The sequence below is a fragment of the Thalassophryne amazonica genome, chromosome 12 (genome assembly GCF_902500255.1).
Source record: "Thalassophryne amazonica chromosome 12, fThaAma1.1, whole genome shotgun sequence".
Taxonomy (NCBI): domain Eukaryota; kingdom Metazoa; phylum Chordata; class Actinopteri; order Batrachoidiformes; family Batrachoididae; genus Thalassophryne; species Thalassophryne amazonica.
Window position 1 is genome coordinate 51,190,277 of NC_047114.1, and position 992,500 is coordinate 52,182,776.

Below are 992,500 nucleotides of genomic sequence, written 5' to 3' on the forward strand. Positions count from 1 at the left end.
TTTTTCTGTCTTCTCACTGTTACTGTGAAGAAATTGGCAGCATGTGTCTGAGGAATGTAACCACACATGCATTCCTCCACAGAAACTCTCACACGTGCACACACAGCCACCCTGTACCCCATCAGCTTTGCGGGTCATTGTGTTTGGCACGTGGCCATGATCTTCCCCGTGTGTCTTACAGACACTGCGTACACACATACACACGCACAAAACACACATTCGCCCCCTGCCTGACTTCTGCCTTGGCAGACAGCTCCTGCTGAGTAAGGAGGCCCTTGCTGTTTTCTTTTATTCCTCCTTCTCTTTTTTGTCTCAACCATTTCAACCCGTTTCACTGGCATCCTAGCCTACATCCTAGCAAATCCTCCAATTTTATTCCTATCAACTTTGCAGCATTAAGCTGCTACGCTGTGTGCTGTTGACACGTTGTGGAGATTTAACATGGACTATTAGTCATGTCTATTTTCCTGCTGGCAGTAATGTCTTAATGTCTAACATTTAGAGGTGGGGCAGGAGGGACTCATACTGTTACCTTTAGCCTTAAGCTATAGACAGTGTTACACAATCGCAGGTAGTGTGTGGTCAGACCTGTGCAATCTTTGCCATAATGACAGAGAAGATAATTATAGACCAGGACTGTGGCAAAAACAATTGTATAGATGAATGATGATTACATAGAGACTGCTGCTTAAGGAAGGGATAGCCTAAATATAATTCTTATTTGTTCTGATGAAACATAATAAAAAAAAATTTCCCACCCTTCTTATGTTTTTTTTTTGTTTGTTTTTTTTGAGAAGTAATAAATCGATAAAATCAAACATTATAAAGAACGCATCTGATTGGTCAGAAATTTTATGACATATGCGCGTGAGGACCAAGCTCCTGCCTTAATGTATCCATATTGAATTCTATGTGCAAAGGGGGAGAATGTCGATAAGACGGACTGACAAAAGCTTCACTAAGTTCAGGTGCGATCAGTGCGACTGTCACAAACAGCGTCTGTGTCTGGACAGACTTTGCTGGCTGTTTATACAGTGAGGCAGATAACTATTTGATCCACTGTCAGTTTTGCAAGTTTTCCCACCTACAAAAAATGGAGTGTAGCATGCAATGTCTTCTCCAGTGGCAAATTCCAGATTAAAAATTCTTAGACCAAAACATCAGTGATAAATATTTGTTATTTAACTGTGATATTTCAGTGAGGAATTAATTTATAACCTCACATCAACCTGCAGTCTGTCGTTGCGAATGACATCAATTCTGCTGTGACGGGTTTCCGTTGCCTACATCGGAACAAGCGCGGGTGTGTGTGTGTGTGTGTGCGTGAGCGTATGTATATGCATTTCTGTGTGGCAATGCTGCAGAAAAAGAAGTTGTTTGTTGAACACACTGCTGGAGACGACAAGGAGTGCACAGATGTAGTTTGACGTCATGGTCTCAACATAGCCAGACTCAAGCCGCATTTGCGTTCGATTACAGTGAATCCAGCTTAAATCTGGCTCAACCCACCTCTCACTTTAACACCTCCCCTCGTCCAGTTTGTCTACTTCTCTTTACCACGCAACTGCGCATCTCCTCATCACGATCAGCTCCCCACCATCTAACGACAATATTCTGCTTTAAAGTCAATGTGCGTACATGCAAATCTTTACTTTTTTAAATTAAAAAGACTCATTACTGTATTTTTATGTAAAGACAAAACTTGTGTCTTTTCTACTTTTTCTTCGGTGGCTGAACTCAACTCAACAGGTGAGGTGCACATGCACAGTTGCGCGGTGGATCTCATTTCGACGGAACATGGTTACCCGTCGAGATCAGATCCACTACTGAAGAAAACCCACATAAATTTTGTCTTTACATAAAATACAGTAATAAGCGTCTTTTCAGTTTAAAAAAGTAAAGACTTGCATGTACACTGTCTTTAAAGCAAAATATTGTTAGATGACAGGGAGCTCAACTCGATGGGGGAGCTGAACTCACACATGCAACTGTTTATTTGTGCTGTGGGGATATCAGTTCAACAGAGCAACTCATCTTGACAGAACACCGGATCTGATCCAGATTACAGATTTTGTGGATATTTAAATTTAACATAGAAACCCCCATTTAATGTATATTTTATATTATATCTTAATCAAACATGCCCCATTTACTCTCATATTTGAAGGTGAGATGCAGACTGGCACTCACTATCACCTGACAAAGTTTGATCTGGATCTGGATTGTGGTTTTTGTGGGAATTTGATATAAATCTGGTGATACACCTCAAATTAAATTGAAAGTGTGATGTTTTTACCTGCAATATGGTGCATCTGTTCACTGCAGTATTCACAGTCTTAAGGTATGTTTATATTATTGGAGTGTTGCACATTGTGCACTGCATCCAATCATGCAGATTATTACTTCCACAAAGTTGTATGTTTTATTCTGGTTTGAAGCATGTGCCAAACATTGTCAGGCATGGGCATATCATTAGTTCCAACATATTAGCTAGCCTATATTGATTTTCAGTAGTTTTGAAAAACCCATTTGGTGTACATTTTGCATTATATCTCAATCAAAAGTGCCTCAATCACTCTCATTTGTGACAATGAGGTGCAAACTCACCAAATCTCAACGAATAGACTAAGTTTGAGTTGCATATGATCCGTATTGCGGATTTAGCGAATATTTGAGTTTAACATTGAAAAGCCCTTTTGATCTATGTTTTGTATTATATTTTAACTTATGAAAACCCACTTCTAACAAGATTTTGGCCTTGAATTTTTTTTTTTTTCCAAGATAAAAATTTGTGGAATTAGAAACTAGTCTTGGCAGAGGTTTGCGCTCTATGAGCACGGTGCTGTATTTTGATCTGATTTGATCATGTTATCTTCTCTGTTGGTGTTTTAAGTGTCTGTCTCATACAAACTTTCAGATTCTGACAAAACAGCGTTTTTCCTCTGAGATGGTTGTGGGGATGAACATTGTTTTGTATTCAGCCAGCTTACTGATATACCTATTTGATGTCACGCTAAGATTCCTGTGTTTCAAATAGACTGCATTTATATAGTGCTTTTCCCTCTGCATCAGACGCTCAAACTGCTTGACAAATAATGCATCACATTCCCCCGATGTGAGGGTGCTGCCATACAAGATGCTCACTACACACCGGAGCAACTAAGGGATTAAGAACCTTGCCCAAGGGCCCTTAGTGATTTTCAGGTCAGGCTGGGATTTGAACCGAAGATCCTCTGGTCTCAAGCCCAACAATTTAACCACTAGACCATCACCTCTCCTGTTTCAACTGCTGTTGACCTTTTGTGAGACCAAACACTGTCACCGGAGGGGTAATATTTTTCTGAAATTATGTGTGCTAGGATCACAATTCAATCATTCAAAATAATGTGAAACAGCCACTCCCCCACCCAAAAATACAATCATGTCAGTTGCACTTTAAGCTATATTCATAATATTATTGAGGCAGTGAAAAATAGAGACGTTGGCAAGGTTGTTGTCCGTTGCCCATGTTTGAGAAATATGATCCAAACTCCCTACTTCTCATTCTGAAACATTTTCTGTCTCCTTGGTGAAATATTTGTCGAGCAAGCCTATCAGTTTCATGAGTCTACGTGCCAATCACATAGCGAACATAAATATATAAACTTCATATGCCCTGTCAATTTTTAAACACTCCAGGCAAGAGGAGAAGGTCAACAACTCTGTGGGGTTTAGACTAGAGACCAATACCGCTACACAGCTTGGCGTCAGTTAAAGATAAACATGATGGTGACGATGATGTTGAGTTGGTCTGTCAAGCAGCATCTGTACAGCTTCAGGCTTATATTCAGGTAGACCCAGTTTAGCAGACAGCTGTGTTGGTCAAAATTAAGCTTGGTAATGGCTCACGATAGGAGACAGTGTTTGTATTATTGAGCTGTGTTTATTCTTCATGAAGGATTAATGTAGCAGGCCTTGACTCAAAAGATTATGTCACTTCTGTGAAGCATAAACATCTTTTTACCCATGCTGCACTTGAAATAATTTACTGTCCCAAATATTCGGCCAAGCCCTTCCACTGTCGCCAGATGAGTTTTGTTTAAGTTCCTCTGTTTCTGTTGATTTCAAAATGAGAGCAGTGTGTCTATGGTACAGACAGACATCACCTTTTTTCACTTGTCTTTGAAGAAAATTTTGCTTGGCCTTTTTTACACCTGGAAAGAGAAGGAGAAAGTGCGCGCGTGTGTGCCTTTCATTGTCATGCCAAGGACAAGCGGTTGTCCTGTGCCAAGTGGTGCCAGGCCAGCTGGCTGTCGCTCTTGCTTTTGTTTTGTGCGATGCTCTGTATTCAGCCCACAACACACATTGTGGTGAGGAGCCTTTCACTCCTTGGCCCTCCCTTGTCCCACTTGTGTATGTGACTGTTCAGGCACTGACCTTGATGGGAGGAGAAAGTAGAACCAGAATGGTCCAATAAAAAGCAAGAAAGAGAAATGGAATTTAAATGCCTCTCTGTCCAATGATGTTTGATCTTTAGACATGTGATAATTATGCTCTTTCTGTGTTATTGGCACACTGCCGAAGTAAAAGCCATTGTTTTTTCCTGAGTGACGAGTTCAAGCCTGGTTCATGGGTTTTGTTCTGCAACATCTCATCAAACTCTAAATTTAAATGGCTTGGATCAGGCTTGGGGGCCAAAAGAGGGGGAAAAAACCCTTTGAACTGTCAGGGCATTCCAACTCAAAATCTGGTCTGCTGTAAGAAATCAACAAAGCATGAAAAAATCATTTGATCTTTGCTTGATAAAGCAGTAATCGATTAGAAAACAATTTTGGGAAATATCAGGGTTTTTTCTGTTGCAGAATGAGGCTGAGGTGGTACTCCAACACAGGACTGGAGGGGATGGTTTTCTTTAAATGTATAGTGCATTTCATTAACTCATAAAATGAGCTCAAGGTGTTTTAAGTTTAAAGCACAAATGACAGAAGAGCAGCATGAACTGCTAAAAAAAAAAAAAAAATTACTTTCCAAAAAGAAGTTGCCTGTTTATCTTGTCTGTAGAGAAAAGACTGTCTGGTTATGCATCATGCATGTTTTGGAATAGTTTTCATTCAGTTGTGGTGAAATACTTTTGCAGCATTGTTCGAATATTTGTGCTGGTAAAACAAACTGAAGTGCCAGAAACAAAATGTTTTACAATAACTTGACTGGTTTCTTCCTTTGTTGATACCCACGAATGGATATGTTTAAAGTGTCTCTTCATGAATTCTGAAACCAACATCCAACCCTTCACCCGCACTGCACCACCAACCCCATACTGCTTCATTTATTGATATTTGTTCTTAAATCAACATCATTTTCCTCAAGTGCCTGCCTTGTTCTGCCACTTTGCAGAAACAAGGGAGAGAGCCCACTTATTAATCAGGCGTCTGTGTGTGTTTGGCACAAACGTACTGAGAAGAGACGAGACAAAGACCATTAGAGGAGATGTATACAAGAGCAAAGCAGTGCTGAAAAATGAGATGTGAGTAGGACCAGTCCTGCTACTGTATATTTGCACTACTGCAAGAAGGGGGGAAAAAAGCATTGCAATCGGTTGTGAGATGGTAGTTTTAATTAACAAGATGCTCTAGTGTAATTTAAAGTTGTCTCCATTCTGTCTAATGGTCCTCAAGTATTTTTATGGAATGTGAATTGAACAAAATACAGATGTTTCTTCTGTTTTGTCTTCACTGGAAGAGCACACAAGGAAATCTCGAAACTTTGTGCAGTAGAATTAAACATCTGTCACCCCGTCCTCTCTGCCATAGTTTTGCATCATTTCACTGCTGAAAGCTATTCATATTTTTTTTGACATTGCTGTTATGTGAACACGCCCACTGGCATTACGTGTCCTGGCATGTTTGCGTCTTTTTAAATGTTGCAGACAACAGTCATCATATGAATCTGGTGATACACCTCAAATTAAATTGAAAGTGTGATGTTTTTACTTGCAATATGGTGCATCTGTTCACTGCAGTATTCACAGTCTTAAGGTATGCTTATACGAGGTCTGTGAGAAAAGTAACGGACCTTTTTATTTTTTCAAAAACTATATGGATTTGAATCACATGCGATTACATCAGACAAGCTTGAACCCTCGTGGGCATGCGAGAGTTTTTTCACGCCTGTCGGTTACGTCATTCGCCTGTGGGCAGGCTTTGAGTGAGGAGTGGTCCACCCCTCCCGTCGGAATCCGAAGTGGACACCATTCGAGAAATTCAGCTGGTTTTCGGTGAAAATTTTAACAGCTGATGAGAGATTATGGAGTGTTACTGTCGCTTTAAGGACTTCCCACAGAGCGGGACGTCGCGCTTGAAACAGGCGCCGTCGTCAGCCTGTTTCAAGCTGCAAACCTCCAAATTTAAGCCTCTGTTGACCCAGGACGTCGTGAGAGAACAGAGAACTTTCAGAAGAGGTCGGGATCAGCAGATTATCTGGACATTCCACTGTTAAAGGAGATTTTGTAATGAAAGACGTGCGGACGGATTGGCGCGTCAGTAGGCAGCCGGCGCGGTGCGCCGCCACAGGAAAAACACCTCCGTTGGAAGCCTTAAGGACACGTTGGAACATGTCCAGCTGTTAAACAATTTCTCAGATACTCACTGAACGGAAAGCCATCAAAAGCCGCCTGGTTTTTACAAATGGTTATCAACACGGAGGCTGCTTGCCAATGCGCGAATCCTTAAAGCGACAGTAACACTCCATAATCTCTCATCAGCTGTTAAAATTTTCACCGAAAACCAGTTGAATTTCTCGAATGGTGTCCACTTCGATGTGCCTCACAGGTTCTGAAAAAATTTTGATCAAGCAAAGCGCCAGTCTCTCAGGAAGTTGTCAGACAAAGGGATTCCGACGGGAGGGGTGGACCACTCCTCACTCAAAGCCTGCCCACAGGTGAATGACGTAACCGACAGGCGTGAAAAAACTCACGCATGTGCACGAGGGATCAAGGTTGGCTGATGTAAATGCACGTGATTCAAATCCATATAGTTTTGAAAAAAATAAAAAGGTCCGCTTCTTTTCTCACAGACCTCGTATTATTGGAGTGTTGCACATTGTGCACTGCATCCATCCATGCAGATTATTACTTCCACAGAGTTGTATTAGTTCCAACATATTAGCTAGCCTATATTGATTTTCAGATTCAACCTATTTTCTCCATGCAGGTTTGCATTTTTTGCTTTGGTCTTGACAAGAACTTAACACTGTGACACTGTAGTGCACCACAGTGCAATGTCAGTTTTTTTTTCCCATGGAACGGGGTGCACAATCTAAACGTGGTTTGCAAAACTGTTTATGTTCACATTGTAATGCAAATTCAGAGCTTATGGTGATAGATAAAGCAGTCAGCAAACAACTGTCAAGCAGCCAAAAGATCCAGTAGGACACAGTGTAATGTTAGTAGATGGCAGCTATTAGCATTATTTTCAATTTCTTTTGAAGATGATATGGGCTAAAGAAAGTTTTTTTTCTTTTCCTAAAAGTACATCTTGAAAAAGGCAACCCTTTTGATCACAGTCATCTTTTGCTGTGAACAATATGGTACATTTAGTATTTAACCAGTGTGGGTGCTATGCATGAAAATGACAACTGCTTCATTTGAAAACTAGCAATGAGACTACACTGTGTGCTGCTTTGTGGTTGTTATAAGAAAGGGCTTGATGGTGTCAGACCTGGAAACTGAAACAACATCTTCTAGTCCACGTGCTCGCGAAGCTTTCGTATGACGTATGCGGCCAGTGAATACAGCCTTAGAAAGGTGCAGTGGCTGAACTGGGACACAGCCACAGTAACAGCACATATACAGTACTTGTTTACACAGCACTCGAACAACATGCAGGGTTGTTATTACTAGCCTTTTGTTGTTCATAGAGAGAGGATTGACACGCTTGCGTCAGTGTTAATTCAGGATCAAGCATCCTGACACGGTGTGAATCCAGGCTATTGTGGTGTGATGTGTGTTTCAGTGCTGCAGGGCTACCAAGTTCAGCCCAGTCTGTCCTTGTCCTGGATTACTCACTCACTTTTAAATGAGGAAGAAAGACACAAGACGTGTCGAACAATACAGTTGGGAGGAGGCTTTATTTTAAGTGGGAAGGGAAAAGAGCAGCTGAATGAATGAAGGTGGGAAAAAAGGAAATGAAAGAATTTTGGCACCCTCTCACATAGAGCATGAATTTCTCTCTCTCTCTCGCTCTCTCGCTCTCTCGCTCTCTCGCTCTCGCTCTCTCTCGCTCTCTCGCTCTCTCTCGCTCTCTCGCTCTCTCTCTCTCTCTCTCTCTCTCTCTCTCTCTCTCTCTCTCTCTCTCTCTCTCTCTCTCTCTCTCTCTCTCGCTCTCTCTCTCTCTCTCAGATGCCGCTGACTTGGTTTTCAATGATTACGTGTGTAACCTAAAGTCTGTACCAGGAACATTGTGGAACATTGCTAATCAGGTGTGTGTGTGTACATGTGTACACACGATGTGAGAGTTAACACGATGAGGTGAATGATCCTATGATTCATCTGCGTGCGCACACATGCATCTCGGTTGCTGTCTGCAAGGGCTGACGACCTAATTGCATATAGTGTGTTCATGTGGAGGTACAAGTGTGTGTCTGCAAGACAGAAAGTAAAACAATTGACTGTAAGTTGATGAATGTGTATAGGTATTGTTGCTTTCCTTTCAAATAGTTGGTGGTTACTAATCTGGTCTGATGTGTATGATGCTGGATTTTGCTGTGCCATACTGCTCAACAAACCGTCTCAGATGATTTGAGGCCAGAAGTGTCAGTGCATCAAAAAAATTGTGATTATATTGATTAATAATTGCATCATTAATGGCATAGGGTTTGTTTTTAAGGAGGGGAAAAAATACTCGGACACAGTCTCTTGTTTGTCTCCTGGACATTTTAATTTTTCACGAGTCCCATATTCTCTGTCTACTCAACAGACTATTGAAGGTCAGTTTATCCAATAATATTGAATCATTTTAATTGTGTGAGAGCTGTGATGATAAAATGTTGCTGAAATAAACTGTGCATCCCAATAAAGGACCGTTGGAATGATTGATGGACTTTGAAGAGGTGAGTAGTAGTGAGAAGTAGTGCTTTTGCCCACATAGCCCATCGTGTTTCTTCCATAGTTGCTAGCTACATTACATATCAAATCCTCAGTAAACAGACTAAATACACAAGTACAGTCTGAACTCTCTAATTTTTGATCATTTGTTGATCATTTATCCAGCATCCACTAACCATCCAGCGGGTGGCAGACACGTCTTTGGGGTGTTACATATGCAAAACAAAATTATGCTTTCAATCATTATAGTGCATTAAAGTTTTCTTCTCATTATGTTTATACTGTTTGGTGAGTTATGAGATACCGTTTTGTTTTGTTTTTTGTTATTGTCTAAGCAGGCCAGCTGGAATGGAATAACACACTCATTCATCCACTCATTTACTTTTTTGCTGTACAAGCCCTCTACCATGACCAGCACTAGGGTTGGGTATCGAGAACCGGTTCTTTTCGAGTATTGTTAAGAAATGATTCGATCCACCATACCGGTGGATCAAATCATTTCTTAACGATACTCAAAAAGACAAAAAGAACCGATTCCCTTATCGGTCTTTCAGAGCGGCCATTGTCTTTGAGGGTGTTTGTTGGGAAAATGACCATTCCTCTACATTGATTACAGACCCTGCAGCGGCTCTGTAATCAACCGTTTCTGTAGCGCAACACCACTTTGAAGCGTGAACCAATGAAGCAATGCTTCGATCCACTAGCTCTTTGGTTCTTTGATTCGCTGCTCTTCAGAAACGGTTGGTCCGCTTCTTAACCCCTCTCAAATCCATTAAAATATTGTGAGTCACTTTTGTGTGGATTAAAGTCACTAACTGGGACTCATGTCTTGTTGCAGTCAAACGAGAATCGTCCTCCGTTCCGTTGGCACAGCTCCAAACGCTGCGCGGCTCTCTGCTGAGACAGAATCCGGTCAGAATTAATAACTTAAAAACGAATTGCCCCTTTAAATAAAATGACACCTCTTACAAACGTTGTCATACAGACAAGAAACTACAATCGACTAGAACGATTTTTTTTTCCTACCAAAGTGAGACGTCCTGCATTCTTTATAAATTACATCCTGACGTGCAGCACAGCTAGCTGCAAGAGTTCAGCTCAGAGGTATGGCAAGATATTCATGCCAATAATGTCTGAAAGGAAATGCTTTTGACAAAAACTGCAGATTTTGTTTATTTCTATTTATGTGCAGAGATCAAGGATCCACCATGTAGAGTTTATTATGTCCAAAGTTTAAGGATCCAGTGACCAATTTCATATTTATTTACTTTAAGACTCAATAAAATGTTGCTCAATTTCAATTCAATTTCAATTTCATCGGTTTATAAAGCGCCAAATCACAACAAAAGCCGTCTCAAGGGGCCTCACATAGAACAGTTCAACATAAAAAATTTAAATAAATAAATAAAAATTCAAAAATTCAAAAACATAATTTAAAACAGAAGTAAAAGAATAAAACAGATAAAAAATAAAAACTATTGATAAGAAAGAGAATAAAAATAGGCTTTAAGTCTTGACTTTATCACATCTAAACTTTACTTCACATATTGTAAATAAGATGCTTCTATTTTTTAATTCCAATCATGTGTGTGTATATATATATATATATATATATATATATATATATATATATAATTTCTACTTCATTTTCTTATTTTATTGTGTTGTTACAAGTATTATTATTATTATTACTTTATCTTTGCACAAGCTGTTTGATGCACATTTCTTTTCTACTCGCACTCATCATATGTGTTTATTAAGAGCTGACGTAACGTGAATTTCTCCATTGTGAGATCAGTAAAGTCTTATCTTAAAAATGGCCGCGGACTCCGACTGCCTCACGGTCGCAGGAAGACCATTCCACAGAGCAGGTGCACGATACAAAAAAGCTCTTTGACCTGCTGACATAGAAAACCTGTAAAGCCTATTTTTAGTACACAAAAAATTCACAAGAGGTATCGAGAAAGGAATCGATAAGGAATGGGGTCGATACGCGGAATCAATAATGGTATCAATATCGATAAAATCTTATCAATGCCCATTCCTAACCAGCACAAGGACTGTGTAGAGAGATTGGTAGCCCATAGTCATTTGATAATGCTTGGTGTCCTGTTCTTGTTGTTTTATATCTCCTGCTGGCCGAATCAGAATTGAATTTATTGCCAGTTTGATCTGGTGTTGTTGGTGCATAAAGAACAAGAAAAAGGAAAAGGAAAAAAACACTTCTGTAAGAAGTAAAAGAGTCAAATAGACAAAACTATATTCACTGTGAAATAAATATAACATATCCAATCACATGCAAAAGTATGTGATTGGTGTACAGGTGTAGAGTCCCTTATGACGGACCAAAGGGAGATAATGTCGTGGCGATTTCCATCTGTCTGTTGATCTCTCAGTCTGTCCATCCATCTAAAAAAGGTGTAAGCCATCTGAAATAAACTCCTCACATTTGTAGGAGGAATTTCATGAAACGTGGTACAAGTCCTTGTTATAGGTTGGTAATAAGCATATTATCATATTGTTTGAGTTGGGCCCATTTTACCAGAGTTAAGGCCCTTGATTAACAAACCTAGACACTGCCAGTTTCATGAGTTGGTGTCTGCATTCTGAAATTAACTATCACTTACCTTGAAATGTTATCAAAATGTTGCACACACTTGTACCAAACAGCATTTGCCAGTGGGAGATATTGTGCTCTCAGTGCACTCTTGTTAACAGATGAAATATACCAGTGTTCGATCATATCTGTGCTAATTCCTTATTTTATGTTCGTTATCAAGTATTTGCTTTTGTTATCTGTTTAGAAGTACCTGAAACCTGGTTCAAAGTCTCAACAGAGAGTTAAGTTTCACTTCCATTACGCATGTGCAAATTTCAGATAAAAGGTGGGCTTCCCTCTGTCTGTGGGGAGCAAATAAGATGAGGTTTGTGAGACTAAAACCCACCCACTGTAACGCCTACATTGTCTCGTATAAAAGCATTGTGTCGTCCATGTTCGAGGTCTTCTCAGAAAATGGAGTCAGTGTGTGGGCTCTGTTTCTGGGTACCTGGGCCTGGTTTTCAACATGACTTTCACTAAATTCAAACTGAGTAATATATCGATTTTGTTCTTTATAAGGGGCAGTATATTGCAAAAAGAACCGGGAGGAATTACACCAGTAATAGCAAATTTGTGGTCTCTACTTGCTTTAATTAGATTTGCACTGTGTCTGCTGTACGCTTGTTTACTTGAGTTTTATTTAAAATAAGTGTCCACAAGTCATAAAAAGTAAACTTTGTTCACATTTTAGTGCAGTTAGCTGCATTTATCATCATATAGGGCTCTTGCTTGCCTCTACTGGTGGTTGGCTCTCACTGCGGAATTGTATCACTTCCTGTTCCGGAGCACAGCGGTGTTTTGCTGTATCTGTTAGTTGTTTAATCTGTGCAGTTAGATTGATCTAGTTACCTAGATAACGATTTGCTTCACAGTGTAATCTTCACGTGCCTTAAATAAAGCACTCCCTCTGCTGAATCACCTCTAAATTATTTACACATTATTCACTTTGTGTGTTTTTAGGAATCCGCTAGCTTAGCGCAGCTACTAGCTCTTAGCCGGTTTAGCATGGCGGCTTCTCCTGTCTCTCCTGCACTTTTCTGCTCTGGGTGTGAAATGTTTAGTTATTCCTCTGCCTCCTTTAGCAGTAATGGTACTTGTAATAAGTGTAGCTTATTCGTAGCTTTGGAGGCCAGGCTAGGCAAATTGGAGACTCTGCTCCGCACCGTGGAAAATTCTACAGCTAGCCAGGCCCCTGTAGTCGGTGCGGACCAAGGTAGCTTAGCCGCCGTTAGTTTCCCTCTGGCAGATCCCGAGCAGCCGGGAAAGCAGGCTGACTGGGTGACTGTGAGGAGGAAGCGTAGTCCTAAACAGAAGCCCCGTGTACACCGCCAACCCGTTCACATTTCTAACCGTTTTTCCCCACTCGACGACACACCCGCCGAGGATCAAACTCTGGTTATTGACGACTCTGTTTTGAGAAATGGGAAGTTAGCGACACCAGCAACCATAGTCAATTGTCTTCCGGGGGCCAGAGCAGGCGACATTGAAGGAAATTTGAAACTGCTGGCTAAGGCTAAGCGTAAATTTGGTAAGATTGTAATTCACGTCGGCAGTAATGCCACCCGGTTACGCCAATTGGAGGTCACTAAAATTAACATTGAATCGGTGTGTAACTTTGCAAAAACAATGTCGGACTCTGTAGTTTTCTCTGGGCCCCTCCCCAATCGGACCGGGAGTGACATGTTTAGCCGCATGTTCTCCTTGAATTGCTGGCTGTCTGAGTAGTGTCCAAAAAATGAGGTGAGCTTCATAGATAATTGGCAAAGCTTCTGGGGAAAACCTGGTCTTGTTAGGAGAGACGGCATCCATCCCACTTTGGATGGAGCAGCTCTCATTTCTAGAAATCTGGCCAATTTTCTTAAATCCTCCAAACCGTGACTATCCAGGGTTGGGACCAGGAAGCAGAGTTGTAGTCTTAAACACCTCTCTGCAGCTTCTCTCCCCCTGCCATGCCCTCATTACCCCATCCCCGTAGAGACGGTGCCTGCTCCCAGACCACCAATAACCAGCAAAAATCTATTTAAGCATAAAAATTCAAAAAGAAAAAATAATATAGCACCTTCAACTGCACCACGGACTAAAACAGTTAAATGTGGTCTATTAAACATTAGGTCTCTCTCTTCTAAGTCCCTGTTAGTAAATGATATAATAATTGATCAACATATTGATTTATTCTGCCTTACAGAAACCTGGTTACAGCAGGATGAATATGTTAGTTTAAATGAGTCAACACCCCCGAGTCACACTAACTGCCAGAATGCTCGTAGCACGGGCCGAGGTGGAGGATTAGCAGCAATCTTCCATTCCATCTTATTAATTAATCAAAAACCCAGACAGCACTTTACTTCATTTGAAAGCTTGACTCTTAGTCTTGTCCATCCAAATTGAAAGTCTCAAAAACCAGTTTTATTTGTTAAGAGAAGAGAGAGCCTTAAATCAGAAGTGCCTGACTCCGTGGTATAACTCACAAACTCGCAGCTTAAAGCAGATAACCCGTAAGTTGGAGAGGAAATGGCGTCTCACTAATTTAGAAGATCTTCACTTAGCCTGGAAAAAGAGTCTGTTGCTCTATAAAAAAAAGCCCTCTGTAAAGCTAGGACATCTTACTACTCATCACTAATTGAAGAAAATAAGAACAACCCCAGGTTTCTTTTCAGCACTGTAGCCAGGCTGACAAAGAGTCAGAGCTCTATTGAGCCGAGTATTCCTTTAACTTTAACTAGTAATGACTTCATGACTTTCTTTGCTAATAAAATTTTAACTATTAGAGAAAAAATTACTCATAACCATCCCAAAGACGTATCGTTATCTTTGGCTGCTTTCAGTGATGCCGGTATTTGGTTAGACTCTTCTCTCCGATTGTTCTGTCTGAGTTATTTCATTAGTTACTTCATCCAAACCATCAACATGTCTATTAGACCCCATTCCTACCAGGCTGCTCAAGGAAGCCCTACCATTATTTAATGCTTCGATCTTAAATGTGATCAATCTATCTTTATTAGTTGGCTATGTATCACAGGGTTTTAAGGTGGCAGTAATTAAACCATTACTTAAAAAGCCATCACTTGACCCAGCTATCTTAGCTAATTATAGGCCAATCTCCAACCTTCCTTTTCTCTCAAAAATTCTTGAAAGGGTAGTTGTAAAACAGCTAACTGATCATCTGCAGAGGAATGGTCTATTTGAAGAGTTTGTCAGGTTTTAGAATTCATCATAGTACAGAAACAGCATTAGTGAAGGTTACAAATGATCTTCTTATGGCCTCAGACAGTGGACTCATCTCTGTGCTTGTTCTGTTAGACCTCAGTGCTGCTTTTGATACTGTTGACCATAAAATTTTATTACAGAGATTAGAGCATGCCATAGGAATTAAAGGCACTGCGCTGCGGTGGTTTGAATCATATTTATCTAATAGATTACAATTTGTTCATGTAAATGGGGAATCTTCTTCACAGACTAAGGTTAATTATGGAGTTCCACAAGGTTCTGTGCTAGGACCAATTTTATTCACTTTATACATGCTTCCCTTAGGCAGTATTATTAGACGGCATTGCTTAAATTTTCATTGTTACGCAGATGATACCCAGCTTTATCTATCCATGAAGCCAGAGGACACACACCAATTAGCTAAACTGCAGGATTGTCTTACAGACATAAAGACATGGATGACCTCTAATTTCCTGCTTTTAAACTCAGATAAAACTGAAGTTATTGTACTTGGAACCACAAATCTTAGGAACATGGTGTCTAACCAGATCCTTACTCTGGATGGCATTACCCTGACCTCTAGTAATACTGTGAGAAATCTTGGAGTCATTTTTGATCAGGATATGTCATTCAAAGCGCATATTAAACAAATATGTAGGACTGCTTTTTTGCATTTACGCAATATCTCTAAAATTAGAACGGTCTTGTCTCAGAGTGATGCTGAAAAACTAATTCATGCATTTATTTCCTCTAGGCTGGACTATTGTAATTCATTATTATCAGGTTGTCCTAAAAGTTCCCTGAAAAGCCTTCAGTTAATTCAAAATGCTGCAGCTAGAGTACTAACGGGGACTAGAAGGAGAGAGCATATCTCACCCATATTGGCCTCTCTTCATTGGCTTCCTGTTAATTCTAGAATAGAATTTAAAATTCTTCTTCTTACTTATAAGGTTTTGAATAATCAGGTCCCATCTTATCTTAGGGACCTCATAGTACCATATCACCCCAATAGAGCGCTTCGCTCTCAGACTGCAGGCTTACTTGTAGTTCCTAGGGTTTGTAAGAGTAGAATGGGAGGCAGAGCCTTCAGCTTTCAGGCTCCTCTCCTGTGGAACCAGCTCCCAATTCAGATCAGGGAGACAGACACCCTCTCTACTTTTAAGATTAGGCTTAAAACTTTCCTTTTTGCTAAAGCTTATAGTTAGGGCTGGATCAGGTGACCCTGAACCATCCCTTAGTTATGCTGCTATAGACTTAGACTGCTGGGGGGTTCCCATGATGCACTGAGTGTTTCTTTCTCTTTTTGCTCTGTATGCACCACTCTGCATTTAATCATTAGTGATTGATCTCTGCTCCCCTCCACAGCATGTCTTTTTCCTGGTTCTCTCCCTCAGCCCCAACCAGTCCCAGCAGAAGACTGCCCCTCCCTGAGCCTGGTTCTGCTGGAGGTTTCTTCCTGTTAAAAGGGAGTTTTTCCTTCCCACTGTTGCCAAGTGCTTGCTCACAGGGGGTCGTTTTGACCGTTGGGGTTTTTACGTAATTATTGTATGGCCTTGCCTTACAATATAAAGTGCCTTGCGGCAACTGTTTGTTGTGATTTGGCGCTATATAAATAAAATTGATTGATTGATATATAGTAGCTTATGAATTTTGTTTGTCTCCCAGAAACAAGGAGATGCTTACATTCTTGAAAGTAGCAGCATCTTTTTTTTAGTTCCAGTTCAGACCAGCAAGATGTAACAATGTTTCTGTGCTGCGTCTTTTCCAGTTTCATTGTTCATCATCTTGTCATAAATGGCCCCATCTCACTGAATGTTTTTTCAGCATCTCTTTGTTTTTAGCCACTCAGTATTCCCAGTTTGAGCTGGCTAGTGGTAGGCCTAATACAGTAGACAAAGTATCTCTGTACTTTTTTCCAATAACCTGTTCCTGTTTTCTTCAAAAGTGGGCCCAAACTCATTGAATGTTCTCCCAGTGGGAACAGAGGAGGGTGGAGGATAGAGAAATATGTTGCCGTTGCTGAAAGAAGGCTTAGGAAGGTTTTGGTACATTTCCTCCATTCTAGTGGCAGACCAGGCTTTCACGCAGTAGATGGGCACGAGATGTGGCAGTTTGGCATAGTTAAGGAGACAGTGATTTACTGGATTGAAAGGTTCAGTATTTTAGCATTTTGCACAAGCTTGTATTAAAACAGGAAGCTATGTCTTTGTTGCTTAAGAAGTCAGCTGTTATGCTGCGTTCACACCGGGCGTGACGCGAGCGACTGCAGCCACAGGTTGCCATGTAATCCCTACGTAAGGACGCGTTTTGGCACCAAACCGCGTAGCGTGCCGCGATGGAAGCGAGTGAAGCGATTTTGAGCGTTTTGCGTGTTTGTGGCGTGATATTGCGTTGTGTCACGTCGTGTTGCCCTCCTCCCCAAGTTCAAAAATCTGAATTTTTTCGTCTCGTCGCGCCGCAATGACCAATCAAGGATTGAATATGTAGTGATGTGGAGATGTCTGGAGTTTGACTGAAGATGTGAACATGTCCTGTATCTGGTAGCAGCCTGTGAGCAGGACTTATGTCTCTTTTGTCCTTTATTTTACAATCATGACAGAGTTTTTGGAGCCAACAGCAGCACCACAGCAGGAGGAGCGGAGTTTCTTTTTTTTATTTTACGTGCGCACTCGCACGAATCGTCCTGGAGATTATTTTACTTATTAACTACACAGCTATATAATAAAGCAAATGGTGACTGGTTTCTAAACACAATTATGACAGAGTTTTTGGAGCGAGCAGCAGCCCTACTTGCAGCAGCGGGGAGCGGAGCTTTTTCCTTTTTTTTTACATGCACGCGCGAGCGAATCGTCTGTAGAGAATATTTTATTAATTAACTACACAGATGTATAATAAAACAAATGTTTTTTTTGGGGAAGAGCCAGCTGCAGCAAGCAGCGGAGTTTTTTTTTTTTTTTTTTTTAATTGTTTACATGTGCGCGCGCGAACGGGACAGTTGATCCTCAAACTGGGTCCTGCAGAGGTGGAAGGACCGCTGAAAGTGGCCGTCACCCAGACACAGCTCCTGCAGCAAATAATGATACTCTCTGTATTGGGAGCTTTCCATGGCAACTCGCTCCGTGTGATCAAGGTCTGTCATGTTAGTTTGACTGACAACCGGAGCCGGTGAGCAGAATGGAAGCTCCTCCTATTTGATGATGCACCGGGGCGAATTTTCGCAGTGAAAGTCCACCCAAGCAGAGCGACACACCAGGTGAAGGAGGCGCGTCCGTCGCCTGGCGAGCCACGCGAATTTGTAGCATCTGATCGCGCCCGGTGTGAACGCAGCATTAGTGATGTTACAGTGTTACTCTGTAAAATCACATTTGGCTAGTTCCAGTATTTAGAAAGGGATATTTGCTCCTTTTCTCTATTGTATATTTCTGTAAAACAGAATTTGGGAGTTTGTCCTGTTGTTAAATCAGGTGATATAAAGATATCGCTTTACAAAATTAAAATAGCAATTTTTAAGCGTTTTAGCCCATGTTAAAGGCTAAATATTTATCAGCTGAAAATAGGAAATATAGCAGTTATATGACTCCAAAACACATCTATAATCACAGACTGTGTTTCTTTCCGGTATAATTTCCTATTATGATTCATAAACTTCACCTTTGCTGCTTGTAAACACCCACCTCGTCCTGATGCACTGATGTTCATGTCGCTTGGCATCTTTTGACAATACGCCAGGTTTGACAGCTGCAGTGAAAGTGAAACCAAATGTAGCCTGATGCACTTATGATGCTCTCATTTGAAATAGATAAATGGTCCTTCACCAGAGAGCAGAGTTGACTTTGTTCAGCTTTAGATAGCAGATGTAGAGATGCCAATATTCATCCACTATGAATGAAAGCTCAGAAAGCTGGGTCTAGTTTTTAGGTATTGCTGATGCAGGAGCCCAGTGAACAGGAGGTCAGCTCTATGGAAAAACAGGTTGCTGATTTCCTCCTATCTAAAGGTATAGAAATGGATTTAAATAACATTGAAGCGTGCCACCCTCTGCCCCGGAGAAATGACGGTGATAAACGAACCGTCATCATGAGATTCATCAACAGAAAACACAAAACGGCACTGTTAAAACAAGGAAGAAAACTGAAAGGGACAAACGTATTCATCAATGAACATCTCACCAAACGGAATGCCGACATCGCCAGGAAAGCACGCTTCTTGAAGAAACAGGGAAAAATCCAGCACACATGGACTTCAAACTGTAAAATATTCATCAAACTGAACGGATCACCAGAACAAGCCAAAGTCATGGCAATAAGGAACATCGAGGAGCTGGACAAATATGAACAATAGTGTTTCTTAAAGCGAGGATCTGGACAAATATGACCAATAAGGTATGAGGACACAAACACATCACAACACCATGACACAGACCAGAGGAACCTATTCATCTACTACCTATTCATCTACATCTGGAGACAAGAAGGATATAACTCAAAGGATTGCTGATCATGGAAAAGTAGAACTGAGAACATTTAAATACACAGACCACAATGTACTGGACTTGGAGCACGATATAGACCCGGACAATAATTTCTTCTCAAATATCAATGACAGTTGTTGCTATTATACAGATGAACAGTTTAATCGGATCATTAGAACGGATAACAAATTATCAATAATCCATTTCAACAGCAGAAGTCTATATGCAAACTTTAACAACATTAAAGAATATTTAAGTCAGTTTAAAAAAATATTTAACATAATTGCTATATCAGAAACATGGATCAATGAAGATAAAGGAATGGATTTTGAACTGGATGGATATGAATTTAATTGTGTAAACAGAAAAAATAAGAGTGGAGGAGGAGTGGCTGTGTATGTGGATAAGAACATGGATTATAAAATAGTAGACAATATGACAACTGTGATTGATAACTTATTAGAATGTATAACTATTGAAATATGTGAAGAAAAAAGCAAAAATGTATTAGTCAGCTGTATATAGAGAGCACCAGGATCTAGTATTGAAACATTCACTGACTGTATGGGAAAAATGTTCTCAAAAACTAATCAAAAAACTGTGTTCATTTGTGGTGACTTAAATATTGATCTGCTCAATCCAAATAAGCATAAAATAACAGATGAATTTATCAGTATAATGTACAGTATGAGTTTATATCCAAAAATCACCAGGCCAAGCAGAATTACATCCCATAGTGCCACCTTAATTGATAATATATTCAGCAATGATATTGAGAATAACACTGTGAGTGGATTATTAATCAATGACATTAGTGATCATCTACCAGTTTTCATCGTTTATAATAGAAACCATCGGCGGAATCAGCCAGAGGAGAAAATAAAATACAGGCGAGTGCGGACAGAGGAAAACATGAACACACTAAAGAAGGATTTACAGGAGCAAAACTGGGAAAAGGTATACAGTGAAAGTGATGTTGATAGTGCATATGAAACTTTTTTACAAATATTTACATCATTATATGATAAAAATTGTCCAATTAAACAAGACTACAGAAAACAAAAAATCCAAGCTCGACCATGGATGACGAAAGGGTTACGAAATGCATGTAATAAGAAAAATACACTGTATAGAGAATTCATAAAACTAAAGACTAAAGAGGCAGAAAATAGATATAAGAAATACAAAAATAGATTAACTAATATTATACGGGTATGTAGGAAGGAATATTATAGTAACATATTATATAATAACAAAAACAATATTAAAGGAATATGGGATATATTAAATAGCATTATCAAAAATGGTAATAAAAAACAGAGTTACCCTCAGTATTTCATTGATAATAATGTCAAGAAGGAAAATAAGGATGAGGTAGTCAACGGTTTTAATAATTTTTTTGTAAATATTGGACCAAGCTTGGCAGAAAAAATTCCCGATTCCCAACCTGAGGATTGGGATAATAATCTCATAGAAAGAAATCCCTGTTCAATGTTCCTCACAGCAGTGGATGGAAATGAAATTATAGACATTGTGAATAATTGTAAATATAAAACATCTACCGATTTAAATGAAATTGATATGGTGGTGGTAAAAACAGGTCATTGAATGGATTGTAGAACCATTAACATACATCTGTAACTTATCATTTCAAACTGGTAAATTTCCCAATCAAATGAAAATAGCTAAGGTTGTGCCGCTGTATAAGACTGGGGATAGACACCACTTCACAAATTATAGACCTGTTTCTTTGCTTCCACAATTTTCCAAATTATTAGAAAAGTTATTCAATAATAGATTAGACAAATTCATAAATAAACATAAATGACTTACTGATAGTCAATATGGATTCAGAGCACATAGTTCAACATCACTTGCATTAATAGAATCAGTTGAGGAGATTACAAACGCCATAGACCACAAATTGCATTCAGTTGGAATATTTATAGACCTTAAAAAGGCTTTTGATACAATTAATCATGACATATTAATCAATAAACTTGAACAGTATGGGATTAGGGGGTTGGTGTTGCACTGGGTGAGAAGCTACTTAAGTAACAGAAAACAGTTTGTGAAGTTGGGGGAATATACATCATCATGCTTGGACAATGCTTGTGGCGTCCCACAGGGGTCAGTATTGGGTCCAAAACTGTTTCTAATTTATATAAATTATATTGTCAATGTTTCCAAAATATTAAAATTAGTATTATTTGCAGATGACACAAGCATTTTTTGTTCAGGGGGGGATTTGCAGGAGTTACTGAGGAGGATCAGTATAGAAATGGGAAAATTGAAAATATGGTTTGACAGAAACAAATTATCATTAAACTTAAGTAAAACAAAATACATGTTATTTGGCTATTGTAATACAGACATACAGGTTCAGTTACAAGTCGAGGGGGTAGATATTGAAAGGGTACATGAAAATAAGTTTCTGGGGGTGATAATAGATGATAAGATAAACTGGAAGACTCATATAAAACATATACAAAGTAAACTGTCAAGAAGCATTTCAGTTCTAAACAAAGCGAAACATATTCTGGACCACAACTCACTCCGCATTCTTTACTGCTCACTGGTTTTACCATATTTACAGTACTGTGCAGAGGTATGGGGTAATACTTATAAAGGTACAACACAATCACTATCAGTAATGCAGAAAAGAGCTATAAGAATTATTCATAATACTGGCTATAGAGATCATACAAATCCACTATTTTTACAATCCAAATTCTTAAAATTCACAGACTTGGTTCATTTTCAAACAGTACAAATTGTGTATAAAGCAATAAACAATTTACTTCCAGCAAATATTAAAAATATGTTTTTTAACAGATCAGGGGATTACAGTCTGAGGGGGAAATTTAATTTAAAGCATCAGTGGGCACGAACAACATTAAAAGGTTTCTGTATTTCTGTCTGTGGGGTGAGGATGTGGAACAGATTGGGAGTGGGGCTCAAGCAATGTCCAAGCATGAACCAGTTCAAACAGCGGTACAAAAATATGTTTTTTTTCTGGGTATAGGGAGGAGGAAGGGTAATGAGGGTTAGGGTGTTTTTGTTTTTTGCTTCGGCTTGTAAATATATAGTATTTTGTATGTAAGTAGGTATGTGTAGGTGTATATTTATGTTTGTGTATATATGTGTATGTATGTGTATATATGTGTATGTATGTGTATATATGTGTATGTATGTGTATATATGTGTATGTATGTATATATATATATATATATACATATATACATATATATATAGATATATAGATATATATATATATAGATATATATATTGATATCGGTTTAGGTGTGTAGGAATCTATGTGTATATGTGGCAAAGGGTATTACTGGTTGTGGGGAAGAAGGGGTAGGGATAAATAAGCTGATGCTTCACCCTACCCCTTTTCGGACATGTTGGGTACACAGTAGGAACTTTTTTGTTGTTGTCTTTACTGATCTATCTTGTAATTGTTGTTGTATCAAATGTTCGAAATAAACAGTTTTCATTCATTCATTCATTCATTCAGGCTGCACAGTTTATGGTGTCACAACTCTGTTTTGTCTTTTAGCTCTCATTTTTTTTCTGTTTTAGTTGAACATATTTGGTAGACTATGTGAGCAGATGAGACCCCCACTCATCACTTTTGCCCCTCCGTTCGTCCTCGCTCTTCCCTTGCTGCTGTTTTCTCTCTCCTAGCTTCCTCCACAAGGCCTCCCGGCTGCTGCTTGCCTGCCAGCTGCCTCTCACCCATTGTGGGCTGACAATGGCAGGCAAGGCCCCAGCCTTGAGGCCTACAGCCTTGATCTATGGGGGTGGCAGGATGGGCGGTGTTTGGGGAGGGATATGCTTGCCCATGAAAAGCTGACTCTGTGGGGCAGCCAGTTGGGGAGGGAAGCCAGGGGGAGCTGAGGAAAAGCAGGTCACACCCAGATTAAAATTCGATGCATGGCCTACGTACAAGTGTCTGCCTACGTGAGCAAGCTTGCCGGGGTTGTATCCGAGCATGAGGGAGCAGGGTTCTTCAAATTTCCAGGGTGCTTTACTGGTGCTTGTCAGTAAATAATGAAGCAGAAGACTGCCCCTCCCTGAGCCTGGTTCTGCTGGAGGTTTCTTCCTGTTAAAAGGGAGTTTTTCCTTCCAACTGTAGCCAAGTGCTTGCTCACAGGGGGTCGTTTTGACCGTTGGGGTTTTACATAATTATTGTATGGCCTTGCCTTACAATATAAAGCGCCTTGGGGCAACTGTTTGTTGTGATTTGGCGCTATATAAAAAAATTGATTGATTGATTGATTGAATAAAATAATATATGAAGGCCAGGGGGGAAAAAAACATAAAACGAATGTTCATTCACTTCACATTTCCACTGCAAATCCAACAACAGTTGGTTTTTCATTAGCAGGTTAAGCCAGTTTTTCCAAATTTAGACAGTTAATATTCAGATTAACCTCAATTCATTTGTTAACAGCAGTTTTAAAACCACTTAAAAATAGCTCATATCTGATTTAACCCCAGGTAAACCTTCAAAATTGATTTTTTATTTTAAATCCGTCTTTTGTGGTGTCAGATTTTTATAACGTGTTTTTAAACCAATTTTTGCAGAAGGCAAGAATAGTCTCGGCGCATATCAAACTTCCTGATTGTCGCTGCAGTAGTTAATAAGCACTTTCAACGACAAGTACGAGGTCTATTAGAAAAGTACCCGACCTTATTATTTTTTCAAAAACCATATGGATTTGAATCACGTGTGATTACATCAGACATGCTTGAACCCTCGTGGGCATGCGAGAGTTTTTTCACGCCTGTCGGTTACGTCATTCGCCTGTGGGCAGTCTTTGAGTGAGGAGTCGTCCACCCGCTCGTCGATTTTTTTCATTGTTTAGGAATGGCTCAGAGACTGTTGCTTTGTTTGATAAAAAATTTTTCAAAACTGTAAGGCACAACTGAGTGGACACCATTCAATAAATTCAGCTGGTTTTCGGTAAAAATTTTAACGGCTGATGAGAGATTTTGGTCTGGTAGTGTCGCTTTAAGGACGGTCCACGGCGCCTGACGGCGATCTGCGCTTCGAGGCGGCAGCGTCTCGCCGTTTCAAGTTGAAAACTTCCACATTTCAGGCTCTGTTGACGCAGTAAGTCGTCAGAGAACAGAGAACTTTCAGAAGAAGTCGGCATGAGGAGTTTATTCGGACATTCCATTGTTAACGGTCATTTTGTAATGAAAGAATGTGCGGGCAGAGTCGCATGTCGGGCTGGACCCGACCGCAGGGGGTCGCGGCAGGAAAAACACCTCCGTTGGAAATCTTAACGGGCAAGTTGGAACATGCCCAAGCTGTTAAACAATTTCTCAGTTACTCACTTGTTGAAAGCCATTAAAAGCCGCCTGAATTCTACAAATGATTTTCAACACGGAGGTGTTTTTCCTGTCGCGGCGCACACAGATTTGCCGAGTCGTCACGGAAACGACTCGGCGAATTTGCGCGTACGTCTTTCATTAAAAAAATGTCCTTAAACAGTGGAATGTCCGCATAAATTCCTCATGCCGGCCTCTTCTGAATCTTCTCTGTTCTCTCACGATGTCCTGGGTGAATTAAGCCTTAAATTAGGATGTTTTCAGCTCGAAACAGGCCGACGACATCGCCTGGAAGTGCTGCAGGACGTCCCGCTCCGTGGGAAGTCCTTACACCGACAGAAACACCCCATAATCTCTCATCAGCCGTTAAACTTTTCACAGAAAACCAGCTTAATTTCTCGAATAGTGTCCACTCGGATATTCCTCACAGGTCCAGAAAAAATTTTGCTAAAGCAACGCGCGCCGTCTCGAGCAGCGTGTGAAACAAAGGAATTCAGCCGAGAGGGCGGGACCACATCTCACTCAAGGCCTGCCCACAGGGAAATGACGTCACCGACACGCGTGAAAAAACTCACGCATGTGCACGAGGGTTCAAGCATGATTGGTGTAATCGCATGTCATTCAAATCCATATAGTTAAAAAAATAATAAAAGGGTCGGTTTATTATCTAAGAGACCTCGTATATTACCAAAGATCCATTAGTAGAGCTGTCGGCTATTATACATGTTGCATATTCTGTACACATATGACACTTTGGCTTCACTTTTGCATCAAAGTGGGCCAAACATATGAACACAAGACCAAGCACAGCTGTTGTGGGTAGGTCTGCTACTTTCATTTCCTGGTGCAACTAGCAGTCAGCACAATGTGCATGTGTCTTACCTGTGTCTTACAACAACTTTCTGTATGTGCTTCATAATAAAGTAAATAAGTCCCTTCAGCTTCTCCCTTATTTCACTCGACATCTCCACAGCAGATCCAAGGTGGATCTGGATGTTGAAATAAAAACATTTAATGTAAACTCAGCCCTATTTTGAAATGTTAACATGTTAAGCGCTGTCTTATGCACACAAGTTGGTCATGACTATTTTTCTTTTTTTTCTTTTTTTCATAGAAATAAAACTGTCTGGGTGTGTTATATAGCATGTTGTCAAATGCAGGTTTACTGCTTAACCCTTTGGGGTTCATGAGCACATCAAACTCTTTTTTTGTGGCATTTCTATTAATAGATCAGCAACTGAATCTCACAGAGACTTCATCCAACCACTTCCTGAATCTACAGAGTGTCAACTCTGGTTTCAATCCCTGTTGTAGACCATCTTTGATTCACAGCCAATCCTAGAGCCTGGAGAAGGCTGCATTTGTCTGTGTCCCTCTGTCTACCGGTGCCAGAGCCTGCTGCAGCCAGAGCACAGTCACTACATGCTCATAAATACTAAAAGAATAGTCCTGTTACCCTTGAAAACACTGTAAAAAAAAATTTATTTCATCGTGCAGAGAAAGCAAATTGTCACAGAAAATTACATGGATAGAGTCCCCCCCCCCCCCAACAAAAAAAGAAACTTAAGCTACTTTTATGATTTAAAAACTTTGTACATACATACATACATACGTACATACATGCAGACATACAGTGTTCTAGAAAAGTATGTGACATAGTCTGAAAGCTGAGATTGTAGTGAACATTTTGTTATGCAGCACACAGGATTTATATTAAAACACTTCACAAGAATTCCTATGTGTCTGGACTGTTTGGTTTATACACAGATGGCAAATGAAAAATCTTGGATCTTGAAAAACAAAGTACCTTAAAAGAAAAATTATTGAAAGTATAGTAAAATTGAGAAAATGCCCCTGGACCCCAGAATGTTAAAAAGGAACATTCAGAAACTGGTGGGAAACCAAAAGGAGTAGGGAATCAGCATGTCTGGCCCTTATCTTGCCTTATTTAACTTTGGTGAGAAAGACACACCTCTGGCTGTGTGTGTGTGTGGCTTTCTAATGGGGCAGCAGTAGCGTCATAATACATACAAGACAAAGGTTTGTGATTTGTGCTTCGTGTGTGTGTGTGTTGCAATCAGAGGAGGGGTCTCTAATGAACACACAGACAGACAAACACGTGAGCCAGTCCCCGTCTGTTTTGAGCCTTGTACCCATATGGTGGTTTGGCTTGATGAGAGCTTGATGAAGTCAACGAGACGTCCCTCACCTCGTGTTTGTGTGTGTGTATGCGCATGCGTGGGTGTGTGTACTTTTGCAAATCCGTGATTGCTTTTCAGCTAATGGATAAATGAGAGATTCACCCTTGCAGAGCTATTGTACATGTGCACATGTGTAGAATGAGCATGTGCGGCTCGTCAGCTTGTGTATTTGCTTGCAAGCTGTTTTCATTATATTTCATTATTCGTGTTTCATGCATGATTGTGCAAGGCGAGCAGCAATCACTGCCGTAGGGGTGGAGGCTAAATCTCTGGCCCAACAAAAACACAAATGTCACAACCTTTGTATTCGACAAAATATTTCCCCGCAAAAGCATTGTGAGGAATGCTGCATTATAGCAGCAGCCAGGGTTTGATGTCACAGCCTCTAAGAGTTGCAGAGAAGTACAGTGCCAGTAGGGATCGAATTGAGTTCATGTCTAAAATTTATTTTTCTTTTATTTGATGTGAACTCCACCAACCAACCAGATTAACCAGTATACCAACAGTGCTTTCATTTCCCAGAGTAGGCAGCAGCCAGCTAAAATTAACCGGAAAGGATTAATAAGTCAGTTCTTTAATCTTTTTTATGGAAGAAAGCTTTATTATTCTTAAACCACACAATAACAACAAAAAACCTTTTATCCGCTATTTTTCTTGTTTGCTCACTCATTTTTGAGCTTGTGCATGTATCACTCTGCCTTCAGAGGCTGTATCACAGCATGTTGTCTGCCTGAAAACCACGGGCCAATATGCACGTCGAATTCTAAAATACCCTTGAAGGTGCTTTTGTTCAGTTTTTAGACATTGATTTGGCTGCTTTCATCAGATATTGTCTTTCAACTGTGCAGTAAACAAAAACATCACACTGATTAATAAAGCAGGATTTGTAAAACAAATGTTCTGCTTTGTGCTCACTTGTGTTTGTGCACAAGCTACAAATGCTTGGCTTTGTGCTCTGTTCCAGCGTGTACATACAAACGTCAACTCTGTCACGCCAAGCCTTTTCTTTCTTGACGTTTTTGTTTCTCACTTGCTATCTCAGCATTGCTAGCGCTGTGCCCGCCAACTCAGAATGGAGCCATTTTGTCTCCTTCAGTTCCTGAAATGAAATATAAGCCTCTTAAATGCATACTTATCTTGCTCTGCAGACTGTGCTTGAAGAACAAATGCACACATGCTCGCACCCACAAAATAAAGAGGCATTGTGATGCCAGCCCCTTGTTCTTAAATTGGAGAATGCATGCATGTGGCAGATGGTTGTCCCTTTGCATGTCGGCATATTAAAGAAAAGCTATGGCTGAGGCCGTGGCTATTTTAGCAAAAGAGCAAAGTGTGAGAGAGAGGCAGAAGCTGCAAGAGAACTGCAGACAGAATACAAGCAAAAGTAAGAACTACATATGTGCTTTGCACCTATAGTGAGTGTAATGAAGTAAGCAGCTGGACAGTGACCCAGTTTTTATGGTTTAGCCCAGTGGTGTCCAAAGTATTCCAGAAAGGGCCGAGAGGGTGCAGGTTTTCTTTGCAGCCACTGATTCCACCAGGTGATTTCACTGATGAACTCATCCCATCTGCTCAAAGTGATATTAATCAGTCTATTGCACCAAGTGGACTGACATGAATCATGGCTCCAACACGAGAGATGTCAGTTGAAACAAAGGAGAGGATTATCAAACTCTTAAAAGAGGGTAAATCATCACGCAATGTTGCAAAAGATGTTGGTTGTTCACAGTCAGCTGTGTCTAAACTCTGGACCAAATTCAAACAACATGGGAAGGTTGTTAAAGGCAAACATACTGGTAGACCAAGGAAGACATCAAAGCCTCAAGACAGAAAACTTAAAGCAATATGTCTCAAAAATCGAAAATGCACAACAAAACAAATGAGGAACGTTTGGGAGGAAATTGGAGTCAACGTCTGTGACCGAACTGTAAGAAACCGCCTAAAGGAAATGGGATTTACATACAAAAAAGCTAAACGAAAGCCATCATTAACACCTAAACAGAAAAAAACAAGGTTACAATGGGCTAAAGAAAAGCAATCGTGGACTGTGGATGACTGGATGAAAGTCATATTCAGTGATGAATCTCAAATCTGCATTGGGCAAGGTGATGATGCTGGAACTTTTGTTTGGTGCCATTCCAGTGAGATTTATAAAGATGACAAGACAACATGTAAATTTCCACAGTCATTGATGATATGGGGCTGCATGTCAGGTAAAGGCACTGGGGAGATGGCTGTCATTACATCATCAATAAATGCACAAGTTTACGTTGATATTTTGGACACTTTTCTGATGTTTAAGGATGATGAAATCATTTTTCAAGAAGATAATGCATCTTGCCATAGAGCAAAAACTGTGAAAACATTCCTTGCAAAAAGACACATAGGGTCAATTTCATGACATAGGGTTAATGTCAACGAGCAGATGTGATTTGATGCAGGTGTTAGTTTTGGGGATGGAAATTTACAGGGTGATTCCATAATTTATTCCTCAGAATTGAGTGAGTCCATATTTTTTTCCTCTGCTTGGTCTAAAAAAGTAACCGTTACTGACTACCACAGTCTTTTTTTTTTTGATTTCTTATAGTGTTTCTTAAAGCCAGAAAGTTGCCATTTAAATGACTTTAGTTTTGTGTCATGTCTGTGATCTGCTTTTTTCTACAAAATTAAACAACAGAATGAACATCCTCCGAGGCCGGTGATTCCATAATTTTTGCCAGGGGTTGTATAAACAATAATTTTTTTTTTGAAAGAGATAATCACTATCTGTGATGTCACTAAAGGATGTGAATGTAATTTGCTCAAATGTCTTTAATATTAATACAACAACATGCTTTTGGAAAATGCACACCGCACGACAACAGCATATTATTTGCATTATCACTTTTTACTGAAATACACGTAACGCGTACATAAAAAGTTGGCTCACTTTTGTCGTGTCGGCTGCTCTCCAAATTCGGCAGTGCATCCTCATCAAGCTGGCTGCTCTGGCTGCTGTTCATTGTCGTACTATCCATGAGAGAATCATCCGGAATATCCATATTGGGACCAAAACACACTTCTCGCCTTTTTATTTTATTTTTTCCCCTCTGCAGACAGTTCTTGGGCTGCGCGCTATGACGTCATTTGTTTATGCACAGTGGGTGGGCTTAGCCAGGTAGCATTGATGTAAATCTACAATACCGGCCTAGCAACGCCTCGGTAAAGTGATAATAATGGGGTGTAACTCTCCTGTGAAAAACTGTCCTCTCTGGAAATGCTTATAGTCCATCACTATTTGAGAATGCAGAAACACAATAGCAGTTGTATACTCTGAGTGCATACTTGCCATCAACTGTTTTTAGTAGACAGTATATATGGGTAGATTGCGCTAATCTTAATCTGTATAATTTACACAACAATTATCTTAGTCAAAAAAGTCTTCTTTGTAATGTATAGCAGATCATATCTGTGAGCTCATATGTAATCATTTGACAGGTCTGAAAATTTAGGCATTTAAGTATCCCAGTCAGCAGTTAGATATGGATAAATAACTTCACCAAAGTAGCCACTTTGATTTTCTGGTTTCAGTGATACATTCTTGTATACCCAGACTGTGAAACAGCCCCCTTAATGATTTTCTGGACAGACAGGGGCTTGAACCTAGGATTCTCTGGTCTCAAGACCACTGCTTAACCACAAGACCATCGTTTCCCCTAGGGATGTGAATCGTACAACAACTCACGAGTCAATTCGATTCCGATTCTTGGGGTGGCAAATATAGTTATATTACTTAAAAATGTTTAAGAAAATTCAGCTTTACAAGGTTAATCAAGTGATTCTAGATGTAAATGTACTTATCTGCTTTGCTCGTTCAGAGTTGGCTGGCAGTTTAGCGAAGCACTGGTCAGTAGTCGGCAGAGACCGCTGCTCCCCTCTTTTAGCTCCAGTGATGACGTAGCATGTGGGCTTGCGGATTTGAAGTGTTTCCGAAGTACTTGACTTTCATTTTGCAGATTTTGCACACTGCATAAGTCATGTCAAGCTCCTTCTTACACAGCAAATAATAAAATCCAAAATGCGCCCAAACATTTGCCTTCAGCAAAGACGATGCTGTCTGAATTAGCTCTTCGTCCGCCATGCTAAGCTGCAGCTCACAAATGTTTGAAGCACGCTGGACCCTCCCCTCGCAGGGACGCAGTAGTACGGAGGCCGTTGCCTGACAAACAGTACACGCAGCGAGTAAGCAAGAAAATGTTTTTAAAAAATGCTTTTTAAAAATCGATTCTTGGACATTTTGGATCGATTCAGAATCGTAATAAATTAGAATCGCGATTCGGACGTGAATCGATTTTTTTTTTTTTTTTTTTTTCTGGCACCCCTAGTTTCCCCTTTAGCATGCCAACACTGGTGGAAAAACTGTAATTGCATGTATGTAAGTATGCTGCAAGTAAAAATGTAATAAAGATAAAAGATTAAAATACGCTACACATAAAATGTGCACAATTCAACAAATGTCATTGCAGAATGTGTGCTTTGATATGCTATTTGCAGAAATAGTTTAACAATACAATATTATCTTCAATTATAATATGTGTAGACATGACAAAGCAGATGGATGGTAATACTCACGAAGTGCATCCAAAAAGTATTCACAGCACTTCACCTTTTCCATATTTTATGGTACAGCCTTATTCCAAAATGGATGAAATTCATTTTTTCCCTGAAAGTTCTACACACATACCCCATAATGACAATGTGAATAAAGTTTTTTTCTTAGATTTTTGCAAATTTATTAAAAATAAAAATAAGAAATCACATGTATATAAGCATTCACAGTCTTTGCCATGAAGATCAAAATTTAAACAAAATCATGATTGATACAGAGACATCCTGGATCCTGGACCGGTAAACCTTTGTTCCTACTCTCACCTTTGGTCATGAGGGTTGGGTCATGACTGAAAGAACTAGATCGTGGGTACAAGCAGTCGAAATGGGTTTCCTCAGGACAGTGGCTGGTGTCTCCCTAGAGATAGGGTGAGAAGATCAGTCATTCGTGAGAAGCTCGGAGCAGAGCCGCTGCTTTTTTTTTGTTGTTGTTCTTTGTCCTTGTGTGTGTTGAATGTACTGTATAAGGATATGTTTTAAGTTACGGGATGTTTAAATTTCCTTTTGGATCATTAAAATATCTATCTATCTATGTCTTCTTTGATTTGAAAGGAGCCAGCTGAGGTGGATAAATTATGAATTATTTGCTGTAAAGCTTAGGTGTAGGAAATTTTGCCAAGATGTCAAATTCAGACAGAGCATTTCTCTGCCTATGAACACAACCTTTATCATCAACAACTGAATGGTGTGAGTGTTTGCAGCTTGGTAAAAATGCTTTTTCTCATCTTGTTATTAGCATGACCAAACAGGACTAAAGCACAATAAAGCCCCAACACTGTAAAAGCAGCAAACAGTGTGGCTAAACAAAACACACAGCCTTCTTGTCTCATGTACCTGTGAGTGAGCAGGGTTTTCACAATCTGCACAAAGGGCAGTTTCTCTAAACATACACAGATTGAAGTCTGCAACTCATCTCAGCTTCACTTTTGTATTCTGTCAGAACGGTTCAAAATGGTTCCTGTAGTCATATTGGAGTGTTATTGCTCTCAGTCCCCAGGGCTTTGGTGTCATATCCTCTGCAGCTGAAAACACACTGGTTTTCTCTTCTGTAACCTTTATTCTTGTGGCGCACACACAAACAAGGGCATAAAAAAAAAAAAAAAAATGCGACTGTATTAACCACAGAATGTATGCCAATCTTGAGTTGGACCACTTTGCTTTCAGGTTCTCTCGCTGGCTTTCAGGTTTGCTTTACGAAGTCCTTGATTGAATTTCAAACGCTAATCAAACACAATCACCCACAGGATGTTATCCTTCTTCCCTCCATCCTTTTCTGCTGTTCAGAGGTTATAGCTTTTATCTCAAGTGAGACACAGTTCTTATGTGCACGTCCTCATTTTCACACTGCCATCTGCTTGTCCTTAACTCTTCTTTTCATCATTTTTACCTTTATCTTGCTTTGATGAGGAGTTTGCTAAACACAGTGCTTCTTTCAGAGTGATCAGGTTTGCCTCCACAACTAGAATATTCTTTTAACTCTTAACGGTGCGTCCCTCTCTGTGGATTTCTTTTCACTTCAGCCTATACTTTTTATTTTGCTACACTTTGCACGTTCATTTTCTCGTTGGGAGTCCAGGGGCGCCAACATGTCAGCTTGAAAAGGACTTGATTGAACCTTTCTGCTTTTTCCCCCCTGCATTTCTCCCTCTTCTCTTCTCATTCTGCCAAAATGGCCCAAATCAGGAAATCCACTGAATGTAATCATGACAAATGAGTCCCAGAGGTTAGCAGGATCATTTTGTGTGTGTGCGAGTTTGGAAAAGGGCTGCTGGGGAATCACAAATGAATCAGTCAGCTGTTATCACATCAGCAAACACTGCGGGAGGAAGGGGGGGTGGATGGAGGGATGGATGGAGGGATGGGCTGGTGAATGATGGCTTGAATGGACGGATGGATAGGCAGAGAGGAGGAGAAGATTCAGTTCACTCTGAGCAAGTACATACGTGCATGTGTTGTTCACAGATAGATGGCTGATTGACTGCAGGGCTGTGTGTGTCTCCACGTGAGAGGGAGAGCAGGGGGCACCATGTTAACCTTGGAGCTATCAGAACAGATGGGAGATGGGAGGGCTTCTGGAGGAGGATGGATCCTCCCGCTGCACCAGCCTTCTTTTCAGAAGGAGCAATTAGATTAGCAAAGGGGGGCTGGCAGTGTCTTTTTTTTTTTTGCAGTGAGTGTTTTCTGCTGAGGTGAACCTTCGTCATCAAAGTTATAAAGCTTCACAATGGTGGGAACTAAAACAACAGGGTGTGAGTGAGTGGGTAACAAATGAGCAACCAATTTGGAACTAGAATTTGAATAAAAACATGTTTTGTTGACCTGCATATGGTATGATGTCATTTTATGAAGAAAAATAAAGATGGTCTGAAATGGGTTTTAATTTTAACCTTTAAACAAACAAGCACAGACACAGACAAAACAATGTACATGTGAATAAATCTGTGGGTTCTGTTCAAGTTCAATCCCACTTCAATGTGATGCATTCAAGCATTTTCGAGGGCCCTATCTCAACCGTCTATGGAAAACTGTTTTAAGCACATAGCGCGTGTGTCTGTCTCTACATTGGTGTTTACATAGCACATAAATGAAGCACAGAGAAGGGTGCAAATGGGTTGTGTTTAGCCTCTTAATTAGTCGTGTGATGTGGACATGACATGAAGGAACCAAATCAGATTGTCATGTGTCATTCTCTTTCAGGCAAAAGTGCACCAGCATCTTGTGTATTGCTATTCAGATCTTGGACTAAGAAGTGAGAAATTTTCTGATGAAGAAAGATCTTCTGATGAAGAAAGATCTCTGTCAAAGCTCATGAGTAGATCATTTACAGGAGCAGCACTAATCCATCACAGCTCTCTGATGTTAAGTGTTTGAGCACCTCATTCAGCAGCACGTCATTGACATCATCCTCAACCTCCTCAAATAACATGTATGAAATGTTTATGATATTGGCCTGAACGTGGTGCTACTGCTTCATGTAACAAGAAGCAAAATTAATTTAATTGGCACGTCATTTATTTAGAACACAAATGCTGCACTAACGAGCAGAATGTCACAAGTGAATTAATGTTATTGTATGAGGCACAAAACTCAAGTAAACTGCTTCTTGTCACCACTGGCTGTCTTAGGTGAGGTAAACATGCAATTTCGTTAAACGTTTGAGAATTCAGCACATTATTTATACTGCAAATACTGTGTTAGCAAACAGAAGCTAACCAGCTAATTAACATTCTGGTGAGAGGCACAAAACTCAACGTAACTGTTTCTTGTTTCTGGTGAATAGATGTTCATGGTCGAGGTAAATGTGTAATGTAATTAAATGCTTGAAAACTGTCATTTATTTAGAATGAAAACACTGCGTTAGCAAGCAGAAGTTGACAGACTAATGTTATTGTATGAGGCACAAAATTGAAGTGAACTGCTTCTTGTGGCCATTGAACAGGCGGTCATGAGGGAAGTAAATTTGCAATATAATTGCTAAATTAGTGACCAAAAACTAACAAGCTAATTAGTATTATTGTGTAAGGCACAAAACTCGAGTAAACGACTTCTTGTCAACACTGAACAGACAATCATAGGTGAAGTAAAAGTGCGAGCACCCACAGGAAACCCACGCAAACACGGAGAGAACATGCAAACTCCACACATAAAGGCCACAGGTAAGAATCGGTCCCATGACCTTCTTGCTGTGAGGCAACAGTCTAACCACTAAGCCACCATGCTGCCATTTGAAGACTTTTTTTCGTAAAACATTTGGAAAAGTTATATTCCCTCTTTTTATTCCATTGCATGGTCTTTCAGTTTGACAGCATAATTTCTTAAATTTATTCATTCTCTAAAACAAAGAACATCTCTCATCTCTTCTTCTTGTTTTACTGTGGCTGGATTCCAGCCTAACGGTATCTTACCACCACCTTCTGTTCTGGAGTGTGGGTCACAGTTGGGCAAAATCTATTTTCTTTACCTAAACTTTGTGATACAGATTCAGATGGTAGACTTTGTCTGTCTGTGAGGCATGTGGAGTTTGGTTAAATAATCCAATGTGTGTGCATAGCATTGGCTCACTGCCGGTTTCCTTCTCCCTTGCTGATTAGGGGTTAACATCCTATGAGTGTGGGGTGCTCTTTGTATCCAGATTGGTTGGCTTGCTTTTGTGTGGGTGGGATTGCCATCAAGTGACAGATGGTGTGAAACGGAGAGGAACGTAGGCGAAGTGCCATGTATATACATATACATGGTAGCGAGGGAGGTGTGAGTCTGAAGACAATGTAAAGATTCTTGCAGTCATATTTTCTCCTCTTTTTTTATGGATTCAGGATATGTTTGTTTATTTTTCTCCCATGAGTGAACATGTGCCACAACTAATGCCTGTTTACACAACATGTACCCTTAAGTAGACAAATATATCCCACAAACATGTTTGTGTGTTTTTGTTTCAATGGACTATATTACTTGGCGGAAAAATAATCAGCATCTAGTCATCAATTCTCTGATTCACAGTTACTCTGTAAGTAGATTAGGTAGCTGAGTGGGATCGGAGTTGGGTTTCTAATATGTAGGCTTGAGTTAGATTCCTGATCATGACTGTGTCCTTAGACAAGATTCTTCATCCGCATCTTCCCAGTCCACCCAGCTGTACATGGGTACTGGCCTTGTCTGGGACAGTAATCTGTGATGGTGTGGCATCCGATCATGGGATATCATAGATGCTCATTTGCACACCTGTCGCTATGGGCGGGCCCTAGGGGGCAGTGCCCGTCCACTGATATGCTTGGGCCTGCCGCGGCCCGCCCACCCAAGCCAGATCACAGTCACAGATCTCAAATAAATAAATAGATAAATAAAATCCTAATTTCATTTTATTGTCCTTGTTTTGGGTTAAAATGGCCAATGTTGCATAATCAGTAAGACATTAAATATATGGTATATGGTGTTTTTTTGTTTGTTTAGTTCGAGATGCTGCGTGTGATCTAATACATTATTTGTACTTGTGTGTGTGTGTGTGTGCGTGCGAACATGCGCATGCATGCTTGTTTGTTTGAGAGAGAGAGAGAGAGAGAGAGAGAGAGAGAGAGAGAGAGAGAGAGAGAAAATGCTGGTCCGGCCATGGTTAATGTGATGATTATTGTGAGGGATTAAGGCTGCATGAATAGTAAAAATAAGCTATTAATAGTGGTGCCCACCTGGTGGATTTCATAAGCCCCCCTTAAGACTTTCTGATAGCTATGTCACTGCTGTTGGACAGCAGAGACAGTCTTGTGTTGTACCGGCACAATGCAGCAAATTTATTTACCAATTAGCTTAAATACTGGGGATGGAAGAGTATAGAAATGAAATTGGAAATCGTTGTCAGTGTGTGAACACGCTTAGATCCAGTTTTTAGGGTTAATGTGGCAGAGTTTCTGCATAACAGAGCACAAGACACACACCTCCAAGTGAATGTACCATTATCAGAAAACAACAGATAGGGTCACAGCAAGAAAGTATTTAAAAGGTCACAACTGGATTTGAGGAAATGGGTACCTTGGTTGGGGAAATAACCTGTGTCAGACTAGTGTCCCATCCAGGGGCAGTGGTAGACTCTCTGCTGCTTGACATTATGCTATCTGGAGTTAATCACTGGTACCAATGGACCTGAGGGTCTTTTTAGGAGAGCAGTACCCGAAGAAAAGGGCATACATTACACATAAAGGATTAGGTCAGTTTACTGTATATTTCTGGTCTGCATGCAGGCACACATCTCTTTCACCTGATAGAAATTCCTGTGTTCAGCTACATCTGTGCTTAATATAGCACAGCTTGTAGTTTGTATGTGTGAGACAGAAAGATCAGCGGTATCTACTGTCAATATCACTGACTGGATTGTGTTGTTTGGGCTTTATGCTTTCAGTGGCATCGAGAACAAAAACAGACTGCCTCTGAAAAGGTTGCTCTCTCTCTCTCTCTCTCTCTCTCTCTCTCTCTCTCTCTCTCTCTCTCTCTCTCTCTCTCTCTCTCTCTCTCTCTCTCTCTCTCTCTCTCTCTCTCACATTTTGTGTGCTTCACATCTTTTATCAACTGTCATTGCATCCACATCTTCTGAAGAGACGTTGTCTCCCTCCAACAAAACAGTGGACCACTCTGAGTGAACGAGGAACAAACAGAAAACAAAGTACTGACACCAGCACAATAGCTGACAAAATGTTTATCCTATGCACGATCAAATAAACAACATGATGGGTCTCAATCCATAAATGTTCGAACAGTTATGACAGGAGCTGGAATGTATTATAATGTGATGCATTTCTGATCAAAATCATTTTATATGCCTTTGTGTTAGGACTGCATGATTACTGGGGTAAAAAAAAAAACACGTGACACTGACATTTTATTTATTTATTTGCAATACATATTGCAGTATGAAAAAATACAGGACCTTTTGACCAGATAACTTGAATAGTTCTATTGGTAAAGAATGGATCCATCTAAATTGACAAGGATGTGTTTTTATTTGTTTTTGTCAGGGATAATTAATTTTGCTGTGCTAGGCACTCGACAAACTACCGATTATCGGTCAACATCACCTGTTCTGAACCAGAAATAATATACAGCTGACAGTTTATCTTCAATTTTGGTGTTTTTCTTCTGTTTCACAGCCAAATAGGGCAATGAAAAATCCACTCCTACCTTTGAGAGGGAACGGTACTGGGCACATGACAAAATTTTTAACGTACGATGCAGTGGTGTCAATGGGCAGGCGGCCTTTATTGAACATTATTTTTGCACTATGGCGTGTTAAATTGCAGCAGTTGTTGTAGAATATCTGAACATACATAATCTGTTGTGTCTGCACTAATGTTTTTTAGTTGTGTGATGACAGTCCAAATTGATTGCTGAGCTGACAGTCTGAAGAGCCAGTAGTCTTTTCTGTCCCATGCTCCTGTAGTTTAAATTCTTTGTCATAATGAAAAGACCATTTGCTACAGCCTCATTATACACAAGTCTAAATGTGTCTGCATGTTTATTTTTCAGTCCAGGTCCATAATAACCATATCATTTCTCTCTGTTTAGCTAGTTGCCTCTCTCTTTATCTCAGCCTGTTTTCTGCCTTGATCAGCGAGAAAAGCTGTGGATCAGCTGCTATGGTTTGGTGAGACACAGTAATCCAAAGTGTATACGTACACAGAGACTTCACCTCATGAATAATTGACCTGTCACAGTGAGATGACAGGATAGACTTTATACCAGATACAATGCTCTCTAAAGGTATTGGGCCCCTTGGTATTTCATACATTTGAATTTGTTTATGAAATTTCAAATTTCAAACTCTAAAAGTAAATCAGGGTTTTCACTATAAAAAATTCTAAAATGATCGTCACAAAACTCATAGCAAATCTCTACAACTTGATATAAATTAAAAAAATATATAAAAGCCACAATGATAGGTTGCATAAGTAATCAGCCCCTTTGGCACAACAACACTTGTAAATAATCCATTTTATTGCCAGTTTTTTTCAGACAAGTCAGGGGATGGATACATGAACATTTCCAAATCATTGAATATGTCTTGGACTTTATTTACATCAGTTATGAAGAAATACAAACAATGTGGCAACTGTGTGGTAGATCTGTGTGGAGTAGACAGTTCTCAAAAACTGAGTGACTGTGCAAGAATGAGAAGAGTGAGGAAAGCTATTTTTAGGTATCTTAGAAATGTTATTTTGGAACCACCCATAAACCCAAATAGTCCATTTGTCAACTCTGCCGAGGTCCTTAGTTTGGGTCTTATAAATGTTAGATCATTGTCTTCAAAATCTATGTTGATCAATGATTTAATTGTGGATAACCATTTGGATATGATTGGTTTGTATGAAACTTGGCTTAAACCTACAGTTGTTCTTCCCCTGAATGAACCGTGCCCACCGGCATACACATTTAGTCATGTTTCCCGTGGTATGAAGCAGGGCGGGGGTATTGCTTTTATTTATGAGTGTAGGTTTACGTTAGTAACTGTTGGGGGTTACAGGTATGGATCGTTTGAGCATCTGATTCTCCGCTCTGCCCATGATGTTACATATTGTTTGGGGCAGAAGCATGGACATCAGTCATGTTATTTTGTCATTGTTTATAGGCCCCCTGGCATATATTCTGAATTCCTGGATAAATTTGGTGAGTTTGTTTCTAACTTGTCAACTAATGCTGATAATATTTTGATTATGGGTGATTTTAACATTCATATGAATCGGCCCTCTGATCCCCTATGGAGATTGTAGATGCATTGGGATTTCAGCAGTGTATTCAGGGCTCGACACATATTAGTGGTAATACCCTGGATTTGGTTTTGGTACGAGGTATTGCTGTCATGAATATTGGTATACTGCCCCTTGCATCGGTGGTCTCTGACCATTCACTTATTAAGTTTACATTTACATTACCGCATTTAGTGGAGCAACAACCTGGCCTATTACTGCGGCGATGCATTAAACCTTCAACTAGGACTGAACTTGAAGCCAGATTGCCTGGTCTTTTAGCTTCAACTTTGCAGAATGCTCAATCAGTGGACAGTCTGGTGGATGGTTTGAATTCGTTACTCAAAACTACACTTGATGAGATTGCGCCTCCTTTATTAAGGCCTTGCCTTCCCAAAGTGCAGTCGCCTTGGTTTAATGGTTACTTGCGGGACCTCAGGCAGAAGGCTAGAGGTCTGGAACGGAAGTGGCGTAGCTCTAAATTAGAGGTGTTCCACTCTGCATGGCATGATGCAGTTGCAGAGTATAAGCATGCACTATGGACTACAAAGCAGGCTTACTATTCGGATTTGATCAATAAAAATAAGCACAACTCAAATTTTTTGTTTGATACTGTAGCATTTCTTATCCATGGTCAGTCACCTGTTAGTCCTTCTCCATTTATAGCTCAAGACTTCTTGGAGTACTTTGAGAAGAAAATAGAAGACATTAGATTGAGCATATCTAAACATGCTTTGGCTCAATCTCTGCACCCTGCTGTGGAGGTGGGTGTTAATAATGGGGTGACACCTAGATTTACAGAATTTGATACTATTTCACTAGACGCGCTAGCAAAGCTCGTGACGTCTACGAAAAGCACAACCTGCCTATTTGATCCTATACCAACAAAATTGTTTAAGGACCTGTGGCCTGTTCTTGGGCCTACTGTGTTGGAAATTGTTAATCTTTCATTAAGCTCTGGTTCTGTTCCTGGGTGTTTTAAATCTGCAGTGATTAAACCATTGCTTAAGAAATCTGGTCTTGACCCTGGTGTATTGAGTGATTACAGGCCGATATCAAATCTGTCTTTCTGTTCTAAAATTCTGGAAAAAGTGGTCTCACGGCAGCTTCTAGACTATCTTACTGAGAATGATCTTTTTGAGCCACTTCAGTCTGCTTTCATAAAACATCACTCCACAGAGACAGCGCTTACCAGAGTGGTGAATGATTTTCTGTGTACAATGGATTCGGACACCACAATGGTTTTAGTGCTCTTGGATCTTAGTGCTGCGTTTGATACTGTGGATCATCGTGTTTTACTTGATAGGCTGGAAAATTACTTTGGGATTACTGGAAGTGTTCTTCCTTGGCTGATGTCATACTTGTCCAGTCGTTCTTATTGTGTTGTGTATAATAACACTACTTCTGGCCTTGGTAAAATTAAATTTGGGGTTCCACAGGAGTCTGTGTTAGGCCCCTTGCTTTTCTCACTTTATATAGCGCCCCTTGGGCATATTCTGCGGCATTACGGGATTGCCTTTCATTGTTATGCTGATGATACTCAATTGTACATGCCAGTAACTGCTGGTAATCTTGCCCATATAAAAGCCTTGGAAGATTGCCTTGTTTCTGTGAGAAGTTGGTTGTCTAGTAATTTCCTACTCTTGAATTCTGATAAGACTGAAATGATGGTTCTTGATCCAGCCAGACATCGGCATCATTTTGACCAGTTGGCGCTTAATTTTGGTTTGTGTGTTGTGCATCATACGGACAAAGTGAGGAATCTTGAAGTACTTTTCGATCCTACATTGTCTTTTGGTCCCCACATTAGAGACATTACGAGGACTGCCTTCTTTCATCTGCAAAATGTGGCGAGGATTCGTCCCATCCTGTCTATGGCTGATGCTGAGACTTTGATACATGTGTTTATTTCTTCCAGATTGGATTATTGTAATGTTTTATTTTCTGGCCTGCCGCAGTCTAGCATTCGAGGACTTCAGTTGGTACAGAATGCTGCTGCCAGACTTTTGACACAAAGTAGAAGGTTTGACCACATTACTCCCATTCTGGCATCCCTTCATTGGCTACTGGTTTCTGCCAGATCGGATTTTAAAGTTCTATTGTTGGTTTATAAAGTTGCTCATGGACTGGCACCTTCCTACCTGCCGGACTTCGTTAAGCCCTACGTACCTGCGAGGCCCTTGCGTTTGAAGGGCGCAGGGCTTCTGTGTGTTCCGAGGATGAACAAGAAGTCTGTGGGGTATAGAGCCTTCTCCTACCATGGTCTGACTCTTTGGAACGATCTTCCTGCTGTTATTCGGCAGTCTGACACGGTGGAGACTTTTAAATCAAGACTGAAGACCCACTTTTTTAGACTGTCTTATCATTAATTTAATTTGTTTGTGTTTGCTTTGTAATTTCCTTTTATTCTTCTGTGTTTTATCTTTTTATTGTGCTTTTCTTGCTTTTAATTTTGATTTTAGATTAATTTGTGTTGTGAATTGTGTGAAGCGCCTTGGGGCAACTTTGTCGTGAGTTGGCGCTATATAAATTAATAAATTGAAATTGAAAGCCCCCAAGGCACCCAGATAACCCAGAAGAGGTTACAGGCTTCTGTGGCTGTGATTGGAGAAATTGTGCACAGTGCATGTTGTGCATTTTGTATTCCCAGTTATACAGCTTCACAATGAAGTGGAATAGAAGAGGATTTTCTTAAAAAGAAGACCTGAAAGTGGAGCTACAATTTACCAGAAGGTACATCTGAGATGAAAACCTAGATATGATGTATTGGTGAAAGAATATTCTTCTCTGCTCCACTTCATCATGAAGCTGTATAACTGGGGATACAAAATGCAAAACATGCACAATGCACAATTTCTCCAATCACAGCCACAGAAGTCTATAACTTCTTCTGTGTTGTCTGGGTGTCTTGATGGCTTTCCTCACACATGGGCTTGGACCCCATATATACCCGATGGCAGGTCTAGTTCTGGATGTTCTTGCTGGATGTTTGTAGTAGACCATATCACCACAGATGCTGTGTATTTCTCTTATGCTTATTTGATCTTTAGCCAGCCACACACAAGATCCACTTAACAGCTGACATAAGACAATCACAGAAAACCTGCATTTTCGAGTATATTGGATGATTCAAAACAGGTTTATATGTTTGTAAAATTTTAAATGTTACCCTTTGATCTTTGTGAAGAGTCTGGCACCTGGAGAAGCCAGAATAAGTGAGTCTGGTTACTGTATTTATGTGTTTTTGGGATTACATTCAGCTGCCAGTCAGGATGGTTAAATTTCTATTTTCACAGCACTACTCATTTATACAAAGGTTTTCCTGATGTCTTTATTACTGTGATGATGCAGCTCCAGCTTTTTCTTCCTCCTTGTCTCACTGCAGGGTTTCATCTCAGTGGTACAGTAACTGAATCGGCAACATCTTCAGAGCCAGAAGTCACTCACAAGGTGGCGATCAGTTTTGACCGCTGCAAGATAACCTCAGTCACCTGTGGATGTGGCAATCGAGATATTTTCTACTGCGCTCATGTGGTGGCACTATCTCTATACCGGATTCGCAAGCCTGATCAGGTACTAATCAACTTCTATAACATATATTTAGTAAATTGTATTTTATTCAGTTCTACAGTGTTGCTTGTGTATTTGCATTTGAATCTAATTAAAGATTATGTATGACCAAAATATGCTGTCCCAGTAGAATTCAGATTTTTGTTTTTGGTTTCTCACTTGAGATCTTTCAAAGGAATGTGCTTCAAAACAAGTCAAACTCATTAGTATGCTACAAATGTGGAGTGCAAATGCATAAAGGAAAGGCCAGCTGTTTTATGCCACTATGTGCCAGTAGGAGGTACAGAAATAATAGTACAAGTTCACTTGGTTCTGTAACTTATGGCAGTAGAAATGCAAAATGAAGCCAGTAATGGGGACAGCAAGAAAGGCCTTCAGTTAGCAGAGAGACGGAGGTGATAGCAGGAAGACTTGATTTGTCTAAGAAGAAAATACAAACAGAAGGGAAAAATTAGATATGGGCCTGTTTGGCACCCCAGTTCAAAGTTTGCACTGCTAGAAAGTGGCATTTTGGAACTTGGTTGCGATCTGGAAACAAACCCAGATCGCCAGTGCTACAGTCCAACATGTATACCAAAAGCAAATGTTTAAAAGTATCATGTACCAAGGGTTCCTGTTTGCGCATCTGATGCAGGTGAAGCTGCGGCTGCCAATTTCAGAGACGCTGTTCCAGATGAACAGAGATCAGCTCCAGAAGCTTGTCCAGTATCTGATAACAGCCCACCACACCGAGGTCCTGCCCACTGCTCAGAAACTGGCCGACGAGATTCTCTCCTCCAACTCTGAGATCAACCAGGTTCATGGTGAGAGGATGGCAACACCAATCCATTTTCACATGCTAACCTTTACAGTCCATGTCCATCTTTATTTTCAGTGACTTTTGTGATCTTCAAAGCAAATTTTGTATCTCACCTATACACCAAATCCAAAGCCATTCTTTGTCACAAATGCATGACAGTCAGAAAATACCTTTATTTATTTATTTATTTATTTATTTTTTTGCCTTTACAAATGTACAGTCAGTATTTACAGTGATATCTTCACAGCAACAGGCCAGACTTGAAAGCTAACTAACATAAAACATTGTCCATGGTGCTCCAGTGGCTGTTACACATCAGAGCCTTGATTACTTCAGGAAAATAGCAAGTCAAACTTCAAATGATTCATTTTGATTTCTAAGTTCCCTCTCTTCAATTACTCTACCATTTGGCAGTATCGCGGTGACAGAAGTATGTTAAAGTAAATGTAGGTGAATGATGAATTCTAGACAGTAGTAGGTAGCAGAACTGTAAATAGGGAAATGGGAGGGATGGGAGAAAAAGAAAGAGCAAGAAGTGTACAGATGAAATATGAAAACCAACAGACCTGCAACATTTAAAAAACAAAAAACCTGTAGACATCCTTTTAACAGAACAAAAACAAATTCTCTGTTTTATCTTTGTCACTGAAAGTTGACATTCTCCAGCTCTCCTGTCCAGGAAGCTCAGTATTGTGTTTTTCGTCTGTTTTTGACAAGTGGAATCCTGTGGGCTGAAGTTTAGTCAATCCAGGACCAAGACTTTGATGGAGGAATGTTGCTGTTTGCTGTTGGGTATTTTTCTCCAGTTAGAAACACGTCTCTGGGCTTTTCTCAGCTCACTTCCTGCTAGATCAAAGCAGTTTCCCCCAGATGAACAAATCTACATTTCCCCAAGGTATTTTCTAAACATGCAGCATGCTAAGCAGAAGAAAAATAAAGCTGGCCTTAGTTGGCCTCCTTCAGCTCATGATTAGCCTAAATCAAGCAGCCAGTGTCATGTAAGGTGTTATTCAAGTTAAATTCAAAACAAATAGGTCGGAGAATGAACATGCCGATTACTCAGGAAACAGTGAGGTTGAATTTATACTGTATGCATCTCATCACGTAGCAACAATAATTTCTCACATCGCCACCATACCTGCACTGTAGGCCACAGTGTTACTTTCATACACTTTGACACATCATAGCCTATTCTTGGGTTCCTTTAAGGACCCAGAGGGACTATGATGCAAAAGTATGAATCAGCACCCACTAGTGGAACAGTGGAAAAGGCAGACATTTTAGAAATAAATTCTTCGGTTTGAAATATGGATCAAAACAAAGTCTTAGGTATTAACTTTAATTGTGTGAACATTATTCTAATAAGATGGAAATGTACTTGTAATTTGTACATTTTTGCTTTGCTCTTAACCGTCCATCAGGGCACAAGAAAATCGTGTGAGTGGAGATCAGGAAGGAATAGAGTGACTGAGTATACAGACTTTACTAGCTGTGAGAAAAGGAGACTACCTTCAACTTACCTCAGAACTGGGAAGGTGGAACTCAGAATTGTGGGACCTCTGCATTTGAGTTACAATAGGAAATGACATGGATCCCTCTATGAAACCTGTGTTTTATCTACCCTGTCTTCAAACTCAATACATTGAGTTAATGTTACAGCTGTTAACCTTAGTGTTTCTTCAGAATGTATTAGTGTTAAAAGACATGAGAACGGTTTACAAAATAAAAACATTATTGCAACAACAGCGTGGCTAGCTACCAGTGTTGAGTGTAACATATTACAAAATAACACGTTACTGAAATCACATTACATTTGTGTGCAATGCAGTACCACGTTGCTATTCTAAATTCACTAATCAGATTACAGTTTCTCAGACCATGCAGAAATTACTCATTTGTCTGGCTAATTTAACCGGCTAACTGGCTAATTTATTACCACCCTTGAAAAATGTCAGCTACCTATTTTATAAACACAGTATAGAGCCCTTGGATCCCCACGGGCAACACGCTAGTCATATCATATTATAGAATAGAATAGGATTGTACATAAATAGAAAGAAATTTGCCCTCTACATTTAGCCCATCCTAATTACAGTTAGACAGAATCCAACCAGTAGGAGCATTGGGCAACCACAGTCCATCGCCCGGGGACCAACTCCAAATGTAGAGATGCAGCCTTGGTCAGGGGCAAAGAAAGGAGAAAGGTGCTTCTGATTGTGGGAGAAAACCCACACAGACACGGGTTAGAACATGCAACCTCCACACAGAAAGGGTGCAAAGTGATCCCACAGCCTTCTTGCTGCGAGACACCAGTGCTAACCACTAAGCCACGTGCCACGTGCCATATTATGGGTGCGCACATGCATGAGCTTTTGAAAAGACAGAAAAGTTACCTTTGACCACGTGTGATGCACGCACATAGTGTGCATGCTGACGTCCGTGAGATGTCTTGCAAATCACATCAGAGGTGTTATCTGGTTACAAGAACAGCATTTTTGTTTTAGAAGTGTTTATTTCTCACTAGCCTTTACATAATATATGAAAAATTAAATTTACATAGACACAGCACTTTCTGAGCGGTTTCTGCCATGTTGGATTTGCAGCCAGAGAGAGACCAACCAGTGACATCATGGTGCCTCTCTACTCTGGTTGGCTGTCACCGTGGCCTTTCCATAATGCCCCATGCAAGTCTGGGAAAGCCCCCACATGATCTGTGATGTCACTGTCAGACTGTATTGGTCTCAACCATTTCTGCTGTTAGCAGTTCAAGGCCATCTGTTGTTTTGAAAATTTACCCTTCAGGGGATCTTTTTATTGACCTTACTAAATAAAAGCACATACTCATTCTTTTAATATTTGAGAGAAATAGGTCTTTTGTGTGTATAGAAAATGTCTTATACCTTTGAGTACAGCTCATGAAAAATGGGAGCAAATACAAAAGTGTTACATTTATATTTTTGTTTAGTGTACATAGTTCCCCTTTAAAGCTGCTGTCTGCAGTTGCAGATTGTTGCCTGTTTAATAATATAATGATATCATGTAAAAATACAGCTAGATGTACACTGTCAGAGTTTAAAAAGCTTTTGATGTGTGTGTGTTTTTTAGGTGCTCCAGACCCCACTGCAGGAGCCAGTATTGATGATGACAACTGCTGGCATCTAGATGAAGACCAGGTCAGAGAGCAAGTCAAACAGTTTCTATCCCAGGGAGGGTACTACGGCTCTGGAAAACAACTCAACTCCATGTTCGCCAAGGTGCACAAATTGCTTCCCATCTCTACTCCATTTCCTATCTCTACTTTGAGTTAAATATTTGAATCTAACAAATACACAAATTTCAGTTTGCCAGTTTTTCTCAATCTACAACTTTGTTGTAATTTATTATCTTAAATCAGAACTTTATTCCTATTTATTTCATGTTGAAGAATACACTTATTGTAGCAGAAATTCTATAAATTCTGTTTTTGCACACTTGCACTGAACCTTTTGTTCTTGTGTTAAATAATCTGCATATCTGCAACTCTGATTCAGATTCAAGGTATTAATAAGTCTTAAATCTAGTTAAATAAATCATTGCAGCTCTTGCAGGCGGGAAGTGTGGAGGAGATGAGAGGAGAGGAGAAGAGAGTGGCGGGAGCGATTTGTGGTAGAAGGGGACTGCAAGAGGATTTTTACAAGACGATAGCGGGACCAGCTATGTTGTGTGGCTTACAGGCGGTGGCACTAACAAAAAGATGGAAGGTAGAGCTGGATTTGGTAGAACTGAAGATGCTGTGATTTTCTTTGGGACTGAAAATAGGTACGCACGCATGACCTAAATATGGTGTCCGCTGGTGTGGCTGTATCAGCTGCACCTGGCTTGTGAGACTTTCCAGGCAGTAGTGCTGAGTTCACGCTTCGAGAATGTGTTAATTTTTTAACAATCGGGAATCTCCCTATTTGATGACGCAGATGTAACCCCCCCCACCCCACCCACCCACCCCCACCCCCCGGCAACCTCGTTTTTCAAACAGTATTCCTGTGAAGAGCAGAAGTTAGGAAATTCCGTGAAAAATTTAATTAAAAAATTGCGTTGAAAACATTTGCTCATAAAGGTGAGTAAGTTGGTTTTCAAATAATATAGAACATTTAATTTGTGTAATTATGGACTTTTCTGTGAAATTTGGTGGTGATCGAAGTCTTCAGATGCATATTTTCATCATCCACAACACCGATGTCAAGCCGGCAAGACGGCAGACATGGCGAAATAGCCATTTTTTTTTTAGCTTGGAAACTACTGTCAGAAAACAGTGTTATATGGCGGATCATTGCAAATCACACATTTAAATGAGATAATAATTAGACTTGACAGAGTACCATTATTTTGAAATGTAAACAATGAGACACCGGTCACAGCTTTCTGCTGTTTTTCCCTTTAGCACACAGACTTAAATTACCAAGATCTTCCGACCTTCAAATGCTCATACCTTTCTTCATATGTGACATAGAACAAATATTTAAACACCATTTTGAAACTCTCTATAAGCTCTTTCCAACCACACCATTTCTGTTACAATTCCTTTAATTTTAATTTTTTATTACCTAGTGAAAAGGATGGACAGAATTAGGAATGAGTGTATCAGAAGGACAGCATAGGTATGTTTGCAGACAAAGTCAGAGAGGTGACATTGAGATGGTGTGGGCGTGTGCAGAGGAGGGATGCAGGGTAAATCAGGAGGAGGATGCTGAGGATGGAGCTGCTAGACAGGAGGAGAAGGGAGATCAAAGAGGAGGTTTTATGGATGTGTTGAGGGAGGACGGGCAGGTGGTTTGAATGACAAAAGAAGATGCAGAGGAGAGGATGATCCATCACAGAAACATCCAGAAGAAGAAGTGGGAGGAATTTCAGCTCTTCAGTGTAGATACCTAAAATTCTGGAGATGTGCAGGTGACGTATATTTAGGTAGCCTTCAAAACATCTTAAAATGTCTTAGTTATGCCATTGGTCTTGAAAGAACTATTATAGAACTGCTAATTGTTGTACTCACTTTGGCTTTGAATTAAAATCAAAGTGAAGGTGGTAATTAAATGGCAGTTTTGCATGCAGGGCTACATGCCTTTGATATTTAGACTTTGGACACATTTCTGTGCACATCCTCAATTGGAGGTTTATTATACTTTAGATAGTTGATATTCCTTTCATGAATGTCTGCTGTTTAAGTATGCTGCAGCTTGATTTAACTCTGGAAATTATTTAGTTGTTTGGTTTTCCATGCATTTTGAAAACTTTGACACACAAACTGAATGTGAAGTTATCAAATGGAAGGAACATCACATCCTGTGACTCAACTTGTATTCTCTGGGTTTCTTAAGGTGCGGGAAATGCTCCGAATGCGAGATTCCAATGGCGCCCGAATGCTAACGCTGATAACGGAACAGTTTATGGCGGATCCTAGGCTGTCTCTCTGGAGACAGCAGGGCACGGGCATGACGGACAAATGTCGGCAGCTCTGGGACGAGCTCGGTAAGAACAGTCACAGAAATGTCCTCTTGACTTAGTTATTCAATCAATTCAATTCAATAAATTTTTTTATATAGCGCCAAATCACAACAAACAGTTGCCCCAAGGCGCTTTATATTGTAAGGCAAGGCCATACAATAATTATGTAAAACCCCAACGGTCAAAACGACCCCCTGTGAGCAAGCACTTGGCTACAGTGGGAAGGAAAAACTCCCTTTTAACAGGAAGAAACCTCCAGCAGAACCAGGCTCAGGGAGGGGCAGTGTTCTGCTGGGACTGGTTGGGGCTGAGGGAGAGAACCAGGAAAAAGACATGCTGTGGAGGGGAGCAGAGATCGATCACTAATGATTAAATGCAGAGTGGTGCATACAGAGCAAAAAGAGAAAGAAACAGTGCATCATGGGAACCCCCCAGCAGTCTACGTCTATAGCAGCATAACTAAGGGATGGTTCAGGGTCACCTGATCCAGCCCTAACTATAAGCTTTAGCAAAAAGGAAAGTTTTAAGCCTAATCTTAAAAGTAGAGAGGGTGTCTGTCTCCCTGATCTGAATTGGGAGCTGGTTCCATAGGAGAGGAGCCTGAAAGCTGAAGGCTCTGCCTCCCATTCTACTCTTACAAACCCTAGGAACTACAAGTAAGCCTGCAGTCTTAGATCGAAGCGCTCTATTGGGGTGATATGGTACTACGAGGTCCCTAAGATAAGATGGGACCTGATTATTCAAAACCTTATAAGTAAGAAGAAGAATTTTAAATTCTATTCTAGAATTAACAGGAAGCCAATGAAGAGAGGCCAATATGGGTGAGATATGCTCTCTCCTTCCAGTCCCCGTCAGTACTCTAGCTGCAGCATTTTGAATTAACTGAAGGCTTTTTAGGGAACTTTTAGGACAACCTGATAATAATGAATTACAATAGTCCAGCCTAGAGGAAATAAATGCATGAATTAGTTTTTCAGCATCACTCTGAGACAAGACCTTTCTGATTTTAGAGATATTGCGTAAATGCAAAAAAGCAGTCCTACATATTTGTTTAATATGCGCTTTGAATGACATATCCTGATCAAAAATGACTCCAAGATTTCTCACAGTATTACTAGAGGTCAGGGTAATGCCATCCAGAGTAAGGATCTGGTTAGACACCATGTTTCTAAGATTTGTGGGGCCAAGTACAATAACTTCAGTTTTATCTGAGTTTAAAAGCAGGAAATTAGAGGTCATCCATGTCTTTATGTCTGTAAGACAATCCTGCAGTTTAGCTAATTGGTGTGTGTCCTCTGGCTTCATGGATAGATAAAGCTGGGTATCATCTGCGTAACAATGAAAATTTAAGCAATACCGTCTAATAATACTGCCTAAGGGAAGCATGTATAAAGTGAATAAAATTGGTCCTAGCACAGAACCTTGTGGAACTCCATAATTAACTTTAGTCTGTGAAGAAGAGTCCCCATTTACATGAACAAATTGTAATCTATTAGACAAATATGATTCAAACCACCGCAGCGCAGTGCCTTTAATACCTATGGCATGCTCTAATCTCTGTAATAAAATTTTATGGTCAACAGTATCAAAAGCAGCACTGAGGTCTAACAGAACAAGCACAGAGATGAGTCCATTGTCCGAGGCCATAAGAAGATCATTTGTAACCTTCACTAATGCTGTTTCTGTACTATGATGAATTCTAAAACCTGACTGAAACTCTTCAAATAGACCATTCCTCTGCAGATGATCAGTTAGCTGTTTTACAACTACCCTTTCAAGAATTTTGAGAGAAAAGGAAGGTTGGAGATTGGCCTATAATTAGCTAAGATAGCTGGGTCAAGTGATGGCTTTTTAAGTAATGGTTTAATTACTGCCACCTTAAAAGCCTGTGGTACATAGCCAACTAACAAAGATAGATTGATCATATTTAAGATCGAAGCATTAAATAATGGTAGGGCTTCCTTGAGCAGCCTGGTAGGAATGGGGTCTAATAAACATGTTGATGGTTTGGATGAAGTAACTAATGAAAATAACTCAGACAGAACAATCGGAGAGAAAGAGTCTAACCAAATACCGGCATCACTGAAAGCAGCCAAAGATAACGAAACGTCTTTGGGCTGCTACCATTGACCCTAAACAGGCTATCTCTTGGTCATATAAATATTCATACAGTTTGCTGGGCAGCGTATTCTCTTACTACTACTCAAGCATTCGCTTTCTCTCTCTATAAAAAGTGATCAATAATGATGGCGGATCAGTATAACTGCTCAGCTTCTCTTCAATCAATCTCTGCATTTAGAATGTCAATGAGAACACTTTGTGGGTCAGTGAGAGGGGTCACACAGATGAAGAAAGATACTGTTACGTGGATTTTATTTTGTTTAATTAAAAGATAGAATTCCAGAAATCTGACTCTTCAACCAGTAGCATAGCTCAGAACAGTGTTAGAGCACCAAGAGGAAAGTGCTAGCATGCTAACAGCTGATAATACCAATATAATTCGGATCTTTAAAATATATCTATTTTTGGGGGGTAAAATATCTGACCCAAACTCTGAGAGACTTCATGTTAGCTGACAAATTTTACTTCTGAAATTCTGAAGAGATGTCCATTCATCGTAATTAAAACAATAGGAAAACAATAGAACTTTAGACTGTAAAAGCACTAATTTATACAGTATCAATAAACTTTACGTGTGTGTGTGTGTAATTTTTTTTATTGTTTTCACAGTTTTTGTATTGCTAGTAGTAGTAGCCTGTTTATGTGTATTTTATCAGGTCTCTTGGGCTTCTACTCTCGTGCTGTAATTTGTCAAATAACTGTGATTGCTGTGGCATTACTTTTTACAAAAAAAAAAGAAAAAGTGCAGAGCTCAAGATATAAATTTTTTTAAATTCCTTTTTTTCTTTTTTGGAGCATCTAAAGGGTTTTCCCAGTCCTAATTGACGACAGCATTTAGACAGTGCCACGCTTACTCTGAGTAATAACTATGCAATGTATGCTTTTTCCCCAGGTGCATTATGGGTGTGCGTGGTGCTTAACCCTCACTGTAAGAGTGAGGAGAAGAGCGGCTGGCTGAAGCAGCTGAAGAAGTGGGGGGACATGGATGTCTGTCCGCTGGAGGACGGCAACTATGGCAGTGAGCTTCCAAATATCACCAATGCTTTACCGCAGAGCAACCTAGCACAGGGTCAGCACAAATACTTTAATACTGTTTACACATTAAATTAAATCAATTCAGAGTACAAACAAGAGCTAAGTGGAATTTGGAAGTAGTGACTTGTGTATGGACACATAACATGATCCCTATAACATTCGGATGTAGTAACATATTGAGATATGTACAAGAAATATGACAATAACTACAAAGTTATGAGAAATATGAACCAAACGTCTATGCTGCACGACTACTGAAGCTTTAATTAATCATTGGTTTATTACATATTTCAATTCTAAAAGTCTTTGATTCATGAAGATTTTGATCCGGATTTTAACTTTGAAGATAAAAATTTAAAAATGAAAATGGTCTTGTTCAAATCAGATAATGATTAAAGAGGTCATATCATGCACAACCAGCTTTTATCTAAGTTTACATTGTCATGTGTATGGCATTTAATGTTAAATATCTCCAGTTCAATTCTGTGTGTGTTTATAGACATATATTATCATTCTGGCCTGGCAGAGCTTGTTTGGGTCCTCCTTGACATTTGTAACAGAAATATCATCAAATGCTTTACTTTACCTATTATTAAAAGATGACACCCCCCCCCCCCCACACACACACACTATTCTCCCATGTCTCCTAATTGACTGTGATACATTCCTTGTACTTAATATGTTATCATAATATTTTCGTTTACATAAGGGCCCTGTCCCACTGGAGTTTAGGAGGATTTGCGTATGGATTGCGCACAAAATTGGTCCATATTCGCCAAACATCCGCAGTATCTGTGTAACATGCCTGTATGAGTCGGCCGTCATCCAAACACGCCCGTGATCATCCACAGAGGCACGCATGTCCGCAGACAGGATTTTTGAGTAGCTCAAAAATCTGTTTGCGGATGACATCCGCCATACATGCTCAATTCATACACAATACATACTCACTCTATGTGCTGTATATCTGCCATTAACCGCTGATATCTGCAACTGATGGGGATTTGCGGCTTGACAGCGGACTGGCACAGTGTGTAAAACAGATATATATCGTGCCCATCATGTCCACATCACAAACTAAAATATGTTGTAGCGAATGCATACAAATTGACCACGAATAAAGCGTTTTTATTACATCTTCTTTGCAGCTGATTTGCGGACAATCTGGGAATGCATAACAAACACGTCACATAAACCCAAAGTACTATATGTGGCAGAAAGTGACATACCTGCCAGTCAGTGCCGGTCCGGCTGTGTAAATCCACAAAGATGTAGCTGCTGCAATCCAGGACTTTTATTTAACACCAACAAAAGGAAGAGTTGCTGTAAACTCATGCTGAAGTCTGTTTTCTGTGACACTCTCAAAAAAAAAAAAAACACGGTCTCACACCTTGAGCGGCTTTCCCACTCCCCAGACCCATGAACAGATAACCTTCACATGACAACATGAACAATAACTCTGTGATCAACTTGTCCAAGTCCAGCGAATGCTCCAGAGGCTGTATTCTTGGAGTGAATAGTGATGCCAACAGCCCAACGTGTTGCATCGCGCAACACGTGCACGATGCATTCATAATACACCCGTAATACTGCTGTGATAATCGCAATGTGTCGGATCAGTTTCCTCACTACATGCGTTATATAACCGTGATTGTTCATCATATATTCGCTATATATTATTGATATATCTGGAAGTCATACTGGGTCATTTGTCATTTTTGGCCATTTTTGTTGCAGACGACAACGGACGCCCGCAGTTTGTATACTCAATTCATGCGCAATTAATCCTCTCCCCAGTAGGACAGGGCCCTAAATGGACGTGAAATGCTACTCCTCGCAAAGCTTATAGAATTATAATGACAAGGAACCCCCTTTTCCAAAAACTGCAGGTTATTAATGGGGCACCTGGAGGAGACTAGTAATGAACTCAAAATGTAGTTTTCCTAATCTTGAAAGAAATGGTGTCCATATTAATGTGTTCTTTCATTTCATTAGTACTTGCAACATGTTTACTATTTACCCACTATTTGTATTCACACTGTAAACTTCACCAAACAATCCTATATCCACCTTTATTATTTATTGTTCAGTAAAATCTGAAATAAAATTTCAGATGCTAAATGCCAACAACCTTATTTTATTTGCATTGTGCTAAAACTGTAAGGTAGACTGCATTATGAAGAAATAAACTTTAACATTTTTTGAAAACAATTTTAGCCATATTATCCCATTGGAATGAGGGCAGATTGCTTTCAAACCATTTTCTTTTTTTTTTTCTTTTTCTTTTTTTTTGCAACAGCACCAACTGGAACTGTTGTTTTACCGCATAATACCGTTTCCATAATACTGTTTTATGTTTCCTGTCTGTACGCAGACATCTTGGTGCTCTCACAGCTGTGTGAGTGTCATTAATCCTTCATGTTGCATGTATCTCATGTTCTCGCTTAGACTCCCTGTCCCGGCCGAGGAGGACGGTGTTCAGCCGAGCTATCGAAGCCTGTGACCTCCACTGGCAGGACAGCCACCTGCAGAGGATCATCAGTAGTGACTACTACATGTCTCCGTCCTACCAGAGAGAGGGAGAGAGTCTGCTGTTCAACCCACAGGGCCTGCCGCTATGGCTAGGTGAATATACAGTACACAGTCAAAAAGTCACCTTATTGTTTCTGTGATGATATGCGGGAATGTGACTCAGGAGAGGTTGTTGTTAGTTGTACAGCCAAAAATCTCATGAATATCTCAGTGGAGGACTTTACGCTCTTCACAGCATGCAACACCTGCTGTCCTTGGACAGACGTTCAATAGTATCATAGTTACCAAATCTCAACAGGTTACAACACAAATGAATGAGTGCACTGTCCTTTGTGCAATGGCCTTTTTGGAATGTGAGCTTGTTAGGCTCAGGTCTGTATTGCTAGATTTGTCTCAGTTCTTCTCAGTCTTAATCTTATAGCTTCTGCTTTGTGCACATAATTTCAGCTATACTTTGTGTTTGAAGGATTGAACCTGTTTTTTGTTGTTCAAGTCCAATATATGCAATTAATGTACACATTGCATGCCTTGGAAGCATTTTTTAAATCATAGGTAATTTTTCATTCTGAACTTTCTGTGTTTGAGAGGTTTTTGTTTAAGTTTTAGACAGTGTTGCATATTTTTAGCATTTTGTGCAGTAAAATATGTGGAGTCATTTGAACACTTATTCCTGGTGGGGTATCATTTTGCCCCACTGGCAACAATTGTTGCTGAAGTGTATCACTGTCATTTTCTACTCACAATAAAAAATCTCAAAGGTACTAATGCAACTTTTCTACTTATAAAAAATCTGGGCATAAACGGGTTAAGAACTGACAATAGATATTCACCTTTTCAGCTGTATTATAACCAGGTACAGAATGTCAACTAAGAACAACTATAGTCCAACATGTATGACAATTGTGGCTCTAACATGAAAATGGCTGGTACTCAAGCACTTAGCATTTAAAGGTACTCAGACACTTTATGTGTATTTTCTTCCACTATCAGTTAGTTTTTATATATATATATATATATATATATATATAAAAGTTTCCTAGTGAAGCCATCACAATTTATGGGCTAATGATCTCTTATTAACCTGTTTTATGTGCTTTTTTTGTTCTACATATTAATAAACACCATCCACATGTCTGTTTACAATAACAGAGCGGCCCCTCAATGTCTCAAGCATTACGTCTGAGGTCAAGTTTTAAGAAATGAAAGCAGGTATTTAATTCCAAGAGGGATGAGACTAAAGGTGTTTAGAGTGGAACATGAATGTTTGTTTGTGTTAAAGACAGAGCTAATGCTGTGTAACCATTTGGCTTTCACTGCCAAGCTAATGGAATTGTGAGTGCACCATAAAATCTGGCATTTATTTGACTTATTTATTAGTGGTGGTTTTTGACAGGCTAATGAAGAATATGCAGTGCTTATTGTTTATATAATGTTTACAGGCTTAGCTAAACAAGGAAATGGTACTGGTACCAATATTTTAATATGGGTGAACAGATTTTTTTCACTCACTCATTCACTCTGAATGAATGAATTAATTAAATATATCTACCCAAAATAAGACATTGCTTCTGAAAAAGCTCTTCCAATGTATACACCATACATTTGTTGAATTGTAATTTTTATAAATATTCTTGCAAACACAGAATATAACATTTCAGTGATTCACATTTACTTTTCATTGCTTATCAAATTATACGGCCTGATTCACAAATGTAAAAAAAAAAAACAAAACAAAAAAAAAACAAAACAGAATTTTCACTACCTGTCTAATCTGTGTATGTGCATTACTGTTGTGTAGAATGTTTACATTCTTGTTGATCATGCCAATTGGGATTTTATAATGTGCTAGTTTGTAGGAGTAATGAAAGAGTTTCAGAATTAAAACATCTATTTATTTCCAGTAGAAAACACTGTATTCCTTGTATAATTCATATTCATTTAATGAAATGGGCGCCATTAAATGCCAACACGGAAATGCATAATTGCATTACTATGGTTCATTTACTTAATTCTGTAATTTTTTTGTCATGGAACGTGTCTATTAATAACTATAAAACATGCAAATAACCCAAATTTAGCCTAAAAGTTGAATTTTCATGTTGTCTGCAGCCAGATATTAAAAAGAAACCTAAAATCAAACACAAATACTTTATCAGCAAATAATAAAATTCAAGCTGTATAAAAAATTAGGAATTGCCTGCCAATTACAATTGATTGTTCCGAAGTCAGGGCAATGTAGCAAGTTAAATACTCAAGCTCAAACAGTAGAGTTGGTTAATCAACCCTTTCTGCAGCATGGCTCTTCTTTGAAGCTTGAAGCAATGAAGCATTGATCTGACCCGCTGCTTCGTTTGTTCATTTTATTTCAATTTATCTTAATTTTTTCCCCACTAAAACCCCAAAGAGCATATGTCTGTGAGTAATATTTGCCTTTTTATGTTAAACCGACCTGTTATGGTCTTCAGAAACATTTAATAGATGTATTTTATAACTTAAAAACGGTGGCGATGCTAACGCATTAGCATGTCTATGGAATTTTCAATGTTGATGTTAGCATTAAACTGTTCACATCTCAGCATGTTTGTGTGCATTTGTTTTCTGTATAATAATTAATGGCTCAGCGTTTGTTGCCGTAAAAGAGTCAAATGTATTACAAATTGTAATATTTTTAAAATTTATTTTTGTTTATGTATTAATAATAGCAACAACAACAATAATAGTAATAATAACCAATAGTAAAGTCCCTTCGGCTGCTCCCTTGTTTGGACTCGGGGTCACCACAGCAAATCCAAGGTGGATCTGCATGTTGAATTGGCACAGGTTTTGCACCGGATGCCCTTCCTGATGCACCTCCACATTACATGGAGAAATGTGGCAGGGGTGTGATTTGAACCCAGAGCCTTCTGAACTGAAACCAAGCACATTAACCACTTGGCCACCACCCCTGCTAGTAATAATAACCAATAATGCTACAATACAGTTTTAGAGAAAGAGACAAAAAGAACCTGATTAAAAACACAACAGAAAAGATAAAACCAACAATGAACATAAATAAATAAATATAGAAGTAAGTTTCCTGTGAACACCTAGTGACTCTTACACACCTCCACTTCATCTCTGTTTTATTTAAGTTTAATGAAAATTTGTTTTGGTCAAACCATATTTTCAATTTGTTAATTTCTTCAGTGATTTCCTCCAGAACTATTTGCCAAGCTAGAAAACTACTGTATCCTAGTAAGAGCAGAATACTACTGGAATGAATCTGAATAAGGAAAGTTGTTTTGTTTTTTTTTCTAACCAAAATGGATGCTGTGCTCACTGCAGTTTATTGTCTGGAATAGCCCCAGATTGCATTTCAGAGCTTCAAGAATTCAAAAATTTTCATGGTGGTGGTGGGTAATTTTGGGTTTCAGCTTTTTTTGTTTTTCACCACTTTCATCCTTGAATATGTCAATCGTGAGTCACTTTTGTGAGGATTAAAGTCACTAAATGGGACTCCAGTCTTGTTGCAAGAAAGAAATGAGAATCGTCCTCCGTTCTGTTCACACTCTACCGAGTTAAGTTAGAATGATAGAGTCCAGTTGGAATTAATAACTTCAAAGCGAAACACCGATTAAATCAATTGACACCTCTTTTCAAATGTTGTAATACAAATAAACTGCAATCGATCAAAACGTTTTTTTTTTCTGTTTTGTTTTTGTTTTTTTGTCCCAAAATGAGACTGCGCTGACGTGCAGCAGCCAGCTGAGCTCAGCTCAGTGGTATAGAGTGACATTCATGCCAAAATGTCTGAAAGGAAATGCTTTTGACAAAACCTACAGATTTTGTTTATTTTTATTTATGGCCAGAGATCAAGGATCCAGTGACCACTTTCATATTTATTTACTTTAAGACTCAATAAAATGTTGTTGACATAGAAAACCTGTAAAGCCTACTTTTAGTACACAGAAAATTCACAAGAGGTATCAATAAGGGAATCGATAAGGAATCAGATCGATAAGCAGAATCGATAATGGCATAGATATCGATAAAATCTTATCAATACCCATCCCTACACCTGTTGGACATGTCCCTTGTCTCCCATGCCCTGTCTGCACAAATCTTAAATCAATATCGTAAATATTATGGAGAATTTTAAAAACAGAGCATCTGATAAGGTTTTCCCAACAAAGCAGGTTATATATTTCTCAGAGTTTCTAAGTAATGATAATTGTTTCATTGTTGATTCAATTTTAAGAGGTTGTTTGTAAAGTGTTTTAAGTTAACTTGTGCTATAAACTTGGAGTTGGTTTATGTTGTGGGTTGCAAACTTTGAATTCATGTCACACAAAATGAAAAAGATCTGCAAATATTAGGATTCATTGCATATCAAATTTATATTGACGGGCCACTGATTATGTTGTATTCACAGCTGTCGATGTGGTGAAATGACACTGCCACCAAAGAGCCATGCCATTAAAAAACAAAACAAACAATAACAGAAATGTTTAAATTGGCTTCTGGTCCGTGACAGACTTTTAAGATGTTCCTAATGTTAACAGAACGGGAAACTTTGATGGCTGTTTGAGAAATTAACAAATGCAAATTTCTTGAGTATAAACCATCCCTGAAATTGAATTAAAAAATACAGAATTTTTCTGCAGGTTAGGGTAAAAAAAAAAAAAAAACTTTTGTATTTTATTTCTCAGTACCTCATGTATCATCAGTGCATTTATTTTGTCAAATAATGTAAAACATGCTGATGTTCATCACCTACATTACCAAACACAGAAAATATATCCCATATGCACACCCAGTGAAAGTCAAGTCAACACACACACACACACACACATACCCAGAGTAATTCTGCTGATACTGAGGCTAGTATCTGCAGTAAGCAGCTTCCAGCTAAGATCTGTCAGATTCTGCAACTTAAGTCAGCTATCAGACACACAGTCATTCTGCTGAGCCTGTGCTTTGAGCGGGCGTGTGTGTGTGTGTGTGTGTGTGTGTGTGTGTGTGAGAGAGAGTGTGAAGGAGCAACAAAGTTATGAAGAAAGAGCGTGACCATGACAAAGTATGTACAGAAGCCTTTTAAAATCTGTGTGTGTGTGTGTGTGTGTGTGCATGCGTGTGCATACAATGCATGTTTTCTGTGTCACTGTCCTGACATTACCTCGCCTCTGCGTCCTGCTTACAGACCACGTCCCGACAGCGTGTGCCCGTGTTGATGCCCTGCGTTCTCACGGTTACTCCAGGGAAGCACTCCGATTGGCTGTCGCCATCATCAACACGCTCCGCCTCCAACAGCAGCGACAGATGGACATCTACAAACATCAGAAGAAAGGTACAGCTTTCTGCTGTCAATATATTTGTTGTGCTCTTGTGCATAAAAAATTTGATTAACAACATAATTGATCGACCATAAAATAATGCAGGAGTTTAACTAGTTAATAAAATAATTTATAAATAATAAAATGTTAAATTTTTTGTTAGTTGCAGTTTTTCCAAATGTGAACATTTGTACCTTTCCTTTTTATTTGAGCTGAAGCTGATTATACAATAAACATTCAACAACTTTCAACACATTTGAATGCCACAAAATAACTAAGAAACGGGTTTAAAGTGGATACATTCGGAAACTGTTTTTAACTGTTTGTGAAAGAAATAATAGTTTTTATTTATTTATTTTACTCTTTTGTGATGTGATATACACTAAACAAATAATCGATCATACAAATGATCACCAGATTAATCAATAAGAATGTCTTGGTTGCGGCACAAAAACAAACTAATTATTTTCTTTGTTTTCTTTTGCTTCAGAGCTTCTGCAGAGAGGTGTAACATCAACCACCAACCTGGAAGGCTGGGTGGGTCATCCCTTAGACCCAATTGGCTGTCTGTTCACCACGCTCACTGAAACCTGCCGCGTGGATGATGACACCACCATGGACACAGGGGGTACGAGAAGACTTGGTGATCACTCTGGCTTTCTTTTTCTGACCAAAAGTCTGTGAAGCTGTAAGAAATAATCAAGATCAAATGCCTAATCCAGATTGAATCCAGATCAAACGTGTGCATGTAAATATTTAGTGTACTATTTGAGCTATTATGGCAATCGAAATAAGGATCTGATCAGGGAGGGTGATATGGTCTGAATTCTGGCATTGCGCTTTGTTCCTTAAAACTCAAGAAGTTGTAGACATTTTCCAAAATTTCTTGCTTCTAATGCTGCATTTACACATGACGATGGCACGTCACAAATGCCGTGAAGTATACATTCTTGGCCGCTGATCATACAGTGAGGAAAATAAGTATTAGAACACCTTGCGATTTTGCAAGTTCTCCCACTTAGAAATCATGGAGGGGTCTAAATTTTTCTTCATAGGTGCATGTCCACTGTGAGAGACATAATCTTAAAAAAAAAAAAAAAAAAATCCGGAAATCACAATGTATGATTTAATGTATGATGTATGTATGATTTAATAATTTATTTTTTAATAATTTTTTTGTATGTACATAAGTATTTGAACACCTGTGAAAATCAATATTAATATTTGGTACAGTAGCCTTTGTTTGCAATTACAGAGGTCAAACATGTCCTGTAGTTTTTCACCAGGTTTGCACACACTGCAGCAGGGATTTTGGTCCACTCCTCCATACAGATCTTCTCCAAATCTTTCAGGTTTGGAGTTTCAGCTCCCTCCAAAGATTTTCTATTGAGTTCAGGTCTGGAGACTGGCCAGGCCACTCCAGGACCTTGAAATGCTTCTTACGGAGCCCCTCCTTAGTTGCCCTGGCTGTGTGTTTGGGGTCATTGTCATGCTGGAAGACCCAGCCATGACCCATCTTCAGTGCTCTTTCTGAGGGAAGGAGGTTGTTTGCCAAAATCTTGCAATAAATGACCCCATCCATCCTCCCTTCAGTACAGTGCAGTTGTCCTGTCCCCTTTGCAGAAGAGCACCCCCAGGGTATGATGTTTCCACCCCCATGCTTCACGGTTGGGATGGTTTTCTTGGAGTTGTTCTCATCCTCTAAACATGGTAAGTGGAGTTGATTCCAGAAAGCTCTATTCTGGTCTCATCTGACCACATGACCTTCTCCCATGCCTCCTGTGGATCATCCAGATGGTCACTGGTGAACTTCAAACGAGCCTGGACATGTGCTGGCTTGAGCAGGGGGACCTTGCTGCCCTGCAGGATTTTAAACCATGACAGCATCATGTGTTACTAATGTAATCTTTGTGACTGTGGTCCCAGCTCTCTTCAGGTCATTGACCAGGTCCTCCTGTGTTGTTCTGAGCTTTCTCAGAATCATCCTTACCCCACAAAGTGAGATCTTGCATGGAATCCCAGACTGAGGGAGATTGACAGTCATCTTGTGTTTCTTCCACTTTCTAATAAATAATCATAACAGTTGTTGTCTTCTACCAAGCTGCTTGCCTGTTGTCCTGTAGTCCATCCCAGCCTTGTGCAGGGCTACAGTTTTGTCCCTGATGTCCTTTGACAGCTCTTTGGTCTTGGCTGTGGTGGACAGGTTGGAGTGTGATTGATTGAGTGTGTGAACCGGTGTCTTTTATTCGGGTAACAAGTTCAAACAGGTGCAGTTAATACAGGTAAAGAGTGCAGAATAAGAGGGCTTCTTAAAGAAAAATGAACAGGTCTGTGAGAGCCAGAATTCTTGCTGGTTGGCAGGGGGTCAAATACTTATTTGCTACAGTAACACAAATAATAAATTATTAAAAAAATCAGACATTGTGATTTCCGGATTTTTTTTTTTTATTTTTTTTTTAGATTATATCTCTCACAGTGGACATGCACCTAAGATGAAAATTTCAAATCATGAATATCACTCACCAGCACACACTATTAAGAAACCTATTCAGGTGCGTTCAGTCACATTAAGAATGTCAGGAATGTGCCAAGAATGATGCAGATATGACATTTGAAATGCGTCTTGCCTTTCTGCAAACGCATCTTTATGAATTGAGTTTAGAACAAGCTTGAAGCTCACAAATCATAACCTTGTGACAGTATTGGTGTAAAGTGTATTTGAGAAAAGAAGTAAAAGGTGACAAAGCTTAAGAGATTAATCAGAACACTCTAAGAAGATACTGTTTGCTCTGGTGCACACCCCCTGACATGGTAGCCAAACATCTGTCCACTAAACTGCCAAAGTCAGCTAAATCCTAATGTCCTACCTCAGCAAAATATGAAGTTCTCACCACCTTCTCACGCAGCAGTTTGCTAATAGATAGCCTATTTATCAAACACCAGGTATAATTCCTTTCACGCTTCAGTAGCAGACTGCTAATGCATGACAGTCCTCAGTAAAGCTGATTGGGGCAGCATGTGTCTGATTCAGTAGTAGTGACTCATCAGACAACAGACTTCACGCTCTTACATCACAACCGGTCACTTTTGTGATGCAGATGGCATTATGAACCAGCAGAGCATGAATGGATCAGGCTGGAACACCCATACCGTAGTCCTTCTATCAGTGTGCAGGACGAGTAGAATCCATCAGCCTGTCTGTTTCATCATGTGCATTTATTAGTCCATGTTTTGGCCCCAGCAGCTGCAATCCAAGTTTTCACTTTGTGACCAGGGTACAGGGAATTATGATTATGTTCGGCAATGCTGACCATGGTCACACTGGTCTGGTTGTATGTGAAATGGAGATAGCGTGCTATATTACATGTGAATTTTGTATATGGTGTGGGGGGGGCATCACACTAGTTCCTTTGTCTCTGAAAGACAGCTGGGAACATCTGCTGAAGAGTGAGCAAACACAAAGTCTCTGTATAATCAAAGTGTACTTTACTTCACTGTCGATGAGGATTCCCATCCAGGTCGTGGGTGTCTTTTAGGTTTACTCAGAATGAGCTGGACTCCTTGTTTGGTCTTTTTTTGTCACTCATCCAGGTGACTCCTTCAGTGTAGAAAAATAAAACTGGTGTTGTGCTCTGGCAGACATTTTCTTAAGCTCAAGCAGGATTGAAGACATCTGTAGTTTAGACAGGATTTAAGATGAATGTTGGGGTGGAGAAAAGGAGAAAAATGCAGTCGACAGTTACGACTCTCATAGCATCTGTTGTGTTTTATAAATGTCGGGATGAGCAGCAGGAGCTACCTTAGATTACTGATTACAGTCTAATCAGTGTGCCAGATTTATGTAAGTGATGGTCAAGAGGTTAAAGTGTGTATTTGTGACCAGAGGGTCCTCTGTTCAGATCCTCTTCAGACTGGAAAATGACTAAGAGCCTTTGAGACAGTTCCTTAATCTCCCGAGTTGTTCCAGGTGTGCAGTTGAAAACCGTGCATGGCAGCACCTTGACACTGGTGTATGAGTGTGTGTGAAATGCATATATATGCAGTCCATTTACCAGTTACATAGGATTTATACAGCTGTAACCAAACTTTATTCCCATAAAAAAAAAAGATTTGCTTGGCATTAATGGTGTTGTTTGTATCTTGAAATAAACTTTTCACATGCTCCACCACGTTTCAAACAAATGTGGCACATAATTGTCGCATTCTCAGTAACATTTGTCCTCTTTCTCGTCTCTCAGAGGGTGACCCTAGATCTCCAGTCTACCACCATGCACCAGTATGGGGCAGTCCAGATGTAGGAGAGTCCTACCTGACTCTGGCCCTAGAGGTGGCTCTGATGGGTATGGGCCAGCAGAGAATAATGCCAGAGGGCCTGTATGCTCAGGATAAGGTAGGTGACATCTAAACTGTAGAGTTGAAAAATAAACGCTATCCTACGGTCAAGGGGCAGGGCCACATTAGCACTGGGATCTTCTAAATGTGGTTCTCCTATTTATCCCTTACGTCTTGTTCTTAAAACTAGGAAAGCCAGCCACAAGTCCGCTGTGTGGTACAGTATATCTGTTTATAATCATCATATTAAAACCATTAATAGCTACAGCTGTAAACGGTGCTGATTAGCATATGTGCATATGTTTCCACCCAAAGCAGTTGCGGTTGTTTTGCTGGTTGTTTAATATGGCCACTAGACTTTGAGCAGTTGGATGCTTAGCTGCATCTTTTCTGTCTTGGGTGTTTGCCAATTCTGTGTTGTGACTGGTTTTTTGTTAATGTGTAATTGGTAGTATGGCCAGAGCAGATGGTCACCCCTCTTATTCTGGTTGCGGTTTCTTTGTGCAGTCAAAAGAAAAAGCCTAATGTTGTTGTTTTTTCTGTTACCTATATGCTTGCTCAGGTGATGGGTATTGTTAGACCTTACTTTTGTTAAGTGCTGTGAGGCAGTTTATGTTATGATTTGGCTCTATACAAATAAATTGAATTGAACCAAATTCATGCCCAGTGCCCTTTTTATCTGAGTAGAAATGTGCTCTTCTTCTGATAGGAGAGTGCACAGACCAAGTGCACCATGGTGTGTTTCCAGTTAGTCAGAGTGAGCAGTTTATGTCTTACCTTTACAAGTGCTGCAGGTGGCGGGTCTTGTGGGAACCCTCCTGCGGATAGAAACAGCTGCACTCTATGTACATACCACATACATGGTGGTTACTGAGTTTTCTGATATAGCAGTGGATGCAGCAGGTATTATTCCAGCTGTCACTATGCTTCCAGCATTTCGTACTACTTTGACAAGGGTCTGTGTCGTCCATGTCTCACTTGCCTTCTGATTGCACGTGTAGTTTGCAGGTGCTGATTCACATCCTTGCCAGAAGACACTTCTGAGTGCGCTCTCACTAGCAGTGCACCAGCACCTGCCTCACTTGAGATAACACTCCGATTGGTTGAGCCCTAAGTCATTAATATACAAATCCAAGTCTAAACCAGGGCATGCTGGGAGAAGTAGTGGACACTTCCTCTTTACATGTTGCAGTATTATACTGTGAATCCAAGGCATTGTGTGTTCTTCACTTAGTTATAACGCTAAAGGTTTTTATATCTTCACAAATAATAGGTTAAATGCTGTTGGGGCTGCTGCAAGTCATTTCAGGTAATGTGTAACTGAATTGCAGTTACAGTTTATGACATACCGGTATGAATTTGCTTCCTGATACAAGAGTGAAAATCACTATATTGAAACACAAATGTGATAGAAAATGGAAAATAAAGTCATGCTATGTATTTTTAAGATATTCAAATCATGCTGAATATTACAACATACTAGAAATTCACTTCCAATTCTAATTATAGTGACAATTACTTTCTGTAAATAGTACTGTCTTTTTCATTGCACTTTTTACCAGAGGCCAACAAATATGGCTTTTTGAAGGCTTTTCGTCCGTCATTCTGTCCATCTGTCTATGTTCAGCATAAGTCCAGTCCTGTTACTGCCAGCCTTTTGAAATTCACAGGGAACATTCTTAGTACACAGATATTGAACAATTTCAAAGATGCCTAAACGTGATGTATTTTAAGAGGTTTTTTAAGAGGTTAAAATGTCACATTCTCTTTCAACCAGATCCATTTTGTTTTTGAGTGACGCAGGTGACAGCCAATCAGAGTACAGCTGCACTGTGATGTCGGTCGCTGGTCTCTTCAAAACCGCTTTGTTTTGTGTGTTTATCTACATGTTTCTCATGTATTATGTTAAAGCTTGTGAGAAATACACATATGTAAAACTGAAAATGCTGTTTTTGGAACCTAATATCGCCTCTAAACTTATTTACAAGATGTTGCCGAGGTTAGCATGGTGACGTCACTTCCTGGTGTAGCTACTTGTGAACAGCTTTGTTTCTGCTACATTATATAAAAGCTAGTGAGAAATAAACACTTCTAAAACTGAAAATGCTGTCTTTGCAACCCAGTAACACCTCTGGAGTCATTTACAAGACATTTTGTGGATGTTAGTTTTCATGCTAACTTTTGCTAACTCAAAGCTAACTTCCAGTGGAGTTAAATTTGTCTCTTTAGTAACTGCAAATGCACTACACAGAGGGTGATCTACAAATAGTCCTTTATTTGCACAACATGAGCAAATGATGATTTGATTTGAACATGTACAAATTGTACATAAGGCAATAGGATCTTAATAATTAATTAAACATCTGCAAATGATAAAGAACACAGTGCTCATACGGCCGAGGGTATTTTAGCATTGGATTATATTTTAATATTATAGGATCAGATTTGATAATGTTTTAGCAACATTTCTATTTAAAATCTAATATCTGAAAGCATCTCTCACTGGATCCTTGGTTGAAAGTAATAAATGATATACAGAGAGGTAAAAAGTAGGATTAATGTACCAGAAGGGTGCATGAACTCAAACTCAGAATCCCTCTTTAATAATCTATTTAAACTTAAAAGCAGTGAGTTCTTTTCTGTTCTTAAAGGGGAACAAAATGTTGCTGTTGTTGTTTTAAATTATTATAGCTGAAGATTTCTGCTGCACGTGGGGTAATTTCATTTCAATTTCAAGTTATTTTAATTTATATAGCGCCAAATCACAACAAAGTTGCCTCAAGGCGCTTTACACAAGTAAGGTCTAACCTTACCAAACCCCAGAGCAAGCACACAGGCAACAGTGGTAAGGAAAAACTCCCTCTGATGATTTGAGAAAGAAACTTCAAGCAGACCAGACTCAAAGGGGCGATCCTCTGCTTGGGCCATGCTACTGACACAATTTACAAAACGAATGTACAGGAAATTTTGCAGCTGCACAGGATGGGATGGTTGCAGAAGTAGACACCGCACCCATCTCTGGATGGAGCCACACCTCAAACACAGAGAAAAAACAGAGGCATCGGAAAGACAACAAATACAGTATAATTTGTCAGCCTTAAGCAACAAGAAAAACAGAAGAAATACTAAGGTGATCACCGGCCACTAGCCCTAAGCTTCAATAAAAGACCCAGACTTTAGATAAAGTTGAGGCTGCGGCCCGCTCCGTTTCCTAATAAAATGAATTAAGAGTACAAAGCATAGTAACATACTCTGCCAGTATGCTAGCCATACGAAGTGGGAAATACGTGTGTCTTATGTCGGGGCTTGAAATTCTACATAATCTGACTGTTTTATTGAGACAGGGAGATCAATCGACAGAACAGGGGCATGATAAGAGAAAGGTCTGTGACCCGCAGAGTTTTTATTCACCCTAGGGACACAAAGTTGTCCTGCACCCTGAGAACGCAAAGCCCGGGCCGGTACATAAGGATTAATTAGGTCAGCTAAGTAGGGAGGTGTCAGTCCGTGAACACTTTTATAGGTTAGTAGCAGAACCTGAAAATCTGATCTCACAGGGACAGGAAGCCAGTGAAGAGATGCCAAAATGTGTTTTTCTGCTTCGTGTCAAAAGTCTGGCAGCAGCATTTTGAACCAATTGGAGACCCCTAAAGCTGGACTGCAGTAAACCAGAAAATAGAACATTGCAGTAGTCCAATCTCGAAGAAACAAACACATCATTCAGGGTCTCAGCATCAGCCATAGACAGGATGGGACAAATCTTCGCTATATTTACCTTCATTACCTTCATTGACACATTCCTGAAATATACTGAAATTAAGTAAATCTCTACCAAAACTGTTTGACTTAATCCAAAAAGCATGGAATGTTTTAAGAAGCCAGTTTAAGGCTTTGTTTCTTTTTTCTTTCTTTTTTCTGTCAAATGTTTCAAGGTTTCAAAGCGTTTCTCCAAATATTTAGCAATGTAACATCACAGTGAATAATTTGTGCACTGCAATGTTGCTTTAGGTGTGTCGTAACGAGGAGCAGATTGTTGCAAAGCTACAGGAGCTGGAGCTGGATGATCTTCTGGTCCAAATGCTTCGGAAACAGGCTGTGCAGCTACTAGAAGGTAGAATAACAAAACCGTGTTTCACATTTTCACACTGTTGTATGGCAGACCTCTGAAAGCACAGGAACACTTTTTACTGCAGCATGCAGCTGTAAAAAAGACAAGTTCAAACCTCAGATTTCAGAGTGTTTTACACATCATCATCTCTGTCAAATTCACTATTTTCTCATTTTTGTATTTTTTTTAAAATAATATATAATTGCAGTAATAATACTATTTTGTAACTTTTTTATTCTTTTCCATTTATGCATAGCATTTATTTATAAAATGTGGCTGCACCTGTTTGTTTTGGAATGAGCACTTCAGTTGCTATTTTTTAAATATTATATAATTCTAATAATGTGTGTATTAATTGTAATATATTTCCAGCATGTTTGCCTGCACTGGATGGTATTAACTTTTTGCTGAAACTGTGTCCCACCAGTTTGTGTAAATACAATCACAACAGCTCTTGTGGCTTGAAGTGGACTCTTTGTTCTTGAACTGGGAATTATTGTTTCTTTCTGCTCTGGTCTAGCTGGTCCGTTCAGCGGTCTTGGTGAGGTCATCCACAGGGAAAGTGTTCCCATGCACACCTTCGCCAAGTACCTCTTCTCTGCTCTGCTGCCGCACGATGCAGACCTAGCATACAAGGTGGCACTGCGCGCCATGAGGTTAGATTCCTGATGAACTTCATGTCAAACAGTTTTTTAGCAAATTAAAGGCAGTGGGTTACATACAACCCCTGGCAATAATTATGGAATCACCGGCCTCGGAGGATGTTCATTCAGTTGTTTAATTTTGTAGAAAAAAAGCAGATCACAGACATGACACAAAACTAAAGTCATTTAAATGGCAACTTTCTGGCTTTAAGAAACACTATAAGAAATCAGGAAAAAAAAATTTGTGGCAGTCAGTAACGGTTACTTTTTTAGACCAAGCAGAGGGAAAAAAATATGGACTCACTCAATTCTGAGGAATAAATTATGGGATCACCCTGTAAATTTTCATCCCCAAAACTAACACCTGCATTAAATCAGATCTGCTCATTAGTCTGCATCTAAAAAGGAGTGATCACAGCTTGGAGAGCTGTTGCACCAAGTGGACTGACATGAATCATGGCTCCAACATGAGAGATGTCAATTGAAACAAAGGAGAGGATTATCAAACTCTTAAGAGGGTAAATCATCACACAATGTTGCAAAAGATGTTAGTTGTTCACAGTCAGCTGTGTCTAAACTCTGGACCAAATACAAACAACATGGGAAGGTTGTTAAAGGCAAACATACTGGTAGACCAAGGAAGACATCAAAGCGTCAAGACAGAAAACTTAAAGCAATATGTCTCAAAAATCAAAAATGCACAACAAAACAAATGAGGAACGAATGGGAGGAAACTGGAGTCAACGTCTGTGACCGACCTGTAAGAAACGCCTAAAGGAAATGGGATTTACATACAGAAAAGCTAAACGAAAGCCATCATTAACATCTAAACAGAAAAAAAACAAGGTTACAATGGGCTAAGGAAAAGCAATCGTGGACTGTGGATGACTGGATGAAAGTCATATTCAGTGAGGCAAGGTGATGATGCTGGAACTTTTGCTTGGTGCCGTTCCAATGAGATTTATAAAGATGACTGCCTGAAGAGAACATGTAAATTTCTACAGTCATTGATGATATGGGGCTGCATGTCAGGTAAAGGCACTGGGGAGATGGCTGTCATTACATCATCAATAAATGCACAAGTTTACGTTGATATTTTGGACACTTTTCTTATCCCATCAATTGAAAGGACGTTTGGGGATGATGAAATCATTTTTCAAGATGATAATACATCTTGCCATAGAGCAAAAACTGTGAAAACATTCCTTGCAAAAAGACACATAGGGTCAATGTCATGGCCTGCAAATAGTCCGGACCTTAATCCAATTGAAAATCTTTGGTGGAAGTTGAAGAAAATGGTCCATGACAAGGCTCCAACCTGCAAAGCTGATCTGGCAACAGCAATCAGAGAAAGTTGGAGCCAGATTGATGAAGAGTACTGTTTGTCACTCATTAAGTCCATGCCTCAGAGACTGCAAGCTGTTATAAAAGCCAGAGGTGGTGCAACAATATGCTAGTGATGTGTTGGAGCGTTCTTCTGTTTTTCATGATTCCATAATTTTTTCCTCAGAATTGAGTGATTCCATATTTTTTTCCCTCTGCTTGGTCTAAAAAAGTAACCGTTACTGACTGCCACAATTTTTTTCCTGATTTCTTATAGTGCTTCTTAAAGCCAGAAAGTTGCCATTTGAAATGACTTTAGTTTTGTGTCATGTCTGTGATCTGCGTTTTTCTACAAAATTAAACAACTGAATGAACATCCTCTGAGGCCGGTGATGCCATAATTTTTGCCAGGGGTTGTATACATGCTACAAAAATGTATGAGAGCAGTGGGGGGAATAAATGAAGTCAGTCTAACTGGTATTAGTAGTTCAGCTCTTTGTATTTCTAAGGAGACCATATACAAGTATTTTTTCAATTTAGTCATAAGTCAAGTAAAAATTGCATTTATGTCTGATTTAAAAAAAAAAAAGTTTCCCGTTTTCTCTTTCGCTGTTAACATTGTGTCTTTGTGTTGTAAGCAGTCAGTCAGATTTTGTGTCCGACAGATCCATTAGCACACAATCTGAGTTAAGTGGAAAATATGGATATGCTAATATAACTCTGCAAGAAATAAAATTTGACTGAATTTATTGTCAGTAAAAAATTAATCTCAACTTTTGTTACAACAGGAGAAATATGACCTTGAAGCAGCATGGTATTCAAATATTATCAGTTATCAAGTTGTTCACCAATGAATATGGCTTTATACACCCTGAAGAAAACCGTACGGTTTTCTTCAGGGTGTATAAAGCCATATTCATTGGTGAACAACTTGATAACGATTTTATCATATACAGTGGTCCCTCGTTTATCGCGGGAGTTGTGTTGTAAAAATAACCTGCGGTAGGCGAAATCCGTAGTCAGCGTTATTTTTTACAATTATTACAGATGTTTTAAGGCTGTAAAACCCCTCACTACACACTTTATACACTTTTCTCAAACAGGCATTAAAAATTTCTCAATTTTCTCTCCTGTGTAAACATTCAAAGTTCAAACCTTAGTAGAAAAAAAATAGAATGTTTTCCTATAAATAATTATGATGGCTTTTAGAACTAACAAATTTAATTTTAACGATCAACCTACGAGGTTGGACACGTAAGAAAATATTAATAGTGACTCACCAGTATTTCACAGTTCCTCTGACCGCGCCTCTTCGTCGTGGCGCCGCTCCGCTGTCCGGATTGGCTGATTACTCAGGTGGTATGAAAAATATTACCCGTACACAAAAAGCGTGTATTGCTATTTCTTCTTTAGTGCTTTATCCAATCATATTGGTGTGTCATTTATAGGTATATGATAATTGCTGATATTAAGTAGTTAGATTTTCTTTTTTTACTTAACTCACATGGCAGGTAATCAACAAAGTTTCTCAAAAACGTTTGAACTATAAGAAAGCTGAATGAAAATGTTGATGTGGAAATACAAACTTAAATTTAACAATAGTAATGAACAGACTTTTATGCATTTTAAATGAATATAGATATAAGATGCTCTGTAATTGTTAAAATTGTTGAATGTTATTGGAATCCATTTTATATTACTTAGTGAAAATTGAGGCCCTATTCTATTGCATTTTTAGGTTGATGCCAATAAACTGGAAGAACCAATACCAATATATATATATACACGAGGGCTGTCCATAAAGTATAGGTCCTTTTTATTTTTTTCAAAAACTATATGGATTTCATTCATATGTTTTTACTTCAGACGTGCTTGAACCCTCGTGCGCATGCGTGAGTTTTTCCACGCCTGTCGGTGACGTCATTCGCCTGTGAGCACTCCTTGTGGGAGGAGTTGTCCAGCCCCTCATCGGAATTCCTCTGTCTGAGAAGTTGCTGAGAGACTGGCGCTTTGATCAAAATTTTTTCTAAACCTGTGAGACACATCGAAGTGGACACGGTTCGAAAAATTAAGCTGGTTTTTGGTGAAAATTTTAACGGCTGATGAGAGATGTTGAGGTGATACTGTCACTTTAAGGACTTCCCACGGTGCGAGACGTCGCGCAGCGCTCTTAGGCGCCGTCGTCAGCCTGTTTCAAGCTGAAAACCTCCACATTTCAGGCTCTATTGATCCAGGACGTCGTGAGAGAACAGAGACGTTTCAGAAGAAGTCGGTTTCAGCATTTTATCCGGATATTCCACTGTTAAAGGAGATTTTTTTAATGAAAGACGTGCGGACGGGTCCGTGCGTCGGGACGCAGCGGGCGCGGTGCGGCGGCACAGGAAAAACACCTCCGTGTTGATAACCATTTGTAAAATCCAGGCGGCTTTTGATGGCTTTCAGTGGAGTGAGTATATGAGAAATTGTTTAACAGCTGGACATGTTCCAACTTGTCCTTAATGCTTCCAACGGAGGTGTTTTTCCTGTGGCGGAGCATCGCGGCGGCTGTGAGCCGATGCTGCAATCCGCCTGCACGTCTTTCATTAAAAAAATCTCCTTTAACAGTGGAATATCTGGATAAAATGCTGAAACCGAGTTCTTCTGAAACTTCTCTGTTCTCTCACGACGTCCTGGATCAATAGAGCCTGAAATGTGGAGGTTTTCAGCTTGAAACAGGCTGACGACGGCGCCTGGGAGTGCTGCACATCGTCTCGCACCGTGGGAAGTCCTTAAAGCAACAGTATCACCTCAAAATCTCTCATCAGCCGTTAAAATTTTCACCGAAAACCAGCTTAATTTTTCGAACCGTGTCCACTTCGATGTGTCTCACAGGTTTAGAAAAAATTTTGATCAAACAAAGCACCAGTCTCTCAGCAACTTCTCAGACAAAGGAATTCCGACGAGGGGCTGGACGACTCCTCCCACAAAGAGTGCTCACAGGCGAATGACGTCAACGACAGGCGTGGAAAAACTCACTCATGCGCACGAGGGTTCAAGCATGTCTGACGTAAAAACATATGACTGAAATCCATATAGTTTTTGAAAAAAATAAAAAGGACCTATACTTTATGGACAGCCCTCGTATATATATATATGTATATATATGTATATATATGTATGTATATATGTATGTATATATATACGCACACACGATTGCCTTAATTATAAGAAAATGGTTGTTTTAGGGATCTCCTTTAAAGAATATCATTCTAATTTAAACCTGTGAGTGTGCATATGGTTGTTTAACATGAAAATTTTGTGTCATTCTAACAAGTTTGAAGAGCACTTTTAGTCATTAGTTTCATTTGAAGATTCGAGCGCCAATTGAGACGTTTTCAGCCTGACCTAGAAAATGTCGGGCATGGTTCTCCATCTGTTGCATTCTGAGAAACCAACATTTCTCAACACTGCACCCAGTGAGTCAGACCTAAAGAAATCTTGGTTTCTCAGAATGCAACAGATGGACAACCATGCCTGACTTTTCCTAGGACAGGCTCAAAACTTCTCAATCCCCACTCGTATATTGAAAAGGATAACAAAGGTGAAATGGATATTTTATTTTGTCAGGCTGCCTGTGCTGGAGTCATCAGCGAGCTCTGGGGACGTTGGCCATCCTCATCATGGCATCTCCATAGTTCCAAGTAGATACCCACGCTGGTTCACACTGGGACATTTGGAGTCCCAGCAGTGTGAGCTGGCTTCAACTATGCTCACTGCCGCTAAAGGTACCATCAGTGCATCTGCATCATCATCACTATAATCACAGTTAATAAATAAAAACTTCTACTTTCAGATTTTACCTTATCAGGAATTATTTTAGTCTTATGTTGTGTTTTAAAAGCAGAATTCTGAGCTGGTAACTTTATTCACCGTTGTTTGACTGCAGGTGACATGTTGAGGTTGCGCACTGTATTGGAGGCCATCCAGAAGAACATCCACTCTTCTTCTCTAATCTTCAAACTGGCCCAGGACGCTTTTAAGATAGCCACACCCGCAGACAGCCCTCCTGATATAACGCTTCTCAACGTGGCACTGGAACTTGGCCTGCAGGTACTGCACATCAGTCTTCATGCTATAAATCATTGCACCACAAATGGCTGTGACACTGGTCATGAGTCAAAACGTGCAATGCTTTTCTTTAACTTATCATTTTGGAAGTGCCCACAGCTTCACTACAAATTAACAGGGAAAACGTCACACAGTGTGACTGGTGTTGATGAAAAGAAACCACATAATTGGGTGTTTTGGATGCACAACACAGGCATAATCTCCTCAGATCATCAAGGCAGCAGTCTCATTATGGTTTCACCTGCCTGTCAACATAAGTGTTATTAAATGGCTGAAAATGGACAGGGCACTATTCGTCATCTGTGATTACATTTCAGATGCACAGCATCAACAGAGACATAAAAGTACAAACTGACAAATTAGCCATCTCCTTACCCAGATGGAGTAATATATTCAGCATTTTATTGGAATAATAAGAAACTTTGAAGTTGTGAGTAATGTCCTGGTAGATAATAAAGGCTTTACGAAACATATTTGACATCCTCCACTACAGCGGTGTGCAATAGTGCCATGAAGAGCCAAATTGGTGCCTGATGCAGGGTTCCTTTGCTACTGATCTCTTCAGCAGGTGACATCACAGATGATTAGGACTTTAAGTTGAGGAAAGGAGGTCATCAGTTAAGCCACATGCTGAAGTGACTGGTTGCAAGGAAAACCTGCAGTGTCTCGTCCCTTGTTGGCCACCCCTACTCCACCATATACTGGGTTTCTTAAACATTTTCCGCACATATGTTTTGTAGGTAATGAGGATGACTCTGTCCACTCTGAACTGGAGGAGGAGGGAGATGGTTCGCTGGCTGGTAACCTGCGCCACTGAAGTTGGTATGTAAAAGTGAACACATTTCCACCAAAACATCATCCATAGAGGGCATGTATTTGTGGTTCCATTTAAAACAGACTCCAGAAATACAAGTGGTTGAGTGAATTTTGAATGCTTTGTGTTCTTATGACTGAACTTAGCCATTGTCACCTAAATTCACTTTAAATACAGCCTGGATTCCATCACTGTTATGTATAATTGTGGGTGGTTAAGTTGTTGCTGTTTCAAAGTTTAGCGTACATAAACAGTTAAATGTATATGTGCGGTTGTAATTCTGATGTGGGCCATTATTACGTTCAACTAGTAATAATTGTGGATTAATTGCTGTACATTTGTATGAGGTAATTGGGTGTGAAATGAATTGCCCTTTTAGGGATCAGTAAAGTTGTCTGAGTGTGATTTTAGACATCGTAACAGGAGCATATTGAAGTCTTTTTCACATAATGTATGACAGTCAGGGGGGTGCATCTCTCCCTTATAAAAAGGAGCCATACATACTGTCTAGACACATGGGCTGTGATACTATTCAGGAATAATGCTTTTTTTTTATTTTGGAAGGATCATGTAGACATTCATTTTCAGTTGATTCCTGTGACCAGTCTCACATATCGCATCAACTTTTGAATTTTTACAAGAGTTTGAAGATGCGGAAGTAGCAACAAAATAAGTTTAGCTCAGCCACTAAAGATTATATTCAAACCATTAACTAGCTCACATTTGGCTTGATTTAGGGCTCCATATATCGATGTGCTTACAATCCAAATGTGGCCTGATACCACATTTTTATATTGTTAAATGTGTCCATCATCCAGTACAAATCTAAGTAATCGCCTGTAGCTCCAGAAATTACAAGTACCATCACGTGATGACGAGCACAGCGTCTTTTCACAGTATCGTCTTTACACAAAATGGTGCACCCTCGTTAATACAGCTCACATCCACACTACTTCTTACTTGACATCTTTGTAGTGTAAAGGATGAAGTCTGCGTTATTTCTCTTGTCGGCATTTATTGTAGAATATGTCCAAACCACTCACTTCTATTTTCCACATTTAACAGAACAATTACACAATATAATATCCCAATCAATCACCCGTTACCAGCATCTGTGCATCTCTTGTGATTCTTATACTTTTTCTTCTTCTTTATGTTGTTATTATAATATAAAATATGATTGCAGCAGTTTGTGTTCATAGCTTTTGGAGTTGAGGTAAGGTGTCATTTTGAGGACCTGTATTGTCAGGTAGATGGCCTGTTGTCAGATGTGATCAAAAGCATCCTGAACCAAGATTCCTGTTCCTGAAAGAGATGTGATTTAACGCGGCATGTAGTCGTCTGTGCACAATGGAATAAATGTGTGTGCAGCCGTGTCCTTTTCAGAGTAGAACCGTCAAGTCTTGAAGGATTCTTTTAACTGGATAAAATGAAAACAGAACTACTTAATAATCCTGATCAAACCTGACATCCAGCTACACCCCCCCCCCCTTCCAGGTCCTTCCAGAAAATAACTAATCACACTGAATGTCTGTGGAGCTGACTGCAGTAAATGTGTCTCTCCACAGGTCTGCGAGCACTGGTGAGCATCCTGCAGAGCTGGTACACTCTCTTCACACCCACCGAGGCCACCAGCATCGTGGCTGCAACCGTCATGTCCCACAACACCATCCTCCGCCTCAGCCTGGACTACCCCCAACGCGAGGAGTTGGCCAGCTGCGCTCGCACTCTGGCCCTGCAATGCGCGATGAAGGACCCCCAGAACTGCGCACTGTCGGCCCTTACACTCTGCGAGAAAGACCACATCGCCTTTGAGACGGCCTACCAGATCGTGATTGATGCTGCGTCTACAGGGATGACCTACTCGCAGCTGTTTACCATAGCGAGGTACATGGAGCACCGAGGATACCCGCTGCGCTCCTTCAAATTGGCCTCTCTCGCCATGACACACCTTAACCTGGCTTATAACCAGGACACCCACCCAGCCATTAATGACGTGCTCTGGGCCTGCGCACTCAGCCACTCCCTGGGCAAAAATGAGCTGGCGGCCATTATTCCCCTCGTGGTGAAGAGCGTGCACTGTGCCACGGTGCTGTCTGACATCCTTCGCAGGTGCACGATGACGGCACCAGGTCTCGCTGGTATTCCTGGAAGAAGGAACTCTGGGAAGTTGATGTCAACGGACAAAGCGCCGCTTCGGCAGCTTCTAGACGCTACGATCTCAGCATACATCAACACCACGCACTCTCGACTGACGCACATCAGCCCGCGGCACTATGGAGAGTTCATAGAGTTCCTGAGCAAAGCACGCGAGACTTTCCTGCTGGCACAGGACGGCCACATCCAGTTTGCTCAGTTCATAGACAACCTGAAACAGATCTACAAGGGCAAGAAAAAACTCATGATGTTGGTCAGGGAACGATTTGGCTGACCTCAATGGCCTGGACTCTTCCTCACAGGGAGCCTCTTTTTCTTCTTTTTTTTACTTTGTATTTTTACTTCTTTTGTTGAGCCATTTGTTGATTTAAGTCTTATGTTTTTGTTCTGTTTTGTGGTTTTGCTTCTTAAATGTGAACCAGGAAGCACAGTGCTCTGCTTCGTTGAGACTGCAAAAGAGGGGAAGCGGCTTTCATATTTCAAAGAAACAACGAGGAAAAGCCTTACCGCCCCAACTAAAATCTGCTGTCAAAATCTCCAAAACCTACGAGTAATAGAAAATAGCTATAAAATAGCAACATAGCAAAATAATCTTCTTGTAGCTGGGCCCGTGGCGAATTAGAATCCAAATGATTTTGTTGGATGGAGCACAAAGTGTGAGGCAGAAGATGCTTTCACCCTGCAGCAGCTTCCAAGGTAAAAATAACCTGTCATTCCAAAAAACGTTTGTTTTTCAATTTAAAAAAACACTGCAGTCAAACACGTATACTGCTTGCCATCATAACATGACTGTATTTTTTTGTCAGCTTTAACTCCTGTGTGAAATGCCTGCTTTTTGACTTCAGGGTTCTTAGTGTGGAGGCAGAGGAACACAAAAATACATGTGTGGTCTCTCTGCAGCTATGTAGAACTGGACTGAAGTCCATGTGGTCCCGCAGACTTTCTCGTCAGAACTTGTTTTTCCAAAATATGTTCAGAGGTTGCAGAGTGTGTGTTTATTTTGTACATCCTCTTGGAAGCTTATTACCAGTGAGAAAATATAACATTTGCATCGCAGTAAGGTTTGCCAACACTCAGGATTGTACACTGTAGGAATGTTTCCCCCGATAACTGCAGATTTTTTCGTGCAGCCAGAATTTTGCCACTTTTAAAAGGAGTAAGGGTTTCAGGATTTTTTGGTTGAATGGTAATAGTTCATATCCAAAAAAGTAATTAAAAAAACAGCAGGCCAGGTAGTACCTCTCATATGATGACTGTAAATTGTTGCCGTAAACCGGACAGTCCTCATTACTGATAAGATGAAAACATCATGACTTGCTCAAGCATCTATAGCGAAGTGATAATAAATATTTCGGAACTTTCAAAACAAAAATTTGAAAATTATTCAACTACAAACATGTTTATACCTTCTGTAGTGTTCCAGCCTTTCAGTGATTTCCTGGACTCGACGTCAGTAATGTAACTTGAACATCTCGGCATTGACATTCATGTCTCAGGGTTTGCGGCCTATGAGAATGATACTCACCTGAGAAGAGGTCAATGGACAGAGGTGTTTGATGAACCTATATCTTTGCAGGAAAGCGGCCTTTTAGGACCTTGTGTTTGCTGTCTTGCTATATGTTTGTGGGACTTTGATGTTAACCAGTGAGCTGAAGTAACAGCTGGATGTCTCTGGTATGAGGTCTCTTCAGAGGATCCTTGGGTACCGCTGCACTGACTTTGTGTATCAAACAAATGGTTACTTTGGAAGACTCTGAGTTGTACCACCTGTATTGTGAGGGAATGTAAACTACAGCATTTTAGCAATGTGATGCATTTCTCAGGGCATGATCCAGCATGCAGGTGCCTCAGTGTTGACCCCAGCGGCTGGAGACGGCCAAGGAGATGCCCGCATTTCATCGAGCTGCAGCAGATGGTTATTTTAGAGATGTGGAGAGGGACCGGTTGTCTGCCTGGGTGGGTGCCATCCAGGACCCAAAGAGGTTCCCTTGTGTGTTGTATGCTGTGACCTGCAGTACCTATAGTGTTCATGGAAAAACAAAACAAAAAACAACTTACCTGGCCTTGTTTGTAAAACAGTGAAGAAGACAGCAGCCACCACAGTGGCAGTTTTCACAGTTCGGGCTCCTTCTTGGAACTTTGGTAAAGAATAACCAGCTGGAATAAGTAATTTTTTTTTTCTCTCATTTGGTCTTTCGAGCATGTGACATTCCTCCAGTTCCTTAAAAAGAGCCTGTAGTTTTAAATTATTTTATCTCTTACTGGTCCTTGCTTCTGTTTGTGATCATTATGGGATGTGGACACAAACAGTCTTTCTGAGTGCAAATACTTAAAAAAGAAAAAAAAAAATCTGTATGTTTTCTCACTTTCTTTGTTAATAATGTCAGTATACAGTACAGCAAGGGTGTGTGTCTTTCCCGGTTGGATGAAACGTCATCGTACAAGCACTTGACAAAAATACCTCTTCAGTACGTTCCTGCCTGCTTCAGCATTTATTTATTGATTGTTGATTAATTTTTGTAGTGAGTTATAGACACACAGACGTGAAGAGACAAAAGAGTTTGTGAATGGGTGAGAGTTACCGTCACCCACCCCAGGCTGTTGGTCATGTCTCTGGGCTTTTTGGATTGGATGGCACAGAGAGGAATAAATGAATAAAAACAAATTTAAAAAAAAGGAAGACTGAACAAAAGAAAGAAGAGGCTAAACTCAGTTCTCAGGGACATCAGTTAAAGAAACAAAACAAAAAGTAGTAGCATTAAGCATTTAAGATATTGTAAATATTAAAGTGTCAATTCAGAAAATTGTAAAGTTATAATTATTTATGGAAAGTATGTTGTTTTCTTTTTTGTTTGTGTATTGGCAGGGGTGTACTTGAATTCTTTTAGTTGGGGAATTAGATTTTTTTTTTTCCTTTTTTTTTTTTTTTGTAAAGGCAGAGACTTCAAGGCATTTCTCAGGTGCTCCTGTGTGCTCTTTTTGTTTTTTTTGTTTTTGTTTTTTTGTTTTTCCTATAATAACTGTTATTTGAAAAAAATTTAACTTACATTTCTTTGCAGAAAAGGAAAAAAAATCTGAAAGGAGGCATGTTATTTGGAGTTGTGGGAAATATAAAGGCATTCATTTGAAAAACGGATGTTAAACCTGACTATGCAGAATCTCTCAGTGGTCCCGTCATGTCTTAAATATGTCCCGCCTGAGTGGATGGAACCACTGTTAAAGGAGGGGGAGGGACAAAGAGGAGGCACAGCGTGCTTTTGCATTTGGACAATGGGCAGTAGCCAGCCTGCATACAATGCAACAGTTAGAAGAAAACAAAAAACGAAAATGCCTTTCTGACCGATCAATGTACAAAGTTTAATTTTGTTTAAGTTCTGTGTTGTTTTATTTAATCGGGATTCAAGCCTTTAGTGAGAGTGTGAGAATAAATAAAAATGTCAAAGTCAGGAAAAGCAACCCGGGTGCTGGTGGACGACATCGCACTCGCTCCTTGTTGTCCTGTGACTTGAGTTCCGATTGCTTTCTGCACTGTTATCAGCTGACAGAACAGGCTGAATTCAGCTCTTTTTTCTCGACATGTGTATCCTCTTTTCCTAATGTTTGTTCCCACCCGGATCGCCTTTTTCCTCTTTCAGCACGGGGAGGGTTTTGGCTTGAAACAATGCATCAATCTGTCAGTGAGCAGCCACTCCTGTGTTATAAACATGTCGGGACACCAGTGCCCCGCAGCAGCTTTGTAACCTCTTCTGGGGAAAAAAAAAAGAAAAAGAGAAGAGTGATAGCTGGGTCTGTGTTGAGTTGTGGCGATTTGTCCTGCTGTTGGACTGTTGCATCATAAGTATAATTTCATGCAAATTGTTTTGAGCGGTTGCCTAAGTTGGATATGATGCATTGTGTGCAGCGTTATGATAAACTGACAGCTCCCCCCCGTGTTTCACATTGTGTTAGTTATATCAATTTCTAGAGTTTTTGTTTTTTTTGTTTGTTTGTTTGTTTTTTTGTATTTGGTTTGTAGGAGAGTCCTATTTGCTGGTAGAGATTGTTCACTAGATCACCTACTGTTTTTTTTTTTTTCTGTTTGATTTGTTCTGACTTAAGGGAAAATGGAAAAACGTGTTTGTTGCCTCTTTGTGCTACTGATTATTAAAAAGGTATTTCCAGTATTTGTTGCCACAGAAGTATGATAGCTTATCATCACTTGTTTTGTTTCTTTATTTGTCATTTTTTGTGTGATTTCTTGAGCTACTGTCTATAAAGCCAGAATTTATTACTATTTATGTAACGCTACAACCATTTTATATTGATTTGTGTTGGAATCTCAGTGCTTTTTCTATGAATAAAGTGTGAAACACGTTACACAACATTTGTGCTGAACCTTTAAAGAGTGGGCGGTCTGGGATCCTCCATCAGCTTTTGTGATACATACCCCACTTTGTGCGGTTTAATCCTCCATTTTCAGTCATTTGACGACGCAGCCTGATAAATGAAGCGCACAGCGGCTGATGCAGCTCCTCCATCAATCTTCACTCATTTGTCTCCAATCAGAATATTTTTCTTCTATTGCTACTTCACCGCTTCATTCTCTTTCATTATAGATTTCTGCAGAGCCCTATAAGCAGACAATCAGGCCATCAAGATGTGCTTGTGCCGGTGTGCGCACGGGTGTGAGGACTGATTGGCTGATGGTAAATTGTGAATTTATATTAATTATCCAGACGGATAAATGAAGACGTGATTGCTTTGTGCTCAGGCTTTTTCTGGTCGGGGTTTACACAACTACACACATTCCTGCCTGTTTCATAACAGTTCCCGTGTCTGCAGTTCTGCATGCCGCTGTGCACAGACAGGCGTACATCAAGATGCAGTGCATATTTATTCTGTTGGCTGCATCCTTAAACAAAGAGACATTTCCACAAGTGCATGGCACTGAGGACGATGTGCACAGCACTTGAAATAATGTAGCAAGATGAGCACTTTTTTAAAAAAAAAAAAAGGGCCAATAGATGGTGTGAGGCCTGAATATCAGACAAGCAGGTCAGGTCTGTCAGTAACTGAACAGGGGTCGTTTTTGTATTTTTGCATTTATACCCCATTACAGTAGACTAGAAATCAAAACGTGCTTGAAGAGGTTTGGTTTGAATTCAAGTGCTTTGCCAAGAATATAATCATAGTCATGTTTATACACAGTCCCTGCATTTTCAGAGACTATAAGTAATTCAACAGATGAAATACCAGAATTACTCTTAATTCTAACAATCACTTTACAGCCACTTTTCTTGAGACACATCAGGTATTGGGGCAGTGAAGAGTTCCAGGTCACTGAATATGTCTTGAACTTAATTTACATCAACAGAAGTACAAACAGTATGGTACAATGCACCGGCATTTGAGAGGATCCACCAAGACACCCAGACAACACTGAAGGAGTCACAGGCATCTGTGGCTGACTGGTTGACTTCTTGCGTGTCAAACCAGGCTTTTCTGGTAGCTGAGCAGCAAGTACCTGGGACTCGGTCCTATCCAGAATAATCCTTATGACAAGGTTCTGCTTGCATATTAGTGACATTTAGAACAAAATTCTATTTCATTTTTATGAGGTCAAATGATATAATTTTTGGGTCAAATTTTTTCATGAATGTGAGAATGAAATTATTAATGCAAACTCTTTAATGGTTTTCACGCTACAGGACTTTAATTGGCACAAAGTTGAAAGGAGGAAAATGTGCCTATACAATGCTACATTTTATTGTACATTTTCTGTTATAAACTAAATAACTAAAGCAAAGCCTTGGACCGAACATCGACGTAGGTTGATGTAAATATATCATGTCGATTGTATGTGATACATCATAGTTCAAAATAGCTTGGGTGTATGAAGGTCTTGAGATGAAGGTACTTTAAACAGACTGACATGATTTGTTAATGTTAAACTACTATAGGCTTTAATGGTACATGGGTGATTCTTTAACTACGGGCACTATTGGCCTTGTAAATGTAATTTCCACCACACCATTGCCTTACAATATAAAGCGCCTTGGGGCAACTGTTTGTTGTGATTTGGCGCTATATACATGTGCTCTGATGTCACTGTTTATCTCCATAGAAACTACCCAAACAATCTTTCATACAAACTGTTTAGGGACATTACAGTGTAGTGGTGGAAATTACGGCAATAGTGTGGGACAACTACATTTTGTTTAAAAAAAAATCACAACAGTTGTATGACATTGAATACCCCAGTTATGGTTTGATTATTTTACTGATATTTTATTCAGAGATATTTTAAAACATTAGAAAAAACATTTCTTTACCATTCATTTTTATCATTGAAGATCAAAGGTCTGGGTGTGGGACAAGCACAAAATGGCAATATTTGCATATAATGATGCTGAAAAAAGGTGAAAAAGTCATCATAGACTACTAGAACAAATTTCTTAACACACTTTCATTGTAAAGATAACTATAAAAGTGTGAAATTTCCCCTTTTTTTCTGTTTTTCATACAGTATGATCAAAGGACATAAGTGCCCGTAGTCTAAGAATCACCCACATACATATGGGTTTATTAAAGGTATTCATGAAAATGTCATTACTTATTGAACGATCAATGTAATTTACAACAAAAGCAAATAATATGTTTATGCTTCCGACATTAATGAGCGAAGCTCCTTAATGTCGGCAGCATAAACATATTACCACGTCAGTTAGGTCCTTCAGACTTTTTTGCAGTAAAATGATTCTGGGGAGAATTAGCATGACTAAAATTCTTCATCCAACCTTAACCTTAACCCTTTATCCGATGTGAGCAATAATATGTATGTAACGGATTACTTACAGTCAGGCAGTGCTGCCGCAGAACATCTGTGGGGAATCCTGAATTGGGACTTGCACCTCATTTAATGACCGAGTCAAAATTTCCTCTAAAAATTGTTTTTCTGCCAAATGGATTTGATCCATTATCAGAATGTAATCACCGTGCACACTGAAAAAAAAACTAACTTAAACTTAAAATATGATGACAGATGAAGCAGTGAAAGAAGCAAAGTGTCAAATCACAGCCTTATGCTGTGCCTGATTTAACAGCAGCACGTCAGGCTCTGGCTCTGAGTCTGAGCACGGTGTGAAAAAAATAAACGGTCAGGTTTTAATCACAGAAATGACTCTGGTCGCACATGCGAAGGGTTTAATGAAAATACATTGCAATCGGACAGGACATTTTATCCGATGTGAGTGAAAATCCGTTGTACAAAATCCGTTATATACAACCCCAATTCCAATTAAGTTGGGATGCTGTGTAAAATGTAAATGAAAATGGAATACAATGATTTGCAAATCCTCTTCAACCTATATTCAATTGAATACCCCACATAGACAAGATATTTAATGTTCAAACTAATAAACTTTATTGTTTTTGTGCAAATATTTGCTCATTTTGAAATGGATGCCTGCAACATGTTTCAAAAAAGTTGGGACAGTGGTATGTTTACCACTATGTTACATCACCTTTCCTTCTAACAAAACTCAAACATTTGGGAACTGAGGACACTAATTGTTGAAGCTTTGTAGGTGGAATTCTTTCCCATTCTTAGTTGATGTACGACAGTCCGGGGTCTCCGTTGTCATATTTTGCGCTTCTTAATGCGTCACACATTTTCAATGGGCGACAGGTCTGGACTGCAGGCAGGCCAGTCTAGTACCCACACTCTTTTACTACAAAGCCACGCTGTTGAAACATGTGCACAGTGTGGCTTGGCATTGTCTTGCTGAAATAAGCAGGGATGTCCCTGAAAAAGACGTTGCTTGGATGGCAGCATGTTTTGCTCCAAAACCTGGATGTTTCTTTCAGCATTGATGGTGCCATCACAGATGTGTAAGTTGCCAATGCCATGGGCACTAACGCACCCCCATACCATCACAGATGCTGGCTTTTGAACTTTACACTGGTAACAATCTCGATGGTTTTGTCCAGAGGACACGACGTCCATGATTTCCAAAAACAATTTGAAATGTGGACTCATCAGACCACAGCACACTTTTCCACTTTGAGTCTGTCCATTTCAAATGAGCTCAGGCCCAGAGAAGGTGGCATGTTTCTGGATGATCTTGATGTTTTGCTTTCGCTTTGCATGGTAGAGTTTTAACTTGCACTTGTAGATGTAGTGACGAACTGTCTTAACTGACAATGGTTTTCTGAAGTGTTCCTGAGCCCACGTGGTAAGATCCTTTACACAATGATGTTGGTTTTTAATGCAGCCCCCTTCTCTTTCTTGGAACTTTGGTGCATGAAAGCAAAGGATAACCAGCTGGAATAAGTAATTTTTTTTTCTCTCATTTGGTCTTTTGAGCATGTGACACTCCTCCAGCTCCTTAAAAAGAGCCTGTAGTGATGATGCTTTCCTGAGGGATCGAAGGTCACGGGTATTCAGTGTTGGTTTTGCCTATGCCACTTACAGTAGTGTTCAGAATAATAGTAGTGCTATGTGACTAAAAAGATTAATCCATGTTTTGAGTATATTTCTTGTTACATGTGAAACAAGGTACTAGTAGATTCAGTAGATTCTCACAAATTCAACAAGACCAAGAATTCATGATATGCACACTCTTAAGGCTATGAAATTGGGCTATTAGTAAAAAAAGAAGAAAGGGGGTAGAAAAGGGGGTGTTCACAATAATAATAGCATCTGCTGTTGATGCTACAAACTCAAAAAACTATTATGTTCAAACTGCTTTTTTTTTTTTTAGCAATTCTGTGAATCACTAAACTAGTATTTAGTTGTATAACCACAGGTTTTCATGATTTCTTCACGTCTGCGAGGCATTAATTTTGTTGGTTTGGAACCAAGATTTTGCTCTTTTACTAGTGTGCTTGGGGTCATTGTCTTGTTGAAACACCCATTTCAAGGGCATGACCTCTTCAAGTATTTTGCATGACCTCTTCAAGTATATCGCATACCAGGTATCCATGATACCTGGTATGCGATATATAGGCCCAACACCATAGTAGGAGAAACATGCCCATATCATGATGCTTGCACCACCATGCTTCACTGTCTTCACTGTGAACTGTGGCTTGAATTCAGAGTTTGGGGGTCGTCTCACAAACTTCACACAGGCATGTTCTAACTGTCACAGCACTTACAGGTAACTTCAGACTGTCTTTGATCATCCTGGAGCTGATCAATGGGTGAGCCTTTGCCATTCTGGTTGTTCTTCTAAACATTTTGATGATTGTTTTCCGCTTTCTTCCACACGTCTCTGGCTTTTTTGTCCATTTTAAAGCATTGGAGATCATTGTAGATGAACAGCCTATAATTTTTTGCACTTGCGTATAAGTTTTTCCTTCTCCAATCAGCTTTTTAATCAAACTACGCTGTTCTTCTGAACAATGTCTTAAACGTCCCATTTTCCTCAGGCTTTCAAAGAGAAAAGCATGTTCAACAGGTGCTGGCTTCATCCTTAAATAGGGGCACCTGATTCACACCTGTTTGTTCCACAAAATTGATGAACTCAGTGACTGAATGCCACACTACTATTATTGTGAACACCCTTTTCTACTTTTTTTTACTAATAGCCCAATTTCATAGCCTTAAGAGTGTGCATATCATGAATGTTTGGTCTTGTTGGATTTGTGAGAATCTACTGAATCTACTGGTACCTTGTTTCCCATATAACAATAAGAAATATACTCAAAACCTGGATTAATCTTTTTAGTCACATAGCACTAATATTATTCTGAACACTATTGTACGTGTAGAACGTTGTCCAGATTCTCTGAATCTTCTGATTATATTATGGACTGTCGATGATGGAATCCGTAAATTCCTTGCAATTGAACATTGAGAAACATTGTTCTTAAACTGTTGGACTATTTTTTCACGCAGTTGTTCACAAAGCGGTGATCCTCGCCCCATCTTTGCTTGTGAATGGCTGAGCCTTTTGGGGATGTTCCCTTTATACCCAATCATGACACTTACCTGTTTCCAAACAGCTGTTCTTTGAGCATTCATCAACTTTCCCAGTCTTTTGTTGCCCCGTCCAAACTTTTTTGAAATGTGCTATAGGCATCCATTTCAAAATGAGCAAATATTTGCACAAAAACAATAAAGTTTATCAGTTTGAACATTAAATATCTTGTCTTTGTGGTGTATTAAATTGAATATAGGTTGAAGAGGATTTGCAAATCGTATTCTGTTTTTATTTACATTTTACACAACGTACCAACTTCATTGGAATTGGGGTTGTACAGTGTTTAGTACATGGAAAACAAAACAAAAACTTTGGGACCTTTTTTGTCCAGTTAATGCGAATATCTGGTTTATACGATGCTGGTTTAGGTGGGTTTTACTGGACATGGGACTGAGCAACAAATTTACCTCTCAAAACTTTGAAGATAATGTCAGCTTTCATCCCACATGGCTGACTTTATTTTTCCCAAATTTTTCTTCTGTTCAGATCTGAAGAGAATCTGTACATCTTGAAACGTTTGTTGTCTCTATTTGTGCCTCCAAATGCACAGCAACCCATCATTTTCAGCGAATAAATAATATAATAGCTGAATTTACATGCAGACAGATTAACAGGAAATGCTATTTTGAACCTAAGATGGCACCATGAGTCACGTGACTTTTTTTTCCCCGACTCGTCATGTCGCCACTCTCACGATTAAGGCATACAAGTCTTGACATGACGGATGTCATGGTGTCATCATTCAAAATGGTGGCACCCATGGATCTAGAGATCCTCATTGTAGATGACGCAGATGGCCCAGTTGGATTTATTTATTTATTATTTGTCATCACATGCTTTTACATCAAATTTCAGCTCATATAACAATATGTCCAGTTTGTCAAAAGGATTGCTTGGAAGTAGCCGAGTAAGTTGTGCTTTCACTCTGAAAAGTTGTCGAGCTGAAATGGAGCTTGTTGAAGTCTGCAGGCTGCTCTGCACACTCCAGTTGCCACCTAATGTTGCCAGCTTTCTTCCTTACTACAGACACCGACTCATTATATATCTTAGACGCCATTACGTCTCTCTTTCTTCTTCGTAAGGTGTTACGAATCATTGCTTCATCATGGAGAGGTGATCGCCCCTAGCTTTTGGTTATGATTGTCCAGGTCGTTTTGTCTCAGCATTTTTGCCTCTATGAACCTGGGTAGCCTGAGTGTGATATGCTTTCTTCTCTTCAGTATGCTTGCAATACCTACCAGGAGGCTTGCCTCCACCCCTAGACTGCTTTTGTCTTGTCTCTTTTCAGCCAGTGTGGAATGTAAAAGAAATGTCAATTAACATTTATTTTCTAACACATATAACGGTTATGCTAGTTCAACTACAAAATGGTATCAAGAACCTTTTCCTTAGTAGTTCTGGTAGGATAAATTGGATTCATCATTGAATAAATCAGTAAATACATGCAAAAGTGGTTGGGGATTTCTGAAACACATATGAGAATTTTGTCATTAAAAAAAATTATTAAAAATTTATTAGGGCTAAATAATGTTCACAGGTTGTAACCCATACACAAATGAGTATAAGTGATTCAATTTAGGTAGTTCTACCTTGAAAATTGAGTGAGCAAGTTTGTTTTGTTTTTTTACAACTGTATGTATTTTTTATCACAAACTAAAAATCGATAGGGGTAGGATTAGTAAAAGTAATAATTTTAATTATCTAACATTAGATAATTAAAATTAATGTTGAACCAATGTTAGAGCATACGTAAACATTTGGGACTGCCTCTTTCCAACAAAGGTACATAGAGATTGATGTATAATACGTGCACATTTGCTATTTATATAATGACTAAATAGATCCTTGTCATTTGGTTTGTATGTCACGTGATAGTGATCATTCATCATTTGATGCTTTGTTCCATTTACCATGCAATTTTAGTTTTGTACCATGTTTTGTACCATTGCATGCCGCGACCACCGCATGCTCACAATAGTGGCGACAGCGCTTAGCTTAAAAACAAACATGGTGGGGGTTTGTTTTGGTGAAAGACGATGATTTGAACGAGCTTATGAACGATGCTCATTCTTCTAACACACACCACACACACACACACACACACACACACACACACACACACACACACACACACACACACACACACACACACACACACACACACACACACACACACACACACACACACAAACAAATCTAGTACTCCGTAAGCTGTCTCTGGAGATATTTGCAGTATTTGCTGGGACTTCTCTAGGTGAAGCAGAAACTCTCTGATGAAGAGCTCGACAAATTTCTGTCATAATTTTTCGCTGGACTGAGGAAAGCAGACGGCAGTCTGTACATGAACAGTTTTGGATTGGATTGTTTTTGAACTATCTGTTTTTGCAAATTGACTGACAACAATTTTAGATTGGATTGGATTGCTATTTAAAGCCCTGGTCATATGGCACTAAGGAAGGACAATGATGCCCAAACGAAACAAGAAATGTGGACTTTCTTTCACTTCCAGAGGCATTGTTTAACCTTCTTCCAGCTTCATTCCTGCAGCTGGCACTTCGTCAGAATTTTTAAATTGTTGAAAAATTTGGAACAAATACCACCAACAACTTCAATTTGTCCGTATTTCATTTTGCTTTTGTTCTTGAGGGTTTCTTATTGTTTGTTTAGTTTTAGTAACATTAGCATTTTGTTTGACTTTGTCCAACTTAGTTCAAACTCCCAAGTCCAATGTATTGAATGAAGGTTGGTGAACACAACGATATCTTAACCAATTAATAACTAAAACTTCGACGAGCTGAATGAAACATCCTTGTAAGAATCGTTCATTCTTGGGACAAAAAAAGCACTGTTTTCATACAAAAACAATAGCATTAAGAACATTTTATTAACTACTTTAACGATGTATGCACGTTTCAACAGTTTGTGGCTGGCCTGCGTGTACCTGCGTGTGTGTGTCTTCGGGAGTAGCCTTCGTCTGACACGGACAGTTCCCCATGGCTCGACGTTCGCTTTTTCTTTTGTTAGTTTTGGTTTGGTTTTCTTCCTTTGGTTAAATGCTTTATTGACTTGTTTGCAGACATTGTCTTTTAAGTTCTGTTTGAGTTTGCTTGATTTGCAGGCTTTTCAGTAATGGGAAAAGTGCACGATCTTTTGTCCACCTTTTCTTGATGATTTGTTTTTACTTTTTATCCTTCATCTAGTTATCGCCATTGTGACCAGGGCATAAAGTTTATGTTGGACTGTTTGGAACATCTTGACCTCAAAGGACCAGTGGCACACATCAAAATGTAAATCCCTTTTCTCTTTATAAATTAATAAAATATCAATTGACAAGGATCTGTTTTAGGTGTTATATAAAACGCATAATGAACGTTTTTTCATTCGTGCAATAGTGAGAATATTTCTTGAGGTGAAAGATGAAATACTCCATTCAATGAGGCGCTCATAAACATTCAGTATTTTTATAAGAGTCAATTCTACAGGAGGAATTGAAAACCAGATTCTTACCTACAGGGTCAAAATTTCCAAACAAAATTGTCACCGGATGTCTTCAGAAACACAGGTTGGTATGACATAATTTTACTTACTGCAACCACTGAAACTGATACTCATGCAAAAGTAGACAATATAAGCTCTTATTCTAAGGTTAATAGTAGGTACAATATTAAGCAACAATTTGCAAGCTGCTGCATAATTAATGTGGATAAACATAATGCAAAAACACTCATAAAGCCAAGTGATATACTATTTTTGGTGATATTTTCTGAAAGTACACTATTTTTTCTGTAAGGAAAACAAGAAATTGCATTTAAAGCACAAGTTTATTCAACAATATTTTTTTCACATTGACATCTCAAAAACTGACTAAAAGTTTCGACACCTTCCCTGGCCCAGAGAGGAATGTAATACCCCTACAGTTGTTGCAAACCATATGATCACTCTTTACTTTTCAGTGTGTGACAAGTCATTCTTTTGTTCAGTTGAGTCTGTAGTGATGATCTCTGTCTCCCAGACTAAAACTAATTTTGTTTGCAATGCCAAGGACAACCCAGACAAACTATTAAATATCCTGCTTATTTATTTTTCTTTTGTTTTTTTATTATTATTTATTTCTGAAGTTTTTCTGAATTATGTATTTAAAAATCAGGGCTGCCAGAAATAGTGCTGAAAATCACTTCTACAAAGCTATAACTAAAACAACACATTTTGACCATAGGGCACATCTGAGGCGATTCAGATGATCATGATGTCATAATGCAGGACCTTTGTGCACCAAACTGCAAACTGAGTCCAGATCGAGCTGAGACAACCATTGTGGATCTGCATGTGCCAGCGTGAAGCGCGCCAAGGTCTTCACACTGAACCAGAGCTGCTTCAGTCTGCAGCCCCCCCAACTGCCGTGGTAATAACACAGATCAGTCTCTGTCACTGTGGATGTGTGTGCTCACGTGTTCATTCATGCATATGCACCCAATAGCACAGTGTGTGTGTGTGTGGTCAGCGATAAAGCGCTGATAGTGTCTATCCACAGCGCATGATGTACAGCCTGCTGTCTGTGCAGGCAGATTGGATTTTCAGGCTTGCTGATTTGCTGAGAGATGAGGCCTGGAACTCCTTCAAATGCACGTGCGTGCACATAAACGTATAAGCATCACATCAACCTGTGCAATCTGCGTAAACAACAAGAAGCTCATAAAGGCCTTAACGCACAAGGGCGTGAAACCCACACAGACGCCACACAAATTAATGACGTGTGCACACACACAAACACACAGGCTTATAAATGATTCTCCTGCCAAATAAAAGGCCACCCTGTGGAAATGGGTCTTCTGTTCTAAAGAGCACAGCCATTGTTGCACACATATACACACACACACACGCCTGTCACTTTGTTCCCAGATGGCCAGTGGCAGTTCAGCCTCTTTAGTCATACCTGTCGACATTCAAATGCCATTTTTGTTCATCTGTCTTTGCCATTTATACACAACAGGCAGTCCACAATAAAAATCTTTGTGTGTGTGTTACAATAACCGCAGAGAACACACAGGCTTGCTTTCATTTGAACAAAAAGTACCAGTGAAGATGAAACGGGAATCGAACATGTACCCGTTAAAGCCCCAGTCACACATAGCCAGAATGTGCAGGAAGCAGGCCGACACGGCAAAAATGATCATAATTCGGATGCAGTCGGGAGGAAAAGAGACGCGGTCAACCGTGTCAGAACGAAGACAGACCGCCTCGTGCACACCTGTCAGATAGCATCCAAAGCACATGTAGACGACACAGACAGCCATAAAAGGTGCTGAAGACTGCCCAATGTCCAAATGTCTGGATGGCAAACATGGGACGGAGTGGGAAACAGCGCTGTGTTCTTCCCTTTGCATAGGACCTGTACTGGACATCAAAGAACAACCAACGTATGGACCAGACTCAAGCCATATGTGTCCAAGCTGGCATCGGTGCGGTCACCCACTCCCATTCAGTCACTCCTTCGCTCGTCCTCTTTTTCCCAGGCTCACTGACCTCACATGCATGTGTGCGTAGAAGTGCTGACATGAGGAAATGATCGCTGTGTGTGTTTTCATAATAAGCTTCTATGTGTGTGCATGTGCTCAGCTGTCAGCTTTTGATGCTGAATTTTACTACCAGCTAAACTTTGCTGTGTGTGCAGCAGGGGGGAGTGGAGGAGACCATTATAAGTGGGTAAGTGGCATGTGCAGGTCATGCCAGCAGGCTTTGCCATGCCTGATCTCAGTCACATTTTTCTTCTTCTACTAAGGTGGATTACAACTTTTTGTGGTACACAGCACCAACTACTACCAACAACCAGACGTGTGGTGCTGTGACATCGATCATCTTTGTCCAATCAGATTTCAGGGGAGTCCATTGCAACCTTGGCCTCTGCTCTAGCTCCACCCATGTCAGGAAGTGTTCGACATTTGACACTTCCTGTTTGACTGTGGACTCAAAATTTGGCACTTCCTGGTTCAGTCTCAGCTTGTCACCAAATTCCAGTGAGATCCCACCAGATCTTGGCTCGTAGAATCCATGACACGTTTGACATTTCCTGTTTCACTGTGGACTCAAAATTTGGCACTTCCTGTTTGGGGCTCCCTGTACCATGAGCGAGCTTCGCTCATGTGTTTCTCTAAATATAAGCATATGTACTACAATGTAAGTAGTACATATGCAGCATTTAAATACACTGCAAGTCTCTGCTAAGCTACTAAAGAAGGAAGTTTTGTTTACTTTGTTTACCATTAGCTGGACCATTAGTATTTTTCCTTCTAAACTTGGAACAGCGGTCAGCACAATTGCATCCGGGAAAGAAGATACCAGGGTTCAATTCCCACAATACCCAATCTTCATCTATGCCAAATTAACATGTGGATCCACTGTGGCGACCCCTAGTGAATATTCATTTTCTATACTCCAATCAAGAGTCAAGGGGGCTGGAACCTATCCCAGCAGTCATAAGGCATGAGACAGGATACACACTGGACAGGACGCCAACCTATAGCAGAGCCACACATAGATGGGTAAACATTCCCTTGTAAACAGAAGAACCCAAAAGAAATGAGTTTGCGTTAAACAATGAACAATGGTTTACAGTGTCACCTGGATACATAATCTTTATAGAAAATTAATATCACCAGCATTGTACGAATGACCTAATAATCCACACATGCAATTTTAAGGTTCAGAAAACTTTGGGTTTAATTAGCACCCAACTGCAAGTGCTTCACTGATCTCATTCATGCAGTCAATGATTGATGCCAACATATTTACTTTTCAGCAACTTGTGAATAAAGTAGTTTCTCTAAAGCAGTTTTAAAAGTGATTCAAGCACTGATTGAATATGTCTAAATTTGGTGGGAAAAAAAAAAGAAATACTTTCAGCATTTATAAACACCCTTGTGGGTACAGGAGACTTGTCCTGACATATTCAACAGAATAATTATTAATTTTGGAAATGTTTTGTAGGTTAGGATTCAGTTTTGAGGTGCGATCAACATTCACTGTTGGCTGGGTGGGGAGAATGTCATTATAATAGAACAAGTTTCTTAATCTATAAAGAATTTCAAGTCTTCATATAGTTACATAAACATTTTTGTGAAAGAAATGGTTTTTATTTTGAAAAAAAGGCAAATGTGCAGGTAAAGCATAAAAAACCAAAACAAAATAAAACAAAACAAACAGGTGTACTGCGTCATTCAAAGCCTCACACTAATGTGGTGCCCCCGGTGACCAGGCAGAACCATCTGGTTACATGATTTTTTTTTTTTTTTTTTCCCACTGGAATCCACCAGAAAACAACAATCGGATTTATGAGAACCGGCTTATCCCGCGTGCTTAGCTGGCCCACAGAAAAACACAATTTTGGATTAAACTGATTTCTTTTTCTCGTTTCCATTACGATTACAGCAGTAATGTTGACAATTTGATTTCAAATCAAACTGTGAAAAAAAGAAGCTTTTTATGTAATCTTTTTACTAAATCTTTGTCTTCACATGCAGCCAGCAGACTGGTTATGATGCAAAACAAGACCTCAACTGAAAGCAAAATGGAAGTTGTCAAGGGAACAGTAAATCCCGATTGGTAAGTTGATGGTTTATTTTAAAGTTCATCAATTAAATATGTTTACAGAAATATTTTGAGATCCAGCAAACAACTGCAAATAGTGGTGTAAAGATATTTAACAGCACCTTAAAACCAGACACATTTAGTTGTGTGAAGCGACAGTGACCATCAGACCTAGGCTTTGGAAATGACAAGATCATTTCAAGCTAAGTGTAGCTTCAAAGCCAGACATATTTTTTTAGAGACAGAAGGATATTGCTTCAGCTACATTCACAAACTCCTGTAGGGTTGTGTAGACTTGTAGCTGTTATTTGTATCATAGAACCTAACAGCTGTTAATCATAAAATACTTCCCAATTTTTGAGCATTTCTGCGCAGCAGCAGTTCATCTCAGTGACACACCTGTTCCTAATCTACCACTCGTCTAAACCATGAAAATCTTGAGTTTTGTTTTAGTGTAATGGTGTTAACTTTTTTTCTGCCACCAGTTGTCGCACTAGTTCCACAATTCAGGATATAATCAAAGCTTCCCACCTCCTTTCTCCACGTCAAGCAGAAGAGTTGGCAGTTGGAGCCGTTTAACAGGTCTAACAGCTCCCCTCGTCTTAAAGCCAGATGTATGTGGGTTCTAGTCTGATCACCTTCTTCATAGAGGAATTTTCATCATCTAAATGTTTTTGGAAGAATTTCTGGGAAGTAGCTGCCACCAGTCAACTTGAAAAAAAATATCAATAGCAAAGCAGTGAAGAGTGAGTGCTGCTGTCTCTGTACTCGCAGAACAGGACAAAAATGAACAAAACGTGTACATGCGGCCAGATTGAGAATGAATGACAGAAAATCTAATTTTTCCTGCATGGGGCACCATCAAGCTAATAAATCATTACAAAGAAAATAGTTGTTTGCTGCTGTGTTATTGTTTAAAATAACATTTCGAGCACATGTGACTAAAGGTACACCAACTTTAACTTTGGATAAACATTGATAACAAAAAGAGTTCCCCAACTTTTTGCAGTGATTATTTAGCATCTCCAACCAAAAACAATGCTGCCACCACACACACACACCTGCAAAAGTCTCCAAATACTCATAAAAAGTTTAATAAATCAAGTTTAATTTTTAAATATCTAGAAAAATAAATGGATAGTGCACGACTTAAATCTGTTTGTTGTCATACAAGGACGAGGTTATATTTTATGCAGACAAAAATCAACTCAAAACTTTTATTTATGCTGAGGCTTTACACTGGATGAGAAGGCATTATGTAAGATTTCTGAGACATGCGTGAATTAAATTTTGAGCACAACTGCTTATGAAACCATAAAAAGGCAAGCCAAAGTTTGTGATTTCCTTTTTATGTCATTTCAATAGAAATAACAGGGTTGCTTCTATAAAAATATGCCAGTATTGCCATTTAAAAGGTTACTATATATATATATATTTTTTTCAAAGAGTCAAGACATTCATCTTTATATTTGTTTGATCATCTGTCGAGAGTGGACGTGCACGGCTTCGACAAAGGCGCCCACGTTTTCTGGGTCCATGTCAGGGTAAAGGCCGTGGCCCAGGTTGGCGATGTAGCCCCTTGTACCAAAACCCTCTAACATCTTCTTCACAATGTCCGAGATGCGCTCCTGGAGGAAGAAGAGAGAGGCTCAAATACAAAACGTGCTTTAGCACAAACTCTGCACATTTTACAGAGGATATGAATGACGTACATTTTCCTTAACAGGGTCTCAGGAACAACTGGTTCAAATATAAAATAATGCAAACTGTGTGTAAGTGAGGTAGAGAAATGAATGAAGACGTGATGGGAAGCAAACAGGAATTACAGCCTAGACATAAACTGGGAGAAAGAGCAACAGGTTAACATAATCAGATGAATAATAATAAATAAATAAAAAACACACCCACAAGAAGGACCACACAGAGTGCATGTTTTACACTGATTCACTTAAATTAATTGTGTTTATATTTGACATAACCATGACTAAGCCATATGAGCTCTGAACTGTTTGTGGTAAATATTTGTATCCTTGAGTTAAACATTTCAACATCACACAAGGTCAAAGGTAACGTGACCATCAGACAGGTGATATATGGCTTCATATTAGTGTTTCATAGTAAGCACAGGTGTATCTTCAACAATTCCTTGAAATAGTCATTTAAAATTACTGGTCCATTATTGTAACCTTGGCCATTTAATCGGTATTTCTCAATAATTAAATCACTTTTTCTATGGCCGACCCTCAAATACTACACCAGGTTTGCTTCAAATTGGATCCAAAATGTTAAATGTTTTGGATGTCTGTCCATATGAAAAGCCAAGAGTTTACCTTAGGAGCATAGAGAGCACAAGGGTCCATGTTTCCCTGCAGGCTGACCTTCCCGCCTGTGCGCTCACTGAAAACAAACACACGTTAATCCTTTAACCAACTGGCTGAATACTGGATGAGCAGGTGTGGGGGTGTTAAACATCTCAGGACACAGGACTCTGCAGCTTGCGGCCTTGTATCCCTGATCCTTCTGCACCTGTTCTACAGGTTCTAAGAGGGACATGAATGAAGGTTCTGTGTTCTCACACAGCCAAAACAGACATTTGGAGATTGTATCAACAGTAAACTCTCCTCTCCTAAAACTGTAGTTTCTGGGTGTTTGTGTGTCTTTGCACGGTGATGGTGTGTGTGTGTGTGTGTTACCGTGCTGTTTGCGGGTCAATGGTCCAGTCCAGCCCCACCACCTCATAGTGAGACTGAGACAAATCTTCCAAAGCATAGTGAGCATCCTTTGCAAAAACAATCTGAAACACACGGAAGTAAGACACATAAAGGCAGAGTGAACCATTTTTGATGAAATAGCGCCACCTGCTGTTAACTCAGCACCATCGCGATTGACATGGACAGAGCTCTGTTTTTGTCCTCTCGACAAAGTGTTGTTGAAACAGCAGAAACAAAGAGGAAAAAAAAACAGCTAGATATTTGTCCTGATTTTGTCACGTTCATTAAGAGGTCTTCCACAAACCACGACTCGTAAGGGTAGTAAATTACATCAGTTTGTTTTTTCTCTCACCATTGGAATGTCCTGTCGTTCCTCTTTGAGTTTGTCTTTGACGCGATGTGCGATGTCTCTTAGGTAAGGCAGAGAGAATTCTTTGAACTCGACCGGTCCCAGAATCCCAGCGTGGGACTCAAATACCTGCAGAGCCTGGACAGAAGACAAAAGGCAGAAGACGCATGTGTCTTGGTGGCTTCTGCCCGCTAGTCTCCATCTTGTACAGTCACCAAATTCTTGAGAACTGCCTCCTCCAGACAAATTTACCATACTTTTTGTATTCGTAATTATAAATGTAAATGAAGCCCAAGACACATTCAGTGACTTGGAAAAGTTCATGTCTCAAGAAAACTGGCTGTAAAAGTGTTGACTAATTTGTGTTACATTAAAAAGTGCAATTAGTTATGCAAGCGATGATTTTGGCTGTTATGTTTATTTCATTTTTGTCAACTTGTAGAGGTTTGTTTTCAGTTTGAGTTTAAACATGATAGCAGCAGAGAACCCCAAATTACTTTCCCCCAAATTTGTCATAAAGAAATCAAAGCGTGTAGGCACCATTAAGAATTACTCAGAGCAGAGTCACAGACCTGAGCTCCGGCAGCCACCTGTCCTAGCAGATACTCCACTATCACGTCCGTCAGCATCTTCAGCAGAACGTGGCTGGACTCAGGGTGCCGGTACAACCATCGCTTCGCTTTAGAATGGGTGCTGGAGCCGCCTCCTTCTATCATGTAGGACATCAGAGTCCACTACAGAGAGAGACACACAACAAGGAGCAACAGAACACAGTGATTATAATATGAGTGGAGCAAAGCGCAGCGAAGCTCACTCTATGGGACAAGAAGTCCCAAACAGAAAGTGCCAAATTTTGAGTCCACACTGAAACAGGAAATGTCAAATTTCAGACACTTCCTGGATTGACAGACGAGATCCCATGGAATCTCGCGGGAACTCAGTGGCAAGTTCACACTGAAACAGGAAGTGTTGGTGCTGTGTATTACAAAAAGTTCTAATCCATCTTAGTAGAAGAAGAAAAATGTTTGCCTCAGATTTGAACTGAACACATCGTTTGAACCACGAACTAATAATGACACCAAAGTTATACTGGTGAGTAAACGACTGTATTTTATGCCAGAAATAAGGTCCAGGTTGTTAAAAGGGGACTTTCTTCTTTAATTTGTGTTGCCTTATTTATACGTGTTTCTCCAGTGATTTTTAAATGAGCAGGCACCTGTTGATTAAATAACCTCTTAATGTCACTCTCTCCAGGATGATGCATTTCACTTAAAATACACATGCCATGGATTTTTCTCAATTGTACTCACAAGTATTGGAACACTTGGTATTTCACACATTTTAATTTGTTTATGCCATTTCAAATACAAATAAATAAATATATATAAAGTTAACTTCCTTAAACTCAAACTGAAAGCAAATGTCTTCAACTTGATATAAATTAATTAAAAACATAAACTCCAGCTTCCTGATGAAGTGGTGTAGAGGAGGATTTTCATAAAAAGAAGACCTGAACATTCAGCTACAATTTGCCAGAAAGTACGTCAGAGATGAAAGCCTAGATTTGATGTTTTGGTGAAAGAAACTTTTGTATTTCTCCATAATTGATGGAAATAAAGTTCAAGACATATTGAGTGACTTGGAAAGGTTCATGTTTCCATCCCCTGACTTGTCTGAAGAAAACTGGCAGTAAAACTGATTAAACTGATTAAAACTGAAACAGTCATATCATATTGATATGACAATATTGAGATACGATAATTCTGCCATATTGTACAGCCCTACTGTCAACTAGCTGAAAACTTTGAATATTAATTTACACCTACATTAAAAGAAAAATGCTTAAAGCGGCCCCCGCCCCCCCAGAAGCTGAAAGGTTTTAGTCATGCTCTTGCTCCCAAGAACCATTTTCCTGAAAAACAGTGTGAAGGACCTAAATGACATGGCTAGATGCTGAGGAGCTTCCAAGCATGTGAGAGGCAAATGAAGAAAAATGCCTTAAAAGGCGGGGGTCTGCTTTATGTCAAGCAGTTTTGACTTTCAATTTCCAATGTAAAGTTCCAACAATCTGCCTCACAGAAGAAAATAATTTTACTTATCTAGACACCCGAGTGTGGACATACAGTTGTATGCAAACGTTTGTGCACCCCTTATAATTTTCATGATTTTCCTTTATAAATCATTGGCTGTCTGGATCAGAAATTTCAGTTAAATATATCATATAGCAGACGAACACACTGATAAGTGAAATGAAGTTTCTAGTATTTACAGAAAGTGTGCAATAATTATTTAAACATAATTGGGCAGGTGCATAAATCTGGGCACCCTTACCTTTTCATTGATTTCAATACATTAGCACTAATTATTAGAACACAAAATTGGTTTGGTAAGCTCATTGACCCTTGACCTCCTTACACAGGTGAATCCAGTCATGACAAAGGATATTGAAGGTGGCCATTTACAAATGTTCTGCTCTTTGAATCTCTTCTGATAAGTGGCAACATGGGAGCCTCTAAACAACTCTCAAATGAGCTGAAAACAAAGATTGTTCAACATCATGGTTTAGGGGAAGGATACAAAAAGCTATCTCAGAGATTTCAGCTGTCAGTTTCCACTGTGAGGAACACAGTGAGGAAATGGAAGACCGCAGGCACAGAACTAGTTAAGGCCTGAAGTGGCAGGCCAAGAAAAATCTCAGATAAGCTGAAGCAAAGGATGGTGAGAACAGTCAACCCACAGAGCTGCTCCAAAGACCTACAACATGATCTTGCGGCAGATAGTGTCTCTGTGCATCATTCAACAATACAGCGCACTTTGCACAAGCAGATGCTGTATGATGCTGTAATGCAGAGGAAGCCTTTTCTGCGTACACGCCACAAACAGTGTCACTTGAGTTATACTAAAGCACATTTGGACAAGTCAGCTTAATTTTGAAATAAGGTGCTGAGGTCTGATGAAACTAAAATTGAGTTATTTGGACATAACAAGGGGCAGTATGCATGGCTGAAAAAGAACACAGCATTCCAAGAAAAACACTTGCTACCTACAGTAAAATTTGGAGGTGGTTCCATCATGCTGTGGGGCTGTGTGGCCAGTGCAGGTACTGGGAATCTTGTTAAAGTTGATGGTCACATGGTTTCCAGTCAATATCAGCAGATTCTTGAGAACAATGTTCATGAATCAGTGACAAAGTTGAAGTTGAGCCGGGGCTGGATCTTTCAACAAGACAACGACCCTAAACACTGCTCAAAATCTACTAAGGCATCATGCAGAGGAACAAGTACAATGTTCTGGAATGGCCATCTCAGCCCCCAGACCTGAATATTATTGAAAATCTGTTGTGTGATTTTAAGTGGGCTGTCCATTCTCGGAAACCAACAAACCTGGCTGGAGGTACTTTGTAAAGAAGAATGGTCCAAAATACCTTCAAACAGAATCCAGACTCTAATTGGAAGCGTTTAGAGGCTGTTATTTCTGCAAAAGGAAGACTTACTAAATATTGATGTATTTTGTTTCTGTTGGTGTGCCCAAATTTATGCACCTGCCTAATTGTTTAAAGAATTATTGCACACTTTCTGTAAATCCTATAAACTTCATTTCACTTCTCAAATATCACTGTGTTTGTCTGCTATATGATATATTTAACTGAAATTGCTGATCCAAACAACCAATGATTTATAAAGGATTGATTGATTGATAAGAAATTAATGACACTACCAACACATAAGTGTCATATAAGTGTCAAACAGTTTCCAAATATTTACCTGGTACAATAAACACAAAATTTACCCCAATGTCATTCATTACAGGTTAAACAGCAGGCTATCAGTAGATTAGGAATGTGACTACTTCACCGGGATAAATCCCAACTCTTTACGACAAATGAAGCAGGTTTGTTAGTGTACAAAAGGTGTGGCCCTCCCTTACATGGGCCTGATGGCTGAAAGTCTCCTCCGAAAGACTAGGCAATTGGAACAAAATACCTTGCCCAAAGGTATAACTGTTGTGAATGGGACTTGAACACGTACCAACTTACGTAAAATCTAATAAAAAAGATTTATCTCTTTAAGAAAACTTATAATGCGTGAACGTGAAACATCTCTAAACAATGTCTTAAGATCAGGAACCTGAATGTGAGCAAAATCAACACATTCAAGCAAGACATGTTTTACTGTAAGCACACAGTTACACAGTAAACAATAAGGCGGGATGCCCGCTGCAAGTAAATAAGCATGTGTCAAGTGTGAATGACCTATACGAGCACGGGTCAACACATTGTCTTTCCATCGCTTAGCTAGCGGTAGAAGATTAAGCGATTCAATGATGTTGATGAAGTTTATTATTGGGATGTAGATCCCATAACGTTTGCCCCATGTTTCTAAAATAATTGTTAATCTTCGGCTTTAGATCCGTGTAGGGTAAGTTTATTTCTGTAACATCCACAGCAAGAGGTTCTTTTGCCAACTTGTCAGCTTTTTCATTCCCCTTAATGCCTGTATGACTAGGGATCCAGGCAAATATTACTTGCTTACCTAATGCACTGATGTTATACAAAGTTTTCAAAAGCTGAACAATAAACGGATGTTTAAACGTTTTGCCCTGCAAAGCTGTCAAACTAGACAGAGAGTCTTTATAAGTAACAAAACATCTGTGGGCAGTGTTCTCTATAACACCCAAAGCCATTTTCAGGGCAAACAACTTGGCTGTATAAACTGTCTGGTAATCGAATTTGCCATTGAAAAGGGCCACTTGCACAAACTGCACCTACTTCATTCTGGTCTTTCAACCCATCTGTATAGATCTCGCAATAATGTCTGTATTTATACTTATATATATACTCAACAAAAATATAAACGCAACACTTTTGGTTTTGCTCCCATTTTGTATGAGATGAACTCAAAGATCTAAAACTTTTTCCACATACACAATATCACCATTTCCCTCAAATATTGTTCACAAACCAGTCTAAATCTGTGATAGTGAGCACTTCTCCTTTGCTGAGATAATCCATCCCACCTCACAGGTGTGCCATATCAAGATCCTGATTAGACACCATGATTAGTGCACAGGTGTGTCTTAGACTGCCCACAATAAAAGGCCACTCTGAAAGGTGCAGTTTTGTTTTACTGGGGGGGGGGGGGGGGGGGGGGGATACCAGTCAGTATCTGGTGTGACCACCATCTGCCTCATGCGGTGCAACACATCTTTGCATCATCCGTGAAGAGAACACCTCTCCAACGTGCCAAACGCCAGCGAATGTGAGCATTTGCCCACTCAAGTCGGTTACGACGACGAACTGGAGTCAGGTCGAGACCCCGATGAGGACGACGAGCATGCCGATGAGCTTCCCTGAGACGGTTTCTGACAGTTTGTGCAGTAATTCTTTGGTTATGCAAACCGATTGTTTCAGCAGCTGTCCGAGTGGCTGGTCTCAGACAATCTTGGAGGTGAACATGCTGGATGTGGAGGTCCTGGGCTGGTGTGGTTACACGTGGTCTGCGGTTGTGAGGCTGGTTGGATGTACTGCCAAATTCTCTGAAATGCCTTTGGAGACAGCTTATGGTAGAGAAATGAATATTCAATACACGAGCAACAGCTCTGGTTGACATTCCTGCTGTCAGCATGCCAATTGCACGCTCCCTCAAATCTTGCGACATCTGTGGCATTGTGCTGTGTGATAAAACTGCACCTTTCAGAGTGGCCTTTTATTGTGGACAGTCTAAGGCACACCTGTGCACTAATCATGGTGTCTAATCAGCATCTTGATATGGCACACCTGTGAGGTGGGATGGATTATCTCAGCAAAGGAGAAGTGCTCACTATCACAGATTTAGACTGGTTTGTGAACAATATTTGAGGGAAATGGTGATATTGTGTATGTGGAAAAAGTTTTAGATCTTTGAGTTCATCTCATACAAAATGGGAGCAAAACCAAAAGTGTTGCGTTTATATTTTTGTTGAGTGTATTTATATCTCCAAATTTGTTTAAAAAGATGAAATCATTGGTACAACTCTTTTTAAACGGCCTTAATGATAAATCAATTACTGGGTCAACGAGCATCCAAGGTGGAATATTAGGAATGCGGAAAGAAGCTATATTAGTAGTACTGAGTATGCGCAATAGAGCTGCTTTATTACGTAAACCAAAAGGTTTAATAGCTGATGGCTTACATGTATAGAAATTACAATATCGTGGCATAAAGGTACCACCATACGTGGGATTGTGACAGTTATTTTTTAGTTTAATCATGTAGTGTAGAGATAACTTTTCGTATCTTAAATGTAATGGTAATTCATTTGCCTCCACATAAAGGGACTGCATAGGAGAGGTACGAAATGCTCCTAGACAAAGTCGGAGACCTTGATTCTGAATTGGTATCAACGTTTCAAGGTAAGACTTATGGGCAGAGCTATAAACCGCACAACCATAATCCAGTTTAGATCTAACTAGAGATCTGTAGAGGCGGAGGAGTACAATGCGATCAGCACCCCAATCCATTTTTGACACAACCTTTAGCAGGGCTAAGGCTTTAAGGCATTTTTGCCTCACGTAATCAATATGTGCCTTAAAAGTAAGTTTATTATCAAAGATTAGGCCAAGATATTTAGTCTGTTGAACTATAGGAATGATATTGTCATTTAGTTTAACTTCAGGATTAGGGTGCACTGATCGTTTAGTACAAAAATGAACACAGTCTTGGTTTTAGAGAAGCGAAAACCATTCTCATCAGCCCAACCTTTAATTCTATGGAAACATTTTTGCAACACTGTTTCCATAAATAACATATTTTGCGATGAACAAGAAATACAAAAGTCATCTACAAACAATGATCTATCAAACCCAGGATTTACCGCATCAGCAATGCTATTTATCTTCAATAAGAACAGGGTAACGGATAGGATGCTGCCTTGTGGAACACCCATTTCCTGAGTATGTAAATCTGAAAACGTTGACCCGAGGCAAACTCTAAACACACGACTGGAAAGAAAATTTCGAATGAAAATGGGCAGCCTGACCCTCAACCCAAGATTGTGAAGGTCTCTCATAATACCACACTTCCATGTAGTATCATAAGCCTTTTCAAGATCAAAGAAAATCGAGACCACATGATGACCATGAATAATACATCACAAATGAAAGAGTCAAGGAGGATGAGGTGATCAATCTTGCTTCAATGTTGACGAAAACCACTTTGGAATTTGGTTATCAATCCATTCTTCTCCAAGAACCAAACCAATCTGGCATTAATCATTCGTTCCATGGTTTTACAAAGACAACTGGTTAAAGAAATAGGATGATAATTTGTTGGGTTAGTTGCATCCTTTCCAGGTTTCGCAATAGGAATAATGTTGGCTTCACGCCACACATCTGGAAAATCACCAGTTCTCCAGATTTTATTTAAAACATCTAATAAAACAAAGACAGATGCTTCTGGCAGATGTTTCAAAAATTGATAATGGATTTCATCTGGACCAACTGCCAAATCATGGCATTTACTGAGAGACGTTTTCAATTCGGTAAGATTTATAAATGAAAATTATGGAAATCATCAGGGGGGCCCAAACCTACATACATACATACAACTATATAAGTGGGGGTATAGCCCCACAAGACCCAAAACTTAGACCAAACGTTTGGATAAAGTAGTAGTAGCAGCAGTGCTGACAAAGTGTAAGATTAAACTTGGAAAATTGTGTGTTAGGCAAGAATTAAATAGCTCAGGTTTAGACAGAATTGGTGAAATGACGAAGCAAAACAAAACCATATTATTTTATGCTCTCAATGAATTGAAAAGGAATCATTTGCATGACTCAGTGTCAAATGTGCAAGACATGTCACTTTGCATGCAATTATTCCAAATCATGAGTAATATTTGGACCCCTGTGAAAATGGAGTCTTAGCTGTTTATCTACACAGCCCCTGTCACGCAGAGCCAGAACAACAGCATCAAAACAGCTAGTAAAGTTGTACCCCCTACCGCCCATTAGTTCCAAGTGTTGTGGTTCCATTAGACATTAATCAGCGTCATTGGGCACGGAGTGTAGGTTTGTCATGAACCCAATTGTGTAAGGTGTGTGTGAGTGTTTCAGTCCAAGTACAGCACTATAGTTTAGACCTTGTTTTGACTCATCTGTGGTGCAAATACTTCATGTTGAGGGATGATTTAAACGTACCACCAGAGGACTTCATTTTTAGGCAAACACGCCCATGGGTGCTGAGTGCCCTTTCTAATTACAAATAAATCAGTCTGAAATGTTCTTTATCAAAAGTAAATAAATCTCACTATATCACTGTAACCAGAACACCTCTGCATGTTTTATTACATTCTGAAATACATGCACTCTCTCTCACCGGAGCGCCGGTGAATCCTATGAGCGGTACTTTGCCCTCTAGCTTATGTCTGGTCAACGTGATGGCTTTAAAGACGTAGCCCAGTTCTTTTCCCACATCCACTTTGGTCTGCAGACGCTGGACGTCTTCTGGCTCCTTCAAGGGCTCCGGGAATGTCGGCCCTTTACCCGCCACCATTTGGACATCCATACCCATGGCCTGCAGAGAAGATTGAACCAATGAATTATTGTCTGTCCTCTGTTTGCTGAGACTACTTGTGTATGGGGCTTATGTAATGGAACTCAAAGACTGAATTATACTGTGCGTTAATGACTAGTCTGTGTGATCCTGCAACATTAGCTGATCATTTATTAAGTCAAAACAACAACTGAAAAGAAAATAAAAACCTAACTCTTGTTGGTTAGGGTATAAGCTGTTGTAATTATTGTAGGTTTACCTGAGGGATAACAAGGATGTCAGAAAAGATGATGGCAGCATCAAAAGGAAAACGTCTTAATGGCTGAATGGGAAAGAAGAAAAATATTTAAGGAAGACTTACTGTGGTAAACACCGTACAAGCCAGGCTCTCAGAGAAGTATGTTTCCATTGACTATACGCTGTCTTTTGAAAAAACAGAACGCACAATTATGTGGCGAGGTAACCCCACCCATTTGTACCATGGCACTAAATTAGCTTGATCACTCTGGCAGATAAATTAGGAGATATTCACTTTTGTTTTGATACTGTATTTGGAAATATGAGGATTTAGATGAACAACACATGGACAATTTAAAGCTGAACATAGACTTTTTGTGTCTGATTGGGTTGGGAATGTATATGAAAAACAGCCAATACGGATGACAACAACAAAACTACAGCTGCCAGAGGCATTATAAATTACAATAATCAAAACATAAAACACAAACATTACAACCTAGAGTCTATTTTTAGATCTTGTATGTGATTTTTTTTTTTCCAATTGAGGACAATAACGAATTTAATCAGTACATCATTTAGAATGTGAACCAAATGAGGCACCCAACTTTTAAAAATCACTCACAGTGGTTGAGCAGCAAAACAATGGTTAGGCTAAGGTAAGATGATAACTGAATAATGGGTTATTCAGAATAATGAATTTATACATTCGTTTCACCTTCCAACCTCAATGACCTGCTCCATTGTCACACAACCTCTTGCAGCCAGCCTATGGTCCTCTGATGCAAATCTCTCTCCACCACTCAGGACTAAGCACCAAACCTGGTGCGACAGAGCATTCTCCATCACAGCCCCCCTCTTGAACCTTCTACCCAAACACATCTGAGATGTTAGTGACTTGAACTCATTCAAATCATTTATCAAACTGCACCTTGTTCAATCCGCTTTAATTTTCTACATGTGTTTATGTATTGTATTTTAAAAGTGCTATATGAATAAAATGTATAATAATATTTTCAAATTTATAGCCAAATTCTATCTTACCCAGTATTCTAGATGAATACGAGGGGCGAGAATGTGTGACATTTCGACTCAGCTGGGCACAACGTTGAGAAATACTGGTTTCTCAGAATGCAAAAGATAGAGAACCACAACGTACGTTTTCCAGGTGAAGCGCAAAACCTCTCAATTGCTCATTGTACATGTCTAATTCAGAAAGCTGTGACTGTTCTGAACATTTTGATATGTAACACATTGGCATTATAGTATATGCAATTACTTTAAAAGGGAAATGACTGAAGGTATGGTAAAAGCAAGGGTGCTGGCCAAGTGGTTAGTGCTCATGGTTTCAATCAACATGCAGGTCCACCTTGGATCTGAGTTAAAAGACAAGGGAGCAGGCAAAGATGTCTGAAGGTACGGTAAAATCAAGAAAATGCCCTTGGACTCCAAATGGATGGTACTTCGAGGGTCTTAGTGAAGAGGGATCAAATTCTAACAATTCAAACAACTTTGAACTCCTCCAGGATAAGTTGCCCAGTCCAAATTGGGTGAAATTCTCGTACATTTTGTTTGAGTTATCATGGGCACAAGATGGTCTGATTCACACTGACACATTGCATTTCTATACAGATCCTCCTTTGGGCCTTACAGCCTGTGGAGAATGAAAAGACATTCTTGGAAATGGTAAAATAGAAGGAATAGGAAACATGCTACAGAAAAGGTGCTACCGATGACTTCACTGCTCATGTACCTGCAGAGTCAGCTCACAGCAGGCCTCCGGTGAGCGACATGTCTCAAAGAAGTCCTTCCCCGCTCTGGATTCACGAAACTCTGCAGACAACACAAAACTAACAATCATTGGGACATACTGAAAGTAAACTAAATGGGCACAGTGAAGAAACTGGCTGTTTAGTTTTGAAAAAGCACAGAATAAATGCAACTATTTCAATAGATTTGACATTAAAATAAAGCAGATTCAACATGTAGAACCAGAACTTATGCATCTTCAGTCATTACAGATAAAGTGCAGAAACTGAATCACATAATATGATTAACCCTTTAAAACCAGAGCAGTCTACAGAAAAGTTAATAATGACATTGCCATTATACAGCTAAAAGTAGAACTGGTGTAATAAAAGTAGAAATGTACGATTACCTGGAAGGTATCTTCCAGCCTGCCTCATACACCACACTGGAACATGTTCAGTTTCCTCCCCTCGCGCTGCTTGCATGAATGTATCATTTTTGAGTTGAGGAAAGTCCTTTGGGCTGTGGTATGAAAATAAAAAGTGTTAAAGCACTTTCCTCTGGGTGCCATAGGCAACGCTGCGTCAAATATTAGACATCATAACCAAACCAACATTACAGAATGAGACCCAGAACCTAAATTAGACTCAGACCTACATTTAAACTAAAGATCTGTGAGCAAGCTCACAAAATGATCAACCTAAACAAGCCTATAAGGCATCTTACAATTTATCTGAGAAAATGGTCAGCATGCAGAATTATGATATATGTAAAATGGTTGCAGATTTAATATAGTTACTCGCTGGTAATTCTGCACAATGACCAGCCAGCAACTCTTTTATTTTATAGACCATTATCCTATGAAGTCATGCTATACCCACAATGCAACAGTCAGCCATCGTGATGGTCAAGCCAAAACGTAGATACGTCTGTCAATACGCTGACACGATCACATCTACATGCTCAATTATAGTGAAAGCTCGGGCAGTGTGGGGTTAAATTAAATTGTTAAAATTAAAACTAATCACTTTGTAGGTATGATTTTTTAGAATATATGTACATATGACAGGAGACACCAGCCAAGTCACATGATCAAATAGAGTCTCAACATTGGACAGGATTCACTTACAGCTGTGCTCAAAAGTTTACATACCCTGGCAGAATTTCTGCCTTTTTGGTCATTTTTAAGAGAATATGAATGATAACACAAAAACCAGTTATCCATCTTCACGATGAAGTGGTACAGAGGAGTGGTCTAGTGGTTAAGGTGTTGGGCTTGAGACCAGAAGATCCTGGGTTCAAATCCCCGCCTGACTGGAAAATCACTAAGGCCCCATTGGGCAAGGTCTTTAATCCGGTGTGTAGTGAGCGCCTTGTATGGCAGCAGCCTGACATCGGGGTGAATGTGAGGCATAATTGTAAAGCGTTTTGAGCGTCTGATGCAGATGGAAAAGCGCTATATAAATGCAGTCCATTTACCATTTATAGAGGAGGATTTTCTTAAAAAGAAGACCTAAAAGTTTAACTACAAATTGCCAGAAGGTACATCTGAGATGCAAGCCTGGATTTGATCTGTTTTAGTGAAAGAAAATCCTTTTCTGCTCTACTCCACTATGAAGCTAAGAGTAGTGATGCAAAATGCAATCACAGCCACAGCCCATAATGTCTCCTGCATTGTCTGGGTGTCTTTCCTCACTCTTCTCCTTCTTGCACAGTCACTCAGTTTTTAAGACCTGTCTGCTCCATGCAGATTTACCATAAAGTGCCATACTGTTTGTATTTCTTTGTAATTAATGTAAATAAAGTCCAAGACATATTCAGTGGCAGTTTTACCATCACAGAGCCTCGTCCAAAACTACCACAAAAGACTCCAAGTTGTCACTATTGTTAAAGGGGCAATACACAGTATTAAGAACAGGGGTATGTAAACTTTGGATCAGGGTCATTTGGGTAGTTCTCTTGTCATTTTGATTTAAAAAGAGGAAACACAGTTGTTTGAGAATAAATGGCTTCACCCAACCACTAACCATGAGTGAAAAAAAAAAAAAGATTTTTGTGTTGTCATTCATATCGTCTTAAAAATGGCCAAAAAAGCAAAAATTCGGCCAGGGTATGTTAACCTTTGAGCACAACTGTACATATTACTGAGCAATCATCTGTGTGCATCTGTATATGACAACAAAATCAAAGAAAATAGTCATTTAAGCCTTAGTGGTTAGCACTGTAGCCTTACAGTGAGAAGGTTATGGGATTGCGTCCCACTTGGTCCTTTCTGTGTGACGTGTGCATGTTCTCCCTGTGTCTGCGTGGGTTCCCTCTGGGTGTCTCAGCTTCTCGAAATTGACCGTAGGTGTGAATGTGTTCATCTGTCTATAATCGCACAGGCTGACATCAGGATTATGATGATTTTAATTGTGTAGCCGTAGTCATAAATGATTCAGATAAATTGATGTTAAACATATAAGACAAGCGTTGCACCAGTTTTTTTGTTTGTTTGGTTTTTTAACTGCCAACTAAATATGAATTTGGGACCAGTGTTCAGACAGCCTTGAAATATCATATTGCAACTGGCAGTTTTTAACATTATTTGATATTATGTAGCTCAAACCATTAAGGGTTAATAACTAACAGATTGTTCAATAATGAGAAAAAAAAGTATGCTGAAATTTATCTCCAAAAGGGATGAGGCACCTCTGCAGTCTTGAAAAAGTCTGATTCACTGCTCAAACCATCTACATATATGGCTTTATTATTTGCATTTCATTGGCAAACAGTTTGCAATTAATAATTACTTATAGTTTTGACCACGTTTTTTGTGCCTACATTTGATTTAAAGAGGTACTCAATAAGAATATGTTAACTGGCAGTTTATAGCTGCCACTAGCTCAGGGCTCCAATAAGGTAGTGAGATTGTGTTATCTTAAATACGGGCAGACTCCTCCCATTCCACCCACATCCAGTTAGGAAAGGACACTGTGATTATGACAGATAACACTCCTGTGCTGTCTTATCTCCCAACAACACAAAAACGGTTATGCTGAATTTGTTGAACATATTTCATACTTGGAACAGCTAATATACCGTTCAAGTCTAAATCAATTTGGTTCAGTTAACCACAAGACAAAACATGATCTTGGTCAAAGAACAAAATGTACATAATGTAAAATTACCATAACTGAAGGAAAAAAGAAACTGAGACTGTGGTTCAGCCATGAAGTGGGTTGTCCTTAAAAACAAAAACAACTGGTGGATCAATCACTGGCTGTTCCTATCGGTGTGTTTTATTCTGACACTGCGACTGTAAGCCAGTTTGGCAACTTCACACAAAATGAATACATGTAAATCCTTATTTGAGAAGCTGGAACCACATATTATTATTATTTTTTTTTTTTTTTTAGATGTTCTGCACAGTTAACAAACCAAGGCAAAGTTAGATATTTTTTAAAATCCCAAATATTACTGCAAATTCAGGATTAGCTTCCAGTGTCATAATGTGGCTTGAAACCAGTCTCAGATGCCAAAAAACTTTGCAAATTATTTTAACTTAAATTGCTTCAGTTAGGACTGCAAAAACAGTCTGGCTTAGGTTATAATCTTTGTAAAATATATAACATAAACATCTGAAAATATGAAGAACAGAGAAGGCATGGGATGATGCACTTCCACTTTTGCCACCAAAAGTGCTTTTGCTGCAGGTACAACTAACACCAAGCAACATCTAAACAGGAGGGAGAATTAACTCAGTGCCCAAATGACATGTATTTTGGGGGGGGAGCAGATACAATCCTGATAACAGGGAGTAAAATAAATTATGATACAGATTTGTAAATTAAAAAAATGGTAGTGATTCCCACCATTCATTATCAAACCTTATGACAAAGAAATGCAAAGGAGGTTTAATGTTTTACAGTTTAAACATGAACTTTATTGTATAACCAATCACCAACAAAAGTACGTCACGCTTTCGTTACGTCATCTTCACTCGGATTGGAAGTCTCCATTTTGCATCGCTCTTCATTTGCATGTAATAGATTTCTCGTCTATTTTGGCCCTGCCCAGCTGGCAGCATTACTTGTCACTGTAAAATGCAACCCAATTGAAAATGAATGGCAGCCAGTCACTTTGTCTCTGTCTCTTGCAACAAATGTGACCAAGGAGTGATGGGGGTCCCAACCACGCTTGACAGCACTACAAAGAATGCTGTCACCCTCTGCAAGACAAACTACACAGTGACACTATTTCCAACAGCCAAAGTGTTTTCCTGCATTGTTTATTCAGTAAAATAAGTTTTCATAACGGTAAAATTATCATCCATTCATTACCATCCCAACTCAAAAACATCAATTCACTCCCCCATTTCAAATCACAACTCAAAACACACCTGTTTATGACTGCTTACTCCATCTGATGCCTAGCCTATTGCTCTGTCTGTTCTAGTGATTCTATTGACTTTTATTGTTGTTTCTTTTTCAGGGACTTTGTGTATTACTGCACTGTGTCCTTAAATGCTGAGAAAGGCGCCTTCGAATAAAATGAATTATTATATAGCTACGTTGTTACGCGCATTGTAATTGGCTGATTTCTGCTCTGATATTTTCCGATATCAAACCGCGTATCAGATTCGTTACCAATCAGAAAGGTAAAAACACAATTAGAAAACCAAGCCGGACATGAACATACTTCATAAACAACTCATTGTGCTCGTGTGTGCTAAACATAATTGATTCACAGCAGAGGGAAACACTTTTCCTACAATCAGTCATTGCTTTCCTCTTATGAAGCACCTCCCTTGTATTTTCTGCTGCGCATCATTTATTTTTAGTATGCGCAAGCACCATGAGTACCAGTTATGTGCATGCCTGTCCATAAATATCTAAACAGCATCGGGATAAAAAACAGATTGAAAGCTTACCAGCTAACAACTGGACCGTCTGTTAGCAGGTTCTTCATGGAGGTAAAGAAAGCAAGGTCTGACTACGAGCCGTCAAAAGCTTTCATATTCAGGCGAAACTGCAAATTCATGTATATGTGTGTGTGTGTATAATAGCCATATAATAAACAAAGTATTAACCGAGTAAGTGAGGTTAATAATTCGTTTTACCACCACAAAGTTTATGAATATGCATACAACCTCTGGCTGTGTGAACAGCATTATGTTCTACAGTTTACGATTAATAAACAGATAAATAAAAATGTTTGCTGGGTTTATGCTTCTTGAACACATAGACAACAGTATCTTGCAGTACCTTGGTTAGGAGAAATGTTAAAAACTTGGTAATGTTAAATAAATTGCTGCTGCTGTTATTAAACTGAAAATCTCTGGATGTGCACAAATGAAATCATTGTTAGTAGTAACTGACTCAAGTTCCACTGGATACATAAAGCTGACAAGGGAAAGATAAAAAGAAAAGACTTGCGGCTCTGAGTGAACACAACAAACACGTGAAGGACACAAACATGACTGACATTTCATAAGACTGACAAAACAAGTGTAAACACGCAGTCAGCAAACAGACACTAAGACGGTGACGACTGCTCACAGTATAAGGAGGTCCTTGTTCATGTCAGCAGTGAGGAGAGAAGAGGAGAGGACTTCTTTTTCTGCAGCTGCAGCTCCTCATCAGACGAATTTACAAAAAAAAAAAAAATCTCCTCTCAAAGATCAGCCGGCGGCCATCTTCACCGGATCATGTGACCAACCCCGGAAAAGATCTGCATTTCAAAATAAAATACATGATTCTGATTGCACATTAATTGCCAAAATGAATGTTTCTTTTTGGACTCTAGGGCTTTTATTTATTTATTTATTTATTTTAATCCAGAGGACCAGAATGCAAATAAAATGTGTGCTATCCCCAGTAATGGCAGTTTTGTGTATTTTATGTGCATCTATTTTTAATTGCTAAAATAAATAAATTATAATTAAAATTTATACACTACAATTTAATGCAATGACATTATCATTATCAGCAGTACTGACATTGTCAGAGTAAGAAAATGTATTTTTACTTATGATACATGCATTGAAAAAATAAGTTAATTCATTCATCCATTCATTCCATATTTGTTAACACTTATTCATGGACGGTATTTTCAATCAGCTATGCAGTCTTTCAGGGTCCAATCATAAAAAACGAAAATGGTTTCATGGCTAATGAAACCATCTGTCATCGCTGCCAGAATCACAGAGAAATGATCTCAGCTGCAACTTGTCTCATGCATGTCCTGCAGCAGAGAATGCATTTGGAATAATCTCAAAGGTAATTATTTATAATATATATATAGGGTGTCCCAAAAAAAATACATTTAAAACACTCGGTTTGACCCTTAAATGCTACAGACTTAATCACTTATGTTTCTTTTTTACTTGCAGAGACCCTGAAGTTTATGTTGATGCCAAGCAAGACTCAGGAAAATGCCAAGATTAACCATACTACAGGAACAAAAATTATTGAGTTTTGGCACCAGACCAAGAGTGTCAAACAGGTGCAGCAACTTTATGCTAGACTGGCAAAATGCAGGGCCAATATTGACAGTGGTATGAAAAACTTCAACCGTTCAGCTTTCTATTCAGCCATAAATTTATTTCCTAGACATATGCTTTGACCATTGTCTTTGCTGATAAAATGTTGCATATTATATATATATACAGTGAGGAAAATATGTATTTGAACACCCTATGATTTTGCAAGTTCTCCCACTTAGAAATCATGGAATAAGTATTTGATCACCTACCAACCAGCAAGAATTCTGGCTCTCACAGACCTGTTAATTTTTCTTTAAGAAGCCCTCTTATTCTGCACTCTTTACTTGTATTAATTGCACCTGTTTGAACTTGTTCCCTGTATAAAAGACACCTGTTCACACACTCAGTCAATCACACTCCAACCTGTCCACCATAAGCAAGACCAAAGAGCTGTCTAAGGACACCAGGGACAAAACTGTAGACCTGCACAAGGCTGGGATGGACTACAGGACAACAGGCAAGCAGCTTGGTAGAAGACAACAACTGTTATGATTATTTATTAGAAAGTGGAAGAAACACAAGATGACTGTCAATCTCCCTCGGTCTGGGATTCCATGCAAGATCTAACTTTGTGGGGTAAGGATGATTCTGAGAAAGCTCAGAACTACACAGGAGGATCTGGTCAATGACCTGAAGAGAGCTGGGACCACAATCACAAAGATTACATTAGTAACACATGATGCTGTCATGGTTTAAAATCCTGCAGGGCAGCAAGGTCCACCTGCTCAAGCCAGCACATCTCCAGGCCCGTTTGAAGTTCACCACTGACCATCTGGATAATCCAGAGGAGGCATGGGAAAAGGTCATGTGGTCAGATGAGACCAGAATAGAGCTTTTTGGAATCAACTCCACTTACCATTTTTAGAGGATGAGAACAACCGCAAGAAAACCATCCCAACCGTGAAGCATGGGAGTGGAAACATCATACTCTGAGGGTGCTCTTCTGCAAAGGTGACAGGATGACTGCACCGTATTGAAGGGAGGATGGATGGGGTCATGTATTGTGAGATTTTGGCAAACAACCTCCTTCCCTCAGTAAGAGCATTGAAGATGGGTCATGGCTGGGTCTTCCAGCATGACAATGACCCCAAACACACAGCCAGGGCAACTAAGGAGGGGCTCCGTAAGAAGCATTTCAAGGTCCTGGAGTGGCCTGGCCAGTCTCCAGACCTGAACTCAATAGAAAATCTTTGGAGGGAGCTGAAACTCCAAACCTGAAAAATTTGGAGAAGATCTGTATGGAGGAGTGGACCAAAATCCCTGTTGCAGTGTGTGCAAACCTGGTGAAAAACTACAGGAAACGTTTGACCTCTGTAATTGCAAACAAAGGCTACTGTACCAAATAGTAACATTGATTTTCACAGGTGTTCAAATACTTATTTGCAGCAGTAACATACAAATAAATTATTTAAAAATCATACATTGTGATTTCTGGATTTTTTTTTTTTTTTTTTTTTTTTAGATTATGTCTCTCACAGTGGACATGCACCTAAGATGAAAATTTCAGACCCGTCCATGATTTCTAAGTGGGAGAACTTGCAAAATGGCAGAGTGTTCAAATACTTATTTTCCCTCACTATATACACTCAACAAAAATATAAACGCAACACTTTTGGTTTTGCTCCCATTTTGTATGAGATGAACTCAAAGATCTAAAACTTTTTCCACATACACAATATCACCATTTCCCTCAAATATTGTTCACAAACCAGTCTAAATCTGTGATAATGAGCACTTCTCCTTTGCTGAGATAATCCATCCGACCTCACAGGTGTGCCATATCAAGATGCTGATTAGACACCATGATTAGTGCACAGGTGTGCCTTAGACTGTCCACAATAAAAGGCCACTCTGAAAGGTGCAGTTTTGTGTTATTGGGGGGGGGGGGGGGGGGATACCAGTCAGTATCTGGTGTGACCACCATTTGCCTCATGCAGTGCAACACATCTCCTTCACATAGAGTTGATCAGGTTGTCAACTGTGGCCTGTGGAATGTTGGTCCACTCCTCTTGAATGGCTGTGCGAAGTTGCTGGTACACGCTGTCGTATACGCCAGTCCAGAGCATTCCAAACATGCTCAATGGGTGACATGTCCGGTAAGTATGCCGGCCATGCAAGAACTGGGACATTTTCAGCTTCCAAGAATTGTGTACAGATCCTTGCAACATGGGGCCGTGTATTATCCCGCTGCAACATGAGGTGATGTTCTTGGATGTATGGCACAACAATGGGCCTCAGGATCTCGTCACGGTATCTCTGTGCATTCAAAATGCCATCAATAAAATGCAACTGTGTTCTTCGTCCATAACAGACGCCTGCCCATACCATAACCCCACCACCACCATGGGCCACTCGATCCACAACATTGACATCAGAAAACCGCTCACCCACATGACGCCACACACGCTGTCTGCCATCTGCCCTGAACAGTGTGAACCGGGATTCATCCATGAAGAGAACACCTCTCCAACGTACCAAATGCCAGTGAATGTGAGCATTTGCCAACTCAAGTCGGTTACGACGACGAACTGGAGTCAGGTCGAGACCCCGATGAGGACGACGAGCATGCAGATGAGCTTCCCTGAGACGGTTTCTGACAGTTTGTGCAGAAATTCTTTGGTTATGCAAACCGATTGTTTCAGCAGCTGTCCGAGTGGCTGGTCTCAGATGATCTTGGAGGTGAACATGCTAGATGTGGAGGTCCTGGGCTGGTGTGGTTACACGTGGTCTGCGGTTGTGAGGCCGGTTGGATGTACTGCCAAATTCTCTGAAACGCCTTTGGAGACGGCTTATGGTAGAGAAATGAACATTCAATACACGAGCAACAGCTCTGGTTGACATTCCTGCTGTCAGCATGCCAATTGCACGCTCCCTCAAATCTTGCGACATCTGTGGCATTGTGCTGTGTGATAAAACTGCACCTTTCAGAGTGGCCTTTTATTGTGGGCAGTCTAAGGCACACCTGTGCACTAATCATGGTGTCTAATCAGCATCTTGATATGGCACACCTGTGAGGTGGGATGGATTATCTCAGCAAAGGAGAAGTGCTCACTATCACAGATTTAGACTGGTTTGTGAACAATATTTGATGGAAATGGTGATATTGTGTATGTGGAAAAAGTTTTAGATCTTTGAGATCATCTCATACAAAATGGGAGCAAAACCAAAAGTGTTGCATTTATATTTTTGTTGAATATATATATATATATATATATATATATATATATATATATATATATTTAATTTGATTTTAAAAAGACAGTGAATAAAGACATTAAAATCAGTCCAGTTTTCACTCATGGTACCAACATGAGACTTAACTTGCTCATGGTAAGAGCAACATTACACTTAACTAAACTGACAAAACCAACTGAACTACAAAAGCACAATAAATCAATAGCACTAACAACACTGTTAAACTAACATGAACCACAATAACAACATTTAAAACCTCAAAACCCCAAACTCCCATGGTGCATTGCAGCACAATGTCCATTGTTTACTGGATAGCTAAAATTGCTAATTTCTCCAAAAATATTTAGGTCTGTTTCCCATGTTCCACCCCTGCGTTCACACCTGCTGTCTTCCTGTTTCAGCGTACACTCCGTGTGTGTGGGTGGGTGCGTGTGTGTGTGTGTGTGAAGTGGTCTACGGGTACACCTGTTCTCCTGTCTATGTGTGTGTTCCATTTTTGTTGGAACAAGTCACTACTCTGGTTTTATGTTTTACTCACTGTTTTGAAGAAAATAAACTCACTGTTTGGAAGAAAACAAACTGTTCTTTAATAGTTTTGATCAATAGTAGCATCTGTGTATATACTGTACTCAACAAAAATATAAACGCAACACTTTTGGTTTTGCTCCCATTTTGTATGAGATGAACTCAAAGATCTAAAACTTTTTCCACATACACTATCACCATTTCCCTCAAATATTGTTCACAAACCAGTCTAAATCTGTGATAGTGAGCACTTCTCCTTTGCTGAGATAATCCATCCCACCTCATAGGTGTGCCATATCAAGATACTGATTAGACACCATGATTAGTGCACAGGTGTGCCTTAGACTGCCCACAATAAAAGGCCACTCTGAAAGGTGCAGTTTTATCACACAGCACAATGCCACAGATGTCGCAAGATTTGAGGGAGCGTGCAATTGGCATGCTGACAGCAGGAATGTCAACCAGAGCTGTTGCTCGTGTATTGAATGTTCATGTCTCTACCATAAGCCGTCTCCAAAGGCGTTTCAGAGAATTTGGCAGTACATCCAACCAGCCTCACAACCGCAGACCACGTGTAACCACACCAGCCCAGGACCTCCACATCCAGCATGTTCACCTCCAAGATCTTGTGAGACCAGCCACTCGGACAGCTGCTGAAACAATCGGTTTGCATAACCAAAGAATTTCTGCACAAACTGTCAGAAACCGTCTCAGGGAAGCTCATCTGCATGCTAGTCGTCCTCATCGGGGTCTCGACCTGACTCCAGTTCGTCGTCGTAACCGACTTGAGTGGGCAAATGCTCACATTCACTGGCGTTTGGCACGTTGGAGAGGTGTTCTCTTCAACTTTATGCGAAGGAGATGTGCTGCACTGCATGAGGCAAATGGTGGTCACACCAGATACTGACTGGTATCCCCCCCCAATAAAACAAAACTGCACCTTTCAGAGTGGCCTTTTATTGTGGGCAGTCTAAGGCACACCTGTGCACTAATCATGGTGTCTAATCAGCATCTTGATATGGCACACCTGTGAGGTGGGATGGATTATCTCAGCAAAGGAGAAGTGCTCACTATCACAGATTTAGACTGGTTTGTGAACAATATTAGAGGGAAATGGTGATATTGTGTATGTGGAAAAAGTTTTAGATCTTTGAGTTCATCTCATACAAAATGGGAGCAAAACCAAAAGTGTTGCATTTATATTTTTGTTGAGTGTACGTATATATAGTTGAGTACCCCACTCTCTTGTACATGCACAAAAAGATGAATGCACAAAGATATCTGATAAAGAATATATTTTACTGCACAAATGTACAACATACTGCTTTTTCACTCAATTAGCAGCTAAAATAAAAAGGACAGCAAATGAAATCATGATAAAGTGACAAAAATCATATGTGGCTTGAGCTTTAAGCTGGGCCTAATGGTCAAAACACTTCAGTCTGCATTGACAATTACATTTAACTTTTTTGCCCTCATGTGTATAGAAAGCCATTAAAAGTCAAAGCCAGTATAGAACATTGAATCAGGCTATCTCAAGGCTGCAAACAGTTATTCATTTACTGAAAAAAGACACTTTATACTTCAATATGAAGCTGACTTGTCGGCAATCAACGCTTAATGATCAGTGAAACAGCACGTACCAGAAAAATGTGAAGTACAATTCGGTTCAGTATACTCAGTGCCAGTTTTGTTATTTACATGAGGATACGGATACATAACATATTTACAGTATATTGTATTTTAGAGGGAAAGAGTTGACCTTTTGACTTAAAACGTGATGGTTTCCCTCTAGGTATGACCACTTAATGACACCCGTTTGTTTCTATGGACAAGAAACAATATCCGTATTGTTTCAAATCTTTAAATGGGAACCAGACTTGGCTGGGAAAGTAATTTGCAATGGACTCGCATTCTAAGCTGGGAAGTCTCAGACTTCACTTCATGATATGAAAATCAAAGTTATGCAAAGTCCCGATGGACCACAATGGCCTCAAAGAAAAACATTTTGAAATGAGAAAGGCACTCACAAATAATAAATGAGTGCAATTGTAAGAATATTTTCATGACTTGAGAGACGAAACATACCATTCAACTCATTTGAGGCCTCAAATGGTACATTCTGTCTTTTAGTGAAGGAACATATTCTTTCCATTGCACAAATGGAAAATATTCATTATTTATTTTGTATGACACCAAAATAGATCTTCACCATTTTATTTATTTCACCGATTTCACCGACTCAGCAGTTCAGTGCAGCTAGCAGGGAGGAGATTTGCAGTGTATGGAAGCAAGTGTCTGCTTTCTCAAATCCAGTGAAAAATTATGAGAAAGTTGTCCAGTTCTTTATCTGACAGCACTTTAACAGCTGCTAAAGATGTTCCCACAAACATTGCAGCTGCGGGACATTTTTTTTTTTGAAAAGCTAATGGAGCTGTGTAACAGAATGAAATGTATAGGACAAAAATGCACAGAAAAGTCCAAAAATGCATGCTTCTGACATCACCCATAAAATGGGACAAATAATGAATGTTGCGCAAAATACAATCCACCATTCAAATGGAAGATCTATTTAGGTGTATGTATATGTGTGTGTGTGTGTATGTGTGTATGTATATGTGTGTGTGTGTGTGTATATATATATATATATATATATATATAAAAATCTTAAAAACTTAACTTACCCTGTCAGAGTAAAAAGAAGCTAAACAAAAAGGTGCATTTTGTCTGTGCAGTGTTCTCACTGCCTGAAATTAAATTCATATGTAAATGAATATACAAAGGAAGTGTCAGATTTTACAAAAACTGGAAAATATGTATCTGTATTTGAAACAGTTCCAAATATGAATGTGGTCAGAGCGTCCGCCTCCCATGCTGGAGATCGTGCATTTGTGCCGTCTCAGTGAAAGAGTCTGGGCTTTTGCATGTCTTAAAGTTGTGGCTCATATTGTCCCTCTGTAGCGGTGTAGAAGTCATCCAGGACACACTGCATATAATCAAACGTGGGCCTGTTTTCAGGTTTGTCCTTCCAGCAGCACAGCATGATTTCGTAGAGCTCAGCAGAACAACCTTCGGGCTGGGGCATCCGGTAGCCGCGCTGCACAGAAGTCATCACCTCTGTTTTCGTCATACCTGAAGAACGTGCATGAATGTGTGAGTGCAGAAATACTGAATGTAAAACTAATAAATACATATGCAGACTAAAACAAAAGTGCATGTTCAAACAACTGACCATATTTATCTAATTTTAGATAATTAAAGTGAATCATGTAGCACAAGGGAGATGTCACATGATTGACATGCAATATGGGCTGGAATAGCTTGGGTTCATACTTTTGGTCATGAAACAGAATTACAAGTATATTTAAGAATGGTGAGGTGGCCAGGGGTTATAAAGTGATACAGACCTGAAGGATTTCCTTTGATACAAATGAACTAATAATAAATGGTTTAAATGATTTGCACATCATCACATTCTGTTTTTGGTCATATTTTACACAGTCTTTCAACTTGGACAAAGTCCAGTTAATGTTCACCTGGGTAAGGAATTTTTCCAAAGGTGATGATTTCATAGAGCAGAACTCCAAAAGACCACATGTCCGACTTGATTGAGAAGGAGCCATAGTTAATAGCCTCTGGAGCCGTCCATTTAATGGGGAATTTAGCTCCTAAGAAACACACACAGACAAAAATCATGTCACTTTTCCCATAAACCTTGATTTCAATGACATGACACAAAATGCAACAATAAATAAAATTTATAAAAATAAGTTAATCATGCAAATATTTCATTCTCTTACAAATGCCCCATATATTGCACTCATACGTTAATATTAGCATGTGTGACGACCAGCACGAGTCGCTGTGCACGTGGTAGTCAACAGGCCTCATTCTGCCGACAGCCAAAGGATACTATGGGCACACCTGGGTTTTGGCCCCCTGGTCAGAGTGTCTGCCTCCCATGCTGGAGATCGTGACAACTGGCCAGTCTCCACCTCTTGAAAGTAGTCATTGCAGCAAGTGAAACATGGGTTTGGCCACTGGGGGTCTCAACACTGAGGCACCCATGTGCTGGATCATGTACAGAGAAATGTGCCACATGTTCAAAATGTTGTAGCTGATCTTGCTTTAAACAAAAAGCCATTCCAGTGGTACCCAAGGGTCATCCAACGCAAAAGCCAAACCAAAGACCTCTAATCATCATGTTATGTAATTGGTTAGCCTCAACGTTTCACAACCATACAGCAAGACAGAAAGCACACAAATCCTAAAGACTTTTCATTCTTCAGTAAAGATTTCAGCATCGCCAAGGAGCCAGAGACATGAACATTACTGCCAAGATAAGTAAAAGTCCGATACACTTCTGATGGCCAAGTCCAGTAAGTTATTGGAAGCCTTGGATCTTAATATTGATCCAGGACTCGGCCGTCCCAGCATTGATGCAGCCTCCAAATGGCTCTACAGACATCATGGTGCCACTACGGCTGCTTGGCAACCTTCCAGATGTCTCTGCCCTGTTGTGGCTGGCCAGCCACTCACCTGCCATTCCTCTTCTTGGAATTGAATCTGTGTCAAACATGTACTCTCTCAGCGTGTCCCTTCTTGTTTTGGTGGATTCAGATAAGTTTATATGACTTGTTGGGTTGCTGTTTTCTGAATGTAAAAGAGGAAATAGCTTGTTTGTGGCTTGAATCCCTTTTAAGAGATAGGTAGATATTGATTTGCTCACCGACTATTGGCAAACAGTTGATGTTTTGACTCTGTTTCTTCACAGAGGCTTCTAGCTGATTTGGGGCTTGTCTCATTGCACTTGCTCATTAAGCTGTGGAAAATACATGTGCAAATCTGGTGCTGTGCACAAAAGGGTTGGTTTTACCGTGTTCACTATGTTTGGGCATTTTGTCCTGGAGGGTTGCAAGCACACAGAGCTGTGCTATCAGTGGGCACAATTGAAAGCATTACTTCCTCATTTAAAATGTGAATTAACTACAAATCATGGAGATTGAAGCCTGCTGCAAGGTTCAAGTTAATTCAATTTATTTCATTTATATAGCACCAAATCACAACAAAGCTGCCTCAAGGCGCTTCACACAAGTACGGTCTAAACCTACCAACATCTTAGAGCAATTTCATTTCATTTGTTGGTGTGATAACAACTCTTTGGATTTAAACGTGTCCAAAACTAAAGAAATGATCATTGACTTCAGCTGTAACAGGGATGTGGCCAAGGAGTGTATCATACACAGTGGAAAAAGTGGAACTTGTCACAACATATAAGTATTTGAATACTATTTTTGATGACAAACTGAAGTTTGATGTGAACGTGGACGCTATTGTGAAACAAGGACAGCAGAGAATTTATCTTCTCCGTAAAATGAATTCTTTTTCTGTCAGGCCTGTCATCCTTTGTTGTTTTATTGAGTCTTTTGTGTTTTTCATTTATCTGCTGGTTTTACAGCCTCTCAGTGAAACCAGCAGAGAGAAAAAGAATTGAAGTCAATTGATCAGCCGCTGTAATCTGAGATCAAGAGTGCTCTGGAGTAGGATTTCATCCAGGATGTCTCTGTACATTGCTCTGTACAGTGCATTCATCTTTCCATCAATGGTCAGCTGTGGGAGAGCCCTGGCCTGTGTTACCAGAGAGGGAGAACCCTGATTTTTATTTCCCCTTTTCTACAGTGGCTGTAACATGACACCTATGTAGTAAAGACCCAAGATGGAGTCTACTGTATTTGTTCACCCTGCTGCTTTGCACAGGGTGTACAACAGTGTAATATTAATATGACAATGTTAATATTAACAGCAACAGTTCACCATCAGTGAACTGTTGCAGTTCACTGATGTACAGGCAGATAGCACGTACACTGTGAAGCTGCTTATGTCAGGCACATCTGTCTGACTTTTGTGCAGCTCAAGACAAAGCTGGACTTTAGATTTGGTATTTGCTGGCCTAAGCACAAACATTTTTTCTGGTGACAGAAGATATGAATGTGCTAGCTTTGTGCCAGAACATACCTTATTTTAATACAAACACACCCAAAAGGGCCCAAGCGGTCTGGTTATTCAGAGGTGCTGCATGTGAAAATGATGACTGTGTGGGATGGAAATCAGCAACGGCATTTGCGTGTTCAAAACTAATACTGTTCCGCTTCTTGTTTTCATAGAAGAATTCCTTGAATGACAGCCCTAGTTGTCATGAACATCCTCTTACCCAGGATAAAGACACATACCTTCTCTGGCAGTGTACTCGCTGTCCTCTATTATCCTTGCCAGTCCAAAATCAGCTATTTTGCAGAGCAGACTCTCAGAAACCAAAACATTGGCTGCCCTCAGGTCTCGATGAATGTAGTTCTTCTTTTCAATGTATGCCATGCCCTCTGCTATCTGCAACGGGAAAACAAACAAACAACAACAAAATGGATATCTGTTAACAAGCTCAAAAACATCACCCGCTCTTCCACACAAACTGCTTGCATGTACAGTATTATTTATCAGTGGTAGTCAATCTTGTGTATAGAATTATCTGAATTATAAAACTGGCCACCTCTGTATTGAAAAGTCTAACAGACATGTATACCCTGCGTCCAGAAAGTATTCACAGCGCTTCACTTTTTCCACATTTTAGATTACAGCCTTATTCCAAAATGGAGTCAATTTTTTTCCCTCAAAATTCTACTCACAACACCCCATAATGACAACATGAAAAGATTTTTGTGAATTTTTGGCAAATTTATTAAAAAAAAAATAAAAAAAACCCTAACAAATCACATGCACATAAGTATTCACACCCTTTGCTTAGTACTTTGTTGATGCAATTACAGCCTCAAGTCTTCTTGAATATGATGCCACAAGCTTGGTGCACCTATCTTTGGCCAATTTCTCTTTGCAGCACCTCTCAAGTTCTATCAGGTTGGATGGGGAGTGTCGGTGCACAGCCATTTTCAGATCTCTCCAAAGGTGTTCAATCAGATTCAGGTCTGGGCTCTGGCTGGGCCACTCAAGGATATTCACAGAGTTGTCCCGAAGCCACTCCTTTGATATCTTGGCTGTGTGCTTAAGGTCATTGTCCTGCTGAAAGATATCTTGACCCTCTTTTTTCTTCCCTGTTGATTTACTGCTGGTGAATTAATGCCTCAGGTGCAGTTATTTCCGGCCAACTGATTCTGCTCGTTTTCTCTCTGTCCGTAGCACTGATAACACCAATGACTGATCCGGGCCCTGCACCCCAGGGCGCCGGACTGACCCTGAGATGCCCACCTGTTGCACCACTGACTGGAGGTCCTCCACTGCAGCCTACAGGTGCTGGACATGGATGCCTATGTATTAGAGACCCAAGATGGACTCTACTGTACTTTCAATTAAGGACTCTGTTTTTATTGCTTTTCTCTTTGTAAAGAAACTCTTGTACAATCTGAAAAACCTTGTAACTGTTAGAATGGCCTAAGCCAGAGGTCTCAAACCGGTTCCAGAAAGGGCGGAGAGGGTGCAGGTTTTCTGTGCAACCACCCACTCCAGCAGGTGATTTCACTGATTAACATCACTTTGAGCAGGTGAAATCAGTTAATCAAAGGATTCAAAGGAATTTTATTGTCATATGCACAGAAGAACATGTTCCCTGCACAATGAAATGTGTCTACTGCATTTAACCCATCCTAATTGCCAGTAGGAGCAGAAGTCGCCATTAGGCGCCCGGGGACCAGCTCCAGATGTACATCCCTGCCTTGGTCAACAGCAGGGCTGAGCAAACCAACACCGACCCATAACAAACAACACACACACAACACACAACACATAGGCCGGCCCGGTACATAAACATATATATGAAAAGCAAAACACGAGGGAAAAGGAGAAAAAAAAAACCCTCATAGCCGTTGCATTACACAGCAGCAATGAGGAAAAAAATCCCCATCAGCACAGAAAAACAAAAATCACACAGACAAAAACAAGGACACAGGACGACAACCGAGATTTGAAAAGCTCCAGTTTATCAGAACACTCCGGAGGCAGCCTGTTTGGCGCCGTCAACGGCCTTGTCCGACAATCCTGGAGGGGGAGGGGCAGCCCTGAGCAGTCCTGAGCACAGTCAACGTCAGAGCTGGAGAAGCTGAGGGGAGGGGGGAACACCAGGGAGCGAGGCTTAAGTGTTGATCTTCTGAGGAGGTTTTATCACAGCGACCTTGAAGTGCAGCTGTATTTGGGGAAGCCAAATGAATAGCCAGATTAGCAGACGCCTGAAAGATTCCACAGTTCTGAGAACAGAGTGGCTCTCAATGCATCTGAATGTAGAATGTGGTCTTCACAGACAGTCAGAGCGGGTTTCCAGGGCTGCGATTCTATTCGAGATGTTTTCCAATGCTGCGCAGCCACTGCCTTCCCAATCGAATCAATCATGTAGGGCAGCCTGGAAGGACCAATCAAAGCTGCTTCCACTTTCTTGATTTTCCGGTAAAACAGCATAGTGCCCGCTCCACACAGCAGAAAGCCGGTCACCACCAAGCCAAATATGTACACATCTTCGACGTCCTCCACAGAAAGCATGTAAAGGCACATGACCTGCCATCTCCTCCACGAGTCCATCATGTAACCCATCACATGCGTCCCCGCAGGACAGGTCGGGTCCTCTGCCCCCGAATGTCTTGTAGAAAAAATAGTGTCAATTGCGTTCAGAGACCACTTTAACAGATCCATTTTTGTCGTTTTCCAGAAGAGCAAAGCTGCAGCCTCACAGACAACACACCACAGAAGCAGGAAAGGTAAGGAGGAAGGGAGAAGAGAAAAGTGCGTCCGTCTCGGCCGAGTGTAAGCTGGCAAAAAAAAAAAAAAAAAAAAAAAGTCAGTGAAATCACCTGCTGGAGTGGGTGGTTGCACAGAAAACCTGCACCCTCTCGGCCCTTTCTGGAACCGGTTTGAGACATCTGGCCTAAGCAGTGGGTCACCTCTCTGGTTCTGGTCTGCTTGAGGTTTCCTCCTCGTTATCACCAGAGGGACTTTTTCCTTACCACTGTTGCCTGTGTGCTTGCTCAGGAGAGTTGGTAAGGTTAGATCTTTGTTGTGATTTGGCGCCATACAAAGAAAAAAAGAATTGAATTCAATTGATCAGTTGCTGTAATCTGAGATCAAGAGCGCTTTGGAGTAGGATTTCATCCAGGATGTTTCTGTACATTGCTCTGTACAGTGCATTCATCTTTCCCTCAATGGTCAGCTGTGGGAGTGTGTAGGAGACCTGGCCTGTGTTACCTTTCCTGTATGTCTCTCCCAATTCCTCTATATTTCATGTCTCTCTTACTGTCTAAAATAAAAACAAACAAAAAAATGTCCTTATGGGAACCTTTTCTGTCTGAGTATCCCTTGCTCTTACTATATTGTCACAAGAAGTGATCAGTGATCGTGCATCAGTTTGCAAGTACTTGTGATTACAAATACCTTGCCATACTTTTGGTATTTGATTTTGTCATTTAACATGTAAATACTTAAAATGGCCAAAACCCCTCCTAGAACTCTACACCTGTTGCAACATCTTTGCCATGTAGATGATTACCTGCAACAAGCAGATAGTGGTTGTTTACGGAATATTTGATCAACAATAAACATTTGCTTTTTGTTGCATGTGTGAGATGGACAAAAGAAACATGAACAGCAATGTGAGCACTGGACCAGGTCAGTGAACTGTTCTCACAGAACAAAACTTGAAACTTTTAGTTTTGGTTATTGTTCCTCATTTCAGCACACCAATGGAAGAAGTGACTTCATATCTGTTGTGTAACCATATGTAGAGTCCCGTGGAAAAGCAGCGTCAGCTTGTTATCTGACATGCTACTTTGTCAATGTTTATAGGCCCCCGGGCCCAAATTCTAAGAATTTTGTGAGTTTATCTCTGAGCTACCAACATGTGCTGGTAACATTCTGATTGTTGGTGATTTCATTATGCATGTGAATAAGCCCTCCGATCCCCTTGGCAATTATGGACATTATAGACATGCTAGGATTTCAGTTCTTGCTCATGGTATTACGGTTTTAAACATTGACATCGTTTCCCTTACGTCAGTGGTTTCACATCACTCGCTCATTAAGGTTACAGTTTCACTACCCTGTCCACTGGGACGAGGTGCCCATTTACATTCTCAGTCATATCAACTCGTCAATCACAAATGAACTTGAAACCGGACTGCCTGAATACTTAATGTCATTTTCTGGAGATGATCAGTCAGTAGAACAGATGAAATTCAACGCTCACGAACCTTTTGGACACGATTGCTCCACCTACTATAAAATCAGCCTCCTGAAGACATGCTTGCCATGATCCAATGATCATTTTTGTGGCCCAAATCTAGAAATCTTGAGCTCAAATAGCATAGTTCAAAGCTAGAAGTCTTCCACCTCACATGGTGTAATGTTCTGGACTTTAAGCACATGCTCCTTGCTACAAAATGGACCTACTACTCTGATTTGATGAACAAAAACAAACAGAACTGCTTTCACAAAATGCTTTTGTGACACTGTAGCCACACTTATTCAAGGACAACCACTTGTAAGCTGCTCTCCATTTACTGCTCAGGATTTCTTAGATTAATTTGAAGAGAAAATAGATTACATTAGGTCAAATATATCCCAGCATGCCTTAGTTCCACCATTGCATCTTCCTACTGATAGGATGCTGAGACTTACGGAATTTGATACTATTCTGTAGGGTATGCTGACAAAACGTGTAATTTCCGCTAAAAGCACAACCTGTTTCTTTGACCTGTTCCGTCCCATTAAAAAAAAGTTAATCATTCCCGCTCACATGCCAAAATCAGCCTGCATCAATTTTTCTTTTATTTTTTATTTTGGCGAATTTCATTGACGGCAGTACAGCTGGTGCAAGAACCGCACATCCGCTAGGTGGTGATTGTGCTTTGGCCAAAGACGGTCACTGACAACCACAGTCAGTTGTTCCATGTCACTCAGACACAGTATGCATGATGGCACACTACTAGCATGCAGTACACTGACTGCATTCAACATGGAAACAAGATTTATTTAAAAAATAGCTGATATTTTCAGTTCCTCACTTGGCATGCAGGTGCTGTGTTGTTTTTCAGGTTTGAAATGATGTGTATGTACCTGCTTCTAAAATAAAAAAAAAAAGCCACCCACCCTCACCACTTTTTCTGATGTCAAAGATGATAAACTAATGTTTTGTTTTGTTTTTGTTTTTAATGGGGCCTTACAGACTAACCTGTTTAAGGAGCCATGGCCCACACTTGGGCATTCTGTTAGAAAATTTTAACCCATCATTAACCTCTGTGTTCTGTTCCTAAATGTTTTAAATCTGCAGTGATTAAACCAATTCTGAAATCAAACCTTGGTTCTGGGTTACTTGAACACTATAGACCGATATCTAACCTATCTTTTGCTCTAATGTCCTCTCAAAAGTAGTTTCACAACAGTTTGTGAATCATCCTACAGAGAATAACCTTTTTGACTGACTATAGTCTGCATTTAGAATGGACCATTCCACGGAAACAGTACTTACTAAAGTGGTAAACAACATTCTGCTTGCAATGGACGTGTACCCCACTACGTTATTATCACTGTAAATGTCCTGGAGTGGTTTATATCCTACTTAACCAGCCACTTTCATTGTTCATTACAAAAACGCCACTTCAAATCTTGTTCCTATGAAATACAGGATTTCACAAGGGTCTGTCTTAGGCCCCCTTGGGATGATATGCAACCCCAATTCCAATGAAGTTGGGATGTTGTGTAAAATGTAAATAAAAACAGAATACAATGATGTGCAAATCCTCTTCAACCTATATTAAATTGAATACACCACAAAGACAAGATATTTAATGTTCAAACTGATAAACATTGTTGCTTTTGTGCAAATATTTGCTCATTTTGAAATGGATGCCTGCAACACGTTTCAAAAATGTTGGGACAGGGCAACAAAAGATTGGAAAAGTTGATGAATGCTCAAAGAACACCTAATTGGAAACAGGTGAGTATCATGATTTGGTATAAAAGGAGCATCCCCAAAAGGCTCAGCCGTTCACAAGCAAAGATTGGGTGAGGATCACCACTTTGTGAACTACTGTGTGAAAAAAAATAGTCCAACAGTTTAAGAACAATGTTTCTCATCATCGAATTGCAAGGAATTTAGGGATTCCATCATCTACAGTCCATAATATAATCAGAAGATTCAGAGAATCTGGAGAACTTTCTATATGTAAGCAGCAAGGCCGAAAACCAACATTGAATGCCCGTGACCTTTGATCTCGCAGGCGGCACCGCATTAAAAACCAACATCATTGTGTAAAGGATCTTACCGCGTGAGATCAGGAACACTTCAGAAAACCATTGTCAGTTAACACTGTTCATCGCTACATCTACCAGTGCAAGTTAAAACTCTGCCGTGCAAAGCGAAAGCCATACATCAACAACACCCAGAAACACGTGGAAAAGTGTGCTGTGGTCTGATGAGTCCACATTTCAAATTGTTTTTGGAAATCATGGACGTCGTGTCCTCTGGACAAAAGAGGAAAAAGACCATCCTGACTGTTACCAGCGTAAAGTTCAAAAGTCAGCATCTGTGATGGTATAGCGGTGTGTTAGTGCCCATGGCATGGGCAACTCACATCTGTGTTGGAACCATCAATGCTGAAAGGTTAATCCAGGTTTTGGAGCAACACATGCTGCCATCCAAGCATTGTCTTTTTCAGAGACGTCCCTGCTTATTTCAGCAAGACAATGCCAAGCCACATTCTGCACGTGTTACAACAGCGTGGCTTTGTAGTAAAAGAGTGCGGGTATTAAGATGGCCTGCCTGCAGTCCAGACCTGTCACCCATTGAAAATGTGTGGTGCATTATGAAGTGCAAAATATGACAACTGAGACTCCAGACTGTTGAACAACTGAAGTCGTACATCAAGCAAGAATGTAAAAGAATTCCACCTACAAAGCTTCGACAATTAGTGTCCTCAGTTCCCAAAAACTTATTGAGTGTTGTTAGAAGGAAAGGTGATGTAACACAGTAGTAAACATACCACTGTCCCAGCTTTTTTGAAACGTGTTGCAGACATCCATTTCAAAATGAGCAAATATTTGCACAAAACAATAAAGTTTGTCAGTTTGAACATTAAATATCTTGGCTTTGTGGTGTATTCAATTGAAAGGTTGAAGAGAATTTGCAAATCATTGTATTCTGTTTTATTTTACACAACAGCCCAAATTCATTGGAATTGGGGTTGTAATTACTGTCTTTCCTCGACACTGATCTGATGGTGCCATTTTCACCACTGATCTACATATAATACTGTATAGCTCATTGATCAAACTTTTTGAAGCAAACCAGCTGCCATATTCCCACTCACACGTACCACCCCTGAACGGTGTTTTCTACCGATCTTTAATCAGATGCGAGCAATGCTATTCTTTGTGATTTTGCCAAAAAATGCCTTCATGTGCAGCTATAAACTGCACAAATCGTCAGTTCAAAGGCTGTGGATGAACATTTCACCTGTGAGTATGATTGAAATGGAAAGTAATTACAATAATTTGAAGAGTTCCTTCCCTTATTCCAACATATAGGTATGGATAATAATAATAAAGATGATAATAATAAGTGGTATGGCTTGTGTGTAGCCACATGTTGAATTTTGTGTTGGACAAACTATTTTAAGATATCTACTAGGTCTACTTGTGCATAGCTTTTTAGCTTTAGGCGCTGTTGCTATGAATTTTTTTTAATGAATATTAGGCTTAAGCTCATAAAGCTATGCGTAATAAATATTGTTCTTCCAAGGGAAAACCAAGTCTCCTGTAGCTACTTAAGTGTTTTATTCTTTCAGGACAACTATTAAAACAGCCACTATTGCTATATGACTTTTGTTATCCATCCACTTTTGTTCTTGTTCACTTTTGTTCATGATATGGTACCTAATAAATAAATAAATAAATAAATGAATAAATAAATAAATAAATAAATAGTATAGATAGATAGGCTTGCTGATGATTACACAAAACTTGTATAAACTTTGATTTAAGAATAATAATTCTTAGAATTGAGTATTTGTCCCAGTGAGATTTGAGTAATTGAGAATAGAAGGGGAGAATGTGTCAAAGTATTAAAAGAAAGAAAGGAAATAAATCATATAGTTTATCATGGCATACATAGATTAGGAGGGTTGAAGGTTGCATTAAATGAGAACAAAAAGAAGGAAATGAGAGAATCAGCTCAGTTATTACTCAAAATTGTTGACATTCTAATAAGCCGTCGATGTGCGGTCCACATAATTTGAGAGTGGCAAGATGGCTGCCCATTTGCTTCAGCGGTTTGTACAGTGTGTGGGCCAATGACATGTCCCGTGTTATACACAGATCAGTGATTTGCACCCTATTCATTCATTTTTTTACTCAGTCTTTTTTTTTTTTTGTCTGTGGCATAATGGACAAGGTGTTGGGGAGTATAAGAAGGCTTAAGGTAAAAAGGTTCAACGAAAGAAAGTCATTCAAATAGTTTATGTTTGTACTATGTGTTGAAGAGCAAAAGAATTAGGGCATTAAGACAAGTAAAAATTAGGAATACAGTATTTTTTAGTGATCATTCCATTAATAAACAATAGCATGACCTGGCTCATAGGTGTCACCATGCACGCAGCAGAGTTAAAACAGAAGTCTGGCAGGAGCACATTAGAATTTCCGTGCACCAGTAGAGACAATATGGTGTGTAGCGACACTAAGACCAAACAGGACACTGAAAAGTGTACGAGGGCTGTCAATAAAGTATAGGTCATTTTTATTTTTTTCAAAAACTATATGGATTTCATTCATATGTTTTTACGTCAGACATGCTTGAACCCTCGTGCGCATGCGTGAGTTTTTCCACGCCTGTCAGTGACGTCATTCGCCTGTGAGCACTCCTTGTGGGAGGAGTCATCCAGCCCCTCGTTGGAATTCCTTTGTCTGAGAAGTTGCTGAGAGACTGGCGCTTTGTTTGATCAAAATTTTTTCTAAACCTGTGAGACACATCGAAGTGGACACGGTTCGAAAAATTAAGCTGGTTTTCAGTGAAAATTTTAATGGCTGATGAGAGATTTTGAGGTGATACTGTCACTTTAAGGACTTCCCACGGTGCGAGACGTCGTGCAGCGCTCTCAGGCGCCGTCGTCAGCCTGTTTCAAGCTGAAAACCTCCACATTTCAGGCTCTATTGATCCAGGACGTCGTGAGAGAACAGAGAAGTTTCAGAAGAAGTCGGTTTCAGCATTTTATCCGGATATTCCACTGTTAAAGCAGATTTTTTTAATGAAAGACGTGCGGACGGATTGCAGCGTCGGCTCCCAGCCGCCGCGATGCTCCGCCACAGGAAAAACACCTCCGTTGGAAGCCTTAAGGACAAGCTGGAACATGTCCAGCTGTTAAACAATTTCTCATATACTCACTCCACTGAAAGCCATCAAAAGCCGCCTGGATTTTACAAATGGTTATCAACACGGAGGTGGTTTTCCTGTGCCGCTGCACCGCGCCGGCTGCGTCCCGATGCGCGGACCCGTCCGCACGTCTTTCATTAAAAAAGTCTCCTTTAACAGTGAAATATCCGGATGCTGAAACCGACTTCTTCTGAAACTTCTCTGTTCTCTCACGACGTCCTGGATCAATAGAGCCTGAAATGTGGAGGTTTTCAGCTTGAAACAGGCTGAAGACGGCGCCTGAGAGCGCTGTGCGACGTCTCGCACCGTGGGAAGTCCTTAAAGTGACAGTATCACCTCAAAATCTCTCATCAGTCGTTAAAATTTTCACTGAAAACCAGCTTAATTTTTCGAACCGTGTCCACTTCGATGTGTCTCACAGGTTTAGAAAAAATGTTGATCAAACAACGCGCCAGTCTCTCAGCAACTTCTCAGACAAAGGAATTCCGACGAGGGGCTGGACGACTCCTCCCACAAGGAGTGCTCACAGGCAAATGATGTCACCGACAGGCGTGGAAAAACTCACGCATGCGCACGAGGGTTCAAGCATGTTTGACGTAAAAACATATGAATGAAATCCATATAGTTTTTGAAAAAAATAAAAAGGACCTATACTTTATTGACAGACCTCGTATTTCTGTATTTTTTTTTCAGAATTCCCCCATTAAATGTGTAGCACCAGACTGAGCCTGTGCGACATCATTCTGTGCACCGCTACATCTCTGTTGTTCAGTAGAATGGCCTAAGCAGTGGGTCACTCCTCTGAGTCTGGTCTGCTTGAAGTTTCTTCCTCAAAAAATACCAGAGGGAGGTTTTCCTTATCACCGTCACTGTGTGCTTGCTCAGAGGGGTTTGTAAGTTCAGAACTTAACCACGTGAAGTGCCTTGAGGCAGCTCTTTTGTGATTTGGCGCTATATATATATATATATATATATATATATATATAAATTGAATGCCTTGTATGACATACCTGTGCTGAAAAATCGATGAGTTTGGGCAGTTGCAGTTTGCACCCCAAGTCGCTCTTTAAGAAGTCTAGTAGGCTGCCTAAACAACAAAAATCAAAAACCTTTTGTAGTTGCAGTTGCAGCATTATCTATTTCAACTGAAATTTCACAAGGTACAATGATGAAGTTTGACAGATGAGTGTAAAAAAGATACTGTTCACTTTGACCGTTGAAACCCATCTTGAATGCTAGTTGTCAGAACATTGGCACTGGAGGCTGAGCCAGTCTGGAAGGACATTTCTTAGTAAATATAAATTAAATAAACATGTAAATCATTTACCATGAGCCATAAATTCGGTGATGATGTAGATGGGCTCAGTTTTGGTGACCACAGCGTACAGCCGCACCAGCTTGTCATGTTGTAGAGTTTTCATGACATTTGCTTCATCCATGAAAGCTTCCACAGTCATGGTGCCTGGCTTCAGTGTCTTCACTGCAACTTTGATGGTTTTGTTGTAGTATGCTTAAGAAAAAGGAGAATATGAACCAAATCAAATCATGAATGAATGATTTATTCAGTACACATAACTCATTTTACAGTAGCACATGTGGGAGAAAGGGTGTAGGCAGATGCAAAAGCTTATATACACCCACCCCTTTTACTATATATATATATATATATATATATATATATATATATATATATATATATATATATATATATATATATATATATATATATATATATATATACACACACACACACAGTGAGGAAAATAAGTATTTGAACACCCTGGGATTTTTCAAGTTCTCCCACTTAGAAATCATGGAGGGGGTCTGAAATTTTCATCTTAGGTGCATGTCCACTGTGAAACACATAATCTAAACAAAAAAAAAAAAAAAAAATAAAAAATCAGGAAATCACAATTTATGATTTTTTAAATAATTTATTTGTATGTTACTGCTGCAAATAAGTATTTGAACACCTGTGAAAATCAATGTTAATATTTGTTACAGTAGCCTTTGTCTGTCATTACAGAGGTCAAACGTTTCCTGTAGTTTTTCACCAGGTTTGCACACACTGCAGCAGGGATTTTGGTCCACTCCTCCATACAGATCTTCTCCAAATCTTTCAGGTTTGGAGTTTCAGCTCCCTCCAAAGATTTTCTATTGAGTTCAGGTCTGGAGACCTTGAAATGCTTCTTACGGAGCCCCTCCGTAGTTGCCCTGGCTGTGTGTTTGGGTCATTGACATGCTGGAAGACCCAGCCATGACCCATCTTCAATGCTCTTCCTGAGGGAAGGAAGATGTGTGCCAAAATCTCTCGATACATGACCCCATCCATCTTCTCTTCAATACGGTGCAGTCGTCCTGTCCCCTTTGCAGAAGAGCACCCCCCAGAGTATGATGTTTCCACCCCCATCCTTCACGGTTGGGATGGTTTTCTTGGGGTTGTTCTCATCCTCTAAACATGGTAAGTGGAGATGATTCCAAAAAGCTCTATTCTGGTCTCATCTGACCACATGACCTTCTCCCATGCCTCCTCTGGATCATCCAGATGGTCACTGGTGAAGTTCAAATGGGCCTGGACATGTGCTGGCTTGAGCAGGGGGACCTTGCTGCCCTGCAGGATTTTACTAATGTAATCTTTGTGACTGTGGTCCCAGCTCTCTTCAGGTCATTGACCAGGTCCTCCTGTGTAGTTCTGAGCTTTCTCAGAATCATCCTTACCCCACAAAGTGAGATCTTGCATGGAATCCCAGACCGAGGGAGATTGACAGTCATTTTGTGTTTCTTCCACTTTCTAATAAATAATCATAACAGTTGTTGTCTTCTACCAAGCTGCTTGCTTGTTGTCCTGTAGTCTATCCCAACCTTGTGCAGGTCTACAGTTTTGTCCCTGGTGTCCTTAGACAGGTCTACAGTTTTGTCCCTGGTGTCCTTAGACAGCTCTTTGGTCTTGCTTATGGTGGACAGGTTGGAGTGTGAATGATTGAGTGTTTAAACAGGTGTCTTTTATACAGGTAACAAGTTCAAACAGGTGCAGTTAATACAGATAAAGAATGCAGAATAAGAGGGCTTCTTAAAGAAAAATTAACAGGTCTGTGAGAGCCAGAATTCTTGCTGGTTGGTAGGTGTTCAAATACTTATTTGCAGCAGTAACATACAAATAAATTATTTTAAAAAATCATACATTGTGATTTCCAGACTTTTTTTTTTTTAAGATTATGTTTCTCACAGTGGACGTGCACCTAAGATGAAAATTTCAGACCCCTCCATGATTTCTAAGTGGGAGAACTTGCAAAATCACAGGGTGTTCAAATACATATTTTCCTCACTGTATATATATATATATATATATATACTCATAACAACAAATACAAAAGGAACAAAGCACAGACATTCGAGATCAATCAATGAACAGAATTTAAATAATGGTGCACAATCCAAAAGAAATAATACCAAATCAATAAACTTAATTGTCCATACGATAATGAGAGATTATATTATTTTTATAAAGTCTTTTAAAGCCAACTAGAGTACCGCATAATTTAAAATGTTCAGGATAAATGTTCCAAATGTTTACACCTTTTAGAGAAACATAATGTTTTTTTTGTTTTGTTTTTTTAACAGTAGTTTGAATCTTTAATTTATCAAATAACAATGTTTGTCTCAAATTAGAACTGGAGTCCATCATTTTAAACAGATTTTGGACATGTTGAGGAAGAAGTTTGGTTTTTGCTTTTTTCTTGGTTTGTTTTGTAATATAATCAACCTAGTCCTTGAATTTCAGAAAATTTTACAAATAAATAGTAGGTTAGTTGGCTCATGGTAAGGTTTAATACTGATATTTCCAAATAATGAATTCTTGTATGTAATGATCAGTGAATCTAAAAAAAAGTTAGAAAACTTGGGTTTTGTAAAGTTTGATTTAGTTCTTTACTAATAATTATTGTAAAACATCTATAAATTATGATCAGAAATTACTTGTCAGGTAAGAACATACAGGTTAACACTGCAATAATGTGCAATGTCAAACACCATATTCAGTTCAATAGATTAATGTCACATTTATTAATAAAATTAAAAAGAAAAAAACTGTTGTTGGCCATGGGCAACAAGAAATCAACTTGCATACCAAATCAACCCATAGAGCCATGTGAGAGCCACTGTGGCAACTCCAAATAAAATGTAAGAAGCCAAAAGAACATACTATTTGGCCATACCTTAACACAACCTTATTCACAAGCTTCCTATATAGAGCCCAGAAGCCAAAACCACAGTGCTGTTTCCCAGGCCCAGGCTATAAGCCCCAAACAACCCCTGATAACGTCAGTTGAACCATTTAACAACTTCAAACATAATGGCCATATAACTCAGGATATTACAATACTATCCAAAGTCCAGTGACTGCTGAGAATTCACTCAGTAGTCAGGTATTTGGAGATATACACATTTTTATATTCATCCATCCATTTTCTATCCCTGCTTATTCCATTAAGGGCACATTTTTATATGTACACAGGGATATGTTCATACACACACAAACACGTGTGTGTGTGTTTAAATAGAATGTTGTAATAAGTTTTTTACGAGCATGGAGACAGGGACACACAAACAGAGAAAGTCTCATTCTGATTGTTGGAGATAAAAAGTTGAAAAACTATTTAAACAACCTATAAAATTTATGTTCAAAATGTTCATTGTTCATAATTTTAATATGTATGCTCAAGGGCAATTTCTTCCACACTCATGGTGATAAGGCAGAAATCTAATGCATTAAAGGCCTTTCATAATGGGAATGTCGTAAGCGGATGTGGGAAAATAGGATGTTTTGTACGTCACCCTGTTTGTGTTCTGCAGGATGAACAAGTCTCACAGTTACCATGTTTGTGAAGACTTGTGTGTTTCCGTTAAAAGAAATAAAAAGCGAAGCACTCAGTTGGCAAGTCATAACCACAAGATTAGTAGCAAAAAGCAGAACAAGTGACAGACATCACTCTGCTAGGAGGAACTTTTATTCAGTGACTGTTTGTCAGTAAGGCTGGGTGGAGACAAAACAGACATGCTAAATTATTCACTTTTGGATACACACACACACACACACACACACACACACACACACACACACACACACACACACACACACACACACACACACACACACACACACACACACACACACACACACACACACACACACACACACACACACACACACACACAGTTTGAGCAATGAAGCTTCTGCAAATTTGTTTAAGGTGCAAAAATCATCTGACCATACAGTGCATCCAGAAAATATCCACAGTGCTATACTTTTCCACATTTTATGTTACAGCCTTATTCCAAAATGGAGTAAATTATTTTTTCCTCAAAATTCTACTCCCAACACCCCATAATGACTACATGAAAAAAATTATTTTTTGAAAGTTTTGCAAATTTATTACAAATAAAAAAACCTTAAGAAATCACGTACATAAGTATTCACACCTTTTGTTGATGCACCTTTGGCACCAGTTACAGCCTCAAGTCTTCTTGAATATGATGCCACATGCTTGGCACACCAGAGAATTTTGTTTCTCATGGTCTGAGAGTCCTTCAGGTGCCTTGTGGCAATCTCCAGACAGGCTGCCATGTGCCTTTTACTGAGGAGTAGCTTCCATCTGGCCACTCTACTAAACAGGCCTGATTGGTGGATTGCTGAAGAGATTATTGTCCTTCTCCTCTCTCCACAGAGGAATGCTACAGCTCTGATACAGTGACCATCAGGTTCTTGGTCACCTCCCTGACTAAGGTCCTTCTCCCCAGATTGCTCAGTTTATACAGGCGACCAGCTCTAGGAAGAGTCCTGGTGGAGCCAAACTTCTTTTATTTACAGATGATGGAGGCCACTGTGCTCACTGGGACTTTTAAAGCACCAGAAATGTTTCTCTACCCTTTTCCAGATTTGTGCCTCCAAACAATCCTGTCTTAGAAGTCTACAGACAATTCCATTGACTTCATGTTTGGTTTGTGCTCTGACATGTACTGTCAATTGTGGGACCTTATATATGTAGACAGGTGTTTGCCTTTCTAAATCATGTACCATCAACTGAATTTATCCCAGGTGACTCCAATTAAGCTGTAGAGACATCTCAAGGATGATCAGTGGAAACAGGATGCACCTGAGCTCAAATTTGAGCTTCATGGCAAAGTCTGTGAATACTTATATACATGCAATTTCTTTTTTTTTTTTTAATAAATTAGCAAAAATCTCATTAAAACTTTTTTCACATTGTCATTATGGGGTATTGTGTGTGCACTAACTCCAGTTGAGCTTATCAGACTCCTACTGTTTGTTGAACTGGAATTCTACAAAGGTAAATAAATTATCTGTGTTTTCCCTTTACATCCTATGTGGTTACTGTTTACATATATTGGGTTCATTCAGAAACAGTCACACAACACTTCTTTATATTCAAATTTCTAAAATGATCCTCTTTAAAGTCAAATAGACTGGAAAGCTCTACAACTTAATAGAAATTAAATAAAAATATCAAAGTCAAGATGGTGGGTTGCATAAGTCATGGCCCCTCTTTGGCATACCACATAAATCATCAGTTTGACAGTTTTGTTTACACAAGTCAGAGATGGATAATGAACATTTCCAAGTAAATAGATATACTTGACAGGCCCTTGCCTTACCAGATGATGTTTGGACCAAGACTGGACACTTATTAATGCCCCAGTCATGATGTGCTATGGGTCATGCTGTCCCTGGGATGATATCTCTGGGACTTTCTATGTGGACATTAATATTTATTTGCATGTTTGACAAGTCTTTGTTTATTTTGTTCACCTGATTTTTGCTCTTGTTAATATGGCCTAAGCAGTTGGTCACCCCTCTGAGTCTGGTCTGCTTGAGGTTTCTTTCTAAAAAAAAGCCTGATGGAGTTGTTCTCTACCACTCTTGCCTACGGGGGTTGGTAAGGTTAGATCTTACCCTTGTGAAACGTCTTGAGGTGATTTAAGTGGTGATTTGACACTTAAGAATAAACTGAATTGAACTGGTACTGTCAGTTCTGTGGAATTCTTCTTTAAAGAATCTTGTGATTAGGTGAGTTTGAAACACCATGGAAATGTACAGTAACTTTTTCAATGTAAGAATCATAGTTCTGACAGCTCAGCTGTGAGTTCAGGTGAACTTGCTTTTTGAAACTGAAAACCAAGGCCCAGTCCCAATATCTGCCCACATGGACTCACAGACTTTGAAGTGCGTTGCCACTAAGTGTGAGAGGGTTTAAACTACGGACTGTTCACAGCCATGTATGCAGCTACAGCAAGTACATCTGCCTCAAGTGACCCCATAACCCCACTTACTAAACAGAGAGAAATCAAAAACAATCCAGAGCTGGATGTCATTCCAAGGGAAATCCATAAATGAGCAAAAGTGGCACAAAGACAGTGAAGCCAAAGTTAATAAACTACCAGACTGTAAATAATTACCAGAGACGAGATACTGGTACAAGAATTTCTCCAGTTCATACTGTGTTTTGGTTTGGATCAAGGCCAGATTTCAGTGTTAACACCATTTTCAGTACTTTAATATGTATGTGCATATACGAGTATTCAATTTAAATGTGCATAGTTTTCAGTTTTATAAAGAATACTTTAATTATCTGTAAGATTTTTTAATAGATTTTTTTATTAGATATTATTATTTGTAAGAATGAATTACTTGTAGTTCAAACATATTTAAAGAAGTCTTGTTTGTGACATTCATTACAAATTTTCCAAACATTATTTTGTGATTATATTGTATATTTCCAACAGCTACATAAAATAATAATAGTGTTAAGAGTAGAAATGGGATTGGGCTAAAAAATGAGTTGGAAACCTCACATGTCTTGTTTTAATAACAAGTGATCTAAAAGGGATCTCACATCAGTAGAATGCAGATAACACGATTCACCGTGACACTGTGTAAAAAAAGGCTAAATCCTTCTATTTTATTTTTAAAAAATTCTTGCATGGACTTTAAGAACTGATTTAACATAATTTTGGGGTGCTGAATCCAAATCTGAGTTCAGATCACATCACATCATGTTCTGTATTGATGGTCCATCAATGAATCCATCAATGATGGATTATGCATACATTGCTATACTCATGAGTTTGACGCCACTAATCATGCATAAAAGCAGCTTCAAAGCTTTGTTTTTAAACCAGGTTCGTGAAATGTGAACGAGAGCCGTAAAACCATTTATGGCGCCAAAGAAATGTGCGGTGCGAGATGTGTGACTGCAGCTTTTGCTTCAGTGCTTAACATAAGAAATTTGTTTTCATATATCAAAATGTGATGTGATTGGCAAAAACTAACACCAGAATCAGATTCAGTGCCCCTAAATTACCCAAAATCTGTTGGAAAAATTCAATGCAAGAAAAATCGCATTGACCAGTGCAATGAATGTGTTTGCAAAACATAGTGCAATACATTTGGAGTAGAATGAACTTTCACAAATGAAATGGGGCAACATTTTGTGATGTTCATTGTGATTCCACATGCCATCCCTTTACCTTTATGATGCTTCAGTCATTCAGTATCAAATGATAACACTGTAGACTACCAGTCAAAAGTGTGGACACTTGTTCTCTTTCAACTGAATGGGAAGTGTACAAACCTTTGACTGCTATTGTATATATGTGCCCTCTCATCACCACAACTATTCAGCCTGTTGGAGACTGGACAGTGCTTAAAAAGCAGGTTTTTTAAAAAATGTACTTCATTGTTCTATGTACTCACCCATCCAGACCTCTCCAAACTGGCCTGCTCCAAGTTTCTTCACCATTGTAATGGATTCTTTTGAAATCTCCCAGGCATCTTTATCCCACGGTTTCTGAGCTTTGGGTTTTACACACGGGCGGTCCAGTTTACGACACAGCCCATCTGCCGTGTCTAGGAAACACATTCACACACATGCAGTCACTTATCTATTAAATTTAAAAGGACACCAGGATGTTGGACATCTATAGCTCTGGGTCAGCTGCAAGCCATCAAATAATTGAGATTGCAAAGATGGTACTGAACTCCATCAGGCAGGTGGGGATGCTATGCTTCTGGCGGGACAAACACTAATTTTTGTGAGGCAGGTATAGTCCCTACTGACTGAAAGAAGGCACTTGCTGTTCCTCTCTGGAAAGGAAAAGGTGAATGCCTGGATTGCAACAATTACATGCAGTCTTTGGTACAGGAAAGGTACTTTCAAAGATAATTTTTTATTGGCAGTGCTTTGCAGCCCATACTGATTTATGTAGTCCATCTGCTATATGTCGCAAGGCCACATATAGACAAACAAACACCTTCACACACTCAGACACACCTATAGACAATTTAAAGTTTCTAAGGATTTCTGTTAATAAAACATTATTGTCAAAGGTCCACAGAGCATGATTGCTAAAAATGTTTTAATATGTTTCAGGAAAATAAGGTATGCTTTAACATAACATGACACCTTCTGACTGAATAATGAACTGCGGTCAGGTGACTAACGGTTAAAACCACAAAAAAACAAAACAAAAAAAAGTTTAGCACACAATCTCTTGCACTGCAGAGTACTCACTGTGGTAGTGTTTGATCATGCTGCCAAAGTCATTGAAAGAGATTTTAGGAGAGATGTAGCATCCCCCATTATCCAACAGCCTGATCTTATAGTGTTTGACCGACTCCGTCCCTTGGGGGCCCACATCTCTGATGGACAATGAGTAACTTCCTGAGAGAGAATTGTTCAGATGAAGGATGAGCATAGTCTTAATATACAGATGAAAGGTGCAGCTGTGATTTGTATACCTTTTGATGTCTCACTTTCCCTGATAAGATAAGATCCTACTTTGTTTGCTGGAGCCAACAGCTGCCTCTCTGCATCTTTCCTTGTGATATTTTTGAAAAACCACCTATTTGGAATGTAGAAGAAGAACATGTTCGGATTACACTACCTTCTATTTCTTTGAGTTTGAGAACCTTTTTGCGTCTTTTCATCTCATAATATAAATCAGTCATTACAAAAACATGAACAGTATATCAACAAGAAAGCAAATGGACTTTTTTCAGAAGAGAAAAAAGAGTTTTAATTAACATCATCACCCACTCCTCTGTTTCCATGGTGTTAGTTTGGGCGACATAGTTAGATGGGATGAATCCTTCCTTCTTGGTCAGCAGTGATTGTGCTTTCCACCACTCACCATGTCTGATGGGCAAAAAAATAATAATAATACTTTTAGTGTAACTATTTTATATAGTATTGTAATTGACTTTGTATCAGTGTTGACACAGCATCCTTCTCCAAAACTGCCATAAATATTTAAACTACACTTTTCCATTTATTCCCTCTTTATCAGTTTTACCAACCCTCTATGAACATAGAAATTACTGTGCAAAAACTTGGCCTACCAGTGTTGTAGGCCATGTTTCTTGCGAGGCCTGAGACTCTTGTTCCCAGAACACCGGGTCAGTGTATTTGAAGTTGCTAAGCTGGTTTTCTGCTACGAGACCCTTGGTCAAACTTGAACAGCAATTATATTTATGTTGATAAATGAGTTTTAAATATTTAGTGGTGGGTTTGAAACATTTACATGTGCCTAAAACATCTGCAGTTTTGCATGTCCATTCTGTTTGTGACTTGTTTATAATAATTCATGTTTTTTATGACTGAACAGTGACAAAGAATTTAAATTTTATGAATGTTATCCAAACGATTAGGCTGACATTTAGTCAAAATATTTGGATTGGCTTTTGAGTTTAAAATTTGTTCTGTGGGCTTCAACTTCCACAAAAAGTTGAGGACTGTAAGAAGACCTGAAGCCATTACCTCCTCCTGAGTTTATACACGGTGCTGAAGTTGAGCTTCTGTAAGTTTCATTGGTTATTGAGCTTCTGTTAAGAGAAAATTAACTCACTCTTCTAAGATTTTCATCTTTTCTCCCTTCTTGAATCCCAAGTCATCCGGGTGCATGGCTTCATATGGGTATATGGCAATCACAGTTTTACAAGCATCCTTTTGCTCTAAGAGAAGAAATACAAATAATTACTGCCATTTTAAAAATGAACAACTGGGTTCACACTGGGTTCAGTCATTAAACATAGTTTGAAAAAGGAAATTTACAGTGCTCTGCAAAAGTATTGTAACACTTGGTATTTCACACATTTTAATTTATTTATGCCATTCCAAATACAAAAATTATAAAAAAAAAAAAGAAAAAAAGAAAATTTCTAAAATTATCTTCCTTTGACTGAAACTGAATGCAAAGCTCTACAGCTTGATATATATATTATTTAAAAATATTAAAGCCATGATGGGTTGAGTGAAGTAACACTTTGGTATAACACCTGTAAATAATCAATGTCATTGTTTTTTTTTTTTTACTGGTTTTCTTCAGACAAGTCAGGGGATGGATACATGCACATTTCCAAGTGACTGAACATGTCTTGAATTTTATTTGCATTAGTTCTGAAGAAATACAAACAGTATGGCACTCTAAATCTGTGTGGAGTAGACAGTTCTCAAAAACTGAGTGAGTCTGCAAGAATGAAAAAAGTGAGGAAAGCCACCAAGACACCCACACAACCCAGAAGAAGTTACAGACTTATGTGGCTATGATTGGAGAAATTGTGCGTAGGTCATGTTTTGCATTTAGTATCTCCAGTTATACAGCTTCATGATGAAGTGCTATAGAGGAGGATTTTCTAAAAAACAACAACAACAAAAGACCCGAAAGTTCAGCTACAATTTGCCAGGAGGTACATCTGAGATGCAAGCCTAGATTTGATATTTTGGTGAAAGAAAATCTTGGCTTTTATATTTTTAATGAATTTATATCAAGTTTTACTTTCAGTTTGAGTTTAAGGAAGATAATTTTAGAAATTTGTATTTTTTTTATCTTTTTTTTGTGTATTTGAAATGGCATAAACAAATTAAAATGTGTGAAATACCAAGTGTTCCAATACTTTTGGAGGCCATCATATGTGCTGTTAATACATCAGTAAGATGTGTAACAACTTGTGCTTTGATACAAAAACACATCACAAAGAGACAGTTAAGGAGAAACCAAACAGTCAGTGCATGTACCAGTGTATGGAAAGCCCCTTTAACACTGGGCCTGCATGGAGTTGCATTGTGCTGCCTATCTATTACGCAGGAATGGCGCGCCCCTTCTTCTGTGGTTTTGAAGCTTCACTGACAGCAGAGTCCAACGTGATGAATAAAATCTAGCAATGCAGGTATGTGCTGATGAAAACAAAACCTAAAAGGATTTTTCAGTGGACTGGTGTAAGGTAGTGTACAATTGCTGAGGCATGGTGTACACTAGCGCAGTGTTGCGTAGACTTGCATAGAGCACTGGACAAAGTGCACTACACTGAATGTCTGCGAAAAAATTAAACGTTTAATTTTTTGCATCTATTTCATGGACCCCTTTGCATCCCTCAGGATATTGCCACATAGGCTTGCATACACCCAGCGTAGTCGGTATGTCACATTATGCAACTGTACATTAGCCTAGTGTGAAAGGGGCTTCAGGTCCATCTCAAAGACTTAAAACAATTTCATGTTGATTACTGAAGAAATCATCACACATAACAGCGGATGCCATCATTATAATTAAACTAGTCAGCATAACATCCAGCATTACGTCTCTTCTGACTCATGCCACACACAAATTAGTTTCTTTGATAGTAAGCCATTTTTACACTTGCATTTACTCTCTGAATAGTAGTGCCCCAGTTTCCAGCACATCTTTGCCGTTAAATAATCTGTTATCTATGGTCATCCGCAAGATGATAGATGACAATCTGGATAGTTTCTCATGGTACACCTACAAAACAGCCATGAATAACCTGCACCTTCATTTCAGTTGATATTTCCCACCACTGAAACAGCACCATGCACTAGGACATGCCCCAAATGGATTGAACACCTTGAGGTCATCACAGAGGGCATAAATAAGTTATGAGTTATTACAGAAGGAACTAAGGAAGGAATTAACCTAGGAAGAAAGAATCCATGGAAGGAAGGAAGGAATAAACAAGGAAGAAAGGGTAAGTACAGTTGGAACAAAGGAAGGTCACGGGGGTGATGGTCTAGTGGTTAAGCGTTGGGCTTCAGACCAGAGGATCCTCAGTTCAAATCCCAGCCTGACCAGAAAATCACTAAGGACCCTTGGGCAAGGTCCTTAATCCCCGAGTTGCTTCCAGTGTGTAGTGAGCACCTTGCATGGCAGCACCCTGACATCGGTGTGTGAGTGTGTCTGTGTGATTGGGTGAATGTGAGGCATAATTGTAAAGCACTGTGAGCATCTGATGCAGATGGAAAAGCGCGCCATATAAATGCAGTCCATTTAAGGTAGGCAGGAAGGAAAGAAGCAACAAACAGAAAAAAAAGCAGATTGAAGGAGGGATTAAGATAGATGGAGGAAAAAAGGAAGGGGAAAAGGACAAATATAGGAAGGAAGTAAGACAAACAAAAAGCAAAAAAAGAAATCATAAATTTGCATACCTTCCATTTTTTGAAACATCTGACCAGGCAACAAGGAGTTATCCTGGAAATACAGATAAATACGAAGGATTTTATCATCGAGCGAGTGAGAGAGAGAGAGAGAGAGAGAGAGAGAGAGAGAGAGAGAGAGAGAGAGAGAGAGAGAGAGTGAGACACACTCTGTCTAAATTGTTCACTAGTATTTTTATGGTGTGGAAGTCATGATACATGTTGATTGTTTTTCTATGTCTAAATGACACTGTATTAATATTACTGCCTTCAGTTTTACTGGAAATGTGTCTTTGATTAGGTTTAAGGCAAAATAAAACCAAACAAACTCTATGCTAGTTATGTCTGTTGGTTCCCATGTCAGTTTCAAAGTGCACAATATGCAGGCAAATGTTTGCTGTGGCATTTCACTTTGTGCTCACTGTTTTTTTTTTTTTTTGTCTGTACACTTACTAGATTGTTTTTTGTATTGGATGTGGGGTCTCTGACGTAGCGCATATGGTCGGTATGCACAGTCTGCTGGCTGTTCTTCCCTTCCACCCCCTTGTCGAGACCTCCATTCAGTGTGGACTCCAAACAGCCCATCGTGCCTGCATGAGGAAGTGAAAAACGGAAGAATGAAGTGGACTGTTACACATTTACAGATGTTGAAACAACAAAAATGTCAGATGCCTGACACCTGGGACTCTTAAACTTTTACACATACAGAAAATAACAGAACCAAGCAGTGACATCTTAGTTTTTTTTTTCCATATACAGTATATATAGATTGTTTTTTTTTCTGCCCATCTCACACTTCATGGTGCTCTGGTGTAATGGCACCCTTATGTCAAATAAACTCAAGTCTATAGAAGGCAGAAAACATTTATTTCTGGCCACCATAGAGTGCTAAATTGGTTTCATCACAACATCAGGGAGTTTAGATAGATCTTTATTGTCATTGCAGAGAGCAATCCAGTTTGAAGCTTTAAAAAAACTAAGATAATGAAATAGATGTAAAATATGCACATGCAAACCCACACAGCCCAAACACATCTCATCCATACCTAGAGGTATGGTATGGAAAGAGATGCAGCAGTTACTGCACTGGGTGCTGGTGCTATGATGTCTGCAGCCTGTTTCACAACCTTTTTGTGCGTCTGCTGGGAGTTCCCAGTCTCCCTGAGGGGAGGGTGGTGAAGAGGGGGCTTCCAGAGTCTGAGGCATCCCTTAGGATGTCTGTGGCCCATTTTGAGGAGACATGTCATGGACTGAGATGACCCCCGTACAAGATTTGTATATTAGCTATCTGCACATGTGCAAAAAACAGGGAGTTTGTTCTGTACTGAGATTACCTTTTCTGTGTGTGGAAAAAACGGAGAGCTGGTTTCAATTAATGGAGAAAAATAACTCGTGTGTAAATCTAATTTCGGCCGAATAAACTCCCTGTTTTTCGCGCATGAGCAGATAGTGACCATACAATGTCACCAGTTTTAAATCCAGACTTACGACCCGGTGGTTCTCAGATGCTTTATGTTAATTGATTTATTTTTGTATTTATTCACCTTTAGTCATATTTTTAATTATGACTTGTTTTTAAATTAACGATTTTTTCCACTTTGTGCATATGCAAAGATATGCAAATATGCACATTACATTACATTCTGTTTTGCTGTAAAGCACACTGAATTGGTTTTATTGGGCAACGGCAGTGGTGGCGGTCGTTGTTAACCCGGGCCTTGACTGATCCGTATGGAAATTCTATTGGTACTCTGCATATTTGTTTTGGCTTGTTAAGTTGGATGTCTTTCCTGACACAACCTTACTCATTCATCTAGCCTTGAGACTTTTGAATATCTGCTGTAAAATTAGAGGATCTGAGGTGATGGATTATTTTTGTTACATATGTTACAGAGATGTTAAACAAGCTGTTGGTCATCAGGAGGATGCCTGTAAAACACTCACTGAATTGTGGGATGTTGGAGATGTTGAACATTAAACACCAAACACTTAGATAAAAAGTGATTTGGCACATCATGACCACTTTAATAATTATTGTATTAGAACCAAGACTATTTCATTTTCAAATCTGATCATTGAACAATAAAATTTGAATGAAAAGTTCACGACTGAAGCATTTTTAGCCTGTTTAAAACCTGTAAGAGCTCCATCTGGCTGATAATTAACGACCATTAAAGCCTAATCAGCATCAGGATGTTCACACACAAAACTCCACATTTGAGATATAACAATAACAATTATTAAAGCAAGTTACTTTGGTATGAAAAGTACTGAACAGGTGTTTCACCTACATGTCTTGCTGAGATGGAGGAACCATTAATGAGGCTCTTTTATTGGTCACATTGGAGAACGACATTAAGATAATTTGCTCACTGTTGATGACAGTGGGTGAATTATCGAGAGATTATCGAGAATTATTGAGAGATTATCGAGCGCGATGCTTTGTTTTAATTAAACGGTCGGATTCCCCTGGTCCGCACCAGTTCTAAGTCATCAACAGTGATGAAAGTCGCTCACTGTTTCCTTGCTGCTATTAAAAAAAGTAAAAAAAGTAAAAAAAAATAAAATAAAAATAAATTGGTCTGGTGCTGTTGTTTAAAATGTAAAAAAAAGTGTCCAAAGGCACAAAGACAGCCAACCCAGTTACTGCTCTCAAAAACACTATTTATTTACAGACCACTGACATCAAAACAAAAGGATCAAAGTGTGACTAATCAACATTAACCCATTATAGGTGCTATAATTAATTAATCTCAACTAAGGCATTATTTTGACAGCAATAAATTATATATTTACATCTGCCAAGGATGTAATAAAATCATCAGTGTTTATTTATTTGCCAGTCTGTTAGCAGGATTAAATCAAAACTACTGCACAAATTTTGACCAAAGTTTCACCACAAATAGATATGAGGCCATGGAAGACGTCTTTAAATTCTGGAGGTGATCCTGATTCTGGATCAAGATTCCACTTTATGTATATAGGCTTTGAAGGATTACATTAAAACTACCTCATGGATTCTCATTGTTGGACAGAATGTTCCATGACGCTTGTCCTCAGACCACTTGATGACACAGCATACATAAACTGATAAAACTAAGGTCTTCTTATCTCCATCTGGGCAACAGGTGTCATGAAATATACTTTTCTTTGCTTATTATGCTGACACAAGACACAGGTAGCACAAAGTTTTGATATAACACATACCTTTCAGATAAACAACGCAAGCATATCACCCGCATACAAATGTCAAGTGCAACACTCTACATCCAATCACATTACTTTACCGATCCACGCAGTAGGGCAAGACCTGGCCACCTGGAGGTCGGTTGAGCGCAGACTTAAAAATGTAGACGGGCAACTATGCCGGGCTCTTGTATTCAATGTAGAGGGGACGCTTGCTGCAAGACCCCAGTGCTGTCGTAGTGACTCTCTGCTCATTCTGTGAAGGCACTGCTTCAATGCAACATCTGTTTTTTTGAAATCCGTGTCCTGTCAGTCTCTGAGTCTTCAAGTTCGCTCACCACATAAAATTACCGGGAAGGGATCCAGGTAAGAAAATCCCTTACATCACCAATAGGGCATGGAAGACTCTACTGAGTTTTTGAGGTGATCTGAATCCAGATTGTCAGATGTCAGAAATCTTGGATTGCTCTTGTTTTATATATTTATGTCTGCACTGAGAGCATGGTAACTGCAGCACAATACTTCCAGCACCTCCAACTCAATAAACATAGTGAATAGAACTGCTTTTCCAAACACCTTCAGTGTTTACAGTTTGTTGATTTTTTTTCTTTCTCTCTCTCTTTAAAGACATAATATTTGTTGTTCATACACTTGGTGAGATATTAGCGTCCTGAAAAGATGGATAAAATGTCCACATTAAAGGGTGCATTATTGTTGTTAAATGAAGGCCCCTATCTTCTACACAGCGCAATGCAACTGTCATTTGTGGTTTCTACCAGATGCAATTGTCATTTTCACACTCAGTAGCCACATCCTCAAAATACCAAGTAAAATTTTGCTCATCTGTGTGCCAACGGGCATGTTGGTCAAAAAATTAAATGTGGTCAGGCACAGTGAAGGTGCATTAGAATCATGTGGCAGCAGAAACTGATGGTGCTGCAGACCAACAAAAACACGACCTACTGTCGAGTGCAGTGTCAGTCTACAGGGTATGCACCGTCCTTTCACTATTATTGACATGTTGATTGTTTTCTATAACATGTTGTTTTTTGTTTTGTTTTTTTGGATTGCCAATAAATAATTGCAAAAAAAAAATAAATTCTATATAAAGATTATTGCAAAAAGCCCTTGTGCTTTTGAATATTGCACAGTCCTCCTTTACCACATGTCATTCTTGCACAGTCCATCAGTATGCAAATGTACAACCTTTTGTTTTCTATCTTTATCAGCCGTCACGATTTACACTTTGATAGCATACGTACTGCAACATGGAAGACGAAATGAAAAAACCCAGCAGTCTGTGGTTTGAAAAAATCTAGTTAATGGCAAAATCAATAGGAAGCACATGTGGGGTGTGTGTGGGGTGGGGTGTGTGTGTGGGGTGGGGTGGGGGCGTGGACAAGCAACTCTTGGTATGAATTTAATTTGGCTATATAAAAATCTTACAAGAAACATATACATACAGATATATGAGAGACCAGAAGACGCCACAGTTGGCAGCTGGACAGTGGAATGTTGTTGCCGTCTTTGTTCAGTGCCTCTGATATATTTTTAACTTTACAGTCAGCACACAACCGGAAAAAGAGGGTCTGAACAGATTAGGAGGTAATGTGAGTCAAAGACAAATGAAATCACCAGTGGATTCTGGCAGGCTGACAAAACCTGATGGTTTAAAACTTATACATTATGATGTTAAACAGATGGGCTGATGAAAATGTGACAATGACTTTAAAATGTTCTGGACATGTATTTTACAGTTTGTGTATGAACAAAGCAAATATGATTAACCTTCAATAAATATTCAATATTACCAAAACTCTTAAAATGGGATTTATAGAATAAAAAACATTAACATCTGTTAGTTTAAAATTAAATTCCCCTTTTCCACAAACTGATGTTACATATCAACTCTTCCAGTGGTGGAATTCAAATTAAGTTCTGTTTGCTAGATAAAAAATTGTACTTACCGCTCTGACACTCCTGTTGTATAAAAGTGTTGTGGTTGAAGGTATTTTTATTCCTCAGATTCCAACTGCTGACAGACACACAGCCGCTTTACACAGAATGTTACACTCTGGCACCAGAATGAGGAACTTAAGAGAAGCTGGTGGGGGACTTTTTTTATACTTCCTGGTGCTGTGTTTATTTGCATAATAAGCAACACGCACACACACACACACACACACACACACACACACACACACACACACACACACACACACACACACACACACACACACACACACACACACACACACACACACACACACACACACACACACACACAGGTTTGGACAGTAGTGTGTTTGTCTCAGGGAATAAAACAATTCTGAGCAAATCTGGAAACATTATAGTCAACTGTTTGAAATTAGATGGCAGCCTGAATTTTGAATTCAAGATCATTTTCACAACTGTTGCCAAAATTTAATGTGCCATCAATGTAAGTCGAGTTTCATGTTGTTCAGTGTTGTGTAAGATTTATTTTCATGGGGCCCAACATCCTTGGCGGCACCCCTAACCTGAACTATAACAACAGAAGAAGAAGAAGCTGGTATTGTTCTATTACTGAAGCTTGTAGATCTCCTGACCCATCTTCCACTTGGCACACAGTGTTGTATCGTGTCATACAAGAAGCATTTGTAGTTTCTGCCTGACACAGTTATGTTTTCACACCTATTACCCACAGAGTTTAAATACAATATGCCCATTTGTGGATCCATATAGTCAAAAGGCTAAGCAGGTTGCTCTGCCATGCTTAGCTATCATGTTATGGGGTAAAATATGTCATGGGGCAAAAAACCAAATGGACACTGTCCTTGGTTAACCATTACACTGAAGACCAAGCATTCAACCCTGTCAAAATTTGATTGTTAATCATATTGGCTCAACAAATAATTTGCTTCAGGTTTTACAAATCTGGAACAACTTTAGCTTTTGCACCTATTGAAATAGACCTTTGTCACCATTTTTGCTGTTTTTACCTCATAACTCTACAACATTCAGTAATAGATAGTCCAGACTATACCTTTTTGGAATGCCTACAATCAGACAGATAATGTGGTATACTTTTCATTATGATTGGGACTTTCTGCTTAGCCCTGTGTATGTAATCTTTCTTTGGCCCCTACCTGGCGACAGCAACCACTCTGGGATGGCCAGCATACATATTTGTGTAGGCTGTGGTATACTGAGACTTGATGGTAAGTGTTGTTTGGTCTCCTTAAGTGACACCAATTAGGTCAAAAATGGCTTCAGGCTCATGGACTAATAATCATGTTGGTTTCACAGTAAGGTCAAGTCGGGTCCAGTGCTTGTATGTTAGTATTATGTTTGTAGAAGAACGTTTGTACCATGAACCATCAAAGTTCTGGTCTAGCACCCAGTTTACACCAAGTCCACGACCGAAGTTCGAACGAAAAATGGCCTCTGCTCACCATCGCTCTCACTGGGACTCACCGGGGTTGCAGGGTGGTCGCGGTGGGGTCTCCATGGTTGGAACAAAGATCCCTCCTGTTCACCATCAGTCTCCAACAGGTGCGCGAGTGTATTAAACTGTTTAAAACACTCACAGCAGTTGTGCGGCCAGTTAAAAGATACATGGGTCTCATAATTGGCCTCATTAACTCTCACAGGTCCCAACCCACTCCCAACCTGATCCTACTGGTTATAGTAGATGCTCAATTGACTGCATGCGGTTGCATCACTGATCACGGATATAGCATATATTTCACTTACACAATTCAGTTGCAATACACACTTGGTGTAAACGCAAATAACAAATTAAACTGGAGACCATGAGCCAAGACTTGTCAACATGTCAAGGTCTTGTAGGTCTTATATGGGTCTCAGTCCGATGTAAAAGGGGCATAAAGTCCAAGACAGAGTGTTTCTGCTATTCAAATGGCACAGTTATCAAAATTTCACAATTAAGCACTGTGTTGCACAAATACTAACTTGAGCAAGTGCTTTGCACATTTGCATACAAACATCCATGGTTCACACAGACTAACATTGTACAACATCTTTACACCTAGTACATCTGCCTTCACTTAATGCCATCGTTACAGCAGCAGCTGCTGGAAAAAAGCACAAGTATAATTTCATTCACGCGAATAGGACTCGCCAAATCATGTCCTATGTGATTGTGTATTCTATAGTGCAAGCTGCCAGGTTTACAGTGTATGTATAACCCCAATTCCAATGAAGTTGGGAAGTTGTGTGAAATGTAAATAAAAACAGAATACAATGAATGCAAATCCTCTTCAACCTATATTCAATTGAATACACCACAAAGACAAGATATTTAATGTTCAAACAGATAGACTTTTTTGTTTTTGTGCAAATATTTGCTCATTTTGAAATGGATGCCTGCAACACCTTTCCAAAAAAGCTGGGACAGAGGCAGCAAAAGACTGGGAAAGTTGAAGAATGCTCAAAGAACACCTGTTTGTAACATTCCATAGGTGAACAGGTTACAAAACAGGTGACTGTCATGATTGGGTATAAAAGGAGCATCCCCAAAAGGCTCAGCTGTTCACAAGCATAGACAGGGCGAGGATCACCACTTTGTGAACAACTGCGTGTTAAGAATAGTCCAACAGTTTAAGAACAATATTTCTCAACGTTCAATTACAAGGAATTTAGGGATTCCATCATCTACAGTCCATCATATCATCAAGATTCAGAGAATCTGGAGAATGTTCTACACGTAAGTGGCAAGGCTGAAAACCAACAATGAATGTCCATGACCTTTGATCTCTCAGGCGGCACTGCATTAAAAACCGACATCATTGTGTAAAGGATCTTACCTTGTGGGCTCATGAACACTTCAGAAAACCACTGTCAGTTAACACAGTTCGTCACTACATCTACAAGTGCAAGTTAAAACTCTACCATGCAAAGCAAAAGCCATGCATCAATAACATCCAGAAATGCCGCTGCCTTCCCTAGCCCGAGCTCATTTGAAATGGACAGACGCAAAGTGGAAAAGTGTGCTGTGGTCTGATGAGTCCACATTTCAAATTGTTTTTGGGAATCATGGAGATGTCGTGTCCTCTGGACAAAAGAGGAAACAGACCATGCTGCCATCCAAGCAATGTCTTTTTGAGGGACGTCCCTGCTTATTTCAGCAAGACAATGCCAAGTCACATTCTGCACATGTTACAAAAGTGTGGCTTCATAGTGAAAGAGTGCAGTACTAGACTGGTCTGCCTGCAGTCCAGACCTGTCGCCCATTGAAAATGTGTGGCACATTATGAAGCACAAAATACAACAACGGAGACCCTGGACTGTTGAACAACTGAAGTCGTACATCAAGCAAGAATGGGAAAGAATTCCACCTACAAAGCTTCAACAATTAGTGACCTCAGTTCCCAAATGCTTATTGGGTGTTGTTGGAAGGAAAGGTGATGTAACAGTGGTAAACATACCACTGTCTCAGCTTTTTTTGAAACGTGTTGCAGGCATCCATTTCAAAATGAACAAATATTTGCACAAAAACAACAAAGTTTATGAGTTTGAAAATTAAATATTTTGTCTTTGTGGTGTATTCAATTGATTATAGGTTGAATAGGATTTCCAGCTCATTGCATTCTGTTTTTATTTACATTTTACACAACGTCCCAACTTCATTGGAATTGGAGTTGTACACTCTCCACACAGGGATGCATTTTAGCTCATTGTGGTCCCATGAAATTGAATTGAGAGCAAAATTAAATAATGTAAATCTTTCATGTACTATATTTTTTTCCTGCTGGGATTGGGTGTTTGACAAGAGGGAGATTCAGCATTTACAGTAGGTGCAAACTTTAAACACGGGTTAAAACTAAAATACAGAGTGCTGATAATACAGTAGTGTTCAGAATAATAGTAGTGTGGCATTCGGTCAGTGAGTTTGTCAATTTTGTGGAACAAACAGGTGTGAATCAGGTGTCCCCTATGTAAGGATGAAGCCAGCACCTGTTGAACATGCTTTTCTCTTTGAAAGCCTGAGGAAAATGGGACGTTCAAGACATTGTTCAGAAGAACAGCGTAGTTTGATTAAAAAGTTGATTGGAGAGGGGAAACCTTATACGCAGGTGCAAAAAATTATAGGCTGTTCATCTACAATGATCTCCAATGCTTTAAAATGGACCAAAAAAAAAAAAAAAAAACAGAGACGCGTGGAAGAAAATGGAAAACAACCATCAAAATGGATAGAAGAATAACCAGAATGGCAAAGGCTCACCCACTGATCAGCTCCAGGATGATCAAAGACAGTCTGGAGTTACCTGTAAGTGCTGTGACAGAAGAAGACGCCTGTCTGAAGCTAATTTGTTTGCAAGAATCCCCCGCAAAGTCCCTGTGTTAAATGAAAGACATGTGCAGAAGAGGTTACAATTTTCCAAAGAACACATCAACTGGCCTAAAGAAAAATGGAGGAATATTTTGTCGACTGATGAGAGTAAAATTGTTCTTTTTGGGTCCAAGGGTGGCAGACAGTTTGTGAGATGACCCCCAAACTCTGAATTCAAGCCACATTTCACAGTGAAGACAGTGAAGCATGGTGGTGCAAGCATCATGATATGGGCATGTTTCTCCTACTATGGTGTTGGGCCTATATATCACATACCAGGTATCATGGATCAGTTTGGATATGTCAAAATACTTGAAGAGGTCATGTTGCCTTATGCTGAAGAGGACATGCTCTTGAAATGGGTGTTTCAACAAGACAATGACCCCCAAGCACACTAGTAAATGAACAAAATCTTGGTTCCAAACCAACAAAATTAATGCCTCGCAGATGTGAAGAAATCAACAACATAAACTAAACTAAATACTAGTTTAAAAAAGTTCTAAAAAAGCAGTTTGACCATAATAGTTTTGAGTTTGTAGCGTCAACAGCAGATGCTACTATTATTGTGAACACCCCCCTTTTCTACTTTTTTTTACTAATAGCCCAATTTCATAGCCTTAAGAGTGTGCATATCATGAATGCTTGGTCTTGTTGGATTTGTGAGAATCTACTGAATCTACTGGTACCTTGTTTCCCATGTAACAATAAGAAATATACTCAAAACCTGGATTAATCTTTTTAGTCACACAGCACTACTATTATTCTGAACACTACTATACATCTGTGGCCAGTTCATCAAGAAAAGAGCAAACAAGTTTTCTGTGACAGCATCCAGCAAAATGTGTGAAGCCTACAAAGCTTATTTTGGAATGCCTGTTGGAGACCAAGATAAGAACTGGGCATCTCACTTAGCTTGTGAATATAGCAAGAAAACACTTGAAGGTGAGAAAGTTATGTTTTGTTGAAAAAGCCAAAATCTTGTATGGTAAATATTGAATGGTCAGTCATTAAACAAATATTTTCACTCTTTTTGCAGGATAGTACAGAGGGGAAAAGAGAGCAATGAAGTTTGCTGTTCCAAGAATATGGCGTGAACCCACTGACCACTCAACCAACTGCTACTTCTGCATGGTGGATCCTTCCAAACGCCGAAGTGGGAAGAATGCACCTGCTATTCCTTATCCTGACATTCCATCTTCCATTGCGCCAGTGCCACATAGTGCTGAGCTTCCTGTACCTTCACCTCCAGAAAGAAAACAACCATCAGAAGAAGAAAGCACCGAATCAGAGGATGGGGAGAACAGTGAAGTGGACTGTGACATTACAGATAAAGTTTGTTTTCATTGGACCACAAGTCAAGAAAATCATAGAGTGCCCAGAAACTGACAGCAAAGGAACAGGAGGCATGGAAAAGTTTTGTTGATGTTGTCCATGGGTTTCTGGGCAACCACAAAGCTGACAGTTATGTGGAACTGGTTGAGACTTTGGTGAGAAACTATGGCCAAATGGGCTGTAGGATGTCACTGAAGGTCCACATTCTGGATGATCACCTTGACAACTTCAAGGACAACATGGGAGCATACTCAGAAAAACATGGGGAGCGCTTCCACCAAGACATAATGGACTTTGAACACAGATATCAGGGATCTTATAATGAAAACATGATGGGGGACTACATTTGTGGTCTGATCAGGGAGAGTGATTCCTTGCACATTTGCAAATTAAGGAAAACTGTTCATTTTTAACTTTGTAAAATTGTTTTCAAATGTTTGAAAATAAACCTTGCTGCAGTTATGTTCCGTATTTTAGTTTTATTGTGAAAAAGTCAGAAAATTGTCAAAAATAGCTGTTTTGAGGGGATAAAATTGCTGTGCAGCCCCCCCCCCCCCCCCCCCCCCCCAAAAAAAAACAAAGTTTGGCAAGAAAAATGGGCTTTTTGTATTGTTTTGCAATAAATGTAGTTGGAAAAAGACACTTATTTGCCAGGAACAAAAATTGTGTCACACAGTGAATCCGTGTCTGCTACGTTTAAGATGCGTGGAATTTAATAAACGCAAACTGAATTTCAGACATCTTATATATATTACTCTGTAACAAAGACGACAGACAGTGTTTGACATAAGCAGGACTCTAAACAGCAAACAGGAATCGATTGCAATGATTCCAATTGAAAATAATGGAAGAGCAACCTGAGCTTCCTCTGGCATTTTTACATAAAACAAACAATAACAACGTCTATAAACCCAGAGAATATATTCACGAGAGCTTTAGGCACAATATATAAAAAGTTTAATGCTGTTGTCCATGTGATCAGAGCATCTCAAATGCATTTCTTCTGTCGTGAATGTACTGAGATACCCATAATCCACTGGGCACAGCATCTCCACACTAAAACCTTCAAAATTACTGCATTACTTTAAAACTAAAACATATATCTGATATTTTCACTTTATAAAACTTCAGATGTGACATTAATTTAAATAACTTGTCTGAAATAGAGTTTGCTTAAAATTTTAACCATCAGTTAAAACTGTATGCCTCTGGATGACTTGCGTGATATTGCCAGTGTATCAGTATGGATTCAAAAGAAATGAGCTTTTTTTTTTTTCTTTTGTTACCAGTTCTCCTTTGCCTACAGAGGATAGAGCAGTTTCTTTTAGATCCAGCTTTCCTTTGTTTACAGAGATAGAACTGCGTATCTACTACAAAACATTTAAGAGGTAAGTACTCAACTGATTTTAGATTTGCAAAAATACGTTAGCGGTCTAAAAATTATCGGACCAAAACTTATCGGAAGATAATTAGTCCAGTAATGATTTTCAAAGCTATCTGAAAAGCTAATCCGATAATGAAAACATTGTCTTCGATAAATGGTTAGCGGATTAGCAGAACTGTGCCCACCTCCGTTTTTAAGGAATGGGAGAAGGGCACCAGGCCTGTATTAACGAGTGGCCACACCCATTGTTGTCAGAGCTTTCTTATCCCATGGCCATAAATAGTACATACGTTCATTGGCCAGATTAATAGGAATATCTTGCTAATACTGGGTTGCCCCGCTTTTGCCTTCAGAACTGCCTTAATTCTTTGTGGCATAAATTCAACAAGGTGTTGGAAACATTCCTCATAGATGTTGGCCCATGTTGACATGACAGTATCACATAGTCAGTCTTTCAACCAGTCTGCCCATTCTCCTCTGACATCAACAAGGCATCCACACAACTGCTGAGCTCTGGATATCTTCTCTTTTTTGTACCATTCTCTATAAACCCTTGAGGTGGTTGTGTGAGAAAATCCCAATAGATCAGCAGTTTCTGAAATACTCAGACTGTCCTGTCTGGTACCAATAACCATGCCACATTCAAAGTCACTAAAATCCCCTTTCTTCACCATTCTGATGGTCAGTCTGAACTTGAGCAAGTCGTCTTCACCAAGTCTAGATGCCAAAATGAACTGAGTTGCTGCCATGTGATTGGCTAATTAGCTATTTGTGTTAAGCAATTAAACAGGTGTACCTAATAAAGTTGCCTGGCAGTGTAGTAAGTGCATTATTCCACCTCATCCTATAAAATGAATCCCATCCAAACAGAGCCACTCAATCCTCTTGCGTCATAGGTCAAAGATGGAGTACACCACAGTGCATTTTCAGTTAGCTTTAGAACCATTTTAATGTTATCTTAAAAGGTGCTGTAGGTGATGGGTCCCTGGGTGGACCTACAGAAGAAGTACTTCCTTCATTCAGAAATTTGTGTACGAGGATGCTCTGAAACAGCTGCAGCCTATGTGCATGGTGCTGGCACAATCTTCACACACAGCAGTGCATGCAAGAGGTGTTATTCCAGCTGGCAACAGCGGCACCCATCGTGTTTTGTGGGACTTTGCTTTTTTTTTTTCTTTAATTTTGAGGACATGTTTTTCCATAATGAAAGCATGCCATGAAAATGGAAATTAATTTTTTTCCTCAAATTCTACACACAATACCCCATAATGACGATGTGAAAAAAGTTGAGATTTTTGCACATTAAAATAAAACAAACAAAAAAAACACAAAAACAAAACAAGAAATCACGTACACAAGTATACACAAGCGCACTGTGTCAGAGCTGGGCGTCCGTCTAAACTGAGCGATCAAGGAGAAGGGCCTTAGTCAGGGAGGTGACCAAAAACCCGATGGTCACTCTGTGATATTTAACCAGGTTGGTCCCAATGAAATAGAAATCTCTTTTACAAAGGAGACCTGGACAATTATACTGTTTTCTAATTCACCTAACCTGCATGTCTTTCGATGTGGGAGGAAGCTGGAGCAGGGAACCCACACAAACATGGGGAGAACATGCAAACTCCACACAAAGCCCTCAGGTGGGAACTGAGCTCATGGCCTTCTTGCTGTGAGGCAACAGTGCTAACCACTTATCCACCATGCTACCTGTCAGAGTTGCAGCATTACTCTGCGGAGAGAGGAGAACCTTCCAGAAGCACAAGCATCTCTGCAGCAATCCACCAATCAGGCCTGTATGGTAGAACGGCCAGACAGAAGCTACTCCTTAGTATAAAGGACATGGCAGCTCACCTGGAGTTTGTCAAAAGGCACCTGAATTACTCTCAGACCATGAGAAACAAAATTCTCTGGTCTGATGAGACAAAGATTGAACTCTGGCGTAAATGCCAGCCATCATATTTGAGGAAGCCAGGCACCATCCCTACATTGAAACACGGTGGTGGCAGCATCATGCTGTGAGGATATTTTTCAGCAGCAGCAACTGGGAAACTAGTCAGGATGGGGGGGAAGATGAATGTTGCAATGTACAGAGACATCCTGGATGAAAACCTGCTCCAGAGCGCTCTTGACCCCAGACTGGGGAAACGGTTCATCTTTCAGCAGGACAATGACCCTAAGCACACAGCCAAGATATCAAAGGAGTGGCTTCAGGACAACTCTGTGAATGTTCTTGAGAGGCCCAGCCAGAGACCAGACCTGAATTCTATTGAACATCTCTGGAGAGATCTGAAAATGGCTGTGCAGACGCTCCCCATCCAACCTGACAAGCGTTTGAGAGGTTCTGCAAAGAGGAATGGACAAAACTGCCCAAAGATAGGTGCACCAAGCTTGTGGCATCATATTCAAGAAGATTTGAGGCTCTAATTGCTGCCAAAGGCATCAACAAATTACTGAGCAAAGGCTATGAATACTTACGTACATGCAACTGCTTATTTAATTTGCAAAAAACAAACAAACAAAAAAAAAAACATGTCATTATGGGGTTTATGAGTAGAAGTTTGAGGGACAAAATTAATTTACTCCATTTCAGAATAAGGCTGTAACGTGGAAAAAGTGAAGTGTCGTGAATACTTTCCGGGTACACCGTAATCCTTGTTGCCTGTACCATCTAGAATGCTACATAACCCCAAAAGCTATGTTGACATATTGTTTTCTTCTGAGCCAGGAGACAGACAACACTCCTGTGAAATGAGCTGTACACTCATTTAGGTACATTTTTAAAATCATACAATAATTTCACCAGAAAAGAAGGAAGTGGCTATTTTATTGTCATCATTTATTTATTCTACTTTGACTAGTGTGACAGTAGAAAACATTTATAGACAGACAAAACACACACACCTGTATATTAAGCAATTCATGCGCCCATCACACTTCTTCATGCTGGATAATGAACAGATGGGTTGGGAAAGCACAACAGTCACGTGGCAGTTAACATTTCTGAAAACTGGATTATGTAACTTCGATTAAAAAAAGTTATTTGCCTTATGAAGACATCGATGAGAGCCAAGATGGAGGAGAAAGCACCGTGTTAAAGTTATGCATGCATGTATGGTGGCATTTAACAACGATGATCATGGGGCAGTGCACTGTCATGGCAGACACAAAAATATCAGCTACTAGGGAAAAAAAAAAAAAATAAAGGTTGTTATTCTAGAATTGTGCCCTCGATACCCATAAATATGTTCTAGGGTTCATTCCTACATTCTGCTTATTTATAGGTCAGTTTCAACAACATGTAACTTGTTTTTCTCTCAGAAAACACATCAACAGCATCAGTAAATACAACTAATGAAGTATATACGTAGTGTCTCCGCCCGCCCGCATTTCCCCACCAGACCTACGACAGCTAAGAAGCCCAATTCTCAACAGTAGTGTCAACTTAAAGGAAGCACGAGCCATTCACTGGCAAGATAATCTCTGAGCCACTACCTCTACACACATGCTACTCCCACTGCGACCGGGTATATCAGGACGTTTCAGCAGTCCTACAAGCTGCTTGCACTACTACACAACTCATTTACATAGGATAAGTGGTAGGTGTTACCTTTGTTTTCCTTTTTTTTAATCCTCTCCTTCAGCCAGCATTGAAATTACAGTCACCATGACTCTACAGTTACATGAACAAATAATTTGTCTCTCCGCTTATCTGAAATACACACTAGCAGCCAGTCTGTTATTCCAGCGCACAGCAGAGCCGCAGCTGGGACGAGGTTACTGGGTGAGTACGTCACTGTGCCTGTACCGTGGAATTAAGGGGTCAGTGCCTTGTTCATAGGCACTACAGCAACGGTGGGACGTGAGCAACACATCACCGGCTAACCTCCGTACTCCAGCCCACTCTGAAGAAATGGATTCACAGCTGGAGTCAATCCTGAAACCCTCTGGCTCCCAAAAGGAGTGTGCAGAAGGTTAGCTGTTCCTCTGCTCCGCCTCCCGCTGGGCTGCGGAGGAGGAGCTCTGGCTGTCCTCCGGGTCATCTCCATCTGCAGGCCAGACAGGAATGTGAAACAAAAGTCATATAACATCCCACTTTAGAGTTAAGACTGCCAATAAATTTTCTGTTATAGGCATCTTAGACGTTTGCTAATAAACACACTATTTATTTAGATTTCATATTCATTTCATTTTTCCACCCACCTCATATTGTGTAGGCCCACAAGTCTGGAACAATATATGTTATCATCTTGCAACTCAACATAATAAAAGAACATCTATAGTGCTGCATGTTCACATTCTGTCCTCAAAGTTGGTGTGTTTGAGGCCAGAAAAATGGGGACACATAAAGAATAAATTGTGACTGCTAGGTGACTGGGTCAGAGCATCTCCAAAACCGCAGCACTTGTGGTATGTTCCTGGTCTGTATTAGTTCAGTAACTACTAAAAGTAACTACTGAATTTACCAATGCGGGACAGCCATGTGTGGCCGCAAGTGCCAACAGCGCAAAGCATAACTAGGGGAGTCCAGGGGTGTGCAAGACTAATGGGCGTCCCACATACACTCATGGAGGACGTGGGACACGGGGGTAAATACCGGGACTGCCCCACCCAATGGGGGATAATTGGCAGCTCTGGCGTCATGTGGGACATGCTGGGCAAAGAAGTCCAACCCACAGAGGGCCCACGTCACCATTTATATGATTTTAAAGCTCTGCTGCTAATGTCTTGGTGTTGGATGCTGCAGTTTACCTCCCCCTCCAGTGTTGATGTGGAGCTGGGATAGAGACAGAGTGAGGGGCAGTTCTCGTCCTTCTGGGTCAGTTGGACTCTGCAGGATATCATGTAAAGCATTTCTTCGTCCCGTCCTGCCGGAGGCAATAAAGTCTGCGTATGTGGCCTCAACATCAGACATCGCGTGTGCATCATTCAAGCAGCACTACCTATAAAAACAGAACAAGACGAGCTTTACGTACCATATTTTCAGGAGGATTTATACTCTGGTGCAACTTACATACAGAAAATTCACAGGTTTGTTATTAATAATAGTAATTACAATGACTATTTATATGGAACTTTTCCAAGAATAAATGCTAATAATTAAAAAATACACTACAAGAATGCACAAAAATCTGACATTAAATAGCTCATAACACTGAACAAGGTGTGATTTATATATGGTTTTTCCTCTTCAAGAGGCATGTTTTGACAGGTGCGACTTATACGGCAGAAAATATGGTAGAAACCTCTAAAAGTTTGAATTCATTTGAAGATCTATCACAGAGAATATGGTCCTCTACTACTTCTTGAAATTATTCTGAAGTTAGTAATTTTGTTTTTCCAGCAAAGATTTGATGGATCGTAAGACCAAGGTTTGAGCATGTTCTGTTTGATCCACGTCAATACAAGAGGGCACCGCAGTCTCATTTGATTTAACCACTTATGGGGACCTCCGCTGCCATTTTGCAATAAATATATATATATATATATATATATATATATATATATATAAAATCACATCAATTTTATTTATATAGCGCCAAATCACAACAAACAGTTGCCCCAAGGCGCTTTATATTGTGAGCAAAAGCCATACAATAATTACGGAAAAACCCCAACGCTCAAAACGACCCCCTGTGAGCAAGCACTTGGCGACAGTGGGAAGGAAAAACTCCCTTTTAACAGGAAGAAACCTCCAGCAGAACCAGGCTCAGGGAGGGGCAGTCTTCTGCTGGGACTGGTTGGGGCTGAGGGAGAGAACCAGGAAAAAGACATGCTGTGGAGGGGAGCAGAGATCAATCACTAATGATTAAATGCAGAGTGGTGCATACAGAGCAAAAAGAGAAAGAAACACTCAGTGCATCATGGGAACCCCCCAGCAGTCTAAGTCTATAGCAGCATAACTAAGGGATGGTTCAGGGTCACCTGATCTAGCCCTAACTATAAGCTTTAGCAAAAAGGAAAGTTTTAAGCCTAATCTTAAGAGTAGAGAGGGTGTCTGTCTCCCTGATCCGAATTGGGGGCTGGTTCCAGAGGAGAGGAGCCTGAAAGCTGAAGGCTCTGCCTCCCATTCTACTCTTACAAACCCTAGGAACTACAAGTAAGCCTGCAGTCTGAGAGCGAAGTGCTCTATTGGGGTGATATGGTACTATGAGGTCCCTAAGATAAGATGGGACCTGATTATTCAAAACCTTATAAGTAAGAAGAAGAATTTTAAATTCTATTCTAGAATTAACAGGAAGCCAATGAAGAGAGGCCAATATGGGTGAGATATGCTCTCTCCTTCTAGTCCCTGTCAGTACTCTAGCTGCAGCATTTTGAATTACTGAACAATAGTCCAGCCTAGAGGAAATAAATGCATGAATTAGTTTTTCAGCATCACTCTGAGACAAGACCTTTCTAATTTTAGAGATATTGCGCAAATGCAAAAAAGCAGTCCTACATATTTGTTTAATATGCGCATTGAAGGACATATCCTGATCAAAAATGACTCCAAGATTTCTCACAGTATTACTAGAGGTCAGGGTAATGCCATCCACAGTAAGGATCTGGTTAGACACCATGTTTCTAAGATTTGTGGGGCCAAGTACAATAACTTCAGTTTTATCTGAGTTTAAAAGCAGGAAATTAGAGGTCATCCATGTCTTTATGTCTGTAAGACAATAACTGCAGTTTAGCTAATTAGTGTGTGTCCTCTGGCTTCATGGATAGATAAAGCTAGGTATCATCTGCATAACAATGAAAATTTAAGCAATGCTGTCTAATAATACTGCCTAAGGGAAGCATGTATAAAGTGAATAAAATTGGTCCTAGCACAGAACCTTGTGGAACTCCATAATTAACCTTAGTCTGTGAAGAAGATTCCCCATTTACATGAACAAATTGTAATCTATTAGATAAATATGATTCAAACCACCGCAGCGCAGTGCCTTTAATACCTATGGCATGCTCTAATCTCTATAATAAAATTTTATGGTCAACCGTATCAAAAGCAGCACTGAGGTCTAACAGAACAAGCACAGAGATGAGTCCACTGTCTGAGGCCATAAGAAGATCATTTGTAACCTTCACTAATGCTGTTTCTGTACTATGATGAATTCTAAACCCTGACTGAAACTCTTCAAATAGACCATTCCTCTGCAGATGATCAGTTAGCTGTTTTACAACTACCCTTTCAAGAATTTTTGAGAGAAAAGGAAGGTTGGAGATTGGCCTATAATTAGCTAAGATAGCTGGGTCAAGTGATGGCTTTTTAAGTAATGGTTTAATTACTGCCACCTTAAAAGCCTGTGGTACATAGCCAACTAATAAAGATAGATTGATCATATTTAAGATCGAAGCATTAATTAATGGTAGGGCTTCCTTGAGCAGCCTGGTAGGAATGGGGTCTAATAGACATGTTGATGGTTTGGAGGAAGTAACTAATGAAAATAACTCAGACAGAACAATCAGAGAGAAAGAGTCTAACCAAATACCGGCATCACTGAAAGCAGCCAAAGAGAACGATATGTCTTTGGGATGGTTATGAGTAATTTTTTCTCTAATAGTTAAAATTTTATTAGCAAAGAAAGTCATGAAGTCATTACTAGTTAAAGTTAAAGGAATACTCTGCTCAATAGAGCTCTGACTCTTTGTCAGCCTGGCTACAGTGCTGAAAAGAAACCTGGGGTTGTTCTTATTTTCTTCAATTAGTGATGAGTAGTAAGATGTCCTAGCTTTACGGAGGGCTTTTTTTATAGAGCAACAGACTCTTTTTCCAGGCTAAGTGAAGATCTTCTAAATTAGTTAGACGCCATTTCCTCTCCAACTTACGGGTTATCTGCTTTAAGCTGCGAGTTTGTGAGTATACCACGGAGTCAGGCACTTCTGATTTAAGGCTCTCTTTTTCAGAGGAGCTACAGCATCCAAAGTTGTCCTCAATGAGGATATAAAACTATTGACGAGATAATCTATCTCACTCACAGAGTTTAGGTAGCTACTCTGCCCTGTGTTGGTATATGGCATTGGAGAACATAAAGAAGGAATCATATCCTTAAACCTAGTTACAGCGCTTTCTGAAAGACTTCTACTGTAATGAAACTTATTCCCCAGCAGTCCATCAGAGTAAATGTAAATGTTATTAAGAAATGATCAGACAGAAGGGGGTTTTCAGGGAATACTGTTAAGTCTTCAATTTCCATACCATAAGTCAGAACAAGATCTAAGGTATGATTAAAGTGGTGGGTGGACTCATTTACATTTTGAGCAAAGCCAATCGAGTCTAACAATAGATTAAATGCAGTGTTGAGGCTGTCATTCTCAGCATCTGTGTGGATGTTAAAATTGCCCACTATAATTATCTTATCTGAGCTAAGCACTAAGTCAGACAAAAGGTCCGAAAATTCACAGAGAAACTCACAGTAACGACCAGGTGGACGATAGATGATAACAAATAAAACTGGTTTTTGGGACTTCCAATTTGGATGGACAAGACTAAGAGTCAAGCTTTCAAATGAATTAAAGCTCTGTCTGGGTTTTTGATTAATTAATAAGCTGGAGTGGAAGATTGCTGCTAATCCTCCACCTCGGCCCGTGCTACGAGCGTTCTGGCAGTTAGTGTGACTCGGGGGTGGTGACTCATTTAAACTAACATATTCATCCTGCTGTAACCAGGTTTCTGTAAGGCAGAATAAATCAATATGTTGATCAATTATTATATCATTTACTAACAGGGACTTAGAAGAGAGAGATCTAATGTTTAATAGACCACATTTAACTGTTTTAGTCTGTGGTGCAGTTGAAGGTGCTATATTATTTTTTCTTTTTGAATTTTTATGCTTAAATAGATTTTTCTGGTTATTGGTGGTCTGGGAGCAGGTACCGTCTCTACGGGGATGGGGTAATGAGGGGATGGCAGGGGGAGAGAAGCTGCAGAGAGGTGTGTAAGACTACAACTCTGCTTCCTGGTCCCAACCCTGGATAGTCACGGTTTGGAGGATTTAAGAAAATTGGCCAGATTTCTAGAAATGAGAGCTGCTCCATCCAAAGTGGGATGGATGCCGTCTCTCCTAACAAGACCAGGTTTTCCCCAGAAGCTTTGCCAATTATCTATGAAGCCCACCTCATTTTTTGGACACCACTCAGACAGCCAGCAATTCAGGGAGAACATGCGGCTAAACATGTCACTCCTATATATATATATGTATACTCAACAAAAATATAAACGCAACACTTTTGGTTTTGCTCCCATTTTGTATGAGATGAACTCAAAGATCTAAAACTTTTTCCACGTACACAATATCACCATTTCCCTCAAATATTGTTCACAAACCAGTCGAAATCTGTGATAGTGAGCACTTCTCCTTTGCTGAGATAATCCATCCCACCTCACAGGTGTGCCATACGAAGATGCTGATTAGACACCATGATTAGTGCACAGGTGTGCCTTAGACTGCCCACAATAAAAGGCCACTCTGAAAGGTGCAGTTTTGTTTTACTGGGGGGGGATACCAGTCAGTATCTGGTGGGACCACCATTTGCCTCATGCAGTGCAACACATCTCCTTCGCATCATCCGTGAAGAGAACACCTCTCCAACGTGCCAAAAGCCAGCAAATGTGAGCATTTGCCCACTCAAGTCGGTTACGACGACGAACTGGAGTCAGGTCGAGACCCCGATGAGGACGACGAGCATGCAGATGAGCTTCCCTGAGATGGTTTCTGACAGTTTATTGTGGGCAGTCTAAGGCACACCTGTGCACTAATCATGGTGTCTAATCAGCATCTTGATATGGCACACCTGTGAGGTGGGATGGATTATCTCAGCAAAGGAGAAGTGCTCACTATCACAGATTTAAACTGGTTTGTGAAGAATATTTGAGGGAAATGGTGATATTATGTATGTGGAAAAAGTTTTAGATCTTTGAGTTCATCTCATACAAAATGGGAGCAAAACCAAAAGTGTTGCATTTATATTTTTGTTGAGTGTATATATATATATATATATATATATATATATATATACACACACACACACACACACACAGCATAACTTCACATGGACAAATGGTGTACCATTTTGTTTTTGGCTGCAATCACCAAAGCAGTCATGAAAAGTGTTTTATTTTCAGTTCCCAGTGGATAAGGTAGGACGAAGTGGGTGGGAGAGGTCATGTCGGTAAGTGTTAGCCAACACAGCTAACCAGAGTAGCTCCATTCTCTTGCCTGCAAAACCTCCTTGACATGTTTGAGCTCCGGGTCATAAACAAACCACAACACATGTCCACTTTCCACCGCATCGTCACTTTTTCTTTGCATTTTCACTTTGTTTGTGTGCCATTTGCCCAAAAACCCATAGAAAATGCCGTGTTTCCCTTCCCGGAAGTAGAGAAATTACATCATATGCGTCATATTTTGCCCCTTTAGTGCCTGCTCTCAAACAAGACTGTGGTGCCCTATTTCACACATTCAAGAAAGTACAGCTGTATAACTCAATGGTGTGGCTAAAGGGAACATCTGGGCTACTTTCATCAACTGGAACATTGACATTATTATAAAGTCGTATTATAAAGTCTCAGTTTTGACACAGACTCTGTGGCAATGTTTGAAACACGGGTGTTTCAAAGGTTTTGAGACATTCTGAAGCAGTGTTTTGAGTTTACTTTCACTAATCTGCAGTACTAATAAAAGGTTTTTGGTATAAACCAAAGTCACACATCCTGTATCTAATCTAATAATTCCAGTTTTACCTTCACACACCGTTGAATAGTTTGTACCGTGTTTGCTCACATAGCAGCATTATGTTTATGCTGACAGCTGCTACCTTGTCAGCTGGATAGACCACAGCAATCACTTGATGTGTTCAGGAAGCAGATAAACTACATGCAAGTACAACCACAGGTGTTTGTAATTATCAATATCCAGTATACACCAACCATCCAGCAGGTGAGCAGGCAAGTATATGAGATGTTACTTCAGCAAAAAAAGTTGCTCCTTCCATCCATTGGTGCATCAAATAAAAATTAAATGGTTTGTCCTCATTATACAGTCAAGTGAATAGGCAGGGGTGGTGACCAAGTGCGTAAGTGTGCCTGTTTCCAGTGCAGAGGTTTCTCAGTTCAAAACCACCCCTGCTCGTTGTCCATGTAATATGGAGTTGTGTCAGAAAGGGCATCCAGCATAAAACCTGTGTCAAATCAACATGTAGATCCACCTTGGATCTGCTGTGGTGACCCAGAGCGAAACTAGAGCACCGCGCTCATACACCACAAACCTCCACCAACACTAGTTTCCAATTCCACATAATTTTACCATGGAAAAAAAATTTCAAGGCATGTTTGATTAAGATATAATGTAAAATATACATTAAATGGGATTTTCAATGTTGATTTTAAATGCCCACAATATCGGATCAGATTCGGTGTCGCAGACTGAACGGTCCCCCCTAAAAACTGGACCACCTGCCTTCACTGCACGTGTCATTTGTGACCACAGCAGCTCGTCTGAGACGGACTATCTTCACCCAAAGCGATCAAATGGACTAATGGGATTATTAATGACTAGATGACATGGTTAAAAGCTCTTTAATCATTCTAAAGTCAGTTTTAAGCAGAAACAAGGCTGTTTTAAGAAGAAATGAGGCAATAATTTGTGACACTTTGAAAAGACAGAAGAGCAATGAATGCATCAGCTAGCAGCTCGTGTAGCTGTGGTGCTCTGATCACTTCCTCCATCTTTTACGATGAAATAATGCTGAATTTATGTGGAAATGATTGTTGTACAAAAGCTTCAGATATCTGTCGCTGAGACAGATGATGACTGGAGTGTAGTTTTAAGCAGAAACTAGGTGATAATCGGTAAGCCGCGGCTGATGACGCATGCGCAGTGAAGGCAGGTGGACCGATTTTTAAGAGGGACCATTCGGTCTGCAACACCGGATCAAACCTCACTGGTCGATAAAGGACACTGTCCTACATAACGCTCTCAAATATGAAATAAATTTGATATTTTTGACAGAGGTATGAATTTTTGAAAATTCATTCAATGTATTTTCCCAATTTTCTGAGATTTTTTTCCTGACTCTAAACTTGAAAATTGAATCACTTCTTGCCTATCAGAATATGAATCTTCAATAAAAAATTCATAACAATATATAAAAAAGTGTGAGCTCCAGGCTGTTCACAAACAAACAAACAAAAAAAAAATAAATAAATAAATAAATATTAGGTTTTCACTTGACTAATTAAAGCGACTCCGAATGATGTTACAAACACTAAATCTTGGGCAAACAAAGCAGCTTGCTTCTGATTTGGGCCCACGACATGCAGGAAAATAATAACAATAATATTAAAAATAAATACAAGACCACAAGTCAAATTCGAATTCCCATATTATTCAAAGCGTATGTTTACATTTATTTTACCGTATGACCAAATGTTATTGTTTTACCCGTTTTACCTTGACTGAGGGCTGTCTCGACGTGCTAACAAGCTACATTTCCACAGCAGGGACTTCACCTCCAAAGCAGCACAAAGGGGCCGCCATCACCTCCTACCATCCCAAAAAATTACGACAGCACAAAACAAAGATACTTTAACACTTAGGGTTTTCCAAACGTTCGACAGTACACAGATATTTCGCACATCCACATAATTTAATCACGCCAACAACATCGTTTTAAAGCCCCAGTCGATTCTCTACAGCTTCGCATCTTCCTCCTTTGCGACCAATGAGCAGCCAAGAACCCCTATCTCAGCGCTGATTGGACAGGAGACACAAAAGGATGAGAGGAGAGCGGGTGGAGGATGCTGCGTTCAGGAACACCACGTAAAAGTAAACTCTATCTATCTATCTATCTATCTATCTATCTATCTATCTATCTATCTATCTATCTATCTATCTATCTATCTATCTATCTATCTATCTATCTATCTATCTATCTATCTATCTATCTATCTATCTATCTATCTATCTATCTATCTATCTATCTATCTATCTATCTATCTATCTATCTATCTATCTATCTATCTATCTATCTATCTATCTATCTATCTATCTATCTATCTATCCACTGCTTCATCAACAATAGGCTTTAATGGTTTTTGAAGGATGTAGCACACAGAAATATAAACTAATGTCACATTTATATTGTGTCTGAAACTGAGCAGAAAAACTGATGTGGTTATTTAAAAACATAAAGATAATATATGACAGTATATGAACATGAATAAAATTAAGATTAATACAATATTGTAAAAAAGGTAAATTATTAAAAAAAAGTTCCTGAAATATAGTGCTTGATACCTCCGCGTTTTTGCGAATGAGATCAGCCACATGAACTTGAACACATGATGTTTTTATTTTATTTTCCATGGCAAGTGAAAGCAGCAACGCGAATAAGCACAATCAGCCAGTTTCTTTCTTTCTTTCTTTCTTTCTTTCTTTCTTTCTTTCTTTCTTTCTTTCTTTCTTTCTTTCTTTCTTTCTTTCTTTCTTTCTTTCTTTCTTTCTTTGTGCACAATAATGTTTATATTGGTATCACAGCAGATGTAATTACAATATATTGTGACATTTGATAGGAGAAAAATACAGGTTATCCGACTATTTATTTATTTATTTATTGATGGTGTTTGTTTTCAGTGTTGGATAGCATACTTAGGTACATTTTAATTCACGCTAAAGTGTTTACACAAGAAGGGAATGTGTGTACTCAGTGACGTATTTGAAGAACTGTGTACATTTCTATGATGTAGAAACAAAGAGCACTGAATAATAATTGTTGCAGTACTTCTTATAGCCGCAAGGTGGTGCTGCAGTCAGCAAAAATCCAGCTACTTGGCGTCAAAAAGCCCAGTGCAGACTGAGTTCACTGCTGGAGTCAGTCAACAACTGTCATGCAACTGATCACACAAACACGTGATAGCAGCACGATTTTGCCTTTGAGTAAAGAAATTGTAACACCTACTTATGTTATGTGTATAAACCATTAAAAAGTCATATAAAGTCAGCAAACAGTGCAGGACACATAGGCTCAGTGAAATCTTTGTGTCTGGGGCACATTTGGGGACATTTGAAAACGAATCTAATTAATAGTAAAGAGCCATCTCACCAACTGTCAATTATGTGGTGCTGACTAGCTTCTGACCACAGAGAATACTTTAATATTTTGTTAAGTGAATATTCCCCTTAAACGACAACAAATTTAGTTAATCTCCAATTTACAAGGGCATATTGTGCGGACAAACACTAAAAACTAGGGAAGATTGATGCACCAGATCAATTAAAAAAAAAAAAAAAATCCAACTTTCTTTTGCATATAGAGTGCATCTGGAATGTATTCACAGAGCTTCACTTTGAGTACATTTCCACTTTACTTTTTCCACTTTTTGTTATGTACAAAAAGTGAAGTGGAAATGTACTCAATTTTGGAATAACAGCATTATTCCAAAATGGAGTAAATTCATTTTTCCCCTAAAAATTTCTACTCACAACACCCCATAATGACAACATGAACAAAAACGTTTTTGAAATTTTTGCAAATTTATTAAAAATAAAATTACAAAATCAAGTGTACATAAGTATTCACACACTTTGCTCAATACTTTGTTGATGCACATTTGGAAGCAATGACAGCCTCAAGTCTTCTTGAATATGATGCCACAAGCTTGGTGCATCTATCTTTGGACAGTTTTGCCCATTACTCTTTGCAGCACCTCTCAAGCTTCATTGGGTTGGATGGGTGTCAGTGCACAGCATTTTCAGATCTCTCCAGAGATGTTCAATCATATTCAGGTCAGGGCTCTGGCTGGGCCACTCAAGGACATTCACAGAGTTGTCCTGAAGCCACCCCTTTGATATCTTGGCTGTGTGCTTAGATGATGAACAGTCACGCCAGTCTGAGGTCAAGAGTGCTCTGGAGCAGATTTTCATCCAGGATGTCTCTGTACATTGCTGCATTCATCTTTCCCTCATATCTGACTAGTCTCCCAGTTCCTGCCACTGAAAAACATGCCCACAGCATGATGCTGCCACCACCATGCTTCACTGTAGGGATGGTGCTTGGTTTCCTTGAAACGTGATGCCTGGCATTCATGCCAAAAGGGTTCAATCTTTGTCTCATCAGACCAGAGAATTTTTTTTCTTATGGTCTGAGAGTCCTTCAGATGCCTTTTGACAAACTCCAGGTGGGCTGCCATGTGCCTTTTATTGGCTTTCATCTGGCCACTGTACCATATAGGCCTGATTGGTGGTTTGCTGCAGAGATGGTTTTCCTTCTGTAAGGTTCTCCTGTCTCCACAGAGGAATGCTGGAGCTCTGACAGAGTGACCATTGGGTTCTTGGTTACCTACTTGACTATGGCCCTTCTCCCACAATTGCTCAGTTTAGACTGATGGCCAGCTCTCGGAAGAGTCCTGGTGGATCCAAACCTCTTCCATTTAAAGATGATGGAGGCAACTGTGCTCACTGGGACCTTCAAAGCAGCAGAAATGTTTCTGTACCCTTCACCAGTTTTGTGCCTCGAGACAATCCTGCCTCTGAGGTGTACAGACAATTCCTTTGACTTCATGCCAGAGGTGGGACGAAGTCACCAGCTAGTCACTCTCAAGTCATGAATTGGCAAGTCTCAAGTCTCAAGTCATAATGACCACCAATTGTTTGCAAGCTGACTTGACACTTGACTTGAGACTTGCTGATTCATGACTTGAGAATGACTTGACAGTGACTTTGTCCCACCTCTGTTTCATGCTTGGTTTGTGCTCTGACATGCACTGTAAACTGTGGGACCTTATATGTAGACAGGTGTGTGTCTTTCCAAATCATGTCCAGTCAACTGAATTTACCCCAGGTGGACTTCAATTAAGCTGAAAAACATGTCAAGGATGATCAGTGGAAACAGGATGCACCTGAGCTCAGTTTTGAGTTTCATGGCAACAACTGTGAATACCTACAGTGCATGTCATTTCTTAGGGTTTTATTTTAATTTTTAATAAATTTGCAAAAATCAAAAAAACAAAACAAAAAACTTTTCACATTGTCATTATGGGGTATTGTGTGCAAAATGTTGACAAAAAAATGAATTTCATTCATTTTGGAATAAGGCTATACCATAACAAAATGCGGAAAAAGTGAAGCACTGTGAATACTTTCTGCATGCACTGTACGAGTGTATTATAGGGTATTCAGGCGGCTTCAGCATTTTTGTGTGGATGCAGATATTTTTTGAAATGGTGTTTTCGGAATACTTTTTGAAAAAGACAAAGAAAAAGATTGTATTGGGAAAGTTCTGTATCTGTGTGGACAAGGTGTTAGTTACTCACAGTAATATTAATTAACCCATTAGCTTGTGCTTGCTAAAATAGTTTGTGTTATAAATAAATAAATAACATACCAATTAAATTCATTTTGATTTTTGTTGAATGAAGCAATAGCACCAAATTTCAAAAATAAGTGTGATTTTATGTTTTTCTCCTTTATGGTGAGGATGCAACTCATAGTCTGGTGTGAGTTACAATCTGGAAAATATTTGTGCAACTACACCCTCTAAGAGCTGTTGCTTTTGTGTTAGAAGTCAGATTAGTGCATTAAAAGCCCACCGTAACCCAAGGTCCATAAGCAGACAGCATCCACTATTTGACATCCCCTTGATGCAAAACACATTATGTACTAGCTCAGTGATAGGTGTCACTGTGGGCAGTCCTGTGTGGAAAAAGTGGAGCTGAGTGATATTAAACCCTCGGCCATACAGCACACCACTGCTGCTGTAGAAGGATGGGACAATGATTACATCTAGCAAGGGACCCCATACACTTCTATAATCCATCATAATGGGATTAGAAGTGCCTGATTGGCATGTGAATGATAACCACCAGTTCTGACAACACAGCATCCAACCTCTAGCATGTCTAACCTGAATGAGTCATGGAGGACTCGTGGTGATAGAAATGGAAGAAAGGACACACAGATGCCCTAGATGCCACGGAATCTGTGCCACTGTCATTAATCAGAGGAGGGCTGTAGATGGGGATTTGGCTCTTGTGGAGTGTGCCCGGATGCCCTGCGGAGCCTCCACTGCTGCTGCACAGCAGGCTTATGTGATGGCATCACACAGCCAGTGAGACAGAAGCTGTTTTGACAGAGCCATGCCTTGCGAGTTCCCTCTGTAATGGAAGAGCAGCTGCTGGGTCGGTGGGATGTTAGCTGTGTGCACAACACACTGAGAAAAAGCACGTCCTGAGCAGAGTCAGGGAGACATGTCTACTGCCTCATTTTTGTGAGGTGGGGGAAGGACTGTTCAAGAGAAATAATTTTTGACAAAAGAAAAAATGGACTTTGGGTGTCTATGAGGGTTGCCCTCCCATCCTCTCAAATAGAAATGTAGGGTTGTGAGAGTGACAATGCGCATAGGCTACTCATCGTTTAGGTGATGTTACAGCTACTGGGAGAAGCATTCTTTTAAAGGATAGCTTCTTGAGAGGGATCTGAGTTATCAACTAGAAAGTAACTTCCATCAAGAGCTTGAGTACCATGAAGCAAGGATACAGCAGAGGATACCTGACTGGTGGCCCATGGTGGTAGATGTGCTTAGGTGGCCACTAGCTGTTCCAGGCTGTTCTTCCATCATCGTGAAGCCTCATGGGCATTTAAGATGATGACCAGCAGTCCATGAATGACTTCTGCAGGGTTTTAGACCAGAGTGGGGATGGACATAACTACAAATGTGGGGTACCGGATTGTCCATCACAATCTTGAGGGCTCATAACAGGAAGCAAGGACAGCCGGGAAGAGAAGGAGGGGGTTGCGTAACATTCCCATCATTGGAGTTCTGCTCAAGGATATCTGGAAGCTCCAGCTGTGTTCCTGGCAAGGGATCCACGCTGTCAGCTAAGCATCACAGACAACATCTACTCACCGCGGCAGCTCTTCCACAGCTCAGTAAGTACAGAACCAACAGGTGGCCTGTGGCTTAACAGTTAACCCAACATGAGCAGCACTTAGGCAACCCTAGCAGCAAGTCCGAATGTCCAAAGAGCAGAGGTAGTCAATCCAGCAGTCAGTACACAAGTGGACACTGTTAGATGTCATCATCTTTTTCTTCACTTGTTGAGTGCTTGCCACTAACAAAAAGTAGGACCAGAGCTGAAGTCACTCAGTGGTTAACAAATACCACTGGGACCCAGCTGAGTGGATCCTATGCAGGGCACAAAGAAGAAGAAGAAAGTCCTGTGCAGTCCCCAGTGCCTGTTGGACAGGTGCTTTTCTTCTGATACCAAAGTGTGAAGTGGAAGAGAGTCTACGACTCCACCCTGAATGGGACATCAGTCCATCGCAAGTTGCATCTCAAGCCAAGGCCAGTATCCAGTTTACAGCTGGGATGACTTGGACAATGCATCTTAAATGGTCATTCCAATGACACAGACAGATAGCATGAAGGACTGACCTGGAATCAAACCAAAGTGTATACCCACGTATACTGGTAGTTCAGTTATCTTACAGCTCCACCTTAGCACCCTGTATTTTTGTTAAAATCCATGCATTACTTTTGAGATAGCTTTTACACTGTTAGACAAACAGTGGTGATCACAAAACGTCTCCCTTACACTCCTTTCTACCAAATGTAATGGTCATCAGTTCATGCCCTTTTGAGATATGGCACTGACTAACATACATACAGGCAAAAGACAACAAAAACAACCTTATTGGTGAAGAATAATTCATTTATTTTCAGCCACTTATCTGAGTCTGGGTCGTGGAGGCAGCAGACTAAGCAACTCATTCCACGCCTCCCTATCCTCAGGGAAGCCCTGTAACTCTTCCCAGGGATCCTGAAGCACTCCCAAGCCAGCTAGGAAATATAATTCTTCCAGGGGATCCTGGGTCTTCCCTGGGACCTCCTCCCAGTTGGACGTGCCTGGAAGACCTCCTTACGGAGACATCCAGGCGGCATCCTTGCAAGATGCCAGAGCCACCTTATCTGGTTCCTTTCAGAGTAGCATCTCCACTCCAAATCTCTCCTGGATAGTCACTCCACATTTTGTGCCCTTGTTACGAAAAGCATCCCATTTTTGTACTCCCGTCACGAACCCATAGATTAATGTATGTTTTGTAGTGTCGCCACGAACTGCCGTGAGACTGGGTTGGTATAGCAGCATAAATCGACAGGTAAATTGAGAGCCTTGCCTTCTGGCTCAGCTCCTTCTTACCAATAATGGTTTGGTGCAGCATCAGTAAAACATCAGATGCCAAACCAGTCCGTCTATCAATCTCACATTCCACTCCTGAACAAGAACCCAAGATACAGTACAAACCTATTCAAGCAATGCTTAAATGCTGAATTCTAGATGCTCAGGAAGTCGAGCTTGTTTTCCTTGTTCCAATTACATATCCTGAAAAGGGCATATAACTTTGTATGCACAAATTCAGACATTAAAATCAACTAATTATGTGAAACATGAGGTAGATGACCCTTGTGAAACTGACCATTTCCTTCCCTCACACAGATTCTTTAAATCTAACAATGGTGTCAATCGTTTGTGCTGGTTTGTGCTGTTAAAACGTTTTGATTGTGTAGCTATTGTTGTAATACATTCATGAAAATTATAAGGTCATAAAGACAGTTCTAAGTGTATTGTACAGAACGTTTTTATAGAATCAGTTCAATAAACAATGGACAAAGATCCACAGCCCAGAGCTTCCCCCTGTCACTTTGATTATTAGTTGACGGTTGACCTTCACAAATTTCTTCACAAGCTGCCCTGCAGAAAAGAAATCCAGTCAGCCCTCAGTGAGGGCAGTGTCATGTTTTATTCACTACAGAAGATGTTGTTAGTGCTAACCTCAGCAGACTGTAATGTACACAAGACAATCTGTTCCGGAGATAAAGGACTGACTGAATTAAAGCTTATTGGATGAGCCAAGGGCAGTACCTATTTAAAAAGGAACAGTTTATTCTTTATGAACTTTTTAAAGCAATGTTAAGAAACCATACGTGTTTTATTTCAAAGCATGAAAAAATGGGAATGAAAACAAAAATGTTACATTTATATTTTCATTGAGTGCAGATGAATATACTGATGCAAAATCATTGTCGTCACTGTTGTGGCAATCTCTCAGTAGCAAGGAATATCACTATATTGGTGTTTGTACACATTATACACTACATTACCACTGGAATATGATATTTTTATGTTAAGAGTTGCAATAATTATGCTTATGCTGCAGCATGAAAGGAAATTATAAAATAATTCCAAGAAAAACTGATTTTTGATCTCAAACAATGCCCAGAGAATTGCAATAAAGACAAGAACTGCTGATGAAAAATAAATGTAATGAGTTGTTCTTTTTAGAATGAAAGAAAAATAATCAATTTAAGAATGTTGTTTATCTTTCAGCTGCCCAAGTTATTAGGTTGGGGTCACCACAGTAGATCCAGTACAGATCCACATTGCATAAGTTCTACACTAGATCATCTAGTGCTTCTCCTGGTAAAACTGTAGTTGTATCAGCACACACAGCCCTTGGTGTTCCAAAAAGGTCTCCTCATCCAAGTACTAAGACCTCCTTCACACATAGTACAAATGGGGCCGAATGCCGTCTGAATGACGAATTGTCCCACATCCGAAAAGTGTTGAGGTGTGGACTGAAAATGTCGGACAGCAGTCTCAGAGCAGTCCATGCGGGTGGGCCCATTCATGCGGCTGCCTTGAATGTTTTGCAGTGTGCAAAACACTTGTGCAATCCAGGAGGGACACCCATCGAACGGTACTCAATTTGCAGTCTGAGCACAATCCCAGTGCAATGTACATATTTCTACGGCATCATAACATCATTCAGAACAATCTGATTGCGATTGTCGGAACCCCAAAATCGGAGAAATGGATCGGACACTCAAGTCCTGCTGGCATGTCCCGCTTGTGCCACGTACGTGCACCTCCACTGGATCCCGTTCAGGGAGCTCAAAGGAAATGTTAATATGAAACATGTATGTGGCACACATCCATCATGTGAAGTGGACCTGGACATTTCGCAATCAAACTGAAAGCACCGTCTGTCACTGTGTCATTGTGCGCGCCAGAGGCTCGGCGCCTGCAACGCAGCTGAATGGGATGTCACCCCCATAATACACATATTAAGACGTGTTTACCATCGAACTCTGGTGGAGGAATGATGGTGGAACTGTTTCACCACCCCATGACACCAAAAATAAACATGTAAACAGCCCCAGGTGCATGTCACAGTGCAGGACGGACACCGCCCAGGCACCGCAGCCTGTGGTTAAGTTGCTTTCGCCCCGGCTGCACCATATGCTGACAACATCGGCTCACAAATGCCTTGTCCACCACGGCATAAAAATATCTCATGTCAGACACCGTCCTGCGGTGCGCCGATGATCCAACCAGAAAGCGTGGCGCACAGTCCCTCCATGCATTCCGTGTGCTCAACTATACACGACTGTCGCCGTGCTGTGTCCATGAGCTCAGTGCTGACAGTCCATCATGTGTGGGACACACATGTCCATTGTGGCAGCACAATGTCCTGTTCAGAGGTCAGTGCACTTGAGAGAGCGAGTGGATGAGTGAGTGAGTGAGTGACAGCACTCGGGTGCATCTGTCCAACAGTCTGAGTGCTTTATTTATGATTCTGGGGCAGTCTGACAGCAGTCCGTGTCTACGTACTCTTGTCCAACAACGTTTGGGCTTTGGTCATGTGGATACGCACGACTCAGTTCAGACCGAATCTACCCACATTCTTCATGGTCGTCCGGCAGTTGTACACAGCTGTCCAACTGTCTGTCCCACCTGACTGTGCCTCAACATTTGTTTTTTTTTTTTACATTTCTGGCTGATTCGACTTGATTCCTGCTCATTCTTGCTATGTGTAACGAGGGGACCAACTTTGCTTAGCAGCTGACAGCTGTCAGGATTTTAATTTCAATTTATTTTCATTAATATAGCACCAAACAAAGTTCCCTCAAGGTGCTTCACACAAGTAAGGTCTAACCTTACCAACCCCCAGAGCAAGCACACAGGTGACAGTGGTTAGGAAAAATTCCCTCTGATGATTTGAGGAAGAAACCTCAAGCAGACCAGACTCGAAGGGGTGACCCTCTGCTTGGGCTAGACATACACGGAGCAGACTGGCTGCAATGATTTTAAAAATAAAAAAAGGGAAAATTCAAGATATGCAGGTAACAATTTGACTTTCTATAATGGATCAGTCAAGCCTGTTGTCCAACATGGTACTGACAGAAGTTGAACTACTTTTGGGTGAAGAAGAAAATGATGTGTAGAAGGTGTCCGAAGCAGAAGGAGAGCAGGAAAGTTAGAACTGTGGAAGAGAGAGTCAAGAATTTGACTATTGGCAGTGTGACTGGTAAAGGCAGTGACATGGCTGATATGATGGAGAGGAGAAAGGTAGATATACTGTGCCTGTAAGAGACCAAGTGGAAGGGAAGTAAGACCAGGAGGATTAGAGGTGGTGTGGATAGGTGGAGAAATGGTGTCCGGGTCATTCTTAAAGAAGAAGATATGAACAGTGTGTTGGATGTTAAGTGAATGTTTGACAGGGTGAATAGTGTGAAGGGGTGATGATGAATGGAGAAAGATAATTTTTGGAGTAAGTTAGACAACCTAGTCTCACGCTTTTTTTCGTGCTCCTGTCGCAAAATGAGCCATATTTTCATGATGCATTTTTATTTTTTTTATTTTATTTGTAACCCATCCCTTTCCCTAACCGTAACCATCACCCCCACAGACCCCCCATTACGAAATGAATTCTTGCTCTCATCATGAAAATGTGGCGCTTTTTGTGATGGTATCACAAAGTAAGAGATTCATTTTGTGATGCCATCATGAAATGGTGTGAGACTGGGTTGGAGTTAGATGAGGTGTATCCAAGCATATGAGTGTATCCAAGGATGAAAGATTGGTGATCAGAGCAGACTTCAGTGCTCATGTTGGTGAATAGAGGTGAACAGTAATGTGTAGATATGGTATCAAGGAGAGGAATGTGGAAGGTCAGATTTTCCAACGTAAATTAAGTTCCTTTGGCTTCTCCGTTGTTTAATCAGGGCCACCATAGTAGGTCTGTGATGAAGCTGCATTTTGAGTTGGGACATGTTTTATGCTGGATGCTCTTCCTGATGCAACTCCACATTAAATGGAGAATGGACACGAGTGATCTTGAACCGGGAACTTTCTCTTCTGGAAACAAACTTATTAACCACTTGACATCATGCTGCTCTTTAGATTTTGCAACAGATGGAAGTGGCTGTTATCAATATTTAGAAGAATAGAAGAAGAGATTGACATGCCTGTCTCAATCAGGCACTGGATGAAGATGAAGTAAGATGAAGTGATGTTGGATGAGTGGAAAACTAATGCAGTTGTGGTGAGGGAGACAGCTATGAAGGTAACATCTGGACATGCAAAAGATGACAAGGACAGCTGGTGGTGGAATGAAGATGCTCATGAAAGCATAAGAAGAAAGATTGATGAAAAACAACTGGAAAGTCTAGTAGATATTCTATTAGACATAGAAGAAGCCGAAGACTGCAATGTTCTTTTAGACATTACATCAAGGATTAAGTAACAATTTACTTCCAAACTTTTAAATTGTCCCAGATTTTTTTAAATATGTTGCAGGCATCCAATTCAAAATGAGCAAATATTTGCACAAAAACAATAAAGTTTATCAGCTTGAACATTAAATATCTTGTCTTTGTGGTGTATTCAGTTGAATATAGGTTGAAGGGGATTTACAGATCATTGTATTCTATTTTTATTTACATTTTGCACAATGTCCAAACATCTTTGGAATTGGGGTTGTATAAAGATTTTACAGTTTTTTCTCAGTCACTTTGGTGCCTTTCTCACATCATAGTAGCAGTTTCTCATTCCTTCCAACAAATTGGAACTCATTTTGGACATGCATCAACTGCTTTCATACAGCTCTCTGCTGTTTTATAACATTACCCTGTGCTTATGTCATGTCAGTTAAAATGAACTATACTTGTGAACAGGGGCGCCGCCAGGGATTTTGGGCCTCATGACATATTATTTTGTCAGTATTAAAATTGCATTAGGGGCCTCTCTGGGCCCCTGTCAGTCATGGGCCCCTAGAATCCTTCTCCTTACTCTCCCCTTTTCAGCATCCCTGCTTGTGAATGCTGAATAGTCATTTCCTATAAAACTAATAGTCCTCATTTCATTGCTTGAGTCATTACATACAAAAATGTTGATTTTTGACTAGTTGCCAAAATCTGTCAAGCAAATATTATATATTTATTTATTGATTTTTATTTTTCCTGAAAATGTCTAAATTGGACAGAGAGCAACCATTGATGTCCCAAGCCAACGTGGAGGAAATGTGTGCAGCCATCGCAGAAAACAGCATCCTCACCCATATCCCCGTCTTGGTCCATACAACACACAACATCAGCTGGCTTTTTTAGACACTCTTTACAGGGACATAATCCCTGAGAATCAGAGTGGTCTAACTGGAGACCATCTGAACAAATATGTTGTTGTTTAGGATAATGTGCGTTGCACATGAGAGGATGCTGGTGGAATATCTCCTTCCTTACTCACCATTTCTAAATCCAACAGAGGAGCTTTTCTCTTCCTGGAGGTGGAAGGTATGACAGGCATCCACATACCCAAATGGCCCTACTAGCGGCAATCGATGCAGCATGTAATGACATCACAGCAGAATTCTGCAGAGGGTGGATTTGCCACTCGAGGAGATACTTTCCTCGCTGCATTGCAAGAGGTGAGACTCACTGTGATGTAGATGGAGACAGACAGGAATGTCTGGATGTGCATAAATGATTTACAGTACTGTGTATGTACTGCAATATTGTTTACAGTTGTGCACAGCTCCACCCAAAGGGAGTGTATGTTTGTTGTAAATAAGGGTGCAATTTTTTCTTTTGCACAGTGCTGTGAACAAATTAGAATTGCAAAGAGCATATGCAGTAAAAATGTGAGACATAGGGGAAACTGGGGCATGGTGAATCACGGGGCAGAGTGAATCAGTAGCTATATATGCAAAACTGCATATATATTTGCAGCAGTTATGACATATTTTTATGCATAAAGACATCTCCCTTATAAATTAGTGTTTTCTTTTTGGATACATTTTAAGGGTAAAACTTAGTGGCAAGTGAAGTCAGTTTTTTTTCCTATCAAAAGTAAATTTTGTGGATGTCAGTGTCTTTGTATTTATTTCTCACAACAGAGGAAAGGTGGCCCAAAAAAATTGTTATTAGTTAGAAGACTACCCCATCCAACTGATGAGCATGTGTTATGTGTTATGTCTTCTCCAGACTGTCAGCTATTTGATAACATGACTCGTGTGTCTCATGCACCCAGGGCACAGTGAATCAGTCTAGAAAGTGATTTACTAAGATCCAGTATCAAGTGGACGACAAATATTACTTGTTGAAGCTTATACAGTACATTTATTTCTATAATTTGTGTATATAAAAAACTATTTTCACATTTGAACAGAAATTATGACAGTTGTATTTCTCATAGTTTCTAAAGGACTTATGTCACTATATAAGACACACACATTACATTATAGTTTGCATATGCATAAGCATATATTTAATAATTTTGAAGAAATCTTTATAATCATGTGTTTTTCATTATATTCTAAGTTGATTCACTGTGCCCCAGACACTAATTCATGGGGCACAGTGAATCAAAAATCGATTTTTAACACCTGTAAATTACACTTGGGGAGACATAAACAACACAGCCTTATAAACAATAACTTGCTGAATTAAATCCACAATAGAATGACCTAAACCTATGCATAATGTATTTATGCTGTCACAAAACAACATTTCTGATTCACTGTGCCCCAGTTTCCCCTACATATTCAGGGTCTTGTACTCAGTTACCTCACTAAATACAGTGAGATGTGAATTTACCAGAGGTGGGACGAAGTCACTGTCAAGTCATTCTCAAGTCATCAATCTGCAAGTCCCAAGTCAAGTCTCAAGTCAGCTTGCATAGAACTAGTGGTCATTATGACTTGAGATTTGACTTGGGACTTGCTGATTCATGACTTGAGAGTAACTTGATGGTGACTTCGTCCCACCTCTGGAATTTACTGTAGTTTTCAAATGGCTGTGTAAATAGTATATAGTGCTTTTCAGGTAGCATCACCAAGATCTGACATTTTTGCATTGGAAAACACTTACAGAGTGAACTGTCATAATGTAAACATGACTAAGCCATCTGAGTTTCTGACTATGGCGTCAGGACTTTTCATCTTGATGACTCTGACACTTTCATTGACATGAATACTTGCTTTAGTGAAATGAACTATCTATTTTGAGCAAGTGACACACCTTTACAGGTTATAAACTAGGTTTTGCAGGTTGTGCTAATTGTTTTGAAAAATGCATCAACTGTTGTGCAAATGCAAATAGTAATGTGAGAACAGCACCAAAGTGACTGAGAAAACCTATAAGTGAAAGTGCATTAAAATGAGAAAGTTTTGTGAGTAATTGTATTTATTATTTGGCACATTTAGTTGATGTCATAACAAGTGGCAAAGTTGAGATATTTCCTTTGTTCAGAGCTTGTTCAGGACTGATTAAAGGTGATATCAACATCCATTGTTCACTGTTATCCCTAATTTCTCCTTAAATATTAGTTCTATCAACTTTCCATTTTGCTGGCGTTCATCCGTGACCTCAAATTCCATAAGCATACCAAATGGCAAATGTCAGCTCTTCCCAGTTTCTCTGCAGTGGTGGAATGCAACAAAGTACAAATACTTTGTTGCAGTAGGTAAGTACATTTTTTTTTTATGTATTTGTACTTTACTTGAGCAGAATCAATAGTGCATACTTTGGACTTTTACTCAGTTACATTTTGATTATATTATATTATATTATATTATATTATATTATATTATATCATATTACACTCAACAAAAATATAAATGCAACACTTTTGGTTTGTCTCCCATTTTGTATGAGATGAACTCAAAGATCTAAAACTTTTTCCACATACACAATATCACCATTTCCCTCAAATATTGTTCACAAACCAGTCTAAATCTGTGATAGTGAGCACTTCTCCTTTGCTGAGATAATCCATCCCACCTAACAGGTGTGCCATGCACCTGTTATGTGGAAAAAGTTTTAGATCTTTGAGTTCATCTCATACAAAATGGGAGCAAAACCAAAAGTGTTGCGTTTATATTTTTGTTGAGTGTATATTATATTAGATAGAACCTTATTCATCCCCTGGGAAGACTCTTTCAGGGAAACTGAAGTTCCAGCAGGTATTTATACTTTCGACTCTATTACATTTCTTCTCTTTTACTTTTCTAGTCCACATCATTTTGCTAAACATATGCTAACTGTTTTCACAGCTTGTAAACAAATCTACTGCATTTTGCAGTAAATTAGTCTTTCTTATATAGCATAATGCACAATGTCTGAAGAGGGAGCAATCCTGCATACTTTAGCAGTGCTTTAAGTGATTTGAATTCAGTGTTTGAGACTGCGTAGGTGTCTGTCACAGAACTTTTTTGTTTGTTTGTTTGTTTTAGTAAACTTTAGTATAAAATAATTTGCAGTGTTTAAAGGAAATGGCATAAATCCTTTAAAGATGTATAACTAGTGTACTTTGTTTGATTTTGCTTAATGATATTTAATTCTCCAGATCACCTTTTACAATATCCAGACCTGTAAGCCATAATGTAACACAGATGGTAAGCATTGTCCTAAAACTACCTTAATTCAAATGCAACAGTCCATACAGTTTTTATTAGAATATGGACATTAATCAATATGCAAGTACTTTTAATACTTAAAAGTATATTTAAAAGCAGGTAATATGTAGTTTTACTTCGGTAGTGTCGTCATGGTTGTACCTCTACTTTTACTAGAGTAAATATTTGTTTGGTTATTTGTACTTTTACTTAAGTACTGAGATTCAGTACTTCCTCTACCACTATTTCTCCGTGATTCAAGGTACATGCATGCAGGCACACACGTACGCACACACACAGAGGCCAAGTGGCTATTATAATATAAATGTTTATCAGTTGAACTCTTTGTTTAATAAATTGGACAAATCCTGAATTCACAAATTCCTGGAGGCTCCATTAAACTAGAGAGAAGTTATTACATGCTGTATTTGTACATCAAATAACAAAGAAGTACATAAACCTGAGAAAATGATACAGTAAAATCACCAGTGTAAAACTAACACTACCAGTGTTAATTTAAAGCTGGTGATTTATATTAAAAATTTTGCTTGATTATTTCAAAAGACTGTTAACCTTTTTCTTTTTGCAATCTCAAGTACATCTTAATTTTTTATATTATCATTATTAACCCAAACAGACTCATTATCAGATGCTCAGGTCCAACATTAGCTGGTGGGTGTAAAAGATCAAATGAAGTTTTATTGTTCTGAAAGAAAAGTTTCAGGAATATGACATAGAGGTTGAAATAAACTGGGCAAAGATTACAAAAGCACCAACACAAACATTTCAAAGCAAAGATATGAAACAGTGTTCAAAGTTGTCATGATTGGTTCTGTGGGGCTTATTATGTGTTGTTGTACCTTTTCTCTCTGTTACTTTTTGTGCTTGGGTTTTGGGTGGTAGGATTTCTCTTGTCTGGTGTCTCTCCTCCCTTCCTGCTGCCATGCCCCATTCCCCGAACCTTCCTCACACACCTGTCTTGTATTTCCTCATTATCACTCCTCCTTTATAAGTCACTCTCGTTCCTTCTTCCAGTTGTGAGATTGTTGTGCTTTGTGCCTGTTTCAAGTGTTTGTCCTCTGAGGCTTCAAGTCCTGTTTTTGCATAATCGCGTAATGGTCTGTCTGCCTGTTTTTTGGATCCTGTCTCTTCATACAAAGTAAATGAATCCTATATTGAACTTGGGACCTGTGATCAAGTTTACAAAATATGTGTTGCACTGTATGAATTATATATTTTTTGGGGTAGATTTCTTTGCTGTGAAATACCTAATTGAATAAACTTGTCAACCTCTAAACATGTAATTGACCATAACAACACCAAAAAAAAGTCCAGTTATCTCTCGTTGAAAATGTTGGATCAGAAATATTTCCTTTATGCTCATCTTCATATGGAGTGCTACCACTCTGTGAACTTTCATTTAAAATGGCCGAGTGGTTTAGGAGTTGTGCTTAGGAGGACAATCTCATTTGATGCATTCATTAAACACAAAAATGTAAGAATCTCTTTGTCAGACCAGGATTATTTTTCTTCAGTGCAATGCAATGGCATGCTACCATTGTATGAAGTGTAGTCAAAAGAAAGAAAACAGTTTTAGAGGAGTTGTGCTCATGAGGTCAACATCTTTCAGAATGATTCATGAATTAAATATTAGATGCCGATTACAGTATCTCTCCCAGAAGAGATCAGGCCAGAATTATTTTCACTCACGCACATCTTCAGCAGTGTGCTATCAGTGTGAGTCAAATCTGGGAGCATACGCTGGCATCATGATTGGCAGCATCTAAGACACTGCCTTGGGTCATGAATTGCAGCCGTTCCATCTTCAATTCTCACAGGGGCATAAGATGCTCAAAGTGCTTAACACATCAATGCCTCACATTCACCCCGATGGGAGGGTGCTGCCATGCAAGGCGCCCACTACACACTGGGAGCAACTAGGGGATTAAGGACCTTGCCCAAGGGCCCTTAGTGGCTTAGTGGGAATCGAATCAAGGATCCTCCGGTCTCAAGCCCAATGATTAAACACTAGACCATCACCTTCTGTAATGTAATGTAACTGATACTTCTCATTTGACTCTCTTTTGTTACACGTTTCACACAAAGTAATTCCAGTAGTACCCAAGGATCTTCCAAAGATGCCTAGTACCAAAGCCATCCAGTTTTCCCCTTAGGTTTCACATGTTTAACAACCATACAGTGCATATGGAAATTATTCAGTGCTTTACGTTTTCCACATTTTGTCACAGCCTTATTCCCCTTCAAAATTCTACACATAATACCCCTTAATGACAATGTCAAAAAGGTTTATTTTATTATTATAATTTTTTTTTTTTACATTTTCCCAAATTTATCTAAAAAACAAACAAAAAAAAACCCTAAAGTCATGTGTACATAAGTATTGCTTGCATGCTGTGGGGATGTTTTTTAGCGGAAGGAACTGGGAGACTAGTCAGGATTAAAGGAAAGATGAATGCAGCAATGTACAGAGACACCCTGGATGAAAACCTGGATGAAATGAATGAACCATTTATTCATTTATTCAAATCTGCTCCAGAGTGCTCTTGACCTCAGGCTGGGATGACGGTTCATCTTTCAGTGGGACAATGACTCCAAGCACACAGCCAAGATATCAAAGGAGTGGCTTCATGACAACTCTGTGTATGTCCTTGAGTGGCCCAGCCAGAGCCCAGACCTGAATCTGATTGAATATCTCTGGAGAGACCTGAAAATGGCTGTGCACCGACGCTCCCCATCCAACCTGATGGAGCTTGAGAGGTGCTGCAAAGAGGAATGGGCAAACCGCCCAAAGATATGATGCCATGAGCTTGGTGCACCTGTTCAAGAAGATTTGAGGCCACCAAAGGTGCATCAACAAAATGTTGTGCAAAGGCTATAAATTCTTATGTACATGTAAGTTCTTACTTTTTTTTTGAATTTCATAAATTTGAAAAAAAAAAACATTTTTATGTTGTCATTATGGGGTTCTGTGAGTAGAATTTTGATGGAAAAGTGAATTTCATACGTTTTAGAATAAGGCTGTAACATAAAAGGCAGAAAAAGTGAAGTGCTGTGATTACTTTCTGGATCCATTGCACATTAAGACAGGAAGCAAAGGAACCTTAAAGACATGGACCTTGGTTCTCCCGCAAAGATAATATCACCAAACACCTCCACCCAGCAAATTCATGACTCTACAAGCTGTTCAGAACACAGTCAAGCACTGTGTGAAGTTTCACTGAAATCAGCCAAACAGTTTAGGAGTAGCTGCACTTACAAGATTCATGGATGGACAGATAGGGTGATTCTTATACACCTGTCTGTCTGCAGGGAGTATAAAGACCGGCTTTTTCTGAAAGATACTCATTGCCTTAAAACCACTGAATGTTTGTTGGTATATATTGTTTTCACTGTCTAAATGGCTGCCTGTTTCTTCCTCCTTTACATGCATGTAACCATCCTGACGTCCTCAACAGAAAAACATTCTCTCACTGCTAGCCATGCTTAGGGGGACTTCAGTCTTCACATGAGGTCAGATGAAACTTTAATGATCCTTATGGGGATGTCAGGTGATTAGGTCTGCAGATACAAATAGCTCAAATGGGGCATGTTACAGACAAAGCAATGTCAGACAAAGAAAGTTTAATGGAATTTTAAAAAGTAAAATGCAGACTATGGACACAAGGTGTGGAAATGGTACATTTCTTCAAAATAAAATACTGTAAAAACTGGACTGACAAGGCAGCAGATGAAGACAAAAGACAGGCTTGTATAACATTTTAAAGTTTCACATGAATTAAGTGCTGCTTCACCTACCATGAAAACGTGACATTTTCGCTAGATGGCTGAAACGTCCAGCGTAATTTCTGATGCAGTCAAGCAAACGGTGCATGCAAGAACAAAATGTGCACAGTTTAGTTTACTATTGATGCTGCTGACTGTGGCATTTAGAAATAGCTTACAGCTTACTGAACAAAGGGAAGTTTCAAAAAGAGGAACAGAGGGAGGCGGGGACAGAAATAGAAAATGGCAGTGTTAATCCACCTCACTTCATCAGTGTATTCTCACTCTTTGATCTATTTTGGCTTAATCATATTTATATTTTCTTCAAACCAATTTTACAAGCTCCTCCATGTGACCCTCTGCAGACACATCAAAACTTTACCTTTATTATGTTTCAAAACTCTGCTCATTTCTGTCACACATTTAGACATTACAAATATCATTGCTCGAGAGGTTTCAAAACTACTTTTGACTCTTTGAAGCCATTTTCACAGCTGAAATTTTTCGCAGCTATTTTAAATGCAGACATTTGCTTCCTATTTTATATATTTATTAAAAATATAAAAAAAAGGGCACACAAATTATGCACATCACCAGTCAGAAACTATTGGCACTGTTCCTTTTCTATATTCTTCTCATCAGGAGAGGATTATTCATGTGATTTCATCTGTGACATCCTTTAGATCGTGATTCTGATTGCAAATAATCAACTAATTGAGGACAGTAATAATAATAATAATAATAATAATGGATTGTTGCAGCCTTAATACCAATAATATAATGCAGTATAACATATAGATAGATAAATACTTTATTAAACCCGAGGGAAATTGTGTGGCGTCTGTCGCTCTCATTCATACATATAAAAGTTACACAACTTTTAAAAAATAAGTTAATGAATAAAAACAGCACAGAGACAAGTTAATAAATCAATAGTACAAAAACAGTATGTAAAGTGCAACAAGTGACAGGAGTCAAGGTACCTGACACTATGTTTAGGCATTTATAGCCCCGGTCTGATGCCCCTCTTTCTACACATTACAGCATTATTTCAAAATATATGAAATTCATTACTCACTCTACACAAAATACCCCATAATGACAATGTGATTTTTATTACTATTATTATTGGAAATTATTTACAATAAATAAATAGAAAAACCCTAAGAAATCACATGTACATAAGTATTCACAGCCTTTGCCATGAAGCTCAAAGTTGAGATCAGGTGCATCCTGTTTCCACAGATCATCCTTGAGATGTTTCTACAGCTTAACTGGAGTCCACCTGGGGCAAATTCTGTTGATTGGACATGATTTGGAAAGGCAGAGACCTGTCTACATATAAGGTCCGACAGTTGACAGTGCATGTCAGAACACGAACCAAGCATGAAGCCAAAGGAATTGTCTGTAGACCTCCGAGACAGGATTGTCTTAATGCACAAATGTGGGGAAGGGTACAGAAATATTTCTGCTGCTTTGAAGGTCCCCAGTGAGCACAGTGGCCTCCATCATCTGTAATGGAAGAAGTTCAGATCCACCAAGACTCTTCCTAAAGATGGCTGCCCGTCTAAACTGAGCGATCAGGGGAGAAGGGCCTTAGTCAGGGAGGTGACCAAGAACCTGATGGTCACTCTGTCAGAGCTCCAGCAAAACTGCCAAAAGATAGCTGCACCAAGCTTGTAGCATCATATTCAAGAAGACGTGAGGCTGTAATTGCTGCCAAAGGTGCTTATTGAGCAAAGGTGCTTATTGAGCAAAGGCTGTGAATACGTATGTACAAGTGATTTCCTAGTTTAACTAAGAAATGCAAAAATTTCATATATATATATATATATATATAAACTTTTTTCATGTTGTCATTATGGGGTGCTGTGAGTGGAATTTTGAGAGGAAAAATGAATTTACTCCATTTTGGAATAAGGCATAAAGCAAAATGTGGAAAAAGTGAAGTGCTGTGAATACTTCCTGGATGCACTGTATATGGATGGCCCTGTGATAGACTGGTGGCCTGTCGAGTATGTACCCTTCTCATGACCCATGACTGCTGGGAGAGGCCTCCTCTATATGTTGTCCATTCAGAATGGACAACATATAGTTGCCATCCTTAAAAGTGTTTTCAGTATTTTCCTTGAGCTTCTCCAAGGCCTAATAAAAGCAATCATAATAATAGATTGCTTGCAGCCTTAAAACCAATAATATAATGCAGCATACCGTATCATTGTGTTTTTCTGTCTATATATGGCCCTGTGACAGACTGGTAGCCTGTGCAGGGTGTACTCCAGCTCATCACCCATGACTGCTGGGAGAGGCTCCAGCTCCCCACGTGACCTTTAACTGGAAGAAGCAGGTGCAAAACATGAATGAATGAATGGATACCATATAGTTGCCATCCTTAAAAGCATTTTCAGTATTTCATCCTGTAGCTTCTCCAAGGCCTAATAACAGCAATAATAATAATAATAATAATAGATTCCATGACTGCTGGGAGAGGCTCCAGCTCCCCACGTGAGCATTAATCGGAGTCAGAAGGTACAAAAAAACTAAGGAATTAATGAACAAATGAATAACGTAGTTGTCTTCCTACACACTAAATTCACCAGTGTAAAACTAACACTGACAGTGTTAATTTAACACTGTCAGTGTTAAATATGATGCATATGGTCCCACTAGGGACACAGGTCATCAGTGTACATATGGTCTCACTAGTACACTGGCAGTGTTAATTTAACACTGGTGATTTTACTGTGTAACAGCGTTTTCAGTATTTTCCTGTGGTTTCTCCAAGGCATAATAATAATAATGGATTGGTTGCAGCCTTAATGCTAATCATATCATGCAGCATGACGTTTGTTGCCGTTGCACCGGTTTGTCTTTGGCTTCTTCTCCACAGCGTTAATCACCCCCCATACATGGGGAATCCCTCTCCTCACCGGTGGGTGTCGCTACAGACAGCTGTGGTACCCAAACTGTCTGCCGGTCCGTCTGACAGGGACGGGAGGATGAGAGAGAGAGAGAGACTGTGTACGCAGTGCTCCGGCCCGACCGCTCCTCTCCTTCTCCTCCCTCAGCTCCACAGCTGGCTCTCTGTCTGTTCGGATGCTGGCCGCCTTCTCGTCGCCGCCGCGCGCCACGAAAACAGTCCAGAGGCGGAATGACTGACGACCTGTGTCGCTCGGTCTGAACATCGGGAAATCCACACGTCGGAAAGGAGGGAGGAAAAACCGAGGCTCTCCGTCCTCCTCCCCCCTCGAGGGAACTGATTCCACAGTAAGCAGGCGCAATGTCATTCCTGTTTCCTCTTTCTGCTGCACCGCGCATCTGTGCCAAACGCATGAACGTGTGACAGCTGTGCTCGCGCGCGCGTGTATGTGTGTGTGTGTGTCTGACCGATGTTTTGTTTTAGCATTCAGAGGCGTGTTTGTCTTATTGTACTCTCGCGTTGGAGCCCCCCCCCCCCCCCCCCCCCCCCACACACACACACATACACATATATAAATACACACACCATCCATCCATGCATGGCTGGGGCGAGAAGGGAGGGATGGAGGGGTGATGCAAAAAAAAAAAAAAAACAACCCAAAAAACACCCTTGTATTGTTCTGAGACTGACCTAAATTTCACTGATGTTTGCCACATTAGGGTGGGTGACCGCGGCTCATCGCCACAGTCTTTGTGTTGCCTGTGTGGGTCAGGATAATTACTGGCCTTGCATGTGGATGAAGAAGCACCAGCCGGGCCTGCACGCCGTCACAGCGCTGATCACAAAAATATAGAAAATAAACACAGACCGTAGTGTTTTTCTGACCCGTTTCATAGTTCCTCCTCTTCCACTGTGGAGCAATTAATTTCATTAATAACACAACCAAAATTGTTTCCACCCTGATGAGCAACGTAATGGTCTCTCCATGGATTTTTGCTCTGTGGCCTGCTCCTTTCATTGGTAAAAACTGACAACTCATTGAAAGTCTGACACAGGCAACAAACCCACATCTTGTTTTTGTTGTTGTAGCACGTGGTTTAGATCACGTCAGTCACCAAAAAATGTGAAAAACGGAATGGAGTCACAAAGACATGATGGTTATTTTTCACTTTACTTCCTGTTAATGTATACAGCTGTGACATATGTACCTTGGCTGTCATGTCACTATAATCCTCCTGATGTTCTGGAGAAGGTCCATGAATTGCAAGCCAGTAACGTTGCCAAATCAAAGTTGTTCCAGTTCTCCTGAAACTGGCTCTGAAACCTCAAACCAACATCTGACCACAAGAGACAGCTGGTGTCAGCTGCTCCTCCCAGGTGTAAAAATGGATGTTATTTTGTGTTATTTAAATGCAAATGCAGGCTTGACTGAATATTTTTCTAACAATCCAAACTGCAATTGTACCCCTGCCCAAAAGGAATATCAAGGAAATCTGTCCATCTATTCATCCTTCCATCTGTCTGTCCAAAGATATTTTTATCCACTCAGTATTGCAAAAACTGTTAAACTGATTTTTTTTTTTTTTTTTTTGGTAGGTGTAATCTGTGCCACTAGGAGATGTGCAATGCAAAGTTTGCTTATTTATTTATTTTTTAGAATTTAGGGATTTTTTTTATACTTTAATAAAATTTAAACAGGAAAGTTCTCACTTTTAACATTGTGTGGCTGATTTTACAAAAAACTTTTCAGTTTCCATTTAGGTTCCTACAGATGTATCCCACAAGCAGATATGACATTGTCTTGCTAAGACATATTCACAATGTAATATGCTTAGCTTTCAAGGAACCACGTGCCAAATGAAGATAGATAGATAGATAGATAGATAGAAAGAAAGGGCCTTTATTGAGGGTATTGTGTCCAAGAAGGATATCTTACCAGGTTGGTGTATTGAAGTTCTTTTTTTGTACCCTAGATGTTTTCATTAGACCACTATCCATATACGGCACAAATTATGATATTCTGACTTGCTGTGTAAATGGAGGAATCAAGTTGTGGATTTTGATAAGTTGGGTTAATATTTGTTTTTATGTTGCTGTTACGTTTGAACAACTAATCAAGGTTTTCTCCTTACAGTGATATAAGTCCTTAATGAGATAAACACATTGGGCCTCATGTATCAAAGTTGCGCACTTGTGGCGTAAATTTACGGTGTAAATTTGAAGTACACCAAAGTTGCCATGACATGTATCAAGCAGTGCGCACCTGCCCATTTCCGGAGTACTCTTGACGTGACCTTGATAAATGGGGCGGATGAAAACAATCGTAATTATAATAAACACACCCATAAATATTCAGACTCCGCTTCAGACACACCCTCATTTTACGACATGGAAGCCAGGAAGACGGCAAAGAAAAAGAACTCCAGCAATCATGACGCGTGCCAATAAAGCGTCAAAAGCGGCCGTTGTATTAATTGTTTTGTAGTATAATCAAAAAAGTGTTACAGTGGTCCCTCGTTTATCGCGGGAGTTACGTTCTAAAAATAGTCCGTAATATGCGAAACCGCGACGTAGTCAGCGTTATTTTTTACAATTATTATAGATGTTTTAAAGCTGTAAAACCACTTTATACACTTTTCTCAATCAGGCATGAACATTTTCTCACTTTTCTCTCGTGTGTAAACACTCTCAAAGTTCAAACCTTAGTAAAAAAATAAGACCAAACTGTTTTCAGGCCCAAACATTTGTTTGAGAAATAAAAATAAAACGTTTTCCTATAAATAATTATGATGGCTTTTAGAACTAACAAATTTAATTTTAGCGATCAACGTTCGAGGTTGGACACATAAGAAATTATTAATAGTGACTGACCAGTATTTCACAGATCGCGCCTCTTCGTCCTGACGCCGCGCCTTTTTCCACTCACACCTGGCTGCAGGTGTCTGTTTCCGAGTGACAAACACAGTTATGAGTAGTTGTTGGCACTCTTTTTTCTTCTGGGCAAGAAGATTCTTATAAACAGACACACAGAACACTGTAAAAAAAAAAAGCATGCAAAATTGGACTAAAAACTCTGCGAAACGACAAGGCCACGAAAGGTGAACGGCGTTATAGCGAGGGACCACTGTATTCTCTTTTCACATGTAAATAATTCTTGACATGTGGATATTTGCTCGCTCAGTTAATAAGACATGCCTAATTTTTCAGATTTCTTTATTCTTAAAATGTATTTCTTTATTTATTTTATTGTGACAAACGAATGGAGATGACACAACCTGATTGCAGCACGGGCGAAGGGAATAACACTACAGTTGTAATTATCAATTTCATAGTCTAAAACGATCACACCACATAAAGTTAAGCTCAGTGCTGCTCTGGAGAAAAAGGTGAGCAGCACTTTCTTTGCGGTCAGCGCTGTGGCCACGGATCGTGCTCGATAGACCAACAATCCGCAAAAGCGGGATTTGTATTGATTATTATGTAGTATAATCAGGAAAGTGTTATTTATCTAACATATGCATTGATTTGTATAATGGCACTGTTTATCAGGTTGATCATATTCATTTTTATGTGGATTCAGTGCTGGTTCATTTTGGCGTATAATTTACACCACCTCTCGACCTGGTGTATATTTTCAGTGCAGCGTACGCCAACGACCACATTGATAAATGCCAAGTAGCGCAGCCGTTTTGGCGTACACCCCATATACGCTCAAATATCGCCGTACGCACGTTGATACATGAGGCCCATTGTGAGGACTGCAAATAAACAAACAAACCAACTGTACAAAATAATTCAAGTGACAGTTATACATTTGGGGACTCTGACTAAAAAATAGCTTTGACTGAATTTGATATTGCGACAGGTGCTAAATGTGCTACCGGTCATCTTGATCACGTGAAAGTTCTTTGTTTAATAATGAGTTAATGTTTTTTGAATATTGCACGTTATTGCTCACCACTGATGATGTTCCACCTAGTTTTAAGATTGCTGTGATAAAACATCTGTTTTAAGAAACCCAGTTTGGATTTAGGCTTGTTGGGAAATTATAGGCCTATTTCTAATCTGTCGGTTTGTTTGTTTTCCCCAAGTCTTGGAAAAAGCAAATTCATGCATATGTCTGAGCATGACATTTTAGGGCATCTGCATATTCATAGCACATCATTCCACAGAGGCTGCACCCAGTGAAGTCGTGAATGATCTGTATTTGACTGTGGATGCAGAGTCACCTTGCTGTTGTTGGATCAAAGTGCTAAAGATTTGGTCCCACAGAATAATAAAATGATGAATAATGAGCCATTTGTCAGAAATTTCAGTGATTATTCAAATAATGAGCCACGTATATGAACATTGCGCACTGAGCGTGAGTGTGAGTGATTGTGTCAGCGCACACAGCACAACTCATCTAATCAATTATAAATGAGATGTTAAATCTATCAAACATATTTTAAAGGTGCTCATAAGAAGGAATGAACATGCAACTGTTTTACCAAGCCATTACAATATAAACATTACAAATAATTACCTTTTAGGCTGTTCCAAATACCTTCTCCACCTCATGCAGTGCAGGAAAAAGAGAGAAAGTAAAGCAGCAGCTGAAACAGTCCTCTGTAATTCCGGAAGAGATTTGATGTGTTTTCAACATCCAAACTCTGACAGAAAATGATTAATCCACTACAAAATAATTATTTTATATACAACGTCCAGCGCACAAAGCAGGTGGGATTGTCACAATGAAGTGCGTGAGATGGTGGAGCCAAAATAGCATGTCCTGTCCTCGTAGCCGCCAGGTGCCCAGTTAATGGGCTTTTAACATCCTTGTCCTCACCACAAACATGCCTCTAACATCTTTGTTTGTCCTCGTAGTACCTCGTACACAAACTGCCCCATGCTGTTTTTGCTAAATTTTGAACTTGAAATTAGCACCATGCTCAGAGATGAGCCTCTTTAGCCAAATATTCTGCCTCTAAGAGCCTCTCAGAGCCACTATTCTACCATGTTTGTTGAATAACTCGACTTGTACCAAAAAAACATGCCACGTGGCTCATTATTCATCCTTCATTATTCGGTGGGACCAGGGGTTAAGATACTAAGTTGGTTGCTGCATTTTATTTATTTATTTATTTTTTGGAGAGAAATAAAAATGACTTTGCTGTTTCTGTTCAAGTACTTTCATGGCTGAGATATTCGTTGTCAGGCAAATCACAGTATCCTTTTAAATAACAGCACTATGTCTGAATTTTTCAATAGCAAAGGATTGGGTATCTCATGGTTCTTTTGTAGGCATGTTGCTTTGTGGCACCTCTTGGCCAGATTAGACAAAGATATGGGATAAATTTCATGGTCATGCAGATGTTTGTGTCAGAAATGTCTCTTGGAAAGTTGGAGGCTTGTGTGACTGCAGTGAAATCTAAGTTTATACTCATCTAGGTTTCTACTTTTGAACTGACATGATTGTTACTTGTCCTGGCAGTTATTGGAATTCATTATGATGAATTAACTCTGTCACTGGGTGGCTGTTGTGATTCATTATAGTGAAAGATTTAAAATATCTTGCTGCAGTTTTTTTTCTCACATTGTTTTCTAACTTGGAAAGGCAGTGACTGACACAACACGAACTGTTTTCGGCTCTGTCTTGTCAAATCCACCACGTACATTACAAAACAAGTTCACCAAGTAACTTTAAATACCATACAAACCAAAATAGAAGAAAACCTAAGGAGTACTGAAAGAGTAATGTGAGGTAGAATCAAGCCAAGCACAGAGCGAGTGATCAGTTCCTCTGTGTGTGTGTGTGTGTGAGACACAGAGTGAGGTCTGAGTTCAGAGACGTGTCTGTGTAGGGAGGGGCAGGCACTGTGTGTGACTGGCCAATCACAGAGCATGAAGCCAATCAGGATTTTCCTTCAGCACGAGCACAGATATTGACGAGTTTTACTCGTATCATTCTTGTGCTCATCAAAAATGCTTTATCCGGCTCAACCCTAATGTGAATCATGATATTTTTTCATGACATGTATCGAATCATGATATTTGTATTGTATCGTGGAGCTGGTGTATCGTTACACCCATAATTCCATAAGGTTAACAAGATATTGATAGGATGCAGGGATTTTTCTTATTGTTCCCCAGCATTATGAAACAATCTGCTGATGTAAATGAAAATGTTCTGTTCATTCTTTCAAGGCCAGTCTTAAAACATACCTGTTTTCTGGCATTTATAGTTAGTGCTTGGTTTTATTAAATGTTTAAAGTCGTATTGTATGTACATATGGCCTTAGTAAAGCAGATAATTCCAGAAATTGCTAAACCATTTGCATATATATTTAATAAATCATTTCAAACGGGAATTCTTCCAAATGGTACATATGAAAGCGGCAAAGGTGATACCTCTATTTAAATCTGGTAACAAACATCTTTTTACTAATTACAGGCCTGTGTCTTTATTGTCACAATTTTCTAAGATACTGGAAAAACTTTACAACATGCTTGATGATCACTGTGGGTTCAGAGCAAATAGGTCCACTGCTTTGGCTTTGTGCAATGCAATTGAAGAGATCAATAAACATGTGGACCAAAGAGAATTAGTAATAGGTTTATTTGTTGACTTAAAGGCTTTTGACACAATCATAACATATTATTTGAAAAGTTGGAACTTTATGGGATTAGAGGAGTGTCTCTGAACTGGATTAAAAGTTATTTGCAAAACCGGAAGCAGTTTGTTAAAATCAAACTGCTGTTCTACATATCTGGACGTTGTTTGTGGGGCTCTGTGCTGGGACCAAAATTATTTATTTTATATATTAATGATTTATGTAAAGTTTCCAATGTGTTTACAGCAGTTCTCTTTGCTGATGACACAAACCTGTTTTGTTCTGGAGAGAATTTGCAGAAATTATAGTTTGATTTGAGAGTTGAAATGATAAAGCTGAAGAGTTGGTTTGACAACAAATTGTCATTAAATTGGTCAAAAATTAAAATGATATTTGGAAATTATACACTGGATGTACAAATACAATTAAATATACTTGGGGTAAATATAGATTGTGTCAAGTAAAATAAGTTGTTGGGTGTGATTATTGATGATAGTTAACTGGAAAGCTCATATTCATCATATTCAAAAGAAAGTTTCTAAAACTATTGCAATATTGAATAAGGAATGTATGTTCTAGATGGTAAATCACTACATATTTTGCATTGTGCATTGATTGCACCTTATTTGACATACTGTGCTGAAGTTTGGGGTAATAACTATAAAACTACATTACAATCATTATTGATCCTTCAAAAAAGAGCATTAAGAATAATCCAGGGTTTCGGGATCATGCCAATCCGTTGTTTATTAAATCAAAGATATTAAAGCTTTGATATGATTTCATTTAAGACTTCAGTTGATGCATAAAGCAAAAAATAAACAATTACCTCTCAGAATTCAATAATATTTTACACTGAGAGAAGGAATGTATAATTTAAGGGGTATGTTTTATTTTAAAATTGGGGGGCACTAGGATGACTAGGAGGTGCTTCTGTGTCTCCATTTGTGGCCCCCAAAAATTTAATAATTTACCGGAGAAACTTAAGCAATGTCCAGATATTAACCGGTTCAAATATTTATACAGACAAATGGTATTTTCTAGATATGTATTAGATTAATATGGTTGAGTTGTTATATGTAGATGCTGTTGTACTGGAACCTTCATTTTTTTTTTTTTTTTTTTTTTTTTTTTTTGAGTTGTCTGGAGAAATATTTGGCTTTGTTTATCTGTAACTATGTGCTGCTGTGTTCAGATTGTGTTGGATATAAATGTCTATGAACAGGCATATATGCCTGTTTGATTGATTTTATACAGGAGGGTAGGTGTGGATAAGCGGTGCTTGTGCCTACGCCTTTAGGCACCATGTATTTGGTTTATTTTCTTAGATTTCTTTTCGTCTTTGACTTTTCTGTTATGAGTTTGGTCATTTGTATATGAGTGAATTTTTGTTATGCATATATATATATATATATATATATATATATATATATATATATATATATATATATATATATATATATACACACACACAATATTTTTGCTGATTTGAATGATGTGTATGAATTTGGTAGTTTGATTTTAATTCATTTTTATGTTTAAATTTTATTGTTTGTGGTTTGATGCTTATATTCAGCAGTTTGAAAATGTTAATATATTCATTTAAATATTAATTTATTATTTGAAACACAATCACAACCTCAACTCAAAGCCAAATTACTTGGAGTTAACTCTTTAAAATTGGCCCATAGATGGGCCTGTCACACTGTAAGTAGGTGTTCCAACATTTTATAAATGCTATTCTTAACAAAATGGCAATATATGAAAATTGACGAAAAACTCACCATCTCCAGGAAATAAACAGAGACCAAACACATTTTCAGATGCCACCTACATCAGTTCAACTAAAGGGGATAGCATCACATCCTCATTTCCTGATGATGTCAGATCTGAGAAGGCTTTAAATGTTCATGTATTGAAAACTAATAAACACTAATGCTGTTGTGCTTACTGTTTTTGCCCAGTATAGTTTGCAAACCAGTGTTCCAAATTACCCCACAACAATATTTAATTTACATTTTAGGTTCTTCATTTTATTTTCAGATCCAATATAAAATACCTTCCAAGCATTTTTATAATACTGAAAACAACTGAAATTCTTTATCTGTACTTAGTTTTTACAGTTGGCTATATCTCAATGTTTTGTACCTTATGTCTGGTTTATTGTATCATTTGATTTCAATAAGTGATCAAAATGTTCCTCCATATTGTGCAGATTATTACATTAGATTAGCTAGAACTTTATTGATCCCTTGGGAAGACTCCTTCAGGGAAACAGGTTCCAGCAGCACTGTATAGCTGCTGGAACCTCAGTTTCTGTTCTGGAACCTAGAAGCACACAGAGTATCAAAAGTGAAAGCAAAAACAGTTTGCAAATATAAATCTAAATACACAAATATAAATACCAGACATACTGGTTTACTGGCTACTACTGTTCCTCTCCTTTCTGTCCTCTGTCTTCCTGTTACTCCTCCTCCCTGAGTGAGGAGTACACTCTGATGGCCTGAGGGACAAAGGAGTTTTTCAGTCTGTTGGTCCTGCACTTGGGAAGGAGCCGCCCTACTCAAAGTGTCATCACCACTTCGTTTCAATTTTTACTGCAAAACACTGGCAGAAGACAAAATATGCTATGCAAGGCCTTTCAAGGTGCAAAACTTTTTTTACTTTAACAGTAGAAACAGCCATCTCGGCGTTGTTATGAAGTCCAGTCGTCCTCTAATTCAGGCTAACAAACCTCAGGGAATATGATGTAGATTATAGAGTTAAAATATTTGTTTTACCATTACCTACATTAAAAGAATCTCAAATCAAATAATCAAACAGGTTAAATTTAAATCCCAATTGATAATTTCACCCAAGATTTTAACCTGTAATTAATTGTCCACTAGCATCCTTCACTACACATTACGCAAGCGTGAAAGGGTTTTGCCGGCTGGGAGCTGATTGGGCGAGTCGAGCACCTGGCTGGAGATTCAGAGCTGTCTGTAGCAATGCTCTGTCTGTCTCCATTTAAAAAGGAGGAAATGAAAGAATATTTGTACCACGTTCGTTTTCATTAAAGTTTTCTTAGTCAAACAAAAATGTGATAAGCCAGCCTGTGTGGGCCGGAGCACAAACATTATTGTAAAAGGATATTTACCATCTGTAATGGGCATACTGTTCCATTGGAAAGCAGTGGCAATTGTGCATAGAAGATATTGCTGGTGTTTACAGACTTACTTGAAATGATCATTTGACAGATATTAGAAGCAGCACTGATGCCATCTTCCTTTGGCAAAAAAGCTACACTTTGGCCCACTTCTTCTTCTCTGCTATGACTCCTTTTTGTTTCAAATCTTCAGGGCCCGTATCTGTGAAGAAACTTAAAGCCCTCTCAAAGAGCTCCTAACTTAGCCTAAAATTTCCTGGCAATTTCTTGGAATCTTAGCCTCAGAGTGAGCCAGTAGGTGTCTGAGAGCAAGTCTGAGCAAGGAGGAGATGGAAACTCCTATCTTTGTGAGGAGGCAGGGTTGACCCCATTGCTAGGTATGCTAGGTCCTCTAAGAGCTGTGATTGGCTGTCATGGAAAGGGGAGGAGTAAAAAACAAGAAACAAATGTGCTCTGCCCTCCTAGTCATGAAGGGACAGTGAAATCAACCGATCATATAACCTGAACTGCATTAAGACGTGTAATCATGAGCATAACTAAACTGAGCAAAATTAAATGAATTGTTACACAGCATGAAAATGTTTGAACCTATGTCATTCACATGCCGAATAGCTATATATTAAAAGATTGCATGTGCACCAGCTACATATTAACATCATTCCAGCCCTCTAGATATTTAACCCTCTGAGGTCCGAGGGCATTTTTTGGACAGTTCACTTGCCTGGCATAAATGTTTTATTATTGCTGTTAACAGCTCTCCCTGCATCCCACAATCAAGTTTTATGTCTCATTTTTCAGGACAACCCGTGCTTTCAGAATATATATGCTTTTGTTGTGTTTTATAAGTCTAATAAAGGTTTACAATCAAAAATAAAGAAAAAAGTAAACCAGGAAATAATTTTCCACACACATTTATTCAAAACACACAGCAAACTATAATAAACAAATGTTTTGACACTTTATAAAGGTAATTTGAGGTCTTGTGTGAAAGACTAAACAACAAAAAGGTTCAAACAATAAACACAAATGCACATTTTGAACAATATATACAAAATGGTCTATGCATTTTTTTGTCCATTGATATGGTAAACAGTGCTTTACGCCGAGAAAGCAACAGAGGTATCCAGTAACATTCACATGCAAACTAGTGGAGCAATCCTGATAGTTACACACTCTTTGTTTGAGCACGTGAGATTGTCATCAGAGGCTCTCCGTCTGCTCCGTGTGCTTTCACTGATTGCTGTGCGTAATGGCGCAGGGCACACTGGATGTACTCATTGGAGCACCCAGGGGGCTATTCAAATGGGCCAACTAGTAACATATCACTCCTGAAAACGATCTTTGGCTTTTCACATGAGGTAAATATGCCCTACAATTGGATTTTGGAAAATCACATGACGGTGAACCAATTCCGATTGGACACTCACATTGTGCACATCACACAGCTTCTATGAGGAATACAAAGATGGCCGATGGCTGGCTCGAAGGTCCGCGGAGTTAACTTTTCAGCCAAAAAAAAAGTAAGTTTCTATCTCATATCATTAAAAAGTTATTTATAATTTAGTAAAGGTTGGTCTTAGCCATCTTATACGACGGCGTCGGCCCCAGAGGGTTAAGCAGCATGGTTGAGACTGCCACACTGTTTTTGCAACACATTTAACTGATCAACGAACTAATTTTCCCAAATGTTTCTGCTGCATTCCAGTAAGTCTGCAGAGTACATTCACTTGCTACCCCGGGGTATAATAGAGTACCCCCCTCCCCCTCCGTTTCACTATGTAATTGCTAAAGATCCATGATAGAGTCCCCCTTTTTCCAAGGCAGATTTTTGGAAAAAGAACTTTGTGAAGACCAAAGCTTTTGTTTTTGATAAAGAAAATACATTTATTTGAAAATAATGCAAATAAAAGCATATTGTTTTGGTCAGCACTTAATTTCTTTTTTTGAAGTATACGAGGTCTGTCCGTAAAGTATAGGTCCTTTTTATTTTTTTCAAAAACTATATGGATTTCATTCATATGTTTTTACGTCAGACATGCTTGAACCCTCTTGCGCATGCGTGAGTTTTTCCACGCCTGTCGGTGACGTCATTCGCCTGTGAGCACTCCTTGTGGGAGGAGTCGTCCAGCCCCTCGTCAGAATTCCTTTGTCTGAGAAGTTGCTGAGAGACTGGCGCTTTGTTTGATCAAAATTTTTTCTAAACCTGTGAGACACATCGAAGTGGACATGGTTCGAAAAATTAAGCTGGTCTTCAGTGAAAATTTTAACAGCTGATGAGAGATTTTGAGGTGATTCTGTCGCTTTAAGGACTTTACACGGTGCAAGACGTCGCGCAGCGCTCCCAGGCGGCGTCATCAGCCTGTTTCAAGCTTAAAACCTCCACATTTCAGGCTCTGTTGATCCAGGACGTCGTGAGAGAACAGAGAAGTTTCAGAAGAAGTCGGTTTCAGCATTTTATCCGGATATTCCACTGTTAAAGGAGATTTTTTTAATGAAAGACGTGCGGGCGGATTGCAGCGTCGGCTCGCAGCCGCCGCGACGCTCCGCCACAGGAAAAACACCTCTGTTGGAAGCCTTGAGGACAAGTTGGAACATCTCCAGCTGATAAACAATTTCTCATATACTCACTCCACTGAAAGCCATCAAAAGCCAACTGGATTTTAACAAATGGTTATCAACACGGAGGTGTTTTTCCTGTGCCGCCGCGCCGCGTCGGCTGCGTCCCGACGCACGGACCCGTCCGCACGTCTTTCATTAAAAAAAATCTCCTTTAACAGTGGAATATCTGGATAAAATGCTGAAACAGACTTCTTCTGAAACTTCTCTGTTCTCTCACGACGTCCTGGATCAATAGAGCCTGAAATGTGGAGGTTTTAAGCTTGAAACAGGCTGATGACGGCGCCTGAGAGCGCTGCACGACGTCTCGCACCGTGAAAAGTCCTTAAAGCGACAGAATCACCTCAAAATCGCTCATCAGCTGTTAAAATTTTCACTGAAAACCAGCTTAATTTTTCGAACCATGTCCACTTCGATGTGTCTCACAGGTTTAGAAAAAATTTTGATCAAACAAAGCGCCAGTCTCTCAGCAACTTCTCAGACAAAGGAATTCCGACGAGGGGCTGGACGACTCCTCCCACAAGGAGTGCTCACAGGCGAATGACGTCACCGACAGGCGTGGAAAAACTCACGCATGCGCACGAGGGTGCAAGCATGTCTGACGTAAAAACATATGAATGAAATCCATATAGTTTTTGAAAAAAATAAAAAGGACCTATACTTTACGGACAGCCCTCGTATAATAACATACTTGCCTGTCAATCCCTCTAGAAAGAAAGGCCAATGGTGAGCTTTTCTGACTTAGTATTTTAAAGGTCTTTTTTGAGCTTACCATCTTCTAACATTATATTGTCATGCCATGTTTCTTTGCTGTTTGAGAGTTGTTTGATAACTCTGCTGCATTTGTCACTATAAGCTGAAAATTTGCTTCTTAGCTCCTCAGTGGTGCAGATAATCACTGACATGGCACTGTAGAGTACCTCATCCCAGGAATTTCATTGAAAAAAAGTGAGGCATGTAACAGAATTTTTCTAAGACAACAACAAAGTGCATGGTATAGTGACCATCAGAAGTAGCTGTGATAGAAACACAACTCTCACCAGAGTCTGTCTGACTGTTCCCAAAGAAATTTGTAGCAGGAGGTCACTTCAGTCCTTGAGGGCAAATCTGTTTCACACGGGTTTGCTACCACCTACAATTATGAATGTACTGACTTGAAAGTTTAGACCTTGAATATGAAATGGAACCAGTTTTTCATATGTATATCCAAGAAGAAAACATCATCTTTTATTGGAACAATGCAGTACTTACAGCGGGAAAATTTCTACATGTGAACAACTTTGGGAATGTTTAATATAAAATCTCAATTATAGATAACTGCAAATGGCACATAAAAAACCTCATCTGACTCATATGACACCTTTAAACTCATTTGGACCAAATCATGGTTATATTATGACTACAATTAATAATACATGTGAAGTAAGTACATCTGTGTTTTCTTAAAGAAGAGGTAAAGTATTCAATACAAAAATACTTCACAGATAGCTTCAATCTTGTACGTGAAGATCTGCATATAGAAATTTATTGCAACTTTCAATATTTTTATAAACTTTCAGTGCAAACTCACTTGTAACTGGAAAAAGGTGGTTAATGCATTTTATTATCTGTTCTCAAATTAATAGTTTTATTTAAGTACTTTTTTTTACTAACATATCTGTCTACCCTGTTGTTGCCTTACAACTGTGGCTATCAAATGCTTTTATCTTAAATCATACCTCAGTTTGGAAGTAAATGTCAAGAAGCCTAACCCTTAGACAGATGTCTGTAAAAATTAATGCTCTAAAATGACTGATGCAGACATTTGCTATAAGACCATAAAATTTAGCAGGTCTTTTTAAGGAGCACTGTGGGTAATATAAATCCAATCTGATTAAAAATAAAAATAGAAATAACAAATTTTCTTTAACCACAATAAGCGTCACTCAGAGTGAAACACTTATGTTTTACATTTTTTACATCTGCTGATTCATGCAAATTAATTTTGTGATTTAGTGATATAATAAAGTGGAAGTGAGGTGGCCAAGCGGTTAGTGCATTTGTTGTCAGAGCAGAAGGTTCCCAGTTGAATCAATCAATCAACATTTATTTATAAAGCACTTTACAGCACCGACTGGTGTCCAAAGTGCTTAACATTAAAAACACAAATTCACAAAAATAAAACACACATAGAAAAAATTTTTAAAACAATACATAAAAAAGAACATAAAAATAACCAGAACATGTCACCTAACCACTAAGTGTTAAAAGCCAGTTTAAATAAGTCTTTAACTTAGATTTAAAAAGTGCTAGGTCAGGAATAGTACAACCCCTGGCAAAAATTATGGAATCACCGGCCTCGGACACAAAACTAAAGTCATTTCAAATGGCAACTTTCTGGCTTTAAGAAACACTATAAGAAATCAAGAAAAAAAGATTGTGGCAGTCAGTATCGGTTACTTTTTTTAGACCAAGCAGAGGAAAAAAAATATGGAATCACTCAATTCTGAGGAAAAAATTATGGAATCACCCTGTAAATTTTCATCCCCAAAACTAACACCTGCATCATATCAGATCTGCTCGTTAGTCTGCATCTAAAAAGGAGTGATCACACCTTGGAGAGCTGTTGCACCAAGTGGACTGACATGAATCATGGCTCCAACACGAGAGATGTCAATTGAAACAAAGGAGAGGATTATCAAACTCTTAAAAGAAGGTAAATCATCACGCAATGTTGCAAAAGATGTTGGTTGTTCACAGTCAGCTGTGTCTAAACTCTGGACCAAATACAAACAACATGGGAAGGTTGTTAAAGGCAAACATACTGGTAGACCAAGGAAGACATCAAAGCGTCAAGACAGAAAACTTAAAGCAATATGTCTCAAAAATCAAAAAATGCACAACAAAACAACTGAGGAACGAATGGGAGGAAACTGGAGTCAACGTCTGTGACCGAACTGTAAGAAACCGCCTAAAGGAAATGGGATTTACATACAGAAAAGCTAAACAAAAGCCATTATTAACACCTAAACAGAAAAAAAAACCAAGGTTACAATGGGCTAAGGAAAAGCAATCGTGGACTGTGGATGACTGGATGAAAGTCGATGAATCTCGAATCTGCATTGGGCACGGTGATGATGCTGGAACTTTTGTTTGGTGCCGTTCCAATGAGATTTATAAAGATGACTGCCTGAAGAGAACATGTAAATTTCCACAGTCATTGATGATATGGGGCTGCATGTCAGGTAAAGGCACTGGGGAGATGGCTGTCATTACATCATCAATAAATGCACAAGTTTACGTTGATATTTTGGACAATTGAAAGGATGTTTGGGGATGATGAAATCATTTTTCAAGATGATAATGCATCTTGCCATAGAGCAAAAACTGTGAAAACATTCCTTGCAAAAAGACACATAGGGTCAGTGTCATGGCATAGGGTCAATGTCAACAAGCAGATCTGATTTGATGCAGGTGTTAGTTTGGGGGATGAAAATTTACAGGGTGATTCCATAATTTTTTCCTCAGAATTGAGTGATTCCATATTTTTTTCCTCTGCTTGGTCTAAAAAAGTAACCGTTACTGACTGCCACAGTCTTTTTTTCTTGATTTTAGTGTTTCTTAAAGCCAGAAAGTTGCCATTTGAAATGACTTTAGTTTTGTGTCATGTCTGTGATCTGCTTTTTTTCTACAAAATTAAACTGAATGAACATCATCCGAGGCCGGTGATTCCATAATTTTTGCCAGGGGTTGTACGTAACTCAAGAGGTAGCTCATTCCACAGTCTGGGGCCAGCTACCACAAAAGCATGATCACCCCAGCGTTTATATCTTGACCTTGGAACATCTAAGTAAAGCTGGCCAGACGCCCATAATGTCCTACTGTAGGTGCGCAAAGTTAAAATTTCAGACAAGTAGGGAGGTGCAAGGCCATAAATGGCTTTAAACATTAAAATTTTAAAATCAATTCTAAAACGAACTGGAAGCCAGTGGAGTGAGTAAAGGACGGGCGTAATATGCTCACGTCTAAAAGTGTTTGTTAAAAGATGAGCAGCAGCATTCTGCACCAACTGGAGACGTGCAAGAGACGACTGATTAATGCCCGAATAAAGTGCATTACAATAATCAAGTCTGGAGCTGATGAAAGCATGAATGGCTGTCTCAAGATCACGTCTACTGAGAGTGCATTATTTTAGCCAAAAGGCGAAGTTGGAAAAAACTAGCTTTGACAACAGAGTTTATCTGTTGATCAAACCTCAAACAGCTGTCAAATATCACTCCCAAATTCTTGACAGCTGGTTTTACATAGTTAGCCAAAGCACCAAAATTTGGTGTTACCACATTTGGTATGCCAGAGCGCTCAAACACCATGATCTCAGTTTTACCATCATTCAGATAAAGGAAGTTTTGGGACAGCCACTGCTTTACATCACGAATACAATTAAATAATGATGACAAAGCATCACTCCCATTAGTCCTCACAGGCAGATAGATTTGCAGATCATCTGCATAACAATGAAAGGACAGGTTGTGCTGGGTTATAATTGACCCCAATGGCAGAATGTACAAAGAAAATAGAATCGGCCCAAGGACAGAACCCTGTGGCACTCCACAAGACAGATGAGCAGTTGATGAGGTGAGGTCCCCAATCATGACGGAAAAGCTCCTTTCAGCCAAATATGATCTAAACCACTTAAGTGCAGTACCCTGAATGCCAATAAAATGTTCTAACCGGGAGAGAAGTACTGTGTGATCCATAGTATCAAAGGCTGCTGTGAGGTCCAACAGAACCAGCACAGCGGGATTCCCTGCATCCACCGACAGAGTAATATCATTATGAACTTTTAAAAGTGCTGACTCAGTGCATACTCTCCCTGCCCATGCTCCATGTAATTTCAAAGGCCATCAGGCATAGCACTTGTGCCAAATCAACAAGCAGATCCATATTGGCTCTTCTGTGGCAAAGTGGAAAAAGGGAGAAGCTGAAAGAACTTAGTAGTGATGCAATAAAATATAATTGTGTGGTCTTGAAACTGAATCATTTCTGTTCAAAATGTAACTGCTATATTCTTGACCTATATATGTATATGTGTATATATGTGTATGTGTGTGTATGAACACATGGTAGCCCCAGTGTGTTTAAGATAAAGAATTATGACCTGAGTTTGACCTGTCCCCGCGACCTGATCCCAGATAAGTGAGTTTGACTTGTCTATATTACCCAAGGTCAGATGTCACGTGATCAATACAGAGATAACGTGTGACTTCATGTTGGTGTTTAGAAGAAAGAAGAATTAAAGCATTTATTGTCACTGTATACAAGATACAACAAAATTTCACATGTACCTCTATTGATACTACAAAAACTCCAACACATAGAACACAAAACTACTCCTAATCAACCACAAACCATATCACATACAAATCACAAACCAGGGGCATGGAAAAGGTAAAAAGTAACAAAAGTACTCAATAAAAATATAGAATAAAATATCACTATCACACAGTCCACAATATTGCACAGAATAGAACACAAAGTGGAATGAAATTCACCCTGTTGAGGTTTCAAATCTCACAAAACTTCAGAGAGTTCGCCATTCTGCGAGATGTCATTAACACTGAGAACTGCATTGAGACGCTCTGATCAGGCTGCACTTTAACCGCTGCACATGGACAACAGCATTAATGTTGTAGCATAAAACATTTTGTATATTGTGTCTAAAACGCTCGTGAATATATTATCTGGGTTTTTACATGTTATTGTGTTTGTTGTGACAGACTGGTGTCCTGTCCAGGGTGTACCCTGCCTCGTGCCCTATGAATGCTGGGATAGGCTCAAGCCCCTCGCAACCCTTAATTGGACTAAGCGGTTGAACAAGTGTGTGTGTGTATTGTGGTGTTTGTTTTATGTAAATATGTGAGAAGCTCAGGTTGTTTCTCCGTTATTTTCAATGGGAATCACTGTGAGCTGCGATCGCTCCCTGTTCATGTCCTTCTGAAGTAAAGTGAAGTTTGCTTTTTAACGTCCTGCTTATTGTCCTTTACAACACTGTTTGTCCTCTTTGTTCCAGAGGAATATATAAATAAAATGTCTGAAATTTGGTTTGCGTTTATGAAATTCCATGCAGGTTAAACGTAGCAGACACAGATTATTTGGAATATTTGTTTCAGCACGTTTTCAGGGTCTCATGCAGGAGTCTCTTATTAACGTGATGAAAAGCATAAAAAATTACATTTTGGTAGTATGTTTATTTGCAATTGTTGCCATGTGGATTCTCAATGTTGTTTAGACTGCAGTGACTCTCTGGAATGCAAGGGATTATGGGATATCTCAATAGTATGAATGCAAACTATTATTTACATTCAGCTGGTCCTGCATGATCATATTGAATATTGTACATAGAGGTCCAGTTTCTACAGCACTGAGTGCTATGCTTGCTTTGGGGAAGAAACGGTTTCTTAATCTATTTGTATGTGTTTTTAATTGTCTTGATCTGTTTGCAGTTCAAACAGTGAGTGCCCAGGATGAGTTGGATGTTGTAGAATGTTGTGGGCTCTTCTGGAGACATGTGGAGAGCTGTGGTTATGCTGTCTCCTGTTGCCCTATTTGCTCTGTAGGCAAACTGGAGTGTGGAAAACTCATCTGAGAGACTTGAAATGATGTATGTTCAGACCAATTCTTCAAAGTACTTCCTGATGACCAGTGAAAGTGTCACTGGACAGTAGTTGTTCAGACTACTAATGGCAGTGGTGGGACAAAGTCACCATCAAGTCACTCAAGTCATAAATCTGCAAGTCTCAAGTCATAATGTCCACCAATTGTTTGCAAGCTGACTTGAAACTTGACTTGAGACTTGACTTGATACTTGCAGATTGATGACTTGAGAATGACTTGACAGCGACTTCGTCCCACCTCTGGCTAATGGTGGACTTCTTTGGGAGAAGTACGATCATAGAGGACTTCAGGCAGGATGGGACTCTGTACTGGGGCAGAGACCAGTTGAAGACCTTGGTAAAGACTCCAGCCTGTTGGTCTGCTGAGTCCCTAAGCACCTATCTGGAGATGCCATCAGGTCCTGCAGCTTTCCTTGGGTTCACAGTCATCTGTGTGCACGTCACCTCATGCTCCTTCACCATGATGATGCAGCTGCTATGGTCTGGTGAATAAACCATGACTGATTCTGGTAACCTAACCTTAAAGCAGGCAAAGAAGCAGTTCAGCTCCTCTGCCAGTGAGGTGTCACCCTCAGCAGCTGAAAGGTTGCTGGATTTGTAGTTGGTAATATGTTTGACCCCTTGACACACCTGCCTTGTGTCATTGCTGTTGAAGCTGTCCTTGATCCTCCTTCTATGAGCAGCCTTGGCCTCTCTGATGCCTCTCTTCTTGGCTCTGGCAGCACTGTATAGTGCCACATCTCCAGACCTGAACATGGTGTTCCTCTCTCCGAGTAACCACTACTCTTCTCTGATTATCCAAGGCTATTTGTCAGGATACATCCAAAGGCTCTTTTCACAGTGAGAGTGTCCATGCAGTGCATCATGTAGCCCAGGACAGTTGCTGTGTAGTGCTCTAAGTCTTGATGTTCAAAAACATCCCGGTTTGTTGCCTCAAAGCAGTCCTGCTGCCAATGAAGGGCATGTTCAAGCCATGTTCTCACATTCCTGGATGTGGGAAGAGCACTCTTCCTGAGAGAGGTGTATGCTGGGATTAGGAGCAGGGACATATGGCCCGATTGGCCAGGTGTGGTAGTAATTTAGCCCTGAAGTCCTGCTTGATGTTAGAGTAGACCTTGCCATCAAAAGTTAAAAATTTTCAACTGTTGTTGCTTACTAGAGGGACAAGGACAAACTGGATGTTGTTTTATCTGTAACAAGGAGGACAAACGGACAGCGAGAGATTTAAGTACAGATAGTTGCCTTGTTGTAAACAGGTAAACATGAATTTGTGTTTATATTTCAGAAAGGAATGAATATATAATCTCACAAAAAGTTAACTTTATATACTGCCATCAGATCCAGTGTTTTCACTTTTAATATAATGCGGTGCAAAGTGCTAAAACACTGTTGTGTCATTCAATGAAGTAAACTATCGTTTGCATCATCATTGAAAAATCACAGCGCTTTACATCATCACCTGTAGTTTGCAGCTGCAGACAAGATAAATTATGCCATAACGACCCCTGTGACGTTTTTCTGACGCTGAAGTGAACAACTGTGGATATGTGCGATTGTGTGTGTGGCAAGATGGTGCAGCAGAGAAAGTAGGCTGTTTGCGTTACTGAGCACCACCACAGTGGAGAAGACACTGTGGGCGCACAGACATAGTGTGGAAGTTTGATGTCATGATCCCAACATTTGTGTTCAGACCTCGGCGAATCCTGTACAAATCCAACTCAAATTTGATAGAAAACAATCTGTCTTAAATCTGATTTGTATGGAAGCCGACAATCAATCAATCAATCAATTTTTTTTATATAGCGCCAAATCACAACAAACAGTTGCCCCAAGGCGCTTTATATTGTAAGGCAAGGCCATACAATAATTATGTAAAACCCAACGGTCAAAACGACCCCCTGTGAGCAAGCACTTGGCTACAGTGGGAAGGAAAAACTCCCTTTTAACAGGAAGAAACCTCCAGCAGAACCAGGCTCAGGGAGGGGCAGTCTTCTGCTGGGACTAGTTGGGGCTGAGGGAGAGAACCAGGAAAAAGACATGCTGTGGAGGGGAGCAGAGATCGATCACTAATGATTAAATGCAGAGTGGTGCATACAGAGCAAAAAGAGAAAGAAACAGTGCATCATGGGAACCCCCCAGCAGTCTACGTCTATAGCAGCATAACTAAGGGATGGTTCAGGGTCACCTGATCCAGCCCTAACTATAAGCTTTAGCAAAAAGGAAAGTTTTAAGCCTAATCTTAAAAGTAGAGAGGGTGTCTGTCTCCCTGATCTGAATTGGGAGCTGGTTCCACAGGAGAGGAGCCTGAAAGCTGAAGGCTCTGCCTCCCATTCTACTCTTACAAACCCTAGGAACTACAAGTAAGCCTGCAGTCTGAGAGCGAAGCGCTCTATTGGGGTGATATGGTACTACGAGGTCCCTAAGATAAGATGGGACCTGATTATTCAAAACCTTATAAGTAAGAAGAAGAATTTTAAATTCTATTCTAGAATTAACAGGAAGCCAATGAAGAGAGGCCAATATGGGTGAGATATGCTCTCTCCTTCTAGTCCCCGTCAGTACTCTAGCTGCAGCATTTTGAATTAACTGAAGGCTTTTTAGGGAACTTTTAGGACAACCTGATAATAATGAATTACAATAGTCCAGCCTAGAGGAAATAAATGCATGAATTAGTTTTTCAGCATCACTCTGAGACAAGACCTTTCTGATTTTAGAGATATTGCGTAAATGCAAAAAAGCAGTCCTACATATTTGTTTAATATGCGCTTTGAATGACATATCCTGATCAAAAATGACTCCAAGATTTCTCACAGTATTACTAGAGGTCAGGGTAATGCCATCCACAGTAAGGATCTGGTTAGACACCATGTTTCTAAGATTTGTGGGGCCAAGTACAATAACTTCAGTTTTATCTGAGTTTAAAAGCAGGAAATTAGAGGTCATCCATGTCTTTATGTCTGTAAGACAATCCTGCAGTTTAGCTAACTGGTGTGTGTCCTCTGGCTTCATGGATAGATAAAGCTGGGTATCATCTGCGTAACAATGAAAATTTAAGCAATACCGTCTAATAATACTGCCTAAGGGAAGCATGTATAAAGTGAATAAAATTGGTCCTAGCACAGAACCTTGTGGAACTCCATAATTAACTTTAGTCTGGTGAAGAAGATTCCCCATTTACATGAACAAATTGTAATCTATTAGACAAATATGATTCAAACCACCGCAGCGCAGTGCCTTTAATACCTATGGCATGCTCTAATCTCTGTAATAAAATTTTATGGTCAACAGTATCAAAAGCAGCACTGAGGTCTAACAGAACAAGCACAGAGATGAGTCCACTGTCCGAGGCCATAAGAAGATCATTTGTAACCTTCACTAATGCTGTTTCTGTACTATGATGAATTCTAAAACCTGACTGAAACTCTTCAAATAGACCATTCCTCTGCAGATGATCAGTTAGCTGTTTTACAACTACCCTTTCAAGAATTTTTGAGAGAAAAGGAAGGTTGGAGATTGGCCTATAATTAGCTAAGATAGCTGGGTCAAGTGATGGCTTTTTAAGTAATGGTTTAATTACTGCCACCTTAAAAGCCTGTGGTACATAGCCAACTAACAAAGATAGATTGATCATATTTAAGATCGAAGCATTAAATAATGGTAGGGCTTCCTTGAGCAGCCTGGTAGGAATGGGGTCTAATAAACATGTTGATGGTTTGGATGAAGTAACTAATGAAAATAACTCAGACAGAACAATCGGAGAGAAAGAGTCTAACCAAATACCGGCATCACTGAAAGCAGCCAAAGATAACGATACGTCTTTGGGATGGTTATGAGTAATTTTTTCTCTAATAGTTAAAATTTTGTTAGCAAAGAAAGTCATGAAGTCATTACTAGTTAAAGTTAATGGAATACTCAGTTCAATAGAGCTCTGACTCTTTGTCAGCCTGGCTACAGTGCTGAAAAGAAACCTGGGGTTGTTCTTATTTTCTTCAATTAGTGATGAGTAGAAAGATGTCCTAGCTTTACGGAGGGCTTTTTTTATAGAGCAACAGGCTCTTTTTCCAGGCTAAGTGAAGATCTTCTAAATTAGTGAGACGCCATTTCCTCTCCAACTTACGGGTTATCTGCTTTAAGCTACGAGTTTGTGAGTTATACCACGGAGTCAGGCACTTCTGATTTAAAGCTCTCTTTTTTAGAGGAGCTACAGCATCCAAAGTTGTCTTCAATGAGGATGTAAAACTATTGACGAGATACTCTATCTCACTTACAGAGTTTAGGTAGCTACTCTGCACTGTGTTGGTATATGGCATTAGAGAACATAAAGAAGGAATCATATCCTTAAACCTAGTTACAGCGCTTTCTGAAAGACTTCTAGTGTAATGAAACTTATTCCCCACTGCTGGGTAGTCCATCAGAGTAAATGTTATTAAGAAATGATCAGACAGAAGGGAGTTTTCAGGGAATACTGTTAAGTCTTCTATTTCCATACCATAAGTCAGAACAAGATCTAAGATATGATTAAAGTGGTGGGTGGACTCATTTACTTTTTGAGCAAAGCCAATAGAGTCTAATAATAGATTAAATACAGTGTTGAGGCTGTCATTCTCAGCATCTGTGTGGATGTTAAAATCACCCACTATAATTAGCCACAGAGGCCCTTTTTGTAATACTTTTTTAATTCACCCTGTTATCCCGAGATAACGACATAATTAATTCAGGATCTCGAGAAAACAACACAACTAATTCGAGATCTCGAGAAAACAAAGCCTTTGTTTCGAGCTCTTGAGAAAACACAACAATTATGCCGTGATCTCGAGAAAACAAAACAATTATTTCATGATCTCGAGTAAACAGCCGACAAATGGGTCATTCAGGTAGGCTACGCCAAGAGGCTTGTATGATGACTTCGGGGCTATATCTCATTCTGTATAGATGCAACGCTGGTCTTTAGAATGTCTGGAATAATCGATCACCTAATAAGGCAATATTTTGATCAGGGGTTGACACAGGCAGAGATTGCATTAAGTCTTTTAATAAGGGATAATTTCAAAATTAGTCCGTGACACCTCCGCAGAAGAGCTCTGCTAGAAATCTCAGTGGTTTTCTCGATCATGAAATAACTGTTTTGTTTTTTCGAGATCACGGAATAATTATCTGTTTTCTCGAGATCACGGAATAAAAGTGTTGTTTTCTCGAGATCGCTAATTAATTATGTTATCTCGATCACGGAATAAGTGTTTTCTCGAGATCTCTAATTAATTATGTCATTATCTCGGGATAACAAGGTGAATTAAAAAAGATTATATGAAGTCCTCTGTCGGCTTCCGTAAATTTGCACCTTTCAGATTCAGAAAAAAACCTACATATCGAATCCTGTTCAAGCCCATTTACTAGCCCCAGTCTGAAAGGGTCTTTTTTAAGTACACCAGCTGTTGTTGACATAATCGTACCATTCAAAATCCAAACATAAAAAAAGAAAATCAATTGTCTTTGTCCTTGGCTGATTCTGAATACCAGGCATGAGCTATGCCACTGTGTGTGGGTGTAGCTAATTAATGAACTTGTCACAAAGACAGACTTTCTCATGTTGTGGTTATTTATACATTTGCCCATTTAGTGTCACCTTGTTTACCTTTTTTCACATGAAAATATTGCACATCTTGTGCACCGAGTTTGAGTTATCTGTCTGAATAAATAATTTTGCTAGCAATTTGTCATTGGAGCACTTTGTTATTTATTGTTTCCACAGGAAACAGGTTACTTTGTCTTGAGTTCTGATTCATATTTTTTGTCTTCCTCTGAGTCATATAAAGCTGAGCAGACATTCTACGATATTTTCAATCATTGTGCTCGACTCCGGCTCAAACTGTATGACGTTCCATCTTTTTCAGAGTAAATTCTTCATTTTAAGGGGTAGGGTCCCTGGTCCTAACCTCTTCATATTATTTAATGGTGTATATTACAACCCCAAACTGATTTTAAAGTTCACAAATAATTGTAATACTTTCAAATAGCTAACAAACCAGATCCAGTTTTCTTCAATTAAAAATAAATGAATAAAACATATCATTCTATTGACATAAACCATTAATCACCTTTAATTGTACTGCTGTCTATAAATCTGTTGAATTGAAAATCAACAAATACTGGTAATTCACCATAATGTTTTTTTTTTTAAATTGTCACACTTTTGTAACAGTAATTAACCTACTCTAGTGCAACATGTAGCCTACCATAAAAAGTAAAAACAACTTAAACACACTCTCCTTAATACTAGGACTAGTGGACCCCAAGGATTAGTGGTCCCTTGGACTAGCCACAAGTTCCCATTTTAAGTCATGACGGTATGCATCATTAGGGGCGTGGACACTTTAAGTGACAGCTTGTGTGGAGTTGCTGTGACCCAAACAGACTCAGAGCTTTGGTGACACAGAGGCAGCTTGCAGTGGCTGCTAGTTGTTGTGGATGACTGTCTGCCCTTTCTGAGCATTTTAACACAAATATCTGATATAATATGGCTTGTTGTGTGGTTAATTGTCCTAACAGATGATCTAAGATGTCTGTGCAGCATTATTTCTGTTGAATGAAATTTCCGTGTTGTTTAATTGTGTATGCTAATTGTGTTAGCACTTTTAGTAGTTACTTGGTGATATTAGGTCCAGTTAATCCATGATAACGGTGGAAATTAGTGAGTAACAAGTTTTAATGCTCACGTCAAAGCCACGCATTATGAAAACTACCACCCATTCCCCAGAAATATGATTTAGTAAACACCAAAGCAAAGGTTAGCATGTTAGCTTAGCTTGTCCAGTAACTCTAAGACAAGGGAGTATTTGGGGTTCATTTATCCCACCCAGGTCATGCAGGATGTCACCCACGGTTCACCTCTTTAGCCATTTATGGGGCTGACCATGACGTAAGCAAAGTAAGCACTGCCAACATGGCGACACCCAGACCAGCACTTTTTGGGCTTCAAAATGACTCTTCCAGGTCTCTACAGCAAACCTATGGGTGATGTCAAGCAACATTTGTCAAATATTTATACAGTCTATTGGTGGTACATGGATGTCCCCTTTGCCATTTTCCAATTCCTAAGGTCCTTATCCATGAGACACCTGCATGTCAGATCACGCCCAGAGAAACATACCACATGACCACGTCCCTCACAATGCAAGAGATAATTCTAATCTGTGTCTCCCTAAGGAACCGTTCATTTGGTACGTCATTCCAGTGGTGCCCATGGATCCTCTGAATAGACTTATGCCCAAAGTCATCCAGTTGTTGCCTTAGATCACTGGCTAGCAGTCAAATCTCACAGCCATACAGTAAGACTGCATATGGATGCACATCTCATGGCCAAGTCCAGAAAGTCAATGAAAGCCTGGATCTTAATTTTGACCCAAGACAATTACAAACCCCAACACTCTCGTTCCTAGCTCAGACTTTCATGTGCTGCAATCAGGGCATCCTTTGATTCCACAAATGTCACAGCATTGTCTGTGAAGTCGAAGTCAGTAGACCTTCCCTTGACTTGCGGGCCATCAAAGGAACCCAAGATGCCCCTGGTTTTGGAATCACTGCTTTAAAAGAATGCAGGGATATGAAAACCTCATCTTCATTTATTGCTTGATTCACCTTCAAAACAAACACAAATAAAAAATGTTTAATGTCGCTGTCAGTGAGATTAATTTGCTGAGTCATTTTGTGCCATCATTACCCATTGCGACTGAAGCGTCACCTGCTGGTGTGGAATGACAGACTGCTGGTAGCAGTGACTGACTGCATTTGCTTCTCATGCAGCACCCTAACGCCTTTGAAGAAACAAGTGAAAAATTCACACACTAACTTTGATCACTGTCATAATTGTGCAGGAGCCTTAAATATCAGCTTTATCTGTTTTAGAAAACAACCTCAGTCCAACCTAAAAGGAAATGATTAAATGAGACAACAGTACGTAATTGAATTAGGTCCCTATTGTCCAAATCTGATCATCTTCATTGATAACCTTGTGTGTAAACACAGACTCGTGCAGAGACAGACACTCTGTTTGTTGCCAGGTCAGTGTATAAACATCAGATTTACACATCACAGCGTGCTCGCCCTCTGTCCCTGTTTGTGCTCCTCTCAGGGAGTAGATGGGGAAGATGGTTTGCTTCATCAGCAACCTCTTTATTCTTTGAATGGCTCAGACTTGAAACACGGCAAGAGATGCAACGAGGTCAAGTTGTTTATTATTACTTTTTAGCCATAGAAGCTCACGATGTTCAGCAAAACATTAAACGGCATCTAATATTAAACTGCACCTGGGACTGGAGGTGGTTGATGTTGGGGGTTGGTGGTAGGAATATGAATTGAGACGTTTTTCTTGATATCATGCCAACAGTGAGTGTGCTCATATCCAGTTCTTTATCTATTCCTGATTAATTTTCTGGATGGCCTACACAGCATTAATGTAGCCAATTTCCTTGCTGGTAGATGGAGAGTTGAACATCAGAACATCATGTTCGACGTCAAAAACTGTTAGAAAAAAATTGTACTGATCAGAAGAATTGATAGCATCTGAGGCGTACAGTTTCAAAAATGAAAAATGTGGTGGTAGGATTGGCTTTCCATTCACCATAAAAATTTTTGTTTTGTTTTTTTTCTGTATGCTGTGGACTGGCTTTCTGCCTGGATGGTTGATATCCATGATGAGGGTGACCAAACGTCCTGTTTTCCCAGGACATGTCTTCTTTTCCACATCCTATCCTGGCCATCAATTTCAATTTATTTTCATTTATATAGTGCCAAATCACAACATAGTTGCCTCAAGGTGCTTCACACAAGTAAGGTCTAACCTTAGAAACCCCCAGAGCAGAGGTGGTAAGGAAAAACTCCCTCTGAGGAAGAAACCTCAAGCAGACCAGACTCAAAAAGGTGACCCTCTGCTTGGGCCATGCTACAGACATAAATTACAGAACAATTCACAAAACAAATATACAGGAAATGTTGTTTCATTTTCATTTGAGTATCTCATTGCCAGGCCAAGTGTCCTGGTTTTTGGTGATCAAAATATGGTCACCCTATCCATGACCCATAGCGGTATTGTAGTGTGATGGATGAGGAAATGTGCTGCACCAGTGCATGTTCCCAAACCTGACTTGCACACTTTGGGATCAACTCTGCTGCTGCTTTCCACTGGAAGGTGGCATAGATTACAATTCAGATGGGGCAAGGTGTTTGGATCCTCATCCATGGAAAAGAAGACACCAAGGGTCTTGCCTCTGGAAGGTGGTGTTCTGGGATTGCCCACTACACGGATGCGCATGGAGCCTGGACGGAGCATCCTTCTTCCCATCAAGAATGACCATTTTCTACTACTGTCAAAGAATCATACAAAGGTCCATATTTCAGTGGCAGCTCTCTCTGAGGTCCTACCTTTGGTTTGGACACTCCAATGTTTGGTGTACATGAGAAAAAAAATATCCTAAGCAAAAGAGAAACACTCCTACTTTCCTTCTGGTAAACTGGAGCCAAACTGGCAACTTTGTAACTCCTTATCCTTGAAAAAGGATGGAAAATATACTCAACAAAAATATAAACGCAACACTTTTGGTTTTGCTCCCATTTTGTATGAGATGAACTCAAAGATCTAAAACTTTTTCCACATACACAATATCACCATTTCCCTCAAATATTGTTCACAAACCAGTCGAAATCTGTGATAGTGAGCACTTCTCCTTTGCTGAGATAATCCATCCCACCTCACAGGTGTGCCATACCAAGATGCTGATTAGACACCATGATTAGTGCACAGGTGTGCCTTAGACTGCCCACAATAAAAGGCCACTCTGAAAGGTGCAGTTTTGTTTTATTGGGGGGGGATACCAGTCAGTATCTGGTGTGACCACCATTTGCCTCATGCAGTGCAACACATCTCCTTCGCATCATCCGTGAAGAGAACACCTCTCCAACGTGCCAAACGCCAGCGAATGTGAGCATTTGCCCACTCAAGTCGGTTACGACGACAAACTGGAGTCAGGTCGAGACCCCGATGAGGACGACGAGCATGCAGATGAGCTTCTTTGAGACGGTTTCTGACAGTTTGTGCAGAAATTCTTTGGTTATGCAAACCGATTGTTTCAGCAGCTGTCCGAGTGGCTGGTCTCAGACGATCTTGGAGGTGAACATGCTGGATGTGGAGGTCCTGGGCTGGTGTGGTTACACGTGGTATGCGGTTGTGAGGCTGGTTGGATGTACTGCCAAATTCTCTGAAACGACTTTGGAGACGGCTTATGGTAGAGACATGAACATTCAATACACGAGCAACAGCTCTGGTTGACATTCCTGCTGTCAGCATGCCAACTGCACGCTCCCTCAAATCTTGCGACATCTGTGGCATTGTGCTGTGTGATAAAACTGCACCTTTCAGAGTGGCCTTTTATTGTGGGCAGTCTAAGGCACACCTGTGCACTAATCATGGTGTCTAATCAGCATCTTGGTATGGCACACCTGTGAGGCGGGATGGATTATCTCAGCAAAGGAGAAGTGCTCACTATCACAGATTTAGACTGGTTTGTGAACAATATTTGAGGGAAATGGTGATATTGTGTATGTGGAAAAAGTTTTAGATCTTTGAGTTCATCTCATACAAAATGGGAGCAAAACCAAAAGTGTTGCGTTTATATTTTTGTTGAGTAGATTGTTTTTGGAATTGCTGTCTGTTAGTTTGTCGGCAGGATATCTCAAAACAATGAACGGATTTTGCTGACAGGGGGGAAAGCTTGACTTTGTTTCATGAAAGTGTTGATACAATTTTGGTCTGAACGTAGGACGAGGAGTGTATCCTGCCTTTGATTAATGAGCTTTGTCCTTATTTGTGGTGCACTCCATTTGTACTTGGAGGGTGGAATTTCCTATATTATGCTTCTGAAGTAATAATTCCAACTTGTCACCTCCACATATTCCAAGTTCACAATTCAACATGGCTGCTATTTGTGAAAACTGTAGTTTTTTTTTTTTTTTAGGAATTTTGCCCTTTTTTGTGTCCAATTTAATACATCGTGCACACAGTACCGACCTATTGCTGTCTGTAAACATGTTTCTGCAATATCTTTACACATGAAATATCATGCAATGTATTATTTATTAAGTGGTGTTGCTAATATTGGCTAACCTGGCATATATTAACATCAATGACCTGCTACACTACGCTACAAATGGAACAGTAAATTAAAACACTAAAACAACTTCTGCTCCACCTGTTCTCCTCCATATGGTCTTTTTGGTTGGCTGAATATTTTTTGTAGCAATCTGTACAACATCTTGCAGGTGCTCAGCTTACTCTCTGACTTCTGGTACAGTGTAGAAAATGGAACAAATTTACCCGGGGTGTGGCATCATTCCAAGTTATGACTTAGGAGGTAAATGGAATGCAGCATTGTTCCATCACACCAGCTTTTATCCCCAATCCTGCTTCATTTGTTCATGTAACCAGGATTGCTGTAAACAAGATCACAGTCAAAGGTGTTTTGAGATATCCTGCTGACAAACAAATAAAACAATCAGACAGAGAAATATGAATGAAAACAACCTCCATCGGGAGGTTATTTCTACAAATTAGGATCTAAATTCAGGATTAGTTCAGGAAGATCAGGATAACACATCAGGCCCAAGTTGAGTGAGCAGGATCAAATCTCAGTGATCATGACCTTGGCCAAAGTCTGCATTCACTAAGTGCCATTCGAAAACACTTTCTCCCTGTTTGTAAAATGTATTTAAAAAATAAAATCATGAAAAATCAAATGTTAACAAAGTGTTTTTTATGGAAGTCCACTTCATGCAAATCTCACCTTTGAAATGTAGAGAAATTGTCTGTACAGTGGTTCAATATGTTGGCTAGGAAACATTCACAGCTCTGTTATTAAATGTGCAGCTCTGTAAGTAACCGTGAACAATCAGAATTCAGGCCGAGCCAGCGTTCCTGCCATTTGTGTCAGAGCTGCCGTCTGACAGATGGTCCGTCAGATATTTCTGTAGACTATAGTTGACCTAAAAACACGTTTTTTTTTGTGAGTAAATAGGGCTGTTGGTGAAGGTGTACCAGTACTGGTCTTAGACCACACTGTAAACACCAAAATTCAGACGGTAAATTGACCACAATCCATTTCCTCTCTATGAAACTACCACTTGTGGGACGGGTCGGTCCACTAATGGATGAAGACAAACAGCAGCTGCACTTTGCTCTCCTTTCTCAGGTGCCCAGTCATTTCCCATCGTCTCTTTGCAGAGTGGTAGCCGGAGAAGTTAATGGCTGTTTATTGACACACCGCTTTGTAATTTGACTTTTTTTCAGTTCAGGTTGCATGTGAGCGTGTGCTCTTTTTCTCTTTCTCTTCACTCTTTGCAGTACCATCTTCCATTAAGCTGTGCATTAAACAGACATTTGAGTGAAAGTGTAATTATCTGAGGATAATTTAACTTGGATTCATTTAGACTCTGTCCACACTTCAGGCCGTATGTGACCACTAAAATATTTACAAGAGTGATCAGAGATTTCTGACATCTCCCAATCCAGATCACTTCTAAAATTTAGTGGAGTCTTCCTAATATCCATCTGTGGTGAAAATTTTGTGAGAATCCATGAAGTAGTTTTGACGTAATCCTTCAAAGCCTATAGAAAGTGAAATCTTGTTCCAGAATCTGGATCTGCATCCCGAGTCTTCCATGTCCTGTGGTGAAAATTTTGTCAACATCCGTGCAGTAGCTTTGATGTAATCCTGCTGTAACAGACAGATACACAGACAAATAAATAAATAAATGCATGTTGATGATTTTATTATGTCCTTGGTGGACGTAAATATCAAAACCTGTGCTTTTTGAAAATGCTCTCTAGAACAGAATAATGTGATAATGATGGCTTGTGTTGTAGAGCAATTTTGGAGAAACAGATTATGAATAACAGAAATGTGAGGCTGAGGATTCAAGTGGAGGATTTTAGACCAGCAGCTAAAACGCATGTCAACACCATGTCATATCGTCTCGCTCTACCTCAACACTTTGTTACGTTACCTTATTCATTATATCTACATTTAAGAGCTGCTCAGTTAAAGGAGACCTGCATTGAAATAAATGTGGTCAGATTTCAGAAAAGAAATGGCTGATATGTATTTATAAGACCCTTGTGAATGCAGTAAAGTAAATCTGTAAGCCCAAATTTGTAATTCAGCGGAGAAATATTCGTTTAAAAATGACAAATTTGCAGCTAACATTTAGCCCTCTGTGAAAACAGTTTGTACATCTGGATCATTTCCATGACGTCGGTGACAAGACGCGCTCCCACCTTCAGTCCGATCCCGCATTGAAATTGATTTTATCTCTTAGTAATGTTACTGTTATACACATCCTGGTTTCAACATCCAAAAGTAAGCTGCAATGAATGTGAGATACAGCTCTGCTTGCTCAGATCCGGGGATCAGATCAGCGGCGGCATCGACAGCGGGCGACATTATTCCCCGACGCCTCGCTCTCACTGCCCCCGATATGCTTACCGAGTGCATGCACTCGTTAAATTCCGCCGCGGCACTCACACCCCCGTGTCTGCTGTGCAGCCAGCACCACCTCTCTGTCTACTGAATGGAGTTGCAGCCAACTTGGCACAAGTCCAGAGACTACGCTCGCCGTTTTAATGCAGTGCGCGCGGTGACACCTGTTGCTCACAAGGACAGACTTCTTGCTGCAAAATCCGCAGCACCGCACGTCTCAGTAATCGGAGCCGCAGAGCTCCGTGGCCGCTGAGAGAGGTTTATATATTTTTAATGACTTGAATTCTTTGCGGGTCTCGACTCCGTAGCCCGCGACGGTACACCGGAGGTGAAAGACAGTAGATTTTCAATGCAACACCACTCAAACAGGCGTATGAAAAAGTCCACAAAAATTATTTTCAAGCACAAATAAAAGAAATGTGTACTCACCAAACGTGCCGCAAGACAATATGAAGTTTTAAAAAGTAGATCCTTCCGTATAAAGACAAGAAAAAGATGCAGATGCAAACTGACGTAAATCCACAAATTACAGTTGGCGCGTGCAATGCATGCTGGGAGAGGGTCTTGTCCCTGACGTCTCGGCAGCATCTATGATGAGAGGGACAATTTGCGGAGGGCTAAATGTTAGCTGTAAATTTGTCATTTCAATCATCAAATGAAGATTTCTCCGTTGAATGGCAGATCTGGGCTTGCAGATTTACTTTACTACATTCAGAAGGATCTTATGTGTAAATATAAGTCATTTTTTGGTCCAAAGACCTGACTGTATTTATTTCAATGCAGGTCTACTTTAATCACATCTTGATCTTGACATGAGCCTGTGCAGTAATCATAAAAGGCTGAGATTTACTGTCATGTTCATAAGTAATTGGACAAGATTTGACATTAAACAATCAAGATGTACTTGTCATGTTGATGGTTACCTTTAATTCAAGGGATTAAACAAAATATTGCAATAGCCATTTAGGAATTATGGCCACTTCGAAACATAATTGCTTCATTTTCTGGAAGGAAATCAACTTCTCTCACACTTTTAGGAGGAATTTTGTGAAACTTCGTATAAGTCCTTGTTATAGGTTAGTAATATACGTATTACGCATCGGCATCAATTTGACCAGTTAACACTCAGCCTCCTTCGTTGTCCTTTGGCCTCCATATTAGAAATATGACTAGGACTGCTTTCTTCCACATGCGAAATATAGCGAAGATTCGTCCCATCCTGTCTATGGCTGATGCTGAGACCCCAATCCATGCATTCATCTCTTCTAGATTGGACTACTGCAATGTTGTATTTTCTGATTTACCACAGTCTAGCATTAGGGCTCTCCAGTTGGTTCAGAATGCTGCAGCCAGACTTTTGACACGAACCAGAAAGTTTGACCACATTACACCCATTTTGGCGTCTCTTCACTGGCTTCCTGTCCCAGTGAGATCAGATTTTAAGGTTCTGCTGGCACCTCCCTACCTAGCTGACCTAATTACACCTTACGTACCGGCCCGGGCTTTACGTTCTCAGGGTGCAGGACTACTTTGTATCCCTAGGGTGAGTAAGAAGTCTGCAGGTCATAGAGCTTTCTCTTACCATGCCCCTGTTCTGTGGAATGATCTCCCTGCATCAATAAAACAGTCAGATTCTGTGGAGACTTTCAAGTCCAGGCCTAAGACGCACTTATTTTCCCTTTCATATGGCTAGCATACTGGTACAGTTTTGTTGTACACTTTTTACTCTTAATTCATGTTATTAGTAATTGGAGCGGGCCGGGGCCTCAATTTCACCTAAATTCTGGGTCTTTTAGTGAAGCTTAGGGCTAGCAGCCGGCGATCACCTTAGTATTTCTTCTGTTTTTCTTGTTGATTAATGCTGGCAAATTATACAGTATTTTTTGTCTTTCTGATGCCTGATTGTTTTTTCTCTGTTTAAGGTGCAGCTCCATCCAGAGATGGGAGTTGTATTTGTGTTGGCGACCCTCCTGTCCTGTGCACCAACAGCAATTCTTGTATATTCGTCCGTGAATTGTTTCTGTAATTTATGTTTGTAGCATGGCCCAAGCAGAGGGTCACCCCTTTGAGTCTGGTCTGCTTGAGGTTTCTTCCTCAGAGGGAGTTTTTCCTTACCACTGTTGCTCTGGAAGTTGGTAAGGTTAAACCATACCTGTGTGAAGTGCTTTGTGATTTGGTGCTATATAAATGAAAAATAAGTTGAAATTGAATTGAAATTATCTTATCGTTCGAGTTGGGTCCATTTTACCAGAGTTATGGCCATTGATTAACAAATCTAGACTCCATTCTGCCTGCATTCTGAAATCAACTCTTCCCAGATTTTTTACGAGGAATTTTGGGAAACTTGGTACAATTCCTTGTTATACGTAGGTTGGTAATATGCGTATTATCTTATCGTTTGAGTTGGGTCCATTTTACCAGAGTTATGGCCTGTGAGTAGGCATCTGCATTCTGAAATCAACTATCACTTACCTTCTAACGTTATCAGAATTTAGCAATCACTTGTACCAAAGCAGCATTTTCCATCAGGTGATATAGTGTACTCCGAGCACTCTTCCTGGATCCAGAAGTGGTTTGAGTGTGAAAGATGTCTGTCATTTTGCACCAATTGCATCAAAATTAACACAGTTGTCACTTTAAAAACAAGTCACTGTGACACACAAATCTCACACATAAAATTTGTGATTAATCTGGGGTTCAAATACATGCAGAACAGTACTTTCTGAAATGTTCTGGCTCTGTAAGACCCCAAGTCAGACCGGCGAGCTGTCGGTTCTAAATAATGAAAGGGAACAGCCAGTTGGTTTTATGTTGTTAATTATGATGTATTATGTTATGACTGCTATTTTAATTATTTTCTGTTGTAATGTGAGATTGCCTAGTTAAAAAGTAAAATTGATGGTCTGTCTGACATGGCCAATGAACCAGCTCTTTATTGAAACAGTGTGGCAACAGAACAGAGGTGTAATGGGCTGAACTAGTTGTGGTTGCGTCTGTTACATTTAAACGATGTTGACTTTGAGGCAGGATTTAGTCGTGTACTGACCAAAACACAATGAAGAAGACAAACATTTGCTGGTTTTCTGTCGTTTATGCTGTCTTGATTGAGGGCTTTTTTGAAAAGAACCTAAAAAGCATGCAGATTGTTTTCACGTATAAAATCCCTCAGATTTTATTTTTCAAAACAGCAGGGTTTATCACGACACTGATGCAAACATGTTTTGGAGTTTGCCTTTACTCGATGAACTGTAGATGCTCAGTGCGTGGCGGATGTCCTCTGAGCATCTGGAAGATCTCAGAATCTGTGTGTCCTTCTGCACCGACAGAGACAATAATACCCCTCCTGATCTACCTCTCACTGCATTTTTCCCTCAATCAATCCCCTGTGGAGTGCGATGTTGCCAAGTTGTGGTTGCCAAGGCAACACGGACTCGGGATTGCTGTGGTGTCAGCCAGGTGTGGTCTGGCAGTTTGGGCTCCAACAAGGCCTACCGTTGTTGGGAATAATGAGCCCAACCATGCTGTCATGACGACGGCTCATTTTCGTACATGAGGTGAGGTCAGCAAGGGATGACTTCCAATTAGTTTGAAGTGCATGAGGGACAGAACGGGTGGGAGAGACTTTAAACTGTAGCTGGTGATATTGCGCACACACATTCTGTCCAGAGTCGGTCTCTATTTACAGTGTTATAAAATATATCCCACACATACTTCTTAACCGCACAATACATCTACCATAATGTGGTTATTCAAAATGCAAAACTCCAGGAGGCAAACACACTGTCTGTGCATCTGTAGTTAATTTCAAAATAATTGCAAAAGTGATACTAAAAGAAATCTCATCTTTAACCACGGATACTATGATGGTTTATGATAACTGGGAATCGGACCAAGTAGAGACACAAACACAGAGCAGCGGGTAAGGTTCAAAGATGATTTAGTGGAGGTGGAGATCCCTGGTGAGAAGGTGAGTTGCTGAGCTGGGAGAAGGTGATGTGTTGATGGAGTCAAGAGTCAGAGACAGAGCGGGTGAAACTGAGAGACTGCTGGAGCTGACCAGCCTGATGGGAGGAGGGAGAGAGTGCAAAAGAGAGACAGGATGAACAGACTGAGAGGCAACACCCAGAGCTATAATATGAAGCCTAAGCGGAAGTGCCAAAGCCTGCAGTTCCTTAAATGGCCAGTTGAGACTTGATCTATTTCACTTTGAATGACAGCTATTGTGTGCTCAGTCCAGGCGGCCACTGCTAGCGGCCACTATGGGGTATTGGAGTATTTTATTGAAAATATTTGTGATAGCATCGCTTGCTGTGCAGTTAATGGACCATGTAAGAAGTCTGAGGTCTCATTTGAGTGAAATGTTCCTGTTGTTTAATTTGTATGTTAGCATGGAGCAGAATGACAGCTTAGTGGTCACGACTGTTGCCTCACATCAAGAAGGTCTCGGGATCACTTCTCACCTGGTACTTTCTCTGTGGAGTTTGCATGTTCTCCTCATGTGTAGGGGTATTGTCTATACAATATGCCATAATGACAATGTTAAAGTTTTGTGTGTGTGTGATTTATGCAAATGTATTAAAAATAACAAACTAAGAAATCACATGTACATAAGTATTCACAGCCTTTGCCATTGAGCTCAGGTGCATCCTGTTTCCACTAATCATCCTTGAGATGTTTCTACAGCTTAACTGGAGTCCACCTGGGGTAAATTCAGTTGATTGGACATGATTTGGAAAGACACACACCTGTCTACATGTAAGGTTCCACAGTTGACAGTGCATGTCAGGGCACAAACCAAGCATGAAGTCAAAGGAATTATCTGTAGACCTCTGAGACAAGATTGTCTCGAGGCATAAATCTAGGGAAGGGTACAGAAACATTCCTGCTGCTTTGAAGGTCCCAATGAGCATGGTGGCCTTCATAATCTATAAATGGAAGACGTTCAGATCCACCAGTATTTTTCCTAGAGCTGGCCGTCCATCTACATAGTGATTGGGGGAGAAGGGCCTTAGTCAGGACAGTGACATGAACCCGATGGTCACTTTGTCAGAGGTGCAGCATTCCTCAGTGGAGAGAAGAGAACCTTCCAGAAGGACAACCAACCATCTCTGCAGCAATCAACTAATCAAGCCTGTATAGTGGAGTGGCCAGATGGAAGCCACTCCTTAGTAAAAGGCACATGGCAGCTCACCTGGAATTTTCCAAAAGGCACCTGAAGGACTCAGACTATAAACAAAATTCTCTGGTCCGATGAGACAAAGATTGGATTCTTTGTCTGTTTAGAGCAAATCAGGCACCATCCCTACAGTGAAGCATGGTGGTGGGAGCATCATGCTGAGGGGATGTGTTTTAGCGGCAGGAACTGGGAGAGTAGTCAGGTTTGAGGGAAAGGTGAATGCAGCAATGTACAGACACAACCTGGATGAAAACCTGCTCCAGAGTGCTCATTACTTCAGACTGACATTAACACAGTCAAGATATCAAAGTGGCTTAGTAGCTTCAGGACAACTTTGTGAATGTCCTTGAGTGGTCCAGCCAGAGGCTAGACTCGAATCCAATTGAACATCTCTGGAGAGATCTGAAAATGGCTATGCACTGACACTCCCCATCCAACATGTTGGAGCTTGAGAGGTGCTGCAAAGAGGAATGGGCAAAACTGTCCAAAGATAGGTGCACCAAGCTTGTGGCATCATATTCAAGAAGACTTGAGGCTGTAATTGCTGCCAAAGATGCATCAACAAAATATTGAGAAAAAGGTGTGAATTCTTATGTACATGTTTTCTTAGGTTTTTATTTTTAATACATTTGCAAAAATGTCAAACACTTTTCATGTTGTCATTATGGGGTGTTGTATGTAGAATTTTAAGGGGAAAAAATGAATTCACTCCATTTTGTAATAAGGCTGTAACATAACAAAATGTGGAAAAAGTAAAGCACCGTGAATGCATTCCGGATGCACTAAATGTCATGACTGTCTGTTGTGAGCCTGTGATAGACTGGTGTACCCTGCCTCTCATCCAATGATCGCTGGGACAAGCTCCAGCTCCCCCATGACCCTTAAGTGGAATAAGCAGGTATAGAAAAATAATGAATAAGTGTTAGCACCATTGCCACTAATTCACAGGCATCAATATCTTGGAAAGATTAGCTACACAGATACATTATTAAGCTCTTAATTCCCACACTCAAGTTATCAGTGTAGTAAGACCCACCACCTGATCTACCAAAAAAAGCATGAACCAATTATCCTAAAACATGTTACCTATCCTATTAGCCTTAGCTAACTTGGCAACTAGTTATAATCTAGCTGCCACCTTATCGTGGTGGGGGAGTTTGCGTACCCAGATGATCCTAGGAGCTATGTTGTCGGGGGCTTTGTGCTCCCTGTAGGGTCTCCCAAGGCAAACATGTCCTAGGTGACGGGTCAGACTAAGGGCAGTTCAGAACCTCCATGACCAGTAAAAGATCAAGGGCCGTGACGTCGACCGGAAAAAGGTGCTTTGCCCTCTTCAGGTCGGTGGAGTGTCCTTGCCTCAAGTGGAGGAGTTTAAGTATCTCGGGGTCTTGTTCACGAGTGAGGGACGGATGGAGCGTGAGATCGACAGACGGATCGGTGCAGCATCTGCAGTGATGCGGTCGCTGTATCGGACCGTCGTGGTGAAGAGACAGCTGAGTAGGGGGCAAAGCTCTTGATTTACCGATTGATCTACGTTCCGATCCTCACCTATGGTCATGAGATTTGGCTCATGACCGAAAGAACGAGATTGCGAGTACAAGCGGCCGAGATGAGTTTCCTCCGCAGGGTGGCTGGGCGCTCCCTTAGATATAGGGTGAGGAGCTCGGTCACTCTGGAGGAGCTCGGAGTTGAGCTGCTGCTCCTCCACGTCGAAAGGAGTCAGTTGAGGTGGCTCGGGCATCTTTTCCGGATGCCCCCTGGACGCCTCGCTGGAGAGGTGTTCCGGGCACGTCCCACTGGGAGGAGGCCCCGGGGAAGACCCAGGACATGCTGGAGGGACTACATCTCTCGGCTGGCTTGGGAACGCCTTGGGGTTCCTTCGGAGGAGCTGGAGGAGGTGTGTGTGGATCGGGAGGTCTGGGCGGCTTTGCTTGAGCTGCTGCCCCCGCGACCCGACTCCGGATAAAGCGGAAGAAAATGGATGGATGGATGGATGGATGGGTTAAGTAGTGGGCTTGAGATGAGAGAATCTGAGGTTCATAGTCCTGAAAATCACTAAGGGCCTTTGGGCAAGGTCCTTAATCCTCAAGTTGCTCCTGGTGTGTACTGAGCACCTTGTATGGCAGCGCACTGACGTCACTGTGTGAATGGGTGAATGTGAGTCATCACTGTAAAGTGAGCTGAATTTTTGGTTCAGATGGGAAATTGCTGTAAAAATGCAGTCCATTTACCACAACTCTAAGATATGTGAGTGTGTTCAGACTTGATTTGTTTTGCCCAAGTTACATCACTCTTGTCCATGCTCCCCCTTGTTAGAGGGGTATTTTTTTTAGAATTGATGCAAGTATATCAACTATTGGCTGCACATTATTTGCGCTTCGGGGACGTAAAAATGCATTGAATTGAACTGAGAATTCACCCGAGTCAACCTACGGTAACAATTAGCTCCAAACGACAGAGGCAAAGCGACGACTTGCCATTCATTTTCAATCAGAGTGGGCATTTCGTAGCAGCAAGTGACAGCAGTCACTCTGCCACCAGCTAGGCACTGCCAAAATAGACCTCAAGTCTATTTTATGTAAGACAAGGTTCAAGGTTTGAGTCACAACTGGGCGACCAAATCATCAAATTATCAACTTCCTGAAAATAAGTTGCAAACACATCACCCTAATGTCAAATTTTCTCAAGAATTCAATTCTGCAATGCAAAATACAAAATCTATTATCATTTAGCTTCTACAAGCCTTTTCTAGACAGCTGTTTTTATGAAATATTTTGATCACATATATGAACAAAACAGGAAGTAACACTGCATAAATGACATTTAACATGTTTTCATCATTTGCAAAGGATGTAATCTTAAGATCTTTTCTGCTCTGCAGTCATCTGGGACTAAGCACTAGCGGGACGGTCATGATTGGCGCTTTACTTATACTTTGGCACAATAAATTCACTGGTCAGTGACCTAAAATAAATAAAAAAGTACTTTAAAGTTTAGGCTTATGAAGAATTTATAACTGCATATGCTTAATTAGGTCTCTTATCTCTAAAATGTGCCAACAGGACATATATCTCCAGCCAAACTGAAATAAAGACTTAGCTGTCTTGCCAAAAACTACCTGTAAAATGACAAAAATCAGTTGCAAAAAAAAATCTGTTTTTGGTTATACACTCAACAAAAATATAAACGCAACACTTTTGGTTTTGCTCCCATATTGTATGAGATGAACTCAAAGATCTAAAACTTTTTCCACATACACAATATCACCATTTCCCTCAAATATTGTTCACAAACCAGTCTAAATCTGTGATAGTGAGCACTTCTCCTTTGCTGAGATAATCCATCCCACCTCACAGGTGTGCCATATCAAGATGCTGATTAGACACCATGATTAGTGCACAGGTGTGCCTTAGACTGCCCATAATAAAAGGCCACTCTGAAAGGTGCAGTTTTATCACACAGCACAATGCCACAGATGTCGCAAGATTTGAGGGAGCGTGCAGTTGGCATGCTGACAGCAGGAATGTCAACCAGAGCTGTTGCTCGTGTATTGAATGTTCATTTCTCTACCATAAGCCGTCTCCAAAGGCGTTTCAGAGAATTTGGCAGTACATCCAACCAGCCTCACAACCGCAGACCACGTGTAACCACACCAGCCCAGGACCTCCACATCCAGCATGTTCACCTCCAAGATCATCTGAGACCAGCCACTCGGACAACTGCTGAAACAATCGGTTTGTATAACCAAAGAATTTCTGCACAAACTGTCAGAAACTGTCTCAGGGAAGCTCATCTGCATGCTCGTCATCCTCATCGGGGTCTCGACCTGACTCCAGTTCATCATTGTAACCGACTTGAGTGGGCAAATGCTTACATTCGCTGGCGTTTGGCACGTTGGAGAGGTGTTCTCTTCACGGATGAATCCCGGTTCACACTGTCCAGGGCAGATGGCAGACAGCGTGTGTGGCGTCGTGTGGGTGAGCGGTTTTCTGATGTCAATGTTGTGGATCGAGTGGCCCATGGTGGCGGTGGGGTTATGGTATGGGCAGGCGTCTGTTATGGACGAAGAACACAGGTGCATTTTATTGATGGCATTTTGAATGCACAGAGATACCGTGACGAGATCCTGAGGCCCATTGTTGTGCCATACATCCAAGAACATCACCTCATGTTGCAGCAGGATAATGCACGGCCCCATGTTGCAAGGATCTGTACACAATTCTTGGAAGCTGAAAATATCCCAGTTCTTGCATGGCTGGCATACTCACCGGACATGTCACCCATTGAGCATGTTTGGGATGCTCTGGACCGGCGTATACAACAGCGTGTACCAGTTCCTGCCAATATCCAGCAACTTTGCACAGCCATTGAAGAGGAGTGGACCAACATTCCACAGGCCACGACAACCTGATCAACTCTATGCGAAGGAGATGTGTTGCACTGCATGAGGCAAATGGTGGTCACACCAGATACTGACTGGTATCCCCCCCCCCAATAAAACAAAACTGCACCTTTCAGAGTGGCCTTTTATTGTGGGCAGTCTAAGGCACACCTGTGAGGTGGGATGGATTATCTCAGCAAAGAAGTGCTCACTATCACAGATTTAGACTGGTTTGTGAATAATATTTGAGGGAAATGGTGATATTATGTATGTGGAAAAAGTTTTAGATCTTTGAGTTCATATCATACAAAATGGGAGCAAAAGCAAAAGTGTTACGTTTATATTTTTGTTGAGTGTAGATATGTCTATATTTATGTTACCTACATGTAACCTATATAGATAGGTATTACCAGTTAAAGTTTTAGAAGTCTAGCTTAAAAATTGAAGGAATGAGAATTTTTTTTTTTAACACACCTTAAATTTAAGCAGTATGGGTTCAGGAAGGTTAGATATTACTGATTGTAAAGCATCAATGAATGGATCAGGACCCACTGATTATCTTGGTATGCAATTTAAAAATACAGCTTTTAAAATACCGCCACCATAGAAAAATGAAAGTCAAGTCTTACCTAAAACACAATTTTGTCAGCAAAATTGTTGCTCAACCTTTGGACTTTTAATCATGCAAAAATGAAGTCTCTGCTGCCTGAAAAACTTAAATTTGTTTGTAGCAAAAGAACACAACATATAAACTTGGACTAAAGCTTACATCATATACCAGATCACATGTTCACTTATCCATTGCTTGAAGAAATCACACATTGAAAAAAAAAAAGTCACCAAAAAGCACCTATTTTAGGTGTATTTCTACACAAAAAACAAGCATTTTAGTCATATTTAGACACTTTAAAGTGCTGAAATCTGAAAAAGCAGGTACTTTTACCCTTGAAAACAACCATAGACACCAAGAAGAACACTATTTTTATCATGAATTTTTTTTTTCACACTTGTCACAAAGTTGTGACTCAAAGTTTGAACGCTGTCAAACAAACAGATCCAATGTGGTGGAAAACACCCCCAAACAGCTGTTTCTCTATAAATCTAACATGTTTCTTAAATGGTTTGTAAAATTTAGCAAAGAAATAAACACTCCTAAAAGTAAAAACACATTTTATAACCAGATAACACCTCTGAAGTGATTTACTAGACATCTTATGGAGTTGTAGTGTACATCAAGCGACAAGGCCGTTGAGTGTCACCGTTGTTTGTAGCTAATGTGACCGTAGCATCAGGCACTGTTGGTGTTACAACATTAAAATCCAGCTCACTTCAGCTTCAAGCCTGCTTTTAACAAAGTCTGTGGGTGATGTCAAGGAGGGTTTGCCCATTCTATACACAGTATGTGGAACAAAAACACAAGAAGATAAGAGGCAGTGAGGAGCAAGGAACTGATGAAAGGTGGCCAAAGAGCTGACAGATGACTAGGAAAAAAGGGAGATGAGAGAGTGAGAGAGATGGCAAATGAAGTGGCAGTAAATCACTACAAACATACAGCAGGGTGATGGCAGAATTACTGGCAGGTGTAATAAAGGCAAAATAGTACTGCTCATATAGTGATGAAACTGAACTGTGACAGAAAGACAGCACCAAGTCCACCAGACAGAGGAGTGCAGAGGAAATCCTCCCCCCCAATAAAAAAACAGCAATGATCAAGGTGGATACAGGACCATCTCCTTCAAGGAATGACTGTCTTTCATGTGTAATGATATTAGAGTATGTGATAAGAATATTATCTCAGTAAGATGCATCTGAATTACTGAAAAAAGTCTTTGAACACGTCCTGCACGTACTTCATGCCTAACATGGACTACTATGGAGTCAAAAATGCACTCTTCCTCTCATTCTGAGAACAAATAGTCCCTGCCCAGAGCCAGAGCCTCTGTGGGGGAGGATTATTGGTGGCATAATAAGAATTAAACACACAAATAAGATTGTCAACAGTGGGTGATACCAGATTGGACTGGGTTAATCTCTGGCTACTTCATTGCGTAAAGTGGAAACTGAACCAGGGAACTCAAGGGCAGACATAAACACAGAAAGGGTAAGTTTCAAAGACTGCTTATTGGAGGTGGAGACCACTGGAGAGAGCTGATGAACCACAGTATGGGGTCAGGAGATGGAGACAGAGTAGGTGAAACTAGGCAAATACTGGCAAGGACAAGGTTGCATAGAGTGGGGAAGGGAGGCATAGGGACAGGCGGTTCGAACAAACCCTACGGTCACATTGGCTACAAGTGACTGCAGGCGGCGACTTGCCATTCATGTTTAGAGTCGGCATTTTGCAGCGACAAGAGACAACGGTCCCTCTGCTGCCATCTAGTCAGCACCAAAATAGACAAGTGTATTTTATTCAAATGCTGAGCAACGTGCAACTGCTAATCTGAGTGAAAATGCAGTGTCAGCTCCAAAACAGCTGTATTTCTGTGTAAATCGAAGATGTTTACCATTTTTTCTCATGTATTTTGTAAAAGCTAGCAAGGAAAAAAACACTTCTAAATCTAAAGATGCTGTTTTTGTAATCTGATGATGTTATCACGCACGCCCTGGGAATGGCCATCAAGTGACCAAGCTGTGTGTGAGTCTCCTACAGGTGACAGAGGAGACAGGAGACAATGGCGATGGATAGCGAGATAACCTATGGTCACAGGCTGGACTATGTGGAGACTGAACCAAAATGAACGGGCAGTGACTGAGTGGAAAACCAAGGCTAATATATGGCAGGGTGATGGGAGAAGGAGTGGCAGGTGTGAAGGCTACATCAATACTAGGTGTGCAGGTCAGGGTGACAATACAGAGAGAGACAGTCAGGGGATGAAAACACACACACGATGCTCTCATGGCAAATAAAGGACCATAAAAGCTTTTATTGCTATTATACACAGAACAGTAGCTTCTGTATTTTTGTTGGGACTTGCAGTGACCTTTATTTTTTGCACTTAACAAATGCATGTAGGGGTGGTGGCCAAGTGGTTAATGTGCTTGGTTTCAGTGCAGAAGGTTCCAGGTTCAAATCCCACCCCTGCCACATTTCTCCATGTAATGTGGAGTTGCATCAAGAAGGGCATCCGGCGTAAAACCTGTGCCAATTCAACATGCAGATCCACCTTGGATTTGCTGTGGCGACCCCGAGTGCAAACAAGGGAGCAGCCGAAGGGACTTACTTTACTAACAAATGCATTTGAAGATAAATAAATCTATCCCTATCATTTGGTGACATTTTGGCAACCTGAAAAGTGGGACAACATTTTTACAAATTCCCGATCCTTGGTCAAGTCCTCCAATTCTTTCTGGGGGATCCCAAAACATTCCCAAACCAGCTTGGAGATATAATCCCCTGCAGCATGTCCTGGGTCTTAGGCGGGACCTCCTCCCAGATCAAAGTGCCTGGAGGACCTCCCTAAGGAGGTGACCAGGGGACATCCTCACCAGATGCCGAACAATCTCAGATATGTTTCAATGTCTACATATATATACTTAATTCAAATAATCAAATTCTCAGACTTTCTGGTCTGAAAATTGATGTAATCTATCGTACTATTTAGTCATCAATGAAAATTATATTGCATTGAAATTGTGCTATGTGGCCTCCACCTTGTGAAATCATTGTAAGTGTGGTGTGTATTATTTGACCAGGTAATTCAAAGAAAAAAACCCCGAGTACAAAGTAGGGCTGCAGTTATAGAATATTTTTGAAATTGAGTATTCTAGCAGTTTTTTAATTGAGTAATTGGATAAAAGTACGTTTGCATTTTTTAAACAATATCAATAGTCCAGGGCTCTCCCTAAGCAATGGCACAGTGTCGCTGCACCATCACGCAGATTGTCAAACTTAGTGTATCCCTTTCTGTTTTCCTGGGTGATTATTTTTTCACATCTTTACAAGTTTTGGATCTTTCCCGCTGTCAGAAGCTCAACACTCCCCTGACACCAGACCGCAAGCGCAGGCGGTCGGTCCTCAGTCAGTCAGGCTGCTTGTGAACGTGAGCTCAGACTGTGGTAAAACTGGCTCTGGAGGGCAGCTTCCACAAAAGCCTCATTGATAAATCCACTCTGCACCCTTTCGATGAAACTCTGATCAAATCCAAATAAAGGCAGTTTTTTGAATAAACTTGACTGACTTAAAGTGCATGTAGAGCGGAGTGCAACCTGCGGACCAAACCGTGTGTTTTTTTTAAAAATAGACAAACACACTGCTTCGCTTTAAATCTGCAGTAAGTCTATTTCAGATGATCAGTGTGGACGTCTTTATCTTAAAAGGCTTTATTTTACTCTGTGTGTCGCGTTGGAAAGCTGTAGCTTTTGGTGCTACATTGATTAGCTCTTACATGACTTATGCGCATGCTCTAGTCTTCTGTTTTTTGTTTTTTTTTCTGGGTACGTTGCACAGCCACACACAGGCCTGGCATATGTACTACAATGTTAAACGGAGCTTTGAGGCACAGAATTTACCTCGAACATTTTTTGTAAGCAGTTGAAAATGATTGAGTGAATTATTGGTGTTACTCGACTAATCATTTCAGTCTTAGTACAAAGTCTTTTTGTTGTGAGATATAAAACTGAGAAACACAATGTTGCCATTTGTATAGTCATGCTGTGTTTATCAGTTGGAGGAATAGAATTTGTCCCCCATAAAAATAAATGCTTGCCCAAGTCAGACAATGTAAGAGTACCCATGTTTTCCAAAATAGGTTTTCACCTTGTACCAGATAAGTGTACAAGCTTTAATGATCCATATCTATCTCTTCAACTATACATAATCAAACAGGAAAATGTAATAAAACAAAAGGAGATTTTGATTTAAAACTGCAGCAAATAAAGAAGGAAATCATGAACTAAGACTTTTTTAACAGAAAGCAAAATGTTTTTGTACATTTCTAGAGACATGAGGGCCAGCTTTGAAGGTTACCCTATGCACTAAGCACTGATGTAATGTCATAAATACCACTAAGCGTAACTGTGTTGATGCCTTGGGATAGTGTTGACAAGAAATTCCTTCTCTCAACATGCATCAGTTATTCCCTGAAGAGACGTAACGCTGACAGACTCCCTGGTGGGTGAAGTCTGTGCCTGCCCATGTCATGTGTCGCACAACGTTACATGCTACTACATTTACATTCTATAGGTACAACCAGACCAAGGCTTTGGAAATTAAAGAAACTGGCGTACATACTCACTGCCAGCTACATAGAACTTTAAAGCATTTATCAGAGCAGTGGTGAACAAATTCTTTCCATTGAAGGGTGATAAATTAATCAGGGCCCGTATCTATGAAGCAACTCAAAGCCTGCTCAAAGAGCTCCTAACTTTGCATAAATTTACTGGCAAAGAATCTTAACCTAAGAGTGAGCCAGGAGGTGTCTGAGCAAGGAGGGCACAGAAACTCCTATTTTTGTGAGGAGGCAGGGTTGACGCCTTTGCTAGGTATGACGCAGTCCTCTAAGAGCTGTGATTGGTTGTCACAGAAAAGGGAGGAAAAAAGAAAAGAATGAATGGATAAATCAACCGATCATATAAGCTGAACTGCATTAAGACGTGTAATCTTGAGGATAACTTTGTTATGACAATGAAACTCAGCAAAATTAAATGAATTGTTGCACAGCTTGAAAATGTTTGAACATACCTCATTCACGTGCCAAATATCTATATATTAAAAGCGTGTGTGTGTGTTTATTTAGTACATTCATTGTGAGTACATAATATAATTGTAAATATGTTAAAAACACATGCATAACACAAGAAAGTGAAAACACTTATTTCCAATGTGGTCCATTTAAAATCAAAAGACAAAATAGGATAATAAAAGAAAATAACAATATTAATAATACAGATACTAATAAATAATACTACTACTAATAAAAATAATGATAATATTAAGTGTGTATATGATAACAAGAACCTAAACAATTTATATATATACATTAAGACAATAGATTAACATAAAATAATTACATAGATCAAGCAGGTACCGTGTTACTGACTCACTGTCATCCTACATATGAATAATATCTCTGCTTCTGAGTGTGTTGCACATGTTCAAATCTCTCAATGCACATCTGATGGCGGTTTATACGAGGGCTGTCAATAAAGTATAGGTCCTTTTTATTTTTTTCAAAAACTATATGGATTTCATTCATATGTTTTTACATCAGACATGCTTGAACCCTCATGCGCATGCGTGAGTTTTTCCACGCCTGTCGGTGACATCATTCGCCTGTGAGCACTCCTTGTGGGAGGAGTCGTCCAGCCCCTCGTCAGAATTCCTTTGTCTGAGAAGTTGCTGAGAGACTGGCGCTTTGTTTGATCAAACTTTTTTCTAAACCTGTGAGACACATCGACGTGGACACGGTTCGAAAAATTAAGCTGGTTTTCAGTGAAAATTTTAACGGCTGATGAGAGATTTTGAGGTGATACTGTCGCTTTAAGGACTTCCCACGGAGCGAGACGTCGTGCAGTACTCTCAGGCGCCGTCGTCAGCCTGTTTCAAGCTGAAAACCTCCACATTTCAGGCTGTATTGATCCAGGACGTCATGAGAGAACAGAGACGTTTCAGAAGAAGTCAGTTTCAGCATTTTATCTGGATATTCCACTGTTAAAGGAGATTTTTTTAATGAAAGACGTGCGGACGGGTCTGCGTCGGGACGCAGCCGGCGCGGTGCGGCGGCACAGGAAAAACACCTCCGTGTTGATAACCATTTGTAAAATCCAGGCGGCTTTTGATGGCTTTCAGTGGAGTGAGTATATGAGAAATTGTTTAACAGCTGGACATGTTCCAACTTGTCCTTAAGGCTTCCAACGGAGGTGTTTTTCCTGTGGCGGAGCGTCGCGGCAGCTGCGAGCCGACGCTGCAATCTGTCCGCACGTCTTTCATTAAAAAAATCTCCTTTAACAGTGGAATATCCAGATAAATGCTGAAACCGACTTTTTCTGAAACTTCTGTTCTCTCACGACGTCCTGGATCAATAGAGCCTGAAATCAATCAACTTCAATCAACTTTTTTCTTGTATAGCGCCAAATCACAACAAACAGTTGCCCCAAGGCGCTCCACATTGCAAGGCAAGGCCATACAATAATTATGAAACACAGTCTATGTCTAAAGCAACATAACCAAGGGATGGTCCAGGGTCACCCGATCCAGCCCTAACTATAAGCCTTAGCGAAAAGGAAAGTTTTAAGCCTAATCTTAAAAGTAGAGAGGGTATCTGTCTCCCTGATCTGAATTGGGAGCTGGTTCCACAGGAGAGGAGCCTGAAAGCTGAAGGCTCTGCCTCCCATTCTACTCTTACAAACCCTAGGAACTACAAGTAAGCCCGCAGTCTGAGAGCGAAGCGCTCTAATGGGGTAATATGGTACTATGAGGTCCCTAAGATAAGATGGGACCTGATTATTCAAAACCTTATAAGTAAGAAGAAGAATTTTAAATTCTATTCTAGCATTAACAGGAAGCCAATGAAGGGAGGCCAACACGGGTGAGATATGCTCTCTCCTGCTAGTCCCCGTCAGTACTCTAGCTGCAGCATTCTGAACCAACTGAAGGCTTTTTAGGGAACTTTTAGGACAACCTGATAATAATGAATTACAATAGTCCAGCCTAGAGGAAACAAATGCATGAATTAGTTTTTCAGCACACTCTGAGACAAGACCTTTCTGATTTTAGAGATATTGCGTAAATGCAAAAAGGCAGTCCTACATATTTGTTTAATATGCGCTTTGAATGACATATCCTGATCAAAAATAACTCCAAGATTTCTCACAGTATTACTAGAGATCAGGGAAATGCCATCCAGAGTAACGATCTGGTTAGACACCATGCTTCTAAGATTTGTGGGGCCAAGTACAATAACTTCAGTTTTATCTGAGTTTAAAAGCAGGAAATTAGAGGTCATCCATGTCTTTATGTCTGTAAGACAATCCTGCAGTTTAGCTAATTGGTGCGTATCCTCTGGCTTCATGGATAGATAAAGCTGGGTATCATCTGCGTAACAATGAAAATTTAAGCAATACCGTCTAATAATACTGCCCAAGGGAAGCATGTATAAAGTGAATAAAATTGGTCCTAGCACAGAACCTTGTGGAACTCCATAATTAACTTTAGTCTGTGAAGAAGATTCCCCATTTACATGAACAAACTGTAATCTATTAGACAAATATGATTCAAACCACCGCAGCGCAATGCCTTTAATACCTATGACATGCTCTAATCTCTGTAATAAAATTTTATGGTCAACAGTATCAAAAGCAGCACTGAGGTCCAACAGAACAAGCACAGAGATAAGTCCACTGTCCGAAGCCATAAGAAGATCATTTGTAACCTTCACTAATGCTGTTTCTGTACTATGATGAATTCTAAAACCTGACTGAAACTCTTCAAATAGACCATTCCTCTGCAGGTGATCAGTTAGCTGTTTTACAACTACCCTCTCAAGAATCTTTGAGAGAAAAGGAAGGTTGGAGATTGGCCTATAATTAGCTAAGATAGCTGGGTCAAGTGATGGCTTTTTAAGTAATGGTTTAATTACTGCCACCTTAAAGGCCTGTGGTACATAACCAACTAACAAAGATAGATTGATCATATTTAAGATTGAAGCATTAAATAATGGTAGGACTTCCTTGAGCAGCCTGGCAGGAATGGGGTCTAATAAGCATGTTGATGGTTTGGATGAAGTAACTAATGAAAATAACTCAGACAGAACAATCGGAGAGAAAGAGTCTAACCAAATACCGGCATCACTGAAAGCAGCCAAAGATAACGATACATCTTTGGGATGGTTATGAGTATTTTTTTCTCTAATAGTCAAAATTTTGTTAGCAAAGAAAGTCATGAAGTCATTACTAGTTAAAGTTAATGGAATACTCAGCTCAATAGAGCTCTGACTCTTTGTCAGCCTGGCTACAGTGCTGAAAAGAAACCTGGGGTTGTTCTTATTTTCTTCAATTAGTGATGAGTAGAAAGATGTCCTAGCTTCACGAAGGGCTTTCTTATAGAGCAACAAACTCTTTTTCCAGGCTAAGTGAAGATCTTCTAAATTAGTGAGACGCCATTTCCTCTCCAACTTACGGGTTATCTGCTTTAAGCTACGAGTTTGTGAGTTATACCACGGAGTCAGACACTTCTGATTTAAAGCTCTCTTTTTCAGAGGAGCTACAGCATCCAAAGTTGTCTTCAATGAGGATGTAAAACTATTGACAAGATACTCTAACTCCCTTACAGAGTTTAGGTAGCTACTCTGCTCTGTGTTGGTATATGACATTAGAGAACATAAAGAAGGAATCATATCCTTAAACCTAGTTACAGCGCTTTCTGAAAGACTTCTAGTGTAATGAAACTTATTCCCCACTGCAGGGTAGTCCATCAGGGTAAATGTAAATGTTATTAAAAAATGATCAGACAAAAGGGAGTTTTCAGGGAATACTGTTAAGTCTTCTATTTCCATACCATAAGTCAGAACAAGATCTAAAATATGATTAAAGTGGTGGGTGGACTCATTTACTTTTTGAGCAAAGCCGATAGAGTCTAATAATAGATTAAATGAAGTGTTGAGGCTGTCATTCTCAGCATCTGTGTGGATGTTAAAATCGCCCACTATAATTATCTTATCTGAGCTAAGCACTAAGTCAGACAAAAGGTCTGAAAATTCACAGAGAAACTCACAGTAACGACCAGGTGGACGATAGATAATAACAAATAAAACTGGTTTTTGGGACTTCCAATTTGGATGGACAAGACTAAGATACAAGCTTTCAAATGAATTAAAGCTCTGTCTAGGTTTTTGATTAATTAATAAGCTGGAATGGAAGATTGCTGCTAATCCTCCGCCCCGGCCCGTGCTACGAGCATTCTGACAGTTAGTGTGACTCGGGGGTGTTGAATCATTTCAACTAACATATTCATCCTGCTGTAACCAAGTTTCTGTTAGGCAGAATAAATCAATACGTTGATCAATTATTATATCATTTACCAACAGGGACTTAGAAGAAAGAGACCTAATGTTTAATAGACCACATTTAACTGTTTTAGTCTGTGGTGCAATTGAAGGTGCTATATTATTTTTTCTTTTTGAATTTTTATGCTTAAATAGATTTTTGCTGGTTATTGGTGGTCTGGGAGCAGGCACCGTCTCTACGGGGATGGGGTAATGAGGGGATGGCAGGGGGAGAGAAGCTGCAGAGAGGTGTATAAGACCACAGCTCTGCCTCCTGGTCCCAACGCTAGACAGTCACAGTTTGGAGGATCCCAAAAAATTGGCCAGATTTCTAGAAATGAGAGCTGCTCCCTCTAAAGTGGGATGGATGCCGTCTCTCCTAACAAGACCAGGTTTTCCCCAGAAGCTTTGCCAATTATCAATGAAGCCCACCTCATTTTTTGGACACCACTCAGACAGCCAGCAATTCAAGGAGAACATGCGGCTAAACATGTCACTCCCGGTCTGATTGGGGAGGGGCCCAGAGAAAACTACAGAGTCCGACATTGTTTTTGCAAAGTTACACACCGATTCAATGTTAATTTTAGTGACCTCCGATTGGCGTAACCGAGTGTCATTACTGCCGACGTGAATTACAATCTTACCAAATTTACGCTTAGCCTTAGCCAGCAATTTCAAATGTCCTTCGAAATGTGGAGGTTTTCAGCTTGAAACAGGCTGACGACGGCGCCTGAGAGCGCTGCACGACGTCTCGCTCCGTGGGAAGTCCTTAAAGTGACAGTATCACCTCAAAATCTCTCATCAGCTGTTAAAATTTTCACCGAAAACCAGCTTAATTTTTCGAACCGTGTCCACTTCGATGTGTGTCTCAGGTTTAGAAATTTTGATCAAACAAAGTGCCAGTCTCTCAGCAACTTCTCAGACAAAGGAATTCCGACGAGGGGCTGGACGACTCCTCCCACAAGGAGTGCTCACAGGCGAATGACGTCACCGACAGGCGTGGAAAAACTCACGCATGCGCACGAGGGTTCAAGCATGTCTGACGTAAAAACATATGAATGAAATCCATATAGTTTTTGAAAAAAATAAAAAGGACCTATACTTTATTGACAGACCTCGTATGCAGTTTTTGCATCATCTGACCGCAGTCTACATATTCTGACGGCATCAAAACAGCATTTGAAATGATCACAGTTGATTGAACTCTGACATCGATGCGTTCTGACACTGCTGACCACGCCTCTTTTCCTCCTGACTGCATCTGATGATGGTAATATTTGTAGTTTTGGCCTGGTGTGACGGGGGCTTTAGGCTTCTTAAAAGTCCTCCTCCCTGCTCTTACCAGTTTGGTGCCTTAGGAGCTCTCTTAAGGCCTGAGGCACTTTGTGGACAACTTTCATCTTACCAAAGAAAAATGCTAAGAAATGTCTAAGAATTTGAGGAATTCTAAGATTTTTCTTAGAATAACGTGACTAGGTGCTATTTTTAGCCTTAGGCTGCTTCATGGATACAGGCTCTGGATAGAGGGCAAAGGGCCAATGGTAAATTTCAATACAATAAAGACATTACTGTTTAATCAGCTTAACACTAACGCATTAATTTGTAGAGAATTTGCCCATTTGGTGTGCCAAAAGAAAAGGTAATACCTCCAGACTGAACAGGGTGTTAATGTCAAGCAGAGTTGACAAATAACTGATCCAAGCAATTTGTGCCGATGCATCTTTCATTTTGCATGCGTGTTGATAGACAAGTGAAAGCACACGCTCTCTCTCTCTCACAGACCACACTGTCTGCATACCAAACTCATCCATCGGCCTTGCTTTATACAAGCGAGTGCAGCCAAAACATTGCCCGTGGGCCCTACACTGGCCCACCGTTTTTGAGACAAACAGAGAAAAGGAACAAATCTGCTTCGGCTACACAATCCTTTCTACATAATTGTGTGGATTTGTAACTGTGATATTTCCATTTTAGGACATAACTGCTGATAAAGATCCAGAATGCAAGAACAAAATTAATGTACGACTACAAAATTGAATGTTTGCAATCACCGAAAGCAAGTTCATAGCAAGTCTGTTTTATACCTCGTAGTAACAGCCTGATTGAGGTATGGCTATTAACTTTGCCTGTGATAGTAGCCGACTGTTGCACAGCATGCATATTTCTCAAATGCAGTGAAGTGTTTGTAATTAACGAAAAGGGGATTGGGAAAAGGGGGGGGGGGGGGGACTTGTGGAATTAAACAGATGATGAACTTAATGTAAAAATATCATTCATTTTTTTAAAGCTATACAAAGCTATGCTGTAAAGAGGCTACTTGGTATTTGTAATGTACTATGTGAGGTGTTTTGTTTCTTACTGCCAATAATATTCAAGAGGGTAATGTTCACAATGGTGTTAAATAGTGAATTCTATTTTTCCACAATTAAGAAGTTGATATTAGAGGAGGAGCAGGAGATTATAAGTGTGAGCTTCTGCCTGCCTGCTTTTCAGGCATGTCTTTTGTTGTCTTTTTTCCTTTTTATTATGGTGTGCAATATGATCTGAATAAAATATCTCTGAAAATATCACTGGATTTATATTCTGTATAACAGCACACTGATAAATTGTGGTCTACTCTTCAACATCTCCAGGGTTACCATGTCTGTAACAAAACCAGTTCATTCCCGGTGTCGCCGACCGTACGGTCGCCTCTAAAAATTTGTCTGCCCTGCCTTCACTGCGCATGCACCTGAGTCTGACTCTCTACATCCAAAGCGATCAAAGGGAAAAATGTGATTATTAATCATCAGATGACAAAGTAAACCCTCTTAAATGATTCTAAAGTCAGTTTTAAGCAGAAAAAAGGTTGTTTTAAGCAGAAATTAGGTGATAATCGGTGAATCGCTACTGACGCTCCGAAATGAGGTAGGCGCAGCAGACTCTGCTGTTGTGGCGCTCTGATCGGCCCCCTGTCTTTTATTATGAAATAATGCTGAATTTATGTGGAAATAATTGTTGTACGAAAGCTTCAGATATCTGTTGCTGAGATATTTAGGACTGGAGTGCAGTTTTAAGCAGAAACAAGGTGATAATCGGTGAGTTGCATGCGCACTGAAGGCAGGGTGGACCGATTTTTAGGGGGGACCGTTCAGTCGCCGACACCAGAACTCAAATATTTTTTACACTTTTTGTTACGTCGTGGCAACTGGCAAAAACTCGGCAGCAGTCACATCTGGACAATCTTTCAGGGAGTCCAAAGAGGTTTTTAATGCAGAAATCTGTGGTAACAAGTTTGTCTTCCCATCACATGCAACTGATTTGTGTTTGAATTTGTGCTCTTCATCATCAACTTGTCGTGGCAGAATGACAGGCTCATCTGCCTTATTAGCTAACACAACTAATTCTGCCTTTTTGTAGTTATTTGTCATGATACTTCTTTTGGTCAAAGGCCCCCGAATGTCTGCATATATTGTGACAAATGTCATTATTAACAAACTCATTTTTTGTGCTCTTGACTAATGCTGAAACTGCCCAGCTGGTGGGTTGTACACCTGTGTTTCTCCGAATTGACCCATGTGCACGGCGCCCTGTAACCCTACCCGTGATAAGTCCTATTAAATTTCTAACTTTTGATCTCTGAAGCTAACACTTGCCTACATAGCTTGCAGCGTCTTTGACTTTGTGGGCATGTCAGGGCGTCTTGTCACAGTTCCCCAGAAAAAGCAACGTTGGATGAATTTGACGATTATAATGTTGTGAATACTTGATTTAAAAATATAGGGGTAGGGGGTCTGCTGCGCCAGTTCTGCCGTGGTCCCGTGGCCCTGCTCTGGGCCTATGGGGCCCGGGGTCCCGTGGCCCATGGTGGCGGTGGGGTGTGGGTGTTGACACTGGGGGGATGGAGGCTGTGGTCTCCGCGGGGTGGACCCCGCTCTCGCTCAGGCGGTCTCCTGATCATGGGCTTTGGTGTGGGATCTGGGGTTTTGGGGGGCCCTGCTGGCTGCGCTGGGGGGAGCTGGCTGTTGGGGGGGCCTTGTGCACTTCCTGGCCTCGGGGTTGGTCATCGCCTCTTGTCTGGGGGCCGGGCCCCGCTCTCATATGGCTCGGTGGTCCCTACCTTGTGCTTTGGATACGGTCGCAGTGGCTCCTTTGCCCCCCGTCCTTGGCGCTGCTCGCTCCTGCCTTTGGGGGCCATGGCCCTGGTGGTGTGGTTCTGGGGCTCCCCCTATTGGTGGGCCTATGCCGGTGCCCTGTATGCGTATGGGGCTGCTCCCTGTGCCTCCGCAAGGAGGGGTGGTGTTGGGGGTGCGTTCCGGCGCTGTCGGACCACTCCCCTGTTGGTTTGCTGTGCTGCCCAGTGGCTCTGGGGGCTGCCTTTCCTGGCCCCTGTGCCCTTCCGGTGCCCTTTGTCTCTTAGTTCCCCGGTGCCCTGCGTCCTGGACCCATTTCTGTCGGTGCTTGCAGTCAGCCACGTGGCTTCTGACGTGCCGGAGTGGTCCACGTCATATGGTAAAGTTCTGTACTCTTGTCTTGGCCCAACACACCAGCCACAGTAGTGATCGGATATTTAGCTGTGATGTGGGTCTTTGTATGTGGATGGTTGCATGTTTGTGGTCGTCACCACAATTCGGTTTTTGGGTGCTCTTAAGGGGATTAACACTACGGTGTCCTAGATTAGGGTATGGATGCTCACTAATCAGACAACAGACTGTTGCTGTCACTGTTTGTTCATGTGTGGTTGTTTGTCATGGTATGTCGTATGGTTGGGGCCCCGTCTCCTCGGTGTCTCACGTCACAGTTATCATCTTCACCACTCGTCTCTCGTTCTTGTCTGTCTTTGTGTTGTTTTGGTGGTCGGCCCTTCCTGATAGAAGTTGTCAGTTGGCTTTGAGTAGGATGTTGTAGGCTGATCGGGAAGGGCGGATGGGGGTCACACACGCACACCACGTTCACTCACGCACTACATACCTTCTGTCTTGCAAGAATAAATTGCATATATGAGTATTAATGATCATAAATGGTTCTGCCAGTGTGGCATTTACCATTACTACAAGTATATATGCAGACAGTGGAAAAAATATAGTGATGGAATAGTAAATGACTTAAAACATGAAAAGGACTAGAACTTTGACTTAATACTGAAATGCATGTGCTTGACTTTGTGTGTCCTTGCTGTTTGGCACTATGTGCTCTGTGTTTTTGACTGGCTGGGTGTTGAAGGATCGGCTGCACGCTGACAGCTGCCCTGACTTTCATGTTGATGAGCTGTAACATGTAAGTGGATCTAACACAACTGCAAATGAGCTCCTTATTCATAATTCGTCTGAGAGAAAGCCATTATTTCCCGCAGTGCTTTTGGAGCCATGGAGCTAAAAATTAACAGCTTGTTATGGTCAAACGGCCCGTTCATCACTTATCATCTTGATAACAACAGTGTTCACTCCGCTGTGCTTTTGTGTTGCCAAAAATAAATTGCTACATATATTTACCAGACTGAGCCCAGCTGACAGAAAGACAATGATCAGTTCCATCTTGGTATGAAATTAACAGCATTGCAGAATACGTTTTTCAATTTCAATTTATTTTCATTTATATAGCACCAAATCACAACAAAGTTGCCTTAAGGCGCTTCACATAAGTAAGATCTAACCTTACCAAACCCCACAGCAAGCACACAGGCGACAGTGGTAAAGTCCCTGTCACAGTGGCGTATTCACAGCATATCGTCTACGCTGTAATGAGCAGCTCTACGCTCACTTCACGAGTTTTTTCTCAATACGCAGCAATATGTTGAGGGCTACGTGCGTAGGACAGAAGAAATTAAACATGTTTAATTTTCTTCGGTGTACAGCACAGCATGGAGCCTTCACATGAGTACACGCAGCGCTATAAATACTGCAAGATCGTTGCTTCACTTTATCATACTGGACTAATTATATGAGGACTGTTTCACTGTGTCGCATCATTTCATAAAAGCGCTCTCTCTCTCTGAGAGAGAGAGAGAGAGAGAGAGAGAGAGAGAGAGAGAGAGAGAGAGAGAGAGAGAGAGATTTTATTTTGAGTCTCCTTAAAATAAAAAAGCGCTCTCTCATGCGCGCGCGCCCTCACTCTCTCTCTGTCTGTGTGAGTCTAATCAGAGCTGTGACTCTTTAAAATAAACGCGCACTCGCTGCATTAATAATAATGTATAATAATAATGTTAAATGAGCCGCACCACACCATGCAGTAGAGAACAGAGCGCACTTCCACAGAGGCAGAAAATAGCACTGAAACTGGTGCGGCATGGCACACACGGCTGTGTGCACACATTAAAACACGAACACACAGAGCTGCAAGTATGAACGAACACTGTTAAAGGCTGAGTACGCGTGTATTTCAGGCATATTTAAATAAAACACAGCGCTGCAATGAGCAGGTCTACGAATACGCCACTGTGACAGGCCCTTAAGGAAAAACTCCCTCTGAGGAAGAAACCCCAAGCAGACCAGACTCAAAGGGGTGACCCTCTGCTTGGGCCACGCTACTGACAGAAATTACAAAACAATTCGTACAACAAATATACAGAAAATGTTGCCCATGCAGAGGACAGGAGGGTTTCAGAAACAGACACCACACCCATCTCTTGATGGAGCTGCACCTCAAACAGAGAGTAAAGAAAAAAATCAGGCATCAGAAAGACAACAAATACAAGTATCATTTGTCAGCATTGAGCAACAAGAAAAACAAAAGAAATACTAAGGTGATCGCCGGCCACTAGCCCTAAGCTTCACTAAAAGACCCAGAATTTAGATAAAGTTGAGGCCGCGGCTCGCTGCGATTCCTGATAAAATGAATTAAAAGAGTAAAAAGCGTAGTAACATACTATATCAGTATGCTAGCCTTGCGAAAGGGAAAATAAGTCTGGACTTGAAAGTCAACAGAATCTGACTGTTTTATTGATGCAGGGAGATCATTCCACAAAACAGGGACATGACAAGAGAAAGCTCTGTGACCCGCAGACTTTTTATTCACCCTAGGGACACAAAGTAGTACTGTACCATGGCAACGCAAAGCCCGGGCCGGTACATAGGATTTAATTAGGTCTGCAAAGTAGGGAGGTGCCCTACTTAGCTGACCTACTTATGTTTTTTGCCACTTTGATGGCACTGCCACCAGAGGACTTTGCATTCTTTCATTTTCTTTATTTGCCTTTTTGTCATCAGTTTCACATTATATTTTACAAACTCTGAAAGAAAGATATAAAATGTTTGCTTGCACAGCTGGGTGGAAAATACATCTTCAACTTTGACATTCACTTTGACTGTTGTTTTGAAGTATAACACTGCCAAAAACTGAGAACGAACAGATCCAATAATAGGTTCAAAGAACCTTTTTAAAAAGATCTTAATGAAATTTAAAACAATTATATAAACCATTTCTCAACTTTCACAGTTGCTGTAATAGCCTATATTACCTTTTAATTTTCTAAAGCCAAAGGAAAATCCAGTAATTACACAAAAAGGTTCCGTGTTCAAATCCCACCCCTGCCACATTTCTCCATGTAATATGGAGTTGCGTCAGGAACGGCATCCGGTGTAAAACCTGTGCCAATTCAACATGCAGATCCACCTTGGATTTGCTGTGGTGACCCCGAGTGCAAACAAGGGAGCAGCCGAAGGGACTTACTTACATAGGGTGTGACATCACGCCCCCTTCCGAGTCATCATTGTTGTATTCTTCTTTTTTCTTGATGTTTGATGGTGGTTGGCATCCAACTTAATGGCAAATTGCTGTCACCTTATGGATCAGACACTGTAATGTTGGGGTTGTTTTTGAAGCTGTGGTTGCATATTTGTTTCAGCAGACCAGGCAACATTGCATCCAACATTTAGCAAGACAATCATATCAATTTGTTGTTTGCAGATTAACTCATGCAGCAGTACCTCTATTAGATGGCAGCATACAACAAAAAGATTTACCCTCTAGCCACATAAATCACAGGTGGAAAAGAATGGAAGAAAGTTGCATCCAGGAACCTTCACAAGCAAAATGTTAATCAGAATGAAGTGGCCCCACAATAAATTAACCCACTTATTCACACTGGAAGCAACCTGGAATTAAGGACCTTACCCAAGGGCCCTTAGTGTTTTTCATATGGAAAAGCGCTGTATAGATTTGTTTGTCTCTGTGTGTGTGTGTAAAATGAGAGGATCTGGGTTATTTCTATTACATACATGTGTCACAGAGCTGTTAAACAAACAAACAACACAACAAAACAATAAATAAAACAACAGAAAAAAGAACGAAATGAAACCAGATGTGGCAGTGTGCATCCTGTGTCTGACCACAGGTCTAGCTCCTTTCCGCGTCACCGTTTTTAGTATACATCGCTGTGATAACATAAAATTTGTCAAACTCCTGTGTTAAATGGACTGCATTTATATAGCGCTTTTCCATCTGCATCAGACGCTCAAAGCGCTTTACATATCAATGCCTCACATTCAGCCTGATGTGAGGCTGCTGCCATACAAGAGCAACTAGGGGATTCAGGACCTTGCCCAAGGGCCCTTAGTGATTTTCCGGTCAGCTGGGATTTGAACTGAGGATCCTCTGGTCTCAAGCACAACGCTTAACCACTAGACCATCGCCTCCCCTGTGGTCTGACGGGGATGCAGATTCCAGGTCTGCACCTGGGTTGGTGTGAAGGATGTGCCCCCATCACAGAGTCAAAGGTCCACAATTTGGAGGGATTTTTTTTTTCTCAATGGTTTTTGGTACTTCCACCTCAGTCTGATATTTTCCCGTACAGACCTCATGCTCAGTTAATAATCCTTTATTACAAATCAAGAATTTAAACATGTTGAGGTGGACAAAGGTCCAGTTGTATCAACCCCCCCATATATAAAATAGTGGTTACAGGCCTGGGTTCCAGACATGTTACTGTAGGCCTATGTGTGAAGTGTCCTGTGTGCACTTACGTCACCATCTGGATCTGACGTGCACATACACTGATGCAAACTAAGAGCTCAGTCAGACAAGTTCCAGTGTTATCAGTCTATTCATAGACACCCGAGTTTCTACAACGACCAAGTGTGTCAGACACAGTCACGTCCGAATCCACGGAAAATTGCTTTGTGTTTTCTTGTGGATGAAAGGTAAGAATGGACTCAGCTAGATACATTTATACCAGACTATTATTCGACACGGTGTAGCAAAGGTGTTTAATTTTTTTAGCCACACACACGCGACACAACACAGGTGTCTGGAACATTTCAGAGACATGTCTATCACACTGCCAGTGTCGCCGACTGAACTAGAGGTGGGCGATACCAGGAAATTTGGTATTGATCCGATACCAAGTAAATACAGGCCCAGTATCGCTGATATCGATACGATACCTTTTCATATTTAAGCTTCATAGATCCAAAGGATCCAAAAGACGTAAAATAGAATTTCTCCAACATTGTACGTGACAACAAAATACTTTATCACAATCAACATTTTTGTTTAAAAAAATATCACTCAACACAACTTAAAACAAAATCTCCTGAGGTAGAGGGCTGACAAACCACAATACAAGGGTGCGCTGCTCCGTGTTGTGTGACACAGTGCAGCGCTGCTCTTACAGACAGAGAGTAGACTTTGATGAATCTGCGTGCACAGCAGTCAGTGCGTGTGGGAGAGAAAAAAGCTTGAGTATCGATCTTTTTACACGAGGATCGTTCAATATCAATACCAGTGTTTGTATCGATATTAGGATGAATCCGCCCACCTCTAGACTGAACGGTCCTCTTTAAAAATTGGTCTGCCCTGCCTCCACTACACATGCATCATTAGCCATGGTTAACTGATTAGCACCTTGTTTCTGCTTCAAACTGCACTCCAGTCATCATCTATCTCAGCAACAGATATCTGAAGCTTTTGTACAACAATCATTTCCACATAAATTCAGCATTATTTCATCATAAAAGTCAGAGGAAACGATCAGAGCACCACAGCTACCTGAGCTGCTAGCTGATGCAGTCACTGCACGTCGGTCATGTTCAAAGCATCAACAAGTTTCGCGTCGTTTCTGCTTAAAACTGACTTTAGAATGAGTTAAGAGGTTTTAATCTGATGGTTATTAATCCTGTTAATCCATTTGATCACTTTGGGTGAAGAGACTCTGTCTCAGACGAGCTGCCGAGCTCTGAAATGATGCGCAGTGGATGCAGGGAGGAGCAATTTTTAGGGGTGGACCGTTCGGTCTGCGACACCGGTCTACAAGGTTTAATATGTTAACATGGTCACCAAAATGAAAATGAACATGCAATGCAGGCATAACATGAGCGCAACGCTTGCAGTTTGTTTCAACTTCGCCGCTAGTTGAAAACTCTACCAGGCTGGTTTGCATACACACATAATCTGTCACTTAAATTCAGGAGCAAATTTGAGCCAAATATTTGGCTGTTGGTGCAGTGTTGGGGTGGAGCTAAGGTTGTGGAATTGGCAGAAATTGTTGACCTCCATACACGCTCCATACATGCTACCTTTTATGTGTGATTCCATCTTCAGCTGGTTTATGTATTTTTTATTTTTTTTTTCCACATTCTCATGAATAGAATGAATAAGTTTATTTTGGTACAAAGAAAAAAGAGAAATGTTTCAGTACAAAAAAACAAACAAAAAAAACCCAACCTAAAACAAAACTGATTTCTCAGTTAACCTAAGTAACAAAAAGGGTGTAGGTCGAAGCAAAAGTTTATAGACACCTACCCCTCAGTAAATTTTACTCCTCGCAACAAAAGCAAAATGAGCAGAACAAGCAAAACACAAACATTTTAAGATAATCAATGAACTTAAACTTGTCATCATAACAAAATCAGTAATAGCACACATCGCACAAAACAAAAAATAGTGCAAAATCAATCAACTGAATTGTCCATACTGTAACCAGAAATTATATAGTTTTTTTTATAAAGTCTTTTAAAGCTGAGTAGACTACAGCATAATTTAATACCCTGGGACAGTTATTCCAAATGTTCACTCATTTTACAGAGACACAGTGAATTTTTACAGGAGTTTGTGTCCTTTGTTTTTCAAATATCAATGTTCCTCTCAAATTATAACTAAAGGCCTTCATTTAAATCAGATTTTGGACATATTGAGGTAAACGTTTGTTTTTGCTTTTTACGTAGTTTGTATTGTAATGTATTCAACTAAGTCCATGAATTTCAGAATATTTTAGCATATAAATTTATTGGTTGACTGGCTCACGGTAAGATTTATTACTGCTAATTCTTATGGCTTTCTTTTGCAATAGAAATATTGAATAAGTATTAGTTTTACATGTGTTTCCCCAAACCTCAATACAACATGTCATATATGGAGCTGTTAAGGCTATTAAGATATTAAGGATTAAACAATGAGAAGCCGTGCATTATACAGTTTGAATGCATAACGCAGAGTCTAAAACACCACGACACGAAGCGGAAATAGCCGCAAATAGCCGTTTTACGGATCCGCGTTACGTGTCGCCGGAAAACTCAATTTGCAACCATATAGCCAGCATGAATGTCCCCAAATCATCAGACACAAGGGGATTATTCCCATTCTAATTCAATCCATCGTTTGCACGGTTTATTTTTTGTGGGTAATTCGGCCGGCGAGGCTTACTGTTGAGCCGAGGCAGCGTCATTCCAACAGCGGTCAGGGCGCGGAGTAATCCATCAAATGTGAAAATCCATGAAATGTGAAACGGTAATTCTGTATCAGAATCCACATCAATACTTTTGCATGGTGGCTTAAATTCACCCATTTCTGCGGCGGCATTGGTACACAACTTTATCTTGCTAATAGCTCTAACAGCTAGCAGCGCGCGCAGGTGGTGTTCTGTCGAATTGTGCGTCTCGTCGCATAAATCGACAGTTCCACGTCCCGACAATATTGCACATGCGTGTGCATGCGCAGTTGCGCGGAGGACAGGAATAACATTGGCCAGAAATGACATCCCGTCAGAACACCGGTCAGGGCGTGGAGTAATACATCCAAATGTGAAACGGTTGAATATTTTTCTACCATTACCCCGATATTATATGGTCTGAAATCTCACATCAGATTCGTGGAAAAAATATAATTGAATTAGAATGCATAATATAAGTAGTTAATGAATATTGAAAGAGGAAATCTTAGGCTTTGTACAGAATTGCAATAGATTTTGGCATTTTGGAGTTAACATAATTCATGTGTGTTTCCCGACTTAAATTATCATCAGTAATAACTGCTGAGCTGAATCCTTTCAGCTTCAGTGTATTTCTCTTTCACTCCTTCCCCTGTGCCCTTCTTCCTTCCAGTGTTCAGCTTTGTACCGTGTTGTTTGTTTTCTTTCTGCTGACACGCTGCTTTGTGTGGAGTCTTTTGCATGGTGTCGATGTTTTCTTTTGCTTCAGGCTGTCTCCTCCGATTGCTTTGTATCCAAAGACACATTCATTTATCTTAAAAAAAAAAAAAAAAAAAAAAAAACTTGGCAGAGAATCACCTGGTCATCACCTACAGTGGTTGAATTGCTACAAACGCATGTAGCCAATTAAATGAGCAACAAAAAGGGAAACAAAGGAATTTTCCTTCAGTGTTCTTTGTTTCACCAACTTTTTTCTATTTGAAGGACATTTTTCCTCTGAGCCCTCATAATTTTCCCATCCTTTGCACTTGCATGCTTGCAGGTTTTGTCTATGTGGGTTTGACCATGTACGCGAGCACATGTGCCAGACAGGAAGTGCCGTTTGTCCATTGTCTGGTTTAATGCCTCTTCATTCACTGCACTCACATCCACCCGGTGCCCCAAAAGCCTCTAACCTCTGCTTTGTCTTTAAGGTTTACTCAGCAGTTTTAGGTAGACCATTCAAACGGGTGGAATCCAAAGATTCCAGCTGGAAAACTGATGCTGCTCCTACTTGGCTGTTATTCTATCTCCACCCGACCTCACTTTTGAAGACCTAACGCGGTTTAGGCTTTCGTGCTGAGTTAAATGGTGTTGCTGTCGATCTGCAGGGTATTACATAATATTACAGGAGATTCAGACACAACTGCCCCAGTACTGATAAGACTGACACTACTTGTATTTTTCAGGTTTAAATATGACTAAAGAATGGCAATATAGCATGTAATTATATTGTCTTTCTCTGAGTTTCAAGGCAGTGCAGTTACAAGGCGTTCAATCCTCAGAAGGGATTTTTATAATGGCCAAGTTCCCATTTTTACAACCTTAATCATCTGAAAAATTGTTGGAAATGAAGCCTCTGAGTGTTCAACTGATGCTGAACAGTTGAGTTTTAAGAGAGAAATTCAGTTTTGGGGGGAAAAAATTGCTGAAAAGGAAACGTGGATGCCCATATAGCAAATAAAGCAGAGCTCTCAATTCAAGTCTGGGAGCATGTTCCGGTGGTGGGCTTTGCTGCATCCACAACACCATGGAGCTGCCTTGGGTCCTGGATGGAAACCACCCAGGCAGACAATTGGACCATTCTCGCACCTCTAAAATAACCATCTATCTGCTGCAACCATATGAAACATGGGCATCCCCTTGGCCCACTCCAGCTACTTGGTTCCTCAACACTCAGGTACCTGTATGCGGGTACCTGGCTCGTGCACAGAGAAATGGGCCACATGGCCAGAATGTTGTGGCTGATGCTCCCTCAAAATGCAAGTGATATTGCTCATCTTAGTTTCCCAAAGTAACTGCTCATATGATACTAAGTCGTTCTGGCAGGACCCAAGGATCCTTTGAAGACCCGCAGTACCAAAGACATCGAGTCATTGCTTCAGGTCACTGCTTAGCATCCAAGTCTTACAATCATATAGCAAGAACACAGTAAACTTTGCTGAATAAAACATTTGATCCCAGTCTAAATAGAGTAAAAAACACTATTATAGAGTGAAATCATCTGTACTGGTGTCGCCGACCGAACAGTCCCCCCCAAACATTGGCCCACCCTGCCTCCACTGCGCATGCCTCATTTACGACCACAGCAGCTCCTCTGAGATGGGCTCACTTCACCCAAAGGGATCAAATGGATTAATGGGATTATTAACTATCAGATGACAAGGTAAAACCTCTTAAATCATTGTAAAGTCAGTTTTAATCAGAAACGAGGCAATCAGAGCAACAGTCAAACGGGCTCTTATCGCTTCTGGAATCACAGAGGACCACACCAGCTGCAGCTTTTCTTGCGCATGTACGCTAAAAGAGGTGGAGAACATATTTAGAGCCGTTTAAAAAGGTAATTATTTGTCATATTTATATTGCAATAGCTTGGTAAAACAGTTGCATGTTCATCCCTTCTTATGAGCAGTTGTAAAAGTATGTTTATGATAGATTTAACATCTCATTATAATTGTTCAGAAGAGATGTGCTTTGATGCAGTGTGCTGATGCAGTCGCTCGCACTCACACGCAGTGCTTTTTGTTTTCGCAATATTCACTTGAAGTTCATGTCATTAATGCATGACGGAGATTTTGAACATTTCAAAATTTTCTTTGCACACGTGCACAAAGCTGTGCACAGTTTACACCAGTTTACAACGCGTTTGAGATGAGTTTACTCTCGTGCACGGCAGAGTGCGTGCAAGTGCATGGATCAAAGTTGCGCAAATGTCAGGGCACCTTTAGTCTTGATCCAGGATGATCTCAAACCCAGACACTCTGATTCCTCATTCAGTTTCTCAAGTGCTGCAATCAGAGTATCTGTTGATTCCACAAAGATCACAGGATTGTCTGTCAAGTCAAGGTCAGTAAAACTTTTCTCAACAAAAGCACCGAAGTCACTGATTTCCACAACTCTAAATACCTAGTCTATGCAAGCACTGAACAGTGAGGACCCAGAACACACCCCTGATGAATGCCAGTGTTCACTGAGAAAAACAGTCTCTGCCTCCACTTCAGGCATCACTCACAGTATCTGTGTATTGGCTGGCTATGATGTCCAGTAGCTTCTTGGAGATCCCGTGAATTTCAGAGAGCAGGCCGATCAACAGAATCAAATGCTTTGGGACAATCAACATAGGAAGCAATGAAACACTGCCAATATTCATCTAAACGAACATGAATGACTTTTTTTTTTTTTGAAACATTAAAATCGCATAGTGTAATTATTATCAGGTTCTTGCATTTTATGACTCTTCCGCATCCACACTGGATGGAAACCACCCAGGCAGACAACCAGTCTATTCTCAGACCTCTAAAATAACAGTCTTTGTGCCACATCCAGGTGAAAGGTGGGCATCCCTTTGGCCTTCTCCAGCTACTGGGGTCCTCAACATTCAGGTACCTGTGTGCTGGCTCATGCACAGAGAAATGGGCTACATGGCCAAAATGTCATAGCTGATGCTCTCCCACAATGCAACTAATACTGCTCATCTTATTGGAAAAAAAAAAACCCAAACAAACAAAAAACAAAACAAATAACAAAAAAGCAGAAATGGTCCAATTACTATATTTCTAGGACAAAAGCACCATCTTCAGGTTGTATTATTGAAAAACAAGAGTCACAATTATTGCTTGCTCACTTCAACTGTATTTGTTTCACAAATAAGTGAATTTTGCAATTCTGAGTGAGAGCTACTTGTGGTCAATATTTCATTGGGGCTTAAAACACAATATCAAGGATGGTAGGTTAATAATCACCTTAGCATATCACAAATATGAACATATCTATTTAATATGCAGATTATCTGCTTTAGACTTCAAAGAGAAATGATGTGCAATGAACAAGGCCACTCCTGTGCTGCTGGTGAGCTGTTTTCATTTGGGATTTGTTGAATAAAAGACTGCAAACACTGGCTGACAGCTCCATGGTTCAGTGAATTAGTAAATGTATGATTTTTTAAAAACTTCCAGTTAATATTTTTGCATCAGTGGCATTTTGTCCTTTGATTATGACTGATGAGACATCATGTTTGTATTTATTCTTATGTGTCACGTTTCAACTTAACCCCATGCCCTCAAGTGTTCAGACACTCATTAGAATGGAGATAAAACAGATTTGTAATACTGGTTTTGCCAGCTCAGTCAGCACAAAGAAAGAGTGAGACAATTTAATTGACTTTGATGTCATGCAGGAAACAAGAAATTTGCACTTGGGGAAATTGGGCAAGATGGAAATGAAATGAAATCAAAATATGGTTGTTATCTATCTATCTATCTATCTAGATTAGACAGAATTTTTTTGATCCCTTGGGAAGACTTTCTTAGGGAAATTAACCCTTTGGGGTCCAAGGGCATTTTTTGGACAGTTCACTCTCCTGGAATAAATGTTTTATTATTGCTGTTAACAGCTCTCCCTGCATCCCACAGTCAAGTTTTATGTCTTTTTTTCAGGATAATCTGTGCTTTCAGAATATATATGTTTTTGTTGTGTTTTATAAGTGTAATAAAGGTTTACAATCAAAAATAGGCAAGGACAAAATAAAGCGAAAAATAATTTTCCACAAACATTTATTCAAAACACACAGTAAACTATAATAACTGTTTTGACACTTTATAAAGGTAATTTGAGGTCTTGTGTGAAAGACTGTACAACAAAAAGGTTCAAACAATAAACACAAATGCACATTTTGAACAATATATACAAAATGGTCTATGTGTTTTGTTGTCCATTGATATGGTAAACAGTGCTTTACGCAGAGAAAGCAACAGAGTTATCCAGTAACATTCGCATGCAAACTAGTGGAGCAATCCTGATGGTTACACACTCTTTGTTTGAGCATGTAAGATTGTCATCAATGGCTCTCCGTGTGCTCCTGCTTTCACTGATCGCTGTGCGTAATGGTGCAGGGCACACTGAGTATGTACTAATAATATGTACTCATTGGAGCACCCAGGGGGCTATTGAAGCGAGCCAACTAGTAACACATCACTCCTGAAAACGATCATTGGCTTTTCACGTGAGGTAAATCTGCCCTACGATTGGATTTTTGGAAAACCATGTGACGGTGAACCAATTCCGATTGGACACTCACATTGCGCACATCATCACACAGCTTCGATGAGGAGTACAAAAATGGCCAATGGCTGGCTCGAAAGTCCGCAGTTAACTTTTCAGCAAAAAACAAAAAAACAAAAAGTACGGTTCTATCTCATATCATTCAAAAGTTATTTATAATTTAGTAAAGCTTGGTCTTAGCTGTCGTATATGATGGCGTCGACCCCAGAGGTTTAAGGTTTCAGCAACATTGTATAGCAGCACACAGGGTAAGAAGCACACAGAGTATCAAACGTGAAAGTAAAATAGAAAAACAATTTGCACATATAAATATAAATACACAATATAAGTACGGGACATACTGATCAGTACTGAATTACTGGCTACTACTGTTCCTCTCATTCCCGACCTCTTTCTTCCTGTTACACAGTTTATCTAACTACTTCCCACTGTAGCCAAGTGCTTGCTCACAGGGGGTCGTTTTGACCGTTGGGGTTTTACATAATTATTGTATGGCCTTGCCTTACAATATAAAGCGCCTTGGGGCAACTGTTTGTTGTGATTTGGCGCTATATAAAAAAATTGATTGATTGATCTGTCTGTCTGTCTGTCTGTCTGAACTGCTGTGAATCATCTCGTTGACTCTGGGTCAGCTATGCAGGACTTTTCAGGTATTTTTATTATTATTATTATTTTGCTAGAGCTTTTTAAGGCAAAAAGGCTGCAGTATTTGCATTTTTTGCTGAATTAAAATCTCACACTGCATCTTCAAAGACAGTCCTTTGGAAAATACAGCTCAAAGCAACTATTTTCTCTTAACTTTGACTAATAAGGGCTTGTCAGGTCGAGCAGAGTGTCTCACTGATGACTAGGCATCAGCACCATCTCACTAAAAGACAAAGTGACTTTGCACTTTATTGGCTAAGGGTCAAATCCCTGAGAGATTTGGCTCATCTGGCTAGCATACTGCAGTTCATGAGCATGAATAAGTAAAACCTCTACTCTCCTCTAGTTGTAACTTATTCTTTAAATGCCGAGGCATGTGTCTTGTAAAATCCAGTGATATAGATAGATCAAAAGATGAGTCCAGTGCCTCCAGATTGTTAACCCTGTATTAGATATGAGCCCAGTTTCATAAAGCAGTCTAATCTTGTTTTGTCAAATAAACTCACTTAGTTGACTAATTTTTTTTCACGTTAGTCATTGCACAAAGCACCTAGTTGGCTAAAGTTTCACGTTACCCAACTAAAGTTTTTAGCCTGGTACGGAGGAGGCTAATCTTATTTTAGTCGACAAAGCTTCAGTGTCTTACCTCTGAAATGGTGGCTATCATTTACAACACTTAAGAGCACCCCTATGTCTCTCGTATTTCTCCAAAAGGAGAGGTTTCTCTGCTTTTTGGATATATCATGATGTGTTTGTGACAGTTTTCACATTAGCCACCGGGGGTCGCTGTTACGCTGAGCAGCATTGTGTACACAAAAAGGCTTGATGGAAGTGTAGAAGAAGAACTGCTAGGGTAAGAGCTAAGTACGTCTTTCTGCAGTTCGTATGTGTCCTTAAATGTTAATCAAGCCAGTTAACTAAACAAAGGCTGACATGACTACGACCAACCCGGAAGTAAACAAAACTCTTGCGCATTGGAGGGGTTTTGGTGTTCGCGAGGCCACTGTGCCCGTGAAAATCATCAACTAACGTAAGACAACTAATCTACAAGTTTAACCATCACTGTGAAATGAAGATTAGATGGATAATGTTGGCCTACTAGCTCTAGTCGATTAAGTTTAATAGACTAAAAGATTAGACTGCTTTTTGTAACTGGGCCATGTACATGTTGTACATATCTGAATTAACAAACTTGTTAAAATATGTTGAACTCTGATGTAGCATGTCATATGCAATAGACATGCCTGCCACCTTCTGGATGGCTCATGGCTGCTGGATGGGTGATGGATTAGGAACAGGTGTGGCTGTCAGTGAGAGAGACAGACCATTTCTTCAAAGAACAAAACTGTTATTTTCTGATTGTTTGATGGCGGTTATGTTCTAAAAGTCAGCATAGTAATACCACCACACAACCCTGCAGAAAGCATTTTGAAAGAATTTAGCCACAAAAGGAAAGAGAAAGCATGTGGTTGACGTGGGTTCATTTCCCAGTCATGCTACCTGTCTGTGTCCTCAGACAAGACACGTCATCTGCATTATCACAGTCCACCCAGCTCTAAAATGGTGACTGGTGTCCTACTGTGCAGCGGGAGTCACAGAAGCTCATCCCCTTCATGCTACATAATCTGGGGATAAACACTGTCTTTGACAGAGAGAGAGAGATCATTTTAAAAAGAAGTGAAATTTCAACTTCAGTTTGCAGTCTTGCACATGGGACACTCGAGATAGATTTGATCTGCTTTCTCTGATTAAAGTCCTTCTCTACTCCATTCCACAATGCAGCTGTGACTGGTGGTGCAACTGAAAGAACTTGTACTATCCACAGTTCAGTCACAGACACAGAAGCCTATTAGTCCTACAGAGCTGTGATGAGAAGTGTCAACTCCGAGAGGTGGAGATGAACCAGATGTCTGCCTGGGTGGCTGGTATAATGAATGCAGCAACATGCACCATCAGTGTGTGCTCTCAGACCTGTCCTGTTCCAAACAGATTTACTATTCAGTGCTATACTATCTGTTTTTCTTAATGATTGATGTAAATGAAGTCCAAGGCTTGTGCAGTGACTTGGAAATGTTCACATATCCATCCCCTGACTTGAAATTTGGCTGGTTATAGTTATGATTTGCATTAATAATAATGCAAGTGCAAATTTTCGCTTAGTAGTGCCTGGCTAATATACTTTATTTTGCAAGTAGGATGTTGACTTACAAACATTTCTTGGCTTTTATGAAAGTCTTTATCAAAGGTTTACTGTGTTTTCTAAATTTTCTTAAATTAATTTTTGCCATCAATCTGTTTTTATGAAGATGCTTAAGTAGTACAATATTCCATGCAAAGAAACTACAAGTAACTGAAGTTTTATATTTGCAGTGTGACAGAGTTTTAGATTAGATCATATTCATTATTTTTTATTATTTTGGCCTGTGTGCGACACTGCTGAGACACAATTCTGCTGTTTTGTTCAGAGTGTGAACATGTTAATTCTGGTTTTGGGGTCACATGCACACAGAAAATGTCCGGATTTGAATCTGCTGTCTGGGATGTTAGAAGACAGACAGACTGATGAATTCTGTCAGTTCTGCACCAACCTTGCAGGCTTTTATTTTGCAACATAGGCTTTTATTGTGGAAGTCCAACATAAACAGGCTTGTTGTTTTCATAAATTATTGATTTCTCAAAAAATATTGTTCCAATCACCTTGCTGTTTTCACGACTTGAATCCTCATGAAAAAATACATAAGTATGCCAAAAGACAACTCTTTCTGGATTTCAATTGATGCTCCAGATACACAAACGCACAGAGGCCACTTGCCCTTTATTATTATATGGATTATTTTTAGTGTTTGTTTACGGTTACTTTCACATGTGTTATCTCCAACTCATTTGTCACGGAGGAGCAAGGAAATTTCAGAGATATGACAGTCCCATAGCTGAAAAAATTTCTGGATATAAGGACTGTTCCCTGCAGTGGAAAACTACGCTGGGAGCCGATGAGCCTTGTGGAGAAAGCTGCACAAGTATATCCAATTTTGGATAAATGTGACAATGAAGAATTCGGGAGAAAGTGAGGGTGGATGAAGTTGTGACTAGGGATGGGTATCGAGAACTGGTTCCTTTCGGGTATCGTTAAGAAATGATTCGATCCACCAACATCAATAAGCTTTTTGCTTAACTGTTATTGGTCCTTCAGAGTGGCTGTTATTTTGGGGGGCATTTGTCAGGAAAATGATCATTTCTCTACATTGATTACAGACCCTGCAGCGGGTCCATAATCAATTTTTCTGCAGCGCGGCTTTGCTTTGAACCTTGAACCAATCAAAGCAGTGGTTCGCAGATTGAAGCAGTGCTTTGATCTATTGCTTCGTTTATTTTTTCTTTCTTTCGTTTAATTTCCCCCCGCTAAAACCCTAAAGAGCATACGTCTGAGTATTATTTACCTTTTTTATGTTAAACCGACCTGTTATGGTCTTCTGAAAAAGTTGATAGATGTATTTTGTAACTTAACCCCTTAACACCCGAATTTATACAGCTGTTTATAAAAAAAATGTTTTGTGTGTTTTTTCCTTTAAGTAGATGGTAAATAATGTTGAGATTATTAATTTCACTTTTGCACAAAAACTAGATAGTAATATTGGGTATTCTGGTAATGACTTTGTTATAATGTTATAATAATAATGATATGTTGCAAATTTGCAACAACAGGCATACAGGTCAATTTGGTAAGTTGCATATTTGAGTCAGAGATTGTAGCATATATGCAACGATGGGCGTTAAGGGGTTAAAAACGGGAGTGATGCTAACGCATTAGCATGTCTATGGCATTTTCAATGTTAAGTTAGCATTAAGCAGTTGCAGCTGTCATCATGTTCGGGTGCTTTTGTTTTCAAATTTTAATATTTTTTAAATTTATTTTTGTTTATATATTAATAATCTAATGATTATTATATACAATATATACTTATTATATACAATTTTAGAGAAAGAGACAAAAAGAACCTGAATAGAAACACAACAGAAAATATAAAAGCAACTACCAATGAACATAAATAAATAAATACATACAGAAATAAGTGTTTCCTGTGAACACCTAGTGACTCTTATGCCTCCATTTCATCACTGTCTTAAGTTTAATGACAGTTTGTTTCGGTCAAACCATATTTTCAAGGTGTTAATTTCTTCAGTGATTTCCTACAGAACTATCTGCCAAACTAGAAAACTGCTGCATCCTAGTAAGAGCAGAATACTAATGGAATGAATTTGAATAAGGGAAGTTGGGTTTTTTCTCACTAAATGGATGCTGCACTCACTGCACTTTATTGTCTGGAATAGTCCCAGATTGCATTTCAGAACTTCTAGAATTCAAACATTTTCGTGCAGGTGGTGTTGGGGGGTAATTTTGGGTTTCAGCTTTTTTTTGTTTTTCACCACTTTCATCCCTGAATATGTCAATCGTGAGTCACTTTTGTGCGGATTAAAGCTACTAACTGGGACTCCTGTCTTGTTGCGAGAAAGAAACGAGAATCATCTTCCGTTCTGTTCACACAGCTCCAAACGCTGCGCGGCTCTCTGCCGAGTCAAGTTAGAATGATAGAATCCAGTCGGAATTAATAACTTCAAAGCGAAACACCGTTTTGTTTGTTTTTATTTGTCCAGAGATCAAGGATACAGTGACCAGTTTCATATTTATTTACTTTAAGACTCAATGAAATACATAGACAACCTGTAAAGCCTACTTTTAGTACAAAATTCACGAGGTATCGATAAGGGAATCAATAAGGAATCGGATCGATAAGCAGAATCGATAATGGCATCGATATCGATAAAATCTTATCAATACCCATGCCTAGTTGTGATGTGGACAAGGGGCCTGAAGTGGCTACCCGGTGTTCATGTTAGTGATGTGTATGCTTACCTGCTTATTGACTGTGGACAGAGAAATGAAAGAATGAAGCAACACAAATGTGACAGTGGCTATCAGATGTTTACTGACTGTCATGTGGAACTCGTAGAACTTGAAAGTATTAAAGGGAACAATGATTTTGTTTACGTGTGAAGCTTTGTGAAACCAGAGCACCTCTAGACAGCAGAATGATATTCTTCATGGCTGTTGCGTGTTATCACAGGAGAAGTAAAACCAGCAAGATGCGGTTGTGTTTTAGGGTATGTATGTATTACTACTTTGTTTGTGCTTTCTGAATCTAGCGTTGGTTACAAAGTAGCTGGAGCCAGAAATGTGTTTATCAGTTAACCTCAGAAAATTCAGGCAAAAACAAATAGTGCTTCCCCCCATGGCAGCATGTAAGTGCCTATATGCAGTAGGGAGAATTATCTATGGACTCTGAAACTGGAGGGACTGTATACACCAGTGGTTCATAACCACAAAGTTGGATATAGCAAAGTTAGAGGGCAGAGTCACGCCTGGCTGTGTGCTAATGTAGCGGCTGCACTCTGCGTTGTGTTGTTATGACTCCGTCCATTCACTCCCCTCAGGACGTGAACTCACGAGCTCCAGCATGGGAGTCGGACTCTCTAACCAGAAGGCCAAAACCCAGGGCTGTGGCCTTGTGACCAGAGAATCCTTTTGAGCTGTTGGGAGTGAGATTTACCAACTACATCTGCACAGCGACACCTGCTGGCCTCCGTTACACTCACCCCCCTAAACTCACTCCCATCTGGGTACACGGCACCATTGTAGTGGCTGCACTCTGCGTTGTGTTATGACTCCGCCCATTCGCTCCCCTCGGGACGTGAACTCACGAGCTCCAGCATGGGAGCCGGACTCTCTAACCAGAAGGCTAAAACCCAGGGCTCTGGCCTTGTGACCAGAGAATCCTTTTTGAGCTGTTGGGAATGAGATTTACTTACTACATCTGCACAGCGACACCTGCTGGCCTCCGTTACACTAACAAGGAGCATGCACCGCCATTATCAAAGTGGGCAAAAGCGATGTTTGAATTGACCATTTAACACACAGTTCAGTGCTATAAGTGACATGTGTGATCGTGCTGTTGTGTTTTCAGACAGATTTTACTTGGATTTGGACTTTTACTTGGATGGATTTTACATTTCATCATGCACTGTGCTGTGTTTAGCAAGGATCGAGTTGCGAGTGTGTGTTTCCACATCAGTGTTATGCCCGGGTGTTATGATCCCGAAGCCCTGCTATTTCTGTCAGGAAGGTTTGAAATTGAACTCTTTTTATCCATCCATCCATCCATCCATCCATTTTCTTCAGCTTTATCCGGAGTCGGGTCGCGGGGGCAGTAGGTATGGCAATTACGTTTCCTTTTTTATGCATCAAATACAAATGAAACAGGTACTCTACAAAATATTGAAATAGTTGAACACATAAAATTAAAAAAGTAAAAGAACATAAGGGGGTTATTGTATATTATTTACATATAATAAAAGACAATAAAATGTAGGGCAACTGAACATTTACAAATCAAATTTGTCTATAAAAGAAACTTGTTTTGAAGCATTATTGGATTAAATCAATGAGTGCTGTTTTGGTTATGCTTTGAAAAAAACATTTATGTATGTAGTTGGATAAATCTTGTTCACTCAACATGCATGCTGGATTGCACATCCGGGTACTTGGTGTCCTTTTTACCTCCTTTGGTAATGGCGGCCGTGCCCCTGTGTAGGCACAGCAGCATTACGTTAGCGGTATAGGGATTGCACACTCGAGCTTTATGATATCCAACTCCATGTTCGTAACCTAGCTGTGTAGGTTCTGTGGTACTTGAGTACCAGGTTAAGAACCACTGGTGTACACAAATGGCCATAATTCCTTTTTTATTGAAACCGATTCAAAATCTACACAACAAGCACATCTTGATTGGTTCATTTAATCTCCATTGTGGTGGTTTGCAGATGAAAAAATAAGAACAATCGCAAAAACTTATGGACCTGACTGTAAGACTCATGTCACACATAACTGGAATGAGGCCAAATGGTCCCTAAATGAAAAGTCGACCCACAGTTGGTAAGCGTGGAGGTGCATTTGGAAAACATTGGACAGCATTTTCAGAGCAGTCTAAACAATCGGGCCCATTCGTGCAGCCACTCTGAAAGTTTGTTCATTTCAGTTTCAATTTATTTTAATTTATATAGCGAAAAATCACAACAAAGTTGCCTCCAGGCACTTCACACTAGTAAGGGCTAACCTTACCAACCCCCAGAGCAAGCACACAAGTGACAGTGGTAAGGAAAAACTCCCTCTGATTTGAGGAAGAAACCTCAAGCAGACCAGACTCAAAGGGGTGATCCTCTGCTTGGACCATGTGATACAATTGACAAATCAATTTACAAAACGAATATACATTAAATGGGCAGCACGGTGGCTTAGTGGTTAGCACTGTTGCCTCACAGCGAGAAGGTTGTGGGTTCAATTCCCGTGGCGTTTCTGTGTGGAGTTTGCATGTTCTCCCCGTGTTTGCGTGGGTTTCCTCCGGGTGCTCCGGTTTCCTCCCACATCCAAAGACATGCAGATTAGGTGGACTGGAATCTTTAAAATTGTCCTTAGGTGTGTGTGTGTCTGTGTTTGTGTGTCTGTTTGTGGCCCTGCGACAGACTGGTGTCCTGTCCTGGGTGTACCCCACCTCGCGCCCTATGACTGCTGGGATAGGCTCCAGCCCCCCGCGACCCTTAATTGGACTAAGCAGTAGAAGATGAATGAATGAATGAATATACAGTAAATTTTGCTGGTACACAGGACGGAAGGGTTGTTGAAACAGACACCACACCCATCTCTGGATGGAGCTGCACCTCAAACAGAAAGAAAAAAAAATGGAATCAGGCATCAGAAAGACAACAAATACAGTATAATTTGTCAGCAATTAAGAGCCAATTTTTATAAGAATCAGACACTTTACATGGGGCTGTGATAGTGACCAACCCAGATTTTGCTCAGTCTTTGGTAACTGGATGCACCCACCACCAAACAAACATACACCAAAAATTTTGGCCAAATTCCATACGGTGACCTCACCAGGGGTCATCCAGAATGGCCTTAAACTGAAATTTGGTGAACAGGAAAGATTTGGACAGCTCTTACATGAAATGCATTCAATCTCCCAAAGTACCTTTGTGATTTAAGTATTATTGAAGGACAGTTCTTCAAAATAATCACTAATCTGGGTTGGGGGATTGAACGCGTTGACTATAGGGGGTGCTTCAAGTTGACAGTGCTCATATTTGTGCTATTACTCAATACGCGTTTAATCCCCCAGCAAGATTTTTATTGTATTAGAGAATCAAAATCATCTTTTTCATGTTTTTGGTGTTAGTTCAGAGTCTCCCCGCTGTGGGGAAAACACACGAACTGCCAGCAAGTTTCAGAACCTCTGTTTCAAGTATTTCTGCTTTTTTGAATTGCCCCTAGAAAACAGGCCAATCCGTTTTTGAGAGAAAAGTTATGTCACTTTTTCACCAATAGCCCCCCCACACACACACACACCCACACACACGCCCCTTTGAAATTAATTATTCATAAAGTTGTGCTCACCCATTCGTAACACTCGAAGAGAAGCAATGGCGAGCTACAGGTGTGCTTTCCCAGGCTGTTTTAGCGGACTACGATCTTCCCACGGAAAGCAATGTACGCGATCACTGGCTTTTATTCATTTTTAACCGCATCCCCAGTACATACAACCGCCGACTATTTCTTTGCTCTGTGCATTTCACGGAGGACTGTTTCACAAACCTTGCACGATTTCGAGCTGGCTTCAGTCGGCATTTAATACTCAGTAGAGGGTCAGTTCTGACTTTGCGACAAAATCAACCCCAGCAATCAGTACAGCCTGTAAGTGTCACATTTTGTTTTGTTTTAAATTTGTGTTGCGCCATATTCCTGTTGTAAGAATTGCACGTTAGAATGGCACGTTAGCTCTGGTTTGTTCCTCTAAAGGCAATGAGCTAACCCCTTAACAGCTAGGGATGTGTATCGAGAACCGTTTCCTTTCGGGTGTCGTTAAGAAATGACTCGACCCACCGACATCAATAAGCTTTGTGCTTAACGATTATGTTATCGGTCCTTCAGAGTGGCCATTGTTTTGGGGGGTGTTTGTCAGGAAAGTGATCATTTCTGTATCGATTACAGATCCTGCAGCTGGTCCGTAAACAACTTTTCTGCAGCGCGGCTTTGCTTTGAACCTTGAACCAATCGAAGCAGTGCTTCGCAGCCTGAAGCATGCTTCAGTTATTATTTCTTTCTTTCGCTTAATTTTCTCCTGCTAAAACCGTAAAAAGCATACGTCTGTGAGTATTATTTACCTTTTCTATGTTAAACCGACCTGTTATGTTCTTCTGAAACAGTTGATAGATGTATTTTATAACTTAAAAATGGGAGCGATGCTAACGGTTAGCATGTGTATGGCATTTTCAATGTTAAGTTAGTATTGCAGCTGTCTGTTGTGTGTTGGGGGGTGTGGCTGGATATTTTGGTGTTCTTTTCTTTTCTTTGCTCTTCAGGTGGCATGGAAACTGATTCTTCTGTGGAGAAGGTGCTGGCTGAAGAGTCCTCACCCTCATCAACATCATGTGTAGCACCTGTGACTGGTGCTCACATGCAACCTTAAAGACTTTCAGCTGAAGCAGATAATTGGATGGCGTTCTGCATTTAAGTCATGTGTGATTCAAGCAGAACTGCCGGGAACTCGACCTTGTGATGTTCGTTTGTGAGACGCTGAGGACCGCGCCTGGGTTTGACACATCGAGCCCGTGAAGCAAGGAAGGGTGAGGACACATGCTGTCAGCACACATTAAAGGTAATTAAGTATTTGACTAATTGTTGATAGTAACTTGGTGTTTTGTTACGCAGTATACTGGAATTGTGATGAGAATTGTGCAGTTTGCTTCTCACTGCTGTGGCGTGCGGATAAGTGATCCTCCACCTGTTATGAGAAGCTGCTCATTTGCATAAAGTTAAAAAAGATACAGACCTGAATGTGTTGCTGATAGCGTGTTTTTTTTGAAAGTTATTGTTGTAACTGCTGACTTACCTCACCTCTTCTTTGCTTCACAGAGAGTCAGTTTGTTGTGTCCACCTGGGGAGTGTTTGGTGGTGGTAGTGGGTCCAGGAGCGCCGGGCTTTGATCCTTGCGGGCGCTGCAGAGCGTGCCAACAGTCACTCCACCAGAAGGACGCTATTTTTGTTTTTACACTTTTTATGCACAGCGGGTGTAATAAATATATTGTTTTTGGAACCGCTTTTCTGGTTATTTGTAGCGCTGGGTTCCGTCTGATGCAGGTCCGCTCCTCAACTCACGTCGACACATAACACTGTCATCACGTTCGGGGGCATTTGTTTTCAAATTGTAATATTTCTTAAATTTATTTTCGTTTATACATTAATAATCTAATGATTATTATATACAATTTTAGAGAAAGATGCAAAAAACCTGAATAGAAACACAACAGAAAATATAAAAGCAATGAAAATAAATCATGCTTTCTTTTCAGTGAGAGCAAGGGCAGCCAATCAAACAACGGCAACCAATCAGTGCGCCTACTTGCATTTCATAATGAGGTTGCCAAATAAGCTCCGAAATGACGCCATTAAAGGCAAACGAGGCATTCTAAACCCAGCATAGTAACATAGCTGTTTCAGAGAGCCTTTTAGGAAGGTTCTGAACCATTACAGACCCAAACAATTTTTTTGGGGCTACATATCACATCACAGAACAAGGATTAATGCCCCATTCAACCTCTCTCTATCACCTTTAAAACAACAAAAAAAAATCAGTGGGGGATTGTATGCGTTGGCCACCAGGCGGCACCAAAGTGGTCAAATTTGTGTTTTTCATACAACCTTGGCGCCCCCTGGTGGCCGCCGCGTTTAATACACAATATGTATATAATACACAATATAGATCAAAGAGCTTTTCAATGTTAAAATCAAATATCCACTAAATCCGCAATACAGATCAGATGCGGATCAAACTTAGTTTATTACTGAGAGTGACTGAGGCACTTTTGATTGAGATATAATGCAAAATGTACATCAAGTGGGCTTTTCAATACTAAATTCAAATGTCCACAAAATCCACAGTGTGGATCCGATTGAGATCGAACTTTGTCAAGTGACAGTAAGTGCCAGTGTGCACCTCACATTCAAATATGAGAGTGACAGGGTATGTTTGATTAAGATACAATGGAAAATATACATTAAATGGGGTTTTCAGTGTTAAAAAATAGCCACAAAATCTATAATCTAGATCAGAGCCAGATCAAACCTTGTCAATTGATAAAGGATGCCATCCTGTATAACACTCCCAAATATGAAAGAGATTTCATTTTTTTTGACAGAGTTTTAGATTTTTTGAAAACTTGTTCAATATTAAAAATAGGAATTTTTCCAATTTTCAAAGATTTTTCCTCCCTTTGCCCTTTGACCTATGATCTTGAAAATGTAATAATTTCTTGCCTATCAGGATATGAGTCTTCAGTAGAAATTTCATAATGATATATGAAAAATTGTGTGCTCCAGACAGACAAACAAACAAACAGACAGACAGGGTGGTAACATAACCTCCTCCAACTTCAATGGCAGGTAATCAATAAAATTATAGTACATTTAAAAAAAACTGACTCATTGGATGAACTCAGTTCAGTTATGAGCAGGATTTCCATCTAATAAATACATGTAGCTCCAACTGAATTAATTAAATGATCTTGCATGGATGTGCTTTATTTGAGTTTGGGCTACAAATATTTGAAATCCTGCTCATAATTGAATTGAGTGTAGTTTTCTTGAGTGTAGTCCCGAAGAAAATTCTTTTTCTGACTTAAATGTTTAAAAAACCCAAAGGTCATAGCCGTCTGAGGGCATTTTTTGGACAGTTCACTCGCCTGGCATAAATGTTTTATTATTGTTGTTAACAGCTCTCCCTGCATCCCACAATCAAGTTTTATATCTCTTTTTTTTTCAGGACAACCTGTGTTTTCAGAATATGTTTTTGTTGTGTTTTATAAGTGTAATAAAGGTTTACAATCAAAAATAGGCAAGGAAAAAATAAAGCAAAAAATAATTTTCCACACACATTTATTCAAAACACATAGCAAACTATAATAAACTGTTGTGTGTTGGGGGGGTGTGGCTGGATGTTTTGGTGTTCTTTTCTTTTCTTTGCTCTTCAGGTGGCATGGAAACTGATTTGTCTGTGGAGAAGGTGCTGGCTGAAGAGTCCTCACCCTCATCAACATCATGTGTAGCACCTGTGACTGGTGCTCACATGCAACCTTAAAGACTTTCAGCTGAAGCAGATAATTGGATGGCGTTCTGCATTTAAGGCATGTGTGATTCAAGCAGAACTGCCGGGAACTCGACCTTGTGATGTTCGTTTGTGAGACGCTGAGGACCGCACCTGGGTTTGACACATCGAGCCCGTGAAGCAAGGAAGGGTGAGGACACATGCTGTCAGCACACATTAAAGGTAATTAAGTATTTGACTAATTGTTGATAGTAACTTGGTGTTTTGTTACATAGTATACTTGAATTGTGATGAGAATTGTGCAGCTTGCTTCTCACTGCTGTGCCGTGCAGGATAAGTGATCCTCCACTTGTTGTGAGAAGCTGCTCATTTGCATAAAGATAAAAAGTACAGACCTGAATGTGTTGCTGATGGCGTGTGTCTTTTGAAAGATATTGTTGTAACTGCTGACTTACCTCACATCTTCTTTGCTTCACAGAGAGTCAGTTTGTCGTGTCCACCTGGGGGGTGTTTGTCTGGTGGTAGTGGGTCCAGGAGCGCCGGACTTCTCTCCTTGCGGGCGCTGGAGAGCGTGCCAGCAGTCACTCCTCCAGAAGGACATTGGTTTTGGTTTTGTACATTTTATTTAGGCACAGGTGAAAAATAAATTGTTTTTGTTGTTGGAACCGCTTTCTGGTTATTTTTAGCGCTGGGTTCTGTCTGACGCAGGTTCGCTCCTCAATCCGCGTCGACACATAACATAAACAACTGTTTTGACACTTTATAAAGGTAATTTGAGGTCTTGTGTGAAAGACTGTGCAACAAAAAGGTTCAAACAATAAACGCAAATGCACATTTTGAACAATATATACAAAATGGTCTATGCGTTTTGTTGTCCATTGATATGGTAAACAGTGCTTTACGCAGAGAAAGCAACAGTAACATTCACATGCAAACTAGTGGAGCTATCCTGATAGTTACACACTCTTTGTTTGAGCATGTGAGATTGTCATCAGAGGCTCTCTGTGTGCTCCTGCTTTCACTAATCACTGTGTGTAATGGCACAGGGCACGCTGAGTATGTACTAATAGTATGTACTCATTGGAGCACCCAGGGGGCTATTCAAACGGGCCAACTAGTAACATATCACTCCTGAAAACGATCTTTGGCTTTTCACGTGAGGTAAATCTGCCCTATGATTGGATTTTTGAAAACCATGTGACGGTGAAACAATTCCGATTGGACACTCACATTGTGCACGTCATCACACAGCTTCTATGAGGAGTACAAAGATGGTCGATGGCTGTCTCGAAAGTCCGCGGAGTTAACTTTTCAGCAAAAAAAAAAAGTGTCTATCTCATATCATTAAAAAGTTTTTTATAATTTAGTAAAGCTTGGTCTTAGCTATCGTATACGACAGCGTCAACCCCAGAGGATTAATATACCACACCAGCCACGTGGATGGAGCATCTTGGGAAAGGTGAAGCGCGCTCACAAACACAGATTTCAACAAATGTTCCTTTTGTGTGCATCGAAGAAATCTTTGCTCTTTTACTTCAACTCATAAAAAAGCTAGTAGTATTGCATTTACAATTTTGTTGAGCATAGAATGAATCACTTTACTCGAAGAAGGCTTCAATCGTGTTTGCTTGAAAGTGGTTTTGGGAAACAAGGCCCTGATGTTTTAGGCTGAGAGACTGAGAGAGGAGTGATTTTAGATAAAAAGTGGAAACAAATGCTGATGGAGGCAAGGGAGAGGCTTTATAAGCAGTGAACATTCTTCACCAATAACTCTGGGAGCCACTGACACATGAAATATGAGAGACAGCAGCAGTATGCACTATTTATAGCAGAGCAAGAGAGAAAGAAGAGAGCAAAAGAGAAAGCAGCCACACCATATGCACTGCAGGGCAGATTTGGCATCATTTTTTCATTCATTAAGGAGGAATTTCACCCAATTTTAAGAATGCACATATGTCATGAAAATGACGTTGGACAGGCCGGCCTGAGTTTCCGAACGTGTGCAAGTCTCTTCCAGAGTGAGGAGCTAAATCAGTTTACATCCACGGGCCATCACTTTTCATTTTCAGCTTACAGAGCTAAACACATGCTCGGGGGAAGTGCTGGTCATAGCTTTGTGTTTTTGTTTTGTGACGATTCAAACCCATCTGCAGCTCAGTGCTGTCTGGCTGAAAATGAAGCATTGCTGCTGGGAGCACAACACATGTCCTGTTCTGGTGAAGATAATGATGAAAAGAAGCCAGAGAGGATGCATAAAACTGGGAACATAGATTATAGAATCATTTCAGTTATTTTGTGTGTGTGTGTGCTTAGATGATGATGCACCCTGTAAGAATGTAAAGAGGGCTGAAATCATAGTTTTGTTCCCTTGAAGTAATCTGACACACTGTGGAAACGGCTCATCAGCACTAATGCTACAGTTTCATAGGGCCAAAAGGTCAAAGAGCAACTTGGAGAGTAAGGACCTTGTCCAAGGGCCCTTAGTGATTTTTTTTTTCTTATTTGTTTATAGCTTTTGTAGTTAACACATAAAACAAACAAACAAAAAAAACAATGACAGTAACCTAACAAAAACAATAACAGAATAGACTTGTCAAGGATGCATGGATATTTGACATGATTACTCCGAAGATGCACAAAGCAGATCAAGAACAAAGCGGCTGTCCATTTAATTCTCTTTGACACTCAAGTCCCGTTGCTTCCAGGGGTTTCTTCCACTTGTCCATGAATAACTGAGTTTTCAATAAAATATCCAAGTTTGATCATTGTCATGAGGTCCACGATTAATGACTTCCATAGAGACACAGAGGGAGGGTAATCCCCTACCAAGGTTGGGTAGGATTACTTTGAAATGTAATCAGATTCCAAATGTGTGTACATACATACATGTAATCTACATGTATTCTTTCAAAGTAATCCTACCCAACCTTGTCCCCTACCCACTTCACCATGATACTTTTCCTAGCTATCATTAAAAGTGACTGAACCACACTCTCGTTTTGTTTGAATGAAACAGGGATGTGACCAAGCAAGCACATAAGGTAATTGGGTTTCCAATTACCTGCTGACAAACAGCTTTACTGATATTGTCACAGACCTCCTTCCAAAACTTTTGGATTTGAACACATTCCCATAAACAATTATACCTCATACCCACATGAGTTTTACACTTAAAGGAGCTATATCATGCAAAATCAACTTTTTTGAGGGTTTTTTTTTTTACCTTCTTACATGGCTAATTCCTCATAAAAGCCCAAAGTGGTTTTTAGTTTCATTTATGCTTGTTTGAGCAATCCTGCTGGATCCAGCGGTTTTAGTCTTAGCCCCTCCTGGGGTAGAGAAAATGAGCCGATTGCCATCGTTGCGTCACAATGGTCGTGGACACACCCCTCCATGAAGTTATGGTCTGCCGCTCTGGCACAACAACACGCCCACTTTCTCAGCGCGAACTCCGCGAACACTTTACGCTCCGACGTGCAGTCGAAGCTGCCTTTTCACAAATCTTCTCGAGCTATTGTTTAGCAAACATCATGTCTCATAGGTGAAAATGTGCCTTTGGTTGTGAAAGCTACAGGACTTTATTTAGCCCCCCCAAAGAAGATTCAACTCGTCAGAAGTGGTTGAAATTCATCTCTGTAAGCCTGAAACAAACCAGTCAACTATCGGTGTGCGACCGTCACTTCACTGATGACTGCCTGGAAAACCTTGGCCAGTACTTAAGTGGATTTACGAATAGATTAACACTTAAAATGGGTGCCGTACCCACAATAAACCCGGATGGACAGACTGGGGCTGTAAGTAGAAAACGTTTTCTAATGGTATTGCCACTTATCCTCAATACCTGATAGAACGTACGGCTCCACAATACGGTCATCCATCTTTAGTAAATTGTTGACAGACTGTCGTGGGCGGCGCTAAGCAGCGCTGTACCGGCTCAGGCACGACGTCATGAAGTGGGCGGCACCCACACTGGGAGAGGGAGGGCTTTAGCCAAACTGAGCATCTTTCTTCCGAGTATGAAAACGAAAGCCCCAAAACTACTAATATTACACAACAAATGAGCACTCCATTGTGCCAAAGGCAAGATAATGATAAATATGCACATAGTTGACTCTTGGGGGGTGAAAAAAGAATGATATAGCCCCTTTAAGGCAATTTGGTGATGTACCCGCATTGTATTTACTGAAAATATTAGGAGAAATGTGCACATTGTGTAAAATATTGTACTGCAATTCTTTAAACTTATTACCAATTAAGATTTTTGATGGAAGGGTAAAAAATTTTCCCCATACCTGTAAATTTATTTCACATTTAAGCAGAACACTCCAAGATTTCCACAGCCAAGCCAATCTGTCCACACTGAGTGAATATATTTCAGAATAGAACTTAGAAATGAAATGTTTGTGTTCTTTATTACTGATTAGAAAAATCTCAAGTTGACATGATTCTGGTGTAAACTTAAGAAATTTAACCCTCTGCTATACGTAGTGCCTCAGTTGTAAATGTTTATAATAAAAATCCTTATTTTGTATAAAGTATTGAGCCTTAAGAGATTCAAAACATTTGAATTTACCTTGCTCGAAGAGGTCGAAAAATTCCAGCCATATGCCAATTTGTAAAACTTGTTCCTATAGTTTGTGAAGAAAGATTTGGATTACCCACCAGTGTGGACAAAATTTGAAATGGTTGGCTGCATTTGAAAAGTTTTCCAAGTTTATTCCAGGCCCCTATGACATTATTTAGTAAGGGGTTATTTTTAACTCCACTTGATACTCCACTCATCTTGATCCCAAGATGGGATCAAACTTTGGATCAAACTTGATCCCAAGTACGTTGACAGGCGATGATGGTCTACATAGAACACATTCAATATTAAACCATGGTAAGTCTGAGTTTTCGTGTAGCCCTTAGTGATTTTTCAGTCAGGCTGGGGTTTGAACAGATGTTCCTCTGGTCTTAAGCCCCTATGTTGTCTTGTTGTCCATACTTCACTAGGTGTGTTTGCACTGTGCCCTAAACTGTAACTCTGCTAAAATCGCCCTCTGAGTCATGGAACTGCGAGACGGCACAAGATTCACAACTGCCATTCTCTGCTTCTTGAAATGTGTCTGATTGGCTTCTTGCATCATGCTATTCAGCATAGCGTTAGCTCCGCTGTTGTCATGCACAGAGCTCAGCTTTTGCTACAATCCAGCGGCAAAAGCTGATGGCTGTTGACCACTTTGGTGTCTTCCATAACTTTTTTTTCACTCGGGCCATTTCTTCTGAGAAAAAAGTCTTCAGACTGATGTTTAATGCATGAAGCTACAGCTGCTAACCAGTGTGCTAGCGGTGCTGTAGGTGGTAATAGAGCTGCTTGCACTGCTGAGAATACCAATGGGAAGTCTTTGTGTTGTGGCTTTTAGCTCAGGCTGAATTTCTCTGTGATCATTATACCTGGTCCTGAATGTGTGTTTTATTTATCATGCATATAAGAGCAGTGCAAACACACCACAGAAATAAATGTGGACAACATCTGAGAAGCACCATTTGTAAAGAAATGAATTTCAGCTTGATCCATATATTTTAATCAAGAAATATTTCAGCTACTGCTTCACATTTTTTGGGAATGAATTGGGAAGGAATTTGCAAACTTTCTCTTGGCCACGCAGATAGTGGGAGGTGCATTATGTATTACAGCACGCAGCTTTCTATCACAGGATCAGTCACTTTGGCTGTATTGTACATGTTGTTTTTGAAATATTATTGCTTTATTTAGTTCCTACCAAATGTTTTTTTTTTTTTTGGTGAACTAAAGGTGTGGCGGTTGTAGCACTGAATTACCAGTCTTGCATGTAAGAAGGTTTGCTTTATGTGCTGTGATACTGACAATAACAATACCTGTCACACAAGATGCATTTTTCCCTTGAAATGCCATCATCTAAACCAAAAATAAAACCAAACAAACCAACCAAAATTATTTGCTGCATTCATGAAATTTGACCACATAAGCACAGCCACATGTAGCTTATTCATGAAATATCAACATTTTGACTCTTATCTAAGGCTACTTTTCTTATAAGTAGTCCTAGCCTATGTTGTATTTGTCAGTTTAAAAATGTAACTTTTTTAAATTATTGTATTTGCAAATACAGTACTGTGCAACATTTAAGGCATCCCAGAGTTTGAATAAAAATAGCCTTTTTGATGCGCCTCCCCACCCCTTTTTATTGGCATGTCAACATGAAATTAGTTTAAAAAAAAAAAAGAAAATGTGAGCTATGTTTTTCTTATTCCATAATACGAGTGTGAAGGTCGCTCATGGTACACTGTGGCCCAAAGAGGAAGTGCCAAATTCTTAATCCACGGTGAAATAGGAAATGCCAAATGTCAAACACTATCTGGATCAACATGTCCTGGATGGACAGATGAGATCCCATGGAATCTCACGGGAACTCACTGGCAAGCTCACAGTCAAACAGGAAGTGCCAAATTTTCAGTCACAATGAAACAGGAAATTTCAAATATTGAACACTTCCTGGCATGGGTGGAGCTAGAGCAGAAGCCAGGGTTTCAGTGGACTCCCCTGAAATCTGATTGGACACAGATGATTGACATGTCATGCCACCATATATCTGGTTGAAAGACCTGCATTTTCAAATCAGTGAGTCACATTGACTGCTAGGTTCCTCCTGTCCAGTAGTTTGTGCTGTGTACCACAAAAAGTTCTAATCCACCTTAGTAGAAGAAGAAGAAAAATGTTTGCCACAGATTTGAACTGAACATATCGTTTGAACTATGAACTAACATTGACACCAAACTTATATTGGTGAGTAAACAACCATATTTTATGTCAGAAATGAGGTCCAGGTTGTTAAAAGCAGCATTTCTCCTTTAATTCGGGATTCCTTATATACACGTTTAAGCTAACAGACACCAGCTGGTTCATGGTCTGTTGGCTTATTAGTGCAGCAGATAACTGAAACAATCCTTCAGATGGAGATACAAGCATCAAATTTAGCACAAATACAGCTCGAGCAAAATTAATGGAGCAACTTTATCTTTTGACCCCTGTACAAAAACAGTTCATGTCTATGGATTATTTGTGCCAAATTTGATGCTTGTATCACCATTTGTAGGGTTCCACTCTAAATATTCTCTTATCTGCTGCACTATATATAAGATGTAAGATGCTGCTCCTTGGTGTTTCTCAATTGCCCTCAAAAGTATTGGAACACTTGGTATTTCACACATTTTAATTTGTTTATTCCATTTCAAATACATTTTTTTTTCCTAAAATTATCTTCCTTAACTCAAACTGAAAGTAAATCTCTACAACTTGATAAAAATTAATTAAAAATCTAAAATCCAGCTTCCTGATGAAGTGGTGTAGAAGAGGATTTTCTTAAAACGAAGACCTGAAAGTTCAGCTACAATTTCACATACTTTTCAGATGAAAGCCTAGATTTGATGTTTTGGTGAAAGAAACTTTTGTATTTCTTCATAATTGATGTAAATAAAGTCCAAGACATATTCAATGACTTGAAAATGTTCATGTTTTCATCCCCTGACTTGTCTAAAGAAAACTGTCAATAAAACTGATTATTTGCAGGTTTTTATCAAGTTTTATAGATTTGTTTTCAGTTTGAGTTTGAGGAAGATAATTTTAGAAATTTTAATTATTATTATGATTATTATTATTATTATTTTGCATTTCTAGTATTTAAATTGCCATAAATAAATTTAAATGTGTGAAATTCCAGGTGTTCCAATACTTTTGGAGTGCACAGTATCCTAACCTTATGATGAGTGAAAAATGAGTGTCGTATTATTCCTGTTTTGTTTAAGAATGTTTAATTTTCACTGTTGCTGCACTTTGTGTCAAATCATAGTCATATCGTTTATCATACTGCTATGAAAGTTCAGTAAGGTATATCTTCTTTTATACATTCCAAATCTAAGGTGGAACTCTACTAGTGTTTACTAAGGTACACATAAATATCTTTAAAAAAAAAAAGAAAGTGTAGAGCCACTTACTGTAGGTGCCTGGTCTTAAGAACTAGGGATGGTAGGTTGAAAAGCTTTTTTATTCCATGGGAACTCTCCCTACCTACCTAAGCGGCTCAAGAATATGGACAGCATGTATATAAGTGATATTTACATAACAGTTTATATTACAATACTGAGATACGATAATTTGGCCATATTGTGCAGCCCTACTGTCACCTAGCTGAAAACATTGAATATTAATTTACATCTACATTAAAAAATGCTTAATGTGGCAGGGGGTTAAGAGGGCAGTAATTAGGAGGTCAGCTGAAAAGCAAAAAAAGAAAAATGCTTAAAAAGGTGGAGAGTATGGGGGGCAGAGCCCATCCAGAAGCTGAAAGGCAAAATAAGGAAAATGTTTAACAAGGCGGGGGTCTGGGGGGGCAGAACTCCTCCAGAAGCTGAAAGGTTTTTGCCATGCTAATGCTCCCCTGAAGCATTTACTCAAAACAAAGTCTGAAGGACCTAAATTACATGGTGAGATGCTGACGAGCGTCGCTCGTTCATGTCTGCAACATATGCATATTATGAGTGAAGCAACACGCAGCGGCGCAAAGCTCGCTCATGGTACAGGGAGTCCCAAACAGGAACTGCCAAATTTTGAGTCAACAGTGCAACAGAAAATGTCAAATGTCAACCACTTCCTGGATCGACACTTCCTGGGTTGACAGACGAGATGTCATGCAATTTCACGGGAATACAATGGTAAGTTCACACTGAAACAGGAAGTGACAAACTTTAAGTCCACAGTGAAACAGGAAATGCCAAATAACACTTCTTGGCATGAGTGGACCTGGGTTGCACTGGTCTTCTCTGAAATCTGATTGGACACCCCAGGTGTCACCCAGATGATTGACATGTCACGGCACCACACGTCTGGTTGAAAAGAGCCATTTTGTATTCGGTGACAGATATTGACTGCTAGGTCCATCCTGTACAGTAGTTGGGGCCATGTTCCACAAAAATGTTCTAATCCACCTAATGTTTGAGCCAGTTTTGAATTTGAACACATTGTCTGAACCACAGACTCCTAGTTATAATGGAGAGTAAACGGGCGATCTTCCTTAAGTTCAAACTGATATCAGATCTCTACAACTTGGTATAAATTTAATTAAGGGTTAGGGTTAGATTTTTAGCCATGCATATGCTCCTCAGAAGCATTTTCTGAAAAAAAGTTGAAGGACCTAAATTACATGATGAGGACCCATTTTCCAGGCATGTAAGATGCAAATTAAAGCTTAAAATGGCGGTGATTAAGAGGGCAGTAGTTGGGGGTCTGGGCGGGCAAAACCCACCACAGAAGTAGATGATTTTTGCCATGATTATGGTCCCAGCATATGTACTGAAAATAAAGTGTGACGGACCTAAATAAGATGGTGAGGACTCTTTCCAGGCATGTGAGAACGCAAATAAAGAAAATGCTTAAAGTGGCAGGGGGTTAAGAGGGCTGTAGTTGGGGGGGGGGGGGTCTGGCAGTCAAACCCCCCAGAAGCTGAAGCTTTTTAGCCATGCTAATGCTCTCCAGAAGGATTTGCTGAAAAAAGTTTGAAGGACCTAACTGACGCTCGTTCATGTCTGTGACATATAGTACATATTAGTAATAATAGTACCGTATTTTCCGGACTATAAGTCGCACTTTTTTACATGTTTTGGCCGGGGGTGTGACCTATACTCCGGTGCGACTTATAAATGAAAAATATACCAGAAGGATCTCAATTAATTTACTGTAACAAAACAATTTTACGTGACAGAGTCGATCTATGTTTTAAAATGGCCACCGGAAAAGGAAATGCAATGCATCATGGGCACTGTAGTATGACGGCCATCCTATAGTTCACGCTGGTCGCGATAACCAATCAGAGAACAGAACTTTGGATGCGTATTCCTCACCTCACCCACAGCGTGTGAAGCTGACGAACTCGGTGCTTGCTGTTATTCCGGCTTGGCGAACAAAACAGCTTCAACCCTTGGATATCAGTGTGAGCAGAGTGTTTAATTTGACGCTGAGAGCTGTGTGGGAGCATTGGGTGAGCGACGGCGGAGGATTAGCGTGTGCACTTGGAAGGAGCTGGCGTCGATGATTGTGAAAAGCGTTTGAAGCAGACGAACATGGTGTTTATTCCAGGACGGCTAACAAGACAGCTTCAACCCTTGGATATCAGTGTGAGCAGAGTTGACGCTGAGAGCTGCATGGGAGCACTGAGCGACGGCGGAGGATTAGCGTCTGCACTTGGAAGGAGCTGGATCGACACCGCTGGGCGGTCATGAGCTGCGCAGGTAGGCGCTGCATGGTTCGGCTCGCAATGTGGTCCGCAAAATACAAACATATCCGTAGGTAAAATGCAGCTCACGAGAGGGCACTCGAGGCTTGTGTGACTGTTCCTGCGACTTCTGACTACCATAGAAAAATAAAAATTTTAACGTTACTGATAACATAACAAGACAACGGAGAAGGCCCGAAAAAATGCCACCAAAAAGAAAATCATACTCTGCAGATTACAAGTTGCGACTGGTGAAATATGCATCCGAAAACGGTAGCCGTCACAATATTATCATCTGAACTTTTCATGTTAACATACCTGTATGTCCATGGGACTTATAGTCCAGTGGACCTTATTTATGGTTTATTTTTCTTTATAATGGATAAAGTGGCTGGTGCGACTTATACTCCGGTGCGACTTATTTATGGTTTATTTTTCTTTATAATGGATAAAGTGGCTGGTGCGACTTATACTCCGGAAAATACGGTAATAATTTCTTTGTAAGTGTAAGTAGAATATAACACACACAGTTGCAAATGATCATGCCATATTAAAATAACTGTAAAACACAATTACTCATACTTAAAGTAGTGTTTTTATTAAAATAGCTTTTGAGGTTGTGCAACTTGTATCCCGAAAAAATCACATTTAAACAGAACCCAGTTGTCAAATTGATTGTCATTACAGCGAAGCAAAGTTGTTTTCACTGGAGTGTGTGTATGTATATATACTCAACAAAAATATAAACGCAACACTTTTGGTTTTGCTCCCATTTTGTATGAGATGAACTCAAAGATCTAAAACTTTTTCCACATACACAATATCACCATTTCCCTCAAATATTGTTCACAAACCAGTCTAAATCTGTGATAGTGAGCACTTCTCCTTTGCTGAGATAATCCATCCCACCTCACAGGTGTGCCATACCAAGATGCTGATTAGACACCATGATTAGTGCACAGTTGTGCCTTAGACTGCCCACAATAAAAGGCCACTCTGAAAGGTGCAGTTTTATCACACAGCACAATGCCACAGATGTCATGGCAGGATAGATTTTCTTGAAACGTAGTGGTCATGGTCCAAAAAACCTCCTTTTTCTGTATACGTGGTCTGTCCATAAAGTATAGGTCCTTTTAATTTTTTTCAAAAACTATATGGATTTCATTCATATGTTTTTACGTCAGACATGCTTGAACCCTCGTGCGCATGCGTGAGTTTTTCCACGCCTGTCGGTGACGTCATTCGCCTGTGAGCACTCCTTGTTGGAGGAGTCGTCCAGCCCCTCGTCGGAATTCCTTTGTCTGAGAAGTTGCTGAGAGACTGGCGCTTTGTTTGATCAAAATTTTTTCTAAACCTGTGAGACACATCGAAGTGGACACGGTTCGAAAAATTAAGCTGGTTTTCAGTGAAAATTTTAACGGCTGATGAGAGATTTTGAGGTTACACTGTCGCTTTAAGTACTTCCCACAGTGCGAGACGTCGCGCAGCGCTCTCAGGCACCGTCGTCAGCCTGTTTCAAGCTGAAAACCTCCACATTTCAGGCTCTATTGATCCAGGACGTCGTGAGAGAACAGAGAAGTTTCAGAAGAAGTCGGTTTCAGCATTTTATCCGGATATTCCACTGTTAAAGGAGATTTTTTTAATGAAAGATGTGCGGACGGGTCCGCGCGTCGGCTCGCAGCCGCCGCGACGCTCCGCCACAGGAAAAACACCTCTGTTGGAAGCCTTAAGGACAAGTTGGAACATGTCCAGCTGTTAAACAATTTCTCATATACTCACTCCACTGAAAGCCATCAAAAGCCACCTGGATTTTACAAATGGTTATCAACACGGAGGTATTTTTCCTGTGCCGCTGCACCGCGTCGGCTGCGTCCCGACGCGCGGACCCGTCCGCACGTCTTTCATTAAAAAAAAATCTCCTTTAACAGTGGAATATCCGGATAAAATGCTGAAACCGACTTCTTCTGAAACTTCTCTGTTCTCTCACGACGTCCTGGATCAATAGAGCCTGAAATGTAGAGGTTTTAAGCTTGAAACAGGCTGACGACGGCGGCTGAGAGCGCTGAGCGACGTCTCGCACCGTGGGAAGTCCTTAAAGCGACAGTATCACCTCAAAATCTCTCATCAGCCGTTAAAATTTTCACTGAAAACCAGCTTAATTTTTCGAACCGTGTCCACTTCGATGTGTCTCACAGGTTTAGAAAAACTTTTGATCAAACAAAGCGCCAGTCTCTCAGCAACTTCTCAGACAAAGGAATTCCGACGAGGGGCTGGACGACTCCTCCCACAAGGAGTGCTCACAGGCGAATGACGTCACCGACAGGCGTGGAAAAACTCACGCATGCGCACGAGGGTTCAAGCATGTCTGACGTAAAAACATATGAATGAAATCCATATAGTTTTTGAAAAAAATTAAAAGGACCTATACTTTATGGACAGCCCTCGGATCTTAACAATTAAGAAGTCTAGATTGATCAAACATGGGGAGAATATTACTTGGACAGATATCTAGAGGTGAGTATATTTTGGAGTAGTTTGGTCAAAGGTGGATAAGTGGTTAGCATTGTTGTCTCACAGCAAGAAGGTCCTGGATTCGCTTCCTGCCTGGGCCTTTCTGTGTGGAGTTTGCATGTTCACTCCTTGTTCACATGGGTTCCCTGCTGGCACTCCGGCTCCCAGTAGTAATTAGTATAGAAAATGAGCGAATGAATGAATGAATTCCTTCATAATGAAGTCGGTTGATAAAGTCATACATTGTCAAATGCACAATTACAGACCTGTACAATTACACTGTGGTGTGTAGCATCAACCAAGGTAACTATAAGAATATTGGTAATACTTGGAGGAAAATTGTTGCCAGTCAATGATTGCCTGACATGTCCCTTAAGAAGGTTTACCAGGCCTTCAGGGTGGCTTTCTTTTGCATGGTTGTGATTTTTTTTTTTTTTTTTTTGCGGGGGGGGGGGGGGGGGGGTGAAAAGCAGCTCTTTTGGGTTGAAGGCAGTTGGCAGCCTACGTAGTCTGATGGATAAGGAAAAAAAAAATCATGCACTTTTTGAAAGGTTCTCCAAAATTTGGTTCCTCGTAGATTTTTGGGTGGTCTTTTTGATAAGATGGCATTTCCGGGCACTCCTAGACCCCTCTAAAATTACATTTTTCATGATGACTGCACAAAATGCATGAATTTTCCAAATAATGGCAAAGTCATGTGCTGTCTGGGAAAGTATTTCTTTACAGGTACATTTTCCATTAAGAAGGCTTTTGAAACTGTTAACAAACAAACAAACAAACAAAAAAAACAGTGGTGAAAAAAGCATTTTTTAAGATGGCCGCCACATAAGCATAAAACTGGAAAAAAAAAAAAAAAACACTTAACTGACTTCACCACAAGATTTTGGTGTCAAAATGCTCACTTGTTCATGGTATATTTTTGTTATGTACAGTAGTGTTCAGAATAATAGTAGTGCTATGTGACTAAAAAGATTAATCCGGGTTTTGAGTATATTTCTTGTTGTTACATGGGAAACAGTAGATTCAGTAGATTCTCACAAATCCAACAAGACCAAGCATTCATGATATGCACTCTTAAAGCCCCGTTTACACATAGATGGTAAGAGCTCCCGGAAGAGTTTTTGGCCGTCTTAAGGATCACACGCCGTTGTTAATGCCAGCACTAGGGGACGTGGCTTAGTTCCGGCTTTACCGGGAACCGTCAAAAAAATTATTCAACATGTCGAATAATTCCGGAAGCGCTCCCGGAGAATTCGCTTGACGATGGAGACAACGCGAACGGCCTTTTTAATTGCCATTTCATCCTGCACCTTCCTGTAGTGCCGCAGTTTACACCGCCGTAATTGGCTGCGGGCGTTGTATCCCTAATCAACGGCGTGTAAAACGGCGATAGAACCCACATCAGCGTCCTCAAGGGCGTTTTAACCGGCGACAGAGGCAGACAAAATGGCGGCGCTAGTGGACAGTACGCCGTTCTAAACGCCTCCTCCTGGTTAACGGCGTTCCAAACGGGCGATAGACGGCAGTCAATATAAAAACGCTAGCGCGCTGCATGCAGGCCTCTCACTCGCGGCCAGCTCCAGATATTTTTGCAGAGAAGCTCCAGTATGCCTCCTAAAAGAAAATTGGCAGCGACAAGGACTTACCAAGAGGTCTGGTTCAGAATCAGAGGGTAGCCCTGTGGTGGAGATGAGCAACACGTTGAGGAGGGGAAAAGGAAAGAGAAGAAAAGGCTGAGTATGATCTCCCTCCCCCTGCAGTGACAGAGGCATGTATTCCTGCTGCTTCAGCCTATTATACTCTGGGGTGGTGCCTATATGCAAAAGTTCCTGGAGTAACGCAGGATTTGCCTGGATAAATCCAGCGGTACACAGGGCATTATCGGCGGCAGCAGAACACCGCCATTCTCACGCGCATCTTAACCTGCAATTGTAAAGGATAGAACTGGGTATTAACCCCCATTGCCTGACGTGTGCCGGATGCTACGGCGTCAAAACGGCACTTTATTCAGCGGATTTAGCGGCGTTTTTATTTGCAGCTAGTACGGCAGTCAAAACGCCGGTGAAATGCTCTGCCCCTTTCCACCGCGAAAACAGCCAGAACTACCGCGAACTTCGGTCTACGTACTACCCGCCGACAAAACCATCTATGTGTAAACGGGGCTTAAGGCTATGAAATTGGGCTATTAGTAAAAAAAAGTAGAAAAGGGGGTGTTCACATTAATAGTAGCATCTGGTGTTGACGCTACGAACTCAAAACTATTATGTTCAAACTGCTTTTTTAGTAATCCTGTGAATCACTAAACTAGTATTTAGTTGTATAACCACAGTTTTTCATGATTTCTTCACATCTGTGAGGCATTGCTGGTTTGGAACCAAGATTTTGCTAATTTACTAGTGTGCTTGGGGTCATTGTCTTGTTGAAACACCCATTTCAAGGGCATGTCCTCTTCAGCATAAGGCAACATGACCTCTTCAAGTATTTTGACATATCCAAACTGATCCATGATACCTGGTATGCGATATATAGGCCCAACACCATAGTAGGAAAAACATGCCCATATCATGATACTTGCACCACCATGCTTCACTGTCTTCACTGTGAACTGTGGCTTGAATTCACAGTTTGGGGGTCATCTCACAAACTGTCTGCGGCCCTTGGACCCAAAAAGAACAATTTTACTCTCATCAGTCCACAAAATATTCCTCCATTTCTCTTTAGGCCAGTTGATGTGTTCTTTGGAAAATTGTAACCTCTTCTGCACATGTCTTTTATTTAACAGAGGGACTTTGCGAGGGATTCTTGCAAATAAGTTAACTTCACACAGGCGTCTTCTAACTGTCACAGCACTTACAGGTAACTCCAGACTGTCTTTGATCATCCTGGAGCTGATGAGTGGGTGAGCCTTTGCCATTCTGGTTATTCTTTTATCCATTTTAATGGTTGTTTTCCATTTTCTTCCACGGTCTGTTTTTTTTTTTTTTTTTTGTCCGTTTTAAAGCATTGGAGATCATTGTAGATGAACAGCCTATAATTTTTTTGCACCTGCGTATAAGTTTTCCCCTCTCCAATCAACTTTTTAATCAAACTACGCTGTTCTTCTGAACAATGTCTTGAACGTCCCATTTTCCTCAGGCTTTCAAAGAGAAAAGCATGTTCAACAGGTGCTGGCTTGATCCTTAAATAGGGGACACCTGATTCACACCTGTTTGTTCCACAAAATTGACGAACTCACTGACTGAATGCCACACTACTATTATTGTGAACACCCCCTTTTCTACTTTTTTTTTTTTTACTAATAGGCCAATTTCATAGCCTTAAGAGTGTGCATATCATGAATGCTTGGTCTTGTTGGATTTGTGAGAATCTACGGAATCTACTGGTACCTTGTTTCCCATGTAACAATAAGAAATATACTCAAAACCTGGATTACTCTTTTTAGTCACATAGCACTACTATTATTCCAAACACTGCTGTATAAGATGCAATAAATTGATCAATTTAATTCATAAATGTAATTTTTTTTTTTTTTTTTTTTACTAAATGGATGCAGCTTCTGCACACAATATACAGTGCATCCAGAAAGTATTCACAGGACTTCACTTTTTCCACATTTTGGTATGTTACAGCTTTATTCTAAAATGGATAAAATTCATTTTTTTTTCCCTCAACATTCTGTACACAATACCACATAACGACAATGTGATTTTTTTTTTTTTTTTTTTTGATTTTTGCAAATTTCAGGTGCATCCTGTTTTCACTGATCATTCTTGAGATGTTTCTACAGTTTAATTGGAGTCCACGTGGGGTAAATTCAGTTGATTGGACATGATCTGGAAAGGCACACACCTGTCTACATATAAGGTCCCACAGTTGACAGTGCATGAAAATTCAGTAAGATATATCTTGTCAGAGCACAAATCAAGCATTAAGTCAAAGCAATTGTCTGTAGGTGTCTGAGACAAGATTGTCTCAAGACACAAATTTGGGGAAGGGTATAGAAACATTTCTTCTGTTCTGAAGGTCCCATTGAGCTCAGTGGCCTCAATCATCTGTAAATGGAAGGAGTTCAGATCCACCAGGACTCTTCCCAGAGCTGGCCGCCCGTCTAAACTGAGCAATCGGGAAAGAAGGGCCTTAGTCAGGAAGGTGACCAAGAAGCTCCTGTCAGAGCTCCAGAATTCCCCTTTGGAAAGATGAGAACCTTCTAGAAGGACAACCATCTCTGCGGCAATCCACCAATCAGGCCTGTATGGTAGAGTGGCCAGATGGAAGCCACTACTTAGTAAAAGGCACATGGCAGCCCACCTGGAGTTTGCCAGAAAGCACCTGAAGAACTCTCAGATCATGACAAACAAAATTCTCTGTTCTGAAGAGACAAAGATTGAACTCTTTGGTGTGAATGCCTGGTGTCATGTTTGGAGGAAACCAGCCAAAATCCCTACAGGGAAGGATGGTGGTGGCAGCATCATGCTGTGGGGATATTTTTCAGTGGCAGGAACTGGGAGACGAGTCAGGATTGAGGGAAAGATGAATGCAGCAATGTACAGAGACATCCTGGATGAAAACCTGCTCTAGAGTGCTCTTGACCTCAGACAGGACAATGACCCTAAGTAGAGAAGCTTGAATCTTTAACTGGACTGGGTTGCTTGACGCGAGGACGTTTCGCTTCAAATCGCAGAAGCTTCCTCAGCTAAAATTCTTGCTCTGGTGGTCTGACTTCTGTCTTGACTCTTGTAGAGAAGAATAATCAAGAAGTCACAAAAGCTGGAGTTTTAAACCTAACCAGACCCCTCCTACCGATAGGCAGACTGCTATAGGCTAGTGACTAAACAATAGCTCTAATTAGCACCTATTGTGCTCTAGTTAACACCCTCCTAATGACAGGGCAGCTGTCCCTCTCCTGATAGCTCCCTTGACTACTATGGAAACCACCTGGACAACTGAGAACCTACACAGAAACATTGCGACCAACTGTGGGCATGAGGCCCTGGCACTGGTACGTAAGCTGGAAAAGACTGCTCGTCAAGCAACCCAGTCAAGTCAAAGATTCAAGCTTCTCTACTATGGAAACCACCTGGACAACTGAGAGCCTACACAGAAACAATGACCCTAAGCACACAATTAATTAATTAAAAAAGGAGTGGCTTTAGGACAACTGTGTGAATGTCCTTGAGTGGCCCAGCCAGAGTCCAGACCTGAATCCGATTGAACATCTTTGTGGAAAAAGTGAAGCGCTGTGAATACTTTCCGGATGCGCACGGTCATGATTTCCCATAAAAGCTGTGCTATCAATACAATATAATTATGTGGACTTATAATGTAAGAACTTAAATATAACAGTAGCCAATCAGCCATTTTTACTGAAATATTTGAATTCATCATGCCAAAATCCATGATAACATTTTATTTCTGAAAATATTTCTAAAAATTTGCAGACCAGTGGTATTTTTTTTACAACTGACTGAAAGCTTTATCAGTTATTTTGAAAGTTACACTTTGCTTTTGGAGAATTAGACATTTACACTAATGGCTGCTACTGTGATAGCAGACACTATAGGTCATTGTTTTCTTCCATTTCTTCTTGATTATGAAACTGGATGGAAAGTCAATGACAGAAATGTAATATCATGAAATGCTGTGCCACACCCATGACAGGCAGGCAGATCATCACATACACTCAACAAAAATATAAACGCAACACTTTTGGTTTTGCTCCCATTTCGTATGAGATGAACTCAAAGATCTAAAACTTTTTCCACATACACAATATCACCATTTCCCTCAAATATTGTTCACAAACCAGTCTAAATCTGTGATAGTGAGCACTTCTCCTTTGCTGAGATAATCCATCCCACCTCACAGGTGTGCCATATCAAGATGCTGATTAGACACCATGATTAGTGCACAGGTGTGCCTTAGACTGCCCACAATAAAAGGCCACTCTGAAAGGTGCAGTTTTATCACACAGCACAATGCCACAGATGTCGCAAGATTTGAGGGAGCGTGCAGTTGGCATGCTGACAGCAGGAATGTCAACCAGAGCTGTTGCTCGTGTATTGAATGTTCATTTCTCTACCATAAGCGTCTCCAAAGGCGTTTCAGAGAATTTGTCAGTACATCCAACCAGCCTCACAACCGCAGACCACGTGTAACCACACCAGCCCAGGACCTCCACATCCAGCATGTTCAAAAAGGAAAAAGTTTTAGATCTTTGAGTTCATCTCATACAAAATGGGAGCAAAACCAAAAGTGTTGCGTTTATATTTTTGTTGAGTGTAGGTTTATCTTCTGGTTGTTTTGTTTTGTTCAGGTAAATCACAGAGGTCCTGTGGTTAGCTTAGTCTCCCTTTGGGGAATTAAGCATAGAATCAGTACTGTGTATTTACACTCTTACAGTGCTGTCTACTTCATGATATACTGTAGATAAGAGAATTATGACGTGTTCAGTATTTAGAGGGAGCATGAAGTTTCATCTCCTTTTTGTTGTCATGCAGCATAAATCTATAGCTTTGAAGCTACAGCACCCAATTATGATGGGTCATGTATTAAAAGTTGTCATAGCGTGAGCATTGATACTAAAATACCAATACTCTTTATAAGGCTAAGATTTTATATATATATATATATATATAATATATATAATATGGGGTGTAATGATACACAAACATCACGGTTTGGTACGTACCTCGGTTTTGAGGTCACGGTTCAGTTCCTTTTCAGTACAGTATGGGAATAAAATGCAAAACCTAAATTTGCTTGTTGTTTAAACCAACAATTTATTGTAACATTATACAAACAGGAAAATAAAATAATTGCAAAGTGCTGCCTGATAATAAATTAAATAAAATGTTCTCAAATAAACAACAAATGTATGAAATATTATAAAAAATAAATTCAGAGTAAACAGCTTTTAACAAAACCTTTCCACAAGTAAAGCGCAGCACAACGGTTCCAGCAGGATGCCCTGTTCAACTTTATTCAACCTTCATATTTTTTGCCAGAAAAATTAACTTCTCCAAAATTGTCACACTCTATAAGGAAATTTTTAAGAGAATTAATGTTAAAGAATCCCTTGTGTACAGTTTATTTTATTACCGCCGCCAAGGAGGTTATGTTTTCAGTTGAGTTTGTTTGTCTGTCTGTCAGCAGGATAACTTAAAAGGTTTTGAACGGATTTTGATGAAATTTTGTGGAGTGGTTGGAAATAACAAGAGGAACAAGTGATTAAATTTTAGTGGTGATCCGGATCACGATCCGGATCCTGATGCTAACATGTTAGCATGTCTATGGCATTTTCTATGTTAAAAGTTAGCATTAAGCAGTTGCAGCTGTCATCACGTTCAGGTGCATTTGTTTTCAAATTGTAATATTTCTTAAATTTATTTTTGTTTATATATTAATAATCTAATGATTACCTCCGCCAAGGAGGTTATGTTTTCGGTCACGTTTGTTTGTTTGTTTGTCTGTCTCTTTGTCAGCAGGATAACTCTAAAAGTTTTGAATGGATTTTGATGAAATTTTGTGGAGTGGTTGGAAATGACAAGAGGAAAAAGTGATTAAATTTTAGTGGTGATCCGGAGCACCATCCGGATCCAGGAATTTTTTAAAGGATTCTTCACCATTGCGGGATAGGGGGAATTTTGACATTCTAGTTTGTAACTCCACAAAAACAAGGCAGAAAGGCTTGAAAAAAATTAGGGTGTAACATAGTCAAATGTTCTATCAAACAACAAAGTTTGGTGATGATCGGATCCGGATTCCGGATCTGGTGATCCAGAATATGTAAAAATATAGGGAAAATAGAAAATGTGTCAGTGTGAGGTGACAAATGAAGCTAGAGATGCACAACTAACACCAAATTGTAGCTGAATCTGTACTGATTCAGTAAGGTGTCATCAGATTTGATGTAGCTTCAAATGTTATGGAGCTAGATCCAGAAGAAAACCACCATTACCGAAAAATCATTTTTATACAATAACTTTTGATTCCAAGTTCTAGTGGTATGTTTTCATGGACAAGGATGTCAAATAGAAAGGAAAGAAAAGTGTATGTACAAGGGAGTAACTTTGATTTTGATATTGGTGGGGACACAAAAGTGCTCCAAGACAAAGATTTTTTTTTTGCATTATCACTCATAAGTTCATGTCATGCAGATGTTATAGGTTAACGAGCCATCCCAATGGTTAGGGAGTTGGTCTTTCAATCACAGGGTTGCAGGCTCAAATCCCAACCTTACCTCTCTTTACACCTCCATCCATGACTGGAGTGACCTTGAGCAAAGCAACTAATCCAACATTGCTCCAGCTATACATTTAAATTGAATTCATCGAGGATGGATATTTAACACGAAGTATTGCAATGACCCTATCTGCTAGTGTTGTGACGTTCGTGAATAAGGATGGGTATTGATAAGATTTTATCAATATCGATGCCATTATCGATTCTGCTTATCGACCCGATTCCTTATCAATTCCCTTATGATATCTCTTGTGAATTTTGTACTAAAAGTAGGCTTTACAGGTTTTCTATGTATTTCATTGAGTCTTAAAGTAAATAAATCTGAAATTGGTCACTGTATCCTTGATCTCTGGACATAAATAAAAATAAACAAAATGGTTATTAATTCCGACTGGACTCTATCGTTCTAACTTGACTTGGCAGAGAGCCGTGCAGCGTTTGGAGCTGTGTGAACAGAACGGAGGACGATTCTCGTTTCTTTCTCGCAACAAGACAGGAGTCCCAGTTAGTAACTTTAATCCGCACAAAAGTGACTCACGATTGACATATTCAGGGATGAAAGTGACGAAAAACAAAAAAAGCTAAAACCCAAAATTACCCCCCAACACCACCTGCACGAAAATGAATTCTAGAAGTTGTGAAATGCAATCTGGGGCTATTCCAGACGATAAACTGCAGTGAGTGCAGCATCCATTTAGTGAGAAAAAAACAACTTTCCTTATTCAGATTCATTCCGGTAGTATTCTGCTCTTATTAGGATGCAGCAGTTTTCTAGTTTGGCAGATAGTTCTGGAGGAAATCACTGAAGAAATTAACAAACTGAAAATATGGTTTGACCGAAACAAACTGTCATTAAACTTAAGACAGGGATGAAATGGAGGTGTGAGAGTCACTAGGTGTTCACAGGAAACATTTATTTATTTCTGTATGTATTTATGTATGTTCATTGTTAGTTGGTTTTAAATTTTCTGTTGTTTCTATTCAGGTTCTTTTTGTCTTTCTCTAAAACTGTATATAATAAGTATATATTGTATATAATAATCATTAGATTATAATATATAAACAAAAATAAATTTAAAAAATATTACAATTTGAAAACAAATGCACCCGAACGTGATGACATCTGCAACTGCTTAATGCTAATTTTTAACACTGAAAATGCCATAGACATGCTAACGTGTTAGCATCGCTCCTGTTTTTAAGTTATAAAATACATCTACCAACTGTTTCAGAAGACCACAACAGTTTCGGTTTAACATAAAAAAGGTAAATAATACTCACATACGTATGTTCTTTAGGGTTTTAGCGGGGGAAAATTAAGCAAAAGAAAGAATAAACAAAGCAATTGAAGCACTGTTTCAATCTGCGAACCACTGCTTCGATTGGTTCAAGGTTCAAAGCAAAGCCGCGCTGCAGAAAAGTTGATTACGGACCTGCTGCAGGGTCTGTAATCAATGTAGAGAAATGATCATTTTCCTGACAAACACCCCCAAAATAACGGCGACTCTGAAGGACCAATAACAGAATCCTTAAGCAAAAAGCTTATTGATGTCGGTGGAACGAATCATTTCTTAACGATACCCGAAAGGAACTGGTTCTCGATACCCATCCCTATTCGTGAATGAATCGATTCCCGTTTGTCTGTCTGTTATTGTGTCCGCCCGCGCAGTCTTTTAATAAGTTCCCTGCAACTGTGCAGTAGCCTAGCTCTAACGATGCGTCCTGCCACGTTGCTAAAACCTGCCTAGTGCCTAAAGAGCAGAAGAAGCCTAATGCTTTTAAGAAGGGTTTCCATTCATGAAAGGGATTTTGCTTAGTTTTTAAAGCTTGACGGAGACCCTGCACTTACACTCCTGACTGTGAAGAATGAACGAATATCTCGTTTCTTGGGAGGGGGGCCGTCATCCATTACCAAATATCACCGAAGTCTAGCTCAAGAGAGAGAGATGGGGCGGGGGGGGACGGGGGTCGATGGGCAGTCGCGGCCACTGTGGGAAATGTGCTGCTTGGAGTGACAAGTGGGATAGCCAACCAAGTTAGCGAGAAACGGGTAGCTAATCAGCAGTGTTGCCACAGTTACTTTGAAAAAGTAATCCAATTACTGATTACTCCTTGAAAAAGTAACTTAGTTACCTTACTGATTACTCAATTGTAAAAGTAACTAAGTTAGATTACTAGTTACTTTTTTACTTTCCCCAGCTGCCGACAACAACCCTCTGCCACCTCAACATGACAATGATACCTGTTTTGCTAAAACTCACTTTATAGTCACCCTTTTTTGGCTTCAATGAAAATAAATACTTGTTTTATAAAAAGTAAAATGAAGACCTCTTTCTTGACCTCATATTTAACTGTTGACAGCACTGTAACAGTAAAACTTGTAATTTCTAACCTACATTGTTTATAAATGTAACTATTAAATTCATTCTAACATTTTTCTAACATTTAAATTTTCTCTAAACACTTTACTTGTTGAAATTATTATTATTTTAAGTAGTATTAGTAGTTGTAGTAAAAAAAGGCTTCGAAACTGGACCTTTAATCTCGGGGTGTTGTGGGGGGGGCACATCCCTGCCCCACGCACCCATTCCATCTGGATTCGCCCCTGCTTTGGCATTTGAGCACAAAGAATGGCTAACATTTATTTATGCAGAAAACATGACCAGATTTACAGGTAAGAAAGTTTTATTGCATTTTCACATCATGTGGTCCTCAGAAAGAGAGTTTAGGTGCATTTGAGTGGAAAATAGTGTTAGTTGTTGACACGTCGCGGAGGATCAGCTGTTTTTAACAGCAGATACGGAGCGGCTCGGAGAAAAAAAAGCATAAACATGTCTTTGAAAAGCTCAGTGCAGGTGTGCTGTCACTGTGCTTTAAGAGGTGAGGACGAGTCGTAACTGTCGAACTTCGACCCCCTGCCCACGGACCAAATTTAATGCTGCTATCAACCCATAATGCAAAAATAATAGTAACACACAGTGATTTGGAGAAGTAACTTTAATCTGATTACTGATTTGGAAAGATTACGCGTTAGATTACTCGTTACTAAAAAAAATTGGTCAGATTAGACCGGCATCACTGCTAATCAGACAAGGATATCTACGTTAAAGAGGAGGGCTTCGAGCAGTGGCATACTTTTAACCCTTTATGTGCCATAATAATGGAGGACAGCGGTTTTATTGGTCGTGATTACACAGTAGGGGGCTGAATATTGGTAGTGACGTGACCCTAGTGTCCCTACCCAAAATTACGCCCTAGTGTATGTATCATAGTTTTTGGTTGTAACACTGAATTGTTGAATAGATCACTGTGCCAAGGAGGGAATCTCTTTAGGGTCAGTGACCCTATGGCCTTGTTTAGAGAAGCTTTTCATAAATGTTAAAAAATTCATATATTTGCAGTTGAATAATAAATTGAATTTTGTCTCTTATTTGTTTTTGTCTATAAGCACATGCAATATCAATATCAGTGCTCAGATGACAGGAGCTTCTGGGAAAGGTGCAGGTTGCAATAAACTGTGATGCCAAGCGCTAAGGATACATGCTATCCAGTCAGTTTCTCTGTTGCACCACTTTTGACTTTATCAAACAAAACACTGCAGTTTGACAAGCACAATTAACTTTGAAGCACTGCAGTCTGTAACTTTCATTCCTGAATCCACTCATACACAAACAGTTTTGTCATTCCGTAACTGCTTCTGTCATCAAGCGGTTTGAATTCCTGCGTGCTTGGAGGAGGTTTGTGCGAGTTTTAATTTGTCTTTGCACGGTGTTTATCACCACTCTTGTAACCTCCGTAATTATACCGTGCAGTGAAGCTGGCTCACCCAAAGGAGCTGAGCAAAAAAAAAAAAACGGGAAAAAAAAAAATGTAATTCATGATGCTGATTGTATTTTTAGCTTGCTGTTTAGAGACACAGATGTATCATTAAACAAGCGCTGCTTTGTAATGGCGATGAGGATCCACTGCTTGAGCGAACAGTTTGTTTTCTTCTTCTTTTAACTTCTGTCCAGTGCCATTCGTGAGGATGTGAGACTTTCATTTTTTTCTCCGTATATATTTCCAGAGGTAACACAATCAGATTCATTGTCCAACAAGCAGCAGCGGCCTTGGTGGCTGCCAGGACTAGGCTTTGGAAATGAAACAAACAAACAAGCTATTTTCAAGCTCCATCTAATTTCAAACACACCTGCTCCTTATTTCAATCATACATGTGATGATATTATTCTCTGCAACCAGCCTCTTGTATGCTGTATGCAAACATTATCTCAGTTTTTCGATTGATCTGGTGCACCGTGTTTGTTAATTTATCCTAATTACATGTCCTTTGACTTGCAAGATAATCAAAATGATAGCATTATTTTTAAGCTAAACTAGAGGGGATGGATTTTATTGTTCTGTCCCTCTAGTGTTGTACTACTTGAGTATGGTCTTTGTCAGTATGGTCAGTCTCTTGGAATTCAAAGCAATTCCACTTGAGTCAGTTGGTCTTTGACTAGAATACGTATACGCATTCATTAAAAATAATAATTGTTATTGTTATATTAACAATAATTAACACATGTTAATGTGAGCAGGTAGCTGAGCGGATAAGGAGCTGGCCTGCCCATATGTAGACCTGTGTTTGAATTCCATGCATCCCGTCTGTGTCAGATTGACCCCAGCTGAGCCTGTCTCCCCAACAGAAATTTCACTTTTGAATATTAACAGGGGCGATGTCTAATTATATCCATGGTCTTGAAAACAAACTTGTTTTTTTTAGGCTTCAGTGTTGTCTTGATCTTCACTTCATCTTGCCTTGTCCAAAGACTTGGTCTTAACTTGGTTGCGCCCACTCCAAAATCCCAAAGTCTTGGTCTGGCCTCACGCTTGACTCTTTAAGGTCTTGACTCAGACTTGGTATAGGTGGTCCTGTCCTCATCTCATTATCCATCTACTAGCCCATTACAGGGCCAGGTTGATTCAGAGACTGAAATGAAAACTTCATCTTCACCAACAAAGCTATCACCTCCCACCTATCCCAGATTCCGGGGAACTATTACTATTACTACTATGCTACTACTACTGTTACTTGCAAAACTGAAGAGGTAAACAGTTTAAAGGAAAAAGAAAAGAACAGAAAAGTATGATACCAAACTTTTAGCACACTTGTCGATGATGATGCAGCACAAAAGTGTCTCTCCTCTTAACTACTACTACGACTACTAGTAAAGTGCTCAGTAGGCTGTCACATGTCGTATGTCAGAGTTTATGTGTGCCAAGTTTGGTTCAATTCCATGGTGCAGGTTGGAAAGGAGAGGGACATATACACAGACACACACACATAGAGTTGTCTCAGTATATAGATTTGGTCACTGCATTTTTCTTGGTGCAAACTTTTCCAAAGAGAAGGAATTTTAGTCAATGGGCCAAGCAGATTTTCGGTACCACTTAAGGTTATTGTTTTAGGTTAATAGGGTTTTAAAATAAATAGTTTGCACCATCTGTCATGCTTAGTTATTGTGTTACAGGGTAACATATGTCGCATGTCATAGAATCCAATGGATGTCGACCTTGTTTGACCTTTTCTTTGAATACCAAAGATTCAACACAGTAAAAACTGTCATTTATTAATTCAACCAATAACTTGCATCATTTTTTACTGAAATTGGAGCAATTTTAACTTTTGACCCCTGGACAAACTGAAACTGACTTTTGTCACTATTTTTGCTGTTTTTACCCCATAACTCAAGAACATTCAGTCATAGAGAGTCCAAACTATACCTTTTTGGAATCGTTATGATCAGACAAATAATGTAGTGTAGTTTTCAACATGACTGAAGCATTTTTACATTTTGACCTTTGAGTATATATTGAGCCCTACCTGACTATAACTGCCACCCTGGGATGGTTATCATACATTTTTGTTTAGGCTATGGTACACTGAGGCTGGATTACAAGTGTCGTTTCTTCACCTTACGCAGTACCAATTACGTCAAAATTCATGACTGGCTCATCACAGACTATTTCAGGTCTTTCTTTGTCCTGATTTAAGTGACATATTTCTTTGTGAATAGACCGCACATTAATTTAGAGTCAGTGGTGAGTGCCTTTACATCATACTACAATTTGAGAAGGCTGACCCTAAATTTGCCCTTGAAGAATACTTTTTACCACAGGTCAAGGTAAAAGAATTAGATTTTCATCCTGATTTGGACTAAACGTGGCACACACTTAGAGGGATTCCAGATTTGCCCTGGCAAAGTCAGCTTGAGGTCAGTCATTTTGGTCAAGGTTACTGGGGTCAAATGTCAATTTGCCGTTACCCTTACTGTCATCATGCCCATGCCCCTTACCTAGTCATTCTCCACAGTACCCATAATTCCTTTATCATCAGCTTAACATAATTTCTATGTGAATTCTCTTAGTGCATACTTTTGTTTTAAAGTGGAGCCGCCTACTTCCTTGATCTTTCACTCATATAAGTGCATGCAGAGCTGTTAAACATGCACAGCATGCTGTGTGACCATTTATTTTCAGTGCACACTGGTCTTGTGTTCACACCAGCAGTGTTGAGTAATACTCCAGAATGTATTGGATATCAGGGTTAACTCTATCACTCTCTCACCCTGTCATGCAGCACACATGTTCGCCACTAAAGCCACCTTGACACTTGCAAGAATTTCATCCCTGCACTGCTGCACAATTTGTCGTGCCAGTGCGTCCTGCTTTGTCCTGTTGGACGCTGTGCTTTGTATCGTTATATAATTATATATAATGAGATATAAAATAATCATTTCGTAGCCGATGACACATTTGCTGTCAGAACTTGGATGATGAAGTCATCTCTCATTGCTTCCAGAATTACAGAGAAATTATCTGCAGCTGCAGCTTCTCTCATGCACGTCGTGTGACGTGTAACTGGTACTCATGGTGCTTGTGCATGCTAAAATTAAATGATGCGTGGCAGAAAACACAAGGAAAGCGCTTCATAAGAGGAAAGCAATGACAGATTGTAGGAAAATTGTTTCCCTCTGCTGTGCATCAATGATGTTTAGCACACACCAGCACCATGAGATACATGCATACATATACTTATATATATATATATACACACACACACACAGTGGTGGGCAACTGAAAACTTATCTTTTATAAAGCTAAACTGATAAACCACCCAAGAAATTATCAGAAACTAAAGCTAACCGATAACAACAGAGATTTCCTCAGACAAAAAGTCCAGGGACTTCTTGATATCGTCTCCCTCCTCCGCCGTCAGTGCCTTCTTCGGACCCATGGTCAGATAAATCCGCGCTGGCACCTCGGTAAAGCCGCGCCGGTGGAACTGCGCTGATGCCTTGGGCTTCAGGTGGAGCCGCGCCGGTGGATGTGCGCTGACACCTCAGCTCACATCCACCGGCGCTGAAGCCAAGAGTAACGAGGCTGTTTGTTTTAAAAATGTAAGGAATAGAAAGTACAGATACTTGTGTGAAAATGTAATGAGTAGAAGTCAGAAATAGGCAGAAAAATAAGTAATGGAGTAAAGTATAGATACCTAAAAAGTGTACTTAAGTACAGTAACGAAGTATTTGTACTTCGTTACTTGACACCTCTGCATCTGTGTGCCTGAAAGGGTGTAGGTAGAAGCAGAGCTTATTAAAGTAGACCTGCATTGAAATAAATGTGGTCAGATTTCAGAAAGAAATAGCTGATATGTATTTATAAGACCCTTGTGAATGCAGTAAAGTAAATCTGTAAGCCCAAATTTGTACTTCAGCGGAGAAATCTTTGTTTAAAAATGACAAATTTGCAGCTAAAATTTAGCCCTCTGTGAAAACAGTTTGTACAGCTGTATCATTTCCATGACGTCAGGGACAAGACGACGCGCTCCCACCTTCAGTCTGATCCCGCATTGAAATTGATTTTATCTGTTAGTAATGTTACTTATACACGTCCTGGTTTCAACATCCAAAAATAAGCTGCAATGAATGTGAGATACAGATCTGTGTGCTCAGATCAGCAACGACATCGGCAGCAGGCGCCGTTCTTCCTCTCCCGCTGTCTGCCTCCGCTATGCTTATTAAGTCTGCGGGCTCGTTAACGAGCTCGTTAACTGCCGACGCAGGCCACTCACACCGCCCGTGTCTGCTTTGCAGCCGGTGTTGTGCCAGATTCAGCGCACAACACCGGCATCACCTCTCTGTCTACTGAATGGAGCTGCAGCACACTTGGCACAAGTCCAGAGACTACGCTCGCCATTTTGATGTGGAGCGGCCGGTACACCTGTTGCTGCAAGGACAGCTCAAGGTGAGAGAGGTTTATATATTTTTAATGACTGGGATTCTTTGCGGGTCTCACCTCCATATCCCGCGATGGTACCGGAGGCGAAGTAGATTTTCATTGCGACACCACTCAATCAAACGGGTGTATGAAAAAGTCCCCCAAGATAATTTTCAAGCACAAATAAAAGAAATGTGCACTCACCAAACGTGCCGCAAGACAATATGAAGTTTTAAAAAAAGTAGATCCTTCCGTATAAGGCAAGAAAAAGGTGCAGATGCAAACTGACGTAAATCCACAATTACAATTGGCGCAATGCATGCTGGGAGAGGGTCTTGTCCGTGACGTCTCGGCAGCGTCCATGATGAGAGGAACAATTTGTGGAGGGCTAAATGTTAGTTGTAAATTTGTCATTTTCAAATGAAGATTTCTCCGTTGAATGACAGATCTGGGCTTGCAGATTTACTTTACTACATTCAGAAGGATCTCATGTGTAAATGTAAGTCATTTTTTGGTCCAAAGATCTGACTGCATTTTTTTCAATGCAGGTCTCCTTTAACGCCTACCCTTTAACCAAAGTAACATCTCATCATCAGAAAGGATTGCAAAAAAAACCTATTCCCACTCCCATTTTCAACCACTTCAATCAACTTAAAGGACACAATTCGAGTGTTACCGAACAAATTTACAATTGGCTACACACCAAACTCAACCTACTTCAGCAGATACATATCTTGAAAACATCATTTCTTTATATTGATTTTTAAACTGATTGATATTTGGACATCTTTGAGTTCATCCGTCAGGTTATTCCATAGGCCCCACATGGAGACACAGAAACCTTTCCTGGTCGTCCTAGCGCCAGCAATTTTAAAATGATACAAGCCCCATAAATTATATATTTCCCTCTCTCTCAGTAAAATATTATTGAATTCTAAATGCCACTTGTTTATTTTTCACTTTGTACATTAATTGAACAGTCTTGAACAAGATCATAACCTTAAGTTTTAATATTTGAGATTTAATGAACAATGGGTTGGTGTGGTCTCTAACCTGCATTATGAATTGTCCTTAATGCTCTTTTTTGAAGAATGAATAATGGTTGCAATGTAGTTTTGTAATTATTGCCCCAAACTTCAGCACAGTAATTCAGGTAGGGTGCAACCAATGAACAATACAAAGTATGTAGTGCTCTGCAATCAAGAACATGCTTTGCTTTATGTAATACTGCAATACTGTTTGATACCTTCCTTTGAATATGCTGAATATGAGCTTTCCAATTAATTTTTTCATCAATAATGACATGTAAAACTTATTCCCTTTGACATGTTCTATGTTTACCCCATGTATATTTAACTGAATTTGCATGTCTTTTTTATAATTTCCAAATAACATTAATTAGTTTTAGACAAATTTAATGATAATTTGTTAATATCAAACCATCTCTTTAACTTTATCATTTCAGTTCCTAAATCAGATAATAATTGTTGAAGCCAGTAAAATTTTATTAAATTTACTGGTTGGCTTTGGATCAATGGTTGTACCTGTCCTTTGATCACTGGTTGTCATTCTTTTGATCCTGACCCGACCATTGATCTTTGATCACTGACCAAGATTCCTGCTCAGTGATCAAAGGTGAGTTCTTCCCTTTAATCTGGATTTTGCCTTTGATCTTTAATCTTAATATTTGGTTTTATTTCATTACTGACTGCTAATTCTTAAAGATAAACAACAAAAATAACAATTAAAAATATTTTAAAGCTGTAGCTCATTTTACAGCCCAAATAATCAAATATTAAGCAATAAATACATGCAAGCTGTAGGGTCAATGTGTGTACATTTGTCAGTGTGTTTATATTCAGTAAGAAAATGCCTTTGCTTAGAGGATTGTTCTTTCAGGTTCATTTCATGTGCACCCGCCAGCCTGCTCTTGATGATGTGCATTAAGCTTAAATAATGAGATTTGTCATTCAGCCAAATGAACAGTGTCCACTCACTGAGTGCTAATTACAGTAGATACACAGTAGGAGGTTCTCCACATTAGTGACAATTAAAACTCCAGCATGGTGAATGCTGGAGTCAGAGTTGGTGTGTTCCTAAAGGCTGAGTACAGGGTTTGGTGGAAATGCCAGTGCAGTCACAGGGACATATGGTCTGTGCCAGAAAGTGGAGCATTAGAGAAATAACGATTGTCACACAAACATTCTGAAGTCATTTGATGTGTTTTTAATTTTGAAGGTGAATCAGATAATGCATGAATAGAAGGATTTTCCAATGTAATGTTTTGGTGAAGTGGTCAATCAGACCTAGAAAATTACTGGATGAATATGGGGTGGTTCCAAAAAACAAACTTCAACTTTTTCAAGGTGCTTCTTCATTTTTTGGTTCCTTTAGGGATAAAAACAAATTTGGTGAAATTTCATGAGATTTCAAAAATATTAACTGCTACCAACTGTTTTTTGTGACGTGCGAGTGACATTTTGAGTTGTGGACTGGATCCATGAGTTCATGGACTTCCTCATCAAGGACCCCTCAGAGTGGGAGGATGACCCATCATTCCAGGAGTCACAGCAAGTCCTGGATAACATTGCTGCTGTCAATGATTTTGCTGAGGGAGGAGTTGCACTTATTCAGGATTACAATCAGATTCTATCGAAGGATGAACAGCACCGCCAGTACCTGCTGCAAGCTGTTGAGTGGCATCAACGTCAGTTCCAGCAGGCGAAGAAAATCGGAACCAAACTGTTTGTTTTCACCAAATAGGTGGACAGTAACATACTTTTTTTAATCTCTCCTGTGTGGTCAGTTAAAGGAGAAAGGATTGTTGCTTCAATTTGTATTTCATTTGTGAACAGGTACATTACTGTTGCTGGTTTGCACTAATATTGCAATTTCCACCCCACGTGCAGCAGTGGTCGGAATAGTCATATCGAAATAAAATTTTGCACAAAACATTTTCATCTCAAGATGAACAATTTTGTCAGGAGGCACCTTAAGAAAGTCACATTTTTATTTCTAGCATACTGTAGATGGCCACCCTAATTGGTATTACAACAGTTTAAGTTTTGAAGGTTTCTGGGTGTTGCAAAGCACCATATCTATAGAATTCAACAAAAACCAGTGAGTTTTGCCTTGATGTGCAAGAACCCAATTAGATCTAGTTTTGAAACTGCTGTTTTATTAGATTAAGTTGTCCTCCAAAAGCAAGTGTGCATTTGCTCTTTCAGTTTGTTGGATAGAGTCTATTGATGCCAGGGCTGGATTTAGAACTGTATTGGTGTTATGATCTCCTGCTAACAAAGAATAAACCTACTTGATACAGCTGAGATGGGAGCAATCTCTCAAGCAGTTAATAGTCAATTGATAGTTTAGCGCTAAAGTAGACCCTATAACCTGACTACCTCAGATTTTTCCTTACTAATGCTGTGGTTGCTTTAATAAGGTGAAACCTATAGAAGGGGTATCTGTGCAATGACAGTTGGTTATTTGCAGAATCATGAGGTTAACAAGTCCTCAGAGTCGATATGTTGGTGAATACATTGGAGACCTGTGTAGAATAAAAGTGTTTTCACAACTTTTCTTTTTAGTCCAATTAATATAGACGGGTTCGTTTCCGCCCTTGAACCAATATCATTTGAGCAGGTGTGAATAGAGTAGTGGCACTTGAGGGTTCTCCTAAACAATCACACTGAAACCCTTGAGAGGATTTGGTCTCAGTACGGTACAGGAAAACAGAATAAATCAAAAGAAGTTAGTTTATATACACTCCTGGCAAAATTCATATTGTCTACTACTTTTTATCTGCTTACATGCAAATGCAACGGCGTATTGCCAAATACACTTGAGTACGATTCCCATTGCACAGTATTTCTCAAAATTTCAGACCAAAGAGGACCACTTAGCAAATAAAAAATATCTTGCAGACCACTTAACTCCCCAAATATCCAAAAACAATAATAATTTACATACAAGTTGAGTGAATAATGGCAGTATTACATAAGTGCTACTATCTGTTATACTTTGGAGTCATTTCTAACCAGTCTGAGAAACACTGTTCAGTTAGAACATGATATTAATGTAAAATGTGATGTTTTGCCAATATACGCACTCACCACTAGGTGTTAGTCACAGACTGCCAGTGGTCCACAGACCACTGACAAGAAGAGAAGTGAAGCACTACCTCCATGTCTTTCCACACTTTTCCAAAAAGCTAAAATGTCTTTGTTAATATCTTAAAACTGTCTCCTGTTGAAGACCATGGCATCCTTTGCATGGGATTCATGTTGCGGAGGAGGATCAGAAGGATGCTTCTGCTCAGAGAACAGTAGGACCCAATTACTGCAAAAACTAGGGATGTGTCCAGAAAAAAATGTGTTGCGGATGGGGGGTGCGACACACGCGCGATTCACATGCACGGCACATGTGTTGTGGGGGGAGCTGACACTCTGGCACGTCACGTGTGCATTGCTGTTTTGCAACGCCACACTCGTGGCGAAAGTGATTGTCTGCTCACTATTTTCATGTTACCAGTGCAAACAGCCACACATTTTCTAAGTGTCAGGCGAACGGTGTTAGATGTTCGTGTGTCACCTGGAATTTGGCCGACACCTGCCACAAGAGGGATCGAATGGGCTCTCTCAGCGCACACTCTGTCTTTCAGCCGCTGGTGTGCACAGATAGTTGTAGCAACAGGTGTACGAGGCGTTGGAGGCAGCTACAATTCTGAGGAATTGGGAATCGTATGCAATATGATTCCTGATTCGTGTGCAATTCAGCCACATTTGTACTATGTGTGAAGGGGCCCTAAAGGAGTTCTGTTACAGCACATATTGTCCCAAGGATGATATTGTCACTACAATGATATATGCAGACGTTCATGGCCACAAATTGTCGCTGGTATATGTGCCAGGTGTTTTACTACATACAATTCACTGCGCCAGTGACATTATGTGCCATGAACATTGGTACATATTGTCACTATGCTGCAGCAGTACTAAAACAAAACAAAAATACAGTTCTATGCAAAAGTTTGGGCACTCCTGATAATTTCCATGTTTTTCCTTTATAAATCATTGGTTCTCTGGATCAGAAATTTCAGTTAAATTTATCACATAGCAGACGAACACACTGATATTTGAGAAGCGAAATGAAGCTTCTAGTATTTACAGAAAGTGTGCAATAATTGTTTAAACAAAATTGGGCAAGTGCATAAATTTGGGCACCCTTGTCATTTGATTGATTTGAATACATTTAACACTAACTATTGGAATGCAAAATTGCTTAGGTAAGCTCATTGACCCTTGACCTCCTTACACAGGTGAATCCACTCATGAGAAATGGTATTTAAGGTGACCATTTGCAAATGTTTCTTATCTTTGCATCTCTTCTAATGAGTGGCCACATGGGAGCCTCTAAACAACTCTCAAATGACCTGAAAACAAAGATTGTTCAACATCATGGTTTAGGGGAAGGATACAAAAAGCTCTCTCAGAGCTATCTCTAAATATTGATGTATTTTTTTTTTCTGTTGGGGTGCCCAAATTTATGCACCTGCCTAATTTTGTTTAAAGAAAGATTGCACACTTTCTGTAAATCCTATAAACTTAATGTAACTTCGCAAATAAAATTATAAACAAAAATCATGAAAATTATCAGGGGTGCCCAATCTTTTGCATACAACTGTATGTATATTGTTAGTTCATATCATGTATTTTAGAGAGAGAGAGAGAGAGAGAGAGAGAGAGAGAGAGAGATTTTGTCCTTCATGGGATACAAGTGATCATCGAAAAACGGAAATGAGCAGGAGCCTTGACACTAGAGGTGGGCGGATTGATCATAATATCGATACCAACGCTCGTATTGATATTGAACGATCCTAGTGTAAAAAGATCGATACTCAACATTTTTTTTTTCTCTCCCGCACGCATTGACTGCTGCGCACGCACATTCATCAAAGTCTGCTCTCTGTCTGTAAGAGCAACGCTGCGCTGTATCACACAACACGGAGCAACGCACCCTCACCCTCTGGTCTTTTGTTGTTGCGCTGTCACGTGACTCAGCGGTGCCAGTCAATTTTGTTTTGGTGTGTTACTTTTGTTGTATTGTGGTTTGTCAGCCCTCTACCTCAGGAGATTTTGTTTTAAGTTGTTTTGAGTGATTTTTTTTTTTTAAACATTGTGATAATAAAGTATTTTGTTGTCACATACAGTGTTTGGCGAAATTCTATCCTAGGTCTTTTGGATCCTTTGGATCTATGAAGCTTAAATATGAAAAAGTATTGGTATCTGTATCGATATTGGCGATACTGGGCCTGTATTTACTTGGTATCAGATCAATACCAAAATCCCGGTACAGCCCACCTCTACTTGACACTTGCACGAATTAGATCTGCACACCTCGTGTGTAAAAGCTGGTTGGATTCGCATGTAAATCTGTGGATCAGTGCAAGAACTGTCGGTGCAGCGTGAATCCCCGTGTGATTGTTCAGCCGGCAGCAGCCCAAATCATCCTCATCTACACGTACACAACAATATATTATTGTGCATGCTTAATAGAACTTCACAGCAAAAAGCACCTGTTTAAATGTGTGCTGTCACTGGCAATCAGATTTCTGACTTCCGCCAATCTGGATCACCTCCAAAATTTATTGGAGTCTTCCTTGGCCTAATAATCTGTGGTGCAAATGTTGTAAAAATCTATGCAGTTGTTTCTACATAATCCTGCTACCAGACAGACAAACAAATGAATAAATGCCAATTTTATTATGTCCTTGTTGGACATAATGAGAGCGTGTGTGTGTGTGTGAGAGAGAGAGAGAGAGACAGAGAAAACAAACAATTCATAGTTAAACATCACATTTTACTTCTTGCTTTGACAACCGGTGACGATATGTGCCTTGATTGTCAGTATATATTGTCGCTTGGGACGATATGTGCCTGCAACATTACTGTATGTGCTGGTGCATTTGAACGTCAGCCTATATTGTCGTGGCGACAATATATGTCCTGCGATAATATGTGCTGTAAGTTCTAGGATTCTGTAGCTATCATTGGATAAACTGTGCACAGTGGAACTTTCTCCTTTTGCATCAGCAGTTAAACTGCCTGATGATGGAGTTACACAGAGAATGATATTGTCAAAAAGATGTGAAATTCCAGCCACAAGGACATGGGAGATTTGACCTTAAATTTGATCTGTTTTCTTAGATTACTGTAAAATTCTTCTGCAGGGGCATCAGTTTGATCAGACACAACTTCAAGCTCTGTGAGCAGCAACATGGTTTCATGCCATGAAAAATCATTTCAAATATGATTTTTTTTTTCTATGAGAATGTTGATTTTGAAGTACAGAGCAAGCCAGCAGGAGTTGCATTGCATACTTGCATTTTGAAGAAACATCATCTTCAACACTACAGCTACTTAGCATGCTTCTCTGAGCATGACAGCACACAGCTGCTTCAGTACTGAAGTCCCCAGCAGATGGAAAGTCCAACAGCACTCCGATGTATCACCTGGCTGCAGCAGATAAATGACTACTTTGTTCAGGTGGGGATAAGTCAGCACTCTGCCGGGGTGGTTACCAGTCAGAATCCAGGAGGTTTCCCTCGTACAGTAGATACAGCCTCACATAGTGCCATTGTAGTGTTCCCAGATCTGACCTGGTGAATAAATCTTGCTGTCTTTTACTGCGTTGCAATTAGCTCCTTCTTTACTTTTTTAATGCAGCCTCTGCAAATTTTTAGATTTGACTGAAAATGTCATCAAAGTTGCATTTCCTTTTGACAGAAATGCAGATGAGGCACACACGTCACAGAAATGAACAAAGACACCATCACTTTTCGATCCTTTGTGTGAGTTATGCATTTTCTTTATTTTCTTTAATGGACCACTTTCTTTGTCTACTATGAAGTTTATGCACCAAATTTTAACTGATAAACTAAATCTATGCAACCAGACTGGGTTGCAGTTTTAAACCGCTGGATAGTTGTGGTTGAGTCGACCCAATTCACTCAGACTGCTATTCAGTGCTACATATATTTGTACATGCTGCAGTAACGTCACCACCACACAGGGTCCCCAAACCCCCACCAGTCACATTGCCCCAACTAGAATATTGAGTGTGGTTATATTATTGATTCTTTTCTGATTACTATATATTTTTCATGAATCAGTGGAGTATGGCCATATAGGGCAGGAAACACAGCTACTGATCCCAGATTACTTTTGTCTGCATTAATGAGAGGATAATACTTCATTGAAAGTTAAATGGTAAATGGACTGCATTTACAACTATATAGCGCTTTTCCATCTGCATCAGATGCTCAAAGTGCTTTACAATAATAATTTAATTAATTAAGTAATTACATTTTAATGTAATTAGCTTATAACACGCCAAATCACAGCAAAAGCCGTCTCAAGGCGCCTTACATAAAACAATAAAATTTAAATAAATAATTAAAAATGAATTTAAAAAATCAACTAAATAAATACAAAACAGAAGTAAAAGAATAAAACACATAAAAACAGAACTAAAAGAATAAAACTGATAAAAAACAAAAACTATTCATAAGAAAGAGTATAAAAATAAGTTTTCAGTTTTGACTTAAAAATGTCCACGGACTCCGACTGCCTCACGGTCGCAGGAAGACTATTCCACAGGGTGGGTACACGATATGAAAAGGCTCTTTGACCTGCTCACTTCTTCTTCACCCTGGGAACACAGAGAAGTCCTGCATCCTGCGACCGCATAGCCCGGGCCGGCACGTAGAGTTCCACCAGATGAACAACCTTATAAGTCAATAACAAAACCTTTAAAATCTGCTCTCACAGAGACAGGGAGCCAGTGCAAAGATGCCAAAATGGGTGTGACATGTTCAGACCTTCTGCTACGTGTCAGAAGTCTGGCGGCAGTGTTCTGAACCAGCTGAAGACCCCAGATGCTGGACTGCGGTAACCCTGAAAATAGAACATTGCAATAATCTAGTCTAGAAGAAACAAAAGCATGAATCAGGGTCTCAGCATCAGCCATAGACAGGATGGGGCAGATCCTTGCTATATTTCGCAGATGGAAAAAAGCAGTCCTGATGTGGAGGTTAAAAGACAACGTGGGATCAAAAGTTACCCCAAGGTTCCTCATTTTGTCCGTATGATGTATGACACATGAACCCAGGCTGAGCGCTAGCTGGTCAAACTGATGCCGATGTCTCGCTGGACCAAGAACCATCATTTCAGTCTTATCAAAGTTTAAAAGTTGGAAGTTACTAGATATCCAACTTCTCACTGATAGAAGACAGTCCTCCAGGTATTTTATGGGAGTGAGATTTCCCGCAGTTATCAGCATGTACAACTGCGTATCATCAGCGTAACAATGAAAGGTAATCCCAAAACTCCGCAGTATACGCACAAGGGGTGCCACATACAGGGAGAAAAACAAGGGGCCTAAAACAGATCCCTGTGGAACCACAAATCTCATGTCACCAAGGTCAGAGGTAGTGCCATTATACAAAGTACAATAATGCCTCACATTCACCCCGATGTGAGAGTGCTGCCATGCAAGGCGCTCACTACACACCGGGAGCAACTAGGGGATTAAGGACCTTGCTCAAGGGCCCTTAGTGATTTTCCAGTCAGGCTGGGATTTGAACCAAGGATCCTTTGGTCTCAAGCCCAATGGTTTAACCACCATCACTTCCCTCTTAAGTTATGACTGTTTTAGCAGTTTGCCTGACTTTATATTACAACAAGAAGCTTTAGCTTTGCTCCTGCTTAAAAAAAAAAATAACTTTTTGCTAAATTTCTCTCTGTGATATTGATTCATATTGACCTGATGGTGTATTTCCACTTAAGTGTCTCATATCTGACTGCATGGTTCAAGGGAAATCAGCACCTTGTTTGCCCTTGTGGCTGGAAAAATGGACAAAGTTGAACCTACACTCGACTCCTGTCTTTGCAGTGTGTGTCTGCAGTAATCACAGCCAGAGCACAGAAGGGTCACAAGGAAACACTAAGTTCATGGGGTAGGTGGGAAGGCAAAACTAACAGTTTTTGTGCACTGGAAAGGAACAAAAGCTAAATAGAAATAAGAAATCACCTCCCTGAACACAAGTCCCATTGTTTGTTTGGTGTAGTTTTCAGTGAGTGTCATGTGTTGCAAAGCATTTGCTAAGTGGAAGCCCAATCGTACCGATAGCATGGCTCCTGTGCTACTGGTGTCACATGATGACGTCACATGAAAACAAACTTTATCAAACTACAATTTACTGGATTGACAATTGAGCAGCAAATCATTCATTTACATTAGTATTTCTCCTAGAATTTCCTCGTTGGACTGATGGGCAGGTCCACAAGACCCCCCGTTAGACTTTGGCCAACGTCAATCGAGTGTTAAATTACAAATAGTAAGTAGTGTAATTGTGCTATGAGTTTCACAGTAAATGTCTTCACTGTGCCACTGGCACTACTTTTGTGTTCAAATGCTTTTATTGTGATGTACATTTAGGAAGATTCATTATCAGCGACAGTTTTACGCATTTAGCCTTACTGCCTGCAGCAACACCGACGGGCAGAAGAGTTTACAGAAGCTGTCACTCGTCTCTCATCATCTGCTGTGTATTTACATAAAATTTCAGGCCTTAGCAGCCCCCAGCTTTGTACGTAACGGCCTATGTAATGGCCAATATAATGGTTGGGGAAACCCTGCTGTAAAATGGGGGAGAAGGTTTTTTTTAAATTGAATCTGTTAAATAATATGCATGCATTTTGCTTTTTAGAGACGTGTCATTTAAACATCACAAATATGTGTGCTGTAGGAGAATAATCTCTGCAGTTCATTTTCAATTGGACTTTAATAAACAAGACACACAGCTTTTATATTTTAATGTGTTGTTAAAGTCTTATTAATTAAAAGCTGAGTCATGGGTACTGAGTTCAGACAAAAAGGCAGATGACTGGTGAAGCCAAAAACAAAACACTGCAGTAAGTTTTAATGAGACAACGAGGGGTTTGCTTGTCAATTGTAGAAATAACACTTACATCCCAGAAGGAAAATACACACAAATATACAGAGATAGGCATGCACTGCTGTTCTGTATGTATGAACCTGTTTTGCCCCACTGGCAACAATTGTTGCCGAAGTGTATCACTGTCATTTTCTACTCACAATAAAAAATCTCAAAGGTATTAATGCAATTTTTTCGACTTATAAAAATAAAATAAAAAAATCTGGGCATAAATGGGTTAACTATACCAAACATTTTACACCGATACGTCGCTGATCTATAATAAACCCAGTCTGCACCAAAACATGCCTGTCTCAGACCTGACTGAGTTTAAAGGGTCAAAAGATTAATCTCAATATTAAGAGTACCAGTCGTGTCACTCAGAGCATGGGGAGCCACATTTACAACATTACAGTAATATCAGAGATTATTGCTTTAAAATTATGTACTAAATATTCCCCATTACAGCACTGAATATAGATTTAAAAAAAATCCAAGATTAGATTTTGATGAAATAAAGCCCTGAGGACTAATCCATAGTCAAAGTCATGTCTCGAGTGAGCTGTGGGGTCTATAACCTACTTCTGTTGGCTGTTAGTGGTGAAAGCTGCTTTTTGGTGGTCAGTTGTGTGACGACGGTTTGGACACGGTCTGTTGAGTTGACCTATATTTGGGTGCCTGCCCTGCCTGCACAGTCAAAACCGAGCTTGTCTCCTGTTCTAAAAGGCAAACTGGGTTGCTGGCCCGTCTCATCTGCTTAACTTCTGTCAGCTGGTTCAAGCTTGAATGAGTTCTCTTGTGAAGTGTTTTGTGCATTGGAATTAGAAAGTGCCAGATAGAACTTCATTAGCATCAGTTGAGAATAACTTGCCCTAGTGGTACAGCAGCATACTTACAGCTAGCATTGTAGACATACTGTATTTATTCTTTGCATAGCCATGTTTGGTGTTTTGTAGAACATTTGCAAAACATTGGTGGTAGTAACTATTTGACGAAATGGTGAAAAACACTAACACAACATCAAGGATTTAAATTCCAAAGATGTTGATATTGCTATGGTTGTGACAGTAAGGTGAGTGAAAATTTACAGTGTCTATGTTTGTGATTGTTCTGAATCAAGATGAAGATCTGGGCTTTCATGACTTCCTGAATTTGGCCACAGCGAAACTGTTGACTGTGTAGAAACATATATGTCTTTCAGCAGGTTAAAATTCATCTCTCTGAGTCCTCTACGTTTGTCACTGAGATATGTCAGGGAAGAGCTTAAGGAGTCCATGAGGCAGCTGGACACAGATGCATAGTTATGCTAATAGCTTATCATGAGAACAAACATGCAAATCTTTAGGGTCCTGGTACTACCTGTCTTACTTATGATTGTGAGATTTAGATGCTAACCAGTGCAACAATTGGATGTCATTGGTACTACAACCCCTGGCAAAAAGTATGGAATCACCGGCCTCGGAGGATGTTCATTCAGTTGTTTAATTTTGTAGAAAAAAAGCAGATCACAGACATGACACAAAACTAAAATCATTTCAAATGGCAACTTTCTGGCTTTAAGAAACACTATAAGAAATCAAGAAAAAAAGATTGTGGCAGTCAGTAACGGTTACTTTTTTAGACCAAGCAGAGGAAAAAAATATGGAATCACTCAATTCTGAGGAAAAAATTATGGAATCACCCTGTAAATTTTCATCCCCAAAACTAACACCTGCATCATATCAGATCTGCTCATTAGTCTGCATCTAAAAAGGAGTGAACACACCTTGGAGAGCTGTTGCACCAAGTAGACTGACATGAATCATGGCTCCAACACGAGAGATGTCAATTGAAACAAAGGAGAGGATTATCAAACTCTTAAAAGAGAGTAAATCATCACACAATGTTGCAAAAGATGTTGATATTTTGGACAATTGAAAGGATGTTTGGGGATGATGAAATCATTTTTCAAGATAATAATGCATCTTGCCATAGAGCAAAAACTGCAAAAACATTCCTTGCAAAAAGACACATAGGGTCAATGTCATGGCATAGGGTCAATGTCAATGAGCAGATCTGATTTGATGCAGGTGTTAATTTGGGGGATGAAAATTTACAGGGTGATTCCATAATTTTTTCCTCAGAATTGAGTGATTCCATATTTTTTTCCTCTGCTTGGTCTAAAAAAGTAACCGTTACTGACTGCCACAATCTTTTTTTCTTGATTTCTTATAGTGTTTCTTAAAGCCAGAAAGTTGCCATTTGAAATGACTTTAGTTTTGTGTCATGTCTGTGATCTGCTTTTTTTCTACAAAATTAAACAATTGAATGAACATCCTCTGAGGCCGGTGATTCCATAATTTTTGCCAGGGGTTGTAGGTCTTTAGTACTAGGTGGAGAATCCTTGGGTACTACAAATGAATGGTTAATTTTGAAGATTCAGATGAAAAGTAGGGAGTCTGCTATCCAGGCTTACCACGATAACCTAGGATCAGTGTTTTGTCCATCACTGTGAGTTAGTGGAATCATACCTCCTAACCCTTCCAAGGAAGGGTTTATTGGGATTCAAAGGGGATGTTTGTGGAATACAAAGTGCCTTCTTCTAAAGCCTATCAAGACCAAATACCCAATAGCAAGTGTCTTGTTTCATCTTCACACTGTCACAAGTCAGTGGTTGCTGTGCTACGTGGCTTTGACTTTGTTTGACCACCCATGTTTTCCTTTGCTTTGGCACCATGTGGCAACCATTTTCAAACATGAAAAGAAAATCTTTTGGCTGTTGATGATGTCTTATGTACTGCTGAGAAACTTATTTGTTTATTTAAACCATCAAGATGAAATATTCCTTGCTAATCCATCAAGAGTGGCCTTTTATTGTGGCCAGCCTAAGGTACACCTGTGCAATAATCATGCTGTCTAATTAGTGTCTTGACATGCCACAATTGTGAGGTGAGATGGATTATCTTGACAAAGGAGAAGTGCTCACTAACCCAGATTTAGACAGGTTTGTGGACATTATTTGAGAGAAATAGGTCTTTTTCTTTTATGTATATAGAAAATGCTTTAGATCTTTGAATTCAGCTCATGAAAAATGGCAGCAAAAACAAAAGTGTTGCATTTATATTTTTGTTCATTGTACATCTGCACAGGTTTTCAGTGTCAATGCAGCTGTTTTCCTTGTTGCAACGCCAAACTTTCAGAAAAACAGAGAGGAATTGATAACAGCTGAGACATACGAGTCCAATGGAATGAAACATTTTGAAGCCGTTCTCACCTGGAACATTTTTGTCAATTCTCATCCTTCAAAGGGACCATATCAAAAAATAAGATGAACCATTTCAGGTCACAGGGGCATCTTTGTTACCTCATGAACCTGTAAACAGACCATACCACTTGTTTTAGGGGCTTATATATTTGACAGTCCTCTCAGGCTGTGGCCATCAGAATGATGAGTGTCGTGGAAAAGCAATAAAAAGTTTGTAGCTCAAGGTGGGTCATTTTCAGAAAATACACTCTTTCAGAGAGAAGGATTTGGCGTAGATCTCAGTGAACTGATCAAGACAGTGACATGTTGGTACCAGCTGAGGACAAATGGAAAGGGTGGAGAAGTTCAAAAGATGGAGATGGAGAGGAATGAGGTAGGTCAGCAGAGAGGTGAGAGGACACTGCTGATGAACAGAAATGCCAAAAAAAGAGAGAAAAAAGCCAGAGAAGAGGGGAATGACTTGAAGACTGTGAGACAGGCATTTGTTTGTAAAGGCCAGAATGGCAGCCGAGCGTTTCTGACGGTATGCCGCGGTATGGCCAGTGGGGGATGCGGCTAATGGGAGGGATCAGGTGCATTGTAGCGTAGCAGGTTCCAATCCAACTTGCTGCCTTTTGGGTCAACCTCTTTCTGTCACCCTCTACTGAACGCTGTCCAACAATGCAGAAATGTGCTGAAAAGCCGAGTCGATGCCAAAATAGAGCAGAGGTGGGCAGGGAGGGAGAAGGATGATTTAGAGGCAAGGGGAGGGAAAGCACACAAAGCACGAGGGAGGAACAAACGTGAGGTGAGCTATGGCGCAGAGAAAGAAGAGTCGTAGAGCGGTTGTGAAGAAGCCAGGTCATCCATATTAGCCGCCTTCAGTGACCGGGGATTGTGTGTTCTTCTCTTCCAGTCACCCTCCTACTCCTCTTCCATTTTTCTTCTCCCCAGTCTCGCCTCGCCTGCTCCTTTCCACAGCCTCACTGGGCTGCAGTTCTCACTCTCTTCCCACTCTTCCTTCCCTTGCACCTTTTTTTTCCACTTCTCCTCTCCGTACAGTCCTGTAGTCCTCTGTTCACAGCCTGTACGTGCAGGCGCTGCCTCGATCTTCTTTCATCAGCACTGTGAAGGTGGCTGATGCAGCCGAGACACCGGCTGTGTGCTGCGTCAGGATCACATAGCACATGTGGAGATAGTGTACGCTAGGTGTGTGTCTGTGTCTGTGTGTGAGCCAGAATGGACCCACTGTTATGACCCCAGGGCGGGGGATCTTGAGCAATTTAAAAAAAAAAAACGTGTAACAGTGTTCATAAGTTAGGGTTGTTTAAAAAGACCAGCAGGGGGCAACAGTGTACCACTACTATCAGTTCTGCTTTTGATGATTTCAACAAAATTTCAATAAATAGTTATTTGATATTTTTATGTTTGAATGCATTTTTGAATTATTATTTGTATTATATATATTATTTAGATTATTTTTCCCCAACAAAAATATACATTTTTTAAAAAACAATTTTAGCCTAGTTTTTACTCAACTCTAAAGGCTAAAAGCCTAAAATCATCTAAAATTTGGCACTGCTGTACTATTTGAGTGCAGCAGAGACAATCATTATAACTAACTGCTCTGGATGCTTGCCACAGAGTTGTAATCAATATAAGGTGTCCAAAAATAGAAAATAGAGCTTCCAGGTCCCAGCTCTAGATGTTGACATTATATTCCATTAGAAAGTTCCAATTTAATTTTTTGATTGTATGCCAGAGATTTGTATTAAATGATTGAGATTCAGTTTGCTGATGCAGCAGTGCAAGGCTTTCAAGAACAAATTGCCAGGTTGACTGAGGTTTCTAGTTTCATCAGGACTGCGCACCAGTTCAGAAGTCAGATGTTGCCATGGCTGCTGTACGTGACTGTTTCCAGCTGGTTGAGTTTCCATTTTACTCTCTTACTTTGGTACAATCTGACTTTTGTTTCCAAATGTGAAAACAGTTTTCATCTGGAACAAACAATGATGGCATTATGTTGGCCATTAAGGGCTTTTTTGACTACTGGGGTGAAACTTCTACATCAGGTGTGCTATGTGCTGCACCAAGGCTGGATGAAGTACACTTACCAGCCACTTTATTAGGTACAGATATTCAATTGCTGGTAACACAAATAATCAACCAATCACACAGCAGAAACTTAATGCATTTAGGCATCTACTGTAGACATGGTGAAGACAACCTGCTGAAGTTCAAACTGAGCACCAGAATGGGGAAGAAAGGGGATTTAAGTTTTACTTTAAATTTAACTTTGACATTGGCATGGTTGTTGGTGTCAGATGGGCTGGTCTGAGTTTTTCAGAAACTGGTGATCTACTGGGATTTTCATTCACAATCATCTCTAGGGTTTACAGAGAATGATCCAAAAACAGAAGATATCCCGTGAGCGGCAGCTGTATGGACAAAAATGCTTGGTTGATGTCAGAGGTTCGAGTTGAATGAGCAGACTGGTTAAATGGGCAACTGCATGATGCCATCATGTCAATATGGACCAACATCTCTAATAATGAATGTTTCCCACACCTTGTTGAATCTATGGCATGAAGAATTAAGGCTGTTCTGAAGGCAAAATGGGGTCCAACCCGGTATTGGCAAGGTGTACCTAATAAAGTTGCCAGTGAGTGTATATGCACTTGAAAAGATGCTCTGCAGAAAATTAATCCTGCAGTTTCATTCCACGATGCATCAACTGGTTATCTGAAGTCTCACCAGTTAAGCTTAAGACATACTTTTATTTTTCTAATGTGGATTTTTTCTTTGCACTTTATCCTTCTGCACTGAAACCAAGCATGCTAACCACTTAGCTACCACCCCTGCCTGCAATACATTTCATGACAAGTCGAATAAAAACAATAAACTTTAAACAATAAATTTAAGATTAACATTTTACACCCCAATGCACACAGTTTGAAATGCCAACACAATTTAGTTCTTGTTGCTATATGAAAGATTCATGACTCAGGCCATAAATCTGAATCTGTACAGGACACCAGTCTTATAAAATATATTATTTTTATTTTATCTTGATTTTGCCCTCTCCAAGGTGGAGAATGCCGTCAAACCTGTTGGCCCAAAATGTCTGACAGGTGTTCAGTTAAGCAAATTAAGGCAAGACATATTCAGTGACTTGGAAATGTACATGTATCCATCCCCTGGCTTCTCTAAGGAAGACTGCCAATAAAACTGATTATTTACATAGGTTATACCAATGGGGACCATTACTTATGCAACCCATCATCTTGGCCTTGATATTTTTATTTAATTTATATCAGGTTGTAGAGATTTGATTTGAATTTGAGTTTAAGGAGGATAATTTCAGAAATTTTATCGAGAAGCATGAAATACTTTTTTCGATTTGAAATGGCATAAACAAATGAAAATGGTGCAAAGTCTCCATGGGCTGAATACTTTTTCAAGGCACTGTATTTGTATTTGCCTCGGTTTCATGTTTCAGTGATGTGCAGTCCAACTGTGTGTCTAAGACAGTGTCCTGTGGCCATGCTGGGAAATTCTCCAGCAGTTTAAAGTGTCTGAATATTTCACAATTGACAGAATGAATATATGTAAACAAATCTAATTGAACATATTATTGCTTCAGATTGCATCACTGTAAGATAATTAAACTATGCAGTTCTCGGAATTAACTAAGCAACGGGTGGCATATTTGATCATTTCTCAAATAAAAATAGAATATTTTGACAGAATCTAACAATGACAATGCACCAAGAGTGTTTACACCTTTGCATTTGTTCCACGTGTGTGTGGTTCTTTTTGAGCACAGCGGTGTAGGAGAGAGTGGAGGTGTGACAGCCAGTAAACAGGGTTCTGTGTTCCCTTGTTTTCCAGGAGGAATGCCAGTGCCTGAGGTGGCGTCTGATACTGCCAGTGCTGCCACCATGTTGAGTCCTGTTCTCAACGCCTCCAATGGAGACGGCTCAGAGTCCGAAACCACCTCCGCTATCCTCGCCTCTGTCAAGGAACAGGTTAGAACTCAGTGTGCATGCATGTGGGTATAGGTACATGTAACACCTGGAAGATTTCTACAATTAATAATATATCAGTGGGTAAAAATTAATGTCTTTATTTGTTTCAATGTGAAACACTAAACACAAATAATGTAGCATTATCTAAACTCACATATATGTCAGCTGAATTGTATCAGCAGCTATTCGGATCCCTGTCTTACACCGGTTGCTACTGATTGTCAAAATGGTGTCCTCTGGGTCATTTTGGAAAATTTCTGAAGCAGCAGTGAAATAGTCAAGTCTGATGATGTAGGATGCCACATTCATCACAACACAAAACTGCAGTGGGCTTGAGACAGCAACATGCCCAAGTAATCAAACCATCCATCCCCACCTTATGAAAGTAACTATCCCTCTGCCACAGCAAGGTGAAGTGTGGGTCTTTTGGTCTGCTGCTCCCTCACTAGGCAATTAATATTCATTATCTGAGCACCGCTAAATAACTACTTGTTCGACACAAGGTCAATGGCGCTATATCTAAGGATACGTTGTAGAGGCCTAGTCCCAAAGACATTTGTTCACTTGGTAGCTTTCAAGTACAGTAAGACAGGAAGCACCCTAACCACAAGGACATGATGTGGTATGCTTTTCCAAGGCATCTCTTAATCTCAGAAGACCAAGGACAAAGGCATCAATGTCACTGCTGAGATAGGTCACTGTCACCACATGTTCAATTCTTTCACCGCATACAGATACACGTCTGATGGCCGAGTCCAGGAAGTCATTGAAAGCCCGGATCTTAGTGGTGGAATAGATTTTGTCAAATTATTACCAACCTTGTTAGAGATATTGTGTGTGATGAAGCAATCAATAACAGTACAAGGTACCGTCCTAGATACCTTGTTGTTTATAGTGAAGGAAGCATTAGCTGTTATGGCTATTCTGTTTTTGCTGTTTATGTATTTATGAACTTTTAAATAGATATTTTTAACCAGTTATTTGTATCAAATCAACTTTCAGTTGACTCTACTTCCTAAATTGTGGCATTAAGATTTAAATATAGTCCATATATCCCAGTTTGTGTTGATGCCCACTGTAAGGAAAGCATAGGATATGTTGTGTTGTGCTTGTACATGTAGGCTATACACCATTCCCTTATAATGGCAAAAAACTTTGAAAAGAGGCCACAGCACACAGGACTGAAGATAAAATGGGTGTGGCGTGTCTTACCTGTCTGATCTGTGAACTGTTATTTTTTTTTTAACCACGTCCAGTGTGATTTCCTGTGCTCCCTCCTTTTATAAAAGCTTATGTCTTCTCTCCGCTTCAAGGCTGGAAATCTTTTGGCATTTTGTTTTACTGATATTATACAGCATAAATCAGCTGCACATAACAAATATGAGTATGAATCATGCAGTAATTTGGAGAATGGAGTAGACTCCTGTGAAATTTGTACTGCAGTCAGAATGAAAAATTTTGATCTGCAAGCGTGTATTGGTTGGAGTGCTTCATTCAATCTGTTCACTATACACCTTTGTAGAGTAGCTCAGAGGCATAAAGAGTTGGGCTACTAATATGTACTTGTTCAGGCTACCTGTGCATGTCATTGAACAAAACAAATCACCTACATTGTCTTAGTCCACCCAGCTGTAAATGGTTATCACCCTTGTCTAGGGAAGTAACTTATGTTGGACTGGTGTCCCATCCAGGGGAGTTGTTGACTCGCATCCCCTTCACGAGGAATATGCTCCAGTACCAAGTGCCCACCAGTATCCACATAGCCTTTATTTATTTATTTATTTTCTGTCAGAAAAGCACTGAGTGAACAAAAACTGTTTCTGTGTCAACAATAAACAGCTAACGACAAATCATACAAATCAAACAAATCATACTTTGGAAAAATACTAAACGATAATAAAAACAATATAAAGGAAACATGGAAAATATTGAATAGTATTATAGCAAATAAACCCAAATCAAATAACTATCCACCATACTTTACTTATGACAACAAAGATGAATATAACATGAGCCAAGTAGTGAATAGTTTCAATAAATATTTTGCTAATGTTGGGCCAGATCTGGCAGCTGAAATCCCACATAGTACATGGGAAAATCAGCAATTAATCACCAGAAATCTGCACACAATATTTCTCAGCCCAGTAGATGAAAGGGAAATTATTAACATAGTACATGTAAAAGTAAAAAGTCAACGGATCATAATGAGGTACATATGTCCTTAGTAAAGCGAATAATTACTGAAATTGCAAAACCATTATCATATATTTTTAACAAATCATTTCAAGCTGCGATTGTTCCCAACAGTATGAAAGTGGCAAAAGTGATACCTTTATTCAAATCTGGCAGCAAGCATCTTTTTACTAACTACAGGCCTGTGTCTCTACTGTCACAATTTTCAAAGATACTGGAAAAAACGTTACAACAGCAGAATGGATAAATTTATAGATCGACACAACTTGCTTGATGAAAGTCAATATGGTTTTAGAGCAAAAAGATCCACGACACTGGCATTGCTCGATTCCATAGAAGAGATCAATAATCATGTGGACCAAAGGGTAGTAGTTGCAAGTTTATTTATTGACTTAAGAAAGGCTTTTGACACAATTAATCACAATATATTATCTCAAAAGTTGGAACTGGATGGGATCAGAGGAGTTGCTCTGAGTTGGATTAAAAGCTACTTACAAAACCGAAAGCAGTTTGTTAAACTCGGGGAATACTGTTCTTCATATCTGGACATCATTTGTGGGCTACCACAGGGTTCTGTGTTGGGCCCAAAATTATTTATTTTATACATTAATGATTTATGTAAAGTCTCAGATATGGTTAAAACTGTGCTCTTTGCAGATGAGACAAACCTGTTTTGCTCAGGGGAAAATCTGCAACAATTATCTGATTTAGGAACAGAAATGATAAATCAAAATCAAATCAATTTTATTTATATAGCGCCAAATCACAACAAACAGTTGCCCCAAGGCGCTTTATATTGTAAGGCAAAAGCCATACAATAATTACACCATACATACAATAATTAAATAAAGTTAAAGAGATGGTTTGATATTAACAAATTATCATTAAATTTGTCTAAAACTAAATTGATGTAATATGGAAATTATAAAAAAGACATATAAATTCAGTTAAATATACATGGGGTAAACATAGAACGTGTCAAAGAGAATAAGTTTTTAGGTGTCATTATTGATGAAAAAATTAATTGGAAAGCTCATATTCAGCATAATCAAATGAAGGTATCAAAACGTATTGCAGTATTAAATAAAGTAAAGCATGTTCTTGATTGCAGAGCACTACATACTCTCTATTGTTCTCTGGTTGCACCCTATTTGACTTATTGCAATGACGTTTGGAGCAACATTTACAAAACTACAATGCAACCATTATTCATTCTTCAAAAAAGAGCATTAAGGACAATTCATAATGCAGGTTATCGAGACCACACCAACCCATTGCTCATTAAATCTCAAATATTAAAACTTAATGATATGATTTCGTTCAAGACTGTTCAATTAATGCACAAAGTGAAAAATAAAGAAGTGCCATTTAGAATTCAAGAATATTTTACTGAGAGAGAAGGAAAATATAATTTACGGGACTTGTATCATTTTAAAATTGCTGGCGCTCGGACGACCAGGAAAGATTTCTGTGTCTCCATGTGTGGCCCTAGATTATGGAATAACCTGACGGATGAACTCAAACGATGTCCAAATATCAATCAGTTTGAAAGTCAATATACAAAAATGATGTTTTCAAGATATGTATCAAATTAAGTACGATGAGTTTTGTGTTGTCAGTTGTAATTGTGAACTTGTACAGTAACATTCATTTGGGTATGTGTATGTATATCTGTATACAACCCCTGGCAAAAATTATGGAATCACCGGCCTCGGAGGATGTTCATTCAGTTGTTTAATTTTGTAGAAAAAAAGCAGATCACAGACATGACACAAAACTAAAGTCATTTCAAATGGCAACTTTCTGGCTTTAAGAAACACTATAAGAAATCAAGAAAAAAAGATTGTGGCAGTCAGTAACGGTTACTTTTTTAGACCAAGCAGAGGAACAAAATATGGAATCACTCAATTCTGAGGAAAAAATTATGGAATCACCCTGTAAATTTTCATCCCCAAAACTAACACCTGCATCATATCAGATCTGCTCGTTAGTCTGCATCTAAAAAGGAGTGATCACACCTTGGAGAGCTGTTGCATCAAGTGGACTGACATGAATCATGGCTCCAACACAAGAGATGTCAATTGAAACAAAGGAGAGGATTATCAAACTCTTAAAAGAGAGTAAATCACCACGCAATGTTGCAAAAGATGTTGGTTGTTCAGTCAGCTGTGTCTAAACTCTGGACCAAATACAAACAACATGGGAAGGTTGTTAAAGGCAAACATACTGGTAGACCAAGGAAGACATCAAAGCGTCAAGACAGAAAACTTAAAGCAATATGTCTCAAAAATTGAAAAATGTACAACAAAACAAATGAGGAACGAATGGGAGGAAACTGGAGTCAACGTCTGTGACCGAACTGTAAGAAACCGCCTAAAGGAAATGGGATTTACATACAGAAAAGCTAAACGAAAGGCATCATTAACACCTAAACAGAAAAAAACAAGGTTACAATGGGCTAAGGAAAAGCAATTGTGGACTGTGGATGACTAGATGAAAGTCATATTCAGTGATGAATCTCGAATCTGCACTGGGCAAGGTGATGATGCTGGAACTTTTGTTTGGTGCCTTTCCAATGAGATTTATAAAGATGACTGCCTGAAGAGAACATGTAAATTTCCACAGTCATTGATGATATGGGGCTGCATGTCAGGTAAAGGCACTGGGGAGATGGCTGTCATTACATCATCAATAAATGCACAAGTTTATGTTGATATTTTGGACAATTGAAAGGATGTTTGGGGATGATGAAATCATTTTTCAAGATGATAATGCATCTTGCCATAGAGCAAAAACTGCAAAAACATTCCTTGCAAAAAGACACATAGGATCAATGTCATGGCATAGGGTCAATGTCAATGAGCAGATCTGATTTGATGCAGGTGTTAATTTGGGGGATGAAAATTTACAGGGTGATTCCATAATTCTTTCCTCAGAATTGAGTGATTCCATATTTTTTTCCTCTGCTTGGTCTAAAAAAGTAACAGTTACTGACTGCCACACTCTTTTTTCTTGATTTCTTATAGTGTTTCTTAAAGCCAGAAAGTTGCCATTTGAAATGACTTTAGTTTTGTGTCATGTCTGTGATCTGCTTTTTTTCTACAAAATTAAACAACTGAATGAACATCCTCTGAGGCCGGTGATTCCATAATTTTTGCCAGGGGTTGTATGTATATGTATGTATGTATGTATATATGGGGTGGGCGTTTATAAGCTTTGCTTCTGCTCACCCCCTTTTTGGTCACACATGTCACTGTGGAATTGTCCTGTATATCAGTTTTTGTTATTGACGAGTTGTGTGCCAAATAAATAAGTTCAAGTTCAATGACGAGTTTATAATGTACGGTGATAAAAAGTACTCACACTTACTCAGTACCAAGCATCTGCCCAATCTGTTGGAACAAATGATTGATTGATTGATTTTATTTGTCTGCGTTGTGATCAATTTGAGTGACAGATCAATGATAAAAAAAAACCCTGAAAAAACACTGCAGTAATGTCATGGTGCTTTTCTCAAAAATTCATGGATTTTCAGCGTAAAAGTACTCAGAACTGACACCCAAATAAAACAAAACAAAACAGTTTGTTCTTAATAAAGATGCTAAATGCTCTGTTTTTTCTGGAGATGGCCATGTGTGCCCAATTCTCATTTAGAGTACTTGAAAAACGATGCTGGCACCCCCCCCCCCCCCCCCCCCAAAAAAAAAATCACTGTATGGACACAGGGCTGAAGAGCTTCATCAACACATTCCACCATAATACCAGTTGTACACTTTGAGCTGCCTCATATGAATGAAACTCCTACCTGGATGCTTCTCTCCCACTTTGCACTGTGGTGCAAAAATAGCAAACAGATATGCAAAGTACATTTTCACATGTCATAGGATTTCTTCGCAGTGGTTGGTACTGCCACATAATATGACCCCGACTGTGGAATTTTGTGAGGTCCTGTAGGTAGAAAGATTGACGTACTGCAGAAACAGAACTGAACTGACAGTGCATGTATAGGTGTATATTTTTTAGTACATGCAGAATGTGCGAGTGTGTGTGCGTGTGCGCGCACCAGACTGAGTAGATTATCACTAGCATGTCCTTGAATGCTGTAGGCTGGATAGTGCTGCTGAAGTAATGGGCTCACAAATGGTACATGTAAAAGCTAAAGATAGCCAGTGGAATGCTGAGTGGAGATAAAATAATGCTTTTGCACACTTTACAGTGAAATAACTGAGACCTTACTGTGAGTTACTTAAGTTATCTGGAGTCCATTCCAATTCAAATAGGTCATATGAACAAACTTATAGGTTACTGGCACCTACTGTACAGGTGATCTGGATCATAGTAATGGCCCTATGGTAAGAAAAAAACAGTTGAAGAGGAGAAGACAGAACGGAAGAACCCATCAGTAAAAAGTGAAGACATGAATAGTCACCATCCATGTTCCTCGCCTTTTCCTTTTAAAGATGTGTGTGTCATATAACCCCAATTCCAATGAAGTTGGGACATTGTGTGAAATGTAAATAAAAACAGAATACAATGATTTGCAAATCCTCTTCAACCTATATTCAGTTGAATACGCCACAAACACAAGATATTTAATGTTCAAACTGATAGACTTTTTTGTTTTTGTGCAAATATTTGCTCTTTTTGAAATGGATGCCTGCAACACATTAAAAAAAAGCTGGGACGGGGCAACAAAAGACTGGGAAAGTTGATGAATGCTCAAAGAACACCTGTTTGGAACATTCCACGGGTGAACAAGTTAATTGGAAACAGGTGAGTGTCATGATTGGGTATAAAAGGAGCATCTCCAAAAGGCTCAGCCGTTCACAAGCATAATCAGAAGATTCAGAGAATCTGAAGAACTTTCTACATGTAAGCAGCAAGGCCCCTCAGGAGGATCCCTCAGGTGGCATTGCATTAAAAACCGACATCATTGTGTAAAGGATCTTGCCGTGTGGGCTCAAGAACACTTCAGAAAACCATTGTCAGTTAACACAGTTTGTCTCTACATCTACAAGTGCAAGTTAAAAATCTACCATGCAAAGTGAAAGCCATACATCAACAACATCCAGAAACCACACCGCCTTCTTTGGGCCCCAGCTCATTTGAAATGGACAGACGCAAAGTGGAAAAGTGTGCTGTGGTCTGATGAGTCCATATTTCACATTGTTTATGGAAATCATGGACATCATGTCCTCTGGACAAAAGAGGAGAAAGACCATTCAGATTGTTACCAGCGCAAAGTTCAAAAGGCAGCATCTGGGATGGTATGGGGGTGTATTAGTGCCCATGGCATGGCCAACTTACACATTTGTGATAGCACCATCAATGCTGAAAGGTATATCCTGTCAAGATACTTTAGCTGGGATGGCTGGAGACAAATGCGAGACTGGACACAGAAGTTCTGGTTCAATAAGACGTTTACTGAAGTAATCAGTGGGGTCTGGTATACAAAGAGGCAGTCCAAGAATAGCAAACAGATCAAAATCATCAGGCGAGTAGCGTGGTCGAGAAAAACAGGCAGAGGGTCAAAAACACACGTGACAGCAGGACTTGAACAATACAAAGAATGGAGCTAGAAGCGAGGGCACAAGGCGCAACAATCAGGCAAATTATCAGTGCAACCAGTGAATCTTAAATACACCAAGTAGTGAGCTACAGATTAGGAACACCTGTGGAAAGAACTGGAACAGGGTGTGGCCTAGACAAAGTGTGACGCCCCCCCACCAAGCACCAAGCGAGACAGACAAGAGAAATAGGGACAAAGAAGCCCAAGCAGGAAACACCCAGCAAGAGAAGTCACACATACAGCACAAACCAACATCGCCCCCAATCAGACCATAAAAACAATGCAGGAACTACACTGAAAAAGAAACAGAACCCCAACCAAGGCATGACCACACACTGGATGACACACAGTACATGACACATCCAAGTTTTGGAGCAGCACATGCTGTCATCCAAGCAACGTCTTTTCAGGGACGTCCCTGCTTATTTCAGCAAGACAATGCCAAGCCACATTCTGCACATGTTACAACAGTGTGGCTTTGTAGTAAAAGAGCACAGGTATTAGACTGGCCTGCCTACAGTCCAGACCTGTTGCCCATTGAAAATGTGAGGCGTATTATGAAGCGCAAAATACGGCAATGGATACCCCGGACTGTTGAACAATTAAAGTCGTACATCAAGCTGGAATGGGCCTACAGATCTTCAACAATTAGTGTCCTCAGTTCCCAAACACTTATTGAGTGTTGTTAGAAGGAAAGGTGATGTAACACAGTGGTAAACATACCACTGTCCCAGCTTTTTTGAAACATGTTGCAGGCATCCATTTCAAAATGAGCAAATATTTGCACAAAAACAATGAAGTTGATCAGTTTGAACATTAAATATCTTGTCTTTGTGGTGTATTCAATTGAATGTAGGTTGAAGAGGATTTGCAAATCACTGTATTTGTTGTGTGGGCTGCTGAAGAGGAGGTATTGCTGGCCACCACCAGAGGGCGCCCTGCCTGAAGTGCAGGCTTCAGGCACAAGAGGGCGCATCCGCCTCAGGAGCAACCGGGAGTGGCAGCTGTCACTCATCAACGCCAGCTGTCACTCGTCTTCTATCCTCGATCCTGCCCACACGTCACCTCTGTATATTGACTGATATCAAATTCTGTGATTGTCTGTATTTTGCTGTGCACATTCACAGCATTAAATTGTTACCTTTTGGCTCATCTATTGACCGTTCATTTATGCCCCCTGTTGTCGGTCCGTGTTACTACACTTTCCCAACAGGATATCTCGGCCAGCGTCATGGATTCCGAGGGGCGTCAACCATCTGTTGAACAACCAATGGAAGAGCAGGGTGCACAGGCGCCAGTGGGAGGCGTGGTAGGTGAGTTGCAGCAAATCCTCACCGCCTTCACTGCTCGGTTGGATTTTGTGACCAAGCAGAACGTCATTCTCAATTGCAGGATGGAGGCTCTCACCGCACAGGTGGAAGCGTGCGCACAGGGCACTGCTGCAGCTCCTCCTCCTGCTGTCCTGGTGCCAAATATAGATGTACCAATGGTCATTCAACGACCCCCCCCCCCCGCCATCCCCTGAAGCATACATAAGTCCCCCAGAACCGCACGGAGGCTGTGTGGAGACGTGTGCAGACTTCTTGATCCAGTGTTCGCTCGTCTTTGCACAGCGTCCCGTGATGTACGCGTCAGACTCCAGTCAGGTGGCTTATGTAATTAATTTGCTTTGAGGTGAGGCTCGCTCCTGGGAGCAGAATTCACGGCTCCTAGCAACATATACTGGGTTTGTGAGGGAGTTCAGAACAGTTTTTGATCACCCAAGTAGAGGCGAGACCGCTTCAACAGTGCTGCTGTCTATGAGACAGGGGCGTCGGAGCGCAGCTGAGTATGCGGTCGACTTCTGCATTGCGGCTGCGAGGTCCGGCTGGAATATGACTGCGCTCCGCGCCGCCTTCATAAACGGACTGTCGTCGGTCCTGAAGGAGCACCTGGTGGCAAAGGATGAGCCGCGGGATTTGGACGGACTTATTGATCTAGTTATACGATTAGACAATCGGTTAGAAGAACGCCGTCGGGAGCGAGACGAAGGATGTGGCCGGGCATGCGCCGTCCCTCTCCCTTCCGGGTCCGAAAAGGTTCCGCCCTCCCCACGCTCCACAGCCTCAGCGCTCCGTGTGGTAACAGCACCCCCTGCTGATGATGCTATGGACACGAGCAGGGCAAAATTAAGAGCTTCTAACAGACAGAGGAGACTGGCCCGCGGGGAGAGCTTTATCTGCGGCTCAAGCGAGCATCAGCAGAGACTGCCCCAAGCGGTTAAACACCAACGCCCGCCCTTAGAAACTGGGCTAAGGGTGGGCCAAGAAATTCACGTGGGACGTGGGACACACACGTATTTCTGCACGTCTCCCAGTTACGATCCTGAGTGGGGATCTAACCCTTCAAGCCCCAGCACTGGTGGACATGGGGTCAGAAGGGAATCTGCTGGACAAGGGAAGTAGGGCTCCCTCTAGTGGCGCTCCCTTCACCATTGAAGGTGCGGGCGCTAGATGGCACCCTTCTCTCTTTAATCACACACAAGACACTACGTGTAACTCTGGTAGTGTCTGGGAATCATCGGGAGGAGATTGAGTTTCATGTGACTCCTTCTACCTCCCGTGTAATCTTTGGCTTCCCATGGATGATAAAACACAATCCTCGGATTGATTGGCCATCTGGGGTTGTGGCTCAGTGGAGCGAAACCTGCCACCGGGAGTGTTTGGGATCCTCGGTTCCCCCTGGTTTGACTGCTAACAAGGAGGTTAAAGTTCCCCCCAATCTGACGGTGGTGCCTGTGGAGTACCATGATCTTGCTGACGTCTTCAGCAAAGATCTGGCACTCACTCTTCCCCCGCACCGTCTGTATGATTGCGCCATTGATTTGATCCCGGGCATTGAGTACCCGTCCAGCAGGCTGTACAACCTCTCACGTCCAGAGCGCGAATCAATGGAAACCTACATCCAGGACTCGTTAGCTGCCGGGTTGATCCGAAACTCCACCTCCCCGATGGGTGCTGGTTTCTTTTTTGTGGGCAAGAAAGACGGCGGACTCCGTCCATGCATTGACTACAGAGGGCTGAACGAGATCACGGTTCGCAATCGATACCCGTTGCCCCTGTTGGATCCAGTGTTCTCGCCCCTGCATGGAGCCAAGATTTTCACCAAACTGGATCTTAGGAATGCTTATCACCTGGTTCGGATCCGGAAGGGAGATGAATGGAAGACGGCATTTAACACCCCGTTAGGTCACTTTGAGTACCTGGTCATGCCGTTCGGCCTCACTAACGCCCCCGCGATGTTCCAAGCCTTGGTAAACGACATCTTGCGGGACTTCCTGCACCAATTCGTCTTCGTATACCTAGACAATATCCTCATCTTTTCCCCGGATCCTGAGACTCATGTTAAGCATGTACGTCAGGTCCTGCAACGGTTGTTGGAGAACCGCCTGTTTGTGAAGGGCGAGAAGTGCGAGTTCCACCGTACTTCTTTGTCCTTCCTGGGGTTCATAATCTCCTCCAACTCCGTCACCCCTGATCCGGCCAAGGTTGCGGTGGTGAGAGATTGGCCCCAACCAACAAGCCATAGGAAGCTGCAACAGTTCCTCGGCTTTGCAAATTTCTACAGGAGGTTTATTAAGGGCTACAGTCAGGTTGCTGGCCTCCTGACAGCCCTGACCTCCTCTAAGGTCCCCTTCACCTGGTCGGATCGGTGCAAAGCTGCGTTTAGGGAGTTGAAGCGCCGGTTCTCGACTGCGCCAGTTCTGGTGCAGCCCGATCCAAACCGCCAGTTTATTGTTGAAGTGGACGCCTCTGACTCAGGGACAGGAGCCGTGCTGTCCCAGAGCAGGGAGTCCGATAAGGTTCTCCACCCCGTGCCTATTTCTCCCGCAGGTTGACGCTGGCTGAGCGAAACTATGACGTGGGCAATCGTGAGCTCCTTGAGGTGAAAGAGGCTCTTGAGGAGTGGAGACATCTGTTGGAGGGAGCTGCGGTGCCATTTACGGTTTTCATGGACCATCAGAACCTGGAGTACATCCGGACCGCCAATCGTCTGAACCCCAGGCAAGCCCGCTGGTCATTGTTCTTCGGGCGTTTTGACTTCCAGATCACCTACCACCCCGGGACCAAGAACCAATGATCCGACGCCTTGTCCCGGGTTCACGAAGAGGAAGTCAAACCCGAGCTGTCAAATCCGATGGAAACCATCATCCCCGAGTCCACTGTCGTGGCCACCCTCACCTGGGATGTGGAGAAGACATGGAACCCGGACCCGGGAACTGGCCACAAAACAAACTGTACGTTCCACGAGAGGCCAGGGCTGCCATTCTGGACTTCTGTCATGGTTCCAAGCTCGCCTGTCACCCAGGGGTGCGAAGAACCGTGGCAGCGGTCCGGCAGCGCTTCTGGTGGGCGTCTATGGAAGCTGACATCCGGGAGTATGTCCAGGCCTGTACCACCTGTGCCAGGGGCAAGGCAGACCACAGGAAGACACAAGGACTCCTCCAGCCGTTACCTGTGCCACATCGCCCCTTGTCCCACATCGGCCTGGACTTTGTCACGGGTCTCCCACCATCCCAGGGCAATACTACCATCCTCACGATAGTGGACCGGTTCTCCAAGGTGGCCCACTTTGTGGCCGTCCCGAAGCTCCCAACGGCCCAGGAGACAGCAGACCTCCTGGTCCACCATGTCGTGCGTCTGCATGGGATACCTACTGACACTGTCTCGGATCGTGGTCCTCAGTTCTCCTCTCAAGTCTGGAGGAGTTTCTGCAGGGAATTGGGGGCCACCGTGAGCCTCTCGTCCCTGTATCATCCACAGACCAACGGACAGGCAGAGCGGGCGAATCAAGAACTGGAACAGGCCCTCCGCTGTGTGACCTCCGCGCACCCGGCGGCTTGGAGTGACCATCTGGCCTGGATCGAGTACGCCCATAACAGTCAAGTGTCTTCAGCCACCGGCCTCTCCCCGTTTGAAGTATGTTTGGGGTACCAGCCCCCATTGTTTCCTGTGGTGGAGGGAGAGGTCAGTGTGCCCTCAGTCGAGGCCCATCTTCGCAGATGTCGCCGGGTGTGGCGCACCGCCCTTTCTGCGCTGCTGAAGGCCCGGACGAGGGCCCAGGCCCATGCAGACCGCCGGCGATCCCCGGTCCCTGCATATCAGCCTGGGCAGGAGGTGTGGCTTTCCACTAAGGACATTCCCTTACAGGTGGACTCCCCCAAATTGAAAGACCGTTACATCGGACCATTCAAGATCCTCAAGGTCCTCAGTCCTGCCGCAGTGAAGCTTCAACTCCCAGCTTCACTGCGGATCCACCCGGTCTTCCACGTGTCATGCCTCAAGCCACACCACACTCCACCCTTCTGCACCCCTGGACCGGCGCCGCCTCCTGCCCGGATCATTGACAGGGAGCCTGCAGGCTCCTGGACGTCCGTTGGAAAGGCCGGGGGTTCCAGTATCTGGTGGACTGGGAGGGTTATGGTCCCGAAGAACGCTCCTGGGTGAGGAGGAGCTTCATCTTGGATCCAGCCCTCCTGGCTGACTTCTACGCCCGTCATCCTGACAAACCTGGTCGGACAGGGGGGTCCTGTTGTGTGGGCCGCTGAAGAGGAGGCACTGCTGGCCACCACCAGAGGGCACCCTGCCTGAAGTGCGGGCTTCAGGCACGAGAGGGCGCATCCGCCCCAGGAGCAACCGGGAGTGGCAGCTGTCACTCATCGTCAACGCCAGCTGTCACTCATCAACCACCACCCCCATATAAGCCGGGCAGCTTCTCCACCTCACTGCCGAGATATCGACTACCCTGTAGGTAATACTCTCAGCCGTGTTTGGTGCCCAACGCACGTGATTCTCTTCTGAACTGTTTGCAGGTGTCCTGATTCTCGCTACTTGAAGCTGGAGGCTGGGTTCGCGGATGGTGGAGGAGTGACGCCTTTCACTCCGATAAGTAGTGACTCAGACTCTCCATAACTGTGTTCTTGTTTCGGAGGTGGAGGTGTTTTTCCCACCAGAAAAAAGGAGAGACTCGTATTGCTGACTGTTTACTGAGTGTGTTTTCTCACACTCACCCTTAACTGTTTTTCTGCCTCCTGCCAGCAGTACCAGATCTGACAGCTGGAGACAGTGGCCACCTGGGGACTCAGGACTTGGCGACTCTGGCGTACTTCAGATCCGTTGGCAGTGGAAATCGTGTGGGACCCGACTCTTCTCTGGACAGACGTCTTCTATCCTCGAGCCTGCCCACACGTCACCTCTGTATATTGACTGATATCAAATTCTGTGATTGTATTTCGTTGTGCACATTCACAACATTAAATTTTTGGGTCATCTATTGACCGTTCATTTACGCCCCCTGTTGTGGGTCCGTGTCACTACACTTTCCCAACAGTATTCTGTTTTTATTTACATTTTACACAACGTCCCAACTTCATTGGAATTGGGGTTGTATATTTTGTGGTCCTGTACTATCATGAAATTGTTAAATTAGACTTTATGAGTGTAAACCAATTTTCATGATATTTGGTGTAAGGGCAATGAAAAATATCAACTACATTTTAGTGTGGAATTCCAAAATGTTGAGACATCCGGACTTACGACCCAAAGGTCATCAGTTCGGTTTCCCGATTTGACACTTAAATCACTACAATCTTTCATTGCCGATTTGTGATAGAGATTGTCCACATTATTTGTGCACAAAAAAATAAAGAAATTGAAATTGTATGTCCAGTTGCAACCTGAAGTCAGGTGTAAGCGGTGGTAATAGTTTGGTTGAGCAATCAGGTAATTTTTAAAAATGTTTTAAAAAAAATACATGACTTTGGGATACATCATTATTCAAAACAATGACTAATTATATGTAATTAGTACAGAGCAGGGGTAACATTTTGTAAAAGTAGGTGATAGTTGACAGCACAAAATGCAGTCATCCGGACTTACAGTTCTCTTTGCAGAAGCCTCATTCTGAGTCTGCTCTTCAACATAAATCCCATTAAGCATGCTCTGCTCTTAAATAGAAGACAGTTTTGTGATTTAACATACATTTTAGCTTTGCGGGAAAGTGGGATTATAATATTATTATTATATTATTATAAAAAAAACACAGCAGTACCATTGAGTGCATGCACAGAAAACACTTATGCAATGGAACTCGTACATTCTCATGTGTATTTGGCAATGCCTGCTATTTTTAATTAATCAGGCCAGATTTCCTTAATTTTGAAATCACCACACAAATTGGTGCCAAAGAATCAGCAATGAGAGGACACCCCCACCCCGACCCCACCCCGTAAGGTCCTTAATCTCCAAATCGTGTGACTGAAGAATTAAATTAAAGATTAAGCTTCATTTTATGAGATGATGGTAAGACCAGCATTGGGAATAAACAGGAGCACAGAAGAAGACATTGGATATGGCAGGAATGGCTGTGTGGAGTTATATAGTTGGATAGAATAAGAAATGAGAGACTCAGAGGCACCAGAAAAGTATGAGCGATATATAAAAAGTGAAGGAAAGTAGGTTAAGGTAGTTTGAACATGAATATATTGGTAGGCAAGAATGGAAATACAGGGAAACAGAAAGAAAGTAATGATGAAGTATTGGTAGATGGACAGAGTAAAGGGAAAATTATTAGAAGATGGGCTGAGTAGAGAGGAGACAGGCTGTATGGACTAAACATAGACTGTATTATTGTTGGATATTGTTGCTTCTTTGAGTTCATTTCATGGGCAGAACAAACTGCCTGAACATACTATACATACATACATCTTCAACTGCTTATCCGGGATCAGATCGCGGGGCTGCCTGAAAGTAGTACTAAAAATTCTATTCAACTTCTTAAATAAATACTCATATTCATATAGTGTTTAAAACTAAACAGACAAATTATACAAATGTGGTCAGAATTGCTGGCACCCCTATATTTTATGTATTTTAACCTCCTAGGGCCTGGCATCCACATATGTGGACATGATATTTTTGGTTGTCTAGTCCATAAACTAAGTTTTGTTTCATGAGAACCTCCTGGTCACTTTCTGCAAAAACTTAGGAATTATAATGTAGATGGTGTCTTCATGAAAATGTTCTATGGTTGCTTTGTGGAGTCTGTGTTAACCTTTTCCTTCCTGTGTTGGCTTAACCTATTGAACCTTAAAAATCGCAACCGTCTTTGTAATATTGTCAAGGAATGTGGTAAAATTATGGGAATTCAGTGCACGGACATTATGGACCTTTTTAAAACAAGGGTTGTGTCAAAAGCCAGGAAAATTATGGCCAATTCTGCACACCCTCTGCACCCACAATTTAAGTTTCTGCCCTCGGGCAGATGCCTGGTAATGCGCAAATGCAGAACCAACAGACTAAAAAACTCTTTTATTCCCACAGCCATTGCTCTCCTAAATAACACCTAAGGACTCACTGTTGCACTTAAGTCTACACAGACTCGCACCTTATTTCTAGGCTCTAGTTTTGTATATTTAATCTGCTGTGTTTTTATGTTTTTTTATGTTTTTGTTTTTTTATGAATTTGTATGATGTGGTTTTATGAATGTAATTTTTACTGCTGACTGCACCTGAATTGCCCCCATGGGGACTAAATAAATGATCAAATCAAATCAATGGTCTTAGGAGGTCAATATATGGTCAGAAATAAATGCAAACAAAGCAATTTTGTTTGCTCAAATTTTTATTTTTTATGTCAAATGTTATTTGGCAACAGGAACAAAACAAAATGCTTTCATACAGTGAAAACAAAAAGTCCTTACATAAAATGTATGCTTGACATAGTTATTGACACCCTTTGATGTATTTATAGTAAATCACATTTACAACTAGTTTTCTTTAGACAAGTCATGGGATGGATACATGAACATTTTTGTTTTATTCCTATTACCAAATAATGTTGGACAGTTTTTAAAAAATATTTTGATTCTACAAAATTGCTTTGTTCGCATTTACCTCGCACCGTATGTATATTAAAATCTGTACATAAAAAATATGGGCACCAGTAAGTCTGACCACACCTGAATGACATGATATTACGGTATTGTATCACTTCCTGTTCCGGAGCACAGCGGTGTTTTTCTGTATCTGTTAGCTGTTTAATCTGCGCAGTTAGATTGATCTAGTTATCTAGATTACGATTTGTTTCCCAGTGTAATCTTTACGTGCCTTAACTAAAGCACTCCTTCTGCTGAATCACCTCTAAATTATTTACACATTATTCACTTTGCGTGTTTTTAGGAATCCGCTAGCTTAGCGTAGCTACTAGCTCTTAGCCGATTTAGCATGGCGGCTTCTCCTGTCTCTCCCGCACTTTTCTGCTCTGGGTGTGAAATGTTTAGTTGTTCCTCGGCCTCCTTTAGCAGTAATGGTACTTGTAATAAGTGTAGCTTATTCGTAGCTTTGGAGGCCAGGCTGGGCGAATTGGAGACTCGGCTCCGCACCGTGGAAAATTCTACAGCTAGCCAGGCCCCTGTAGTCGGTGCGGACCAAGGTAGCTTAGCCGCCGTTAGTTCCCCCCTGGCAGATCCCGAGCAGCCGGGAAAGCAGGCTGACTGGGTGACTGTGAGGAGGAAGCGTAGACCTAAACAGAAGCCCCGTGTACACCGCCAACCCGTTCACATTTCTAACCGTTTTTCCCCACTCGACGACACACCCGCCGAGGATCAAACTCTGGTTATTGGCGACTCTGTTTTGAGAAATGTGAAGTTAGCGACACCAGCAACCATAGTCAATTGTCTTCCGGGGGCCAGAGCAGGCGACATTGAAGGAAATTTGAAACTGCTGGTTAAGGCTAAGCGTAAATTTGGTAAGATTGTAATTCACGTCGGCAGTAATGACACCCGGTTACGCCAATCGGAGGTCACTAAAATTAACATTAAATCGGTGTGTAACTTTGCAAAAACAATGTCGGACTCTGTAGTTTTCTCTGGGCCCCTCCCCAATCAGACCGGGAGTGACATGTTTAGCCGCATGTTCTCCTTGAATTGCTGGCTGTCTGAGTGGTGTCCAAAAAATGAGGTGGGCTTCATAGATAATTGGCAAAGCTTCTGGGGAAAACCTGGTCTTGTTAGGAGAGACGGCATCCATCCCACTTTGGATGGAGCAGCTCTCATTTCTAGAAATCTGGCCAATTTTCTTAAATCCTCCAAACCGTGACTATCCAGGGTTGGGACCAGGAAGCAGAGTTGTAGTCTTACACACCTCTCTGCAGCTTCTCTCCCCCTGCCATCCCCTCATTACCCCATCCCCGTAGAGACGGTGCCTGCTCCCAGACTACCAATAACCAGCAAAAATCTATTTAAGCATAAAAATTCAAAAAGAAAAAATAATATAGCACCTTCAACTGCACCACAGACTAAAACAGTTAAATGTGGTCTATTAAACATTAGGTCTCTCTCTTCTAAGTCCCTGTTGGTAAGTGATATAATAATTGATCAACATATTGATTTATTCTGCCTAACAGAAACCTGGTTACAGCAGGATGAATATGTTAGTTTAAATGAGTCAACACCCCCGAGTCACACTAACTGTCAGAATGCTCGTAGCACGGGCCGGGGCGGTGGATTAGCAGCAATCTTCCATTCCAGCTTATTAATTAATCAAAAACCCAGACAGAGCTTTAATTCATTTGAAAGCTTGTCTCTTAGTCTTGTCCATCCAAATTGGAAGTCCCAAAAAACAGTTTTATTTGTTATTATCTATCGTCCACCTGGTCGTTACTGTGAGTTTCTCTGTGAATTTTCAGACCTTTTGTCTGACTTAGTGCTTAGCTCAGATAAGATAATTATAGTGGGCGATTTTAACATCCACACAGATGCTGAGAATGACAGCCTCAACACTGCATTTAATCTATTATTAGACTCTATTGGCTTTGCTCAAAAAGTAAATGAGTCCACCCACCACTTTAATCATATCTTAGATCTTGTTCTGACTTATGGTATGGAAATAGAAGACTTAACAGTATTCCCTGAAAACTCCCTTCTGTCTGATCATTTTTTAATAACATTTACATTTACTCTGATGGACTACCCAGCAGTAGGGAATAAGTTTCATTACACTAGAAGTCTTTCAGAAAGCGCTGTAACTAGGTTTAAGGATATGATTCCTTCTTTATGTTCTCTAATGCCATATAACAACACAGTGCAGAGTAGCTACCTAAACTCTGTAAGGGAGATAGAGTATCTCGTCAATAGTTTTACATCCTCATTGAAGACAGCTTTGGATGCTGTAGCTCCTCTGAAAAAGAGAGCCTTAAATCAGAAGTGTCTGACTCCATGGTATAACTCTCAAACTCGTAGCTTAAAGCAGATAACCCGTAAGTTGGAGAGGAAATGGCGTCTCACTAATTTAGAAGATCTTCACTTAGCCTGGAAAAAGAGTCTGTTGCTCTATAAAAAAGCCCTCCGTAAAGCTAGGACATCTTTCTACTCATCACTAATTGAAGAAAATAAGAACAACCCCAGGTTTCTTTTCAGCACTGTAGCCAGGCTGACAAAGAGTCAGAGCTCTATTGAGCTGAGTATTCCATTAACTTTAACTAGTAATGAGTTCATGACTTTCTTTGCTAACAAAATTTTAACTATTAGAGAAAAAATTACTCATAACCATCCCAAAGACGTATCGTTATCTTTGGCTGCTTTCAGTGATGCCGGTATTTGGTTAGACTCTTTCTCTCCGATTGTTCTGTCTGAGTTATTTTCATTAGTTACTTCATCCAAACCATCAACATGTTTATTAGACCCCATTCCTACCAGGCTGCTCAAGGAAGCCCTACCATTATTTAATGCTTCGATCTTAAATATGATCAATCTATCTTTGTTAGTTGGCTATGTACCACAGGCTTTTAAGGTGGCAGTAATTAAACCATTACTTAAAAAGCCATCACTTGACCCAGCTATCTTAGCTAATTATAGGCCAATCTCCAACCTTCCTTTTCTCTCAAAAATTCTTGAAAGGGTAGTTGTAAAACAGCTAACTGATCATCTGCAGAGGAATGGTCTATTTGAAGAGTTTCAGTCAGGTTTTAGAATTCATCATAGTACAGAAACAGCATTAGTGAAGGTTACAAATGATCTTCTTATGGCCTCGGACAGTGGACTCATCTCTGTGCTTGTTCTGTTAGACCTCAGTGCTGCTTTTGATACTGTTGACCATAAAATTTTATTACAGAGATTAGAGCATGCCATAGGTATTAAAGGCACTGCGCTGCGGTGGTTTGAATCATATTTGTCTAATAGATTACAATTTGTTCATGTAAATGGGGAATCTTCTTCACAGACTAAAGTTAATTATGGAGTTCCACAAGGTTCTGTGCTAGGACCAATTTTATTCACTTTATATATGCTTCCCTTAGGCAGTATTATTAGACGGTATTGCTTAAATTTTCATTGTTACGCAGATGATACCCAGCTTTATCTATCCATGAAGCCAGACGACACACACCAATTAGTTAAACTGCAGGATTGTCTTACAGACATAAAGACATGGATGACCTCTAATTTCCTGCTTTTAAACTCAGATAAAACTGAAGTTATTGTACTTGGCCCCACAAATCTTAGAAACATGGTGTCTAACCAGATCCTTACTCTGGATGGCATTACCCTGACCTCTAGTAATACTGTGAGAAATCTTGGAGTCATTTTTGATCAGGATATGTCATTCAAAGCGCATATTAAACAAATATGTAGGACTGCTTTTTTGCATTTACGCAATATCTCTAAAATCAGAAAGGTCTTGTCTCAGAGTGATGCTGAAAAACTAATTCATGCATTTATTTCCTCTAGGCTGGACTATTGTAATTCATTATTATCAGGTTGTCCTAAAAGTTCCCTAAAAAGCCTTCAGTTAATTCAAAATGCTGCAGCTAGAGTGCTGACGGGGACTAGAAGGAGAGAGCATATCTCACCCATATTGGCCTCTCTTCATTGGCTTCCTGTTAATTCTAGAATAGAATTTAAAATTCTTCTTCTTACTTATAAGGTTTTGAATAATCAGGTCCCATCTTATCTTAGGGACCTCGTAGTACCATATCACCCCAATAGAGCGCTTCGCTCTCAGACTGCAGGCTTACTTGTAGTTCCTAGGGTTTGTAAGAGTAGAATGGGAGGCAGAGCCTTCAGCTTTCAGGCTCCTCTCCTGTGGAACCAGCTCCCAATTCAGATCAGGGAGACAGACACCCTCTCTACTTTTAAGATTAGGCTTAAAACTTTCCTTTTTGCTAAAGCTTATAGTTAGGGCTGGATCAGGTGACCCTGAACCATCCCTTAGTTATGCTGCTATAGACGTAGACTGCTGGGGGGTTCCCATGATGCACTGTTTCTTTCTCTTTTTGCTCTGTATGCACCACTCTGCATTTAATCATTAGTGATCGATCTCTGCTCCCCTCCACAGCATGTCTTTTTCCTGGTTCTCTCCCTCAGCCCCAACCAGTCCCAGCAGAAGACTGCCCCTCCCTGAGCCTGGTTCTGCTGGAGGTTTCTTCCTGTTAAAAGGGAGTTTTTCCTTCCCACTGTAGCCAAGTGCTTGCTCACAGGGGGTCGTTTTGACCGTTGGGGTTTTACATCATTATTGTATGGCCTTGCCTTACAATATAAAGCGCCTTGGGGCAACTGTTTGTTGTGATTTGGCGCTATATAAAAAAAAAATTGATTGATTGATTGATGATTATTGTGATTGTAGTTTGAAGTTTCTGCAACTAAACAAATCACTTCACCAATTTAAATCAGATCAGGTATAGGACTGTGTCCTTGTGCCTCACATCTCCACATCTACCACACATGGCAGTCACCTAGGCAGACAACCATTTCATACCTTTTGAAAATAACCATCTGTCTGTCATAGGCAGGTGAAGCATAGCCATCCTCTTGGCCTTCTCCAGCTACTAGGATCTTCAACATCGAGGCATCTGCATGCTGGATCATACCCACAGAAATGCTCCACATGGCTAAATGTCAATAGCAGATGCTCCTTTCCAATGCAAGTTGGTCTCCTTATCTTAGACTCTCTAAGTAACCTTCCATTTGACACAAAATCATTCCAGTGGTACCCAAGGATCCTTCAAAGAGATTTATTTCCAAAGAAATCTTGTCATCCCCTTAGATCTCTGGTTAGCGTCCAAGACTCACAATCATACAGTAAGACAGGAAGCCTACTGCTAAAATAAATGAATCAGGTTCAAGACTTTCACTGCATACACATATGATTTCTGAGTCCAGGAAGTCACTGAAGGCATTGATCTTAAGGCACCTTGACACTTGAACAAATTTGATCCCCGCACTCGCACCGCACTCTGGTGTGCCGATGAGTAAACGAGTCGTAAACTGTTGTAAACTGCACATGAACTGTGCACTGCTGCGTGCTAGTGCACAAAGAAATTTTGAAATGTTCAAAATTTCTGGCATGCATTAATTTTGCGCCACTATCGTGAATTAGTTGTGAACCGTGTTGCCACACTTACTTTGCAAAGTCACATTTTTAGTTACTTTACACAGTTACTTTATACAGTAACTTCATTAGCAGCTTTATGCGGTTACTTTATTAGGAGCCTCCGACAACTTGCAACTAATGAGTAATGTAACTTATAAGGTAACTAGTAATTTAAATTGGTTACTCTTAAGATTGAGTAATCAGCAAAGTAACTAATCAGCAAAGTAACTAATAGTAACTTTTCTGAGTACTCAAGCTTAAAAATAATCAAGTTAGATTATTGTTACTTTATTAGTTACATTCAGCATCTGTCGACAAGTTGTCCACAGCTGCTAATGAAGTAACTGTATAAAGTAAGTAATAAAGTAACTTTTCAAAGTTACTTTGGCAACATTGGTTGTGAACGTTGTGCAACCTATTCAAGAACACTGTGTGTCAATGTGTATCATTGCGTGCAGGGCATCTGAACGATTATGATGAAATGTTATATCTATAATAAACATAACTTTACAGATACATTATCTAAACTCATGAGAATGAATGAAAATGCAGCTGTTTTACCAATCCATTACAATATAATATAAATAATTACCTGTGAGACAAGATTCCAGATGTGTTCTTCACCCCGTGACACGCACAAGACCACCTGTAGCTGTAGATAATTTCTCTGTGATTCTGGGGGCGATGAGAGAATGGTTTCATTAGCCAAGTTCTGAGAGCAAGTGCATCACCGGCTACAAAATGATTATTTTACAGAGCGTGGCATCAAGTGGGACAAAGAGGAGCGCAGTGGCACAAAGAATTGCTCGACAGTGCGTGGATCAAATTTGTGCAAGTGTCAAGGTGCCTTAAGTCTTGATCCAGGACAATTGTAAACCCAGACACAGTGATTCCTCACTTGGCTTCTCAAGTGCTGCAATCCAGAGTATCCTTTGATTGAGTGAGGATCACTGCATCATCTACAAAGTCAAGGTCACTAAGCCTTTCCCTGCCAAAAAAGGCATCTAAGTTCCTTGTCCATGCAAGCACTGAAGAGTGTGGTTGAAGGAACAGATCCTTGTTGATTTTTTTCACTTTTTCTACCTGGATCTGTTACGAAGATCCTGAACAACTGAACTGAAGAACCAGCAACAATTGAGTGATTGTGCACACAAGAGAGTGGTTGTTGTTTTCTCATTTGTCCAAATGAACTGCACCAAGGGGGAGACTGCCCTGTAGTTTTATTAAGTCTGCTAAATAGACTTCCTGTAAAAACACTTTAAGAACAAGCACGGACTCACACCCATGCATGTTGCCGCTCACTCCGCTACCTCTGCGGACTCACAGCAGGATATCTTTGCTTCTATTTTGCCACAGTTTCCTTCCATCTCTGTGAGATTGATTAGGCATTCAACGTTGTATTTATCACATCTGTCAGCTTTTGTCCTTGTACCGTTCATCATCTTTGCCGTCAACACATCTGCTATTGGAGCAGCGCAGTGTGAAGTAGCAGCTTTGAAAGAACTTAATCCCTCACTGAAATGTGCCTCTTTGAAAAACATGACATATTGTCTTATTGAATGACAGGTAAACGAAAACTGGCTCTGACTATTGATTTGCTGTCTTTACTTGCAGCCTGGTAACATTTGACAATTCAGTCAGCTCTGGGAGATCAAGATATGAGTGTTTGCTGAAAGTATCTAGCAAATGGCTGCAATTCATCAACAGGACGTGATTCACAAACTTCATTTAGAATTAAAATAATTACATCACAACCTCTAGTTGTGTTATTACAACCAAGTAATGGTGTCACAAAGATAACATCAGAGAAGAGTCAACGCTGACACCTGTAGTCAAATGTGAGACCAGTTGCATCATTAGGGAGGTGATGTCTGAGAGGTCAGTGAAGCTTGTGACCAGAGGATCTCGGGTTTGATTCGCTGGCAGACAGGAAAATCACTAAAGGTGCCCATGCGCAAAGTCCTTAAACCCAAATTTTGTCCCAGTGTGTAGTTTCAATCACTTTAGCATCTGTATGACAACAGGTGGTACAATCTCAGACTGCGTTAACTCTTGAACTTAAATGCAAATTGAAAATCATCTCAGAGCAAATGTCTGCCCTGCAAAGGAATTGATGTTGGAGACCAGTGAGTATTCACAATTGGATCTGGATGGTTAAAGAGAGTCTGTATTGGAACTCTGTGCTTCTCTGCCTAACCCAAACATGGCAGCCTTATTATCTAGCGAAGGTTAAAATGCCCCATTTGTTTTTCTCCAGAAGAATTTCAATGACCTTGGTAAAGCATCTGGCTCCCTCTTCATTTGCCCTTTCCTACAGTCTGCGGTCACCATTGCCACTCCAGACTCTAAGCATACACGGACAGAGACTGATATGAACTCATCTGCACAATGACGCACACCCCTACCCCCTCCTTGTGCTTCTGTCGCCAGCCTCCCCACCCCAGCCTCTGCTCCTTTCGCAGTGGAAATGCTGCTGCAGCCCCCACACACTCATTGCCTCAACTCGGATGACGGACTGTTTGAAAGCTTAGCGTACATAAACAAATCAAATGTATATGTGTGGTTGTTTTAATTCTGATGTGCCATTATTACGTTCAACTACTAATAATTGTGGATTAATTACTGTATTTTTGTTTGAGGTAATTGGGTGTGAAGATGAATTGCCCTTTTAGGGATCAATAAAGTTGTTTGAATCTTGATGCATAGAAGCAAAAAGCTTAATGCATATTGGTTGCATCCTAATCTCTCATGTGCATCAACATAGCATTCCATTCCTTAGTTAACAAGTAAAAGATTTGTCAGTTTTTGGAAGTAAAAAAATGTCTAAAACGGCAACATTCAGCATGACTAAACAATGAATTGTTCTATTAAAAAAGTCAGTATAGATTGCAGTCATTTGTAAGAAAATACTGGATAGAGCCAACACATTCATTTTCCATTAGCTGTTAGTTTGTTATAAGCTAGCAATCACATGAGGCTACATGCTAGCTAGCATGGCCTAATCTGCATTTCAAAATAACTTATGACATTACTGTCACATTAGGTAGATGCCACATTTTGTGTTTTTATAAAATTCTACTTCGGATAAGTTCCTGACCAGCTTGTTCAGTCTCTTTCCCTCCCACTCTGTGCTGCCCAGGGCCCAACAGATGACAGCATAGGGGATGATACATGATATCACTTAAAAAGCACATTTCTGAGATAAATTTCTCATCCAGCATTTTTGTTAGAAATGTTTCAGCCTACTTGTGCTTGCATGCACTTAGAAAGGTGATAATTTCCTCCCTCGGTTCACAGACTCTCTGAAGTGCATTGCCCTGGCGTAACCACCTGACATTGTGTAAAAGTTGGTCAGAGTGCTCAGCTGACATATCAGCAAGTCGTCTGCAAAACAACCTGTGTTGAAGACTGGATGTGCACCTGATAAGGTTCACTGCAGCAATCGTCCACGGTACTTCTGGTGAAAAAAAAAGTTTTGGTGCAACAGCAGACAGTCGTGCAGACAGTCCTTTGATCCTTCCTGTCATTGAGGGAGCTCCATCTGAAACCAGCCGGTTAACATGCTCCAGGTCCAGTCCATTGTCTTTAAAAAAAAGCAACAATCTTTTTGGAAAACTAGAAGCACTCAGAGTGCAAACCTCCGCCAAGGCCATGGGGTCACTGACGCCATAAAATCTACACGTCGTGGAATCATTGAACCTAAAAAAGTCTAACAATGATGTTTGGTCAGTAGTAAAAAAAAGTTTCTGCTGTGACTGAATAGCATGTATCCTTAGCGCTTGGCCTCACAGTTTATTGCAACTTGCACCTTTCCCAGAAGCTACTGTCATCTGAGCACTGATATTGATATTGCATGTGCTTATAGACAAAAACAAATAAGAGACAAAATTCAACTTATTATTCAACTAAACTGCAAATATATGAATTTTTTAACATTTATGAAACACTTCTCTAAACAAGGCCATAGGGTCACTGACCCTAAAGAGATTCCCTCCTTGGCACAGTGATCTATTCAACAGTTCAGTCTTACAACCAAAACTATGATACATACACTTTTCTTTCCTTTATATTTGACATCCTTGACCATGAAAACATACCACTAGAACTTGGAATCACTTTTATGTCTTTATTAGTTAAAAAGTTATTGTATAAAAATGATTTTTCGGTAATGGCAGTTTTCTTCTGGATCTAGCTCCATAACATTTGAAGCTACATCAAATCTGATGACACCTTACTGAATCAGTACAGATTCAGCTACAATTTGGTGTTAGTTGTGCATCTCTAGCTTCATTTGTCACCTCACACTGACACATTTTCTATTTTCCCTATATTTTTGCATATTCTGGATCACCAGATCCACAATCCGGATCCAGTCATCACCAGACTTTGTTGTTTGATAGAACATATGACTATGTTACACCCTAATTTTTTTTTAAGCCTTTCTGCCTTGTTTTTGTGGAGTTAGAAACTAGAATGTCAAATTTCCCCCTATCCCGCAATGGTGAAGAATCCTTTAAAAAATTCCTGGATACGGATTGTGATCCGGATCACCACTAAAATTTAATCACTTGTTCCTCTTGTCATTTCCAACCACTCCACAAAATTTCATCAAAATCCGTTCAAAACCTTTTGAGTTATCCTGCTGACAAACAGACAGACAAACAAACAAACGCGACCGAAAACATAACCTCCTTGGCGGATGTAATTATGTCCCCTGTTGTTTTGTCCTTCCAGTGGAATTAGACCCAACAGATCCTCCTTAGAACAGTCCGCTACCACCTCATCAACGGCAGCTCATATGCATTCTTTCACTGTTTCGGAATCAGTGAATGACATTTTCTTTTTGGCAAGAACCCACGCAACACACAGGGATGCTGCCGTTGTGTTCTGTTGGAGAGTGCAGCTACAGGAGAAGACTGCAGTGCTTCGCTTGTAGTTCAGATTAAGTCTTTATTTTTATTTGACTAGCATCAGAACCCGGTGGATATTCATTGTCAAAACGGTAGTGAGTCGTAATGAAGTGCCTCCGCACGTTGTATTCCTTATTCACTGAAAAATAATCAGAACACAGCAGGCACATAGGATTACTTTGCACATTTTCTATGTGCACATATTTATCAGTCCAGTCATTATTAAATCTTCTGTTTTTGTTGTCAATTTTACATCTCTTCTCCTTTGAATGCACCATGTTCTCTTCTTCTTTGTTCGAGTTTATTGGTGGTTTACAAACCAAGATGGTACATTACCGTCACCACAACAGTGCTGTTGTGCCGTAAGGGACTCACCATGCCGCAAAGCGCCACAAAGTGTCGTAAAATGTCAAAAATCGGCAAATGTGGTTTGTAGCGGCTTTTGATTGTGTATTTATAATTAGTTATGGGTAGATGGGCCGCGGGCCAGTCCAAATTTATTAAAGGGCTGGTTCTGGCCTGTGGGCTGCCAGTTGAATAGCCCTGGTCTAGAAAGTGATTTACTAAGCCCCAATGTCAAGTTGATGACAAATATTACTTGTTGAAGCTTATACATTTATTTTTCCATTAATTATTTCTATAATTTGTGTATATAAACAACTGTTTCACATTTGAACAGAAATTATGACAGTTGTATTTGTAATAGTTTCTAAAGGACTTATATCACTATATAAGATACTCACTCACACATTACATAGCTGGTTTGCTGGATTATAGTTTGTATATGCATCAGCATATTATTTAATAATTTTGAAGAAATATTTTTAATCGTGTTTTTTCTTTATTATTCTAAGTTGATTGACTGTGCCCGTGAATTAGTGTAAATTACACTTGGGGAGACATAAATAATGCAGCCTTATAAACAATAATTTGCTGTATTAAATCCACAATAGAATGACCTAAACCTATGCATAATGTGTTTATGCTGCCACAAAACAACATTTCTGGTCCACTGTGCCCCGGTTTCCCCTACTGTTTAACATTTTAATTGAACATTTAAATGAACAACTGAACACAGATCCACACCAATGTTTGCTGCACTATCAGTAACACAGCACCCCACTTTGTCACCTACCTCCACTCTTTTGCCATCCTTAACAGCTCCTCTGCCAGGTTTTCTGCAGTATGTCTCACTGCAAACTCAAAACACTCCCGAAGGCAGGATGTCTCATCTTAAAGTTTTCAATAAAGTGACAAGTGACGGACATGTATAAGTATGTCCTCATCAACACTTATCAGTTTGGTTGGGTTCATTTGTTTTGGAATAAATGTGCTTATTTTGGTCTGAATTGCAGAAGGCTGTAGTTTTCGGTAACACAGTAGATTTCGCATCAGAAATACTTGGACAGAAGTCCAGCTGCATGGACGGGTTGGCGGTTCTTACATGTCTGTGCAGATTTGTTGTTGACCCTGCCCTGACAGATATCTTCATTTTACAAATTCTGCACTCAGCTTTGCAGACTCCTGTATCATTGGAATGCACCCAGATGCTGCTTCTTTTTCGCTTTTTGCTCATTTCTTCACTTTTTGCCGACATGCTTGCACGGAATGTATTAGAATAAATTTGTGCTCTCGTAACAGAAATGTGGCACTTTTCGTGACAAACCAATAGATTAATGTATATTTCGTTCTGCTGAATCACTACATGCAATGAGATATGGTAGGATATGGCATATAGCTAAATGTATAAATGGATTCATTTTATAATTTGCTAAAGAAACAAGTTTGGATTGTTCATTTGAATTTATTTCTCTATCTCTCTCTCACACACAATCTGACCCATCCTGTCAAAACTATCAGGCTTGAAGTGCTCACTACAGAGCTTTGACGACTGAGTCACAACAAAGCCTGTTCTCAAGCCTGTATCACTAGGAAACCTTTAAAAAGAAAAAAAAAAAACAACAATTAAAAAAAAAAAACAGCAAGAGCTGAGTAGCTGTGTTTCCATCCACCTATTTTAATGCACATTCTGATTTTGCTGTGAAACAAAAGCGCATAACAACCGGACACAAATGCACTCTTCCTTTTGCCGCATTAATGGAAATTTGCTTAAAAGTTGCAATACTAGTTGGATGGAAAGACAGCTAATGAGAGAGAGTACCAGTTCCTGCTGTAATAACGTTACACCTAAGTACCTTTTGTTACGATGACATAATATTAAAATGGTGAAACAACCAAAATTATTATATGGCTGCGATGCTACGCGTGCTATGATTGGCTGATTACCTGATATTTTCCCATATTAGACCGGTTTCCATGACAACACGTCTGCAACACGTAGTTTCTTTACAAACCAGGAAGCTAAAAACACAATTAGAAAAAGCAAATCCGACATGAACGTACTCCATAAATATTTCAGCAGGATCGGAAAAAAATACACAGCTTGAAAGCTTACCAGCTAACGACCGGACCATCTGTTAAGAAGTTCTTCATGGAGATGAAGAAAGCGAATGACCCCAATACCGGCAGCAGCATATTCGGGCGATACTGTAAGTTTGCATGTTCATATGTATATAAGAGCCATATAATAAGCAAATTATTAACCTTGCTTGCTCGGTCTGTAGGAGATATCAGACCTCTGTGTTTTTCACAAAGGCATTTGCAAAACTGGAAATTGTGTTTTTTACAAATGAAAAAATTACATATTTTACAAATACACATTTATTTGTAAAAACAACACACATGTTAAAATAACATGCATGTTGGTTTTTTACATGTAATAAATCAACCAGTCAGTGATGAGCGGAGGCTGATTTTCCCATAATGCCATTTGGCATCTGTGTGTGTGTTAATGTTCAAACTTTCAGAATTAGTGCAGTATTTTAAAATAAAAAGATATGTGTTATATTTTCACTTTGTAAAAATGACAGAGTTAATGTTAATATCAATAAACCGCCCAGAATTAGTTAATCTTTTTTTTCATTCATTCATCTTCTACCGCTTAGTCCAGTTAAGGGTCACGGGGGGCTGGAGCCTATCCTTGGTGCTGCGACAGACTGGCGTCCTCTCCTGGGTGTACCCCGCCTTGCGCCCAGAATTAGCTTGGTTTTTAAATTGAACCACAAGTCAAACCTGTTTTACTGTGTATGCCTTTTGCCACATGTCATGGGCTCTGTATGCTGTGAATGTAAATGACTGTTCCTTACAGAAGTGGGCAGGGCACACAAAGACAGAAGCTCTGACTCATTGATTCTACTCAGAAGCATCGGCGGTGCTTAAACTCAAAACTGGCTCGTCAATAGCTGACAGTGTACCAGAGTCAAGACTAAAAGTTAGCGGTTAGCTGTAGTTTCTGCTAATTTTTTTTAATTAATTCATCGGTTTATCATTATAAAAGTTAACTTTTCAGTTAGTGGATTTGCGATTATCGGAGCTAACGTTTTGGTAAGCCTTGCCCACCACTGCCAAATGGTAAAAAGACACTCTTTTCATATACTTTGCAAATTATTATCAAACTAGGGGCCATGCTTACCATATTTCACAGATGACATTTAGTTGTATGTTTTGGATCATGACCAGATCCTTTATTCCTCAACACCAACCTTACCCCCATGTTGGTAGAAGTTATTCTTGGTCTCATCAGTCCATGAAACTTGTGGGTCATCTCTCTCTCCCTCTCTCTCTTTCTCTGTGTATTTTTTCCACATTTTACAATGTTCCCTCTTTCCCATGGATGTTGTACTCTGCCAAGCTCCCTGTCATCCTCAACCATGTTTGTGATTTTCATTGACATTTCAAGATGCAGTCAGGGACTGGAGGGTGTCCAGTTCAGTGACCTCAGAGTTGCATATCTGCTTATGCAGATGATGTGGTTCTCTCTCTATCAGACTGTGACCTCTAATGTGCACTGAGCAGGTTTGAGGCAGAGTCAAGCTAACCAGGATGAGGATCAATACCTCCAAATCTGAGACCATGGTCCTGTGCCAGAAGAAGTTGTATTGTCCCCTGGGTCCCTGGGTTAGGTGATTGTTACTGCCCCAAGTGGAGGAGTTCAAGTATCTCAGAGTCACAAGTGGTGGCAAAGCATAGTGTGAGATTGTCAGACAGATTGGTGCTGCATCTGCGGTGCTGCAGCTGCTGTACATGACTGTCATGGCGAGGAAACAGCTGATCCAGAAATCGAGGCTCCCAATTTACCAGTCCATTTTTGTTCCTCACCTATGGTCATGAGCTTTGGGTAATGACCAAAACAACTGTCACTGATACATGTGGCAGAAATGACATCCTGTCATTGAGTATCTGGGTTTTCACTCAGAGACATGGTGAAAAGCTTGAATATCCAGGCAGACTCTGAGTAGAGCCGCTGCTCCTTCCTATCATAAAGAGCCCATTGTGGTGGTTTGGGCATCTGGGCCTGTTTTCATCAAGCAGTCTAATCTTATTTAGTGGACTAAACTCATTTAGTTGACTCAGTTGGTTAAAGTTTTGCGTTACTCGACTTAGGGTTTTAGCCTGGTACAGTGAAGAATAATCTTATTTTAGTCTTCAGTGTCTTACCCCAAAAAAGGTGGCTATCATGTACCACCACTTGATGGAGGAGGAAGGAAGGTGAGACCAACTCGGAAGTAAACAAAACTGTATCGCATTGGAGGTGTTTCTTGGCAATGGCACTTGCGAGGCCGCTATGACCGTGAAAATTGTTGACTAACGTAAGACAGCTAATCTACAAATTTAACCATCGATGTGAAACAGAGATTAGATGGATAATGTTGGGCGACTAACCATAGTTAGCTAAGTAAGCTTAGTAGACTAAAAGATTAGACTGCATTATGAAACCAGGCCCTGGTGAGGATGCACCCTAGTGAGGTCTTACCCAGGAAAGACCCAGGATATGCTGGAGGGACTACATTTCCCAAATGTCTTGGGAATGCTTTGGGATCACCCAGGAAGAATTTGAGGACTTGGCAGAGGATAGAGGAAACATAGATTTGAGCTGCTTTGCTTGCTGTCTCTGCGATCCGGCTGAGCAGCAGAAAACGAATAGATGAATGGATGAATTTCCACTGTGGCTTTCTGATTCTTACTGCTGAAGAGTGGTTTGTATTTTATGGTTCGTCCTCTATATTTCTGTTCGATAAGTCTTTTTCAAATGATACGTTGTGATACCTTCACCCTGCCTTGTGGAAGTTACTGTTGCCTGTTGCTGTTTTTCTTGTTTGATTCATTTTATGTTAGTATTTCAGTACACCGGTGGCTTCTTTCTTTCCAAGTTGTTTGATTACCACAGATTGACTCTCCCTCTTTTCTCAGCTTTGAAAGGGCTTGCTTTTCTCCTGTCGACATGCCTCTGGTCGTCATGGTGACTTACACATTTTAACATCATATTAGCAGTATTCACCGGTCCAACATACCACTCACAGATACTCAAAAGATGAATGTACTTACATTTCAGACACAAGATCACTATTATGAATGATCATGTTGACTATAAATGCATTGCAGCAGCAAATTGACTGCTCTGAGGGCACAAAAGGTCAAAATGGAAGCTTTGTGCACCTTCAACATAATTTTTACAGCACAGATGTTTCGGCACTCTTTATTTATGGCTGCTGTTGCTACATATGAGTTTATGAAAGGTTGAGGATTAATCGGTTTAAAAAACAATCAGCTCCATGTTAATTGCATTCACTGTATGATGATGCATTGCTGTTTTTCTACAGCAGCTGTGGCAATCATAATGGACACGATCTCTCTGTTACTCCATCTCTCTTCATTTGTTTTTTTATGGTTAATTAATATTTATTTTGCATTATATAAGTAATTAAATTATCTTTCAAAATTCATAACACTTTAACATTGTCATAAAATATCATGGTAGAGTGTATGAAATATTTATTTGGTTTTACTCATTTGTTTTTTTTTTGTTGTTGTTTTGTTTTATTCATGAGCCTTTTGAATCACAGTCTGAAGATTTGCTGCAAGAATAATAATTCAGGTTGTTTTTTCTGGCAAAATGATGACATTTATTTGGTTTCAGCATTCATTCTCTAAACCCGCTTACTCCAGTCAATGGTCAACAGGTGGGGGGACTGGAGCCTATCCCAGCAGTCATAGGCATGAGGCGGGGTCCACCCTGGACAGGACGCCAGTCTGTCGCAGGGCCGCATATAGAAGGACAAACACACACACACACACACACACACACACACACACACACACACACACACACACACACACACACACACACACACACACACACACACACACACACACACACACACACACACACTCCTACAGTCAATTTAGAAACATCCATTCACCTAACCTGCAAGTCTTTGGATGTGGGAGGAAGCCGGAGCACCCAGAGGGAACCCACACAAACACCGGGAGAACATGCAAACTCCACACAGAAAGGCCCCAGATGGGAAGCAATCCCATGACCTTCTTCTGTGAGACAACAGTACTAACCACTAAACCATCATGCCACCCTAGTTTTGGCATTTCCATTCTATGTTATACAGTATTCACTGAGCCTGCACCGGACCACTCTGTGCTGAGTAGCTTAGTACCTATGCCCGGGACACATGACTGAAACTCAGTCAGACTTCCCACCTTGGCTTAACCCACACGTGGTTCGCAACCACTCAGTGCAACCAGGACATGGCCATCCTCAAACATTTCAGTAAATAAATAAATGATTCACCTGCATTGATTTTTGCGCTCTCTGGCTGACACTCCTTCAAGTACATATTCATCTGTGCTCAGTTTGTGCTTTGAGCAAATCCAGGTATGAACAACTAATGCTGCGTTTACACATAACAGCAACAAGTCACAAATGCCATGAAGTATACATTCTATCACAACTGTGATGATTTGAGGCAGTGGTGTCAGGTGTCCTCAGGAACTGCTGAAACCTGTTACCACTCATTACAATTAATGGCACATGTTGCTGGCGAATTATCAGGAATCATTACGCACGATCAAGAAAAATGTTCCGCGTTGTTGCATGCTGTTCCATGTTGTGAATGAGGTGAATTGTCTCCAGACACACACCCATATTCATCCATCAACTGCTGAACAATTCAGATCACTCCAGTTTGCTCCTCAAAATCCAGATCAGAATAACTTTGTGATTGCATGCTTAGTTGGGTTCTGTGCCATGGAGTGGATCAGAGAGGAGGAGGAGATGGAGAGAGCCAGATGTGTGGCTCCACGCGGCTCTCGTCTCGCTCGTTTTCCCAAACATCAGGCACAGCAGCAACAGCAGGTGAAACACCTGCAGGAGCGCGCTGATGAGCATTGGAACAAGACTTTTTGCTGACTTGGCGTCACTGTCCTTCTTCGGAATATTGCAGCAATGAAACTGAATGCGGTGCAGCAAGGTTTAATTGTGTGCACATCAGAGAAGAATGGTGTCACACTCTATTAAGGATCACCGCTAATCAAGACGTATCAAAATGCTCAGGTGCAACCTCCACGACATGAGGCGAAATGAGGGTGGTGCGTGACATTTGGGGAAGATTTTTTGACAGCCAAAAACATGCTCCACGAAAATCATGAATATCATGCACCAACAAGCACTATTAAGGAACCTATTCAGATGTGTTAAGTCACGTTAAGAATGTCAGGAATGTGCCAAGAATGATGCAAATATGACATTCATAATGCGTCCTGCCTACACTGAAAAAAGTGAAACATCAGTGCACTTCATTCAAAGTACTTATTTACATTGGTCTAATGGAAAATTGTGGTTTTCAGTTTAAATCTGCTGGAATCACTTGACCAAATCATAAACATACATTGCGAAAAACTAAAAAAAAAAAAAAAAGCGCTGTAACAAATTACATCAATTTTTTCAAGTTGATCCAAAGTATATTTTTTTTCAGTGTATGTGTAAATGCAGCATAAATGAAATTTGTATGGTACGGCAGAGACAATGGAATTAGTGTGTATGTCATAGAGAATTTTGTCTGTTTCATTAAAGAAAGTAGCTTCTGTATTATTTTATATGCTTTACAGTCCAGTGCATAATTCCACAAAGACAACAAACTGGTGATAACAATCAATGAATCATGAAAAGTTCTTGTTAAACCACGGGCAACTTCACATCTCTTTTATGTAGTTCATATAAGTTTGACGAGTGTCTCGAGGCGGTCTGTGAAGCACATTTTACAGATTATTTTATCACAGGAGACTAAAGAAAGAGACAGATGAAGCAGTGCAGGCAGATGCAGGATTCCAACTTATACATGGTGCTCACATACAGTAGTGTTCAGAATAATAGTAGTGCTACGTGACTAAAAGATTAATCCAGGTTTTGAGTATATTTCTTATTGTTACATGGAAAACAAGATACCAGTAGATTCTCACAAATCCAACAAGACCAAGCATTCATGATATGCACACTCTTAAGGCTATGAAATTGGGCTATTAGTAAAAAAAAGTAGAAAAGGGGGTGTTCACAATAATAGTAGTGTGGCATTCAGTCAGGGAGTTCATCAATTTTGTGGAGCAAACAGGTGTGAATCAGGTGTCCACTATTTAAGGATGAATCCAGCACCTATTGAACATGCTTTTCTCTTTGAAAGCCTGAGGAAAATGGGACGTTCAAGACATTGTTCAGAAGAACAGCGTAGTTTGATTACAAAGTTGATTGGAGAGGGGAAAACTTATACGCAGGTGCAAAAAAGTATAGGCTGTTCATCTACAATGATCTCCAATGCTTTAAAATGGACAATAAACCAGAGACGCGTGGAAGAAACCGGAAAACAACCATCAAAATGGATAGAAGAATAACCAGAATGGCAAAGGCTCACCCATTGATCAGCTCCAGGATGATCAAAGACAGTCTGGAGTTACCTGTAAGTGCTGTGACAATTAGAAGACGCCTGTGTGAAGCTAATTTATTTGCAAGAATCCCCCTGCAAAGTCCCTCTGTTAAATAAAAGACGTGCAGAAGAGGTTACAATTTACCAAATAACACATCAACTGGCCTAAAGAGAAATGGAGGAATATTTTGTGGACTGATGAGAGTAAAATTGTTCTTTTTGGGTCCAAGGGCCGCAGACAGTTTGTGAGACGACCCCCAAACTCTGAATTCAAGCTACAGTTCACAGTGAAGACAGTGAACAATACTAAAACAAAACAAAAATAGTGTTTGGTTGCAGAACCTTTGTAAACAATGAGGGTCTCAAAACATTGCGTATTTCTTGTAGTCATTTAGATGCTTCCTCCTCCTGCTGATAGTTTCTTGATTCAAGATCTTTCAAGTTTGCAGTGTCAGATTTCAGCTCTCTCTACAGGTATCCAACAGGACTTGGGTTAGGCTTTGTTAGTGGCCAGGTTCATGCTTTTTTCTGCTGTTGGATGTGTGCTTTGGGTTGCTGTAGTCCTGAAAACCCAAGACCTTCACCCAAGACCCACAGTTCTGTAACAAATTTTCTAAAATACCTATAGCTTTCTTATTTCAACATTTGAGCACTTTGATACATTCAGTGCCTTCATTATCTGTGGCAGCAGTGCAACCTGACAGCAAGCTAGAACCATTACTATGCCTAAGTAGGATGTTCTCTGCATGATGAGCATCATTTTATTGCCTGTCAATAAAATGACGCACTGTGTTGTGCTCCTTGCCCTTTTCCCATGCAGCCCTAATTGTATAGTGTGCCTTATGTCATATAGGTGAAACCACTACTCTCAATTGTTCCATATGCAGAGACACTGATTCAGGCCTTTGACTCTTCTAGAATAGATTAAGCTCCCATCACAAATAGCAAGAATGTGCAGGAACCAGGCCAAAATGGCAGATAGTGTCATAATCAGACAGGAAGAAAAGTCGGGAAGAAAAGAGGCGTGGTCAGCCCTGTCAGAACGCATCCAGCTTACCTCATTCACACCTGCACGATGGCATCCAAAGTGTATGTAGACAACAGGTAGATGACACAGACTGCTGTCAGACGGCCTTAAAAGGCACTGAAGACTGCCCGATGTCCAAACATCTGGATGACAAACACAGGACGGGAGTGGGAGGAAGCGTTGTGTTCCACCCTTTGCACAGTCCCTGCCAGTACTGGACACCGGAGTACAACCAACATATGGACCGGACTCACGCCATATGTGTCAGCAAATGTGTCCAGTGGCACGCACACGCATAGTGGCTTATGCAGCTGTTATGAACCCACACACGCACATAGCTGAGTGACAATTCCAGCCTCGCACGGGGCAAGTGTGCATGCATACCATTTGACACCTTTGCTGAAAGTTTGCACCATGCATCAGACACAGCCTTTCCAGCGAACTTTAATTTCCTTTTTCTTTTTTGAGAGGTTTTCAAATGGTTCAAAATGCTGCTGTTTCAAGTTTTAACTAGGTTTTGCTTTTAACATACAGAATACTTCATGAAGTAGCATCTCCTCACCTGGCTGATCTAAGTAAACTTTATATACCAGCCTGTCCTCTGCATTCTCAGGATGCGGGATTATTGTATGTTTCAAAGGTTAAAAAGAAGTCAGATGATAACAGAGCCTTTTCTTGTCATGCACCTGTACTGTGGAACGGTTTGCCTGCTGAGAGAAAGCAGTGTGATTCCTTCAATCATTACACTGTTCATCTAGCAGTCCATTGTCTGAGCATGTGGTTTATGGACCCAAGTCAAATGATGAGGAGCTTTGCTCCTTGTGATGAACTGTAGGTCATGTTGTCCACTGGACTCTTTTTATCTGGAGCATGCACTATGATTGAAGACTATAGGCACGACCTGGGGGAACAGCTGACATAGTAGGCAGGATGGACAGACAGGAATATATACCAGAAAGAAGTTGGATAGGTTATCGCTGATGGACAGATGGATGGGTACAAGGCCATCAAAAAGATGACAACCCACCAGACAGAGCTGAGTATTAAGCAGATAGCAGCAGTGGATCTCACTCATGACTGTTTAACAGTAGTGGCGCATGAGTACACAACCATGTGATATCCAGGACCACTGAAGACAGACAAACAGGGCAAATACACAACAAGATAAGGACTCATTCAAGTGCACATGTGCATCATGTGCAGTGCATAGAGTTACATTAAGGCGAGCAGTTAACTGTGCATACAAGAATGGTGGTACGATGTGCTGTACCACATTGTTAATGTAAAATCTGCAAATGTTAACCATAATTTCAAAATTGTGTCATAGCAGCGCCCTTGTTTACTAGTAGGAACTTTGGGGCTGGGCTTTTCTTTCCGGTCATCTTCCCGATTGGCCAACCTGAAGGAGGACAAGAAACAGATAATTATAGAATGGATGTGCACGAAAAGTGCATGAAATCAAATTAATTAAATCTCCTTGAATCTCACTCTCCTTTTCTACTTTACTGTCAGCTTTGGATTTATTGTCCTTTATCTCATTTTTCTCCTCTCTCCCTGCTCAGATGTTCCTGCTTTCTGACTCACCCCATCATGTTGACTTGTTCCCACTTGCTCTTAAACAGCTTTGTTACAAACTGGATGTACCTACAGCAATAATTTTCCGGCCGAGAACAGAAGCTCCAGACAGCAGTGGTCTTTGCAGTGCCGTTACTTTGACATTTTCTCATCAAACAGGCTCCCTCCTGAAAAGCCTAAATGCCACCCAGACACCTCAGGGCACAATTAGACCACTTTCTTCTGCACAAAGAGGAGGCTAAAGATAGCTAGGACAGAAACACTCATATGCGCAGCACCTTCGCTGCCCATTTATTTAACATTAATAATTGCTTTAATTGGTATTTCAATGGCTATGGGTGCTCTTGTAAGCTGGTGGCTGCAGACTATCATTCTTCATTCCTTCTCTATTAACAAGATCAGATTGGCCCTGAATCTTGACTAATGCAATCAGTTGACAAGCACTTGATAGTAGAACCTGCTCATTAAGGAATTGCTAATGAATGTTCATTTCAATTAATTGGCTGTCATGCTGCAATTATTCACACATACACATGCACAATGATATATCAGACTGATATTGTTCTTTAATTATCTCCACTAAGGTGGCTATGCCTTTGGCTTATCTGTTTGCAGGACTACTGCATAGTTATTAAACACAGATGTAGAGTTTGAAGTTAATTACCACTTTCTAAACACTATGAAACCTGATGCATATTTGCCAAAAATGTGTTACACCTTGATGTAATTTGGAGATAACAAGTAATGCAAAACTGTGCACAATCCAATTTGGTTTGAATCAGGATGGATATCCTGATGTGGCAAATTAGAAATCCATCCATTTTCTATACTTTACTCCAATTAAGGGTCACGGCGGGGGGGCTGGAGTCATAGGGCGTGAAGCACGGTACACCCTGGACAGGAAAGGACGCCAGTCTATCACAGGGCCACAAGTAGACAAGCAAACTCATTCACACCCACCCACCCACCCACACACACACACACACACACACACGCACACGCACACCTACGGTCAATTTAAAGTTCCCAGTTCACCTAACCTGCATGTCTTTGATTGTGGGTGGAAGACGGAACACCCAGAGGGAACAATTCAATACATTTCAATTTTAGTTTATTTCATTTATATACTGCCAAATCACAACAGAGTTGCCTCAAGGCGCTTCACACAAGTAAGGTCTAACCTTACCGACCCCCAACACAACCCACACAATCATAGGGAGAACATGCAAACTCCACACAGAAAGGTCCCAGGTGGGAAGCAATTCAACAACCTTCTTCCTGTGAGTCAACCACTGTGCTAACCACTAAACCACCATGCTGGCTTAGAGGTGCTTGCAAAGTGCAACACCTGCACTTTACAGTGATGCCATAATATAACATATAACATATAACATTTTGAATCCATATTGTCTTCAAAATGTTAGGACTGTCAGGCTGACATTTTAAGGTTACCTAAGATAAACAGTCATGTGACCAATAGAAATATAAGTTAGCATGGTACAAAAATATACACTCAGCCAAAGAGACCTCATGGGATAGATGGAGCAGAAGTTTCACTAGTGTTTTACAATAATTTACTGCTGGGTTTGTCGTAGTGTCTCTTGTGCAAAGAGACTGGTAGCGTGTTTTTGAAAACATGGCTGTGATTGGTCCATCTGATACGTCAGCCACTATTGGCTATCACGCCACGCTCTGTGATTGGCTGTGGTGTAACTGCCGAAAATGTGAAAAACAAACCAAATAGCACTGGTACCACAGTCTCTTTGGAGGAGTGGAACCAACTTACGTTGTAAACAAGGGCTGCAGCCAATCAGAGAGCGGCGTGTCTCACTCAGTCAGCAAAATGTCAGAATCCTGACTAAAAGTTACATGACCAAATAACCCGATACCGACTCCTTTGCCTTGGCTGGAGTAGTGGAACCAACTTAGGTTTGTCGCACAAATGATTGCTGTTAGCAACACCTACCAGGTTAGCCAATAATAGAGGCACCAGTTGATAAACAAGACATTATACCATATTTTAAACATTAAATGAGTGTATCAACGTCTCCACAGACAACGGTAGATTTCACTATGGTTGATAATGGGGATAGTCACCTTGGATTGTGAACCTGGGGTATGTGGGGTTCAAACGAGTTGATGAATTGGACATCTGATTTCAGTGGGCTGACCTTTGAGTACAAATGGAACTCTCCACAAATGAATACGCAGCCAATGGCTGTCTTTTACTTGGGTGTTTAACACTGTGGTCAGTCAGCCTGCAGCCCAGCAGGCTGACATGTCATCAGACCCAATCCAGATTTGACTAAAGAAATGAATGGAAGCTGAAACTTTGCATGTACACCACGGTGCTGCTGGGAAATCTTGACTGGGTTAGTTAGTCTGTGCCATTTGCACAGAGAGAGACTGAGTGCAGAAGGACAACAATAAAGCGAGGAGGCTTCCTGCAAATTGCACGGGGGCGGAATTTAAGGACTCTCACAGGGTTTTCTGGTGCTTTCAGAAACAAGTGGCCACTGCCATGGATTCAGATTTTGAATTTGTTTGCATCTGGGTAAGAGATAAGTTCAAGTTTAGTTGTGTGATTATGCATTGATGTCAATATTCGATACTGTGCTTAAAACGTATCACTCAAGTCACACATTTTATATATCTATATACTAAGAGACGAGTGTATGTGTGTGGGTGTGTATATGACAAACAACATCTCAGAATTGAGCCACATTTGGCACAGATATACTTTGACATATGGGGAGTGACACATGCTATTGAACACTTCAGTAGTATTAGTAGTAGTAGTAGTAGTAGTTGCAGCAGTAGTAGTTAAGGGGAGGGATGCTTTTGTGCTGCAGAACTGAGCAAAACCTGGTCCATATGGATGACCTATGTACATATGGTACATATGGATGAAGACATGGATGACCTCTAATTTCCTGCTTTTAAATTCAGATAAAACTGAAGTTATTGTACTTGGCCCCACAAATCTTAGAAACATGGTGTCTAACCAGATCCTTACTCTGGATGGCATTACCCTGACCTCCAGTAATACTGTGAGAAATCTTGGAGTCATTTTTGATCAGGATATGTCCTTCAATGTGCATATTAAACAAATATGTAGGACTGCTTTTTTGCATTTGCACAATATCTCTAAAATTAGAAAGGTCTTGTCTCAGAGTGATGCTGAAAAGCTAATTCATGCATTTATTTCTTCTAGGCTGAACTACTGTAATTCATTATTATCAGGTTGTCCTAAAAGTTCCCTAAAAAGCCTTCAGTTAATTCAAAATGCTGCAGCTAGAGTACTGACAGGGACTAGAAGGAGAGAGCATATCTCACCCATATTGGCCTCTCTTCATTGGCTTCCTGTTAATTCCAGAATAGAATTTAAAATTCTTCTTCTTACTTAAAAGGTTTTGAATAATCAGGTCCCATCTTATCTTAGGGACCTCATAGTACCATATCACCCCAATAGAACGCTTCGCTCTCAGACTGCAGGCTTACTTGTAGTTCCTAGGGTTTGTAAGAGTAGAATGGGAAGCAGAGCCTTCAGCTTTCAGGCTCCTCTCCTGTGGAACCAGCTCCAAATTCGGATTAGGGAGACAGACACCCTCTCTACTTTTAAGATTAAGCTTAAAACTTTCCTTTTTGCTAAAGCTTATAGTTAGGGCTGGATCAGGTGACCCTGAACCATCCCTTAGTTATGCTGCTATAGACTTAGACTGCTGGGGGGGTTTCCCATGATGCACCCAGTTTTCTTTTTATTCACCTCTTTTTGCTCTGTATGCACCACTCTGCTTTTAATCGACAACTAATTTAGTAGTCGACGAGTCGTTTATTTTATTTAAGTCTTTGTTTTTCTCTCAATTCATAGTTTTAGGCAGCGAGCCATCCTGCCGTCATTTGAATGTTCAAAATTGGATAAGACGGCCAATTAAAACAGCGGCTGTCTTGTTCAATGCTGTCTAAAATGCGCAGTTTACCGGAGGAGCTGTTGGTGTGTGCGTGTGTGTGTGTGCACACGCGCGAACAGAGGCACGAGACGTTACATTCTGCTGAGAACCATCAGTGCACATGACACAGCGAGCGCAGAGCAGAGAGAGAGGATTTTAACCCGAGAGAACATGTTTTAAAAAAAAAAAAAGTGAAACTGCCTTTACTTTTCTCTGTTCTTTCTCTACTGGTATTTTTGTAATGGCACCGTCCTGTTCGCACCATGTGTGAATTTATGAGATCATGAGATGAAATCAACGGTCAAAAATCCTTAAAAAAATGAGAATATTTAAATGAACTGAGGAAAACTTACGCATTCACGGGTTAAACTCTGCTGTGGAGAAGCTGCAGTGATGTTCAGAGGCACAGATCTTTGAACTTTAATAGCTGTTATTTTCCAAACATATGGATTTGTTCAATCTTAAGCTTAATGTAGTGTTCAAGCACAAAACATGACTGATGAGAAAAAAAAATGACTTCATCACACTAAAATGAACTGGAGTCATAAAAATACAAAATAAAATAAAATACAAGCTGCTGATTTTTGTTATTTTTCAAAGTTATTATAAGCTGCAGCTATATATTTTATTCATTTCAAAGTGAGTTACGTCTCATTTTATTCTGATTTATTTATACAAAAAATATGGGGAGTCAAATCAGCCTGCATTGTTCTGTTCAGTTTATATCAAAGTTTTCCTGCACGTCTGTGTGTTTTTTTCCTTCTTTATAAGAGTCTGGTGTTTACATTTGCTCCACAAAGTTTTAAAACACAATAAAATGTTCACACTTTTCTTTATAGCAGTTCTGTGATTTCAGAAATGCAACAGAAACAACCACAAATCAGAAAAAGTTGGGACTATAAGTAAAATGAAGATAAAAATAAAAATGTTGCACTATTCCCAGTTTCTCCACTCATAGAAGTCAAAAGTTCTTCCAGAGTTGTGTCTTTGTGGCTTCCCTCACTTGTCTCCTTCCAGAATGGACATTTAGTTTTTGAGAACTGCCTACCTGACACAGATTTACTATAAAGTACCACACTGTTTGTATTTCTGAATGATTGATGTAAATGAAGTCTAAGAAACAGTCACTGATTTGGAAATGTTCATGTTTTCATCCCGACGTTTCTCGGAAAATACTGCAGGCCTTAATTTAGGAAATTATGTATGATCTGACTAGTCGACTAATTGCAAAAATAATTATTGACTAGTTGACTATCAAAATAGTTGTTTGTGGCAGCCCTAATGGGGAGTGACATAGGCTACTGAACACTTTCGCAGTAGTAGTAGTAGCAGCGGTAGTAGTAGTAGTAGTTAAGGGGAGAGATGCTTTTGTGCTGCAGAACTGAGCAAAACCTGGTACATATATACTTTAACATACGGGGAGTGACATAGGTTACTGAACACTTTAGCAGGAGTAGTAGTAGCAGCAGCAGCAGCAGTAGTACTAGTTAAGGGGAAACACTTTTGGCTGCATCATCGACAGATGTGCCTAAAGGTTGGTGTCATACTTTTCTATTCTCTTCTTTTTTCTTTGAACTTTTATATCTTCATTTTTGCAAGTATCAGTTCTGTAGTAGTAGTAGTAGTAGTAGTAGCAGCAGTAGCTGTCTCTTCTTGAGGTAGCTCTAGTCATGCTCTAACAGTTCTCTGGAATCTGGTACAGCTGGCAGGCGATAGCTTTGTTGGTGAGGATGAAGTTTTCATTTCAGTCTCTGAATCAAACCCACCAGGTAATCAGTGAGTATAAATAATGAAAATATGAAACTTCGTTTCACCTGACTCTGCTATTACATTAAATTACACTGTTATTACCAGGGTTTTACAGCCAATTTATATTTAATTGACAATCAGCTATGACATATGCAGTCAGGTGATGCTTTTATGTTATTATATAATTTTATACCTGCTGAAAGGTATAAAGGTTTTTATCGCTTCCTGTCCAGTGCGTGGTGTGATGGGTTTCATCCTTCTATATTCCAATACCAGGATAAAGGAATAGAGATGATGGATGGCTTAACGTTGCAGTTTATTTTTATTTTTGTGCATAGCGATGAGTGAAGGCACCTTGACATTTGCACAAATTTGATCCCCGCACTGCCGCGCAATTCGTCAGGCCAATGCGCTCGGCTTTGTCCCACTTGACGCCAGGCTATATAAAATCATCATCATCATGACACATTTGCTCTCAGAACATGGCTGATGACACCATTCTCTCATTGAAATTTCTCACAGAGAAATTATCTACAGCTCAGGTTGTCTCGTACGTGTCGTGTGGTGGAGAACGCATTTGGAATCTTGTCTCAATTATTTATAATATATATTGTAATGGATTGGTAAAAAAGTTGCATTTTCATTCCTTCTTATGAGTTAGATAATATCTCTGTAAAGTTATGTTTATTATAAATGCAATGTCTCATTTGAATCTAATTTCACATTCAAATGGCCTGCGCGCCATGACACACAGTGACACGCAGTGTTTTCGAATAGGTTGCACAATGTTCACAACTAGTTCACGTAAGTGGCACAAAATTAATGTGTGCCAGAAATTTTGAACATTTCAAAATTTTCTTTGCACACTGGCACGCAGCCACACACAGATTATGCACAGTTTGCGGTGAGCTTACTCGTTGGTACGCAATCTTGCATGCCAATGAGTAAACTCAGGGATCAAATTTGTGCAAGTAACAAGGTGCCTTTAGCTTTACATTTATTGCACAGTGGCAACTGTGGAACCTCCAAAAACCCACTGTGTCACCAATTCCTGAAATTTGTGGTGCAACCATTGTCCGATCAAAAAACTACATTGGGACTGTTTAAAAAGCAGAATCCTGAACTTTGTGACACAATAGAATGCCTGCAAATAGAAGTAGCCTGTTCTCCCAGTGAAGCGCGGCCGGCTGCGGGAACGCACGTATGTGTGCTTGAACTTAACTCAGCTAATGGGATTTTTCCTCTGCGCGCCTTACATCCCATTTCAGTCTATTGAAGGTCATTGAGGCAGAAAACGCAGTGAAAAACACTCTTGAATGCAACCTGCTTCCATGCACTTCAGCAAGTGTGTGCATGTACTTGTGTATGTATGCGCGTGTTGGCATGAGCTATGCACATGCACTGATTTGACTGTGCGTGAGTCAATGTATTTCACATTTCCTCTTCATGCTGCTCGCCTTCTATCTTCTGTCTCTGTCTCCAGCATGTACGCACTTTTAAAAAAGAAAAAAAAATCCTTCCTTGCTTATCAGGGATGCAGATGGTGTGGTCACAGAGAGAGAGAAGTAGAGTGAAAGAAGCAGAGTGACTGGCGAGCGACGCGATTTTGGCAGGGTCGGCAATGGGAGGACCCATTGTGATGCAACATTGCATAAATAATGCCACAGGGCTTCTAAATGCACCGTTGCCATGGTGACTTTTGTGCCTCGGTGAACACAGTGTGTGTGTTTCATGGCCCCGAGGGAGGGAGAGAGAGAGAGAGAGAGAGAGAGAGAGAGAGAGAGAGAGAGAGAGAGAGGTTGACTTGTAGTCATCTCAAGTGACACTTGTAGTTGTTCTCCCTCTCTGTCTCTGTTTTGCTTTCTGTCTCTGTCCAATTTGCTCTCTCACTCTGCTTCTCTGCCAACCGTGTCTCGTCCCAGGACAGATGAATGTTTGGAGGACAGACAGAGTGAAAGTTTCTGTTACTTTCTGGCTGGAGGGCATCAAAGAAAATCGGAATATGGAGTTGATCCGTGTTTCTGTATGAAGCATGGTCCATGTGAAGGTATGTCTGCTCAGATTCCTCCTTTTTGTTAAGTCTTCCTTGCTATATATTTGAGCTTTTTATGTATTTTTTTTATTGGCTGGTTTTTACAAGCATTTTTTGAGGATATCCCATTTTTTTTTTCTTGCACGTCCTCTTGTGGCGGTGTGGTAACAGGTGTCTGCCTGTCAGCGTCGAAACAGAGAGCACAAAGGCCGTGGAAAAAGGAGGGAGCAGTTGAGTTCTTTTCCAGAAAGCTTCCAACCAAATTCTCACGGCTCCGCGTGGTGTTGTTTAGTCGCCTCACCTCTTCGGGTTATCTCCAAAATCTTCATCATCTGCTGTGGAGGAGGTGTTGCCTCTTGGTTCCTCAAAATGGGATTCTTGTAGCTTTTTAGCATTTCTCTTTAGGATTTTTAGGTTGATTTGTGGAAAGAGGAAATTAGAGTATTATACTTAGGTTTGTTTTTTCATCAAAGGAGCACAAATTGTATATTTGTTTGTGTATTTGGTTGCTTTCACCTTAATGATGAAAAAGCAGCATTGTCCGAAATAAGATCCATGCATGCTTAAAAGCAATGACTCTGTTTATTAATTTCGTCTTGAAGCTTTTTCTTCAATCTAAATTAATCAAAAAAGTAATTATTGTTCTTTATAGAGTTTTTGAATTTGTTTGTATGTTAGCAAAATTGTTTTTAAAGCTTTTCACCCAACTGTCCTTAAAAAATGGTGGAGATAATCCAACATAGCAACATTAGTTATATTTTGGTGTTGTTTGAGTTTTGGATGTAGCTTGATGTGCTTTTTTTCAGTATAGCAAGATTGCATGTATTTTTTAACATAATGGCTAATTTTCCATAAATTAATAATTAGTGGGGTGATTAATCATATCAAGATGAACCACCTGCTAAAGCTGGGTATTGATTGAGATCTGGATGCCAATTCTGTATAATTTTTTGTATCTTTTTTTTTTTTAACCAAAGCAAGATGGACCATTTTTGACATAGTGATCAATTTCGGATGTTTGCTTTTGAAAAATCCCTACAAGCAAAACCAAAACCAACGCCAACAAACCATTATATTTTGGTGTTGATTGGAATCTGGGTTTGGCTTCTGTCAGTCATCCATATCATACAATAGCCTGGTGAAGTTTTGAACATGCATGGATACCCATCAGCATCTGTTACAATTAAATTTGGGTATTTCTTTCGAACAGGGTACCAAGCTGTGACATGAGGGTCACATTTTCAAGTTGCAAAGATTCATGTGTATATTTCTCTAAAGTTAAACACAAGATAAATGTAAGGCACACATTTTTTGTGTCACATATAATGCATTGTCTTTCAAATATCACTATGCAATGACGGGGTGAAGGGGGAGGGGCACAAAACTTCATCCCAAGCACACTGCCTTGAGCGACAATGGCGGCTTGGGGAAAATACCTGATGATGTAGCTTACAGTCGGGTAGTTCATATCATGTGGTCGATTCATTCATAAAATTCTGAGGCGGTGCTTGACACTATAAGCGTCTGTCACTATGTAAGAAATCCTGTGGCACATGAAAGTGGTTGCTCAACGCAAAATGGGACTAGAAATACACAGTAGCTGTCCCACAAGTGAATTTATAATTTTCCGTCAAATAAATAACAAGAAAGTAAATAAAAATACACCTTGTGAAAGAAATTTCTGGTCGCATTGGTCCTCACATGAATCCATATTAAGCATCTACTATGTAGTAAAGGAGACCCGAAAGCTTACGTACATCATGAACATTGAAATTTGCATTTGAAAAAGAGAATCGCAAAAAGGTATGTGGTGATCAGATTTGTGTGCAGATTATAGCTATACCTAGTATCTAGTAATTCATGACTTTTCAGTATATCTTATCATTGGCTTAAAAATTGTTATACTTATGTCAAAAATATGGCAAAAAACCCCAAAACAAAACATTGGTGACACAAGTATTTTTTTCCTGTAACAAAAAAACTAAAACAAAAAACAAAAACAAAACAAAAAACAATGGAACTTTCCCTGTCATTGTCTTTGACATGTAATATGATGTCTGTTTTACATACTAGATGTGAAAAATTTTGTAAATATAGTTGTTCAGTTTGGGGAAAAAAAAATCATGCTGGAAAATTTGTGACCATCCATTTTACTCTGTATTTCAATCATACGGTAACACCCATATAGTTTCAGATAGGGTTACTATTAATTAACTTGCTGTGTCAGTAAACATGGCTGGAATCATACAGTCAAAACCATTAGTAGTTGGGCAGTAACAGAGATTTTGTAATTTTTCCTCTCTTCACCACCACGATGCCCATGAAATGAAACAATCAAGATGCACTTGTCGTGCAGAATTTCCACTTTAATTAAAGAAATTTAATAATAATAATAATAATAATAATAATAGAGTGACGTGGGCCCACCCTCCTGTGGGTTCACCACCTGCAGAGGGGGCCATGGGGGTCGGGTGCAGAGAGGATTGGGTGGCGGTCGAGGGCGGGTGGCCCAGCGGCCCGGTCCATGCTCACAGCCCCTGGCTGTTGGGACGTGGAATGTCAACTCACTAGGAGGGAAGGAGCCTGAGCTTGTGCGGGAGGTTGAGAGATACCGACTAGAGATAGTTGGGCTCACCTCCACTCGCAGCTTGGGCTGTGGTACCCAACTCCTGGAGAGGGGCTGGACGCTTCATTTTTCTGGCGTCGCCCACGGGGAGAGGCGGAGAGCTGGGGTCACATTGCTTATTGCTCCCCAGCTCAGTCGCCAAGTGTTGGAGTTCATTCCGGTGAACGAGAGGGTCGCACCGTTGTCTCGGCCTGCGGGCCGAGCAGCAGTGCAGAGTACCCTACCTTCCTGGAGTCCCTGGGAGGGGTACTAGATAGCGCTCTGACTGGGGACTCCATTGTTCTCCTGGGGGATTTCAACGCCCACATGGGCGGCGACAGTGAGACCTGGAGGGGGGTGATCGGGAAGCACGGCCTCCCCGATCTGAATCAGAGTGGTGTTCAGTTGTTGGACTTCTGTGCAAGTCACAGTTTGTCCATCACAAACACCATGTTCGAGTACAAGGGTGTCCATAAGTGCACGTGGCACCAGGACACCGTGAGCCGGAGATCGATGATCGACTTTGTAGTGGTATCATCTGACCTTCGGCCACGTGTCTCGGACACTCGAGTGAAGAGAGTGGCAGAGCTGTCGACTGATCACCACCTGGTGGTGAGTTGGATCCGCTGGGAGGGTAGGAAGCCGGTCAGACCTGGCAGGCCCAAACGTATCATGAGGGTCTGCTGGGAACGACTGGCGGAACCCTCTGCCAGTGAAGTCTTCAACTCCCACCTCCGGGAGAGCTTCTCCCAGATCCCGGGGGAGGTTGGAGACATGACCCTGACTGGGGATGTTGTCGGGCGGTGGAAGGAGTACTTCAAGGATCTCCTCAATCCCATCGTCACGTCTTCCGAAGAGGAAGCAGAGACTGGGGACTCAGAGGCGGACTCATCCATTACCCAGGCCGAAGTCACCGAGGTGGTTAGAAAGCTCCTCGGTGGCAAGGCTCCTGGGGTGGATGAAATCTGTCCTGAGTACCTTAAGTCTCTGGATGTTGTGGGGCTGTCTTGGCTGACACGCCTCTGCAACATCGCGTGGTGATCGGGGACAGTGCCTCTGGATTGGCAGACCGGGGTGGTGGTCCTTCTGTTTAAGAAGGGGGACCGGAGGGTGTGTTCCAACTATAGGGGGATCACACTCCTCAGCCTCCCCGGTAAGGTCTATTCCAGAGTACTGGAGAGGAGAATTTGACCGATGGTGGAACCTAGGATTCAGGAGGAGCAGTGTGGTTTTCGTCCTGGTCACGGCACACTGGACCAGCTTTACACGCTCCATCGGGTGCTCGAGGGTTCATGGGAGTTCGCCCAACCAGTCCACATGTGTTTTGTGGATCTGGAGAAGGCGTTCGACCGTGTCCCTCGGGGCACCCTGTGGGGAGTGCTCCGGGAGTACGGGGTCTGGGGTCCTTTGTTAAGGGCTATCCGGTCCCTGTACTACCGCAGCAGGAGCTTGGTTCGCATTACAGGTAGTAAGTCAGACCTGTTTCCAGTGCACGTTGGCCTCCGCCAGGGCTGCCCTTTGTCACCGGTTCTGTTCATTATTTTTATGGACAGAATTTCTAGGTGCAGCCAGGGTGTAGAGGGGGTCTGGTTTGGAACCACAGAATCTCGTCACTGCTGTTTGCGGACGATGTGGTTCTGTTGGCTTTGTCAGATCAGGACCTTCAGCGTGCACTGGGGCGGTTTGCAGCCGAGTGTGAAGCCTCCGGGATGAGAATCAGCACCTCCAAATCCGAGGCCATGGTTCTCGACCGGAAAAAGGTGCTTTGCCCTCTTCAGGTCGGTGGAGTGTCCTTGCCTCAAGTGGAGGAGTTTAAGTATCTCGGGGTCTTGTTCACGAGTGAGGGACAGATGGAGCGTGAGATCAATAGACGGATCAGTGCAGCATCTGCAGTGATGCGGTCGCTGTATCAGATCGTTGTGGTGAAGAGAGAGCTGAGTAGGGGGGCAAAGGTCTCGATTTACCAATCGATCTACGTTCTGATCCTCAGCTATGGTCATGAGATTTGGATCATGACCAATGAGATCGTGAGCACAAGCGGCCGAGATGAGTTTCCTCCGCAGGATGGCTGGGCGCTCCCTTAGAGATAGGGTGAGGAGCTCGGTCACTCGGGAGGAGCTCAGAGTCGAGCCGCTGCTCCTCCACGTCGAAAGGAGTCAGTTGAGGTGGCTCGGGCATCTTTTCCGGATGCCCCCTAGACGCCTCGCTGGAGAGGTGTTCCGGGCACGTCCCACTGGAAGGAGGCCCCGGGGAAGACCCAGGACACGCTGAAGGGATTACATCTCTTGGCTGGTTTGAGAACGCCTTGGGGTTCCCCGGAGGAGCTGGGGGAGGTGTGTGTGGATCGGGAGGTCTGGGCGGCTTTGCTTGAGCTGCTGCCCCCGCGACTTGACTCCGGATAAAGCGGAAGAAAATGGATGGATGGATGGATAATAATAATAATAATAATATATAACTGCCTAACCTGGAGAGAAGTGCATCACTCTCATATTACTGGCACTTCAGACACTTCATAACGGAAAGTTTGTGTACATGAGAGAATGTTTCCATCAGTTCTTCTGTATTCAGTCTTGACAAGTACACGTACATAAAGCACTTCCCTGTGCTTGGAATATAGTTAATGGACAACTTCATATTACCTTAGCAACATAATATCCATAACAAGCTGCATAACAAAGTCACCCTCAGTACACTTCTTCACACATGGTTGTTTATCTGTTTGACTGATCTGGATGTAATACGAGGGCTGTCAATAAAGTATACATCCTTTTTTTAAAAAAAAACTATATGGATTTCATTCATATGTTTTTACGTCAGACATGCTTGAACCCTCGTGCGCATGCGTGAGTTTTTCCACGCCTGTCGGTGACATCATCCGCCTGTGAGCACTCCTTGTGGGAGGAGTCGTCCAACCCCTCATCGGAATTCCTTTGTCTGAGAAGTTGCTGAGAGACTGGCGCTTTGTTTGATCAAACTTTTTTCTAAACCTGTGAGACACATCGAAGTGGACACGGTTCGAAAAATTAAGCTGGTTTTCGGTGAAAATTTTAACGGCTGATGAGAGATTTTGAGGTGATACTGTGCTTTAAGGACTTCCCACGGAGCGAGACGTCGCGCAGCGCTCCCAGGCGCCGTCGTCAGCATGTTTCAAGCTGAAAACCTCCACATTTCAGGCTCTATTGATCCAGGACATCGTGAGATAACAGAGAAGTTTCAGAAGAAGTCGGTTTCAGCATTTTATCCGGATATTCCACTGTTAAAGGAGATTTTTTAATGAAAGACGTGCGGACGGGTCCGCGCGTCGGGACGCAGCTGGCGCGGTGCGGCGGCACAGGAAAAACACCTCCGTGTTGATAACCATTTGTAAAATCCAGGCGGCTTTTGATGGCTTTCAGTGGAGTGAGTATATGAGAAATTGTTTAACAGCTGGACATGTTCCAACTTGTCCTTAAGGCTTCCAACGGAGGTGTTTTTCCTGTGGCGGAGCGTCGTGGCGGCTGCGAGCCGACCCTGCGATCCGCCCTCACATCTTTCATTAAAAAAATCTCCTTTAACAGTGGAATATCCGGATAAAATCCTGAAACCGACTTCTTCTGAAACTTCTCTGTTCTCTCACGACGTCCTGGATCAATAGAGCCTGAAATGTGGAGGTTTTCAGCTTATTGTATACATGATTCAGAATGTCTTAACTGTGTCATTAGGGTAAAAACCCTGTAGTTGCTTCAGGTATCACCAGTGTTTTTGCAAACATGTACAGACTGAGCTCTCAGATGCTGTTTCATGGAATTAACACTTCGTATAATCAGTATGTGTCAAAGAAACAATCCAAATTTAGCCTAATTTCTGTGTAATTAGGATTTTAAAGTGGCTGTTTTTAACATGTCATGGAGTAGCTCTATGTCTAAAGTTAAACATTTGCAGTATTTAGGTAATGTTATATCTTTTTGAAAAGAGCCTCTCTGTATTCACTCCCTGCTATGGGAACAGCACCTGGTAATACCCTTTGCTTTACTGCAATTCCATCACTTTTATTGAACAAGGAACATGCGTGTTAGTGCACATACAGACGCTGCACTGACTACTGACTTTCAATGTGAAATTCAAAAACAGTGGGAGCCTTGCTCATGTACTTGTGTTTGAATGTTATAGCTCTCAGTCAACTGGAATGCTTCAAAGCATTTATTTTGAATCACTTGGTAACATAATGAAGCCCCATTTTGAACAGCTCGTGATGTCTTCCATTTCATATAGACTCTGGAACAATATTCAACACAGGTTTCAAGATACTCCTGAGCAGTGCTCCAAGTTAGCATCACTAATTTCACAAACAGATAAAAGGTTTTGACACAGTTCCCAGCCACATGTTGTATGTGCTGTTTAATTCCAGTTTTAGTTCCCCATTCTGTTGTATATTTTGTGGAATGTTTGCCCACATAATGATGTCTTCCTTTTGATATGGACTCCAGAACAATGTTCAAAAGAGATTTCAAATACTCCAGAGAAGTGTTTGGCGTACTGGCAAAGGTTTTGGCAGTATTCTCAGCAAACATTCTATTCATTGTTTAATTCCAATTTAGTTACCCATTTGTATTGTGTTTTTTGTCTTGAATTGACCAACATAGTAGGCACTGTCTTTATTTCTGCATTTTTTTTTTTTTTTTTTTTTTGCTGTGTAGTATTCAGGATATGAATCTTCAGTGTTCAGGATGCAGATAAACTATAAACGAGTTTTAACAATTGGTGTTTATAATTTAAATTGACCATAGATGTGAGTGAGAGTGTGTTTGTCTGTGTGTCTGTGTTACATGTGGCCCTGAGAACAGAAGAGTAAACTGCTTCTTGTCACTGAACAGATGTAAACATCTAAGTGGACCAAAAAGTGTGCATGTTTACCACATTAAATGCAATTAAACCTTTTAAAACTCCTACACATTTGTAAAGCAATTAGCCTAGCTAGCATTGCCTTAGCCTAGCCTTCTTCCTCATTGTGGTCCTGGCTGTGTCACAAAGTGCAAAAAACAAATTTCCAATTTGTATGGAGGTTATTCCTTACTTTTATTCAAGAGTGTATGAATTTCATTCCCTGTCCCTGTCAAAAGTGTAGTCTTTCAGTTTGAGAGCATGATCCATTAATTTTGCTCATTCTCTAAACCCAGCATTTCTTCCTCATTCAGATCTGCTTCTGCTTCTTCTTCTTCTTCTTCTTGAATAATGGCATTTGGCATCCAGCTTAAAGGTACATGACTGATATCATACCTCTGGAGTTTGAATTTGACAGATCAGTATACAGAGCAACTTTCAGTTGTCACGTGTAGACGAGCCCATCTTGTGGTCATAGATGATGATGCAGTATATTGTTGACATATGTCATAGTACCAGCCAAACAAGTCCAAAAAGTACAACTTATGGTCTAGAAAAAACAGTAATATACACCAAAGAAGAAATACATGTTGGTTACTTATGCAGGTAGTTGTATAAAGGCACATAGAAGCTTGTAACAGTTTTGTCAATGAAACAGAATGAAAGTGGTTGTGTTGGAGATATGTGAATTCTAGTAATTGCTTTTCAAATGGTCTAAACAGCATTGTCCACAGAACACCAAATAAAAATCTAAATAGCTTACACTTAAAAATTCTGAATGAGTAAGTTCTTAAATCCTTATATACCATCTGATGTTTATATACCCAATGAAATTTTCAATGTTCATTGAGGTCAGCATACGTGTAGCACATTTTGTACTGTAACCGAAAATCTGGGGTATCATATATGGCTTCAAGTTCATTTACGAGGTTAAAAAATGTTATAAAAACAGCTTGTATTAACCTCCAGCAGAGCAGTGACAATCTTTCTACAGGGGATGCTTTACTGCTGCTACAGATTGGGATATTAAACTGAGCTGACAGGACTGATTTCCTTTGCTCTTCCCCCCCATATCATTTGACACTTGGTAACTGTCGGGTGCAAATCCGTATACAGTAGTGTTCAGAATAATAGTAGAACACCCCCTTTTCTACCTTTTTTTACTAATAGCCCAATTTCATAGCCTTAAGAGTGTGCATATCATGAATGCTTTGTCTTGTTGGATTTGTGAGAATCTACTGAATCTACTGATACCTTGTTTCCCATGTAACAATAAGAAATATACTCAAAATCTGGATTAATCTTTTTAGTCACATAGCACTACTATTATTCTGAACACTACTGTAAATGCAAAGTATAGATAATTTTTATTGCAACACTAATGCCGTCATATGAACTTGAGATTTGATGTCAAAAGTAAAATTACCCTGCTTCCTCCCACCCCGAAAAATCCCTTACCCCCTGAATTTCTGGTAGAATAACAAATACTACATTTGGTGCTTGTAGCTTGGAGTTTGGTGTCACAGTTCTTCTCTGCAAATATCTGGCAGTTGGAAGCTGGCAGACGTGGCGATATCTGGACCGTTTTCCCAGCACAGACTGCAGAGTCTATTTCACAACAATTAAAAATGTGTCGGTGGCAGCCGAGCCAAAATAGCGTTCAGGATGACGATAAAACTGACAGTAAATAAATAGACAGATTGTTTTCACACATTCTCTCTGCCTCTCCTCTCCAGGAGCTGCAGTTTGAACGTCTGACCAGAGAGCTGGAAGCCGAACGACAGATTGTTGCCAGTCAGCTAGAGAGATGCAAGCTTGGCTCTGAGACTGGAAGCATGACGAGCATCAGGTGTGTGCACGTGTGCATGTGTGTGTGTGTCTCACACTTGTAACTTTAGTACACTTAACGTGTGTGTGTGTGTGTATGGCAGCTGTGGCGCTTTACAGCTGCTTACCTTAAAGTTCCATTCATTGTGTCCAGAATTCTTCTGTAATGAAATGTACCAAAAACACTGCTGTGTTGGTTTGCTTCCAGACTTAAATTTTGATTAATATTTCACTGGATTTCATCAAAGATGCATCACAAACACCTGCAGGAGCACAGTGGCGTTCCCTCTTCTTCTTTTATCACAGCTTATCTCTGATTTCAAAACAGCAGTAAAAAAAAAAAAAATTTGCGCATAATCCAGTCAAGTAATATCATGACTGAATCCAAATGTAAGTCCTTCAGCGTGTACGCACCTGTCAGTCCCATGTCCAATCTGATATTTATGTAATTAAGGTGCACATCACACTGTTTTCACATTAGCATTAATTAAAATATTTTACATAATTGAAATATGTTCCACAGCAGTAGAACTTTGAAAATACAGTATGTACTGAATTTTAAGGTGTAGAAACATGATCATCTACAAATAATATTCTCTTATCTCTCTGTGTGTTTTTAATTATGAAATAGTTTTCCAAAAAACACCCTGAATGCACATTTGTCATTGAAATGCTCCGCCCACTTCTCCAGGTTTTGTTTGCCCAGGTTTCTCTGCATCAGATTGAGTCACCAATTAACTGGGTGCTTATCTCTGGTTCCTGCAGCAGGAAGCGGGTGAAGCGGGTCCATGACTCCCCCTAGTCAGTCGCAGGTTAATCCCCAGTTAACCACAGCACCATTTATTGCTGTGACAACTGGGAAAATGCAGATAAGCATCTTATTCAAACATACAGGAAAGTAGCTTGAAGTCGACATACCTGGAGGGCAACCCTGGTTGTTAATTTGCTAGATCAACTCCTGTGTCACAGAACCGTATGCTCCACACCTCCAGCAGAGGGCTTTGAGCAAACTGTGGACATATGGCATAGTGTCATGATAATGAAGTATCTTGTTTTTGAGTGGAGTAGAGCTTTAAGAGTTTATCTACTACATTCACAATCGCACTCAGTAGCACATGCAGGGATATTGTTTTTAGTCCTGTGTGACCGTCCGTGTATGCCCAAAAGGAACTTGAAGAGTTTTGATCTGATTTGGACCATATGTAGTGGAATTAAGGGCCCCTTCACACATAACGTGACATTGGGAGAAATCGGAAGAAAATCTGTGAATGAAAAACGAAATGGGGAACCGCAAAACATTCCACCTACATCACACCACTGCTGAAGGGGTGGGGGGAACCATACACCAAAAAAAAACAAAAAAACACAGCAGTTTATTTAATCCCTCTTACCGAGCGGACAGTACAAGTATGAACCATCTGTTCCTCTGTAGATGACCCATGGTCACAGTCGTACAGTCATGAAATAACATGAATGAAGCAATGTGCTCTTATCATGTCCACATCTGCTGGCCCAGCTGGCCCCGCGAGCCTGTCCAGCAAGCGGTGCGCGTACCCAGTGAGTGGCGCACCGCAGGAGAGACACCATGTCATGTGGACCAGAGCTCAGCTGAGTGTTCACAGCTGAGTGTTCATATGATCAGACGGTCATTTTCACATGTAGGCCCCTTGCTGTGCTTTGTGTGCTCAGACGTGGCTGACCACGCCCCATGCGATCTTGTGTGTCCATAAATATCAGCATGTCATGCAAGTGTGCTCCCCCGTATGCCACATGTTTTAAGGGGGGAGCCGACACACTGGCATGCCACGTGTTGGGGGGGAGCGAGGGGGCCGTGACACACACGCACGCCACATGTGTTGGGGGGAGCGGGGGTGCTCCTTGACACTTTTCTAAGTGTCCAGCGAGCAGTGTTGGATATTTGTTTGTGACACCTGGAATTTAGCTGACACCTGCCGAGAGGGGGATTGAATGAGCACACGCAGGGCACCCGGAAACCCACCCGGAAGCGAACATTTGCGACCATCAAACAAACATTCATAGAATGTTCATTTACTGTTCAGCAAGTTGCGAACGTTCATATAATGTTTGTGATTTGTCTAATGTTTGCATGGAAGCAAACATTAGACAAACATGTAAGCAAACATTTGCAAAAATCAATCAAATGTTTATAGAATGTATGCTTAATGTTCAGTGTGTTTGCGAACATTCACATAATGTTCATGTTGTATGTGTAAAGCTTGCCTCAAAATAAAAGTGTATATACAGTAGTGTTCAGAATAATAGTAGTGCTATGTGACTAAAAAATTAATCCAGGTTTTGAGTATATTTTTTATTGTTACACTGGAAACAAGGTACCAGTAGATTCAGTAGATTCTCACAAATCCAACAAGACCAAGCATTCATGATATGCACACTCTTAAGGCTATGAAATTGGGCTATTAGTAAAAAAAAAAAAAGTAGAAAAGGGGGTGTTCACAATAATAGCAGCATCTGCTGTTGATGCTACAAACTCAAAACTATTATGTTCAAACTGCTTTTTTAGCAATCCTGTCAATCACTAAACTAGTATCTAGTTGTATAACCACAGTTTTTCATGATTTCTTCACATCTGCGAGGCATTAATTTTCCCGAAACTTCCTTTACCTGAATGATGGTAAAACTGAGATCATGGTGTTTGAGCGCACTGGCATACCAAATGTGGTAACACCAAATTTTGGTGCTTTGGCTAACTATGTAAAACCAGCTGTCAAGAATTTGGGAGTGATATTTGACAGCTGTTTGAGGTTCGATCAACAGATAAATTCTGTTGTCAAAACTAGTTTTTTCCAACTTCGCCTCTTGGATAAAATAAAGCACTTTCTCAGTAGACATGATCTTGAGACGGCCATTCATGCTTTCATCAGCTCCAGACTTGATTATTGTAATGCACTTTATGCGGGCATTAATCAGTCGTCTCTTGCGCGTCTCCAGTTGGTGCAGAATGCTGCTGCTCGTCTTTTGACAAACACTTATAGACGTGAGCATATTGCGCCCATCCTATACTCACTCCACTGGCTTCCAGTTCATTTTAGAATTGATTTTAAAATTTTAATGTTTGTTTTTAAAGCTATTTATGGCCTTGCACCTCCCTACTTGTCTGAAATTTTAACTTTGCGCACCTACAGTAGGACGTTAAGGGCGTCTGGCCAGCTTTACTTAGATGTTCCAAGGTCAAGATATAAACGCTGGGGTGATCATGCTTTCGCGGTAGCTGGCCCCAGACTGTGGAATGAGCTACCTCTTGAGTTACGTACTATTCCTGACCTAGCACTTTTTAAATCTAAGTTAAAGACTTATTTATTTAAACTGGCTTTTAACACTTAGTGGGGAGGTGACATGTTCTGTTATTTTTATGTTCTTTTTTTATGTGTTGTTTTAAATTTTATTTTATATGTGTTTTATTTTGTAAATTTGTGTTTTTAATGTTAAGCACTTTGGACACCAGTCGGTGCTGTAAAGCGCTTTATAAATAAATGTTGATTGATTGATTGATTGATTGATTAATTTTGTTGGTTTGGAACCAAGATTTTGCTCACTTTCTAGTGTGCTTGGGGTCATTGTCTTGTTGAAACACCCATTTCAAGGGCATGTCTTCTTCAGCATAAGGCAACATGACCTCTTCAAGTATTCTGACATATCCAAACTGATCCATGATACCTGGTATGCGATATATAGGCCCAACACCATAGTAGGAGAAACATGCCCATATCATGATGCTTGCACGACCATGCTTCACTGTCTTCCCTGTGAACTCTGGCTTGAATTCAGAGTTTTGGGGTCGTCTCACAAACTGTCTGCGGCGCTTGGACCCAAAAAGAACAATTTTACTCTCATCAGTCCACAAAATATTCCTCCATTTCTGTTTACGCTAGTTGATGTGTTCTTTGGCAAATTGTAACCTCTTCTGCACGTCTTTTATTTAACAGAGGGACTTTGTGGGGGATTCTTGCAAATAAATTAGCTTCACACAGGCATCTTCAAACTGTCACAGCACTTACAGGTAACTCCAGACTGTCTTTGATCATCCTGGAGCTGATCAATGGGTGAGCCTTTGCCATTCTGGTTATTCTTCTGTCCATTTTGATGGTTGTTTTCCATTTTCTTCCACGTGTCTCTGTTTTTTTTTTTGTCCATTTTAAAGCATTGGAGATCATTGTAGATGAACAGCCTATAATTTTTGCACCTGCGTATAAGTTTTCCCCTCTCCAATCAACTTTTTAATCAAACTACGCTGTTCTTCTGAACAATGTCTTGACGTCCCATTTTCCTCAGGCTTTCAAAGAGAAAAGCATGTTCAACAGGGGCTGGCTTCATCCTTACATAGGGGACACCTGATTCACACCTGTTTGTTCCACAAAACTGATGAACTCACTGACTGAATGCCACACTACTGTTATCGTGAACACCCCTTTTCTACTTTTTGTAGCTAATAGCCCAATTTCATAGCCTTAAGAGTGTGCATATCATGAATGCTTGGTCTTGTTGGATTTGTGAGAATCTATTGAATCTACTGGTACCTTGTTTCACATGTAACAATAAGAAATATAGTCAAAACCTGGATTAATCTTTTTAGTCACATAGCACTACTATTATTCTGAACACTGCTGTATATTCTAAAATTTTGTAAAATTTCATATTACAGGAAAACATTAAATATCATTTACTGCCTACAGAAAGTTAATGTTGGACTCCATTTAAATTATGCCTGCAAACATAGGTAGAATGAACAATAGGAAATAATTTAAAGACTCTGGTTACCACTGTAACCAATAATTTGTCGATTTATGATTTATTCAGGCCTACTGAATATACAATTTCAAGATTACTGTGATAAACTGACAGAGCTAACTCCGAAACATGTCTTGGGGCAACTTGCATAAGCATGCACTCTGTTAATTGGAATATTAATTTTTGCAAAATAATTTTTGTCACTACAGACTGTGATTGTCAGCTACCAAAAATATGTTTTTTATGGAAACAGATTGCAATGGCAGCTTCTTATCCAGAAGTCCCACAGACCTGAGTTACATACATTTTGCCAAATTTTATAAAAGCATAATATCTTTAGCATTTTTGTAAATAAGGAAAAATATGTTGTAGCGACAGCTGTTCGAGACGTTTGAAGTGACTCCAATTTTTCACAAGTGGCGTTTGATTCCTTCTTCTTGCACCATTTTGCCTCAATCGTGTTATGTGTGAAGCGGCCCTAACAAGGGTCAACCAAGGAGAAAGCAATTTTTTTTTTTTTCTTTTCTTTTTTTTTTTTTTTTTTTTTTTTTTTGAAAATTTAGGGAAACAGTCCGTTGTGACCCAGTGTTGCAAAATAGGGGATATTTCAAATGACTTTTTTTGGGAATTGGTTAAACATATAGCTATTGTTAGTATTAAAACACTAATATGAAGCAACATATCAGTTTTCTATTGGTTGCACAACCTTTGACCTTGGATGACCTTGAAAGGCCAAACAAATTTAGAATGGGTGTTTTGAAGAATGGGTTAAAGATACACCCGGGGTTACTTTGAAACACAAATATGAAGTCATATATAAACTCAAGTCATAACTGTTTAACTGTTGAGGCTGTATGGAAAAAATATATTTTGGTGTCACTGAATTGTAAAGAATTAATTTGCATGAATCCATCGCATTCATGAAAGGCATGGGTGTTGCACTCTGAGTGCCCCTTCTAGTTTCAACAGTGTTTGATGTAATTTATGTGAGAGAGAGGGTTAGGAGTGACAGTGTGTAAGTGGATTGCATCTCAGTGAGGCTGTTCTGTGAGAAGGTTGTATGTTTTCTCTCTGTGGGTTCTCTCCCAGGTCACCCAGCTTCTTTCACAGTCCAAAAACATGAAGTTTGAGACAGCTGATAACAACACTAACCAGGGTTGGGACATTTTAGGTACATTGTGGTTACAACCTGGCAAAACTCTTTCTGGTAAAAACAAATATATCTAAAATAGGAAAACATATTTTTAAAATCTGTTTAAAAGTAAAATAATCATATAAGAACACTTAAATATCATAACAAAATTCTGTGACAAACATGGTAATGTACAACACCACAGTTAGACCAATACGTTTGGGTTATATGGGAACTATGTTCTTTCCAGGATGTGTCAAAATCAAAATGTGACAAAATGTAATTGTGGAAACGTTTAGGAAATAAACTAGTCCATAATCTACTCCATAATATTGTAAATCCGTTTCTCACACCTACTTCGAAAGAGGTGAATGAAATTGTGGTCAGTTTGTCAGTCCAAAGTTAGTTCTGGAAAAGTAAAATCAATGTTCCAGGGCAGCAAACATCACTGTGTGTGCATGGTGTGTTCAATGAAACATGCAGTTTATCAAGAAAAAAAAAAAAAGAAAGAAATCAAGCTTCCCGGAACTTCCCGGCTCATTAGTTAAAGAGGAATGGGTAAGCCACTTTGTAATGGGGGATTAGAACTTGAAAGAAGTCAGATGTCAGATTTGCTGTTTGGCTCTGGATTTGAAGTCATCATGTGATCCTACTGATCAAGACTCTGCATATATGAAGACTTTGTACAAACAGTATCGGATGTCAAAAGAGCTAAATCTCTTATAATGTGATCATTAAGTACCTCTACGAGGAGAAGCATTAATTATTGTAACTTGGTAGCCATGGTAACTTACCAAAATGTTTTAAGACTGTTTCAGCAGTTTTGTAAGGCATGTTGATTTATTTAAAAATGTGAAAATGGCCAAGACTATCTGGCTTGTATCTTTATTCATCATGTTTTACTATTTCTTGTTTGCATGAAAAAGTTAATTCACACCTTCAGTTTTTGCCCCTACCCAATCGGTGTGGATTTATTGTTAGTGTCTCGTACATCTCATCATAACATCAAATGTAAATGATGGCTTCCTTAATTAGTAAGGGCTGTGCATCTGCACAGTTTTCTCACTGTGGATGTAAAGCTGTCAGACAGAGCTGGATGCATAAGTCAGAGTGCGACATTTCAGTCAGTGTTGAATTCCACGCCTACACACAAACAGTAGAGGCAGGACCTCCCAACAATAAATTAAAGGTTTGTTTTGATAGGTTAGCTGTGGGAGGATCCACTGGCATTGAACATCACTAAATCCACCCCACTAAAGGAACTGCTTTCTGTCCTGGATGGCAACCACCCAGGGAAACAATCATCCCTACCTCTCAAAAATAGCTGTCTATCTGCCAGAGCTAGGGGAGTTCTCTTGGTAGCTAACATTACTTCACAATGCAAGTGATGCACCTGCTACCTTTGATAGATGTGTTAATTATTGCAGAATTCTTTCCATAATTAGGGTTGGATCTGTGGTGCTGCATCTCTAACTTTCTTAATTTTCATACTTTCACCTTACTGCTTTAGGCTGACACTTTGAACTGAATAACATTATTAAGCAAACTAGGACCAGTGAAAATATGAAGAGTAGATGGACCAATCACAAGTTTCAGTTCCACTGACTATAAGCACTACAGCAGGGACATGCTATAAGGGTTCAGGGCTTTGATCCAACTGATCACCTCAGCAGGTGATTTCACTGATGAGCTCCACTTTGTGTTGAGTGAAGGAGCTCATCAGTGAAATTGCCTGCTGAGGTCTTCAGTCTTTTATTCCCTTTCTTGAAAATGCCAATGGACTAAGTATATTGCGTGAAGATGGACAGGTCACCACTAAGAGATCATGTTGAAGAATGCCATTTGCAGGAAAAAAGACATCTCTGTTAAAATGACCACAAGTATACCCCACTGCTATTTATGTTCGTATTTTTCAATGTTCAGTTTTTTTTTTTTTTTTTTTTGTTAAAACTAAACAGCCACAATTATAACATCCAACCAATACTGTATTACAAAGCAAATTCCAATACACACCACCCTAGTTTTGCAAAGTTCCATAAATCCATTTCGCCATCCAGAGTATTATCAGTTAATGACCCATGCGACCTCAGTGAATTTGACAACCTTATCAGAATAAAGTGTGGACTTTTTGTAAACATTACAGTTCATTGTGTTTAATTCATGGTGGTCACCCAGCTCACTAGAATCACCAAAGGATCACCAAATGTGTCAATGCAGATGAACTTTAAGATCTATCATTCCAAATATTTTAAATGTATTATTCACATCTGTGGGGATTTGAGCAGACGTGTGTTTTTGAGAAAAAAAAAAAGTTTGTATATTCCCAAAAAGTCCAATAAAACCAATAAAACTTGATTTATGAAACACAAGTATACTGTTAACTACCTTTCATTGCAAAGATTTATTTCACCTCTAATCAACAACAACAAAATCAAAAATATAATGCAATGTTAAAATACCCTCAACCAGAGGTGGGACGAAGTTACCATCAAGTCACTCTCAAATCATGGATCAGCAAGTCCCAAGTCAAGTCTCAAGTCATAATGACCAGCATTTGTTTGCAACCTGACTTGAGACTTGACTTGGGACTTGCAGATTGATGACTTGAGAATGACTTGACAGTGACTTCGTCCTGCCTCTGCCCTTGGCTATATGACCATTGTGTTCTTTAGAATTTGCAGTTGCTTAATTAATTAAAGATTCTATTGTCTTATGTATAATTTGTAGATGTTCAATAAAGCCCCTCTGTCAATCAATCAATCAAAAACAATATTTATATTTTAAGAGCGGAAGTTGTGCAAATCAAGAAATATTTGTAGATCACCCTCTGTGCATTTTCAAGTATTAACGAGACAAATTTAACTCCATAGGAATTTAGCTTTGAGTTAGCGTACACGCTAAGGTCTGCAAAATGTCTTGTAAATGACTCCAGAGGTGTTATCGGGTTACAAAAACAGCATTTTCAGTTTTAGAAGTGTTTACTTCTTGCTAGCTTGTACACAATGTATGGCAAAGAGGATATATTTATATACAAACAAAACAGAGTTTTTCAGCTAGCAAGACCAGCCTGTAATGTCACCATGCTAACGTCCACAAAATGTCTTGTAAATAAGTTCAGAGGTGTTGTTAGGTTCCAGAAACAACGTTTTCAGTTTTAGAAGTGTTTATTTCTCACTAGCTTTTACATAATATATGACAAAGAGGACATATTTACATGCAAACAAAACGGTGCAGCTCTACTCTGATTGGCAGTCATGCCCACCACTCAAAAACAGAACTTAACAGATTGAAACAGAATGTGAGTTTTTAACCTCTTAAAATACCTTTTAAAATAGGTCAAGGTTAGCTATGTTTGAGTTTGTCCAAGATCTGTGTCCTAAGAATGTTCCCAGTAAATTTGAAGACTCTGGCAGTAATAGAACTGGACTTATGTTGAGCGCAGACGGACGCAAAGCCTTTGCAATACCCAGTGGCCATATTTGATGGCCTCGGGTAATCACAGTTTTAGAAAAATAGAAAATTTGGATTTATCTGGTTATGGAAACAAACTCTTCATTTGTCAAAGACTGTGTGTATGCCCAACAACAAAACCAAGCTTTCCTCAGACAAACAGGCCAATGTGAACGTTGAAGACTGTGATGTGATTATTGTTGCAGTGTTTTGTTTGTCCAGAGTACGTAAGATACACAAAGATAAGTACCTCTGCTGACACTTACTTTTTTCTTGTGCATAAAAAGTAGGAGTGAAAAAAGTACATACTGTGGCAGTAGAGGAAAATCATATTATTTGGTTGAATTTTTATGCCACCTCTGCAAGTATTCCACTCCAAGTTGATCAAAGCTGCTGCTTTCTGTTGTTTAAGACGGTTGATTTAAGTTTGCAAAAAACAATTCCACCACGTTGGAGGCATTTTATGCTATTTATTGTTCATTAGAAACAGGAAAAGCTGCTCATGAAGAATCAAACAATTTGCAGCTGTCACTGCAGTCTGCTGTGTTGTTCTCGGTTTTTTGTGTGATAAGGGCACATAAACTGTGCACAATGGGACCAGGCTGTCATATTATCTTCCGCTGATTAAGTTTAGACCTCGTTTCTTCTCTGAGAGGAATTCTACACATTCTGCCGCAGTCTGAGCGCTTGTGACACAATGGTGGTAACACACTCAGTGTGCCTCTCAGGACAATGTAACACGATTAAAGCCTCTGTCTCCGTTTCTCTGCCTCGCACGAATACCCCACAATCCATCGTCTTTTCTTCCCTTTGATTCCATGAGTGGGGATTCCATTTGTCTCAAACTAATTAGTCATATGCCAGAATTTCAAGTCTCATTTCAATTTAAGGGGGTGGCCAAAAAAGAAGGAAGATGGCTTAAAAAAAGGATTCATTCAAAAGTTTAATTAACTAGTGCACACATTGAGCTTCTTGCTGCTGTCACAGGACTGTACGCCGCGTCCATTTAAAGCTGCAGTAACATTGGGCTTGGCAGTGATTTAGAATCCAGAAAAACACATCTCCTACTTATACATCCATAATGCTTCTCTCACATGGGTGACAAAAATGATGTTAGAGTTATTTATACATAATGCACGTGATCGCAGTGTTATTGTAATACTAGTGCAATCCCGTGTATAAATCCACTGTATCTGAAATTCCCCACAATAAAAATACTTAAAACATACTTTTTAGTAAATTTATAAAATTGGTGGCCATGTGGTTAATGCGATTGGTTTCAGTTCAGAAGGTTCCGGGTTCAAATCCCACCCCTGCCACATTTCTCCATGTAATGTGGAGTTGCGTCAGGAAGGGCATCCGGTGTAAAACTTGTGCCAATTCAACATGCAGATCCACCTTGGATTTGCTGTGGTGACCCCGAGTGCAAACAAGGGAGCAGCCAAAGGGACTTACTATAAAATTAAATTAATGAAGTACATAAAATCTGCAAAATAACAACAGTTAACTATTGTAGTAGGTTTCTTTATTTATAGTATTTAAGAAATATGAGTTGATCACAGCCAATAATAAAAAAATAATAATAATAACAAATGATTATTAACCAACTGTGAGGTCCGTGAGAAAAACACAGAGATCTGATATCCCCCTACAGACTGAGCAAGTGAGGTTAATAATTTGTTTATTATATCGCTATTATAGATATAAACACGCAAACCTACAGTATCACCTGAATATGAGCAAGTTCTTCACCTCCATGAAGAACTTGCTAACAGATGGTCCGGTTGTTAGCTGGTAAGCTTTCAATCTGTGTGTTTTTTCAGATACTGTTTAGCTATTTGTGGAGTACGTTCATGTCTGACTTGCTTTTTCTAATCACGTTTTTAGCTTCTGGTTTGTAAAGAAAATACCTGTTTCGGACTGATTGTCATGGAAACCAATCTGATTTGGGAAAATATCTGTCCGGTAATTAGTAATTATAATACTATTAATAATAATAATAATTATTATTATTATTATTATTATAGTGGGTATAATCTGTGGAATTGTTAGTCTTTCCTTTGAGCAAGTATTGGGAAAATACTAAGAAACATGTTCCAAGGTCCTTCTTAATTATAAATATTTAATCCAGTTCTAGTTCATAATTGGTAAATGCTGTAATTGTGTTGTAGTACTGTTTCCTTATTTTAGCAAAGTCACAGTCTTTATACAATATGTTGCGTAATGCCTTGGCACTACCATGGCATTAGGTGCGATGTCAAGGCGCTCATGTTGCACCTAACCACTGTTGTCACATAACACAATGCTAATAGGCATTATTATCACTTTACCTGGGTGTTGCTGGGCCGGTATCGTAGATTTACATTGACGCTACCTGGCTATACCCGCCCGCTGTGTGTAAACAAATTACGTCATCGCGCACGCAGCTCAATAACTGTCCGCAGAGGAAAAAACATAAACTGTCCACAGAGGAAAACATAAAAAGGCGAGAAGTGTGTGTTGGTCCCAATATGGGTATTTCGGATGATTTTCTCATGGATAGTACGACAATGAACAGCAGCCAGAGCAGCCAGCTTGATGAGGACGCAGTGCTGAATTTGGAGAGCAGCGCGCACCAGCCAACACAACAAAAGTTAAAGTGAGCCAACTTTTTATCAATCAATCAATCAATTTTTTTTATATAGCGCCAAATCACAACAAACAGTTGCCCCAAGGCGCTTTATATTGTAAGGCAAGGCCATACAATAATTATGTAAACCCCAATGGTCAAAACGACCCCCTGTGAGCAAGCACTTGGCTACAGTGGGAAGGAAAAACTCCCTTTTAACAGGAAGAAACCTCCAGCAGAACCAGGCTCAGGGAGGGGCAGTCTTCTGCTGGGACTGGTTGGGGCTGAGGGAGAGAACCAGGAAAAAGACATGCTGTGGAGGGGAGCAGAGATCGATCACTAATGATTAAATGCAGAGTGGTGCATACAGAGCAAAAAGAGAAAGAAACAGTGCAATGTATGTGTTACGTGTTGTGTATCTCAGTAAAGTGATAATAATGCAAATAATATGCTGTTGTCGTGCGGTACGCATTTTCTGAGTCCCTCCGTCCATGCCGTCACCCGCAATGACAGATATTAGCCCTCATCTAACTCAGATGAATATCAGTCATTTTGGGCGACTGGGCGTGAACGTCAGGCCTCTTGAAAATGCATACCGCCCTCCAAAAGCATGTTATTGTATTATTACATAATGCTAACTGGCTAATGTTAACATGAACTCACTAACGTTGCATAACGTGATGATAATGTGATGGCATCACGTAATACACAGTGCTAACAGGCTAACATTAGCATGTGCTGAATAAATCAGAATCATATTTATTGCCAAGTAAGTTCTCACATACAAGGAATTTGATCTGGTGTCACTGGTGCATAAACAGTAATAAAAGAAAATACTTCTGTAAGAAGTAATAGGTGCATAAACAACAACAAAAAGAAAAGGGAAAAAGGAAGAAATACCTTCAATCTGAGCAAAACAATTTATAATGTGCTTAAAACATACATAGGAGGTTGGAGCCAATATGATTTAGTAACAGAGGAATGGTTGTTTGTTAGTCAAGGATAAAGTGGCTTCATTTTTCAGACAGAACTTATCCAATATCGAAGCCATATAGAACACATATTGTGGGCTCACTGAATCGCAAAGAATTCGTTTGAGTGGGTGTTGGACTCCGTCGGTGCCCCTTCTTGTTTTTAGGTGGTTCTTTTTAGTTGTTTTTGGGATAGTTGATCTTGATGCAGTTTTATCATTTACACCAGAAATATGTAAACCTTGTAGCTGCTCACAGATGAACAAAGTTGTATTTTTCTTACTTGCAAACTGTTCCACAGACACCCTCATTGTCTCTCTTTCAGTTATTCCCAATGGAGCGGTTCCAGTTTCTTCACCGAAACGATAACATTGTGTCACAGGCCGAGCAACAGCAGATATAATATTACCAGTGGCATTATCTCTGAGAACCAGACAATAGATGTGTCCGGTTTTCAGACACCTTGGGTGACGCCTGTTCTAGATATAAAGTAGCATAGGAAAGAAATACGTTTCACTGTGTCCATGTTGCCTTTCATGAGAACCAAGCACCAGCTGAAAATCTTCATTCTGTTGTCTTATAAATCTCTGAGTCATGCGCCCATGTTTAAAATGCCCTCAGGCCTTTCACTTTCTTTTGTCCTTCATACTCAGATTTGACAGCTCTATTAAGAGTCCAATAAATATAAAAAAATGACTGAAATAATACAAATTTGTCTGCAGATACTCAAGGTGAATTATGAACGAGTTTAGAGCCTCTTGGATTAGAGAATCTGCTCCTGTTGTGTTGTGGAGGATAAAGACTTTTAGAGGTGTTAATGAGTTCCTCAGCTCTTCCTTTGTTTTCCGTATTAATCAGTCACCACAGGTCACCGCGTCTGCCACGACATATGCTGCTGCTGCCTTATCATTTCAGAAAGCACATATCCACCATGTGTCAGTATGTGGTGCTCCAACAAAGACACTGTTCTGCTCTGTGGAGGAGAGTCTGACATATGCTGCTCCATCGGTTAAAGGGCTGTTTGGCATGAATGGCAAGGTTGTCAGGGTTTCTTCGGGTGGACTACAGTGTGGAATCACACCAGCAGTTGTATAGTTGTTAGAGACGATAATACCCACCTAATGATTCTCCTATTTTATTCCGATCTTCTTCTGCCTCTTCTTTTGGCTGCACACGTTAGTGGTCACCAGAGCAGATCATCTGTCTCTTTCTCACTGTCCTCTGCATCTTCTTCTGTCACACCAGCCAGCTGCATGTCCTCCCTCATCACATCCATAAACCTCGTCATCTTCTCCTGCGTGGTGGCTCTATCCTCAGCATCCTTCTTGCTATATATCCTGGGTCTCTCCTCTGACTCTGAGTTCACCTTCAAACCACCCTACCAGTGCTGGTGTGATCATTTGTAATTCTTTCCATCCACAGAAATCCCAAGGAAAATTCTAGTCTGTCACACTTTTACTGTATGGGGAGGTGATGGTTGGGATTGTAACCAGAAGATCTTTGATTCAAATCCCCGTCAGACCAGAAAATCACGAAGGGGCCCTTAGGTTCTTATTCCCAGTGTTGCTCCTGGTGTGCAGTTGAATGCCTTGCATGATAACATCCTGACATTGGTCTGTGAATAGGTGAATATGAGGCATCACTGTAAAGCGCTACATAAATGCAGTCCATTTACTTCAGATCAACCTAATTTTTGTTTCAGTGTGCTGTCACATGTACCCTCTTTAGACTATTTCAGTCAGACCGCTGTACATTTACAGTGCTGTGAAAAAGTGTTTGCCCCCTTGACCCTTTACATGTTAGATTTTTATTAGGACATCAAAAAACAAAACAAAAATTCTGGCCTTGTATATTAGAATTTCCAAAATCATGCTCTTTAACCTCACAGTGAAAGTAAATCTCTACAGTTTGATATAAATTAATTAAAAATCTAAAAGCCAAAATGATGGTGTGAAAATGGTGGTGTGAATAAGTAAATGCCCCCTTTAGTATAGCACATGTAAACCATCACTTTTATATACAGTTTTCTTCGGACAAGTCGGGATGGATACGTGAACATTCCCAAGACACTGACTATGTCTTGGACAATGAATTATGAAGAAATACAAACATTTTGGCACTTTATGGTAAATCTGTGTGGAGTAGATAGTTCTCAAAAACTGAGTATGCCGCGTTCACACTGGGCACGATCAGACGCTCCAAATTTGCGGGGGTCGTGTGGCGACAGACGCGCCTCCTTCGCCCGGTGTGTCGCTCTGCTTTTGCTGCGAAAATTCGCCCCAGTCCGTCATCAAATAGGAGGAGCTTCCATTCCGCTCGCCGGCTCCGGTTGTCAGTCAAGTTAACATGACGGACCTTGATCACATGGAGCAAGTTGTTGTGGAAAGCTGACAAACGTCATGAGACGTTCCCAATACAGGGAGTATCATTATTTGCTGCAGGAGCTGCGTCTGGATGACGGCTGCTTTCAGCGGTCCTTCTGCCTCTGCGGGACCCAGTTTGAGGACCTCCTGTCCCGTTCACGTGCGCACATGTAAACAATAAAAAACAAAACAAAACAAAGAAACTCTGCTGCCTGCTGTGGGGCTGCTCCTCGCTCTTTCCCAAAAACCTCTGTCATAATTGTGTTTAGAAACCAGTCACCATTTGCTTGACATCTGTGTAGTTAATAAATAAAATAATCTCCATGGACGATTCGCTCTTGCGCACACGTAACATATAAAGAAAAAGAAACTCCGCTCCCAGCTGCTGCAGGGCTGCTGCTTCCTCCAAAAACTCTGTCATAATTGTGTTTAGAAACCAGTCACCATTTGCTTTATTATACATCTGTGTAGTTAATAAGTAAAATAGTCTCCATGGACGATTCGCTCGCGCGCACACGTAACATATAAAGAAAAAGAAACTCCGTTCCCAGCTGCTGCAGGGCTGCTGCTCCCTCCAAAAACTCTGTCATAATTGTGTTTAGAAACCAGTCACCATTTGCTTTATTATACATCTGTGTAGTTAATAAGTAAAATAATCTCCATGGACGATTCGCTCGCGCGCGCACGTAAAGTAAAAGGAGAAAAAAACCTCTGCTCCCGCTCCTGCGGGGCTGCTGCTCACTCCAAAAACTCTGTCATATTTGTGAAATAAAGGACAAAAGACATAAGTCCTGCTCACAGGCTGCTACCAGATACAGGACATGTTCATATCTTCAGTCAAACTCCAGACATCTCCACGTCACTACATATTCAGTCCCTGATTGGTCATCGTGGCACGACGAGATGAAAAAGTTCAGATTTTTCAACTTGGGGAGGAGAGCAATGCGACGCAATATCGCGCCACAAACGTGCCAATTGCTCAAAATCGCTTCACTCGCGTCCATCGTGTCGCGATGCGTGACTTGGCACCAAAACGCGTCCTTACATAGGGATTACATGGCAACCTGTCACTGCAGTCACTCTCGTCGCGCCTGGTGTGAACGCAGCATTGGTGAAGAGTGAGGAAAGCAACCAAGACACCAGGACAACCTTGAAGAAGTTATAGATTTCTATGGCTGTGACTGAAGAAATTGTGCAAAGTGCAGGTTTTGAGTGTTGCATCAACAGTTAGACAGTTTCATGATGAAGTGGTATAGAGAAGGTTTCTATAAAAAAAAGAAAGAAAAAAAAACTTGAAAGTTCAGCTACAATTTGCCAGAAGGCACATTGGAGATTCAAGCATTGATTTGATGTTTTGTTGAAAGAAAATTATTCTCTGTGCAACTCCACTATGAAAGCAGGAGTGGTGATACAAAATGCAAAACTTGCACTATGCACAGTCTCTTCAATGACAGCCACAGAAATGTATAACTTCTTCAGGGTTGTCCTGGTGTCTTGGTGGCTTTCCTCACTCTTCACCTTCTTATACAGTCACTCATTTTCTGAGAACTATCTACTCCACACAGAGTTACCAAAGAGTGCTATACTGTTTGTATTTCTTCATAATTCTTGTAAATAATGTCCAAGACATAGTCAGTGTCTTGGGAATGTTCACGTATCCATCCCCTGACTTGTCCGAAGAAAACTGTATATAAAAGTGATGGTTTACATGTGCTATACTAAAGGGGGCACTTACTTATTCACACCACCATTTTGGCTTTTAGATTTTGAATATATTTATATCAAACTGTAGAGATTTACTTTCACTGTGAGGTTAAAGAGCATGATTTTGGAAATTCTAATATACAATTTTTGTTTTGTTTTTGATGTCGTAATAAAAATCTAACGTGTAAAGGGTCAAGGGGGCAAACACTTTTTCACAGCACTGTATTATGAGAGTTGTGTTCATGTGGAGAGGTGAGCACATGCATTCACACTCTGCTGTGGAGCAAAAATGTTGCTTATGTTGTGGAAAAAATGAATTTACTCCATTTTGGAATAAGGCTGTAAGATAACGAAAATGTGGGAAAAGCATGGTGAATACTTTCTGTATGCACTCTATGTCCACCTTGTTATGTGACTGTGTGCACATGAGCTCAAGCACTTGAAGTGTAGTACTTGAACCCATCATGCCTCCTACGTTAAGCAGTGAAGGTCCTGCTGATTAGCATTTGGTTTGCTTTTTTCCTGACCGAAACAGCCAAAACCACTGAGATGAAGCATTTTTGGATTCTCAAAAAACTGCCAAAAGACAAAGCAAAAACAAAACATGCTATATGGACATGGGGCCTTAAAATTTACATGCCATGACTGATTTTTAGCACGTGACACATCACCAACACCCATTTTTAAAGTGAAGTGGTGCGCAAACCTGCTACATTTTGGATTGAACCTCAAGCAGGGTGGTCGTAATACTGCCTTAAATAAGTGTTTGTTTGATAAGATAAGATAAGCTCAAATTTATATATCCCAAAGGAAATTATTCACAGAATCTCAGCATTACCCAAGGATTCTCCAAAGAGACCAATTACCAAAGGCATTTTGTCATCATCTGATGTTACCAGTTACAATCCAAGTCTGACAAACATATTGTAAGACAGGAACCACCGGGACCCAAAAGACATGGGGGCCTCATGTATACAAAGACTTGCCTTGATTTCCTACTGAAACATGGTGTACGCCAAAACCAGAATCTGGCATACACACAAAAAAGTCAGATGTATCAAAATGATCCAAGCACATTCCTTTTATACATCCCAATCAACATGCAGAAGTACCAAATTCCTCCCTGTCCATGGCCCATTTGCAAATTTATTTAAATAGGCCCTGTGATCTGGGGTTCCCCTCTCTGTCTGATTATTCCACATGAACAAAGAAAAGAAATGATACTGAGTGTGAGCTACAGATGAATGGAAATGAAGTAGAAACATGCAGGGATATTTTATTTGGTACCCTGTCAAATGGGATACATATGAAATGGAAAAGAATTGTGTTGGAGCATGTGTGTGAGACCATAAATGTTGTGGGCCCAGAGTAGTGCGCGCACACTGAAATTAAAAACAAAAAGAGGTGCGCCGCAGCTGATAGTATGTGTCAAGCACAACTTTTATTGACAAATACTGAACACAGGAAGACAATCAGGAGCTTGTTAAGAAGCTTAGCAGCTCCAGTTTCACCATCAAGAAACAAACAAACAAAAAACATATTTGAATGTGCACATGCCCAAATGTGCCGATGTTGGTTTTCATTCAGAACCATTACACAAATAAACTATTTACTCACTAAGCAATTCAATTCAGTTTCAGCTTAATTCATTTATATAGCGCCAAATCACAACAAAGTTCCCTCAAGTCACTTCACACAAGTAAGTACCAACCCCCAGACCAAGCACGCAGGTGACAGGTAAGGAAAAACTCCTTGTGATGATTTGAGGAAGAAACCTCAAGCAGACCTGACTCAAAGGGTTCAACCCACTGCTTGGATCATGCTACGAACACAATTCACACGAATATACAGGGAAATATTGACAGTACACAGGATGGGCGGGTTGCAGAAATTGAATTTTAAGCAGCCACCAGTTGTGTACTGTGCCAGCCTCTTGCCTGCTCCAAACCCAACCCAATGCATTTGCGCATCACATATGATTTGAACATTGACGGAATGAAAATGTTTCCTATTAACAAAACAAATTCATCATGTGATGGTGCCTTTAGAGCAATATGTGTGCAGTTCATATCACCGATTACATGCGGGAAACCGGCTCTCCCTGCAAATTGCACTTTAATATTGGAATGTGATGTACCTGGATGACATTCGGAGGATTCCGTCCCACACAACTGACCTGGCTCGGCTCAAGGGTGACTGGCACACTCCTGACCAATCGGACAGCTCCCGCTGGAATGCCCCTGTTTCCAGGATGCCCAGAGTGGTCAGCACCTATGTGGGCACAGACAAATCCGGTTCCTCGCCATTGCGCTCTAGGGCCGCCGCAGTTCTGAGCACAACTCCAGTAACTCTGGCCTTATTAAACGAAATTGGCTTATGAGTGAGTGTTAGTCATTTGCAAGTAAATCCTTGCCTTCCCTGAATCCTTGCTCACGTCTAACAACACTAATGCAGCCATTGTTAATACCATCCATATAATTGCAAGCATGTGGGTGTGTTAATTGTTCATAAGTGTGTCTCTGATATGCACATCACTCTGATGATGTCTTGTTCTGACATTATTAACAGTTTCCCAGCATCACCTCTAAGTGTCGCCAGAGGAACAAGCTGTAGAAACGTACGTACAGAAGCCATGAACTTGGCGTGGGGCACCGCACATTTCCACGGTCATTTCACTTTTGATACATCTGAATGTTAGCGTGGAGAAGGATGTACACAACATTTTTGTGCGTATGCAACCTTTGTACATGAGGCCCCTGGATCTCCTACAAATATATTGGCATTGTCAAACACCTGTGTCCAGCGATCTCATGGCTCCATAAACTCTTCTCTGGCTTCTCTCAATCTCAAAGGCAGAGGACCCAGACACATAAACATCACTGCTAAGGGCCTGGTCCCACTGGGGAGAGGATTAATTGCACATGAATTGAGTATACAAATTACGGGCAATTGATGTCGCCCGCAACAAAAATGGCCAAAAATGACAAATGTCCCAGTATGAATTAGAGATATATTAATAATATATAGCGAATATACGAGGTCTGTGAATAAAGTATAGGTCTTTTTTATTTTTTTCAAAAACTATATGGATTTCATTCATATGTTTTTACGTCAGACATGCTTGAACCCTCGTGCGCATGCGTGAGTTTTTCCACGCCTGTCGGTGATGTCATTTGCCTGTGAGCACTCCTTGTGGGAGGAGTTGTCCAGCCCCTCGTCGGAATTCCTTTGTTTGAGACGTTGCTGAGAGACTGGCGCTTTGTTTGATCAAAATTTTTTCTAAACCTGTGAGGCACATCGAAGTGGACACGGTTCGAAAAATTAAGCTGGTTTTCCGTGAAAATTTTAACGGCTGATGAGAGATTTTGAGGTGATACTGTCGCTTTAAGGACTTCCCACGGAGCGAGACGTCGCGCAGCGGTCCCAGGCGCCGTCGTCAGCCTGTTTCAAGCTGAAAACCTCCACATTTCAGGCTCTATTGATCCAGGACGTCGTGAGAGAACAGAGAAGTTTCAGAAGAAGTCAGTTTCAGCATTTTATCCGGATATTCCACTGTTAAAGAAGATTTTTTTAATGAAAGACGTGCGGGCGGATTGCAGCGTTGGCTCGCAGCCGCCGCGACGCTCCGCCACAGAAAAAACACCTCCGTTGGAAGCTTTAAGGACAAGTTGGAACATGTCCAGCTGTTAAACAATTTCTCATATACTCACTCCACTGAAAGCCATCAAAAGCCGCCTGGATTTTACAAATGGTTATCAACACGGAGGTGTTTTTCCTTTGCCGCCGCACCGCGCCGGCTGCGTCCCGACGCGTGGACCCGTCCGCATGTCTTTCATTAATAAAATCTCCTTTAACAGTGGAATATCTGGATAAAATGCTGAAACTGACTTCTTCTGAAACTTCTCTGTTCTCTCACAACATCCTGGATCAATAGAGCCTGAAATGTGGAGGTTTTCAGCTTGAAACATGCTGACGACGGCGCCTGGGACCGCTGCGCGACGTCTCACTCCATGGGAAGTCCTTAAAGCGACAGTATCACCTCAAAATCTCTCATCAGCCGTTAAAATTTTCACCGAAAACCAGCTTAATTTTTCGAACCGTGTCCACTTCGATGTGCTTCACAGGTTTAGAAAAAATTTTGATCAAACAAAGCGCCAGTCTCTCAGCAACTTCTCAGACAAAGGAATTCCGATGAGGGGCTGGACGACTCCTCCCACAAGGAGTGCTCACAGACGAATGACGTCACCAACAGGTGTGGAAAAACTCATGCATGCGCACGAGAGTTCAAGTTTTTGAAAAAAATAAAAAGGACCTATACTTTATTGACAGCCCTTGTATGATGAACTATCATGGTTGTATAACGCATGTAGTGAAGAAACGGATCCGATGCATTGCGATTATCACGGCAGTATTATGGGTGTATTATGAATGCATCGTGCACGTGTTGCGCGTGCATGGCATCTGCATTGTGGTCATAAAAGATGCGCACTCGGGCCGTCGGCATCACTATTCACACCAACAGTACAGCCTCTGGAGCATTTGCTGGACTTGGACAAGTTGATTGGAGTAAACAAGCAGTGAACAGGGTGAGTGGTGATGTCAGCGGATCACATCAGAGCACAGCTCCTCTGAACGATTATAACAAGAAGTTAAATCTGTTATAAACATAGGAATAAATACTGTAACAGCTGCAGACAAGAAGGAAAAAACACGCAACTGTTTTATCAAGCCTTGACAATGTAAACAAGTCAAATAATTACCTTTTTAGATGGCTCAAAATGCTTTCTGCAGCTGGGCTGTTCACGCGCGCATGCATGTGAACGGCCCAGCTGCAGCTTCCTCTGTGATTCAGGAGGTGATTAGAGCCGTTTTCAACAGCCAATTTGCAGAATAAAAGGATTAATCCACCACAAAATAATTATTTTATATACGCAGCATCCAGCGCAGAGCGCGTGGCAGCCGGTAGAACAAAGAACGGCGTCCAGCTGTGAACACAGCGCCTCTGATTTGCATCTGCCTCAAATCAGATGCAAAGCAGACGTAATAAAAACGCTTTATTCGTGGCCAATCTGTATGCAGTCGCTACAACTTATTTTAGTTTGTAATGTGGACATGATGGGCATGCAAAATATCCGTTTTACACACTGTCCCAGTCCACTGCCAAGCCACAAATCCCTGTCAGTTGTGGATATCAGCAGATGACGGCGAAAATACAGTACATAGATTATGTTTGTGTATGTATTGAGTATGTATGGAGTATGTAAGGCAGATGTCATCCACAGCCAAAATTTTGTGCAGCTCAAAAATCCTGGCAACGGTAAAAACGTGCCTGTGCGGATAATTGTGGACATGTGTGGGTGTCGGCCGACTCACACAAGCATGTTTCATGCATATTGCGGATGTTAAGCGAATATGAGCCAATTTTGTGCGCAATCCATATGCAAATCTTCCTAAACTCCAGTGGGACTGGGGCCTAAGATAAATGATAAAGTTTAAATGATAACAATAAAGTTTTGCCTCATACAGATACATTTCTGAAGGCTGCGACCAAAAAGTCACTGAAAGCCTGAATCTTAGTCTTAATCCAAGGCAATGACAAACCCTCCACTCTGACTCATCATGCAGTCTTTTGAGTGCTGCAATCATAGAATCCACTCATTCCACAAACATCACAGTGTCATCTGCAAACTCAAGGCCAGTAATTAGGGATTAACCCTGTGAGAAAATTGAGTTAAAAAGTGGATTTTCTGCGCTATCAGCTCTCGCTGTTACTGTTGCAGCAGTATTTTCATGAAGGGGAGTGTCATCCTATTCTGTTTCTCTCCACGTTACCTTCTCTTATCTTGGTGCTTTCCTCTTCTGTTCATTATAGGTGTATCTGCCTGTATTGCAGTTGTATATGACCTCTCTGCTTGTAGCTAGATGTCTTTTTGATCCAAACAAAGTTAGGTTGACAGTGCACTTTAAACAGCAAGACTGAAAAGACCTGTTATTGGATGTTGAACCCTGAAGCAGTTTCGGGTTTGATTGCATCGAAGAAAGCACAGCCAGCAATCACACACCTGACTATTGTTTTTGGGTGTTTTGTAACCACCCAGCACATTTTTTGAAATGAGGATGTGATTAGCTGGAAGCTATACCGTGGGTGAAGAACTTCAGAACACTTTGTTTCTTTATTTCCATGCTTGCCTGGTTCATGGCCACAGGGACTTAACTGATTAAACCTTCAGTAGACTTCAGTGGTGGCTGAGGAATACTGAGCTCCCGTGGTGATTATTTTTCTGCTTCTTTTGGCTTTGCGTATATGCAACATTTGTGTGGTAATCTTACACATGGCTGTGTACTTGGCTGACTGCAGGGTGCCGAGTGTCTGCTTGCATGCACAAGCATTGGCTGAGGCCACGTTACCCGGTGAGACACACCATTGTTTGTCTGGCAGGAAAATTCAGCCCGTCTAGTGAACCCAGCGAGGGCCCATTACCCAGAAGCTGTCAGAGCGCTCTGCTGCCAGCTATAGAACACTGTGATTCTGCCTCTGCTTGTCTTCACCACACAGCGAATTGACTTGATTTAGTTTTAATATTAAGTTAGGAACTCTTGAGTAAAGGATACTTAATAGTGATTTTTTGTTTCCTGGGGAAATTACAACAAATGGCTAACAGCCACTTAACATGTTAATTTTGTTTGTTGTTAAGATAAAGCATTATTATGAATGATAACTAATTATCTACCATCCCAACCATACCATACCAACCATCCCATGATGAACAATAATATGCATGTGTCACGGACATGAATGAGCGAAGCTCGTCAGCATCTCACCATGTCATTTAGGTCCTTCAGACTTTATTTTGAGTAAATGCTTCAGGGGAGCATTAGCATGGCAAAAACCTTTCAGACTCCCCACCTTTTTAAGCATTTTCCTTATTTTGCCTTTCAGCTTCTGGAGGGGCTCTGCTCCCCATACATGTTTCTATCTCCAGAGACTTTGTATCAAAGACATCCTAGCATTATGGCGTTAGATTAGTGTTCAGATCTCAGAACCCTACAGTAAGCACCCTAAAGACTAGAAACTTCATTTGCCTGCAGAGACACTGCCATTGTCAATCACCTCTGCCCAGCAATTTCATGTCTCCATGATGTCTTTTCCGGCATCTGTCAATCTCAAAAGACGATCTCTCAGAGAAATGAATGTCACTGCTGGAGATACATGGATCTCTCAACAAGTCCATCCCTTTCACCACAAACTGATACACTCAGAATGAGTGTGGGAGGTCACGGAATTCTTGATTTTCGTTGGGATCCAGGACAGTTGTAAAGCAGACACTCCTTCTCCTCAGTGTTTGTCACCTCCTTAAGCCCAGGTTACACATAGATGGTTTTGTCGGCGGGTAGTACGTAGACCGAAGTTTGCAGTAGTTCCGGCTGTTTTCGCGGTGGAAAGGGGCGGAGCATTTTGCCGGAGTTTTGAGCAGCGTACTAGCTGCAAATACACGGATAAAACGCCACTAAATCTGCCGAATAAAGTGGAGTTTTGACGCCGTAGCATCCGGCACACGTCAGGCAATGGAGGTTAATACCCAGTTCTATCCTTTACAATCGCAGGTTAAGACGCGCGTGAGAACAGCGGTGTTCTACTGCCGCCGATAATGCCCTGTGTACCGCTGGATTTATCCAGGCAAATCCTGCGTTCCTCCAGGAACTTTTGCATATAGGCACCGCCCCCAGAGTATAATAGGCTGAAGCAGCTGTCACTGCAGGGGGAGGGAGATCATCTCTCAGCCTTTTCTTTTCTCTCCTTTTCCCCTCCTCAACGTGTTGCTCGTCTGCACCACAGGGCTACCCTCTGCTTCTGAACCAGACCTGTTGGTAAGTCCTTGCCACTGCCAATTTTATTTTAGGAGGCATACTGGAGCTTCTCTGCAAAAATATCTGGAGCTGGCCGTGAGTGAGAGGCCTGCATGCAGAGCTATAGCGTTTTTATACTGACCGCCGCCTATCGGCCGTTTGGAACGCCGTTAACCGGGAGGTGGCGTTTAGAACAGCGTACTGTCCCCTAGCGCCGCCGTTTTGTCTGTCTCTGTTGCCAGTTAAAACACCTTTGAGGACACCGATCTATCGCCGTTTTACACGCCCTTGGTTAGGGATACAACGCCGGCCGCCAATTATGGCGGTGTAAACTGCGGCACTACAGGAAGGGGCGGGATGACATGGCGATTAAAAAGTATCAAACGCTGTTGTTCGCGTTGTCTCCGTTGTCAGGCCACCTCTCCGGGAGTGCTCCCGGAGTTATTCTACATGTTAAATAATTTTTTCGACGATTCCCGGTGAAGCCAGAACCAAACCACGCCCCCGTGCGCCCGCGTTAACTACGGCATTTGATCCCTAAAACAGCCCGGAGGGGGCAAAATCTCTGCCGGGACGCTTCCGGCATAGAGTTTACCGTCTATGTGTAAACGGGGCTTTAGGTCACAAACCAGTGAATGAAGGTGACAAATAGATGTCTTTGGTTTTAGGTTTCTTTGAAGGATCTTTGTTTACCACTGGAATGACTCTGTATCAAACAAATGGTTACTTAGGGAGACTAAATTGACCAGTATCACTTGCACTGTGAAGAAATGTCAGCTATGACATTTTGGCCAGATGGCAGGTTTCTCTGAGCATGATCCAGCATTCAGGTGCCCCAGTCTTGAGGAGCTTAAGGGGTGGAAAAGACAAAGAGAATGCCCAAATTGTCTGCCTGGGTGGTTACTTTTCAAGGCCCTGTGGTGTCAAGGATACAGCAAAGCATGGCACCAAAGCATGCTACCAAACATGAGATCTGAATGGACCTATTCCACAGCTGAGTGGAACACCAATTGCTGCAAGATGTTTGTGTAGAAAGAAATGTATGGTGTGGTGCAGCAATATGCAACACCAGGGAGATTTTCCTTGCCACTGTGCCTATGTGTTTGCTCAGGAGGGGTAGTAAGGTCAAACCCTACTCTTGTGACGTGCCATGGGGTGACTTACATATGTTGTGATTTGGCGCAAAATAAATACATTGATTTGAATGCTTCCAGACCTCACCTAGTGTTGTTTATCATATTTTTCTGTTGTGATCAAAAATAACAAACTTGATTTGGATACAAGGAAAAAAAAAGTATTTTTAAATTAAACAACTAAATAGATCATATGGAGATGCTTCTCTGCCTAGTGGATACATCTTCTTATTCACACAGCTCCATAGCTGCTGCTACACATGTCGCTTAGACAGCAGAAGAGAATTTCTGAAGAATGAGGAGCGAGGATGGAGACTTTGAAAGAAGAGAATTTCTTAAGAATGAGGAGTGAGGATTGAGACTTTGAAATGAGTACCAGCAAGAATAGACAGATGAAAGAGGAAAAGTGAGTCTTTCTGCTGTATAAGGCTCTGAGATTGACTTGGAGTGCTACGTTTGCCATGAAAGTCACTTGAAATGTAGTTTTATGCCACTAATGTTATTATACTTTATATAATTGTCATATAGTGAATTATTGCAGAATGTGGGAAAATTAAAAGCGTCTACAGCCATTACACTATCACTTGAGGGTAATTCTGCGAGCTAAGGTTGATCCTCTGCTCAAGAAGTTCTCAAACAGAGTCTGTAACTTCAAACACAATGTGTGCTGTGGATTCATATGCTCAAGCTCTTTATGAACAGTATAATTTCGATCTTATCTTTAAGAGGCATTACCGGAACACGTTCCCTCAGCTCTAACAGTACAAATGCTCTCTGTTTGAGAGATCTCAAACTGAGTAGGTCTACACTTCTTTGGAGAGACGCTTGTATTCAGTGCTGCTTGGAATGTCCTAAAAGCTAAATTACTATGACACCTACTGCGACATGTTTGTTTGGAGTTAATTCTGATCAAATCATCAATGAAGGACAGTGCACAGGGCAGCACAAGTGTCACTGCATGTTTCCAACCAATGAACTTGTCATTTTCACATTATATAACGGCTGAGTGGATTCTTGTCATTTGATTGGTGCTTTGTATGTCACATGACATGGATTAATTCAACCCTTTTGTGTTGCATTGCATTCAGAGTGCGGCTCGGTTCCATTTAGAGTGCAAATTTGGTTCCATACATTTGGTACCATTGCACTCTCATGTGCGTGTGCGCATACTCGTGCATGCGCACGGGTACGTGTGCGCCCACGCATGCTCATGCACGCACCCACACACAAAACCAATCCACTGTGCTGCCTGGAGGTTGTTAGTTTTTTTTCACTGCATTGAGGACGTATAGAGTCTTATTTTTGTTGTTCATGCACACACAAGCGCTGACCAGGTTGTGTGTGTGTGTGGACGCGTGCGGGGGGGGGGGGGGGGCACGACTCTCCTGAGACATAATTTGAGGTAACTAACACTGCTAATTCTTGTAAGATATACCCCCACACACACACACACACACACACACACACCCAACAAATCCACTGTGCTCTCTGTTAGCAGGAAGACAAAGAAAACCTGGACTCATTTCTGACATGACTTTTTTTTTCGCCACACTGAGGTGGGACACAACTCGACCGAGCTGGTTCCGTGTGCGCTCGTGTGATTTGATTGAGTTAATTGAGCTGCTACACACACACACAAACTCCACTCCGCTGTAAGCCATCTAGATGTGATTTGGACAAAGTCTTTTTTTTTTTAATGGAAGTCTGAAGTCAGTGCACAGCATCACTGGACTACACGTTACAGTGGAACACAAAAATGTAAGTCTCTTTTCTGTTGTTTCTAAATTAATAAAATCTAAAATGACAAGGATCTATTTTAGCCATTATATAAAACAAATAATGAATGTTTTACATTCTTTCAATGGTACGAATATTTCATGAGGTGAAAGCTGGACCATAGCATTCAACGAGGCTCATTGAATGCTATGGTCCAGCTTTCACCTCATGAAATATTGGTACCATTGAACTCATAAACATTCATTATTTGTATAACATTACTCACGTTAAAAGGGAAGCTTCAGTTTAATTATATAGTGCCAAATTGCAACATAAGTTGTCCCAAGGTGCTTCACAAGGGTAAGGTTGAACCTTACCAATACTGCTGAGCTAGCACGTAGGCAACAGTGGTAAGGAAAAACTCCCTCTATCAATTTTTGTGAAGAAACCTCAAGCAGACCAGACTCAGAGGGGAGACCCACTGCTTAGGCCATACTAACAATAACAGAGACCAAATAAACAGCTACAACAAACAGTGATCAAACATGCAATATACACTGCTCAAAATAATATTTAAAGGAACACTTTGAAAACACATGAGGTCTTAATGGGAAAAAAATCAAGCTGGATATCTTTCCTAATCTTGCCTGGGTAATATGTTAGGAATGAAAGGATACCACATCAGTTGATGAAATTAAAATTGGCAACCTACAGAGGGCTGAATTCAAAGACACCCCAAAAATCAAAGTGGGGAAAAAAAAGGATGTGCAGGCTTGTCCATTTTGCCAAAATTTCACTGCAGAAACTCAAAACTCAGTAGTCTGTAGGGCCCCCATATGCTTGTCTGCATGCCTGATAACATTGGAGCATGCTTATGAGACATATAATGAAACATATGGTGTCTTGGGGGATCTTCTCCCAGATCTGGACCAGGGCATCACTTAGCTCCTTGACCATCTGACGTGAAACCTGGCAGCATCAGCTGGACCAAAACATAATGTCCCGGAGGTGTTCTATTGGATTTAGGTCAGTCAAGCCTGAGGGCCAGTCAATGATAGCAATTCCTTCATCCTTCAGCAACTGCCTGCATACTTTCGCCACATGAGGTGCATTGTCGTGCACCAGGAGGAACCAGGACTCACTGTACCAGCATAGGGTCTAACAATAGGTCCAAGGATTTCATTCCGATACCTAATAGCAGTCAGTCAGAGTGCCATTGTCTAGCCTATAGAGATCTGTGTGTCCTTCCAGGGATATGCCTTCCCAGACCATCACTAAGCCACCACCAAAGCAGTCATGCAGAATGATGTTACAGGCAGCATAACATTCTCTATGGCATCTCCAGACCTTTTCACACCTGTCTCCCAGAATCTCCTCCATGCTCTTAAGACTGTGCTGGGAGACACAACAAACCTTTGGTAATGACACGTATTGATGTGCCATCCTGGAGGAGTTGGACTACCTGTGAAACCTCTGTAGGGTGCAGGTACCACACCATGCTATCAGTAATGACTCTGACCCTAACCAAATACAAAACTAGTGAAAAAAATCAGCCAGAAAAAATGAGGAGGGACACTGGTTTTGGTGTTTGTTTTTTACGTCGGCCAAGGCCATAATAAAATCATTGGCGCTTATTTATGTCTGTCTGTCTGTCTGTTAGCAGGATTACGTCAAAACTACTGCATGGATTTTGACTAAATTTCACCACAGATATATATTAAGCCATGGAAGAACCCATTAAATTTTGGAGGTGATCTGGATCTGAATCCGGAATCTGGATCATTTCGCTTTATACAGGCTTTGAGGGATTGCTTTTAGCAGGATTATGTCAAAACTACTGCATGGATTTTGACTAAATTTTCAACATGGATATATATTAGGCCATGGACAACTCCATTAAATTTTAGAGGTGATCTGGATCCAGATCTGGATTCTGGATCAAGATTTCAGTTTATATAGGCTTTGAAGGATTACGTCAAAACTACTTCACGTATTCTCACCAAATTTTCACCACAGATAGATATTGGGGCATGGAAGACACCACTGCATTTTGGAGGTGATCTGGATCTGTATGGGTGGATGTCAGAAATCTTTGAGTGCTCTTGTTTTACATGTATTGATGCAGGGATAGCTGACCGATGACGGCTGTGGGTGATTGATTGTGTCAGTGTTATGAAGGAAATGTAAAAGATGATGCAAAACATGTTTTAAGTTATTCAGAGTGATCCATAACCAAATGTGGAAAGTGCAGAAGACGGATTATTGCAAAAAGAAGATGTGAAACAAAATTTGGTGTATTAAAAATATAAAATAATGAATTATGTCAGCTGTAGCTATAGGCCACTGTTGTACAGCTTTATCCGAGATGGAAATACAAAGATTTTTTTTTTCTCTTTTGCCATTATACAGCAAAGCATTTTTGCACTTTTAATGTTATCAACAAACACAAATCAGTATTTACATTGTATAAAATAATACAGATTTTGATATGATTTCCACTTCAGTTTGTGTTGCAGCAACATGAAATCACACATTCACTCAACCTCTCCATTATTTCCAGCATTAAGTTTGTTGACTGCCTTGCCTCTGTTTTTCTTTCTTAAGCATAGCAATGAATTGGCAGGTTCTGCTGTGATATTGCACAGCGCTGTGAGCTGTATGTGCAAAGCAAGCAGCAGGAAAGGTGGCGATAATTAAAAATAATGAGCTGTGTGGGTGCTCCCTTCACCCGCCACTAGCACGATGAACCTTGTTAATTTTTCACATGACTTTTTTCACATTTTCATTTTTCACAAGATTTAATGTCAAGACTGATAACCATCACCTTATGAAAATAAATAAAGATTGTATTTACTTTCACCTCTTGGCAAAAAATGTTACATAGTTAGCTCATCATCTGGCTTAAAAAAAAAGAAAAGTAAAAAAGATTTGTATTTTTACAAATTGCATTTTATTTACTATGTAGTTCATTTAAAGGGGATAGAGAATCAAAATCATCTTTTTCATGTTTTTGGTGTTAGTTCAGAGTGTCCCCGCTGTGGGGAAAACACACGAAGTGCCAGCAAGTTTCAGAACCTCTGTTTCAAGTAATTCTCCTTTTTTGAATTGCTGCCAGAAAATAGGCCAATTCGTGTTTGAGGGAAACATTGCGTCACATTTTCACCAATAGCCCCCCCACACACACACCCACACCCACCCCCTTTCACACACGCCCCTTCGAAATTAATTAGTGATAAGGTTGTGCCCACCCATTCCTACCACTGGAAGAGGAGCAATGGCGAGCTACAGGTGTGCCTTCCCAGGCTGTCATAGCGGACTACGATCTTTACATATTCTTCCCACGGAAAGCAGTGTACGCGATCACTGGCTTTTATTCATTTTTAACCGCATCCCCAGTACATACAACCGCCGACTATTTCTTTGCTCTGCGCATTTCACGGAGGACTGTTTCACCAACCTTGCTCAATTTCGAGCTGGCTTCAGTCGGCATTTAATACTCAGTAGAGGGTCAGTTCTGACTTTGCGACAGAATCAACCCCAGCAATCAGTACAGCCTGTAAGTATCACATTTTCTTTTGTTTTAAATTTGTGAGTGAGATAGAGTATCTCGTCAATAGTTTTACATCCTCATTGAAGACAACTCTGGATGCTGTAGCTCCTCTGAAAAAGAGAGCCTTAAATCAGAAGTGCCTGATTTAAGTGGTATAACTCGTAGCTTAAAGCAGATAACCCGTAAGTTGGAGAGGAAATGGCATCTCACTAATTTAGAAGATCTTCACTTAGCCTGGAAAAAGAGTCTGTTGCTCTATAAAAAAGCCCTCCGTAAAGCTAGGACATCTTACTACTCATCACTAATTGAAGAAAATAAGAACAACCCCAGGTTTCTTTTCAGCACTGTAGCCAGGCTGACAAAGAGTCAGAGCTCTATTGAGCCAAGTATTCCTTTAACTTTAACTAGTAATGACTTCATGACTTTCTTTGCTAATAGAATTCTAACTATTAGAGAAAAAATTACTCATAACCATCCCAAAGACATATCGTTATCTTTGGCTGCTTTCAGTGATGCCGGTATTTGGTTAGACTCTTTCTCTCAGATTGTTCTGTCTGAGTTATTTTCATTAGTTACTTCCTCCAAACCATCAACATGTCTATTAGACCCCATTCCTACCAGGCTGCTCAAGGAAGCCCTACCATTAATTAATGCTTGGATCTTAAATATGATCAATCTATCTTTATTAGTTGGCTATGTACCACAGGCTTTTAAGGTGGCAGTAATTAAACCATTACTTAAAAAGCCATCACTTGACCCAGCTATCTTAGCTAATTATAGGCCAATGTCCAACCTTCCTTTTCTCTCAAAAATTCTTGAAAGGGTAGTTGTAAAACAGCTAACTGATCATCTGCAGAGGAATGGTCTATTTGAAGAGTTTCAGTCAGGTTTTAGAATCCATTATAGTACAGAAACAGCATTAGTGAAATGATCTTCTTATGGCCTCAGACAGTGGACTCATCTCTGTGCTTGTTCTGTTAGACCTCAGTGCTGCTTTTGATACTGTTGACCATAAAATTTTATTACAGAGATTAGAGCATGCCATAGGTATTAAAGGCACTGCGCTGCGGTGGTTTGAATCATATTTATCTAATAGATTACAATTTGTTCATGTAAATGGGGAATCTTCTTCACAGACTAAGGTTACTTATGGAGTTCCACAAGGTTCTGTGCTAGGACCAATTTTATTCACTTTATACATGTTTCCCTTAGGCAGTATTATTAGAAAGCATTGCTTAAATTTTCATTGTTACGCAGATGATACCCAGCTTTATCTTTCCATGAAGCCAGAGGACACACACCAATTAGTTAAACTGCAGGATTGTCTTACAGACATAAAGACATGGATGAACTCTAATTTCCTGCTTTTAAACTCAGATAAAACTGACGTTATTGTGCTTGGCCCCACAAATCTTAGAAACATGGTGTCTAACCAGATCCTTATTCTGGATGGCATTACCCTGACCTCTAGTAATACTGTGAGAAATCTTGGAGTCATTTTTGATCAGGATATGTAATTCAATGGGCATATTAAACAAATATGTAGGACTGTTTTTTTTTTTTTTGCATTTGAGCAATATCTCTAAAATTAGAAAGGTCTTGTCTCAGAGTGATGCTGAAAAACTAATTCATGTATTTATTTCCTCTAGGCTGGACTATTGTAATTCATTATTATCAGGTTGTCCTAAAAGTTCCCTGAAAAGCCTTCAGTTAATTCAAAATGCTGCAGCTAGAGTACTGACAGGGACTAGAAGGAGAGAGCATATCTCACCCATATTGGCCTCTCTTCATTGGCTTCCTGTTAATTCTAGAATAGAATTTAAAATTCTTCTTCTTACTTATAAGGTTTTTAATAATCAGGTCCCATCTTATCTTAGGGACCTCATAGTACCATATCACCCCAATAGAGCGCTTCGCTCTCAGACTACAGGCTTACTTGTAGTTCCTAGGGTTTGTAAGAGTTGAATGGGAGGCAGAGCCTTCAGCTTTCAGGCTCCTCTCCTGTGGAACCAGCTCCCAATTCAGATCAGGGAGACAGACACCCTCTCTACTTTTAAGATTAGGCTTAAAACTTTCCTTTTTGCTAAAGCTTATAGTTAGGGCTGGATCAGGTGACCCTGAACCATCCCTTAGTTATGCTGCTATAGACTTAGACTGCTGGGGGGTTCCCATGATGCACTGAGTGTTTCTTTCTCTTTTTGCTCTGTATGCACCACTCTGCATTTAATCATTAGTGATTGATCTCTGCTCCCCTCCACAGCATGTCTTTTTCCTGGTTCTCTCCCTCAGCCCCAACCAGTTCCAGCAGAAGACTGCCCCTCCCTGAGCCTGGTTCTGCTGGAGGTTTCTTCCTGTTAAAAGGGAGTTTTTCCTTCCCACTGTCGCCAAGTGCTTGCTCACAGGGGGTCGTTTTGACCGTTGGGGTTTTTCCATAATTATTGTATGGCCTTGCCTTACAATATAAAGTGCCTTGGGGCAGCTGTTTGTTGTGATTTGGCACTATATAAATAAAGTTGATTTGATTTGATTTGTTGTATCATTTTGATTATGCTTTTTAGCAGGTACAAAATCTTAAAAATTTGTGGGTTTTTTGTTGTTGTTGTTTTTTTTTGTTTTTTTTTTGTTTTTTTGCAAATTTGGCAGTTCCTTATTATCCAGTCACAGCAGACCAAAGTTTTAAAGTTTGGCAACGTTTGCAAATTTAGACAACAGCAGCAAAAGCACAAAACTGCAAAAAACAACTGCATCAATTCAGCGACAGGCAGTTGCATCGTAAATCATCTTGGAAGATGAAAAAATAAATGCTTGTAAACAGAGAAGATGAATCTATGTAAATGCAGCTGTAAATTCACACAGTGCACCTAAACAGAGAAACACTTTGCAGAGCTTTACAACACAACAATAATAGTAACAACTCAATGGAGGTGCTCATAGCACAGAGAACGGTTTCTGCCTGGAGGACTTTAACTCAGAAACTGTTGAGTTTATCTCAGTGCTCCTCTCCTTATTTCTACCTGGTTGGCAGAAGCCCATTTAAGCCTCACTCACAACCCACTGCATGTGTGTTGGGCATGCACATGTTGCAGATTACAGCCATGCTGCAGGTATCCATTAGAAGGTTTGTGAAAGAGTACGGGCGCGGTACTTGTCACATACTCGAGGCGTGGGGGAATATTGTGTCATCAGCCTGTGCCAACATACGTCTGACGTATGTGATCCCTGTGTGTGTGTGCAGTGCTTGTGGAGTTTGTATGACTTGCAAATTACCACCGACGTCCCTATGATGCAGGTGTTCTGCACGACAGTCACTGCTGACTACCGTGTGATCCAAGCCAAGAGTGCGTATAAAAGGAAGCTCACCACTGCCTCTGCCACCTCGCGTTCCAACGTCAATGTTCCTGTGTTAGCACAGTCACTATCGCTTCTTGCCTCTCCTCAGCTTCTGTCATCTACCTGTGGACATCCAACACCCTCAGATGTTGTAGCAATTTTGCGAAAACCAATGGTGCCATCAGCCATAATGCTGGATGTACTGTGCGTACATTTTTTTGCTCTGGCTTTATTTGTGAAAATCATTCAATATTACAACAATTAAAATAGCTTGTGTGAACATGACACATCCTTTTGATACAAGCCTCGAGGCTGTGCCGCTGTCCAAGGTGCTGAAAGAGTGAAACCGCCCACTGTGGGTCTATGCTGCATTATAGCATAGCGCTCAGGCACCCATCACCACGGTGGTCGCGTCTGATCACATCTCCTCTCTTTTTTAAATTAGAACCCATTTGTCAGACTATTCAGACGGTCTAGTGTACACTATGGAATATAATCCTGGCAGCGCCCACTTCTTCACTTCTCCTATGCTACACTCTACACCGGGGTGGGCAACGAGTGCCAAGACAGTGCAGATTTTCCTTGCAACCAATCACCTCAATGAAAATGAACATCAATGAAAACACCTGCTGAGGTGATTGGTAGAAAGGGAAATCTGCAGTGTTTTGGCCTTTTTTTTTTTTTTTTGTATTTGAAAATGTTTTCTGCATTTTACAAGTATTGTCTTAATATGGACATGCTGTGACCTTTACTGGTTACTATAGATTCAACTCCCAACTACAGCTTTATCTTTTGCCCATCAGTGTTCTTATTACTGGATGCGATAGATTACAGAATGTCGAATATCAGACCTCAGAAACATGATGATGTCTGTGCATGTACATCACAGCGTGACATCACTGTGGTTTTGAATTCGTGTTGTGAGAATAAGAAACACTGAACGCAATCAAATTTTGTGGCACTGACAGAAAGTCTTTTTCTAAAATAAGGAACCCTGAAGGAGGACTGCTTAGAACAGAGGACAGAGAAACTGAGGACATGACATGGATGCAAAGTAAGAAGGCACGCTGAAGAAATGAGTGAGGGAATAACAAGAAGAGCCGAGAGGAGGAGGAGGAACAGGAGGGGGATGAGATGCATTCTAATGTTAAGCCCTTTAAACCTACCGTCCGGCAAAAAACACATTGTTAGCGCGAGCCAGACGCTCTTAATCAGCCTAATATCCTCCACTGTCACAGACAGAGTCCGTCTGTAACACTCAGCTCTGTGAGTGTGTAATGCTGTAAAAATCTGTGGCTTGTCGGGACAAAATTTTACTGTTAGACAGTAATTTCACCATAGAGGGGTTGTTTTGCTTGTTTGTTTGTTTTTTCTGGAGTAAAGGTTCAATTAATTGTGCTTCTAAACTGAAGGACAAGCTCTCTCTGAGGAACTCATAATCCCTGCAGAAGGTACAAGAACTAGTGAGGGATAAAGAAGAACTGCAACCCAAACTAATTTAATAGGATTAAATAGAATGCTTGCTACAAAAGTCTCTATATTGTTTCCCAGAACTTGATATGACACAATACGATACAGTGGACTTCCAATACTTCATACGTATCACAATATTGATACATTTATGTACTTAATATTGCTTATATAAATTTTATTTAAATGCATATGTTTGTTGTGTTAATATTTTCTGTTACACATTCTTTGCTTTTACACTATCACAAATGGGCATCACACCCTACATGTTTGTTTCATAGGATTATTAATCCCAAAACCTTTAATCATTTTTTTATATATATTTATGGCTTCCCTAACCCGAACTGACCTGATTTTAAAGCTAGAACCCTGAACAGATCATTATGGCATATTGTGTCAGTATGCTTTTTATTGTGCTTTTTTAATCTTTTAATTCATTGTATTTTGTCTTCTGAATTGTTTTTGTGTGAAGCAGCTTGAGGTGACTGTTGTGATTTGGCGGTATATAAAATGAATAAATTGAACTGAATAAATTATGTATGAGCATAGACATTATTTAAAAAAAGATATTGTTTCACATCCCACTTTAGTTTTATTTCATTCCTCTTGACGGCCAGAGGGCGGTGCTTATTCCATGTGCATTTCCTGCATTTCCTTTACCTCAGAAGGCGTATGTTGGGGAAAGTGTAATGCACGGACCCACAACAGGGGGCGTAAATGAACGGTCAATAGATAAGCCAATAAATACAATTTATTGCAGCAAATGTGCACAACAGCTCAAATACTGCTTTTAGTCAGTCAATCACAAAATACAACAGGTGACGTGTGGGCAGGCCCGAGGGTAGGAGATGCCTATCCAGAGAAGAGCCGGGACCCACAAGGTTCCACCGCCAACGGAGACCTGCAGTATGCCGAAGCTGCCAAGTCCTGAGTCCCCAGGTGGCCTCTGCTTCCAGCTGTCAGATCCGGTACTGCTGGCAGGAACAAAAACAGGTTAATGGTGGGTGTGTGGACACCCAGTAAGCAGTCAGCAAAAAATCACAGTTCCTTCATGAGTGAAACTCCACCACTCCCAGAAACAGGAACGCTGAGAATGTGCAGTACCAATAGTATACTTAATGTTCAGGAAAGTGAGGAGTGGGAAACACCAACTCCCTCCAACTTCCACAAACCCAGCTCCAAGCTGCGAGCATACAAAGGTTACGACTGCAACACTCAGTAGCAAGTAATGTGCGAACGGCACAAAAACAGCTGAGAAAGGTTACCTGCATGGTAAGCTGATATCTCGGCAGAGATGTGGTGTCTCCTCTAGGCTTTTATGGTGATGATGATGTTGATTGCTGACAGCTGTCAGTCCTGGCTCTTTGATGGCAACTGCGCCCTCTGGTGCCTGAAACCCGACAACAGGCAGGGTGCCCGCTGGCATTGGCCAGCAGTACCTCCCTCCTCTTTTAGCGGCCCACATAACAGGTTAAGTCGTAATTGGGAATGGCGTTACATCCAAGGTAAATACATTCCATTTTCTACACAGCCCTGCCAGTTAAAAAAGAAGCTGTAAGCCTCCAAGATTTTGGTGTATAGAGTACTACAAAAAATGTTTGTTCCACCAAAGAGTCCTTATGGAAGTGAAGTAGTTCAGTTTAACCATTTTCATGACTATATTATGGTGTTGAAAATTACTTATAATGAGTTATGCTTGTGAGAAAATTATTCTAAAAGATGTTCTGACTCACCAGAAAATGGGAAAGAAAAAAGATGAGTTGCCATTCAGACGACCTCCATCTGTGGCTCTGATCTCTGCAGTGCTGATCAGAGCTGCACTGAAGTGTTCATTATTTTTCATTATTTTATCTGTTATTTTTCCTTGTCTTATAGAAAAAAAAATGCCCAACATGTGTTTTGTATTATCTTGGTTTTGACGGTATTGCACAGTCCATGTCATGGTGCACGATCACATCTGTGATGACTGTAACACTAGTGTATTACCCACCCCCACTCAAAGGTCAGCTCCATGGGCTATGCCTTGCGTGCATGGTACATGAACTGTCAGCAGTTCTTGCCAGAAAACCTCTTACTTCACACTGTGGATACCAATGCAATGCCTGACACTGTTGCACAGTGTGTTGAGGGTAATGAATAAATAATCTGATTATATGTTATCCCCCTACTTTGCACTCAGATTTTGTACTGTTACATAACATTGTGGAGTTGGCCAAGCTCCAAATACGTTTGCGCTATGCATTTTAGAATAGGCACCAGTTATTGGAATTAAATGGTTCAATTTCTTCAAAGCCTTTTTGACTGCTTCAAAAGCCGTGCACCCCTGGAAAGTCAGCCGTAGCAGCACAATGTTTTTTTGATTGGAATGTCAGCCATTTTGGCTCCAAACGGACATTGTCCTTGATTTAGCCCTGGATGTCTGCCATGCTGTAAAGTTGTTTGGCTGAACTTGTTCAGTGCTGATAAAGAGACCTGGCATGGGTTTTTGGAATAGTGTGTGTGATTGTACAATATGTGTGTATACACAGTAACGAGTGTTCTTTAGTGCAACAGCAAGGTCTCAAGTCAGCAAATTGATTTGACATCACACCAGCTTGCTACCCAGCCAGAGGAGCTTTTGGTTGTCCGTCTGCAGTTGAAGCTTCTAAACATTGTTCTTTGCTAGTGAAAATGTATCTGTTTTTGAGGGGAGTTTGTCCACGCAGCAGCTCTGGAGTGTGAGAAATAAACTTCTGCATTTCATTCAGCAGTGTTGGAATGTTTTATGTTGAAGTAGATAAGAGAGTGTTTCTATTTTATGAAACTAGTTTCAAATATTTAAAACCCATCTCTCTCTCTCAAAATAAAAAAAAAATAAAAATATTTTTTAATGGATATTAGCAATTAGCTGGAAATGGTGAGTGATTTACTTTTACCTTTACACTGATCTGCACCTTTCTGTTATATGGCTGGGGGGGCCTGGCTGCCGGTTTGTTTGCCTTTTGGTTTCCTCCCAGGTGGCGTGCATTTGGGACTGAGTGGCTGTGTTGCTGAGGCTGTCAGGACCTCACCCTGATCACCTGCGACTCGTCAGGACTCACAGCTGAGGTGCATCTGGATGGATTGGAGCATGTTGGCATTTAAGACTGGAGTGCACAGTGTGTATTTGCCAGAGACTCGACCTTGTGACCAGACGGGTGAGATCGTCGTCTTGGGAGCCATCTCATCAGCAGCGGACGCTGAGAATGTCCAGGTTTGATGCACGGTCTGTGAAAGAGGAGGGGGTGAGGTCTCACGCTCGTCAGCACACTTCCTGAGGTACGTTAGATTTTGTGACTAACAGTTATACAGTCAGTAAATGTGGTGTCCCTCACACCTTATTGTATTGAGCTGTATGTTAGTCATGTATCAGCTTCCACTGCGGTGGAGTTTTGTGAACGGGATGTTCCATGCCTGCAGGTTGGGAAGCTGATCAGTAATCAAGCCAGGAAGTGTTTGCTGTTTGTACACCTTTAAGTGTTCTGTGTGTAGAGTGTGGACTCACATAATGGTTCCTTCTTTCACAGACTCGGTTGTTGCGGCCACCTGGGGGGTGTCGGCGGGGTCCTTGGGTCCGTGATGTTTGGCCAGAGACTACTGTTATGTGTCGGACGCAGCTCGGAGAACCGACCAGCGTTTGAAAGACCCAGTATGAAATAAGCAGAGCACGGTACAAAGGCTAACTGAATTTAATACATAACAGTGATAATAACAAAAGATAATATAACAAAAAGGTGCGGTCTGGCGTGGTGCGCTCCCAGCAGCGCTAACGGTCCGGAGCCAGAAGCTGTTTCGGACCCAAGGACCCCGCCGACACCCCCCAGGTGGCCGCAACAACCGAGTCTGTGAAAGAAGGAACCATTATGTGAGTCCACACTCTACACACAGAACACTTAAAGGTGTACAAACAGCAAACACTTCCTGGCTTGATTACTGATCAGCTTCCCAACCTGCAGGCATGGAACATCCCGTTCACAAAACTCCACCGCAGTGGAAGCTGATACATGACTAACATACAGCTCAATACAATAAGGTGTGAGGGACACCACATTTACTGACTGTATAACTGTTAGTCACAAAATCTAACGTACCTCAGGAAGTGTGCTGACGAGCGTGAGACCTCACCCCCTCCTCTTTCACAGACCGTGCATCAAACCTGGACATTCTCAGCGTCCGCTGCTGATGAGATGGCTCCCAAGACGACGATCTCACCCGTCTGGTCACAAGGTCGAGTCTCTGGCAAATACACACTGTGCACTCCAGTCTTAAATGCCAACATGCTCCAATCCATCCAGATGCACCTCAGCTGTGAGTCCTGACGAGTCGCAGGTGATCAGGGTGAGGTCCTGACAGCCTCAGCAACACAGCCACTCAGTCCCAAATGCACGCCACCTGGGAGGAAACCAAAAGGCAAACAAACCGGCAGCCAGGCCCCCCCAGCCATATAACACTTTCAACATATATTACACTACATTTGTGAACCAAAGACTGTGGTGAACCCATTTCTAGTCACAAAACAGTTCAGCCACATGAATACAGGTGTACAGTACTGTTCAGAATAATAGTAGTGCTATGTGACTAAAAAGATGAATCCAGGTTTTGAGTATATTTCTTATTGTTACATGGGAAACAAGGTACCAGTAGATTCAGTAGATTCTCACAAATCCAACAAGACCAAGCATTCATGATATGCACACTCTTAAGGCTATGAAATTGGGCTATTAGTAAAAAAAAGTATAAAAAGGGGTGTTCACAATAATAGTAGCATCTGCTGTTGACGCTACAAACTCAAAACTATTATGTTCAAACTGCTTTTTTAGCAATCCTGTGAATCACTAAACTAGTATTTAGTTGTATAACCACAGTTTTTCATGATTTCTTCACATCTGCGAGGCATTAATTTTGTTGGTTTGGAACCAAGATTTTGCTCTTTTACTAGTGTGCTTGGGGTCATTGTCTTGTTGAAACACCCATTTAAAGGGCATGTCCTCTTCAGCATAAGGCAACATGACCTCTTCAGGTATTTTGACATATCCAAAGTGATCCATTATACCTGGTATGCGATATATAGGCCCAACACCATAGTAGGAGAAACATGCCCATATCATGATGCTTGCACCACCATGCTTCACTGTCTTCACTGTGAACTGTGGCTTGAATTCAGAGTTTGGGGGTCGTCTCACAAACTGTCTGCAGCCCTTGGACCCAAAAAGAACAATTTTACTCTCATCAGTCCACAAAATATTCCTCCATTTCTCTTTAGACCAAATTGTAACCTCTTCTGCACATGTTTTTTTTTATTTAACAGAGGGACTTTGCGGGGGATTCTTGCAAATAAATTAGCTTCACACAGCATCTTCTAACTGTCACAGCACTTACAGGTAACTCCAGACTGTCTTTGATCATCCTGGAGCTGATCAATGAGTGAGCCTTTGCCATTCTGGTTGTTCTTCTATCCATTTTGATGGTTGTTTTCCATTTTCTTCCACGCGTCTGTTTTTTTTTTTTTTTTTTTTTTTTTTTGTCCATTTTAAAGCATTGGAGATCATTGTAGATGAACAGCCTATAAGTTTTTTGCACCTGCGTATAAGTTTTCCCCTCTCCAATCAACTTTTTAATCAAACGACGCTGTTCTTCTGAACAATGTCTTGAACGTCCCATTGTCCTCAGGCTTTCAAAGAGAAAAGCATGTTCAACAGGTGCTGGCTTTATCCTTAAATAGGGAACACCTGATTCACACCTGTTTGTTCCACAAAATTGACGAACTCACTGACTGAATGCCACACTACTATTATTGTGAACACCCCCTTTTCTGCTTTTTTTTTTTTACTAATAGCCCAATTTCATAGCCTTAAGAGTGTGCATATCATGAATGCTATCATGAATGTATACTCAAAATGTGGATTAATCTTTTTAGTCACATACACTATTATTATTCTGAACACTACTGTAATTCATAAAAAAAAGCAGGGACGTCTCATTTTTGTAAAAAAAAAAAAAAAAAAAAAAAATGGGCTTGGTCGGTTATAGTTCATTGTTTGTAATATAACATTTGGAAAGAGGTGTCATCTGATTTAAAATGGTGATTCGCTCTGACGTTATTAATTCTTACTGAAATCTGTGCGGCTCTTTGGAGCTGTGAACTTAGTCCCACAAAACAGAGGATATTATTATTATTATTATTATTACTATTATTATTTCCTTTACCTGATGCACAACTTCAATTCACGCACCGGCTGGTGTTCACACCAGAGAACCATCGCGTAAAACTCCAGCGTGAAACGGAGGACGATTCTCGTTTCTTGCACGCAACAGGACAAGAGTCCCAGTTCGTGACTTTAATCCACACAAGTGTGACTCATGATTAACATCTTTAAATGTCTTTGAGATGGGTTAATGAAGACGTGGATTTGCAGCTTCAAAACCCAGCGAAGCAGAGAACCAGTGAACAGTGGGTTGAAGAGTTGCTTCACTGCTTCAAGCTTCAAGCAGATCCTCTGCAGTCTCCAATCAACGTAGAGAAATGATCATTTTCATAACCACTCTCAAAAACAACGGCCACTCCGGTGTCCCAAACTGAAGGACTGATAAGGGAATCGTTAAGCAAAAAGGCTATTAATGTCATCATGTTTGTTGTGGTAGAAATGTGCTTTTTAGCTTCCATCCATGGTGCATTCATTGTACCTCGAAAAAAAAACTGATGCAAGCAAGCAGTGAGCGATGCATCATAATTAAACCCTTCAAATGAATCGATGCGCACTGAATGAATTGATGCACTCGCATCGGTGTACATTTGTATCTAGATACCGATTTGTATGAATTAATCTCCACATGTCTAGTGTGTATCTTTCTTGCTTCTAAGTATCTTCTGGGATTAGCTCAACCTCCACAACCTTCAAAAGGATAAAGCGTTCATAGGTAAAGGATCGATTTATGTGTTCACATTAATGAAAGAGTTCTGCTCCTACCATTAAATTTCATCACACCTACCCTTTGTCACTGCATGGACAGCTGTATTGTGCTTATGTCCTGAATATTCACTTTAGCAGAAGAGGCAGTAGAGCCCATATGACTGCTCAGAAACTCACTGATATACAACCTCCTTCCTGTTGTAAACATAGTACATGTGAGCTAATGAATAGAATATGTCATGGATTAATGCATGAATAGTTTTTCTTGGCTTTTGTTTGTGTTGGCAGAACATTATAGCTTAGAACAGTCACGTGGATACAGCATCTATGTCGTTCCTTCAGCAACATCCCTGCTCTCAGTCATGCCACGGATTGGGTGCACTTAATGAGTTTGTCAGCCAACACATGTAGATCACCAGGGCCCATTCTCCATATGTGGATTATTGTGTTAGCTAGATTACAGTAATTGTTCCATGACTTGGTGTGATCAACACATCCATAAGAGCAAACATGTTTCTTCAATATACACAGGATTAGATGACTGATGTAAACAACGTCTTTGGAAGACATCCGCCCAACCACCCAAGACTGGACCCACCAGTCTTGTGGGAGGCACTGGGTGGGATTGGTGCATTGATAATAACAAGTGCATTCTAAGTGGAGTGAATATTGAGTGACTATTTTGATCCTTTATAGTATTCTAAGTCATTACTTTAGGTACATCTTCAGTTGGGAGACAATCATTCTATTCTATTCTATTCTATTCTGCTATGTCTGTAGTTTGTTTTAACCTGTACCCAAGTCTCAGGAAAAAATGATAAATCTGTATAAATGATGAGGACATGCAGTAGACACACAAAGGTTGTAATAGTTAACATCTAAGAAGGATGCATAATTTTCACTTTTCATTGCTTTTGGCTTTTAGAGTGTGATTCTCTCACCCTTATTTTCTCTTGCTAAGATTCTCTTATTCAGATGTATTTTGAAGTTTCATATTGTCCTTGATTTTGGATTTTTCTGGGGACACGTATGCTGCACTCGGTAATTTTAGTAGCAGAAAGAAAATTACTGACACATTGAATTTTTTGGCTGCTTTTTGCCACCCGTGCTTTCATATTTTTGCAGCCTTTGTGGTGTGTTCTTCACTGATCATCTCCCTAAATTTACCATAGCCCTGTAACATCAGATTTCCTCAACTGGATTGAAAATGGGTGCCCTCAGCAGCCATCATAGTACACGTGCAACAAATGCAGCAAAGATTGTCACTCGCGCATTAGACTGATAAGTCATTCGCGCAGGTACATAGATAGAAACAAAAGACAAAAATTTTCGTGTATATTTGTATTGTCAACTGTTGTTGGTAGCATTGTCCAAGCAGAGGGTCACCCCTTGAGGTTTCTTCCTCAAATCATTGGAGGAAGTTTTTCCTGCGTCAAGGCGCTTCACACAAGTAAGGTCTAATCTTACCAACCCCTAGAGCAAACACATAGGCAACAGTAGTAAGGAAAAACTCCCTCTGATGATTTGAGGAAGAAACCTCAAGCAGGCCAGACTCAAAGGGGTGACCCTCTGCTTGGCCCATGCTACCGACACAGTTAACAATACAAATATACAGGAACTTTTGGGAGTCCATGCTGGTGTCCAGGACGGGAAGCTTGCAGAAGAAGACACTCACTCCCACTTCTGGATGGAGCCGCACCTCAGAGAGAGAGAGAGAGAGAGAGAGAGAGAGAGAAACCAATCAGGCCGCAGAAAGACAACAAATACAGTATAAATGGTCAGCATTAAGCAACAAGAAAAACAGAAGAAATACTAAGGTGATCGCTGGCCACTAGCCCTAAGCTTCACTAAAAGACCCAGACGTTAGATAAAGTTGAACCTAAATTGCACAGTAAAGGGAACACAATTGGAAATGGTCGGAATAATCTATGTCACGTGACATACAAACCACCAATGAAATGACAAGGATCCATTATATAAATCTGAATATAAAACCCTAAAAATAGGAAAAACAAGGCACATTCATTTGTTATTATTATTGTTGTTGTTGTTATTATTATTATTATTCCAGTGGACACACTGATGAGTGCAGTACATTTGATATTATGTTGGTCTGAAATAAGCAGTGATACTTCCATACTTCTTGTTTTGAATCTGGAATAGTTTGGCAGGCTAACACAAATGTCTCATTGACTGGAGGAAGGTTCCATCTGATCCAACTGCTGTTGTACAGTCTTGTATCCAACCTCAAGTAGACCCTAACCTGTGTCCTCGCCCCTCAGTGTGAAGCTATAGACTTCTTTGAGATCCTGAAAGTGACCTTGTGCCGAGTTTGTGAAATAGTGCAAGACATTCTCATTGGTAACCGAGTGGTTCTGGGTAGACTGTCTGATCTCACACGGAGAGCCAATGTGTCTTCCTCCTCATTTCTCGTTTAACTTCTGGCCTGAAGTCAAAATGGCTGCCTCCCACACTGGCAGACTAAGAGGTCAATTTAGTGGGTCACATGAGACTTTTGCTTCTCTCTCTCTCTCTCTTTCTGTCTAGTTATTTGTTTGGAGCATGTGGACGGGATTGCTGAAATGGCAAACAGCTCCTCCTCGTGCTGCACTTTAATCACTTGCTTCAAAGGATCTCATGTTTCTTTCTGTAGATGGAAGCAGGGATGGAAATCTGCTCCACCCCACCTGAATTCCTGGATGCCAGACTCAAGACTCTGAACTCATATCTTACTTCACCGTCACTGACCTGTGCTCACTAACTGGACAATAAATGATGCACATGCATGTGTTTATGTAGTATCGATGAAACTTCAGATAAATCACTTCAGTGTAAGTGATTGTGCCGCCTCATCGTAGAGACTCACCTTGGTTGAAAACCATGGAGATGATGTCTATAAGACTACAGAAACTTGATATTTCAACATGTACTGCACCAAACTGGGGTACTATCTGGGCTTAGCTCCTATCCATAATAATGAAAACATAAGCTGTAATATAACAACAGTTATATCCTCTTTTCCAGTGCTCTTTGGAGTAAACAAGTCCTATACTTAATACATGGGGACAGATTCCTCTCTTAAGGCCCCCTGACACTTGCACAACTTTGATGCACACACTTTCACGCACTGTGTTGTGCAGGAGAGTAAACTCGTCGTTAACAGGTGTAGACTGAGCATGAAAGGGGCGCCGGCACGTGCGACTGCGCATAGAGAATTTTGAAACATTTAAAAAATATTCCATGCACAAATGCTGTGCAACGTGGCGAGATCTACTTGACAACACTACGTGCAGCTCCTCAAGTCGAATAAAGAAGAAGTGAACAGAGTGAGTGTTTGCATCAGTACACCGCATCAGAGCACAGCTCATCTGAACGATTATAACGAGATGTTAAATCTATCACAAACATACTTTTACAGCTGCACACAAGAAGGAAAGAACATGCAACTGTTTTACCAAGTCATAACAATATAAACATGACAAATAATTACCTTTTTAGACGGCTCCAAAGGCTTTCTCCACCTCGTTCAGTGCGTGTGTGCGAGAATGGCTGCGGCGGTCCTCTGTGGTTCAGGAAGCGATTGGAGCTGTTTTCAACAGCCAACACGCGGAGAAAATGATTAATCCACTACAAAATAAATATTTTATATTTTATATATGCAGCCTCCAGTGCACAACGTGTGGCAGCCAGTGGAACAAAGCACGGTGTCCGGTAAGACACAGCGGGTGGGATCATCACGACGATGTGTGTGCAAGTGCGCGGATCAAAGTAGTGCAAGTGTTAGGGAGCCTTTACCACCAGAGGATGAGAGGTAAGATCTAAGTACTCTCTGTCCACCCTCTGGGACATGATGGGTATCGAGGGAAAGTTTATCGCCTGTATGCCTGGGGGATGGTGCCAAACTGGAAGGCGGCTACAGACACTCGGCAATCACTATTATTATAATTATTATCTATATATTAAAAGCACCTCTGTGTATGTATATGTGTGCGTACATGTGTGTACCTTCGATCACACAGAAACTGGAGAGAGCTAATGTTTGCTGTTTGGTATGCTTATGTATTTTGGGTCAAGGATGAACGGAAAGTTGATCAGAGTAATATCTTTGGAGAAATTAGGGATATTAGGTAAAAAAAAACAGTGAACAATGGATGTTGAGATCACCATTAATCTTCTTCTTTGTCTATCGGCTGTTCCCGTTAGGGGTTGCCACAGCAGATCAATCGTTTCCATCTCACCCTGTCCTCTGTATCTTCCTCTGAAGTCACAGTTTATCTTGGTATTAGATACACTGGTCATTTACGAGCTAAAAGCTGCTGCTTTTTTCACACGCTTTGAACCCTGCAGCTTAAACAACCGAAATACATCCATGCATTGATTGGCAGAGTAAAATACACGTAGTAAATATAAATTCTTACCTTTTAGTTTCAGTGGGATTCATCTGAATAAATTATCCACATAAAGTGTCCTTTTTTAAAAATCCAAAACACTGAAGAAAAGTCCCTCCCTCTGTACACACAGCTGCACCATACTCTCCCCCAGTCTTGGCAATTAAATTAAACCACAAAGAAATAAAATTTAAAAATGTTGAAATTAGTCTGTTTTGTTTTTGTGTCGAGTGGACGAGTCACTGTAACATCCAAAGTGAACCTGAACTACACTACCGCACAATGCTCCTTGCGTCGACTGGCCAATCATGTTTTGCGCTTAATGATGATGTCATCAGCAAGTAACAGGCAGCCAGTCTACTACAAACGGACAAAAATGTTTGATTTTAGGGTTTACAAACATTTCTGACTGTTAATTTACCAGCAAAACAATTTTATCGGACTGAAAGTTTTTGGAACTAAATTTATCGGAAGATAATTGGTCCGATGATGGTTTTAAAACTTATCTGAAAAGCTAATCCGATAGCAAAAACATTAGCTTCGATAATTATCTGCTATCGGATTAGCTGAACTGTGCCCACCACTGCAAATAATAAATACAATTATTCACAAAAGTTTCTCATTCTATCCTGCACATTCAGTTAAAATCATTAAAGAAACTTTGCATAATTTATTACCACTCTTAAAAAAATGTCAGCTACCTATTTTATAAACACTACCCAATCTAGAACCCATGGATCCCCACAGGCAACCTGCTAGTCGTTATTAAAACTGAAAACTCTTCCTCTAAAAATATCATCCGTCATTGCCAGAAACAGAACTGTGGATTCAGTTTGTGCCATTTCTTTGATAATTTCTATCTCTTATATTGTAAATTGGTGCTACTGAACTGAATTACTTTAAGATTGCAAGAATGAGGGTCCAGCAGAAAAACGCAACCCAGCATGCCCACCTTCTGTCTAAGAATCAGATTTTTCTAGATCCCGGTCTGCCCACCCATGAGTTAACAGATTTAGGTCAAGGTCAAGGTCAGGTTTATTTATAAAGCACATTTACAAACAGTCAACACTGCCCCAAAGTGCTGTACAATAAAAGGAATTAAAATTATATTTAGTTAAATACAAGAACAAAATAAATCAACAAGACAATAAAAGATGTGGCAGTATTCAGCTCATCTTGTGTTAAAAGCCAGTGCAAAAAGATGTCTTTAAAAGAGTCTTAAAAGAGTCAATTGAAGGAGCCAGTCGGACATTTAATGGCAGAGAGTTCCAGAGCTTGGGCCCTGCAGCAGCAAAGGATCTGTCTCCCCTGGTCTTCAGCTTATACCTGGGACAGACCAGTAAACTCTGGTCTGCAGAGCGCAGAGCTGTTCCTGGAGTGTGCAATGATAGCATATCAGATAAATAGAATGGGGCTTGACCGTGAATTGATTTAAAAACAAGCAACAAAATCTTAAAATCAATTCTAAAAGCAACAGGTAACCAGTGCAGTGAAGCTAAAACAGGAGAAATGTGTTGGTGCCGTTTGGCTCCAGTAAGCAGGTCGATTTAGGTTGATAGAGAGCTGAAAACACCTTGTGCTTTGATCACAGTTGAGCTGAAGTTGAGTTTAAGTTGAAGTTGACAGCACGGTGGCTTAGTGGTTAGCACTGTTGCCTCACAGCAAGAAGGTCAGGGGTTTGATTCCCTCATGTGGCCTTTCTGTGTGGCATTTGCGTGTTCTCCCTGTGTTTACATGGGTTTAAAGACATGCAGGTTGGTGAATTGGAAACCTTATAATTGTCCAGGTCTCTCTTGAAAAAGAGATCTCGATCTCAGTGTTACTAACGTGGTTAAATAAATAAATAAATAAATAAAATAGTTTACTCATGGTTTTAACCCTCTGGGGCCGACGCCGTCGTACACGACGGCTAAGACCAAGCTTTACTAAATTATTAATAACTTTTGAATGATATGAGATAGAATGTTTCTGTGTAGGCTCTCAGTTGTCCAGGTGGTTTCTATAGTAGAGAAACTTGAATCTTCTTTCCTGTCCAGTCCAGTCGAAGATTCAAGCTTCTCTAATATGAGATAGAAACTTAATTTTTTTTTTTGCTGAAAAGTTACCTCTGCGGACTTTCGAACCAGCCATCGGCCATCTTTGTAGTCCTCATAGAAGCTGTGATGACGTGCGCAGTGTGAGTGTCCAATCGGAATTGGTTCACCATCACATGCTTTTCCAAAATCCAATCGTAGGGCAGATTTACCTCACGTGAAAAGCCAAAGATCGTTTTCAGGAGTGATATGTTACTAGTTGGACTGTTTGAATAGCCCCCTGGGTGCTCCAATGAGTACATACTATTAGTACATACTCAGTGTGCCCTGTGCCATTAAGCACAGCGATCAGTGAAAGCAGGAGCAGACGGAGAGCCTCTGATGACAATCTCACATGCTCAAACAAAGAGCGTGTAACTATCAGGATTGCTCCACTAGTTTGCATGTGAATGTTACTGGATAACTCTGTTACTTTCTCTGCGTAAAGCACTGTTTACCATATCAATGGACAACAAAACGTACAGACCATTTTGTATATATTGTTCAAAATGTGCATTTGTGTTTATTGTTTGAACCTTTTTGTTGTTTAGTCTTTCACACAAGACCTGAAATTACCCTTATGAAGTGTCAAAACAGTTGTTTATTATAGTTTGCTGTGTGTTTTGAATGAATGTGTGTGGAAAATTATTTTTCGCTTTATTTTTTTCCTTGCCTATTTCTGATTGTAAACCTTTATTACTCTTATAAACACAACAAAAACATATATATTCTGAAAGCACAGGTTGTCCTGAAAAAAAAGAGACACAAAACTTGATTGTGGGATGCAGGGAGAGCTGTTAACAGCAATAATAAAACATTTATGCCAGGCGAGTGAACTGTCCAAAAAAATGCCCATGGACCCCAGAGGGTTAAGGCAGCAGCTGAAAAGTTTTTAAGTAGAACCACCTTGCTAATTTTTATAGTGTGTAACTTCAAAATAGCACATGTTGAGAGAAATAGAGAGACAGAAGTAGTACTGCTTAGTGTTTACATTGATTGAACTATGAAAAAAGATATACAAATTTTACGTGTGTCCTGATGTCCACACGTTTGTGTCCCACTTTTTTCTTTGTCCACATTCAAAAATTGACTAATTGGATTGGATTTACATCTAATAAATATATGTAGCCCCAACTAAATCAAATTAAATTATCTTGTGTGGATGTGTTTAGTTTTTTGAGTGGGGACTACACATATTTATTAGATGGAAATCCTGCACATAATTGAATTGAGTTCACCAGTGAGTCATTTTTTTTTTAGTGTATTCATGCATCTAAATTCAGGTAGATCCAAAGAATACTGAGCTTTTGTGGATCTCCCTGAATGTTGCACATGTGACATAACTGTGCAGGGAGGGGGAAGAATGTGCAAACTTTAAGTCACATATCTTCTTTATATGTGATCACTCTCTACAACAGTTGACAAAGTAGGTGAGCTGGTCCTCCATCAGGACTTTTAGAGAAAGTGACGGAGCGAAGCAGATCACAGACGTGTTACTTTCTGCAGACAGCTTTCACCTGAGGGTTCTCACAGTGTTTGCTAAGCACAAACATCTCACAAGAGTGTTTCATTGTGCCCCCTGGAATTAATTTAAAGACAACACTGTGCAGTGATTGACGTGGCTCTCCTCTTCACCACACTCACGTCGGCTCGGTACACTGTGGACACTGTGGGCCTGAATCTTTGATTATTGGTATAAAACTCCTGCTCGCTGCAATATGTTGTTGCTGTTAGTGATCTGGCAAAAGAACAAGCTCATGACCAGTCACGACTACACCACTTGATATCTGGACACAATCCTGCTCCACTTTCAGATCAAATCTGGCGCTTTTGGGCATGTGGTGAAGCTGTGCGATCCACGGAATGTTGCTCTAATGATCTATTAGCCATCTGCCTGTGCAGATCAGAGGTCAGGCTTAGTTACAACATTTTTGGGTTCAAAGTGTGACTCAGTGACGCCTCAGCGGGGTGATGCCTGCTGCCACAGAGGCGTGACCGGCCCTTCTCATGGCAGTGTTCTGTGCATTGGGTGCTGTGGCAGGTCACTGACTAGCACACTGCAGAGGCTGCTGGCATTTAAAACACGCTGAATACTCTTCTCCCTTGAGATACCAGATATGACTAACCTCGATATTACCTGGACAAAGCAGCAGCATTTTTGCTATTGTTCAAACAAAGTGTGTAATTAGGTAAAATCCAACTGGCTGGGAAAGATAAAGCATTTCATTATAGAGTACAGTGAGGTTCTCCATCTTCCAGCCCAGACTGTAATTAAACAACCACAATGGTATCCTGAGGATGTACCTGGATGTTCCTTCTAAAGATTCTCTAACTGCTACAGGAAATTCACTTTGTTGCATTAATGGCTGCATCACATGATTCAGCCTGTATCTTCTCCGCTGGCTGGGCTTGTATGTATTTTGAAAAGTCCAGGATATGAAATGTTTTTGGCTTTTGCTTTCATTGGGTCTGACCTACATATATAGAAAGCCTAATAATTACCAGTTCAAACACAAATGTCTCATGGAACCATGTCAGAAGTAATAAAACTGGCAAATTATAGGGATGTAACAATTAACCAATAGTAAGTCCCTTCCGCTGCTCCCTTGTTTGCACTCGGGGTCACCACAGTAAATCCAAGGTGGATCTGCATGTTGAACTGGCACAGGTTTTATGCCAGATGCCCTTCCTGACGCAACTCCACATTACATGGAGAAATGTGGGGTGGGATTTGAACCCGGAACCTTCTGCACTGAAACCAAGTGCATTAACCACTTAGCCACCACCCCTGCTACGAAACAACAATTAACCAATGCAAACTGAAAATTGATTTTGAAGTAATGGAAACAACAACATTGCTACATGAACACATGAACTGATCTAGAGCTTCTCTGAACCAGTCAGTGGAGTTTAATTACCTCCACCAACGAAGTTGGAGGTTGGGCGATACTGGGAATTTTGGTATTGATCCGATACCAAGTAAATACAGGCCCAGTATCGCCAATATCGATACCGATACTGATACTTTTTCATATTTAAGCTTCATAGATATAAGGATCCAAAAGACTAGGATAGAATTTCGCCAAACATTGTACGTGACAACAAAATACTTTATTATCACAAGCAACATTTTTGTTTAAAAAAATATCACTCAACACACTTAAAACAAAATCTCCTGAGGTAGAGGGTTGACAAACCACAATACAGGGGTGCGCTGCTCCGTGTTGTGTGACACAGCGCAGCGCTGCTCTTACAGACAAAGAGTAGACTTTGATGAATCTGCGTGCGCAGCAGTCAGTGCGTGCGGGAGAGAAAAAAAGCTTGTGTCGATTTTTTTACACGACGTTGGTATTGATATTATCGATATTAGGATCGATCCGCCCACCTCTATTGTGTACAGCCTGGAGCCCACAGTTTTTCATATATCGTTATGACATTTTTACTGAAGATTCATATCCTGGTAGACAAGAATTGATTCAGTTTTCAAGGTCATAGGTCAAAGGTCAAAGCCAGGAAAAATCTTGGAAAATTGGAAAAATCCCTATCTTTAACAAATTTAAAAAAACATTCATAACTTTGTCAAAAATGATCAAATTTATTTCATATTTGAGAGCCTTATGTAGGATGGTATCCTTTAGGGCCCCTTCACACATAAGACAATTGAAGCCAACTGGTGCACGAAGGAAGAATCGTATGTCACTCGTGAAATATCATAGCCACCTCGAATGCCTCGTACAGCAGTCGCCACAACCTTTCAGGCACAGCACAAGCACTCTACATTCACGTGCCGCTCATGGCAGAAACCCATTTAAACAGCGGGCAAGATGAGGTCGCACTGCCATCTGATCATGTTCGCAGCATTTGTACGGCATGTCGAACGCAGGTCAGACATATTGTGCCGCAGCTGAGGAACTGCACAAAATCATGGCCATGTCGAACCATGGCTGAATAGCGCAATCGGGGCAGCCTTCACACCAGCGTCAAAATGTCGGTCAATCCCGGACAAATGGCCATTCAACCCACTCTCAGCTGGAGTCGGCCAAAGTCCAGGTGCCACCCACGAACAGCCGGTACAAGAGTAAAGTGTAGGTACCCACATTTGAGCTGGCTGTGCGAATGGCCCCACATTTTCTAAGTGCCCCACGAGTGTGCCATTACCAAGCAACGCAAATGGCATGCAAGTGTGTGTCCCTCCACACCATGATCCAACATTGACTACGTTTACATGCAGCCAATAATCCTTTCATAACCGGAATATTAGCAATAACCCGGTTGCGCACGGCCATGTAAACACCGCAAAAAACCCGAATATGCTCATATTCTGTTTTTTAAAAACCCGAATAAGATCCCTGGGTTACTCCTTTTCTAACCCGAATATCAGGTCATATAAACGCGCATCGGGATATCCCCATAGAAAGGAACATTATTTTGTGTTCTGCGCATGTCCTATCCGCAAGGAATCTTGGTCTTTTGAGTACGGCAACTACTTGTATGCGGCGCGCGCAACCCACCGGACACCACAGAAGCAGAGATAAACAGCGCATTGTATTCTGCATCCTTATCAGGCGGGCTGATCGCGGCACCGGTCGGCATATCACCGCGATTGCTCTCACTGTCTCCGATGCGCTTACCGTGTCTGCGGGCTCGGTAAACACTGCAGCGGGCCACTCATACCGCCCCCCTCTCTGCTGTGCGGAGCTGCACCAAATCTGGTAACAGGTCCAGAGACTACGCTCGCTGTTTTGATGCGGATGCAGCCCGCAGGAGAGAAAAGTGAGAAAAATGTTAATGCCTGTTGAGAAAGTGTGTAGTGAGGGGTTTTACACGAAGCAGGATTTGCACGAACGCCAGACCAAATCAAGCACCAGTGGAAGACGTGCATTGCTGTTTAGATAGGGATATTCCAAATGATGCCAATGACCATGTATACAGGAGTAACTCTGTCTGCTTAAGCATGTAAACGGGTTATTCCTAATGATTCAGAAATGCAGCTTGACAATGTTAAAAGTTTAAAAAATAGCCACTTGCTGTTTACACTATAAAAATGTGGTGCTCTTTCTTAAAGTGGTTATATTTTATACATTTTTAACAAACTTTAAACTAGATAAAGTGCAAAGTGCTTATATGGTATCTCACAGAGGAAAAAGGAGTGCAGACTTGGACTTGATCACTGAAGTCTAAAATAAACTCGTTCAGATCTAAATTTATCTCAGAGCAGAAGTTTTATATATACAATCAAAGAATTCTGAGACTCTGGGAATGTTTTACATAAAATCCCAAATCTATGCAACTTTAAAGGTAAATACAATTTTTTATTTTTTTTTTTTCCCACAATTTGACACCTTTAAATTGTCAGTGTTTTGGTCTGTTTTTATTCAGGAGAAAGTGATCACATCAAATGTACTGCTATACAGAACACTTTCTACAAATTAATGGTTTAACTTGACTACATCTGGGAAAGAATGATTCATAACAACAACAACTACTGTCCTACTATGTACTAGGATCAGTGTGTGGTTTGTGTGTCAACCGCTGGATATGTATGTAGACGAGAAGGTTAAAGGTTAATAATATTTTACAGAGCTTGAAGCTTTTTGGCTTCCTGTTCATGTGGCTTGCCGCCAAGCTACTCTGTATTCTCTCCTCCTTTTGGGTATCAGCCTTTGAATTATGAGTTTTCTCTTTGAAGTTATTGCAGCTTGTGATCCTGCCTGTCTTGTGTTGCAAAAAATGTCAGTTTTGTTAGAGCGTCTGACAGGCACTGTCTGAAAAATTGTGACAAATGCATGTAGTTTTTCTTCTGTCTGTAGTCAAGGTATGATCTGCTGCTATATTTGATACGTATTGGATATCTCCTAATGCCACTGTTGTCTAAACTTGCAGATCAAAATATCCATGGTATTTGGATTCAATCTGAGTCCTTGCTTGCAGTTCCCTGGGAATGGAGGTACAGTAGTGGTGATCCTTGCTACATACTCCCAAACTGCCCATACCTTTGCCTCCAGGTAGTTATAGGTCAGAAACCATCTAAACACAGGGATCAGATATGGCACATAAAACAGAAAATGTAAATACAGTGTCTACAATGGTAAATGATAAATGGACTGTATATAGTGCTTTTCCATCTGCATCAGAAGTTCAAAGTGCTTTACAGTGATGCTTCACATTCACCCATTCACACAGACACACTCACACACAGATATCAGGGTGTTGCCTTTATCTGACAATGGTCAGATAATGACAACATTTCAGAATTAGGCATCAAAACTTGAAGTGTAACTGCATAACCAGAAAAGACCTGTTTATGCACCTGTTAGTTTAAATGAAAAGGAGTTGCAGCTTGCCAGAACACCCTCCGCCACCCGCCCTTTACCTCTGAATGGGGCATGCTCATGTTCTTTCCTCCTAAATTGCAAATTGCACCATGCGTAGCTGTCTCACATCACAGCTGTACCATGGCTGCCGGAACTGATTGCAGCTATTCTATACCATGCTTGTTATTCCCTGGTGAGGGCGTGCCGTGTCTATTTTGATAGAGTGCACATCAGTCTAAACAGAGCACATTGGCCCAGACAAGAAGTCAACACATGAAAGTCATTGTGAATTTGGCCAATTTTCAAAAAACATCAACCCCCTGCAGACTATATATTCACTTCATCAATCTGCCATTGTTCGCACAGTGGATTAGTGGTTTGCACTGCTGCCTCACAGCAAGAAGGTCGTGAGATCACTTCCCACCTGGTCCTTCCTTTCTATGTGGGGTTCTTGGCTTTCTCCTACTTCCAAAGATGTGCAGGTTAGGTGAATTGGTGACTGAATTGACCTTAGTTCTGTGTGTAACTGTGAATGTGTTTGTTTGTCTACATGTGACCCTGCAATAGACTGGCGTTCTGTCCCCCCCATGACTCTTGAATGGAGTAAATGAATGAATAAATGAATGAATGAATGAATGAGTGAATCCAACACTGTTTTAATACCTGGTGGAAATAAAAACATCAAACAATTAAAACACAAAAAAGAGAACCCATATACCCCTGTAGACTACTCATCCATGGCAGAAGCACAGAAATCAAGGAACTCAGCTGTTATATAACACTGAATAACCAAATGCACTTCTTGAAATGGGCTAGAAATATCAGGTCAGAATATTTTGAGTAGATTATTTTAAATTACGGAACATTACCCACCCCATCTGTTCTTTTATCCAGAGATGATCTACTTTAAAAAGTCAGCTTTCCAGATTTTATGGGCTCATGTGGAGACTCAGGCCTGAATTGAGTTGAATTTTGCCTCATACTGAAATTTTGCATATCTCCACTGCTTACATAAATGGTAAATGGCCTGCAGTTATGTAGCGCTTTTCCATCTGCATCAGATACTCAAGCGCTTTAAAACATCAGTGCCTCACATTTACCCCAATGTCAGGCTGCTGGCCATGCAAGGCACCCACTGCACACCTGGAGCAACTAGGGGATTAAGGACCTTGCCCAAAGGCCCTTGGTGATTTTCCGGTCAGGCGGGGATTGAACTGAGAATCCTCTGGTCAAGCCCAATGCTTAATGACTAGATCATCACCTCCCCTGACATCCCCTTACATAAAAATGTATTTGTATTTTAGTGCAACAATAACAGATAATGTTTCATACAGTGGACACAAATCTTGTATATTTAAACATCGTCAAATTTTTGGCAACATGAACATTTGACACTGTCATCACATGAATAATTTTAATATCGTGCGTCTAAAGATGGCTACAGATACAAGCACAACAAACTTGTTATATAGAAACTGAGCCACACTCACACCTTCATGCACGTGCACACAGCATTATATCATTACTGCTGATGAAGTGCCTGCTGTGGTCTGACCTGCAACAGACACGATGATCATGTTGCCAATTAGTCCTCTCACGGTCCACTAATTATAATGTCACACTCCATTGATGTCCTGGAGAACCTCGATGGTGTGTGTGTGTAGGGGGGGGGTTCCAACTGTGAGGTCTGATTTAATGTACCTGGTTGTTGATGAGGGGCTGGACAGTGAGGAGGGGGGAGAACAAAGAGAGTTCTCAATGAAGTCAGAAAGAGAAACAGAAGGGCAATAAACTATTGCAGCCTTTCTCAAAGAGTGACCCCTAGTGTTCTGTGAATATATTAATAAAATATCACATTTTAAATGATCACATTGTCCTCTTTGACAGCACGGTCTCAATGTCAAATCAAGGGCCCCTTGGCTGCCTTTTGACACCCCAGTGGACACAATCATACACTTCAAAATAAATAACTAAATAAAACCGACCAAGTAGAATTTTCAATAAATTTATTTTGTATTTCATCCAGAAAAGCACTAAATTAACAATGCTGCAAGCTTCTCGTTCAAGTCGTTAATGTATTTGACAGCAGCATTGCATTTTTTGTGACTTGTTTTAGTTTTAGTGTTTTCAGTCACAGTGTTTTCTGATAATAATGCAATAAAGAGCTGCAATAGAACAAGCTTTTCCTTTTTTGTAGATCCCTCTAAATAAGCACACAAGTGCATTTTTCTCCTGCAGCACATTCGAGTGGCTAATTTACTGTGTGTCCTGTGCACTAATTCTTCTGCAAAACTGACTGAAATGCAACAACTCACCAGTCATTTCCAAACTAGTCATTCATACTTTGATCAAAAATGCAAGATGTGTAGTGAGTGGCATGAAAGTCATTTTTATCTTAAAGGGCCAACAACAAACCAGATGACAATTGCTGCAATAGACTGACATGCTATCCAGGGTGTACCCTGCCTCTCACTCAGTGAACACTGGAATAGGCTCCAGCTCCTCCACCCTTAACTAGAAAAAGTGGGTATAGAAATCGAACAAACAGGTGAACTTAGCTTTTTGTTCTGCCATCATGTTAACAAATACACTCGCGGTTCTTTAAAAAAAAGTCCCGTGCACATTTGGGTTGTCACGATACTAGAATTTTAAAATGAAACCCAAGAAAATGCTCAACACCATTTGTGATCCTGGGTGGCTGGAGGTGGAGATGACAGTTCATTAAGGTTAGAAGCAGGGGTCGTGGCCAAGTGCTTAGTGAGCTTGGTTTCAGTGTGGAAGGTTCTTGGTTCAAACCCCACGCCTGCCACATTTCTCCATGTAATGTGGAGTTGCATCAGGAAAGGCAGTCGGAATAAACTTGTGCCAAATCCACATGCTGATCCAACTTAGGTCTGCTGTGGGGAACCCTGAGTGAAAACAAGGGAGCAGCCAAAGGGACTTACTTTATTTTCATTAAGTTTGGTGCAATACAAGCAATAACAGGCCAAATATGTATGTGGTGAAAATTTGGTGAAAATCTGTGCGGTAGTTTTCACATAATCCTAAACAGTCAGACAGACAGAAAAATAAATGCTCAGCTGTGGTTTTGACAGTGACTAATTTTTAAGATTTAAGTCTGTATTCTTCGAACATTTCTACCTACATAGTATTTTTTTTTTCTCTCAAAAACATTCCCACAATACTTTGTAAGAGAAAACACGTGCATGTTGAACGCTTCATAAGGTCCATGGTGCTGGCCACACGTGGAACATTAATGTAGTGTGGAGCATCCAAATGACAGTCATTTTGTATGAGTTTTATGTGCATACAGTCAGTCAGCGCTTTTCTTGTTTGTTTATTGTTCCCACAGCAGAGCCCGTGGGCAAGATGTCACAATGTGAGGAGAGTCAGTCAGTCAGACAGATATGTGGCATTTTCACATTGTGAGCAAGATAATATGGACTGGCACCATTGTTGTCAGTCTTGGTATATGTATTATGCACAAGAACCCATGAAGCCTGTTGTCTTTGAGGTCAAAGGTCAAAGTCACAGGAGCATACTCTGTAAAAACTTTGCGAGCACAATAATTTTTGAAATTGCCTGATTTGTCACTTGTTATGGCACTTGGCATGTGACTCCAGGAAACCCATTGATTTGAGTGTCAAAATCACTGAAGTGTACTATGTGAAAATCCATAGTAGTAAAGTACATATCACTTCTGTGGTGATCTTAACGTTTGTCCAGGTTCGTGCAGACAACTGTACGGACACAATACAAGCTTCAGAAATTTAAACAGCAGTTGTAGGTACACTTGCCTAAAAGCACACTGACTACAGCAGGGGTTCCCAGTGTTTTTTTCTTCAGAGCCCCATACTTGATTGACGTAACAAATAGTATATGACATCACCCTGCCCCGTCTCCTTTCTATTTGGTTCATCCAAGGAAAATTATCTTTTAAATTGGTTTTGACTGCCAAGTAAGTGTGTTTATTATGATTTTCTTGAATAGGTGAACCTTTAACCTCCGAAAACCACCTCCCTTGTGGTTTTTGTCACCCCTGTAACGGTGGGTCAGACCCCATGTTGGGAACCTGGAGTCTAGATCATGAAAAACAAAATATCAGTGAAATGCAGAATTTCAACTGAAAATGTTCATATTGTAGTCCTACGCTGATAATATCACTAAAAAGAAAATACATTTAAAAAAAAATCTGATTTGCAGTGATCTTTTATGTTCATATGCAGCAACAGACTTACATAATGAGTCTGGGAAAAAGCATTGCCCGACAGAAATCTTCCAGAGGATACTCATGATTGTTTTCACAAGCCCATTTCGATATGATGCTTTTGGAAAGCAGCTCTTTAGTTTTAAAGAGGTTTATGAAAGCAAACATTTGATAATCTCAGCCTGAAGACTTTTGGAAACCCCGGTACCATTTACACCTGACAATAAAATGCATCTTCGGTGATCAGACTGCAAATGGATAGTGCCTGCACACATGAAGTGACAGGTGTAAATGTATCCAAAATGCACTGAAGCCAGATTGTGATCCGACTGGTCCAACCAGCTCCAGAGGTGTTCAGTTTAATCGCACTGAACAGCAAACTGAAATGCATTTTCAGTCCCCATGCAACTACTACATGTGTGATACCAATTCTAGCTGTTGAACATGGCTACTTCCTTTCTTTGAAAAGCAAAAACCACCAGTGGTGGGCACAGATAACCAAAAAATTAACTTCGATAACAGATAATCAGATAACTGAAAAGTTATCTTCGATAAAGATAAAACAATAAACCACCCAAAAATGTATCGGAAGTTACAGATAACCGATAACAGATAAATTCCAATATTACTTCTGACACATCTACAACTAGTAGTAGAACAAATTTAATAGCTTATAATAATAAAAATAAAAACAGACCACAACAATGAGACCACACTTTTCTTTCAACATTCTGCGCCTGCTGGAAGCTCTTATTTACTACAGAGCTCCCAGCACAGAGACACTCCGAGAGCAGCCATAAAGCCAACTCTATCAATTACGACGCTCCGGTCAGGCGCAGGTCTTGAAAAATAGTCATGCTGACTTATGGTTTTGATTATAAATAATATTAATACCGATAGAATAACTCCATTAATGTCAATTATGTCATTTGTACAAAGTTAAAATATAACATATATCTTTTAATGTTGAATAATGCACTAATTCTGAGGTTTTGTAACAAACAGACAGATCGCAAAGGATTCTGGGTAATATATACACACACATGTATATGTGTAACACATAACCTGACGTCCTAATAGACTGATATTATTTGTCAAGGAAATTTCTAAAGGAAATAAGGCTGGATGCAAAAAATGGGAGAATTTGAAAAAAGAAATAAGGTTGTAATTCCATTAAAAAAGTGAAACTTGTATAATGTATACATTCATTGCACACAAAAAAAAGCCATTTGCAAAGCCAAAAAGTTGATTTGACAATCATCTGACATAACCGGGGTCAAAATAAATAGAACACTGCTATCTACTGGTTCCCACACGCTTAGTGAACACTACTGACCAGTAGATGGAAGTAGAGGCCTTGAAAACAATCCCTGTCTGCTACATTTAAATTGCATGGAATTTAACAAACGCAAATAAAACCAACATCTATAAATGCAGAGAATATATTCAAGAGAGTTTTAGGCACTAGAGTTTAATGCTGTTGTCTGTGGAGCCTGAACAGTGTCTGAAATGCATTTGTCCGGTCGTGACGTACTGAGATTACATCATCCTACCCAAAATGCATTGCGGGTCACAGGATGTGCTCACAAAAACTTAAAAATTAGCACATTACTTTAAAACTAAAACATATATCTGATATTTTAACTTAATAAAACTTCAGACATGACAGTAATTTTAAATAACTTGTCCAAAATTTGCTTGGTTAAAATTTGAACCATAAGTTAAAAACGTATGCCTCTGGATGACTTAGGTGATATCGGCAGCCTATTGGTATGATGTTAAAAGAAATGTTTTTTTTCTTTTGGGGTCGTTTCTCTTTTGTTTGCAGAGGATTGAAATGCTTTTTATACAAGCGGCTTTCTTTTGTTAGCAAAGGTTATAGCTGTGTGTCTGTTACAAAATTTTTAACAGGTGAGTGCTAAACTAATTTTAAAAATGCTTGTTGCTGTTCAGTTTTGTTTATCGGTTTAAAAGTTATCGGACAAAGACTAATCGGAAGATAATTGGTCCGATAATGGTTTTTAAAGTTATCTAAAAAGATAATCCTTTATCGGATTATCTTTTCTTCATTATCTTCGATAGTTATCTGTTATCGGATTATCAGAAGTGTGCCCACCACTGAAAACCACTATACCACAGCTACTGCTTCCTTTTTTTTTTCTTGACTCATGCAATCCATTGGACATGTGTCATGAGATGGACATCAGATTTCGGTGTGTTCACTGGAGATGTGTGTTAATGCAGCAGCTAAGAGAATACTTGTATGTAGAGCAAAATCCTACAAGCATCAAGTTTGGCATAAATACTCTGTAGACATTACTCTTTTTAAAAAACCGACTAGCCACTAGAATTTTCCATAGGTGGCCAGGTAGGGGTCAATTGAAGAATTACACAGGGGTCAAAATTAAAAATGCTCCAATCAAATTGTGAACTACACTACATTATTTGTCTGATGATAACAATTCCAAAAAGGTATAGTTTGAACTATCTATGACTGAATGTTCAGGAGTTATGGGGTAAAAACAGCAAAAATGGTGACAAAAGTCAGTTTCAGTATGTACTGGGGTCAAAAGTTAAAGTAATTTTGGTTAAAAAAAAATGATTCAAATTATTAGGGGAGTTCACAAGGTTTTAAAAAGGAATAGTTTGCACCATGTGTCATGCTTAGTTATCATGTTACAGGGTAACATATGTCACATGTCATAGACTACAATGGACGTTGACAAGGTCCTTGTTTGACCTTTACTTTGGAGACCAAGCATTCAACACAGTCAAAACTATTCCATTTATTAATCCTATTAGCTCAACCAATGTAACCAACCAGTGAAGTTTTCAATTTGATTGGAGGATTTTTAATTTTGACCCCTGTGGAATTCTTCAATTGACCCCTACCTGGCCGCCTATTGAAAATTCAAGTGGCTAGTCAGTTTTTTCAAAAGAATAATGTATAAGTAGTGTTTGTGCTGACTTTTTGGTGCTTGTATCACCACTTGCAGGATTGTTTCAGTTATCTGCTGCACTAGGTGTAACTGGAATCAGGTTAAAACCATACCTGGATACACTCAGGATAATAGTAATAATATTAGAGCCAGGTGTAAATGGTGCCTCTGGGAGAGTTTGGACTGAATTGTGAGAGAAGAAATGTGGGAATATCTTTTAGAAGGATGGATTTGATCCCTCCAGTAGAGCTCTAGAGATGAGTGAAATCTGTGCCAAGGTGCACTTACAGTGTTCTGGAGGCTCTTAGGGGTTCAACACCATGCTAAGATGCTTCCCGTTGGATTGTCTTTCATTTGTATACTGCCTTTGAGCTGAGCTGAGTGCCAGACACGAGAATAAATCTGATTTTCTTTTAACTTAAGTGACTGAATCACAATGCAATTCAGTTATGTTGGATTTAGATTTTGGATACTCGTGTGTTAACTGTTCTCCTGTTAGGCTGGACTATATGTAACCTACTTCATGAGCTCCTGTCTCGTCTCCTGCTCTGAATCGTTGTGCACTATTTTTGTATTTTATTGGGTAGCATGGTGGCTTAGTGGTTGGCACTGCTGCCTCACAGCAAGAAGGTCATGGGATTAATTTCCACCTGTGGCCTTTCTATGTGGAGTTAACATGTTCTCCCACGTGTTTGTGTGGGTTTGCTCCGGTTTCCTCCCACATTTAAAGACATGCAGGTTAGGTGAATTGGAAACTTTGTAAAAGAGATTTTGATCTCAATGGGACTAAACTGGTTCAATTAAATATCAGCCCTGTTCAGGTAGGCACAGTCTAGCAAATCAGCAAACAGCTTATTAGCAAAGCTAACTTTTCATCAGCAGATTAGTTTATCATATAACTTTGAAAACCAGTTAGCGTCTACTAAATTCAGTGCATGAACCTTCATTCATCCATTCATTTTCTGTTTATTTTCAGTTTTGATGCTCTGTGTGCTGTTATACAATGCTGCTGGAACCTCAATTTCCCTAAGGGAGTCTTCCCAAGGGATCAATTTTCTGAATCCGCGTGAGGGTTCTGTTAAGGGTCACCAGAGGGGCTAGAGCCTATCCTAGCCGTCATTAGGTGAGAAGTGGGGTACACGTTGGATGTTGGCTTAGGATCACTTCCTGCCTGGTCGTTTCTGTGTAGAATTTGCATGTTCTTCCCCTGTCTGCAGCAGCATCTCTACATCTGGAGTTGGATCCCGGGTGCTGGACTGTGGCCGCTCACTGCTCCTAGTGGTTGGATTGTGTCTAACTGTAACTGGGATGGGACTTACTTAAAATATGTGTGTACCAGCTCATGCTGTCAATTCTCGATATCAAGGTTTATTGTGTGTTCCAAAGGTTAAGATGCAGTCAGGGGGCTTTCATTATCAGGGACCTTTTTTTAAATCAAGCAGTTTTCCAATTATCCAAGCCAATACTCAGCTGAGGTCCCCCGCCTATTACACTGATACAGCATGTGACCTGCGTTGTGATTTAGCGCTATTCAGTTGAAATTGAATTGAAATGAGATCGAGGAGCAGGAAATCACACCAGAAGAAAGATCATTAAAGTTTTTTTTTTTTCAAGTGTATTTTTATTTCATATTCATTTAATATTTTTTATACTGTAAATAAATGGGATGCTGAATAGAAAATTTAGTTTCATTTAAATGGTTAATTTCATTCATTATTTATTTAAATTTTGATCATCATCTGATTTCAGCATCATAAACCTTTTTGTGTACCCTCAGGTTTATACTACATCATATTAAAAATTCAGCTTTTTGGGCTGTTTTAAAGGGATTTACAACTAATAAAAATCAATATCTCTACACAGGATAAACCATCCATGATGTCACTCATAGGTTTTCTGAAGAGACCTGGAAGAGCCGTTTAGAAGCTCAAAAGTGCAGTGGGAGTGCTTACTCCACCTATGTCCTGGTGAACTCATAAATGGGTAAAGAAGTGGAGAATGGGCCACGTTCTACGATGGGATGAATGAAGCTTGACTATGTCTCCATCTCAGAGTCAAAGAACAAGTTAAAGGTGTCAGTGTTACACTGGTTCTGGTATTTTGTTAAATCATATTATTAGAGACTGGGTAGTGGTTTTCATGACTGGTGGCTTGGGTGTGGGCATTAATAATTATAATAATTACTACCTTATTTCCTCAGCAATTGTGAATTAACTGGACCTAATGTCATCTAACTACCAATTTCTGCTAAAAATCCAAACACTGTACAACGTACAAAATTAAATAACATGAAAATTGTACTCAATGGAAATACTGGAGCACAGAGTTCTTAGATGATCCCCTAAGACAAATATCCTCACAGCAAGCAATATTGTTCCAGATATTTGTAATAAAATTCTCAGAAAGAACAAACACGGTCCTCTACAGCAGCTAGTATCGACTGCCAGCAGTGTCTATGATAGGAGCTCTGAATTACCATACACATTATATACTGTACACAGACGCCTGATGGACTGCCGCTGCCTGTTGGAGCTGACGTATCAGCCGGCTGCCATCTTGGCTGGGTGCCTATTGCACCCCAGTGCAGTTATTTGGACTGAGCAAGGTGTATCCCCAACTACATTAATCCGTAATTCCCCAAATTTTTACCCGATTTTCCCACAGTTTGGTTTGTTAGAAATGGCAGAGATGCACTTACGATACTGGATGCTGTCACAGATTAAAAATACATACTTTCATGCTGAATGACTTTGTATTTTGTCTTTGCTCTTTAACAAAGACATATGGTATGGCATATAGATAAATACGATACGATACACTTTATTGTCCCTTCCGGGAAATTTGTCTTAAGACTCCAAGAGCTGGACAAGTAAAAAGTAAAACTGCCATGACATAATTACATGACTCATACATATTGCATAACTTAATACACACATCAATCATACATATTGCACATCCCTAATACACATATCCAAATTGCACATACCTGTATTACACAGCGGTCTCCCATAAATAATTCATGCATATTGCACATATCCCTAAAAATACATACCCCTATTGCACAGCCATCTCCCACATATGGTTAAGGAAAATACTAACAGTGAATAAATAACACTAAAATTACAATGCCACCATGTCTGCATTTAATCTATTATTAGACTCTATTGGCTTTGCTCAAAAAGTAAATGAGTCCACCCACCACTTTAATCATATCTTAGATCTTGTTCTGACTTATGGTATGGAAATAGAAGACTTAACAGTATTCCCTGAAAACTCCCTTCTGTCTGATCATTTCTTAATAACATTTACATTTACTCTGATGGACTACCCAGCAGTGGGGAATAAGTTTCATTACACTAGAAGTCTTTCAGAAAGCGCTGTAACTAGGTTTAAGGATATGATTCCTTCTTTATGTTCTCTAATGCCATATACCAACACAGTGCAGAGTAGCTACCTAAACTCTGTAAGTGAGATAGAGTATCTCGTCAATAGTTTTACATCCTCATTGAAGACAACTTTGGATGCTGTAGCTCCTCTAAAAAAGAGAGCTTTAAATCAGAAGTGCCTGACTCCGTGGTATAACTCACAAACTCGTAGCTTAAAGCAGATAACCCGTAACTTGGAGAGGAAATGGCGTCTCACTAATTTAGAAGATCTTCACTTAGCCTGGAAAAAGAGTCTGTTGCTCTATAAAAAAGCCCTCCGTAAAGCTAGGACATCTTTCTACTCATCACTAATTGAAGAAAATAAGAACAACCCCAGGTTTCTTTTCAGCACTGTAGCCAGGCTGACAAAGAGTCAGAGCTCTATTGAGCTGAGTATTCCATTAACTTTAACTAGTAATGACTTCATGACTTTCTTTGCTAATAAAATTTTAACTATTAGAGAAAAAATTACTCATAACCATCCCAAAGACTTATCGTTATCTTTGGCTGCTTTCAGTGATGCCCGTATTTGGTTAGACTCTTTCTCTCCGATTGTTCTGTCTGAGTTATTTTCATTAGTTAGGCACTGCGCTGCGGTGGTTTGAATCATATTTGTCTAATAGATTACAATTTGTTCATGTAAATGGGGAATCTTCTTCACAGACTAAAGTTAATTATGGAGTTCCTCAAGGTTCTGTGCTAGGACCAATTTATTCACTTTATACATGCTTCCTTTAGGCAGTATTATTAGACGGTATTGCTTAAATTTTCATTGTTACGCAGATGATACCCAGCTTTATCTATCCATGAAGCCAGAGGACACACACCAATTAGCTAAACTGCAGGATTGTCTTACAGACATAAAGACATGGATGACCTCTAATTTCCTGCTTTTAAACTCAGATAAAACTGAAGTTATTGTACTTGGCCCCACAAATCTTAGACACATGGTGTCTAACCAGATCCTTACTCTGGATGGCATTACCCTGACCTCTAGTAATACTGTGAGAAATCTTGGAGTCATTTTTGATCAGGATATGTCATTCAAAGCGCATATTAAACAAATATGTAGGACTGCTTTTTTGCATTTACGCAATATCTCTAAAATCAGAAAGGTCTTGTCTCAGAGTGATGCTGAAAAACTAATTCATGCATTTATTTCCTCTAGGCTGGACTATTGTAATTCATTATTATCAGGTTGTCCTAAAAGTTCCCTAAAAAGCCTTCAGTTAATTCAAAATGCTGCAGCTAGAGTACTGACGGGGACTAGAAGGAGAGAGCATATCTCACCCATATTGGCCTCTCTTCATTGGCTTCCTGTTAATTCTAGAATAGAATTTAAAATTCTTCTTCTTACTTATAAGGTTTTGAATAATCAGGTCCCATCTTATCTTAGGGACCTCGTAGTACCATATCACCCCAATAGAGCGCTTCGCTCTCAGACTGCAGGCTTACTTGTAGTTCCTAGGGTTTGTAAGAGTAGAATGGGAGGCAGAGCCTTCAGCTTTCAGGCTCCTCTCCTGTGGAACCAGCTCCCAATTCAGATCAGGGAGACAGACACCCTCTCTACTTTTAAGATTAGGCTTAAAACTTTCCTTTTTGCTAAAGCTTATAGTTAGGGCTGGATCAGGTGACCCTGAACCATCCCTTAGTTATGCTGCTATAGACGTAGACTGCTGGGGGGTTCCCATGATGCACTGTTTCTTTCTCTTTTTGCTCTGTATGCACCATTCTGCATTTAATCATTAGTGATCGATCTCTGCTCCCCTCCACAGCATGTCTTTTTCCTGGTTCTCTCCCTCAGCCCCAACCAGTCCCAGCAGAAGACTGCCCCTCCCTGAGCCTGGTTCTGCTGGAGGTTTCTTCCTGTTAAAAGGGAGTTTTTCCTTCCCACTGTAGCCAAGTGCTTGCTCACAGGGGGTCGTTTTGACCGTTGGGGTTTTACATAATTATTGTATGGCCTTGCCTTACAATATAAAGCGCCTTGGGGCAACTGTTTGTTGTGATTTGGCGCTATATAAAAAAATTGATTGATTGATTGATGTCATTAACGCACAATCCTACTACCTATCCCAGGAACCATATTTAAGACTCTATTTGATGTGGGCACAAATGAGTTTTTAAAGCGATTCAGTTTGCACTAAGGGACTCTGTATCGCCTACCAGACGGTAGGAGTTCATACTCAGGATAGAGGATATGGGAAGGATCTGACAAAGCTCGCTGCGCTTGTTTGAGAACAGACTGTTCATACATGGACTGCAGGGAAGAGTTTCCCGTCCTCCCTACAACTTTCATAGCAGTCTTCACCAGACGAGCAAGCCTAGATTTTAACTGGACATAGAGATTACCGTACCAAGATGACATCCCATACCGGATAATGCTTTCCAAAACAGCCTGATAAAACACAAACAAGATTTTCTGATCAACCCCAAACGCCCTAAGTCTGCGCAGAAAATATAACCTCTGCTGTAAACAAGAGCATAAGTTATTGACATGCGTTTCCCAGCTGAACTGGTTATCTAAGTAAATGCCTAGATACCTGTAAAAGCTGACCTGATTAATTTCTTCATCATGGATTACCAGAGGGGTATGATCACCAATAGAACGAGGGTCAATTATCATCTCCTTAGTTTTCTTTACATTTCTAGTAAGAAAGTTAGCATCACACCAGTGGACAAAAGACTGCACCTCCTCAAAGTACAGTGATGGATCTGAGTCTTTATGAAGCAGACTGAGGATGGCAGTATCATCAGAAAACTTAAAAACATGATTTCCATGAAAGTGGCTAATGCAATCATTAGTATAGAGAGTAAAAAGGACAGGCGAACTGACACAACCCTGATTTATGCCAGAACTGATGTTTTTAGAGTCAGAGATAGTGTTATTAACGCTGACATTTTGAATTGTATCTGTTAAAAAAGAATAAAACCATTTTATAATTACAGGGTTTACTGACAGGTGAATTAATTTTTGAATCAGTAAATGAGGCTGTAACGTGTTAAAAGCGGAACTAAAATCAATAAATAAAAGACGTGCGTAAGCCTTTGGGTCTTCAAGGTGTTTTAGTGACAGGTGGGTGATGCCATTAATGGCATCATCTGTACCCCGCCCTCTCCTATACGCAAACTGCAAGGGATCTAGATCTGAATTTATCTCTGACTTTAAAATAGACACCATATATTTTTCCAAACATTTCATAACAACAGAAGTTAAAGCTACCGGTCTAAAATCATTGTTAGTCGTTGGGCAGGGTTTTTTGGGTACTGGAACAATAATTGACTTTTTCCAGAGTAAAGGAACTGTGTGCTGATCTACAGACTGCTGGAAAACCGGGCACCAGGCTGGTGTGAGCTCCTCTGCAAAAGTCTTTAAAAGAAAAGCTGAGATGCCATCTGGGCCAGCAGACTTATTTTTCTGAACCCTACTAAAAAGTAACTTAATTTTGCCTGGCTCAACTACTAACCTGGGGCGCAAATCAATAGGTGAAATGGAATTTAAAATGTTAGCACGATCCAAAGAAAAATCCTGAGTCTCAAATCTCAAATAAAAGTCACTGAGCTCATTCGCTTTTTCCTGATGATCATCTGTTACAAAGCTTTTCCTTTTTATTACCATATTAGCTGCCACTTTCATTGAATCCCAAAGTTTTTTAGAGTCCATTGAGGCAAAATTCTGCTCAATATTGTCTTTGTGCCTTTTCCTTGCATGCCTTAGCATCTGGTTCAGTTCTTTTTGCACAGTTTTTAACCCCATCCGGTCTTGATTCTTAAAAGCCATTTTTTTACGGTTAATACAGTCTTTAACTTCCTTGGTTATGTAAGGCTTGTTGTTTGGATACATAATAATATCCTTTCTGGTAACCACACAATCAGTACAAAACTGTATGTAGTCTGTTATAGTATCCGTGGCCTCATCAATGTCCAAAGTATGAAAAATGTCCCAATCTGTGCAGAGGAAAGATCCCTTTAAAGCCTCTATGTTATCACTTGACCAAACAGGCACTGTCCTGATCTGTGGCTTGCTGCTCTTCAACACAGTCTTATAAATTTGGATCAGATGTATTATGTTATGATCTGAATTAGACAGAGGAGGCTTTGCTCTGGCCCTGTAGGCATTCTTAATATTGCCATAACATTTATCTAAAATCTTATCATCCCGAGTGGCACAATCAACATATTGATCAAATCCAGGGAGGGACAGTTCTAATTTACAACTATTAAAATCACCAAGTATAAAAACAGGAGCACCAGGCGTACGTTGCAACTGAAGGTGAACAAAGTCTGCAATTTGAGCTGCAGCTCAGGCCGCGTTTCCACTTGGCGCACTGTAAAAAATGTTCGTAAATTTTGCAGTGAATAACTGTGAATCATAACAGTAAAAATCTGTAAATCTCCAGAACAGTTTGATAGTGTTTATATAACACTGAATCACTGTAAATACGTTAATAAGCAAAAAACTGTATTTTTACATTTTTTCTCTTGAAAAACTACATTTCCCTACTCTTGCACAGTTTTTTTTAATGGAAAAATGCCGTAATATGTAGAACATTCAATACTGTGAATTTTGCATTTATTTCTTGAAAAGAATACAGTATTTCACAGTTAAATGTACGTACTGTTGTGCTGATCACAGAAACATGCTGTGATATTTATAACAAGTAACATGACAATTTTTTGCATTTATTTCACACACACTATTACTTTTGTGTTAATAAAAGGCATATGCTTTAATATTTCTGACAGCTTTATGTCAAGCTAAAAATCCAAAATGTTAAATACATTAACTGTTATGCTGATAATGGAAAATGCTGTTATATTTTTAACAGGTCACACTACAGTTTTTGCATTCATTTCTCATAAAGAATGCAGTTTGTAACTACTATTGTACTATTCGACTATACCATTGTGCTGATGAGAGAACTATGCCATAATAAACTGAAACTGAAAATGTACAATATTAATTGTTGTTGTTTTTCATATGGTTGGACAGCCTGTTTATTGGCCTTTACAATGAATTACATTAACAATTTCTGTCCTAAGGAAAAAAAAATCGTGCTTTTAAATGTTTTAAAATGTTTAAATGCATATCTTGAAAATAACTCTCATATGAACTTTTGGAATTAAAATGGGAGCGTGCCTGTATTCCCACAGCCTTATGTTCCCAGCTTTCTAAAAAAAATACTAAATTAAGCCCTATGTTCCCACAGTTCCTACATTCCTACCCTTGGTAATTAGGGGTTTGCCACTTATCTCGTGTAAATGAGAGGCCAAACCGCATGGAAATATCTGTGCTTTCCCTTCATGTAAGCACGGTTTTAGAAATATGAGAAATGTGGGAACATAGGGTTGTGGGAACATAGGGTTGACCCCAATAAAATATGCATACATTTTGCAATTTTTTGTAGATGTCAGGTTATTTATAATATAGTGGTGATTAACCCTGGACCGAGGGGCCCCAACAGACTTTAGAATTGCCACTGCAACATCACTAAGGTGAATAAACAGGCTTTCCAACCATATAAAATACAATGTCAATTAGCATTGTAACAATAGAGAAATAGTTGCTCAATCAGAAGTTTCCATACATTTTGCCAGGTTTATGTATTTATTTAAAGTGAAATGTTTGGTGTTCTGATCTCTTACATTTTTATGTAAAAAATATAAAAACAAAAACATTTAAACATTAATCTGTCTTCTCTGCCTATAGTCCTACAGTATGTTCCTCTTTAGTTACCACCCAGAGGCACATTCAGCTTATATAAAGAAAACCATTTGAATGATTTAAAAACATCTCACTAAATTTAAAAGCATCTCAAAACTGAGTAGAAGTCTTATTTCCCTTACAGTTCTTTCTACAGACTGTTTGTTCTTTGACAACGTGCCTGAAATTCAAGCGGGCCAATCAGCGCATCGCATCTGACTCCCATCTGTTAACCTCCGATACGCTCCGGTTCGCTTTGGTTTTTTGTTTCGGACTTCAACCGTTCAAGTTCATGGTCATCACCGGAGGAGCTTTATCAGCGGTCTGGACTTTTTAGAGTTTTCCAGCCAGAACCTGTCTTCACTTCGGTAAGTACCCTTCAGTTTGACTGCTTTCAGAAAATGCGGTGTGTGTTTAGCCACCTAGCATCAAGCTAACGCGGGGTCAGTCTGCTGAAGCCTCTGGTTAGCTAACCATATTGCTCGCGTTGTAGATATAAACCTGTGTTTCTTTGATTATGTAATATGTATTCTTGTAACGTATGTGGAGAAAACGTTCCGTCGGTAAAAGCATATGTTTTGCATTGCAAACTGCACCGCAATGAACCCCGACGTGTTTTCAAATGTGTTGGAACAAGTTGTAAGCAGGTCTTTTCTGGATATGCAGCTTTAAAGTCGCACTTCTATCGCCACCACAACAGCACACCAACAGCTACTCAGGATACGACTTTAACGCCATTAACATGCACCATCTCACTTTGTGAACATCAGTGTGAGGGAACTAAATCGTTGGTTGCTCACTTAAAGGAGCACATAGCAGAAGGGCATCATGTAGCTTGCCCAGTGAGAGGATGCAAAAGTGTGTTCACTGCAAAAACATCTTTTACCTCTCACATGTCCAGAAAGCACAGACATTGGTCAGAAAATGTGATTTGTCCATCAATCAGAGATACACAGTGTGAGAGTCCCACTACAAGTGCAACCACACAGGGAGCTGCCAATGTGTCAGATGCTGAAGACATTGTTGGGGATGGGTCTAATTTCAGTGACCTGTATCTGAGAAATATATGTATGTTTTACATAAAACTACAGGGACAACATCTTCTTCCAGTGTCTACCATTCAAAACATTGTTGAAGAAATACAGAATATACACGAGCTGGGACAGACATATACTTTGAATCAACTTAACTTACTTCTAAAAGATATGTCAGCTTCAGATGAAGAGATTGTAAAAATCCATGACACAATTAAACAATCTGACTTGTTTACAGCTTGCCACACAGGGCCCATGAGAACTGCTTACTCAAGAGCCCAGTGCTTTAAAGACATGTTCAAATATGTGGAGCCCCAAAAAATGTTGTTGGGCAGAGATGAAAACAGGACAGAGAGGTGTGCCTATTATATTCCTGTGCTCCACACTTTAAAGGGTATGCTGGAGTCCAGTTTTTGGCAGGGCCTCATGTCAGTGGATCCTAATGATGTTTCCAAAAGAGATGTTCTCTCTGACAGTTGTGATGGTAAGGTGTTTATGTCTAACACATTTTTTCAGGAAAATCCAAACTGTCTCAAGCTGGTTTTATACCAGGATGCGTTCGAAGTTGTGAACCCATTAGGTTCTGCAAAAAAGAAGCACAAGGTTTTGGCTGTGTACTTCTCTCTACTCAACATGCCCCCCCATGTGCATTCAAATGTTAACCACATGCAGCTGGTTTTGTTGTGTAGAGAGAAAGATTTTAAGGAATTTGGCCATGCTAAGGTTTTTTTCTGAACTGCTTACTGATCTGAAACAACTGGAGGAAAATGGGATAACAATGGGAGATGAACTTAAGGTAAAGGGAGCTCTCTACTGCATTGCTGGAGACAACCTAGGCTCTCACACAATTGGCGGTTTCATAGAAAATTTCAGTTCATCTGAGTACTTCTGCAGATATTGTCTGATTTCTCGAACTGAATTTCAGGGTGCTGATCCTAACATCTGTGGACTGCAGCGGACTCCAGAAAGGTACAGATCTGCCGTCGAACAGCTGGAGACAGAGGATGCCTCGCAAGTACAAGGGATAAAGTTCAGGTCGGTATTCAATACTTTACAAAACTTTGACGTTTGTTCACCTGGCCTGCCCCCCTGTCTCGGTCATGACATCTTTGAGGGTGTCCTCTCATACGATGTTGCTCTTTACCTCAAGTACTTCATCAACAAAAAGAAATGGTTCACCTATACAATTTTGAACAGACGAATCAAGCAGTTTGTATACAAAGCAACAGATGCTTGCTCCAAACCTTGTGAGGTCGGTCCTCAAACACTAAAACTGAGTGGACATGCTGCCCAAAATTGGAACTTCTTGAGACTGTTGCCTCTTATAATTGGAGACAAAGTGCAGGACTTCCAAGATAATGTATGGCAGTTAATTTTGCAGCTTAAGGACATTGTTGACCTGATTTGTGCTCAGCAAATTTCCATAGGTCAGGTTGCTTATCTGGATATACTCATCCAAGAATATTTGAAAACCAGGAAGGCATTATTTCCAGATATCAACTTGAGACCTAAACACCATTATTTGCGGCATTATCCAGGACTGATCTTGAAATTTGGCCCACTCATCAGGCTATGGACTATGCGGTTTGAGAGCAAACACAGTTACTTCAAAAGATGTACAAGGCATCTGAAGAATTTCAAAAATCTGTGTTTGACTCTTTCAGAGAGGCATGAGATGTTTCAGGCCTTTCTTTCTGCAGGGTCAGTGAGTCCACCAGCCTTGCAAATATAAGATGGCTCACCATTTTACTCAGAGCTTTACAGTGAGCAAGTTAAAGACACAATCCTCCATTTTGGCTTCACTGAAAGAAATACAACCATTCATGTTAATGTGCAGTATCATGGTATAATTTACAAGAAAGGCCAATTTGTTGTCACTAAGAATGATGATTCAGTGGAGTTTTGTGAAATCATCCTCATTCTTGTGAAAGATGATTTTGCACTTCATTTTCTCATGAGAGTGCATGATGGTGAATTTCTTTCACACTACCACATGTACACTGTAAAAAAGGACACTGAACGATTTGAATGCAGACTTGTTAGTGAACTGGTTGACATGTGGCCTTTATCATATTACATACAAAATGGATGCCAGATTGTCCCTTTGAAGCACAGTCTCTTTTCACACTAAATCCTTTTACTACAGTGGGCCAGGTGCTGAATTCTCTTGTTTGTGTCTTAACAGATATGGCTGAATCAGATACCAAAGAAGCTAAGTGATGCTGTAGCAGCAGTGCTACCGGATCTTCCTGATCAAGTTATCAAGTCAATAGAAGATACTTTGAAGGCACTTGGTGCAACAAGAACAGATGATTTACAGTACATTACAGAGGGAGACTTGCTACCAGTATTAAAGCCCATACAAGCAAGACGACTGGTTACTGCCTGGGCCGAAAACGGTGAGTGTAAAACATTGCCACCACAACACAGCACACTTCTCTTACAGAGCTGCATAAGTAAAATAGTTGATAGATTTTTCAAATGGGCCATGAGTGGGAAAAGTTTGGGAACCACTGAACAACTGATCTAGAAATTTATCAGTACGTTACATTCTGTTACAGAGTAGAAAAACATTCAATGTTTAATGCTTTTAAATGTTTTTGTTGTACTTTTACAGACTTATCCACTCCAGCTCCAGCCCTGGCATGTTCCTCTCCAGTGTCTCTCCTTTCCTCTCCCTCGCCATCCTCAGTCACTGCCTCACCAGCATCATCCACAGCTACATCATCACCCTCAGGAAGCTGTTATGCACTTGCGCCAAACTGGGTAGACCATTTTCAGATACCATGGCAGAAGCTCCCTGAAGAGCTGGTACAGAGTTTGGAAAGACAGAAAAGGCCAAGTGCCCGACTACGACGAGAAATGGTGAGGACTGTGGTCTCTGAGATGATGACTTGTAAGAATCCAACCAAACACAATACCACAGAGATAGCAAAAAGGATGGTGGCCAGGTATCCAAAGTCTCTTCAAGATGTGATTTATGGTGATGTTATTGGACACGGATACCATTCCCTGGTAAAGCAGCTCCAGTCAAGAGTTGAAAATATCAAACGACCTGACACACCAAAGATAAACGCAAAGTAGCATCAGATGATGACACCGATGAAATATCTGCCAAACAAAGAGCAAGTGTTCAGGACACATATGGCTGTGTCAACTGGGAGCCGAAAAGTTTGCCACTCTCTGAGACTGTGGAGAGTCAGCTAGAAAAAAAAGACCAAATGAAGATGCTTGAAGAGATGAACTACAATTCAAATGCTGTGAAAGAATTCATGAAGTCCACCTATTTCACGCAGCGCAAAGAGGTCAATAAAGGTGCAAGCATCCAGATATTATGCCAGGAATGGCCATTTTTGTTTAAGGAAGTCGGTATGGCAGCACACTTCCAGGAACTGACTGGCATGAGTTTGATCGAGTCCTTCCTTGCCAATGTGGACAAAAAGGGGGCACGTCTCCTAAACTTCTTCAAACGTGTTGATGCACATAAACGCAAACAAGTTCTGGATGCTCTTCTCAAGCAGCAAACTGAAAGAGGTTATTCGACTGGTTGCTCAGAAGAAGTCATACAGATGGTGCTTCTTTTACTGGCTCATTTTAATGAGAAGGAAGAGCATCTGTTCCATTTTGTCGAGAAGACAACCCTTGCTGAGGAGGTTCAGATGGAGACTGTTCCACCAACACCCTGCCTTATTGTGTGTGGTAAGTAAACCAAACAAACCTGCAAGCTTTCTCTACCGTTGTACCAACACCCATTTTGTATTCTTGGCTTATTTACTTTCATGTTATCTTGCATATGGAGCTAAATCAAGGCCAAAAGTTTTGTAATCAGAAAAAAATAAAAAAAGATTGAAAAAATAAATTTTGAAACTGAAAATTAAAGTTTTGTAATCTGAAAATAAAAAGATTGAAAAAATACATTTTGAAACTGAAATTTAAAGTTTTGTTCTTGAATTTTATAATCATTTAAAAAGTTTTCAGTTTAAATTAATTTTTGATTCAGCTCTGTAATTTTTTTTTGATCAAATAATTTATTTTCATTCATATTTCTTTTATTCACTTTCAGATCTTATTTTATCAGTTTCAGACTTTTGGCGTGAGAGGGCGTGGCTTCGATTGAGAGAGCCGTGGAAAAATGACCAAGAGTGGTCTAGATGTAATTGCAAAGTTTAACACCTTTACCTAAAAAAACTGATGTGTCCCAAATCCACACAAGACCGTGAACACAGCGCAGCATCGCTGCATGAAAATGAGGCAGGTCGCTCATTTTACAGGCTGTAGTGAAGTGTTACGAGCTTTAAGTGACACACAGAGAGACCAGGCTCAGCAGATCTGAAGGAAGCTTTAATATGGACCAAGCAGCAGAACCAAGCAGACCGCCCGTAAATCCAAAGCCACCCGGAAGAGTGCTCCGGCTACTGGCGCTGTGAAGTAGCCTCGCCATTACAGGCCCGGCACCGTGGCACTCCGCCGCTACCAGAAATCTACCGAACTGCTGATCCACAAGCTGCCCTTCCAGCACCTGGTGAAAGAAATCGCTCAGGACTTCAAGACCGACCTCCACTTTCAGAGCTCTGCTGTGATGCTCTGCAGGAGGCCGGCGAGGCTGACCTGGTTGGCAGCTTGTGGCTTAGCAGCTCGGTAGATTTCTGGTAGCGGTGGATCTCTCTCAGTGCCTCAGTGCCTGTGTTCTGTAACGGTGAGGCTCCTTCACACCGCCGGTAGCCGGAGTGCTCTTCCGGGCAGCTTTGGATTTGGATTTACGGGCGGTCAACTTTGTTACATCGTCATTAAATTCACTATCCTGTACAACATACAGATCCACTGAACCAACTGTTACGCATCGATCACAATAAACAGCTTTATCTTGAGTGTTTAAAGCCTCGTAATAAGCTTTCATTCTCTCTATTCTCTTTCATGCGCCAGCCGCGTAAATAAACGATGGAGATGGGAGCAGAGTCATTAACTATCAAAGTACGCATGTTTCCTGAATGCAACATCATGAGGACTGATTGCTCTCCTGTCACTCACAATTCCACGCCCCTCTCAATCGAAGCCACGCCCTCCCACGCCAGAACAGGGCCAAAAGTTTGAAACTGAAAAAATAAGATCTGAAAGTGGGGAAAAAAAAAGGAATATGAATGAAAATAAATTATTTGATCAAAAATATTACAGAGCTGAATCAAAAATTATTTAAACTGAAAAATATATATCTTACACTTTTTATTTTGATAATACTTTTTAAATGATTATAAAATTCAACAACAAAACTTTAATTTTCAGTTTCAAAATTTATTTTTTCAATCTTTTTTATTTTCAGATTACAAAACTTTTGGCCTTGATTTAGCTCCATACATGCAGCCCACTTTATGACTCATCCTGTATTGAAATAAGTACTATTGAATTTCTGTTTGTGGCTGATATTGAAGTCCTTGTCATTAAAGTTTTGTTTTTATTCATTTTATTTACTCTTAGGGTCCTCCTGCTTTGCTGCTGAGACATTTATGTTGAGCATCGACAAAGAGGTCAACAACCACATCACTTCCTTCACATCTGCTATCTGCCTGAGGTTTGGCAGTTGCTACTGCTTCAACATACACTACCCAGTAGAACTACGGTCTACACTGGAGTTCCTCCAACGGTAACATTTCTTTCTTTTTATAATATCAGAAAATGCAATTTATTTGATGTCCCACCTGAGGTTCATTTTCTTTCTTAAAGGTGTTTCTTTTCAATAAATCCCGAGAAAGGCACCAAAGTCGAGTGGAATAAGAAGAAGAAAGTGTTCTCAGTCAATCCCAGAGTCCTCACTCTGATCTCAGACCTTGCTGACCATGGGTGGACCTACCAGTGATGCTGAAGGATGATATTATAAAAGGTACACTGCATGTTATATACACTGCAGATATTTTGATGTTAGTGTTAAATTTCTGAAAGTTTTACAAAATGTATAGTTTCACAAGGTAAACTGTCTGGTACAGTTTGTACATGTTCGACTTTACTGCACTGGTTTTGTACTTTAAACAAGTTGAGTTATACTTGCTAGTTCCAGGATTGTCTTAAAATGTGTAAGCATCAGGGTGAGTAGATAATGAAGGAATGCCCTTTTAATGTGAACTATTCACTTAAGTAAAAATGAAATAATGCATAATTCATAATGAACTACTGCATGCAATAATGAAGGACTCCTGATTAATTCCTTTTGAAAAACTTGTTTTTTCCAAATGTAATAGATCATCAATCAAGGGTTGTTAGTTCAGTTACTTCATATGTTTATTGATATTTGACAAGATTAGCTTAATTATTTTCTCTTTTTGTTTTGTATAAAATTTTATGGACCACATCTTAATTTCCCTTAAAACATTTAAGGGAATAGACCATATTTTGGGGGCGATTTACAACACAGTGGTTGGAATATGTTATGATCATATATTTTTAAGCTCAACATTGTGTTGCAGACCGTGCCAATAAATGGTCGATTGAGTGTAAAGGACACTCATTCGCTAACAAAATAATACCATCAGTTGTCCATCAAATTCTATTAGGCCTAATGCCATAAAGATGCAGGTGTTGTCCATAAACCTTTATACTACAGAAATCAAGCTGATCTCATCAAATATCAATTGACATATGAAATACCTGTGAATTAATAATCCTTAATTGATGATCTATTAAGTGTGATCACATAAAGTCATAGTGACTTCATAATCTGTTAACTGTGAGCAACATTAAATAATTATCCATCTTTTGGTAGTGCATGTAGTAATTCATGATGAATTATGCATTAAACATTCCTTAAGTACGACTTGTACCCATCAAGTGAACTGTTACCTTTATCAATTCCTTATAGTCATAGAGATATTATATTCTTTAGCTTTATGATACAAGATTTGAAACTTTTGCTCCCCTTCAAGGATGATTTTATTTTGATAATGTGAAAATGAAATACTATGTACACTGATATCAATTTGTGGTTAGATTTGTACCAGAAAAATGCACTTAAATGTTATCAAATTGAGTTTCAAGGATTCTTGCCAAATTGTCTGTTAAAATTTGTAAGTAAAAGGTCTGTTCAGCTATTACACTGTTTGAAATTGAAACAGTTTCAAAGTGAACTTCTGAACATTTTTTTACATGATGTTCTCATTCATAGATATCTTGTGATATGCAAAACTTCAAATATTTGTTACTTACAACCTCACAATTATCAAATAAAGTTTATATTTTTGAAAAGTTTAAGGTGGTTATTTTTTGACTGTTTTGGTACATTAAGTAATTTGACAATATTAATTCATGCTCTTTATTTTAAGTTTACAGAACAGAATGAATGACAAAGAATACACACTTGTCTGTATCCTCTGACAACAGTGGAAATGATAATTTAGCTGAATATTTAAAGTATATATTTTTTTAAGAAATATGCACATTGATCTTTTTTATATTATGTTCTCGATTCTACTCTGAAGCATACTTCACTACATTTATCTAACGTCTTTTGTTAGATTTTTGCATTTTGATGGATTTTAGTACTAATTATACAATTAAAGAATGTTTCATGGTACAAATCTTTTTGCTTAGTATTTAGGTTAAAGAGGTCTTTCAGTGTTTTTTTTACAGTAAAATATGTGGAAAAAAAAGTTTAACCATAAAAGCAGCAGCATTGGCACCCATTGCTATTACTAACAGACATCGAATTACTGTAATTTGTACAGGGAATTTCTGCGTGGACCTTAATATTTGCAGTAATTTTTGGTCATTTTCACAGAATAAATTAGTAGTTTATAATGTAGACTGTTAATTGTCAAGCAAAAAACCGTCATATATCATGACACACTTTGTTTTATGCGGTGTTTTTATGTAAATTTTCCAAGTAAAACAATTTTTTTAAAGGTTAAAACTATTTTTTTTCACAGTATAAAAGGAACGATGTACATTTTTAGCTGTAAAATCAACAGGTATCAATAGTAAATGAAAGAAAATGTTTTACTGTAACTTTACGGTAGTGTTTCAGCAACCACAGCTGCCGGAGGTTTACCGTAAAAAAAAAAACAAAAAACAACAGGTTTTTTTTTTTTTTACAGTGGGGAACATAAACAGCAAAAATTAAAATATTACCAAACTCCCTCAGAAGATAAAAGGGTCTCACGGAAAGGCACAGAAGTTCCACATCTCTGTTACACACCGGCTTCCTGAAGGTGTAATTCCTGCACCAGTCTTCATTGACGAACACACAGGTGCCTCCTCCACAGCTCTTACCTGAGGATGCGCTTCGGTCCGCTCGAATGACAGAAAAACCACATCAATAAGGGAGCTTGGAATATCCGCATGTAACCATGTCTCTGTGATCACAAGCAGGCCTGACTCCCGGTACTCAAAGCCTACTCTGGCATTGGTACGAAGCTCCTCCATCTTATTTCTCAGAGACCGCCCATTGCACAGGATCATACCCAGCAGCGGCGGTCTGTTGCCTCTTCGTCGAAAACGCTGGCGTATTCCTCCTCGTCTGCCTCTTTTCTGATGACGTGCTCTGCGGGCTTGTTGTATCCTCAGTGTCTCCGGCAGATCAGCCGGAGGCATGATTCCCGCAGATCGCAGGGAAAGAAGAGCGTCTCTGGTGTAGGTGAGTGATCACTCACCTGCTTCCGCATTCGGAAAACTTTGGCAGATCCTCAGCAATTCCCAAAAAATCAGAATTATAAAAAATTGGTGCATAAATACGGTGGCTTAGTGGTTAGCACTGTTGCCTCACAGCGAGAAGGTTGTGGGTTCAATTCCCGTGGCCTTTCTGTGTGGAGTTTGCATGTTCTCCTCTTGTTTGCGTGGGTTTCCTCCGGGTGCTCCGGTTTCCTCCCACATCCAAAGACAAAAATTGTCCGTAGGTGTGTGGGTGTGTGGGTGTGTCTGTGTTTGTTTGTCTATTTGTGGTCCTGCGACAGACTAGCGTCCTGTTCTGGGTGTACCCCGCCTTGCGCTCTATGACTGCTGGGATAGGCTCCAGCCCCCCGTGACCCTTAATTGGACTAAGTGGTAGAAGATGGATGGATGGTGCATAAATAACGCCATGGTGCTTTCCCCACACACACTAACAAATAACAATCCAAACAATTAAAATGTTAAGAGTTTAAAAACACAGCAGTTAAAACACAGCAGCCGCAACAGGAGTCCGGGTCGCCACAGGGCAGCGCCACCAGTCAGCCTAAATGTATAAATTAATTTATAATTTAGTAAAGAAACAAGTTTGGATTGTTCATTTGAATTTATTTCTCTCTCTCTCACACACACACACACACACACACACACACACACACACACACACACACCACACACACACACACACACACACACACACACACACACACACACACAGGAAATCACTTTAATTTCCTTTGCTTTGCTCACCTGGTTTTGTAACAAAGATGAATCAAAAAGACACGCACGTCCAAGATGTGTAAAACGGCATGCTGGATCAAGGTGAGACAAATATTAAAGCAAAAATGTTTTTGTTTTTTTGTTTTGTTTTACATGGGAGCGCTTAGGCTGTGCAGATTTTTGTTACAAAGATAAACATTTTTTTCAAGGCCAGGAAAAGAACGTTCCTGGTCATTCCAGGGTCTTTAACTACCTTGTTAGGCTTTTGACTGGGGCTGGAGAGCTAAAGGCCTTGAAAAAGAATTGTGTTGCACAGCTTCTTTTGCCAGCACACGGCGATGTGGTGCAGCCTTACTTTGTGAAGTACAGACACCACTCAATTCCAAAGAATTGCGGCTATATCCCCGTCTCAATAAAGCTTTAAATAAAGTGTTTGTTGCCCGTTCGACATCCTCCAAGTTTGTACAGATCCTCCTAAAACGTATCAGGACTTAATAATTCCCCTGTACGTATGTTTAGGATGGAAGCTTTTCTTATGTACGTAGGCTTAAAGTGCACTCTGGTTCCTAAAATGTTTTGTTGTCCCTCTCTGGCTATTATAAAAACCTCTGTATCCAAAAATGCCAGTCTCTCGTACTGTATTTCATACTTTAAAGAAATGGACTCATGATGTGTGCTCAGAACCTCAATAAATTTTTCAAACTCTGAGACCGAGTACGGCCAAACCCCAAAAATATCATCCAGATATCTCGTGTATATAAAAGCGGCAGGTGAGTACATTTTAAAAAAGCTGTTCTTTCCCAATCCGCCATATATATGTTGGCATAGGCTGGGGCAAATTTTTTGCCCATCAATCCCAGTTCCAACAAAGTAAGCAGGCTCGCATCTGGTCTATTCTCTTGAGGGTTCTGGGCGAAACTCTGACTCACTGCTTTTAAACCGAGATGTCTCAATATTTGTGTACAAGGAATCAATATCTATAGAAAAGAGGAAAGCACCTTGCGGTATTTCTGCATTTTGAATCTTTTTTACGAACTTATACATATCTTTGACGTAACTCTCATGTTGTTGTGGCAGTGGATTTAAAAAATGAATCAATATACTCCGCAATGCGGTACGACTCACTCCCACAATCGGACACAATGGGCCTTCCCGGAGGGTTTTGATGTGGCACTGTCCACTTATGTGGCTCCTTATGGATTTTAGAGAGCAGGTAAAATTGTTGTGGACACGGTGGACTTGGACCATAAAGATAGTATTTTTGTTTATATGAAATATATTTGTCCTGGTATAATTAAACCACTATCTGTCTAAGCAACACCTGCGTCTCCAGCTGTATGGATTGATCCAGTGGTTCATAATGTTTCGGATTGTTTAAATGTCACTCTGCCTCAAAAAGGTATTGAGTTTTATCCATTAAAACAATATGGATCCCTTATCTGCCGGTTTAATAACAATATCTGGGTTCTTTTTTAGTCTTCCTATAGCCTGTTGTTGTTCTCTAGCCAAATTCTGTGTATCTGAAATTCTTTCCACAGTTTCCAAATCGTCCTGTATTAAATCCCTAATTTGTTGTGGAACTTTCTGCCATTCAGTTCCCACAAAGAACGTTCAACAAATTTAACTCCAATTGTGTTTGAATTCAAATTAAAATAATTCATAATTTTTAATTTCCTATGATATTGGTACATGTCTCTGTTCAAGCAGTCTTTGTCGGGTTTTATCGGTGTAGGAATAAAAAACAGACCGTATTCTAAAAGTGTTAGCTCCGATTGGTCTAGACTAAACACCCGGGATAAGTTTAAAACATTGGACTGGAGGCCCAGTGGGGTGGCAAACGCCAGTCCCCCCTGCTTTATTTTAGCTGTTTATCCAGCTGTCCAACATTAATCCCGCCGTATTAGCAGTCCAGTGGATGAGATCTGGCTGAACCTTAAAATTTTGTTCCTCGATTCCTTCCAAGAATCGCTGGCTGGTTCATATCCAGTCATTTAGCTGGGAAATAAGAGCGGTGATTGCAGGATCCAAAGATGATGGAAATTGTATCAACGGCACAAAACAATTCCGCACATGGGAAAACCTTCCTGGCCTGACTGATCAGAAGCTGGAATTGCTTTTTCATAGTCTCCAATCTGTTCTGTTGCAAACAGTTATTCAATCCAACTGCAAAAATCACTTTCTGTGTACAGTATCTCTGTTAGAATCCAACTTTTTCAAGATACACGTCATGTGATGGATGTGGGCTCCTGGAAAGCTATCAACTTGCGTCACCCGATAATTGTACTTGGGGATAAATGGTAAATGGACTGCATTTATATAGCGCTTTTCCATCTACATCAGATGCTCAAAGCGCTTTACAATTATGCCTCACATTCACCCCGATGTCAGGGGTGAATGTGAGGCATAATTGATCAGAAATAAATTAGAATCTCCCACAATTACCACCGGTTTTTTGACATTGGGGGAAGGAGTAGGGTTGGGTTATGGTTAAGGTTAGGGTTGGGGGCAGGGTTAGGTTATGGTTAAGGTTAGGGGTAGGGTTAGGTTATGGTTAAGGTTAGGGTTAGGGGAAGGAGTAGGGTTAGGTTATGGTTAAGGTTAGGGTTGGGGTAGGGTTAGGTTATGGTTAAGGTTAGGGTTAGGGGAAGGACTAGGGTTAGGTTATGGTTAAGGTTAGGGTTGGGGGTAGGAGTAGAGTTAGTAATAATGAGTTAAAAAAAATCCCCATCACAAAAATTTGAATCATTTTGTGACAGGAGGACGAAAAAAATGTGAGACTGGGCTGGTTTCTCCAGGTAAAAGAGTTGTTACGACAGGAAGGCCATCCAGTTTAAAACTTTTGCCAAATCCCAATGTTGATCTATACTGGCACCGCTGTGGCAACTCTGAACAAGAGATTTATAGCTTCAGTTAAATATTTTTGTAGTTTACCAATTCTTACCATTTTCAGTTTGTGGATTAGCAGTTAGAGTTAACTTAAGTTACCTGTGCCACCAGTGGCCCTGTTGAACTGGTCATCAAATAATTACATTAGTGAGAACGAGCTTTAATTAAATCACATCCTGGACGATAAATAATGCAGTTTCACCTCTACTTAGCCATTTCGAACAACACAGAGGCATTGTTTGGACAGGAGAATATTGAGGCAAAGAAATGACACCAGTTTGTTATGCCCTTTTGAAAACCATTGATTTAGCCTCTATGGTCTGTCAGTGCTGGAGCCCAACAGACTAGTGATAATAACCCTCATCATCATGCTCATCAAAACACAGTCCATCGTCAGATACCGTGGATTCAGATTTCTCTCGTTCTTTTTGCTGCCATGTGTGAGGCATTTGTGCCTGTTTTTGGATGTGTATTTACGTGCATACACATGGGGGGGGGGGGGGGGGGGGGGGGGGTGTATTGTTTGGTATAATAATGCCTGATGAATGAGGAGTCTGCTTTGCTGACAGAGGGCCCCCGTTAACATGTATCGCTTGGCTCCCTCTTGCAATCCGTTACACACAGCAAACACACACAGAATAGAAGCAATCAATGGGATGATTTAACAGCATCTGTCCTGCGGCCACAAGCACTGAATAGTATTTGTAGCTGATTATATCAGTGGAGGCTTTGGGTCACAGATATGAAAGCTTACACACAAAAATCTTAAATATTCATTTTGAATCCCGCAGTAATATTGACAAGCAAACAATTTTGCTACCTGGCAAGCTGCAGTGAATATTTGAAAAACACAAATCATAATGCCAATACAAAATAGTTTTGTTTGAAGTCAGTAATCGGACATATTTGTCCACATAAACTGTCTTTTTTTTATAAAGTGTTACTGGCATATAAGAACCTAGAGGGCAAACAAAAACAAATTTGTAGTAGTCTCTCAAGCTTTGAAAAAAAAATGACAGTTACAATAGTGTTGGAAAGGCATCTGATTGAAAAAAAAAAACCCTTAAATATTCAATTTGATTCATTCATTTATTCCAGTTCCCCTGGTGCTACTTTTTTGCAGATGACATTTTGTTGTGCAGAAGCAGAAAGGAAGATGTGAAGAGAAAGCTTGAAGAATGGGCTTTGGAAGACAGAGGATAAAATATCAATTGGAGGATGACTATTTATGCAATATTTGATGTTTTATTAAGATCAAGATTCAGGCTTTAGCCTGCAGGAAGAGAGACTGAAAAAATGAATAGTGTTCTTAGCATGGGGGAGAAATTTAAGTTTTACCTCTGACCTTGATTGTTGAATGAACCCAACCAACATTACACTTCTTCCCATCCTTTGGCCCAGTGTATGTAAGTGCCTGCCAAATTTGATCAAAATCAGTTTAGTACTCTTAATGTATCTTGCTAACATACAGTGGTGGGCACTGTTAACCAAAACGTTAGCTCTGATAACCGCTAATCCGCTAACTGAAAAGTTAACTTATATAATGATAAACCGTTAAACTGAAAAAAAAAAATATTGGAAGCTACAGCTAACTGCTAACGTTTAGTCTTAACTCCGGTATACTATCAGCTACTGACAAGCCAGTTTTGAGTTTAAGCATTGCCAGTGCTTCTGAGTACAACCCCTGGCAAAAATTATGGAATCACCGGCCTTGGAGGATGTTTATTCAGTTGTTTAATTTTGTAGAAAAAAAGCAGATCACAGACATGACACAAAACTAAAGTCATTTCAAATGGCAACTTTCTGGCTTTAAGAAACACTATAAGAAATCAAGAAAAAAGATTGTGGCAGTCAGTAACTGTTACTTTTTTAGACCAAGCAGAGGAAAAAAAATATGGAATCACTCAATTCTGAGGAAAAAATTATGGAATCACCCTGTAAATTTTCATCCCAAAACTAACACCTGCATCAAATCACATCTGCTCGTTGATATTGACCCTATGCCATGACATTGACCCTATGTGTCTTTTGCAAGGAATGTTTTCACAGTTTTGCTCTATGGCAAGATGCATTATCATCTTGAAAAATGATTTCATCATCCCCAAACATCCTTTCAATTGTCCAAAATATCAACATAAACTTGTGCATTTATTGATGATGTAATGACAGCCATCTCCCCAGTGCCTTTACCTGACATGCAGCCCCATATCATCAATGACTGTGGAAATTTACATGTTCTCTTCAGGCAGTCATCTTTATAAATCCCATTGGAACAGCACCAAACAAAAGTTCCAGCATCATCACCATGCCCAATGCAGATTCGAGATTCATCACTGAATATGACTTTCATCCAGTCATCCACAGTCCACGATTGCTTTTCCTTAGCCCATTGTAACCTTGTTTTTTCTGTTTAGTGTGTAATGATGGCTTTCGTTTAGCTTTTCTGTATGTAAATCCCATTTCCTTTAGGCGGTTTCCTACAGTTTCGGTGACAGACGTTGACTCCAGTTTCCTCCCATTCGTTCCTCATTTGTTTTGTTGTGCATTTTTTGATTTTTGAGACATATTGCTTTAAGTTTTCTGTCTTGACGCTTTGATGTCTTCCTTGGTCTACCAGTATGTTTGCCTTTAACAACCTTCCCATGTTGTTTGTATTTGGTCCAGAGTTTAGACACAGCTGACTGTGAACAACCAACATCTTTTGCAACATTGCGTGATGATTTACCCTCTTTTAAGAGTTTGATAATCCTCTCCTTTGTTTCAATTGACATCTCTCGTGTTGGAGCCATGATTCATGTCAGTCGACTTGGTGCAACAGCTCTCCAAGGTGTGATCACTCCTTTTTAGATGCAGACTAACGAGCAGATCTGATTTCATGCAGGTGTTAGTTTTGGGGATGAAAATTTACAGGGTGATTCCATAATTTATTCCTCAGAATTGAGTGATTCCATATTTTTTTTCCTCTGTTTGGTCTAAAAAAGTAACTGTTACTGACTGCCACAGTCTTTTTTTCTTGATTTCTTATAGTGTTTCTTAAAGCCAGAAAGTTGCCATTTGAAATGACTTTAGTTTTGTGTCATGTCTGTGATCTGCTTTTTTTCTACAAAATTAAACAACTGAATGAACATCCTCTGAGGCCGGTGATTCCATAATTTTTGCCAGGGGTTGTAGAATCAAAGGTGATCACAAACTCCACACAAACAGTGAGTTAGAGCTTCTGTCTTTGTGCGCCCTGCTGACTGCTATAAGGAAGAGTCTTTTACATTCAACATACACTGTCCCAGATGTGTGGCAAAAGGCATAAAATGCAAAGCAGGTTTGACTTATGGTTTGATTTAAAAATCAAACTAATTCCATACGGTTATCGATATTAACGTTAACGCTGTCATTTTTACAAAGTGAATATATCACAAAAATCTTTTAGTTTTAAATTAATGCACTAATTCTGAAGGTTTGAGCATTAAAACTCACAGATGCCAAATGTCATTATGGGAAAATGAGCCTCCTCATCACTGGTTGGCTGTTTATTTATTTGTAAAAAAAAAACAGACACATTACTGTAATGTGTGCATTGGTGTTTACAGATAAACATGTTTTGTAAATATGTCATTTGTTTTTCATTTGTAAAGTTCAGAATAATAAGACAGTTCAAACCAGTGGTTGCCCATCAGTGCTCACAATTTCTTCTGTGCTGGCCTAGATATTGTTGGAATGAGAAAATGTATTGTCATCATTTATTTTCATTTATGATACATGCATTTGACAAAACATTGTTAATGGCCAATTCACACAGAAAAATGAAGTTGGGAGAAAGAAGCAGGAACTGGCTGAAAATCTGCAAACAAAAACAAAATGGGGAACCGTGAAACATTCCACCTGCTGTCACGAGGGACACATGGTTGGACAGGCATGTATGATACAGCGGTGATGGTTTCATGCAAGATTGTGCATGTGCACAAACACAGTGCAAGCAGCTGGAATGTGTGACACCACATCGCGCTGCTGCTGTGGAGAAAAATAACACACCATAAAAAAAACCCAGCAGACAATACAAGTATGATCCTTCTGTTCCTCTGTGTATGACCCATGGTCATAGATGTACAGTCACAAAATGGCATGAATGAAGCAGTGCGCTCTTATTATGTCCACATCTGCTGGCCCCGCGTGCCCTGCCAGCGCCGTGTGTCCAGTGAGTTGCACGCCGAAGGACAGACACCGCGTCATGTGGACCATAGCTCATGTGGATGATGTGACATTCAGATTGCCAGCTGAGTGTACACAAAATCATGACTAAAACTGTGTACATGCACAAAAGGTCAGACAGGTGTATGCACATGCCTTTGCCCAGGGTTATAAAGCCATGTTTCTCCTTCATAACTCTCAGTGGTCATGGAAGTGGACATGGACACACCCTCAAATAATCATTTGCATATACAGCCGGTCTCTTTTTGCAACTCAAAAGACAGATCTGTTCTGTAACACAGCCTTTTCCTTCAACTATGTCCCTTCTCCTTGTACAACCCCTGGCAAAAATTATGGAATCACCAGCCTCATTCAGTTGTTTAATTTTGTAGAAAAAAAGCAGATCACAGACATGACACAAAACTAAAGTCATTTCAAATGGCAACTTTCTGGCTTTAAGAAACACTATAAGAAATCAAGAAAAAAAGATTGTGGCAGTCAGTAAGGGTTACTTTTTTAGACCAAGCAGAGGAAAAAAATATGGAATCACTCAATTCTGAGGAAAAAATTATGGAATCACCCTGTAAATTTTCATCCCCAAAACTAACACCTGCATCATATCAGATCTGCTCGTTAGTCTGCATCTAAAAAGGAGTGAACACACCTTGGAGAGCTGTTGCACCAAGTGGACTGACATGAATCATGGCTCCAACATGAGAGATGTCAATTGAAACAAAGGAGAGGATTATCATACTCTTAAAAGAGAGTAAATCATCATGCAATGTTGCAAAAGATGTTTGTTGTTCAGTCAGCTGTGTCTAAACTCTGGACCAAATACAAACAACATGGGAAGGTTGTTAAAGGCAAACATACTGGTAGACCAAAGAAGATATCAAAGCGTCAAGACAGAAAACTTAAAGCAATATGTCTCAAAATCGAAAAATGTACAACAAAACAAATGAGGAACGAATGGGAGGAAACTGGAGTCAACGTCTGTGACCAAACTGTAAGAAACCGCCTAAAGGAAATGGGATTTACATACAGAAAAGCTAAACGAAAGGCATCATTAACACCTAAACAGAAAAAACAAGGTTACAATGGGCTAAGGAAAAGCAATTGTGGACTGTGGATGACTGGATGAAAGTCATATTCAGTGATGAATCTCAAATCTGCATTGGGCAAGGTGATGATGCTGGAACTTCTGTTTGGTGCCTTTCCAATGAGATTTATAAAGATGACTGCCTGAAGAGAACATGTAAATTTCCACAGTCATTGATGATATGGGGCTGCATGTCAGGTAAAGGCACTGGGGAGATGGCTGTCATTACATCATCAATAAATGCACAAGTTTATGTTGATATTTTGGACAATTGAAAGGATGTTTGGGGATGATGAAATCATTTTTCAAGATGATAATGCATCTTGCCATAGAGCAAAAACTGCAAAAACATTCCTTGCAAAAAGACACATAGGGTCAATGTCATGGCATAGGGTCAATGTCAATGAGCAGATCTGATTTGATGCAGGTGTTAATTTGGGGGATGAAAATTTACAGGGTGATTCCATAATTTTTTCCTCAGAATTGAGTGATTCCATATTTTTTTCCTCTGCTTGGTCTAAAAAAGTAACCATTACTGACTGCCACAATCTTTTTTTTCTTGATTTCTTATAGTGTTTCTTAAAGCCAGAAAGTTGCCATTTGAAATGACTTTAGTTTTGTGTCATGTCTGTGATCTGCTTTTTTTCTACAAAATTAAACAACTGAATGAACATCCTCTGAGGCCGGTGATTCCATAATTTTTGCCAGGGGTTGTACATCTAGAGTTGTGTCAGAAGGGAATCTGGCATAAAACTGGTGCCAAATCCAGAAACAGATCCAAACCAGATTTATTACGGTGACCCCAAGCAAAAGACAAAATTCAAAAAGGCCAACCACAAGAAATATGGCACTGAATGGTAAATCTGGGTACTTGTGGCACTTTTCAAAAAATTGACTGACTGACTGTGTAACAAGACTAGTGAGGGAAGCCAAAAAGACATATATCACAACTGAGTTACTGGAGAAAATGGGCATAGTGCAACATTTTGTAATGGTTCATCACCAGTTACACAACTTCATGGAGTGGAACAGAGAAGGATTTTAATATAAGAAAACAGATCAAGTCGAGGCTTGAGAGTCTCATGTATCTTTTGGCAAACTGTAGCTGAAATGTATTGTCTTCTTTGAAATGAAATTATTCTCTGTGCTATTTTCTTATGCATTTGCCAATTTTAAACCCTATCCGCCTCTTCTTCAACAGGATGATAATACCATTTGCGCTTATGTTTGTTGGAAAATGGAGCATGGTCAGTAGTTGCAGAGCTGGTGCATTGATATTGTCTGTCACCATAAAGTGTAAACCAGGTCTATGTTCCAGATTTTTTTGATATTGAGTATTTGTGCATTTCAACAAAGGAAAATAAAGAGGGGAAAAAAGAAAACTTTCACATTTTGAACAATCTTAATGGCTGTTTTATTGCAGGGTGCAAAGCTGATGTTGCACAACTAAATGCGACATAATTCCCTGTTGCACAAAACATCTGTGTACTGCAAATGATCAGGGGCCTCATGTACAAAGCATGCTTACGCACAAAAATGACCGTGGAAATGTGCGGTGCGTCATGCAAAAATCCTGGCTGGCGTACGCACGTTTCTACAGCTATTGTTCCACTGTGGACATGTAAAGGTGATGCTGGGAACTGTTAATAGTGTGAAAACAAGAAGTCATCAGAGTGATGTGCACATCAGAGACACAGTGATGAGCAAGTAACACACCCACGTTTGCAATTATACAGATGGATATAAAAATGTGCATAAAATGGCATTAACAGTGGCTGTGTTAGTGTCAGAGTATCTTGCAAATGGTGCAATCTGACATGAGCGTGTATTCAGGGAATGCAAGGATTTTCTTGCAAATGACAATAATTGGCTCATAAACCAATTTTAATTACCAAGGTTACTGATGCTGGAGTTGTGTGCAGAACTGCAGCTGTCCCAGAGGTCCTGCCCACGCTGCGCTTCCTGAATACAGGAGCATTCCAGCGTGAGCTGGCCGATCAGTCAGGAGTGTACCAGTTAACCTTGAGCTGAGCCATGCCAGCTGTGTGGAACACAATCATCTGAAAGTCATCCAGATACATCCCATTCCAATATTAAAATATTTGCAGCGAGAGCCAGTTTCCATGTAATCGGAGCTATTGACTGCACACATGTTCACATTGTATGTGGTGCGCAAATGCGCATCAGGCTGGTGTTTCGCACAGTGCACAATGACACCTGCTCAATCAATCAAACAACTTTATTAATCCCACAAGGGGCAATTAAGTAGCTGCTTGCTGTGCAAATAGTGTATTTGTGTCATTTATCAGAACGGAAACCAGTGTGGCCACATTTGTGCATGTGAGCATTCAAATATGTTTATTATTATTATTATTACTAATGTTTGATGGTGAGCTGCAGAGCTTCTTAACAGGCTTTCTGTGTTCAGTATTTGTCAATAAACATGTATGTAAATTGTGAATGTTAAGCCCCGTTTACACATAGAGGGTAAGAGCTCCTGGAAGCGTCCCAGAAGAGTTTTTGGCCGTCTTAAGGATCAAACGCCGTTGTTAACGCCGGCACTAGGGGGCGTGGCTTAGTTCCGGCTTTACCGGGAATCGTCAAAAAAATGATTCAACATGTTGAATAATTCCGGGAGCGCTCCCGGAGAATTCGCGTGACGATGGAGACAACGCGAACAATGGTGTTTGATACTTTTTAATCGCTGTTTCATCCTGCCCCTTCCTGTAGTGCCGCAGTTTACACTGTCGTAATTGGCGGCCGACGTTGTATCCCTAACCAATGGCGTGTAAAACGGCGATAGAGCCCACATCGGCGTCCTCATAGGCGTTTTAACCAGCGACAGAGGCAGACAAAACGGCAGCGCTAGCGGACAGTACACCATTCTAAATGCCATCTCCCGGTTAATGGTGTTCCAAACGGCCGATAGGCGGCGATCAGTATAAAAACGCTAGCGCGCTGCATGCAGGCCTCTCACCCGCGGCCAGCTCCAGATATTTTTGCAGAGAAGCTCCAGTATGCCTCCTAAAAGAAAACTGGCAACGGCAAGGACTTACCAAGAGGTCTGGTTCAGAAGCAGAGGGTAGCCCTGTGGTGGAGACGGAGCAACACGTTGAGGAGGGGAAAAGGAAAGGAGAAGAAAAGGCTGAGGATGAGCTCCCTCCCCCTGCAGTGACAGCTGCTTCAGCCTATTATACTCTGGGGGCGGTGCCTATATGCAAAAGTTCCTGGAGTAATGCAGGATTTGCCTGGATAAAACCAGCAGTACACAGGGCATTATCGGCAGCAGCAGTACACCGCCGTTCTGACGCTCGTCTTAACCTGTGATTGTAAAGGACAGAACTGGGTATTAACCCCCGTTGCCTGACGTGTGCCGGACACTACGGCGTTAAAACACCGCTTTATTTGGCGGATTTAGTTGCGTTTTATTTGCGTATTTGTGGCTAGTACGGCGCTACGCCCCTTTCCACCACAAAAACAGCCGGAACTACCGCGAACTTCGGTCTCTACCCGCCGACAAAACCATCTATGTATAACCTGGGCTTTACACTCTCAGCGGAGACACGCCTCAGTGTTTTAACATCATTGTGTGTGCGCTGTTTTGCAAGTCAGCCTCACACACTCATGCCACGTAGCTCCCACAAACATTTTTCCAGTTTTATGATTAATCCATTTAACAGCGCACTGAATAAACTGTCCCTGCGTGTCTCCACATAATTTCCAGTCATCTATAGTATAATTTCTTTCCTGTGTTCATGTTGTCTGATGTGACGTTGTGGGGAATCCCTGCACAAAGAGCTTATTTACATGAAATTACATATTTAAATGGGTGTGGCCAGGGAAGAGTTTGGTTACATGCTCAATTCCACATTCATACAAACGGAACATGCATGAATACATGCCTACGCACACTTTGATACATCTGAATATTTTTGTGCTTACGCCAGTTTCTAAGTTTTGGAGTACGCCATGTTTTAGTAGGAAATCCACACAAGTCTTTGTACATGAAGCCCCTGGGCTTTGAAACAGAATTTTTTCCCAACTGGTTCATTCCAAACAGAAATGGTATTTTAACGTTTTGGGTTCCACCCCAAAATTGACACTCCTGAAATGATTAGAACAAAAAAAAATATCCTTCCCGAACCGGTTAATATTATTCCATGTCAGCTATGTCTACGTTTTGTTTTGGAAGACGACATCTGAGAAATACTTCAATCTCTTATCATGGAAATTACTGAAGAAATGCAGCATTTTTAAAGAAGTCCCTCAATGTTTGTTTGCTCCAGGTGTGTTTTTTCAGCCAGAACCAGAGAACTCCCGTGCTTCTCAACAACAAGATAAATAAGCTATTTTAAAGATTGAAATATATTCCTACCAGCGTTCAGCCATCTGACATACCTTCAGCGCTCTGCTTGTTAGGAAAATAAATCCCATTTCATCCACCAAGACAAGAAGCATAATAATGACAGAATTAAATACAGTGTTTTTAAGTCCTTTAATGTGTGTTTGATAGGTGTGTTTCTCAGCGTGAAACACGGGACAACAGCGCTTTGTCTGACTAACAACATCCAACATAAATGACAGGTGGAAGTGAACCTCACCAGGTGGTGGTGGTGGTTGTTGTTACTGTTGTTGTTTGTTGTTCTTCTTCTGTTGACTGTATTGGCAGTTTGCAAACTGACATGGTGCCTTACCACCAGCAACTCTTTGGGTGTAGAGCATTAATGGAGTCCTCATTGGGTCATTGTAAATGGAAATGTTTTTCAAGAATGAAAAAAATATAAAGTTTCTAGCTTTCATTTTCCTTCCATGAACCGGTTCAAACCCTTGCAAATGATACAGTGACAACAAACAAAGTTCAGGTTGGGCATTTTCTACCGAGACAAAATGAGCTGGAGAAAGGTGCATATGCTTACAGTATGCTTCTGAAGGGGGTAGTTTGACACCTACGCAGTATTGAAATAGCTAACAGTGAAGGTAAGTGGGGCAGAGACCCTTTGGCCGCCCTCTGACCAGTCACACCCATGGAATTCTTTCCTAATCTGCATTGCCTTTCTTGCTTGCTAAATGGAGAAGGGAAGCTGAATGCAGAAGCTAAACGATTAAACAAATTGAACAGCTACCGTAATAGGAAAAGGAAATACAGCGGGCAAATGGAAAAGCAAATTGCCCTTTTGAAATACCTGATTAAAATTTGTTTTCAATTCATTTTGTGAATTCACTGATTTATTTCTCTTTTTAAAGTTCATTTTCAATAGTTTTTTAGATGTAATTTATTTTAAGTGGATGTTTGATTGTGTTTTTATAAATTCCTTTTTAATTTGATCTATGTGTTAATGGATTAATGTTTCATTTTTATAAAGTTTTTAGTTATTCTTTTCTTTAAATGCTTAGGAAATGTCAAATAGTTAATCACATGGCAGTTTAGTCTGTTTATGTATTTATTGATTAATAAATACATTTATAAATGATGATGATGACAAATGTCCTGTTGGCACATGAAGCTAAATTATGTGTAAAAACAACTGTTTGCTCCTTTTTCTAAAATTGTATTTTTATTTTTGCTGTTGGTGTTGTTTGTTTTTTAACTTACAGTTCTGCAGATGAGAAATTCCGCTGGAACAACCAAGGTAATACTTTGTTTTAAAAGCTTAATATATTGTTTGTGGCCCAATCTAATCTCACGGTATTTCATGATGGCATCACTAAAAGTAAATTAATCTATGGTTCGTCGTCCTGTCATGAAAAGCGGCACATTTCATGACTGGAGCACGAAATGTGGGGGTGGTCTGTGGGGCTGTGTTATGAAAATGTGACTCATTTCATGACAGGAACACGAAAGAAATAGGTGATACTGGGCTTGTGTGGCCATTGCATGAATTCCAGGTGTGCACTTCAGTGGCTGTGCTCATTACATGCCATCCATCATCTATTTACACTCAGGTCCATCAGTAGTTGGACAGTGACACAGTTATCTGTTAGTTTGCCTCTGCACACTTCTAAAAAATAGATGAAATGAAGTAACTAAAGTATGCTTGTAGTGTCGACCTTTAAGCTTTAATTCATAACTGATGCTGTCAGCGCACAAACATAATGTGAAAGTATGACGCCATGATCCCCGAGCTAGCCAGATTCTAGCCATATGAACATTCAGAATTCAATTAATTCCACTGATATCTGGCTCCCCCTAGTGCGCATATATGTGTTGAAACTGCCAAAATCATTCTGTTGAATGCAGTTTTGTGTTGCCAGTGGAAAAGTGACTCTATCCATCCATCAGAGCCACAAATCCACCGCAGACCAAAGGGTTAAGCGGTATTTGCCACGAGACAAATGATTTCAATCCATTAATAATCAGTTTACTCAATCTGTCATAGTGTGACAACACTTTATGTGTCTGTCCTGCAATAGACTGGTGGCTTGTCCAGGGCAGCTCTCACCCAGCGGTCATCGCTGGTATAGGCATCAACCCCCTCATGACTCTTAATTGGAATAATTGTGTTCTGAAAATGGATGGATGTTTGGAGTGACAGATGGGAAGTGTTTTCCATACCGGACAGCATGAATCAATAAGTGCAAGGCCTTTGAAAGTCCAAGTCAGACACCTGTCTGTGCTTGACATTTTAATTGGCAGCAACTTCATTGACTTTAAAAAAGCCAACTCCCATGTATGGTGTCACCCCGCTCTCATTTTTATTCTTTTTTCCCCCTCTTTGTCAATCTTGAAATATATATCAAGTTGAGAGGTGATTGATTATCTGAGTGCAGAGTTTGTGACCTCAGCCAACAAAGAGCTGACTAACACAAGGAAGTCAGAACATTTCATAGTGAGGCCTTTGTGTGCCCACTGCGGCATGTAACACTCTGATGTGCTGAAACCCAGCAACTGGCCTGCAGAAGATTCAATTTATTCTTTCATGAAGTAGAAAAACTGTCACTTCAGCTCAAGCTTTTTTTTCGTATCTCATATGTCAGTAAAAACCTTCACATGCAGAACAAGTCGATTTTTAAATGAGCTTTAGCAATGTGGTTGTATGAAAAGGAATGGGAACTGCTTGAGTACCACTTGATTAAAATAGGTGGTCATGTCTGATCTCAAGTGTATTTTGGTGAATTTGTTCTCAGCTTGGCCTTCTACTGTACACAATCCAGACAGGACTCTAGGCTAATTTCTCCTATTGTTCCTCTGTTTGAGTTTGTCAGATACTCTCATTGAGTGCGGCAACTTCTTTGAAAGAATTATGTATAGACCCTGAGTTCCATTGTGTCTGTGTTTATCCCAGGATTCCGTAGCATTAAGCTGATGAGAGTCTATGTTTCCCCCTCAACAGGATGCCAGTCTGTCACAGGTTACTTTCCAACCAATGCCAGAACCCCCTTATAGCTGGGTGAAATGCGACAATGCTTTCCAAGGATGCAGTCTGACTGGGAATCAAACCCAGGTCTACATATTTGTAGTCCATCCCATTGACTTGACTTACCTGCTTTGATAGAATGAATTCAGACAATGGTGCCTACACGTTTTTCTTGTAGGCTCACTTGTAATTGTACACAAAGCTTACACGCTTGATTGTCTGTGTCAAAATGCAAATATGGAGTTGGGTAGTTTGTGGATAGAAGATATGTGACAAAGGTTTTACCCAAAAAAAGAAACATCTCACTGTGCAACGGCATTCAGAAGGAATAGTTTCGCCGCTCATTTGGAAAAAGCCTTGTGATGCACCTCAAATTCTTGCCGTTTCAATTCACACCCTGAGCCCCTCCTACTAAATCTATGATTAAAGCTGCAGACAAAGCTGGACATCTTTCACCAAAAGCATTAAGATCCAGGTAGTCAATAATATCAACTTCCTAAATCCACTCTCTACAACCTCAGCTGTCTCTCCTCGTCTCAGTAAGAGATTAATGTTGCTCCTAAAGCTCTTGTAAGGTTTTATCCCTCTTGGCAGCCCTGAGAAAGTTCAAGACACTGGACTTATCTTTGATCGGACATACAAACTGTTAGATATCTTGTGATAAGGAGGTGCCCAGTAGATTCCTAATTTTGCATCTTGATTTACATCTGAGGAGTTGTTACATTTGACTCTGGGTTTACCTTGCATCTTACCTTGTAGTGATTCCTGCATGAGGCCCCCTCTTTAGTTGTTTAATAGCAGCTGAGTCTTAATGGATTTCACATATAATCTCAAGGAGTAATTGTATTTTCATGGATCACATGTGAAAACATACACAAACAGCATATGGAAAGAAAAAAAATCTCGCTGTAGTATGGAACACAGGAAGATGACTTTATTTACATTAATGTCTATTTCCTGAATTGTGTCTGTGCACATGTAGATGGACAGAAAGATATAGAGGAGGAGCTGACGACAGGCCTGGAGTTGGTGGATTCTTGTATCCGATCACTTCAGGAATCTGGCATCTTGGACTCACAGGACACATCTGCAGGAGACCGTAAGTCCATCATTAACATCAACATATTTTTCATTCAAAGACACTAGCTGGGTTTCCATTACAATTTTTTGTGAAAGTTGAGCAATCTTTTCAGAATTTCAACAACAAAAAATTGTGAAATGACAGTGTTTCCATTGAATGACTCAACTTCTGGGTATTGTCATCTCTTGATAACTGTTATTCTAGCGAGTCTCTTGCAAGAAGTGTAATTCAAAGGTCATGGCCACAACCTGGTAAGTAACATATTGCAATTTCAAGGGTTTTTTTTCAGTATTGCCATAGCATCAAATCTTATAACATTTAACAAGCTCTCCGTGTCTCTCACACATGTACCATGCCATATATTTTAGAACTAGCTGGTGTACCCGGCGCTGCCCGGGTTAACCTGTTTTAGACATAAGCCAAATGCCAATCATTTTAATCAAAACAATTGCCCAACATTTGTTTTTGTAATGCTGATGTCTTATAAATATAATAGTTAATGGGCTGTGTGTAACAAAATTACACACAGAAGGTAGGTAACAGTAAATGTAAATATCAGTGAATCAGAATTGAGGTAGTGGTATATTTCACTGTTTTTACACTGCAATTATACAAACATAAAATGAATGTATTCAGACAGGAAGGCAAACTGGGTTGTACAGGACAGTCAGGTGCTTAACAGTTGAGAACATAAAGTATCTGGAGAAAGGGATTAAATAAACAGAGATGGCCAACACATATACAGGGCTGGAAATTTGAATCTGCCTGGTCATACCCACAGCCTCAGCCTAAGCATGATGTTGTTGTACTGAGTATGCTGTGGCTGTGCTGTGCCGTGCTGAGTGTGCTGTAGAAAGGGATTAAATAAATAAGAGATGGCCAACACATATACAGGGCTGGAAATTTGAATCTGCCTGGTCATACCCACAGCCGGCTATTTTTGGGGTAATTTTCAGTTCAACTTTGAAAAAAAAAAATGGTACCAGTTTGTTCCCCATGTCATGAGGATTCAGAATATACAGTGGCTTGCAAAGGTATTCAGCCCCTTGGTATTTCACTCAATTTAATTTGTTTATGGCATTTCAAATACAAAATGTAAATCAGGCTTCTCAATATAAAAATTTCTAAAATTATCTTCCTTAGACTCAAACTGAAAGTAAATCTCTACAACTTGATATAAATTAATTAAAATAGAAAAACCAAGATGATGTGTTGCATAAGTAGTTAGCCCCTTTGGTACAATACTTGTAAATAATCAGTTTAATTGCCAGTTTTCTTCAGACAAGTCAGGGGATGGATACATGAACATTTCCAAGTCATTGAATATGTCTTGAACTTTATTTACATCAGTTAAGAAGAAATACAAATAGTATGGCACTCTATGGTAAATCTGTGTGGAGTAAACAGTTCTCAAAAACTGAATGACTGTGCAAGAAGGCGAAGAGTGAGGGCTACATATTATAGTTTAGGAGTTTATCCCAGACAGACAGAAAGACAGACAGAAGTGGCAGCATGAAAAGCACATGGTACAACACTGTATGGTCTTACATAAATGGCTATTTTGGGGGTAATTTTCAGTTCAACTTTTTAAAAAATGGTACCAGTTTGTTCCCCATGTCATGATTCAGAATATATATAGTTTTTAGGGCTACATATTATAGTTTGGGAGTTTATCGCACATTGTACAACACTGTATGGTCTTACATAAATGACTATTTTGGGGGTAATTTTCTGTTCAACTTTTAAAAAAAAATGGTACCAGTTTGTTCCCCATGTCATGAGGATTCACAATATATATAGTTTTTAGGGCTACATACAACCCCTGGCAAAAATTATGGAATCACCGGCCTCGGAGGATGTTCATTCAGTTGTTTAATTTTGTAGAAAAAAAGCAGATCACAGACATGACACAAAACTAAAGTCATTTCAAATGGCAACTTTCTGGCTTTAAGAAACACTATAAGAAATCAAGAAAAAAAAGATTGTGGCAGTCAGTAACGGTTACTTTTTTAGACCAAGCAGAGGGAAAAAAATATGGAATCACTCAATTCTGAGGAAAAAATTATGGAATCACCCTGTAAATTTTCATCCCCAAAACTAACACCTGTATCATATCAGATCTGCTCGTTAGTCTGCATCTAAAAGGGAGTGAACACACCTTGGAGAGCTGTTGCACCAAGTGGACTGACATGAATCATGGCTCCAACACGAGAGATGTCAATTGAAACAAAGGAGAGGACTATCAAACTCTTAAAAGAGAGTAAATCATCATGCAATGTTGCAAAAGATGTTTGTTGTTCAGTCAGCTGTGTCTAAACTCTGGACCAAATACAAACAACATGGGAAGGTTGTTAAAGGCAAACATACTGGTAGACCAAGGAAGACAAAGCGTCAAGACAGAAAACTTAAAGCAATGTGTCTCAAAAATCGAAAAATGTACAACAAAACAAATGAGGAACGAATGGGAGGAAACTGGAGTCAACGTCTGTGACCGAACTGTAAGACACCGCCTAAAGGAAATGGGATTTACATACAGAAAAGCTAAACGAAAGGCATCATTAACACCTAAACAGAAAAAACAAGGTTACAATGGGCTAAGGAAAAGCAATTGTGGACTGTGGATGACTGGATGAAAGTCATATTCAGTGATGAATCTCGAATCTGCATTGGGCAAGGTGATGATGCTGGAACTTTTGTTTGGTGCCTTTCCAATGAGATTTATAAAGATGGCTGCCTGAAGAGAACATGTAAATTTCCACAGTCATTGATGATATGGGGCTGCATGTCAGGTAAAGGCACTGGGGAGATGGCTGTCATTACATCATCAATAAATGCACAAGTTTATGTTGATATTTTGGACAATTGAAAGGATGTTTGGGGATGATGAAATCATTTTTCAAGATGATAATGCATCTTGCCATAGAGCAAAAACTGCAAAAACATTCCTTGCAAAAAGACACATAGGGTCAATGTCATGGCATAGGGTCAATGTCAATGAGCAGATCTGATTTGATGCAGGTGTTAATTTGGGGGATGAAAATTTACAGGGTGATTCCATAATTTTTTCCTCAGAATTGAGTGATTCCATATTTTTTTTTCCTCTGCTTGGTCTAAAAAAGTAACCATTACTGACTGCCACAATCTTTTTTTCTTGATTTCTTATAGTGTTTCTTAAAGCCAGAAAGTTGCCATTTGAAATGACTTTAGTTTTGTGTCATGTCTGTGATCTGCTTTTTTTCTACAAAATTAAACAACTGAATGAACATCCTCTGAGGCCGGTGATTCCATAATTTTTGCCAGGGGTTGTATTATAGTTTGAGAGTTTATCACAGACAGACAGACAGACGTAGCCCTTTATGTATGTAGATGTCATGAGATTATTTCTGTAAATCATGTCACCTGTAGCGAAAACATTGCATCCATTGCAGTTTGATAAATAAAGCTTTTTCAAACTGCCTGAATAACCACTTCATGCAAGCATTAAAACTGTTTTTGTGATATTTTAGAAGATTTTTTTTTTTTTAAATGCATGTTTTCATTATGTATGTTTTGAACTTGTTCCTTCAAATTGTGCAATTTGAAGGGCAATGGAAACCCTCTTAATGAAGGAAACATTGTTGTCGTAGTTTAATTCAATCGGGCCACTTTCTTAAAAGAGAGCACCAGATTAGTTGGTTGAATGTGCCCTGTTTCTTCAAGTATATGGCGTTAACAATTCTATTTTAAAAAGTGAGAGTGTTCAGGCCTTCCTCACAAAGTGATTTAAAATGTAACAAGGTTGACAGAATTGGTTTTCAATGCCCCATTTATGCATTGCAAGAACACTATCTGCTAGAAAAAAGAGATGTACATCTTGCTTCTTCAAGAATTTTAGCCTTATATTTAGTCAGAAATGAAAGTAAGTACAGTTATTATTATTATTTTCTACACAGTAACTGAAACTAACATGACTTCAGCAACGGCAAGTATCTCTCATTTGCGAACACACTTCTGCAACTGCAGGAGTTTAAACACAGTTTTCAACAACAGCACTACTTTGTAGACAAGTAGCAACTGGAATTAAAGCTTACAGACCCCTAAAGTTTGGTTGAGTGAGCTCATTAATTCGCTACTCACTCTTGGCATTGTTGTGTTTTGAAGGACTCAAACTAAGCAAATGAAGGAACAGAAAGTTGTCAAGCTTTGTCAGTTAGGTACCACTGATTTGTAAAATGTCTAAAATAGTCAATTCAGTTGGATTCCAATTAAATGTATTCATAGAGTGCAAAATCAAAACGTAAGTCATCCCAAGGCGCTATACAGGAACAAGGACTACACATTACCTGCCCCATGAGCAAACACATTGGAGTAAGGGACAAACTCCATCTGTGGTTTTTGTCTATATGAAGAAACCTTAAGGTGACCACACTCAATGGCATGACCGCTGGTTTTGGACCCAGTAGCAAATTAAAGTACAACAAAGAATTGTGAGATTATGCAGAAATGACAGAAATATTGCAGTTAAGCAACAGTATACAATGCAGCATTCACAATGACAGATGACAGTTAAAAAGACAATCAGGAGGTCACGCTTAGCATCCTGGTAAAGTAGTCTGCAGTTAGAATGATTTTACTGATGCCTCATCAGTCACTGAAATTGGGCATTCTCCAGTTGTTATGCCTTGACACATTTCCAGGAACCACCAGCACCATGCTTCCATATTCTATAAGCAGGTTTTGGAGTTCAGAAATTCAAATGTAGACTGCCCACATATCACTGCAGCAAAATCCCAGACAAAATGTAGCATGAGTTCATGCCACCCCTATTTAAATTCCCAAATTGTATCAGAGTCAGTGTTTATCCATGTGCCCAATAATTCATCCACAAGTAGTGACAAGTCAATCTGTGGCCCTTCAAGTTCTTTAACTCAGATCATCCCCACAGGCGAACTGTCTGAACTGCACCCTAACTCTAGTATAGTGAGCTTTGAATTGGTCTAATGCTGCGTTTACACATAGGCATGATGCTTTACGAATGTCATATTTGCATCATTCTTGGCACATTCCTGACATTTATGTGACTTAACACATCTGACTAGGTTTCTTAATAGTGCGTGTTGGTGCGTGATATTCGTGATTTTCGTGGAGCATGTTTTTGGCTGTCAAAAGATCTTCCACAAATGTCACGCACCACCCTCATTTCGCCTCATGTCGTGGAAGTCGCAACTGAGCATGTGGAACTGTCTTGATTGGTGGTGACCCTTAATAAAGCGTGACAGCGTTCTTCTCTGATGTGCGCACAATTAAATCCTGCTGCACTACATTCAGTTTCATTGCTGCAGTATGCTGAAGAAGGACAGTGACACCAAGTTGGGTAAAAGTTTCATTCCAGTGCTTCTCAGCGCATTCCAGCAGGTGTTCCACCAGCTGCAGCTGCGCCTGACGTTTTTGGAAATGAGCGAGACGAGTGAAGCCACACATCTGGCTCTGTCTGTGTCCTCCTCCTCTCTGTGCCACTCCATGTCACAGAGCCCAACTAAGCATGCAGTCACAAAGTTCTTCTGCTGTGGTTTTTGAGGAACAAACTGGAGCGATCTGAACTGCTCAGCAGCTGATGGATGAATATGGGTGTGTGAGTGGAGACAATTCATCTCATTCACAACATGACAGAATGTACCAATGCACTGTTACACGCAGCAGCACAGAACATTATTCTCGACCGTGCGTACTGGTTCCTGATAATTCGTCAACACGTGCCATTAATCATAACACGTGGTAACAGGTTGCAGCAGTTCCTGAGGAGACCTGACGCCTCTTCCCCGAATCATCACATTTGTGATCAGCTGCCAAGAATGTATACTTCATGGCATTCGTGACTTACCGTCATTATGTGTAAGCGCAGCATTAGACCCCTTTTAAGGGGTTTGATAACACAAATAAATGTAATGTAGAAATTTTGCTGCAGGACTTCCTCTTGCCCCTACTTACTGTATCATATTTACTGTAGATCCTGTTCATAATCGTCTTCTGACTTGATAATTATGAAGATCCTAACTCTATTATGGGAAAGTGATGATCTCTATCACTCCTTGTTGTGGTGTTTCCACTTGATAACTTTTTTTTTTTACACGCGCTTACATCTTTAGTTGGTTTAATACAGATGGTACTTGAGAGTCTGGGTGACATTAGTTTTTCTTTTAATGTTTTGTGGCAAATCCTCCTCAAGAGCATTTTTTTCTTGCATTTTTAATAAATTTGCAAAAATCTAAAAAAAAAAAAATTCCACATCATCATTATGGGGTATTGTGTGTACAGTTTTGAGTGAAAAAATGAATTTTATCCATTTTGGAAAAAAGGCTGTAACATATGTGGAAAACTGCAGTGCTTTGAATACTTTCTGGATACACTGTAAGCATTGAGAAGAGCAAGTGATGAGGCGTACGTCAGATAACACTGGTATACAAATATTTAGAAGTTCCCTGCTTCAGAAATAAGATGTGCTATTTATTATGGATTTTGGCATAAAAAATGAATGAATGAATGAATGAATGAATGAATGAAAACTGTTTATTTCGAACATTTGATACAACAACAATTACAAGATAGATCAGTAAAGACAACAACAAAAAAGTTCCTACTGTGTACCCAACATGTCCGAAAAGGGGTAGGGTGAAGCATCAGCTTATTTATCCCTACCCCTTCTTCCCCACAACCAGTAATACCCTTTGCCACATATACACATAGAGTCCTACACACCTAAACCGATATCAATATATATATATATATACATATATATACACATACACATACATATATACATACACACATCAACATACATACACATATACATACACATATATACACATATACATATATACACATATATATACACAAACAAATATACACCTACACATACCTACTTACATACAAAATAGTATATATTTACAAGCCGAAGCAAAAAACAAAAACACCCTAACCCTCATTACCCTTCCTCCTCCCTATACCCAGAAAAAAACATATTTTTGTACCGCTGTTTGAACTGGTTCATGCTTGGACATTGTTTGAGCCCCACTCCCAATCTGTTCCACATCCTCACCCCACAGACAGAAATACAGAAACCTTTTAATGTTGTTCGTGCCCACTGATGCTTTAAATTAAATTTCCCCCTCAGACTGTAATCCCCTGATCTGTTAAAAAACATATTTTTAATATTTGCTGGAAGTAAATTGTTTATTGCTTTATACACAATTTGTACTGTTTGAAAATTAACCAAGTCTGTGAATTTTAAGAATTTGGATTGTAAAAATAGTGGATTTGTATGATCTCTATAGCCAGTATTATGAATAATTCTTATAGCTCTTTTCTGCATTACTGATAGTGATTGTGTTGTACCTTTATAAGTATTACCCCATACCTCTGCACAGTACTGTAAATATGGTAAAACCAGTGAGCAGTAAAGAATGCGGAGTGAGTTGTGGTCCAGAATATGTTTCGCTTTGTTTAGAACTGAAATGCTTCTTGACAGTTTACTTTGTATATGTTTTATATGAGTCTTCCAGTTTATCTTATCTATTATCACCCCCAGAAACTTATTTTCATGTACCCTTTCAATATCTACCCCCTCGACTTATAACTGAACCTGTATGTCTGTATTACAATAGCCAAATAACATGTATTTTGTTTTACTTAAGTTTAATGATAATTTGTTTCTGTCAAACCATATTTTCAATTTTCCCATTTCTATACTGATCTTCCTCAGTAACTCCTGCAAATCCCCCCCTGAACAAAAAATGCTTGTGTCATCTGCAAATAATACTAATTTTAATATTTTGGAAACATTGACAATATCATTTATATAAATTAGAAACAGTTTTGGACCCAATACTGACCCCTGTGGGACGCCACAAGCATTGTCCAAGCATGATGATGTATATTCCTCCAACTTCACAAACTGTTTTCTGTTACTTAAGTAGCTTCTCACCCAGTGCAACACCAACCCCCTAATCCCATACTGTTCAAGTTTATTAATTAATATGTCATGATTAATTGTATCAAAAGCCTTTTTAAGGTCTATAAATATTCCAACTGAATGTAATTTGTGGTCTATGGCGTTTGTAATCTCCTCAACTGATTCTATTAATGCAAGTGATGTTGAACTATGTGCTCTGAATCCATATTGACTATCAGTAAGTAATTTATGTTTATTTATGAATTTGTCTAATCTATTATTGAATAACTTTTCTAATAATTTGGAAAATTGTGGAAGCAAAGAAACAGGTCTATAATTTGTGAAGTGGTGTCTATCCCCAGTCTTATACAGCGGCACAACCTTAGCTATTTTCATTTGATTGGGAAATTTACCGGTTTGAAATGATAAGTTACAGATGTATGTTAATGGTTCTACAATCCATTCAATGACCTGTTTTACCACCACCATATCAATTTCATTTAAATCGGTAGATGTTTTATATTTACAATTATTCACAATGTCTATAATTTCATTTCCATCCACTGCTGTGAGGAACATTGAACAGGGATTTCTTTCTATGAGATTATTATCCCAATCCTCAGGTTGGGAATCGGGAATTTTTTCTGCCAAGCTTGGTCCAATATTTACAAAAAAAGTATTAAAACCGTTGACTACCTCATCCTTATTTTCCTTCTTGACATTATTATCAATGAAATACTGAGGGTAACTCTGTTTTTTATTACCATTTTTGATAATGCTATTTAATATATCCCATATTCCTTTAATATTGTTTTTGTTATTATATAATATGTTACTATAATATTCCTTCCTACATACCCGTATAATAGTTAATCTATTTTTGTATTTCTTATATCTATTTTCTGCCTCTTTAGTCTTTAGTTTTATGAATTCTCTATACAGTGTATTTTTCTTATTACATGCATTTCGTAACCCTTTCGTCATCCATGGTCGAGCTTGGATTTTTTGTTTTCTGTAGTCTTGTTTAATTGGACAATTTTTATCATATAATGATGTAAATATTTGTAAAAAAGTTTCATATGCACTATCAACATCACTTTCACTGTATACCTTTTCCCAGTTTTGCTCCTGTAAATCCTTCTTTAGTGTGTTCATGTTTTCCTCTGTCCGCACTCGCCTGTATTTTATTTTCTCCTCTGGCTGATTCCGCCGATGGTTTCTATTATAAACGATGAAAACTGGTAGATGATCACTAATGTCATTGATTAATAATCCACTCACAGTGTTATTCTCAATATCATTGCTGAATATATTATCAATTAAGGTGGCACTATGGGATGTAATTCTGCTTGGCCTGGTGATTTTTGGATATAAACTCATACTGTACATTATACTGATAAATTCATCTGTTATTTTATGCTTATTTGGATTGAGCAGATCAATATTTAAGTCACCACAAATGAACACAGTTTTTTGATTAGTTTTTGAGAACATTTTTCCCATACAGTCAGTGAATGTTTCAATACTAGATCCTGGTGCTCTCTATATACAGCTGACTAATACATTTTTGCTTTTTTCTTCACATATTTCAATAGTTATACATTCTAATAAGTTATCAATCACAGTTGTCATATTGTCTACTATTTTATAATCCATGTTCTTATCCACATACACAGCCACTCCTCCTCCACTCTTATTTTTTCTGTTTACACAATTAAATTCATATCCATCCAGTTCAAAATCCATTCCTTTATCTTCATTGATCCATGTTTCTGATATAGCAGTTATGTTAAATATTTTTTTAAACTGACTTAAATATTCTTTAATGTTGTTAAAGTTTGCATATAGACTTCTGCTGTTGAAATGGATTATTGATAATTTGTTATCCGTTTTAATGATCCGATTAAACTGTTCATCTGTATAATAGCAACAACTGTCATTGATATTTGAGAAGAAATTATTGTCCGAGTCTATATCGTGCTCCAAGTCCAGTACATTGTGGTCTGTGTATTTAAATGTTCTCAGTTCTACTTTTCCATGATCAGCAATCCTTTGAGTTATATCCTTCTTGTCTCCAGATGTAGATGAATAGGTAGCAGATGAATAGGTTCCTCTGGTCTGTGTCATGGTGTTGTGATGTGTTTGTGTCCTCATACCTTATTGGTCATATTTGTCCAGATCCTCGCTTTAAGAAACACTATTGTTCATATTTGTCCAGCTCCTCGATGTTCCTTATTGCCATGACTTTTGCTTGTTCTGGTGATCCGTTCAGTTTGATGAACATTTTACAGTTTGAAGTCCATGTGTGCTGGATTTTTCCCTGTTTCTTCAAGAAGCGTGCTTTCCTGGCGATGTCGGCATTCCGTTTGGTGAGATGTTCATTGATGAATACGTTTGTCCCTTTCAGTTTTCTTCCTTGTTTTAACAGTGCTGTTTTGTGTTTTCTGTTGATGAATCTCATGATGACGGTTCGTTTATCACCGTCATTTCTCCGGGGCAGAGGGTGGCACGCTTCAATGTTATTTAAATCCATTTCTATACCTTTAGATAGGAGGAAATCAACAACCTGTTTTTCCACAGAGTTGACCTCCTGTTCACTGGGATCCCCTCCGCTCTCATCTGTTACCGCCCGTGCGTAGGACCGTGGTTTGATGTGAAGACCTGTGATGATGACGTCGTTAATTCTGGTGTACTGCTCCAGTTCAGCCACTCTATTTTCCAGCTGCACCAGATGCCGGTCTTTCTCGGTGTTCTGGAGCCGTAATGCCTTCACCTCCTCCACCAGATCCATGATTGATTTCTGTTGCTGCTTCACAACAGAAATCTCCTCTGATAGAAAGTCCACAGATTTTTTAATATCGTCACCTTCCTCCGCTGTCAGAACCTTCTTAGGCCCCATGGTCGGCTTATGAGCAGCTTGTCGATCGCCGATGTTAACAGCCTGCGTTGTTTATCACCGGGATGGATCCGCACTGCGCTGGTGCCGCGCGGCCTCGGTGTTTCCGCGCTGATGGATCCGCGGTGGCTGCACGAGGCCTCGGGGAAGCGGCACTCGTGACGCGTGGCTTTGATGACGCAGCGCGCGGCCTCAGTGAATTCACCACGTTGAGTGGGCCTCGGACGTTGTTGCTGTCCAGTCGCGGGGCTAAGTTGCCGGTTGAGGTGGTATTCCCACTGTCCGGGTTGGCAAACACCCGCGTGGCAGATGGCAACTACAAACACCACCTCTGAAAACTCAGGTACAAACTTTTTGCAGCTCACTCTGACGACACGCAGCTCTGACTGACTGTGACTGACGCAGCTCTGACTGACAGTTTAGCTGTCTAATAGACATGTTGATGGTTTGGAGGAAGTGACAATAACAATGGCTAAGTGGCTACTGTTTCCAAGATATATAAGGTTTTACATTGTGTGTCTACATAATTATATTGTGTTAAGTGTAATAGACATGTTGATGGTTTGGAGGAAGTGACAATAACAATGGCTAAGTGGCTACTGTTTCCAAGATATATAAGGTTTTACATTGTGTGTCTACATAATTATATTGTGTTAACAGTAGAGATTTCATGAAAAATCATAAATAACTTTTTTGTTTCTCTGACTGTTTATATAATTTTTCACCTGTTCTCTTTTTGTAACACTTTAAAAATCAGCAAAAGGGTTATATATTAATCCTTAGTAACACAGGAGTAGCATTTCTTAAAACTACAGCCAATCAACAGTTTCAAACATTTTCATTCTCAGTGGCCCAAAATTAGTAAAGTTTGACTATCTTTATTTCAGAAGCATTTTGGCTGTAGACCAGTGTACTGTATTTCATTTGGTATTGGAGTAGTTTTCTTTTTATATTAATTTAAATATAAAAAGCCTTACCAAAAAATTGAGTAGGTTAGAGTGCAGAAAACGTCTTTTCACCTATGTTCCATTATGTGTTACTTCTGGACATTATGTAAATCATTTTTTTTTTAAGTGCTGCCTCTCAGTGAACTCACAAACATCTCACCAGGTGTCTCGGCTTTGCTCCCATCTTTCATATGGTCATTGGATGATACCAATGTCTCTTTTATAGCCATCCACATGGGAGGGAGGTATCTTGTTGTGTGGGCCGCTGAAGAGGAGGTACTGCTGGCCCACCACCACCAGAGGGCGCCCTGCCTGGAGTGCGGGCTCCAGGCACCAGAGGGCGCTACCGCATCATGGGAGTAATCTGGGTGACAGCTGTCACCCATCACCAAACACAGCTGTTTCTACTCAGCACCGAGGTATATCAGGAGGACGGCGTCTCCACCTCAGTGCCGAGATATCGCCTAAGACCAAGTACCGGATCCGACGAGCGGAGGCAGTGGCCACCTGGGAATTCGGGACTTGGCGGTTCCAGTATTTCCAGGGTTCGGTGGCAGTGGAGATCTGGGTGGTTCCGGTTCGACTGAGACGGACGTCTCCTATCTTCGAGCCTGCCCACACGACACCAGCGGATTCGACCCTAAACATTGTGTTTGTTATACTACTCGTGCTTGTTTCAGTAGTAAATCTTGTTTTTTACTTCCTCCATTGTCCATTCATTGCGCCCCCTGTTGTGGGTCCGTGTTCCTACACTTTCACAACAGGATATCTCGGCCAGCGTCATGGATCCCGAGGGGCGTCAACCGGCTGTTGAACGGCCAATGGAAGACCAAGGCGCGGCGGAGGCTTCGGGAGGGGTAATCGGTGAGTTGCAGCGGATCCTCACCGCCTTCACCTCTCGGATCGATTTAATGACCGAGCAGTACGTTCTCCTAAACCGCAGGGTGGAGGCTCTCGCCGCACAAGTGGAGGCGCGCCCTTCGGGCGCCGCTGCGGCTCTCCCTCCCGAGGACCCTGCGCGCGAAAGTGACGTTCCACTAGTCGTTCAACGGTCCCTTCCTCCGTCCCCAGAAGCATACATAAGCCCTCCAGAGCCGTACGGAGGCTGTGTGGAGACGTGCGCAGACTTTCTTATGCAGTGTTCGCTCGTCTTCGCACAGCGTCCCGTGATGTACGCGACTGATGCTAGCAAAGTAGCTTATGTAATAAATCTGCTTCGCGGGGAGGCACGCGCTTGGGCTACAGCGCTCTGGGAGCAGCACTCGCGGCTCCTTCATACATACGATGGGTTTGTACGGGAGCTCAGAACAGTGTTCGACCATCCCAACAGAGGAGAGTCCGCTTCAACCGCACTACTGTCAATAAGACAGGGGCGTCGGAGCGCAGCTGCCTATGCAGTCGCCTTCCGCATCGCGGCGGCGAGATCCGGCTGGAATAGCACTGCCCTCCGCGCTGCCTTTGTAAACGGACTGTCACTGGTCCTAAAAGAGCACCTGGTGGCTAAGGACGAACCGCGGGATTTAGATGGGCTCATCGATCTAGTCATACGACTCGACAACCGGTTAGAAGAACACCGCCGGGAACGAGGCGAAGGGCGTGGCCAGGCACGCGTCGTCCCTCTCCCTTCCGGGTCCGATCGAGCTCCGCCCTCCCCACGCTCCTCTGTTCCTGCGCTCCGTGGGGTCACAGCTCCCCCTACTGACGAAGCTAGGGACACGAGTAGGGCAACATTTAGGGCACCAGATGCACAGAGGAGATGGACCCACGGAGCATGTCTTGTTTGTGGTTCAATAGAGCACCATGTGAGAGACTGCCCCGAGCGGTCAAACGCCAAACGCCCGCCCCTAGAGACTGGGCCAGGGGTGGGTCAAAACATTCACGTGGGACACACCCACATTGCTACACGACTCCCAGTCACGATCCTGTTTGAGGATTCAACCCTGAAGGCCCCAGCACTGGTGGACACGGGCTCTGAGGGGAATCTGCTTGACAGTAGATGGGCCAGGGAGATAGGGCTCCCTCTGGTGGCTCTTACCTCGCCTGTGCAGGTTCGGGCGCTAGATGGCTCCCTACTCCCACCAATCACGCATAAGACACCCCCAGTAACTCTGGTGGTGTCAGGTAACCACCGGGAGGTGATCGAGTTCTTTGTGACTCAGGCCACCTCCCGTGTGGTTTTGGGTTTTCCCTGGATGCTAAAGCACAATCCCCGGATCGATTGGCCGTCCGGGGTAGTGGTTCAGTGGAGCGAAACCTGCCATCGGGAGTGTCTAGGTTCCTCGGTTCCTCCCGGCTCCCAAGCTAAGGAGGAGGTCCGAGTCCCGCCCAATCTGAAGGCGGTGCCGGCGGAGTACCATGACCTCGCTGACGTGTTCAGCAAGGATCTGGCTCTCACGCTTCCTCCCCACCGCCCGTATGATTGTGCCATTGATTTGGTTCCAGGCAGTGAGTTCCCGTCCAGTAGGCTGTACAACCTCTCACGGCCGGAACGCGAATCAATGGAGACCTACATCCGGGACTCATTAGCTGCCGGATTGATCCGGAATTCCACCTCACCGATGGGCGCAGGTTTCTTTTTTGTGGGTAAAAAAGATGGCGGGCTTCGTCCATGCATTGATTACAGGGGGTTGAACGAGATCACGGTTCGCAACCGATACCCGTTGCCCTTGTTGGATTCAGTGTTCACTCCCTTGCATGGAGCCAAAATCTTCACCAAGCTGGATCTTAGAAATGCGTATCATTTGGTTCGGATTCGGAAGGGAGACGAATGGAAGACGGCATTTAACACCCCCTTAGGTCATTTTGAGTACCTGGTCATGCCGTTCGGTCTCACTAATGCTCCCGCGACTTTTCAAGCGTTGGTAAACGATGTCTTGCGGGACTTCCTGCACCGGTTCGTCTTCGTATATCTAGACGATATACTCATCTTTTCCCCGGATCCTGAGACTCATGTCCGGCATGTCCGTCAGGTTCTGCAGCGGTTGTTGGAGAACCGTCTGTTTGTGAAGGGCGAGAAGTGTGAGTTCCACCGCACTTCTTTGTCCTTCCTGGGGTTTATCATCTCCTCCAACTCCGTCGCCCCGGACCCGGCCAAGGTTGCGGCGGTGAGAGATTGGCCCCAACCAACAAGCCGTAGGAAGCTGCAACAGTTCCTCGGTTTTGCTAATTTCTATAGGAGGTTCATTAAGGGCTACAGTCAGGTAGTTAGCCCCCTGACAGCCCTGACCTCTCCCAAAGTTCCCTTCACCTGGTCGGACCGGTGCGAGGCTGCGTTCAAGGAGTTGAAACGGCGCTTCTCGTCTGCACCAGTTCTGGTGCAGCCCGATCCTAGCCGCCAGTTAGTGGTTGAAGTGGACGCCTCGGACTCAGGGATAGGAGCGGTGCTCTCCCAGAGCGGGAAGACCGATAAGGTCCTTCACCCGTGTGCCTATTTTTCTCGCAGGTTGACCCCCGCTGAACGGAATTATGACGTCGGCAATCGGGAACTCCTTGCTGTGAAAGAGGCCCTCGAAGAGTGGAGACATCTGTTGGAGGGAACAGCCGTGCCATTCACGGTTTTCACTGACCATCGGAACCTGGAGTACATCAGAACCGCCAAGCGTCTGAACCCCAGGCAAGCCCGCTGGTCACTGTTCTTTGGCCGTTTTGACTTCCGGATTACCTACCGCCCCGGGACCAAGAATCAGAGATCGGATGCGTTGTCCCGGGTGCACGAAGATGAGGTCAAAACGGAACCGTCGGATCCCCCGGATCCCATCATCCCGGAGTCCGCTATCGTGGCCGCCCTCACCTGGGACGTGGAGAAGACCGTCCGGGAGGCCCTGACCCGTGTCCCGGACCCCGGAAACGGACCAAAAAACAGACTGTACATCCCACCAGAAGCTAGGGCCGCAGTCCTGGACTTCTGTCACGGTTCTAAGCTCTCCTGTCACCCAGGGGTGCGAAGGACCGTGGCAGTCGTCCGGCAACGCTTCTGGTGGGCATCCCTGGAGACCGACGTCCGGGACTACGTCCAGGCCTGTACCACCTGCGCCAGGGGCAAGGCCGATCATAGAAAGACCTCAGGGCAACTACAGCCATTGCCTGTGCCTCATCGCCCCTGGTCCCACATCGGCCTGGATTTCGTCACGGGTCTCCCGCCGTCCCAGGGAAACACTGTCGTCTTCACGATAGTGGACCGTTTCTCCAAGGCGGCCCACTTCGTGGCCCTCCCGAAGCTCCCTACGGCCCAGGAGACAGCGGACCTCCTGGTCCACCACGTCGTCCGTCTGCATGGCATACCATCAGACATCGTCTCCGATCGCGGTCCCCAGTTCACCTCGCATGTCTGGAGGAGCTTCTGCCGGGAACTGGGGGCCACGGTCAGCCTCTCGTCTGGGTACCATCCCCAGACCAACGGGCAGGCAGAGCGGGCGAATCAAGAACTGGAGCAGACACTTCGCTGTGTGACAGCCGCGCACCCGACGGCCTGGAGTACCCACCTGGCCTGGATCGAGTACGCCCACAACAGTCAAGTGTCATCAGCCACCGGCCTCTCCCCGTTTGAGGTGTGCTTGGGGTATCAGCCCCCCTTGTTTCCGGTGGTTGAGGGAGAGGTCGGTGTGCCCTCGGTCCAGGCCCACCTACGGAAGTGCCGTCGGGTGTGGCGGGCCGCCCGCTCTGCCTTGTTGCAGGCCCGGACGAGGGCGAAGAAACATGCAGACCGGCGACGAGCCCCGGCCCCCAAGTATCGTCCTGGGCAGGAGGTCTGGTTGTCCACCAAGGATATTCCCCTACAGGTTGACTCACCTAAACTGCAAGAACGATACATCGGACCGTATAAAATCCTCAAGGTCATCAACCCCGCCGCAGTGAGGCTCCAGCTTCCGGCCTCACTGCAGATCCATCCAGTTTTCCATGTTTCCCGGATCAAGCCTCTTCACACCTCACCCCTCTGCACCCCGGGTCCGGCACCGCCTCCTGCCCGGATCATCGACGGAGCACCGGCTTGGACTGTCCGCCGGCTCCTTGACGTCCGTCGGATGGGCCGGGGTTTTCAGTATCTGGTGGACTGGGAGGGGTACGGCCCCGAGGAGCGCTCCTGGGTGAAGAAGGGCTTCATCCTGGACCCGGCCCTCCTGGCCGACTTCTACCGACGCCATCCGGACAAGCCCGGTCGTGCGCCAGGAGGCGCCCGTTGAGGGGGGGGTCCTGTTGTGTGGGCCGCTGAAGAGGAGGTACTGCTGGCCCACCACCACCAGAGGGCGCCCTGCCTGGAGTGCGGGCTCCAGGCACCAGAGGGCGCTACCGCATCATGGGAGTAATCTGGGTGACAGCTGTCACCCATCACCAAACACAGCTGTTTCTACTCAGCACCGAGGTATATCAGGAGGACGGCGTCTCCACCTCAGTGCCGAGATATCGCCTAAGACCAAGTACCGGATCCGACGAGCAGAGGCAGTGGCCACCTGGGAATTCGGGACTTGGCGGTTCCAGTATTTCCAGGGTTCGGTGGCAGTGGAGATCTGGGTGGTTCCGGTTCGACTGAGACGGACGTCTCCTATCTTCGAGCCTGCCCACACGACACCAGCGGATTCGACCCTAAACATTGTGTTTGTTATACTACTCGTGCTTGTTTCAGTAGTAAATCTTGTTTTTTACTTCCTCCATTGTCCATTCATTGCGCCCCCTGTTGTGGGTCCGTGTTCCTACACTTTCACAACATATCTGTTATGATTCATGCAGTCATGCCATGAATTTGGTATGCTAATCCATTCATGTTGAGATGTCTGCGAGCCTGCTGTTCACAGTTCATGCATTACATGTACAGTTATTTCATTGGAATAAATACAAGCATACGCTGTAAGCCAGGGGTCATCAGATGTTGACCAATGGGCTAGATGGGGTAAGTGAAATGTTTTTTTTCTTCCCCCCATATAGTGCCCACCATTCTGTGGATGATAGGGGTGACGTTTATTCATTTATTTATTTGGCATTGTGGAGGTAGAATTGTCAGAGATCTAGACCACTTTGAACTTTTGCTGAGTTTGGTTATTTCAAATGTGTTACATTTTGATGATGGTATCACAAATTATTTTGTGGCAGTATCACAAAATTTAGAGTGAGGTGGGTGGGGGCTCTGGGGTCATGGTTCAGGCATATGGCTAGGGTTATGCTGCGTTTACACATAACGATGGCAAGTCACGAATGCCACAAAGTATACATTCTTGGCCGCTGATCATTAATGTGATGATTCGGGGAAGAAGTATCGGGTGTCCTCAGGAACTGCTCCAACCTGTTACCACCCGTTACAATCAATGGCACGTGTTGCTGACGAATTATCAGGAACCATTATGCACGGTCAAGAATAATGTTCTGCGCTGTTGTGTGTAACAGTGCATTGTTATGTTCTGTCACATTGTGAATGAGGCAAATTGTCTCCACACACACACCCACATTCATCCATCAGCTGCTGAACAATTCAGATTGCTCGAGTTTGCTCCTCAAAATCCACAGCAGAAGAACCGCATGCTTAGTTGGGCTCTGTGCCATGGAGTGATGCAGAGAGGAGGAGGAGATGGAGAGAGCCAGATGTGTGGCTCCACGCAGATGTCGTCTCGTGCGTTTTCCCAAACATCAGGCACAACAGCAGCAGTAGGTGGAACACCTGCAGGAGCGCGCTGATGAGCATTGGAACGAAACTTTTAGCCGACTTGGCATCACTGTCCTTCTTCAGCATGCTGCAGCAATGAAACTGAATGTGGTGCACCACTAATCAAGACGGATCAACATGCTCAGTTGCAACCTCCATGACATTAGGTGAAATGAGGGTGGTGCGTCACATTTGTGGAAGATTTTTTGACAGCCAAAAACATGCTCCATGAAAATCACGAATATCACGCACCAACACGCTCTATTAAGAAACCTATTCACATGCATTAAGTCACGTTAAAAATGTCAGGAATGTGCCAAGAATTACGCAAATATGACATTCATAATGCATCCCGCCTATATGTAAATGCAACATTAGAGTTATGGTTAGGGATAGGGTTAAATATAGTCAACTAAAGCTGACCGCGTCACGAAAATGTGATGCATTTCATGACGGTATCATGACAAAAAGTGTGAGAATGGGCTGTGTATTTCAACTGTAAGATTCACCCACCCACATAGAATTTGGCACAATGCCAAGACACATCAAGGTTCCCTCTAGTAGGCAATGTATTCATTCAGTAATTTGCAAAGATCATTCACATAAAACCTATATATTAAAAGCCAAGTGGCCTCTGTGTGTGTGTAACTTAGCTCTTCCCAGTTTCTCTGTGATCAAAGATTTGCCATTTGGTTTGCTTATGTATTTTGGAAAAAGGATGAACGCAGCAACAATGGAAAGTTGATAGGACTAGGGATGGGTATCGAGAACCGGTTCCTTTCGGGTATCGTTAAGAAATGGTTCGATCCACCGACATCAATAACCTTTTTACTTAACGATTCCCTTATCGGTCCTTCAGAGTGGCTGTTGTTTTTGGGGGTGTTTGTCAGGAAAATTATACTTTCTCTACATTGATTACAGACCCTGCAGCGGGTCTGTAATCAACTTTTCTGCAGCGCGGCTTTGCTTTGAACCTTGAACCAATAAAAGCAGTGATTCGCAGATCGAAGCAGTGCTTCAATCATTGCTTTGTTTATTAATTTTTTTCTTTCGCTTTCCCCCGCTAAAACCCTAAAGAGCATATGGCTGTGAGTATTATTTACCTTTCTTTATGTTAAACCGACCTGTTATGGTCTTTTGAAACAGTTGATAGATGTATTTTATAACTTAAAAATGGGACCGATGCTAACATGTTAGCATGTCTATGACATTTTCAATGTTAAGGTAGCATTAAGTAGTTGCAGCTGTCAAGTGTTTGTTGTAAAAGAGTCAAATGTATTACAAATTGTAATATTTTTTAAATTTATTTTTGTTTATATATTATTAATAATAGCAAGCACAACAATAATAGTAATAATAACTAATCTAATGATTATATACAATTTTAGAAAAAGAGACAAAAAGAACCTGAATAAAAACACAACAGAAAATATAAAACCAACCAACAATGAACATACATAAATAAATAAATACATACATACAGAAATAAATAAGTGTTTCCTGTGAACACCTAGTTACTCTTACACCTCCATTTCATCCATCTTATTTAAGTTTAATGACAGTTTGTTTCGGTCAAACCATATTTTCAATGTGTTAATTTCTTCAGTGATTTCCTCCAGAACTATCTGCCAAGCTAGAAAACTGCTGCATCCTAGTAAGAGCAGAATACCTCTGGAATGAATATGAATAAGGAAGGTTGGTTTTTTCCTCACTAAATGGATGCTGCACTCACTCCAGTTTATCGTCTGGAATAACCCCAGATTGCATTTCAGAGCTTCTAGAATTCAAACATTTTCGTGCACGTGGTGTTGGGGGTAATTTTGGGTTTCAGCTCTTTTTTTTCCACCACTTTCATCCCTGAATATGTGAAATTGTGAGTCCCTTTTGTGCGGATTAAAGTTAGTAACTGGGACTCCTGTCTTGTTGCCAGAAAGAAACGAGAATCGTCCTCTGTTGTGTTCACACAGCTCCAAACGCTGCGCGGCTCTCTGCCGAGTCAAGTTAGAATGATAGAATCCAGTCGGAATTAATAACTTCAAAGCGAAACACCGTTTTGTTTATTTTTATTTATGTCCAGAGATCAAGGATTCAGTGACCAATTTCATATTTATTTACTTTAAGACTCAATGAAATACATAGAAAACCTGTAAAGCCTACTTTTAGTACAAAATTCACAAGAGATATCGATAAGGGAATCGATAAGGAATCGGATTGATAAGCTTAATCGATAATGGCATCGATATCGATAAAATCTTATCAATACCCATCCCTAGATAGGACTGACATTTTTGGATAAATTAGGGATATGAGGTAACAGTGAACAATGGCTTTTGATATCATCATTAATCAGTCCCTGGTAACCACACAAGCTCTGAACAAAAAAAAAAATATCTCAACCTTGCTAGTTGTAAAACAAGACATCAACTAATTGTGCCAAATAACAATTATTCGCAAAACTTTCTCATTTTAATTTCCTGCACTTTCAGTTAAAATCATTAAAGAAACTTTGGTTAATGTATTACCACTATTGAATGTCAGCTACCTATTTTATAGACACTACCCAATCTAGATCCCATGGATCCCCATGGGCAACACACCAGTTGATCATAAATGAACGTTTGAATTGGTGCCGTTGTGTTTATGTTAATGTGCGCTGCTGACTTCTGAGATAAAATGGACTGCATTTATAAAGCACTTTTCCATCTGTTTCAGATGCTCAAAGCGCTTTATAAATAATGCCTCACATTCACCCTGATGTGAGGGTGTTGCCATACAAGGTACTCACTACACACCGGGAGCAACTAGGGGATTAAGAACCTTACCCAAGGGCCTTTAGTGATTTTCCGGTCAGGCTGCGATTTGAATCGAGATGGCAAGTATCTAAAATGCACTGTAACTTTGAAATCACAAATTTAACACCCTCAGGAGTTACATGAACACTGAACTGTGGGTTTCCACATAAACCTTGGGTGAGAGTTAATTAAACACTTCAAACTGTTGTCTAGCTCACTCTTGAATTGTGAAATATTCAGGGCCTGATTTACTAAGATCCTGGAAAACAAGTGCCAAATTACGTGGGCAATCCACACTTTTGCATATTGTGTACCTGACAGGTCTGAGCGGAGGCGAGGCACAGACAGAGGCTGGACACAAATGCAGGCTCACAACAGGACGTATGATTAAAGGATGGTTTAATTCAGGCCTGGGTTCGGTAACAAGAAGACAGTACGCGGAGCAAAAGTACAAGGCAGGGACAAGACAGAGGACGTGGTCAAAAACAAGCAGGGTCAGTACACGAGCAACCAGAGTTATCAGGGCTGAGGAAAAAGCAGGATCCGGTACACAGAGCTGAGTCAAAAACATGGCTTGGCAAAACAGTACGAGACAAAGTGCTGGTAAGTGAGAGAAAACAAATGAGCAGCGAGGAAGTGAACTGAAGCAGTTTAAATAAGAACAGGTGGTAATAAGATAATGAGGTGCACGTGGTGGAGGACGGGCATCGAAGGGGGCGTGGTCAGGTGTAAACTAAGCGGCAAAAGAGATGCAGAAAGGCGGTGACAAATGAGCAAGGAAATGACAGACAAATGGGACGTGGCCAACAGTGATGAGAAGAAGACAGTGATAACAATGAGGCTGGGAGTGAACACGTGAGAACTGAGAAGAGTGCAGACATAGAGCAGACGAGGACAGGATGAGACAGACAGGTGCAAGTGAGCAGTGAAGAGATTACAGACAAGACAACTAAAGATCATACAAGAAAAACATGAACAGGAATCTAAACTCGAACAGGACTGAAAAGCATACCAGAACATGATAAACAGAATAATGGGAAATAACACACTATGACAAAACTAAGTGGAACAGACAGACAGAACTATAAGAGAAACAGAAACTAAGTGAAAACAAAACTTGGCATAACAGTACTACATAACAGAAATGAGAGCAGCAAAAAATAGGCAAACAATAACTAAATGATAAACCATGAAAACACAGACTGATAGAACAAAACTAGAATGGAACTGGAACATGGCTGAAGTATAAAAGTAATAAAGAAAGAAAGTGCCAAAGCAAAAATAGAACATAGAATAAACGGCAATTAATAAAACAAGGCTGGGGCAGAAGGAGCAGAACCAAATGAGGGAAAATAAGGACTGAAGCCTGGAACTGGGCGGGGCATGACAGTACCTTACTCAGAATAAGTGTGAAATTGATTGTGGGTAATAATGTGACTTTGACCGAAGTATGTAAATGAGAATTTTACATGTTAATGGCTGTAAAAATGTAATCAGCCATTTGCAGGTGTGTGCTTTGTGCTTCCTTATACACAAATCTTGTAACATAACATCTGTTTATGTGCTGGAAATCAAAAAATAAACTTCTACATCAAACATTTAATTATTGCATCGTCCATGGTATTTAAGCAAACTGGTGAATAATTACAGTGCGTTCTGCCGGTGGAAAGCATACAGTCAACTGTGAGCACAGTTCTCTCTGCAAAGCAGCATAATTATTCATCAGTTTGCTTAAATACCATGGGACAGAGCAATAATTAAATGTCTGACATAGATTTTCTTCACACACTGTGTGTCCTTTGTGTTTAAGAATGGAGACATTTACAAGAATGAAGTAAAGCATTAACTCTTTAAATAATATGGCTAATGTTTACAATTAATGTTGTTTTTATTGTTCTTACTATTTTCTCTATGAGGATGTAGCAGTATCTCAGCTCCTGGAACAGCAGTCAGTCAAGCACAATAAGATAACAGCATGGTTTCATACACACAAACATACAGATGCTATCTATCAGCAATCACTAAATTTCCTTTTGACCTTGAAAAAAACATATTGCATGTGCAACTTTCACTGATTTGCATGTTTCCATAATATTGTGCAATCTGGTGGACAAACCCCAAATTGTATATTCATGAAGGCAAATGTGTGAAATGGACAATACGTGCTGTTTTGTACATTTGAAAGATGCAATCCTCAGTGTGCAGTAAATCAGCATAGATGTTTTATTAATTAGTTTATTCATTTTTGCAAGTGCTATGGTGTTCTTGCACATTTTAACACACGCAAACCTTTAGATTTTAAGCCACAAGTCTTCACTCTGCGTGAGGAAGCCACAGTGGTTCTTTCCACTGAGACCTGATGAAATCATGTGTGCTCCACAAAGAACTGCAACAGGTGCAACACAGTCTACTGATTATATGAGACAACAGTACCACCAATGAAACACAGAAAACACAATATTTGATTTTTTTTTTTTGCTTTCTCACTCATTGATACACTGAATCAAAATAACACTTGCGACTGTGTTAATTTCACTCTCGACAAGTGATATTTTCATTCAGTTCCTCGATGACTGAGGAAATTGGAAAAATATGTTGCAATGTAGACGTGCTGTAAATTTTACACTGCAAGGGTGAGCTAGGTAACACTATCAGTGTCAATTCAACACTTTATACTGTTCAGTACATTTGAAGTTTTCTGCATGCTGTATGCGTCTCATGTAGCTAGCAAGCTAACTATTGTAGGCCAGGGAAGCTAGCTGGGTTAGATAGCTTTCTCAAAAACAAACCTGTTGAACTCATTAGTGAGTAAATAATATATTCTGTGGCTGTGTGTTCCAACAAATTCTGCATTGTCAATTCTTCAGTGCAATCTAATACACTTGCAAATCACTTGCAAATTCATGCAAGTCTATGAATGTTAATTTTTGTTTGATATTTTGATGGACTGATTGTTTAAATGGACATTTCACTCATCAAATATTATGGAATGACAGCCAGATAATGGGAGAGAATGAAGAGACCAAAGTGAAGTTGTGTTTGTGCAGGTATTTTTTAAACACAAGAGCATTAAAAAGCCTCCACATAGGATGCATTGTGCAGGCACACTGTAAATATGAAGAATCATCCAAGTGCTTCATGCTGCATGTTGTTCATCTCAGCCTGTGTGTAGATGCTCAGATTCATGCACAGTTATTTAGAGACTGGGCATGCAGGGGTTCTATATGACACAGAAACTGTTATATTCCACAGAGAAAGATGGTCTTCAACAACAAATGCTTTATTGACAAATCCTTAGCTATTTAGAAGTTGTTGTTGTCCATTCGACTGCCCCCGTATTGTGTTCAGGGTCGCCACAGCAGATAAAGCCAGATCCACATCGGTAATTGGCACAGGTTTTACGCCGGATGCCCTTCCTGATGCAACTCCAGTTTTACCCAGAGAAACACACACAGCCGCTGGTGTTCCAAAGAGGTTTCCCATCCAAGTACTAACCAGCTCCTGCTCCGCTTAGCTTCTGAGATCTGATGGGATCAGGCTTACACAAAGCAGATCGGCTGCCTTAGCTATTTACAAGAAAGGTTCAATTTACAAGTGCTGGGAAAAACATTGCCAGAGGCCTGCCTGTCTGCCTTATATACTGCTGAAGTTGTTTACTTAGAATACCATGGAATATTCTATAACTTTGTGGAAAAGCACGGTACTACGTACAACTTTACAGAACATGCAGGAAAGCTCCAGAAGGTTACAGAACAGTCTAGACTAATCAAGAAAAGCATGTTTTAGCGTATCTGTAAACAGATGAATAACACACGCAGTCCATTCTAGGCTGTTCCACAACACCTCACCACTGAGCCTGAAGGTGTCCCCTGAAGGTTGATGATCTAGAGTGACATCTTCTTCTTGGGCTTTGGTCTCCGCTTGGAATGGTGTGGGTTGTGTGGTCCATACTCTGGTGCTGGAATCTTGAACCTTGGTGCTGGTGGAGCTTGCTCAGGCAGGTGTACCCCCATCTCTGTTGGATGATCTGGAGGTGGAATCACAATCTCCGCTTCTGTGTTGATGCTTCTGTCAGCAGAGAAGTCCTCTGGTGGGTTGACATCATCCTCACTGATGTATCTGGGATGTAGCTGCTCCCAGTGTCATCTCCAGGTGGGTCCTCGAGGAATGACCTTCACATTGACTGATCTGGTACCCAGTCATTTTGTGATGATGGCAGGAACCCTTCTTGACTGTTGGTCACGGTGAGGTCCCAAGTACTCTGTGTAAACTGGGTCACCAACTTGATAGTTTTGGGTGAGCTTGTCCACGGGTAAGGCACCTGTAATTTGGTTGCATGCCGTATCTGCTTTCCTTGAGCCTTGTGCACAGGTGACGGCAGCAGAGTGTCGATCCATGCTCTGAGTTGGTGACCATTGAGGAGTTCACTTGGCGAGTATCCACAGGATGTCGGCGTACAGTGATACTGTAGCAGGGACTCCTGAAGTGCTCTCCTTGGTGGCAGAGATGACTTGCATAGTACCTGTTTGAAGCTTTGTACTAGGCGTTCTGTGGATCTGTTGGTAGCAGGAGGATAGAGTGCTCCTGTGAGGTGCATGATTCCTCGTTCCTTGCACCAGCTGTGGAACTCTTCTGAAGCAAATGTTGTAGCATTGCCAGTCACCAGTGTGTGTGAGTAGCCGAACTCAGCGAAGTCCTCCTCCAGAAGATCGATTGTTGCTCTCGACCCAACTGATGTGGTGGGATGAATACACGGATACTTTGAGTACGCGTCCGTGAGTACCAACCAGTTAGAGCCCATGAAGTTGATGGCATGATCGACATGGATCCGGCTCCATGGTTTTTCTGGTAGCATCCAAGGATGAATAATGGGCTGTGGCGGCTTGTTCTGATGTTCTGTGCATGACTGGCAATGGCAGCTCGCTCCTTCAATGGCGTCATCGACGCTTGGCTAGTACAAATCAAATCAGTTTTATTTATATAGCACCAAATCACAACAGTTGCCCCAAGGCGCTTTATATTAGAGAATCAGGAAAAAGACATGCTGTGGAAGACAGCAGAGATCAATCACTAATGATTAAATGCAGAGTGGTGCATACAGAGCAAAAAGAGAAAGAAACACTCAGTGCATCATGGGAACCCCCCAGCAGTCTACGTCTATAGCAGCATAACTAAGGGATGGTTCAGGGTCACCTGATCCAGCCCTAACTATAAGCTTTAGCAAAAAGGAAAGTTTTAAGCCTAATCTTAAAAGTAGAGATGGTGTCTGTCTCCCTGATCCGAAATGGGAGCTGGTTCCAGAGGAGAGGAGCCTGAAAGCTGAAGGCTCTGCCTCTCATTCTACTCTTAAAAACCCTAGGAACTACAAGTAAGCCTGCAGTCTGAGAGCGAAGCGCTCTATTGGGCTGATATGGTACTAAGAGGTCCCTAAGATAAGATGGGACCTGATTATTCAAAACCTTATAAGTAAGAAGAAGAATTTTAAATTCTATTCTAGAATTAACAGGGAGCCAATGAAGAGAGGCCAATATGGGTGAAATATGCTCTGTCCTTCTAGTCCCCGTCAGTACTCTAGCTGCAGCATTTTGAATTAACTGAAGGCTTTTCAGGGAACTTTTAGGACAACCTCATAATAATGAATTACAATAGTCCAGCCTAGAGGAAATAAATGCATGAATTAGTTTTTCAGCATCACTCTGAGACAAGACCTTTCTAATTTTAGAGATATTGCGCAAATGTAAAAAAGCAGTCCTACATATTTGCTTAATATGCGCATTGAAGGACATATCCTGATCAAAAATGACTCCAAGATTTCTCACAGTATTACTAGAGGTCAGGGTAATGCCATCCAGAGTAAGGATCTGGTTAGACACCATGTTTCTAAGATTTGTGGGGCCAAGTACAATAACTTCAGTTTTATCTGAATTTAAAAGCAGGAAATTAGAGGTCATCCATGTCTTTATGTCTGTAAGACATTCCTGCAATTTAACTAATTGGTGTGTGTCTTCTGGCTTCATGGATAGATAAAGCTGGGTATCATCTGCATAACAATGAAAATTTAAGCAATGCTTTCTAATAATACTGCCTAAGGGAAGCATGTATAAAGTGAATAAAATTGGTCCTAGCACAGAACCTTGTGGAACTCCATAATTAACCTTAGTCTGTGAAGAAGACTCCCCATTTACATGAACAAATTGTAATCTATTAGATAAATATGATTCAAACCACTGCAGCTCAGTGCCTTTAATACCTATGGCATGCTCTAATCTCTGTAATAAAATTTTATGGTCAACAGTATCAAAAGCAGCACTGATGTCTAACAGGACAAGCACAGAGATGAGTCCACTGTCTGAGGCCATAAGAAGATCATTTGTAACCTTCACTAATGCTGTTTCTGTACTATGATGAATTCTAAAACCTGACTGAAACTCTTCAAATAGACCATTCCTCTGCAGATGATCAGTTAGCTGTTTTACAACTATCCTTTCAAGAATTTTTGAGAGAAAAGGAAGGTTGGAGATTGGCTTATAATTAGCTAAGATAGCTGGGTCAAGTGATGGCTTTTTAAGTAATGGTTTAATTACTGCCACCTTAAAAGCCTGTGGTACATAGCCAACTAATAAAGATAGATTGATCATATTTAAGATCGAAGCATTAAATAATGGTAGGGCTTCCTTGAGCAGCCTGGTAGGAATGGGGTCTAATAGACATGTTGATGGTTTGGAGGAAGTAACTAATGAAAATAACTCAGACAGAACAATTGGAGAGAAAGAGTCTAACCACATACCGGCATCACTGAAAGTAGCCAAAGATAACGATATGTCTTTGGGATGGGTATGAGTAGGGATGGGTATTGATAAGGTTTTATCGATATCGATGCCGTTATCGATTCTGCTTATCGATCCGATTCCTTATCGATTCCCTTATCGATACCTCGTGAATTTTGTACTAAAAGTAGGCTTTACAGTCTTAAAGTAAATAAATATGAAATTAGTCACTGTATCCTTGATCTCTGGACATAAATAAAAATAAACAAAACTGTGTTTCGCTTTGAAGTTATTAATTCAGACTGAATTCTATCATTCTATCTTGACTTGTCAGAGAGCCGTGCAACGTTTGGAGCTGTGTGAACAGAATGGAGGATGATTCTCGTTTCTTTCTCGCAACAAGACAGGAGTCCAGTTAGTAACTTTAATCCGCACAAAAGTGAATCGCAACTCATATTCAGGGATGAAAGTGGTGAAAAACAAAAAAAGCTGAAACCCAAAATTACCCCCCAACACCACCGGCACGAAAATGTTTGAATTCTAGAAGCTCTGAAATGCAATCTGGGACTATTCCAGACAATAAACTGGAGTGAGTGCAGCATCCATTTAGTGAGAAAAAAAATACAACTTTCATTATTCAAATTCATTCCAGTAGTGTTCTGCTCTTACTAGGATGCAGCAGTTTTCTAGTTTGGCAGATAGTTCTGGAGGAAATCACTGAAGAAATTAACAAACTGAAAATATGGTTTGACCGAAACAAACTGTCATTAAACTTAAATAAGACAGGGATGAAATGGAGGTGTGAGAGTCACTAGATGTTCACAGGAAACACTTATTTCTGAATGTATTTATTTATTTATGTTAGTTGCTATTATATATTTTCTGTTGTGTTTCTATTCAGGTTCATTTTCTCTCTTTCTCTAAAATTGTATATAATAATCATTAGATTATTAATATATAAGCAAAAATAAATTTAAGGAATATTACAATTTGAAAACAAATGCACCCGAACATGATGACGGCTGCAATTGCTAAATGCTAACTTTTAACATTGAAAATGCCATAGACATGCTAACGCGTTAGCATCGCTCCCGTTTTTAAGTTATAAAATACATCTATCAACTGTTTCAGAAGACCATAACAGGTAGGTTTAACATAGAAAAGGTAAATAATACTCACAGACGTATGCTCTTTAGGGTTTTAGCGGGGGAAAATTAAGCGAAAGAAAGAAATAAATGAAGCAATCGACCGAAGCGTTGCTTCAATCTGCGAACCACGCTTCGATTGGTTCAAGGTTCAAAGCAAAGCTGCCCTGCAGAAAAGTTGATTAAGGACCCGCTGCAGGGTCTGTAATCAATGTAGAGAAATGATCATTTTCCTGACAAACACCCGCCAAATCAACGGACACTCTGAAGGACCGATAACAGAATCGTTAAGCACAAAGCTTATTGATGTCAGTGGATTGAATCATTTCTTAACGATACCCGAAAGGAACCGGTTTTCGATACCCATCCCTAGTTATGAGTAATTTTTTCTCTAATAGTTAAAATTTTATTAGCAAAGAACGTCATGAAGTCATTACTAGTTAAAGGAATACTCGGCTCAATAGAGCTCTGACTCTTTGTCAGCCTGGCTACAGTGCTGAAAAGAAACCTGGGGTTGTTCTTATTTTCTTCAATTAGTGATGAGTAGTAAGATGTCCTAGCTTTACAGAGGGCTTTTTTATAGAGCAACAGACTCTTTTTCCAGGCTAAGTGAAGATCTTCTAAATTAGTGAGACGCCATTTCCTCTCCAACTTACGGGTTATCTGCTTTAAGCTGCGAGTTTGTGAGTTATACCACGGAGTCAGGCACTTCTGATTTAAGGCTCTCTTTTTCAGAGGAGCTACAGCATCCAAAGTTGTGCTCAATGAGGATGTAAAACTATTGATGAGATAATCTATCTCACTCACAGAGTTTAGGTAGCTACTCTGCACTGTGTTGGTATATGGCATTGGAGAACATAACAAAGAAGGAATCATATCCTTAAACCTAGTTACAGCGCTTTCCGAAAGACTTCTACTGTAATGAAACTTATTCCCCACTGCTGGGTAGTCCATTAAAGTAAATGTAAATGTTATTAAGAAATGATCAGACAGAAGGGGGTTTTCAGGGAATACTGTTAAGTCTTCAATTTCCATACCATAAGTCAAAACAAGATCTAAAGTATGATTAAAGTGGTGGGTGGACTCATTTACATTTTGAGCAAAGCCAATTGAGTCTAATAATAGATTAAGCAGTGTTGAGGCTGTCATTCTCAGCATCTATATGGATGTTAAAATCGCCCACTATAATTATCTTATCTGAACTAAGCACTAAGTCAGACAAAAGGTCTGAAAATTCACAGAGAAACTCACAGTAACGACCAGGAGGACAATAGATAACAACAAAACTGGTTTTTGAGACTTCCAATTTGGATGGACAAGACTAAGAGTCAAGCTTTCAAATGAATTAAAGCTCTGTCTGGGTTTTTGATTAATTAATAAGCTGGAGTGTAAGATTGCTGCTAATTCTCCCCCTCGGCCCGTGCTATGAGCATTCTGACAGTTAGTGTGACTCGGGGGTGTTGACTCATTTAAACTAACATATTCATCCTGCTGTAACCAGGTTTCTGTAAGGTAGAATAAATCAATATGTTGATCAATTATTATATCATTTACTAACAGGGACTTAGAATAGAGAGACTGAAAGTTTAATAGACCACATTTAACTGTTTTAGTCTGTGGTGCAGTTGAAGGTGCTATATTAATTTTTCTTTTTAAATTTTTATGCTTAAATAGATTTTTACTGGTTGTTGGTGGTCTGGGAGCAGGCACCGTCTCTACGGGGATGGGGTATTGGGGGGATGGCAGGGGGAGAGAAGCTGCAGAGAGGTATGTAAAACTACAACTCTGCTTCCTGGTCCCAACCCTGGGTAGTCATGGTTTGGAGGGTTTAATAAAATTGGCCAGATTTCTAGAAATGAGAGCTTCTCCATCCAAAGTGGGATGGATGCCGTCTCTCCTAACAAGACCAGGTTTTCCCCAGAAGCTTTGCCAATTATGTATGAAGCCCACCTCATTTTGTTTTTGTTTTTTTTGGACAGCCAGCAATTCAAGAACATGCGGCTAAACATGTCACTCCCAGTCCGATTGGGGAGGGGCCCAGAGAAAACTACAGAGTCCGACATTGTTTTTGCAAAGTTACACACCGATTCAATGTTAATTTTAGTGACCTTTGATTGGCGTAACCGGGTGTCATTACTGCCGACGTGAAATAAAATCTTACCAAATTTATGCTTAGCCTTAGCCAGTAGTTTCAAATTTCCTTCAATATCGCCTGCTCTGGCCCCCGGAAGACAATTGACTATGGTTGCTGCTGTCGCTAACTTCGCTAACTTGTCGTCGAGTGGGGAAAAATGGTTAGAGATGTGAACGGGTTGGTGGTGTACAGGGGGCTTCTGTTTAGGACTATGCTTCCTCCTCAAAGTCACCCAGCCGACCTGCTTTCCAGGCTGCTCGGGATCCGCTGGGGGACAGCTAACGGCGGCTAAGCTACCTTGGTCCGCACCGACTACAGGGGCCTGGCTCGCTGTAGGATTTTCCAAGGTGCGGAGCCAAGTCTCCAATTCGCCCAGCCTTGCCTCCAAAGCTATGAATAAGCTACACTTATTACAAGTACCATTACTGCTAAAGGAGGCCGAGGAATAACTAAACATTTCACACCCAGAGCAGAGAAGTGTGGGAGAGACAGGAGAAGCCGCCATGCTAAACCGGCTAAGAGCTAGTAGCTGCGCTAAGCTAGCGGATTCCTAAAAACACACAAAGTGAATAATGTGTAAATAATTTAGAGGTGATTCAGCAGAGGGAGTGCTTTAGTTAAGGCACGTGAAGATTACACTGTGAAACAAATCATTATCTAGTTATCTAGATCAATCTAACTACGCAGATTAAACAGCTAACAGATACAGCAAAACACTGCTGTGCTCCGGAACAGGAAGTGATACAATACCGCAGTGAGAGCCAACCACCAGTAGAGGCCATTGCCAGTGCAGTAGTACACAGCAGTCCTTGCGAGTTGTTTCATCTTCTCCATTCCGAAGTGTCCGAGATGTAGGAGTTCCAGGATTTGTGGTCTCAGGTACTCTGAAATCATCACTCTGAATCCGTGCAGTAAACATCCATTGCAGATGTTGACAGATCCCGACAATTTTCTGAACTTTTCTACCTCATCAGGATTGTCTTTCTGTTTGGGTGGCCATCCTTCACGTACATAGCGCTTGACCGTGGTGATGACTGGATCTTTCTCCGGCTCTTTGACTAGGAGATTGCTGTTGAGTGGCCTGATTTGCAGACTCTGTGTTCTGATTGAGTGTTGGTGTCATCATCACTCTCCTCCCCATCGAAGATCTTGTCCTCACCTGCAGGCAGATGACTGAGTGCGTCAGCATTTCCATGGTCTGACATCTGGGGATACTGGATGGTGTAGTCAAACTGGTGTAGCCAGAGAGCCCATCTCGAGAGATGATTGGCTGCCAGCAATGGTGTACCTTTCTTTGGTCCAAACAGTGCGATGAGAGGCTTGTGATCCGTAACAAGCGTGAGGTGTTGACCGTAATGGTACTGATAGAATTTCTGCAAGCTTGATCTGGTTGTAAGCATCTGCTAGGCCTATCTTTGTGTAGCCATATCCACCCAGCTTCTGCATGAGTACCTCTGGGAGAGGAATAGGTTGCTGATGCATTTCTATCTGGTCATTTATGCCAGTAGAGTAGTCCCCACAGACTCGAATCTTAGGCTTTAGCTGGCCTGATAGACTTGCCTTGCGATGTGGAACAACAGGTGTGCCGTAGTCGTTGAACTGTATTGGCTTCCAGACTTCTTTGGCAGTGCCTTCATTGTAGGCCTTGGATAGGTCATCTCTGATTGCAAATGGAACTGGGCATGGTTTGCAAAAGATTTTTGTTGCATTGTGCTTGAATTTCACATCCAGTTTGAAATCCTTGAGGTATCCCAGTTCTGGTTTGAAGAGATCTGGAAATTCATCGCCTAGTTTCTGGCACTGTTGAAGTCCCGTGTCTGAATCAGCAGATGAGACCTACAACATCTCTGGAACTTGCAACGTTTCCCAAACTGGCTTCAGGTTGACAGATTAAATAGCCAAGGCCGATTGCAGAGCAGAATCCAGACTGATTCCCAGCATATAGATGGAGTGTTTTTCCAGAAAATTGAGATCTGACATCTTGGTAACTGTATAATCCATGCCTGCCTTGATTCCGGTTACTGATTTTTCTGTAACTGCAGTGAACATCCCAATCACTGGTAGCTCATGATTGGTTGCTGACTTGTAGCGGTATGTAACATCAGTCAGTTTCGGCTTTCCAAGTTGCTGCTAGACTGGCGCAGAGATGAAATTCCCTGAGCTGCCAGTGTCCAGTTCCATACTGAACTACTACTTCTGGAGAGTGACGGGCACTTCTAACTTGGATGTAACCAAATGGATGTTAAGTTCTGGATTGATTGCCACTGGTCGGATGATCTTGGTGCTTGCTGTCTTTTTGTTCTGTTAAAGCTTCTTGCGACAGACACTCTCAAGATGTCCGTCGATATTGCAAAAATTGCACTTTGTGCCTTTGTGTAGACACTCTGAAGCCTTGTGATCCTTGCCACAGCGATAGCACATTGGCCTTGTTGGTGGATCTGGACCGGACTTCTTGAATGTGTCTGGAGGCTTCCTAGATGATTCTTTGGATGAGTCCTTCCTGATTTTGTGGACTGGTTTGGACTTTGTCCCGTAGACAGTCTCTTTGGCCACTTTAGCTGCGTCTTCTGTCTCGACAGCAACCTTGACAGCCTTGGTGAAGGTGAGCTCATTATCCTTGATCTTGAACTTGGCTTTGAGCACTGCTTCATTGTTCACGGAGCAAATGAAGCATTGACGTAGAGCTTCATCCAGCAGATCTTTGATGCTTGCGAAATCACAGGTAGCTGCATCATGGCGAATGCAGGTCTCTAATTCGTGTAGCGTTTTTTCTGGTTTTCTCTGCATGTCACTCCAGAATTTGAACGGGATGAAACGGCTTGATCCTGTGTCACAGACTGAACAGTCCCCCCTACAGATCAGTCCCCCTGCCTTCACTGCACATGCGTCATTTTGGAGCGTTAGCAGTGACTAATAGATTATCACCTTGTTTCTGCTTAAAATCGACTTTAAAATGATTTAATAGGTTTTAGTTTGTCATCTGATGGTTAATAATCACATTATTCCCTGTGATTGCAATGGGTGTAGAGTCAGCCTCAGACATGCTGCTGTCACGCTGTGATCACTCGCCCGTCTTTTATTATGAAATAATGCTGAATTTATGTGGAAATGATTGTTGTACTAAAGCTTCAGAGATCTGTCACTGAGACAGATGATGATGATGCAGTTTGAAGCAGAAACAAGGCGATAATCTGTGGATCACTGCTGATGCTCTGAAATGATGCATGCACAGTGAAGGCAGGAGGACCGATCTGAAAGGGGGACCGCTCAGTCTGCGACACTGGGTTGCCTCCTAACAGGCCAGCTTATGAAGTGCAGACCTGGCAACCCACTTGAAAATGAAAGTTGAGCTGCGCCCTTGGCCAGATGTGATCTACCTGTTCAACTTTGAACAAAACCACAACAGGCACTGCTTCAGCTTCAAAAATTTCCCCCAGTGGGGCACAATCAAAAAAGTTTAAGTCTGTACGTACTAACAATACCCTGTTTAGATGTTCAGAGTATGTTTGAAGAGACTTCGAACACCTGGAAGTGACCGAGTTTTGCGACACGGGATGAAATTTTTGAATAGTTTGAAAATTACCAAAATTTCAAATGTAGCGCCCATGATGCCCATAACTACTACATATACCACGTTGTTCAAGATTGGCAGATATGGATTAAGAAGTTGCTATGATGATTCAAAATGCACCCTGATTTGGTATTCGGAATTAAACGAGAAGGAACGGCGCTCTGTGGAATAGCCCCATTAGATGGACTGAGTGGAGTCTGTGCTCTGTGTTTTTCATCTGAATGATAAAGTATTTATGAGGCCATTTACTTCCCTAAAGGCTCCACTACCCATATGAAAGACACTTAAAGTGGCAAACAAAACCTGTGGAAAACATCCCCTGGCATTTCACTCCAACATCTGGGTTGTATATGTGTACTAGAGTCCATGAATCAACCTGAGACAGGCCTGAAGTGCTGACAGAGAACTGTGTCTCTAAGCCAGTGTGCCTGCAGGTGAATGTACTCACCCAAAATGAGCCTGGATCAGACATAGAGGCCTTGACCTAGTAAAGCCGCACAGCCCCTCTAGCTTAATATCACTTTTTAAATAATGCACAATCACTTCTTATTGTACTTTAATGTGACTTTTCACTTTAGTTGAGCTTTATTTTCCAAAGAGCACACACTGGGTGGTAGCTGTTGACGATCTTTCCCGTGCAGAGAGCATTAACTTTTGTCATGCTATGATTTTCATTTCTGCTTTTAATATTCCTGAACTGTTCCCTCTTGTATGAGTTGTTGTTGTTGTTGGTTCATTCAAACATTTTATGTAGCAAACTTCACCAAGCTTCTGTACTTGTAATGTATATTTTCCCACCTGCATTGTCTGAATTCACTTGCCAGCTAACATTAGCAAGACCTAGCAAATCGTTACCAACATCGCTAACGTTAGCCAACACACAACACATCACTCTTGCTAGCAAAAGTAGTAGAGAAGCTTGAATCTTCGACTGGACTGGGTTGCTTGACGCGAGGACGTTTCGCTTCAAATCGCAGAAGCTTCCTCAGCTAAAATTCTTGCTCTGGTAGTCTGACTTCTGTCTTGACTCTTGTAGAGAAGAATAACAGAAGCCACAAAAGCTGGAGTTTTAAACCTAACCAGACCCCTCCTACCGAGAGGCAGACTGCTATTGGCTAGTGACTTAACAGTTGCTCTAATTAGCACCTATTGTGCTCTAGTTAGCACCCTCCTAATAACAGGGTAGCTGTTCCACCTAACGATGGGACTTCCGCCTCTCTTGACGGCTCTCCTGATGGCTCTCCTGATGGCTCTCCTGATGACAGGTCTCGTCTGCAGCTTTGAACTCTGGTGGTGTTGCTGAAGAGCAGAGATGTTTTCTTTCGACTGGACTTCATGGTGTTCAGCTCATCAGTGGAAGTTGGTTGTCTGCACAGCAAATGTTCCTGATTGGGACAAATAAAAATATTTCTTTAAATATAAAGAAACACTAAACAGTTTATATATATATATAAAAAAAGGGGGAAAAAGATGGAAAAAAAACGCCCCCCCCCCCCCCCCCCCCCCCCCCCCAAAAAAAAAAGTTATTTAAAGTTGAGCTTTGGTGGTCTCTGAAAAAGCTGTAGCTTTATTTTGTAAAATAAAAAAGACTGAACTATTTACAAATTAAAGCGTTCACTCAGATCAACTGTGCTAAAAGGCTAAGCTAATGTTAGCCGATCATTAAACCTTCACAGCAGTGCAAACCTCATGTTTTATTTTAATATTATCCTCACCTCGATAAAGCTGCAGAACTAAACTCCGTTGGGTAAACTGGGACTTCGCATACAGTGTTGCCACAGTTACTTTGAAAAAGTAATCCAATTACTGATTACTGATTACTCCTTGAAAAAGTAACTTAGTTACTTTACTGATTACTCAATTGTAAAAGTAACTAAGTTAGATTACTAGTTACTTTTTTAGTTACTTTCCCCAGCTGCCGACAACAACTCACTTTATAGTCACCCTTTCTTGACTTCAATGAAAATAAATACTTGTTTTATAAAAAGTAAAATAAAGACCTCTTTCTTGACCTCATATTTAACTGTTGACAGCACTGTAACAGTAAAACTTGCAATTTCAAACCTACATTGTTTAGAAATGTAACTATTAAATTCTAACTCCCTAAACATTTTACTTGTCGAAATTATTATTATTTTAAGCAATATTAGTAGTTGTAGTAAAAAACGGCTTCAAAACTGGACCTTTAATCTAGGGGTGTTGTGGGGGAGGGGGGCACATCCCTGCCCCACGCCCCCATTCCATCTGGATTCGCCCCTGCTTTGGCGTTTGAGCACAAAGAATGGATAACATTTATTTATGCAGAAAACATGACCAGATTTACAGGTAATAAAGTTTTATTGCGTTTTCACATCATGTGGTCCTCAGAAAGACAGTTTAGGTGCATTTGAGTGGAAAATAGTGTTAGTTGTTGACGCGTCGCGGAGGATCAGCTGTTTTTAACAAGACGATACGGAGCGGCTCAGCTCAGAATTCTAAATAAAGGAGGGGAAAAAGTATAAAAATATCTTTGTAAAGCTCAGTGCAGGTGTGCTGATCACCGCGCTTTAAGAGGTGAGGACGAGTCGAGCAGCTGCTAAAAACCGTGGATGAAAAGCTCACAGCTCACTGAAAGTGTGCAGTTCAGTCGAACCCCGACCTCCTGCCCACAGACCAAGTTTAATGCTGCTGTCGACCCACAATGAAAATAATAGTAACGCACAGTGACATGGAGAAGTAACTTTAATCTGATTACTGATTTGGAAAGATTAACGCGTTAGATTACTCGTTACTAAAAAAAGTGGTCAGATTAGAGTAACGCGTTAGTAAGTAACGCGTTACCGGCATCACTGTTCGCATATATCCAAAAAGTGGGAGATTTCGGACTGAGTGGGTTTGCTCAATCCCCCCGGCTGCCTGCCTCGGTCTGCCCAGGAATGATGCCTGAAGGCCGGCTTCTCCGTGCGGGTCGGCCCGCTGTCGCGGTTCGATCGATATCCCACCAAGTCGTCTGTCCTCCCTCGGCCGGCGTCACTCCGAAAAGTAGCTGGAAAAAAAAAGCTTCTCCCAGCAGGGTGATGGGAGAATTGTTCTACTGCTGTTTTTTAAAGCTTTTTTTGTGGTTCAGGCGACGCAAATTCAAGATGGCAATCGCTGAACTTTTTTTAGGTTGTGGAAACAGGCAGAGTGTGATGTAGCAATCTCCGCCTCTTGCCGCTTCCGAAACGAAGCTTCTGACGTCACGACGCGTTGGAAAGCATCTGACGGATTGGAAAGCATTGATGGATTGGCCTGACGTGTTCAATGTGAAAGGCCCATTAGTCCACCATGAGGCAATTTGCAACACTGGATTATGGCAGTGGACGTGTTTTGTGGATGCACACACGGGTTGACAAAGGGAACTGTGCAGGGGCGGTGTTCTGAGCATGTGCAAAACACGCCAACTTATTGGACAAGTTGGCCAAACCCATATATCTGAGTTGACTGTACTATTTCACACGTTGAATGGATCAAAACATTTCTAGTTGTCTCAACATTTTGGCAAAATTTAGTTGACCTGACTCAAAACATAAGTTGAAGGAACAAAAAGCAAAAACAAACAAACAAAAAAATTACAGTGCATTTGTACCTAACGCTTTTATGTAGCTGTCCTGAGAGATGAAAAGCTGTTTCATTGTAGGCATCATCAACTCACTGCATTTTGAATTTCAGTAGTGCATTTTTTTTACAGCAAAGTATATTCACAGCTGTGTTTAAACATGAACAGTATCTTTGCATGATAGAACATTTAGGATGTTTGACATGGCCTTATCTTCCACCCAGCACAAAGCAGTCCACAGCATAGCACAAATGTCATTTTGCACAGCTGACACCATTGTAATTTTCATGCCCATTGCCTAAACCATATAAATGCCAATTATGATTGTGCTCATTTGTGTGACCATGGGAGCGCTGGTCTAAAAATGTAGTGTAGTCAAGCTTAGTATTAGAGAGACCCTTGCAATCATGTGGCAGCAGAAAGCGATTGCACCATTGGCCACAAGATACCTGGTCTGGTCAAGCACACTTGTGCTCGTAAAGGGGATGGCAGATGGTGCTCTGATTTATTTGGGCTCTATGTGAGAGCTGTTTGAGATTCAGAGCATGCGTATGGGTTAGAGGACCATCATCATGTTGTCACCAATTGCAGTCCAACCATTTTACTAGGCCTGTGTGTTTTACCTCTTGGTTTTCTTTGAGCCGTCAGTCACTGTGATGGCTGGACTGTGATTCAGGCATGTGCATGGCTGGTGCTCATATGTGCTAAAAAATAAAGGATGGTCAGTAGAAAACACAGAAGAAAGTGCTTTACCTACAAGCTGCCATCTTCACTTTCCACATGAGAAGAGCTTCCGTGTGCGGTTTCTCTGATACATCCTTTATTTTTACCATACATGAGCATCTGGGCACCAATTATGTGCACACCTTACGGTGCATCCAAAAAGTATTCACAGTGCTTTACTGTTTCCACATTTTGTTATGTTACAGCCTTATTCCGAAATGGATGAAATGCATTTTTCCCCCTCAGAATTCTACACACAATACCCCATAATAACAATTTTTTTTTTTTTTTTTTTGCAAATTTATTACAAATAATAATGAAAAAACCCCTAAGAAATCACATGAACATAAGTATTCACAGCCATTGCCATGAAGGTCAAACTGATCATTCTTAAGATGTTTCTACAACTAAATTGGAGTCACATCTAATTTAGTTTGTGAAAAGTTACTTCTAACAGGACTTTGACATTTAAACTTTTTTTCCAAGGTAAAATTTTGTGGAATTGAAAACTAGTGTTGGCGAAGGTTTGCACTCTGAGTGTGATGATGATTTGGAAAAGCACACTTCTGTCTACATATAAGGTCCCACAGTTGACAGTGCATGTCCAAGCACAAACAAAGCATGAAGGAATTGTCTGTAGACCTCTGACACAGGATTGTCTGAAGGCACAAATCTGGGGAAGGGTACAGAAACATTTCTGCTGCTTTGAAGGTCCTAATGAGCACAGTGGTGTCCATCATCCATAAATGGAAAATATTCAGATCCACCAGGACTGTTCCTAGAGCTGGCCACACGTCTAAACTAAGCCATTGGGGGAGAAGGGCCTTAGTCAGGGAAGTGACTAAGAAACCAATGGTCTCTCTGTCAGAGCACCAGCATTTCTCTGTGGAAAGAGGAGAACCTTCCAGAAGGACAACCATCTCTGCAGCAATCCACCAATCAGGCCTGTATGGTAGAGTGGCCAGACAGAAGCCACTCTTTAGTAAAAGGCAAATGGCAACCCACCTGGAGTTTGCCAGAAGTCACCTGAAGGACTTTCAGACCATGAGAAACAAAATATCTGGTCTGATGAGACAAAGATGAACTCTTTGATGCGAATATCAGATGTCATTTTGGAGGAAACATGGCACCATCCTACAGTGAAGCATGGTGGTGGCAGCATCATGCTGTGGAGATGTTTTTCAGCAGCAGGAACTGGGAGACTAGTCAGGATTGAGTGAAAGATGATTGCAGCAATGTACAGAGACATCCTGGATGAACAACCTGCTCTTGACCCCAGACTGGCGTGACAGTTATCTTTCAGCAGGACAATGATCCTAAGTGCACAGCCAAGATATCAAAGGAGTGACTCAGGACAACTCTGTGAATGTCCTGAGTGGTCCAGCCAGAGCTCAGACCTGAATCAATTGAACATCTCTGGAGAAATCTGAAAATGGCTGTGCACTGACACTCCCCATCCAACCTGATGGCGCTTGAGAGGTGGAGGGTGATGCAAAATGGAATGGGCAAAGCTGCCCAAAGACAGGTGCACCAAGCTTGTGGCATCATTTTCAAGAAGACTTGAGGCTGTAATGCTACAAAGGTGCATCAACAAAGTATTGAGCACAGGATGTGAATCCTCATGTACATGTGATTTCTTAGTTTGTTTGTTTTTTTTTGTTTTTTTTTGTTTTGTTTTGTTTTTTTAATGAATTAGCAAAAAAAAAAAAAAAAGAAAGAAACTTTTTTCTATGTTGTCATTCTGGTTTGTAGTGAGTAAATTTTGACTGGAAAAAATGAATTTACACCATTTTGGAATAAGGCTGTAACATAACAAATTGTGGAAAAGTGAAGCACAGTGAACACTTTCCGGATGCACTGTAAATGCTACTTAGGGCCTGGTCCCACTGGGGAGAGGATTAATTGCGCATGAATTGAGTATACATTACAGGCATTCGTTGTCGTCCACAACAAAAATGGGCAAAAATGACAAATGTCCCAGTATGAATTACGGATATATTAATATTGTATAGCAAATATATGATGAACAATGATGGTTGTATAACGCATGGAGTGAGGAAACGGATCCGACGCATTGCGATTATCACGGCAGTATTACGGGTGTATTATAAATGCATCGCGCACGTGTTGCGCGTGCACGGAATGTGCATTCTGGTTATAAAAGAGGCGCACTCGGGCCTTCGGCATCACTATTCACACCAACAATACAGGCTCTGGAGCATTTGCCTGGACTTGGACAAGATGACTGGAGTAAACAAGCAGTGAAAAGGGCGAGTGGTGACGTCAGCGGATCACATCAGAGTGCAGCTCCTCTGAACGATTATAACAAGAAGTTAAATCTGTTATAAACATAGGAATAAATACCGTAACAGCTGCAGACAAGAAGGAAAAAACACACAACTGTGTTATCAAGCCTGGACCATGTAAACAAATCAAATAATTACCTTTTTAGATGGCTCAAAATGCTTTCTGCAGCTTGTTAGCTGTTCGCGCGCACGCGTGAACGGCCCAGCTGCAGCTTCCTCTGTGATTCAGGAGGGGATTAGAGCCATTTTCAACAGCCAATTTGCACAATAAAATGATTAATCCGCCACAAAATAATTATTTTATATACACAGCATCCAGCGCAGAGCGCTTGGCAGCCGGTAGAACAACGAACGCCATCCAGCTGTGAACACAGCGCATCTGATTTGCATCTGCCGCAAATCAGATGCAACGCAGACGTAATATAAACGCTTTATTCATGGCCGATCTGAATGCAGTCGCTGCAACTTCTTTAGTTCGTGATGTGGACATGATGGGCATGCAAAATATCCGTTTTACACACTGTCCCAGTCCGCTGCCAAGCCGCAAATCCCTGTCCAGCAGATGACGGTGGTATATACAGCGCATAGATTGGGTATGTATGTGTATGTATTGAGTATGTATGGAGTATGAAAGGCGGATGTCGTCCGCAGCCAAAATTTTGTGCAGCTCAAAAATCCTGGCAATGGAAAAATGTGCTTCTGTGGATAATTACGGACGTGTGCGGGTGTCGGCCGACTCATACAAGCATGTTTCATGCATATTGCGGATGTTAAGCGAATATGAGCCAATTTTATGTGCAGTCCATACATAAATCCTCCTAAACGCCAGTGGGACCTGGCCCTTAGCGGCAGCAATTCTGTCTTTGGGTGATTCTTAGACTACGGGCACTTATGTCCTTTGATCATATTGTATGAAAAACAGAAAAAAGGGGAAATTTCACACTTTTATAGTTATCTTTACAATGAAAGTGTGTTAAGAAATTCGTTCTAGTAGTCTATGATGACTTTTTCACCTTTTTTCAACATCATTATATGCAAATATTGCCGTTTTGTGCTTGTCCCACACCCAGACTTTTGATCTTCAATGATAAAAATGAATGGTAAAGAAACGTTTTTTTCTAATGTTTTAAAATATCTCTGAATAAAATATCAGTAAAATAATCAAAACATAATTGGGGTATTCAATGTCATACAATTGTTGTGATTTTTTTTAAACAAAATGTAGTTGTCCCACACTATTGCCGTAATTTCCACCACAAGACTGTAATGTCCCTAAACAGTTTGTATGAAAGATTGTTTGGGTAGTTTCTATGGAGATAAACAGTGACATCAGAGCACATGTATATAGCGCCAAATCACAACAGTTGCCCCAAGGCGCTTTATATTGTAAGGCAATGGTGTGGTGGAATTACATTTACAAGGCCAATAGTGCCGTAGTAAGAATCACCCCTTTACAAGTTTGACAAGTTCCTTGTTGTGCTTTTGTCTATTTGGTAGTATGGCCAAAGCAGATGGCTGCCCTCGGAGTCTGGTCTGCTTCAGATTTCTTCCCATATAATAATAATAATAATAATAAGAGAGCTTTTCCTTGCCATTGTTGCCAGTGTGTTTGTGTAGTGCTTAAGGTGACCGATGTTAATGGATGCTGTATACATAAATACAATTGATTTTTTTTTTTCTTTTTCATTTTACCCCCAAAACACAGCCATGCTTAAGTAAAGGAAAATTCTGAATTTTCCCACCGGGGTCCAATTTTTAGACATTTTTTAATTTAACTCTGGACACTCAGGACAAAAACCAATATAATCACTCCAGTATTACCTTGGAACACCTTGGCTAAATGGTTGTACAATGTAATCCTATGGGGCAAACTAAAAACTCAATGCAAACATCTTCATGTCACTAGTGAATAGATGAAAACATCATGAGAAGTGTTTGGTCGCATTGAGGATCCCTATCCTGCAGTACATCTACTGCTACTAGTCTATAAAATTGTTCACGGACTGGCACCTCCCTACCTAGCTGACCTAATTAAACCTTATGTACTGGCCCGGGCTTTGTGTTCTCAGGGTGCAGGACTACTTTGTGTCCCTAGAGTGAATAAGAAGTCTGTGGTCATAGAGCTTTCTCTTATCGTGCCCCTTTTCTGTGGAATGATCTCCCTGTGTCAATAAAACAGTCCGATTCTGTGGAGACATTCAAGTCCAGACTTAAGACGCACTTATTTTCCCTTTTGTATGGCTAGCATACTGGCATAGTATAGTTCTAAGCTTTTTACTTTTTTAATTCATTTTATTAGGAAACGAAGTGTGCCGCAGCCTCAACTTTACCGAAATTGTGGGTCTTTTAGTGAAGCTTAGGACCTTAGTATTTCCTGTTTTCTTGTTGTCTAATACTGACAAATTCTACTGTATTTTTTGTCTTTCTGATGCCTGATTCTGTTTTTTCTCACTGTTTAAGGTGCAGCTCCATCCAGAGATGGGTGTGGTATTTATGCTGGAGACCCTCCTGTCCTGTGCATCAACAGCATTTCCTGTATATTCGTTTTGTGAATTGTTCTGTAATTTGTGTCTGTAGCATGGCCCAAGCAGAGGGTCACCCCTTTGAGTTTGGTCTGCTTGAGGTTTCTTCCTCAGAAGGAGTTTTTTCCTTACCACTGCTCTGGGGGTTGGTAAGGTTAGACCTTACTTGTGTGAAGCGCCTTGAGTCAACTCTGTTGTGATTTGGCACTATATAAATGAAAAATAAATTAAAAAAAAAATGTTTACATCAGTGAATCAGCACTATGTTACTTGTCAATGAGGGTCTCACTGTTGTTGTAAGCAGAAGAATGGGCTACTCGTTGACATTATATTTATGTGCATGCTGTATGCACATCCCCTCAAAACCTCATCCCCATAGAGACGGTGCCTGCTCCCAGACCACCAATAACCAGCAAAAATCTATTTAAGCATAAAAATTCTAAAAGAAAAAATAATATAGCACCTTCAACTGCACCACAGACTAAAACAGTTAAATGTGGTCTATTAAACATTAGGTCTCTCTCTTCTAAGTCCCTGTTAGTAAATGATATAATAATTGATCAACATATTGATTTATTCTGCCTTACAGAAACCTGGTTACAGCAGGATGAATATGTTAGTTTAAATGAGTCAACACCCCGAGTCACACTAACTGCCAGAACGCTTGTAGCACGGGCCGAGGCGGAGGATTAGCAGCAATCTTCCATTCCAGCTATTAATTAATCAAAAACCCAGACAGAGCTTTAATTCATTTGAAAGCTTGACTCTTAGTCTTGTCCATCCAAATTGGAAGTCCCAAAAACCAGTTTTATTTGTTGTTATCTATCGTCCTCCTGGTCTTACTGTGAGTTTCTCTGTGAATTTTCAGAACTTTTGTCTGACTTAGTGCTTAGCTCAGATATGATTATAGTGGGCGATTTTAACATCCACACAGATGCTGAGAATGACAGCCTCAACACTGCATTTAATCTATTATTAGACTCAATTGGCTTTGCTCAAAATGTAAATGAGTCCACCCACCACTTTAATCATATCTTAGATCTTGTTCTGACTTATGGTATGGAAATTGAAGACTTAACAGTATTCCCTGAAAACTCCCTTCTGTCTGATCATTTCTTAATAACATTTACATTTACTCTGATGGACAGAGTGGGGAATAAGTTTCATTACACTAGAAGTCTTTCAGAAAGCGCTGTAACTAGGTTTAAGGATATGATTCCTTCTTTATGTTCTCTAATGCCATATACCAACACAGTGCAGAGTAGCTACCTAAACTCTGTAAGTGAGATAGAGTATCTCGTCAATAGTTTTACATCCTCATTGAAGACAACTTTGGATGCTGTAGCTCCTCTGAAAAAGAGAGCCTTAAATCAGAAGTGCCTGGTATAACTCACAAACTCGCAGCTTAAAGCAGATAACCCGTAAGTTGGAGAGGAAATGGCGTCTCACTAATTTAGAAGATCTTCACTTAGCCTGGAAAAAGAGTCAGTATTATTAGATGGCATTGCTTAAATTTTCATTGTTACGCAGATGATACCCAGCTTTATCTATCCATGAAGCAAGAGGACACACACCAATTAGCTAAACTGCAGGATTGTCTTACAGACATAAGGACATGGATGAGCTCTAATTTCCTGCTTTTAAACTCAGATAAAACTGAAGTTATTGTACTTGGCCCCACAAATCTTAGAAACATGGTGTCTAACCAGATCCTTACTCTGGATGGCATTACCCTGACCTCTAGTAATACTGTGAGAAATCTTGGAGTCATTTTTGATCAGGATATGTCATTCAAAGCGCATATTAAACAAATATGTAAGACTGCTTTTTTGCATTTACGCAATATCTCTAAAATTAGAAAGGTCTTGTCTCGGAGTGATGCTGAAAAACTAATTCATGCATTTATTTCCTCTAGGCTGGACTATTGTAATTCATTATTATCAGGTTGTCCTAAAAGTTCCCTGAAAAGCCTTCAGTTAATTCAAAATGCTGCAGCTAGAGTACTGACCGGGACTAGAAGGAGAGAGCATATCTCACCCATATTGGCCTCTCTTCATTGGCTTCCTGTTAATTCTAGAATAGAATTTAAAATTCTTCTTTACTTATAAGGTTTTGAATAATCAGGTCCCATCTTATCTTAGGGACCTCATAGTACCATATCACCCCAATAGAGCGCTTCGCTCTCAGACTGCAGGCTTACTTGTAGTTCCTAGGGTTTGTAAGAGTAGAATGGGAGGCAGAGCCTTCAGCTTTCAGGCTCCTCTCCTGTGGAACCAGCTCCCAATTCGGATCAGGGAGACAGACACCCTCTCTACTTTTAAGATTAGGCTTAAAAATTTCATTTTTGCTAAAGCTTATAGTTAGGGCTGGATCAGGTAACCCTGAACCATCCCTTAGTTATGCTGCTATAGACTTAGACTGCTGGGGGGTTCCCATGATGCACTGAGTGTTTCTTTCTCTTTTTGCTCTGTATGCACCACTCTGCATTTAATCATTAGTGATTGATCTCTGCTCCCCTCCACAGCATGTCTTTTTCCTGGTTCTCTCCCTCAGCCCCAACCAGTCCCAGTAGAAGACTGCCCCTCCCTGAGCCTGGTTCTGCTGGAGGTTTCTTCCTGTTAAAAGGGAGTTTTTCCTTCCCACTGTCGCCAAGTGCTTGCTCACACGGGGTCATTTTGACCGTTGGGGTTTTTACGTAATTATTGTATGGCCTTGCCTTACAATATAAAGCGCCTTGGGGCAACTGTTTGTTGTGATTTGGCGCTATATAAATAAATTGATTGAATTGATTGAATGATTGTATAACTGATAATGCAACAGACAAAAGTTGCACCATATACAGTTTCTCCATTCACAAAATAGAAGGCTGTACTTCAGAGATGCCATTGGTGTCTTAGTGGCTTCTCCTATGAGGTTCATTTTTATGCAATCACTCTCTTTTTGAGAACTGACTCTTCCAGACATATTTACCATACAGTAATATGCTGTTCTGTTTCTTAATGATTGATGTAAGTGCAGTCCAGCACATTATCAGTGACTCAAAATGTTCATGTATCCATCCACTCGTTTGTCGAAAGACAATGTGATGCAAAAGTTAGGATTTGTATTCAAAATAACCCTTATATTTACTTTGTCCAATTACTTATAGGCTGTGAAAATGAAGGAGCTCTGTACAGAAATAATTGTAATTCCTAAATAGTTAATGAAATACTTGTTAAACCTGTGAAATTAAACCCCTTACACAAGAAGCACATGTTGATTGTTTAATTTCATCCACACTATGGTGGTGAATAGATGTAGAATCATGAAATTCTATCACTGTCCAGTAATTGATGTCCTCACTGTAAATCTTAGAGAGGATAGGATCTGTATGTTCACTAGCATGTGTCACTTAGAGAGGAATCACACATCAAATGCCACATGAATGGATTTGAACCAGCAACCTTCTGGTTATGAAGCCACTGCACCATCATAGTAGCATCACTGTAAACAAGAATTTTTGTTTTCTTCATATTTCTCATTCAGCTCATTGGCAGGATTAAGAGTACACCTTCAGAGTTAAGTTGCACCTGTAGACAGTCCAGTCAACACTAATGTGATCATGTAATATTTTTTAAATTTATTTTTGTTTATATTATTAATAATAGCAAGCACAACAATAATAGTAATAATAACTAATCTAATGATTATATACAATTTTAGAAAAAGAGACAAAAAGAACCTGAATAAAAACACAACAGAAAATATAAAACCAACCAACAATGAACATACATAAATAAATAAATACATACATACAGAAATAAATAGTGTTTCCTGTGAACACCTAGTTACTCTTACACCTCCATTTCATCCATCTTTTAAGTTTAATGACAGTTTGTTTCGGTCAAACCATATTTTCAATGTGTTAATTTCTTCAGTGATTTCCTCCAGAACTATCTGCCAAGCTAGAAAACTGCTGCATCCTAGTAAGAGCAGAATACCTCTGGAATGAATATGAATAAGGAAGGTTGGTTTTTTCCTCACTAAATGGATGCTGCACTCACTCCAGTTTATCGTCTGGAATAACCCCAGATTGCATTTCAGAGCTTCTAGAATTCAAACATTTTCGTGCACGTGGTGTTGGGGGTAATTTTGGGTTTCAGCTCTTTTTTTTCCACCACTTTCATCCCTGAATATGTGAAATTGTGAGTCCCTTTTGTGCGGATTAAAGTTAGTAACTGGGACTCCTGTCTTGTTGCCAGAAAGAAACGAGAATCGTCCTCTGTTGTGTTCACACAGCTCCAAACGCTGCGCGGCTCTCTGCCGAGTCAAGTTAGAATGATAGAATCCAGTCGGAATTAATAACTTCAAAGCGAAACACCGTTTTGTTTATTTTTATTTATGTCCAGAGATCAAGGATTCAGTGACCAATTTCATATTTATTTACTTTAAGACTCAATGAAATACATAGAAAACCTGTAAAGCCTACTTTTAGTACAAAATTCACAAGAGATATCGATAAGGGAATCGATAAGGAATCGGATTGATAAGCTTAATCGATAATGGCATCGATATCGATAAAATCTTATCAATACCCATCCCTAGATAGGACTGACATTTTTGGATAAATTAGGGATATGAGGTAACAGTGAACAATGGCTTTTGATATCATCATTAATCAGTCCCTGGTAACCACACAAGCTCTGAACAAAAAAAAAAAATATCTCAACCTTGCTAGTTGTAAAACAAGACATCAACTAATTGTGCCAAATAACAATTATTCGCAAAACTTTCTCATTTTAATTTCCTGCACTTTCAGTTAAAATCATTAAAGAAACTTTGGTTAATGTATTACCACTATTGAATGTCAGCTACCTATTTTAGACACTACCCAATCTAGATCCCATGGATCCCCATGGGCAACACACCAGTTGATCATAAATGAACGTTTGAATTGGTGCCGTTGTGTTTATGTTAATGTGCGCTGCTGACTTCTGAGATAAAATGGACTGCATTTATAAAGCACTTTTCCATCTGTTTCAGATGCTCAAAGCGCTTTATAAATAATGCCTCACATTCACCCTGATGTGAGGGTGTTGCCATACAGGTACTCACTACACACCGGGAGCAACTAGGGGATTAGAACCTTACCCAAGGGCCTTTAGTGATTTTCCGGTCATGCTGCGATTTGAATCGAGGATGGCAGTATCTAAAATGCACTGTAACTTTGCAATCACAAATTTAACACCCTCAGGAGTTACATGAACACTTGAACTGTGGGTTTCCACGAAAACCTTGGGTGAAGTTATTAAACACTTCAAACTGTTGTCTAGCTCACTCTTGAATTGTGAAATATTCAGGGCCTGATTTACTAAGATCCTGGAAAACAAGTGCCAAATTACGTGGGCAATCCACACTTTTGCATATTGTGTACCTGACAGGTCTGAGCGGGAGGCGAGGCACAGACAGAGGCTGGACACAAATGCAGGCTCACAACAGGACGTATGATTAAAGGATGGTTTAATTCAGGCCTGGGTTCGGTAACAAGAAGACAGTACGCGGAGCAAAAGTACAAGGCAGGGACAAGACAGAGGACGTGGTCAAAAACAGCAGGGTCAGTACACGAGCAACCAGAGTTATCAGGGCTGAGGAAAAGCAGGATCCGGTACACAGAGCTGAGTCAAAAACATGGCTTGGCAAACAGTACGAGACAAAGTGCTGGTAAGTGAGAGAAAACAATGAGCAGCGAGGAAGTGAACTGAAGCAGTTTAAATAAGAACAGGTGGTAATAAGATAATGAGGTGCACGTGGTGGAGGACGGGCATCGAAGGGGCGTGGTCAGGTGTAAACTAAGCGGCAAAAGAGATGCAGAAAGGCGGTGACAAATGAGCAAGGAAATGACAGACAATGGGACGTGGCCAACAGTGATGAGAAGAAGACAGTGATAACAATGAGGCTGGGAGTGAACACGTGAGAACTGAGAAGAGTGCAGACATAGAGCAGACGAGGACAGGATGAGACAGACAGGTGCAAGGTGAGCAGTGAAGAGATTACAGACAAGACAACTAAAGATCATACAAGAAAAACATGAACAGGAATCTAAACTCGAACAGGACTGAAAAGCATACCAGAAACATGATAAACAGAATAATGGGAAATAACACACTATGACAAAAACTAAGTGGAACAGACAGACAGAACTATAAGAGAAACAGAAACTAAGTGAAAACAAAACTTGGGCATAACAGTACTACATAACAGAAATGAGAGCAGCAAAAAATAGGCAAACAATAACTAAATGATAACCATGAAAACACAGACTGATAGAACAAAACTAGAATGGAACTGGAACATGGCTGAAGTATAAAAGTAATAAAGAAAGAAAGTGCCAAAGCAAAAATAGAACATAGAATAAACGGCAATTAATAAAACAAGGCTGGGGGCAGAAGGAGCAGAACCAAATGAGGGAAAATAAGGACTGAAGCCTGGAACTGGGCGGGGCATGACAGTACCTTACTCAGAATAAGTGTGAAATTGATTGTGGGTAATAATGTGACTTTGACCGAAGTATGTAAATGAGAATTTTACATGTTAATGGCTGTAAAAATGTAATCAGCCATTTGCAGGTGTGTGCTTTGTGCTTCCTTATTACACAAATCTTGTAACATAACATCTGTTTATGTGCTGGAAATCAAAAAATAAACTTCTACATCAAACATTTAATTATTGCATCGTCCATGGTATTTAAGCAAACTGGTGAATAATTACAGTGCGTTCTGCCGGTGGAAAGCATACAGTCAACTGTGAGCACAGTTCTCTCTGCAAAGCAGCATAATTATTCATCAGTTTGCTTAAATACCATGGGACAGAGCAATAATTAAATGTCTGACATAGATTTTCTTCACACACTGTGTGTCCTTTGTGTTTAAGAATGGAGACATTTACAAGAATGAAGTAAAGCATTAACTCTTTAAATAATATGGCTAATGTTTACAATTAATGTTGTTTTATTGTTCTTACTATTTCTCTATGAGGATGTAGCAGTATCTCAGCTCCTGGAACAGCAGTCAGTCAAGCACAATAAGATAACAGCATGGTTTCATACACACAAACATACAGATGCTATCTATCAGCAATCACTAAATTTCCTTTTGACCCTTGAAAAAAACATATTGCATGTGCAACTTTCACTGATTTGCATGTTTCCATAATATTGTGCAATCTGGTGGACAAACCCCAAATTGTATATTCATGAAGGCAAATGTGTGAAATGGACAATACGTGCTGTTTTGTACATTTGAAAGATGCAATCCTCAGTGTGCAGTAAATCAGCATAGATGTTTTATTAATTAGTTTATTCATTTTTGCAAGTGCTATGGTGTTCTTGCACATTTTAACACACGCAAACCTTTAGATTTTAAGCCACAAGTCTTCACTCTGCGTGAGGAAGCCACAGTGGTTCTTTCCACTGAGACCTGATGAAATCATGGTGTCTCCACAAAGAACTGCAAACAGGTGCAACACAGTCCTACTGATTATATGAGACAACAGTACCACCAATGAAACACAGAAAACACAATATTTGATTTTTTTTTTTTTTTTTGCTTTCTCACTCATTGATACACTGAATCAAAATAACACTTGCGACTGTGTTAATTTCACTCTCGACAAGTGATATTTTCATTCAGTTCCTCGATGACTGAGGAAATTGGAAAAATATGTTGCAATGTAGACGTGCTGTAAATTTTACACTGCAAGGGTGAGCTAGGTACACTATCAGTGTCAATTCAACACTTTATACTGTTCAGTACATTTGAAGTTTTCTGCATGCTGTATGCGTCTCATGTAGCTAGCAAGCTAACTATTGTAGGCCAGGGAGCTAGCTGGGTTAGATAGCTTTCTCAAAACAAACCTGTTGAACTCATTAGTGAGTAAATAATATATTCTGTGGCTGTGTGTTCCAACAAATTCTGCATTGTCAATTCTTCAGTGCAATCTAATACACTTGCAAATCACTTGCAAATTCATGCAAGTCTATGAATGTTAATTTTTGTTTGATATTTTGATGGACTGATTGTTTAAATGGACATTTCACTCATCAAATATTATGGAATGACAGCCAGATAATGGGAGAGAATGAAGAGACCAAAGTGAAGTTGTGTTTGTGCAGGATTTTTAAACACAAGAGCATTAAAAAGCCTCCACATAGGATGCATTGTGCGGCACACTGTAAATATGAAGAATCATCCAAGTGCTTCATGCTGCATGTTGTTCATCTCAGCCTGTGTGTAGATGCTCAGAGTCATGCACAGTTATTTAGAGACTGGGCATGCAGGGGTTCTATATGACACAGAAACTGTTATATTCCACAGAGACAGATGGTCTTCAACAACAAATGCTTTATTGACAAATCCTTAGCTATTTAGAAGTTGTTGTTGTCCATTCGACCTGCCCCCGTATTGTGTTCAGGGTCGCCACAGCAGATAAGCCAGATCCACATCGGTAATTGGCACAGGTTTTACGCCGGATGCCCTTCCTGATGCAACTCCAGTTTACCCAGAGAAACACACACAGCCGCTGGTGTTCCAAAGAGGTTTCCCATCCAAGTACTAACCAGCTCCTGCTCCGCTTAGCTTCTGAGATCTGATGGGATCAGGCTTACACAAAGCAATCGGCTGCCTTAGCTATTTACAAGAAAGGTTCAATTTACAAGTGCTGGGAAAAACATTGCCAGAGGCCTGCCTGTCTGCCTTATATACTGCTGAAGTTGTTTACTTAGAATACCATGGAATATTCTATAACTTTGTGGAAAAAGCACGGTACTACGTACAACTTACAGAACATGCAGGAAAGCTCAGAAGGTTACAGACAGTCTAGGACTAATCAAGAAAAGCATGTTTTAGCGTATCTGTAAACAGATGAATAACACACGCAGTCCATTCTAGGCTGTTCCACAACACCTCACCACTGAGCCTGAAGGTGTCCCTGAAGGTTGATGATCTAGAGTGACATCTTCTTCTTGGGCTTTGGTCTCCGCTTGGAATGGTGTGGGTTGTTGTGGTCCATACTCTGGTGCTGGAATCTTGAACCTTGGGGCTGGTGGAGCTTGCTCAGGCAGGTGTACCCCCATCTCTGTTGGATGATCTGGAGGTGGAATCACAATCTCCGCTTCTGTGTTGATGCTTCTGGTCAGCAGAGAAGTCCTCTGGTGGGTTGACATCATCCTCACTGATGTATCGGGATGTAGCTGCTCCCAGTGTCATCTCCAGGTGGGTCCTCGAGGAATGACCTTCACATTGACTGATCTGGTACCCAGTCATTTTGTGATGATGGCAGGAACCCTTCCTTGACTGTTGGTCCACGGTGAGGTCCCAAGTACTCTGTGTAAACTGGGTCACCAACTTGATAGTTTTGGGTGGAGCTTGTCCACGGGTAAGGCACCTGTAATTTGGTTGCATGCCGTATCTGCTTTCCTTGAGCCTTGTGCACAGGTGACGGCAGCAGAGTGTCGATCCATGCTCTGAGTTGGTGACCATTGAGGAGTTCACTTGGCGAGTATCCACAGGATGTCGGCGTAACAGTGATACTGTACAGGGACTCCTGAAGTGCTCTCCTTGGTGGCAGAGATGACTTGCATAGTACCTGTTTGAAAGCTTTGTACTAGGCGTTCTGTGGATCTGTTGGTAGCAGGAGGATAGAGTGCTCCTGTGAGGTGCATGATTCCTCGTTCCTTGCACCAGCTGTGGAACTCTTCTGAAGCAAATGTTGTAGCATTGCCAGTCACCAGTGTGTGTGAGTAGCCGAACTCAGCGAAGTCCTCCTCCAGAAGATCGATTGTTGCTCTCGACCCAACTGATGTGGTGGGATGAATACACGGATACTTTGAGTACGCGTCCGTGAGTACCAACCAGTTAGAGCCCATGAAGTTGATGGCATGATCGACATGGATCCGGCTCCATGGTTTTTCTGGTAGCATCCGAGGATGAATAATGGGCTGTGGCGGCTTGTTCTGATGTTCTGTGCATGACTGGCAATGGCAGCTCGCTCCTTCAATGGCGTCATCGACACTTGGCTAGTAAAAAATAAAATCAGTTTTATTTATATAGCGCCAAATCACAACAGTTGCCCCAAGGCGCTTTATATTAGAGAATCAGGAAAAAGACATGTTGTGGAAGACAGCAGAGATCAATCACTAATGATTAAATGCAGAGTGGTGCATACAGAGCAAAAGAGAAAGAAACACTCAGTGCATCATGGGAACCCCCCAGCAGTCTACGTCTATAGCAGCATAACTAAGGGATGGTTCAGGGTCACCTGATCCAGCCCTAACTATAAGCTTTAGCAAAAAGGAAAGTTTTAAGCCTAATCTTAAAAGTAGAGATGGTGTCTGTCTCCCTGATCCGAAATGGGAGCTGGTTCCAGAGGAGAGGAGCCTGAAAGCTGAAGGCTCTGCCTCTCATTCTACTCTTAAAAACCCTAGGAACTACAAGTAAGCCTGCAGTCTGAGAGCGAAGCGCTCTATTGGGCTGATATGGTACTAAGAGGTCCCTAAGATAAGATGGGACCTGATTATTCAAAACCTTATAAGTAAGAAGAAGAATTTTAAATTCTATTCTAGAATTAACAGGGAGCCAATGAAGAGAGGCCAATATGGGTGAAATATGCTCTGTCCTTCTAGTCCCCGTCAGTACTCTAGCTGCAGCATTTTGAATTAACTGAAGGCTTTTCAGGGAACTTTTAGGACAACCTCATAATAATGAATTACAATAGTCCAGCCTAGAGGAAATAAATGCATGAATTAGTTTTTCAGCATCACTCTGAGACAAGACCTTTCTAATTTTAGAGATATTGCGCAAATGTAAAAAGCAGTCCTACATATTTGCTTAATATGCGCATTGAAGGACATATCCTGATCAAAAATGACTCCAAGATTTCTCACAGTATTACTAGAGGTCAGGGTAATGCCATCCAGAGTAAGGATCTGGTTAGACACCATGTTTCTAAGATTTGTGGGGCCAAGTACAATAACTTCAGTTTTATCTGAATTTAAAAGCAGGAAATTAGAGGTCATCCATGTCTTTATGTCTGTAAGACATTCCTGCAATTTAACTAATTGGTGTGTGTCTTCTGGCTTCATGGATAGATAAAGCTGGGTATCATCTGCATAACAATGAAAATTTAAGCAATGCTTTCTAATAATACTGCCTAAGGGAAGCATGTATAAAGTGAATAAAATTGGTCCTAGCACAGAACCTTGTGGAACTCCATAATTAACCTTAGTCTGTGAAGAAGACTCCCCATTTACATGAACAAATTGTAATCTATTAGATAAATATGATTCAAACCACTGCAGCTCAGTGCCTTTAATACCTATGGCATGCTCTAATCTCTGTAATAAAATTTTATGGTCAACAGTATCAAAAGCAGCACTGATGTCTAACAGGACAAGCACAGAGATGAGTCCACTGTCTGAGGCCATAAGAAGATCATTTGTAACCTTCACTAATGCTGTTTCTGTACTATGATGAATTCTAAAACCTGACTGAAACTCTTCAAATAGACCATTCCTCTGCAGATGATCAGTTAGCTGTTTTACAACTACCCTTTCAAGAATTTTTGAGAGAAAAGGAAGGTTGGAGATTGGCTTATAATTAGCTAAGATAGCTGGGTCAAGTGATGGCTTTTTAAGTAATGGTTTAATTACTGCCACCTTAAAAGCCTGTGGTACATAGCCGACTAATAAGATAGATTGATCATATTTAAGATCGAAGCATTAAATAATGGTAGGGCTTCCTTGAGCAGCCTGGTAGGAATGGGGTCTAATAGACATGTTGATGGTTTGGAGGAAGTAACTAATGAAAATAACTCAGACAGAACAATTGGAGAGAAAGAGTCTAACCACATACCGGCATCACTGAAAGTAGCCAAAGATAACGATATGTCTTTGGGATGGGTATGAGTAGGGATGGGTATTGATAAGGTTTTATCGATATCGATGCCGTTATCGATTCTGCTTATCGATCCGATTCCTTATCGATTCCCTTATCGATACCTCGTGAATTTTGTACTAAAAGTAGGCTTTACAGTCTTAAAGTAAATAATATGAAATTAGTCACTGTATCCTTGATCTCTGGACATAAATAAAAATAAACAAACTGTGTTTCGCTTTGAAGTTATTAATTCAGACTGAATTCTATCATTCTATCTTGACTTGTCAGAGCCGTGCAACGTTTGGAGCTGTGTGAACAGAATGGAGGATGATTCTCGTTTCTTTCTCGCAACAAGACAGGAGTCCAGTTAGTAACTTTAATCCGCACAAAAGTGAATCGCAACTCATATTCAGGGATGAAAGTGGTGAAAAACAAAAAAACTGAAACCCAAATTACCCCCCAACACCACCGGCACGAAAATGTTTGAATTCTAGAAGCTCTGAAATGCAATCTGGGACTATTCCAGACAATAAACTGGAGTGAGTGCAGCATCCATTTAGTGAGAAAAAAAATACAACTTTCATTATTCAAATTCATTCCAGTAGTGTTCTGCTCTTACTAGGATGCAGCAGTTTTCTAGTTTGGCAGATAGTTCTGGAGGAAATCACTGAAGAAATTAACAAACTGAAAATATGGTTTGACCGAAACAAACTGTCATTAAACTTAAATAAGACAGGGATGAAATGGAGGTGTGAGAGTCACTAGATGTTCACAGGAAACACTTATTTCTGAATGTATTTATTTATTTATGTTAGTTGCTATTATATATTTTCTGTTGTGTTTCTATTCAGGTTCATTTCTCTTTCTCTAAAATTGTTATATAATCATTAGATTATTAATATATAAGCAAAATAAATTTAAGGAATATTACAATTTGAAAACAAATGCACCCGAACATGATGACGGCTGCAATTGCTAAATGCTAACTTTTAACATTGAAAATGCCATAGACATGCTAACGCTTAGCATCGCTCCCGTTTTTAAGTTATAAAATACATCTATCAACTGTTTCAGAAGACCATAACAGGTAGGTTTAACATAGAAAAGGTAAATAATACTCACAGACGTATGCTCTTTAGGGTTTTAGCGGGGGAAAATTAAGCGAAAGAAAGAAATAAATGAAGCAATCGACCGAAGCGTTGCTTCAATCTGCGAACCACGCTTCGATTGGTTCAAGGTTCAAAGCAAAGCTGCCCTGCAGAAAAGTTGATTAAGGACCCGCTGCAGGGTCTGTAATCAATGTAGAGAAATGATCATTTTCCTGACAAACACCCGCCAAATCAACGGACACTCTGAAGGACCGATAACAGAATCGTTAAGCACAAAGCTTATTGATGTCAGTGGATTGAATCATTTCTTAACGATACCCGAAAGGAACCGGTTTTCGATACCCATCCCTAGTTATGAGTAATTTTTTCTCTAATAGTTAAAATTTTATTAGCAAAGAACGTCATGAAGTCATTACTAGTTAAAGGAATACTCGGCTCAATAGAGCTCTGACTCTTTGTCAGCCTGGCTACAGTGCTGAAAAGAAACCTGGGGTTTTCTATTTTCTTCAATTAGTGATGAGTAGTAAGATGTCCTAGCTTTACAGAGGGCTTTTTTATAGAGCAACAGACTCTTTTTCCAGGCTAAGTGAAGATCTTCTAAATTAGTGAGACGCCATTTCCTCTCCAACTTACGGGTTATCTGCTTTAAGCTGCGAGTTTGTGAGTTATACCACGGAGTCAGGCACTTCTGATTTAAGGCTCTCTTTTTCAGAGGAGCTACAGCATCCAAAGTTGTGCTCAATGAGGATGTAAAACTATTGATGAGATAATCTATCTCACTCACAGAGTTTAGGTAGCTACTCTGCACTGTGTTGGTATATGGCATTGGAGAACATAACAAAGAAGGAATCATATCCTTAAACCTAGTTACAGCGCTTTCCGAAAGACTTCTACTGTAATGAAACTTATTCCCCACTGCTGGGTAGTCCATTAAAGTAATGTAAATGTTATTAAGAAATGATCAGACAGAAGGGGGTTTTCAGGGAATACTGTTAAGTCTTCAATTTCCATACCATAAGTCAAAACAAAATCTAAAGTATGATTAAAGTGGTGGGTGGACTCATTTACATTTTGAGCAAAGCCAATTGAGTCTAATAATAGATTAAGCAGTGTTGAGGCTGTCATTCTCAGCATCTATATGGATGTTAAAATCGCCCACTATAATTCTTATCTGAACTAAGCACTAAGTCAGACAAAAGGTCTGAAAATTCACAGAGAAACTCACAGTAACGACCAGGAGGACAATAGATAACAACAAAACTGGTTTTTGAGACTTCCAATTTGGATGGACAAGACTAAGAGTCAAGCTTTCAAATGAATTAAAGCTCTGTCTGGGTTTTGATTAATTAATAAGCTGGAGTGTAAGATTGCTGCTAATTCTCCCCCTCGGCCCGTGCTATGAGCATTCTGACAGTTAGTGTGACTCGGGGTGTTGACTCATTTAAACTAACATATCATCCTGCTGTAACCAGGTTTCTGTAAGGTAGAATAAATCAATATGTTGATCATTATTATATCATTTACTAACAGGGACTTAGAATAGAGAGACTGAAAGTTTAATAGACCACATTTAACTGTTTTAGTCTGTGGTGCAGTTGAAGGTGCTATATTAATTTTTCTTTTTAAATTTTTATGCTTAAATAGATTTTTACTGGTTGTTGGTGGTCTGGGAGCAGGCACCGTCTCTACGGGGATGGGGTATTGGGGGGATGGCAGGGGGAGAGAAGCTGCAGAGAGGTATGTAAAACTACAACTCTGCTCCTGGTCCCAACCCTGGGTAGTCATGGTTTGGAGGGTTTAATAAAATTGGCCAGATTTCTAGAAATGAGCTTCTCCATCCAAAGTGGGATGGATGCCGTCTCTCCTAACAAGACCAGGTTTTCCCCAGAAGCTTTGCCAATTATGTATGAAGCCCACCTCATTTTGTTTTTGTTTTTTTTGGACACCTCACAGCCAGCAATTCAAGAACCATGCGGCTAACATGTCACTCCCAGTCCGATTGGGGAGGGGCCCAGAGAAAACTACAGAGTCCGACATTGTTTTTGCAAAGTTACACACCGATTCAATGTTAATTTTAGTGACCTTTGATTGGCGTAACCGGGTGTCATTACTGCCGAGTGAAATAAAATCTTACCAAATTTATGCTTAGCCTTAGCCAGTAGTTTCAAATTTCCTTCACTATCGCCTGCTCTGGCCCCGGAAGACAATTGACTATGGTTGCTGCTGTCGCTAACTTCGCTAACTTGTGTCGTCGAGTGGGGAAAATGGTTAGAGATGTGAACGGGTTTGGTGTACAGGGGGCTTCTGTTTAGGACTATGCTTCCTCCTCAAAGTCACCCAGCCGACCTGCTTTCCAGGCTGCTCGGGATCCGCTGGGGACAGCTAACGGCGGCTAAGCTACCTTGGTCCGCACCGACTACAGGGGCCTGGCTCGCTGTAGGATTTCCAAGGTGCGGAGCCAAGTCTCCAATTCGCCCAGCCTTGCCTCCAAAGCTATGAATAAGCACTTATTACAAGTACCATTACTGCTAAAGAGGCCGAGGAATAACTAAACATTTCACACCCAGAGCAGAGAAGTGTGGGAGAGACAGGAGAAGCCGCCATGCTAAACCGGCTAAGAGCTAGTAGCTGCGCTAAGCTAGCGGATTCCTAAAAACACACAAAGTGAATAATGTGTAAATAATTTAGAGGTGATTCAGCAGAGGGAGTGCTTTAGTTAAGGCACGTGAAGATTACACTGTGAAACAAATCATTATCTAGTTATCTAGATCAATCTAACTACGCAGATTAAACAGCTAACAGATACAGCAAAACACTGCTGTGCTCCGGAACAGGAAGTGATACAATACCGCAGTGAGAGCCAACCACCAGTAGAGGCCATTGCCAGTGCAGTAGTACACAGCAGTCCTTGCGAGTTGTTTCATCTTCTCCATTCCGAAGTGTCCGAGATGTAGGAGTTCCAGGATTTGTGGTCTCAGGTACTCTGAAATCATCACTCTGAATCCGTGCAGTAAACATCCATTGCAGATGTTGACAGATCCCGACAATTTCTGAACTTTTCTACCTCATCAGGATTGTCTTTCTGTTTGGGTGGCATCCTTCACGTACATAGCGCTTGACCGTGGTGATGACTGGATCTTCTCCTCTCTTTGACTAGGAGATTGCTGTTGAGTGGCCTGATTTGCAGACTCTGTGTTCTGATTGAGTGTTGGTGTCATCATCATCTCCTCCCCATCGAAGATCTTGTCCTCACCTGCAGGCAGATGACTGATGCGTCAGCATTTCCATGGTCTGACATCTGGGGATACTGGATGGTGTAGTCAAACTGGTGTAGCCAGAGAGCCCATCTCGAGAGATGATTGGCTGCCAGCAATGGTGTACCTTTCTTTGGTCCAAACAGTGCGATGAGAGGCTTGTGATCCGTAACAAGCGTGAGGTGTTGACCGTAATGGTACTGATAGAATTTCTGCAAGCTTGATCTGGTTGTAAGCATCTGCTAGGCCTATCTTTGTGTAGCCATATCCACCCAGCTTCTGCATGAGTACCTCTGGGAGAGGAATAGGTTGCTGATGCATTTCTATCTGGTCATTTATGCCAGTTAGAGTAGTCCCCACAGACTCGAATCTTAGGCTTTAGCTGGCCTGATAGACTTGCCTTGCGATGTGGAACAACAGGTGTGCCGTAGTCGTTGAACTGTATTGCTTCCAGACTTCTTTGGCAGTGCCTTCATTGTAGGCCTTGGATAGGTCATCTCTGATTGCAAATGGAACTGGGCATGGTTTGCAAAAGATTTTTGTTGCAGTGCTTGAATTTCACATCCAGTTTGAAATCCTTGAGGTATCCCAGTTCTGGTTTGAAGAGATCTGGAAATTCATCGCCTAGTTTCTGGCACTGTTGAAGTCCCGTGTCTGAATCAGCAGATGAGACCTACAATCTCTGGAACTTGCAACGTTTCCCAAACTGGCTTCAGGTTGACAGATTAAATAGCCAAGGCCGATTGCAGAGCAGAATCCAGACTGATTCCCAGCATATAGATGGAGTGTTTTCCAGAAAATTGAGATCTGACATCTTGGTAACTGTATAATCCATGCCTGCCTTGATTCCGGTTACGATTTTTCTGTAACTGCAGTGAACATCCCAATCACTGGTAGCTCATGATTGGTTGCTGACTTGTAGCGGTATGTAACATCAGTCAGTTTCGGCTTTCCAAGTTGCTGCTAGACTGGCGCAGAGATGAAATTCCCTGAGCTGCCAGTGTCCAGTTCCATACTGAACTACTACTTCTGGAGAGTGACGGGCACTTCTAACTTGGATGTAACCAAATGGATGTTAAGTTCTGGATTGATTGCCACTGGTCGGATGATCTTGGTGCTTGCTGTCTTTTTTCTGTTAAGCTTCTTGCGACAGACACTCTCAAGATGTCCGTCGATATTGCAAAAATTGCACTTTGTGCCTTTGTGTAGACACTCTGAAGCCTTGTGATCCTTGCCACAGCGATAGCACATTGGCCTTGTTGGTGGATCTGGACCGGACTTCTTGAATGTGTCTGGAGGCTTCCTAGATGATTCTTTGGATGAGTCCTTCCTGATTTTGTGGACTGGTTTGGACTTTGTCCCGTAGACAGTCTCTTTGGCCACTTTAGCTGCGTCTTCTGTCTCGACAGCAACCTTGACAGCCTTGGTGAAGGTGAGCTCATTACCTTGATCTTGAACTTGGCTTTGAGCACTGCTTCATTGTTCACGGAGCAAATGAAGCATTGACGTAGAGCTTCATCCAGCAGATCTTTGATGCTTGCGAAATCACAGGTAGCTGCATCATGGCGAATGCAGGTCTCTAATTCGTGTAGCGTTTTTTCTGGTTTTCTCTGCATGTCACTCCAGAATTTGAACGGGATGAAACGGCTTGATCCTGTGTCACAGACTGAACGTCCCCCCTACAGATCAGTCCCCTGCCTTCACTGCACATGCGTCATTTTGGAGCGTTAGCAGTGACTAATAGATTATCACCTTGTTTCTGCTTAAAAATCGACTTTAAAATGATTTAATAGGTTTTAGTTTGTCATCTGATGGTTTAATCACATATTCCCTGTGATTGCAATGGGTGTAGAGTCAGCCTCAGACATGCTGCTGTCACGCTGTGATCACTCGCCCGTCTTTTATTATGAAATAATGCTGAATTTATGTGGAAATGATTGTTTACTAAAGCTCAGAGATCTGTCACTGAGACAGATGATGATGATCAGTTTGAAGCAGAAACAAGGCGATAATCTGTGGATCACTGCTGATGCTCTGAAATGATGCATGCACAGTGAAGGCAGGAGGACGATCTGAAAGGGGGACCGCTCAGTCTGCGACACTGGGTTGCCTCCTAACAGCCAGCTTATGAAGTGCAGACCTGGCAACCCACTTGAAAATGAAAGTTGAGCTGCGCCCTTGGCCAGATTGACTACCTTTCAACTTTGAACAAACCACAACAGGCACTGCTTCAGCTTCAAAAATTTCCCCCAGTGGGGCACAATCAAAAAAGTTTAAGTCTGTACGTACTAACAATACCCTGTTTAGATGTTCAGAGTATGTTTGAAGAGACTTCGAACACCTGGAAGTGACCGAGTTTTGCGACACGGGATGAAATTTTTGAATAGTTCAAAATTACCAAATTTCAAATGTAGCGCCCATGATGCCCATAACTACTACATATACCACGTTTTCAAGATTGGCAGATATGGATTAAGAAGTTGCTATGATGATTCAAAATGCACCCTGATTTGGTATTCGGAATTAAACGAGAGGAACGGCGCTCTGTGGAATAGCCCCATTAGATGGACTGAGTGGAGTCTGTGCTCTGTGTTTTCATCTGAATGATAAAGTATTTATGAGGCCATTTACTTCCCTAAAGGCTCCACTACCCATATGAAAGACACTAAAGTGGCAAACAAAACCTGTGGAAACATCCCCTGGCATTTCACTCCACATCTGGGTTGTATATGTGTACTAGAGTCCATGAATCAACCTGAGACAGGCCTGAAGTGCTGACAGAGAACTGTGTCTCTAAGCCAGTGTGCCTGCAGGTGAAGGACTCACCAAATGAGCCTGGATCAGACATAGAGGCCTTGACTAGTAAAGCCGCACAGCCCCTCTAGCTTAATATCACTTTTTAAATAATGCACAATCACTTCTTATTGTACTTTAATGTGACTTTTCACTTTAGTTGAGCTTTATTTTCCAAAGAGCACACACTGGGTGGTAGCTGTTGACGATCTTTCCCGTGCAGAGAGCATTAACTTTTGTCATGCTATGATTTTCATTCTGCTTTTAATATTCCTGAACTGTTCCCTCTTGTATGAGTTGTTGTTGTTGTTGGTTCATTCAACATTTTATGTAGCAAACTTCACCAAGCTTCTGTACTTGTAATGTATATTTTCCCACCTGCATTGTCTGAATTCACTTGCCAGCTAACATTAGCAAGACCTAGCAAATCGTTACCAACATCGCTAACGTTAGCCAACACACAACACATCACTCTTGCTAGCAAAAGTAGTAGAGAAGCTGAATCTTCGACTGGATGGGTTGCTTGACGCGAGGACGTTTCGCTTCAAATCGCAGAAGCTTCCTCAGCTAAAATTCTTGCTCTGGTAGTCTGACTTCTGTCTTGACTCTTGTAGAGAAGAATAACAGAAGCCACAAAAGCTGGAGTTTTAAACCTAACCAGACCCCTCCTACCGAGAGGCAGACTGCTATTGGCTAGTGACTTAACAGTTGCTCTAATTAGCACCTATTGCTCTAGTTAGCACCCTCCTAATACAGGGTAGCTGTTCCACCTAACGATGGGACTTCCGCCTCTCTTGACGGCTCTCCTGATGGCTCTCCTGATGACAGGTCTCGTCTGCAGCTTTGAACTCTGGTGGTGTGCTGAAGCAGAGATGTTTTTCTTTCGACTGGACTTCATGGTGTTCAGCTCATCAGTGGAAGTTGGTTGTCTGCACAGCAATGTTCCTGATTGGGACAAATAAAAATATTTCTTAAATATAAAGAAACACTAAACAGTTTATATATATAATAAAAAAAGGGGGAAAAAGATGGAAAAAAAACGCCCCCCCCCCCCCCCAAAAAAAAAAAGTTATTTAAAGTTGAGCTTTGGTGGTCTCTGAAAAAAGCTGTAGCTTTATTTTGTAAAAATAAAAAAGACTGAACTATTTACAAATTAAAGCGTTCACTCAGATCAACTGTGCTAAAAGGCTAAGCTAATGTTAGCCGATCATTAAACCTTCACAGCAGTGCAAACCTCATGTTTTATTTTAATATTATCCTCACCTCGATAAAGCTGCAGAACTAAACTCCGTGGGGAAACTGGGACTTCGCATACAGTGTTGCCACAGTTACTTTGAAAAAGTAATCCAATTACTGATTACTGATACTCCTTGAAAAAGTAACTTAGTTACTTTACTGATTACTCAATTGTAAAATAACTAAGTTAGATTACTAGTTACTTTTTTAGTTACTTTCCCCAGCTGCCGACAACAACTCACTTTATAGTCACCCTTTCTTGACTTCAATGAAAATAAATACTTGTTTTAAAAAGTAAAATAAAGACCTCTTTCTTGACCTCTATTTAACTGTTGACAGCACTGTAACAGTAAAACTTGCAATTTCAAACCTACATTGTTTAGAAATGTAACTATTAAATTCTAACTCCCTAAACATTTTACTTGTCGGAAATTATTATTATTTTAAGCAATATTAGTAGTTGTAGTAAAAAAACGGCTTCAAAACTGGACCTTTAATCTAGGGGTGTTGTGGGTGGAGGGGGGCACATCCCTGCCCCACGCCCCCCATGTCCATCTGGATTCGCCCCTGCTTTGGCGGTTTGAGCACAAAGAATGGAGAACATTTATTAATGGCAAAAACATGACCAGATTTACAGGTAATAAAGTTTTATTGCGTTTTCACATCATGTGGTCCTCAGAAAGACAGTTTAGGTGCATTTGAGTGGAAAATAGTGTGAGTTGTTGACGCTCGCGGAGGATCAGCTGTTTTAACAAGACGATACGGAGCGGCTCAGCTCAGATTCTAAATAAAGGAGGGGAAAAAGTATAAAAATATCTTTGTAAAGCTCAGTGCAGGTGGTGCTGAATCACCCCGCGCTTTAAGAGGTGAGGACGAGTCGAGCAGCTGCTAAAAACCGTGGATGAAAAGCTCACAGCTCACTGAAAGTGTGCAGTTCAGGTCCGAACCCCAGACCTCCTGCCCACAGACCCAAGTTTATGCCTGCTGTCGACCCACAATGAAAAATAATAGTAACGCACAGTGACATGGAGAAGTAACTTTAATCTGATTACTGATTTGGAAAGATTAACGCGTTAGATTAACTCGTTACTAAAAAAAAGTGGTCAGATTAGAGTAACGCGTTAGTAAGTAACGCGTTACCGGCATCACTGTTTCGCATATATCCAAAAAGTGGGAGATTTCGGACTGATGGGTTTGCTCAATCCCCCCGGCTGCCTGCCTCGGTCTGTCCCAGGAATGATGCCTGAAGGCCGCTTCTCCGTGCGGGTCGGACCCGCTGTCGCGGTTCGATCGATATCCCACCAAGTCGTCTGTCCTCCCTCGGCCGGCGTCACTCCGAAAAGTAGCTGGAAAAAAAAAGCTTCTCCCAGCAGGGTGATGGGAGAATTGTTCTACTGCTGTTTTTTAAAGCTTTTTTTGTGGTTCAGGCGACGCAAATTCAAGATGGCAATCGCTGAACTTTTTTTAGGTTGTGGAAACAGGCCGAGTGTGATGTAGCAATCTCCGCCTCTTGCCGCTTCCGAACGAAGCTTCTGACGTCACGACGCGTTGGAAAGCATCTGACGGATTGGAAAGCATTGATGGATTGGCCTGACGTGTGTCAATGTGAAAGGCCCATTAGTCCACCATGAGGCAATTTGCAACACTGGATTATGGCAGTGGACGTGTTTTGTGGATGCACACAGCGGGTTGACAAAGGGAACTGTGCAGGGGCGGTGTTCTGAGCATGTGCAAAACACCCAACTTATTGGACAAGTTGGCCAAACCCATATATCTGAGTTGACTGTACTATTCACACGTTGAATGGATCAAAACATTTCTAGTTGTCTCAACATTTTGGCAAAATTTAGTTGACCTGACTCAAAACATAAGTTGAAGGAACAAAAAGCAAAAACAAACAAACAAAAAAATTACAGTGCATTGTACCTAACGCTTTTATGTAGCTGTCCTGAGAGATGAAAAGCTGTTTCATTGTAGGCATCATCAACTCACTGCATTTGAATTTCAGTATGCATTTTTTTTACAGCAAAGTATATTCACAGCTGTGTTTAAACATGAACGTATCTTTGCATGATAGAACATTTAGGATGTTTGACATGGCCTTATCTTCCACCCAGCACAAAGCAGTCCACAGCATAGCACAAATGTCATTTGCACAGCTGACACCATTGTAATTTTCATGCCCATTGCCTAAACATATAAATGCCAATTATGATTGTGCTCATTTGTGTGACCATGGGAGCGCTGGTCTAAAAAATGTAGTGTAGTCAAGCTTAGTATTAGAGAGACCCTTGCAATCATGTGGCAGCAGAAAGCGATTGCAACCATTGGCCACAGATACCTGGTCTGGTCAAGCACACTTGTGCTCGTAAAGGGGATGGCAGATGGTGCTCTGATTTTTTGGGCTACTATGTGAGAGCTGTTTGAGATATCAGAGCATGCGTATGGGTTAGAGGACCATCATCATGTTGTCACCAATTGCAGTCCAACCATTTTACTAGGCCTGTGTGTTTTACCTCTTGGTTTTCTTGAGCCGTCAGTCACTGTGATGGCTGGACTGTGATTCAGGCATGTGCATGGCTGGTGCTCATATGTGCTAAAAAATAAAGGATGGTCAGTAGAAAAACACAGAAGAAAGTGCTTTACCTACAAGCTGCCATCTTCACTTTCCACATGAGAAGAGCTTCCGTGTGCGGTTTCTCTGATACATCCTTTATTTTTACCATACATGAGCATCTGGGCACCAATTATGTGCACACCTTACGGTGCATCCAAAAAGTATTCACAGTGCTTTAACTGTTTCCACATTTGTTATGTTACAGCCTTATTCCGAAATGGATGAATGCATTTTTTCCCCCTCAGAATTCTACACACAATACCCCATATAACAATTTTTTTTTTTTTTTTTGCAAATTTATTACAAATAATAATGAAAAAACCCCTAAGAAATCACATGAACATAAGTATTCACAGCCATTGCCATGAAGGTCAAACTGATCATTCTTAAGATGTTTCTACAACTAAATTGGAGTCACATCTAATTTAGTTTGTGAAAAGTTACTTCTAACAGGACTTGACATTTAAACTGTTTTTCCAAGGTAAAATTTTGTGGAATTGAAAACTAGTGTTGGCGAAGGTTTGCACTCTGAGTGTGATGATGATTTGGAAAAGCACACTTCTGTCTACATATAAGGTCCCACAGTTGACAGTGCATGTCCAAGCACAAACAAAGCATGAAGGAATTGTCTGTAGACCGCTGACACAGGATTGTCTGAAGGCACAAATCTGGGGAAGGGTACAGAAACATTTCTGCTGCTTTGAAGGTCCTAATGAGCACAGTGGTGTCCATCTCCATAAATGGAAATATTCAGATCCACCAGGACTGTTCCTAGAGCTGCCACACGTCTAAACTAAGCCATTGGGGAGAAGGGCCTTAGTCAGGGAAGTGACTAAGAAACCAATGGTCTCTCTGTCAGAGCACCAGCATTTCTCTGTGGAAAGAGGAGAACCTTCCAGAAGGACAACCATCTCTGCAGCAATCCACCAATCAGGCCTGTATGGTAGAGTGGCCAGACAGAAGCCACTCTTTAGTAAAAGGGCAAATGCAACCCACCTGGAGTTTGCCAGAAGTCACCTGAAGGGACTTTCAGACCATGAGAAACAAAATTATCTGGTCTGATGAGACAAAGATTGAACTCTTTGATGCGAATATCAGATGTCATTTTGGAGGAACCAGGCACCATCCCTACAGTGAAGCATGGTGGTGGCAGCATCATGCTGTGGAGATGTTTTTTCAGCAGCAGGAACTGGGAGACTAGTCAGGATTGAGTGAAAGATGATTGCAGCAATGTACAGAGACATCCTGGATGAAAACCTGCTCTTGACCCCAGACTGGCGTGACAGTTTATCTTTCAGCAGGACAATGATCCTAAGTGCACAGCCAAGATATCAAAGGAGTGACTTCAGGACAACTCTGTGAATGTCCTTGAGTGGTCCAGCCAGAGCTCAGACCTGAATCCAATTGAACATCTCTGGAGAAATCTGAAAATGGCTGTGCACTGACACTCCCCATCCAACCTGATGGCGCTTGAGAGGTGGAGGTGATGCAAAATGGAATGGGCAAAGCTGCCCAAAGACAGGTGCACCAAGCTTGTGGCATCATTTTCAAGAAGACTTGAGGCTGTAATTGCTACCAAAGGTGCATCAACAAAGTATTGAGCAAAGGATGTGAATCCTCATGTACATGTGATTTCTTAGTTTGTTTGTTTTTTTTTGTTTTTTTTTTTTGTTTTGTTTTTTTAATGAATTAGCAAAAAAAAAAAAAAAAGAAAGAAACTTTTTTCTATGTTGTCATTATGGTTTGTAGTGAGTAAAATTTTGACTGGAAAAATGAATTTACACCATTTTGGAATAAGGCTGTAACATAACAAATTGTGGAAAAAGTGAAGCACAGTGAACACTTTCCGGATGCACTGTAAATGCTTACTTAGGGCCTGGTCCCACTGGGGAGAGGATTAATTGCGCATGAATTGAGTATACATTACAGGCATTCGTTGTCGTCCACAACAAAAATGGGCAAAAATGACAAATGTCCCAGTATGAATTACGGATATATTAATATTGTATAGCAAATATATGATGAACAATCATGGTTGTATAACGCATGGAGTGAGGAAACGGATCCGACGCATTGCGATTATCACGGCAGTATTACGGGTGTATTATAAATGCATCGCGCACGTGTTGCGCGTGCACGGAATGTGCATTCTGGTTATAAAAGAGGCGCACTCGGGCCTTCGGCATCACTATTCACACCAACAATACAGGCTCTGGAGCATTTGCTGGACTTGGACAAGATGACTGGAGTAAACAAGCAGTGAAAAGGGCGAGTGGTGACGTCAGCGGATCACATCAGAGTGCAGCTCCTCTGAACGATTATAACAAGAAGTTAAATCTGTTATAAACATAGGAATAAATACCGTAACAGCTGCAGACAAGAAGGAAAAAACACACAACTGTGTTATCAAGCCTGGACCATGTAAACAAATCAAATAATTACCTTTTTAGATGGCTCAAAATGCTTTCTGCAGCTTGTTAGCTGTTCGCGCGCACGCGTGAACGGCCCAGCTGCAGCTTCCTCTGTGATTCAGGAGGGGATTAGAGCCATTTTCAACAGCCAATTTGCACAATAAAATGATTAATCCGCCACAAAATAATTATTTATATACACAGCATCCAGCGCAGAGCGCTTGGCAGCCGGTAGAACAACGAACGCCATCCAGCTGTGAACACAGCGCATCTGATTTGCATCTGCCGCAAATCAGATGCAACGCAGACGTAATATAAACGCTTTATTCATGGCCGATCTGAATGCAGTCGCTGCAACTTCTTTTAGTTCGTGATGTGGACATGATGGGCATGCAAAATATCCGTTTTACACACTGTCCCAGTCCGCTGCCAAGCCGCAAATCCCTGTCCAGCAGATGACGGTGATATATACAGCGCATAGATTGGGTATGTATGTGTATGTATTGAGTATGTATGGAGTATGAAAGGCGGATGTCGTCCGCAGCCAAAATTTTGTGCAGCTCAAAAATCCTGGCAATGGAAAAATGTGCTTCTGTGGATAATTACGGACGTGTGCGGGTGTCGGCCGACTCATACAAGCATGTTTCATGCATATTGCGGATGTTAAGCGAATATGAGCCAATTTTATGTGCAGTCCATACATAAATCCTCCTAAACGCCAGTGGGACCTGGCCCTTAGCGGCAGCAATTCTGTCTTTGGGTGATTCTTAGACTACGGGCACTTATGTCCTTTGATCATATTGTATGAAAAACAGAAAAAAGGGGAAATTTCACACTTTTATAGTTATCTTTACAATGAAAGTGTGTTAAGAAATTCGTTCTAGTAGTCTATGATGACTTTTCACCTTTTTTCAACATCATTATATGCAAATATTGCCGTTTTGTGCTTGTCCCACACCCAGACTTTTGATCTTCATGATAAAAATGAATGGTAAAGAACCGTTTTTTCTAATGTTTAAAATATCTCTGAATAAAATATCAGTAAAATAATCAAAACATAATTGGGGTATTCAATGTCATACAATTGTTGTGATTTTTTTTAAACAAAATGTAGTTGTCCCACACTATTGCCGTAATTTCCACCACAAGACTGTAATGTCCCTAAACAGTTTGTATGAAAGATTGTTTGGGTAGTTTCTATGGAGATAAACAGTGACATCAGAGCACATGTATATAGCGCCAAATCACAACAGTTGCCCCAAGGCGCTTTATATTGTAAGGCAATGGTGTGGTGGAAATTACATTTACAAGGCCAATAGTGCCCGTAGTTAAAGAATCACCCCTTTACAAGTTTGACAAGTCCTTGTTGTGCTTTTGTCTTATTTGGTAGTATGGCCAAAGCAGATGGCTGCCCCTCTGAGTCTGGTCTGCTTCAGATTTCTTCCCATAATAATAATAATAATAATAATAATAGAGAGCTTTCCTTGCCATTGTTGCCAGTGTGTTTGTGTAGTGCCTTAAGGTGACCGATGTTAATGGATGCTGTATACATAAATACAATTGATTTTTTTTTTTCTTTTTCATTTTACCCCCAAAACACAGCCATGCTTAAGTAAAGGAAAATTCTGAATTTTCCCACCGGGGCCAATTTTTAGACATTTTTTAATTTAACTCTGGACACTCAGGAAAAAACCAATATATCACTCCAGTATTACCTTGGAACACCTTGGCTAAATGGTTGTACAATGGAATCCTATGGGGCAAACTAAAAACTCAATGCAAACATCTTCATGTCACTAGTGAATAGATGAAAACATCATGAGAAGTGTTTGTCGCATTGAGGGATCCCTAGTCCTGCAGTACATCTACTGCTAACTAGTCTATAAAATTGTTCACGGACTGGCACCAATCCCTACCTAGCTGACCTAATTAAACCTTATGTACTGGCCCGGGCTTTGTGTTCTCAGGGGTGCAGGACTACTTTGTGTCCCTAGAGTGAATAAGAAGTCTGTGGTCATAGAGCTTTCTCTTATCGTGCCCCTTTTCTGTGGAATGATCTCCCTGTGTCAATAAAACAGTCCGATTCTGTGGAGACATTCAAGTCCAGACTTAAGACGCACTTATTTCCCTTTTGTATGGCTAGCATACTGGCATAGTATAGTTCTAAGCTTTTTACTTTTTTAATTCATTTTATTAGGAAACGAAGTGTGCCGCAGCGCTCAACTTTACCGAAATTGTGGGTCTTTTAGTGAAGCTTAGGACCTTAGTATTCCTGTTTTCTTGTGTCTAATACTGACAAATTCTACTGTATTTTTGTCTTTCTGATGCCTGATTCTGTTTTTTCTCACTGTTTAAGGTGCAGCTCCATCCAGAGATGGGTGTGGTATTTATGCTGGAGACCCTCCTGTCCTGTGCATCAACAGCATTTCCTGTATATTCGTTTTGTGAATTGTTCTGTAATTTGTGTCTGTAGCATGGCCCAAGCAGAGGGTCACCCCTTTGAGTTTGGTCTGCTTGAGGTTTCTTCCTCAGAAGGAGTTTTTTCCTTACCACTGCTGCTCTGGGGGTTGGTAAGGTTAGACCTTACTTGTGTGAAGCGCCTTGAGTCAACTCTGTTGTGATTTGGCACTATATAATGAAAAATAAATTAAAAAAAAATGTTTACATCAGTGAATCAGCACTATGTTACTTGTCAATGAGGGTCTCACTGTTGTTGTAAGCAGAAGAATGGGCTACTCGTTGACATTATATTTATGTGCATGCTGTATGCACATCCCCTCAAAACCTCATCCCCATAGAGACGGTGCCTGCTCCCAGACCACCAATAACCAGCAAAAATCTATTTAAGCATAAAAATTCTAAAAGAAAAAATAATATAGCACCTTCAACTGCACCACAGACTAAAACAGTTAAATGTGGTCTATTAACATTAGGTCTCTCTCTTCTAAGTCCCTGTTAGAAAATGATATAATAATTGATCAACATATTGATTTATTCTGCCTTACAGAAACCTGGTTACAGCAGGATGAATATGTTAGTTTAATGAGTCAACACCCCCCGAGTCACACTAACTGCCAGAACGCTTGTAGCACGGGCCGAGGCGGAGGATTAGCAGCAATCTTCCATTCACGTATTAATTAATCAAAAACCCAGACAGAGCTTTAATTCATTTGAAAGCTTGACTCTTAGTCTTGTCCATCCAAATTGGAAGTCCCAAAAACCAGTTTTATTTGTTGTTATCTATCGTCCTCCTGGTCGTTACTGTGAGTTTCTCTGTGAATTTTCAGAACTTTTGTCTGACTTAGTGCTTAGCTCAGATAAGATAATTATAGTGGGCGATTTTAACATCCACACAGATGCTGAGAATGACAGCCTCAACACTGCATTTAATCTATTATTAGACTCAATTGGCTTTGCTCAAAATGTAAATGAGTCCACCCACCACTTTAATCATATCTTAGATCTTGTTCTGACTTATGGTATGGAAATTGAAGACTTAACAGTATTCCCTGAAAACTCCCTTCTGTCTGATCATTTCTAATAACATTTACATTTACTCTGATGGACAGAGTGGGGAATAAGTTTCATTACACTAGAAGTCTTTCAGAAAGCGCTGTAACTAGGTTTAAGGATATGATTCCTTCTTTATGTTCTCTAATGCCATATACCAACACAGTGCAGAGTAGCTACCTAAACTCTGTAAGTGAGATAGAGTATCTCGTCATAGTTTTACATCCTCATTGAAGACAACTTTGGATGCTGTAGCTCCTCTGAAAAAGAGAGCCTTAAATCAGAAGTGCCTGACTCCATGGTATAACTCACAAACTCGCAGCTTAAAGCAGATAACCCGTAAGTTGGAGAGGAAATGGCGTCTCACTAATTTAGAAGATCTTCACTTAGCCTGGAAAAAGAGTCAGTATTATTAGATGGCATTGCTTAAATTTTCATTGTTACGCAGATGATACCCAGCTTTATCTATCCATGAAGCAAGAGGACACACACCAATTAGCTAAACTGCAGGATTGTCTTACAGACATAAGGACATGGATGAGCTCTAATTTCCTGCTTTTAAACTCAGATAAAACTGAAGTTATTGTACTTGGCCCCACAAATCTTAGAAACATGGTGTCTAACCAGATCCTTACTCTGGATGGCATTACCCTGACCTCTAGTAATACTGTGAGAAATCTTGGAGTCATTTTTGATCAGGATATGTCATTCAAAGCGCATATTAAACAAATATGTAAGACTGCTTTTTTGCATTTACGCAATATCTCTAAAATTAGAAAGGTCTTGTCTCGGAGTGATGCTGAAAAACTAATTCATGCATTTATTTCCTCTAGGCTGGACTATTGTAATTCATTATTATCAGGTTGTCCTAAAAGTTCCCTGAAAAGCCTTCAGTTAATTCAAAATGCTGCAGCTAGAGTACTGACCGGGACTAGAAGGAGAGAGCATATCTCACCCATATTGGCCTCTCTTCATTGGCTTCCTGTTAATTCTAGAATAGAATTTAAAATTCTTCTTCTTACTTATAAGGTTTTGAATAATCAGGTCCCATCTTATCTTAGGGACCTCATAGTACCATATCACCCCAATAGAGCGCTTCGCTCTCAGACTGCAGGCTTACTTGTAGTTCCTAGGGTTTGTAAGAGTAGAATGGGAGGCAGAGCCTTCAGCTTTCAGGCTCCTCTCCTGTGGAACCAGCTCCCAATTCGGATCAGGGAGACAGACACCCTCTCTACTTTTAAGATTAGGCTTAAAAATTTCATTTTTGCTAAAGCTTATAGTTAGGGCTGGATCAGGTAACCCTGAACCATCCCTTAGTTATGCTGCTATAGACTTAGACTGCTGGGGGGTCCCATGATGCACTGAGTGTTTCTTTCTCTTTTTGCTCTGTATGCACCACTCTGCATTTATCATTAGTGATTGATCTCTGCTCCCCTCCACAGCATGTCTTTTCCTGGTTCTCTCCCTCAGCCCCAACCAGTCCCAGTAGAAGACTGCCCCTCCCTGAGCCTGGTTCTGCTGGAGGTTTCTTCCTGTTAAAAGGGAGTTTTTCCTTCCCACTGTCGCCAAGTGCTTGCTCACACGGGGTCATTTTGACCGTTGGGGTTTTTACGTAATTATTGTATGGCCTTGCCTTACAATATAAAGCGCCTTGGGGCAACTGTTTGTTGTGATTTGGCGCTATATAAATAAAATTGATTGAATTGATTGAATGATTGTATAACTGATAATGCAACAGACAAAAGTTGCACCATATACAGTTTCTCCATTCACAAACATAGAAGGCTGTACTTCAGAGATGCCATTGGTGTCTTAGTGGCTTCTCCTATGAGGTTCATTTTTATGCAATCACTCTCTTTTTGAGAACTGACTCTTCCAGACATATTTACCATACAGTAATATGCTGTTCTGTTTCTTAATGATTGATGTAAGTGCAGTCCAGCACATTATCAGTGACTCAAAATGTTCATGTATCCATCCACTCGTTTGTCGAAAGACAATGTGATGCAAAAGTTAGGATTTGTATTCAAAATAACCCTTATATTTACTTTGTCCAATTACTTATAGGCTGTGAAAATGAAGGAGCTCTGTACAGAAATAATTGTAATTCCTAAATAGTTAATGAAATACTTGTTAAACCTGTGAAATTAAACCCCTTACACAAGAAGCACATGTTGATTGTTTAATTTCATCCACACTATGGTGGTGAATAGATGTAGAATCATGAAATTCTATCACTGTCCAGTAATTGATGTCCTCACTGTAAATCTTAGAGAGGATAGGATCTGTATGTTCACTAGCATGTGTCACTTAGAGAGGAATCACACATCAAATGCCACATGAATGGATTTGAACCAGCAACCTTCTGGTTATGAAGCCACTGCACCATCATAGTAGCATCACTGTAAACAAGAATTTTTGTTTTCTTCATATTTCTCATTCAGCTCATTGGCAGGATTAAGAGTACACCTTCAGAGTTAAGTTGCACCTGTAGACAGTCCAGTCAACACTAATGTGATCAATTCTGAGACTTGTCCAACAGCTTGCAGTGTTTAAGACTGAGAGTGCTAAAATAATGTTAAGAGGGGAAATTCCCTCTAAACCTTTTTGAATGTGATTTTAATGCTCCAGGTTTTGTTGTGATGCTGCTTCCAGTTGTATATCACTTATGTGCATCTTTCAATGTGATGCAGTGACTGATCAGCCAACAGTCTGCTCCTCGGTCTGTTTGTGCATCTCACTCACTCGAACATCATCCCCGAGAAACACACACTGCAAAACATTACAGTCCCAGTTAGTGATGTCTGCTCACTTAATCTCTTGACTCCAGCAGCTCTGACAAGGTTTGGACTTTCAGCTCAACTGTGTAAGTTTTAGAAATTTAAACTTTGTTGTGTTTACAGTTTGATATTTGTACTTGTTGACTGTAGATATCGGTTGAAAAAAATAAAGAAAGAAATGTGTGGGATGTTGTAAATGAAGAAGACTGTTTCAACTTTTATGGTATTTCTTTGGAGTTGAAACAGAGGTATACTTCTGGTTGAGTTACGAGGGGCGATTTAGAAGTTTTCAGCCATTTCTCGAGAATGTGTAAAATTTTTTCTCTCGCTGGGTGCAGTATTGAGGAATGTCGGTTTCTCAAAATGTATGTAAAAGATGGAGAACCATGCCATACGTTTTCTGGGTCAGGCTAAAAACTTCTCAGTAGCTCCTCGTAACATGCATTTTAAACACACCAGGTGAACTTTCATGTCCAAGTTAAACTACCTTAAAATGTTTGACATGTCCATTTTCTGTATATAAAGAAACCTATACAGTAGTGTTCAGAATAATAGTAGTGCTATGTGACTAAAAAGATTAATCCAGGTCTTGAGTATATTTCTTATTGTTACATGGGAAACAAGGTACCAGTAGATTCAGTAGATTCTCACAAATCCAACAAGATCAAGCATTCATGATATGCACACTCTTAAGGCTATGAAATTGGGCTATTAGTTTCTCATGTAACAATAAGAAATATACTCAAAAGCTGGATTAATCTTTTTAGTCACATAGCACTACTATTATTCTGAACACTACTGTACATCTGTGTTTCCATTCATTTTAAAGTTGTTTTATTAACAAAATGAGGTTTGTAATTCAGTCATTAATTAGTTTCTCAAATAAAAACTTGTTAGAAAATTTGTCTTTTTTATTGTTGTTTTGTTTTTGTTTTGGAATGTACACATTTTAAATTTCATTTTACTCACACAAATAGGGTGTCTAAAACATTTTGCTTTGTAACATACTTTACATACAAGTCACATCATGAAATGTGGATGTTTTTAATTTTAAATAAATCAGAATTTGTATTTTGTTTCATCAGTGCTTGTCAATCCATAAGTTAAACTGCATAATGCGTTTTCAGTTGTTACTGTGAATTTGTGTCTAAAGTTTGAGGTAGGTGTGTAAAATATCTGTGGCAGATAATACAAGTAAATTTAGTTCCGCTTTGGCTGTATCCTTCTTATCTACCTCAAGAACAGGATACCAACACAATAGTTGTCTACAATCCATGCGGTTAAGTGATCCAGGCTTCAAAAAGGTTTCCGACCACTAATCTCATGCATCTCATGTCTTTCATGTGAGGTATGAATTCAGAGACATTTGAGAGAAATGTGCCTTGTAAAAATGTCACTGTGGAGTTGAATTTAGGGCAAACTGGCCAAATTGATGCAAAAACAAATCTAAAAAGAGCTTATGTCTATTTTGAGCCAACATTAGGCAGTATGTGAGCCAGAAAAGATCACAGATGTAGCAGTTGTATAAGTGCTACATGAGTGAAGCACTGTTTCTTTTATGACTAGGGACAACATTTCATTGCTCCAGTTCACATTTAGGAAAGAAAATTAGTTTTATTTCAGCAATTAAAGCTGTTGATGAGGGACATCATTGCTGCCATCCCTAAAATCCAATTATTCAAGGATGCATCAAAAATTCAACAGGACTTTAATAGGAAGGATGAGTAATTTTTGGCTTTCTCAACAATCAGCTCTTACCCCGTCTTTCTCAATTCAAACACTGGAGTTCAGTTAAAACTTTAATGAGCTAGCAAGGAGAAATTAGCACGCAGAAAAGGTTTAAAGTCAACAAAACCTTCAATAAATGCTTTGTCACAGTTCAGTGTAGACTAAATGGATCACATTGCACTATGTTTGATGCACCTGTTCCTGCAGTCTGTATAATGACAACACGGATGTGTCATTCTGATTCACTAATGTTGCTATAATACTTCATCTGACCTACAACCATCGCAGGAAAACCAGAGTCCATTTGATATGGCTCATTTAACTGGATTGCAACATGACCAGTCCAGATTGTCTAACCTCTTACCATAGTTACTCACCTGTGCTTGGCTATAAGTGACGTTGCATCTTTCATCCTTCTCGGCAAAACAGTTTTCACATCACTCTTCTCGGTTTCACAATAAAACCTTTTCACCTTGCAGTTCACAATCGGGAGCATTTATTGTGCTTGAGTGTTGGTGTCGAATCCACTCATTCACATGCACATCTCTTTCGCTCTTCTCTTCAGACTCTTCACTCTGGTTCCATCTGTCCCTCTGTGACATTCAATTCAGTCAACACCTGTTTTTCATTCAACTTCACACACTATATGCCCTGCATTGATGATGATTCAGAAGGCAAAGACAAACACAAACACACACAGAAAGCATTGAAAATGAAAATAAAAAGACCAGTGGCATTAATTATGCCTTCATAAAGCCATGTTAGAACTAGACAAAGTTTCTTGTGCAATTGTTAAGTGTTATTTGTTGTATGTGTTAAAGAAGCAAAACTGAACACTGAACTTAATACCAGTCTGTGATACTGTGATTTATCTTACATTAGGTAGCTAGCTAGCCAGGTGCATTATACTTGAGTTAATAAACTTCGACCCTGAGTAGAGTCTTGAGTCCCCAGTGTTTGGTTCAGAGTCAAAGTCACTTAAAAGAATTCAAGTCAAGTCCCCATTAGCTGACTCTAACTCTGAATCAAAGTCCTCAAGGTTGAATATAAGTCAAGTTCAAATATGGGCTGCACTGCTCCACTCTGGCACAAATGACACAGCTGTCACCTAAATGTCAAACATCACACATGCATGTGCCATATAGAAGTGAATAATGCAAACATTATGTGACAATCTTAACAATAAAAAAAAAAATCTTCAAGTTTAGACATCTATATATTAAAAGCCAACTGGCCTTTGTGTGCTTGTGTGTGTGTGTGTGTGTGTGTGCTTGTGTGTGTGGCTTAGATGATGGAGAACCTGAGGAGAGATGACATTTACCGTTTGGTATGCTTATGTATTTTGGGTCAAGGATGAATGCTGCCAAAACAGAAAGTTGATAGGACTAATATTTTTGGAGAAATTAGGGATATTAGGTTTTAAAAAAATGTGAACAATGGATGTTAATAATTAAATTCTTGACTCACGTGTCATTCCAGCAGGGGCAATGAATCATTTATATATTAAAAGCCAATTAAATTGCCTCTGTGTGTGTGTGTGTGTGTGTAACTTTGATCACAGACAAACTAGGGACAGCTCTGTCAATCTTTTAATTTCAGGTGGTAATGCATAGGAGAGTTTAGTACCTATTACTGAGAAGGACGACTGTCCAAATGTTCTGCTTTTGGCTGTTCTACTTTTATTGCTTGTTACACCCCTTGTTCTTGTTTTACTGGTTTGTTTGTTCACCACCTAACAGAGGATTTCTGTATATAAATCTTTTCAAGGTTGTTCACACACTTAAAAATATGTTTTAAAATGAGAAATCCACAAAACTGTCAAAATTCAGTAGGCTATATTTCTTTAAAATTAAGCAGTGGTGCCCAGAGGTGGGACAAGGTCACTGTCAGGTCATTCTCAAGTCATGAATCAGCATGTTCCAAGTCAGGTCTCAAGTCAGCTTACAAGCAATTGGTAGTCATTATGACTTGAGACTTGACTTGGGACTTGCTGATTCATGACTTGAAAGTGACTTGATGGTGATTTTGTCCCACCTCTGGTGGCACCATCTTAAATGGACTGCATTTATATAGTGCTTTTCCATCTGCATCAGAAGCTCAAAGTGCTTTATAATGATGCCCCACATTCGCCCAAATACATGTGTGGAAGACAGACTCTCCTCAAAGCCTCATAGCTGGATTACAACTTAGAAAGGATAACACTCGTGCTCCTTAGCTTATGGTGCGTTTAACACATAAGCAAGACGCGTTCTGAATGTCATTTTTCTGTCATTCGTGACACATTCCTGACATTCTTAATGTGACTTAATGCATCTGAATAGGTTTCTTAATAGTGCATGTTGGTGCGTGATTTCTTGATATTCGTGGAGCATGTATTTGCCTGTCAAAAAATCTTCCACGAATGTCACACACCACCCTCATTTCGTCTCACGTCGTGGAGGTCGCACCTGAGCGTATTGTTCTGTCTTGATGACTATTGATCCTTAATAGAACGTGACAACGTTCATAGTGGTTCCTGTGATGGTTCTTGGAGCCCAAACTGTCACACGTTATTACGAAGTGACACGGAAACTGTCAAGTTTTGACACAACTTGTAATGTGGCGTCACATTTCACTGCGCGCCACGACGAATCAGTTTTCTGTCACGTGCGCACAATTAAACTCGGCTCCACAGCGTTCAGTTTGATGCAGGATGCCGAAGAGGAACGGTGACGCGACGTCACCAAAATGTCGTTCCACAGTTCCTGCTGAAGCTCCTCAGGATGCTCCTGCAGGTGTTCCACCTGCTGTTGTAACCGATGAGCGGGAGAACGAGTCTGAGCCAGAGGAGTGAGAGGAGACTCACGTGCAGCCAGATATCTCTGCACCTCCTCCAGTCCGGCGGAGGAAGAAGCGTGCGCACAATTAAACCCTGCTGCATCGCATTCAGTTTGATTGCTGACACCAAGTCGGCTAAAAGTCTCATTTCAGTGCTCTTCAGCGCGCTCCTGCAGGTGTTCCACCTGCTGCATGTGCCTGATGTTTGGGAAAATGCGCGAGACGAGAGCTGCATGAAGGCACACATCTAGATCTGTCTCCTCCTCCTCTCTGCGCCACTCCATGGCACAGAGCCCAACTACACATTCAGTCACAAAGTTCTTCTGAAAAACTGGAGCGATCTGAATTGTTAGCAACGGTTGGATGAATATGGGTGTGTGTGTGTGGAGACAATTCACCTTGTTCACAACGTGACAGAACTTAACGATGCACTGTTACACACAATAGCGCGCAACAATGCGGAACACTATTCTTGACCGTGCGTAATGGTTCCTGATAATTCTCCAGAACATGTGCCATTAATCGTAATGTGTGGTAACAGGTTGCAGCAGTTCCTGAGGACACCTGACGCCTCTGCCCCGAATCATCACATTCGTGATCAGCGGCCAAGAATGTGTACTTCGTGGCATTCGTGACTTATCGTCGTTATGTGTAAATGCAGCATTAGCCTTACACTTTAACTCTGCACTGAACTTAGTATTTCAGTTTACGCAAGCTTCTCTTAACACATTTACTCTGTTTAACATTAGTTTTGGCCATGAATTCATGCTTTTACAGTTGTTCTGTGCATCTCTCAGTTGTTAGTTGATCTCATCTGAACTCATACAGAGAAAGTTCTCTTCTTCATTACCACGCTCACCACAGACTACAAGTCCACCATTTCAGGTGCACCATGCAGCACTTCACCTTTACACAGTCATAAACTTGTGAATTTACTCTTTGGCTTGACACCTGTTACACGCTGGAGCACCTATGATCTAATACTACTGTTGTCTATTACGTATAGATTAGTTACTGCTCAGCTTATGTTCAAAACAGAAAACTGTCAGGTTAACAGGAGCACTCGGTGTGCGATCTGTACACTGTTTCATCACATTCTGACTGGACTTCTTCTGCTGGGGCGTCAGCTACTGATGCATACGGTACCAAGTACACCCTGCTGGGCGAAACCTACATTACACTATATTGTTGCGAAATAGTGGTCCCTTGTTTATCGCGGGAGTTACGTTCTAAAAATAACCCGCAATAGGCAAAATCCGCGAAGTAGTCAGTGTTATTTTTTTACAATTATTATAGATGTTTTAAGGCTGTAAGACCCCTCACTACACACTTTGTACACTTTTCTCAAACAGGCATTAACATTTTCTCACTTTTCTCTCCTGTGTAAACACACTCTCTTTTCTTCTGGGCGAGAAGATTATAAACAGACACACACAGAACACAATGCGCGTGCTCTCCCTTTGTTCACTGCCTCCAGGGGTACGGATGCGGGACCCACAAAGAATCCAAGTCATGGCTACGGAGCTCTGCAGCTGAGGTTACCGAGACCATGCAGCAGGCGCTGCGGAAGTCTATCCTTGCGGGCTGCCGGAGCGCTCTGCATCAAAACAGTGAGCGTAGTCTCTGGACCTGTTGCTAGAGTTGTCTGCAGCTCCGCACAGCAGACGGGGGGCGGTGTGAGTGGCCCGCTGCGGCGTTTACCGAGCCTGCAGACTCAGTAAGCGCATCGGAGGCAGTGAGAGCAATCGCGGTGATGTTGATCGGTGCCGCGACCGGCCCGCCTGATAAGGACGCAAAACACAATGCGCTGTTTAAAAGAAAGAAGCATGCAAAATTACACACAAAAAAAAAAAATCTGCGAAACTGCGAGGCCACGAAAGGTGAACCGCGTTATAGCGAGGGACCACTGTACCCAGTTCTCTCAATGGAAAATTACCTTTAAGACTAAAATAAAATGGGGGGGAACAATTTTCCTACCTTCATTTTTATCATAGTGCCACACATGCATGAACTGTTTCCATCATCACATCACTCAGCTCTATCTGGCAGAATAGCTTGTTTCTCCTCCTTGTTTTTCAACATTAAAATATAATCTGGGTGTGCCAACCAAATATAAAATGAAATTGTACACCTCACCTGGCACATTTAAGATAATGACAAAGCAAACTGAGGAAGCAGCGATCTCCCAAAGGACGACTGACTTGAAAGCAATACAGTAGCAAACAGTTCTGCCGGGAAGGCGAGACGTGACGGTGTGTCAGGAATTTTCACACAGGGGTTTGGCTCCAGCTGCCAGAAGTAAAGTATTAGTAACTGCAAACATAATGACACTAGTCACAATAAAATAATCCAATTTGCAAAGACACTTGTGATTATTTTTTGTATATTGACACACAAATGTCACACCTGTGTCCCCCCGAGTAAGTGTGTGCATCTGAACGTTTTTTATTAATGACCCCGCTCAGCACTTTCACATCACTCGAGCTCTCGACTGTTAAATTATACAGAGAAATATGGCATGGAAAGGGAAAGGCAAAAAAGTAAATAAATAAATGGGTCGAGGCAGACAGAGTGTGAACAAATGACAGCGGTGCAGTGTCTTTTAAAAAGGAGGTCAGGAAGAGACAGAGATGTAAGGGTTAGAGAGCATGAGCGGGAAGAGTGGAGACATAGTGGGTAAAAAGCAAATGGGTGTTTTTTTTAAATGGACAAGATATGCTATTTCTATTTTACATGCTTCTTTTCAATTTAGTGCAAGGTCTGTTCCAAACAGGAGGTGTATTTTCTGGATTCACTTTTTTTTTTTTTGCTAATAAAGCAATACATACTGTATGTTGTCGAACATGTTGGCTGTAAACTGAGTTACAAAAGGTATCAAGTTTATGAAGACATTAAATCTCTCCACAGAATAATTGTTGTGCAAGAGTGATAAAACAGATACATAAAAGCATTTTTTAAATGTTACCCAAACCAAGTCTTATTTTGCCTATTTTTTTTAAAATAACTCTTGTCCTGAAAAACTTCACCACTTTTAAATTAAACTGAAAGTCCTCCTGGATCTTTCACTCTCACGTCAAGTCTGGCAGAACATTTTCAAAACGGCATGTACCAAACTATGGAACCGCCCCACATCCTGGATAGCAGCCACCACCATGTCAGACAGCTAGTTCATCCCCACTTCTAGAAAGTAACCATCTGTCTACCACTGCCAGTTAAACATGGCTGTCCTCTTGACCTTTTTTTTTTTTCCAATTGGTGCTGTCCTAAACACTATGGCACCTGCTGGATCACATCCAGAGAAACATGCCACGTGGCTAAAATCAACTTCACTGTGAATTCTGGTGTTCAACAAGGGTGTGTTCTGGCTCCTACACTATTCAATGCTTGCTTGAAGTAAGTGTTGGGTAGGATTGTGGCAATCAGTGGCTGAGGTGCCTTTGTTGATAAGGACAGGAAACGAGAACCAATTCCACTTGAGAACTGGTTACAAATCAATCTTCGATTCCTTATATCAAAGCTGCCTTGTTTTTCTAACACTTTGGTATTGCAAAAACCCATGTCATATGTGACATCATGGTGCCAAACTCTGCATCCAGCAGCAAGGAAAATGGCTTCATTAGCACTGAAAACCTGTATATATCTAACAAAAAAAAAACTGATCAGGAATCATTAAATTGATCAATAAAAAACTGATAATCACAATCCATAATGGCATCAATATCAATAAAATCTCATGAATTTCCATCCTTATTTGGTGGTGAAGAAAGGATTACTATTTTGATTTCACAAAGTGTCTGGGTTATGACTCTCCTGGATCAAGACTAAGATCCAGCCTGGCAATGATTTTGCAGAAATCGGTGAGTCGAGACATTCGCCTGTCTGTGCAGTGACTTTCATGTCTTTGGGTCCTCAGACTTTGAGGTCAAGCTGTACCTGGGAAGAGCTTATGGATTCATGAAGTCCCTGGACAAAGGCTTTTGGCGATGTCGAAAAATGTTCCTCTCTCATAATTCATTGAATTTCTGACCTTTTTTCTCGTGTCCTCTCTCCTGTTTCTCATTCCCATCAGGGCAAGGCCTTCTGTCCCAAAGTGCTTTGCAGCTCAACAACCAAGATGCCTATGCCGCTGCTGGTTACCATAATAACCAAGGCCTGGTGCTTGGCGAATCTGTCACAGGTCGAAGCGGGCAAGTTGGAGGGGCGGTTCACAGCTACAATCAGGTACACACACACTCACATGAATTAATCACAGCACTTCTCTTCTGTCACACCTTTTTTTTTTTTTACTTTTCCATCATCCCTCCTCCTCCCCTTTTTCCATGTACACCCAGCCTTCACTCTGTCCCTCCAGTCTTTTCCTCAGTTCTTTTAGTCCTTTCTCCTTCTTGCATCTAGCTGACCTTCATAATGTCATTCTTTTCCACTCTGTGTTAATTAGGTGACATCCAGCCGTGCAGCTGCCCAGTTAGCAGGGACGGACTCTCCCTCACAGTCCCAGAGAGACTTCTTCGCCCATCAGACCCTTGGCAGCACCTTCCACATGTCCACTGATGGCGGTCCTGTACCTGTTGGGTCCTCCATGTATTACTCATGTGCTACTTTGCCTGCACAGGTACAAATCCTTGACTAGACAAAGTGCAACACTTCAAAATTGTTGCCTGCACAGGTACAAATCCTTGACTAGACAAAGTGCAACGCTTCAAAATTGTTAACATGTTTAGCCTCTCATGACTGTAGTAATGTAGGGTCATTCAGTACACCAGTGGTTTCTTTCTTTTCAGGGCATTCCAAGTTCTTGCACTGACTATGTCCAGTGTTTGTGCAATTCCTGTGATTCAGTATCCTTGTTTTCTCAAACACAAATGTCTTCTGTAAGAGTAAATGAATTATCCTTCATGTTCCAATACTTTCAGAAATGACTGGTATGGAGCCAAATTACAGCGAATACACTTGCTTTAAATGCTGGATGTTTGACCAAGAGCTGTGTTCAACATTTCAATAGATGTATGTTTCTTGGTAACAGCAAATATTAAACAGACTGCATTTGCTTTTCCATCTGATGCAGATTCTCAAAGCATTTTACAATAGGAACTAAAGCCTGGTTTACACGGCAAGACAATTAGGCCGACATCGGCTGCAATCTTCCCCTTCCGACAATCTTAAGGATGACCCAATTGTCGTGATGACGCAGATATTCATGCCGTGTGTGTGTGTGGTGTGTTACGAGCACTCTGAACTGCTCGGAAGGACGTCAGGAGCGCTCAGATCGCAAACTGGGGATATCCAACATCTTGGACTGTTGTGGCCTGATATCACAGTGTGTGTGGTGTCCCCCGACCACAAACTAGCATGCAGCCTGCTGAATGCAATGTGTAGCCAATCAGAAAGCGAGGTGATGGACACATGGAGCGAAATCTAAAATCATAACAGCTGTTCCTACTTACCACAAAGTCAGGTGGTCGTGCTGTCTCCACTCATTTAAAGAAGCCTTTTCTTTTTCTTTTGTATCATTTTTTTCCTTTGTTGTAAATAGTTCACAAAGTATCTCCGTTTGTTTACTCTGAAGTCATGTTTAATCTCAAGAGATTTTGCGAGATTTCCTCTTTGACCTGGGAATGTTCCTATGTGAAATCTGTTCATGTGTGGTGTGTTGTCTTAACCGTGTGGCTGAACACCACACACTATACAACCAACACTGTTAGTCTAGGATTTTGTTTTATCTCCACGTGTGTGGTCTCTCAGGTTTTGGAAACCAACAGATAATTTTAAAATCTTGCCGTGTGAACCAAGCTTAATATTCATTTAATCACATTTGACAGGGTCCTTCCATGCAAGGCGCTCCACTGTACTCCAGAAGCAACTTCATGATTATGGATCTTGCTCAAGCACACATTTGTTAATCCTTCAGCCAAGCAAATTTTTGGTACCATCTAGGGGTAACAAAATGGAACTGACAATCCCAGTATACTATGCCCTGCACAAAAAGTGTATGATAACCTTCCCAAAATGGCAGTTATAGTCAGGTAGGGGCCAATGGTCAAAACCTAAAATGCTCCAGTCATTTAAAAGTATATCATATTCTTTGTCTAATCATAAAGATTCCAAAAAACAAAAAACAGTTTGGACAATCCATCAACAAATGGTTTGGAGCTATGGGGTTTTAAAAAAGTAGTTTTCACCATCTGTTATGTGTAGTTATCATCTTGTGTGGTAACATAGGTCATATGTCAAAGAATCCAATGGATGTTGATCTTGTTTTTTAATTACATTGGTGACCAAGTTTTCAGAACAGTCAAAACTATTCCTACTTTAACTCTTTTAACTCAGTCAATAATCTAGATCAATTTTTACCAAAGTGGGTGCATCTAGACTTTTTTTTTTTACCCCTGTATAAACTAAAATTAGAATTTGTCACCAATCTTGCTGTTTTGACCCCATAACTCCAAACCTTTAGATCATAAATAATATAAACTATTCATTTTTTTTAATCCTATGACTAGACAAATTATGCGATCTTACATGACTGAAGTATTTTAAAAACGTAGCCTCTGTGTTGTCTTCATTGACTTGGCAGTTGCTGCCACTCTGGTAAAGTCATCACTTTGTTTACCAACTAAGTAGATTCATGGGCTTGTTTCTCAATCAGAAGGTTTCTGGTTCAAAACCACCCTTGTCCATTCTCCATGTAAGTGTGGAGTTAGGTTAGGAAGGGTATCCAGTATAAAACTTGTTCTAAATCCACATGCAGATCCATCTCAGATCTACTGTGGTGACCCCTGAGTGAAAAGAGGGAGAAGTGGAAGCAGCTTAACTGACTAAGTCAGAATTCGCTGTACCCTGTAAGTGATGGATGCGTGACCAGGGGTGTTGATCAACATTTCAGGCCAACTTCAGGTGCATGTTACTGCATTACATACAGTTGGGCTCTCTGAAATGCTAGATTTACCACCATGGTCTTCTCTTGTCTGCATATTATCTGCTTTTTTCTGTGGTTGGCTGTTTTTCAAGCAAAAATTTACATTTACATTTTTAGGCTACTGTATAGAGTCTATAGCTGGTAAATATATGCATTCTGATTGTGGAATGATGAGCTATCCTGTCTATTTAGAAAAGAAATTCCTATTTTGGCATAAGACATGAAATGAGTTTAGAATTGCACGAACACTTAAATGCAGCATGTATATGTGAATCTGTGTGGAGCTGGAGGTTTCTTACAATTTTTTCCATAGACTGCATACATGAAGGAACTGATTAATGAACCTGATATTTTAAAACACAAATGCAGCAGCCAGTGCAGCTCAGCCACCAAACACTCACTTCAGCACTCTGCAAAAGTTTAATGAGTGAACTTGCCCTCAGCAGTGCGGAGAATATATGCTTGAACATTGATTTTATGATTGATGAAGTTATTGTTATTTTGTATTCTACAGCATTCAGCGGAAAGCAAATGATGAATATGCATTCTAAGTACAGACTTTGATTTTGTCTTAGGGTATTTATATCCAAATTCAATGCAGCATTAACAGCATTTTTACTTACTACTTAATTTTCTTGGAAAAATCTTGGTTTTCTTTCAGTTCTTTGAGTAATTACAGAAAAATAAACCGTGCAAACGATGGAATTGGATTAGAATGGGAATAACCCTGTTGTGTCTGATTTGCAAATGTTCATGGTGATTAGACGATGGCGACGCGTTGGCGGATATTTGTGATCGTAATCCAGCATGAATGTCCGCAAATCATATTCCCATTCTTATCCAATTCCATCGTTTGCATGGTTTATTTTTCTGTAGGTAATTCGGTCGGCGAGGCTTACCGTCGAAGCAGCGTCGCTCCAACAGCGTTCAGGATGCGGAGTAATCCATCAAATGTGAAAATCCATCAAATGTGAAACGGTAATTCTCTATCAGAATCCACATCAATATTTTTGCATGGTAGCTTAAATTCACCCATTTCGGCATCATTGCCAGTACACGACTTTCTCTCGCTCTCAGCTAACAGCACTATTATTGACATCTGTGTAGCAGTGCGCGCAGCCGGTCAGGGTGCGGAGTAATACATTAAATGTGAAACGGTTGAATATTTTACGACCTTACACCCGATATTATACGGTCTGAAATCTCAAATGATTAACCAATCAGATTTGTGGGAAAAATGTAATTAGATTAGAATTAGTCTTTACATGGTCTTGTGTTCGAATGTATAGACTTTGAATTTTTTTATAAAACTCCAATATGTCTCACTAACAGCTTAGAACGTCTAATAAATCCTCTCAACTTACTCTAGTGGAATCTTCTATTTAGAGTTTATCTTAACATCTGTGTACCTTGGGGTTTGGCATTCATGTCTCTGGATCCCCATCCCTTTTGAGACACCTGGGAAGAGATTACAGAGTCGTGAGGTCCCTAGACAGAGGCACTTGATGTTGCCAATACCATTTTGCAGGAAAAGCCTTTCTGGCCTTGGCGCTTTCTTTTTGACTGAGTGGTCATGAGATTTGGATGCTAACCAGTGACATAAAATGACAAATGGATCTTTCATACTAGGCGAATGCTTGGATATGGCTGGGATGACTTGGTGTTAAACAAGAATGCTAATTTCAGGAGACAGATGAGGCTTATCACTGGCCTATGATATTTTGGCCATGTTTCACACTTCTCTGGGCATGATCCAACATGCAGGTGTCTCAGTGTTGGGACCCACAGCAGCTAGAAAAGGTCAAGGGGATGTCGTGCTTCATCTGGCAGATAGATTGTTATAATCTGGAGGTGTGGATGGACCAGTTGTCTGCTTGGGTGGTTGCTATTCATGAGCCAAAGCAGTGTGGTGGATATGGCAATGCATTGCACCAGCATATTCTTCCAGGCTTGACTTGACATCAATATGTCTATCTCACAGAGGTTAGTATTGAACTGGCCAACTGTATAGTTTTGATACGCAAGGAAAGTAATTCTTTTCTCATCCATTGTTTTCCATGGTGATCCAGGAATTTTGACATCCCCAAGGCCACCCATGCTTTCTTTCGTTGAAAAAAAATATGCCAATTAGGTGATTTTACTTCACTCTGATGGGGTTTTTCAATTTATTTTGTATTTTCAAGTCAAATGATGGATTGTGTCATTGGATGTGAAGAGCTTCACTGACATCCATCTTCAATGACATCCATCTTCTCAACGTGCTTACTCGTATTCCAGATGAGGGTTATGGTGGGGTTGGAGTATATCCCAGCGATCACTGACTGAGAGACATAGTACACTCTGGACTGGCTGCCAGTCTGTCACACGGCCTACACATACTTAGACAAATACAGTCACACTCTCAAACCCATCTATAGTGCAGCAGATAACTGAAACAATCATGTAAATGGTGATAAAAGCATCAAATTTGGCAGAAATACTCCTTAGACATTCCTCTTTTGAGAAAACCGATTGGCCACTTCACTTTTCAATCGGTGGTCAGGTAGGGGTCAATTGAAGAATTACACAGTGGTCAAAATTAAAAGATGCTCCAATCATATTGAAAACTATACCACATTATTTGTTTGATCATAAAGATTCCAAAAAGGTATAGTTTGGACTATCTGTGACTGAATTCTATGGAGTTATTGGATAAAAACAGCAAAAATGGCAGTTTCAGTTTGTACAGGGATCATAAGTTAAAGTTGCTCCAATGTTGGTAAAAAGTGGTGCAAATTATTGGTTGATCTAATAGGATTAATAAATGGAGTAGCTTTGACAGTGTTGAATGCTTGGTCTCCAAAGTAAAGGTCAAACAAGGTCAAGGTGCAGCTGTACGAGGTCTGTTAGAAAAGTATCCGACCTTATTTTTTTCAAAAACCATATGGATTTGAATCACGTGTGATTACATCAGACATGCTTGAACCCTCGTGGGCATGCGAGAGTTTTTTCACGCCTGTCGGTTACGTCATCCGCCTGTGGGCAGTCTTTGAGTGAGGAGTTGCCCACCCTCTCGTCGATTTTTTCATTGTTTAGGAATGGCTCAGAGACTGCTGCTTTGTTTGATCAAAATTTTTTCAAAACTGTAAGGCACAACTGAGTGGACACCATTCGATAAATTCAGCTGGTTTTCGGTAAATATTTTAACGGCTGATGAGAGATTTTGGTCTGGTAGTGTCGCTTTAAGGACGGCCCACGGTGCCTGATGGCGAGCTGCGCTTCGAGGCGGCAGCGTCTCGCAGTTTCAAGTTGAAAACTTCCACATTTCAGGCTCTGTTGACCCAGTAAGTCGTCAGAGAACAGAGAACTTTCAGAAGAAGTCGGCATGAGGAGTTTATTCGGACATTCCATTGTTAACGGACATTTTGTAATGAAAGAACGTGCGGGCAGAGTCGCATGTCGGGCCGGACCCGACCGCGGGGGGTCGTGACAGGAAAAACACCTCTGTTGGAAACCTTAACGGGCAAGTTGGAACATGCCCAAGCTGTTAAACAATTTCTCAGTTACTCACTTGTTGAAAGCCATCAAAAGCCGCCTGAATTTTACAAATGGTTTTCAACACGGAGGTGTTTTTCCTGTCGCGGCGCACACAGATTCGCCGAGTCATCACGGAAATGACTCGGCGAATTTGCGCGCACGTCTTTCATTACAAAATGTCCTTAAACAGTGGAATGTCCGCATAAAGTCCTCATGCCGGCCTCTTCTGAATCTTCTCTGTTCTCTCACGATGTCCTGGGTGAATTAAGCCTTAAATTAGGATGTTTTCAGGTTGAAACAGGCCGACGATGGCGCCTGGAAGCGCTGCGCGACGTCCCGCTCCGTGGGAAGTCCTTACAGCGACAGAAACACCCCATAATCTCTCATCAGCCGTTAAACTTTTCACCAAACCAGCTAAATTTCTCGAATAGTGTCCACTCGGATATTCCTCACAGGTCCAGAAAAAATTTTGATAAAGCAACACGCGCCGTCTCGAGCAGCGTGTGAAACAAAGGAATTCAGCGAGAGGGCGGGACCACATCTCACTCAAGGCCTGCCCACAGGGAAATGACGTCACCGACACGTGTGAAAAAACTCACGCATGCGCACGAGGGTTCAAGCATGATTGGTGTAATCGCACGTCATTCAAATCCATATAGTTAAAAAAAAAAATAGAAGTGTCGGTTTCTTATCTAATACACCTCGTATATATGTTGCATTTTTAAAAATGCTATGACTTGTGCACATTCATCCTATTGGATGTAAAATGTTTCATTCCAAATACAAAATAATAATTTTGTTAGCTGGGATGACTATAGTAATGTTTTGGCATTACCAGAGTTGAATTTCTGGCAGACGTACAGGACTGCAGTGAGACAAATTATGTCCATGAAAACATATGGTACTGTGGTAGAAATGGAAGAACATGAGCCTACATTTTTGTTGCAATTATCACAATGCTGCACTTATGCTGCACCACCGGTCCATCTTACAGGAGGAAATGTTTGCAAGCCTGACAGGCTGAGAGTGAACAGTAATCCCTTAGGTGATAATTTGGTTGCTGCTTTGTGCTGCTCTCTGATGAATTCATTATCTAGGCTGAGAGTGTAGGATTTTAAGACTATGCTAATTGAAGAATATGGTGATAATTACATCTTTGAATTTATCCAAACAGGTTTAACAGCAGTGCTCCACTTGATCAGAATTTGACGACATTATCGCTTTAGCTTGAGGATTCTCAAGCTATTTGGCTGCTGGTAGTGTTTCAAATTCAGTCACTTTTAAAAGTTAATTTCTTCATGTTTGGCCTGATAACTCTGAACTCTTGAGGATGTTACCAGATATCAGAGTCTTTGCTCTCTGATTTTCAGCTCCAGGGGGAGTTGTTCATCACTCTGAAAATGACATGATATAAAAAGGGTAGATGAATATTTAAATTGAGTGACAGTCGCCTTTTAATGAATCACAACTCTTCTATTACAGCGTGTGAGCTCTCCTCTACAGGCAGTGGGATCACCTACAAAGCTGCAGCGCCTGGGATCCGCCTCGTCCGACATGCCCAGCTACGCCACGCTACAGAGAGTGTCCTCACCCAAACAGTCACCCAGCCGACTCGCAAAGTCCTACAGGTTGATTCTATTTTGTCTCATTGTTTTATAATGAGGTTGTTGCTAATGTTGCATTCAGACAATATAATGCAACTTTATTGACCTCTGTGATGAGAAATTGCCTTTGGTAACACCTACACCTATCAGATAAAACATTGCAACATTAAAAGCCAATAACACTAAATCAGAACATTAAAACAATCAAACAGTGGGCTTAGTAGCCACCAGAATCCTGCAATTAGCAACAAGACTTCATTAATCACATGCAAACAAAAGGCCTAATTTACATGTGCCTGCATGAACAAGCCTAAACAAGAGTCAAGATTCAAACAACTTTATTGATCCCCAAAAGGATAATTCATCTTCACACCCAGTTAACTTAAACAAAAATACAGCAATTAACCCACCTCATTAATCATGACGGACAGGTGTGGGGTTGTGGTTTTGGTAGCAGCCGTCTTGCCAATTTTCTGGTAAGTCAGGGCAGCGCCTAATCAGCAAAAGGCCTCCTGCCATAAAAGCAAATAAGAATAAATCATCCTCAATGTCTTCCACGGAGAGTGGTGCCAAGCACACGACGTTCCACTTCTCCCAAGCATTGAGAACATAGCCCGCAGGAGAGGTTCCATCTGGGCAAGCAGGGTCCCCTAGCCCTGATTTCCTTGTTGAAAAGATGGTGTCAATAGCATTGAGAGACCAGCTGATCAATTCCATGGTTATTCCAAATATAGTTCGAAGAATTCACAGTCTGGTGAAGTTGGGAGTTTTGAAGGTTGGGGCAGAGATAGAGAAACACAGAAAGAGAGGAGGAGATGCGAGGGCCCTCGCCGGAGTCCCAACCGAGGCCTATGTAGGTCAAGGAAGACTTACATTGGACCTGAGGCCTATTGGTGGTGGTGCTTATCTCTGGACTCTGTAGTGTCAAGCAAATGAGAGTCTGACTCCTTCTGGGTGGGACGCTAGTCTGAAGTAAGTTGCTTCCCCAGCCCATGTTGGTGCCCATTTTCAGCTCAGTGGACTGTGACTGTCAATTAAGTGTCTTGTCCAAGTACACAGACAGGGATCTCCTTTAACAGTGGAATATCCGGATAAAATGCTGAAACCGACTTCTTCTGAAACTTTCTGTTCTCTCACGACGTCCTGGATCAATAGAGCCTCAAATGTGGAGGTTTTCAGCTTGAAACAGGCTGACGACGGCGCCTGAGAGCGCTGCGCGACGTCTCGCACCGTGGGAAGTCCTTAAAGCGACAGTATCACCTCAAAATCTCTCATCAGCCGTTAAAATTTTCACTGAAAACCAGCTTAATTTTTCGAACCGTGTCCACTTCGATGTGTCTCACAGGTTTAGAAAAAATTTTGATCAAACAAAGCGCCAGTCTCTCAGCAACTTCTCAGACAAAGGAATTCCGACGAGGGGCTGGACGACTCCTCCCACAAGGAGTGCTCACAGGCGAATGACGTCACCGACAGGCGTGGAAAAACTCACGCATGCGCACGAGGGTTCAAGCATGTCTGACGTAAAAACATATGAATGAAATCCATATAGTTTTTGAAAAAAATAAAAAGGACCTATACTTTATTGACAGCCCTCGTACAATTTGTAAAAACCTTGTAGCTGTTAGAATGGCCTAAGCAGTGGGTCATCCCTCTGGATCTGGTCTGGTTGAGGTTTCTTCTTCATTATCACCAGAGGTAGTTTTTCCAAATCACTGGTCTAAAGCATGCTGCGTGCTTGCTCAAGGGGGGTTGGTAAGGTTAGACCTTACTCATGTGAAGTGCCTTGAGGCAGCTTTGTTGGGAATTGGTGATATAAAAATAAAATAAATTGAATTGAATTAATTGAATTGACACTGTTTGTGTAAGTGGCTTTACCTGGCTATCAACACCTACTCAAGGTGCTAACAAACAATTGGAACTGTACTAAAATTTCACTCCTAATTGCCACAGAATAGACTTCTTAGAAGGTCTGTTCATACAATTGACCACCCAACAAGCCATATTATCTCAGATATTTGTAATAAAATGCTCAGAAAGGACAAACACAGTCAAGTCCACACCTAGTGGCTTGCTAGCAGCCTCTGCTAGAGCCTGGATCTGGCATACTCCAGCTGTCACTCAGAGCAACCATGCCCCTAATTATCAGTAACCTTTGGGGTTAAAATGGTGCAAACCTATGAGTTAAATAAAACTTCACCTTATACGGCTGCTATGAATGTGGAAACTACAGTAGGTATACCAAGTCATAAGCTGTTTTTTTGTTATTTATCTTTGTTATAAAATTAGACATTTATGCATGAGGGTTTCTGTGGGATATTCAGAGAATTTGGGCAGGTGGGAGTGTTACTGTCAAAAATTAGCATTCATCAGGGATCTGTTCTGCCTCCTACACTGTTCAGTGTTTGCATAGATTGGGTGAGTAGGGTTGTGGAAACCAGTAGCTTAGATGTCTTTACTTGTGGGGAAAAGTTTACTGACCTTGAATTTGTCAACAATGCAGTGAGCTTTGCTGAGTCAGTGGATACCCTGATTGCAGCAATTGAGAAGCTGAGTGAACAATGAGAGTGTCTGGGTTTGTGTTTGTCCTAGGTCAAGACTAAGAGTCAGGATTTAAATGACTTCCTGGACTTGGCCATCAGAAGTATATCTGTATGTGATGCGAGTTGAACTTTTAGATGCATTAACTTATTTTTGCAGTGACATTGATGTCTTTAGGTCCTCAACCTTTGAGACTCAGAGATGCTTTGGAAGAGCTTATGGAGTCAAGGTTGCGGGACAGAGGTGTTTGGAGATGTTGATACTAGGGATGTCCCGATCCGATCGGAAATCGGGCCCGATCACGTGGTTTCAGACTTCATCGAAATCGGATGTTGCATCCCGATCAGGAATCCGATAGAAATTTTATCCTCATTATTTTGATCAGCACTATTTCAAGCTCATTATTGCAGATTAATGGGCCTTTCACACGTCGGAAGCGTCAGAGGCGTCAAGAATTGGTCTAAAAAGCATTATTTTCAATGAGATGTGTTGCTTTTTAGAGGCATCAGAAGCGTTGCGTCAAAAGCCGAACTAAAGCGACACTTCTGACGGGAGCGCGCATTGCCACTTGTCTGCAGGCTGACGTTCAACCCAATCTTTTTTTTTTTAATTAAATTTTTTTTTTGAACAAAAGAAAAAACATAAGTTCAACTCAATCCAACTTTCGACGCTCTGAGCTGTGATGTAGCTTCGCGCTGTCCAATAGGAACGACACGTCGGGCCAAAACACGGAACACTAGTGGCAGAAACCACTGATCTGTACAAAAGAGGAGCAGTTTACTGAAGAAAAATCCTTGGAAATGTTTTTTGTTGTTGTCGTTTGTTACCTCAAAATTTCTGATTACTGTTTAGAATGTGTTTTAGAATACTTGTAATTAAAATAGCTAAATCAATAAATGGTTCTTTAGAAACCTTTCATCTGTAAATTAAAACCACCTGTTATTTCAGATTAGATAGTTTCTTGTTTAACATAAGGAACCTTGGACATTTATTTTTAGACAAATAAAATAACATGGAAATATGTACATTTTTAAAGTCTGGTAGATTATTACTTGATTGTTCAAGCTACCTCAAGGAGAAGTGCACTGTTTAATTGATAAATAATAAAATAAGGTGATTAAAATGAAAATATTATATATTTAGCATCTGTTCATTGTTCATTCAGTTTTTTAAAGTATCGGATCGGGACTCGGTATCGGCAGATACTCAAAATCAGATGACTCAGAATCGGATCAGGGCCAAATAAACCTGATCGGGACATCCCTAGTTGATACCTTTGGAGGAGAACAAAGATCCAAGTCTTTAGGGTCCTGGTGCTTTCTGTCTTCCTTTATGGTTGTGACACTTGGATGGTAACCCTTGAGCTCATGCAATGACTGAATGCCTTTGGTACCAGGTCTTTTCTTTGCCAGAATGACTTTGTTTCAAACAAGCGGTTACTTAGGGAGACTCCAATGTCAAGTATGACATTGAATAATCCTTATATTTACTTTGTTCAATTACTTATGCCCTCTGAAAATGGACAGACTGTGTATAAAAAATGCCTTAATTCAAAAATGGTGTATTGGTAAGCACATTTAATTTAATTTCATTTAATCTCCGGTGGTGTATAAAAGGAAAATTACAAATATTGTACCACTGTCCAAGTACCTTTTGACCTGAGTGTAGACACAACAACTAGGGTTTAACGTGATTGAAATAAAATCAAGTAATTTATTTTATCAAAATTTGTAGTGTATAAATACTGTTGTGTCATCAGTAATAAATGTTTCGGTTGACAATCACATACAACCACGATACAACAAACAAAACTACAAAGTTCAATTTCTTGCACCTGCAGCACGTCATCACCCATCAACATGGTGGCGTCGGGCGGTGCCGGCTCCTCCTCACCTCTCACCATGGCAGCATCTCCAGGGGGAAACCACACCTCATCACCCATCCACCAGCTCAGTTCAGCAGTGGGCAGCTATGCCACCCTTTCTCCGACCAAGCGCATGCTGCACCACATCGGAGCAGACACCTACAAGATTTCCCACGAGCTGTACGCCAACGCAACCCTGCAAAGGCCTGGTAGCCTGGCAGGTAGAGGTCAAGACAATTTAATTACTACTTTTTATTGTATGTTGTTCTGAGTGCCATCTTTCAACATCATTTACACACACCTCCTTCAGTATAATGTATTACTGTGTGTTTTCTAAGTCATGACTAACAAGTCTTTAATTTTGTAAGTTCTATGTATTTTTTCCCAATAGAACCAATTACTTGAGTTTCTCTCACTGAATTTTTTTTTTTAATTATTATTATTTTGTCACTTTCGTGATGTATTTTTTGGAGTGGTACATTATGAATGTGGCATTTTTCAGCAGATAAAATACTTTTCTTAAGACAGTACTTTTATACTTTTTCATGATATCATGCTTTGCAAGCCTACTTTCCATATCACTCCATAATTTCCTTTTCAGTGAAAGTAGCTGTATTAGAATGATTGTACTTAATGTCATTTCCGGAGTATAAACACTTTTTCCCTGTAATTTGGGATTTTTATTCATTGTTGTAGTGTAATTTTATTATTGGCAAATACTGTTTTATTGTTAGAGTTTATCTTTTTTTTTTTTTTCTTTTTTTTATGTGTTGATACCTGGGAAAGTCCCATGTAAAGTTATTCTAATTATTATCCTTAATAACAAACGTGTAATGTATGGCATATGCCATGCTGGAGTGTAAGGCACAGGACCTCATAAACTAATAAAAATAAGAAATAAAGTGACTTATACTCCTGAAAATACAGTATCCCATGGACGTATGTGCACATTGAGTGGCCTCCTGCTTCACTATCTGTATCCGTAAATTTACTTTCATAAACTCAAAGAAGATCCCAGGTTGTCTCAGTGTTAGTTACTCATTTGTGTACACAGTGGACCTCATGGAAGGACCATTCATACTAACATGAGTTTGTAAATATTGATTTCATATTTCACCAGTTTCTTGTTTGGGTTGTGTCATAGGTATAAATAAAATTTAAGTGGTCCTAATCTGTAGGAAGATGAAGGCATAATTCTCAATTCAATTTTATTTTCATTTATATAGTGCCAAATCACAACAGAGTTGCCTCAAGGTGCTACACACAAGTAATGTCTAATCTTACTAACCAATTAATTTACATATCCTAAAAATATCATAATCTTCAGATAAGAAGTTCTTTATTAGGCCTACAATGGCAAAAATATAAACACAGAATTCACTCAATTCCACCAATGCTGGGTCTGACAGAAGCACACCACATTTCGTGATGGTGTTTCCAAACTGAGCGCAAAGTTGGGCACTGGGCGCAAAGGGGTTGAAGAGTGTGTAGCCACTTCGAGAGTCATGGTCATGTTTTGGGCATAACATAAAATAAACCACTAATGAGAGCAGCCAGCAAAGCACCCTCCAGTTGAAGTAGGGGAGGATATCATTACTGGAAAAAAAACCCTCCTCCTCTTTCATCCCTGTCCACTTGATATACAACCCCTGGCAAAAATTATGGAATCACCGGCCTCGGAGTATGTTCATTCAGTTGTTTAATTTTGTAGAAAAAAAGCAGATCACAGACATGACACAAAACTAAAGTCATTTCAAATGGCAACTTTCTGGCTTTAAGAAACACTATAAGAAATCAAGAAAAAAATATTGTGGCAGTCAGTAACGGTTACTTTTTTTAGACCAAGCAGAGGAAAAAAATATGGAATCACTTAATTCTGAGGAAAAAATTATGGAATCACCCTGTAAATTTTCATCCCCCAAATTAACACCTGCATCAAATCAGATCTGCTCATTGACATTGACCCTATGCCATGACATTGACCCTATGTGTCTTTTTGCAAGGAATGTTTTTGCAGTTTTTTGCTCTATGGCAAGATGCATTATCATCTTGAAAATGATTTCATCATCCCCAGACATCCTTTCAATTGTCCAAAATATCAACATAAACTTGTGCATTTATTGATGATGTAATGACAGCCATCTCCCCAGTGCCTTTACCTGACATGCAGCCCCATATCATCATGACTGTGGAAATTTACATGTTCTCTTCAGGCAGTCACCTTTATAAAATCTCATTGGAACGGCACCAAACAAAAGTTCCAGCATCATCACCTTGCCCAATGCAGATTCAAGATTCATCACTGAATATGACTTTCATCCAGTCATCCACAGTCCACGATTGCTTTTCCTTAGCTCATTGTAACCTTGATTTTTTCTGTTTAGGTGTTAATGATGCCTTTCGTTTAGCTTTCTGTATGTAAATCCCATTTCCTTTAGGCGGTTTCTTACAGTTCGGTCACAGACGTGACTCCAGTTTCCTCCCATTCGTTCCTCATTTGTTTTGTTGTACCATTTTTTCGATTTTTGAGACATATGCTTTAAGTTTTCTGTCTTGACGCTTTGATGTCTTCCTTGGTCTACCAGTATGTTTGCCTTTAACAACCTTCCCATGTTGTTTGTATTTGTGTCCAGAGTTTTAGACACAGCTGACTGTGAACAACCACATCTTTTGCAACATTGCGTGATAATTTACTCTCTTTTAAGAGTATGATAATCCTCTCCTTTGTTTCAATTGACATCTCTCGTGTTGCAGCCATGATTCATGTCAGTCCACTTGGTGCAACAGCTCTCCAAGGTGTGTTCACTCCTTTTTAGATGCAGACTAACGAGCAGATCTGATATGATGCAGGTTGTTAGTTTTGGGGATGAAAATTACAGGGTGATTCCATAATTTTTTCCTCAGAATTGAGTGATTCCATATTTTTTTTCCTCTGCTTGGTCTAAAAAAGTAACCGTTACTGACTGCCACAATCTTTTTTTCCTTGATTTCTTATAGTGTTTCTTAAAGCCAGAAAGTTGCCATTTGAAATGGACTTTAGTTTTGTGTCATGTCTGTGATCTGCTTTTTTTCTACAAATTAAACAACTGAATGAACATCCTCCGAGGCCGGTGATTCCAAATTTTTGCCAGGGGTTGTATTCACTCCTCCATATCTTCCAGGAAGTCCACACTTGGACAAACCAGAGTTGTTAATGTTTGTATTTTGCCATTACATTCGTCTTTCCTCTTTTGGATGCTCCCATTTAGGGGTCATGACTGCAGATCATCCATCACCATCTCATTCTGTCATCTGCATCATCATCTGTCATGCCAATCACCTGCATGCCTTGCCTCACCACATCCATAAATCTCCTCTTTGGCTTCCCTCTCTTCCTCCTGCCCAGTGGCCCCATCCTCAGCATCCTTCTTCCTATATACCCCAGGTCCCTCCTCCGCACATGTCAAAGAAAATCACAGCATCTTCAACTCTGCCTCCTTTTTCTTAGCGCCACCGCATCAGGTGGTAACACAGGCAAATGACTGCCTGTTGAGCATTTCTGCCTGCCGCAACTCCGACGGTGCCATGGCAGGTAGCTATGGGAGTCATCAGCTGGGAGCCACCCTTGATTGATGTTTCACTCTATTAATCTCAGAACATCTCATGGTGGTGGATCTCCAGCTGCAGGGGGCAGCACAGATGCTTCCCCCTGCAGCTGACTCTAGGACCCTTGCTTTCCCCAAATCTGGTCCTTCCTTCTTAACCAAAGTCAGACACTTCCCTGCTTAACCTCTTCGGCTAGATTTTTCAGGTCCTTTCTGATTTTGGGGCCTTTGACCAAAATGCTCTTCAGGAAGTACTGGGTGGATGCTTCCACAAAGTCCCTGCAACCGACTTCCACCGGGTAGCTGGCATCTGACCACTCACTCTTTTTCCCTCTCAAAGGCTGCCTCCATTTCTTCCTCCCATGAGACATTGAGGTCTGCCAAGATCACGGTCCGAGCTGCGGCAGACCAGAGAATGTCCGGTCGAAGGTCGGTTGTGGTGATCTCTGTTGGAAGCCTGAACTGCTTGATCCATGTGCACTCTAAGGTTCCATTCACATCTGCTTGACAGTGAAGAATGATGTTGGGACCCTTCCCCCCTCTCCCTCTCCAAAGTGAATCAGCTGTCTTGGTGTCGATGATAGGTGCTCGCTGGCTGTTTTCTCCCTACGAACCTCCGAGATCTCCACCAGCTTCTGCAGGACTCTATCATGGTGCCACCTGTACTTACCCTGGGTCAGTGCCGTTGTGCAGCTTGACAGGATGTGCTGCAGGCTCTGCTTTTGGGCATTGCAGAGTTGGTAGCTCTCCTCTGACTCATATCACAAACAAAGATTGCTGGAGCTTGGGAAGGTGTCATAGGAGGACCTTATGAGGAAACTCAGCCTGACTTGGGGGATCTTCCACATGTCAGCCTATCCTATGGTCATTTAGATTACTTACTCCCAGGTCATTCAGCATCCTTGCTGGCATTGGCTAAGGGCTTTGACCTGATAAAGCTCCTCCTCTGTCATTCAGTCTTTCCGCTCCTTTCTTGTGGCTTTAGACAACCTCTTCAGAGCAGTCCCCCACCCCAAGCCAGTTCTCCCCAACTGCATACTGCCAACAATTTCTTGGTGTTTCAGCCTGCTGATGGTCAACTGCTAGTTCTGTTCTCCACTTACAACCTGTTCATCCTGGGGCTTTGATGTTCTGTGCAGATAGTTCCGACAAGTCCCTCAACTCTAGAACAAGCCTTACCTTCTCCTGTCTGTAGCCCAACAGGATTGACCTCAGTGGCAGTTGAAGTGCATTGCTCCCAAACAGGCCAAAGCTGGAAAGGCTCGACAGTGAACCCAGCCACTTACTAATGGAGATGTTGGCTTTTGAGTCCATCTTCTGCACAGTGGAAATGGTGATCTCGCACATTTTGAGAAGCCACATCAGCCACCTGTATAAGGTGAATTGGTAGCACCAGATCTTAAATTTTCCTGAAAGATGGCTCTTGTTGATCTGCATCAGACTATCGGTAAATTGATGAACATAGATATTCTTACTACTGTCTTGTAAACTTTCCCTTTCACTTCTTCTTCTACCTTCAGCTGCTTCCATTAGGGGTTGCCACAGCAGGTCAATCGTTTCCATTTCCCCCTGTCCTCTGTAACTTCCTCTGTCACACCAACCACCTGCATGTCCTCCCTCACCACATCCATGAAACTCCTCTTTGGCCTCCTTCTTCTCCTACTGTCTGGTGGCTCCATCTTCAGCATCCTTCTCCCTATATGCCCTGGGTGCCTCCTCTGCACATGCCCAAGCTATCTCAATCTTGCCTCTCGCACTTTGTCTCCAAACCATCCCACCTGAGCTGTCCCTCTAATATGTTCATTCCTAATCCTGTCCATTCTCATCACTCTCAGAGAATAGCACATCTTCAGCTTCAGCTCTGCCATCTCCTTGTACAATTATGTTACTATGCTGCACAATCCATTGTATTTTCAGAGTAGTTGCTGCTGTTTGTGCCACTGTGTTGCCACACAATGGTGCAAACAGTAAGTGTCTCCCAAGTGAAATATCCCAGGTTCAAGGCTGCCTGAGACCCATTCTCCTGATACAGTTGGAGCTGTGTTAGTAAAACCAGGTCAACACATGGATCCCATGTCAAACCTCCCGTCGCGGCGTTGACAAACATGAAAGCAGCACAACAGAATTTGACTGAATGGGAAATTAGTTTAAAACCAGCATGATAATCTTCATTTAGCCAATAAAAAACAAAAAAGTGTTGAATTTACAGATTTAATTTATTTATTTAGAATTGGAACAGGTTTGTTCCATAAACTTTAGGTTGTTCTGTGAAGGTACAACTACAGCTGCCAGTTTAGTTGTTGTTGTTGTTTTTTTTCTTTAAGCAGGAGCAACAGATTTTTTTTTTATGTATTTCTTTATTTTGCAGTGTACAAGCAGAGCCTCTGTGCATTGCAAACCTGCCTTTTGAAAGTGTATCAGTATATTGTGCTGTCTTTAAAAAAAAGAAAAAGAAAAAATGTGCAACTTCAAGTCAGGTTGTTGGTGGTCATTTTCTGTGGATGCACAGTAGCAAAGCACCAGCACTGCACCTGAACCCACCACCTCCTAAGTGTGACAGCACAGATAATTACAAGTACAACCTGAAAGATGTAGTCGAAATGATTACTGTGTTGGGAACGAGCAGTGCTTTATTTTGTACTATATGAAAGATAGCGCCCGAACATTAAGCCCCGTTTACACATAGACGTTAAGAGCTCCCGGAAGGCTCCCGAAGAGTTTTTGGCCATCTTAAGGATCACATGCCGTTGTTAAACGCCGGCACTAGGGGGTGTGGCTTAGTTCTGGCTTTACCGGGAATCGTCGAAAAAATTATTCAACATGTCGAATAATTCTGGGAGCGCTCCCGGAGAATTCGCGTGACGACGGAGACAACGTGAACAACGGCGTTTGATACTTTTTAATCACCGTTTCATCCTGCCCCTTCCTGTAGTGCCGCAGTTTACACCGCCGTAATTGGCGGCTGGCGTTGTATCCCTAATCAACAGTGTGTAAAACGGCGATAGAGCCCACATCGGCATCCTCAAGGGCGTTTTAACCGGCGACAGAGGCAGACAAAATGGCGGCGCTAGCGGACAGTACGCTGTTCTAAACGCCAACTCCCAGTTAACGGCGTTCCAAACGGCTGATAGGCGGCGGTCAATATAAAAATGCTAGCGCGCTGCATGCAGGCCTCTCACCCGTGGCCAGCTCCAGATATTTTTGCAGAGAAGCTCCAGTATGCCTCATAAAAGAAAACTGGCAGCGGCAAGGACTTACCAAGAGGTCTGGTTCAGAAGCAGAGGGTAGCCCTGTGGTGGAGACGGAGCAACATGTTGAGGAGGGTAAAAGGAAGGAGAATAAAAGGCTGAGGATGATCTCCCTCCCCCTGCAGTGACAGAGGCATGTATTCCTGCTGCTTCATCTTATTATACTCTGGGGGCGGTGCCTATATGCAAAAGTTCCTGGAGTAAGGCAGGATTTGCCTGGATAAATCCAGCAGTACACAGGGCATTATTGGCGGCAGCAGAACACCGCCATTCTCACGCACATCTTAACCTGCGATTGTAAAGGATAGAATTGGGTATTAACCCCCGTTGCCTGACATGTGCCGGATGTTACGGCGTCAAAAGGCCGCTTTATTAGGTGGATTTAGCGGCGTTTTATCCGCGTATTTGCGGATAGTACGGCGGCCAAAACGTCGGCGAAATGCTCCGCCCCTTTCCACCACGAAAACAGTCGGAACTACCGCAAACTTCAATCTACGTACTGCCTGCCGACAAAACCGTCTATGTGTAAACTCGGCTTTAGTCTCAACAATGGACAGCGAGAGATTATTTCTTTTAGTGCAGAGACCTAAAGTTCTTTGTGAGATCAGCGGGAATGACATAACAGATGAAAAAAAGTACATTTTTATATGAGTCAGTGCTTCCTGTTGTAATATAGCATATTGCAAACACTAAAGATGTCACCTCTGTTAAGTACATTTATTGTTTAACTAAAACTGCAAAGTTACATCATCATATTGTGTCTGCCACTGCCGTGATTCTGCTATAATGGACAGTTCAGTCATTTTTCTCCAGTCAATATGACAATGCAGCACTATAATGACGAGGATGAAAGCAAATTGTAGGCAGACCAAGGTCAGGTTGGGTGTGCTGATGCTATGCGTCACCACACTACACAATCAAATTTAACTAACTGTTCCATGGCTCGTGGACCTGTGTTTCTAAAAACCCTCCACTGTATTTTGTCATCTTGAAGCAGGTCATAGGGCACATTCATGATGATACTAATCTCCTTGTTCTTGTGCATCAGTGTTTTAACATTTTCTGTGATCACCCTCTTATCCACAGATAAGACCACCCGTAACCTCATCCATCCGTCAGTCTGCCCCGACATCCATCAGCATACAGTGTCTCATCTTCATCTTCCTGATGTTTTCAGGCTCCAGAGGTTCTTACAGCAGCCAGCACAGTCACCTGGGCTCTGAACTCCGACCCTTGCAGTCTCCTGAACACCATATTGATCCCATTTATGAAGACAGAGTCTACACCAAACCCAACCTGAGAGGACAAGGTGAGCAGAGAGGAAGAGGAGAATCATAAATACTTGCGTAGCACCTGAATTAGTTTGGGGTGTTTCAAAATCCCCAGTAAATCAACTGTGTCTCAAATGGTGTTGATGCTGTGCTGCCAGCGTGGTAGCCTGAACGATAAGGAAAAACCTGGATTACTAACTATACACTGATTAAAAAATACCAAAGAAAATCTCTTTTTTTCACCCCATTGGGTTTTATCATCAAATATGAGATATTTGCTGGAATTAGTGTAAAGTCTGAGAGCGCTATCCTACACACAGCAAGTAAAATTGTTGTTTTCCAGTTGACACCCAGCATCCATCTCTTGATCACAAGTCCACTGGCACTCATGTGGGTGTTTTGACTTAAAGGGGAGGTGTGGAGCTCTTTTATTGTGTGGCACCAGAAAATGTTTATACCATAGACTAACAAATCCAGGTCGAAGCCCAGCACAATATACAAGGGTACTTGTAATGGTTCTTGGCCTCATCCGGGAAAAAAAAAAAAATGGGTGTAACTTTCTTGAGATGTGACTGTTTTTAATCAAGTCAATAGTGAAACTTGAACACTGATTGACCAAGTACATTGAAGTTAAGGGAAACTATGTGAAGATTTCAGATTCAACCCAGTATCTCCAAACTCATAAATCTTTAGTTGAGGCCATCATGCACTTGGCTGCTTAGGTAAATATCAGTGTGCAAAACATTAAACAATTTGAACTGTTTTCACTTTTATTCATGGAAAACTGCATTTTCATTTAAATCCCCATTTTAAACTGTATTTTTCTTCATTAAAAAAATGGACATACTGAGTTGTGAATCTGATGTTTCCTTGATGAGTCGTATTTGTGATGTTTAAAATGATGCAATATTCAGACACACCTTGCAGAAGTGGGTTATGGATGTACATATACTCCCTGATTACCAGCAACCATGTGTTCATTACACATTGTCACCGGTGTAACAGTTTATCGTAATCTGATTCAGCACCTTGTCCAGCTCATGTCACACCCCCTCTGGTATGATGGTGGTGCTAGCCATCACGATGATTTCTATGCTTTCATGCTTGTCAAGTGAGGAAACAGACCATCTTCAACAGCTGGAATGCTGAACACAAAATGCTGAGGAGAGTGCTGATTAATAGATGCAGGTGTGGTCAGCTGTGGTCAGTTCCACACTTCCAGAGAATGATGTAGATGTGGGTACACAAAAAATTTGATGGTGCAAAATAGGTTTGCCCCATCCTCTCTCCGTAGTGTTCTACTTAATTTGGGAAGAGTGCACTTAGTAGTTGTTACATTAGTTATACAGTGGAGAGCACTTGCGTTTAGCTATACAACAGCAGTGTAATGTGCAACTTAGGCTGACCGGAGTTTTTAGGAGGTAGCAAATTCCACTCTCAGTAGAAGTAAGTTCAATATAGGCCCTGAAGCCCATTGGTGCCGGGGCTTAACTCTGGATTCCATAGCACCAAGCGACTGAGAGTCTATGACTCCCTCTGGACGGCATGCCAGCCCACCACAGGCTACTTCTCCAGCCGACCACAGGCTACTTCTCCAGCCGTGGCTGTTACCCATGTACTGATGGGTGGATTGGGACAATGTAGATTAAGTGTCTTGTCCAAGGACATAAACAGGTAGCATGAGTAGGATTTGAACCCAAGTCTATAGATTGGCAGGTCAGCTACATATCCACTCAAATGCCAGCTTTAAAATAAATACATTTTGATCACAAAATATATACATATTGAATTTTTAGCCCATGTGCCAAGTGCCTCATTTTGCATTCAGATTACATACTCTGTAACAAAAAAACTTGGACATGTCACGTGGACTTGTGCTATGTTCTATGCTGCTCCATGCCTCATAAATTGCCATGGTAACTTGCCCTTTAATGTACCATAAACTGTAGGCTTTGTTGCTCATTATTTTCACAACTGCATGTATGTCTGAACATTTGCTATGGTGTCTTCAAGGCTCTTAGGCTCAAACTTACCAAACATGGGTAGTCCCAGACCCACTTGGGGGATTGATCACTGTTGCAGCATTGACCTGAATTGCATATGAATTAGGTGACTGGGTCAGTGTGTACAAAATTATATTTTGGCTCATTGAGACGATACCTCTTGAACTAGATACACAACATTTTGAGAGAACAAATAATTGATGCCAAGCCATCTGCGAGTTCAGGATGACCTGTCATGAGGTTATCCAGTGCAGAATTTTAGTCTATACTTGGCAGGGGATTTGCAATTAATTATTTTGTTTTTACTATCTTCGCAGGCGGGCAAACACTATTACTTGTCTTTTACTTTTCAAATACCTGTGCTTATCACAGTGGGGTGCCAGGAAAGCATGCCCAATTGCACATTGCTTATTATAAGGCATGAATGTCACAATAAATAATGGGCGAATTTCCTTCTTAAACCCAAACAAGAGAATATCTACAAAGAAAAGCTGAAGTTTGGGCTAAAGCTGCACAAGAGAGTCCAGAATAAGCTAATAAACAGCTAACTATGCCATGAGGGAAAGAGATCAAAATGTGTCATCTAAAAGTAGAACAGACAGGCAGAAATACACTGAATTACACAGAATAGCACAAACTCACAAAGAGGCAACTCGACTGAGATGAGCTCAGCAAAGTAAAGTGTACAATCTGGAAATAAGTATTCACAGTAGGGCTTATTAGCTGTGTTTGTGACTTCGAACAACTGAGAGGACTGGTTAGCAGGTCATTTTGAAGTGTTGTGTAACAAAAAAGCAAATATTTAAAATTAAACAGGAACCCTGAAAGTGGGTTATAAAAGAAACTATTTTACCAAATATCTATTGAGTCAATTAAGCATGGGTGTGTTGTGGGCAAAATACGAACTAAACCAATCAGAATGTCAATGCCTTTAAGAGCAGTGTGAGCTTGAAACTGGTGCTCTGTTGGTCAGATTGTGAACTCAAATGGTAAATGGACTGCATTTATATAGCGCTTTTCCATCTGCATCAGACACTCAAAGTGCTTTACAAATAATGCTTCACATTTACCCCGATGTTAGGGTGCTGCCATACAAGGTGCTCACCACACACTGGGAGCAATAGGGGATTAAAGACCTTGCCAAGGGCCCTTAGTGATTTTCCAGTCAGGCTGGGATTTGAACCAAGGATCTTCTGGTCTCAAGCCCAACACCTTAACCACTAGACCAGCGGTCTTCAACTCCAGTCCTCGAGGGCCGATGTCCTGCACCTTTTAGATGTGTCCCTGGCAGTGTTGCCACAGTTACTTTGAAAAAGTAATTCAATTACTGATACACCTTGAAAAAGTAACTTAGTTACTTTACTGATTACTCAATTGTAAAAGTAATTAAGTTACTCTACTGGTGGTTGGCTCTCACTGCGGTATTGTATCACTTCCTGTTCCAGAGCACAGCGGTGTTTTTCTGTATGTTAGCTGTTTAATCTGCGCAGTTAGATTGATCTAGTTATCTAGATTACGATTTGTTTCCCAGTGTAATCTTTACGTGCCTTAACTAAAGCACTCCTTCTGCTGAATCACCTCTAAATTATTTACACATTATTCACTTTGCGTGTTTTTAGGAATCCGCTAGCTTAGCGTAGCTACTAGCTCTTAGCTGGTTTAGCATGGTGGCTTCTCCTGTCTCTCCCGCACTTTTCTGCTCTGGGTGTGAAATGTTTAGTTATTCCTCGGCCTCCTTTAGCAGTAACGGTACTTGAAATAAGTGTAGCTTATTCATAGCTTTGGAGGCCAGGCTGGGCGAATTGGAGACTCGGCTCCGCACCGTGGAAAATTCTACAGCTAGCCAGGCCCCTGTAGTCGGTGCAGACCAAGGTAGCTTAGCCGCCGTTAGTTACCCCCTGGCAGATCCCGAGCAGCCGGGAAAGCAGGCCGACTGGGTGACTGTGAGGAGGAAGCGTAGTTCTAAACAGAAGCCCCGTGTACACCGCCAACCCATTCACATTTCTAACCGTTTTTCCCCACTCGACGACACACCCGCCGAGGATCAAACTCTGGTTATTGGCGACTCTGTTTTGAGAAATGTGAAGTTAGCGACACCAGCAACCATAGTCAATTGTCTTCCGGGGGCCAGAGCAGGCGACATTGAAGGAAATTTGAAACTGCTGGCTAAGGCTAAGCGTAAATTTGGTAAGATTGTAATTCACGTCGGCAGTAATGACACCCGGTTACGCCAATCGGAGGTCACTAAAATTAACATTAAATCGGTGTGTAACTTTGCAAAAACAATGTCGGACTCTGTAGTTTTCTCTGGGCCCCTCCCCAATCGGACCGGGAGTGACATGTTTAGCCGCATGTTCTCCTTGAATTGCTGGCTGTCTGAGTGGTGTCCAAAAAATGAGGTGGGCTTCATAGATAATTGGCAAAGCTTCTGGGGAAAACCTGGTCTTGTTAGGAGAGACGGCATCCATCCCACTTTGGATGGAGCAGCTCTCATTTCTAGAAATCTGGCCAATTTTCTTAAATCCTCCAAACTGTGACTATCCAGGGTTGGGACCAGAAAGCAGAGTTGTAGTCTTACACACCTCTCTGCAGCTTCTCTCCCCCTGTCATCCCCTCATTACCCCATCCCCGTAGAGACGGTGTCTGCTCCCAGACCACCAATAACCAGCAAAAATCTATTTAAACATAAAAATTCAAAAAGAAAAAATAATATAGCACCTTCAACTGCACCACAGACTAAAACAGTTAAATGTGGTCTATTAAACATTAGGTCTCTCTCTTCTAAGTCCCTGTTGGTAAATGATATAATAATTGATCAACATATTGATTTATTCTGCCTTACAGAAACCTGGTTACAGCAGGATGAATATGTTAGTTTAAATGAGTCAACACCCCCGAGTCACACTAACTGTCAGAATGCTCGTAGCACGGGCCGAGGCGGAGGATTAGCAGCAATCTTCCATTCCAGCTTATTAATTAATCAAAAACCCAGACAGAGCTTTAATTCATTTGAAAGCTTGACTCTTAGTCTTGTCCATCCAAATTGGAAGTCCCAAAAACCAGTTTTATTTGTTATTGTCTATCGTCCACCTGCTCATTACTGTGAGTTTCTCTGTGAATTTTCAGACCTTTTGTCTGACTTAGTGCTTAGCTCAGATAAGATAATTATAGTGGGCGATTTTAACATCCACACAGATGCTGAGAATGACAGCCTCAACATTGCATTTAATCTATTATTAGACTCTATTGGCTTTGCTCAAAAAGTAAATGAGTCCACCCACCACTTTAATCATATCTTAGATCTTGTTCTGACTTATGGTATGGAAATAGAAGACTTAACAGTATTCCCTGAAAACTCCCTTCTGTCTGATCATTTCTTAATAACATTTACATTTACTCTGATGGACTACCAGCAGTGGGAATAAGTTTCATTACACTAGAAGTCTTTCAGGAAAGCGCTGTAACTAGGTTTAAGGATATGATTCCTTCTTTATGTTCTCTAATGCCATATGCCAACACAGTGCAGAGTAGCTACCTAAACTCTGTAAGTGAGATAGAGTATCTCGTCAGTAGTTTTACATCCTCATTGAAGATAACTTTGGATGCTGTAGCTCCTCTGAAAAAGAGAGCTTTAAATCAGAAGTGCCTGACTCCGTGGTATAACTCACAAACTCGCAGCTTAAAGCAGATAACCCGTAAGTTGGAGAGGAAATGGCATCTCTCTAATTTAGAAGATCTTCACTTAGCCTGGAAAAAGAGTCTGTTGCTCTATAAAAAAGCCCTCCGTAAAGCTAGGACATCTTTCTACTCATCACTAATTGAAGAAAATAAGAACAACCCCAGGTTTCTTTTCAGCACTGTAGCCAGGCTGACAAAGAGTCAGAGCTCTATTGAGCTGAGTATTCCATTAACTTTAACTAGTAATGACTTCATGACTTTCTTTGCTAACAAAATTTTAACTATTAGAGAAAAAATTACTCATAACCATCCCAAAGACGTATCGTTGTCTTTGGCTGCTTTCAGTGATGCCGGTGTTTAGTTGGACTCTTTCTCTCCGATTGTTCTGTCTGAGTTGTTTTCATTAGTTACTTCATCCAAACCATCAACATGTTTATTAGACCCCATTCCTACCAGGCTGCTCAAGGAAGCCCTACCATTATTTAATGCTTCGATCTTAAATATGATCAATCTATCTTTGTTAGTTGGCTATGTACCACAGGCTTTTAAGGTGGCAGTAATTAAACCATTACTTAAAAAGCCATCACTTGACCCCAGCTATCTTAGCTAATTATAGGCCAATCTCCAACCTTCCTTTTCTCTCAAAAATTCTGAAAGGGTAGTTGTAAAACAGCTAACTGATCATTTGCAGAGGAATGGTCTATTTGAAGAGTTCAGTCAGGTTTTAGAATTCATCATAGTACAGAAACAGCATTAGTGAAGGTTACAAATGATCTTCTTATGGCCTCGGACAGTGGACTCATCTCTGTGCTTGTTCTGTTAGACCTCAGTGCTGCTTTTGATACTGTTGACCATAAAATTTTATTACAGAGATTAGAGCATGCCATAGGTATTAAAGGCACTGCGCTGTGGTGGTTTGAATCATATTTGTCTAATAGATTACAATTTGTTCATGTAAATGGGGAATCTTCTTCACAGACTAAAGTTAATTATGGAGTTCCACAAGGTTCTGTGCTAGGACCAATTTTATTCACTTTATACATGCTTCCCTTAGGCAGTATTATTAGACGGTATTGCTTAAATTTTCATTGTTACGCAGATGATACCCAGCTTTATCTAAGTTATTGTACTTGGCCCCACAAATCTTAGAAACATGGTGTCTAGCCAGATCCTTACTCTGGATGGCATTACCCTGACCTCTAGTAATACTGTGAGAAATCTTGGAGTCATTTTCGATCAGGATATGTCATTCAAAGCGCATATTAAACAAATATGTAGGACTGCTTTTTTGCATTTACGCAATATCTCTAAAACCAGAAAGGTCTTGTCTCAGAGTGATGCTGAAAAACTAATTCATGCATTTATTTCCTCTAGGCTGGACTATTGTAATTCATTATTATCAGGTTGTCCTAAAGTTCCCTAAAAAGCCTTCAGTTAATTCAAAATGCTGCAGCTAGAGTACTAACGGGGACTAGAAGGAGAGAGCATATCTCACCCATATTGGCCTCTCTTCATTGGCTTCCTGTTAATTCTAGAATAGAATTTAAAATTCTTATTCTTACTTATAAGGTTTTGAATAATCAGGTCCCATCTTATCTTAGGGACTTCGTAGTACCATATCACCCCAATAGAGCGCTTCGCTCTCAGACTGCAGGCTTACTTGTAGTTCCTAGGGTTTGTAAGAGTAGAATGGGAGGCAGAGCCTTCAGCTTTCAGGCTCCTCTCCTGTGGAACCAGCTCCCAATTCAGATCAGGGAGACAGACACCCTCTCTACTTTTAAGATTAGGCTTAAAACTTTCCTTTTTGCTAAAGCTTATAGTTAGGGCTGGATCAGGTGACCCTGAACCATCCCTTAGTTATGCTGCTATAGACGTAGACTGCTGGGGGGTTCCCATGATGCACTGTTTCTTTCTCTTTTTGCTCTGTATGCACCACTCTGCATTTAATCATTAGTGATCAATCTCTGCTCCCCTCCACAGCATGTCTTTTTCCTGGTTCTCTCCCTCAGCCCCAACCAGTCCCAGCAGAGGACTGCCCCTCCCTGAGCCTGGTTCTGCTGGAGGTTTCTTCCTGTTAAAAGGGAGTTTTTCCTTCCCACTGTAGCCAAGTGCTTGCTCACAGGGGGTCGTTTTGACCGTTGGGGTTTTACATAATTATTGTATGGCCTTGCCTTACAATATAAAGCGCCTTGGCGCAACTGTTTGTTGTGATTTGGCGCTATATAAAAAATTGATTGATTGATTGATTGATTTGAGTGGAAAATAGTGTTAGTTGTTGACGGGTCGCAGAGGATCATGTGTTTTTAGCAGCAGATACGGAGCGGCTCAGCTCAGAAGTCTAAATAAAGGAGGAAAAAGCATAAAAATGTCTTTGTAAAGCTCAGTGCAGTTGTGCTGTTGTCACCGTGCTTTAAGAGGTGAGGACGAGTCGTAACTGCTGCAGAAAACCGTGGATGAAAAGCTCACAGCTCGCTGAAAGTGGGCAGTTCAGTCGAACTCCGATCTCCTGCCCACGGACCAAGTTTAATGCTGCTGTCGACCCACAATGCAAAAATAATAGTAACACACAGTGACTTGGAGAAGTAACTTTAATCTGTTTACTGATTTGGAAAGATTAATGCGTTAGATTACTCGTTAATAAAAAAAGTGGTTAGATTAGAGTAACGCGTTACTAAGTAACTGGCATCACTGGTCCCTGGTCCAACACACCCGAATCAAATGGCTGAATTACCTCCTCAGTATGGTGTCAAGTTCTCCAAAGTGCTGTAAATGACCCCATTAATTGACTCAGGTGTGTTAAAGCAGAGACATATTTAAAAGTTGCAGGACACCGGCTCTTGAAGACTGGAACTGAAGAGCCCTGCACTAGACCATCACCTCCCCCCAGAGACAAATGACAGACACTGGTAAAAAAAAAAATAGATCTGTACACAAAGCATCAATGCGCGGATGTGGATCATTTACATTTGCATTAATCAGAGCTCCACAAGTGCAGGTTTGTCTCATGAAGAATTCCTAGTTGAATGCAAAAGTGTGTCCAAACGTTTGATGGGTAGTGTAGAAGGTGAACGCTGTGTGTGAAAATGACAGCTTCATAATTTAAAAATAAGGGCATTAGCGTTGAACACTGTGCAGCACCCTGGTGGTGCACCACTGGGTGGATAGCGTCCTCTGTATTCTTCTGATGATTTTTCATGAAACATTATCAATTAAGTGCTGATTAGTGTTTGAATGTCTTTATGTCATACATTTACTCTTTTTTGTTTTATTTTTTGCCTCCTGATCTGCTCCATTGGTGCTGGTGTTCATGGTACCTTTTTGTCATGTATGTGCATGCTTGTGCTGGCATTCGTGGTTTGTTGCAATTTCATCTTCTGAAATGTCCCTCACTCCTCAACACCTTCTCGGCTACATCAGACCCAGTGGTGAACCATTTGTACCAAGAGGTCCTCAACTATCTGCTCTTTCCTTACGCTCCTCTTCCTGCTTTAGCCCCAACTTCCCCTGGTGTCGACCCAATCCCCTTGCAGCGAACGGGGAGCCAAACCACTGCCAGCACCTATCAAAGAGGAAGCTTTGCAACAGGAGGTGGAACTTCTGACTACGCCAACCCGTACCGCACGCTGCAGTTCTGTCCATCCACTGAGTCGCCTTACAGCAAATCAGGCCCTGCCCTGCCTCCTGAGGCAGCTTTGGGTCGGTCTCCATCAGTGGACAGCATCCAAAAGGACCCGAGGTGAGGAAAAATGGTGTCATTTTTAAATTTAGAGTCAGCTCTGTGTTGTTAATGAAGCTGTTCTGCTGCCTTTCCACTTTCACTGAGCTTACTAAGGGCCAGATTCACCTACTTAAACACAACCTTAACTCACAGTGACATCACGAGGGCGTTTATCCTTAATGAAGCCCCAAAGAGTCCCAGCATCAACAATTTGTTCCACCTGAACAGAATTTAACCGTCTCATGAAGGTTGGCTGAATCTGGGCTTTAGTATCATACACACGTCACACCATATCTTTCACTGTCCTTTCTAGTTTGTCTATGCTGAGGCTTGTCCCCACTGCCAAGTCAATGCCTGTGCACACACGTCTATGTCCATTTTAAATGTTTGCTCTGGCTGTTCGGAGTAGAGTCCCCCTTTGTCAGTGGCACTCAGTCACATTTTGGGCTACAGGTAGTTCAACTGGAAAATGTGCTTGAAGTCTGCTTTTAGGCCAGTAAAGCTGTGTGGGAAAGTGAGAAAGAAATACAGACACTGGTCCTGTGGTAAGAGAGATAAAGACAGAGATGGTATAATAGTTTGTTTTTAATAATTCTTTGATAACAAGGGTGAAATTTTATTCCAGTTTTTGCTTGGATTTTATTTCTCAGTATCTGACTGCAGAAGCAGCCTAATTAAATGGAAAGTGCCTGTCATCTGGACATTTTAGTTCAGGTGCGAGACAGAATATATGCTGTCTGTTTTTTTGTGCAATTTTTTTTATTTCTAATGAGGACATCAGTTTCTGGTAAATTGCTTTTTTATGTGATAAAAATGGGAAGCACAACAGTTTCCTTCTGCATCATTAGCATACTTGTGGTGTTGCTGCATCTCATCTGCATCATTGTCTGTTTATTTATCTGTACTCTCATGCACATTGTAGTCTGTGTATTCACTCTTTGAGCTACAGCATTACTGTTGTGTAATTTCTGCATTTCAGCATTGCAGTGTTCTGACTTGTGATGCATGGCGTTTTGCTTTAATTCCACAACATGCACAGTTCACCATCTCACTCACCTGATGTCCATGTTGAATTAAAGCGAGGGTCCCACCAAATCTGCCATATCCTAAAGATGTATATAAGAATTTTCTTTTTTTAATCACTGCAGTTGTCAGCTTCTCCCTCCCCTCAATGTGGATGTACATTTTGAAAAAGCAAGTCAAACAAATACACCCAGTTTAAGAGACAGGCCAAAGCAGCTTTGCAGTGGTTTGGCGAGTTACAAGTTAAAGGGGAACTAAGTAACTTTTTTTTACCTTAATTTTACAGTTTGGAAGTAATTGTAACAGTAAAATGACTATTTTAGGGGAGAATGGGGGCGCTCTCTCTTCCCCACCAGGGGTCAAGTAGCAGAAAACCAGCTTTGTAACTTCAGAAACACTGACCCAGTGTCATGTGAACGAGAGTCTTGGGTCTCACGAGAAACACAAACTGCTTTATGGCACTACAACAACAACACATGCACACCCTCCTATCCAGGCACCACCAAACTAGCAGGTATAAGAACATGACAACTAAGACTTTATTTCTTACAAGTAGTAATCATGGCAGAGCTGGCAGTGGAAATAAAAGAAAAGAACACTGTCAGAGAAACAGAAAAACAGCATGACAGAGTAAAGGGTCACACACAGGTGAACTATGGTCAGGCTTTCTTGGAATAGTAGAGCTGAAAGATTAAAGAAGTGTGAAAACAGATGCAGACCTGCGTTGCTGCTGTTGGGGAAAGCTTTGGAGCGAAGTTTGGCATGATCTGAAAGCATAACATTATATATTGGGGCTCAAAGTGCGTCCTCAGAGAGAGAAAGAGAGCGATCGCACACAAGGCAGAGAGATCACGAAAGAGATGGAGAGATCGTGAAAGAGGCGGAGAGATAGAGAGATCTGCCTAAGCTAAAGTTGTCTGGTTCTGTTGTTGCTTTCTTGACACATTCCACAAATTGTGTAAAAACAAATGTGAATAGAGATTGGGGGATGGGGGAGGGGGGGGCAGTTAATTTTTATGACAGTTTTGTGACATATATACTACCAAGCTGTAGGGGGAGAATGACGAAATGGCAAAAAACTGACAAAACTTACTTAGTTCTCCTTTAAGAGGAAATGTATCTAAATTTCAGTTAGATTTATCTACATTTGGTTACAACATGTAAATTTATGTAGATAACATTAAATTTTCTTTTGTTGTTCTAACAGCATTTCAGAGACAAACTTCAGTATAAGGTTAAGATATCTATATATATATATATATATATATATATATATATATATATATATATATATATATATATATATATATATATTGAGAGAGAGAGAGACAGAGAGAGAGAGCGCAAACCTCCGCCAAGGCCATAGGGTCACTGACGTCACATGGAATACCATTTGGCAAAGAGACCTACGTATTCCACATCGTTTCACGCTTCTACCGTCATGTTTCAGATTCAGTAGTTAAACCCTTAGATCTTCAACAAGTGTTTTTATAAAGAGAAACTGCATGCTACACAAGTTTTTTTTTTTTATTTTCTAATAAGTTTATTCAATGAGGAGAAACAAATGCTAGCAAGTGACAAACAAATGCTACAAGCATGCTAATGCTGTGCTTGTTGTGTCGTAACTTAATTTTTGTTCAGCCTTTATGACCCGTTTTAATAAAGTTAGATGCAAAAATGTTGAAATTGGCCCTATCCTGCAATGATAAAGAATCCTTAAATAAATGACTCGATCCGGATCGTGTTCCAGATCTTTACCAGAATTTAATGACTTCTAAGGTAGGCCAAGATACGCCCCTGGAAAAAATTACATTGAAATCCGTTGAGAATTTTTTGAGTAATCCTGCTAACAAACCAACCAACCAACCAACCAACAAACAAATGGACGCGACAGAAAACATAACCTCCTTGGTGGAGGTAACAAAGTAAAATCATTACTTGCACTTATTTTGCATTTAATCTTAACTAGCATTATCTTTATTTTTTTGTTTTGGTTTTTGCCCTCATGGCCTCGTCACACCACACTAACGAAGGACAACAAAGCCCAAACAAAACAAGAAATTTGGACTTTTGTTGGCATCATTTAACCTTTGCGCAGCTTCATTCCTGCAGCTGGCGCTTTGTCAAGATTTTTAAACTGTCGAAAAATTTGAACGAATGCCACTGAAAACCTCAATTCGTCTGTATTTAGTGTTGCTGCCTTTCTTGACTGTTTATTATCATTTGCATAGTTTTTGTAACATTAGCATTTCGTTTGACTTTGTTCGGCCAGCTGAATGTTTTCATACAGTATAGAAGACGGTTAGTGAGTGCTGCTGTGAAGGAGAGATGCACCTTCTCCACGGTCAGTGCGGTGTGGGGCTTCTGCCACCACATGTGATGGGGCTACTGCGGCTGCTGTCATGCCGTGGTGCTGGCCAGCCTGGAAGAATTTGTCAGCCTCCTCTGCCAGTGCATGGCAGTCCATGAGCGTGGTGTTAGCTAGCACTGCACGTGCCTGAGGAGAGGTTTGCTGCACAAAAAGTCTGGCCGATGTCCTCTCAGGAGCTGCATCATCCTGTCCATGAACTCTGAAGGGCTTGCTGTCCTCCAGCCCATGCAGAGAGAAGAGCCTGCTGGCCCTTTCAGTATATCTGACAGTTTAAAAGTTTTGAGGAGGTGATCCTTGATGGCTGCGTATTTGTTTGCAGCAGGGGGGCTTTGCAGGTGCACGATCAGCCTCGCTGTTGTGGAGCTGCTGAGGGCTGACACAACATAATATTTCGTGTCAACTGCGGTGATCTCTCAGCACAAACTGCGCCTCAATTTGTGCAAACCAAGTGGCAGTTTACAGAAGTGTGACTTTGAGCATCAAGTGTGAAAAATTTCCAGCAGCAGTGGACATTCGCATGTGAACAGCTTTGATCCATAGAGGTGTGACATATGAAAACAGAAAACCCAGAGTGATTGCAAATGGCTGCATTCTTTTCTGAACAGCGTTTCAGTCACTGAATTATGTACGAGACAGTCCATTTGTGCGCGTGTGTAAGTGCGCTACAACACAGCCAAACACTGAATGCATTCATCAAGAGTGAATCAGCTGGAGAGAAGGTGAAGCGCGCGTGTGGCTGATTCACGTATTCAGCGCCTGTATGATCACACAGCCGCAGCGCCTGGTGATCAGAAACACCAGGGTTTTGGAAAAAAAGGGAGTGAGAGAGAGAGCGAGAGAGAGAGAGAGAAGGAGAGAGAGAGAGAGAGATCTCTTTCTCTCCACTTGAGAAATATTTGGCGTGTTTGGAGTGTGTATTATTTTGGTGGAGTATTTAGCGTGTGTGGTTAGTGTGGTGGTGTGTTTTTGTTTTGTTTTTGTTTTATAAAAATGAGGCGTCTTATAAATGTTGAGCAAGTGCTTCAGTTTTTTTTTTTTTAAATTGGAGCAAGAGGGAGGGCGCAGTGCGTTGTCAGAGTCTGAACCAGACAGTGAGGATTCTGATGATGAAGCAGATGATTCCTCTTTTGTTTTTTGACGAGGAACCAGAGCCGGTGGATCCACTGACGTGAGCACAGCTCTCCACTGTGGATCAGATCACATGCTTCTCTTTGCAGTTTCTGCAGGATTCAGGCTGTACAGAGTTCCGTCCCAGCGTCGAGTCCTGGAACGTAGTGGTTCCAGGCGCGTTTTGTTTAAAGCCTCCAGGTCAACGTTAGCTTCGGTTTCGTTTTGTTCCTTTTTCACTCTTGATTTGCAGGCTATTCGGTGATGGAAGCTCATTCATCCACCTTTTCTTGACAATATGTGACATTTTACTTTTTTCCTTCGTTCAGGAATCGTCATATGCCGTGTGACCGGGCCATTAGATTCAAAACTGATGAATAGGAAGCTCAAATTTGTTGTCACAGAATTCTGGAAATTCACGTAGTGCATTGGTCCACAGTCAACAAATTTGAGCTTTTGATGTTGTACACCTCCATGTTGCACATCATGTTATTTTCATACTGGACTGTCACAATTCACAACATACACAATAATGTTGGAAACACGTACCATAAACGTATTACCATGATAACGCAACCACCGCTGATGTGTTCCTAAACCTAATTTTATAAGACATCATCTCTGCTGGTGGCAACCACTTTTAGTGGTAGCCACCAGCAGATGTTTTGCTTTTTTTTTTTTTTTTTTTTTTTTTTTTTTTAAATCAAAGCTCATTCTAAAGAAAAGATGTTATTTTTCCTAAATACAAAAACTGAGCCAGACCTAAAGCTTGGTATGTGAACACACACCAGTGCAATGACACTCAGCTTGTTTTATCGCTGTCATATGACCCTCACTTTGCTTGACATATCCACCATTTCCTCACTACGTGCTCCACTGCATGTTCTTCACCCTGTCCACCTCCTCCACTATTGCCTGGTAACCAAATGTTGAACGAGAAAGACAAGCCTACTAGATATTATATTGATTTCTCTTCACTAACAATTACTATTATGACAGTTATTGAATAATTTCTTGCCAGACCGCCAACATATACCTCTCTCTTGTTTCTCTCTGCCTGTCCCCCCTCGATAGGTACGGTCCAGAATTCCTTGTGTGGAATCAAAATCAAGCCGAGCAAAGAATCACAAAGTAATCCAGCTATTTATTTATTTATATATACACGTACATTCTGCATCTATTTTACCTATGTCTCATTCACCAAATCTGTTCATCTTCTCTACAAAAATCAGATCTCAGATGTAAGTGTTAACAGCAGAATGACATCCACATTTCCCATTTCTTTTGTCACTCATTTATGGATAATTATTTAGGAGGGAGATTGCTTCTTTTTTTTTTCTTTCTTTCTTTTTCGTTTTCAGGCTTATCTGAGTTCTGTATTAGAGACAAGATGACTAATGGGATATAAAAGCATTTTGTTTCTCATAGGATGACATAAAACAGTGTTAAAAACAACAAAATCAAATTTAATAAGATGTAGATGATGACAAAATGCCTTGAAACACCTACATATAAACTTTAATTACTTGTCTTCAAATTGTATCAACATGATTCATTTCCAGGGTACAAATTTTCTACATTGCTCTTTTAGCTTTCCATCCTTTCATCAATCCATTCATTTCACCACTCATTCATTTGTCCCCGCTGCCCGTCTGTCTGTATGATTTCTGAATGTGCTTTGTGACTGTTGTGTTCATGTGCAAGTCTCATGCAAAGTGTCCAGCTGTGTCTAGAGAAAGAGGGAAATGGGTGTAAGTGAAAATACTGACACTGCATCACAGCTGTGAAGAAATAAAAAAATTGTCAAGTGTGAGGTCAGTGCAAGTGTTTGTCTAATGATATCTTTGTGCAGTAAATCCTTCACAAATTATTATTTACCTGATTTTTGCACCTGCACACAGATACAGTTTAATAAATCAAGGTTTGCTCATAGACTGTGCACATTGTTTGTAAATGTATCCTTGATAGTTAATTGTGCTTCGAGATTCATGATAAACATCTTCACAATTCCACAGCTCCATGTCTGTGTGTAGGAATTACCATGCATCCAGAAAGTATTCACAGCACTTCACTTTTCCACATTTTATGTCACAACCTTATACCAAAATTCATTTTCCATGTCATAATTCTACTCGCAACACCCCAATATGATAAAGTTTTTTTCTTCTCAAATTTATTAAAAATAATAACAATTAAAAACAAAACAAAAACAAAACTAAGAAATCACATATACGTACATAATTATTCACACCCTTTGCTCAGTACTTTGTTGATGCATGTTTGGCAGCATTTCCAGCCTCACGTCTTCTTGAACATGATGCCACAAGCTTGGCACACTTCCTCTTTGCAGCACCTCTCAAGCTCCATCAGGTTGGATGGGGAGAATCGGTACACACCCATTTTCAGATCTCTCAAGAGATGTTCAATCAGATTCAGGTCTGGGCTCTCGATGGACCACTCAAGGACATTCACAGAGTTGTCCTGAAGCCACTCCTTTTGATATCTTCATGGCTGTGTGCTTAGGGTCATTGTCCTGCTGAAAGATGAACCGTTGCCCCAGTCTGAGGTCAGGAGCACTCTGGAGCAGGTTTTCAAATCAAATCAAATCAACTTTATTTATAAAGCACAGCTGAAACAAAGTGCTGTACACGAGGGGACATAAAAAAGCAACAAACCACAAAGTAGTACAAATAACAAAAAACAAGCCCAAAAAATTCAAACTGAAATCAAGTAAAAGCCATTAAAACAACCAAAACAGATTGAGATCTCATTCCGGGTTAAAAGCCAGTGCAAAAAGTGGGTTTTAAGATTGGTTTTAAAAACAGCAAGTGAAGAGGCCTGCCTGATCAATCAATCAATCAACTTTTTTCTTGTATAGCGCCAAATCACAACAAACAGTTGCCCCAAGGCGCTCCACATTGCAAGGCAAGGCCATACAATAATTATGAAACACAGTCTACGTCTAAAGCAACATAACCAAGGGATGGTCCAGGGTCACCCGATCCAGCCCTAACTATAAGCCTTAGCGAAAAGGAAAGTTTTAAGCCTAATCTTAAAAGTAGAGAGGGTATCTGTCTCCCTGATCTGAATTGGGAGCTGGTTCCACAGGAGAGGAGCCTGAAAGCTGAAGGCTCTGCCTCCCATTCTACTCTTACAAACCCTAGGAACTACAAGTAAGCCCGCAGTCTGAGAGCGAAGCGCTCTAATGGGGTAATATGGCACTACGAGGTCCCTAAGATAAGATGGGACCTGATTATTCAAAACCTTATAAGTAAGAAGAAGAATTTTAAATTCTATTCTAGCATTAACAGGAAGCCAATGAAGGGAGGCCAACACGGGTGAGATATGCTCTCTCCTGCTAGTCCCCGTCAGTACTCTAGCTGCAGCATTCTGAACCAACTGAAGGCTTTTTAGGGAACTTTTAGGACAACCTGATAATAATGAATTACAATAGTCCAGCCTAGAGGAAATAAATGCATGAATTAGTTTTTCAGCATCACTCTGAGACAAGACCTTTCTGATTTTAGAGATATTGCGTAAATGCAAAAAGGCAGTCCTACATATTTGTTTAATATGCGCTTTGAATGACATATCCTGATCAAAAATAACTCCAAGATTTCTCACAGTATTACTAGAGATCAGGGAAATGCCATCCAGAGTAACGATCTGGTTAGACACCATGCTTCTAAGATTTGTGGGGCCAAGTACAATAACTTCAGTTTTATCTGAGTTTAAAAGCAGGAAATTAGAGGTCATCCATGTCTTTATGTCTGTAAGACAATCCTGCAGTTTAGCTAATTGGTGCGTATCCTCTGGCTTCATGGATAGATAAAGCTGGGTATCATCTGCGTAACAATGAAAATTTAAGCAATACCGTCTAATAATACTGCCCAAGGGAAGCATGTATAAAGTGAATAAAATTGGTCCTAGCACAGAACCTTGTGGAACTCCATAATTAACTTTAGTCTGTGAAGAAGATTCCCCATTTACATGAACAAACTGTAATCTATTAGACAAATATGATTCAAACCACCGCAGCGCAATGCCTTTAATACCTATGACATGCTCTAATCTCTGTAATAAAATTTTATGGTCAACAGTATCAAAAGCAGCACTGAGGTCCAACAGAACAAGCACAGAGATAAGTCCACTGTCCGAAGCCATAAGAAGATCATTTGTAACCTTCACTAATGCTGTTTCTGTACTATGATGAATTCTAAAACCTGACTGAAACTCTTCAAATAGACCATTCCTCTGCAGGTGATCAGTTAGCTGTTTTACAACTACCCTCTCAAGAATCTTTGAGAGGAAAAGGAAGGTTGGAGATTGGCCTATAATTAGCTAAGATAGCTGGGTCAAGTGATGGCTTTTTAAGTAATGGTTTAATTACTGCCACCTTAAAGGCCTGTGGTACATAACCAACTAACAAAGATAGATTGATCATATTTAAGATTGAAGCATTAAATAATGGTAGGACTTCCTTGAGCAGCCTGGCAGGAATGGGGTCTAATAAGCATGTTGATGGTTTGGATGAAGTAACTAATGAAAATAACTCAGACAGAACAATCGGAGAGAAAGAGTCTAACCAAATACCGGCATCACTGAAAGCAGCCAAAGATAACGATACATCTTTGGGATGGTTATGAGTAATTTTTTCTCTAATAGTCAAAATTTTGTTAGCAAAGAAAGTCATGAAGTCATTACTAGTTAAAGTTAATGGAATACTCAGCTCAATAGAGCTCTGACTCTTTGTCAGCCTGGCTACAGTGCTGAAAAGAAACCTGGGGTTGTTCTTATTTTCTTCAATTAGTGATGAGTAGAAAGATGTCCTAGCTTCACGAAGGGCTTTCTTATAGAGCAACAAACTCTTTTTCCAGGCTAAGTGAAGATCTTCTAAATTAGTGAGACGCCATTTCCTCTCCAACTTACGGGTTATCAGCTTTAAGCTACGAGTTTGTGAGTTATACCACGGAGTCAGACACTTCTGATTTAAAGCTCTCTTTTTCAGAGGAGCTACAGCATCCAAAGTTGTCTTCAATGAGGATGTAAAACTATTGACAAGATACTCTAACTCCCTTACAGAGTTTAGGTAGCTACTCTGCTCTGTGTTGGTATATGACATTAGAGAACATAAAGAAGGAATCATATCCTTAAACCTAGTTACAGCGCTTTCTGAAAGACTTCTAGTGTAATGAAACTTATTCCCCACTGCAGGGTAGTCCATCAGGGTAAATGTAAATGTTATTAAAAAATGATCAGACAAAAGGGAGTTTTCAGGGAATACTGTTAAGTCTTCTATTTCCATACCATAAGTCAGAACAAGATCTAAAATATGATTAAAGTGGTGGGTGGACTCATTTACTTTTTGAGCAAAGCCGATAGAGTCTAATAATAGATTAAATGCAGTGTTGAGGCTGTCATTCTCAGCATCTGTGTGGATGTTAAAATCGCCCACTGTAATTATCTTATCTGAGCTAAGCACTAAGTCAGACAAAAGGTCTGAAAATTCACAGAGAAACTCACAGTAACGACCAGGTGGACGATAGATAATAACAAATAAAACTGGTTTTTGGGACTTCCAATTTGGATGGACAAGACTAAGAGACAAGCTTTCAAATGAATTAAAGCTCTGTCTAGGTTTTTGATTAATTAATAAGCTGGAATGGAAGATTGCTGCTAATCCTCCGCCCCGGCCCGTGCTACGAGCATTCTGACAGTTAGTGTGACTCGGGGGTGTTTACCTCATTTAAACTAACATATTCATCCTGCTGTAACCAAGTTTCTGTTAGGCAGAATAAATCAATACGTTGATCAATTATTATATCATTTACCAACAGGGACTTAGAAGAAAGAGACCTAATGTTTAATAGACCACATTTAACTGTTTTAGTCTGTGGTGCAATTGAAGGTGCTATATTATTTTTTCTTTTGAATTTTTATGCTTAAATAGATTTTTGCTAGTTATTGGTGGTCTGGGAGCAGGCACCGTCTCAACGGGGATGGGGTAATAGGGGGATGGCAGGGGGAGAGAAGCTGCAGAGAGGTGTATAAGACCACAGCTCTGCCTCCTGGTCCCAACGCTAGACAGTCACAGTTTGGAGGATCCCAAAAAATTGGCCAGATTTCTAGAAATGAGAGCTGCTCCCTCTAAAGTGGGATGGATGCCGTCTCTCCTAACAAGACCAGGTTTTCCCCAGAAGCTTTGCCAATTATCAATGAAGCCCACCTCATTTTTTGGACACCACTCAGACAGCCAGCAATTCAAGGAGAACATGCGGCTAAACATGTCACTCCCGGTCTGATTGGGAGGGGCCCAGAGAAAACAACAGAGTCCGACATTGTTTTTGCAAAGTTACACACCGATTCAATGTTAATTTTAGTGACCTCCGATTGGCGTAACCGAGTGTCATTACTGCCGACGTGAATTACAATCTTACCAAATTTACGCTTAGCCTTAGCCAGCAATTTCAAATGTCCTTCGATGTCGCCTGCTCTGGCCCCCGGAAGACAATTGACAATGGTTGCTGGTGTCGCTAACTTCACATTTCTCAAAACAGAGTCGCCAATAACCAGAGTTTGATCCTCGGCGAGTGTATCGTCGAGTGGGGGAAAAACGGTTAGAGATGTGAACGGGTTGACGGTGTACACGGGGCTTCTGTTTAGGGCTACGCTTCCTCCCTCACAGTCACCCAGTCAGCCTGCCTTCCCGACTGCACGGGGTCTGCTAGGGGGGAACTAACGGCGGCTAAGCTACCTTGGTCCGCACCGACTACAGGGGCCTGGCTAGCTGTAGAATTGGAGCTGATGTGGAGTGGTAGATCCTTCCACATCTTTGGAGCCACAACAGAAAAAGCTCAGTCCCCTCTGAGCATATGCTTGCACCTCGTTACCTCGTTGTCTCTGTACATTGCTGCATTCATCTTTCCCTCAATCCTGACTAGTCTCCTAGTTCCTGCCACTGAAAACTTCCCCACAGCATGATGCTTCACTATAGGGATGGTGCCTGGTTTCCTCCAAACATGACGCCTGGCATTCACACCAAAGAGTTCAATTTTTGTATCATCAGACCAGAGAATTTTGTTTCTCATGCTCTGAGAGTCCTTCAGGTGCCTTTTGGCAAACTCCAGGTGAGCTGCCATGTGCCTTTTACTGAGGCTTCCATCTGGCCACTCTACCATAAAGGTCTGATTGGTGGATGGCTACAGAGATGGTTGTCCTTCTGGAAGGTTTTCCTCTCTCCACTGAGAAATTTTGGAGCTCTAACAGAGTGACCATCAGGTTCTTGGTCACCTCCCTGACTAAGGCCCTTCCCCCCCGATTGCTCAGTTTATACATGCGGCCAGCTGTAGGAAGAGTCCTGGTGGATCCGAACTTATTCCATTTACAGATGATGGAGACCACTGCGCTTAATGGCACCTTAAAAGCAGCAGCAATGTTCTGTACCCTTCCCTAGATTTGTGCCTCAAGACAGTACTGTCTCAGAGATCTACAAGCAATTTCTTTGACTTCATGCTTGGTTTGTGCTCTGACATACACAGTCAACAGTGGGACCTTATATGTAGACAGGTGTGTCCCTTTCTAAATCATGTCCATCAACTGAATTTACCCCAGGTGGACTCCAATTTAGCTGTAGAAACATCTCAAGGATGATCAGTGGAAACAGGGTGCACATTAGCTCAGTTTTGAGCTTCATGGCAAAGACTGAATACTTATTCATTATTTCATATTTTTATTATTTTTAATCATTTTGGAAAAAAATCTCAAACATTTTTCATATTGTCATTATGGGGTATTGTGTGTAGAATTTTGAGGAAAAAAGGAATGAGGCTGTAGCATAACAAAATGTGGAAAAGTTGAATCACTGTGAATACTTTCTGGATGCGCTGTAAAAACAAATCGATCTGTCCAGAATATCCTTACCCCAAAAATGAAAGCCTGGTGATGCACCTAAATACTTAAAGGGGTCAGATTAAGCTCCTTTCAGCTACTGTGTCCAGGTGTCTTAATAACTGATGTTATTAAGTTTGGAGGCAGGCATATTTCAAAGACATTCAATTGAAGCATCCTGTTAAAAACACTTTCACGCTTCTATAAAGATATAAAACAACATTATTGATTTATCATTGCACGAGCACCATGAACTCACCTATGCATGGCATATCTAAATATTGTGCCATGTAAATAGCTGAAAAATTGCTCATAACTTTTGTTAATCTGTGGCAAAATCACTTTCTGCTGCCTCATTACAGTATCCCACCTGTACTGCGTTCAGCTGAGCACACATGCTCCTTCTATTTAAAGAACATGTCTACTGGGCGTGAAAATGACAAATGCATCATTTAGAAATTAGCGTGTGCAATCCGCTGCTGTGCGTTGCTTTCACTGGCTGGAAGATGTTTTAATTCTCTTTGGATAAAAGTGTCTTCTACATGCATAAATGCAGATTTAATACATCCTAGCAGAGATTGTTTGGCTTGGTCTATGCTGGCCTCTAGTCACAACCTTTCAAATAATAGCCACCCACCCTCACCTGCAGTTTATCAGGGATCACTGAGGTGATCCTTTGCTTGATTTTTATGATTATCTCATATTCTGACTTGTTTTTTGTGACTGTAATATCATGTAGATAACTGCCTTTAGAGAATTTTTTTTTCCCTCTTTAAAAATTAGATGATAGGTTATTACACCTTAACAAAGTAGATTTAGTTGCCTTAGCTTGCATGCAGTGGAACAGTGGGATTTCTGCATCCATCATACCAGAGAACCTGCTTATTTTCTCTGTCTGGATGCCAATAACCCAGGTCCATCCCCACCTCTTAGTAATAAGCATGTGTCTGCTGCAATCAGATGATAGGCGGCCATCCCGCTGGCCTTCTCCAGGCACTGAAGTTCTCAAAATGGATGCGTCTGCATGCCAAACCTAACCCATCCTTAAAGAGCCTGTACTGTTTAAAGTTGGTCTGTCAAACCTTCCGGTACCATTTACAGTTTTTCTGCCACTAGCTGTCAAAAAAACTTTTTCAGAAGCAAAACAAATCTCACGTCCCCACCCTTGTCACCACTTCCTCCTTTGCATCGAGCAGAAGGAATGACAGGTGGAGCTTTGTAGCAAGTGTAACAGCTGTCTTGGCCCTTTTGAACTCAACCTGCTCCCCAGATTTCAGGTACAGGTGCATGAATGGCCCATTAATTGGCTTCCTCGGCTGTGGTCGCAACACTGTGGTGAAAAACCATTGCAGTGACAGCAATTATCTAATGCTCGTGATAGCTAGAAAACAAACTTTAACTTCAATGTTAGGTGCAAAGCAAGATAAAGATTGTTTGCTAGCTATTGTTAGCATCCAATGTTACCACCCTAGACAGATGACAAAAGCAGGAGTAATTGTTGTGTGAGTAATTGTGTTGCAGACCGAATGGTCCCCCCCTAAAAATTGGTCCGCCCAGCCTCCATTGCGCATGCGTCATTTCGGACCACAGCAGCTTGTCTGAGACAGAGTCTCTTCACCCAAAGCGATCAAATAGATTAATGGGATTATTAACCATCACCTGACAAGGTAAAACCTCTTAAATCATTTTAAAGTCAGTTTTAAGCAGAAATGAGGCTATATTCCATGATGCTTTGAAATGACAGACGCCCAGTGATGCAACAGCTAGCTGCCTGTGTAGCGTCGTCACTCTAATCGCTTCCTCTGTCTTTTTTGATGAAATAATGCTGAATTTATGTGGAAATGATTGTTATATAAAAGCTTCAGATACCTGTCGCTGAGATAGATGATGACTGGAGTACAGTTATAAGAAGAAATTAGGTTATAATCCATGAACCGTGGCTGATGATGCATGTGCAGTGAAGGCAAGGTGGATTTTTAGGAGGGACCGTTCAGTCTGTGACACTGACAAGGGCATAATAAAATCATCGGTGTTTATTTATTTATTCGTCTGTCTGTTAGCAAGATTACATCAAAACTACTGCACAGATTTTGACTAAGGTTTCACCACAGATAGATATTAGGGCATGGAAGACTCCATTAAATTTTGGAGGTGATCCGGATCCAGATTCTGGATCAAGATTTCACTTGATATAGGCTTTGAAGGATTACGTTAAAACTACTTGCATCAAAACTACTTCACAGATTCTCACCAAATTTGCACCACAGATAGATATTAGGGCATGGAAAACTCCACTGAATTTTGGAGGTCATCCGAATCCAGATTCTGGGTCAAGATTTCACTTGATATAGGCTTTGAAGGATTATGTCTAAACCTCTTCATGGACTCTCACCAAATTTGCACCACAGATAAGACTCCAATGAATTTCGGAGGTGATCAGGATCTGGAATGGAGGACGTCAGAAATCTTGGATTGCTCTTGTTTAAGTTTTTTATTTGACTTCCCACTAGATTGCTAGGTAATGCAAACTGAAAGTAGGTGTATTTATTTATATATATATATATAATATACCTGCCGGTGGGCTTCTTGATTGCAGTTCTCTCCACTGCAACATCTATAAGTTCTTTCAGAGTCTCCATTTTTTTTTCTGTCATAGAAGGAAAAAAGCAGACTCTTTTGTCCCTGCACTGGTCGTGCATGGTCTCTGATGCACTATCCCGTTGGTCCTGCTTCAACTTTTCTCTTTTGTCTACATTTGTTCCAGTCTTGATCAAACTTTCTCTCAGTGCCGTCTTTTGGTGTGTTTAATTCCATGAGTATCCAGTTTCACTGACATAGAATCCCACTTTCCTAATCAAAAGTTTGAATCCTCGCTGGACCTCTTCGCCAGTTCATCTGTCACTTTTTTCTGTCCATTGCAGTAATTCTGCATGGTTTTGTTTACTTTTACCTTCACAAACGCTGGTGGAAACAACCTAATGTGGAAAAAGCTAGACATATCTTGATTCTACTCTGAACATTTTCTTGCTGAGAGGCATTTTTAGTGTTTGAATATGGCTTTTGAAAGAATATGTGACACATTGCTCTGGTCCATAAGATTGGAAAAAAAAAATCCAACTGCTATGCTGTCTCTTTATAAACATGGGAAGGGCAACAGCCTCACCAGGACTTATGCCACATTCCATTGCACTCAGAACCTGGTAAAGAAGGAGCTTCAACTTGAAAGTGCAGTGGAATGACCATTCAAGTAAAAAAGTAAGTCCCTTCGGCTGCTCCCTTGTTTGCACTTGGGGTCGCCACAGCAAATCCAAGGTGGATCTGCATGTTTTGAATTGGCCCAAGTTTTACGCCGGATGCCCTTCCTGACGCAACTCCACATTACATGGAGAAATGTGGCAGGGGTGGGATTTGAACCCGGAACCTTCTGAACTGAAACCAAGCACATTAACCACTTGGCCACCAGCCCTGCCTGGAATGACCATTCAAGTAAGCATCCCAAATAAAGAATCTTAATCATGGTCTGTGGAGACCAAGTTTGACAATCTGACATCACAGGAATATGGCAGCGCAAGTAAGTGGTAAGAAGAATGGCTTTTCATCAGTTTTTACTTGTCTGTTGTGTTTGATGGTGAGTATTGTGCAATAAATTTAATATATAAATTTACAGTTGTATGTAAAAGTTTGGGCACCTCTGATGATTTCCATGATTTTCTTTTATAAATCATTGGTTGTTTGGATCAGCAATTTCAGTTAAATATATAATATAGCAGACAAACAGTGATATTTGAGAAATGAAATTAAGTTTATTGTTATGTGCAGACGCAGGTTGAGGAGCGGACCAACGTCTGACCGAACCCAGCGCTAAATAGCCAGAAATCCCCAAACAATTTATAACCCCTTACAAAAAAAAAACAAAAATGGCCCAAATAACTAAACAACCAAAGGGTTTTTTTTTTGTGTGTGTCCATTTTTATGCCTGTCCCAGAACACCTGGAGATACGTCATCACTATCTTTCTTGACGCTTATGTGACCGGGGCAATATGGCGGCTTCAGCTCATCCGAGCTGCATGGGCTCATCCGCAAGAGGAGCCAGAGGTCCCGTCGGAGGAGTCTCAGTGGAGCAAAGAAGAGGCAGCCCAGATCTGTGTCGGGGAAAGCCCCGAGATGAAAAAACCCGCTCTGATGTCCGTCCTCTCTCGCGTCCATGCTCCTTTAGCCGATCATCTAGACGAATAACCCAAAGATATTAGTTCATCTAAATCTTTTGGTTCGTCACGGACTGCTAGCTCGTCTTTTAATGGATCGTTCAAACCATCTACAAACACTCCTCTTAAAGCTGCGACATTCCAACCGGACTGAGCAGAAAAAATTCGGAAATCCACAGAATAATCCCCGCACTCCCGCCTCCCCTGCCTGAGATTCAGCAACCGTTGGGCACGGTATTGTTTTCACTGGATGGTCAAAAACCAAGCGGAACTCCCGGGAGAAATCCTTAAAGGATCCTAACAATGGAGAGTTATTACTCCACAACGCAGTGACCCAAGCTAAAGCGTCACCTCGGAGCAAATTTGTCACATATGAGACACGACTACCATCAGAAGAGAAGGAAGCCGGTCGCTGAGCAAAAACCAGAGAACATTGCATCAAAAACGGAGCACAGGCTTCAACGTTTCCTGCATAAGGCTCCGGATGACAAATGATTGATTCGGAAGCCGAATCTCTGGGTGACGGAGTTATCTGCACCGGTATCGATGGTGTCGCAGCTGGAGCAGCAGGAAGCGGAACAGCTTGCGCTGCAGCTCCGGAACGTTGGCATCTGTTTGTTTAATTTGGTTTGCGAGATGCTGTAATTGCTCCCATATTTTCTCCAAGTGTTCTTGAACTCTTTCGGCAAACGGAACCGCTTCTGCCGCTGGGTCCATTTTGGAATGGCCGGGAACTACTGTTATGTGCAGACGCAGGTTGAGGAGCGGACCAACGTCTGACCGAACCCAGCGCTAAATAACCAGAAAGCGGTTCCACAAACAAAACGATTTTATTTCCCCTCCAGTGCAATAATTAGTGTACAACATAAATATTTGGTTTGTCTGGCGGAGTGAAGGACGGTGCGCTCTCCAGCGCCCAAAAGGATCGAAGCCTCTGCACTTCCGGACTCAGATTCACCGCCAAACACCCCCCAGGTGGACATGACAAACTGACTCTGTGAAGGATGGAAAAGGTGAGGTAAGTCAACAGAGCTACAGCAAATATCTTTCAGAGGCACACACTATCAGCAACACATTCAGGTCTGAATTTAAGCTTTATGTAAATGAGCAACTTCTCACAACAGGTGGAGGATCATCAGTCCGTACGCCACGGCAGTGAGAAGCAAACTGCACAATTCTCATCAATGTTCAAATATACTGCGTAACAAAATGCCAAATTACTATTAGCGATCATTCAGACAATAATCACCTCTGATGTGTGCTGACAGCATGTGTCCCTCACCCGTCCTCCTTCACAGGCACGAAGTGTTAAACCCTGGTGCGGTCCTCAGCGTCTCACAAACGAACGTCACAAGGTCGAGTTCCCGGCAATTCTGCTTGAACCACTCATGGCTTAAATGCAGAACGCCATCTCATTATCTGCTTCAGCTGAAGTCTTTAAGTTTACACGTGAGCATCATCCACAGGTGCTGCGAGTCAGTAGGCCTGCACGTGAACATCCTCCACAGGTGCAGCTAATAATGCTGATGAGGGTGAAGGACTCTTCTGCCAGCACCTTCTCCACAGACAAAAACCAGTTTGCATACCACCTGGAGAGCAAAGAAAAGAAAACAACACAAAAACATCCAGCCAAACCCCCCAACACACAACATTTATAGGATTTATAGTGCAATAATTCTTTAAACAAAATTAGGCAGGTGCATAAATTTGGGCACTCCAACAGAAAAAAAATACATCAATATTTAGTGGATCCTCCTTTTGCAGAAATAACAGCCTCTAAAACACTTCCTATAGCTTCCAATGAGAGTCTGGATTCTGGTTGAAGGTATTTTGGACCATTCGTCTTTACAAAACATTTCCAGTTCAGTCAGGTTTGTTGGTTTCAGAGCATGGACAGCCCACTTAAAATCACACCACAGATTTTCAATAATATTTAGGTCTGGGGACTGGGATGGCCATTCCAGAATATTGTACTTGTTCTTCTGCATGAATGCCTTCATAGATTTTGAGCAGTGTTTAGGGTGGTTGTCTTGTTGAAAGATCCAGCCCCGGCACAACTTCAACTTTGTCACTGATTCTTGAACGTTGTTGCAAAATGTGCTTATAGTTGATCAATGCACAGAGGCACTATCTGCAGCAAGATCATGTTGTAGGTCTTTGGAGCAGGTCTGTGGGTTGACTATGTCTGTTCTCACCATCCTTCACTTCAGCTTATCTGAGATTTTTCTTGGCCTGCCACTTCAGGCCTTAACTAGTACTGTGCCTGCGGTCTTCCATTTCTTCACTATGTTCCTCACAATGGAAGATGACAGCTAAAATCTCTGGGATAGCTTTTTGCATCCTTCCCCTAAACCATGATGTTGAACAATCTTTGTTTTCAGGTTAATTGAGAGTTGTTAAGGCTCCCATGTTGCCACTCATTAGAAGAGATGCAAAGAGGAGAAACATTTGCGAATGGGCACCTTAAATACTCTTTCTCATGATTGGATTCACCTGTGTAAGGAGGTCAAGTGTCAATGTTCCAATAATTCGTGCTAAATGTTTTCAAATAAATAAAGTGACAAGAGTGTCCAAATTTATATTGTTCAAATAATTATTGCACACTTTCTGTAAATACTAGAAACTTCATTTCACACTCAAATATCAGTGTGTTTGTCTGCTATATGATATATTTAACTGAAATTTCTGATACAGACAACCAATGATTTATAAAGGAAAATCCTGAAAATTATCAGGGGTGTCCAATCTTTTGCATACAACTGTATATATTAACTTAAGTTGTAGATCTTAGTGTTGCTGTCAGTACAGTGGTGGGTCACAAACCCATGATAGTCTCTCCCAAGATGGTAGATTGAAATATCACAGTTTGAAGTCTGATGAAGTTTGATGTCCCAACCTAAGCATTTGCTGTGTGCATCTATGTTTTTCCAAGCAGATGCACTGGAATGCATTTAGCTTGGAAGTCAGTAATACCGACTGAATTATCGACTTCCAACTTGCAATGTTCTGCAGCATCACACACACTAAATATGTGCATGCAGCAAGACTGGGCATGGAACGAGGGAACAGGAAAGCTCAGAGCACAAACGTAGTATCACTGCATCCTTTTCATAGATTACTATTACACCACTAAATATTTACTTAGAAAATAGTTGTTGGACGTTATAATCAATGTGAACATGATTGGTAGCAGCTCATCTTCTTTGAGACCTGAAAATTTGGTTATTTTATGATTTATTTCCTCAGTGTATCTGTGGTAATTTGACTACAATCTTTATGTACTTTTAAGAAATGTGTTGACTTGCATAAACATGCTAAAAAGTTGAACAATATAAAACCTTCAGAGTGACTTCAGGTAATAATGCTAACTAGCATCTGTTGTTTTGTTAACCAAGCGCTTGAGACGTTTTGAAGTACAGTTGGTGTAGAAAGTTGGTGTCACGAAAGAAGGCAGGGCATAATTGCAGGACTTACTCTGGTGCATAGTGTGAGAAAAAGGGTTTAATACAAAATCAGGCAGAGGTCAGTACACAGAAAAGCAGGCAATAGACAGCAGCATTATCTAAATCATGAGACAAGAAACAAGGCCAAAAAACAGGCAAAGGATCAAAAACACGGTGTGGCAAAATGACAAAGAAGGACTGTAAGGAAAGGCTGGTCGCGACGTCACTAAGGAATGACAAACTGGCAAAGACATGCGGAAAACAGAGGTCTTAAATTGGGCAGATGGTGATGGGGGAAATGAAGGGCAGGTGTGAGGGAATATTCAGGAATGAAGCATGGCAAACAGAAGGAAAACACACCCAGACACAAGACAAGAGAATGTGGTGAACACAAACCAAAAACAAGCAATACATAAACACAAATACATCAATATCTTCTTTCTTCTTCTTCCTGGTCATCCTCCCTGTCTGTGTCTTGAACAAGACACTTGTCTGCATTGTCCCAGTCCACTCATCTGTAAATGGATTACAGCCTTGGCTGGGGTGTGTAACCTGTGCCAGACTGGTATCCCATCCAGGGGAAGTCAGAGACTTTCATCAAATTCATGCTGCAAAATCCGAGGATAAGCACCAGCACCAATGGGCTACGTGGCCTGTGTAAGACTTACTTCTTCATCCTTTTTTGCTTTGCTCTGCAGGCATGCCCTACTTGTCTGTCTGTGTCCAGAATGTGTGTCTGTATTTCCATCTGCCTGTGGAGGAATGAGTCATCAGACACATTTCTATTTCCCCCTGACATTGCTCAGTGGTGGGAACACACACATAAATATACCCGACACAAATCGGATCTTTAGCTCTCTGATTTTCCTTCACTCTACTCCCCAAAATTCGTGACTCATACAAAATCCTTTCAGTCTCACATAGCATTGACCATTGGCCGCCTGTCTCACCCTGCTTTCTGAATACAAAAAAATTCAGAGGTAGTTTATTTATTTACCAGGTTTAATTGTCAGTCTCCAGCTTGGCATCTCAGTGTAAATGTTTTGGCTGTGGATGGCACGCTGTTCTACATACTGAGCAACAGGTGATGAGTTAGTCCACCTGGATGGATATTATACAAATAATGAATGTTTCTGAGTTCAATGGTATGAACATTTCATGAGGTGAAAGCCAGAACATACCATTCAATGAGGTGAAGGCTCTGTACTGCAGGCGACATTGAAGGAAATTTGAAACTGCTGACTAAGGCTAAGCGTAAATTTGGTAAGATTGTAATTCATGTTGGCAGTAATGACACCCGGTTATGCCAATCGGAGGTCACTAAAATTAACATTGAATCGGTGTGTAACTTTGCAAAAACAATGTCGGACTCTGTAGTTTTTTCTGGGCCCCTCCCCAATCGGACCGGGAGTGACATGTTTAGCCGCATGTTCTCCCTGAATTGCTGGCTGTCTGAGTGGTGTCCAAAAAATGAGGTGGGCTTCATAGATAATTGGCAAAGCTTCTGGGGAAAACCTGGTCTTGTTAGGAGAGACGGCATCCATCCCACTTTGAATGGAGCAGCTCTCATTTCTAGAAATCTGGCCGAGTTGTAGTCTTACACACCTCTCTGCAGCTTCTCTACCCCTGCCATCCCCTCATTACCCCATCCCCGTAGAGATGGTACCTGCTCCCAGACCACCAATAACCAGCAAAAATCGATTTAAGCATAAAAATTCAAAAAGAAAAAATAATATAGCACCTTCAACTGCACCACAGACTAAAACAGTTAAATGTGGTCTATTAAACATTAGATCTCTCTCTCTTCTAAGTCCCTGTTAGTAAATGATATAATAATTTAATTGATCAACATATTGATTTATTCTGCCTTACAGAAACCTGGTTACAGCAGGATGAATATGTTAGTTTAAATGAGTCAACACCCCCGAGTCACACTAACTGTCAGAACACTCGTAGCACGGGCCGAGGCGGAGGATTAGCAGCAATCTTCCACTCCAGCTTATTAATTAATCAAAAACCCAGACAGAGCTTTAATTCATTTGAAAGCTTGACTCTTAGTCTTGTCCATCCAAATTGGAAGTCCCAAAAAACAGTTCTATTTGTTGTTATCTGTCGTCCACCTGGTCGTTACTGTGAGTTTCTCTGTGAATTTTCGGACCTTTTGTCTGACTTAGTGCTTAGCTAAGATAAGATAATTATAGTGGGAGATTTTAACATCCACACAGATGCTGAGAATGACAGCCTCAACACTGCATTTAATCTATTGTTAGACTCGATTGGCTTTGCTCAAAATGTAAATGAGTCCACCCACCACTTTAATCATACCTTAGATCTTGTTCTGACTTATGGTATGGAAATTGAAGACTTAACAGCATTCCCTGAAAACCCCCTTCTGTCTGACCATTTCTTAATAACATTTACATTTACTCTGATGCACTACCCAGCAGTGGGGAATAAGTTTCATTACAGTAGAAGTCTTTCAGAAAGCGCTGTAACTAGGTTTAAGGATATGATTCCTTCTTTATGTTCTCCAATGCCATATACCAACACAGAGCAGAGTAGCTACCTAAACTCTGTGAATGAGATAGATTATCTCGTCAATAGTTTTATATCCTCTTTGAGGACAACTTTGGATGCTGTAGCGCCTCTGAAAAAGAGAGCCTTAAATCAGAAGTGCCTGACTCCGTGGTATAACTCACAAACTTGCAGCTTAAAGCAGATAACCCGTAAGTTGGAGAGGAAATGGCGTCTCACTAATTTAGAAGATCTTCACTTAGCCTGGAAAAAGAGTCTGTTGCTCTATAAAAAAAGCCCTCCGTAAAGCTAGGACATCTTACTACTCATCACTAATTGAAGAAAATAAGAACAACCCCAGGTTTCTTTTCAGCACTGTAGCCAGGCTGACAAAGAGTCAGAGCTCTATTGAGCTGAGTATTCCTTTAACTTTAACTAGTAATGACTTCATGACTTTCTTTGCTAATAAAATTTTAACTATTAGAAAAAAATTACTCATAACCATCCCAAAGACATATCGTTAGACTCTTTCTCTCCGATTGTTCTGTCTGAGTTATTTTCATTAGTTACTTCCTCCAAACCATCAACATGTCTATTAGACCCCATTCCTACCAGGCTGCTCAAGGAAGCCCTACCATTAATTAATGCTTTGGTCTTAAATATGATCAATCTATCTTTATTAGTTGGCTATGTACCACAGACTTTTAAGGTGGCAATAATTAAACCATTACTTAAAAAGCCATCACTTGACCCAGCTATCTTAGCTAATTATAGGCCAATCTCCAACCTTCCTTTTCTCTCAAAAATTCTTGAAAGGGTAGTTGTAAAACAGCTAACTGATCATCTGCAGAGGAATGGTCTATTTGAAGAGTTTCAGTCAGGGTTTAAAATTCATCATAGTACAGAAACAGCATTAGTGAAGGTTACAAATGATCTTCTTATGGCCTCAGACAGTGGACTCATCTCTGTGCTTGCTCTGTTAGACCTCAGTGCTGCTTTTGATACTGTTGACCATAAAATTTTATTACAGAGATTAGAGCATGCCATAGGTATTAAAGGCACTGTGCTACAGTGGTTTGAATCATATTTATCTAATAGATTACAATTTGTTCATGTAAATGGGGAATCTTTTTCACAGACTAAGGTTAAATATGGCGTTCCACAAGGTTCTGTGCTAGGACCAATTTTATTGACTTTATACATGCTTCCCTTAGGCAGTATTATTAGACAGCATTGCTTAAATTTTCATTGTTACACAGATGATACCCAGGTTTATCTATCCATGAAGCCAGAGGACACACACCAATTAGCTCAACTGCAGGATTGTCTTACAGACATAAAGACATGGATGACCTCTAATTTCCTGCTTTTAAACTCAGATAAAACTGAAGTTATTGTACTTGGCCCCACAAATCTTAGAAACATGGTATCTAACCAGATCCTTACTCTGGATGGCATTACCCTGACCTCTAGTAATACTGTGAGAAATCTTGGAGTCATTTTTGATCAGGATATGTCATTCAATGCGCATATTAAACAAATATGTAGGACTGCTTTTTTGCATTTGCGCAATATCTCTAAATTAGAAAGGTCTTGTCTCAGAGTGATGCTGAAAAACTAATTCATGCATTTATTTCCTCTAGGCTGGACTATTGTAATTCATTATTATCAGGTTGTCCTAAAAGTTCCCTGAAAAGCCTTCAGTTAATTCAAAATGCTGCAGCTAGAGTACTGACGGGGACTAGAAGGAGAGAGCATATTTCACCCATATTGGCTTCTCTTCATTGGCTTCCTGTTAATTCTAGAATAGAATTTAAAATTCTTCTTCTTACTTATAAGGTTTGGAATAATCAGGTCCCATCTTATCTTAGGGACCTCATAGTACCATATCACCCCAATAGAGCGCTTTGCTCTCAGACTGCAGGCTTACTTGTAGTTCCTAGGGTTTTAAGAGTAGAATGGGAGGCAGAGCCTTCAGCTTTCAGGCTCCTCTCCTCTGGAACCAACTCCCAATTCAGATCAGGGAGACAGACACCCTCTCTACTTTTAAGATTAGGCTTAAATCAATCAATCAATTTTTTTATATAGCGCCAAATCACAACAAACAGTTGCCCCAAGGCGCTTTATATTGTAAGGCAAGGCCATACAATAATTATGTAAAACCCCAACGGTCAAAACGACCCCCTGTGAGCAAGCACTTGGCTACAGTGGGAAGGAAAAACTCCCTTTTAACAGGAAGAAACCTCCAGCAGAACCAGGCTCAGGGAGGGGCAGTCTTCTGCTGGGACTGGTTGGGGGTTTGCTAAAGCTTATAGTTAGGGCTGGATCAGGTGACCCTGAACCATCCCTTAGTTATGCTGCTATAGACTTAGACTGCTGGGGGGTTCCCATGATGCACTGAGTGTTTCTTTCTCTTTTTGCTCTGTATGCACCACTCTGCATTTAATCATTTTCCTGATTCTCTCCCTCAGCCCCAACCAGTCCCAGCAGAAGACTGCCCCTCCCTGAGCCTGGTTCTGTTGGAGGTTTCTTCCTGTTAAAAGGGAGTTTTTCCTTCCCACTGTCGCCAAGTGCTTGCTCACAGTGGGTCGTTTTGACCGTTGGGGTTTTTCCGTAATTATTGTATGGCTTTGCCTTACAATATAAAGCACCTTGGGGCAACTGTTTGTTGTGATTTGGCGCTATATAAATAAAATTGATTTGATTTGATTTGATTTGATATGCAACCAATTTTTCTTGCATTGGGCGTTGTGAAAGTTTAGGAGCGTATCGTTGGAGTGGGTCAGGCGAAAGTAGTCCGGCGAGCTATTCCACAATGCCAAAATAGCAATGATGTCGCTCCAATGAGAGAGCCACACTGAGCAGTGTGAGCAAAGTCATCAAAGCAATGGCTTCAGCACAACTCTGTAGAAGTCATTGAGTGGCCCACCCAGAGTCCAGACCTGAATCCGATTGAACATCCCTGGAGAGATCTGAAAATGGCTGTGCACTGATGCTCCTCATCCAACCTGATGGAACTTGAGAGGTGCTGCAAGGAGGACATATGATTTCTTATTTTTTTTTTTAATAAATTAGCAAAAAAAAAAAAAAAAAAACTTTTTATGTTGTCATTATGGGGTGTTGTGTGTACAATTTTGATGGAAAGAAAATGAGTTAGACCACTATAAGGCTGTAACATAACAAAATGTGGAAAAAGTAACGCACTGTGAATACTTTCCACATGCACCGTACAACATTACACCATAATCTGCTTAAGTGTGCAGTTTTGTATGTGTGTGTATTTATATGCATCAGGTTGAATTTCATCCACCACAATGTGCCGCTTTCTCTCCAAGATGGTCATCATTCTCTGGAGGTTTGCTGTTTTTAAAGTGTGAGTTGGTGTGGGCGGCAGTGTTTGTCACAAATTTTGTCCAGTCAAGTGTTAACTGTAAGTTCTTTGTTTGGTGCCAAAAAGTACCATTAGGTTTTGTGAGTGTGTGTGCATGCATTGATTTGTTAGTAATGTAATATCAGAAACACAAAAATGGGGACATAAAAGAGAGGTCAGAAAGAGAAAACAGAGCTGCTGTTATCTATTTTTTTTCTCTTGAAATTGTCAAGTGCTGCAACAACAGCCAATTTTTCCACTGAGAATAGTCTTTAAATGTTTTCAACCTCATTTCAGAGTTTTGGAATATTTTAGTACTTTACTGTAAAGAGTTTATGCAGATTTGGTGCTCTGTCCCACCAAATATAATAAAACTCACACATAATGGGTTCAGGTGGACCAGCGAATTTTGTCCTTTATAATCCAAATCTGCTATATGTATAAAATTCACAAAATCCATTACGTATATAAAATTAACAAAATATTTTACATGTTTAAAATGAACAAAATCTGTTGCATGTATAAAACAGATAAAATCCATTATATGTGTGTGACAGATTAGTTAGTCAGGAGGCGTGGAATGATCTGTGGGGAATCCCCACCAATTAGGCTTACGTATTTCCTTGCTTAAACATCTGACCTTGAATAGGGGCCTGCTTCATTTAATGACCTGCTTTAAATAATGTGCATTAAAAAGATTACATTTGTTCAAGTCACTCTTTTTTCTGAGTTTGCTGCAGAGTGGTACCTTAAAATACTAAAGCCTCATTTGTGCTTCTGCAACTCTGTAACTCTGTGGCCATGCAATGCCTTTTAAAGTTCTCCATCGCGTGTTTGTGCAGTTTGCCTCAGGAACAGCAGCTTTTTCTGGATTAATTTGTCCCTCAACGAGTTCCACTTCTTTATACAATCATCAGCCTCCAAACCAACGGTATGTGGAATTTCCCTCCATGAATTGCGGGTCATTTGAGCATCTTTTTCTGACTTCATGTTGTAAAGTTGGTCATATTTGCAAACTTTTCTGCCAAACTTTTCTGTTTTTGATGCATGATCAAAATGTAATCAGCATACACACTGCAAAAACTATTTCAATATGATGGTAGAGGAAGGAGTGAAACTAGAACAGTGACAAATCACAGCCATCGTTTAGCAGGTTCGTGGGTTCACAGCCACGTAGAGGGTTGTGATCTGAGCGGTTGTCTTCGGTTTGCCACACCCAGGGGTATGTATGAAACATAACACCATATTACAGTGCAGGCAATAAGCAGCATTTTGTTAATAATCACCGGCCTTGAATTACGCCCTGCCTCATTTAGGTGCCAGGTCTGAGCACGGTTTGAAAAGAAACGACCAGGCTTTTAATCAATGAAATATGGTCGCCACTTTCCTCGAACCAGCGCGTCACTGCTAAACTTCATATCATGCCTGTGTTGTGACTGCGCATGCCCAGACTGCTCTGTCCTGTATATACCAGGGGTTTTTTTTAATGAAAATACATTGCGATTGGGCAGGACGTTTTTTCTCGATGTGAGTGAAAAATTGTTATACAAAATCAGTTATATATGGTGTTTATTATATGGAAGACCATACAAAAACATTGGGACTTTTGCTATTGTCTGGTGAGTTTGAATATCCGGTATATGATAACAGTTTAGGGGAGTTTTACTATAGTTGCACAGTGTTGAATGCATCAGTGTTTGTTTGTAGCTGCACACTGCTCTGTATCTCCTTATGCTTTCCTGATACAGTAAACATCTGTTATGCAAACCTTACAGAATACATTGAGTTAATCCTTGCATCTTGTTTTGCAACAGATTTGTCTTCTTTTCATCACAAATGAAAGAATGCACTGAATAAATACTGAATCACTTAATGACTAATGTCATTGTTCAAACATTTCTGTAAACACTCAAATGTCTCAGTGTTTTAATTCACAATGAAAAAAGAAGACTTCTATATCCAAGAGGTTGTGCAATACTTGAAACATGGTTGTCCATCTCACGTTTTTGGAGTGCAACCTGGGTGTTGCTAGAGCATGGCTGCTCTTTGTCAAAGGGTGTGGTCTGGTGATGTCACCAAGTGAAAGACCTCCCATGTATTGTTTGTACCTGTACACCTTAAACAGGTGAGTTCATTGATTACCTCAGCTATCAAAGTGAAGAGTTGAACTTATTAGAATCAGCTGATTTTGTGGGTGGATGGCGGAGTACTTTTACTCATTGAAGCCGCAGTTTTCCACCTCTAGTTTTCACGTAGGTACCCTATTTTACTGGCTTTGTATTTATTGTCCCCAAACTGAATTGATGCCAACCAAAGCATCCAGGAAGATCTGCTTTGATCACTATCCTCAGTCAGCTCCATCTAGCCTTTCTCTACCAGCTATGTCCACAAACAAGTCTACAATAACTTCTGAGGTCAGGTTGTTTTTTCTAGATATCTGTTGTTGGTCATGTAAATAGCCATATTCATATACTTCTTTTTCTGGCTTGAAAAAGTTGATGAAAGAACAATCTGTTCTTAAGATTTTTGATTTATTTTATGCTTCCATACTTTCTGGAGTTGAGAGCATCTGTTCTAGTGAAATAATGATTCAACTGTCATTAATTTCACGTATTTTATTATTATTTTTTTAAATAATTTCGTCACTTGTAAAGGTGAGATTTGATTGGCTCTAGTGTGCACACTGCCACAACCATAAAACTATAGAATCATCTTGAATTCTGATTCTCATCTTGCTGCTTGAATACTGAGCACATTCCTGGGTATAATATTTAACTTCATTAAGAACTGCAAGTGGACTTTCATTCAGTGAATAGCGCTTTATTTGAAGTGAGGTGGCGGGATTCTTGTTCCAGTAATCACAAAAACATTTGGAAATCTGTCAGCTGAAAAGAGGATGGTGAAAGCTGTTTTGACCTACATGCTTGGAAGAGACGAGAACATTTAGAGAGCACCAAGGGTCATGACTATGGAGGGTAGTTTTTTGCTGGTGCTCAGGGGTTTCACATTGTATAGCGGTGCCCGGGTCCTGCCCTGATGGGACTCATGTGGGTAGACAGATAAGTAGGCATCCTGTCTCCCAGCAAGGATGACCATCTTCATTATAGGTATTTACATTACACATTGCATCTGGGGATAAGCACCAGTGCCAATGGGTTCCAGGGCCTGTAGAAGACTTACTTCTTTTTCACATTGTCTGTAAATCGACTTTAGTTGGTCAACTCTAGCAGAGGCATTTGTAACTGAATTTCAGCTGCTTGGTTTTAGTTCAGGTCCTCCACTTGATGCAATCCTTTTCTGGCCAAAGTGCCCCAAGAGTTTTTACTGTCCATGCTGATTGGTAATATGACGATGGCCAATCTGTCTTGGGTCTCATCCTGTGTCTGATAAAAAAGACAAAAGAAGGGATTTGATCCCCCTCCCCTGTATCAACCTCCCCACATCCTCCTTGGAAATTTTACACTTGTTCCAAGGGTCAAGTCAGGCCTGGGAATATGTATTGGTGCCACAGTATGGAACCTCTTTGGGTCCGAGATGGCAACCACCCAGGCTGACAACTTGTCCATCCCAACTTCTCAAAAGTAACCCTCTATCTGTCACAGTCTGGTGAAATGTGAGCATCCAGTTACCTTCCCCAGCTGCAGGGGCCCCTCAATACCTTGAGAAATCTTCCACCTGGCCAAAATGTTATAGCTGACATCATAAAAAAAAAAAAAATATTTTATTTTTTAGCACTGTTGTCGTGCGTTACCTGTGCTGCTCCACAGCCTGTCCAGTGGATTTTTATTTTATTTTTTACCACCGTTGTCGTGCGTTACCTGTGCTGCTCCGCAGCCTGTCTAGTGGATTTTATTTTATTTTTTACCACCGTTGTCGTGCGTTACCTGTGCTGCTCCACAGCCTGTCTAGTGGATTTTTATTTTATTTTTTACCACCGTTGTCGTGCGTTACCTGTGCTGCTCCACAGCCTGTCTAGTGGATTTTTATTTTATTTTTTACCACCGTTGTCGTGCGTTACCTGTGCTGCTCCGCAGCCTGTCTAGTGGATTTTATTTTATTTTTTACCACCGTTGTCGTGCGTTACCTGTGCTGCTCCACAGCCTGTCTAGTGGATTTTTATTTTATTTTTTACCACCGTTGTCGTGCGTTACCTGTGCTGCTCCACAGCCTGTCTAGTGGATTTTTATTTTATTTTTTACCACCGTTGTCGTGCGTTACCTGTGCTGCTCCACAGCCTGTCTAGTGGATTTTTATTTTGTTTTTTGCCACCGTTGTCGTGCGTTGCCTGTGCTGCTCCGCAGCCTGTCTAGTGGATTTTTATTTTATTTTTTTGCCACCGTTGTCTTGCGTTACCTGTGCTGCTCCACAGCCTGTCTAGTGGATTTTTATTTTATTTTTTTGCCACCGTTGTCGTGTGTTACCTGTGCTGCTCCACAGCCTGTCTAGTGGATTTTTATTTTATTTTTTACCACCGTTGTCGTGCGTTACCTGTGCTGCTCCACAGCCTGTCTAGTGGATTTTTATTTTATTTTTTACCACCGTTGTCGTGCGTTACCTGTGCTGCTCCACAGCCTGTCTAGTGGATTTTTATTTTGTTTTTGCCACCGTTGTCGTGCGTTGCCTGTGCTGCTCCGCAGCCTGTCTAGTGGATTTTTATTTTATTTTTTGCCACCGTTGTCGTGCGTTACCTGTGCTGCTCCACAGCCTGTCTAGTGGATTTTTATTTTATTTTTTACCACTGTTGTCGTGTGTTACCTGTGCTGTTCCACGGCCTGTCTAGTGGATTTTTATTTATTTATTTATTTTTTTTACCACCGTTGTCGTGCGTTACCTGTGCTGCTCCACAGCCTGTCTAGTGGATTTTTATTTTATTTTTTACCACCGTTGTCGTGTGTTACCTGTGCTGCTCCGCAGCCTGTCTAGTGGATTTTTATTTTGTTTTTTGCCACCGTTGTCGTGCGTTACCTGTGCTGCTCCACAGCCTGTCTAGTGGATTTTTATTTTATTTTTACCACCGTTGTCGTGTGTTACCTGTGCTGCTCCACAGCCTGTCTAGTGGATTTTTATTTTATTTTTTTACCACCGTTGTCGTGCGTTACCTGTGCTGCTCCACAGCCTGTCTAGTGGATTTTTATTTTATTTTTTACCACCGTTGTCGTGTGTTACCTGTGCTGCTCCACAGCCTGTCTAGTGGATTTTTATTTTATTTTTTACCACCGTTGTCGTGTGTTACCTGTGCTGCTCCACAGCCTGTCTAGTGGATTTTTATTTTATTTTTTTACCACCGTTGTCGTGCGTTACCTGTGCTGCTCCACAGCCTGTCTAGTGGATTTTTATTTTATTTTTTTGCCACCGTTCGCGTGCGTTACCTGTGCTGCTCCACAGCCTGTCTAGTGGATTTTTATTTTATTTTTTACCACTGTTGTCGTGCGTTACCTGTGCTGTTCCACGGCCTGTCTAGTGGATTTTTATTTATTTTTTTATTTTTTTTACCACCGTTGTCGTGCGTTACCTGTGCTGCTCCGCAGCCTGTCTAGTGGATTTTTATTTTGTTTTTTGCCACCGTTGTCGTGCGTTACCTGTGCTGCTCCACAGCCTGTCTAGTGGATTTTTATTTTATTTTTTACCACCGTTGTCGTGCGTTACCTGTGCTGCTCCGCAGCCTGTCTAGTGGATTTTTATTTTATTTTTTTGCCACCGTTGTCGTGCGTTACCTGTGCTGCTCCACAGCCTGTCTAGTGGATTTTTATTTTATTTTTTACCACTGTTGTCGTGCGTTACCTGTGCTGCTCCGCAGCCTGTCTAGTGGATTTTTATTTATTTATTTATTTTTTTTACCACCGTTGTCGTGCGTTACCTGTGCTGCTCCGCAGCCTGTCTAGTGGATTTTTATTTTGTTTTTTGCCACCGTTGTCGTGCGTTACCTGTGCTGCTCCACAGCCTGTCTAGTGGATTTTTATTTTATTTTTTACCACTGTTGTCGTGCGTTACCTGTGCTGTTCCACAGCCTGTCTAGTGGATTTTTATTTTGTTTTTTGCCACCGTTGTCGTGCGTTACCTGTGCTGCTCCACAGCCTGTCTAGTGGATTTTTATTTTATTTTTTACCACTGTTGTCGTGCGTTACCTGTGCTGCTCCACGGCCTGTCTAGTGGATTTTTATTTTATTTTTTACCACTGTTGTCGTGCGTTACCTGTGCTGTTCCACAGCCTGTCTAGTGGATTTTTATTTTATTTTTTACCACTGTTGTCGTGCGTTACCTGTGCTGCTCCGCAGCCTGTCTAGTGGATTTTTATTTTGTTTTTTGCCACCGTTGTCGTGTGTTACCTGTGCTGCTCCCCAGCCTGTCTAGTGGATTTTTATTTTGTTTTTTGCCACCGTTGTCGTGCGTTACCTGTGCTGCTCCACAGCCTGTCTAGTGGATTTTTATTTTATTTTTTACCACCGTTGTCGTGTGTTACCTGTGCTGCTCCACAGCCTGTCTAGTGGATTTTTATTTATTTATTTATTTTTTTTACCACCGTTGTCGTGCGTTACCTGTGCTGCTCCGCAGCCTGTCTAGTGGATTTTTATTTTGTTTTTTGCCACCGTTGTCGTGCGTTACCTGTGCTGCTCCACAGCCTGTCTAGTGGATTTTTATTTTATTTTTTACCACTGTTGTCGTGCGTTACCTGTGCTGTTCCACGGCCTGTCTAGTGGATTTTTATTTTATTTTTTACCACTGTTGTCGTGCGTTACCTGTGCTGTTCCACAGCCTGTCTAGTGGATTTTTATTTTATTTTTTACCACTGTTGTCGTGCGTTACCTGTGCTGCTCCGCAGCCTGTCTAGTGGATTTTTATTTTGTTTTTTGCCACCGTTGTCGTGTGTTACCTGTGCTGCTCCCCAGCCTGTCTAGTGGATTTTTATTTTGTTTTTTGCCACCGTTGTCGTGCGTTACCTGTGCTGCTCCACAGCCTGTCTAGTGGATTTTTATTTTATTTTTTACCACCGTTGTCGTGTGTTACCTGTGCTGCTCCACAGCCTGTCTAGTGGATTTTTATTTATTTATTTATTTTTTTTACCACCGTTGTCGTGCGTTACCTGTGCTGCTCCGCAGCCTGTCTAGTGGATTTTTATTTTGTTTTTTGCCACCGTTGTCGTGCGTTACCTGTGCTGCTCCGCAGCCTGTCTAGTGGATTTTTATTTTGTTTTTTGCCACTGTTGTCGTGCGTTACCTGTGCTGCTCCGCAGCCTGTCTAGTGGATTTTTATTTTGTTTTTTGCCACCGTTGTCGTGCGTTACCTGTGCTGCTCCGCAGCCTGTCTAGTGGATTTTTATTTTGTTTTTTACCACTGTTGTCGTGCGTTACCTGTGCTGTTCCACAGCCTGTCTAGTGGATTTTTATTTTATTTTTTACCACTGTTGTCGTGCGTTACCTGTGCTGCTCCGCAGCCTGTCTAGTGGATTTTTATTTTGTTTTTTTGCCACCGTTGTCGTGTGTTACCTGTGCTGCTCCCCAGCCTGTCTAGTGGATTTTTATTTTGTTTTTTGCCACCGTTGTCGTGCGTTACCTGTGCTGCTCCACAGCCTGTCTAGTGGATTTTTATTTTATTTTTTACCACCGTTGTCGTGTGTTACCTGTGCTGCTCCACAGCCTGTCTAGTGGATTTTTATTTATTTATTTATTTTTTTTACCACCGTTGTCGTGCGTTACCTGTGCTGCTCCGCAGCCTGTCTAGTGGATTTTTATTTTGTTTTTTGCCACCGTTGTCGTGCGTTACCTGTGCTGCTCCACAGCCTGTCTAGTGGATTTTTATTTTATTTTTTACCACTGTTGTCGTGCGTTACCTGTGCTGTTCCACGGCCTGTCTAGTGGATTTTTATTTTATTTTTTACCACTGTTGTCGTGCGTTACCTGTGCTGTTCCACAGCCTGTCTAGTGGATTTTTATTTTATTTTTTACCACTGTTGTCGTGCGTTACCTGTGCTGCTCCGCAGCCTGTCTAGTGGATTTTTATTTTGTTTTTTGCCACCGTTGTCGTGTGTTACCTGTGCTGCTCCCCAGCCTGTCTAGTGGATTTTTATTTTGTTTTTTGCCACCGTTGTCGTGCGTTACCTGTGCTGCTCCACAGCCTGTCTAGTGGATTTTTATTTTATTTTTTACCACCGTTGTCGTGCGTTACCTGTGCTGCTCCACAGCCTGTCTAGTGGATTTTTATTTTGTTTTTTGCCACCGTTGTCGTGCGTTGCCTGTGCTGCTCCGCAGCCTGTCTAGTGGATTTTTATTTTATTTTTTTGCCACCGTTGTCGTGCGTTACCTGTGCTGCTCCACAGCCTGTCTAGTGGATTTTTATTTTATTTTTTACCACTGTTGTCGTGCGTTACCTGTGCTGTTCCACGGCCTGTCTAGTGGATTTTTATTTATTTATTTATTTTTTTTACCACCGTTGTCGTGCGTTACCTGTGCTGCTCCGCAGCCTGTCTAGTGGATTTTTATTTTATTTTCTACCACCGTTGTCGTGCGTTACCTGTGCTGCTCCACAGCCTGTCTAGTGGATTTTTATTTTATTTTTGCACTGTTGTCGTGCGTTCGCTGTTGCCGTGCGTTACTTGTGCTGCTTCATGGCCTGTCTGGTGCCTTAACTAAAGCACTCCTTCTGCTGAATCACCTCTAAATTATTTACACATTATTCACTTTGCGTGTTTTTAGGAATCCACTAGGTTGCGTAGCTACTAGCTTTTAGCCGATTTAGCATGGCGGCTTCTCCTGTCTCTCCCGCACTTTTCTGCTCTGGTTGTGAAATGTTTAGTTGTTCCTCGGCCTCCTTTAGCAGTAATGGTACTTGTAATAAGTGCAGCTTATTCGTAGCTTTGGAGGCCAGGCTGGGCGAATTGGAGACTCGGCTCCGCACCGTGGAAAATTCTACAGCTAACCAGGCCCCTGTAGTCGGTGCGGACCAAGGTGGCTTAGCCACCGTTAGTTCCCCCCTGGCGGATCCCGGGCAGTCGGGAAAGCAGGCTGACTGGGTGACTGTGAGGAGGAAGCGTAGCCCTAAACAGAAGCCCCGTGTACACCGTCAACCCGTGCACATCTCTAACCGTTTTTCCCCACTCGACGATACACTCGCCGAGGATCAAACTCTGGTTATTGGCGACTCTGTTTTGAGAAATATGAAGTTAGCGACACCAGCAACCATTGTCAATTGTCTTCCGGGGGCCAGAGCAGGCGACATTGAAGGAAATTTGAAATTGCTGGCTAAGGCTAAGCGTAAATTTGGTAAGATTGTAATTCACGTCGGCAGTAATGACACTCGGTTACGCCAATCGGAGGTCACTAAAATTAACATTAAATCGGTGTGTAACTTTGCAAAAACAATGTCGGACTCTGTTGTTTTCTCTGGGCCCCTCCCCAATCAGACCGGGAGTGACATGTTTAGCCGCATGTTCTCCTTGAATTGCTGGCTGTCTGAGTGGTGTCCAAAAAATGAGGTGGGCTTCATTGATAATTGGCAAAGCTTCTGGGGAAAACCTGGTCTTGTTAGGAGAGACGGCATCCATCCCACTTTGGATGGAGCAGCTCTCATTTCTAGAAATCTGGCCAATTTTCTTGGATCCTCCAAACTGTGACTGTCTAGCATTGGGACCAGGAGGCAGAGCTGTGGTCTTATACACCTCTCTGCAGCTTCTCTCCCCCTGCCATCCCCTCATTACCCCATCCCCGTAGAGACGGTGCCTGCTTCCAGACCACCAATAACCAGCAAAAATCTATTTAAGCAAAAAAATTCAAAAAGAAAAAATAATATAGCACCTTCAACTGCACCACAGACTAAAACAGTTAAATGTGGTCTATTAAACATTAGGTCTCTCTCTTCTAAGTCCCTGTTGGTAAATGATATAATAATTGATCAACGTATTGATTTATTCTGCCTAACAGAAACCTGGTTACAGCAGGATGAATATGTTAGTTTAAATGAGTCAACACCCCCGAGTCACACTAACTGTCAGAATGCTCGTAGTACGGGCCGGGGCGGAGGATTAGCAGCAATCTTCCATTCCAGCTTATTAATTAATCAAAAACCTAGACAGAGCTTTAATTCATTTGAAAGCTTGTCTCTTAGTCTTTTCCATCCAAATTGGAAGTCCCAAAAACCAGTTTTATTTGTTATTATCTATCGTCCACCTGGTCGTTCTCTGTGAATTTTCAGACCTTCTGTCTGACTTAGTGCTTAGCTCAGATAAGATACTTATAGTGGGCGATTTTAACATCCACACAGATGCTGAGAATGACAGCCTCAACACTGCATTTAATCTATTATTAGACTCTATTGGCTTTGCTCAAAAAGTAAATGAGTCCACCCACCACTTTAATCATATCTTAGATCTTGTTTTGACTTATGGTATGGAAATAGAAGACTTAACAGTATTCCCTGAAAACTCCCTTCTGTCTGATCATTTTTTAATAACATTTACATTTACCCTGATGGACTACCCTGCAGTGGGGAATAAGTTTCATTACACTAGAAGTCTTTCAGAAAGCGCTGTAACTAGGTTTAAGGATATGATTCCTTCTTTATGTTCTCTATTGTCATATACCAACACAGAGCAGAGTAGCTACCTAAACTCTGTAAGTGAGATAGAGTATCTCGTCAATAGTTTTACATCCTCATTGAAGACAACTTTGGATGCTGTAGCTCCTCTGAAAAAGAGAGCTTTAAATCAGAAGTGTCTGACTCCGTGGTATAACTCACAAACTCGTAGCTTAAAGCAGATAACCCGTAAGTTGGAGAGGAAATGGCGTCTCACTAATTTAGAAGATCTTCACTTAGCCTGGAAAAAGAGTTTGTTGCTCTATAAAAAAGCCCTCCGTAAAGCTAGGACATCTTTCTACTCATCACTAATTGAAGAAAATAAGAACAACCCCAGGTTTCTTTTCAGCACTGTAGCCAGGCTGACAAAGAGTCAGAGCTCTATTGAGCTGAGTATTCCATTAACTTTAACTAGTAATGACTTCATGACTTTCTTTGCTAACAAAATTTTGACTATTAGAGAAAAAATTACTCATAACCATCCCAAAGATGTATCGTTATCTTTGGCTGCTTTCAGTGATGCCGGTATTTGGTTAGACTCTTTCTCTCCGATTGTTCTGTCTGAGTTATTTTCATTAGTTACTTCGTCCAAACCATCAACATGTTTATTATACCCCATTCCTGCCAGGCTGCTCAAGGAAGTCCTACCATTATTTAATGCTTCAATCTTAAATATGATCAACTTATCTTTGTTAGTTGGCTATGTACCACAGGCTTTTAAGGTGGCAGTAATTAAACCATTACTTAAAAAGCCATCACTTGACCCAGCTATCTTAGCTAATTATAGGCCAATCTCCAACCTTCCTTTTCTCTCAAAGATTCTTGAGAGGGTAGTTGTAAAACAGCTAACTGATCACCTGCAGAGGAATGGTCTATTTGAAGAGGTTCAGTCAGGTTTTAGAATTCATCATAATACAGAAACAGCATTAGTGAAGGTTACAAATGATCTTCTTATGGCTTCGGACAGTGGACTTATCTCTGTGCTTGTTCTGTTGGACCTCAGTGCTGCTTTTGATACTGTTGACCATAAAATTTTATTACAGAGATTAGAGCATGTCATAGGTATTAAAGGCACTGCGCTGCGGTGGTTTGAATCATATTTGTCTAATAGATTACAGTTTGTTCATGTAAATGGGGAATCTTCTTCACAGACTAAAGTTAATTATGGAGTTCCACAAGGTTCTGTGCTAGGACCAATTTTATTCACTTTATACATGCTTCCCTTAGGCAGTATTATTAGAAAGCACTGCTTAAATTTTCATTGTTACGCAGATGATACCCAGCTTTATCTATCCATGAAGCCAGAGGACACACACCAATTAGCTAAACTGCAGGATTGTCTTACAGACATAAAGACATGGATGACCTCTAATTTCCTGCTTTTAAACTCAGATAAAACTGAAGTTATTGTACTTGGCCCCACAAATCTTAGAAGCATGGTGTCTAACCAGATCTTTACTCTGGATGGCATTTCCCTGACCTCTAGTAATACTGTGAGATATCTTGGAGTCATTTTTGATCAGGATATGTCATTCAAAGCGCATATTAAACAAATATGTAGGACTGCCTTTTTGCATTTACGCAATATCTCTAAAATCAGAAAGGTCTTGTCTCAGAGTGATGCTGAAAAACTAATTCATGCATTTATTTCCTCTAGGCTGGACTATTGTAATTCTTTATTATCAGGTTGTCCTAAAAGTTCCCTGAAAAGCCTTCAGTTAATTCAAAATGCTGCAGCTAGAGTACTGACGGGGACTAGCAGGAGAGAGCATATCTCACCCGTGTTGGCCTCTCTTCATTGGCTTCCTGTTAATTCTAGAATAGAATTTAAAATTCTTCTTCTTACTTATAAGGTTTTGAATAATCAGGTCCCATCTTATCTTAGGGACCTCGTAGTACCATATCACCCTAATAGAGCGCTTCGCTCTCAGACTGCAGGCTTACTTGTAGTTCCTAGGGTTTGTAAGAGTAGAATGGGAGGCAGAGCCTTCAGCTTTCAGGCTCCTCTCCTGTGGAACCAGCTCCCAATTCAGATCAGGGAGACAGATACCCTCTCTACTTTTAAGATTAGGCTTAAAACTTTCCTTTTCGCTAAGGCTTATAGTTAGGGCTGGATCGGGTGACCCTGGACTATCCCTTGGTTATGCTGCTTTAGACGTAGACTGTGGGGGGGTTCCCATGATGCACTGTTTCTTTCTCTTTTTGCTCTGTATGCATCACTCCGCATTTAATCATTAGTGATCGATCTCTGCCCCCCTCCACAGCATGTCTTTTTCCTGGTTCTTTCCCTCAGCCCCAACCAGTCTCAGCAGAAGACTGCCCCTCCCTGAGCCTGGTTCTGCTGGAGGTTTCTTCCTGTTAAGAGGGAGTTTTTCCTTCCCACTGTTGCCAAGTGCTTGCTCACAGGGGGTCGTTTTGACCGTTGGGGTTTTTCATAATTATTGTATGGCCTTGCCTTACAATATAAAGCGCCTTGGGGCAACTGTTTGTTGTGATTTGGCGCTATATAAAAAAAAAGTTGATTGAAGTTGAGTTGATTGATAAAATGACCTTGCAAGAAAATGAATGAAAGAGTGAATAAATTTAAATTCCTATGATCGGTGGTATTTTAAGATGGAGAACTGGGTGCAGAAATAATCTAGAGAGGGCAGTTTGAGTGAAATAACTCAAAGAAGACATGAGTGTTGTTTGATTGAAGAAGGTTGAAGGTCAGATTTAAAAGGTACGGCCCAGCTGTGATATATGGAGCTGATACATGGGCAGTGAAGGGAGTGCAGCAAGAGAAGTTGGATGTGGGAGAAATGAGATCTCTGAGATGGATGTGTGGACTTGTAAAGCAGGATACATTAAGATCGAAGAAGTAGGTAAGATTTCAAAGAGTAAAGTACAGTAAAGTAGACTGAAGTGGTTTGGACATGTGATGATACGATACACTTTATTGTCCCTTCAGGAAAATTTGCCTTGGACTCCAAGAGCTGCACAAATAAAACTACCATGGCATAATTACATAACTAATGCATATTGCACATAACTCAATACACACACCAATATAGCACATACCCCTTTTACACAACAGTCTTGCACAAATGGCTCATGCATATTGCACCTATCCCTAATACACATATCCAAATTGCACATACCCCTATTGCACAGCAGTCTCACACAGATGGTTCATGCACATTGCACATATCCCTATAACACATATCCATATTGCACAGCCATCTCACACATACAATATATTTAAAAGGAAAGTGCTGACAATATAGTGAATGACCATGAATAAGTAACACTGAATGAGATCATTGAGACAAGGACAGCTGAAGAGAAACGGATGGATCAATCTGGATATGGATGAACAGAGTAGATTTCTAAGAAAACAAGTTCACGGAGGACTACTACATGGAAAATGTCCATCAGACATACCAAGTCCATAGATATGGAGACGATGAACAGGATGATGATGAAAACTTGTGCCAGCAAGAAATTGTGCTTGTGTGTCACTGTTATTTAGCTGGCTGTCAATTTCCAAATTAAAATACTCACCATTCACCAAATTGACAATTGATTTATTTACTGCAACATCCTTCTTACAGTACATGCGTGCCAGTTGATCAGATTAACCCAAATAAATGATCAGCTTTTTAACTGAATCTTTGTGATAACTGAATCAGTCCAGTTTAATGGCTGCACATCATGGCGCCGTCCTCACTGTTGCTTCACCATCTAATGTGAAAAATCTCTCATACGCAGACACACCCACAGCTCGTTTAGACGTAACTTGAGATATCATTTCAGGCAATTAACCTCCAAGGTGACCTCCACGAGATTATGTCACGTCTGATCATGTTTATTTCAGCAGGTGCTCGTGTGTGCGCAGACCGAACAGCGATATGTACCTACAGTACGTTCATGCTGAGGCTACACATTTGTGTTGTCACAGAATGTCCCTGGGGGGAGGCAGAAAAAACAGACTGTAATGAGAAAATGATTTAAAAAGAGAGGGGAAAAGGATGATTTCTTTTTAAATAAAAAAAACCCCTTGAAATGATTTTTTTTTAATTCTTTCTGTTTCCCCTGTTTTTCAAACAGTGACTTTATCCCGTTGGCCTATTATGAAACTTCGAGACAAAAGCTTTCTAATCCTGGCTCGTCTGTGCTGCCTTTGATGGCCGTGTGTGCACGTGTAAATGAGAGCATGTGCGTGCTACTGCTGCATTAGCGTGCCGCTTTGTATTTGCTGTGCGTGCTTGGCATTAGCTAATAACACTACAAGCTGCATATCGAGTTGCCCTAGAGGGAATGTGTGTGTGTGTGTGTGTGTGTGTGTGTGTGTGTGTGTGTGTGTGTGTGTGTGTGCGTGTGTGTGTGCGTGTGTGTGTGTGCGTGTGTGTGTGTGTGTGTGTGTGTGTGTGTGTGTGTGTGTGTACACTAGCTTTTATGTTTGGATGCAGAACCTGTGAGTGTGTGCCTGTGTTTATATTAGATTAGATTGAACTGAAGTGATCTCCATGGGGACGTTGGACTGATGCTGCATCAAAATACATCAAAGACATAGGATTTTTTTTTTTAACATAGGTACAAAGGAAGCCAGTCCTCTGCATGTATACAAAACTTCAGATACATGCAAATAAAAAGGGTTAAAACTCAGCTGCACATGATGAGTGTATCCACGATGTTCACATTCAGAGGCATGAAATAATGATGATGCTTTGCAGAGTGCATTTACAGTGGTTTATGCAGATGTGCCCTCATATCATGCATCTGTGGAACAATGTAGTAGGAAATGGGCTTTCTGTGAAAATTTGAAACAGCTGCTTGTGTCCATCCATGTGTCCGTCAAAGCCCTTGTCACCATGATCACTTATCATTTCGTCCAGGTATCACTTTCTTATCTTGAATGAGTTCACACTGCTGTTACTCTTGTGACCTGGTCCACAAAATCCACTAATGTACTAATCCACAAAACAAGCCATTTTTTAATGCAGATATTCAATCTTTTTTGGTTTTGCTCCCCTAAGCTCTTAGATATGAATTTTGCAGGTGTACTAATAGTTTTAGAACCTTCTTCGTGTTTGTAGTTAATTGTTTCACCGGTGTATCTCTCTCTCTCGCTCTCTCTCTCTCAGTGTTTTGTTCTGTGGTGTCAAAGTAATTTTTAATGCAAATGTGAAAAATCCATCATTCCCTTCTGTGTGCATAATTGATGTCAGAGGTCTTTGCTTGTTCCTTCTTTTTCTCTTTTTCCTTCCTTCTTTTCTAATTTTGTCTTCTTTTCATATTTGTCTCTTCTCGTCTTTCTTTGTATAGCTGCTTTCCTTTTTTACTCCAGGTTTTCATTCTTTGCATGTTTTTACATCCTTCATTTGTCTTTCCTTCTCTTTTCATTCATTTTTATTTTCCTTGTTTTAGTTGCTTTCTTCTCCTTTATTACAGATTTTCATTCTTTCATTCAACTTCACACATCCTTTCCTTGCACCTTTCCTTGATTCATTCCATTTTTAGTTCTACTTTTCTTCCTCCTTTTACTTGTTTCTTACCCCTGCTGTCATGCTACTTTCGTTTACTTCTCTTACCTTTCTTCTTTTATTTCCATCTTTATCATTTACATTCTGTGTTTTGTTTTTGCTGTCTCACTCATTTCCATCTTGCTTGCTTTATTCCCTTTGTTTTTTCTTGTTCTTTCTTTCCTCAGTTGTCCATCCTTCCATATTTTGCATTTTCTTTCTTTGTTTCCTTATTTCATTCTGGTTGTGCCTTTTACATTTCTATTTTTGCTTTGTCTGTCTTCTTTCCTTCCTCATTTCCTTCTTGTTTTCTTTCTGTTCTTTACTTCATCTTTCCTTCTTTTTCTTCACTTTGCCCTTTTCTTTATTTCCTTATTTCCTTCTGTTCATGCATTTATTCACTTTTCTTACATTCCTTTTTCTGTCTTCTTTGTCTGTCCTTCCTTATTTCCTTGTTTCATATTCTCTTCTTTTGTTTCTAATTTTGCCATTTCCATCTTTTCTTCATCCTCTTCTCTCCTTTTTTCCTTTGATTTTTTTTTTCCTTGTTTCCTTATTTCCTGATTTTTTTCCATTATTTCATTGCTTCAATTCTCTATTTTCTCTTGTGAGTGCTTTAAATCAAGGTCACAGCAGGGGGGCAAGTTGCCTAGTAACAGGTTCAGCTACATAAAAATGCACACACATCCACAAAGGCCTTCTCTGCACAAAGGTGTGTGTGTGTGTGTGTGTTTGCAGGGAGTTTGGCTGGAGGGACCCAGAGTTGCCAGAGGTGATCCAGATGTTGCAGCATCAGTTTCCATCAGTTCAGTCCAATGCTGCTGCCTACCTCCAGCACCTCTGTTTTGGAGACAACAAGATCAAATCTGAGGTATTGATCTCTGAAGGAGGAACCCCCCCCCCCCCCCCCCCCCACAAGAAAGAGCCCCCAGGCTCACTGCTGTCCAAACAAATGCATACGTATTGTATTTTCATTTTGTATTTGTAATTGTATTTTTAATTGTATTTTTCATTGAATTTTATTTTTTAATTCAGCCTTTTTCACAGATTTCTCAAGAGTTCTCAATCCTCACAGATTTCTCAGTCCTCACCTAAAACTGTATTTAAATAACTGGACATGACACTATTGCCACTTATGTTCAATTTCCAATCTATGAATACAAAACTATGAACTACAATACAACACAGAACAAGAAATATTAAAGTAAATTTGGAGACAGGTCATTTACCATGATAATCACAGTAAGTGGTCCCTTTTGTTCCTCTAATGTCCTTATTAGTAGAACTAAAGAAACTCTAATACTGCAAAGTCTGTTTGTCAAAATTTAACTTTTTTGCTGGAGGTAATGTTCAATCTCAAATGAAAATTAGCTTTCACTCCTTGACAAATGTAAAAAAAAAACAAAAAAAAAAAAAAAAAAAAACTTGAGAGTTGACCCAAGGGGAAGACGTCAACATAAGATTGGCATTATTTCTTCCAGGAGATGTCCTTAACTCTGTGCTGCCGAAGGCTACATCACTGAGAAGAATCCAGGCTTTCAATCGTCAGCTGTCCTTACTACAAGTAAATACAGTATACGGTGCATCCACAAAGTATTCACAGTGCTTCACTGTTTCCACATTTTATGTTACAGCTTTATTCCAAAATAGAGTAAAACTTTTTTCCTCAAAATTCTACTCAACACCCCATAATGACAACATGAGAAAAGTTTTTTTTTTTTTTTTTTTTGGCAAATTCTAAAAAATAAAAAACTAAGAATATATAGTGTGAATACACAAGTATTCATGCTCAGTACTTGTTGATGCACCTTTGGCAACAATTACAGCCTCAAGTCTTCTTGAATATGATACCACAAGCTTGGCGCAACTTTTGCCCATTTCTCTTTGCAAAACCTCTCAAGCTCCATCAGCTTGGATGGGGAGCGTCGGTGCACAGCGATTTTCAGATCTCTCAAGAGATGTTCAATCAGATTCAGGTCTGGTCTCTGGCTGGGTCACTCAAGGACATTCACAGAGTTGTCCTGAAGCCACTCCTTTGATAACTTGGCTGTGTATTAGGGTCATTGTTCTGGTGAAAGGTGAACCATTGCACCAGTCTGAGGTCAAGAGCGCTCTGGAGACGAGTTTCATCCAGGATGTCTCTGTCCAGTTCCTGCTGCGGAAAAGCATCCCCACAGCATGATGCTGCCACCACCATGCTTCACTGTAGGGATGTTGCCTGTTTTCCTCCAAAAATGATGCCTGGCATTCAGCCCAAAGAGTTCAGTCTTTGTCTCTTCAGAACAGAGAATTTTGTTTCCCATGATCTGAGAGTCCTTCAGGTGCTTTTGGACAAACTCTAGGTGGGCTGCGATGTGCCTTTATGAAGGAGTGGCTTCTGTCTGGCCACTCTACCATACAGGCCTGATTGGTGGATTGCTGCAGAGATGGTTGTCCTTCTGGAAAGTTCTTGTCTGTCCACAGAGGAATGCTGGAGCTCTGACAGAGTGATCATTGGATTCTTGGTCACCTCCTTGACTAAGGCCTTTCTCCCCTGATTGCTCAGTTTAGACGGGCGGCCAGCTCTAGGAAGAGTCCTGGTGAATCTGAACTTCTTCTATTTAGAGTTGATGGAGGCCACTGTGCTCACTGGGACCTTCAAAGCAGCAGAAATGCTCAGACAATCTTGAGACAATCCTGTCTCAGAGGTCTACAGACAATTCCTTGGACTTCATGCTTGGTTTGTGCTCTGATATGCACTGTCAACTGTGGGACCTTATATGTACGAGGTCTATTAGAAAAGTATCCAACCTTATTTAAAAAAACAAACAAACATATGGATTTGAATCACGTGTGCTTGCGTGAGCCAACCTTGAACCTTCCAAGAAATTGTGGACATGCCTGGACATGCCAGAACATGTTCTGTGACGCTTCATCACGGCGTTGCTTTCCTCCGCACGTCTGTCTCAATTTGCCGTCTGTCTCAAGTGCTGATGTCCATGTCTTTTCACAATTCCTGTGCTAGTCCAGACGACGTCCCGGATAAAACACAGCGTCCAGTTTGGAAATGAACGACACATTCCACTGTTACGAGGAGATTTTGTCATGGAACCGAGCGGACGCTTCGCGTGTCATGACGGCAAGCGAGACAAAGAACACCTCCGTTTCAGAGTGCCAGAAGGACAAGCTGGGACATGCCTTCTCTGATACTCACTCAACTGGTAAGCACTGAAAGGCATGTCCCAGCTTGTCCTTCTGGCACTCTGAAACGGAGGTGTTCTTTGTCTCGCTTGCCGTTGTGACGCGCGAAGCGTCCGCTCCTTTCCATGACAACACTGTGATGAAGCGTCACAGAACATGTTCTGGCATGTCCAGGCACGTCCACATTTCTTGGTTAGTCACTTGACTGAAAAACCACCGACAGCTGTCTGAACGCCATCTCAAAGCCGTCCTGTGAGACCAAAACGGAGGTGGTTTTGTGTCGGTCCAGCAGCGAATCCACCATGATGCGCGAAGCGTCCGCTTGGCTTTCCACGACAAAATCTCTTGTTAAAAGTGAAATCTGCAGGAAAATGGGTGATGCCCAGCTCTTGTGATAACCAGAGAAAGTGCACACGATGGTCACGGATCCACAGAGCGATCCGTTTAGAAATGAAATAGTCGTTCAGCCTGTCGATGGCAGCTGGAGCGCGGCACGCCCCACAGCTGCTGAGGGCATCCTTAAAGCGACAGTAACATCCCTTAATGTCTTTGAAGCCCATAAAATTTTCACCAAAAACCACCTGAATTTCTCGAATGGTGTCCACATGGATGTGCCTCACAGTTTCTAAAGAAAATTTGATCAAGCAAAGCAGCAGTCTCTCAGCCATTTCCCTGACAATGAAAATCCGCCGAGGGGGGTGGACCACTCCTCACTCCAAAGCCTGCTCACAGGCGATGACGCAACCGACAGTCGTGAAAAAAAATCACGCATGCGCATGAAGGTTCAAGGTTGGCTCACACAAGCACACGTGATTCAAATCCATATTTTTTTTTTTAATAAGGTTGGATACTTTTCTAATAGACCTCGTAGACAGGTGTGTGCCTTTCCAAGTCGTGTCCAAACAACTGAATTTACCCCAGGTGGACTGCAATGTAAGTTATAGAAACATCTCAAGGATGATCAGTGGTAACAGGATGCACCTGAGCTCAATTTTGAGCAAAGCACTCAACAAAAATATAAACGCAACACTTTTGGTTTTGCTCCCATTTTGTATGAGATGAACTCAAAGATCTAAAACTTTTTCCACATACACAATATCACCATTTCCCTCAAATATTGATCACAAACCAGTCTAAATCTGTGATAGTGAGCACTTCTCCTTTGCTGAGATAATCCATCCCACCTCACAGGTGTACTATATCAAGATGCTGATTAGACACCATGATTAGTGCACAGGTGTGCCTTAGACTGTCCACAATAAAAGGCCACTCTGAAAGGTGCAGTTTTGTTTTATTGGGGGGGATACCAGTCAGTATCTGGTGTGACCACCATTTGCCTCATGCAGTGCAACACATCTCCTTGGTTGGTCCACTCCTCTTCAATGGCTGTGCGAAGTTGCTGGATATTGGCAGGAACTGGTACACGCTGTCGTTTACGCTGGTCCAGAGCATCCCAAACATGCTCAATGGGTGACGTGTCCGGTGAGTAGGCCGGCCATGCAAGAACTGGGACATTTTCAGCTTCCAAGAATTGTGTACAGATCCTTGCAACATGGAGCCGTGCATTATCCTGCTGCAACATGAGGTGAAGTTCTTGGATGTATGGCACAACAATGGGCCTCAGGATCTCGTCACGGTATCTCTGTGCATTCAAAATGCCATCAATAAAATGCACCTGTGTTCTTCATCCATAACAGATGCCTGCCCATACCATAACCCCACCGCCACCATGGGCCACTCGATCCACAACATTGACATCAGAAAACCGCTCACCCACACGACGCCACACACGCTGTCTGCCATCTGCCCTGGACAGTGTGAACCGGGATTCATCCGTGAAGAGAACACCTCTCCAACATGCCAAACACCAGCGAATGTGAGCACTTGCCCACTCAAGTCGGTTATGACGACGAACTGGAGTCAGGTCGAGACCCCGATGAGGACGACGAGCATGCAGATGAGCTTCCCTGAGATGGTTTCTGACAGTTTGTGCAGAAATTCTTTGGTTATGCAAACCGATTGTTTCAGCAGCTGTCTCAGACGATCTTGGAGGTGAACATGCTGGATGTGGAGGTCCTGGGCTGGTGTGGTTACACGTGGTCTGTGGTTGTGAGGCTGGTTGGATGTACTGCCAAATTCTCTGAAATGCCTTTGGAGACGGCTTATTATCTCAGCAAAAGAGAAGTGCACACTATCACAGATTTAGACTGGTTTGTGAACAATATTTGAGGGAAATGGTGCTATTGTGTATGTGGAAAAAGTTTTAGATCTTTGAGTTCATCTCATACAAAATGGGAGCAAAACCAAAAGTGTTGCGTTTATATTTTTGTTGAGTGTATATACACGTGATTTCTGTTTTAATACATTTGCGAAAATCTCCAAAAACCATTTTTTTCACTTTGTCATTATAGGGTATTGTGTGTAGAATTTGAGGGGAAAAAAAATGAGTTTCATCCATTTTGGAATAAGGCTGTAATATATCAAATTGTGAAAAGCACTGTGAATGGTTTCTAGATGCACTGTAACTCTTTCATTCATGTGCTGAGAGTAATGCGGCATCCAGCAGCCTGGTAGAGCTTCATAATACTAATGGATCAGTCATTTTCTTTAAGTTCTTGGCTCTCTGCAAGTGCTTCTTTTTTATACAGGTCGGGATGGAATGGTGCAAATAGTTCACTGAATAAGAGTGAGACTCAATTGAATGTCCCAAGCATTGGCATATCTTGGTTGAGAGAAAAGTTAGTAATTCTTGATAAAAATTTCTGGATCTCCTTAACCATGTCAACCAAAGGTTGACTGAATAAAGGTTCAGGGTGAGACAGAAAGCCAGGTTCATCAGACATAGAAGCGAGGTTGGCATCAGTCATAGGGGCAGTGTTGGCATCAGACATACTATGACATCAGATGAGATATTTTGCTTTTTTTTTTTCAGACAAATATTTATGTCTGTCACATTTCACCAGAAAACAAGTCAGTTAAAGTTCCTTCATAGATTAAGTCCATACTGACTAAATAAAGGGAAAAAAGTTACAATTCCTTCTCTTAAATGGTAGCTCTGCTAAAACCATCACATACTTATTTAAACTACCAATATTTATTCTGTACTGAAATCAAGTGCATATATTCTCAACACTTTAAAAGTGTTCAGAGTCAGTTTAAAACTTATTCAATGCATGTGACAAATCTCCTGTCAAATACAAATGCTGGTAAGTGACGAGTGACAAGATAGCCATCAGGTCTGAAGATTTTGATCGTCACCTACTGTGGAATCATGAGGTCACTTGGTGTATGGGGATATTGATATCTCTGCAGGACAACAAATGTCCTAGTCATTGTGGTTCTAATGCATCTGTTCTTACTGTATGGTTGTAAGATCTGGGCCTTAAATACTGATTTATTGGATGACTGAATTCTTTTGGTGCTTGGTCTCTCCAGAGAATCTGTGGGTACCACTGGAATGACTTTGTGCCAAAATGAGCAATTATGCATGGAGAAAGACGAGGCAGGCATTTATGAAGGGAACATCCAGTGGCGGTCCTAGAGTGATTTACTCCCCGGGCGAAACCCCCTGCGTGCTCCCCCCCACTAACATGGCCACCACCTCCGCCCCACCACCCATGAAAACACAAACTTCGTCCAGAACACCCACAATCCCACAAATTAACTCACAACAGCTATTTTCAAGAACAAATCTCCGGTTTTAATGACTACTGCAATAACAAGCACAAAGATAAACAATAATTACTTCAATAAAGTTTTTGAACATAATAAAACAAAAGACTCAGTGATTTCACACTACAACCATGTACAGTACAGATATTTAAGAAAGCACAACTGCACTACATCACCACCCGATGGTCAAAATATTGCACGTCATTCAGTTTTACCAACAGAGTGCACTTTGCATTATCATAGAGTACCATTCACCATAATGAACAAGACTTAAATCTCCATTAAAGTCTCACCATATAAATAACAAAAGAAGTTAAACAATCTGTATATTACAGAATACCATGAAGTGACAAAAAATGCACAAAAAAAAACAATACATTAAAGTTGCAAAAATGGTAAAGCGCAATCATGTATCATAAATAAATGAACTAATGACAGAGGTAAATTCTATACCCATTACTGTACACATAAGAAGAAATAACAAACACTATTGTGTATCATAAGTAACAGGAAGCAACAAGTGAAGAAGTTAACACTCTTTAAAGGCAAAAATGGCAAACCACAATAATTTGTCATAAATAACAAGAAGTGCAAAAGAAGTAAGAGGAAAACAGTCTATATACAAAAGTTTGCAGGAGGGCATCATAATTGTTTGCCACAGTGCTCACTATCCGTGATGTGAAATTCCATCGAGGAGCATTTCCGGGCAACCTTGAGCAGCCTGCAGACTCAAGAAAAGACATCCTCTTTGTGGATTTTGAGAAAAATGTGGCAAACCCAGAGAGTGATGCAAAAAATATTCTGCACTCAGATAAGCATTTAGCCCCCTGAGACAGAACCAGATTCAGTCTGTGTGCATAGCAATGCACAAACATTGCACTGGGGGATATTGCTTTAACTCTGGCCTGCAAACCATTGAGAGCTGAAGCCATGACAGCAGCCATGGCTTCTTCGTAAGGAAGACTATCAAATGGCTTCGCCAAAATCCGGTCCACAACAATCAAATTGTCTGCCATTATGTGCAGCTTGCTACCTAGTTAGCTCGCTAGCTGGGACTGGCGTGAGGCTAGTGTGAAGTGTGTCCACCTGTGAGCGCTTTGTGACGGTGAAGGAGCTCAGCAGCACCCGCTGCTCGGTAGAGAAACTGCGATAGAAGTCAGAAAGAGTGATAAAAGTCAGTCTCCAAACACAAGCAGCTACAAAAAACACACCAGAAATAGAAGCTCAATTTGTCGCTAGTTGTTTTTAAGAGAGAGGGATGGACTCTTGCTCGATCGGACTGTGTACGTATATTGTTGCCCAAATCTTGCTTGATTGAGCGTAATCCTCCACTGGCCTGGAACATATTTTAATGAGTGAATATATGTTCTTTGTTATTAATAAACTTAAATGTAGTTATCACTAGATCCCTATATTTAAATAGTACTGTGGTATGAATAAACTCTATGTCTGAATATAGGACAAGTCCCTTCATTTTTCAGCAGAAAATTCCTTCCTCTGTGTGTGGCGCCATCAAAATGGTTGGTTTTAACTGTCTTTACATAGACTTAACCCAACTCTGAATATAGCCTGTTGTCTGCAACCTGTCCTTCTTGACTTTGGAGCTGTCAGTGTATTGCTCCCACTAAAATGCTTTATTTCCCTTCAGTGTCAACTGAATTCATGCCAGTTCTACCCTATTAATCCCCAATGGAGATGAGATTTAAGAGCAAACAAAATTCTTGAAACAGCAATCTGCCAACATTCATTTAAAATAGAAGAGAATGGGAAGGAGTGAGCCAAGGGTGATAATAAAGATTGCTGATGTTAATATTGTGTAGACGGCACAATTATTTAGAGCAGTACTGCCAAAATTACAACCTACAATATTGTGAAGGTGTAGGAATACGGACCCACAACAGGGGGCGTTAAATGAACGGACAATGGATAACCCAAACAGTAACAATTTAATGTTGTGAAGTGTACAACGGAATACAGACAAATACAGTTTTGGTACCACAGACAATTAAATGTTGAGTGACGTGTGGGCAGGCTTGAGGATAGGAGACGTCCGTCCTGAACCGAGCCGGATCCCACACGGCCCTCACCTCCAACGGATCTGAAGAACACCGGAGCCGCCAAGTCCTGGAGCCCCAGGTGGCCACCGTCTCCATCTGTCAGATCTGGTACTGCTGGCAGAGAACAGAAACAGTTTTGATGAGTGTGAGTTCGCACACTCAGTAATCCTACCGTCTGTGTTCTTTTGGGAGGGAGCACCTCCACCTCCAATCACACACTCGTGCAGCTCCTGTCTAACCACTTATCTGGTTGGAGTGTGAAGTGAAGCCGTCGCTGGTCACACCTAACGCCAATCCCTCAAATAAGGCAACACCACAGGAAAACGGCTGCAAAGCAGTTCTGACTATACTTTTACTGCAGAGAAAATTACCTCCAAGGTAGCTGATTTCTCGGCGAGGAGGTGGAGTTGCAGTCCGGCCTTTATGGTGAGGTTGATGAGTTGCTGAGTGACAGCTGGTGCTGATGGTGTGTGACAGCTGTCACTCCCAGTGGTTTCGACGCCCTCTCGTGCTTGAAGCCCACACTTCAAGCAGGGTGCCATCTGGTGGTGGTGGGCCAGCAGTACCTCCTCTTCAGCGGCCTACACAACAGGACCCCCCCCTCAACGGGCACCTCCTAGCTCCCGACCAGGTTTGTCCGGGTGCCGGGTGTAGAAGTCGGCCAGGAGGGCCGGGTCCAGGATGAAGCTCCTCTTCACCCAGGAGCGTTCTTCGGGTCCGTATCCCTCCCAGACCACCAAATACTGGAACCCCCGGCCTTTCTGACGGACGTCCAGGAGCTGGCGCACAGTCCAAGCCGGCTCCCCGTCAATGATCCGGGGAGGCGGCGGCGCCGGTCCGGGGGCACAGAAGGGAGAGGAGTGGCAGGGTTTGAGTCTTGACACATGAAAAACCGGATGTATCCGCAGTGAAGCTGGCAGCTTCAGCTTCACTGCAGCTGGACTGAGGACCTTTAGGATGGTGAAGGGTCCGATGAATCTGTCCTTTACTTTTTGGGATTCCACTTGTAGGGGAATGTCTTTTGTGGATAGCCAAACTGCCTGCCCGGGCTGATACATTGGGGCCGGGGCACGCCGGCGATCTGCATGGGCCTTAGCCCTCGTCCGGCTTTGAGCAGGGCAGAGCGGGCGGTACGCCACACCCGACGGCACCTTCTCAGATGGGCCTGGACCGAGGGCACCCCGACCTCTCCCTCCACCAACGGAAATAATGGGGGCTGGTACCCCAAACATATCTCGAATGGGGAGAGGCCGGTGGCAGATGACACTTGGCTATTATGAGTGTACTCGATCCAGGCCAGATGGTCACTCCAGGCCATCAGGTGCGCAGAGGTCATGCAGCGGAGGGCCTGCTCCAATTCCTGATTCATCCGCTCTGCCTGCCCGTTCGTCTGGGGGTGGTACCCGGACGAGAGGCTTACGGTGGCCCCCAGTTCCCTGCAGAAACTCCTCCAGACCTGGGAGGAGAACTGAGGACCACGATCTGAGACAATGTCCGATGGAATCCCATGCAGACGCACGACATGGTGGACCAGGAGGTCTGCAGTCTCCTGGGCTGGCGGGAGCTTCGGCAGGGCCACGAAGTGGGCCGCCTTGGAGAACCGGTCCACTATCGTGAGGATGGTAGTCTTGCCCTGGGACGGCGGGAGGCCCGTGACGAAGTCCAGGCCGATGTGAGACCAGGGGCGATGAGGCACGGGCAAAGGTTGGAGGAGACCCTGGGTTTTTGGGTGGTCTGCTTTGCCCCTGGCGCAGGTGGTGCAACCACCTGACTACAGCCCTTGATGAACCGCCGGTAAAAATTAGCAAAACCGAGGAACTGTTGCAGTTTTCTACGGTTTGTTGGTTGGGGCCAGTCTCTCACCGCCGCTACCTTGGCCGGATCGGGTGCGACGGAGTTTGAGGAGATGATGAACCCCAGGAAGGACAAAGAAGTACGGTGGAACTCACACTTCTCGCCCTTCACAAACAACCGGTTCTCCAACAACCGCTGCAGGACCTGACGTACATGCGTAACATGAGTCTCAGGATCCGGGGAAAAGATGAGTATATCGTCTAGATATACGAAGACAAACCGATGCAGGAAGTCCCGCAAGACATCGTTTACCAAAGCTTGGAACGTTGTGGGGGCATTTGTGAGGCCGAACGGCATGACCAGGTACTCAAAGTGACCTAACGGGGTGTTAAATGCCGTCTTCCATTCGTCTCCCTTCCGGATCCGAACCAGGTGGTACGCATTCCTAAGATCCAGTTTTGTGAAAATTTGGGCTCCATGCAGGGGCGTGAACACTGAATCCAACAGGGGCAGAGGGTATCGGTTGCGAACCGTGATTTCGTTCAGCCCCCTGTAATCAATGCATGGACGGAGTCCGCCGTCTTTCTTGCCCACAAAAAAGAAACCAGCACCCATCGGGGAGGTGGAGTTCCGGATCAGCCCGGCAGCTAATGAGTCCCGGATGTAGGTCTCCATTGATTCGCGTTCAGGACGTGAGAGGTTGTACAGCCTGCTGGACGGGTACTCAATGCCCGGGATCAAATCAATGGCACAATCGTACGGACGGTGCGGGGGAAGGGTGAGCACCAGATCCTTGCTGAAAACGTCAGCAAGATCGTGGTACTCACTTGGCACCGCCGTCAGATTGGGGGGGACTTTGACCTCCTCACTAGCTGTCACACCAGGCTGAACCGAGGATCCGAGACATTCCCGGTGGCAGGTTTCGCTCCACTGAGCCACAACCCCAGACAGCCAATCAATCCGGGGATTGTGCTTTATCATCCAAGGATAACCCAAAATCACACGGGAGGTAGAAGGTGTTACATAAAACACAATCTCCACCCTGTGATTACCAGACACCACCAATGTCACTGGCTGTGTCTGGTGTGTGATTAATGGAAGAAGGGTGCCATCTAGTGCCCGTACCTTCAAAGGTGAAGGTAGAGCCACTAGAGGGAGCCCGACTTCCCTTGCCCATCTGCTGCCCATCTAGTAGGAACCCCCAAACATCCCTTTCCTGGGCGACATTTACCACCTCTGACTGGGGGATCTCCAGGTGTTCCCAGGCCAGTGTGGAGATATAATCTCTCCACCTAATCCTGGCTCTTCCATGGGGTATCCTCCCAGCTCGATGGTCTGGGAACACCTTTATCGGGAGGCACCCAGGAGGCATCCTTAGTAGATGCTTGAACCACCTCAGCTGGCTCCTCTCAATGCAAAGGAGCAGCAGCTCTGCTCAGACCCCCAGAGGAAAACCCATTTTGGCTGCTTGTAACTGTGATCTAGTTTTTTCAGTCATGACCCAACCCTCATGACCATAGGTGTGAGAAGGAATGAAGAGTGATCTGTAGATCTAGAGTTTGGCCTTTTGGCTCAACTCCCTTTTCATCACAATGGTACAGTATAGCGAATGCAATACTGCCCCTACTGTGCCAATTCTCTGGCCAATCTCACACTTCATTGTCCCCTCACTCATGAACAAGAGCCCAAGGTACTTGAACTCCTTCACTTGGTGCAAGACCTCATTCCCTATCCAGAGTATTCAGTCCTGCAATATACTGGCAACCCATCCAGGGTATACATCACCCAATGACCACTGGGATAGGCTCCAGCCCCTCATGCCTTTAATTGGAATATGCTGGCAATTACCAAAAGCTTCCAGTCTGAATGGAATCATTCTTATTGGTGAGATACATGCATTTCTGTGTTGTGCAAAGGTACATTTTGTTGTCAGTACGTACAGTGACAAAGGTGTCACTATACTGACAACAAAATTTGTCCTATGCATTTAACCTGCCCTTGTTGGTAATGTTTAAGTAAGATTTATTTATAGCACTTATTACAGATAAAAAAACAATTCCAAATGCACAATGCTGCCTTTTTCAGTGCCAGAGAAAGGTGCATACCCAAGTAAGCATGTTTTTGATAGTGAGGAGAAACCAGAGTGCCTGAACGACATCAACACAAACAAGGGCCGAAAATGCCAACTCTGCATCTGCAAAGACAGGAACTAGACATAGGTGAAATCAAACTCCAGACCTGTTTGCTGTGAGGCAAGAGTGCTAACCACTGAGTCACCATGCTACAAACAGATTGGTTATTTTGACATGCACAAAAGCAGCTCCTGTTGTCCCATGTAATTTTACTTCAATAATAGATCTACATTGTTTACTTTAACTGCAGCAGGAGACATTTTCTCTGAACAAAAAGGACAGCAGAATCACATCATCTTTTGCAGGAACTAGTGAATCATGAACATGCTTCAAGAATGCATTTCACGAAATTATTATTTTATTGATTTAAAATATTTAAATTGAAATTATTTTTTAAGTGATTAAAAAGTCAACCCTTTCACGTGTGTCTTAAATAGGGATGGGTATTGATTAGATTTTATCGATATCGATGCCACTATCGATTCCGCTTATCGATCCAGTTCCTTATCGATACCTCTTGTGAATTTTCTGTGCACTAAAAGTAGGCTTTACAGGTTTTCTATGTCAACAAAATTTTAAATTGGTCACTGGATCCTTGATCTCTGGGCATAAATAAAATAAATAAAATCTGTAGATTTTGTCAAAAGCATTTCGTTTCAGACATTTTGGCATGAATGTCTCTCCATACCTCTGAGCTGAGCTCAGCCGGCTGCTGCACATCAGCGCAGGACGTCTCATTTTGGGAGGAAAAAAACGATCGATTGCAGTGCAGCATCCATTTTGGTGAGAAAAAAAAAAACAGCTTTCCTTATTCAAATTCATTCCAGTAGTATTGTGCTCTTACTAGGATGCAGCAGTTTTCTAGCTTGGCAGATAGTTCTGGAGTACGGAACCCGGGAGAGGTCACTTAAAGTGATATTTTTTTCTGGCCATGATAATTTGTGCGCAGGTTTCCTTTAATTGAGCCCTCGAATTAATAAAACGTGTGCAGGTTTTCCTTTAATTGAGCCCTCGATTTAATAAAACGAGCACACGTTTTCTTTTAATTGAGCCCTCGAATTAATAAAATGAGTGCACGTTTTCCTTTCGTTTAAAATGAACTCCATAATATGACCTTAATTGTCATCCTCACGACAGGGAGACGCTTCGCCCTCAGCATCTTTTTTAAAGTGCTTAAACTGCAGATGATGCCATGCTGGGTAGCTAGAGTTCTATATGTCCTTGTGGGCCCAAACCATGATGATACACCCTGACCAGATCCATTTCTATTGGAGAAACGTATTACACTGTTGGTTTGTTGATGAATAGCCAACACTTATGTGTCAAGACAATATTGAATGCACGTTTTACAAATTTTGGCCACGTTTAAGTACATCATGCCTTTGTTTTACTCAAACAATGCTTAAAACATGCGCACAATATCATAAAATATGCGCACAATATAATAAAACGTGTGCACAATATAACAAAATGAGTGCACAATATAACAAAACGTGCGCACAATATCATAAAACGTGCACACAGTATAACAAAACGTGCGCACAATATAATAAAATGTCCGCACATTCTCTCCACATGTAAAACATTTTTTCAAAAATTAAGATAAAGAGAAATAAAACAATGAATCAACAAAGCAGCGGATCGAAGCACTGCTTCAATCTGCAAATCACTGCTTCGATTGGTTCAAGGTTCAAAACAAAGTCGTGCTGCAGAAAAGCTGATTACAGACCTGCTTCAGGGTCTGTAATCAATGTAGAGAAATTATCATTTTCCTGACAAACACCCCCAAAAGCAACGGGCACTCTGAAGGACCGATAAGGGAATCGTTAAGCATAAAGGTTATTGATGTCGGTGGGTCAAATCATTTCTTAATGATACCCGAAAGGAACCGGTTCTTGATACCCATCCCTAATCTTAAAGTATACATTTGTGGTTGAATCTCTTATTATGAATATAGTTTGAAAGAAACTAAGATCCTGATCAATGAGCTGTGATCTTGACTGCTAATGTTTGAGCATGTCCTTTGATCCTGAATACTGAATTTACATCTGATTACTGATTTTTTATTCTGCTCTTGGGCCATGATCACTTGTCTTTTTTCTTGATCTCTGGTCTTAGGGCCCTGTCCCACTGGCATTTAGGAGGATTTGCAGATGGAATGCACACAAAAGTGGCCCACATCAGTCAAACAACCGCAATAACCGTGTAACATTCCTGTATGAGTCGGCCGCCATCCAAACATGTCTGTCATCATCCGCAGAGGCACGCATGTCCGCAGCCAGGATTTTTGAGCGGATCAAAAATCCTGCTGCGGATGAGATCCGTATCACTGCCTGAACACATACTGAAGACATACGCAGGACATACACAACGAACGCGCCGCATATCCCCTGTCATCCGCTGATATCCGGAACCGACAGGTTGGCACGGCTTGGCGGCAGACCGGGACAGCGTGCAAAACAGATATGACGCGTGCCCAGCACGGCGACATCACGGTCGCAAATGGTATGTCGCGCATGCAGACAGAGTGGGCACGGATGCAGCGAGTGTATCACGGCCGCTGTGCCCCTCATGGGGGCACCTCCGCCGTCGCCTTTGCTTCTGTTCCCTGTTATATCCGCTTTTCTTCCTCATGTATTCGCTGATCCACCCCGGGACATTTGTCATTTTCGCCCACCTTTGTTGCGGACGCTCAGCTTTTGTCTCCTCATTTCATGCGCAAATCCTCCTAAACGCCAGTGGGACAGGGCCCTTAGATCCTGACCATTGATCCTAAACACAGAGCTTTGAACCTAACAGTTGATTGTTTTGATTCCTTGACAGAGTTGATATTTTTATTGCTTGGGGGGAGGGGTGTTTAGAATAAAAGATTAAGGGCCTGATTTCCTAAGATCCCACAGAATAAGCCATAAATTGTGTGAGCAATCAAAACTAAGGGCCCCTTCACACATAGTACGAATAAATATAAATCAGGGCGAATCACAGTGGAGCAGCTCATATGAGTTAACCACAAAAACATTGAGCCGATGGGCAGGCATAAACGATCCCGCTGTGACGGTATCGTGGATGCGACAGTGTTGTGCGAGCAGGAACACAGTCCGAGCAGTTGGGACGTGTTGCACCACATCTCGCCGCTGATGTGGAGAAAAATAAAATAAAAACCACCTGTATAATTAGTGAATATCAATGGGTTGATATAAATAATAAATAAAAGGGGATGCAATACAGAACCCCATGGTTACATAAAAAATAAATGCCACTCATGGGATTCAAACCTGCAAGCTCTGATTACCAGATGGAAACTTTACCACTGTGCGACAGTCACTGTCTTATAACAGGAGTGTGAAATGGCTAAAATCAACAAGCAAATAAATGTTTGTTTTTTTTAAAGAGAAAAAAGCGGCATGATAACTGACCAAACAGCATTTGTTATGGCGTATTTCTGCTGATATGTGACTGAAAGTGGTGTATTTGTTGCACTGTTGGCTTGTCATATGGTCCTGCAGCGCGCCACTCACAGGACACACGTGTCCTGTCAGAAAGACGTGACATTCAGTTCGCCTGCTGCGTGTCCAGATGAACTGATGGTCCATTCCAGCTGGGAAAGCCTGTCAATGTGCGCACTGTGCACTCTCTCCAGCCCATCGCAAAAGCGATACATGTTTTTATGTATTTCCACATGAGGACAGCAGGCAGAGACATGCCTCATGGAGGAATGTTGCAAGTTCATGTCCTTCAAAACATGGTACGTGTTCTCCAGCTGGGACGTCCAGGAGCAAAGATCACAAAAGCAGTCACTGTGAGCAGACATGCATTCCATCCGTTCAGCACCCAGACCAATGTGTCTCTGTGTTATGTGGTCATTCATTTTCGTTATTTGTTATGTAATTGTGTGTGTAGGTATTTTTCCTGACCTGGCTGTCCAGATCCATCTGATCACATCTGTCCAGATGTGATCACATCTGTACATACATATAAGCATTTTATACAAAGGTGCCCCCCCCCCCACGGCACTGCACACCACACCATAGGTGTTGGGGGAGCAGAGGAGGGGTGCAGTGCACATGTATGAGACACATACACCTCATGTGTGTTGCTTTGCAACTCCACAGTCGTGGGGGCACTTAGACAAATTTCACTGTCAGCTCAACAGTGATTGTCTGCAGACTGTTGTCACGCTAACAGTGTGAATGGCCACACATTTTCTAAGTGACAAGCAAGGGGTGTTAGATGTTCGTGTGTGTGACCTGGAATTTGGCCGACACCTGCCGCGAGAGTTTTTCCATTTCAATTTTCAATTTATTTTTATTTATATAGCGCCAAATCACAACAGAGTTGCCTCAAGGGTTGTCTTACTTCACACAAGTAAGGTGTAACCTTACTAACCCCCAGAGCAACAGTGGTAAGGAAAAACTCCCTCTCAGGAAGAAACTTCAAGCAGACCAGTCTCAAAGGGGTGACCGTCTGCTTGGGTCATGCTACAGACATAAATTACAGAACAATTCACAAAACGAATATATAGGAGATGCTGTTGGTGCACAGGACAGGCGGGTCACCAGCACAAATACAACTCCCATCTCTGGATGGAGATGCACCTTAAACAGAGAGAAAAACAGAATCAGGCATCAGAAAGACAAGAAATACTGTATAATTTGCCAGCATTAAACAACAACAAAAACAGAAGAAATACTAAGGTGAGAGCCAGTCACTAGTCCTAAGCTTCACTAAAAGACCCAGAATTTAGGTAAAGTTGAAGCTGCAGTGTGCTCCGTTTCCTAATAAAATGAATTAAAAGAGTAAAAAGCGTAAAACAAAACTATACCAATATGCTAGCCATACAAAAGGGAAAATCAGTGCGTCTTAAGTCTGGACTTGAAAGTCTGCACAGAATCTGACTGTTTTATTGACCCAGGGAGATCATTCCACAGAACAGGGGCACAATAAGAGAAAGCTCTATGACCTGCAGACTTCTTATTCACCCTAGGGACACAAACTAGTCCTGCACCCTGAGATTGCAAAGCCTGGGCCGGTACATAAGGTTTACTTAGGTCAGCTAGGTCGGGAGGTGCCAGTCTGTGAACAATTTTATAGACTAGTACCAGAACCTTAAAATCTGATCTCAGTGGGACAGGAAGCTAGAGAAGGGATGCCAAAATGGGTGTAATGTGGTCAAACTTTCCGCTTTGTGTCAAAAGTCTGGCCACAGCATTTTGAACCAATTGGAGAGCCCTAATGCTAGACTGTGGAAAACCAGAAAATAGAACATTGCAGTAGTCCAATGTTGAAGAGATAAATGCATGGATCAGGGTCTCAGCATCAGCCATAGACTGGATGGGACAAATCTTCACTATTTGTTGCAGGTGGAAGAAAGCAGTCCTCGTAATATTTCTAATGTGGAGGCCAAAGGTCAATGTAGGATCAAAAATTACCCCAAGGTTGTGATGTATGACACACGAGCCTAGGCTGAGCATTAACTGGTCAAATTTATGCCAATGTCTCACTGGACCATTAACCATCATTTCAGGCTTATCAGAGTTTAAAAGTTGGACGTTTCTGGACAACCAACTTCTCACTGATGCAAGGCAATCTTCTAAGGATTTTATGTGAACGAGATTACCAGCAGTTATTGGCATGTATAACTGAGTATCATCAGCATAGCAGTGAAAGGTAATCCCAAAACATTATAATATGTGCCCAATTAAGGGAGAAAAGCAGGGGGGCTAAGACGGACCCCTGTGGAACTTCAAATTTCATGTCACTAAGGTCAGAAGTAGTGTTACTGTCCAAAACTCAGTGAGAGTGACTGGTCAAGTATGACGTCAGCCGTGCAAGGGCACTCCCAATAATCCCAAAATGATTTTCCAGCCTATCAAGTAGAATATGATGAGCCACGGTATCAAATGTAGCACTGAGATCTAACAGCACCAGAACCGTAGTGGTGTCCGAGTCCATTGCAAGCAGAAAATCATTCACCACTTTAGTGAGAGCCGTCTCTATGGAATGATATTTTCTAAAATCGGACTGCAGTGGCTAAAAGAGATTATTCTCAGTAAGATAGTCCACAAGCTGTCATGACACCACTTTTTCCAGAATTTTAGAGCAAAATGATAGATTTGATATTGGCCGACAGTTTTTCAATACACCAGGGTCAAGATTAGGTTTTTTAAGGAATGGTTTAATCACTGTAGATTTGAAACATTTAGGAACAGATCCAGAAGTTAAAGAAAAATTAATAATTTCCAGCACAGTCAGCCCAAGAGTGGGCCACAGGTCCTTAAACAGTTTTGTTGGTATAGGATCAAATAAACAGGTTGCGCTTTTTGTTGATGTTATGAGTTTCGTCAGCATGCCTAGTGAGATAGTATGAAATTCTGTAAATCTAGGTAATACCTCAGTCATGGCGCCCTCCTCAATAGCAGGGTGTAGTGGCTGGGTTAAGACATGCTGAGATATGTTTAACCTATGCCTTCTATTTTCTTCTCAAAGTAATCCAGGAAATCTTGTGCTGTAAAAGGAGAGCGAACTACAGGTGGTTGTCCATGAATAAGTGTTGCCACCTTGTTGAACAAGACGTTTGAGTTATGCTTGTTTTTGTTGATCAAATCAGAGTAATAGGTCTGCTTTGTAGTCAATAGTGCATGCTTATAGTCTAAGATAGCATCATGCCACGCAAGGTGGAATACTTCTAATTTTGAACTACGCCATTTCCGTTCTAGACCTCTTGCCTTATGCTTGAGGTCACGCAGGTAATCATTGAACCAAGGTGACTGTGATTTGGTGGAGTGCGGTTTTAACACAGGTGGCGCAATCATGTCGAGTGTAGTTTTGAGCACTGAGTTTAAACTATCCACAAGTCTGTCTACTGATTGGGTATTTGCCAGATGTGAAGCTAAGACATCAGGCAGTCTAGCTTTGAGTTCAGTCTTAGTTGAGGAGTTGATGCATCACCGTAGTGATATATAAGGTTCTTGTTCCACTAAACACAGCAGCAAAACTGTAAACATATAAGTGAGTGATCAGAGACCACTAATGTAAGAGGCATGATGTCAATATTCATGACAGCAATACCACATGCGAGAACCAGATCCAGGGTATTTCCACTAATGTGCGTTGAGTCCTGATTGCATTGCCGAAATCCTAATACATCCACAATTTCCATAAATGATTTGCAGAGGGTTTCAGAAGGCTTATTTATATGAACGCTAAAGTCACCAATGATCAGAATGTTATCTGCACTAGTTGACAAGTTAGAGATGAACACACCAAATTCATCTAATAATTCAGAAAATGGGCCAGGAGGCCTATATGCAGTGACAAAGTAATACGGCTGATTTTTATTCTTCTGACCATGGCAATGCGTAATATCCTGAGCAGAGCACAGAATCAGATGCTTAAACGAGTTATATTTGTGACTCCCAACAGCTAATAAGCTAAACCTAGATTTATGAATAAGAGCAACACCCCCGCCTTGCTTTGCATTACGAGGGACGTGACTAAATGTATATGCTGGCAGGCAGGCCTCATTTAAGGGGAGGACAGCTGTACGATTAAGCCAGGTTTCACATAACCCGATCATATCTAAGTGATGATCAATAATTACATCATTAACCAACAATGATTTTGAGGACAGTGATCTTATGTTAATGAGACCCAGACTGAGGACCTCAGTGGGGTTGACAGTTGAACTGTTTGGATTTAGCGGTGGTTCCAGAGTAGCATATATAAGATGCCTAGAAGTAGGTTTTGGTTTGAGACATTCCACACATGTTGTAGGTAGCAGACACAAAATCTTTGCTATTGCTGGAACAACCACTGGGCCATCCTCAGTTTCAACATCATCCAATGTAGCAATGGGTATTAAGTTTGCAAAGCATATCCCTCTATGATTTTTATGGACACGTCTACGAAAGCAGGCCATAGTCTTAACTTGGCAGATAAACTTGGCAGATAAACTGCACTATCACCATAGTGGATTTTCTGCACTTATTTCCCCGCTAAACTAATGGATTCCACATCCACATTTGTCATAAGCCTTGCAGGGTCTCTAATCACCTGCTCCGTGGCCTGCTGTAAATTCCTAATGTTGCCCTCCCTGTAGAGCTCTTTGTATGTTCGCAGACAAGATGGTGGCGCCTTCCCCAGTAGGTTGGAGGTAGTCCGGCATCAGCAAGACCCAGAACGAAGGCCAGTGATCAATAAAGCTAAAGCCTTGCTGTCTACAAAATTGTGCCAGCCACCTATTTAACGATGTCAGCCTGCTAAACACCTCATCAGTACCCCGGGAGGGGCAGGGACCAAATACTATTAATCGATGCCAACACATCTTTCTGGCAAGGTCACAAGTCCTCTCTATGTCCATTTTTGGGACCTCTGAGTGCTTCATCCTGACATCATTGGTGCCGACGTGAATAACTATGTGATTATATCTCATGTCGTGATCCTTAGTCTGTCTGCCCTTCTGCAGCGTCAACATCCTAACATGGGATGCAGTGTCGGGAGCGCTGGTCCCAGGAATACATTTAACATGAGCTGGCATCTGTAACCTGACTTGCAGGTGATAGAATCCCCTATCACTAAAGTCCAGTGTTTTGGACTGGAGACAGGAGCGGAAGTCACTTGTGGGCTCAGAGAATTCACATCAGGCAATTCCAAGGGGGAGAACCGATTCACAGTTCACAGTGGCGAGTGTGATTGGGGTACCACAATTCCTCCACCAAGCCACAGTCCAAAAGCCGTCCTCGACAGCCGGTGTTTCTAGGCTGATGCTAATGGGCTCGCTAGCCAGCCCAACAGTAACCTCATCTGGAGTGCCTGTAACATCTAACTCCACTGCGCTAAGAAGCTGCTCTAACTTGCGGACACGGCTCTCTAAGAGAGCCACCCTATCTTCCAACATGATTGAATGATTTACGGAGGGTGTAAAGTAGGTAAATAGTGTACTTTGTGCACTAAGAAATTCAAGAGTATAGCCAAGCATGCACAAGCTAACCAATAATGGATAAGCTAACCACTCCTAAGGCTCACACAGGATTCACATAGACGTAAATAAATGAATTAAAATTCACAGCAGTTTCACTGAAAAAGTAACAGAAGTATTAGACTTGATGGAACAGTAAAAAAAAGAAAAAAAAAACTCAGACATGGGATCGAATGGGCTCTCACAGGGCACACTCTGTCTTTCAGCCACTGGTGTGTGCAAATCGTTGTAGCAACAGGTGTACGAGGCATTAGAGGCACCTTCCATTTTACACGTATTGTATATGATTCCTGCTTCATGTGCAATTCGACCACATTCGTACTATGTGTGAAGGGGCCCTAATGTGCATTGGGGTGGCAACAGTTTCACAGATGATTTATTGAGTCAATGCACAAATGAAAGCTAGTGGTAACATGTTGTAGACAGCAGTATGTAAATGAGAATTTTACATGTGGTAATGGCAGAAAGCAACATGAAATTGTAGGTATGGACTTTCTGCTTCATTATGGACGAAGTCTGCCACATACCTGACCATGTTCAAGGCTGTCTCCTGTTTCAGACATTTAATTATTGTTCCATCCATGGTATTTCAGTTGTGCAAAATACAGATACTATTAGAACTTGCTGAATTTCCTTTTGACTGTGATGAATCATGTTGCATGAACAAACCCTACCTATTTGCATATTCCCTCCCACAATTTTGGAGCTGGTGGACTCCACCTCAAATCAGACCTCTGCAGTAAAATTTTCAGCAGAGATTTTGCGTTTCATTCACCTAAACCTGGTTAATCTTTCTGAAAATTGTATTGTACTCACAATTGTAATATGAGTTGTGCTTATGACAATGTTAGTCATCCTAAATATGCATCATGATGTACACCATCCATCCATCCATCCATTTTCTTCCGCTTTATCCGGAGTTGGGTTGCGGGGGCAGCAGCTCAAGCAAAGCCGCCCAGACCTCCCGATCCACACACACCTCCCCCAGCTCCTCTGGGGGAACCCCAAAGCGTTCCCAAGCCAGCCGAGAGATGTAGTCCCTCCAGCGTGTCCTGGGTCTTCCCCAGGGCCTCCTCCCAATGGGACGTGCCCGGAACACCTCTCCAGCGAGGCGTCCAGGGGGCATCCGGAAAAGATGCCCGAGCCACCTCAACTGACTCCTTTCGATGTGGAGGAGCAGCGGCTCGACTCCGAGCTCCTCCCGAGTGACCGAGCTCCTCACCCTGTCTCTTAAGGAGCGCCCAGCCACCCTGCGAAGGAAACTCATCTCAGCCGCTTGTACTCGCAATCTCGTTCTTTCAGTCATGAGCCAAATCTCATGACCATAGGTGAGGATCGGAACGTAGATCGATCAGTAAATCGAGAGCTTTGCCCCCCTACTCAGCTCTCTCTTCACCACGACGGTCCGATACAGCGACTGCATCACTGCAGATGCTGCACCGATCCGTCTATTGATCTCATGCTCCATCTGTCCCTCACTCGTGAACAAGACCCCGAGATACTTTAACTCCTCCACTTGAGGCAAGGACACTCCACCGACCGGAAGAGGGCAAAGCACCTTTTTCCGGTCGAGAACCATGGCCTCGGATTTGGAGGTGCTGATTTTCATCCCGGACACTTCACACTCGGCTGCAAACCACCCCAGTGCATGCTGAAGGTCCTGATTTGACAAAGCCAACAGAACCACATCGTCCCCAAACAGCAGAGACGAGATTCTGTGGTTCCCAAACCAGACCCCCTCTACACCCTGGCTGCGCCTAGAAATTCTGTCCATAAAAATAATGAACAGAACCAGTGACAAAGGGCAGCCCTGGCGGAGGCCAACATGCACTGGAAACAGGTTTGACTTACTGTCAGGGACTGAGGTGGCGAGGCACAGCGGGCGGATGGACACACACATGCATGACTCAGATGTGGGTTAAGGAAAAGGCTTTATCCAAAAAAACAGGCTCAGATCGATACACAGGGTCACAAGCAGGCAGGCGGCAGTACAGACAGTGTCGATGCGGCGGCGTGGTCAGTGACAAGCAGAGTTCCAGAACGAGCAAACAGGTGTATCAGAGAAGGCAAAAAACGTAGTCAAAAAACAAGCAGGGTTCAGGCACAGAGAAGCAGGTTAACAGGCTCAGGCAGAAACGTGGTCAAGGACAAGCAGAGGTCGAGAACGGCAAAAACACAGACTATGACAGGATACAGGTGGCTTGGAACGAGGCAGAATGCACAACGAACTAGTAGTGAGCTGTTGAAGACAAGGGGTTTAAATCAGAGGATAATCAGGGCGTGATGATATGCAGGTGCAGGAAAGAAGGCGTGGCTGAGTGAGACGAGTAGAGTGACAGGTGGGCGTGTCAGACAAAAGCAGGAAAAAGAGGAATATGACAGTGACAGAACAAATGTTAAACAATAAGGAAATAATGATACCTAGAATACAAATGTGGTAACAGAATAAACAAAGGCAGGAACAGAACAGAAAATTAAAGGCTGGTCCTAACCTAGATGAGAACACAACATGTGGCAGGAGTGTACAGAAAACCCTGATTTACAAATGTGCTCAAGACAGTGACTGAATAACCAGAAAGTAAAGGATGAAGACTAAACTAGAACAGAACTCAAGTGGCTGAAGTGTAACAGAAAATCCTCGAAACTTAATGTGATAACACAGTATGACTAAATAAAAAGCAGAGACTAAACTATAACAGAACTTAACGTGGCTGAAGTGTAACAGATCATAAAACCAAGACCAAAGTGGAAGAAACAGAAAATAAACATTCAGGGTCAGACAGAAGGACAAAGAGAGGGAAACGGACAGAGACTGGGGAACAAAACCAGATTCGGGGCAGGTCCAGGGCTAAAACCTGACACTTACTACCGGCAATGTGAACCAAGCTCCTGCTGTGGTCGTACAGGGACCGGATAGCCCTTAGCAAAGGACCCCAGACCCCGTACTCCTGGAGCACCCCCCACAGGGTGCCCCGAGGGACACGGTCGAACACCTTCTCCAGATCCACAAAACACATGTGGACTGGTTGGGCGAACTCCCATGAACCCTCGAGCACCCGATGGAGCGTGTAGAGCTGGTCCAGTGTGCCACGACCAGAATGAAAACCACACTGCTCCTCCTGAATCCGAGGTTCGACCATCGATTGAATTCTCCTCTCCATTACTCTGGAATAGACCTTACCGGGAAGGCTGAGGAGTGTGATCCCCCTATAGTTGGAACACACCCTCCGGTCCCCCTTCTTAAACAGAGGGACCACCATCCCGGTCTGCCAATGCAGAGGCACTGTCCCCGATCGCCACGCGATGTTGCAGAGGCGTGTCAGCCAAGACAGTCCCACAACATCCAGAGACTTAAGGTACTCAGGATGGATTTCATCCACCCCAGGAGCCTTGCCATCGAGGAGCTTTCTAACCACCTCGGTGACTTCGGCCTGGGTAATGGATGAGTCCGCCTCTGAGTATCCCCAGTCTCTGCTTCCTCTTTGGAAGACGTGACGATGGGATTGAGGAGATCCTCGAAGTATTCCTTCCACCGCCTGACAACATCACCAGTCAGGGTCAACAGCTCCCCACCCGCACCGTAAACAGTGCCAGTGGAGAGCTTCTTCCACCTCCTGAGGCGCCGGACGGTTTGCCAGAATCTCCTCGAGGCTGACCGATAGTCCTCCTCCATGGCCTTCCCGAACTCCTCCCAGAACCCCTGGTACCCAACTCCTGGAGAGGGGCTGGACGCTTCATGATGTACACAAACAGAGGAAAGTTTTAGTGAAACACAATTAACACTACTCTGAAAAGAGAATCAATGGAAAAAATCTTTAATCCAAACTATTTTTAAAGGATGTTTTGAGATCACAGCTCTGCTTGCTCCAATTTCCATCTTCCAGTCATATCGATCCCCCCTGCGTCTGCTGTTCTCAGATCCGGCGTCAGGGTGGCATCCAGCTCCTGGTAGACTTATTGGACCATCGGATGACTGACGTCCACCGCAGTGCCTGCGGTGCCCTGAGGAACCTAGTGTATGGCAAAGCAAATGATGACAACAAGATTGCCCTGAAGAACTGCGGTGGCATACCTGCTCTGGTCCGACTGCTCAGGAAGACCACAGATGTTGAGATCCGAGAACTACTTACAGGTAAATAAACACACGTGTTTTGACCTGTTCCCACTCATGAACATACACACAAACTGGAAGCAACATGGGGATTCAGGACATTGTCCAATGTAACCTTCATGATTTCCTTGTCTGATCATGAAATTAAACCTATGAACATTTCCACGATTAATTGTCAAACATCATGTGCAATGAGTTGCACTGTGCTGTCATCAACAGGCAGTGTGTTCAACAGGAAACATGAGCATTGCATTTAAAAATGTATTGAGATTGATTGTGTAATTTGAAATTCCAACCCTGCTGGGCTCTTGGTTATGAACCCATCACCGTATTCCCAATGCCTACTCTGGTGTTTTTCACACAGTTTGATACACATCCACACAGATGGTCACAGTACTTTGAGTGCATAGAAGTCTAGAGGGAGCGGATGAGACATTGGAGCTAAAAGAGGAATATCACTTGATTTTCAAGTTGATATGCCTCAAACCTGCAGGGAGAGTGTGTGAAGAGTTTCCAGATCAGGAGCCAAATGAGAAAATCTAAATGGATCGTTTTTGCCCATGCTTACTAACACATCAGTGCTACAGGCCTAAGGAGCACATTGTTATGTTGGTTATTTGTCATGTTTTAAGAATAGGTTACTCACTGAGTAAGATTATTTACTTCCCAAGCCAAGCAGGCAGGTTCTGCTGCAGTGTGACATTCTAAACATGCTGCTTTGAGCTTGAAGCATGCTTTGAATTTGAATCACAAGAATTATTAATGTGGTCGGTGACTGCAGTCGTGCAGGCATTTTGACAGAACTGTCGGATGTGGCTGTGGCATTAGAAGTACATTCTATATAGGCCCTGAGGCCCATTGATGCTGGTGCATACACCTGGATACCATAGTGTGAAGCGGATGATGGTCTATTACTCCCCTGGGACAGGATGTTGGTCCATCACAGGTAACTTACCCAGCCAAGGCCAGTACCTATTTACAGCTGGGTGGGTTTGGACAATGTGGACACGAGACCACAAACCCTGCTCTTACCTCCATGTTTTCCAACTTTCCCTGCTCCACCAAGTGTTAATTAACTAAATCAGGTATCCTCAACTAATCAAGATCTACTAAACACTAGCTGATCGTTGAGACTTTCAAATTCTGTGGAGATTTTTAAGAAAAGACTAAAGACACATTTTTTACCCAGTCTTATCCCTAGCATCCTTTTTAAATTCTTTTAAGTTCTTTTACTTTTTATTGTGTTTTATTGTGAACTATTAATTGTGTTTTTGATGTTTTAATTTTATTTTACATTGTTTTTTTATTATTATTTTATATTGTTTTTGAGCATTTTTATGTGAGGTGCCTTGAGGCGGCGACATCGCGATTTGGTGAAATATAAATTAAATAAATTGAAATTGAAATTGATCTCCAGGAGCAGGGTTGGTAGCCCCGCGTATATAGGTCATGGTCCAGGTCTTCTCCCTTACATCCTGTTTAATTTTGACATTGTCGTCCCTTGACTTTTTTTTATTTGCTTCACTTCCTTTAGAGCACACCTGTTTGTTATTTTAGTATTTGTTCCTTCGAATGGATTTAAACCCTTCTCTTTCGTTCCCCAGCAACAGTACATCATTTGTTCCACCTTGACATCATTGTTCTTATATTCCTGGTGATTCCTCATTGCTGTAGCAATTTTAAATTAACAGAATATTTAATTAAATCTTAAATTTAATTAAATGCCTCATAAGGGGCACCACCCACAATGAAAGTGGGAACATAATATCAAATTGATATTGATAAGTCTTAAAATCTGAAAGTCATAAGTTCTGAATATGATTGATTAAACATCTCTTTCACAAGACAAACAACTGGTGTAATTTTAACATTTATTTACAGGTTATAAACACAGGTGACAGAGATTTTATGCATATGGATACTGATTCGCAATCATTACAATTATTACTGACGTGATATGAGACATGAGGCTGAGAAAAGGGGAAAGCAAATTAAATGTAAATATTATCTGTTATGTGTCGGACGCAGCCCGGAGAACCGACCAGCGTTTGAAGGACCCAGTATAAAATAAGCAGAGCACGGTACAAAGGATAACAGGGTTTAATAAACATAACAGTTATGTGAAAAAATACAAACAAATAAGTGCGCGGTCTGGCGTGGCGGATTTGCGGTGTGCTCCCAGCAGCACAAAACGGTCCGGAGCCAGAACCAGTTCAGACCCAAGGACCCCGCCGACACCCCCCAGGTGGCCGCGACAAACCGAGTCTGTGAAAGAAGAAATCATCTTGTGAGTCCACACTCAACACACAGAGAGACCGCTCAAAGGTGTACAAACAGCAAACACTTCCTGGCTTAATTACTAATCAGCTTCCCACCCTGCAGGCATAGAACACCCTGTTCACAAAACTCCACTGCAGTGGAAGCTGATTAAACGACTACATACAGCTCAATATAATAAGGTGTGAGGGACACCACATTTACTGACTGTATAAATGTTAGTCACAAAATCTAACGTACCTCAGGAAGTGTGCTGACGAGCGTGAGACCTCACCCCCTCCTCTTTCACAGACCATGCATCAAACCTGGACGTTCTCTGCATCCACTGATGATGAGATGGCTCTCGAGACGACGATCTCACCCGTCTGGTCACAAGGTCGAGTCTCTGGCAAATACACACTGTGTACTCCAGTCTTAAATGCCACCATGTTCCAATCCATGTAGATGCACCACAGCTGTGAGTCCTGACGAGCCGCAGGTGATCAGCCTCAGGTGATCAGGGTGAGGTCCTGATAAACTCAGCTACACAGCCACTCAGTCCCAAATGCGCACCACCTGGGAGGAAAACCAAAATACAGAAACAAAAGACACAAAAGCCAGCCAGGCATGCCAGCCACAACAATTATGGCTAGAAATCAATAAGAATAAACTTAGAACACCTGAGGATTTGACCTATCTGGGCACCTGCATCGGGTGAAATGGAGCATTCCGGTCTGGTTTGCTGGTCAGCCGTTTGCTGGCCACCTTTAACAAACTGTGTTGAATTAACCCTGCGGGTCTCCCAGTTTACTACAGGGGTGAATGCTGTTTGTTTTGACCAGCAGGACTAAATGTGTGAATTTAGCAGCTTCATTGAAGTTAGAGGTTCGATTCATCAGGGCGACCCAAGAGGAAGACGTAGAGTTAAAGTTAACATTAACTTAAAGCTTTTGGCTTTGAGTAAAGAAGAAGAATTTGGAAGGTTTCAAATTTGCTCTTAATTTGAAAAACGGTTAAGAAATTGTCTTTAAAATGTAAATAACTTGACTTATACCTTAAAGTTACTTGGAAACATTTGTGGAGCCATTCAAAACTTGAGTATTAAAAAGAGAATGGCTACAGAAAAAAGGCGGGAATAAAGAGTACAAAGACAAAAAGCATAATCAATCAATCAATTTTCAATTTTTTTTTTTATATAGCGCCAAATCACAACAAACAGTTGCCCCAAGGCGCTTTATATTGTAAGGCAAGGCCATACAATAATTATGTAAAACCCCAACGGTCAAAACGACCCCCTGTGAGCAAGCACTTGGCTACAGTGGGAAGAGCTAAGAGAGCAAAAAGCTAAGAGGTTAAGAGTAAGAGCGTTTCTTTGTTTCAGGGTTCTTTTAAAGGGGGTTTGCCCATGGCTATAAGCTCCACCCACTTGGCATCAGATTGCTTTGGCCAGAAATTATTTTGAGGAACTGATGACATCAAATGAAATAGTCACGTTATTTTACCTTCTTTTTTGATTAAACATAAAGTCATGTTCTAACTCAGGGTAGTACCTCACCTGGCCACGAATGGTGGAGAGTGGGCAGAGACACAAAATCACACCAAAACAGGCAAACAGGCAGGTGACAACTTTTGCTTCTCCCAACATGTTTGCATGTGGCGGCCGATTGTCGGTTGAACACCGTCCAGAGTGATGTTGAAAATACAGCCACAATCTTCGAGTAGTCTGCACACATATGTTGAGCGTCACTGTCGTGGCTGAATCGATGACATGTTTGTGTCCACAGTGCTCAGGATGCCTGTGGACTAGTATATTGTTATTATGTGAAAGAGGCTGTGAAAACATCTGCTGGATTTAGTCAGAAAAAACACTGTAAATAATAATGAAATAACCTTTTTCTTTATGTAAAAGGAAATTTGTATCATATATAATTTTAACTTCAATTGGCTCAAGTTGTGGATCCTGCAACAGATGAAAAACGTAACAGATACTGAGTTTTTTATTTTTATTTTATTTTGCTCTGCATAATAGGCCCAATGACACACAGTAACACTCAAAGGGTTGGACACACTTTTCCATTCATTTGAAGAGGAAAGTGTGTCCAACCCTTTGACTCTTTGGCATTGAGGGGCCTTTAGCACATACTACCTTTTTGAACATATGAATCACTGTTTTAGCGTATTTTATTATTTTTTCATATTTCAATTCTATTCTTGAATATCTTTGAGAATTAAAATTTCATTGCTCTTTGAAAAGACATACTTACTTTTTATGCTATATTATCATTCTAAAAATCATGTTGGCGTCAAAATGATGTTGGCGATAATAGTATTGTGATATTATCAGTTATCAAGTTGTTCACCAATGAATGTGGCTTTATACACCCTGAAGAAAACTAGCTGAAGGGTGTATGGTTTTCTGAAGGGTGTAAAAATGTCATGGTTGCGGCCAGATCTGGGGGTTTATTCTGGTTTTTCCCCTTTCTGTTGTTCTTTTCAGCTTTGATTTATTAATAATTGTAGTCTTACACACCTCTCTGCAGCTTCTCTCCCCCTGCCATCCCCTCATTACCCCATCCCCGTAGAGACGGTGCCTGCTCCCAGACTACCAATAACCAGCAAAAATCTATTTAAGCATAAAAATTCAAAAAGAAAAAATAATATAGCACCTTCTACTGCACCACAGACTAAAACAGTTAAATGTGGTCTATTAAACATTAGGTCTCTCTCTTCTAAGTCCCTGTTGGTAAATGATATAATAATTGATCAACATATTGATTTATTCTGCCTAACAGAAACCTGGTTACAGCAGGATGAATATGTTAGTTTAAATGAGTCAACACCCCCGAGTCACACTAACTGTCAGAATGCTCGTAGCACGGGCCGGGGCGGTGGATTAGCAGCAATCTTCCATTCCAGCTTATTAATTAATCAAAACCCAGACAGAGCTTTAATTCATTTGAAAGCTTGTCTCTTAGTCTTGTCCATCCAAATTGGAAGTCCCAAAAACCAGTTTTATTTGTTATTATCTATCGTCCACCTGGTCGTTACTGTGAGTTTCTCTGTGAATTTTCAGACCTTTTGTCTGACTTAGTGCTTAGCTCAGATAAGATAATTATAGTGGGCGATTTTAACATCCACACAGATGCTGAGAATGACAGCCTCAACACTGCATTTAATCTATTATTAGACTCTATTGGCTTTGCTCAAAAAGTAAATGAGTCCACCCACCACTTTAATCATATCTTAGATCTTGTTCTGACTTATGGTATGGAAATAGAAGACTTAACAGTATTCCCTGAAAACTCCCTTCTGTCTGATCATTTTTTAATAACATTTACATTTACTCTGATGGACTACCCAGCAGTAGGGAATAAGTTTCATTACACTAGAAGTCTTTCAGAAAGCGCTGTAACTAGGTTTAAGGATATGATTCCTTCTTTATGTTCTCTAATGCCATATAACAACACAGTGCAGAGTAGCTACCTAAACTCTGTAAGGGAGATAGAGTATCTCGTCAATAGTTTTACATCCTCATTGAAGACAACTTTGGATGCTGTAGCTCCTCTGAAAAAGAGAGCTTTAAATCAGAAGTGTCTGACTCCATGGTATAACTCTCAAACTCGTAGCTTAAAGCAGATAACCCGTAAGTTGGAGAGGAAATGGCGTCTCACTAATTTAGAAGATCTTCACTTAGCCTGGAAAAAGAGTCTGTTGCTCTATAAAAAAGCCCTCCATAAAGCTAGGACATCTTTCTACTCATCACTAATTGAAGAAAATAAGAACAACCCCAGGTTTCTTTTCAGCACTGTAGCCAGGCTGACAAAGAGTCAGAGCTCTATTGAGCTGAGTATTCCATTATCTTTAACTAGTAATGAGTTCATGACTTTCTTTGCTAACAAAATTTTAACTATTAGAGAAAAAATTACTCATAACCATCCCAAAGACGTATCGTTATCTTTGGCTGCTTTCAGTGATGCCGGTATTTGGTTAGACTCTTTCTCTCCGATTGTTCTGTCTGAGTTATTTTCATTAGTTACTTCATCCAAACCATCAACATGTTTATTAGACCCCATTCCTACCAGGCTGCTCAAGGAAGCCCTACCATTATTTAATGCTTCGATCTTAAATATGATCACTCTATCTTTGTTAGTTGGCTATGTACCACAGGCTTTTAAGGTGGCAGTAATTAAACCATTACTTAAAAAGCCATCACTTGACCCAGCTATCTTAGCTAATTATAGGCCAATCTCCAACCTTCCTTTTCTCTCAAAAATTCTTGAAAGGGTAGTTGTAAAACAGCTAACTGATCATCTGCAGAGGAATGGTCTATTTGAAGAGTTTCAGTCAGGTTTTAGAATTCATCATAGTACAGAAACAGCATTAGTGAAGGTTACAAATGATCTTCTTATGGCCTCGGACAGTGGACTCATCTCTGTGCTTGTTCTGTTAGACCTCAGTGCTGCTTTTGATACTGTTGACCATAAAATTTTATTACAGAGATTAGAGCATGCCATAGGTATTAAAGGCACTGCGCTGCGGTGGTTTGAATCATATTTGTCTAATAGATTACAATTTGTTCATGTAAATGGGGAATCTTCTTCACAGACTAAAGTTAATTATGGAGTTCCACAAGGTTCTGTGCTAGGACCAATTTTATTCACTTTATATATGCTTCCCTTAGGCAGTATTATTAGACGGTATTGCTTAAATTTTCATTGTTACGCAGATGATACCCAGCTTTATCTATCCATGAAGCCAGAGGACACACACCAATTAGCTAAACTGCAGGATTGTCTTACAGACATAAAGACATGGATGACCTCTAATTTCCTGCTTTTAAACTCAGATAAAACTGAAGTTATTGTTCTTGGCCCCACAAATCTTAGAAACATGGTGTCTAACCAGATCCTTACTCTGGATGGCATTACCCTGACCTCTAGTAATACTGTGAGAAATCTTGGAGTCATTTTTGATCAGGATATGTCATTCAAAGCGCATATTAAACAAATATGTAGGACTGCTTTTTTGCATTTACGCAATATCTCTAAATCAGAAAGGTCTTGTCTCAGAGTGATGCTGAAAAACTAATTCATGCATTTATTTCCTCTAGGCTGGACTATTGTAATTCATTATTATCAGGTTGTCCTAAAAGTTCCCTAAAAAGCCTTCAGTTAATTCAAAATGCTGCAGCTAGAGTGCTGACGGGGACTAGAAGGAGAGAGCATATCTCACCCATATTGGCCTCTCTTCATTGGCTTCCTGTTAATTCTAGAATAGAATTTAAAATTCTTCTTCTTACTTATAAGGTTTTGAATAATCAGGTCCCATCTTATCTTAGGGACCTCGTAGTACCATATCACCCCAATAGAGCGCTTCGCTCTCAGACTGCAGGCTTACTTGTAGTTCCTAGGGTTTGTAAGAGTAGAATGGGAGGCAGAGCCTTCAGCTTTCAGGCTCCTCTCCTGTGGAACCAGCTCCCAATTCAGATCAGGGAGACAGACACCCTCTCTACTTTTAAGATTAGGCTTAAAACTTTCCTTTTTGCTAAAGCTTATAGTTAGGGCTGGATCAGGTGACCCTGAACCATCCCTTAGTTATGCTGCTATAGACGTAGACTGCTGGGGGGGTTCCCATGATGCACTGTTTCTTTCTCTTTTTGCTCTGTATGCACCACTCTGCATTTAATCATTAGTGATCGATCTCTGCCCCCCTCCACAGCATGTCTTTTTCCTGGTTCTCTCCCTCAGCCCCAACCAGTCCCAGCAGAAGACTGCCCCTCCCTGAGCCTGGTTCTGCTGGAGGTTTCTTCCTGTTAAAAGGGAGTTTTTCCTTCCCACTGTAGCCAAGTGCTTGCTCACAGGGGGTCGTTTTGACCGTTGGGGTTTTACATCATTATTGTATGGCCTTGCCTTACAATATAAAGCGCCTTGGGGCAACTGTTTGTTGTGATTTGGCGCTATATAAAAAAAAAAATTGATTGATTGATTGATTGAATATTTATTTTCATCAGGATTTATTCTGTCATGTTTTTCATGTAACTTTGTTCTTGTCATGATTCACTAGTTATTTTGTTTTCATCATATGGTTGTTCCCAGTTCTGTTCCAGTTTTGTTCTGTCAGATTATGTTTGCATTATTGATCATTAGTTATCATGTGTATTTTCTCATTTGTGTTATCTATTATGCTTTATACCGGGGTTTTGCTTTCATCTTGTAGTTTGTTTTCTTCTTATAGTTCATTCATCACCTTGTTTTCCTAGTCTCATTCTGCTCTTGTATTTGTTTCCGATCAGTTCTCATGTTTTGTCTGCTTCTGGCCATAGTATGTTCTGTTCATAGTTCCCTGGTTTTCCTCACGCCCGTCTGAGTTCTGTTTCACTCTGCACCCTGCACCTGCCTTCATGTCTTCGTCCCTCACTTATTTCTGATTATGTTCTCTCTGCACCTGCCGTGTGTCCCTGTCTCTCACTTTAACTCTGTCCGCTTTGTGTTTTCATTTAGTCACACTCTTGACTCCTGTTCACACATCTTTGTCTTTTCTTCTCTCCACCTTGTATTCTCTTCCCTCACTGTCTTGCACAACATAGTATCTTTGTTCATTAGCCACGCCATCTTTCTGGATCCTTCCTCTCACATGCACCTTGTTAACACCACCTGTACCTAATTAGTCCACATGCATATAAACCCCCACAGTCTCACAGTCCCTCGCCAGATTGTTGTCGCTTTCAGCACACTCTCCAGCCTTCTTGTTCTTTGTCCTGTTTAGTCTCGCCGTGTACCAGTTCTTTGCTCTGAGTTTCTTGACCGCGTCTTTTTGCCTCAGCCTACATGCCTGTGTTTGCTCGTTCCTCAGACCCCTGCCTGGAAATGACTACGTTTATGGCTCGCCCTGCTTGTACCTCTGCTCCGCTATCTGACCACCTGTGTGCCAAACCTCCACCTGTAATAAACATGACGACGTCTTTTACCACAAAGCCTGGTTTGGGAGTTTGCACCATGGGTCCACCCGCTCCCGGTGTCGGGCAGCCGCCCGCCATGACAAAAAAGCCATATTCATTTGGTGAACAACTTGATAACGATTTTGTCATATACCTATAAATGATAAATGCACGCAGAACACAATGCGTGTGCTCTCCCTTCGCTCAGTGCCTCTGGGGGTACAGATGCAGCACCCGCAAAGAATCCAAGTCATGGCCACGGAGCTCTGCGGCTGCGGTTACCGAGACCGTGCTTGGTATGCGCAGGCACTGCGCATCAAAACAGCGAGCGTAGTCTCTGGACCTGTTGCTGGAGTTGGATGCAGCTCGGCACAGCAGAGAGGGGGGCGGTGTGAGTGGCACGCTGCAGCACTTACCAAGCCCGCATACTCAGTAAGCGCATCGGAAGCAGTGAGAGCAATCGCAGTGATGCCGACCGGTTAAAAAAAAAAGAAGCATGCAAAATTGCACTAAAAAATTCAGCGAAACTGCGAGGCCGCAAAAGGTGAACTGCGATATGGTGAGGGACCACTGTATTAAATTACACATTGACAATATCTAGGATCGCACGTGCCGTGACGTCACAACATATGTATGGATTGACTGATTACCAAGGTGACATTCCCTTACTCGGGTGGTATGAAAAATATTACCATCCGCGAAAAATATCACAAGGGTGTATTGCTATTTATTCTTTAGTGTTTTATCCAATCATATTGGTGTATCATTTATAGGTATATGATAATATCATTTATCGTGGTATTCTCTGCACATGTATATTGTCTAGCAAAATATGTTAGCGTGACAGGCCTAGGTGGAATGCTATGAATGATTACTGATTGATAATCTCTCCAGCAAAAAAGCCAAAGATGGAACTTCATCAGAAAACTACTGAGAGTTTTAAACCCCCATCACACATAGCAAGAATGTGCAGGAAGCAGCCCGACATGGCAGATATTGCCATAATCGGATGCAGTCATGAGGAAAAGAGGCGTGGTCAGCAGTGTCAAACTGCATCCAGATTACCTCGTCCTCACCTGCACGATGGCATCCAAAGCACATGTAGGCAACAGGTAGATGACACAGACTGCTGTCAGACAGCCATAAAAGGTGTTGAAGACTGCCTGATGTCCAAACGTCTGTGGGTGATTCTTAGACTACAGTTACTTATTATGTCCTTTGATCATATTGTATGAAAAACAGAAAAAAAAAGGGGAAATTTCACACTTTTATAGTTATCTTTACAATGAAAGTGTGTTAAGAAATTTGTTCTAGTAGTCTATGATGACTTTTTCACCTTTTTTCAGCATCATTATATGCAAATTTGCTGTTTTGTGCTTGTCCCACACCCAGACTTTTGATCTTCAATGATAAAAATGAATGGTAAAGAAACATTTTTTTCTAATGTTTTAAAATATCTCTGAATAAAATATCAGTAAAATAATCAAAACATAATTGGGGTATTCAATGTCATACAACTGTTGTGATTTTTTTAAAACAAAATGTAGTTGTCCCACACTATTGCTGTAATTTCCACCACAAAACTGTAATGTCCCTAAACAGTTTGTATGAAAGATTGTTTGGGTAGTTTCTATGGAGATAAACAGTGACATCAGAGCACATGTATATAGCGCCAAATCACAACAAACAGTTGCCCCAAGGCGCTTTATATTGTAAGGCAATGGTGTGGTGGAAATTACATTTACAAGGCCAATAGTGCCCGTAGTTAAAGAAACACCCCTGTATGAAATGCTTTGAGGTAACTCTGTTGTGAATTGGCGCTATATAAATGAAAATAAATTGAAATTGAATTAAATTGATGACAAACTCGGGACCTGAGTGGGAGGAAGTGCTGTGTTCCTCCCTTTGCAGAATCCCTGCCGGTACTGAACATCGGAGTACAATCAACGTATGGACCGGACTCACGCCATATGTGTCAAAGCTGGCATGGTGCAGTCACTCACTCAGTCATGTAATCACATCTGCGCTTGTCCTCCACTTCACAGCACTACTGACCTCACGTGCATGTGCCTGTGTGCGCAGAGGAGAGGTGCTGGACTGATGACATGATCGCTATGTGTGTTCACAATGGGTGAATGAGCAACTATGTGTGCATGAGTGTGTGCAGGAGGCACACGTGCGTGCTGTTGCCAGCTACTAGACACTGCTGGCAGTGAGCCATGCTGTCTCATGCATCAGACACAACCTTTCCAGGGAAATTTAATGTTTTTTTTGTGTGTGTGTGTGTGTGTGTGTGTGTGTTTTGGCTCACTTCAACAGCACAACGCAACTCTGGACACTGCGGTGGTTGGATTATTACATGGGATTTGTTTTTGCATGGTTGATTACAGCACACAGCAGCCGGGTGAGAGGACCACAGGCTGCAGTCCCGGCTCCACGTCCACACTGTGCTGTGAAACACTCCAGCTGTTGCTGGAGGTGAGATTCATGTTTATTCATGCTGTCACAGCCTGGCACAACAGTTCCATGCACATCATATCTCCTACAGAGTTAGAAGGTTATCATATATTACAGCGGTGAGATCCATTCAGCTCCGAGCCTAACGTGTTACTGCACATTACACCACAGAGAGGCGCAGCTGCCCGTGTTATATACAGATATGATATATACAGACAATAGTTCATATTATTTACGTTGCCCAGGGGAAGGAATGGACAAATATCTGTACTGTAAGGTCGATTGTGGCTATAACAGCCTGTTCAGACTTGCGGCAGCGTGCGCACAGTAGCCCACAGTGCTTTCGGTTTTATAGCTGCTGTGCACATTCACTCTACATGATGAAGTGTGCCACATACATATAAACAGTTCCTTTTTGTTCCTGGGAGGGGGGGATATTATTATACATAGCACGTGCAGGTCATACTGGCAAGCTTTGCTGTGCCAGATCCATCTCGAAGTTCCCTCGTACACTCTCAGATTGTTTTGGATCCTGTTTTGCTGCCATCAGAATATGTGAATTATGGTCCTCAGACTTCACATGGACCGCCGTCGGATAGGTGTGCCATCTTGACGGCACATGGAGGGTTTTGAACATGTGCATCACACTCAGAGCCGCCGGCCGATTTTGACCAACTGTGGACTCTCACAGATGGCTGTCGGAATGTTTTCAGATTGCAACTGGATGCCAATCAGCCTCATTCTGGCTATGTCTGATGGGGTATTAGTTTTCCGCATGCCTTCACAATTGCTGTTGAAGTACTATCAAGATATGTGTCGTACTTAAATGATTATGTATGTGTGTGTAGTGAGCATAAAAAAAGGTTTTTGGTATCGCAGAGAAGGAAATAAAACAGTTTTTTTGCTATGCTGCCAGACTCTTAAAAAAGATTACCATATAAATTAGAGGAGCAATTCAAGGCACGCAGAGCAGAAATCCCTCCTGTCACAAATTAATCAGTCGAACGACTGACCGGACGCAGACAGACTGAGCACTCATCTCTCCTCACTCTGAGAGGCCCAAAGGAAATAACATGCTCTCTCCCTTCTCTCTTATGTAGCCTGTCTCATCTTCATTTCTCCCTCTGTGGTTGGACTTCTTAATTGGTCTCCTCTTCTCATTCTCTTTGCCTTTCTCTGTCTCATTTCACGCTTCCTCTGTTCCTCTTCCTCCCTCCCTCCATTTGAATCAGGATCACAGCAGGTTGTCAGGCTCTCGCCTATGTTAGTTACATACTCAGTTACACACATGCACACACACACACACACAGTCACAATCTCTGTCATCCACACACCACTTGCTCGACAGCGGCAAAAGTCACAAATAAGGTCGACACCCTTTGCTCTTGTCAGTGTTTCTCCCTCTCACTTTTGCAGCAAGTTCTTTTCCTCTCTTCTCATTTCAGATCGGAAAATAATGACTTAGAGAGAATAAATGTGGTTTAAACCAGCAAATATTTTCTCTGCTTCAGTTGATTAAATACACGTGGCAACCTGCGCATGTGTTTGTTCATATACTATACACCGAAAAATCAATGTGGACTATGATTTGTGCCTCAGAGGTGTTTTTCAGCTCCTGTCTCTTGCTCACCAACATTTGGACAGACAAGACCCTAGGAATTAAACCACTAACTGTTTGATCAGTGGTTTGGTCGTGATAGTTTTGTCAAAACAGTTTCAGTGTTATTAACCTCTTGAGTGCGGCTGAACCTGACGCACGGGGATGTTTATTAAGCAGCATGGTTGGTGGTTTAAGTCCTGTCTATTTATGACTGAGGAAGGATAAAAAGGAAGTATCACAGTACAGTGTTTTGAGGTTCTCAGATGAAAAAGCACAAAATCTAATTCTTTCTGTTATTAGATAAATGCCTTTTTGATGTCAGCAGTCAGAGCAGAATGGGCAGACTGGTTCATCAGGTAGGTGACTGCAAGATGCGATCATGTCAATGTGGACCAACATCTCTGAGGAATGTTTCCAGCACCTTATTGAATTTATGTCAAAAAGAATGAAGGCAGTTCTGAAGGCAAAAGGGGGTACAACCCAGTACTCGCAAGGTGTACCTAATAAAGTGGCCTGTGAGTGTATAAATTGGCACTTTGTCAGGACTGTGTGCACAAGCAGATAGTTACAGAAGAAGACATGAAATTTCAAACTACGCTGTTCTTCTAAACAATGTTTTGAACGTTCCATTTTCCTCAGGCTTTCAAAGAGAAAAGCATGTTCAACAGGTGCTGGCTTCATCCTTATATAGGGGACACCTGATTCACACCTGTTTGTTCCACAAAATTGATGAACTCATTGACTGAATGCCACACTACTATTATTGTGAACACCCCCTTTTCTACTTTTTTTTACTAATAGTGCAATTTCATAGCCTTAAGAGTGTGCATATCATGAATGCTTGGTCTTGTTGGATTTGTGAGAATCTACTGAATCTATTGGTACCCTTGTTTCCCATGTACAATAAGAAATATACTCAAAACCTGGATTAATCTTTTTAGCCACATAGCACTACTATTATTCTGAACACTACTGTATGTGGTACAGGATATGGACTAACAATATATATACCGAGGTTTGATTCCTTGTCTTTGGTTCAGGCTGCTTGTCTGTGTACCTTGTTTTGTCCTAGTCCACTTAGCTAGAAATGGGTGGTATCGGTAGAAATTGGCCTTTTCTTCAATCAGTTTGACACCTATGATTTAGATTATATAAATACGGGCACCTGTAACAAATCACATTTTTAAAATCTGAATTAATCGCACTTTGATCTGTTTTGTTTTGATATCACTGACTTGGCCAGTAAATAAAGAATGTTCTTGGGAGTAATCATTGCTTGGATATGTGTGTCTTTGGACACCTTTTTGCATGGTGTAAACAGCACCAGACCAGAAGTGCTTTTTAGTAGCAAAAAGGAAAACAACGGTAACAGCACATCCATAGCACAGGATCATCTTTATGTTTTTCACTGCCATGAAAATAGTCTCATTAATGTTTCCTGCTGCTCAGCTGCACATCTGTGAAACACTTGTTAAATACTTTTCTTACAAAAGTAACTTGCTTTAATCATCATCATCTATATACGATGTCTTTTTCCATGTAAACTAGTGGACTTTTGCGATGAACGCTGATTGGGTTTAATGATTGTTAATTAACACAGCCACACAGAGCTCTTACTTACAGGTTTAAAACAGTGGAAAAGTCTTTGATTCACTATGTTTTTCATTTCAGTTTTAATGATCAATGAAGAGTGCTTATGATCACTTGGGTGCTTATGATCACTATAAATGAGTCATATTGTCCCAAATCACTTTTTATGTTCCTTTTACATTTCATGTATTAATTTTGACATGACATTTAATGTTCAACATCTCCACAGTTCCACAGTTCTGTGAGTGTTTTCACAGATATTCTCACACTGAAAAAAGAACCAACTTAAAAAAGTGTTAAAATTAGTCAAACTTGAATGAATTAAGTTGTTTGGACTTAGGGCCCCTTCACACATAGTACAAATCAGGGCACATCACGGCAAAACATCTCGTATGAGCGAACCACAAAAACATCGAGCCAATGTTGGGAGGGACACGTGGTCGGGCAGGCGTGAACTATCTGCTGCGACGGTTTCGTGCACAAGCGTGCAGAAACCGTCACAGCGGGAACACTGCGAACAGCTGGAGCATGTGTAACCACATCATGCAGCTGCTGTGGAAAAAAAAAATACATGCTACCCATGGGATTTGAACCTGCAATTTACAAAAGCTCTGATTGCCAGCCGGAGACTTTACCACTGTGCTACCATCACTGTCCTATTAAAGGTGCGTAAAATGCCTGAAATCAACAAGGAGATAAATGTAATAAAAAAAATAAAACCACACAAATTATTAAAAACACAGCGTTTTATTGAATCCCTCTTATCGAGCAAACAATACAGGTATGAACCATCTGTTCCTCTGTAGATGACCCATGGTCACAGACGTACAGCCATGAAATGACATGAATATAACAGTGTACTCTTGTCATGTCCACATCTACTGAACCTGGTATGTCCAGCCAGTTACAAACGAAAGTTCAAACAACTTAATTTATACAGGTTTTACCAATTGTAATGCTTTTTTAAGTTTGTTCTTTGTTCAGTGCATGATTTGAGCAGAATTTATGATTGACACATCCAGTTTAAGACCTCTTTGATGTATGTGACACAAACACCTCCCCCATTGTTCTAGTTTTACCTTAAAATACTAAAGCATCTCCCCACACACATACACACACTCACTTTCTTAGTGGTCCAGGATTACTGCTGTATACCAAAATCAGACAAGACACTCGTACAATGTGAAAATTGTTGCATCACACATCACCAGTCCTCTACCTCAACTGAGGTGATAAAATTTGCAGCAGAATTCATGATGCAACATTTTTGGAGACTTCATAGATTGAAGTGTATTTTTATACATTAAAATATTTCTGTAATTGTCTTTAATAAGAGTGAAATTGTTTTTGTTTGATGTTTTTGTATTTCTGTGAGCCTCATATTTTTATGCTGTACATGCCTTGCAGTTTGAGGTGTAATATAAAAAAATTGTACATGCACTTAAATGCAGTTAATTGAGATGAATTAACTGCAAAACTTGTAATTAGATAAATTACAAATATGAAATACGTATGTAATGTGCTGTTAACATTTGCAAATCCCAGAATTGGGCATCAGTGAGTGTTTTGTTGTTATAGTCGCCATTTTAAAACAGTCAAGACTTTATTGTTTATGTTTGACAGAAGATTAATATTTTACTAAAATAATTCCTTTGCTGGATGTTGGTGCACCTTTCATGAGGCTGTTCTAATGCAGGACTTTTTGAAATGAACTACAGAGAAAAGCCAATCTGCCCTGTGACTCACAGACTGCTGAGGTTTCTTAAGCATTTTTTATTCCCCTTTATACTCCACATGACGCAGTAGCTGTTGTTCCACTTGTCATTACAGTGCAACATTTTCCATCTCATCACAGCGGCACACATCACTGTGTGTGACAGGCCCGGGTGCTATTGTTGGCATCAGATCTTCAGGACTAAATATGGAGGTTGTCAGGCTCACACTGTGATGGAAAGTGCAAATTCTGTGGATTCATGCAGTCATCTATTTTATGCACAGTGAAGAGATAAAATCTAACAGCTGACTGGCACAAAAACACTTTGATGTTACAAATTATTCGGGTGATTAATTATTTGACCATTTAAAAAAGGTGGCTTGAGAATGCCAGTGTGACCAGAGTGAGAATGCCTCCATGACCAGTAAAAGATCAAGGACCGAGACGTCGCCCGGTATGGTGGAGCAGGGGTCCCACCCTGGAGCCAGGCCTGGGGTTGGGGCTCGCGCGCGAGCGCCTGGTGGTCAGGCCTTAGCCCATGGGGCCCGGCCGGGCTCAGCCCGAAAGAGTGACGTGAGCCCGCCCTCCTGTGGGTTCACCACCTGCAGAGGGGGCCATGGGGGTCGGGTGCAGAGAGGATTGGGGAGAGGTGGAGAGCTGGGGTCGCATTGCTTATTGCTCCCCAGCTCAGTCGGCAATTGTTGGAGTTCACTCCGGTGAACGAGAGGGTCGCGTCCCCACGCCTTCGGGTCGGGGACAGGTCTCTCATCGTTGTCTCGGCCTACGGGCCGAGCGGCAGTGCAGAGTACCTGACCTTCCTGGAGTCCCTGGGAGGGGTACTAGATAGCGCTCCGACTGGGGACTCCATTGTTCTCCTGGGGGATTTCAACGCCCACGTGGGCGGCAACAGTGAGACCTGGAGGGGGGTGATCGGGAAGCATGGCCTCCCTGATCTGAACAAGTGGTGTTCAGTTGTTGGACTTCTGTGCTAGTCACAGTTTGTCCATCACGAACACCATGTTCGAGCACAAGGGTGTTCATAAGTGCACGTGGCACCAGGACACCCTGAGCCGGAGGTCGATGATCAACTTTGTAGTCGTATCATCTGACCTTCGGTCACGTGTCTTGGACACTCGCGTGAAGAGAGGGGCAGAGCTGTCGACTGATCACCACCTGGTGGTGAGTTGGATCCGCTGGGAGAGTAGGAAGCCGGTCAGACCTGGCAGGCCCAAACGTATCATGAGGGTCTGCTGGGAACGACTGGCGGAACCCTCTGTCAGCGAGGTCTTCAACTCCCACCTCCGGGAGAGCTTCTCCCAGATCCCAGGGGAGGTTGGAGACATGGAGTCCGAGTGGACCATGTTCTCCACCTCCATTGTCAATGCGGCTGCTCGTAGCTGTGGTCGCAAGGTCTCTGGTGCCTGTCGCGGCGGCAATCCCCGAACCTGGTGGTGGACACCGGAAGTAAGGGATGCCGTCAAGCTGAAGAAGGAGTCCTACTTATCTTTGTTGGTAGGTGGGACCCCAGAGGCAGCTGACAGGTACCGGCAGGCCAAGCGTACCGCAGCCCATGCGGTCGCAGAGGCAAAAACTCGGGTCTGGGAGGAGTTCGGGGAGGCTATGGAGGAGGACTATCGGTCGGCCTCGAAGAGATTCTGGCAAACCATCCGACACCTCAGGAGGTGGAAGCAGCTCTCCACCAGCACTGTTTACGGTGCGGGTGAGGAGCTGTTGACCCTGACTGGGGATGTTGTCGGGCGGTGGAAGGAGTACTTCGAGGATCTCCTCAATCCCGTCGTCGCGTCTTCTGAAGAGGAAGCAGAGACTGGGGACTCAGAGGCGGACTCATCCATTACCCAGGCCGAAGTCACCGAGGTGGTTAGAAAGCTCCTCGGAGGCAAGCTGCCTAATGCCAGCTGTCCATAAAGTACGTCTTTGCGACCATCCTCCATGCGCTGTACATGGCCAAGCCATCTGAGGCATCACTGGCTCAGGAGAGAGTACATGCTGGGTGATCCAGCACGTGCCAGCATGTCCATGTTGGGAATATGGTCCTGCCATTTGATGCCCAGGATGCGCCTTAGGCAGCGCATGTGGAAGGTGTTGAGTCGATGTTCCTGGCGCATGTAGGTCGTCCATGCTTTGCTGCTATAGAATAGAGTGCTGAGGACACATGCATGGTACACTTTCACTTTTGTGTTCTGTGTGAGTAGTGAGTTTTCCCACACCTGCTTGGTCAGCTTGGACATGGTGGTCATGGCTCTTCCAATGCATTTGTTGATCTCAGTGTCCAGACTTTGTTGCATGGAGATAGTGGAGCCGAGACAGGTGAATTCATCAACCACCTGAAGGGTATGGTTGTCAATTTGGATTGAGGGGGCTTGACTGACATCTTCTGCACTGATGTTGGTCTTCTTGATAATGATTGTGAGGCAAAATTCATTGCAGGCATTAGCAAAACGGTCATTCAGTCTTTGAAGTGCCGCTTCAGTATGGGTGGCAAGCTCTGCATCATCTGCAAACAGCATGTATCTGATGAGGATTTCTGACACTCGTGTTTTTGCACGGAGGTGAGTGATGTTGAAGAGTTTCCCATCAGATTGAGTGTGCAGATAGATGCTATCTGAGGATTCCTTGAAAGCATGGGACAGCAGGAAGGAGAAGAATATACCGAACAGCGTTGGTGCCAGTACACAACCCTGCTTCACGCCACTCTCTGAGCAGGATCCATCATACATGGCTGTGCCTTTCATGTCCTCATGAAAGGAGACTACCAACCTGTAGAGTTTAGGGGGGCAGCCATTCTTCTCCAGAAGCTGGAAGAGGCTGGAAGAGATTCCTTATACACCAACAGTGCCTGCCTCTTGGCTTCGATAGCAGGTTCTATGTCTGTGATGAAGGCCTTGAACCAATCTTGGCTGGGCTTGTCTATCTTGCCGAAGACCAACATGGACACATAATAAACTGCATCTCTGATGAAGTTCCATCTGGCAGTTGCATTCTGTCCTTCAGCGTTTCGGAGTGCTTGCTTCAGTGTAGTCAGAAATTTGTCTCTTTGTGAGGGATCTACTGTCTTTGCAATGTTGATATGTGGCCGGCCAGCTGGCTTTGAGCCATGAATTTTTGCCATGAATGGTCAGTGGCACTGTCAGTGCTGTGGTAGCTTCAGGTGGAAAGGAAGCTTTGGAGGGCTGGTCGCCTACTGATAATAAGGTCCAACTGACGCCACTGGTGAGACCTCAGGTGTTTCCACGACACATGGTCTTGTGGCTTGCCCTTGAAGAAAGTGTTGGTGATGCACAAGTCATGGAAGAAGCAGAGTTCCAGCAAACACTGGCCATTGTCATTCATCCTCCCAGTGCCATGGGGGCCCAAGCATTCAAGCCAAGAATCATGATCAGAACCGACTCTGGCATTGAAGTCCCCGAGAAGCAGTAGAGGTTCAGCTTTGGGGATCCCACCAATCAGGCTGTCCAGCCACTCGTAGAAGCGGTCCTTGGTGTCATCAGACATGCAAAAGGAGGGGTGTAGACACTGAAAATGTTTACAGGGCCATCTGTGGTGGAAAGGTGGACTGGCAGGATGTGTCCCGTGCTGCCACTTGGCGACTCTATGGATGCTGTGGGGATGTTTGTGATCGCAAACCCGACTCCATGTTGGCGGGGTTCATGGGGTTATCTTCCTTTCCAGAAGAAAGTGTAGTTCTTCTCATGCAGGGATCCGCAAGCCTTGTTTCTTCCAGTGCAGCAATGTTGATGTTGAGCTTCAGAAGCTCTCTGTCAATGATCATGGTTTTCTCCAAGTCTGTGATCTGTTGAAGGTCATCTGAAAGACCTGGACACATGGTCTGAACATTCCAGCTTGTGAATCGAAGTGCTGGAGACTTCTTTGGTGATGATCTTCTTTGTTTGCTTGATTCAAGTGTATACATCTGCTTGTCATGTTGAAAACATTAAGCTCCAAGCACCCATTAAAGCAGGCAGATGTTAGCACCTTACTGGGTGAGGGCTGCCCAGCTTAAGGTGGGTGGTAGCTTGACCACTAAAGCACCAGCCCTCTCCCACTGTCGGAGGTAACCCAAGGTGGTCTCTTCTCTACGCCAATCGAGTGGACCTTATAACCCATAACTGCTACCTCTGGTGTTGTGTCAATGCTGTAGCAATGCTTGAGTAGCCTCTCTAGGGCATGAGCCTGGGCAGAATATATGGAGGTCCTGGGTTGCCCAGTCATCAGAACCCCCCGCTTGGCCTCGCTGATGTGGTCCAAAGGAGTGCGAGCATGGCGTTTGGTATCAGGTTGGCTGCAAGAGCTGCTGGGATGGCATGAAGTTGACTGCAGATCCGCCTCAGGGACTCCATTCCGGATTTAGGTGAGGTTTACTCCCGAGCCTATTCCTGTCCAGAGGTGCTCACAAGGCATTGAGGCTGTAACCCATAGCAGGGGGTTTGGAGTGAGTGTTTTCCTTCACCTACATCAGCTACCAACTATAGCTGATTAGTCCCAACTACCCGAAGCAATTGGTTTTGAGGCACCAGTGACCTGCTTTTGCCCCTTTTCCTGTCAGTAGAAACACTTTCGCTGGACTTAGTAGCTAAGTCTCACGAAAAGGCCAGGAGCTGAACCTAGTTGTCAGATGCTATTTGAGACGCATGCCATTGGGAGCACTTTATAAGCAGTGGGAGCTTGTCCCCACTCCCACCCCCAGCTATAACGTCCTTGAAACCATCAATAATTGTAGCAAGCCAACAAAAATGTGTTTTCAGGCTAGATTTAAAAATTTCGATAGAAATTGACTTTTTTTTTTTTTTTTTTTTTTTAACATACGGGCTGCAGGATTTCTTCTCATTGGAGCCATTGTATTGGATCACATTTTCATTATATTGGATAACAACAACAAGACAAAACAAGAATTAATGCAACTTATCAAATGGCATAATCAGTTCATATGCTCTGTTGTCCATCTGTGTTTGTGCATCACATAGGTGACACAAAAAATATGCGGTTCTAAAATGAAAATAAAAATTCAATTTTATAACCCCAATTCCAATGAAGTTGGGACGTTGTGTAAAATGTAAATAAAAACAGAATACAATGATTTGCAAATCCTATTCAACCTATATAGATAGATATTTAATGTTCAAACTGATAAACTTTATTGTTTTTGTGCAAATATTTGCTCATTTTGAAATGGATGCCTGCAAAAAGGTTTCGAAAAAGCTGGGACAGTGGTAAGTTTACCACTGTGTTACATCACCTTTCCTTCTAACAACACTCAATAAGTGTTTGGGAACTGAGGACACTAATTGTTGAAGCTTTGTAGGTGGAATTCTTTCCCATTCTTGCATGATGTACGACTTCAGTTGTTCAACAGTCTGGGGTCTCCATTATCATATTTTGCGCTTCATAATGCGCCAGACATTTTCAGTGGTTGACACGTCTGGACTGCAGGCATGCCAGTCTAGTACTCGCACACTTTTACTATGAAGCCACACTGTTGTAACACATGCAGAATGTGGCTTGGCATTGTCTTGCTGAAATAAGCAGGGACGTCCCTGAAAAAGACGTTGCTTAGATGGCAGCATGTGTTGCTCCAAAACCTGGATGTACATTTCAGCATTGATGGTGGCATCACAGATGTGTAAGTTGCCCACGCCATGGGCACTAACACACCCCCATACCATCACAGATGCTGGCTTTTGAACTTTGCGCTGGTAACAATCAGGATGGTGTTTTTCCTCTTTTGTCCATTATTTCCAAAAACAAATTGAAATGTGGACTCATCAAACCACACTTTTCCACTTTACATCTGTCCGTTTCAAATGAGCTCAGGTCCAGAGAAGGTGGCGGTGTTTTTGGATGTTGTTGATGTATGGCTTTCGCTTTGCATGGTAGAGTTTTAACTTGCACTTGTAGATGTAGCGACGAACTGTGTTAAATGACAATGGTTTTCTGAAGTGTTCCTGAGCCCACGTGGTAAGATCCTTTACACAATGATGTTGCTTGTTAATGCAGTGCCACCTGAAGGATCAAAGGTCACAGGCATTCACTGTTGGTTTTCGGCCTTGCCACTTACATGTAGAAAGTTCTCCAGATTCTCTGAATCTTCTGATTATATTATGGACTGTAGATGATGGAATCCCTAAATTCCTTGAAATTGAATGTTGAGAAACATTGTTCTTAAACGGTTGGACTATTTTTTCATGCAATTGTTCATAAAGTGGTGATCCTCGCTCCATCTTTGCTTGTGAACAGCTGAGCTTTTTGAGGATGCTCCATTTATACCCAATCATGACACTCACCTGTTTCCAGTTAGGTGTTCTTTGAGCATTCATCAACTTTCCAGTCTTTTGTTGCACCGTCCCAGCTTTTTTGAAATGTGTTGCAGGCATCCATTTCAAAATGAGCAAATATTTGCACAAAACCAAAAAAATCTATCAGTTTGAACATATCTTGTCTTTGTGGTGTATTCGATTGAATATAGGTTGAAGAGGATTTGCAAATCATTGGATTCTGTTTTTATTTACATTGTACACAACGTCCCAACTTCACTGGAATTGGGGTTGTAAAAAGGGCTGTTTTTGGATTATTATCTACTATTATGCTACTATTCAAATAAAATAGTTTTTTTCAATTGATTTGTTCAGTAAACATATTTGTCTTGTAACTACAGCGTCTTACCAGTAGGGGGTGTTGCACCACCCTCAACACACCCCACTTCCAGTGCCCCTGGTGCTGATTCAGTGATTCCACAAAGATTACTTTGTCATCCGCAATGTTGAGGTCAATAAACCTTTGCTAGCCAACAAAAGAACCTACGCTACTGGTTTCCACTGCCATAACCAACATACAGTCCATGCAAGCATTGACCATTGTAGGAGCCACAGCACATCCCTGATGTACACCACACAGTACCTTTGTATAAGCTGGATGCAATGTCCAGCAACTTCTTGGGGATCGCATGAATTCTCAGGATGTCAAGCAAATCAAATGCTTTGCAAAAATCAGCATGCAGTGAGGCAAATAAGTATTTGATCCACTGTCGATTTTGCAAGATTTCCCATCTACGAAGAATGGAGAGGTCTGTAATTTTTATCATAGGTGCACATCAACTTCAGAAAAAAAATTCAGAAAATCACATTGTATGATTTTTAAATAATTAATTTGCATTTTATTGCATGAAGTAAATATTTGACACAATAGAAAAACAGAACTTAATATTTGGTCCAGAAACCTGTGTTTGCAATTACAGAGGTCAGACATTTCATGTAGTTTTGACCAAGTTTGCAAACACTGCAGCAGGGATTTTGGTTCACTCCTCCATATAGATCCTCTCCAGATCTTTCAGGTTTCATGTTTCAGCACCCTCCAAAGATTTTCTATTGAGTTCAGTTCTGGAGACTGGCTAGGCCACTGCAGGACCTTGAAATGCTTCTTACAGAGCCACTCCTTAGTTGCCCTAGCTGTATGTTTTGGATCATTGTAAGGCTGGAAGACCCAGCCACAGCCCATCTTCAGTGCACTTACTGAGGGATGGGGTCTTGCAATACATGACCCCCATCCATCCTCCCTTCAATATGGTACAGTCGTCCTGTCCACTTTGCAGAAAAGCAAAAAGCTCTATTTTGTTCTCATCTGACTACATGAAATTCAGTAAGGTATATCTTACATATTATATTCCAATTCTAAGGTGGAATTATGCCAGTATACAAAGGTATATCTAAAATGGAAGAGTAAAATAGGAGAGTAGAAAAGAGTAGAGTAGAGCCACTTAGGTGCCTGGTCTTGAGAACCAGGGATGGTAGGTTAAAAAGCTTTTTTATCCCATGGGAACTCTCCCTACCCAAGCAGCTCAAGAAAAGGTATATATAATATAATAAAGTAATAAGACATAAGAAGGATAAGACATCACAGGAGAAGATTGTTATCAAACACAAAGGAACCAACTATTTTGTAACTTACGATGAACATTGCTAAGGCCGGCTAGATAAGCTAATGTTAGCTGCTAGGTATAACTAATTGTACCCCACTCCTCCAATATTTACTTAAACATAATAATATTGAAAAGGGGGAACAAGAAAAAGTAAAGCGTGTAGAAATGTATATGGAGTCATAAGTACATATATTTGCAGAAAAGAGAAAAATGGCGGGCGTTTTAATCACGAAAACTGCAGCTGCCAGCGTTACACATCTTGCTGTTTCTTCTTTGACCACCTCCCATGCCTACTCTGGGTCATCCAGATGGTCACTGGACATGTGCTGGCTTGATCAGGGGGACCTTGCATCCCCTGCAGGATTTTAAACCATGTCAGTATAGTGTGTTACTAATGTAATCTTTGTGATCGTGGTCCCAGCTATCTAAAGGTCATTGACCAGGTCCTCCCGTGTAGTTCTGGACTTTCTCAGAATTATCCTTACCACACGACTGTAGCGGAAATATGTGTTTCAGGATATTTTGAAATTATCACTTGTGGATAATTTTACCTCGAATGATGGGGGCACCACCTATGACTGATTTTAGGGTCAGTCAATAGGAAATATTAAAATCAGTCTCGAATTTTACAGTAGTAAGTTCTACAGGTCAAGTCCGACCCTTCTGTAAAACCATACAAAATCACAGACAACTTCACATGTTTAAAACATTTATTTAACTCAGTCAGTAGTTAAATAACAGGACATATCACAGTAAGCAATTTGATAATGATGAGGTTCAATGAGTAATTATTATATGACGTTTATGAATAGAAATAATTAGTCACTCTGCATAAATCTCTGACACCATAGCCCAGTCTAACTTGGATGCGCTGTGCAGATGGTCCCCGTAAGGTCAGATGCTGGGAGCCATCTTGTTTTCAGTCAATGAACCATCCGTCTGCGCAGCTGTTTCCGCTACCTTGGCAGAGAGACTCTGCCGGTCACCGTGCCCAGTTTTGTTGGTTACCAGGGGCTCTTTCAGATGTTATGCTGCGACTTGTGGTGGTAGCTCACTCACTGTTACGGCTCAGCTGACCTGGATGTTTTTATCTCTGCAGCGCTTGCCATCTGGGATCATCAGAATAAAGGCTTGAGTGTCTTTATTTTCTATTCGCCAAAATAAAATTTGTCTTTTGTCATCGTCTTTAGAAGCCAGATCAAATCACAAAAAACTCTATACAAACTAGTTGACTTTGTAAGAAAAATGTTCACGAGATGAATATGGAGTTCAAGAAGAAAAAGGTTTTAATTTGAAAAATCATCAAAGGAAGTCAAATGCACCTGTGCATTTAAATTGACCAAAGTGGAGAAAAAGTTATTTGTAGAAAAAAAATGAAAAAGTAATTTCTTGTTTGGCGCGCACAACAAAGAAATAAGTTTAGGCAACACGGGGTTGCAAGACAGACAAAGGGTCATAAAATTTTGAATGACTAAGGCAGTGTCTTGAGACCCAAGAGAAAGAAGAGACAATGCATAAGAGAAGAGGAGAAGAGAAGAACCAAGGAAGAGCCTAGTGTAAGAGAAGAGAGCGATTCCCCAGGGGCGCATGCTTTTAAGGGGTTAAAAGCTGTACCCTCAAGAATTCTGGGTACTGTAGTTTTCTGTGCGTTCCTTTGTCTAGTTTTATAATAAATCAATGTCTGCTATCTTAAATTCCTGCTTAACCAAGCAAGTCCTGTTTTGCAAAACTCGAGTAAACAATTTCCTTAGAACTACCACACAACACAATTATATTTGGAAAAAGCACATTTGATAAATGCTCTACAATCTGTGATCAGAGCGAAAAGGCATAAGACATATACATTCCATGTGTGAGGTTAAATGACCACATAGTAGTTCTTTTCTTTATTTTCCTCTTTTTTCTTGTTACAACAACAAAGTACAACTTTTTAAAAATGTGGTTACAACTTTATAACATTGCACAAGTTGGGCACATGTCCTTCCCCAAGTTGCCCAACATGCGTCACTCTTGTTCTACGGACTGGAAGAGGCTGGGTTTTGGATTTCATCATAAAACATGAAATCCGTTAATCTTGCATTGATTTTAATCAGACAATCTGTGTTGTGATGTCCAAGTTGAGGGTAAGCCTTCTGTTGTATGGTCTTATTGGAATTGTGCTGTGAAGATACAGATTTTGGACTTTGGGGATAGTAGGCCTTTCTGTGGTCTGTGTTTTTAGATGAAAAAACATCTGGTTTTGGGATCTGATAAGGGTTTCACAGCTCCATGAGGAATGCACTTTAAAGAGTCTTAAATCCTGTTAGTGGTGGGGGTTGATGACAGTTGGCCATCCTGTGCTAAAGCCCCTTTCACATTGGCATATTCGTAGAGCTGCTAATTGTAGCGTATCACCTATGCTGAGTTGAGCAGCTCTACGCCCACTTTTAGCAGCTCTACGTGGAGTTTTTTCTCCCTACGCAGCAGTATGTTGAACACTATGCGCGTAGGACGGAAGAAATTAAACATGTTTACTTTTCTTCGGTGTAAGAAAGCATAGAGTGCTGAACGCAGTTAAGCAGGTCTGGGCAACACAGCGTTACTGCATGCAAGTCTGTGCAACACTGCGCTCCTGTACACAACCAAAAACTGAGTGCATGAATCCAGAGGAATCAGCTGAGAACAAGATCACGCAGCCTGCAACACCTGTGTGTGATCAAAACAGGGAATCAAACCTCAACTCAGAAATCCAGAAACACAACAGAAACAGCAGGTTGGTCACCCACTCTCTCTCTTGCGCGCGTGCGCTCTCCTTCACTCTCACTCTGTCTTTCTCTCTCCCTCTGTCACGCTTTCTCTCTCTCTGTGTCTGATCAAACCTGTGACTTTAAAATAAAAGCACTGTCGCTGCATGTCTGTGCGCTCATCAAATGCCCTGATCGATCAGGTCTGATCAAACCTGAAAAGAGCTGTGACTCTTTAAAATAAAAGTGCCGTCGCTGCATGGCTGTGCGCTCATCAGACGCCCTGATTGATCAGGTCTGATCAAACCTGAAAAGAGCCGTGACTCTTTAAAATAAAAGCGCCGTCGCTGCATGTTGGTGCGCTCATCAAACGCCCTGATTGATCAGGTCTGATCAAATCAGAGGACCTGATTGGAGCAACCGGAGGTTTAAAAGTTTGAGTCACAGTGCTTCACTCACAGCAGCCTTTACCACAGCCAGACTCAGCAGCATCTGTACACAATGAAAGTGATCCACCAAGACAATAATAATAATAATAATAATAATAATGTTAAATGACTGTTTTTGAGCCGCACCACACCTGCAGTAGAGAACAGAGCGCACTTCCACAGAGGCAGAAAATACGAGCACTGAACTGGCAGCATGGTACACGCATTAAAAAGCGAACACACGCAGCTGCAAGTATGAAACGAACACGGAAAAAGGTTGAGTATGCGCGCATTTTGAGCGTATTTAAATGAAACACAACGCTGCAATACGTAGCTCTACGAATACGCCAATGTGAAAGGGGCTTAAGCCAGAAAAGCCTCCTTTTGGGTGCTTAGATATATGCCAGAACTTGCTGTGATGGGTTTTCTTTTGAAGACAAAGTTTATGGCGCCTGCTTTATGCAAACTTAGTAGGTTGAATTGTGAGTGCAGGCCTCCCCCTACACGATGCAAGCTCTTGCATGGAGCAGTCATCTTGTGTTTCTTCCATTTTCTAATATTTATGCCAACAGTTGTTGCCTTCTCACCAAGCTGCTTGCCTGTTGTCCTGTAGTCCATCCCAGCCTTGTGTCGGTCTACAATTTTGTCTTTGGTGTCTTTACACAGCTCTTTCTTGCCCATGGTGGAGAAGTTGGGAGTGTGATGGATTGAGTGTGTGGACAGGTGTCTTTTATACAGGTAACGAATTCAAACAGGTGCAACTAATACAGGTAAAGAGTGCAGAACAGGACGGCTTGTTAAGAAAAAACTAACAGGTCTGTGAGAGCCAGAATTCGTGCTGGTTGGTAGGTGATCAAAAACTTATTTCATGGAATTAAATGCAAAATAATTATTTAAAAATCATAAAATGTGATTTTCTGATTATTTTTTTTTAATTCTGTCTCTCAAACAAAATTACAGACCTCCATTCTTTGTAGCTTGAAAAATCAGCAGTGTATCAAATACTTATTTGCCTCACTGTAGGTTGCAAAGAAGCACTGATATTTCCACTATCCACTTCATCACTCAAGTTTGTTCTTTTCATCATCCTCTTCTTTGTGCTTTCTTTTTGACTACCTGCAAGATAAGTATCCTTCATGGCATTTAGTAGGTTTCTGTTCTGAAATTGTGAAATGTTTCACTTTAAGTTTGTTGCATGGTGCCCCATTAGAGGGTGTCCAGTCATGCTGTTGCAGTCTGCTAGGCTGTTCATGGCTGATTAGAATTTAGGGGTTTTTGATGAAATGTCATTGTTGGTGACTGTGTAATCTAATGTAATCAATTCTTCTTGGGGGTCCCCTTCCAGCATGGAGCCTGAGGCAGTTGCCTAGTTTGCCTGTCCTGTTGCAACACTCCTGGTTTGAACACAACAATGAAAGAACTACTCTAAGCCAGAAAATTGTTGCATGTTTGCAAGCGAAAATGCAGTCAGTTTAAGCTCAAGATGGTGCTTTCAGCAATATAGCTTGCACGTCTGCAAGTAGACAAGAGATCTCCAGCTGTGTGAGTGGGTGTGTGGTAGGCGACTGAGTCCTTTCAACAACTGACTGTCAGAGTTGGGTTCTCTGCAGTTATTGAAGTTGAGCATGAGACCAATTTCCAACCATTTAAAAAACAAAAGAAAACAAAACAAATGTGTATGGGGACATTTTTACTATGCAGACAAACACAGACAATTGAAAAGTGTGTGACATACCAAAAATAAGAGATCAGTGAAACAAACTGTAAGAAATGGGCCGAACAGAAGGACAAGAGCAAATATCGAGATGCATCACAAGAAACAAAAGATGGGAAATAAATACAAAATGATCAAATGGGAAGAGAGTGACATGAGGTGATGTTGAAAATTTGACACACAATGAGAAATATGACAAAGGGGATGAAAAGAGAGGAGACATGGTTTCAGAAACAGAGACATGGCCACCCTCCATATAAGGGTGAAAAAATAGCACGCCGCTGCCGCTCATGATGTAAGGGTGAGGCAATTAACCTCCTTCATCTGTCACACACTCATGCTGTGTGCATGTGTGTTTATGTGAATCGGTGTTCATTTAATACTCAGTTTGTATGAGTGAGACAATTTGTGTGGTTCTCAGAGTGTTTCAGATCAAATATAAAATCCACTGCCCCCCCCCCCCCCCCCCCGAGGGAGATGATGTCATCTTCGACACAGCAAGATGTGAAGCAGGCAAACAGCTGACTTTACTCAAGATGACAAAGAATGAGCTTTCCGTGCAGCTACATCATGACTTTATACATCATTTATTTCATACATTGGTGTAGCTTCTATCATAATTTTCTATGACAAGTGATGTGTGTCAAGTGCACAGAGCGGAGTCATGTGCTATTATTTCTGGGTGAAATATGTTCTGGTTATGACATCAGCATATGCTTGCTGTCAACGTATTCTCATTTTGTATGATATAAAAAGGAAAGCATCATATTTCATGCATGTCCCCACATATTCCCATTTGCAATGCGTTAGAGCGAGAATAACATTAACAATAAGTATAAGATGAATTTCCGCTTTTTTTCCAAATAGAAAATCTGCCATGTGCTGGCTGAGGAATATGTGGAATATGTACAAAATTTTGTGCATTACTTTTGGCATGTTTTCTGTGAATATTTCATGATGATAACCAGGTGCTGTAGCTTGCCCTCAGGATAGCAGTGCACATGATGCTGGCACACTTATGATTGGTTTATTTCATGAAATACCAAAAGATGTGCCCATAATGAAGGGGTTTTAAATAGGATCCTTTAGTGTGGTGTGCCTGCTTTGTGGTCAGATTTGGCAAAGTATAAATAGCATTGAGGAGCAGGACACTTTTTCTGTTGCCTAACAGCAGATGACATTCACATAATGTTTCCATCTACTTGTGCAATAATACTTTGAGTATTTCGTTAAGCAATTAAACAGCTGAAGCAAGAAGGAAGTACAGTACTTGAGGCAAAGCAGAACTGTGTAAGGTTCCAGTTCTCTCCAAAGTAGTACGTATTATGAGTCATACACATTTCCAACATTGTTCATTTAAATATTTATTTTTGTGGAATCCTGAAAACACATTTGGAATGTAAGCATTTGTTTTGTTCTCCGTAAATGTAATACGAATAGACTGTGCTGTTTCATGCCAAGCTTGACCTTTACAAGCAGAATTCTGTTTCAAGCAGAAATGTTTACCCTCTGAGGTCCATGTATGCACCGGCACATCCACATCTGCTTTTTGTGTTTCCATTAATAGATCAGCAACTGAATGTCAGACAGACTTCATTCAACCATTTCCTGAAACAGTTCCAGGAAATGTTCTGTGTTTCTCTTGTTTCAATCCTCATTGTAGACCATCTTTGTTTCACTACTAATTCTACAGGCCTGAGAAGGTCACATGAGTCCATGTCTTTCTGTCTGCCAGAGGGTGCAGCATATCTTCATGGAGGATTCATACTGAAACATGGCAGTAAAGCTAATAAATGATAAAACAACAGTCTTCTTAACCTGAAAACACTTTTTCATTTTTATTTAGTCTTCCAGAGAAAGAAAATTGTCATGGAAAAACACAGGGAGGGTTTTTTTCCCCCACCCCTCATATAGCAAATGGACATTTTCCAAGGGACGTTCTACTTTTCATCAGTGAAAGATTTTCATGGATAGAGTGAAATCAGAACAGATTTACATGGAACTGGTTTTATATATATATATATATATATATATATATATATATATATATATATATATATATATATATATATATAAAATCAAACCTTTTGGTATTAAAGCTGAAAGTCTACATTACCTTCAGACTCCATTGTGTTGGAGCACAGAGTCAAACCAAATTGTTTAATAAAATTTTGGAAAGTGAGAGGATGCCTGAGAAGTGGAGATGACGTGTGCTGCTTCCTATTTTTAAGAATAAGGGTGATGTGCAGAGCTGTAATAACTACAGAGGCATAAAGCTGACCAGCCACAGCATGAAGTGCTGGGTGGGAAAGAGTAGTAGAAGCTAGGCTTAGAAAATAGATGATCTGTGAGCAGCAATATAGTTTCATGTTGAGAAAGCACACTACAGATGCAATGTTTCCTCTGAGAATACTGATGGAGAAGTATAGAGAAGGCCAGAATTGTTTGTTTGTGAATTTAGAGAAAGTTTATGACAAGGTGCCAAGAGAAGAGTTGTGGTATTGCAGGAAGTCTGGAGTGGCAAAGGCATATGTAAGGGTAGTGCAGGACATGTACAGTGATAGTGTGACAGCGGTGAGATGTGCAGTACAAATGACAGACTCATTCAAGGTGAAGATGGGATTACACCAAGGGTTAGCTGAGTCCTTTCTTGTTCGCAATGGTGGTAAACAGGTTAACAGACTTCATTCAACCGTTTCTTGAAACAGTTCCAGGAAATGTTCTGTGTTTCTCTTGTTTCAATCCCCATTGTAGACCATCTTTGTTTTCACCGCTAACAGATGGGATCAGACAGGAGTCTCCATTGACTATAATGTTTGCAGATGACATTGTGATCTGTAGTGAGAGTAGAGAGCAGGTTCAGTGTAACCTGGAGAGGTGGAGAATGAAAGTCAGTAGGAGCAAGACTGAGTACATGTGTGTGAATGAGTATGGCATCAGATCAGCGCCAAAACCACACTCGTGTAAAAAATACATTTGGGCATATTTTATATTTAACACACGTAGATATAAATTGTGTGCGTGCAAATTATCTCTGCACTCCTGAGAAAACTGCTTCTGGAGTGAGGGAAAAGGTAACTTATGGCACTATGGGGGTTGGGTTTTGGCACTATGGGGGAGGGAACCAGGTCGGCACTGCCTCTGCTGTGATTGGTCATCTCTGGACAGCAAGGTTTGATTGACAGCCCTCTTCTCTGACACGGAAGTCAGTCTGACACAACGGCGTTAAGCAATTATCACCTCATTTCTGCTTAAAACCACTGCAGTCATCATCTATCTCAGCGACAGATCTCTGAAGCTTCTGTACAACAATCCTTTCCACAAAAATTCATCATTATTTAATAATAAATTACAGAAAGTCCTAAAAATCACCTGATATCATATGTAGTGATATTTAGAATCAAAATAAAATGCAACACAAGAGAAACATTAATTTTTAATGTTGACAGTGCTCATAGTTAAAGTTACAATCATATTTTAGCATAAGACAGTGTTTCCTAATCCTGGTCCTTGACTAATCAGAGCAGGTCAGCTCGGTCAGGTGTGTTCCATTCCTCAGTCTGATGTTGATTATCTGAACACACCCTGACTGAGTTAATCTGCTCTGATTGGTTCAAGGACAAATGGAAAACATGCATTACTTTGCATCCAGAGGACCAGGATTGGGAAGCACTAGATGTAACAGACCGACCAGAGACCCCAGAGCAGAGAACACCACAAGTGTGCAGTTCAAAATGTTTTTATTGGCAACTGATGACACTGGAACAATAGTCTGTACAACATTGTGGTCCATGTGGAAACAGGTGGAGTGGATAGTCAAGGACAGAAGCCATATTTCTGTACACAGGAAGCATGCCCGTTCAATAACAGTGTATGTGAGGGAAGCAGCAAGAGAGTAATCCAGGAAAACAAGCAAAGGGTCAGAACACAATTACCAAACATTTCAGGAAAACAGATCAGGAAATGGGATGCAATGCGAAAGTAACATGTAGAGGTGCTGTGGACTCACGTCATCTCTGCTGTCCTAATGTGACCCCTCTAATATTCAGTCACAGTTCATGAGCAGTTATTATGCTAATTTTGTGGTGTCTGGAGTCTTTTGCTGTTGAGTAAACAGTCCATCCATCCATCCATTTTCTTCTGCTTTATCCGGAGTCGGGTCGCGGGGGCAGCAGCTCAAGCAAAGCCACCCAGACCTCCCAATCCACACACACCTCCCCCAGCTCCTCCGGGGGAACCCCAAGGCGTTCCCAAGCCAGCCGAGAGATGTAGTCCCTCCAGCGTGTCCTGGGTCTTCCCCGGGGCCTCCTCCCAATGGGACGTGCGCGGAACACTTCTCCAGCGAGGCATCCAGGAAAATATTTCCGGAAAGGATGCCCGACCACCTCAACTGACTCCTTTCGATGTGGAGGAGCAGCGGCTCGACTCTGAGCTCCTCCCGAGTGACCGATGAGTAAATAGTGATTGCAAAAATATGTTAGTTATATGGTTTTTGCAAAATACTAAAGCATTGTCCACTCACCGGCCACTTTATTAGGTACACCTGTTCAATCGCTTGTTGACACAAATAGCTAATCAGTCAATCAAATGGCAGCAACTCAATACATTTTGGCATCTACACATGGTAAGGATGACTAGCTGAAGTTCACACTAAGCATCAGAATGGGGAAGAAAGGGGATTTAAGTGACTTTGAACATGGTGGTGTTGTTGGCGCCATAAGGGCTGGTCTGTGTATTTCAGAAACTGCTGATCTACTGGGGTTTTCACACACAACCATCTCCAGCATTTACAGAGAATGGTCCAACAAAGAGAAGATGTCCAGTGAGCGGCAGTTGTGTGGATGAAAATGTCTTATTGATGTCAGAGGTCAGAGGATAATGGACACACTGCTTGAAAAGGTGTCTGTGTGATGTTTCCAATATTTGCCACAAAAAATTTAAGGCAGTTCTGAAGGCAAAAGGTGTCCAACCTGGTATGAGCAATTAAGAGAGTAATTGTTTGTGTTGTTAACACTGGTTAATTGCTGCTTACTGCGTGATGACTAACTGTGTGCCACTGCAGATAACAATGATTCGGCTATAAATGCTGTCAGTGTGTCAATATTTGATGCATCTTTTCACACTGACCACACAAAATGCACAGACATAATCCTTGTCATTATGGTACTTAGATGGTAATACTGCGAAGGACAAATACAACTACAGTGTGTCATGGTTATCGTGAAAGTCCGTTATCAAGAAACAAAAATCACCTTGTGCCTGCTTGAGGACAAGATGAAACAGAGAATGAAGTATTCGCCAGCATGACAGCACCAACGACTTGGCGTGATTACTCTCAAAGCTTGTCATTTAAGAAAAATTCCTCATCACCACAAGTTGATGCCCGCTTGCACAATCCACACAAACTGGCAGCAATAAGACTGATTTATCAGGAGGGATTCGACATCCGGGCGCATACGCACAAACGTGTATGCACAGTACCAAATGCATACAACCCCACGAGACAGATAACAAAAGCAGCAATTACACACCCTGTTCAGCTGTGGGTGAACAGCACATCCTATTCCAAACACACACTGATGTGAAGATGGGATGTTGTGCTGCAGCTCTAATTACATCCATAAAGGAGAAGGCTAAACGAGTGCAGATATGAGCAGGGGTGGACACACGTTCTTTGAAATGCATGAACGTGCAATTACATGCGTACACAGATTACAAACAAGGTCAACAAGGATGTGATGTGCACCCTCAAGGTTCCCGTAGTTTGTGCTTATTTATGCATTTTAAACCACTCAAGGAATCACTGTGCAGCAAGACGTGAGGATTCGCTCTCATCCTGGACTGGACGTGTCGGTGAGAAAGAGAGAGAGAAAGTTGCATATGGCAAAAGTAGTGAAGAGTAGTTGGAAGTCATTCTATTTTTCTGCTTGGCTGGTCACTGTGTGTCAAATTCAGGTGAGGAATTAATCAAGTGGTGCAGAGGAGAGCCGTTCTTTATTCATTTGAATACCACTTTTTTCCCCTTTTTCTCACCCCAGTCAGGACTATAAGTATTTGGGTAGTAACACAATGTTTTGTAATTTTGCATCTGTGGGGATGAAATGAAACAATCAAGATGTGATTGTAGCGTCGACTTTCCCGTTTCATTCAAAAGGTTCAAGAAAAGTATCTGGGTAACAATTTAGGAATAAATGTCATTTTTATATACAGTCCTATACTGTCAGAGCCTATAAGTGATTGGGCAAACCAAATATAAGAATTATTGTTAATTAAGTCTGCCAAGGAAGTAATAAAATCATAGATGTTTTTTTATTTGTCAGTCTGTGAGCAGGATTACGTCAAAACTACTGCACAGATTTTGATGAGCTTTTCACCACAGGCTGTGGAAGACTCCATTAAGTTTTGGAGGTGATCCGGATCCGGATCTGGATTCTGTATCAAGAATTCACTTTATATAGGCTTTGAAGGATTATATTAAAAAAAAAAAAATCTATAGATTCTCACCAAATTTGCACCACAGGTAGATACTAGAGCATGGAATTTAGGAAGGTGATTGGCAGACATCAGAAACCTCAGATTGCTCTTGTTTGAATCAATACTTTTGAACTTAATTTACAGTGGTCATTAAGAAATACAAACTGTATGGGAAATCTGTCTGCAGTAGGAGCTTCTCAAAATCTGAGTGACTGTGTAAGACTAGTGAGGGAAGCCACCAAGACACTCTGAATGTTCTGAATGTTTTATAGGCTTCTGTGGCTGTGATAGGATAAAATGTGAATGGTGCATTTTTTTTTTTTTTTTTTTTTTTCTGTTGCATCACTAGTTATACAGATTCATAGTGGAGTGGAATTTAGATTTTTTTTTTCTTAAAAATAAGGTTTGAAACTTCAGCTACAGTGTCCCAGAAGGCATATGGGAGACTCAAGCCTAGATTTGATTTATTTTCTTGTCTGAAAATCCTTCCCCCCCATGATGGAACTGTAAAAGTGATGCTGTGTGTTCCCAACAGTCAGAACATTTGCAAAGTTTTTTTTTTTTATTTATAAAGCACTTTACAGCACCGACTGGTGTCCAAAGTGCTTAACATTAAAAACACAAATTCACAAAAATAAAACACATATAGAATTAAAATTTTAAAACAACACATAAAAGACAGAACGTCACCTCCCCACTAAGTGTTAAAAGCCAGTTTAAATAAATAAGTCTTTAACTTAGATTTAAAAAGTGCTTGGTCAGGAATAGTACGTAAATCAAGAGGTAGCTCATTCCACAGTCTGGGGCCAGCTACCGCGAAAGCATGATCACCCCAGTGTTTATATCTTGACCTTGGAACATCTAAGTAAAGCTGGCCAGACGCCCTTAATGTCCTACTGTAGGTGCGCAAAGTTAAAATTTCAGACAAGTAGGGAGGTGCAAGGCCATGTGTGCCTTGCACCTCCAAACTACAGTGTGTGGTGTGGTGGATGCAGTGATGCACAGCACCAGTGCATGACTTGACTTGAATTACAACGCTAACTAGTTTGTCTACCTCCTTAAGGGCTCTGAAAAATGGAGGGACTAATGGCCATAATTCTGAAATGTTAAATGTGATATACAGCATCTGACAGTCATCTCCAATTAAAAATGCAAGGTCCAAATTGTATGTTTGTGTGTTTGTGCCCTTGTGTCCTGTATATTTCATGTTACACAGCCAAACACACACACAAACACACCATATATATATATATATATATATATATATATATATATATAGCTGTGTGGCCCCTGTGTGCGTGCATGAGTGAGAAGTGTAGTGTGTTTGATGTCTTCCACCACCATCTGTTTGGGGCTGTGTAAAAATAAAAGCTAAAAGCGTGCATGTGCAATTTCAACCACAGGCAAACTGAGGAGAGCTGACATTTGCTGTTTGGTATGTTTATGTATTTTGGGTCAGTGATGATTGCCACCAAAACCGAACGTTGATAGGAGTAATATTTTCAAAGAAACTACAGATATTAGCTAAAATCACTGAGCGGATGTTGATATTTACATTCTGGTCTCACGTACTAATCCAGCAGGGGACGGTAAATCATCTATATCTTAAAAGTGTGCATGCATGTGTGCGTCCATGATTTTATGTAGGAAGTTCAATGTAAGTACATAATATGATTGTAAACATGGGCGCAATTTGGTGGGGGATAGGGGGACATGCCCCCCCCACCTTTTCAACCAGGGGGGACAGAATATGATATGCCCCCCCACCTTCTGACATATATATGTGTACTTGAAACATGCTATGCCAGTCTTATTTGCAACCTATGTCAGTCTTATGTGCAAAACCATGTCAGAATAGTATATTTCTGCAAGTTTGTATTTTTAGCAGCACTGACTTTTTTACAACACCTGTTTCTTGTTTGTCACATTCGGAATTTTCTGGGACTGCATTTGCCAAGATTTGAAACCAAAAATAGTTGCATCTAGGGACTAGTGTCTACACATAAGTATCAATGGACCATATGCTAATTTACTAAATTCTGAAAGTTGAAAAGGAAATCAGAAAAACTATCTGGGACCTCAGAAAGCCCATCTGCAATTATTGCTTGATCTCCAAAATCTGTCTATTCAAGCGAAATTATGTTCAGTATGAGTGTTGTCATTAGTGCCACTTCGAAAATTAAATTCACGATGACCAATTTATCCTAAATTTATGATCTGTTGTTTTTTCAAACTTATGCAAAAACAAATCTTGAAAAAAATACAGTATGCGATAGTTAATAATTATTAAGAACCTGTTCTTTCATATTTATGAATACATTTTACCATATTGCAGTTGTTTTTTTTAATGAAAACTCAACCTATCATTCTTTTTGAGTTCTACACATGTGGTGATACCTTATTTACACCAGGATGTTAATAAAATCAGTGCCGGCTTTTCTCAGAATAAAGTACTTATATCACAGTTTCAAACTGTGTAAGTCAAGTGGTGTCCACTTTATGGTCTTCTCATAACATTAAAATTACTGTTCTGGATGCTCAGAATGCATCTGAGCTTATCTAGAAACCGTTGGCTTCTGGGGGCCCAATGCGGCCCCTAGACCTCCGGCCTATGGGCTTCGGCCCTGTGGGCCTCGCACTTTATCCGCCCCCCCCAATTTCTAGTTCTAAATTGCGCCCTTGATTGTAAATACATAAAAAATACATGGATGACACAAGAAAGTGAAAACATTTATTTCCCTTGTGGTCCTTTTAAAAATCAAATGACAAAATAGAAGTAATAATAAAATAAATAATAATAATAATAATTCTGGTGATAATATTAATAGTGTGTATATGAACAAGAGCCTAAATAAATCACAAATACATTAAAACAGTAAATTAGCATTTAAAAAGTATAATTAACAGGAAATACAAGATTTGAGTTCTTTTTGAGGTCTAAGGTTCTAAAAACATCATTCCAACTTATTACAGAAACTTTGCTTAATTTATTGCCACCCTTGAAAAATGTCAGCTGCCATTTTACAAACACTACCCAATCTAGATGTTATGTGTCGACGCGGGTTGAGGAGCGGACCTGCATCAGACGGAACCCAGCGCTACAAATAACCAGAAAAGCGGTTCCAAAAACAATATATTTATTTCACCCGCTGTGCTTAAAAGGTGTAAAAACAAAAATAGCGTCCTTCTGGTGGAGTGACTGTTGGTACGCTCTCCAGCGCCCGCAAGGATCAAAGCCCGGCGCTCCTGGACCCACTACCACCACCAAACACTCCCCAGGTGGACACAACAAACTGACTCTCTGTGAAGCAAAGAAGAGGTGAGGTAAGTCAGCAGTTACAACAATAACTTTCAAAAGACACACGCTATCAGCAACACATTCAGGTCTGTATCTTTTTAACTTTATGCAAATGAGCAGCTTCTCATAACAGGTGGAGGATCACTTATCCGCACGCCACAGCAGTGAGAAGCAAGCTGCACAATTCTCATTACAATTCAAGTATACTGTGTAACAAAACACCAAGTTACTATCAACAATTAGTCAAACACTTAATTACCTTTAATGTGTGCTGACAGCATGTGTCCTCACCCTTCCTTGCTTCACGGGCTCGATGTGTCAAACCCAGGCGCGGTCCTCAGCGTCTCACAAACGAACATCACAAGGTCGAGTTCCCGGCAGTTCTGCTTGAATCACACATGCCTTAAATGCAGAACGCCATCCAATTATCTGCTTCAGCTGAAAGTCTTTAAGGTTGCATGTGAGCACCAGTCACAGGTGCTTCACATGATGTTGATGAGGGTGAGGACTCTTCAGCCAGCACCTTCTCCACAGAAGAATCAGTTTCCATGCCACCTGAAGAGCAAAGAAAAGAAAAGAACACCAAAACATCCAGCCACACCCCCCAACACACAACACTAGAGCCCATACACAATCCCCATAGGCTTGTGTGTGTGTCTGTATATATATATATATATATATATATATATATATATATATATATATATATATATATATATATATATATATATATATATATATATATATATATATATATATACGATATATCATGTTTCGAATTTTTAAATGAATGCGCTGTTTTTTTGTCTTTGTTTTTACACTGTGATATTTCCCAGGTGTGTTGTGGAATCTTTCATCGTGTGACGCTCTGAAGATGCCCATCATCCAAGATGCTTTGGCCGTGTTGACCAACGCTGTGATCATCCCCCACTCGGGCTGGGACACCTCCCCACATACACAAGAGGACCGTAAGCTGCACCTCCACTCCTCCCAGGTCCTCCGTAACGCCACCGGCTGTCTCCGGTAAGTGGACTTGTTGAATTGCAGCTTTAATCACACACTTTCTTTCTTTCTTACTTCCAAGCAGTAAAAATTCAAATTATATTTCATTTAGGTCAAATTGATAGTTCATAATTTTATTACTGAAAAGAAAAAGATTTTTAGACATTCATATGAAATGCTGTTTTGTCCTTTGAGTCCCTGATTAGACATTTCTACAAAGACACAATGTGAATGCTGCTAGTCAGTGTCAGTGGCTATCTTTACAAGGACACTCATCGCCCAATGACTGAGAATCTGTATGGAACCATCTCATATGATATAAAATACAATATTAGTGCCTATTAACCATGTAATCACTCAACCAGATTGTGTTCTACGGATGTAACATTCTGCACATGCTCAACACTTGCATTGTGATATTAGATCGATTACATACTTGAAAGTTGTTTCATGCAGTGAGGCTTCCAAAAAGTCCTCTGACATTGTCCTAATAAAGGGACAATGGAAGATACTACGCTGCTGCTTGAGATAAACCAAAAAAAAAAAAAATGCCCTCCATTTTCTTGTTCAGATGTCTTCTCCAAAAATCGAACAACTACAATTAGGTTTTCTGCCACACATGGGTCCATTGTTCCCCCCACCCCAACTGGCCAAAAAGCCCAGAAATTGAATATAAAATTGCATTTGGTCCATTTTCTCCGTACTGTTTCAAATGGACTGCATTTATATAGCGCTTTTCCGTCTGTATCACATGCTCAAAGCGCTTTACAATAATGCCTCACATTCACCTCGATGTCGGGTACTCGCCACACACCGGGAGCAACTTAAGGACCTTGCCCAAGGGCCCTTAGTGATTTTCCGGTCAGGCTGGGATTTGAACCAAGGATCCTCTGGTCTCAAGCCCAATGCTTAACCACTGGACCATCACCTCCCTAATTTCAGAACACAAAATGTATCCTTCATTGAATATTATCATTTTTATTTATTTTTTTTTTACCAAAGTGATCAAGCCAACATTAGACAGCTGAATTCCATGGTACAGATTGCCAGCGAGGGGGTGCTGGGTACATGAGTGTGCCTTAGTGAAGTAAAAATTGGCAAAAGGATCTTTTTTCTACACTTGTCAAAATGGCCACTCCAACTCTTTGGAGCAATAAAAGCATGAAAGAGGGGTGACTTAGAAGTTTTGAGCTTGACCCAGAAAAAGTAGGGTGTGGTTCTCCATCTTTTGCATTCTGAGAAATCAACATTTCTCAAGAATACGTGAAGTTTTGACTCACTGGGTGCAATGATGAGAAATGTAATATCTATGTGCTCATTTTTATTATAATTTTGGATTAACTGATCAGAATGATTTGATTCAAACTGGATACCATTCAGACTGAAACCTTAAATCCCAATAAAAAGCTGCTGTAAAAACCTAGAAAAGCACTGAGCCCCATTCTCACTTTGACAGATATGCATCCTGGAAAGTCACAGGCTACAACTGTGACAAATCGATGTCTGAAGATGGAGATTGCACATGAATCTAGCATGTGGTTTGATGATGTAACATGCTGGACTGCACAGCCGTAGTACCCATGATATGATTTTAGGGTAGCTTCCTGGTGACATCACAACATGTACAATGTAGATGTATAGATAAGTGCATACGGGTGACCAGTCAAACAGACAGCAGTCTTTCTGAGGGAAACAGGAGAAGAAATATCCAAATTGGGCTCAACAGTAACACTTGTGTGCTTGATAGCAAATGAACAGTGTTGTTGGATTAGTGCTTCATGTCCCTGACATGAAGCACAAAAAAAACCTTTAGTAACCCCAGGAACGTCAATGAAATTCTTGAAATTCCTGAAAATGAACTAGTGCTTCATGTCATGTCATGCTACGACCATATTTCCTTGACTAAACGCCTGACCTTGAATAGGGGCATCCTCATTTAATGGCTGGGTCAAAACTTTGTCTTAAAAAAAATGAGCATCTGCCTTAAATAAACATCAGGCATTACGTGCATTAAAAGGATTACATTTGATCGAGTCACTCTTTTTTACTAAGTCCACTGCGGAGTGGTACCTTGAAATCCTAAAGCCTCATTTATGCTTCTACAACTCCATAACTCCGTGGCCACGCAATGACGTTGATGTGTGCATGACTCTTTTAAAGTTCTCCGTCACATTGGTGGGCATCTTAATGCAATTTTCCGCAGGAACAGCGGCTTTTTCTGCATCAATTTATCTCTCAATGAGCTCCAATTCTTTATAAAATCATCAACCCCCAAACCAACGTTACCGGTACGTGCAATTTTCCTCCATGAATTGCAAGTCATTTGAGCGTCTTTTTCTGACTGTTTTGTAATGTTGGTCATATTTGCCAAATGTTCCTGTATTTGATCCATGACCACTTATTTACTTGAAAATACCACAAAATGAAACATGGCATTCAGAACTACTACTGTAGAATTTCTTTTATTTCAAACCCAAATGTCTTCAGATTGTACCAGAAACAAACTAACTGGTCTTGTTCTTTCAATACGTTTGTGGGGAGCTGTATAAAGTGTCTCTGGTATAGAGCAGATTAGCACTGCACCATCTCTGACTGCAGACCCTTATGTTAGGAGGAGCAGGCTGTGGACAAAATCAGTGATTATACCTTCAAAACTTTATTTTTAATTCATTGTTTTACACTACTGCATCTTTTGACAGCTTCCATGGTGTAAAAGCATCTATAATTTAAAGTGCCCCTGCAGGCGATGCAGATTCATGGCTTCATCACATACAAATATGCACATGCAGAATGCAGAAATGAACATGACACACTTGCAGTTGGTCTCCACACACAAATGATGAAGCAGATGTAGGATATGTTGTGCTTGCATAGGTATATAACAGTAATTAGGTGTTACATTTTACAAATCATTCTTTGTGGTAAATTACAATGCAAGAACAATTGTTCAGTACTGTTGGTTTTGTCATTAAATTACTTCAATCAAGAGACACAGGATGGGTGGAAGTTAAGTCATCTGTGTTGTCTGTTTGTCTGTGGACAAGTTAACTCTTCTTGTGACATCATCAAGAGCTGGAAACATTTTCCATAAACAGGATCCAGACCGCCAATCTCTCTGGCATTTGGACAACACATTCTCACACTTAACTTGTCACATATTTAGGCTTGGTAAGTACCCCTTTGTGTCATTTGGAAGCAACCAAGCATTCCCATCCACCCTTTTCAGGTTTCAAATCCCACAAAACTTCGAAGAGGTTGCCATGCTGCGAGATCTCAGTAACATTGAGAACTGCATTGAGACGCTCTGATCACGCTGCACTTTAACCGCTGCACACGAACAACACCATTAACATCGCAAAATAAAACTATTTTTATATTGTGCCTAAAACTCTCGTGAATATATTCTCTGGGTTTATAGACACCGTTAATGCGTTTATTTTATGTAAACATGGGAGAATCACAGGCTGTCTCTCCGTTATTTTCAATAGGAGCTGCTATGAGCTACGCTAGCTTTCTGATCATGTCGTTCTGGGTGAAAGTGAAGTTTGCTCTTTAACATCTTGATTATTTTTCTTTACAACACTGTTTGTCCTCTTTGTTCCAGATTAATATATATAATATGTCTGAAATTCAGTTGCATTTATTAAATTCCAAGCAGATTAAACGTAGCAGACATGGATTATTTGTTATAATTGTTTTATCAAGTTTTCAGGGTATCATGCAGCAGTCTCTTATTAACGTGACGAAAAGCATGAAAAATTACATTTTTGTAGTATAATATTCATTTACAATTGTCATCATGTGGATTCTCTATGTTGTTTTAACTGCAGTGACTCTCTGGCGCGCAAGGGATTATAGGATACATGAAAACCCTGGATAGTATAACTTTAGCAGAACCATGGTGCTCCCAGAAAATCTTGTAGTTATTTCATGTTTTGTATGACATTACATTCTCCATGGAGATGTAAATGATTACCAAAGTATTTCAGAGTTCACAACAGGGAAAAAAAGGAATTTTCTTACACTGAAAATGCTGAAATGGTTAAAAAAAAATAGACCAAATATCCATATTCTATCCTGTCCATCCCAGTTCATCACTCATCCCTCTACATTTTCAAAGATATGTACATAGTATCCATGAAAGCTTCAGTATGATTATGAGAAATACATTTGCCACCTTGTCACAAACAGGTGTCTTGCAAAAAATAACCTTATTCATAATACCAACTTTACTGAACACAATAGCAAATCAAGTACAGAAGCATTACTCTTACATAGATCCTAATAGAGTGACACAGAGAGGAAACATTCATGTAGTGCTACAGGCACAAAAGGTGTATGACAAAGTATCACAATGTAAAACTCCATATGAGAAGACACTTCTTGGCCATTACTGGCAAAGGGATGCATTTTTGGTTTGTCCTGTCTAGTTTCTTTTTGATGGCTTAAGAATTTATTGATTTGCCTTATTCAACATTCTTACATTTGCATTCGTTGTACTGTATGAAGAGTTTAGTGCAACCAATTCTTCTGCTTCTTAGATGGAGGGTTTGCTGTCTTCAGTCTATCAATCATATCCACTTCTCAATGGAACACAAATATCAGTGCTTCATTGTTCAAAACTGTGTTATTTTTAGATTATATTCTGCTAATATTAGCAGTGAAGTTTCTATAAATAGCAGTGTAGTCACAAGCAGAATACTGACTAATTTATCTATATTTACACTGACTCATTATTTGGCTTCAGAGACACTTTTTGTTTTCCTCCTGTGACAAATGTTGTTAGTCATAAATCAAAGAGATTTTTTTGTTTTTGCAGTGTTCAATAATGTTTTGGCTGATAACACTAATAGTGGATTCTAATAGAAACCAACAATTAATCATCAACATAAACAAATAATCTAAATATTTATCCTGCCTGTTACAACAGCAGGGGTCAACTAGAGAACAGTAGGCATCTTAAAAAGTTATTTATGATTGGTATCTCATGTTTTGAGTTGTCAACTTTGCTTCAGTTTTTAATACACATCCATTCCTGCATTTCAGGCCTGCACCACATTCTAAAACAGTGTGGGATGTTAAAGCATTTACCACTTTGCAATGTTCCTATTATATCTCACCACACTTAAAAGATGCTTCAGCATTGAGGATACCAAGCGATGAAACACTTCAGGTATTATTTTGTCCCATTCTTCCTGCAAACATGTTGGAAAGTGTGCAACAGTATGCAGTGGCTGTTGTTGCGCTTTTTGATTCAAAATTCTAAATACTCATTCTTTATTGTGAGACAGGTCAGGACTGTAGGCAGGCCAGTCCAGTGCATTTTATACATATAATGGATTCTGTCCATTTTATACATATAACAGATTTCGATTATAATGGACAAAATTTGCTGGTCCACCTGAATCCATTATATGCAATTTTTTTATGTTTTTGTATTAAACCATATAGTACACAAGTGATGGTTCGGTGCACAGAACTGTGCACAGTATGACTATACACACCACCATATTTGTTTCCATAAGTCACTGACATTTCTGTGAGTAGCGCTGCTTATATCCATAGACTGTATCCCTCTCATCTCCTGCTCTGTGCAGGATGTGGGGTCAGCCTGCTTTCTGTGTGTGAGGGGATCAGAGAAAATGGCAAACCAGCCAGTTGAAGCAAGCAATGGCATTATTCCTCTCAGAAACTTTGGAAGCATAAATAAATTGGTCAGTTTATCCTTTTTTTCTGAAATATGAACCTAAAGGCGAAAGCATACTATTCCACAATTGCGTTGAGTCACTGTTCCTGGATGAGATCAGACCATTGCAATGGCACCAACTTATGGGAAATGTTTTATATGAATTTGTGTCAAATTCAACAGATGAGATGGCTGCCGAACATCAACACTGTGAGCAATGATTTCAAATCTGTACGGAGTGAGTTTTTATGAGATGGGGGTCATTTGTTCAAAAATCAAACAAATATAAAATGGACAAAATATTGAAGGTTTGGCTTGAAAACAAACAAACAAAAAAACACTTAACATATGACTAGGGATGGGTGTCGATAAGGTTTTATTGATATTGATACCATTATCGATTCCGCTTATCGATCTGATTTCTTATCGATTCCCTTATCGATGCCTCTTATGAATCTTCTGTGTACTAAAAGTAGGCTTGACAGGTTTTCTATTTCAACACCATTTTATTGAGTCTTAAAGTAAATAAATATGAAATTGTTTACTGGATCCTTGATCTGTGGACATAAATAAAATCAGCATGATGGATCCTTGATCTCTGGACATAAATAGAAATAACCAAAATCTGTAGTTTTTGTCAAAAGCATTTCCTTTCAGACATTAATAGCATAAATGTCACTCCATACCTCTGAGCTGCACCTCAGTGCAGGCCGTCTCATTTTGGGAGGAAAAAATGTTTTGGCCGATTGTAGTTTCTTGTTTTGCAACGTTTGGAAATAGGTGTCATTTGATTTAAAAAGGTGATTCGCTTTGAAGTTATTAATTGCGTCTGGACTCTAACTTGACTCAGCAGAGAGTCCTGCAGCGTTTGGATGTATATGAGCGGAATGGAGGATTCTCGTTTTTTTCCCGCAACAAGACAAGAGTCCCACTTAATGACTTTAATCTGCACAAAAGTGACTCATGATTGACATTGTTTAAATGGCTTTGAGAGGCATTAAGAAGCGGACTTTCCGCTTGTGAAAAGCAACGAGCAAAGAACCAATAAAGCAGCCGTTCACTGCTTTGTTGGTTCAAGGTTCAAAGTGAAGCTGTTACAGAAGCGATTGATTACAGACCCGATGCAGGGTCTGCAATCATCATAGAGAAATGATCTTTTTCCCCACAAACACCCTCACAAACAAGAGCCACTCTGAAAGACCGATAAGGGAGTCATTAAGCAAAAAGACTATTGATATCAGTGGATCGAATCATTTCTTAATGATACCCGAAAAGAACGGGTTCTCGATACTCATCCCTACGTATGACACAGTACATTCATCCACAAATGACTAAAGATGTAATCCAGTTTATAAGCATTTAATGAAAAAGAAAGTTTATATTTACACTTTGGAACACCTGAGGCTCATGTACAAAGCCTGTGTACGCACAAATATGTGGCGTACGTCCTTCTCCACAGTCAACGTTCAGATGTACCAAAAGTAGTATGACCGTGGAAATGTGCGGTGCATCACGCACAAATCCTGGTTGGCATACCCACGTTTCTACAGCTATTGTTCCACTATGGACGTGTAAAGGTAATGCTGGGAACCATTGATAGTATGAAAACAAGAAGTCATCAGAGTGATGTGCACACCAGCGACACAGTGATGAACAATTAACACACCCACGTGTTTGCAATTATATGGATGGATATAAAACCATGCGCAAAGTGATACATAAAATGGCACTAACAGTTGCTGCACTGGCGTCACAGGACCTTGCAAATTGGTGCAATCTGACGTGAGCGTGTATTTAGAGAATGCAAGGATTTTCTTGCAAATGACAATAATTGGCTCATAAACCAATTTTGATTACCAAGGCCACTGATACTGGAGTTGTGTGCAGAACTGTGGCCATCCCAGAACGCAATATGGTGAGGAGCCAGAGGTTGTCTGTGCCCACACAGGCGCTGACCACGCTGCACTTCCTGCAAACAGGGGCATTCCAGCGTGAGCTGCCGATCAGTCAGGAGTGTGCCAGTCAACCTTGAGCCAAGCCATGCCAGCTGTGTGGAATGCAATCATCTGAATATCATCAGGTACATCATATTCCAACATTAAAACGTCATTTGCAGCGAGATCCAGTTTCCATGTAATCAGAGCTATTGACTGCACACATGTTCACATCATATGTGATGCGCAAATGTGCATCAGGGTGGTGGCTGGCACAGTGCACGATGGCAGCTGCTTGCTGTGTAAACAGTGTATTTGTGTAAATGATCTGAACGTAAACCAGGCACACATTTATGGAAGTAAATCTGTGCCATCAGAGTTTGAATTTGAATTTTTAAGGTTGAATATTTTTAGCATTAAATTCAGAGTTTGAAGTTGAATTTCTAAGGTTGAATTTGTTTAGCATCAAAATATTCAGCCTCAAAAACTTCATCCTAAAAAAATTCAACCTAAAACAATCGACCTCAAAAAAATTCAACCTCAAAAACCTCAACCTAAAAAAAATTCAACCTAAAAAAAAAAATTCAACCTTACAAAATAGAAAAGCAGGGAGAAGCAATCGATCCCTTTCTCAATCATCCAACGCAATTTATCACTTCTTCTTTCGATCTGGTCTTGGTGTTACATGACCAATGGCGCTCCCATGAACATTTGTCCAGTTTCATGATTATCCATTTAACAGCGTACTGAATAAACTGTCCCTGTGTGTCCCACATAATTTCCAGTCATCTATAGTACAGTTTCTTTTCTGTGTTCATGTTGTCTGATGTGACTGCTCAAAGGGCCTATTTATATGAAAATGCATATTTAAATGGGGCGTGACCAGGGAGGAGTTTGGTTCCACGCTCAATTCCACGTTCAGTGGGATGTGCAAACGTGAGTGGATACATGCCTACGCACACTTTGATACATCTGAATATTTTTGTGCTCACACCAGTTTCTGGGTTTTGGCGTACGCCATGTTGTATTAGGAAATCCTTTGTACATGAGGCCAATGCTAACACATGGTCATCCACAAAACAAAACTTTAGAATATTCAATTATTGAAGGTGCAAAATCATGAACTCTGAAATTCTGTAAAAGTCATTCAGAATGTAAATTAGAAAGTTGTTGAACTCAATAATTTAATAGACATTTTATGAAAGAAATGTTAACATTTTGTTTTTTTCTAAATGGTAGCCAAACACAATCAAAATTGTATTGTACACCATTGATTTGCATGAATAATTTTAAGGATAGTTTTAGTGTGAGTTTTTACACATAAAGGTCACTCTATATAGATTTTTTTTCACCTCATACCAACCTAATACGGGGAGAGTGAGTGATGATGATTTGTGGAATATTTAATGAAATTAAATAATTCATGCTGTTCTTGAGATTTCCCATGCTTTTAAGACGTGACATCAAAATTTGAACTTGACGTATCCATAATTTTGAACATCATCAAGGTGTTTCTGGAAAGAGAGTATATGTTTCTAACATCATTTGCAAACTCTGCCTCTTTCGCAAGAATTGCATGAAGAAGTTCTGGAGAGTGATAGATTGAGCTCATAAATGTTTCTAACAGATATTTTGACAGACGTGTTCCTAATAGGCACTTTTAAATTTGCTCTTGGTTCCACCCCATCAAACATTTCAGCATCAAAAGAGCAAAAGAAAGCGTGTCTTCAAAACAGAATAATTTCAGCATAGTGTGAAATAGTCTTAGTGTACATCTGTCTCTTTACCATTCTGTCATTAAATACATGTTCTCCCTCCAGATCATCCTCTTATGAATGTTGCACAGTAAACAAGTATTCCTTTTTGCACTTGAAATTAAGTAAATACTGACGTAAACAAGGCACGAGACAAAATATGTTGGTACATGATGGTAGAGTTGCTCAGTTGTATTACAACAGATTGTAAGTGAGTTGAGACGGTCTATTTCCTTGTCAGAGAGACAATTTTGACTTAAAATTCTTACATACTTACAACAGCCTGTAGATCCCCTGTGGTGCTGTTCATCTCAATTGTATTTGTGAAATCAAAGACTTGCATTCACTTCAGTGGAGTCTGGCCCGGCACCCCACGGCACTGGACTGACCTCAGAATGCCCTGTCTACTCATGATCTGAAGGCAGCGAGTGCAGCTCATGAACCATCTTACTGAAAATTACCTCTTTGAGCCACAGCAGTCTGCATTTAGAATGCACCATTCCGTGGGCACAGCTCTCATGAAAGTGACACTGATGAGACCTTCATTGGATACTGGCCCTGCACCCCAGGGCGCCAGACTGACCTCAGGATGCCCTGCCTGTTGCTTTTGTGATGCGAACCAACTAAGTAGTATGTAAATTGGTTGAAAGTCATTGTAAAGGCCCCCTGACACTTGCACGACTTTGATCCACGCACTTGTACGCCCATCATCGTGACAATCCCACCCACTGTGTTCCCAGCTGGATGCCGTGTTTTGTTCCACTGGTTGCTGCGTGCTGTGCACTGCATATACGAGGTCTATTAGAAAAGTATCCGACCTTATTATTTTTTTTCAAAAACCATATGGCTTTGAATCACATATGATTGCGTCAGCCAAGCTTGAACCTTCGTGCGCATGCATGAGTTTTTTTCACGCCTGTCGGTTGCGTCATTCGCCTGTGAGCAGGCTTTGAGTGAGGAGTGGTCCATCCCTCTCGTCGTTTTTTTCATTGTTTAGGAATGTTTAGAGACTGCCGCTTTGCTTGATCAAAATTTTTTCAGAAACTGTGAGGGACAGTAAAGTGGACACCATTCGAGAAATTCAGATGGTTTTTGGTGAAAATTTTATGGGCTTCAAAGAGATTACGGAGTGTTACTGTCGCTTTAAGGATGGCCCAGAGCGACTGGTGGTGCGCCATGCTCCGAAGCCGCCATCGACAGGCTGAGCGACCATTTCATTTCTAAACGAATGGCTGTTTGGATCCGTGACCATCGTGTGCAATTTCTCTGGTTATCACAAGAGCTGGACATCAACCATTTTCCGGCAGATTTCACTTTTAACAAGAGATTTTGTCATGGAAAGCCGAGCGGAGGCTTCGCGCGTCACGATGGATTCGCTACTGGAGCGAGACAAAACCACCTCTGTTTTGGCCTCACAGGACGGCTTTGAGATGGCGTTCAGACAGCTGTCGGTGGTTTTTCCATCAAGTGATTATCCGAGAAATTGTGGATGTGCCTGGACATACCAGAACATGTCCCGTGAGGCTTCATCACGGCGTTGCTTTGCGCCATGCGGCACCGCCGCGACGCGCTCTGTCTCAATGTGCCGAAAAAGTGCTGATGTCCACGTCTTTTCACAATTCCTGTGCTAGCCAGATGACATCCCGGAAAAAAACACAGCATCCAGTTTGGAATTGAATGGCACATTCCACTGCTACAGGAGTTTTTGTCATGGAAAGAGGAGCGGAGGCTTCGCGCGTCGTGGTGGTGCCGCCTGGCGCAAAGCAACGCCATGATGAAGCCTCACGGGACATGTTCTGGCATGTCCAGGCACATCCACAATTTCTCGGATAATCACTGTCAATGTAAATAAAAACAGAATACAATATTTGTAAATCCTCTTCAACCTATATTCAATTGAATACACCACAAAGACAAGATATTTAATGTTCAAACTGAAAACTTTATTGTTTTTGTGCAAATATTTGCTCATTTTGAAATGGATGCCTGCAACACATTTAATAAAAGCTGGGACAGTGGTATGTTTACCACTGTGTTACATCACCTTTCCTTCTAACAACACTTGATAAGCGTTTGCGAACTGAGGACACTAATTGTTGCAGGTTTGTAGGTGGAATTCTTTCCCATTCTTGCTTGACGTACGACTTCAGTTTTTCAACAGTCCACTTCACACATAACATGAAACACGCAGAAACCGGAAGAAAATCCGCAAATCAAAAATGAAATGCGGAACCACGAAACATTCCACCTGCTGTCTGGAGGGACGCACGGTCGGACAGGCGTGCATGGTACTGCGACAACACTTTCGTGCACGTCCATGTTGGCGCACGAGAACACAGTGCAAGCACGTGGAAAGTCACACACACAGCAGCGGAGGGAAAAATTCATAAAACACCGCAATTTATAATACTTAATTCCTGTTATAAAGAGCAGATTTAGCCTCAGCCTAGATGTACACCAGGAAGCAATGAAGGTACGTGGATTACTGTTCTCTCTTTCATGTTTTACATGAATAACCTGATGCGCTCAAGCCGGCCGGCTCCCGTGTCATGAAGAGCTGGACTCTCACGACATGAACACATGCAGCCGGCATGGCATGCCCAGCGTGCAGTGATCTGCTGCAAATGTGATCTGTGCTTTAATTATTACAATGTGGGGAAATGCTGCAGTGACACGGACCTCACAGGGGCGTCTCGTGGGGTGATTTCCTGCATGGCACAATATTCACCAGTGTTGCATTGCGCTGATCCATTGGACAGCTGAAGCAATATGTTTCAACTTTTATTCAGTATTTTATTTGATTTAACTTTTATTTTCAGTCATTTATTCAGTATGTTTCAGTATGAACAATTTATTTCCACGCGAAGACAGCATGCCGACGTCCACGCGTCACGCTGTAGTTATGCGACTTAATATCCTACAAGCCAGTACAGCTGTTCCCCAGCTATGTCTTGCGAGCACAGATATCTGAACAGCTGCATGTCGCAGGGGGACACCCACATCTGTCAGCAGACCTCTGCAGGTCACAGAACAAAAAGGCTCACTCTCTGTTGCTTTGTTCTGTGATTTTAATTTAATGTATGCGTTCTTATGTGTTTGTCCTGCATCTGTCTGATGTCGGTGTTTTTAATTTACACCTTGCATGCACAGTCACATCCAGCTGACAGTCTGCGGTCAGCTGACAGGTGCTGTATTCTACAGCAAAGCATATGAGCAAAGCGATCACACAAGAATGAGTTCATGCCTTCACCCTTATTTGTTTTATTTAATTTCCACTCTTTCTGTCTGTCATGTAAACTACAATTTACGTGGTGGAAGTGACATCGCCCGGCCACACGCTCAGATGTTGTCTGGTCCTCATGAGGGCCTGAGCACCCGCACACACATGTGCACTGCATGTTCTCCAGCTGAGTTGCAGGACACAATGGTCAGCTGGTTCAGAAGCACACTGTGCTGGACGGAGACCGCACTCCGGGACCCTCAGCCACAGCTAACAGTGTTGGATTCATGGTGTGTGTGTGTTGGGGATGACACACTCCACAAACCATTTGTGTTGGGGGGTCAAAGGAGGATGACACACCCCACACGCCATTTGTGTGTGTGTGTGGGGGGGGGGTGGTCAGCACAGTTGTGTGTTGCTAGGTCACACCGCACTCGTGTTGCACTTTGACAGTTTTCACAGACAGGTTGAATGTGATCGCCTGCTGTCTACTATCGAACCAGGAGTGCAAATTGCCCCGCCTTTTCTCAGTGTGCAGCGAGCGGTGTTAGATGTTCGTGTGCGACACCCGGAATCTGCCCAACACCTGCCAAGAGGGGGATCGAATGAGCATGTGCAGGGCATTCACTGTCTTTCGGATGCTTGTGCGAGAATGGTTGTAGTGACAGGTGTATGAGGCATTTGAGGTGGCTCTGATTTTTCACAAATGGCATGCAATTCCTCCTTCGTGTGCTAGTCGGTTTCAATCGTGTTATCTGTGAAGGGGCCCTTAAGTTTGTTGTGGTTACCCGAATGGATGGTCACGCAATTGAAAAGGGTTAACCATTACTGGACTGTAGAAGAAGGACCAGGCACATTTAGTGACATAAGGTTTGACTTGATTCAGGCAATGAAATAGCAAGTCGTAGAGCACCTAGCTGAGACATGAGAAAATAAGAGAAAAAGAGAAAATGGCTAAAATATGTGTCAACTTATTACCGTACATCGAAACGAAACGAACATTTGCCAAATATAATGAAATTTTATTTTTCAGACGTACAGTCATCAATGGAATAATGAGTTAAAGTGAAAAATACAAAACAAAACTTGTTTCTTTAGCAGACAGCAGTATCTAGAGATCTTAAATGTTTTAAAGATTATCAGGGAAATTTCCCAACAGCCAATAGCCCAGAAAGTTTAAGTTCCTAAATATGTGGTGATTCCGGACTGTATGAAGATTGTTTGACCTAATGTTTTCAAGTGGTTTTCTCTTAAAATAGCAACATTAGAAATTTTACACTCTTCTGTGAAGCTTCTAAACATATATTGGTCATTCAGAACATACTGAGTACCTTGGAAAATCTGTAGCTGCTGCATAAAAATTTGAAGTAACACCTGGAACGAGAAAGGGTGTTCGCCCGGATAGAGATTTTGGCACACATCCCAAGGTTTCATTGGGTCATATTAGTCTAAAACAGTTCTGTTATCCTCTTCTAAATGATGTGCATACATGTCTAACCTCAGTCCTAGACTAAAGATAAAATACGGGTAAGTAATAATGTTGAGTATAAGGCAATAAAACATAAAACATTTTTATTGTGGTCCTCAAAAATAAATAAACAGAATGGTTTTGATAACTACACATCTGTGGCAAATAGAAATAGAGTAGAAAATTAAAACATGTATTAAATAATAACAAAGGCAGGGGTGGTGACCAAGTGGTAACGTACACTTGTTTATAGTGTCGAAGGTTCCAGGTTCAAGGCCACTCCTGCCTGTTCCCCATGAAATGTGAAGTTGCATCAGGAAGGGCATCCGGCCTAAAACTTGTGCCAAATCAACATACAGATCCATTTCAAATCCGATGCGGTGACCCCGAGTGAAAACAAGGGAAAAGCCGAAGGGACTTATTATTAAATAATAGTATTTTATTATTATTATTATTATTCCAAAGAATCAGGCAAGTTTTCTGATATAAGATTTTACTTTTTTTTTTCTTTCAGCAAAAAAATGACAAGTAAATTACATATAAATTCTTGATAACAAAATAAAACATAAAATGTATGGTTATTGTCCCCCAAAATAAATTAATAAACAAAATAAGTAGTACAACTACACACATTTGACAAACATTTGAGAAACATTTAATAAATTACAATTTAATAGGAATTAATTGCTATAGATGAATAAATTAAACTTTGTTTTTGAAAATGCACAATATTTCTTACAAAATTAGCTAAATTCATCAGTATTGCCTCACAGCAAGAAGGTCCTTGGATCACTTCCCACCTGGTCTTTTCTGTGTGGAGTTTGCATGTTCTCCTCGTGTTCGTGTCAGTTCCATCCCGGTGCTCCAGCTTCCTCCCACATCCAAAGGCATGCAGGTTAGGTGAACTGGAAACTTTAGATTGTCCATAGGGGTGCGAGTGTGAATGAGTTTGTTTATCTATATGTGGCCCTGTGATAAACTGGCGTCCTGGTGCGCCCCACCTCTTGCCCTCTGTCTGCTGCGATAGGATCCAGCCATGCTGCGATCGCATTACCTACATCTCCCTCTGTCAGTTGGCAAAGATAATGAAGTTAGATTGGTTTTAAAATACACAGAATAGCAGTGTGCACAATACAAACACTCAGCATGAACAATTTTTTTTAAATCATCGTTTTAGATTAGAATGATTCTGATGATGTCAGGAACTACAGTTTTGCACATTTTCTCACAGCAGCAGCACAGTATGCATTAATAAATTCTGTTTGAAAAATCCACTTTCACTCATGTAGCATTTTCCCATCAGTGTTGAGTATTATTTCCTCTCTCATTATTTGTCTTCTGACTAAAACATCATGATGAGAGAAAATCGACAGTCCCTTTGCATTGCAAATGAAAGATTCAGTGGGTTAACTCTGACAAACTGTCTGAAATTACTTGAATTGAACTGACTCCATTAACAGGAACATTAGCAGCCAAAATAAAACAAATGTGTAAAAGAAACAATGTATAGAAGGTACAGAAACCTGTAGTAACTCTTACTATGGTGTTAACAGCATGTGTAGGTGCTCATTCTTGCATGCTGTTAAGTATTTAATCAGCTCCTGATGTTTGTTGTGGACTGTACCTATTTTACATTTTGACATTAGAGACTGAGGGCGGGGGGGGGGGGGGGGTGTCCATTTGTTTTGTAGTTTTTGTTTTGTAGTTTTTGTTAGCGTGGCCAAAATAGATGTGCCACCATGCCACTCTGTGCACACTTGATCCCATTAGCTCTCCAATGTTAAGTACAGTAGATCCTGATTCGTAGTTATCAGGGTGGACTAAATCCAAATGTGGTGACTCAAGCAATTGGGGGCAGCCAAAAGCAGGTGAATAAAAGACAAAGCAGATGGTCACCCACTGAGTGTGGTCTGCTTAAGGTTTCTTCCCATAATCCCAAAAATTCTTGAATGACTTTTTATTTACCGCTGTTAAAATGTATTTGCTCACAGGGTGGATTAGGGTTAGATAAAGACATGTGTCACTGATCTTTCAGTAATACCTTGCAAACCAAGCCTCAGAACATATCATTTAATGTATTTAATACTTCATCTTAATATTTATTGTACAAACATGAGTCTAATTTTATTCGGAATAAGCAGGAACACTGAAATGCAACGAGGTGTTAAAGTACAAATAAATGTATTTAAATGGAAAATGGCAAATAAATGGCAAACAGGAACCAGTGATGGGGCATCGAAGGAGGTGGTTGTCAGCCAGGGTGTTGTATTGATAAGCTGCCAAGTCCAGGTGGGCATCAGTGAAGCTGAAGTGGTGGTGAGAAATCTGGAGATAACAATAAGCCAAGGATTAGTCCATTAAAACACAGTTCAATAAGTACAGTAAGTCATCAAGGAAGCCAGGTTCAGGTAGGCAACAGTACCACATAGGAGACTGAATCCTCTGGTGAGGATGGGTTCAGAACTGAAATGTCAGGATGATGAGTTGCAGGTGTTGAGCCGCCACAGGTGTTTCCAATTACAACTCCACTGATGAGATCAGGCGAGAAAGAGAGCAAGAGAGAAAGAGTTACCAAACATGGATGATTGGTTTGGATTGGCCAATGACTAAAGTCATATGTCAAGGTCATATTTCCAGCCCCATGCAAATATGTAGGGTAAGTATAGGGTAATGGGTAATTTCATGGAAATGATTTCCCTTAACGCATTGAACTTTGAAATGTGCATGTGATGTCACTTGGCTCTGAGAATTTTCAATCTCATTAGGTTTGCTGTTCTTTCTTTCCTGGTGTTGTTTTGTCATCACTGTTCTGATGCACCTATATCTATATCTGACATTCAAAACTCTGCTGTTTTCACAGAATCTTAGCCTATCACTGTATTCACTAAGTGCTTGAGTAGCAGTGTCATAAAATTATTCATACTCCAGCTACAGCACATTCAAGAACATAGTTGATGTAAAATTTTGACTGTCATTAAGGCACATGGAAACAAAATTAATATGATTAATGGAGCTTCAGCAACTCAGTGCCATCTCTCTCTGACACGTAGGGCACGAGTGTCTTCTCGTCATCACAAATTACTTGGCATTTAAAGGGCATCACATTCCACCAGTATATGAGGGGGAGGGACTGGTGGAGTGTGTATATATGTAAGGATTAAACAATGAGAAGCCGTGCATTATACGGTTTGAATGCACGACGCAGAGTCTAAAACACCACAATGCGAAGCGGAGTGGTGTTGCTCCGCAAAGTGCATTCAAACCGTATAATGCATGGCTTTGAGTTGTTTAATCCACTTATACCATGGTCCCACACAGTGAGCTAACACACAAATATTTAAGTTAACAGAACTTGATAGAAATGTGTAAGTATTGGGGACTATTTTATGCCGATGTCTCCGATGCGCTTACCGAGTCTGCGGGCTCTGTAAGCACCGCAGCGGGCCACGCACACCGCCCCCCTCTCTGCTGTGTGGAGCTGCAGCCAACTCTGGCAACAGGTCCAGAAACTACGCTCGCTGTTTTGATGCAGAGCGCTCTGGCAGCCCGCAAGGATAGAACCGTTCTCTTCTTCTTTTCTGTCTTCAATCTTGTCCAGTTCGTCCGATGTTAAGTCTTTACGCCATTGCTTTTGCCATTCTTCTTGTTTGCTCTCCTCCTCTTTCCATTCCTCAAACATTTTACTTTGGTCAAAAATATTAAAATTCACTTGGAAATCAATGTTTTATTGCATTTCTGTCATTCACTTGTCAAAACACAGCTGATCTGCACCAACTGATTTGCGCGTTGCTATGGTGACAACCAGAGCGGAGTGATTATAAAAGTGACTTAACTCGCCGAACTACGTGTGCGTATACATGAAAATAATGCACGCCAGTTAGACATGGAATTCTCACTGACCATGGTATGTATATATATATATATATATATATATATATATATATATATATATATATATATATATATATATATATATATATATATATACACACCTGCTTGTCTTGCCTTTCCACTGTCACACAAACAAGAATGTACCATGCTCAAACACATACTGTATCAATGTTCTTTAATATTCTCATGTACACAAATGCTTTGAAAAATGTGTGAGGAAGAAGTATTAGGCAGTCTGGGTAATGTGGCCTGTGTCACTGGTATCATGTTCAGTTTTCTGTGTTGTCTATGTGCGTAACAGGAACGTGAGTTCTGCTGGCGAGGAGGCTCGGAGGAGGATGAGGGAGTGTGAAGGCCTTACAGACGCCCTGCTCTACGTCATCCAGACTGCTCTAGGGAGCAGTGAGATTGACAGCAAGGTAGCTCAAACACACACATTTAGTCACTCTCATCCAACCGACTGCTGTGCACAAACACAAACTCCTCCAAAACACAGAGGCCCTGAATAAAAACACATAAAAGATGAAGAAAATCAAAGATAAGTATAATAGTTTCTAAGCTGCTGTGTGTCTGTGTAAGAAGCACTAAGGCACAACAGTGCTGTGCAGAGCTATTCTCTGTCTGCTTGATTATGAAGGTTTGTTTGTTTCTTTGTTTTTTGTACAGTTTTGGGGTGTTTTGTTCACTATTTTTCTCCTAGAGTTTTCACTCTGCATCTGTGTCATATGTGTTGCACTCCCAGCTCTGTCTTGGTTCTCTTGTCTGTTTAGACACCTGCTCTTCAATCAGTTAATCACTCACCTGTTTCTTCTTCCTCTCATCACTCACTCACTCACCTTCAACCGCTTACTCCAATTTAGGGTCACGGGCAGCTGGAGCCTATCCCAGCAATTATAGGGTGTGATGCAGGGTACACCCTGGATAGGACACCAATCTGTCGCAGGGCCACATATAGTCAGACAAACACATTCACACCTTCAAGCACAATTTAAAGTTTCCAGTTCACAGAATCTACGTCTTTAGATGTGGGAGGAAGCCGGAGCACCCGGAGGGAACCCACGCAAACAAGGAGAAAACATGCAAACTCCACACAGAAAAGTCATAGGTGGGAACTGATCCCATGACCTTCTTGCCGTGAGGCAACACTGCTAACCAGTTCATCTCATCACCTCCAGCATATATCATCCCCCAGGTTTCTCATTCATGTTGCCAATCCATTGTTGGTATGTTCACACATATGACTACCGGTCTGTTCATCAGCCCACTCTCATTTTTACCCATCTGTCTGTTGATCTCCCTCCTGTGCTGTGAAAAAAATCACTTTGAATTTGAAAACTCTATACGCTGTCCTGCAAATGGGTACAAATCCACGAGGATCCTGACAGAATGAACTGGCCAAAAATGAACCCATCAGATGCAACTTGACAGCACACGTGACTGCTTGACATTCATCAGTTTTAGAGGTTCTGGATTTTTTTTTTTTTCTTCATGTAGTTAAAAGTGGATAAGCAGACTTTTAGTTGTAACTCACTGTGGAAGCCGCTCTGGACACAGATTATTCCTCTCCTGAGTAATAGTACTTGGATTCCTTCACTACAAAAATCATTTTGGACTCTAATCATGTTCTGAACATATTCAGATTGATTCAGGACATTTTGGAAACACATTCCAGCATAGCCACTTCACAGACTTTGACAGCCCTGTTGTATTGAATTCAAACTTTTCTTTCAGACATTTTTCCTTCTGAATCTGTTCCTACATTTATTTTGAACTCACCTGTTAATTTGCTGGACTGCAGCACAAATGGGGACACTTTCATCCATTTAGAAGACTCATCAGCCGTGGTATCACTCCTGTCCCTTCTGAAACCTGTTTTTACAACACTTCAGCCTGAGTCTGAATCCAGCACTGCACAGTCAGTCTGTCTGCATCTCTGCTCAGTGTGAAAATGACAGCACAGCATGATGGTGTCAGGAATCCTGCTCAAGCAGGGAATATCAGCAGCCGTGGAAACTCAGAGTGAGAGTGCAGCCCTGCACCGCCCTAGTCAGTGAGCAGCTGTGGTTAAAACTGTTTTTCTCTCTTCTGAACACTGCTTGTTGCTGCACTGAGTGCTCCGCCCAGCCACAGGGAGAAACATGAAGCCCAGTATGTTTGCAAATTCAAGATGGTCTATGCAACAGAATGGGAAAATAAATATATAGGAAGCAATGTTAAAGTACCCTTGGTCGTATGAGTATGTAATCAATGAAAGAGTGTGTAGAAAGTATGTGACCTTTTGACCTCTTAAAATAGGTCAATGTTGGCCATCTTTGACCTTTTCCAAGGTCCCTGTCCCAAGAATGCTCGAATTTGAAGATACTGGCAGTAATAGGACTGGACTAATGCTAAGCACAGACAGATGGACAGACGCAAAGTCTTCGCAATAACTGATGCCCATATTTTGGCTTTGTGTAACCATAATTTAAAGAAATAGATAGAATGTGTGGCTGGGGAGTGTGCCAAAACTTCTTACCAGTTCTATAAATTTGTCATGGCTGTCCTTCAGTGGCAAGGAAGATGGCGCTTTGTCAGTTCCTGGATGGGATGGTGAATACTGAGATGACTGAACAGGCCCAGTTTTGACTGCTTTGAATGCTTGGTCTCCAAAGTAATGGTAAAGCAAGGTCAAAGTCCATTGGATTCTATGACAGATGGCATATGTTACCTCGTAAAGTGATAACTAAGTAAGACAGATGGTGCAAAATATTCCTTTTTAAAACCCTATTAACTCAACTGATAATTTGCATCACTCTTTACCAAAATTGGACGATCTTTAACTTTTGACCCCTGTACAAACTGAACTGACCTTTATCACCTTTTTTTTTTTTCTGTTTTTACCCCATAACTCCAAAACATTCAGTCACAAATAGTCCAAACTATACCTTTTTGGAATCATTATGATCAGACATATGATGTGGTATACATGATTGAAACAGTTTAAAATATTGACTCCTGTGTAATTTTTCATTGACGCTACCTAGCTATAGCTACCACCCTGGGATGGCTGTCATACATTTTGGCTATCTACTCACAATAACATGATTATGGTGTATGTTCATGGAGTTTTTTTTCTTCTTCTTCTTCTTTGCCTGATTTGCATCATTGTGGACCTCCTTGTTTTTTTCAGACTGTAGAGAACTGTGTGTGCATCTTGAGGAACCTATCATACCGCCTGGCTGCAGAGACATCTCACAGCCAGCAAGGGGGGTCAGAAGAGCTGGACGGTCTCTTGTGTGATACTGGTGGGAAAGATGCAGAGAGTTCTGGATGCTGGGGCAAGAAAAAGAAGAAAAAGAAGGGGCACGATCAGGTTGGAAAAAACTGGTTCTTTCCTATATTTTGTGTTGATACTGAATAAAGTGTGTTATGATTTATTTGCTGATATTATACAATTTTTTGTAAAAAAACAAAACAAAAAAAACAAAAACAAAAAAACCTCAGCCGTTCAGTTGATGCTGTGTTACCAGGGCCCGGTTTCATAAAGCAGTCTGTTTGTTTATTCAACTAAACTCACTTAATTGACTAATCTTTTGAGGTTATTTGAGGCACAAAGCGCTTATTCAGGTAAGGTTTTGCGTTACCCAACTGAAGTTTTTAGCCTGGTACAGGGAGGCTAATCTTGCTTTATTCAACAAAACTTCAGTGTCTTACCTCAAAAATGCCTGCTATGATGGACCACCACTTGATGGAACACTTAAGAGCACCCCTACCTTGCTCGTATTCCTTCAAAAAGAGAGCTTCCTCCGCTTTTGGCCATAGTTGCAGCAGACGACTGTCATATTGTCTTTGTGACAGTTCTCACATTAGCCACCGGGCGTGTTGTTACACTGAGCAGTGTTGTGTGCACAGAAGAGCTTGACAGATGTGTAGAAGAACTGCTAGGCAAACAGCTAAGCATGTCGTTCTGCAATTTGTATGTATCCGTAAATGTTAATAAAGTCAGTTATTGAAACAAAGGCTGGAAAGTTCATGACCAAGACCAACCCGGAAGTAAACAAAACTCTTGCGCATTGGAGGTATTTCTCAGTAACAATGCTCGCAAGTGTGCTATGCCTGTGAAAATCGTTGACTAGCATGAGACGACTAATCTACAAGTTTACCCGTCAATGTGAAACGTGATTAGACGGATAATGTTGGGTGACTAACCTTAGTCAACTAAGTAAGTTTAATAGACTGAAAGACTAGACTGCTTTATGAAACTGGGCCTTTCAGTTTGAGGAAACTGTTTCATTTTCCTGCCAGTAAGTACTGCAGATTAATGCACTTTATTAACACTTCTAAGTACACAGTACACTGAGGACATTTCTCAAATGATGCTCATCCTGCTGAAACCATTGAATTATATCTTTATGCAATGTTCTACTGTTATATCGTAGGAAAACATCACGATCACACACAGTTTAAATATGCCAACAACCAAAAGCAGCCAAAGAGGAATGACCATTGTTTTTGCATATAGTTGATTGTGAGAGCTTATAAAACCTTACAAAATATTTGAGAATTTTTGTTTTAGATGGTGTAGAATCAGTATTGTTGAAGTAAATTCTCTTGCCAAATAAAACAACGGCACCGAGTTACTCACCTTGCCAGCTTAAAATCACAGCAGTGGTGGATAGTCTAGATAATGTCAATTGGGACCCGCTATGTCATCCGTCAGTTGCACCAGATCACCATCGAAGCATGTATTTCCTGCAGCCCGTACAAAAGTGAAGTCATCCACCTCAATTCTGAGGAATAAATTATGGAATCACACTGTAAATTTTCATCCCCAAAACTAACACCTGCATCAAATCAGATCTGCTCGTTAGTCTGCATCTAAAAAGGAGTGATCACACCTTGGAGAGCTGTTGCACCAAGTGGACTGACATGAATCATGGCTCCAACACGAGAGATGTCAGTTGAAACAAAGGAGAGGATTATCAAACTCTTAAAAGAGGGTAAATCATCACGCAATGTTGCAAAAGATGTTGGTTGTTCACAGTCAGCTGTGTCTAAACTCTGGACAAAATACAAACAACAAACAATGGGAAGGTTGTTAAAGGCAAACATACTGGTAGGCCAAGGAAGACATCAAAGCGTCAAGACAGAAAACTTAAAGCAATATGTCTCAAAAATCGAAAATGCACAACAAAACAAATGAGGAACGAATGGGAGGAAACTGGAGTCAACGTCTGTGACCGAACTGTAAGACACTGCCTAAAGGAAATGGGATTTACATACAGAAAAGCTAAACGAAAGTCATCATTAACACCTAAACAGAAAAAACAAGGTTACAGTGGGCTAAGGAAAAGCAATTGTGGACTGTGGATGACTGGATGAAAGTCATATTCAGTGATGAATCGCGAATCTGCATTGGGCAAGGTGATGATGCTGGAACTTTTGTTTGGTGCCATTCCAATGAGATTTATAAAGATGACTGCCTGAAGAGAACATGTAAATTTCCACAGTCATTGATGATATGGGGCTGCATGTCAGGTAAAGGCACTGGGGAGATGGCTGTCATTACATCATCAATAAATGCACAAGTTTACGTTGATATTTTGGACACTTTTCTTATCCCATCAATTGAAAGGATGTTTGGGGATGATGAAATCATTTTTCAAGATGATAATGCATCTTGCCATAAAGCAAAAACTGTGAAAACAATCCTTGCAAAAAGACACATAGGGTCAATGTCATGGCCTGCAAATAGTCCGGATCTTAATCCAGTTGAAAATCTTTGGTGGAAGTTGAAGAAAATGGTCCATGACAAGGCTCCAACCTGCAAAGCTGATCTGGCATCAGCAATCAGAGAAAGTTGGTGCCAGATTGTCACTCATTAAGTCCATGCCTCAGAGACTGCAAGCTGTTATAAAAGCCAGAGGTGGTGCAACAAAATACTAGTGATGTGTTGGAGCGTTCTTTTGTTTTTCATGATTCCATAATTTTTTCCAGGACGTGACAATTCGTAAAGGCATGCAGCAGCACACAACAGCATGAGACAACATTTGTGACAACATTTGTGACAAGTGTGTAATGATTCCCGATGAATCGTCAGCGATTCACGCCATTAATCGTAACATGTGGTAAGATGTCACAACAGTCTGTGATGGTGCGTCACGCCTCTTCCCCCGAATCATCAAATTCAGTTCAAATTTGTGAATTTACGTTGGTGGCATTTGTGACTTGACGTTATAGGTAAACGCAGCCTTACTCCAATTAGATTAGATAGAACTGTATTAATCCCTTGGGAAGACTCCTTCTGGGAAATTGAGGTTCCTGTATGCAGCATTGTATATCAGCACACAGGGTAAGAAACACACAGAGTATTCAAAGTAAAAATAAAAAAATAATTTGTAAAATGTAAATACAAATATAAATATAAATACCAGAAACACTGCTCGCTACTGGCTTATTGGCTACTATTCTTCCTCTCCTTCCTGGGATCAAGGGGGTGCTGGAGCCTATCCCAGCAGTCATAGGGCCTGAGACAAAATAATAATAATAATAATAATAATAATAATAATAATAATAATAATATCTATAAAGTAAGATGGGTCTGTGTGTGGGTATGTGGCTCACATATCCCTCTGTTTGTCAGATTGGCCTCAGCTTTCGGCTATGGCTTGCGCATAGCATGATGATTTGCATCCTTTATAATGAAAATTTGGGGAATTAATTTTCAAAACCTTTATTTTGAAACCTTTATTTTGATTAACATAATATTTATACTTCCAAGATGGTGTGGCTCACTGATGTTACTGGTAGCAAAGTTAAACAACATCAGATAGTTCATGTTGCTCGCACCATTTCACAACAAAATGTTAAATGCCAGGATCCCTGCAAATACTTTTACTGTAAAATTCATGCTGTAGGTGTTCCTTGTGACTGAGTTTAACAACACTGAGGAGACGTTAGCTAAAATCCGTTTTTTGCTAACACCAATAAATTTCCCACTATTTATACAATGTTTCAGTAAGTACATAAACTGAATATTCCTGTGAGTTCAAGTTTAAATAAACTCTGTTCAGAAGGTCGGAATACTGATATTTAAATATTCAAAATGTTTTTTTATTTTTATTTTGTGGGAGTCTCTTCCAGTAACTTGTTTAATACAAATCCTTTTATTTTCATATAAATTGATAATAAAACTGATTTTTGAAATACTAACATATCAGTCAAAACATAGACCCAAATGACATAAAAAGTGCTTATTATCAACTCCACATGTGAATCCAATATCTTTCATATGTGCCAAGTTGCTGTTGAATGTTTGTATTGATTTCTGTCTCAAATGTTAGAATGTAAGTCGTCAGCTCACATGTGGCTCAAATATCAATCCACAGTTTACGACAAACCTAAATGTCCCTGACTCACATTATCAATAACTACTGTATTCACATCTATGTTTGTGCTTCATGTACACTGTGTTTATTCCTTCCTATATCTCTATGTGTATATATATATGTCTGTCTATGAATGTCAATCTTTATCTTAAAGTAACTATATTTGCATGTCTCTTTGTATCTCAATGTTAACCATGTCTTAACAAATGTATACTATGTCTATTAAAACTATGTAATAGTAAGTACACCTCTTTGTACATCCCACCTTCAAACACAGCCTCATACGACCATCCATGAAAAATCTACTTAAGCTCTCAAATTTCTATAGAAATACAAACTTTCTACAGGCACTGCACTAGTTATTATTAACCACAAGTAAGCTGTTAATAAGGGACACATGGGATACAACTGTAAGTTGACTTTTGCTTGTCAGCCTGTGTAATTTTCACCAAAAGTTAACTTGTGAAATAAATAATGCACATTTGAGCAGCTTTTGTCACCATCTTATAACAATAATAAGAAGAATGGAATAAGAATTTATTGATGTACTATTTTAAGTAGAAAATTTTAAAAAAGTGCTCAACATAATAAAACATGAAACCACAATAATAACACAAATTCTCTATATCTGTAAAATCAATTCATATTAAATGTCAAGTGCAAATGACCATGCACACTGCAGATGTCATTAAAATAAAATGAAACCTCAAAACTAATGAGGTACAATAGAAAATAAGTTTTAAGATCAGCCTTAAAAATTTCAGTTGAAGTCGACTGAATGTCAACAGGCAAATTGTTCCACAAAGTAGGAGTATAGTCGACAAAGGCTGTGAAACCTGCTGACTGACTTTGAACCCTTGAGACAGAGTACAACCCTGCATCCTGTGACCGTAGGGCATGAGAAGGCACATAAGGTTTACAAAGTTCAGCAAGATAGGCAGGTGCATGACCATTCAGATCCTAACAGTAGGTTGAGATAGTATTCACAGCGCTCCACCTTTTCCACATTTTTTGTTACAACCTTATTCCAAAAAATTCATTTTTATTTTTCCTCAAAATTCTACACACAAATTAAAAATTATTTTTTATGTACTTATTAAGTGCATAATACAACAGGAATTCATCTCAAAATGTTCAGCAGAGTGACCCAGTTGTCATTTGTGAAATGAGTCAGTGCATCGCTGACAGTGTCCATTTATTTTTTGTGTAGTCTTACAAATCTGCTTTCAATCTTGTGTAAGTGTCGATGCCCCTTTTCTTATTGTTCATTAATTTTCTAAACGGATGATTCTGTATCTCATTTGGTAGCGATGTTGTGCGTTATTTGTCACTGCAAAATATTTGCTCACTTCATCTTTGTTTGCCTCTCACTGCAGCCTCAAATAAATATTCATGAGATGTTTCAGTTGTCTTTCATATTAGTGATGCTTGAGCCTGAGTTGTTTTTCCACATCAACTACTGAGATTTACTTCCCACATCGTCATGTTTGCACCATAGATGAGCCACAGTGTTGTTGAAATAACATCATGTTTTATGTATATTTTGTACCGAGCAGCACATCAAAATGAATGAATGAATGAATTTATTCAGCACACAGACAAAAATGACAAATTAACCTCACAGCAAAAAGAAAGAAAACAATCCGACAAGGCGCCCATGTGACTGAAAGGATGTGGGCAGAAGCAAAAGCTTATAAACGCCCACCCCTTTAACCAAAATAACAAAAAATGTATATTAATATTTCTACATATATACACACCCATGATACCTGATACAAAATTTAAACCTTCAATTAAATTTAAATTTGAACCTCTTCCAAATAATCCCCCCTACAAAACACAGTCGTGTCATCAGCAAACAAAATGCTACTCACAAATTTTGAAACCAAACATATGTCATTAATATACGAAAGAAACAACAGAGGCCCAAGGACTGAGCCCTGGGGCACCCCACAAGTACACTTCAAAAATTCAGAATTTACCCCACCAACATGAACATACTGATACATATTGTGCAGATAACTTGCTATCCAATCGTGAGCTAGTCCTCTGATACCATACTTCCACAGTTTATAAGGTGTGATCTACGGTATTGAATGCTTTCTGAACTTAAAGTGAATTTTCTGAAAAATACATACATCAGTTTGTTGATGAAGAAATACAGATCTGACATTGATGGACTTCAAATAATATGTATGATAACTGTTATAGTTCCTGTGAATTTGACTTTTTGCCGATACAGCAGTTCTTTGTAATTTCATTTCATTTCTGAATTCACAGAGCGATTAAGATGTGTTTGAGTTACTTGCTTTCTGTGCATCTGTCCATTTCTTGGACACAGGCAGACTTTTTTTTTGTCTATTCCGTGTTCATATAAAATATGAGCGCTGTTTTCATTTAGGAGTTGGCAGAAACCAAATAACCACTCCGGAGTAGGCTCTAACCTCTTTTAATGCTAATAAGCAATCAGCATCATATTCTGGTTGAGTGGAACCAGTCTTTTATAACTTCTAGTCAAGCTGCGCAGTTTGAAAAACCAAACATTTCCGGTGGATCATGGTGAGTAAATTGCTCATTAGCCCCGCAGGCTTTTTTCTATTTAATTTCCCACAAAAAAGACAGAGAAAGGCTGTGTTAAAATGGTGATGATGAACCAGGCCTTTGACTGACAATTGTTGAGCGAACACTTGACAAAGTTGTTTTGTCTATTCAGGCACAACCGCAGTTGTGAGTGACTTTTAAACTAACCCGTGTGTGCAGATTGTAAAGGAAAGAATCATAACCTTCCAACAAGAATTAGTACACACGCCTCTTCTCCCTCCCTCCTGAGCGTTCTGTCTGCTGCCACTCCAGTGCAGCTGCAGGTGATTACCATGAAGTAGTGACTGGGAAGCTTTTTGGAAACACAAAAGTCTATCAACTGTGGGGTAATTAGAGAACGATGGGAGGAGAGGAAGCAGGAGGAAAGGAGAGGAGATGTTTGTTGGGTTTAGATTGTAAAGGAGAGGTTAAGGAGTGTTAGGAAATGGTAATTGCTGAAAGAAGCTTCGAATATGAATCAGCCTTAATTAAACAGAAATCAAAGAAAAAAATCATTTGCATTTCCTTTAAATGCATGTAACTTTGTTGTAATTAAATTTGTGTATACAGTGGTCCCTCGTTTATCGCAGGAGTTACGTCCTAAAAATAGCTCGCAATAGGCGAAATCCGCAACGTAGTCAGCGTTATTTTTTTTACAATTATTATAGATGTTTTAAGGCTGTAAAACCCCTCACTACACACATTATACACTTTTCTCAAACAGGCATTAACATTTTCTCACTTTTCTCTCCTGTGTAAACACTCTCAAAGTTCAAAGAAAAGTCCAGTATTATAGAATGAAACCAAAGATCAAAACCTGTTTTCAGGCCCAAACATTTGTTTGAGAAATAAAAATAGAATATTTTCCTATAAATAATTAGTATAATTAATGGACACATAAGAAATTATTAATAGTGACTGACCAGTATTTCACAGTTCCTCTGATCGCGCCTCTTCATCCTGGCACCGCTCCGCGGCGTGTTTTTCCACTGAGTCACACCTCGGTGCAGGTGGCATTTTCCAAGTGAAGAACACAGTTATGGGTAGTTGTTGGCGCTCTTTTTTTCTTCTGGGCGAGAAGATTCTTATAAACAGACATACGCAGAAAACAATGCGCATGCTCTTTCTTCGCTCACTGCCTCCGGTGTTACCGTTGCTGGATGGATGCGGGACCCGCAAAGAATCCAAGTCATTAAAAAGATACAAACCTCTCTCAGTGGCCACGGAGCTCTGCGACTGCAGTTACCGAGACCATGCAGCACTGCAGATTTTTCCGCAAGAATTCTATCCTTGCGGGCTGCTGTAGCAGTCTGCATCAAAACAGCGAGCGTAGTCTCTGGACCTGTTGCCAGATTTTGGCCGTAACTCCGCACAGCAGACAGTGGGGCGGTGTGAGTGGCCCGCTGCAGTGCTTACCGAGCTCGCAGACTCGGTAAGCGCATCGGAGGCAGTGAGAGCAATCGCGGTGATGCCGACCGGCCCACCTGATGAGGACGCAAAACACAATGCGCTGTTTTAAAAAAAAGACGAAGCATGCAAAATTGCACAAAAAAAAATCTGCGAAAATGCGAGGCTGTGAAAGGTGAACTGCGATATATCGAGGGACCACTGTACAATGATTTTATGTTCATTTTTTTCACACAACTTTAAAATTGACTGGGGATTAAATCTGCAAAGTTTTTGTATTCTGTGTAGTTATATGATCATAGCCAGCCTACACACAAGCGCTCTGAGTGCTGAGCGATGTGATGGCAGAGTCTCTGACTTCTTCCCAGTGACTGCTGGTGTTCTTCAGGGATGTGTTCTGGCTCCTACTCTGTTCAGTGATTTTATGGACTGAGTTTGGGGTTGCAATGTGAAGTCCGGCTGTTTAGGACACGTCACCCTCAGATGATGTCCAAGAACACCAGACTGCATCCTGAACATTTCAATGAACACAGCAGAGAAGTGGTCAAAATGGGGAAAATGTGCTGTTTTTAAAGTCTTAAGTCCCTGCCAGGTTGTCACTGCATGTAACACATTCAATTTCAATTAAATTATATTTAATTGAAATTGAATCACAACACCAAATCACAACAAAGCTGCCTCAAGGCGCTTCACACTGACCTTACCAACCCCTAGTGCAATCACACAAGCAAATGTGGTATGGAGAAACTCGATGATATTATAACTCGATGATGATATTGAGGAAGAAACCTCAAGCAGACCAGACTCAAAGGGGTGACCCACTGCTTAGGTCACTCTAACAGTTACAAAGCTAAAGAAACAGAAAACATGAAATCAAACAACATAACATAACAAAAAAAAGAAGATTCATTTGATGAGAACTCCAAACAGGCATTTGCATCACAGTCAGGCATTTTCCAGCATTTCTCATGTCATCAGTGGGCCTTTTGCTACAACAATGTCCATCAGGCCCTGCATCTCACAGCCAGCCCAGCACCCTGCGGTCTTTAGTCGTTGAACCTGCTATCCTTCGCAATATTATCCATACCTCAGACAGAGAGAAAAAGAGCATAATCAGTCAGCCAGAAAAACTACACCTAAGGTAATTCAGCAGTAATTCAACAGGAAAGCAGAGAAGTTAATAAGGTGATTGCCACCCGCTAGCCCTAAGCTTCACTAACAGATCTAGAATTTAGATAAAGTTGATACAGAGACATGTTCCATTACTAATAAAATGACTTTGAAAGGATAGGAAGTACCATGTTTTGACAGTATGCTAGCCATACAAGAGGGAGAATAAATGCATCTTAAGTCTAGACTTGAAAGTCCATACAGAATCTGACTGTTTTATTGATGTAGGGAGATCGTTCCACAAAACAGGTGCAGGCTTTGTGACCTGCAGACTTTTTATTCACCCCAGGAAGACAAAGTGGGTCTGGCCCGGGGTCTGTGCCCTGAGAACACAGACCCCGGGCCGGTACATAGGGTTTAATTTGGTCAGCTAAGTAGGGAGGCGCTAGTTTGTGAAGAATTTTATAAGTTAATAGCAGAACCTTAAAATCACATTCACACTAATTTATTCCCACATGCATGGTCATTAGTTGAATGCTTTCTTACTGCTGTCTTGCTACGAGAAGTCAGATCATGCCAAGCGCTTACCATGTTCTCACTGTCTGTTTGGTTCTTATAAATACAGCACCATGTGCTGCACTTTATCATTTATTCTGCAAGTTTTCTTGTATCTACAACAATCAGCAAGAATCTTCACCTGCAAGCTCCTTTTTGTGAGTTGTCCACAGTGCTAATAGGACACTGGATCATCAGAACGATGGACAGCTCACCTCCAAGAGCTCCTGATAGCTTGTGCACACTTTTGGTATTACAGGTTGCTTTGATTCATGCATAAAACATTTGAATGTTTGCAGTTATGCATGGTGAAAACATGTACTCGTGAGTTTGTTATTAGTCAAAACAGAAGTAATGGTGTGAAAATTGAATCCAGTATTTAAAATTTTCTAAACGTCATAGAGACACAGTGAGAACCTGCTGCAAACCTCACCTCCCTTTGGGCAAACTCTGGAAGACTGAATTGACAATGCAATGTGATCTCTCTGCCACCATGAATTCCCCACACGTACCAAAATTGCGACAAAAACATGAGTGATACATGAAGCACCATTAATGTAGTTTGTAGAAATTCAGCCTAAGGTCCAAGCTTTCAATGACTTCCTTGACATGACCATCAGAACTGAATTTGTCTGTGGTAAAAGTGTAAAGTTGGAGACTGACTTATCTCAGCAGCAATAGTCATGTCTCTAGGACCACATCCTTTGAAGTTGAGAGACACCTGGGAAGAGCTTATGGAGTCATGAAGTTGCTGAACAGGGGTGTTAGGCAATGATACCTTAACAGAAGAATGAAGGACCAAGTCCTTATGGTGCTGCTGCTTTACTATTTGCTGTATAGTTGTGAGATTTGGTTAGTAGTAATGTAAATCTTCAGCTAAGTGGCAACCTCCAGTGCTGAAAAATTAACCCAACAGAGAAGTGCCAAATTTTGCAGTGGATACTTTAGGTTGGTTCCAAAAATGACTCCATCCCCATAGAAGCCCATGTTAAAATCTTCAACTTTACTACAGGAATAAACACGTTTACAGCCTGGTACAAGAAATGGTTTCCCTCTTCATGACAAGTATACAGGGGTCCAAATTGTATATAACTCATGAGTTTATGCTATTTTTGTAAGGTTATGGTCTGGATTGATTATTTTTGGGGCTTATTTCTAATGTTGTTCCTGTCCCCGTTTCTCAGCCCCTGTGTTGTGTGTTGGGGGGTGTGGCTGGACATTTTGGTGTTCTTTTCTTTTCTTTGCTCTCCAGGTGGCATGAGAACTGATTTGTCTGTGGAGAAGGTGCTGGCTGAAGAGTTCTTCACCCTCATCAACATCATGTGCAGCACCTGTGAATGGTGCTCACGTGCAGCCTTAAAGACTTTCAGCTGAAGCAGATAATTGGATGGCGTTCTGCATTTAAGTCGTGTGATTCAAGCAGAACTGCCGGGAACTCGACCTTGTGATGTTCGTTTGTGGGGCGCTGGGGACCGCGCCTGGGTTTGACACATCGAGCCCGTGAGGGAGGAGGGGTGGGGGACACATGCTGTCAGCACACATCAGAGGTGATTAAGTATTTGACTGATTGTTGATAGTGACTTGGTATTTTGTTGCGCAGTGTATTTGAATTGTGATGAGTGGTGCAGCTTGCTTCTCACTGCTGTGGCTTGCGGACAAGTGATCCTCCGCCTGTTGTGAGGAGCTGCTCATTTGCATAGAGCTTAAAGTGCAGACCTGGATGTGTTGCTGATTGTGTGTGTCTTTTGAAGGATGTTGGTTGTGGCTGCTGGCTTGCCTCGCCCCTTCTATCCTTCGCAGAGAGTCGGTTTGTCGTGTCCACCTGGGGGGTGTTTGGCGGTAGTGGTGAGTCCAGGAGCGCCGGGCTTCGATCCTTTTGGGCGCTGGAGAGCGTGCCAGCCTTCACTCCACCAGAAGGACGCTATTTTCGTTTTTACACTTTATTATGCACCAGCGGGTGAAATAAAGAAATTGTTTTGTTATTGGAACCGCTTTCTGGTTATTTTAGCGCTGGGTTCCGTCTGACGCAGGTCCGCTCCTCAACCCGCGTCGACACATAACACCCTGTCCTGTTCCTCCTCTCATGTCCTGCGTGTACCTATGGTCTATGAATTTGGCATGAATGTGTGTGTATGTGGGTGGATGCACAAGTGGGCTTGGTTGCGTGTATGTGTGGGTGTTGTCCCGTCTGTCAGTAGGGTGGATATGTGAGAGAGAATGCGTGTGAAGGTTCCTCCATCTGCCCTCCTCTGCTGTTGGTACTTCAGTCCCTGGGGGGACTTGTCTGTGGGTGTCGGTGAGTTTGTGTTCGGATAGCCCTACTCTGTCTTGTCCTCTGGGGTCATGGTTGGTTGGTTCCTGTCTGTGGTCGTGCCCATTGTCAGGGTAATACCTGACATCAAGGCATGGAAATTTGACGACTATCAAGGGAAGGCTCTGTCGTTCATGCTTTTCTTCCTGGTTTTCATATCTTTTATTTCTTCTCCTTACAGTTATATTTTTTTGTTGTTCTCTACCATTAAGTTTATTCATGCTCTGGTTTTAGTTTGTTCCTGGGCTGTATGTGGATATTGTCTTTTGTGCACTCATTGGTTCCCTCCCACATGCTCCTTTGGTTCTGGTTGTTATCTCCACCTGTGTGTAACCTGTTTCTGCTATATAAGCCACGTCTTTGTTCTGTTAGTTGCAGGCTGATTACTTGGTGTTTTTTTCTCTTCACATGATTTATGCCGGCTTTTCATTTGTGAGTGTTGCTTTACAACTCCTTTTGACAGTAATCTTTTGTTATTGTTTTCACATAGACTGATTTTTCAGTAGTCTGGATTTTTGTCATTTGAAGAGTGTTTTATCCCTGTCCATTTTGACAGTGTCTTTTGCTATCATTTTCACATTGACTGTTTTGAAGTGATCTGGATTTTATCACTGGAAGAGTTACTTCCTCACTGTCACATTTGGACAGTTGTATTTGGTTATCAGGTTTTTTCCTTTGTTGTTTTTTGGTAATGCTGCGTTTACACATAACAACGATAAGTCACGAATGCCACAAAGTACACATTCTTGGCCGATGATCATGAATGTGATGATTCGGGGCAGAGGCGTCAGGAACTGCTGCAACCTGTTACCACGTGTTACGATTAATGGCACATGTTACTGGCGAATTATCAGGAACCATTATGCACGGCCAAGAATAATGTTCCGCGTTGTTGCGTGCTATTGCGTTGTGAATGAGGCTTCTCCACACACACACCCATATTCATCCTACCATCAGCTGCTGAACAATTCAGATCACTCCAGTTTACTCCTCAAAATCTAGATTAATCCACAGCAGAAGAACTTTGTGACTTCATGCTTAGTTGGGCTCTGTGCCATGGAGTGGTGCAGAAAGGAGGATGAGATAGAGAGAGCCAGATGTGTGGCTCCATGTGGCTCTTGTCTCGCTAGTTTTCCCAAACATCAGGCACAGCAGCAGGTGGAACACCTGCAGGAGTGTGAGGATGAACATTGGAACGACACTTTTTAGCCAACTTGGCATCACTGTCCTCCTTCAGCATACTGCAGCAATGAAACTGAATGCGGTGCAGCAGGGTTAATTGTGCACACGTCAGAGGAAGAACGCTGTCACGCTCTCTTAAGGACCACCATTAATCAAGACAATCAACACGTTCAGTTGTGACCTCCACGACATGACGCAAAATGAGGGTGGTGCATGACATTCGTGGAAGATTTTTTTGACAGCCACAAACACGCGCCACAAAAATCACAAATATCACGTACCAACACGCACTATTAAGAAACCTATTCAGATGTGTTAAGTCACATTAAGAATGTCACAAATGTGCCAAGACTGACGCAAATATGACATTTGTAACGCGTCCTACCAGTATTAACTGCACATCCCCCACACTGTGCCACCACTGCATGCTACCAGACCTGACTTATACTTCTACTAAGTAAACACACTAATTTGTTTGAATGCAGGACTTAAAAGCAGCCGCATTATCTGTGAGGTGGAGTGTAGTGTGTTTGCTATCAACATGAATTAACATGGACAATAATTGATTCAATTGTATACCCCAAAAAGAATAAAATTCTTCATACATTGTGCTTTTCTTTTATTTATTTATTTATTTATTCGTTTTTTGGTTCTTACAAGCACATTTAAAGGTGGACAGTATTTATGTTAAAATTTTCTTTGGTATGTATGTATGTACAGTGAGGAAAATGAGTATTTGAACACCCTGCGATTTTGCAAGTTCTCCCACTTAGAAATCATGGAGGGGTCTGAAATTTTCATCTTAGGTGCACGTCCACTGTGAGAGACATAATCTAACAAAAAAAAAATCCAGAACTAACAATGTATGATTTTTTTAATAATTTATTTGTATGTTACTGCTGCAAGTAAGTATTTGAACACCAACCAGCAAGAATTCTGTCTCTCACAGACCTGTTAATTTTTCTTTAAGAAGCCCTCTTATTCTGCACTCTTTACCTGTATTAATTGCACCTGTTTGAACTTGTTACCTGTATAATCACACTCCAACCTGTCCACCAGAGCCAAGACCAAAGGCTGGTCTAAGGACACCAGGGACAAAACTGTAGACCTACACAAGGCTGGTATGGACTACAGGACAACAGGCAAGCAGCTTGGTAGAAGACAACAACTGTTATGATTATTTATTAGAAAGTGGAAGAAACACAAGATGACTGTCAGTCTCCCTTGGTCTGGGATTCCATGTAAGATCTCACGTTGTGGGGTAAGGATGATTGTGAGAAAGCTCAGAACTACACAGGAGGACCTGGTCAATGACCTGAAGAGAGCTGGGGACCACAGTCACAAAGATTACATTAGTAACACATGATGCTGTCATGGTTTAAAATCCTGCAGGGCAGCAAGGTCCCCCTGCTCAAGCCAGCACATGTCCAGGCACGTTTAAAGTTCACCAGGACCATCTGAATGATCCAGATGAGGCATGGGAGAAGGTCATGTGGTCAGATGAGACCAGAATAGAGCTTTTTGGAATCAACTCCACTTACCATGTTTAGAGGATGAGAACAACCCCAAGAAAACCATCCCAACCATGAAGCATGGGGGTGGAAACATCATACTCTGGGGGTGCTCTTCTGCAAAGGGGACAGGACGACTGCACCGGATGGGGTCATATATTGCGAGATTTTGGCAAACAACCTCCTTCCCTCAGTAAGAGCACTGAAGATGGGTCATGGATGGGTCTTCCAGCATGACAATGACCCCAAACAGACAGCCAGGGCAACTAAGAGGAGCTCCGTAAGAAGCATTTCAAAGTCCTGGAGTGGCCTGGCCAGTCTCCAGACCTGAACTCAATAGAAAATCTTTGGAGGGAGCTGAACTCCAGACCTAAAAGATTTGGAGGAAGATCTGTATGGAGGAGTGGACCAAAATCCCTGCTGCAGTGTGAAAACCTGGTGAAAAACTACAGGAAATGTTTGACCTCTGTAATTGCAAACAAGGCTCCTGTACCAAATATTAACATGATTTTCACAGGTGGTTCAAATACTTATTTGCAGCAGTAACATACAAATAACTTATTTAAAAAATCATACATTGTGATCTCTGGATTTTTTTTTAGATTGTGTCTCTAACAGTGGTCATGCAAATAAGAGGAAAATTTCAGACCCCTCTATGATTTCTAAGTGGGAGAACTTGCAAAATTGCAGGGGGTTCAAATACTTATTTTCCTCACTGTATGTATGTAATTACAATCATAATAACTTTCCATAGCAACACAAAATGCTTCAGTGACGCACTGCTTTGAATTGTAGTGTTTCATTAACAGACATCATCACTCCATAATTAAAAAAAAAACAGATGGAGGGACAATCTGTCCGGCTTCTGTCACAAATAGGTTGCAGAATTAATTAAAACTGATGTTATTATGTAATCATGACGGTTTTCATAGAATAATTATAGAGTTTGCCGGGCAAATAATGGCACAAGTATAAAATATTGTTATATTTAGCATTGCTAATGCTTTCAATCGCAAAACAGAATGTGAAAGAATCCACAGCAACTAATGTAAATACATAGTCATGAGTATTTTCAGTGTCCATATTTTTAAATCGTAAAACATTCTGTAGTCAGAGCTGGAATTACTGACATGCATTACATTTTTTAAATGATGACAGAAATTTGGAAATGTAAAATTCTGAAATGGATGGATGGTACCATATTTGTCCTTTGCTTATGAATTCTAAATCATCTTTCTTTCTTTTCCACTCTGTTCTTGCCGAGGGCCACCGTGCTGGCACCCTAGCGCTGCCAAATGTTACCTCACACAGAATTCAGAATGATTCTCTCTTTGGAATTATTTCTCATTTTCCACAGTGGGATGGCGTCGCCCGTTTCCAGACTTGGCGGAGTCCCCAAAAGGCATCCAGATGTTATGGCACCCGAGCATTGTCAAGCCCTACCTCACTCTGCTGTCTGAGTGCTCCAACCCTGACACTTTGGAGGGAGCAGCAGGAGCTCTGCAAAACCTGGCTGCAGGCAGCTGGAAGGTATGTTATGTTTTTCTTTTGTTGTTGTTGTCTTGTTTTTTCCTTTTTTGGCATTTACATTGAGTTACACTCATAACTTGCCGGGCAGTCTCTTTGAACAACTAATTGGCATAAGTCTGGATTTATTGAAGAACCACTGGCTGTATTTAATAGCTTCCATGTAGAACCAGTGTCTCCTCATGTTTTGAAGCAGAAAAAAAAGGCATTTGCAAAACCGAAAAGTCTGTTAAGTTGTGATTCAGGTTGACAACCATGTGATGTAATTGGGTGCCATTCCCACAGCCATCCAGTAGATGGGTCAAAATGCATAGAACACTGCCATCTACTGTCGAAGCAGCAGCGTGATGTGGGTTACACACTCCAACTGCTCGCACTGTGTTCGTGCACATGCATGAAACCATCGCCGCTGTATCGTGCACACATGTCCCAATTGTGTGTCCCTCCCAACAACAGGCGAAGTGCTTCACAGTTCCCCATTTTGTTTTTTGTTTCTGTGTCTTTCACCCAATGTCGTGTTATGTGTGAAGAGATACAGAGATAGAGATAGATAGAGAGGAGAGAGAGAGAGGAGAGAGAGAGAGAGAGAGAGAGAGATTTTTGCAAAATTCATTAAAAATAAACTAAGAAATTACATAGATAAGTATTCACAGCTTTTGCTAGCTCCAAATAGAGCTCAGGTGCATCCTGTTTCCACTGATATCCTTAAGAGGTTTCTACAGCCACCTGGGGTAAATTCAGTTGATTGGACATGATCTGGAAAGGAACACACCTGTCTACATATAAAGTCTCACAGTTGACAGTGCATGTCAGAGTACAAAGCAAGCATGACGTCAAGGAATTGTCTGTAGATCTCCGAGACAGGAGGTCTACAGGCACAAATCTAAGGCACAAATCTGGCGAAGGGTACAGAAACATTTCTGCTGCTTTGAAGATCCCAATGAGCACAGTGGCCTCCGTCATCTGTAAATGGAAGAAGTTCCACCAGGACTCTTCCAACAGCTGGCCACCTGTCTAAATTTACCAATAGGTGGAGACTAAGGGTTCATCTTCCTTAGTCAGGGAGGTGACCAACACCCTGATGGTGACTCTGTCAGAGCTCGAGCATTCCTCTGTGGAGAGAGGAGAACCTTCCAGAAGGGAAACCATCTGTTGTGTGGGCCGCTGAAGAGGAGGTACTGCTGGCCCACCACCACCACCAGGGCACCCTGCCTGGAGTGCGGGCTCCAGGCACCAGAGGGCGCTGCCGCCTCACAGGAGCAGCCGGGGTGACAGCTGACACTTATCACCTATGACAGCTGTCACCACTCATCTGATCTGCATCGGTATATCAGCAAGACGTCATCTCCACCTCTTTGCCGAGATATCGTTCTACCGAGGAGGTAACGAACTCAGCCGTTGTGTTGTCTTTCAGACAGTGACTTTGTTGCTTGTGTTTTGACAGTGGTTGGTGAGTACTTGCAGCTGGAGACTGTACTGAACCCTTTTTTTGGATAAGTACTCACATTTTCCTGACAAGAGGTGGAGGTGGTTTTTTCACCATCCGTGTTGCTGGGTGCAAACGCACCCACATCTAACTGTTTTTGTTCCTCGCCAGCAGTACCAGATCCGACAAGCGGAGGCAGTGGCCACCTGGGAGTTCGGGACTTGGCGGCTCCAGTATCCCCGGGGTTCGGTGGCGGAGGAAATCGTGTGGTTCCGGTTCTGCTTTGGACAGACGTCTTCTATCTTCGAGCCTGCCCACATGACACCTTTGTGAATTGACTTATTATTTTCTATTGTGATCTGTCATGCTTGTTGTGCTTATTTCACAACAGTAAAAGTGCTATTTGACTTCCTCCATTGTCCGTTCATTTGCGCCCCCTGTTGTGGGTCCGTGTTCCAACACTTTCACAACAGGATATCTCGGCCACGTCATGGATCCCGAGGGGCGTCAACCGGCTGTTGAACGGCCAATGGAAGAACAGGGCGCGCAGACGTCCGCAGGAGGAATGATCGGAGAGTTGCAGTGAATCCTCACCGCTTTCACGGCTCGGTTGGATCTAATGACCGAGCAGAACGTCCTCCTTAACCGCAGGGTGGAGGCTCTCGCCGCGCAGGTGGAAGCGCGCCCACAGGGCGCTGCTGCGGCTCCCCTCCTGTCGATCCTGTGCGCAACAGTGACGTTCCACAGGTCGTTCAACGACCCCTCCCACCTTCCCCTGAAGCATACATAAGCCCTCCGGAGCCGTACGGGGGTTGTGTGGAGACGTGCGCGGACTTTCTTATGCAATGTTCGCTCGTCTTCGCACAACGTCCCGTCATGTACGCGACTGATGCTAGTAAGGTAGCTTATGTGATTAATCTGCTTCGCGGTAAGGCACGCGCTTGGGCTACAGCGCTCTGGGAGCAAAATTCACGGCTCCTTCTGATGTATGATGGGTTTGTGAGGGGATTCAGAACAGTGTTCGATCACCCAATAGAGGAGAAATCGCTTCAGCCGTGCTGCTGTCAATGAGACAGGGGCGCCGGAGCGCAGCTGCCTATGCAGTCGACTTCCGCATCGCGGCTGCGAGGTCCGGCTGGAATAGCACTGCCCTCCGTGCCGCCTTCGTAAACGGATATCGTTGGTCCTGAAGGAGCACCTGGTGGCTAAGGACGAACGCGAGATTTGGACGGCTTATTGATCTCGTTATACGATTAGACAATCGGTTAGAGGAACGCCGTCGGGAGCGAGGCGAAGGGCGTGACCGGATACGCGCGGCCCCTCTCCCTTCCGGGTTCGAAAAGGGGCCGCCCTCCCCACGCTCCACAGCCGCAGCGCTTTGTGGGGCCACAGCTCCCCCTGTTGACATTGTTAGGGAAACGCACAGGGCCAAAATGGGAAGGCTGATCCGTGGAGAGTGTTTTCTCTGCAGCTCAACAGAGCACACACAGAGAGACTGCCCCAAACGGCCAGAACGTCAACAGCCCTTAGTGACTGGGCTAAGGGGGGTCAAGACATTCAAGTGAGACACACACAAATTGCCACACGACTCCCAGTCACAATCCTGAGCGGGGATTTAACCCTTCAAGCCCGAGCACTGGTGGACACGGGGTCAGAAGGGAATCTGCTAGACAGCAGATGGGCAAAGGAGGTAGGGCTCCCTCTGGTGGCGCTTCCTTCGCCATTGCAGGTGCGGGCACTAGATGGCACCCTCCTCCCTTTACTCACACACAAGACACAACCAGTAACTCTGGTGGTGTCTGGAAACCACCAGGAGGAGATTGAGTTTTTTGTAACTCCTTCTACCTCCCCGTGATTTTGGGCATCCCATGGATGTTAAGCACAATCCCCGGATCGATTGGCCGTCTGGGGTGGTGGTTCAGTGGAGCGAAACCTGCCATCGGGTGTGTTTAGGATCCTCGGTTCCTCCCGGTTCCCAGGCTAAGGAGGAGGTCAAAGTCCCTCCCAATCTGACAGCAGTGCCGGTTGAGTACCACGATCTTGCTGACATCTTCAGCAAGGATGGCACTCACCCTTCCCCCGCACCGTCCGTACGATTGTGCCATTGATTTGGTTCCAGGCGCTGAGTTCCCGTCCAGCAGGCTGTACAACCTCTCACGACCTGAGCGCGAATCAATGGAGACCTACATCCGGGACTCATTAGCTGGGCTGATCCGGAACTCCACCTCCCCGATGGGGGCAGGTTTCTTTTTTGTGGGCAAGAAAGATGGCGGACTTCGTCCATGTATTGATTACAGGGACTGAATGAGATTACGGTTCGCAACCGATACCCGTTGCCATTATTAGATTCCGTGTTCACCCCCCTGCATGGAGCCAAAATCTTTACTAAGCTGGATCTTAGAAATGCGTATCACCTGGTTCGGATCCGGAAGGGAATAAGGAAGACGGCATTCAACACCCCATTAGGTCACTTTGAGTACCTGGTCATGCCGTTCGGCCTTACCAATGCCCCCGCGACGTTCCAAGCCTTGGTTAACGACGTCTTGCGGGACTTCCTGCACCGATTCGTCTTCGTATATATCTGGACGATATTCTCATCTTTTCTCCGGATCCTGAGACCCATGTCCAGCATGTACGTCAGGTCCTGCAGCGGTTGTTAGAACTGTTTGTTAAGGGCGAGAAGTGCGAGTTCCACCGCACTTCTTTGTCCTTCTTGGGGTTTATCATCTCCCCTAACTCCGTCGCTCCTGATCCGGCCAAGGTCGCGGCGGTGAGAGACTGGCCCCAACCCACCAGCCGTAGGAAGCTGCAACAGTTCCTCGGCTTTGCTAATTTCTACAGGAGGTTCATTAAGGGCTACAGTCAGGTAGTTAGCCCCCTGACAGCCCTGACCTCACCAAAAGTCCCCTTCACCTGGTCGGATCGTTGCGATGCCGCGTTCAAGGAGTTGAAACGGCGCTTCTCGTCTGCACCCGTTCTGGTGCAGCCCGATCCTAGTCGCCAGTTAGTGGTTGAAGTGGACGCCTCGGACTCAGGGATAGGAGCTGTGCTTTCCCAGAGCGGGAGGACCGATAAGGTCCTTCACCCGTGTGCCTATTTTCCCGCAGGTTGACCCCGGCCGAACGGAACTATGATGTCGGCAGTCGAGAACTCCTTGCGGTGAAGAGGCTCTAGAAGAGTGGAGACATCTGTTGGAGGGAACGTCCGTGCCATTCACGGTTTTCACTGACCACCGGAACCCTGGATATCAGGACCGCCAAGCGGCTGAACCCCAGGCAAGCCCGCTGGTCACTGTTCTTCGGCCGTTTTGACTTCCGGATCACCTACCGTCCCGGGACCAAAAACCAGAGATCGGATGCCTTGTCCCGGGTACATGAAGATGAAGTCAAAACGGAGTTGTCGGATCCACCGGAACCCATCATCCCGGAGTCCACTATCGTGGCCACCCTCACCTGGGACGTAGAGAGAACCGTCCGGGAGGCCCTGGCACGAAGCCCGGACCCCGGAACTGGACCGAAGAACAGACTCTACGTCCCACCAGAGGCTAGGGCTGCAGTGGACTTCTGTCACGGCTCCAAGCTCTCCTTTCATCCAGGGGTGCGAAGAACTGTGGCAGTTGTCCCGCAGCGCTTCTGGTGGGCGTCCCTAGAGGCCGACGTCCGGGACTATATCCAGGCCTGCACCACCTGCGCCAGGGGCAAGGCTGATCATCGCAGGGCTTCGGGACTGCTCCAGCCGCTGCCCGTGCCTCATCGCCCCTGGTGCCACATCGGCCTGGATTTTGTCACGGGCCCCACCGTCCCAGGGCAACACCACCATCCTCACGATAGTGGACCGATTCTCCAAGGCGGCCCACTTCGTGGCCCTCCCGAAGCTCCCGACGGCCCAGGAGACAGCGGACCTCCTGGTCCACCACGTCGTCCGGCTGCATGGGATTCCAACAGACATTGTCTCCGATCGCGGTCCCCAGTTCTCCTCACAGTCTGGAGGAGCTTCTGCCGGGAACTGGGGGCCACGGTGAGTCTCTCAGGGTACCATCCCCAGACCAACGGGTAAGCAGAACGGGCCAATCAGGAGGTGGAACAGGCCCTGCGTTGCGTGACGGCCGTGCACCGGCGGCCTGGAGTACCCATTTGGCCTGATCGAGTATGCCCATAACAGCCAGGTGTCGTCAGCCACCCGCCTCTCACCTTTTGAGGTGTGTCTGGGTACCAGCCTCCCTTGTTTCCGGTGGTTGAGGGAGAGGTCGGTGTGCCCTGGTCCAGGCCCACCTACGGAAGTGCCGTCGGGTGTGGCGTGCCGCCCGTTCTGCTTTGCTGAGGGCCCGGATGAGGACGAAAGCCCATGCAGACCGTCGGCAGACCCCGGCCCCTGCGTATTGGCCAGGGCAGGAAGTGTGGTTGTCAACAAAGGACATCCCCCTCCAAGTGGTCTCCCCAAAACTGCAGGATCGGTACATCGGCCCATTTAAAATCCTCAAGGTCATCAGTCCAGCCGCGCTGAGGCTTCAGCTTCCGGCCTCACTGCGGATATCCCATTTTCCATGTGTCCCGGATTAAGCCACATCACTCCTCACCCCTCTGTACTCCGGGTCCGGCACCACCTCCTGCCCGGATCATCGATGGCGAGCCGGTTTGGACTGTGCGCCGGCTCTTAGATGTCCGTAGGATGGGCCGGGGCTTCCAGTATTTGGTGGACTGGGAGGGGTACGGACCCGAAGAATGCTCCTGGGTGAAGAGGAGCTTCATCCTGGACCCGGCCCTCCTGGCCGATTTCTACCGCCGCCACCCGGACAAGCCTGGTCGGGCGCCAGGAGGCGCCCGTTGAGGGGGGGGTCCTGTTGTGTGGGCCGCTGAAGAGGAGGTACTGCTGGCCCACCACCACCAGAGGGCACCCTGCCTGGAGTGCGGGCTCCAGGCACCAGAGGGCGCTGCCGCCTCACAGGAGCCGGGGTGACAGCTGACACTCATCACTTATGACAGCTGTCACCACTCATCTGATCTGCATCGGTATATCAGCAAGACGTCATCTCCACCTCTTTGCCGAGATATCGTTCTACCGAGGAGGTAACGAACTCAGCCGTTGTGTTGTCTTTCAGACAGTGACTTTGTTGCTTGTGTTTTGACAGTGGTTGGTGAGTACTTGCAGCTGGAGACTGTACTGAACCCTTTTTTTGGATAAGTACTCACATTTTCCTGACAAGAGGTGGAGGTGGTTTTTTTCACCATCCGTGTTGCTGGGTGCAAACGCACCCACATCTAACTGTTTTTGTTCCTCGCCAGCAGTACCAGATCGACAAGCGGAGGCAGTGGCCACCTGGGAGTTCGGGACTTGGCGGCTCCAGTATCCCCGGGTTCGGTGGCGGAGGAAATCGTGTAGTTCCGGTTCTGCTTTGGACAGACGTCTTCTATCTTCGAGCCTGCCCACATGACACCTTTGTGAATTGACTTTATTATTTTCTATTGTGATCTGTCGTGCTTGTTGTGCTTATTTCACAACAGTAAAAGTGCTATTTGACTTCCTCCATTGTCCGTTCATTTGCGCCCCCTGTTGTGGGTCCGTGTTCCACACTTTCACAACACCATCTCTGCAGCAATCCACCAATCAGGACTGTAAGGTAGAGTGGCCAGACGGAAGCCACTCCACAATCAAAGACACATAACAGTCCACCTGGAGTTTTCCAAAAGGTACCTGAAGGACTCTCAGACCATGAGAAACAACATTCTCTGGTCTGATGAGATAAAGATTGAACTCTTGGCATGAATGCCAGGTGTCACTTTTGGAGAAAACCAGGAACTATCCCTACAGTGAAATATGGTGGTGACAGCACCATGCTGGGGATTTTTTCAGCAGCAGGAACTGCGAGACTAGTCAGGATTGAGGGAAAGATGAAAGCAGCAATGTACAGACACATCCTGGATGAAAACCTGCTCCAGAGCACTCTTGACCTCAGACTGGGGTGACGGTTCATCTTTCAGCAGGACAATGACCCTAAGCACACAACCAAGATATGAAAGGAGTGGTTTCAAGACAACTCTGTACCTCAGTCACATGTTAATTATATCACAGAAACTTTAGAGAGTGAGTATAAACATTGGTGAGCTTTTTTTCTTACTGAAAGTTTGTCCAAACAATGGAAAGTGTATGTGGTATAGTTTCATACTAGCTTATTTATTTATTTATTTATTGATAAATGAGCCAAGTTCAGCTCCAACAAGCAAAATGTCACCAGGTGACGTTGTTTACTCTAATTTATTTTCACACATGACATAATCTATTTTGCACATGCAGTGTTACGAACCCTATTCCTCTGTTTTAACTGTCGTGCACATGTTAGTGGTAGAGCATGACACGGGAGTGGATTTTCACTCCCGTGTCATCCCGCTCCCAGAAAAAAAATCCCATCCTGTCCCAATCCTGGACTGGAGTAAAAAAAATTAATCCCATCCCGTCCCACTCCTGTAAAGATGACTCCCAATCCCATCCCGCTCCCACTCAAAATCAGTCCCACTCCCATCCCACTCCCGTATGTCTTGCACCGTGATGATCAATCAGGGACTGAATATGTAGTGACGTGGAGATGTCTAGAGTTTGACTGAAGATATGAACATGTCCTGTATCTGGTAGCAGCCTGTGAGCAGGACTTATGTCTCTTTTGTCCTTTATTTCACAATCATGACAGAGTTTTTGGAGTGAGCAGCAGCACAAACAGCAGGGGGAGTGGAGTTTCTTTATTTATTTATCTTACGTGCGCGCGAGCGAATCGTCTGTGGAGAATATTTTATTAATTAACTACACAGATGTATAATAAAGCAAATGGTGACTAGTTTCTAAACACAATTATGACAGTTTTTTTGGGAAAGAGCGAGGAGCAGCCCTGCAGCAAGCAGTGGAGTTTCTTTTTTTCTTTTTTCCGTGCGCGCGCGAGCGAATCATCTGTGGAGAATATTTTATTAATTAACTACACAGATGTATAATAAAGCAAATGGTGACTGGTTTCTAAACACAATTATTATGAGTTTTTTGGTGGAAGAGCGAGCATGAACGGGAGCGAGCATGAACGGGACAGTTGGTCCTCAAGTTGGGTCCTGCAGAGGCGGAAGGACCGCTGAAAGCAGCCGTCATCCAGACACAGCTCCTGCAGCAAATAATGATACTCCCTGTATTGGGAGTTTTCCACAACAACTCGCTCCATGTGATCAAGGTCCGTCTTAACTTGACTGACAACCGGAGCTGGCAAACGGAATGGAAGCTCCTCCTATTTGATGACGCACCGGGAAGAATTTTCACAGCAAAAGCAGAGCGACACACCGGACAAATTTGTAGCATCTGATCGCGCCCGGTGTGAACACGTTTTGGTTGTTTTAAATAGATGAAATCATCATCTATTTTTGGCATTCCCGCTCCTGCCCGCTCCCGTTCATTTTTATTCCCGTCCCATCCCAATCACGGGATTGATAAAATTTTGACTCCCATCCCGTGGGAATCCCGCAGGAATCACGTGACCCACGGGAATTCCCGAAAATTATCCTCTAGTTGGTGGCATCTGAAAGAGTATCACAACCTCAGAATGCACAGCAGGCAAAATGTAAAGTATAACATTGCCACTATGATATAATGTTGTAGAGGAATCCTAGACCATTCTTGAATCCATTTTGTATCGACTGCACAAGGTTAACTCAGACCACTTATAATACTCATCATAGTGATGTCATCAGAGAAAATTTTTGGCAACAAATTGATATACAGTAGCTGTTAACAAAGTTGTGGTAGAGCTCTTAAATTAGGAATCTGCTGTCATTGTGGTGCTTTGTCCTCCTCTGTGCAACACAGTGGTCCGTGTATATCCGAGCAGCTGTACGTAAGGAGAAGGGCCTTCCGATCTTAGTGGAGCTACTGAGGATAGACAACGACCGCGTGGTGTGTGCTGTGGCCACCGCACTGAGAAACATGGCTCTGGACATCAGGAATAAAGAGCTGATTGGTGAGTAGCTGACAGTGTCAAATGGAGCATGCAGCATTGGCCGGTTATTCATTTCCTTTTTACTGTTCCTCTAGTAGGAAATTATGGTTAATGTCATCTGAATTACTGTATTTTCTGGACTAAGTTGGAGGGTTTTTGTTTGTTTGTTTGCTTGTTTGTTTTTACTTTTTAACTAGTCTTGCAAGTTAAATATAAACAACTTGTATTTGAAAATACAGCATTATGCATATTATGGCAGCATGTACGTGCATGACAGGCTGCTCCTGTATACTGATCTGAGAAGGATACTGTGCAATCCACACTGTGGAGGAGATTGTGACGTAATGCAACATAAAATTGGGTGTGAACCACTGTTAAAGAAAAAGAAGAAGAAGATATGAATCAGGAAGAAATGTTGGATTCTAGAGAACAAGTGGAATTATTAAATCATGCTCTCAAACTGAAAGCCCACACACTTCGATATAGACATGGAATAACCTAACCTTTATGCTACTTGGAATTCCACTTGTTTGTACTTTGTGGGACTTCCACAAAAGTTACGAGGACAACAGCTAGGCTAAGGTAAGGTTAACTGATGTTTTGGAAATGTATGAGCTTTAACATGTTGACTTACATTTAGTGAGGTAAATGTGCACAGATTTAGCTCTGAAAAGATGTTTTTGTCTGTTCAGAACAGGAAGCAGTTTACTCCGAAGTTCTTTGTGCCTCAAACAATGATATTAATTAGCTTGTTAGCTTCTACTTGCCAGCACAGTGTTTCCATTAAATAAATAATGCGTTGATTAATTTCCTTTTTTTCTGGTTGCATAAAGCAAGAGCATCATGTTTGAAATACTCAGGTGCAACAAATAGTGTGGAAAATACAAGACGCCTTTCTGTGACCCCTGTTTCTCCGGTGAAGGATGGAGAAATGGGCAAACACTTATCCCTTACTACATGAGAGAAAAGAATGAAGCTAACCCTATGCAAGAAAGCATCTTTTCCATCCAGCACTCCTGAATTTGGCATGCAACAATAATATGCTGGCACTGTCTACAATTCAATTAGTACTCATTGCGGACAAGCACGTACAGTATTGTTACAGTGTATGGATGCTGCTCTCACAGCCAGCTGTGGCACTGTTTTCCATTATCCTCTCATTTAAAACAGTGGAACATATAGTTTACTGTCTACCACATACTGCCAGAACATGAATGCAGTGTCAGAAAGTACTTTAATGGGATAATCTACAACACAGTTGTAGCAGCAAGGAGAACTACTTCAGTCAGCGGGGGGCGGGGGACTGGGGGGGGGTTAATGATGATCCTGAACAGGACAGAAGTGGATCCGAGGTTGGGGTAAGCCATGGCAAATGTTATCCTAAAATGACGGATCTGCACTTGGACTTGGATCTCACTTGGACTTCAATCTTTACATCATTGTGCACACTGAGCTACACATAAGGTTGTTCAGCTGCAACATTTATGTCATTGCATGTTCTGTCAATTTTATTATTATTATTATTTTATTTTGAGTATGAAAGCAGTTTGTCCTCCCAATGAGTCTGGTTTGATTACAGTTTCTTAATCAGGTCCTAATTCTAAAAACGTTGACTGATGTTGACCTCCATAACATGAATCTGCTGCAAATCGTGAGTTATCAGCAAGCTATTAATGGAAATTTACACAAACCCTGAATATCCGTGAACAATTAATAATTTTGCTGCAAGCCATGAATAAAATATCCCACCAAACGTGAACACAGGTCTCACAAAGCATAAGTTGCAAAACATGAATATCATTCATGACATATAGTGAGGAAAATAAGTGTTTGAGCCACTGTCATTTTTGCAAGCGGCTCTTGGTTCTGGTGTCAAGCGCTGGGCATGACCCGGTCTGGGGACATTGGCAGGTGGGAAGTCTGATACACTGTCAAACGCAGGTGCCTAAGGTGAGCTCAGGGAGGCCAGAAACCTCCTGTGGTGCAAATGCAAAATCTCGCTTGATTTTGGTTTCCCGTGTGAATACAGATCGTGAATGCGGGGCCTCACAATCCTTCTGACTTTTTGGGTTTTAAGCAGGAGGTGTCAGAAAAGTTCCCACAGGGATAACTGGCTTGTGGTGGCCATGCGTTCATAGCAATGTCACTTTTGATCCTTCGATGTCGACTCTTCTTATCATCATGAAGCAGAATTCACCAAATGTTGGATTGTTCACCCAACGTGAAAGATCGCCTGCACTGCCACCCAATTTGTCATGCCAATGTGTCCCGCTTGATGCCATGTTATACAACTTCGTAGCAAATGATGCATTTGCTCTCAGAACTTGGCTGATGAAACCAATCTCTTATCGCTCCCGAATCACAGAGAAATATATCTTGTAATATTTATTTATTATTAATTAATGGATTGGTAAAACAGGTGCATTTCATTCCTTCTTCGGACTTAGATCATGTATCTATAAACTTATGTTTATTATATGTACCAGCTCGTCATAATCTCAACTTCAAGTTCAGTTGCACTCTGCACAGTGACATGCAGTGGCACGCAGTGTTTTCAAATAGGTTGTGCAAAGTCACTAGCATGACTTGTTCACAAAATTAATGAGTGCCAGAAGTTTTGACATTTCAAAATTTTCTTTGCGCACTGACAGCAGCCGCGCACAGTTTACGCACAGTTTGCAACTGTCAGGGTCGTGGGGGTGATTTTGGTGCTTGGTTTGTCTCTTTTTCTGCTTGGGTTTACTCTGTCCTGTTGTCTCTTGCCTTTTTCTCTCGGTTCTTGGTGGTGAGTGTCTCCGTCCGTCTGGCCATGCCCCAATTCTGGTGTTTCCCTCCACACCTGTTCTGTGTTTCGGTTAATCACTTGGGTGCTTTATAAGCCGCTCAGTTTGAATCTGTCCTTTCCCAGGTTGATGTGCCTAATGCCTTCTTACCAGCTCTGTTCTTGTTCTCTTGCCTTGCTTATTGTGCCTCTTCGGTTTATGACGACTACCTGCGTGCCTTTTGACCACGCTTTTTGCCTGTACGCTTTTTTGCCTGATGTTCTGGATCTTGTTGCTTTGTTTGGACCGCCTATCCGTGTACCGACCTAAGTCTGCTTATTTAGTAAACATTTTTCCTCCACAGAGCTGTGTACCTGCGTCGTGGATTTGCGTCCGGCCTGTCCCGGCTTTCCAGCCTGATAGCAACATTTTATGATGAGTTCACTCATTGGCACGCCAGATTGTGTGCCAGTGCAGGGATCAAATTCGTGCAAGTGTCATGGTCGCGCACGCGAGTCAAAGGGTGGCACAAAGCCCCGTGGTGCTATGAAAGTGACAGCTGCACAGTCATAATCCCACAGATGGTACTTCACACCATGGTTCCTCAGCCAAGCACTTACACTAAATTGTGAAGAAATTCACTTTTTGCAACTTATGTTTTGCGAGATCTGCGTTCACGATTTGGGAGATATTTTTTCAGTGTTCATGTTTTGCAAAACGAAAGTCATCATTAACACCTAAAAAAAAACAAGGTTACAGTGGGCTAAGGAAAAGCAATTGTGGACTGTGGATGACTGGATGAAAGTCATATTCAGTGATGAATCGCGAATCTGCATTGGGCAAGGTGATGATGCTGGAACTTTTGTTTGGTGCCATTCCAATGAGATTTATAAAGATGACTGCCTGAAGAGAACATGTAAATTTCCACAGTCATTGATGATATGGGGCTGCATGTCAGGTAAAGGCACTGGGGAGATGGCTGTCATTACATCATCAATAAATGCACAAGTTTACGTTGATATTTTGGACACTTTTCTTATCCCATCAATTGAAAGGATGTTTGGGGATGATGAAATCATTTTTCAAGATGATAATGCATCTTGCCATAAAGCAAAAACTGTGAAAACAATCCTTGCAAAAAGACACATAGGGTCAATGTCATGGCCTGCAAATAGTCCGGATCTTAATCCAGTTGAAAATCTTTGGTGGAAGTTGAAGAAAATGGTCCATGACAAGGCTCCAACCTGCAAAGCTGATCTGGCATCAGCAATCAGAGAAAGTTGGTGCCAGATTGTCACTCATTAAGTCCATGCCTCAGAGACTGCAAGCTGTTATAAAAGCCAGAGGTGGTGCAACAAAATACTAGTGATGTGTTGGAGCGTTCTTTTGTTTTTCATGATTCCATAATTTTTTCCAGGACGTGACAATTCGTAAAGGCATGCAGCAGCACAACAGCATGAGACAACATTTGTGACAACATTTGTGACAAGTGTGTAATGATTCCCGATGAATCGTCAGCGATTCACGCCATTAATCGTAACATGTGGTAAGATGTCACAACAGTCTGTGATGGTGCGTCACGCCTCTTCCCCCGAATCATCAAATTCAGTTCAAATTTGTGAATTTACGTTGGTGGCATTTGTGACTTGACGTTATAGGTAAACGCAGCCTTACTCCAATTAGATTAGATAGAACTGTATTAATCCCTTGGGAAGACTCCTTCTGGGAAATTGAGGTTCCTGTATGCAGCATTGTATATCAGCACACAGGGTAAGAAACACACAGAGTATTCAAAGTAAAAATAAAAAAATAATTTGTAAAATGTAAATACAAATATAAATATAAATACCAGAAACACTGCTCGCTACTGGCTTATTGGCTACTATTCTTCCTCTCCTTCCTGGGATCAAGGGGGTGCTGGAGCCTATCCCAGCAGTCATAGGGCCTGAGACAAAATAATAATAATAATAATAATAATAATAATAATAATAATAATAATATCTATAAAGTAAGATGGGTCTGTGTGTGGGTATGTGGCTCACATATCCCTCTGTTTGTCAGATTGGCCTCAGCTTTCGGCTATGGCTTGCGCATAGCATGATGATTTGCATCCTTTATAATGAAAATTTGGGGAATTAATTTTCAAAACCTTTATTTGAAACCTTTATTTTGATTAACTAATATTTATACTTCCAAGATGGTGTGGCTCACTGATGTTACTGGTAGCAAAGTTAAACAACATCAGATAGTTCATGTTGCTCGCACCATTTCACAACAAAATGTTAAATGCCAGGATCCCTGCAAATACTTTTACTGTAAAATTCATGCTGTAGGTGTTCCTTGTGACTGAGTTTTAACAACACTGAGGAGACGTTAGCTAAAATCCGTTTTTTGCTAACACCAATAAATTTCCCACTATTTATACAATGTTTCAGTAAGTACATAAACTGAATATTCCTGTGAGTTCAAGTTTAAATAAACTCTGTTCAGAAGGTCGGAATACTGATATTTAAATATTCAAAATGTTTTTTTATTTTATTTTGTGGGAGTCTCTTCCAGTAACTTGTTAATACAAATCCTTTTATTTTCATATAAATTGATAATAAACTGATTTTTGAAATACTAACATATCAGTCAAAACATAGACCCAAAGTACATAAAGTGCTTATTATCAACTCCACATGTGAATCCAATATCTTTCATATGTGCCAAGTTGCTGTTGAATGTTGTATTGATTTCTGTCTCAAATGTTAGAATGTAAGTCGTCAGCTCACATGTGGCTCAAATATCAATCCACAGTTTACGACAAACCTAAATGTCCCTGACTCACATTATCAATAACTACTGTATTCACATCTATGTTTGTGCTTCATGTACACTGTGTTTATTCCTTCCTATATCTCTATGTGTATATATATATGTCTGTCTATGAATGTCAATCTTTATCTTAAAGTAACTATATTTGCATGTCTCTTTGTATCTCAATGTTACCATGTCTTAACAAATGTATACTATGTCTATTAAAACTATGTAATAGTAAGTACACCTCTTTGTACATCCCACCTTCAAACACAGCCTCATACGACCATCCATGAAAAATCTACTTAAGCTCTCAAATTTCTATAGAAATACAAACTTTCTACAGGCACTGCACTAGTTATTATTAACCACAAGTAAGCTGTTAATAAGGGACACATGGGATACAACTGTAAGTGACTTTGCTTGTCAGCCTGTGTAATTTTCACCAAAAGTTAACTTGTGAAATAAATAATGCACATTTGAGCAGCTTTTGTCACCATCTTATAACAATAATAAGAAGAATGGAATAAGAATTTATTGATGTACTATTTTAAGTAGAAAATTTTAAAAAAGTGCTCAACATAATAACACATGAAACCACAATAATAACACAAATTCTCTATATCTGTAAAATCAATTCATATTAAATGTCAAGTGCAAATGACCATGCACACTGCAGATGTCATTAAAATAAAATGAAACCTCAAACTAATGAGGTACAATAGAAAATAAGTTTTAAGATCAGCCTTAAAAATTTCAGTTGAAGTCGACTGAATGTCAACAGGCAAATTGTTCCACAAAGTAGGAGTATAGTCGACAAAGGCTGTGAAACCTGCTGACTGACTTTGAACCCTTGAGACAGAGTACAACCCTGCATCCTGTGACCGTAGGGCATGAGAAGGCACATAAGGTTTACAAAGTTCAGCAAGATAGGCAGGTGCATGACCATTCAGATCCTAACAGTAGGTTGAGATAGTATTCACAGCGCTCCACCTTTTCCACATTTTTTGTTACAACCTTATTCCAAAAAATTCATTTTTATTTTTCCTCAAAATTCTACACACAAATTAAAAATTATTTTTTATGTACTTATTAAGTGCATAATACAACAGGAATTCATCTCAAAATGTTCAGCAGAGTGACCCAGTTGTCATTTGTGAAATGAGTCAGTGCATCGCTGACAGTGTCCATTTATTTTTTGTGTAGTCTTACAAATCTGCTTTCAATCTTGTGTAAGTGTCGATGCCCCTTTTCTTATTGTTCATTAATTTTCTAAACGGATGATTCTGTATCTCATTTGGTAGCGATGTTGTGCGTTATTTGTCACTGCAAAATATTTGCTCACTTCATCTTTGTTTGCCTCTCACTGCAGCCTCAAATAAATATTCATGAGATGTTTCAGTTGTCTTTCATATTAGTGATGCTTGAGCCTGAGTTGTTTTTCCACATCAACTACTGAGATTTACTTCCCACATCGTCATGTTTGCACCATAGATGAGCCACAGTGTTGTTGAAATAACATCATGTTTTATGTATATTTTGTACCGAGCAGCACATCAAAATGAATGAATGAATGAATTTATTCAGCACACAGACAAAAATGACAAATTAACCTCACAGCAAAAGAAAGAAAACAATCCGACAAGGCGCCCATGTGACTGAAAGGATGTGGGCAGAAGCAAAAGCTTATAAACGCCCACCCCTTTAACCAAAATAACAAAAAATGTATATTAATATTTCTACATATATACACACCCATGATACCTGATACAAAATTTAAACCTTCAATTAAATTTAAATTTGAACCTCTTCCAAATAATCCCCCCTACAAAACACAGTCGTGTCATCAGCAAACAAAATGCTACTCACAAATTTTGAAACCAAACATATGTCATTAATATACGAAAGAAACAACAGAGGCCCAAGGACTGAGCCCTGGGGCACCCCACAAGTACACTTCAAAATTCAGAATTTACCCCACCAACATGAACATACTGATACATATTGTGCAGATAACTTGCTATCCAATCGTGAGCTAGTCCTCTGATACCATACTTCCACAGTTTATAAGGTGTGATCTACGGTATTGAATGCTTTCTGAACTTAAAGTGAATTTTCTGAAAAATACATACATCAGTTTGTTGATGAAGAAATACAGATCTGACATTGATGGACTTCAAATAATATGTATGATAACTGTTATAGTTCCTGTGAATTTGACTTTTTGCCGATACAGCAGTTCTTTGTAATTTCATTTCATTTCTGAATTCACAGAGCGATTAAGATGTGTTTGAGTTACTTGCTTTCTGTGCATCTGTCCATTTCTTGGACACAGGCAGACTTTTTTTTTTGTCTATTCCGTGTTCATATAAAATATGAGCGCTGTTTTCATTTAGGAGTTGGCAGAAACCAAATAACCACTCCGGAGTAGGCTCTAACCTCTTTTAATGCTAATAAGCAATCAGCATCATATTCTGGTTGAGTGGAACCAGTCTTTTATAACTTCTAGTCAAGCTGCGCAGTTTGAAAAAACCAAACATTTCCGGTGGATCATGGTGAGTAAATTGCTCATTAGCCCCGCAGGCTTTTTTCTATTTAATTTCCCACAAAAAAGACAGAGAAAGGCTGTGTTAAAATGGTGATGATGAACCAGGCCTTTGACTGACAATTGTTGAGCGAACACTTGACAAAGTTGTTTTGTCTATTCAGGCACAACCGCAGTTGTGAGTGACTTTTAAACTAACCCGTGTGTGCAGATTGTAAAGGAAAGAATCATAACCTTCCAACAAGAATTAGTACACACGCCTCTTCTCCCTCCCTCCTGAGCGTTCTGTCTGCTGCCACTCCAGTGCAGCTGCAGGTGATTACCATGAAGTAGTGACTGGGAAGCTTTTTGGAAACACAAAAGTCTATCAACTGTGGGGTAATTAGAGAACGATGGGAGGAGAGGAAGCAGGAGGAAAGGAGAGGAGATGTTTGTTGGGTTTAGATTGTAAAGGAGAGGTTAAGGAGTGTTAGGAAATGGTAATTGCTGAAAGAAGCTTCGAATATGAATCAGCCTTAATTAAACAGAAATCAAAGAAAAAAATCATTTGCATTTCCTTTAAATGCATGTAACTTTGTTGTAATTAAATTTGTGTATACAGTGGTCCCTCGTTTATCGCAGGAGTTACGTCCTAAAAATAGCTCGCAATAGGCGAAATCCGCAACGTAGTCAGCGTTATTTTTTTTACAATTATTATAGATGTTTTAAGGCTGTAAAACCCCTCACTACACACATTATACACTTTTCTCAAACAGGCATTAACATTTTCTCACTTTTCTCTCCTGTGTAAACACTCTCAAAGTTCAAAGAAAAGTCCAGTATTATAGAATGAAACCAAAGATCAAAACCTGTTTTCAGGCCCAAACATTTGTTTGAGAAATAAAAATAGAATATTTTCCTATAAATAATTAGTATAATTAATGGACACATAAGAAATTATTAATAGTGACTGACCAGTATTTCACAGTTCCTCTGATCGCGCCTCTTCATCCTGGCACCGCTCCGGCACTGGCTACGTGTTTTTCCACTGAGCACACCTCGGTGCAGGTTGCATTTTCCAAGTGAAGAACACAGTTATGGTAGGTTGTGGCGCTCTTTTTTTCTTCTGGGCGACGAGAAGATTCTGATAACAGGACTACGCAGAAACAATGCGCATGCTCTTTCTTCGCTCACTGCCTCCGGTGTACCGTTGCTGGATGGATGCGGGACCGCAAAGAATCCAAGTCATTAAAAAGATACAAACCTCTCTCAGTGGCCACGGAGCTCTGCGACTGCAGTTACCGAGACCATGCAGCACTGCAGATTTTCCGCAAGAATTCTATCCTTGCGGGCTGCTGTAGCAGTCTGCATCAAAACAGCGAGCGTAGTCTCTGGACCTGTTGCCAGATTTTGGCCGTAACTCCGCACAGCAGACAGTGGGGCGGTGTGAGTGGCCCGCTGCAGTGCTTACCGAGCTCGCAGACTCGGTAAGCGCATCGGAGGCAGTGAGAGCAATCGCGGTGATGCCGACCGGCCCACCTGATGAGGACGCAAAACACAATGCGCTGTTTTAAAAAAAAGACGAAGCATGCAAAATTGCACAAAAAAAAATCTGCGAAAATGCGAGGCTGTGAAAGGTGAACTGCGATATATCGAGGGACCACTGTACAATGATTTTATGTTCATTTTTTTCACACAACTTTAAAATTGACTGGGGATTAAATCTGCAAAGTTTTTGTATTCTGTGTAGTTATATGATCATAGCCAGCCTACACACAAGCGCTCTGAGTGCTGAGCGATGTGATGGCAGAGTCTCTGACTTCTTCCCAGTGACTGCTGGTGTTCTTCAGGGATGTGTTCTGGCTCCTACTCTGTTCAGTGATTTTATGGACTGAGTTTGGGGTTGCAATGTGAAGTCCGGCTGTTTAGGACACGTCACCCTCAGATGATGTCCAAGAACACCAGACTGCATCCTGAACATTTCAATGAACACAGCAGAGAAGTGGTCAAAATGGGGAAAATGTGCTGTTTTTAAAGTCTTAAGTCCCTGCCAGGTTGTCACTGCATGTAACACATTCAATTTCAATTAAATTATATTTAATTGAAATTGAATCACAACACCAAATCACAACAAAGCTGCCTCAAGGCGCTTCACACTGACCTTACCAACCCCTAGTGCAATCACACAAGCAAATGTGGTATGGAGAAACTCGATGATATTATAACTCGATGATGATATTGAGGAAGAAACCTCAAGCAGACCAGACTCAAAGGGGTGACCCACTGCTTAGGTCACTCTAACAGTTACAAAGCTAAAGAAACAGAAAACATGAAATCAAACAACATAACATAACAAAAAAAAGAAGATTCATTTGATGAGAACTCCAAACAGGCATTTGCATCACAGTCAGGCATTTTCCAGCATTTCTCATGTCATCAGTGGGCCTTTTGCTACAACAATGTCCATCAGGCCCTGCATCTCACAGCCAGCCCAGCACCCTGCGGTCTTTAGTCGTTGAAACCTGCTATCCTTCGCAATATTATCCATACCTCAGACAGAGAGAAAAAGAGCATAATCAGTCAGCCAGAAAAACTACACCTAAGGTAATTCAGCAGTAATTCAACAGGAAAGCAGAGAAGTTAATAAGGTGATTGCCACCCGCTAGCCCTAAGCTTCACTAACAGATCTAGAATTAGATAAAGTTGATACAGAGACATGTTCCATTACTATAAAATGACTTTGAAAGGATAGGAAGTACCATGTTTTGACAGTATGCTAGCCATACAAGAGGGAGAATAAATGCATCTTAAGTCTAGACTTGAAAGTCCATACAGAATCTGACTGTTTTATTGATGTAGGGAGATCGTTCCACAAAACAGGTGCAGGCTTTGTGACCTGCAGACTTTTTATTCACCCCAGGAAGACAAAGTGGGTCTGGCCCGGGGTCTGTGCCCTGAGAACACAGACCCCGGGCCGGTACATAGGGTTTAATTTGGTCAGCTAAGTAGGGAGGCGCTAGTTTGTGAAGAATTTTATAAGTTAATAGCAGAACCTTAAAATCACATTCACACTAATTATTCCCACATGCATGGTCATTAGTTGAATGCTTTCTTACTGCTGTCTTGCTACGAGAAGTCAGATCATGCCAAGCGCTTACCATGTTCTCACTGTCTGTTTGGTTCTTATAAATACAGCACCATGTGCTGCACTTATCATTTATTCTGCAAGTTTTCTTGTATCTACAACAATCAGCAAGAATCTTCACCTGCAAGCTCCTTTTTGTGAGTTGTCCACAGTGCTAATAGGACACTGGATCATCAGAACGATGGACAGCTCACCTCCAAGAGCTCCTGATAGCTTGTGCACACTTTTGGTATTACAGGTTGCTTTGATTCATGCATAAAACATTTGAATGTTTGCAGTTATGCATGGTGAAAACATGTACTCGTGAGTTTGTTATTAGTCAAAACAGAAGTAATGGTGTGAAAAATTGAATCCAGTATTTAAAATTTTCTAAACGTCATAGAGACACAGTGAGAACCTGCTGCAAACCTCACCTCCCTTTGGGCAAACTCTGGAAGACTGAATTGACAATGCAATGTGATCTCTCTGCCACCATGAATTCCCCACACGTACCAAAATTGCGACAAAAACATGAGTGATACATGAAGCACCATTAATGTAGTTTGTAGAAATTCAGCCTAAGGTCCAAGCTTTCAATGACTTCCTTGACATGACCATCAGAACTGAATTTGTCTGTGGTAAAAGTGTAAAGTTGGAGACTGACTTATCTCAGCAGCAATAGTCATGTCTCTAGGACCACATCCTTTGAAGTTGAGAGACACCTGGGAAGAGCTTATGGAGTCATGAAGTTGCTGAACAGGGGGTGTTAGGCAATGATACCTTAACAGAGAATGAAGGACCAAGTCCTTATGGTGCTGCTGCTTTACTATTTGCTGTATAGTTGTGAGATTTGGTTAGTAGTAATGTAAATCTTCAGCTAAGTGGCAACCTCCAGTGCTGAAAAATTAACCCAACAGAGAAGTGCCAAATTTTGCAGTGGATACTTTAGGTTGGTTCCAAAAATGACTCCATCCCCATAGAAGCCCATGTAAAATCTTCAACTTTACTACAGGAATAAACACGTTTACAGCCTGGTACAAGAAATGGTTTCCCTCTTCATGACAAGTATACAGGGGTCCAAATTGTATATAACTCATGAGTTTATGCTATTTTTGTAAGGTTATGGTCTGGATTGATTATTTTTGGGGCTTATTTCTAATGTTGTTCCTGTCCCCGTTTCTCAGCCCCTGTGTTGTGTGTTGGGGGGTGTGGCTGGACATTTTGGTGTTCTTTTCTTTTCTTTGCTCTCCAGGTGGCATGAGAACTGATTTGTCTGTGGAGAAGGTGCTGGCTGAAGAGTTCTTCACCCTCATCAACATCATGTGCAGCACCTGTGAATGGTGCTCACGTGCAGCCTTAAAGACTTTCAGCTGAAGCAGATAATTGGATGGCGTTCTGCATTTAAGTCGTGTGATTCAAGCAGAACTGCCGGGAACTCGACCTTGTGATGTTCGTTTGTGGGGCGCTGGGGACCGCGCCTGGGTTTGACACATCGAGCCCGTGAGGGAGGAGGGGTGGGGGACACATGCTGTCAGCACACATCAGAGGTGATTAAGTATTTGACTGATTGTTGATAGTGACTTGGTATTTTGTTGCGCAGTGTATTTGAATTGTGATGAGTGGTGCAGCTTGCTTCTCACTGCTGTGGCTTGCGGACAAGTGATCCTCCGCCTGTTGTGAGGAGCTGCTCATTTGCATAGAGCTTAAAGTGCAGACCTGGATGTGTTGCTGATTGTGTGTGTCTTTTGAAGGATGTTGGTTGTGGCTGCTGGCTTGCCTCGCCCCTTCTATCCTTCGCAGAGAGTCGGTTTGTCGTGTCCACCTGGGGGGTGTTTGGCGGTAGTGGTGAGTCCAGGAGCGCCGGGCTTCGATCCTTTTGGGCGCTGGAGAGCGTGCCAGCCTTCACTCCACCAGAAGGACGCTATTTTCGTTTTTACACTTTATTATGCACCAGCGGGTGAAATAAAGAAATTGTTTTGTTATTGGAACCGCTTTCTGGTTATTTTTAGCGCTGGGTTCCGTCTGACGCAGGTCCGCTCCTCAACCCGCGTCGACACATAACACCCTGTCCTGTTCCTCCTCTCATGTCCTGCGTGTACCTATGGTCTATGAATTTGGCATGAATGTGTGTGTATGTGGGTGGATGCACAAGTGGGCTTGGTTGCGTGTATGTGTGGGTGTGTCCCGTCTGTCAGTAGGGTGGATATGTGAGAGAGAATGCGTGTGAAGGTTCCTCCATCTGCCCTCCTCTGCTGTTGGTACTTCAGTCCCTGGGGGGACTTGTCTGTGGGGTGTCGGTGAGTTTGTGTTCGGATAGCCCTACTCTGTCTTGTCCTCTGGGGTCATGGTTGGTTGGTTCCTGGTCTGTGGTCGTGCCCATTGTCAGGGTAATACCTGACATCAAGGCATGGAAATTTGACGACTATCAAGGGAAGGCTCTGTCGTTCATGCTTTTCTTCCTGGTTTTCATATCTTTTATTTCTTCTCCTTACAGTTATATTTTTTTGTTGTTCTCTACCATTAAGTTTATTCATGCTCTGGTTTTAGTTTGTTCCTGGGCTGTATGTGGATATTGTCTTTTGTGCACTCATTGGTTCCCTCCCACATGCTCCTTTGGTTCTGGTTGTTATCTCCACCTGTGTGTAACCTGTTTCTGCTATATAAGCCACGTCTTTGTTCTGTTAGTTGCAGGCTGATTACTTGGTGTTTTTTCTCTTCACATGATTTATGCCGGCTTTTCATTTGTGAGTGTTGCTTTACAACTCCTTTTGACAGTAATCTTTTGTTATTGTTTTCACATAGACTGATTTTTCAGTAGTCTGGATTTTTGTCATTTGAAGAGTGTTTTATCCCTGTCCATTTTGACAGTGTCTTTTGCTATCATTTTCACATTGACTGTTTTGAAGTGATCTGGATTTTATCACTGGAAGAGTTACTTCCTCACTGTCACATTTTGACAGTTGTATTTGGTTATCAGGTTTTTTCCTTTGTTGTTTTTTGGTAATGCTGCGTTTACACATAACAACGATAAGTCACGAATGCCACAAAGTACACATTCTTGGCCGATGATCATGAATGTGATGATTCGGGGCAGAGGCGTCAGGAACTGCTGCAACCTGTTACCACGTGTTACGATTAATGGCACATGTTACTGGCGAATTATCAGGAACCATTATGCACGGCCAAGAATAATGTTCCGCGTTGTTGCGTGCTATTGCGTTGTGAATGAGGCTTCTCCACACACACACCCATATTCATCCTACCATCAGCTGCTGAACAATTCAGATCACTCCAGTTTACTCCTCAAAATCTAGATTAATCCACAGCAGAAGAACTTTGTGACTTCATGCTTAGTTGGGCTCTGTGCCATGGAGTGGTGCAGAAAGGAGGATGAGATAGAGAGAGCCAGATGTGTGGCTCCATGTGGCTCTTGTCTCGCTAGTTTTCCCAAACATCAGGCACAGCAGCAGGTGGAACACCTGCAGGAGTGTGAGGATGAACATTGGAACGACACTTTTAGCCAACTTGGCATCACTGTCCTCCTTCAGCATACTGCAGCAATGAAACTGAATGCGGTGCAGCAGGGTTTAATTGTGCACACGTCAGAGAAGAACGCTGTCACGCTCTCTTAAGGACCACCATTAATCAAGACAATCAACACGTTCAGTTGTGACCTCCACGACATGACGCAAAATGAGGGTGGTGCATGACATTCGTGGAAGATTTTTTTGACAGCCAAAAACACGCGCCACAAAAATCACAAATATCACGTACCAACACGCACTATTAAGAAACCTATTCAGATGTGTTAAGTCACATTAAGAATGTCACAAATGTGCCAAGACTGACGCAAATATGACATTTGTAACGCGTCCTACCAGTATTAACTGCCACATCCCCCACACTGTGCCACCACTGCATGCTACCAGACCTGACTTATACTTCTACTAAGTAAAACACACTAATTTGTTTGAATGCAGGACTTAAAAGCAGCCGCATTATCTGTGAGGTGGAGTGTAGTGTGTTTGCTATCAACATGAATTAACATGGACAATAATTGATTCAATTGTATACCCCAAAAAGAATAAAATTCTTCATACATTGTGCTTTTCTTTTATTTATTTATTTATTTATTCGTTTTTTGGTTCTTACAAGCACATTTAAAGGTGGACAGTATTTATGTTAAAATTTTCTTTGGTATGTATGTATGTACAGTGAGGAAAATGAGTATTTGAACACCCTGCGATTTTGCAAGTTCTCCCACTTAGAAATCATGGAGGGGTCTGAAATTTTCATCTTAGGTGCATGTCCACTGTGAGAGACATAATCTAACAAAAAAAAAATCCAGAACTAACAATGTATGATTTTTTTAATAATTTATTTGTATGTTACTGCTGCAAGTAAGTATTTGAACACCAACCAGCAAGAATTCTGTCTCTCACAGACCTGTTAATTTTTCTTTAAGAAGCCCTCTTATTCTGCACTCTTTACCTGTATTAATTGCACCTGTTTGAACTTGTTACCTGTATAATCACACTCCAACCTGTCCACCAGAGCCAAGACCAAAGAGCTGTCTAAGGACACCAGGGACAAAACTGTAGACCTACACAAGGCTGGTATGGACTACAGGACAACAGGCAAGCAGCTTGGTAGAAGACAACAACTGTTATGATTATTTATTAGAAAGTGGAAGAAACACAAGATGACTGTCAGTCTCCCTTGGTCTGGGATTCCATGTAAGATCTCACTTTGTGGGGTAAGGATGATTGTGAGAAAGCTCAGAACTACACAGGAGGACCTGGTCAATGACCTGAAGAGAGCTGGGACCACAGTCACAAAGATTACATTAGTAACACATGATGCTGTCATGGTTTAAAATCCTGCAGGGCAGCAAGGTCCCCCTGCTCAAGCCAGCACATGTCCAGGCACGTTTAAAGTTCACCAGTGACCATCTGAATGATCCAGATGAGGCATGGGAGAAGGTCATGTGGTCAGATGAGACCAGAATAGAGCTTTTTGGAATCAACTCCACTTACCATGTTTAGAGGATGAGAACAACCCCAAGAAAACCATCCCAACCATGAAGCATGGGGGTGGAAACATCATACTCTGGGGGTGCTCTTCTGCAAAGGGGACAGGACGACTGCACCGGATGGGGTCATATATTGCGAGATTTTGGCAAACAACCTCCTTCCCTCAGTAAGAGCACTGAAGATGGGTCATGGCTGGGTCTTCCAGCATGACAATGACCCCAAACAGACAGCCAGGGCAACTAAGGAGGAGCTCCGTAAGAAGCATTTCAAAGTCCTGGAGTGGCCTGGCCAGTCTCCAGACCTGAACTCAATAGAAAATCTTTGGAGGGAGCTGAAACTCCAGACCTAAAAGATTTGGAGAAGATCTGTATGGAGGAGTGGACCAAAATCCCTGCTGCAGTGTGAAAACCTGGTGAAAAACTACAGGAAATGTTTGACCTCTGTAATTGCAAACAAAGGCTACTGTACCAAATATTAACATTGATTTTCACAGGTGTTCAAATACTTATTTGCAGCAGTAACATACAAATAAATTATTTAAAAAATCATACATTGTGATCTCTGGATTTTTTTTAGATTGTGTCTCTAACAGTGGTCATGCACATAAGAGGAAAATTTCAGACCCCTCTATGATTTCTAAGTGGGAGAACTTGCAAAATTGCAGGGGGTTCAAATACTTATTTTCCTCACTGTATGTATGTAATTAACAATAATAATAACTTTCCATAGCAACAACAAAATGCTTCAGTGACGCACTGCTTTGAATTGTAGTGTTTCATTAACAGACATCATCACTCCATAATTAAAAAAAAAAACAGATGGAGGGACAATCTGTCCGGCTTCTGTACAAAATAAGGTTGCAGAATTTAATTAAAAACTGATGTTATTATGTAATCATGACAGGTTTTCATAGAATAATTATAGAGTTTGCCGGGCAATAATGTGCACAAGTATAAATAATTGTTATATTTAGCATTGCTATGCTTTCAATCGCAAAACAGAATGTGAAAAGAAATCCACAGCAACTAATGTAAAATACATAGTCATGATTATTTTCAGTGTCCATATTTTTAAATCATAAACATTCTGTAGTCAGAGCTGGAATTACTGACATGCATTACATTTTTTAAATGATGACAGAAATTTGGAAATGTAAAATTCTGAAATGGATGGATGGTACCATATTTGTCCTTTGCTTATGAATTCTAAATCATCTTTCTTTCTTTTCCACTCTGTTCTTGCCGAGGGCCACCGTGCTGGCACCCTAGCGCTGCCAAATGTTACCTCACACAGAATTCAGAATGATTCTCTCTTTGGAATTATTTCTCATTTTCCACAGTGGGATGGCGTCGGCCCGTTTCCAGACTTGGCGGAGTCCCCAAAAGGCATCCAGATGTTATGGCACCCGAGCATTGTCAAGCCCTACCTCACTCTGCTGTCTGAGTGCTCCAACCCTGACACTTTGGAGGGAGCAGCAGGAGCTCTGCAAAACCTGGCTGCAGGCAGCTGGAAGGTATGTTATGTTTTTCTTTTGTTGTTGTTGTCTTGTTTTTTCCTTTTTTGGCATTTACATTGAGTTACACTCATAACTTGCCGGGCAGTCTCTTTGAACAACTAATTGGCATAAGTCTGGATTTATTGAAGAACCACTGGCTGTATTTAATAGCTTCCATGTAGAACCAGTGTCTCCTCATGTTTTGAAGCAGAAAAAAAAGGCATTTGCAAAACCGAAAAGTCTGTTAAGTTGTGATTCAGGTTGACAACCATGTGATGTAATTGGGTGCCATTCCCACAGCCATCCAGTAGATGGGTCAAAATGCATAGAACACTGCCATCTACTGTCGAAGCAGCAGCGTGATGTGGTGTTACACACTCCAACTGCTCGCACTGTGTTCGTGCACATGCATGAAACCATCGCCGCTGTATCGTGCACACCTGTCCAATTGTGTGTCCCTCCCAACAACAGGCGAAGTGCTTCACAGTTCCCCATTTTGTTTTTTGTTTCTGTGTCTTTCACCCAATGTCGTGTTATGTGTGAAGAGATACAGAGATAGAGATAGATAGAGAGAGAGAGAGAGAGAGAGAGAGAGAGAGAGAGAGAGAGAGAGATTTTTGCAAATTCATTAAAAATAAACTAAGAAATTACATGTAGATAAGTATTCACAGCTTTTGCTAGCTCCAAATAGAGCTCAGGTGCATCCTGTTTCCACTGATATCCTTAAGAGGTTTCTACAGCCACCTGGGGTAAATTCAGTTGATTGGACATCATCTGGAAAGGAACACACCTGTCTACATATAAAGTCTCACAGTTGACAGTGCATGTCAGAGTACAAAGCAAGCATGACGTCAAAGGAATTGTCTGTAGATCTCCGAGACAGGAGGTCTACAGGCACAAATCTAAGGCACAAATCTGGCGAAGGGTACAGAAACATTTCTGCTGCTTTGAAGATCCCAATGAGCACAGTGGCCTCCGTCATCTGTAAATGGAAGAAGTTCCACCAGGACTCTTCCAACAGCTGGCCACCTGTCTAAATTTACCAATAGGTGGAGACTAAGGGTTCATCTTCCTTAGTCAGGGAGGTGACCAACACCCTGATGGTGACTCTGTCAGAGCTCGAGCATTCCTCTGTGGAGAGAGGAGAACCTTCCAGAAGGGAAACCATCTGTTGTGTGGGCCGCTGAAGAGGAGGTACTGCTGGCCCACCACCACCAGAGGGCACCCTGCCTGGAGTGCGGGCTCCAGGCACCAGAGGGCGCTGCCGCCTCACAGGAGCAGCCGGGGTGACAGCTGACACTTATCACCTATGACAGCTGTCACCACTCATCTGATCTGCATCGGTATATCAGCAAGACGTCATCTCCACCTCTTTGCCGAGATATCGTTCTACCGAGGAGGTAACGAACTCAGCCGTTGTGTTGTCTTTCAGACAGTGACTTTGTTGCTTGTGTTTTGACAGTGGTTGGTGAGTACTTGCAGCTGGAGACTGTACTGAACCCTTTTTTTGGATAAGTACTCACATTTTCCTGACAAGAGGTGGAGGTGGTTTTTTTCACCATCCGTGTTGCTGGGTGCAAACGCACCCACATCTAACTGTTTTTGTTCCTCGCCAGCAGTACCAGATCCGACAAGCGGAGGCAGTGGCCACCTGGGAGTTCGGGACTTGGCGGCTCCAGTATCCCCGGGGTTCGGTGGCGGAGGAAATCGTGTGGTTCCGGTTCTGCTTTGGACAGACGTCTTCTATCTTCGAGCCTGCCCACATGACACCTTTGTGAATTGACTTTATTATTTTCTATTGTGATCTGTCATGCTTGTTGTGCTTATTTCACAACAGTAAAAGTGCTATTTGACTTCCTCCATTGTCCGTTCATTTGCGCCCCCTGTTGTGGGTCCGTGTTCCAACACTTTCACAACAGGATATCTCGGCCACGTCATGGATCCCGAGGGGCGTCAACCGGCTGTTGAACGGCCAATGGAAGAACAGGGCGCGCAGACGTCCGCAGGAGGAATGATCGGAGAGTTGCAGCGAATCCTCACCGCTTTCACGGCTCGGTTGGATCTAATGACCGAGCAGAACGTCCTCCTTAACCGCAGGGTGGAGGCTCTCGCCGCGCAGGTGGAAGCGCGCCCACAGGGCGCTGCTGCGGCTCCCCCTCCTGTCGATCCTGTGCGCAACAGTGACGTTCCACAGGTCGTTCAACGACCCCTCCCACCTTCCCCTGAAGCATACATAAGCCCTCCGGAGCCGTACGGGGGTTGTGTGGAGACGTGCGCGGACTTTCTTATGCAATGTTCGCTCGTCTTCGCACAACGTCCCGTCATGTACGCGACTGATGCTAGTAAGGTAGCTTATGTGATTAATCTGCTTCGCGGTAAGGCACGCGCTTGGGCTACAGCGCTCTGGGAGCAAAATTCACGGCTCCTTCTGATGTATGATGGGTTTGTGAGGGGATTCAGAACAGTGTTCGATCACCCAAATAGAGGAGAAATCGCTTCAGCCGTGCTGCTGTCAATGAGACAGGGGCGCCGGAGCGCAGCTGCCTATGCAGTCGACTTCCGCATCGCGGCTGCGAGGTCCGGCTGGAATAGCACTGCCCTCCGTGCCGCCTTCGTAAACGGACTATCGTTGGTCCTGAAGGAGCACCTGGTGGCTAAGGACGAACGCGAGATTTGGACGGGCTTATTGATCTCGTTATACGATTAGACAATCGGTTAGAGGAACGCCGTCGGGAGCGAGGCGAAGGGCGTGACCGGATACGCGCCGCCCCTCTCCCTTCCGGGTTCGAAAAGGGGCCGCCCTCCCCACGCTCCACAGCCGCAGCGCTTTGTGGGGCAACAGCTCCCCCTGTTGACATTGTTAGGGAAACGCACAGGGCCAAAATGGGAAGGCTGATCCGTGGAGAGTGTTTTCTCTGCAGCTCAACAGAGCACACACAGAGAGACTGCCCCAAACGGCCAGAACGTCAACACTCGCCCTTAGTGACTGGGCTAAGGGGGGGTCAAGACATTCAAGTGAGACACACACAAATTGCCACACGACTCCCAGTCACAATCCTGAGCGGGGATTTAACCCTTCAAGCCCGAGCACTGGTGGACACGGGGTCAGAAGGGAATCTGCTAGACAGCAGATGGGCAAAGGAGGTAGGGCTCCCTCTGGTGGCGCTTCCTTCGCCATTGCAGGTGCGGGCACTAGATGGCACCCTCCTCCCTTTACTCACACACAAGACACAACCAGTAACTCTGGTGGTGTCTGGAAACCACCAGGAGGAGATTGAGTTTTTTGTAACTCCTTCTACCTCCCGCGTGATTTTGGGCATCCCATGGATGTTAAAGCACAATCCCCGGATCGATTGGCCGTCTGGGGTGGTGGTTCAGTGGAGCGAAACCTGCCATCGGGTGTGTTTAGGATCCTCGGTTCCTCCCGGTTCCCAGGCTAAGGAGGAGGTCAAAGTCCCTCCCAATCTGACAGCAGTGCCGGTTGAGTACCACGATCTTGCTGACATCTTCAGCAAGGATCTGGCACTCACCCTTCCCCCGCACCGTCCGTACGATTGTGCCATTGATTTGGTTCCAGGCGCTGAGTTCCCGTCCAGCAGGCTGTACAACCTCTCACGACCTGAGCGCGAATCAATGGAGACCTACATCCGGGACTCATTAGCTGCCGGGCTGATCCGGAACTCCACCTCCCCGATGGGGGCAGGTTTCTTTTTTGTGGGCAAGAAAGATGGCGGACTTCGTCCATGTATTGATTACAGGGGACTGAATGAGATTACGGTTCGCAACCGATACCCGTTGCCATTATTAGATTCCGTGTTCACCCCCCTGCATGGAGCCAAAATCTTTACTAAGCTGGATCTTAGAAATGCGTATCACCTGGTTCGGATCCGGAAGGGAGACGAATGGAAGACGGCATTCAACACCCCATTAGGTCACTTTGAGTACCTGGTCATGCCGTTCGGCCTTACCAATGCCCCCGCGACGTTCCAAGCCTTGGTTAACGACGTCTTGCGGGACTTCCTGCACCGATTCGTCTTCGTATATATCTGGACGATATTCTCATCTTTTCTCCGGATCCTGAGACCCATGTCCAGCATGTACGTCAGGTCCTGCAGCGGTTGTTAGAGAACCGGCTGTTTGTTAAGGGCGAGAAGTGCGAGTTCCACCGCACTTCTTTGTCCTTCTTGGGGTTTATCATCTCCCCTAACTCCGTCGCTCCTGATCCGGCCAAGGTCGCGGCGGTGAGAGACTGGCCCCAACCCACCAGCCGTAGGAAGCTGCAACAGTTCCTCGGCTTTGCTAATTTCTACAGGAGGTTCATTAAGGGCTACAGTCAGGTAGTTAGCCCCCTGACAGCCCTGACCTCACCAAAAGTCCCCTTCACCTGGTCGGATCGTTGCGATGCCGCGTTCAAGGAGTTGAAACGGCGCTTCTCGTCTGCACCCGTTCTGGTGCAGCCCGATCCTAGTCGCCAGTTAGTGGTTGAAGTGGACGCCTCGGACTCAGGGATAGGAGCTGTGCTTTCCCAGAGCGGGAGGACCGATAAGGTCCTTCACCCGTGTGCCTATTTTTCCCGCAGGTTGACCCCGGCCGAACGGAACTATGATGTCGGCAGTCGAGAACTCCTTGCGGTGAAAGAGGCTCTAGAAGAGTGGAGACATCTGTTGGAGGGAACGTCCGTGCCATTCACGGTTTTCACTGACCACCGGAACCTGGAGTATATCAGGACCGCCAAGCGGCTGAACCCCAGGCAAGCCCGCTGGTCACTGTTCTTCGGCCGTTTTGACTTCCGGATCACCTACCGTCCCGGGACCAAAAACCAGAGATCGGATGCCTTGTCCCGGGTACATGAAGATGAAGTCAAAACGGAGTTGTCGGATCCACCGGAACCCATCATCCCGGAGTCCACTATCGTGGCCACCCTCACCTGGGACGTAGAGAGAACCGTCCGGGAGGCCCTGGCACGAAGCCCGGACCCCGGAACTGGACCGAAGAACAGACTCTACGTCCCACCAGAGGCTAGGGCTGCAGTCCTGGACTTCTGTCACGGCTCCAAGCTCTCCTTTCATCCAGGGGTGCGAAGAACTGTGGCAGTTGTCCCGCAGCGCTTCTGGTGGGCGTCCCTAGAGGCCGACGTCCAGGACTATATCCAGGCCTGCACCACCTGCGCCAGGGGCAAGGCTGATCATCGCAGGGCTTCGGGACTGCTCCAGCCGCTGCCCGTGCCTCATCGCCCCTGGTGCCACATCGGCCTGGATTTTGTCACGGGCCTCCCACCGTCCCAGGGCAACACCACCATCCTCACGATAGTGGACCGATTCTCCAAGGCGGCCCACTTCGTGGCCCTCCCGAAGCTCCCGACGGCCCAGGAGACAGCGGACCTCCTGGTCCACCACGTCGTCCGGCTGCATGGGATTCCAACAGACATTGTCTCCGATCGCGGTCCCCAGTTCTCCTCACAAGTCTGGAGGAGCTTCTGCCGGGAACTGGGGGCCACGGTGAGTCTCTCATCCGGGTACCATCCCCAGACCAACGGGTAAGCAGAACGGGCCAATCAGGAGGTGGAACAGGCCCTGCGTTGCGTGACGGCCGTGCACCCGGCGGCCTGGAGTACCCATTTGGCCTGGATCGAGTATGCCCATAACAGCCAGGTGTCGTCAGCCACCGGCCTCTCACCTTTTGAGGTGTGTCTGGGGTACCAGCCTCCCTTGTTTCCGGTGGTTGAGGGAGAGGTCGGTGTGCCCTCGGTCCAGGCCCACCTACGGAAGTGCCGTCGGGTGTGGCGTGCCGCCCGTTCTGCTTTGCTGAGGGCCCGGATGAGGACGAAAGCCCATGCAGACCGTCGGCAGACCCCGGCCCCTGCGTATTGGCCAGGGCAGGAAGTGTGGTTGTCAACAAAGGACATCCCCCTCCAAGTGGTCTCCCCAAAACTGCAGGATCGGTACATCGGCCCATTTAAAATCCTCAAGGTCATCAGTCCAGCCGCGCTGAGGCTTCAGCTTCCGGCCTCACTGCGGATCCATCCCATTTTCCATGTGTCCCGGATTAAGCCACATCACTCCTCACCCCTCTGTACTCCGGGTCCGGCACCACCTCCTGCCCGGATCATCGATGGCGAGCCGGTTTGGACTGTGCGCCGGCTCTTAGATGTCCGTAGGATGGGCCGGGGCTTCCAGTATTTGGTGGACTGGGAGGGGTACGGACCCGAAGAATGCTCCTGGGTGAAGAGGAGCTTCATCCTGGACCCGGCCCTCCTGGCCGATTTCTACCGCCGCCACCCGGACAAGCCTGGTCGGGCGCCAGGAGGCGCCCGTTGAGGGGGGGGTCCTGTTGTGTGGGCCGCTGAAGAGGAGGTACTGCTGGCCCACCACCACCAGAGGGCACCCTGCCTGGAGTGCGGGCTCCAGGCACCAGAGGGCGCTGCCGCCTCACAGGAGCAGCCGGGGTGACAGCTGACACTCATCACTTATGACAGCTGTCACCACTCATCTGATCTGCATCGGTATATCAGCAAGACGTCATCTCCACCTCTTTGCCGAGATATCGTTCTACCGAGGAGGTAACGAACTCAGCCGTTGTGTTGTCTTTCAGACAGTGACTTTGTTGCTTGTGTTTTGACAGTGGTTGGTGAGTACTTGCAGCTGGAGACTGTACTGAACCCTTTTTTTGGATAAGTACTCACATTTTCCTGACAAGAGGTGGAGGTGGTTTTTTTCACCATCCGTGTTGCTGGGTGCAAACGCACCCACATCTAACTGTTTTTGTTCCTCGCCAGCAGTACCAGATCCGACAAGCGGAGGCAGTGGCCACCTGGGAGTTCGGGACTTGGCGGCTCCAGTATCCCCGGGGTTCGGTGGCGGAGGAAATCGTGTAGTTCCGGTTCTGCTTTGGACAGACGTCTTCTATCTTCGAGCCTGCCCACATGACACCTTTGTGAATTGACTTTATTATTTTCTATTGTGATCTGTCGTGCTTGTTGTGCTTATTTCACAACAGTAAAAGTGCTATTTGACTTCCTCCATTGTCCGTTCATTTGCGCCCCCTGTTGTGGGTCCGTGTTCCAACACTTTCACAACACCATCTCTGCAGCAATCCACCAATCAGGACTGTAAGGTAGAGTGGCCAGACGGAAGCCACTCCACAATCAAAGACACATAACAGTCCACCTGGAGTTTTCCAAAAGGTACCTGAAGGACTCTCAGACCATGAGAAACAACATTCTCTGGTCTGATGAGATAAAGATTGAACTCTTGGCATGAATGCCAGGTGTCACTTTTGGAGAAAACCAGGAACTATCCCTACAGTGAAATATGGTGGTGACAGCACCATGCTGTGGGGATTTTTTCAGCAGCAGGAACTGCGAGACTAGTCAGGATTGAGGGAAAGATGAAAGCAGCAATGTACAGACACATCCTGGATGAAAACCTGCTCCAGAGCACTCTTGACCTCAGACTGGGGTGACGGTTCATCTTTCAGCAGGACAATGACCCTAAGCACACAACCAAGATATGAAAGGAGTGGTTTCAAGACAACTCTGTACCTCAGTCACATGTTAATTATATCACAGAAACTTTAGAGAGTGAGAGTATAAACATTGGTGAGCTTTTTTTCTTACTGAAAGTTTGTCCAAACAATGGAAAGTGTATGTGGTATAGTTTCATACTAGCTTATTTATTTATTTATTTATTGATAAATGAGCCAAGTTCAGCTCCAACAAGCAAAATGTCACCAGGTGACGTTGTTTACTCTAATTTATTTTCACACATGACATAATCTATTTTGCACATGCAGTGTTACGAACCCTATTCCTCTGTTTTAACTGTCGTGCACATGTTAGTGGTAGAGCATGACACGGGAGTGGATTTTCACTCCCGTGTCATCCCGCTCCCAGAAAAAAAATCCCATCCTGTCCCAATCCTGGACTGGAGTAAAAAAAATTAATCCCATCCCGTCCCACTCCTGTAAAGATGACTCCCAATCCCATCCCGCTCCCACTCAAAATCAGTCCCACTCCCATCCCACTCCCGTATGTCTTGCACCGTGATGATCAATCAGGGACTGAATATGTAGTGACGTGGAGATGTCTAGAGTTTGACTGAAGATATGAACATGTCCTGTATCTGGTAGCAGCCTGTGAGCAGGACTTATGTCTCTTTTGTCCTTTATTTCACAATCATGACAGAGTTTTTGGAGTGAGCAGCAGCACAAACAGCAGGGGGAGTGGAGTTTCTTTATTTATTTATCTTACGTGCGCGCGAGCGAATCGTCTGTGGAGAATATTTTATTAATTAACTACACAGATGTATAATAAAGCAAATGGTGACTAGTTTCTAAACACAATTATGACAGTTTTTTTGGGAAAGAGCGAGGAGCAGCCCTGCAGCAAGCAGTGGAGTTTCTTTTTTTCTTTTTTCCGTGCGCGCGCGAGCGAATCATCTGTGGAGAATATTTTATTAATTAACTACACAGATGTATAATAAAGCAAATGGTGACTGGTTTCTAAACACAATTATTATGAGTTTTTTGGTGGAAGAGCGAGCATGAACGGGAGCGAGCATGAACGGGACAGTTGGTCCTCAAGTTGGGTCCTGCAGAGGCGGAAGGACCGCTGAAAGCAGCCGTCATCCAGACACAGCTCCTGCAGCAAATAATGATACTCCCTGTATTGGGAGTTTTCCACAACAACTCGCTCCATGTGATCAAGGTCCGTCATGTTAACTTGACTGACAACCGGAGCTGGCAAACGGAATGGAAGCTCCTCCTATTTGATGACGCACCGGGAAGAATTTTCACAGCAAAAGCAGAGCGACACACCGGACAAATTTGTAGCATCTGATCGCGCCCGGTGTGAACACGTTTTGGTTGTTTTAAATAGATGAAAATCATCATCTATTTTTGGCATTCCCGCTCCTGCCCGCTCCCGTTCATTTTTATTCCCGTCCCATCCCAATCACGGGATTGATAAAATTTTGACTCCCATCCCGTGGGAATCCCGCAGGAATCACGTGACCCACGGGAATTCCCGAAAATTATCCTCTAGTTGGTGGCATCTGAAAGAGTATCACAACCTCAGAATGCACAGCAGGCAAAATGTAAAGTATAACATTGCCACTATGATATAATGTTGTAGAGGAATCCTAGACCATTCTTGAATCCATTTTGTATCGACTGCACAAGGTTAACTCAGACCACTTATAATACTTCCTCAATCATAGTGATGTCATCAGAGAAAATTTTTGGCAACAAATTGATATACAGTAGCTGTTAACAAAGTTGTGGTAGAGCTCTTAAATTAGGAATCTGCTGTCATTGTGGTGCTTTGTCCTCCTCTGTGCAACACAGTGGTCCGTGTATATCCGAGCAGCTGTACGTAAGGAGAAGGGCCTTCCGATCTTAGTGGAGCTACTGAGGATAGACAACGACCGCGTGGTGTGTGCTGTGGCCACCGCACTGAGAAACATGGCTCTGGACATCAGGAATAAAGAGCTGATTGGTGAGTAGCTGACAGTGTCAAATGGAGCATGCAGCATTGGCCGGTTATTCATTTCCTTTTTACTGTTCCTCTAGTAGGAAATTATGGTTAATGTCATCTGAATTACTGTATTTTCTGGACTATAAGTTGGAGGGTTTTTTGTTTGTTTGTTTGCTTGTTTGTTTTTACTTTTTAACTAGTCTTGCAAGTTAAATATAAACAACTTGTATTTGAAAAATACAGCATTATGCATATTATGGCAGCATGTACGTGCATGACAGGCTGCTCCTGTATACTGATCTGAGAAGGATACTGTGCAATCCACACTGTGGAGGAGATTGTGACGTAATGCAACATAAAATTGGGTGTGAACCACTGTTAAAGAAAAAGAAGAAGAAGATATGAATCAGGAAGAAATGTTGGATTCTAGAGAACAAGTGGAATTATTAAATCATGCTCTCAAACTGAAAGCCCACACACTTCGATATAGACATGGAATAACCTAACCTTTATGCTACTTGGAATTCCACTTGTTTGTACTTTGTGGGACTTCCACAAAAGTTACGAGGACAACAGCTAGGCTAAGGTAAGGTTAACTGTGATGTTTTGGAAATGTATGAGCTTTAACATGTTGACTTACATTTAGTGAGGTAAATGTGCACAGATTTAGCTCTGAAAAGATGTTTTTGTCTGTTCAGAACAGGAAGCAGTTTACTCCGAAGTTCTTTGTGCCTCAAACAATGATATTAATTAGCTTGTTAGCTTCTACTTGCCAGCACAGTGTTTCCATTATAAATAAATAATGCGTTGATTAATTTCCTTTTTTTCTGGTTGCATAAAGCAAGAGCATCATGTTTGAAATACTCAGGTGCAACAAATAGTGTGGAAAATACAAGACGCCTTTCTGTGACCCCTGTTTCTCCGGTGAAGGATGGAGAAATGGGCAAACACTTATCCCTTACTACATGAGAGAAAAGAATGAAGCTAACCCTATGCAAGAAAGCATCTTTTCCATCCAGCACTCCTGAATTTGGCATGCAACAATAATATGCTGGCACTGTCTACAATTCAATTAGTACTCATTGCGGACAAGCACGTACAGTATTGTTACAGTGTATGGATGCTGCTCTCACAGCCAGCTGTGGCACTGTTTTCCATTATCCTCTCATTTAAAACAGTGGAACATATAGTTTACTGTCTACCACATACTGCCAGAACATGAATGCAGTGTCAGAAAGTACTTTAATGGGATAATCTACAACACAGTTGTAGCAGCAAGGAGAACTACTTCAGTCAGCGGGGGGCGGGGGACTGGGGGGGGTTAATGATGATCCTGAACAGGACAGAAGTGGATCCGAGGTTGGGGTAAGCCATGGCAAATGTTATCCTAAAATGACGGATCTGCACTTGGACTTGGATCTCACTTGGACTTCAATCTTTACATCATTGTGCACACTGAGCTACACATAAGGTTGTTCAGCTGCAACATTTATGTCATTGCATGTTCTGTCAATTTTTATTATTATTATTATTTTATTTTGAGTATGAAAGCAGTTTGTCCTCCCAATGAGTCTGGTTTGATTACAGTTTCTTAATCAGGTCCTAATTCTAAAAACGTTGACTGATGTTGACCTCCATAACATGAATCTGCTGCAAATCGTGAGTTATCAGCAAGCTATTAATGGAAATTTACACAAACCCTGAATATCCGTGAACAATTAATAATTTTGCTGCAAGCCATGAATAAAATATCCCACCAAACGTGAACACAGGTCTCACAAAGCATAAGTTGCAAAACATGAATATCATTCATGACATATAGTGAGGAAAATAAGTGTTTGAGCCACTGTCATTTTTGCAAGCGGGCTCTTGGTTCTGGTGTCAAGCGCTGGGCATGACCCGGTCTGGGGACATTGGCAGGTGGGAAGTCTGATACACTGTCAAACGCAGGTGCCTAAGGTGAGCTCAGGGAGGCCAGAAACCTCCTGTGGTGCAGAAGTGCAAAATCTCGCTTGATTTTGGTTTCCCGTGTGAATACAGATCGTGAATGCGGGGCCTCACAATCCTTCTGACTTTTTGGGTTTTAAGCAGGAGGTGTCAGAAAAGTTCCCACAGGGATAACTGGCTTGTGGTGGCCATGCGTTCATAGCAATGTCACTTTTGATCCTTCGATGTCGACTCTTCTTATCATCATGAAGCAGAATTCACCAAATGTTGGATTGTTCACCCAACGTGAAAGATCGCCTGCACTGCCACCCAATTTGTCATGCCAATGTGTCCCGCTTGATGCCATGTTATACAACTTCGTAGCAAATGATGCATTTGCTCTCAGAACTTGGCTGATGAAACCAATCTCTTATCGCTCCCGAATCACAGAGAAATATATCTTGTAATATTTATTATTATTATTAATGGATTGGTAAAACAGGTGCATTTCATTCCTTCTTCGGACTTAGATCATGTATCTATAAACTTATGTTTATTATAGATGTACCAGCTCGTCATAATCTCAACTTCAAGTTCAGTTGCACTCTGCACAGTGACATGCAGTGGCACGCAGTGTTTTCAAATAGGTTGTGCAAAGTCACTAGCATGACTTGTTCACAAAATTAATGAGTGCCAGAAGTTTTGAACATTTCAAAATTTTCTTTGCGCACTGACAGCAGCCGCGCACAGTTTACGCACAGTTTGCAACTGTCAGGGTCGTGGGGGTGATTTTGGTGCTTGGTTTGTCTCTTTTTCTGCTTGGGTTTACTCTGTCCTGTTGTCTCTTGCCTTTTTCTCTCGGTTCTTGGTGGTGAGTGTCTCCGTCCGTCTGGCCATGCCCCAATTCTGGGTGTTTCCCTCCACACCTGTTCTGTGTTTCGGTTAATCACTTGGGTGCTTTATAAGCCGCTCAGTTTGAATCTGTCCTTTCCCAGGTTGATGTGCCTAATGCCTTCTTACCAGCTCTGTTCTTGTTCTCTTGCCTTGCTTATTGTGCCTCTTCGGTTTATGACGACTACCTGCGTGCCTTTTGACCACGCTTTTTGCCTGATGTTCTGGATCTTGTTGCTTTGTTTGGACCGCCTATCCGTGTACCGACCTAAGTCTGCTTATTTAGTAAACATTTTTCCTCCACAGAGCTGTGTACCTGCGTCGTGGATTTGCGTCCGGCCTGTCCCGGCTTTCCAGCCTGATAGCAACATTTTATGATGAGTTCACTCATTGGCACGCCAGATTGTGTGCCAGTGCAGGGATCAAATTCGTGCAAGTGTCATGGTCGCGCACGCGAGTCAAAGGGTGGCACAAAGCCCCGTGGTGCTATGAAAGTGACAGCTGCACAGTCATAATCCCACAGATGGTACTTCACACCATGGTTCCTCAGCCAAGCACTTACACTAAATTGTGAAGAAATTCACTTTTTGCAACTTATGTTTTGCGAGATCTGCGTTCACGATTTGGGAGATATTTTTTCAGTGTTCATGTTTTGCAAACCACAGTTTATGGATAATTCACATTTTGGAGGTTAACAGGGAGTTTTTATTTTCTATTGCCAATGTTCTTCATCATGGGGTGGGTAAACTAGTCTAGACCTGTCTCATGTATAGCATGTTGTGGTGACATCGTATTCTTTGGCATTCTATAAATAAACTGATTTCAATTTAGCTGAGTTGGAAATGGGTTGCTCTAAATTGGCATCATGTGCCATACATCACTAGCATTTTTTAACCCCTATTTGAACTCAATGGAGGGATTTCAGAAGAGCCTAATTGATGATAACAGCAGTTATCTCACAGTGCACATCACTTGATTACATGAATGAGGCGCATGTTAAAACTGACACATTTTCAGTTAGGTTTTTTTTTTATTTGTACTCCTTCAAATTTTCTTTCCATAGCTGTCTGCTGGAATGTTGAAAACCTGACAATGAGGATTTTATATCATTTGTCGTTATTTCTGCAGAATGCAGATTGGTTGTTTTATTTTAATTTTTTTTTTCCCTTCATACATAGTACGAATGTGGCCAAATTGCGCATGAAGCAGGAACCGTATGAAAGTTGTGTAAAATCGGAGCTGCCTGAAACGCCTCGTACAGCTGTTGCTACAACTATTTGCGCAAACCAGCGGCTGAAAGACAGAGAGTGCCCTGTGAGAGCTCATTTAATCCCTCTCACGGCAAGTGTTGGCCAAGTTCCAGGTGACACACACAAATATTTAACACCGCTTGCTTGACACTTAGAAAATGTGTGGCCATTCGCACTGTTAGCAAGAAAATAGTGAGCAGATGTGAAATTTGTCTAAGTTCCCCCATGAATGTGGCGTTGCAAAACAGCAACACACGTGCTATGACAGTGTTGGCTCCCCCTGCAACACATGTGCCATGCGGGTGAATTGTGCGTGTGTTGCCCCCCATCCACCACACATGTGGCGTACCTGGGGGGGCTTGTGGTTGTGAGCGCACTTGCATGAACTGCTGATATGGATATACAGATGGAGCGGCCAGCCACATCAGAGCACACACAGCACAGCGAGCCGCCTCCCAGCTGCTGACCAGAGACTCACTGACAACTACAAATGACGGGCTCAGTGCACACATGGTGTCACATTTAGAACACTGAAACCACAGCCAGGACAGGTATATTAATAAGTACAACACTACCTACATACACAGTTACATAACAAATAATTAAAAAGAAATGATCACATAACACAGACACAGAGTGACACATTGGTGTGTGCACTGGACTGACAGGGGATGTCACCGCCGACAGCAACAGCTGTTAAGATCTCTGGTTCTGGACATCCCTGTACATGTACTGTGTTTGGACGGACATGACCTAACAACTGTCCACTGTGATGCACATGTGTCTGCTTGCTGTCCTCATGTGGACATACATAAAAACATATATCACTGTTGCGATGGGCTGTAGCAAGCGAACTCACAGCGCGCACATTAACAGCCTGCCCCAGGTGAAATGGACCATCAGATCATAACACGCAGCAGGTGATCTGAATGTCATGTCACCCACGTGAGTTCTGTTCCACATGATGCAGTGTCTGTCCTGCGGCGCGCCGTCCACAGCACACGCGTGTCGGGCCAGACACACACATGGGGCCAGCTGGACATGCCGGGTTCAGCAGATGTGGACATGATAAGAGCGCACTGGTTCATTCATGTCATGACTGTACATCTGTAACCATGGGTCATCTACAGAGGAACAGACGGTTCATATTTGTATTGTTCAATCGATAAGAGGGATTCAATAAAATGCAGTGTTTTTTATGGTGTGTGTGTGTTTTTTTTTAATATGTTTATCTCCTTGATTTCAGGCATTTTAGCCACCTTTTATAGGACAGCAATGGTAGCGCAGTGATAAAGTTTCTGTCTAGTAATCAGAGCTTTTGTAAATTGCAGGTTCAAATCTCGTGGGTGGCATGTATGTTTTATTTTTATTTTTTGCCACAGCAGCTGTGCGATGTCGTTCCCCATGCTCCAGCTGATCGCACTGTGTTCATGCGCGAAACCGTCGTAGCAGGATCGTTCATGCCTGCCCGACCATGTGTCCCTCCTGACGTTGGCTCAGTGTTTTCGTGGCTCGCTCATACGAGCTGTTTTGCTGTGATTCGCCCTTATTGTACCTATTCATACGATGTGTGATGGGGCCCTAATGCAGATAGTAGTGTTGCTCTAGTTGGCTGTTTGATGCTTGATTCATTCATTTTATATACCTGCTTACTTCATTCAAGAGTCATGGGGGTGCTGGAGTCTGGTCCCAGCAGTCTCTGGACTCTCTCTGGTCTATCACAGGGCCACATATAGACAGACAAACCCATTCACACCTACTCTTAATTTAACGTTTCTAGGTCACCTAACTTGCATGTCCTTATAAGTGGGAGGAAGCCAGAGTACCTGGAAGGAACCCACACAAACACAGGGTGAACATGCACACATTAAGAACCAGGTGAAAAGTGATCCCAGGACCTTCTTGCTGTGAGGCAACCGTGCTAACCACCAAGTCACTTTGCGCCCTGATGCTTGATTTATTTATTTACAGACACAGTGAGGTATGTAATAAACTCTGCTTTTCTATTGGTCCCCATAGCAACAGCCACATGCCTCCTTCCACTTATTCTGTCTGATGTTTGAAGCTTGGAGCTGAACTGTGTGTGTGAGCATGTGAAGGTGTCATTCATGGCTGCCATTTGTAGACATCCAGGTTATAATTAGCATGTGTGTCTTTTATGATTTGACACATTGCCTTGCCTTTGCGTACACTGTATTAATATGATAAAATGGTCTGTCAATACACTGTTTGATAACAGGCGATCGAATGTTTAACCCTGAAGGGACTGAGTGGGGTCATTTATGACCCCAGGCATATATTTTTGTGCACCAGTTTTCAAGTTTTAATCGGAAAAAGGTTTCCTACCATGAATTTGTCAATGTATTTTTCCTGTATTTGTTCATAGAATTTTGCAAATATCAGCTGATCTGTGTGGCAAGTACGTATAATCCAAACTTCTGCAAGGTCACTTATAGCCCCCGGGAAGATCTATGAGATTTTTGACATTATAGCTTCGGATCGTAATTTGCTGACTCTAATTATTATATTTTACTGTTTTGCAGGGAAGCATGGCCAACACACCTAGAATAGCAAGGTTTTCAGCTGCACAAGCACTGAGACTGATTCTTGATACCCAGAGTGAGGATGAAAATAGCTCATGTTTGTCACAAAGGATGACTGATGGGTTCATTGAGATTTGTGTTATAGTATTGGCATATTTGCTAGTCACCAGTTCTTCTATATTTAAAGATATAATTATCCTACCATGTTAGTCGCTAAAATAGCTTGGTCTCTTGAGGATTAAAGTGTTCTTTCTTCCAGTGGTGTGCACAGTTCCGTTAATTTGCTAACTGCTAATTAGCAAAGCTAACTTTTTTGTTAGCTGATTAGCTTTTCAGCTAACTTTGAAAACCATCAGTGGACCAATTAACTTCCACTAAATTTAGTTCAAATAACTTTTAGACTGCTTACATCTTTTTGCGGGCGTAGTGAATAAAGCTTAACAGTTAAAAACATTTGTAAAGCCTGAAATCATATATTTCAGGCTTATATTTTTAAAACTAAAACATATAGCTGATATTTTCACTTTGTAAAAATGACAGAGGTGACATTAATTTCGATAAGTTGTCCGGAATTTGTTTAAAATTTTAACCAGAAGTTAAAATTGCCTTGCTGTGCATGTCTCCTGCGACACGTCTGCAAGACTGTATAGCTGTGAAAATAACTGATCTTTTTTTTTTACACTCCCCCTTTTTTTCCTTTCTGGTCACCAGGTCTCTTTAGCTGAGAGAAGGCTGATCTTTATGGAGCTAAATCAAGGCCAAAAGTTTTGTAATCTGAAAATAAAAAAGATTGAAAAAATCAATTTTGAAACTGAAAATTAAAGTTTTGTAATCTGAAAATAAAAAAAGATTGAAAAAATTAATTTTGAAACTAAAAATTCATTGTTTGTTCTTGAATTTTAAATCATTTAAAAAGTATTATCAAAATAAAAATAAGTGTAAGATATATATTTTTCAGTTTAAATAAACTGCAATTTTTTTGATCAAATAATTTATTTTCATTCATATTTCTTTTTTTCGCCTTCAGATCTTTTTTTCACTTTCAGCTCTTATTTTTTCAGTTTCAAACTTTTGGGGCCGTTCTGGTGTGGGAGGGCGTGGCTTCGATTGAGAGGGGCGTGGAATTGTGAGTGACAGCAGGGCAATCAGTCCTCACATGATATTGCATTCAGGAAACATGGGTACTTTGATAGATGACTCTGCTCCTGTCTCCATCGTTTATTTACTATGCAGCTGGGGCGTGAAAGAAAATAGAGAGAATGAAAGCTTATTACGAGGCTTTAAACCCTCGAGATAAAGCTGTTTGTTGTGATTGATGTGTAGCAGTTGGTTCAGTGGATCCGTATGTTGTACCGAATAGTGAATTTAATGACGATGTAACAAAGTTGACCGCCCGTAAATCCAAATCCAAAGCCGCCCGGAAGAGCACTCCGGCTATCGGCGGTGTGAAGAACCCCCACCATTACAGGCCTGGCACCGTGGGGCTGAGAGAGATCCACCGCTACCAGAAATCCACCGAGCTGCTGATCCACAACCTGCCGACCAGGTGCCTCGCCGGAGTCCTGCAGATCATCACAGCGGAGCTCTGAAAGCGGAGGTCGGTCTTGAAGTCCTGAGCGATTTCTCTCATCCGGTGCTGGAACGGCAGCTTGTGGATCAGCAGCTCCGTGGATTTCTGGTAGCGGCGGATCTCTCTCAGCGCCACCATGCTGCGCCTGTAATGGCGAGTCTTCTTCACACCGCCGGTAGCCGGAGCGCTCTTCCAGGCGGCTTTGGATTTGGATTTCAGGGCGGTCTGCTTGGTTGTGTCCATATTAAAGCTTCCTTCAGATCTGCTGAGCCAGGTCTCTGTGTGTCACTTAGAAAGCTCGTAACACTGCACTGCAGCCTGTAAAATGAGTGACCTGCCTCATTTTCATGCGGCTATGCTGCGCTGTGTTCACGGTCTTGTGTGGATTTGGGACACATCGGTTTTTTAGGTATAGGTGTTAAACTTTACAATCTTGCATTTTTTCCAGTTTTTAAACATCAAAAAATGACCAAGAGTGGTCTAGAATTACTTGTAATAGACATCTTTAGCATCACTTTATTTACAGGTATCAAGACAACACAGTGGAGAGAAAGTGTTAAGTCATTATCTATCAAAGTACCCACGTTTCCTGAAAACAACATCATGTGAGGACTGTCACTCACAATTCCACACCCCTCTCAATCGAAGCCACGCCCTCCCACGCCAGAACGGGGCCAGAAGTTTGAAACTGAAAAAATAAGATCTGAAAGAGAAAAAAAGATCTGAAGGTGAAAAAAAGAAATATGAATGAAAATTAATTATTTGATCAAAAAAATTACAGAGCTGAATCAAAAATTTATTTAAACTGAAAAATATATAACTTACACTTATTTTTATTTTGATAATACTTTTTAAATGATTATAAAATTCAAGAACAAAACTTTAATTTTCAGTTTCAAAATTTATTTTTCAATCTTTTTTTAAATTTTCAGATTACAAAACTTTAATTTTCAGTTTCAAAATTTATTTTTTCAATCTTTTTTTATTTTCAGATTACAAAACTTTTGGCCTTGATTTAGCTCCATAGATCTTTTGCTGTAACATCCGCTAGATATTTAGGGGTTTATCAGTTTAACTTTATAAAAGTTAACTTTTCAGTTAGAGGAATAATAACTGAGAGACTGAGGGTCTTATGTAGCATCTTAGTTGCTCTACGGACTGCACACTCCTAGACAGAGACCTCATATGTGGTACCTGGAACCTGCTGGAACCATTATAACCATTTGGGGGTCACAGTCCCCAGACCTTTTACTGCCACTAAGAGACAACTGTGCCTTTTATCCTCCACATCTTTTCTAATTCTTCCTTCAGCCCCTGATACTTCTCAATTTTTCTCATGCTCTTTCTTTATGATGTTGCAGGGGAGGTGATGGTCTAGTGGTTAAGGTGTTGGGCTTGAGTCCAGAAGATCATGGGTTTAAATCCCTGCCTGACTGAAAAATCACTAAGGGCCCTTGGGCAAGGCCTTTAATCCCCTATTGCTCCCGGTGTGTAGTGAGCGCCTTGTATGGCAGCACCCTGACATTGGGGTGAATGTGAGGCATAATTGTAAAGCGCTTTGAGCGTCTGATGCAGATGGAAAAGGGCTATATACTCGTAAATGCAGTCCATATTACCATTTATGTTGCAGTAATTTATCAATCACAACTGCACTTTGTGCTCCTTGTAAACCACCACTCTGTCTGATTGGTAGCCAGCATCTGTTTATCTGTCTTGAACTTGGAAGCCCCTCAGCACCATAGCTCAGCTGTTCTCAACCACCTCTGGTGGTGTTCCCCACTTCAACGTTGGTACTTCCAGTCTGTTTTTGGTACAGGTGTGTCTGTACACAATCCAAATGACTTGGTTGTGTGTCACTGTACAGTGTCCTAGCTTGCATCTTGCACCCTGTCACTATGTGTGGGACTGTCTCAATCGTGTCTTTACACAGCCTGCACCTCGAGTCCTGTCGGCTATGGTGTTTAGGGCCTGTTTTTGTGCTGACCTGAGCAGAATCTGTGCTGTCCTTCAGCCCAGTGTTTTCTACAAATTGATAGGATTTCTTGGTGTCAACTACCCCCTCTATCTGCCAGTGGCACATCCCATGGAAGGGTCTGGCCTCCCATAATGTCTTCATTTGTGTCTCACACCCTTTCTTTTCTGCAGTTTGACATACTCACCTGGGGCCTCATGTACAAAGACTGCATACGCACAAAAATGTGGTGTACGTCCTTCTCCATGCTCACGTTCAGATGTATCAAAGTGAAATGTGTGATGTGCCACACCAAGTTCATGGCTGCCATACACACCTTTCTACAGCTATTGGTTTACTGGTACATGTACTTGTAAAGGTGATGCTAGGAAACTGTTAATATTTTTCTTAGTTTTTAGCAATATCTTAGAATTTTTAAAAGATTATCAGGCAGCACATCATTTAAAGATGTCTCCTTGGACTTGTAATGTAATTTACTGAACTTAATGTTCGATCAAAGTATAGCAAGAACAAAACCATAAACTCAATCTCTTTTATTCACATTTCCTCCTTTATCTTCCTTTAAACATCCAAACCCTTTAACCCGCATTACCATGCTGTCACTCTTCCCCATCATGCCCATAGGTAAATACGCCATGAGGGACCTGGTGCACCGTTTGCCTGGAGGCAGCAACAACAACAACACGAGCAGTGGAGGGGGAGGAGCCACAAACAGTAGCAGCCTGGTGGGGAAGACGATGTCGGATGATACAATCACCGCCATCTGCTGTGCATTACACGAGGTCATCACCAAGAACATGGAGAACACCAAAGCCCTGAGGGATGCTGGTGGCATCGAGAAGCTCATCGGCATCGCCCGCAGTAAAGGAGACAAGTAAGCCGAGTGGGAAGATGCTGTGAGAGGAAAGAGTGGAAAAGACGGTTGAATTAAAATCTGGCTCCTGCATATAAATTTTCTTCAAAGTTCGTGAAAAAAAATATAATTTTCATGATATGTCTTTAGAGAGATAACAGGAAGAACTGGGTTTATTCCCTTCCTAAATGTTTTTTATTCACCAAACAAACTGGATTATGGTTACTGATTTCAGTCAAAATGGTTCCATAGTCCAAAGAGTATTAACGGCATTCTCAAAAATGTCCTTGCTGCATGTTGAAAGTAGCAAGCACTCAGAAAATGCATAACTCCACCAAGGTTCAACAGTCTAACTGAGTTCTTGTTGCCTTCCAGTCCGAAGGTCCCATGTTCAGTTGTGCCCCATTGTCTGTGTACATCTACCTTTCCACCATTTTTTTTTTTTTTTTGTGAAATCCATTCATGCCTTTTTTGACAGACTAATAACATGGAAATCAGTGAGAGATTATTTATATACACACAAACATACACACACAACAATAAAAACATTACCTCTTTGTGGTGGTAAATACAAAAAATACAGTTACTTGTGTCTGAAATCCTAATCCCCTTCAAAGTCATCTCCTTGGAACTACACACACTTCTCCCAGTGGTTCTGTTATTGTTGGAAGCATTTCTGGGAGGCCTGTTTGGGAATGGTTTCCTGCTGTGCCGTCTCGTTACGCATGATGTCTTCTCGTGACTCAAATTAGTCTTTTTTAGTGTTGTTTTGATCCTGGGGAATAGCCAAAAAACAGAGGGAACTATATCAGGAAAGTAGATAGCCTGATGAGTTACAGGAGTGTTGTGTTTGGCCAGGAAAGCCTAAATTGGCTGAGCAGAATGGGGTGCATAGTCATGATGGAGCTGCCAACTTTTTGCCACCCACACATCTGGTTGTTTGCAGTGCACAGCATCACAAAGCTGATGCAGGATCTCCTGATATGCCCGATAATTCTCTTTATTAATATTTTGGCATTCTGTTGCATACTCATGATGCACGACCCCACGACAGTCAAAACAACAGTCAACATGACATTGACATTGCTGCTCACCTACCGTGCTTTCTTTGGCCTGTGTGATGTTGGATGTTTCCATTCTGAGTACTGAGATTTGGTTTCTGGGTCGTACCTATAAATCCATGTCTCATCACTAGTGATGATGGTGTTCTAGAAATCAAGGTCGCTGTTTGCACATTCCACCATGTCCTGCGAGACTTCCAGACCCACGTTGCTTCTGCTCCACCTTCAACACCAGCTTTGACACAAATTTTTCTGACACTCTCCACATGCCCAAATCCTACATCAAAATTAGGGCTTTGAACCAGAATGTTTTCCCAACTGGTTTGTGCTGAACGGACATGGTATTTTGACATTTCAGGTTTTAGGTTCCACCCCAAAATTGATGTTCATTCATTCATTCCTGAACTGGTTAATAATGTTCCATGTCAGGTGTGGGACACTGAAAACTCTGTATATACCAGACCTGTATGTGATGCTGTAACAGTCCCATGAAAAATGGAGATGAAGACAATGCAGCGTGCTGTAGCAGGCAGCAGAAACTACAACTTTCCAAAACATGACACTGAGTAAAATAAAGCCTTTTTAAGAGAAAAAGGGTCCATGCTGATCACCTGAAACAGACTTACTGCGTATTTAAAACAAAGCAGTGTGTTTGTGTATTGTTAAAAGACATGGCACTGTGTTGCTGTCAACCTCACAGAGAAGCCTGTAGTACCAAAATAATGGACTGAGCGCAGATCCACTGCTGCCCGTTGATTGTCTCAGCAGCTACAGCTACAGTCCTCACATGACCATTCATACAGTTTGACTGTTTCAAATATTAAAACCATTCACATTCTGAATGAATATTTCTGTGTAGGCTCTCAGTTGTCCAGGTGGTTTCCATAGTAGAGAAGCTTGAATCTTCGACTGGACTGGGTTGCTTGACGCGAGGACGTTTCGCTTCAAATCGCAGACCAGTCACTGGTTCGGGTATGTCGATGACACATGGGTTAAAATCAAGCAACAGGAGGTTGAGGACTTTACAGAGCACATCAACTCAGTGGACTCCAATATCAAGTTCATACGTGAGGATGCCAGAAACAGCCATTTAGCCTTCTTGGACTGTGATGTTACGATTAGAGAGAACAGGCAGCTCCAGACAGGGGTTTACAGAAAACCCACTCGCACTGACCAATATCTGCTCTTTGGCTCAAACCACCCCCTTGTACACAAGCTCTGGGTGATCAGGACTCTTCAACACAGAGCCCTACAGGTGCCCACAACTGCAGAGGGAAGGGCTAAAGAACAACAACTTGTCCGGAAAGCCCTCACAGTATGTGGGTACCCACGATGGTCCCTGGACAAAGTGCAGAAGTCCCAGAGAACAAAGAGACCAGATAGACAGGAGACAGAGACAAGAAGAAGAAGAAGAAGAGTGTCGTCTCTCCCTTATTTATCAGGAGTAGGAGAAAAACTACAGAGGATCTTCAGACAGCACAAAATCCCAGTTTACTTTAAACCGGTTAATACCTTGAGACAGAAATTAGTTCACCCTAAGGACAGGATCCCGAGTTACAAACAGAGCAATGTAGTGTATTCTATCAGATGTCAGGAAAACTGTAACGAACACTACATAGGTGAGACTAAGCAACCTTTACACAAAAGGCTATACCAGCACCGCAGAAAGGGCGCCAGTGGACCTCAGTCTGCAGTTCATCTCCACCTTAAAGACACTAACCACATGTTTGAGGACAAGGAAGTTAAAATCTTAGCCAGAGAGAAGAAATGGTTTCAGAGAGGGGTCAAGGAGGCATTCTATGTGAAACAGTTGAAACCCAGCCTTAAGCGGGGAGGGGGTCTGATACACGCTTTGTCCCCTGTTTACAATGGGGTATTCAGGTCAAAGCAGTTTGTCTTTTGTTCATGGTAATGAGTCATTCACGTCATCAGGAGAGTCGTCAAGGGAGCCGTCAGGAGAGGCATCCATCCCATCATTAGGAGGGACAGCTGCCCTGTCATTAGGAGGGTGCTAACTAGAGCACAGTAGGTGCTAATTAAAGCTATTGTTTAGTCACTAGCCTATAGCAGTCTGCCTCTCGGTAGGAGGGGTCTGGTTAGGTTTAAAACGCCAGCTTTTGTGGTTTCTGTTTATTCTTCACTACAAGAGTCAAGACAGAAGTCAGAGTATCAGAGCAAGAATTTTAGCTGAGGAAGCTTCTGCGATTTGAAGCGAAACGTCCTCGCGTCAAGCAACCCAGTCCAGTCGAAGATTCAAGCTTTTCTACTACTTCTGAATGAACAGAAAGTCTTAATCTGACCTGTTATATTGTCTCATTTGGATTCACAGCCTGATGACAAGACGTTCTTGTTTGGAAGACAATGTCTGTTTAAATCCTTATTGTGGAAATTACTGAAGAAACGTAGCATTTTTAAAGAAGTCTCTCAGTGTTTGTCTGTTTTGGGTGTGGTTCTCAACCTGAACCAAAGAACTCCAGCACTTTCTCCTGGCAAAAACAAGAAAAAAGTTATTTTAAAAGTTGAAATACAGTGGCTTGCAAAGGTATTCAGCCCCTTGGTATTTCACGCATTTTAATTTGTTTATGGCATTTCAAATACAAAAAGTAAACCAGGCTTCTCAATATAAAAATTTCTAAAATGATCTTTCTTAAACTCAAACTGAAAGTAAATCTCTACAACCTGATATAAATTAATTAAAAATATAAAAGCCAAGATGATGGGTTGCATAAGTAATGGGCCCCTTTAGGATAATACCTGTAAATAATCAGTTTTATTGCCAGTTTTCTTTGGAAAAGTCAGGGGATGGATACATGAACATTTCCAAGTCACTGAATTTGTCTTGGACTTTATTCACATCAATTATGAAGAAATACAAACAATATGGCACTCTGTGCTAAATCTGTGTGGAGTAGACAGTTCTCAAAAACTGAGTGATTATGCAAAAAGGAGATGAGTGAGCAAAGCCACCAAGACACCTAGACAACTCAGAAGAAGTTATAGGCTTCTGTGGCTGTGATTGGACATTTTGGATTTTATATCCCCAGTTATACAGCTTCATGATGAAGTGGAGCAGAGGAGGATTTTCTTAAAAAGAAGACCTGAAAGTTCACCTACAGTTTGCCAGAAGGTACATCTGAGATACAAGCCTTGATCTGATGTTTTAGTGAAAGACCCTTGTCTATACCACTTCATCATCACTAATTGAAGAAAATAAGAACAACCCCAGGTTTCTTTTCAGCACTGTAGCCAGGCTGACAAAGAGTCAGAGCTCTATTGAGCTGAGTATTCCATTAACTTTAACTAGTAATGACTTCATGACTTTCTTTGCTAACAAAATTTTAACTATTAGAGAAAAAATTACTCATAACCATCCCAAAGACGTATCGTTATCTTTGGCTGCTTTCAGTGATGCCGGTATTTGGTTAGACTCTTTCTCTCCGATTGTTCTGTCTGAGTTATTTTCATTAGTTACTTCATCCAAACCATCAACATGTTTATTAGACCCCATTCCTACCAGGCTGCTCAAGGAAGCCCTACCATTATTTAATGCTTCGATCTTAAATATGATCAATCTATCTTTATTAGTTGGCTATGTACCACAGGCTTTTAAGGTGGCAGTAATTAAACCATTACTTAAAAAGCCATCACTTGACCCAGCTATCTTAGCTAATTATAGGCCAATCTCCAACCTTCCTTTTCTCTCAAAAATTCTTGAAAGGGTAGTTGTAAAACAGCTAACTGATCATCTGCAGAGGAATGGTCTATTTGAAGAGTTTCAGTCAGGTTTTAGAATTCATCATAGTACAGAAACAGCATTAGTGAAGGTTACAAATGATCTTCTTATGGCCTCGGACAGTGGACTCATCTCTGTGCTTGTTCTGTTAGACCTCAGTGCTGCTTTTGATACTGTTGACCATAAAATTTTATTACAGAGATTAGAGCATGCCATAGGTATTAAAGGCACTGCGCTGCGGTGGTTTGAATCATATTTGTCTAATAGATTACAATTTGTTCATGTAAATGGGGAATCTTCTTCACAGACTAAAGTTAATTATGGAGTTCCACAGGGTTCTGTGCTAGGACCAATTTTATTCACTTTATACATGCTTCCCTTAGGCAGTATTATTAGACGGTTTTGCTTAAATTTTCATTGTTACGCAGATGATACCCAGCTTTATCAATCCATGAAGCCAGAGGACACACACCAATTAGCTAAACTGCAGGATTGTCTTACAGACATAAAGACATGGATGACCTCTAATTTCCTGCTTTTAAACTCAGATAAAACTGAAGTTATTGTACTTGGCCCCACAAATCTTAGAAACATGGTGTCTAACCAGATCCTTACTCTGGATGGCATTACCCTGACCTCTAGTAATACTGTGAGAAATCTTGGAGTCATTTTTGATCAGGATATGTCATTCAAAGCGCATATTAAACAAATATGTAGGACTGCTTTTTTGCATTTACGCAATATCTCTAAAATCAGAAAGGTCTTGTCTCAGAGTGATGCTGAAAAACTAATTCATGCATTTATTTCCTCTAGGCTGGACTATTGTAATTCATTATTATCAGGTTGTCCTAAAAGTTCCCTAAAAAGCCTTCAGTTAATTCAAAATGCTGCAGCTAGAGTACTAACGGGGACTAGAAGGAGAGAGCATATCTCACCCATATTGGCCTCTCTTCATTGGCTTCCTGTTAATTCTAGAATAGAATTTAAAATTCTTCTTCTTACTTATAAGGTTTTGAATAATCAGGTCCCATCTTATCTTAGGGACCTCGTAGTACCATATCACCCCAATAGAGCACTTCGCTCTCAGACTGCAGGCTTACTTGTAGTTCCTAGGGTTGTAAGAGTACAATGGGAGGCAGAGCCTTCAGCTTTCAGGCTCCTCTCCTGTGGAACCAGCTCCCAATTCAGATCAGGGAGACAGACACCCTCTCTACTTTTAAGATTAGGCTTAAAACTTTCCTTTTTGCTAAAGCTTATAGTTAGGGCTGGATCAGGTGACCCTGAACCATCCCTTAGTTATGCTGCTATAGACGTAGACTGCTGGGGGGTTCCCATGATGCACTGTTTCTTTCTCTTTTTGCTCTGTATGCACCACTCTGCATTTAATCATTAGTGATCGATCTCTGCTCCCCTCCACAGCATGTCTTTTTCCTGGTTCTCTCCCTCAGCCCCAACCAGTCCCAGCAGAAGACTGCCCCTCCCTGAGCCTGGTTCTGCTGGAGGTTTCTTCCTGTTAAAAGGGAGTTTTCCTTCCCACTGTAGCCAAGTGCTTGCTCACAGGGGGTCGTTTTGACCGTTGGGGTTTTACATAATTATTGTATGGCCTTGCCTTACAATATAAAGCGCCTTGGGGCAACTGTTTGTTGTGATTTGGCGCTATATAAAAAAATTGATTGATTGATTGATTGATCATGAAGCTGTATAACTGGAGATACAAAACGCAGAATTTGCACTGTGCACAATTTCTTCAATCACAGCCACAGAAGCCTAAAACTTTTTCTGGGTTGTCTGGGTGTCTTGGTGGCTTTCCTCACCGTTCTCCTTCTTGCACAGTCACAGTAATTATACCACTCTTTTAATTTCTTTTTGATTGTTTGTTTGTTTGTTTTGTGTAATGCTCATGACATCATTGCCAAAAGCCTGAAAAACGAAATCTTGCGAATGGTTTCCAATTGAGTATCATCAACTTTTTGGCACAATTCAATGCAATGCCTTTGCTGAAGTGATGTTAATAAATTAGATTAACACATGTTAATCTACAACCCCAATTCCAATGAAGTTGGGACATTGTGTGAAATGAAAATAAAAACAGACTACAATGATTTGCAAATCCTCTTCAATCTACGAGGTCTATTAGAAAAGTATTTGACCTTTTTAGTTTTTACAAAAACCATATGGATTTGAATCACGTGTGATTGCATCACCCAAGCTTGAACCTTCGTGCGCATGCGTGAGTTTTTTCACGCCTGTCGGTTGCATCATTCGCCTGTGAACAGGCTTTGTGTGAGCAGTGGTCCACCCCTCTCGTCGGATTTTTATTGCGAATAAAATGTCTGAACGATTTGGAGCTTTGCTGCATCAAATTTTTCCAGAAACTGTGAGAGACCTCCAGGTGGACACCATTCAGACAATTCAGATGGCTTTCAGGGATGATTTTATGGGGATTACACAGATTAAGGAGTGCTCCAGCCAGTTTAAAGACCGCCCACAGCGTATGAGAGAGCGGCGCACTCCGAGCGCCGATCGACAGGCTCAAACCCCGCTGAAACAACCAGATCATTTCCAAAGTGAAGGCTTTGTTGATCCGGGACGTCGTCTGACTTCCACAGAAATTGCAGAAGACGTGGACATCAGCACTTTTTCGGCACATTGAGACAGATGTGCGGAGAAATTCGCGTGTCGGTACGGAGCCACATGGCGCAAAGCAACGCAGTGATGAAGCCTCACAAGAAATCGTCCCTGAAAGCCATCTGAATTTTCCGAATGGTGTCCACCTGGAGGTCTCTCACAGTTTCTGGAAAAATTTGATGCAGCAAAGCTCCAAATCGTTCAGACATTTTATTCGCACGAGAGGGGTGGACCACTGCTCACACAAAGCCTGCTCACAGGCGAATGACGCAACCGACAGGCGTGAAAAAAACTCACGCATGCGCATGAAGGTTCAAGCTTGGCTGATGCAATCACACGTGATTCAAATCCATATGGTTTTTGCAAAAAATAAAAAGGTTGGATACTTTTCTAACAGACCTTGTATATTCAATTGAATACACCACAAAGACAAGATATTTAATGTTCAAACTGATAGACGTTTTTGTCTTTGTGCAAATATTTGCTCATTTTAGTTGGTTCAGGTATTTTCTTTTTGTCAGTGTAGGAATCATCTGCAAGCTGGAGAACCGCCCACAGTCCCAAATGCAGTTCAGAGTTGAGAACATAAACTCCTCTATAGTTATAAAAAACAGTACCTAATCATATCATAGAATTGAAATCACATGAATCACACCACAAGCATTCACACATGCACATCAAAATGTCCACAGTGTCCTGCTGCTGGCAACACATCCCAGTGCCTCAGTCTAAATCTGGATGATGTGTCAACTGGACCTGATTGTCTCACTGCATATCAATGCTACACAGACTGCATATTAATGTTACCCTTTGTGGAAAATAGATGTATATTTGTCATGATTTTATCGTCATGATAGTTCAGTAAACTGGGTGAAGCCAAAGAAAAGCAGACGCTCTGAAAGCAAAGAGGCTCGTTGACTTGCAAAAAGGTAAAAACCTGAGGTTGACTGGAGGTGTGGCAGGAGGAGGAGGAGGAGGGAGACAAATTCATAATTTAAACAAAAAAAAAGCAGCAAACACAGAAATGAGGATAAAGGAAGCAAATAGTAGAAGATACTGCACTTATTTTAGAGCTATGAGGCAGCAATGAAAAATCAGCAAAAAAAAAAAAAAAAAAAGATCCAAACTCAGCCTGAGCTATTTTTTCCTCATTTCCTCCACCTGCAGACTTGAAATTTAAGGGGAAATCTGACTGAGCTCAAGTGAAAATTTGGAGACTGCTTGTGTTTTAATGAGCAAGCTTGTCAGCTTGTCAGCTGCTCAAAAATTAATAAACTGTTTTCATAATAATGGAGTCAACACATGGCTTTGTGTCATTACTTAAAGATGCTGCTTGAAAAGATTTTCATAAAATTTACTGAAAAAAATTTCCTTGAATACAGTCGATGGCTTTAAAATTGGAGACAAATTCTTCAAAAGACTGAAACTAAAGCTGCTTAAATAATTTTTTAAAAGAATGTAAAAAGAATGACACCCCACGCTGCAATAGTCGTTGCTTGCATGTATTATGTATTATATATATCATTATTTTATCTTGTATATTACTGTTTGTGATAAAATGCCTGAATATTGAACTAGTCATCCTATGAATAAGTAATGGCTGATTTTGAAGTTGCAGCTACAGCAGCGCCTACGCGCATGCGTGATGACATCACAACTCTTTCCGGTTAGGGAAACGCAGTTTGCCGCTATTGTTTCTGTATGACAACGTTGCTTTTCATCCCACACATGGACGAGTCACGTTCAGCTCATCGGATCTTTAGTTACTGATCCATTCAGATATCATCAACGTTCGTGCAAGACGTCAGACGTGGGAGGTTAGACGAAGTTGGACGACAGTCAAACCGAACGCTGACGGTACAGGAACTACGCAAACGATGAGGAACCATCAACACAGCAACCAAAATGGAATACAGACGAATTGAATTTGTCATCGGGATTTGTTCACATTTGTCAACTGTTTGAAAATTCTGACGAAGTGCCAGCTACAGGAACGAAGCTGGACAACAGTTAAACGATGTCTCTGAAAGTCAACCTACGTAAGTCCAGATTTCTTAAGTCCGGGGCTTTCCTTCTCATTCCTTGTGGGTTAACAACAACAATGACAACAAAATTACTTACCAATATGGCATGGAATTCACCTCCAGTGGCCATTTCACTCACTGGAAATCTGACAGTTGAGCTGTTGTTTCTAATGATGCCAAACACGTGAGCGAGAGGCTCCCTAACCGGAAGTCTCGGTTTCAAGATGCCAAAGCAACTTGAAAATTAACCATTGACAATATGATATGATATGATTTAAAACAACAGAAGTCTTATTATCCTTCCTCGAGGACGTTAGACCAGAATTATTTTCTGTCACGCACATCATCACATTGTGTGCTACTATTGCATTCATTTTCACAGAAATCCACAAACCAGTGTGCATGGAGTTGCACTTTCAAGTTCATTATCATATGATGGATCAATTTAACACTGAATTCCAGTTTTCTCCCCTTGAAGGTAGACAAAAATTATTTAGTAATTATATATTCCTAAAAAATTTTATTTTCCATATCCATGACTAGGACTGTGTACCGAACTTCAGTTCTTTTGTGGCATCGACCGAAATACTTCGGTAGTATAGAGTATCGAAATATGCCTCGTCTTTCGGTGCCAAATTTCGGTACCCAGAGGTTAATCACATGCAAGAAGAGTGGTCTGCAGCCATCCTCCTCTCAGCATTCAAGTCCGCCTGTGGATGTTACAGAGCATGAGCAGCCTGATTCAAAATCTCCACCACTGGACTCCGCTTCATCTGAGAGTACCAACAATGTGCATCGCTTTGAAGCTTGAGGCAATGAAGCACTGTTCTGACCCACTGCTTCAGTTCTTTGCTTTTGCTGCCTTTCAGAAGTGGCAATTCAGCTTCTTAACCCCTCTTAGAACCATTAAAATATGTCAATCGTGAGTCACTTTTGTGCAGTCACTAACTGGGACTAACTGGGACTCCTGTCTTGTTGCGAGAAAGAAATGAGAATTGTCCTCCGTTCAGTTCTCACAGCACCAAAAAATGTGTCGCTCTCTGCCATCATGTTAGAAAGATAGACTCTGGTTGGAATTAATAACTTCAAAGCAAATCGCCATTTAAATCAAATGACACCTCTTTCCAAACAATGTAACACAAACAATAAACTGCAATCGATCAAAACGTTTTTTTCCTCCCAAAATGAGACGTCCTGCACGTGCAGCAGCGGGCTGAGTTCAGCTCAGAGGTATGGAGAGACAATCCTGCCAAAATGTCTGAAATGAAATGCTTTTGACAAAAACTACAGTGTTTTCAAGTGTTCTTTTGCACTGGAAATTGTTTGTTGTTTACTTTTTGTGTAAGAAAACTGCTTGAAGTGGAAAACAACCAAAGCGGAAAAAAAAAAACTCAAGATTTGTACTATGTGTAATACAATTTTCTTTTTGTTATAATTGGTATCGAAAAAAGTATCATTCAGGAACCAGTATCGAAGTGAAGCTATCGGAATTGGTACCGGTATCGAAAATTTTTGATTGATACTCAGCCCTATCCATGACTCCACAGAACTGTCTTAGGTCTTGGATGGCAACCAACCTGGCAGACACCCTCTAGCAATGGTAAAATAAAACAGGCAGCTCACACCCACAAAACTGTAATCAGCCTTTTCCTGAGGACTTCTCTTGACAAAAGTTTATGGAAATTCTTCCACTGAATTTTACCCAAGGCCAAAATATGGTCATAGGGTACTGCAAAGACCTTGCGTCCATCCGTATGTCTATCCATCCGTCTGTGCTCAACATAAGTCCAGTCCTATTACTGTCAGGGTCTTGAAATTCTCAGGGAGTATTCTTGGTACAAAGATGGCTAACTTAAAAGTTCACATTCTGTGTCCTATTTTTATGCTCATATGGCTGAGATATTTTAGCACTGTGTTATATTTTTACTTAGCAGAAGGAAAATCTAAATAAAAAATGTGAATAATGGAGCTTTCCAAAACACAGAAAAGGTACTTTTTAATCGTTAATCGTTTTGGACAGTCAATGTCATATTTGACATTGACTGTCCAAGAGTGAAACTCTTCAAGGGATGATTGGATTCTGAATTGTTTTAGTTCTCAAGGTGGACATAGTACATATAGGTTTCCCTCTGAATGTGTGAACTACGATATGGGACAGTTTTTCCATAAAAGTACCAAGTATACAGATGTGCAGTATCGGTTTATCCTTCAAGATTAGTTTTTTCCCTCAGTGATGATGCATAAACTGGTGACTGCATGAGGCGCTACATAAACCATAAAATAACATTTATCAAAGTGGCTTGAAGAAATATAAATTCCTAAGCCTATTTGAACTAATTAGATCCGAAGCAATTAATCAGCTGAGTCAAACCCTGGAGGATGCAGAATGCAATATTGGCCAATAAATCAATCCATCAAAGTATTATGCAATTTGGCCTCATTTAAATGATATAAATGAGGAGATAAACATGCTTTCAGGAAGTGATTTGGCATCTTTCCCTGCTTTTTGATGGCTGCAGATTAGTTCCTGCATTACCTACATGATTAATATTGAGCTGTATTTTTTAATAACTTCAAAAAAAGCAAAACAAAAATGAGTGAAGCTTTATACTGTGTCCTTTGTTCTCTCCTCTGCTGAATTCCCAGACATAGTCCGAAAGTGGTGAAAGCGGCATCTCAAGTCCTGAACAGCATGTGGCAATACAGAGACCTCCGCAGCCTTTACAAAAAGGTATTTCTGTCACACCAAAAGGCCAAATGTGTCCTTTTTAAGAGTGTATATGTTATTTGTGTTGGAGCTTCACTCAATACCACAGATTGGCTGGATTTACTGAGTCACTCCTCTGCTCTCCTCCCCTCTGCAGGATGGTTATTCCCAATATCATTTTGTTGGCTCCTCATCCACGATAGAACGAGACCGACAGCGACCTTACTCTTCTTCTCGTACTCCATCAGTCTCTCCCGTACGGACTTCGCCCAACAACCGTTCAGGTAAAATCCACACTACCTCCTTGCCAGTCATCCTTTTTGTCCCCATAACTCTTTCCATCATTATAGGCCAGTTAAATAATACATTGCCAACAGAGCTGAAATCTTCTTTACCCTTCATACTATATCAGCTACTGAGAAATGATTGTGCTGTCAAGTAAAATCCTTGTATGTCACCTTATAAAACATGTTATGCTCTTGCATTGTTGAAATTAGACTAATAGCATTTTTGAAAGTGTCTGGATTGATATGTTGCAAGGATATTTACAGCCTTTAAAGTGCACAAAATGTGAGTAAAAAATGAAGCATACAGTTGCTGTAGGTCCATAAATAGTTGGCAGTAATACAGCTTTCATAATTTTTCTTTTGTACACTACCATAATATAACTGAAATGTAACAGTTAACATGTGCTTATAGTGTAGACTCTCCACGTTAATTCAAAGGGTTTAACAAAATATCAGATTAACATTAATAAACATTTTATTTCCTGTATTTTTAATTTAGAAACAAAATACATTTGAGTTCCTGTTGTCAAGCGTTTGTATAGTAGACTATATCAAGTTAAGTCTGGGAGTATGCACTGATACAGCACCTCACTGCATCCGAGACACCACAGAACCCTGTTGGTTCCGGAAAGGCAACCAGTCCAGCAGACAACCAGTCCACCCCGACCTCTCTAAAATAACCATCTATCTGCTACATCCAGATGAACCGTTTCCATCCCCTTAGCCTTCTCCAGCCACTCAGGCCCTCAGCACATGGATATTTAGGTGCTGGATCATGTACAGAGAAACACATCACATGACCAGAATGTCAAAGCTGATGCTCCCTCACTAGAGTATATCTGATAACATATTTGTGTCCCTCATCACCCTGCATTGCACTGACATGCTCACAGTAAAAAAAATATAACGCAATGCTAAAATAACCTCGGCCATATGCACATTGTGTTCTTTATAATTTGCAGTTGTTTAATTAATTATTAAGATCTTGTCTTATGTACATTTTGTGCATGTTCAGTAAAGCCCCTCTATCAATCAATCAATCAATCAATCAATCAAAAGCAATATTTACGTTTTAACGACATCTGCAGGCCTTGTGTGTGCGTGTACATGAGCTTTTGACAAGAGCAGAAGTTGTGCAAATCAAGGAATCTTTGTAGATCACCCTTTGTGCAGTTGCAGGTATTAATGAGACAAATTTAGAGGAAGTTAGCTTTTGAGTTAGCGGAAGTTAGCGTGCATGATTGATTGTAACAATGTGTATAACCCATTTTTAAACTGTTGCACAACTTATTCAGAGTAGTCATACACAAATGGTTCACTTTTTGCTGCCCGCAGTTTCTAGGACAATAAGATATTCAAGTTATTTTTAAGCATGTCAATGGAATCTAATTGAAATTTTCAATCAATCAATCAATTTTATTTATATAGCGCCAAATCACAACAAACAGTTGCCCCAAGGTGCTTTATATTGTAAGGCAAGGCCAAACAATAATTACGGAAAAACCCCAACGGTCAAAACGACCCCCTGTGAGCAAGCACTTGGCAACAGTGGGAAGGAAAAACTCCCTTTTAACAGGAAGAAACCTCCAGCAGAACCAGGCTCAGGGAGGGGCAGTCTTCTGCTGGGACTGGTTGGGGCTGAGGGAGAGAACCAGGAAAAAGACATGCTGTGGAGGGGAGCAGAGATCGATCACTAATGATTAAATGCAGAGTGGTGCATACAGAGCAAAAAGAGAAAGAAACACTCAGTGCATCATGGGAACCCCCCAGCAGTCTAAGTCTATAGCAGCATAACTAAGGGATGGTTCAGGGTCACCTGATCCAGCCCTAACTATAAGCTTTAGCAAAAAGGAAAGTTTTAAGCCTAATCTTAAAAGTAGAGAGGGTTGTCTGTCTCCCTGATCTGAATTGGGAGCTGGTTCCACAGGAGAGGAGCCTGAAAGCTGAAGGCTCTGCCTCCCATTCTACTCTTACAAACCCTAGGAACTACAAGTAAGCCTGCAGTCTGAGAGCGAAGAGCTCTATTGGGGTGATATGGTACTATGAGGTCCCTAAGATAAGATGGGACCTGATTATTCAAAACCTTATAAGTAAGAAGAAGAAATTTAAATTCTATTCTAGAATTAACAGGAAGCCAATGAAGAGAGGCCAATATGGGTGAGATATGCTCTCTCCTTCTAGTCCCCGTCAGTACTCTAGCTGCAGCATTTTGAATTAACTGAAGGCTTTTCGGGGAACTTTTAGGACAACCTGATAATAATGAATTACAATAGTCCAGCCTAGAGGAAATAAATGCATGAATTAGTTTTTCAGCATCACTCTGAGACAAGACCTTTCTAATTTTAGAGATATTGCGTAAATGCAAAAAAAGCAGTCCTACATATTTGTTTAATATGCGCATTGAATGACATATCCTGATCAAAATGACTCCAAGATTTCTCACAGTATTACTAGAGGTCAGGGTAATGCCATCCAGAGTAAGGATCTGGTTAGACACCATGTTTCTAAGATTTGTGGGGCCAAGTACAATAACTTCAGTTTTATCTGAGTTTAAAAGTAGGAAATTAGAGGTCATCCATGTCTTTATGTCTGTAAGACAATCCTGCAGTTTAGCTAATTGGTGTGTGTCCTCTGGCTTCATGGATAGATAAAGCTGGGTATCATCTGCGTAACAATGAAAATTTAAGCAATGCCGTCTAATAATACTGCCTAAGGGAAGCATGTATAAAGTGAATAAAATTGGTCCTAGCACAGAACCTTGTGGAACTCCATAATTAACCTTAGTCTGTGAAGAAGATTCCCCATTTACATGAACAAATTGTAATCTATTAGATAAATATGATTCAAACCACCGCAGCGCAGTGCCTTTAATACCTATGGCATGCTCTAATCTCTGTAATAAAATTTTATGGTCAACAGTATCATAAGCAGCACTGAGATCTAACAGAACAAGCACAGAGATGAGTCCACTGTCCGAGGCCATAAGAAGATCATTTGTAACCTTCACTAATGCTGTTTCTGTACTATGATGAATTCTAAAACCTGACTGAAACTCTTCAAATAGACCATTCCTCTGCAGATGATCAGTTAGCTGTTTTACAACTACCCTTTCAAGAATTTTTGAGAGAAAAGGAAGGTTGGAGATTGGCCTATAATTAGCTAAGATAGCTGGGTCAAGTGATGGCTTTTTAAGTAATGGTTTAATTACTGCCACCTTAAAAGCCTGTGGTACATAGCCAACTAATAAAGATAGATTGATCATATTTAAGATCAAAGCATTAAATAATGGTAGGGCTTCCTTGAGCAGCCTGGTAGGAATGGGGTCTAATAGACATGTTGATGGTTTGGATGAAGTAACTAATGAAAATAACTCAGACAGAACAATCTGAGAGAAAGAGTCTAACCAAATACCGGCATCACTGAAAGCAGCCAAAGATAACGATACGTCTTTGGGATGGTTATGAGTGATTTTTTCTCTAATAGTTAAAATTTTATTAGCAAAGAAAGTCATGAAGTCATTACTAGTTAAAGTTAAAGGAATACTCAGCTCAATAGAGCTCTGACTCTTTGTCAGCCTGGCTACAGTGCTGAAAAGAAACCTGGGGTTGTTCTTATTTTCTTCAATTAGTGATGAGTAGTAAGATGTCCTAGCTTTACGGAGGGCTTTTTTATAGAGCAACAGACTCTTTTTCCAGGCTAAGTGAAGATCTTCTAAATTAGTGAGACGCCATTTCCTCTCCAACTTACGGGTTATCTGCTTTAAGCTGCGAGTTTGTGAGTTATACCACGGAGTCAGGCACTTCTGTTTTAAAGCTCTCTTTTTCAGAGGAGCTACAGCATCCAAAGTTGTCTTCAATGAGGATGTAAAACTATTGACGAGATACTCTATCTCACTTACAGAGTTTAGGTAGCTACTCTGCACTGTGTTGGTATATGGCATTAGAGAACATAAAGAAGGAATCATATCCTTAAATCTAGTTACAGCGCTTTCTGAAAGACTTCTAGTGTAATGAAACTTATTCCCCACTGCTGGGTAGTCCATCAGAGTAAATGTAAATGTTATTAAGAAATGATCAGACAGAAGGGAGTTTTCAGGGAATACTGTTAAGTCTTCAATTTCCATACCATAAGTCAGAACAAGATCTAAGATATGATTAAAGTGGTGGGTGGACTCATTTACATTTTGAGCAAAGCCAATTGAGTCTAATAATAGATTAAATGCAGTGTTGAGGCTGTCATTCTCAGCATCTGTGTGGATGTTAAAATCACCTACTATAATTATCTTATCTGAGCTAAGCACTAAGTCAGACAAAAGGTCTGAAAATTCACAGAGAAACTCACAGTAACAACCAGGTGGACGATAGATAATAACAAATAAAACTGATTTTTGGGACTTCCAATTTGGGTGGACAAGACTAAGAGTCAAGCTTTCAAATGAATTAAAGCTCTGTCTGAGTTTTTGATTAATTAATAAGCTGGAATGGAAGATTGCTGCTAATCCTCCGCCTTGGCCCGTGCTCATTTAAACTAACATATTCATCCTGCTGTAACCAGGTTTCTGTAAGGCAGAATAAATCAATATGTTGATCAATTATTATATCATTTACTAACAGGGACTTAGAAGAGAGAGACCTTATGTTTAATAGACCACATTTAACTGTTTTAGTCTGTGGTGCAGTTGAAGGTGCTATATTATTTTTTCTTTTTGAATTTTTATGCTTAAATAGATTTTTGCTGGTTATTGGTGGTCTGGGAGCAGGCACCGTCTCTACAGGGATGGGGTAATGAGGGGACGGCAGGGGGAGCTGCAGAGAGGTGTGTAAGTGTCATTACTGCCGACGTGAATTACAATCTTACCAAATTTACGCTTAGCCTTAGCCAGCAGTTTCAAATTTCCTTCACTGTCGCCTGCTCTGGCCCCCGGAAGACAATTGACTATGGTTGCTGGTGTCGCTAACTTCACATTTCTCAAAACAGAGTCGCCAATAACCAGAGTTTGATCCTCGGCGGGTGTGTCGTTGAGTGGGGAAAAATGGTTAGAAATGTGAATGGGTTGGCGGTGTACACGGGGCTTCTGTTTAGGACTACGCTTCCTCCTCACAGTCACCCAGTCGGCCTGCTTTCCCGGCTGCTCGGGATCTGCCAGAGGGAAACTAACGGCGGCTAAGCTACCTTGGTCCGCACCGACTACAGGGGCTTGGCTAGCTGTAGAATTTTCCACGGTGCGGAGCCGAGTCTCCAATTCGCCCAGCCTGGCCTCCAAAGCTACGAATAAGCTACACTTATTACAAGTACCATTACTGCTAAAGGAGGCCAAGGAATAACTAAACATTTCACACCCAGAGCAGAAAAGTGCGGGAGAGACAGGAGAAGCCGCCATGCTAAACCGGCTAAGAGCTAGTAGCTGCGCTAAGCTAGCGGATTCCTAAAAACACACAAAGTGAATAATGTGTAAATAATTTAGAGGTGATTCAGCAGAGGGAGTGCTTTAGTTAAGGCACGTGAAGATTACACTGTGAAACAAATCGTTATCTAGGTAACTAGATCAATCTAACTGCGCAGATTAAACAGCTAACAGATACAGAAAAACACCGCTGTGCTCCGGAACAGGAAGTGGTTTTGGAAGAAAGTGGAATTTTGGTTGTAATTCTGATACAAAACCAACTTTTTATTTCACTCATTAGTCATGAATCAGTTGAAAGAAAAACTGTTTGGAGGGGGACTTCAGCCAGACAGAAAGAGAGAATAAAGTTGAGGAAAGATGTGGAAATGATGAATGACTCTATTTATCTCTGTGAAATCACACATAGGTTAAATAACAAAAGATTTGGGAGGGAGTGCACACGCCCACAGAGTCACATCACAAATATCACACTGTGCTTCTGTACTGACTCATGCCACAGTGAAAGTGACACAAAGTAAGAACAACAAAACCCCAGACTCGCACACAAATGGACAGTGTCCAAGCTCCTTGGGTGTTTAATGTTGTGCGTCCTTCTTATAAATCAAACAATGCATTGATGACGTATTGGTGATTGAATGGCTGCGTTTTTTCTGTGCAGCCAGTGCTCCTGCCTCCCCTAGAGAGATGATGGCGTTGAAGGAGAGGAAAGCAGACTATGAGTCGACTGGTAATGCCAGTTACCATGGCAACAAGGGCGAGCACACCTCCCGGAAGGACACCATGACAGGTAGGAATGCAATAGTGGATGTCTGATGGAGACGCATGTTACGACATATATTGTTGCAGGGCATATATTGTCGCAGCAGCGATATATGCAGATGTTCAAAGGTGCTGGCACATAATGTCGCCAACACATATCGTCCCAAGCGACAATATATACAGTCAAGGCACATATCGCCGCGGTGCTTAGTAAAACTTGATGTTTTACTATTAATTTTTTTTTTCTCTGTCTCACGCGCACACTCACTCGCGCTCATTACGTCCTCCAAGAACGTAATAAAATCATCAGCTTTTATGTATGTAATATCCTGTTTAAATTCAGTGGTTGGTGTCGCATCATTGTTTTTTTGTTTGTTTGTTTTGTTTTGTGAGTGGGCACTGGGGGTGCTCACGGCGCTCTCAGGAGCGTAAGGCGGTGGGGGGCGGGGGCAGTGAGCCCAAAGGAGGCTGCAGCTAACCCCATCACCGGAGGCCGTCACGCATCGATCGCTAACCCAAGACGCCGGCAGGCAGTGCATGGAGGTCTAAAATGTAGGCTTCCCATGGATGTACACCAGGTTCAGTTCTGGCATTTTATCATTATGAGCACATGAAAAGTGTCACATTTATTTTCTTGCAAGCCTTCTCGACAGTGCCAGGGCTTTTCACGACCAGTGTACACAGGACCGAGGAAGATGGCTTGATCCATTCTGTATGGACTGGTGATGCATAACTCGGAGCTGCTTCTGCACAGGCTGCAAAACGTCACATTGTTTCAGCATGACTTTTGGCATGCTGGTGAATTATTCAAAGCACTCGAGTGATATTGGCTCAGTAATAATAAGTATGGCCGCGGTGCTTCTGCTGCTGATGGTGGTGACAGAACTCGCGCATCCTCCCTTACTCACCATGGGTTTGCCAAAGCGTGCAGTTGAACAGAAAATGACTGTCACGTGGTGATGTGATCTCCAAAGTGAGACTTAAGGACATTTAAACAAGTGCCTTAGCTGTGAAGTTCTATTAAGAGGATGATTCAGGCTGCTGCCGGTGAAACATTCACATAGGGATTTACGCTGCACTGACAGTTCTTGCGCTGATCCACAGATTTACACGTGAATCCAACCAACTTTTACGCACGATGGGGGCAGATCTAATTCAAGCAAGTCTCCCCCTCTCGCTCTCTCTCTCTTTCTCTTTCTCTCTTTGGTTGATTGATTGATTTGTCAAAATTAGGGGAGGGCAAACATAAAAAATCTTAATCGCATTAACTCAATGACTTTCTGTGATTAATCATGATTAATCGCATGGTATATGTGAAACCCAAAAATGAATTCAAAAGCCGCTTAAATGCACAGTTTTATTTGAAAATGTAAATGAACATTGCATAAATTTGAAAATGTAAATTTCAACTGAAACACACTAATGAAATCAAATATAAAACCACTGGCAGGTCATTTGTTATCCTGTTTCATATCAAAATAACAATATTCATGTCCATGACTAAATGCACTAAAACAAATACGTCACAATTGTACACATACCACAATTTGATATGTGTACAATTGTGATGTATTTGTTTTAGTATATTTAGATTTTGTTGTGATTTGGCACTTTATAAGCCGATTAAATTGAATTGAAATTGAACATTTTATTGAGTAAAGTAAATAAATATGAATTTGGTCACTGGATCCTTAAACTTTGTACATAATGAACTCTACATGGTGAATCCTTGATCTCTGGACATAAATAGGAATAAACAAAATCTGTAGTTTTTGTCAAAAGCATTTCCTTTCAGACATTATTGGCATGAATGTGTTTCCATATATCTGAGCTGAGCTTACAGCTGCTGTGCTTCACTTCAGGATGTAATTTGAAAAGAAAATACAGCACGTTTCATTTTGGGAGGAAAAAAAACCACGTTTCAGTCGATTGTAGTTTCTTGTCTGTATTACATTTGGAAAGAGGTGTCATTTTATTCATTTTGAAGTTAATTCCGACCGGACTCTGTCTCAGCCGCGCAGCGTTTTGAGCTGTGTGAACGGAACGGAGGACGATTCTCGTTTCTTGATAGCAACAAGACAAGAGTCCCAGTTAGTGACTTTAATCCACACAAAAGTGACTCACGATATTTTAATGGCTTTGCGAGGGGTTAAGAAGTGGCTTGCCGTTTCTGAAGAGCAGTGAGAACCAACGAGCTACTGTATCGAAGCATTGCTTCAATGGTTCATGGTTTCAAAGTGGAGCCGCACTGCAGAAATAGTTTATTACAGACCAAACCCTGAATATCCGACTTTATTTGTACGTCCGTATGACTCTGAAACTCGGAAAAATCTGTATCATTTACGGACTATAGGTTGACATGAAAACCACCGAAAAGCTGTGTTCACCGCGGGGACACATTCGGCTATTTGAGATTATTCAAGATTTTTTTTTTTACCGATGACGAACGATGCGTAAAAAAAAAATTTGACCGATGCAGCTGCATCGCTCCAAACCGGTCTGGATCCGGGCCTGATCCTGTAGAACTTTGTACCGAAAATGTCCATTCAAAAGTTCGGCGTCTTTCTGCATTTTGTTTTGTTGTGCATTGCATAGCCTGTACTTTTCTCGATCCTCGTGTCGTTTTCTGTGTGAACTCAGCTATCAGCAGGAAGCAGCAGCATAAGCTCGCCCCCGACTGACGCTTTCAAAATAAAAGGCAACGTGCAACAGTCATAAAAGGCTAAAAAAAAAAAAAAAAAAAATGCAGCGTTAAGGGGAGGAACAAATTGTCGGCGATAATGACCTCAATAATTAACGCAACGTTAGCGCGTTAACGTTGCCCAGCCCTAGTCAAAATACATGATATGCAATAACAATGGCAATATACGTATATATACTTGCCGAGGATGGCACGAAAAAGCACAGACTTAATTCCATCGTGGTCCCCATGACAACACAGAAAAACAAACAACAATGATAATAAAAAAAAACAAAGTGTCAAATCATAGTCATATCGTATATCATATTGATATGAAAATTCAGTAAGGTATATCTTCTATTATACATTCCAAATCTAAGGTGGAACTCTACTGGTGTTTACTAAGGTACACCTAAATATCTTTAAAAAAAAAGAGAGAGAGAGAGAGAGAGTAGAGCCACTTAGGTGCCTGGTCTTGAGAACCAGGGATGGTAGGTTTAAAAAGCTTTTTTATCCCATGGGAACTTTCCGTACCCACCCAAGCGGCTCAAGAATATGGACAGCATGTATATACAGTAGTGTTCAGAATAATAGTAGTGCTATGTGACTATAAAGATGAATCCAGGTTTTGAGTATATTTCTTATTGTTACATGGGAAACAAGGTACCAGTAGATTCAGTAGATTCTCACAAATCCAACAAGACTAAGCATTCATGATATGCACACTCTTAAGGCTATGAAACTGGGCTATTAGTAAAAAAAAGTAGAAAAGGGGGTGTTCACAATAATAGTAGCATCTGCTGTTGACACTACAAACTCAAAACTCTTATGTTCAAGCTGCTTTTTTAGCAATCCTGTGAATCACTAAACTAGTATTTAATTGTATAACCACAGTTTTTCATGATTTCTTCACATCTGCGAGGCATTAATTTGGTTGGTTTGGAACCAAGATTTTGCTCGTTTACTAGTGTGCTTGGGGTCATTGTCTTGTTGAAACACCCATTTCAAGGGCATGTCCTCTTCAGCATAAGGCAACATGACCTCTTCAAGTATTTTGACATATCCAAATTGATACATGATACCTGGTATGCGATATAGAGGCCCAACACCATAGTAGGAGAAACATGCCCATATCATGATACTTGCACCACCATGCTTCACTGTCTTCACTGTGAACTGTGGCTTGAATTCAGAGTTTGGGGGTCAGCTCACAAACTGTCTGCGGCCCTTGGACCCAAAAAGAACAATTTTACTCTCACCAGTCAACAAAATATTCCTCCATTCCTCTTTAGGCCAGTTGATGTGTTCTGTGGCAAATTGTAACCTCTTCTGCACATGTCTTTTATTTAACAGAGGGACTTTGCGGGGGATTCTTGCAAATAAATTAGCTTCACACAGGCATCTTCTAACTGACACAGCACTTACAGGTAACTCCAGACTGTCTTTGATCATCCTGGAGCTGATCAATGGGTAAGCCTTTGCCATTCTGGTTATTCTTCTATCCATTTTGATGGTTGTTTTCCATTTTCTTCCACGCGTCTCTGTTTTTTTTTTGTCCATTTTAAAGCATTGGAGATCATTGTAGATGAACAGCCTATAATTTTTTGCACCTGCATATAAGTTTTCCCCTCTCCAATCAACTTTTTAATCAAACTATGCTGTTCTTCTGAACAATGTCTTGAACATCCTGTTTTCCTCAGGCTTTCAAAGAGAAAAGCATGTTCAACAGGTGCTGTCTTCATCCTTAAATAGGGGACACCTGATTCACACCTGTTTGTTCCACAAAATTGACGAACTCACTGACTGAATGCCACACTACTATTATTGTGAACACCCCCTTTTTCTACTTTTTTTTTTACTAATATCCCAATTTCATAGCCTTAAGAGTGTGCATATCATGAATGCTTGGTCTTGTTGGATTTGTGAGAATCTACAGAATCTACTGGTACCTTGTTTCCCATGTAACAATAAGAAATATACTAAAAACCTGGATTAATCTTTTTAGTCACATAGCACTACTATTATTCTGAACACTACTGTAAGTGACATTTACATGACAATTTATATGACAATATTGAAATCTGATAATTTGGCCATATTGTACAGCCCTACTGTCAACTACCTGAAACTTTGAATATTAATTTACATCTACATTTAAAAAAAAATGCTTAAAGTGGCAGGGGTTAAGAGGGCTGTAATTAGGGGGGTCAGCTGAAAAGCATAAAAAGAAAAATGCTTAAAAAGGTGGGGGGTATGGGGGACAGAGCCCTTCCAGAAGCTGAAAGGCAAAATAAGGAAAATGCTTAAAAAGGCGGGGAGGGGGGGTCTGGGGGAGCAGAGCTGCCCCCCGCCAGAAACTGAAAGGTTTTAGTCATGCTCATGCTCCCAATAACTATTTTACTGAAAAAATTCTGAAGGACCTAAAGGACATGGTTAGATGGCAAGGAGCTTTTCCAGGCATGTGAGAGGCAAATAAAGAAAAATGCTTAAAAATGTGGGGGTTCTGAAGCTGAAAGGTTTTTGCCATGCTAATGCTCCCCTGAAGCATTTACTCAAAATAAACTCTGAAGGACCTAAATGACATGGTAAGATGCTGATGAGCGTCGCTCGTTCATGTCCACGACATATGTACATTATTAATAGTCAGTTAGTAGGTCATGGCAGTGTTTGTGTCCTAAATCAGTATTCTGTTGTCCCGAGTGAAAACATGAAATCTACAATGTCCAAAACTACAGCCCAGGTTGAAAAATATCAAACTAGTTTTTGTGTGGCCAGCAGTGATGCTGGTAATGCATTACTCTAATCTGATGTCTTTTTTCAGTAACTAGTAATCTAACACGTTAATCTTTCTAAATCAGTAATCAGATTAAAGTTACTTCTCCAAGTCACTGTGCGTTACTATTATTTTTGTATTGCAGGTTGATCGCAGCATAAAACTTGGTCCATAGGCAGGGGGAGGTCGGGGTTCGACTGAACTGCTTACTTTCATCAAGCTGTGAGCTTCTCCTCTGTGGTTTTCAACAGCCTCTCTGAGTTGAAGAAAAGTCGTTGCCTCTCAAAGCGTGGTGACAACAGTACACCTGCACTGAGCTTTACAAAAGACATTTTTACGCTCTGTTTTAGGCCTTTGCATTAGTCCTTTTGTCTTTTCTTTTGATTTAGTCTGCAAGAAAATGTCAATGTTTTTCTTAATATATAGCACTTTGCTACTGAAAGCCTGGTCTTTAGTTCACGTGCTTGCAGGAGAAGGCACATGCAGTAGGCTGAAGTTTTTTCTCCTTTCCCTCAGCAGCTCTTCAGAGCCAACTGAAGTGTGCATGATTAAGATGCTTTGAAGGTACGCTGTCCATGGTGGTGGATAGTGACCGCGCATCTGATTAGCTGTATTACATGTTTCAATGAAAGAAACGAGAAAGAACAGATTTGAATGTTCAGGTGCCCAAAATGTGGATATATTTACTCAATGAATTTAAAACAGATCACATTTATATTCATTTAGGGCAGGGGTGGTGGCCAAGTGTGAAAGGTTCCTGGATCAAAGTGCATTCTCTGTGTAATATGAAGTTGCATCAAGGAGGGCATCTGATGTAAAATTTGTGCCAAATCAAAATAGAGATCCATCTTGGATCTACTGTGGTGACCCTGAATGAAAACAAAGGGGTAACTGAAGGGACTTACTCTTAAACCCCCATCACACATAGCAAGAATGTGCAAGAACCAGCCCGACATGACAAATATTGCCATAATCTGATGCAGTCGGGGGGAAAAGAGGCGTGGTCAGTGTCAGAACACATCCAGATTACCTTGTCCACACCTGCCTCATTGATTCCAAAGTGTATGTAGGCAAGTAGATGACACAGACTGCTATCAGACGGCCATAAAAGGCGCTGAAGACTGTCCGATGTCTGGATTGCAAACATGGGACCGGAGTGGGAGGGAGCGGTGTGGACACCGGCGTACAACCAATGTATGGACCAGATTCACGCCATATGTGTCAAAGCCAGCATGGTGTGGTCACTAACTCACTCATGCAATCACATCTGCGCTCGTCCTCCACTTCCCAGCGCTACTGACCTCATGTGTGTGTGTGCGTAGAGTAGGTGCTGGACTGTTGACATGATCGCTGGGTGTGTGTATATGTTCATAATGGCTGAATGAGCAGCTATGCGTGCGCAGTGCACAGCACGCCTGTGCGCCATTGTCAGCTACTGGACACTGCTGTCCCATGCATCAGACACAGCCTTTCCAGGGAACTTTAATGTTTTTTTTTGTGTGTGTTTTGGCTCACTTCAGCAGCACAACACAACTCTGTACACCACAGTGGTTGGATTATCACATGAGATTTACTTTTGCGTGGTTGATTCCACCACACAGCAGCCGGGTGAGAGGATTTTAACCGCAGGCTGCGTTCCCAGCTCCACGTCCACCCTACGCTGTGAAACATGATGTGAAACATGTGAAACACTGTGAAACATGCATGATGCATTACTGTGCATGAAACCATGGAGAGGTGCAGCTGCCCGTGTTATATACAGATATGATGGAGATAATAGTTTACATTATTTACGTCACCCATGGGAAGGAATGTACTGTAAGGTCTGTTGTGGATATAACAACCTGTTCAGATTTGCGGCGGCATGCTCGCATCAGTGCGTTCCACATACATATGAACAGTTCCATTGGAGATGGACATTACTATACATGGCATGTGCAGGTCATACCGGCAGGCTTTGCCATGCAAGATCCATGTTAACCCCCAAAATGTGAATCAGCTACAAATTGTGAATTATCCACAAACTGTTAATTGCAAAACATGAATACTGAAAAAATATCTCCAAAAACATGAACACAGGTCTCACAAAATGTGAACGCAGGTCTCTAACGCATCGCCAGTAAAACTTAATTTGCGACCGTAAAATCCAGCATTAACTTCCGCAAATCATCAGACACAACAGGGTTACTCCCTAATTATAGAGTGAAATCAGCTCTACCATCTAGCGAAATCACGTTTTTCAGCTCCATTAAGAGTCATTCACAGCATGATAGAGTTGATTTTATCCTGTGATGGAACTGATTTAGCACTGTGATCCTCATTGAAGACAACTTTGGATGCTGTAGCTCCTCTAAAAAAGAGAGCTTTAAATCAGAAGTGCCTGACTCCGTGGTATAACTCACAAACTCGTAGCTTAAAGCAGATAACCCGTAAGTTGGAGAGGAAATGGCGTCTCACTAACTTAGAAGATCTTCACTTAGCCTGGAAAAAGAGTCTGTTGCTCTATAAAAAAGCCCTCCGTAAAGCTAGGACATCTTTCTACTCATCACTAATTGAAGAAAATAAGAACAACCCCAGGTTTCTTTTCAGCACTGTAGCCAGGCTGACAAAGAGTCAGAGCTCTATTGAGCTGAGTATTCCATTAACTTTAACTAGTAATGACTTCATGACTTTCTTTGCTAACAAAATTTTAACTATTTGAGAAAAAATTACTCAGAACCATCCCAAAGACGTATCGTTATCTTTGGCTGCTTTCAGTGATGCCGGTATTTGGTTAGACTCTTTCTCTCCGATTGTTCTGTCTGAGTTATTTTCATTAGTTACTTCATCCAAACCATCAACATGTTTATTAGACCCCATTCCTACCAGGCTGCTCAAGGAAACCCTACCATTATTTAATGCTTCAATCTTAAATATGATCAATCTATCTTTGTTAGTTGGCTATGTACCACAGGCTTTTAAGGTGGCAGTAATTAAACCATTACTTAAAAAGCCATCACTTGACCCAGCTATCTTAGCTAATTATAGGCCAATCTCCAACCTTCCTTTTCTCTCAAAAATTCTTGAAAGGGTAGTTGTAAAACAGCTAACTGATCATCTGCAGAGGAATGGTCTATTTGAAGAGTTTCAGTCAGGTTTTAGAATTCATCATAGTACAGAAACAGCATTAGTGAAGGTTACAAATGATCTTCTTATGGCCTCGGACAGTGGACTCATCTCTGTGCTTGTTCTGTTAGACCTCAGTGCTGCTTTTGATACTGTTGACCATAACAGAGATTAGAGCATGCCATAGGTATTAAAGGCACTGCGCTGCGGTGGTTTGAATCATATTTGTCTAATAGATTACAATTTGTTCATGTAAATGGGGAATCTTCTTCACAGACTAAAGTTAATTATGGAGTTCCACAAGGTTCTGTGCTAGGACCAATTTTATTCACTTTATACATGCTTCCCTTAGGCAGTATTATTAGACGGTATTGCTTAAATTTTCATTGTTACGCAGATGATACCAAGCTTTATCTATCCATGAAGCCAGAGGACACACACCAATTAGCTAAACTGCAGGATTGTCTTACAGACATAAAGACATGGATGACCGCTAATTTCCTGCTTTTAAACTCAGATAAAACTGAAGTTATTGTACTTGGCCCCACAAATCTTAGAAACATGGTGTCTAACCAGATCCTTACTCTGGATGGCATTACCCTGACCTCTAGTAATACTGTGAGAAATCTTGGAGTCATTTTTGATCAGGATATGTCATTCAAAGCGCATATTAAACAAATATGTAGGACTGCTTTTTTGCATTTACGCAATATCTCTAAAATCAGAAAGGTCTTGTCTCAGAGTGATGCTGAAAAACTAATTCATGTATTTATTTCCTCTAGGCTGGACTATTGTAATTCATTATTATCAGGTTGTCCTAAAAGTTCCCTAAAAAGCCTTCAGTTAATTCAAAATGCTGCAGCTAGAGTACTGACGGGGACTAGAAGGAGAGAGCATATCTCACCCATATTGGCCTCTCTTCATTGGCTTCCTGTTAATTCTAGAATAGAATTTAAAATTCTTCTTCTTACTTATAAGGTTTTGAATAATCAGGTCCCATCTTATCTTAGGGACCTCGTAGTACCATATCACCCCAATAGAGCGCTTCGCTCTCAGACTGCAGGCTTACTTGTAGTTCCTAGGGTTTGTAAGAGTAGAATGGGAGGCAGAGCCTTCAGCTTTCAGGCTCCTCTCCTGTGGAACCAGCTCCCAATTCAGATCAGGGAGACAGACATCCTCTCTACTTTTAAGATTAGGCTTAAAACTTTCCTTTTTGCTAAAGCTTATAGTTAGGGCTGGATCAGGTGACCCTGAACCATCCCTTAGTTATGCTGCTATAGACGTAGACTGCTGGGGGGTTCCCATGATGCACTGTTTCTTTCTCTTTTTGCTCTGTATGCACCACTCTGCATTTAATCATTAGTGATCGATCTCTGCTCCCCTCCACAGCATGTCTTTTTCCTGGTTCTCTCCCTCAGCCCCAACCAGTCCCAGCAGAAGACTGCCCCTCCCTGAGCCTGGTTCTGCTGGAGGTTTCTTCCTGTTAAAAGGGAGTTTTTCCTTCCCACTGTAGCCAAGTGCTTGCTCACAGGGGGTCGTTTTTGACCGTTGGGGTTTTACATAATTATTGTATGGCCTTGCCTTACAATATAAAGCGCCTTGGGGCAACTGTTTGTTGTGATTTGGCGCTATATAAAAAAATTGATTGATTGATTGATTCAATTTGTTAACACGGTAACTCACAAACAATAAATGTTGTCTTCTTATAACTTGCCAGACTAAACAGACATATAATGATGAACTTATTGGGGAAAAAACCCCTCTGATGCACCAGCTCAATCCTAAAAGCAAGTTTGTTTGCTGAAATGTGCCATTGACCTGTCTGCCACCTGCTGAATATTGCCACCTATTGGATGTTTAGCAGGAGCTAAATGGAAGATAGAAATTAGAAGCATGGGTGACTGAAGTTACATGTAACTTAAAATGATCCTGTTGTCAGTTTCTTTCATTTTCAAAACTATTGGCCACAGAGGCCACTTCTACTTGTTTGACTTGATTGGATTGATACTGTACCCCACATTGTCAAAAATATATATTTGTTTCCATTTGGCAAAGGAAACAGGAAGGGATTGTTGAGTATAAATATAGAATAACATCTTCAGTTAGCATATATGTGATGTAAATAGCAATAATTTAAAGTATGGACAAAAAGCAAGAACTTTCAAAGTAAATTTTCATTTTAGTGTCACATTAAAGTACTCTGTTATCATAATATTTCTGACAGTGGTGGCTGAGAAGGGAAAGGAAATAAACAAAAACTGATAAGATGTAACTGAATTAGCAAAATCTATGAATAAATAATGCAGTGTGAGTTTTTTCTGCAGCTTCTTCTGATGATGCTGGGTTTCTCTAGGCAGTCTGTAGGCACTTATAAATCCACAAGCATTTTTATGAGCATCTCACATTATGAGGTGCCTTAAGCTTGAAAAAATTTGTAAGATTGACTCTTCTATCGTCTTATCATTAAGAAGCTTTTTGGAAATCAAGCTGTGATTTGACCCCAGACCCTCCAAACACAATCCTAAAAAGTTTTTTGTATTTATTGCAGCAATGACATCGGGCTAAAAGGGAAAACTTGATAATCGAAAAAAGCTGTGAGCAGTGTTGGTAAATTCGAATGTGATTTTTAATTTTTTTTTTTTAGTTTTTAGTTTTATGGAGTTACTGTTTACAGATGCTATTCCACACTTGTAAAAGTAATTACAATGGCAAGTCAAATACTTTGGGGCGGTATGAAAAATGGGGAATATCACGACCTGAACAAAAACCCCCTGCAATGATTCTTGCATTTATTTTAATTGTAAGTAAAGTAAGTAAGTCCAGTCCAGCGCATTGCATTGCTGGGACAGCTAACCGCTGTGTACTGCAACTTAATTTGTGAACACATAATGCACATGTGCGGGTGGGCGCTCACGCCCTCATGACTCGAGAACCGGCCAACATCTGTGCGTGCGGCACGGTGTGAAGCCTGATGTCACTTCCATCACGTAAATTGTAGTTTACATGACAGACAGAAAGAGTGGAAATGAAATAAAACAAATAAGGGTAAAGGCATGAACTCATTCATGTGTGATTGCATTGCTCATACACTTTGCTGTGGATATAAGGCGCATGTCAGCTGACCGCCAACTGTCAGCTAGACCTGACTGTGCACACAAGGTGATAAATTAAAAAGACATCAGGACAAAAAAATAATAATAATACATAAGAATCACAGAATAAAGGAACAGATAGTGAGCCTTTTTATCTGTGAGCTGGCAAGGTCTGCAGACAAAAGGGGGCGTGTCCCAGTGACTGGCAGCTGTTCAGATATCTGTGCTCGCAAGTCACAGCCGGACACCTGTGGTGGCTTGAAGAATATGACATTGCATAACTTTACAGTGAGGTGGCCCCTGCGAGGCGCAGGTATCTGTGGGATTTCCCCGCATTGTAATAATTAAAACACATATCATATTTGCAGCAGATCACTGCACGCTGGACACGCCATGCCGGCTGATGTGTTCATGACAGGGAGCTGGCTCATAATGACATGGGAGCCGGCTCTTCATGAGAGAAGCGCATCAGGTCATTCATGTAAAACATAAGAGGGAGAACAGTAATCCACATCATTTCATTACTTCCTGGTGTATGTTTAGGCAGAGGCTAAATGTGCCTATAATAACTGGAATTAAGTATTATAAATTGTTGTGTTTTTTTTATTTTTTTGCTCGCTGCTGTATGCAAGACTTTGCACGTGCTCGCACTCTGTTCGTGCGTGCGAACACGAACATGCACAAAATCGTCACCGTGGTATCGCGATATGCCGGTCTCACCATGCGTCCCTCCCAACAGCAGGTGGAATGTTTCGTGGTTCCCCATTTTGTTTTGTTTTTTATGGATTTTCTTCCAGTTTCTGCTTCTTTCACCCAACATTGTGTTATGTGTGAGGTGCCCTAACATGTGTCTTGCTGATCTCAGACTGCGGGTCGGAGTGTGCAGCTGTAGCAGGTCAGAGATGTAGGGATGAGCTTGGCCATGCAAGGCTCTGAAAGTTAGGGTCAAGATTTTAAAATGTGTACTAAACTCACAGGTAACCAGTAATGGGAGGCTAAAACAGGCATGATATAGGCCCGTTTGTGTGTTCCACTTAAAATCTGTGCAGCAGAGTTCTGGATGACTGCAGTTTAACAGCCTCTTCTTTAGACAGGTAAAACACTATTAGTCCAGATGTGAGGATATAAAAGCATGAATAATCAATTTAGAAATATTCAGAATCGCCTTTATTGTCATTGTAATTTGCATTACGAGATTTGGGTGCAACTCCAAAAAGGTGCATTCCGTGGTGCGAGTAATTGTTAGCCAAATAAAAGATAGTGAAGTTTAACAGTAAATTATTCAGAGTATATGTACAACTAATATAAACACAAGATAAAATGAAATGTGTACTAAGTAATGTAAAACGTGGAATCATATTGCATGGGAATATTGCACATGATTTACAGATATTGCACAAGAAACTTGAAGGTGCGGATTAGAGTGATTTGTTATTGTTCAGATCAGTGATCGCTCTGGGGAGAAAGCTGTCCCTGAGTGTGTTTGTCCTAGTTTTGATTGACCTATTCCGTAGGCCGGAGGGTAGTAGGTCAAACAGGTGGTTGCTGGGGTGGGATATTGCGGAGATGAAAGAAACAGCTTTTATTAACTGTTTAGAGTGATGCTCCAAGTACATCGCAGAATCAAAAATAACACCTAGGTTCCACACATAGGTCTGAACAGAAGAATCTAAAGGATCTATGTGCTGTTTTATTTGAGGAATGACATTGTCAGGGGCATCAGTTAGAGTTTCTGTTTTCTCAGAATTCTGTTGTAAGTAATTATCACTTAACCACTGGTGGATGTTAGTTAAGGAAGATAACACTATGTAACAAATTTTTATTTTTGTTTTGTTCCTGGGTACACAGTGTGTTTTTCTAACCTGTTATGCCTTAAATAAATAGAAAATAGCTGTTATTCCACAGAAACTTTGCTTCTGTGATCAGGACAATGATATTTTCAAATTTGTCTGTTTTCAAGAATTTTCTCGATTCGCCTTCACTACTACTGAGTAGTCTTCTAGAATATTCTTTAACTGATAGAACTGTCCAGAATTTTCTAGAAGTTTCCAGAATTATCTAGAAATTTCAAGAAACTTTTAGAACTTTCTAGAACGTAAAAAATAAAATAAAATCAAAGTTTGTGCTGAATGTAGTCATTTTTCCATAGACTTTATACATAAGCAGTTGAAATATAACACTTAGAAGCCAGGAACAAAAATTGTGTTACATAGTGTAATTTGTAGAACTCAGTGGTCTTAAAAGAACAGTACAGTTGGATGCCATCAGCATAAAGGTGGTAAGACACATCACTGTACTTGCTAATTATCTCTCAAAAGAAGCAGATATAAAGGAAAGAGATTATTTCATTGTAAAAATTCATTCATTTTCAATACACACTTACTTCATTCAAGAGTCACGGGGGGAGCCCATCAAATATATTTCAGGTTTTGTGGGGTCAGATTCATTTTATTGTTCTAATATACATCCATTCGTGCATTTAAGGCCTGCAGCACATTCCAAAAGAAGGTTTATAAACAAATCTATGAGAAAGTTATTGAAATTTTTAAAAACAATGTTCCTCAAAGAAAGATTGGAAAAGATTTATATATTTCTTCCTCTACAGTTCAATGGTTCAAGGAATTTGAAGGAATTTCAGCAAGTAAAGGGCAAGGACACAAGCCTAAAAATGAGAATCTGTGATTTTTCAATCCCTCAGGTGGCACTGGATTAAGAATTATCATTCTTCAATAGCTGATATAACCACATGGGCAAAGGATGACCTTGGGGAACCTTTGTCAAGCACTACAATATGGAGTTATATTTACCAATGTCACTTAAACCTATATTATGCAACAAACAAACAAAGAAAGATTTAAGCCTTAGCATCGACTTCTCTGGGCTCAGAGGCATCTCGATTGAATCATAACACAGTGTGGTCAGATGAATCAATATTCCAGATGGTTTTTCGAAGAAATGGACATTGTGTGCTCCAGAAGAAAAGGACCATCCAGACTGTCGACAAGGCCAAAAGCCAGGGTCTGTCAAGCTATGAGGTTGTGTCACTATTGATATGATGGCACCATTCATGCAGAAAAGTACATTGAGATTTTAGAGCAACATATGATGCCTTCAAGATGCCATCTTTTCAGAGACATCCATACATTTTTTAACGATGCAATATAAAACCACATTTTGCACAAATTACAAAGGCACGGCTGCAGATGTAGAGGGTAAGGATACTGGATAACACCTGAAATGCTTCATGACTTGGCATCCTCAGTAGCAAAATATCTTCTAAGTGTTGTGAGCAATCATGGCAACATTACAAAGTGGTAAATGCTTTAGTGTTCCAACTGCTTTTGGAATGTGTTGTAGGTCTTAAATGCAGGAACAGATGTATATGAACAAATTTAAGTTATGAGGGATCAAGAGGAAAATTCTCTTGGTCAGTGTGACTGCTTTTAAATGTTTTTGTGATGGCATTTGTGTGTGTGTGTGTGTGTGTGTGTGTGTGTGTGTGTGTGTGTGTGTGTGTGTGTGTGTGTGTGTGTGTGTGTGTGTGTGTGTGTGTGTGTGTGTGTGTGTGTGTGTGTGTGTGTGTGTGTGTGTGTGTACAGACATATTGCATATTATGTCTCTTTGTGCCAATGTTGTTGTGCTGCCTTCTTGGCAATGTCACTCTTGGAAAAGAGATTTTTAATCTCAATAAGGCTTATACCTGGTTAAATATATGAGATATAATGAAAAGGTTAACCACAAAAAAAATAGCTTTGGTTTATACAGTTCAATCAAAAGTCAAATAAATGTAAGAATCACTGCAGGGTTGTTGTTTTTTTATTTTCCACACCATGCCATCTTTTTTCTAATTTAAGGTTGTATGAGAGAAGTGGTGAAGACTAACCTGTCCTGAGTTAACAGTCTCATTGTACTGTTGAAAAATAAATCAGCTACAGTAGGTGCAAAAGCACAATCCTGTGCTTTTTTTTTAAATATTTCATCTGACCTCACTGTCTCTGCAGGCCAGATATCCGGTGGGTCTTCAACATTACACAGAGGAGCATATGTGTCTCCAACTGATGATCTGAAGTATAATCAGGTAGGTCTTTTTTTCGTGTTTGCACACACATCAATGAAAGGCATCAGAGGGCTGATGCATATCCTATGCATTCTACACACCATAGTATAAATATACAAATAAAAATGTATGCATGTTTGTAATGGTGCTTTTGACTATGTATGACTTCATCATATGAATTCTGTGTGAATTCCTCATGTAGCCTATCATACCAGTCAATCACAAACTTTTATGCCCCACTAGATAAAAGAGGGAAGATACATAGTGATTGTTTTAACACCCGTCACAGAGCTTGTGAACATGATAACTTGAGAAGAAATGACAGCAGGCCCATTAAACGTGGTGTATAGGTGCCTCATAGGAGGACCTTGGACATGGGTTGCCCTGACCTGCCTTTCAAGGTCACAGATAAATATATATCCGATAACCTCACATGAGTTTGCAAATGGCTGATTTTGACTTTTCAAGGTCATTATTTCATTTGTGAATGCAGAACTGGATAAACCCATGAACCTCACCCTTATTAACTGCCTAATGATCAGCCACAGCATGTTCAACAGTTAATGAAATGGTTATATTATCATATTGTCATATTTCCCAAAGACGAGGGCATACCTCATGCACTCTCTGACCAAAATTTTTTTTTTCATTTTATTTATTTATTTTTCATTTTGCTGATAAATATACACTTCAGATCATCCATCTAATCTTCTTGGTTGTTGAGATATATGAAAAAGGTTTTTTTCTTCACATCACATTTTCCTTGATCTTTGACCAAAGATAAACCAAAGATTAACAATACAAGTAAATTCCCAGTTTGAAGGAAATCCGTCCAACCCTTTTTTTTGCCCCCCCCACCACAACCACACACACACACACACACACACACACACGCACACACACTAGCTAAAACAGTACCTTGCTATTGTTGTTTTGCCTATGTACATGGTAATAATCAATGTTGTGCCTACTTTTACTAATCACATAATTAAAACAGCAGTCTGTGCTTCTTTTTTTTTTTTTTTTGGTGTTCTTCCACACTGTGCTTAACAGAAATACTGTTATCTGAAAACCATGGTGACACATTTATCTCATTTAATAATCAATAGGGAGGAAGTGCAAAAGGTCCAATCCAAAAGGGAGATGAGAAAAAATTATATACTAAGCAATACAGAATAACGACAAGCTTTTCAAAAAGTCTGGTAAATGATAAAATGAACAGCATCAGATGGCTGATGCACACTGAGAGATGTAAGTTTCTATTTAAAAAGAGATACACCAAAATGTGTTTTCTGGGCTGTGAGGTCATTTTATGACTTGCTAATGACTTCATTGCAATTTCATTTTTCCAAAATTGTGGCAAATATTTGTGGAACAATGAAAGCTTTAGATTATCTCTCTGTATTCTGCATATTATGGCTGGGATAATGCACTCATCTCCTGTAATGATGCATATCATGATGCATAAGATATGTGACTCTACAAGTAGTGTAATTTCATATTACAATTTGTTTGCATTTTGTGACTTTGGGGAAACTTAATTATGCACATGTCTGTATGTCAGAAATAAATGCTTATTGAAGTGCACTACCTGCCTGCCAATGGCTCTTTAACTCCAGACTTGGCTGCATGAAAAGTATTAAAAAATTATTGATGACATTTGGGTCTTCTTCTACTTCTTCTTGATATCCCTTGCAGTCGTGAAAGATTGTCCACAAATCCAGTAGATGGCAGTGTTCTATGCATTTTGACCCATCTACTGGGAATGGGGCCCTGTTACACGGTCACATGGTTGTCGACCTGAATCACAATTTAACAAACAGACTTTTCGGTTTTGCAAATGCCTTTATTTTTCTTTTTTTCTTTTTTGTATTTGAAATGGCATACAGTAATTAAAATGTGTGAAATACCAAGTGTTCCAATATGTTTGGAGGGCACTGTAAGTGACACACTTCTGTGAACGTATGAAAGCACATACATATTAAATTGTCACTATTTCGGGCACGTGTGTAAGCTACGGCAGTGAGAAGGTTTTGATTAACACACCTTGAGCTCCTTTTAACTCAGTCACGAGAGTAGCAGAGTGCTCACACGTGAATTAAGCTAACAATTTGGTTCAGACCACATGTGCTGATATGAATGCAACACTTAATGCAGTTGATGATTTATCATGGTGACAGAGTGTAATGGCTGCAAGCACGCATGCACAGACGCAAATCTATGTTTTTGCCCCCCCTTGCAATAGGCAAAGAAGAATAAATGCCTTGCATGCCTGAAAATAATAATACTCAGCTCAGTTCATTCATTCTTGAGGAGAACCATGACAATCTCGGAGTGCAGTTTGGCTCATGAGGAATGAATGCGACTGAGCTCTCTGTGCTATTGCAAACAGGAATCGATTGCAAAGATTCCAGTTGAAAATAATGGAGAAGCAACCTGGGCTTCTTTTGGCATTTTTACATAAAACAAACACAATAACAATGTCTATAAACCAAGAGAACATATTCACGAGAGTTTTAAGTACAATATACAAAGAGTTTAATGCTGTTGTCCATGTGGAGCCTGATCAGAGCGACTCAAATGCATTTCTTCTGTCGTGAATGTACTGAGATTACCCATAATGCACCGGGACACAGCATGTCTACACTAAAACCTTCACAATTAGTGCATTACTTTAAAACTAAAACCTACATCTGATATTTTCACTTTAAAAAAGTTCAGGCATGATGTTAATTTAAATAACTTGTCCAAAATGAGTTTGCTTACAATTTTAACCATAAGTTAAAACTGTATGCCTCTGGATGACTTGGGTGATTTGCCAGTGTATCATTATGGGGTCAAAAGAAATTAACTTTTTTCTTTTCTGTGACCAGTTCTTCTTTGCTTGCAGAGGATAGAGCGGTTTCTTCTGTAACTAGCTCTCCTCTGTCTGCAGAGAATAGAACTGCACATCTACTACAAAACATTTAACAGGTAGGTACTCAACTGATTTTAGAGTTAATAAATGTTTGTATCTGTTAAGCTTTATTCACCACGTCTGCAAAAATATATTAGCAGTCTAAAAATTATCGGCCCAAAACTTATCAGCAGATAACTGGTCTGATGATGGTTTTCACAGTTATCTGAAAAGCTAATCCGATAATGAAAACCATGGAAATATAGACCTGGAATGGACATCACGTGACTAGCAGCATACCGCACGGAGGCCATTACTAAGGGTGGAGAGAGTGCCTTGAGCCAGTTATGGCACCTGTTAAACAGAAGCAATAAAATGAACTGTATAATAGCCTTAATTTAGAGTAACTATGTAAAACAAATGTCTATTTTAAAGTCGTTATGTCGCAGTTAAATATAGATATACTGTGACTATAACTCAACGCCATAAGTTCTTTTCATTAAGCTGCGTTCACATGCATACAAATACGGAAAAAAATTTGTGTATATATACAGTGAGGAAAATAAGTATTTGAACACCCTGCGATTTTGCAAGTTCTTCCACTTAGAAATCATGGAGGGGTCTGAAATGTTCATCTTAGGTGCATGTCCACTGTGAGAGACATAATCTAAAAAAAATCAGTAAATCACAATGTATGATTTTTTTTAAATAATTTATTTGTATGTTACTGCTGCAAATAAGTATTTGAACACCTGTGAAAATCAATGTTAATATTTGGTACAGTAGCCTTTGTTTGCAATTACAGAGGTCAAACATTTCCTGTAGTTCTTGACCAAGTTTTCACACACTGCAACAAGGATTTTGGTCCACTCCTCCATATAGATCTTCTCCAAATCTTTCAGGTTTGGAGTTTCAGCTCCCTCCAAAGATTTTCTATTGAGTTCAGGTTTGGAGACTGGCCAAGCCACTCCAGGACCTTGAAATGCTTCATACGGAGCTCCTCCTTAGTTGCCCTGGCTGTGTGTTTGGGGTCATTGTCATGCCGGAAGACCCAGCCATGACCCATCTTCAATGCTCTTACTGAGGGAAGGAGGTTGTTTGCCAAAATCTCTCAATACATGTGCTCATCCATCCTCCCTTCAATATGGTGCAGTCGTCCTGTCCCCATTGCAGAAGAGAACCCCCAGAGTATGATGTTTCCACCCCCATGCTTAATGATTGGGATGGCTTTCGTGGGGTTGTTCTCATCCTCTAAACATGGTAAGTGGAGTTGATTCCAAAAAGCTCTATTCTGGTCTCATCTGACCACATGACCTTCTCCCATGCCTCCTCTGGATCATCCAGATGGTCACTGGTGAACATCAAATGGGCCTGGACATGTGCTAGCTTGAGCAGGGAGACCTTGCTGCCCTGCAGGATTTTAAACCATGACAGCATCATATGTTACTAATGGAATCTTTGTGACTGTGGTCCCAGCTCTTCAGGTCATTGACCAGGTCCTCCTGTGTACAACTCCTGGCAAAAACTATGGAATCACCGGCCTCGGAGGATGTTCATTCAGTTGTTTAATTTTGTAGGAAAAAAGCAGATCACAGACATGACACAAAACTAAAGTCATTTCAAATGGCAACTTTCTGGCTTTAAGAAACACTATAAGAAATCAGGAAAAAAAAATTTGTCAGTCAGTAACGGTAAAGGGGAAAAAAAATATGGAATCACTCAATTCTGAGGAAAAAATGATGGAATCATGAAAAACAAAAGAACGCTCCAACACATCACTAGTATTTTGTTGCACCACCTCTGGCTTTTATAACAGCTTGCAGTCTCTGAGGTATGGACTTAATGAGTGACAAACAGTACTCTTCATCAATCTGGCTCCAACTTTCTCTGATTGCTGTTGCCAGATCAGCTTTGCAGGTTGTAACCTTGTCATGGACCATTTTCTTCAACTTCCACCAAAGATTTTCAATTGGATTAAGATCCGGACTATTTGCAGGCCATGACATTGACCCTATGTGTGTTTTTGCAAGGAATGTTTTCACAGTTTTTGCTCTATGGCAAGATGTATTATCATTGTGAAAAATGATGTCATCATCCCCAAACATCCTTTCAATTGATGGGATAAGAAAAGTGTCCAAAATATCAACGTAAACTTGTGCATTTATTGATGATGTAATGACAGCCATCTCCCCAGTGCCTTTACCTGACATGCAGCCCCATATCATCAATGACTGTGGAAATATACATGTTCTCTTCAGGCAGTCATCTTTATAAATCTCATTGGAACAGCACGAAACAAGGTTCCAGCATCATCACCTTGCCCAATGCAGATTCGAGATTCATCACTGAATATGACTTTCATCCAGTCATCCACAGTCCACGATTGCTTTTCCTTAGCCCATTGTAACCTTGTTTTTTCTGTTTGGGTGTTAATGATGGCTTTTGTTTAGCTTTTCTGTATGTAAATCCCATTTCCTTTAGGCGGTTTCTTACAGTTCGGTCACAGACGTTGACTCCAGTTTCCTCCCATTCGTTCCTCGTTTGTTTTGTTGTGCATTTTCGATTTTTGAGACATATTGCTTTAAGTTTTCTGTCTTGATGCTTTGATGTCTTCCTTGGTCTACCAGTATGTTTGCCTTTAACAACCTTCCCATGTTGTTTGTATTTGGTCCAGAGTTTAGACACAGCTGACTGTGAACAACCAACATCTTTTGCAACATTGCGTGATGATTTACCCTCTTTTAAGAGTTTGATAATCCTCTCCTTTGTTTCAACTGACATCTCTCGTGTTGGAGCCATGATTCATGTCAGTCCACTTGGTGCAACAGCTCTCCAAGATGTGATCACTCCTTTTTAGATGCAGACTAACGAGCAGATCTGATTTGATGCAGGTGTTAGTTTTGGGGATGAAAATGTACAGGGTGATTCTATAATTTATTCCTCAGAATTGAGTGAGTCCATATTTTTTCCCCTCTGCTTGGTCTAATAAAGTAACCATTACTGACTGCCACAATTATTTTTCCTGATTTCTTATAGAGTTTCTTAAAGCCAGAAAGTTGCCATTTGAAATGACTTTAGTTTTGTGTCATGTCTGTGATCTGCTTTTTTCTACAAAATTAAACAACTGAATGAACATCCTCCGAGGCCGGTGATTCCATAATTTTTGCCAGGGGTTGTAGTTCTGAGCTTTCTCAGAATCATCCTTACCCCACAAAGTGAGATCTTGCATGGAATCCCAGACCGAGGGAGATTGACAAATCTTGTGTTTCTTCCACTTTCTAATAAATAATCATAACAGTTGTTGTCTTCTACCAAGCTGCTTGCCTGTTGTCCTGTAGCCCATCCCAGCCTTGTGCAGGTCTACAGTTTTGTCCCTGGTGTCCTTAGACAGCTCTTTGGTCTTGGCTATGGTGGACAGGTTGGAGTGTGATTGATTGAGTGTGTAGACAGGTGTCTTTTATACAGGTAACAAGTTCAAACAGGTGCAATTAATACAGGTAAAGAGTGTAGAATAAGAGGGCTTCTTAAAGAAAAATTAACAGGTCTGTGTGAGCCAGAATTCTTGCTGGTTGGTAGGTGTTCAAATACTTATTTGCAGCAGTAACATACAAATAAATTATTAAAAAATAATACATTGTGATTTCCGGATTTTTTTTTTTTTTTTTTTTAGATTATGTCTCTCACAGTGGACATGCACCTAAGATGAAAATTTCAGACCCCTCCATGATTTCTAAGTGGGAGAACTTGCAAAATCGCAGAGTGTTCAAATACTTATTTTCTTACTTTCGTACTTGCAGTTGTTTAATATGATATGTACATGGTCATAGGCGACATTTAAATTTTAACAGTGTGGTTGGAGGCGATGGGGGTGGTACTTTTTACCCTGACTGAGGGTCAAAATTCATAAGTTCTGAATGGCTTTATATCTACTTTTAATAAAATGTTAGTAAAAATCATATATATGTTGTTGTCATTAAAGCCCCGGTCACAATCCACCGTGCCTTTTTTTTTTCGCCGTACGTTTTCTGCGGATGCCACGGCCACTACGTTTTTGTGAAAACATACGGAGGCAGTAGCAAGAGGAGGAAGGGAGTACGTTCAGCACACATCTCTAGGGGTGTAACGATAAAGAGAGATTACAATAAAGCAGTGTGTGTGTGTGTGTGGGGTCGCTTTTCTTTTTTATGAGCGGGACCGGAGCAGCAGGTGTTTTTCGGCATCGGAGAAGCCTGAGCATGTCCAGCCTGCAGCGGTCAGTTGTACGAGTGTTTACTTGCCTCGAAAAGTTACAGCTAGTTAACAGACTGAAGCTGTGGAGTGTGTGTTGCTGACGTTTGGAAATAAAGTCCAAGTTCAAGTGAGAAGCTGCGTTGTGCATGCAAGTCTGTCAGCCTCCATAGTATGTGGTGAGTGCCGTAATCCGTACTGCCTACGTACGGATTTGGTTAATTCAATAGTAATTGAATGAAAATGTGTTGCTTTGAATCCGTACTGAGGCAGTACTCACAACGTGCGTCATCTGTACTGATGGTGAATCCGCAGCCTGACCGCAGCGAAAGTTCTGCATGCACTAAAACTTCTACGGCGTGTCTGCGCGTGTCTGTGTGCTCCTAAATTCGTACGGAGGCAGTACTTACGACATACGGATCTCCAAATTTAGCCCACGTTTTTGCAAGTAGACTGCACGGCGGGCTGTGACCACGGCTTAAAAGACGAGCAATAATATTACAGTGGAAAATGCAGCAAGGTAAATAGCAAGACATACTTCAGGTTTATATTTTAATACATAAGGATTTTTTATCCAGGCATGTATGGGTTCATTAGAGCTTTTAATCAGCTTGAACACAACTTACAAGGCTTAATTTATAAAAATCTATCGAGAATTATGATGACAGGAAAAAAACATCACAGTAAATGAACAGAATGGCATATTTTTCCCCAATTTCCACATTTTACATAAAACATTTTTTTCTACCCAGACATGTATGGGTTCATTAGAAAGAGCAATTAACGGGCTTTAAACAAGCCTACTTTTATTACTTTTACTTTTAATATGTTAACAAATAGCGACAATAGAGTGAGAAAAGCAGCAGTTTGTCATAATTTCCCCAAATTTCTGCATTTTACATAAAAGGTTTTTTTCACCTACACATGCATAGGTTCATTGGAAAGCGCTTTCAAAGGGCTTTAAAACAAGCCTACATTTATTAAAATCCCTTAAGAAATAGCGATGCTAGTGCAAAAAAGCAGTCACTTTATTATTTATGATCTGCACATCTCCACCCTTAGCAATGGTGCCGCCCTGTCTTGAGTGACGCTAATAGATTGAGGCACACACATCCCTTCCAGGTCTATATTTCCATGATGAAATATTAGCTTTGATAATTGGCGGTTAGCAGATTAGCACAACTGTGCCCACCACTGCAAACAAGGCAGCTGACAAAATAACATTAAAATGGCTGTAATGTGATGTCATCTGTAAGTTGTGTTCTTGAAGAATTTTCCGAAGCCCATCTGTAAGGTGTTTTGATGAATCCAGTGAAAACAGGCAGAAGTGTCTTTCCGCCCACGTTTAACATCATCTTTCATCCTCTTGGTGCTTTTGGCATCTTACACTTTTAACACTGGAGGATTCCCACGATGCACTGCGATGTCATGTTGCCTCTCTGTGAATCATTTCACCTTCTAATGGCAGAACAATTTCTTCTTAACCCTGTAGTAAATTCGAGATACAATAGCATAAGGTTGACTTTTAAATCGTAAAAGACTTGAAAGTCTCAAGATAGTTTAATAGATGCCACCGATCAACTCGTTTCATCAACGTCAAGCCACTTTTTACAAATATATTAGGGCTACACAATTAATCAAATTTCACTCAAAATTATGATATGGAGTTGTGTAATTATGTAACTGCAAAAAATAAACTGTCAATAAATAAAGAAATAATAATGGTAAATATATGAAACATCACCCAGAGCACTTTTCCATTGGATGCTGTACATTATACTCATTTCATGAACAAAGCCAAATGTCTCAATAAACGCCTTTACAGTGTCAAATCTCTTGCGTAATCACATTCTTGCTGGTATGGCCGAGATTTCGTTGTCAGTGTAATCAAGCGTTTGTGGCAACTTGTTTGCAACATTGCGCCGTTATGGAAAATGATCATTTCTCTACATTGATTACAGACCCTGCAGCAGGTCTGTATAATCAACCATTTCTGCAGCACGGTTTTGCTTTGAACCTTGAACCAATGAAGCAGTGCTTCGATCTTCGATCTGCTGCTTCGTTGGTTCTTTGTTTTATTTTGTTTTATCTTAATTTTTCCCTGCTAAAACCCTAAAGAGCATATGTCTGTGAGTAATATTTACCTTTTTTTGTGTTAAACCGACCTGTTATGATCTTCTGAAACAGTTGATAGATGTATTTTATAACTTAAAAATGGGATAGATGCTAACGTGTCAGCATGTCTATGGCCTTTTCAATGTTAAAGTTAGCATTAAGCTGAGCCATTATCAAGCCTCCCTCCTTAATGCACAAAGGATTTTGGGATATTCTAAAAAAAAAAAAAATGAATGTACAGCTTCTCACCATTAACAGTGAAAAGATTCCAGCTCTGCTGCCTTCATACAAATAATGAGTTGGTGTGCACACATGTTTTCGTGCATGTATGTACAGGGGCAGATCCAGGGGCCTCTATTCATCAACAAGTGACTCAGTTAGATAAATTCGTTCCAGGCCATGATTCAGCAAGGTGTAGCAAGATTGATCACCTTTTTAGTCAACGACAGTTCAAATTTTTTTCTGTTACTTGTCATCGTAACATCATAGCATCAGTGTGTCGATACATCTGTGACAGATGCGCTGGAATACATCATCAGTGATGTTTCCTGAGATCGACAGGTGTTTCAGGTCTCATGACATCAAACACCTTTCTTCGGGCGACCCGGCAAAAATCTAACCCTCCAGCAATATGTCGTTTTTTTATTAGCCAGTAATGTTTGAGGTCAGATTTCTGAGGGCAAAGTCAAATTTGAGAAAAATGTCATGAAAAGCATTTTTTTTAAGTTCAGCTTTTAATTAGATCTGCCAAAAATTAAATGGCTTGAGTGGAATGAGTTTATGACTTGGTTCCTGCATGAAGGATTTATTTATTTATTCATTTGGTCTCTGTCGCTGTGATCTGGTGAATGGCTGGAGTCGTTTCCATAGTTTGCATCTTTAAACTCCCATAGTGGCATTTTGAACAAAGACAAAATCCATTTGTTTTTTCCTCAAAAATGCTGTGTCTTTATTTTCAGATTTCTTCACAAGGCTTGCCTTCAGAGCCCTTCCCACCTTTCCAAAACCCTCCTCCGCCGGACAACAGCAACTACGAGGACCAGGCTTTCTACGAGAACCAGATTCACGCTGGAGGTCGCCCCCCGCAGGCCGAGCTGAACATGCATTTGCAGGGCCTCAAATCCACAGGAAACTACGTAGACTTCTACTCTGCCTCGCGACCCTACAGTGAGCTGAACTATGAGACCAGCCACTATCCAGCCTCACCAGACTCCTGGGTCTAAGGGAAGATGATGGTGAAGGAGGAGAGGATGGATGGATGGATGGGAGGAAAGTTGAGGGTGAAGGAGTTAGTGCAAAAGCCAGAGGAAAGAAGACAGAAAGATGTTATTTTCCCTCCTGCTCTGTCCTTCCCCGTAGGTCCTGAGTAGCATCTTAGGTAGCAGGACAGGAGGGGAGGATGGAAATAAGGGCAGATTGAAGAGTGGTCACGCATGTGCATGCACACCACCAACAAAAAACACATTTTCTTTCTGTGTTTAGTTTGTGATCAGCTACTGCAGTAAGGCTCAGCAGGAGTCCTCCAGCGGCCGACGGCCTGCAGGAGAAAGACGTGAAGGAGCAGCGTGGTGGAAAAAAGTGGGAAATGCACCGAGATAGACAGTGAGGGAGAGCTGGATCGGTGTGCTCGAGGACGCAGCGTATTGACGGGATGTCAGGTGTGAAACGGAACGTGTCGGAGAAAAGAGGCAGCTGTAAATATGTGTTGTATTCACACGGCTTTTAGTAATGTGAAGCACAAGAAGCAGAGCTGTAGGACACGTAGGATGTCTTTCACACAAACTTTTTTAATTTTCCCGTACGGCTAAAGCTTGATGAATCCTCCTCCGGGCGAAGAACACATCCGAACTTTGTCATTTGTAACAATTTTTTTTTGTTTTGTTTTTTGTTTTTTTGTGTGTGTGCCTGTGTGCATTTCTACTTTTTTAATTCTGGATTCTGGTTGTATAGTATTTGATGTACATTACAGAGATGCATTGTGTACTGTACATTGCACTATTTCCTGTGTTTTGGCGAAGGTGAACCGTACATCCTCATCTACACACACACACACACAATCACGCAATCACACATCTGTACAATCTGCACTTAATAACTTACTGCTAAAGACTGATTTTATGTGGAAATGTGATGTTAAATGCAGTTTTAAAGCATCTTTTTACCTGCAGTTGATATAAAACGAAGAAAGTGGGCTCGAACAGTCGTAGGATCTTTATCGATTTGCAGCAGCAAAGCATTTTTTTGTGATGCCAAATTGTCATTTGGTGTTTGTTTGTTTGTTTTTGACAGGTGTTTTTACACGTCAACATTGCTTTTTGTTCTGATGAGCATTTCCTGAAAATGAACTGTGCTCATTGTGTACATAATCGTGCCAAACTGAAGGGGGCAGAGCAGGAGGTCAGGAGGTAAAAGGGTCCAAGTTCACCTGAGCCCGCTGGCATCAGCTGAACGTCCTAAACATGTTCTCGTGTGTAAATGCTTTGGTTTTTCTACACTGTGTTTTATTGGGAGGAAAACTCTCCACTGCACCGTGAGTGGACAAAATTTAAATTTTGGAGGGACTGTCGTAGAGTTGAGCCTTGCTTCCTCCAAAGTTGTACAAAATTAGTTGATTTCTGTGTTGTAAAATAATCAATGTTTGAAGTAAGACAAATCTTTTCTGCGAGCTGGCCAGCAATTCTAACTTCATGGTAGACAAAACTGTTAATAGAGTACGGATATATATTATATAAATATGAATATATACTTTTTATGTGCAGATGTGGTTGTCACTTATAGCAGCAACATTATGGAATAAAACGTGTAAAAAAAACAAACAAACACAGCTACATGTAGGAATTTTGTTCAATTTTTTTGTTATTTTTTTGTTTTCGGCACACTAAACTGTCAACTTTGTGTAGTAATGTTGTTGCTGTGTGGAATAGAGTAGATCAGGGCCCAGTGATCCATGCTGTCACTGAAGCAGCACACACAGGTGCTACGTCAGTGATTTTCTCCAACAGGTTTGTATTTTATCTGTGCTCTACATGTCTGCTGCCTCTCCGTAGGTTACAGAGCATCTACAGTCAACAGAAAAGTAATATATAAAACAATAGAAATACAGAAAAAAAATCAGATGAAAACTATTTCCTATGCATGACGCTCCCCCTTTTTGATCAATTGGCCGCCTCCTGCTAAAAATCTAAAATTACACACGCGTATGCATGAGCACTTTGTCATCAGTGGCACTTTTTTAATAAGTGGGGAAGGATCAGTTGTACAACATGATGACAGACCCTGGTTTTCCTGACCCGCTGCTGTCAAGAGATCACTGTCTGATAATTAATTGTAATGCAACTTCCCCCTCAGAAACACTGGATGAAAAACAGGCGTAATGTTTTTTGGAACCTGACAACATTGTGTGTGCCTGTGATGCTTAGAGGCAGAAAACCTGACAAGATCAGTGTGAAATATAACGTCTGAAACCCTTTTGTTGATAAACCACATGTGTTTTAAAAAGAAAATTGTGAATCTTTTTATTGACTCCAACAAATTGCAACTGCTCAAAATATAAAAGTAAAAAAATAAATAAATAAAAATTTAAAATACAAACTGACCATTGAAGAACCTCTGAATTGTCATTTATTTATTCGTTCTGTTGTAAATCATGTTTATGGTATTTTGTAAGGGGCAGCACAGTGGATTAGTGGTTAGCACTGTTGCCTCACAGCGAGAAGGTCATGGGTTCAATTCCTACCTGTAGCCTTTCTGTGTGGAGTTTGCATGTTCTCCCCGTGTTTGCGTGGGTTTCCTCTGGGTGCTCCAGTTTCCTGGCGTCCTGTCCTGGGTGGACTCTGCCTCACGTTCTATGATTGCTGGGATGGGCTGCAGCCACCCGCGACCCTTGATTGGACTTTGTGTGTGTGTGTGTGTGTGGGGGGGGGGGGGGGGGGGGGGCACTCTAAATGAACTCAAAACCATATTTTTACAAACCATAAAACTGCACGGCGTACTTATTAAAATGTCCTTTTTATGATTATTTACAACATGGTGATATTAAACTTCAATTTGGAAAATTGGTGGAAGAACCAACATCCACCTTATTCATTATTCAATAAAATGTCAGGGGTGAATAAAATGTATGCTAACTGGTTCAGCTTATTGTGAATTGGCTAAGAGTGTCACTTTTGTCATGGTTAAATTAAAATAGATACTAATAATGTAATTTATGTTGTACCCGTGTTACTTATATTGTCAAAATTTGGTTTATTATGTTTGATATACTGTGATTGGTCCGTATGATCATTTTAAGAAACCCCATCTCCGTACATTTAAAGCCTCCTGACTGATTTATTGGGTAGGTCTATATAGCCGGGTCACAGCGTCCTGTCTGAAGACACCCACCCTTATAGAAATCAGTTGCATTAATCAAACCGGACATATGGGTCACAGTCATGTGACTGAGTGTTTTTTTTTTGGGGGGGGGGGGGGGGGGGAGACGTGACATCTCAGGCATAACAGTAAAATGCGACCTAAAACAAAATCATCCTGTGAAAACCTTAGCCTGTGGTCAGTGACAGTTACAGCATCTTTTTCCATTTAGCTCTTAATCCCCTAATTAAGGTCCTTAATCCCCAAATCCGGTGTGTAGTGAGCACCTTGCATGGCAACACCCTGACATCGGTGTGTGAGTGTGTCTGTGTGAATGTGAGACATCATTGTAAAGCACTTTGAGCTTCTGATGCAGATGGAAAAGTGCTATATAAATGCAGTCTATTTATTAGGTTTTTTTAACAGTTTCTTTTTCCCCCAAAACACTTTATCTATTCTGCACATTATATACATGATAAATAAATTACAGATTTGTAAAAATAGGGCTGCTTATAGCACTTAAGTGCAGTTATAGGACAATTACAATGCATAAAAATTTTAACTGGCTGTTAGTCAAAGACAGACATATATTCACTTATCATTTTTACTAGAAAGATTATTGTCACTAAGTCACCTTGTATTTTGCTTAGGAATTTTTCTTTTAGTTCAGAAAATCATAGATACTGTATATAACCAGACATGCTGTGGCGGGAAACTTTACACTACCTGCAGCTAGAACTAATGCCATTAAGAACACTGTCATTTTTAGGGGTATGAAGGAATGCAAATTACCTGATCATATCAAACTCACTTCAAATGAAACTTCTAAACTTGCATTTATTAACATAACGAGTAATCTGGGTTTAATCTGCTTATCTATACATGGAGAGGTTCTATCTATGGGTTTACCTTTACACATATATAGACTATTTTTTCATGTGTATAGACTTGACCATGTATAATGATTAATTTGCTAGGAATTTTTTTTTTTTTTTTTTTTTTTTTACTTTTTGATGTATTTATTTTTACATTTCTACTTTTGAATGCATTTTTTATTTACGTTCATTGTGTTTGTAAATATGTGTGGACCCCAGGAAGAGTAGCTGCAGGGGATCCTAATAAATAAACAAATACACACTTGTTTCACTTACAGATTTAATATTTCCATTTCATAAACATTATTTACAGATGAATACACTGAACAGTCACACTCTATATTGGCTTTGTGTTAGAAACAGCTTCTACAGAACACGCCATTTAGTTTCCCAGTCCCCTGACAACGGGGTTTTCCCTCAAAAAAAAAAAAAAAAAAATCCCCTTACAATAAGATTTGCACTACCTCAAAAAGAATTTATATCTGCTCATGTTCAAACAGAATCCTTGTGCATGTTCCCTGAAAACTTGTTTCCATTTACTTTCATTAACTGCTGCACACTGACAATTTCAAGGTAAAATTCAATTTAATTTTGTGTGTTGAGCTTGGGGGCAGCACAGTGACTTAGTGGTTAGCACTGTTGCCTCACAGCAAGAAGGTCATGGGGTCAATTCCCACTTGTGGTCTTTCTGTGTGGAGTTTGTATGGGTTCTCTCCAGTGGTGGGCACAGCTAACCAAAAAATTAGCTTTGATAACAGATAATCAGCTAACTCAAAGGTTATCATTTATAAAGCTAAACCGATAAACCAAATCAAATCAATTTTATTTATATAGCACCAAATCACAACAAACAGTTGCCCCAAGGCGCTTTATATTGTAAGGCAAGGCCATACAATAATTACGTAAAAACCCCAACGGTCAAAACGACCCCCTGTGAGCAAGCACTTGGCAACAGTGGGAAGGAAAAACTCCCTTTTAACAGGAAGAAACCTCCAGCAGAACCAGGCTCAGGGAGGGGCAGTCTTCTGCTGGGACTGGTTGGGGCTGAGGGAGAGAACCAGGAAAAAGACATGCTGTGGAGGGGAGCAGAGATCAATCACTAATGATTAAATGCAGAGTGGTGCATACAGAGCAAAAAGAGAAAGAAACACTCAGTGCATCATGGGAACCCCCCAGCAGTCTAAGTCTATAGCAGCATAACTAAGGGATGGTTCAGGGTCACCTGATCCAGCCCTAACTATACGCTTTAGCAAAAGGAAAATTTTAAGCCTAATCTTAAAAGTAGAGAGGATGTCTGTCTCCCTGATCTGAATTGGGAGCTGGTTCCACAGGAGAGGAGCCTGAAAGCTGAAGGCTCTGCCTCCCATTCTACTCTTACAAACCCTAGGAACTACAAGTAAGCCTGCAGTCTGAGAGCGAAGCGCTCTATTGGGGTGATATGGTACTATGAGGTCCCTAAGATAAGATGGGACCTGATTATTCAAAACCTTATAAGTAAGAAGAAGAATTTTAAATTCTATTCTAGAATTAACCTTTCTAATTTTAGAGATATTGCACAAATGCAAAAAAGTAGTCCTACATATTTGTTTAATATGCGCATTGAATGACATATCCTGATCAAAAATGACTCCAATATTTCTCACAGTATTACTAGAGGTCAGGGTAATGCCATCCAGAGTAAGGATCTGGTTAGACACCATGTTTCCCCATTTACATGAACAAAATGTAATCTATTAGATAAATATGATTCAAACCACCGCAGCGCAGTTCCTTTAATACCTATGGCATGCTCTAATCTCTGTAATAAAATTTTATGGTCAACAGTATCAAAAGCAGCACTGAGGTCTAACAGAACAAGCACAGAGATGAGTCCACTGTCTGAGGCCATAAGAAGATAATTTGTAACCTTCACTAATGCTGTTTCTGTACTACCACCCAAAAACGTAGCGGAAGCTACAGATAACTTTCAATGTTGTCTCTGGTACACATGCAACTACTAACAAGCTGATTTGAGTTTTAACACCACATTCGCTTCTAGTAGTATTAAAGTTGACTATAGACCCAAACAATGAATCAGCACTGACTGAAAACTTGCCAAAACAAAATTCCAGATAATCTGTCTGCTTGCTGTTTAAGATCCGTGGAATTTAATAAATGCAAACTGAATTTCAGACATCTTATATATATTATTCGGGAACAAAGACGACAGACAGTGTTTGACATAACCAGGACAAAATAACACAATAACACCTCTATAAACCCAGAGAACATATTCACAAGCGTTTTAGACACAATATACAAAGAGTTTAATGCTGTTGTCCGTGTGGCGCCTGATCAGAGCATCTCAAATGCATTTCTTCTGTCGTGAATGTACTGAGGTACCCATAATGCACGTGGGCACAGCATGTCCACACTAAAACCTTCAAAATTAGTGCATTACTTTAACACTAAAACATATATCTGATATTTTCACTTTATAAAACTTCAGACATGACGTTAATTTAAATAACTTGTCCGAAATTAGTTTGGTTAAAATTTTAACCATAAGTTAAAACTGTATGCCTCTGGATGACTTGGGTGATATTGCCCACATATCAGTATGGGGTCAAAAGAAGGAGCCTTTTTTTGTGACCAGGTCTCCTTTGTCTTTAGAAGATAGAGCAGTTTCTTCTAGAATCAGCTCTTCTCTGTTTATGGAGGATAGAACTGCTCATCTACTACAAAACATTTAACAGGTAAGTACTTAACTGATTTTAGATTTCATATATATTTGTAACTATCCAGCTTTGTGTACCATGTCTGCAAAAATATGTTAGTGGTCTAAAAATTATTGGACCAAAACTTATCGGAAGATAATTAGTCTGATGACGGTTTTTGAAGTTATCTGAAAAGCTAATCTGAAAATGAAAACATTATCTTTGATAATTTAAATTTATTTTCATTTATATAGTGCCAAATCACAACAGAGTTGCTTCAAAGCGCTTCACATAGGTAAGGTCTAACCTTACAACCCCCAGAGCAACAGTGGTAAGGAAAAACTCCCTCTGAGGAAGAAACCTCAAGCAGACCAGACTCAAAGGGGTGACCCTCTGCTTGGGCCATACTACAAAACATAAATTACAGAACAATTCACTGAACAATTCACGGCCGAATATACAAGAAATGCTATTGGCACACAGGACAGGAGGATCACCAACACGAACACAACTCCCATCTCTGGATGGAGCTGCACCTTAGAGAGAAAAAACAGAATCAGGCATCAGAAAGACAAGAAATACTGTATAATTTGTCAGCATTAAACAACAAGAAAAACAGAAATACTAAGGTGATCGCCGGCCACTAGCCCTAAACTTCACTAAAAGACCCAGAATTTAGGTAAAGTTGAGGCCGCGGCCCGCTCCAATTACTAATAAAATGAATTAAAAGAGTAAAAGCCTAAAACAAAACTGTACCAGTATGCTAGACATATGAAAGGGAAAATAAGTGCGTCTTAAGTCTGGACTTGAAAATCTCCACAGAATCTGACTGTTTTATTGATGCAGGGAGATCATTCCACAGAACAGGGGCACAATAAGAGAAAGCTCTGTGACCCGCAGACTTCTTATTCACCCTAGGGACACAAAGTAGTCCTGCACCCTGAGAACGTAAAGCTCGGGCCGGTATGTAAGGTTTAATTAGGTCAGCTAGGTAGGAGGGTGCCAGTCCATGAATAATTTTATAGGTTAGTAGCAGAACCTTAAAATCTGATCTCACTGGGACAGGAAGCCAGTGAAGGGATGCCAAAATGGGTGTAATGTGGTCGAACTTTCTGCTTCGTGTCAAAAGTCTGGCTGCAGCATTTTGAACCAATTGGAGACCCCTAATGCTACACTGCGGTAAACCAGAAAATGTATCAGAGTCTCAGCATCCACCATAGACAGGATGGGATGAATCTTTGCTATATTTCACAGAAGGAAGAAAGCAGTCCTTGTAATGTCTCTAATGTGGAGGTCAAAGGACAAGGTATGATAAAAAATTACCCCAAAGTTCCTCACTTTGTCAGTGTGATGTATGACACACAAGCCGAGGCTGAGCGTTAACTGGTCAAATTGATGCCGATGTCTCACTGGACCAAGAACCATCATTTCAGTCTTATCAGAGTTTGAAAGTAGGAAGTTTCTAGACATCCAACTTCTCACTGCTGCAAGGCAATCTTCTGAGGATTTTATGTGAACAAGATTACCAGCAGTTATTGGCATGTATAACTGAGTATCATCTGCATAGCAGTGAAAGGTAATCCCAAAACGCCACAATATGTGCCCATAATTAGCGGATTTGCAGAACTGTGCCCACCACTGGTTCTCTCTGGGTGCTCTGGCTTCCTCCCACATCCAAAGACATGCAGGATAGGTGGATCGGAAACTTTAAATTGTCCATTGCTGTGAATGTGCTTGTTTGTCTATATGTGGCCCTATGACAGACTGGCCTCCTGTCCAGGGTGTACCCTGCCTCACGCCCTATGACTGCTGGGATAGGCTCCAGCCCACCGATATCCTTAATTGGTGTAAGTGGTTGAAGATGAGTGAGAGAGTATAAAATATTCATGATAAGTGCAATCATACTTTAAGTGTATTCTGGACAACATACATAATACAGATATGCAGATTTTAGGGCAACCATGAAGAATGTCTCACATTTTTCAAAGATGTTCTTGCTGGATGATGTTTTGCATGCAAGTCCTGTCAGGGGGATAAAGATGCATGAACATTTAGCTAAGGAGCCACTCAGGAGCTTCTTTTTTCCTCTACTCTGTGTGCTGCATATTATTCTGTGCAGGTAGGTGACCGTCACTGCCTGATGTGAATATGAATACAAACAGTGACTTTTGAAGGATCTCCACTGCTCTCTAGTGGCCATGAAAGACATGACAGCACAGGTCAAGATGGCAGCCATTTTACTTTCTGAGGCGTGTTGTGTACAGCATCCTGCAGATGGAGCACCATAACCTCAGGCTTACAGTTCAGATTTTAGAACTTGTCGTTAAGTCATACAAGCACTGTTGGTGTGCTTTTTTTGCTCAGATGATCTAATAAGAATCCACATGTTGATTTGGCACAAATTATGCCAGATGGCCTTTCTACTTCAACTCCAGATACAGTATACCAGGGAACTGGGAGATGAGTGGGCTTTTTGCTGTAAGGCAGGACCACGAGCACGATGCCACTGTGCAACCCTAGCTGCAGATATGACCATATGAGTAGCTCCTTGCTCTTTTGCAGCTGCTGAGTTCCTCAACATTGAGCAACTCCTGTACATTGAAACATCACAGAAAAGCACAACATACAGATGAAAGCAAATGTATTAGTTGGTGCAATTGGCATTTGAAAAAGGGACCTCCTTCTTCAAAGACCTCAACAGTAATGTTGTCTTCTCTAGGTGCTTTGCTGTTTTTCCACACCTTTAAGGGCAACAAGAGTTTCTTCGAGAGTTGAGATGAGTTCTTCAACAATGTCTTGGTAAATGGCTAAGCACTTCTTCATCCTCAGCAATTGGGTTGGTGTTCAAGAGGTCTTCAAAGTGTTCTTTCCATCAGGTACTGATGTCATCTTTGGTCTTCAACAGGCTCAGGCCATCCTTGAGTTGAGGTGCTTATCCTTCTATGGAGGGGCTGTAGATTACTTTGGTGGCATTGAAGAAGCCTCTTTCAGCAGCCTTATTGATCCAGCACTGGTTTTTCAGTTTGCGAGTTTCATTGTGTCTTTCTAGCGGTTGAGTAAACCTTTACATATTTGGTCAATAAGTAGTTGGAGGACTAGTCATTTTCATGAAACCAGTCCTAGTGCTTCCACTTCTGGTGTTTGAGTGTTTCTTGGCAGGCTGTTATAACTGTCTTGAGCTCCTCCCAATCCTTAGGACCCAGGATAGAGTACTGCTACTACGAATGTTGTTTCCTGTCTGTGTCTGTCCTAATCCTCTGTCTCCCTCGTGACCATTCCTGGGTTGGTTCTCTGTGTTGTCACTATTCTGTCTTTCTTCTGCACTTCCTGTTTTATTTTGGTGGTCACAGTTTCCTTGTGTATTTTGTTATCTTTCTTCCTGTGTTTCTCCTCAGCTGTCTCCCATTTCTGTGATTACTTCCCTGTGTATTTAAACGCTTGAGTTCCTCTCAAGCTTTGCTTGAATATTGTGCATTTTGCCCTCTTCTTGCCTCTGGTTTTCTGCTGTTTCTTTGTGATTGACTTCTTGTTGTTGAACCTGTTTGTTACATTGTGTATTTTTGAGATTGCCAACTCTCTGTGCCTTGACCTCACGCCCTGTTTTTTGGGCCTTCCACCAGCCTAACCCATCTTGGACATTTTAGTGTGACTTTTCTGATCTCTGGGTACCAACCTCTGCTGCATCCCTGGGTATTGATAATAAAGATTGTTTGCCAAACCATCTTTATCTCTGTGTTAGGGTCTAATTCATCCTCCAGCTGTGATAACAAATAATAATAGCAATATTAATAACAATAATAATGATTTTTTTTAACAACTAAAATGTATTACAGTATTACTCTGCCTAGGTTTTAGTGCATTTTGGCACTAAGTGGAATTGATGAGCCATTTAAAATACACTTACTGAATTTAAATTTTCTGCATAACTCAAGTAGGATGTGAATCAATACCTTTATTGTTTTTTAAGCAATGCAGAAGTTATGGCATAGCTGGGTTTGTTTGGGGTTCTAGCATTGAAAGCAAGTCAGTTATGGTTAGGGAAGCCATAAATATGAAAATAATTAAGAGTTGTAGGTTGCATGCTGGCTTAGTGGTTAGCACTGTTTCCTCATGGCAAGAAGGTCCTGGGATTGTTTCCCACCAAACCGGGGCCCAGGGCACATTTTTTCAAGAGGGTGGCACAACAAGCAATAAAAATAATCATTCTGCGTCGCAAAGTGGTTAGCAGCGGTCAGCAGCGCCGCTATCTCCTGTCTGGCAGAGCAAAGTCCACTTAGGGTGCAGCAGAACTAGAACTCTGTGCCAAGTTTCTCTGCGGAATTATCCAGTGAAAGAGGCAGGCAGCTAGTTTATGAACTAAAAGGCATTTCATAGCAGATAGACAGGGTAGAACAACGGGTTTGAATCTCACCGGAGAGGACAGGAGCTCCGTTCACATTTCTAGCTGAAGTAACTTGAATCTGACTTTTTTGTGTGCCTGCAAGAGTGTGTGTTATCTAACTTTTACCATAATTTTCCAGCAGCTGGAAACTATCTTTTCGTTGTCATGTACACTAACAAAATAATAATAATGAAGAAATTTAAAATGAGGCTTATCTTCATAATTAACTGGTCTATTTGATGGAGAAAAAGAATTACATTTGATTTCTTTGGCATGGGAATGCTAGTCTTTGCTGTCAGTGATGCAAAGGGGCTTTCGTTGTTTAATTTTCTTAATAAAAATAACAAATTGTGAATCCAGAATTCACTGCTAAATTCCAACCAGGTTTATTATTATTAATTTCTATATTTAGTGCCTTGTTCTTTTTTTCCTTGTTTTTCCACATTTCATCATCAACATATTGCCTCAACAATAAAACTAGGAATCATTACTCAAATTGACAAAATCTCAGTCACATTTGTTTGGACCTGTACATATGTAAACAAATCTGTAAATATTACACCAGTTGCTTTTTCTTGGGTCCGGTTGAAGACAGATGTTTAATCAATCATATCCAGAGTTTATGAATTTCAGATCTAAGAGTGACTGATTAATAGCAGTCATAACATGATCAAGTTCCTGTGGTATGTAGATGGTGCCCCTTTCCAGGTATTTAATTAGAATAATTGTTTTACCTTATATCTGCTACTCATATTATATATATATATATATATATATATATATATATATATATATATATATATACATACACGAGGTCTGTTAGAAAAGTAACAGACCTTTTATTTTTTTCAAAAACTATATGGATTTGATTCATATGTTTTTACGTCAGCCAAGCTTGAACCTTCGTGCGCATGCATGAGTTTTTCCACGCCTGTCGGTTGCGTCATTCGCCTGTGGGCAGGCTTTGAGTGAGCACTGCTCCACCCCTCTCGTCGTTGTTTCATTGCGAGGAAATGGCGGAATGATTTGGGCTTTTTTTCCATCAGAATTTTTTCAGAAACTGTTAGAGACAGGCAGCTGGAAACCATTCGCAAAATGTATCTGGCTTTCGGTGAAACTTTTACGGGCTTCACAGAGAATAAGGAGTGTTACTACAGCTTTAAGGATGGCCCACGGCGCGCCGCGCTCCGAGCTGCCATCGAGAGGCAGAAAACACCAGATCATTTCTAAACGGATGGCTGTGTGGCTCCGGGACCGTCGTGAGCAATTTCTCTGGTTATCACAAGAGCTGGACATCAATCAATCAATCAATCAATCAACTTTTTTCTTGTATAGCGCCAAATCACAACAAACAGTTGCCCCAAGGCGCTCCACATTGCAAGGCAAGGCCATACAATAATTATGAAACACAGTCTACGTCTAAAGCAACATAACCAAGGGATGGTCCAGGGTCACCCGATCCAGCCCTAACTATAAGCCTTAGCGAAAAGGAAAGTTTTAAGCCTAATCTTAAAAGTAGAGAGGGTATCTGTCTCCCTGATCTGAATTGGGAGCTGGTTCCACAGGAGAGGAGCCTGAAAGCTGAAGGCTCTGCCTCCCATTCTACTCTTACAAACCCTAGGAACTACAAGTAAGCCCGCAGTCTGAGAGCGAAGCGCTCTAATGGGGTAATATGGTACTATGAGGTCCCTAAGATAAGATGGGACCTGATTATTCAAAACCTTATAAGTAAGAAGAAGAATTTTAAATTCTATTCTAGCATTAACAGGAAGCCAATGAAGGGAGGCCAACACGGGTGAGATATGCTCTCTCCTGCTAGTCCCCGTCAGTACTCTAGCTGCAGCATTCTGAACCAACTGAAGGCTTTTTAGGGAACTTTTAGGACAACCTGATAATAATGAATTACAATAGTCCAGCCTAGAGGAAACAAATGCATGAATTAGTTTTTCAGCATCACTCTGAGACAAGACCTTTCTGATTTTAGAGATATTGCGTAAATGCAAAAAGGCAGTCCTACATATTTGTTTAATATGCGCTTTGAATGACATATCCTGATCAAAAATAACTCCAAGATTTCTCACAGTATTACTAGAGATCAGGGAAATGCCATCCAGAGTAACGATCTGGTTAGACACCATGCTTCTAAGATTTGTGGGGCCAAGTACAATAACTTCAGTTTTATCTGAGTTTAAAAGCAGGAAATTAGAGGTCATCCATGTCTTTATGTCTGTAAGACAATCCTGCAGTTTAGCTAATTAGTGCGTATCCTCTGGCTTCATGGATAGATAAAGCTGGGTATCATCTGCGTAACAATGAAAATTTAAGCAATACCGTCTAATAATACTGCCCAAGGGAAGCATGTATAAAGTGAATAAAATTGGTCCTAGCACAGAACCTTGTGGAACTCCATAATTAACTTTAGTCTGTGAAGAAGATTCCCCATTTACATGAACAAACTGTAATCTATTAGACAAATATGATTCAAACCACCGCAGCGCAATGCCTTTAATACCTATGACATGCTCTAATCTCTGTAATAAAATTTTATGGTCAACAGTATCAAAAGCAGCACTGAGGTCCAACAGAACAAGCACAGAGATAAGTCCACTGTCCGAAGCCATAAGAAGATCATTTGTAACCTTCACTAATGCTGTTTCTGTACTATGATGAATTCTAAAACCTGACTGAAACTCTTCAAATAGACCATTCCTCTGCAGGTGATCAGTTAGCTGTTTTACAACTACCCTCTCAAGAATCTTTGAGAGAAAAGGAAGGTTGGAGATTGGCCTATAATTAGCTAAGATAGCTGGGTCAAGTGATGGCTTTTTAAGTAATGGTTTAATTACTGCCACCTTAAAGGCCTGTGGTACATAACCAACTAACAAAGATAGATTGATCATATTTAAGATTGAAGCATTAAATAATGGTAGGACTTCCTTGAGCAGCCTGGCAGGAATGGGGTCTAATAAGCATGTTGATGGTTTGGATGAAGTAACTAATGAAAATAACTCAGACAGAACAATCGGAGAGAAAGAGTCTAACCAAATACCGGCATCACTGAAAGCAGCCAAAGATAACGATACATCTTTGGGATGGTTATGAGTAATTTTTTCTCTAATAGTCAAAATTTTGTTAGCAAAGAAAGTCATGAAGTCATTACTAGTTAAAGTTAATGGAATACTCAGCTCAATAGAGCTCTGACTCTTTGTCAGCCTGGCTACAGTGCTGAAAAGAAACCTGGGGTTGTTCTTATTTTCTTCAATTAGTGATGAGTAGAAAGATGTCCTAGCTTCACGAAGGGCTTTCTTATAGAGCAACAAACTCTTTTTCCAGGCTAAGTGAAGATCTTCTAAATTAGTGAGACGCCATTTCCTCTCCAACTTACGGGTTATCTGCTTTAAGCAACGAGTTTGTGAGTTATACCACGGAGTCAGACACTTCTGATTTAAAGCTCTCTTTTTCAGAGGAGCTACAGCATCCAAAGTTGTCTTCAATGAGGATGTAAAACTATTGACAAGATACTCTAACTCCCTTACAGAGTTTAGGTAGCTACTCTGCTCTGTGTTGGTATATGACATTAGAGAACATAAAGAAGGAATCATATCCTTAAACCTAGTTACAGCGCTTTCTGAAAGACTTCTAGTGTAATGAAACTTATTCCCCACTGCAGGGTAGTCCATCAGGGTAAATGTAAATGTTATTAAAAAATGATCAGACAAAAGGGAGTTTTCAGGGAATACTGTTAAGTCTTCTATTTCCATACCATAAGTCAGAACAAGATCTAAAATATGATTAAAGTGGTGGGTGGACTCATTTACTTTTGAGCAAAGCCGATAGAGTCTAATAATAGATTAAATGCAGTGTTGAGGCTGTCATTCTCAGCATCTGTGTGGATGTTAAAATCGCCCACTATAATTATCTTATCTGAGCTAAGCACTAAGTCAGACAAAAGGTCTGAAAATTCACAGAGAAACTCACAGTAACGACCAGGTGGACGATAGATAATAACAAATAAAACTGGTTTTTGGGACTTCCAATTTGGATGGACAAGACTAAGAGACAAGCTTTCAAATGAATTAAAGCTCTGTCTAGGTTTTTGATTAATTAATAAGCTGGAATGGAAGATTGCTGCTAATCCTCCGCCCCGGCCCGTGCTACGAGCATTCTGACAGTTAGTGTGACTCGGGGGTGATGACTCATTTAAACTAACATATTCATCCTGCTGTAACCAAGTTTCTGTTAGGCAGAATAAATCAATACGTTGATCAATTATTATATCATTTACCAACAGGGACTTAGAAGAAAGAGACCTAATGTTTAATAGACCACATTTAACTGTTTTAGTCTGTGGTGCAATTGAAGGTGCTATATTATTTTTTCTTTTTGAATTTTTATGCTTAAATAGATTTTTGCTAGTTATTGGTGGTCTGGGAGCAGGCACCGTCTCTACGGGGATGGGGTAATAGGGGGATGGCAGGGGGAGAGAAGCTGCAGAGAGGTGTATAAGACCACAGCTCTGCCTCCTGGTCCCAACGCTAGACAGTCACAGTTTGGAGGATCCCAAAAAATTGGCCAGATTTCTAGAAATGAGAGCTGCTCCCTCTAAAGTGGGATGGATGCCGTCTCTCCTAACAAGACCAGGTTTTCCCCAGAAGCTTTGCCAATTATCAATGAAGCCCACCTCATTTTTTGGACACCACTCAGACAGCCAGCAATTCAAGGAGAACATGCGGCTAAACATGTCACTCCCGGTCTGATTGGGGAGGGGCCCAGAGAAAACAACAGAGTCCGACATTGTTTTTGCAAAGTTACACACCAATTCAATGTTAATTTTAGTGACCTCCGATTGGCGTAACCGAGTGTCATTACTGCCGACGTGAATTACAATCTTACCAAATTTACGCTTAGCCTTAGCCAGCAATTTCAAATGTCCTTCGATGTCGCCTGCTCTGGCCCCCGGAAGACAATTGACAATGGTTGCTGGTGTTGCTAACTTCACATTTCTCAAAACAGAGTCGCCAATAACCAGAGTTTGATCCTCGGCGAGTGTATCGTCGAGTGGGGAAAAACGGTTAGAGATGTGAACGGGTTGACGGTGTACACGGGGCTTCTGTTTAGGGCTACGCTTCCTCCTCACAGTCACCCAGTCAGCCTGCCTTCCCGACTGCACGGGGTCTGCCAGGGGGGAACTAACGGCGGCTAAGCTACCTTGGTCCGCACCGACTACAGGGGCCTGGCTAGCTGTAGAATTTTCCACGGTGCGGAGCCGAGCCTCCAATTCGCCCAGCCTGGCCTCCAAAGCTACGAATAAGCTGCACTTATTACATGTACCGTTACTGCTAAAAGAGGCCGAGGAATAACTAAACATTTCACACCCAGAGCAGAAAAGTACGGGAGAGACAGGAGAAGCCGCCATGCTAAAACGGCTAAGAGCTAGTAGCTACGCTAAGCTAGCGGATTCCCAAACAGGGAATCCGACACTAGACAGGCTGTGGAGCAGCACAGGTAACGCACGACAACAGTGCTAAAATAAAATAAAAATCCACTAGACAGGCTGTGGAGCAGCACAGGTAACGCACAACAACAGTGCTAAAAAATAAAATAAAATAAAATAAAAATCCACTGGACAGGCTGTGGAGCAGCACAGGTAACGCACGACAACAGTGCTAAAATAAAATAAAAATCCACTAGACAGGCTGTGGAGCAGCACAGGTAACGCACAACAACAGTGCTAAAAAATAAAATAAATAAAAATAAAAATCCACTGGACAGGCTGTGGAGCAGCACAGGTAACGCACAACAACAGTGCTAAAACAAAATAAAATCCACTAGACAGGCTGTGGAGCAGCACAGGTAACGCACAACAACAGTGCTAAAACAAAATAAAAATCCACTAGACAGGCTGTGGAGCAGCACAGGTAACGCACGACAACAGTGCTAAAACAAAATAAAAATCCACTGGACAGGCTGTGGAGCAGCACAGGTAACGCACAACAACAGTGCTAAAACAAAATAAAAATCCACTGGACAGGCTGTGGAGCAGCACAGGTAACGCACAACAACAGTGCTAAAAAATAAAATAAAATAAAAATAAAAATCCACTGGACAGGCTGTGGAGCAGCACAGGTAACGCACGACAACAGCGCTAAATAAAATCCACTGGACAGGCTGTGGGGCAGCACAGGTAACGCACGACAACAGCGCCCAAAAAATAAAATAAAAATCAAAATCCACTGGACAGGCTGTGGAGCAGCACAGGTAACGCACGACAACAGTGGTAAAAAATAAAATAAAAATCCACTGGACAGGCTGTGGAGCAGCACAGGTAACGCACGACAACAGTGCTAAAAAATAAAATAAAAATCCACTGGACAGGCTGTGGAGCAGCACAGGTAACGCACGACAACAGTGATAAAAAAAAAAAAAAAAAATTAATTAATTAAATAAAATAATAAAATAAAAATCCACTGGACAGGCTGCGGAGCAGCACAGGTAACACACGACAACAGTGGTAAAAAATAAAATAAAAATCCACTAGACAGGCTGTGGAGCAGCACAGGTAACACACGACAACAGTGCCAAAAAAAATAAAATCAAAATCAAAATCCACTGGACAGGCTGTGGAGCAGCACAGGCAACGCACGACAACAGTGCTAAAACAAAATAAAAATCCACTAGACAGGCTGTGGAGCAGCACAGGTAATGACATCAGCCATTTTCTGGCAGATTTCACTTTTAACAAGAGATTTTGTCATGGAAAGCCGCGCGGAGACAAAGGAACACCTCCGTTTCGGAGTGTTAGAGGACAAGCCCAGCTCTCCACAATTTCTCTTATACTCACTCGACTGGTAAGCACTGAAAGCCGAGATAGGCATGTCCCAAATAACAGTGACACGGAGGCAGACGAGGATAAAGAGAGAGACCTGAAGGCTCCGCCTGCACATCGAGGTCCACTGAAAACCGTCCCCTCCCACCATAAGTCAGCCGACTGGACCTTCACAGGCTATAGAGGCTCCGAAGAGTGGCACAAGAGCTTCTGTGACACACTGGATCTGGCCAGAAGAGATAATGAAGAACTAGCTGAGCAGCTTCGGCTAGCGAAGGAAAGAATACAAAGACATAGGGATGCCGAGGAAAGAAGAATATTACAACAATCGACGCCCAATCAAGGGAATCACATTATAGAGCCACCCACCCGAAAAATTTCTGGTGAGATCGTCATTGAGAGTGCAAAAGAGGCCCGACTCAGGCAAAGACAACAATGTGTAGCCAAAGACATAGCGGCTTTAGAACAGGATATAACCAACTGGATAGACTGCCTGGAACCAGTCAGTCGCACTCGATCTGGAAGACAGTATGGAGCCCCCACAGAAGAAGAGGAGGACGAAGACCTCATATGCCCACTGGTGGTCAGGAATGGTCATCATGTGTATACCCCATGGAGCTGGACAGACATGGTGGGGCTGGCCAACAGGCTGCCAGACATCACCCAAGGAGCTGGGAGATGGATAACTGCCTTAGAAGAAGGCACTGCAGGGGTAACCTTGTCTTTAGGTGACATAAAAGCCTTGCTAATGCATGTCATGGGAAAACATGACACTGAAGAATTAGCAGGAAAGGTTGGACTAACACAAATGATGGGCACTAATCAACATGATGAAGTCCCCTTTAATCGCTATAGAAACTCCATGTGGGAAGGACTGAGAAGAAAGTACCCTGAGGTCTTGGATCCCTCTAAATTGGATGATGAGGAGTGGACACCTGAAGAGTGCCCAAAGAAGTTCCTGCACCGATTCCAGAAGAGATGGGCGGAGGAAACAGGAAATGCATGGAACCATTCTCCAGCAACTGAAATCCTGTTTAAAATAACTGTAAAAAAGGCTCTACCAGATGAGGTTCAGAAAGCCCTAGATGGAGTCGTGGGACTATCAAAAATGAATTGGGCTTTATACTCTGAGCATATTTGTCACCATCTTGAAATCTACAAGAAAGAAAAACAAAAAGAAGAAGATGCAGCAAAATCCCTGACGAAAAAATTGGTGCAGATGCATTTGGGAGAACTAACCAAAGGCAAGAAAGAAAAAACAAAGACCCAGGCACCAATGATGACCCCTGTTCCTTCTGAGCCGGCAAGCACAGGCCGTACGGCAAACACTGCTGCCACCATACAGGCACCTGTGGTAACAGCCACACAGAGCCCCCAGGGAGCAGCAGTGAGCACTGCTGCAGGAGATGTCTCGGCACCAGTGGAGCATCACTATCACTACCATAGCACTGGCACACCCGGAAATGGACCCACCTACAGTCATGGGTGGAGAGGAGAGTCACGGAACTTTCCAGGTCAAAGAGGAGGGTGGCGAAGAGGATCTCGCCAACCTTCATTTGGAAGCAGATTCCAGAACTCAGCTCCCAGGAACAGTCAAGCGGGACCGCCTATGGGACCAACACCCCCAATAGGGGATCAACCCTCTAATGAGTGTTGGAGCTGTGGACAACCTGGACATCGAATGAGAAATTGTCCGGCCCGGCCTTGGGTTGGACCCTCTGCCTATTGGCAATAGGGGGGCCTAGAGAAGACAGAGGGGGAAACGGTGGCATTGGCTATTTCGATGATACCTAAGGAAGAGCCAACTGTCACCGTTAATATACAAAACAGAGATTTCCCTTTCATGGTGGATACAGGGGCAACATACTCTTGCATAGGGAAAATGGGCGCTCATCTCCCCCTCTCTGGGTCTGTAATTAAGACCATCGGCTTCTCTGGGAAGACTCAAATAATACCTTTTACACACCCACTTCCTGTAACGATTGCAGGAAAAACAATTGAAGCACCCCTGTTATACTCACAAAATACACCTGTGAATTTGCTGGGAAGAGACATTTTATGTAAGCTACAAACCCAGATAGTGTGTACCCATCAAGGACTGCAAATACACTTTCCTGACGAAGCACTCGCCAACATTATGGTGCTTATGGACATGGAAAACAAGGTCCGACCTGTGCAACCCATGGTATACTGGCTGAAGTTACAACCAGAAAATTCAAATCTTCAACTGGAATGGGAAAAATGGAAGCCCTGGGCAGAACAACACTATGAAGCAGTATATACACCTAGTTTACCTTTACATGTCACCCTGATGTTCGATGCCAAACAAGAACAAACTGACTATGCATGCTGCTGGGATGCATTGATGAATCAACGGCTGTTTCACATAACCACCACAGAAATTTATTTAGGCCCCCAAGGGGCCGCAGCTTCTGTCAAGCTAACTTCAGCTGAACAACAATGGTATCAAGTGCCGAATGCCACGCCTCATGTGACCCTTTTAGTCTCAGAAAAGTACGAATCCCATGACCTAGGTCCAATGGTAAAGACAGCCTCAGAAGTTGAAGAATGGCAAAACATGGAAAGTCCACAAGTACATCTGTCAAAAGACCAGCAGTTTATACGAATTAATTTAAAAGTAAATGATGAGGCTATAGCTCAAAAAGTGGAGCTCAATCCTAGACCAGAGGGACAGATGGTGTTATCGGCCTAACAAGAGAAATTGTTAGAGCAAATACCACCAGTGGTGTGGTCCAAAAGCAAAACAGATGTAGGACTAGTAAAAACAGCCTTACCAGTAAAAATAAAAGTAAAACCGGGAGCAAAACTGCCTCACCAAAGGCAGTATCCATTAAAACCTCAGGCTATTGAAGGCATAAAACCAGTAATTAAGGGACTAATGGCAGCTGGAGTTTTAATAAAAACTGCAAGCCCATGCAATACTCCTATCTACCCTATCCCTAAAAACAATACCAAAGAGTATCGGCTGGTACATGATCTGCGTCCTATCAATGCAATAATAGAAATGGATGCACCTATAGTACCTGATCCGCATACTATACTATCAAGCATCCCTGCTGGAGCAAAATGGTACACAGTAATCGATCTGTGTTCAGCCTATTTCAGTGTGCCTGTGCACCCAGATTCACAACATTTGTTTGCATTCACATTTCTGGGACAACAGCTAACGTATACACGGCTACCTCAGGGACTGAACCTGTCCCCAGCCATCTTTAACAAAGTCCTGGCTGAAGATTTACAACACCTTGACATACCCAGTACATTGGTGCAATATATGGATGATCTCCTTATTGCATCAGAGACTCAAGAACAGTGTGAAAAAGATTCATTAATTGTATTGCATGCATTGGCAGATGGAGGTCATAAAGTAAGTAACGACAAATTGCAGTTCTACAAACAACAAGTAGAATACTTGGGAAGACAGTTGTGTGGGACCACGCGATGTATAGCCCCAAGCCAAGTGGAGGCTATAATCAAGGCTCCCAAACCCCAAACAGTGGGACAGATGCTTTCAGTCCTTGGGATGGCAGGGTACAGTCGGCCGTGGATTTGTGATTATGGTATAAAAACTGCACCTTTGCGTGCCATGATTAGAGCAGTGGGGCAAACAAGCAATGCAGCTCTCCTCGTCTGGACAGATCAGGCAACGGGAGCTTTTGAGGCCCAAAAACAGACATGCAATCTGCTCCCGCGTTAGGTAACCCAGATTATGGGAAACCTTTCCATTTGTATGTTACTGAAAAAGCTGGTTATGCTTGTGCTGTACTAATGCAGGAAACAAATGAAGGAAAACAACCATTGGCCTATTATAGTACAAAGCTTGACAACATTGAAACAGGATTGCCACCATGCTGTCAGGGTCTAGCAGCAGCTGCCTTTGCATTTCAAAACGCATCATCCATAATCATGGGACATGCAGTAACGTTGTACACGTCGCATCAGTTACATGCCCTGCTAACCAGTCAACGTTTTGTCTTAACACAAGCTAGACGCACTGGATATGAAGTTGTGTTGTCCGCTCCAGAAATAACAATACAACGTTGTCACACGGTGAATCCCGCCACCAAATTGACCACACCGTTAGATGGTACTCCACATAACTGTGTGGCAGAGACAGAGAAATTTTTGAGAGCCAGAGAACATTTGTATAATCACGCCATAGATGCAGATCTAACCCTGTTCATGGACGGCTCATGCTTTCGGGATGCCGCGGGATTGCATGCGGGTATGGGGATTGTTAAACTAAACACGGATGGCGAGACCTTTGAATTACTGGAGTCCCAAGGAATTGATCAGCCTTGTTCAGCCCAACTGGCAGAAATCAAAGCCTTAACTATGGCTTGCCAGATAGCTAAAGATCAACGTGTTAATATCTACACAGACTCAGCCTACGCTTATGGCGTATGTCATGTACATGCAAACATTTGGAAACAAAGGGGATTCCTGAGAGCAGATGGCACCCCTGTCACTCATGGAGAAGCAATTTCCCAACTGTTACAAGCTCTCTAATTACCGTCTGAGGTAGCCATCATTAAATGTGCAGGTCATCAAAAGAATAATAACATCATAGCTCAAGGTAACAACCTAGCAGATGACGCAGCTCGCAAAGGAGCACAAGGGGAAAATATGTTTCCCCTGCTAACCATCCAAGATTGTGCCCCACTGGTTTCACTTGACGCACTGATAGTGGCTCAAAGTAGGGCCAGTGGAGAAGAAAAACGAATGTGGGTTAAACGAGGCGCTATTGAGACACGCAGTCAGGGGCCAGCGGACAAGCTGTGGCGCAGTAGTCATGGACATTTTGTGTTACCCACCAATTTATTACGACATGCAATCATTTGGGCCCACGGACCCGACCATTGTTCGCGAGTCCAAATTATGAACAAACTAAAAGCTGTCTGGTGGTCACCATATATGGCAGCTACAGTGGACCGTTTGTTGAATGAGTGTGAGGTATGTGCACAGTACAATGTCCGGAAATCATTCACAGCCCCTTTAGCCCACATTCCGGTCCCTGATGGGCCATTCAGACATCTTATGATGGATTTCATAGACATGGGAGCTGAAAATCGAGTTAAACGAATGAGATATGTTTTGGTAGTGATATGCAGATTCAGCCGATGGATTGAGGCAGTAGCCTCTGCAAATCAAGACCATAAAACGGTAGCCAAATTCTTGTGCCGAGATGTCTTTCCAAGATTTGGCATTCCAGATACTATCTCATCTGACAACGGTAGGGCTTTTGTAGCCAAGGTTACACAAGAAACATTCAAACAATTGGGTATCAAACAGAAATTTGGGTGTGTTTATCACCCCCAATCAAATGGGGCGGTGGAACGGGCTAATGGCATTTTAAAGAACAAACTAGCAAAAATCATAGCAGACAGCAATGGCAAACTAACCTGGCTGGATGCGTTGCCGCTTGCTTTATTGTCAATGCGCTCACAAACTAACCGACTAACCCATTTGACACCATTTGAAGCTCTTACAGGTCGGCCGATGCCTATTCCATACCTGAGAGGACCCTACGAAGGACCATCGCTGGAGCAGCTACAAGACGAATGGTATAATTATCTGAGACAGTTAACCCAAATACACAAAACTATCTTTTTGCAGGTCAAAGGTGCTACAGAAGACAGAGAAGCAGAGATTCCACTCGAAAATCAGAGCATCCAGCCTGGTGATCTGGCTTACGTCAAAGTGTTCAAAAAGAAGTGGGACAGGCCCCGCCGAGAAGGTCCCTTTAAAGTTATTCTTGCCTCACGTACAGCAGTCAAAGTAGACGGTAAGGACACTTGGTTTCATTTAAACCACTGCTGTAGGGTTGGTGGCCCAGCGCCCCTGCGGCCTCGGCAAGCTCGTCTTGGCAGAGCCGCCGGGCCAAGGGGGGAAGCAAGAGAAGCCAGAGACCCTACAGCAGCACCGAGGGACGGCCACGCCTCCCTGCAGCCAGAAGAAGCACCGAGGGAAGGCCACGCCTCCCTGCAGCCAGGCGAGCACCGGCCAAGGCGCTCACAGAGACTGATTGAACAAAGACGACGCACAGCTTCAGAGAGTAGTGGATCCCTGCCAGCAACTTAGTAGATTTACCGACAGAAGAACCACAGGAAGTACAACCCAGACAAAGCACAGATACACCACACATCCCTAGTGACAGCTCATCTAGTGACGGCTCACTCAGTAGCACATCTAGTAGCACATCTCAACAGTCATCAGAGCAATGATTAAGGAATTATTCAAGAGATTGACAATACTACTGGTGGTCAGTATGGGAGAAAATAGACATCCAAAACATAGAACGGACTGTGCCGTGGCCATGGCCGCAATAGCAGCTAAACAAGGCATTCTAAACACAGGAAAAACATATAATTTGGTATATATTAAATCAAAAGCCTACAAGAACATAGGAATACAGGGAAAGCTGGGGGATTACATATTAGGCGAAGCCATTAGCATCAAATGTGAAGAGGAGGGAACACTCAACATAGAGGTAATTTGTGATAAAGGAGGATGCAGGGAAACCAAGCAAGACATAACTGTTACAGTACATGAAGCCACAAAATGGGTAAAAATCAAACCAAGGAAAAAGAGGACAATTAGAAGCCTAGAAACAAGCAGTCACTTAGGGAGATGGGATCCCAGTACAGACCTAGCCCGCACACAAGGGTTGAAGACCAATTTATTTTACCAATGGTTGAAATTTTCGGCTAGGCAGATCAGTGAAAAGCCTTGCATAGCCTGTCACCGGAAAGGTGTGATACCTCAGGCTAAACCCCTACCGGATATCAACAACTGTTATAGGAGCCCCCAACATAACTCAGACCAAGCAGAGTGCTATACACAATGTGTTATGAAAATGGCAGTAGGTGATGAAAAATATGCTGCCGACAGTAAACTTTGTCCAGTGCCTCTAAGTACAGAAGGAACCGTTCCACCTATGATTAAAATAGAGAAAGGGATGATACACCCATTCTGTATAGCTAAAGGCTTAGTAGCACAATACATAAGCGATTGGCAGGTAGGGACGACCCAGCCAAAACACCACATACAGTGTATGCTAAAGCAGCAAGAATACAAACCGGCCAAAACAGCATGGAACATTACCGTCTGTCACACCCTGCCAGCAGCAGGCATACAGTGTGAACAAATAGTACCGGCCACAGGGGGGTCTGTAATTGGACTGAATCTCACCCATGCTTCATGGGTATCTACTCCAAATTTAGCTAACGGAACGGTACCCTTAGCTGACATCTTTTGGATATGCGGACAAAGAAGGAAACTCCTGTCATCGCTGTCCCCTAATTGGAAAGGCCTTTGTGCTCCTGTGATGCTCACAGGAGCTATAACAGTAATTGAAATGCCAAATTCAATACAACCCATGCCACAGAAACTTCGTAAGAAAAGAGGAATAATGACGTTTAAAACAGACTACAACATCACAGTAAGAAACGGGATACCAGAAGGGATACCCCGACAATTAGAAGCCATAGACAGTAGCAGAGTTAAAGCAGATGAAGACGCGGATAAATGGGGATGGGCATTGGCTCTGTTCGGGGTTACTCCAAAAATCCGTTCTAGGTTCCAGGAGGTGCAGTGGATTAATTACTTGTGGTATAATCAGCAAAGATACCTGAACTGGACATTGGCAGCAGTAGGAGCCTTAACCGAACAACTGCATGCCACCTCGCTAATGACAATGCAAAATAGATTAGCTATCGAGATGATGATGGCTGATGAACAAGGAGTTTGTATTATGACCAAAGCCACCGAATGTTGCATAGCTATTCCCATGCGTACAGGGGAAGACGGAAATTTGACAGAGCTCTTAATCACACTTGAAGAGATGCAACAGGAACTGTTAAGTAACTCCATAGGAGGGAGAAATGAAACTGACGATTCTGGATACATTGTAGGGAATGGAATGAATATTGGCCCACTATTTTCACTGTTTGGGACTCTAAGGAGAGGGTGGATATCATGGAAAGACTGGTTATACCAGATAGGTGTAGTCTTGGCACTAACAGGGGTGGCGGTCTTGCTGGTAATATGTTGTGGTATTCCCTTGATAAAATTTCTGGTCAATAAACTCATTGCATCTACAGTAGGACAGCTCCCACTGTTAGCCATCCGAGCCCTAGAAGAAAGCACAAACGAAACAGACAGAGAACCAGAATATATGGAAATGGATGAAATACCAATTATCATCCCCGACAGCCCCCAGCTACCTAATATTGTGGCGTACACCCCAGATAGGGAGGACTGGGATGGACCGTGCTTGGTGATATTGTAGACGAGGAAGAAGACATGCACGCACATTTACATTCACACACATGCACCCACAAAAATGAGGGATAGGATAGACAATATCTGAAAGAATGACATGGAGCTGTAATAATGAACGTATATGTATATTACTAGGACACAGGAGTATGGCTGAGAGACCAGACTCCCCTGATCAGGGACCTATGCCTGATCTGCCTCTATCAAGTCTGATTGGACTCTCAGAACTGTTTGGAGAAGAGGATATACAGGAGGGATGGTCGAGCCATGATTGGTCGCCACAGCCGCCATCCATCCAGCAGCTAAACCAGTTGGCAACAGAAGGATCTTCATCGTTCCAGCACCTGGCGATGACGGCTTCACAGAATCTGCCTGCAGCAAGAGTCGGCCCGAGGACTCCACCATCACCTGAAGGACCCTTTGGACTCAGGAACACACCCCTTCCGCAGATGCCATGGAGACAGTCACATGTGCCAGTGGCAACGATACCCTCCAGGGGAGGCAGCCAAGGTCGGCCATATGCAGCAACTGCCCGAGTGCATCCTAGACGCAATTCACTGCTAGGACCTGTCCCCAGCTTTCCACCCCCAAGGTAGGAGAGATATTCTGATCAGCCCAGTGCCTCTGGAGGAGGATCAGCAGGGGTGGACCTTAGTCGAACTCACCCACCAGGACAGAGGGGAGCTTTGTACAGGCTGCTAAATGCCCAGAGTGTCCCAACCACTTGCCTGTGCGACATCAACAATACTCCCCCCACACACGAAATGCCTTCCCCCTTGTAGTTCCTGTCCCCTGGACTGCACAACCTTAATCTGGTCATGGTCACCCCACTGGACATGGCAATCTTGGTTCGAGAGCTTCGTCTTCCACAAGAGTCTGTTCCAAAAACCTTGGAGCAGCTCCTGCCCCTCACACATCACATTCCCCATGGGCTATTTGAGGAAATCATGCCACAACTGAGTCAGACAGCTGCATACCTGTTAAGGATACACCGTGACAATGCCAACATCTCTTGTGCTCAGGAGGGCCTCCATACTCAACTGTGTGGTCTTCAGTCTAGTATGGACATGCTAGCCAGCATGATGGAGCATATGGAAAGGGAACAGCTAGGGCTGGCCACCACCACCCTGAATGTGGGCAAGAATTCTCTGGGGGCCCTGTACAACCTGGCCAAGCAGCACAAGGAGCTGGAAAGATCCATCAGAGAACTGCACGACTGTCTGAAAGCCAGAATTCCTGATCCTTCCCCCACTACCCCTGAAAGGCCAACCTCCCCATATTCCCCAACTTCTCCCAAAACTTCAGACGCTGAGTAAATGCTGAGGAACGCGGACTGACGTTATGGCACTGAACACGGACTATGATCTTGGTTCTTGAGTTTGAATTGCGGACTGGTTTCAGAAATCTGAGTGTAAATAAAAACAAAGAAGGATATATGTTAGTAACGAAGGTCGGGTAAATGTCTGTCCTTACCATCATCTGCGTAACACAGATAAAGCTAAATGCGTACACATAGATATCACATTGCAAAGTTATAAAAAAGGGGACCCTTACACGGCATGTTTGTAGATTTAGTAGTAAAGATGCACCATAGGGACCCCTTTTTCTTAAATTATAGCATGCCTCAAGAGACATGCATCGCCTAAATTTGGCATCTGGCCAAAAAGGGCATTAGAAAACAAGCTGAAAAAGAAGAAAAACAAAGTGGAGAATGTTGAGAAATGGCCTATAATGAAACCATTATATGATTGACTAAGGCAAATGACTTAAGGACGGACATGAAGGGAAACCATTTATGGTGTTTATCATTTAACTAGACATAGCTGCGCTAACCTTAGAATAGTTTCTTGATTGGTTGACTAAATAGTGGTAACGTAGGGGTTATTTGATGCATTTAAATAATAAATGTGTGACGCTTTAACAAAATAATATGTAGAACCAAGTATAATGGGTTGGAGCCTCTGGTTGAGTGAGACAATAGATGCCAGAAGATGATTGGTTGCACTGATGTCAATGTAAATCCTTTACTTTGCCATGATTAAGAGGTTGCTGTAACTTGTTTTATGTGGCCATTCTAAGTGCCTTGAATTACACCAAAACTCAATGTTTGAATGTCACCTTGCGTTGATATAATCCAGCTAATTGATCACCTTGTGCCTTAGTAGGTAGGTTCACCTGCACTTAAACTTAAATATATTTACCGTGTGAAGTATCACTTATATTTATATCCGCACCAGAGTTATCAGTAATTCGAGTGATGTGTTTTTCTTTTTTATTGCAATGCACAAATGAGGATGTCTTGTCAGTAAACAACCCAAGAGTATAGTTGATGTAATGGGACTCTTTCGAGTCCCAGAGGAGGGACTGTAGAAGAATTTTGTAGGTCCTTATTTGAACTATGATGAACTATCAAGTGTCCTGATCCGAACTGTATGTCCTCTGGTTGAACTAGCAGGTGTTCAACCCAAAAAAAGGGCTCTATTAGTCATTCAGTCTGTCAGGGGCTTTCCAAGGCCTCTTAGGTGCTTTCCCGCAGGCCACGTGCAAGGGGCCTCGGGCCAGCTGCACCTGTGGCTGAGGCCACGTGCGGGGGGCCTCAGGCCAGCTGCACCTGTGGCTGAAGGTCTTTTAAAAAAATCAGTTGTAAATCCTTCACGTTTTAATGGGAGCGTTTGTCACATTGAAATAATGGCCTAACACCTGCTTAGGGTTCACTAGAGGATGCTTCCAATAGAAAACCATGTCTTGGGAATGAAATAAATAAAAAAGTCGAAGGAGGAGCGATGCCCGCGGGTCTCCAATAAATAGATGAGCGCGGTTGTCACATATTCAGTCTCTCTAGAGGACTCAGTTTGTCTAAGCTCTGTGTCGAAGGCTTAAATAAACTTAAAACTCTGTGCATTTTATCTTGCTTAAGGCTGAATTATTCTAAAGTGTTGTGTCCTTTTCTAGCATATCACTTGCAATTAGTTTGTGTTATCTAAAAGACGACATCCCGAGAAGACTAAAGACGAACCACGACAGAACTTTCAGAAGAGGTCGGGATCAGCAGTTTATCCGGACATTCCACTGTTAAAGGAATGAAAGAAAGTGCGGACGGGTCCGCGCGTCGGGACGCAGCCGGCGCTGCGTGCCGCCACAGGAAAAACACCTCCGTTGGAAGCCTTAAGGACAAGTTGGAACATGTCCAGCTGTTAAACAATTTCTCAGATACTCACTCAACTGAAAGCCATCAAAAGCCGCCTGGTTTTTATAAATGGTTATCAACACGGGGTTGTTTTTCCTGTGCCGCCGCACCGCGCCTTTAACAGTGGAATGTCCGGATAAACTGCTGATCCCGACCTCTTCTGAAAGTTCTCTGTTCTGTCACGACGTCCTGGGTCAACAGAGTCTTAAATTTGGAAGCTTTCAGCTCGAAACAGGCAGACAGCGGCGGCTCAGGGCGTGTCGTGACGTCCCGCTCCGTGGGCAGTCCTTAAAGCGACAGCAACAGTCCATAATCTCTCATCAGCCATTAAAATTTTGACAGAAAACCAGCTAAATTTCTCGAATGATGTCCACTTCGATGTGCCTCACAGTTTTGGAAAAAATTTTGATCAAGCAAAGCGTCAGTCTCTCAGGAAGTTCTCAGACAAAGAGATTCCGACGGGAGGGGTGGACCACTCCTCACTCAAAGCCAGCCCACAGGCGAATGACGTAACCGACAGGCGTGAAAAAACTCACGCATGCCAACGAGGGTTCAAGGTTGTCTGATGTAATCGCACGTGACAAGTGACAAAGTTTTTTATTCGGCACACAAAATATTCAAATAGAAAAAAAAAGAACAATTCCACAAACAAACACAGACACAACTAGTGAGTCCGAAAGGGTGTGGGCTGAAGCAAAGCTTATTAGCGCCCACCCCTGCTAGTACAAGTCCAAAATACAAATTCACTACTACATGTCGACACACAGACATACACATCAATATACTATTCACTTATAATTATATTTATATAGTACCATATCACAAGAGAGTCGAATCAAGGCACTTTACGCCAGTAAGGACTAACCTTACCAACCCCCAGAGCAAGCACTAGGCAACTGTGGTGAGGAAAAACTCCCTATAAGGAAGAAACCTCAAGCAGACCAGGCTCTTGGGGGTGACCCTCTGCTTGGGCTGTGCCATATATACCTATATACATACGTATATACTTTACAAACATAAATATATACATATATATACATACATATACACAGTCACTTATATACATATACACCTACCCATATCTATATATCTACATACGCATATACATACCCACACATTCAAATATACAATAAGTCCCACTTATAAATTGAACATTCCCTATAAATCAAATTATATTTGCTTCTTTATGATACTTAGACATGATGTTCTTTTTGAGTAGTTTCTTAAATCTTACTAAGGTACTACTCATTCTAACATTCTGTTGAACATTTGTTCCATTTCCTCACCCCAACCACAGACACACAAAAACCCTTTACATTTGTTCTTACTGGTGGTTTCATAAAAATTGCACAACCTCTTAAACTATATCTGGATTCCCTTAATCGGAACAGACTCTGGACATGTCTCGGTAAGGCTTGGTTTTTCGCTCGAAATAAAGTTTGAACTGTAATGTAATCGACCAAATCTATGAATTTTAATAAATTTAAAGACACAAATAGAGAATGAGTTGGTTCACGATAATGTTTATTGCAGATGATTCGTATGGCTTGTTTTTGCAAAAGGAATATTGGATTGGTATTTGATTTGTAACCGTTTCCCCATGACTCAACACAATATGTCATATATGGTACCATCAGAGAATAAATAACCCTTGTTGCGGCAGTAGGTCTTTGGCTTTATACAAAATGGCTATAGTTTTTGACAATTTTGATTTCACATCATTTATATGTGGTTTCCAGCTAAGTTTATTATCAATTATAACACCTAAAAATTTATTCTCTGTTACTAACTCAATTTCCTTATTGTTTATAGTTATTTTTACATTTGGGTGCCTGTTTATTTCCAAATATAATACATTTAGTTTTCCCAAGGTTGAGTGACAACTTATTAGCGTCAAACCAAACCTTAATTTTTTCCAGTTCTTTCTCCACTATGTCCAGAAGCTGTTCAAGATTTTCACCGCTACAGAACACAGTTGTATCATCCACAAAAAGGACACATCTCAGTGAACTCGACACCCAACTTATATCATTTATATAGATTATAAACAACAAAGGACCCAGCACTGAGCCCTGCGGCACCCCACATGTGACATCCCTGAGTTCAGAATTTGTATTATTGAATTGAACATACTGAAATCTGCCTTGTAAATAACTAGCTATCCATTCGTATGCCAGACCTCTGATTCCATATTTCTGCAGTTTAGTTAATAGTATTCCATGGTTAATTGTGTCAAACGCTTTCTGTAAATAAAAAAAAAAACACCTATTGTGTATTGTTTATTGTCAATTGCAGTTGCTATACTTTCCACAAAGTCCATCAAAGCATGTGATGTAGTTCGAGACCTTCTGAATCCATATTGTTCTTCACAAATGATGTTATGCTTCAGTAAATAATCATTTAATCTTTTAGCAAATATTTTTTCCAAAATTTTGGAAAATTGTGGCAGGAGTGATATAGGTCTATAATTAGAAAATGTGTGTTTGTCACCAGTTTTAAACAGAGGAATTACTTTGGCTATTTTCATTTGAGAAGTAAATTTACCCGTACTTAGTGTTGTGAAAGTGTAGGTACACGGACCCACAACAGGGGGCGCAATGAACGGACAATGGAGAAAGGTGAATAACAAGTTTTACTGTTGTGAAAAGAGCACAACCAATACAACAATTAATAATTTGGAGTTTGAAGCCGAAATCTGCTGGTGTCGTGTGGGCAGGCTCGAAGGTAGGAGGCGTCCGTCCTAGTCGAACCGGAACCACCCAGATTTCCTCTGCCACCGAACCCCAGAAGTACTGGAACCGCCAAGTCCCGAATTCCCAGGTGGCCACTGCCTCCGCTCGTCGGATCCGGTACTGCTGGCGGGAAAGAGCACAAACACACAGGTATGGATGCGACAGCACCCAGTAGACGGAGAGGGGAGAAGCCGCCTCCACCTCTTGTTACAATGAAGCAGGAAAGGTGAGTACTTATCCAAGCAAGTAGCTTTCTGTAGTCAGCTGTCCTGAAAAGGTTTACCAAGGTTTATCAGAGTCTTCAATATGAGCTTGCAGAGAAGGTTACCTTAATCTCAAGGCGATATCTCGGCACTGAGGTGGAGACGCTGTCCTGCTGATATACCTCCGTCCTGAGTGCAGTCAGCTGTGTCCAGTAATGGGTGACAGCTGTCACCCTGGCAGCCCTCGTCGGCGGCAGCGCCCTCTGGTGCCTGGAGCCCGCACTCCAGGCAGGGCGCCCTCTGGTGGTGGTGGGCCAGCAGTACCTCCTCTTCAGCGGCCCACACAACACTTAGTGACATATTGCAAATATAATTGAACGGTTTTACTATACAATCAATAACTTTTTTTAATAAAGCCATATCCAAATTCTTAAAATCAGTTGATTTCTTACTTTTTGAACCATGAACCAGATCAAGTATTTCCCTTTCATGAGTACCACCAATGAACATTGAAACAGATTTGTTAAACGTTGAATTATTTACCCAGAAGTTATTAGTTGATGAGTCAATTTTACTGGCAAGATTTTTGCCCACATTAACGAAGTATTCATTAAAGTGTTCAGCAATAGACTCGTCGTTATCAATCGTGATGTAGTTGTTACTCTGAAAAAAAGAAGGATAATCTCTAGTTACTCTATTCTTTTTTACTATTTCATTTAATATGTTCCATGTGTTTTTGATGTTATTTCTATTTTTGACAAGTAACTCATTATAATATCTTTTTTTACTGAGTCTCATGATATTGATTAACTTATTCGTATATGTTTTATACTTACTTTCAGCTTCCTTAGTTTGTAGTTTTATGAATTGTTTATATAGTACGTTTTTCTTTTTACATGCCCTCTGAAGCCCCTTAGTTATCCATGGTTTGTTGCTATATTGATTTCTATATATTTTGTCAACAAATGGACAGTGTTTATTATACAAACTGGAAACAATGGAAATGAAAGCATCATATGACCTGTCAACATCATCAACAAAAACATCCAACCAATTCTGACTTGATAAATCCTCCCTTAAATTATCAATTGTTTCAGGTGTTACTTTTCTACTCATGAATTTGATATTGCTTCGATAGATACAACAACCCTCCAATGCAAAGACTGAGAAAACTGGCAAGTGATCACTGATATCACTGACCAGTAGTCCCCCACTAAGATTACCGGATATAACGTTAGTTAAAATATTGTCAATGAGAGTTGTTGAGTCCATAGTTATTCTGCTAGGATGAATGATGCTTGGAAACAGTCCTAAACAGTACAAGGTGTTTATAAATGAGGTAATTTGTGGATGATTGTGAGGGTTTAAAAAATCTATATTGAAATCTCCACAGACAAATAAATGCTTATTTCTGTTGATTTTGTTGTACAATCCTAATATAATGTCTAGGTGTCAATATTTGTCCCAGGAGCTCTGTAAATGCAACCAACAACCATGTTTTTGGAGTTTATAGATGTAATTTCTATGGTAACACATTCCATGATGTTGTCCACTGTAAATGACATGTTGTTAATGAGTTTACAGTTATAATCTGACCTTACAAACAATGCAACGCCTCCGCCCCTTCTCGTCTGCCTATTAACCAGGAACAATTCATAACCATCTAACCAGATCTTTATTATCCTCATTTAACCATGTTTCTGAAATTGCAATAACTGAAAAATGTTTTTTGGATGTTTTCAAACAATCATTAATAGTGGACAGATTACGAGAAAGACTTCTGCCGTTGAAATGTATAATTGAAAAATCTTCATCATTGATTTTATAATTTTTTAATTGTTCTTCTGTAAAATATTTGCACTGTCTCAATATTCTCACTGAAAAAGGTATCAGGATCATTTTCAGATTCGAAGGGGTGGTTAGCAGAGTTATTATAATTAAATGTATCTAGACAGAGCTCCTGGGCAGAAATAAACGGATCATTATCCTTAGTCATTATGTCTCTCTTGTCTCCGGGTGTAGATGATGTGGATGAGTGGGTTGCTCCAGTCTGCATCATGGTGCTGTGATGCGTTTGAGTCCTCATACCTATTGTTCATATTTGTCCAGCTCCTCGATGTTCCTTATTGCCATAACCTTTGCTTGTTCTGGTGATTCATTCAGTTTGATGAATATTTTACAGTTTGAAGTCCATGTGTGCTGGATTTTTCCCTGTTTCTTTAAGAAGCGTGCTTTCCTGGCGATGTCGGCATTCCGTTTGGTAAGATGTTCATTGATGAATACGTTTGTCCCTTTCAGTTTTCTTCCTTGTATTAACAGTGCTGTTTTGTGTTTTCTGTTGATAAATCTCACGATGACGGTTCGTTTATCACCGTCATTTCCCCGGGGCAGAGGGTGGCACGCTTCAATGTTATTTAAATCAATTTCTATACCTTTAGATAGGAGGAAATCAACAACCTGTTTTTCCACAGAGCTGACCTCCTGTTCACTGGGATCCCCTCCGCTCTCATCTGTTACCACCCGTGCGTAGGACCGTGGTTTGATGTGAAGACCTGTGATGATGACGTCGTTGATTCTGGTGTACTGCTCCAATTCAGCCACTCTATTTTCCAGCTGCACCAGATGCCGGTCTTTCTCGGTGTTCTGGAGCCGTAATGCCTTCACCTCCTCCACCAGATCCATGATTGATTTCTGTTGCTGCTTCACAACATAAATCTCCTCTGATAGAAAGTCCAGAGATTTTTTAATATCGTCACCTTCCTCCACTGTCAGAACCTTCTTAGGCCCCATGGTCGGCTTATGGGCTGCTTGACGATCGCCGATGTTAACAGCCTGCGTTGTTTGTCACCGGGATGGATCCGCACTGCGCTGGTGCTGCTCGGCCTCGGTGTTTCTGCACTGAAGGATCCGCGGTGGCTGCACGAGGCCTCGGGGAAGCGGCACTCGTGACGCGCGGCTTTAATGACGCAGCACACGGCCTCAGTGAATTCACCACGTTGGGCGGGCCTCGGACGTTGTTGCTGTCCAGTCGCAGGGTTAAGTTGCCGGTTGAGGTGGTATTCCCACTGTCCGGGTTGGCAAACACCAGCGTGGCAGATGGCAACTACAAACACCACCTCTGAAAACTCAGGTACAAACTTTTTGCAGCTCGCTCTGACGACACGCAGCTCTGACGTGATTCAAATCCATATACTTTTTGAAAAAAATAAAAAGGTACATTAGTTTTATCACAGACCTCGTATAAGTGCAACAGAGGCAAAACTGAATCCAGCTTCACAAATACAAAAATCAATAGGGAACTTGACCATGAACAGAACACAAGATAGACTTACTGACATAACGAAAACTGATTAGCAAGAAAATGGAAAGACATGGTGAACCCAAGACATGAGGAATATAATGACAACTCACACAGAGGACTGATCACAAAAACAAAGAACAGCCTGACCACAGGCAGTGGACAAACTGCCAGGAGGAACCACACAATGAATTCAATTCAATTTTATTTATATAGCGCCAAATCACAACAAACAGTTGCCCCAAGGTGCTTCATATTGTAAGGCAAGGCCATACAATAATTACGTAAAAACCCCAACGGTCAAAACGACCCCCTATGAGCAAGCACTTGGCGACAGTGGGAAGGAAAAACTCCCTTTTAACAGGAAGAAACCTCCAGCAGAACCAGGCTCAGGGAGGGGCAGTCTTCTGCTGGGACTGGTTGGGGCTGAGGGAGAGAACCAGGAAAAAGACATGCTGTGGAGGGGAGCAGAGATCAATCACTAATGATTAAATGCAGAGTGGTGCATACAGAGCAAAAAGAGAAAGAAACACTCAGTACATTATGGGAACCCAGCAGTCTAAGTCTATAGCAGCATAACTAAGGGATGGTTCAGGGTCACCTGATCCAGCCCTAACTATAAGCTTTAGCAAAAAGGAAAGTTTTAAGCCTAATCTTAAAAGTAGAGAGGGTGTCTGTCTCCCTGATCCGAATTGGGAGCTGGTTCCACAGGAGAGGAGCCTGAAAGCTGAAGGCTCTGCCTCCCATTCTACTCTTACAAACCCTAGGAACTACAAGTAAGCCTGCAGTCTGAGAGCGAAGCACTCTATTGGGGTGATATGGTACTATGAGGTCCCTAAGATAAGATGGGACCTGATTATTCAAAACCTTATAAGTAAGAAGAAGAATTTTAAATTCTATTCTAGAATTAACAGGAAGCCAATGAAGAGAGGCCAATATGGGTGAGATATGCTCTCTCCTTCTAGTCCCCGTCAGTACTCTAGCTGCAGCATTTTGAATTAACTGAAGGCTTTTCAGGGAACTTTTAGGACAACCTGATAATAATGAATTACAATAGTCCAGCCTAGAGGAAATAAATGCATGAATTAGTTTTTCAGCATCACTCTGAGACAAGACCTTTCTAATTTTAGAGATATTGCGTAAATGCAAAAAAGCAAGTCTTACATATTTGTTTAATATGCGCTTTGAATGACATATCCTGATCAAAAATGACTCCAAGATTTCTCACAGTATTACTAGAGGTCAGGGTAATGCCATCCAGAGTAAGGATCTGGTTAGACACCATGTTTCTAAGATTTGTGGGGCCAAGTACAATAACTTCAGTTTTATCTGAGTTTAAAAGCAGGAAATTAGAGGTCATCCATGTCCTTATGTCTGTAAGACAATCCTGCAGTTTAGCTAATTGGTGTCTGTCCTCTGGCTTCATGGATAGATAAAGCTGGGTATCATCTGCGTAACAATGAAACTTTAAGCAATGCCGTCTAATAATACTGCCTAATGAATGACAAGGGAGACACACACAGACTGAATACGAAAGGAGCGCACTCAGAAGACAGTAAATACATGAACATAGACACAGAACCAGACACGGGACTGGACCCAACAACAGGACATATATATATATATATATATATATATATATATATATATATATATATATATATATATATATATATATATATATATATATAAAATAAATATTTGAACACCTACCAACCAGCAAGAATTCTGGCTCACACAGACCTGTTAATTTTTCTTTAAGAAGCCCTCTTATTCTGCACTCTTTACCTGTATTAATTGCACCTGTTTGAACTTGTTAGCTGTAAAAAAGACACCTGTTCATACACTCAATCAGTCACACTCCAACCTGTCCACCATAGCCAAGACCAAAGAGCTGTCTAAGGACACCAGGGACAAAACTGTAGACCTGCACAAGGTTGGGATGGACTACAGGACAACAGGCAAACAGCTTGGTAAAAGACAACAACTGTTATGATTATTTATTAGAAAGTGGAAGACACACAAGATGACACAGAGTTTAAAAGTAGGAATTTACTAGACATCCAGCTTCTCACTGCTGCAAGGCAGTCTTCTAAAGATTTTATGTGAATGAGATCACCAGCAGTTATCGGCATTTACAATTGAGTATCATCAGCATAACAATGAAAGGCAATACCACAACACCGCAATATACGATCAATGGGTGCTACATAAAGGGATAAAAGCCGGGGGCTTATAACAGATCCCTGTGGAACCCCAAATTTGATGTCACTAAGGTTAGCGGTAGTGTTTTGTGGATGTCGCAAGTTTCATCAGTGCGCCCAGTGAGATACTATCAAATTCTGTAAATCTAGGTAGGACCAGGAGCACATACACACAACACATAAGTATTCACACCCTCAGCTCAGTACTTTGTTGATGCCTTTGGCAGCAAATACAACCTCACATCTTCTTGAATATGATGCCATAAGCTTGGCGCACCTATCTTTGGGCAGTTTTGCCCATTCTTCTTTGCAGCACATCTCAAGCTCCATCAGCAGTCCGAAGAAAAATTCAACCTCCATTTGGGCAAAGTTGAGGCGCATTCGAAAACCTTCGACACCATTCCAAGTGCACTTCAAAAAGTCAGGCACAGTCTTGCAGGCAGCCTGAATGTAGAGCACATGCTCTCTACTTTCTAGGTGCATTTGGGGTGGAAAAATATTGAATGGCAGTCAAGGTGGCCTCTAACTGCATTATAAATATTCCCACAGTTTCAAAACAGCATTCAGAACAGTCTGATCCAGCTCAAGAGACATTCGTCATGGTCAGGCACATCAAATCCTGCCGGCATGTCCCAGACCACTCCGCCTGTGCATCTTGTTCAGGGTACGCAAAGTCTGTAGCACGCATTAATTTTGTGAAGCATTTGTGATACGCACAAACATACACAGAGGCCGCTTTGCTTTTAATATGTAGATTGCAGATTAATGTTAACCAAACTGTTGCTCTGCCATCCTCAGCAGTCAGTAGTCCAATATTCCAAAGCCTCTCATTGCTCACAGCTGTTGGTATTTTTTTAAACAAGCTTTAGTAGTAAGAAGCTGTGCTCTCAACTAGAACTGCTGGAGGGAAAGACGACAACTGTGCATCACAATTGAAAATGCTGATGGAAGTTCCTTCTTCAAAATAAATGATTCAGTGTTTGAAATTCACACTGTGAGCCATTGTGGTATTTGATTCCTATGGTGAAGCATTATTCAGCGAGCTTTGCATCAATTCTGAAAATATCTACATCTGCTTTCTCTTTTTGCCAAGATAGCTGTTACATGTATGTGATCCTAAAACAGACCTAATTATAGGGTGGATAATTCCATTTAGTCCTTAAGTATCTGTAGAGGAAAAACAATTAATCAATGCATTTTATATCATTCCACCAATACAAAACCAACAGTCTGTGCGAATTGTCTCTGAATACGGTTTGATATGAAAAGTTAAGACAAGAATACAAACTGCTGGTTTCACCAAAATAGTGCATTAACCATTTAGGAATTACAGCAATTTGCATACATAGTGCTGCATCTGTTTTCAGAGCGTATAAGTAAGTGGACAAAATAAATAAATATAAAAAAAATCTTTTGAATAGAAATCATGACTTTTACAGCCATCTTTCTTTAGACAAGTCGGGGCACGGACACACGAGAATGTGTGGAGTGACACAGGAACAAAGATTTTCTTAAGAAGACATGAAATTTCAGCTACAGTAGGAGGTTAAAGCCTAGATATGATGTTTTTTATTTAATGTGAAAATTAATGTGAAACGTCTTAAGCTGTGACTGCAGTCACCATGGTAACACAGCACACAAAATTTGCAGTTTCTCCAAGTACAGCCACTGAAGCCAGTAATGCCTTTAAAGTTGAGTAGATGTCTTGGTGGCTTCCTTCACTCGTCTCCTTCATGTACAATCACTCAGTTTTTGAGACTTGCCTACTCCAGATTTTCCCGTTGATTACCATAGTGTGTGTGTGTGTGTGTGTGTGTGTATATATATATATATATATATATATATATATATATATATATATATATATATATATATATATATATATATATATATATATATATTTTATATAACAGCTTTTCTTAAGAAGACATGAAATTTCAGCTACAGTGTCAATGACATTTGAGACATATTCAGTGACTTGTCAATGTCTATTATGATGCAGTACAGCTGCAAAATCTCGTTGTCCAAATACTTTTGGACCAGACTGGATTAGCTTCAAACTGTACACACACATGCGTATACAGCAGAGGAGCAGCAAGGTCCATCTGATGGAATTATTTTGGGAGTCAGTAAGTCACAGTGTAGCACTAAGCTGTTTATTTTTGGCTCTCCCTTTCAAATTCTGCACAAAGCCTGTGTGAGCTGCGGCTCTTCAGCTCAGCTGTCAGACACTGCTCAGACGTGTTCTCCTCCTTGTACCTGTCATACAGTGGCTGCTTGGCTTCCTCCTGCGCGTGTCCTTTCTCATGGCATTCTGCTGAACCAGACAATCCCAGATTGCCACTTGGCGGAGGCTGAGCTCTTCTGTTCAGCCTGATATCCCTCCAACTGGCTGTCACCTTCAAAACTCTTCAAGCACTTGGCATTCCTGCTATTGCACATTTTTGTCTCATTTTGTTTCCTTGTTTAATGTTTTTGGATTTTTCATCTTTCGAGTCCCTTTGTTCCCTTTGATTTCTGCCTCTCCTCTCTTCCTTGTCGTCATTGTTTCTTGACTCCTTCCCTTTTCTTTGCATTTCTTTCTCAAAATGTAACCTTCTCCACAGCATTTATTTAAACACAGATTATGCAGTATTGATTTCAGTCTAGTTTGTCCATGTGTGTATGAAAAATATAACCTAATTTGATCCAATTTAGACCAAACTTGAGTGGAAGATTGAGGGTCAGCCAAGAACAAAGTAGTTTTGGAAGGAGGAATGGTGAAGCCACCTTGACCCTTGCACGAATTTGATCAATCTTGCATGCCAATGAGTAAACTTGTTGTAAACTGGGTATAAACTGTGTAAGGCTGCATGCCAGTGTGAAAAGAAAATCTTGAAATCTTCAAAATTTCTGTCACGCATTAAAATTTCATGACGCTTGCACGAACTAGTCATGAACATTGCGCATCTTGTTGTCATACACTGCGTGTCAATGCCTGTCATTGCGCGCAGGGCCTCGCACAGTTTACATTGAGTTTACTCACTGACACGCAATGTTGCGGGGACCAAATTCATGCAAGTGTCGAGGTGGCACTATGGGCCAAGGTCAAAATTTGGACCCAGTGCTATTGACTCGATTGCACTCTGCCTGTGAAGTCTTAGCAACATGCTTAGCAACGCCGGCTGGTGTGTAAATTGATGCAGGTTTTTTCATTTTCACCACTGTTTTGTTTTTTTAACACCTCAGCAATGCAAGGCAGTGGGTTGTACCAACAAAGCGAGAAAGAATATTAAAATCCGTCATGAAACCAAGAGGATTATGCATCACATCGATCATGCATTACATTGGGGGAAATAATCAGCAGCTGCCCCCCTCCTGGCACAGACCAGCAATTCACAATGCATACGTGACATAAATGGTATAAAATACAAAAGTACCTGGTTGTTATGTGCAGACGCAGGTTGAGGAGCAGACCAACATCTGACCGAACCCAGCGCTAAATAACCAGAAAGCGGTTCCACAAACAAAACGATTTTATTTCCCCTCCAGTGCAATAATTAGTGTATAACATAAATATTGGGTTTGTCTGGCGGAGTGAAGGACGGCGCGCTCTCCAGCGCCCAAAAGGATCGAAGCCTCGGCGCTTCTGGACTCAGATTCACCGCCAAACACCCCCAGGTGGACACGACAAACTGACTCTGTGAAGGATGGAAAAGGTGAAGTAAGTCAACAGAGCTACAGCAAATATCTTTCAAAGGCACACACTATCAGCAACACATTCAGGTCTGAATTTAAGCTTTGTGTAAATGAGTAGCTTCTCACAATAGGTGGAGGATCATCAGTCCGTACGCCACGGCAGTGAGAAGAAAACTGCACAATTCTCATCAATGTTCAAATATACTGCGTAACAAAATGCCAAATTACTATTAACGATCATTCAGACAATAATCACCTCTGATGTGTGCTGATAGCATGTGTCCCTCACCCATACTCCTTCACAGGCACGATGTGTCAAACCCTGGCGCGGTCCTCAGCGTCTCACAAACGAATGTCACAAGGTCAAGTTCCCGGCAGTTCTGCTTGAACCACTCATGGCTTAAATGCAGAACGCCATCTCATTATCTGCTTCAGCTGAAAGTCTTTAAGTTTACACGTGAACATCCTCCACAGGTGCAGCTAATAATGCTGATGAGGGTGAAGGACTCTTCTGCCAGCACCTTCTCCACAGACAAAAAACAGGTGGCATACCACCTGGAGAGCAAAGAAAAGAAAACAACACAAAAACATCCAGCCAAACCCGCTAACATACAACACTGGTGTGTCTATAAGGTAGGAATAAATATCAGGATATTCATTAAACATCTGGCCATTGTGTGGCATCATTTTTCTATCATCCAGGTTCGTGTTGGCATGGACAAGATGCCAGTCTTGCTGCTGCTAATTTAGTATTATATCGCTCCCGGGCGATATTATCCAAACCCTCTGAATAGTTGAAGGCCACACTAAGGTCCCAACAACAGAAATATAACGAAATTCACATAATTACTTAAATCTGGAATTCAAGAGCAAATACCACTCCGACATACAAAATCACATACACTATGGTAACAGCTGCGGAGTTTCACACCAGCGACACACCCGACACGGAAGTAAACTGGCAGTGATGTGGCCACGACCAAATCAACTGGGGGTATTTGAATGTAAAGATGCACCTTTAAATACTACTATGAAGTCATTTCATCTTTCACTCTTCTATTCACCTTTGACCTTGACCTTGGTCAAATGTGAGGTCATAACCATTTAACTCAAACAGTTTAGAGCCAATATGTATTAAACATGGCAGTGTCAGTTAAATTTGGACCAGAATTGTCTTGGTCACACAGAAACATACTGTAAATTGGTAAATGGACATTTTTTCTAATACACTTTTCCATATGAAGCAAATGCTAAGCGCACCTTTTAACATTCAGCCATTCACAAACAATGATATTAGCATGGTGCCATGTAAGGAACTCAGCTGCACACCAGGAGCAACCTGAGGATTCAGGACCTTGCTCAAAGGACCTTAAGCATCGTTTCCACTGAGTGATCCGGTGTGGTGTACAATTCTTTCCCCGTATTTGCTTTTCCTACCGCTCAGGTTGATTCTAAGTGCGGATGAGCAGATCATCTAGAAACTTGTAAACAAACAGCCCGCCATGCTGCCATATTAATGTTTCCCCCGTTTGGCAAGAACGATGATGAAATTCAGTATGTTGTAGATTAAAATAAAAATTAAAATGTTTTCCCTCACATTATCAGCATACAATCTTTCACAGGGGGAGATATTGATATGTGCCATATCATGCTCCATTTTCCGACTTACGCCCATGCACAAAATGCATGTTGTGGAAAGAAAAGTATGTGACACCGGGTCCGTACGGCATGGTATGGTGCGGTTAAGCTTGGCTTGCATTTCCACTGTCAGCAGTACCCTTTGTTTGGTAGGTGGAGCATGGTAGGTGCTGACATACACGTCATCGAGATGGGCAGTGTGACATCATACCGTTGTTCCTCTGCAGTGATCACCAAGAAAGCTTGCACCTCCTTGTTTGACCAAGCTTGGCTATTTTTCATTGACTAACGTTCTTTGTTATGTGGATATTTAAAATGCAGCATACATTTTCAACAGAAATCTGCATACTGTGTAAGCTGTCGCAGTGTGATGATGCATTCCTATGTTGCTGTGAGCCAATTAATGGACAACAGTGGGTTAACACCTTCCTTTTGTTACAGTTCCATTTTTTCATACCCCAAGTGAAGGGTGTCAAAAAGTGGTGTGACGCTCTTTGGTTGGTTTGATACCAGTCCCTAAATCTGAATGTGGAATTGTACAAAAAAAGCATTCTGTACCTTGCCGTACTGCTCAGTGAAAGCATTGCTTTAGTGAGCTTACAAGCAATACTGAACGTACTAACTGAGGACCCTCTGGCCTTAAGCCTAGCTTTATAACATCTAGACCATCACCTCCCCAAGGCAATATATCATGGCATTACTGAATCACAAAGAATTAATTTGCATGAATCTTTGTCTAACATGAAAGACATGGGTGTGCACTTTCTGAGTCTCCTTTTTTTTTTCTCCACCTCTTGCCTTATATACATTTTTGTCAGCAAATCCCTTATATGTGGTATTGAACTGATGGAATTGGAGGTAAAACAAAGGACAGTACAAATTTTTCACCATTAGGATGACATTTGATATCAACATCCAGTCATCAATAGCTGCAGATAGATCATCAATTCAGATGGCAGTCAATGGTGGAAAACCAGAACTGAAAACATTTGATTACACAGAGTACAAACATCAGTGCATAGAAGAGGACGTCGACACAGAAAATAATTTCTACTATCACATCATTGATAACTGTTGCTATTACACAGAGGATCAGTTCAACATGTCTGTTAAAGCGGACAATAAGCTCTCTATCATTCACTTTAACAGTAGGAGCTTGTATGCAAACTTTAACAACATCAAAGCTTGTTTGGGACAGTTCAAATTACCATTCAGTGTTATTGCTATTTCTGAAACATGGATCAGCCCTGAGAAGGGAGCTGATTTTGAACTGGATGGTTATGAATTTAATTACATAAACTGTGTGGGGAAGGCTTGTGGAGGGGTAGCTGTGTATGTGGACAAAAACCTGAAGTTTAAAGTGGTAGAAAATATGACCAAAGTGATGGATGCCATATTTGAATGTATAACAGTAAAAATTTATATGGGGAAAAAATCAAATGTAATTGTTAGTTGCATGTATAGAACACCAGGTTCCAGTATCGAAATCTTTAGTGCATGGTTTGAGGAAACATATACAACTTCAAACCATGATCTTCTTCATCTGTGGGGATTTTAATATTGATCTACTGAACCCAAATAATCATAAGTCAACTAAAGAATTTATTGATATAGTGCACAGTCTGAGCCTCTATCCTAAAATTACCAGACCTAGTGTTGTGTGTTGGGGGGTTTGGCTGGACATTTTGGTGTTCTTTTCTTTTCTTTGCTCTCCAGGTGGTATGCAAACTGGTTTTTGTCTGTGGAGAAGGTGCTGGCAGAAGAGTCCTTCACCCTCATCAGCATGATTTGCAGCACCTGTGGAGGATGTTCACGTGTAAACTTAAAGACTTTCAGCTGAAGCAGATAATGAGATGGCGTTCTGCATTTAAGCCATGAGTGATTCAAGCAGAATTGCCGGGAACTCAACCTTATGACGTTCGTTTGTGAGACGCTGAGGACCGCGCCAGGGTTTGACACATCGTGCCTGTGAAGGAGGACGGGTGAGGGACACATGCTGTGAGCACACATCAGAGGTGATTGACTGTCTGAATAAGTGTTAATAGTAATTTGGTATTTTGTTACGCAGTATATTTGAACATTGATGAGAATTGTGCAGCTCGCTTCTCACGGCCGTGGCATGCGGACTGATGATCCTCCACCTGTTGTGAGAAGCTACTCATTTACATAAAGCTTAAATTCAGACCTGAATGTGTTGCTGATAGTGTGTGCCTTTGAAAGATATTAGTTGTAGCTGTTGACTTACCTCACCTCTTCTATCCTTCACAGAGTCAGTTTGTCGTGTCCACCTGGGGGGTGTTTGGCGGTGAATGTGAGTCCAGAAGCTCCGGGCTTCGATCCCTTTGGGCGCTGGAGAGCGCGCCGTCCTTCACTCCGCCAGACAAACCCTATTTTATGTTGTACACCGAGTATTGCACAAGAGGGGAAAATAAAATTGTTTTGTTTTTGGAACCGCTTCCTGGTTATTTAGCACTGGGTTCAGTCAGACGCAGGTCCGCTCCTCAACCCGCGTCGGCACATAACACCTAGCAGAATTACAGCTCAAAGTGTCACATTAATAGATAATATATTTACAAATGTAAAAGATAACAATACAATAAGTGGATTATTAATTAATGATATCAGTGATCATTTACCAGTTTTTGTAGTATATGACAACTCCTACAAGAAAGTTAAACAGGATATTGGACAAAGGTTTAAAAGTGTGAAGACGGAGGAAGCAATTAATTATTTTGGTTCTAAGCAATTGTACACTGCCACCCTCATACAGTTTCTCCTTCTCTGTAGTGACACCGCTCCTGTCAGCTCCACTGGGGGGGCACCTGGACCACAGAACATGCACAATTCTACACCTTGGAACTCCACCTGCACACCGGATCCACTTGGGCTGCGACCACTGGTTTCCACCGCAACAAGAGCCGGGTCTCCACTCTGCTAACCTCCAAGACTGTACTCACCATTCACACTGCACTTGTTCTTGTACAATCCTTGTACAGTACATTTGGTTTTCTTTATCCATTCAGCCTCCCTGCATTGGAGTCTAACCCAGGTTTTTGGGGATCAAATCCATAACATTTAGGGTTTAATAATTATTTAATTTTTAATTTACTCGGGGCACCACCTATTTGAAGCATAGGTACTTTAACTTAAACATTCATCAGTTTATCAGTCTCAAATTAATCAACCAGTCTCAATTTGATTAATCAGTCTCAGGTCTGAAAGTCTGAATTCTACGATACGATTGACTAAAGGTTTCCTTCTGAACACAAAATGAACCATAGCAGAAATATTTAGAGTTTATTTACAAGTATACAAGAAATGAACAGTTTACTTGCATTTTTTGTGGACAGTGATTAAATAATGGACACAATTCTTAACTAATTCATGAGATGTGAAAGAAAGAGAGCTGAAGCTTAAAGACTTTAAGTAAATAAATCTGATTAGAATTTAGTGATGAAATTAGAAGCCAATTAATTTTAAGAAAATTATTAAACAAACATGAATATGTTTCAAAAGAAGAATAATAATAAGGAGAAGCCACTTTGTATCCATTGACAACAAACCCTTTTTCTGGAATCTTTAACTGGGTCACTTGGCTGGTCTGTCAAGGAGATGGTTCGGATGGCCCGTCCGTCCGTCATTGATGTAGGCTCTTTCCAATGTGCTCACTTGGGGCAGGGGTTAACTCAGTGGTCTCCCTGGGTGATCCCAAAGGCTTGTGTCGGCTGGCTTTACCAACAGGATGGCTGCTTGCAGTCAGGTCATCAGCTTGTTGGATCCCAGAGGTGTAAAGCATTTGTTGAAAATGGTTTCTGGTAGCTTTTAAAAAGTTTGTTGGAGCCAGATTAAAAGTCTTTGTAAATTTTGGAAAAAAGTTAAAACTTTAAAAGCGTTGAAAAATTACAGAAAAAGGAAAGTTGCTTTTCTGTCAATTCTCTATTATTTTGAAAAGTTCAGTTTGGAAGTTCTCTTAAAACTTCGAAAGACTTGATGCACCTTAAAGCGTCAGGTTAAAATTCTCAAAAATTGAGACAAGAATAAAACAAACAATGAATGCCACGTGGTAGCTTCAGCTAGGTTAGCTTAGCATAGGGCCTTGTTGACCCAAAAATAATTAAGCAATTTAAAGTAAGGTCGAGTTGCAGAGTGGTCCAAGAGAGAGATAGGAAAAAGGCAAGAGGCAAGAAAAAGAGAGCTGGAGCAGAACTCTGTTCTAACTTTAAAAGGGGGACTTACGTCACCAAACTCTGCCCATTTAGGGTGTGTAATCTCACAGAAAACTTCATGTCAGAGGCAGACAGAAATGATTCAATTATTTAAACGCATTAACTATTTTGGTATACTATTGTTCTAAGATACTCGAATGGATGCACATTATTAATCGTCACTTAAACACCGCATTTGGTCAAAATACATTATTTCACCATCAACATATTGATAATGCAGCAAGATCACAAACACAGATCAGTTACAAGGAACACATGTCAATAAAATGGAATGATTATATGCAAAGCATTTTGTTTGATTAATCAATACAAACATTAGAAGTTTTATATATGACTAAGATAATACTGATGCATTTTTTTAGTTTAATCAATCAATCAATCAACTTTTTTCTTGTATAGCGCCAAATCACAACAAACAGTTGCCCCAAGGCGCTCCACATTGCAAGGCAAGGCCATACAATAATTATGAAACACAGTCTACGTCTAAAGCAACATAACCAAGGGATGGTCCAGGGTCACCCGATCCAGCCCTAACTATAAGCCTTAGCGAAAAGGAAAGTTTTACGCCTAATCTTAAAAGTAGAGAGGGTATCTGTCTCCCTGATCTGAATTGGGAGCTGGTTCCACAGGAGAGGAGCCTGAAAGCTGAAGGCTCTGCCTCCCATTCTACTCTTACAAACCCTAGGAACTACAAGTAAGCCCGCAGTCTGAGAGCGAAGCGCTCTAATGGGGTAATATGGTACTACGAGGTCCCTAAGATAAGATGGGACCTGATTATTCAAAACCTTATAAGTAAGAAGAAGAATTTTAAATTCTATTCTAGCATTAACAGGAAGCCAATGAAGGGAGGCCAACACGGGTGAGATATGCTCTCTCCTGCTAGTCCCCGTCAGTACTCTAGCTGCAGCATTCTGAACCAACTGAAGGCTTTTTAGGGAACTTTTAGGACAACCTGATAATAATGAATTACAATAGTCCAGCCTAGAGGAAATAAATGCATGAATTAGTTTTTCAGCATCACTCTGAGACAAGACCTTTCTGATTTTAGAGATATTGCGTAAATGCAAAAAGGCAGTCCTACATATTTGTTTAATATGCGCTTTGAATGACATATCCTGATCAAAAATAACTCCAAGATTTCTCACAGTATTACTAGAGATCAGGGAAATGCCATCCAGAGTAACGATCTGGTTAGACACCATGCTTCTAAGATTTGTGGGGCCAAGTACAATAACTTCAGTTTTATCTGAGTTTAAAAGCAGGAAATTAGAGGTCATCCATGTCTTTATGTCTGTAAGACAATCCTGCAGTTTAGCTAATTGGTGCGTATCCTCTGGCTTCATGGATAGATAAAGCTGGGTATCATCTGCGTAACAATGAAATTTAAGCAATACTGTCTAATAATACTGCCCAAGGGAAGCATGTATAAAGTGAATAAAATTGGTCCTAGCACAGAACCTTGTGGAACTCCATAATTAACTTTAGTCTGTGAAGAAGATTCCCCATTTACATGAACAAACTGTAATCTATTAGACAAATATGATTCAAACCACCGCAGCGCAATGCCTTTAATACCTATGACATGCTCTAATCTCTGTAATAAAATTTTATGGTCAACAGTATCAAAAGCAGCACTGAGGTCCAACAGAACAAGCACAGAGATAAGTCCACTGTCCGAAGCCATAAGAAGATCATTTGTAACCTTCACTAATGCTGTTTCTGTACTATGATGAATTCTAAAACCTGACTGAAACTCTTCAAATAGACCATTCCTCTGCAGGTGATCAGTTAGCTGTTTTACAACTACCCTCTCAAGAATCTTTGAGAGAAAAGGAAGGTTGGAGATTGGCCTATAATTAGCTAAGATAGCTGGGTCAAGTGATGGCTTTTTAAGTAATGGTTTAATTACTGCCACCTTAAAGGCCTGTGGTACATAACCAACTAACAAAGATAGATTGATCATATTTAAGATTGAAGCATTAAATAATGGTAGGACTTCCTTGAGCAGCCTGGCAGGAATGGGGTCTAATAAGCATGTTGATGGTTTGGATGAAGTAACTAATGAAAATAACTCAGACAGAACAATCGGAGAGAAAGAGTCTAACCAAATACCGGCATCACTGAAAGCAGCCAAAGATAACGATACATCTTTGGGATGGTTATGAGTAATTTTTTCTCTAATAGTCAAAATTTTGTTAGCAAAGAAAGTCATGAAGTCATTACTAGTTAAAGTTAATGGAATACTCAGCTCAATAGAGCTCTGACTCTTTGTCAGCCTGGCTACAGTGCTGAAAAGAAACCTGGGGTTGTTCTTATTTTCTTCAATTAGTGATGAGTAGAAAGATGTCCTAGCTTCACGAAGGGCTTTCTTATAGAGCAACAAACTCTTTTTCCAGGCTAAGTGAAGATCTTCTAAATTAGTGAGACGCCATTTCCTCTCCAACTTACGGGTTATCAGCTTTAAAGCTACGAGTTTGTGAGTTATACCACGGAGTCAGACACTTCTGATTTAAAGCTCTCTTTTTCAGAGGAGCTACAGCATCCAAAGTTGTCTTCAATGAGGATGTAAAACTATTGACAAGATACTCTAACTCCCTTACAGAGTTTAGGTAGCTACTCTGCTCTGTGTTGGTATATGACATTAGAGAACATAAAGAAGGAATCATATCCTTAAACCTAGTTACAGCGCTTTCTGAAAGACTTCTAGTGTAATGAAACTTATTCCCCACTGCAGGGTAGTCCATCAGGGTAAATGTAAATGTTATTAAAAAATGATCAGACAAAAGGGAGTTTTCAGGGAATACTGTTAAGTCTTCTATTTCCATACCATAAGTCAGAACAAGATCTAAAATATTTTTAAGCAAAGGTCTTTTCTTTTACTTAAACCTAAAGATAAAACCTGTGTTGTGTGGGTCGCTGAAGAGGAGGTACTGCTGGCCCACCACCAGAGGGTGCCCTGCCTGAAGTGCGGGCTTCAGGCACGAGAGGGCGCATCTGCCCCACAGGAGCAACAGGGAGTGACAGCTGTCACTCATCATCTACGCCAGCTGTCACTCATCAACCACCACCATAAAAGCCGGGCAGCATCTCCACCTCACTGCCAAGATATCAGCTACCAAATAGGTAATACTCCCAGCTGTAGTTGTGCCTATGCACGTACTGTGCATCTCTCGTTTGTGTTCTGTTTGCAGGTGATTCAGCTCGCTACTTCTAGCTGTGGCTGGGGTTCGTGGATGGTTGAGTTGTGAACGGATTTCACTCCTCACTCCGAACTACGTTAAATAGGAGATTGTATCCGCACTAACTGTGAACTGTGTTAAAGGTGGAGGTGTTTTTCCCACCCGATTACAGAGAGAACACTTTTGCTGACTGTTTACTGGGTGTGTACACACACACCCACCATTAACTGTCTCTGCTTCCTGCCAGCAGTACCAGGTCTGACAGCTGGAGACGGTGGCCACCTGGGGAATCAGGACTTGGCGGCTCCGGTGACCTTCAGACCCGTTGGCAGTGGAAATCGTGTGGGCCCCGGCTCTTCTCTGGACAGACGTCTTCTATCCTTGAGCCTGCCCACACGTCACCTTTGTATATTGACTGCATGCAAATTCTGTGATTGTCTGTATTTCGTTGTGCACATTCACAACAGTAAATTGTTGTTCTTGGCTCATCCATTGTCCATTCATTTACGCCCCCTGTTGTGGGTCCGTGTCACTACACTTTCCCAACAACCTGATTGTCAAGACTCAGAGTTTATGACCAGGTCTTGTCATGGGGAAGGTCCTCTGGCAGTGTGGAGTCCTGGAGTGTGGGTTCTCCTGGCCTGGAGAAGCTCAGATTCTGACGTATAATGTCATGTAATTCATAGTGACTGAAAATTCACAGATAAAAAGGCAAGGGCTCCCCTTTGAAGAACTTTGAGTTACAGTTGTTTTGCTGTGAAGCCCAGTGTTGGCCCATGGGGGGATGTCTCAGGCTTATCTCCAGACGGCACAGGAATTTCTCCACTGGGGGTGGAAACATAGTCTCTGTCTTCAGTTCCAAACCTCAGGTTTTTGTTGAAACAGCATTCATTTAATTAGGGTGAATCAATGCCACGGGCTACAAGCATATGAAGCTTTTTTGTATATTTTTAAATCATTATATGATAAAAAGTTTCCAATAAAAAAATACAGCAATAAAAATGAATATTCTGACACACCATGGATCACAAAGGGATTGCAAAATGCCTGTAAAAAAAACACACACTCTACAGAGAATTCATTAAGTATAGGTCTGTAGAAGCTGAGAATAACTACAAGAAATATAAAAATAAACTGATAACTATCATATGGATATGCAAACAAGAATATTAGTCAATTATTACATAGGAATAAGAATAGCACTAAAGGTATTTGGAAGGTTTTGAATAATATTATTTTTAAAAAAGTTCTAGACAGTATAATTATCCACAATATTTTGCTAATAATTAGAAAAAGATTGATGATATGAATGATGTGGTAAATGAATTTAATAAGTATTTTGTAAATGTTGGTGCAATGCTGGCAGAAAAAAAATCCCTGATCCTGGAACAGCTGATGAGTGGAGTGAGAATTTAATAAATAGAAATCCAAAGTCATTGTTCCTCACAGCAGTGGAGGAAAGAAAAATTATAGAGATTGTCAGTACATGTAAAAACAAGATGTCAACTGACTGTGATGACGTCGATATGATGACAGTTAAAAAGGTTATTGAAGCAATTATTCGACCACTGACCTACATCTGTAATTTGTCATTTCAGACGGGTAAATTTCCAAATAAAATGAAAACTGCAAAAGTCATCCCATTATATAAAACTGGAAACAGACACCATTTCACAAATTACAGGCCTGTTTCTTTATTCCCACAATTTTCTAAAATATTAGAAAAACTGTTTATTAGGAGATTGGATAAATTTATTAATAAACACAAATTGCTCTCTGAAAGCCAATATGGATTTAGATCACAAAGATCTACATCATTGGCAGTCCTTGAATTAATAGAAGGAATCATCAGGTCCATAGATAAAAAGAAATATGCAGCAGGGGTGTTCATCAATTTAAAAAAAAAGACATTTGATACAATAAATCATGATATATTAATCAAGAAGTTTGAATGTTATGGTATTAGAGGGGGTGGTTCCACACTGGATGAGAAGCTATTTAAGCAACAGGCAACAATTTGTGAAGATGGGTGACTTTGTCATCATGCTTGGACATTGTTTGTGGTGTCCCCCAGGGGTCAGTGTTGGGACGTAAACTTTTTATTCTTTAAATAAATGGCATCTAATCTTTCAAAATTACTGCAAGTTGTTTTGTTTGCTGATGATACAAATGTTTTCTGTACAGGTGAGAATTTACAACAGCTTGTGGAGGATATCACCTCGGAACTGGCAAAATTTAAAAAGTGGTTTGATACAAATAAACTATCATTAAATTTAGATAAAACAAAGTTTATACTGTTTGTCTGAATGGTGATTTAGGAATCATGATAGATGGTGCCAATGTGGAGAGAGTTACAGAAATAAAGTTTCTGCGTGTGATGATCGACCATAAGGTCTGCTGGAAACCTCACAAAAATCAAGCTAAAATATCTAGAAGTATTTCAGTCTTCAACAAAGCAAAAATATTTATTGAATTACAAAGCTCTACATATTTTATATTGTTCATTTGTTTTGCCATATCTAAATTACTGTGTGGAAGTTTGGGGCAACACTTACAAATCCTCACTTCCACCGTTATGCATGCTCCAGAAAAGAGCCATCAGAATGGTTCATAAGGCAAGTTTCTATGACCATACTAATGCTTTATTCATAAACTCCTGCCACCTAAAACTTCCAGATCTGGTAGAATTGCAGACAGCTCTGTTAATGTATAAAGCTAGACACAAACAACTACCAGATAACTTACAGAAACTTTTTACTGATAGAGAATGGGTGTACTTGGATTCACGTGTGTGTAGGTATATTATATGTGCAGGGTATGGGTATATAGATAGGGTATAAACATTAGGAAAATTATTTAATTTACTATTGATTACCTTTATTTATTTTATTTGTAAATATTCACAAAAAAGGAAACATGAAAATAGAAATGGGAAAAATTTATGAGCATATGTATATGTAAATATTTAGGTATGTATGTATGCGTATATGTATGGATATATTTAAATCTCTTTGGTGTTAAAGATATGTAGATGTGGGTGCATTTATAATGTTTTGTTTATATGGTTTTTGACATGTCTGGAATAAATTAACTTGAACGACTCAGAGATTTGCCAACCAGAAAAAGATGTTTCAGGAAGAAACTTTTAGTGGGACTGCTTGTCAAAAATGGTGTGGAATTACATAATTATTGCCAATAAGAGACAGAAACCCAAGAATCAGCTGTAAGAAAAATGGTAACTTTGCCTTTTGTATGATTTGAAAATATTGGAGTTGGTGAAATGGTCAAATGTACTCAGATCATTTCAAACCTGGTATGTTTACAAAATGTATCAGTTTTTCAACACTTACTGTACAGAGCATGAACTACTACCTGCCCCAAAGTGATGTCTCATCTGCTGTTGGAAAGGTAGTTGAAACAGTAGTTGCTGGAACACCTTATTATTGAGCTGGCTGTCCTAGCTTCCATCTGCAGCAAAATTCTAAGATCCAAGTTATTTTAATTCATGATACCCTGATTGCCCTGGTCCTCAACACTGAGGCACGTTCATGGTGGTTCATGCCCACACGGTCATAGTTGGCATTCCTTCACAATGCAAGTGACACTTTTATTACAGAGATTAGAGCATGCCATAGGTATTAAAGGCACTGCGCTGCGGTGGTTTGAATCATATTTGTCTAATAGATTACAATTTGTCATGTAAATGGGGGAATCTTCTTCACAGACTAAAGTTAATTATGGAGTTCCACAAGGTCTGTGCTAGTACCAATTTTATTCACTTTAACATGCTTCCCTTAGGCAGTTTATTAGACGGTATTGCTTAAATTTTCATTGTTACGCAGATGATACCCAGCTTTATCTATCCATGAAGCAAGAGGACACACACCAATTAGCTAACTGCAGGATTGTCTTACAGACATAAAGACATGGATGACCTCTAATTTCCTGCTTTTAAACTAAGATAAAACTGAAGTTATTGTACTTGGCCCCACAAATCTTAGAAACATGGTGTCTACCAGATCCTTACTCTGGATGGCACTACCCTGACCTCTAGTAATACTGTGAGAAATCTTGGAGTCAGTTTTGATCAGGATATGTCATTCAAAGCGCATATTAAAACAAATATGTAGGACTGCTTTTTTGCATTTATGCCAATATCTCTAAAATCAGAAAGGTCTTGTCTCAGAGTGCTGCTGAAAAACTAATTCATGCATTTATTTCCTCTAGGCTGGACTATTGTAATTCATTATTATCAGGTTGTCCTAAAAGTTCCCTAAAAAGCCTTCAGTTAATTCAAAATGCTGCAGCTAGAGTACTGACGGGGCTAGAAGGAGAGAGGCATATCTCACCCATATTGGCCTCTCTTCATTGCTTCCGGTTAATTCTAGAATAGAATTAAAATTCGTCTTCTTACTTATAAGGTTTTGAATAATCAGGGTCCCATCTTCTTAGGGACCTCGTAGTACCATATCACCCCAATAGAGCGTTCGCTCTCAGACTGCAAGGCTTACTTGTAGTTCCTAGGGTTTGTAAGAGTAGAATGGAGGCAGAGCCTTCAGCTTTCAGGCTCCTCTCCTGTGGAACCAGCTCCCAATTCAGATCAGGGAGACAGTCACCCTCTCTACTTTTAAGATTAGCTTAAAACTTTCCTTTTTGCTAAGCGTATAGTTAGGGCTGGATCAGGTGACCCTGACCATCCCTTAGTTATGCTGCATAGGACGTAGACTGCTGGGGGGTTCCCTGAATGCACTGTTTCTTTCTCTTTTTGCTCTGTATGCACCACTCTGCATTAATCATTAGTGATCGATCTCTGCTCCCCTCCACAGCATGTCTTTTTCCTGGTTCTCTCCCTCCCCCAACCAGTCCCAGCAGAAGACTGCCCTCCCTGAGCCTGGTTTCGGCTGGAGGTTTTCTTCCTGTTAAAAGGGAGTTTTTTCCTTCCCCTGGAGCCAAGTGCTTGCTCACAGGGGGGTCGTTTTGACCGTTGGGGTTTTACATAATTATTGTATGGCCTTGCCTTACAATATAAAGCGCCTTGGGGCAACTGTTTGTTGTGATTTGGCGCTATATAAAAAATGGATTGATTGATTGATTGATTGACCACACCTCATCTGAGTCTCCTTAAGTAACATGTGCTTTACACAACTTAAGGTCCAGCAATACCCAAAGAATCCTCTAAACAGACCAGTACCAAAGATATTCACTCATCCTCTGAGGTCAGAGGTTTAGCATCCAAGTCTCACATCTCTCCAGTAAAGATGAAAAAAACCAGAACCCTACAAAAACTACTCGCAAAGTTCTGTTTTATTTCTACATTTGTCTACCACAATGCCAAGCAGGTTTACCTGATTTTGTTAGAGTGTGACCATGAAGGCTTGGAGACTGAGTCATGTTGGGTATACTCTAGCAATCTCAATGGACAACTAACAATACCACTGCTAAATGCTACGCTTATACCTGCTTATTGACTGTGGTTGGACAAATGAAATAATCAGAAACACAAATGTGAAGATGGCAATCAAATGTTTCATGACATCATGTGGAACTTGTGGTATTTGAAGCTTACAAGACCTCAACTGGAATAAATGAAAGATTTGAAGGAGGGTGATGCTCTAGTGGTTAAGCGTTGGCTTCAGCCAGAGGATCCTCGGTTCAAAACCCAGCCAAGACTGGAAAAATCACTAAGGGCCCTTGGGAAAGGTACTTAATCCACTATGTGCTCCTGGTGTGCAGTAAGCGCCTTGCATGGCAGCACCCTGACATCGGTGGATGAGTGTGTCTGTGTGAATGGGTGATGTAGGCATAATGATAAGCGCTTTGAGCTTCTGATGCAGATAGAAAAGCGCTATATAAATGCAGTCCATTTACCATTTTAATCAAGAAACGTGTGGTGAAGGCTGGTAAATGTATAATGACCATCATGTCACACTCATGGAACTTTGAAATATCAAAGCATACAACGCCATATGAAGTCCGACGTGACGTTGGACAGCAGCGTCATATTCTAAGTGGTTGCTGTGTGCTACTTCAGTAAAGCTAAAATCAAATGGATAAGGTTGTTTGCAGGGTATGTATTTATTACTTAGTTTGTACAGTCTGGTTTACCCTCATATGCATGTATTTTTCACACTAGCATTATCACTCATTAACACTGTGCCAGTTACAATGTAACCGAAGTACGACTGACTGTAAACCTTGGGAAAATAAAGCAATAATAATAGTGCGCCCCTAAGGTGGTTTACAGGTGATTATATGTAGTAGGGAGAATTTAAGTGTGTGAACAGAGGTAGCAAACAAGGCAATGAATCCAACATTGTCAGCAATCAGACAGCAATAATGAAATATCAAGTTATATTCACACAAATTCATTTATTTGGAGTAGCAGCAGAGTGTACCATAAGGGCCATGTGATGCACACCAAGTTAAACATTCCAGGTCTTTGCAGCAGTCAGACATTGTCTTCACCTCCTTCTTGACAAAATGGCCACTTTTTCTTCCTCCTGCTGCCTCCCCTCCTCTATCTTTGACTTATAATGTCAATTTGGGATCTGGAGTTGGTTGTGGTTTCTGCTCCTTTTGAGATTTTCTGGTGTGAAACTTGGAGCCGGAGCCTTGTAGAGTCTCACTGTGGGCACTATAATACCTGGTTGCATGTTGCTCCTTCTTAGCATAGTCAGCGACAAGAGACTTGCTCGTCTCATTGCCGTTGCAGATGCCGTGGCCATTTCACTCAGCAGCTGAGGCTGAAGACTCACCCTCCAATCCTTTGTCTTTGGGATGAAAACGGCCTGTGAGTTCTGGAAAAATCTCTGATAGTTGTTCACTCTATCTGGTCTGAGACGCTTCAGCTCAGAAATTTGTTGTCTCCTTAAGATCTCCTGCACTGCAAGGCGACGCTTCCCAATGCATGGTGGACTACCTGGACACACCGTGTGGCAAGCTGTAGCAATGAACGGGCTGAAGATACTGGTAGTGACCCGGACCATGTGGTCAAGAACCCCCTCATACACAAAATTTACCCTGTTGTTGATGTAAAATTTATAAGGACAGCAGGAGATGCGTTTGGAGAAACGATTCCAACAGGACTTTGGATTTTGGGACTGGGTCACCAATTCCTGTGGAAAGACGATTACAGAGTGTGGGGAGACGGAATCAACAGATTAAATTCAGTGAGATTTTTAGAAGCCTTTTATTTCTCACATGGAAATCCAATACAGCTGGACAGTTTACTGGTGGAGTATATTAACCTGTAGCATGGGCCACTCCAGACAGAAGGTGTCACAAAACTGCTCAGCACAGGGATTCATCATCAGCCGATCCATCAGGTGGGCTGTGTCATACCGACCCGTGAAGAGGGCCCACTCCCTGGGTGTCAAGTGGCGACCATAGTCCCGTGCTTCCACATTTGCTCCTGTAAACAGAAGGAATTATGGTCTTCAAATCCCTGAGTTCAAGTCTATAGCTTCTGAAGAACAAGACTGAGCCAAAACTTGTGTCTTTGAGTCTCAGTCAACAGCCTTTGCAATGAGACCTAAAAGTCCTATTTCCAAATTTTGAATGTATTAATTCCAACCCAGTCTCATGAAAATTTGAATCATTTCGTGACGGGTTTTTTTTTATAACTCACTATTACTAACCCTACTCCTTCCCCCAACCTTAACCTTAACCATAACCTAAACCTACTCCTACCCCCAACCCTAACGTTAACCATAATCATAACCACCCCGACCCCCCACTTCACTTTCAATTTCGTGCAGCCATCACGTAATGTATTAGAATGAATTTGTGCTCCCATTGCGAAAATGTGGCGCTTTTCGTGACAATATCACAAACCAATCAATTAATGTATATTTTGTGCTGCTAAATCATGACATGCTGTGAGATATGGTAGCTTAATTCATATGAAAACACAAAAAAAAGCCACATGTTTTTTTATGGCAACTGTATGTACTGTACAGTAGTTTTTGCCATTTTTATTTCTAGTAATAAACTAAAAATTCACCATTATATAGCAAGTGATCCATATGACATATTTGATACTTGCACAAAGTACATACCTAAAATGTATTTATTTGAACCATTTAAAATTCTAATGATATTTTTCTAATCTTATTAACAATAGCAATAGGCTGGCATTCTGTCCAGGGTGTACCCCACCTCATGCCCTGTGATTGCTGGTATATGCTCAAGCCCCTCTCCCCGACCTTTAATTGGAGTAAGCGGTTATAGAAAATGGATGGCTTAATAATTTTTTTCAAAATATTTTATGAATATTTTATTTTAATTAACAAGTTAATTTGAATACATTTTAATAGTAGTAATAATAATCATTTTAATTTTGTCTATTCTTTGACATTTCCCAAGTTTAGATTTTCAATCATAATATGAATTTTCACCCAAAACTTTAATTGTGAATATTCTGTTCAAGGATCCACATCTGATCACAATTTTTACCTTTAAATGTAAAAAAGTACCTTATTTACTTTTTTCATAAAAAGAAAAAAATGAGGAAAAAAAACCTTTGCTATTCATCCCAGTGTAGCAAGTTTTGAGTTTTCAGAATTTAAAGGGAAGTAAAACTTGTTTAAAAGGTATATGTTATCTTGCATTCACTTGAAATTCCTATTTAAAAAAAAACTCATAATGTCAAGTTTAACAGACTAAAATGATGTTTTCTGAGAAATAGGCATAGATGCCAGACAACATTTTACATCCTTTTAAAGAATGGATCTTTTCCATACACTAGCCCTCTCAGAGTTTTATAAGATTTGGGATGGAAAAAATTTGAAATTCAGTGTCACAAACTTGTTATTATTAATAGCAATAGACCTTAAAAGCCACAAGGTTTGCATTACATGTGACACTCAAACAAGAAACAAACCTAATAAAAGTGCGTGGATTGGAAACACTCAAATGAAAATGAATGATCCAAATTAACACTTATATCAGCTTAACTTAATTTAGAAAAATAATTCATTTGAGTAATACCAACTGAAACAGTTTAATTTCAGTAAGTTATCTTTTTTCAGTGTACTAAAACATAAGTATTAACTCAATTTGACTGAAGCTACTTATATAATGTTTCTCAAACGTTAACACACATTGATACGAAATTTCATGAAAATTTGTTTAAAACCCTTCTGATAATACGAAATTTCATGAAAATTTGTTTAAAACCCTTCTGATAATCTTACACCAAACAAAAATACACACACTAAAATTACTGTACTTTCCAAATTTTAAGTCACACTTGCAGAAAAAAAAATGCCTTTTGAAGAGGAAAAAACATAAGATGCACCACAGTATAAGTCGCACCTTGTTCTGTATTATCAGCTCTTTAGGATTTTTATTCATTTATTATTGGAGTTTATTTTATTTTGTTTCATTTTTCATTTCATTTATTTATTTAAAAGGGACAACACATATTAATGAACACATAAAGTGTAAATATGTCAGATTATAGCCATGGGCTAATTTCCATCTGTAGTCCCTGACAGACTATAAGAATTAAACAATTTTCAGTAAAAACACACAAACATCACAGGAGCTTACAATACAACAACAGACCACATTACATAGGGGCCACTAACTACTACAAGAAGACAGACTAGACAAAAGACAGGAAACAAAAGGACACTGACATGATCTGAGCATGAAGGTTAGTTTACACAAACTCAGTCAAAGGAGGACACACAGTTAAAAAGCAAAAACAAAAAAAACTACATGTACAATTCAATTGGAATAAGTTAATTAAAATTGCAAGTCTAATTTCATACATTTATATATTTTAAAAACCATAACTTTAAGAACAATAACTTATAAAGTGCTGTAGTGCATTGCACATTCCCTACTGTTGCTTGTTTTGATTTATTGATCTTCATTATTATTATTATTATTATTATTATTATTATTATTATTCCTCACAAATGCATGATTTGTTTTTGCTATACAACTTGCACTGGAGTTGTGACATTGCAATGCCTCCCAAACTAGAAAAAAAAAAAGACGACTTATACTCCAGGAAATACACTCAGCAGCCCCTTTATTAGTACGCCTGTTCAATTGCTTGTTAAATGGACTGCATTTTTTGAAAATGGGCTGCATTTATATAGCACTTTTCCATCTCCATCAGACGCTCAAAGTGCTTTACAAATAATGCCTTACATTCACCCCGATGTCAGGGTGCTGCCATAAAACTGCTGCACTCACTACACACCGGGAGCAAGTAGGGAATTAAAGACCTTGCCTAAGGACCCTTAGTGATTTTCCAGTCAGGCTGGGATTTGAACTAAGGATCCTCTGGTCTCAAGCCCAACGCTTTAACCACTAGACCATCACCTCCCCTATTGTTAACACAATAGCTAATCAGCCAATCACAAGGCAGCAACTCAATATATTTAGGCATCTAGATATCAAAATCAAATCAATCAAATCAATTTTATTTATATAGCGCCAAATCACAACAAACAGTTGCCCCAAGGCGCTTTATATTGTAAGGCAAGGCCATACAATAATTACAGAAAAACCCCAATGGTCAAAACGACCCCCTGTGAGCAAGCACTTGGCGACAGTGGGAAGGAAAAACTCCCTTTTAACAGGAAGAAACCTCCAGCAGAACCAGGCTCAGGGAGGGGCAGTCTTCTGCTGGTACTGGCTGGGGCTGAGGGAGAGAACCAGGAAAAAGACATGCTGTGGAGGGGAGCAGAGATCGATCACTAATGATTAAATGCAGAGTGGTGCATACAGAGCAAAAAGAGAAAGAAACACACAGTGCATCATGGGAACCCCCCGCAGTCTAAGTCTATAGCAAGCATAACTAAGGGATGGTTCAGGGTCACCTGATCCAGCCCTAACTATAAGCTTTAGCAAAAGGAAAGTTTTAAGCCTAATCTTAAAAGTAGAGAGGGTGTCTGTCTCCCTGATCCGAATTGGGAGCTGGTTCCACAGGAGAGGAGCCTGAAAGCTGAAGGCTCTGCCTCCCATTCTACTCTTACAAACCCTAGGAACTACAAGTAAGCCTGCAGTCTGAGAGCGAAGCGCTCTATTGGGGTGATATGGTACTATGAGGTCCCTAATATAAGAAGGGACCTGATTATTCAAAACCTTATAAGTAAGAAGAAGAATTTTAAATTCTATTCTAGAATTAACCGGAAGCCAATGAAATGAAGCCAATATGGGTGAAATATGCTCTCTCCTTCTAGTCCCTGTCAGTACTCTAGGTGCAGACATGGTGAAGACAACTTGCTGAAGTTCAAACTGAGCATCAGAATGGTGAAGAAATGGGATTTATTTGACTTTGAATGTGGCGTGGTTGATGGTTGCAGACGGGCTGGTCTGAGTATTTGAGAAACTGCTCATCCACTGGGTTTTTCTTACACAACCATCTCTGGGGTTTTATAGAGAATGGTACAAAAAAGAGAACGAAAATGGCTTGTTGATGTCAGAGGCGAATGGGCAAACTGGTTTCAATGTGTGACTGTGTGATGCTGCCATGTCAACATGGGCCAGCTACTCTGAGGAATGTTTTCAGCACCTTATTAAATCAATGCCACAAAGAATTAAGGCAGTTCTGAAGGCAAAAGGGGGTCCAACCTGGTGCTAGCAAAGTAGTCAGTAAGTGTACAGTAACCAGCAATGGTATATTTACAGTATAAAACACTCAGTTTACTTAATATTCAGTTTAAAAAAAATGTAAAAATAATTATTTGATTACAACGCCAGTTTTATTAATTGATTTGGTTTTTTTGGGGGGGGGGGTACTTAGCTGCACATCTTGATAATTCCATTGTTATTCTAATGCTGTAGTAAAGTAATCTTACTTGAGACCTATAGAAGGCGTGTTACTGTACGTGCAGCACTGACTTGTCAAGTTTTTAGAAGTGTTTTAAGACCTTTGTGGTGGATTCATCATCTTTTATCTTTTTTCTTTCATCCTTGACATGATGCAATTTTTCTCTTTAGTTGAAGGGTTTGGAATTGTTCTCAGCTCCTCACTGATCCAAGAAAACCTCTCAGACATCATTATGACTGAAGTTTAAACTCAAAGGGAGGATTAAAGTAAAACTGCACTCTTTTCCCATACAGATGTATTTTAGAATTGTTGCCTATTGACCTTCAGACAGCCTATGCACATTTTGGAAAGACCTACACTGATAAAGTTATCATGATGGCAATATGTGCATGTTTCTTTGTGTGTAGGAATGCCCTTTTTCATGCTTTTACCAGCCATCATGATGGCCCTGACACAGTCGGCACGGCCCTGCATGGCAGCTTTCATTAAGGCTGTAAAACCGTGACAGTTCTTCCTCTCGATGTCCAGCCAGGGGAAGTAGTTCAGCAAGTAGTTAGAGATGATCACATGACCTGCAAAGAAGAGACAGAGTGTTTGTGATATACTGGTTTCTCTCACAGCTCTCTCAGGCACAGTTGCCAGATTAGTCAAGTTTCTGCTCATTTGGTCAGCTTTTTCTCATGCTGGGCAGATAAACAGGATATTGGGCAGATACATTGAATTTGGGCTGCTTTCTGTCAACACTGGATAATATTTAAAAAGAAAGAAAATAATTATTACTAAAAAAAATACACTGTCTGTCACACGTCATTAATATTGATCAAGTGTTGATTGATATAGTAGAAGGTATCTGCTATGGTTACTTGGAATTAGTTACAAATACTATTATACACTACAATAAAGTCATATATCAACTTTCTATTGGTCACATGTCCTTTGACCTTAGATGACTGTGAAAGGTCAAACTCATTCAGAATGGCTATTTTTAAGGAATTGGTTACAAATACAACTATGATCACTATGAATGTAAAATCTGAAGTAGTGTATTAACTTTGTCTTGGTTACATAACCTTTGAGCTTGTGTGAGCTTGAAAAGGTCAAAGTCATAACTGTTTCACTGAAACAGCATAGAGCTGATAGGCCCTTTCTCATACCCAGACCAAAGTAGCACAAAGCTCAGTGTAAGGGTCATTGCTACTTTCTGTCTGACACAGTTATTCTGTTTAGCACCCGCATCATTGAAATACTAACAATGCCACTTGCACTCACGTGGGTATGTTGATCTGAAAATAAGGTGTCATCAGGCACTGAGCTAGCTTGTTGATATCTTCTGTCACCAGAAAGCATTTGCTCCTTAAACTACCCTCGCCTAAAATCCAGCACTGTCTAACACTGTATAAACGGGGCAATAGTCAGATGCACTTTGCATAAGTGGCTTCACAATGCATGTACAGTAGTGTTCAGAATAATAGTAGTGCTATGTGACTAAAAGATTAATCCATGTTTTGAGTATATTTCTTATTGTTACATGGGAAACAAGGTACCAGTAGATTCAGTAGATTCTCACAAATCCAATAACGTCATTAAACTCCAACCACTTGGGTGTTTAATTTCACTTCAGAACATTTTCATGCAGGGAGACACAGATGAGGAATCAAGTACTTAGACATTAAATATATTGTCATACCCTTTGTTCTTAGATACTTTTAAATGAATATAAGATGACTAAAGTTCCCTAAACACATCCGAAACAAACCACCAATTAAAACAGAATACTCAGCCATTAAAGTATTAATAATTCAAGGATCACATTTAACATGCCAACTTATAACAGGAACACGTCAGGTTGAATTGAATATATGCAAAGCATTTTGCTTGATTAAACACATAAGAAAACATTAGACTTTCATATATATCTCGTTAGAAACCCCACTGCCATCTCTCCTTAAAATTTCCATGCCTCCACTGGAATGTCATCTTGACCAATGGCATTTCCACCAACTGCCTGTTATTTATTTATTTAAGTTTTTTTATTTTGTCTGCAATGACCATAATACATCATCTTGCTATATTAAACAACACTTTTGTGGGTGACTAATGACAATATGTGTAGGTAGGCAGTGTACAGTAGTGTTCAGAATAATAGTAGTGCTATGTGACTAAAAAGATTAATCCAGGTTTTGAGTATATTTCTTATTGTTACATGGGAAACAAGGTACCAGTAGATTCAGTAGATTCTCACAAATCCAACAAGACCAAGCATTCATGATATGCACACTCTTAAGGCTATGAAATTGGGCTATTAGTAAAAAAAAATGTAGAAAAGGGGGTGTTCACAATAATAGTAGTGTGGTATTCACTCAGTGAGTTTGTCAATTTTGTGGAACAAACAGGTGTGAATCAGGTGTCCCCTATTTAAGGATGAAGCCAGCACCTGTTGAACATGCTTTTCTCTTTGAAAGCCTGAGGAAAATGGGACATTCAAGACATTGTTCAGAAGAACAGCGTAGTTTGATTAAAAAGCTGATTGGAGAGGGGAAAACTTATACGCAGGTGCAAAAAATTATACGCTGTTCAACTACAATGATCTCCAATGCTTTAAAATGGACAAAAAAAACCAGAGACACATGGAAGAAAACGGAAAACAACCATCAAAATGGATAGAAGAATAACCAGAATGGCAAAGGCTCACCCACTGATCAGCTCCAGGATGATCACAGACAGTCTGGAGTTACCTGTAAGTTCTGTGATAGTTTGAAGACACCTGTGTGAAGCTAATTTATTTCCAAGAATCCTTTGCAAAGTCCCTCTGTTAAATAAAAGACATGTGCAGAAGAGGTTACAATTTGCCAAAGAACACATCAACTGGCCTAAAGAGAAATGGAGGAATATTTTGTGGACTGATGAGAGTAAAATTGTTCTTTTTGGGTCCAAGGGCCGCAGACACTTTGTGAGATGACCCCCAAACTCTGAATTCAAGCCACAGTTCACAGTGAAGACAGTGAAGCATGGTGGTGCAAGCATTCTAATAAATGGGCATGTTTCTCCTACTATGGTGTTGGGCCTATATATCGCATACAAGGTATCAGTTTGGATATGTCAAAATACTTGAAGAGGTCATGTTGCCTTATGCTGAAGAGGACAAGCCCTTGAAATGGGTGTTTCAACAAGACAATGACCCCAAGCACACTAGTAAACAAGCAAAATCTTGGTTCCAAACCAACAAAATTAATGCCTCGCAGATGTGAAGAAATCATGAAAAACTGTGGTTATACAACTAAATACTAGTTTAGTGATTCACAGGATTGCCAAAAAAGCAGTTTGAACATAATAGTTTTGAGTTTGTAGCATCAACAGCAGATGCTACTATTATTGCGAACACCCCCTTTCTACTTTTTTTTACTAATAGCCCAATTTCATAGCCTTAAGAGTGTGCATATCATGAATGCTTGGTCTTGTTGGATTTGTGAGAATCTACTGAATCTACTGGTACCTTGTTTCCCATGTAACAATAAGAAATATACTCAAAACCTGGATTAATCTTTTTAGTCACATAGTACTACTATTATTCTGAACACTACTGTACATCTTTGTGGCACCATAAGGTTTCACACTAGACCTCTCACTCACAAGGCCAACACTCCACCAGGTCAGGCCAAGGAGAATCCCCACTAGGCAAGCTAGTGGGAACAACTTTACTGTCTGGATTTCACTTTATGTTATTGATAATGACAGGGTGCATGCCAGGAACATGTTTTGTGATGTGAGAATGCTTTACAGATATCCTGGTTGTTAACAAATAAGCAAACAAACTACTCCAGGCAGAGGTTGGCGCTCGAGGTACCCTAGCAACTTTATATTGCATAATGTTGTACACTCTTATTTAGCCACCTGATGGTAATTAAAGGTGTTGCCTTTAATTACCAGCTAATGATCCTAATGATCATGAGAGCACAGTATCAATGTGTGTGTTGCTCTACAGTGTGCAAGTATTATGACAGTACCTGTGAAAATCACAACATTCCCATTCTTTCTGATGGGATGAACGCTCAACAGTTTTACCCTGAATTCCTATTCTGGTAATTCACACATCAGTTGAAAGGGATAGGTTTAATTCTGTCAGACTTTTCCCATGTAAGGTTATTTACCATTTATCAACATGCATTAAAGCTGTTCTATACCATCTCTTTGTCTACAACTTAAAACATGCATTGAGGACTTTAAGGAGGTAGAGTTCAAAACAAGTAGTACTAATTTTGTGCCCCTTTTCAGTTTGTAACCTTTTGTCAGTTCCCCTCGGCTGCATTCCTGGTGATGCAGTGACTTGTTCACCTGTTACCAGAGGTGCTGCAGAGTACTTTGTCATTAGAGGGGATCAATACTTCCATTAATGAAGCAGAAAATGAAGAGCAGTCTACAGCTATTCGTTACAGGCCCCAGTGGGCCATTCATCATCGTTAGCAGATGAGGTAGCAGGGAGCTGCATCTGAAAGGTGGATGCATCACTAGGAAATTACTTTGATGGAACTTTCTAATGTAATTCTTGGAAGCACCAGACCCTATTAAATGCATCTTGCTATCATTTAGACCAATTTCGAAGAGTCTGACTCAATTCCTAGCAATAAATTTTCTTCCACTAGAAATTAAGCATCAAAAGTAGTGGTGAAAAGAAACAAAACTGCATCCCTCATTGAGCTACGTGATGAATATGAAGGTTACAGACTTTATTTTGATGTAAAGTAGGACAACCATAATGAAAAATATGAATAATAGATTCCATTTAGTTGTGGCAGTTCAATGGCAAAGCTTTGGTGCAGGTTTGGGAGAATGCACGGGTGCTGTATACAACCCCTGGCAAAAATTATGGAATCACTGGCCTCGGAGGATGTTCATTCAGTTGTTTAATTTTGTAGAAAAAAAACAGATCACAGACATGACACAAAACCAAAGTCATTTCAAATGGCAACTTTCTGGCTTTAAGAAACACTATAAGAAATCAGGAAAAAAAATTGTGGCAGTCAGTAACGGTTACTTTTTTAGACCAAGCAGAGGGAAAAAAATATGGAATCACTCAATTCTGAGAAAAAAATTATGGAATCATGAAAAACAAAAGAACGCTCCAACACATCACTAGTATTTTGTTGCACCACCTCTGGCTTTTATAACAGCTTGCAGTCTCTGAGGCATGGACTTAATGAGTGACAAACAGTACTCTTCATCAATCTGGCTCCAACTTTCTCTGATTGCTGTTGCCAGATCAGCTTTGCAGGTTGGAGCCTTGTCATGGACCATTTTCTTCAACTTTCACCAAAGATTTTCAATTGGATTAAGATCCGGACTATTTGCAGGCCATGACAGGAATGTTTTCACAGTTTTTGCTCTATGGCAAGATGCATTATCATCTTGAAAAATGATTTCATCATCCCCAAACATGCTTTCAATTGATGGGATAAGAAAAGTGTCCAAAATATCAACGTAAACTTGTGCATTTATTGATGATGTAATGACAGCCATCTCCCCAGTGCCTTTACCTGACATGCAGCCCCATATCATCAATGACTGTGGAAATTTACATGTTCTTTTCAGGCAGTCATCTTTATAAATCTCATTGGAACGGCACCAAACAAAAGTTCCAGCATCATCACCTTGCCCAATGCAGATTCGAGATTCATCACTGAATATGACTTTCATCCAGTCATCCACAGTCCACGATTGCTTTTTCTTAGCCCATTGTAACCTTGTTTTTTTCTGTTTAGGTGTTAATGATGGCTTTCGTTTAGCTTTTCTGTATGTAAATCCCATTTCCTTTAGGCGATTTCTTACAGTTCGGTCACAGACGTTGACTCCAGTTTCCTCCCATTTGTTCCTCATTTGTTTTGTTGTGCATTTTCGATTTTTGAGACATACTGCTTTAAGTTTTCTGTCTTGACGCTCTGATGTCTTCCTTGGTCTACCAGTATGTTTGCCTTTAACAACCTTCCCATGTTGTTTGTATTTGGTCCAGAGTTTAGACACAGCTGACTGTGAACAACCAACATCTTTTGCAACACTGCGTGATGATTTACCCTCTTTTAAGAGTTTGATAATCCTCTCCTTTGTTTCAATTGACATCTCTCGTGTTGGAGCCATGATTCATGTCAGTCCACTTGGTGCAACAGCTCTCCAAGGTGTGATCACTCCTTTTTAGATGCAGACTAACGAGCAGATCTGATTTGATGCAGGTGTTAGTTTTGGGGATGAAAATTTACAGGGTGATTCCATAATTTATTCCTCAGAATTGAGTGAGTCCATATTTTTTTCCCTCTGCTTGGTCTAAAAAAGTAACCGTTACTGACTGCCACAATTATTTTTCTTGATTTCTTATAGTGTTTCTTAAAGCCAGAAAGTTGCCATTTGAAATTACTTTAGTTTTATGTCATGTCTGTGATCTGCTTTTTTTCTACAAAATTAAACAACTGAATGAACATCCTCCGAGGCCGGTGATTCCATAATTTTTGCCAGGGGTTGTAATACCATACGCAACCACCATGGCAGTGTCCTCGTGTAGTGGTGTGGCCATGAAGGTCTTCAGCTATCACATTTGGGTTAGATCATGTTCAGACTTACAAGTCACATGGCTGTATCTGAGGTAAAACAAAAGTTTGGATCTTCACATGTGCACCCTTTTGAAGGTTCATAAACTGTGCAGCTCAGATTTTACAATTTCATTATATTTATGCTCAAAGTCAAATGACAGGCATCTGGACAGAGTCAATTAATAATGGGTTCAACTATGTTTTCCATCCAGAATGTCTTCAAACCTAAGTCTACGCGTGTTCTTTAATAATACCCATGAAATTGAGCACGTCAATATGTGCCCCTTAAGGATTTTTAGCTTAAAACAACAGCTTTAAAAGACATACATCTTCAACCGCTTATCCACGATCAGGTCACAGGGGCAACAGCTCAAGCAGGGAACCCCAAACTTCCCTTTCCCGGGCCACATCAACCACCTCTGACTGGGGGGTCCCGAGGCGTTCCCAGGCCAGTGTGGAGATATAATCTCTCCACTTAGTCCTGGGTCTTACCCAGGGTCTCCTCTCAGCTAGACGTGCCTGGAACACCTCCCTAGGGAGGCGCCCAGGGGCATCCTTACCAGGTGCCCGTACTACCTCAACTGGGTCCTCTCAATGTGAAGGAGCAGTGGCTCTACTCCAAGCTCCTCATGAATGACTGAGCTTCTCACCCTATCTCTAAGGGAGACACCAGCCGCCCTCCTGAGGAAACCCATTTCGGCCGCTTGTACCCGCGATCTAGTTCTTTCAGTCATGACCCAACTCTCATGACATAGGTGAGAGTAGGAACGAAGATTGACTAGTAGATCGAGAGCGAATGCAATACCACCCCTGCTGCGCCAATTCTCTGGCCAGTCTCACACTCCATTGACCCCTCACTTGTGGACAAGACCCCAAGGTACTTGAACTCCTTCACTTGGGGCACGACCTCATTCCCTACCCGGAGTAGGCAATCCATTGGTTTCCTGCTAAGAACCATGGCCTCAGATTTAGACGTGCTGATCCTCATCCCAGCTGCTCCACACTTGACTGCAAACCAACCCAGTGAGTGCTGGAGGTCACAGGCTGATGAGGCCAGCAGGACCACATCATCTGCAAAGAGCAGAGATGAGACCCTGAGCCGACCAAACTGAAGACCATCCTCCCCTGACTACGCCTTTTCATCAAGATTGGTGAAAAGGCGCAGCCCTGGTGGAGGCGAATCTCCACTGGAAACAAGTTCAACTTACTGCTGAGAACCCAAACACAGCTCTTGCTTTGTGAGTACAGACATTGGATGGCCCTGAGAAGAGACCCCCTCACTCCATACTCCCGCAGCACCTCCCACAGTATCTCCCGGGGTATCCGATCACACACCTTCTCCAAGTCTACAAAACACATGTAGACTGGATGAGCATACTCCCAGGCACCCTCCAAGATGAACTTCACTTTGAACAGATGGGATCAGTTTGTCAGTGAAACCACCTGGTGGAGTCAGTGGCTGAAAAGAAAACCTGCACCCTCTTGGTGCTTTCTGGAGTGTCTTTGGATAACACTGGTTTATGGGCTTGTTTTTAAAAACACATTTGCCTGGTTGTGATGTATTTCATCATATGTGGCTGTTTTCTTTTTCTGCATTTCCATCTCTCCTCTCATATTCTCCTCAAAGATTATGAAGCTTTTTTTTTTCTTTTTTTTTTTGTGTGTGTGTGTATTAAAAAAAAAATCTGTTTTTCCTTTTCTAACTCCGAGTGGTTTCAGTTTAATACAGTACATTCTTGTTCATGTCTCAACATCCAGGCCACAAGAGGATTGCTTTGGGCTTGTTTCTGAAACAGCATATACTTATTTATATCACAAGTACTAGCAACACCAAGTTCAAACAGCAGGCAGATGGAGAAGCTAGCGTGCTATTCTCAATACAGACATCATGGACTCGGTCGCGGATACCAACAGCAAAAATGCCCATATCTGTCATCTAGTCTATGGTAGTCATTAAACAAGGTGAAGAGCCACAAGCAATGAAGACAGGAAATTGAGAATGAACAGAGCATGAAACAAGAAAAGAGTTTTCACCAGCTTTTATTCATTGGTAAAAGTTTAAAAATGCTAAAGGATGCAACGAATTTGAGGTGATGGCAGCAAGTTTGATTTGTATCATGCTGGGACACAGGTTAGCTACACATACACTACATGTTGATGTGATACTACCTTATCATAACTGTATCATCGTAACGGCATTTGTTCCTGCACTGTGGTCTGTGGGCACCCCTGATCCCTCACGGGCCGTGCCATTGAGGGATTGAGGGCTGTGCTATTCTTTTTCTGTGGGCGCAATGGAGCTGTACTCTGCTTGATCAAAAACGCAAGCGGGACTCAAACACTTTTTTCATCTCCTCTACGATCAGAAAAGTATTGAGTGAGTCACAGTGCATGTGACAGACTTTGCCCACTTCTGACTGCAAAAGTGTTTCTGTCTGGAAAATCACTTTTAAACAGCCAAAGGTAAGTCTTCAAATTCAGGCTGTCACGAGAACGGAAGCTCGTTTTTTCTCCTGCTGGTGGTGCTGAGGACTGTTACTAAATTTCAAACATTGAAAAACAATGCTGCAGCAGAAGACCTGATTGGTCCGTATCTGTTTGAAGCATACATTAGTCTCATTCTGACTCATGAAGCATTGTGTTGTGTGGGCCGCCAGAAGAGGAGGTACTGCTGGCCCACCACCACAAGATGGCGCCCTGCTTGAAGTGCGGGCTTCAAGCACGAGAGGGCGTCGGAGCGACCGGGAGTGACAGCTGTCACCCATCATCCGTACCAGCTGTCACTCATCCATTACTCATCACCACCACCATAAAGGCCGGACTGCAACTCCACCTCCCCGCCGAGAAATCAGCTACCATTCAGGTAATTTCTCTGCTGAACCTGATTCGAGCATTAGTCTGATCTCTTTTGCAGCCGTTTTCCTGGGACGGATTCCCTGTCTGCTGAGTTGGCGTTTGGTGTGGACTGCGACGGCTTCGCCTCCCACCCCACCCAGATAAGTGGTTGTCTCAGGAGCTGTTTGTGTGTTATCGGAGGTGGAGGTTCTCCCTCCTAACTGAACACTGACTGTGGGATTACTGAGTGTGCGAACTCACACTCATCAGTACTGTTTCTGTTCTCTGCCAGCAGTACCGGGTCTGACTGCTGAAGACAGTGGCCACCTGGGGCGCAGGGCTTGGCGGCTCCGGTGTTCTTCAGATCCGTTGGTGGTGGAAGCTGTGTGGGATCCGGCTCTTCTCTCGCCAGACGTCTTCTATCTTCGAGCCTGCCCACACGTCACCTTGTGTATAATTGGCATTCCACCATATTGGTATTGTCTGTACTTCGTTGTGCGATTCACAACATTAAATTGTTACTTTTTGGCTTATCCATTGTCCGTTCATTAACGCCCCCTGTTGTGGGTCCGTGTCACGACACTTTCACAACACATTGCTTCATATCGCTTCACTTACATTGAAGTCAAGAGAGAGCGACTATCGGTGACGCAGCATTATTGCTGGTAAATTTTAAAAAAAGCTGTCCAAAAAAATGGCAAATAGATTACATTTATATAGCACTTTTCTGTTGTGTGTTGGGGGGTTTGGCTGGGCGTTTTTTTTGGTTTGGTTAGGGCCCGGTTCCACTCCAGCCTCGGTGGGCCTTTGTACCGTTCGTCATTGGTGTTGCCGGGGTGTGGTGCAACGGGAACATACCTCTGTCGGAGGGGTGGGCCGATCTGTTGCCGTTCGCCATTTCGGTAGTTCCACCCCTTCCGATAGGCTGGGGTATGGTCGGATTGGGGCACCGGACGTATTTCCGGTTTTCCGCTGCGCTTTGGGGTTGGGGCCGGGTTAGTTTTTCCTGTTCCCTTCCCCGGCTTGATATTTTGTTGCCGTTCGCCAAACTTGAGCCAACGGAGGGCTCTGGGAGTGATCTGGGGTCTTTCGGGGTGCTGGGGAAGGTAACAGGGTTTATCGGTTGTTTCATTTGCCCCCGGGGTTGTTTAATGTAGTCCACCGGGGGTTGGAATTTTGTGTTTTTTCTGTTTCCTTCCAGGTTCCACCTCCAGGGTTGATGGGACGGTCCTCTGGGGGGGAATTGGCTTGTGGGGCCGACTAGCCAAGTGTGGCCGGGTCTGGGGTTCCTGGGTTGTGGGGAGGGTGCTTCCTGGGGTTTGATGGTACGGTCCTCTGGGGGGCGCCGTTGCTCCATGTGTACCTGGGGACCTCTGTGGTATTCCGGCTTTGACTATTTCTCCTGGAACTGGCGGTAAAGGCCTTCTGGGGGGTGTTGGGCTCTGCAAGTCGTTCTGGGGGGGTTGTTTGTTGTTTTTCTTGGTGCATTTATGTCTGTATTGTGTTTGTGGGGCTGTGTTGGGTTTTTGCATTTGGGAGTTTTTCTTTTCTTCCCGGGGTTGGATGGGATGGTCCCCTGGGGAGGTTTGGGTGGGTTTTATGTTTTTCTTATATGTTGGGTTGTACTAGGGACTGTTTTGGGGTTTTTGATTGATGCCAGCCGGCCTTCCAGCTGCGGTGCTCTGTCCTGCTGTCTGCGGTGGACCTTGAGAGCATTACGCTGTCTGCTTCCTGACGAGGACCCCGGAGGGAAGTGCTGTTCTCGGGCCTGGTCTGTTCGGTCGCCGGGAGGCTTCCCGTTAAAGGGGGGGTACTGTTGTGTGTTGGGGGGTTTGGCTGGACATTTGGGTGTTCTTTTCTTTTCTTTGCTCTCCAGGTGGTATGCAAACTGGTTTTTTGTCTGTGGAGAAGGTGCTGGCAGAAGAGTCCTTCACCCTCATCAACGTAATGTGCAGCACCTGTGGATGGTGCTCACGTGCAACCTTAAAGACTTTCAGCTGAAGCAGATAATGAGATGGCGTTCTGCATTTAAGCCATGTGTGATTCAAGCAGAATTGCCGGGAACTCGACCTTGTGATGTTCGTTTGTGAGACGCTGAGGACCGTGCCTGGGTTTGACACATCATGCCTGTGAAGGAGGACGGGTGAGGGACACATGCTGTCAGCACACATCAGAGGTGATTGATTGTCTGAATAATTGTTAACAGTAACTTGGTATTTTGTTACGCAGTATATGTGAATATTGATGAGAGTTGTGCAGCCTGCTTCTCACTGCCGTGGCGTGCGGACTGATGATCCTCCACCTGTTGTGAGAAGCGGCTCATTTACATAAAGCTTAAATTCAGACCTGAATGTGTTGCTGATAGTGTGTGCCTTTGAAGGATATTAGTTGTAGCTGCTGACTTACCTCACCTTTTCTATCCTTCGCAGAGTCGGTTTGTCGTGTCCACCTGGGGGGTGTTTGGCAGTGAACGTGGGTCCAGAAGCGCCGGGCTTCGATCCTTTTGGGCGCTGGAGAGCGTGCCGTCCTTCACTCCGCCAGACAGACGCATTTTACGTTTGTACACTTTGTATTGCACAGAAGGGGGAAAATAAATTGTTTTGTTATTGGAACCGCTTTCTGGTTATTTTGGCGCTGGGTTCCGTCAGACGCAGGTCCGCTCCTCAACCCGCATCTACACATAACACTTCTCTATCTGAACCAGAAGCTCAAAGTGCTTTACAATGATGCCTCACACTCACCCACACACACCAATGCCATGCCATTAAGGACCTTGCCCAGGGGCCCTTAGTGATTGTCTGGTCTAACTGGGGTTTGAATCAAGTATCCTCTGTGTAATGTATTGTTCTGCCACTGTGTGGCACTAGCAGTCTAAGAAGGTAATACATATTGGGTCTGGTTTGACTTGTTCCTCAGTTGTGCTATGCTACTCGCACAATAAAGTCGTGAACTGTGCATCCGTCGTATTTACTGACTTTCACTATCTTACATGGTGTCAGAAGTGGACCATGGCTGCCATGGCTACCCCACCGTTTGAGCACCCAAGGATTGACTGGGATGCAGCTGATTTATATCAAGTATTCAGCAGGTTTAGAAGCCACTTTGCCTTCATTTTTGAAAATGAAAATAGTCCACGATGAATCCTCATGCAAGTGTCTACAGAAAATGCGCCGCCCAGAGCTACCAGCCAAAGTCGGAAAGCTCGCCATCCCCCAGAACGTTTGAAGTTTGCTCAGCAGAAGCCACTAGCTTTCTGTCCTAGCTGCGGCAAGCACCCTGAACACAAGTGGAATGATGGAAAGTGTCCGGCCAAAGGCTCCAGATGTTCTTACTGCCACAAAGCTAACCACTGGATGGCGGTGTGCCGCAAACGTGCTGTTCACACACTGGACGTGGAAGTGCCCGAGGCAGAAGAAGAGATTCTAAACATTCGCCTGGTTGACACTGTACATCCCGTTGACTCACTAGCAGCTGATAAATGGTCAGTACACATGAACATTCTGTCCCAGGAAGTTCCATTAGAATAGATAACTGGTGCCAAATGCAATACTTTGACTCTGAGCAGCTACCAGCAGCTCATGCATGCAGGTGACTTGAAGCGCTCCAACAAGCTGCTGCGCTCTTACTCCTACCACAAGCTCAAGCCAGTGGCTGCAGTTGATCTACCAGTCCACTATTAAGAGTGCACCGCGAAGGCTGAATTTGAGATAGTGGATATCGCCCAAGAGAGTGTACTTAGTGGGTCCACAGCTGAAGCTTTAGGCTTAATAGCGAGACTGGACTCCCTGCAGACTACCTCTGAGACACGAGCGTGCAAGGCCAGCCTTTCAGAGGCTATTCCACAAGGCCTATGTGACTTCCCTGAACTAGTTCACACAACAGGGACCTTACCTGGCAAGTACACAATAAAAATAGAGCCAACGCCAAAGGTGTTGTCCATCAAGTGCGCAGGCAGCCAGCCGCGCTTAAAGAAAAGATTGTGCAGAAACTCCATGAGATGGAGGAGGATGGATACACTGCAAGAGTGGAGCAGCCCACTTAATGGGTGAGTTCCATGGTGGCAGTCTGCAGGGGAGACAAGATAAGAATCTGCATAGATCCCAGCGATCTAACTAAAGTAATCAAAAGAGAGCACTACCCAATGCGAACTGTCGAGGAGGTTGTAGCCTCAATGCCGGGTGCACAGATCTTCTCTGTCCTTAATGCCAAATCGGGATTTCTCCAAATTGAATTGGATGAAGAGTCCTCAGTGTGTTGTGAAAGTGACGTGACACAGACCCACAACAGGGGGCGGTAATGAATGGACAATGGATAAGCCAAAAGTAACAATTTAATGTTGTGATTCGCACAACGACGTACAGACAATAACAATATGGTGGACTGTCAATCATACACCAGGTGACATGGCGGCAGGCTCAATGATAGAAGACGCCTGGCGAGAGAAGAGCTGGATCCCCACACAGCTTCCACCACCAACGGAGCTGAAGAACACCGGAGCCGCCAAGCCCTGCGCCCCAGGTGGCCGCTGTCTTCAGCAGTCAGACCCGGTACTGCTGGCAGAAAACAGAGACAGTCCTGATGAGTGTGAGTTCGCACACTCAGTAATCCCACAGTCAGTGTTCAGTAAAGGAGGGAGAACCTGTTGGGAAAGTCGCTTTAAAAGTGATTAGTAACAGTGGTTTTAGAGATCCATCTAATCCATTGTTTATTAAGTATAGGGTACTTAAATTTCATGATTTAGTTGATTTGAAAATATTACAAACGATGTACCAAGTTAATAAAAATACTTTACCAACAAACATTCAAAATATGTTTGAAAAAAGAGTAAGTAGTTATAAATTGAAAGGAATAGAAGTCTTTAAAAAACCAAGATTTAGAACCAAAGTAAAGGAAAGGAGTATTGCAGTAAATGGTGTCAAATTATGGAACAATCTTAATAAAGAATTAAAGAATTAAGGTCGCTTAAATTATTTAAAAAACATATTAAATTAGATGTATTAAGTAAGTATGAAACTATGAAGTAAGTCAGTGGGCTGCAAGAAAGTCAAAAAAAAAAAAAGTAAACTGTTAATAATGTTTGGAGTGTCTTAAGTTTAAATGTAACCTGTCAGTGATGTAATCTATTAATTAATGGTCATAATTATGAAATGGGTCAGTGGTATGTGACAAGTTAAAGAAATGCAATCTGTTAAATAATGTTGACTATGATGCTGTATATTGAAAAATTGTATTGTTAAAAGGGGCAGAAATCATAAGACTTGTTCTTCTTTCTGCTCCTTTTCATTCTGGTATTGTGGTGCTTTTGTTTTTTGCTTTTCTGTTTTTCTTTTAAATGAATGAAATAAATATTAAAAAGAAAAGAAAGAAAGAAAGAAAGAAAGTGTCGGTACACGGACCCACAACAGGGGGCGCAAAGGAACGGACAATGGAGTAGGTCAAATAACAACACTTTACTGTTGTGAATGTGCACAACAAATACAACAGATTACAACAATAGATCAGAATCAATCCACAAAGGTGTCGTGTGGGCAGGCTCGAAGATAGGAGACACCTGTCCAAAGCAGAACCGGAACCACACGATTTCCTCCGCCACCAGACCCCGGGAATACTGGAGCCGCCAAGTCCCGAACTCCCAGGTGGCCACTGCCTCCGCGTGTCAGACCTGGTACTGCTGGCGAGGAACAAAAACACAATTAAAGGTGGGCGCGTTTGCACCCAGTAATCCGCACGGCAGGAAAGCTACCTCCACCTCTCGTTGGAAAAAAGGTCTGTTATCACTCACAAAAGTCACAAAAGGTTACTGTCAAGCAGTCAGCTGAGAATATTACCTTCCAGGTAGAACGATATCTCGGCAAAGAGGTGGAGACGTCGTCCTGCTGATGTACCCCTGCTGATTGGTAACAGCTGTTGCAGGTGATGCCTGACAGCTGTCACCCTAGCTGCTCCTGTGAGGCGGCTGCGCCCTCTGGTGCCTGGAACCCGCACTCCAGGCAGGGCGCCCTCTGGTGGTGGGCCAGCAGTACCTCCTCTTCTGGCGGCCCACACAACAGAACCTCCACCTCCAATCACACACTCGTGCAGCTCCTGTCTAACCACTTATCTGATTGGAGTGTGAAGCGAAGCCGTCGCTGATCACACCAAACACCAGTCCCACAGATAAGGCAAACACCACAGGATAATGGCTGCAAAAGAAGTTCAGATTATTACTCAACGTTTTGAGTCAGCAGAGAAAAGTACCTGAATGGTAGCTGATTTCTCGGCGGGGAGGTGGAGTTGCAGTCCGGCCTTTATGGTGGTGGTGATGAGTAGTGGATGAGTGACAGCTGGTACGGATGATGAGTGACAGCTGTCACTCCTGGTTGCTCCGACGCCCTCTCGTGCTTGAAGCCCGCACTTCAAGCAGGGCGCCATCTTGTGGTGGTGGGCCAGCAGTACCTCCTCTTCAGCGGCCCACACAACACTGCTCACAACCTTTAACACGCCTATTGGCAGATTCAGGTGGCTAAGGCTATTATTTGGCATCAAATGCGCCCCGGAAATATATCAGCGCATCATGGATGGCATGCTTGAAGGCATAACAGGAGCCATAGACATCATGGATGATATATTGATTGCGGCACCCAACGTAGAAATGCACAATGAAATCCTGCGCAAAGTGATTGAGCGAGCAACCAGCTACAACTTGAAGCTGAATTTCAATAAGTGTCACAATCAGCAAAGCCAGGCACCATACATGGGCCATTTACTGACTGCAGATGGTCTGAAACCAGACACGGCCAAAGTCGAAGCTGTCAGAGGCATGGCAGCACCCACTGATAAGGAGGGGATACGCCGATTCCTGGGATTTGTCACATATTTGTCCAAATTCATACCTAACCTGAGTGAAGAAGATGCACCTCTGCGACAACTTCTGAAAAGCAATGTGGAGTTCTCATGGCAACCAGCCCAGGAAAAAGCCTTTGCCAGGCTCAAAGACCTCAGTTCGAATCCTCCAGTGCTGAAGTACTTCGATCCACCACAGCCTGTGGACATTTTCTGTGACGCCAGCAGCAGTGGATTGGGCGCTGTATTGTTGCAAGACAATCACCCGGTCGCCTTTTCATCCAGGTCTCTGACTAATGCCGAAACACGCTATGCACAGATAGAAAAAGAGATGCTGTTTATTGTCCATGCGTGTGCCAAATTTCACCATTACATCTTTGGCAAGCCAGTCACAGTGTATAATGACAAGCCACTGGAGGACATCTGCAGAAAGTCTCTCCTGTCTACACCCATGCGCACTCAGAGGATGCGCCTCCGCCTCCAATGGTATGACTTGACTGTCAGATACAGGAAGGGGAAAAGATATGGAGCTGCCAGACACACTGCCCAACAGCTGCTGATTCCCAAGGCATACAACTCCTCTAAAGTCAGACACCTGCTCAACTGATCCAAAGCCCTCCAGAAGCATTACTATGATAAAAACAGAACACCACCACATCGCTCGACACTAGTACCAGGAGAAGAGGTGAGGATGCAACCGTACCCAGGCAACAAAACATGGTCTCCGGCAGTCGTCATCCAAGTGCACAACGCCCCCAGGTCCTATGTCGTGGACCATGGTGGTAAGGAGTTCCGCCGCAACATCCAGCATCTACAAAAGAGCACGGCCATGGCCAACCGGTCTTGACACTTCATACCGGATGACACATGGACGGAACCAGCTGCCAACCCAGGTCTAGCCGTCCCACCAGGTCCAGCCATCCATCCAAGCACAGTCCAGCCAGGTCCAGTCGTCCAGCCAGGTACAGCCATCAACAGAGCAGGTACAGCAGAGACACTTCCTTCACTGGGTGAGGCTTTAGGCCCACTTACAGAGAAACGTTTGAACTCTGGCCAAGTATCGAACCCCGTGCCCTACATCACTAAACAGGGCAGAGTGGTAAAGCCTCCTAAAAGACTTGATCTGTAGGCTATTTATTATTATTGTAGTCTAGTAGGTTCATACAGTAACTAGTTCTGATATGCAGTGCCAAAGTCAGATGTCATATTAGTTATTCAGACAAATTATATTCTTGTGCTAAGCAGTTCCTTTGTTGCTTTTGTTCTATTCGTTACTTGTTAGGCAGCCTAATATTTAATTGTTAATTAATGTTAAGCTGATTATGCTCAAAGATGATTTCACTACTGAGCCCTTTAAAACAATGTAATGTGTTCTTTATAGACTGAAGAAAGGGAGATGTAATGTATTGTTCTGCCACTGGGTGGCACTAGCAGTCTAAGAAGGTAATACATATTGGGTCTGGCTTGACTTGTTCCTCAGTTGTGCTATGCTACTCGCACAATAAAGTCGTGAACTGTGCATCCGTCATATTTACTGACTTTCAGTATCTTACACTCTGGTCTTAGGCTCAGCGCTTAACCACTAGACCATCACCTCCTCTCATAAAAGTCACAAAGCGGTGACGTCGAAGTCACTACAGTAAATGCTTCATTTCTTGCAGCTTGGGTGTGTGGAGGCAGCCTGAATGCATTATTTTCATAAAAAGGCTCATTAAACCCCAGTGCTGTGTGTCTGCTTGACACAGATATTTTAGAATGTGAAATTAAGACGTAATCCAAACATGTAAGCAATAAACGCTGCCGCATGATTCCGCATGTAACAGAGCTAAAACAGGAGCTGACAGTCAATCAGAGTGTGCTTTTTTTTTTTTGCGTGATGCATTTGAACAAATAGGAAACATTAAACCTCCAGAATAGGAAACTCAGTTCTGATTAGTTCTCAGAGATGCAAAACGTCAACAGACAACCTGTGGGAAGGAAAAATATAATCTTCTTCAAATCAAATACTCCTCAAAAGTTAAAGAAAAGTCAAAATTCAAGTTTTAAGAATTGCGAACTTCAACATCAGTTTCTTTCACGTCATTTATAAGGTTTGCTATCTTGTTTGAATGAATTAATGAATTTTTTCGGCAATGTCGGACTCTGTAGTTTTCTCTGGGCCCCTCCCCAATCGGACCAGGAGTGACATGTTTAGCCGCATGTTCTCCTTGAATTGCTGGCTGTCTGAGTGGTGTCCAAAAAATGAGGTGGGCTTCATAGATAATTGGCAAAGCTTCTGGGGAAAACCTGGTCTTGTTAGGAGAGACGGCATCCATCCCACTTTGGATGGAGCAGCTCTCATTTCTAGAAATCTGGCCAATTTTCTTATCCTCCAAACCGTGACTATCCAGGGTTGGGACCAGGAAGCAGAGTTGTAGTCTTACACACCTCTCTGCAGCTTCTCTCCCCCTGCCATCCCCTCATTACCCTATCCCCATAAAGACGGTGCCTGCTCCCAGACTACCAATAACCAGCAAAAATCTATTTAAGCATAAAAATTCAAAAAGAAAAAATAATATAACACCTTCAACTGCACCACAGACTAAAACAGTTAAATGTGGTCTATTAAACATTAGGTCTCTCTCTTCTAAGTCCCTGTTAGTAAATGATATAATAATTGATCACATATTGATTTATTCTGCCTTACAGAAACCTGGTTACAGCAGGATGAATATGTTAGTTTAAATGAGTCAACACCCCCGAGTCACACTGTCAGAATGCTCGTAGCACGGGCCGAGGCGGAGGATTAGCAGCAATCTTCCATTCCAGCTTATTAATTAATCAAAAACCCAGACAGAGCTTTAATTCATTTGAAAGCTTGACTCTTAGTCTTGTCCATCCAAATTGGAAGTCCCAAAAACCAGTTTTATTTGTTGTTATCTATCGTCCTCCTGGTCGTTACTGTGAGTTTCTCTGTGAATTTTCAGAACTTTTGTCTGACTTAGTGCTTAGCTCAGATAAGATAATTATAGTGGGCGATTTTAACATCCACACAGATGCTGAGAATGACAGCCTCAGCACTGCATTTAATCTATTATTAGACTCAATTGGCTTTGCTCAAAATATAAATGAGTCCACCCACCACTTTAATCATATCTTAGATCTTGTTCTGACTTATGGTATGGAAATTGAAGACTTAACAGTATTCCCTGAAAACTCCCTTCTGTCTGATCATTTCTTAATAACATTTACATTTACTCTGATGGACTACCCAGCAGTGGGGAATAAGTTTCAAGTCTTTCAGAAAGCGCTGTAACTAGGTTTAAGGATATGTTTCCTTCTTTATGTTCCCTAATGCCATATACCAACACAGTGCAGAGTAGCTACCTAAACTCTGTAAGTGAGATAGAGTATCTCGTCAATAGTTTTACATCCTCATTGAAGACAACTTTGGATGCTGTCTGAGTTATTTTCATTAGTTACTTCATCCAAACCATCAACATGTCTATTAGACCCCATTCCTACCAGGCTGCTCAAGGAAGCCCTACCATTATTTAATGCTTCGATCTTAAATATGATCAATCTATCTTTATTAGTTGGCTATGTACCACAGGCTTTTAAGGTGGCAGTAATTAAACCATTACTTAAAAAGCCATCACTTGACCCAGCTATCTTAGCTAATTATAGGCCAATCTCCAACCTTCCTTTTCTCTCAAAATTCTTGAAAGGGTAGTTGTAAAACAGCTAACTGATCATCTGCAGAGGAATGGTCTATTTGAAGAGTTTCAGTCAGGTTTTAGAATTCATCATAGTACAGAAACAGCATTAGTGAAGGTTACAAATGATCTTCTTATGGCCTCAGACAGTGGACTCATCTCTGTCCTTGTCCTGTTAGACCTCAGTGCTGCTTTTGATACTGTTGACCATAAAATTTTATTACAGAGATTAGAGCATGCCATAGGTATTAAAGGCACTGCGCTGCGGTGGTTTGAATCATATTTATCTAATAGATTACAATTTGTTCATGTAAATGGGGAATCTTCTTCACAGACTAAGGTTAATTATGGAGTTCCACAAGGTTCTGTGCTAGGACCAATTTTATTCACTTTATACATGCTTCCCTTAGGCAGTATTATTAGATGGCATTGCTTAAATTTTCATTGTTACGCAGATGATACCCAGCTTTATCTATCCATGAAGCCAGAGGACACACACCAATTAGCTAAACTGCAGGATTGTCTTACAGACATAAGGACATGGATGACCTCTAATTTCCTGCTTTTAAACTCAGATAAAACTGAAGTTATTGTACTTGGCCCCACAAATCTTAGAAACATGGTGTCTAACCAGATCCTTACTCTGGATGGCATTACCCTGACCTCTAGTAATACTGTGAGAAATCTTGGAGTCATTTTTGATCAGGATATGTCATTCAAAGCGCATATTAAACAAATATGTAAGACTGCTTTTTTGCATTTACGCAATATCTCTAAAATTAGAAAGGTCTTGTCTCAGAGTGATGCTGAAAAACTAATTCATGCATTTATTTCCTCTAGGCTGGACTATTGTAATTCATTATTATCAGGTTGTCCTAAAAGTTCCCTGACTTATAAGGTTTTGAATAATCAGGTCCCTTCTTATATTAGGGACCTCATAGTACCATATCACCCCAATAGAGTGCTTCGCTCTCAGACTGCAGGCTTACTTGTAGTTCCTAGGGTTTGTAAGAGTAGAATGGGAGGCAGAGCCTTCAGCTTTCAGGCTCCTCTCCTGTGGAACCAGCTCCCAATTCGGATCAGGGAGACAGACACCCTCTCTACTTTTAAGATTAGGCTTAAAACTTTCCTTTTTGCTAAAGCTTATAGTTAGGGCTGGATCAGGTGACCCTGAACCATCCCTTAGTTATGCTGCTATAGACTTAGACTGCTGGGGGGTTCCCATAATGCACTGAGTGTTTCTTTCTCTTTTTGCTCTGTATGCACCACTCTGCATTTAATCATTAGTGATTGATCTCTGCTCCCCTCCACAGCATGTCTTTTTACTGGTTCTCTCCCTCAGCCCCAACCAGTCCCAGCAGAAGACTGCCCCTCCCTGAGCCTGGTTCTGCTGGAGGTTTCTTCCTGTTAAAAGGGAGTTTTTCCTTCCCACTGACGCCAAGTGCTTGCTCACAGGGGGTCGTTTTGACCATTGGGGTTTTTACGTAATTATTGTATGGCCTTGCCTTACAATATAAAGCGCCTTGGGGCAACTGTTTGTTGTGATTTGGCGCTATATAAATAAAATTGATTGATTGATTGACAATTCAACAATAACAAAAAAAAAACATAACAAAACAACTCTATAGTGATCCCATGTGGCCGAAAGGGTGAGGGCAGAAGCGAAGCTTATAAATACCCACCCCTTATACTATAAAAATAAGAAATATATACACACATGTATACATGCATGCACACATAAACACAATTTCAGAAATACATCTACACACACACACACATATATATATATATATATATATATATATATATATATATATATATATATATATATATATATATATACAACCCCAATTCCAATGAAGTTGGGACACTGTGTGAAATGTAAATAAAAACAGAATATAATGATTTGCAAATCCTCTTCAACCTATATTCAATTGAATACACCACAAAGACAAGATATTTAATGCCAAACTGATAGACATTTTTTGTTTTTGTGCAAATACTCGTATTTGCTCATTTTAAAATGGATGCCTGCAACACATTTCAAAAAAGCTGGGACAGGGGCAACAAAAGACTGGGAAAGTTGATGAATGCTCAAAGGCCTGTTTGGAACATTCCACAGGTAAACAGGTTAATTGGAAACAGGTGAGTGTCATGATTGGGTATAAAAGAAGCATCCCCAAAAGGCTCAGTTGCATGAAAAAATAGTCCAATCGTTTAAGAACAATATTTCTGAATGTTCAACTGCAAGAAATTAAGGGGAAAAAACAGAGACGCATGGAAGAAAACAGAAAACAACCATCAAAATGGATAGAAGAATAACCAGAATGGCAAAGGCTCACCCACTGATCAGCTCCAGGATGATCACAGACAGTCTGGAGTTACCTGTAAGTTCTGTGATAGTTAGAAGACACCTGTGTGAAGCTAATTTATTTGCAAGAATCCTTTGCAAAGTCCCTCTGTTAAATAAAAGACATGTGCAGAAGAGGTTACAATTTGCCATAGAACACATCAACTGGCCTAAAGAGAAATGGAGGAATATTTTGTGGACTGATGAGAGTAAAATTGTTGTTTTTGGTCCAAGGGCCGCAGAAGGTTTGTGGTTTGTTACCCCCAAACTCTGAATTCAAGCCACAGTTCACAGTGAAGACAGTGAAGCATGGTGGTGCAAGCATCATGATATGGGCATGGTTCTCCTACTATGGTGATGGGCCTATATATCGCATATCAAGTAATATGGATCAGTTTGGATATGTCAAAATACTTGAAGAGGTCATGTTGCCTTATGCTGAAGAGGACAAGCCCTTGAAATGGGTGTTTCTACAAGACAATGACCCCAAGCACACTAGTAAATGAGCAAAATCTTGGTTCCAAACCAACAAAATGAATGCCTCACAGATGTGAAGAAATCATGAAAAACTGTGGTTATACAACTAAATACTAGTTTAGTGATTCACAGGATTGCTAAAAAAGCAGTTTGAACATGATAGTTTTGCGTTTGTAGCGTCAACAGCAGATACTACTATTATTGTGAACACCCCCTTTTCTACTTTTTTTTAGTAATAGCCCAATTTCATAGCCTTAAGAGTGTGCATATCATGAATGCTTGGTCTTGTTGGATTTGTGAGAATCTGCTGAATCTACTGGTACCTTGTTTCCCATGTAACAATAAGAAATATACTCAAAACCTGGATTAATCTTTTTAGTCACACTCAACAAAAATATAAACGCAACACTTTTGGTTTTGCTCCCATTTTGTATGAGATGAACTCAAAGATCTAAAACTTTTTCCACATACACAATATCACCATTTCCCTCAAATATTGTTCACAAACCAGTCTAAATCTGTGATAGTGAGCACTTCTCCTTTGCTGAGATAATCCATCCCACCTCACAGGTGTGCCATATCAAGATGCTGATTAGACACCATGATTAGTGCACAGGTGTGCCTTAGACTGCCCACAATAAAAGGCCACTCTGAAAGGTGCAGTTTTATTTTATTGGGGGGGGATACCAGTCAGTATCTGGTGTGACCACCATTTGCCTCATGCACTGCAACACATCTCCTTCGCATACAGTTGAAGAGAACACCTCTCCAACGTGTCAAACGCCAGCGAATGTGAGCATTTGCCCACTCAAGTCGGTTACGACGACGAACTGGAGTCAGGTCGAGACCCCGATGAGGACGACGAGCATGCAGATGAGCTTCCCTGAGACTGTTTCTGACAGTTTGTGCAGAAATTCTTTGGTTATGTAAACCGATTGTTTCAGAAGCTGTCCGAGTGGCTGGTCTCAGACGATCTTGGAGGTGAACATGCTGGATGTGGAGGTCCTGGGCTGGTGTGGTTACACGTGGTCTGCGGTTGTGAGGCTGGTTGGATGTACTGCCAAATTCTCTGAAACGCCTTTGGAGACGCTTATGGTAGAGAAATGAACATTCAATACACGAGCAACACCTCTGGTTGACATTCCTGCTGTCAGCATGCCAATTGCACGCTCCTTCAAATCTTGCGACATCTGTGGCATTGTGCTGTGTGATAAAACTGCACCTTTCAGAGTGGCCTTTTATTGTGGGCAGTCTAAGGGACACCTGTGCACTAATCATGGTGTCTAATCAGCATCTTGGTATGGCACACCTGTGAGGTGGGATGGATTATCTCAGCAAAGGAGAAGTGCTCACTATCACAGATTTAGACTGGTTTGTGAACAATATTTGAAGGAAATGGTGATATTGTGTATGTGGAAAAAGTTTTAGATCTTTGAGTTCATCTCATACAAAATGGGAGCAAAACCAAAAGTGTTGCGTTTATATTTTTGTTGAGTATATATATATATATATATATATATATATATATATATATATATATTCTATTTCTAACTCATTTTCTTATTTTATTGTACTGTTACAAGTATTATTATTATTGCTTATCCTTGCACACGCTGTTTGAACATTTTCCTCTACTTGCACCCATCTTGTGTGTTTTTAAGAGCTGATATAACATGTGAATTTCTTCTTTGTGAGATCAATAAGTTTATCTGATCTTATCTTATTAGAAATGGATCTGGTCAGAGTGTATCATCATGGTTTGGGCACAGAAGGACATATAGCTACAGCTACCCAGCATGACATCATCTGGAGTTTAAGCACATTAAAAAGGATGCTGAGGGCGAAGCGTCTTCCCGTCGTGAGGATGACAATTTAGGTCATACTATGAAGTTAATTTTGAACAAAAGGAAAATATGCGCACATTTTATTAATTCAAGGGCTCAATTAAAGGACAACGTGCGCATGAATTTTCACGGCCAGGAAAACGTGTGCCCATTTTATTAATTTGAGAGCACGTTTTATTAATTCGTGGGCTCAATTAAAGGAAAACGTGCGCACAAATTATCATGGCCAGAAAAAAATATCACTTTAAGTGACCTCTCCTGGGTTCCGTACTCCCATCGAGAGTTTTTGTAAATTAAGTTTGAAAAAAAAGCTACTGTTTACGTTTTGCTTCTGGAAACACGAGTCTGACGTGTGGATTTTGAACGTACAATGTGTGTGAGAACATAAATCGTGCGCTTTGAACCTTTACACCGTGCGGTTCTGTGGTACAGTTTGAGCTGTAGCCGAGTACAGTGATTGAAAATATATCAGCCCAGCTTCAGGGCCAATACTGCCACGAACACTACTGGCCAGTAGATGGCAGTAGAGACCTTGAAAACTTGCCAAAACAAAATTCCAGATAATCCGTGTCTGCTACATTTACGATGCGTGGAATTTAATAAACGCAGACACAATAACAATGTCTATAAACCCAGAGAATGCATTTTTGGACAGTTTTAGGCACTAGAGTTTAATGCTGTTGTCCGTAGAGCCTGATCAGTGTTTCAAATGGATTTCTCATGTTGTGAACATACTGAGATTACCCTATCACCCATAATGCACCTGGACACCGCATATATCCACACTAAAACCTTAAAAAATACAGCATTACTAAAAACTAAAACATATGATATTTTCACTTTATAAAACTTCAAACATGACACTAAATTAGTTTGGTTACAAGTTGAACCATAAGTTAAAAATGTATGTCTGTGGGTGACTTGGGTGATATTGCCCTCATATTTGGCCTCTACTGGTGGTTGGTTCTCACTGCGGTATTGTATCACTTCCTGTTCCGGAGCACAGCGGTGTTTTGTTGTATCTGTTTAATCTGTGCAGTTAGATTGATCTAGTTAACTAGATAACAATTTGTTTCACAGTGTAATCTTCACGTGCCTTAACTAAAGCACTCCCTCTGCTGAATCACCTCTAAATTATTTACACATTTTTCACTTTATGTGTTTTTAGGAATCTGCTAGCTTAGCGCAGCTACTAGCTCTTAGCCGGTTTAGCATGGCAGCTTCTCCTGTCTCTCCCGCACTTTTCTGCTCTGGGTGTGAAATGTTTAGTTATTCCTCGGCCTCCTTTAGCAGTAATGGTACTTGTAATAAGTGTAGCTTATTCGTAGCTTTGGAGGCCAGGCTGGGCAAATTGGAGACTCGGCTCCGCACCGTGGAAAATTCTACAGCTAGCCAGGCCCCTGTAGTCGGTGCGGACCAAGGTAGCTTAGCCGCCATTAGTTCCCTTCCAGCAGATCCTGAGCAGCCGGGAAAGCAGGCCGACTGGGTGACTGTGAGGAGGAAGCGTAGTCCTAAACAGAAGCCCCATGTACACCGCCAACCCGTTCACATTTCTAACCGTTTTTCCCCACTCGGCGACACACCCACTGAGGATCAAACTCTGGTTATTGGCGACTCTGTTTTGAGAAATGTGAAGTTAGCGACACCAGCAACCATAGTCAATTGTCTTCCGGGGGCCAGAGCAGGCGACACTGAAGGAAATTTGAAACTGCTGGCTAAGGCTAAGCGTAAATTTGGTAAGATTGTAATTCACGTCGGCAGTAATGACACCCGGTTACGCCAATCGGAGGTCACTAAAATTAACATTGAATCGGTGTGTAACTTTGCAAAAACAATGTCGGACTCTGTAGTTTTCTCTGGGCCCCTCCTCAATCGGACCGGGAGTGACATGTTTAGCCGCATGTTCTCCTTGAATTGCTGGCTGTCTGAGTGGTGTCCAAAAAATGAGGTGGGCTTCATAGATAATTGGCAAAGCTTCTGGGGAAAACCTGGTCTTGTTAGGAGAGACGGCATCCATCCCACTTTGGATGGTGACTATCCAGGGTTGGGAGCAGGAAGCAGAGTTGTAGTCTTACACACCTCTCTGCAGCTTCTCTCCCCCTGCCATCCCCTCATTACCCCATCCCCGTAGAGACGGTGCCTGCTCCCAGACCACCAACAACCAGTAAAAATCTATTTAAGCATAAAAATTCAAAAAGAAAAAATAATATAGCACCTTCAACTGCACCACAGACTAAAACAGTTAAATGTGGTCTATTAAACATTAGGTCTCTCTCTTCTAAGTCCCTGTTAGTAAATGATATAATAATTGATCAACATATTGATTTATTCTGCCTTACAGAAACCTGGATACAGCAGGATGAATATGTTAGTTTAAATGAGTCAACACCCCCGAGTCACACTAACTGCCAGAATGCTCGTAGCATGGGCCGAGGCAGAGGATTAGCAGCAATCTTCCATTCCAGCTTATTAATTAATCAAAAACCCAGACAGAGCTTTAATTCATTTGAAAGCTTGACTCTTAGTCTTGTCCATCCAAATTGGAAGTCCCAAAAACCAGTTTTATTTGTTGTTATCTATCGTCCTCCTGGTCGTTACTGTGAGTTTCTCTGTGAATTTTCAGACCTTTTGTCTGACTTAGTGCTTAGCTCAGATAAGATAATCATAGTGGGCGATTTTAACATCCACACAGATGCTGAGAATGACAGCCTCAACACTGCATTTAATCTATTATTAGACTCAATTGGCTTTGCTCAAAATGTAAATGAGTCCACCCACCACTTTAATCATATCTTAGATCTTGTTCTGACTTATGGTATGGAAATTGAAGACTTAACAGTATTCCCTGAAAATTCCCTTCTGTCTGATCATTTCTTAATAACATTTACTCTGATGGACTACCCAGCAGTGGGGAATAAGTTTCATTACACTAGAAGTCTTTCAGAAAGCGCTGTAACTAGGTTTAAGGATATGATTCCTTCTTTATGTTCTCTAATGCCATATACCAACACAGTGCAGAGTAGCTACCTAAACTCTGTAAGTGAGATAGAGTATCTCGTCAATAGTTTTACATCCTCATTGAAGACAACTTTGGATGCTGTAGCTCCTCTGAAAAAGAGAGCTTTAAATCAGAAGTGCCTGACTCCGTGGTATAACTCTCAAACTCGCAGCTTAAAGCAGATAACCCGTAAGTTGGAGAGGAATTGGCGTCTCACTAATTTAGAAGATCTTCACTTAGCCTGGAAAAAGAGTCTGTTGCTCTATAAAAAAAGCCCTCCGTAAAGCTAGGACATCTTACTACTCATCACTAATTGAAGAAAATAAGAACAACCCCAGGTTTCTTTTCAGCACTGTAGCCAGGCTGACAAAGAGCCAGAGCTCTATTGAGCCGAGTATTCCTTTAACTTTAACTAGTAATGACTTCATGACTTTCTTTGCTAATAAAATTTTAACTATTAGTGAAAAAATTACTCATAACCATCCCAAAGACATATCGTTATCTTTGGCTGCTTTCAGTGATGCCGGTATTTGGTTAGACTCTTTCTCTCCGATTGTTCTGTCTGAGTTATTTTCATTAGTTACTTCATCCAAACCATCAACATGTCTATTAGACCCCATTCCTACCAGGCTGCTCAAGGAAGCCCTACCATTAATTAATGCTTCGATCTTAAATATGATCAATCTATCTTTATTAGTTGGCTATGTACCACAGGCTTTTAAGGTGGCAGTAATTAAACCATTACTTAAAAAGCCATCACTTGACCCAGCTATCTTAGCTAATTATAGGCCAATCTCCAACCTTCCTTTTCGCTCAAAAATTCTTGAAAGGGTAGTTGTAAAACAGCTAACTGATCATCTGCAGAGGAATGGTCTATTTGAAGAGTTTCAGTCAGGTTTTAGAATTCATCGTAGTACAGAAACAGCATTAGTGAAGGTTACAAATGATCTTCTTATGGCCTCAGACAGTGGACTCATCTCTGTGCTTGTTCTGTTAGACCTCAGTCCTGCTTTTGATACTGTTGACCATAAAATTTTATTACAGAGATTAGAGCATGCCATAGGTATTAAAGGCACTGCGCTGCGGTGGTTTGAATCATATTTATCTAATAGATTACAATTTGTTGATGTAAATGGGGAATCTTCTTCACAGACTAAGGTTAATTATGGAGTTCCACAAGGTTCTGTGCTAGGACCAATTTTATTCACTTTATACATGTTTCCCTTAGGCAGTATTATTAGACGGCATTGCTTAAATTTTCATTGTTACGCAGATGATACCCAGCTTTATCTATCCATGAAGCCAGAGGACACACACCAATTAGCTAAACTGCAGGATTGTCTTACAGACATAAAGACATGGATGACCTCTAATTTCCTGCTTTTAAACTCAGATAAAACTGAAGTTATTGTACTTGGCCACACAAATCTTAGAAACATGGTGTCTAACCAGATCCTTACTCTGGATGGCATTACCCTGACCTCTAGTAATACTGTGAGAAATCTTGGAGTCATTTTTGATCAGGATATGTCATTCAATGCGCATATTAAACAAATATGTAGGACTGCTTTTTTGCATTTGCGCAATATTTCTAAAATTACAAAGGTCTCGTCTCAGAGTGATGCTGAAAAACTAATTCATGCATTTATTTCCTCTAGGCTGGACTATTGTAATTCATTATTATCAGGTTGTCCTAAAAGTTCCCTGAAAATCCTTCAGTTAATTCAAAATGCTGCAGATAGAGTGCTAACAGGGACTAGAAGGAGAGAGCATATCTCACTCATATTGGCCTCTCTTCATTGGCTTCCTGTTAATTCTAGAATAGAATTTAAAATTCTTCTTCTTACTTATAAGGTTTTGAATAATCAGGTCCCATCTTATCTTAGGGACCTCATAGTACCATATAACCCCAATAGAGCGCTTCGCTCTCAGACTGCAGAATGGGAGAATGGGAGGCAGAGCCTTCAGCTTTCAGGCTCCTCTCCTGTGGAACCAGCTCCCAATTCAGATCAGGGAGACAGACACCCTCTCTACTTTTAAGATTAGGCTTAAAACTTTCCTTTTTGCTAAAGCTTATAGTTAGGGCTGGATCAGGTGACCCTGAACCATCCCTTAGTTATGCTGCTATAGACTTAGACTGCTGGGGGCTTCCCATGATGCACTGAGTGTTTCTTTCTCTTTTTGCTCTGTATGCACCACTCTGCATTTAATCATTAGTGATTGATCTCTGCTTCCCTCCACAGCATGTCTTTTTCCTGGTTCTCTCCCTCAGCCCCAACCAGTCCAGCAGAAGACTGCCCCTCCCTGAGCCTGGTTCTGCTGGAGGTTTCTTCCTGTTAAAAGGGAGTTTTTCCTTCCCACTGTTGCCAAGTGCTTGCTCACAGGGGGTCGTTTTGACCGTTGGGGTTTTAACGTAATTATTGTATGGCCTTGCCTTACAATATAAAGCGCCTTGGGGCAACTGTTTGTTGTGATTTGGCGCTATATAAATAAAATTGATTTGATATTAGTATGGGGTTAAAAGAAATTAGGTTTTTTTTGGGGGGGGGGACTAGTTCTCCTTTGCCTGCAGATAGAGCATCTTGGGATAGAGCAGTTTTTTCTTGAAGCAGCTCTTCTCTGTTTTGCAGAGGGTAGAACTACACATCAGCTACGAAACATTTAACAGGTAGGTGCTAAACTGATTTTAAATTTTATAAATGTTTGTAGCTGTTCAGCTTTATTTACCACGTTATCGGTGTAAAAAGTATCGGACAAAAATTTATTGCAAGATAATTAGTCCGACCACAACAATTATGACTAAGCTAATAATTTTTACTCCAAATCTTTATCCACCTGTGTGACACTCTATGAAAGAAACTTCACTGTATCCATCCAGTTTTGCTGTCCCCAAATCTGGATCTGTACAGTACACTGCAGATGACAAACCAATGTCTTTTTAGTTTCTTCCTGTTGTGAAAGTGTAGGAACACGGACCCACAACAGGGGGCGCAAATGAACGGACAATGGAGTAAGTCAAAATAACAACGCTTTACTGTTGTGAATGTGCACAACGAATACAACCAATCACGGAAATGGACAACAGTCAATTCACAAAAGTGTCGTGTGGGCAGGCTCGAAGATAGGAGACACCTCTCCAAGGTAAGACCGGAACCACACGGCTTCCTCCGCCACAGGACCCCGGGAATACTGGAGCCGCCAAGTCCCGAACTCCCAGGTGGCCACTGCCTCCGCGTGTCGGACCTGGTACTGCTGGCGAGGAACAAAGAACAGTTAAATGGGGGCGCGTTTGCACCCAGGACTCCGAACAGCAGGGAAGTTACCTCCACCTCTCGTTGGAACAGTAATCCACAAACTAAGCACAAATCCAAAAGGATACACTCCGTCAGCTTTGATACGTTACCTCTCAGGTAGAAACGATATCTCGGCAATGAGGTGGAGATGCCCTCCTGCTGATATACCCCACTGATGATTGCTGTCAGCTGTCTCAGGTGATGGGTGACAGCTGTCACCTTGGCTGCTCCCGTGAGGCGGCGGCGCCCTCTGGTGCCTGGAGCCCGCACTCCAGGCAGGGCTCCCTCTGGTGGTGGTGGGCCAGCAATACCTCCTCTTCAGCGGCCCACACAACACTTTCCTGTATTTAATATGTCTTGCATGAGGTTCAGTGCAGTTTAGTTTGTTATAATGTTAACAGTTCTTTAAAAGGTGCATTCTCATGTAATGTTTCTCTTGATTGTGCTTGTATAAAAGCATCCATGTTAAACAAAGTTTTCTGCCTCACAGTACTCCAAACTGCATCTGAAAGCATCTAATTTTTCGAGCATCTCACCCTCACAGATGCTTAACGTCCCTGCTCACCTACCCACCCAAAGTCATCCACTAAAATATTCAGTAAAAAAAAAAAGTGTTCCCACCAGCACCCAAGCTGAAATTCGACTGGAGTAGAGTTTCAGCTTTTAGAGTCTTCTAAACGCTATCCTTCAGTTGATGTTTAGTGACGGTGATCTACCAAACATGTCGGTGCAAAATCGAATGTGACTGCTGAGTGTTGTTATGCATTCTACAAAACAGTGACTGGAAGTTAAATGCTTAATTGTCCCACACAGTGCACCTGTGTGAAATCATCTACATTCTTGTGTTTCTCAGTTTTTTCAGGCCTGATGTGACATACAGGATATTTATTCATATAAATTAGTTTGTACCTGCTTGCGCCGCGGTAATCAGAGCTGTGTTGCCCTCATTGTCCTGCCAGTTGACGTCGATGTATGGGCACTGAGAGAGGGCGATGACCACGTCTACATAGCCATGGTAGCACGCCACAATCAGACCTGACTGAAACACAGAAACAAGAGTGCTTCACTGTGCTGCTGTTCCTGTGACTGATTTTATATTTTAACAAGTGAATGCTTTCTCAGAATGGCTGTGTCTTCTGTACCGATCCATATTTTCCTCACGGGAAAAATTCATCCTGGTGCTTCTCATAAAAAACTAAGATTCATCCCTCAAACTGGCAACAAAGCAAAGCAAAATGCAGCTCGAGTAATAGGCAGTGAGACTAAATATATGTTTCCAGCTCGAAAGTGGTCAACCACAAAACTGTTAAAGCAAGAGCTCGACAAGTGGTTAATTGTTTGTTGACTTTCCACCCATGTAATTATTATTAATAATAATAAAGCTACATGAATCAATAAGCTAAATAACAAATAAACCCCAAGTTAAAGATTCAAAATCAGATAAAATAAGTAGAACTCTAATACTCAACTCTATATTGGCATTATATCAGCAGTTATTACAGTAATTATATATCATAGAGGGGCCCTGCGACAGACTGGCGTCCTGTCCGAGGTGTACCCCGCCTCACGCTGTGTGACTGCTGGGATAGGCTCCACCCCCCACCCCCAGCGACCCTTAATTGGAGTAAGCGGTTGAAGATGTGAGTATATCATAAAGGATACATCAGCATTTATTGAAATGTGTTGGTGTTTGACCAATTACTACCAATTCTGAACACTTCATCCTGACCCAACCCACTGCATGTATGAACCGATTAGTTTCAATGACATAATGCATCTTGATATAATATAAGGCATCAGTGTTAGCAAAGGTCACAACTGAACCAACAGACAGATACATTTGACATCATTGGCATTAAAGCTTTCAATTCATGTGGTCATTACAAATACTGTATTCCCTTTATCTTAGCATTGGCAAACTGAACTTCCTGCGTGTTCTTGACCTTTGACCAGTTTAAAAACTGAATCAATTTAACCCTAACTGAGGTGTTCAACCATTTCACCAAATTTGTTCCATATTTGTTCACAATTGAATTACATTTTTTCCACTTTTTGCAGGTGTGATAACAAATTGCTTGTTGCTAATGAGTGATGGTAGTCAAAGATCAATAGTGAGATTAATTTTTGTATCTCACCAAGTTTTGTACTGAAGGAAGCATTGCTGAATTCTCTGACGTTACAGTGAGAACGTAAGACACATACATCCCAAAAAAGTCAAAGGGATAATAGCACTTGTCACAATTAAAGTTGTAGCGTGTTGTACGCACGCTACAACCCACAGATACCGATGCACAGCATGCCATCAGGGCAGCTTCAGCATTAGCCAAGAGCACAAAAGTCAGATCTATTAAAATACATTCATTACGATACATGCTGATATGACACAGAGACGGACACTGAAAGATATCTGGGAGTATTTGAATGATAGGAATGTCATGACAAATAACTATAAAAGGCAGAATTACTTGAGGCCATAAGTTTGGCGTTCCACCACAGGACGCCAACTATGAGGAGAACAAATCCAATGAACATCAATAAGTTTATATGATAGAAAGATGATTTTGTTCCTGCAGATTTTGTCTTTAAATACTCTGCAATACTGTCCAGATGTGACCACTGCTGACTTTTTGCCAACTGCCACCATGAGAAGACCTGTCTTTCAACATTGTACAGTTAAAACAAGGCAGAGAGTGTCAGGGAATGAATGACCTCACAAGGTAGTATTTATCATTTCTAAAGACAGCAAAGGGCATTCGGCATGCTGTCAGTGCACAAAGTTATTGGTGTGAGATATGAAAAAAATGTTGAAAAGAATCTCTCCTTGAAGGGGGTCTGTTGGGGTGCGACGATTTACCCAAACTGACCCAGACTGACCCAAACTGACTCCAGCGACGGACCCAAATATGACTAAATGAAGTACTTTTATTTATTTTTGGAAATGCGCGCCGTTCTCAAAACAGTACATTAAAAGCAAACGGCACTCGCCTTTGCAGACGTACAGCGGGACGCACTGCTGCCTCGTCAGGGCTCGTAACATCAGATATCAATCTGTTGTATGCTCCTCCCCCATAAAAAATTGCCAGTACTCACAAACGTATTTTAAGATCCCTTGTTTATTGTTTCAGCATTCTGAAGAGGCAGTGAGACAGAGGGAAGGAGAGAGAGTGCTGTCTATTAATGTACTGTTTTGAGAATGGAGTGCAATACAGAAAATAAAAGTGCTTCATTTAATCATATTTGGGTCAATTTGGGTCCGTCGAGTCAGTTTGGGTAAATCGTCGCAAGCATCTGTTGTCTGTCTGTTGCTGATGTTGAAACTGCTTGGATAGCACGTTGTACATCTGGGTACCTCCACGAGGACACATGCACACAGTGCACAACAATCCAAATTGTGATAGGTGCTATTGTTTGGTTTTCATAAAACATGCAAAATGCTCAATGCAAATACATATTTCAATTAAGCAAATTATTGCGCACAAACTGAGCATTGCAATAACCGGTATGAATGTTTTATAAGTGCCAACACATGAATGAAATAATATGGCCTGATGTGCTTATACCATTTCAATTCAGTTTCGTAGCCTTTTCAAGCTTGTCATGTCGGATCAAACCTACAACTGCTTGAAATTTATTGCACGTACATCAAGCATTTCATTAAAAAACACAGATCCCAGTCACCTACTCTGTTGTTCCTATCCGTCTCTTGCACTTCCTCTTCGGTCACTCCTTGTCTGATCATAAACTTGATGATGACAGAGTTGTTATTGCAGCAGGCCTTGAAGAAGGAGATGGGTTTTGGCTCAGGGGACATGAAGCGATATAGATGAGACAGAGCTGAAGTGTCTGGGTGGTAGAAGGAATCTCCCAAGGTGACGCTCGGGGTATCAGTGTGATCTAGCAAAGCGTCAAAGTCCAGTTCCTCAAACTCTTGGTAGATATCATCCTCATCCTCCCAGTAGTTGTCCCTGTATTCAGCTTCACTGTCAATACTGTGCTCTGCTCCTGACAGGTGACACTTATCCACATCTTCTTCACTCTCGATGAAGGATATGACAGACATATTCATACAGACTTTATAAATCGGAAACTGTTACCCTGTCCTCCAGCAACCCCATTCTCTTGAACCTTTGACCCTTCACTTGATTCCTCTGTATTTAATACCATTTAATCCTTCCTCTGGCTCAATGTATGAACTCTTGCAGAGTGCCAAGATACCTCAAACAGCACCAAGAGTTTATGGCCACGAGCCTCTCCATCAGCACAGAGTCCCAACCCAAAAACAGCATGGAATCCTTCCAGGTTCTTGACCTTTGCCCATCTCCATTTATGTGAGGGTTCAAAAGAGACCAACAACAACAGAGGTCAAGGAAGGGATACATAAACAAACTGCTGCCAATCCTCCATTATCAAACAGATCCTCTCAGGTCAGTATAGAGAGAGCAAATCCCTCAAACTCCACAGATTAAATTAAGAAGATTTTGGTCATTTATATGACATGAGGTCATTCGTCACTTTGTGCTCACGAGTTAGTAGAATGAAAAGGCGTCCAGCACTCACACGTTCTCATAATGTCTCAATTCCCATTATGCGTGATAATCCAAAAAAGTATCCAGTCTGTACACTGCTGCAAAGAATACCATGGCTCCTTTCCATGTAGTGTCCCGACAGTGCTATCCATCATAATATATAAATATGGTATGACAGCGGACATGCACCTTGATTAGAAATCATTTCTTGGAAAGATGTTAAAACAGAAGTCATCCCTCAGGAAACAGTCGGTCAGCTTGGTTGGACACAGTAAGTCACCGGTAGCACAGCCACACAGCTAAGCCTGTGTTTCCCTGTTTGGAAACACTGACTTTCCTTTGACTGCAAGGACACAGTGAGAGACTCTTGGTGCACGTTAATCCCTTTATGCTGCTTGTCACCTCCTTCCTCTTCACTGAAAGTGTTCCTTCTTAAACTACAGTAAGTTGCAAGAAAAATAGACCATGCACAGAAGAAACTCAACTTTTGAACATCTCCTTTTGTGGTATTTCATAACGAATCAGGTCAACATGAACTGGTTGAACTATTGGGTCCATGAATATTTGGGTAATGTTAGTTTTGGTTATTTTACTATAAAATATCAATCCAAAATCCAGCCTTTTATGCTTAATTGGGGGGGGGTATTGATGAAGAGCATCCATGAAGCAGATATGGGTCTACGATCCCCCTGAGTGGGCCACCAGTCCATTGCAGGTAAAGGCAAAGGCAAATACTCATTTATAACTTGTAACAAAGCATCATAATCACTAAATCATGAGTACATGGCTGCAAATATTTTGCAATTAGTGATATCCCAAAATATCACATGCAAAAAGACATTTAGACCAGTCATGCATATAACTGGTGCTTATGGTACTCGTACATGGTAAAAATAAATGATGTGTAGCATAAAATGCAGAGGGAAGCACTACGAGGGAAGCGGCACTCGTATTCAGGAGGAACGCAATGAGGAGGAAGAGTGGTAGGAAGAGTGTAGAAAGAGTGCTTCCTTCCATGTTTTCTACTGTGAATCACTTATTTTTTAGCATGCATGAGCACGAGCACCAGTTATTTATACGCCTGATCGAGGGAAATAATGTATGAACAAAAATGATTACTTTTCAGAATACTTTGAATTGTCTAGTTGCATTGCAAATTAATTTTGAGGGATTTTGAGGGTTTATGGTGTTGTTACATGATATCTGTGCTAATGCCTTATTCTATTATTTCATGCTGGTTATCAAGTATTTGCTATGCTAAATGGTTATGTTTTTGGTGTGTTTTGGTGAGTTTTTCTGCTTGAGTATGTACTTGTATGTCAACTGGTCTGAACTGGTTTTACCTGATCAGGTTCCACCATGTATCAACCAACTTGGTTGACGACAAGGGGTCGTCAACCTATATAGTTTTGTATAAAAGCATGATGCCGGACATGTTCGACATCTTTTCACAAAATGGAGTCTATGTGTGGGCTCAGTTCCTGGGAACCCGGCCTGGTTTTCAACGTGACTTTCAATAAATTAAAACTGAGGAATATATCGATTTTGTTCTTTATAAAGAGCAGTATATTACATAAAGAGCTAGGAGAAAATACAGCGTAAAATATCTAACTCTGTATTTACATGATCAGCTAGTGCAAAATGTTAACTTTGTCAGGTACACACATTTCCAGGAGGGTGTGTGTGTGATGTGGACAACAGATATTAAAGTGCCACATCTCTTGTTTATGTAGTCTATCACATGGGTTTGGTCTGGATTGTCATCCAGTGGATGCATGTGTTGCTGGCTCTTGGGACTTCAGACAGACAGTTAAGTGGAACAGATTCCAAATTTACTTCTGAATTACCTTGCAAGTCATTAAGTCAGGTTAAGAGGAGAGGCTGAATAGGAATAACGCTGTGGTGGGCGTCCTTTATTTTCACTTCTGAAAAGTGGCAACCCTACTGGTCCCAAATATTCATTGTGAGATTAAGTAAAACTCTTACAGAGGCTACCCGGAACACAGAGAGCCTTCTGTGGTCATATTCATTGTAGTTATTTGTTATGTAATTATGTATGTAGGCCAGTTGTTGTAGTATTTATTTATATAATTGTCCTGACTGTGTTCTCTGTGTTTTTAATTTAACATGTCGTGTGCACTGAGCTGTCATTTTCAGCTGTCAGTGCGTGGTTGGCCTGCCCCCATGTGATCTTGTCTGTACATAAATATCAGCATGTCATGCAAGTGTGCTCCCACCCCACCCCCAACACTCCACATGTTGAGGGGGTAACCAACACACTTTTCCAACACAATTTTCACAAACAGCTCGAATGGTCTGCTCGGTAGTCTTGTGCTGGGAGCGTGAATAGCCCCACCTTTTCTAAGTGTCCAGCGAGCGGTGTTGGATGTTCATGTGTGTCACCAGGAATTTGGCCGCCAAGAGCTGCTGGTGTGCGCACATGGTCGTAGCGACAATTGTACGAGGCGATTGAGGCGGCTCCAATTTTTCACAAGTGGCATGTGACTCCTCCTTCGTGTGCCATTCTGCCTCACTTGTGTTATATATGAAGGGGCCCTTAGTAAGATATATTAAGCCTAAAGCTTGTGATTTTCAGAGATATCAAAGTGACTCTTAACCTGGCTAGATCACAATGGTAAATTACACAACAAATTTAACCTGGTCTGAAGTAGTGTGGCTAGATAGAGTGGCAACATGACGAATCAAAAAAAATTGGTCATGTGACTCATGGTGCCAACTTGGGTTCAAAATAGCATTTGCTGTTAGCTGGATTTACATGCAGACAGATTATTTTATTTATTTATGTGCTGAAAATGCCAGGTTGCTGTGCATTTGGAGGCACAAATAGACACAAGAGCTTCAACATGTACACATTCCCTTCAGATCTGAACAGAACAAAAATTTGGGAAAATAAAGTCAGCTGTGTGGGATGGAAGTGACTTCATCGTCAAAGCTTTGAGAGGTAAATTTATTGTTGAGTACAGTAAAACCTAAATCGTCATCGTATAAACCGGATATTCGCAGTCACCAGACACAAAAGTCCCACTGTTCGTTTGTTTGTCTTGTTTTCGGTGTAATAAACACACACGCGCACACACACACACACACATATATATATGAATATAAATAAAATATATATTATAATATATATAAAATATAATATTGCCATGATCTGCTGTACCCTTTTTTCTATCATTTTCTACATCCTTATCTGGATCACTTATGTGGATGTTCCAGAATATATATATATATATATATATGTATATATATGTATGTGTGTGTGTGTACTATACAGTATATACACAAAGGGATTTTGTACAACAGATTTTTCCCTCACATAGGATAAAATCTCCTGTCCGATCGCAATGTATTTCCATTAAAACCCTCACATGTGGGACCAGAGTCATTTCCGTCATTAAAAGTCTGACCATTTATTTTTTTCACACCGTGTTCAGACTTGGAGACTCGTGCGCATCAGGCTGCAGGCTACACAGTGAAAGCAGCAAAGTGTCAAATCACAACCAGCTGTGATTTGACACTTTGCTGCTTTCAATCCTTCGTCTGCCATCATATTATAATAGTTTTTTGCAGTGCGCCCGCTCATTACAAATGGACCAGAAAAGTCTGCAACTTTTGATTTGGAGGTGATGATTGTAGAACAAAAAGCTTGTTGAGGGTCAAATTAGTCCTGAATAAAGCATAATCCAGAGAATGAGAACTTCACAACTGTCACACACGTCATTGTATGACACTGAGTTACAAAGCTGCAGCTGCATAAATCAGGCTTTAAATTAATTAAATAAATCATCATAAATTGTAAATTTATGTAAATTTGATAGCTTAACCATTTTTATATTTATGTATTGTTTATTTTATATAGCACCTGTACCTGGATGTGTTGCTGTATGTGGTTAAATGATTTTAAAAAATGTTGAAAACATTAAAGGTTCATTCAAAAGTTCAGCGCAGTTGGGCCCAAAATGGCACCATATTCTGAGTTGACGCCACTCTATCTATGCACACTAGTCTGAAGCAGGCTACGTTTAGATCTTAAGATTGAAACAACTCTAAAGCGTGTGGTGTCTTCACTGAACTCCATGTTATAAAAGGATCCTTTCAATCAACAGACCAAGTTGCTCAGTGGGTATGGACTTACCAGTATGTACGTAGTCCTGGATGTGATTAATGGTCACACTACATCTCTGTCCTTGGACAAAAAAAACAACAACAAAAAAAACTTCATCTGCATTGCCTCAGTCCTCTCAGCTGTAAATGGGTAGTGGCTTTGAAAATGTGTGGCACTTTCACAAAATGGGCAGTATTTATATAGCACTTTTCCATCTGAGTCAGAAGCTCAAAGTGCTTTACAATGATGCCTCGCATTCTGCTGCCATGCAAGGCACACAACTGCACACTGGGGGCATTTGGGAGATTAAGGATTTTGCCCAAAGGCTCTTCGTGATTTTCTAATCTGGCGGGGTCTGAACCAAGGATCCTCTGGTTTCAAGCCCGTTGCTTAACTACTGTTGTGGTTTAAATAATGTATCGCTTCAGGAGACAAAAAAAATGGAGCAGTCAAGTGGGTCCACAGTTTATTTGAACGTGAGTCGTGAACGTCCCCCGGAGGAACACAATGGGGACATAAACTGATAATATACCCCTTTTATACTGGACTTTGACACGCAAATCTGCTGGTTGATAGGATCTATCTATTCCTTGGCATCACTAACTGGCATAATTACATCTGCCAAAGACATAATAAAATCATCAGCGTTTATTTATTTATTTGTCTGTCTGTCAGCAGGATTACGTAAAAAATACTGCACAGATTTTGACTAAATTTGCAACACAGATAGATATTAGACCATGGAAGACTCCATTAAATGTTGGAGGTGATTCAGATCTGGATTCCGGATCAAGATTTCACTTTATATAGGCTTTGAAGGATTACGTCAAAACTACTTCACGGATTCTCACCAAATTTGCACCACAGATAGATATTAGGCCATGGAAGACTCCACTGAAATTTGGAGATGATCTGGATTCAGATTCAATTTGTACGCTTCACTTTGTTGAATTTTGAGGATTACGTCAAAACCATTTAACGGATTTTCACCAAATTTTCACAACACATTGGTGTTAGGCCTTGGAAGACTGCATTAACATTTGGAGGTGATCTGGATCCGGGTTCTGGATCAGGATTTGACTCTGTAGACTTTTAAGGATTACATCAAAACTACTTCACACATGCGACATCACAATGTAAAACTAAGATCAGGAAGACATTATTTTCAGTTTGTGAATTAAATATTAAATTCAAATGTCCACAAAATTCACAATCCAGATCAGATCCAGAGCAAACTTTGTCAGGTGATAGTGAGTGCCAGTCTGCAACTCATTTTCAAATATGAGGTTAATTGCAGCATGTTTAGATATAATGCAAAATATACATTTAGTGAGGTTTTCAATGTTAAATTTAAATGGCCACATCTGTAAATCCGGATCAAATCCAGATCAAACTTTGTCAGTCGATAAAGGACACCATCCTACATAACACTCTGAAATATGAAAGAAATTTGATCTTTTTTGAAAAGGAATTTTTTTCAAAATTTGGTTTTTGTAGGAATTTTTCCTAACCTTGACCATTGACCTTGAAAATTTAATCAGTTCTTGCCATCGCAATATGAATCTTCAGTAAAAATTTCGTAATGATAAATGAAAAAATGTGGGCTCCATTTTGTTCACCAACAGACAAAAAAAATAAACACGGGCAAAAACACAACCGTTTCCAACTTTGTTGGTGGAGGAAACAACAAAATTGCTTTGGTGATGAAAACATTTGAATGGTAACCCTACACCAGAGAAAATCTACAGACCATGTAGTTGACTTGAAGTTGTGCCAAGGCTGGACCTGGTGTTGCAGACCGAACAGTGACCCCTAAAAATTGGTCCACCCTGCCTTCACTGCACGTGTCATTTCGGACCACAGCAGCTCGTCTAAGATGGACATTCTTCACCAAAAGCGATCAAAGGGATTAATGGGATTATTACCCATCAGATGACAAGGTAAAACCTCTTAATTCATTCTAAAGTCAGTTTTAAGCAGAAATGAAGAGATAATCGGTGAGTCGCTACTGACGCTTTGACATGACGTAGGTGCCGCAGCAGCTGCTGTGCGCTGTGATCGGTCCACCATCTTTCATGATGAAATAATGCTGAATTTATGTGGAAATGATTGTTGTACAAAAGCTTCAGATATCTGTCGCTGAGATAGATGATGACTGGAGTGCAGTTTGAAGCAGAAACGAGGTGATAATCAGTGAATTGCTGCTGACGCCCACAAATGACGCATGTGCAGTGAAGGCAGGGTGGACCGATTTTTAGTTGGGGACCGTTCGGTCTGCAACACCGACACTACTGTGATTTTGCACTATAACATCATGCATTTTATTTTTATCCTTGTCCTTTTGTCATTCTTTATTTTCAGTGTGTTTACGTGCTGAATCCACTGAGCTGTCAGTATTTTCTTTCAGAAAACTCAAAGAGCATTTACTATCATACTATGGGTAAGGACTGGCTTCTTACAAATAAGATGTTCACTCAGAATGTGCCCATGAACAAGACACTTCATTGATACGATATTGTCCCAGTCCACACAGCTGTAAATGAACTGTCTCCTCAAGGGGGAGCTGTTGACTCATCTGCTTCACACTACAGCATCTGGAGATAAGCAAACCAAACGTAGGACCTCGTCTACATGCAATAATGGATGTTTTCCATTTTTGATATAGTGTGTAAAGAATGTCTAGTAATCCTTTTGTTTTCAGTGGCTTTGTGTATGATCTGCAAATACTGTTTTGCGACTGTGTACAAATTAAAAACTGTTTTGAAGTGACTGATTTTGTAAGATATTTTGTGAATGTACTTTGTAAATTGGGTCATGTGTTTACACATTTGAGAAATGTGTAGAAGGTTTCAAGAAATGTGTTTATGCAATTGAGGGAAAAACTAAATGAAATGAAGTCTACTTCATTGCTGAGTTTGTGTGTGGTGGTGGTGGGGGGTATAGTAAATCCACTCCATCTGCTACCACTAGATGGCACCCATGCACTATGGGAAAAAAGTGAGAAAGATTTTATGAATAAATACACAGGGCAAACAAAGAGATACAGTACCAGACTTTTCTTTTATAAAACACAGTATAGCAATTGAACATTTTTTCCACACAAAACTCCTGCATTTCTTGCACCTGTTTTCAACTGGTTGGACATTTTGTTAACTAAAGATGTTGCAGTCTCATACATAAGACATAATCAAGTCATGTGATAAAGTCTAGCATGTGTTTTGTTTTTTTTTCCTCCACATATTGTTTATTAAATCAGCAAACTCAATGACTTGATTCTACAAGTCATGTGTGTGAGTCTGATTTGTGCACTTGGTCTGGTGCTGCCTGTCTTGTCATTTCTTGCGTCAGATGTGATTTAAATGTCTGGGCATTGTACACCCACACAGTGTCTATGCCTTCTCCGGTGGTATGTTCAGGTACCCAGGTAGGGAAGGGGAAGCGACAGGCCACCACCTTGGCCGTACTGGATAACTCGCGTTCCAGCTTCAGCTCCAGTTGGTCCATCTGCAGATGGAGACAGTTACGGTAGACGACAACCGTGTCACACTGGTATTCTTAAACCTGTTGACAAGATATAGTGCTTTTAGGTGATGAAAGTGAAGACAGACACTGTATATTTTCCCAAAGTCTCCACCTTGACTGGCTTCTGAGCCTCTCTTCTGTCCACAGATTGAGTAGTACCTCCACCAAGGATGTGTCACTGTTGATGATGACGGTAGTGGCATACATTCTTGTGATCACACTGGTTTCTATGAAGCAATGTATGTATAAAGGTTTGCAAGATATCTTAAGAAAGCCAAATCTGATTTTGATTGAACTTGGCAGCTCCACTGGACCTGTGGATGGGGAAGAAGTGATTTTGGTTTGGATCCCTCAGTGAGCAAGGTTGAATTTCTGGCTCCATTCTTAAAAAAAAATAGGAAATTGGCTCATTTTAATCAAACTGAGTTCAGATGTTATATTGGAAGTGAAGTTGACCCATGCAACATTTTCTGTACGTAAATGATGCTTTGAAATGCGAGTGTGGTGTCGCTGTGCTCTGTGAGCACTTTGGATCTAGTTAAATGTTTGAAACGTTGTAATCGGCTCTTCTGGAACTTGTACATTATTTATTGAATATTACAAAACAAAGAAACCAATTCTAAGAATCACTATTACTCGCACCATCACATTTTATAATTAAACTATCTCCACCAACTGGACAAAGGGGGTAGAGATTATCTGATCTCCCCGTCTGTCTGTCTATCTAACATCACTCTGTCCCAATGAAGACATCCTGTCTCAAAAACTGCTGGATTAATTTTGAAGAAATGTTGTAAACAAGATTTCTGAGTCAGGGAGGAGTTAATTACATTCTGAGTGATCCACATCTGCCTCAAAATATTTCCACATATCTGTGAGACATATCTTTGTCTCAAATAGTACCAGCACAAAGGGAGATTCTCAATGTCCTCCATCACCATTAGTCTGGCGGAGGGATGCGCTCTGAGTGCCTTTCTAATTACAAATATAAATAGTAAGTCCCTTCCGCTGCTCCCTTGTTTTCACTCGGGGTCGCCACAGCAAATCCGAGGTGGATCTGCATGTTGAACTGGCACAGGTTTTACACCGGATGCCCTTCCTGACGCAACTCCACATTACATGGAGAAATGTGGCGGGGTGGTATTTGAACCCGGAACCTTCTGCACTGAAACCAAGCGCTTTAACCACTTGGCCACCACCCCATTCAGTTTTTAATTTGTACACAGCCTATTTGTTAAATTGCATAACCTCTTCTGCTTGCCAGAATATATACTAAAGACTACTGAGCCAAAGTCAGTTTCAGCAATAACAGATTACCATCAAGAAATTTGCTGGACTTCAGTCTGTGTAGATCATTCCCCAAAGACATGGTGGGGAACACGATTGTTCCAATTGTGTTCCCCAACATGTCTTGGTCAACCAAGGAAAAGACATTTTGCCTGGAGGCCTGGTTTGCCAACAAATCATACCATATTTTGAAAGGACGATTTTTCTGCAAAGCAACCAATATAACTGAAACTTTGTACACAGACCTTTGTAGGATTTATTACAATTTTTATGGGTTCTGTTTGTTTTATTTTTCTTTGGGGGGGGGGGGGGGGCACCTTGTATGAAATAATGAAATAATGCTTAGAAATTCATAATGTAGTCAACGTGTTCAAAAATACTCTAAAATAAAAACAAATAAATGTGATGATGTAAATTTAATGAACATGTTGCAGAAATATTACACAAACAGCACTGCTTTTATTCATGTATGTATGTATGTATGTATGTATCAACAAATGATCCAAATGTTGGTTAAAAACATCAAGAGTACCAAAAGATGAACTCACCATTTGAGGGACTCCAAAAATGATGACATTGGAGTACTGCGCAAAACTGACCTATCAAAGAATTAGAAATAACAGGACTGTGATATAGTGAAAGCAAACACAGAATGCTTTTCTTATTACAGACATATTATCAAATGTTTAGACAGGTCCATAAGTATTTGGGAAGTAGGTTTTAGGTAATTTTGTCTCTGTACACCACCATGATTATGAATCAGTAGTTAGAGCACTGGCCTCTGTGCAAACGGTTGCCAGCTTGAGTCCCAGATGGGACTGAGATGCCCTCTGCTGCCCACACCACAGTAAAAGGGGTACCTGACTAATAGCTGGGGAGTGTATGGAACTGGCCACCCTACCTCATCATACCACGGCTGTGCACATGTGCAACTCTAACTAGCATATTCCTGAATCTCAGCAGTACGAATATGGGCTCCAACCTTTAGACGTACACCACCACAATGAAGATTAAATGAAACCATTAAGATATTCTTGTAGTGTAGTCTGTTAACTTCAATTCAAGAGGTTTAACAAAAACATAAGTGCCATTTTTACACACAATGCCTCTGTTTTTTATTTGTTTATACAAATCATCAATTTTACAGATGGTTTTCTTCAGACAAGTCAGGGGATGGATACATGAACATTTCCAAATCATTGACTATGTCTTCATTTTCAATCACTAAGAAATATTGATGGTACAGTATGGTACTGTATGGTAAATCTGGCTGGAGTAGCAGTTCTCAAAAACTGAGTGACTGTGCAAGAAGCAGACTAGTGAGGGAAGCCACTACATATACAAATGGTCATAATTCTTAAATGGTTAACCCTAATTATCTATTGATTTATTATTAATTTTATTGTATTTTATTTTTTTGTGGAAACCCGTTAAAGCCAACACTAAGCAATGGTAAAGGTCACTCTGGTGGTCTTCAAAGGCAAAATTGTCACTGTACACATATGGATCTCACTGTATTTTTATCTTCTTCCACAAAGTGAAATATGAGTTTTTTGTTTTAATACCTAAAATACATTCAGAAAATCAGTGCAGTCATGTACAACATACTTCCCAGAATGCATGTCATGTACGACTAACCTTCCACAGATCGGAGATATGGAAGGAGGTGGAGGAATGAACTCCTTCTCTCCAGGCCTTGTAGCGGGAATACCACACCAACCAGGGGTTCAGCTCAAAGCCGGACGCCTGGAATCCACGCTTGGCTGCTGCTATCACCTATGAGGAGGAAAATGACATCACACATCAACATAAGGGTTCGACTGGATACCAGTATGTATTTTGAATGCAAATTAAAGTCCACTTTGAAATCTGTTGAAATGTGTTTCTTACTGACAACTTGTATAATGACTGTATTAAATGAATAAGCACTTACAGTACAGTCAAGTACATCAGCAGTTGAACAGTGGTAAATGTTTGTTAAATAAATAAAATATTGCATTAACCATTTAGGAGTTACAACCACTTTTAGACACAATCCCTCCATTCTCACAGGCCACAAGTAAACAGAGAGCAGTAAGTATTAATGTGAATACAAACCATTAATTTTACAACCAGTTTCATGAAATAAGTATGGGTATGAATATATAAACATTTCCAAGTTGCTAAATTTGTCTTGGACTCCATTTACTTCAATCATTCAGAAATTCAAACAATACGGTACTGGATGATAAATCTGTCCATAATTGGCAGTTAATAAAAACTGTGACAATTCAAGAATGAGACAACTGAAGGAAGCCACCAAGACACACATGTTAACTCTGAAAGAGTTACTGTAATTTCAGGAGTGTAAGTCACAGCTTATTATTATTATTATTATTTTTACTAGTTTAGAGGGCCTGTGACTTTTAATCCAGTGCAATTTATATACCAATAAAAATGTGTTCACAAATAATGACAATAATAAATTACATAGGGCTTTCTCAGGAAACAAGGTACAAAACAAAAGAAACTCCAAGTACACTACAAAAATCCCAAATTAAAGACCTGATGAAAAGAAATCAGTTGGTCTCAGATTTTCACTGTAGTGTTTCCAACACTGTGGGTCATCAGTCTGTGTTCATCTGCATCACATAATCCAATATGTTGTCAACTGCATGTTTATTTGTCCATCTTGTTTATTTTTGTAAGTTAAAAATTCAGCGTAACAACACATGCTGTGATGTGCACTTGTGCTACACTGAGCTCCTGTCCGTTGAATGAGTTCCACATACAGGTTTGGCTTGTACGCCAGGCGCAATTTACACTCTATAAAAGGATTTTGTGGCTGTGATTGAAGAAACTGTGCACAGTGCAATGGTATGGTGGGGAGCACTGCCCCGATGGGCGTCACGGCATGTGCAGACTTAAAACTGGCTACCATGGATCATATTTAACATGAGTAGCCAATGAAAGCGCGAAGCTTGTTTCCAGAAGGGCCCATGGCATATATCTCTCACTCCTCCCCAGCACTGTTGTTGAGAGTGCCAGTTGGGAGCGAGGCTGCAATCAGGAAGCAAACTCGGATCGCTGGTGTCCCAGTCCAACCCAGACCATTACGCCGCCACCTCCCTACCATAGAGTGGGTATTTGAAAAGTGATGTACACAAGATCCATATGGTGAGATGGTGACTGACACCTGGTCTGCACCATCCGTAGATCCCTCCACCCCGTATGTCCCCATTCCCCCAATCCCTTTCCTGGTTGTCTTCACGAAACTCATTTGATTATCTGATCTCCAGCCTTCAGATTTCCCTGCAGCCAGTACAAAGTACTTACTATCCTTCCATCTCCACTGCCGATGTCCACCAGGGTCCCTGAACGGGCCCTGAATACCCTGAGGACATTCTCCACCTGGGCTGTGGTCGCAGGTACAAACGGGAGGCAGATCTTCCTCAGGGCAGGAGTGACAAATGGCACCAGGACCGCATAAAGAGCCAGCAGAGAACCTCCGAGCAGCCCAGTGACGACCAGCCCGACCTTACCGAGCGGCTGCTTCACTGCTGCCGAACCCGGACACAACTCCTCCTGGGACATGACGAAAGCAGCGCTACAACATCGTTTTTTGTGTTATTTTATTTTTTTTAATGATATTGTTACTGCCGCTTGTTTAATAACGTTAGACAGCATGAAACGTTTTCTACCACATGCGCAACACTGTTATTACTCCGACTGAAAGACACAGAAACACAAAAGGTTCCTTCTTCTTCTTCTTCTTATGGATTTCCGGTAGGCTGCGCGCCAGTCAGCGCATTGCTGCCTTTCACTGGCAGACCATGACTACTACACTCTACTCACAGACTATGCTGCAAGCCAGAGCTGAACACAAAATCCATCAGGGTACTGTAGACCTCTTGCTGACGTGCAGACGGATCAGGCAGCACTTTAATAGAAACAAACTTAAAACCAAGATCAAAAAGATGTGAAAAAAGAACTCTCCTCTGTTCAGAAAATCTTTTACACTCCATCAGAACATGAGGGATAGTCTCTTTCTTTGTGCAGGTTTCACACAATCCATTGTGGTGTTTACCAATTAGACATAGGTCAGACGCCAGTCCACAGTGTCCCAACCTCAGTCTTGTTAACAGTACTTGCTCCCTTCTGTTATTCCCCCGGGTTGGGCTGTCACCAAAAACAGACTTCTGCACACTATAAAAATGCCTACCCTTATTTCCATTGTCCCAATCCTTCTGCCATTGAGCCCACACTACTTTTGTAATCATGGCTCTATGTTCAGAGCTGCTATGAGCCACCTCAAGATCTACAGTGTCATGTCTTAAAGCGTCCTTTGCAACCTGATCCACAATTTCATTACCCCTAACCCCCACATGTGCCGGGACCCACATGAAGCACACAGCTGACCCTCCCTTCTCCACTCTGAGCAACGCAGTCAGCACCTCAACCACCAGATCAGGCCTACACCGGGAAGAGGCCGACTCCAAGGACTGCAACACAGCAGCTGAGTCAGAGCAGATGACAACCCTCTCCAGTCTCACTTCTTCCACCCATTCAAGAGCCCACACCATAGCCAAAATTTCAGCTGTAAATACTCCTACTCCATCAGGAAGTCGTCTGCCCAGACTCAGAGACAGAGCAGGAATAAAAATCCCAAATCCCCCTCTCCGGCTAGTGGGGTCAATGGACCCATCAGTAAACAATTGCAGATACCCATCCCAATTGTTCTGCATAGCCTCCCTCACCACAGTTACAGGACATATTCCCCCCTCCCCTTTGAGGCGATCTTTCACAGTCCAATCCACTTCCACTTGAGGAAGTAGCCATATCTTTCAAATAGGTCCTTTACTGTTATGATTAATGACCTCTCCTCTTCACCAGCTCCTCTGACTTCCAGTGTGCCACAGGGTTCAATTCTTGGCCCTGCCCTTTTCTCGTTGTACATTATGCCATTAGATTCTGTTATTGCCCATCATGATGTGTCCTTTCATATGTACGCTGATGACTTACAAATCTATCTGCCCGTGACCTCTTCTTCAGACTCACAGTCCATTAATTCCTGTCTCACTGACATAAAGTGATGGCTATCACAAAACTTTCTCTGTCTGAACGAGTCAAAAACTGAATTCATCCTCTTTGGATCTTCCAGCCATGCAAATTCAGTTAAAAGCATCACTTATTTTGGCTCTCAGCTCAACCACACTGTCAGGAATCTGGGTGTGATTTTTGACCCACATTTAAAATTCAAAAAACAAATTGACTCTGTGGTTAGAGCAACCTTTTTCCAACTCAGACACTTAGCCAAGGTCAAACCTTTACTAAACCGTAGAGACTTTGAGAAAACCATCCATGCTTTCATTAGCTCACGTCTGGACTATTGTAATGCTCTATACACTGGACTTAATCAAACCTCTCTTTTCCATCTGCAGCTGGTGCAGAATGCAGCTACTCGCCTTCTCACCAGCACTCGCAAACACGACCATATCACACCAGTTCTTTACTCCCTCCATTGGCTCCCGGTTCAGTTTCAAATACAATTTAAACTCTTGATGTTCGTCTTTAGTTCAATCTATGGCCTCGCACCGCCTTACCTCGGTGATATTTTGACCGTTCACCAGCCCAGCAGAGCCTTGCGCTCCTCAGACCAACATCTGCTGGTGGTTCCAAGGTCAAGGTACAGACAGTGGGGTGTTCATGCCTTCGCTGTGGCAGGTTCTAAACTCTGGAACTCTCTTCCTCTGGAGTTACGCTCCATCTCATCCCTGCCCGTTAGGCTGAAAACCTATTTGTTTCAATTGGCCTTTGACACATAGAGCTGTGACTTCCTGTGAATTGACAACTGTAATATATTTTAGATGTACATGTTTTATTTTATGGCTGTGAACAGCACTTTTATCAACTATGGTTGTAAATAATTCTTGCACAGAAAACACGACTCTACTGTTGTCCACAATACTCTCACGCCATTCTTCCGGTAGCCCTAAGTCAACGTGCGGATCTGTAAACAACCATCAAATTAAAAAAAAAAAAAATTCAGCATATTCCAGCTTTATTAAATGTCTAAAGTTATGGCCGACAGTGAAAGAAAATGTCAACAGCATATTTAAGAATATAAAAAATAAAAGTCCAAGGAACTCAGTCAAGATCTAAGAAGAACTGTAGATTTCCACACTCATTCTAGCCTAGCAAAAGAACTGCTCAAAGACATCATGAAAAGCCTAAAATTAGCATGGCATTCATGCCCATGGCGACTGTATGTAAACTTTCGATCACAATGGTAAATGATGTGTGGACATTAATTTACAATCATCCTTGGTTATGGGATTATTTTCTGGATTTGGATGATGTTGACTGTTTGTTTTTTAAGAGCAAGCTCCCTAAAGCGTGTCTTCCACTGACCAATATTGAGCCTGTTGCCACCCACCCAGAACCAGAACAAGTCTGTTCATCAGACACTGAATCTCGATGGAAACTTTAGTCGAGGTAATTCTTTCCCTTGTTGTGTCACTCATGAAAGGGTCATTTTGAACGGCCCTTATTCTGTCTCCTCACCTCGGACCAATTTGCTATGGAGGCCCTACCAGGAGCTGATGGTGGACAACACAGCTCCCAGGATACTGGAGCTCAATGAAGACCCAGGATACACTGATGGCAATATATCTCCCAGCTGGCTGGCTTGGTTATGTCTATGGATCATCCAGGAGCAGTTAGATGGCTTGGCCCAGAATAGGGAAGTGTGGGACAAGCTGCTCAGTCTGCTGTCACCACGGCCCAAACCCAGATAAGTGGTGAAAATGAATTAAATAAATCTATGCATAAACTGACAGTGACATGGCAACATGCATATTTAATGAATAGAAATACAAATACAGTATTTAATGAAATAAATTAAGGAAGCATGTGAAATAAAAGAACATGTAAAATGATAGAAATGAAATTACATAACAGACAATGCTTCACATCTGAGATCTGACGGCTTCAGATGTACGCAGAGCGTCACAGCCGTACTTCATATTTTATGTAATGTTGCATCAAAACTTTACATTTGTGCATTGATGTTACACAGACTGACACTGAAAACACAGCATCTTAAAGTGGATATGACACTTAAAGACAACATAGTCTTATTACATGTAACAAAGGTTATATAATTCGGTCAACCTAAGCGTTTTGGGAAAATGGACGCGGTTCTCCTGTTATATACAACATTTGAACGTCCCGCCACTGAAAACTCTGCACACCCCGTGACCAGCTTCCCGCTAAGCACGAATCCGGAAATACCTCACTGCCTGTAGACCATATCAGCTTGCACGCTTGTCGGCCGTTGTTTACAAGTGTTTTTAGCAGCAGAAACTCAGCTCTCAGGGACTTGTTTGTCGATTTGCCTGACCAGTGTGTCGCAGCATATTGCACAAACACAAGGGTGAAAGGTTTTAGCCTTTTCAAGTTTCCACAGGACGAAAATCTCTGCGAAAAGTGGGTTCAGCATGCAGGGGCGGTCCAGGAGGCGGGCCGACCCGGCCCGGGGGGGGGGGGGGGGGTGGCACAGCCGTGCGGGAAAAAAAAATAGGGGTGGGGGGTTGTCCTGATGGGGGGGGGGTTCCCCCTCCCCCCCCCGTCCCATGGTGGCTTTCCTCTCTCACTTATTCCCGCAGCTTCACAGTGCTTTAAACAGTATGTGTGTGTTTGGAGACTGACTTCTATCACTCTTTCTGACTTCTATCGCAGTTTCTGTCCCTACCGAGCAGCTGGTGCTGCTGAGCCCCTCCATCGTCACAAAGCAGTCACAGGCGGACAAACTTCACACTAGCTTCGCGCCAATCCCAGCTAGCGAGCTAGCTAGGTAGCAAGCTACACATAATGGCAGACAATTTGAATGTTGTGGACCGGATTTTGGCGAAGCCATTTGATAGTCTTCCTTATGAAGAAGCCATGGCTGCTGTAGCAGCTACACTATTGCGGGCCCGGTAAAATAACAAAGGCGGTAAACAGACTCTAGGATCGAAAATGCGATAATTAGTGTTATAAACAACAACAACAAAAATCAAAGCCTCCCTTACCATTCCATATTCTGCAACCTTTCAAAATCCATCAGAATTGGCATGTCTCTTGCCTGTCCTTCGGCTCCGCCATAAGCACCGTCAGCATTATTATCGCTGCCAGAATGCTCCTGGTTTGAATGTTCGTCAGAAAGATACGGCTCCAATCTGTAGGGTCTAATCACTGCTGCGCCATCCTCAGGATCCAAGTCAGTCTCGATTTCCTCACAGAAACAATCAACACTTGAAGAGGAGTCAGAAAAGTTCTCAATCTCGTCACTGTCCACGCTGAGGTCTATCTGTTCTTGCTGTCAATCGAACAGACAAAGACGGGACTCTACAGGCTGTGACATCATGGCATCACTTGACCGCTGATGGAACGTTGCCAGCACGCTTTCCAAGAAACACACTTTTGAGAAGCTGTACAAACTTTATTTCTCAGTGATAATGATTAAAATCACTTTCAACTTACTATACTGTATGTATATTTTTGATATTTATATCAGTTTTACCTAATTTTTTTAGGTGTCATATCCACTTTAAATAATGTTTTAATGTGTGTCTATGTTTACAGTATTAACATACTAATTTACCACTTTGACAGTTGCGTTTTGATTATCTTCAACTCTATTATTTTGACTGCATAATGTTCTAATATCCAGCAGGGGTGGTGGCCAAGTGGTTAATGCGCTTGGTTTCAGTTCAGAAGGTTCTGGGTTCAAATCCCACCCCTGCCACATTTTTCCATGTAATGTGGAGTTGCGTCAGGAAGGGCATCCGGCGTAAAACTTGTGCCAATTCAACATGCAGATCCACCTTGGATTTGCTGTGGCGACCCCAAGTGCAAACAAGGGAGCAGCCGAAGGGACTTACTAATGTTCTAATATCCAGCTCTTCCTCTGTTTCTGAGACGGCAAAAAACAAAAAAATCTGCAAGAGAAAAAGGAGTTCTTGAACTGTATGTTAAATTTATGATTGTATTGTGGAAAAATCTGCACAAACTGTCTCTATAGCATCAGAAAAATGGAAGATGTCACAAAATAATGTTAAATAAGAAGAAAATACTTGACTGGAAAACACAAGTTCAACAAGGAACAGAGGAAAGGAAGTGAAACTGAATAGAAGATCAGTCATCATCTCAGTAACTCACTCATCATTTCATCCATTGATGTCACATATAACAGTTTGCTTCTTCTGTATCAAACACTGAGTACACTGTGTGTGGTGTAACATTAAAGGTGTGACAGAAATGCTTCTCAAGTCTAACAGAAATTCATTTATATTTCTACAAGTTTTTCCTCATACATGAGACCATCAAAATCTTCTTGAAAATCTACATTTGCCACAATTACACTGAAATCAGCTTTTAAAAATTGCCATTTTTATTCTATCAAGAGATGTTTATGTCCAAGCTCCAGTATGTAAAGTATTAAGTGAATTATTTCTATGTGGTTTTAGCAAATTAACTAGTTATTAATTCCTTCTATGACTGAGGGCACCAGGAGAATCATGTCTTACATTAGAAGTCATTGGACAGTGAGTGGTGAGCACCGTGATCCAGCTCTGATGAGTCGTGGTGGATCTGATGGGGATGCATGCAGCATTGGGCCATGATGGAATCATCATCCAGCATCATATCGTCATCCTCGTCTTCCTCCGCTCCGTACTCATCTACCCCATCCTGAGAGTAGCTGTGCTTCATCACCAGGATGCTCCTTCGGCTGGTTGGGGCTGAATGGTGGGAGAGGTGTGGCGACTGCTGGCTCACTATCACTGGTGGTGCCCCGTCAGGTAAAATGGTGGCTTCCCTCAAGCTCAAGTTGCTGTGGCTTCTGTGGATGCTGCCCTGTATGCTCCCCTGGTGCGAGCCGCAGTGGTGCTCATGGATGCATTTGGAGGATGGGGAGCGGTGAAGCTTGTTCAGTGTTTCAAAGTCCTCGGCTATTGCGGCCTCAGCCAGGTCAATGGACGGTGCATGCCGCAGAGTGCACAGCTCATAGTGAGGAGGCTCGAACACAGGGTGGAGGAGGGCGGGATCGAGGTCGTCTCTGCAAACACACAAGAAAGGCATGATACAATTTAACCAAACTTCAAATCCACTATAGACTTTCAATGTGAACTACTGAAGGTAATAATAATAATAATAATAATAATAATAATGTACTAATCTAATACCATCATGGGACTTAATGGTTTAAGGCTTTTGATACAGTGCAGAGCTATTAATTTATTTCATTGCTGTTTGCATTTGTGTTGGTGGTTATGATTTTCCGAGTTAAAACTGGTTGCAGTGTATACCCGTCTACAAATATTGTACACTCAAAAAACTAATGCAATGGATGAACTCAATTCAATTATGAGCAGGAGTTCGATCTAATAAATATATGAAGCCCCAACTCAAATAAAGCACATCCATGCAAGATCATTTAATTTAATTTGGTTGGGACTACATATATTTATTAGATGGAAGTCCTGCCCATAATTGAAGTGAGTTCATCCAATGAGTCATTTGTTTGTGTGATACACTCAAAAAACTGACTCAATGGATTGGATTCCATCTAATAAATATATGTAGCCCCAACTCAATTAAATTACATTATCTTGCATGGATGTGTTTTATTTGAGTTGGGGCTGTTGTGTGGGCCGCTGAAGAGGAGGTACTGCTGGCCCACCACCACCAGAGGGCGCCCTGCCTGGAGTGCGGGCTCCAGGCACCAGAGGGCGCTGCCGCCTTATGGGAGCAGCCTGGGTGACAGCTGTCACCCATCACTGGACACAGCTGTTCCACTCAGCACAGAGGTATATCAGGAGGACGGCGTCTCCACCTCAGTGCCGAGATATCGCCTTTAGACTGAGGTAACGTACTCTGCATTTATATTCTGATTAAAAGACTTGTTAAACCTTTTCAGGACTGCTGATTACTGAAAGCTAAATTGCTTGGATAAGTACTCACCTGCCTGCCATATTGTGACTAGAGGTGGAGGCGGCTTCTCCCCTCTCCGTTACTGGGTGCGGTCGCATCCACACCTGTGTGTTGTTGCTCTCTCCCGCCAGCAGTACCGGATCCGACGAGCGGAGGCAGTGGCCACCTGGGACTTCGGGACTTGGCGGTTCCAGTATTTCCAGGGTTCGGTGGCAGAGGAGATCTGGGTGGTTCCGGTTCGACTGAGACGGACGTCTCCTACCTTCGAGCCTGCCCACACGACACCAGCGGATTCGACCCCAAATTGTGATTGTTGTATTTATTGTGCTCGTTTCACAATAGTAAACCTTGTTATTCACCTTCCTCCATTGTCCGTTCATTGCGCCCCCTGTTGTGGGTCCGTGTACCTACACTTTCACAACAGGGGCTACATATATTTATTAGATGGAATGCACATAATTGAATTGAGTTCATCCAATGAGTAATTTTTTTCTACAGATTTTTTTTTTCAATTTGGTACACTCTGTTTTAACATGGAAGTTATCAAACTAAAATGGTAGCTCTAATCCTCAAAGAACAATGAGGATGAGCAATCAAATGCCTTTTCATTTCTGTTTTTAAAACATATCAGTACTTTTTCTTGAAAATGCTTTATATTTGATGAATTTTAAAATACTGAACCTGCGGATATATTTCTTGCGTGGCTGTTTGATCTGGATGATGACAGAGATGATAAGTAGGATAATAACCAGGCCACATGTTATTCCTATGATGATAAGGTTAGTACTATCCAAGGTGTCCAGGATACTGGCTTTCCTCTTTCCTGTTTAAAGAAAAAACATTAAGAAATAAAAATGACTAGTGCACGGTTAAGTGTGCAACCAAATCTAAATGAAACTTGAGCTTTACACTACATGCTTCTCCGCGTGTGTACCTTTGCAATGATTCTCATCCCAGGGATAAACACAGTTCTGGATGCCATTGCAGACCAATGTGTGGTTGATGCACATGTTGCTGTGGCAGAAGAAGGAGTCACCTTCACACGGCGCTTGAAGACAAAATGCACAAATCATATACAGAACATGTTGTACACTTACAATAGTTAAAACCCTTCTATAGTTAATGCTACAGTGTGTAAGATTTAGTGCCATCTGCTGGTGAGGCTGCAGAATGCATTGTGCATCACCGGTCACAATTATGACATTAGATAATTAGACATGAAGGGCTCGTTGTAAGCTCATAACAACAAATTGAGCCCTTATTGTAGGTAATTATACGCAAATGAACAGATGGTTATGAATCCCATGTCCCATTTCTCTGAATAAATACCTCTAAATCCTACACACTCTAGGTGTCTAATTTTTAGGTCCTGCCACCGAAGTCGATATAAAACAGTGGATTTTTTTTTTTACTCCGCAAGTAAGCTGATATTTTACAGACTTTATTTTTGCACATCCTCGTCGATGGCACACCTGATAAAGAGAAACTGTTGTCAAAAAACAAAATCATGTATTTTCTCACGTTCATGGAAGGTTGTAAAGAGAATCTTGAATTTGCTTCTCCGGCTTCCCTCGTCCGCCCACAGCCTCACGACTCCCACAGAGGACACCAGCATGACATCATTGGCTACAGTTGAGCAGAATTTATTCTTTAGGTGCTCAACTGAGCTGCTGCCATCATAAATGGCAACAAAGTTCCGCTTGCACTCATTGGAATTGTGCATCTCATACTCCATAAAGCGCATGTAGATCTGCAGGACAGAGAAAATATGCAGTGACAACAGAGGGATAAACTGGTACTGGTCCACATTCTTCATGCCTTGTATTTAAGAAAAAAGTATCTACATTCAGATCCAAAACTTGTTGGACAGTGACACCATTTTTGTAATTTTCATTCATACATTTTCTATACCTGCTTATTCCAGTTAAGGGTCACACAGGGAGCTGGAGACTGTCCCAACGGTCACTGGTGGATATGCAATGGGCCTCCAGTTCATTGTAGGGCCATATATGGACAAATAAGCATTCACACACTCACTCACATCCATCCATCCATTTTCTATACATGTTTACAATAATAAAGGGTTGGACAGTATTTATTTAAAATAGATAATGCATATTGTTTGAATTGCATAATAATTATGTTACCTATGCCATTTATCTTGTATAGGTAACATAATTATTACGCAATTCAAAGAATTGCATAATAATTATGTTACCTATGCCATTTATCTTGTGTAGGTAACATAATTATCATGCAATTCAAACAATATACTTTATGTATTTTAAATAAATAGTCATTATTATTGATTTAGAGTAATTATATTTTATTAATACTAAATACATAAAGCTGAGGATTATGCATTTCAAATGAATAGGATTTATAACAGTAATGAATATGCATCATGTACGGTTTATTTGGTAGGTTTGTATTAAAATTATCTAAAAAAAAAAGAAAGTAAATGGGAATTTGTCATGTAATAAAATTACATAAATCTTAAACATTAGGGTTAAATATTTCTGTGAGTGTACAGTCAATTTAAATTTCCCAATCCCGTTAACCTGCATGTCTTTGTGGGAGGAAGCCGGAGCACCCAGACAGAACCCATGTGAACAAGGGGAGAACATGCAAACTCCACACAGAAAGGACCAGGTGGGAGATGATCCCACAATCTTCTTCCTGTAAGGCAACTACCTGCCTCTCAAAAATTGTCACTGCCCAATTACTTATTGATCTGACTGTCAAAGTATACTTTTTGACAATTTGGTTTTTGTTTGGGGTTTTGGTTGTTGTTGTTGTTTTTTTTTTTTTTAACCTTTTTGATTCTGATAGTATGGCCAAAGCAAACGTCACCTCTCTGAGTTTTTCCTTATCACCGTTGCCAATGTGCTCGCTCTGGATGGTGGGTAAGGTTAGCCCTTACCTTTGTGAAACACCTTTGCACGACATATGTTGTGACCTTTTTTTAAACAAGCACAGACTCAAGGGTAATAGGAGGTGTGTTCCAGCTACACCACAACTGAGAGCTGGGCAACAGCTGATTTGAGGCAATGAGCTACAGCTCTGACACATCTCCAGCTCCGCTTCTTCCCCTTTCAGCTGCTTCCATAATACAACAGAGCAGAATAGAGCCTTTATTGTCATTGTACATACATATACATGCATACAACGAAATCTGTCCTCTGCATTTAACCCATGCTAATTACAGTTAGACACAAACCAACCACTAGGAGCAGCGATCAGCCACAGTCTTGCAGAAAGTCATCCACAGCAAATCGCCACAGCAAATCATCCTTCTCTATCTCGCTCTGTCCTCTGTACCTTCTTCTGTCACAATCAACCACACAAGTAAGATGATATTTTACAGACTTTGATTATTTTGACACCTCCTCATAGATGACACACCTGATAAAGAGAAACTCGTGTCAAACAAATAGAATCATGTACACTCTAAACCGGAATGTTCAAATTAATTAAAAACAAAAAGTTGTGTAAACTCAAAGTTTTAAGAAAAGTTTTGACTTACTTAAATATTTCAAGTTTGTGTAACATGGTCTTGCTTTTTGAGTAAATTAAACTCAGATTGTTTGATTAACTTGAACTGATTGTGTATTAAGTAAGCAAAACTTCAAACTATAACTTAAGCACAACTTAAAAGAATGAAGTAAAAAGTTAATTAAAAAGTAAAAGTTAATTAAGTAACTATACAACCCCAATTCCACTGAAGTTGGGATGTTGTGTAACATGTAAATAAAAACAGAATACAATGATTTGCAAATCCTCTTCAGCCTATACTCAATTTAATACACCACAAAGATATTTAATTTTCAAATTTTTTTGTTTTTGTGCAAATATTTGCTCATTTTGAAATGGATGTCTGCAACATGTTTCAAAAAAGCTGGGACAGGGGCAACAAAAGACTGGGAAAGTTGATGAATTAGAACACCTGATTGGAACATCCCACAGGTGAACAGGTTAATTGACAACAGGTGAGTGTCATGATTGGGTATAAAAGGAGCATCCCCAAAAGGCTCAGCTGTTCGCAAGCAAAGATGGGGCGAGGATCACCACTTTGTGAACAACTGCATGAAAAAATAGTTCAACAGTTTAAGAACAATGTTTCTCAACATTAATTTGCAAGGAATTTAGGGATTCCATCATCTACAGTCCATAATATAATCAGAAGATCCAGAGAATCTGGAGAACTTTCTACACATAAGCGGCAGGGCCGAAAACCAATATTGAATGCCCGTGACCTTCGATCCCTCAGGAGGCACTGCGTTAAAAAACGACATCATTGTGTAAAGGATCTTACTGCGAGGACTCAGGAACACTTCACAAAACCACTGTCAGTTAACACAGTTCGTCGCTACATCTACAAGTGCAAGTTAAAACTCTACTATGCAAAGCGAAACCCATACATCAACAAAATCCAGAAACGCCGCCTTCTGTGGACCCGAGCTCATTTGAAATGGACAGACGCAAAGTGGAAAAGTGTGCTGTGGTCTGATGAGTCCACATTTCAAATTGTTTTTGGAAATCATGGACGTCGTGTCCTCCAGACAAAAGAGGAAACAGACAATCCAGATTGTTACAGCACAAACTTCAAAAGCCAGCATCTGTGATGGTATGGGGGTATGTTTGTGCCCATGGCATGGGCAACTTACACATCTGCGATGGCACCATCAATGCTGAAAGGTAAAAAAAATCAATCAATCAATCAATTTTATTTATATAGCGCCAAATCACAACAAACAGTTGCCCCAAGGCGCTTTATATTGTAAGGCAAGGCCATACAATAATTACGTAAAAACCCCAACGGTCAAAACGACCCCCTGTGAGCAAGCACTTGGCGACAGTGGGAAGAAAAAACTCCCTTTTAACAGGAAGAAACCTCCAGCAGAACCAGCCTCAGGGAGGGGCAGTCTTCTGCTGGGACTGGTTGGGGCTGAGGGAGAGAACCAGGAAAAAGACATGCTGTGGAGGGGAGCAGAGATCAATCACTAATGATTAAATGCAGAGTGGTGCATACAGAGCAAAAAGAGAAAGAAACACTCAGTGCATCATGGGAACCCCCCCAGCAGTCTAAGTCTATAGCAGCATAACTAAGGGATGGTTCAGGGTCACCTGATCCAGCCCTAACTATAAGCTTTAGCAAAAAGGAAAGTTTTAAGCCTAATCTTAAAAGTAGAGAGGGTGTCTGTCTCCCTGATCTGAATTGGGAGCTGGTTCCACAGGAGAGGAGCCTGAAAGCTGAAGGCTCTGCCTCCCATTCTACTCTTACAAACCCTAGGAACTACAAGTAAGCCTGCAGTCTGAGAGCGAAGCGCTCTATTGGGGTGATATGGTACTATGAGGTCCCTAAGATAAGATGGGACCTGATTATTCAAAACCTTATAAGTAAGAAGAAGAATTTTAAATTCTATTCTAGAATTAACAGGAAGCCAATGAAGAGAGGCCAATATGGGTGAGATATGCTCTCTCCTTCTAGTCCCCGTTAGTACTCTAGCTGCAGCATTTTGAATTAACTGAAGGCTTTTCAGGGAACTTTTAGGACAACCTGATAATAATGAATTACAATAGTCCAGCCTAGAGGAAATAAATGCATGAATTAGTTTTTCAGCATCACTCTGAGACAAGACCTTTCTAATTTGAGATATTAATATATTAATATTAATATAAATACAAAAAAGCAGTCCTACATATTTGTTTAATATGCGCTTTGAATGACATATCCTGATCAAAAATGACTCCAAGATTTCTCACAGTATTACTAGAGGTCAGGGTAATGCCATCCAGAGTAAGGATCTGGTTAGACACCATGTTTCTAAGATTTGTGTGGCCAAGTACAATAACTTCAGTTTTATCTGAGTTTAAAAGCAGGAAATTAGAGGTCATCCATGTCTTTATGTCTGTAAGACAATCCTGCAGTTTAGCTAACTGGTGTGTGTCCTCTGGCTTCATGGATAGATAAAGCTGGGTATCATCTGCGTAACAATGAAAGTTTAAGCAATGCTGTCTAATAATAATACTGCCTAAGGGAAGCATATATAAAGTGAATAAAATTGGTCCTAGCACAGAACCTTGTGGAACTCCATAATTAACCTTAGTCTGTGAAGAAGATTCCCCATTTACATGAACAAATTGTAATCTATTAGATAAATATGATTCAAACCACCGCAGCGCAGTGCCTTTAATACCTATAGCACGCTCTAATCTCTGTAATAAAATTGTATGGTCAACAGTATCAAAAGCAGCACTGAGGTCTAACAGAACAAGCACAGAGATGAGTCCACTGTCTGAGGCCATAAGAAGATCATTTGTAACCTTCACTAATGCTGTTTCTGTACTATGATGAATAATAAAGATAGATTGATCATATTTAAGATCGAAGCATTAATTAATGGTAGGGCTTCCTTGAGCAGCCTGGTAGGAATGGGGTCTAATAGACATGTTGATGGTTTGGATGAAGTAACTAATGAAAATAACTCAGACAGAACAATCGGAGAGAAAGAGTCTAACCAAATACCGGCATCACTGAAAGCAGCCAAAGATAACGATACGTCTTTGGGATGGTTATGAGTAATTTTTTCTCTAATAGTTAAAATTTTATTAGCAAAGAAAGTCATGAAGTCATTACTAGTTAAAGTTAAAGGAATACTCGGCTCAATAGAGCTCTGACTCTTTGTCAGCCTGGCTACAGTGCTGAAAAGAAACCTGGGGTTGTTCTTATTTTCTTCAATTAGTGATGAGTAGTAAGATGTCCTAGCTTTACGGAGGGCTTTTTTATAGAGCAACAGACTCTTTTTCCAGGCTAAGTGAAGATCTTCTAAATTAGTGAGACGCCATTTCCTCTCCAACTTACGGGTTATCTGCTTTAAGCTGCGAGTTTGAGAGTTATACCATGGAGTCAGGCACTTCTGATTTAAATCTCTCTTTTTCAGAGGAGCTACAGCATCCAAAGTTGTCTTCAATGAGGATGTAAAACTATTGACGAGATACTCTATCTCACTTACAGAGTTTAGGTAGCTACTCTGCACTGTGTTGGTATATGGCATTAGAGAACATAAAGAAGGAATCATATCCTTAAACCTAGTTACAGCGCTTTCTGAAAGACTTCTAGTGTAATGAAACTTATTCCCCACTGCTGGGTAGTCCATCAGAGTAAATGTAAATGTTATTAAGAAATGATCAGACAGAAGGGAGTTTTCGGGGAATACTGTTAAGTCTTCAATTTCCATACCATAAGTCAGAACAAGATCTAAGATATGATTAAAGTGGTGGGTGGACTCATTTACATTTTGAGCAAAGCCAATTGAGTCTAATAATAGATTAAATGCAGTGTTGAGGCTATCATTCTCAGCATCTGTGTGGATGTTAAAATCGCCCACTATAATTATCTTATCTGAGCTAAGCACTAAGTCAGACAAAAGGTCTGAAAATTCACAGAGAAACTCACAGTAACGACCAGTGGACGATAGATAATAACAAATAAAACTGGTTTTTGGGACTTCCAATTTGGATGGACAAGACTAAGAGTCAAGCTTTCAAATGAATTAAAGCTCTGTCTGGGTTTTTGATTAATTAATAAGCTGTAATGGAAGATTGCTGCTAATCCTCCGCCTCGGCCCGTGCTACGAGCATTCTGGCAGTTAGTGTGACTCGGGGGTGTTGACTCATTTAAACTAACATATTCATCCTGCTGTAACCAGGTTTCTGTAAGGCAGAATAAATCAATATGTTGATCAATTATTATATCATTTACTAACAGGGACTTAGAAGAGAGAGACCTAATGTTTAATAGACCACATTTAACTGTTTTAGTCTGTGGTGCAGTTGAAGGTGCTATATAATTCTTTCTTTTTGAATTTTTATGCTTAAATAGATTTTTGCTGGTTATTAGTGGTCTGGGAGCAGGCACCGTCTCTACGGGGATGGGGTAATGAGGGGATGGCAGGGGGAGAGAAGCTGCAGAGAGGTGTGTAAGACTACAACTCTGCTTCCTGGTCCCAACTCTGGATATTCACGGTTTGGAGGATTTAAGAAAATTGGCAGATGGTGATGAGGGACAGCTGTCATCTCCAGCTGCTCCCGTGAGGCGGCGGCGCCCTCTCGTGCCTGAAGCCCGCCATTCAGGCAGGACGCCCTCTGGTGGTGGGCCAGCAGTACCTCCTCTTCCAGAATTATGAGGATTATGCATTTCAAATGAATAGGATTTATTACAGTAATGAATATGCATCATGTAAGGTTTATTTGGTAGGTTAGTATTAAAATTATCTAAAAAAAAAAAAGAAAGTAAATGGGAATTTGTCATGTAATAAAATTACATAAATCTTAAACGTAAGGGTTAAATATTTCTGTGAGTGTACAGTCAATTTAAATTTCCCAATCCCGTTAACCTGCATGTCTTTGTGGGAGGAAGCCAGAGCACCCGGACAGAACCCATGTGAACAAGGGGAGAACATGCAAACTCCACACAGAAAGGACCAGGTGGGAGATGATCCCACAATCTTCTTCCTGTAAGGCAAGCACCTGCCTCTCAAAAATTGTCACTGCCCAATTACTTATTGATCTGACTGTCAAAGTATACTTTTTGACAATTTGGTTTTTGTTTGGGGTTTTGGTTGTTGTTGTTGTCGTTTTTTTTTTTTTTTTAACCTTTTTGATTCTGATAGTATGGCCAAAGCAAACGTCACCTCTCTGAGTTTTTCCTTATCACCGTTGCCAATGTGCTCGCTCTGGATGGTGGGTAAGGTTAGCCCTTACCTTTGTGAAACACCTTTGCACGACATATGTTGTGACCTTTTTTTTAAATAAGCACAGACTCAAGGGTAATAGGAGGTGTGTTCCAGCTACACCACAACTGAGAGCTGGGCAACAGCTGATTTGAGGCAATGAGCTACAGCTCTGACACATCTCCAGCGCCGCTTCTTCCCCTTTCAGCTGCTTCCGTAATACAACAGAACAGAATAGAGCCTTTATTGTCATTGTACATACATATACATGCATACAACGAAATCTGTCCTCTGCATTTAACCCATGCTAATTACAGTTAGACACAAACCAACCACTAGGAGCAGCGATCAGCCACAGTCTGGCAGAAAGTCATCCACAGCAAATCGCCACAGCAAATCATCCTTCTCTATCTCTCTCTTTCTCGGCAGCGAGGTGGAGTTGCTGCCCGGCTTTTATAGTGATGGTGATGATGATGAGGGACAACTGTCAGATGGTGATGAGGGACAGCTGTCATCTCCAGCTGCTCCCGTGAGGCGGCGGCGCCCTCTCGTGCCTGAAGCCCGCCATTCAGGCAGGACGCCCTCTGGTGGTGGGCCAGCAGTACCTCCTGTTCTGGCGGCCACACAACAGGACCCCCCCCCTCAACGGCCCTTTCGACGGACGTCCAGGAGCCTGCGCACGGTCCAGGCATGCTCCCCGTCGATAATCTGGGCAGGAGGCGGCGCCGGTCCGGGGGTGCAGAGTGGAGAGGAGTGGCAGGGCTTGATACGGGACACATGGAAAACAGAGTGAATCCGCAGTGAAGCTGGTAGCTTCAGCTTCACTGCGGCCGGACTGAGGACTTTGAGTATGGGGAAAGGTCCGATGAATCTGTCCTTTAACTTCTGGGATTCCACTTGCAGGGGAATGTCCTTGGTGGACAACCAAACCTCCTGCCCGGGCTGGTAAGCAGGGGCCGGGGAACGCCGGCGGTCTGCATGGGCCTTGGCCCTCGTCCGGGCTTTAAGCAGGGCAGAGCGGGCAGTGCGCCACACCCGACAGCACCTCCTTAGGTGGGCCTGGACTGAGGGCACACCGACCTCTCCCTCCACCACGGGAAACAATGGGGGCTGGTACCCAAAACACACCTCAAACAGGGAGAGGCCGGTGGCAGATGAGATCTGGCTGTTGTGAGTGTACTCGATCCAGGCCAGATGGTCACTCCAGGTCATCGGGTGCGCAACGGTCACGCAGCGGAGGGCCTGCTCCAAGTCCTGGTTCGCCCGCTCTGCCTGTCCGTTCGTCTGGGGATGGTACCCGGACGAGAGGCTCACGGTGGCCATCAGTTCCCTACAGAAACTTCCCCAAACTTGCGAGGAGAACTGGGGACCACGGTCGGAAACAATGTCAGATGGAATCCCATGCAGACGTACGACATGGTGGACCAGGAGGTCTGCAGTCTCCTGGGCCATCGGGAGCTTCAGGAGGGCCACAAAGTGGGCCACCTTGGAGAACCGGTCCACTATTGTGAGGATGGTGGTCATGCCCTGGGACAGCGGGAGGCCCGTGACGAAGTCCAGGCTGATGTGGGACCAGGGGCGGTGGGGCACAGGTAGTGGGTGAAGGAGTCCCTGTGCCCGTTGGTGATCGGCTTTTCCCCTGGCGCAGGTGGTGCAGGCCTGGACATACTCCCGGACGTCGGCTTCCATGGACGCCCACCAGAAGCACTGCTGAACCACTGCCACGGTTCTTCGCACCCCTGGGTGACAGGAGAGCTTAGAACCGTGACAGAAGTCCAGGACTGCAGCTCTGGCTTCTGGTGGGACGTAAAGTCTGTTCTTGGGGCCGGTCCCCGGGTCCGGGTTCCGTGCCAGGGCCTCCCGGACGGTCTTCTCCACGTCCCAGGTGAGGGTGGCCACGATAGTGGACTCGGGGATGATGGGATCCAGAGGATCTGACAGCTCGGTTTTGACCTCCTCTTCGTGGACCCGGGACAGGGCGTCAGATCGTTGGTTCTTAGTCCTGGGGCGGTAGGTGATCTGGAAGCCAAAACGCCCGAAGAACAGTGACCAGCGGGCTTGCCTAGGGTTCAGACACTTGGCGGTCCGAATGTACTCCAAGTTCCGATGGTCCATGAAAACCTTGAAAGGTACCGCAGCTCCCTCCAACAGGTGTCTCCACTCCTCAAGAGCCTCTTTCACCGCTAGGAGTTCCCGATTGCCGACGTCATAGTTTCGCTCTGCCGGGGTCAACCTGCGGGAAAAATAGGCACAAGGGTGGAGGACCTTATCGGACTCCCTGCTCTGGGACAGCACGGCTCCTATCCCTGAGTCAGAGGCATCCACTTCAATAATAAACTGGCGATTGGGATCGGGCTGCACCAGAACTGGTGCAGTCGAGAACCGGCATTTCAACTCCCTAAACGCGGCGTCGCACCGATCCGACCAGGTGAAGGGGACTTTAGTGGAGGTAAGGGCCGTCAGGGGGCTGACTACCTGACTGTAGCCCTTGATGAACCTCCGGTAGAAATTTGCGAAGCCGAGGAAATGTTGTAGTTTCCTACGGCTTGTTGGTTGGGGCCAATCTCTCACCGCCGCAACCTTGGCCAGATCAGGGGCGACGGAGTTGGAGGAGATTATGAACCCCAGGAAGGACAAAGAAGTGCGGTGGAACTCGCACTTCTCGCCCTTCACAAACAGCCGGTTCTCCAACAACCACTGTAGGACCTGACGTACATGCTGCACATGGGTCTCAGGATCCGGGGAGAAGATGAGGATGTCGTCCAGGTATACAAAGATGAACTGGTGCAGGAAGTCCCGCAAGACGTCATTAACCAACGCTTGGAACGTCGCGGGTGCATTGGTGAGGCCGAACGGCATGACCAGGTACTCAAAATGACCTAACGGGGTGTTGAATGCCGTCTTCCATTCGTCTCCCTTCCGGATCCGAACCAGGTGGTACGTGTTCCTAAGATCTAGTTTCGTGAATATCTGGGCTCCATGCAGGGGCGTGAACACCGAATCCAACAGAGGTAACGGGTATCGGTTGCGAACCGTAATTTCGTTCAGCCCTCTGTAATCAATGCATGGACGGAGTCCGCCGTCTTTCTTGCCCACAAAAAAGAAACCTGCACCCATCGGGGAGGTGGAGTTCCAGATCAATCCGGCAGCTAAAGAGTCCCGGATGTAGGTCTCCATTGATTCGCGCTCAGGACGTGAGAGATTGTACGGCCTGCTGGATGGGTACTCAACGCCCGGGATCAAATCAATGGTGCAATCGTACGGCCGGTGCGGGGGAAGAGTGAGTGCCAGATCTTTGCTGAAGACGTCAGCAAGATCGTGGTACTCCTCAGGCACCGACGTCAGATTGGGGGGAACTTTGACCTCCTCATTAGCTGTCACACTGGGTGGAACCGAGGATCCTAAACATTCCCGGTGGCAGGTTTCGCTCCACTGAGCCACAACCGCAGACGGCCAATCTATCCGGGGATTGTGCTTCACCATCCATGGAAACCCCAAAATCACTCGGGAGGTAGAAGGTGTTACAAAAAACACAATCTCCTCCCTGTGATTCCCAGACACAACCAATGTCACGGGCCGTGTCTGGTGTGTGATTAATGGGAGAAGGGTGCCATCTAGTGCCCTCACCTTCAATGGAGAAGGGAGAGCCACTAGAGGGAGCTCAACCTCCCATGCCCATCTGCTATCCAGCAGATTCCCCTCCGACCCCGTGTCCACCAGTACTGGGGCGTGAAGGGTTAAATCCCCACTTAGGATCGTTACTGGGATGCGTGCAGATTTACGGGATTTTTCATCGTGAATGTTATGACCCACCCTTAGCCCAGTCTCTAAGGGCGGGTGTTGTAGTTTAACCGTTTGGGGCAGTTTTCTGTATGTGCTCACATGAGCCACAGTAAAAACATTCCCCGCAGGCCAGCCTCCGTTGTCTGTCATTGGATTTAACTTTGGCCCTGCTCGTGTCCATAGCTCGTCAGCAGGGGGAGCTGTTGCCACACGGAGCTCTCCGGCTGTGGAGCGTGGGGACGGCGGCACCCTTTCGGACCCGGAAGGGAGAGGGACAGCTCGCGCCCGGCCATGTCCTTCGCCTCGCTCCCGACGATGTTCTTCCAACCGGTTGTCTAACCATATGACCAGATCGACAAGCCCGTCAAAATCCTGCGGCTCATCCTTAGCCAGCAAGTGCTCCTTCAGGACTGGAGACAGTCCGTTTACGAAGGCGGCGCGGAGTGCAACGTTATTCCAGCCGGACCTCGCAGCCGCGATGCGGAAGTCGACTGCATAAGCGGCTGCACTCCGACGCCCCTGTCTCATTGACAGCAGCACACTTGAAGCAGTGTTGCCTCTATTGGGATGATGAAATACCTGTTTAAACTCCCTTACAAACCCAGTGTGCCTCTATTGGGATGATGAAATACCTGTTTAAACTCCCTTACAAACCCAGTGTATGTGGTTAAGAGCTGTGAATTTTGCTCCCAAAGCACCATAGCCCAGGCGCGTGCCTCTCCTCGGAGCAGATTAGTCCGCGTACGTCTCAACATAACCTCTGTACGGTTCCGGGGGGCTTATGTATGCTTCAGGGGACGGGGGGGGGGGGGGGGGGGGTTCGTTGAACCACCACTGGAATGTCTGTATCCAGTGCTCGGTCAGCAGGAGGAGGAGCTGCAGCAGTGCCCCTGCTGGCGCGCTTCCATCTGGGCGGTGAGAGCCTCCATCCTCCGATTGAGAATCACATTCTGCTCGGTCACCAAGTCCAACCGAGCAGTGAAGGTGGTTAAAATTTGCTGTAGCTCACCTAACACGCCTCCTGCCGACTCCTGTGCACCCTGCGTTCCCATTGGTGGTTCAGCCGATGGTCAACGCCCCTCGGGATCCATGACACTGTTGGAAAAGTGTCGTGACACGGACCCACAACAGGGGGTGTAAATGAATGGACAAGGAATAAGCCAAAAGTAACAATTTACTGTTGTGAAGTGCACAACGACATACAAACAATCACAGTCTTTGGAGTTAAACAATGTACTACGGTGACGTGTGGGCAGGCTCGAGGATAGAAGACGTCTGTCCAGAGAAGAGCCGGGTCCCATACGATTTCCACTGCCAACGGATCTGGAACACACCGGAGCCGCCAAGTCCTGAGTCCCCAGGAGGCCACCGTCTCCAGCTGTCAGATCTGGTACTGCTGGCAGGAAGCAGAAACAGTTAATGGTAGGTGTGTGTGCACACACCCAGTAAACAGTCAGTAAACAGTTCCGTCCGGAGGGCAAAACACCTCCACCTCCAAACAACTACATGCAGGTCCTGACACTACTTATCCGTGAGGAGAGAGGTACGTCGTCTCCTGTTGGATCTGCAAATCCCAGCCTCCAGCTGAGGAAAGGTCCAGGAACGCCTGCAAGGCAATCAAGAAAACACTGTGCGATCGGCACCAAAACTGCAGAGAGGTTTACCTGGTAGGTAGACTGATTTCTCGGCAGCGAGGTGGAGTTGCTGCCCGGCTTTTATAGTGATGGTGATGATGATGAGGGACAGCTGTCAGATGGTGATGAGTGACAGCTGTCATCTCCAGCTGCTCCCGTGAGGAGGCGGCGCCCTCTCGTGCCTGAAGCCCGCCATTCAGGCAGGGCGCCCTCTGGTGGTGGGCCAGCAGTACCTCCTTTTCTGGCGGCCACACAACAGGTGATGTAACACAGTGGTAAACATACCACTGTCCCAGCTTTTTTGAAATGTGTTGCAGGCATCCATTTCAAAATAAGCAAATATTTGCACAAAAACAATCAAGTTTATCAGTTTGAACATTAAATATGTTGTCTTTGTGATGTATTCAATTGAATATAGGTTGAAGAGGATTTTCAAATCGTATTCTGTTTTTATTTACATTTTACACAACGCCCCAACTTCATTGGAATTGGGGTTGTAGATGAAAATACATATGAGATGACTTACTAAACACTTTAGCAGGGCTGATGGCCAAGTGGTTAGTGCACTTGATTTTGATGCAGAAGGTATCTGGTTCAGACCTCACACATACCACATTTCTCTATGCAGTGTGGAGTTGCATCAGGAAGGGCATCTGGTGTAAAACGTGTCAGCTCAACATGCAGATCCACCTCGGATCCCTGAGTGAAAAGCAAGGGAGCAGCTGAAGTGACTTACTTTTACTTAATAACCACTTTAATTTAATTGTAATTATGAGGTACAAGTAGCATATAAAACTTTTAAGTTCTGGGAAAAATTGACTTTAAGCTTGTGAACTCAAAAATATTGTGGGAGCTGATTTCCTCAGTATTTTTGAGTTCTGCTAACACGTTTGGGTTTACAGTGGATTTACTCAAATTCATGTAATGTTGTGAAGAGAAAGTTGAAATTGCCTCTCTGGCTTCCCTCATCTGCCCCACAGCCTCACGACTCCCACAGAGGACACCAGCATGACATCACTGACCACAGTTGAGCAGAATTTATTCTTGTTCTCCTTCACCACATCCATAAACGTCCTCTTTGATCTTCCTCTTTTCCTCCTGCCTGACGGCTCCCTCCTCAGCATCCTTCTCCTGATATAGCCTTCATTACTTTTTTTGCACATGTCCAAACCACTCTTTCACATCGTGTCTAATACATCCAGCACATGGGAACAAAACATAGCTGGAATAACAGTGACTGAGACCAAACAGAGACAGTGGACTTCCACAGACAGAATGAACCGAGCTTTTAAAAAATTTTCTTAAAAATTGTGCATAAAAAGTGCATGCAATTAAGTGTGCTTACAATAAACATTATTATTGCATGCAAACAAACGACACCAGTCACTACATATTTTTAGGATTTTTGACCACATACAGACCTTTGAATTCAATGGAGCCCTGATATACCATCTGCAGTCCACAGCATCAGTTTCCAGAGCTTGGCTCTCTCTCGCTATCTGGGTTGAGTCCACAAAACCTTCTGGGCCGCTCAGCTCAAATTCACAAACTGCAAAAAAAATAAAAATAAATAAATAAATAAATAAATAAATAAATAAATAAATAATAATAATTAAATTAATAAATAAATAAAACAGTGCTTATAATCTGTACCAATTCACAGTAACTTATTAAATGTTTAGTAGCATTTAGAAATAATAATGTAAAGAACATTTACAGCAGACCAAACATGAGCTACATTTGCTCATGTATGTCATACATCATATACATACAACCCCTGGCAATAATTATGGAATCACCGGCCTCGGAGGATGTTCATTCAGTTGTTTAATTTTGTAGAAAAAAAGCAGATCACAGACATGACACAAAACTAAAGTCATTTCAAATGGCAACTTTCTGGCTTTAAGAAACACTATAGGAAATCAGGAAAAATAATTGTGGCAGTCAGTAATGGTTACTTGTTTAGACCAAGCAGAGGGAAAAAAATATGGACTCACTCAATTCTGAGGAATAAATTATGGAATCACCCTGTAAATTTTCGTCCCCAAAACTAACACCTGCATCAAATCAGATCTGCTCGTTAGTCTGCATCTAAAAAGGAGTGATCACACCTTGGAGAGCTGTTGCACCAAGTGGACTGACATGAATTATGGCTACAACACGAGAGATGTCAATTGAAACAAAGGAGAGGATTATCAAACTCTTAAAAGAGGGTAAATCATTACGCAATGTTGCAAAAGATGTTGGTTGTTCACAGTCAGCTGTGTCAAAACTCTGGACCAAATACAAACAACATGGGAAGGTTGTTAAAGGCAAACATACAGGTAGGTAGGTAGGTAGGTAGATAGATAGATAGATAGATAGATAGATAGATAGATAGATAGATAGATAGATAGATAGATAGATAGATAGATAGATAGATAGATAGATAGATAGATAGATAGATAGATAGATAGATAGATAGGTAGGTAGGTAGGTAGGTAGGTAGGTAGGTAGGTAGGTAGATAGATAGATAGATAGATAGATAGATAGATAGATAGATAGATAGATAGATAGATAGATAGATAGATAGATAGATAGATAGATAGATAGATAGATAGATAGATAGATAGATAGATAGATAGATAGATAGATAGATACTTTATTGATCCCAGAGGGAAATTCAAGGCATCCAGCAGCTTACACATTAGACAAGACACACACATTGCACCAGACACACAAAATAGGGTTAAGTAAATAAAAGAAAAATGGACTAATCAATAAAAGCTACTAGCTAAAAAATAAAATTTGTGTGCAAGTACAGCATCCAGTCTCAGAGAATATGACGGAGGAGTAAATGTAGTAGTGCAGTAGTGAGGAGGTAGCACAGATGTAAACAGTACACAATGTGAACAGTGTAGGTTGTGCAAAGAAGAAAGCAGTGTAAACAGTGTTGGTAGTGCAAAAGAAAGCAATAAAAGGTCAAACAGATGTGTCACAGGATTATTTCTTACTGAGATGGGAAGAGTTGAACAGTCTGATGGCCTGAGAGACAAAACACTTCCTGAATCTGTCCGTGTGGCAGGACTGGGACAGCAGTCTGCTGCTGAATGAGCTCATCTGCCTGATGATGGCGCTGTGCAGAGGGTGCTCAACATTGTCCATGATGGCCAGCAGTTTACTGAGGGTCCTTCTCTCTGCCACTGATGTTAGTGTCTCCAGCTCTGTTCCCAGCACTAAACCAGCTTTCCTCACCAGCCTGTCCAGTTGCCCGGCATCCCTCCTCTTCATGCTGCTCCCCCAACAGACCACCACAGAGAAGAGGACACTGGCTACCACAGACTGGTAGAACATTCGCAGGAGTTTATGGCAGATCCTGAAGGACCCTAACCTCCTCAGGAAGTACAGTCTGCTCTGTCCCTTCCTGTAGAGGGTGTCAGTATTGGCTGACCAATCCAACCTATCATTCATAAGTGTCCCCAGATATTTGTAAGTCTGGACCACCTCCACATCGGCCCCCTCAATGAAGAATGACTGCAGAGTGGGCCCGGACCTTCTGAAGTCCACTACCATCTCCTTTGTTTTGGCAATGTTCAGCTGCAGGTGGTTTGATTTGCACCACTCCACAAAGTCCTGTATCAGGTCCCTGTACTCTCTTTCCTGTCCCTCTCGCACACATCCCACAATAGCAGTGTCGTCTGAAAACTTCTGCATGTGGCACGACTCCGAGTTGTAATTGAAGTCTGATGTCTACAGAGTGAACAGAGCTGGAGAGAGCACAGTTCCTTGTGGTGCTCCAGTGCTGCTGATCACTGTGTCCGAGGTGCAGTTACTGAGTCTGACGTATTGTGGTCTTCCAGTTAGATAATCAGTGATCCAGGTGACCAGATGAGTGTCCACCTCCATTTCCATGAGCTTGTCTCTCAGTAGCAGGGGCTGGATGGTGTTGAAGGCACTGGAGAAGTCAAAAAACATGACCCTCACAGCGCTTTTACCCCTGTCCAGATGAGAGTGGGCCCTGTGAAGGAGGTAGAGGATGGCGTCCTCCACTCCCACCTTCTCCCTATATGCAAACTGCAGTGGGTCCTCAGCATGTCTGACCTGAGGTCTGAGGACGCTCAGCAGCAGTCGCTCCATGGTCTTCATCATGTGGGATGTCAAAGCTACTGGCCTGTAGTCATTCAGCTCCTTCGGGTGTGCCTTCTTAGGAACTGGAATGACACAGGATGTCTTCCACGTGACTGGGGCCTTTCCGAGACGCAGGCTCAGGTTGAAAACATGCTGGAGGGGCTCCCCCAGTTGGTTGGCGCAGGCCTTAAGCATTCTGGGACACACTTTATCCGGGCCTGCTGCCTTCCTTGGGTGGAGTCTACTTAGCTCTCTCCTGACCTGGTCTGCCGTGAAGGAGGGAGGATGGTGAGAGTGGGTGCTTGTTCCGGCTGACTGTGACGATGATGATGATGATGGTGGTGAGGATGGTGATGGTGAGGACGAGGGCTGATCCACTGTGGGTTTTGGTGCTGACGGTGATGGTGATGATGGTGAGGGTGAGGGCTGATCTGCTGGGGGTTTTGATGGTGATGAAGTGATAACTGCTGCGGGAGGGGTTGATGGGGGGTTTGCAGAGGTAGAACAATCAAACCTGTTAAAAAAAGTCGTTAAACTGGTTTGCTCTGTCCACACCCCCATCTACTGGGCTGCGGCTGCTGCTTTTGCAGCCTGTGATGGTTTTCATTGCATCCCAGACCTCCTTCATGTTGTTGTCTTGCAGCTTTCTCTCCACCTTCTTCCTGTAGGACTCCTTGGCCTCTTTAAGGTGAGCCTTTAGTTCCCGCTGTACACGCCTAAGCTCCGTCCCATCTCCGTCTTTGAACGCCCTCTTCTTTTGGTTTAGAAGATTCTTGACATCGCTGGTGATCCAGGGCTTGTTGTTTGGAAAGCAACGTACAGTTTTTATGGGAACAGCAACGTCCCTACAGAAGTTCAGGTAGCCCGTGATGCAGTGTGTCACCCTGGTAGACTAAGGAAGACATCAAAGTGTCAAGACAGAAAACTTAAAGCAATATGTCTCAAAAATCGAAAATGCACAACAAAACAAATGAACGAATGGGAGGAAACTGGAGTCAACGTCTGTGACCGAACTGTAAGAAACTGCCTAAAGGAAATGGGATTTACATACAGAAAAGCTAAACAAAAGCCATCAATAACACCTAAACAGACAAAAAAACAAAGTTACAATGGGCTAAGGAAAACCAATCGTGGACTGTGGACGACTGGATGAAAGTCATATTCAGTGATGAATCTCGAATCTGCATTGGGCAAGGTGATGATGCTGGAACTTTTGTTTGGTGCCGTTCCAATGAGATTTATTAAGATGACTACCTGAAGAGAACATGTAAATTTCCACAGTCATTGATGATATGGGGCTGCATGTCAGGTAAAGGCACTGGGGAGATGGCTATCATTACATCATCAATAAATGCACAAGTTTACGTTGATATTTTGGACACTTTTCTTATCCCATCAATTGAAAGGATGTTTGGGGATGATGAAATCATTTTTCAAGATGATAATGCATCTTGCCATAGAGCAAAAACTGTGAAAACATTCCTTGCAAAAAGACACATAGGGTCAATGTCATGGCCTGCAAATAGTCCGGACCTTAATCCAATTGAAAATCTTTGGTGGAAGTTGAAGAAAATGGTCCATGACAAGGCTCCAACCTGCAAAGCTGATCTGGCAACAGCAATCAGAGAAAGTTGGAGCCAGATTGATGAAGAGTACTGTTTGTCACTCATTAAGTCCATGCCTCAGAGACTGCAAGCTGTTATAAAAGCCAGAGGTGGTGCAACAAAATACTAGTGATGTGTTGGAGCGTTCTTTTGTTTTTCATGATTCCATAATTTTTTCCTCAGAATTGAGTGATTCCATATTTTTTTCCCTCTGCTTGGTCTAAAAAAGTAACCATTACTGACTGTCACAATTTTTTTTCCTGATTTCTTATAGTGTTTCTTAAAGCCAGAAAGTTGCCATTTGAAATGACTTTAATTTTGTGTCATGTCTTTGATCTGCTTTTTTTCTACAAAATTAAACAACTGAATGAACATCCTCCGAGGCCGGTGATTCCATAATTTTTGCCAGGGGTTGTATTTGTTTGTTTGTGGTTTATCTGTGGACAGCACTGCCAGCACTTACAAATCAGAACCACAAAATTGGGTCATTGTTAATTTTTTATTTCCCAATTAAGAGTCAGTAAAAAAGATGTGTGCCAGCTTTGTTTTGTCTCATTTCAAAAAGTCAAGTAGAGAGGGCACCATACCTCATCATCCCCTTCATAGTGTAATTACTAAAGCCAATCCATACATGGTGATCACATAGTTATTTAACATATTTATTTCAAAAACTGAATACTTACGAGGAAGAACAGGCAGTGTCACAAGCTCTTTGAACTCAGGGTCTAAAAGCAGAATGTAAAATTAAAATGGTCCGAGACTAATTGCTGTAGTATTTAGTAAAAACTGGCTTGAGGACTTTCCTAAGCGGGTCACACAGTGCGTACTAGGCTTGTTTACTTTATGTTTACTTGGGTTCCTACTCTGAAACAAAATCTGTCAATTATTATCATTAAAAAGTATAAAATCTAATTGTACAAGATAATGTACTTGTGGGTTTGCAATAAGGTACATGTAAAATTCAGTACAAGAGTTTGTATTTTTCTTTTTCACAGTCTTTCTCTCAAGTCACTTGATGCAGCAAAATAATTTATTTTAACATGTTTTGCAATGAATGTTTTAAAAATAATAATGTTTTAAGAATGACTGAGTTGAACAGTTAGACCTGTCGTTAAAAAAAAGCACTGGTATCCCAGGTATTAAAGACACATGGCAAAATAACGAGGAGGCTTAAGAACCAATATATTAACAACATCAACCTTTAAACTATTCACCATGCTGCGCCTTGAGATTATGTCTGAAACCTTTGCACCGATTAATCTACTTGCTAGGTGGATTTTTAATCCTTCTGCAGCAGCTTAGTCTGAGACAGATTAGACTCCAACAATAATGTCACCCAATGAAAATGTCGCTTTACATTTTCTTTAAAAAATTCTCCTGGAGGACACAGTTGTTTTTTTTTATAAAACTCAATAAAGCACCAAATATACTCTATTTGACCCGTAACCCGAGCAGGTACAGACAAAATTGTATTTCAAAGTGAATTAAAGATAGACTAGCAACCACTTTGTTTGGGTCCAAATTTAAGATGTAGATAGTATAAAGATAGATTGTTGTGTTAGTCGCAGTGGCGGTCCTAGAGTGATTTACTCCCCGGGCAAAACCCCCTGCGTGCCCCCCCCCCCCCCCCCCCCCCCCCCCCGCGAGCACACTAACATGGCCACCACCTCCGCCCCACCACCCATGAAAACACTAACTTTGTCCAGAACACCCACAATCCCACAAATTAACTCACAACAGCTATTTTCAAGAACAAATTTCCGGTTTTAATGACTATTGCAATAACAAACACAAAGATAATTACTTCAATAAAGTTTTTGAACATAAAAAAACAAAAGACTCAGTGACTTCACGTTACAACTATGTACAGTACAGGTATTTAAGAAAGCACAACTGCACTACAGCACCACCCGATGGTCAAAATATTGCACATCATTCAGTTTTACCAACAGAGTGCACTTTGCAATCTTGAAAACACATTTGCTGTCTTTGAAAATAACACAAATCTATATTATTGCGCATAGAGCATTTGTGATGTCAGAACAGCAGATTATTCTTATTCTTCTTGCGTGTCAAGCTTTCATTAAGTTGCGTGGGGATGGAGTGAAATCAAACTTCTACAAACTGTTTTTCTTTCAAGTGCTCCCATTCATGGTCTCAACTGTAGATCATTTGTCTCAACCGGAATTTGTTATGGAACTCCGGTTTTTATGATTGGTGTTTTGCAGAGGGTATTTGATAATGGGGGAGTGTGACATGCATTCGTCTGTGTCATCATCCATTGTAAATGTGTGTATGTTTTGTGGATAAGATAAGATAAGACAATCCTTTAATTGACCCATGACAGGGAAATTTACGATGTTACAGCAGCACAGGGACAGTCACAGAACAATAGTGCAAATATGCAAAAATAAGGTAAAAGAAAACTAATTACCAAAATACAGAAGTCATGTTCTGTGCAGAATAACAATATATACAGTAGAATAGAGTACACTGTATACAAGCAGAAAGAATGTTTTTGTAATATTGCACATGAGTGTTCAAGTGATGTTGTACATGAGTGTACAAGTATTACTACACAGAATGTGTAGTATTATTGCAAATGGCTTAAAAAATTGTTACTATAATGATATTAATGATTTGAGTGATCTACTGGGAACAGTGCTGGTTGTGGGGTCTGACAGCAGCAGGAAGGAAGGACCTGTGGTATCGCTCCTTCACACACTTTGGGTGGAGCAGTCTGTCACTGAAGGAGCTTTTCAGTGCAAACAGGGTGTCACTCATGGGGTGGGAGGCGTTCTCTAGCATGACAGCTTAGCCATCATCCCCCTTTCTCCCACCTCCGGCACTAAGTCCAGTGGCCTTCCTAGGACAGAGCTTTCCTTCCTCATCACTTTGTGAAGTCTCCTCCTCTCAGCAGTTGTGATGCTGCTGCTCCAGCAGACCACTCCATAAAAATGTTTGATGCCACTACAGAGTCAAAGAAGGTCCTCAGGAGCACCCCCTGCACTCTAAAGGACCTGAGTTGCCTCAGCAGGAACAGTCTGCTCTGGCCTTTCTTATAAAGTGCAGTAGTGTTGTTTGACCAGTCTAGTTTATTGTTTTGGTGAACACCCAGGTACTTGTAAGAGTCCACTATCTCAGTATCCGTTCCTCGGATGTTCATTGGTGTCGGTGGAGAGTGCTTGTGCCTACGAAGGTGATGGTCTAGTGGTTAAGCATTGTCCTTCAGACCAGAGGATCCTCGGTTCAAATCCCAGCGTGACTGGAAAATCACTAAGGGCCCTTGAACAAGGGCCCTTAGGAGCCTATGTGGGGTACAGACTGGACAGGACGCCAATCGATCACAGGGCCACATATAGACAGACAAACACATACACACCCAAACACACACATACAGTCAATTTAAAGTTTCCAGTTCACCTAACCTTTATGTCTTTGGATGTGGGAGGAAGAGCACCAGGAGGGAAACCATGCAAACATGGGGAGAACATGCAAACTCCACACAGAGAGGCCCCATGTGGGAAGCGATCCCATGACCTTCTTGCTGTGATGCGACAGTGCTAACCACTAATCCACCATACCTCCTTAATGACTCAGTGTGTTTTCATAAACGTATAATGAATGCCTCCTATCTGCATGGAAGCAGGTCCCCTCAAGGAGGCCACCACGTTGGACCAGGATGTAGCGCAAAGGATACACTGTCTTTAGTATTTTTTCAGTGCGACTTGAAAACTGAAGAAAAAGGAAGAGGAATCAGTGGTTTCTCTCCTACGGACTCTTGAGTGGTTGCCAGTGCATGCTAACATGTTTGAAAGCCCTCATTTTTTGAAATGACATACATATTGCTTATACAACAGAAGGCAAGGATGCATGAATCCACTTCACCAAAACGCAACACAAAACGTGATGGCGACATCATAACACAACTACAGCCTCACCACTAGTTGTTGCTAAATCATACACATTGTATCTTTAATGTTAATGGTTTGATTTACTTTTAACCTAGCTGCCTATTTATTCTATTTGGTATATGCTTCATGTTTTTAGGTATGTAATATTTGATTTTACTTTGGTATTCTTATAGTGTTTTCTTTTTGTTTTGTTTTGCTTCAAAGTACACCATGTAAATCTTGAGTGCATGTGTGTGAATAAACATATAGAGAGAGCTCTAAATGAGATAAAGGAAGAGAACCAGAGAAAAGAAGTTAAGTTGGGCTTGTGTCTGTGTGTTTGTGGAAGTGAATGAAGGAATTCTCTCTGCTGCCAGTTGTGATAAAATCAACTGGGAAGAAGATTAGCATTTGGCATGAGATACTTATTAGTTCTGAGGCAAACAGACAGAAAACAGTTTCTCCTGAGCTGCCAGTGATGAAAACTACCTCCTTAAAGAGATAGTTCATGCTTTTAACATCCTAGTAGATTGAACAGAAAATAAAGAAAACATACTTGAAGTATTTCAGTGAAATAATAACTGCAAAACTGTCCTGTTACACTAAATAAAAAGTGAGGATTTAATTACATCAGTGGATGTGATGTCGTTTGGTTGAACTGTATGCTGTAAAATCTGTAATGTGTATGACTGAAAGAAAGAGGGAGTAATGTGGCCGGCAGGACGGAAAGAGGACAGACATTAATCTTTGCTCTTCGGCAGTGTAGGTGGCCTATAAAATCTGCTGGTAATAAAGCCCCTGCCTCGGTTTCCCTTAAGCTGTTACTGCGGCTCAGCGCAGACAAGCTGTATTCCCCAGAAGACAAGCTTTCATTAAGTGCTGTGTGTGTGTGTGTGTGTGTGTGTGTGTGTGTGTGTGTGTGTGTGTGTGTGTGTGTGTGTGTGTGTGTGTGTGTGTGTGTGTGTGTGTGTGTGTGTGTGTGTCTGCGCGTGTTAGAAGATGTATTCCCGTCTGCTCCCCATGTCAACTGCAGCTGGCGTGTCTGCTCCAAATGGAAATGAGACTACATTCCCAAAAGCATGAAGAAAGACCTCTAGCTGGAGTACACAGCTATTTTGATCATTATGATTTGAGTTTACAAACTCAGCCACTGCATTCTCAGTGTGAATCCCAAACCCGGTGACGCTGACCAACTGGTCCCCCCCAAAAAATCGATCCGCCCTGCCTGCACTGGGCATGTGTCATTAGCCGCGGTTCATGGATTATCACCTCATTTCTGCTTAAAACTGCACTCGAGTCTATCTCACATCGTCTATCTCAGCGACAGATATCTGAAGCTTTTGTACAACAATCACTTCCACATAAATTCAGCATTATTTCATCATAAAAGACTGAGGAAGCGATCAGAGCGCCACGACTACACAAGCTGCTAGCTGATGCGTTCACTGCACGTCGGTCATTTCAAAGCGTCACTGAGTTTCACCTTGTTTCTGCTTAAAACTGACTTTATAATGATTTAAGAGGTTTTATCTTGTCATCTGATGATTAATAATCCCATTAATCCATTTGATCGCTTTTGACTAAGAGACTGTCCCAGACAAGCTGCTGTGGTCCCAAATGACACATGCGCAGGTAAGGCAGGCGGACCGATTTTTAGTGGGGGACTGTTCGATCTGTGACACCGGATCAATGAGTATGCTGCATAAGGAAGTGCATCCAGCCTAATTTTTTGCACATCACTAACTGAATTTCCATACCAGATCAAGGCCCAGGTACCAACAACCTCCACAGTGTTGTTGTTTAACTACAGAAATTGGCCTGTTGTTGGGTGAAGGTGAAGAAGAAGAAGGAGCAGAGAACATGTCAAAAGGCAGTGGGAGAAGAGGAAAATTAGAAGTGTGGAAGTGAGAGACGGGACATTTTTTTTTTTTATCAAAAATCCTGTAGACATGCTTTGTCATCCCACACACAAACTGAGCAGTCAGTCAAACCACAAAATGTATGTTTGGTCACAATAGTATAACTAACTTGGAAAAGAGGAAGAGTTTCACAAGAGATTTAAAACTGTAGCTCCACCCACAACATGGAGTGCGTAACTTTATGCCTTGTCCACACGGAAATGGAACTTACCCAATACAATCTTTTTCTTTGTCATTTTCAATATCTGCATACACACCAAGCCACTGAAAATGACTGAAAATGCTGTAGTATATAAGCCAGACCTGTATGTGGTGCTGTAACACTCAATGTTAATTTAAATTTATTTTATTTACATAACACCAAATCACTACAACACTGCCTCAAGGCACCTCACATGAGTAAGGTCTAACTTTACCAACCCCAACCCCACCCCCGAGTAAGCACACAGGTGACAATGGTAAGAAAAACTCCCTCTGATGATAAAGGACCTTAATGAGGAAGAAACCTCAAGTAGACCAGACTCAGAGGGGTGACCGACTGCTTAGGCCATTCTAACAGCTACAAGGGCTTTACAAAATTTTACCAATTTTTTTACAAACAGAAGAAACCAAAAAAAAAACCAAAAGAGCAACAAAAACAGAGTCCGTTATTGAATGTCTGCCACAGACAGGATGGGAAGAAGCTTCACTATGTTATATACCACTCCCACAAAAAAGTGGAGAAGACTTGGAGCATGTGTGATGGAGGCCAGCAGGAGACCCTGAGCATGTGGTAGTCAATAGGCATCACTCCTTAGAGCCCAGGTTTTGGCCAACTGGTCAGAGCATTCACATCCCATACAGGAGATTGTGAGTTCACGTCCAGAAAGGAAGGAGTGGGAGGAGTTAACCCAACAACACAACGCAGAGCAGCTGCTGCACTGGTGCTGTGACATGAATGGGAATGAGGTTCAAGGGGGGTGGATTAGTGTAACGGAGGGCAGCAGAAGTTGCTGTGCAAGTGGTAGTCAATAGGCCACACTCTGTTAGCCAAAGGATGCTCTGTTCACTCAGGCCAGAGGCTGGGTTTTGGCTGACTGGTCAGAGAGTCCACCTCCCATGCTGGAGATCATGAATTTGCGTATCGAGGGGAGTGAGTGGGAAGAGTCAACACAACAACACAGTGCAAAGCAGCCGCTACACATACACATAACTCTATGGCCGAGCCTAGAACTATGAGTGAAGCAACGTGCAGCGGCGCAAAGCTTGCGCATGGTACACTGTGGCCCAAACATGAAGTGCCAAATTCTTAAACCACAGTGAAACAGGAAATGTCAAATGTCTCACACGTTCGGGATCGACACCTCCTGGATTGACAGACGAGTTCCCATGGAATCTCACAGGAACTCATTGGCAAGCTCACACTCAAACAAGAACTGCCAAATTTTCAGTCAAAATGAAACAGGAAATGTCAAATGTTGAACACTTCCTGGCATGGGTGGGGCTAGAGCGGAGCCAAAGGTTTCACTGGACAACCCTGAAAGTTGAAAGAGCTGCATTTTGAAGTTAGTGAGTCACATTGACTGCTAGGTTCCTCCTGTCCAGTGGTTGGTGCTGTGTACCACAAAAAGTTGTAATCCACCTTAGTAGAAGAAGAAAAATGTTTGCCTCAAGATTTGAACTGAACACGTCGTTTGAACTATGGCCTTCTAATCACACCAAACTTATATTGGTAAGTAAATGACCATATTTTATGCCAGAAATGAGGTCCAGGTTGTTAAAAGCAGCATTTCTCCTTTAATTTGGGTTGCCTTATATACACATGTTTAAGCTAACAGACTTAAACATTGGTTTAACGTTGGTTCATGTTAGCTTATTAGTGCATCAGATAACTGAAACAATCCTTCAAATGGTGATACAAGCATCAAATTCAGCATAAATACAGCTTAGACATTACACTTTTAAAAAACCGACTGGCCACTTAAATTTTCAATAGGCAGCCAGATAGGGGTCAATTGAAGAATTACACAGGGGTCAAATTTTAAAAATGCTCCAATCAAATTGAAAACTATATCACGTTACTTGTCGGATTATAAAGATTCCAAAAGGATATAGTTTGGACTATCTATGACTGAATGTTATGGAGTTATGGGGTAAAAACAGCAAGAATGTTGACAAAGGTCAATTTCGGTTTGTACAGAGGGGTCAAAAGGTAAAGAGTTGCTCTAATTTTGGTTAAAAAAAAAAAAGTGATTCAAATTATTGGTTGAGTTAATAGGATTAATAAAAGGAATAGTTTTGACAGTGCTGAATGCCTGGTCTCCAAAGTAAAGGTCAAACAAGGTCAATGTCCATTGGATTCTGTGACATGTGACATATGTTACCCTGTAACATGAACTAAGCATGACACATGATGCAAACTGTTACTTTTTAAAACCCGATTAACTCAACCAATAATTTGCATAATTTTTTTACCAAAATTGGAGCAACTTTAACTTTTGACCCCTGTACAAACTGAAACTGACCTTTTTCACCATTCTTACTGCTTTTACCTCATAACTCCATAACATTCAGTCACAGATTGTCCAAACTATACCTTTTTGGAATCTTTATGATCAGGCAAATAATGTGGTGTAGTTTTCTGTATGATTGGAGCATCTTTTAATTTTGACCCCTTTGTAATTCTTCAATTGACCCCTACCTGGCTGCCTATTGAAAATTCAAGCGGCCAATCAGTTTTTTCAAAAGAGTTCATGTCTATGGATTATTTGTGCTGAATTTGATGCTTGTATCACCATTTGCAGGATTTCACACTAAATATGCTCTTATCTGCTGCACTATTCTGTATATGAGACATAAGATGCTGCTCCTCAGTGTTTCTCAAGTGCCCTCAAAAGTATTGGAACACTTTTTAATTTGTTTATTCCTTTTCAAATACATTTGTTTTCTAAAATTATCTTCCTTAACTCAAACTGAAAGCAAATCTCTACAACTTGATATAAATTAATAAAAAATATAAAATCCAGCTTCCTGATGAAGTGGTGTAGAGGAGGATTTTCGTAAAAAGAAGACCTGAAAGTTCAGCTACAATTTGACAAAGTACATTTGAGATGAAAGCCAAGATTTGATGTTTTAGTGAAAGAAACTTTTGTATTTCTTCATAATTGATGTACGCAAATAAAGTCCAAGACATATTCAGTGACTTGAAAATGTTCATGTTTCCATCCCCTGACTTGTCTGAAGAAAACTGGCAATAAAACTGATTATTATTTACAGGTTTTATCAGGTTTTAGAGATTTGCTTTCAGTTTGAGTTTAATGAAGATAAGTTTAGAAATGTTTATCCTTTATATTTTTTGTATTTCTTGTATTTAAAATGGCATAAACAAATTAAAATGTGTGAAATTCCAAGTGTTCCAAGACTTTTTGGAGGGCACAGTATCTTAACCTTATGATGAGTGCAAAATGAGTGTGGTATATTTACCTTTTTGTTTAAGAATATTTCATTGTCACTGTTGCTGCACTTTGTGTGAAATCGTGGTCATATTGTATATCATACTGATATAATATTGAGATATGATCATTTGACCATATTGTACAACCCTACTGTCAACTAGCTGAAAAGTTTGAGTATTAATTTACATCTTCATTAAAAAAAAAATGTTTAAAGTGACAGGGGGTTAAGAGGGCTGTAATAAGGGGGTCTGGGAGGTGGAGCTCCCCAAGAAGCTAAAAGGCAAAAAAAAGCAAAATGCTTAATAAGGTGGGGGGGCAGAGCCATGCTGATGCTCCCCTGAAGCATTTGCTCAAAAAAAAAAGTCTGAAGGACCTAAATGACATGGTGACACGCTGAAGAGCTTCGCTTGTTCATTTCCATGACATACTCGTATACATATTACTTATAATTCTTTTATCTTCTGTTTCTATGATATAACCCAACTCTTTTGAAGCATTGTTTCATTTTGCTTCACTTTCAGCAGAGAGCGGTGTCAGATTGGTTTTGTTTAAGTGTCAAAGCCGAAAAGCTGTTAAATCCTTCATTACGACGAGTCTGCTCTGTTTGTTTGTATTGATTCAATTAAAAGTTACTGAGTTAGACTTCACCTTATTTGAAATAAAGCAGCTGACTTAATTACACCATAAGAAATTACTTTGTTTGATTGACTCAGCATACCACCAGAGGCAGCCCACGTACCACTATTGGTAGGCATACCACAGTTTGAAAAGTTGGAAGTACGTGTATAGGATTTATTTAAAATGTCTTAAATAGATACATTTTCGTTCATGGAGCTCAGGTCATTAACCTTTTGAACCCTCAGGGTATTTTCTCAAATTTGCCATACCTTTAAGTAATTCCCCTTTGAAAGTAGTTTGTTTTAGTATAATGCCTGCATGCTGCACATCAAAATGTTGAGAACAATCTCAGCTTTCTGAATGTGAGACATATTTTTTAAGAATATTGTGTGAAGATATGATGATGTATCAAAGAAAAATATGAAGAAAAGTTGACCAGAATGCAGGAGAGTGTCATTAGCTTTCTCAGAGTTAAATATCACAGTTATCCCAGAATGGTGTTGAACACCGTGTGTTCCATTACTTACCGTGTGTAAAGTTATATCGTGCAGAAAAACCGATGGCTTCCAGTTCACCATCAGCCACAAACTTTATGTACAGGTACCTCCCACTGGAACGAACGTATGCCGGGCTTTCCTGCCCACAGTAGCGTCCAATGATTGGTGAGAAACCAAAGGGCCCATCGCGGATCTCGATATGATCAAATTTACATTCCCAGGAGGGCTCAATGGAGTAATTCTCATCGAAGAACAAGTCAATGCATTGTCGCGGAGAGGCTGGACAAAAGAAGGTGAGAAGGGAGGAGAGTTTAAGAAAAAAATAATTAAAAAGAGAGATGTGAAGAAGGAGAGGTCGAAGGTAAATAAGAGGATAAATTGATGAAAACAAATGGCTTACCTTCTATAATATAAATACACTCCCTCTCAGGTGGATATTTCTCAGGGTAGTTAGGTGATGTGAAGTGCCCTCCATCAGGCTCCTTCACCCACGTCCCACATTGTCCAGCTGGTGACACACCAGAGTTGTTCGTCCCTGCATAAGTAAGCAGATATAAATTGTACATCTTGTAGCTATTCTCAACATGGAAAACCTCACCCGGCCTGGACACAGAAAGGAGTGACAGATTGATAGGTCTTTCTCGATTCTGTGGGTGGTGATGAATGGCTGTTCTTAGTTGGTAGAGTGATTTGTCTGGTTTATTCCAATAACAAATTAGACTCCGGCATGCTAAGTAGTTACTGTGCAGTCGACATCAACTTTTTAGAGGGACAAGTGCCGTTCAGATCTGTGATGTCCGGGGCTGCACATGTGCCACACTGATCACATCAGCATGTGCCTACCTTTCACCAAGAGTCACAGGTAGTTCGATGAACCCCACTCACGATGAGCATTGGGGATTGCAGTTATTTCCCATGAATGAGGAATTCCCAGTAAGTGCAAGTCACAAGCTCTCGTTGATTAAATCCCTGCCCTTTGTACACACTGCCCGTAGCTACTAATGTGTGGATGGTCTTCAAGAGACAGGACCCACGCAAAGCAGCCAGACCTGACTCTGTCTCCCCATCCATGTTGAAGAACTGTACAGACCAACTGTCCTGGTGTTCACAAAATCTTCAATCTTCAAAATCTTCATGCAAGGTACCAGCACGCTTCAAGGTCTCCACCATCATCCCCTTCCCCATAAAACAAATAACTTCAGGACGACTACAGACCCATCACCCTGACCTCTGTGGTAATGAAGACCTCCGAGCGCCTTGTCCTCACACACCTCAAGGCCATCTCTGACCCTCACTTTGTTCCCCTGCAGTTCATCTACAGAGCCAACAGGTCAGTAGACGATGCTGTCAACACAACCCTCCAGCATCTGGATTCCCCAGAAACTTATGTCAGGATTCTGTTTGTGGACTTCAGCTCTGCTTTCAATGCGATCATCCCAGCCCTGCTGCAAAGAAAGATCTCTAAGCTTGACATGCCTGCAGGTGGAACACTGACTTCCTGTCTAACAGGAGGCAGCATATGTAGCTGGGAGGGCATGTGACAAACTACTGAAGACTTTCGTCAGCAGACAGAATGATGACGGGGTACGACAAACTACTGAAGACTTTAGCCAGCAGTCAGAATGATGACGGGGTGAGACAAACAACTGAAGACTTTAGTCAGCAGTCAAAATGATGGTGGGGTGCGACAAACGACTGAAGACTTTCTTCAGCAGTCAGCATTACGATGGCGTAAGACAAACTACTGAAGACTTTAGTCAGCAGTCAGAATGATGACGGGGTGAAACAAACTACTGAAGACTTTAGTCAGCAGTGAGAATGATGACGGGGTATGACAAACTACTGAAGACTTTCTTCAGCAAGCAGCATGATGACAGGATGCAACAAACTACTGAAGACTTTAGTCAGCAGTAAGAATGACGATGGGATACGACAAACTACTGAAGACTTTAGTCAGCTGTCAGAATGACGACGGGTACGACAAACTACTGAAGACTTTAGTCAGCTGTCAGAATGACGACGGGGTACGACAAACTACTGAAGACTTTCTTCAGCAGGCAGCATGATGACGGATGCAACAAACTACTGAAGACTTTAGTCAGCAGTAAGAATGACGATGGGATACGACAAACTACTGAAGACTTTAGTCAGCTGTCAGAATGACGACGGGTACGACAAACTACTGAAGACTTTAGTCAGCTGTCAGAATGACGACGGGGTACGACAAACTACTGAAGACTTTAGTCAGCTGTCAGAATGACGACGGGGAATGACAAACTACTGAAGACTTTCTTCAGCAGTCAGCATGATGACGGGGCACGACAAACTACTGAAGACTTTCTTCAGCAGTCAGAATGATGATGGGGTACGACAAACTACTGAAGACTTTAGTCAGCAGTCAGAATGACAACGGGGTACGACAAACTACTGAAGACTTTAGACAGTAGTCAGAATGATGACGTGTACGACAAACTACTGAAGACTTTAGTCAGCAGTCAGAATGATGACGGGGTGTGACAAACTACTGAAGACTTTTGTCAGCAGTCAGAATGATGACGGGGTACGACAAACTACTGAACACTTTAGTCAGCAGTCAGCATGACAACGGGGTACTACTGAAGACTTTAGGCAGCAGTCAGAATGATGACAGGGTGTGACAAACTACTAAAAACTGTAGCAGTACGACAAACTACTGAAGACTTCAGTCATCAGTCAGCATGATGACGGGGTGTGACAAACTACTGAAGACTTTTGTCAGCAGTCAGAATGACGACGGGGTAAGACAAACTACTGAAGACTTTCTTCAGCAGTCAGAATGATGACGGGGTAAGACAAACTACTGAAGACTTTCTTCAGCAGTCAGAATGATGACGGGGTATGACAAACTACTGAAGACTTTCTTCAGCAGTCAGAATGATGTCGGGGTACGACAAACTACTGAAGACTTTAGTCAGCTGTCAGAATGATGACGAGGTACGACACCTACTGAAGACTTTAGTCAGCAGTCAGAATGACGATGGGATACGACAAACTACTGAAGACTTTAGTCAGCAGTCAGAATGATGACGGGTGTGACAAACTACTAAAAACGGTAGTCAGCAGTCAGAATGATGATGGGGTACGACAAACTACTAAAAAACTGTAGTCAACAAACAGAATAATGATGGGGTACGACAAACTACTAAAAAACTGTAGTCAGCAGCCAGAATGATGACAGGGTGTGACAAACTACTAAAAACTGTAATCAGCAGTCAGAATGATGACGGGGTGTGACAAACTACTAAAAACTGTAGTTAGCAGTCAGAATGATGACGGGGTGTGACAAACTACTAAGAACTGTAGTCAGCAGTCAGAGTGATGATGGGGTGTGACAAACTACTGAAGACTTCAGTTAGCGGTCAGCATGATGACGGGGTATGACAAACTACTGAAGACTTCAGTCAGCAGTCAGCATGATGACGGGGTGTGACAAACTACTGAAGACTTTTGTCAGCAGTCAGAATGACAAGGGGGTGTGACAAACTACTGAAGACTTTCTTCAGCAGTCAGCATGATAACGGGGTAAGACAAACTACTGAAGATTTTCTTCAGCAGTCAGCATGATGACGGGGTACGACAAACTACTGAAGACTTTAGTCAGCAGTCAGAATGATGACGGGGTACGACAAACTACTGAAGACTTTAGTCAGCAGTCAGAATGATGACGGGGTAAGACAAACTACTGAAGACTTTCTTCAGCAGTCAGCATGATGATGGGGTAAGACAAACTACTGAAGACTTTCTTCAGCAGTCATCATGATGACGGGGTACGACAAACTACTGAAGACTTTCTTCAGCAGTCAGAATGATGTCGGGGTACGACAAACTACTGAAGACTTTAGTCAGCTGTCAGAATGATGATGAGGTACGACACCTACTGAAGACTTTCTTCAGCAGTCAGCATGATGATGGGGTGTGACAAACTACTGAAGACTTTTGTCAGCAGTCAGAATGACAAGGGGATGTGACAAACTACTGAAGACTTTCTTCAGCAGTCAGCATGATGACGGGATGCAACAAACTACTGAAGACTTTAGTCAGCAGTCAGAATGACGACGGGGTAAGACAAACTACTGAAGACTTTCTTCAGCAGTCAGAATGACGATGGGGTACGACAAACTACTGAAGACTTTCTTCAGCAGTCAGAATGATGTCGGGGTACGACAAACTACTGAAGACTTTAGTCAGCTGTCAGAATGATGACGAGGTACGACACCTACTGAAGACTTTAGTCAGCAGTCAGAATGACGATGGGATACGACAAACTACTGAAGACTTTAGTCAGCTGTCAGAATGATGACGGGGTACGACAAACTACTGAAGACTTTAGTCAGCAGTCAGAATGATGACGGGTGTGACAAACTACTAAAAAACTGTAGTCAACAAACAGAATAATGATGGGGTACGACAAACTACTAAAAAACTGTAGTCAGCAGCCAGAATGATGACAGGGTGTGACAAACTACTAAAACTGTAGTCAGCAGTCAGAATGATGACAGGGTGTGACAAACTACTAAAAAATTGTAGTCAGCAGTCAGAATGATAACAGGGTGTGACAAACTACTAAAAACTGTAATCAGCAGTCAGAATGATGACGGGGTGTGACAAACTACTAAAAACTGTAGTCAGCAGTCAGAATGATGACGGGTGTGACAAACTACTAAGAACTGTAGTTAGCAGTCAGAGTGATGATGGGGTGTGACAAACTACTGAAGACTTCAGTTAGCGGTCAGCATGATGACGGGGTATGACAAACTACTGAAGACTTCAGTCAGCAGTCAGAATGATGACAGGGTGTGACAAACTACTAAAAACTAGCAGTACGACAAACAACTGAAGACTTCAGTCATGAGTCAGCATGATGACGGGGTGTGACAAACTACTGAAGATTTTTGTCAGCAGTCAGAATGACAAGGGGGTGTGACAAACTACTGAAGACTTTCTTCAGCAATCAGCATGATAACGGGATGCAACAAACTACTGTAGACTTCAGTCAGCAGTCAGCATGATGACGGGGTAAGATAAACTACTGAAGATTTTCTTCAGCAGTCAGCATGATGACGGGGTACGACAAACTACTGAAGACTTTAGTCAGCAGTCAGAATGATGACGGGGTACGACAAACTACTGAAGACTTTAGTCAGCAGTCAGAATGATGACGGGGTAAGACAAACTACTGAAGACTTTCTTCAGCAGTCAGCATGATGACGGGGTAAGACAAACTACTGAAGACTTTCTTCAGCAGTCATCATGATGACGGGGTACGACAAACTACTGAAGACTTTCTTCAGCACTCAGAATGATGTCGGGGTACGACAAACTACTGAAGACTTTAGTCAGCTGTCAGAATGACGATGGGATACGACAAACTACTGAAGACTTTAATCAGCTGTCAGAATGATGACGGGGTACGACAAACTACTGAAGACTTTCTTCAGCAGTCAGAATGATGACGGGGTACGACAAACTACTGAAGACTTTAGTCAAGAGTCAGAATGACGACGGGGTACGACAAACTACTGAAGACTTTAGTCAGCAGTCAGAATGACGACGGGGTGCGACAAACTACTGAAGACTTTTATCAGCAGTCAGAATAATGACGGGGTACGACAAACTACTGAAGACTTTAGTCAGCAGTCAGAATAATGACGGGGTACGACAAACTCCTAAAAACTGTAGTCAGCAGTCAGAATAATGATGGGGTGCGACAAACTACTGAAGACTTTAGTCAGCAGTCAGAATGATGACGTGTACGACAAACTACTGAAGACTTTAGTCAGCTGTAAGAATGACGACGGGGTGCGACAAACTACTGAAGACTTTTATCAGCAGTCAGAATAATGACGGGGTACGACAAACTACTGAAGACTTTAGTCAGCAGTCAGAATAATGACGGGGTACGACAAACTCCTAAAAACTGTAGTCAGCAGTCAGAATAATGATGGGGTGCGACAAACTACTGAAGACTTTAGTCAGCAGTCAGAATGATGACGTGTACGACAAACTACTGAAGACTTTAGTCAGCTGTCAGAATGACGACGGGGTGCGACAAACTACTAAAAACTGTAATCAGCAGTCAGAATGATGACGGGGTACGACAAACTACTGAACACTTTAGTCAGCAGTCAGCATGACAACGGGGTACTACTAAAGACTTCAGGCAGCAGTCAGAATGACGACGGGGTACAACAAACTACTGAAGACTTTAGTCAGCAGTCAGAATGACGACGGGGTGGGACAAACTACTGAAGACTTTAGTCAGCAGTCAGAATAATGAGGGGGTACGACAAACTACTGAAGACTTTAGTCAGCAGTCAGAATAATGACGGGATATGACAAACTACTGAAGACTTTAATCAGCAGTCAGAATAATGACGGGGTACGACAAACTACTGAAGACTTTAGTCAGCAGTCAGAATAATGACGGGGTACGACAAACTACTAAAAATTGTAGTCAGCAGTGAGAATAATGATGGCGTATGACAAACTACTAAAAGCTGTAGTCAGCAGTCAGAATAATGATGGGGTACGACAAACTACTAAAAAATTGTAGTCAGCAGTCAGAATGATAACAGGGTGTGACAAACTACTAAAAACTGTAATCAGCAGTCAGAATGATGACGGGGTGTGACAAACTACTAAAAACTGTAGTCAGCAGTCAGAGTGATGACGGGGTGTGACAAACTACTAAAAACTGTAGTCAGCAGTCAGAATGATGACGGGGTGTGACAAACTACTAAAAACTGTAATCAGCAGTCAGAGTGAGGATGGGGTGTGACAAACTACTAAAAACTGTAGTCAGCAGTCAGAATGATGACGGGCTGTGACAAACTACTAAAAACTGTAGTCAGCAGTCAGAATGATGACGGGTGTGACAAACTACTAAAAACTGTAGTCAGCAGTCAGAATGATGACGGGTGTGACAAACTACTAAAAATTGTAGTCAGCAGTGAGAATAATGATGGGGTATGACAAACTACTCAAAACTGTAGTCAACAGTCAGAATAATGATGGGGTACGACAAACTACTAAAAACCTGTAGTCAGCAGCCAGAATGATGACAGGGTGTGACAAACTACTAGAAACTGTAGTCAGCAGTCAGAATGATGACGGGGTGTGACAAACTACTAAAAACTGTGGTCAGCAGTCAGAATGATGACGGGGTGTGACAAACTACTAGAAAACTGCAGTCAGCAGTCAGAATAATGATGGGGTACGACAAACTACTAAAACATTGTAGTCAGCAGTCAGAATGATAACAAGGTGTGACAAACTACTAAAAACTGTAATCAGCAGTCAGAATAATGATGGGGTACGACAAACTACTAAAAAATTGTAGTCTGCAGTCAGAATGATAACAGGGTGTGACAAACTACTAAAAACTGTAATCAGCAGTCAGAATGATGACAGGGTGTGACAAACTGCTAAAAACTAGTCAGCAGTCAGAGTGATGATGGGGTGTGACAAACTACTAAAAACTGTAGTCAGCAGTCAGAATGATGACGGGGTGTGACAAACTACTAAAAACTGTAATCAGCAGTCAGAATGATGACGGGGTGTGACAAACTACTAAAAACTGTAATCAGCAGTCAGAGTGATGATGGGGTGTGACAAACTACTAAAAACTGTAGTCAGCAGTCAGAATGATGACAGGGTGTGACAAACGACTAAAAACTGTAGTCAGCAGTCAGAATGATGACGGGTGTGACAAACTACTAAAAACTGTAGTCAGCAGTCAGAATGATGACGGGGTGTGACAAACTACTAAAAATTTTAGTCAGCAGTGAGAATAATGACGGGGTGTGACAAACTACTAAAAACTGTAGTCAGCAGTCAGAATGATGATGGGGTGTGACAAACTACTAAAAACTGTAATCAGCAGTCAGAGTGATGATGGGGTGTGACAAACTACTAAAAACTGTAATCAGCAGTCAGAATCATGACGGGGTATGACAAACTACTAAAAATTGTAGTCAGCGGTCAGAATGATGACAGGGTGTGACAAACCACTAAAAACTGTAGTCAGCAGTCACAATGATGACGGGTGTGACAAACGACTAAAAACTGTAATCAGCAATCAGAGTGATGATGGGGTGTGACAAACTACTAAAAACTGTAGTCAGCAGTCAGAATGATGACAGGGTGTGACAAACTACTAAAAACTGTAGTCAGCAGTCAGAATGATGACGGGTGTGACAAACTACTAAAAACTGTAGTCAGCAGTCAGAATGATGACGGGGTGTGACAAACTACTAAAAATTGTAGTCAGCAGTGAGAATAATGATGGGGTATGACATACTACTAAAAACTGTAGTCAACAGTAAGAACAATGATGGGGTACGACAAACTACTAAAAAACTGTAGTCAGCAGCCAGAATGATTACAGCGTGTGACAAACTACTAAAAACTGTAGTCAGCAGTGAGAATAATGATGGGGTATGACAAACTACTAAAAACTGTAGTCAACAGTCAGAATAATGATGGGGTACGACAAACTACTAAAAAACTGTAGTCAGCAGCCAGAATGATGACAGGGTGTGACAAAATACTAAAAACTGTAGTCATCAGTCAGAATGATGACGTGGTGTGACAAAGTACTAAAAACTGTAGTCATCAGTCAGAATGATGACGTGGTGTGACAAACTACTAAAAACTGTAGTCAGCAGTCAGAATAATGATGGGGTACGACAAACTACTAAAAAATTGTAGTCAGCAGTCAGAATGATAACAGGGTGTGACAAACTACTAAAAACTGTAATCAGCAGTCAGAATAATGATGGGGTACGACAAACTACTAAAAAATTGTAGTCAGCAGTCAGAATGATAACAGGGTGTGACAAACTACTAAAAACTGTAATCAGCAGTCAGAATGATGACGGGGTGTGACAAACTACTAAAAACTGTAGTCAGCAGTCAGAGTGATGACGGGGTGTGACAAACTACTAAAAACTGTAGTCAACAGTCAGAATGATGATGGGGTGTGACAAACTATTAAAAACTGTAATCAGCAGTCAGAATGATGACGGGGTGTGACAAACTACTAAAAACTGTAATCAGCAGTCAGAGTGATGATGGGGTGTGACAAACTACTAAAAACTGTAGTCAGTAGACAGAATGATGACAGGGTGTGACAAACTACTAAAAATTGTAGTCAGCAGTGAGAATAATGATGGGGTATGACAAACTACTAAAAACTGTAGTCAACAGTCAGAGTGATGACGGGGTGTGACAAACTACTAAAAACTGTAAACAGCAGTCAGAATGATGACGGGGTGTGACAAACTACTAAAAACTGTAGTCAGCAGTCAGAATGATGATGGGGTGTGACAAACTACTAAAAACTGTAATCAGCAGTCAGAATGATGACGGGGTGTGACAAACTACTAAAAACTGTAGTCAGCAGTCAGAATGATGACGAGGTGTGACAAACTACTAAAAACTGTAATCAGCAGTCAGAGTGATGACGGGGTGTGACAAACTACTAAAAACTGTAAACAGCAGTCAGAATGATGACGGGGTGTGACAAACTACTAAAAACTGTAAACAGCAGTCAGAGTGATGACGGGGTGTGACAAACTACTAAAAACTGTAATCAGCAGTCAGAGTGATGACGGGGTGTGACAAACTACTAAAAACTGTAGTCAGCAGTCAGAGTGATGACGGGGTGTGACAAACTACTAAAAACTGTAGTCAGAAGTCAGAATGATGACGGGGTGTGACAAACTACTAAAAACTGTAAACAGCAGTCAGAATGATGACGGGGTGTGACAAACTACTAAAAACTGTAAACAGCAGTCAGAGTGATGACGGGGTGTGACAAACTACTAAAAACTGTAATCAGCAGTCAGAGTGATGACGGGGTGTGACAAACTACTAAAAACTGTAGTCAGCAGTCAGAGTGATGACGGGGTGTGACAAACTACTAAAAACTGTAATCAGCAGTCAGAGTGATGACGGGGTGTGACAAACTACTAAAAACTGTAGTCAGCAGTCAGAGTGATGACGGGGTGTGACAAATTACCTTGTACTTTGTTTTTTGGAGCCGTGGCACCAGTCAGCTCATATATAAGGAGGCTTGTTGCAAAAGCTGAGAGACGAGAAAAGGAAAACACACATAGTGTGGGGTTTGATTTTTGTTTTGTTTGTTTGTTTGTTTGTTTTTTGCTTTGTTATTTGTAACATAAACCTACATCCACTTTTCTCAAAATGCACCAGTTATTTTTAAAACATAATCTGTGCAACTTGGTTCAGATGTAAACTTACTGAATGGAAGCAGAGGTTTGTGCACCATTTCTATTCCAGAGTGTGAATATCTCTGTGTCAAATATTGTCATTTAGTAATCCTGATTAACAGAAAACAGGATAACTTTACCAAAGTGAAATAGGCTTGATAATTATCACTTCCACTTCGAAGCAAAAAATGTATTCTTTACCCGGTCAGTTGCAAACAAAATTAGATAAACCCGCACGTAAAGATTTTGATATTTCCATCTCTGTGTCTTGCTGTAAGGATTACACTCCTGTCAGCCACAAGCCTTCACATTTTTTGCCCCACCTTTAGCTGAATTAATCCTCTCAGAAGATTCACTGAAAGCTGAAGCAAAGCTGCCCACTGCAGCTCTCTCTCTCTCTCTCTCTCTCTCTCTCTCTCTATCGGGCCACTGAACAAACTAGAATGGTACTCAATGGAGGGCAGTCCTCCAGTTGTTTTATATATATATATATATATATATATATATATATATATATATATATATATATATATATATATATATATATAATTACTTTTTAAAACATTTATAAACAAGAAACAAAACGTCTTCTTCACAAGTACAAACAAAACTAAACCAAAATCAAACATATGCTACAAGTCGAACATCCAATCCTAACATACCAACCACATGCCCCATGAAGCAATAAAACACACAAAACACACCCATGACATTCAGCTTTATCAGGTCCAAAGGTTTTCATTGATCCAAGATAATCAATACAATGTTGCCACAGTTTTAGAAACCAATCAGCCCTTCCTCTGAGTCTAAACTTGATTTTTTTTCAAGTAAAAAAAAACATGTGGGGTCTCATGTACAAAGGCTGCATATGTACAAAAACATGGTGTACATCCTTCTCTGTGGTAACGTTCACATGTATCACTCCACCGTGGGGGACTGTCATCCATCAGATGTTCTGGCTGAGGTATTGGTGGCATGTCTGAAGGTATCTCCCTTCGTTCAAGTCTTTGGGTGTCTGTGTATGTTTCTTTAAGATGGTCCCCCAACTCTGGCACGTGAAGAGACCAAAGGCCTCATGTACAAAGACGCACAAAATCGTGATGTACGTCCTTCTCCTCGCTAATGTTCAGATACATCAAAAGTGAAATGACCTTGGAAATGTGTGGTGCATCACACAAAAATCCTGGCTGCGTACACGTTTCTACAGCTATTGATCCACTGCCGACACATAGAGGTGATGCTGGGAACTGTTAAGTGTCAACCAATCAACCTTGTGCTGAGCCACCAGCTGTGTGAATGCAGTCATCTGAATGTCATCCAGGCACTTCACTTTACAACATTAAAGCACAATTTGTAGTGAGAGCTGGTTTCTCTCATGTAATTGGAGGTACTGACTGCACACAGATTGCTATAAAGGTGCCATCACATGATGAATTTGTCTTTGCTAATAGGAAACAATTTCATTCCATCGATGTACAAATCATATGTGATGTGCAATGCATTGGGTTGGGTTGGGAACAGGCTAGGGGCTGGCGCGGTGCAAGATGGGTGGCTGCTTAGCTAGTATATAGTTTATTTGTGTAACTGTTCTGAATAAAAACCAGCGCGGGCACATTTGGGCATGTGTGCATTCAAATATGTATTTTGTTGTTATTATTAATGTCAGTTTTTTTTTTTTTTTTTTGTTTTTTGCTTGATGGTGAAACTAGTTCTGTAGAGCTTCTTAACAAGCCCCTTGTCTCCCTGTGTTCAGTATTTGTCTCCATGTCATCTCCAGTCATCTGTAGACCACACTCGGTGTAATTTATTTTCTGTGTTCATGTAGAATCATTGGACAGTGGTGGAATCCCATTTCTCAAGGCCTATTTACATAAATGTGCATATTTAAATAAGGGCATGGAGAGAGGAGTTTGGTACATCTGCATGTGCGCTCAATTCCACATTCAGCTGGATGTACAGATGGAACATGCTTGGATCCATGTGCATGCACACTTTGATACATCTGAATATTTTTGTGTGGGACATGGAGAAGTTTACTATTTCATCTGTGTACACCCATTCCACTTGTGTCACCTGGTGAACGAAGGTAAAAATGAGGCGGGACACTGTCCTGCACAGTGTTCAGGACCTCTCCCTGTCTGCTTTTAGTCAGCACTGAATGGCTGTAACAGGAATAACAAGCCCAACAGGAATGAAACATTCTGCTTGGTTTATGATGCTGAATGGCTTCGATCGGGTGTGTTTATACTAAATCCTGTCCATCATCATCATTACTCTCAAAGAAAATCACATCATCTTCAGCTCTGTGATATCGTGCTCAGCTTCATGTCTTTTTGTTCACACCACCACCTCTAATCTGTACAACATAGCTGGCCTTAGAACCATCTTGTAAACTTTCCCTTTCCCCCTTACAGATACCCTTTGATCACAAATCACTCCTGATTGTCGTGGTCTGGTTCTGGTCGGGTTGTTCTGTCTGTTCTGTCTGTAATCAGGTTTATTTGATTTAGTCTGCCCTTTGTCCTTCTCTGTCTGCTTCAGCCTCTGTTTTCTCTATCTCCCTCTGGTGTTCTTGTAGGTTCCTTACACATCTGTCCCTCTCTATCTCCCTCTGGGATTCTTTCTGGTCCCTACACGTCTTTAGTGTTGATTTATCCCACCTATTGGTTTCCACCTGTCTCCAATCTGTCCCCAATCAGCTGGGTTATTTCAGTCACTGTTTGTCTCCCTTCAGCTTCTGGGTCCACTATACTCACTATGGTTGGTTGAGAGAACAACCAGTGCATGATATCACTAAATATTCAAGGAACCCGAAGAAATTTCAGTGCATAAAAGGCAAGAGGCAAACCAAAATGGGACATCCATGACCTCCAACCACTTACTCCAAGAACCATAATTCAGCAATAGCTGATATAACCACATGGGTAAGAGATTACATTTGGAAACCTTTGACAAGCACAACAGCATGGAGTTACATGTACAAATAAAACTTACAACTTTACTGTGCAAAAAAGAAGCCTTGCATTAACATTGTCCAGAGGCAGCGTCAGCTTCTCTGGGCTGTGAGGCATCTGGGTAAGGCCATCACCTGAACTTTGTTAAATGGATGCAGTGCACTCCAAACTAAAGATGACAAGACCATCCAGACTCTTATCAGGAACAAGTCAAAAAGGCATTGTCTGTGACATTATAGAGGTGTGTCAGTTCACTTTGGAAGTGTAATTTTCATTATGTCGGCATTAACACAGAAAAATGCATTAAGATTTTGGAGCAGCGTATGCTCCTTTCTTGATGATATCTGTTCCAGGGACAACCATGCATCTTTCAACAAGACAATGCAAAACCACATTCTGCACTTATTACAAAGGCATGACTGTGTATAAATATCCACAGTAGTTAT

General features: G+C 41.1%; 10 protein-coding genes and 1 long non-coding RNA gene across 21 annotated transcripts in view; 3 read left to right on the forward strand and 8 right to left on the reverse strand.

Moving 5' to 3' along the window:
- Positions 1-82,468, forward strand: part of zswim5 (zinc finger, SWIM-type containing 5) — a 158,079-nt gene extending 75,611 nt beyond the window's left edge. The window contains exons 2-16 of one of the 2 annotated variants that reach the window (XM_034182377.1): positions 43,161-43,348; positions 43,980-44,148; positions 47,250-47,398; positions 49,496-49,646; positions 52,636-52,761; positions 55,227-55,403; positions 60,490-60,636; positions 61,113-61,250; positions 64,861-65,012; positions 68,963-69,065; positions 69,583-69,718; positions 74,636-74,793; positions 74,955-75,118; positions 75,877-75,958; positions 77,519-82,468. In XM_034182377.1, coding sequence (XP_034038268.1) covers positions 43,161-43,348; positions 43,980-44,148; positions 47,250-47,398; positions 49,496-49,646; positions 52,636-52,761; positions 55,227-55,403; positions 60,490-60,636; positions 61,113-61,250; positions 64,861-65,012; positions 68,963-69,065; positions 69,583-69,718; positions 74,636-74,793; positions 74,955-75,118; positions 75,877-75,958; positions 77,519-78,381 — 2,903 coding nt within the window. In that variant the 3' untranslated portion in view covers positions 78,382-82,468. Of the gene's footprint in view, positions 1-43,160; positions 43,349-43,979; positions 44,149-47,249; positions 47,399-49,495; positions 49,647-52,635; positions 52,813-55,226; positions 55,404-60,489; positions 60,637-61,112; positions 61,251-64,860; positions 65,013-68,962; positions 69,066-69,582; positions 69,719-74,635; positions 74,794-74,954; positions 75,119-75,876; positions 75,959-77,518 lie in introns of both variants that reach the window. The other variant, XM_034182376.1, reaches the window with a different exon arrangement.
- A 12,820-nt stretch (positions 82,469-95,288) lies between these two features.
- On the reverse strand, positions 95,289-114,908 carry urod (uroporphyrinogen decarboxylase). The gene is made up of 10 exons (XM_034183637.1): positions 114,773-114,908; positions 109,642-109,754; positions 109,237-109,316; positions 107,506-107,568; positions 107,070-107,267; positions 99,289-99,450; positions 98,720-98,854; positions 98,350-98,450; positions 97,987-98,053; positions 95,289-97,284 (listed from the first exon to the last, which is right to left on the reverse strand). Exons 1-10 carry the CDS (start codon positions 114,793-114,795, stop codon positions 97,120-97,122), a joined length of 1,107 nt encoding a protein of 368 aa, XP_034039528.1. The 5' UTR covers positions 114,796-114,908; the 3' UTR covers positions 95,289-97,119.
- Positions 114,909-122,114: 7,206 nt separating this feature from the next.
- Positions 122,115-153,673, reverse strand: lyn (LYN proto-oncogene, Src family tyrosine kinase). The gene is made up of 13 exons (XM_034183375.1): positions 153,546-153,673; positions 148,846-148,982; positions 148,405-148,447; positions 145,811-145,916; positions 145,003-145,101; positions 144,705-144,808; positions 144,478-144,627; positions 143,661-143,813; positions 136,218-136,400; positions 135,901-135,977; positions 125,709-125,862; positions 123,015-123,146; positions 122,115-122,610 (listed from the first exon to the last, which is right to left on the reverse strand). Exons 2-13 carry the CDS (start codon positions 148,975-148,977, stop codon positions 122,408-122,410), a joined length of 1,536 nt encoding a protein of 511 aa, XP_034039266.1. The 5' UTR covers positions 148,978-148,982; positions 153,546-153,673; the 3' UTR covers positions 122,115-122,407.
- A 9,671-nt stretch (positions 153,674-163,344) lies between these two features.
- On the reverse strand, positions 163,345-173,338 carry LOC117522273 (cAMP-dependent protein kinase inhibitor alpha-like). The gene is made up of 3 exons (XM_034183664.1): positions 173,060-173,338; positions 165,378-165,568; positions 163,345-164,674 (listed from the first exon to the last, which is right to left on the reverse strand). The coding sequence occupies exons 2-3, from the start codon at positions 165,538-165,540 to the stop codon at positions 164,601-164,603; spliced, it is 237 nt and encodes a 78-aa protein (XP_034039555.1). The 5' UTR covers positions 165,541-165,568; positions 173,060-173,338; the 3' UTR covers positions 163,345-164,600.
- Positions 173,339-195,145: 21,807 nt separating this feature from the next.
- Positions 195,146-833,294, forward strand: ctnnd2b (catenin (cadherin-associated protein), delta 2b). Of its 9 annotated transcripts, none has more exons than XM_034183535.1 (25): positions 195,146-195,385; positions 324,318-324,454; positions 379,894-380,006; positions 476,164-476,198; positions 478,906-479,022; positions 563,176-563,327; positions 563,545-563,718; positions 571,021-571,166; positions 575,521-575,771; positions 583,554-583,685; positions 592,821-593,064; positions 598,622-598,678; positions 635,776-635,908; positions 660,768-660,981; positions 700,918-701,104; positions 719,338-719,455; positions 722,206-722,388; positions 765,557-765,730; positions 775,055-775,205; positions 785,961-786,210; positions 798,273-798,366; positions 798,500-798,626; positions 804,692-804,820; positions 820,444-820,520; positions 830,697-833,294. In XM_034183535.1, the coding sequence occupies exons 2-25, from the start codon at positions 324,323-324,325 to the stop codon at positions 830,958-830,960; spliced, it is 3,654 nt and encodes a 1,217-aa protein (XP_034039426.1). In that variant the 5' UTR covers positions 195,146-195,385; positions 324,318-324,322; the 3' UTR covers positions 830,961-833,294. The 9 variants fall into 9 exon arrangements, with proteins under 9 accessions (XP_034039426.1, XP_034039428.1, XP_034039427.1 ...); XM_034183537.1 differs by having other exon boundaries at positions 798,282-798,366; XM_034183536.1 differs by having other exon boundaries at positions 575,521-575,765.
- LOC117522160 lies at positions 452,267-460,228 on the forward strand. Of its 2 annotated transcripts, XM_034183546.1 has the most exons (6): positions 452,267-452,369; positions 453,961-454,070; positions 455,221-455,434; positions 455,653-456,734; positions 458,508-458,673; positions 458,754-460,228. In XM_034183546.1, exons 4-6 carry the CDS (start codon positions 456,257-456,259, stop codon positions 458,884-458,886), a joined length of 777 nt encoding a protein of 258 aa, XP_034039437.1. In that variant the 5' UTR covers positions 452,267-452,369; positions 453,961-454,070; positions 455,221-455,434; positions 455,653-456,256; the 3' UTR covers positions 458,887-460,228. The 2 variants fall into 2 exon arrangements, with proteins under 2 accessions (XP_034039437.1, XP_034039436.1); XM_034183545.1 differs by lacking the exons at positions 452,267-452,369; positions 453,961-454,070; positions 455,221-455,434 and having other exon boundaries at positions 455,441-456,734.
- Positions 828,636-842,287, reverse strand: LOC117522161. The gene is made up of 3 exons (XR_004564157.1): positions 842,055-842,287; positions 837,595-837,599; positions 828,636-828,648 (listed from the first exon to the last, which is right to left on the reverse strand). It is a non-coding gene; the product is annotated as an uncharacterized LOC117522161 (long non-coding RNA).
- A 45,578-nt stretch (positions 842,288-887,865) lies between these two features.
- Positions 887,866-928,251, reverse strand: LOC117521245 (ankyrin repeat domain-containing protein 33B-like). The gene is made up of 5 exons (XM_034182579.1): positions 927,874-928,251; positions 925,101-925,230; positions 893,734-893,874; positions 888,759-888,922; positions 887,866-888,626 (listed from the first exon to the last, which is right to left on the reverse strand). The coding sequence occupies exons 1-5, from the start codon at positions 928,249-928,251 to the stop codon at positions 888,048-888,050; spliced, it is 1,392 nt and encodes a 463-aa protein (XP_034038470.1). The 3' UTR covers positions 887,866-888,047.
- A 7,633-nt stretch (positions 928,252-935,884) lies between these two features.
- On the reverse strand, positions 935,885-941,369 carry atpsckmt (fATP synthase c subunit lysine N-methyltransferase). The gene is made up of 4 exons (XM_034183865.1): positions 940,968-941,369; positions 939,291-939,428; positions 938,201-938,251; positions 935,885-936,347 (listed from the first exon to the last, which is right to left on the reverse strand). Exons 1-4 carry the CDS (start codon positions 941,223-941,225, stop codon positions 936,126-936,128), a joined length of 669 nt encoding a protein of 222 aa, XP_034039756.1. The 5' UTR covers positions 941,226-941,369; the 3' UTR covers positions 935,885-936,125.
- Positions 941,370-947,026: 5,657 nt separating this feature from the next.
- LOC117521845 (neuropilin and tolloid-like protein 1) lies at positions 947,027-969,257 on the reverse strand. The gene is made up of 6 exons (XM_034183199.1): positions 969,152-969,257; positions 964,179-964,306; positions 950,127-950,355; positions 949,540-949,653; positions 949,287-949,428; positions 947,027-947,730 (listed from the first exon to the last, which is right to left on the reverse strand). The coding sequence occupies exons 3-6, from the start codon at positions 950,347-950,349 to the stop codon at positions 947,202-947,204; spliced, it is 1,008 nt and encodes a 335-aa protein (XP_034039090.1). The 5' UTR covers positions 950,350-950,355; positions 964,179-964,306; positions 969,152-969,257; the 3' UTR covers positions 947,027-947,201.
- Positions 969,258-975,066: 5,809 nt separating this feature from the next.
- On the reverse strand, positions 975,067-979,433 carry neto1 (neuropilin (NRP) and tolloid (TLL)-like 1). Its single transcript, XM_034182580.1, has 3 exons — positions 979,230-979,433; positions 978,860-979,108; positions 975,067-975,095 (listed from the first exon to the last, which is right to left on the reverse strand). The coding sequence occupies exons 1-3, from the start codon at positions 979,393-979,395 to the stop codon at positions 975,067-975,069; spliced, it is 444 nt and encodes a 147-aa protein (XP_034038471.1). The 5' UTR covers positions 979,396-979,433.
- Positions 979,434-992,500: the final 13,067 nt, after the last annotated feature.

Bases quoted from the DNA above. Each gene is read 5' to 3' on its own strand.
- urod (XM_034183637.1), bottom strand. From the start codon at position 114,795: ATGAACAAGGACCTCCTTATACT. The intron at 107,569-109,236 runs GTACATGAGCAG...TTTCCCATTCAG, and splicing joins GCTGTGAGCTGACTCTGCAG to CCATTAAGACGTTTTCCTTT. The intron at 107,268-107,505 runs GTAAACCTACAA...TCTTCTCTGCAG, and splicing joins ACATCCTTGTTATCCCTCAG to GCCATGGGTATGGATGTCCA.
- lyn (XM_034183375.1), bottom strand. From the start codon at position 148,977: ATGGGCTGTTTGGAGTCCACACTGAATGGAGGTCTCGACAAGGGGGTG. The intron at 148,448-148,845 runs GTAAGTGTACAG...CTGTATTTCCAG, and splicing joins CCAATACAAAAAACAATCTA to GATAACTCCTTGTTGCCTGG. The intron at 135,978-136,217 runs GTAAATGATTTA...TTTGTTGTTTAG, and splicing joins CACCGAATTTATGGCTCATG to GCAGCCTACTAGACTTCTTA.
- LOC117522273 (XM_034183664.1), bottom strand. From the start codon at position 165,540: ATGTCTGATGTTGAGGCCACATACGCAGACTTTATTGCCTCCGGCAGG. The intron at 164,675-165,377 runs GTAAACTGCAGC...TCTGGCCTGCAG, and splicing joins CATCAACACTGGAGGGGGAG to ATGGAGATGACCCGGAGGAC.
- ctnnd2b (XM_034183535.1), top strand. From the start codon at position 324,323: ATGCCAGTGCCTGAGGTGGCGTCTGATACTGCCAGTGCTGCCACCATG. The intron at 563,328-563,544 runs GTACACACACAC...TGTGTTAATTAG, and splicing joins CGGTTCACAGCTACAATCAG to GTGACATCCAGCCGTGCAGC. The intron at 719,456-722,205 runs GTAGCTCAAACA...TGTTTTTTTCAG, and splicing joins GCAGTGAGATTGACAGCAAG to ACTGTAGAGAACTGTGTGTG.
- LOC117522160 (XM_034183546.1), top strand. From the start codon at position 456,257: ATGAAGATGCTTGAAGAGATGAACTACAATTCAAATGCTGTGAAAGAA. The intron at 456,735-458,507 runs GTAAGTAAACCA...ATTTACTCTTAG, and splicing joins ACCCTGCCTTATTGTGTGTG to GGTCCTCCTGCTTTGCTGCT. The intron at 458,674-458,753 runs GTAACATTTCTT...TCTTTCTTAAAG, and splicing joins ACACTGGAGTTCCTCCAACG to GTGTTTCTTTTCAATAAATC.
- LOC117521245 (XM_034182579.1), bottom strand. From the start codon at position 928,251: ATGTCTGTCATATCCTTCATCGAGAGTGAAGAAGATGTGGATAAGTGT. The intron at 925,231-927,873 runs GTAGGTGACTGG...TCTGTGTTTCAG, and splicing joins AGACGGATAGGAACAACAGA to TCAGGTCTGATTGTGGCGTG. The intron at 893,875-925,100 runs GTACAAACTAAT...TCTTCTTTGCAG, and splicing joins GATTACCGCGGCGCAAGCAG to GTCATGTGATCATCTCTAAC.
- atpsckmt (XM_034183865.1), bottom strand. From the start codon at position 941,225: ATGTCCCAGGAGGAGTTGTGTCCGGGTTCGGCAGCAGTGAAGCAGCCG. The intron at 938,252-939,290 runs GTTAGTCGTACA...ATTCTTTGATAG, and splicing joins ATATCTCCGATCTGTGGAAG to GTCAGTTTTGCGCAGTACTC. The intron at 936,348-938,200 runs GTGAGTTCATCT...CTCCATCTGCAG, and splicing joins TTTTTGGAGTCCCTCAAATG to ATGGACCAACTGGAGCTGAA.
- LOC117521845 (XM_034183199.1), bottom strand. From the start codon at position 950,349: ATGCGCTTTATGGAGTATGAGATGCACAATTCCAATGAGTGCAAGCGG. The intron at 949,429-949,539 runs GTACACACGCGG...TTCTTTAAACAG, and splicing joins GGATGAGAATCATTGCAAAG to GAAAGAGGAAAGCCAGTATC. The intron at 947,731-949,286 runs GTTCAGTATTTT...GTGTGTTTGCAG, and splicing joins CGCAAGAAATATATCCGCAG to AGACGACCTCGATCCCGCCC.
- neto1 (XM_034182580.1), bottom strand. From the start codon at position 979,395: ATGTACAATTTATATCTGCTTACTTATGCAGGGACGAACAACTCTGGT. The intron at 979,109-979,229 runs GTAAGCCATTTG...TCTTTTGTCCAG, and splicing joins GTGTATTTATATTATAGAAG to CCTCTCCGCGACAATGCATT. The intron at 975,096-978,859 runs GTAAGTAATGGA...TGCTCTGACCAG, and splicing joins ACGATATAACTTTACACACG to TTGGCCAAAACCTGGGCTCT.